The 1,153,433-nt window shown below is 42.5% G+C and overlaps 16 protein-coding genes and 6 long non-coding RNA genes across 80 annotated transcripts in view; 14 read left to right on the forward strand and 8 right to left on the reverse strand.

Moving 5' to 3' along the window:
- Window positions 1-44,734: 44,734 nt before the first annotated feature.
- DCP1B (decapping mRNA 1B) lies at window positions 44,735-80,646 on the forward strand. Of its 7 annotated transcripts, none has more exons than XM_080971597.1 (10): window positions 44,986-45,124; window positions 46,528-46,666; window positions 47,218-47,258; window positions 49,276-49,403; window positions 61,403-61,469; window positions 65,207-65,342; window positions 68,065-68,193; window positions 70,821-71,666; window positions 78,257-78,502; window positions 79,256-80,646. In XM_080971597.1, the coding sequence occupies exons 2-10, from the start codon at window positions 46,631-46,633 to the stop codon at window positions 79,334-79,336; spliced, it is 1,710 nt and encodes a 569-aa protein (XP_080827723.1). In that variant the 5' UTR covers window positions 44,986-45,124; window positions 46,528-46,630; the 3' UTR covers window positions 79,337-80,646. The 7 variants fall into 7 exon arrangements, with proteins under 7 accessions (XP_080827722.1, XP_080827723.1, XP_080827725.1 ...); XM_080971598.1 differs by having other exon boundaries at window positions 44,994-45,120; XM_080971596.1 differs by lacking the exon at window positions 46,528-46,666 and having other exon boundaries at window positions 44,735-45,124.
- A 23,953-nt stretch (window positions 80,647-104,599) lies between these two features.
- Window positions 104,600-271,130, forward strand: CACNA2D4 (calcium voltage-gated channel auxiliary subunit alpha2delta 4). The gene is made up of 36 exons (XM_080971592.1): window positions 104,600-104,821; window positions 115,743-115,859; window positions 117,310-117,369; window positions 120,279-120,441; window positions 121,234-121,365; window positions 123,577-123,637; window positions 126,389-126,539; window positions 131,263-131,337; window positions 132,140-132,229; window positions 134,855-134,968; window positions 136,561-136,639; window positions 137,427-137,560; window positions 141,412-141,489; window positions 143,047-143,127; window positions 145,867-145,941; window positions 147,659-147,745; window positions 149,391-149,462; window positions 154,919-154,980; window positions 156,333-156,400; window positions 157,052-157,097; window positions 158,357-158,454; window positions 160,939-161,032; window positions 163,240-163,335; window positions 172,802-172,929; window positions 181,860-181,937; window positions 231,672-231,733; window positions 233,369-233,383; window positions 237,633-237,677; window positions 239,962-240,024; window positions 240,988-241,058; window positions 249,649-249,724; window positions 253,110-253,162; window positions 256,760-256,815; window positions 258,050-258,070; window positions 266,634-266,751; window positions 270,654-271,130. The coding sequence occupies exons 1-36, from the start codon at window positions 104,699-104,701 to the stop codon at window positions 271,009-271,011; spliced, it is 3,300 nt and encodes a 1,099-aa protein (XP_080827718.1). The 5' UTR covers window positions 104,600-104,698; the 3' UTR covers window positions 271,012-271,130.
- On the reverse strand, window positions 152,427-187,574 carry LOC308457621. 4 transcript variants are annotated; one of them, XR_013977048.1, is made up of 5 exons: window positions 187,107-187,574; window positions 172,569-172,673; window positions 163,589-163,683; window positions 156,656-156,817; window positions 152,427-154,523 (listed from the first exon to the last, which is right to left on the reverse strand). It is a non-coding gene; the product is annotated as an uncharacterized lncRNA (long non-coding RNA). The 4 variants fall into 4 exon arrangements; XR_013977047.1 differs by lacking the exon at window positions 156,656-156,817; XR_013977049.1 differs by lacking the exons at window positions 152,427-154,523; window positions 156,656-156,817 and adding an exon at window positions 158,385-158,447.
- LRTM2 (leucine rich repeats and transmembrane domains 2) lies at window positions 193,819-222,545 on the reverse strand. 2 transcript variants are annotated; one of them, XM_080971650.1, is made up of 4 exons: window positions 222,257-222,545; window positions 200,769-200,922; window positions 196,749-197,339; window positions 193,819-194,502 (listed from the first exon to the last, which is right to left on the reverse strand). In XM_080971650.1, the coding sequence occupies exons 2-4, from the start codon at window positions 200,833-200,835 to the stop codon at window positions 194,045-194,047; spliced, it is 1,116 nt and encodes a 371-aa protein (XP_080827776.1). In that variant the 5' UTR covers window positions 200,836-200,922; window positions 222,257-222,545; the 3' UTR covers window positions 193,819-194,044. The 2 variants fall into 2 exon arrangements, with proteins under 2 accessions (XP_080827776.1, XP_080827777.1); XM_080971651.1 differs by lacking the exon at window positions 222,257-222,545 and adding an exon at window positions 203,864-203,982.
- A 1,559-nt stretch (window positions 271,131-272,689) lies between the features above and the next one.
- On the forward strand, window positions 272,690-275,221 carry LOC308457630. The gene is made up of 2 exons (XR_013977058.1): window positions 272,690-274,113; window positions 274,600-275,221. It is a non-coding gene; the product is annotated as an uncharacterized lncRNA (long non-coding RNA).
- Window positions 274,691-310,448, reverse strand: ADIPOR2 (adiponectin receptor 2). Of its 3 annotated transcripts, none has more exons than XM_080971647.1 (8): window positions 310,290-310,448; window positions 296,933-297,168; window positions 284,408-284,521; window positions 283,194-283,365; window positions 281,758-281,944; window positions 281,141-281,328; window positions 277,945-278,138; window positions 274,691-277,324 (listed from the first exon to the last, which is right to left on the reverse strand). In XM_080971647.1, the coding sequence occupies exons 2-8, from the start codon at window positions 297,098-297,100 to the stop codon at window positions 277,199-277,201; spliced, it is 1,149 nt and encodes a 382-aa protein (XP_080827773.1). In that variant the 5' UTR covers window positions 297,101-297,168; window positions 310,290-310,448; the 3' UTR covers window positions 274,691-277,198. The 3 variants fall into 3 exon arrangements, with proteins under 3 accessions (XP_080827773.1, XP_080827775.1, XP_080827774.1); XM_080971649.1 differs by lacking the exon at window positions 310,290-310,448 and adding an exon at window positions 307,026-307,045; XM_080971648.1 differs by lacking the exon at window positions 310,290-310,448 and adding an exon at window positions 304,965-305,110.
- On the forward strand, window positions 287,536-290,615 carry LOC308457627. The gene is made up of 2 exons (XR_013977055.1): window positions 287,536-289,428; window positions 290,267-290,615. It is a non-coding gene; the product is annotated as an uncharacterized lncRNA (long non-coding RNA).
- Window positions 310,449-310,753: 305 nt separating the features above from the next.
- Window positions 310,754-326,498, forward strand: LOC308457625. The gene is made up of 3 exons (XR_013977053.1): window positions 310,754-310,977; window positions 319,897-320,028; window positions 324,854-326,498. It is a non-coding gene; the product is annotated as an uncharacterized lncRNA (long non-coding RNA).
- WNT5B (Wnt family member 5B) lies at window positions 318,437-443,866 on the reverse strand. 8 transcript variants are annotated; one of them, XM_080971632.1, is made up of 6 exons: window positions 443,559-443,866; window positions 342,124-342,234; window positions 337,500-337,639; window positions 336,046-336,293; window positions 326,857-327,149; window positions 318,437-320,007 (listed from the first exon to the last, which is right to left on the reverse strand). In XM_080971632.1, the coding sequence occupies exons 2-6, from the start codon at window positions 342,211-342,213 to the stop codon at window positions 319,549-319,551; spliced, it is 1,230 nt and encodes a 409-aa protein (XP_080827758.1). In that variant the 5' UTR covers window positions 342,214-342,234; window positions 443,559-443,866; the 3' UTR covers window positions 318,437-319,548. The 8 variants fall into 8 exon arrangements, with proteins under 8 accessions (XP_080827758.1, XP_080827763.1, XP_080827762.1 ...); XM_080971637.1 differs by lacking the exons at window positions 342,124-342,234; window positions 443,559-443,866 and adding exons at window positions 363,242-363,384; window positions 364,997-365,135; XM_080971636.1 differs by lacking the exon at window positions 342,124-342,234 and having other exon boundaries at window positions 443,559-443,865.
- LOC308457628 lies at window positions 340,707-347,149 on the forward strand. The gene is made up of 4 exons (XR_013977056.1): window positions 340,707-341,809; window positions 345,256-345,355; window positions 346,184-346,329; window positions 347,049-347,149. It is a non-coding gene; the product is annotated as an uncharacterized lncRNA (long non-coding RNA).
- On the forward strand, window positions 365,286-369,421 carry FBXL14 (F-box and leucine rich repeat protein 14). Its single transcript, XM_081022437.1, has one exon. It carries the CDS (start codon window positions 365,992-365,994, stop codon window positions 367,192-367,194), a length of 1,203 nt encoding a protein of 400 aa, XP_080878563.1. The 5' UTR covers window positions 365,286-365,991; the 3' UTR covers window positions 367,195-369,421.
- An 8,416-nt stretch (window positions 443,867-452,282) lies between the features above and the next one.
- ERC1 (ELKS/RAB6-interacting/CAST family member 1) lies at window positions 452,283-613,543 on the reverse strand. 13 transcript variants are annotated; one of them, XM_080971582.1, is made up of 21 exons: window positions 613,470-613,543; window positions 604,575-605,394; window positions 589,745-590,161; window positions 582,862-582,936; window positions 582,235-582,390; window positions 581,060-581,143; window positions 578,590-578,757; window positions 567,360-567,527; window positions 564,185-564,322; window positions 562,475-562,615; window positions 560,410-560,550; window positions 557,770-557,805; window positions 554,683-554,876; window positions 537,075-537,210; window positions 531,630-531,761; window positions 525,576-525,629; window positions 520,004-520,164; window positions 492,672-492,816; window positions 477,615-477,716; window positions 465,786-465,974; window positions 452,283-459,001 (listed from the first exon to the last, which is right to left on the reverse strand). In XM_080971582.1, exons 2-21 carry the CDS (start codon window positions 605,241-605,243, stop codon window positions 458,864-458,866), a joined length of 3,444 nt encoding a protein of 1,147 aa, XP_080827708.1. In that variant the 5' UTR covers window positions 605,244-605,394; window positions 613,470-613,543; the 3' UTR covers window positions 452,283-458,863. The 13 variants fall into 13 exon arrangements, with proteins under 13 accessions (XP_080827708.1, XP_080827703.1, XP_080827709.1 ...); XM_080971577.1 differs by lacking the exon at window positions 613,470-613,543 and adding an exon at window positions 613,078-613,332; XM_080971583.1 differs by lacking the exon at window positions 613,470-613,543 and adding an exon at window positions 612,285-612,398.
- LOC308457624 lies at window positions 566,963-567,696 on the forward strand. Its single transcript, XR_013977052.1, has 2 exons — window positions 566,963-567,100; window positions 567,507-567,696. It is a non-coding gene; the product is annotated as an uncharacterized lncRNA (long non-coding RNA).
- Window positions 613,544-613,691: 148 nt separating the features above from the next.
- On the forward strand, window positions 613,692-629,918 carry RAD52 (RAD52 homolog, DNA repair protein). 7 transcript variants are annotated; one of them, XM_080971641.1, is made up of 13 exons: window positions 613,797-613,918; window positions 616,441-616,529; window positions 618,507-618,580; window positions 619,425-619,526; window positions 620,630-620,723; window positions 622,628-622,695; window positions 623,178-623,296; window positions 623,393-623,468; window positions 624,438-624,625; window positions 626,274-626,407; window positions 627,569-627,646; window positions 628,573-628,788; window positions 629,189-629,918. In XM_080971641.1, the coding sequence occupies exons 3-13, from the start codon at window positions 618,509-618,511 to the stop codon at window positions 629,248-629,250; spliced, it is 1,209 nt and encodes a 402-aa protein (XP_080827767.1). In that variant the 5' UTR covers window positions 613,797-613,918; window positions 616,441-616,529; window positions 618,507-618,508; the 3' UTR covers window positions 629,251-629,918. The 7 variants fall into 7 exon arrangements, with proteins under 7 accessions (XP_080827768.1, XP_080827771.1, XP_080827769.1 ...); XM_080971642.1 differs by lacking the exons at window positions 613,797-613,918; window positions 616,441-616,529 and adding an exon at window positions 613,692-613,785; XM_080971640.1 differs by lacking the exon at window positions 616,441-616,529 and having other exon boundaries at window positions 613,792-613,918.
- A 699-nt stretch (window positions 629,919-630,617) lies between these two features.
- Window positions 630,618-736,550, reverse strand: WNK1 (WNK lysine deficient protein kinase 1). 12 transcript variants are annotated; one of them, XM_080971544.1, is made up of 32 exons: window positions 735,753-736,550; window positions 705,233-705,405; window positions 699,001-699,221; window positions 697,027-697,184; window positions 682,883-682,971; window positions 681,589-681,808; window positions 679,954-680,290; window positions 676,338-676,525; window positions 674,078-674,332; window positions 671,481-672,689; window positions 667,771-667,848; window positions 665,775-665,918; window positions 664,310-664,783; window positions 661,881-662,156; window positions 661,119-661,219; window positions 659,479-659,641; window positions 658,125-658,241; window positions 657,085-657,231; window positions 656,709-656,766; window positions 656,410-656,547; window positions 653,938-655,340; window positions 651,589-651,672; window positions 649,283-649,369; window positions 647,745-647,814; window positions 645,914-645,987; window positions 644,697-645,340; window positions 642,837-643,039; window positions 640,618-640,797; window positions 639,678-639,749; window positions 636,559-636,600; window positions 633,581-633,762; window positions 630,618-633,418 (listed from the first exon to the last, which is right to left on the reverse strand). In XM_080971544.1, the coding sequence occupies exons 1-32, from the start codon at window positions 736,533-736,535 to the stop codon at window positions 633,104-633,106; spliced, it is 8,685 nt and encodes a 2,894-aa protein (XP_080827670.1). In that variant the 5' UTR covers window positions 736,536-736,550; the 3' UTR covers window positions 630,618-633,103. The 12 variants fall into 12 exon arrangements, with proteins under 12 accessions (XP_080827670.1, XP_080827666.1, XP_080827676.1 ...); XM_080971540.1 differs by having other exon boundaries at window positions 639,657-639,749; XM_080971550.1 differs by lacking the exon at window positions 661,881-662,156 and having other exon boundaries at window positions 639,657-639,749.
- A 3,899-nt stretch (window positions 736,551-740,449) lies between these two features.
- Window positions 740,450-825,528, forward strand: NINJ2 (ninjurin 2). Of its 2 annotated transcripts, XM_080971658.1 has the most exons (5): window positions 740,450-740,468; window positions 779,105-779,239; window positions 820,022-820,253; window positions 823,260-823,440; window positions 823,720-825,528. In XM_080971658.1, exons 2-4 carry the CDS (start codon window positions 779,207-779,209, stop codon window positions 823,427-823,429), a joined length of 435 nt encoding a protein of 144 aa, XP_080827784.1. In that variant the 5' UTR covers window positions 740,450-740,468; window positions 779,105-779,206; the 3' UTR covers window positions 823,430-823,440; window positions 823,720-825,528. The 2 variants fall into 2 exon arrangements, with proteins under 2 accessions (XP_080827784.1, XP_080827783.1); XM_080971657.1 differs by lacking the exon at window positions 740,450-740,468 and having other exon boundaries at window positions 778,909-779,239.
- Window positions 825,529-825,738: 210 nt separating this feature from the next.
- On the reverse strand, window positions 825,739-895,463 carry B4GALNT3 (beta-1,4-N-acetyl-galactosaminyltransferase 3). The gene is made up of 20 exons (XM_080971593.1): window positions 895,301-895,463; window positions 858,861-858,964; window positions 857,376-857,456; window positions 852,248-852,343; window positions 851,148-851,238; window positions 849,892-849,992; window positions 849,286-849,353; window positions 847,715-847,793; window positions 846,788-846,854; window positions 846,157-846,300; window positions 845,857-845,966; window positions 844,516-844,616; window positions 837,023-837,102; window positions 835,164-836,166; window positions 833,130-833,425; window positions 831,226-831,379; window positions 830,716-830,788; window positions 829,662-829,815; window positions 828,807-828,933; window positions 825,739-828,280 (listed from the first exon to the last, which is right to left on the reverse strand). Exons 1-20 carry the CDS (start codon window positions 895,446-895,448, stop codon window positions 828,175-828,177), a joined length of 3,183 nt encoding a protein of 1,060 aa, XP_080827719.1. The 5' UTR covers window positions 895,449-895,463; the 3' UTR covers window positions 825,739-828,174.
- Window positions 895,464-901,868: 6,405 nt separating this feature from the next.
- Window positions 901,869-919,158, reverse strand: CCDC77 (coiled-coil domain containing 77). 3 transcript variants are annotated; one of them, XM_081024165.1, is made up of 12 exons: window positions 918,907-919,158; window positions 917,806-917,861; window positions 916,677-916,893; window positions 915,597-915,739; window positions 914,556-914,652; window positions 911,579-911,651; window positions 911,347-911,441; window positions 908,588-908,736; window positions 906,866-907,388; window positions 904,988-905,113; window positions 904,711-904,863; window positions 901,869-903,558 (listed from the first exon to the last, which is right to left on the reverse strand). In XM_081024165.1, the coding sequence occupies exons 1-12, from the start codon at window positions 919,141-919,143 to the stop codon at window positions 903,412-903,414; spliced, it is 2,016 nt and encodes a 671-aa protein (XP_080880291.1). In that variant the 5' UTR covers window positions 919,144-919,158; the 3' UTR covers window positions 901,869-903,411. The 3 variants fall into 3 exon arrangements, with proteins under 3 accessions (XP_080880291.1, XP_080880293.1, XP_080880292.1); XM_081024167.1 differs by lacking the exon at window positions 918,907-919,158 and adding an exon at window positions 918,741-918,897; XM_081024166.1 differs by lacking the exon at window positions 918,907-919,158 and adding an exon at window positions 918,605-918,897.
- Window positions 919,159-928,848: 9,690 nt separating this feature from the next.
- On the forward strand, window positions 928,849-973,980 carry KDM5A (lysine demethylase 5A). 7 transcript variants are annotated; one of them, XR_013977023.1, is made up of 30 exons: window positions 928,851-929,758; window positions 932,587-932,664; window positions 934,117-934,239; window positions 936,043-936,213; window positions 936,659-936,793; window positions 941,484-941,589; window positions 942,897-942,985; window positions 944,105-944,263; window positions 945,125-945,244; window positions 946,820-946,978; window positions 948,191-948,372; window positions 950,397-950,559; window positions 951,116-951,235; window positions 953,026-953,220; window positions 953,348-953,529; window positions 953,758-953,882; window positions 955,180-955,330; window positions 956,607-956,724; window positions 957,764-958,119; window positions 958,926-959,064; window positions 960,491-960,670; window positions 961,213-961,374; window positions 962,760-963,311; window positions 964,690-964,833; window positions 965,212-965,371; window positions 965,679-965,899; window positions 966,791-967,201; window positions 967,533-967,750; window positions 970,217-970,279; window positions 972,187-972,233. XR_013977023.1 is itself a non-coding variant. In XM_080971560.1 (29 exons), the coding sequence occupies exons 1-29, from the start codon at window positions 929,582-929,584 to the stop codon at window positions 972,397-972,399; spliced, it is 5,151 nt and encodes a 1,716-aa protein (XP_080827686.1). In that variant the 5' UTR covers window positions 928,849-929,581; the 3' UTR covers window positions 972,400-973,980. The 7 variants fall into 7 exon arrangements, 5 of the variants coding, with proteins under 5 accessions (XP_080827686.1, XP_080827685.1, XP_080827688.1 ...); XM_080971560.1 differs by lacking the exon at window positions 967,533-967,750 and having other exon boundaries at window positions 928,849-929,758; window positions 956,610-956,724; window positions 972,187-973,980; XM_080971559.1 differs by lacking the exon at window positions 967,533-967,750 and having other exon boundaries at window positions 928,850-929,758; window positions 972,187-973,980.
- An 8,276-nt stretch (window positions 973,981-982,256) lies between these two features.
- On the forward strand, window positions 982,257-1,025,459 carry SLC6A13 (solute carrier family 6 member 13). Of its 2 annotated transcripts, none has more exons than XM_080971603.1 (15): window positions 982,257-982,291; window positions 987,358-987,644; window positions 995,742-995,876; window positions 998,654-998,794; window positions 999,954-1,000,038; window positions 1,001,578-1,001,710; window positions 1,011,968-1,012,102; window positions 1,014,964-1,015,067; window positions 1,016,236-1,016,360; window positions 1,016,954-1,017,066; window positions 1,017,621-1,017,758; window positions 1,020,930-1,021,032; window positions 1,022,004-1,022,104; window positions 1,023,291-1,023,461; window positions 1,024,983-1,025,459. In XM_080971603.1, exons 2-15 carry the CDS (start codon window positions 987,428-987,430, stop codon window positions 1,025,100-1,025,102), a joined length of 1,821 nt encoding a protein of 606 aa, XP_080827729.1. In that variant the 5' UTR covers window positions 982,257-982,291; window positions 987,358-987,427; the 3' UTR covers window positions 1,025,103-1,025,459. The 2 variants fall into 2 exon arrangements, with proteins under 2 accessions (XP_080827729.1, XP_080827730.1); XM_080971604.1 differs by lacking the exon at window positions 982,257-982,291 and adding an exon at window positions 982,659-982,812.
- Window positions 1,025,460-1,040,305: 14,846 nt separating this feature from the next.
- SLC6A12 (solute carrier family 6 member 12) lies at window positions 1,040,306-1,087,998 on the forward strand. Its single transcript, XM_080971595.1, has 15 exons — window positions 1,040,306-1,040,580; window positions 1,049,094-1,049,305; window positions 1,050,418-1,050,552; window positions 1,052,154-1,052,294; window positions 1,056,168-1,056,255; window positions 1,056,820-1,056,952; window positions 1,058,874-1,059,008; window positions 1,062,416-1,062,519; window positions 1,063,573-1,063,697; window positions 1,064,928-1,065,040; window positions 1,066,859-1,066,996; window positions 1,068,514-1,068,616; window positions 1,074,904-1,075,004; window positions 1,075,633-1,075,803; window positions 1,084,620-1,087,998. Exons 2-15 carry the CDS (start codon window positions 1,049,098-1,049,100, stop codon window positions 1,084,764-1,084,766), a joined length of 1,842 nt encoding a protein of 613 aa, XP_080827721.1. The 5' UTR covers window positions 1,040,306-1,040,580; window positions 1,049,094-1,049,097; the 3' UTR covers window positions 1,084,767-1,087,998.
- Window positions 1,087,999-1,101,617: 13,619 nt separating this feature from the next.
- Window positions 1,101,618-1,153,433, forward strand: part of LOC308457604 (sodium- and chloride-dependent GABA transporter 1-like) — a 56,763-nt gene continuing 4,947 nt past the window's right edge. The window contains exons 1-14 of the mRNA XM_080971622.1: window positions 1,101,618-1,101,658; window positions 1,121,620-1,121,956; window positions 1,127,755-1,127,886; window positions 1,128,998-1,129,098; window positions 1,131,325-1,131,434; window positions 1,132,677-1,132,809; window positions 1,133,294-1,133,428; window positions 1,134,788-1,134,891; window positions 1,136,927-1,137,051; window positions 1,138,332-1,138,444; window positions 1,143,051-1,143,182; window positions 1,144,799-1,144,901; window positions 1,145,111-1,145,211; window positions 1,145,788-1,145,955. Coding sequence (XP_080827748.1) covers window positions 1,121,713-1,121,956; window positions 1,127,755-1,127,886; window positions 1,128,998-1,129,098; window positions 1,131,325-1,131,434; window positions 1,132,677-1,132,809; window positions 1,133,294-1,133,428; window positions 1,134,788-1,134,891; window positions 1,136,927-1,137,051; window positions 1,138,332-1,138,444; window positions 1,143,051-1,143,182; window positions 1,144,799-1,144,901; window positions 1,145,111-1,145,211; window positions 1,145,788-1,145,955 — 1,701 coding nt within the window. The 5' untranslated portion in view covers window positions 1,101,618-1,101,658; window positions 1,121,620-1,121,712. The remainder of the gene's footprint in view (window positions 1,101,659-1,121,619; window positions 1,121,957-1,127,754; window positions 1,127,887-1,128,997; window positions 1,129,099-1,131,324; window positions 1,131,435-1,132,676; window positions 1,132,810-1,133,293; window positions 1,133,429-1,134,787; window positions 1,134,892-1,136,926; window positions 1,137,052-1,138,331; window positions 1,138,445-1,143,050; window positions 1,143,183-1,144,798; window positions 1,144,902-1,145,110; window positions 1,145,212-1,145,787; window positions 1,145,956-1,153,433) is intronic.

A 1,153,433-nucleotide genomic window follows, 5' to 3' on the forward strand; every position in this document is an offset into this window, starting at 1 on the left:
AGTTGTTGCCGAGAAGCTTGGTGTACACCTACACACACACACACACACAGAGAGAGAGAGAGAGAGAGAGAGAGCTAGCAGAGGCGAGAGAGGAGGCACAGATGTTGAAACGGATTAACTGAGCCGAGATTTTCCAAATCCACAGTAGACACACCGGAAAAAAAATAATAAAAACCTGAGGTTGGAAGGAGAGATGGAGGGGACGTTCCTCCCCTCCACCCAGCGTTCCACCTCCATCCTGCCTGTCGCTGGGGTGGGAGTCCGCTCTCTTTAGGCGTCCCCACCTTTCCCAAAGCAGCCGAGATGCTGATGGCTCCTGGCCAGCCCGCTGGGAAGCCAGGCAGGCAGGCAGCGCGTGTGTGGCGCGCCTTATCTGGGGCTCTCGCAGGGCTGCCATGTTAAACAAGCGGTGCAGAGTGGATCGTGCCGCGTGTGTGTGTCTCTACGTACACTGCACGTCCCCCTTTATCCAGGCATGCCGCCACCTCTCCATCGCAGCGATCTGAGAAGCTAATCGGGTCTGAGTTGCGCACTTGGGGGGTTGCTGGCTAGCGGAGCGCCGCGATTCTCCGAGAAGCCGGCGAGGCGCGTCGAGCTCCCGGCTTTGATATGTGTTTACTCGGAAGCAAGACGCGCGGAACGCCCTGTTCCCTATGTTCCCAATACACGCGCGTTGCGTCCGGGCTGCGCGCTTACGCATGAGTAAGCCCCGCAGAATTCAGTGGGACTTGCTCCCCAGCAGTGCGGAAGGGCAGGCCGCTAACCAACGGCTAAAATCCAGGCTTACAGAGCGCGATTCGTTGCTAGAGGCGCAGCAGAAGTAGCTCCTTGGTTCGCTCGCCTTTGCGAACAGATCCGCTCCTGACACGCTTATTCGCTGCACCGCGAGAGGGTCTGCAATGCGAATAAGGTTTAGGGTTGGAGGGTCTTCTCAGCCACTGGGCGGTGGGAGGCTGGGGGCGGGACAAGCGGGAGAACTGAGGGGCTCGTGGCGAAGGCGGCAACGCGCGAACTTTTCGCGGCGAAGTTTGCTAGAAAAAGTCCCTTTGCCTTGAATACTTCGCAGCAGACATCTTCGGGAACAGGGCGGCGACGGGAGAGCGAAGCAGTTTTAAAAGCGTAGCGGTACATTACTGTGAACGACACACAGCCAACAACAGGTTGGGGAAGAGGAGAAAACAAATCTCAAAAGGAAATTAACAGCACTTAGTTGTCCAAATGCCCCTCCTACCGCCGCCATTCGCGGTACAGCTGCTCAATTTTTAATCCCATCACAAGTGTGATCACAACACTTTCTCTGTCGTGTTGTCCTAGCAGGCTTTCCAAGTGTTAGCAATTGGCCAGAAGGTAGTGCTTTTGAAATAGGCAGGCTCTTCTTGATATGAGTGAGAGATGGAAGATTAAAGCATTAACTGATTTGTCACTACCAGAATCTGGTACCTGCTGCTAAAAATCCATCTGCTCTGTTCGAAATCTGGAGGGTTACAAGTTCCTGGATTTGACAAAAGACTGTGAGTAGTCCAGGATATTTAGGGGATGTGTTTGAATGAGAGCTAAATGGTTAAAGAAAGGAATTCCTTGAGTGGAACAGAGTTAGACTTCCCACCATCCCAGACAATGAACATTTAATCTAGGTATGAAGGGGACAACAGAGGACAAGATGGTTGGACAATGTTCTCAAAACTACCAACATGAATTTGATGAAACTGTGGGAGGTAGAGGAAGACAGGAGTGCCTGGCATGCTCTGGTCCATGGGGTCACGAAGAATCGGACATGACTAAACAACAAAATCCCTGCCTGGACAGAAAAAAATAACATGTTTGGCATCTGCCTGGCTACTGTAAGCACAGGATGCTGGACTGAATGGGCCTTTGGTATGATCCAGCAGAGCTCTTCTTAAAGCTAAAGGTAAAGGGACCCTTGACCATTAAGTCCAGTTGTGGACGACTCTGGGGTTGCGGCGCTCATCTTGCTTTACTAATCGAGGGAGCCGGTGTTTGTCTGCAGACAGCTTCCTGGTCATGTGGCCAGCATGACTAAGCCGCTAACCAGAAGGTCAGCAGTTTGAATCCCCACGATGGGGTGAGCTCTTCTTAAAGGTAAAGGTAAAGGGACCCCTGACCATTAGGTCCAGTTGTGACCGACTCTGGGGTTGCGGCACTCATCTCGCTTTATTGGCTGAGGGCGTACAGCTTCCGGGTCATGTGGCCAGAATGACTAAGCCACTTCTGGCGAACCAGAGCAGTTACTGCAATTCTTAAGTTATTCCACAATTGGCTTTAATCTTTGTTAAAACACCAGTTTCACTGCAGGTGCCATATTTAATATCATGTGTGGTTAATACTTTTAACTCTGTAAATTAACAGCATTAAAGGATACACTTTGTGGAGCTCTGATGTGGGATGGCATATTTGGATGTATGATGGAGTGTTTAAACTGTGGCTTCATCCAGGGCTGACCCTCCCATGGGGCAAGGTGAGGCTGTTGCCTCAGGTGGCAGGATCCACAGGGGCAGCAGATCCAGGTGTAGAACTTTCTTCCCCCCCTTGTTCCCAACGTAGATCTTCACTCATCCCTTTTTCCCTGGCGGGGAGGGAGGCACCATTTTGCATTTTCCCACAGGTGCAAAAATGTATTGGCCAGGCCTCTTTCTATGCTCAACCTTTACCCATCTGTCTATATTGAAAACCCTCAAACATTACCCTCAAACAGTAATATGCCTTTCTTCCAAAGAAAGCAAACCTGTACCCCTGGAACATCTCGCTGCTTGGAGTGGGGGCAGGCATAACAATATGAAATGTGGGAAACTCTCCCCAGTTTCTTAGAGCTAGCTACATTCCCTGGCTCCCTGTTTTCTGGCTTCCACATTTATTCATTATGCACATACTTCCTACCAAGAACCCACCATTTCTTCCTGACCTTAAACCTTCTGCAGTAATTTATTCCAGCTCTTCATTCTCCCTGGCTTCCCCTTTCCGCAGATCCCTACTTCTTCTAAATCTCTTCCCTCAATCCTCTGCCTTTCCTCTTCCACCATTTATGCCATTTGAATTCATATAGTTTTTATCTGGAATGGAAGCTGCTCTGAAAAGGTTATATGTGAATAAAAGAATATGAAATACTACCCCCAAAAAAGCACCCTCACTTGGGTCTCTGCTTCTTAAACTGCTATTTATTCTGTTACTCCTGCCTGCTCTTCCCCATTGCTTCTTTGCTCAGCACTTCCACTCTTCCTATCCTTTCCTACCTACCCATCAAGGTATTTTGCTGCCCTGAATAGTTGCAATGTACACTCAGAAACCTCCCCCCAGGATCATGAACTTAAGCAGGATGGTGGTTGTAATGATGATCTGATGACAATTCTCTAAGGGTATACACATGGCCTTAGAGTCAGAAAACTGTTACCATCCTGATCACTAAAAAGGCACAGCTTCCTATGAGGCAGTAACAGTCACATGGACAATATACATGCACATGCAGCATCCCACACGAGGAAAACTCAAGTGGAAATGGCCCTTAACACTGCCCAGGGTCGCTATGGATAGAAGAGACGTGCATTTTGCTTAGAGCCAAAACATCTTTCTGTTCAAGCAATGTGGGCTGTTTCCAAGAAGAGATTATTGTTCTCATTGCTCGGAGATGCTGATAAACAGGAAGGAACAGGTAATTATGAGGACACTGACAGTGCCATCCTATGCATGTTTACTCAGTGGTGCTTATTCCCAGACAGAGGGGGATAACTTCCACAACACAATTTGAGTTACGTCACCACAATGTGATTTCCTCTCTTTGATATTCACATGGTCAAGTGGCCTATGACAGTAGCACCTTAAGGCAGGGGTGGCTAATGTGTTCTCCAGATGTTGTGGAATGTTAATTCTCATCAGCTCCGACCAGCATAGCCAATGGTCAGCGATGACCGGAGTTGTAGTCAAGCAATAACTAGAAGGCAACAAGGCAGCCACACCTGCCTTAAGGCTTATTCAGGTGGCCAAGAAGATATGTAAGCACAACTTGAGTGTGACACTATTGTATATTATACATGACTTTCGTTCTCATTTTGTCATGGAGATATACTTTTCTGTTGTTTTTTAAGAAACCTCATCTCCCCCAGACCTTTAACATCATTTTTTTAAAAAATGGAAAAACAGGCTTTTGTGGTGTTTTTGTTTTTTTAAAAAATTCTCCCTATGTGGCTCAGGAAGCCACAAATTTATGGACTGCATTAGTCTGATGTCATCTTCCAGCCAAATCACATATGTACACAGGCACATGCGCAAGTTGTCCTTTCCATCTAGAAATCTCTCTCCTGTCCTCTTGCCTCTGCCTGCCAAAGTTCCCACCATGGGACACTATTCAGTCCAATTACTGCAAACAAGACTTGGTAGAAAAACAGCACAGAAAGCATATATATATATATATGAAGCTGGCACTAATTACTTTAGCCCAAGGAAATTTTTATCATAAAATTAAAGTTGCCTGATTCAGCATTTCTTCAGTCAGTAACTTACTACAATAAAAGAGTTACACAGTGGAGCCAAATGTGCATTCATGATGTGGTAAGAAAAAAAAGAAAAGAAACCTAGCCAGCAACCTTAAGAAATGAAACACATCAGCTTTCACTTCTATGACCTCATGCTAATTTTGATAATAGAAATAGGAACATGCTGCTGTGTGCTACCTCATATCGTGCTGTCTGGAGAGGGTATTATTGTGTGCACCTATTCATTTATGGGTACTTCCAGATGACCTGTTTATTGAGCATTCATCCTGATTTGTTTGCAGGGAGACATGGCAATATTTGCTGTTTAATGAGCATTCATTCTACTGTATTCTGTTTGCAGGGAGGTTAGATGACATGGTACCCCTGTCAGGGAAGAAGGTGGGGTATAAATAAATAAATAAATACAGTATATAATAATAATTCCCCCACACTTTCCAGTGCATTTTCCTGTCACTTTCCTTACTGCAAAAAAATGCAATTTGTGGGAGAAGCGGCTTTGTTGTGCAAGAACACTAACAGACTTTAATTGTGTAACCTGAATTGCCCGTACCTTACAGAATCCCACCCAAAAAGAACAGCAGTGTCCCTATGATCACTGACCTTTGACCTTCTACTTTGTCACGTTCATTATCTGAAGGCAGCCCTGTTTAGGGAAGCTTTTAATGTTTAATAGACTATTGTATTTTAATATTCTGTTGGAAGCCGCCCAGAGTGGCTGGGGAAACCCAGCCAGATGGGCGGGGTATAAATAATATATTATTATTGTTGTTGTTGTGGCTGACTGGTTGGGTCTATTAAAGTGTGGCAGAGATAGTTTGGTGTAGTTAACACAAGTGTTGGACATAGCTTAGGAGATAGGTAATCAAATTATTCCAGCTCTGAAGCAAACCGGGTGGCTTTGTGCAAGACACTCCCTCTCAGGCTAACCTGCCTCTCAGTTTTGTGGTGAAGGCAAGTGAGATAACATTCTGCTTGAAGGAAAGGTAGAATAAAAATGCTGTTAGTAATGCAATACTGTGTTGACTTGTTCACAATATATGCTTCTGAAAGATTTGTAACATTTCTTCTTATAAAATACAATGGAATTGTCTATTCCCATTAAAAAAAATGCCACTTTGAACATAAGTATAGGCTTGCAAGTGTCTTAACAAGCTCTGGAGCCAAGTGAGGATTCCCAGGTAAGATCCTCCCTCTATTGTGTGGGCAGGTAATCCCTCCCCTACCTGGCCTGGTCTCCTTGGCAACGCTTCCCCCAGGTGGGATTGGACAACTGACTGAGGTAGGCGGAGACCTCCAGGTATCCCACCTGAGGGAAGGCAAACCAAGCCTATGCTGTTGGAGCCGCTCCAGATCTAGGGGCTGCGCGCGTCCACGCAAAGGGCGCCCCCCCGTTTTAAGCGGGGAGCGGTCATTCCCATTAAAAAAAATGCCACTTTGAACATAAGTATAGGCTTGCAAGTATCTTAACAAGTAAGTGTGAATGAATCAGTAATCATTAAAATGACACTTCCTGAAGTGGATGAAATGGAGAGAACGGTCATTTCCCAACTATCACTATTTTATAGGGTGGATCAATAGCAAGGTTTAATATGGTTGCAGATTCGATGGGGGACTACATGCTGAGATTCCCGCATTGCAAGGGGTTGGACTAGATGATGCTTGGAGTCCCTTCCAACTCTACAATTCTATGCTAATTTTAGGTTTGCATAATTAAAATGAATTAAAGAGCTTTGATGCTATGGTGCAACATACCCACTTAAAAAAAAATCAGGAACATGATGGGAAAATGCACAACAGTGTGGAATAATAATCAATTGAATCTATTTTCCAATACCTTGAACTTCAATGCTGTATTCAAACTAGCTGATGAGCAATGTCAATCTGTCACAGGTGAATCTGTCATGGTAAGGAAACTAAGTTTTGGGCAGGAATAGCCTAGATTTACCAAGCCATTAATTTAACAAAGATACGGCCATAGACTTATTAATATGGGAATGAGCCCAAACTAGGCAGCAATCCTATACACAGGAATCCATCTTACTGTGCAATGTTTTACATGCCTGCTTAGAAGTACCAGTGGGGCTTACTTCTAAGCAGGCATGTAAAACCTCACTTTTATTCTATTGAAATCAATGGGAGTTAAGTTAGTTTGACTCAATTCTCCCATTGGTTTCAATAGTAACTAGTTTTGTTTGGATCCAACTCATCTTTATCTAAATAGAAATGCAGTTTCTAATGTTCTGTATCCCATGCACTCAATGTTCTGTCACACTTCATAATGACTAAGGAAGAGGTTTGATCTACCAGCAATTTCTTACTATTTTAAACTGTTATGTTAATTTTATTACCTTATAGTATATAAATGCAAAATAATAAATCAATAAAATAAATTATTGGAGTACAATCCATTAGGAAACACTGCTTTGCAAACTCTGCTAGAACTACCATGGTCAACTCTCATTCCTTTATTGTGGACTTGGTTGGAAGACCAATTTGAAACTTGTAACTGTAATATACGATAAATAAGCAGCAAGTTTATTCATGCTTTTAGTTAGGTTACATTACCTGTCAATGACTTATCTTTGGTTTTTTAAAATGTATTGTTTTTGAGTGCTGCTTAACATCTCTTTTTGATGTGTGATGGATGCTACTACTACTACTATTAGTAGTATTATGCTTTGCAACCACATGCTAGATAAGCAAGAAGTGGGGATGGAGGGAATGAATCAGAATTATTAGAAGAGGAAGACAATCTTCTTGGTGGATTAAGTTTTACATTGAGTTCAGGGATTACTTGTGCTCATTGGAACTAGTAATGCAGAAGGCAGAGATGCCAACAGTAACTAGTGTTCTAAATCACAATGCCAATCACCCTAAAAGGACATATTTCAGGGGTGTGTGTAATCATTTGTTATACCACATAGGCTCAGCATGGAAGTCAGAGCTACCATTATACAAAATCAACAGTTGCTCACCTTGTTGCCTATTTCCTATACTAACATCTATCCAGGTGATAGGAGGAACCACCCATGTGATAGTTGGAGAAACGAGAAATGCAGATGCAAGGGAAGGATCTTTATCACAAAGTGTTTTTAAAACCAAGCATCATTTCGCTTCCTTAAATAGTCTTCTCCATAACAATTTTTCATATGGCTACTGCATATTTTATCTTCCTAGGCCTATTTTTAGTAGATTATCTTCACACTTTTGGGAAGTTAATGCTTTATACTATAGCACCACAAGAGGATAAATGTTTCATATACACAAAAAGAGAAGACAAATTATGCATCCTGGGAAATAGATGGTAATGTCATTAAATTGGCCTTCTCTGTGTGTGTTTGTAGGAACAGAGAAGAACAGCCTGATCCTAACCATAGTTATTCAGAAGTAAATCCCACCGAACTCAGTGGGATTTAGGCTGCAGTCTTACACCCACTGACCTGGGAGCAGTAGTGGATTGATGGTCTATGCAGCCCTGTGTGTAGTCCTTTTAGGGGCCCTTTGCATTCAGCTACATAAACATGGCTATGCCTGAAAATATGATGGAGCTAAATGCATAAGCATAAGTGAGTTAATAACTTCAGTTTTTAAATGTACTATTATAAAGACGCCTGCTTCTTGGGAGAAAAGCAATGACAAACCTAGATAGTATCTTAAAAAGCAGAGACATCACCTTGCCAACAAAGGTCTGTATAGTTAAAGCTATGGTTTTCCCAGTAGTGATGTATGGAAGTGAGAGCTGGACCACAGAGAAGGCTGATCGCCGAAAAATTGATGCTTTTGAATTATGGTGCTGGAGGAGACTCTTGAGAGTCCCATGGACTGCAAGAAGATCAAACCTATCCATTCTTAAGGAAATCAGCCCCGAGTGCTCACTGGAAGGACAGATCCTGAAGCTGAGGCTCCAAGACTTTGGCCACCTCATGAGAAGAGAAGACTCCCTGAAAAAGACCCTGATGTTGGGAAAGATGGAGGGCACAAGGAGAAGGGGACGACAGAGGACGAGATGGCTGGACAGTGTTCTCGAAGCTACCAGCATGAGTTTGACCAAACTGCGGGAGGCAGTGGAAGACAGGAGTGCCTGGCGTGCTCTGGTCCATGGGGTCACAAAGAGTCGGACACGACTAAACAACAACAAATTATATTACTATACATTGGAATCTGCTGACCTGGTGGACCCTGCCACCTGAGGCAGTAGCCTCATGGCCCTGCTGCTGTAACATGAGGACCTTCAAGGAAACAATTCTGAGGATGTTCAGAAAAGATGCATTGGTTCTTGGGTCTACCAGAAAAGTAGACCTGCCAATGCGGCTGGATTGCCATCATGCCAACAGGAGGGAGGGAAAACTGCACAACCAGGACTGAGAGCTAACAGTTTCATTAACATACAGATTTACTGTCACATTGCTTTTCTGCCTGGAGAGAGAAGCAACCTGCTGGCCATAGCAATACTTTGGGACTGAGATTGGCTGAATGGTGCCCCTCCCTCAACTCATAGTCAGAAGGCAAATCTTTAGGCTTGGCTGTGATGTGACCTCAAGGGGGGAAAGGTTGCAGGTGGGTAAATGGGGCAAACTGGAGGGTAAGCTAGAACCTTTCTTTCAGGTGGACTAGGGTTATTTAGATTGCTTTACTTACTTGACTGAGCCTGGAAGTAAATCCACATCAAGGAACAGGGAGGGTGTATACATTTGTAATGCATTTGCTGAAAAGGTTGAAGACTATGGAGCTAAATATGTTTATTCCTGATCAGTGCTGTCCATTTGCGCTTTGAAGATGCCACTAAAATCTGATCTGGTTTCATAACTTTACAGTAGTGGCCTGTGTGGTGGCTACTACTGCAACTTTAACCTAGTCCTGTTTAACTAGGGATGAGTACAGAAAAAGAACTGGTGACTGCATGGTTCCTCTAATTCAGCTCACTGCAATGTTTGCCCTCTTTTCATGACAGCATAGAGCACTGTTAATTCAGACTCAGTATATAATTTACAATACCCCTTCTGTGATGCTATTCCTTAATCAGTATTCCTTCCCTCTACTACATTGATGCCTATGATTATTCTTCCCTGTGTGACCACGTTGTATCTACTTTAGATGAGTCATATTCTATTGATTCCAGTCAATTATTGTATGGCAACAATACATGCTGGTTTCAATTATATCCTTCAGTCTAAAGTGAATTTTTCCCAGGGTCATATAACCTACAAGACTGATTACCAAACTCCAAAGCAACTTCCTAAATGTTGATCATAGTAAGATGATGTTTCTATTCAACCCGCACTTAGTGAACGAGGCTGGGAGAAAGAGGCTGTGTACACACGCACGCACACAGCCTTTGAAACACACAGGGGTTATCTTATGTACGTAACAGTTTGCAACTGTTCTTGCATCTTTATAATCTAAAGCAGCAGCTACTATCTGTGTTGTCTGTACAGGTCAGCATGTTTTCAAACTAGTGCTCAACAATGTTCTCTATTACCCTCCTGTCAATTAGTGTTCCCACAGACCTTGTCTTTCTTTAAAATATAATAAATATAATAACAATAATAATTTTTTTTTTTGCATTCTCTCAAAAGAGAGGGGCTAGCAACTGGTGTTTTTATATACAGGGGTACCTCGAGTTACAAACGCCTCAGGTTACAAATGCTTCAGGTTACAAACTCCGCTAACCTGGAACCTCGAGTTGAAAACTTTGCCCCAGGATGAGAACGGAAATCATGTGCCGGTGGCACAGCGGCAGCAAGAGGCCCCATTAGCGAAAGCACGCCTTTAGTTAAGAACAGTTTCAGGTTAAGAACAGACCTCCGGAATGAATTAAGTTTGTAACTAGAGGTACCACGTACCTATAGACAGAGGATCTATATTGGTTTACAGAGGGGGCTAAGTTATTGTGCTGCTTCCTATTTTGTCCATTTCATTCACAGGCAAGTTAAATGTGATGTGGGGAAGTAGTACAGCCCTACAGGTCAGTAGGTTTGCCCCAATAGGAGATGACTTGAGAAAGTGCTCTCTGTGTATGCATGTATTCAGCAAGTGCTTGAGAAGTGCATTCTCGATGCAAAATGGATTACAACCTTTCCAGCAGAATGCACTTTAGAATGAGTACAGGGTGGGGACCAAAGTCAGACAAACTACCCCAGAAGCAGCAGAACATGTCCCCCATCATAGATACTACCCCTCACCTAATACCTCATACACCCCTCAACCTGTATATTTCTAAATAAATATATATATTACAAAACACAATAAGTTTCCTATGACCTCCTTCCAAAAGAAACCCATTACTGGCAAAAGCTTCACCCCTGTAACTTCTGACTGCTTGGGCAATTAATGTATATGTATCAGTGCACTGTTTTGGCATAAAGAACACAGGCCAGACTATTTATCCATCAAGCCCAGTACCAGCTGCTCTGGTTTCCCCATCTCCTGTTATCTAGATTGAGTCTGGGACCTTCTGCATGCAAAGCATGTGCTCTCCCACTAACCTATGGATTCTGCCCTGAATAATGTAGCTGCCATTCAAAAGGTGCTTAAAGAGGCCTCTGATTGAAATAAATGAAGGTTGTGCTGCAGCAGTACTTGGCTTCTAACCACTGTGTGTCACTTTAGGCATGAGAATATCAGCTACTTAATGCTCTGAACCCCTGCCAGCATAAGATCAATTCAATGCCAGGGTAGTGCATGCCAGGATTTATAATACTGGATTGGCACCTGTGCTTTCTTTCTAACCTGTGACGTGCCAGGTGTCACGTATTTTGCTGTGGAAGACTTTCCAAATTATTCTCACTTAATGTTGACTTCAGGTATGATGATGACATATGCTTCAAACATCACTTTTTTAAAATCAGGGATCATTTTTTTCTAGTACCAAACACTGCTATGGATGGACAAAACTGTCAATTTTTTCAGCCAGTTCACTGCATTTCCACATCAGCTTGGAATTTAAACTAAAAAATTCTCATTAAAATAATCAACATTTTAGTATACTTATAATACACATTTAGTACACATTACATTTATTTAATGTAATTTTTCCTAGTATATGCATTTTCACAAGCAAATTCCCTAATTTTTATGCACTTTCCCCTTAATATATTCAGTTGTGTGCACATTATTTGGTTGGAGAATAGCATCACAAAATTTGGAGATGTGCAAATGTCACAGGATAGCTGTGATTCATTTCATGTATTGTTTGGGGAAGTGCAAGTTAGGTATAAAGGTAAAGGTAAAGGGACCCCTGACCATTAGGGCCATTCGTGGCCGACTCTGGGGTTGCGGTGCTCATCTTGTTTTATTGGCGAAGGGAGCCAGCGTACAGCTTCTGGGTCATGTGGCCAGCATGACTAAGCCGTTTCTGGCGAACCAGAGCAGCGCACAGAAACGCTGTTTACCTTCCAGCCGTAGCGATACCTATTTATCTACTTGCACTTTGACGTGCTTTCGAACTGCATGCTCACCTTAAAATGTGAATTGAATTACATTTGTCCTCCAAACATCCCAATTCAATCACAATCCTCAATTTGCTTTTTGGATATACCTTTTACAGATTTGCATCAAAGTAATTTTGGATTAGGGTCATAATAAATTCACATTGTTTCCACTTCAATCAATATTTGCCTTTAAAAAAATTGTTACCATTAGAAGTCTTAACAACCCCCTATTCCTTTTGCCATATTATACACATCCTCTTTGCTTTAAAATTACCAATTGCACTAAGATGAACAATGATTTCTTTGAAAAAAATTATATGAGGGTGTTCTGGTAAATGTGGCACATATTTTTCATTTCAACCAGCAGGTTGCATTTTGCCATTGCAGCACTAAACATTTTTACCTAGAGTCATTCTTTTTAAATCGTTCACTGAAATAAAATTGCAATAAAGCTGCTCAGAATAACTCTTTTTGTTACCATTAAAAAATCATCATCAAAACACCACAAGCAGCTGCTACACAGTCCCTAATTGGACTGGTTAAATCACTGACTGTAAATCTGTACGTTTTATTACACTGCTACTTTGAATAATTGTTCTCTGAGGACATTCGAAGCCCCATTTACAGAGACTTTTGGAAAAAGTGTTATAGAAGTGTTGGAAGCATGCAATAAGAAAAAAGAGCTGTTTTGTTCAAGAGACATAATGAGGCAACCCAAAATGTTGCTATGTACTAAATAAATCAAAATCCTCTCCCAACATACCATGCAAAAATTTCTAAAAGACATTAATTTTAAAGCAATCACCTTGGCACGGGTGGTAGAAAAAGAACATGGTCACGACTGTTTGGTGCTGTCGATGTGAACTCCAAGACCACAGTATGATCCAAGCAGTTATCCTTAACTAGTCACCTGCACCACAAATGCATTTCTAAATAGCCATAGTTTTTCTTACAGAATTCAAGTAACCGTAGTTGTGCTAGAGTGGTGGAAATCTCTAGGCGCTTGCAGCTACTACTTCTATTGTTGAATAAGCTCCAAATTTGTTTAACAGTTGAGTAACAAGCAGAGCCACTCCATTCTATTCCCCTTCCTCCTAATTTTATGCCTCTTCCCCAACAGTAAATTACTCTATGCCCACTGTACTATGTACAATTTTGTTTCTTAGGAGTTGGACAAGAGACACTGGTACTTCATCCAGCTACATTCAGATCTTGGGTTTCTCCATTGATTTCTACGGGCAGCTCTCACGCCTGTCCATGGGGACATTTAAAAATAGTTTCTCCGTGTGAACAAGGAAATGATCTGTACAGACCACAAATGTATCTTCCTTTACAGTCACCCCATTCAATTCATCTGCCTACTCAGTTTTGTTGAGAAATAACTGGGGAACACCAGATAATCCTGAAGTCCCATGTGTGTGGGGAACTAACTATGAAAGAAAAATGGCTAACTACCTGAATTCAAAAAGCTTGCAGGGCTTGACTCTCTCTTTGGCCAAAAGAGCCCCCAGTAGAGTGGGAAATATAGGTTGTCCCAAGTATTAAGGATTTAAAATTGTGCTCCTCACCTCTACCCCCATCAGAGTGAATAGATCATCAACTTTTGTAAGTTTAAATGCTTTACTTACAATAATCACATGCCTCATTCATGCATCATTCAATACAACAGCAGAAACAACACAGACAATGTATTCTTGGTTGCAAACATGGACTCTGGGCATGGAGCACCAGTCTTACATGTCTGCTCAGTTTACATGATTCAACCAGAAGAAAAGGGGATGTGACACCATAGAGTCTACTCTAAGAATTTAGAACTCTGTGGTCCTTAACCCCTTCACATACTAACTAGTATAGATATGTATTGTTACTGTAGGCTTGACTTCAGAAACTTCTACATTTTTCAGTTTTCTCTTTCTCTCAACACCAGCCAGACAGCATTTCATGGGGACTTCACTGGACTGTTTTTTGGGGAGTGTCTTCCACAGCACACCCCCCCCCCCGGGTTTTCCGCTAAAAATTTTTGTACAGTCATACCTCAGGTTGCGACCATGATCCGTGTGGGAGGCACGTTTGCAACCCGCAGCGTTTACAGTCTGAAGTGTCGCGTCTGCGCATGCGCGTGACATGATTCAGCGCTTCTGCACATGATGTCATTTTGTGCTACTGCACATGTGCGAGCGCCAAAACCCGGAAGTAACCCGTTCCGGTACTTCCGGGTTTGGCGCGGTCTGCAACCCACAAACGCGCAACCCGCAGCGTTCGTAACCCAATTTATGACTGTATTTTGGTAAACTTCAGGGTTCCCCCAGAGTCTGATAATACCTCAACTCTTGTGAACGGCTTTTGCAGTTTACGGCTACATAAATGACAGCACTCAACTGAATTAGAGTACAGTATAAGCAGCCAAACACAAGGATGCAAAGGTGGCAATGCAGCTTCTACAGGGAGGAAACATGTTGGAGTCAACAGCACTGGAGAAGCCAGAACCCTTGGCTCAGACCACCGCTTCAGTCGCTATGCCTCTATACCAGGGGTCAAACTTTTTCAGCAGGGGGCCGGTCCACTGTCCCTCAGACCTTGTGGGGGGCCGGACTATATTTTGAAAAAAATTAAAATAAATGAATTCTTATGCCCCACAAATAACCCAGAGATGCATTTTAAATAAAAGCACACATTCAATTCATGTACAAACACGCTGATTCCCAGACGGTCTGCGGGCTGGCTTTAGAAGGCAATTGGGCTGGATCCAGCCCCCAGATCTTAGTTTGCCTACCCATGCTCTATACCCACCTTGTCAGTTGGAAGCTGCCTTATATTGAGACAGCCAATTGGTCCATCTAGCTCAATATAGTCTGCCCTGACTGTCAGTGGCTCTCCAAGGTTCCAGACAGGGAACATTCCTAGTCCTACCGGGAACTGAACCTGGGGCTTTCTATATGCAGGCGGATGCTCTGCCCCCAAAAGAAGCTTCTCTCATTACTGCATCTCCAGAATGAGAAGAAAAGACTTACTGGTAGATGCAAAAAACATTACCTTCCCAGAATGGTCTGCTTGTCAGCTTCTCATCCATTTGCCATGAGTTTTGTTGGGCCTGCAAAAACCCACTTTTCACAAGCCATCAATCCAGGCAAGCCTTTTTTCTGAGGTAAAATAAGCCGTGGGGAAAGAAAAGCCCCCCAAATACAAATAATAATAATATAAAAATTAAAACACAGGGACAGCCCACAGGTTTACAATCTAATAGATTTGATACAAAAATGGAGGGAGAAAGATGAAAATTAGCAAATTCATATAACCACATAACTGTCATGACCAAGTGGAAAGGCCTATGACGGGAACAGTTCTGGGAGGGGAAGAACCAAATGGCAGCTGATCCAGCAAGGCCAAGTAAGTGGGTCATGTTGTCTCGCGTGTTCCTGTAGTCACCTGTTCCTGTAATGCTGCTAGGTAGAATGCAAACTAACTTATTATCCTCTCAGCAAATTTTTGAGATAGCTCATTATTAATTCTCATTTTACAGATGAGGAATGGAAGGGGAGAGAGAAAGAGAGAATTTCCCAAAGCAACTCTATGGCAGAAGTTAGTTTTTAACTCAGCTCTCAACCACACAGGATTTAAGGCAGCACTGCCACTATGGGTTCTTTTATTAGGAAGGGCGGGATATAAGAGATAGATAGATAGATAGATAGATAGATAGATAGATAGATAGATAGATAGATTACTGTACTACATCCACTCTCTGCTAATGGCTTATTCAAAGGATACTGACTATTATCCTACCATGCCTTTTGCCTCTGTGAAGGCTGCTCGAAATTTCCCACTGCTAGAGAAAGCCAAGCAATGGTATTTACTGGGCCAAATACTGAAAGTATTTAAAACTCAGGCTTCAAAGGCTTAAAATAAAATGTATTCCTTAGGGGAAAGTGCCGAAAACAGAATAAAATGGATCACAAACTTCTGCCATCCAAATGAAAAACAGACATATGCAAAAATGTTAGCCAACAGTTGAACAAATGGTGAGAAAGAGAGATGGATGCAACAATTATCTTTTGGCACCAGAAAATACAGAAAAACGAGAGGGAAGGAGAGAGAAGACACACATCTTCATTGTAGAGCTTCTCTTGTTTGTTGTTTGCCCTGACCTCTGACAGATGTTTCTGTGGGACATACTTCTGTTTTGTTTGACCTATATGGCACTACTTTAGCTTGGAATGATTTTACTTGTTTTTATGATTGTATGATTTTTTTTATGGTTGTTGTAAATTGGGAAGGACTCTAGGTCCATGGAGGAGCATCTGCTTTGCATGCAGAAGGTCCCAGGTTCAATCCCCGGTATCTCTAGATAGGGCTGGATGAGACCCCTGTCTGAAATATTAGAGAGCTGCTGCCACTCATTGTGTAGACAAGCTTGATAGACCAATGATCTAACTCAGTAAAATGCAGCTTCCCATGGCCTGAGACCTTATGGGGAAGTAAGGGTATGAAATGTTATAAAAATCGCAGAGGCTGTTGAATTATGTATTTTCCAAATCAAACATTTTAAAGCTAGGTCTAAGAAAGAAACTCCACAGTCTAAAAGAGAATGGAGTCACATTAGGAGAATCCATATTGTAGTGTAGTAAGTGATTTGGTGGAGGTGTTGAAGTCCCTGACAGCGATTAGATGGGCTGTCCTGATGTAACAGAGAAAAGAGGAGCAGAAGGGTATCTGGTGATCATTGGCTGAGCTTCTTAGAGGGGGAACATTGGCAGAAGCAAGGTCCAGGATTTAACACACTGTGCCCACTAGACAATACACATAAGCTTGCAGCCGGTTTGACAAAAGGGAAGATTCATGAAGACAGATACTCTGAATTCATGCAGGATGAATAAATCAGCTGCATAGCATGCAGACTGAAACAGAAAGATTAAGTGTCTTGTCCTCCTTGATGCACAGTCTTCTTAGCACATATTTTAAGCACAATTAAGCATGATAATTTGTCAGGATAGAGTTGTTAATAATAACATGGTTTATCATGCTTCTACTTTTCTACCTTATTTGCCCTTGGAAAGCTTCCTGCTTTATCTCTTATTTCTTGCTAAGGCTCAAGGCTAACCTTGTCACGCAACAAGGCAAAGCAATGTGCTTCAGACAACACCACAACAGACATGGTAGCGGGGAACTGATGAAATCAGGAACTGGTACCTGAATGGTACTGTAAGACCTTTTTAAAAAACTGTTTGCCCTAGCGGGGGTGGAAAAACATACCACTTGGACTCCATTTCAGGCAGCAAATTGTTTGTGGCTGTCACCATTAAGGCCCTTGTACAGAACATGACCAGATGTAGCTTCCTGACTTGCCCATTACATCTAGGAGTGGCACAGTAGAATATGAACTCACTTAATAACTTTAGGATAATTTGGGTGGGAAATGAGTTTGCTTGCCTTACCCTCTCTGATATTTGAATTCTATATTTACATCTAAACATGTTAATTTATAAGATGCAGATTTGTATCTATGGAAACATGTGCAAAATATTTGGTGTGGCTTCTCAGCAACACAGGCCACAACTGGCTTAAACAGTACACCTGTAAGTTCACACATTTCTGTCTATACATATACAGTATTAAAAATGTAATAACGTCCTCATGCTACAGTTTGTTTGGCCACAGACAGGTGGTGCTGCAAACTACAGTATGAAGAGATTGCAGCAGCCCCCCAGGAGTTGCCCTTTTCTTCTTGCTCCTCTGCCTGCCACCCCTGCGGGCCCTGCCCCCTTGATCCAGATCCCCAGGACATCTACTGCCCACTTATCCTTGGAGGAAGAATCAGATAAACTGTATTAATAATTTTATAAATACAAGGCATCCTTTGATTTCCAAAAATCACATGGCTTTCCCCAAGAAACAAATATGATTTCTCACTTTGCATAAGAGAGACATTTATATTAGCCAAACTTCTAAATATAATATTGCATGTCTACTTTGTGATTCAAACAATATTTTCTTTCTTGGCTCAGGAATATATTTTCTTATTGATAGAGGAAAAGTATACCAGTGCTTGATTGTGTGTTAGAATTATTCTGAAACAAGGGATGAAACAATTAATCCCTACCACAGAAACAATACATGCTCTATTTTTATATTTCAAAAATGCTCTGTCTTATAATTTAACTAGACACTTCTTAATAGCGGTATGTGTGAGAATGTTTCTCTCATATCAGATTTGAAGTGCTTGCTGCAGGGGGGAAAATCCTAGGTTTTGTTTTTCAGACTGGAATACTGCATCCAATCTTCTTTAATACAGATTCTATTTTTGAAATGAAAGGGGGAAAGGAATCCTGCTTCCATAAATGCCTGAGCTTTCACCACCCATAATTCATTCTTTTTCTGCCCAAATTTATGACTGTAGTGGGGCCTAGGAAATGTTCACTACTATCCCACCTGCCAAAAACAAAAAGCCAAAGGACCAAATCACAAGTGTGACTAGCAGGTCCCTGTGATCAAAGGCGGCTGCCCATAATTCAGAGAGGACGACAAGGTCACTAATAAACAGCAGTGAACTGTGCCTGCTTTTGTAAGTTCTGTGTAAAATCAGGGACACCAAACAGTCATAATAGATGGGTTTAATTCTCACACTGAACATACCAGAGCAGCTGCAGGCAAACTCAAAAACAGAGGACCAGATTAAAGCCAGATCTGCCCCATTCACAGTATGAAGTGAGGGACCTGCAGCTAGCTGCAATTGCACCAGACCCTTAGAACAAAGAGTGCATAGATGAGAAAGCTCACTCCTCTCTATAGCTCTCCTCACACCCCACATGCTTTATTCTCTCTTGAGCCAGTATCAGAGCTCAGCTGAGGAGAATAGGGTTTGGGGGGGGGCAGGGCCTTCTCTACTGTTAGGCAGCCATCTCAGGTGGTGTATGAGGGACCGCATCATGCTCCAGGTGATTCCCTCAGGGACTAGTGTCCCAGCATCGGAAGATACAAGCATTCACCAAAGAGGACAAATCCAAATTAAACAAGGTCAAGCGCAGAGAATCAGCCTCTGTCCAAACATCATCCAGAGACAAAAGCCAGGTAACAGACCAAAGACAATCTCACAGGGCATTCAGGAAACAGAACATAAAGCCATCAGTACCTGTACTGTTTCCAGCAACTGGGAGACTCGGAAGGTAGGCCTTATATCCTCTGGCCTCCAAACCCACACATGCTAGCAGTGAAGGAGTATCAAGGATTGCTTACTCACAAATAGACTACTTACTCATACATAGGCCAACGACTCCTACAGTGACATCACCTTTCAGCCTGGATCTGAAGCCTGCGCTATCAAGGATTGCAGGGGTTGCTCCACTCCTTCCTCAGAAAGTCCCAGGGGTTCTTTATGAAGCCAAAGGCTCCCTGAAGGAGAGTATCAGCATTGGATTCAGTCTCCTCCCCCGCCCCCAATTTCTCAAAGTCATCAACTTGGGGGTGTCTGATTCATCTTCTGATGGCTCCATGTCTGATACCAGGTCAGGCCTAGATTCCAGGGCAGAAGAGGGTGGTAGCAGCAGTGAGGGGACGTGTAGGCCACGTCACCAACACCTCCTAAGCTAACTTGCTGCCCTCAGGTACAGCAGGGAACGCTGTTGAAGTAAAATACAACTGCCAGCTGGTCTCCGCCCACCTTTTTGTGTGACTGAGGTGGACTTCCTGTCTTGCATTTAAACAAATAGGTCTCTCTCTCTCTCTCTCTCTCTCTCTCTCTCTCACACACACACACACACACACACACACACACCCCAAGATGAAACTAACCACACTTTTAATTGGCAGAGGTTTTGACTCAGTGACAACGATACAATAAGAACAAAAATTAGAAACAATCTAGTCAAATAGTTAGCTGACTTAGCCAGTTGGAATTAAATTATTATCCCTTTCACTGCATGCTCTGATAGACATAAGGCCATACTGAGCCTTGGGTAACTGGGTATAAAGGTAAAGGTACCCCTGCCCGTACGGGCCAGTCGTGACCGACTCTGGGGTTGCGCGCCCATCTCGCTTAAGAGGCTGGGAGCCAGCGCTGTCCGAGGACACTTCCGGGTCACGTGGCCAGCGTGACGAAGCTGCTCTGGCGAGCCTGCACCAGCGCAGCACACGGAAACGCCGTTTACCTTTCTGCTATAAAGCGGTACCTATTTATCTACTTGCACTTAAGGGTGCTTTCGAACTGCTAGGTGGGCAGGAGCTGGGACCCAACGACGGGAGCTCACCCCGCCGCGGGGATTCGAACCGCCGACCATACGATCGGCAAGTCCTAGGCGCTGAGGTTTTACCCACAGCGCCACCTGCGTCCCATAACTGGGTATAATCCCACCTAAAATCAATGGAAATACATCTGATTAGCCCCAGTGCTACATTTAAGCCTATCATATCCCATTTCTCTTGTTAAACTATAATTGAACTGGATAGCTGGAGATATGAAATACATGTCAGAGGTAACTGGCAAGCCAAATTCTGGATGGGCTCTGCACCTAAAAGTCCACCAGAATACCAACAAAATAGAGCAATATATTGGAAAGAACAATATAGAGCAATTTCATTCTAATTTGGCATCAACAACCTTACTTAACCTTGCTCTTCCCATGACACTAGGGCGAAATAACATAAAAAAATACAGATGAATGTGTATTTTTTATCCAAGGCTGAAGGCAGTTTGAAAGAGAGAAAGCAGTCAGAAGCTGATTGTTGTGTGTACCCTCATCTCACCCCACTTTTGTCTCCCGTAAACTGGTTTCATATTATTTCAAAGACCTGTACAAGCTGCTTGGCTAAACAATGCAAATGGGAGAAATTAAATCTGAGTAAATCTGGATGCTTCCCTCAACCTACTTTCAGCTGTCTTAAAATCTGAGGTCTCATCCACATTATGCATTTAAAGCTTCCTACAAAATATATTGGGAACTATAGTTTTCCCTCCACAGAGCTACAATTCCAAGCAGCCTTAACAAACTACCATCCCCAGTATTTTTGAGGGAAGCCAAGTGCTTTAAATGAATGGTGTGGATATGTTCTAATAGAAAGAAAAAAACCAAACCTGCTTTTGTCTATAGGGGGCATGTGACCAAGCCAAAAAAACCCTCAGGCACCTCCTCATAGTTTGCTCTTACTCTGCGCTCAAATGAACTTTGGATGAATTGGCACCTTCTCCAAACTATATACAGTGTTACCTCGGTGTCAGGGAACTGCCATCAGTGCCGGAGGGAGAGAGCAAGATCCAGAGGGATTCCGGAGAGCGTCCCGGGAGTGCGAGAGGCAGCCCATCTTCTGGGGAAGAGAATCAGCGTAGCACCAGTGGAGAAGGGCAGATGGGGGAAGTGGCGAGGCGGTCCCATGACTCCTTGCCGGGGACCAGCAGGGAGAGTAGAGGTCCTCCGCTGCCTACGCCCTCCTTGCGCAGAAGGCTTTCGCGCAGAGAGGGTAGGAGGAGACTAGGCGTCAAAGAGCTTCTTTGCTGGAAGAAGTTTAAGAAACGCCCACTGACGGATTCTGACAGCGATTGAGACAGACACGGGTGAGTGGCTGTCCGGACTGAAAAGGTTCACTCAGGCAACCCAGCCAGGTGTTTGCACCGGCTTACGCACGAGCAACCCCTAGAACCATTACACTCGGGTTACATACGCTTCAGGATACAGACTCCGCTAACCCAGAAATAGTACCTCAGGTTAAGAACTTTGCTTCAGGATGAGAACAGAAATCGTGCTCCGTCGGCGCGTCAGCAGCAGGAGGCCCCATTAGCTAAAGTGGTGCTTCAAGTTAAGAACAGTTTCAGGTTAAGAACGGACCTCCGGAATGAATTAAGTACTTAACCCAAGGTCCCACTGTACAGGTAGCTGCTCCATCAAGTTAGAATTTGGAGATTATTTTCATAGAGATGATGGAAAAAGCAGCAAGAGTAACTGAATTATGTGCTTCAATGCTGAGTTAATTTATCTGGCTACAAAGTTTAATTACTTTAAACCTGTGCATTCATAAATGAAAGCTTAATTGATTAATTAGTAAGGGCAAATTTGGGGACTGTTGTCATTCCAGTGTGTTGCTATAACAGGAAATGCAAAGAGGAAAATCCTGGCCTTTTTTACATTGAGCAGTAGCTTTTATTAAGCTGTCAACTCAATTGTATGCTGTCCACATTTGAATGAACTTCTGCACACCCAGCTCTACTTAGGACTGGGTTGTTTACACTTACCTTTGCTCTGCATTTCTAGGCACAGGTCCATGCTTTAAAACTCCTTGTCTGAGCACTTTTTATTTTTTATTTTTTGCCCTGGCACTTTCCCCACACAAACCCACTCTTTACTGCTGAAGCAGAGCAAACGAAAATCCACAGAAAACCCGAATTGCCATTTGTTTCGACTTAGTATTCAAGAGCAAGTTTTGCAGGGCAAAAAAGTGCTTAGACACAGGACGTAGACCTGTGCCTATCAAGCATAGGGCAAAAGGATGAGCCCTGTTTTAAATTTCCTTCAATATCTCAAAAAAATACTGATATTGAAGATGTTGCACTAAAACACCTTTATTTAGATTTAATTGATTAACTAGTTACAAGCCAGGTGGCTAAGCAAATTATTTGGTCGACACTCAAACTTCAACAAGGGAGCAACTTGCACGTTTAAACCCTATTCATATCATCAGTAATAAAGTTTATTTGTATACTGCTTTTTTAGTTGGAAGGCTCCCCAAGTAGTGCAAAGATACAAAATGCAATACAATAAATCAACTTGATTTATTCATTCTGAAATCCTTTTCTGCAGTTTTGTATATTCCATGTGCACTCATCTTACAGGCTCATCCTATGCACAACTAGGGTTGACATATTTCAAAAAGTAACAACCAGGACACCCCGAAAGTTGTTGAGCTATTTTTAGGAAAACTCCAAAGCGATTTTTCAATTGACTACATTTACTCAAAGTAAATCACATGTGTTCAATTGATTTAATACCCAACACATAAAGTTTTTACAATGGTGGCACCCTGCTTATAGAATGCTTTCCCAGGGACACTTAGATGGTGCTGACCTTGTCTTCTCAAATGCATTTCTGCTGTTTCTAGTCATAGAAGATTGCAAACATACACTGCAATACTATGTTCATTCAGAAACAAGTCCTACTGCAGCTAAATGGGATTTAGGGTGCAATCCTAACCATGTCTACTCAAAAGTCTCACTGAATTCAATAGGACTAGCTCACAGAGAAGAAGAGCTTGGAATGCAGCCTAAAATCCCTATTCTATGCATATTTACTTGAGAGTAAGCCCACTAAGTTAAATGGGCCTTACTCCAAAGTAAGTGAGCATACAGTTACAGCCTTAGGCTGCATTAAGTGCCATTTAACTTAGCAAGCTTAGAATTCCACAGTATGTCACATAAATGCAGAAGTCACATGAAAAGCTAAAAGATCAATCTCTTCCTTTAAAAATAAACTATTTGTATGCTTGTTATATAAATTCTGTTTTTTATTCCACCTTCGACTTTGAAGCCAACAGGCAAAGTAAATAAGGACATTTGTGCTCACATCTCTCCATGTCTTTCCTCCTCCATCTGTGAGACACTGTGCAAGCTGATATGTTCACAGCTGGGTGGAAATGAGGTTCATGGAGTGCAGGGTGATTTATTATTGAAACATGCAGAAATTAGCACATGAAACAATGCCTGATGTCTAGTAGAGAACTGTATGTGCACACCATTAGTCTCTTTCTCTCTCTTTCTCTGATTATACTCTTTTAGCAGTCCCATCACCCATATATCTGGAGGTTTTCAAAAACAATGTTGCCTGCCTTTAAGAGTTATCAGCGTTTTTTCTGTCCTATCTTCTGATTTTTCAAAAGCAGCCGGACACTTAGAAATTAAACAAGTGAAACTCATTGCAATCATATTATTTATTTCCATGCTAGAAAAAGTTTCACCTGCTAAATTTCTGCATCAGCCTGCTCAGCAAAAGGCAATTCAATGCCTGCTGGAAAAAAAACTTCTAAAAAAGCTTTGCAAAAATCACCTATAAAATGGGAGAGAACCTGGCAAGCCTCAGCCACTCAAAGTAGACAATATTGGGCTAAATAGACAAATAGTCCAGCTGTAACTGGCAGTCTCCTATGTACCGTTAGGACTAATTTGGCTGCCTTGCTTCTTTGATCCCTACCTTCAACATACTCTGCAAAAGGAAGAGGCTACTAATTGTCTGGTTAACATCTTTTACTTGAAACAAGCTGACTGTGCCTTATGGGAAGTGTGATTTCCTTTGTTTTGTCTTGCCTGCTTGCTTTTGAAACTTCATTTCTGCTTAGTTCCGCCTGCATCTTACTCTGTGAACTTTAGTCCTAAGCCAGCACCATTCCCCGAATTTCAGATCTTGATCTTCCCATAGCCTGCCTGTCTGCTCTTGATGCTGTTTTCACCTATCCTCCATCCCAGACCTGATCCTGTGACAAATAAGAGGTGTTTTATGGTGGGGTCGGGGGTGATAGTGGTAAAGCAGCACAGGAAATTAAATAAATAAACCATCCTCCTTTGACACTGTTGTCCCGTCTAAATTGATGGTTCCTGTGACAGTTTTTGTTTTTATTTTGGTAAAGAAAAATATGAAGGGGGGGGGTCCCAAGCATTGGATTCAAACAAGCCATTCAACTTTAATGTAATATATTGATTTGGGACAATAGTTTCATTCACAGGCATATGGGATCTGCTTCCCAGAGTATTCCATACTATTCTGATGTGCAAACATTCCAGACCACATGGTCAGGGCTGTTGGTACAAGTCTTTCCTACCTGACTGTCACCCTGCCAAGGACAGGAGACCCTGGAGAAGACCCATGTGAGATAATGTCCTGCTCACATGCTGTAGTACAGTATTCTCACAGTGCAGTGGTACCTCAGATTACATACGCTTCAGGTTACATATGCTTCAGGTTACAGATTCCACTAACCCAGAAATAGTACCTCGGGTTAAGAACTTTGCTTCAGGATGAGAACAGAAATCGTGCTCTGGCAGTGCGGCGGCAGCAGGAGGCCCCATTAGCTAAAGTGGTGCTTCAGGTTAAGAACAGTTTCAGGTTAAGAATGGACCTCCAGAACGAATTAAGTACTTAACCTGAGGTACCACTGTATTCACATAATGTGATTGTGTGGGATATCACCACAGAAAAATGCTACCCATTCAACTCAGGGTGGCTTCTTGGGATGTTATATGTATTATACAGAGCAGGTGGACAGGAAGATTCAGCCTATGCCACTGAATACAAAGGAAGATGCAAAAGTTAAACTCTGAATAGAAAAAAGAAAAGAAAAGAAAAAAAGTGAGCAGGGTGGTCATTTATCCTTCCTGTTCTCCCCACATTATGTAATAGCGCCTGAAAATTACTCTTACCTAAGATGGGACTGGTGAACACTAAAAGTAGCATAAATATGAGATGATTGGACCCTACTGAACTCGAAGCATGGGAACCCCCAACAAAAAGTTATAATTTGGCAAAATATTTGGACTTTATGATATGTATTGGTATAATTTGGAATAATTAATGTGATATGAGTGGATTGTTAAATGGAAAACTTAATAAAAATTACTATTAAAAAAAGAAAAGAAAATTACTCTTACCTATGAAACTACCTTAAAGCAGATTAGTTCTCCTAGCTGAGTATTATCTTTTCAGACTGGAAGCAAGCACTCCGAGCCTTTCCTAGCCTTGCTAGTTGAGATAATAACATAAACCAGTCCTGTTGGATCATGCCAAAGGCATAACTTTTCCAGCATCCTGTTTCCCACATGGGCCAACCAGAAGAATCTTGGAAACCCACAATCAGGGCATAAAGGGAACAGCTGCCTCCAGCTATTACTCCCAAGCAAATGATATTTAGAGGCATTCTCCATGTGCCAGGGATTGAACTTGGAACTTTATGTATGAATAAGCATGAGCTTCATAACTTGACACTGTTCCTTGACATTATGATGAAGCTGAAAGCTGCTGACCAACTTGGCCCAGTAACAGTCATTAACAATGCCTGAACAGGCATTGCCCTCACTTGAGAATCAGATTGCCAGACTCTAGTTCTCTAGTTGTGTGCAAAGGCTCAGAAAGAGAAGGGAGAGGCATTACAAGCAGAACTTTGTATTCTCCATTGAAGGGTATTCTTAGAGTAGGGAAACCTTCATTAGGCCAGCTGTCCTCAACTTGTTGCCCTCCAGGCATTTTAAACCACAACTCCCATCTTCCATAGCCAGCACAACTGCTTTAGGCCATGCATTTTTCTATTATCTGCGTCTCCTACCCAGCATGAATGAAGCATGCACTCAAACACTGAAAAGAATGGCTTCTGTTTACATTGCTGAGAATCAGTGCAGGAAGCTTTAATTATTAATTAAATATTAATTTTGGTTGTAGATTTTGTTTCTTCAGCTTGTAAAGCACCCTTTGTGTAGCACTATCGAATGGTGGTATGCAAATAGAAGGGGAAGAAATGGAGGCAGTGAGAGATTTTGCTTTTTTGGGCTCCATGATCACTGCAGATGATGACAGCAGTAATGAAATTAAAAGACGCCTGCTTCTTGGGAGAAAAGCGATGACAAACCTAGACAGCATCTTAAAAAGCAGAGACATCATCTTGCCGACAAAGGTCCGTATAGTTAAAGCTATAGTTTTCCCAGCAGTGATGTATGGAAGTGAGAGCTGGACCATAAAGAAGGCTTATTGCCGAAGAATTGATGCGTTTGAATTATGGTGCTGGAGGAGACTCTTGAGAGTCCCATGGACTGTAAGTTGTACATAGCTGTCAACTTACAGATTTGAAATTAAGGGACCGCAGCCAAAATAAGGGACCTGCAGCCTCACCTGTTCCAGGCACTCCAGTCTTCCTGTCCTCCTGCAGTCTGGTCAAACTCATGCTGGTAGCTTCGAGAACACTGTCTAACCAACTTTGTAACCAGAGGTTCAACTGAATAGAATCTGAATCACATGTACCACAAGGCCAAAGCAGCCTCAACTTAAGATGGCTCCCCGGCCTGGCTTTGCACTGCAAAGTTTGCAGCAGCACGTGCAACAAAATGGCATCCAGCATTCAAAAAACCCCTCAGCTTGCATTAACTAGCCACACACAAGGCATGCAAGCTCCACCCCCCAGTCTTTCTTAGACTTCTTATTGGGTGAGCAACACAGCCAAGCAACACAGTTGGAGCCTCCCTCCTCCCTGGCTGGCAGGGAGGGAGGGAGAGGAGCTGCTTCCTTTGAAATTTAAGGGACATTATTTAAGGGACATTTAAGGGACATCCATCAACAAAGGACAGCAGCGGGACATGGCACTGGAATAAGGGACTGTCCCTTCAAATAAGGGACACTTGACAGCTATGAAGTTGTATAGTAATAGGTGATTTGGAGGTAAGGATGCGTAAATCTGTTAATTTTGGTTTCTCTTAGTTTTCTCTTATCTTAATTTCAGTTCTTCAGATTTCCACATCAGTTTATTTTATTTTAAAAGGCCTCGGGAAAATTCATTAGCATTTGCATGCAAATTTCTCCAAATATAAACATGGATATGTAATTTGGCCAAACACACACATTTTTGCAAGGCAATTCACCTAAAATAATGCATCTTTGTTATCTTCACTAATATGTGCATTTCAAGGAGTGCTTTATTGCAGTATAGGCATTTTTTGTTCACTTGGCTGGAACACAGCATTGTATAACTTTGAGAAGTGTGAATTCTGAAGAATGGTTGTGTTTCAGTTCTCATATTGTTTCAGAAGCTGCCAATTAGGAGAGTTCACCTCTAAATGCAAGTTGAATCTTAATTTCTCTGCTATCCCTGTTTCAAGGGCTTGGGCAACAACTTCACTTTCTCCCAAAGTTTGACTTTTTGCAATAAGGAAAGTGATGGAATAACACTTGATTGAGGCAAAATCCTTTAACTTCTCCACAAACAAATCAATGTGAATGTTCAATAAATAGATGATGTTGTCTAATCTCCCCTCAAACAAATCAGGATGAATGCTCAATAAACAGGTCAGAGTTCCTCATCAACTGTCCTGGACCTTGTCAGTTCACTTTCCTTGGTAACTTTCTTCAAGTCCTGCTTCCTTCTTGCTTCTGCACACCCCTTATATCCTGCAGCCATTGCCCTGCCCTGGCTGCCCCCACCTTTCTTGATTAACCCCTTCCCAGACCCCACCATTGGTTTACCTCAGTCTCACTCGACTCCTGTTGTACCCCATTCCAGAGCCTGCTTGCAGAGATCCCTTACCTCCAACCATCCCTGTCAGCCACAGGTGGCTATTTGGTTGAGGTTGTGTGAATGGAATATATGAAATGAGACAGGAAATTATAGAAATGGCCTTTCTTTCCAACAGAGAGTGATAATCTTTGCTTCTTAACTGTCAGGTTGTCACTCACAGTTTTTCCATAACATATAAAGGCACAAATGTTGATAACACACTTATTTGAATATACCGTAACTGATGACCAGTTCAATGATTGGAGAGCAGATATATGATCAATTAAAATTATTTTAATCAGACAAAATTAATCTTTCTGTTTTTATTCATTTGAACTTGAACAGTGGCAGTGGTTTTCTGTCCCACAACAGCTGTTACTATATTTAACTATGTTAAGATGTGTATTTTGCGTATTTAAGCTTGTATTGAATTATTACAGACCGTTCTTTTTGCAAACACACTTTGCACTTTGACCCCAGTGTTTACAATGGGCTGTATCCAACTGAGTTCTGCTCAGAGTAAACCCACTGAAATTACTGGAATGGTGTTAGGCTTGGCTATTCATTTTAATGGGTCTACTCTGTGTAGGATTAGCCTTGGATACAACCCACTGTTCTATACTCTGCAACAGATATTGCTGAACTACAACTCCCATCATCCTTGGTCCTTGGCCATGCTTGCTGGGGCTGAGAGGAATGGTAGTTCAGCAACAGCTGGAATAACAAACGTTCCCCATACCTATACATCATGTGTAAACTACTTCTAGCCCATGGGCTAAATGCAGCAATTCAGTCCCCCTGCCCAGCCCAGCCCTTGAGACACTTGCCAGACCTGCTCTACACCCTAATTGAGGACTCTTGCCTGGCTGGAATGTGTCCTTGAACAGTGATAATGCCTGCTACTTGCCTAGATGGAATATATAAATATTATGTGCAGGATCTCTGTGTGTAGAAACTTCTGGCTTTGATGTGGCTTGAATGTGTTGGTGCAAATTTTATATACAGTGGTACCTCGGGTTAAGTACTTAATTCGTTCCAGAGGTCCATTCTTAACCTGAAACTGTTCTTAACCTGAAGCACCACTTTAGCTAATGGGGCCTCCTGCTGCTGCTGCGCCGCCGGAGCACGATTTCTGTTCTTATCCTGAAGCAAAGTACTTAACCCGATGTACTATTTCTGGGTTAGCGGAGTCTGTAACCTGAAGCTTATGTAACCTGAAGTGTATGTAACCCGAGGTACCACTGTATAGGCTGTTATACCTATAAAATATGCCTTTTCATGTGAGTTCCAAAATGTTCCCTTAAAAAGCTTTTGGCCAAAGTTTCGCTCTTCCCCTAGCATAGGAAAAAGGCCACATGTTTGGTAAATTAAAAAAATCAGTTTACTTACAAACTCTTCAAAGTTCAGGTCCATGTGCTTCAGAAAAGTTGCACAAGCAGTAAAACTTAAGTTAGTTACAAAATGATGAAAGTTCCTAAAATTTTGGTATAGGAACTCAAGAATAGCTGACGAGAGCCATGCAGTTGAGCTGGAGCAACCAGCTCAAACCTCCTCACACATTAAGCTTCTTAGGTAGACTGGGGAAAGAATAGAGTTAACTACAGTGGTGCCCCGCAAGACGAATGCCTCGCAAGACAAAAAACTCGCTAGACGAAATGGTTTTCCATTTTTTGAGCTGCTTCGCAAGACGAATTTCCCTATGGGCTTGCTTCGCAAGACGAAAAACGAAAACGTCTTGCAAGTTTGTTTCCTTTTTCTTAACACCGTTAATACAGTTGCGACTTGACTTCGAGGAGCAACTCATAGAACGCGGTGTGGTAGCCTTTTTTGAGGTTTTTGAAGACTTTGGTGATTTTTGAAGCTTTTCCAAAACTTCTTTTAAACTTTTAAAACTTTTTTGGGGTTTTTGGATTTTGGGTTGGGGTGTTTGGAATTCAAGGACTTGGTGTTGGGGAGGGGTTTGCAAGAATCTGGAAGCTTGTGTGTTTTTTTTCTGCATTTTTATGATTTTCAGTGACCATTGGGCCACTCTGCTGTTTTTTAAAAAAAAATTCTGGATTTGAATTTCTGTGTGGTGGGTTGCTGGGGGAACAGTTGAGGAGGGGTTTGCAAGAATCTGGAAGCTTGTGTGGTGGTTTTTTTCTGCATTTTTATGATTTTCTGTGACCATTGGGCCACTCTGCTGTTTTTTTAAAAAAATTCTGGATTTGAATTTCTGTGTGGTGGGTGGCTGGGGGAACAGTTGAGGAGGGGTTTGCAAGAATCTGGAAGCTTGTGTGTTTTTTTCTGCATTTTTATGATTTTCTGTGACCATTGGGCTACTCTGCTGTTTTTTTAAAAAAATTCTGGATTTGAATTTCTGTGTGGTGGGTGGCTGGGGGAACAGTTGAGGAGGGGGTTCTTCAGCAAGAAGCAAAGAGTGGAAGAGGAAGCTTCTTCGAGTTGTCCCCCAGAGTCTTAGAAAATGTACTGTACACTTTGTTGATTTTTAAATGTTTTTCTGTCATGTTTAGAAACTTAATTTATTGTTCCTTCAATTTTTGAAATGCTCTTTACAGTATGTGTGCTTCGCAAGACGAAAAATTCGCTAGACGAAAAAACTCACGGAATGAATTAATTTCGTCTTGCGAGGCACCACTGTACCCTTTTCCTCCCAAGGTCAGGGGAAATGACCTAGGCTAAGTCTGGCAGGATATAAGTGCAATAAACCAACCAACCAACCAACACACCTTTTCATGAATTAATTAGACTTAAGCATTGTTGGTTATATGAGGCTGGTTATCCCACAGAATGGAGCCTATTGAACTAAGATAAGAGATACATCACTGCCTGCTTAAGGCTCTGCTCAGAACTGGCATGCTGCCCCTGCAGGCTGAAAAAAAGTTCCCCGTGTCTGATATATATGAGAGTCAGTGTGATGTAATGCTTTAATGGTTAGTATATTGGACTAAGACCCTGGGAAAATGAGGTTACATTCCCCACTCATTCAAGAAGCTTGTTGCATGGTCTTTGGCCAGTAATTCTGTCTCTACATAAACTATCTTACAAGGTAGTTGTGATGATAAAATTGAAGTAGGTACGGAATCATGAACACAACCTTGAGCATGATGAAGGAAAAGTGGAATATAAATGTAATAAACACACACACACACACACACACACACACACAACATCTCAATATGACACTCCATGCATCTGATGAGGTAGATTCTAGTCCTTGAAAGCTTATGCCATAATAAATCTGCTAGCTATTAAGAGGCTACAAGACTCTCTGGCTACAACAGATTAACACAGCTAGTACTCTGGAAGTTTTTTCTTTTGTTTAAGTCCTCATAGCCCCCTAATGTTGCTTATGAGTAACAAAATCTTATGCATAACCTTATAAGTAACAAAAACAAGAACTATTTATGGTATTTAAGGTTAACTTACAAAAACTCATCATTTATGAATGAGATATTAATATTTTACATCCATTGTTGGGTTTCATCTGGCACCAACAACATATCCAAACCATTGGGAACCAATGTATGAAACATCTCATATTTGACTTAAGTAGACAAGTCCGGGGAGAAACCATTGAGAAACAAAAGCTCAAAAGGCTTTTATTAAAAAATCAATCTGAAAATATAAACGATCAGCTGCAGAGGCTCAGAAGCTCAGCAGGCATGCCAGGTATCTGCAGGCATCTGACCCCCTCCCAGGGTGACCCAATTAGCCAAACTGTTATTTTTCAGGAAGCTGCTGTTTTCCTCCGGTTCTTTAGATGAACAAATGTCCTACTTTGTGACGGTGGCTTTCCTTTGGAAAGCAACATACTCTGTCCATTAAGAAAGCAGGAAATGTTCAGCAGCAGGCATCTGTGCAGTGGAGGAGGGTACACTGTTGAAAACATTTGGGCAATGTTGTTTTCATCCATTTACAGAACTGGTTACTGCTTTATATAATCCACACGATCAATTTGGTCTTATTTAGACAATGCTCTCCTAGTGCCCTCAGAGATGTACTCAGAGAGCATGTCTTATAAAATGGAATGTCCATCGATTACACCAGCAGCTCCTTAGCAACAATTTCCACCATCGCAGGCGCATATTTTTCTACTGCATGAAGCTGTAGCCATGGAATACATCCTTGCTGTATCTGACCAAAGGCCCAACTATCCTAGTATTCTATTACAAAAGTGGCCCATTGGATGTCCTTAGGGTAGACATAGGGAAGCTTTCCCCTGTCAAGAACCAAATTCCCTTGGTTCAGGGCCAAAACATACACACCATTCATTCACAACTACTTTTTTCTCATATATGTGGGATATCTCCAGCCTCATATAATCACATGCTTAACTCTAATTAATGCATGAAGCAGTTAAGACCATAGAGTGAGCTGTCCTGCCAGGCTTTGCCTCCACTCCACCAGGGGAGGAAGGCCATTTGGCTATTTTGGAAGTCCCATAACCAAGGCAAGTCGGACATAATTTAATGGACTGTCCAGTGCCATACTTATAACATTATGGAGACTGTCCATATGTTCTGAAAAGGAGGAATGGTTGGTCTGAACATATTGCAGTTGCTGATGTCTTCAGTTTCAAAATAATTGTGTATTGGTGGCGAGAGGAAAGGAGGGCTTCTGTACATGCAAATGACCTCTGGCAAGAGTGATCACTTCTTCCACTGGTAGCCTGATGAGCCGGCAGAAGGAAGAAGGCAGAAAAGAGAGAGAGAAAAGTAGAAATTGGTGGAAAGTTGGGGAGGGGAGAGGAGATAGCAAAAAGAGGGTTGCAGAGAGAAAGAGAGAGAAAATGATCCACCACCACAAACAAATTACCCCTGAGGAAATGCAGCTCATAATAGAAAAAAAAGGTTACTCACTCCATCTTTAAATAATAGTACATTACATTGCCCAGCTTCTCTCTCCAAAAACAAAAGTTACATACAGTGGTACCTCGGTTTACAAACTTAATCCGTTCTGGAAGTCCATTCTTAAACTGAAACCGTTCTTAAACCGAGGCGCGCTTTCCCTCCCGCCGCCAGTGCCCTTCCACTGTTCGGCTTCTGTTCTTAGACTGAGGTAAATTTTGCAAACCGGAACACTACTTCCGGTTTTGCGGAGTTAGTAAACCGAATAGTTTGTAAACAGGGCTGTTCCTAAACCGAGGTACCACTGTACTCATTTTGCCCCATGGTACACAGCTAGACTCTCCATAAATTGCCAGATGCCAAACCCACCTATAGTTTTATGCAGACACTTCCTCAAAGGGCTCATCCACACTCCCACTTGACCCAGGCTCTAGCAGAACTTGCCTGAGGCTCAGGGCAGGAGTCTTGTTATAATAAAGTTATAAACTCAAACTAAAAAGCAGCTGGTCTTTCACTACCTACCCCTCAAGCTGGCTTAGCCCTCTGAGGCCCAGAGCAAATGTACCTGGCTACCCCCCGCCCTGTGCATTGGCCTGCCCATGCCTAGAAAGCACAGGTCTGGGCAGTTTTCTGTTTGCCCTTCCGCTTCCCCCTTACTGCTGAATCAGAGCAAACGTCAATGTGCACAATTAAACTAGTTAGGTAAATATTATTCTTCTGCAAAACCTCAGTATTAATTTAAAAAACAAACAAACTGGAAATGAATAAACAAACTGGAAATGCTAAAAATAACAAGCCTCCACTTTACCAACTGGTAGTATCTGCTCTTGCACACTTTCTGGGATGTTATATTAAAGGTACGCCCACTAGGGTACAGAAATAGTTGTGCACATGCCCAGAACAGTAAAAGTGAGTAGAGAGCGGGGGAAGAATGACACAAAACCACAGTGCAGATACATTCTGCCAAGCTCCACCCGCTGATGTAGACAGTAATCAGTGAAATAGCAATGGATATCTATACGTGAAAAAATGGGAATGTGTGGAAGTCCTATACAGAAAAATTGGATCTTTATTAAATGTTTGCAGTATAAGGCCCCCATGTGAAAGCACCCAGGCTGCTGCAAAATTGTCTGTTTCTGGAAGCACCTTGATGAGGAATCCCTCCAATAAATTAGCAACATTGATCATAGTATCATTCAACAGAAAATAAATTTCTCAATCCAGATATAATGGCAAGTCTGTTTCCCTGAGAATCTTTATGCAATATTATCCTAGTAAAAGCTGGTTTTCCCAAAATAGCAAATTAGAGGAAGATAAATCAATATGGATGCGCTTTTGTGGATATTGATTTTCTCGCCCATAGTCAGCCAGGTGGCTATCATACCTAATAGTCATATAAAGAGTGGGGCAATCTCCAAATATTTGGCTTAGATAATTATTCATAAGAATGGGTGTTATCTAGAGGCCTTTTTGCCTGAAAGTTGAAGTGGGAATCTGGTGTAGCTGATACTGATCCTGTATACTATAAGCTATGTATCAGATATAAAGAATGAGCTGATTTTGCTCTATGGCTGAAAGTGTTTTTTATGCTATGAAATAGAAAAAGTTGGCATTTATCTAAGCAGTTTATGTTCCTCTCCATATTGCAGACAGGTCCTGGCTGTCTTAGACAGACATGAGATTGATAAAAGTATGAAGCTGGCAAACTCCAAATGCTTCTTCCTTCAAACAGCAAAATAGATGTGCTAAATGAAGGTCAGGCTCCAGAAGAAAAGTCATTTCATTTATTTTAAATGGCCATAATATGGGAATACATTTAACAAAATGCTGGAGTATATTAGGCTACAAGAAAGTATTATTTCTTGTCATTTTAGTTTCTAGGACAATGCAGTTTCTAGGACAATGCAGTTTATCTGTGTATCTGAAGAAGTGTGCATGCACATGAAAGCTTATACCAAGAACTAACTTAGTTGGTCTTTAAGGTGCTACAGGAAGGAATTTTTTTACTTCAATGCAGTTTTCTGTTATTATTTTTCTTTACACTAGAGCAGGTTGAAAGTAGGGTTGTCAATTTATGGTTGTTTTCCTTCTTCTTTATTGGATTAATCATCTGGCTTTAACACACCCTCCAATATTTCATAGATGAACATAAGGACACATATTCATAATACCTATTTTTACTGCATGAATCCCTGCATGAACCCCACTGCCTGCCTCCAACACTGCAAGTTTATTCATTTTAAAGCGAGCAGTATTCATGGTTTCTTGGGCTCCATGATCACTGCAGATGGTGACAGCAGCCACAAAATTAAAAGATGCCTGCTTCTTGGGAGAAAAGCAATGACAAACCTAGACAGCATCTTAAAAAGTATAGACATCACCTTGCCAACAAAGGTCCGTATAGTAAAAGCTATGGTTTTCCCAGTAGTGATGTATGGAAGTGAGAGCTGGACCATAAAGAAGGCTGATTGCCGAAGAATTGATGCTTTTGAATTATGGTGCTGGAGGAGACTCTTGAGAGTCCCATGGACTGCAAGAAGATCAAACCTCTCCGTTCTTAAGGAAATCAGCCCTGAGTGCTCACTGGAAGGACAGACCGTGAAGCTGAGGCTCCAATACTTTGGCCACCTCATGAGAAGAGAAGACTCCCTGGAAAAGACCCTGATGTTGGGAAAGATAGAGGGTACAAGGAGAAGGGGACGACAGAGGATGAGATGGCTGGGTTGCGTTCTCGAAGCTACCAGCATGAGTTTGACCAAACTGCAGGAGGCAGCGGAAGACAGGAGTGCCTGGCGTGCTCTGGTCCATGGGGTCACGAAGAGTCAGACACGACTAAACGACTAAACAACAACAACAATTCATGGTTTTCCTCTTCTTTTTACCCTCATAACAACACTGTGAGGAAGGCTGGGCTGACTCTAGCCCAAGGTCACCCAGAGTTCTTTGTGGCCTGAGTGGAAATTTGAACCTGGGTTTTCCCAGTCCCAGTCCAGTACTCTAACCACTACACCATATTGGTTCTTTCTCAGCCTAATCTACCACGCAGAACTGTTGGGAAGAAAAATGGAGGATCAGGAAGAAGAACCATTTATGCTTTCTCAAACGTATTGGAATAAAAATATACTCTTCACTACTGCATGATAATATGCCCCCAGTTTCTTTAAAGAAATGGAATAGTCACAGATAGGAGGGTGTTGTGCTAAGTGGTCATGATTAAAACAAGAAGAGTGAGGCTGTCACACTAAGGTGAACTGTACTGGTAAATTATTTCCTCCTCCATAACAATACTTATACTTACCATTTACTACTTAAGGAGCTGCCTTGAGGTGCTAAAATATTACTGAGCCTCATTATAAGATTGGTTGTGCAACACCATTATACAGGGTCAAATCAAGGGGTACGATTAAAGGGCAGCCATTGTTTAGTTGATTATTATGCTTTTACCATTATTTGCCCCAGACTGGACAGAAGGTCAATCTAGCAGCTTGGAAGTTCTTGGTGATGGGCTGTTCAGAGCAGGAAAATTTGCCTTATACCATGTGTGAGGATTGGCTTGTAAGTACTGCAATAACTTAAGGTGAACCAGAAACTCCAGTACATTTTACAAGCTGCACTCCAAACTCTATTTGAATATAGCTACCATTGAAATTGGATGCAATAACTGTGCACCATCTGTCAATATACCAAGTCAAATTTTAGCAGTCTGTCATCTTTTTCTACCAAGCAGGGTCTTACATCCAATAGCAGGGCTGCATTGAATAAATACAAAATACCAGTAATAAAGTTGTTCACTACCTGTTTATGTTTGTGCAATGATTCCATTTACTTTTGTTCCTTTCCTCTTCCTTTTTTCCTAGGGTCCAGCATTTACTCTCCAGATGTGTAAAGGCCAATGTATTGAACTAATTCCAGTTTGATTCCAAGACAAAAGCTCTTTCCAGAAGAAGGCCATGATCACTGCTTTTTTTCTGGGGGTATGCAGGGGTACGCATACCCCTAAACATTTTGTGAATCTAAGTTTGGCCTCATTGAGGGGCAGTATTTCAATATGAGTAGGAAAATGAGAGTACCCCTAAACATTTTTTTAGAAAAAAAAAGCACTGGTCGTGATAAAGACCTCCCCCCGCCCTGTGGGCATTTGACATATTAACATCTACACATTCATGCTTTTTCTGTCATGGATATTCATTGCCATTCTGCTGCTTACCATTCACATCAGTTGGTGGAGCTTGGTGGAAAGCAATTGTGCTGTGTTTTCATGTCTCCTTTCAGTCAGTTCCTCCACACACACACCTTTTCTGTTCTAGGCATGCATGCAAGTACTTTTGTACCTGTGTTTATGCACCTTTAAAAACAGCAACATTTTTTCTAGGAAATGTGCAAGAGCAAATGTTACCAGCCTCAGTTGTCATGCTCCACAAAAATGGGAGGCTTGTGGGGTTTTTTGTGGAGAGCAGTATCAATTCCTATTGGTTTTTCTTTTAAAATTTTAATATTGAGGTCTTATGGAAGAGTGATATTTAGCTGACATGTACAATAATGATAAAGAGGCCTTGGGCATGATCATCTTCGTGAGCATGTACTCAATGCATGTACTGCGGTTACAGTCTCGGAGGTAATCCCTTTCATGTGCTGAGACAATTCCTCCAAACTGAATTGTTGAAATTTGGATGTACCTTCAGCATGCAAACTGATGAAAAGATGCACACTCTTATGGTTTGGCCTGAAAACCGAATGGTATATAACCTTGATAGATAAATAAATAATACATACTACTTTATGTGTGCTACGTTTAGCGTTGTTTGAAGATAGCTTTGAATTCCTGTTTTACTTGAAACATTTCCATGGCAACCAAGTTCATCACAGTATTGTGGGAACTAGTGTTAACTTATCCATTTACAACTACAAAAATCCCAATAAAGCCAACTCTGCATTGACTTGAATAAGTTACCAGAGCATGGAATACCATGGCCAAGTCATCTCTGTCCCAAATGGTCCAGAGCTGGAAACAAGCATTCCTTGCCAGCAAGACTTTTCAGGATTCAGTTTCAATTTATTAGTCCACATCCAGCCCATTACTCTTTCAAACACCTGTGTAGCATCTCAGCTGCCTCTTCTGATTCAGGTGGACTAGAGAGACAGAGCAGGGTGTCATTTGCATATTGGTGATGCTACACTCTAAAAGTCCTGGTGACAGCTCCCAGTGAATTCATATAGAGGTTACGACAGTTAAAACTCTATGCTTTGCAGATAATTCACACATTTGGCTGATAGTCATCAGGTGATTTAGGAGCTAGCTATTTGAATTTATGAGTGAATGATCCCATAGTGACTACACAATGATTACATGGCGTATGAACCCAGATTCTAGTTCTCTGTGCACTGGACAGACCTGGCTCCCACTAAAGTGGTTTAGTTTTAAACAGCAGGAAACACCCCCCCCCCCCAGTTTTTGTGTGATATGATCATGTAGATAACAAAACCAGCTCTCACTCTGATCTATGGTGAGGACTGCAAAGGACAAAGCATTCATAACTGGGTGTTTATATGCTGCATGTTATGAGTGAGAGGTTGCTGCGAAGAGTTTTGCACCTGCAAAGAGTTTGGGCAAAGCTAAAAGGCTCTATTCAATGTTCAGTGGTGGACCAAATAGCAGCCAGATTAGGCCCATTGGGCCTCTAGTTACTACCAGTAATAAGGAAAAAGACTGCTGTAGTGATCCCAAATGTCAGCAATTCAATTTAAAATTAACTGAAATTTTAGCAAGAATTTGTAGGGGCCAATGAGACCTGCCAAGCTGTTGTCCCCACTTATGTTGTCTAAAAACTGCATAAGTTTTCTTGAAGTTCAGAGAGTAGTAGGTTCTCTACAATTTCAGTTTGTTCTTGTTTTTTTGAAAGATTAAATTGCAGCGATAATGAAACTAATAGAATTGGGAACTTGCCAGAGGGTAGCCAAAAGAAATATGAGAAGCTTTATGCCCTTTGGGTGGAAGTTTCTTCTTAGGAGATCCTTGTTCCTTGCTATAGCTGTCAGGCAGGATAATGTGGCTGTAAATTCCATTTGACAGCAAACATATCACAGCAACAGCCTCACTTGAAAATGACAAAAAATCAGACAGTGGAGAAGGAGAAGTGACTGCCAAACATTCAAAGCACACCAGGGAAAACAAATTCACACAAATAGGTTAAGCCTAGACTTTTCTGTCAGCTGCCCACTGATATTTGGGGGCTGTTAATATCCTCAACTCTTAATCCAAAAAATATTTTTGCAAGTACTCAATTCTCTCACTGACTGTTCACTGAATCTAATTCACTCACCCCCCTACCCAGGAATAGCTGGGTAGTGTAAACCTTACCCACATAGAAAATCATGTTTCTGAATATGGGTAGCTAGTCATTACAAAATTGAATACTCTGTGTGTGTGTGTGTGTACGCGCACATGTGTGCAATATAAACATATATAGCCATCCATTTGGAGAAAATGTCATGTATGGAGCAGCCTTCAAATCTAATTGAGATCGTGTTCAATTTTGAACCAGAACTTGCTGTGAAAATTCCTACACATAATTTTGTAGATTGAGATGTTATAATTCTGGAATGTATCAATCCAGACTTCAGGTTTGGATTATATTTATTGATGATCATATTTTATAATATAATAAGTTGATCCATATGTTATAAAGTTGAGCATCAGTTTAACCTTCCCTGATGTGCTGGTTTATTACGTAATGATTTTTTTTTAAAAAAATGTGGGGCAGCATTCAAAAATAAAAGGTCATAACCCACACAATACATTAGAAGCACTACACTTTCACATGGCTTCCCCAAAGAATTATGGAGACTGTAGTTGGCTGAGGGTGAAAAGAGTTGTTGGGAGACCCTGCACAGATACTATTCCCAATAGTATAAGAAATTCTATCCACCTACTGTCTAAAATAGGGACGCGGGTGGGGCTGTGGGTTAAACCACAGAGCCTAGGGCATGCCAATCAGAAGGTCAGCGGTTTGAATCTTCGTGATGGGGTGAGCTCCCGTTGCTTGATCCCTGCTCCTGCCAACCTAGCAGTTCAAAAACATGTCAAAGTGCAAGTAGATAAATAGGTACCACTCCAGAAGGAAGGTAAACAACGTTTCTGTGTGTTGCTCTGGTTCACCAGAAGCGGCTTAGTCATGCTGGCCACATGACCCGGAAGCTGTACACCGGCTCCCTCGGCCAATAAAGCGAGATGAGTGCCACAACCCCAGAGTCGGCCACAACTGGACCTAATGGTCAGGGGTCCCTTTACCTTTACTGTCTAAAATAGTTTTGAACTGTACCACCTCCATCTTTATAATGTAAATCTGTCTCTGAATAGTGCTCAGTACCACTTCACACACTATACAAAAGCAAACATGTATTTGCCATGGTGTTACAAGGCTGAGCCATAAAAAAGAAGCCAAAGGTGAGCCAGAGTCAGGGCTGAGGGGCACACAGAAACATACCAGAGCCAGGAATACCAATATTGGACAATCTAAACAAGAATACTTGTATAGCCCTTGCTGTTGCCCAGGATGGACCAGTAGCCAGGTTGGATGAATGAGGTCTGTCCAGAATATTATTTCTCAAATTTCCAACTGCAGTTCTCATAGTTCACCATGCCGGTTCCCATTTCCCAGTTCTGTAGCTCCTGTCATTTTTGTACAGGTAGTGAGGTTCTACAGTGTGTGCATGAATGTTGTAGGTGTACATGTAAAATATTTATGTCTACAGGTTAAAAGAAAACACAAGAAAGTAGTTTGTGAAGTAAATCTCAGGGTGTTCTACAACTCTTTCCTCTCTCCTTCAAAATTCAAGTGGCCCACAATTAAAATTCAAAAGGAGTTTACAGCAGATCACCCAGTTTTTATGGATTATTTTCATTAACTTATTGAGAGGATGCCTGCTGTTGCCTTATATTGTGGTTGTGTGTGGAGGTTTCAGTTGTTGGTTTGTGTGTGTTTGTGGTTATTGTTTTGTTAAGATAGATCAGGTGTGGTCCAATCTTTTTTGCCTGGTCCCTTAACAAGGTAGTAACTTAAAACTCTTTGTCTGTGAAAAAATCTCAGGATTTTCAACATGCCATATCAGTATTCACAGCAAATACACAATTATGAATCACAGTTCCAACACTCATCGAGATGTAACAAAGTGTCCATTGTCAACTTGAAAAGGAAGTCAGGCTAAAAAAAGATAGCCTACTGATATTTTTAGTAAGGCTGCCAATTGATTAAAGATTGTTTTAGTTGATTTACTGTCTGCTTTGACTGATTAATGAATCAGTTAAAGTATCTGTAGGATGGGAGTTCTCACATGCTGTCACAACACAAGCCTTCCTAAATCAAAAGAGCAGGGACAATGATGGTAGCTGGTGTCTCCTCAATGAAGACTTGCTGCACCAGCACATAGGTGCTTTGAATGGATAATTTATCAACTCCTGCAGCAGGACAACATTTGAAACCAAATGTTACATTGTGAGACAAGTCTGGGTTGCATTGCTGGGAAATACACAAGTGTTTGGAGCTGAGATGCAAGGCCAAACAAAAGGCAGTTTGTCTAGCTGCTGTTGTGTTCTGATGATGTGGACTTCCCAGAAGCATCTAGTATTATCCGCTAGTGGAAACAGGATGCTAGAATAGATGGATTCTTAGTCTTTTTATGTTATGGTTTAGTCTACACTGAGGGTCTCAGTCCAATAGATGGAAGGATTGGGGCTACATTGAAAGCATCTGAGTTTCCAAAAGAGAGGTCATACACAATCCAAGTTTCTGTTTTTAAAAATGGTTGCTTGCTTTACCTGTTTCTATAACTGTTAGTTCATCTAGCAATTGACTTGTGGCCATAGGACCATTCCAGTTCTGCTGACCAGGAAATAAAAAAGATGATACTCCATCTCACTTTTAAAAAACTGCTCAGACAGAAAGATGTGTAGAGGTAGCAAGCTATTTGCATCTTCCCTAGCAGATGCCTACTCCACTTTTGGAAAGCTTCCCCTACATTTTGAGAGCTGTAGCTCAAGAACCCTGGTGTTTTTACTGAAGGACCACTCTGCCCTGTCTCATCCCTGAAATAGCCGGCTGTCAAGTTCCATTGTCATAGATACTGCTCATCCACACCCCTATTTTGACAACTGGGAACAGGACAGATAGGGGACAAAATTTGGTTTGAAGGCTGCCAACTCTAAGATGACTCAAAGCAATTATTTTAATATATTTTTCTTACCACAGCTATATCAACCGTGTTGAGGAGAAATATACTTTTCAAGTGAAATGTCACAGTCATGTCCTTACTGCTTGGATATCATATTTAATTTGTCAAGAAACATAATGAATTCAGCATTGGGAGCAGATTGCAACAATTACCTTTTTGCCTGCATATATTCCCTTTGCCATCAGAAACAGCTCTGATGGTATTTCTTTTTCATTTCCTTTTCAGCACACTTGAGTAATGCAGCTTTATTTTTGAAATGGGCATAGTGGCCTTCATATTTATATATTATATCATTTTTACAAGGGAAGACTAGGAGGATTTTAGAGAAAATCTTACCACTCAGGAACCCGAGGTCATGCACAGTTGTGGCACAATTAGATTCTGTCTTCAAAATACAGTACATTTTTAAAATTTATTTTGTTACATTTATACCCTGCCTTTTTGCGACCATGGAACCCAAAGTGGCATATATGTGTGCTTCTCATGAGAACTCCAAACTAGGGACAGACGAGATGCAGACCTGTTTAGCAGCAGCAAAGTTGTAGCCTCATTTCCTTGAGACCAGACCTCAAGATTGAGAAAGGTAAGTTTGTGGGAATCCTCTGTAGAAAGAGATTTTACACTAATCAGTACTGCCTCTATTATGGTAACATACATGAACTGGAAAGAGGTTATGCAGACCCATCAAAAAGAATCTTACCCACCATATCAAGCCACATGTTGTGGCTTTTAAAGTGTTTATCAACCGTATTTTCTGGCAACAAAAATGAGCCACCATTCATTGCTTGGCATGCCACAAGCTGTTCAGGCTTGCAAGACATTACTGCAAAATTACTGCAATAGTGTATCATTCCTTTGTCCCAGTACGGCCAGAATTTTGTCAAATGGTTAAATTAACCTGTGGCAGGCAGTGTGTAGTTAACAACTGTATGAAAGTTTCATTCTGCTAGGGCCATAAGCATAAGACAGAATTCTTTTTATGTCAGAGTGGTTGAATGTATACGCCACTAGAGGGTACTGTTGCATATTTACATAAAAGATAAATCAATATATGCATTTTGTTTGAATTCTTTTTTTTTAAAAAAAAAACTGATTTAGCCAGAAACTTATTGATAAAATGTTTAATTCAAGTAATGAGAGAAGAGAGGAAAAGGAAGGGTCTTGAATTCAAAATGGAAACCCAGGACTGAATCATGGTGCCAATTTGTCACATGTCAGCATCAGAGTTGAGACAATACCCACTGAAATAAACTACATGATCGATAGAGCTGTCATCTGACTGTTCTGCCAGTTACTGTTTGCTGCTCAGCACACAATGAGCAGGATGAGTGGAAAAGCAGGCAAATGAGAAAAATAAGGGAAGATACCAATAACAGAGTAGAATGGGGTGTGTGTGACAAAATCTCAAAGGTATAAAGAATAAATATTTTATTGATCCAATACATTGTAAAATATATAACTTCGTAAGGGACACACTTTGTTTTGTTACAGAACACACTAGAGAATACAGTAGTCTTGCTAATAAGAGCCCCGAGGAAGAATATAAATTTTAAACACATTGGGCCCATAACACCTGAAAGATTTCATCTCTTTCGCCCCACTTTTTCCCCAAAGCAGGCAAATAAATCCTTTCAAATTCTTAAGCTAAAAAAATGATATTTCAAATCAATCTAGAGCCATCCCCTTCCCACAGCCTTGATGTAGTGGCTAGGCAATTAAAGAAAACTCACCTTTGTTATTAAAGCTGATGCTGCTTAATATTAAAAATAATTGTTTTGTGGAAGAGGTGTGGCCTACACAATACAGTGAGATGGCACTCCTGGAAGGGTGAGTCAATTAAGAGATTTGAATTTACATAATTCTCAAAACTTTTGACTCTTTCAGATCTAAAAATGCTATTAAAAATAAATATTCACTCTAGATTATGGATGTTCTGTATTATTACTGTTAAAGCCATGTCATAGCAAGAAAGTTTGAAAATATGGCACCAGTATATATCCTTCCCCCAAATCTCATTATCCAATACTGAAGGTATCTTAATCTGAAGGGTGTGTGTCAGGTTTCCTGTGGTTTTAGCCACTGTATGAGAGGTAGACTTATGACAAGGGTTTCCCCCCCATAGTAGTAAGCATGTTCCCCTTTGAACTTGTGCATGTTATGGACCTGCTAACATCATGGAAGTCCCTCTAGAAAAAAGGTGGCAACTGGATTCCTCAACATTTTATGAATTTGCCTTGTAATTTTTAAAACTATTTGAATAAAAATAGTAACAATAGTGACTATGTTTCTCCTTATTTTGCTAAATGCTTTAATTTGGCATTGACTGGCAGATAACGTGTGATACAATAACACAATCGTTGGTTTGTGGTTTCATTTCTTGTTTTACACAGAAGTATGAAAACAACTTCCTAGATTGTAAAAAAAAAAAGAAAAAAACCCGTTGTTGAGTTTGGGTTTTTATTTTAGCTTTTTGCAGGCAGCATCTTTGCTCTTCGTGTTTTTCCTTTATTTTTAACGTGGGTCTCGTAAGGGATAAACCACAGGCCGAGGGTCTTTGAGATGACCTGTTGCCAGTGGCAACAATCTAGCGCTCCCGACTCGGTGCTCGATCACCAGGACTGGGTTTTCCCCGGTCGTGGCGCTGAGGGAACAGGCCGGCGCGTTCCATCTCTCTCTTCTTCTCGGCTCTCGGCTAGTCGTGTCTGTCCCGCGCTCTAAGTGTTGTTTTCACGGAGGCAAGATGGCTGCGGCGGTGGCCGGGGCCGCCTTACTGGGCAAGGGGCTGGACATCAGCCTGGCGGCACTGCAGCGGCACGACCCCTACATCTGCAGCATCGTAGACGTGGCCAGCCAGGTGGCGCTCTACACTTTCGGGCACCGAGCCAATGAGTGGGTGAGGAACCGAGTGTCATCGCGGGGTGGTGGGTGGTGGTGAAATGGGGCAGAGATGGAATAAAGCACCTGCCACTTTAAATCAACCAACGTCATCCTTGCGCCGTAAATTCTGTAGTGCAGGGGCGGCTGGGCTGGCGAAATCGTTCTTAAAGCGTCTGCGCAGATGAAACTTGGTGGGAGACACTTTCCCTGGCTTTTTAACTTGTTCTTCCGCTCATGCGCTTTAAGCGGCTGATGCGTGACTGCAGCCCGGGCAAACAGGGCGGAAGGGGAGGATGGACGAGTAAACCATGACATCTAGACATAGCTGCCAACTTTTCCCCTTTTTTAAGGGAAACCCCCTTATTCCGAATAGGATTCCTCGCAAGAAAAGGGAAAAGTTGACAGCTATGCATCTAGAGCAGGTCGATACCGAGCTTGCTTGCATTTATAGGACTAACCTCATAATGAGTTTACCTGGAGAGGACAGTAAACTTGGAGATGCTTGGGGAGAAACTAAGGCTGCAGCCCTGGTGTCCTATACTCACTTGGGTTTAATTCCCGTTGAAGTTAATGTGGCCTACTTCTGAGTATAGGCTTGTGCTTAGCTGGGACTGTACCCTGATAAAGTGGGGCTTACTTATGGGTATACAGTACATTGACAAGATTGCATTGTTTATCTGCTTTTTAATTAGTGTTTGAGTTTGACCAGATCTAGGAGAAACAGCTACTTGGGCCAGCATGCTCAAAATGCAGTGTGCAATGCTGCTTTTCCCCTGGGCTGGCTGCTTGGTTTGGTGCTTGTAGGTACTGGACTGAGACAAGCAGCTCCTTGAAGCAACAGCTCCTTGGGCCAGTGTGCCCATCACAGGGTGTGCAAGACTGCAGTAGCTGCCTCCTTTGTCTCCTCAAACTGCCTGGCTATGGTCGCCCAGTTTAGCACAGCAAAGACTAGACCCAGGTGCAGCTCCCTGGCCAGCATGCCCAACAAAAGCAGCTTGCAGTGGTGCCAGACAGGCCCGTGCAGAGGGCAGGGGGTAGCTGGGTACATTTGTCCTGAGCTTTGGAGGGCTACGCTGGCTTTGGGGCTCCACCAGAGGCCTGCTGGACATACACTGTCTTGCCAAGAATGTGCCTCCCAGCCAACCGAGGACTTAATGGGTGAAACGGCCATGGGTGAAGCAACAATACCTGTGGACCTGCGTTACTGCATACTAGTGTATAGTGTCAGATCAGATTTGGTGCCCCTACTTCAGTGGCACATCTTATGAAAAAGGCTCCTTCCCTGGGCCTCAGACAAGCTTTGCATGGGCCTGGTGCCAGATGTCTCTTCATGCTCTGTGGACTGGCTGCTTAGTTTAGTGAAGGCACACAAGCACAGCTCTGGTTGTCCTGGAAGTTCAGAGTTTTCTTTTTTTAAAGGAGGTTGGCCAGAATGATGCCTGGGCAGTATACTGGACAGTAGCATATTACGTGTTGGCAGTGAGACCTTATGGAAGCGTGAGCCCTCAGCAATTTACTAGCCATGCAGACTCCTGATGCCAGCCCTGCTGTAGCCATGGTACAGTATATGTTTAGAGCCTAGATTGCATGAAAATGGAGTTTCACATTATCCAAAAATACAGAGATAATCTTGCTTTATTTTCTACTCAGTGTCTGCTCTTGCTTCAGCCACAGTAGGACAATTTGTATAAAGTGTCTAATATGACCCGGGCAAACAGGATTGTTAGTTTAGGAAAGGAGGCATTTTCTACCCCAAAATGGGAAAGCAGCTGTGTTATAACAAATGAGCTGGCATCTGGGCTTAATTCTTCATTGAAAAGGCTTGTTTCATAAGTTATGTTTCTAGTGCATATATACAGAGCACATGTTAAAAGAGGGGGGGGGGAGGAATACTGTAAATGTGTGCTTAGAAAAATGTATACAGTGATATAAAAGACATGTACATACCAGAAAGCCAGTGTTCAATTGATTCTTTAAAATCACATTTCATCACCTGTAACATTTGAAACAGCCCCCAATTTTGTCTGTTTGTCTGCTTATGCTTTGCACTAATTCACTTAGGTGGCTTTTATTCTGTCTTTAAAATGATGCATTTTTAATTGATTTTAGGAAAAGACTGATGTGGAAGGAACACTGTTTGTTTACACAAGGTGGGAAGTTTATTAATTTTAATATCAGTGTTTTAAATTCACACCATTCTCATACTACAAAAAAGAAGCACAGAAAAGTGATATCATTGACTGGATCAAGAGGTACAAGTTTTTGAATTGCATGGAACTCTTCATCACTTATGAAGGTTGAAAACATATATTGGAAATTAAAGATACTTGGTCTGATGTTAGCATGATAAGTGTAGAATTATTTTTTTTTTAAATACTGCAAATTGATGAACCTTGATGAAGAGAATGACTCCCCATACCTTTTCTCCTAAGATAATAAGGCAGTGAAAAACTTATAACAAGGTGTAAGGAGGAGGTTTCTGTGCAGACTAAACAAAGTATCAGGCAAATATTTCCGATGTCAAAGTTTTATGATACCGCACCCTCTTTTAAACTTACTAGATTTTCCCTACAAATAATATTTAGAACCTTCTTATATATTTCTTATATTTTGAAAAAAAATGAACTAAATAATAATAAAAATAAGAACAATGTGAAACACAAGCTTGCTACTAATAGGAATAATAAATTGTAAAGCGCTGAAAACCCTATAAGGAAGGTCAGTACAGTCGTACCTTGGTTTTTGAACAGCTTAGTTCTTGAAAGTTTTGGCTCCCGAATGCCGCAAACCCAGAAGTGACTGTTCTGATTTGCGAACTATTTTTGGAAGCCGAACGGCCAATGGGGCTTCCACAGCTTCCGATTGGCTGCAGGAGCTTCCTGCAGCCAATCAGAAGCCATGCTTTGGTTTCTGAACATTTTGGAAGTCGAACGGACTTTATTGTGTTGTTATTCTTGTATAGCCTAAAGGCAGCTGAGACCAAGAAAACAGTGGCTTGCCTACAGAGTAATACCTGGCAAGTTGATTCCAGAGATTTGAACCGAATATTTTCCAGTTCAAATTCATACATTCCACAATTCAGACTGTTAAAAACCACTTCAGACTGTCAAAAAGTAAAATGAGGAACAGAGATAAGAGAGTATTTTTCTGCATCTATTTCTGGAAACCATTTTATAAAGACAGTTTTATTTATAACCTGCTGGTGCTGCAAGTTAGGGGAGAAATAAGTGTGTTTTTTAAAATGTTGAAAGTAAGCCTTCTGTTAGGAATAAAAGTAAAATGAACTGAACAAATGAATCTTATAATTCTCTGATTATCATCATGTTTGCTGCTTTCTATCACTTCCACCCTTTGTTTCATTTTCTGTCACCTCCCTTCCTGTAATGCACATTCCTAGTGGCTTCAGGGTACAGGGACATCCTTGGAGGACTACCAAACTTGGAATGTCTCCCACCCATTAAGCCAGTGTCTTTTCACTGGTATCAAACATGGTTCAAAATTGGAACATTCTACATGTACCCATTTTAATAACCATGTGTTGAAAAGGTTAAAAAAGGCAAAGGTGAAAAATGGGAATGAAGGCCCTCTGTGTAGCGAATTTCCTTAGTGTGCCCATTCTTGCCTCATCATAAAAAGGAAGTTATAATGTAAAGAGTCCAACTAATACGACACTGTTAAAGTGGAGCAGGCCTCTGATGGTTAAAGTGTATGTTTGGGCACAGTGCTTTGTATGCACAAGAGATTCAGATATTTTTAAAAACGGTTCTTTCATATATTGGTTTTTAACTAGCTGAGCTCTTGTTAGGAGCACTGTTGCTTAGCCCTCACAAACTGTATCTTTTGTATTTAAATAATAATAAGGTAACTGCAGGTAAACTGCAGAAGCAGTGAATTAAAACAAGATATGTAAATTTCTAAAGTAGTAGAGGAGGATATTGATTATAACAGTGAGAGGGTGCCGTTCTAAGAGGAAGAGGTGTCTGACCTGTACTGAAGTTGGTAAAAAAATAAAAATGCTGCCCCCCCAAAAGCCAAGTCTTTTCTTAGGCTTTCAAATACTTTAGTAAAAAATATAGCCATACCTATAGTACAAAGTGTTTTAAAATATAATTTCATTCAGTTATTTTTCATTGACTGTGGAGGGCTTTATTTCTGATCGTTTTTCAGATCAGCTTCACCGAAGTATGGATTCACTATTATGAATAGGCTGAGTATGGAAAATCGGACAGAACCCATAACTAAAGATCTGGATTTCCAGTTGCAGGACCCTTTTCTGCTTTACAGAAATGCCAGATGTGAGTAACACTTTCATGCATTAACTAAACTCATTCTTGGGGTTGAAGTATGCTTCTTCCAAGCTGCTTCTTGAAAATCTCTGTGGAAATTTTCAAAACTTGAAAAAGTAGTTTTAAAATTTCTTACTTTTCAAGAAAGCAGTTGAAAATCCTGGATTGGCTGCACTAGCGAGTTCTCCAAGGGAAACTCCATATCCAGCTATTCCTTGAAGAGAGTTGCAAAGAGTCGATCAGTGGCACTTCAAAGCACTGCAGAGGGTTATTTGCAAGCACCCAGGATGGTGCTTTGATGTCCTGACTTTTGCTAGGACTTCAAAGCGCTCCATCATTTGATGTCATTGTGATGTCAGGTGACTGCTGTGAGAGATAGGGTATATAAGGATACGGCCCGCAGCCAGATCCAGTTCTTCACCCCTGTTGTATAGCAAGTTCCTGGGTTCTCTAGCACAAGCAAGAAATGGGTATGTTCATACAGGTGGGCTCAATAACTCCCATTGAGATATGTGATAAACTCATGTTTATAGCAGCAAGGGCTTAATCAGTGATGCTGATATCTTTCTAGTGGTCTCAGTTTATAGGTATTTCTTTGAAGGATTTTTACTCTGCTCTTCAGCTGATAAAGGTTCCCACTTGTCCTGAAGGATGACTGTGTTGCCTTGGCTGCCTTCTAACACTGAGGAGGCTGGATGCCTCAGGCTGCTGATTTTAGATGTCACAAAAGGGTATCAAATTGTTAGTTATTCTAATTACTACTATTATTATCAGTAGTATTAGCCACGTATTTTTACTGCCAGGAAAAGGTTCTAATGGGATTTTCTGCCTCGGGTGCCAAAATAACTTCGCTGGCCTTGGGTACTAGGCCCTGTGACTTGTTGGGGTGTATGGGGTGCAATTTATTCCTCCTCAGGGAGGAAAATGTCTTGAGCCAACCTTTATCGTGACAATGAAATTTTGTTAGTACACCAGCCATGTGTCTTATCCAGCAACCCAACCTACAGAATAGTCTGCATGAGTCATGAGCAGGCTTGCCAAAATAATGAGAGAAGCGCTAGTTTAGAACCCCATGGTGGGAAAAGCAGTGACAGGGGCATTTGGGCAGAGAAGAAGCAGGGAGTGGAAAGAGTATATACTCCCCCCCCCTTCAAATTTCCCTGTCCCATGCCTGCCTGCCTGCCTGCCTTTTAATGTGGCATTAGGGTTCGTTTAAACAACATTTGCATGTAATTTGTAGTTAGTAGTTCTTTATGTAACACTAGCATCTAGCAACCCTGAACAGCTTGTAGTTCTGTTGTGCTTTCACAAATGCATATTAATAAACAATCCATCTGCCTAAGAGATTACAGCATTCTCTAGGTTTTAAATACCAAATTAGACTCATAGGCATAACAAACACTTGAAGAGGATGAGAAAAGCTGGGTTGTTTTCTGTTGTGTTTGTACACATATGGGTTACCCACACCATATAGTGATATCAAGGACTGATTTTTCTCTTCCATTTTACATGTTGGCCTTGAGGAAATGTGGTGTCCCAAGAACTCTTTAGAAAGCAGGGATTCTGTACACTTGGGATTCAGAGCACTTTTGGACATGGGACCAATGCAGATGCAATCTTTATGCTCCCTCTTTCCCATAGTTGAATGCCTGTGGGAATGCATGATTTGCCCTCCACAAATCTCCTCTCCTCTCTTGGGCACAAATGCTACCCTTGCTCTTAATCATGGTTAAAGGAATTAAGCACTAATCATAAACAGGGATCAGCCTGGATTTGAAACCATACAGCGAAGGTAGTCATATAAATAAGCCCATAAGTTATTAACCTGTTGCAGCTGGCACAGGAAGGATGGAGAGCAGTAGCAGACAGCATGGTGGAACGGCACTTCTCATCCGACCTGTCAGTTGCATTGCTGCTGCTTACAGGAAGTAGAGGGGGAGGGACAAAGTCCAATCTGGCATTCCTGCTGGTGAATTTGCAACACACTGAACTGGTTTCCACCTCGTCTCTTCCCCCTCTACCTCCCTGTAAGCACTGGTGATGTGACCAACTGGAGGTCAAGTCAGTGACCATAACCATGCTGACCTCAACTGATGAAGCTCTGCCCCACTTACAATAGCTTGATGTGTGTGTCAAAGGGTAGTGTTTAAATATAAGGCTGTTTGGTTGTAGTAGTAGTAGTAGATGACAGCATATTTAAACAGCAAACTATTCAGCAAAATAAAGTGAGATGTCTTAGGTCAATTAGTGAGCAAAATAATATAAGACAGCAACATTGCATCACAGGAGGGCCAGAGAAAATCCTCCTCCAAGCTAGAGGATTAAAGGAATACTGTCACCAATTCTCTATCTTGCAGTCTTAGTGGGTAGAAACCTGACATACAATGAGAAATAAAAAATAAAGAAACAGAAAGCTAGTGTTCCCAAACTAGAATAATACAGAGTGCCCTTGACACCACCCCTTGCTAACTATTAGTATCACAACGCAAAGACTCTTAACTTTCTGCACTGCTTCCTGTCCCATCCATCCCATATTTAAATAGCAAAAGGAAAAAGAGAGAGGTTTGTGCCTCTCTTTGGGTTTAGGGATGCCTGCAATGCATTCTGAACCATTGCTTAACCTTCGTCTCCTCCTTACATCATGCCAGTGGCTATTGCAGCACTGTTCCTTCCTATGCTGCTGAACGAATGCGAGAATCCCTGGGCCACATCAGAAGAGCTTGTTTTGCACCTCCTCCTCATGCTAGTGTTATCCCAGATTCCAGAGAGTGCAGCTGCTAATGGTGTTTCCTCCCTCGCCCCTTTCTATGCAATGCTGGGCTTTGCCTGAAAACCAAAGGCCATAATGTCTCCATTACAAGTGAATTTATAAGGTATTAACACCAATAGTTGAGAGCGATTAGGAAGGAAAGAGGAGTAATGTTTGCCAGCTTTGTAAAACAAGCCCTCAAAAGTTACTAGCCTTCAAACATTTTTACAAGTGTGCTGGGGGCTAACAGAGGCGGAAGAGAGAGACACATTTCTGCTGCCCTCTTTCAGCTGCCTGTTTCGTTTCACACTAAACACAGAGGAAGGACACAGGGCTCCATCCCTCCTTTCCCAGGCTGCTCACTTCCTTGTATGGAATTCCTGGTTGCCGACGGCTACCGAACTGATTATTAAATGCAAGGCTGGGCTAAGGCATGTGAGACTTGGCTCACATTAAGCTCTTATCTGCATAGCTTGGCATTACTGTTGTTCTGACTAAGTGTGCACATGTGCTGTTGCCATGGATAATCTTGGTGTCTTTTTCTGGAGCGTGCAAGATCAAGGCTGAGAACAAAATAACTGCTACAGTTGTTGAAGAACAAGAAGTAGAAAATTCCTTCCCCTCCTTGTTCTGTAAAAAGCATTCATTTCTGTTCCTCTTGCTTGCCATCTGGTTAGGAACCCTGGATATTATGACACCCTTAACCAGCCAACATCAGCAGTGGTTTTTGTCTATCTTCAGTCTTCTCTAGATTTCGTTAGAGTGGACTATGAATAGTTGTTATAGCAAGTCTCGTTATAAAAAATTAGGAAACAAAATGTTTTGAAATAAAAATGTGATCCATCTGAGCTGAACTACTTTTTAAAGTCCCATTTGATTTCAGTAGGACAAAACTAGCCATGCATTGAACTTCCCCCCTGAGATCAACGGGACTTGAAAGTGCTTGATTTTAGCTCAAAGTGCCCTGGGTGCAAAATGTGGTTGATAATTGACCCTGATCACATCTCCATATCCATTGGATACTTGCTAAAATATGCTTACTATTCTAGTTCATCCTCACATAATGGCCCAGTTCAGAATATATTATCTCAGCTCCTTTGCTCCTCCCTTTGTGGCATGAACCAGGAAGTATCTAATTAACTACAGTGTTCATTTTTGTCTAAACCAGGGGTTGTCATCCTGGTTCCTACTGCCCACTAGTGGGCGTTTCAGGATTCTGGGTGGGCGGTAGGGGGTTCTACGGCCCAAGCTGAATCCTCCTTCCATCGAGCACTGGTGGGCGGTAAGGAAATTTTACCATCAAGAAAGATGCATTAGTGGGCGGTAGGTATAAAAAGGTTGACTACCCCTGGTCTAAACTATGGCTGCCAGCTGTGTCTGAACTCTAAATTTCCAGCTTTGGAACAAGCTGGGATCTATGATTGAGGATGCTGACTTATTCCAAAGCTGGCAACCATAGTTTCCCAGTATAGATGGAACAAAAAATTGTGGTTAATTGCAGACTTTCTGGGTAGATGGTTGGCACTGTGAAGGAGCGAAGGGGCTGTTTGCATGGGCAAAAGGCTTGTTCATATCTTGTCTTAATAAGCCACAATATGATGGTCCAAACACAACTTTGCTTTTAAATACTTAAAATAATTGTTTGCTATTTTTCTTAAACTGGATTCTTTTCCCTCTCTACCCCTCCAATTCAAAAGAAGTTCTATTCTAGGGGTAAATACACTTCATAACCTCAGCTGTAATCAGGCGTAGATTCAATAATAGTTATTTGCTTGGACTAGCTAACTATAGCCTAGAAGCAAAATTAGTGCTTACTGTAAGAAAATTACCTCTTTATGCCCTTCCATTAAATTGGCTAGTACTTATATTCTTCAAATAACATTTTTTTCTGTTGTATATTATTTTGAATAACGTATTTTTGTATACATTTCAGCCCTGGTTAAACTATTCTGTGTAATATAAAAATGAGCACTTGATATATTCAAGCATAATTCTAGCAATAACAGAACTTTGAACGTCAAGTAGGAGGACTAAACAACTAAATGAAACCCTAACCCTTCGCTTAGGCAGTATTTGAAGTCAGTTTGGTTTCATTATACATGTGTATCTGTAGGTATCAAATGTAACAGAGATCTGTTAGTAATGGCAAGGGACAGAAGTTTTGCTCCTCGGGAGTAAAATACTTCCATGCTGTAAAGAGAAGTATTATAGTGTGGGTTACTAGTATATAATTTCCCTGAACAGGAACTTTACTTCAACTGTGTTGTGCAAACAATTCTATATTGTTACAGTAGACTATCACAGAACTCTAAGTTGAAAAGTTCCAAAAGGTCTTCTAGATTAGTGGCTTGTATATTCAGTAAATATTACATTATGGGTCTTATGGGCAGAAATAAACTGAGATGACATTGCAGGGCAAATTGAATAATGGGACATCAAACTGTTACAACAGTGTGCTCAGCCTTTTCTGTTATGCAGGTCTAAAAACCACAGTTTTGCTACTTGTTGGTCTGACAGCAAACTTTCCCCCCTGGTATAGAAACATAGATTTAGAAATGTGTGCTTTTAGAGAAAGAAGACCTGTTTCAGTTTTAAGTCATGCACCAGCTGTACTGTGTATTTTTATGTATAGACCATCATATGACATATCATATTTCATAGGGTGGCTTGCCACTTGAAGAACCTCCTGAGGAGCCTGTTTTCCCCTAGAACACATATTTAAAGCTGCTGGTATAGAACCACTTTCCTGCTCTGAGGTAGACCTGTATACGAAGCAAACAATATCCACATTATACTCATTGCCTATAGATTTCTTGGTACTCTAGTACAAGTCTTCTCCATTGGATGTCTTATCTAAACTTTCAGCACATTTTGACCTAGGCTCCCAGCACTTGTTGGAGAACCATTGATAGATCATTCTGATACACCAAAAATACCAATTCATTACAGTATCCATCTTCATTAATATTCAGTATTGTATCAGAGCAAAACTATGCCATGTGAGAAGAGGTTGAATGAAGTGCTTAAGATAACAATGCTATGCAGATTGTCAACGGCTGGTGCTGATTTTGCAATGGTTCTCCACTCTTGGAGGTAAAATCTGAGGGGTGGTATGAGAGGCACTTTTTGAGTTTTCTGCTAGTATGGATGGTTCCGAATTCATAAAAAGACTAATGCAGTACACTGTACAGTGCCAGAGGTTCCCTTTCTCGATTTCAAAACATAGACAGTACAGTTTAGTCTGGACATATTTTGTTGAGAAAATATGGCCAACTGTGGCCATATTGGACATTTCTTTGAGATAAGATAGGCCTTTCCAAGTAGACTGGACAGTTTTATTTGAAAAAGGAGACACTATTCTTGTTCCATACTGTTATTATATACCCATTATGAGAGGTTCTGTATTCTGATTTTGTGCAAACATTTAAAAGTAATCAAAATTATTTGTGACCATGTACTGAGTAATTTTGAAAAATGAGAAATTAGAAAACAAAAATCTCTGACACAGTGAGCATTTGGAAACCAGTCTTGTTATCACAATTTTAAGAAGTTAGACGTCAGTTCTCTGCCAAATTATGTAGGCATATTTATTTCTGAAACTGCCTGTCTCTGTAAGTACTCTGGGAATTCTCAGTTCTAAAGACCTTTCTTATAAATTTAGAAATAGAATTTTAGAATATTTCACCTGCAGATACCAAAATATTCACTCTATTTTTTCAGATATCATAAAATACAGTTATCTTTTCATTGAGTTTTGTATATCATGTTGCTATGGGTCCTTACCTCCAGGTGTGATGTAGAAGCAACTGAGTTGGGTTTCATGGACCATCTTGCCAGTATACTTCACTCCAGGCTCCCCTGGGTGGTGCGTAGGAAGTGGACGATAAGCTGTAGTTGCTTGCCGAACAATGGTCTGAAACATCCTGTTCTTCAAAATGAATTTTCACAGTCCAAACGGATAGATGGCAACTCTTTGCGTGGCAGTGACAATTTCATTAGAAGTATTCAAACCTAGTAGCTGGAAAATTTGCAAAAATTGTACATTTTTGTTAAAACTCCCAAAGGCAGCCCGAAGGAAACCACTTTACAATCTGAGCGATATCTTGTGTGTCGCTCCTTGTTTTTTTCAGTTCTTCCCAGTCTTTTTCTTGCGATCTGTGCCTTGTGCTTGCTTAAAATCCTTCTCCTCTGTTAGTTTTACAGGGAAAACTTGGACTGAGAAGTGAGGATAATAGGCTCCATCTGCCTGTCAGTTCATCACCTCCCTGAGTCATAGAGGTCTCTGGTTTTCATACATCACCACCACTGTCTCTGATAATGTACCCTTGTATTTGGAGGAATATGTCTTTCTAAAGGGGTTCTTGGACTTTCTGGACTTCACCCAGAGAGAAATTTTCATCAAATGAATGAATTACATTTTTTTTTTAATGAGAACCAGGCCAATAGAGTTACAAAACGGTGATACACACGAGTCTTATGCAATGCATGTTTGATGCATATTTTGCAGTGCGTGTCTAGATCCTTTCATCTATATGCAATGTGATAAAGTGCCTGTTTCAGTGCCAGCCCTGAAAACTAGCCTTCTAACATTTTTCAGCGATTAAAAAATAACTCCCGGATAACATCTCCTTAAAAGGAAAGGAATGCAGTTTACCCTATAAGTATGCAACCTTTCCAGTGAAATTAATCTGAGATTGCAAATGGCTCCACAGACTGATGAGTGAATAAGCTTGTTTTTGTGTCTGGGATTGTAAATCATTCAGGGGCAGCATGCTTTAAATGATGGTGTTGCCTTAACTTTATATTCAGATACTATGCATGTGGTTAGTAGTCTGTCCCAGCCAGGAGACTGCCCTATTGTAAACATGCATTCCTTACTGGGTCACACAGTGCTCAAGATACCGTTGAAAACCCCACTCACTCCTATCTGTATTGCATTCATTTAAAGTGCTACTTTGCATTTCTGAGCCTGCAATCCTGTGGCATTTGAGCCATTTTTATTTTTTTTTATGAAAGCAGCCAGGGCACTGTTAAGGGAACTTAAACACCATTATAGGATTATAAATCCCTTTTCTTCCAAGCAGAAGTTAACCACAGATTTCTTGAGCTAAAGAGAGATTTGCACTCTTGGTAATAAATCTAATCCAATCCATAACTTGTCACAAGAGATGGATTTAATTTGTTTTGAGGCATCTGGTTTAGGTAATCATTTTTGGATTGTGATATTTAAGTATGTAACAACTCTTGCCCATATAACACGTGTGCAGGTACCACCAGATTCAATAAACATGCATAAGTGTGGTGTCATATGGGAGTCCTAATGTGAAATAGAAGTGACGTGTGCTGCACTGGTGAACTTAACACTCCGTGAAGGAAAATGAAGAGCAAGCAGTTCAAAATGTATTCTTTTCTGATCTATTTAAATAAGAGAGGAATTGAGAACTGGTGCCATAAGGAGATGGCAGGTATATTTGGCCTATGCAACACTACTGCACTCTAGTCAAAGGGAGAATTGCAGGGAGACTCTCTGCCTTAGACAATAGGTCAGGAGTCCAGCAAATAAGTTGATATTCTCTGGCCTCTTTTACAGCTTCCAAGATGGGTTTTCTTGCTGGTCTGGACAAACTGCTATTGCTTTCTCGGGATTTGAGTCTGACACTGTTAGGAATGCATTCTGCTCCAGTCCTTTGCCCTTTGCAGGTCATGTGGGGTACCAGTTCATCAAATGTGATATCCATCACATTTATATTTTCAAGTGAAGAGACTTCTCATGTTGATTTTTCTAGTTCTGTGTACCTTAAGGCATTTTGCATTTGACACTTTATGTTATGATAAAAATAAACAAATCAATTCATGCTTTTTATGGTTTTAAACTGTTGTTGAAAAAGTTCAGGCTTAACAGAGTGCATTTAAAAAAACACTATCCAGTTGTGTAGGAATATTAAAATATTTCCCTGGGGAGAGCTTTTGCTCAAAGTGCATTGGGATCCTTTCACAGAAGTCGTTCCCTTGCACTATTTTGGACCCCACAACCACATTTTTATTGTGTTCATCTGTTTGTGCTATCCTGTTGTGATTCTTCAGGACTCAGTATTGTTCCCATATTACGGATGTAGGGTGAGTAGCTGAGGCTGAGATATGGTGGCTTTCCAAAGACTGCATAGTAAATTCATTTCTGAGGTGAGATTTGAACCAGTGACTTCCTGAATTCCAGCTCAAGCTCTAGGCCTCTTTGTTATACTAGCATTCTTGCAGTTTTTAGTTAGAATTTATTGCTGAGCATAAAGAGGACTAATAAAGAATTGAGAATATTGTTGAACAGTTGTGTGAAGTGGATTCTTTGTAGGTCTGTTCATAGGAGCCAATTCCTAGGGACCAAGGTCCCTTCGGGGGGCCCTCCCCCATAAAATAAAATTTGAGGAGGCTGGCTCCCCCCCAAATTTGATGGGAATTGCCATTCAAATGGTATGGTGTGCCACATCATCTGATTGGTTATGCATAGCGGGGCTCCCCCCCCCCCGGTATCCCGGTATTTTATTCAAGTTTGCATCCCTGAGTCTGTTCATATAATAGTCAAAGTGTAGCACAAGAAAAGCTGCATTGGAATAGTTTGCAATTAAGTGATTTGTGCACAGATTACCATTTTGAAGCGATTAATCATCCAAGTAATTTTTCTGAAGAACAGGAATGCCGCAGAAATTTAGAATCGCATTGACAGACTGATACAGAAAATACTTCAGCCCCATGTACAATTTCTGCTTAAGCACTCAGGCAATGCTTTTAAAAAGCCATTTCGCAAATTCAAAACATTATGTTAGAAATGGCCCTAAAATGAAGCAATGTTAAGTAGTGAAGGTATACACTAAAAAAGAGAGAAGCAATACACTGTTGGTGTATTTCACAGGTTAAGATGAATTGTTCTTGTCTGTAGTCTTCAGACTGCTCACTTGCACATTAATCCCATTGACTTCAGGGGAGAACCTTGACATTAAACAGTGTATTTTGCCCTAATCCATTGAACAGCATGTGCAGCTAAGGCTCTTCATAAACCATGGAAGGCAAGACAGTAAGCACAAGCTGTTCTGCAGTTTGTAACAAGAAAGGACCAATTGCACGTGACAGTACTCAGTTACCGGGTCTTGGGTCACATGACACAAGCTGCAGCGCAGTCTTTCAAAATAGGAGATTGAACCCTAACCTTATTCACTGTCTTGTTCAAAGGCGAAATTGCATCCTTTCATTACTGAAAACTCATTTCTCAAGCTGCACTCTCATTTGTCAGCAAGTCTCTTTTTGGAAAAGCATGTTGGCTATACACAGCAAGAGAAAATAAAGAATGCTTAGCTGGGGGAAAGTAGGAAACATTCTCTTTGTTGCTTGTTGAATTAAAAAATGTCACAGGAAACATTTATGGTGATAAAATATGATGATGTAAATAGAATAAAAAATTGTGATGTAAATATGAAGTGCAAATTAAAACAATCTTTAGGTAATTAAAAATAATTCTAGCCCTAAAATAACATCTCTGACTTGGCAAACAAGCTTAAGTTTATTGGGATGTGTTTGAATGCATTTGCACAAATTCAGCATTTAATATAGGCAAGTAAAGAATATATGAAACCCAAATCTGCAATTCCCAGGAGGAGAAAGTTCAAATTGAGAACTCCCAAAGGAGCACCATGACAGCAAATGACCAATTGATCTTGTCTGGATGTACGCTTAATTTGAGGTGGTAGATTTCAGTTAGGGTCTCATATGTACAGCATATGATTTACTGCAAAGCTATAGTCTCCTTTGAGAATTAGAGCGAGTGTATTTAATAATATTTCCCTGTAATTCCTCCTGAGGTTACTTTGCTTTATAAATTAGCCCCTGGGTGCTGAAACTAAGATAGAAATTACACCTTTGGAGATTGAATAGTGCATTGATGTGGTTGTATCTGGTTTTGATCTCATGAGGGCAAATTACAAATAGTGGAGACCATGCAAGAATTGTAGGGAAATATATTATGGTAATCTATGTGCCTGCAGGTGTGTTTCCACCATCAGTGGGGGTGGAATTATTCCTTGTTTGGGCAGGAAGATGCTGCAGTAACTCAGTGCAACTGAACTCCATGCCAATTTACTTCATAGCAAACATATAGCATAGCCACCTAATTGGAATTGAGTTCCAGTGAAGTAACCTTCAAGTTAATGTGCTTAGGCACTTGATGTTCAAAAACCTAACTTTAACTATTGAGTGCACTTAAAATTGCATTGCAGAAGGTGTGACATCACGTTCTGTATTCAGATGGTCTGAGGACAAATGCTATTTTCACATTCAGCATGAAAATAAGTGCATATATCACTCCTTAATTTGGGACCTAAAATAGCTCTCATTATCACCTTCAATAGATTTTTCTGCTAAACACTTCTGGGGTGGGGCTTGTTGGCTTGTGCTTCAAGATTTAATTTCCTTTTTCTGTATAAAATGTGGACATATTGTCACAATGTAAAACCAACAACACCTCCTGAATTATGTATACAGGCGTCCTGGACCCACTACAATCTATTGTGTTAAATGCTTTATTTAGACAAGTAAAACAAAAATCTGGGACATTGATAGAAAATGTTCGGTAAAAATGGGTGCAGTCTTTTAAACATTGCTGCTATTTATAGTGATTATTTACCCCCAAATGTTCAGAACAAATCTCTTAGCAGACATCAATTTTCAGTTATTCCAGGATTTCCAGTTTACCAAAGCGATGATAGAAGGGGAGACTGTCTTTTACTCCAATAACAGAAGGTTTATAACATTGCATATACTTTGTTCTCTCTATCAACATTCCCCAACTAATCATGACCACATAACCTGATCACTCTGAAAGCACTCCAGAAAGTATCCCCAATTCCATTCCATGCAGATGGGTGAAAGTTGCCCGTTCATTCAAGGCATTGGGGCTAGTTTGCAGCAGCCAAAGGTCCAAATGTAACGTTTTCAAACGTTAATAAAAATAAATAAATGCAGACCTCATGGATGGGGCTGCGGACGGTGTTGCACAAGTAGAAATTGGAAGGACCTGGTGCGTTGGTACAGAGCCAGAACAGAAACTGGAAGGTATGGGGAGCAACCAAATATGTGCATCATATAGCAACAGGGGGAAGGTAAAATGCAACTGTTTAAGGCTTACAAAATATTTTTGAAACCTTTACAAAGCCAGAGGGTGCTGGAAAGCATTGTAATGTGTTGTTCATTGTTTGTGTTTGATGTGCATTTACAGTGTCCATTTATGGAATTTGGTTTTATGATAAGGAAGAATGCCAAAGAATTGCAGAGCTCATGAAAAAGTAAGTGCTGGTGGTCAAGGAAGCCCTTTGAGGATTTTATTTGTGATCATTTGCATGTTATAGCATTGTTCATTATATTGAAGCTGTTTAAGATTAACCCCCTTTATATTAACAGCATAAATGGGCTCATTAAAGCAGAAAAGTCAACTGACGCTGCAGTACTGTGCACACTTAAATAGCAGTAAGTCTTATTGAAATCAATGGGACTTACTTCTGAATAAAACTACATAAGATTGTACTGTGAGGCATATTTTAATTTGGACTAACGCATTTTGGAATTGTTCAGTGAAAGTTTACTTCATTGGGAGGAAAGCTCTTATTTGATAAAGACTGAGGAGGAAATAAATCACAGGCAAATGTCTATAAATTGTAATTTATTTTTATACTTTGCAGTTTATTTTGTATAGTCTATTCCTATTGATCTCACTTGCCCTGGTATATGGAAAAATATGCAACTTTATTCCCTACTTCTTTGAAGTAGGACTGTTTCTTTGAAGTAGGACTGAAGTAGGATTAACCTGCTGAAACAGGTTAGTGCCTTCAATAAAACCTGGATTATACAATTAAGCCAAGGACCATACACATTCAATAAATGTTATAAATGTGCTTACTATAGTATATAGAGATCAGGTCTTAGTATTTTTAATATATTAGTTTTATAATATCCAAACACTGATGGATAGCATCTCTTTCTAAGTGCCCTGAATGATGAAATTCCACCACGGGGTGGATTAGCTAGGTACCGGTTTGAGGGATCCTATCTGGATTGCTGAGGTCAGAGGTCCTCCAGGCCATAATCTGAGGCGGCAGTGGCTCTTTAGGGTGTCAGACAGGGTCTCTCCCATTCCTACCTGGAGATACCAGGGATCAAACCTGGGGTGTTCTACATACAAAACAAATACTGTACCACTGAGGTAAGGCCCTTCCCTCTCTCTCTTTCGTAATCCTGTAGCCATCTGTGTGGTAATGGTAGCTAGGCCACTTGCAGAGGCATTCCAGTTATTCTGGTTCCCATGTTACTTTTACACTCACTTTGTATCTAATGCCATGCTCTTGCAATTGGTCATACATATGATGTTTGGGCTGTAACTTTCTAAAGATACATGGGTGGAGTCTAGTGTAGAATCTGGTATAGGTATACTCAATTTATCATCTAAATTCTAACTCTAACCAGATGCCTGCAGCTTAGAGGATTTATCAGGGGAGTTAAATTTGCCTGGACATAACAATGGACCAGCCAATCTTTGTTTTTGCCCAGTTACATTACAGTGCAATCGCTGTGAAACGATCTACAGATTTACTTCTCCTGCTAGGCATTGATCAGGAAATTCTACAAGACCTGGAAATGGATGTACAAAAGAGTCCATCTGCTGTAGAGAAAGAGAGAAGATGTTTCACTCTAGGAAAGTCAGAGCTCCTCTTTCTCAGCATTATTATTTAGATTTTTACCCCAAAATTTCCTCCAGAGGAGCCAGAGGGCAGCAAAACATATCAATACTAATACAATTAAACTTCTAATAATATTTAAATACTTCTAATAACAATCACCTACCGTTTTATCCTATCCTGACTCACATTCACAGTGAAGTACAATAGAAAACTATAAGCTACACATTACTGCTTATTAGACATTACAGAAATATGCACAGATCACAAATTTAGTTAACATTTCCCTAACACAATTTAATTGCAGCTATAGTCTTTTTGAAAAAAGAAATAGGCATGTATCCCTCTTGTGTAGCAATTGAAAGGAGCAGAGTAATTATATTAAAAATCTCTAATATCTTCCCTTAGTTGTATTCCCCACCCCACCACATCAGAAGTGTGCAAATGCTTCCCTCATGGGGAAATTTCTGAACTTTTTCTAGTGCTGTGATACAATTTTTGAGATATACTGCACCTAATGTTCCAAATATAGTCACACAGTAGATCTATATAAAAGTCATTGTAATATTGGTAGTTTTATTTTCCATTCCCAATATTGACTTGTCTTTTTCACTTCCACTGCGCAGAAAGTTGACAGTTTCAGTGAACTGCCTACCACAACCTCAAGTTCTGTTTCTTGGGTTAGTTGCAGTCAATTCAGATCCCACCTCCATATGTACAAAGTAGTTCTGTTTTGCCCCAGTGTGCATCACTTAGCCCTTGCGTACATTAAATGCTGTGTGAAGCTTTCTTATCATTCACTCGGTTTGGAGCTAGATTCTTCTGGAACTCTTCAATTTGCTTTTGCATTTCACAGCCCAGATAACAAACTTGGCTATCTCACTGCTTACCCCTGACTTAAGAACGTTTATGAATAAAAGGTAGCATTCCCAGTACAGAACCTTTGGGTAGTTTATTGATAATTTGTCTCCTTATTTTAAACTGTTTAAAATGTCTGTTTCCTTTTCTTAAGCAGTTATTGATCCATAAGAGGTTGATATGGCAACAGTCATCTAAAACAAATATTAGCATAGCCAGCATAGTGTGTAGCCTGTGTGGGGAGTGGAAGCATATTGAGCCATGACCAATACATGATCCAGAGGAATAGGTCTGATTGATCGGCTATAGCAAAAAAAAGAAATAATCCTGTGTCACCTTAAAGGCCAATAAGACAATAAAACAGGTCTTGTTGCTCCTTGCTTTTGGTGGCGTTTGGGGCCCCATTATTTACAGATCTTTCCCCCTCCTTTCTGCTAACATAGAATACCCATCAAATATCCAATCAAAAGTAGAGTCCAAAGACTCTTGAGGATAAGAGTTGTGGGCTCCTGGATCACTGACCTCTATGAAGGTGGATTTTACATAAATCTCTTGCTGCAATGCTGGAAGAAGCAACACATTAAGCGCTCTGTCATCAGTGACTCGGATATCTGTTGTCACATGTTGTATTCAGCCCACAGTGAAATATCCGCAATCTTGACCGTTTGGTGCCTGTCCTTAACTGCTTCCATGCCTGATCAGAAAGCCTCTGGGAGCCTCAGCCTAGAACGGGAGACTGACAAAGTTGACTTGTAGCCCATGAAAGCATCTGAGGAAAGAGAGTGGAGTGCCTTATATTGACAATCCCTGTGTGGCAGTGGTGCCTTTGTCATGGTGAACAACACCACAATGGTTAATATCAGGAGCAAGAAAGAATTTATACAAGATTGCAGGAGAAGCAAGCTGTCATCTCAAACAACTGTACGTTATTGAAAGATAACTGTGGCTAATCAGCTCTCCCTGCAGTTTTTGGTGATTAAATGTCTCTCAGACTGCTAATTTTCTTCAGTAAAAGACTAGTTTGTGAGGATTTGTATGATTGTAAACCATGTTTAGTGGGTTATAATAGCAGCATTTCATCTAGTTAAAACTGCACTGCAGTTCAGCCAAGTGACTGTGTGTTAGAATTATCAGCAGTTTGCAGTAATTATAAAACAGCTGGGGCAGGAAATTGGTCATTTACTAGCAGTTAAAGACTTGTTTGTGTATATTCGCCACCCTACCATCACCAGCAATCATAAAATGAGCTGTGGTTTAATGTACTTCCCAGCCAGACGATCTGTGACTGTGTTAGGGATATTTAAGTCTTTTATGGCCCAGTGTGCACAAAATTTGAGAAATTACATTATCAACCCAGGCAAACCTTATGAGATAGCCCTTCTCCTCCAAAACAACAACCTTGGAACCATTCTTAATGTCTGCTAAATGATTTGAAGCAGCTGGAATTGAACTCCATTTTCTCCCTCATTTTTAACTTCACCCTTCATTTCCAGTTTAACTCAGCAAGAACAACTGAAAGCACAGCAGGGGGCTGGCACTGGAATTTCCCCAGTAAGCCTGAATTTGGGTGACAGCAAAGAAGTGGATATCCTACGGATGCTCAACAAAGCCAAAGATGAATATACCAAGGTGAGGCCTATCCTGTATAAAACAATACCTGCAAGTATTCTTGGATGAGACTAGATTTATCTAGATGCACTACTGTCTGGGTTCAGACTCGGTTTTGGAACTGAATCAGCTTTAGTTGCTCTGATGGATGACCTTCATTGTGAAAGAGATGGGGAGCACTACTGTGTTACTTCTGCTCAATCTCTTGGTGGCTTTTAACACTATTGCCCACAGTATCCTACTGGACTGACTCAGAGGAATTAGTATTGGAGGCACCATATTATGATGGTTCTGTCCTTACCTTCATGGCTGCGTTCTGAGTGTAGCACTGGATGAATACTCCCTGGCCCCCTGGCACTTGTGCTGTGGGGTCCTGCAGGGCCCAGTGCTATTAGCATTTATACGAAGCCATTGGGGGCAGTCAGTAGAGGTTTGTGGGCAAGATGTCATCGGTACACTGATGATACGTAGCTCCATTTCCCCATAACATCTGAATCAGGAGAGGCTGTGAAGGGTCTGAATCAGGTGTCTGAATGCAGTGGTGGGCTGATGAGGGCCAATGAACTGTGTTTGAATCTTGAGAAGGCAGAGTCTCTTTGGTTGGGTAGCTCCCATGTTCAGAAGATAGGCAAGTACTTGTTCCAGATAGGGTCACATTCCCTCCGAAGGAACAAAGAAAAACCCATTTTCATGCTTGGTATTTGTTCCCCCCCCCTTTTATTGTACAGTAGAAAAGATTGTGTAGAAGACTACACTCATACTGAAGTGGTTTCATTTTTTCTCTCTTTGTTAGAAAACATTTGTTTGAAGGATGAGTCAGTCAGTCCATGTCTGCTTCTTATTCCACCCCATCCCTCTATTTCTTTATCATAATTGGTTGCTAAGAAAATAATCTATCATAGATAATTTTATGTTCGGAAGCCCTTTGAGATACAAGAATAGCTGTCCTCTCAAAGCTGGAGATCATGTACATTAGGCTAAGCAAAGGTGACACATTTTACAGTTTTATTTGCATCAAAAGCCACTGCACATCAGGACCACCACGCTTCTCAAAATAGCTGTTTTACATTTTATCATTTTGTGACTGAATTCCATGTGATGGAATCAGCTTTTGTATCCTTCATAGACCCTCTTTGCACTGCAGTTTGGGATAATCACTAAGCAAAGAAACATGAAGTCCATTACTGGTTTTCTCAATTGCTGTTGTACTGATTATTGCTGCTGCTGCTGCTGCTTGTTTCAGTTGTGATAACTGCTTTTTATTTTTTTAACATTTGTATTATTATTTAGCTTGTGCTTTTTATCACTTCACATTCTCTAGTGATGTTTAGTAGAACAGCAAATGAAAGTATAAAGTATTTATAATTCAAATAAATAAATAGTATCCACCAGTCTAACCTGAAGCTAGATACACTCCCTTCCTTGCTGGTGTCAATGTCTTCCATCCAAAATCCTGTAAAGCTGCTGCTAGTCAATGCACCCAATTGTGAGCTAGATGGACCAATGGTCTAAAGCATCTTCCAAAGAAAAGATATTTATTCATACTGATAATGGTGCAGGCTCAGCAGCAGGCAATTAGTCCAGAAGTCATGATTCCAAGGTACATGTGGAAGGCAAGAGATGCAAAAGTGAACAGAAGCAACAGAGATGTCCTGCGGTTGTCACACCACTCGTGCCTAGCTTTTAAATACGAGGTGGGGTGAGATCACTCTCAATACACTCTCACCTCCTGATACTGCATTCAGATATGTGCTTAGCCTGGGCGGTTGTGTCTGATCCCACCTACAGAGGTGGTGCCTTCTGCTCTGCGACAAGACCCTTCTGACTCTATCTTCCCCACTGAGTCCTCCTGCTCAGACCCTCGCCCTGGCTGGTCAGGGTCCTTCTCACTCCCCAATGGGACTCTGCAGCAGGAGCAATGAAGAGAGCCAGCACATCTCTCCCCCGCCACAGTGCTACATCTGGAGTCACAAGGAGAGGACCTCCATCTTCCATTCCTGGGCACCAACCTACAAGCCCCCCCCCCCCCCGTTCTTTCTTCTGATCCTCTACCACCTGGGGTTGCCCAGCCATACCAGATCCTGATGGAACTGAGAAGTTTGCCACTGCCAGTTTAATTTCTTTTGTGGGCCAAGTGGTTGTTTTTAATTTGCCCAGTCTTCTGTAGTTGGTTTTTAACTATGTTTTATTCTGTTGAATTTTACTGGTGGGTATGATTCTGGGTCCCCCCCCCTTTGCTATTCTACTATTTTATTATGTTACATTTCTTTTATTACGATTTTGAATATGTTTGATGTCTCAAGAGCCTTGTCAGGGACGAAAATCTACTGTTATATCAAATGTCATGTACTATCTGGATAACCTGAAGCCACTGCTGTTTTTGTTTTGTTTTTCTAATGTTTTTTACCCTTTTAAATCTAAGTCTAGCCTTTAGTCTGCATGAAATATAGGTTAAGAGCAGAGTGAAGAGACGATTAGAATGGAAGATGATCTGTATAAAATCCCTCGTATGGATATTTCCTGCACTTATATTGCATGTGGCTCATGTTCCAAGAAAATCCAATTGTCTTTCCTTCAGGTACCCTTGATCCTCATGGACATTTGTCAATTTGTCAGTTCTGTTTTCTCTTCTCAAGTTTAACTGTACTGTATTCTTTTTCTCGCGGTGATGGAGAGATTGAAAATAAAAATTCCTTTCTATAAAAAGAATTAATGTAGCAATATTTTTGTTTGTGTGTTGCAGTGTAAAATGTGCTCAGAGCCAAAACAGATAACCAGTTCTTCTGCTATATATGACAACCCCAACTTGATCAAACCAATCCCAGTGAAGCCTAGCGAAACTCAGCACCAGTGTATTCCTCAACAAGTCCAGGTATGCTATTGTATTTACTTTCTTAACCCTAAGCTTCTTAGTTTAGAAGGCTTATGAGTCTGTGTTAGGAGCCTTTCTGTGCAATAAAAAAAGATTACCTTGCTGGGTGAAGCTCTGCCATCGCATCCAGTTTTGCTCTCAACCCAACCATGATCCACAATTTCATTACCCTGGTGTGGTGGTATGTATCTTTACCACAGGTAGTCACGCTGCTTTTTGGAACTCATTTTTAAATAAGTCTGGATGAGGGCTCCAGCATATTTGGCTGTATGCATCAGTAGAGCACACAGCTTTCAGAAAACAATTACTACAAAATAAACGTTTTTAAAGCAAAGGTGTATTATTGGAATGGCTGAACAGAGAGCCGTGGGCAGCCCTTGGCCATGCTAGGCCAAATATTACCTCACCCCCTTTACAGGACTATTCATCCCCTAAAGAAAGGGGGAACATAAACAACTTTTGGGGACAGGTGAAATCTATTAATTTTGGGGTGAGGAATGGGCTTACTGTTAAAGTTTTTTCTTTCTTTTATAAATAAGAACAAAACTTTACCACCACTTCAGTCAGTAGCCTAGTTACCCTCAGCAGTCTGGTAGTATTCCATTTGAAATTTAGGACAGAAAGCCCATTGAGAATGAGGCTATGTAACATAATGCATATAATTCAGGGGCACTGGTGATTATGTTATATAACAATTTGTATTATAGTTTGTTTTTGTATTTGGATGTTGTTGTTCTTTCAGTGCCCCTGAAAAACATATTCATCTTATAAGACAACAAAATGCCCAATGCAGTTTAGTGAAGAACATCAAGCATTTCACTGGTTTATAAGGGCATTTTACCATTTAATAAAATTTTATTTTCTCTCCCCCCACCTTTGTGTTTGATGCTGCCCTCTTTTTTCCCCCTTTCCTATTTTGAGAGGGACACCATTTCTGTTGCTGCTCTTAAAACTCCTTCAGTAGTGACCGTCTATGATTTACAGACTTTGAATCCTAAGCATTAATAAGAGTACCTGTAGGCTTCTAGTGATTGCTTTTTCCCTGTGTTGGCGTTAGGAGTTATGCCTGCCTTTCATAGTACCCCTTTGATTCTTAAAACCTTTCAATTCTTCTTACAGTGGATGCAATTTGAATGGAATTTTGTAATGCAATTCTGTTTACATTGGAATGAAATTTTATAGCCCATTGCAAAGTGTATGATATTCATGAACACTGGGCTGGGAGGACTAAGATACAGCTCATAATCACACATCATGTTCAAAGCTGACAGATCTGTGTATTCCAATTTTATGCCCTTAATCAGGAAACAACACACAGCGCTGTTTGTGTGCAATATTTCAGAGATAGGTAGAAGGAAGACTGTGCTCCATCAGCAGGCCACCTCTTGCCTCTTGATTTGTAGGATTCTTTTAACAAATATTGGAAAAGTTTGATCTTGGTCTGATCCCTACCAAAGCACCTTACATTCTTAAACAAGGGTGTGTGCTCTTGATTACTGAGCCAGATCAGTTAACTGTTAAGAAATCCAGAGTATGAACTCTTTTGTTTAAATTTAATTTCTTACATTTATGTCCCATCTTTCTTCTGCCGTGGAACTCCATGCATTGTGCATATGGCTGCCAAGAGTCACCCATCTGAGCACTGAACAGACCCAGACCTGCTTAGCTTCAGTAAGGTGGTGACCTCATATATCTTCAGGCTGTACTCTAGGTATATTGCTTTGTGAAGCGAAGATGCAAAATTGGACCGAAATCATTCTAGCCATAGAAATAAAAAGTAAATTAAACAAAACTAAATTCAACCTGTTTCCTCCACCCACATAAAGATTCAAGAAAACTGTTGAAATGAAGCTTCATATACCAGGTGTGAGTTGTTAATAATAATTTAGTACGTACAGTCAGCAAACAGGTAGATAAGCTCTGCTATACAGTGGTACCTCGGTTTTCAAACGTAATCTGTTCTGGAAGACCGTTTGAGTTTCGAAAACCGAGGCACAAAGGGCGGTCTGCAAATTTAATAGAGAAAAATAACATATACACTCAGCAGAAGCCGTTTGACTTCCAAGGCGTGTTCGAAACCCAAACATTCATCAATGGAGACGTTTGGAAACCGAGGTGCCACTGTATTGTGACCTTTTGTGCAGTGCTGTGTAATTTTACACCCTTTGCTACACTCAGATAAAGAATCATACAGTAAATAAAATAAATGGTAGTTTGCTAGCCAGTTCACTGGAGGTGAAGAGGTTCTGCTGCTGAGTGATGATGAAGGGAGGGAGAGACCCAAAACTTACTGGAGCAAGCTGTGAGGCAGTGTCAGGAAAGTGTGGTGTGTGCTGAAGAAGCAGCATATAAGAGGAGCTGTCCCCTGTCCACCACTTCTCTCCTTATAACTGTCCTCACCAACCATCTTCCCACCAACTGGTTCCAAACTCATGCTTCTGCCACAAACAGAACGTCTGTGATCTTACCAATTGTTTGTAGAAAAGCCATTTGTTCAGCTTTCGGAGAACGTACAGTGGCATCTGCTGTTCTCTCTCTTCCTTTGATGCTGCAAGCCAAACCTTTATTTCGCCTTTATTTTTCTGAATTAAACTGGCTTTCTTTTCTCCTCCCCGCTCCCCCACCAGAAAATAGACCCTGAACCACAACACTTATCTCTCACAACGCTCTTTGGAAAGCAGGAAAAGTCTAACATATACCAAGATACCTCAGAGCAGTCACAAAAACTTCACCAAGAAAACTTTCCTCTGAGGCAAGGGGTGGTGCGCTCTCTGTCCTATGAGGAACCTGGAAGACACTCGCCCACAGCAGAGAAGCAGCTTTGCCCGGCCATTCAGAAACTGATGGTGCGTGGAGCAGAGCTTCACCCAGTCTCCGAACTCCCTGAGAACCGGATGTGTGAGAACGGCAGCATCCCTTCGGTACGGGAGGTTTTCACGGGACTCTTCCAGCCTGTGGCTTCTCATGGCATTCGGACATCTCATCCAGTCCAAGATGCCACCAGCACACGTAGCCTGCTGCAACAGCTCCAAAGCCAGTCAGGACAAATGACAAAAATGGAGCCCAGCAATGTAGGACCAGTGAGTTCTGCTGCATCAGTCTTCACCAGAGCTCCTGCTGTCTCCTCAGGAGCCCAGGTAAAGAATGCGACACAGCCTCATCTCATGTATTTCAATGGCTCACTCCCAGGTCAGACTTTGGGGCCTCCAGCCCTTGGTAAAGAACAATCCAAGCTTCCCGGACAGTCCCTTCCTCTCTCTGGGAACCAATCTGGAAATTCTGGAGTAATTTCACCACAAGAGTTATTAAAGAAACTTCAGATAGTCCAACAGGAGCAGCAGTTGCATGTATCCAGTCGGCCAACCTTGGCAGCCAAGTTTCCCGTGGTTACTCAGAGCAGCACTACCCTAAAACCTCTGGATTCCTGGATGGACAAAGCTTCAAACACAGAAAAGCAGCCTCCTCTTTTTCAGGTAAACCAGCAATAGATTTGATAGATCCTAGAGTCCGAGAACCTTGGATCAACAGGCTGCTTGTTCTTCTACTTTCAACATTCAAAAACCAAAAGTACACCTCTCAGTTCTAGCATTGGGGAACTGTAGGCTAGTTCATGGTCCATACTAGCGGTGTCCAAACACTGCTCATTTTAACAACCCTTTGGTTGTTTTTTCAAGCATGTAGATTTGAGTTTTTTCAAGCATGTAGATTTGAAAAATCCCGAGTGTTTTTTTTTGTGTGCAGCTTCCATTCACCAGCAAATGTCCCAACAAATCAAAAACCTTTTACCTTTGTGGGTGAACCTCATGTCAAGTCATCCTCATCCCCAGATTCAAAAGTTCTTGAAGTGGGGCATGCCTTTTCAAGGGGGGCAAGTGGACATTTTGTACCTGAATGTCCTTTGCATTGTTAGCCCATAGCTAGTACAGTCGTACCTTGGTTTTTGAACAGCTTAGTTCTCAAACATTTTGGCTCCCAAACACCGCAAAGTGACTGTTCCAGTTTGCAAACTATTTTTGGATGCCGAACGTCCAAGAAGGCTTCCATGGCTTGATTGGCTGCAGGAGCTTCCTGCAGCCAATCAAAAGCCACAGTTTGGTTTTTGAACATTTTGGAAGCCGAACAGACTTCTGGAACGGATTCCATTCGACTTCCAAGGTATGACTGTAATGGCTTTTCAGAGCTGTAATGAAGGATTGCTGGTCCACTCAGTTCCTTGGATGGCTTATTTGAGACAGTTTGCTTTATATGCATGAAGGCAGAGGTATTGCTTGCTTTTGCCTCTGAGAACTTGTCTCTTATTGCAGGAACTGAAAGTTAACATCCAGCAAGTATTTGTGTGCACAGGAGCTCTGATAGGTATATGAAGATGCCATTCGCACAAGAGTTTCCCCATTCATTTCCAAAAGGAGTAGCTCTGCATGTGCATCCCATTGCAAGCATGGCACTGCTCCTGTGCATTTGTGAGAGCCCTGTGTGTTCACTGGAGATACTTCTGAATATTGTTAGAGTCATTTCAGACATTTGCGAATAGGGTAGAGTGTGAGCCTTATTCTTGGGATATGTGCTTACCACCATGTATAGGAAGTAAGACATGAACTAGGTGCAAACTTGCAGGAATGGATAAATAATTCACTCAGTTTCTGCAATCTTTTCGCTTCCAAACTATGATGGAAGAAAAGCAGAAATTGGACAAATTGCACATAGATATTGGGTCACAGGTAATTTCCATCATTATATCAATGCTACCTGGGACTCCACCCAACTGCATGTTAGCTATTTCTCCTTATGCCAACATTTGAGTGAAGCCTAATAGCAAAGGGTGGTAAGGAGGAATACAGCTGGGATGGGCAACTAGGCTAAAGATCCCTTGCCTGCACATCCACTGATACTACTGATCCCAAGTGAATCTAGGTTTCCATAGCTGTGTCCCTATGGAATATAGTTTTGCTTTCCCATTGACCTTCAGCACTTGATTTCTTGATTTGTTTAAAAAGGGTTTTTCAGATATACTAGCATATTTTGCTGTTGTCAAGCTGCATCCAAGAAAAGGCATTTCTAAATTATAATACAAATCACTCCCACCACTTCCAAAGTTAAATGATCCCTTTAATAATCCTTGGAAATCCCTCACTTGGGCAAATGGGATCTGTGCAGCTGTGGGGGCTTGGCCTTTGGCTGCTGCTTTTGTTGTGCAGTCTGCCATTTCCTCCAGCCTCTCCTCCATAGACTGCAGCCAAGCACACTATTAAATAAAACTGGAAATTGAGCTTATTGTTAGGCTCTATAATTTGAACTAATAGAAAGTGTGAAAGTGCAGGAGGTGTCAAAACAAGAAAAGTTGGAATTTTATGATTCATTGACCCTGTGTCTGAGGATGATGCTTATGACATTTGGACTAAAATGAAATGGAAAAACAAGCATTTGGGATAGAATTTGATAATGGCTTCATGATGTGATACTTTAATCAGCTTGCTGATGTTATTCAGAATGTGGACAGCAAAGTCTATCCATAGGAAGATAATGTTTTATTGCACAGTATTGTGATGGAACTGAGAGATTGTCTGTGCATTGCAGGGGAGGTACTTTCTGGGCTGGGTTGCCCAGGGTTGGAAAACAGGTTTTATTTCCACCAATACAGTATCCCATAGTGCAGCTCTTAATGTTTTCTTACAGATGTCGATAGGGGCCATTCACTTACACAGGAGAAAATAAAGCAATATCCTCAGGAAACTACTTGGTGGAGGCTAAACCTGCCCCCAGTGACACCGGTTTATTGGGGAAAGAAAGCACGTCTTGCCAACTGCAGCAAATTTAATTGGCTCTATAGTATAATGGGTATAACTAAGTTCTGAGCCTGTGGCTGTCTCCATAGGCCTTGCTCAGGTCTTTATTTTGTGGTTGTGTTAAGGGTTTGAGATTTAAAAACGGGTGTCAAACACAAATGGACCAGGAGTTCAGATTTCCCAGGGGCTCACATTTTCATTGAAAAGCCATCAGTTTTGATGGAGACAGCAGCAGGAACAGAGATTAATTTTTAAAATTACCCCGGACAGCCAATTTCATTATGCCATCCTTTCACAACATATGTCAGCAGATTTCTTCACCGGCATGAACACTACCCCCAGTTGCTAGTTCTCTTGTCCCAGGCCTAAGTGCTCCCTTGAAGCTTGAAACCCACTGGTTTTTAAAGCTTTTTTCCTGTGTGCCGCTGCTTGCCAGCCATAACTTTTTCACATGCAAAGACAGCTTTCCTCAGCCACTAACCTAACTGCCAGCTTGCATTGTGGTTGCCATGTTTCCTGGGTGCCATTTCTTAGGATGCCATTTTCCAGGTCTCCTTATATAGCTTATATGTTAGGTTTTGTCTCTTTGCCACATCCTACTATAGAACTATAAAAGTACAGAAGCTTTGTCAGGGTTCAAGTGCCCATAAAAAGCTGCTTAATGAAGGCTACAGCTACAGTGGTAGAAAGGGCTGCTGCTGGTATGCTGAGGCAATAGAGAGCAAGCTCAAACTTCAGAGACATTTGGCCTAAAAGTTCTAAGTGAGGAAGTTCTTGCTCCAGACTTTGGCAGTATTACCTGTGTCTATTCTACAGAAATATTTAAGTTTGTAAAGACTTCCAGATGAGCATTGCTGCTAATCTGTACTATAGTGTATTGCTGCCAGCGGAAGACTTATTTGTCACCATAACTAAGGACAGACATTTCAGTCAAATAGTATTGGCGCAGTCACACATGCAGATGCTCAGGCAAAGCGAATCAAAGCAGAACCTGACAATAAACGCACCCAAAAGTCTGTTCCCTAGAATTGCTTTTTGGCATTTCATCTGCTCCCACTGTCTTTCAAGTGGACCAAGTTTTATAGGGTCTGCTGGGTGCAGCTTGCCACCTAGACAACATCTTGAATATTGGTGGTGGGACTGAACAAATGTGCATTTAAAGGACTCGCCATAAGTTCCTTCAGTAACTGGAATCTGCAGTTTGTACTTCCTCAGCAGTGGACTCGACATATTATTGGTCTCATTTCGATTTGGCTTGTGATGCATCTCCATCTGGCTTCAAAGCTGTAATCTGCAGTATAAGGTTCAGTGGAGGGGAAATACTTGTTACGAAAGCAATTAGGAAAAGCAGAACACAGTGGTACTTGAATCAACTCAAAGAAAACGCAAGCTTGATCAAGTCTAAGCTGCTCAAAGAGCATACCTTAGGCAGTCCGTTTCAACTATGCACAGAGAAAATGATTTTTCACAAAAAAAAGTTGTGAAAAAAACCACTTTAGAGTCAGACAGCAGGACTATGGTTTGGACCCAAAGAACCATTGGAGTTTTGTCTGTGCAATGGGGCTTTCCTCCCTTTTCTTGTTGCAGCCACTTATGCCCAGTGACTCCTGTGGGTCAGGGAAGTCAAACAACACCTCCACTTGTGGGGGAAAAGAGTGCTTTCCATGCAGACAAGGGGTCCTTTTAATCAAAACCTATGGCTGTATTCAAATGTGACCTTCCCAATTATCAATAAATATGGTTTGTTGGAGTAGAAATAAGGATGGGCTGAAGCACACCGTCTTCCTATCATGCCCAGCTGCAGATATTTCCTTAGTTGTAAGAATATAAGAAAAGCCCTATTTGGTCCAGCATCCTGTTCCTCACAGTGGTCAATGTGGGAAGCACATCACAGATTTGAGCCTGGTCTACAAGGAGTACTTAAACCACATTTTCCTGTGTCAGACATCATAGGAAAGCCCATTTAACAAACAAGGAAGTCTCCTTTGCTGGGGAAGGCTGTCTAATTTTTTTTGGAACAGGAACATTACATCTGCATCTGGGTTATGCTTGTATGCTATTTCCAGTTTCTTTAAAATCATTACCTGCCTCCAGCCCAAGTTGTTATAATAAAGTGTTTCATTCCATGTCTGTTAGTCTCTTCAAGCATAATTAATGCCTAGGCCTTGAAGGAATTCCCTAAAAATAACATTCTGAAATATCTGCCTTGGGGCAGAGAAGAGAGGCTTATCCAGCTATTTAAGCTGCATACAAGTATTACCGTATTTTTCGTCCCATAGGACGCACCTAGTTTTTTGGGGGGGAAATAAAGGGGGGGATTTCCTTTATTTCCCCCCCAAAACCAGGTCGGGGAAACCAAACCAGGTCAGGGAACAGCGGTATGGCGGCGCTCCGCCTCCCCGCTGTCCCCTGAGCTTGTGGGGCGCACTTCTCCCCAGCGCCAGCCTCCAAACCAGGTTGGGGAACGGGGGTGGTGGCGCTGCGCCTCCCCGCTGTCCCCCGAGCTTGTGGGGCTGGCGCTGGGGAGAACTCCCGCAGGGCTCCCCACGCTGCGGATGTCTGCCCGGCGCGCGGGGCGCTCTGCTTCAGGGTGCCCCGCGCGCCGGGCAGCAGGCTGCTATCCGCAGCCTAGGGAGCCCTGCGGGAACTCCCACGGGCTCCCCAGGCTTGCTTATAGCTTCCTGAAGCCTGGAGAGCGAGAGGGGTCGGTGCGCACCGACCCCTCTCGCTCTCCAAGCTTCAGCGAAAGCCTGTATTTGCCCCATAGGACGCACACAGATTTCCCCTTCATTTTTGGAGGGGAAAAAGTGTGTCCTATAGGGTGAAAAATATGGTACTTTCCTTTAAAAGCATGGCCATTGTCAACAGAAGCCTGCAAATCTGCTATACACGTGTGTGGGATTAGACTCCGCCTTAGAGACGGAAGCCTTAGACCTTGCTGACCATGGTAATGTGGAGCAAAATGCAATCTGCTCTTCAAAACAGGCTGCTTGTTCATAATGTATGGGGCTGCCAAAATGTATAACTACAGGTGATATATAGCTCTCTCAACCATTAGATAAAATGAATTAATGGTTTCTAATTAATCACCCTGCTTAGCAAAGACGAGATTCAGCAACTGGATCATCAGTGTACCGTGTCTTCCTGTCTGCCAGCATCTATTTAATTTAGCTTTAACGTTGGAATTTTGAACTCAAGCAACTGAAGGCATTAGTGCAGCAGCCTTTCACTGATTTGTAGCGCAGGCCCTGCTTAAATCCTCACTTGGCTTTACATGAGCAGATAATGTCTTGTATAAACAAATAAAAACCTCATGGAATCATTAGAAGAGAAACATCAGGGTAGGCAGGGTGAATCTGGGTCCAAATTTTAATTAAAGGGCTGGTGCCATGCTGTTTTTATTGTAATTATTGGTATGCTTTAAACAGATTTTTTATATGTTTATAGTTTTAATTCTATCAATGTTTCATTGTGTTTTGATGATTGAATTTTCTGTTTTGTGCAGTTCTTGTTTTTAACTGTAAGCTGCCTTGAATACCATCGGGGGGGGGGGAGACAGAGTATGTGTATACAAATAAATAAGGGGTCTTTTTTTCAGGCAGAACCTGACAAGCCTCCTGACTTAAAGGGCTGCCCTCCACCCAAAGAATTAGTTGGCCAATTTCAGATCTGCATGGGAAATTTTGACACATACATACATACCCCAAGCATAGCTTTTTGGCCATTTAGGGCTGGCAGGTCATACCACTGCTGCGACAACAGAAGCCACAACTGGCATAATTTTTCTGTCAGGCTGCAGTAACAACCCAGTTCTGACACATGGGTCTGCAACACTGAATCTATTTTGGCCCTTCTGGTTGAGAAACTGTTTAGGCTTTTCTGAATTCTAGCTGCCCACCCTCTTACATCTAACCTATGTCTGAATGATTCGGTCTCCAAGAAGCAGCCTTTCTCCAGTTGGGTGGTTTCTTTGGCTCTGGGTCCATTCCCTTGGCGCCATCTCACTATCTTCACAATGGCTATCCAGGTTCTCTGGACTGCAAGAGCCACCTCAACTCTATGCTTGGTGGCACATCAAATTGGAAGTGACCCTATCACCCTCAACCCAGGAATATTTTTCTGCCTTGCTAGGATGACTGCCAGCTCCAGCAGGGTTGAGTTCACCTTCCAGAAAGGCAGTAAGCTGCTTGCCAGATAGTTTTTTAATGCCACCTCAGATTCCTTTGTATAGCTGTGGTTGACGTGTAATTTAATGTGATGTCCTTGTGTGTGATGAGCAGGTCATCTCACCGCAGCGAATTCCTGCTACTGTAGCTCCTTCACTACTGATGTCCCCGATGGTGTTCAGTCAGTCTGCCCCAGCACCGCCAAAGCCAAGTGAAGGTGGATGGCTGCCCGTCGTGAACCAAGAAGCTGTTTCTAGTTCCACTAACAACCTGTCTGTGCAGAACCCAGAAGCAGCTGTTACAAACAGCAGCTCACTGACAAAGCTACAACTACAGGAAACGTTACTACATCTGATCCAGGTAAAGCATCCATTACATTTCTCATCTGTCCTTGTCCTCTCTTAAAAACTATGTGCATCTGTCACACTAGAAGATGAGAGCGAGCGGAGAGTTGGAATGAATTGTCACCAGTAAGCATACAGCATTGTTGTGTAGATAATCCTCAACTGAGTGTTTTGTTTTGTTTTGTTTTGTTTTGTTACACAGGTACTTCTCCATTTTGCTAAGTTGGCTGATGGTCCAGTTTGGTTATTATGAAAGTAAGACTTACCATATTGTAAGTCTACAATTAGGCACCTGTGTGCCCTGGGGGAAAAAAATAGCCCCCGGTTTGCAGCTGTCTTATCAGTAGCTAGAGCCCAGACCATTGACAGCAGCTCTAGTTTCTCACAAGGTCTGAAACATGTTAGATGCAACAAATCTTCCTATGCACTGCAGTCAATTGGGAGTTGCTGATCTGTGCCCAAATGTTGTTCATTCTGACAGCCAGCAGTGGGGATCCTGCTTAGAGCTACCGCTGACTGTGGAAGTAGTTTTATCCTGCCTTTGCTCCAAGTTGCTTAGAACAACATTTTAGCCTCAGCAAAAACCCAGGAGAATAATTAGGATGACAGTGGGTGGCATGCTCAAGACCGCTCAGTGGGCTTCATAGGATCTAAATTTGCATTTCTCAGTGCATTAATGAACACAATGGTTCAAAAAATGTGGAGTTTTAATTTCTCTGTGGTTTTAAAATTCATATTATTAACAAAGTATATGCCTTTCCCCCTTCAGAATGACGACAACTTCCTAAACATCATCTATGACGCGTACCTTGTCAGCGTGAGAAAAGCAGCACTGAAAAAACCCATGTGAAACTTCGTTTTTTAAAAAAATAAAATGTATCTCATATCCTGAACTTGACTTTTTAAAATAACTGTCAAACAAAACAAGGGGTTTTGGGCTTTCTGCATAGCTTTAAATGATGCTCGCTGGCAAGTCTGTGCTCTGCTGAGGAAAGAGTGGGTGGGAACGGATAGTGCCTTCCAGAGGGTAGGGTGATGTCACAGTATGACAACAGACTTAAGATACCTTTATAGTGTTTTTCTTATGTAGGCTGGATACCAGCATGTATAAAGATTTATATTTTCTCTTCAATAATACATCTGTTTTTTGTGTTTTTTAAAAGAAGAATATTAGAGATTAGTTGCCTAGGTACTTTGCTGGAATCATTAGTTACCATAGGTGGAAGTTACTACTCTACATTGTTTACAAAGGATGGTACTTGCTGGCGGCCACCAGGTGGCAGGCTTGGACTATAGTAGAAAACTTTAAAGCTATTGTGAAAGCTGTGGCTAGGGAAAGCAGATAGCTTTTCAAAGAGCTAAAAATAACATTGTGGTCATCATTGCCAGTGATTTGGACATCCATCCCTCTACTATCTCTGTTCACACAATCTGTATGTTGGTTTTTTGTTTTGTTTTTAAACCTGTTTGATGGCAAAGAAGTGAATGCGTATGCCGTGGACATCCATACCACCTCCAGTTCTACTGACCACCCCCCCCCCAAAAAAAAGAAAAACAGAGGCTGTCATTATCCTTTGGAAGGAATGTTACTTGCCCACAGGAGACTGGTTTCTCATGTTACAATTTCCCCCTAAATGCCAGAGTTGTGTGAAAAAGATAACGTGGGAAGGGTCTGCATCCAAGAGTCAGCCGCTGCAAAACGACTTGTCTATGCCAAGAATTTGATTGGATTCTTCATACCATTTCCTTTCTTGTTCTCTGCAACACACCCCAAGTTCTCTGCATGCAGACTACTATGTAGGAAAGAGGCGGTTTTCCTCTTTTAAAAAAACAAAAAACAAAACCTCATTTTGTAAGCAAATATTTTTCTATTTTGTGACCAGAACATTCATAGCAAGGAGTAGATGATTACATTATAACTCTTTATAGAGTCTTTTCTTTCTAGCTGTTTTTCCCCTTTGATGTAGATATAGGCCTTCATTAGACTGTGATAACTTCTGTGTGCTTTTCTCCGGGATGACTGCATTACTTTTAAGCATTTTGTTAAAACTAGCAATGTGAATGAATGAATAGTTTCATTTCCACTGTGTTGTTCAATCAGAAGATGGACAGTAGTTTCAATTACCCATTTGTAAAGAAAATAAAATGTATTTACACAGATTATGTGTTGGATTCATCTTATTATCACAGAGGCTAAAAGATTCTGGAATTGAAAACCTTTCAGTTTTATGGTTTTTAAGTTTGAATCTAACTTTCCTCAAAAATGCGTTAGATTTTAAGTACAGCACAATGCACAAGATGTTCCGTAATTTAGTGCAAGGCACTAGAATTGCATGAAAAGGTGAGGTGAAGTGTGGCCTTTTTAGTTTAGATCTGTCAGATAGGATTATGCACCTGCTTTTGTCATGTAAGACCATTGGCATCACAACAGGCTTCAGGCATAAGGGGCAAGAAAGGGAGAAAAAGCAGAATAGTTTGAGGCAGCAGGAGACCTTTGGATGGCTGAGGGTGGAGGAGCTGGCAGAGTGCAAAGTCCTAGGCATTTTGGGGGGTTACAAAAGTGGAGAGGTAATGAAGCAAGACTCTGAAGGACATTGATACAGCATGAGATTTTTAATCTCAGGGTTATGGGTTCAAGCCCCACATTGGACCAAATATTTCTGCATTGCAGGGTGTTGGACTAAACCAACGCTATGATTCTATGAAGGCAAGGAGCTTGGCTGGGTCTTGGGTGATTTGGCCAGAGTAATTTTGAATATGATGGGGATACCTTACAAAGAGGTGTAATGCCAGTAATTTGTCAGCGGAAGGAACTAAGGGGTGTTTTGATCCAGCCAGAAGCTGCTGCTGAGGTTCTGGGACCTGCTACAGCAAAGCCAGAAAGTCGAGTGACCTGCAGGCTCCCATAATATCCCACTCCTCTATATATAGCTTGCTGAATCTCTTCCATTCTTCAGCTAACTTCTCAAGCCAGTGGAGTCACACCATGCACTATAAAACCTTTCCTTCCAAGCTAACACCTCCACCTGAGCAACTTGCTGCACTGAGTTGCAAAGCAGATTGCCTTGCTTACAGCCCGTCTTCTGCCCATTTAACCCTTGTCTGTTTCTCTTGGAATTGGACCCCATCTGCAGTCTTGGGCCCAACACATCTCTACGCTTGCCAAGGAAGTTGGTTGTAAGGTTTTCAAAACTGGGAAGTCTGGTGGCATGAAATTAATCTAATTTCAGATGACGGGATTTTGCTGCTTGGGTTGACAGGCATGATCTGGGAAAGTTTATTTGCTTAATGTCATGGTTCTCACATTTAGTATCCGTTGCATTTCCTGTGAGGCTGTGTATGCATTAAACTATGAGGATGGCACTGAAATGTCAGTGAAGTGCTAAAGCAGCATCTCTGATTTTAGTGCCATTTATGTCAGTATATTTACAATTCAAATATACATCATGAAAGCATCCTGGTTATTTTCCAGACTACCTTATTTATAAACTTCATTTTAAAAAACAGGCTTCATGGCTTTAAGTGTTTGCTTTATGGTGTTTTGACTAGTGCAATTTACTCACTATTTTTCTGCTTCCAATCATACGGATTCTGGATTTTGCACAAGGACATCTGAATTCAAATATAAGCACCTCTTGCTTTCTTGACGGCTGTCAACTTCAATTTTTAAATCCTCACATAGATGTAAAGAAAATAAACAAGGTAAGAATTTTAAAGTCCACTTTAAATTGTATATGTGATAATTTATGAAATCTATCTCACTGAATGAGTGTCTTAGAGGAAGGGTTAAGTATAAGTATACGAAAGAAATAAGTTGATTGTATGGTGTGCATAGATAGACACCCTATGCTCCACTAGGGGTTGTCCCAACCTTCCTTAACAAGATCTTAGCAAATTCTGAATGATTCAGAAGTAGTGATCTTCCTGTGGCCAGATCATGCAAATACATTTCTGAATACACATTATCTATTGTTATTCAGGTTGACCTGGTTTGACAAGTTAATTATTTTCATTTGGCATCAATCTATTATTTCCTTAAGACCCTATTCTTTTTAGTCTACTGAGTTTGATTTTATTTATCATCCATCATGCCGTGTCCTGGTTTTAACATTTTGCTGTTCGAATCCTAAATATGTATTTTTTTGTTGTTGTGCCCAATGGCTGAAACAAACAAGTAAATCTGAATTTATTTATAGTGAAAGCCTTGTTTTAGGGGGTTGCCTGTCTAAATTATGCAAGCAGGAGCTCTCTGCTGGATAAAGCTTGTCTGTTTTCAGCCATTATTGCATTCTCCTTGATTTATTCTTCATTCCCTTACTGAACACAGCCTTTGAGAGTGAACAAGGAAGATCAGAGTTTTAAACACCTTTTGTAATTCTGCAGATCAGCGTTCTATCAAGATTATTATTTGTGCATAAAATGGATCAGCGCTGGGTTGCTCTGGCATCTTGGCTCCTCTGCAGATGTAAAGTAGCTTAGAAGTTGTCAGGCTGTAATATCCATTTTGTGCAATACACCAGGGAAGACAGGTAACGCTTTTTATTCTTGTGGATTTTCAGATTTAGCAAGCAGAGTGGTTTTCAGTCAGTGGCAGGTGAAAAAGGGGGTTTGTTATGAAACATCCGGATACTTCTTGACATTGCCCAAGCAAGTTGAGCTTAAAGCTGTCACCCTATGCCATAGTCCAATGCATACATGTGGACAGGACAACTAGGCCTAATTTGACAGGTGGGTGGCACTGCACACCTGTCATTTGTCTGACATCACCATGATGTCAGGGGACCAACTTTTGCCTGCATGGTTTGTGAAATCAAACCACATGTGCAAAGGCACAACACACAAGACACCCGCGATCTGCTGATTGTCAGGTCTTGCAAAGCACTGTGAAGCCCTATACATAGCACACTTCAAGCCCTGTCAGTCAACTGCACAGCACATTGCAGGCTTCAACAATCAGAAGTGCAGAAGAAACCTCTGGCTCACATTCATGTTAACATCATCCTTGGGTGCTTCAGTGGGTTTCTAACCTTATGATTCCATGTTTTTCCAATGAACAGCAAAAAAGACTGCTACAATCCTTTAAGGGCATTTCAATGGGCCTCAAAAGAAGATGAGTAAATCTATGTGAACATTTTCCTTCAAAGTAGACATTGCCCCATGCAGAAAAAGATGGGTCGTGTATGAAAACTGGCAGCTGACTAAACTAATAAGGGATTTGAAGGAAAATAGAAAGTGTGACTAGAGATTGAGAAGAAGGAATGCTGATGTGCCTTTTCCTGAATATGTTCTTGCTTCTGAGCCAGGAGCTGCACGCCAAATAGTTAAAAAATTGCACTGCCTAATAATTTTTGAGAAATAACACCCTTTTACATTTGTTATAATTCACTATAGTTGGTCAGTGGAAGTTGCTCTGTTTCATAGAGGAAACAACAACTCCTGACACCATATACTATTAGCGTTTCAGTGTTTGCAGGCTTACAGCTGAGGGGTATAGATAGGGTTTTTTTAAAAAAACCAACAACCCAGAATAACCACCCACACCCACATATCTGACTAAAAATACAGTGTCTGACACAGACCTTGGCTTGTGTTTGTCCCAGCCAGCAAGGAACTGCAAGAAGTCCAGCAGCTACAGTTTTCCTCTGCCCTTTAGTGCCTTCTTGCTCAGCCCTTCAGACCTGATTCTGCTAAGTTCTTACAGTGATGATTCACTGTTCTCTCTCAGTTTAGAAAAATATCACAGGGCAGGCACAAAACTTTTTCTTTGGGGCCTGCAGGTTCCTTGCCCATCCTTCTCCATCTCTCCTCCGAATTAATAGCAGCTGCAACATAGGCTCACAGAGTCTCCCATACTAGGACCCAACAGACTAAACTAGGTAAACTGAGGCAGCACACAAAGCCTTCAGACAAACTAAAGGCCAGTGGGCTACAGATAAGAGATTTTAGGAGACTTGGCAATACTGATCAGGTCACAAACCTGCAGCTCTCTAGTACAGTGATCTCACTGGTATAATAGATACACTGAAATATATGCTGATCTAATGATTGTCTGAACAATACCGTCGAATGAGACAAATCTGTTGCTGTGTGGCTGGAATAAATCTGATTTATATTGGGGATGAATTCTACAGCACCCCAAGCAGAAAAATACTCTGCAGAAGTTACTTCTTCGGGCAGGTGACTTAGTGGAGTCAAAGGGAAGTCAGGCAGTTGCATTCAGTGTGTTCTGCAATGCGTAGGGTGCTCTGCTCGTTTCCTTTTGCCAGAGTATTTTGTATTGTCCTGCCAAATCAAGTTGCCAGCCAATTAAGCTTTCTTGGAGGGTTTCTAGATAGCCTATTTCAAACTCAGTCCAGACTTATGATTGATCTGGTCAATCTGAAAGCTCTTATTAGAAGTCAGAGGAGTCTAGTGAGTAAAGCCCAAAGGGATTAATAAAGTGTTAATAGTTACTTGGACTGGCTCACTTAACTGGATCTCCTCTGCCTCTGATACCTAGCTGAAGTTCTCTCTCGTTCCCTCATGTTGGGGGACGGGGGAGGAAAATGGTAAATATATTTTCATTGATGAAATATTGAACACTTATTGTGCTGAGAGTGTGCACTCCATAGCTTTGAGGGGCAAGATCAAATCCTTTGCAAGGTCGCCAAATTAAGGGAACACTGCTGTGAGCCTTGTCCCCATAGTGCTGACATCAATAGGCTCAATAAGTGCAAGTGTTGGGCTCAAAAGTAAAAGCAGGACCTGACCGTCTGTAAAACAGAAAACTTCTATCTTTACATCCATTATAAAATGCCACTATTCTCTGAGTTGGGACTCCAGACTAACTGTTTTGCATTGTCTGTAGAAGAAGGAACATAGGGTAAAAGATTGCTTTAAAAAAAAATCAAAACTTTATCATGAAGTTAAAATAGTTCAGTAAGAAATATGAAATAAAATTTTAAAAAAAGATAAAAGAAATGTAACACTCCCCCTGGGTTCACAGCTGTTAGCTCAAAATAAAGTACATTCTCAAGAGACTACACAGTGATCCAGAACCTGATACAGGAAAAAACTAAACCAATGTTATTAATACAAAATAAAGATGTATTTCATTGGGACTTGCCATCCCCATAATTGGCCTATCACACAAGTAGCAAATGGTCACCAAATAGAGGCAAAACCCACAGGTTTAGCTGTACCCCAAGATACCCTTCTTTTAGAATACAATTTATCATGATAATGATAATAAATATTACATTATTGAATGAAACATTTAAAGACAACCAAAGGGCTCCTTCCAGCCCTGTGAGATTGTCAGATGAGCAGCTACTAAGAGAAATTTTACAAGTGGTTTACATAAAAAGTCAGTATCTGACTCACCAGAAATTGATAAAAGACACAGTGATACTCCAACAGCATTTACAAGGATGAAATGAAACAGGAAGAGAAAGGTGAAAAAGAGTAGATTCTGGCCCTAAAGAAGGAGGGGTTTTAGTATTGTTTGGGCAGTTTGTGCTAGGTATGGAAACCCAGTGCATCACACACTTATGCACTGTCCCTGGCATTGCTTGTCATTTAAGTGCTTAATAAACACATACCCCCTAACATGTTTAGCTTCCTCATTTTTCAACTTCCACATCTTTAGCTGTCAGAGCTGCACACCAAGAAAAGCCGTGCACAGTCAATGCAAAAGTACCTTGGTAATTGAGGGGAGAGACTCCTGGAACTTGATCACAGATTAATGCTTCTTCAGCATGTGTGTTCAATGGGGCTTACTCCTGAGTAAGCGTACATAAGATTGCAGCTGAGGCAGATGGATGCTGAAGCAGAAAATCCCACAAGCATCTCTCCACGGGAGTAAACATAAATCATAATACATTGTTTATTTATTACTCATCTTATTTACAACATTTAGATGCTGCCCAATACGGCTGTTCCATGACAAAAAATGCTCCTCACTTGCCCTAATGCCAGGCCCAGAAACACTAAGTAAACACAATTTCATTCTCTCTCTCCCAGGATCTATTTTACTACCATATAGTGAATCTTAATCTCTTTCCCTTACGTTGTTTTTTTTTAATGCATTCTCCCTTAGCAATCAAATTCTTTTTTAGTTATGTTGACGTGAAGTGAAAAGATTAGGTTTAGCACTTTGCATGGCTGTTAGATAAGGGGAGCAAATGATTCAGCAGGGAGGGAGAGGAGGGAATCTGTCTAACAGCATGTGATGGGGGAAAGCAGGGAGGAAGCTGACATTTACCCTAGAAAAAGGGAGAGAAAAATGAAACATCTGCTCTATTTTAAAAAAAATATATTAAAAATTCTGTTAATGATGGAAAATGCTGCTTTACTCTCTCAGATCTGTGCTTGGTGTTTTCCCCTCCCCCTCCCACTTTTTGCTCTCTGGGCATCCTGCTGCTGCTGCTAAGAATAACAATGGATATCCTCAGCTGAAAATGCTTCGGGTGATAAAATGCTTGCCTTATCCTGGACTACTTAAGCAAATCTAAATTTAGATGATAGTGGGGGAAGCACCTACCAATGGGTATTAATTGGTATGAATTCACAGAAGCTTGTTTCATAAATTGGAGGAAAATCATACAGTTATTAGAAAACAACAATAAAAAAAATGAGCCAAGAGTTTTAAAATAGTAAGTTATATGTTACGGTAAATATATCTTGTTTTACTACTATTATTTCATTTCCTGTTTTCTTTCCCCCAAAACTTGCAAAAAAATAAATAAATGGTCATAATGGATGCAGTGGGTCAAAACCAGCCCTCACAGCCCACAAATTGCTATACTGTATGTCGTTTGCTCTTATGGATAAGGCTTTAATTCAGTTTGTTATAAGATTGTGACAATTCTAAGCATGCTCCCTTGAAGCAAACTTGTAAAGGTTCAAAAGGAGGCAGAATGTATCAGAGAGGTGGCATTTAAGACTATGAAGAGACTCCCAGCTAGAATTTGGTGACAAGACTTAGGCAGTCTTGAGAGGAAAAACTCAGGCCAGGAGAAAGCATTTTGGTCTGTCCATGGTCACAATACAGTTGGTTTTAAGAGTGTGCAAGACTCAGTAATTGGGCCCAGCAAAGCTGATTTTCACGTTTGTCAGAAACTTGTGAAGAACATTTTGTCAGAGAGAATGCTCTCATTTGTAATCTGATTTTTTAAAAAAATGGTAGGGAAGAAGAATCAATAAATGAGTTCTGGTAGTATTTTTTTAAAAATAAATAAATAAATAAATAAATGTTATTTGTATCCTGCTCTCCCCAGCCAAAGCCAGGCTCAGAGTGGCTAACATCATATAAATAAGACAATATGCATAATACAATATACAATATGCAAATAAAATAACATTCAACATTCATTAAAACAATATAGAATAATATTAAATATCAGCATTTCAAAATTAAACAGAAATCCACTCAACAGTTACAATAAGTAATTTCTAAACTCCAATCAATAAAACAACAGCAAACCACAGTGCACAACATAATACAATACAAAATGAGAAGCAGAGACTGGAGGGTGGAGCAAGGCAGGTGGAAGAAGGCCTTGCCTGATGGAGTCTCTCCCCTTTATATATAAAAGTGACTGGTGGGATGATTAAACCTCTCTCTATTTTTTGGTAATTATTAAAAAGCTGACTATATATGAGGGAAGAATGGATGGATACTGTGCGTTACATTACTTTTGCTCATACCGAGTTAGGTGAAGACTCTTGATTCAAGAGGGAAGAAGTGATGAATCATTGTAAGTATTAACTGAAAGGAAAGCAAGACAGGGGCACTGTGGGTTAGACTCTGTGGCTAGGAGTACCTTTTACTCACTGCAACTGGCTTCATAGCTATGGCATTCCTGGACCGGGAAACCTTGCCACAGTAGTTCATGTGTTGGTTACTTCAAGACTGGATTACTGCAATGCACTCTATGTGGGGCTTACCTCACACTAGATCTGAACGCTGCAGTTAGTGTAGAATGCAGCAGCATGATTGCTAACAGGAGTGAGTTCTTGTCAGCACAAAACACCAGTGCTCAGAGATCTGCATTGGTTGCTGATTTGCTACTGGGCCAAGTTCAAGGTGTTACTATTAGTATATCAAACGCTTAACAACTTGGGACCAGTCTACCTACGACATTGCTTTACCCCATATGTGCCCACTTGACCGCTTCAATAGGCAGAATTGGCACTACCAATTCTTTGCAAGAACTTGATTGTTTAGTGTGGCGGCATAGAATCATAGAATTGTAGAGTTGGAAAGGACCACTAGGATCATCCAGTCCAACCCCTTGCAATGCAGGAATCTTTCGCCCAATGTGGGGCTCAAACCCATGACCCTGAGGGAACTTCCGGGGTGGCGCCATCGGCAATGGCGGACTCCCTCTGATCTGGAGGGACTAGCTCCACGCGAAACGGGTCTTTTCCGCTACGGCGAAGCGGGGACCCTTTCAAAAATCACAGGCGGATGAAGCCTGTGACCATGGGACTCGGCGGGCACCTTTAGCACCCCCCCAACCCGCAAAAGAACCCACTCCGGGCTCCGGAGCGAAGAGGGGGAAGTGGCGCGGTGCTGAGAGTCAACTGCTTCTTCCATGGAGCGAAGCCACACAGCCGTTGCCGGAGAGCACTGCCTTTTTCCTGGGACAATTTGGCTTCTAAAATAATCACCCGTGAGTACTTAAATTTCGGACAATTGGACTTTAAATAAGGACTTGCGAGCAGAAAGGAAAATTGGACTTAAAAGTTTACCTCAATTTGGCACTGAAACGGGAAGGTCTAAACAGGAAGTCAGCCTTCCGTTTCTTTGTAGATAGATTAAAGCAAAGACATGGCAAACTAGAGCTCAGAAAATCGCTTGTAAAAGATTAACTTTCATCATTTAAAATTGTTGAACCCCCCTTTGGAAGCAGGAGAAGAGGGGGGATTTTTTCGGACTGTTTAAACCTGCAGAAGTGAGTGTAAAGTAACTTTCCACCGTCCTGATCCTGGAGCGGGGTGTCAGGACTGACGTTTTTTGAAGCTCATTGACCAGAGACAAACGTTTTTGACAGATAGCTATAAGAAGAGAAACATAGTGATTCCATTGTTCTCCTTCGCATTTTAAAGGAATAAATATTGACAAAATATCTGAAAAAGGAAACTTTGTTGTTAGACTTGTCTTTAAAAGAAAGAACAAATAGAAGTTTTCCCCCTAGAGGGAGACTGTGAAACTGTAACCAACTCCGGGGAGCTTGTAGCTGTTACAGATTACAGTCGTGGGAATAGACTTCTGACCTCGCAGGACAATGTATTCAGAAGCTCTGTTGCGTGCTTTCTGTAAAACAAATGCCCTACTGGAACAGCTACATGAGAAGACGGACTTGATGACTGATGCGATCAGAAATTTTGAACAGGCAGTGGGAAATTATATGGAGCCCACCCAGGAATTAAATCAGGAGTGTGCCCTGACAGAACAGATGAGGGAAGAGGATGTTGCTGAATCTTGGGCGCCAGAGATGAAGGGAGCTGTGGCCCAGCAGGAACATGAGTTGTTGGATTTGACAAATGAACTTGGAAAAAGCCAGGCTTGGAGAGATAGAGTTTTGTTTTGTTTGGAAATGGGGGGTTGGATAGACCCCCCTATGCAGGGATGTTTTGACTCTCCAAGTCTGGCAATGGGCCGGGAGATGTTTGGGGTTGTGGGGGCTCTTAATTTTGGAGGGATTTTGAAACATGTTCTTAAATACCACATGGAGTTTAGTGTGGACTATGGAAAAGGGGCTGATTTGTCGAGAAGGGTCAAAAACATTGTTAAGCTGGAGTTCCCACGAGTGAAAGGAGCAGGAGACAAAGGAAAATACAGTTATAAATATGAAGAAGAGCTGCGGAAGGGACATGGAAGAGACTTAAGGGCCTCGGATACAAGGTTACCAGGTTAATGCGCTAGATCGATGGGATAATAAGGACTGACAAAACCCGGGACCAGGAGGAAGGGACGCTGGATGAAGACTGGATTGTTTTTATTTCTTTTTTTTTACTACAAGGATTGTTTTATAAAATTGATGAATGTTAGAAAAATGTTGGAACGAAATTACTTGGCTTTAGCAAAAATGTTTAAAGAATTATGCAAGAATATTATGGTTATGAGAAGTTGGTAAAAATAAGATTTAAGTTTTAAGCTTTAAGGTTTTTATAGTAAGATAAGATTAAAATAGATTAAGGTAATGTAATGACAGAATATTATGAAATATGGAAAGGATTTGCTGCAACAATTAACAACTAGGATACAAAAAAAGGGAGGAGGAGGAGGTCAAAGAAAGAAGGTAATGACAGTTGAGGATTTGAGAATGATGGATTTGTTTTTGAGTGTTTGTGGTGTATTTTTGTTTTTTGAATTTGTATTGTTTGATGTGGTTTGTTTTTTCTTTCTTTTTTCTTTCTTTTTTCTGCTTTGTTCTCTTTTGTAATTCTAAAAATTTTCAATAAATATCATTTAAAAAACAAACAAACAAACAAACAAACAAACCCATGACCCTGAGATTGAGAGCTTCATTTCAAGTAGGCAAGTTTGTTACCTGCCAAACCCAGACAACATGGCCAGTGGTCAGGGATGATGGGAGCTGGACTACCGGGAGTTGGATCAGAGATGTGTGGAGCAGGGATGGAGAACCTGTGGCCCTCCAATAGTTTTTGGATTTTGAGGGCCATCAGTTTGCCATCCCTGCTCTACGTATCTTGCATTCTCTGTAGTCTGCCACTGGACGTGGCTTTAATCCTTGGAAATTTTGATCACTATTGTGTCCTGTTGGTTTTGCTTCATGACTGCTAAGAGCCCCTTTACACATTACATAGCATGTGGTGGTAAGTGTGAGTTTATTATTGTCAGTGTCCCTCTTGCAGATATGAACCTGTTTTACCTACCCTTCCTATAACATTGTCAGATTATGCATTTCCCAATCCTTATTCCTCATCACAGACTCCCGTCTTGCCCCATCTGCAAGCCTGCCATCAGCAAACAGCCAATGACGGGGAACAGAGACTAGGAAACATGACAATGCCACACATAGGCAGGGTAAGTAAAACTATGCAAGAATGGAGAAAACACATGACCCATGGTGACTATTTTAGGTAGCAACTTTGGGTCTGCCATGTGTTACTTCCCTCAGAAAGGCATAGCCAATCCTGCTTTTCTAATGAGTATATGTCTGTGAAGCCCAAGTCTATACCTCCTTGTGTTTACATAAAGGTAAAGGGTAAAGGGACCCCTGACCATTGGGTCCAGTCGTGACCGACTCTGGGGTTGCGGCACTCATCTCGCTTTATTGGCCGAGGGAGCCGGCGTACAGCTTCTAAGGGTGTACATGACTAAGCCGCTTCTGGCGAACCAGAGCAGCACATGGAAACGCCGTTTACCTTCCCGCTGGACCGGTGTTAGGATATTTCCATTCCACCTTAAAAGGGAGCAGGCTGTGAGTCACAGAGTCTGCATATTTCCTGTTCACAGGATGTTTATGTTTTCTGTTGCTTTCGTTTCTCTCTCTGTGTCGTAGACACCAAAGCAGGCAGTCATGTTTTTCTGTGTTCTGATCAACGCTGAATAAACTTGTAAATAATGCTCTCCTGAGTGCGACTTTGGCTGTGCATTATCTGCTGATAGAGTGTGCATGAGCTCTGGAATGTGGCAAGATATTTTCTAGAAACTCATGTCACTAATTGCTGATACTGCGTGCCTACGGGAGATCGATGGATCGTCCGGCAGACGGCTTGGGGCCATGATGGACTTTGTCTCCCTGGCAGTATCCCAACAGGACCGGTACCTATTTATCTACTTGCACTTTGATGTGCTTTCGAACTGCTAGGTTGGCAGGAGCTGGGACCGAGCAACAGGAGCTCACCCCGTCGCAGGGATTCGAACCACCGACCTTCTGATTGGCAAGTCCTAGGCTCTGTGGTTTAATCCACAGCGCCACCTGCGTCCCTCAAATAAAGTAATGTGTGAATCATTCCTAAGTGTGATTGACTTCCTGGGTCAGTGGTATTAGGCAACAGGAGGAGGTTCTCAGTTAGTGAAATAATTTCCCTCTTTAAGGAGAGGAGTTTAGAAGCTGTCACTACAGAGCCCCTGAATCTCCTCAAGCCACACTAACAAACTAATTAATACATATGCCACTGTACATAAATTATTTTCATTTTTACCTGCAGTCAGCTGGAGTTTCCTTTGTTTCATAGGTACTCAGACTGATACTTTCAGAGATACTTAGACATGCATACATTTAGATTAATCATATCCTAAATCCTTTTGTATTATATTTCCTGTTCTCTGTTGTTATGCATGATGTTTTCAGTTCTTCTCATGTTTGAATTTCATTAACAGGCATTTTCCTTTTCCCTTCCAAAAGACTGATAACGAACTTACGTAAATGAGAGGGATTTCATACTGATGACTATTGCAACTCCCTTGATGCTTCCCACTAACTCAGCCTCCTGCTGTGAACCATTACTCTTCCATTCAGCCTTTCAGACAGCCTTCAAAGTACAAAGCAGCAACAACCATTTTTCAAAATTAATTTTCTCTGGACTGTAAATGAGTGCATGAGCAAGGGACTAGTAAGCAACATGAATCCTGTCTTTTGTGCAACCACAGAGACAGCACAGAATAGCAATTCTCCTTCAAACCACAGAAGTGTAATCACATTAGTCTATTGCAGAAGCAGCAAAATGTGGAGTCATGTGTCACTTTAAAAGCTGACAGCATTTTAGGCTGACAGCCTTATGAAATCAGAAGACTGAAATGGTTTGGAAACTGGGCTAGTTGCATATGTTGAGGCCTGGTGAGGCTGAGCCCACAATTAAAAAACAGTTCTGATAGTGGTCTGCATCAGACAGCAAGATCAAAGGAAGTGACAGACAGGGAGTGTGCACATCTACTCAGTGGTTAAGAACTGAAATAATAAAACTGAGATAAATCAGCCTCATATAACCAACATGCTTAACTCTAATTAATGCATGAAGGGGTTTAGAGCATAGAGCAAGCTGTTCTATGAGGCTTAGCTAGGTCACACACCCTTACCTTGGGAGGAAGGACTACCAAATTCTTTGTTTTCCACCCTCTTCACTTTCCACCATCCTCCTTTCCACTATGTGAACCATACTGGCAAGGATGTCTAAGCTGGATGCTCCAAGTATAGATTGTATGGCTTTAGCAAGCCATCTTTGTCTTTCTATACAAATAATTTAGAAGCATTTACCATTTTGAAACCAAGTTATGCTGCCTGCCATTTCTTGCTGCTCTATGGAAAAGCACATGAATCTGACCTTTGAAGAGTAAGTAAATCATTTGTTAACTTACCAAACGTGTGGTCTCTTTCTATGCTAAGGGAAGTGGGAAACTATTATGTACTGAGTTGAATAGGATCCAAAATGCAGCAGTCTGATTGGTCCTAGAACAATAGGATCCAAAATGCAGCAGTATGATTGGTCCGCAGGAGCCACCCAATCCAGCTCCAGGTGGAAGTGAATCCACAACCTGATTGGCCTACAGGAGAATCCCGGAATTAGCCAATCACGTGGGGCCCATTATGTAAATAATGTATATAAAGCAGACATCCTGGGGGAACTTCCATTCCTGCTCAGCACTGTGAGCTGAATAAAGAGCATGAAATCCACTCTCGACTCCGAGTATATTTCAGAAACTTTGGAAGAAACTTAGAAGGGGATATTTAAAAGGTCAAACAGTCTATATTTCTATGCTTTACTTTGCTGCATGTTTGGTAATTTTAAATCTCTGCTGGGATTCTATCACCAAAGAGTACTTGCCTCAAACATCCAGGGAATTCTCCTTATATTTTACCATAATTTCCCTTTAACAAAAATATAAAATTAAAAGCTAACTGAAACAAGAATGATCAGAGAGTATCCTTCAGAACCTTTGATAGTAGAAAAGCCTGACCTAACCTTGATGGTTGTGGGTCTCGCTGAGGCCCTGGATGTTCCCATAGATGTGCTGTGCAATTAGGGTTATACAGGGCATGTGCATGCCATTGCCCAGAGTGACCTGAATACAATGAACTTTTGAAACATTTTAACCTGCATGGCATAGATCAGTTGCTGACTGACACCTGCCCCCCCCCCCAATAAAACCTTCAAGATGAAGTGATGATGGTTGTGATGAGGGCCCCAGGCCCTTTCTATAATATGCACCCTTTCCTGTGCTCTGAAGACACTGTCTTAAAGGCCTTTGCAAAGACCTAGTGAGCTTTGAGGTATCAGGAAGAGACCCAACAGTTTCAGGGAAGCCTTGTGTTGCACACTGGCACTAGAATCTAGCAATGTCCTTTGTATACACCTGGGACATATATTTTTCTTCTTCTACGGGCTGACCGAAAGGTCACCTGGCTTCAGAATGAGACAGGTTTAACAGTGGTTAAGAAAGTAAAATACCTGGGGATTAACATGACAGCTAAAAATGGGAATCTATTTAAAGACAATTATGAAAAATGCTGGACTGAAGTGAAAAAAGATTTAGAAATTTGGTCAAATTTGAAGCTTTCACTGCTAGGCCGTATTGCTGCGATAAAAATGAATGTATTGCCTAGAATGTTATTTCTGTTTCAAACATTGCAAATTTTGGACAAAATGGATTGCTTCAAGAAGTGGCAGAGAGATATCTCTAGATTTGTCTGGCAGGGCAAGAAGCCTAGAATAAAATTTAAAATATTAACGGATGCAAAGGAAAGAGGTGGATTTGCCCTGCCAGACCTTAAACTTTATTATGAATCAGCAGCTTTTTGCTGGCTGAAAGAATGGCTGCTTCTTGAAAACACAGACATTTTGGACTTAGAAGGTTTTAATAATGTATTTGGATGGCATGCATATTTGTGGTAGATTAGGTAAAAGCACATAAAGCATTTAAAAATCATATTGTCAGGAAAGCATTGTTAATAATAATAATAATAATAATAATAATAATAATAATTTATTATTTATACCCCGCCCATCTGGCTGGGCTTCCCCGGCCACTCTGGGCGGCTTCCAAAAGAATATTAAAATACTATAATACATCAAACATTAAAAGCTTCCCGAAACAGGGCTGCCTTCAGATGTCTTCTAAAAGCCTGGTAGTTGTTGTTCTCTTTGACATCTGGTGGGAGGGTGTTCCACAGGGAAGGCGCCACTACCGAGAAGGCCCTCTGCCTGGTTCCCTGTAACTTGGCTTCTCGCAGTGAGGGAACCGCCAGAAGGCCCTCAGTGCTGGACCTCAGTGTCCGGGTAGAACGATGGGGGTGGAGACGCTCCTTCAGATATACTGGACCAAGGCCGTTTAGGGCTTTAAAGGTCAGCACCAACACTTTGAATTGTGCTCGGAAACGTACTGGGAGCCAATGTAGGTCTTTCAAGACCGGTGTTATGTGGTCTCTGCGGCCGCTCCCAGTCACCAGTCTAGCTGCCGCGTTCTGGATTAGTTGTAGTTTCCGGGTCACCTTCAAAGGTAGCCCCACGTAGAGCGCATTGCAGTAATCCAAGCGGGAGATAACCAGAGCATGCACCACTCTGGCGAGGCAGTCCGCAGGCAGATAGGGTCTCAGCCTGCGTACCAGATGGAGCTGGTAAACAGCTGCCCTGGACACAGATTTGACCTGTGCCTCCATGGACAGCTGTGAGTCCAAAATGACTCCCAGGCTGCGCACCTGGTCCTTCAGGGGCACAGTTACCCCATTCAGGACCAGGGAATCCTCCACACCTGCCCGCCTCCTGTCCCCCAAAAACAGTACTTCTGTCTTGTCAGGATTCAACCTCAATCTGTTAGCCGCCATCCAACCTCCAACCGCCTCCAGGCACTGGATGTCTGGATAAGATACAAGGACTTACTTGAAAATAAAACCCCAAGGTGGTTGTCACCGATGGAAGCGAAGGCTCAGAAAAAGCTCAATATGGAGGCCAAATGGCCGAAATATTGGGAAATTCTGGAACAAGAGGGAGATAGATTGAAACTGCAGAGTTTTGAGAAACTAAAAAACAAAGTGCGAGATTGGCTTCATTATTATCAGATAATGGAGGCATACAATTTGGACAAGAAAATTGGCTTCCAGGTGGAAAAATCAAAATTAGAACCAGAATTGTTAGAACCCAAAACTAAGATTTTGTCAAAGATGTATAACTTGCTGTTGAAATGGAATACTCAGGATGAAACGGTGAAATCTGCTATGATTAAATGGGCACAAGATGTTGGACATAACATAATGATGGCTGACTGGGAACAGTTATGGACCGCAGGTATGAAGTTTACGGCATGTAATGCCTTAAGAGAGAATATTATGAAAATGATATACAGCTGGTACATGACACCAGTCAAGCTTGCAAAAATTTATCATCTGCCCGATAATAAATTTTGGAAATGTAAAGAAACCGAAGGTACATTCTTTCACCTTTGGTGGACATGCCCAAGGATTAAGGCTTTCTGGGAGATGATTTATAATGAAATGAAAAGGGTATTTAAATATACCTTTCTGAAGAAACCAGAGGCCTTTCTCCTGGGCATGGTCGGCCAATTGGTGCCAAAGAAGGACAGAACTTTCTTTATGTATGCCACAACAGCAGCAAGAATACTTATTGCAAAGTATTGGAAGACACAAGATCTACCCACTCTGGAAGAATGGCAGATGAAGGTGATGGACTACATGGAATTGGCGGAAATGACTGGCAGAATCCGAGACCAGGAAGAAGAGTCGGTGGAAGAAGATTGGAAGAAATTTAAAGACTATTTACAGAAATATTGTAAAATTAATGAATGTTAGAATGATGTCAGAATGAAGTTAAGTGGTTCTAGCAGCAATGATATAAAGATGTATGTAAAAATGGATTGTTAACAGGTGAGAATCTAAACCTACAATATATTAAGTTAAAGGATTAAGATAAAAACAAAAAGGGAAAGGAATTGCTGAATTAATTAACTGAACTGGAATACAAAAAAGGGAGGCATGAGGAGGTCAGGGAAACAAGTAAATGAAATGTAAGGCATGGAAAGAATGATTTGTTCTTTTAAGTCTTTTTTATTTTTTCTGGATTTTGTATTTTTTCCTTTTTCTATTTTTCTTTTTCTTATATATGTAACTTTTTTTGGGGGGGGGAACCTTAATAAATATCATTTAAAAAAAAACAAACGAAAGGTCACCTGGCATGGTTTCTAGCCTTCATCTACCAAGGGTGTTAATTTCTTTATATGGAAGCTAATACTCTAACATTTTGCTACCCCTTCATTTCATTGCCAGCTGGAAATGGGTGAGAACAGTACTCTACTTTTTTGGTGTCCATGGAATGTGATTACTGTAACCTGACCTTGCAAGGTATGAGAATTAAGCCAGTTAGCTCAGGAATCTGAACCCCGGGAGCAAAAAATAGTCCTTCACACCTTCCTTCCTGCCCCTTAGGATTCTGTCCTGCACCAGGCCATCACCCATACTCCACACTGACCTTGAATTCTTTGGCCTGACTAAAATATGTTATTGAACTTTGATGATGTCTTCTGTTTACCAGGTTGGAGAGATGTGTGTTGTAGAAACTACTGACTTTGTGTGGCTTGCGCTTTTCCTCAGCAATGCAAGTCACATGGTCACATGCATCGCTCTGCCCCCTTTTGCATCTGGACCCACCCAGCACTGCCATGCAGTCCCTGTACAGTTGCCCATGAATGTGCGTCACTAGACTGGAATCTAGATAACTATCATTCACAAAATAATATGCCACTGAAAATTCTGATATGACGGACGGCCAAGATCAGTTTCCGCCCCATGTTCTAAATTCTTTCCTTTGATCCCATTAGGACTGCATAGCAGGCTTGTTAGTTCAGAATATATGCAAGAACAGGCTTGTTAGTTCAGAATATATATAGCTTTTGTATATTTTAATTGCTGTAAGACACAATTGGATTTTTTTTTATTCAAAAAAGCATCTAAGAAATTTAATAAACTAAACTAAGCTACTAAGAAGGAGAAGGAGCCAGAAACAAAGAACTAAATTTGATTTGGAGGGCAGAGCAGGAAATATGGTAGACAAATATGCTGATGCCCTCTATGATATCATGAAAAATGCTCTGCGGGGATCAAAGGGCAGGAGGCTTTTTTATTTTTGAAGTCGTGATGCTGTGGGCTTGGAGTTGGCTGTTCCAAGCTCTGATTGGACAGACTGATGCCTGTCTTCGGAAATCAGAGTAATCCTAGCTGATTTTATCCCACTCCAGTTCCCTAAATCTGCTGCTGTTGCTGCTCTACGAGGGGATTAAAGGGCCGGCAGTGGATTACGTAGATACTGCTGCTTCTGCTGTTTCCAGAGTTCCCCTCAGTCTGCCATTCCTGCAGGGCAGAGAAGTTGGATGTCCACTATTGCCCTTCGCAGCCATGGGGTGGTGGATCTCTCTGAGTCGCCCCATCTGACTTGAACCCAGTAGATTCAGGTGCCAGTTCCTTCAGGGAGCTGTAGCCTGTTTGGAGAGGGGTGGGGAAGAGAAGCGATGTCACAACACAATTACGATAGGATGAAGGCTTAGGTGTTCCCCGTTTTTCGCTCTCCCACCCTTACCCCAGCAGAACACCATGCTGGGGACTGCCTACCTGATGCCAGGAGGACCATCCTAAGGGAAGGAAACAAGGTCAAGGATCCCCTCGGTCTATGCAATTGATCTTGCTGCTGATAGTTTTGGTGTGGAGGATGCTGCCAGGTGGCCTCCTGTGGCTTTTTCTCTCACTCGCCTGCCTCCTGCCCTTCACCAGGTCCCAGACAAAGATACCACTCGAAACGTAAGTGGCCTTCCCTTTTGCTTGTTTGTGTTACTTAGCCCTTTGCTGTCTCCCCAAGCTACCTCTGTTGCTGTTTAATGCACCATCTCATACGTAGGCCTTCTCTTTCCTTTCAAGAACAAAAATACTCCCATCCTGCCATTTACTTCTTATGCTGCTTGATATGACTGTAATGTACAAGTGTAGTGCAGGTTAAATATGGTCATCCTGAATCTGGTGTTCGGCGTGACTGGCCTACCGGCATGCATCTTACTTTCTGTACCCTTCTCAAAAAAGTACTTTTCTTTTAGGAGTTTTTCAGTTTACTCACTTGAAATCACCAATTTCTTATTAAAAATGGTAGTCTGGTGCAAGAATATTCTAGAAATGAAGGAGTGTAGGGAACGTGTGCCAGCTTTGGATGTGCACACGTCCTGCACAACCTCCCTTTTGGGTATTATCACCCTGACTTGTCAACCTTACCCAGCAGTAACCAGGCATGTGCCTGGCTGTATAGGGCGGTGGCATCTATAACTGCTCTTAGTGTGCCAAAATAAGGAAGGGAGAGAGTTATGGGTGCTCTGTGTAAAGTCATCCTGCGTCAGGATGCGGGACAAGCTGAGATGTTATTTTTAAAAAAATAAAAAAATCCCTGCTAAGAATCTCTGCTAAGAATCAGGTGTAGCTCAGAGAGTGCAGCATGGCAGATCAGGGGAAAGACTTTACAGGTCAGCTCGTGTGATGAACAGAAATAAATATAACCTCCCCTCCCCCCGCTGCCCCCAGTCACCATATTTGATTGAGGTAGAAATCCTAACCCCACATACCTGTGAGTAAGCACCCCTGAAGTCAATGGGACTTACTTCTGAGTAGACATGGTGAGGCTTGCAGCCATTATTCAAGCAAATACTGAAGGGGTGCAGTTAGGGTTCCCCCCCCCAAAAAAAACCTAAAAACTGTTTGTGAATTCCCCCCCAGCCAGGCCTCGCCTTAAGCATTTTAAAACTGCATTTTCCTCTAAGACAGAAAGCATTAGCTAAGCAGTCCTCTTCTGTAACGAAAACGCTGTAACTAAAAAAGATTGCAACAAGGTAGAGAACAGAGCCCATTGTCTTCTCAGGCCTTTCTCAGAGCCTTTGGCCTTGCTAAAGAACCACATTGCAACTTGCTTTCTGTCCGGGAACCATGCCAAAGCACAAGAATGAAACAACTGGAACACACTGAAACCCTCTCACCCCCTTTCTGGGAAGGGTCCAAAAAATGGTCCCAAGACAGGAGCTTTCTGTTCATGCTCAGAGGAACTCATGGACAGGACTCTTGAAGAAGGGGGAGGGAACTAGAAAGGGGTATATATGCTTGTGCACATGACTGTGAACTTCATGCTTGTTTTGTGACTTATCACACTTGCTCCTCTGCCCACCCGGGTTGGCAGAATAAAAACTCTTTCTCTGGATTTAACCCCTTGGTGTCGTTTGGCTCCTTTCGTCCCAGCTCGGGTGCAACATTTTTCCTACCCATGGTTAAAGGGCCTAGAAAGGCTACAATACCTGATACTGAACCTGAGGGTACAGTGGGCAGCTAAAATATCTAACAGCTCCCAACCCTACTTGGTTTACTAGAGTATGCCTTAAACCCTCGTTTTCCTAAAGGCTTCCACAGTGCATTGTCAATTGTTGCTGTGCCTTTCTTTTCTTTCCTGAAATCTATGAAGCTAGAAAGGTGGTTGTGAATGCTGGAGCATAATGTCACAATGAAGCCGGCACCCCAAGGCCTAAGGCAAATAAAAATGATGCAGCCCTGCCTTAATTAGCGGGTTTAAAATGAGCACCACCGATCAGAGCTTCTCCCTTCCCACCGCCACTCCGGCCTAGTTATAGCTGGATGGCTGAAGGTGAGGGGGTTGGTGAGTGAGGTTGTCTGAAAGGGTCTTGAAGCAATTTCAGCCGTTTTGGGAAGCCCATACTGGAAAGCTCTTCACTTCTGTCTTTTTCTGGGCCTAGCCACACAACCCGAGCTTTCCCTCCCTTGTAGCAATGAGGAGAAAAAATGAAAAGCAGGTGGCATTACAGGACTCTAGAGGCACAGGGTGGACATGTGTCTTGCTTTACAAACAGCACCCCTATATTTCAAGGGCTGTTGAAGGGCTGTCTTCTATTTCAGGGTCTGGGAAACATTTTCAAGAGCCACTGGATGTTGCTTGTAGGCAAGGCCAGGTGTACAAAGCGCGTAGAGTGATTAATGCAACTCTTCTCTTTGTACAATAGGCTATATTCTAACCTCACACAAGTCAGAAATTTCAACAAAATCTCTTCAGGCAAGAAACAGATTTTGTTGCTGTTGGAAGGCCACCTTCAGCCCCTTGGCCTGCGTTTCCCATCCCTTGCTTTATTTGAAGGAGTTTTCTGTTTGAAGGGCTGTCTGGTCAAAGGAGCACAAGTAGCTATCAAAGTTAGTGATTATGCAATCTTTAGAAGACATCTGAAGGCAGCCCTGTACAGTGGTACCTCGGGTTAAGTACTTAATTCGTTCTGGAGGTCCGTACTTAACCTGAAACTGTTCTTAACCTGAAGCACCACTTTAGCTAATGGGGCCTCCCACTGCTGCTGCGCCTCGGAGCACGATTTCTGTTTTTAACCCGAGGTACTATTTCTGGGTTCGTGGAGTCTGTAACCTGAAGCGTATATAACCTGAAGCATATGTAACCCAAGGTACCACTGTATAGGGAAGTTTTTAATGTTTGATGTTTTATGATGTTACTGTATATGCTGGAAGCCACCCAGTCAGGTGGGTGGGGTACAAATAATAAAATTATTATTATTATTATTATTCAGTTGTCCAGCAGCCGTTGACACCTGGATAGCAGAGTGAGCAGGCACCTAAGTTATGTTGTTGTAAGCCCACAACCACAATGTGACCACAGTCATCCACAGAAGATGACTGTATTTTTTACTCAGATCACAGTAATTAATTCTAAATTCGTATCTATACATATAAATTGGCATATGAAAATTTTATACCCTCTCTTTTTCCTGTTGACACACATTACCCAAAAAAGCGGAAATGCAAGTGGCACATAATGGGAAGGAGGTTGCATGATAGGAATACAGAGAAATAGATTGAGGTGGGGAAGGGAATGGGAAGAATAGGGATTATAAGCAGGTGCTTCTTATCCTCCTACTCTGCCCATGGAATTTTACAAACAACTACCTATTTATTTATTTATTTATTTATAAGGCAGAAGTATTGGTACCCTCAGGTTGCTTCACAAGTGACATTTTTCGTACATGGTGGCAAAGGCTTCAGCCAGGTCAGAACAAGAAAGTGACTTCATTCATAGGCCTAGCTTGGAGAGCTGGCTCCTTATATCCCTTTCCTGCTTTGTTTCTTTCATACTCTCAAATAGTGGTGGCTAGTGCCCAATGGGAATGGTAGGGCAGAAGGCAGGGACATCAACAGGAGGTAAAGTTAGAGCCAATAACAGGCAGAGCCGACTCATTAGTTTTTGGTTCCCACCCTCTAGTGCTATTTTTCTAGAAAAAGAGGTGCTGTAACTCACCGTGAACACCTTCCTTGTTCTCTTATAATCGCAATGGTGCCCACTTGAGAGTTCTGGCAAGTTCTGGCCGAAAAAAACCCTGCCCTACCATCCTCCTTGCTAAATTCTTCAAGGAGCAACACTTGAGACTACGGAGTAGGAAACTGATAAACACATACACTCCCAGGCTGATTATAAATAGGAAGGCTGGAAGGTGGGAGCTGACTGAGAGCAGACTAGGGTCAGTGGGCCAGTGCGCACCGGCCCATAGGGTGCACCTAGTTTTTTTGGGGGGGAAACAAAGAAAAAAATTTTTATTTCCCCCCCCCCCCAGGCGCAGGGCTGGGGGAAGCCTGAGCTTCCCCCGACCCCAGCCCCCAGAACAGGCAGCTCTCCACAAGCCGTGGGAGAGCTGCCCGACTTCGCGCAGCCCTCCCACGGCTTGCGGATAGCTTCCTGAAGCCTGGAGAGTGAGAGGGGTCGGTGCGCATTCGCCCCATAGGACGCACACACATTTCCCCTTCATTTTTGGAGGGGAAAAAGTGCGTCCTATAGGGCGAAAAATACGATATATGCGATCCTTGCAGAGTTGTGTTTTGAAATGTGATTGTGCCCCAATTATATCTAAAGCATATTTATGCGGTGTTAAAAGGCCTTTGGTTTTGGCCCTCTTTATCTTTGCCATGCACACTTTGAGGTGTAAATATGGAAGCCCCCTTGCTCTTTGATTTACATTACAAACACATCAGGAAGAAACCAAACCTTGCACTGTTCGCAGTAAGCTGTCCCAAGGACCTACAATAAATGTACAATTGATAACAATCTTGTAAGAAAATAAGCACTTTCCCCCCACATCTTATATGAGTGCTGGCATATGTTGCTGGAAGGAAATAAACAATTCACAGTACAGTGTCATGGGACTGTTTAAACAAAGAACAGCTTTATGCCTCCAAGGATAAATATCACACAGGAACACAACCTAGCCTCAGAAATGGAGGTTTCAAAATTTTTGGCTGCAATCCTACAGTAAGGCTGTTTAAAAACTACTGAAGTAAAGGGATTTAAGAAGCTTAACTGTGCACAGGATTGCAGCCATGGAACACAAGTCATACGCTGTGGGTTTCTCCTGTTTAAACTTCATTGATTTCATCCAGTTATTACTCAACAAAATGGAAATATGACAAAGCGATTAAGTTTCATTGCTATCTCCCTTAACCGTTACCATGCTGGCTGGTGTGCATAGAACCTCTGGTCACCAACTCTTCTGAACTGCAGCTTTTCTGCCCCTTGTAATCCAACAACATGTGGAGGTTCCTCAACCCTGCTTTACACATCAGTAATCCAACTCCCTGTAGTCCAGCTAGGGCTAGCAGGAGTTGGAGTCCAATAACATCAAGAAAGCAACAGGCTGCCCATTCCTGGTGTGGAGACAACTTGACTTAATTAATCCAAGCAAGCCAGCAAAACCACCCTGCTTACTAGACATGTGGAACGTTAGTCCTATAGTCAGTTGCCTGTTAAATTATTCAAAATTATATATAAGAGAATACAGTTTGTTCTGAGCTGCTGCTTTGTATTGGCAGAAAGGCAGGGCTGGTATCAGGAGGGGCTGCCCATATTGTCGGGTACCTATCAAGATCCACACTGCATCAAGGCCCCCAGTGCTGAACCCTAGAACCCCCTGGTCATATTCCTCCAACTTGCTCCTGCTGCTTGGTCCACATGCCCTTCTCCAAGTAGTGACTAGAGCAAGAAGGAGAAGCAGCCTCCACCTAGGACTCACAAGGAGAGGGTAGGCAAATGGGTAGAGACGGCAATGGCAATTCCCAATGAGGGAATCTAGCCCAAGGGTCCCTCAAAATCTGAAGTCAACATTGGCAGAGGGAAATTGCAGCATTTGAAGTGACCAGATGCATCATAACTGCTCATCTGGCTGCCAAACATGGAAATAACTGACTCTCTTTTTTTCTTCCCCATCTGTAGAGTGAAGTCCTGGGCTGATGCCTTTGGTGGGGACTTATATTACATAGTCACAAAGTATTCTGGCTCTCTTTTATTACAAAAGGTAAGTGGTATATCAGCCACATATACTTTTCACTGAAGTGCAAATATCCTTCATTATAATCTTTTGTGCAAATATGATCTCTTCCCCTCTCTCTCTCTCTCTCTCTCTCTCTCTCAACATATTTCAGAAAAAGCAAGTATTAGGATACTTATTTAGTCTTCATAAGCTTTGATTCTTTTCAAAATTTTGTACCTTCTAAACTTGAGAGGTTCACAACATATCGCCAGCACCAAAGAGAATGTTTGTTCTGATATTTATTTTAAACATGCATACCTTATGTTATGTATTGAAGTTCTCACCCTGGTCACCAGGAGTATTTTGTATATAGTTTTCACTCAGGTCCATGTAAATTAATTTAGGCGGGAAACCCAGGGTTGTTGTTGTTACAGTGTTGACAGCCGGCTGCCTATAAAAGCAGGCCGGCTGAGCTGTTCAGTTCAGTTCCAGCTTACTATAAAGAACCATTTGGAGAAATCTGTGTGTCGTCTCCTATGTCCACTCACAACTTAATACCTTACATTTCTATGGGATATTCAAGATGGTGTACTGCAGCATCTTATAATACAGTAATCTCAAAGTTTCAAAAGCTTGTGAATATAAAAATGCTTTTTCTCCCTCCATCATAACATCACAACATGTGGACATCTAATGAAGTTGAGTGCTGGAAGATTCAGGAAAGATAAATGAAGAAACTTCTTTATGCAGTGCATAGTTAAGCCATAGGAGGCAGTTATGGCCACCAATCTAGATGTCTTCTAAAAAGAATTAGACAAATTCATGGACGAGAGGGCTATCAATGGCTGTTAGCCATGATGGCTATGCTCTGCCTCCACAGTTGGAGACGACAATGTTTCTGAATACCAGTTGCTGGCAGGGGTGTAGGAAGGGAGGTGCGGGGGATGTGGTCCGCCCCGGGTGTCATCCCTGAGGGGGTGACAAAATGGCACACTTACCTGAGCCATGCGTCTCTCCTGGGAGTGATGAGGTGGCTCGGGGCCCTGTGCTGCCCAAAATGGCAGCGTGGGACTTGCATCTGCCAGGCGGACTCTGTGGGCAGCTCGCTGCGGCGCCTCCCTGGGTGGATTGCCCTCCGTGTGCTGGAGCAGCTAGCTATGCCCCTCGTTGCTGGAAACCATAGAAGGAGAGAGTGCTCTTGTACTTAGGTCCTGCTTGCAGGTTTTCCACAGTATCTGGTTAGAACAGGACGCTGGACTAGATAGGCACTGGCCTGATTCAGCAGGCTGTTCTTTTGTTCTAACTACACCTCCAAGAGAAGGGGGACACCTACGTTCCAGTGTTGACTAGTTCATCTCAGCAGTTTTGTACTATTTAGCCATGTAACATTTTCTTGGGGCCAGTTATTAAGATAGAGCAGTACCTGGGATAGGAAAAGTATGTGGAACAAGCACCTAGCAAAATTAAATAAACAAAAAGTTCCCAAAGCTGTAGTCTTTCCCCAATGAAGTATTGGTATTTGCCTTGTGCTCTCTCTTTGGCTTCTCTCAGTAACATTTGCTGTCATGCTGCTTGCATCAATATTACACATTTATCGCCTGCCCCCCAACCTCCGCTGTTGCCCCAATGCACATAGCTTTCAGCAGAGTATAACCTGACAAATTATCATCCTGGCCTTTAGGCAGGCATGCTTTTGACCACATGCTCAGGGAAAGAGGTTTTATGGGCAGAGAAGCAACTCATTTTGCAAAACCTCTGAGAGTTGGAATGGGCTCCTTTAGTTACTATGGTAACTATACAAGTTAGATAGCCTGAGTCATTTGGGATTGTGCAGATTCCTTTAGATACAGGCATGGGGAATCTATGGCTGTGTAAAACTTGTTAGCCTAGAACTCTCATTATTCTTGACGGTGCTGGCTGATGTTGAGGAGACAAGTTCAACAATTAACCACAGGTTCTGTTTCACTATTTTAGGTGGTTTTCACATGTGACACTAAAAAATGTGTTGTCTCATGTGAAGCATATTTTAGAAAATCCTACCATGTTTTTCAGCGGTAGTCAGCTGTCTGTGTCAGTACCATGCTTGACAGTGTTACACTGCTGGGAGATGAAAATATTGTCCAATCTGTCTGTCATTGTCACTGTTCTGGAGGCATTTTGGCAGCAGGGTGGGGCAGTGCTATGCTTCTCTGAGAGTGTGCTGAGAAGTTAATATCCTGCTCAGCACTAGAATGGGAGCATACACACCAGCAGTGTATAATGGCACTAATATCTGTTGTGTAGCATATGTGGTTTAAAAAAAGCAGTTGTGGTTTTTCTGAACAAACAAACAATGTTTTGGTTGGTCATATTTCATAGTACTTTGCAGTTTTGTAAAGGTTATCAAAGATCCTATGCCTAGACTAATAAATATTTTTGCTGGTGTGGCATGATTTGGTATTTTTCCATCTCATACTTTCCTACACCTTCTATGGACTGTTTATTCTCCCCAACCCCAAGACAGAGAGTAGATACCGGTAATTGCTATGGGGTGTGATGGTACAGGAAGAGAGGGCATAAGAACAAAAAATAAAGAGCAAAGAAGGATTGGGCAAGTGATTGGCACTTCCCTTCATGCAGGCCATATGCATTATTTTGCCTGTAAATGTAATTGCCTTCAATAATACAACATATGCCTGTTATATCTGCTTCAGTAGAAGTGTATCATTATTATAGTTTATTTTTCTGTAGACTGCATGTTTAATTGGTGAGCTGTTTTAATCCTTACTGGAATGTGTTCAGTTTTCATTTCCTGTAGTTAATCCTAATAATAATAATAATAATCATAATAATAATATCGTGTGGTGAGCTTGGTGTGTGTGTGTGTGTGTGTGTGTGTGTGTGTGTACACACACACACACACACACACACACACACACACACACACAGATATTGTTCCCAGTAGTAATACCATTTTTCATTTCAATGACATTGGTTAATTTCCTCATTAAGTAGAATAAAACACATCTATTGTACATTCCCTGTTATAGCTCAAGTTTTTAATTGCTTGGAAAAGGCTTTCTTAGCTACTACTAAGAGTTTAATAAGAGTAATCTATCTTTATGACGACCAATAAGCTTTACAGTAGGTAGTCTGAGGCTGCAATCCTAAACATGCTTACTAAGGAGAAAGTCCCATTGTGCTCTGTGGGACTTACTTCTGAGGAAACATGCATAAGATTGTAATGATAACTGAATCAAAATTTAATTTATGCCTAGTCAGGATGTTAATCTTAACCAGTACATCTGGGCAGCTCCACAGTGGCACCAGATACAAAAGTAATTAGCATCATGGCATTTCCAACATCAACACTAATTAATGTGGGCTGGAATGCAGAAGAGAAACCAAATACACAATCCAGGAAATGGATGGTTTGACAACCTTTGAAATCTGCTTTTTCTTTGCGCCCTTTTGCCATTTCTAATTTCTAATTTTATCGTGCTTCTTTTGGTAGATTTTATGATGGCTGAACTGACTTTTTATTGGCAAGTTTTCAGGAGTACTTCAGCCAACAAGGTCAGAGTCACAGGGCTTCTGAGGGTGGTAGACAGAGTTTGGTGGGGAGCTGAAAGCATTCTTGGATGACATGGATTATTTAGATCCTTTCCAATCTGGGTTCAGACCTGGCCATGTGACTGAGTCACCCTTGGTCACCCTGATGGATGACCATTACAGGAAAGTGGAACAAGGAGGGTGCAACCTTGCTCCTGCTTCTCTTTCCATACCGCTGCCCATAGTAATCTTCTTTGACTGGCTCTGTGGAATGGGAATTGGGAGCACTATTACAGTGGTTCTGATCCTCCCAACAGGACCAAGTCCAGAGACTAATGCTGGGAGAGTGTTTTTTGGCCTCCTGGCAGGTTTGGGGCAAGTACACTGATGACACTCAGTTCTGTTTATCCAGGTCTGTTTAGCATATAACACCTCTGCTAAGACATTTGCACTGGTTGCTCATTTGATATCGGGCCAAGTTCAAGGTGTTATCAGTGCCTTTCCCCCCAGGGGGTACTCAAGGGTATGCAGTAAAAGCACCTCTTTCTTTCTTTTTTGTTTTTGTTAAAAAGTGTAGTACGTGTAATAATTTCATGGTGAGTACTGGCACCCATTTTTCTAGAAAAAAAAGCACTGGGTGTTATTATTAGTATCTAAAACCCTTAAGATCTTGGACTAGTTTACTTGCAGGATGACCTTATCCCATATATGTGCACTTGACTGCTTTGATCTGCGAAATTGACCCTATTATGGATGCCACATAACACTCACTCTGCACTCATAGTGTGGCAGCACCTGTACTTTGGAACTCCCTGCCTATTGACATCAGACAGGTGCCTTCACTGTATTATTTTTGGCACTTCTTTAAAACATTTTAATTTTAATAGGCAACCCTTTATATGGAGAAGTAACATGTGTTTTTATCTCTTTTTAGTTATTGTTGATTTAAATCATCTTTGGAATATTTTTAAATAACTGAGAATTTTTATATTTTATTTTACATTTTTGTAAAATGCTTCAGAGGTTTTCTGACAATCAAGCAGTATGTAAATCTTTTCCCCTCTTGGCAGCTGCTCTAGTGCTTGTTTTTAAAATAGAATTATTATTCTTGCTTGCCCTCTGATCCAGCTAATAAGAAATCATAAGTAAAAACGTAAGAGCCTCCCGGATCAGGCCCATGGCCCATTCTGTTCTCACAATGGCCAACCAGAAGCCTGTGGGAAACCTGCAAGTAGGTTTTCCACTTGTCCCATCCTGTGGTTTCTAGTACTTGGTAGTCAGTTTGATGACATCACAGGCAAACAAGCTATACAGGCAACTCCTGGTTTGTGAAGGGGTCGCATTTTGGGTCATTGCACACTTGTGTGAAATTGCGTACAACCAGAACACCCAGTGAAAAAGCCTGCAAACACCCTGTTCTGCCCCCACCCTGCCCCTTTTTGTGTTTTTTAATGCCTTTTTAGGGTCACTTCTGGGTTTGCTGTGATGCAGTCGCTGCCTGTATGATGACACCACTAATCCAAATCAGAGTGAGGGTATTGTTTACTGGCTTCACCCTGAATGAGGGAACTTTTTCCCTCAATATTGCTGAAATGGGTAAGTGGGTTAATGGGTGTGATCAATTTAATGAAACACACCCACCCATTTCAGCTCAACCATAGATTTTATTGACTGGATGTTTGGAGCACTGTTGATGTTACAGTGCTAACCAGTGCCAAAGGTGCTAACTTATCTTCATTGGAAGTGTACCTTTTTCTATGAAGTGAGAAATGAATTCTTCTTGCTTTCCTGTAGGACTCATCTGACAAATGGTTATTGGTATTTCATTACTTACATAGATCATTAGTTTCCCCCATGAAATCCGCAGATGCCTGTTGGGATTTGTGTGGACTGGAAGTTCTATAGCTCTTATTCTATATCTGCTGTTCTCTCTCTCTCTCTTTTTTTCATAAGCAAAGAGCCATTCTAAGCATTTTTTAATTATGTGTTAAAAGTCAGTTTGTTTTGTTTTGTTTTGTTTGTTTGTTTGTTTACTGAATTTATATACTGCCCTATACCCAGAGGTCTCAGGGCAGTTCACAGAAAAAGATCACCATATATAAAATCAAAATAAAGACAGTAACCCAAATAACCCCCACCTACCCCCCACTATATCTGCTGTTCTCAATTAAACCTGGTGCACCCAAGGAGGCAGAACTTTATCCTTTTGCTGTGGCTTTTAAGGATGTTTCTTTTGCGTGTTTAGACCTTTTAACCTCCCCCTTAAATAAATTCAGACAAGACTCAAATTTTGGTTTGGTTTTTCGCAGAATTTAGGCCACAACTTTATTGATTACATCAAGTGAGTGGTTGCATAGGCTCTGGTTCGACTAGCTACCTGCACCGTGGCAGGTAGCGCTGACCCAGGGCACCAGCATAGGTCAGCCTAGGGTGAACACCTGGAACAACGGAAAGCCAGGGTCAGGCTAGTCCACCATCCAGATGTCCCCCTGGACTCAGGCACAGGCACAACCCCTCTCAGGGTTGACCAAACCATTGAGTCCCTGGATTCCTTTAACAGAATACCCTTCTCATAGGGATGACGAGAGCGTTCCCCCATCCCTATCACCTGAACCAGAGCCTATCCGCAACTTTACAAGTTGTGACGATTTGCTATGTGGCAGGCGAAACCCAAATGGCAACAGCCAATCAGCCAAGTGGGGAAAATTCCTGCCTTGCCCCTGTCCCAATGACAGACGACACACGACGGCATAGCAAGGTCAAGCGCAAGCCCTAAATATAGGGAGAAGTGGGCGGGTGTTCCGATGCACTGGCCCAAAGAGGAAGCCCAGGGTCACGTGCATGGGCATATATAGGTCCCTCGATCCGTTTGGCTAGCATCCCATTGGCCTGATTAAACCCAGCATCGAGGGACCTACCAACAGGGTGTTGCGGCTATCCAATTGTACCCACCCACAACACAGGGTTTGGTTGCCAGGTCGCACCGCAACACGTGCCCTCTTTGAGGGAGGAAACAATTTCTCTTTGCTGCCTCTTCTATGAGTCTATAACACTGTTTAAAAATGGTTCTATTTTGACTCAGTGTTGTAATGGCTTTAAATGTCCCACAAGGGTTGTTTGCCCTTTGATGCAATATACTCTGGAGAAGGGATATGAGTGTGCAGCTTTCTGGAGGATGGCATACCACTTGTGTATGAATCAATGCTGCAGAGAACATGAGTCGTGTCAAAATCTTCCAGTGCTGCAGTTGTGTCTGTTATTGCTTGGAGGGGAAAGCTTTAGGTGGAAATATTGCTCTGTCAAACCACCTTTCCTAAGCTAATCACTCACTTTCTCTGCCATTGTCTTGCTACTAAATTTCATCATGGGAATGAGGCATCCCACTTAGGTGGTTTGGGGAAAGTAGCATATATCATTCTTTGCACTTGTCCTCATTTCTCTGTGAACATCAGAGTTGGATGCTGCAAGCAACAAATCATTTTTCTGTTTTATAACAAATCCATTTACTGCTATAACTATCAGAGGAGCTGACAGAGAAACCAATAAGATGTTTCGTGCAGCATCAACTCGTCTCTTTTCCCACGGAGCCCAGTGTGATGTTTCCATCCTCAAGAAATTGAATTTGACCCAAGAATGTGCAACAGAGTACTGAACCAGGTTCTCTGTTGCTAACCTGTTTCTCAGGCCCAAACTAAATTTGATAGCAAACCAAGTTATTTAAATCTATGTCTGAATTATATAATCACATATAAAGTGAAGGACAGCTAGTATAATGATGCATGGAACTTAAGTTAAAGAGAGTAGGGTTCCTGTGGGGATCGGAGGGAACTATTTCAATTTATGACACAACTTTCACTTGTAGTGAAACATTTGACGTAGACCTAGCTTTTGCTTTAGCTTCCCTCCGCTTGCGTCCACACTTTATAACTTAAGCATGGAGATAGCAGATGAACTGTGACTTTTCCAAAATATAGTAGTAAGAAGCCAGAAGCTGTGAAATGTAGTCTGAGCCCACAGACAGCAATCTAGGTCGGCTATTAAAGGTATAATTGCTGTCACAAGCGCATGATGCCCACAGGCGGGGCAGGGACAACTGAAAGAATGGGCAGAGGAAACATACTGGGTTGAATTAGGCCACAACTTTATAGATTACAGGAAAGGGTAGGTTTGGCTAAGGCATTGGGCATGTATCCAGCATCAAGCACCCTGCATTCTGCTGATCGGAACTGAGAGGGGTTGACCCTGTGCTGGGGAGTCGACCCCGACATGGATTAGGTCCCACAACCCCACACAGATCACCATTGGGAGAGATATATTGGCCCAACAGTCCCTTTGAGGACTCCTGGACAGTGTCACCAATCCTGGACCCTTTAACAGGGTACCCCCACAACTAAGGATCTAGTCCAAAATTGTGACAGTTGCTATGAGGTAAGTGAAAACTTGCAAGCTGGCCAGTTTGCTTGCAGAAAATTCCTCCCTGGCCCCGAATATGGTGAACAAGTAAACAATAGGCCCATATATGTGTGGTATACATGGTTCTCCCACTTCCCATTGTATCTTCACAACAATCCTGTGAGGTGGGTTAGGCTGAGAAACAGTAGGTGCCCTAAGGTCATCCAGCAAGCCTCCAGTCTGAGTTTTTCTTTTTTCGTGTGTTTGCCTGAACAAAATGTGGTGGGCACTGTTCCATTGTGAGCCTACCACAGAATGTATTATATACATCTGGATGACACACCCTTATAGAAAAGAATGAAAGCTTGTAAGATGCAAAAGTCTTGCTGCTTATTTATCTTCATGCCTGTTCCACCCTGAAACACTCTGCTGTCATTGTTGTTAATGAATTCTGGGGTTGTTAATATTTGATCTAGAAAGACAGACAGAAAACATTTCTATGCAGAAGGCACACAAGAGATTCTCATCCGGCTGTGCGTTCCTAGGTGGGATTTCCTGATCTCACAGGGGAGGAGCACAATTAAAACTCTTAGAGTAGCAGAGCTGAGCATATTTGTCAGCAAAATTGTGTTGCTGAATCAAGTGGATTAGGCAGCAGATGATGTGTGATGATGAGTATCATGAACTTTCCCATTAACCCCTAGGCCTTCTGCCTCTGGTCCATGAACACCTCTCCTTTGCAGCATTACCAGGCTAACCTTTGTGATCACCCTCTCCTCTTCCCTGCTCCACTGGCATCAGCATGGATGCAGAGGTTGTATTTAATCCTGCAAAGCTTTTGCATTGCTAATCACACCAAGCAAAGCTGGCAGCTTCTATGCATGCCTACTAGGAGCTTGATATGATTCTATTTCTGTCTGGCTGCCTCCTCCCCTTTCCACCCTCAAGGCATTTCTTACCCCACATATGCTCTACAGTTTTCTCTAATGAATGAATGAGTCTTTATAATGGCAGGATCTTTGATTGCTCATCTTATTCCTCCAAATTATCATTACAGGTAATATAATTGTCCATATATAGAGAGCCTGCAAAATTCTTAAATATTCTTTAACATTAGAAGTGCTTCCAAATGAGAATTTATTTTGAAATTAGTGGTGCATGCAAGTTTTTCCTTACATCTGCCTGATGACATCACCAAAGTGGCAACACCGCTTTTTTTTTTTACATGTAATCTGGCTTTCCCCTTATCATGGAAAATCTGATAAGCAAAAATAACCTGGTGTACATCTGCAGTGCCCACTGGTGTGGAAGCCCATTAGAGCATTTTGTGTCTGGTTTTTCATGTGTGTGATGACATTGCAGTGGATAGATTCTCTCAGCTAACCATGAGGAACACTTGGATGAAGCTGATTATCTGGACCCACTCCCATCTAGGTTCAGACCTGGTTTGAGACCAAATCACCCTGACAGTTATCTGGAGAAATGCAACCCTGTTAATTCTCCTTCGTCTTCCAGTGGTTTTTTGATACCATTGCATTGACTACAGTATATGTAGATTTGGAGTTGGAGCCACAGTAATATGATGGTTCCACTTCTACCTTCATGGCCTTTTCCAGAGAGTAGGATTGAGAAGCTCTTCCTCAGCACAATAACAGTTTTGCTGGATCATTCCATCCTGTCCTCAGCGCTGTTCAACACATATATAAAACTGTTAGGAATAATCATTAGGAGATTTGGAGTGAAGTACAACCAGTACGCTGATGACACCCAGCATTGAGAGCCAGTGTGGTGTAGTGGTTAAGAGCAGTAGTCTCGTAATCTGGTGAACCGGGTTCACGTCTCCGCTCCTCCGCATGCAGCTGCTGGGTGACCTTGAGCGAGTCTCTCAGCCTCACTCACCTCACAGAGTGTTTGTTGTGGGGGAGGAAGGGAAAGGAGAATGTTAGCCGCTTTGAGACTCCTTCATGTAGTGATAAAGTGGGATATCAAATCCAAACTCTTCTTCTTCTCTTCATTCCATCTCTATTTCTCTGTGTCATCTGACTTGGGAATGGTTGTTCAGATTCTAGAGCAGTACCTGAGGCAGTGGTGAGATGATACAGTAAGCGGCTGCATCCTGACAGATACAGACAGAGGCATTGTGGGTAGGCCATTCCTAGGTCTGGGAATTAGATGAGCTGCCTGTTCTGAGATGGGGTTGCATTTTCTTTGAAGAAGCAGTCATATAGTCTAGGGATGCTCCCATAACCAACAGTGATCCAGCACATAGCCTCCATGGTGAGGAGCATCTCCTGCTAGCTTTTGTTGTTGTACTAGCTGTGGTCATTCTTAACAGGAATAGCCTGGCCATGGTGATCCATGTACTGGCAGTCTTGAGGAGCCGCTGCAGTGTAATCTATGTGAGGTGACCTTTGAAGTCATTCCAGTAGCTGGTGCAGAATGCAGCAGCTGGGCTGTTATGTAGGGAGGCTTGCTTGGCACCTTTGTTACATATCTTTAGGCTCCAGGCTAAAACATCCATTTTCTGTCAGGCTTTTGGCTAATTAAGCAATCTATGCCTTTTAAACTGTGGGGGTGGAGGGGTTATTGTTTTTATTTGTTATTATAGCATGTATTTTTGTGTTTTTATATTGTAATCTGCCCTGTGATATTCAGATGCACCCAAGATCTAATTTTTGAAAATCTAAATTTTGCTTTTGAGCACATAATTTATGTCAGCAAGTACCGTAATTGCAATAAACATAAATTATTTGTGGCTTTCAAGTTACTTAGGCCACGCATTTACTTCAATAGGTCTGTTGTGGAGTTTGTTCTTGGGCACTTGGGCAGGTCTTTATTTTTTAGGTCATGTTTGCACCTCAGGTGAATTATTTTATTTAGAGCATTTTTAATTCTCTTGAGTCACAAGCTATTTTACTCAATCCAGACTATACTTTTTGGAAATCTCAACCACACACTAGCTGTGGTAACCAAGCTCAATGATAATCGACCCATCACATTCCTTGAGAAATTGAGTCCTTTGTTTTCATTTTGCTTTTAATAGAAGTATAAAGATGTGGAACCAACTCTGAAGATCAAAGAGGTGGATGGCTTGGAGCTGGTGAAGAAGTTCTCTGAAGAGATGCAAAGCATGTTGGGGAGAAAAGTAGACGCTGTTGAGGTAAATATTCAAATTCCTCCCCAGGCAAGAGTGAAAAAGGAAAAGAAACCAAAGTAATAAAAACAGATCATCCTCCAATCCAGGGGTAGGCAGTATAGCATTTGCCAGATTTTGGTAGACTCCCATCGTGACTCATGGTCAGCGTGACTTATGGTCAGGGATGATGGGAAGTTGTAGTCCAACAACTTCTTGTCTAGCCTGACCTATTCATATCTTTCATTTTTATAGTTTTCTCAGTTAAACTTGTTGCACACCTCAAAGCTGCAGGGTGTGGCGAGGAGATAGTGTACATGGTACTTAATAAAAAAGCATGTAGGAACAGATTTCTTTAGTCGCCTTCCAGAAGAAAGACACAGTAGCAAGCAGAGCATGTGTTTTGCATGTAGAAGGTCCCTGTTTCAGTTGTTGTAACCTGCTCTGGAATTTATGGTGAAGGGTGGGTAAGAAAGTGAATAAATAATAATAATAATAATTTTTTTAAAAGAAAACATAGCTCTCTCATGATATTTGTAGTTTTGCCCCACAGTTGTCTATATTTATTTACTGAAGCACCCATTTTTGTGTGTCTATCTGTGTGTATAATTTCTTTTCAACTGAAATATGTGGATTACCTACGCAGTTACAAAATAAAAAACTGTGCTGGTTTAGTTGGTGCTGTTGGCAAATGGCTATTTGATCCTGCTTTAATAAACCCAGGCAGACTGTTCTTGGTTCATTGGTTTTGTGACCGTGGTAACAGCCCTCTTGTCTTCATCTTTGTAGACTTAGTAGATGAAGGACTGCATGGTTGTTTTTCCTCTGGGTTCTGTTCCAAAAAGAAATGTGCATCCCTCCCCCCCGCCCCGTTGCTTCTCTGCTACATTCCCCCCCCCCCATAAAGATTGCGCTTAATAGCCTGAAAGGCTGTCCTGGGAACTGTTGGAGCTGGCTAGGAAAGACTGTGAATATAACCAGCTAAATTTAACCTTGTAGCAGGAAAGATGTCCATTGATCTTTAAAACACTCCTGCAAAAAAAAAAAAAGTTACATGGGGGGAAAATACGAGAGGGAGACATTGCACATACTTTTGTAAATCAAGAAAATCTTTAATAAAAATACATTAAAAACCCACACTCCTTCAGCACTTTCTTTTGGGTTAGGCAAGATATGGAGACCAAGAGTAGGGTTACTATGGTTTCTCCCACTCCCGCCCTCTTCATCTGACAGGCGTGCTATGTTTTTAGACACCTTATGACAGGCAGAAATTCAACAGGTGATAATTTTCTCACTACCACATCTCCACTTTGGATAAAGCTGAATGTGACATCCAACTGTGAAAGACATAGAAACCTCCCTTGGGGGAAAATGCGGTTCTCCTAAACTTCATTATTTTAGATTTGTTTTCCTCGCTTTGAGTAATACTTTGGAAAAGTCTTGAGCGTCACTTCACATTTTATTATTTATTTTACAGCGTTTGGTTGAGGCAGCAGAAGATGCAGATCTGTATCACGAGTTCAATTCCTCATTGGATGTAAGTCATGCATTTATTGCAAGTGTTTGTTCCAAATTCCTCCACACACAAAAACGTAGATCTCGGAAGAAGGCTAGGCCTTGAACTGTCCCTGACATTTACTTCTGTATGCAGAGAAAATTTCTTCGTATGGAGAAACATTCATTCACATGAGCGCCTCAGACAGGGGGAGCTGGACCTAGCACATTCCTAGACATGCTGAGAATTGCCTTGCCTCAACATCTGGAGGGCACCACGTTGGCTATCCTAGGAGTGCAGTTTTCTCCACTGGATGCCTGCTCCACTTGTTGTGAGCCTGCTAAAACTCTCTGGACTGAAATTCTAAACATCCTATTAATTTGTGGAAATCACTGGTGAAAGTGTTATGGCATTCAAAATGAGGTCTTAATTATAGTGCAGGTGAAAAAGGCGTTACCAACCAGCCATATATTGGTGGTTTTCTAGTATTGCCCCTTGTGGGAGAAGGCACTGAGTGAGGCATTTGTAGCATTTCTTCAGAGCCCCAAGGAAGCATAGCTTGGGTGCCACTGGATGCCTTGCCACATTTGCCAGAAATCACTAGCTAGCATTTTCTGCAAAGGCACACAAAAGTGAATGTCATTGCCACACAGTGTGGATTGGTCTTAAATTGTCATGTGGAAGCCATGAATTTGATGGTCCTTCTACATAAAGATGCAATCCTGTGCAAATCTACTTGTCATAGGTCCCATTTACTTTGGTAGGTCTTACTTTGCTGGGCTGGGCAAGGGTGACTTGTAAACATCCATATGCATACTATATAACATTCAGTGCCTCCTGCTCCCTTATTTACCTTTTTTCTTTGCCTGCATACAACTTTCACCTGTAACATGCAGCTAGTATCGGGTCCTGAAATATTTTTGCCCTAAGCTCCTGCACCAGATGTATACAAGGCACTGCTTTGGTATTAATACTTTAATGAAAATTGACAGGAAATTAGCCCAACTTTCAGTAGTACAGAGAGAAAACAGTTTTGATATCTCCCAGTTTAGCAAGACTCCACATCCTCATTCCTTCACCCAGTCAGCATTTCCCAGTAGAATATGTTAGTTGGCTAATGGACAGATTTTTGATGAGGAAGTGATGAGGAAACATTAAAGGGAAGGGGAACCTTTTCCTCCAGCCAAATAATAATCAATTAGAGAATAATTCTCGTAATGATTGCCAAATTGCATTAAGTTTCTCCTGATTTATCTCTCCTGTAGAACATGATTCATTGTTTAATGGGCAGATCTAAAAGATATTCAACCCAGTCTTCCAATTATAGGCATAGAATATGATTTCCAGAACTGTAAAATAATGTGCTTTGCCACAAGCAATGCTGTAAACAATCCAGAGTTCAGCAGAAACCTACTACCTCACAGGGATGCATCTCAAAATAAGGTGATTAAATCAGCGTTGTAGCTTAATTAATTCCGCAAATCTTTTCCACAGGAGCTTAAGTAACAGAACATTTTCAAATCACATAGGCCAGACTTGCTTGTGAGCATTTCTGGCATTTATCATTATTCATATTTTTCCTGTATTAAACAGATTTATACGATATCAACCCAAGGTCTCTCTGTGCTCAGTTGTCAAGACAGCAGATTTATGTTTGTTTATTTTTTTAAAAAAAAGAGGGGCATTAAGCAGGCCTTTGAGTTTAGTTGCCGTGATGCAGACCTCACTCCCTAATTCAGCATTTAAGTCAATGCAATACAAATAGAGGATTCAGTTAGCTATCAAAGACTATCAAGGTGTATGTGGACTATATGGAGAGTCTAGGCAGGAAGCCAGAGCAGAGGTCACTTTTAAGAGGGCATACAAATGTATACAGTTCATCATTCATCCCAATTATCAATATCCTTGCTACTCAAACTTTGGCATCTAATGATCTCCCAGTATGCCACCTTGCATCTGCAGGCAGCCAGTTAGCAAAACTGCCAATTACTTAGACATTTTGTGTTGCCAAGGCAGTCTAGAGGATTGAAATTCAGCTGTATGTTTGACAAATTCATCAGCGTTAAACCCAGCAGAATATAAAGTGAGCCTGAGAATGTAGGTCAGTGGAAAATCCAGTGCCTGCATGGAATGTGCAGCACAGGCAGGAGATGTGCAGCTTATTCCTTTATCGTAAGTTCAAAGAAGGCGTAGGGTTTCTGTACCTTTAATGGTTTATATAGAAGGGGTTTATATTCAGCAGTCTAGCTTATCTCATCCTTGAATGACAACAAAGCATACCAGCCAAAAAATCCCAGAAGCGTACTTTTGAATCCATATGCAATATCCAGTTACTTCTGGGGAAAGACTGCTGAATGTTGTATATGGGTCTTTGTTTAATATCAATGAAACCTTAATTTTTTAACAGTAGAAAGTTATTCACATGGCCTTAGACGGGGGGGGGGGGGGAAGGGTAGGACTTTTTGTCAGCCTGAGGGCCACATTCCCTCTCTGGCCTAGTCTCTGGAGGCCACATGCCAATGTTGGGTGTGGCCACTCTAGATAAATGACACATATGCATATACAGCATACACTGCACTCACATTCTACGTTTACATACATACAACTTACTGAATACGACATGTACACTGACATAACCAGAAGTAAAATCCAGAAGCTTATTTGGAATTAGGAATCTAGAATCTTGGAATTTGGTTGGGTTGGAATCCTTGGATTGGCTCGGGACTGTTGCAAGTTTGCCTCAGGTGAACAGGTGTTTTGCGCATTTTTATTTTTTGGTTTTGCACCAGAAGATTGTGGATTAGTGTGATTTTGTGATGTAAAGCCTTGTTTGGGGGGGGGGTTATTAAGGTATAAATGAATGTGTGTCTGGGGTGACTGAGGTCATGCCATCATGATATTTAGGTACTGAAATCTAATATACTGTCTCTCTATTTTTTCTTCATCCCCAGATTAATTATTACAATGCCGTTCTCATTAACGAAAAGGATGATAAAGATAATTATGTGGAGCTTGGTGATGAATTCATTCTGGAACCAAATGAGCACTTCAATAACCTGCTGGTGAACACAACATTAAGTGACATACAGCTTCCAACTAATGTTTACAACAAAGGTAGAGAATTTCTGTGTTAATTCTACTGGTAAGGCAGCAATAGAGCCAGAGATGAAGTATCAAAATTTAGCTGGCAACTCTAGGAAGAGAGGAAAAGATTGACCATAGACTTGCGTGTTATGTATGTTTTATGGGAGGAAAATATGAATCCTTGTGACCCATGTATGTGGGTGAGTAATAAAATAACCAGCTGGGTGCCTGGATTCAAAAACAGAAGGAAGGAAGGTGGGCAGGAGGGCAGACTTTTAACAGGCTCTTCGCCTTCCCTGAGCAAAAACTGCTTGAAGGGGTGATTTGGATTATGTAAATAATACAGGAAGGGAATTGTTAAGCATCCCCAATCAATGTGTTGAACACACATACACCTGAACTTGGCAAAAAAACAAAAATAAAATTGAGTAAGAATGGGGAGATCAATTATAGTTCTCTCAGAGTAACCTGCAATTTGTCCCTAGTTAGCTGGGTTTCATCAGTACCATCTCTTTGGTTAGATTTTGTCCGGAAGCTGGGCAAGGAAAGACCTACAGCTAAGCCCGAGGAAAACAGGTGCCACTCATTGAAAATATTGGAGCAGTTAGTTTAATGTTAGATGTACTTAGAATAAGGCATCTTGATACATTGATATTTGTTAGGCTTCTAGTCCTCATGAAAGAAGAGGGGAGTTTGGCTAGATATTGTTGGTGGAGGACGCTGGTGCATCTGTATCCTCTATAGGTTTGTTTGTTTTTATTCCTTCTCATTCTTTCTTTCCCTTTCTTACTATTGTTCCCTTATTGCCTCTTTTTGTCACAGACCCTGATATTTTGAATGGGGTTTATATGTCTGAAGCATTGAATGCTGTTTTTGTGGACAATTTTGAAAGAGATCCAACTCTCACTTGGCAATATTTTGGCAGCTCTACAGGATTCTTCAGACTCTATCCAGGTAAAGGTCTTCATGCCTATCTGGCCTTTTCTTAGAAAGGTTTCAGGCTTAACTGCACATGGATTGAATGAAGCTTTACCCCCATGAAAATAAAAGGTGAGCTCACAGCCCCAGATTTGGATTGCAACCACAATAAGGAGCAAGGGCTAAAGCCTTCCTACCCTCCACACCAGGTTCTGATCTTGCTGAAAGGCTGTGTACTTGCAATAGGGATTTGGAGGGTGTTCAATTCAGTTTGCTTTTAAAGGTGAACCTACCTAGTTCACATTTTCCAAAACAATACATGAACCCTTCCATTACAGCCAAGTAATATGTACAAAAATGTATGCATTAGGGGAAAGTATGCATTAAAATGCATGTATTAGGGAAAATAACATTTTAAAATGTTATATTTTGGGAAATCACTCTGTAAAATTGTGTGTATTAGGCAAAATTGCAGAGAAATAGGTGTATATTAGGAGAAAATTACACTAAAATGCTAATGGATTCATAATGATTCATAAACATATGGAAATGTGAAATGCTAAGCGTAAGATTGGGAAATTAGAAACTGGAGAAACAAAAACTGAAACATTTGCCCATACATAGCATGCAATTTCTGAAAGAAAATGTGTGCCCTCAAGGGGCAGACCATAACATATAGTTTGGTCCTTAATTATTCAAAGAAAAGGAGTACACTAAACCAAAATCAGTTCAGAGATGCTACAATACACCAGCCTGTGGGAATGTTCAGGGAGGCAAGAGAGGATATATTGTTTAATAATATCCTTCCCAACTTGCATTAGCAAGTCCCTTTACTTAACAGAGTGCATCCCCCTTTTTAATACACAGTGGTTTGCTTGTTGCAAGCTCGTTTGAGTCCCTCTTAAAAAGAATAGACACGACAGGTCTTATTAAAGTCAATATAAAAGTAGTTTACTCACAATCATTCAGTTCATAGTTGGATCCCTGAAGGCAGACTTAGGTTACAAAACTATATACAGTGGTACCTTGGTTTACAACCATAATCCATTCTGGACATCCATTTGTAAACCAAAACAGGTTGTAACCCAAGGCGCGCTTTCGCCAATGGGGCTTAAAAAAAAAATTGTTCATAATTGGGGGGGAAAGGGGGGGGAAGGGTTGTAATCCAAAAAAAGGTTGCAAACCAGGACATACACTTCTGGGTTTGACGTGTTTGTAATCCAGAACGTATGCAAACTAAGATGTATGCAAACCAAGGTTCCACTGTACACATGTGGAACTATCCCATAAGGGAGTTAGTTCCTAAGTGACTGCAGACAGGCCATTACATGGAAGAGCAAAAATGGAGAAGAGCGAAAGGAAGGAGCTGTGCTCCCTTGCCCAGATTAGGCCTCACACACTCACATGGCCTCAAGTCACATGCAGAGGAAATTTGTCACAGCTCAGGAGAGCAAGTTAGACTCCTGGCTGGTACAAAGCATCCACTAGCATGTTCACTCTAGTGTACTTGAGTGAAATCCCACATAGCCAATGTTAAGCTTCCTTAGGGTGTGATCCCCTATGCATATTGACTTGGAAGTTGGTCCCACCAAACTTGGAAAACACTCATAAAATGTAGATATTACATCTAAATCAGGAGTTCCCGAACTTTGTTCTTTGGACCACTGGTGATGTGCACGTTTTGTTTAGGTGGTCTGAAAAATTCAATTACAGCATTTAGCACAGCCTATTACAACTGCTACAACAGGCACAAAAGTCATCAACTGGTCTACCAGCACCACCCACAATATTCCTGTTGTCCATGGGAGAAAACTATAAACTAGTCAAAATAAATGGGACAAAATAAATTGTCTTGTTTGTGCCTATTCCCTGCAGTTCAGGCAGGGTGAGTACACAGTAATAATGATGAATTTAATTAAATTAGGAGCCTGCCCATGACTGATGACCCTCTGTCTCATACATTTGTGTCAATGAGGCTTATTCCAAAGTAAATATGCACAGGATTGCAGCCTCAGAGTACAGTATTGGTTTGCTTTGCAGTTATGATCTCTGCACAACTGATAGAGAGTTCAAGGTTTTTGGATTGTGTTTTGCTTCACTGTGTAGAGAAATCCCAGAATAAGCAACTGTTATAATATTGTAATGCTGGGAAAGGGCCTAGTTAAGGTTCTGATGCTTACGTAATAGGGCTGCTTGTATTCCTGTGTGTGCCAGATCCACAGCAAAATTGTTTTGATGTCTCTACAGGAATAAAATGGACACCGGATGAAAATGGGGTCCTCTCCTTTGACTGCCGAAATCGAGGCTGGTGAGAGATTTTGAAAAGATTTCATACTCCTGTGTTTGATTTGGAGGGACCCAGAGTTTATTCTTCCTTCCAACTTTTGCTTCCCTCTGAGAATTGTTCTAGATACTATCAGTGGCACTTCCTCTATTCAGTTTTAGCTTCTCCTTCATGTCACTGTCTCCAAAGGGAATGCTAAAATTGCTCCCTAACAGTCAAGGCAAGTGTTTATGTGTACACATATGAAGATTTGCCTCTCCCTATATCATCTACCTGTGACTATTCCCTCTATTACGCCATTGAGTGGGGTACATTATGTGGTGATTACATAGAGCAAGGCTTTTCAGCAGTGGCACCCTCCCTGTGGAACACCCTCTCTTTAGAAGTGTGGTTGGCACGGTGAAAGAAACTGAGATACGAAAGCTAGGAGCTAAATGGCACCTTAAACCTAGGTTATGGGTGCAACAATGGAATGTCTAGGCATGCTTTTTTATAACAAGAATACAAAGCTGAATGAATGAACTGCAGCTAAAATAGTATGTTCATTTTTCACATGGTCTCGTCCTTCCCCTGCCCACCCCCTAATATTCTTAATATTCTTCCCTTTTTAGGGAAGTTTTTGATGACTGATGTTTTAATGTATTTTTAACCTTCTGTTGGAAGCTACCCAGAGTGGCTGGGGAAACCCAGCCAGATGGGCGGGGTAGAAATAATTTATTATTATTATTATTATTATTATTATTATTATTATTATTATTATTGTTAGGTCTCTTCTCCAGTCTTCAGAGAGTGGCTGGAAATGAGGAGGCAGAAAAAGGTCCTCCTTTCCTTCCACTTTGCAGTTTTATTCTGAAATCTTAGATGCAGTACTGCACCCAGAGTTTAGAAACTGCTTGCACTAACAAAATTCCCTGTCACAAAATGCACCTAGAACAATGGGAGTTTTGAACACCGGGTTGCATCATCACTTTCACCATTTTGGCACCAAGTTAAGATCTGCCTGTTTGCTCAGGCATTTTTGTGGTTTAGGTGTGAAGTTGATCCTGCCTGGGTTTTTCACTGCTCCTTTTTTATTGGAAGGGGTCTTATGGTTTTATTATAGTGCATTATGTAATTTTATGTGTTGTATTCCACACGGATATCATTACAGGTGAAGGGTGGTTTATAAATGTTTTTTAAAAAACAATACTTTAAAAATACGATCGATCAAAAGAACAAGAGCCCAAGCAGTCTAGCATCCTCTTTTCCACAATGGTTAAAGACAACCTTCCCAACCAAATGTCTTACAGATGTGTTGGAGTGTGATTGTCATCAGCACTAGCGAGCACAGCCATGCTGATGAGGGGTGATGGAAGTTAGTCCAAAATATCCAGAGAGTGCCAGGTTGGGGAATGTGAGGTTAAGCAGATGCTACTGGAAAGCTCACAAACAGAGCTTGAAAGCAATAGCTGTTGCTTCCTAGTAACTGGCATACTGTCTGTGTAATGAGTGGCTGCTGATAGACCTACCCTGCATAAATTTGCCTAATCCTCCTTTAAAAACAGCTAAACTGGTGGCTGTCACCCCTTCTTGTTGCAGCGATGTCCATAAATTAAAGATGTGGGTTGTGAAGAAATATGTTCTTTCATTTATTCTGAATTTAGCACAAGTTCTTATATTATGAGGGAGGAAAAGTTATGTCTGTCACTTCCTCCGCACCTTGCACAATCCTATCCTTCTTGGTCATTTCTGTAAATTAAGAAGCCCCAAATGCTTTAATCTGTTCTTTTAAAATTGTTGCTGGGTTTGTTAGAATCTATGCACCACCTTTCCTAAGGCAGGGTGTTATTACTGTTGTTGTTTGGTTGTTGTTACTTGCCCTTCAGCAGCTCCCAGGATGACTACAACAATCGAAAAGTTCTGTATTAAAAACAGTTAAAACAAATTACAGTGACAGAAATATGATGGGTCCTGAAGACACATGCTGCAGGTGTCAAAGGGCCATGTATTTGAAGGATGCATCCTTAGATCACCACGCTAAATGCTCTAGTTATCTCCCGCTTGGACTAATGCAATGCGCTCTACGTGGGGCTACCTTTGAAGGTGACCCGGAAACTACAACTAATTCAGAATGTGGCAGCTAGACTGGTGACTAGGGGCAGCCAACGAGACCACATAATACCGGTCTTGAAAGACCTACATTGGCTCCCAGTACGTTTCCAAGAACAATTCAAAGTGTTGGTGTTGACCTTTAAAGCCCCAAATGGCCTTGGCCCAGTATACCTAAAGGAGTATCTCCACCCCCATCGTTCTTCCCAGACGCTGAGGTCCAGTGCTGAGGGTTTTCTGGTGGTTCCCTCACTATGAGAAGCGAAGCTACAGGGAACCAGGCAGAGGGCCTTCTTGGTAGTGGCGCCCGCCCTGTGGAACTCCCTCCCATCAGATGTCAAAGAGATAAAACAACTACCTGACATTTAGAAGACATCTGAAGGCAGCGCTGCTCAGGGAAGTTTTTAATGTGTGACATTTTAATATATTTTTAATCTTTGTTGGAAGCCACCCAGAGTTGCTGGGGAAACCCAGCCAGATGGGCGGGGCACAAATAATAAATTATTATTATTAATAATAATAATAATAGGAAAGGAAGCAATACATTCTTCTGATTCTACCATACATTCAGATCACTTCTTCCGGCTTGGATCATGTGTTCCCTGATACGGTCCAGGAACCTCCCACTAGTGCCACTCTTGCACACTTACATGATATTTACTGCTTCCCTTTCTTGTTCCTGTCAAGGTACATCCAGGCTGCTACATCACCCAAAGATATTGTCATTGTGGTGGACATCAGTGGGAGCATGAAGGGTTTGCTCTTGTCTATTGCCAAACACACCATTGTCACAATTTTGGACACGCTGGGAGAGAATGACTTTGTTAATATTATTGCCGTGAGTACAAACTCCTTCCTCATTTGTAAACACCATCTCCCTCGGAGGCAATGGAACTAGATTTTAGTTTGAGAAAGAGCTCTGGGTTGGCACTGGATGAGCAGATCAATCTATTTCTGGCCCATGTCGTTTTTGCTGCTGTTTGCTGCTGTTTGCCTGCGTTTGCCTGTTCCATCCTGCTTCTGCACTACTCTCCAGACTTTTAAGATGCACAAAACTTCATGTTTAAATCCATTTTTCTACATGTATTTTCTCTCAAAATATATATTTATAAATCTCTTTTTTTATTGAAACTGGCATTTCTAAATGCATTTTTTTAAAAAAACCAGTATCTATTTCAGGCTGTTAAGAAAGGGTAAAAACCACTTGATAAGTAAGACCGCAATACTGCCCCCTACTAACCTGACAGTAAGTTTAATTGAATTCAGGAGGACTTGCTTTTGAGTAAACATGGTTAGGGTTGCACATTATCCCAGGAGGTGTGGATCAGGTTAGTTCCTATAGGAATTCACAAAGATCAAAACATCTAGCTCCCAGCCATTTCAATTTGTGTCCCAACCGTCATTCACTGATTGGTTAGAAGAGGCTAGAGAAATTGCCCCATGACCTTTCTCTCTGTTAGATATGAAGCATGACCTGCTCAGTCCAACCTGTGGACCACTCCTGTCTGTGGTATGCTCTAAGGAAGGCTATACCTGGATACTTTCACTTTCTTACAAAAATATAATCACATGAAATTTTAAGATTGCCCTCATGCTTCTTGAAAGGGACTTTCTTGATTGTTTTGCTTGCTCCCCCTCTTTTTTTTTGCAAAGAATGCTATGCCCAGATATGTCCCTAGTCTCAACAAATTTTTTTCAAGTCTTGCTTTTGTTGCAAGACAGAAATTGTTTAGAAGTATTTACTTAGAGTCATCTTTAGTCTCAGTTATCAGTACCAGAAACTGAAGACAGCTGTTAAAAATAGTCCTTGCTGCGATCAGATTAAGACTTTGAACTGGCTCGGGCCGAGTATTTATTCTCAAGAGCAGTTTTCATAGGATTAAAAGACAACAGAACAATCACATTCGCCACTGTCCAAAAATAACTGACTAAATGGCTAACTGGTCATTTGGGTGAGCTCAGGGGTGGAGAGAGAGAGACAGACCTGGAATGGGAGAGGAAAGGATACCCACAATTGTGTCTGAAGGCCAGCCACACTCACCAGATCATCTCTCTGCTCCTCCCTACCATGCCCTGAGTAGTTTCTGGCCTCTCACTGTAATTTAGCCTGTAACTAAACCACCCACTGACAGTGCATCAGTCTTATTTAGATTGAGCTTTCATTTCTTGGCTCTCATCCAGTGCATTAGCAGGGGAAGACAACATGTATACACCCCCCCCCATTTGTACCCTTTTGCAAGCGAATTTCTCTAATATAATGCATCTCCTGTGTTATTTTTCCACAAATGTATGCATACTTTCTCCTCACAGGAATGTTTTGTCCCCATTATATGGTTTGAAACCTGCATCACAAAATTTGGAGAAATGTGAATTTGGAAGGATAACTGTTTCAGTTCACATATTATTTCAGAAAGTACAAACCAGGCAGCTTTGTATTAAAATGTGAGCCAAAGTCAATTTCTCCCTATCCCCAACCAGGGCTGACTGTCTCTCCTTTTAGCTGCAGCAGTAAAAGGAGTCCCTTCTAAACACCACCACCTAGGGTTACTGCAGGACAGCTGAGGTATCTAGGGTGTCAAAGGCTGCAATCATAATCCCGATTTGCAGACTTTGTCAGGGAGTTAACACTGCCACTTGATCAGGTGCTCTGGCAAAATGCACCCACTCTGTGTACAGGAAAAAGCAAAGTGCCATGTCTTTAGAATGTAGCTGAAAGCCTGTGGGTTTTTATACCAGCTGGAGCATGTATTTAAACCCTTTGGGTAGTCAACCTCAGACTGATGGTCACGGCTGATGCAGTCCTTTGCCTACTTTTATTTTATTCTTTTTTGCTGAGGAAAAACACAAGAGAGGCTACAAATCTCTGTCCTTAAGTAAGCCACTTTGCAGAAATATCCTTATTTGTTACATAAGTAGCTTGCTTTGAGACAAAGCTATCTGCAGCAAATCGTCCCTGTGTCCACCCTGGGAAACTGACATGCCCTCTCTTCAGTTTAGACTTGTGTGTGGTTATTACAATATTGTGTTTGCCCTGTTCATAATATCTAATTTTCATTGTAAGCTGTTATTAATGAAGGGTGAGGTATTTAAATTTTAGTACAGTGGTACCTCGGGTTACATACGCTTCAGGTTACATACGCTTCAGGTTACACACTCCACTAACCCAGAAATAGTGCTTCAGGTTAAGAACTTTGCTTCAGGATGAGAACAGAAATCGGGCTCCGGCAGCACGGCAGCAGCAGGAGGCCCCATTAGCTAAAGTGGTGCTTCAGGTTAAGAACAGTTTCAGGTTAAGTACGGACCTCCAGAACAAATTAAGTACTTAACCCGAGGTACCACTGTACTAAATACTGCCTAGAACACATATGCTGTCTTTATCATCTACTGTATATCTATATATCTCTATAAAGTATCAGGCATAGCCAAACTCAGCCCTCCAGATGTTTTGGGACTACAACTCCCATCATCCCTAGCTAACAGGACCAGTTGTCAGGGATGATGGGAATTGTAGTCTCAAAACATCTGGAGAACCGAGTTTGCCTGTGCCTGCTCTATATCTATCTATGTTCTATGTTGCTTTTCATAGGAAACAAGATCCCAGTGGGCCATAGTAAATTGCACATGAAGTGGCAATTCGAGTCTCTCATTTGGCACTTTAAGGACTTAACACATTTTATTATGGCAGAAGCTTTTGTGATGAACTGAGTTCAAGTGCCATAATGGCTTGTGCCATAATTAAATGCCTTGGCCTTTAAAGCAGGTGTGGGAGTTGCTGTCTAATAAGCAGTGAACAAAGGGAAACACTGAAGAAAATCCAGAAAGAAGACAGGAAATGTTGCCTGAATAATTCTGGCACCATATGGGCAGCATCTTATTTTTACAGTCTCCAGAGGGATAGCCATAGTACTCTGTTGTTGCAGCAAAACCAGCAGAGTTTTGTGTCACTTTAAAGCCGTGGTGCAGAACCTTTGCCCCTTCAGATGTTGCTGTACTACAACTCCCATCAGGCCTAGCAAGCGTTGCCTGCCAAAGCTTTGCTGGACTTGGCTCAGTCTTGTGAGGGTAGGGGATGGAGTAAGAGCAAACCAAGAACTTAAAAAGTTCAGGTAAAGATCTTACTTGTGGAACACAACAGGATATTGGCAACCAAGGCTATCCACTTTTTAAATTACACATATTGCTGGCATTTTAGTGAGGGAATGTCTAGTGTGAATCTATGCCTTGATTTGTTTCCAAAGAGCATGGGGAGGTATTTTGTGGAATCTTGCATTTTATTATTATTTTTTTAAAAAGATATTTATTAAAGTTTCAGATAAAAAAAACCACATCAATAAAAACGAAAATTTAAAAGTAAAAAGAAAAATACCCAATACCCAATACTCAATACAAAAAGAAAAGAAAAAGGAAAACAACAGTTAAAAACAATTCCATCTTTTCATCACTACTTTGAATTTACTTATTTTCTGGACCTCCTCATACCTCCCTCTTTTGTATTCCAATCCAGTTTGTTTGTCCAGCAATTCCTTTCCCTCCTTTTTAATCCAATCCTTAATCTCAATATAATATAACATTAAATTTTTACCTATTAATAGCCAATTTTCCATTCTTTTAACCTTTTTAATCCTGATCCTTAATCTTGATCTGTATATAACTTTAAAGCCTGTACAGCTAGAAACCACTTAATTTCAGTCCATCATCACTCTAACTTTCTTTAATTTTGCAATATTTCTGTAGGTAATCTTTAAATTTCTTCCAATCTTCTTCCACCGACTCTTCTCCCTGGTCACGGATTCTGCCAGTCATTTCCGCCAATTCCATAAAGTCCATCAGTTTCATCTGCCATTCCTCCAGTGTGGGTAGCTCTTGTGTCTTCCAATACTTTGCAATGAGTATTCTTGCCGCTGTTGTTGCATACATAAAGAAAGTTCTATCCTTTTTTAACACCGTTTGGCCGACTATGCCCAGGAGAAAGGCCTCTGGTTTCTTCAAGAAGGTATATTTAAATACCTTTTTTAATTCATTATATATCATTTCCCAGAAAGCCTTAATCTTTGGGCATGTCCACCAAAGGTGAAAAAATGTACCTTCAGTTTCCTTACATTTCCAACATTTATTATCAGGCAAATGATAAATTTTTGCAAGCTTGACTGGGGTTATGTACCACCTGTATATCATTTTCATAATATTCTCTCTTAAGGCATTACATGCCGTAAATTTTATACCTGTGGTCCATAACTGTTCCCAGTCAGCAAACATAATGTTATGTCCGATGTCTTGAGCCCATTTAATCATATCAGATTTCACCGTTTCATCCTGAGTATTCCATTTCAGCAGCAAGTTATACATTCTTGACAAATTCTTAGTTTTGGGTTCTAACAGTTCAGTTTCTAACTTTGATTTTTCCACCTGGAAGGGAATCTTGCATTTTAAAATGTATGCTTTCAAAAGCCGTGATGGTTGTTCTTTATACATAACAATATCTCCTCAAACCTATGTAACTCTCTAAGGAAGATTCCTTTTCTTCTAGTCACTCTACCCCCCCCCCCTTTTTGCCTTTACAGTACAATGATTATGTTCATTATGTTGAATCCTGTTTCAAGGGGATCCTGGTTCAAGCAGACAGAGATAACAGAGAGGTAAGTACTGGACTTCTGGGGACATATTTAGGCGCATTATTGAGTGTGAACTGGTGTGTGTGTGTGTGTGTAATAATTTTAAATTTTCTACTTTATAAACCACTTAGAGATTGTTTTAAATATTAAGCAGTATATAAATTTAATAATAAAAAATAATGATTGTGCATTATTCTTTATCTCAACCTGGTGGCAAAATCCAGATGTTTTGAACTGCAATAGGCATGGAAAAGAAATTCAATTCAGTACACATTTAAAGCTGAATTTATCAAATTTGCAGTGTCTGAAACAATACAAGAATCGAAACATAGCTATCCTTCATAATTTGCACTGAATTTTGCTATGCAGTTCTCAAACCAAACAGTGTTTACAAAAATGCATATATGAGGGGAATATGTTGCTAAAAATGAACATATTGGTGAAAATAACACACACACATACACCATATACGTGTTAGGATTCTATATTTTGCAAAAATGTATGCATTAGTTGAAACTGCACACTAAAATGTGTCTATTAGGAGAAATTAACACTAAAATTTTCGTAAGAATTTTAAAGTATGGAATTCACAAATTGCTGCAAAAACACAGAGAACTGTATTTAAGATTGGAAAAATGAGAAACTGCAAGAACCAAATTAGGCAGATTTTCCATCCCAAGACTACAGTTCCCATCAGCCCCATCTAGTATGGCCTATGATCAAGGTGGTTGGGAGTTGTAGTCCAACAATATTTGGAGGGCACCAGGTTGAAGAAGACTAAACTGTCTAATGCTATGAAGAATACCTTTCTTGCTTCTTTGCTTAGCACTTCAAGCAGCTAGTGGATGAGTTGCAAGCAAAAGGAGTTGGGACAGTGAATAAAGCCTTGACAGAATCCTTCAGAATCCTGAGGGAGGTAAGAAATGTTGTGGGGATAAAGGTCTTTCCTCTCTCTCTCTCTCCATGCTGCCTTCATTCCATGATGTCCTGCAGCATTGTGGCAATTATGGCAATGCACTGGAGGAGAAGGAAGTTCTCCAGATAACAGTGACAAAAACCCTCTGTGACAGCACCAAAAGCTGCTGATGGGCATGTTGGCTAAAATTACAGCAAGAGAATATGATGTCAACATATTTGGACAGTGTTATTTTAGGAACGTAGGCGCACACACACACACATTTATTAAGTGTTTGACTCTAGACTGTAATGAAATTGTGATGTTGTTATGACAAAGAAGGATAGTAGAATTGTAGACCTGGAAGGGACCCTGAGGATCTTCTAGTCCAGGGGTCAGCAAATTTTTCAGCAGGGGGCTGGTCCACTGTCCCTCAGACCTTGTGGGAGGCTGGACTATATGTCGTCATGATTATGACCGACATTTTTGGCAAAAACCCTTATTTGGACCAACCCCAACATTGCACAAATGTGATTTTTTTTGGGGGGGGTGTTCCCTCATACACCCATGCTGCTTCCTTTGCGTTTTACGCGTTGACAGTTATTATTTCTCTAGTAAGGTGGGGTGGGGGCTGGGGGGCTGAGGTAAGCGCACCATTCCTGTCAGCCCTGGAGAGTGTGTGTGCATGCGTGGGTGAAGGGAAAAGCTGTTGCCCACGCTAAGTCAGGCCGGCACCGCTCAAGCAAAAACGTTCTTTTCCCTGTGTGAGGGAATATGAGGCAGAGGCGGCTATTTACCTTTCCATGGCTCATACCCTGTAGCTAACAAGCGGCCTCCCCAGCAGAGTGCAGAATTGTTTCAGAGTGCAGCCGCCCAGGCACTTCCCACTTCCTCTGGTGGGGAGCACCGCCGCCACAGACACTGGCAGGCGTCGCTCCCAAGGCACCTCCGAGCCTCTGCCGCCGCAACTGCCCTTCCTGAGGTACGTTGCCGGCAGCTCCATGGTGGAAATCTGAACTGTGGCTCCTTTTCCCTCTTCCCCACCCCCCACCCCAGAAGAAAAGATTGCTGCGTGTGCGTAACGGACAGAGAAGGGGCTTGTCTCGAGCAGCCGCCTGCCTCACTTTTGACCCCCAAGCCTGGCTGAGTCACAAAAACCATCATGCACACGCTATGCTGGCTGCCTGAATTCCTGGACTGTCTGCGGGCCAGATCTAGAAGGCAATTGGGCCTGATCCGGCCCACGGGCCGTAGTTTGCCGACCCATGTTCTAGTCCAACCCCCTGCAATGCAGGAATCTCAGCTAAATCATCCATGACAGATGACCATCCAACCTCTACATAAAAAACCTCCAGTGAAGGGGAGTCCACACCTTCTGAGGAAGTCTGTTCCACTGTTGGGTTATAGCTGTGGTCTGTAGTATCAGAAAGTAAATCATGAGATTGTTAGCTCCCACGAGAACAGGTGACCCCAATCTGTTTCCTCGGCGATGATGCCATTGAGTTAGGTGTTGCATTTAATCAGAACTTTGTCCTTCATATTTCAGCATCATGCCAATTATTCAATGGTTTGAGAGTACAGAATGACTGATTGAGTCTGCTTTTCAAATGACAGAAGAGGTGGAAAGGGTTAGACTGGAGACATTTGAAGGAACGAGAATGAGATGCAATTGCTCTGCTTTGCACCAGAATAATAGGATTCATCCAAACCATAATATGTGTAACCCTACCAAGTGGTGCTTCAGCTAGAAATAGATATGCCATAATGATTAAATCTCATTAGTGCCAAGCAGCATAGTTGTACTACTGAGAAACTGTATCAGGGAATGGACAAAAAACAGTCCAGTGTTGATAATGATGGTGGCACTCGTGAGCTGAAAATCCACTAAAAGCCACAAATTCTTCAAATTTAGGGTAGGTGAAATTTGGGGAGCTCCTGGATTTCCATAGGCACAAAATAATTGTGTTTCACTTTAAACTAAACCCTCCACCACCACCCAATAGAAGCACAACTTTGAGAAAAGGCATATGGATTATGCACAGCACAAAAATTTGTAACAATATGATGCTCTGGACCAGAGTTTCATTCAAGCGAGGGTTTACCAATGCTGAGTTCCAGGATTTATTGTCCATGCTGGAGCATTATTCATATGAAATAACCACAAAGTGTGCCTCAGGGCATGTGCAAAGTGTGTTCCTCTCACCACAAGAAGATGGGATAAAAGGTTTTTAATACAAAGGCCTGACTTCTCATAAAACTTAAATAACAGCATTTCTTATTTTAGAAATTAAGATCTAGATCCATTGGAAATGCATTCTGAATAATAAGGATTCTTACTAAGGTTCTGCTTCTGAGCAGACTCTCGCTGTAATTGATCAGAGTTTCCCCTAGGTCATAATTAAGGGCTTTTAAATAAGGCCATAATTTAAATGACGTGGGGGGACTATAACTCTTGCAAAAGGTCACATGCTCCATCCCTGGCATCTCCAGGTAGGGCTGGGGAGACGCTGTCATTTGCTGTCAGTAAACGATACTGAGTTAGATGGACCCGTATTCCTAACCCTGAACCTTTCAAGTAAACTCATTTAATCCACATTTGTACCAGTCAGATAATTATTATCACTATTGTTTCCATTCTGTTTCCAGTTCAGAAATGCTGGTCAAGGAGGTCTTTGTAACCAAGCCATCATGCTGATCACTGATGGAGCTATGGAAGATTACGAATATGTCTTTGAAAAGTTCAACTGGCCCGATCGTAAGGTTTGTTTCCTAAGTGCTGAATGTTAAAGAGTAAAGAGGACAGATTGGTGTGGAATGAATCAGGAGCTGCTAACCAGGTACTGAGTAGCACATGGTGTTAACCAGCAATGCAATTCTATACATGTAGGCCCCACTGAATTTGATGGGAGTTATTCCTGGGTAAGTGATAATAAATCAAGGGTGGGGAAGCTTTTTCATCCCGAGGGCTGCATTTTTCTGGGCAACCTTCCAAGAGCCACATGCCAATGATGGGTGGCGCTAGAGGCTAAAAGGGGTGGAGCACCAAATGTAAATTTTACCTTTGTGCAGGGAGCTAGTTTCTATACACATCCACACACTGTTCCGTATTCTCCATCCAAGCAGTCAAGAGTTCAAGGACACATTCCAGCCAGGTGAAAGTGTTCAGGGTGTAAAGTAGGACCAGTGAGGGGTATGGCATGAGAAGAGTTCTAAGAACATGGCAAAAGGCGCTTTCCCAGAGCCTGAGGTTTCAGACCCCTGTAGTAAACAATAGTAACAATATTATTACAACTACTGCTTATAAAAATTAGAGTAGTAAAGTAGGAAGTGCTCAGTGTCTATGAACAGTATCCAAGTAACATGTCCCATCAGCTCAAGGGTTTCTGCTGGTGCAGAGGAACTTCCTTGCCCTCTTCTCCACTGACTCTTCTTCCCTAAACCTGTTCCAGAGCGTCACAAGATTATTATATTTGGGGGGGGGTGTGCCGGAGTAGATTAGGGTGGAGTTCCATTGTGCAAGTGGAAATCCTTGCACTGGCAAGATGTGTTAATTGGATAACATCCTATAACGGGGGGGGGGGGGGATTCATTACTTTAACATTTCAAAATAGTCTGAGCATTGGGTTTGTCCAGGGGTCAGCAAACTTTTTCAGCAGGGGGCCGGTCCACTGTCCCTCAGACCTTGTAGGGGGCCAGACAAATTCCTATGCCCCACAAATAATCCAGAGATGCATTTTAAATAAAAGCACACATTCTACTCATGTAAAAACACCAGGCAGGCCTCACAAATAACTCAGAGATGCATTTTAAATAAAAGCACATATTCTACGCATGTAAAAACATGCTGATTCCCAAACCATCCACAGGCCAGATTTAGAAGGCAATTGGGCCGGATCCGGCCCCTGGCCCTTAGTGTGCCTACCCATGGGTTTGTCACTTGTGACATCACTTACAACTGTTTTCCAAATAGCAAACTCTAGTATGTGGGTATAATAGCATTTCACAGCAAGGCTGCATTATTGTTTGGTGGGAAAATATGATACTCCTTCAAACTGATGTATTTGTTGGTAGAAGGATGTTAAGATCTCCCATAAGTACTTCTTACCTTTGCTTTTTACCCTTGATCTTTCCAAAATAGGTCTAAAATAATATTTTTACTAGCAGGAACTCTTTTTCACATACTTTTACCAAGAGAACTCTATTGCATAATGTCAGTATACAAAACGTACAATACTGCATATCTTTCCCATTGCACCTTACAGCTGTGAGATCTAGAAAATGTATTTCTACTGAATGTCAGACAAATAGGCTATTTTCCATTTAATTCCAATGTCTGCATTTTTGCTTCACAGGTACGGGTTTTTACATATCTTATCGGGAGGGAAGTCAGCTTTGCACAGAATGTGAAATGGATAGCATGTAACAACAAAGGTAAATAACATCCTTTGCTGCAAGTCATTTATCATAAGCAAACTGCAGCCATCCATTCTTAGACCTTGGCCTTTGTATAACCTACAAGCCTAGTTTGAGTCTGAAAAGCTCCAAAGCTGCTGCAGTAGACAGAATGGATTCCGAGATATGTCTGCTACTTAGCCTGTGTTGCCAAGTGCCTTAGAATTGTGAGAAGGATTGAGTCGGATATAAAGGGGGGCTGGGATTTTTTGCTTCTTAAATTGTACTCAACTTAGATACTGTATAGAGTTTGGCTAGGATATATGGGATGAAGGACCTTAGGAGGCATGGGGTAAAGCAAGAATGGAGGACCTGTGACCCTCCAGATTATGTTGGATTTGAACTTTTACCAGCCTGAGCCAGCATGGTCCAAGATCAGGGGTGCTGAGAATTGTAAGTCCAACAACAGCTGAAGGATCACAAATTCCCCATTACTAGGATTAAGAATGATAGAGGTAAGAACACAAAGGGGCATCTTCAGATTGGTAACTTTTGATGCAATCAAACAAGAAGTTGTACCTATTTCCATTTATTCTAAAAATGCATGTCCTTCCCTTCATTGGATTTTCTGGAATGTCCTCCAGCTTGTGCTAGACTTCAGTGCACGCATGCAAATAGGATTTTGCCATGTTTTTACATAGTAAAACCTGTTTTGGAGTCTGAAGCAATGACTCCAAACTCCAATCAGTAGAATACAGATTCAGAAATGGAATTCAAGGAAGCTAACTCTCTTATTGGGGGCGGGAATACTTATTATTTGTGTTAGGGTACTACACACAGATATCAACTTTGGCTGACGTCCAGGAGAATGTAATGGAATACTTGCATGTACTCAGTCGACCAATGGTTATCAACCACGATCATGACATCATATGGACTGAAGCCTACATGGACAGTGCGGTAAGTGTTTTGAGAAAAGCTTTAAGGTGGGTGAGAGACAAAGGTCACTTAGAGTTGTTTTCTGAATTATTATTATTATTTATTAAATTTATATACCACCCTTCATCCAAAGATCACAGGGCAGTTTACAACATAAAATACATATATAAGTTGGAAGTAGTTAGCAGCAGCAGCTGATTATTATCAGTACTGCCTTTTGAAAAGGTTCTACAGATGTCATTTAGCTGCTTTTTGCTTCTATGTGATATCCTTGGAATTCCATGGTGATCCAGGCATAGCATGACTTACATCAGGAATGGAGAACTGAATCTGGTGAATGGGTCAGATCCCAATGTCCCTCACCCTGCATGGGCCAGGTTTGACAAGTGAGCAGAGCTGTACATCTGCCGATCAACTGATTTCACAATTTTTTGCCTTCTCAGTTCATTCTTTGCAAGCTTTGATTATCAGGTTGGGGCTTGCAAAGCACTGTGCATGGTGTTTTGTAGGCACTGCTGACCTGTGGTGGCTGCAAACCCCCTTTTGGCTCAGAAAGGATCCAGTAGTCTGCTATAATTAATCTTTTAACACATATTTACCTGCCCCACAACTGACATCATATGAGATCAGGTGGAGGGTAGCTAGGCATTACTTGTGTGAAGCTAGGCTTCACAGGCCATATGGGGCTAATTAAGTCTGTGGGCTGGAGGTCCCCCACCCCTGACTTAAGTGGTATCTCTGTCCTCTGTGAACTCTGCAGAGACACTTTATAAAAGATTATCAACAGGAAAAGAGATTAGCTTTTCAGCTCAGGAAATGGGTCACTCAGCCTCCAGCCCAGTGTCACACACACAGACTGTGTGACAGTCTGTTATCTGTCACACAGAGGAGCTGACATACATTAAGGTGTCAAGTATTGTCCTTAATGACTTAGTCCAAGATCCAAAGCAAGGCTAAGTTTGAGGAGTAGAGGAACAACACATAGAAACAGAGATTCGTTTTTTGCTTTGCTGCAAGTTTCTGCTACCAAAAAGACAATCTGGCCCTGTAATTGAATAGTACCTTGTCTCTTTGGCAGTGGGGACTTCTGTGACCAAAAAGTAGAGTTCCCACTCAAATTTTGCACAAAAAGAAATTCAGGATGCATTTAGAGGTTTCTCCTCAGGAGTGAGGCCCTTGAGCTGTAAAGGATTCCCCATCACTGATATATTTGTGCTGCTTGGCCATAAGGATATGCCTGCTGATGCAAAGTGTGTGCCATAACACTTTAGTGTGAACCCCACTAAGAGATCAGAGTTGATGTTCTTCTTGGTGGCCACTGGAAAACAAAAAAGATGATGTGGCCACGTTTATGTGCTTTGTACATGTTGCCTCAGTTCCTATATAAGGCATCTGCTTACAGTGTCCTTGAACAGTTGCCAGGTCCCCAGTGCCACACTAGGCCCCAATATAGATCCTCTACTTTTTCCTCCCCAGCCCACTGCTCAGAGCTGTACCACCTTGCTCATGTATTACAATCCCATGGAGTAGTGCTATAGTGGAAGCATTGTGGGGAATGAAGGGCTAAAGTAGATGTGATATTAAATGCATTTAGCATGCTAGCTTTCAGAAAAGAACATATCTTCTTGGAACAGGGTGATATCTATCAGGATCACAGCAGCTGGGAATGGAACACTTAACCCCTTCCTCCCCTGCTGCAGTCAGAATCACTCCTCTGAAGGCAATTCTCGCCCCCCCCCCGCCCAGTGCGAAAAGCAAGGGAGGAAAGGGTGAAACTCCTCCTTCCTGCCCACTGTGATCCTGATAATTATCTGACCCCTCAGTAGCTGATTCTTGAATTAAATACTTAAAATGCACATTAAATACAAAAATGCATATACTATCAGGTCTAGATTGGCCCAGAAATTATGACTAAAGACAGGTCTCTGACACTAGTTGGAGCACATCTTCATGTGCTGCTGCTGTCCACACATGCCCACAATTGCCAGATGGGCCCACCACTGGAGGAGGGGAGGAGGCCAACTAGAGGGCACAGGGTCCCTGTTAAACACAGAGCTGTCACGAAAAAGGTGCATACCTATTTATTCTCTAATGTGAGATTGGACATGAAGTTTTCGTAGTAGTTTGTTTTGCCAAGCCTACTGTATGCTGGAAGTTGTCAGCTGTGCAACTTGCATTGTGTTTTATCAGTCTTTGCTTTGGACTGTTTCAGAATGGTTTTGCTCCTGGGTTATTAGTTTGCTCCTCTTACATTTCTTGCTTGCATTTGTCTCTGCTGCTTACTGTATGTATCATTAGTTTGTGTGTTCATTTGTTTGTCCATTCATTAATGTGTACATTCATTTGTCACCCACATCTCTTGCTAGCTGCCACAATCTGAGGAGGTAACAATCTGCCTTGTGTTCTCTGAACACCAACTATTTCTCTGGGTGTCATTAGTACATGTTCTGTACTAGTTTATCTAGCTGTAACTAAACCATACATCCACGGTGGGGAAAAGTTGGCTGTACAGCAGCGATAGAGCTGTACAGCATGGGAAGGATAGCTCTGGATGTATTTGTGAGGTTGTGATGTGCTGTTGTAGAGTAGAACTTCAGAGCATGGCCCATGGGCTGGAAGTCTCTGGTACAAATCTCCACTCAACTACAAGCTCACTGGACAGCCTTGCACAAGTCATCTATATTAAGACTGTCCCACCTTAAAATAGCAGAGTCAGGATTACACGGATAATGTATGTGAGGTGATGTGAATACTTAAAAAAGGCTCTCCATAGTTCTGAGAAACATTGATTGTTTGAGATTATGTACAGGAAGTCTCTTTATTTCATTTCATTCATTTCATTTCATTTCTGATATATACTATACATGCACACACTATATCTATCATCTATCTATCTATAGTGTGTATGTATATATATAGATAGTTTGTGTGTATATATATATATATACACACACACCTACACACACACACACACACACACACACACACACATATATATATATATATATACATATACCATCCACTGCAGCATGTTTAAACTATGCTTATTTCTGCTGCATAATTTTTCAAAAATAGATGTCAGCCAACTGATTAAAAAATTCCAGCATTTGGTTTATCTGGCTGCTGTTTTGATTGGTTGGCTCTCAAGGACCCCCATGCTGTGAAATGGTGATAATAGACCACTTCTTGACTTTGCTAAAGGGGAACAGCTGTACCAGGCCAAATGGGTTGCTTCACCTGAGAATAGATACTACATGTGTGTCTGTGTTTTATTTGTGATGTCTGTGTTTAGTGTTTTATACTGTAATCATTTCATGCGCACACGCCCTACATTATCTGTTTCAACCTTCCAATTATCCAAATTCACTGTCTTCTCTATAGTGCCATGTCAGTTTATCCTTATGCGATCGCCATTCTGAGGTTCTGGTATTTCAAATGTAAATGGGTAGGCCCTCTGTGCTCTGCTTCTCTCCCCTGGTTTCCATGTATCCCCGTGGTATCCCCTGCATTCATTTATCTATGTCTTTTTAGAATACATTGTATATATTGTTCATGCACCTATGATTATGATTATCATGTGCTTTGGCTATGTTTTTGTGCCTCAGGCGATGCCATGTTAACCTGGACATGCATAAGCGTCGTCACTAGTAAATATTATATTCCACTGTTTTGGATACTCCCTGCCATCTTTGATAAGGCACCTTTTTCACCCTTCTCTAAATGGACCATTTTTCTAGCATCCTTTAGGCTTTTTTTTTTTAAGGGTGCTTTTCAGTACACTTTTTCTGCTGCATTTCCATTGGTGGCTGATTCCCCTTATGCTCTTACTGCTGTTCCACTTGCTAATATGCTGCTTGCTTTCTATCTGATAGCTCTTTGCATCTCAAGCTCAAAGCCTCTTGCTTATGACAACGGTGGCCATGCCAGTTTTCAGCAAGAAGAATGAAACGGTAAGCATGATGCTCTCAGGAAGATACTTCTCAGTGTGAAAGCAGAGAGAAGGCTAATGCAATGGCAGATCTTCATAATATGCAGTCCTGTGTGAGGCTTTTTGTCACCCTCCCTGCAGCCCTCGTGGCAATGGCTTAAGCTGAGCTTTGGGAAGGAGGCATGAGGCTCTGATGGGGTGCTGGAGCCCTCCTATCCCCTTCCAAAAGCTCAGTAAGTTCTTGCCTGGCTTTGGGAAGGAGGTAGGAGGACCCCCTTACTGAAGCCAGGCAAGCACTTACTAGGCTTCGAGAAGACACCCTCCTTGGGTGTGTGTGCACCTGGTGCGACTGAACAGCTCGCACTACCCTGAATCCACCTTTGGCTAATGTTGTGATTTGCAAAAGTGAAACTATATAAAGGATAAGTAAGTCTTCTGACTCCCTTGGACCAGTGGGCACATTCTGAATTTTGAGAAAGTACAAGGAGCACCAGTCACAATATGGCTGCCACAGGGTATGTGTTGGTAGGTAGATCTTGGACTTATTGTGTAAAAAAAAAAGTGGAACCAACAAACCTGAAGTTTGCTGTCCCGTGCTCTAGATGACTTTCGTTATCCAGGGCAGATGGTGCAATGCGGAGAGCAATGTCCTCCTCCTCACCTTAGCAGAATAGGATTTTCTTACAGTGTATGTGGGACTTACATATGGGTAAGTGGGCCCAAGATTATACTGCAATGCTGCAATTCTATGTACACTTACCTAGGACTATGCCACATTGAACAGTGGAACTTAAGTCTAACACAGGGCTTGTGCTGTCAGTAAAATAAATAAGTATCTGTTCTAATATGGGGACCAGAAAGATATTTGCTACGGGATGTTTCAATGGTTGCTACCATGACTTTTTAAATTGAAAGAATGAAATCTCATTGTTCAGAGGCAGTATAACTCTGACTAGTTGATCAACAATGAGATGGCTATTCCCTTTTTTGCTTGTTCTCAGGGGTATTGCACTGGTGCACTAAACTCTGTCCATTGACCAGCAGTCTTGTTGGTTAAGAGAACAGAAATCTAAAAATCAAAACAAATGAGAAGTTGGATGGAAACAAATTTTCTTTGGTGGAAATGGGCAAGGGAGGAAGCAGCAAAGCTATATAGGTAACTTAGGAGGTTGCCATATACCTTGTCAGACTATTTGCCCATCTAGTATTGTCTACTTTGACTGGTTGCAACTGTCCAGGGTCTTGGACAGAGAGGTATTTCCCATTACCTGATGCCTGATCTTTCTGAGTGAAGATGCCAAGTATTGAACCTGAGACCTTCTGCATGTGTGGTACCACTGAGCTGTTGTTCCTGCTGCATTTGTAACTCTCATCCACCTGGTCTTCTGCATTATACCATAGGGAGTTTACTGGTTAATCCAGTCTGCCCTTCCTTGTTTCATCACCACGGTCTGTATGCTTTGTCACACAAATGAACAGCAACTCTGCAAGACCAGATGGTGGGGATGGGGGAAATGATAATTAACCCAAGGAGAATGGAGTAGCATGTTGTCAATTTTAATTTCTTCTTATTTTACAGAGATCTCATGGCATTCTCCTGGGTGTGGTAGGCTCAGATGTTCCTTTGAGAGAACTCCTTAAGCTGGCTCCACGATACAAGGTAAGAATCAAGCTAATACAGTCCAGCTGTTGTCACACAGTTTTGGCAGTCTCAGAAGAATGTCCTGATATTGATAACAAAGCCACCCTACGGAGTACTGCATCTGTTCACAGGCAGCGCTGCCACAAGTTGTTGAGACGGTCACTAGTTTAGATAGATTAGGAAAATTCATGGAGATTAACTCTGTCAAAAGCTATTAGCTGTTACAAGTAGGACCTGCAACAAAATGTTTTAGTTGGAGTGTTTTTTTGCTGTTCCTGTCAGTTAGTGATGATTTGATAATTCACCATTCCATACTCTCTCCCACCCATTTCTCTCTTTCCCACCCCAACAATCAGTCAACATTCCAGGCCACTGAGTACATTCAGTCTTCACTAGATTGCATTTGTTGTTTTGCGGGAATAGAATCAATGTTATTTTCTAAAAAAATTTTTACTTCTGCAGATCTTGGAGTTATCCTAATCCTTTTGAAACCTCCCTCTTATGCATGGACTATTCCATTTTTGCTACATAAGGACCAACACTTGGAGAACTGAAAGTGCTGTTGGTATTGTTATGAAATTGGGGTGGTCAAGATGGCCTCTTGGATTCCCTTCCAACTTAGTGATTCTAAGTTGTAGATTCCCTGAGGCATATCTGGACGGAGATTTGGACTTATGAATAGTTATGGAAAAACTGCTGAGCACCCAGCAACTATTCTGGGTCCCTTCTCCCCTAAAGATGCAGTGATCCAGGTCTGTATTGGAAAAAAGAGCAGACAGTGTCAGGCTGAGAGCAAGTCACACTCTTTTCACTCCCCTGCTTCCCTGAAATCTAACTGCAGAGCAGTGAGCTTTTGGAACATCAGTTGGGGTGTTTAAGTTTTGAATCTCCATCATTGCTTGACATGTATATTTGTAAATAAATGCAGAAAGTACAGAATGCCATATGTCCCCTGTCACCTCCATCCAAAAGAAGCCCAAACCAGATACATGGTAGAACTTGTGGAAATTCTTAACTAAGAACTAAGAACTGGGGTGCACATAATTTGTTGTTGGCATCTGGCTGTCTCGAGAGGCAATAGAGTGCACCTCCAGGGGTTAAGTCAAATTGCTGCATTATCAGCACTGAAGTGACCTCCCTAGGAGGGCATAATAGTACATAAATGGAACCTCTGTGCACAGAGACAATATAACCCTGAACCCAAGGACCAAGAGCTAGCAATGGATAGTTCATGCCTTGCTTAAAGGTAAAGGGACCCCTGACCATTAGGTCCAGTCGTGGCCGACTCAGGTTGCGGTGCTCATCTCGCTTTATTGGCCGAGGGAGCCAGCGTACAACTTCCGGGTCATGTGGCCAGCATGACTAAGCCGCTTCTGGCGAACCAGAGCAGTGCACGGAAACGCCGTTTACCTTCCCACCGGAGCGGTACCTATTTATCTACTTGCACTTTGAAGTGCTTTTGAACTGCTAGGTTGGCAGGAGCAGGGACCAAGCAACGGGAGCTCACCCCGTCGCGGGGATTTGAACCGCCAACCTTCTGATTGGCAAGTCCTAGGCTCTGTGGTTTAACCCACAGCACCACCCGTGTCCCTGTATGCCTTGCTTAAGAGCTCCTTACTGATATCTGACTGGTCATTGTTGGAAACAGACTGCTGGGCTACATGGACTTTCACCTGATTCTTAAAGGCAGTTCTTCCATTCTTGGGTTACACTATTCTGGGAACACTAAATAACTGAATGAGGGACCTGGTAGGAAATGAAGGTAGTTACTAACTTAAATCCTTTTCAGTAAAATAAGGATAAGTAACGACCTTTTTTCCTGCTCCCTGCCACCATTTATAGCAGGGGTGTGAAACCTGTGGTCTTTGGTCTAATATCATGTAGCAAGGAAGGGGGGAAAGAGATGGCAGAGGCAAAGAGAGAAGAAAGGGAATGCCTGTCCCTGTCTGGCCCCACCCACTACTGGTATCTGGCCCCTAACAGATTACTTCTTAGGGAATGGGGCCCTCTACAGAGAAAATGTTCCCTGCTCCTACAGTATTTTATAGTACAGAAGGTCTTCAACTATCAGATGAAAATATCAGTTCTGTATCTAAAGACATTTTTTAAGGGCTTGGTTTGTGTGTCAGTCTAAATGTGTGCAACTCCTGTGTAATTGAAGTAGAAAATATGGTGCAACCCCAGAGATTCATTTGTGCATGAATATGTGAGTGAGTGCATACTTGCATGTACCTGATACTTCATCACACTCTTTTGACATATTGTAAGAACATTAAAGTATTTGGGGACTGAAACAGGATATGATTGAATTGCCAGGTGAAATTTAATGCATTCAGTTCTGTTTATGGTTCCCTGGAGGACCATAGCTTAGCAGCAGAGCACATGTTTTGCATGCAGATTCAGTTCCTGGCACCCTCCAGTTTCTTTGAAAAACAAAAACAAAAGCAGGTTGTGCGTGATGAGGAACACACCTGCCTGAGACTGCAGAGAGCCACTGCCAGTAAGCCTAGATAACACTGGGCTACATGAACAGATAACCTGACAGGGTGTAAGGCAGCTTCCCATGTTCCTAATCGATGCATTTCCAAATTTTGCCTGGTTCCATTACTTTCACTGTCAGTTCATCAATATTATCCATGCATTTCTTCAGTTAAAGGCCTTGGATGTTGTCATGCATAAGTACTTCACTCATGCCGACACTGCATCAGGGGCTTGGATGTTAATGAAGTTAATTGTTATCATACTTTTGGTTTAAAGCTGGGTGTCCATGGATATGCCTTTCTGAACACGAACAATGGCTACATTTTGTCTCACCCAGACCTCCGGCCATTGGTAAGTGACCCAGAAACACCAAGACCTGGTTCACGTGATCCAGTGCAATGTGATATCATCCCAAACGCACCATTCTTAGCTTTGGGACTACTGTGCTACAACTATAATTCCTTGCTATCTCGGAGTTCATGTTTGGAACGTGAGAGTGGTGGCTGTCTATTCAAATAAAAGTAACTGCACAAAATGGCATGTTTACAATGGGGAGGGGGAAAAGATCTTATCTCCCATCATTAGTGATGTCATGAGTACCAGCCAGTGGGTATCCATGAACATATAGCCACATTCCACACTGCATTCATAATTGATTTATTTTATTTTGAAGCTCTGTACCCTGCCTTTCATTCCAATGGTTCTCGAGGCATCTTGCAACAGGTTGTAATAATAATAATAATAATAATAATAATAATAATAATAATACTCTGGGCAGCTCCAACAAGAATATTAAACAGAATAAAACTTCAGACATTAAAAATGTCCCTAAACAGGGCTGCCTTGAGATGTCTTCTAAAAGTCAGATAGTTGTTTATTTCCTTGACATCTGGTGGGAGGGCATTCCACAGGGTGGGCGCCACCACCAAGAAGGCCCTCTGCCTGGTTCCCTGTAACCTCACTTCTCACAGTGAGAGGACTGCCAGAAGGTGGTTAATAATAATAATAATTTAATAGGACAACCTCAAACTCATACACACAAACACCAAAGCTCAGTCCTCTGACTGATCAATGAGACCAAATTATGCTTCCTTCCTGCTCTGAAACCTCAGGGCAACTAGCATTTTGAGTCAAGTGTTCTTTTTGTCAAGGAGGGGAGGAAGCAATCTTCCTGCAACTGCTCCTTCTCTGGGCAGTAAATGGGGCCAGATAGGGATGGACAGGTCAGTCTATTTCTGGCCCATGTCAGTTTTACATGTGTTCATTTGCAGTAAGCCCACAACTTAAACAGGGCTTACATTCCGGAGATTGTGCCTAAAGTCAAAATTGTGTATAGTCAAAATACATAGTGTTCAATCCCACATAGGGTGGGGTTGCCAAAGTCATTTTCCCCAGAACCTTGCCCTCCCCCCACAACCAGTGTAAAGCTGAATGTGCACAAGTTAAATGTGCATAAATTGTGGGCTTACTGTATAGGTCTGTTTGAACATCTTCTTCTCCTCCTTATTATTATTACTGCAGAAAGTTTCACATTTTTTGATATCTAATTTAGCTCAAAATATACATCTGTATATGCATTTCAACCTAAAACAGTCCATATTTTAATATGCATTTTGGAGAGGGGAGGGGAGACAAAAGTTATATTGCAAAATTTGTAGATGTGCAAAAACTGAAGTGCTGTTGTCTGTATTAGTCTGGGAACTGCAAAGCAGGCTAGTTCATTACAAATGTGAAACAAATGAAGTCCTTCAAGTCCTTGAACTTCTTACCTGGCAAGAAGGTGCTTCCTTTCTGCTTTTTAGCTTTAAGGGTAATGGCTGCATTCTATTGGATGAGAGTTGCAGCTTAGGGTTGTGGGGTTGTGTGTGTTGTGGTTTGAATGATGGGCAAACTTTCCCAAAAGATACGGGCTAGATGGAAGAAAAATGCCTGGGTCCTTCACACCACATAATTATCTAATCATCTCGCAAAAATACACCTTTTCTCTAAAACTGAAAAGAGTATATTTCAGGGTTGTTAAGCAGCAGAGCAATTCAGGAATGTTTTCTGTCTCACTTCTCAACTGCAGTATAAAGAAGGGAAGAAACTAAAGCCCAAACCAAACTACAACAGTGTTGATCTTTCTGAGGTGGAATGGGAAGATGTGGATGAAACTGTAAGTGTCTAAACTGGGATTTCAGAGCATGCTCCCCCAGTTCCCACCAAAGTGGGTTCTTAGCAGGTCACAGTAAAACTACTGGGAAAGGCTGTAGCTGAGTGGTAGGGCATTTGAATTGCATGCAGAAGGTTCAATACCTGACATCTCCAGGTAGGCCTGGGAATCGTCTCCGTAGGACCACTGAAGAGCTGCTTGCAGTCAATGTAGACAATACTGAGCTTGTTGCACCAATGGTCTAACTTGGTATAAGGTGGCTTCTTATGCTCCTATGTTCACAAATGCCTTTGGAAAGAGGAAACCCTTTACAGTGCATTAGAAGAAAACAAAAGATTGGGCCAGGTGAGCCCATTGCAGGGGCTGCAGGGTGGGGTGATTCCATCGCTGTGGTGCACAACAACTAAAAGGCCAGGTTTCTTTTCGTCACTAGACTAAGGGCTTCTCCACACTTACTTTCCTCTGCTGTTTCCAGACATGGTTTGCACTTTAAAGTTCCATGTCCAAGCACCCTTTATTTGCTCATGAGTTTTCCCAGCGAAAACCCGCTCTTTAAAGCTCAATCAGAGCAAATGGCAATCTGCAGAAAACCCAAACTGATGTTTGCTCCAATTGAGCCCTAAAGAGTAGGTTTTTGCAGGGAAAGCTCTGAAGCAAAAAACCCCAATGCTTGGGCATGGAGCTTTAAAGTGTGGACCTATGCCTGGAAAGAGCAGGAATGTTCTCTCTAGGGAAGTTTGCCGGGCGCCTTCATTATACACCTTTAGGCACCAGGAAAAAGTGTTCCTTTTTAAACAGGTCTTTGTTTGATTTGATTGACATCCTATGCCCTTTAAAAAAAAATGGGGGGGGGGAGTTATTGGGTTGTTGTTTTTGTTTTGATTATATATTTTGTGGTTTTATATTTTGATTTTGTTCTGTGAACTGCCCTGAGACCTCCAGGTATAGAGCGGTATATTAATTCTAATTCTAATAATAATGATGATGATGATGTGTAGATAACCTCCGAAAGTGGTAGCATGCAAAGGATACCTGAAAAGATCCGAAATTGAGATTTAGTTCATATATTAGTATATTTGAGTATATATTCTTGAGAATAAGCCAGGCCAAAGTCCTTTACATGGGTTAGAAGTTGGGCCCCTGGCCTCTCCAGTAAAATAATATATGTGCTTGGTGTTAGATTGCCACCCACATTCAGAATAGAGATTTCTGGGCTAGGTAGATCAACAGTCTTGATATATAATAAGGTACTCATGTTAAAATGTGTGATCAGAGGAGTTCTTTTGGCAAAAAAGTACATCAAGGCTTGTGTCCCCTTGCTGCCCTTCACCTGTTCACAGCAGACAACAGTGCACTTGGCAAACACAACTGCTGTTTAAAATATGAATCAGCCCTGATGGATACAGATCCCATGCTTAATTGAAGTAATCAGATGTTTTAAAGTGATAATTGCATCCCAGGATGACTGTGATCAATGAAATTATCTCATCCTAACCTGCTGTCCGCTATGCTTAGCTAAAGATGTGCTTCTAAAAGGGGGAGAAAAGAAAAGTTTATGTCAAAGACTCCTGCCTATTGCAGGCCACTTTAAAGTAGATGACCGCAGTCCTGACTGGAGGCACTAATTCAAATCTGTTCCCTTCTGCAGCTACGAACAGCAATGATCAATGGGGAAACAGGTGACCTCTCAATGGATGTGAAGGTGCCTGTAGATAAAGGGGTGAGTGTATAATTTCTTGTTTTGGTACCCTGCATTTGGAACAATTGCACAGAATTAAAGCAAATTCACATAAAATCATAAATCTGGCAATAAATGTACAGTTCAAAACAAGAATTTTAAAAAAATAAATAAATAAAAGTCACACATTTAAACTCTTTTTTTTAAAAATCCCTGAAGATTTACCTAAAATGAATCCTATAGCCACAGTCTTTACCAACTAACCAAAATATTACTGAGAAAGTTCTCCAGAAGTTAGGGGAATAAAGAAGACTGAATTGGGAGCAAATAAGATTGCATTATGCTCCCAGGGTTACTGGGACAAAGAAGCAACAATGGCTGTTTTTGAAAAGTCATGTGTCCCAGTCTACCCTGACATGTTGCTATGCACACCCAAAGGAGATCTTCCAGGGCCTATGTCTTCAAGCTTCTACGTAACATGCCCTTCAATCACTACACAATATTATGCAGTTTGATTTCTTTTGACTCTGTATCTGTGCATCACTTACATTAATTTCAAAATTTGCTAATGAAAAATTTACCATGGCCCTCCTTCTGTTTTCTGCCTCACAAAGGACCTGCATAACATTATCACCCCAGGGAAATGGAAGCCATAAGAGGAAACCATATTCTGCTCCAGTGCAGGGCGGTCAAACTAAGTGAACTTTTGAGGGTGCTTCCAGCTTTACATTACTTTACTAATTAACATAATTTTGTTCTTTGCAAGACTTCTTTCAAATCCTATTTAGGATTATTCAGGAGGCAGAACCGCAGTTTTTTGTGAAATTGTATCATTTCTTGCAAATTTGTATCGCTGTAGTTATTTGTCATGAAGCTCCCTGGGTGCAATACAATGTTTCATTTCTAATTGCCTTATGACATTTTGGCGGAATCTAATTAGTTATCCCTTACCTACCATCATGCCTTTTCCTGTTATTGCTCCTTAGAGTTTTCTGTCTTATTATGGATTTTGTTTTGAATATTTTTTTTCAGCGGCCTGCATGTTTCTTTTGCCCTTTTCTGCCCATTTTAACCTTGAGATAGACAATAGTTGTGGGACTTGCTTATTTCTTAATAAACTGTAATTTACATTACGTAGCATGATTATACTCAATTATTACAGGCGCATAAATACAGAATATTATAATTCACGAGAGCCGCTGCCCATCAGTGTCAAAAATACTGAGCTAATGTTATAGAATCCTAGAATTGTAGAGTTGGAAGAGACCCCATGGGTCATCTACTCCAACCCTCTGCAGATGACAGATGGCCATCCTACCTCTACTTAAAAATCTCCAATGAAGGAGAGTCCACAACCTCCCCAGGGAATCTGTTCCACTGTCAAATAGCTATTGCTGTCAGAAATACATTTAGTCGGAATCTCCTTTCTTTTAACTAGAAGCCATTGGTTTGAGTCCTTCCCTCTGGAACAGGAAAAATCAAGCTTGCTCCATCTTCTGTGTGACAGCCCTTTAAATATTTGAAGATGGCTGTCATATCTTCTCTCAGTCTCCTCCTATCCAGGCCAAACATACCCACATCCCTCAATTGTTCCTCATCAGGCTTGGTTTCCAGACCCTTTGTCATCTTGGATGCCATCCTCTGCACACATTCCAACTTGTCAATATCCTTCTTAAGTTGTGGCCCCCAGAATTGTACATAGTATTCCAGGTGTGGTCTGACCAAGGCAGAATAGAGTGGCGGTACTATTACTTCCCTTAATCTGGGTGCCACAACAATGATGAACAACGGAAGGCAAGAGGTGGGTGGGTGTGCCAAATTTCGGCATCACACAGGGTGCTGCTGGAATTTAAAGGCCCCATGTCCACTACTGCCACACACATGCTTTTTTGCCGGGTGTGTGTGCCCTACTGCCGCCTCTGGTTAAACCTCTTGACAGAACATTTCTCCCCGTATTAATATTCTTATGGCCTGAGATCTGCTGTAGAGGCAGTCCATACATTAACCATTGTTTAAGATACCTTCAATTCTCCTGAAAGCCAAGTGCAGTGGTTAAAGTGTCAGACCAGGACCTGGGAGACCAGGGTTCAAATCCTCACTCAGCCACAAAGCTCACTGGATAACCTTGGGCCAGTTAGTGCTTCTCAGCCTAACCTTCCTCACAGGGATGTTGTGGGGATTAAATGAGGAGGGGGGAGAGCAATGTATGCCACCTTGAGCTCATTGGGGGGAAATGGTGGGATATAAATGTAATAATAATAATAATAATAATAATAATAATAATAATAATAATAAACCAATTGTCTTTACTCAGTTTTACTAGCCTTTTTATATCTCCTATACAGTTTTCATAGTGAGACGCGGGTGGCACTGTGGGTAAAACCTCAGTGCCTAGGACTTGCCGATCGTATAGTCGGCGGTTCGAATCCCCGCGGCGGGGTGAGCTCCCGTCTTTCGGCCTCAGCTCCTGCCCACCTAGCAGTTCGAAAGCACCCCTAAGTGCAAGTAGATAAATAGGTACCGCTTTAAAGAGGGAAGGTAAAGAGGGAAGGTAAACGGCGTTTCAGTGTGCTGCGCTGGTGCTGGCTCGCCAGAGCAGCTTCGTCACGCTGGCCATGTGACCCGGAAGTGTCTTCGGACAGCGCTGGCTCCCGGCCTCTTAAGTGAGATGAGCGCACAACCCTAGAGTCGGACATGACTGGCCCGTACGGGCAGGGGTACCTTTACCTTTATACATTTTTCATATGTAGGTTGGCAATGCAATTCTTTCAGCTTTTGGATCGGCCATAAATTCAATTAGCTAACGGTATATTTTTCTCTTTCTCTCAGAGCACAGTGAAAAAGCATTTTAAAGGTTAGCAAAGAAAGGTCCCATGGGAGCTCCTTATTCCATGCCTTTTCTCACCTTCTTCCTTTTCCACACACACACACATTAACTTCAGCCTTTGCTTGCCCTTGTTCTGTGCTCACAGACTTTCAGTCGACTTTCAAGTTACACAAAATAGCTCACTTATCCCTTAGCGTTTATTAATTAAATATTGGAATTGAGATTGCAAGACTCCTTTGTGTAAATCTGTGTGCGTGATATAGAATTCATGTACTTTACCAGTTAACATCAGTACTCAGACAAAAACAACAGGGAAAAGGAAGCTGGCAGAGTGGGGAAAATCTGATGAAATCAGGTTTTATCTGTTTCTTTCATAGGCACCCCTGCACTGTATCATGTCCTGCTATAGTCGAGAGTGTCTTGTCACTTTTCGTGTCTGGCAGAAGAGTTACTCAGAAATGCTTTTTAAAAACAAATCTTTTATTACTTACTCCCCGCCCCTTAAAATAAAACTGCAGTATAATTTTCTCTCAGCAATTCAAATGGATATTTCTTAATACAAAATGTTTAATAATGCCTATTTTTATCAAAGTCATTTTTCATTTTCTCTCATTTCCCTACCTTTTTTTTTTTTACTGTTTTCTCTTACTTTTAATATAATGTCTTCTCTTCCTGTCCTATTTTATCTTTGCAATAACCTTGCGAGGTAGGAGACTATGCTAAGAAATACTGACCTGAACACACTGAACACACAAAGCAGCCCCTTGTGTGAAAGGAAGGCACTTCCACTTGCATAAAGGGTGCGTGTCTCATTTTGGGGTTCACCCTCACCTGGAACACATACACATCCCACATTATGCCAGAGGAATTACCAAGTGGCTTTTCAAGAGGCTGCAGGAATGAGGTGGGAAAGCCCTGTTACAATCCTGGCATCTACTACACTTCACAAGTGTATCCTAATGTGGAATGATTCTTGACTAGTTTTAGTGCACTAGAATTTGTCCTTTTTATGCTTCTGGGTGGCGGAACACTTTTATTATTCTTATGCTTTATTCTCTGTTAATGGATTTTAAGTGTTTGGTAAGTTCTGTATGTTAATATTTTGTAAGTCACTGTGAGGCGTTTTGTAAAAAGTGATGGACCAATATGTTTTTATGGCAGGGTAGGAATCCCAGAGGAAAATATTTAAAGTGACCCAAATGCAATAAAAGGAATAAGAATCGGACACACAGAGGGAAGCCTTGAATCTTTCACTGTTATAAGTTGAGGTGGGCGTTTTCCTTCCCCTGCCCTGCAGGCTGAACATAGGGAAGCCACCTGATTCTGGGCAGCCAACACACAAACCTTCAGGGCTGTTGGGCTGTCCATGCTTGGCCAGTTAATGAAGTCAGCCAAGATATTTTTGAAATGCTCAGCTGGCAGCCAGCAATCTATCTTTGTGATGCATGGACAGTTCTGCCTCGATCCCCCTCAGTGCCTGCTGTCATTGTGCCAGATGGATTTCCAGTACACTGAGGATTAGTGCTTAACGGGCAGGAGGAGGGGCAATGGTGGAGAGAGAGGAGAGAGAGACAGTCTCATGTGACCGCAGTGATAGTGGAAGTGAGCTACAAGGACAGAGACACTGATCCTGCTGCTCTGCTACCTTCTCTCCCATGTCTCCAGTCCCTTTGGTAACTCCATCTAGCCCATCTGTTGAGTTATGGCAGGTCTGGCACAGATAAGGCTCTTTGGAGGGTTTTGCAACACTTGAGGTGTACTGAAGCAGGGCTGGAGCAATCTGCCCACTGATTTTGCTGTCAGTGGTCTTTGCATTCTAATCCTGTCCGCCTCCAGCACATATTGTGTCACTAGTGTGCACCTGCAAGAGAAGTCTGAGCAAGCTGGCAACAGGTTTGAGACCTCACTGTCACAGATAATCCTACTTGGAAAGGGCCCCCCTGCAAGTTAGCAAAGGGGCAAGCATTTGATGCAGGGCTGCTTAACTGGAGGTCTGAGGACTTCCCATGGCAGTTGGTGTGGATGCCTCTAGTCCTGGAGCAAGGTTATATGGATTTAATAACTCATCAGAGTCACTGCTGCAATGAGATCTACTGGGAGGATTCTGCTTCTCTCCCAAAGTAGATCTTAAGTCTCATGAACTAAACTGTCACAATCCCTTCAATGTACTTTATTTTTTTCTGTCCTGAATCTTCCAACTTTCAGCAATTCTAATGTTGTGACAGTGGGAGGAGTGCTTCTCAGATGCTACCTGCTGCGACCTGTTGGTGCATCACCTAAAAAAAAGCGAAATATGTTTGTGTTTTTCTTCAAATACTACTCAGTTGTTGTTGTTTTTCAATTCAGGTATACCAAATTAATTAATCACTTCTAATCCATATGATTTAAGTTTTCTTTAACCAGGGGGTTGTCCTTGTCTTGAGATTTTTTAATGCATGTATGGAGTGACTCCTGTCTGGTGTTCCAAAAAAGCAACACCCAAGAAAATAATCCTGCTTCTGAATTCCTCCAATAAGAAGACAACACTCTTTAGGTGACGGAGCAGGACCTTTGGAGAGATCCTGCCTATCCTTGTTGAAATGCAGCCACTATTTGGACATGACCAGTGGTCACATTTAAGAGACAAAACTACACTTCTGATTGTGATTTCTCTCTCTCTCTTCTTTTCCAGAAACGGGTTCTCTTCCTCACTAACGACTATTTCTTTACTGATATCAGCGGCACACCCTTTAGGTGAGTGGGCTGGTCCCTTAGAGCAAGGGTTGGAAACATGTAGCTTTCCAGATGTTGCTGCACTGCAACTCCCACTGTCCCTGACCACTGGCTATGCCCATGGGGGTTGATACAACCACATTTGGAGGGTCCCCGGATTCCCACCTCTGATTTATACTAATTTAATAACTTTAAAAAGTGACTATAACTTACCTCTGCACCTCTGGAATAAAAGAAAAGGTCATCTAAAATGCAGCACTTGATATCTGGGTGGACTTCAGCTACAGCACATCTCTTTTTTTAAAAAAAAAAAAGCATTGTCCGTGTTTATATGGGCTAGCAGGTAGGAGACATCCGCACAGTCAGACCACTTGCCTTGGCTCACTTGTGGAGACATCTAGATTGCTTTTAATTAAGCACATGGTAGTCACAATAGTGAGGCTAATATGAGGAAGACCTGCTTTAGGACTAAATTACATGTTCAGATATATCATGTACTATAGCCCTTCCTGGACTATACCAAATAGAGGTGGAAGATAACATGCTGTCCCTGTATTAAAAATGAAAGCCTGGGCCTCAGAGAGAAGATGGGGTAGAACACTTCATATATTTCAATGAACAGCAGGACTTTGATAAAGGAGAACATAAATACATACATCCAACTCTGATTGCAGTCAAACTGGTATCATCCACACACCAGAGGGAGGCAGCTGCAGACTTGGGGAAACCATCAAAGTTTGGAAAGTACAAAACATATATTTTTTCAAGTGTTAAGGATTGGGAAATAGCCCAATGAAGAGTGGGTATGACCAGTGGCCACAAAATGCTAACTGACCTAAGGTGGGGAGTAGGGATGGAAAACTGGGTTATGAAACAGAGTATCCTGAAAATGGGGATGGGTGGCTGGCTTGAGCAGGATTACTCTATCCTGCAACACTTTGTTGCTGGCCTCACTTGGTCATATATTCTCCCAATGACATCCCAAAGTGCTACATTCCTAGAAGGGCTGCAACATATGCTGTTACTTTTAAGGACTTAGTTCATTCTCAGGTCCTTTCTAGCCTTAGAGTTCTTTTACTGGTTAGTTGCATTCCTGTAATTTGGAATTTCACAATGTATGTTTAAGTAATGAGAGTTCAATTTAAGTGATGATTCACTACTTAAAAATCAGTTTTTCATGGCAGCATTCAACTTACGCTATCAAAATCCAAGTTTGACATTTTAGAATGTTAATTCAGCAATGTGTAAATGAGGAGAAATTTTCAGTGCAAGTAAGTTGGTGTTTATTCCAGTAGTAGCTCCACCACACCAATATAGGCCTTTGCAAGTCTCCTTCCTGGAAAACATTTTCTCTTTCATCTCTTAATCCACAGTCTGGGAGTCGTTCTATCGCGAGGGCATGGTGAATACATCCTGCTTGGGGACACTTCAGTGGAAGAAGGTAGGATGAATGGCATAGTTTCATCAAGCAATCACAGGGAGAACTGATGGAACATTGCCTTGTTTTAACACAGCTGGGTTCATATCTCAAAACTGTTCTTTCCTTTGCCACACAACACTGCCACATCTCCTAAGTATTTGTTTCCCTGTTTGAATCAGGAGCTTGGCAATAGAAGCCTATTAATTAAATCCCCGAAATACATATTATGGGAACACGTTCCCCAATTTACCCAAATAAAAACTGGTTCATATGTACCTGTAGTGAGGAACTTCAGGCCTGGGAGTGGGATATGGTCTTCCTGGACTCTCTGTCTGACCCCCAGGACCTTTCCTGGGCCACACCCCTTTCTCAGAATGTGGAATTTTAGAACCCATGGTTTTATAACACATCTAAACCATGTGATTCAATCAGGGTGACCTATAAACAGGAAACACGTTGTGATCTAAAGAGGGAAAATAATTTAAACACCCCCACAGCCTGAGCTCACATTCACTGAGGTCTAGAGGTCTCATCTTCACCCCCTGAAAATTCACCCTCCCATTTCAATTCCTGGGGGAAACACGGGATACAACAACATGTTGAACATACAGAGGAATTCATAAGACTGTGAATAAATGAGTCTTTATTGCACCATTTGCTTTTTGGTTTCAGGTTTACATGATCTGCTGCAGCCAGACTTGACTTTAGCCAATGAATGGTAAGTGGCAGGAATTCTTCTAATTTGGGGGGGACCTGGGCAGGAGACGAACGAGCTGCTGCTTGGCTTTGGGGACTTTACATTGAAGGCCTTGAGAAAACATGGTCCTGGCATCTAAGGGGCCAAAGCTCAGTGGCAGATGACATTTTTGCATGCAGAAGGTCTTGTGTTCAGTCCCTGGAATCTCCAGTTAACGGATCTTAGCAGTGTTGGAGAAAAGGAATTATTTTTGCCTGCTGCCCTGTATGAACCAATGCCCTGTCTTCAGGCAGCAACATTTGTTTATGTAAGTCTGTATCCTGAGGAACAATGTGGATCCCATGAAATAACTGCACTGTGTTATTTTAAACTTTTTGTGAGGAGCCTAACTTTCCTAGATGCTAAATAAACAAACTGCACAACTCCACCCCCCCTTAAATTAGAACTACGTTTTCTCGGGAATCTTTTATTCTTATCAAAACATTCTCTACAGTAGCCCTAATCCAGCTCCATCACTGATATCCTCAAATGATTGATTGTTGAACTGCACCCACTTAGCATGGATATAATTTGTAGCTGAAGTGCGGAGCTATATTTTTGGACCAATTTGATTCAAGTTCTTGTCTTCGCTTCCAGATATCTATGCAGTGATGCATCTTGAGCAAGTGCATAGACCTAGAAACCAAGTAACATTCTTTGTTCCTGATGCACTGATATGGGTGCAAAGGATGGTTTTGATGTTACTTTCTGGACCAATTTTTCAGTCACGGAACATGCCCTAGGGCAGGGGTCAGCAAACTTTTTCAGCAGGGGGCTGGTCCACTGTCCCTCAGACCTTGTGGGGGACTGGACTAGATTTTGAAAAAAAAATGTGAACGAATTCCTGTGCCCCACAAATAACCCAGAGATGCATTTTAAATAGAAGGGCACATTCTACTCACGTAAAAACATTCTGATTCCTGGACTGTCTGCGGGCCGGATTTAGAAGGTGATTGGGCCGAATCCGGCCCCCGGGCCTTAGTTTGCCAACCCATACCCTAGGGCCTAGGGTCTCTATTACTGTGAGTAGTGGACATTTGGGTCCGGAGCTGACAGGTCTTAGCCATGGCAACTGTCTTCATTTCTTAAGTATATACTAGAGATCAGAGATCATGGGAGTTGTTCCAACTGAGGTTTGAGCTCCATCCCAAGCATGCAGATTTGCCAGGACACCTCTTATGAGTGCAGAAAAGTTGTCCAAAGGAACTTCTGAATCACATTTTTGGTCTCTTTCTTTCTAGGATTTATTGCATTACAGATATTGATCCAGATCACAGGAAGCTGAGTCAGTTAGAGGCCGTGATCCGTTTTCTCACAGGAGAAGAAGCTGACCTGGAATGTGAGTTCTGAAATATTACTCCTGGAATACATCCTAACGAGAAGCCTTATTATGATTAGGGATGGGAGAATCTGCCAATTTTGGTTTCTCTCAGTTTCTCGTTTTTCCGCTCTTAAGTTCAGGTCTCCAGATTTGCATTTTTAAAAAAAGTCCTCATGAAGATTCATCAACATTCTAAAGGAACACATTTTTGTATGCAATTTTGCCCCAGTATACACTTTTACAAAGCAATTTTCCATAATATGATGCATTTTTGTGTATTATTTTTACTAATAAGTGCATTTTTATGCACACTACAGTATATTCAGTATTCAGGGCTGGAGAAATGCACTGCAACATTTGCAAAAGTGTGAATTTCAAAGGATGGTTCATGTATTATTTCAGAATGCGTTGATTAGGTAGGTTTGCCTTTAAATGCAAAATGAAATTAATTTCTCCACCATTCCCACGTATGATAGCAAGTTACTTCATCTGTGTGTGACATTGTCGCTATTCAAGAGAGGTCAGATCCCATAATTGCAGAAGTGGAGTACAAAAGTATTAAGCATGATTGAAGCACTGGGGCAGTCAAGATGTTTAACCTGTGTGCCACATCCAAAATCCTTGTCTGATGGAGAGCCACAGTCCTGCCACGTCTTCTTCCACATTCCCTTTTCTGTCTCACCTGAGGATTCCTGCTGTCCAGGGTACAACATGCTGTGAGGTCTATGTGCCCCCACTATATGCTGACGATGTAATCAGCATGGCACCACTGCCTACTCATAATTAATTCTGACCCTGCCTTAGTTTTCAAAGTAACTGCAAATTGGAACTGGCAGGTTCAGCCCATGCCTAGGCAGATGGTGACATCCACCTCTTCTCATTAATCTCCCAGCTTTGTTCGCTTAGTCAGAGGCATGCTGCTCACTGAAAATGAAAGTTGAGCTTTCGGCTATCATGGCTTTGATTGCTAGCAACTATTAATGTATCTGTCTCTCTTTATGTATTAACTTAACCTTTGTCTCCCACTGTCACATCTGCCTCCTTCATAGGAACATAGGAAGCTGCCTCATACTGAGTCAGACCAATGGTCCATCTAACTCAGTACTGTATGTGCTCACTGGCAGTGGGTTTCCAGGGTCTCAGGTAGACCTACTTGGAGATGCGAGGGATTGAACCCAGAACCCTCTGCATGGAAGATAGAACCTGTACCACTAAGTTATGATTTCGTCATCTAGCTTCAACCTATCAGCCCAGTAGCCTGCCTTTTCTAGGCAAGGATGTTCTGGAGAGCAAACCTCTCTCCAGAGGCTTGAATGAAGTAGGATGGGAGGTAAATATGCCTCATTAACAAGAAGAAAGTTACTGTGAGTTAAGCCACCTATTTGTTTGAGCCAGACAGGGACATCCAATATGGTACTCTTTAGATGGTGTGGAATTCTAAATTAGAATTCTAAAGCCAAATCTATCAAATTTATACTTTCTTAATCAATATGCTAACCGAATCTTGCAGTTTTTAAACATGCATATATTGGGAGACAGTGTGCATTAAAAATGAATGTATTAGTGAAAATAAAATATAAAATGCATTATATTAGTGGAGATTGTTTGCAAAAATGTGTACATTAATCAAAACTGCATATAAAATGTGTTTTAAGGAGAATTTTTCATTAAAATGCTGGTGAATTTTCATGATGATTGTAAAAATTGCTGCAAAATGTGGAGAGCTAAATAAGTCTCTTTTAGCTGTACTGCACTCCTTTTTGTATTTGAATTATTTTTATTGTATTGTTTTGTGTGACTTACTTCAACTGAAAAAGATTTTAAAAAGAAAGAGGTAACTAAACTTAAGACTAGAAAATTGAGAAATGGAAAGAACTGAAACTGACAGATCCTTCTATCCCAAATATTGAATATCAGAAAAGAAAAATGGAAAAATGAGGAGTGGGCAGGGGTGGAATGCCCTTCTTGAGCTCCTTGGAAGGCATAGCTGACTGGTAGGAATCCTGAGCATTAGCACTCTTGCTGAGAGGTGAAGACACTCTGCAACTTGCTATTCTGCTCAGGAAAAAAACTTGCATTTTAGCAGTATCTAGAGACTGCAGGTTTAAAAAATATAGATTCTTAAATCAAAATTTTAATTAAGGCTGATGGTCAAAACATATTTATCTGATGCAGATCTTCTTAAAGAAATCAGTGCTCCTTCTTAGCAAATTTGTTTAGGGTACCAACATTGATATGAAATATAGAGATTTTTTCTATTTGGGAAATGTTAATATATGAGATAGTTTGCGGGCGCTTTGTACCAAATTCTACAAATGGTGAATAAATACAGATTCCTAGTTCCTAGCATAAAATTAGGAAAAGACCATGCATGCAAACCATGCATTAGGGTTGATAAATGTACACACATATAACAAAAGAAGGCATTCAAAGTGTCATAAAACCTTACTTAGTCTTTGCACTTCGTCTTTCTCCTTTCTCTCTCTTCGTTCTCATGCCCAGGTGATGAAGAATTAGTTCAAGAGGTGCTGTTTGATGCTGTAGTAACAGCACCCATGGAAGCCTACTGGACAACATTAGCACTCAACCTGTCTGAGTAAGTGCATGCTTCATAATTTAAGGCAGGTTTTGCCACCTCTAAACATGTTCTTGCTGAATCCAGACTAGACTACTTTAATGTGCTCTATGTGGGGCCCATTATTATTATTTTTTTAAATGATATTTATTAAAGTTTCACATGAAAAGAGACACATTAATGAAAAAAAAAGAATTTAAAGATAAAAAGAAAAATACACAATACAAAATACAAAAAGAAAAAAGAAAAAACAGTTAAAAACAATTCCATCTTTTCATCACTACTTTTACATTTACTTATTTCCCGGACCTCCTCATACCTCCCTCTTTTGTATTCCAATTCAGTTTGTTTGTCCAGCAATTCCTTTCCCTCCTTTTTAATCCCAATCCTTAATCTTAATATAATATAACATTAAATTATTTACCTATTAAAAACCAATTTTCCATTCTTTTAACCTTTTTAATCCTAATCCTTAATCTTGATCTATATATAACTTTAAAACCTGTACAGCTAGAAGCCACTTAATTTCAATCCATCATCACTCTAACATTCTTTAATTTTGCAATATTTCTGTAAGTAATCTTTGAATTTCTTCCAATCTTCTTCCACCAACTCCTCTCCCTGGTCACGGATTCTGCCAGTCATTTCCGCCAATTCCATATAGTCCATCAATTTCATCTGCCATTCCTCCAGTGTGGGTAGCTCTTGTGTCTTCCAATACTTTACGATGAGTATTCTTGCTGCTGTTGTTGCATACATAAAGAAAGTTCTATCCTTTTTTAACACCGATTGGCCGACTATGCCCAGGAGAAAGGCCTCTGGTTTCTTCAAGAAGGTATATTTAAATACCTTTTTTAATTCATTATATATCATCTCCCAGAAAGCCTTAATCTTTGGGCACGTCCACCAAAGGTGAAAAAACGTACCTTCAGTTTTTTTACATTTCCAACATTTATTATCAGGCAAATGGTAGATTTTTGCAAGCTTGACTGGGGTTATGTACCACCTGTATATCATTTTCATAATATTTTCTCTTAAGGCATTACATGCCATAAATTTCATACCTGTGGTCCACAACTGTTCCCAGTCAGCAAACATAATGTTATGTCCAATGTCTTGTGCCCATTTAATCATAGCAGATTTCACCGTTTCATCCTGAGTGTTCCATTTCAGCAGCAAGTTATACATTCTTGACAAATTCTTAGTTTTGGGTTCTAACAGTTCTGTTTCTAATTTTGATTTTTCCACCTAGAAGCCAATTTTCTTGTCCAAATTGTATGCCTCCATTATCTGATAATAATGAAGCCAGTCTCGCACTTTGTTTTTTAATTTTTCAAAACTCTGCAATTTCAGTCTATCTCCATCTTGTTCCAAAATTTCCCAATATTTCGGCCATTTGACCTCCATATTGAGCTTTTTCAAGGCTTTCGCTTCCATCGGTGACAGCCTATGTGGGGCCCATTATTATTATCATCATCATCATCATCATCATCATCATCATCTTATACCCCACCTATCTGACTGGGTTGCCCCAGCCACCCTGGGCAGTTTCCAGCATAATAAAAGCACAGCAAAACATCAAACATTAGAAATTTCCTGATACAGGGCTGCCTTCAGATGTCTTCAGAAAATTATGTAGTTATTTATCTGTTTGATATTTGATGGGAGGACATTCCACAGGGCGGGTGCCGCAACTGAGAAGGCCCTCTGCCTGGTTCTCTGTAACTTCACTTCTTACAGTGAGGAAACTGCCAGCAGGCCTTTGGAGCTGGACCTCAGTGAACAGGCTGAATGATGGGGGTGGAGAGTTAGCTTTTCCTCATAGGGAATGATTTCTTACAGAAAGAAAATATGAAGGTTGCAGTTCCGCAGGCTAAGAATAGAATCACATCACCCTCTGTAACACTGGAAAGTGGTGATGGTGGTGACATGTGTGCGGTTATCACATAGGAACATTGGAAACTGCCTTATGCTGAGTCAGACGAGTCCATCCAGCACAGTATTGTCTGCACTAACTGGCAGCTACTCTCCAGGCCTTCAGAGAACAGCCTTTCTCAGCTCTTCCTGGAGATGGTGGGAACTGAACCTAGGGTCTTTCGTATGCAAAGCCTGTATTCTATGCCTCACTAACCTCAGGTTGTTTGGTGCAAAGTATATTGAACTGGTTCTGCAGAAACCTAATGCTATATATCTTTGTCTCTCTCTTTCTGTGCAACTACATCCAACAGTGAGGCTGAAGGAGGGGTGGATATGGCCTTTATGGGAACTCGGGCTGGTCTTATGAGGAGTGCTCTCTATGTTGGAACTGAGAAACTTTCTAACAGGTGAGTCCTCCGGATGCATATCTCGGAGACATTCCTCCTCCATTGCCCCTCAGTGTAGCTTAGGACGACTGAAATCAGAATGAATGTACTTGGAGTGATCATTCAGCAATGCACAGGAAGTATAATAACCATTCCTTTCCTCTCAACAACTCCTCCTGTCATTGTCAAACCCTGCTACTTAATCTTTTGCAAATATTGAACTCTAAAGGATATCAGTTTACAAACTGATAAAAGTTTCCTTATATTGACTTACCACATAGCTTTTGGGGTTGATTTCAGGATGCATAAAACCAGCAAACATGATGTACATTGATCTACAGAGTCTAGCAGCAGATGGTTGCGGTCTCCCTGGAAAAATCAGGAGCCAACCTAAAACCCACACTACTTTGCTGCATGTTTGTTGATTTTACTTATTACAAAACCAGTCTCAGGAACCCTTGCCTTCCCCTTCAGACTAATCTGAGATCACTTTGGGAATGTGTAAATGTCCCCCAAAGGCTCAGGCTTCATTTTGATTCAGGGCTGACTATTGCTTGGCCCCAGAGCCTGTTTCAAACATTAGGACTCCTTCTCATCCCCCTCTGCAGTGCACAGTAAATTGTGTGGACTGACAAACACGCTTGTCTTGATCCAACCGATGGTTGAGCTTTCACATGGGTATCCCTACCTAGGGCTACTCTAGATGTTCTTTTTATTGCATATTCATGTTTATTTGTGCTCATGTTGCTATCAGTGCAGTCATACACAATTCCACTTTTAATACTGTTTGAAGTTTCACTTGTTTTGGAGCAGTCAATACTGCTTCATTCCCAGTCAGTGCATATCCTGTAACCTCCTGCTGAAACCTCATAACTTTTCAAACCGCAAATGTTCTGGGGAGTTTTTGTCCCACTTTTGTTGTGCTATAGCCCCTCAATTAAAAGAAAGCAGAATAAATCCAGCACTAATGCACTATTGTTGCAGAATACACCCACAATAAAACACCAGACGGGTGGGTTCCCCTAATGCGAGGAATGAGAACAAATGAGAGCCACACTTGTGGCTCCTCCCTCAATCCAAAGCCAAGGCTATGTTTGCATAGCCATTTCAGAGAGCCAGGATGAGTGTACCTCTGTTCAGAGCAGCACTTTATATGTTAATCTTTGCTCTACACAGCTGTATACCATCTGTCATCTTACAGACAAAAATAAAGACACTCTGTATATGTGTAACATCCTGCTTTGCTCTCCAAAAGTCAGTGCTTGAAGGCCTTTTCACATTGTTGAAGGTGGTCCTCCAACTTCTGTCTTTATTTAGTCTGCAGTAGCAGATATATGTGTGGGTGTAGGAGATATACTTGGCTGTTGTTGTTATATTTCTATCCTACTATCCCGGGCAGCATAAGAGGTTGCTCCCTTATTTACCCTAGAAATAACCCTGTAAAGTTAGCTGTGAAGTGTAAACCCTGTGAAGGGAGGTGCACTGATAGTCTGGTGTACTGTGTCCAGTTTAGTAGATGGTCAGGCCGATAGTTTGGTGTACTGTGTCCTGTTTAGCCCGGAGAGTGGAAGAATTAGGGGAGACAGGATAGATACTCTCTTCAAATATCTGAAGGACTGTCACGTGGAAGATGGAGCAGGCTTGTTCTCTGTTGCTTCAGAGGGCAGGACTAGAACTAATAGGTAGATGCTGGAAATTGCAGGGAAGCAAGATAAACCCCTATATGACTTTGGAACAAATTGTGTCATGTAGCAGTGGACTGTCCTTCACTGGGGGTGTTCAAGCAGAGGTTGACTGGCCATCTGTCAGTGTCTCTGTACTTGCATCAGGGCTGGCCTAAGACATTTTGGCACCTGAGAGGAACCTCAAAATGGCACACACACCTTGGCCAGGGAAAAAGGGGTGAGTGAAGATCTACACCAGGAACAAGGGGGGAAGTAAATCAACATTAGCAGGCTTTTGAAGTGGGAATCAAAGGCAGTCATGGGAGGAAAAGGGATCTGCTCTGAATTATACCGGGTGGGTGCAGAACCCAGAAGACCCAGAGGACATCCCCCAACGTTTCCTTCCTAGGGGTGGGAGGAGACCAGGAGAGCCTCCTATTCACTGAGAGGCCACTGTAGAGGTGGCGTGGGAGTGCTGCTGAGGAGGCATCAGATCTGGCCTCCAAGGATTGTGCTGCAGCTATTGTTGCTACTGCTGCTGCAGTGGCAGGTGATACGTTCCTTGGAGACCCCTGTGGGTCCTGCTGCCCGAGGTTGTTGCCTTATAGGTGGCTGGCTCTGACTTGCATCTTCCATTTCAGAACCTGCACAGAGCAGGGGTTTGGGCTACATGGCCTCCAAGATCCCAGCTAACACTATTATAATATGGTGAATGGTCCAGGGCTACTCATTTCATAGTTTCATAGCTGGAGAGGGATGTGAACCTGGATTTTCCTTCTCCTGCAACGTATCCTGCTTAACAGTTCAAAAATACAGTTGTCCTCGACTCCCTGTAGTTTACAAGACACATTGCTGTCTGTGCTCATTTACATGCAGGCGTGGTTAGAGTCAAGATGCCTCTGTCCCCACATCTAGATACACTGGGAAAGATGCTAACACTTGAAGAATTGCAATGCTGCCCGCTAACAATACTTTTAAAGGCCACTCTGAAAGGCAACACAGGGCAAACAAGGGCAGTGATTTGGCAGCAGAAAATAGGTATTATACCTGGTGAATAGGGACCACGGGAGCACTTGACTCTGAGAACAAGGGAAACTGAGTCTTTGTGTCCAAGAGCATGTCTTCCAGGCATGCTTTATTTTCAGCATCAGTCTTTTCCCCCCAAATAATGTTTTGCCAAAGGCCACAAGGAAATAATTGGCAACCTGTTGGTTCAAATCGCTAGCCTTGTTCCCTTAGTGAAAGGATGCACAGTGTAGCCTCTCAGTGTGTTCTTGCTACATCCATTGTCTGAAGTAACACTACCTTCCTGAGCTAACATGTGACACCTGCTGCTGCTATGATACTCTCATAACCAGATCCCTTCCACTTGCTTGTGGCAATATCTGTTAGTACATGCATGGTGCAGTTGTTAGTAACCGGATGCCTCGGGTAACAGATATTGCTACAGCTGCTCTCACATGAAATGACCAGACATCCTGGCTGGGACAGGAGATGTCCCTCTTTGCAGTGCCTTTACTCTTCTAAATTTATGCACATGGAATTTAGTGGCCTTGCTCAATATCCTGATACATTTTTTTAAAAAATCAGAAGAAAGGACCTGTTCAGGAGGCACATATGTGGCAGTAGCGCACATCTCTATGAGCAAAAATTACAACACTTGGGACTTTTCAGTTTAGAGAAAAGGCGAGTAAGAGGCAACATGATGGAAGCATATAGAATTATGCATGTTTCAGAGAAAGTGGACAGAGAACAGTTTTTCTCCCTCTCATAACACTAGAACTCAAAGCCATCCATTGAAGCTGAATGTGGGACGACACAGCACATAGTTAACCTATAGAATTCAATCCCCCTGGAGGTGGGCAGTGATGGCCAGCAAGGTGGATGGCTTGAAATGAGGGTTAGACTTTATTTAGACATATTCATGGAGGATAAGGCTATAAATGGTAATTAGCCAGGATGGCTAAGCTCTGCCTGCATGGTCCGTGGCAGTATGCTTCTGAAAACCAATTCCTGGAACCCACAGGAGGAAAGTGCTGTTACACTAAGGTCCTGCTTCTAGGCATCTGTTAGGCCACTATGAGAGCAGGAAGCTGGTCTAGATGGGCTATTGGTCTGATCTAGCAGGGTGATTAATTATGTTGTTATCTCTCTAGGGCATGTATATGTATAGATGAATGGAACCTGAATAAGCAGTGTGCTTGCCACTCAGAATGCAACTGCATGGAGAGTACTCCATTGTGGCAATCGGTTTGCATTTATGTATTTGCCAGGTGGATACAAGGAGTTTTCACTGCTCCCATTTCAATGGCTTGCTTTTGGGCAATGGTTACCAATGGTGTGGCGAAAAATCTACACATCTACACTGCAAGAATTTACAAACGTCTTGTACAGTGGAGCATGCTCTGCAAAGCAGCACTTGATGCAACCTCCATGCTTTGGTTTTGTCTCTGTGTGTCAGGCTTAACTCCAATTCAGCCCCGTTGAACTGAAAAACAACTAATCATCTTGTCTGCATTCTTACCCTTTACACATTGCACGTGAACAACCCGGCTGTTTTGGTGTGGACAACAGCTCCATCTGGTGGGGCAAAAGTATTACAATTTGGACTTTCAGCCCAAGGGGCTTAGATTCTGGTAGACTGAGGTCTAGTATCACATGAGATATATGCAGTGGTTGGTTTTATTTTATTTTATTTTTGATAGGTTTACCATTTTACAAAAAAGCTTTACTTTTAGTCTAATCTGCTTGCTTGGGCTGTTGCTGGATGGGCACAATCTAAATGCAGAAATATGAACTACTGCACCAGCAGTAGGCAGAGAACAACGGACCACATCTAATAATGTGGAAACTCATGTGCATCCCATGTGTCTCCTATATGCAGCAGACTCTAGCCAAATTTCAGCCTGCCCTGCACCACATTGCATCCCAGTGTGTACAACTGCCTACATGCTGGTTTGGTTTTTTGGATTAGGGAAATTTGCTGTGTTGATGGTCCTCAGACAGAAATAGCTATCATACTGCAAATTCTGGATAATCCCACTCAGTGGTTTCATGTAGAAGTGAACCTTGAACCTTGGTGAACTCTGCACTAAAGGCTGCATGGGACCAAACAATATTCCCCCAACACCACCCTCTGAAAATAATCATCCAAGTAGGACTGGAACCATCGCAAGTAGAGCTGCCCACTCTGAACTCAGTCAGCTGCTCCAGAAGTATACCATGGTCTGTGGTATCAAAAGCCTCTGAGAATTCAAAGAGAATTAACGGGGACACACTCTCCCTGTCTCTCCCAACAGAGGTCATGCAGGTCATCCAAGAGAGCCTGGTTCTGTCCTGCAGCCACTCAAGGACCTTGCCCAAGAAGAGGAAATTACTGTCTGGTAGTAATTACTTAGGTTTTCTGAATCCAGGAACGGTTTCCTAAGACCTACCACTGCTTCCTTTTAGCAGGCAGGGACCACTCTCTCTCAAGGAGGCATTAATCACCTCCCTAGCCCAGCCAGTTGTCCCTTCCTGTTACTTTTTATTCTCCATGAGGGGCAAGAATACTCGTGGTGTCCCACACCAAACCAAGCACTTTGTCCACAGCCTTATTAACTCATCCAACACAGGACTGGACAGTGTTTTGGACTCCTCTTGGGACTCATCTAATAGTCGAGTCAAGGGCCCAGCAGATATAAGCAATTTTCTCTTTAAAATACATTGCACATGAGTCACAGGGAGGCACTCTTGATACTACCACCTCCTTTGGGCCAAAGTTTAATGTGCCCCACACTACCTAGTAAGATATTTGCTAATGTGATGTTTAATAAGGTTCCATTGTATAATCTGATCCCGCATGGAAAAGCAGAGTGAGTATTACAGAATCATTAATGTCCGATTTCTGTTCGTTCTGGAAACAGGTTACACTCTAAGAAATATCAGGTGCTTGGTGCTGTGAATTGCAAGACTGAAACTGTATTAGTTTTGTCCTATTAAGCATGTTCTTCTAAGGCTCCCAAGTTGGTGCAATAATCAATGTACTTGTCAAGCCTGAGTTAATTGCACCATCTGAAACTGAGATGATGTTCCATGTAGGCCATCTAATGTTGGTGTGTGTGTGTGTGTGTGTGTGTGTGTGTACTCCTAAAAGGCCTGGGATCCGAGTATCAGATCAAAACTCAGTAATAGAACACACACTTTGCATTCAGAAGGTCCCAGGTTTATTCTTTGGCATCACCACTTCTTTTTAAAAAAAGGATCTGGTAACAGGCGATGAGAAAGACCTCTTCCATGAAATACTGTTTCCTGATTGCAGCTGAAGTCCTTCTCAGGGTTCCCTACTTTCAGAAGCTAGGTGGGTTGGCTGTCAGAGACAGGACCTTTTCCCTTGTGTTCTAAATATGGAATGCTGTCCTCAAATATACATGCTTAGCATTCAAGTCATTATCTTTTCAAGGGCTTACAAACATACAAATCACTGTCAATATTTTGTAAGAGAGATTTAAGTGCATACCAGAGATTTAGGTTTGTGCAATTAAAGTGCTCTGATGCAGTGGTGCAACAAATCTACTTTTTAATAAAATTACTTTTTTGCAATGAGGAAAATGCACTAAAGTGTGTGGGATAAATGAAATATTAATGGAAATATATAGAATGACAATGGAGACAAATCAGAATGAATTCAAAATGAATGCTAATTGTCATGTGACCTCCTCATAACAAATGCTCAATAAAGACTGGACATAGTTTAACCTTTGTGTAAGCTTTGTGCAAGCAAATCAGGATGAATGCTCAATAAACAGGTCATCTGGAGGAACCCTCAGACAGCTGGAGGTACAGATAATTGGAACTTCAATGCATATAATAAACATTAGTATCCTGGATACCCAACAGCTTTTGCAACTCAGTATTTGATAAAAGAGTTTCTGCTATATGTTCACATATCAGCATTTTACTGAAGCAAAATGTTTTGGACATTTTGTTCTGATCTCCTTTCTTGATTGCTTTGTGTGCTTTTAAAATAGCAAAGGGCTCTTTATGGGGAAAATGTGGAAATAAACCTTTTTACACAGCCAAAGACCTGCCTGAGAGCTTAACGCGTCCCTCTCTAAATCTCCCCAGGTAGGCACAATTTATATGTCCTAAAGTGTTTGCATAATGTAGCTGTGAGCTGTAAAAGAATAGCTCTGTCCCTCTCTGCAGTGGTTCTGTAATGGGTGATAAAGTCACACTTGTACCAGGGTACAGTATACAGTTCGTTTGGTGTGGTTTTTTAAAAATGCTTCAGGGTCCTTTAAAGCAAGACATGACATACATCGTCGATGTGGTTTGTTTCACCCTGTAGCTGCTGCTGTTATAGTTGCGGTGGCTCATTAGGCATGCTGTTTTGGGGGGTGGAAGGGGAGGCAGTGTGGTGAAAACAGTAACAGAAGATGAATAGGCACTAGTGTAGCATAAAAGGCTAACAGGGCAATCCTATGCATGTTTACCCAGAAATAACCACGTGTTTTTTAAGGGAGGCTTATTCCCAGGTAACTGTACATAGGGCAAATGCATTAGGAACATAGGAAGCTGCCTTATACCGAGTCAGATGATTGGTCCATCTAGCTCAGTACTGACTACATTGACTGGCAGGGTTTCCAGTCGGGACATTCCCACATCTACCTGGAGATGCCAGGGATTGAACCTGGGACCTTGTGCTTGCAGAGCCGATGCTCTACCACTGAGCTGGGTCCATTATCCTTAAGAGACTAAACCGTTAAAGTGGAAATCACTGTTTCAGTTCATCATCTGCAATATCACACCTCATGTTAGTCGAATGGACCCAAGGAACAGCTAAAGGGAGAGGACAGCAGTGTAAAGGTTTGTAGGGAAGTGGCTCCACTGAACAGAGTCGTCAGCTAACCCTATGAATTAGAGCCCATATGTAGGACATTTTAAAAACAAGTTGAGGATTAAAAGAGGTGGGGAAATCAGCCAACAGAATAAGAAAAATGGAAGCATGCAGGATGTTTGAGTGGACAGAACAGAGGAAAATATAATAAGGGTTCCCCTATATCCCTGTGATTATGGTCAGTAGGAGATACAGCACTGGGTAGAGGGCAAGTCATATGTGAAGAAGAGGATATGGATGTTTGCAGGCCATCTCCTCTTATGACCCTCTCTCTATCTGGTTGCTCTCTTGCCAAGCCATCTGACCAGGTGGTGCTGTTACTTAATGCCAGGTTGGTACGTAATAAGACTATGTTCATTCATGGTTTGATCAAGGATGAGGGAGCCAACCAGGCATGTATTGCTGAGACTTGGGTGAATAAACTGGGTGTAGTTCTTCTGACCCTGTTGTGCCCATTGCAGCACAGCCAAAATTATATTCCAGTTAGTGAGTTTGGAAGGCATATACTGTCTCATTGGGAATCTTCGTTTGAAAGGTGCTAGTAATTCACCCACTGCTATGTTCTCACATGGCACAAAGCATTGGGGAGAGTATTGGTAAACTTATTATACAGGCTGTGCACAAGGCAACCTTGTTTCTCACATTGGTAGTTCAGCATTGAAGCAGATAATAAAATCTGAGGACTACATTGATTATTTTGAAGGAGGCCAGTGACACTGTGTCCTGGAAGTGTTGAGAGCAACCTTTAACAACAAATTTTGCAAAGATATTGACTGAAAGTTGCCATTAAATCTGGCCACTTGCTGAAGTGGGGGTATAGGTTGCTTGTAAACACTGGCAGATGCAGTTGAGGTCTCAGTGACCCTAAAGGTTGGATTGGTGAGTTTTGCACAAAATAATAAGAATGGGGGGGGGGGGGAATAAATAGTTTTGCTTTATTTCAAAAACAACAACCCCTCCTCTCCTTCAGGTTTGTAAAGGGTTTTTAATTCTGTAGAATTCTATTGACCTCAATGCAATTTGTGGTAATATAAAGGGATGTGAGTGATTTGCTTATTATCAATTAAAATGAATGGGCCTAAATTAGACATGTTTTGTAGTTTCAATTGCTTGCACAAAATGAAGAGGACAGGTCCTAGGCTAAGCTCACCTGTAGGTAGAACAAGTAACTAATAACTTTTAACAGCATTTTGCAGGGTCATTTTGACTCCTGTGTATTGCCTAAAGTGCATGGTTTCTCTGTTTCCTTGGTGATTCCCGTTGTGGGTAGCATTGATTCCAAAAACTGTAAGAGTAAAAACCTTTTTTCCCCACTAAATTAAAGGAGGAAGGGCTCTGAAACAGCACATGACAATTCACATTCTGTCTTCCTTCAGTACTACCTGGAATGTGGAGTTGTTGAAGACTGATACAGAAGTTTGGTTCACTTTCTTCACTGTTGCCAACATTTGTTTGACCCCACTTGTCAAAGGAAGGACACACACACACACACACACACACACACACAAACACACGGCTGCTGCCCTTGTCTGCATTGCTCACTAACCCCACCTATCCCCTTGCCAACTCTCAACCCCACTCACTCACTTGGACCCTGGGCTTCCTTGGCCCTGTTGTACATGCATGCAAACAAACAAGGAAGCTGGCAGGTGGGTGGTGGTGGTGGCAGCAATGACAGGGAGGATATAGGAAGACCCACTTGCGTCACCTACCTGTCCTCTTGCTTGCTTGCTTGCTCTGCAGTCTTCTCGCTTGTGCTGCTGGCCTGCTGGTTTTTATTTGGTTAAAAACAGCTGCATTTGATGCAGTTTAATGGGCTGTGGAAGATGAGAACTGGATAAAATTTTAAAAATTATGTTCATAATGCTTTGAAGAACATTCTGAAGTACAATAGTAGGCCTTTCAGATGAGGAAAAAAAGAGATGCTTTGCTTTTCTTCTTCCAGGAGGTTCTTGACCCGTGAAGATAAGGAGAGCATCTTCACCATGGACCACTTCCCACTTTGGTACCGCCGAGCTGCTGAACACCCCCCAGGAAGCTTCATTTATAGCATTCCTTTTGAAGACCCTTCAGGTAACTCTGCGTAATTCATGTGTTGTAATACAATTGAAGCCAAATCAGTCAGTAGGCAGCTTCTTAGCTCAAGTGAATAAGTAGAAAATTAGGATATTTTCAACCCTCACTTTAGCCCACCAGCAGAAAAACAGCAAGCACACACTGGAGGCACAGTCTTTTTGTTTTTGTAGCCATTCAAACATCTTTTAATTGGCCATTGTTACCAATGGGATTTACTCCTAGAGCACACAAGGTTGGATCCAAAGTTAATAGTGTATATAAATATTCAGTTCTAGCTCTCTTTTTTGTGGTCACCTGGAAGACCTGGAACTTGAAATGTTGTTTTAAAATAACTGCTGAGATGGCCATAAAACACAGGAAAAGCCCACAAATCTTTTCTGAAATTTTTATTCCCTCTGTTAATGATGCTAAGGAATGAGTAAAAAAAGTCTCAATGGCTTTTTAAAACTTTTCAGCAATGTACACTGAACCTGTGATGGGTACCACAGTGGTAAGCCCCACACCCAACTCATATATGTTTATCTGAAAGCATACATAGGGCCTATATATATACAATTATATGTCTGTTTGGTCCAATTCATATAACCAGAAAGTTTGAAAAAAAAGTGCACTAACTCTATGCAGACCTTCAAAGGAATCTGCATAAATCAAATGCAGGGATACTTCTAGCTGTGAAATTCTGAGTAGTGTGGGAAGCAGCAAGAACAGATATTGACAGAGCAAGGAGTCTCCGGTTCTGAGGAAGGAGTGTGGAACAAGCCAGGGAGTGGTCCAGTTGGTTCTGAGCAGTAGGAGCAGGTTCTGAAGAAGAAGGCCTCAACTGGGTTCAGCAAGGGAAATGTCTTCACAGAGCTATTGCATCAGTGACTATCATGCCCCACCTCTGCCTGGAGCTCAGAAGGGCCCTTATCCAGAGCATATGTTAGTGCTTACCCCCTACTGAGTAGGACTAAGAGGGAGATGGCCTTGGGCTGCCAAACGATACCGTGCCTCTGGTGATGGCGTTTTGGCAGGTACAGTCATACCTTGGTTCTTGAACAGAATTTGTTCCGGAAGTCCGTTCGACTTCCGAAATGTTTGAAAACCAAGGTGTGGCTTCCAATTGGCTGCAGTAGCTTCCTGCACTCAAGCGGAAGCCCTGTCAGACGTCTGGCTTCTGAAAAATGTTCAAAAACCCGAACACTTACTTCCAGGTTTTTGGTGTTTGGGAGCCAAAACGTACGAGTACCAAGGTCTGTCTTTTAGAGCGTGTTGCCTCCTTGTGGTTGCCTCCTTGTCAGGCTCAGGGTGCAGGAGCACAGGTGGCTCCTGACAGGACTGCATAAAGCTGCCCCCCTTTGTTCATTATTTGAATGCCTTCAGGATGCTACTGTCTTGGGGCAACTGAAGGCATCTCAAAGAGAGGGGCAAGAGGGGATAACTTAAAGGCAAAGCTGGAGTTTAGGTATTTGTGAAGGATTGTGCAAACAAAGGATGTTGTGTGGACTTGAATAAGGGTGTTTACAAAAGTGAACACCTTTGTTGCTTCCTCATAAGTAGGCCAGGCAGGGCAAGGCCCCGCTTGATGTCGCCCACTAACAGATTATGAATAAGGACTGCATGACCCAACCCTCAAACACCCTTCTCCTCCTCCAGCACTGGCCATCTTTTACTGCCCAAGCCCAACACAAACCTTACCTGGGTGGAAGGACAGGCAACAGTGGCAGAGGTGGTAGCATGGACACTCCAAGCATCCATTTGTCACACAGACAATGGAGTAGAACAGGCATCCCCAAACTCAGCCCTCCAGATGTTTTGGGACTACAACTCCCATCATCCCTAGCTAACAGGGCTAGTGGTCAGGGATGATGGGAATTGTAGTCCCAAAACATCTGGAGGGCCGAGTTTGGGGGTGCCTGGACTAGAACTACGCTTCCAGACACCCCTTATGGGCAAATGAAAATGTTCACATCAGTTTCCACCCCACTTCTCTTGTAAAGTTTATGGGTCCAGGGGTGGGCAGGGAAGGTGGCGGCAGTGGAGTGCTTTGTGTACATTAATCTGGCATAAGGATTGAGTTCTTTTTGCAGCTCATGCATCTCTAGCACTGTCTTGATGGGAGACTGACATGTTGCTGCCCCTTAACCTCCATATATTCTAAAGTCCTGCCAGCACAGGGATCTACATTTGTAGGTTTCAACAGTGCAACCTGCAACAAAAACAAGGAAGAGCAGATTGCGCTTAGGATGTTGATGAATGTTCTGTTATATGTACAGAGGCCTCAGAGCAGAGAGACCCTTGGAACCCATGAAGGTTGGACACCAAAAAGGTGGGGGCAGTCAGCACTATCCTACCCCCATGAGAACACTTGTATGCATGGCAGACAGGTGGTCAGACCTATTAATCATTGCAATAATTTGAATAGCTGTCAGCATGTTGCAGAGATGAGATGAGGTTATTACTTTGTTTTGATGAGAATGGGGCTTTCATTATTTTGCTCACAAGCTGGGTGGTGTACATTTCATCTCACTTGCTAAATGAAGGCTGTGTTGGTCATCATCAAATCTCACCCTTTTGCCGCAGCGGTGTAGTGATGCAGGATTCGCTCACCATGAAAAATGACATACAGAAGGGTACTTTAAGGCAGCCAAAATTAGCCCAGTGCAGAAGAGCTCTGAGGGAAATTTGTGCCATATGCTTTCATTAATCACACAGCAGGTGAGTCAAAATTACACTAAGGTAATGGAAGGATACAAGGGGGGACTCTCAGCTTTGTGAAGAGGAACTACACATGCCAGTGTATCAATCAGTTACCAATTTGACATGTGTTTGCTCCAAGGTTATACATGGGAAGTTGCTAGCAGAAAGCCTCTTCTCTTCCCTTTCTCCTTCCGGGTCTGGTTATCACTGAATGAAAACACCTGTAGTTGGAGGGGCATATTCATCAGCCAATGCTTTTTCTGACTTCAGGGTTCACTGTTTCAGTGCAAAGTAAAGTTTCAGAAAGTGTTCTCATGGAATCACTTCTGTGGAGGGCGGGGAGGAATAGATGATGTCAATTAACAGCAATGACAACTACCACAAAAGAATGGGGGGAATCTATGTGGTCTGGAAACCACTATGTACTTTTGCTCAACCCTCTTCTGCATTCAGGCACTGTCATCACAATGCACAATGCTTTAGCTGCAAAGCTTTTTTTGGCATTGTAGTGGGAGGGTGGGTGGGTAGAGAAGACAGCAGTTGAGCAAAGAAAACAAGACTGGGAAAAAGAATGTGAACCAGGATGTGAATGTGGTGGAGAGTGGAATGGAGATAAAGAAGCTCAGCCCTTCCCTCCTTCCTTGTTTTCCCCTTTGCGCTTCCTATATCTGTCAGCTATCCTTTATAGAACTGCTGCAATTAGTAAAGCTCTGCTCTGGAAGCCTTGGGGCAGAAATACTAATAAACAATAGCAGGCTAGACAAAGGTTTGCTTGTTTCTTTGTTTTTTAAATATTATTTCCTGTTGACCCAGCCCAGTTCCTGTCAGGCTCCACCCTTGATCTGTCAGGCTCTTCTAGCCCCTGATCATAATCAGGTTCCACTGATTAGCTGCATTAATGTTGTGTAATGGGCATACTAATGATGTCAGCTTTCACTCTATGTGTTGCAAGTCCTAGCCTGGCTCTTACCAGCATTTCCAGACTGGTAATTTTTAAATCAAACATTTGCCAACTCTGTTTACCCCAGCTATGATTTAAGAGAAATAATATATAACCAGAATGGGAGGAGGCACTTTTATTCCCACCACACACTCCATATGATACAAACACCTCCAAAAATTAATGTTCCCTTGTTCTAATGTGTTATTTTGGGTAGCTCTTTTGCAAGGGACCAGGACCTAGAAATGAAGGTTTCCTCATGAACAATGTTTGCACTTGGGCCTCCTCTCTCTATTTTTCCTTCAACTTCTATGCCTTTTATCTCTGCAGTTTCATCTGTTCCCTTCCCCAAGGGCTTATCCACACCTACCTTTACTCCACTCTTTCCAGGAAGCCTTATTATCTGGCCACCATAAGCCTTGCTTTGGCTTTTGTGGCACTTGCACCTTTAAAGTGGCTAAACTGTGGGCCTCAAGATGTTGTTAGACCACAACTCCCATCATCCCTGACTATTGGTTATGTTGCCTGGGGCTTATGGGAGTTGAAGTCCAACATAGGTTCTTTACCCCCTGCTTTAGCAGTTGCTGACCTCATGTTTTCTTACTACCTGACATTCTCAAAGCCCTTATAAGATCTCAGGTGATGCCATAGTGTAGTTAAATCCCCACAGCACCTGGTATCTGTTTTCAGCATTGCTGCTACCTCAAACCTAATTAGTTTTTAGCTTAAACTTTGCCACAGAAAAAGTACTTCAGAGTAACAGCTTTGATTTCCTTGAAATGACAATAAACGACAGAGGCTCTGCTCACATTTTCTGTAGTGGAATTGAGGGACAAACCAGATATATTTATGTGCTTGCTGGTTTCACTATAAAGCAGAGTTGAAGAGCTCATCATTAATTGCTGAATATAATGGGGAAGGGGAACAAAATCTGCCCACTTCCCCATACTTTGCTACTTGAACACTTTTCATCAGCTGGCTCACTTCTGAGGTAAGTTAGGACAGGGGTGGGGAACCTCAGACCTGAGGCAGGGCCACATGCAATCCTTGTGACATCTCCGTCTGGCTCTTGTTTGAACCCCCTCTTCCTAGGCTGCACCTTTCATTGCCCCCTGTCTTTTTGCCTGTCTGGAATGTGCCCTTGAATCCTTATAATGTCTCTGGCCTGGCTGGATGGAGGATACAGAAAGGTGCGTGAGTGTGTATTGAAATTAACTTACATTGCAGACATAAAATTTACATTGGTTTCTCTTAGCTCTTTTGCCTCTTACCCTTGCCCACCACTGGCATGTGGCCCTCAGAATGTTGTCCACAAAGGCATGTGGCCCCCAGGCTGAAATAGGTTCCCCACCCTAAGTTACAGTTAGTACGTAAGGTGGGGTGGCAGATGGGGTTTCACTATGTGCTCCATTTAGTGATACTGACCCTACTTTATACACAAACCAGAAACTGCATGTTTAGTGAACTCATGCAGGTGTGTTTTGACCTTGGGTGACAGATATTTGGGGCTGTCCAAAGTCTCTCTCACACACACTCATTCTTTAGCAGAACTTAAAATCAGTGTAGGTATGACTAGTCTCTGGGCCCATTTCATAATACTGACCACAGGATCTCCCAGCCCTATACAAAGCACTGTTTTGGAACAATAATTTGTGATGGTGTATATAAAAAACAAACACAAACCAATTTATGCAAATGCCTCCCCAGATGATTTGGAAATAAGTGCATTGGACACCTTTTAATGTTAATAACAAGATGCAGAAATTAAACCCACGTGGGATTGGGTTGATGAAAAGCAAGAGGAAGTTGTGGGCAGAAGTGGGTGTGTAGCATATCCAAATTTCACCTCAGTAAACAAATTTTGCAGGGCTTTTTATGTTTTTTTAGTTCAACCTGCCGGACATGCTTGACTAGAATTTGCATTAGGATAAAAGAAACATGTATGAACACTAATAATACTAATGCTAATGCTACTAATAATTTATTTCTTATATCCCGCCCATCTGACTGGGTTACCCCAGCCGCTTTTGGTGGCTTCCAACAAAAATACAGGGGTACCCAAAACAGGGCTGCCTTCAGATGTCACATAGACATCTGTGGACTCCTTCAAACCACTTCAATCTGTTTCCAGACTGTGTGTCAGGGACAAGCTGGTTTTTGAGGTTGCAGGGGAGTACATTTGTCTCCTGCTCCATGTGGTAATGAACATGATATTAGAATGCATATGCCTGTGGGGAGGGAGAATGTCATGCTATTCTTATTAGATCATTTCCCCCTGGAGCTGTAACATGCAAAAGGTAAGGTCAGAAGTTGGAATTAGTGCTGTGTCCAGCAAGTGAACTAAAAGCTCTCATTTCCTTAGGGTTTGTGCTGTATCTATACGTATAACTCTGCAGGAAGTCACGTGGCATTCTGCTGGAGGGTTTTGGTGTCCTTTGTCTGTCCCCAAAACACACGGAAGTGTAGGAGTGTGAGAGAGAGGATTTTTTAATGCCACAAGGATAATGGTTGAGGCATATGAATGCTATCCAGAAGGAGAGTCCTTGAATTGAACAAGTGCTCCCTTAGGTCTGTGCAATGCCCTTCCACAAATCAACTTAATTTCAGGGTTGTTGTAGGTTTTTTGTTGTTTGTTTCAATCTGCACAAAGACTTGAGGCTAAAAATGAATGAAGCTGCAAAGTCATGTTCAGGACACATTGGGCACTGGTGATGGAGCCAAGAATAAAAAGCAAATGACAAGTTCTGGAACTGTGGGGGGAGAGAAAGGAAAACCCTTATGTTGGGGCAGAACATTCCGTAAGGCAATATACTGTGAAGGAATAAAAACATGTGTTTGTGTGTGATGTGACCAGAAATCCTGACCTTCAGAATGTCCCTGTTAACACAGAAAATGGAACAGTTGTAAAGCACAAAGAAATATAAACAAGTTTGCCTGCACTTGATTCACAAGCCTAGTTCTCTCAAATAGCAGATGAGGAAGTGAACCTGTTTCATGACTGTAGCACTTCAGACTGCAGGTGGGGCCTGGCATAATTGAATGCACTTCAAGCTAAATGTCAGAGAGAGGAGTTCCATCCTAACTTTTTACCTAATAACGTATTTTTCGCTCTATAACACGCACCCGACCATAACACGCATGTAGTTTTTAGAGGAGGAAAATCCGTAGGCATGCCACCCGTAGGCATTCCCTCCATAACACGCACAGACATTTCCCCTTACTTTCTAGGAGGAAAAAAGCGAGGGTTATGGTGCAAAAAATATGGTAGTTTTCTATGTGTAGGGAATGTTTATGTACTGAGGTGTGTTCAAGCATGTGAGACACCATGTGAAACAGTACTGTCTAGTATTAGGTTGTCCACTCTATCTGTTCTTTGAGAGAACAGGTTCTAATCTACTATTGTGATTTTGGGGCACAGGGGGTTAGACTTTATGCCTGTGTCCCCTTCTAATTCTTGGATCCAGCAAGGAATCAATTGCTGGAATAGCCAGGCCAGCTTTTTGGCAAGGTGATGGCCCCTTAAGTATGGGCCATTCAGGTAACAAATGAAGTGGCTCTGTGCCAGAGAACAAATGGATGAGCCCCTCTTCTTCACCTGGCAGTTGGTTGGAAGGACAATTGTCAGAGGGGTGTGTGGCTGTGCAACACCTGTCCCAAATGCGAGACCACAAATTTCTTTGAAATATTGGATTACTCCAAAATTAAATGACCTTTAGGGCTGTCAAAACAGTTCTTTCAGAATTCAACCATCACCCCTTATAGGGCCAGTTAATCCTATCTGCTCCTTTGGTAGGTCACACACATTTCAAATATCAAAAACACCTGACACGCTGTTGATAAACTGAATATTAACTAACATTTTTCTTCCAGGGTGAATTAATCTAACCACTGAATAAATGGACTGAAATCTTGACTAATTAACGTTTTGTCAGTGTGACAGGAGAAACTATGGAGCATTTTAAGTTGTCTTACTGGGTTAGCTCATGCATGTAGCCCTGCCAGGGAAATATGTCAATGTGAACAACCTCCAGCTTACTTGTATTTGCCTGTAGGAAGTAGTGTGAGTGAATCACATGTATGCCACATGCCACAATTGCAGCAGTCCTTTTTTGTAACTAGGCAAGACATTCACATGGAGGGGATTTGGTGGCAGGGCTGCTCATGGGTCATGCATATCATAGAAATGTACCTGCTACTACCAGAAGTCTACAGGCCTTAACTGCATTTGCTAGGAGCGGCAGCCACTTGAATGAACGTTCCATGGTTGTCCCTAGCAACCACTTGGGCCTATAGACATCCCTCTCGGCTAAAGCCTGTGGTATTTATGACTGTGAAATTTCATTAGGAACATAGTTCACACTGTCCATAGTTTCCTACTCAGGATATTTGGGGTCCCATAGCAGGAAATAGGATGAATATATCAAGCGATTCATGATGCCTTTTGCTTATAAACTTCCATAGGCAATTTGACAGTTCACTGTACATAAATGTGGAAACAGATGGTTTAGTTGCTATCACAGAGAATCTTCTCTCTGCTACTTTCTGAATGGGAGCACATTCCCAGTTCTTCACATCCTTCTTTAACATGCTGTTTGGAATCTTTATTGGTTTGAAAAATTCAGATATGATTGTAGCTCCCTATTTTTGAAAATTAAGCAATCCTGTTATGCTAATTAAGGGTGATGAGGTCTTGTTATTTCTTGATCAATAATGCACAGAGCAGCTTCTGAAGATTTTAAGAGACTCAGTTCAGACAAACAGCGGCTGGAGTATTAAAGCTGTATCTCGGCTGTACCATTTCAGATTACAAGGATGGGCAAACATGAATGAATTCTTCCTCATGAAAAACATTTCTACACCTGGATTAATTAATTTATTTTTATTGCTGTGGAAAGTGTTTTAATTTGCTGGTTCAGTATTTTTATTGGCTGTTTTCTTGGGAGGGATCTGATGGCTTTATGGTTGTACTGTCAATATTTTGCCATTTTTATTGTTGCAAGCCACCGTTGCCTGGAAAGTCCCCCTATAAGTATTTTGAGTTAATAAACACAAACACACATAATGGAGATGTCTCTGTGACATCTTAGACATGTGCAGGGACTTTTTAATCTTTGAAGGAGCAATCACTCAGGTGAACCACCACCTGCAGCCTGGAGTCTTGACACAGGTTTGTGCTGTTTGTATAGATTAAACCTCACCCTTCTCTGTACTGCAGTTTTGTGCTTGATTTGTGAGTGTCAATTCTGAGACCCTCTTCCTTAGGGATACAGGGTCAGGTACTAAATTTGCTTCATTTATGTCTTGACAGAAGGAGGTCTGCCTGAGGCGGTAACTGTGAGCACTTCTGTAGCTGTGACTGTAGGTGGGAAGACGGCAATCGCTGCAGGTAGGAACTTGTTTCAGTACACTTGAGGCATAGGGTTGAGGTTAAGGATAGGGAAACACTTCATTTAGTATGAAATTGTCTCTTTTGCAAAGTGGTAGGTGACCCATCACTTGTCACAGAATTTATTGTCTGAAATCCGTCTATTTAAAAATAGGCCTTAGACAAAGTCACGTGTATAGAGTTATTGTCATTTTTGTGTTTGGCAAAACATCATATCTCTTTCTTGCCACTTTTTCTGCACATGCCCACTCACCAAAAAAGTCTGCTAATTTTCAGGACTATAGAGTTCCTGCAAATGCCCTAAAGGGGCATACCTGGGGAAGCTGTACAGTTCTGTGGCAGAAGGACTGGGAAGCAGCCTCTAAAGCCTCACCTGTTTGCTTTTTCAGTTAAAGGTTCCGGGCTCACCCACACTTCCTTTCATGTCACACTTTCTAGGCACAGGTCTGAGATTTTTAGGTCTGTGTTCAAGCAGTGTGTAGATAGATAGATAGATAGAATCAATCAGGGTTTTTTTTCAGCTGGAACTCTCTGGAACTCAGGTCTGGCACCTCTCAGGTGGGCTCCATTGCCATTGTAAGAGAACAAGGGAGGTGTTCATGGTGAGTTCTGGCACCTGTTTTTCTAGAAAAATAGCACTAGGTAGGTAGGTAGATAGATAGATAGATAGGCTCTCTGCTTTCCCTCGGAAAACCCACTGTTTACCACTCAATCTGAACAAATGGCAATTGAGTTTTCCATGAATGATCTCTACACCTTATCAAATGGGCAATTTTCAGAACAAAAATTGAAACCTAAGACTGTTCAGCTTAGCCATGTTAAAAGCTCTCGGTGCTTGTGAATCTGTGATGGCTTAGTCTTTTAAGGATGTACAATGTGTAGTTTGGGGGCATTCATGTAACTTCTTCATGTCCTTGAAGTAGTTTAACTGATGTCTGAGGTTTTGTAATGGTAGCAGTGAGTGGTGAGTTCAGGAGAGAATTGAGTGGAGAGACAGGTGTTTTGGAGAGAATGGAGAGTGAGCGCTGCGAGGTGGCTGGAGGAAAAGGTATTGGCTGATAGTGACATTTCAGAAAATTGCTAAAAGTCAAATGAACAATTGGTCATATGTTTTGCTGGTTTGTTTTGTATTTGTAGCATTCAAAGAAGGGAGTTGCATTGTGAGCATATGTGATCTCATGATACTAACGCAGCCTTAGATGCATTTCTTTCTAAGAACTGAAGCACGGAGTTGAGGGAAGAAGGAAGCCAAAGGATGTGAACAGAGACCTCTGGAGAAATCTTACACCTTGCTTAGGACCATGTAAAAAGTGGGCTAGAACCAGATATAGAAGCTTCAGGATCTGGGTGGTCAAGAAGGGGCAGAGCATTAAATATCAATTTTTTATTAGCAATAAGCAGCCTAATATTTGCTTCTGGTTATGTTCTGGACAGAATATAAAAGACAAATATGTCATCTTTGCCTCTGTGTATGTCCCTGAATACTGAGTGTTTTTCTGTACTGCTAGCTCAATGTAGGCTGTGGCCTTTTTTAGGTGGAAACCACATGAAGGGAGCTTCTGCAGTCTAAACCATATCTTTCCCAGTGAATTAGGAAGCCTATTTGCTACTGTAATGTACCTAACAGCTTTTGATCACTGTGCAAACATTAACTAAGACATAATTATTAATTATGGTTTAATTGGGGCTATTTTGTCTCCAGAGGTATAAGCCTAGAGTCTCTCGCTGGCTAAATCAGCTCTCTACATATGACAAACATAAATCTGTATAATATGAGAAATTCCTAACCCCACTCTAGATAACGTTACTGACTGTTCTCTCATGTGAGTCAATAACCTGAGGCATTATGCTTCACTAGGGAGAAACTGCTGTAGTTACATCGCAGCTGTTGACAGATTTAAAGTCCCAGTGAAACTGCTGGAATCTGTGCGGGAGTTCTGCTGTCTCCCTGGTCTGTGTATATATGATGTCTCTCTTATTGTGTGACCTTCTCCTCAAGTGAGTTATTTGCTTGGAATCTAATCATAATTCCAAACATGAACAAACTCCAGTTTGTGTATGTGTCCGTGTGCTTTAAATAGTTGATTTTGGTTGCTGCTTTGTATAGGACCATGATCTGCATGCCATGGCTTAAAACTCCAAAGTACTTCATAGATGGATCTGCCCTTCCCAATACAAAGGAGTTCTAAGGCACTGTATTTTGCTGTTCCCCAAACCACCTCTCTGTTTGCATCAAAGGGTCTTTTTTAATCACTCAATAAGTTGAAGACAACCATCAATCTTGTGAGCTACGTACACACAGAGGAGTTTCTGACTTATTTTCCCCTGCACAGTACCTGACAACGTTTCAAAGTAGCTTGTGACACGGCACAAAGAGGTACAGAAGGGAAGAAAAGTCAGAAGGCCTGCTTCATATTCACAAGCCATTGTGCAGGTTCTGTGCATTTGGCACAAGTGCAGAAAATCCACTGGTCCCAATTTAAAGGGCTTGTTGCAACCCTTCTTCTCACTACATTCTCCATTGGGAGCCATTCGTGCAGACATAGCCTTGTGGGATAGTTAGGTTAACTAACTGCAAATACACGACAACAGGGCTGAATTCCAGCAAAGACCAGGTGCTGAGCAGCCTTTTGGCTTTACCGTTTCTGTTCTCTCCATTTAAGTTAACTGTTGGGAAAGTAGAGGTGGAGGCATTGTAGGTAGCTGTGGTAGTTCAAGCTTATGCACAGATATTTATACAGAAAACTGTATTAGAAGTTTCACAATAATTTCCTTTTAAAACAAAGTTAATTATTCATTATGTTGGTTTGTTTATCCCACCATATAGGGAAAAGCCTAAGTAGGAGTTCATTTTGATTTTAAAGGAGGAATATGCTGTTTTAGAGTTTCTATGCTGTGCCTCATTCCTGTGCTTTGAGCTCACCTGGGATGGGGTTGTGCCAGTGTGAGAGTTTTACTGGAAATGCCTTGCTGATACTTGTGGATTTCCCAAGGAAATATTCCACATCTCCAATCTGCTGGCTTGAATCCCATTCCAGATTTGAAATTGCAGCCGAGGAGTTGGTTTAATCTCTCATACAGCTGACGCTGTTGAGCTTAGAGTTATCCATCCAATGCTCTCCTTACTGGTTTGTCTCTGCATTACTTCTGCTGTTGTGCTTGAAGGGAAAAGAGCCCGTGGCTTTGTCCTAGAGGAGGCTCACAACACCGCAGGACATTTTGAGAGGGGTGCCCATAGATTTTGAGCTACCCCCCCTTTCTCCTAAATCATTTGATAACGTTTTAATTCTACGCAGAATTAGAGCAGCGAGGGGGGTTGCTATAGCAACTGTTTCCTTGTGCCTTTGGTCTGACTCATTTCAGACAATTACTCTCACGCTCCAGGATTCACAGATGTGATAGAGGAAGAGTCATGTGCTAGGCTTTCAACTTTTCACTTTTAATTTCCTCTCCTTCTTTTCACTGGTATTAACTCATGCATGGCTCCAACCCTATTGAAATGTGTGTACACATGTGTGTGCATAGTTCCTCTGTGAAGGGAGCCCACTTCAGTAGCATAAGTTGACACAACTATGAATTCTTGTTGGAATTGTGAACATATTGGGCTCCTGGTGTGTTTGGGCATAGATCTGGGTAACCACCACGCATACGCCCGCCCCCACCACCCTATGTTAGGCAGAACCTGGTGCAGCTATCCAGGAGAATATTGTGCTCAATAGTATCAAAATCATCTGAGAGATCAAGTAAAAGCAACAGGGTCACACTTCCCCTCTGTTCCTCTCCTGAATAAGGACCTCTATCAGGGTGACCAAGACAGATTCTGTCCAAAACTGAGCCTGAACCCAAAATGAAATGGGTCAAGATAATCAGTTTCTTCCAAGAGAGTCTGCAACTGGACTGCCATCACCCCCTCAAGCATCTTACCCCAAAAGCAGTATTAGTAGTATTTCTGGTATTCAGAAATAGAGTGACCATGTATCTTGCTTTACAGAAGGCAATCTTTTCCTTGAAGAGCTATCAGACAACAGTCCTCTGTTTGAAGGAGTTCTGTTTGAATGACTGTCTTGTCCTAATCTGGTTTAAAGATAAAAGTATGCCCTGTGCCAGGGGCAAGTGTCTACAACTACAAGAAAGAAGATTCCACCTAAACATTAGGAAGAACTTCCTGACAGTAAGAGCTGTTTGACAGTGGAATTTGCTGCCAAGGAGTGTGGTGGAGTCTCCTTCTTTGGAGGTCTTTAAGCAGAGGCTTGACAACCATATGTCAGGAGTGCTCTGATGGTGTTTCCTGCTTGGCAGGGGGTTGGACTCTTGTGGTCTCTTCCAACTCTATGATTCTATGATTCTATTCTATGATTCTACAACTTGTAAATCCCTGCACTGAATAAAGCCCAAGAGCAATGTATGATGGCACACCAGGGACTGCAAAGACCTGTTTTCGCTGCTTGCCTGGGAGTACAAAAACAGGAGGGTTGTCAAGCACTTGGAAGACCATATCCAGAGATTAGGTGTATTCAGATTTGTATTACGTCTCTGAAACAGGTTCAAAGTAACAAATTCATGTATTCTCTCTGATTAGTGTATCTGCATGATACCGCTGTTGGTCACATTCACGCTTAACATTTTCAAAAAGTCATGGATGTAGAGTTCTTACATAAGCATCTGGATACTAGGGGTTTTGTGCATTGCCTTGGAAATTGCATGATCTGTGGATCTAATTTGCAGTCAGTTTATAGCTTTTCCCTTTGCGCTTTTGTGATGGGCATATCTGGCTTTCTGGATTCTAATAACTGCACAAACTACTACAATAGTGGAATAATTTTGTAGTGCTTTGTATTGAAATGTGAATCATGGTTGTGCAAGTGAGCCCTGGGCATAGTTATTAGTTCTGTTCCCTCTTTGACACCCTCTCCTCATTTCCGCTCAAAAACCCAACCCATGCTATCTTACGATACCAGTGCATAATGTAAAAACTGCTGACTTCAGTGGCAGTGGGAGCTGGGAAGTGTAATCCTCACAATATGAATTTCCATCACCAGTTACCCAAGAGCCGTTTAACTAGAAATGCCAATGATTGAACATGGGACATAGGCCCTCCCCACAGAGTTATGGTCAGAAGATAGGGAAATGACAGCAGTAGCAAGTGGAAAGAGAGTGTGCAGCCCTTACTTTTCTCCTTTTGGAAATTCAGCTGAATTGCGCTTTCTGGCTTCTATATGTCTTCATTCCTGCTGGCAAAGGCTTCAGCAGTCTGTACAGTCTGACATGCAATGAAATGGAGAGCAAAGTAGAGCTGTCCTGTGCCAAGCGCCCTCCTGGTGGGGTTTCTGTACTACTTCCACAAAGTTCTGGAAACGATTCAAGTTCTTCACATTAGGGAGCGTGTGTCTGAAGGAACATATTTTCAATTCCTCATCAAATACACGTAGTTTTCTTCATTTACATCACACCCTTGGCTTACAATACCCTTAAAGGCTAAGTCATTTAGATCCAAACCGGCATCTAAATTTGGACCTGGCGCAAAGGCTCTGCTGTGCCTCTCCATCTCGGATGACCTGGATTTGTGTCAAGAGAAAGAATGGCCAGAGAAAAGCCTCTGCTTGTGGAGGAGAGTTACCTTTTTAGAAGGCAGATGGAATGTGGGGGCTTCGGATCGTCTATGACAGTTGAGAAGTGACAGTTGAGAAGATCAGAGAAAGGAATATCTGAAGAGCAGCTGCTCATGGAGAGGCAAGAGAGAGAGATTATGATGATGAAAGAGACCAAAAAAAAAAAAAAAAAGGAGGGGAAAGGAGCAATATCGCATGCTGGAAGGGAGAGGTGTGAAAGCATAATTTGCACAGTGCTCCCTAGCCAGTCAGGGGCAGTGGACACAGTCTGTATATGCGTTTTTTACCAATCTAAGGTTGTGAGTTGTAGGAAGAGAGCTTGTAAGGTATTAAACGTCCAGGAGCAAGGATAGGTTTTTATGGGCTAACCTGCAGAGGCCATGTGGCACCCTGTTTTGCTACTGTATGAGCAGTTCCTGGTGAGTTAGGAGTGTCAATCCCTTGCCCCCAGCACATGGTCAGTGCATAACAGGATCTTGCTTGGATGCAGCTTGAGTAGGTCTGAAGAATTCTGGAGCACAAGCCAGCCAGTGCATGCCCAGTTCACCAGTTGACGGGGATGCAGATCCAAGGAGCTGTAAAAGTTGCATAGCATAAGGGCACCGTGAACAAGCCCCTAAAAAAGAGGCTCACATGGATTAGGATGACAGGTTTAGTGCTGGTATGATGTAGTAAGTTCAGAATGACTAGATGTCTCTGGGCATGTAACTCTGAATGGAGCACTGTTATGTGAAGGGCCTTGCGCTTAAATTTATTTATTTCATAAAAATTATACACTGCTTGATTGTTTGAAAAACCTCTCAAACCTCAAAGTGGTTTACAAAAAGATAAAACAAGAAAATCAAGAAAATTTACAATACTTTAAAACATACAAAAAGTTAAACTATTAAAAGAGATTAAAATTCATACCAGTGCTCCTAAGCATCTGGCCTAAACAAGAATACAGTACAGTGGTACCTCAGGTTAAGAACTTAATTCATTCTGGACGTCCATTCTTAACCTGAAACTGTTCTTAACCTGAGGTACCACTTTAGCTAATGGGGCCTCCTGCTGCTGCCGCGCTGCCGCCATGCTATTTCTGTTCTCATCCTGAAGCAAAGTTCTTAACCCAATATACTATTTCTGGGTTAGCGAGTCTGTAACCTGAAGTGTCTGTAATCCGAGGTACTGCTATATATTTAGCAGGCGCCGAAAAGAATACAGCGAAGGAGCCTGCTGAATATCAATAGGCAGGGAGTTCCAAAGTGTACATGCTACCACACTAAATAATTTAGTTCTTACAAATGCAAAATGGGTATTATGTGACACCAGTAGTAGTTCCAGTTCCACCTATCAAAGCGGTCAAGAGGGCACATGTGAGGTAAGGCTAACTCATAGGTAAATTAAGGTAGTGATTTGTTGATGACTAGGAAGTCTGGGAGGCAGGGTAAACAACATAATGCCCTGAAGATGTTGCTACGCTACAGTTCCTATCTGCCCTTGGAATGATGGGAATTGCAGTCAAAGAACATCTGGAGCCCAATTCATTAGCTACCCCTGTTTTGAAGTATTAGAAAAATAATAATAAATAAAGAGTTTTGTGGCACTTTAAAGACTTTTATTGTGTGAGCTTTCATGGAGTAGAGTCTGCTTCATCATAGGCATGTTTATCATTAGTTAGGGTGTGTGTGTGTGTGTGTGTGTGTGTGTGTGCGTGTGTGCGCACATTCATGCTTGATGAGTTTGTCTGCCAACTGAGGATAATTATATATCTCATAAAGTGAACTTAGTGAAAACATATGCCACAATGCATTTGTTAGTCTTTTAAATGCCACAAGAATTTTGTTGTTGCTCCAACAAACTAACCTGGCAACCCCCCTTGGTGCAAGATTCGTAGAGGTGTGGTCCAACCCAAATTAAACAATTGCCTTAGCCCCACTTCTGGTCCCTTCTCTTTCTTTGTGTATTTGAGTATTTCCCCTTTATGTTAGAGAATCTCTTGCGCTCATTCATTCTTGCAGAAAATTTGCAGAGCAGTAGGTTATTTCCACAAACCAAACGTAAAACATGAGTTGCATAGGAAAATACATTCTTTATTATTCTTCTAAAACAACAAGCCAGAAATATAATATACCTTCAGCTGCTTTTTAAAAACTGGTTCTTCCTTAAATTCTAACAGAAAAAAAGGATTGTATGTGCCATCTGTCCTCCTTTCAAGACCCCCACCCCGAGGAACTGTGCCTACCTCTTGTTTTCTTGGGTTAGTCTGACTGTACCAGGAGCTAAACTTTCCTTGTTTGCTGTATTGACCTACCAGCACAGGAAAGCACATTCTTGTCTATATCCACCTTTACTAAAGGAATTAGGTTGTCCTTCATTATGGCTTTTTGCCAACATTTTTTTTTAAAGGGTAGTCTCTCCTCAGCTGTCAGCTGCTGGCTGCACCTAATAGCCTGGAGCATACTAAGGGAGTTTTCACAAGTGATGTAGAAATTTTTACTTAAACCTCTTGTATGCCAGATTTCTGCAGTGATGTTAATAGGTGCATGCATTATGAATGTTTGCACTGCATCCATTTCTCATTTCTAATTATCTTCCAATCTGTTTTGATCAGCACCAGTCAAGCCCACAGGAGAGCTATGCTGCTTCATTTTCAGTGATGGCACTTTGGCATGTGTTTTCAAAACCAGGCCTACTCATACCTACAGAGAAACAAACATCAGTCTGGTTATTAAAATTAATAGCTGGATAGTTTGAAAGTTATGGAGTATTAGGGCTATTCCCTATGTTACATCCCATAGTAAGAGAGTTTTCAAGTGGCACATTAATAGGCATTATTTGTGCCATTTGTGAAGTGCCCTGTGGTCTTGTATATACAAATTTTAACACTGATGGCATATCACTAAACTCCCGAATAATCTCAGCATAACAGTTACACATGCATATACTTCTGATAGTATTTTGGTCTTATACATAGGTAGTTTAGTACAGGTATGCATGCTGATCTCTAACCAGTAGAAAGAGTATACCAATTCTGCTGAAGGGCCCTATTGCTAAGGTATTCATCTTCTTAGTTCTTAGTTCACTTGAACTGAAATGTTATACAAGTGAACATCTTTTTCAAATGGAATAAGTATTATGAAATTGGTAGATCCAAACCCTTTCTTCTTTTGATTATCTATACTGCCCACAGCCAGAGTATATACTTGTAGCAGCCATATAAGAATCAGATGGTCTAAATCTCTGTGTTTTCAACAGGTATATTGTGGTTTTATATGAATGGAAGATGATGGGATGCAAGACATTTTGCATATTTTCTGAGACTTTATAGAGTTTCCTCAACCCTAGTTCAAGAATGCTAAATAATGTAACAAGATCATTCCAGACCTTCTGATTACATCTGAAGGCACAGTTTCCCAGTAGCTTGAAAGAGGACACTTCCTATATTGGCTTATTGCATTCTTAACAGCCCATTTTACTACCCAACTACTCCAGTGTCTTTGGGACCAACATTATCCATCCAACACCCCTACTTTTCTCAACAAACGCTTACTTTGTCCCTTCACTTACTTCCCCTTTTCAGATGTGGATTTCTAAATGTGGAAGTATCAGGGCCAACCCTATGCCATATCAAATGATAAATTGGAATAAAGTTTAAAGTTGTAATTAAACTCACAACATGGAAAACAGAAAATGTAATTGGCAACAAAGGGAAACCTGCCGAAGGTGAGACTAGGGAATGGAAGAGGAAGGGGATTCCCCCCCCCCCACCTAATTTGCGCTCCTCAATTCTTCTCATCCTCTAAACACACATGCACACATCATTTGTTCTGTGCAATCATGTCATAATTATTTCTTAGAAGTAAAATAGAGATCTATAAATATACAGCTCTGACAAAAATCCAATTTCAAGTATAATTGTGCTGTCCAGTATGTATGTTACAGAGGTACGTTCCTTTGGGAAGATTATAGAGACAGTAAGGTTGGAATTGTATAACCAGCAGGCAGAGTGCCAGTGCTAGTTTGCTGGGTATATATGCAGTAGGAGCAATACAGGCATACATACATACATTAGCTAGAGTCTTTAGTAGCCTAGTTTTGCCCATCAGTCTGGGATAAAGCGGAAGTGGAGTTGCACACTTTGAGGGACTACAATACATACATGGTACGTAATGAGAGAAAGAGTCTATCCTCCATTCTTGGAATTTGCCTCTTACCTTAATGCTGACCTTCTGCACAGATCTTAAAATTAGATGCCATAGCCATATCCACCGTTTGGATACCATTTTAAATTGTGTTGTTTTACCATTTTGATGTTTGCTGCCTTGGGCTCCTTTGAGAGGAAAGGTAGGAAATACAAATTTAATAAATGAATGAATCTCATTTCCCACTGTCTCCTCTCTAATGTTCCATGAGAATTTTCTTCCTGCCATGCCTGTCTGTCTGAAGGTTATTCCCTCTTTGGGGATGTGGTAGTTCTTTGCTAATAGGATGGTAGAGGGTTGAATTACTGCTCCCAAGATGTAATCTTGAGTCCTTCACAGTGTTCTTGTTTGCTGACAGGAGATTTAGGGATGAATTAAAGGAAAGTAAGCATTGCTTCTACTCAAACCAGCAGCAACAGTTAAAGAAAGAACTTGAGCTCATTGAAAGGCATAAGAATACGACAAAAGAAGGAAGAATTCTGAAGACCTGCTCCATGCCCAACTGAGGTGATTGTTGGGCTCTGCTCCTGAGTTGCTAGAGAGATACCTTGGAATCTGGGCCAGCTGCCAATTTTTTTTCATGACTGCAAGGATCACAGTATCCACAAAAACTGCGGCTGCACGACCTCTTGTGTCATCTTCCTATCCCAGGAATACCCGCTGTGACGGGCTAGAGCAGGTTACCATGGCAATATGTGCTCTCCCCTGGAGACAGCACTTTATCCCACTTTCAGTGATATAAAATGAGTCCTTATGTTGGTTCCCTCCTCCCTGCCATCAGTTTGAAAAGAAATGAGGCTAATGTGATATGCTTTGAGCTTGGGAAAGATACCCTGCATAAGAATTCATGTGTGTTCAGTGTGTATGTGCACATGCTTGTGCTCATGTATGCATCTGTGTGTTCCTTGAGTGTATGTGTGTATTATATGCATGGATGCTGCAGAGAATATTAATGCTACTCTCTCTGTTTTTGAGTAGGGCTCTTGCATGGCTGCTTACATGCACCAGTGTCATTCCTACATGCCTATATCAGTAGAGTGTTTGCATGAAGAGCTGACCAACATTGACCCTGAACAGCATCTCCTCTCTCTACATTTTACACTGATACTCCTTGATGTCTTATTCATGGCTCTAAATCATTTTGTCCAATTCTCCCCATCTGACCCACACCTACAGTGTGTATTGTTTCCATAAAACCACTTCAATACTCCTCCCCACCACTACCCAAGTCCTCAAAATACTCTTTCTAAGGAGATCAGAAAGGCTGTTCTCCTCTTAAATCCCTTCCAGAGACCCACTTCTGCCACAAAGACTATAAGAGCCTTTCAGATTAATTCTCTAATATCCCAGAAAAAATGTTTTCCCTTTTGGAGGATACACATTAGCCTTCCCAAAGTAACTCTCCTTTTAATAGTCACGACCCATCCTTCCTTTATTTCACCTTTGCTTCTTCTTCAAACACTTTTTAATGTCCTTCATTGCAGGGATCATAAATTATCATCCATATCAGGCAGTGGCTGGCACACTTTATAGCACTCTACAAATAGTAATCTACAGATGGTATGCAAAGGAAAGAGGTGTGTATATGAATAAGTCTGTGTATATATGTGGGTGATCAGCCTATGTTAATATTTTTATTTGTCTGCACCCTTTGTTGTGTAGACTAGACTACACAACAGAGTGAGTATGCGCAATGCGTATTTTTTATGTAAAAGGATATTAATTCCTTTGTAATGTTAAAAACAGGAAAGTCAAATTCCCTGTGGATATTGTGCACTCAGTTACAGGCCTTTCATCAGTTCTGGGCTGGCTGTGAACTGGGTTTTTCTGAATATACAGCTAATGGGAAGGAGTAGATTGTCATGCAGTAATATCAGTGACCCAACCTGTGAAGTTTAGACACTTTCACAGGAGTTGTCTTAGTGCCTTTGGCTGCTTGATTTGTTGGTAAAAGATTCTGTGGTGGTATGGGAGTTTCTGAAGGAGTCAGGAACTGAAGCAGAGGCAAGATAGTGCTGGGTTGGCTGAACTTCCCCATAAATGAGCATCTGTGGGGAGTCTTGTGCAAAGAGGAAAAATGATAAGCACTTGAGGTCTGACTACAGTTTATTCACTTGGAAGTACATGAGGACAGAGGCAAGTGAGAGGGACTTGAACCCAGAGCCAGGTGTTCTGAACCCAGAAGCATGTTTTACTAATTGGATGAATGGAACAGCAGCACAGTCCATCTGTATGTCTTGGAAGATGTGGAAAGGCCCAAGCCATAGGCCTCTCATATCCTGTTCTCCTCTGCCACTAATTTCCAATAAGGTATTCATGCCACAGAGGAAATCTGCTTTTGTTCCTCATGTTCGCCTTCTGTGTCACCCATTAATGGCTGCCTCTTCTTCAGCTCCCGATGGTACTTAGCCATGAGAGATGCATAGATACAGCCATATGCTGCTGCCACTACCATCATAATACACACGATGCCACAAACCACCCCAGCTATGATGACTGTGCCAATGGCTCGGCGCACACTGACAGGCCGGTATCTTTGTTTCTGGGGGCAACCCACACTGGGATCCTCTTCTGCTTCAGGAGTTGTTGTTTTAGGCTTGGGAGCAGTCGGGGCTCCCTTACTGCAAGGAGGACCAATATTGTCCAGTACGGTAGAGCTGTTCTCATCCTCCAGCTGGGAACAGTAGTTAAACATCTCCATGGGCACCATGCGCATATCTTTCCCCCGTAGCTCCTTAGGCAGGGTACATGCCAGTTGGTCTATCTTTCCTCCTGTCCCATAAGAAAAAAGAAGCACATTCAGTACCTTATTTTGGTATCAGATCACATCATGCTCAGAGCAATAATTCATCTCAATGCAGCTGCTGTGGCTGAGCACTTAAATATACAGGGATCGTTCCCTCTTCCTGGGGTGTAGCTTATGTCATATGCTGAGAGTTTCTAGGAGCTGCAGGTGAGAGCTGAGTGCAGGTTGGGGACCAAAGGTGGACAAACTACCCCAGAAGGAGCATGATGGTAGTACCCCTCCCCTAACACCCCAGGTGGGGGTAGCTGATGGATTTCAAACCCTTGGTGAGTTAGGGACTCCCCCTGTATGCAAAGACAGACTCCAAAGTGGATGAGACCAATAGTGGAACCAATGATCAAGAAGGCAGTTTCTGTATGTGCTGTAGAGGGAAGTGAGGGGCAGATGGGACTCATCAACCTAGGAAGATAGCCCATCTAGAAGTAAAACTGTGATCCTAAGCCTCTGCTGCCTTGTAGGATATCTTCGGAAGAAGAAAAAGCTAAGTAGTAAACCCTACAAATCCAGTGTGGAATCCCTAAAATGGTTGGATGGCACCTTGTACACCTCTGACATCACCTGCAGCCAAGTTGGTGCTCTGCTCTCCTTTGGACCACATCAGTGAGGCCCAGGACCTTGATATATACTGCCTAGGCTTGCACCCCAGGAAGGTCACTTAGGTGCTGCTAATGCAGCAGTTTGATTTCACCTCCCAGGGGCTCACTCCATTGTCTCTTTAGACAGATGGATGCCAACAACAAAGCCACCCACCCACCCCTTCTTTAACTGAGCATTTGGCCATTTTGAGTCAAGAAATGTGTTACACAGAGAACATTCTGTTTGGAAACGGAAGCATTTTTCTAGGTGACAAGTGTGAGACCCAAGACAGTCTCAAGTTATGGGGATAATTGTCTTTGTGGAATATGCTGAAAAACACCAGCTTAGCTATTCTTTTTCCACAGCCTTTTAACCACCAGCAGTGTTGATAGTGCATAACTGATGTCACTGAGATTTTGCCCATGAAACTCAGAAGTCTTCATAGGCTGAAACTTCTAGTAGATTAGAGTCCCCTAAATAACATGTGGCTAAGCAAGAGTCCTCTATATCCATCAGCAAAACAGATATTGATTGCTACCCTAAGAGATCCTGCTACCTTTAGCCCTTTATTGCTTTCTGTTTCAACACAATGTAAGAAGAATGTCCTATACATTGCTGCTGCTTTTTTCCTGTCTGCTAACACTTTATAACAATGTTTAACTTGCCCTTGGCCCAAAATCAGACTCACAAGGTGAATTGGAAAAAGAATTTGAACAACAATCAATGACATTACTAAGGGAGAGAGAGAGGAGAGAGAGAGAGAGAGAGAGAGAGAGAGGAACTTGCCTGTATCAAAAAGGGTAGCCAACAATTAAAGCTCTTGCTTTTAGCTCAGGTTATAGTGTTTCAGCAGTTAGAAATATTTAACATTTTCCATCAGTAATAACAACATACTACAGTTAATTGACTCAAAGGTTACTGTTAATTAACACCTCATCATTGACATATATGTTGCTGAGCCATTTTTCACCCAGATGGGAGAACTTAGATATAAAATTATGGTTGCCTGGGCACTGGCTCTATTGAAACAGTGAAATCCCCATTGAGAGAGCAGAGGTCAAAGTCCACTGTGGGAATCTTGCACATAATTGGTAGTACTAAGGTCAAAATCCAAACTGCGCAATACGACCACTGACCTTCCCTCTGCTTTGTTTGGTGTTTAGCACCAGTGAAATTGCCCTATCAAGGAAAATATCTGAATGCATTCTGTAATTCATTTTGCATTCTAGCAACTACACGTTCCCCTGATCTTTTTCCCACTGTAGTGATTTGCAGCCAGTGAATTCGGAAACTCCAAAATGATCAGATGGGCTTGACCCCTTCCTCATCTTGACCCCTTCAATTATATCCTCTTCTGAAAGTTTGGACAACTGTCAGCATTTGCAAAGAGAAATTTGGATGAGAAGATAACCTGCAACTCCAACTACAACATACGACTTTGTAACATAATACGGCAGGATTATAATGCATAGTGACCATTCTCCATATCTGAGAATTAGAATTTAGGTCAGCCTGATCAGTCCAACTTCTCTCTCTTTTCTGTCTAGCTGCTCCTTTTCAGCCCTTTATAGCCAGGAAAGACTAGGAGTGCATAACCTTCAATATTGAGATTTGGACCTCTCTCAGTGGTACCTACCTCTGTAAGAGAACCATTCCATCCAGTATTTGAAATCTCTCAGGTTGCAGTCACATTCCCAGGGGTTGTCTCCCACTTGCAACTGTCGCAGGCTAACTAAAGGCTCAAAGGTCACCCTGTCCAAATTCTGCAGGCGATTTGACCTGAGGGAAAGCCAACGGAGAGAGGGCAGGTCATCAAAGATGCCCGATGGGATTTGAGCAAGCCCATTGATGGAGAGGTCCAGCTGACGCAGAAGAACAGTGTTCTGCAGAAGATCTTTATCCAGGCTCCTGATGCTGTTGTTCCTCAGCTGTAGTTCAGTGAGGTTTACTAGATCTCTGAAAATGTTCTCAGGAAGTTGGTCTAAGAAGTTGTTGGAAAGATCCAGTCTCTGGAGGGCAGAGAAATTGGAAAAAGTTTGTTCTGGCAAAATGCTGAGTTGGTTGTTGAGGAAAAGGAAGGTCCTGGTATTTGTAGGAATGTCCAAGGGGATTGATGAAAGGCCCAAGCCACTGCAGTCCACCTCTAGAGTACCACTGTTGCATTTGCAAAGGGAGGGACAAGCAATGAGGGACTCTGCTGCACAGAATGAAAGCCAACAGGCAAGCACTGCAAAAGAAAAGAGGGAGAAAGAACGTGTATTAAAACATCATCATTGGTAGACTGTATGCACAGTTTCACTTAAGATTTTTGCCTTCCTTTGCAGCCAGATGCAGAATGTCTTCTCATGTCTAGTGAGAAGAATCTACCTTGTGCCTCATGCCCAGTTGGTATGACCCTATATAGGATAGCTTCTTAATAGTCTCAGTTCTCTTAATAGTCTGTGATTAGAATGATAACCAAATGAGCTTCCTCATGGATGAATCCTTGTACTGCCAGATGGGTTCCCACAGTGTGAACTTCCTTTTAGCCTTTTATGAGCTAGCAGGGCTAAGGAATAAACATTCTTACAGTATGGTGGGGGAGAAAGGTCAGCATATTCCCAGAGGGCTCTGCTGCCTGATTCCAGTGTGCTTCAATATAATAGATACAATAAAGCCAAGCATGATGGAAGAACAACTCAGAGCTAGAATAGAAAATTGCTAACTCTTTCTAAATTATCAGAATAGTTTTGATAATACTGTATTTAATTGGACACCTTTAAGTTGTTACTTAGAAAGCAAATTATCAATTCATTGTGTTTTCTTAAGAACAGGATTTGTGGTGGACAGAGATGATTTTGACCCCAGTACAAATTTTAAGGTATTTAGCATTTTGCAGCCAATGTCCAAAGACCCTGGTTACACATGAACTACTAAAATCCATGCTACATATCTAAGACCTAAATAATGAAGCCTGAAAGAGAAACCTTGCACAATTTTCTGAAGGTCAACAAAAAAGCACTCAAAGGATGAAGTAAAGCAGGCAATACGTTTGAAAGGGTGTTCCCCCAAAGAAAATGCCCTTCCATTTGCTTCCTTCCGTGGAATGAAAGAATCTTAAAACTAGATGGTTTTACCTGATTTAAATAACTTAAAGGTGAATAAATGTTCCCAAAGTCAGCAGCCCTTGATCTACAGTTGAAAAAACGCATTGCAAACTGCTTTCATTTTCTAAGCACATCATACATTTTGGATTTGGGTTAAATCCAAAACCAATGAATATGCATATGGACCTGAATACTGATACCTAATTCAAGGGCTAAATCCAAATCTTATACCTGTTTCCCACACAGTCTTTGGTATTAAGTAATGTGGTATTTGTTGAACCATTTCAGGTTCCAAACAAAGTCTGTAATCTGAAGGATTCTTAATAAGTTTCTTCCTCTCAGTTAAGTGAATTGACATCTATACAGGTCCAGCAGATGCTGATTCAAGTTTCTACCCCAACTCTCCTAACAAAAGTTAAGCAATAGGTGGTGAGGGTGGGGGTGTTCTGTGGCCTCACAGTAGCCTTTCTACTAAGAAGAGGCCAGGGTCAATAGCATAGATGTTATAATGGATGCCATGAACCCAGAAAACAGATCCTGTTGGCACCAGAGTTGGTATTCTCTGTCTAGAGGTATTTAATTCCACTCAGAGTATCTCATTCTATGGATGTAGGATGATGCTTGAAAGAACAAGAGGGAAGGGAAAGTGACATGAATTGTGCAAGTGATCTTGCTTTTCTTGGATGCTTGACTGAAGTACCATATTAATTATACAGTGATATCTGTGATGATGAGAGCACATTTAGCTGCTTTGTGTACAGGGAAAGGTGAGAATGTATCAGGTAAGGCTATATAGGTGACACTCTTCTATGTCTGTTTTAGCAAATGCCATCCTTTCTGCTCTAACCCCTAGTTGAGCACCTCTGGGAAACCATCATTAGTACTGCTACCCCTACCAGACATCTGGGTGCATAATTTCCTGAGAATTTTAATTTACACCACAACTCTACTACTATAATGATGGCTGAGAGAGGCAGGGGGACAATGTTACATGTTTTCCTGAAGGAAACTCCAACAATATCTACTGGGCAAAAATGTAAGGTCATGGTGTGGTTAGTTAGGGATACAGGTATGGTTACTCAGGTCTCAAAAGGCAGTGTGCCTGTGAATGCTCAGCAGAGCAGGTAGGAATTTTTTGTCTCATGAAAAGTAGCATTAACTACTAAACAATAGTCTAAGTGAAATATTCAGCATACTGTATGATCTTATGTCAAGAAAAGGTAATGTTACTTTGTGAGATGTTCAGGACTGTAGTAAGATGATCCAGGAATATAAGATTAGGTCTGGGCTCAGTGGCGTTTAGAGTAAATAATTTATAATGGCAATCTAGGAAGCAAGGGTGTATAACAAAGGCAAGGCTCTTAGGCAAAAGGAAATAATTTCCTCTGTAAATATCATCGGCATCTTGTGTTCTGACCCCTAGTCTTTCTTTTTGGTGTGAGTCTATACCCCCTGCCTAGCTTAGCTGCATGTATCCTCATTAACAAAAATAACTCTCTTCATAACTCACTGCAGATATGGCTTGGTGGTTCCACTGGAGTACACTTAGACTGAAGTCCTATACTTGCTTATCCAGGAATAGTTCCCACTGAACTCAATGGGATTTACTTCTAAGTAGGTCTGCATAGGTTTGTGCTGTTAGCCTACCTCAAACTTCTATTGTTCCTGCTTTATCATATCCACATTTTTTAAAGCTCTGGAGCTAATGCCCCAGCAGGGATTGTTCACTAAGAAGACGAACAATGTGAGCTCTTTTGGAAACTATTAGTGGGAAAGAAATGTTGGTGTGTGCATGCAAATATTACACGAAACACATCAACATACCACTGCTTCCACTCCCCCCCCCCCCCCAGTGCATGGCTTAATTCAACTTCTTGAACCTCATATTGTAAGAATCATCGCAATGAGTAGTTTAATGGAATTGGGCCAATATAGGCTGCTTCACAAATGACACTATCTGGACTTTGACATTTGTAAAGCTTGTGAATATAGTTAATGTGGTCTGTAACATAGGAAAGAGCAACTTAAACTTTAAGTATAGTCCTTTGCAACGTGACTATGACAATTGAATAGCCTGGTCAACGTATGACATTACTATCATGAACTGAAATGGTTTTGAGATGTGAATCACAGGTCCTCACATCATTAATTTTTCCCTGTGAGTGTTTGGCCTTCTCTGTACTGCAAAATAATGGGTGTTATATTTTTAAGAGGGCAAAAATATTAACTTTTGTGGGTTGTTGTGATACCAACATATACAGGACTGACTGTGGGAGGTGATAAAGGTTCCTTTGCATATTGGGCATCCTTCAGGCATTAAGAGCAAGTTGGTACCCACTCTTTTACCACTCTCAAGCCTGTTCAAATCACAACCTCTAACCACTAATTATTATTATCTGCAACATGTGAAAGCACCGTTGCTTCTTCCTTTGGCATTACACTTCTTGTCATTAGTAGGGGGGGAAATCTGAGCACTACACTCACTACTGAAATAAAAACACTCTCCCTTCCCCTCACTGGAGAAATAGGGGACAGCCTCCTGCTTAGCAAACAACCTGGGCAGTACTTACAGCTAGTTTTTCTCCATCTCAGGGAAAGCCTGTTGCTCCACCAGTAGCCTCCACTCAGAGACAGCATGATGGTTACTGTTTTCCCCGTGGTGTCTTGTGCCTGCCAGCCAGGCTGGCACACTTTCTTGCAGGAATGAACAGCAGTCTGATGAATCTAGAAGGTAAAAGCAGAACAAAAGAGCACATGGCTATCAGGGGTCTAACAGAATCATATATAGGTCTGGGAGAAACCTCACTGAAATTAACTGGCTTTACTATCAGGCAAGGTGAGACATCTTTAGTAAATTTTTTAAAATAAAAAATAAATAAAATAAAATGTGCTCACTGAGGATTGGCAGAGGGAAAAGCATCTCCAAAATTCTGCTAGGTATGTGTAGGGAAGTTGGAGCAATTTTTCTGGGAAATCTGAATGCTCAGAGTAGGCATGGTGCCATCTTGGAAGTGCTTCTCAACTGCTGGTGAAGGGGAAGGCCAAAAAGATGAGATGAGGTGGCTGGCAGGGGAGTGTAGAAAAAAGGCTGAAAGAACTCTGCCAACCCATAGATATAAGAAAACCACATTTTAATGGACCTTAATCAGAAAGCAATATTAGATAATGAACATGGATTGTTCATTGCTTTAAAATTGGCTATATCAGTGCAGGTGTACTGGAGTTTTTTAGCAGAGAAATGCATAAAGGTAGATGGGAGGGGTTTAAATTGCATCATTAATTACTAATCACATAACAAATGATATCCAATTTGTGTGTCCAACATTCCTTGTCGCCACACATAAAGTGCAATGAATTGCATTTACGAAATATTGCAGTTTTGATAGCAGAAAAAATGCAATGTTGCTACAACAAAAGAGTAAACTTGAGGGAAGATGTGCAGATTATGTGCAACAAACAAGAAACAATTATGGAGGAACTTGCACAAAAAGGCCTGAAGTAGCCTCTTTCCACTCCATGTCTGGCAGTATTGATTCGATGCAATCCCTCTTCTGCTCTGTGGGGAAAAACATTGCTCCCTCTAGGAAACTCTTGAATCCTCCCTGTGCCTGCTTTACATGTTTCCTGTGTGTGTTAAGTTCAGAGCAGAACTAATAAATCACACATGGAACTGCTTGTTGGAGGTTCCTTGCTAGCTAGGTTGAGGACATCCTCCTAATCATCACCCCACTTTCCCCACTGCAAATGCTGTCCGATGCCCACACACCCCTAAGACATATAAACATTCCCAATTAATAAATGGTACCATCATGGCTAAATATAGTAGAAATACATTGTATAGAGTCATGGTTGCCTCAGTTAGTTTGCAACAAGAGTGTCAGTTTTAAGCCTGTTCAGAAGCTAAATCTTCTGACCTGAACATCCCGCCTCTAATCCCAGATGTGTGTAACTTCTCACTGGCGAGAGGAAGCCATTCTTCATGTGCTTAGAGACACCCTAGAAGCTGGTTCACAGTGCAGTTCAGTGGTAGAGCATATGCTTTGCATGTAAAAGGTTCCAGGTTCAAACCCTGGCATTTCCAGGTGGGACTGTGAAAGACTCCTCTCTGGAACCTTGTGGCCAGTAAGTGTAGATGACAATGAGATAGATGGAGAGCGGTCTGGTGGTATACATTTCCTATGCTCACCATCTGATGACCACAGCATCAAGTGATGACATGCATGTGTGACTTGGGCTGTTGAAGGCCACTTCATATACAATCCTGTTAATTAGTTCAGATAGTCATCTGATTTTCAGGTGTATGAGCATAGCTGTCAACGTTTTCCTTTTTTTAAGGGGAATTCCCTTATTCCGAATAGGATTCCTCTCAAGAAAAGGGGAAAGTTGACAGCTATGATCAAGAGATGCACATGCACAGGCTTGTGTGAACCAGTGCTAGGATTACTTTATTCAATCCAAGGCTACTTCACATGTCCCCAGCATTAGGAAGAAGTTGGAAGACTAGACCTGGTGAACCGCAAATGTATCGCCTAGCCTACCAATTTCTGTGTAGTCAGCTGTGGTGCTGCACTGAAATCAGGGCTTCAGAACCCATTGGGAGAAAATAAGTACATAAAATACATACAGTCATGCCCCTAGGGACATGCTTGGAGCTCTTTTGTGCCGCTAAGCTTCCCTTCCCCCTCATCCCTTCTGGGTGACAAAGCGGGGGAGATGCCTGCAACAGGAGTTCCCATCTCCAATTTTGAGGGGAGAGTGCTGGTGGTTTATACAGATTTAATTCTGCAGCAGCTGAAGAGCAAACAAATGAAAGCAGAGGTATGGGGGGGTGCAGGAATTACATTTTAATCTAAAGGAAGTGTCTGTATGTCAGAGGAGGTGAGCATCCTAATTAGAAACCCCCAAGATAATCAGTTTTATCCCCTGGTGATTATAATGAGCCACCATGACAACAGGTTCTCCCCCTGCCCTTTAGCTACCAAAGGCAGGGGCAGGAGGGGTCACTGTTTCTGGGAAGCGTCATTTACCACTCCTCCTGCTGCTTTTTCAGATTTATTCAGGGGGAAGCTTTGCAGCCCACCCACTATTGGCTCAGAAAGGGCGAGAATGCCCACTAAAATCCGGCTTCTCCGCCCTCCTCCCTCTTTTCCCAGTTCCTCCCCGCCTGCTCTTGGAAAATGTTATGTCTCCCTTTTGGCTTTATTTTTAGATTTGTATAATATGCCCAAAGCTCAGTCCGTGTCCATCATTTTCCTTTCCTCCTCCCTCCCCTCATTCATTTATTTTGATGGGCAATCAAATCCTCCCAAAGGCTCTTAAAATCACACAGCACAGAGGGCGAGAGGATTTGGTGTGATTCGTGAAAGCTGTTGAGAGAGATAATCTGACACGAGGATGCCGAGGTGAAAGATATTAAGAGCGTTTACAAAATATCTGCCTGCCCCCCCCACCCCACAAAACACACACACAAACCACATTCCAAAAAAGAGAGAGAGACTTGGAATCTCTCCTTGCACTTCCTTGCAAAAGGGAAAGCCTCAAACCCCTTTGCGCCTGCCAGAGCTCAGGGCTCCCACCCCAGTGCTTTTAACCAGCCGCTGGAGCATCCTCTGGATATATTCCTTCCCTCTCCCCCTTTTTGCCAAGACACAGCAGGAGCACTTACCTGGAGATGCTCTGCTTATCAGCCTGGGCTCTGGCCAAATTCCACCTTCTTTCCTCTCTTTCTCTGCCTCCTTGACTCCCAGCAAAGAGGTTTGCTCCTCTCAGAGTCTGTGTCCTATTTAACTCCCCTACCCCACAGGAACCAGCAGCAGAGTTAAGCTGACAGCCACAGAGACTTAGCAGGCTGCGCTGGATGGCTGGGCTGGAGAGTTGATCAGTTTCAAATCCTGTTGTGGAATGATCCTGTCCTTCCCTCCCTGAGGTATTAGGAACTGCCTGCCACTCTCTTTGCCTCTCTCATTCCCACCCCCATCGCTCAGCCTGGTTTTGCTCTACAGCTGCTGCTCTGATGTTATCAACAATCCACCTGTACGGCTGGGCTCAAGTACAACCAAAGAGACGTACACCTTTCAAAAGGACAACTTAACAATGCTGCTACCTGATTGTGCTGAGGACGTGAGGGCAGAAAACATATTTCTTAAAAAAAGAAAGAAAAAAGAAGCACTTGAGCATGCCTGGGAGCCATGCCAGTCTTTAACCTCAAAACTCTTTCCCTGACTCCTATGTAAATTGCCTGTTGTTCTTACTTAGGGCTGGTTTGCACATATCCACATTTCTCGCAGCATCGTGATGGCTTGTCTGTGTGAATGGGCTGTCACAGATAACACATCTCGGTTGCATCCTTCTTATTACCCACACAACACCTTGAACACAATGTTTTTCTTTGGAATGTCAGTTCACACAGCTAATATTTATCAGTCAAGTGCAAAAACAAAAAACAAAAAAACAGGTGATGTGCAGGAATTGAAGAAAATGCATTTTGCATGTTTACTGAGGCACTGTTCTTACTTCATATGCCCCAAGGCTGTGTACTAGCATTAAATACGGGTTCCAGAGCTAAGGTCTGATGAATCTTGGCTCAAATTAAGCCACGTGGAGAGCTTTAGCTGCTCGCCCCAGCCACTGAACCCTGAAATCTGTGTTCAATGCCATGACCTAGATGGAAATCTATGAAGAAATAACAGCAAAGAAGTTGCTTCTGAGCATGTGCAAAGTGCATTTCCTATACCTTTGAATCATCACAAAAGTCATCACATTCTTTCTCTTTCCCTCTCCCTCCCTCCCTCCCTCCCTCCCTCCCTCTTTCCATATGTGTGGGCATCCCTGTGTGTGCTTCTAGATTAGAGGATTTGACCAATTTGAGTACCATCCCCTTTTAAGAAACTTTTTCCTGAAAGAGGCTGCCTTAAAAAAAATAAATGTTAAGATCTATTTCAACATCAAGATTAACTACAACAGAAACATTTTCTGGAACGCATTATACATAATTAGCAATCATTTGGGAATGATAATATTCCCTTATTTTAATTAATAGACTCTTACATCCATCATCAATTTCATCTATCACTCATGATTACTATTATTATACTACTTTGAAAAAGTCTGCATGTAGAGTTAATAGATCATATCCTCACCATATATTTAAAACACTTTTAAAGTACATGATTTTCACCAAAGAATCCTGGGAACTGTAGTTGCTAAGGTCCTTGGAATTGTAGCTCTCAGAAGGGTAAAATCAGGCAAAATATAATCAATATTATTATTTTTTATTAGTCTGAGAAGTAATTGTGCTTTGGTTTGGGAGTTAAAGATCTATTTAATATTCTTGTTTTACCAACATCATTCAGACGCCTCATCAAAATGTATCTATTGGAAGAAAAATACCTTTAATTATTTTAGTTGTTTCTTTCCAGAAACCTAGAGTCTTTGTGCTCTTAACAATAGCATGAGAGAGAGAAATTCAACAAGCACACCCTTTTTCTAGATCAGTGAGGGAAACTGTGTCTGTTGAATTCCTGCTCATCTCACAAACTGAAGGCAAGTTGGGATAGCTGACATGATACCCTCCAGATGATGTTGCATTTAAAGTCTCATTAGCCCCAGCCAGCATGGTCAATGGTCAGGGCTAATGGGAGGGCACCATGTTCACTCCCTATGAGTTAAAAGGAACAGATCCATTGTCAGAGAAAAAATGAGAGGTAGCAATTCTAGTCCTCACCCTAAAGCATCTTCTGTACCACTGCTCTTCGGTTTGTGGGTCAGGAGGGACCCACAAGTGTGTCATGAACAACTTGATCTCGGGTGGGTCACAGCAGAATCATAACCGCCATTTTCTTTTTTCTGTATGGGATTTTTGTAAGGAAAAGTGGGGGACAATGCATAAAAGAGGATTGTAGCAGGTACACCTAGGTTGTATTTACAATGCATATTGCATTTACCAAGGTTTCCTTTTCTATACTTTCCTGATACCTGGCAAATGAGAAGCAAGCACAGGAAGATGAATATATATGATTAGAGAACTAGGTCCCATGTTGTAAGTTTCAGTTAAAGATGGGTCTTGGGTTTGAAAAGGACTCCTCTCCCTTTGGGGAAGGACTGTGGTTCAGTGGTACAGCATGTCCTTTGCAAGCTGAAGGTCCCATGTTCAATCCTTGGTGTTTCCAAGTCTTAGTGTATATAGCAGGGGTGGCCAACTCCCAAGATGACCCCCATTTTGGGGGGTTCAGGTCAAAGTTGTTGAGCTTCTTTTTTTAGGAAGGAAAGCCCTGTTTTGGGTGGTTCAGGTCAACATTGTTGAGCTTTTTTTAGGGGAGCCAAGGTTGTTGAGCTTCTTTGGGGGGAGCCAGTGATCTACCACAGACGTCCGGTGATCTACCGGTAGATCACAATCTACCTGTTGGACGTGCCTGGTATATAGTATTGAGCTAGATGGACCAATGGTCTGAATCACTATAAGGAAGCTTCCCATGTTCCTGTGTTCGCTGGTGTGGGTTTTCAGATTAAACCACACAGAGCATGTGGTAAAGTACATCTGACCCTCATTGGGATTTGAATGTCTAGATTAGATATTAGGTTCTGATTAATCAAAGCTAACGCTGCTGCTGCTGCTATTTATTAATCACCTTCCACATATATGTCTCAAGGTGATGTATAAAATATAAGCAAAAAGGGAGAGCAAAATAATTACAAACATCACAGAAAATAACAGCAGTCTTTTTAAAAAAAATAAATCCCACAAATAAACATGCAAATAGACGCCCCTGGCAGCATGAATTACACACTCCAAAACGTGGGATTGTGGCTTTAAAGCCCTAACCTGTTTTGCTATCTCAAATGGTTGAGCATGTAGTTAAGTATTACTGTGCAGTGACATTTAAGTGTGTAGTCACATGTCCCTGAACAGACACAGGGTATCAATCTGGAAAAAGTTATGTACAGCGTAAGACTGAAATCATAAACATCTTATGTAGAAGTACCCTCCCTTAAAAGAAATGGGATTTATTTCTGAATAAATGAACTCGGCTTAGATTTATCTGTGTGGGCATAGGTGTGTGTGGAGCCCAGTAGTGGAGTGGGGTGGAGCCCTGGGTTTAAACGAATAGATCTGCTGTCATAATATGCATTTTAAACCCTCATGAAGATTCATGTTAGCAATTGAGATAGGTTTTTCATTATCTTAATTGTATTATCCTTTACAAAATGTGCTTTCAATGTGTGCATGTCAGCAGGCTCTCTATATAATCCATGCCTGTTTGCAAACATATGCGTTTATAACACATGCACGAACTTTCCTCCACATATTTCTATCAGTATAATGTAATGTCTATATTTGTCAACACTGATATCATAATCTTCACTTATTCTAGTTTCTGTGCTTCATCATATCTAGTCTCTGGACTCTCTCTGGATTCCTCTTTCCTGAATATAAAAATGGTCAGATCCCTTTGACCTGTGGTTTGTCTTAGCACAGCATATTTGAATTTTGGCTGCCAAGTGTATTAAAAAGTCAACTCCACTCCCTTCCTCTCAGTCTCAACAATTTAAGATATTAGAGATATTCAAAATGTTAGGTTGGCTGCTGTGGGCACCCTAGCTAATAACTGTTCACATTTGTGTCCTTGATGAATTCCTAGAGTCATCAATCATTCTCAGTTACATTATTGACCTCTACTGCCTCTGGTTTTGCAAGTAAACTTTGTTCTCTGTGTTAGTGTTCCATTTTCAATTATTAAAAATAAACATATTGAAAATATTTTACAGTTTTTAACCTTTTGTGCCCTTGCAATATCTCCATTGGGTAAATCTCTCCCATTGTCTGATCCAGTGAGCCTATAAACCTTCAGGGATTTACACACAAGCTGGAAGTGCAAATCAGTTTGATACACACACACACACACACACACACACACACACACGTGTGTATGTGTGTAACACAAAATGAATAATGCCTCATAGATAAAACAGGCATGAAACAAAGCCACTCTTGCACTCATCTCTCACCTGTAGTTCCTAGAAGCTGTCAGTGTGCAGCAGCAGCCACACCTCAGGAAATCGCTTCGACTGGCTGGCTAAACCAGGTGAGGGTAGCTGATGGGTCTCAAACCCTTGGTGAGTTAGGGACTCCCTCTGCATGCAAAGACAGCTTCCAGCAGTTTGAGTGGACAAGACCAATAGTGGGTCCAACTGTCAAAAAGGTGGCTTCTGTCTTGTGGGATATCTTTAGGAGAAGAAAAGGATGAGGAGTAAACCCTACACAAATCCAGAGTCCCTAAGACAGTTGGATGGCACCTTGTACAACTTCTGGTATCTCCTGCAGCCTAGCTGGTGCCAAACGTATTGCTCTGATTGCCTTTGGACCACATCAGCGAGGCCGAGAGGTGGGTCCAGGGCCATCACACACACTGCCCAGGCTTGCACTTCAGGGAGGTCACTTAGCTGCTGCTAACAGAGCAATTTGACTTCACTTCCAGTGACATACTCCATTGTCTCTTGAGACTGACGGGTGCCAACAGAAACAACAAAAGATAACCAGATAACCAGGAGCTCTGTGTTCAAAGTGGCATTATATTAGCCTCCAAAATTATAGCAGTAAACGGAATTTGTCAAGGGTGCCAAGTGTATGTCTGTTAGACTAGAGAAATGTAGCTCATAAGGACTGGAGCATATGCCAATATCACAGAGTGCTTGAGAGCTTATTCACACACATCAGTGAAGTCTTTCTCAGTTGCTGTAGCCTTTTAAGAATTCTGCTGAAGAGTTTGGCAAGTGATAGAGGATGCTTTAAGGAGATTATATCCCAGTCATACTCTTTCTCTCTTTTTCTCCTTCTCTTTCCCTTTCTTCCTCCCATGCATATACAGACATTTTCAAACTTCTCTGAATTTTGCAATAGAATTCTCGGTTCAAAAACATACCAATAAATGTATTAAAAATAAATCTTTTGATGTAAAAAGGAATATTTTAGGGTAAAATGCACACAAAAATGTATCTTGTGAAAAAATAGACATTAGAAACAATAGACATTTTAATGAGGTTTTAAATAATTACAGATTGAGGTGGAAACATGATGGAATAGAATGACAAATGGCAAAATGGACCCTGACAAAGAACCAGGCTTTATCCACCTCAACTCTGGAGCAATGTTATGTCAGGGCTTCAGAGACATTGTGGGGAAATTAAAATGAAGCCACTCAGAGGAGTGTTGAGTTCAAGTGGCTACAGACAGCATTTTTAGTCAGTGGCTAGGTAAACAGCCGTCCTGAGGGCTCAGGCCATTGGCAACTGCCCAACAGCATTAACTGTGTCTAAGCATTGGTATTCGATTATTGGATCATGATCTAGATTCTATGTGTGCTACCTGGTGCTAGTTTAGGACATCAGCTTGTCTAGAGCCCTCTCTTTCATTTTTTAAAATATAACATATCCTTCTCATTCCAAAGAGGAGGAAATGTGCTGATAGCATTCTGTCCAATATAAGAATAATGTTCTCTTCTGCCTTGCAGCCAGCAAGGGGAAACTACTGTTTAGGGAAGTTTTAAATGTTTGATGTTTTGTTGTTGTTGCTGTTGTGGTTGTTGTGGTTGTTATTTATTAATAATATTCTGTTGGGAGCCGCCCAGAGTGGCTGGGGAAACCCAGCCAGATGGGCGGGGTATAAATAATAAGTTGTTGTAGTAGTAGTTGTTGTTGTTACTGTTGTGATAGACGTCAATTGACCAGTGGGGAAGCAGAGCTGAATCATGGTGGAAAACAATGTGATTTGAAATAAAATTCTCCTAGAGTAGCAATATATTCCCATAATTAAAACTACTCAGTATCCCTTTCTCCATCTCTGATCATTGACTGTACTGATTGAGGCTGATGCGTGTTTTAGTCCAGAACACATGGAGGGCACCAAGTTGGGGAAGATAGAGATTTTGGTTCAGAAAGGTGGGACTGTTCAATAGGTAGTGACGTCCTTGTGGACCAAAATTTCCTACAAGGAATCAGTCCAATGTGTTAGGCTTCTTTATGCCCCTTCCAGATTTATGTGCTACACTTTCAATATTTCAAGTGTGTGGAAATAAGTAATATAGTCTGGTCCCCGTCCCCATTGACCCGTGCAGTATTTTAGATTGTGGTCCAGTCTAAAGAATATGGCCAAGGATACTTTAAAACCTTTGTGGTAGGGTTAAGATTCACACTTCTCTTGCTTGTATGATATATGTTTCTCTGGTGGAGCTTGTGGGATGCGTTGCATGCAGCACAATTGGTGGAATGATTGGGATATGGATGGACAACTAGAAAAGAGGTACATAGTTCATTTTAAAATCCAAGTCAAAGTATCTGGTTTGTAATTATTTTGAAGGCTGACTGAAATCTGTTACTCCATACTACATGTGTATGCAATTACAACCGACTTTTTACTCTACTAATTATGAAGCCATCGCATTTCCTCCTGACCAAGGCTATGCTTTACAAACACAGGGCTCATCCACACTTAGTTTTTGCCCCACACTTTCTAGGTACAGGTTTGTTCTTTAAAGCTTCATATCTGAGCACTCCCCCCCCCCCAACCTAATGCTTTCCCCAGGAAAACTTGCCATTTAACGCTGAGTCAGAACAAATGGCAATTCAGGTTATCTGTGGATTGCTGTTTGTTCCGATTTAGCAGTAAAGAGTGGGATTTTACAGGGAACGTGCTCCCCCCCCCGAAAAAAACACACGCTCTGACACAGAGCTTTAAAAAGTGGACCTATGCCTAGAAATGTGGCACAAAAGGAAGTCTTTGGACGGTTCCTAAAGAGAGATGGCTTTGTTTTGGGGGCATAACTGCAGAAGGGTCATGATTTAGGAGGGCAGTGAATAAGCTAAAATGGTCACATTTTCTCCTTTTGCGTGACTGAGGAGCAGGTGCATGTACGTTGAAGCAGCAGAAGCAGGGGACAGTAGGACACAGAAGCCTGCCATGTCTGTCCCCAGCAGAATTTGTTGGGCTCTCAGACTCAGAAAGGAAATGGAGGCAGAACAAATGAGAAAGACCACTCTTTCGTGGCATGAGCCAACTTCCCCAGTTTTTGCGGCATGTGCCAGGAGCAAATGCACAACTGTTAGAGGAAAATGCTAAGTGAATGTGCTAGATTTGCATAATTAGCTAGCAGTTTGCATAATGTGCAAGTTAGGCTTTCCAGATTTGGGGGGCTGGGGTGCAGCAACCCCAAGTATATCATCTCGCATTAAAGGGTACATGAATGGTGGGTTCCATTTGGCATGGTGGATCATAAGTTCTGCAGGCCTGGCTTAGTTGCATCAGTTGCTTGCTGGGGAAGCGTAGCAGTCACCGTGACAGTTCTAGTGCTAATGCAGAATTTGTTTTCCATAATACTGGGCTCTGTGAAGTTGCTGCTTGGCTTGTATTTTGAAAAGCATCACTGAAATACTTTGATTAACTTGTTTCTGGGCAAGGCCATTCCATTCATGTGGTCTTACCCTAACCTGTTCCAATGAGAGGTGTAATACCTCATGAATAGGCAAAGCAACATGATGTAGTACCCACTAGTATTGTTTAATATGAGCTATTTGGGGGGACTATTTAAGGTTTATTAATGTCCAGCCTCCTCACTTGTCCCTCAAGCTTTGGGCAGTTTACAATTTAAAGCTAATAAGTATTTAAATAAAAACTGATAAGCTTTAATGTCTAGCTTCCTTTCCTGTCCTTCAGGCTTGAGGCAATTTATAACTAATAAGCATTCTTATAAAACCAGGCTACTCTTTAAAAATTATCCTTAAACAAAGTGTATTAATGCTCATTAAATTGTTAAGTGTCCCAAGACTGAGGCATTGGAAAGGAGACTAGACTTAAAAAATAAATAAATGTTACCTTCCTATTTTTGGAAAGGGGCCACTTAATATGAGCTCCAAGCCAGGAAGTCCCTAGTTCAAAACTCACCTCAGCCTCAAACTCTCTAGGTGGCCTTAAGTGAGGCACCATTTTCTCAGCCCTTATTTGTAATATGTGGATAACAGTACTGGTTTACCTTACAGGGTTATTGTAAAGACTGCTGAGAAAATATAGCTGAAGCACTTTAATGCACTATATCAGTGCTGTTGGCAATACTCAAGCAACAAGCCAGTGATGAGATCAGGCCCAGTGTTAAGCACCCAGTATACTTGAGCAGCGGCAAGAGTCCACATGTCCTGGAAGAGTCCATCATTCCTCCCCTCCCCTTTCCCACCATCAATTGGGCCTCCCTAGGAGCATTGTGCTGGCACTGGCAGTGCCATGCAGGTGACAACACTGTTGGTGAGTGTGATGGCAAAACCTACCTATGAACTAGCCAGAATCCATGGGAAAATCTCTTGTGATGCTTTCAACAAAGCTATAAGTCATTCCCAGATGTTCCTCCAAATGAATGAAGATGCAGAATCTGCCAGAGAAACTGTTTGTTGTGAGTTGCATTCCCAGTTCTGCCCCCAGGGGAATGCCTGAAGGAAGGAAGTTTCTGATCCGTTCTACCTTTGAATTAACAGTCCATATGCTCATGTTAAGCATGAACATCATCATTAGCTCAGTAAACCATTGCGCTAAGGCATTTAATTAGAAATGACAATCCTCACCATATCAAGCATTTCTACAGTCTTCTAAAAATTACATCTAAGTTCATGCCATAATTTGAGCCAGAGCTCACTCTGAGACTTTTTTAGCGCCAGCTCTCAGTTGTGGAACATATGATTGCGTATTAACTCTTGGTTTATGCCACTCTATAACCCTTTGGCAGTAAGGGTCAGGTTTAAAGAAGTAGAAAGTAGAATACAAATTATTTAAGATTAGACATGGCAATTCATTTTTAGGGCCTCTGATTTGAGTGTTCAGCCTGACACCTCCAGTATTTAACTCCCCTAAGCAATTGCAATTCCATGGTCATCGTATGGATTATTGAATAACTGAGTAACTGACTGGGTGGATTATTGATCCTGTTTTAGTGAAGTCCTCAGAATGGCTCAAAATTTTAATGAATTGCAATTAATACATTAAAAGCAATACACTCAAACCCAAGCAAACTATAAACAGACCACCTGGGGCAAGAGAGGGCAGCTGGTGTTTTTTGTGTCTGCTTCCCTCTCTCTATTGTTTATTTTAAAATTTAATTTCTATCCTACCCTTCTTCCCAGAGGAGCCCATGGTGAGAAACACTAATGTGATAAAACAGTTCAAATGTCTAAAAATACCTAAAACAATTCCAATGTAGATGGAGACCAGGAAAGATTTCCACCTAAAAGGTTTGTTGAAAGAGGAAAGACTTCAGTTGGTGCCAAAAAGACAACAGAAATGGCACTAATCCTTCCCATAGTGCCTTACTACTGATTTACAAAATCTTGCCATTCAAGACTTGTCATTCCCTCCTTGAAACCCAACCAGAGCAGTGATGAGGAAATATTGGAGGTATCTAAGATCAGAAAAATAAGTCAGATCAGTTGCAATGTGGAGTCTTGAGAGTCTTCCAGACTTAAGTTGAAAATCAGTGTCCATTTGAAGTCTTCTTGTTTCACTCTGGGCTCCTCCAGGTTACTTGTTTATTGAGTTTTCATCTTGATTTGCTTGTACAAAGCTTGCATGGAAATTAGATTATAACCTGTCTTTATTGACCTTTTATTCTTATTTGTTCTTGAGAACACTGTGTGACAATGAGCCTTCATCCTGCATTCATCATCATTTCTTTACACAGTGTTTATACATCTTCCTATTATAATAATAATAATAATAATAATAATAATAATTTATTATTTATACCCCGCCCATCTGGCTGGGTTTCCCCAGCCACTCTGGGCGGCTTCCAAAAGAATATTAAAATACTATGATACATCAAACATTAAAAGCTTCCCTAAACAGGGCTGCCTTCAGAACCAATTAATAATTGGTTCATTCTACATTTCAGTGCATTCTTTTTAAAAGTGGATTTCTTACACTAGGGCAACAGAACGGCTTAATCACTTTAATAGCACAAGCCTAAACTTCCCGGTATGCATTTAAATCCCAGTCCACAATAGTGTCAGTCTGGAGGCATCCCCTGCTTCCACTGTTATCTAAACTCTCTCCAAGAAGTAGCCTGCTGAAATGTGCTCCCCATGGCATATAAAAGGCTGGTTACAACTGTTTGTCATCTGAAACTCTTTTTCAAGATATAGGGATTCCGATTCCAGAGATTCCCAGGCTTTTTCAAAATGGTGGCCATCACAGCTTCTGAAGAGTAATGGTGACAAAGAAGCATTTACCAGGGCGAAAAGGACTAATCCAGTGTGCTGTGATGGATGGTGGGTGAGTCAGATTGGGAATAACAGATTCTGTTGTGACTGAAACCCAGAGTAACAGGACAGCACTAATTCTAAGCGCTAGCATAGAGCACATGTATATATTGTTTAGTAGAACAGAGGCAGATGAGTTGGACAAGTTACTGCTTGCCTTCCTGTTCAGTGCAGAGAAATACGATTCTCTCCATCCCTAATATGGATAAAAAAATAATACCCAATGTGAATCAGGGTGAGGGATTCCATATGAGATTGGAGAAACCGTTTTCAGTTCTAGCCAGGAACAGTTGCATGTGGGTGGCAGCTTATCACCAGCCTTGCCAATTTTAATCCAAATCCCAATTTTTGTCTCTCTCAGCTGCAGAGGAAAAGGTCTTCTCCATAGGCACTTTAATTTTCTGCAGAGGTTAATCATATAGTCAGTAGTGGCTCAGGGATTTAATCCCCCCTTGTTTAGCCCCTTGACAGAAGGTTTGTGTCCATTCTGAGGTCAGCAGAAGTGATGGAGAGATCAGCTTTCTTTGCACAGCACACTCTCTATATTTGCCCATGAATTTATTTGGGAGACTTTGAGCACATGCAATTCCTTCCCCCATTTCTTCCTTTGAGGGATGAGGTGGCGTTGCATGTTGCAGTTAGGAGAAAGGGCTGTCGCTTGGGAACCCTAGCTCTGGTTATATCATCACCCCACATAATTGTACTAAATTCTCAGCTCTGCAAATGCTAAGAGGCTTTTCTTTAGTTTAGTGCTATGTGTAACAAAAACGGGGTGGGGGGGAATAGGAAGAATGTGGTGAAATGACTTTTAATTGTGCCTTTCAGATTATGACACCTATGAGAAGAAATAAGCCTCAGGAACTCTGAAAGTAACGGTCTACCATTTACTGGTGCTTTCTTCTGTTTTAGATAAAATTATTTGAGCAATGTAAAGCAAATGAGATGAAACATTTTTTGGACCAACAAGTGTTTAAAATGCGATGTTCTGTTTTTTGGCTGGATGTCTGAGGTGGAGTAGGGGAAGACAGGGAGATTTCTGTGCCATGACTTCAGCCCATCTTATTCCATGACTTTGCAGAATTTTTTTCAGCTCCCAAAATTGAGTGAGAATGTTAGAACTGACAAGTGCTGAAAAGTTGCAATGGATGAAAATTTCAGTCTCACTTGTATTGCTACAATTCAACATTTATTTATCACAGACTTTTGCTCTTGACTGCATAGAATATAAAAAGTAATATGACCCCAGCTTATAGGACTTGCACTAGCTGCAATTCAACAGTTTTCTTTAAGTATCTGTGTAAGTAACATAGCCAGTGTGTGGGAGTACAGAAATTGTAGGATTGGAAGGTACACCAAGGGTCATCTAGTCCAACCCCCTGGGGATTGGAATTTTGGGTTCCTTTGACAAGGCATGCTACACCTGCCCCACTGAGACTGCATCCAGATGGTGGTGGTAGGTCTGCCACGGGGCGCATTGCAGGAAATTGGTCTTCAAATGTACATCAGGAGTACACTTATTGTTCATGAAGACAAGGACAGATTTAAAGAAGGAGCAGTGTGAGAAAAGGGAGAGACGGTTCAAGCAGTGCCTAAATCTGGGCTTCAACTTTGATATAAGATTTTAGATTAAAATGCTTTAGCCCTTCATTTTTGTTGCCTGGTGTTCAGTCTACTAGACCACACCTTTGCCCTGTGGCACATTTGTTGTTTAGAAACCTCCTGCTGCGACTTCTGGCACTGTGTCTGAGCTTGGAGGCAAATAAGCAGATTTCCATGACAACACCTGCCTGTTCTTATTAAATCATACAGGGGGCCAAGCAATTTGAGAGTCAGAAAAGCTTCATATAACCTGTTCCCTTTATGCATGTGGCATTTCATGCTAGCATATCTCCAGTGTGCGGTGCAATACATAAAGAACACTGACTGCTGTGCAGAACAGAAAGGCATAGATGGCAGAATGAGATGGCATAGATAGGAGTAGAAATGGCATGTGGCTATGTGTGGACCCTTTCTGTAGTAGATATGAAAGTGTGGTTTTTAAATCAGAGAACAAATGAATATTTATTATGTACCATAAGTCATCACAGCAAGAAAGGGAATATGAATCAGAAAGTGGTGGTGACCCAATATGAGCCTTGGGAAAAACAAGACTTCCAACCCCCATTCCCAACAAATATTCTTACTGCATTGCTTCTGAATTCTGATTTGAAACTCGGGCAGCCATTCTGAAATATGACATAGTACTTATGAGGAATCCACTTATCCTTAAACAAAAAAGCATTAAATTTATCCATATTCTTTCAAATTTCTCACGTCTATTTACATGGATTCTTGAAATATTTTGACCACTTTCTTGCACCAAACAAACAATTATTGTGACATTTTAGTTTTTTCACACCAATCCGTTTTCATTCTCCCAAGCAAAGCACTTATCTGCCTTTAGACTACAGAACCCATGCTGTACAATCACAAGAAAACTGTTGATGTGTACAGCCTATTGTTTATGCTGGTTTAAAACAGCACAAAGCATGATGCAATAGGCCACTAAAACCTTTAGAGTTTTTCCATAGTGCTGTATTATCACTAGCCCCTACCCTGAAACAGTCATGTGAAAGGCCATTCTTTATTATCTGCAACCTCATATCTTATACCTTGGGAACTCCAAGAAAGCAAACAATCATAGCAGTTCTTAAACTGGTGGTTAAAATAATGCAGTTCTGAAAAATTCAGTCTGACATCTTGATCCAATTGTATCCAAACATAGAAGAAAACCTTCTCCTTGGTCAGGAACTACCATGCAAAATTTGGTTGTGATATCTTGACAGGTGTCCAGATACAAACAAACAACTTTCCGAAATGTGTATTAGATTTATTTATTTATTTTACAACTTCATGAACTGCTTCACAGCCTGAAGTCATCAAAGTGGCATACAACAAGATAAAAATGAAATGCAACACATACAAAACCTGCAAGTTCTATAAAAAAAAACAATAAAACCATTTCCATAAACTCTAAAGCAATACAACAATTCCTACAAAGTCTAAAAACAATACAACAATTTCTACAGATCTAAACTTAATGTTTGATAAGTGATTGGGTCACATAAAGCTTTCTTAAACAAAATTGTCCTCAGTATATGCATAAACATCATGATGCCAAAGTGCTAGTCACTAATCCTACATCATGCATGGTTGGAAGACTTGCTGCCAGGAAGATTTTGGGGGAGGGAAGGAAGGGAATCTCAGTCAACATAGAATCATAGCACTGGAGAAAGATAGCATCAACCTCCCACAAAAATAAATATAATCAATTTTTTAAAGCAAATGGCCACAAAATGATAGGGCTATGAGGAAGGAGCTGGTATTCACCTTTTTGAAAAAGAGATAAAAGCTCACACATTTGAGTGAGGCCATGTGGGAGCAATTAAATTATTGATAATTAAACACTCTAAAATGGTGCAGATACTGGTGCGGTGGCTGGGAAACAGTTGTGTTCCACAAAGCATTCATAAATCTGGTGAGTGTGCTAGCAGGGGTGTGTGTTAAACATAACATTTTCCAATGACAGAGTTGGAATTTAAATATCCCTGTAAGCAGAAATGCATCATTAAAAGGATACGTGGCTTCTGCATATTTGAGGGGCAGCTGTACAATTTTTTTCCTACCAAAAATTACAAGAGAAAAAAGCCCAAATGGTTCTTTCTTACATATGTCACTTTCATTCCTGGGAGCAGAACAATGAGAATCTTGACACTTTGAAAGCTTTCTAGTTTATCAATTCTTAATTCCAGTATGCTTCACCCTAGTCCAATTGGCCTCACTTTTCCTGTCCCCCATCTGATCAGAGTTATCATCATGTGAAAAGCTGTGAGCCATTTTGCCAGCCAAGGAGAAAGGCGGTTTGGGAAGAGTGAGCGAATAGTGAAGGGCCACACTTCAGACTTGAAGTCTGTTAGAAACTGGATAGCTGCCTCTGTTTTGTGGGGGCTTTTGCGCATAAAGTCATCACCACAGACATCAAGATACGGAATAGCAAAAGATGTCAACAATAATATGGCAGCCACTTTTCATTCCTAAGGGGTTTTTTAAATCTGCATTTACAGCTGCTAGCGAAGTTCCCAGAGGAAGGCTCACCCTCCTCCTTAAATTGCACTATATTTATACTGAACTCTGAAAAGGACTTTTGCTTATTCCTCTTTCTGCCTCAATTAGCTTCATGAATTTGCTTCACTTGATTAACCGCTGTGGTATAAGCACACTGCATGCCACAACTCGGAAGAAGCCTTAAGCATCTCCAGCAGGTTCCACAGGGGACATTCTAGCCCCCCAGAGTGTTCCTTGAGATGCCCGTGCAGAACCCATGTGATACACACTAAAGCCAACTGCTTCAGAAGGACAATTAAGAGACCATCAGGGAAGTGGGAAGTGCTTTGAAATGCTGCCATATGGCTCATCAGAATGGATCCTCTTTCCTCACAGCCCATGCCTTCAGGGGAAGTGCCATGACTCAGTGGTGCATGATTTGCATGGAAAATACCCCTGGGTTCAACTCCCAGCATCTCTACATATTGCTGCGGGAGCTTCCTGCCTGAAATGCTGGAGAACTACTGCCAGTCCGTGCAGACCGTACTTTGCTAGATGGACCAATGGTTAGACTCAATGTTAGGCAGTATCCTATATTCCTAATGCTTTGTGAACTGGCCAAGGTATCCAGGTCTCATATTTTGAGACTCCACAAGATTGAAGTCTATAAAGTGCTTGTGGATGCTCCCACTTTGCCAGTCCTGAAGGATTTGTCTACTTTTAAGAGACTTAGGCTGCAATCCTGTACACACTTACTTGGGAACTCAACTACTTCTGAGTAAACATGTGTAGGATTTTGCTATAAATGGCTGCAGGTGGAGTTATTTCTTCACCACTAAGTTTCTGGTGGGTGCTACTGAGGGCAATTTAGGACTCTGGCTCCAGTGGAGAGACTGTAGCAGGACAAATTGTACCCAGGAAAAGAATTTGCACCCTGGTACCAAAATAAGCAAAAGAGGGCCTCATTTATGTTATGCCTTCGGGGAACAGAGGGGCTGCTTGGTGCTGATGTGGTTATTACATCTTCACACATGTGATAACTGACTTCCTCTCTTCCCTCAGTACTGTCATCATATACCATATGCTTTCATCTAGACATCACCCACCATTCCATGTTTGAGTTTTGACATGTTCACACCTCCTACCACAGTATCGGAGTGCTGCAGAAGGCTTAGAAAATAACTTAATGGAGGTTTGAAATATTGAAAGGGAGACATCTTATTATTAAGGAATCATAAATCCTAATTCAGTGCACTAGCAGGCAGGCAGTTTTCAGAGTGAAAGCGAGTGTATGCTACTAGGAGACGACAAAATTGTTTGGGCTTTCCTCCATGCAGATCCTTTATCTGGATTTATTTTAACTGCCTTGGGTAGAATGGTGACTGCTTATAGTGTCTGCAATAATGTCAATCTGGGATACAATTCCCTCGGGCCCTTCACTCACTTGAAATAATCCACTAGCAAACATTGTTCATTCTCGGCAGTTGCAGAACAATCCAGTCTTACAAAATGGACCCTAGCAGCAAAGCTCCAGAGCAAAGTGGTCTCTGCTTCTGGAATGACCTCAGCTGACAAAAGAGGAGGAGCCCCTAGTTTTCTGACCTTTGTGACAAATCTGCCCATGTGTTCTAAAGTGCGCAAAGTATCCCCCTTTCTATTGTATAACAGCACCTTGGACAGCACCTGTCCCTGCTTCCCCAGCTTTGAACCAACTCCTAAGTTTTTTTTTCTGAAATTCACAAGTTGCAGAGAATTATTGGAGGGTGAGATGTACTGACCCTGTTTGCGACTAGATTTATGACTAAAACGGGGCAGAACCCATTACCAGAACTCTCTCAAAGTATGGGGAAAGTTCAGATCCAGATTTTTGAAAGGTGGCATGGTAAACAGTGGAGGGGCTTGTCCCTTGTGGCAAAAAGGGTAGTGCCCCACCAACCTTAGTCTGCCCTTAACCACTTGCCTGTTTACTTAAAACCAATCCAGTGGGTAGCATTTCCTATTGGCTGCCTCCTCCTCAGTGTTGCCCTCGATAAACTCAGCAGAGAGAAAGATGGAGACAAAACTAGTATTAATTGGCTCTGGCTCCACCCACTATTGACTTTCCAGCCTTTCACTGGTGGTGAAGAGGGTACTATGTAAGCTTGGAAACCCCCGTTTCGATCTGAAATATGAGCCCATTAAAAGAGGCCAATGTCTCTTAACCTTATCTTCCACCTCACATAACATGGCTATCATAATACTGGCCTACCTAACAGGGTTGTTCTGATTGATTGATTGATTGATTGATTGATAAATAAATAAATAAATAAATAAATAAATAAAATGAGGCTCTCAGTGGGTGAGGGTCTAAAACATTATTATTATTATTATTATTATTATTATTATTATTATTATGGCAAACTGCAATACCATAGAACAACATTTCCATACGCTGCATGGTAAGTAGGTCTAGAAATCAGCTGAGGTCCAAACAATTCCTACTTTAATTTTAAAATAAATAAAGACAGGCAATGAAATGGATGCATTGTGGCAGGCTGCTGTGAATAAGAGATGCATGTGTGCACTCTGTCTCATTCAGCACACACATTTCTCTGATCTTGTTTGCACACACACACACACACACACACAGGCGGACACACAAAGAGGAAATGATTAGAAAGCCCTCCCCTCCCCCCCTTTTCTCCCTGCTTTTCTTCTCAGTGCCGCCTGCTTTCTTCTGAGTAAATCCTTCCTATGTATCAAAAACTACAAAAAGGTAGCCTGTGCCCTTTTCCTCCCCCTGCTTCCACCAGCATGACACCTTCACAAAGGTTCACTGATCTCCGGGACCAGCCTCCAGGGCAGCAGTGGGAGGGGGGAAAGGATGAGACAACTATTTTTGGCTCCTCTTGCAGCACGGCATCTCTGGGTTCATGTTTTGTAGCATGATTCTCATGCGGTGCATCAGTGGAACAGGGGCACAAAAAAACAAATCCAAGAGAAAGTGCCTTATCACATTAAAATCTTCTTTGCTGGCATCTGAACTTTCTATGGACAAGCTCTTAGTCCACAAACATACTCGGTTTTTCTTCCTTCGTTTTCCTTGTCCGTATCTTCGTTTTGCCCAGCTTTCTTTCTTTCTTTTAAAGAAGCAACTCAGTCTAGAAATTGTGCCTTTAAAACTGTCACTAGTTAAAGTGGTACTTCTCTCCTCCCTCCACCCCTCTATTTCTGGGCAAGTTTCCATATGAAATTGTTCTTGATGGGGATGCAAGAAGATCCAGTATTCAGGGGGATGGGGTAGGCATAAGCAACAGCGATCCAAACTACTGACCCTCACAGTGCCTATTCTCTGAGGCTATAACTATCTTTGCCACTGAGGAAGCGTTATGCCTTATCACTGGCTGGCAGGCACTATTTCTTTCAGCCCTCTGCATCTGACTTTGATTACCCACAACTATCCGCACTGGACTCATCATCACCTGCCACTCTGTCAATCAAACGACTGGCCCGTGGCTTTGGTCATTTGTGTTCTCCCTCAGAATTGCCTTTTCATGCACACAGAAAGTGAGGGAGATTGATCCATCAGCCTCGTAAATCCCTCCCTAAATCAGTGAATACCCTCTGGACAGAATGGCAAAGGGCAGACAAGTGGAAGCAATTTTCCCAGCGGTCAGATGGTACCACAGAGACAAGATCCGCTACTTACAGTTCTCTGCTGGCTGGGATGGAGTCTCTTTAGAGTTGCCAAACCCTGTTGTGGGTATCCCAACGTTTCTGTGCAAGCGATGTGCAGGCAGGCAGGCAAGCGCTCGTAAAGCGCCGCTCGGCATCATCCCCCTTCGCCCTGCATGATGCCAAGACTCTGGAACCATCGGAAGTGCAGCAGTGGAGTAAAGGGGAGATAGCTGTGTGCAATAGGGACGGCAGTCAGCTGAATAATCGAGAAAGCGCCAAGTGGGGAGGAGAGAGAAGAGAGGAAGAGAGAGGAAGAGACGGAGCAGGGTGGAGTGACAGCTGGGGGTACATCTGTGATGGCAGCAGCAGTGCGCGCACACACACACATACACAGAGAGAGAGAGAGAGAGACAGAGGGGAGCATGCATGCACATTCAGACACACAGGCTCACCCAGTGAGAAGGAGCTGACCCAGACAAGCAAGCAGAATCTACTCTCAAAACATCTACAGTCTTAGAGTCTGTCAGGAGCTTGAAAGCTCAGAATTACCCTCATCTTCTCCTTGGGAAACAGCAGGTGCTTTTGTATTGCTTGAACTCCCTTCACCCCTTTTTGAGAAGCAGGAGCAGATAATCAGGAGGGATTTAAGCATCCTCCTTCCTTTCTTCCCCTTGTTATGAAGCAGCAGGAGGTATGGGGAAGAAAGGAGACTAATTGTGCACAATAAAAAACACAGTGAAAAGTGAAGGAGTTGGCTGCCTGCCTGCTAGTTTTTCAGTAGGATTTGGAATAGGCACAGAATAGGGGGTTAAGGGGCCAGAGTGGAAGGCAGCACCCAGGCTCCTTGGCAACCTGGAAAGCAGAAAGGAGAAAATACAGTTTATGTCTCCAAGATGGACTGAAACCTGACTCTGGATAAAGAGCTAGCAGCTACAACAGCTTGGCAGAAAGAGTAGCCTATGGTGGAAGGGTCATAGCTCAGTGGTAGAGCATCTGTTTGGATGCAAAAGGCTCTGGGTTCAATCCCCAGCATCCCTAGATAGGGATGAGACTGAGAGCTGAGCGACACAATATGAAGAATTGTGATTCCTGTACAAACACCCTGCTATAATTCCTCCATCCCTAGTCAGTCACCTCAGTCTGCATAATGTGTAGATTGGGTATCAGTCCAGGAGGACCTGCTCAGCTACCTCTATGAAATCTTTCATATTATGTCCTTTTTTTGTTTCCTGCAAATTTTCATTTCTGTCAAACATCTTTCTGCTGCCCTCAATTTCCCTCCCCAAAGCTTAGTCCAGCAGGAATTACCCTTCATCCTATCTGCTCTAACTGCATTCCCTCCAATGCCACCTCTCCTTTTTTTTAGATTGTATTTGCTTTACTTCCATTTTTAATTATTTTTAGACAGTTCTGAAGTTACTTTTTAAGTATAATGGCTCTTAGACATTCAGCAACAATAGGACAAGCACTTGATGGGCAGACATTTTTCACTTACTAAAAGGATAAAATATATCAAAAGAGGTCTCTTTCTGGTTACTCTCAGGTCCTCCTTTATGAAATGATGCCCTTTTTTAAAGGCAAACCAACTGCCATGGCAGAATAATGGAGACAGGAGTGTATTGAACCAGGTAGAAAGGAATAGAGTTTGCAGCATGGACAAAGTGAAAATTATTTTCAAAGAGTTGTCTCGGGTCTGCCACGCTTAGTAAAATTAGAAAAACATTCTGCAGCAAGCCTTCATTAAGTTCAGTTTTTATCCTGCTGCATTCCAAGGTTCAAGATGGGTAACAATACAATACAAAACACCCAATGAAATTTAAATTACCACTGCCATAAGAACATAAGAAAAGCTGTGCTGGATCAGACCAAAGGCCTATCTCTTCCAGTACTCTGTTCTCACAGTGCACAACCACTGTGTCCTGCCTGTGGTTCCACAGGCAGGACAATAGCACAACAGCACTCTCCTCCCCATGATCCCCAGCAACTAGAACACTGCTTCAGAGGTCTAATACCTTTAATATTTTTTTAAAATAATGTTTATTACTTTTATAGATTACAAAAAGAGAAAAAAGAAGAAGAAAAAAAACAGAAAAAAGGCAAAGAAGGAAAGAAAAAAGAAAAAAACAACAACAATACAATACAATACAATATATAAACAATGCAAAACACAACCTAAACTCAAAACTAAACACATTAAACTAAACTAAACAAACCCCACTCCCTAACCTTAACCCTAAATGAAACAAAACAATTTTTTTTTAAAAAAACATACATCCTCTCTTTTCCGTACTCTATCTTTCATTCCCTTGTTTCCTCGACCTCCTCTCACCTCCCTTTTTGTATTCCACTTCTTTTAATTGTTTCAGCAAATCCTTTCCATCTTTCTCCATTTTCTATCATATTGTAAATAACGTATTTTTTAACCTTATTTTCCATTAAAACTAAAATACTTATATATACTTAACTCCTTATAACATTTCTGCTAAGCCCATAAAAGATCATTCCACCAGTTTTCTATCATTCATTAGTTTTACCATAAGTCTATATATAAACTTTAAATTTTCCAATCTTCTTCCACCATCTCCTCTCCCTGGTTTCGGATTCTGCCAGTCCTTTCCGTCAACTCCATAAAGTCCATCAACCTGGTGATCTTATGTCCGAGGCTCTTAACTCTTTTCCAAGTCCCTTCTGCAGGTCTTCTTCATTTTCTTTAATGCTAAAGAGCAAATCTCGGGGAAACTCCAACCTGTCAATCCTTTTCTTCCTTCTGAACAGATCAGCCAAATTTCCATAGTTAAAGCTACAGTCCATGAAGTATTTCAGGGCATATTTCAAGATTCCTCCAAGTCCAAAGGCCCCCAAAACTTCAATCTCCTCCAGGCCCGAGTCCATGTCCCAAAAGTCAGTTAATCCCTGCACAGAGGGATCTTTCCGACCTTCCTTCTTTCGTCCAAGCCGGGGTCCATTCCTCAGAGTCTGACTTTTCCTAGCTTCAATCATTAAAGGCCTCAACTTATAGTCCTCAATTTGCTTCTGTAAAGCCACGGATCTCACTTGTACTACTTTATGTTCAACTTTATGTTTAACAACAGCAGCATTCTCCTTCTCCTCCTTCTCCTCCACCATTTGTCCTGCCAAAATGGATTCCTGTACCAAGTCCTGAATTATTTCTGTGTTGATGTTCGCTTTTTGACTCAAATTAGTCACTTTCTGTTCCAAATTGTCAACTTTAAAAGTCATGTCATCCATCTTCTTGTGAAGCTGTCCCAGCGAGCAGCTTATCTTACATAGAACAGTCACAATGGCCTCTCCTGTCAACATTTTTAAATGGTCCAAGGTCGCTCTCTGGTTCTCAGAATCCTTATCTGCAGCTGGAAATCCCCCAGTTACTGTAACAGTTTCAAAAGCTCCCTCTAAAGGGAAACAGTCTCCACTTGTATCAGTTCTTTCAAGCACAGCTCAAACATTAAAGATAAAATTTCAGTTACTTTTCCTCTTTTTTAAACGCAGAGAAGGACAATGGAAACAGTATCTTACTCTTATTTAGCTAGCTGTCAAATCCGTTCTGTCAAATGCACTCTCTCCAAACGTCATCTGGCAGCCCGTTCCCAGGTTCAGAGCAGTGGTAATTTGATTTTTCACTCTCTCCTGCAGGCTCACTAGATCCAAGATTTCCCCCTCTTCTCCTGCTTCCAAGGGGGGTTTTGTATTTTAAACAGGTGGAAATTTAATCCTTTGCCAAAAGCTTTCAAAGGCTTTAACTTGTAACGTCTTTGCTTCAGTCTGTTTACAAAAACGGAAGGCAGACTTCCTGTTTATGACCTCCCGCTTCAGTGCCAAATTAAAGTATTTAAAAATCCAATTTTCCGATTTACTCACGAGTAGTTGTTTAAAATCCAATTGTCCACAGGAAAAAGTCAGCGCTCTCCGGCAACAGCAATGCGGCTTCACTCCGTGAAAAAAGCAGTCGATTCAAAGCACCGCGCCATTCACCCCACGTCGCTCCGGATCCCTGAAACCGGGTTTTCCTGCGAGTAGGGGAGGCGCAAAAGGTGCCAGCCGAATCCCACGTCCACAGGCTTCTCCCGCCTGTGGTTTTTAATGGGTCTCTGCCTCGCCGCGGCGGTCCAGACCCTAATTCTCACGAAGCGGATTCCTCCTGGTCAGAGGAAATCCGCCATTGCTGGAGGAGCTAACCCGGAAGTCTCCTCTAATACCTTTAATACTGGAGGCCATGCATAGTCATCATGTCTAGTAGTAATTGATAGCCTTAGTCTTCAGGAATTTGTCTAATCCCTTTTCAAGGGATACCTCATACTGGAGGCCATTTCTATATCTTGTGGCAGCAAATTTTGAAGTTTAACTATGTGCAGTGTGAATAGGCTTAGCACTAGCTATTAAAAGCCAGGCTAAGTAACTACGGTAATTTTTGCAGTCCTTCGAAAAGGCATAATGGGTTCAGATTTTGAGGGATTTGTATGTGTTATAATTGTCAGTTAACTTACAGTAACTGGGATCAGTTTTCTCAGCCATTATGGTGCAAAGAAGCCATCTTTCTGTCTCTGTCTCTCTCTCAGAGATGGAACTGCACAACAGAACTTCCTTCCTTCCTTCCTTCCTTCCTTCCTTCCTTCCTGTAGTCTGAAACCAGTGAGACAATGGACAAAATCCTGATGGCATGAAAAAATGGGTTGCAGTAATAGGGTCCAAGATTACAAAACCATTGTTTGTGAAGGTGGTTCCAAGAACTGGCTCCCATTAGCCTACTATGTTCCAAAATGTCCCAACTGAAACCTACTCAGATTAGGGGACATGTAATGAAATCTTCCTTTCCAAAATTATTGGTTTACTCTGCCACCAAAGAAAGATCTAGGAGTGGTGACCCTCCTTCTTGGTCATAAGCATTGATGCTAGGCTAACAATATACAATAAATCAATATACCCTCAAAGGCCAACTGAAATGCACATCCTTTGGTGCCTGACAGATTCTGGGCAGTGATGGAGACAGTTGGCATCTCCCCTGAACAGGCGTTCTACAGTTGTCATGCCACAATGGAAAAGGCCATATCCTACCTGTCCACGTTTCTCATATGTTAATCTTGCTGTTCAAGAAGTACATATGGGCAGATGTTTTACTGAAGCATTTATTGAAATAAATTCAGAAAATGTGAGTCAGAGAACTTAAATGTCAATTTCTCAGACTCACACCTTTTGAAAACATTTTCCTTACAACCCTTGGCAAAGGTTACCCCGTGTCGTCATTTAAGTTACATGGAGCTGTCAAGTTCCAAACTGTTTTTGGGGATTGATCTGGCCCACAAGCTGCTAGCAGGATATCCCTGGTCTGAGGCCTTCTATATCTGGCTTCTCTCACAAACATTTCTACCTGGGTAGAGATACCCTTTTAAATTACGTAATGTGTCCCTTTTAAATTACGTAAAATTGTGACTAGGAAAGAAGATGCGTCCCTTCCATTTCTGTATGTTTTTGAAGGACAAGCTGCAAGTGATAGAGAACTAATACAGTATAATATAGGTTAGGATCCATGTAGCTACCGTATTTTTTGTCCTATAGGGCGCACCGGCCCATAGGACGCACCTCATTTGGGGGGGGGGGAAATGAATAAAAAAAAATTATTCCCCCCCCCCGCTGCGGCTGCCGCGCCAAGCCTTGCGCACACCTGCCCGAAGCACGGGGCACCCTCCGGAGGGCTCCACGTGCTTCGGGCTGCAGGCTGCCGCCCCAAGCCTCGCGCGCCAGGCGGGACCTCCTGCCAGGCGTGCAAGGCTTGCGGACACTCACCCGAAGCACGGGGAGCCCTCAGGAGGGCTCCGCGTGCTTCGGGCAGCAAGGTGCCGCCCCAAGCCTCACGCGCCCAGCGGGACCTCCCGTCGGGTGCTCAAGGCTTGCGGACACTCGCCGGGGCTGCAGGCTGCTGCCCGCAAGCCTTGTGAGCCCGCGGGAACTCCCGCCGGGCTTGCAAGGCTTGCGGATAGCTTCCTGAAGCCTGGAGAGCGAGAGGCGTCGGTGCGCACCGATGCCTCTTGCTCTCCAGGCTTCAGCGAAAGCCTGCATTCGCCCCATAGGACGCACACACATTTCCCCTTCATTTTTGGAGGGGAAAAAGTGCGTCCTATGGGGCGAAAAATACGGTAGTTTGGTGTACTGAAAGGGGCTTTTTGCTGTGTTCTTGAACACCTTCCTTTCTTCCTGCCTTCCTTTCCACATGGTAAGTTGCTTTTTAATCCAAGGGAAGTTTACTGTTAGAGGCCGTTGACTACCAATTGCTGGGAATCACAGGTGGAGAGAATGCTGTTGCACTCAGCTTTGGCTTGCAGGTTTCTCATTGACATTTGGTTTGTCACTGTGATTCAGCATGGTTTTTCCTATGCTCTTACACATGCACCCTATGCATAAATGCATGCAGCCCGAACAGTGACAAGTGCCATATCTGGTATCGGTAGCTTGAGTACAAATTGCTGTACAAGAATGTACTACATGGCTAGCCCTGAACTTTGGCTTGCTTCCTACTCCCACTCCACTCGCACACAAACTTCCCTGTCTCCCCCCCTCACACCATTTATCTACCTTCTCCATTTGTTGATATGAAGCATATTAACTACTTAGCAATCTTCACTTTTGACATAACTGTATTGTATTGACCCTCCTGCTAATTACTAAATGCAGTGGGATTTACTTGTGTATTCTGGATTTAGATTTCTTCTGGTGAAAACATGAAATGCTTAGTACTTTCATGTTCTTCCAAGGTTTGTTGTTCTGGCATTATCCACTAAAGAGTTGTAAGAAAGCTGCAGGCCAGTGATATGATCTAGTTGTGATAAAGGAAATGGTTCTCACTTGAATGGTTTCAAGGGATAACAGGGAATTTACCCTGTGTACAAAGGCAGAATGTCTTTTAAACCAAATCTGCAAACAGCCTCATTTACAGCCTATGATGTTTTCCCATCAAATAGCACAGAGGGATATTAGTTGCAGGTCCTTACCAAATAATATGGGTTTTTCATGCTCAGGAACTAGTAAAATTGGAGGAGGAGGGTAGTGGTGATTGCAGTATCCCAGCCCTCAAAATGTTTAGAACCAGGTCCTGGAGAAATGTAGGTAATTATTCCTTTTACAAGCAACTCCACAGCAATAAGCACTGCTGTTTTGAATATTGTTGCTGTGTTGCATGCACCTATTGTTTCTACGATTTCGCTGGTGAATAATATACTCCTTCTTGTACCAAAATACCTGTGCCATCTTGAAGCCTATTTTTAAAGTTAATGTTTTATTTTTATTTTACTTTTTTTAGACTTGATAGTTTCTTTACTGTACTACTGAAAGAGTTACGTGAGCCTACTCCATTAAAGATAAATAAATCCTACCCCTCCAGCATAGCAACTGCTGATCATTTTAGACTGGGTTGTCTTTTGTCTTACCTTTTTCACCTTTGTCTTACCTTTTGCAATCCACCTCACCAGTACTGGGTCAAAAAAGAGAAATGGCACAGGAGTGACATAGGCTGCAGTCCTGTGCATATTTACCTGGAAATAAGGCCCATTGGGGGCATGATAGATCCCTGAGGATGGATCTATAGTAGTAGAATTGTTGTTGGCATCCGTCTATTTCAGAAGACAATATAGGAGTGCACTTTTGGGGATGAAGTCAAACTATTGGAGGCTTACATCGCCTGCTGTGGCTGTAGAGATCAATATGGGAGAGACGTGTTTTGTTGCAGCTGGGGCAGATGAAGACATCTCATTGTGCTGCTGCAGATGCCCCATGGTATTTCTTCTATCTGTGCTCTTCTCAGTGGTCATTCCTCCTTTGGTCACTGCTATGGATGCCTTTCCAGTTTAAATGGTCAAAACACCTCAACCTACTACCCCCTTCCGTATTTTAAATCTCCCTTTTATTTTATTCTTTTATTTTAATGTCCTTTTATTTGTATTATTACAAGAATTGCCACACAAAAACTTCAATTAAAAAATAAGGATCAGGTACAATCTTGATCCATGAGAATATGGAGATTCACTACTAGTCAGAGTAGACAATTCTGAGTTAAGTGGACAATTTGATGAATTAGGTACAAAGGAGTTCTCCATCTTCCTGTGTTTTGAGGAAACACAGGATGTATAGATTTGCACTGTAAAAGTGGCTGTAAAAATGTATAGATTTGCACTGTAAAAGTGACAGGAGAGTATGTCTCATGGTTATACTCACCTCCAGCCAGGCTCCTCAATTCTTTCCCATGGGGCCAGGCTTGTGGTGTTTCTTTGCTGGCTCCTGCTTAGCACTCAGGCTGAAACCTGCCTTTTATTATTCTGTAAAGATCCTCACTGCTGCCTCTTCAGTGTAACTCAATGAATATTTAGCCAATAATGCCAGAGAAAAATTCAGTCTCTTCTTTTCTATTTCCATTACATCTTTACAACTTGGACCCAGATGAATCTTGTGTCTTGTCTGGTTGTGCATGTTCAGGAATTCAGGGAGAAGGCAGCTGTAGGAAATAATTCCCTTCCTTATTCCACAACAGTCAGATTCGTTTTATTATAAGAATGCTCTAAGATGTACCAGCAGTAGAAACATGACATGAAGGACACCGACACCATGGCTCCGAGAGCAAAAATGATGTACTCTGCCCCTGATGCTGGCTGCCAGGTTCAATGTACGCATAGCACAGAACTCTTTCCTCTATGGTTTTCACGCTTTCAAAGCTGCATTCCAACATCAGATTCCAAGGGTAAAGAGGCTAGTGTGGCATGAAGGCCAGGGGACTTATCTGTGAACCAAGATCTCAGTTTCAGATCTTACCTCTGCCATGAACACACGAGATGACTTTAGGCAGACAACAGATGAGAAAGATTCCCCTCTCCAAGAACTGAAGGTAATTTGAAAATGCAAGCACTGCTCCTACTGTGTACTTTTGCCTCTGGTAAAAAGATTTTGCAGAGTTTTTATACATTTTCCAAAAGCCTTTGGAGTAAAGGCTTCTTTGGAACAAACAAAACACATGTAGAGAACTTGGGAAGCAATACCTGTCTCCTGCCACTTTCAGCTCTCTTTAAGAATTACTGTATTTTCTGTTTGCAGCCTAAGAGTCTTCCTATACTGCACTTTTGAATCATGATTATATCAGATGGCTTTTATAATCTGCAGCAACCAAAGGGGAAAGTGTTTTGGCAGCCTGTTGTATCTTGGTAGTGTTTAGTGGGAGGCAGGTGTCTGTACTTCAGCACAGCAGTTGATGCTTCCGTTTGCATCACCTTGTTAAACCCCTGACTCTCACTTTATGTTCTGACTCAGCATTTACCTGTCATTTACACTTGGAAATGGTGCGATTTCTTCTGGTGACTGCATGGAAATATTTAGTTTCTTTCCCTAACATCTCTCTCTCTCTCTCTCTCTCTCTCTCCCCCCAACCTCCTTGTTTTGTTTTTCCATAGCTGTGGGTGTGCAAATTAAACTAGAATTTCTTCAGCGTAAGTTTTGGATGGCTACACAGCAGGTAAGAAAGCTGAAGGTGATATATGGTGATGTTTTACTTGCCACATTTCCACAAAATCCTTTCTAAAATGTGTATTAAACAGATTTGTGCAATAGATTAGTTTTTAAATGACACGTTTTGCTAATCCTTTGACAACTTCAATGCTGCATCAGCTGCCAGTCTGTTCTCAGAACGTCATGTTAACAGAACATCACAAGCCTGGCATGGCATTAAATCCACTGCAGCTGACACATTTAATTGTGGAATTATGTTTGTACCGATTCAGCCCTTCAAAATCTTGTTTGGTTTTAGGCAGAAAGTTTACCGACTCCCCTCTACCATCCTGATTGCACTGCACTCCATCATGCTGTCTCTGCTTAATCTAGATCAGGAGTCAGCAACCTTTTTCAGCCGTGGGCCGGTCCACCATGGGGGGGCCGGACTATATTTTGGAGGGGGAAATGAACAAATTCCTATGCCCCACAAATAACCTAGAGATGCATTTTAAATAAAAGCACACATTCTACTCATGTAAAAACACCAGGCAGGCCCCACAAATAACCCAGAGATGCATTTTAAATAAAAGGACACATTCTACTCATGTAAAAGCATGCTGATTCCCAGACCGTCCGCGGGCTGGATTTAGAAGGCGATTGGACTTCATCCAGCCCCCAGGCTTTAGGTTGCCTACCCCAATCTAAATGGCGATTCATTCTGCCTCAAACTATTTTCTTAAGGCTGAATTTAAAAGGGTGTTGTTGATACAATCTCATAGTACTGTGGTTGTAAGCACTTTCTGTACCACTGGTTGCATTTGCTGCCAGTTCACTTCAGGGCTTAATTTAACGTGCCCACACCAGTGTTTAAATCCCCAAATACCTGAAGACTGCTTCCTTTCCTATAGATCCTATTGGGTGTTAAGATAGGAAGAGGGGGCCCTCTTGATAGTTTCGTTGCCCCAGAAGCTTGGAATGGTGGTAACCTGGGAAAGGACATTCTTTGTGGCAGCCCCTGTTGTGGAACTCCCTTTTTTACACTGGCATTTGACACCTGAGATGTATATTTTTAGGACCCACCCCATTTTTGTGATTGTAAGTCATTTTAAACTGTTTTTAATGTTGTATTTTCCCAGGGTGGGTTGTAACCCACCCTGGGACCTTAAGGTGAATGCAGGAAAAATTAAATTAACCACAACAACAAGCACATTCATCCCATAATCACAGACATTTGAGGGAAAGGTGCACATTGAGAACTAACTCCACCCCACCCCCGGCCCAAAATATGACTATCTAGTTGAGAATAAATGGAGGCTAAAACTTCATTCCCAGAGGGGCAAGTGTCATAAATAAGTAGTTCAGTTTAAGAACTTGGCATTATCAGCCTCCTTACATGTGTGCAGTTATACATTATTATACACTATACAAAGTTTAGCTGGGAATGAGAAAGTGATGATTGAGGGTGCTGAAAAGATACTTGCTCACATTTCTGGCTCTGTTTCCAGCACCCATTCATGTGTAAGAAGCCTTCTCTTGGTTCACTGCCAGTCAATAATGGTTCAATAAGGAGATACTAATGGACATTTTGTCTCCTCTTTCCACTTCCCTTCCATGTTCTGCAATGATCTGCGTGTCAATGGTTCCATTTACCATCTGCCAGCCCAATGACACTGATGTAAGTAAGGAGCTTTGAAGGCCAAGAGATTTCCCAGAAGCCCCTTCCTGTGTGTGCTTCATAAAACGTTGATAGTCATGTGTCATTTGTGTGTCAGGAGTTGGGTTGAATACATTTATATGTAGAGTACCTAAATATTGCAGACAAACCAAAGCAAGTTGCCAAGAAGCACTAAAGAGTCTGAGTCATATAATGGGAAAAGTTTGAAGGTTCAGAAATGGCTTGATACCTATGAAGTCATCAGAGGCTGATGAGCTTTAACATATTTCATGAATAAGTACATTTTAAGCTTTTCCACCCCAGCAGCCCTAGAGCAGCAGCTAGAGTTACAAAGCCTTGATTCTGATGCGGTTGAGCTCACGGTCCGATTCAGTCCTGTGCAACTTCTAAACAACTTTGCAAATAAGTTCACAATAGTTACTAGCCTTGTTGCTGCATCATCAGGTGAAGTTTGATCTTTCCAGAGCTAGGGATTTAGCCTGCTTTCTAAGACATGGCTTCTAAGAACAGAATACCAATCTGTTTCTCCAGAATATATTCCATCTGATTGCTGCTTTGTGCCAGTGGAGGCTGGGGCATAACTAATCAGCTTAGTTGCCTGTGGAGAGTAGACATTGCTTCCAGAAGACCAGGTGGAGAAGTTTTTTTTTTAACTGCAAAAACATTTGCCCACCTAACCCCTGCCTCCCTTTAAGGATGTCAGTCTACACCTAGGAGAACTATTTTCTTAATACGGAAAAAAAAAAGTTTTTTTGTCTTTGTGATAGATATGACCCTCCATATGATGCAAAGCCAATCATAAGCATTTAATGGAATTTCTACATCCTACCAGCTTAATTAATATGCAGGTGGGCCCTGGAAGGGTAAACAGACTAGTGGGAATCTGATTATCACAATCAGTTCTTGTCTCCAGGAAATATTTGCATTCCTGTCTGACAGGATTGTGCAGCTTAATCAAAGAATGGGATTCAGTTGGTGCTGAGTTGAATCTACATCTCAAATTAGCTGTCAGGGTGCCATAACCTCTTGCTCTAATGCACAATGACAAGGCAATAAAGAAAGTTACAGTTAGGATGACAGCTTATTTTATCCAGTACAAATCAAGAAAATGTCTATATTTAATAGAAACATATGGCAGAATCTTTGCCACAGGCACAATGAACCAGAGCTGTCAGGGCTCTTTTCCCCACCTTTAAATAGCCCGCTATTTTTTTTTAAGGGGTTGCTACTTCTACCCTCTCCCAGGCTTCTACAATAGAGCTGCACAACACCTCAATCTCCAAGCGGTGCGAGGTTCCAGGTGCTTACCCATGTTTCATTTTGGAAATGAGGCACCATGGTTTCCACATGGGGGCCAGCCAAGGTTTGGGGGACTCCACCTGACCACGCAAACTCATAACAATAAATACTTCTGTGGATATTTCAGTGTTCCTGGTTTATATAGCAATTCATATAAGAAAATTTCAATCTATTTCTTTTTTGGTGTCCCTTCTGTAAAATTGGGGGACACTGCTCATTTACTAATAAAATATATTTTAACTGGGATTTGGCCTCCTGATGGAGGAGTAAGCAGCTTTGGGGAGATAGACACTCCCTTTCCTCGATGTCTTAATTGGGTCAAAAGAAAGAAAATTGAGCTCTCCCATTAAATCCCAGTGATTATCACTCAATCATCTATGTGTCTTCATACTTGCTGGTTTGATTGACAGCAATAGGGTGCCTTTGGCAGTACTTTTATTGACAGATTTTCCCAATCTGTTCCATTAACCACAGAGCAGGCATGTGATTCCTGGGCTAATGTGCATGTTTTAAAAAATGACTGATCCACATTAAGAAGCTCCATGATTTCTTCAATTATTGTTGTTCTTTAATAAAAAGACAACATTTTCATCAGCTTCTCCCTTGTGCATCTTAGATAATAACAGTCCTCTGTTAAAAAAAAAGAATAGAAAAGTGAAAAAGACAGATCTATTTATTTAGTGCAGGAATATGGAACCTTTTGTAGCTGACAGGCAGTTATTATTCCCCCCCCCCCCCTTGCTGGCCAGATTTGACAATTTGGCAGAACCATCCTCATGTCATGCCTGATGTCACTGTGATAGCCCCAGTTGTTGGGACTTCAAAGGGCAGCATAAGCTGATTGAAAGCCCTTTTTTAAGCAGCCCTGAGCTGCTCTTTAAATGTTCAAAAACTGGGGGTTCAAAGATCAGAGTGGGGCTGCTTGCAAAGGGGCTGTCAAACAGCTCCATGTGTATCTGAAGAAGTGTGCTTGCACACGAAAGCTCATACCAAGAACTAACTTAGTTGGTCTTAAAGGTGCTACTGGAAGGATTTTTTTTAAACAGCTCCATGTTGCACTTTGGTCATGTGCATCTATTCCCAGCAGGGGATTTTGGTGTATGCAGCCAAGCTGAGCAGGATTTAACCCCCTTGAGATGAGCGCCACAACCTCAGAGTCATCCGTGACTGGACCTAATGGTCCCTTTACCTTTTTATCCCTGATGAACAGGAGTTAAAACCTGCTGCTTTGTATACAGTATGTGTGCAAAGGAGGTTCAAAGAACAGTGCAGAGCTGCTTGCAAAGGGACTTTCAAACAGCCCCATGCTGTGCATTGGTTGCATGTGGCTCTTCCCAGAAGGGAAATTGATTCATGCAGCCAAACTGAGCAGGATTTAATCCCTGCTTATCAGTTGATGAGAAAGAGCTAAAACCTGCTGCTTCTGCTGTGCATACTATTTGATAGCAGGGGAACAGCTAACATAGAATCAACCCCCCACCCCTGCCCATCAACTGGAGTAACATCAGTTGATTGGCAGATGGGCATGGTTTTGGGTGTTTGTTTGTTTTTTGAAAAAAATATTCATGTTCCAAATTTCCTTCACTGGGAGGCCTCGCAGTTTGAAGGTTCCCCACCCCTGATTTAGGTCCTCTATAAACAGCGTTTCCGTGCACTGCTCTGGTTTCGCCAGAAGCGGCTTAGTCATGCTGGCCACATGATCCAGAAAATCTGTCTGCAGACAAACGCCAGCTCCCTTGGCCAGTAAAGCGAGATGAACGCTGCAACCCAAGAGTCATTCGCGACTGGACTTAGCTGTTAGGGGTCCTTTACCTTTACCTTTTTGTAGACTGCTTAGTATCCACAGATCTTGAAGCAGTTTGCAATACCAAAAATCCAAATACATCTAAATACATACATGGACAAGAAGCCGACTTTCAGAAGATTCACATTAAGAAATACATAAACATGCAATATCCATACCCATAATAACCATAAGATAAGGTAATAAAAAACTAATGTGTAGCATGCTAAAATCTTCCAACCAACATAAAACTCACAGTTTACGCAACCCCTCACAACATATTCCTCCAGTAATTTCCAACAACAGATTGATCATCCAACGCATGGCAGGAAACACACATGGAAGAATTGTACTGGACAAATCAGTAAGCACAGAATGAATGATAATTATGAAACCCACAGGCACCAACAATATTTTCTTACTCACCATTTAACCCTCCATGTATTGTTAGGTTCAGTGCTGTGACACATGTCAACTTTGGTTCACTTCAGACCTTCAACTGAAGCAAATGGACAGTGCCCGAGGACACTATACAATGTTCATATATCATTTGTCAAACTGTTACCAGAAAACCAGAGGCAGCCAACATTGTCACTGCTTTCTCCATTGTGTAACAATCTTTACTATTACTATCAAGGGCATCTGGTTCTGTCATGTTTACCTACACTGAAATTTGCTTTGATGCACCAAATAGTCATCATTCCACACTGAACACAGCATATGAAGCAACAAACATGTATCTAACACATAAGAAGCAAACACCAGGGAGTGGTATTTGTTCCAAACTCCTAGGCTCATATTTCTTGTACATCTGCATATGTATGTCTCAGTTGGAAACATTTCAGAAAAGTCATGGTGAACAAGGCATGGTGAAGTAGCTTAATCCAATTTAAGATAAAATACAGCATAACAACATTCACATAAAGAACAACTGCCACTCTAGGAAGCTGAGCTGAAAAGACCACTGGGACACTTATTTCATAGGCTTACTTAAAATGATCCTTCTTGTGGAGAAAGTTGAAGGGGATGTAACACACCAGCATATGATGTGCAAATATTGCCTGAATTAGACATGCCTACTCCTTACTCCTGTAAAAATACCTAATGATGCCCAGGTAAATGCAGTCTAAAGTGAGACATTATTTAACTCCTCCTCTTGTATTCCAGTGCAGTGATGTGGATGGTCTGTGTCCCTTGAACTGTCAGAATGATGTAAGTTGCTAGTTTTATTTTTATTTTTTTTTAAAATTGTTCAGACCTATAATTGAGGAAATGTAACTTGAGGGTTCTGTGACTCAGGATCATTATTATTCCCCTGTTGCTTTTTATTTGCTTGGCTAGTTTTTGTTTTTTACAGATGGGGGAAAGAGATGGTTCATTGCCGAGGGCCATTCTCTTTGCCTGAGATCCAAACCAGATATGGTAGGGCAACCGTCAGAAATAAAGTGGGTGGGTCTATTCCTTGCAAGGGGGAAGAGAGAAAAACTTCCCGTGTTCTATGCTTTAAGCAGTTTTCTCCTAGTTCATTTTTGACACCAGACGTGAGCTGGACAAATTGAGTAAAGCGGAAGAGCACAGAGAGATAAGATGGGCAGGGAGATCAGATTTCCACTTTCCTCTACACATGTTTTACCCATGTAAATGATGGACCTGACCCCCATGAAGTAGGGATGTGGATAAAGTACAGCCTCATCATGTCCCGTTTGGTCCCTAGCCAGAATTTGAACCCAGGTGGCTCTATATATGTAAATTATTTACTGACCACTAATCAGCCTAACCTCTCAGAGCTGTTTAAAATGTGAGAAAAAGAAAATGCATTAGTTTTTATTGCATTCTTAGCCCATCCTTTCCTCAAGAAATGCAAAGGTGCATATGGTTCATTCTCTTTTAGTCTCCAAGGTATGTTAGAATGGGGGTGACGGGACTGGCCCACGATTACCTAGCAAACTTCCTAGCTAAACAAGGATCTGAACCTCTTGTTTCCTCAGTTACAGACCAGCACTCAAGGCAAGAAGCCTTAAAAATACATCTTTAAAGGTTCTGATAAGACAGTGTGGCTCTGAAAAATGGCATATGAAAACCTCTTGAGGGTTTTATGTGGACTGGAAGGACTTGGACTTTCATAATAATTCTGGAATCCATTTAGAAAGCTTACAGAATTGCAGTACCCCATATTATTCCCAAATATCAATTGTGCATTGAGAGTGTCATTAAGTTTAATTAATTGTTATGAAAACATTGTGAGAACCACAGCTATGACTAATTATGAAGATAAGCATGTGAATATAGTGTTCATTCAGGCTTAAGCAGTATGTGGACTGAGAACTCCCAGAAGTGCAAGCTGGATCTCAAAGGGGCAGAGGAACCTGAGACCAAATTGCAAACATGTGCTGGAGTATGGAGAAAGCTAGAGAGCTCCAGAAAAACATCTATTTCATTTCTCTAGCCTGCAGTTGCTTTTTTAATGAGTTACCGAACTTGTACCTTGCAGTACACCGCTGTGTTTACTTTGCCCCAAAGATGCTACAAAGAATGCTACAGAGTCTAGACAGAACTGCATGAGCTCTATTAAGCCAAATGGAACAGGATTCTGGGATAGCCTCGCAAGAGCCCCCAAATATGCTTTACTTTTGGGGGGAAACAGTATGGAGTGTAAGCCTACAATAGTAGTGCAAAAGTACAACCAGTACTCTGATATCAAATTCAGGAAACTTGTAAGCAAGCACAGAAATATCAAAACATCAGAGAGTCTTAGGTGATGTACACATTAGCAGCTTAAAACACAGCAAGGACATTCCCCAGGCACACACCCACACACACTGCATGTCAAGTCACATTTGCTGATTGTTGTACACACCACAGAGGGGACAGGGATGTCTTCACCCAATGTGAAGACCTGCCCCTATAGCCCTTCCCCAAGCTCCTATTCATGAAACTCATCTGTGCATGCGCAATAGGGGGAGATTATTGGGCTGCTTTTAGTTTTTGTTATGTATTTTGTGCTTTTTATATTGTAATTGCCCTGAGATCTATGGGTATATGGCGATATGCAAATTTAATAAATAATAATAATAGATGTCTCAAGTGTACACAGCTCAACTTAATTGCAAAACGAATGTGGCATAAGTTTCCTTTCAGATTAATGGCAGTCTATGGGGAAACACATCAAACAGTTGTATTTCTCAGGAAACTACAGGATTTATCTGATTTATTTAACAAAATTTATATACTGCTTGATTGTAAAACAATAAAATTAAGTTTAGAAATCTCTAAGTGGTTAGCTTTCTGTTGTGGGTAACATTGTGTGTACATGGATTCAAAAGCCAGTGGTGGGAGCAAACCGGAGCCAGAGTTAACAGTAATGGCTTACATAAGACCACTAGAACTGTGGAAGCAGAATCATAGCAGCTCACAGGGTAAGGTAGAAGCTTTCATACTAGGCAATATTGTCTTCTCTATAGTTGAAATTCCTTCCTCATTCTTTTTTTCTCTTCAGAATCTGAACTGCTTTCTCATTGATAATAATGGATTTATACTCGTTTCCAAATCCTCCAAACAGGTAAGAAGTTTTCTGTGCTTACTTATAAAGCCTGTTTATAGAGCTGGGGGGCAGGGAGGAGCAAATTGGACAAATCTGCAGATTTCTTTTGTTAAGGCTTAAGCAAGGGGACTTCAGGCTTTCCCCCAAAAGAACAGTGAATACGTGCACTAATCACTTTTTAGACTTTGTGCAAATTTGTGAATCTCCCAAGATAATTATATTTATTAACCATAATTGCACCCTACCTTTCCAATAAGGAACTCAGGGTTGAGTTTTATCTTCTTTTAAACCAGGCCACATTACCTCATGGTCAACTTTCTAGAGGCTGCATGCCAACATTGGACAGGCCTAGAGGTAATAGTGGGTGGAGCAATGAAAGTAACTCTTGCACAATAGGCTACATTCCAGCCAGGGCGGGCTTGTCCATCAGGTGGACAAGCAGCAGAAGGCAGAAGTCCAAGAGGTGGCACCCATTGCAGGCACCCTGCTCACCCCGCCACCCCTTCCAGTGGCAGAGAAGCAGCAGTGGCAGCTTCCAGCGAGATCTCACCAAAACTTTGTGAGATCTCATCAAGATCTCGTCGGAACCCACTATCTTCATGGATAGTGGGCACTGCTTCATCCTTACAACATCATACCATATAGTACGCCTGTACTGTATTACTATCCCCATAGTTTAGATGATAAGCTGAGAAATGGTGACTTGTCTAAGGCCACGTGGTGAGTGCATGGCTGAGCTAAGATTTGCATTTCATTTTTATTGACCATGGCGCCACACACTTCTCTAAACCCCTCTTTGCTAAACAGCCTGAGGACATAGCAGAGCACCGCCTGCTTAAAGGGCTTGTTTTATGATAATGGCAATATTAAGTATAGGATTTCAAACTCGTAGTGGGGATGGATTAGCTGGACTGATAAAAAGCTGAGGAAGTTTATCTATAGTTTCTGCTTTTTTCTCTCTTTATCTCCCTGTGCTTGCAGACCAGCAAATTTTTGGGAGAAGTGGATGGCTCTGTTATGACCCAGCTTATAAGCATGGGAATGTTCAAACAGTAAGTATTACTATCTCCTCTGTATTGATTTCCTTTCAGATAAGAGCCTGGTTGAAGCAAAATGCCTTATCCCCATTGAGAATTATCACAGCTAAACATTAAAAAAGAGAATGAAGACAGTGGGGTGTGGAACTGAAATATACTCAGAGTCGCAAAGTGATTTCATGCTCTTTATTCAGCTCATAGTGGTGAGGAGGAATGAATGAATGTCCCCTCGCAGTATCTGCTTTATATACATTATTTACACAATGGGCTGCACATGATTGGCTAATGCTGGAATTCTACTGTAAGCCAATCAGGTTGTGGATTCACTTCTATCTGGAGCAGGATTGGGTGGTTCCTGCCAACCAATCATACTGCTGCATTGTTCTAGGACCAATCAGACTGCTGCATTCTGAATCCTATTGTTCTAGGACCAATCAGACTGCTGCCTTTTGGATCCTATTGTTCTAGGACCAATCAGACTGCTACAGTTTGGATCCTATTCAACTCAGTACATAACACCCCTCCCCTCTAAGTTCCAGTCCTGCCCGGGAGGTCGCATTCATAGTCCTCAAGGTATGCTGGCGGCCTACGTGTGCGTTGTGGCCTGGGGTGTTCCCTGGTCCGGGCTCCGGGTTCTGGCTCGTGTTCCAAGGATGCTGGCTGTGATGCGGCTGTTTGGTCTGGTGCAACCGGCTCGCTCAGTCGTGGTTCTGGTTCCGGTGTCCTTTCGGCCTCACGGGTCCTCTCTGTATTTACTGATTCTGCCTCTCCTGCTGGCCCCTCCTGCTCTATGGGCCTCACTGCCCCGCTGTTCCCTTGGGACTCCTCTGACCTGTCCTCCTCCTGGTTTTCTCCCGGGAATCGTCGCCGTATCTGGTCGCCGTGGCGGCGCCAGCATTGCCCCCCATCCGTTAGCACCTCGTACGACACGGGGCCAGTGACCCTGGTGATTGTGGCGGGTACCCATGCTGGGCCTGCCCCAAAATTCTTTGCGTACACTGGGTCCTGGGCCTCGAAGGTCCGGGGGTTCCTGCCTTCCCCCACCACTACCTCATCCTGAGCTCTATCGGGGTGAAGGCGGTCCAATCTGATTGCAAGGCGCCGACCCATTAGTAGTTCAGCGGGGCTCCGGCCAGTCGTTGAGCTGGGGGTGCTGTGCTGTGCTAGAAGGAATGTGGCAAGGCGGTACTCCCAGTCCCCTTGCGTCATGCGGCGAAGGGTGTCCTTGGTGGTCCGCACCATGCGTTCTGCTTGGCCATTGGTGGCAGGGTGGAACGGCGCCGAACGGATGTGGCGGATGGCGTTCTGCGCTGTGAAGGTTTGGAATTCTCCTGACGTAAATGCAGTCCCGTTGTCTGAGACGAGAGTGTCAGGGAGCCCGTGGGTTGCAAACAGCCTGCGTAGTACCCGGATGGCTGCGGACGTGGAAGTGGACGGTACCAGTGCGACTTCCAGCCATTTGGTGTAGGAGTCCACCACTATGAAGAATGTTTTCCCCTGAAAGGGGCCAGCGAAATCCACATGCAGGCGTGACCATGGTGCTCGGGCGGACTCCCAGGACTGGACTGGGGCCCTTGGGGGATCTGGGCGGGATTCTTGGCAGGCCTGGCAGTGTTTGACCCAGGCCTCTATCTCTCCATCGATCCCCGGCCACCACACATAACTCCTGGCAAGGGCCTTCATTCTTACTACCCCTGGATGTGTCTCGTGTAGGGCTGTGAGGACCCTTTTGCAGAGGGGCTGGGGAACAACGACTCTGCTTCCCCATAACAGGCACCCCTTGTGGGCCGACAGTTCATGTTTGCGGGTTGTGTAGCCGGCGAATTCTGGCCCGGGGCTGCTGCTGGGCCATCCCCTCCACACCCAGTCCAGGACCCGGGAGATGACCCTATCTTTCTTGGAATGGTGTGCAACTTCTTGTGCCTGAATGGGGCGGTCGGGAAGCAGCTCCAGGCTCATAACCTCTTGTGCAGGTGCTGGGTCAGGGCCTGTTTCCGGTAGTGGTAGCCTGCTGAGGGCGTCCGCATGGCCCATCGCCTTCCCAGGTCGGTGAATCAGTGCATACTGGTAGCTGGCAAGGAAAATTGACCACCTGAGGACGCGAGGAGACAGCACTTGGGGGGTCTGCTTTTCGGGGGCAAACAAGCCAAGCAACGGCTTGTGGTCAGTCACCACGGTGAAGGGCCGCCCGTACAAGAAATCATGGAATTTTTTTACTCCCTTTACGATTGCCAGACCCTCCTTGTCGATTTGCGAGTAGTTCCGCTCGGTTGTGTTGAGTGTCTGGGAAAAGTACGCCACCGGTACCTCTCTTCCATCCGGGAGTTGGTGCCCCAGGACAGCTCCAATGCCATAGGGTGAGGCGTCGCATGCTAGCACCACCGGCAGCCTCTCGTCGAAGTGTGCCAAGACCGAGTTTGAGACAAGCAAGTCCTTGACTGCCTGGAATGCGGCCTCCTGGCGCTGGCCCCACACCCAAGGGGCCCGCTTGTCCAGGAGTCTGTGTAGGGGCTCCGCTACCGCCGCCTTGTGGGGAAGGAAGGAATGGTAAAAGTTCAATAGTCCCAAGAAGGCCTGAAGTTCAGTCTTGCTCTTGGGCGCTGGGGCATCACAAATGGCCCGTACCTTGTCCCCAGTCGGGTGGACCCCTTCTGCGTCCACCATAAATCCCAGAAAGTCCACCTGAGGCACTCCTAGTAGACATTTTTCCCGCTTCACCTTGAGACCCGCCGTCTGGAACGGTGCAGAACGGTGCGGAGGCGGTCCTCAAACTCCTCTGGTGTGGGGCCGGCAATCAACACATCATCGAAGAAGGGGGTGACGCCAGGAATCCCTTTAAGGAGAGAGTCCATTATATTCTGGAATATGCCTGGTGCCACGCTGACACCGAATTGCAGCCGCTTTACCCTGAACGCTCCTCTGTGCGTCACAATCGTCTGTGCCTCTGCTGTGGCCTCATCTACTGGCAGCTGTTGATATGCTTGGGCCAAGTCCAGCTTGCCAAAAATTTTCGACCCAGCCAGGGTGGCAAGGACATGGCTGACCACTGGCACTGGGTATGCGTGGGCCGTGAGGGCCTTGTTTATGGTACATTTGTAGTCTGCGCAGATGCGGACCGAACCATTAGGCTTGACGGGTGTGACGATTGGGGTTTCCCAGGGAGCATTAGGCACCGGCTCCAGCACTCCTTGCTCTACGAGTCGGTCCAATTCCTCGTCTATACGGGGTTTCAAGGCGAACGGGACCCGGCGGGCCTTGAGCCTGACCGGTCGTACTGCGGGGTCAAGCTGTAGCGCAATGGGGGGGCCCGTATACTGTCCCAATTTCCCATCGAAAACCCCTGGAAATTCCTTGCATATGGCGTCCACGTCCACTTGTAAGCTAGTGTGGTTCACCCCGGTGACAGCTAGCCCCAGTGGTCCAAACCATGCCAATCCCAGTAAGCTAATGTAGGGGCCCTTGACCACAAGCAAGTCCAGTTGCCGCGTCCGCCCTCGGTATTGCACCCTGAAGGTCCCCACCCCCATTGTGGGGACCTTACGTTTCTGGAAGTCCCGGAGGGTGAATGGGGCCGGCCTGAGTTTGGGACCCCCAGTGGGACACAGTTTCCTTAAGGTCCTTGCCGAGATTATGGATAGAGTTGAACCCGTGTCAAGCTCCATGCGGCATGGGGCCCCCTCTATCTGTACCTCTACATAAATTTTCTCTACGTTGGGGTGGGGCAACTGGTATACCTGGAAGTCCGTGAGCTCCGTCGAGTTGCCTTGGTGCGTTGGGCCCCGGGACCTGGGGCTCTTGGATTGGTCATCTGATGCCTGGTGTCGGGTGGGCCGAGCCCGACACACCCGGGCGATGTGTCCCGATTTTCTGCACTGCCTGCACTCTGCGTTGCGGAAACGGCAGGTCCTCCTCTCGTGACTCTCCCCGCAGCTTGCGCAGTTCCCTCCTTCTCGTCGAGGCAGCTGTGGTCTGTGCGCTGCTTGAGTGCGCTGCTGTACTCGGTGCACCTCCTCCCTGTCGGATCCTGAGTCGTCGGTGAGGTCTTCATGGTGGACCCTCGGTTGGGATGGCAGGCTCGGCCGTGCCTCTTGGGTCGACCTCTCGGCAGCTTCTGTTGCCAGGGCCTCCTCCAGAGCGACCTGGAACGTTAGGTCCTTCTTAGCGTAGAGGCGTCGTTGCAGCTTCTCATCCTTCAGGCCACCGACGAGGCGGTCACGAAGCATGTTCTCCAGCTCTGAGAAGTTGCAGAACCGGGCGGCTTGGCGGAGAGAGGTCACAAACCCAGTTATGGTTTCCCCAGGGGCTTGCCGCTTTGCGTAGAAGGCATTTCGACGAGCCACCACTGAGGGCTGCGGCGAAAAGTGCCCCTTCAGCTGTTCCATTATTGTTTTGTATGGAACAGTAGCGACGTCTTCAGGCGCAAGGAGAGCCCGGGCGATTTCAAACGTCTCCTCTCCGCAGACGCTGAAGAATATCGCCCTCTTCTTGGCGTCTTCTTCGTCGGTGACCCCTTTGGCTTCTAGGAGGAAGGTGAAACGGGAGGCGTACGCTTCCCAGTCTCCAGATGCTGGGTTGAATGGCGAGAAGCTGCTGTTGGCTGCCATTCTGAGTTCCTTGTGCCCCGGAGCTGAAGCCTGGATACACGGTGCGAGGCAGCGGTGCGGCAGTTGGCGGTGCTGTGGTGCTGTGTGTGGCAGTCAGCTCAGCGGGATCCCATCCTCGTCGCCAGTGAAATATACTCAGAGTCGCAAAGTGATTTCATGCTCTTTATTCAGCTCATAGTGGTGAGGAGGAATGAATGAATGTCCCCTCGCAGTATCTGCTTTATATACATTATTTACACAATGGGCTGCACATGATTGGCTAATTCTGGAATTCTACTGTAAGCCAATCAGGTTGTGGATTCACTTCTATCTGGAGCAGGATTGGGTGGTTCCTGCCAACCAATCATACTGCTGCATTGTTCTAGGACCAATCAGACTGCTGCATTCTGAATCCTATTGTTCTAGGACCAATCAGACTGCTGCCTTTTGGATCCTATTGTTCTAGGACCAATCAGACTGCTACAGTTTGGATCCTATTCAACTCAGTACATAACAGGAACATTGCCTCAGTTGTTAGGACTTGTTCACATCTGTTATCCATAGAAAGATTCAAGCATCTCCAGGTACATACCGTACTCACATAGGCAAATGTAATGTGTGAACTGCATAATAATGGGTGCAGCCAGTACCGATTCTATGATTGCAGCAGCCAAAAAAAGCATTGCTGCAGTAACAGGAATCACTCCTGATTATATCCACTGTCACACAGTTTGTGCACAATGTGAACAAATGCAAAATGTTACCTATTTTCATTTCCCTGCTTGTGTTCTAAGAATGCATGTTGAAACAAACAAATACACAAAAATACAGGCACATATCCTTTTTTAAATGTCAGAAGTAACATTACATTACTGTGTAGCAATACAATTTCTTTTTTTTTAAATGATATTTATTACTTTCCAACAATTTGAACATACATAGAAAAAGAAAATAGACAATACAATACAATACAAAAACAATACCTAACACTAAACTAACAAAAACAATTTAAACTAAAAAACAAAACAAAAACAATTTAAACTAAGAAAACAAAACAAAAACAATTTAAAACACATCAAATAATTTCAATCTTTCATTCACTTATTTCCATGACCTCCTCACACCTCCCTTTTTGTATTCCACTTCTATTTAGTTGTTTCAGCAATTCCTTTCCATCTTCCTCTGCTTTCCATCCTATAATTATCTTAACACATTTTAACCTTATTTTTCCCTTTAATTCTCTATTAATCTATTTATACTTAATTCCTTATAACATTTCTACTGAAGCCATATAACTTCATTCCAACATTTTTCTAACATTCATTAATTTTACAATATTTCTGTAAATAGTCTTTAAACTTTTTCCAATCTTCTTCCACCGACTCTTCTCCCTGGTCTCGGATTCTGCCAGTCATTTCCGCCAATTCCATGTAGTCCATCAACTTCATCTGCCATTCTTCCCGGGTGGGTAAATCTTGTGTCTTCCAATACTTCGCGATGAGTATTCTTGCTGCTGTTGTAGCATACATAAAAAAAGTTCTATCCTTCTTTGGTACCAATTGGTCGACCATGCCCAGGAGGAAGGCCTCTGGTTTCTTCAGAAAGGTATATTTTTCATTTCATTATAAATCATCTCCCAGAATGTCTTAATCCTTGGGCATGTCCACCAAAGGTGAAAGAATGTGCCTTCAGTCTTGTTACATTTCCAACATTTATTTTCGGGCAAATGGTAAATTTTTGCAAGCTTGACTGGTGTCATGTACCACCTATAAATCATTTTCATTAAGTTTTCTCTTAGGGCATTACATGCCGTAAATTTCATACCTGTGGTCCATAACTGTTCACAGTCAGCCATCATTATATTATGTCCGACATCTTGTGCCCATTTAATCATAGCTGATTTCACCGTTTCATCCTGGGTGTTCCATTTCAACAGCAAGTTATACATTTTTGACAAATTCTTGATTTTGGAATCTAACAGTTCTGTTTCCAATTTTGATTTTTCCACCTGGAAGCCAACTTTTTTGTCCAAATTATATGCCTCCATTATTTGATAACAATGGAGCCAATCTCGCACTTTATTTTTCAATTTTTCAAAGCTCTGCAATTTTAGTCTGTCTCCCTCTTGTTCCAGAATTTCCCAATATTTCGGCCATTTGGCCTCCATATTGAGTTTTTTCTGTGCCTTCGCTTCCATTGGTGACAACCATCTTGGGGTTTTGTTTTCTAACAAATCTTTATATCTTATCCATACATTAAACAATGCTTTTCTAACAATATGATTTTTAAACGCTTTATGTGCTTTTACCTTATCATACCACAGATATGCATGCCAACCAAATATGTTGTTAAAACCTTCTAGGTCCAACACATCAGTGTCTTCAAGTAGCAGCCATTCTCTCAGCCAACAAAAAGCAGCTGATTAATAATAGAGTTTTAGGTCTGGCAGGGCAAATCCACCTCTTTCTTTAGCATCAGTTAATATCTTAAATTTTATTTGAGGCTTCTTGCCCTGCCAGACAAATCTGGAAATATCTTTCTGCCACTTCTTAAAACAATCCATCTTATCCAAAATTTGTAATGTTTGAAACAAGAACAACATCCTTGGCAGCACATTCATTTTTATCACTGCAATTCGGCCTAATAATGATAACTTCTAATTTGACCATATTTCTAAGTCTTTTTTCACTTCAATCCAACATTTTTCATAATTATCCTTAAATAAATTTACATTTTTAGCAGTCATATTAACCCCTAGATGTAGCAATACAATTTCATGTGGCTTCATCTAGGCCGTTTATGTTCCTGACTTGGAGGCCCTTATATGTTACCAGAACAGCATGGGAGCCCAGAACCATGTGAGCAAAGCTAACTGTGTTTGCTATTCCCATCCGATGTTTCCCTGTACAGCATAGTACAGGTCACAGGCTTTCAAACATTATCTGCAGCTCATTGGTAGAGCACATGTTTCGTATGCAAAGGTTCTAGGTTAAACCCCTGGCTTCTCTGGTGAAAACTTATGTGTAAAACTCTGGAGAGCTGTTGCCAGTCAGTGCAGACAATGATGAGCAAAATGATCTGACATGGTGTAAAGGAGTTTCCTATGTCCATGTGTTCCGAAGCAGTTCCCATGTTGCTGATGTAGCATACAGAGGGATGCAGAGTCAGACACAAATGGCATAAAGAAATCTGAGAGCCCAGCCAGATGTGTCTGGAAGAGCACAAACCTGTCCAGTTTGGACCTGGCCATGGGGAAGAAATGCAGCTGTTGGGCTTTGCAGCTGGCTGGGAATAGTTGCTATGATGTTTCTAGTTGTCAGAAGCAGCTTTCAGGACCTTGGCATGAGTAAAAATAGCAGCTGAGGTAACTCGAGTAAATCACATACAAAGTTTTCATAGGGTAGGGGCATATTGTGACATCAGTAAGAAGTTTCTTCATCAGATACCACATAGTCAATCAAACACTGTATGTAGATCTTGTTGTGCTAATCCAATGCTAAGCACAAACTAAACTAAATTATTAGGATGAGGATATATGGCTGTTCCCTGTGTGAAGACAGATCCAGGCTAGAATTCATGCAGGACAAATGAATGTGTTTGCAGCTATGTTGAGCAAAGGGCATGTGACAGAGCACATGTTTTGCATGCAGAAAATCTCAGGTGCAGTTCCTGGCATGTCCACTAAAAATCTCGCATAGTAGACCTGGGCAAAACAACTGCTAGACCTTTGAAAGTCACCTTCAATCAGAATTAAAAAAGGTAAAGGACCCCTGGACAGTTAAGTCCAGTCAAAGGCGACTATGGACTGTGGCGCTCATCTCGCATCAGGCCGAAGGAGCCGGCGTTTCCAAGTCATGTGGCCAGCATGACTAAACTGCTTCTGGCGCCACAGTGTTCCGTTGCACCACTATACAATCAGAGTGCACAGTAGTGGGCTAGGCAGACTGGTGGACTCTTGGGCTAAGCTGGTGTGTTGAACACATTGGCCCACTTGTCAGTTTTTTATGTGTTTTTTTTTGCAGGGTGAAAATGTACGATTACCAAGCCATGTGTAAAATGCCCCACCACCACCATAGTGGTGCACGCCCTCTTCTCAGTGTAAGTATCTGTAAGCGTTTCTACATAATACATAAAACACGGAATAAAATATATTAGAGCAGCATTGGTCCAGTTCTTTAAGTCATTCTGCTCCAGGGTGAGACCATCCCATGCCTCAGCATCGTTGCCAGGCATGGGGTGCAGCAGAGAGCGGTGTGAGGGCAGAAGTGCCTTTGCTTCCCCTGCTGATTACACTGAGGGCAGAATCGTGCTTATCATCCTTGTCTTTGCTACAAGCCTGATTGCTTTTCCTGTGCTCTTATTTGAGGACTATGCAAGGACAGAAGAAGAAGCCAAGGCACGTCTTCCCTCATGTCCTCTTCTCCATGTACTCTGATTGTGGGGGCTGGACACAATTATGTCACTTATCTGATGACGCCAGTGAAGGCTGACTGGGAAGGGGATTTTAATTGTTTATTACAGGACAGGAGATTTCCTGGTTTTTCACTAATATCTTTTTGCTGATGTCACAACAAAGATGATGATTAAAACCCTTTTGGTGGTCTTTTTTTAAACATCCAAGTCCAGAGTGCTGCTATTCTGTGAGAAGGCACACTCAAGGTTTCACAAAAGAGCTGGACACTACAGGGAAACAGTAGATTCCCAGTGCCACTTTTTGTCCTTCACCTACAGCCTATGTGCTCAGAAAAATGTGGCACTTGCATAGTGAGAATATATTCCTGATCCAGCAACCAATTAGCCGTCTCCAATTTTCCTTTCCCAAAGTAAGTAATTTCCACTCTGTTTCACACATGCATTTAGCCGGAGTCAGCAGACCAAGCAAAACAATTCCAAAATTCAATGGGGAAAGGCACAGGTAAAAATTGACCCATCATTCTGCAATTGATCCTGGGATCTGTTTCATGCTACATGTATTGACCAAATAGCAGTACATGTGTATTAATTTGGAAAAGATGGAAGATACCAGAGACAATGCATTCTAGGGATGGAAAGTTGCTGAACTTTTCCTTCCTTTTCTTCCCCCCGCCCCATCTCAATTTATGCCTGCTGCATCTTTCACCAGTAATCAAAATGAACTCTGAATTAATCCCGCATTGGAGCACTCTGGGGCCAATTTTGGCTATATGAAATTGTTGCTGTCTACTAGTTCTGTGCCAGGAAAGTTTCAGGTTGTGGCACCCTTAATTGATCAGAATAGGATTTGTTTGTTAGAGTTGGATTAACTAAGTAGTTGTATCTGGCATTACATAATTAAATTTGTATTAACTAAATAGGGAAACACTCACTAATTACAGTTGGACTATTACTGCAAATCAAAAGGCTTTTTATCACCCATGTTAGCTCTAGTCCTTTAGGAGATTTAGCCTTGTCCTTTGAAGGAGAGATGGGTGGATATGTGAAAATGTAGTGCTTTTCCAGCTCTGAGTAAAAACAATATAAGCTCACCACAGGTCCTGAACCTGGCGCCTTGAATATGGTAGGCAGTGGTTTAGCTTGTCACCAGCAAGTAAAACTAAGAAACCCAGTAAAGGCAAGCCTTTCTTAAACATCAAAATGTCAGAATTGATCATATGGCAAAGCCTAAAGGCTTCTTCAGACATCTTTTTTATTGTGCATCCAGAATTATTTCTGCTTCTCATTGAATGGGGTGGTGATATGCACAATACCATTTACAATACTGTTTGTGGTAAAAGTTTTGGGATGGACATACTGCTTCATTCCCTGTTGGTGCATGTCCCATAGTTTCTTATTGAAATTATGTAACTTTTTAATAATACAGTACAAGTTTCCCGGGGTGTCTTGCTTTTGCTGCACTATAGTGCAAGAGTGTTCATCCAGATAGCAGTAATGTTTGGTAACACTGGGGAAGCATTAGAGAACAAGTAATAAAGCAGAATGATGTGTAGATGGTCCAGTATAAACCCACCACTAATGCAGTATTACTGTGTCAATGGCATATTTGAGAATATAGCCCCCCCCCCAAAAAAAACCCACCCATCTGGAGGGGTCCTACTACTTATTAAAATTTCCTGGAGAGGCTTGTGTCTGGTTAGAGCAGCAAAATGCTTGACCTTCGTTCCTTCTAAAGTTCATCTAGCCCATCCTTGCTCTTCTGATCTTGCCACTCCACCTGACAAGCACTGACAAGCACTTGGCCAAAGGGATCTTAAAATGCTGCAGAAAACCCTCCAAATTCTAAAACCAAAACATTCAAATTGAGCTTTTACAATAAAACTATGCAAATGAGGCATACCGGTACCTAATTTGGTTGAGTAACTCATCGTTTCTTTTAAAATTATGTTTTGGTACCTTTTTGTCAAAAGACAAGGATATCAGTCCAATAGCTTTCATCATTAATTCATTCATCGTTTTATGAATCTCACTCTATCATGTCTGTTTGTTTATATAACTTTAATGAGGTGCTTTAAGAAATGTTTTGAATGTTGCTTTGAGCATGTACAAAAGCATGGAAATTAACTCATAAATCATATAAATAAACAAATTGTGAGGAGAGCTGGAGATGAGCAGACATTTAAAAGGGGGGGGGGGGAGTTGGTCATGAGAAGAAACTGGAAATATAACAGCTAAAATCCCATGTCTTCTCCAGTCCAATATCTGGAGGGCCACAGGTTCCCTCTCCCTGCTGTTTGGAAACTAGCTCGCCTGACAGAATGAAACAAAAAAGTAATCCCTGGAAATGTCACCATTGTTGTTTATAAGAAGAAAGCACTAATGGAGAGAACAAAAAATACAGACTGAACCTTTGACCTTATTAGGTTTCTACTCAGATATAGCTTTGAGTTCATACAACACTGTAGTTGAGAATGATATTAGAATTAAGATATACAAATATACCTCACATGTCATATTCCCACAAAAGAAAAATAATACCTTTGCTCCAAAGCAGAGTTGCCAAAATCCTTCAGATGAGACTATCCACATTTCAGCATGATCATGAGGATTAGAAATCCCCTGATATTAAAATTGTTCTGCATTGTGTAGCACCTACCAGTTTATATGCTAAAGGCCTTATTGCATTAGGCACTCCTACTAACAAGGTTTGTGTGGTGTTTTGCTTTTGTGTACAGTTTGAAGTGGAAACACTATTTTCCACCATTAGAACAAAAATGTTTTCTAAAGTTTTAGTCGCACAAATAGCTTTAGCTCTTTCTTTCTATGAGCTATTTAGGCTATTACGGTTGAAGAGAGCCAGTTAAGTAATTATGTCTTCAAAGACTCATGCGAATTCCCGATAAGCTTTCCGACCTTTCCAAAGATGAGGTTCAGAATTATTATTGGTAGTAGGCTGACTTGTATGCATATTGCTGCTTCTTAGAATCTGCCTCCTAATTTGTAGGTTGGCTTCTGGAATTGTGGGCTCTGTAAAATACTCCTCTTCTTTGGCTTTCTTCTTTTTCAACAGCCAGTTTATGCCTTACTGGGAGCACTAAAGTGGCTGATAACTGACTTCCTCATGTGAGTACAAACATTTTGGAGTTCTGGAGGGAAATATCATTAGAAGTAGAAACTATAACTGCAAGCTTTAGTACATTTACATCAGTGTATTAATCAACTAATGCTTTTGTTTGTTAATAGGTATGAGGAAATTTAAATTGGTGGGGCTTGATGTTACTGGCACAAACATGTTTTAAAATTCCAATATGTGACTATAATAGCGAATAAACAAGAAAATATTCAAAACAGTCCTGAAGCAATTGACAGTCCTAACTTTTAGAAGCAGAAGCTGGGAAAGTTGCAGTCACTATATAGATAGTCCTGTTATTCCAAAATGTAGAATTGAGAGACATCAATGGATTTCCAGTTCCATGAAACTTAGGAGACACCCGTTTCTACAGGCAGGTCACTTACATACTACATTTTATTCTAAAATCAATGGAGAATGAGTACTTGTTTTTTCTATATAGTCCGCACACAATATGGACCATGTATTGCATACTTCTGGCCCCTGAAAAGCACTTATTGAGAAACCAGTTTCATTCAGAAAATAAAAGTTCCTTGCATATTGATTCTGCATTACCCCACAGTGTGCCCATTTGAAAACAGATGGTGGTGTGTGCATGTATGTGTATGCACATATTTCCAATGATGTTGTGAGTGGAGGTATACCAAAATCGCAATCACTGCTTCTTCATTCATCTGGGACATATGCAGGGAGGAAAGGGCATGGAGGGTTTTCAGATGTGTACCAAGTAACCACATCTACCCTTGTGGGCAGCAGGAAATTAAATCAATCTAGAATCATAGAAATGTAGGGTTGAAAGGAACCACGAGGATCATCTAGTCCAACCCCCTACAGTGCTGGAATCTTTTGCCTAACATGGAGCCTGATCCCACAACCCTGAGATTAAGAGTCTCATGCTCTACTGACTGAGCTATCCCAGGTGTTGAAAGCAGCATGTTGAGCATAAGCATGAACCATTCCAGACTGAGAAAAACTGCATTTTTGTGCAGCAAATGGGTTAGTGTGTCTGCAGCCACAAACTTGTTTTAATAGTCATTCCCTCTCCCTAGGGAACTATAATTCTTTGAAAGGTTAGGAGTCATTTACAGAGTTCCCAGCAAGATAACTTCCAGAATTATTTTGGGGAGACAATACCAGTAAATCCAATACAGATTTGTGTTGTAAAAATGTCTTTTGTAGCAATGAGTACCAAAGCCAGTGCATCACAATGGAATAATCAGGTAAAAGGGAGATTTCGGTTCATAGGATGGAAGTGTCAGATGAGTCACATTAACAGAGACAAAATTGTGCCACTGGGCCTGTTTAATAAAACATCTGGGCCCTATTTTAGTAAGAGAATATCTGCATGTGAGCCTCCTTCACTTCTGGTTCAATGCTTTGTAGCACAAATACAAGAAGCACAGGAAACACACACACACCACAGAAGATGCTACCATGTTTCTGCATCTTTTTCTTGGGTGGAGTCTGCTGCTTGTGCTGACCTTGGAAATTCTCCAGTTCAAGATAAAGACTACATGAAGAAGGAGAATGGCTTGTGCATACAAGCCATGTGATTTGCAGGCATCACACACATGGGATTAGTGCATTAGAGCTCTAAGAGGAAAAATCCTGCCATCGTATGAAGCAGAGGCATTTGTGTCATGCCTTCATTCCTGTGGTACCCAAGAGGCTTCCAGGAGCATTATCAAGTAGGCAGTTTAATTATTTCCACCTTCCAGTTGCAAAAACATGGGGAACCGATTTGTACAAAATTGTAGCAGTACAACATATATAACAGGGCCAGTAAAGGGGTCCAGAGTTCCTGATTTCAAGTGGAAGTCCATAATATGCAAACCTGCTTATTAAGGCTGTTAAGCGTGGGAAAGAAGCTGCACTGGGGAGCAGGAACTCTGATGTCATAAACAGAAGAAGGCAGGCATAGGCACTTGCTTGCCCAGCAATGATATATTTTTCCCTGGGGAAGAGTTTTGTGTGTTAGTGAGCCAATGTCACTAACATTAACACTTTTATGTTCTACTACGTGGATGTAAATCAACAAAGTATCTGTGAGTATCTACATGGATGTAAATCAGTAAGTATCAGACTTACCCTTCCCTTCTCAAATTCTAATGAACTTGAATAATTTGCTCTGTTGAAAACATAAAGGGGGGACAATCCTGTTCCTATTAGGAAAATATGTTAATGGAGTAGACCTAATTTGCCATCTCTGCCAAGGTGACACATTGTGGGAGGTGGGGTTTCAGGAAGAAAGGCAGATTCATGAGTATGTTTGATATTTTAGTATTAATATATTTGTTACTAACAACCTCATACCCAGCATTGCTCGGAAGTTCTCAGAAACCCAAAAAATCGGCGTCATGTTGTGATCAGTGGCTAACACAGTGAACCTTTGAAAGGTTTGGTTTTCCATCTTGATTCAAAATGAGGCCCAATTGCATACAAACATAGGTTAAAACCTGGCCTTTGATCATGCTTAATTTGGTTATGATATATTAAGGCGTCCAAATATATAGAGAACAGGCAGCTTTCCAATATACATTGTAGCTCCCCCTCATGTAGAACTTGGAATGGCTGTCAGCACATTAAAAAATAAATAAACACACCCAGCAAATGGCTATTAAAAATAAACTGAACAAAAATATAGCCATGAAATACTATTAAACAACATTTAAAGGTCAGCAGCGCAGTAGAGCTTAACAAACAAGGCTTCCACTGCTATGTTTTGTAAGCCTGTAACAATAGATAATGTTTTAAGCTGCCATATGAATAAACAGAAAGTGGAAGACAACCAAACATGCAATGGGAAGGATTTGCATAAATGGGAAGCCACCACCAAGAAGGCTTTACTATGTGTTGTGCCCCCCACCTTAGAAAGTACCGTATTTTTTGCACCATAACACTCACTTTTTTCCTCCTAGAAAGTAAGGGGAAATGTCTGTGCGTGTTATGGAGGAAATGCCTACGGATGGCATGCCTACGGATTTTCCTCCTCTAAAAACTACGTGCATGTTATGGTCGGGGGCGTGTTATAGAGCGAAAAATACGGTACTCAATGAAGGGACTACCAGCAGCGCCTCCTTGGTAGTGCAGTGGAGATCAATGATTATACTAGGCAGAGACTGAAGTGTTAGATTGAAACACCTTTGAACTTGAGACAAGGGCCATATTCCAAGATTCTTCATAGAGATTAACTTGCTAGGCACACTCCACAGCTGTCGCTGGGCACTGAATACCAGCGTCCACCGTCGCGGAGCAGATGGCTTTCAAGGTGACCGAGTATATTTCCCTCCCAGCCACAAGGAGCACAGTGTTAATGACAGCCTTGCCACAGGAATTGCTAGTAATTTATTTTAGGATTAAGGCACAATTAACCATTCTGAAAAGTAAGAAAGGAAGATTTAAAGTAACTGGCTCAGGTGTGAACTAAAAAGAAACAGCAAGGCAAGCTCTAGGCTGCTCCTACAGACTAAAAGCTCAGAGTAGAGCAAATCACAGGGACTGTCTGCCTGCGTAACACCTTTGCCCTTCCAGGCTAGCGTAAAATACATCTTTCTCTCTCTCTCCCCCCCCCCCCCCCCGTCTTTTGACAGATTCTTTCTGGAGTTCAACATATCTGGCTTCTGGCACACAGACAATTTGGCAGATGGTGAGTATGTGGGAATGCAGCCAGCTCACAGCACACAAATTTTGCAGCCACTGGGCTTGGATGAAGGAATCACACATACGAATGCAATTTAGCACAATCCAGAGACATTGTCACCCTGTTGGCACTGAGAATCTATTCGCCAGCTTCCATTTCACCTTTATTGAGACACCCTGGAATATACTGGCAAGGTTTAATAACACTGTCAACTGTGTCAGCTCATATATGTGGTCTATGTTGGGGTATCCCATGAGGTGGATGGAAGACTACTAACAACTATTTGCTGAAGCAGTGGGCCAGTTCTTTCATCTACATGCACTTTGCTTGGAACGTGCAGGGAAGGGTGTCAGTGTTAAGACCCCTAAAAGCCTGTGGTACAGTGTCTAAAACAGCAATGTGGGTAACTTGTGGTCTGTGGATCACATGCGCTCTGAGCAAGTGTCGCTTTGTCTATGAGCTCTTAAAATTACGAAACTTTATTCCTTCCATTCCTGTCCTCCGTTTCTTGGAGATAATTTTTGAAACATAACAGCAATGTAAGCTAAAAGTAGAAAAACACAGGCAGTCTTTTGTGAAAGAAAGAAAGAAAGAAAGAAAGAAAGAAAGAAAGAAAGAACTTTCTAAATATAATTAATTCTTAATACGTTTCATTTAAAAATAATAATAAATGGCAGAAATCATTTCAAAAGCACAATCTCATACAGCAAATGTTACTTATGGTACTGCCTGCTAGGGTTTGGCAACAGTAATATGCTGGTTACATACATTATGTTGCTTACACATATTTTAACCAGATAGAATAGCTGTCTCTCTCTAGTCCAGGGTGTACTTCCAATATTGTACTTGTTTCTGAAAGCATTGCCTGCTCCTAAACATTTAGGAGTGTGCAGGCCAAAGCTTTCAGTGTCAAATATTCTCATATTTTTAAGTAAATCACATTCACTTCACATAGGCTTATGTGAAGGAAAGAAGGATATAAGACAATAAAACATATTTCTCATGAAACAGCAGTTTAGTTAACTGTAAACGCAGGTGAATTTTAAGGAGTAGTCTCACACTCATTGTTGCTATTGTGAACAATTATTTCTTCATTTCACCACCATGTCATTCTTCCTCTTTCTTTCTTCATTTCCCATTCTTCCTATTCATGTGTCTTCACCATGGAATTCTACCACCATCTTGTAATCATCATCATGGATTCATCTGCATCACATGTTATGCCATGCAACCTATATAGCCAAGGCTGTTTTCCATCATGGTAAGTAGAATCATTATAGTGCAGCAAAAAGATCTCCATTTTCTGGAAACAGGAGAACACCCAAGCAGATTTGCCCAGAAAACTGGGGGCAATTCCTTTCCCACTTCACAGCTGTTCAGGGATTAGCTGCGACTGCCTAGTTGAAAACAGAGATAGCACTACTTGTTTAATTATTGGGCTACCACTCACTTTGTGATTGGCATACTTCACTGCATGTTTCTGCGCTTGCTGGTCCAGCTGTAACCTTGAATATAAAGATGTACAGCAGCTCTAGGGATGTGCCAATATGTGCAAACAACAGCAGCTTGTGCAAAGCATGTGGGTTCACCCATATAAGCCTTGCTGAAATGAACTAAGGTTGCATGGCAGCAGTTCTTACTGGGAAATAGGCAATGGGTGGAGAATTCTGTTGTACACTGCTAAAGTGAATCTTATATTGATATTTGCAAATCTTGCCCTTCAATATTAATGATATTTTACAACAAGCTTGGTCCATTATAAAGGAACAAATTAGTATTTGAAAAGTTGCAAGGTTTATCAGCATTCCATCTTCTATTCTACCCCCCTCCCTCCCCCCCCATTTCATTCTCAATACATTTACACATTATACAAATGCATAGGCCTTCCTATGGTGCTTTTAATCTACAATCTGATCCTGCTATCTGTCATACTAGGCCAGACCAATAGGTGCTGCTTCTGGAGTTGGTGCCTGATGTCTCAAATAATGCTTGGTATCCCAAGGTCTAGAGGTAGAGTAAGAACTTCAAGGAGTTATTTCCTCTGTTCAGTTGTTCATGAGTGGTAATTGAATCAGGCCAGGCCTAAGTGTTTGCATGATAATTAGCATGCTACCAGTAAACCCAACAATAGCAGGAAGATGAAGAAAGGAGGAAGGGTGGACTAGGGAGGTGCCACTCGTGCAAGAGAAAAGACATGGTGGTGGTTGCATCATGCAGGAAGGGAGATAACCTTAGTTGAGCCCCAACCAGAGCTCCCATGTACTATGGTTGCTCTAAAAGGATCCATAATAATCAGAGGATCCAGGTCAAATATGGAGCTCAGAAAGAAACATGAGTGGACATTCTTGCATTCTCAGTAGGTATAAAATGCAAGTAGAGATAATTAGCTAGAGGTGGGCAAGAATCTATCAGAAAGAAACTTCAGCCTGTTTGCAGAATTGCATGAGGACAGGTGGTAATCACTCAACTGGAAATCCAGCAAAACTGTATTATTCAGACAACTGCAGATAGTCAGGTTCTGATGGCTAGAGCAACTTCAATAAATAAGTTCATTCAACTTTCTCATAATTTATTTATGTTAGAGAAGCAGATATGATTACAGGTTGGCTGAATAAGCAGCTCTAGCCCTTTATTCCCCCTCCACCATTCAGACAAAGGCTGATAAATGGCTTGTCTATAGAAATAAGAAATATGGGAGCTGCCCTTATGTCAATAAGATATAGCTAAACAAGATAAATATTAAAACTCTTTGCATCGTTTACATCATTTGTCATCATGATTAGCTACCAGTAAACCCAACAACAGGGGATGGGCCATAGCTCCATGCTATAGCACCTGCTTTGCATGAAGAAGACACCAAGTTCAATCCTTATTTCCCAGGTAGGGCTGAAAATAGCTTCGAGCTGAAACCCTGAGGAGCTGCTGCCAATTGGTGTAGACAATACTGAGCTAGATAGTCCAGTAACTTCCCATGTTCCAATATGTCACTAAAGCTTCAACATGTAAGAGCTGGGGCATGTGAGGGTACTTCCCAGGTCAGCTGAGCACCAGCCTGCCTGTAGTCAAGGAGAGAAAAAACCTTCTCTATGATATCCTGGCAAGAGGTAGTATTTCCTTCCCAAATTCCAAACATCAGCAGTTGCTAAAGCTCCTGTGGAGAAGAAGTTGTTAAACTGGTTGCTTGCTCATGAGTAGCCCAGCCAGTAATCAGCCAGGATGGGCTACAGGTAGGTAAGGGTGAACTGCCCTGAGACGGCGGTATATAAATTCAAATAAATAAATAGATTAGATAGATAGATAGATAGATAGATAGATAGATAGGGGGCTAAGAGGCTCCAATCCTCCAGACTCTTGCTGGTGGATTATAAGCCTTGGAGGAATTGGGGAAGTAGGACAGTGGCATAGGAGTAACTGGTGGAGAGTAATATTTGGGGGTTTAGTTATTTCCCCATGAGGGCTGAAAGACAGAGAAGGGAGCACAGATTGCTTCCGAAGGCAGTGGGCGCTGATCTATTAGGCCAATAGGGCACTGCCCTACCAACCGCAACCAGCTCCCAACTGCCTTATTTCTTACAACCAGTCCAGGGGCTGGCCCTGCCTGCTGGTTTCTTCCTTCTAAGTGCCACTGTTGCCCTTCTATGGAGGAGGATTGGGGTTAAACTAGAATTAGTTCTGCCTATCATCACCTCTGGCTCCTCCTACTGTTGGCATCCATGCCTTACGGCCTGCCTATCCCAGTAGACACCAGCCCCCCACTGGGGAGCAGCTGTCCTGTGCACGTGCCGTAACATCTAGCAATCTGTGAGAGAGATTTCATACAATTTTACTGTGTTTTATGTAAACCACTCAGTGGTCTTGTATATTTAATAATATATGACTTAGGAAAGCAGAGATACAGAAACTCAAGGCCCTTTGCTATATCATAAAATGGTGCAGAGGTGCCGATCTCTGGTCACATGGACGGCTGCTTGGGCTAGAAAAAAAATATCTTTGGGCTGCCCTGCTGACAGTGAAATGCCAGCAATTTAAAACCTATCTCTGTTGTTATTTTTCCGGATCAATGTGACTGCAAATATCAGGATGGCAGTGACATTTTGCTCCCTTTTGCCGATGCTGCTCAGGTGTTAATTCATGCTCATCTGTGGAATGAAACTGGGGGATGAGGGGGGAAGGGAATGCCCTGCCCCAAATGTAGCAGTGGCTTCACTGTGTTCTGCGCTGTTGAAGCTGACTGGATTTGTTCCCTCTCCCCAGGCTCAATTTATTGCTGTTATTGCTCTGTGTCCAAGCAACTGTTTGGGGTATGAGGAAATTCACTTCCGATCCAGTTAAAGTGTGGTTTAACAGAGAGACAAAAGGGAGTTTGAACAGAATGAATCTCTGTGGCTCCAAGAGCAAATGTTATTTGTGAATGAAACGCAATAAGAAGATGGAAAGCATGCTGTGGATCTTCCCTTCCATACATGACACTGATGCAGTTCTACCTTGAGGAGAGGGAGAGTCAAAGTTTGGATATGTAAAGTGAGCTGGTTGTGGACATGTAACTGCACGGCTGTAACTCACAGTTTTGCATCCTGGATAGGCCACATATTTTCCATGTTGGGTAATTTCTAGGTTTTAGTAAGGTGCACTAGAAGAGAAACCTAGAAAATATATTGAGTGCTGAATATGGGGTCTATCTATACAGATGCTAAATCTGGCTCCCCCAGTCAGGATTGCACTGTGGTTAAGACTCCTGTCCACCTACATTTTGTCACATTGTAGACAAGCTGTCTAATCAGCTGCCTTTATTAGTTTTTAGGGAGTTGGTGAGTTGAGGGGTTCCAGGTTGGAATCTTATCTAGAAGACCTTAGACAAGACAACCAATTTAGGGCAGAGGGGTAATACAAAACATCAGGGTGACATATGCAGGACTGGACAAATCCTTGCTATACAGCATGGAAACTTAATAAGACCTAGGAAAACAAATAGGTGTTGTTTACAATACTCATTGCACCATCTGGCATAAATTTATTTCGGTTTTAATCCCAGTTGAGGGAGGTTGTGTTAAAATAGCCTGCTGCTTCCTTCATAGTTGAAAGATTAGAACAGGGAATCTGCTGCATAGCTACGTTGAGGGAAACTTGGTGAACAACATTACAGGCAAAGAAAAGCAACGGGAGGAATCAGATTGTCAGTGATGGTTTCACTGAAGCAGAGATTCAGTCACTTGCAAACCCCTCACGAAGGACAGGTGCCATTGTGACAAAGCAATGGGAGCTCTGATACTCACTTCCCAGCAGTAAGCAACAAGGAAAGGCGAGTCCCATTCTCTCTCCCTGCTTCACTGGTGCTTGACAGATGGGCTACACAAGTCTTCATTTTGTGTGCAATGGTGTTGCAAGCTTTGTGTCCAGATTAGAGCACTGCAATTTTCACAAAAGCTACAGTCACAGATTTGTGAAAGAGCCAGGATTGTTAGAGTGTTGGACAAGCTCAACCACCTGCTTGATTCCAATTCCAAGAGTTCACGGGTTTTACCTACCTGAGAAGGGAGTTGTGATGATAAGAGGATCCTGAGCTCCTTGAAGGGCAGGGAGATAAAAATGGATAGATAAACTAGAAAAAGGTGTGTTTTTTGGATATTTGTCACTGTCTCGACTCCCAATGAGTGACACAGACTCTATACGTGTTTGTGTGACATTTGCAGTATCTTTGCGTCTCTGAGTTGTCGTCATCGCACAAGAGAATAAATGCCAGCACAGCTTTTCTCCCTCAGGCCAGTGTGATGCAAATGTCCAAAAGCATTTTGAGCATTTCTCTGTTTGAAGAACAGCAGCCCCACTGTTAGTTTTATCAAATGCAAACTTCTGCTGTTACTGATGACCAACCAGTTCACCCACTCCCTGACTATCTGGCAGGTGATTATTTTTTTCTCTGTGCAAACATATCCATGCATTATCTCAGCTATCCTCAAATCTAAACATCATACATTGTCCTTCAAAATGTCACAAGGACACCTGGTGTTTCTTTAAAATAAATAAATAAATAAATAATGCACCTAAATGTTAAAAATGTTGACATGCAACACAATTAAAATAGTTTTGTATACTCAGTTAATAACATAAATATTTTAAACAATATTTATGCTTTCTTAAATGTTTTGGATTTCAGCTTTCCAAAAACTTCAAAAGTGATTATTATTTTTTTGTATATATTTCAACAATTCCAAAGTCTGAAAATCAGTAGCCCAGGTGTTGTAAAGGTTTGGTGATCTGTCATGGAACAACCCCATTGAAGAAGATAACAGTGGCGACTTCCGGGGTGGCGCCATCGGTAATGGCGGACTCCCTCTGATCTGGAGGGACCAGCTCCACGGAAAACGGGTATTTCCCGCTACGGCGAAGCGGGGACCCTTTCAAAAATCACAGGCGGATGAAGCCTGTGACCATGGGACTCGGCGGGCACCTTTAGCGCCCTCCCCAACCCGTAAAGGAACCCATTCACGGGCTCCGGAGCGAAGAGGGGGAAGTGGCACGGTGCTGAGAGTCAACTGCTTCTTCCTTTTTTTTTTTTAAATGATATTTATTAAAAGGTTTTAGAATTACAAAAGAGAACAAAGCAGAAAAAGAGAAAGAAAAAACAAAGAAAAAACAAACCACATCAAACAATACAAATTCAAAAAACAAAAATACACCACAAACACTCAAAAACAAATCCATCATTCTCAAATCCTCAACTGTCATTACCTTCTTTATTTGACCTCCTCCTCCTCCCTTTTTTTGTATCCTAGTTGTTAATTGTCGCAGCAAATCCTTTCCATATTTCATAATATTCTGTCATTACATTACCTTAATCTATTTTAATCTTATCTTACTATAAAGAACCTTAAAGCTTAAAACTTAAATCTTATTTTTACCAACTTCTCATAACCATAATATTCTTACATAATTCTTTAAACATTTTTGCTAAAGCCAAGTAATTGCGTTCCAACATTTTTCTAACATTCATCAATTTTATAGAACAATCCTAGTAGTAAAAAAAAAGAAATAAAAACAATCCAATCTTCATCCAGCGTCCCTTCCTCCTGGTCCCGGGTTTTGTCAGTCCTTATTATCCCATCAATCTAGCGCATTAACCTGGTAACCTTGTATCCGAGGCCCTTCGCCGTAGCGGAAAAGACCCGTTTCGCGTGGAGCTAGTCCCTCCAGATCAGAGGGAGTCCGCCATTGCCGATGGCGCCACCCTGGAAGTCTCGAGTCAACTGCTTCTTCCGCCGAGCGAAGCCGCACAGCCGTTGCCGGAGAGCGCTGCCTTTTTCCTGGGACAATTTGGCTTTTAAAACAACTACCCGTGAGTACTTTAATTTCGGACAATTGGACTTTGAATAATGACCTGCGAGTAGAAAGGAAAATTGAACTAAGAAATTCATCTCAATTTGGCACTGAAACGGGAATGTCTAAACAGGAAGTCAGCCTTCCGTTTCTTGTAGATAGATTAAAGCAAAGACATGGCAAACTAGAGTTCAGAAAATCGCTTGTAAAGGATTAATTTTCATCATTTAAAATTGTTGAACCCCCTTCGGAAGCAGGAGAAGAGGGGGGATTTTTTTTTTTTTTTGGACTGTTTAAACCTGCAGAAAGAGTGTAAAGCAAAGTAATTTTCCACCGTCTTGATCCTGGGAGCGGGCGTCAGGACTGACGTTCTTTGGGAAGCTCATTGACCAGAGACAAACATTTTTGACAGATAGTTAAAAGAAGAGAAACATAGTGATTCCATTGTTCTCCTTCGCATTTTAAAGGAACAAATATTGACAAAATATCTGAAAAAGGAAACTTTGTTGTTAGATCTGCTTTTAAAAGAAAAGAACAAATAGAAGTTTTTCCCCTAGAGGGAGCCTGTGAAACTGTTACTAAATCTGAATCGGGGAGCTCTGCAGCTGCAGCAGATTACGATCGTGGGAATAGACTTCTGACCTTGCAGAACAATGTATTCAGAAGCTCTGATGCGTGCTTTCTGCAAAACAAGTGCCCTACTGGAACAGCTACATGAGAAGACGGACTTGATGATTGCAGCGATTGGAAATTTCGGACAGGTAGTGGGTAACTATATAGAGCCCACCCAGGAATTAAATCAGGAGTGTGCTCTGACAGATCAGATGAGGGAAGAGGATGTTGTTGAACCTCGGGCGCCAGAGATGGAGGAAGCTGTGGCCCAGCAGGAACATGAGTTGTTGGATTTGACAAATGAACTTGGAAAAAGCCAGGCTTGGAGAGATAGAGTTTTGTTTGGTTTGGAAATGGGGGGTTGGATAGACCCCCCTATGCAGGGATGTTTTGACTCTCCAAGTCTGGCAATGGGCCGTGAGATGTTTGGGGTTGTGGAGGCTCTTAATTCTGGAGGGATCTTGAAACATGTTTTTAAATACCACATGGAGTCTAGTGTGGACTATGGAAAAGGGGCTGATTTGTCGAGAAGGGTCAAAAACACTGTCAAGTTGGAGTTTCCACGAGTGAAAGGAGCAGGAGATAAAGTAAAGTACAGGTATAAATATGAAGAAGAGCTGCGGAAGGGACATGGAAGAGATTTAAGGGCCTTGGACATAAGATTACCAGGTTAATGAACTAGATTGATGGGATAGAAAGGACTGACAAAACCCAGGACCAGGAGGAAGAGACGCTGGATGAAGATTGGAAGAATTTTTTTTTATTATTAGGATTGTTTTATAAAATTGATGAATGTTAGAAAAATGTTGGAACGAAATTATTTGGCTTTAGCAAAAATGTTAAAAGAATTATGTAAGAATATGTTATGGTTATGAGAAATTGGTATAAATAAGATCTAAGTTTTAAGTCTTAAGGTCTTTTATAGTAAGATAAGACTAAGACCTTAAAATAGACTAAGGTAATGTAATGACAGAATATTATGAAAAATGGAAAGGATTTGCTGTGACTATTAATAACTAGGATACAAAAAAAGGGAGGAGTGAGGAGGTCAAAGAAAGAAGGTAATGACAGTCAAGGATATGAGAATATTGGATTTGTTTTTAAATTTTTGTGGCTTATTTTTGTTTTTTGATTGTGTTCTGTTACGTGCTTTGTTCTTATTTTTTGATTTTGATTTTTATCAATTTGTATTGCTGGATTGTGGTTTGTTTTTCTTTTGTTTTTTCTCTTTCTTTTTCTTCCCAGTTTTTTCTTTAACTTTAAAACTCTTAATAAATATCATTTTAAAAAAAGAAGAAGAAGAAGATAACAGTGGTTACTCAGGCTTTGTTGCTGATGCCGAAGGGCCCCCGTAACAGTTCAAGCTTCAGGGTCCACAAAATGTAGATCTTTCCACTGCAAGTAGTCAGTTCCTATGTTGGCTAGTGGGAGCTGGGTAGTGGACTTTCTTTCTAGTAAAGCTTCCTTCTTAGGTATTTAGCTGCAGTTACTAAAGATTGGTGCTGTACTAGCCCAGCTCAGCCCGCTATATTTCACGCAGTCACTGTCGTTAGTAAAAAGTCTTCCTGTTTCCCCCATATGAGCCACCTAGTAATGTCTTGGCCAGCTGGTTTGCTTCTAACCATGAACTAACTGCAAGTGGTTTCCCACTTGTTTGTGTGTTTTGACTTTCTAGCAGTAAACAGCCTGTCAGACTGATAGCTACATAATCCGACCATTGGCTGAAGGGTGGCCATATTCATGCTTCTAGGGCATCCTCATACACTGAGTCTCCCACACCACCTAGTGGCTGCCAGTAATCTTCGTTTTTGGGTCAACATCTTTCCGCTTCTTTTTTCCACACCTCATTTGTTTCCTTCACCTGATTTTCTCACTCAGCCTCTTTTTCCCCATCTCAGCTCACAAGCACAAGAAGCACGACATGCTACAGCCATGTGACACAGAATACCCAGTGTTTGTATATGAACCTGCCATCAAAGAGACCAATGGGATTATTGAATGCGGAGACTGTCAGAAGTAAGAAATGTGCTCTCTTTCTTCCTTTTCTCCTACCTGTGCCTCTCAATTGTCTCTGGTTAGTCTGATCTCCAAGCAAACTAACTGTCCCTTGTTATCCTTGCAATGCCTCTTATTTTCCACAATTTCTTCTGAATTGCCTGCAACTATGAACTATTCCAACCTCAATTCAAGTGTCCGTTAGTAACAATAGTAGTGACAATTGCTTAGGACCCAGGTCCCTCACAGACCACTTCCTTCTGCATGAACCTGCCAGGTACCAAGGTCTGCCTTGAACACATTCTTTGCCTAGTGCACGGGTGGGGGACCTCAGACCCAGCTGGGTATGTTTAGCCTGGGAAAAAGGAGACTGAGAGAAGAGATGATAGCCATCTTCAAATATCTAAAGGAATATTGGAAGTTGGAGCAAACTTGTTTGCTCTGGAGGGTAGAACCCAAACCAATGGATTCAAATTACAAGAGATTCCATCTAAATATCAGGAAGAACTTTCTGGCAGTAAGAGCTGCTTGACAGTAGAATGGACTCCTTTGGAAGGTGGTGAACTCTCCTTCCTCAGAGGTTTTTAAACAGAGGACACGGGTGACGCTGTGGTGTAAACCACTGAGCCTTGGGCTTGCCGATCAGAAGGTTGGTGGTTAGAATTCCCACGATGGAGTGAGCTCCCGTTGTTCGGTCCCAGCTACTGCCAACCTAGCAGTTCGAAAGCATGTCAGAGTGCAAGTAGATAAATAGGTACCGCTCTGGTGGGAAGGTAAACGGTGTTTCCGTGCGCTGCTCTGGTTTCGCCAGAAGCGGCTTAGTCATGCTGGCCACATGACCCGGAAAAACTATCTGCAAACAAACGTCGGCTCCCTCGGCCAGTAAAGCGAGATGAGCGCCACAACCAGCACCTAACTGGACTTAACTGTCAGGGGTCCTTTACCTTTATCTAGATGATCATCTGCTATGGATGCTTTAGCTGAGATTCCTGCATTGCAGGGGGTTGGACTAGATGACCCTTGAGGTACCTTCCAACTCTACAATTCTGTGGTTCTGTGAATTCCCTTTAGAAAGATAGGCAAAACTGAACATGATCATGTTTTTTCTGTTTTTTTCTTTATAGGTTAGGGCATTTGCTTCAGTGTAGAACATTCCTGTTCCAAATAATTCATATCCATAAGGGTCCACAGATAAGTTAATTCTGTTCAACATCCATTTCTTTTCAAGGCAATCTTCTTTTCACACAAAGCTCTCCATAGAGTGTTTTCCCATGTGAGATTGTCCCTCATTTAGAGAACTTACATCACTCATTCTAAACTGCATGCAAGGGCTGAGAGGCATGTTTACCTGTAAGAACTCTACTTTGCCAACATTAAACAACTCAGTGTGCCTAAACACTGAATACTGGCACCAGAATATCTGAGCATTTGATGCTGTTTCCAAAAAACAGACAGACTCAAGTCTGGCTATAATGAGTTTGAGAACTGTCAGCCCTGCCTTAGGCATTATCTTTTCTCCTCTCTCATTTATACTGTCAAGTAGTGGTATTTTTCTAGAAAAAGAGGTGCCAGAACTCACCATGAATTCCTCCCTTGTTCTCTTATAATGGCAAGGGTACCCACCTGAGCAGTGCTGAAACTGAGTTCTGGTGAGTTCCAGCTGGAAAAAGCCCTTCTGTCAGGGCATTGGTTGCAGGTACACCATACTAGGAGCAAATTAGATTTGAATACTTTGTCTTGTGCAAATAAGCTCAGCCTTGCTCTTAGCAACACATGTCTCTCCTGTGTAGCTACTAATACCAGATAGTTTCTGAAGCAATTCCTATGATGGTTGGTATAAGCATAATGGTTAAATCACATGGGACAATTTCTTAGCTCAGCATGAACTCAGCAAGTGATCTCCAGAAAATTGTTCTCTCTCTCCCCCTCCCCTCTTGCCCCCTAACTGATCTAACTTACATGATTATTGTAAGGAAGCTAAGGACTAATTCAGACATTAGTATTTTCATGTAATGTTCACAGCTCTAATATCTAAAAGCTTCTTATTGCAGTATCCCACACTTACACCATTGGGAACCATGGTGCTGGGAGTAGGATGCTTCATTCACTTGGGTGGTTGAAGCAGGTAGGAAGCTTCCAGATCAGGGGTTCCTGAAGTGTGGTCTGTGGACCACAAGTGTTCTCAAGGTGTCTGTGAATTTGTGGCTGAAGATGGGAAATCATACATCCTTTGCATTTAGTTTTGTGTCAGTTTTTAATTGCATTGTTATCACTTACTTTCTTTTCTTAATATTGTATTTTATTGTATTACAAATTGAATTCTGTGGAATTGCAACTGCTACAGCAGGTAGAAATATAATTAAGTGGTTCCCCAAGACCCTCAGCAAATTTCAAGTGGACTGGGGGGGGTGGAGTTTGAGAACTACTGTTCTAGATGTTGCCACTTCTGTAGGGAGTGTTGCTGAAGGAAAAGCTTATCACTCAAATGTAACATTTGGACCAGCCCTAGGATTATGCCCATGAAGCATGTATTCCTGTTCTTATTCTTATGCGGCTTTTAAATGATTCCATTAACTCAGACATGGTACCCAGCTGGGTACAGCTGGCAGGATTCTGTTTGCAGAGATGGCCATTTAAATAAAGCCTCCACAAGCCCACAGGAGGTGATCTAAGAACTAAAACTCAGGTGCTAAAATATTAAGATGGAACTTTTCAGTTTTAGCTAAGTACACACCACTCATAGTCCCCCAGCAGAGGGCAGTAGAGGACTATTGGTTTTTCTGGCTGTAGGCATGCTTAGGGTGCATTTTCCATATTACTTGAACATGAACACTTTATGTTGTCAGAAAATAATTAATAGTAACTATGAAAATGACACATATACAATAAATGAGTATTCAAGCCCGCAGTCCAAATACTGCACCGTATTCATAGCTAGAGAAGGGAGCAGACACAGAATGTTGTAGCCCCAGTGTCATGTGAGCAGAGTCTGTCCACGTCACCAGCTGATCCCTCAGTATTGGGCCACACATGGGACTTTATAGTCATTCTTTGAATGTGGCTCCCATGCATAGCTGTATAGGGTTTAATACGTACACTTTAATACACAGGTCAGTCCTGTACATACATTTACACTGGCTTGAACACACACTCTGAATCTGCAATCCTGCTTTGGCACACATAACTGTGGTGTACTTAAGTCAATGTGCTTCAATACATACATAATTAGTTCTTCGGCAGGCCTTCCATGCATAAGCACTATGCTCATAATGCAGAGTACATTGAAGATGAACACTCAGAAACTTACAACCTCTGAATTGTGCATGGATACACACACACACACACACACACACACACACACACACACAATGTATGTAGATGCTGCATTCCCATCCAGAGTCAAGTATCATATCAATCCATTTACACAAGAGCTGCACTACAGTATTAACAGATTAGTCCGCAGTACACAAGGATTTATCCCTGCTTTATAACCCACAGCTCAAGTTTCTCAACCATTCTGCCTCCAATGCAATAAAATTGTATTTGTGTAATTGAAAGTGGCAGTCTTCAACTCAGTTCTGAATATTCCCTAACAGTATTCCCATTTATTAACTAAATACATTTTCCTCTGCCCCCTTCCCATTTGCTTTAATTCTTGCTGTTTCCTATTGCTTGAACCATGTGCTTGTTTGTGGTGGTGGGAAGGGAAGGGAAGGGAAGGGCAGTGCTATTTTTTTTAGAAAAAGAAGTGTTGGAACTCACCTCCCTTGTTATCTTAGAATGGCAATGGCACCTACCTGAGAAGTGCCGGAACTGAGTTCCTGCTGGAAAAAGACACCTCTGGAAGGGGCAAGGGGAGTATTCTGTAACCTTCTGTTCTGACCATAGTCTCTTGGGGTGGGGGGATCTTCTCGCCCTTACAGGATGTTTGTGGTGCAGCAAATTACCAACAGCAATCTCCTGCTCCTGGTTGTGGATGCTGTATGTGACTGCAGCAACTTTCCACCTGTCCTACTGCAACCTAAAGAAGTCAAATATATCTTTCTTCTGGTAGAGGTTGTACTGGGTTGTACTTCTTCCCATGTGGGCACGTGTTTGCTTTTTATAGTTGCAGGGACTCATGTTCTGGACCAGAACCATGACATAGATGCACAGGACACCAACAGGCTTCAGGGAGATTTACATTGGGGCAGTGGAGTGTATGTTTGTGGGGGAAAGAGTGGTTATTTAAAAAACTTGCAAGGAAGAACTTCATTTAAAGACATACACATGAAATTATGAAGACACATTTAATGTAACAGTAAGTTTCTCCTTCAGTAGACAAATTTTAGCTCTGCAGCAACAGTGCTGGAAAAAATATGTAGATTGTAGCCCTAATTTTGCTCAAGGTGGTTGTGACTAACTTATGTCCCATTGCTTCCAGTAGGTCTTACCCCTGGCTAACTGCTCCTGGAGTGGAGCTTGCTCATTAAGTGTGATCACTAGCCTTGAAAGCTGCTGCTTGGTTCTGCAGCCACCCATGATGGCTCCATTCCAACTAAAATCATGTTGAAATCAATGGGAAAATTAACTCCCACTAGTTTCAATAGAATTTAAGCAGTGTTCAGATTAAACTATGTTCAAAAATCCTAGCTGATCTTAACTGAGCCCACCTACTTACCAGGTGTAGGGACGCGGGTGGCGCTGTGGGTTAAACTACAGAGCCTAGGACTTGCCGATCAGAAGGTTGGTGGTTCAAATCCACAACAGGGTGAGCTCCCGCTGCTCAGTCCCTACTCCTGCCAACCTAGCAGTTCGAAAGCACGTCAACATGCAAGTAGATAAATAGGTACCACTCCGGCGGGAAGGTAAACGGCGTTTCCGTGCGCTGCTCTGGTTCGCCAGAAGCGGCTTAGTCATGCTGGCCACATGAAGTTGTACGCCAGCTCCCTCAGCCGATAAAGCTAGACGAGCGCCGCAACCCCAGAATCAGCCACGACTGGACCTAATGGTCAGGGGTCCCTTTACCGTTACCTTTACTTGCCAGGTGTAGCATAAGTATTTTGAGACATGTCCTGCCTGTGACAGCACCCTTTATGCTAGAATGAGTGCATGGCATTCCATGTGAGTAGAGGCCTTGCAGTAGCTTCATAATCAAGGGCACCTCTATGGGAATACATCTTATGACTTGTACAGCCTAGTTGTAAACTGGAATTCTGGGACAACACAGCTCCTCCATAAATGGGATTGTTTCTGATTTTCACCATTTCCCCAAACTGCTATTAACCTTAACAGCACTGCACATAATGCGTCAGTGAAATGTGACAGGATGCGCTCCCAGAAGCTGAGGCGGCGACCAGATACCTGCCATGCATTCCATCCTGAGGTAAAGCGGGTTGAGGAATTGTTGCATTTGACAAAGTAGGCTCTGCCCCACAGCAGCCATGATAATGTGCTGGCCTAAATAAAATAAGCTGGGTTTTGAAATGTCAGTCCATAGATTCATTTTTAACCACCACAAGGCTGCCTCACTTGTTTGCCTATGTGGAGGCCCTAAAAATAGGGCACAGTGCCCCCACCTGTCCATCAGTGTGTGTTTGATGTGATGTATGCAGCAAGCCTGTGCACACGTTATACGTATAGCCAAGTGCACTGGGTTCCTTGCCATGTGGTAGGCACTCATGAGCACGCATATTCTGCACGGACACAGTTTATCCTGCCAGCCCTATGAATGGATCCATTGTTATCGGGAGGTGGATTTGGCCATCCCCATTGCAAAAAAAGTTTCAATCATTTGGCCCAAGTTAAAATGAAGCTAGGCTTTAATTTTTGCTGCCCTCTAAATTCTACTTGCTGACCACATACTTGCTTTGTTTTTCAGGAAAACGCCCAGGACTGTGGAGGAGCGGCAGAGATTTCTGCCTCATTGGCCCTGCTCTTCCTTCCTCTGGGAACCACAGCTCTTCTCTTGCGGTGACAAGGCCCATCAAAGTCCTTATTTTGGACCAGAAAGGCAAATGCTCTATTTTGAGGACCATGCTACTTGGGCACTTAAGACAACTTCTGCATGCCAGAGCATGTGGACAATGCCACAGAGGCTCAGGAACTCCTTCGGCTGCATCCTCCCAAGGAACTTGCTAGCTGTGTTGTGTTTGGAAGTGGGCTTTCCTTTCTTCAAGAAGCTTGCAACTGAGGGTGGGGCACCTATGGCTATGGACCAACAGGCTCACCAAGCTGTGTGATCTCACAGCTTACCCTCCCTGCCTTAGCAGCATGGAAAAGTTTACACTGGTGGGGGAAAGGCCTGGAACAGAAGATGGCATTTGCCAAATGGATGGACTTAACCTATAACTTACCCTAGCTGCAAAATGGGAACAGTCAGTACTATCTGCTAAAGAGAAGCATCTCATAATCCCCTTTCTTTTAACTTAACAGACACCTGGGCAGTTCTGCAAGAATATCACCTTCTTAGAGAACATAATGGTCATCAACAGAGATTCATTTCTACTGTCGAGGAACTGGAGAACAATACTGCCAAGCCAGGCTTTGGTAGGGATTCCTGTATCCGGCAAGGAGTTCCTGCAACTCTGCCTACTGCAGACATTTAAGCTCTTCTAAGGCTACACAGAGAGCTTTCCTCTAAAATAGCGGATTCAGACAATGATTAGATTTATCAGCTTGATGTGAAAATAGCTCCATGTGTTCTATTTCAAGAGGCATAATGCATTATGGGGAGTGGTTGCAGGTTGAGAATTTCATCTGAAACCTTGGATGGCTACTACCAGCCAGTGTAGACAGTACTGAGCTAAAAGGAATAACGTTTCCACCTATGTTTCTGTGTTATTAAGGCAAACTTAAACTCTAGCCTTAGAAATATTCCTTCTGTCCACACCTCTCAAGTTCCCTCAGCTTCACAACGCTGGACAAGGAGTTTAGCCATAACTCCCTTTGCATAGGTTACAAAATTAAACATGGTGAGGCTAAGTGTGCACATTAGCTTTGTTAGACACAAATGTTTAAAAGCAGACACTTTTGGGAAGTCTACAGATGCACAGGAAATATGACTGTCACCTTCCAGTTCCTACTGTATCCTGCAATATTATTTTGCCAGACATGCTGACGGCTTCATGGATGCACCAGCTGTATAATACAATCTTTATCAGTTTTCAGGGAAGAGAGTAACCCCTCAGAGGTGTGCTAATACAATGTGAAATTTCTCTCAACTTTTGAAAGCCATTTTGCCTTATGAACGAAACTATGGGCAAAATTTTCACCACAACAAGTTTTTGTTTCTAGATCCCAGTAGTTTACGTGCCAGGCGTGGGCTGATGGTTGGATAGCCAAGACCTTAAGACCTCAGAAATGGAGAAATCAAGCAAAGGAAGCCATATTACAGGACTGCTGGTATGTATTTCCTTGACATGACTAGCATTTCAATAAGAAAGTCCTCCTCTCAAATCCCCAAGGGAGATTTGTGACAGTACAGAAGTTGTTGAACTTTTGCTTTTGTTTTTGTAATGTGTGTTTGACATTTGGCCTCTTTTTAAAATATGACATTTTCATTATATTTTTGTTTCATGTCTTTCTTGGTTGTCATACACAATATGCCACAAAATCCCATCACAGGTCATACTGGAATTATGCTGAGAATGGACCCACACTTACATTCACAAGTAAATGTGCTTAGATGTATTTACAATATTCCAGTATAGTGTAAGAGCTTCACATTGTCAAACTGACCTTACTATATGAGCACATGGTGTGTTGAGAAAAAAGTGTAAAAAAACCCCAAACATCGGGAAGGGTTATGGTTCTCTACTCTTGGTTCAAAAACATGGAAGAACAGCTTTCACCATTAAATGTAACACAAACCAATTTCTATATTTCCAGGCCACATTCCCATCCATACTTTTCTATACATCCATCCAGTTCTTATATGATCACGAATGAGACCAAAAAGACAACACCCATCAAGCCTCCATTGCATTTGCTCTTTTTATTAGAAGTTAAGAATACAACAAGTAATGAGATCCCATTGCCCGGAGACCCCAATCTTCAAAGTCCAAGATGTGCTTTGTCGCCTCCAACAGTAAGCAATTTTAAAAAAAAGAAAATACTGAACAAGGCCACTAGTTAATGGGAAAAGAAAGCTGTAACTCTGAACTATACTACACTGAAAACCTGCACACACAAAGGAAGCAAGCGAACCTCCGATTGCTGAGAGTAAGGCATTCAGGTGCCAACCTGGGAAGAAGTCTCAGCAAGCACCACGGAAAAGTGCACAGCTAAGCAGTTTTTCTTATTGGGACACAAAAAAATGTCCTAAACAGAGACCAAAGGGGTAGAATAAGTGGAGGGTGCGTTTTTGTACAGGTTGTGTGCTGTAGGACCAGGTTGTGAGAAACCCTTTCTGGGAGTGAGCATAGGATGATCTAGAATGGGGAGGTGCTATTTCTGCTGCTAATATAGAAGCAGCCTACCACCCCTCTCTCTCTCTCTCTCTTTCTCTCTCTCTCTCAAAAAAAAAATGCTTTTCAGATAAGTAGATCTGAGTCTGATATGTATTAGCACTTACCCCATCAGGCAAGCCATCCTTCTTCCAGATGGCTACATTTACCACTGGGAAGGTTAAATCATTACTGGCCTTCCTGTTCCATTAAAGGGGTTCAATTAATACTGTTCTGTTTTTTTAGTATGGGATTGAACAATCAGAAGTGTTAGGGTGCCATTCTGGCCTATCTGCATTCAGCACATCAGGATCCTACCCAGGATATACACATCTGAAGTTGCCTACAAGCACCCGTTAAGCACCTCTTGTAGGTCTAAACACTAAGGTTCTGTTTTGAGGGTGGGAGAGAGAAAAGACAGAAAGACCAACCTCCTTCTAATAATCAAAAAAGCAGTTTAACATGTGACAAATTCTATCATCTCCCAACACTTGTAGTTAATTATACTATGGGCCAAAGGAACTGCCCCCACTGTGAGTATTCAACAACACAAATTCTACACTGTGTCAAAACATTTCTCTCCATCTCTGACATGCCTCACCAGCCTAGCAGGAGAAAACAGCAACTACACTTCTTGCCTGACTGAGTGTTCTGCTTAGTGATAATTTGCCCTTCTCAGAATGTACGGCTACCCCACAAGCAGTTAAGCTATCCGGGGAAGTTTTTAAAGAGACAAGAAGCTTCTCTTAGGTACCAAGCACTCTTTTGGGGAGAGGCAAAAATGTAATATCCAAGCAGATTCTGCAAGCTGCTCTTCTTTTTAAAGAAAGAAAAAATCCCAGTGAGCAGCGTTGCCTTATAGACCAGAAGGAAGCAAGAAGGATCGGCAGTGTTACATTGCAGCCAAGTGGAGCTTGGTGGAATTTAATACCGGGCAACCTTAGTGCTACTGTAGTTCAGCAGCACACAACATACTCTAGAATGAATTAACAGCTAGTCTAGGCTGCTTTTTCATATGTTCCTCCTCACTCCCTGCAGACCATCTTATCCTACTGTCTCTCAACTAGAAGGCAGATGCCTGACACTAACAATTGCACTTGGATAAAAAAGGATAGCAGGCCCAACTGAATGGTGAAACACTGACAAGAGACCCCACTGCCAAAGAGGTCAAGATACATACCATATTGTGCCTTAAGCCATCAAATCCCAACACAGCAAAAGGCTGGTGGAAAGAAAGACCACCTAAAGACTATCCACAAAATGGCAGAGATCTTAGAAGGCACGCCCTGCCAAGGGAGCAGAGCTCAGCTGCACAATGTCTCCTGCCTTTGCCTTCTGAACGTACAGGGGCCCAAGCGTCAGCCTGATTTAAGGTTGTCCACACTTGCTTACCCTGAACCCTTGTGTGCAGACTGAGCCTGCTGGGTCTAGCTGTCCAGTATATCCCCAAACATTAGGAAGAATCTGTAGAACCCAGATGCTGCAGGGGTTTCACCTGGCCCTCTTGCACTTAAAAGGGTCCGTGCAAACTTGAAACAGTGTGTGGTACTTGCATGTTGCAATCTATACAAAAAACCCTCCCCTCCCACACAATTTTAAAACATTTATATAAACTTTTCAATTAAACAGAATGTTAGAAATCTTATTTACATTTTTCCTCCCAAAAGAGCATCTAAAAATCAACTTACCTGAACAAGATACAAATCTTAATCAAGCTAGATTTTAAAAAAGAAAAAAAAATGCTAAGCCATCTCCCCATGACAACCCCTCTTGTTTTTCTACAAATAAATATGGCATTGAACAGAAGCTGATTAAGAAAGGGCTTTCTGTAGCTTAGTCTGTAGACCCCAGGAATAAATTAGGGTTTAAGAACTTCCAGGTCTTCAGAATCAATTCACTCCAATGCTTGAGGTATGAATTTCTCTTCCAAGTTTTTGTTAGAATCCCTGCGAAGCTTCTACACCATCCTGGGTCAGGTGTAGACTGACTGCTCCAACGGTTCTGCTTTTTTGGTTACAATCTTGGACAAGCGGTCAGTTTTACTACATCTCATCCTCTGAGCAGCCTCCGCCAACTGTGAAGCGGAACTCCTGAAGGTTTGAAACTCCATGGAAGTGTGCAAATGCACCAGCCACTACGAACACATGAAACAGCTGGTGGGAGTGGAACTATGGGAGAGAGAAAAACAGAACACCGTTTCACCTTCGGTAATGGAGACTCCCATTTTCCAGAACAGTCACCAGAGGAGGGCATCACAGGTGGTATTGGCTAGTAAGTAGAGATTGTGAAGTATCAACCAGCCAAAGAATAAGCCATCTTGCTTCCTAGGAATCCACTGTTTATTTCTCTGTGTGAACAGGCTATGCAAGCACCAAGAGGTGCCAATTTAAACCCACCCAGCCCCAGTCAACTTGGCATAACTGGCTAGAGGACAAGATACATGCTCATATACACATAAACAAACAAAGACAGAGCATTAATAGCGCTGTATCAGAATGGTTGTATTTTTGCAGCTGTGCACCATTCCCTCTCTTGGGAGCCAGGTATGCCAAGGCAGATACAGTGCAAATATTTTTCATTCTTGTAATGCCTACCAAGAGAAGGTTGCAGAGTTTCACAGGGTTTTAAAGTTAGCAGTTGCACAGCAGGGCTCCATTTTAGCCCAGAACTGAGCAGTAAGAGGCATTTATAGAGCCCGGCCACAGACCACAGTGATCCATCACTGCAGATATGCAGTAGGGATGGCATCAATGCCTCTCACCCTCCCTATTCTATTAGCCATACTTACCCAGATGTCACACTTGCCCGGGAAGAACCTCTCCGGGATGCGAGCAGCATACAGTGCAGCGCCAGTGATATACAGGCAGGCCATGAGAGCCAGCCAGCCTATCTGCCCCATTGTGGCAGCCTTGAGGAGCCCTTCCGTGATGACAAAGTGCAGGGTGGGGATGACCCCACTAAGGCCCAGAGCCAGAAACACTCCTAGGAGATAAGGGAAGTGGGACAGATTCAGCCTTGGACACAAGAGAAGCAGTGGCAGAGATGAGGGCAAACTGCCAAAGCTCAGGATCCCAAAGCAGAGCAGGAAGACTACTTGGGTGGTTGGTTTTTAGGGCCACAACCCATTTGGTCAACTAGAGAGGAGCCCCCTGATCAATCTGGGAACACATTTTTTAAAAAATAATAATTTCCATAGTGCTAAATGTCATTTTAGAAGAGGCATTCTCTCTTCTGTTGCAACCAGGAGGCATATCCTCCTTCAAGACTATACCTGCTGCAGCACATACGTGTGTGTGTGTGTGCGCGCGCGCGCGCACGTGCACATACACATACACCACTTAAATACTAGATAAAGAAAGTATGCTTTTCCATTCCAAAGTCACCATTTTATTCAAGTGACTTTTATTATGCAGATCATTTAAAATTGCAATCAATCAACTATAATTTCTTTAATCAGACCAAATTCTTTTTGTTGTAGAAAATGAAGTAAACCTGATTTCATTCTCAAGTGCCCTAAAATGTATACTACACACCCACTGTGCACAATTGTTCAAAATATGTTAATATACCTCTAGCTTTCTAAGTACACTAGAGACTGTAGCACAAGCCTTGAAATAAAGACTCCCTGCCAGTGGGCTGTGAGTGGCAGAAAGAAACTTTGGCCTTCGTGTACCACTGACTGACCAAAAAAGTGCACACTTACATCAGTCATGGAAGAATAAACTTCAAAGGTGTTTTGTCTGCTCCAGCCCACAGATTGAACTGACAGTTCACGATAATTAAAACCTTCAATATTTGCATAATAGTATTCCCAGTACAGTGGTACCTCAGGTTACAAACTTTGGGTTACAGACTCCGCTAACCCGGAAATAGTACCTCGGGTTAAGAACTTTACCTCAGGATGAGAACAGCAGCAGCAGGAGGCCCCATTAGCTAAAGTGGTACCTCAGGTTAAGAACGGTTTCAGGTTAAGAACGCACCTTCAGAACGAATTAAGTTCGTAACCAGAGGTACCACTGTACTAAGTTGCAATTGCTATATATTTCATCTCCTGATCCTCTGTACAAATTTACAACTTCCTGGAAGGTACAGAAATATTCTAGAACAAATTCTTCAAACTTCCAGCAAGCAAATGAGACTTTCCCCCCTGAATTCATGACTACATTCACATTCTGTGTGTGCGCGCATTCAGACATGCAAGAATTTCACCTTCCCTTGGAGGAGTTCTTCCCATGCACTGCTACAGGAGTTACTGTTCCAAGTGTGCCTCCCAAATGGAAGGAGACAAAGCCCAGAGCAGCAATTTCTGTAGAGATTCAGCAAGTAGCATCCTCTGCACTGGAGTATCAGAAAAACCTAATCATTTCCAAAAGCAGAGATGAACAGAACAAAGTCTCTATCCTCCTGTAAAGATGGAGTGGAAAGGAAGGCAGGCAGGCCGGAGCGGTGGAATAAGCATCTTGGCTAGGAGTCCTTGTCTTACTGGCCTTTTTTCCACCTGGCTGGGGAAGGCAGGGCCCTGACTCCAGCTACAAAAACTGAGGCTACTGAACAGACTGTTGGGCTGGGGCGTTGTTTAGGGTGTTTTGTTTGGAGGGGTGTGTGTTGCTGTTATTGATATAATTTTTTGTATCTTATTTTAGATCTTATGATCTATATGGAAATGTTCAATTTAGATGTGTACTTTTTGAAATTTTATTTATGGTTGAAAATTACTTTTGCTATGTAATTATGTATTATTTTTTTCATGTTGTAAGCTGCCTTAAGCATGGTTTAAACTACGGAAAGGTGGCATACAAATAAAATGCTGAATGTGTGTATGTCTGTAACAGCAAACAGCTTCCCTGCAGGCAGATGTTTTTCGTCCTTAGGAGATTCTTTTTCTTTCCGTTCCCTCATGGCAAAATTTGGAAACTACTGCACTAGAAGATGCATTTAGGGTTTTGATTTTTAACAATACCTTATCCTAAATAATCCTCCTGCCTGACTCAGACTTAGCCAGAATTTAGAGCCATTATGAAAGATGGCATCCAGCTAAGCTGATGAGTCATTTTCACAAATTGTGTTCATTGGACAGACTTGGCATTTACAGCCAGAATCCTTAACTTATTGTCATCCAAACAAGATGTCACATAATGAGTACTACAAGTTAATAATAGGAAAAAAGGGGGGGAACAGTGCAAATTAAAACACACATGATGCAGGCACAAGGAATCTTGTAGCATCTAAATACCAACCAATTTATTATGTATCCATGAAAGGATGCCCATTTATAAGGTGCATGAAGTACTAACTATCCACAACTAGTGAATTCTCTGTACACATAAAGAATGCAGAGTATAAACTTTTCAAGGCCCGTTTGGAGACTACATTTTGCTGTATGTACAGTCATTCCTCATGTTACATTTGCTTCATGTTACTTTTTTTCAGGTTGCGCCCCGCAGCAACCCGGAAGTACTGGAAAGGGTTACTTCTGGGTTTCACCGTTCACGCATGTGCAGTAGCGCTAAATCGCACTTCGTGCATGCGCACAAGCACCAAATTGTGCCGCGCACCTGCACAGATACAGCGCTTCAGGTTGCGAACGGGCCTCCGGAACGGAGGTACCACTGTATATCTGTCTGTACACAAATATACACAAATACACCATAAGCATGACTAATGGAAGGCAACACATCATGGAAGGTGACTTTAACTCACAAAAACTTGTGTCACTATAAATCTGAATATGGAACATTAAAGAAGTTTTGTTGCAGACAGATATGGCTACCTCTCTAGAACCTGACATTATGCAAATATGACTGGCAGATTAGGAGTGTCAAACTTTTAATCTATGAGCGCACACACTCAGTTCAAAGTTACATTTTAAAAAATAGCACCATGCATAAGTAAGTTCAGCACTTTGTTCCAATTTGGAATAAAATTTCAGACCAAATCCCTTCATGTGGAGGAAAGCATTTTAAAAGTGATCCTTTGAGTCTTACCTGCTCGTACTGCTCGATACTGGGGGGTTGCAAACCTGTCCCATTGGGAAACTATAATGGCTGTGATGCCCAGGACACAGATGACAATCAAGTAGATGAAGCAGGGCTGAGGGTTGCAATAGAAGGAGTAGTAGAGCCATGGGACAAAACTGCCCATAATGAGGAGGGCGATGCCAGAGTAGTCCAGTCTAAGGCAAGGGAAGAGAGGGGGAAAGTTGTTTCAGGAAGGTCACATGAAATAGCCTGCTCAATGATTGCACAGCCTCCACAGCACCCAACAAGCCTAGCCTAGTTGCATCATTGTCCAGCTTCTGGTGCAAGACTTCTGTGGCTAATAAGGTTCCTACTGTGACCACCCCTAGACAGCAACTTCCAAATATTAGCAAAGGCAGACAAGTCTTAGGAGAAGAGCTCTGATCTAAATTCTTTAATCTTGGCCTGCTAACCACAATGTCAGGAATATGGGCAGCCCATCAATGGCTGAAGTAGAGCTCTTAGGCAAATTCCAGTTTCTCAGCCTGGACCCAACACCTAAGCATTTATACACTGACAATTTTCATAGTGCTTCACATACATTTTCCGGCTCTGAAGTCACACTGAACCACTACAATACTTACTTGGAGAATAGTCTTGAGACACCTTCTGAATGGCAGTAAACTGTGTGGAAGAGCCATGAGAAGGAGAGGCAGAGAATGGCTCCCAAGAAGAACACTCCAACCACTACCTTCTCTTGTACAGGTGCTACAAAGGACATGTTTGGCCGGAACATGTAAAAGATGCCCAGACACAGAAAGAACACACAACCTAAACAAAGAAAAATAAATGTTACAAGACCTGCCAAAGTTTGTGCATGTGTAGCGGGAGAACCCCAAAAAAGCATCACAGCAAATTCAGTACACTTGAGAAATGTCATCTGTCACATTTCTGTAGATCATTTGACTTAACATTTGCAAATCATTGAGTGAGGTACTACATATGCTTTGAACAGCTTTGGGAAACCCCTGGCCACATTATGCACATCATGTTAAAATATGGTTTAGTGTGTTTTGCATGGAGTGGAACATGGTGGAATGGGTGGCCTGATATAAAGCTGGAAACAGATTCAATTTCCTGTTTGTCTGCATTATTTCTCCCAAGTATTATGAGGCATGGTGGTGTAGCATACAGAAGCTGGGCTGGCACAAATATGACCAATCGATGAACCAAAGGGCTTTAGGTTTATTCCAACCTAAATGTTCTGCCAAGCAAAACAGTTGCTGACAATAATGTTTAAAGTATGCAAGCTTAGCTCTAGTTCTGTCCTCCCCAATGAGCCAAACAGAATATGGTCACTGCAATGCCAACTGAAGCTAATTTGAGGCCTGTTCCATCATTAGTCCCAAGAGCCGGGAAAGGTCCAGTAAGCACAGGCAATTAAGCTTATTTCAAGGGCAATGCTGCAGTGAGAAAGCCTCACAGAAGTACAAAGCACACAATTTTTCTGCAGCATTGCAATTCAGATGTCCCAGGTTGAAGCCTTGGACCAAGGTCTTGACTCAGAGCAGCACATGCATACCAAAGTGTTTACATTTTCTTCCTAAAAGCTATTAGTGAACAGCAGTGTTGGAGCAGAAATCTGAATTATCTTTCTGGACAACAGGAAGAGGATTCATGTAGATCTGCCAAGTCAATCTGAGCATCCTCAAAACATTATCAGTGATGGGGTGAGGGGAGTACAACACAAACAGAAAAGGGGGAATTTGCACATCTGAGTAATTCAAACCAAGTCAGTTGGTGCTGAACAAAGAGAAGCTATTCTACTGAACAGGCATTTAGTAAGATTACTGAAGGGGAAAGTCACTGCAACCCTTTGTCCAGGATCCATCTATGCAAGTATAATTCACCCCAAACTCTTGCCCAACATATCCTGTAGAGTCCTGTCAGATGTGCTCCAGGCAATCTTGCTCTTGCTATTGGATCAGCAGTAAGTTCCAAAGTCTATTTTCTTTGCTTCTTAACTCAGTTATTAGTTATAAAAGAGAAATTCATATGACATTTACATCCAAGTCAATACCTAGTAGGTGTGTCCAGATATTGCCGGTCTCTGTGTGTATTCTGAAAATGCTTTTGAAGCAAGCCCGGAAAGAGGGCATGGGTGGGCGGTGCCCATGCAACAGGTAATCGTTGTCTTTCAGCCAGTCGGGCAAGACGTCAAAGGGGATGACGCGCCATCTGCCCTCCCACACCTAAAGGGAGTAAGGAGGGGTTGTGTTAGTCCTCCTGTGGCAGTTTCCCAAGGAAATACACATTGAATTTCAAATGGAAAAAGCAGTATAGAGAATAGTTCAGCCACTCTTCCACAAAATCCACCTTTACCACCACAAATAATTTTGAAATTAGTATGAAGTTTCAGGAAACTGAAAAAACTGCTCCCTGTAGTGTAACACATGAAGGCAAAGAAAAGCCAATCCAAAGCACCCCTCCATGAAAGTTTGGGAGCATGTTTGCCATTCTAAAATCAAAGTCAAATATTCTGAGACTTCAGTGATAGGTGGAAAAAAGAAAGATGGTAACAATGGAGCTTCATTAAAGTTTGTAGAAATTTTGTTAATAAATCCTGCATTTCCAAGATCATCCTTCCAATTATGAAAAGATAGCAGCAAAACAAGGTAAAAATAATATTCTCTGTTCTGATTCTGACATTAGAGACAGACACCAGCATAAACTATTTCCCTTTAAAATTAGCCAAGGAAAGTCAAGACCAGTAATATTTACACAGCTCACAATGAATTTGTCCAGGGTGGCATTTCAATAGAACTGGCTTTTTTCACTTGGGACAGTGGACACAATGAGGCTGCTACACAAGGGAGACAAATGGTAATCTCAAAACAAAGATTTGCAAAGGCCTGAAAGAGTATGTATGGAAAAAGGTGACCTTGTAAATTAAAGTTCTCTGACCCAGAAACACTAGAAGCAGAGGGCATTATTCTGCTTGGACTTCCACAGATGTTTCAAAAAAGAGGCTCAACAGTTGTACCATCATGTTTAATCCTACATTTCAACGTGTAATCCCTATCGTGCTAAACTTTCTAATTCATCCAATTACTGGAAGCGCAAGATCCCAACACGCACAGTGGCAGCATCAGCCAAGACAACAGAACTCCTTGATGGCCACCCACTGTGACTTGGCTCTTTGTTGCCAGAAGTGCATGCACTGCTAGCCAAAGGACCCAACAGCTGTGTGAAGCACACCAGAGCATGATGGGCACTTGCTTTGCAGCCTCTTACCTTACATACAAACTCTTCCATCCTCTCCATGGCATGGTGAGCTTGGAGAGGCAGCATCCCCATAAATCCTTCATCCTCATGAGCTGCATCATCGCTGCCAACATGATCAGAACTCTGAAACATAAAAGAATTGTTGAATAACAAGCAAAAACAAGTTTTGCTTTCAGTGACTTAACACAGAATTCTACTATCAAATATGAAGCCAGATAAGCACACAAGTGTAGAATGTTCAAAAGAAACATGTTCTCTAGCTGCATACTCCAGAATTACGTTCTCTAGCCAATGCTGTTGAGCAAAATGCAATGGAGTTGGTGGTCCCCAATTTGTGCTATGGAAGGGAAGAGACTATTAGGTATAGCTGCCACTTTGTGATGCAGTAGCAAAAAAGGCTCATGCTATTCTAGGCTGCATCAACAGAAATATAATGTCCCAATCAAGGGAAATAATAGTTTCACTCTATTTTGCCTTGGTTAGACCACACCTGGAGTACTGTGTCCAGTTCTCAACCCCACAGTTTAAGAAGGATATTGAAATGTGTGCAAAGGAGGGTAACCAAGATGACAAAGGATCTGGAAACTGAGCCTGATGAGGAACAGTTGAGGGAAGTGGGTATGTTTAGCCTGGATAAGAGGAGACTGAGAGGAGATGTAACAGCCATCTTCCAAGCTTGTTGTCTCCTCTGGAGACTAGGACCCAAACCAATAGCTTCAAGTTACAAGAAAGGAGATTCTGAATAAACATCAGGAAGAACTTTCTGATGGTAAGAGCTGTGTGACAGTGGAAGAGACTCCCTCAGAAGGTGGTGGACTCTCCTTCATTGGCGGTTTTTAAGCAGAGCTTGGAATGTCATCTGTCATAGATGCATTAGTTGAGAGTCCTGCATTGCTGGGGGTTGGAATAGATGACCCTCTGGATCCCTTCTAACTCTATAATTCTGATTCTATTACTCCCTTTTAGAAAGATAGACAAAACTCTGAATTTGATCATGCTTTTTCCTTTCTTTCAATGTGAAATAAGATGCGGTTAACACAGCATGAATGCATTTTGCAGTTTGTTGCCCTTGCACAGATTATGTCAATCACCAACCTATTTACTAGAAAAGAACTGTTAAGCAAACACAATTTGCATGCCTTTGCTTATGAGAATCCAGTTATTAGCTACAACAATGTTTTAGGAAGAATCAGTGTCAGGCAAACTTACTGTTAAACTGATTCGCTTTTTTATTGTTCTTAGCTTTTCCCCAAACATCTTACAATTGCCTAACTGTAAGATTGCACACGAAGCTGCAGTAGACTTAACTGGGCCACTGGGCCCAGTGTTGTCTACTCCAACTATCAGGGGTTCCCTAGAGTCTCAGGCAGATGCCTTTCCCAGTCTAATAATGTGACAGTCTTTAAATGGAAATGCTGGTCACTAAAAATGGAACTTTCTATAGGCAAAGCATATGAGCACTGGATAGTCCCTTTCCAACATTTAAGAGCCTCTTCAATGACCCAAGAAACTTAGTCACTTCTCATCTGTACCAGCCAACATTAGTAACTTTTAATTGAGGGGGCTCACATTGAGGCTGGCACAGAAAGAGTTCCTTTTCCAGTCATTTATGCATCTTCTGCCAGTTAATGTAGTTTTACAATACTGTAGTGCAAGATCAAAATCCTACCTATACTGTACAGAAGCACCATGCACTTTAAAGGACAGTCAAAGGTAAAGCCCTATATATACTAAAGTTTTTAAGGAAGCAAATAATTTATTTCAGATTGACTATCATAAATGAAAACAAATCCTTAGTTATTTTCCCAATGTTATTTAATATGGATTAGACACTTAAGCACTGTTTTGCTCCCACACAGTGCTAAGAATCTTTCTTATTAAATGTTCAGAGAAAACTTTGCTAACTACGCTTTCACTATAAAAAAAATCAAGTTAATCAACATAGGAAAAGCACTACTGGATCAAACCAAAGGCTTACGTAGCCCAGCATTCCATTCTTACACTGGACTATCAGATGCTTATGAATCCTGCCAGAAGGACCTGAGTCCATTGAGAATTCAGAATCACCAATACAAAATCCTATAATTCAAAATAATTTAATCCGAGATCATTGAAAGTACATACAAATGTGCACTAAAGGTGATCTTAGCAGGATCTGTTCTTCCACAATAAACACCTACCTGCAATACAGCCAAGCTGCTAGGTTAAAAATCAAGAGATGGGGTGGTGGAGGTAAGAGGAAGAATAGAGAAAAGAGGCAGATCAATTCTTAGTGAGTTTACTTTCTCTCCTTCTCACCAGTTTGGCAATCTTCCCATCTGTCAATATATTGCTTTTGGTTTTAAAAGAGATCTGGGAGAAAGCAACAGTTCAAACATAAATGAAAAGGGTACAGTTCCTTCCCTTTGTTTCCTGCAAGAATGAACAGAGAAGCTACGTAAGTGACTCAAGCAGGTCTTAAGATGGTCACTGGAGTAGGTCACTAACCCAGCTTACAGATTCTGTACTATTCAAAGCTGCTCACACTAAAGCAGCAACCAGCATCCATACATCATCACTTACGCATGCTAGAACTCACCTCCACATAAGGCTTTATATTGGTTAAGAGACCCACTCGAAAGTCACTAATGACCCATCAGAATGTATATGCAACTCTAGAATACTTGGCACACACTTATTCAAGCACACTGCTTACTGAGAAAATTCAGAATTTAACAGCAAATAAAAATATACGAACTTGAGTCCATTGTGCTGCCTAAAACTGCAACCAGTTATTCTACAAAAGTTGTATGTGATAAACTGAATGGATTGCTGCCATCAGACAAAGAGGCATCTTCCTGGTTAAAATATGCAAGGCAGTGTGGCAGAGATGAAAGGACGGGGTGTGTGAGGAGATTTCACCCCTCCCATATCCAAGAATCTCCTGAGGAGTCTGCTGATTCTCCAGAAAGGAGCAGGCGTGTTCTGCTCTCTACTTATTCTGCTCCAGCACCGAGTCAGTCAGTCAGTCAGTCAGTGTGGGGGGAGAGAGAGAGAGACTGAGTGTTAGAGATCGTGTGTAGAGATAAGGTTGCTGCTAAGAGCAGCTGCAGACACTCAGTGCAGTGCAGCATTCATTTATGCTTAGACCTATTTAGCTCTGTATATAGTTGTATTATATTTGTAGTTATAGAATAAAGAAGATATTCTACAGAGCTGCTCTCCGAGTTGTTTATATACTCTGCTAGACTCTGCTGTATTCTGCTGTGCGACGACTGTCTTCTTGTGGAAGTGAATCCGGTGCTCACAACTCTAAGCTGTGAGTCCACAGCACTTTGCCCTGTTCCTGTGCAGAAGGTGGTCTCTGGAAGTGCTACCCAGCTCGCCTAGCCCAGTCGGGGCTGAAGTGGATGAGTCCAGTTGGTGGCACTGGCTCAAGGGCGATGCTTACAGTGTGTTTGTTTGCCCTGCCTACAATTCCTGAGCCTTTTCCACTTCTCCTCATTCACAGCTAAGGAAGCTGGCTTGCAATTTTACTTAAACATATATCTACTTCAAAACCGTTAAAACCCAGAAAGAGCTTTCAAAGAAAGGAGATTCCTTGTGCACTTTCAATAATGCACAAACTCTGAGTCCCACTATACTAGATCCGACAACAAAAAGAGGACCTAAGCAAGCAAGCAAAGCAAGCAGTTTTCTATACTATATGGAAGCATGGTTCCACATACTCTACATGAAAACCTGCCTGAATAGCAGCTACAGCAATTCACATCATTAAAGATTCAGATGGTTCTTTTGCTCTACGCACTTGGATCTAGCTGTCAACATTTGTTAAAACAGTAACTCCCCACAAGTGTATTAAAGCCCTTTAACACGGTTTGTAGACTGCAATGAGCTTGTCTACCAAGGATGCACCCTTTTAAAACCAAGTTTAATATGCTATCCCTAGGTTTCAAATTCGGCCAGCAGAGTATCCCTTCCCCCACAGTTTTTCTAGTTTCTGAACACCTAGCCCATAACCTCAATTTTGGAGGATTTCACCTTTTCTCTGCTGGCTTCAGTTAGTTTTTGAAATTGGACCATACTGGTCATATTCACACATGATGCTAAGCCAAGTGGAGTTTGTCTGTCTTAATCATAACATGCTCATACTTTGTGCTGGTGTACCTAGCTCAAGCTCTTCCACCTCATTCCTCCCTTATGAGTGGAGAAACAGACCGCTGGAAGGCTGGCTTAGTGTTGGATCTGAACCAGCACTTGTGATTTGTTTCTCTTCAAAAAAACATAGTCAGGAAGCCTAGAACAAACATTGGCCTTAGGCTGGTTTGTTTGAAAAGTATAAAGCCACAAGCACTACTTTGAGCATAATGTTAAGCCAGCTACTCCATAGTTTGTCTGGGGACATATTATCTGGGGACCTATTAATCTGGGGATATTTATAGTACAGAAACTCACATTGGTCTTTATGGCAATACCTAACAGATACATGTTCCTTTCAGCCACAGAAAGCAATTAGGCAAAAACGAGAGAGGTAGGTTGTTTAAGTGTACAAATAGTAAAGTCAGGAACAGACAGGTCACCCATGTTCTGTTCTCTTCCCCAAATACTGCATTTGCAGATAAATTATTGCAATGCAGTTCATCGGGAAGGGGGGAAGAGAAGCAAAGCAAACGTTTCAAGCCTACAACAGAGATTGCAGTATCTTGCAGCAATGTGACTCTGAAAGGAAGCTGTTCATCTAATTGATCACAAGGATATTTTGATTGGTTGCCAAATGGCTACATGGGCATGTTTGTTTCCAGGGACTCTGCAGCCTCATCACAATAGAGGTGAAGTGGGCAACATGTCACTCTGCAAGCAGACCATCTGGATGCAGTTAATTGCTATTCTGAAGTCAAATGCAGAGTATAGCCATTTTGTCTTCAGAACTGGTGTTCAAGGTCACAGTGATCTATACTGACCTTCAACTATTAAGTCTTTTAAATGCTGCAAGTTGCAGAAGATCAACTAAGTCTCACTGCTTTTTTGGAGAAAGAAACTCATGGGGAAAGGTCGTTACAAGTCAGGCAAAGTGCAACAGTTAAAAGAACGCTTAGGATTTGTAGAAAAGGGTGTGGGTGTGGGTGTAAATGGTACTCTAGTAGTTAGTGGGCATTACCATACCAATCAAGATAGCTTCCCCACACATGGCATGACTGAGGACACAACTCTACTGCCATTAGGATAAAAAAACTGCCCATGACAACAGCCATCATGGGACTAAGCACTAACATCACTCAAAAGAACACCCTGCCTTCAGGACAAAGGCATTCAGAATTCAAACAAGATGAAAAATAATGGAAAAGATAAGGCATAACAAAAAGAATAGAGAGGGATGAAGTGAGGATAAGAGTTGTTATGAGAGTCCAGAAACCGTTTGTAAGAAATGGGGAAGAGGAGAGAACTGGCATGACTGGAGTGTGCACATACTCCTTATAAAATAAGCTAGACAGGTTCCCTGCTTGTTGTCCTTCCGCCAACAGGTGAAGACTTTCTTTTTCCAAAGGGCTTTTGGGAACTGACTGATTTTAATGAAAGGGCTGGTACAGTGCTGTTTTTATTGTAATTATTGGTATGGTTTTAATATATTTTATATACGTATATAGTTTAAATTCTATCAAGGTTTTGTTGTTTTATCATTATTGTTTTTTCAATGTTTTTAGCGGTTCTTATTTTTATCTGTGAGCCGCCTTGAGTCCTGTCAGGAAAAAGGCAGGTTATGTATAAATAAATAAAAGAATAAATAGCAGCTTAGTACAGGCAAAGGCAGGAGCTAGACATTGAGGGGGGTAATTGTGAGACAGAATGAAGTTAGAGCCCTTGTATCACACATTAACTGGTCTCCTTCAGTTATAAATGGAACTTAACAGAAGTCATGAGGGATCTGTGCCATGAAGAAAAAGGACAATGGATCTACTGATGAAAATATGATGTCTGCAAGATACAACAAACTCGTGAGGCAACCTAAAGGCTAACAGATTGATTGTGGCATTAGCTTTTCGTTGGCAGCCATGAAACTCCGCTACCCCTCTGGAATGTGTTAACAGGAATCAGAACTGTTCTCTGATCATGGGAGAGCTTATTACATATTTCAGGTTTTCTTTCCTTTTTCTTCTTAAAGCCGACAAATCACAAGCTTTATGATAATTTGTGTCTGGGCTTAAGCAGGCATATTAAAGAGCTCCTTTGCTGCAAAGAATTCTTTCTTCCTGCGTGTTCACACATATTTCAGGTCACAGCAAATCTGTTTGCTGGTGTTCAACAGCAATGCAAGAGATGGCTGTGTATGCATCTTATCTGGGGAATGACTAGGGCATTCTGACACTGGGCAGACTGAAGAACAGCACCTGCCCAAGAAGGCTCTTCCCCACCTCTTTTGTCCATATGCTAATTCCAAAAGCAGCTGTGCATGAGAGTGACAGGCTGCCTGGCATTTGACTTGCTAAGTAAAGCAACACTTCATATGCAAAGGGGGGGGGGGGAATATGGGGGAAGGGAGAGAAAACAGGCTTATGAAGCATGCTAAATGGAAACAAGATACATAAGAAATTATACTGCTCCAGAAAACCCTGCTTTCACCACCAGTAATTGCCAAAATACCTTTGCTAGCTCCCCCTTCTACCTGCTGCCAGAAAATGGAAATGTGATCTATTTGCTTGATGGATGTAACCTCTCTTACATTGCAGGAATAAATGAACCCAATGCCTTCTTGTCTTTCTCCTACAATTGAACTAGGATCTCAACAAGTTATGGTTTATAAAAGCAACTGATGAGCAGCAGTTGGAAACTGGGATAGGAATGCTAGGAGCCATGTGGCTCCTGGGACCTAGGTTGTGGGCACCAAAACAAAATGTCTAGCTGCCTTTTTTCCCCCCGCTCCGGGGGGGGGGGGGGGAGTTGCCAAGAGAATCAGGGGGTCTGCAGGGTAGTGCAGCAGCAAAAGACGTGTCTTTTGCTACTGCACTATCCTTCCAAACACCTGATTCACCCGGCAGCACAAAAAAGGTGCATTTTTTGCTGCGCTGTGCCCGGCAGACAAGCTGACTGCAGCCAGGCAGCTGGAGATGCTAAGCACCAAGTGTGGCTCCTGGACATCTCCATCCAGTAGCAAAAGATCAGTTGCCAGTCTAGACTAAGCTACACAAGCAACACCACACTACACAACTTTCTATGTTAAGTGAAAAAGTCCAGGACAGTGCATAGCAAACCTCGTAAAAATAATGACAAAAAGGGTACCCACCAATTCTCCACCTGCCTGTTTTTTTAAGATGTATTATGTGAAAACTTTTTAAGATGTATTATGTGAAAACTTAATTAAAATATTTATTAAAAAACAAAACAAAACGCCACCGACCTCTATAGAGTAAGTTCCTGTTTACTTCTAAAATGGCTGCCTCTTCCCTCAAGAGGCCAATAAATTGGCAGAACCATGCATTGTGTCCGCACATGATTACCTTTCAGATACTGGCCTTTAAAAATTATTTTTAAAGTTCAGAGAGAATGAATCCTAGAAAGTAATATTTGTTGCTATGAAAGTAGCAATAGCTCATCACTCATTGGGTAAAAGAAAACACAGAGGAGAAGCAGCAACAAGAGAAAAAAAGACCAAGGGCATATATGGAACTTGCCTTTGCTGTATGCAAGACACTGAGACAATTCTAAGCGTTTACTTTCCAAAACCAGTTCACTATATTAAAACAATGCAAAAGCAGGATCTAAAAGTGGAGAAGTTGTCCTATCATAACCAAAAAAGGTAGAAAACATGGCAATTGAGAGATTGTGGGATGTAGCGTAGAGGCAGGGAAAGAAGGATTGTCTGAGCATGTTATTTACAGAAATACTAAACCTTAATAAGGTGCAAAGATGAGCAGCTGCCGTGCCTTGTCTCTTAAATTTTATTATTTATGCTTTAATAAAATGTTTATATGCCACTGTACCATAAAAATGTATCACAGCGGTTTATAGCAATATAAAAACACAAAACTAGATAGTAAAAGCACAAAGAGCTAAAAACAAGTTAAAAGCAATAGTTGTAATAAACAAACAAACAAAGAACATAATGGCATACAGCAGGTTGACCTGCCTCTTCCACACCAGGATGCAAAAGAAAGCAACAGGTTTCCAATGCCTTTCCTTAAGGATGAACTCTAAATTCCTTGTTCTTAAGTATTCATGTCAGTATTTTTTATTTGGTTTCTATTCTTTTCCTTCCCATTTTTACTATGCTTGAGCACAGTTTTTTCACTTTCAAAGTAGGCTGACTAATGGATTCTTTCCAAAAGGTCAAACAGCTGAATTCAAGAATCATGGAGGCCCTGGCTGCTTGACAAATGTTCCAGCTGGGTATCTGCCATGAAGAAGCCTTCCACTGACTGAAGAGTCAAGTGCTGCGCTTCATTATCCTCTGCACAGTACCAAATGCTTCAGAGCAAAGGACCCAAAATTTCACAGACACGCTTCTAGGCCACACACTGCAAGTGCACAGAGCACCCCAGATGCAGGAACTTTTAGACAAAAACCACCATCAATCAAGAGCAGAGGGCTGTGGGAGCTGGGGGGGAAATGTGAAGAAAACAGCCTTTTGTTCCCTCTCTGTCATTGGAGGATTATAGAAAAAAGGGAGAGAGTCAAGTGCAGGTTTTCAGGGCTGTACATAAAAAGCCCATTCATCAGGTGATAAAAGTCACATGCATTTGATTGTGTCAGTTTAACAAAGTCACAGTGAGAACCATTTCTTTAGGAGATATCAGTGACTGAAGAACAGCAGGGAGAACAAAGACACTCCAACCATTCAAATAGCAAAGGGCAAAGGAAGATAAATGCCATGAAGGAGGCCAGACAGTCCGGCACAGGGCAGAAAAAAGCACCAACAGCTTAAGAAAACGTGAATATTCACTAGAGCAACTTTTGCCAACCTGGTGCCCTCCATACATTTAGGACTAAATTTCCCATTGGCCCCAGCCAGCATGCTGACTGGGCAAAATGTCAAGTGGGCACTAGGTTAGCAAAGGTTCCTCTAGAAGATTTGCATCCACCACAGTGAAAATAAAAATGTGTACAATAAATAATCCAACTATCATTTGCATGCCTGAAGACAGTCTGAATTATCACCTGGCACCCCACAGGCTTTCTTTCTTGGAGAAGTACTCCAATACCACTGTGGAAAAGATGTGCTTTCCTCCGTCAGAGGGAAACAGACACAAGGTAGGGTAAATGTGATCCAATAAGCGTCACTCAGCTTTAAAACAGGAAGCCTTGCTGATTTCAAAACGTATTTTAAGTAAACATGCTGAGCATGACAGACTTCAGAATAAAAACTTGCCAAACTATTTCTCCATAGAAAAGGAGAAAACTGAAACTGAACACACAAGGAGTACCAAATACAAATGCATTTCACAGTGCTTAGACACGCAATGTGAATAACTGACATTTCCAGAAAAAATGCCAATTGTCGGAATTAACAAAAAGGTGCTGATAAAAAATTCTGATACAAGAGCTTTTCATCACCATGATGTGCCCCCCCCCCCAAACAGACACTTCAAAGGAAACAGGTCTAGCATTGTCACAACACTGTTAATACTCATAATGCTTTACGGTTAATATTTCTGTCTTGAAGATGGATAGGCAAGATCAATTGGGAGAATTATAGGGCCACTTTAGACCCAGCTCCCACAAGCTTGCCTTACTATCACAGGCTAGCCCATTCACCTCAAGTCTATGGGAAGGATCAGCAGCAGCTAGCATCACTGTGCATGTGCCATTTATTCTGGGTCGGGCCTGTGAAGGAGCAGCACAAAGTGATTATGCAGTGGCAAAGTGAAGAAAGGAAGCAGTGCAGACAAATTTTCAAGGAGGAAGGAGGAAGACAACATAATAGCATGGGCCAGGTATAAGGCAGCTTTTGATCTGACGTTCCTTCCTAAAGTTGAAAACCTTCTGTAACACCTCAACCTCTCACTTCGGCCGAGGCTGCCTACTAAAGTCGTAGATCCAGAATCTCTTACTTAATGGTGTATTTTTCATTTGATAATGAAGGGGGAGGGAGGAAAGAGAAAGAGGATTAAGAGTGCACAATCCTATATATTTCACTCAGTAATAAGTTATGCTGAATTCAAGGCAGCTTACTCTCATTTGTGTGCAAGATGGGAGGCGAGGGAGGGGGAAGGAGGGTTCTGAGCATTATTTTCACTTGAAAATCCTGTGACACTTCCACGTATAGCAGATCTACAAGACCGAGGTTCTGAAAAGGCCTGAACAGTATTTAATAGTAATGGTTCTGTTCTGAGAGTGCCTGTTGGAATCATGCATAGGATTAGGTTGCAAGAATATCAAAATGAAGCATGCCTGCTTTCATTCTTTCCTTTTCTACTAGTAAGTATCAGATACTTTCACTTGGGCTAATCAGGGTGGGGAGGATGTATCCAAGAATGGAGGGTTGGCGAGAACTTCTAAAAGGTATCCTTTCTGCACTTAGAACAATATAAACAATAATAATCACTGTAACCAGGTTTTATGTAGTCATTTTAGAGCTTGGTGTTAATAAAACCAAGGGCCTTCTTGGTGGCTGCTCACAGACTTTGGAACCCCCTGCCTAGAGCAGTTAGACTGGTTCTCTCCTGGTTGTCCTCCCGCCAGCAAGTGAAGACTTTCTTGTTCCAACAGGCTTTTGGGAAATGACTAGTTTTAATGAAAGAGCTAGCACCGTGCTATTTTTTTCGTAATTATTTGTATAATGTTAATAGATTTATATATGTATATAGTCTTAATTCCATCAGTGTTGAATTGTTTATTATAGATTGTTTTTTCTATGTTTTAAACAGTTCCTATTTTTATCTGTAAGCTGCCTTGAGAGTCCTGTCAGGGAAAAGGGCAAAGTATAAATAAAGTAACACAGGTGTAAATTGTGTTACCGTACAAGCAGACCACTTCAGTGTATGGTTTCATCAGAAGATGCAGCTAGTAATCAAAACTAGCTCTGTCGCCAAGGAGCCACTCCCAATAGTGACTGGATGTGGCAAAAGAAAAAGAAAGAGTAGATCCCAGAAACCAAAAGCTTGCCCCCTCCATTTGAAGCATCCGTTCCTTTGTTTAAGTTTGCTTTCTCTAACTACTAATTCAGTGCTTATTTCCTGTGCTCTTAGCCACTTCTTTTCTGCACCTGCACAAAATTTATTAGTAAGGATGGGTACATCCAGTCCATTTTCACCACCAGGTGTGACATTTATCTACTTGCACTTTGACATGCTTTCGAACTGCTAGGTGGGCAGTTCGAACTGCTAGGTGGCCTTAAAGACTGTACACAGGCTTCAAAGCTCAGCAGTCTAAAGTCACCCAGATAACAGTTACCCACAGAACAGACTCTTAAAAATTGTTCATCTGCCAGTGAACTATTTTCATTCTTAGAAGTTGCACAACAGGCTTTAAATGAACCCTACATCAAAGCATTGGCATTAGACATTTCGTTAGAAACAGAACCTGAAGCCAGTTACCTTTTTTCTTTTACAAAGTTTTTAGGCAATTCCACATACATGTAATATTTGTTTGTGCCAATGTATTATGCCACCCAAACCTTAGCAGTGGTCCCAAACAGAACTTAAAGTCAGAGTGAACTTACAAAAGCTCTTATACTTAATTACATATCATACAAAAATATATGTTCTCTTCCCATTTGGGGGAAGGAGGAAAAGGGGGGTTTCCTGTAATGATTAGAAAGCCAATTAAATTTATTAAGCACCTTATAATCATTATGATACTGACTGCTAAACCATCACCCTAGCAATGGATTTAAATGATACCATTAACACTCCTGCCTGGAAGTAAACAGACCTTCTAAATCACTTGGCTGAGTGTTGGAAAAACTAGGACAGGATCATTGGACTGCTTTGTGTGTGTGTTTATATACTGGTACGTCAACTAGAACTGATACAAGGAAGCTGAATTGAAGGGTTATTGTTTCTTGGGTTTTCTCCCAATCACACAACTGAAGGAGGTGCTGTTCTACTTGCACCCTGTGTTCATATGTGGAGGCCAAACCAAACACTCTTGGATCCAACAATCCTCTTGGATTCCTAGGTAGCAGCCTGTGACAGAATACTTTACAGCAACTTTGGAGGTAAACTGATTGTGGCCCTCTCTCAAAACCCTTACAACTTATTATAAGCCCTGGTAATCAGTTCACCTTCTTTTGAGATTCTTGTGCAGGGTCGCCCCTGGAGACAGTTCAAGAACTTCAGTTGCTCCAGTACACAATGGTAAGACTTGTCAAGATTCTCCAACATGAAGCATATTTGACACACAGTAACAGAACCACTGGTTATGTGTTCATTTCTGGGATAAATTCAAGATGCTGGGGTGTTGTTGTTTTTAAAATCCCGTAATGGCCTGGGTCTTGGACACTGTGGAATTGCCTTCTCTGAAAAAAACCATACCCCTATAATTGTTAACTTATCCCTAAGTTGTTCAAGGACATTTGATGCAACTCCCTGGCTAGATTTCTGAGTACCAATTATTATTTACCTTTTCCAGTTCAGAAGATTCAGGTGGCTCCACTAGGAGGGTCCCCTGCTCACTGGATTGGTCACTATCAAGGCTTTCCTGCCCAGCAGGATTGGGCATGTGTCCCTTCCTGAGCCGTAGTGCTGGCTCCAGAATGCTGCCATTCCCGAGATCCGTTGATTCGTTCATGAGACCAGGGTCTTCTCAAGAAAGGTTCTTATTTTCTCCAGCAAGAAGCGATGACAGATTGGCTAGTCCTGAAAAAGGAAACAAAACTGTCATTGATAAACATGCCAGCCTATAATTGTGTTAACATCCAACTTATAGTCACTTTTGAAGATGCTGAAAGCCAATCATGGAGAATTTGCATTTCCCCAGGACTGAAGTAATGGGACGCGGGTGGCGCTGTGGGTAAAACCTCAGCGCCTAGGGCTTGCCGATCGCATGGTCGGCGGTTCGAATCCCCGCGGCAGGGTGAGCTCCCGTCTTTCGGTCCCAGCTCCTGCCCACCTAGCAGTTTGAAAGCACCCCTAAGTGCAAGTAGATAAATAGGTACCGCTTTATAGCGGGAAGGTAAACGGCGTTTCCGTGTGCTGTGCTGGTGCCGGTTCGCCATATGCAGCTTGTCACGCTGGCCACGTGACCCGGAAGTGTCTCCAGACAGCGCTGGCCCTTGGCCTCTTAAGTGAGATGGGCGCACAACCCTAGAGTCGGACACGACTGGCCCGTACAGGCAGGGGTACCTTTACCTTTACCTTAGGACTGAAGTAAATAACCTTTAGAGGAGCATCTGTGGTGTTATGAAAGGTAAAAATTACCAATTCCATGATTCAATTTAAATACAGAGCTTTTTAATATGTAGCACCAAACCACTGCAAAACAATGTGGATACTGTTCACTGCAAACCCTTTCTTGACATTTGGTTCTCAGTTAAGCATAATCACAAGACTAGAGGTTATAGCACAAGGTTCTGTCAACACACCAAAGCATGTGTCTTATACACCTCCTAAAGGGAGTGAAGACTACCAAAGACTAGTCAGAAATACTTGTAAATGTCATCATTTTGATAGGAAAATCTTGTACTCAGCTGACATAAGCTTAAACAATTATCTTGAATGGTCTCCACTTCTGTATTCTATGTGCATGTCACAAATGGAAGACAAAGGTTTTGCAGAGACTTTATAGCTTGTAACTAATCTTCAAGCTTTAATTAGTAAGAAGCTTTAACTGATTAATCAGGCAGGGCAATTTTAATGATGAGTCAGGGAAGACACCTAACCATTGTTCAAGGTTGTTCTGGTGTACAGTAAGCCTGCAATTTATATGGGGGCTATGATCTGGGGATCACACCTAAAGCCAAAATTGTCTATAGTCAAAATCCATTGGGTTCAGTAGCAAGTGGGATTGCCAAAGCCATTATTCCTGAAACCCTGCCCCCTTTCTGCCAGGTCATACATAAAGCTGAATGTGTGTACATTGCAGGCTTGCTGTATTAACATACTGGAATAAAAAACTAAATACAGAAAAAGGCCTTTTACACTGATGGACAGCTTTTGTATTTTAAGTTTTCTCTCAAGTCTTATGGCTCTTGAGGTTTCGCTTATATGCAAATTTAATCAATTAGCTTTTTAAATGGCAGATTAACAGACACCCCACTATATCATCCCTCAATTATACAGGGTGAGTCTTTTAAAAGAGACCTCGTGGAACATGTGTACTCTGTATCCATGGGCCCTCTTTTAAAGGACTCACCCTGTATATTGACTGAATGTTATCTGTGCATCATCCAGCTGCAGGTAAGAGTGTGCTGTTTGTAGTGGAGATTAGTGTTTAATTGCTGGCTGGATGAATGCAGCTCTGGGATTGGGGAGTGGTCCAGGGCCTGTCATACTATGACAGCAGCTCCTGCCATGGGCAGTGGGCTCGACTCCAAATGGGTTTGCCATTTTGGGTCATAATTTCAAGGAGACAACAGGGTCAGGGATGCTCCACACTGTCAGTTAGGCTATAGAACTGTAGGCCAGGCACTGCACAAGACAGGCCTATGACCCTCAACGAGGGTGAGAGCCATTTTTAAAAACTGGCTATAGTAGGCAGGTGTATGGAAAGGTTTGCCAGTCCATTTTAGAAGGGAACGGAGAGTGTTGGGGTTACACACAACTAATTCCCAGTGTTAGAAACTGAGTTATGAAATCTAGAAGCTAAAATGGCACCTTAAACCTAGGTTATGTGCACAGCAACGGAATGTCTAGGCGCCCTTTTTTATAACAAGAATACAAAGCTGAAAATTAATTATCTTCAGCTAAAATCTTATATTCATTTTTCACATGGTCTAGTCCTCATCTGAAGACTACAGTAACAAAGCCATGCTTCCCCTGCCCGTCCCCCTAATATTCTTAAAAGAGTCTCTTTTCCATTCTTCAGAGGAAGTAGGGAGGCAGAAAAAGGTCCTCCTTTCCTTCCACTCTACAAATTTAATCTGAAATCTTAGGTGCAGTACTGTGCCCAAAGCTCAGAAACTGCACACGCTAATGAAATTCCTTGTCGGAAAATGCGCCTAGAACAGTGGGAGTTTCGAACACTGCTAATTCCAAAGAGAGACTCCCATAAAGTTAGTTGCTAACACAGTAGAAGTGGGCAATTATCTCTAAATTACACAACCAGATTTTTCACACTTTATTTCCCCACTATGCCATAAAAGCATTGTACAATTTCTATTTACAATGCCTACTCTTACTCTTAGAAGAGCATGGAGACCACCATGATTTAGGCAGCTCACACATCCTTAAAACCAAATCAAGAATCCCAGGTACATGTCCCAACAGCAATGGGATTTATGAAAAGTGAACTACAGCTACCTACATCGTGAAGCTTTCTGTGAAAAGCTAAAAACCGAAAGAAAAACTAAAAAGCCCAAAGAAGAATACACTAACCATGTATTTCAAGATTTTAATACTGTGGTTGCCTGATTATATACACAAACGTACGTACACATACTCTATGAGGGCAAGAGTGTTCTGGGTGGGTGGAGGTTTTTCTGTTTATGGCAACCTAATAACCTAAGTCTAAAGTCTAAAGAGCTTTTTCCAAAGCATTTCTAATTTTATTCCTACATGAAATGTTCAAATGCTCTAACAATAGGACATTACTGTAACTAGAGCACTAATAAAAGCGGCATCATGCACTACATTCAAAAAGCAGAGAGCCCTTAGAGAATCATGCAATTCACCAAGATGCTTAACTATTTTATATAAAAACAACAACAATCAACCTTTCTTCTGCAAATAAAGTCCAGTCTCCTGGGGGAAACTTTAATGCCTGACATACTAATACCAAGCATTCCTAGGTCTTTCTGCTTTATGGAGAGGAGCCCATCTGAGGTCACTTTCAATGTAACAATGAGAATGTGTACAGTTCCTTTTTGTCAATGGGGAAAGTAACACTTTGCTAACAAAGAGATATCAGCAATACCAAGACTCCAGCAGACAGAATATGTGTCCCCAACAGCTGCTTTTTGTTACCTGTAAACTGCTGATAAACACAATAGCTGAGTTTTTCAAACAGCAAATTGCCTAGGCAGACAACAAAGTATTAACAGACAAAAATAAAGGTGTCCAGGGACTAGTAAAATTCCACAGTTGTCTCCAACACAGAACTTGCATACAACATGGCCTCTGATAAAATGCAATGGCAATATGGACAGTCAGTGTGCCTGGCTGTTAACCAGAAGGTTAGTGGCTCAAGCCCACCCAGGGATGGCTATGAGCAGGATTTCTGCATTGTAGGGGGTTGAACTAGATTATTTTTGGGGTTCCTTCCAACTCTATAATTTGTGTTTGAGGTTTCTTTTGAGAGCCAGGAGATTATTTACAGAACAGTTCTTAGTAGTGTGTGTGTGTGTGTGTCTTTCTGTCTGTCTCTCTCTTTCACACACACACACACACACACACACACACACACACACACTATCTCAAGCCCTGTCAACTCACACTGGCCAGGGCGGAAGGTGGGTTGAGTTTCACTATGACAGCACCAGGGCTGGTGTAGCTGAGGATCTCTTGGAGATCTGCAGAACTTTGGATCCAAAGCCTTCAGTGTTCCATTTCAGGGCTTTCTTGTTAGCTATTACCTTTCTGCCAGATAATGTCAGCAGCAAACAGAGGTGCATACAATATTTAACCTTTAGCACTAGAAGCACATATGCACCTTTGGTCATGGAAATGCTCTTCCGTGTGCTACAGTCATTTTAAGTTATACAACCAAGGATTGTAGCAGCAGATAAGTGAGATTACATCACCCATGTTAACTGAAACACAAGGCTAGAAAAACACCAGCTCACCTTTCCACAAGTTTGTATGATTGGTAGAAGGAATGTGCATTGAAAAGTGTTCCAAAAATGCTTTCCTGTTCCCTACTTACTGGTAACAGTTACTGCCATTATTGACCATTAGGGGAAGAGAGTATAAGCATCTTAAAACTCACTAACTAGCTATCTTAATACCACAGTGATGCAACCAGAGCAACTTCAGAGTATGCAACAACAGACCTTGAACAACTAGTTCAGAAATATACAGCAATTAAGGGGTGTGACTGTCCAGCAATGTAGCCATTATAGACTAGTAACTTTTTCATGTGGAATCGGATATAGACCTGTGTTTGCTCTGCTTACCAGTGTGAGGTCATGTGCTAATTTTAGTTATAACTTGGGTTTGCAAATTCAGAGTTGCAAAAGGTCTGCCCTTTGTACTTTTTATGCAGTAGAGTTACACAAGAGATAAGATATGTGGTTTATATAATAGATTTCTCAGACAATTAGAATCTTGTATGGAAGAGGGCTGAATCACAAAGATAAATACACAAGTTAATATTAGTACAAGTCATGTCCATTGGTACAGCGTGAACCATATAATGTCATTCTAATATAATGTTACAGTTGAAGAAGGGCATTCTTGAAAATATATTAAGTGATGCTATCTGAACATTAATCCCATATACACATTCCAGATCAAGATAAGAATCAATTGGTGCACTTAAAAAACAACAACACTTTAGGCAGCACAAATATGGCATGGCTGTGAGCAATGACACCAATGGAAGATTCACAGGCATGGCCTGACAATATCCCTCAGAGCAGTGGTTTTCAACCAGTGTGCCGTGGCACCCTGGGGTGCCTTGAATGATGGTCAGGGTGCCGCAGCAACACTGGTCTCTGCCCCCCTTTCCTTCCCTCCCTCCTGATGCCCCCTCACATCTCTGCCTCCCAAAGGCTTGCACAACTGTTTATTGCAGTAGCCCTGGCTATAAGCTCTTTGGGGCGGGGGGGAGGCAGCTCACAGACTAGGGACTGTGGCAGCAGTTGCTCAGAGGTCTCCCAAAGAGAGGGGAGGTGGCGGAGGGAACACTCCACAAGGGAGGGTATTCAAAAAAGGGTGAGAGGCTGCCAGCTCTGCAAGCAAGGGGTGACATAACTGGGCTCCTGAGCCCCACAGGGGTGCCACAGAAAGCATGTAGTTGGTTAAGGGAGCAGTGGACTCAAAAAGGTTGAAAACCTCCGCCTCAGAAGTTTCAGGCTCTCTTGTTTTGTGTATATAAATGTTTGCGGTCACAGTGAAAGATAGTTCATTGTGTATCTATCAAAATATATCCCTCCTAGCCTTCTAGTACAAATATTTGCAGCAAAAGTCAATATAGGATGTCAAAGTTATAATCATAAAAACACAAAAGAACTATAATTTTGAATCACTCCTCTAGCCTTCAGCACTTCTCTGGCTGTCTGGTATCAAATCCCAAATCCTGTCGATTTTTCTTTGCTTCCCAACCCAAAGTCCTGTTTCAGTATGCCAATAGTTCTGTGCTGACGCAAATATGGGGGCGGGGGGGGGGATGTTGTTGTACTTGAACTCATGCTATCCAATGGATGACATTTAACTACATGATTGATAAATGTTGAGATTTACAATTAAGAGTGGTTGCAGTTCTGTATTACTACTCTCTGTAGCTAAACACAAAACCTATTTCATTTAAGTACCAGAGCAGACATAACACGGTCATGGCACAACATTTACCTTTCGATCAAAACCTGTGGGATAAACATTTTCCATGACAAATGCACAGCAGTCTATAATTAACATTGTAATAACTCTAATTTAAGCATGAAACAAATATAAAGATTTACTCCATTCAGATATGATTATGTGAGCAGAAGTTTGAAGGAAAAGTACCGTATTTTTCGCTCTATAAGACGCACCAGACCACAAGACGCACCTAGTTTTTGGAGGAGGAAAACAAGAAAAAAAATATTCTGTATCTCAGAAGCCAGAACAGCAAGAGGGGTCGCTGTGCAGTGAAAGCAGCAATCCCTCTTGCTGTTCTGGCTTCTGTGATAGCTGCACAGCCTGCATTTGCTCGATAAGACGCACACACATTTCCCCTTACTTTTTAGGAGGGAAAAAGTGAGTCTTATAGAGCAAAAAATACGGTATTTGTCAAGAGACAGTCAAGGTTAAGAATAGCACTCTGGTCACAGCCATGTTTGAACTGTTGACAAACGTGACTATTTTCAGAATAATAGAGCCTGAAGTACCACATAAGCCAGAGTAAAGTCAACCCTTAAGAATGCAACATTGTCTCATTTCCTTTTTTAGAGCAGCATTTTGCTACAGAGGACACACACACAAAAAGACAAGGTGGCTTTTTACATGGGTACACATTGGCCTTAATGCAAAGATTACAACTTGGCTCAATGAGTTCCAAGAAATAATATTATCATAAAAAATAGAACTATGATATTGACAATTATCATTTGTACTCTAAGAAAGCTTGAGCATTTTGTGGGTAGTAAGTCCTTGGCAGTTGTCTATGCTCTTCAAGTAGCATAGGGCTCTTAAAATCCATTTGCTAGTCCATCAGACCAACTCAAAGATGCATACATCCAATCATGTACATTTACATGTAAAGCAGATGAGAGATTGTGACCACTAAGGGAGACAAGCAAAATGCCAGAATTTAGAAGTTTAGAATTTAGAAGAATTTAGATTGCATGCCAGTGGCATGCAATTTATAAAACTAGGCATTTAAAGTATGGGACGTATCGCAGATATAGCCGCCAAGAGTTGGCTGGGGTAGAAATAATGAAGTTGTTGTTGTTGTTGTTATAGCTCAGAAGAAACAACTGAGTAAGCCATTCCCTATTAATTTCCCTACCAGTTTTTCAAGAAATGCAACTGAGAGCACAGCCCAATTACCATATAAATACTATTTACAAATCCCGTATTACAAACTATACATAAAATCTACAGAGACACTCCTGGAATAAGCTTCAAAAGTCTGTGTAACCACAGAATGTTCGTAGTTCTGTCCTACTATGACTCTGCATAGAATTAATATATGTCAGAATCCAATGCATATTTAACTATGCAAGGTGAAGCATTTCAGATTGTTGAATAAAGAAAACTAAGGATAGTTGATCCAGGTCAGAGCACTACAGAATCATGTTTACTCCCTACTGAACATTTAATGGCCTTGAAGGATATACAAATAAGTCAAAGGCTGTCTACATACTACATAAATGGATGTCCATTACAAGTGTTGAGGCTTAGATATTCAGTAGTAGTGTAGCTTTTGGTGTAATGAATAAGAAAAATCATGCTGGAGAAGGACAAAATGCCACTATCCTACACCACATCACCCAAAAGGCCAAAATACCAAAATTCTCTCTGGCAATTCAAAACTTTTAAATATTTGAAGTATACAAATAAGATTTCATAAATGAATAAGATCCACAATGCTACCAAACCCACCCTGCAGTTTGCACTAAGTGTTAGGTAAAACATTTAACAATCATACCCTATCCACATTTACTGAGAAGTAAATTATACCAATTTCAACAAAAATTATTTCATGGTAAATACAAAGGACTACAGTTTAAGAAATTAAACCACAGACTGAATATTAAACTCCAATAAAACAAGACATAAGGGTAACATGAAACACAAGTGTTTCATCTATTATATGCTACACAATCCTGGCAAGTAGAACTTTCAGAGTTTCTTACCCCTGCTATCTTGACAAACAGATACAGGCAAGATGTTGCACTTTAACCCAGTTCAGGGAAAACTGAGCTTGGCATTCACCGTGGAAGAGATTACCAACCCATGCCCAGATCCTTCAGGAGATAAAAGCCAAAACTCCACCTACAGCAAAACTGCATTGGCTGCCAAGCTGTTTTTCCCCTACAATATACTGGACAAGTTTAATCTCAATTTGCATACGGCATGCCCATTAAATATCACAGCTCCTTTAATAGGCCTACACTTCAAACTGAACGTGCTGTATGCATGTACCCAACAATTCTTTATTATATTTGTTTACTTTAATTACACCACCACAGTGCTATACAGTAATTAAAAGTGACATTGTTGTAAAACTGGATACTTAGTTGTACAATGTGGGCTTACTTAATCCAAAATATGCTTCCTTGTAAGCCTTAGCCAACCAAATATATAATATACATATCTGAAAATTACTCAGTTGAATATCTATGGACATCTTATTTTGCTCACCCAGCTCTAAGGACACAGGTAGAACCTGACCAACAGGATTGATTGAGGAAGAGAAGGTATCTATATCTGTTGCATGACTTTGTAAATATAGTCAAGTGATGTTCCAGTATTCAAGTATATTTTAATACTTTAGAGTAGTCAAAGCAAAACAGCAAAGAGTAGTGTGGTGGGAATATGTCCTTACCTAAATACAGAGGGTATTTTTGCAGAGAAGCGAGTCTCCTTTCAGAGCTGTATTTAGAAACATAGACCGTAGTCTTTGTGAATTTTAAGATGGGCTGTTCTAAGGACAATACTTCTACATCCATTTTAGAGGGATGACCCATGCATGCCCATACTACCCACATGAGGTAGAATGAGTGAGATGAGGCAGTGATGGATGTAGGACTGCCCTCTAACAACTACACCACATTGCCTAAATTTCAGGGAATGCCCAGCAGCATGATCCACTTCCTTTACTTACCTAGGGTAGAAAAATATAGTGGTTTCATCTGACTTTTCATATTAGTACAATATAATTCCTTGCCAGTGGTTCAGCAAGGGGGAGGGGGCAGAGGAGGAGAGACCAATATTTCTTTGAGGCCTACTAGTTCTGGCAGAGTTCTCTGCTGTTAGCAGCACCCCTTAACTATCACTCTGACAACAATCCCATGACAGTGAAACAGGAGTAAGTTTTCCAATGCAAAAATGCTCAAAGACCAGGTGTTTACAGATAAACATGCATACAACTGAACTATGTGTTTCCACCTATTGTTTATGTAGGACTGTAGGCTGGCAAAAGCAAAATGATTTTATTTTAACTTAAACATTTATTAGATCTTTAATTTCAACTCTGAAACATCCAAGTTAACTAAGAGGTGGACATGGCAGGCTGGGCACCTTCAGAAACAAAGTACTCAAGACATCTCAGAATGCAGAGAAGGGGCTAGAACTCAGACCAAACAGCCTTGGATCCATAAACATGCAACAAGTAATAGCTGAGTTGCAATTTCTTAGTGGAATACTTTATGCCAACTGGCCAATATGGACTACTACTTTTTAAAGCGGGTGAGGATTTATTTCCAAAGAGAAATGTAAACACCTCTTTAAAAATGGAGGCAACATGCAGGCAGAAGTCCAGTGCACTGTACACATTGGTAAGCAAGCTTTTTAAATAGTGCTTGGCAAGCTCATTTCAAGTGCTTTATGCAACTAAAGTCAACAACCCTTTCACCTAAAATTTGTCCCAGAGTGTCTTCAATACTGGTGGCAAAGTGTTCCAGACACTCTTGTGTAATAGCACTCCCTTCCCCTGGCTATGCATACACAAGTTACTGCTTAACAATGAATGAGCAGAGCAAAGGGAGTGCAGGAGAGGCAGAAGGGGAAGACGTGAAGGTGAAAAAGCTGCCCAATCAAAAGCTGTGCCCGGCTCATACCAGCATGGCACAATGTGTGTGTGTATACAGGGGAGAGAGGGTTCCTTCTTAACTTTGAAGCCACTTTTTATGGATTTTCTCTCCCACTGCTCCCAATGGGACTGAAATAATATATTAGAGTCAGGCCTCACTTACTTTTCCTGCATTCGGGGAGCTCGCTGGGAGACCTGGAGGGCTTTGTATCTAGCAGGCCCAAAGCCTCCCCTGCTCCACTCCCTGCAGTGTGGTGACTTGCCAGGGAAGATCACCTTCATCCCTCTGCATAGGTGACTGGGAGATCTACTGCTGGTGAAGGGCGAGTAATAATAAAAATAATAATTATACAGCCGTTGGGATGCCTGCCCTCTATGTGAACAGGGATACAGTTATTAATAAGAATCATCATATAATAATCCTTAGCAATATTTCATTTCTCACTAAAAATACTTAACAATATTTATTCTCTTTTCACTTCCACACCTTTTCAGGTCAGCAGAATGTAGGTCATCTGACTGACTCAACATCTCTGTCATTTGAGTCAAACTGTTGACCAAGGAACACATGATGAAATCTCTCAGCTGTAAGTCTTAACAGTCTGAGCAGTGAATAAACATATGTAACACATATGGTGCAATCTTATAGTCTCTGAAAGATGCCAAAGGATGTTTTTGGATCTCCCTCTCAGTGGTAAGAGAAGTCTGCCATTGGAAAAAGAGATCAGGCCATGCAAGCATCCTAGTTGAAAGGGTCTGCGGCAGTGCTACTCTGATATTAAAAGTGTTAGCTAAACTGGATAAAGAAAAGGTCCCGTGCTTGTTTTCCTTCTAAGACAAATGAAAACCTGCCAGGAAGCAGGTGACTTCTAGTTCTCTTCGCCCCTAGGAGAAACTGGGAACATAAGATTAAGATCAAAGGTGATTTGTTACCTATCAGCCGCATTAGACTCTTGAGTATTACATGGCAGGTAAGTGAAAACATGACACAAAAATAATTCACATGACTTGTGAATACAGGAAGCTACCTTATACAGAGTCAGACCATTGATCCACCTAGCTCAGTACTGTTCACACTGACTGGCAGTGGCTCTTCTGAGCTCCAGTCTTTATGGTAAAGAAAGTTCACAATATTGCTCAGTATATATATTTTGATCCTGATTTAACTACTCATCATAAACCATTTTTTTGCTGTTCCATTAATCCTGTTAAAATTTAGGCTCTCATTGATATGCTGATATGATTTCCACTAAGAACAGAATACAGTCACTTAGCCTTATTAACAGAGTGGTTTGTAAACAACTTAGGATAGCTTTTTATGTTTTTACACAAGTGACAACTTCCTATGCAATCAAACTTGTGTACTGCTACTGTGGAGCTGTGCATCGCGTAATAGGAGAAATAATACGTCTACTTACTCAAAAAGTGTGAGAAGAGGGGAGACATGAGTCACTCATACTTCCTGCCACTACTTTTGTGTTAAGATGTGAAGTTACCCTTTATGCAGTTTCTTTATAAACAAGGAATATGTTTCTTGGTAACAAAGCTATAAATAATTAGATGCCCACTTTGGGAGAATCCTAAACCTATACGTGAATGCAAGGACTGTTGAAGTCAGGGCCACATTTGGGCCTTTCTATGAGCCACTAAGATTTAATTCAACAAACAGCAGTGATGGATACAAGCCACCAAAAAGGTTAACTGTTTGTGACAAAAGCCACGAAAACAATGTTGCAAGCCACTGCAAGGACAATATTTAACTTCTGTTTTGTCAATCCTTTGAGTGACACTGTACTTTTCAGATACACTATGTTTCATATATGAGAATATAGAGGTTTAAAACATTGTTTTATTTTGTTTTGGTGAAGTTGGTTGTACACTTCTTTTTAGTTTCTGAAAAAGATTGTAGCCTTGGTCTCTGGTGTGCCAAACGGTCATTGATTTTTTTTGCCACTGCAGCCAAAAAGTTACTATTCTAGAATCTGCTCAAGAGTCCATAACTAGGTAGATTAACTTCTCATTTATGATACACATACTTATTCATGTTAAGTTCAATTACACTTACTTCAAGGAGTGCATAGGCTTTGAACATTAGTTTTGCACATTCTCAAGAAAATATTGCAGTACCAATTTTACAAAAGGCCAGGTGTGTTAAGATTTCTGAGTAAAGCAGTATTTCCAAATATAAAATACATGCAAACAGTTGTCATTTACAAATATTTCAAATATGTGTAAGCTGTACCTTCTGCCAACAGACACAAGTACACAATTGTTGATACCAAGCCTTGTCCATAATAGTTACTTTTTAAGCCTAGCACACTCCCCACCAGAGTAAAATAGTTCTCTGGTTGTACTTGTATTTTCTCACATCAGTATTTTATCAGTTTCATTTTCTTGTCCAAGTTTACTCCTAGTGTACAGTACAAAATACGCAGGCAACTGACATTCTCAATAGAAATGTTGAGATTCACAAGTAGCCCTCTGCATGTTTATTGAAATGGAAGTCCTCAAAACTACTTAACACTTCATTTCCTCAAATTCTGCTAACAGCTGTGAAGCAGTTTACAAAAACATGACCAGTGCTTTTCACCTCAAGTGTTGTCACCATTTGGGAAGCAGGAGCCATCTCCTAAAGTGATGATTAACAATTAAAACTACCCAAATGTGTGAGGAAAACCAAGGGCAGGTCCATGTTTACTCAGAAGTAAGCCAGGCTGCCCAAAGGGCAGTGTGTTAAGTGTGTTTAGGATGATAACCTTGGTTACTTTGAGGGGGGGGTAGGAGTGGGAAGGGAGTTGCTTGGTTTTTAAGTTCTTTCTTTTCGTCTTAAACTTCCAGAGATATCAACTAAGAGGCCACAAAACCACACACCGTAATAAAATTCGCGAGCCCTTTAAAAAGGTGCCACAAAATTTCGCTGGTTTTGCGTCTCTAGTTAGGCAGAAAAGCCTTTTAAAAAACCACCACCGTTTGCTTGTTAATTAATAATTCCATTACTTCAGTATACCCAAAGACTCAAACTATACAGGTGTATTAGGTACCGGATACAACACTCAAGGGAGTTGGTCATTTATTTATTTAAAAAGTAAAACTCTTGGGCGTTTCGCGAGAGTCCGAAAGGCGTTCGCAGCCACTTATCACTACAGCTCCCGGGGTGAGAGAAGAGGCGATAAGTGACTTGCCCAAGGTCAGCAGCAGCGCCCAATAGGAGGGGCTCAAGTGCAGGAAATCGAGGTCAACCGGCAGAGAGCGCCCCGCGAGCACCACGACCCCCGCGGCCTGAGGAGGCCCTGAGCGAGGAGGTCGGAGGTCGCACCCCCCACCCCGCGGCCTATGTCAGCCGGCAGCGAAACCGGCCGAGGCCCCGCCGCCCGCTCCTCAGGGGGCGCCCCAGTCCGGAGCCCCCCAGCCCCTCAGCCCGGCTTACCGGACGGCCTTCACTCCGCTGCCCAGCTGTGTCCGGCGCTGAGGGGGGTCGGAGGGAGGGAGTCCCCACGGTGCCGCCGGCGCCTCCGGGAATCCCGCCCCCTCCGCCTTCACTCACCACCTCTTTCAGCTCTCCCGTCGCCTCCCCTTTGCCCCGGAGCGCGTCATCATCGCAAGAGGCTCGGCGAGCCAATGGGCGGCGGAGCGTCGTAATCGGAGGACGCGCAGGCGTCAGCCACGCCGGGAGGACGTGCTCGGGGGAGGAGGGGCGGGGAGGCTCAGCCCAAGGGCACCCTGGGACATGTAGTTTTCCCGGAGGCGGGCGGGCGGCTTGAGCGCGTGACCCTGCCGAAACCGAAGGCGCCGCCTCCGCATTGGTAGGAAAGTAGGTCGTGGGCTCTTAAAGCGTCCTTTCGCGCCAGGCGTTAGTTCTGGCTCGGCGGCCGCCGCGCAAAGTGCGTAATGGGTGAGCGCTGCTTACGGAAGGAGCGGAGTCGCGCGGGGCCGTTGCTCAGGCGGCGGTTGTTTTTCAACGGCGCGCTCGCGCGGTTTGTTGATTTCAAAGTACGAGGAAGGCGGCGAGGTTCCAAAAGGAGGAGTGGGAAGGACCTCAGGGCAGCAACAGATGAAGGGGAAAGTGGCAATACTGGTCCCTATTACTGTATAATATATCCTCCTTGATAAGAAAAGTGTGTATATCACTGTACAGTATGTATATAGCTTGAGGCCAGCAATGTACATGGTTGCCAAAGCTTGTGTTTAATTTTATTACTTTCTTTCCCAAGTAAATGTTGTTTAGAGCAGCAGCAGGAGACTCCTACTTTTTCCTTGCAGTGACAATGCTGGGGTTTAAATAATATAAAAAGCAAAGGTAGCCCTATTGGTGGCACCCTCCCAAATCAGCTGAGCGATGCTTTTGGGGAGACCAGCCAAAATGTCACAAAAGTATCGCAACCTTCTGAGTCCTCCAGAACTTGTCATCAGGCACACACACTCCTCTGCTTTATGTAATAACTTTGCCCAGTGAAGAGTTCTGGAGGACTCAAAAGTTTGCCACACCGTCGTCAGTATTTTTTGTTTTGTCCCAGTAAATAGTATTGCCCAACTGTGGATGTTGCAATGATGTAAGTGAGCTTAAGGTGCAAAACTGCACATGCTGTGAGAGACCTTGAGCCATGTCAAGAGTAGATATGTGTAATGTTGCACCGGAAGGTTGTAATCCTTACCAGGCAGTAATTATGCTTTCAGACAGGCAGTCCGAATACCAAATGAGACCAGTTTCCACTGATTGCCACATCCAAATTTCAGCAACCTTGCTCTTCATCCACACACTACATATGGGGAATTACTTCACAAAATTTTAAAATATCTATATTTAGAATACATATAGCTTGCATAAGAACTCTTGTTTCAGTATTTCAAAGCTGCTGTGGTTTTTTTGGGTGACGGAATGTGTGCTTCTGCTGTTAAATGTTATGGGAGCCTATTGCACATTTTAAATACAGTATTTTCACATGCCTCTGTGAAATTACTGGAGGAATATAGCTATATCACTCTTGCCCAAAACCTCAGTATGTTAAGAAAAGGGGGGGGGGGGCACGAAGTGATGGAAATTGATATCCCTCCCTCCCAAAAGCATAAAACTCCATTTTGCCTATTGTAAGACTTAATAATGAAGGACTGGTTATTCTGATCCTGTGCACTAGTTTTGTTTGTTTGTTTTTAAAGGTGTGCAGATGGGTACAAAATACATTCCCAGACTGGAAGAAGGCAGTGAAAGATGGAGAAGGAGTAGCTATGGGGGTGGGATCGGGAAACCAACCCCATCAAGTTCAGTCCACTAATGTGGATGGCAAAGAAACAGAATTCCAACAAATACCATGACTGAAAAAAGGAAATGCATTGAAGCTAACATGCAAATTATGCACACAAAACAATCAGATGTGAATGACCTGTTTGCAATATAAAGACCCCATCTGGAAGTATCCTAAATCTCCCTACATTGAATGGTACTTCCTTATGAGACAACATGCTTAGAATTCTACAGCCGTTGTCCTCATTCCTGCCAAGCCATGCAAAACCACAAAGATTTAGTAAACATGATTCATCATACCTCATATAGTAACATAAAATTGGATTTAAATACTGTGTTCTTTAAAACAAAAATGGTTTATTGGCATTTCAGAAATGAATATGTCCTGTTTTTATAGAAAAACAACAACAGTGGGAGGGCAGTCTCGCCTTTGTGGCCTGATTGTGAGGTTCCAATGGCAAACTGGGACTTTGAGAGGCAGCTGATACATCTGACCTCCAGCAAAGGGACTCTCTTAGGTACTTATTCAGAAACTGAAGACGTGTGTGTGTGTGTGTGTGTGATATTTATAGGATTTAAATCTTGAATTTATATTGTAATGTATTGGATTAAATAATGTAATAGGCCACAGCTCAGCAGTGAAGCATCTGCTTTGCATACGGAATCCAAGTTGGTCTGGAAAAGACCGCACTCTGAAACTCTGGAGAGCTGCTGCCATTCGCTGTAGACACTACTGAGCTATGTATGCAAATGGTCTGACTCAGGATAGGGCAGCTCCCTGTGTTAAAATGCATCACCCCAAAAGCCTTTCTGCTCTGTTCTGACAGTTCCAAAGCAGATGACTCTTGGTAAGCCTGCAAGCAAGAAATTAATGCACTAACCATCTCCCATGATCCCCAGCAGCTAGCATTGAGAGGCATACTGCATCAGATATTGGGGGTATTACAGCATTATGGCTAGTAGCTATTGGTTGCCCTTTCGTCCATTAATTTGTCTAATCCTCTTTTAAAGTCATCCAAATTAGTGGCTATCACTACATCTTGCAGTAGTGGATTCTATAGTCCAACCATACATTGTGCATTATCTTAAATATATAGGATATGTGTTATATTAAGTTTGAACAAATACTGTGTACACAGTTTACAGCACATTCAAAGTGCATTCTTTCCCTCAAAGAATTCTGGGCAATTTAGTTTACCCCTCAGAGCTACAATTCCCTGCAACCATTAGCAAAGTACAATGCCCATAATTTTTTGAAGGACAGAATGTGCTTTGAATGTGCTTTAAAGGTATAAGGTGTATACTTAAATTATAGTGTTAGTATTATTGTATTACAATAAAGCTGGAGCTTCTACATCAGCAGTTTGGCAAACCAATCTTCCACATGCTCAAGATCTTTCAGCGCAAGCAGAAAAAGGCCAAACAAAACAAACAAACCAAAATTGAATAAAAATGAGCCAGAATTGACTGGGTTGCTCAAGCAAGCCAAGCAGTCACTGGGACAGCAATGCAGCTGAGTGTCACAAAAGAACGTACCACATCATCTGGAACAGTCCAAGGGTTTGGAAGAGCAAACTTCACAGGTAGTGCAATCCAGAGCAGATGTTTGTGGTACCAAATTGATTTGAGACAGCCCTGAACATAGTTCACTCCAGTATATATTCTCACAGCCAGGGGATGATAATAATGGCAAATGGAAGATGATTTACAAGCAAATAATTCCCTCAGCACTTTTCCAGTTTGAGCCTAGGTTATTTACTCAGAGGTACCTACCCCTGAAGCCCTATTTGTGTATTTACCACACTTGCCTGTAAAGAAACATGCAAGGGAGAGCAGTGGGAGAGTGAGCATGCTGCCAAGGCCCACCCCCTATGGTGGATCACCTTTACAGTGGTGCCTCGCAAGACGAAATTAATCCGTTCCGCGAGTCTCTTCGTCTTGCGGTTTTTTCGTCTTGCGAAGCACGGCTATTAGCGGCTTAGCGGCTATTAATGGCTTAGCGGCTTTAAGAAAAAGGAAACAAACTCGCAAGAACTCGCAAGATGTTTCGTCTTGCGAAGCAAGCCCATAGGGAAATTCGTCTTGTGGAACAACTCAAAAATCGGAAAACTCTTTCGTCTAGCGAGTTTTTCATCTTGCGAGGCATTCGTCTTGCGGGGCACCACTGTATTCCATGTAGAGCCCTCTATGAGTTTGAGGGTGAAGATTTGCGGTGGGAACTCATGGAGACCCCCTGTGTGATCTAGAACCTTGCATAATATGGGTTCTAAACATCGTGGAAGCCTCAACAAGTGCAGGAGACTTCCCCACTGCAGACCTTCACTCTCAAACCCATGGTGGGTTCCACATGGAATTACTTGCCAGAGGGCTCCAACCTTGGCAGCATGCCCCTAGCAATCCCAAATAAGTCTGCATATAGTGTTGTGACATTTCACAACAGTGGAATAAACAGTTTAGAAATGCCTTCCCCCCAATTCAGTATATAGAATGTGAGGTACAAATAAGCAAAGATGGTCAGCCATTGTTGTATGAGCAGCAGAGATTGGTTTGGTCCAAAACCTCAAAACTTCTTATTTAGTCATATGCAGTTCTGCCTTACTGGGTATACTTCAGAGGACTATTTAAAATCTACAACTATCTATCCAACCATTTGAGAAATTACCTGTTCCTCTTACCTATATGGCCTCCTCTGGTTTCAAGCACCTTTCCCCCTTTGCAGTGCAGTAACAAATACCAGTCCCACCTCTCTTTTAAACCCTTCAAAACCTTTTCATTTACAAAGTCTTTTCTGATCAACCCACCTTGTACTACCTGTTAAAACTTTCAACACCCACCCCCAACATTGGTAGTCCTTCATCAAAGCCTTCCCCCTCACATTTCACCTTTGTCCCATCCATGTGTACTTTTCGAGTGTAGGCCCTATGGATACAGATTGTGTCAACACTATGTTCTTTACAGTGCCTCCTGGTCTTTTCTATCTTACTGCAATTTAGATAACATGTAACGTGTAATACAGTGTCTAGACTTTCAGGCTGGATATGGAAAATCTCTGTTCAGATCTTGCCTGCTATCAAGCTTACAGACTGTTGTTGGGCAAGTCACTGTGTTTTAGCCTAGTTATTGTCAAGGAAAATGCCAGTCCTTTTTGGAGGAAAGATGGGTAGCCATAACATTTTAAAGAATAATACCATTTTTAGCAGAATATTGGAAACTCCTTTCATTTTCTCTGAGCATTTCTCACGCTTTCCATTAAGAAATACAAAAAACTGGGTTTATCAGGAGACACCTTGCTGTTTTCTTAGCGGTTGAAATGGGAATACAGTATGCCATCTCCCAAGGATAACAATTCTCCAGGTCATTCTCCTCTCCTGTGCTCCAAAATTTCCAGGGATTTTCTTTATATCCCAGAATGAGAGACTGGGGCATAATCGCCCAGCATATCTAAATATCACTTTGTACCAAAAAATCTAGAAAGAGCCTAAACCTCAGAACAAATATCATACAGTGCCCTAGTTCACATGTAACACTGACAGATGACATGACTGGGTTCAGAAGTAATGCTAAGCCAAGCATGTTTAGCTTCAGGTAGAGCAGCAGGCAGGGATAAGAGAGGAGTAAAGCAGCAGAATTTTCACTGAAAGTATCTGCACACCTGCATATTCATTCTTACCCATGGTTTGGCTTAGTGTTGTGTGTGAAACAAGCCAGTGTGCAGTCATTGCACAATAAAAGGTTAGAGATATGAAGGAAGGAAACACCTTTCAGGCAGCCAAAACACTGTTTTTCTTTTTTAGAAAAAAAGGATACTGTATTCCAAGCATCTGTAGCGCACAGATTTCATGGGATTTGGGGATCGTTCCAATTACTGGTTTGTTATTAAGGGAGCTAGATCAGGCCATTATCCTCTCAGTTTTTCCATGGGTGGAAAACAGCTTTCATCACTTTGAATTATTGTACCTTTGGCTTTGGATTTTATATAAAGAACATAAATCTGGGTCATTTGGTGTATTCCAAGAAATTGCTCTCTGGGATGCCAACAAATGTATGGATTAATGATTTGTTTAAAACCCTAAAATATTTTTTAAAAAACTGAACAGTATTTTTAAAGCAAGTTAATTTGCAAGCAGAATGCTCTTCCTCTTATATATTTTGGACGCTTCAAATCTGTTGCCTATGAAATATATGCATTGCTGACAACTTTAGTAGCAGAAATGGTAAAAAAAAATGACTAAAAATCCTGAGTTGAATTTTACAGAGCTCTAGTTTACAGGGCTCTTGCTTATTTCTATTGGCAATTTGTTTTTTAAAAATATAAAAGTTGTTGTTTTAAAAAGCAAGTATTGCAAATAATATTTTCAGTAATTGTTTCCAGTTTTTGGCTGGGCCTTCTGACTATTGCTCAAGTACAAATGATCCCTGTAGGTACTGAAAAAACAAACCTTTTTCATCCATCACTCACTGTAAAGGAAGTTAAGAAAACAACAATTGCTCATGACCCTGTATTCCACGGGGTGGCTATCAGGAGTAGGATGACTACATATACTTGATAATTAGTGCTTAATTGGGGGGGAAAGAACTCTAGTAGAGCCTAAAGTCAGGCTCAGGAAGATTTCATGCATGGCAAACATTCCAATATAGAACATAGGAACCAGGCCTTCATTGAGCCCAGTTCTGTCTACTCTGGCTAGCAGCAGCTTTCAATGGTCAAAGGTAAAAAAAATCAAATCACCTGCAACCTGACCCCCTCTAACTGGAGATACCAAAGACTGAACCTGAGACCGTCTGCATGCAGAGCAGATAAGAGTGATCCCTTTCCAAGGGAGCATAAGGAAATTGTATGGATCCAACATATATGTTATTGCCTGTGACAAATGCAAATATGTATTTCATTGGATGTAAAATTTCTCTTTGCCCCTGTCTGCCTCAAACTACCTGCTATGTGTACCCATGGCAAAACAGACTTGCATGTGTGTTTGTCATACTGACAAACTATATGCAGGATTCATGGCCTTTAGAAAACAGAACTTTCCTGCAGCTGTGTCAAGCTTAATACAGTACAGTGGTACCTCCGGTTAAGAACTTAATTCATTCCAGAGGTCCGTTCTTAACCTGAAACTGTTCTTAATCTGAGGTACCACTTTAGCTAATGGGGCCTCCCGCTGCCCGCTGCACCACCATTGTGCGATTTCTGTTCTCATCCTAAAGCAAAGTTTTTAACCCGAGGTACTATTTCTGGGTTAGCGGCGTCTGTAACCTGAAGCGTCTGTAACCCAAGGTACCACTGTACTCACAAAGCCCAGCAGTGAGTCATGGGGTGGAAGCAACAACTTCCTCATGGCAGCCATGTAATGCTCCTTTGGACAAGGATAGGGCAGGATGAGGTGGTGGTGGCAAGGTTGGGGTTGGAACCGTCATGCCTGCAGGTCTGCCACTGCCTTGGAGCTCTCTTCAACCTAGTCCCCTCACCCTGCTCTACTGCCATCTTGACAAACACAGCATCGCTGACACCAAGAGGATACCACCCAAGCTGCCTGCAAGCAGCACATGTGGAGTGCATTTGTGATAGCTTCAATCTATACATGTGGGTTTTTAAGGTCTGTACTCCTCTATACCAACAACAACAACCCTTGCATATGGAAAACTAGATTTCATGGAGAAAGGTTCTCACCGAGTTCTGCCGGTTTACTAATTGCAGCAGATTATGTTTTTGTGTTTGCAGCATGGGGTGGGGTGGGGGAGGCTATTGCAATAATCACTTGTTATCATTCTCTTTACTCTGATGCAAAAATACCGCTGCTCACCTCCCCAATTAGGTTTTTCTAAGGCATCCTCCCTACACACTTCTGCCTTAACAAAAAATGGCTCTGGCCCATTTTCATCCAGTCTAGCCAATCTGTGGATATGAGAAAATAATGGAGTAATGTTCCAGAATTCCCCCTGAATTTCCCAATGCTGTATTTCACAACCAATGACAATAGTTTTAAGGAAATATTTGATTCTTCTTTTGGCTTATGACTTGCACTTGCTACATTGTTGCCAGTCAATAGTAACAAGATAACTTGCAGAATGCAATAGGACCCTCGTCATTGGGATGGTGAAAACCAGCTCTCAGCACACAAGGAAGTGTACAAATCAAACGGTCTTCCAGCAACAGACATAATTCTTTCGAAATGTCACCTCTTGGTGACTTGACCATATCAAAAAAATAACACAAGAATTGGGTCTGACTGCAATAAAAGTTTTAAACCAGGAAAGAGTCCAACTTGGCAGAAAGTCCCTGTGCTGTGAAATGCATTAGCAGCAACACAAAACAAATGTGCTCACAAAAACAAGGGGAGAGGGCAAGAACAAGGGATATTTAATGTTAAAAGAGAAACTGTACATCTAGGTCAGAGGCAAGGGGGATGAAAAGGCCCTTGTGACACCCATGACCATCTGAGTCCGCGTAGAGACTGAGGTGCTGTGTTTGTCGAATCCTGTGTGTCGAATCATGTCTGTTTTTCTCTCAAGTCCAGAGACACACCAAATAAGCCCCTTTCCCAAAACAATCCAAGTAGTCCCAAGAGATCAGTCACCAGCTGTCACATATCCTGAGGTTAGATCAATACACCACACAATTCTTTTTCCACAGAAGAGAAAATCCACCAACCAGCAAAACCACTTCTGACAGTTTTGCCTTTCCAAAGCTTCAGCAGAGCCCTCTCCACTTCCGCTGCCGCCCTTCTTCATTCCACAAAATGCAGGAGAATCAGTTGCCGGGGTTTCTGTCAGGATATACAGGGGTAAAGCAGCACTTCTAGGTCAAAGGTAATGTTTTCTTTCCCCCACTTGATGCAGGGGGATCATCTGCCATTGTGCAACAGTCTCTCTTCAATCCACACATCAACCACAGCAGGCACGGACACTGCCTTTTGAATCATTCTTCCCATATCTAAAACAGGTAATTCGCCTTTTAGTTTGGAATCCCACAGTGTGTTTTGACAAGAAGCAGAAAATGACACAAAGTCCTTTTGGAAATCGACCTGAGCGTGGAGGGCACTCCTTTGGCTGTGTCGAAAAAGGCACAGAACACACCCAAGGTGAAATCCAGCCACAAGATAGCAAAGGGAACATATCCCATCCTCCTGCTTTTGTGATAAAGGAGCTGTAGGTAGATCCTTTTCGAGGACCCTCAAGAATCCCTTTTATCCTGGATGCATTGTGACACGGTTGGGAGGGAACCAGCGAACAAATACCTCCCCCCCCCCCCCGCTTTGCTCCCCTATTAAATAACAAAGGAGCAGCCCAACCATCTAGCTGTTCTAATGGAAACATTTTAGATTTTAAAAAGTCTCTTAAATAAATGTCTTTAATTATTATCGTCATCGCCATCTATTTATTTATACAAATATATAAAATAGATTTATATAGATTTATATAATATAGATTTGTAGCTCTTGTGGGCCCTTCATTTACAGACGTACTGATCGACAATCTCTGTGCACTTTTTACACTTGACGTAACAGCACCAGTGAAACTTGCAGTGGCAACGCTCAACCTGCACACTCTTGAACTGGTCGTAGCCTCGGCCACAGCACATCAGCTCACAGCCGTCCATACCCTCCGAGGTCTTATTACAGAGCCGGCCCTTGGTGCCCAGGGAGCCCGTGGTTTCGTTGCGCAGGCAGTAATCGGGGCTGGGGTCGACGTACACCAAGTCCTCTGGAGTAGGCGAATTGAAGCGGTTGTTCACTAGCTCCAGTTTGCCCTTACGGCTGATCCTCATGGCGGCGGCACTGTCGTACTTCTCCTTCAGGAGGTCTCCCACTTTGCGGAAGTCAGCCAGCTGCAACCAACAGGTCTTGAGGCTGCAGGAACCTGAGACGCCGTGGCACTTACAGGAGACATCAGCCAACTTGTACACTGCCTACGGAAGGAAGAAGGTAAGGTGGGGTCAGACAAAGTGTTCAAGCAGCACTAAAATCTGGCACAACATAAGCAGTAACTGGTGCAACCTTATACACAGAAGCAAGCCTCACTGGGCTTACATCATCATCATCATCATCATTAAGTATTATTTTCTTATACTGCGCCCATTCTCACAGCAGTCCAGTAAGGTAGGTTGATATAATGAACATCACAGCTATGTCCTAAACCTAATCTAACACTTTAAAGCATGGTGGCTCCCTGTCCATTTTCTGTTACCTGGAAGACTGTATCCAGGTCTTATCAGAGCAACTTACAAGAAATGCTCAGACCCCAAGATCACCTATGGAAACTGTGCTCATAGATCCACCTGTAAGATCAATTGGGTTGGCAGGTACCTGAGACAGGGCCTTTTCATTGCTGGCCCTCCCAAGGACTGTTGTGTGCACACAGCTCCACCAATACAGACCTTCAAACAGGCTCTGAAGGTCCATTTATTTCAAGTTACTTTCTCTTAAAGGTTTTTTGGTGCACCCACCCAACCGAACCCCAAATTGCTTTAAAGTGTTTTAGCTAATTTTAATCGCATGGTGCTGGTCTTGCTAATAGATTATGTTGCCGTGTAAAAAGGTTATTCAATGTAATGGTGAGATTGTATTATATGATTATGTGCATTATATTCCTTGTAAGCAGCATTGTAAGGGCTTTAAACTGCCCACATGTTGTGTTTTTTTTTCTCGGATGGATGTTTGTCAGATAATGGATGCAACTCCCACTTGGAGTAAAACAGCAGAGAAGAAATAATGGGATGGTGTGTGGGTGAGGCTTTTACAGGAAGTTGGCATAACCCAAGTTGCATCATGCGACCTTTATGTCTAGTTTAGCCAGGGTGGTGGTTGGAGAGATAGAATATACACCACAAGCCAACAAGCGCATGAATACAGCAACTATGTATTTGCATCTTGTTCGCCACCTGGTGGTCAGTCACTTGTCTACTCCCATTTTCCCATTACTGAATTCCTTTTTTCTAGCTTTGAAAAGCTGGTAATGTGTATAACAGTCCATGAATTTTGTAACAGTGGCTACAGAATGTCATGTGAGTTGCTTTTAAGACAAGGTTCAGAATTGAGTGCAAGCACGTTGACTGAAACTTGTTTTCCAATATCTGAAAATGCCTCTCACAAGTTGGATGCCTCTGAAACTGAAGTCTGCTGTGGAAAATGTGGACTTCAGAGCCAATTATCTAAACGAGGAGAGATTTCCCCCACTGTATATTCTTCATCATTATATTTTTAGTGTAATGGTTTTTTAACATAATAAAAAACACCATGCATCTAAAAATGTAATGTGTGAGGGAGACAAATAATACATTTGGAAAAATGTACAGATACATTAATCTGAGTCAATTCTATCAAGCATACACTGTGCAAACCCAGGTTTGCTGCTATGTAATCTGTACAGTGGCCTTGAGATAATTCTGTACATACAAAGCCAACCTGAGAATAGAGTTAAATCAACTCCTATGAAAAAGCAAACTGACCAAGATAGGAAGTTTCAGTAGATTAAAAATATCCCCATATAGAAGAGTGATAATGATGCACATGAAGCTTGAAAAGAGCCACTGGCTTGATCACCTGTGGTGAGTTAAAAATGCCTCCAAGTAATCAGACAAAGTTGCCTTGGTCCTTTCCCTCCCAGGTATGAATGTGCCACAAATGGTTAAATAATACAGAGGATGCATTAGTAGGGATTTTAGTACTCTGAAGGTACATGGTACAACAACCCTGCTGAAACTAAGGCCATACACACCATAGATTTAAAACCCATTTAAAGCACATGCCTTTCCCCAAAGATTTATGGTCAGTGACTAGATGAGAAAACCCCTGGAAATCCTGCATACGCTACCTTGAGGCACCACCATCATGAAAGTAAGGTCTGCTATAAATATATTATACAGTTTTGTTTGTACCAGTAATTTATGTACACCTAATTGGAAGGCTGATGTGTGAAGCAGCACCTTCAAAGAAATAAAGTACCTGAACCACAGAATTCTTGTCTGTTTTAATACAACACTCCCCCCCCCAACCCTACAAGGCATGTTACAAAATTCAATGTGTCTGCCTGGTGTTAGATCAGAGATGAGAGATTCATGGTGAGCTGCTGGATGCTTACTGCTTAATAAAATCTATTACCCTCATGGTAGCCATGCATCTTTTAAAAATCTGTATTTCAACTTTGAGTCTTTATGACAGCTTTTTAAAACAAAAAAAAAATTGACGTCAATCCAAATGTGAGTGAATACCATGGAGTCTTAAAAAAAAAAAAAAAAATCTCCCTCAGGAAAGACGAGAACTCAGCCAGTATCAGAGACATCCTGAAACAATCTCTCTCTGGCAAAGTTATGATCTGCTCCACTTAACTATGGTGGGATAAGTCCATCATGGAGAGAACTATGATGATGGAAACAGTCTTCAAACCAATTTCTAATTATAGGTGAGTGATGCAGATAAAGCACTTGGGGCCCAAGCCAAGTGGGTTTAGAACTAATATCTGTGCACAGAAAAAGAACATCCAAAAGGCTGCACAGCAGCAGAGCACTCTGGCTTTGCAAGCATGGAAAGAGTTCTTTTGCTATATAAAGAAATATTGATAGGCCTTGGAGATGAGCCTCCTGGCTTAAGAAAGCATTAGAACAACTTTCTTTCCTTTCTAAATATTCTGCTATACTTCAGGATTTTTTTTATTTTATGTTGAGTTCAGTCCAACAACTGTATCAGAGCCAGGAAACCTAAGCATATTCTCCTCCTGCCTTTTTACATTTAGGGTGTCATTTGAGGAAGGTCTCACCATTGCTTTGTCATGAAACCAATTCCCAATGCTGTTTTAGTTGCAAAATTAAAACATTCATTTGTAGGCCTAATTTGAGGTGCTGGTTCTCACTTTAAAAGCCTTCAACAGTCTAGAACCAGCATACAAATCTCCTCGTCCTCCCGCAAAGGACAAATTTCTTGAATGCTCAAGTCAACACTTGAGGTTCTGTTACGTAACCCTTCGCTTTCTGAAGTTTGGTAGGTTTGAGCACTAGAAACAGGGCCTTTTTGGTTCTAGCACCTTTTTTCGGAATGCTATCCCCAAAGAAGCTTGCCTGCCTCCATCACTATTCTGTTTTTACTGCACTGTTAAAATTCATCTTTTCCAGAGGGCCTGGGGGGAATGCAGGAGTTTGGTGGCAATTATGGATTCTGTTTTTCTGTTCATACTGCAGTGGTGTCCTTTGTTGTTTGTTATTTCAATGTCCTTTTGTTTATCTTGCTATTAATTAAGCATTGCAAAGAGCCTTCGTTAGATAGATAGATGATAGATGATAGATAGATAGATAGATAGATAGATAGACAGACAGATACTACTAAGAAAAGTAATTTGATTAATTCATTAACTCAGTGCCTTTAAGCATGTGCAGAATGACACTCCCTTGAACTGTACAACCACAAACAGCCCCTGCACATGTGAGATGATTATGAGGAGCTTCTGTAGCAAAAGTCAAGGATGTCACTTCCAGGAAGGCTTAAGCCCCGGTACCTTTGAGGGGAGGACTTTAATTAATCGTCATTATCAGGAAAAGAGAAGAAGTCACGCTTCCTTTTTCCCATATAGGAAAATTAAAGTGTAATCCCACACACCGCCACCACACCCTAACCAACAATAGCATCCTTCAGTACTTAACTGAAAAATGTGTAAGATTTCAGCATTTTTTATTATTATAAAAAAGGAAGATAATAATAACTAATGTGCAAATGAAAGAGACTGGGGGGGATAGAAGAGGGGGAATTGGCAGCTGAGGAGATCCACCATGCAGGATTAAAGGTTAATTTGGGCCTTGCTGCTTCAACAAATGTGAAAGCCTTGCCATATGGCTGCAAATGTTTCTGAAGGGCCTCATCTATTAAAGGATCCCCCCCCCCCCACTTTTATGTTGAGGTCTAGCATATATTTTACTATTGTTCTGTTTCAGAATGAGCTCTCTATATACTCTGAGCATATGGAGTTTTAGGGGCAGGTGAGTCTGCTAGAACCATAGTATAAAATGAAAGCCACAGCAAAGAGGCAAGTGTGAGGTTTAACTTCCACATCATGCCCAAATATGTGCATTTTTGCAGATGGCTGCAGGAAAGCACACATAAGAATAGCACACAGTTCGCTTACAGTGGAAGGTGGGAAGGTGAGGCTCCCTAGCAGTGCCAGTAACCATGCTGTATGACCAGGCTGAGATTGTGAAAACCATCTCAATGCCAATGTACACTGAATAAGACTTGGCTGGTTGAGCCTCAGTCTCAGGTCCAAAGTGAGTGATATTATGGAATTTAAAGTTGCTTTCCATGAAGTTTGTGAGATAGAAACCCTAATTCTGCATTCTACTTCCATTATCTAGAGGCCAAACCAGATGTAATGGTGGCAGACTGTCACTTTAAATGACAGCCTTCCTCAGTCATGTACAAAAAGCCCATGGGAGCCAATTTTAAGAATAAGCGGATTCTGATCTCTGTCCTAGCTAATTGGACCTAACGATAATTTTAAACAAGAGCTCCCCCCAAGAGCTGCATGGCAGTCTAATCAATCAAAACATGGCTTGAGAGCCAGATGTGGCATGGAAGCTCTCTTCTAAAGACAAACAATTGCTATTTATATCAGGCAATCCTAAATTGATTACCTGGATACCAATCTAACTGTGATGAATAGCACTTGCTTCAAAGTGATGCCGGTACAATTCTGTATGCCTACATTAAAGGGGGATATTTGGCGCTAAGAAAGAAATGATTTCCTCATGTATCTTCTTTGCTGAAATGCAGGTAGCTATGAGCTGGACCATTTGAAGAAAGATTTTGACTGAGCTATGTAAACAATGTGAAGAGTACAAGTTTCCAGAGGAAGCTAAGATGTCTGGACCTGAAACATAGACCAACTGGACTCAATCTGCAAGTGGAATTTGTTTAAAATCTGTCCCTCTTCAGCCTCCACCTCAAATTCCTTTCTGATTCTTCCTTTGTAAAGAAGTGGGATGTAAAGGGAATCAATGGGCTAATTCCTATGTGGTTAATTAGCCAAGCCTCCTCTCAGCCTTGCTTGGCACTGGATGGAGTGGCTGATGATTGAGGTCTACTACATGTTGAACGGGTAAACAACGTGGCAGGGCTGCCGAAGGGAGACAGATAAGGAGAGACCAAGTGGAGAAAGAGACAGATGGAAGGAAAGGACAGGCTAAGATAACCGTCAAAGACAAACAAACAACAGGCAATAAAGCTAAAAGTTTGGGGCCCTAAAAAATTCAAGAGTGCAGTGGAGCAGCGATGGGGTCAGGACTGTGTCGAAAACTGAAGCAAATTCAGTTCCATTCCCACCCCCTTATGGCTCTTCCTGAGAACTGAAGTGGGACAGAATTCGTCCTCCATCACTTGAGCTGCAGACACCAAGGAAGGGGGAAAGGAAGTGCTCAGATGCTCCCTAGTGATCAAGGGTGCCCCATGCAGTAAGACCTGGTCTCCAATCCAGGAAGAACTGAGGGAGGCAAATTCACTTGTGTAGAGACAATTAAACAGAACACAGCTAGAATCTTTTAAAAAAGAAGAAGCAACATTAATAGCAAAAATGGCACAGGCAGTTAGTCACTCATCACTAGTGATGTTAATGGGCTAGGTGGAGCGACAGCCTGACAAGTCCATATCTTCATGTGTCATTTGTGCAACTGCATTCCACATATCATTCATTATTGCAATTAACACACTAGCTAGGGTGGGGGTGAAAGAATGCTATCAGCCTGAGAAGTTTGCTCCAAGAAGGTTTTAAACTGAGAAGCAGATTTTATATGTTTTCTTTAAAATGTATTTTTAAAAATAAAATATTACACATGTTCTCAGCCAAATAACTGCACTCGGAAAATGTTGTTTCCTTGCATCAGGAAAACATGAATCAGAAGATGAAATTGGACACATGAGCCCTGACGATACACATACACAGCCTTCATTCAACAGAACTGGCCCCTCTATTTTCTGAGTTAATTCGTGTCACATTTCCAACTCATAAGAGTTTGGGCCCTGTGTTTAGGTCTCCTGATCCAACTGCAGTTATTCACATGTTGACAACTGCATCTCACAACAGAAATTCCCCTTACCCCAGGAGAAGGAATATAGTTTAGTGGGAGAGCATCTCCTTTACATGCAAAATGTCCCAGGTTCCAACCCCAGCAACTCCAGGTACAGGTATGAGACACCCTTGCCTGAATCCCTGGAGACCACTGCCAGTCGGTGAAGACAATACTGGGCTAGATGGAGCCATAGTGTGACTCAATGTATAGCAGCTTCCTATGTTCCTAACAGGTGGCACCTTACCATCTCCATGCCAGGAGAAAAGTTTCATCTGTTGAACTTCTGTTGCCTGCCATGCAGCTGTTAAAGCAGAGGAGGTCTCTCTCTCACAAAAAGGGGACAACCCTAGCAGTAGAATTGTCAGTGTCCAAGGAACACATTTTTTATTTTATTTTTTGCACATTTTTCTAGGTCCTTTTAGAAGAGTGGGACATAAATATTTGCCACTCCTAATCTTACAAATTATTATTATTGATATGCATGCATGACAGGTAGGAATGGTTCCATGATCACTGGAAAAGGCAGTGTAATAATTAGCATTCAGGTGCTTGAACCGTGTGCTTTTGGTTTGTTTACTGACATTTATTATTAGTTTCAGATAAACTGTTGGGTCTTATAAACTGGTCTCATTCTTAAGAATGCAACACACTGGTTACTTGCCTCTAAACTTGCCTCTTCCCGAAAGAGAAAGTGCTAAAAAAGGATCTTACTCTGCGGCCGGCCTCGTTGTTCTGTAGGTTCATGAGTGTGCGGGCCTGCTCCTCAGATCCCTTGGCATAGTTCCTCTCCCTCTCCCGGGCATCCACAAATTCCTTGGCGAAACGGTAGCCATATTCCACATTGTCCCCGCATCCGCCCCAAAGCCAGTCTCGGGGCAGGTCCTTCGGCCGGGCTGTCCGGCTGCAACCGCAGGTGGAAAGCTCCCCTTCACGGCAGGCACGGCTGATGGCATTCACCACCCCTGCAGCGCTAACAGCGTAAGTGAATGCAGTCTCTCGGCTACCTGGCGTAGAGAATGGGAAGGTTACAAAAATACATAAATCTCATTTAATAGAGACACTGAGGGTCTAGGGATTTATACTGCAACGCAAGCTTCTGCAGTTCTGTACTGCTCACACATTTAATTGTCCAGGCCATCATCCCTCCATGCAAGTAAGTTCAGTGTGGGAATCACCTACAACAGTTCTTAGTTCCAACCCCTTCAGTGCATCTGCAATCATACACAATTACCTGGGAGTAAGTCCCACTGTATGCAGTGTATGCACCGTATGTAGTAGGGCTTACTTTTTATTATTATTTCTATACTGCCCTATACCCGTAGGTCTTCTAAGAAAACATATGTAAGTTCAGAATTTTGTACCAACTGAAGATGAGACTCTGTTCTGTGAAGGAAAATCCCCCCAACTGCTAGGTAAAATAGCTCAATTTGGGTTCTTTTGACTATTTGCATAGCACACCACCCAAAATTAATTTCTACCATAGCTAATATAAGGACTGTCAAGCTCCAATCTGGTGGAACGCTCTGTCACAAGAGACTAGGGCCCTGCGGGACCTGACATCTTTCCGCAAGGCCTGCAAGACAGAGTTGTTCCACCAGGCCTTTAGTCAGGGTCCAGCCTGACTCCCTCCTCTGGCAACCTGCACAGAACTTTGCTTAACGGTTGCCATTAATTTGATTTTAATTAATTTTTATAATGAAATGTTTTAGAATGTTGGATTATTTGATTGTTTGATTATTTGTTTGTTGTTAGCTGCCCTGAGCCTGGCTTTGGCTGGGGAGGGCGGGATATAAATAAATTTTATTATTATTATTATTATTATTATTCTTTTGGGGCATCTCTGGACTGGTGCCTTTTTCTGTTTTGTATGTATTCCATAACATGCCATTGATAAAATAACAGTAAATTGGTGGTGGATTTATACTGGACTATCTACAAATTATTCCACTTTATTAGCTGTTCCGCGATGCTTCCCCAACGTTACCACATGATTGCCATCTGAAGGGGCACTCTCTTGTACTAAAGCACAACCACAACAAAACCCTGGAACATTTGTGGTATGAAAAGCTACAGGATTTCAGCAAGAAGCTATGCACCAACTGGAAATGAAGCCGTATGTCTGCCACAAAGCTTTTGCAGTATTGAAAATAGGATTGTGTAGAACTGCCCTGATACCATCCTGAGCATAAATAATCATGAATAAGCAATAAAAAGGATGTCTGGAGGGCCCTTTGATTCGTTTTCCACTGTGAGAATAGTGTTGGGATTAGATGCCTTTGGCCCGATTCAGCAGCCTCTTCTTACGCTCTTCTACCAGTTGCTGGGGATCACAAATTAGAAGAGGGTTGCTGCACTCAAGTCCTGCTTGTGGGCTTCCCACACGCACTTGTCTAGCCACAGTAAGTAAGAACGGGATGCTTGACTAGATGGGCTTTTGCTCTGATCTGGCAGGGCTCTTGTTATGTTCTCACTGAGTCCTCTCCCCTCTTTCCAGACAATTCCACAGACAACCTTTATAGATAATGATAAGTCCCACCCTCCATCTTACTCTAAGACCAGAAGGTTGGCCAGGCTCCTTTGGGGCTAAACCACAGGAACTTACAACAACAGATCCATTTGCTTACGTGCATCTGTGAAAATCACACAGAAAGTAAGCGGGAAGGGATTTGGTCCAGCTTAGTATATATTTTGTCCAAATCCTTCCTCCAGTACGATCTTACAGTACTCTCCTCCCTCTCCCTGTGAATTAGGTTAGACTGAAAGATAGGTCAAACTTCATAGCTGAAGGGGTGGGGGATTGAGCCTGGGTCTATCTCTGAACCCACCACTCTAGCCACACTGAAGCCTCCCCCACACCAACCCATATATCTACATCCCCCTAGTCCCTCTCCCCAGGCTTTTTTTCTGCCCCCGGGGCTTCTGAAACCAAGGTTGTATGCCACAGGAGAGGGTAACAACCAGCTCCCACCCTCAGGCAACACTTTCTCCTTCAGTCTGCTCTCTCTCTCTCTCTCTCTCTCTCTCTCACACACACACACACACACACCCCATTGTCTATGTGATTTGTGGCAGATCTGGGTTTAAACACACATCTAACACCCAGATCTGACACCGCCAAGCCCATTTTCGCCCCAAATCCTAACTTCCCCGTCTCCTGCCAGTTCCAACAGGAAACCAGTTGGCAAATATCCCACAATAATAGTATTACTCAATATTGACACTAGCATTCAGATCCAAAGTTATGTGTTTGTGCACAGAGCTCCATATGAGCAGGAGCTGCCCTGGATGAATGTTAGGGAAAGTTTTGTGTGTGAATCACTATCTGTATACGGGAGCAATCTCAGCTTGTGCATAATTCTGTATGTGCACTGGAGCCCAAGAATGCACCCTAGAATGCACCATATTGGGATTTTGCTGTTGCTATGGACAGGGCAACCACTTTAGCTGTGTGTTGTTGTTTGAATTTGCTGATCTTAAAAGGATTGAGAATGTGTCACTCCTCCCCTCAGATATGCCTTATGATTACTCAAGGTTTTGGTATCTTTCGGTAGAAATGACAGCAGGGAGACAGATGGTTTATGATTCCTTTACTTCATCAGACATCCTCTCATCCTTGTTCCTTTGAGTTGACTTCCCTTGGGACCTCTTATTGACTCCATGCTTTGGATACAACAAAGGACAGGCTGGGCGCCATATAAGCCAGGATGTGTGTGGATCTGCTCAGTTATTGGCACTACACAGCCCTGGTTGAAAGAGACCTCCTGCAGTGGCTGAATCACGCTAAATTGTAAGTATTCACGTCACATTTTTATTGTGGCTCCTACCATTCTGCTTCATTCTCAGCCGCCTCAAGAAGGCAAAGGAAAGAAATATGTCCTGCGGGATATTTGGAAGTAAAATAAACACTGAAATTGTTCAGGGATTTGAAAGAGTTCCTATCACGGCTATTAGCCACAAAGAGGCAGTGTGTTCATAACTACCAGATTCTCAGGAATAACCAAGAGGGAAGTGCTGTTGCCTTCATATCCTACTTTGTCAGCTCCACAGAATGCTACTGCTGGAAAGAAGAATGCTGAACAGAAAAAGTCAGGCTTTGGGTCGGGTACAGCAGGGCTCACCTTACTGTTTTAAGTTCTTTGAGCAGCTAAGCAAGGTGCAACATTCAAGCGGAGTATATGTCACAGGTGGGCAACCTGCAATCCTTGGGTTAATTGTATGTGGCCCTTGACTTAATTTCAAAACTCCGCTGCAGGAGATCAGTTCAAACCTTTGGGTCTGGCAAGAATTCCCCAGTAGCCTGCTGGGTGAGGAAGAAAAGAGTGGGGAAAGTGGTTAGCAGAGTGTGAGAAAAGAGAGGGCAGAAAGTGTTTCCCAACTCATTTTTTACTCAGTACCCAAACACTGCTGGTTCAGTCCAGTTCACAAATGGCAATGCGGCCCAGGCCCCTGACAAATTAACTCCTAAGGCAGAGCTTTTCAAACTGTGTGTTGTGACATGTTAATGTATCAGCTGCAGCATGTAGGTGTGTCACACAAATGCTCCCCACACTCCTCCCAGGGCTGGAAAGGGATTAATCTAACCTCCGGTTTGCTAGTAAAACTGAATTACTGTGTCGCGAAATGATGCATGTCTAAAAAGTGTGTCAACAACATGAAGAGCTTAGAAAGTTCTGACCTAAGCAATGTGGCCCTCAACAACAACTAAAAATGGTTCCCCACCCCTGGTGCATGTAATCACGTGGAAGCTCTTAAAGAAGAATTCTCACCACAGAGAATTATGCCCCTTATTTCACGCACCATCTCTAGAGGAGGCATGCAAAAGAATGTGCTCCTCTGGAAGTGTCTTCTTCAGATGTGCTTTTCCCAAGAACTCCCTTCTGAGTGAGACATTGAAGGTGGCAATGGGCCTTTTCCCTGATGCCACTCCAGCTAAGTACAGTGGTACCTCGGGTTACATATGCTTCAGGTTACATACGCTTCAGGTTACAGACTCCGCTAACCCAGAAATATTACCTCGGGTTAAGAACTTTGCTTCAGGATGAGAACAGAAATCATGCTCCGGCGGTGCAACAGCAGCAGGATGCTCCATTAGCTAAAGTGGTGATTCAGGTTAAGAACAGTTTCAAGTCAAGAACGGACCTCCAGAACGAATTAAGTACTTAACCCGAGGTACCACTGTAATGCCCTCCTCAAGGAAGCTCACCAGGCACTGGCTCTGGTGATATTTTGGCACCAGCCAAATACCTTTTCATTTTCATCAGGTCTTTTAATCAGTTCTAACTTTAAGCTGGTCTTATCCTCCATGACTGTTTTTTATGCTGTATTTATACTTCTTTGCTTTCAACCGTTATTGAATTGTTAATTATTTTACTTCTTGGCCTGAGCCACCCTGAGAACTTGTTGTAGCACATACTATAAGTACTGTATGTAAATACATATATACTTACACACACAGGGTTTTTGCAAGATTCTATTGTGATACAAGAATGGCTTGCAAAACCCATGTGCATGCATTTATTTACATAAGGCTTACATGGACAGTACCAGCCCTGCATACATACACATACACTTCTTCATTTTCCTGGAAAAATTCCTAGTCTATGCGGATTCCTAGGTAATCAGCATTGGCTGCTATGCACATATATCCCATGTAGCTTACAGGAATTATATGAATTGTTTCAGCCAGTCAGAGTTTCTGCTGATCAATTTGCATTATTTTTATGATTAAATAATGAGGAACTTTTTATTGTAAACCAGCTGGGACATTTTAAGAGAAAATCAGTATATAAATATTTTTAATTAATAAAACAACTAATAAATAATCTTATGTATAATTTATTGTAAACGCGTTTCATTGTTGTTTGTTTATTATTACATTTCTGTATCCCACCTTTCCCTCAAACAGCTCCAGGTAACCATACTTGCCTCTCCCTTCCCATATCTCCATTTCATCCACAACACTGAGAGGTAAGGTTAGGCTAAGAGGCAGTGAATGGCCTAAGCTCACCTAGCGAGCTTCACAGCTGAACATCTGAACCCTGGTCTCCCAAGTTCTAGTTGAACATGCTAACTACTGCACAAGATTGTCTCTCAACACTATTGACCCTCTAGTTCAGTATTGTCTTCACTGACTGAGAGCTGCTCTCCAGGGCCACAGACAGGGGATATTTCAGGTGCCAGGGATTGAACCTGGAACCTTCTGCATATGAAGCAGATGCTGTACCAATGAGCTATGGAAACTTAAAGGAAAACATTGTGTAACCTAATGTTATTTGAATAATTGACAATATAGATGACCTCTGATGTTCATTTGGTCCCTGTTGCCTCACTCTTAAGTTATCCCCAAGCAAATGCACTTAGGATCATATGCTTAGATCTACTTATCTCCAATGGGATTAGAGACAAGAGACTCTGAAAACATCTTAGGTATGCTGTAATCACAGAACTCAGTGGGGACTTGCTTCAGAGTAAACATTTATAACATTCACTTGTAAATGTCCCTGTGGGGAATAGAAAGTACAGCAAGAAGTTTCACTGTAATCTGTAGCCTAGCCATTGTAGATTTTGAATTTAAATTACAGATGCTAAGAGGACTGAAAAACAGATACATACACACACACTCATTAAATATCATTTTAATCAAAAAGTGTGTGTGTATAGGTTATAATATTGTTGCATTGTTTTATGGGGTTGGCTACATTTTTGTTGTGAATTTAATCCACTTTCAGCTCATTGTCTGGAAGGGAATCTGGATGTAAGTGATTAACTGCTCACATCTACACAGAGCAGAAGTGATTCCCTTTGAGCTTAATAGGACTTATTCCCTGCTATAGGATTTCAGTCTAATTATTAATTATTGGGGAACAATGCAAGATATTTTAAGATAACTGGCATTTTCCTAAAATATCCTCAAAATTAAAACATGGCCCATTATTGCTGATGTTTAATTAACCAATGAGAGCCGTCCAATCAAATGTAGGTATCCTATACCAGGAAACTGATTACAAAGAGGAGGTTTATTGGTGAGAAATAAATACTCTAAAAGCTACAGCCACCTTTTCTCAAAACATACTTCAATTCCTCTGAATGTTAAGGAGAATTTCTGAAGGAATATATTGCTGCCTTGCAAGGGGCCTTTTCCAGCTCTGGGAAAACCCTGAGAAAAGGAGGCTGTAGTTTTTAACACCTTTCCTTTATTATCCTCACAGTGGACACATCAAACCTGAGCCCGGATTTCCCCATTTCTTGCCAGCGGAGGGTTGCATTTCAAAAGGGTTTGGAACAATGTCTCCACCTCACACCTCAGTTCAAGTATTGAAATGGCCTGTCAATGAACCTCTTTACTGCAGGGCAGATGGCACCCTGGAGATGCCCCATATTCTCATGGTGGGCAGGTTCCAGGATTCCACTGATGGAGAAAGAAAGCAAAACAAATGCTCAGCCTCCCCTCCTTCCTTGCCCAATGAAGCAAAGGGACTGCATGTCATATTTTGGAGATGAGAGAAGGCAAGTAGGGCACAAATTGTCTGTGGGTTTTGTAAGACAATGAAGTGGAATTTCCAAATAAGGCTTCCCTATCTGAGTAATACGACAACACAGAGAGAAAACTAAAGGAAGAGAGATCAGTGGGTTGCAGACTTCACTTGCATTATTTGTTTATAAAAGCTTTTTCTATACTGCCATATCATAAAATATCAGGTTGGTGTACACCATAAAAACTTAAAAGACCATTTTAAAAAATGCAGATAATCATTAAGGTGACTGGCTGATCAAAAATAAAACGTAAACAGCTGCAAATACCTCTATGCTTAAACAGCGTCTTTGAGAGACGCCTGAAAGTCAAAAACAAGGAAGATGCCAGCCAAATCTCTGCTGTAAGAGTATTCCACAGCATGGGACCCATACACTGCTGTTCTGCAGGAACCTCCAACCTGCTTCTCCGCCCCAAGTTCCAGATGTGTGTTGACCCTCCAAACAGGTGGATAACTGAATAATATACCCAGGGAAGTTCTAGAACCCTTCCCAATAGTGTAGATACAGCCAGAGCTTAATCATGGAACCAGTTTCAATGATAATGATAAGCACACTCAGTAACGGTGACTCTGAGCAATGTACAGAGTGCATTTTCCCAACACATTTAAGAATGAGAGGTCAGCTGTATGACTGCAGAGCTTACGTCTTCTGGACACTTTTGAGTGCATCTGATTTTAAATACGAAGTTTGACCAATAAGCGCCTAAAGAGAAACAAAACAGGTAAGACAGCAAGCAACGCAACGATCCCTTAGGTCCGCTTTCCACAAGGCCATTTCCAAAACAGTGCCTATACTGCACACCTGTGCAGTACATAAAGGACATGTATCACACAATTGGAAGCCCTGACTGGCAGTGGGTTCCTTTCTTGTGGGACTGATTTCTAGCATGTCACTCTTTAAGCTTCACATAACTTTTCATCAGGCAGAATGCAAAGGTAGCTGCTCTGTGTAGTTAGAGGAAACAAGGGAGGTTTTCCAATGCAAATGTTTTAGTCATTTCAGACAATACCATCTCTAATCAGAAAACGTTTTAACACTTCTAGTACATGAGACATTGACCAGCAGGGTGTTACAGACAAGTTTCAATGACTCACAGTTTCGGTTCAGTCCATTTGTCCTTTGTATTCAAAAAGGTAGTGAGCTGTAACTCAAGGTATATCTTTGATCAATGCTTTAGGGCAGGCTTCCTCAGCCTCAGCCCTCCAGATGTTTTTGGCTTACAACTCGCATGATCCCTAGCTCGCAGGACCAGTGGTCAGGGATGATGGAAATTGTAGTCTCAAAACATCTGGAAGGCCGAGGTTGAAGAAGCCCGTTTTAGGGATTTCTTTAATAGTGAAGCCTGATGCAAGAGTGAGATCTGTTATGCTTAGATACTTTGAAAGAGGGAGGGGAAGACTTTAAATCGGGCACAGCAGAATTAAGGATTGATTGGTCTTTGCAGTACTGTATCTATCACTATATCTTTGCTACTCCTCAAGCACTTGATCAAGCACTATATGAAATCACACCCTTTTCTTCCATGCAGGTTTCCCTGGCTCTACAAACCACCCACAACCATTTCCCCTTGGCATTAATCTTATCTCCTTTCCTTTCTCCAACCAGTGCTACCTGGAGCTAGCTGGTTCCCCTTTACTTTCCACCTGCTCCCCTGCCTCTCTCACACAAACTGGCTTTCCCATGACTTTTTAACACCATTTGCGCCATTCTGCATGTGATACTCATGCCACCTACAACCCCTCTCTCTTCTCCTTGGTGCACCATGCTTGCACCCATGTGCAAATCGCCTTCCTACTTCCATATTCTCAAGTGATGATATCCTCAAAGTAGCTCTAGCCTTAATGGTGGACCCCACTCACTTCTACGGCTTTACCCAGCCTCTTAATGCAATGATGGGGAGTCTGTGACCCTGCAGATGTTGCCGGACTACAACTCCCCATCATCCTTTTTTTAAAAAAAGTTTTTATTTATTTTCATGGTACAGAAGATAAATTTTCAGAAAACAATTACTGCAACAGTAAACAACAAATAACGTGTCCTGATGAAATGACAGACTTTTATCATGCCGTGTGTTACAAGTTTCATTTGGTTACTCTAAAAGATCACGCCACATTTTCCCATGAGTACTAGGTGGATTCTTTGACCACTGGACTGTGCTGGCTGATGGGAACTGGAGTCCAGCAACCTATGAAGGATTGCAGGTTTCCCATCTATCACTCTTGTTCTAGATAACTCTGCTCTTGGGAGCCCCATTTTCCCCAGGTGTTGCTCTTGACGCCTCCCAGTCCACACCTTCTCATCTCCATCACACCTTCCATGATACTTAGAACCACCACCCCACCCTCTCCATCCTGGACCCTCACTTACCTATGCTCATGACCCTGCCAAACACAGACGTGTTGTCCACTGTGCTGCAATTCCACCGTCTCTGCCGGAACTGGTACTGGCACTCCTTGATGGCGTTCTTGGCCCCCTCACCAATGTACACCATGTGCTCTTGGTAAAGTTGGCACAGCTTCCTCTGCCCCGGGGAAAGCCCTGGCAGCTGGCTGCACACGGGCTGGGCACCAATGATGTACATCTCAGGTCTCTGGATTGGGTTCATAGCCAATGACCTGGAATGAGAAACCAACACCATGATGAATCAATCAATCAATCCAATCTCAGACCAGCTCTCTGTCTCTCTCTGTCTTGTCTGTCTCTTCCAGCCACAGTTTGGCTTTTGAGGCTTTGTCTTTCCAACAGAATGTGAACAGGGCAGCTGGAAGGGAGAGACTCTGCTTGGGGAACTCACAAAGAGACCTCTTAAGAGCCAAGTGGCAGAGACTTCCCTAATTGGGGAAGAGGATTTAAAGTAGCTAACTACCCCCCCCCCTTAAAAAGGCACCAGCCTCCTACATCGGATGCATAAACTAACACAGACACACTTCTGGAATTAATTAAATGGGAGAACCAACAGTTTCCTACAACTGATCAGGAACCGACAGCACACACCCACCCCACCAAACACCAATTTAGGGTCTCTCATCAGGAAATGCCTGCCTTGCTCTGAGCTTTGGAAAAAAAACAGTCTCCATGTGGACTTTTGGTTTAATAACAGAAGAGTGCCAGGCGCTGCCCAGAAAGTGACAGAAAGTCACAACATAGACCCTGCCGCCCTTTCAAGCGAGTTCTCCATAAATGCTGGCAATTTTTAAGTCCTTGGAAGTAAAAACTCCTACTGGTTACAACGGAACTAACTTCCAGGAGATGCGCTCGGAACTGAGGGTGTCACTTAGTCCGGGCAGGACAACGATGGGAGCAAAGGAGAAAACGAAAAAGCCAAGAGAGGGAAGCGTAGCTAGTTAGTCGCATCTATTGAGAGGGGAAAATGTGCTTTTTCAGTCCGTTCCCCTTACTTATCAGAAGTACTTTCAAAGGGGCTTTTTCTAAAAATAGATTTTTGCTGCAGAAAAGACAAGGCGCCAACAACACACACTACTTCCAACGCGCGCACTGGGTGTCTTCCGAGTGGCGAACTGCAGAGAGTTCTTGCAAAAGATGCTGTTAAAAGCAGGAACGGGAGGGGCAGTTAAACGACTTCCCCAAAATCCCAAGTCCCCAACACAGCCTCTAACTAAGGCCAGGAGGAAACTCCACGTGCGTTATCCGTCCCCGGGGAGTGAGTGCGGAGGTGCTGGTGATGTTGGAGAGAGAAAGCGTCCCTTTTCGTGCCTGGCTTCTTCCCTCACCATTCCTCGGGCCCCCCTCCAAAAAATACGCAAACACAGGACAAAGGGGAGAAAAAGTAAGTCGGGCATCGCCCGCTGGGTCTCACTCACCACCAGGAGCTGGCCTCGACCAGAAGCTGCGTGCAGCCGCAGAGGAGAGTCAGGCTGAGGATCAGCCGCGTCCCGGGCATGGTGCACTTCCCGCGGCTCCCGCGTCTTTGCCCGGCCAGGCTGAGACACATCAGGGCTCCCTGCAAGACAAGGAAGGGAAGGGAATGAAAAGGAGGGGAGTCAACCCGAGAGAGGGGGAGGAGGAGGAGGGAGGGGGGCGCAGCAGCTCCGGCGAGGTGGGAGGGAAGGAGGGATCTCAGCAGCAGCAGGGAGGCTGGCCGCTCGCTTGCTCTCCGCCGCCCCCTCTCCCCAGCCACCGCGCAGGGCGTCTCTGGAGACCTGCTGGGCTTGGAGACGCGCCGGAGATCTTCTCCCAGGGCGCCCACCCTTCTGCATCTCCACCCACCCACGGAGATGGGAGAGGTCGGTGGGTGGCACGAACCGTGGCAGTAGATTCCACTTACAGACTGCACATGCTCAGAGGCATTCACTTCTTGGCTAGGAGGACTAAAGAGAGACACAAAGCAAGTGAGGGAATTCCTCTGGAGGGCTGGCGGGATGATTCATAAAGCAGGGCATGCATCAAAGGGTAGGGCGGGGAGGGGAAGTAGCGACAAAAACGAGAGGTCTGGTACTAGTTAAAAATGAGCAAAGTGTGAAAAGGTGGGGAGGTTAAAGGGGGCCCTTAAAATCAAGGCATGCTTTCCGGCTGGTCTTGCAGCAAGCTTTCAAGTCACACAGCACCCCTTTTTGGACGCAGGTGCTGAAATGTTAGCTGTGCCAGCTTTTGACTTACACAGAATTCTTCCTCCTTAACTCTGTATTTTCTTGTTCCTTGAGGCTAAAATAGTTAAGAGCACTTCGGGGCTGCTCTTCCCTCAGGTGGTTAACCGCCCAGAGGTGAGCAGATTTGAGCTAAGTTCCTTCTAGTGAACAGCGCAATGGTTAAGACAGTCCCAGAATATGGAGAAATGGATAGGAGGCAGATCTGGTACCACCCGGCATTCTCAAAGCCTTCTATCTTCCTGGAAAGGTCTTCGTCTCCAGCTTACTATTACTAGGCATATCACAGTGGTGAAAGGAGACTCTGGGGTGAGCCCTGGCTCAGTTTAAATCCTACAAGGGCTGCTGACCCGATTACACAAAAGCAACTCATGCAGTTGCTTGGCATGACAACACACTTAGGTAGTGGCACACCTGGCTTGACAATATGCAGTCTAGAAATTGCACCCCAGGCTTCTTTTTGCAGTGGTTCCAAGGGATGCTGAGGTGCAGCCTTGCATTTGTGTGCCAAAATGCTTTGAGGCATCACATCTCTTGGATTGTGTGATGCGGATCATTTGGAGCAGGCCTGACCTCCTGCAGAGAAAAAGGGAGGTAAAGGAGGAGGAGGAGAAACAAGAAGAGCAGTACACTAAAATGGGGGGGGGGGGAGAGAGAGAGAGAGCAGAGAAACTTCCCCTGCTCCTCTCATGGCTAATCATCAACTCCATCCCAAAACACACACATGGAGAAGGAGGCTGGAAGGATATCATCTTTCCAGACCAGATCGCTAGAAAACTTGCTCACTTCCTTTCAAAGAGATCCCATTGGCAAGGCTTAATTTGGGGGCAAAGGATCATCCCTGAAATATATTTTAATGTCAGCACAATTAATTAGTTCATAATAAAGAGGAGAGTGTCTGAACACCTGCAGAGTGTTCTTCCCCTTGCTACCATGCACAACCAGATTAGCCAAGGGGGGATGGGTAGGTTCTTCAAGTCAATAGGCAAAACTTCCAGGAAAGTATGAGCCAACTCTTGTTTAAAAATTAACTGGAGGGTGGAGGTGGAGAGGAGATGTCTTTCATGGTCCCCACCCCACCCCCCTTTCCTTCATACTGGAAGGAACATCCTTTTGTCAAGAAGGCTGCATAAGATTGTGTTACTGCTCCTGTTATCTCTTACCCTTTGTGTCAAGAGTAACACAATTTCTGCATATATTTAAAAACAACAGCACATGCCTTCTGACTATCTTGGCAAATCATCCACTTTGAGAGTAGTGTTTGAAAGTTTTGTAAATCATTTCTGCCCTTTCAGGAGTATCTGAAGATTTGTAAAAACAAAACAAAGGGGCTTAGGGCACCTTAAATATTAACAGATTTATTGTGTCAAGAGTAACACAAATTCTGCAGATAGATAGATAGATAGATAGATAGATAGATAGATTATATTTAAAAATGGGCATTCTGACTATTGTGGAAAATGACTAATTTAGAAAACTGTGTTCAAAGGTTTTGTAAATCATCATATCTCTTCAGAAGTACCTGAAGATTTGTGGCACCTTAAAAATTAACAAATTTATTATAGTGCAAACTTCTGTAGCCTAGAGTTCACTTTAGCATGCATTTGGTGAAGTGGACTCTAGCCCACAAAAGCTTCAGCCACAATAAATGCTAGTTTTTAAGATGCCACAATACTTCACTATTTTAGCTATTTTAGCATGACTACTCTTATGGAAGCTGAATGGGGGGTGGGGGGAAGCAGGTTTCACAGGATCATTTGTGACATTTTAAGTCAGCTCAAACCCAAATTAGGGCAATCCACTAATTTGGCTGTAACTCATCAAAAGAGCTCAGCTCCACCAGCAGAGACATGGATATGGGGCACTAAATGGCCATGTCACTTTCAACACTGGAATTCATACTTAGTTTAGGGAGGGTGCATGACTGTGTCCATACTGAGCTTTGAATGGGAACTCTTTACTGGAGCCTACAGCCTTTTAGGGCTGCTGCCATAGCAGGAAATTTACATAGACCTTTAAAGTGCACCAGACCCATTACTTGCCCTGAAATCAGGCATTTAAAACCTCTGGACCGCCTAATGTTGTTGGACAACAATTCTCATCATCCCTGACAGCCATACTGGCTGAGGCTGATGGGATTTGCAGTCCAAAACGTCTGAAGGGCACCAGGTTGGGCAAGGCTGATCTGAAGGGTCACAGGCTTCCCATCCCTGCCTTGTAAGACAACAGATATGCTCACTGGTGCACTTTCTGATTGTGGGAGATAATGCAAGCACACCAATTGCTCAGAGTAGTACACTGAACGAGTAGGGAAGAGGGGGCAAACCCTTCTTTTCCTACCTCAGATGTGGCTGCAATCCTATGCTTACCTACCACAGAGTAAATCCCATTAAACTCAATGGGACTTAACTTCTGAATGCACTGTGTGAATATTGGAGGAGGAGGGGTTGCAGCCAAATGCATGCAGGGTCAATCCCAGGTATCTCTAGTTATTGGCAGGGTTTGGGAAATGCACTGTCAGAGAGAGAGAGAGAACTGATAAAACCCGGTTAGATAGTCTGATTAGGAATGAGAGGGCTTCACACATTATAAAGAGGCAGCCGATGAAGACAATGATGGAGTATCGTTGCGGGGTGGGGCTTAACTCAGCCCCAAGGGATGGCTCCAAGCCATTTGGTATTAGCCCATCAGGGGGCGCCCCAGAGGCACTTCTGCTCCCCTTCCAGAGAGCATGGTGGCGGCTCGCTAGCAGGTGTGCAGCGCATGGTCCGGCGAAGGCAGATCAAAGGGAGTGAAACCTCCTTCCTTTGTCATGCAGAGCCTTCCCGGAAATGACCTGGCCTCTATGGCAGGGGACTAACAGCTCCCCCGCAATTCCTCCCGAAAATAAACCTCCTCTTCAAAAGGACTCCCTGTAATAACCCCGCTCACTCACGGTCCTGCCCCTCCTTCCAACCCCTAGGGCAGGAGGTTTGTGTATGTAAGTGAGGGTGGGGGAAAGCAGCCAAGATGGAGCAAGAGATAGGGCTGGCACCACCAGAGCCTAATGGCTTTATGGAGGGAGAGAGAGCCGGCTCAGGGAACTTCAGGCAAAACTTCAAAGGCTCTCCTCTTGTCCAAACATCAGATCCTCAAACCCACAGGCAAGCCGTGGCCAGAGATTCTGTTGCATCACTTCCTAATACTCCCTTCCAGTCTCTAAAATTGGTACAGATCCTGTGCTTCATTTCCACAATGAGAGGTTTTGGGGCTCAAGTTCGCCTGAGAATCCAGAAGCTGCCCCATCTTACACACATGGGCACAAGTTGTGGTTCTTGGGTGGCACTGCACTTTGCATATGCTCAAAGGCACCCTCATCTTCACAGCTCATCTGCAGCACAGAAAACGGGTGCTGCTGCTGAGTCTTATTGTTGGCTCATAGTTATGAATGATGACTGTGGAATCAAGTGATGACTTACTTTGGGAATGAGCCATCAGATGAAACACCAGTTTGAAAAGGACTATTTGCTGAAACTGATATTTTACAGGTGAGCCACAGTATTTTTTTTATTGTTGTTGTTTATGTTCTTGCTTTGGGAATGAGTCTATAGATCAAACATCCATGTGGATTTCAGGGTTCTAGTAAAAAATCAAAGCAGACCCCGAAAGCCTGAACCTCCCCAAGCCACATGCACAAATTCCAGGGGAAACACAGGCATAGAAAAATTTCCCAAAATCTGACACAAGTAAACCTCATTTCAAATTAAACCCCCAAAGGCAACTCTTTCCTTGTTTAAACTGTGAAAATGCTGTGCTGCAAGGACATTGCAGAAGGATATATGACATCTGTCTCGGCTACAACTACCTTGAAGTATAGGTAGATCCAATCCCACACTGCTTGAATAGAGGACACCTTGAAATGAAAGACTGTCTTCTGTAAAGTAGGACCCATGGCCACCCTAGTCCTTCATTTCTGAAAAGAGAGGCTGAAGATGATGCCTACAAGTCATACAAATCACATTGTCTGACCAAGGGCAAATAAGGGTCACAGCTCTCCAGTATTACTAGCAATCACAGGAGATGAATTTTATTTGTTTATTTCAGTTATATCCCACCTTTCTTCCAAGGAGCTCAAGGTAGTGGGCATGGTCCTCCCCTTCTCCTTTAGTCCTCACAACAACCCTGTTGAGGTAGGTTAAGGTGAGAGGCAGCGACTGGCCAAGGTCACCCAATGCACTTCAGTTTGCAGAGGATTCTAACCACTAATTCTAACACCACACTGCTCTTAATTTTAATCAGGACCACAGTGCTTAAGGAATTTTTGCAACCTTTTCACTGTGTCCTTTTCCTCTTTAAAGCTCATGAAGCCGCTATTTTCCCCGCAGGGCAACACACACACATATCGTATTGAGACCTGTATATTTCGCTCCACAGAGCAAGTCATAGCTGTGGGAAAGGGATTCCAATCGGGAAAGAACACTAAGTGGAAAGGGTTAATTTCCCCTTTCCCCAGCACAGCAGTGCAGATCTAAACTGCATGCAAACACACTGGCACATATACACATGTGAGGCTGCTATTAAGTTTTTAAGTGTAGTTTGACCTTGGTGTTTAGGAGCAGTCTTTTGGTTCCCAGGAATGAGATCAGTGGTTCCTCCTGTTCATCTTAAATAGCATCCCTGCTCCATCATGCTGATTATAGGCTGGGTCATCATCACACACACACACACACACACACACACACATACATACATATATATGGTCTCTACACACCAGGTTCCTCCAGAAAGATGTCACAGATGTAGCTCAGCCCTGGGGCCAAAGTTCTGTTGCAATAATTTGGGTCCCAAAAGGTTCCCTTCTTTCTCCCCCACCCAGCTTCCCTCTCCAGGATTCTTGGTCTGCAACCGATCGGTTTACGATCCAAGGTATGCAAGCAACTACGTTTCATAGATATCCTCGTAAACACCAGCAGCGATCATCAATCACCAAAGCTCAAGAGTTCAGGGGCCGCTGAAGCATTTTTATTTTCAGATTCCTATAAGCTGCTACAGCAAAGCTGCTGTGTTTGTTTGCACCAAAGATGTGCTTGCTGCACTGCCTTATATGTGATGTACCTGCTGTTCCTGATGGCCTGTTACACCTGGCAGGCAGATGTGAGACCTGCCAGCCCCAGAATGAGCCTTGGGACAAAAAATACCTTGTATGATTGGCTCTCTGAAGGAAAGGAAAGCACACTATCTAGGCACAGCAGGATCTGCATCTGACAAAAACCGGGCTACATTATCCCCATCTTATATACCGTACCTCTTCCAGCTCTCCAACCTTGTTTGTTACATATGTGTGCTGGAGGAGGGGAATGGTATATTTCTGTTAAGATTTCTTCTTTTCTTAAAAAGAAGTGATGGGTAGAATGGAAAATTCTGCCTGCCTGTCTAGAGAGGAAGGAAGTTGCATGCAGATGGATGGTTTTTCCATAATAAATGCCGAATCGGCACAGAGATGGCGCAACGTCACTGAAAAGCATTGCCAGCCGGTCCCAGGTATAGGCATCTGCATGCATGTGTACATTCAGAGGCACACTGGGTTAGAATCTGGTGTCTGGATGCTGGACACAAGTGAGCCTTCTTGGACCACAAGAAAGAGTTTGGGAGAGCTGCAAAACTGTAAACATCTTGTTCAGGAGCAGGGACCCTTCAACACTGAGGACTTTGAGCCTAAATGATGTACCTTGAGCTCCAGTTCATAGTTTGAACAATAAAGTTTTGAAAGGGGAAACTGTGTTGGGAAAATATGAGGTGCTGAGCACAACAAGTTCCTTATGAGACAGTTAAGGAGCCCTTGATATGGTGCTACAATCCTTGCAGCAATCCTATGCACATTTTCTTTTGTGCCTGCCTCAATGGAGTCAGCAAGACATAGATGAATAAATATGTAAATAGTCAGGTTACAGTTCTGTCAATAGTAAGTGACATTATTTAGCTGTTCTTTCCCTGCATGTGATGACTAAACCTTGCCTTGCTTCACCTTATAACAATGCTGGCAAATCTTGATGGCACCTATACAAGGGTTCCAGTCTAAATAAAGGCCTTGGTTCTACACATGGAACAACCTCTTGGAGGTCATCATGTCACCCAGAACTCCTGTCCCAGCTTTGAGCCTGCCACAAACAAAGAAGCCTCCATTCATCCTCTCGTAACCTTAAAGCAGGCTTCCTCAACCTCAGCCCTCCAGATGTTTTTGGATTACAACTCCCATGATCCGCAGCTAGCAGGACCAGTGGTCAGGAATGATAGGAACTGTAGTCTCAAAACATATGGAGGGCCGAGGTTGAGGAAGCCTGCTTTAAAGAGACCTATCAATAAATTAGTTAATGTTCAGACGTAGAACATGCTGCCTTCAGATGTTGTGGACTATAACTTCCATCACACCCAGCCAGCATGGCCAATGACCAAGGTATATGGGAGTTGTAGACAGGGAGTCCACATTGACTACCCCTGTCTTAGAATGCCCTCTCTTGTGTAGGTTTCCTCAGAAGAAAGTCTTGTGTCCAATGGTGCTTACTTCCAAAGTAGCCTTACAGCCTGAACCTTTGGATCTTCACTGACTTCATTAACTGGAGTTTGCTTCAGGACAAGCATGCATAGGATTGAATCTCTCCAAAGACTCCAGTATAACTAACTTCTTTGGAATGAACTAGATGTCATGTTAGTCACATTTTGTTTAATTTTGTGACTCAGAGTATTCTTTTAACTTGCAATACTCACAGAGGACCCCAATCAGGATTGGGTTCGTGGCATGAGGGGATGGTTTTAATTCCTCCCTTTGCCATTTTCACCACTGACAATCACATGTACATATGCAAATGTACACACACCAAAGTTGCTATTTGCCTTGAGGCTGCTGTTTGAATTTTTGAATCATGCTACAAGTGTTTCTTCATTAGTTCCCTTTGTCCAAAGTCTGATTGTATTCCCTCTATCTTCTTCGCCCAAGGGAGTCAGATGATGTGCCCTGCCCATCTTTGACAACAGTGAAGAATTCAGGGACTGAAACCAATGACAACATGGAGGGAGCAATAAACCATAGGATGATGGTACAACAGAGTGCAAACAGGAATTCCTCTCATGGTGCACCAATTCTCTTGTGGTTATTTCTGGCTGAGAACCTAAGACTAAAGTACAGTACAGTGGTACCTTGGGTTACAGACACTTCAGGTTACAGGTGCTTCAGGTTACAGACTCAGCTAACTCAGAAATAGTACCTCAGGTTAAGAACTTTGCTTCAGAATGAGAACAGAAATCGTGTGCCAGCGGCAGTGGGAGGCCCCATTAGCTAAAGTGGTACCTTAGTTTAAGAACAGTTTCAGGTTAAGAACGGACTTCCAGAATGAATTGAGTTCTTAACCCGAGGTACTACTGTATTTCATTAAGCCTCTTAACGTGGTATTTATGTGACTGAACCTTTGGGAGTTAATAATAATTAAAAAAAGAGAGCTCAGAGCAGAGCCATAGAAATTGAAGAGTGCAGATGTCTCAGTCCAGTCTGAAATATTTTAATGATTTGTCTTTAAACACCACCACCACTGGACTCACTTAAACCTCTGTTTTTTCAGAGGAGGAACTGGAGGTTGAAGTGAGTGACACCACCACCAATCACTGCCAACATATAGGGCTCCCAAACATTCTTTCATCTGGGAAGATGTAAAAAAGGCTATGGGTTGGATCCAGACTTAGGCTGTGTTCACTCTGTAGCACAAGAATGTGGTATTTTTCAGTCTAAAATCGTTCACATTCATCCTCAACATGTTGGTTTCAATCTAGAATGATTCTAGATCCTGCAGTCCACAAGGGTGGGTGTGGTTACTTGATACAGGTTTGAAAACCCTCCCCTTGATTAGGTTTCCCATGCCATTTTTTCTCAGCCCCCATCCTAGTTAAGAAGGAAGTGGTGATTGCAATCTTGGTACAGGTCTCGCCGTTGGAAAGATGTGGATACCACCTGCCCCCCCCCCCATTGCTGAGACCACCTGCATCTGTTTTTATCAGTTTTCAAGTGGACATATTCCAGGTAATGTAGAATCAATCTGCAATGAGATTTTATTTTCCACATAGAACACGTTTTTCAAAGAAGGACTCTTCAGAGGCAAAAAAATGCACTACTGTAGATCTAGATTGTGTGTGGACTACAGGGGAAAAAAACCCTAGTACTCAGTCTTCATTGTTTTGAGAATAAAATGTCTTGTGTACACAGCCCTGATTATTATTATTATTATTATTATTATTATTATTATTATTTATACCCCGCCCTCCCCAGCCAAGACCGGGCTCAGGGCAGCTAACAACCAATAATAAAAACAAGTTGATTAAAATACAATTTTTTAAAAAAGATTAAAATACAACATTAAAACATTAGGATGCAGCTTCTTCATAGGAGGAGAAAGGAAAAAGAAAGAGGGGGAGGGAATCAAACTGATTCTAAGCCAAAGGCCAGGCGGAACAACTCTGTCTTACAGGCCCTACGGAAAGAAATCAGATCCCGCAGGGCCCCTTGTCATGCACCCAGTGAAATCAATGCCACTTTAGTCATCTCATTTATTTCAGTGGGTCTACTCTAAACATAAGCCTAAATCACAACACTCATGCACATATGCAAATGCAAACACAAACCCAAGCAGCTATTTGCCCTGAAGCTACTATTTTATTCTATTCTATTTTCACAAGCCTTTCATTACAAGTTCCTTTTATCCAAAGTCTGATTGTGTTCCCTCTTATCTTCTCCCTCCAAAGGAGACAGATTATGTGCCCTGCCCTTCTGCGACATCATTGAAGAATTCAGCACTGATACCAAGGATAACATGGATGGAGCAATAAACTGAAAAGCGCTTGCACGACAGGTTGCAAACAAGAGTTCCTTGCATGCTGCACCTAGCAAGGAAACCTCTCCTCTTAATCTTTTCTTCCATGAGTGGAAGGTTTCTGTGTCTACACCAGGGGTAGGAAACCTAAGGTCTGTGGGCTGGATGTCGCCCAATCGCCTTCTAAATCTGGCCCGCAGACGGTCTGGGAATCAGCATGTTTTTACATGAGTAGAATGTGTGCTTTTAAAATGCATCTCCTAGTTATTTGTGGGGCCTGCCTGGTGTTTTTACATGAGCAGAATGTGTGTTTTTATTTAAAATGCATCTCTGGGTTATTTGTGGGGCATAGGAATTCGTTCATTCCCCCCCCCCCCCAAAAAAAATATAGTCCGGCCCACCACATGTCTGAGGGACGGTGGACCAGCCCACGGCTGAAAAAGGTTGCTGACCCCTGGTCTACACATTGGCTCATTCTGGGGACTCCTCTTTGCTTCCTGCTGCACTCAAATAGCCACCATATGAAAGTGGTGTCTCCTGCTCCATCCATCTTTCTTGTCTGAACTGGAAAATGGCCAGAAGAAATGTAAAGGGTTTCTTAAAAGCTGGGGTTGCTATCTGGAGCAATGGAGCAACATTTCAGGTCTGGGTTGGAAACAGGCTATTGTCTGGTTCATCAGACTCTTGAGTGTTATTCTCCAGCTGAAGGAAATGTGTCTTACATGAGGTGTGGGGAACCCTTTATAGCTCAAGGCAGGGCCAGATGTAGACAAGGGTGGCTCTGTGATTTAAACCACAGAGCCTAGGGCTTGCCGATCAGAAGGTCGGCGGTTCGAATCCCCGCGACGGGGTGAGCTCCCGTTGCTCGGTCCCTGCTCCTGCCAACCTAGCAGTTTGAAAGCACGTCAAAGTGCAAGTAGATAAATAGGTACCGCTCCGGCGGGAAGGTAAACAGCGTTTCCGTGTGCTGCTCTGGTTCATCAGAAGCGGCTTAGTCTTGCTGGCCACATGAGCCGGAAGCTGTCTGCAAACAAACGTTGGCTCCCTCGGCCAGTAAAACGAGATGAGCACCACAACCCCAGAGTCGTTTACGACTGGACTTAACGGTCAGGGGTCCCTTTATCTTTACCTTTAGGGTCACATTTGCTCATGAGAAACCTGGGGAACGCATGGCAGTGGTGGGTGGGATCAGAAGCAAAAATGTTCAGAGCAATGGATGTGATTCTCTTACCTTTGTAGTGTGTGCCATGTTCCAACCATGCAAAAGCTAGAGGATTCCATACTCCTCTCTATTTTCCATCCAGGCAAGCAAGAGCCAATATCACAGTTCAAGAACACATTCCAACCAAGCAAAATCACTCCGGAGGCACAGAGTAGGGCCATTAAGAAGTATATGGTCTGGACTCTAGAGAGAGTCTAAAGGACCAGATAAGGAGGCATGGAAGACTGCATTTGCCCCACCCATTGCCTCTGGGCATGAGATTCCCTACCCTAATTCACAGCCATGTAAAGAAAAGCTGTATACAGTGGTACCTTGGGTTACATACGCTTCAGGTTACAGACTCCGCTAACCCAGAAATAGTACCTTGGGTTAAGAACTTTGCTTCAGGATAAGAACAGAAATCGTGCTCTGGCGGCGCGGCAGCCGGAGGCCCCATTAGCTAAAGTGGTGCTTCAGGTTAAGAACAGTTTCAGGTTAAGAACGGACCTCCGGAATGAATTAAGTAGTTAACCCGAGGTACCACTGTACCTGTTTCCTGAGATAAAGATGAATACTTTTTTTTGCCTTGGCTTAATGTAAATGCTTTATATGTTTTCATTATATTGCAAATCACTTCCAGATGCCTCATGGGCAGCAATTCAAAAATTAAATAATATAATTGAAAAATTTAATAATAATAATAACACATCCAGCTTTTCAAAATATGTTAACACAGAACAACGGTACCTCCTGGCAGTGTGGTACTGTAACTTTTAACAAATTAAAAAGACTGAAGTCTTGGACAGAAAATGTTGATGCAAAGTTTCTTATTCAATACTGAATGTTTTATTATCGTTTAATATGGAAAAAAGCTACTGATGTTTAAATGCAAGGCACAGAGAGGTATTGCTGCTCTAATCCTAGATGACGAAGGATGTGTACCATTGTAGTGCCACTGATATACACAACAGTTGAGTGGTTTTCACATGGTAGCACAAAGAGAAAAAGGTCTAAGCCCACTAGAAGCTTACAATTTAACATTTGACAGTAGGGAGAGACAGCAGGAAGAGATGAGGGCAGAAATGGAAACAGAATTAATAGCAAATCCTCTTGCAAGTACTTGGTCTCCACAGAAGTTGGGCTGAAGGATATGAGATTAAACAAGGGGTTCACGGATCAGCAAAAATAATAATAGCCTTGTGTTTCACTAGAAACATCTGATTGACTAATAACATTTTTTCAAAATCACTTTTTTGGCACTGGATATTACAAGACAAGTGCAGGAAGACATGCCAGCGCAAGTGTTTAGAATTGGCTGCCAGAAGCTTAGGAACATAGGAATGACCATAGCGAGTCAGAGCAGTTGTGCCCCTATTCCATTCCAAACTCTCATTTCTTTTGGAAGCCAGCAGCAAAGGACTCAGAGAATACAAGAGATTCATCAGTATGATCCCAGCACCAGGGTTTTGTTTGTTACAGACAGCTGTAACCCAATTAAAATCTGAAAGTGATCCTCCTCCAAGATAAGTTCTTTTACTGATTGCATTTATGACCTTAGATAAAGGATTTGCTGCAGGTAAGGTTTTATTAGGCAACTAAAGAAATGAATAGAACCATAAAGGGGAGGGGGACACCCCAAAAGATGAGAACACTTGAGTGGTGGTATTCCAACAGCTGCCATTTTTCCTCCTTATTGTCATCTGTTTTTAAACTTGTCTCCCACAATATGCATGATTGTAATTTTAATTCAAGTAAAAGGACAAATCATGAAACCATTAAATTGAGAATGCTTTAAAGCTTGTACCAAGAATCATGCTCCATGTAGTGGCTTCTCTAGCCATGTTTGGATTGAAGATTAGCACAGTCCATATCCCACCTAGACTAGAGAATTATTAACTTTCAAAAATCAAGTAAGAATATATTCTACTACCTCCATATCTGGGTATAATTTTAATAACCCATTTACTACTCTAGGGAGCTATGGTGAAGTACTATAATTTTCCTGCCAGCTTCTCTTGCTTTGCTCTTTCCTACATGAACAGTCTACTATCTTTGGGAAATGGTAGCTGTTATTTCCTCCCCTGTGGAACAAAAGGGTAGTTTCCTCTACCAAGGAAGATTTAAATTTCCGAAACAGCATTGGTGGCAGGGGAGAGGCTACCCCACCACCCGTTCTGTGGCCCAAATTTGATCATATTTGTAAACTGCTTTGAGGTTTTCTTACAATCGAACAATATATCAATTTTGCAAAATCAAGAAATAAAATTATTTGTTATGGGTGCATTTCCTATTAATGTGTTTTAAACCATGGGGAGAACCGAGTCCCAGTTGCTCCCTAATATTATGCATGTTTCCAAAGTTCAATAGCGCTTACTTAGGCTATATGCACACCATACATTAAATGGATATGGATTCCCCGCAAAGAATCCTGGGAACTGTAGCTTGCCCCTCAGAGCTATAATTCCCAGCACTCTTCGCAATCTAGTTACAGTGGTACCTCTGGATGCGAACGGGATCCGTTCCGGAGCCCCATTCGCACCATGAAGCGAACGCAACCCGTGTCAGCGGGTCGCGATACGCTGCTTCCGCACATGCGCATGACGTCATTTTGACTGTCTGCACATGCACGAGTGGCGAAACCCGGAAGTAACACACTCCGTTACTTCCGGGTCACCGCGGAGCGCAACCCGAAAATACTCATCCCAAAGCTACTTCAACCCGAGGTATGACTGTACAGTGGTGCCTCGCAAGACGAAATTAATTGGTTCCGCAAGTTTTTTCTTCTTGCGAGTTTTTCGTCTTGCGAAGCACGGTTTCCCATAGGAATGCATTGAAAATCAATTAATGCGTTCCTAGGGAAACCGCTTCCAGGCTGGCGGTGCGGAGAAGGGCTTTTCTCCCCACCGCAAGCCTTCAGGACAGGTACGGGAACAGAGGGGAAGGCGCGCAGCGCTTTCCCTCTGTTCCCGGGGCTTGCGTGGGAGGAGGGTTTTTCCTCCCCACCGCCAACATTCAGAACAGCATTCTGAATGTTGGCGGTGGGAAGGAAAACCCTCCTCCCACCCCAAGTCTTCAGGAAAGCCATCCGAAGCTGGGCGGCGGGAGGAGGCGTTCCCCCCCCGCCCGGCATCGGAGCTTCGTTCCGATGCCGGGCGGCGGGAGGAGGCGTTCCTGCCCCGCCGCCCGGCATCGGAGCTTCGTTCCGATGCCGGGCGGCGGGAGGAGGCGTTCCCCCCCCGCCCGGCATCGGGAGGAGGCGTTCCTGCCCCGCCGCCCGGCATCGGAGCTTCGTTCCGATGCCGGGCGGCGGGAGGAGGCGTTCCCCCCCCGCCCGGCATCGGAGATGTTCCGAAGCCGGGCGGCGGGAGGAGGTCCGAGGACAGTGGGGAAGACGCGCTGCGCTTCCCCGCTGTCCCGGAGATTTCCCTATGGGCTGTCATCTTGCGAAGCAAGCCCATAGGGAAATTCGTTTTGCGAAGCGCCTCCAAAACGGAAAACCCTTTCGTCTAGCGGGTTTTCCGTCTTGCGAGGCGTTCGTCTTGCGGGGTACCACTGTACCAGGATTCTTTGAGACAAGTCATGTACACTTGTTCTGCAGGCCTCCTCCCTTGTGAACAGGGATTGCAACCTGAAGCATACAGCAGCTGCTCTCCTGAAAGACTCTGAGGCCCAGGGGTATTTGAAGGGGGGGCAGGGGGGCGGTCCGCCCAGGGTGCCATCTGGGGGGGTGACAAGATGGCCTGCTGCCTCCCTCCCCCAGCTGTAGAGCAGCCGAGGGCACACGTGTGGGGTCCATACGGGCTGCTGCTCAAGCACTGTCCATATGGGTGCCACACATGTGCAGTACGTGCGAGCATCGTGTGCGCACTGCAGGGCAGTTCACCCCGCCCCTCAGTGCCAGAGAGGCTTTCTCCACCACTGCTGAGGCCCCAACCTTTCCACCAGGCAGTACCACTTTCATACTGCCTTTCCCAGTGATCTAAGCACTGCCTTGTTCTATTGCTTTCTCGGGCTTTCTGTAGCCTAGCACTGTTGCAGGGATCGCTGTCACTAAGGTCAGAGGCTGTGTAGCAGGAAATGCCAAGATATACCTAATGGTCTTCAGCAGCTTTCTGACAGCTGTCTTTGGGGTGCAGAGCCAGAAAAGCAGAAAGCAAAGGCAACAGAGTGAAAAGCAAGATGGCTAAGATCAGTTGAAGAGGAGAAGGAGGAGAAAAAGAAAGCAAAAACAACTAAAAAAATGCTGGCAATGTTACCTGGCTCAGACATGTCGGGGCCAGAGAAGATGGACTGTAATAAACCCGTCATAAAAATACTTAACACTTATATAATGCCTTCCATACGCTGACTTAAAAGTGTTTTATGAACAGTGGGCAAATATTATCTGTGTTTTCTTTTACTCACAAGGCATGTAAAAGACAGGGGAGCTAAGTGAGGTGGACAAGGTCAAAAGGCCTGAAAGTGACAAAACTCAGCATGAGCCATTTAAAAACATTTGAGAGGCTGACACGTACAATGGGAGAGAGAACAACTTTGTACTAAAAAAGGAAGAGCCGTGGGCCGTGGGCTGAAGCTACCATGATAAGTATCCAAAGTATAGGAAAAGATAGGTGATGGTGAAATTAAACCAGGGGAAATGTGGAACCTCGTTCATATGTAGATTTTCCTTTGCAAGCCAAATAACAGCTGAAATCACAGGACAAACTTAAGTGTGGATGGGCCCATAGTGAGCTCAAGAACACAAAAGCTCATGCCACGATAAACCAGTTAAAACTTCAAAAAGCCACAAGACACCTAAGCTGGCATTGTTGTTCAGGATTGGCTTCATAGAGATTCTATGCCTTCAACAGCTGCATGACAGGTAGAAGTTTAACAGCTGCCTATTTCTTATATTTGACTGGCATCCTTCTGTCGTGCAATACAACGGAATGGTGCGCCTTTGGGAGTGATGTCAAACTGTTGGGAGGTTACAGCGCCTGCTGTGGCCGTAGAGACCAATAAGGGAGAGACATGTTTTGTTACAGCTGGGGCTGCTTGGGGGCTTGGCAGGCATGGTACATGATGCTGCAGAGGCAGAAGAAGAAAGAATGATCACAATGAGGGGATGTGTGTGTGTGTTGGGGTGTGTTGGGTGTGGGCCCCCACTGATGACACAGTGCTAAGGGCCCCAAGATGTCTGGTGACAGCCCTGATGACTAGGGAGCAGGAGAAGAACATACAATGACAACATGTCTTGCTGGAAATGCATCCGGTGCATCATATTGTTTCCAAGTAAGACTTTTGGAGAAGGGGCAAAGGGGCTAACACTGCACCAAATCCATACTGAGACATCAGGAATGTTCCTGCCTGCAGAGTAAGGTTGAATGGGTTAGGTGCCCCCTCCTTTCCATAACAGTCAGTTATTCTACCCATGTCTACCACACTCCCTAAAATAAATGCTTACAGACAGCGATGGCATTTTTTTGGACACCATGCTGGCATCCATCTGCTAAACTCTTTCCACACCTAAAGGTCAAAGAGCCAGGTTTCCATGAAATATTTTCCCCTCCAAAATATTTTCATACACAGTAGAAACAGCAGAAAATATAGCTTGCGCATTTTGTAAAGGTATGGTCGACCGTATCTCGAGAGTCTCTGGACTATTACTTAAAGGAGCTGCTCTTGGCCAAGGACTCTGGCTTGTTGACAATTCTATTTGGCATCTTTTCTCTCTGGAGTTTCTATTTGTTCTTCTTTCACCCTGGGCTCTAACCAGGACATCAATTTGCACAGCAAGCTTCCATAGCATCATCATCATCATCATCATCATCAAGTGGTTTCTCTCTCTCTCTCTCTCTCACTCTCTCTCTCTCTAGCTTTCCTAAGAGATATGACTTTGGAGTGGATATTTATAGGGCAGGAGACAGGATTCTGTCAAATTTTAGTGCATTGCCAATTTTAGAACGTGATCTAATCGCTGAAAATATACTGGTGGCACAGTTCCAGAAAGGCAGAGTTAATAGTTAAAAAAGAACTGCATGTATTGCAGGAGCTTCTGATTTATTTATTTTATAGTATCACAAAAATCCTACCTTAGAATCGCTTTGCCTGCTCTTTCCTTTGGGTGAGATCCCATTGTGACAGGGGAACAGGGACAGTGCATCTCTCTTTGCCACCATGTCTCTTTATAACCAAAGATACAATTGAGACAAGTCTGGATGGAAAGTTGCACTTCCCTAGGATGAAGATACAGTAGTTTAATCCATTTGTCACCTCCACCTTTCCTGCTGTGGTAGAGATGCCATTCACCCTCCTGCTAAGTCACTGTACTGTATAGAACTCAGTATTGTAGACAGACCCACCAAGTACAAGCTAGGCTCTTAGGCAAAGCCAGAATCTCATCTGCCTGATCAATAACAACCTATTCTGAGTTTTTATTGTCATTTCCCGAGTTTTATGTGGTGCAATATTTGTGTGTGTCCACAGAGCACCTGAGCATATGTAAAATGTTTCATGCAAGACATTTTACATGTGCTCAGGTGCACTTTGTCCTTTCTAATCCAGCAGACTTTTATTTTATGAGGCAGAATCCCTCCCCCAGTTTTTTCGATCACTAATCCTCTCTCTCTCTAATTGTTTAAGATTTTTTTTATGACATTCTTCTTGTATATGTTGTAGGTTGCGCTGACCAGTGTATTTTAACTAGAAGTGTGGGATATAACTCCTCCATCATTTATTTATTATTTTAATTTGTATGCCACCTTCCCACATAAATGAGCCAAAAGCAGCAATGGGAAGAATACATATTAATGCATCATTATAACAGTTTAATGCTACTAACATAACATAGCAGCAGCAGCAACAACAACAACAACAACATTTTTCAAGGTACCTGGTTTCAGAGGTGTAATCATTTTGCACATACTCAGGGTCACACACATTCCCTTTAAAAAAAAAATACAAGGGAATACAGGTCCTGAGTTCACAAATTTTGTAAGCCAATTCTATTTGTGCAACACGTTCCACTCACAAAAACCTAGAATTTCTTGTGTAGTTTGCCGCTTTTATTTATTTTGTTTGTGGTACAGAATTCATGCTGCACAAAGCAATATCAAAACATTAAAATCCTGTTTAATGGATCCTATAAAAAGTTGTTGGAGGTGTAGGGTGTGTGTGTGTGTGTGAGAGAGAGAGAGAGAGAGAGAGACAGAGAGAGAGAGAGAGAGACAGAGAGAGAGAGAGAGAGAGAGAGAGAGAACTTATTAGCGTAAGTAAACTCTTCTCAATTATAAGCCGACATTTTGGCAGATTAATTTATCCACTGTAGAGCAGAGACTCAGATGAATTGTCCCAAACAGAGATTCATCATCCTCATAAATATTGCAGCAGTAGTGGCAGGAGAGGTCACAGACAGAAGCACTGACCTTCTGAGAGGCATGGACAGCAGTTAGAGAGGCATGGCTGGTGTTTGATAGGTTATGAGTCTGGTTGTTAGGAGCAGAGATACAGCAGGGCTCACTACATATGTAGTCCTTCTCAATGGTTAGTTTGCAAGGGCTTGGATCCTAAGATAAACCAACTTAAAAATGTTGATAGAAGGACTGTAGAGCATCTGTTTTGCATGCAAACGGTCCCAAGCTCAATCACTGGCATATCCAAATTGGTTTGAGAATGTCCCTTGGCTGAAACCCTAGAGAGCCACTGCCAGCCAGCAGGGACAATATTGACTCAGTATAAGGCTCTTCCAATGTGAAGGAACGTTTCCTTTCCCTCCCCATGCCAGCTGCAATGTGTCTCTGGGAAGCACTCTTCTGACCAATGGCACACTTGGGAGCTGCTGGCAAAGGAAAAATCACCCCCAATATACCGTATTTTTCGCTCTATAAGACACACCAGACCATAAGACGCACCTAGTTTTTGGAGGAAAACAAGAAAAGAAATATTCTGAATCTCAGAAGCCAGAACAGCAAGAGGGATCGCTGCGCAGTGAAAGCAGCAATCCCTCTTGCTGTTCTGGCTTCTGGGATAGCTGCACAGCCTGCATTCGCTCCATAAGACGCACACACATTTCCCCTTACTTTTTAGGAGGGAAAAAGTGAGTCTTATAGAACAAAAAATACGGTAAATTACCTTAAGCAAGTTCATGGGAGGAAAGTTTCTTGTCTCTTTCCACTAACACCCCCAGCAGTCTGCCTCCCTGGTAGCCCATCCAATAACCCCCACTAGGGCATTTTGTGGGAAGCAAGAGGTGGGAGATTTAGATTTTTTAGCTTGGGTATGGCTCCATGTTTGTGGAATCCCCTCCCAAGGGATGCGAATACAGTTCTAACAGAGCAGACTTCGAAACCCGCTTATTTCAGATTGCATTTCTTAAAAGAGTTACGGCAATGATGACTTGAAATTGTCTGAAACTGTTTTAGCTAATCCATAATGGTGTACTGCTGGTCTGCATATTGTTTTAGATTGGTGTTTTAAATGGGTGTTTTTACTGAAATGTGGTATTTTATGGTGATTTTATCTAAGATGCCTGGGGACGGGGGTGCCTTAAAAGGTAGCCTAGAAGTGATTAAATAAATAAATGTTTTAGATGGGGGGGGGGGACAGGATTGTGGGAGGGGAAAAACAATTAAAATGATTTTTTTTTTACTAAGGATCATCTGAAGCTGTTGTTAAGTAGGAGTTAACAGGGGACATGGGGGGGGCGCGGGAGATTAGAAACTGTAAAGTTTACTTTTGTACAGTTCAGTAGGCACGATACCATCATTTCCGTGGAAATCAAGCAGCTAATAGCCCTATTGGCAGACATTAACTGCAGCTAGGAAGTTAATTTCAATGCCATTAAGTAGGATACCTTCCTTCTCCCAGATTTCTTTAGGAATAAAAATGGTTTGAGAGACAAACAGCGATAGGAAGAATTCAGCTTACTCACTACAGGCACAAGACAGCCAAAATTAAGTGTTCCTGTGTCCCATTTCTTTCAATGTAGGCTGCAATCCTATGCATATTTACTAGGGAGTAAGCTCCACTGAACTCAGTAAGACTTACTTCTGAGAAAACATGCATAGGATCACTGCATATCACGTGCGTAACTCTCCCACATATATTGTTTACAAAAGTATTTCACTTCAGTTGGGTTGCACCACCAGTTAGGTTTTCAATTGATATGAAAACAGCTATATGTGAAAAATGAACACAACTGTGTAGTGATCATGGTGCATGGCCACATGAAGCCATACACATCACTAGTAGCTGATAACCATTTAAACTACTTTGACAAATACAAGTCAACAATTTTAAGACAGGAAAGGAGTCCAACACAAGTGTCTCTGAATGTTGAGTTTACATATTAATACATGAATGCTGGCTCTGGATATTTCCATGTCCTTTCTAAGGCCCAATGGGACAATGAAGTGATAAATAAAATAAAATATGGTTCTGAAAATACATTGTAAGGCACTTAACAGTGAGACTAATGTGTGTCTACTCAAAGGTAAGCCTCACACGATTTAATGGGACTTGTTTCCAGGTAAGTAGGGGCAGTATTGCAACTCTAAGTCTGTCCATACGCTAAAACCACTTGCTTAGGACTAATTCCATTGATACTAATAATGTGTTTCTATCTTGGAACCTAAATGAAGTGACTATCTGATTACCTCATTATGGCCACACAAGTAGTATAACAGAGTATGTGTGAAGGCATTATACACTCAGCCTGAATTACTCAAATCTAAACTAAGTTGATTCCCTCAAATAGCTGCCAATAAATAATGTCCCATTCCCTTTGAACATCAATGTAATTTGGATGGGGGAAAGAACAAACAACTTTATCATCTGGAAACTACCCAGGGGGTTGGAATATCAGTGGTTATTCCAGGAAACTGGATTAACAGCTCCCAAGCAGGTGAAAAACATTACAATATTTGTGTGAAATGCAATTTACCACTTAGACCTTCAATTCTGTGTATAGCTATTACTAGCAAAAACATTTATGGTACCTAATATGAAATAAACTCTCGGTAAAGAGTTCTGAGGGTAGAATATATGTATTCAAGACACAACTTTTCAAAGAATTAAAGAAGCCTCTTGCCATGGAGGTGACAATGCAGAGTTTTGGATATACCGTATTTTTTCGTCTATAAGACGCCCCCATGTATAAGATGGCCCCAATTTTTTGCGCCCAAACTTAAGAAATAAATATTTTAAATATTCCGTGTATAAGACAACCCCCAATTTTAAACTTAAAAAAACTGAGGGGAAACATAGTCTTATACACAGAAAAATACGGTAATTTTAGTGAACGTATTTCTACCATTGCATCTGTTCACTGTCCAGACGTAATTAAATCTTATAAGATTTACAGAAACCAGTTACAACCAATTTTAGAACAGAACCATCCTTTCCATGCACTCATCTGATTCCTCAGGTTACCTAGGAGGCAGGGGCCCACAAATACAAGTGTTGGTGACCAGAAATTTTAATTCTGGCAACCAGAAGGAAAAGCCTACTGCATATTCCCACCATGGGAATAACAAAATTCTTTCAAAATCCCTACTAGGGCAATGTCTTTATTAGGTCAACCAAAATATCACAACATAGTGTGCAAGATTTTGAGTTCTCCAGAACTCTTCAATGGGCTAGATAGTGAACAGAGCAATTGGGGGGTGGGTCATCAGCAATAGAGGAAGGGAGAGCATGCCTCTTTCAAAACGGTGCCATGCTGTGACAGCATCAATGTCATGACTTGGAGGGAAGGAGATCCTACCATAACATGCAACAAGAAAATAGAGCCTATGGACCTCCAGATGCTGGACTTCAACTCCCATCATGCCTGACCGTTATCCATGCATTGAGCTGATGGGAGAGAAAGACCTCTGGAGGGCCACAGGTTCTCCATCCCAGACATACAGGCTTGGCCCTGGCATAATCTGGTTTACAAACCCTAAACCGTAGTTTATGTTCAGATGTAATGAGCAGCTATGGTTTGTCACAAACCATGACAGGAGGGAACTGAAGAACTCATGGGGGAAAATGAGCACTTACGTCTAAGACATATTCCAGGTTCATTCACACAGGGCCCAAAAGTCAGTAAGCACCAGGGATTTGTCTGAACAAAGCCAAAGACTTTGCCAGCTGCTTCTCCTATAAAACTATTTCCCAGGACATCAGGTAAAAATGAAAGGCACACAAAGTGCGAGTGGGAAAGGTGAGCTCTGCTAGCTACAACTGGCTAAGCCCAGCTAACGTTTGTAGACCCCTCTTAGGAGGCTTGAGACTCAAATTCTCAAAGACTGCAGAATACGCTTCTTACTGCAGATTTACAACCTAGGAGGCCAGGCACAGTCATAAAGCCATAGTGACTATCTGATCCCCTCAAATCTAACAATTTCAGAACTAATATGATTTTTATTACATTGTTTAGTGTGTCTCTAATGGGATGAGGGCTAATACAACTGGTTTGCCTGGAGCCTAGAAAATGCTGCTCAGGTCATGATGAGCATGGCATTCAAAATGTTTGTCTCCGTGATAAACTGCACTGATAATGTACATTTTGACTGCCCCATCTGTCTTCTTTTTGGAAGCTCAGAAAAATTGCAAACAGCTGCTATTTGGATAAAACAAAATCCTATTACAGATCATTTTTCCTTATTCCTATTAAACATATGGTAAACACAAGACCAAAATATATATGAATCCATACACTGGGGTTAGTCTTCCAAGTTGCAAATGCATGTTACTTTCAACCAACCTTTCTTTTTTAAAAAATAGCAGATTTGGGAGGCTCCAAATTTTATTCAAGCAGCAGTGTGGAGAGCGATTAGATTATTTTCCCACCAGCCAGCTTTCCTATGAAAATTGCTCTCTTCTTCATGGAGAGAGCATAGAATTAAAGGGCAAAGGCTGAAACCCAGAAACGAGAGTGCATTCTACTCCTTGCTTGAGATAAGCATTGGTAAAGAGAGAGACAATTATTGTCTGCTATCTTGTAAGCAGCTAGCATTGTGTCCCATAAAAGACTGGCACCTGAACCTTAGTCATCATCCCAAATTCTGTCCTGTATTTCTAGATCAGTGTTCCTCAACCTTAGGTTCCCAGACATTAGTTGGACTACAACTCCCATCATCCCCAGCCAGTTTAGTCAATGGTCAGGGATGATGGAAATGGTAGTCCAACAACATCTTTGTACCCAAGGTTGCAGAACACTGGCCAGGCCATTGTGACACCACAGAAATAGAATCCCAGTGCTCAAGTCAGGCTGGAATGCCATCCTAGTTCTTATCATGTGGACTTAAAACTACCCTACTTCTTTTCAGTAGACATAATTGAGTCTGGCATAATATTGAGTGAAACCATCACCACCCTTGATACATTACAGAATCCATTTATTCAAATTTCTGGTCCCCTGAATGATTTAAATTCAATGCAGGCATTTGGTCAAATGGGGTCATACAGCACTGTATTATATTTGTTGTTCACCAGCAGCACTGAACAGAAAGACAAGCTGCTGAAGGGAACGGATGAAGCCAGGGCTGGTTCCAGAAGGTGGTAACAGCCAAGGCTAAGAGACCTGTAAAGAGCCCCAACTTATTGGTGCATTGCATGGAGAACCAGAGGAGTTGAGATTATGAGATTGTTTTTAGTTGGCATGCCCTGCCTTGAGGATCAGTGTCAGCAATTTAATTTTTCCATAATGCCCTGAGCAACACTATGTTGGGACATTGTGGAAATTTAAAAAGTCCAGCAGCTCACAAAGTTGACCACTATACAAAAGCTGTTGCTTCTTGATGGAAGTTGTGGAAACTTGCAATAAAAATAAGAGTAATAGCAAAACATAAGAAATTTGGAAGATGGGTTAAGTTTTCTTCAGCACGCAGCAGGACTATTCAGTGTATATCAGGATAGATTACTGTTAAGAGCTGCCTGTATCCACTCTCAGTTTTTGAAAATTACTCCTATTCAGGAGGCACCAACAGACCTCTTTGCTTGGGTTTTCACTGACCATTATTATTCATGCTGGTGGTAGCTCCAAAGCAGACTGTACCTTTGGCAGCAAAGACCCACTGCCCCCAGCAGAATAAGGTGAGGAGACACCTCTGCCAAATCCTAACACGCAAAGTAGCAGAAGAGATCATGGGTTAGGACTGCTCCCTTATCTCCCATGAGATATATACAAGGGAGTGCAGTTTTTCAACGTTCCATTTAGCATATAGAATGACTCACTTGCTTGTTATACTGGGGATTTTTATATCTACTCCCTGTCCCAAGGGTTTCTTTGACACGGCGCACTTCAGTTTCACCCATTATTTTGCTTCTTTGATATCAATAAATCTACCGAGAATATGTAGATATGCAGAGCTGAGGCTGAGGTTACAGCCCCAAGGTTCTAATATAATACATTTTTCTAGCCCTAACTGATGTGGTACATACCAATAGAAATGTTTTTTCCCCATTAAAAAGCCATTTAAAATAATTTAATGCCTTTAGAAGTTATCCATGGCTTCTTCTTAATACAACTACTGCCAGCAATCAAGCTTACCAACAGATGAAAATATAGGGTATGGTAGGTAAAGCACACACACCATTTGTAAAGAAGCAACACGCACTAGTCCAACATAAAGATTTTGTTGGCCCTCGTTCAGCCTGACTTGCTCAAGTCCCTTGATCTTGTGCCAGTAATGAGTAACATTAATGCAATGCCAATCCTGAGCAATGAGTGAAGTTATCCCATCACTACCTTTTTTGTACTGAACAGTGGCATTAGGGTGCACCCAAGTTGATCTAAATTCAGAGCTCTCATAAAGCATGCATTCCATAAATCAGCTCTACCCAAACTGTCCCTCCGCCTAACCTCCATGGCTCGATTCCAAACCCAAGTGGTAAAATCACAGCCTGAGGGTAAAATCCCAACTTTACACAGTACAGAAGCATTTAAATTGGTTTATTCCTACAGCCTTGACTTTAAAGCATGCTTAAATTCAAGTGTGCCAGTTTACATTCTTCTATTTATACTGATCCAACTCCAGTGAAAATCAATGTCACCAAAGATACGGAGAGCTACATACAATTCCAAAACAACACACAAAGCCAACTATTGCTCAGAAATAATGGTGTTACAAGCAGGCAGATATGCTAGAGTGAATGTAACAAACAGGATTCCTAGTACATTTAGGATCCAGCCAAACAAAGGATTTTGAGGTGGGACTTCTACCTCAGGCTCATACAGAAATGGAAATATCCATTTCAGCAAATTGGTACTATGCAGATGCCATACATTTTCTGAGGACTGCTGTCTCAAAGTCCTGAGAAAAACTTCAGCAACCAACTTACAAAGTCTCTTTCATTAATACAGTGGTACCTCGGGTTAAGAACTTAATTCGTTCTGGAGGTCCGTACTTAACCTGAAACTGTTCTTAACCTGAAGCACCACTTTAGCTAATGGGGCCTCCCGCTGCCACTGTGCTGCTGCTGCACGATTTCTGTTCTCATCCTGAAGCAAAGTTCTTAACCCGAGGTACTATTTCTGGGTTAGGGGAGTCTGTAACCTGAAGCGTCTGTAACCTGAAGCATCTGTAACCCAAGGTACCACTGTAAGCTAATACTTAAGGCACTGCCATCAAATGTGATCCTAAGCAGATATAATTCAGAATTTAAGTTCATTCCTCATAAGTAAGTGCTCTGAAACACAACTGTAATCATACCACAATTATATCTGTATTAAGCCTTCCTTTTGGAATAACCTTGGAAGGATTAGGGAATAATTTTATTTAGTCAAGACTCATGAGTATTTCTTAAAATAGAAAGTTTAAAATGTGCTGTAGCAGGTTCATAGCCTTACAAAAGTATATGTTTTATAACAACCATAGATACACAGGTAATGCTATGAAACCCGAAGGGATAAGTGATTACATAATTTTAAAGAGATGTTGCTGACTACAGTTAATACCTACTCTACTCAGCACTCGCAATCTATCAGGAAGATATCTTGTGTGCACCCCATTAAAACTAATGGGAGCTGTGCAAGAGATGTAGAGCTTCTGCAGAAGAACTTCTCAGTCAGTTGGACCCAGGCAGTGAACTAATGTGGTGTGTTCTAAAAGAAACAAAGCAAAAATGGCATCTCTGAGACATAACAGCATCAGTGGTGCCTCAGAAGGTTGCAGCAGTACAATCCACCCACCCTCACCCACAAACAGTCCAATGGGAATTAAGCATTCTCAATAGGCACAGAACTGAGTGTCAGCTGGAAAAAGGTGGGGAGAGAGATAGGAGCATCCTGGAGGACATGGCTAGGTAACTGGCTGGAACTCTGCAAAGGAACACTCCCTTTAAACAATACAGTACAACAGCATTTTCTAATGTTGAACCATTGAGAAAAGTGGTAAGTACTTTTTCTTGAAATGTTATTTGGGTAGCTTTGTGCAAACCAACATTTTTGCTTTCAGTATCATTTCATAGGGACATAATTCATGGAGTTTCTTAGCACTCCTGCTTTCTGAAGAGATGCAGTTTCTGTGGTGAGGTTTTCCTCCCTATTTGTCAGGCCAGTGCAGATGAGCAGATATCCAAGTCATTATTTGGAACCCAAGGTAAGTTACCACTTGGCAAATGGTTGCTGATATGAACCCACCAATGAACGGGATATTCCCCACTGCAGTTTAGTATCAGCAGCAGTCACACATGGAAATATCTTTAATGAGAGGCTATATCCGCAATGTGTTTTAAAGAAAGAAAACATTTGCATTTTGTCCTTGTTGAAAAGTATTACCAACATACACAAAAGTGCCTGACCTGACATTGAGGAAGCCTAGAATGGGGAGGAACTTCTTGCTAGAGCTATTGTACTACTGTGTGGAATGTTATTATGTGAAATGTGATGTTTAGAGGATATAAGGGCACAAACAGGTTGTCAAAGTTTAGTAAAATGCACACCTCAAAAATTTTACCTAAGCTATCTGGGTTTGGGCCATTTGTCTGCTCATACAAATCTAGAGCCAGATAATATTGGAGTTTGGGTCTAGAGATATCTGGCAAGTCAAACACTAAAGCAAGTCCCTTACTTTCATCAAGTCCATGTAAGGCTGAAAGCAGCAGTTATTTAAACGGCATTATTTCCCCTCATATTTATATTAACCGTCTAACCGTGAATTTTTATCCACAAATATTTAGTGTCACTCACGTCTTCAAAGTAACAGCTTAGATACATGCTTTCTCATTTATTTTGGTTGCAACTCCATACCTACTTACAATGGGAGTAATGCCCCCTTGAACCCAAGGAGGCTTACTTCCAAGTAGACATATAGAAAAGACTGCATTGTTCATAAACAATATATGAGTTGTGTGTTATTTTTATTCAAAGACCACTGCAAAGGTTTGTGTGATGCAGATTAACAGCTTAATTAATTAAATACCTTCAACTTTATTTTTTAATAGGGATTGTACCCAATATTTTCTTTTAAATTTAAAGCTAACCAGGCATAAACAATGCTGCCTTGAGTCGAGGGTGAGGCGTAAAGAGCAGTTTGGGGTACCCCCCCCAAAAAGTTTTAGCCTTACTAAAATAACTCCTTCTCGCCCATCTCCAGGCAGCCCCAAGTGAGGGAGGGAAGGGAGCTTAGACTCCCCTTCTCTCCACTCTTGATTTAACACCTGCCCTTTCAGCGAAGTCTCTCTGGCGGGCAACGGCGACGCTCCTATATCCTAACCTTAGCGCTCCCACGGCGCTGCGGCGAGAGCAGCAGGTAGGATTCCCCCTCCCAGCCGCTAAACTATTCTTGGGGTCAACCCCTGGCCGGCCCCACGCCGCACTCCACGCTCTGCAAAAGGCCCGCGGAGCCTGGCTCGATGGAGAGCGGCGCCGCGAGGGTTAACCCTGCCGGCTTGCCGGGAGGAGGGGGGAAGAGAAGGGGGTGTTGCCAAGGCGACGGCTCCGAGTGTTCCGGATCGTACCACTGCGCAGGCGGCGCGGGGAGGTGTGGCGCAGCAGAGCCCGGCCCGGCCCAGCAGCAGCAGCCTCCTCCTCCTCCTGCCCAGTCCCCTCCCCCGCCCGGCCTGAGCGCGGTGCCGGGGCCTGGCAGCCAGCGAGCAAGTGAGCGAGGGAGCGCGCGAGTCGGAGCCTGCCGAGCCGAACGAGGCGAGGCGGGTCTCCCGAGAGCGGCGGCGAGGGCGGCAGGAGGAAGAGCTCGGCAGCGGGCTGCCCTTCCCTCGCTCGCGCCGGCGGGGTCTGCCTGAGCGGCGGCTGGGAGACAAAGGAGGAAGAGGAGGAGGCGGCGGCGCTCGGGGAAGAGAAAGCGCCCGCGGGACTGAGCGCGATGCGGCGCGGGGCCGCCCCAGGAAAGACGCGAGGCGGCAACGCGGCCTGCCTGGTGTGGCGCGGATAGAGGCGGGGACGGACGAGGGCAGTTGCGCGCCAGAGGCCGGGCTCGCAGCCCAGCTTCCTTCGGCGGAGCAGCAGAGGCCGAGCCGCCCGCCTCGCCTGCCCTGGCGGTGGCGATGTGAGGCCCGAGCCGGAAGCGGGCGCCGAGAAAGAGAGCGCGCAGCCAGCGGCGGCGAGGAGAGCCCCCCGAAGACCTGCCAAGCAGCGGCAGCGGCCCGGAGGCTGGGTCGAGCAGCCTTAGCCGCGTCAGGGCCCCGGCGGGAGCGGCGGGCTCCGCCGCCGGGCCCGGGTGGCTGCGTGTCGGAGGCGAGCCGGGCCCGGGCGATGGAGACGCACATCTCGTGCCTGTTCCCGGAGCTGCTGGCCATGATCTTCGGGTACCTGGAGGTGCGGGACAAGGGCCGGGTGGCGCAGGTGTGCACGGCCTGGAGGGACGCCGCCTACCACCGCTCGGTGTGGCGGGGCGTAGAGGCCAAGCTGCACCTGCGCCGTGCCAACCCATCGCTCTTCCCCAGCCTGGCGGCCAGGGGGATCCGGAGGGTGCAGATCCTATCACTGCGGCGCAGCCTCAGCTACGTGATTCAGGGCATGGCGGAGATTGAGAGCCTCAACCTGAGCGGCTGCTACAACCTCACCGACAACGGGCTGGGCCACGCCTTCGTGGCAGAAATCAGCTCGCTGAGGGCCCTGAACCTAAGCCTGTGCAAGCAGATCACCGACAGCAGCCTGGGCCGCATTGCCCAGTACCTAAAGGGTCTTGAGGTGCTGGAGCTGGGCGGCTGCAGCAACATCACCAACACTGGCCTCCTGCTTATCGCCTGGGGCCTGCAGCGCCTCAAGAGCCTCAACCTGCGTTCCTGCCGCCACCTTTCTGATGTGGGCATTGGGCACCTGGCAGGCATGACCCGGAGTGCGGCAGAGGGCTGCCTGGGCCTGGAGCAGCTCACGTTGCAGGACTGCCAGAAGCTCAGCGACCTCTCGCTCAAGCATCTGGCGCGGGGTCTCACTCGGCTGCGCCAGCTCAACCTCAGCTTTTGTGGGGGGATCTCAGACGCAGGGCTACTGCACCTGTCGCACATGAGCAGCCTGCGCACCCTGAACCTGCGTTCCTGTGACAATATCAGTGACACGGGCATCATGCATCTGGCAATGGGCAGCTTGCGTCTTTCAGGCTTGGACGTCTCCTTCTGTGACAAAGTGGGAGACCAAAGCCTGGCCTATATTGCACAGGGTTTGGATGGGTTGCGCTCACTCTCCCTTTGCTCTTGCCACATCAGCGACGAGGGCATCAACCGTATGGTGCGCCAGATGCACGGGCTGCGCACTCTCAACATTGGCCAGTGCGTCCGCATCACCGACAAGGGCCTGGAGCTCATTGCAGAGCACCTCAGTCAGCTCACAGGCATTGACCTCTATGGTTGCACCCGCATAACTAAAAGGGGCCTGGAGCGTATCACTCAACTGCCCTGCCTCAAGGTGCTCAACCTGGGACTTTGGCAAATGACTGAGAGCGAGAAAGTCAGGTGAGAGGAGGGGACACCTGGAAATCCCCACCCCTCTGGAGGGACTCAACAACTGACTGCTGCAGTGGAAGAGGTGGGGGAAATATGACTCCAAACCTGGAGGGTGGGGGAAAGTATCTTCAGTACTTGCCTGTCTACCCCCTCAATTACCTGCCATAGCAGTGGAGGTGGGAAAGAGGGAAAACCCACCATTCTTTCATAATTCCCTCCCCTGCACCAGTGGGAGACAACTGCACTCTTATATCAGCCTTCACTGTGGATGGATACAGTATCACTGTCCTTACCTTTTTCTATTGGGAATGCAGCTTCTCAATCTTTTATGCACTGGGGATGAATACAGCCCCTTTCTCCAAATCTGATTCCACCCCCCACCCCCCTTCTGCACTAGGGATGGAAGAAGAAAACCTAGCCCGCCATTGTTGTTATTTACTGCAGACCGGCTCTTTATTGAGCATGCATAAGTCTCTTTCTTTCCTACTTCTTTTCCATTACTGCTTGTTCACCCGTTCCTAGTTTGCTTTTTGTAGTCATCCACCCCTTTCTTTATATGGTATGTAGACAAGCTGTAGATAACACAGGAACATAGAAAGCTGCCTTATACCAAGTCAGGCCATTGATCCATCTCATTCAGTATTATCCACACTGACTAGTAGCAGCTCTCCAGAAACTCAGGCAGGAGTCTTTCCCAGCCCTATCATACTACCTCTTCTGGGCCATAATACTTCTATTTTTCTCTTCCTGCCCCCCACCTTGTGCTTGAGGCTAGAAACAGCCATGCTTTTTAGACTTCCCTCCTGAGCAGGTGATGTTTCTTTGACACAGCACTATAAATGGAGTGTCAACTGAAGTGCACTCATACTTCTCACTGTTGCTTGCAGAAAACGGGGAGGAGACATCAAACACAGTATTTCTCCCTTGGACTCATTTTATGCTGTATCCAACCAACCCCATCACCATCTTTCCTTTGCTGCCAGTTAACAGTACAATCCTATGCATATTTACTTTGAAGTAAATCCCACTGTTTTCAGGGGGCTGTACTCCCAGGTAAATGTGCATAAGATTGCAGTCTCAGTCTAGAGGTTGAAGTCACCTTTGTTCAACATTTTATAATTCTCTCCCCCCCCCCACCTCTCTCTTCCTCCTTACTCCATCTTTCTCCTCCTTTTTGTGTGTGTGTGTATATACTTTTAACAACATAGCCAACCACACATCTTTTCCATTTGGAGAATTGAGGGTGTATGAACGATGGAATTAATCTTCACTTGTACTTTTCACTAGAAATACTGTGACTGTCTTTTATTTAGAAACACATAACAAACAAAACTACTCTACAAAGCTTCCCTTCCCTGAAAAGTCTTGTGGGTGAGCTCAGCTTTTTTTATTCATTCTCTTCTCTTCAGTATTCATCTTCATACATAGTCTAATTTTGAAAGACATTTGAAGTGGCTGTTCTTGTGGATTTTTAAGTACACTTTTACTGCTTAATATATTCTCTATATAAATGTTTGGCTACCTCGGGTTTTGGGGTTTTGTTTTGTTTTTGTTCTCAACCCCCCTCCCCCAGGAGTTTTTATAAGAAAGATAAGAGACTGAAATATTTTGTGCCTAGACTGGAAAGATAATCTCTTGGGTTTATGATTGCAAGGGGGGAGGCTGGTTGGGGTTTCTTTCCCCCTGTGTCCCACATACACATCATCTTTGTGCCTCTCCCTCTCTGACTAAGGTTCTGGGGACCCAACGATGCTCTTGTATTTCTACTCTTCTAGCACAAAAAGATGTAACATGTAAACATCCAAACTTATGATTGGGCTATGGTTAAAAGAAATGTGAAATAGAAACACCGTTTCTTTAAATATATATATTATGCAAATCCCCACCTCCCCTTCTCTCAAATTACCTAGGTCAAGTAAGAAGCTTCCTATATGGAAGTAGAAAGAAGAGCAGAGTGGACTGACTTGTAGTTGTAACATGAATGGGAAAAGTTGGTTTCATTTATTGTTTCTCTTCTCTCATTAAATTAAAGCCACTTCTTGACTACTTGTCTTTAAAAGGAGAAATAAGTCAGCTTTGAAGAAAGCAAAAATGATGGGGGAAGAAGGGGCAGTTGAGCAGATTTTCAAGTCCTCCACAGTTGCAGGTAATGGAACTCAGACAAGCCCAGACACATAACCCCACCATGGAATAAATGTACTGTTTGTGAATTTGTATAAAATAAAGATCCTCTTAAAACATTTTATATTCTTACAGTAAAAGGTTAAACTGATATTTATATAATAAAAGAGGAAATATGAAGTATGTTTTTGAAAAAAAAAGTTGTATCTGTGTTGTCTTTGTCTTTTTAAAAGTCAGGTATATTTGATCAAAACTTGTAAGAAGAGACACATTGCAGAGCTCTTGCCCTGTCTCCTCTGTCAGTAAGCAGTCAGTAAGCAATTTGGTCCAGTGAATCAAAGGAGTTGGAATGCTTTGTCCTTCTAGTACAGGAGGCTAAACAACTTCAGAATTAGAAGTTCACAACTGAGCAATTGGTTCCATTTGGAAGGATCTGTTAGTCCTAGCTTATCCTAGTCTGTCTACATGTAATATGTAATTGAACCTGTCCAGTAATAGCTTTCAGTTCAGTGTTGGGCAAATCACTATTGCTACTAGAGTTTTAATAAGTTTTTTTTTACAGATGCTGAGAACAGTACAGCAATGTTTGGTTTTTCATTTTCAACAGAGGCAATATCCTCAGTTGCTGCATTAAATATCAAGTGAATCTGGATAACTAGAAACTTGGATGGCAAAAGGATGAAACCATGCGAATCATCCAAGTCTTGAAAATAAAGTGAAAGCCAAACTTGGATGTTAAAAATAGCCTGGGGGGGGGAAGGTTCCCCCCCCCCCCACCTTTTGTACTCATCTGTGACTTTTGGCCTGACAGTTTTAAAAAAACTTCTACTGAGGATTTTTCAAAACTGTAGTGGGGGGTTAAGCAGTGCTTATCGAGCATAAAACAAAGCTTTTTCTTTCTAAGTCATGCAGCATGGCTTTCTCCCCTTCTTTTCTTATTAAAGGGGGGGGTAGAGAGAATGTGAAATGGTGGAAGGAGCAGCAGCCATTGTTCAGGAAAGTTAAAAGAGGAGCTGTCCTTGCTTGCTTGTTCAGTCATGCATACTGAATCTTGCTGTGTGAGGGTCCCTATGGAAGGGAGGAGGGGTGGTTTCTTTCCCTCTTTTTAACATTCCTCTCCAGGCCTGGCTGTATTTAAGCTGCTTTTCCTCCATGTGGAGGGCGTGGGTGGGGGATGGTCTGGAGTTCCTGTACATTTGCATTTCAAGCACTTCCAGGGCTGCTGCAAGCTACTCTCTTCCATTCAAACTGCCCTCTCTACTAGTTGGCTTCTCTGCTAACAGTACCCCAGGTAAACTGTCCATAAAACAACTACAGCAGAAAGACAGGCACTTCCTCAGCTACAGTGGAACCGGCAACATCAGTTTCTCCTTCAACACTGAAATACATTCATGTTCTAACACATGGAAAGGAACAAGATTAAATTTCTGCCTGGGGTTGGGAGGAGGCCATCCTTGCATTTCCTGTTCAGAGTAAGGTTTTACTGGACCTCCACTGTGCCCTCAAGAGGAAGCTAGCACCTAGATGGCTATTGCTGCTTTTATTTAAAATATTTCATGCTTTCTGCTGGGAGTTCGTCACACAAGCGGCATTGTTCTCGTTGGCAAAAGCCAGCACAATTGGATCTAATTGAGCCTGACACTACATCCATCTTCTTTTACTTGGAGGGAGGTGTAAGGTCTGTTTCTATGTTTGTTCCTACTTTTGCCTTTTCTTTTTATAATTTATAATATGTTTATGACTGAAGTGGCAATGAACACTATTAAAATAAGAATGCTTGACTGGTAAGCAGTGATAGTGGAATCTGTGTTATGTAATGGACACAAGTTCCCTAATACCTTGCTTTGGTGCAAGAGACTGGTAGCAAGTTTTGAAAAACCAGAGCTGAAACTAAAATTTTCCTGGGATTCAGAACATTAGCTATTGTGGATTTGTTTTTGTTTTCTTAACCATCTATACTTCACTCTTCTACAGAGCAATTTAAACCCTCCATTCTGTGCCACAGGCCTCCATTTGCACCAGTAGTTCCAACATGAACATGGTCTGTTTCCAGTGAGGAATAGGAAGGATTTATACAAGGGCAACAAGTCAGTTATGGCTGAGTGAATTTATGTCTGCCAAAATAAAGGACAACTTTTGGTAAGAGAATGGTTGGTACCTTCTAGCTTTGGCTGGAATAATATGTGCAAATATCTGAAGCCAAACAAACTGCATTCTGTTCTGAAAACCTGGATATGTACAGACATCTCTCATTTGCACAGCATGTGCTCCCTTCATTCGCCTTTTTTTTTTATTAGACGAAACTCCCACATATTGGAGCCACAAGTTTCCCCCGTTTCCAATAAAAGGTGGCTGTGCACAAAGCTGACTGGTTGACTCTTGTGCTGGTTGTGAAGCCATTATCCAACTCACCCAGAGTAATGGATCATTTTAAAAATACCAGTTGACCAGGGGAGAACAAAAAGTTGGAGTCATGTTCTGGTCAGCAGGGAGCAGAGGATTAACGCCTGTTCAAGAAGAAGGCAGTGCCAATCAGAAAAAACCTGTCCTTCCTGATGAGGAGGAACCTTCTAGTTTCGGGACTTAACCATAGAAATTTCCTACAAACAAAAAGCCATTGGCAGATTACATTTGTTGCCAGCAGAATAGTAGTAAAGAATAATATGGAGAGACGGGAAACCTCAACAGTGTCCTTTATTGAAAATTTGTGGTAAATAACACAGAAGATGATGTGAACCACCCTCCATGATTGCTTGTACTAATACGGGGGGGGGGGGGTGTCTGCTGACCAGAAGAACACTTGGTAACAAAGCTTCCATTCTCAAGTCAAGGGAGTTGAGCAGACAACAAAGGGCTATCCAATAGCAATATTCCCAAAACAGAGAGAAAAAACACTTTGAAATACTTGTTGCAGGACCCTTCGATGGAAGGATAATTTGGCAAATGTCACATGAAGATGGAGGGTTCACGCACTGAGCATGTCATGGAGGCTTTTAGTGGTGTGTTGGATCTATGGCAGCCAAGATAGATGCTCTATGCATGGAGAGGGCTGTCATACCCCTTTGGAGGAGATGCCAAGGCTAGGCATTATATGCTAGGCAATGTGCTCTCAAGCCCCACTTCTGGAAAGTTTTCCCCTGCACCCCAATAGTGAAAGATTTTTCCAGGCAGACTAGGAGTTTGGGGCAAGGGAACATTTTGTATAGGCCAAGGGGTCCCCATTGGGTATTGAGCTTGTGTCATTCCTTATTCCTGGGTGACGGTGGACTTGATCTAGTTCTATAGGATTCATCTGTATGTACTAGTGAAACCAGGTGTGATTGCAAGCTTCAACAGTGACTTTGAGCTACCCATTTCTTTGAATTATTTTCATGGCCCAAACCAAGCTCACTTAACAATGGATAATTCCTATTAGACTGTGAAATGGCCATATGCTGCAATTGATACATTTGGCCTGACCCCATCTGCTGCCAAACTACAGGTAGAAAAAAACATAGTATCCAAGAGCATATCTAAGCCAATGGGCAGAAACCACAGTCTTACAAGGAAAAACAAATCACATAAATTTTGAGGTGTACATTCCAATAGGTCTTTAAGCCAAATAATAGTAAGACCTGGAAGACAGAGAACCAACTAATGCCGCCGTAATGGCATTAAACCTCACACTATCAGTTGCAAAGGTGGAAGCAGACAAGGGTAGACTATCTAAGCTTATATCCACTGCCACAGGCAGAAACTTTAGCCAATTTATATCATTCTTATGGACAACTAACCAGTGCAACTACATGACCTTCTAGGAGGCCATCCAAACTACTGAAGGGCAATTCTTTCTTACTTAAAGATAAAGGGACCCCTGACTGTTAGGTCCAGTTGCGGATGACTCTGGGGTTGCGGCGCTCCTCTTGTTTTACTGGCCGAGGGAGCCAGCGTTTGTCCGTAGACAGCTTCCGGGTCATGTGGCCAGCATGACTGAGCTGCTTCTGGCGAACCAGAGCAGTGCATGGAAACGCCGTTTACCTTCCCGCTGGAACGGTACCTATTTATCTACTTGCTAGGTTGGCAGGAGCAGGGACCGAGCAACGGGAGCTCACCCCGTCGCGGGGATTCAAACTGCCGACCTTCTGATCGGCAAGCCCTAGGCTCAGTGGTTTAGACCACAGCGCCACCTGCGTCCCGTTTCTTACTTATTTAAACTGCACCCACCTGGAGAACCTAACTGGCTTTCTGCAACTGCCTTTGAAAATGCCTCAATGACCTCAGAAGTCTTGGGAGAGGAATCAACTCTCTAAACAGAAGCAAGCTCCTCATCCTATTGCAATCAGCCTAAATTTACATAGGGGTTATGTTCCGGGGATTGCACCTAAAGCCGAAATTGTGTATAGTCAAAACATTGAGTTCCCAGAACCCCACCCTTTTCTATTTTTTTGCCATGTTCATAAAGCTGAATGTGCACAACCCAAAGGCATATAAATTGTGGGCTTACTGTATAATGACTTCAGATAAAAGGTGGGGAAATCCTCACTCAGAATTGAATGTGTCTGTCCTGGTCTATCCCGTCTATGCTTGGGGTGAGGAAGCGTCTACTCCACAGGAGGAAGTTTTAAAACTCTGATTTTATTCACCAGACAGTCCACTGCTCTCTGTTTCTGAGGGAGGAGGGTAGGAAATTTGACAAAGAGAACCCCTTGATGAAATAAGGTACTGCTACCTCAAGTTGTGCCCATGTGTGATATCTCTTCTCAGGGACAACTTTTTGATTCTCTGAAACTTCTGGTGATAAATGCAAGGGAATTCTCTTCTTGTCAGGCCTGTATTTGATCTAACTTTCAGAAGATCTATAGACTCCTGGGTTGTACTCTACCATTCAGTAAACTGATGATCAGACGTGCTAGTATTCAGGGAAGTATGAGGGCATTGCCCAAACTTGTTTTTGTGCCAGATTGTGTGCGCACATGCATGAACACACACAAAAATGCCCAGCTGTCTTTTTAGGAAGAGCTGTAGCTGTGGCAGAACAGCTGCCCTAGATATAGAAGGTCCCAGGATCTCTCCCCAGCATCTCCAGGCAGGTCTGGAAGAGACCCCTGGCAGATAGCATAGACAACACTGAGTCAGATGGAGCAATGATCTGACTCAGCACAAGGCAGCCTCCCACATTCAACTTTCGAAACACCTGGCAAGGAGTGGTAACCTTTCCACCAGCTGGAAAGCTTGCATATGGAGAGAAACCCTTATGGGACTGTTTCCAATGTCTCAAGCCCCAGAGTAACAGTGCCACTTCCTACTTACAGAAGAAAAGACAGGCAGCTGCTTAAGAGGGGAGGGAGTTCAGTTGCCACCCCTCTCCATTTTATTCTTACCTCAAGGCCATGCCTCGGTGATGCTGCCTGGCTCTTGCAACACACCAGCCCTGTGCCTCATGAGTTGAAATGAGAGAGTTGCTTCCTCTGGAGAGCTGCTCTTCTCTACCGTTTTGCTTTCCCTGAAAAACTGGGACTTTTCTGTCCCATTCCAATGCTGCACTTCACAAAAGAGGGAACTGGTTTTCCTGCAAAAAACAAAACAAAACCAGGGCTGCCCTTCCTCTCCATCTAGTATTGCAATGAGATTTCAGCTGTGTTCTCCAGCATCCCTCAAGTGAGACACACGAGCGTCTTAGAAATAAAAGCAGCTTTTCATAACAGTGTCTCTGGCTACACTTAATTTAAAGCACTACCACAAGGGACTGCTGATTCCACAAGGGGTTTATGCTACTTTTTCACACTCCACAAGGTGGCAGAGGGACTTTCCAGGAACTTCCTTTAACTTGCCAACAGTACTGTTAGCATCTTGTTTGCCAAACTTGCTAGGCCTCAGTGCTGCTATTAGGCCTTTGTATATACTCTTAAGGGAAAGGATGGCTGCTCCCTCAGGAAAGGAGGGACAGATGACAGCCACCCTTCCGTATGCCTGCTCTGCCTCACTGAGGATATCAGAAGGAAAGGCAGGCTAGGGCAACAACCACTCTTGTCACCAGTAACATTCCTGAAGTAAAAAAGGCGGGAAAATGGGAGACACACCAGGGAACCCTTTTAGTTTGCTTTTTACAGTTCTTGCACTATTATCTTGGTGTCTGTGGGTTCCAGAAACTACTGGATGCCATTTTGTGAAGAGCTTCAGAATGACATTGTGTACTGCAAAGCAATGCCAAGGTCAGATTACAGCAGATAAGCCTTGTCTTGCTTCTAGGCCTGACATCCAGGCAGGTTTGGGACAGAAAAGAGCAGCTCAACAGCAGTGTGTTTTGCTGCAGTACCAGCTGCGGGGGGAGAAGCCAAGCACAGAGAAGCTGTGTCAGGAAAGGAAGGCCATTTCTCCTGAGCAACTCCTCAGACTTCAAAGAACCATTGAATTGTAGAGTTGGAATGGACCACAAGGGTCATCAAGTCCAACCTCCTGCAATGCAAGACTCGTTTTACCCACTAGAGGCGTCAGAGCATAGTAAAACAAAACAAGCAAGCAAACAAAATAACCTCTCTCTGCAACCTGACTTGTAATGTTGGCTCCTTACGAAACTTAAACACCATTTCAAGCACCAAGAAGTAAACATGGGCAGTGGACTGTTGCTTATGAACCAGGCCAGCGTCAGGTAGTTTCTCAATAGAAGCAATTCCCCTTCCAAAATTACATAGGTTGTTGGAGTGGCAGTAGATCTGTTAATGGAAGTTTGAAAGGAAAAAGCTTTCTGCTTCTTGTGATATGAGGGTCATTACCCAATTAAAAAGGGTATCACTCCTGGGCTGATTAATCCACTTTTCCAGATGCTTTAGCACCTGTTTTCTCAGCTGAAAAAACTCTGGGTGAAGAGACTTAACCTCAATCATCAAGCAGAAAAAGAAAGCAGGTCTGTTTGAGAAAGAGAGTTCTGTGCTTCTCTGCTTGGCTCCACCTGTCATTTTGCATGTTAATATTGGAACTGAATTAGTGTTGCCCAAAATTGTTGCTCTGGGCTTTGACATGCTACAGAGCTACCTCCATAAAATAGATCTGGTGACAGCCAAAAATGGGAACTCCCATGCTTGATATTGTTCCCTTTCCAGGATTAGTTCAGGAGTTACATCCTTCCTGGCATCCAAACTGGATCCTCCTTCAATTTGGCAGTAGAGAGGAGCATGCTTCTTGCGTGGGATGGCAGATTATGCCCCTGTCAGAAAGCTGGCCTGGGAGCAAAACATCTCTTCAAGTAAGGACTGGTTCGTTATTTACCCAGAAGGGTAGGCCCTGCTGAAAGCCAAAAGGAGCACAATTTCTGCTTGAGTTTCCTTGCCAGAAGTCAGTCAGAGAGCTTTGTGGCCAGTCCTAGTGTTCTCTCCTTCATATGACATATTCAGTGGACCTAGACACTGGCGAAGGAATAGGAGTGCAGGGGGAGTGCACTGCCCCCGGCAGCATGATCCCGGTGGGGTCATCACGGCTGCCCCCCGACCACGCTACATGCCATGCCCCCAGGACGCACGCCATGCCCCTGTGGGCAGCGCACCATGTCCCCAGGACGTGCGCCAGCCCCACCCCTGCCTGCTCTCTGCCCCCCCCCCGGTGCCGGAGCATGAAGTTCTGCCACTGGACCTAGAGCAGAAGTCTTCCTCAAGAGGGACAGATAAACTGCTAAACTGTAGGCTAAAACCAAAGGATCTCTCTCCTTTGTGCATAACAAGAGTATCTCTTTATGAAAGTGGTGGTTGCTTATTGGGCCACCAGGCTGCCAATTCAGTAAGAGATTCTGAATGAGTGGAAAGATGAGCACTTAACCAGCAGGTTCCCACTTGCCAAGCTTGTTGGCTGGCGGGGAAGAAAGTCCTTCCAATGGAGGCTGTGGCTGTGTTGTCCAGAGTTGTTGAACACCCACGCACAAGCTCTCCACATCCCATTAAGGAGAAACATTATTGTATAATGTGGCCTACAAGTCTCTTTACCAAGCATAGCTACCTTCTGCATGCAAAGCAGATGCTCCACCACTGATGCTCTTTCCTGAAAAGCAGCAGGGAGGAAGGTTTTTTTTTTATTTGCAGAAGCACTACAGTGACCAAAAGAACCAAGTGCTGCACCAGGATTTTGGAGAGATGTCTTGCTACTTCAGGTATCAGTCCCTTTCTGGAGCATGACACCACAGGGGAGGTCCCCTCACTACCTCCAAAAGTGTGTCATGTACTTCTATTAGCACTGGGTTCTCTTTGAGTCTATGGAAGTAATCCTATGAGTTTTTCTAAAGTGCAGTGTTGCAGGATAAGGTTACAAATCTAAATGTCAAAAGGGAAATGCAAAATTTAGCAGCTCCCAACATGATTTTGAACAAACGTGGTAGCCTTTACAATGTGCTATGACACAAGGTAGTATAAGGAACAGATATGTCTATATATTCAAGGAAACACCTACCAAAGAACTGGAAGATTTGGCATTGCAAACTGAGCTAAAAATCTGAAATGTTTTGTGGTGAAAAAGCTTCTACCTTTACATCACTATCCTATACATGTTTATTCAGAAGTGAGTCCCACTGTTATTAATGGAGCTTACTCCCAGGAAAGCATATAGATTGTAGCCATAGTTCATAATTTTATTTAATTTTTGAACCAATTATGCATCCAGTTAACAAATAGTATTCCACAACAAGGAACTGCATTTGTTTTTCTTTCTTGGAAAAATACTTTTAAAAAGAACAGTTATTATGACTGCAATAATGCTACTTTCGCACATGCTCTTAGAGGGTGTCAGAGAGTATGATCTCAGGCCCCACCATATTTGATTTTACTGCAAAGTATTGTATTTTTCCTTGACCTTCCCCCAACCATGATGAGAACAATCTCTCACTATATTATTTCCTAATTGAATAAGGGAGAAAATTTGCCCTCCAGCTGCTGCAACTAAACGGACATGTGAGGCAACGCAGAATTCCAAAGTTAACTTGGTTTGGCTGTACGGGGTGGAGTATAGGAACAAAAATTAGAAACCTTTTATATTGACCTGTTCCAAGCTGAAATACTTTTGCATTGTCTGATGCCCAGAAAAAGCGGAAACTGCTGCAGTTTGGGGCTGGGAAGTATGTCTGAGCACTGATGCTGTGTGAAACTCCCATTTGGTTGGTTGGGACTCCAAGGTAAATAGCCTTGTAAAGCATGTAGCCACAAGGTTAGATGGAGTGAGCCCCAAAATGTGTTCACTTACCTAAACCTGCTGAGAGAGGGTGCAGTGTAAAGGTTAAGAGTGTGCATTGGGAAACCCTCAGTTCAACTATTGCTGCAGCCATGAAGTAGCCTTAAGCAAACCACAACTGCTCAGCCCTGATCCACTCTGCATCTGCAATATGGGAATAATATAGCTACTTTATAGAGCAGTTGTAAGGATTATTTGGAAGAAGTATTCAGAACATTTAACCTACACTAAAGTGTTAATATAAATGCTATGTATTATTATTACCTCCATGCAGGTGGTAGATAGCAAAACTCCAAGCAATTGGAGAATGCTGGTTCACACTATATTTTTCTATATGTCTAAAATGGGGTGGGGGTGGATTGTTTCATGCAGACGTTGCTTTCTTTTGGACACCCCTCCTGTGATTATACAGGCAAAGAGACTGCAGTGTGCACAGTGTTTCTTCATTTTCATGATGAACTAGATAGGCAGTGAGGCGTTAAGGAGGCACGTGCTTGACTCAAGTTGGAGGCATTTGGGAAAGGGGGGTGAAGATTTGAAAATAGAAGTCAATGCACCTCAATGCTAGCATTTCAAAGGAATGTGTTCTGCAAAATCTGCTGCTCTGAGGAACAGGCACAGTTTGGTTCCAGCAAAGTGGGGCCTTTGTGTTTTTCCTGCCTCCCTCCCTTCAGCAAAGCCCACTTCTATAGGCAGCTGCTCTTTCATACTGCTGTCTGTTAAGAAAAGATAATCGATAACTCTACTGGAATAGCTAAGGCTATGTTTGAAGACCCCTAAGGATGTCTTCTAGGCGCTGTGCCAAAGCTGCTGGCATGATTGCATAATGCTTCCCTGCAGTGTCCAGCCAGAGTCCTCCCTGTCAAATTCTCTAGCCTTAAAAGCTGCATGGAGGGGGTGGGGTGGGAGACAGAGGTGAGGTTTCAGGTTTTTTTACAAGGAGTTAGATTTCTCCCACATTTGTTCTGCAATGTAGCTAATGCATTTCCCTCCTCCTCCTTTCCCCTCCCCAATTAAATTAAATCAAATCTAGTTGGTAAAAACAAGACCCAATGCAAAAGCCTAAAATAGCTTTGTTAAGATTTCACACTGATTTGATCAACAGTTCTATATATATTTCCTGGGGAAAGTGCTAAAAGGGGAAAACATTCTAATAAATTGGTACCTGAAAAAGAGTGTACTTTGCATTTAAGAACAGCCACTGTTGGTGGCTGGAACAAAAGGGAGGGCTGTAGAACATGTTTTGGATGCAAAAGAACCTAGGTTCATTCCCTGGAATATCCAATAGGGGTGGGGAAAAATCCTGTCCTGAAATTCTGGAGAACGGCTGACAGTGAATGTAGTATATTCTACTGAGCTAGGTAGCTTCTTATGCTCCTAAATGGAATAATCTCAAAATGTGTTTTTATCTTTTCCCCAATAGTCTCTCTCTCTCTCTCTCTCTCTCTCTCTCTCTCTCTCTCTCCCTCTCTCTCTCCAAGGTCTAGGATACACAGTTAAAACAACTGAGCCAAAAGCCTTTACTACAACTAAGTCTCATGAAGGCTGCACACTGTAGACCAACTGTACCCCAACAGTCCAACTGATCTGAAGATTTTAAAAGTTAGTGGAATAAAAGGTTTCACCTTTCTCATGTAAACTACATTCCCCCAAGCTACATACTTTGGTGCAGTTCTAATCCAAGGCTTCATCTCTGCTCCGGAGTTGTGCCACTGATTCATGATACATTGTGATTCCTGAGGCAGATAAGTGATACCCCCAAGGTGGTAACAATATACCGTAATTCTAAACTAAATAATGGGTCATTTCTAACCTTTAAAGATATTCCAGTATTGCCACCTGAGGCAGGTCACACTTTGCCTTATGGCAGAACTGGCCCAGTTCTCTAGCCAATGTTTGTGAAATTGTAATCTCAATTTAACTTTTTCTCTAATAGGGCAGAACCACAACAAATTCTAGCTCCAAGTAGAGAAGACAATTTCTATTGTTCTCTTCAGTTTTTAAATTCCAAAAAATATAAACAGGAGAGAAAGAGAATATGCATATGATACAGGAGCCTAGGAAGGACTTATAATGTACTGAATCCAAAACTTCTTAAAACAAATCCTAATAGGACTTGTTTACAGAAGGAAGATGGCATAGAAGGGCAACAGCAGAAGGCAAGCTCAAGAAGGATAGCAGGTGGTAACAGTCACTGGTAACAGATATTGACAGGAAGGGCGCAGCTGAGAAATGGGCTGAGTGATTTATGGACTACAGCCCCCGAGCCGCTCATTCAAAAGCCGGAGCCTAATTGTTGTGGAGTTCTTATAATTGCACATGCGCACAGGGCACCAGCTGGCTTCACTCGATAAATGGAAATAAAGTATTTCCAGGCACCCCAGCCCAGACTCTGGGATGTCATCCCTTCACTCTCTATTATTTCCATAATTAGCTGTGCATGGGCAGAGTTCAGAATCCATTTCCAGTCACAAATATCCAAAGCCAGACTCTCCCGACAAAGCAGATAGCAACATCCATCCAGACCAACATATTTTGCTAGGAATGCACAAGCATTGCTCCCTTAGGAATTGCGCTATTGTGAAAGTTCTAATCAAGCATTTAAAAGAGACTCAAAGAAACTCACAATGAACATACCTCCCCCACCACCAGCTTCCCCTTCCCAGGTTGCCCCCAGCCCAATAAATTACCTTTGGAGAATGCAAAGACAATGGAGAATTCTTTCAGCTGAGAGTTCTTTCCTGGTGAGGACTGAGGCTACCTGTTCTAGAATCTCCAGCAGAAATAGTATGTAATGCATCTATTTCTTACTGGAGATTCTAGGACTGGTAGCCCTTGTCTCTGGTGGGGAAAAAATGCTCTGCTGAAGAACTCCCTAGCTCCACTTTCCCGTTCCCTAAAAGTATATTCTTGTGGAGGGAAGGAACAAGTCAGCTTGCAGGATCAAGGCAAGCACAGACCTACTTGTGACATATCTAAAAAAATGTAGTATAAACACTGACAACTGGGAGACACTGGCCTGCGAGCGCTCCAGTTGGAGAACAGCCTTCACCAAAGGTGTCATGGGCTTTGAATACACTCGAACTCAGGACGCAAGGGAGAAACGTGCTAAGAGGAAGGCACACTTGGCAAATCCACCCTGTGATCAACTCCTGCCCAGGAACCAATGTCCCCACTGTGGAAGGACGTGTGGGTCCAGAATTGGCCTCCACAGTCACTTACGGACTCATTGATAAAACTGTGTTAATGGAAGACAATCTTACTCGGCTATGAGTGATCACCAAAGAAGAAGAAGAAGAATTGTTGCTATCCTTGGTCCAATCTAGGGATGGGAAAACTTTTTTAACCTGAGGGCCATATTCTCTTCTGAGAGCCATCTGCCAGTGATTGGTGGGACCAGAGACAAACGTGTGTGGCGCAACATGTGAACATTTTGTCTTTATACAATAGGTTAGTTTCTATACACTTTCACACATCCCTCTCTGTCCTCCATTGAGAAAAAGCACAGGGCATTAACAGGGTGAAATGACCCATTTATATGTTTCCCATCAAGCAAAACATTTGGAATGCAAAGTGTGGCCTTGAGAGAGTTCTGAGGGACAGGTTTGGAGGGCTGCATTTGGCCCCCAAGCCTGAGGTTCCTTGCTCTAACAAGAAATACAAAATAAAAGTCCTGTCCTATCTCCAGAAAACATTGCTGTCAATGTGTTTCAGCTGGGAAAGGCAGTACAAGTCCTGCTGACTGCAACACCATTTGCTTTAGCCCACACATAATATAATGGAAGCCATTCTAAAATGAAGCCTCCTCCTAGCTGCCAATCTCCGCCATGGATTCTATCTCTTGCTAATGATAGGCACGACAGAACACAGGAACTGGCCTTTATATGTTTGATTACCTAAAGACTCATCTAGTCAGATGGGTGGTAGGACAGCCCTTAGGTATGGTGCACAGAAAATGCCCACCCCCATCCACAAATCATTAGACCATTTGCTCTTCCTGAGCCATTCCTGTCTGTACTGGCCCAGCCTCTCCTATGTTGAACAAGCCCTCTTAAACATGGCCACATTTCACTGGGTGCCAGAATTGGACACCCTCCGTCCCATCTGTTCTGAACAGAGGTGCAAATAACTTGCCTCTGTGTGAGACAGAGCGACACAGGCTGATGTAGTTGGCTTTCTCGTTGATGGGGTGGCTGCTTGTAGTCCTGCCTCTTTTCTGCTCTTTTAGATGTGGCATCCATTTTTTATTCGTCACACACACATCCCAGCAACCATTTAGTGACTAGCACCCACAGTACTTTCTCAGAATTCCAAATATGCCCGCTGGCCTATAAAGATTGGCAACCCCCTGCCTTATCCTCTCGCAATAGGTGCTGTGGAACTCTTGGTTCGTGCACAGCTGCTTGCATTTCAAAGAGCTGGGTGCTCCAGTCTCCCCTTTACCATCTCTCAGACTCTGTGGTTCTCTGAAAGCATTGGTGCCCCAGATATCCTCTTGGCTTCTCCGTGCAGTAGCAGCAGCTTAACCCCTAACACAGGATGTGAAGTAAGAGTAGTGTAGCACTGAGCATAAAGGGTTGTGTTTCCCCTACTGGCTGTGAAAAAAGGCCTCTCACCCCCTTGATTTATCCCATGAGGTTGTTTTTGAGGCTAGAGATTAAAACAGTAGGTCATTTTTGCATGCTGGAAGTCTTATAGAAATAACTGGGGCGCTGCTAATTACCGGTAATCAGTCAGGGCCAATTTCTGTCAGTGATGATCAATTTTTACTTGATGGGTCTCCACGACGTTTCATTACAGCATAACAAATTGAAGCTTTTGTTTTTAAATTCTAAGTCATCTTTCAGGGTATCAAAAAGGCACATGTATTCAGTTTTGGGTAATGTGCTAATCTGATTTATTTAAAAGGCAGATTATTAACTGAAAACTATTTTAATTCATGAGGCTGCATGTTAAACCAAAGCAAGGGTGGGTGGAGAAGCGGGGGAAATGATGGCTTGGTGTTAAAGCCATAAAGTCTGCGTTGGTCTCTGGTCTCACACAGCCTGCGTCAATGAGGCCGCGGGAGACACACCTACCCACTTGGGAAACGCGAGTCTTCCCTCTGAATTTCCCGATCACTGCCCGGAGTTCAGGGCCAGCGCAGAACTCCCCAGGCACCGCTTTAACCGCGCTACGTACAATGATCTTCCAAAACACAGGGGGAGAGAGAGAATGCCATTGTCCGCTAGCCTGTAAAGCAGAAGGCTCTGCATGGAAGGCGCGCGCAGCCCGGGCATGGAGCGCAATATGCACAGGAACTAAACTGAAAGAGGATCAAAAGCAGGGCGAAGCGGAGAAAGTATTAGCCCAGCCTCCCCGGCAGGCCAGCCGAGCATCCCGTTTCCCGCTCTGGCCGACTCGCTCTGCTTTCGCCCCCCTGCCTCGCGGTTTGCAGCCAGAGGCAACTTCGGGAATTTTGCGTTCAGCAGCCCCTCTCGCGGCTGGCGAAGACCGAGCTCCCCGCTACAGGGATCCTTCCTTGCCAGTAGGCGGCAGCATTGCCCGCCGTTTGGGGGCCGGCGACACAAGCCGTGCTTGGGGGCCCGGTTTCACAAGTGACGCTTGAAATAGGTTTCTCTCGAAGGCGGTAAAAGCCCGCGTTGGCGAGAATGTACCGTTTTCTGTTTGTTTGTTTGTTTGTTTGTTTGTTTGTTTGTTTGTTGTGGTTTGTTTTTAACGGCACTCTCGACTTTTTTGGGGGGGCGGCGCAACCATCCTCACAAGCGATTCATTCCAGACTAAAACGCGCTTTTGGCGTCACGTGTAAAAACAGCCTGGCTAACCACGCCCACTCAGAATTAAGCCCGTTGAGTTCATAGTGATTTATTATATCCTGACCAGCTATATCTATGATTGCAGCATTAGGTTTTTAAAGCATGACAGCCAAAAAGAGGGTTCTGGCTTGGAGTGAATCTATGCCACCATCACAGCACACTTTCTAGTTCTTGGAAGGAAGCAACAGCATCATTTTAGGGTACTAGGTAGGGGAGGTCAGTACCCCCCACCCATTTGCAGACTACTTGTTCTTATTCCTCAGGAGCATCATTTGTAGGGTTTTAAAAAGCAATATATTTATAAAATCTCATAAATATACTTCAGTGGTTACAGATTTTGATTGTTGTGAAGGATTGCCAGTTCCTCATCCCTGACCTGTTGAGTAAAAAATTTAAAGAGCTTTCACTGTATAAACCAAGGCTAGGGAACCTGTGGCCCTTCTGACACTGTCAGACTACAGCCTCCCAATATTCCCTGACTTGTTCTTGCTGCCTGGGACTGATGGGAGCTGGAGTCCAACAGCATCTAGAAGGCCACACATCCTCTATCCCTGGTATAAACATTTGTCTCTGAGAATGCCTTCAGTTGTAGACTGAATCTGATGTGTGCACATCTGGGCACAGCATGCAGCAGGTCTGGGAAACCAGTGGCCCATCAGATGTTGTAGGACTCAAACTCCCATTGGCTCAGCCAGTAGGTAACAACAGTCAGGAATGATGGGAGCTGGAGTCCAGCAACTTCAGGAGGCCACGGGGTTCCCATCGCTGGTTGCATGTACACATTGCTGGCTTCAAAAAACACAGCAGATCCTGACATAAAATCCCGATTAGTTAATCAACATGAAACCAAAGCTTCAAATTTTCAGATGTAATGGAAAACCAGCTTAAAACAAGACAGGATTCCCACACTAAGGCTGGTATGTGAGGGGCAGAGTATGCAGACCTGGGCGATCATGTCTGGCTTCACAAACTCTGGTTTACAAGGGAGACAACAATGCTGCCTCCACACTGGACCAGTGAGTTACTTCTCATCACACAAACACACAAACTGCCTCCGCTCTGGGAAAAATCACATTTGGAATCCACCCACATCAAGCTCCTTCCTTTAAATGAGAATTAAAGTGCCTTTAGGAGCAACTGTAGGAAATTATACACAACATTCCATGGAAACTGAGCCATACCAATCATGTCCCAAGTAGTTCCTATGATGTCAGAGACAGAAGAGGGAGCAAACCACTTAACTTGGCTGAATACCAATGCTCAGTCACAGACCATGTGACATGATACTAAAGAAGACAGTACAGTGTTTAGAATATCATAACAGCTACACTAAAACATTAACATGACGATCAAATAACACCACTGCGGTTGCAGTTTGGTATACAGGACATTTGACTAAATGTCACTAAAGCAGCTTTCCCCAACTGGGTGCCCTTCAGATGTTGGACTTCCATCATTCTTGACCATGGGCCATGCTGGCTAATGGAGCTGCTGAAGTTGCATGCAGTTAGTTCAATAAATCTGGAGGGCACCAAGTTGGGGAAGGCAGCATTGAAGTGCCTTTAACCTAGCTTCTCCAACAAAGCAGAACTACAAGGAGGATAGCCTTTAGCAATGCATTAGTATTATCCATCTAATCCTTTCCCTTTCTGGCTTTTAAAAGCACATTACAAAGCAGGGTAGCACCATCCTAAGCACAAGGCCAGAGAAGCAGAGAGACTAGCCTAAAGTCATACTGTTTGAAGCAGTGCCTGGAACAGAGTGCAGGACCCTAAAATTTTGCTGCTCTAATACAGCCTTCCTAATACCAAAGATGGCATATTTCCCTTTCATACATATGTCTGTAAACCACACCTGCAAGAGATTAGCTGCCAAAAAGGAAAACCTCAGGCTCCTCCCGGTTCAACCTCTGCCAGCGGGAGTGGGGGACAAATGCATGTAAACGCTGGCTTTCCTTACAGCAAGGTTTTAATCCCCTGGGCTTTCAGACAGCATACCTTTTATTTTATGCCACACATGCATAAAAGTCACACTGCCTACATTACCAGTTCAGCTCAGCTATGTGCATACCTGAGAAGCTAGGTTAATTTAAAACAGGGCTGGGGAACCAGATGCTGTTGGGACTCACATCCAGCATGGGTAACAGCCTGGAATGATGGGAGCTGTAGTGTAGAGAGCCACAGGTTCCCCACCCCTGACTTAAAGGAAAATGCCATAAGGCTATAAAAGGATTTCTGGCATTATAACTGCTTCTATAATTTGGTAGCCACAATATATTACAGCAAACATAGTACAACGCATTGTGGCAAAGACTAATTGTTATTGAGAAATGATAATTCATAGGTGAGAGCACGGGGAGGGAATCTGTGGTCCTCCAGATGTTGTTGGGCACCCACAACCATAAGCCCCAGCCAGGACAGACAGTGGTCAGTGGTCTGCCCCCCCAGAGTTCAGTTATTTAGTGATAGCAAATGTGTGTATTAGTATTAGGTAGAAGGAATAACAATGCTGCCCCTTTTTAGACCCCAAGGCAGGTTGGGAAATGTAGGCACAGCAATATTCTACTTTTTATTGGCTTTGCCAGAGAGCAGGAAAATATCTCCCTTACTTCTTTGTAATCTTGTGGCAGTCTAGTTATGGCAAACCCAAGAAGAAGGGTGAACTCACTTCGTGAGCTCCACAGAGAACTTCATAAAAAGCTTCTAACCATCTTCATTCAGAGCCACAGAACAGCCTATTGGAATGTGAATAATATTTCTACATGTGCCTTGATTATCGTCAATAAATCTACGTATGAGAGCTTTGTGAAGTTTTGTTAATACTATCCAGAAAGAGAGATAAATCTCCAGACGCAACAGTCAGGGATGATGGGAGCTGTAGTCCAACAACATCATGGAGGGCCACACTTTCCCTAACCTTGGGCAAACCTACATTATCCAAAACATGAAATGGCCTAAAAGCCTAGCAAGTTACTATAGAGCTCCAAATATATAAAACACTTTAATAGCATATTTCCAAAATGACAGAATACATTCTCATGAGCACTGTTGGAACAGGAACTCAGGAAGTGTCTTACTGTGTGGTTGTGCTTTCCTTGTAGCAATTGGGTGTTAAATCTGATTTAGTTTCTTCTTCCAGAAGATCCAGCTATAGCTCTATATCTCGGGGGAATCAGCATTAAAGGGAGACTAGTCTAGAGTACTGCTGGACATTCATGGCTGTTTACAGCATCCAGTGCAGCCTTCGCTCTAGTTTCCATATATAAATTGACATCAGAGTTATGGTTCTTTTTTTAAGAAACTAACCATAAAACACCAGACCTAGAATCCCACACATTTTTTTTATTTATTGAATTTATATACCGCCCTATACCCACACGTTTCAGGGCAGTTCACAGAATAAAATCAGAATATAAAACCACGAAATATATAAACAAAATAAAAACAATAACAAGCCAATAACCCCCAAACACATTTTAGAAGGCCATGCATTAAAACAACAGGAAAAAAAGCATACTGCAAATTTGCGTGTTATGCAATTTTTTTATTGATCTGCATAGGTAACATTAGAAGGGGACTTGGTGTTCCCATTGAAGACCTAACTTTATTTTGGATGGTTTAAATTCAACAGTTAATTAACATTCCTACCCATGATTTGAATAGGCACTCAAATTCCCAGCAATATATACATATCAGTGTGGTGCAAGTGTCCTGTTATTTTTACTCAGGGCGTTAAAACAGGGTCCAGAAGGGAATGGCTTCTGTCCCATGACCAGGAAACCTGTCTGAACCATCACACACTCTTAGTTCCCTTCCATTGCAGGATATGCATGTCAGTACACCCCAGTCACTCACCTGGCAAGAAGGCAACCCACTACAGTATAGGGAATTCACATGTGCAGCTTCCCTTGTCTGCAGTGCCAAAAAACAAGCCCATTGATGCTAATCTACCCCTGTCTCACAGCTCAGATGCTTTTCTGTGGCTAAGCCCCTTATAATGGTTTTACTAAAATCCCCTTTTGATGGAAAAAAATCCCAGCTGGAAGTTTCAGGCAACACCACAATATGCAAGTCTGCGGGTTTCTTTCCCCAGTTTCACAAAAGCCTCTAATGGAGTGGAAAATTTGCTGGAGGCCAGAAGTTTGGGGCTGCAATTATTTTTAAAGGATTATCAGGAGAGAATGGGAGGCGCTTAGTGCTCTTCTCCTCCCTTTCTATCCCCTCTTTGTGTTTTGATCTGTGCTGCTTTTAAACAGATTCAGCAAGAACCCTCCTTCACTGCAGCTGAGAAATGGAGCATCCTAGCTTCAACTGCCTCACTTCTCTATCTCCAGTGAACAGAAGTCAGAACTCCAGTTTAAAGAGGCCACTGGCTGAAGTGAGGGTTGCCAGATTTTTAACTGGCCTGTTCCTGGAGTTTTAACAGCATCTTGACATGCAAATACTTAGCAGGTACAGCTGTTCTTGGCATGGAGATAAAGTCATGGGGAAAGGAAATGGGCAGAGAGCCAAGGTAGAGCCTGGCTAGTCCAAGGTTGCGGTCACTAGCAAAAAACAAACCAACCCCAAAATGTTATCAGGCTGGCTCTGAAGTTTACTTGCTTTTCAAACCCTGATGGTGCTCACTCTGCAGAATCCAGCTTGCTAGTAAGTCAAGTGGAATAATGACTGGATATAACAAAAAAGCCAACATTGGAAGAGACAACAAAATATAGTCAGGAAGACAGGAATGATGATGATGATGATAGGAGCACTTTCAAATGTTCAAAACACTACACATGTATTATCTAATTGTAATCCTTACCACAACCCTGTAAGATTTGTTAGATTTGTATACCGCCCTGTACCTGCAGGTCTCAGGGTGGTTACAACATAAAATCATAATATAAAAACAAAAAATACATAATAATAAAAAACAGCCAATAAACCCACCCTCCCCAACACATTTTAAAATATTTTTAAACTTATTTATTTCTTAGGTTTGTTTGATTATTTATTAGATATTACAGATGGGGACTGATGCTGAGGCAGAGTTCAGATCTCCCCCATAAATAATGTAAAAATTAGTAAATAAATACTGTATTTATGTGAGCCATTGCTCACAGCAGGCTTGCTCCTTACTGAGGAAAACAGAAGTTCCCATATTCAGAGCTCTGTCAACCACAAAAACATACATAGATGTCTGCGGGCCCCACAAAGAGGGAGAAGAAGGCCTCATTATCCAAAACCTGGGTGGATTTCCCCTGTCCTGACTTGATGCCAGTATTTATAACCCATGGCCATAGCATTCCTGAGGGAAGCACCATAATAGCACAGAGAGGAGAGACATCCAAGTACCACCTACGTCTGTGGGAAAACTCACAACTCAAGCATAAACCCAGGTGTTGCTCCTTAAGGCACACAACCTGGGCTTGAATTCAGATCACCACTCCCACAGTATGGGAACTGCCGATGGGCCAAGATGCTATTCTCAGTGCTTAACACAGTATGTTATGCATCTCGCTCATTCAGACATGCACACACAAAGTGCTGCTTGCAAAACCACAAGCTTTGGAAAAGGTTACGTGTCCATTTGTGCAAAAGGCATAGTGCAAGAGGTACGATACAGGCACGCAAGCTGCTCATGTGCAGCACAGCTCTTGCGAGGTGAATGGAGGTTTGAGCTTGTTTGCAGCTAAGGGACTCACCGCTCAGGTTAACTCCAGTCTCTGACAGTTATCCAGAGATCTAATCATATGCCATCTCCACCCTTGGCCAAGATCCAGCCGAATTACGTTATGCACTTAGGGATGTGTGTCTCACCACAAACAAACCTCAAAGGACCCATCTGTACTTTCGCAGAACTAAACATGCAGGAAAGTAGCAGAGGCCTAAAGGAGCTCAGTTTTCATTACAAAATATAACCTGCCAGGTCTGGAATTCAGCATTTTTAAAAAGTTGTTTAAAAAGTTGTTGCAGTCAGACCATTCAGATTCTGCAACTGGAGTAAATTAAGGGGGGTGGGGAGGCATGTTTTCACAGAGATGCTTAATTTTAAATATATTGGGTTGAATCTAGACTTAGGCTGAAATTCTAACCCTACTTAGCTGAGAGTAAGCACCACTGAATTCAGTGGGACATATTTCTGAGTAGGCATGGCAAGGATTGCAGCCCAAGTAAGTTGCGCTAAGATCTCAACATAATCAACGGGACTTACATCAGGACTGAAACTTGTTCCATTAATTTTAATGGAACATAAATTCAACTTTAGTCTGGATGAGTCTGGATGCAACCCACTGAATTTAAAGTCTGAAAAAAAGTTACAACAGGATTCTTCTATTTTGACATTTAGTTGCAAACATTTCAAATGGAGACGAGAGGGGCTAGTAACATGTTCTTATTTAAAATTGAAAGAACAGGTCTTTAGAATCCAGGTCTTCGGTATTTTTCAGTTGACCAAAACCAAGATTCCCCCATTTCTTTTTCCTTGGTCTTCTTTTTCCAGGCTCAACATACCCAATTCCTTCAGCTTTTCCTTACAAAACGTCTTTCCCACATCCCTGATCACCTTTATTACCATCCTTAATGCAGTCCAGAATAGCATTAGCTCATTTTGCAGCTACGTCACACTGCTGACTTGCATTCAGCCTGCAATCAACTGCAACACTGAGATACATTTGTTTCTGATGAATTCTATTTTGATTCTCTGAAATCTTGATGTGTGAATCCTATTATTTGTATTTTCAGACTATGGTGTTTTGAAGCTACTATATATTATCTTTAAATGAGCCCCTGTTAAAAGTTACTGAACCAGGGAGGAGGAAAGCGCTTGTTTTTACACCTTAGATGGGGTTGGCAGAAGCCACCCACTGCTTATATTGGGTTTCAGACAGAGATGATGTGGGGTTCAGGACAGGCATGCAATGGTAGAGGCTTTATTTTTGTAGATAAGCAGGACTGCAGGGGCAAAACCTATGTCAATATGAATCCTATGGAAAATATTGCTCTTGTAGGCAGAAGAGAGGCTGGTTGTGTTTGTGTATTCAGGCACTGTATATATGAAGATATTTTAGAAACCTCTATACTTAGCCATTGTGGTTTAGATCTTTTTCCAGGCCAGGGATAATTGTGTAAGCGTGTAGTCAGCACTGGCCAAACAGCGACTTTTAAACTATGCAGTCATTGCCAATTCTGTGAAGGTTTTACATTTGAGAGATGTTCAACCCAAGACCCAATTATTAAAGAAAATAACAACAGAACCCAACCAACTCTGCCATCACTGTGCGTTGCTCTTTCGTTATCTTGCTTTAATTGGCTGCCTCAAGTCAAGATCTTGCTAAGTGGCCAAGTTAAACTTACGGGGGCCGTAGGGGAAGTGATGATGTAGTTGACTTAACTGGTGCCTAAGCTTCCTCTCTGAGTCAGACCTGAATCAGGGCTACAGAATGAAGCTAGGAAGTGGTCTCTCTCATTCAGAAGAGAAATAAGGACACTTGACCGCCTGCGGTCATGAGAACTAGAGTCAGTTTTCATGGCTGGGATGAGTGGAGAGGAGTGATCATTAGGAAGGCCAAATGCCTGCAGTGGTAATTATATTTTGCCTTGCGAAGTTTTTCCTAAACTGCATTGTGGAGAGCTTTCTACTTCACTTTCTTTCCAAGGACACTGGTGTTTATTATGGTTTAGCAACCCTGAAGCAGATTCAACTTGCATCTGTCCAGAACATTCCAGACCACAGTGACCTATTATCACCTACATAGAAATTATATTCAGATCTGTGCTGACAAATTTACTGCAGTTTGAACACACTGAAATATTTTGGTGGCTCCGTCCCATCGGGAGGCGGGAGGTGTGGAAATGATTCAAAACAAGACCTCTGCTAAAAACCAGCTGCCATTTGGAAGTTGTCGTATGCCTGTGGTCAGCAGTGTATCTACAAACATGCTAGAAATGACTGACACAGTTTGAGACAGTGTCTTGCCAGTAAAGTGATAGGAATAAGATTACTGTCATTATTAGGGCTTCAGACATCTGAGCAGCTTAATGGCCTCTTTTGAATATATGTTGGCAAACCATACTGGAATCCTTTAGGCAAAATGCTATTAAATCAAAGTGACAGTGCTCCTCATGATGACTACTTTTCTAAAAAATAATAATGTGATTTGGTCTTTCTGTTGCTGCCCGCAGGAACATTTGATACATCAAGGCCAGGGAACCCTGTATATAGTTTGGTGCTGTAGTTGTTTTAAAGTGAGTGTTAAATAGGTTAGAGATGGCAAGGACAGTTGAGAAGTGCTTACAAACAATTTCCCCTTCACTATCCCAGAAATGTAACTGTGAATTAACTTTTCCCCCAAAACCACCTTGAGATAAAACAAACAAACAAGGTACATATTTTTATATAAATGTATAAAGATGGTGGGGGAGAGGGAGGTTTATCGGTTTGTGGTTTTTATTTTTGTTATGTATTTATATTGCATTTTACATTATATTGCATTTTACATTGTGAACTGCCCTGAGATCTATGGATGAAGGGTGGTATACAAATTTAATAAATAAAACTAGATAGATGATAGATAGATAGATAGATAGATAGATAGATAGATTAAAGTGGGGGCTCTACAACAATGCTTTGGGATATCTTTAGTGTGCATGTGTTACCTGAGCCTGTGGCTGAGGAGCCTGGAGAGGGAAAGTCAGCACTGAAAACAGGAATCCCTGCTGTATCTTGAGTTTTACTTCATGTGCAAAATTTAGCTGATTTTTTAACATTTGAAAGTGCAGCCCATCTACATGGAAGTCAATGGAGCATGTGGCTTCTTCATGCAATTTATTTATTTATTCTCCCGCCCTTCTACCATGCAGGTGGCCTTGAGGCTCTTGGAGGAAAGGTGGGATATAAATGAAATAAATTAAAACATAGCATGTAATATTATGTTGATAATAACCAAAGGGAGAGTTTAATAATAATAACAACACAATAGACATGTACAACTCAACAGAACAAATTATGAGGGAGGAGGGAGAGGTTAAAAATGCACTTCTGATAAAATAGATCTGTTGTGTGGCATAAAACTGGCAGCAAGGTTGAAATCAATCAATTTAAAAACATGATTTAAAAGAAGCTTTAGTTTAAGATTTTTTGCAAAATATACAAGTTCATTTTAATTTGCATTGCTGACTTACATATATACACCCTAAGAGCAGAAGGAAGACTCAAAAACAGTACATATGAAAATAGTCAGGGTTTCAGTTAGCTGATGAGGTTCAGTTGCAGCCTCTAGCAATTGATGGTTTAAGCCCCAGAGATATCCTTCCCATTGAACACAGATGCATTACAAAGTGTTTATTAGAAAAAAACCTATGTGACATTCCACTTAGCAGTATACACTCCTGAATTATAAGTGTGGCAATCCCATGTTCTCTGCATAAGCAGTATAGAATATGTTCTCTCTTTACTCACTACAGCAGACTTCACAAACTCTCCAGGGCACCAATGCTTCTTGAGGCTGATGGGAGTTGTAGTCCTAAATACCGGTAACTGGAGATCACCTGCTGGCCAAGGCTGCGATACAGAATATCTCCCCCCCCCCCCCCGCCCCCAGTCCTTTGACAATGGGGATCTATTTTATTTATTAGATCAGTACTGCTCTTAATTTAGAAAACCACAGAGTGGTTGACACACAAGAATATAAAATACACAGCCAGAACAACAAAACTGAACCAGAAAAATCATATTTCTCCTATATCAGTTCCAGGCACCAAGGATTTTGACTGCTGAACATTGAATTCTAAGACTATTAACCACACGCAAGCACCTTGACGTCTTGATCGTACTGTTCATATAGATATCACAAAGCCTGCAAATAACCAATTTCAAAACTGCTCTCATATTACAGAGGACACTTTTATTTGTTGCTGCTTGTTGGGATGTCAAATGGTAGCAGTCACACAGTGCAGCACAATGCAGTATAAAAAGATTCCCCTCCCCAAACTATTATCTTGTTAAAAGCTTTAGAAAGCATTTAGAGCTATAATTCATCTCGGAATCTGGCCAGGTCACAAAACACCCTTGGAATTTTAATTGCCCTGATCTCTAGTTTTATTTACTATTTGAAAGGGAGGGCTCCAGCAGCACAGGGTCTATATAATTCCACAAAGGGATGCTGAGTCAGTATTAACACAGGGGGGTAAAAGCCACCGCCAGCTGAGTCACCCACCCAAGCAGCACAAAGCCACTTCCTGCAGGCTCATGGGCATTCCTTGGAAACTTTTACGTAGACTGGGTAGCCCCTTCCACCCTGACTTAGATGATGAGTGGCGAAAGAAACACAATGAGTCAAGAGAACAAAACCCAAAAGAAAAGGGAGGGTCTTTGAGAAAGAGCGGTTCTTAGCAGTGATTCCCAAGCTGTACAATGAGCACTTGGATATACACTTGGATATACATTCTCTCAAATTATTCCATACATGGTACTGCATTACCCATATACGGTATAACTCAGGGCTGAAAGGCACCCTGTTGATAATGGGTTGACCATGGAGTATGAACGCTGAAGTCACTAAGAAACCAAAAACTGTGCTGTGTAAAGACAAACATGAATCATACTCCATACAGCTTATTAATTAGCAAGCAACTCATTGGTTACACATAGCACAAGTTCTAATGTAATAGATAGGCTGCAGTTTGTCCATTTCTATTGTGGTCCTAATGTTTTAGCTACCCTTGGACTAAAGATATAAGGAATTCTCTCACTGGATAGGGTCAGCATCAAAGATAGGCACTGTACAGTACAGCACATGTTAAAGTGAACATCCCTGCTGGGGGCACACTGACACCCTCTGGTGCCTCTTGGCCCTGCAACTCCTGCCCCTTGCTGTTGCTGCCTGTTCACCTGCCCTCTTCTGTAATCAAGCCAATGGAGATGGAGAAACCTCCACCCACTTTTCCCAGGACAATTATTCAGATTGGGTCCAGAGGGAGAAGGCAAATGAACGGGCAGTGATGCCTTGGAGAAGAGAGGAGCTTGTTGAGGGCACCTTGCCCAGCGGTCTCCCAAACCCTGGAGCCAGCACTGCTGATGAATCAGAACAAGAGTCCCTAAGTCATGGGTTGGGAACCTGTGGCCCTCCAGATGTTGTTGGATTACAACTCCCATCATCACTGAGCAGCATCCATGCTGGCTGGGACTGATGGGAGTCCATCAACATCTGGAGGACCACAGGTTCCCCATCCTGAATGCTCATGCCTCAGTAATAATTAAGTCTTCTTCAGCACAATTTAGAATGTAAGAAATCAAAGCTAAAGCAGATGACAGGAGTCTGCCTCTTGTGGAACCAGCAAGCCACACATCCATAGAACTTGCCTGGGCAGCATCACATCCCTTTATAAGCCAGAGGCTGCTGCATAAGAGAACAAAGCAGATTCCTTCATACTTACTGATGCATTCAAACTATTTGTAATTAAGCTGAGTTTTTCTAACCTTCATTCAGCTGATGTTTTGTGCAGGCATCTTTCTTCACTGGAGGTTGCCATAGTATGGTTTTGAGATCTGAGCAACTGTTCTGAGTCCATCTGTCAAGGTGTGGTTTAGCAATCATATTTAAGGCATTTGGGGATTTTAAACTTGTCCATGATCCAGATAGGGTTATTCTACCAACATAGCCTTTCTAGTCCTGAATTCAGAGATTATCAATCAGTGGGTTGTGACCCAAAGCAGGTTGCAGGCTAGGGTGCTGTTTTTTTGGAGAAATCACAAGAAACACACCCAGCTGTGTACCAGGTCAAAAAGTTTATTTTCACACAGAATTAAACTTCAAATATAATATGTATAGTAAACCAAATTACAGTATTATTCTTAAGTTACCTATTGACTTTCTAGGTATGCAGTAATTTTTAACAGGCAATCACTATATTTTCAAGTCTCAGGATATGTGGCTGAAAAAAAATCCAGGGGAGGGAGGGTCACCAGTAACACTTCTGCAAACTGTTTCTTTTGTAAACCACTTCAAGATTTCTTTTAATGTAAGCCATATAAAAATATTATTAAATAAAATAAAACAAATAACAACTTTGAAAAGTCTGAGAAACTCTGCCTTAGTTTGAAAACTGAATTAAAATTTGACGAAATCTCTAGCACAAGTACCAGCTAATATTATTTAAGAACAAACCTATCAACAATATTAAGAGATGGCACAATTTGCATGGCTTTACAGTTACCGTAAGTAGATTGTTTGGATGGGAGTGTAAGGTCCAGTTTCATGTCCCCCATATCTTTAGTGTCTCAAGTTTCATCTAAATTAGGTAACTCCAAGTATGTCAGTCCAAACAACATTCCTTCTTCTCTAAAGGAGATTTCTTATTCCCACAGCTTTACCAAGAGATCAAGAGTCTCCCCACCCAGCACACATATTAATTCTCCCTTGATCCTTTCCAGTTCAGTCTGATACTTCTGAAATTCATCACTTTCAAGGGTGTCAGTAGATCTCAAACTGCTAGATCACCATGAACCACCCAGGAAGCACCAGACTGAGGTTCTCATGACAGCTTCCCATCAGTGCGATAAAGGGTACATAAGCTCTGCTGGAACAAGGCCCAGATAGTACAGAATCCTGTTCTCATAGTGACCAAGCAGAGGCCTATGGGAAGCTCACAAGCAGGACTTGAGCACAACAGCACTCTCCCTACTTGTGATTCACAGCAACAGGTATTCAGAAGCATTCTACCTCTGATATTGGAGGTATAGTACATCATAACTAGCAATCATTGATAATCTTATCCTCCATGAACTTGCTGAACCCCCTTTTAATGCCATCCAACTTGGTGGGCAATTCAAAATGGCCATTGAACCCGATTTAAACTTTGGACAGCAAAAATGAAAGAACTGCTCCACTAGATCTGATCATAGGTCCATCTAGATAGCATTCTGTTTCCAGCTAATTGCCAACCAGATGCCCTGGAAGACAAAGCATGAAGACAATGGGCAACCTTTGTTGTTGGTCTCCAGCAACTGGCATTTGGAGATATACGGTCTCTGAACAGAGAGGTTTCATTTAGCAGACATGGGTAACAAATTTATTCTTAATGAATTGGTCTATGCAATTGAGAATTTTGAAAAGAATATATTCACTGGAAAGTAGAAATGGCAGAAGTTCCCCCATTTGCTTGCTTGCTTACAAACCTTGTAAAAAACTAGGAGAAGTGGGATAGTGTGACCTGGATCGCATGTCACACTAAGTGAAACCATGGCTTAGTTGGAACATGCCAGTATAGGGACTCCCGAAGAGGATATCATGGCTGCTTTGCTCCTGGTCAGACATTTTGCTCTACTCTGGGGCTAAGCCATGTTTGGTTTAGTGTGTCACCAGAATGTGGATTTGTGCTTTAGGTCTCCAGAACAAACCATGAGCCTTTTGGACAAACCCATGTGCTCATGTGCTCACACTAATGTTTATATCAGATGTGGTGCAGGTGCATGTGGTTTGGGGGAAATCAGCTCATGAGGTGAGATGAGAAGACTATCTCAGGCAACAGGGTCCACCCTGGGCAACAGATCCCATTGTTGATCCTATTTTTCTCCCCCTCTCCCTTTGTTCATGATGTAGATCTACCCTGACCCCTTCTTCCCTGGCAGGAGGAAATAGTGCCAAAATTTCTTGGGCTGGCCTTTTCTAGAGGGTATCATGTTGGGGAAACATGGTTTAAAGCAACCAAGCGACACAAAGTACCATGAGAGAAGGGGAGGATGAGTTTTACATAAAGAGCAGACCTCCCCATACTATCTATTTATGAACGGGGCAGACATGCATTTTAACTATCTGTCCCACCACTTTTAATTTGGCTTCCGGATATGAGTGTTAAAGTAGTGGTGGAAAGGAAATCCAACAGTTTATATATTTCATAGTTAGCGACAGTAAATATTGTGTGTGTTTAGACATACACGGCTTGGAAGTCTCCCTTGAAAAAATAAGCTGCTGGTCTAAATATGAAATCTGGGGAGAGCTGACTTACCAGCACACACAATCCTAAGGCTGAAAATAAGAGCTGGCTGCCCACCTTACTTTCCATGTAAATTTTACTGAGTGACATGTTGACCCACACTGCAGTCCAGAGAAAGCTCCGCTATATTTAGCTCTGGACAGCCTTCCCAAAGTGCAGTGAGAGGCACAGCAGGTTGAGCAACTCTTAGCAAGGAATTTAAATAAATTGGCTAATCATCTGGTTTTGTTTTTAAAGTTGATAAGATTATAAAGCTGATGAAAACTGAGACCAGAGCTCACTTACAGAGTTTTCAGTCTTTTGGGGTTGTATGAAGAGAACCTGCAGCAGGCTTTTTAAGAATAAAACTGGCCCTGGCCCGAGGCTTAATTTTGAAATGTAGGGCTTGTCCACACTTCTGCTTCTCCTGTTATTTCTAGGAACAGGTCCAATAGGTTTTTCCTTTTCTCTCGCTGCTTTCCCCGGGAAAACCTGCTGTTTACTGCATCAATCCACAGAATCCCAAATGACATTTGTTCTGATTCAGCAGTAACCAGCAAGTTTTCCAGGGAGAAGTGACAGGAGAAAATAAAAACCTATCAGACCCATGCCTAGAAATGACAGGACAAACAAAAGTGTGGATGAGCCCTAAAGGAGAAGGCTTATGTTCCAAAAGTGATGCTCAGGGTTTCTACCTGGAAATACCACTGTAACCCTGGACGCGTTGAGGCTCTCTACAGTTGCTCAATGGTAAAGGAAATGAACTCTGAACCTGCTCAGCAATACATATTCACTCATGGTGACTTCACATGTTCCAGGGTGAAGCCCTGGCACTGAAAATAGATGAGACATGATACAAATGAAAATCTGTATTTACTTACTTCAACATGTGGTAAGCTGCACTTGGTGGCCTGCCTACCCATTCTGCAAAGTGGGGCCCTGGACCTCTGCCCTGAAGTCCTGCCCTGACAGCAGCAGTAGCTATGCACAGTTTATCACCAGGTGTGGGAAACATTTTGCCCTCTGGATGTTGCTGGGCAACAATTTCCATCATCCCTGGTCATTGACCATGCTTGCCAGGGCTGATGGGAGTTGGAGCTCAGCAACATTTGGGGGGGCTCAAGGTTCCTCATGCTCAAGGTTCCACAAGCTCAATAACTGTACAAACTTCATGGGAAGGGGTGAGAGTGAGGGGAACAGAGTGAAGGCACTTAATTTTATTAAAGCTCAACAACTTTGTCCAGATTTTCAGTTTTGGGAATATGACAACCCTACTCATTCACATTGCACCATGGTGCTTTGTAAAAGGACAGACTTGGCAGGTCCCTGTCCTCAAGAGGCTCATAATGTGAAAACAGGGAAACAACAGAGGGAAATGGAGGTAGGGATAAATAGGGGAAGAATATATGTTTACTTAAATTGTGACTTCAGGGTATTGGAACTAGGGGCTTGTTCCAAAGGCTTTCCAGCGCAGGTGAGTTCTTAAGACGGATTTGGAGGAAGTTCCTGGCATACAGAGTGGCAAGGCAGAAACATTTTTCAGGGAGCAGGAAACCTCTGGATAAGTGAGAGTCATGAAACTGGAAAAGTAAAGGTCACAGGCAGGGATGTGTCAGCAGCACACAATAGCTAAGAGATAAGGATCGGGTTGCATGTCTGTGGAGGGTTTTGAAGGTAAATATGAAAAGCTTGTGCCTGATCTGGGAGTGGACAGAAGAAGCCAATGTTGGGTCTGAGGGGGGTGGGCAAGGTGAAACAATGGTGGATTACAGAGCAGAAGACTGCAGTAGTCTAGTGACAAATGACCAGGACATGGATCTTATAAAAAATGGCTAATTCCAAGTAGCATCTCTGCCATGCAATTCTAACACCTTAATTTTGTGCAGCATTGCACATGTCACCCTAAGTTCTTATTTGCAGGCAGGCATAGCAACTTGTAAGACAAAAAGTGAGGCTTTTGAACTACAGTGGTACCTTGGGTTACATACGCTTCAGGTTACAGACTCCACTAACCCAGAAATAGTACCTCAGGTTAAGAACTTTGCTTCAGGCTGAGAACAGAAATTGTGTTCCGGTGGCGCGGCAGCAGCAGGAAGCCCCATTAGCTAAAGTGATGCTTCAGGTTAAGAACAGTTTCAGGTTAAGAACGGACCTCTGGAATGAATTAAGTACTTAACCCAAGGTACCACTGTAACAGCATTCAGGGCTGTAAGTCAAGTGCCCAAATCACACATGAGACCAACAGCGAGGCAAGCAAACGTTCAGCAGTTTTGGAATAATACAACCCTGACGCAGAATCACTCAACTGCAGTGTATGGCACATTTTTCTCGCTTCCTATCTGCTTAATTGTACCTTTTTAAGTCCCACCATCTTCCCCATAGGAACCTTGCTTAGGACCCAACATTACTATTCTAGTCAAGTAATACTTGATCCAAATCTCTTGTTGTAAGTATATGGTACCTGAAATTTCACCTGGTGTGGTTAGTTTTGATTGAACACATAAAGATCAGAAGTTTCTGTTCCCTAAATGAGTTTAGAGTAACTGACTGATGGAGTCAGGTTACAGATGCAGTTATTTGCTTATATGCCTTGCAGATTTGCTCTGCAACAAAATGAAGGATTCTTCTCATTGCTGACATTACTTCATTCATTCATTCATTCACTCACTCATATAACAATTAATTGCCAAGGTGGTTTCTAAGCGGTTCACAAGTATACAACCGATTACAAAAAAACCCACATAATTAAATACACAATAAAACAATTTCATCAAAACATTAAAATAAACATGCAGAACCCCATCTTCATGTTGCCACAAGATGACAATCATCAGGCTGTGGTACAATTGACTAGATATCCACTTCAGCTGCAATACTGCAGCAGTACACAAACAGCATTATGACACTCAGAGAACTCCAGATGTGCTGCCAGCTAGATGTCTAGTGTCTTCTGAATTGGCTGGCAGCACTTTTTGAAACATTTGAAGAGGAACTTACGTTGTACAAGCACGGCCTGCACAAGTGCTCTTGTACAACTTCCCCTTCAAAATGTGATCGTTAAGTGCTGCCAGTTGAATACAGACAGGATTTCACATATAGCAGGTGGCATTTCTTAACATCCAAAGCCACTCTTAAATTGAACATTTGCTTAGGTCCAACTAAACCTGGACATGACATTGCTTTGGGGGATTTCTGGCATCTGGAGGTCAAGATGCTAGCTTTTTGGCTCTTGAGACAGTAGTTTTCATGGTGAACTTTGGGGGAAACTATATGAAAATCTGGCTCTGGGAAAGGAAACGCCTGCCTGGCCTCAGTTATCAGCAAGAGAAAAAGCAGTTTGAAGGGTTCTTGACTTTCCCATCCCTGCCAACAAAAACCCCAACCCACTCAGTTCCAATTATTCTGGGACTTCCAAGGCAAAAAGAAAGACATTTTACCACTGGCCAGGCCAAAAGAATAAGGGCCACAAGATAGTTGCATCACCTTTACCCAATCAAAAACATTAGCAAGGAAATAGAAGTCCAGTCCAGATTGGATAAAAATGCCTGCTTGCAGTTTACTATGTTGTTCTGGCTTTGTCAAACTGATCTCCATTTCTGTGTTGTGATATTTTATATGGAAGTGTGGTTTCTAAATATTTAAATTAAATTAAATACCTATTACCCTCACTCTCCTTCCCTTTTGTGTCTTGTCTTCTTAGCTTGTAAACCTATCTGAGAGCAGGGCCTGACATTCTTTTATTTTAATTGACGTGAGCTACTGTGGGATATAGCATGGGTGTAACCAGGATTTTTGTTAGGGGGGCAGGCTTTATGTTACAGGTGGGCAGAACCTCATTTAGTTAAGTACTTTATTGATTTTTATTTATTTGGGGGGCTGCCCCTTCCTGCCCCCTTTGGCTATGCCCATGGGAGATAGTATTTGTCAAATAGAAACTCACTGAAAAACTGGGAAGAGGAAGCTGGTACATCTCAGCATACAGGGCACAATTAGACAGGTCTATATCTAAAACAATGATAACAGGTATTCCCCCCCCCTAAATATTTAGGCCTTCTTCACATGTGTCAGGGGTTCAGGGACAGAGGCACAGGGTAGGCAGGAGATGGAGAGCGATGGGGATGAATCCCAAGACAGCGAGGAAGAGGATGACAATGACTCAAGAGATTCCATGAGTCTTTCCAGCGAATCAGAGGATTCCCAGAAGGGGGCGCTGGTGGTCAAGGCCAGGGGAGCCCCAGGGGGGACGTGTCGGGAGCAGGGGGCCAGCGGGGGATCCCAAAGTGGCAGCTGGGCGTCAGGACCAGCCTCCCCGCCAGAGTGCAGCGAAGGGGGTGGAGGTTTCAGTGTATCGGGGAAGCGGCTCCGGCAGCAGAGAAAGGAGGGAGGTCGGAGCAAGCCACCCTCCCGGAAGGGGAGGGGAGTAGTGAAGGGAGTAGTGTAGCTGTTAAAAGGAAGGTTAGAGGTTGGGCGCGCGCGCCAAGTTCAAATGTAGAGGCGCGCGGAAGTACAGGGAGCCCGGAGGAGGGGCCAGGTCCCAAAGCCCGAAGGAGGGGGCAAGAGCAGTCTGATTCCACGTCAGAGGAATCCAGGAGGGGCGAAACCCCAGCGGGCAGAAAGACCCTGCGGAAAAGGAAAGAGAGAAAGAGGTGGAGTAGCGCAAGCCTCTTAAACTGGTGCAGAGGAGGGACGGATTCAGAGGGGACTTCAGTGGTCTAAGCCTAGCAGACGTAGGGCTGCGCGCCTCGGATGTGAAGCAAACAATGAACTGCAATAAACACTTTTGTATATAAGAAGAGATAGGCGTTGGTCTTTTGTGAGCTGAGACTTGAGGCAGCCTTGACAACATGTTATACAGCAACAAATCCAAGTCAGTCAGTTCCTGTGTACTCAAAGTTCCCAGGCAATTTTGTGTGGGTGGGTGTGTAATGCTCACATCTTGCATGTGTGCAACTGCAGGAAACACCAACATAGCACCAATGTTTTACAGAGCAATTGTAACATCTAAAGCTGCCCCCATTTGAGGTTCCGAGACACATACACAGTGATTTTGAGATAGGTGTGCAAATGCATATGATGGCCACATTTTGCATGTTTTCTGCAGCAAACACTGTACAGTACAGGTGCTTCCCACAGCAACTATAGCATGTGGAACTGCTCTGATTACTTTAGATATTGCAGGTATACTGCCTGCCTTACAGCCATACGACTAGACAAGAAACAGGTTTCGGTGTCATAACATAAATGACAATGAGAAGGAAGGAAGCAAATTAAGCTGCTTTACACTGTGTTACACAATTGGTCAGTTGAGTTCAGTATTATCTAATCTGATCAATAGTGATTCTCCAAGGTGTCAGCTGGAAATAGATCTTTCCCAGACCTGTTAACTGGGACATGCCAGGGATTGAATCTGGGACCTTCTATATACAAAGTGCATATGTACCATTGAGCTATGGTCCCTCCCCCAGAACAAAAAAAACCCAAACATATAAAGCAAAACTAACACCATTATGTGCACCATGGACACCCTACAACTTATCATCTCAAGAAACTAAATTTGTCACTAGAACTTTTGGTAGTAGTGTCTGCATCTGGAGGTACAACGTGCTCCATGGGTGTTAATCCTTTCTTCGAAGTGGTTGTTATGCTATCCTGAAACGCACACCATGCAATACATACCGTATATACAGCATGACTTCAGTAGGATTCCATCCTAATGCCACAACATGGCATAGGAACCTGGTTGAGTGTGACACTTTCACACTAACACCCTAATAATCCTTACACTAGTGCTCTGCTATTAGCTTTGGCTCCAGTGCAGAAAACTTTCCAAAGAGTTTCAGAGGATTTCTCTATTTTAAAAAACTGTTCCTGGGTCCCCAACCCAGGGATTTTTCTAAAACAAGAGGAGTGAGGAACTTCAGGCTCAAGGGCCAGGCCTCTCAATCCAGTTCTTGGGATTCTGCCCAGGCCACATCGCTTCCTGGCTGTTCCCTGTGCCTTCCTTAAGAGCTTTTGCCCAACTGGAATATGTGCTTGAACAGCAATAATGACTCCTGCTTGCCTGGATGAAGAGATGTGTGTGACGATACAGAAACCAATGGCATTTGCATGGCTAAAAAGAGGTCTACTATACAAAGTAAGAGTCACAGCCATTGTTTCACCCACTCTTGCCTCTGACACCACCCACCACTGGCCCCTGGCATGTTGCCAACAAAGGAATGTGGTCCTCGAGTTGAAAAAGTTTCTCCACCCCTGCTCTAAAGAGGATCCAAAATTCTTTTATGGACTTTTCCCCCACAAGATATTGCGACAGCCACAAGCACAGAAGACTTGATAAGGGGATCAGACAAATACATGGAGGAGTAGACGCCTATTAATAGTTGTGAGCTGGTGTAGCATGATGGTTAAGAGACTGAGTTGTGAATCAGAAAGTCCCAGTTTGTCCCAGTTAGAAGCTTGCCTCTGCAATTAATTCACTAGTGGCCTTAGGCAAGTAACTCTCTCAGCCTTAGTCTACCCATTTGCAATATAGTGACATGAATACTCTCTTACCTTACAGAATTATTGTAAGGCAGGGTGGCCCTCCACGGATGTCACTAGAGTCCAACTCCCAGCAGCTTTAGCCTTCACTGCCAATTCATAGCATTAACCACAACACCAGACTAGGCATCAAACAGCTTATCCCACATGGCAGACTGCAGTAATAGAAACACATAGTTGCTGTGTTCTCCAGGAAACAGAAGATCTAAGCAGAGAAACATTTACATTTTCCTTGAAGTAGCAGTAAAGGTTTGCCCACTAAACTCAAAAGCTACAATCAGCACAAGGAAACAAAATCTCAAGTTACAAAATGATAGGCACAGAGTCAAACAGCTGCCAAGCCTCAGCTCTTAAGTGCTGGTGGTGGATCATGAAAAAAAGGAACATTACTCCCTTTGAGAATTTTCTCAAGGTCTCTTTTGGAATCATCAGACTTGGTTCACAAGTTGCCATAGATCTCAAATGGTATGTGGGATGATTCCAGGTCCCACTGTGCTGTATTTGTTTAGGCACACATACAGAGAGAGAGAGAAAAAAAGAAAGAGCACAAATTGGAGGCAGATAACTGTTTAGTATTTATTTTGCACTGTCAAGGGTTTATTTTCTCCTTTTGTAAAAGGTAAACGGAGCCTAAATAAGAGTGGGAGAACAGGCTTGCCGAAATCCTCAGGGGAAGCAATCTAAGTTATATCTGTTGGAGGAAAGCTGTGAGCAACCAACCATGGTCAGCCCACAACAGGCCAGGAAATGCTTCAGCAGCAGCAGCAGCAGCTGCAGCAGCAGCCAGAACCACAACTTGAGCCTGACCACATGTCAACCAGGGACACAGAATACCGACTGAAGAGCTTAAATTTAGACAGGTAAACAGGCAAGAAGGAAGAGTGTTGGCACCTATTCGGGCTTAGCCAGACAGCCAAGATGTGTGAATCAAGTAGCAAAGACTTCAAGAGCAGTGGCAGCTGGTGGCCCCTGGGGCTGACAGGGGGGCCTACAGTAGGTGGCGCCAGAACCAATGACAGGTTCTGAAAGGCAGAGCCAACTGCTTGTTCCCATCCTCAACCCTGCCGAGTTCTACAAAGGCAACACTGAGGCTGCAAAGGAAGAAGCCAACAGGTAGTGCTATCTTCTGTGCCGGTTCTAAGTCAGAAGGCAGGGAAGGTTATGAATGTGGGATTTCCTGCATGCAAGGCATATGCTCTACCACAGAGGTTCCCAATCCCAAAGTGTGGTCCATGGTCCACCAGTTTCATGCAGGTGGTTCACAGAAGCAACTCTGAGGAGTGGCAGAGCTATGTGCATGTGAGAAATGTGTGTGAATGGGGGGCACAGGGGCTTCTTCTTCAGTCTTAGAACCTGGCCAGGACTGACCAGAAGTGATGTGGGGAGAAGGCTCTGTCTTTCTCAGAGGAATACAGCTGTGGCTGGCAGCAAGATGTGGAAGGTCAAAAGAGGGGGAAAGAGTCTGACAGGGCACTTGAAAGGAGTGGGGAGTCAATATATGGAAATGAAGGAAGCAGTGAGAAGGGGAAGAAGCTGAGAGAGTGAACGCAAGACGGAGTGACTCAAAAGTGGGAGCTGTTAGCTAATAATAGTCAACGTCTAAAAATGGATTTGTGGTTGAAGAAGGGAGATTGAAAAAAAACACAAATTAATAAATGATCAAGAAAATAGTAACGAAGATGAAGCAAGAGTAAAGGAAGAACATATCAAGGGGAAATGCACCTCTAGAAGGATTTTTAAATTGTATTAAATTTAAATCCTTTTGTTTCTTATTGCATTTTATTGTGTTAGAGTTTGAATTCCATATAATTAAAAAACAGTACAACTGCTAAGCAATAGGCAGAAAACTCATTAAGTAGTATAGCAAGAACTTTACCAATTTGCAAGTGGTCTGGGGAGCAGAGTGAGTGTGGAAACCTCTGCTCTCTCACTGAGCTATGATCCTTCTCCAACATATTGAGGGGACACAGGACTGTGGCAGCCAATGCCCTTCAGTGTCTAGTTAAGCCTAATTCACTGCTATTGGACATAACAACAACAACAAACAAACAAACAAACAAATTTATTATTTGTACCCCGCCCATCTGACTGGGTTGCCCCAACCACTCTGGGCAGCTTCCACAATATGGCTTTCATATCAGTTGCTGGTTTTTTTTTCTTGTCCCCCTTCTCATCTTAACTGGAATAATAGTGGCATTATTTAGCATAGAAGAAAACAGTAAGTGGCATTATAAAACAACTAAAAAGTCCGTCCGTCCCCATTGCCAATGTTAAGTCAGCTGTGGAAGTCCAAGCAAACAATGAGTGTTGGCATCACAGACTCTCTGAAAGATTATATGCACTTAAGGCTGATGCCTTATCGTAGTTCACAGATTCTTCCCCTTTCCTAACCCTGCTATCAGAGGAGATGATGAAGACAATGTAGCAGGTCATGCTTAGTAAAGTGTGTTATTGCACTGCAACCAATATTGTGTTGATATTTATGACACCCCAATCATACATCATATCATCATCATCATCATCATCATCATCATTATTTCATTTATTTATATTCCACTAAAACCAAAATAGGCTTCTAAGCATTTAACAAATATAAAACCCCATTACATACATACAATAAAATGTAACCATTCACAATGAAAATATACAATATAACAATTCCATTCAAACAGCACAGTATAGTAATTAAAACAGGAGATTCAAGTCAAGAGATCAAGGGAATACCTATATAAAACAGATACATCTTCAATAGGTCACAGAATGCCAGTATAGATGGGGGGGGGGTGTCTCTCAAGTTTCAGCATGCAATGCATTCCATAATATTGGGGCCATCACTGAAAAAGCCCATTTCTGTGTCACAAGTCAATGAGTCATGGCAAGATTAAGATCAACCAATGGAACCTGAAAAATGTCCTTGCCAGACAATGGAGGGGAAGTCACTGCCTCCCGTAACCTGGTTGAGAGTTGTTTATGGCTTTATATGTAAATAGCAAGACCTTAAAACCAGTCACTAATAAGCAGCTAGTGGGGACCTGTTAGCATGGGTGTTCAGAAAGGGTGTTCAATATTTGATGAATGTATTATTGGATTGAAAAATATAACATTGTTCCAGTTTTAAAAGTTGGGTGCAGTTTAGTCAATTAAATAAATCTCAACCATTTGAAGTATATACTTTAATTTCCGTGTTGATATTAATGGGAATTACAAAAGTTTAACATTGGTGGGATAGTGGCCATTGTTCCTTGTATAGTTGGAAAATACAATGTCCTGGCAACAAAAGCAATGCATTAAGGGGAAACACACAGATAGTGCACACAGCATGTGAAAAGCAAAGTGCAGATTTTATTTTTCATTTTAATAAATCAGTGTTTTTCACCAGAAACATTATCATGACTTGGCCTAATATAAGACAGTACAACTGTCTGATTTTGAAAACCCCACACCTTGCAAAATCAGGAACTGGAATTACTGTGCATAGTAGGTGGCTTAGACCATCTCAAACCAATGCGGGTGGAGGGGGTGTCAAAAGTGCAGAGAATATCAAAAGAAAGAAGAGGAGGAAGAGTACACAAAACCTTTAAAACTAAATCACTGTTAAGGGTTAATATCACAAAATGGAAACACAGAGCAAGTCTGAAGGCAGCCAAAGGAGATGTGCTGTATAGTATTACATCTACTACCAGATGAACTAAGAAGGCAGGCACTCCTTCCTAATAGAGAGGAATCTCTTTCTGATACCCTTGGGCACAGAAGCATAAGAGATGAAGCCTGGGAACGCAGGAAATCTGGGGCTGGAGTAAGGCCAGGCTGCCTGTCCAATTCTGCCTCCTACTCTGAATTGGCACTTGGATCTCACAAAGTTTCCCTCTTCATATACTATTCCAATTTCTTCGACAGAAGAAATGAAAACCTGCTTTCATTAATTGTTGGCACATTTACTTCCATGTTCCACATACTTTCCCCCCCTTTTAAAATCACATTAATTTTCTCAGTACCAAATTCTTAAATTTCTCTACGTACAGCTTTGCTTTCTCTCTCTTTTTGCAGCTTAGCCCCTTGGTTACTGAAAAAGAAACTCACCTTAGTTTGACATGAACTACATAAGCTGACATATATGCACAGAGCATATGTATGCACTGATGAGATATGCATATGATATTCAAAAAGGATGGCAACTGGCAACCTGGGAGTGTGATCAGTCCCACAAAGCAACTTAGTCTAGTTCTTGGAAGTGTTTATCAGAATGATTAGCCCTATCTCTGCTGGAATGATAGACAAGTTCCTACACATATTTTCCTGGTTGAATGGAGAATTAATATGCAACTGAATGTATTCCCAAACCCAACAAAGGAGCCAGAAATGTGTGTGTAGCCCAGTAAACAATGCTGGAATTCTGCAAATCACCTGTTGAGGAGAGGGTGCAGGGGGCTGGATTCAACTCCTACTTTCCCACTCAAAAGTTGGTTGGCAGGAATTCAGCTTTTCTTTACTTTCCAGTCAGGTTATAGATACACAGGCTCAGCAATTCCACATATAGGTTACTGGATTAGGACCCTTGACAGTATATTTAAAGTGTTGAAAAGAAGCAAGGTTATATCTTCCTTTTTCCTTCATAGTTTGACATTTGAGGAGCTGTCACTTAAGCTGCAATCCTATGCATACTTACCTGAGAGAAGTAGGCCCCACTAAGATTTTCCTGCCGAATATGCATTATGCAACTTGTGCTAATCACCTATTCAACCCTATTTCAACCCCCCCCCCAAAAAAAATAAGGCTGCTCATTGCATGGGAATCTGAACAAATGTAAAAGTTAAACAGAAAAGGTATCTATGAACATACACACAATTCAATAAGTTGGAGTTGGACAATGCAGAGGTGCACTTTGAATGCTAAAATGGCATACCTGAAATAGAAAGTGAAAAGGGAAGGGCAAATCCCAGGGCCAGAGAAATGCAAGATGCACACATTGCCACATTTTTATGCCAGGAGTTATCTTAAGTATTATACAACCTTAATCAAACAGAAGAATATGTGGACAGGTCACAGGCTACTTGGTCTCATTTTATCCTCTCTTAAGGTACAAGTTGCCCTGGGTCAGATTTGGCATGTGTGAGTATTTATTGGAATCGAAAAAAATACAAAAGAGCTGGGATTTCATTCATAAACAAGAATAAAATCTACAGACAGAACCTGTAAAAATCATGCCTGGAATCTGGATTATGTTAAACAAATGGTTGAGTACTGCACAACTATTGTGCCAAACATCTGTACTTGTAGAAAATGTTCATTTTATCATGATATTGAAAGCACTACTGTATGATTCCACAGAACACATTATCAGCACACCAGACCATGTCACTGCCACACACCCACTGCTTAGAGGTAAAAGTAATTTTACAAGTATTTAACCTGCAGTGTGGATATTTTAAAAGCCCAAATTTGGAATAGTCAATTCATTCCAGTAGTTTGCACTGTGTTTTTGGTTGAAACTAGTGGATTTCCAGAACGCATCCCACAACCAAAGCAGCTCCATACCTTTTTTACGTAACTGGCTTTGCAACACTCCAATACACAGAGGCCAGGATAGGTGTCTGGAAGGGTGCTGGAGAACACAACTAGACAAAGGTACCCTCAGGCAGAACAGGATCTCAGAAGCTTTCCAATGAAGTTTTCCCCTTGCTGTAGAAGTTCACCACCTGACTTTGTCTTCTACCATTCACAGTGCACCTCGCTAAAACTAGAAGACTCCACCTCCCATCTTCTATAATTGCTGGTCATCTAGACTTTACATAACCACCAAGGAAACACCCTCAACAGATGTACAAAGTTCCCCTCACCACACACACTGGCCTGCCATCAACTATAGGAGAACAAAACAGACTGCAGGCCAGGAGCACTGAAGATGCAAAAGACTAGGACTAGACACAAATGCAAGATAAACAATAGTGTGGCAATTTAAAGGGGTTTAGGCCAAGTTGTCTGTAAAATGGTAAAGCAGCGTGTTTTCTGGACTTGCACCATTATAGGCTGCAGTTCTAGCCTCATAGGATTAAACCCTCCTCCATATAAAAAATCCACACAGCAAAAAAAAAAAGGTCTGGTGGAAGGGTTCTACCTCAACTGGTCTCCTATCTGCCGAGCTATTTTTGTATAGAGGAGCATTCAGAGACTCGCAGTCCAAACTGGAACAGCATAAGCATAGGTTTGTCACCTCACTGAGTACTAAGTTCAACTGGTTTATTGTTGTGTGAGCTTTTTGTAGGCAAGAGTATACACAGGAGCATAAGTGGGAGAGGTATGAAGACCCTAATATCATGTACCACCCCAATAACTTCAATAACAAATCAAGGCTACTTGTTATTCCTGTTTAGGAAAGATGGTTCCACCTGCAGCACATAGATGCATCAAGAATAGTTACATTCCCACACGGAGTGTTAACCACATGGTTTATAATTAGGTCAATTAGTCAAGAATACAAATACACCTGTCTAGGCAGATTATAGATATAAAATACACACACGTGTGTACATGTATGTATGCATGTGCTATATCTATCTATCCTCTATGAGACTAGGTGTTAATATGTCTGCATTATGTATTTGTGTGAAATAAGAAGCTGCATAAATACAAGTGCGGCAAAAAAGAACAGCAGTATGTTGGGAATATGAGAACTTGCATTGTTAAGCCACATGTCCCATAGTCTGACCTTCTATAAGCCACCTAGAGAATGTAAATTTAATAAACAATAATAATATCACTTGAACTTAATAATGGTAAATACAGGCCAATAATAGAGGTATATATTGAACCCCAGTCTGATTTACAGTCAACATCCACTTAGCCTTGTGTGGTTGAGTTACTGTGGTACACTTTACATGTGGCCAGCACTACAAACAGATGCATTTCCTTTTTGCAACACAATGGATTAGGACCAAACTACGCATGATGCAGGATAACTGTGACTGGAACTCCCAGCATATTTCTTCAAGTTCAAAAACAGCTGTGACTACAATGGAAAGGCTAGATTGTGGTAGTGGAACTGGGGAAAAGAGTGTGCTTAACCTTTCCCTTTGCGCCATTTTCCTGATCAAAAGATCCCAATCATGAATCAATTCCCTCACTTCTGGCTGCTCCTTTTAGGCTCTAAAAAGAGGCAGGACTCCAGATCCTGTTAAAACTTGATGAGCTAAAGTTGGCTTCAAGAACAGTGTCATCGGCCCTGGCTTCATGTGGCCACTACCTGTTAACAAATGGAACTGTCTTCAACAGAGGCAACTGAGACATTGAATTGTAGAGTTGAAAGAGATCTTGAGGGTCATCTAGCCCCACCCCTGCAATCCAGGAATCTCAACTAAAGCATCCATGACAGATGGCCATCCAACATCTGCTTAAAAACCTCCTTGGAAGGTGAGTCCATTACCTTCCAAGGGAGTCTGTTCCACTGTCGAACAGCTCTTACCATCAAAGCTCCTCCTGATGTTCAGTCACAATCTCCTTTCTTGTAATTTGAAGCTACTGGTTTGGGTCCTAGCCTCTGAACAAGCTTGCTCCATCTTCCAGCCCTTCTGATATTAGAAGATAGCCATATCTCCTCTTCCCCAGGCTAAACATCCCCAGGTCCCTCAACAGTTCCTCATAAGGCTTGGTTCCCAGTCCCTGTATCACCTTGGTCAGCCTCACCCTCCTCTGCACACATTCCAGCTTGTTAATATTCTTAAATTGTGGTGCTCATACCTGGACACAATATTCCAGGTGGAGTCTGACCAAGGCAGGATACAACCCCCCAGCTGGCAGGAGTTCTCCAAGGCCTCACACAGAGAACTCTCTCTGTCATGTCACCCAAGAGCCTTTTAACCCAGACATGCCAGGGGGTCACTGTCTCCTCTGGCTCAGTTTGACTTCCAGTGTGTGAACACAATACATTTAAAGAAAACAGTAAATTGCTTGGCAAGATCCGAGCAAAGGCTCATCTAGTCCACACAGATGCCTCTTATACACCCACAGAAAGGGCACAAAGACAAGCATAATCTCTCATCAAATGCATCCAGCAGCTGATTCAGCAGCTGTTTTGGACCATGACTCTCATCTGCCCCTTTGCAGTCCAAAACATCTAGAAGACACCAGGTTGCCAAAGACTTTAAGAGCTGAACTCCGCCTCTGAGATTTCATTACAAACAAATTGAGAGCCTCACTTTCCAAGGTTATCTTGCCAATGACAGGCCATAAAGTACAGGTGATGAGAGAAGAGTAATTTAAAGAGAGACTTAAAAGCACCTTCCCTCCACAGTGTCTTGAGAGGATCAGTGCCACAAGCATCCCTTACAGGTTCTGAAGAAAACAGCAGCTGCCCTCCCGAGGTTGTGAGCAGCTCCTACCTACCCATGAGGCACTCAGTCTCCACCTCGTTAAAAGTACTGTAAAGTGCTCAGCGACCACCCAAAGTGCCCTGCATTGGGATGCGGCTGTGCAGGGCAAATTGTTCACCCTGGAGTCTGGGGCTCCACCAGGCAGGCTGAAGGGAAGCCCCAGCAGCAGCAGAGTAGTCCGAGAGCTCACTCAGCTATCCTCTACCTGACAGGATGGCAAAGCACCCAAGACCAGTAAATGTACCAGGGAAAAAGACAGCTGGAGGTTGTAAAACAAGTTACGAGAAAGTTGGTTTTCCTTTGGTGGATGAATACTCCAAAGGCTGTGAGTGAAGAGAAGGGATATTTTCTTCACTCTCAACATTGCAATCCGGTTTGTTTTCTTGCTTGGAAGCTTCCCCAGTCCTCCCCATCCACCAGCAATCCCTGAAACCCGTCAACAAAAGCAGGATTTGGAGACTGCTCCTGTGTAAGTTTCCTACAGACTTGAGACTGCGATCCTAGTCACCCCAGAGTAGACAGGGTTAAGATAGCACTGTACACCCCCCCCCCCCCAGTACAGTGGAGCTACTCTCAAGGGAAAGTGCTGCCTTAAAAGAATAGATGTTGCTGGAGCTCAAACCTGCCAGACTGTCAGGCAGATGCACCCTCCCTCTTGCAAAAACTTCCCCCTAGTTTAGTCACCCTCCATAAGGATGCCGGACTGCAGCTGCCAATAATCATTCCTGATCATTGGCTACGCTGGCTGGGGCCGATGGGCGTTGGAGCCCAACAACATCTGGAGGGGCACAGGTTACCCACCCTGGTTCGAGCAGTGTGGCGACCAGCCCTCGGCAACAAAAGCGCGCTGCGCCCGCTCGCCAAGACGCTCTTTCCTTGCTACTCAAAAAAGGTAGAACTCTCCTCCTCCGCTTGAAGCAGGGCTAAATTCCGGCCCGGGCCGAGACACCAACCAGGACCAGCTTTTTAAGGCGTCTCCGCAGGAGTTAAGTCCCGCCGAGTCCAGTGGGACCCCCGGCCAGCGCGCCAAGAGCCACAGCCAGCGCAAAGCCCGCCCTCCGCCACAAGCCCGCTCCTTGTCCGGCCGCGGCGGCGAGGCGCTTCACCCCGGTCCTGCCCAGGGGAGCCGGGACACGTGTTTGCGTCTCCTTAGGGCAAGAACGCGTGAAGGCGGGTTCTGAGGGAGAGGGAACTTTGTTTCAGCGAAAAATAGCAATGCGCGCACACTTCCCTCCCCACAACTCCCAGTCAGGGAGGCCAGGCGCCGGGGCTCTTCGGACTGGGCTCCTTCCTTCTTCCCCTCTCCGGCGCCCCGGCGGTGACAAGAGCGCCTGCCCGGGCCCTCCGGCGCTCGCCCTGCGAGGGGCGCCCCCTACCTGCATCTCCGCGCTTTCCAACCCCGCGACGTCGACGGCTGCGGCAAGTTTGCCTCTCGGTGTGTGTATGCGAGTGGGTGTTCTCCTCGCCCCGCTCGAGTTAGTCCCGGCGCTGCGCAGGCAGCAGGTGAGTCGCCCTTTGGCAGCGCGGAAGGCGCCGGGCCAGGCAAGGTCAGCTCGGGAGCCACCGGGGACGCGCCCCCGCGCTTCTCTCCAAAGGGCTGGATGCGCCCCTCTCCGCTCGCGCGCTTCTGGCTGGCTGGCCGGCTGCAGCAGCAACAGGGGCAATAGGCATCCACCGTCGCCGACGCTCCCTCCCTCCCTCCTGCCCGCGGCGGGCGGCTGGCTGGCTGGCGCTCTCGCTTTCTTTCGGGCTGCTGCTGCAGAAGGGATTTTGCACCAGACAACTTTTAGGCCGGTAGGAGTTTTGACTACAGCGGCGACACTAGCAGCAGCAAGACGGCGCCGACTGTAGTGCAAAGGGTCGGAGCAAGGCGAGCCGAACCGATCCCGGGGGCTCAGGCAGCAACCTCCGCCCCGCCTCCCCCCACGCCCCGCGCCCGCCTCTCCCTCCCTCCCAAGCACCCCCCCCGCCTACCCGCCCCGCGCGGCAGCAGCGCCGGCGATGGGCACCACCCCGGGGCAATCCCCTTCAACCCGCCCCCTCGCGACACACACCGTGTATATAGCCCTCGCTGTCATCCTGTCTCATCCAAACGCAGCCCGAGTCACCCCTCCTCGCCACTTTAGATTGCCACCCTTCTTGCTGGCGTGGCGACACTGCTGTCCCGTGAGGAACTTCATTGACCTTCCTTTTCATTAAAGCCCTGACCCCTTCGCTCTCCCCAGTCTTCCCTACTAATCTCCTCTCCTTCCGTGGAGCACCCCCTCTTCCTGCTGCCTCATTCCCAACTCTCCAAGATTCCCCCTAGCCTGGAGCTTGCTCCTGTTCTCACATATACTTGACATTCTTTCCTCCCCAACAGATTAAACTAGCACACTCTCAACACCACTGAGTTCCCCACTACCACCTGACCCCACCACTTGTCCCTTCCACTAACATACCATCCAATCCATCACCAGGACACATCTCACCACCACCACCACCGCCCCCCACATGAGTCCCTTGATGCAGACACATGCTAAAAGTTGACACTCAGTGCCTTTCACCCCTAGTTCCTCCCTGTTGTAGACTCAGCTGCTTCAGAGGAGCAAAAGGCAGATGAACTGCTCTTTCACTTCCCATGCGCGCGCACACACTGCTGTAGAGCTTTGCAGTGCCTTCAACTCCTTTGGAAAAGCAGGCGTCTGCAGTCCAACAATATTCACTTCATAGGATCAGATATGCAGGCTCTTAAAAACTGACTTGGGAGGCTTCAACAGTTTCAGGAACTGGGAATCCATGATCTGGGATGGGATGAGATGGGAATGAAAGAATGGAGCTCTAGCAGATGGTGACAATGCTTTTGTGGCACCATAAATGAGCGCAGAAAGAAGGAACGCCATGGTACAGCTGCATCAACACAACTGGACGCCTTCATGTGCCTCAGCTGCAACAAACTATGTCTTTCTCATATCTCTTTCTACAGCCACAGCAGGTGCTGTAACTCTCCAATGGTTTGACTTTACCCCTGAAGGCGCACTCTTTCATTGTCTCCAGAGACAAACAGATGCTAACCAAAGACGTACGAATTTATTGTGGCATAAGCTTTTGTGGATATTACCTATAAGTTGACATGGAGATGTGTGGGCGGTAGATAGGATTGTATGAAATGGCGTCAAATGGCAATGAAATGTCTGTGGCAATTCAATCAAAGCTTAAACATACACAGAATAAATACGTTAGCTACTCATTACAGCAGTAATTGAGGATAAACACAAGCACTCCAGTATCCCTAGTGTTTAACGCTGTCAAGCAGTGTCCCTAGCAAAGGAATTGCCCATTTTGAAGCTGGGATTGTAATACAAATATTTTAGGTGGAAGAATATCTTTGCCTACCTGCCTACAAATGAGAAACTACAATGATAAAGGAGCAGGAATTTCAATGCCTGTCAACCTAATATTAAGAACATAAACATAAGAAGAGCCTGTGGGATCAGGCCAATGGCCCATTCAGTCCCGTGTCCTGTTCTCACAGTGGCCAACCACTGGGAAACCCATTGCCTCTGGGAAACCCGCAAGCAGAATCTGAGTACAAGAGTACTCTCCCTTTGTGTGGTCTCTATTAAGCAAAGTTAAATGACTAAGTTGTGCTATGCCAGCTAACTCTTGCAACCTCAATCAGAAGTACCGTAAGTACCCCTGAGTTTAATGAGCCTTACCTCACTTATGGATAAGATTGTCAGTGGCATCAGTTTGTATGCTGTGCATTTCTGTTCAGATCTCACTTGCCACTGATTTTTTGTCTGGTATCAATGACTATCTTTAAGTAAGCTTGTAAAATATAAGCAGAGCACATCTATTACCATGTGTGGGCCCCACTGTAGTAGAAGCAGATGTTTCCTTGCACTCCTGCCCATGTGTTCCCCACTGTATTGTGAGTGTGAATTTTGACACTAGCATTCTTTTCTATGGACATTCATGTGTTTTGCAGCTTGAATTCCTGGCAGTGACTCCTGTGGCACTGTATCAGTTTTCATCCAAGTACTTCAACTTACCTAGATGGTGGATAGGAATTGTATTTGTTTTCTCATTGCTCCAACAAGCATTATTGATCTCACATGATGCTGGTGCCACAAACACTCATCAAAAGTGTCCCAAGAGGATTTTGCCCACCATTGATACCCTAGGACTTAACATTCCCCTTTGCTGGGGAAAGAAACATGACACTGCCTGAAGCAGGGATTGCCAAATTTAAAGGAGAAGCACCAGCCAAATTGCATGGAACCGCAGTTGCACCAATACTTGCAAATTGCTCCAGCCAAATTGCACTGGTTCCAGTTCTGTAGTTCAGATATATTGCCTGAAGATGGAACTGGAATGCCAATACAATACACAAACAAATACACGTATCTTTGATTAGGGGACACTGATCAGTCTATCCTCTTGGGCTGACTGGGAAGTATCTGTTCCCTTCCTCATGTGTGTGACAAGAAGAATGCTGTCCTAAGAACACCTGCAGGAAAGTATACTATTGAATTAGTAGCACTTGCTTTCTGGTAAATTATCAGAGACATACTGTGGCTATATCTAGAAATCCACCAGTATAAGGCATACAGTGCTGGACTCTAGACAAATAACTTCAATCTATGCCTCAAGAACGTACACATAAGAGCCAACATGAATACCAAAAGAGTAGCACATGGAAGCAATGAGGCAATACACTGGGCAGTTGACGAGCCGATCCGTTCATTTTATTGTCTCTCTGACAATAGTAATCTGCTTTTCAAGACCTAGCTTGGGCGTCTGCATTCTGGCACATGTACTGTGAAACATTTCCATAAAGCAAGAAGAGTTTGGAGAGGGAACTCCCCTGATTAATATATATATATATATATAGAGAGAGAGAGAGAGAGAGAGCGAGAGAGAGAGAGAGAGAGAGAGAGAGAGAGAGAGAGAAATTATAGTAAAATGCATGAAAGGGAAGAACACCAAGCACTGGGCAGGATGCCGAACTCTAGTGGTGCCAGGATTTACACAGTGAAAACAACAATCTATGCTCAAGTGCAGTGATTAACAATACAGCTAGCCAACCCTGTCCTTGCCTCCATATCTGCTCCTCTGTGTAGATAGTTCCTGAGGAGGTTACACATAAAAAGCACCCTGATCCATGGGTTCCATAATTTGATACCAGCCTCTCAGGTCTTAAAAGAGGCAACCAGGTGTCAAATTCAACAGAAAAATATATTTATTGTGCATATATCAAAACCTCAGGCCATCATGATAATCAAATCATCCCTATAGGCTACTGGTCTTCAGTTGGCGGGTTGGGTCACAGCCTGATCCAAGGTGGGTCACAACAGGAGCACTACCAGCATGCGAACATATGGGAAGAGGTTATATTTATGTTTGTTCCCTAGCTATACCTGAATTTCCAATTCATCTTTCTTTATTATTATGAAAAGTGTGTAAATGATTCACTCAGGTCCTACTTGAAGGTTCCCATGGGCATCTGGCTGACCACTGTAAGAACAAGAGGATGGGCTAGATGGCCTGATCCAGCAAGGCTATTCTTATATTATAGTGTCCAAGACTTAAAAAGAGAATTATACTTATAGATATTTACAGATGTGAAAACAGCCCCCATACCCCCATATATCACCTTGAAAATTAGCATCCCAGTAAGGGATGAATAAAATAAACTTGGATTTGTTTGTTCCTTCTTTCAGTCTTCCGACATGTTTTGTCAACAAGGATATTGTCCAGATCCAAGCCTATCCAACATAGACCTAACAGCAGAAAATGTCTAGAAAGTTGCAATTCAGATTCTAGCTGGAATTAACAGACATGTGTTATCAGTTTGCAGTCTTCTTCCAACATTTTAAAAGAAGTTTTTAGATTATGAATGTAGGCAAGTAGTATCCCTGATCTTCTCCAGAATGTCTTTCCAAAATCCAAGAATCACTAACTTATTCAAAACAAATATGCCATCCTTGTGGCTAGAGTTTGACAACAGTATATTTCTCTTTCTGCCCATTTTACTGTTCCCCTTTCTTTTCTCCAAAACTCTTCAAGAGTGTTCTAGCTAAATTGGACCAGTTCTGTACTGCCTAATACCAGCCTAATACCAGTGCATAGCAGAAGGGTGGGGAATCTGTGGCCCTTCAAGACGTTGTTGGACTACAACTGTCTTCAGTCCCAGGCAACTTGGCTAATGCTCAGGGATTATGGGAGTTGTAGTCCAACATCTGAAAGGCCACAGGTTCCCCACCTGTCATGCAGCACCTCTGTCATGCATTCAAGTTCAGATTTTTGTTGTTCTTTAGCAATGTTATAAGCTAGAAACAGACCTCAAGACTTGATGCCAAGCGTTTCCAGGGTAAAAACTGTTCTTGGTGATCTCAGCCTCCTGAGGCAGAAGGGTGTTCTAATTGTTGCTGGCAAGTTTACATACCATTGTTATTGTTACAATTGGCTGTGCAGATTTTAAACGCCTTCTTTATTTTATAATTTGTAATTAAGGAGAGATGTAATTAGTTTCAATTTTTAATGCAATTAGGGGGCACTGCAAATAAAATTACTTTCTGTTCTAATTGTGCTGGAACTGGAAGCTACATGCTTGCATGTGTTGCAATAACATTTATTGATATGGATTTCCATCATGGCCGGCTCTACTGTTAGGCAGAATGAAGTGAACACCTCAGGCAGCAGATGATGGGGGAAGCAGCAGTGGCAGCTCCAAGGCCAATTCCTCTTTGGAGGACAGAGCTGTGTGTGCCACATGGCCTGTCCAGGACCCTCTAAACTACCCTGCTGCCCTCAGGTGTGGCAAAGGTTGCAGCTGCCAATGGTTTAAGTAAGATGCAGCTGCCAGTAGTTGGTTTCTGTACATAAAATGGGGATGCCATCCTGTCCTTCACCTCAGGTAGCAAAATGTCTTGGGCCAGTGCTGATTTCTATCCTCCAAGTCATTCAGGATAACAAACTTGGGGTTGTCCCATTTTATCCTCACATCAAACTTGTGAGGTAGGTTGGGCTCAGATATAGTGGCTTGCCCAAGGCAACCCTTTGAGCCTTATGGCTGAACTGGAATTTAATCCCAGCCTTTCCAGCTGAAGTCCAATAATATCCACTGTATCAAGAATGGGAACCTTTGGCTTTCCAGACGTTGCTGGACTTCAAGCCAGTGGCCACTATTTAAGAGTGAAGGGAATGGCAGTCCAATTATCATTGGAGAGCCACAGGTTCTCCAGCCCTGGTTTAAACACATTTGTCCATTTCCTTCCCTCTCTGCCCTTAACTTCCTGTTCTTCTATCACTTTCCCCATTGCCTATTTTAGTTTGCAAGCTCCCTGAAGGCAGGGAGACCTGTCCATTTTTGCTTTCCCTGGTATAAGACACTACATATACGGAAGACAGTTTATTAATTATTTTCTATAACCAGGTTGCATATAATGCTACTCATACTTACGAGCAGATACATTGAAATGAATGGACCCAACTTTGGCTCATTCATTTCAATTGGTCTATTCTGAGTGAACGTTAGTTGGATCAAGGAGACTAGATATTAGATAGATGATAGATATTTTCTCCCATCAGTCTCTCAACTCAAACGCTGTCTGGGTTCCAAGCCTCACTTCTTGCTCAAGGTAGAACTGCTGATTGTGTGATATTTTTTGAGACATGGGTCACACTCAATACTAGTGATTCAATAAAAAATGAAGAGAATTGAAGGCTTTGTCTAGTTTCCTTCATAGCCTAACATGTTTTCCATCCTTGTCCCCTCTTCGGCAGAACCTCCTATCTTTTGTGATACAGCAAAAGGGAGGGGGGAATCAGTGGGGGGGGAATAGTAACCCAGATTTTCCTTCATCCCCCCCCCCCAACCCTTGGGTAAAGAAAGAAGGAGCCATTGTCCTCAGGACTTTATAACCAGAAACATAATAGCTATTATAGCAAATACCAGCTAATTAGAGGGAAACATTGCCTCAGCTTTGCACTGGCTGGAGCGAGTGTTTGGTGCCAGGTTTTCTCACCCCAAGGTAAATGTGTTTTATGAGATGGGATGTTGGTCTCCATGCATGTCTGCAGAAACTTAACACTTTGGCTCCCAGGCATCTGCGAGGGGAACTTTGTTCACGGGCCTGTTGCAGCTTGGCTAAATATTGCCAAGCTCCATGTAGGGCAAAATATCATGTAGTTTTAAGAACTGTGTGCAGTTGCCAAGCTTTCTGGACCCACAGGCACATCTGGAATTTTGAGAAAGTGCTGTAGGCACTTGCTCCTCTGGTGCATCTGCCCCTACCTCCTCCAAGTCATTCAACCCCACAGATAACAGAATGAAACAAAGTTGTTAGCGCGCGCACACACTTTGCTTTTCAGCTGCAGTGAATTAAAATGGATCCTCTTGAATTTGCATGATTTTACATGACGTCCCCCAACAAAAACACCATCGGATTACAGTTTACAGTCATCCAAGGTGCAGATCCTCTTCATAATTTATACATAAGACAAATCACATCTATACTGATTGTACTTTTCAGCATAAGGAAGAGTCTGCTGGATGATGATAAAGATTTACATTTATATCTTCCAAGGAGCTCAAGGTGGCATACATACGTCTCCTCCCCATTTTATCTTCACAACAACCTTGTGAGGTAGGTTAGGCTGAGAGGCAGTGACTAGCCCATGGTCACCAAGTGAGATTCATGGCTGAGTGGGGATTGAACCCTGGTTCCCAAGTCAGCACTCTCTCCAGCATCCTGTTCTCACGGTGGCCAGCCAGACGCCTTTGGGAGCACACAAGTGGGACCTATGCGCAACAGCACTCTTCCCTCCTGTTGTTTCTGGCAACTAGTATTCAGAAGTATTACTGCCTCCATAGCCATCAGGGTTAGTAGCCATTAATAGTCTTCTCCTTCATGAATGTTTCTTATCCTCTTTTAAAACCATCCAAGTTGGTGGCCATCACTGCTTCTTCTGGTAGTGAATTCCATAGTTTTAACTGTGTGTTGGGCGAAGAAGTACCGTACTTTATTTTGTGTACCCTGAAACTGTCCTGAATTGTGGTGATGCCTTGTACAAAAATATGAGGATCCATGAGGACCTGTACCTTGGATCCATGATTTTAAGCTGTGAAAAATGTTGCAAAGCAGCAGGTCTGTGATTTTTATGGATCAGTCAATGGAGACAGATGTGATTTGTGATTTGACAGTGGTTGGAGACTATTTTCATTAGGGATGGGGACCTCAACAAACTATGTCTCACTCACCCCCAAAATGGCCTACACTGCTGAGTCACAGCTGTCAGGGTAACAGCAAAGGGGCTATCCATGAGATAAGACAGTTGTTCGCATTATCACCAAATGTTTGAATTTGTTTGTGCTTCCACTAAGTATATATATTTTAAATTTTGTTTTTAAGTCTGTGTTACAACTGAAGGAACCTGCGTATGCTTAGCCCAAATGGACAAAAAGATTAAGGAGGATGGAGCACAATACCTCAAGGGTCTACAAATACTTTCAAAAGATTGAGGAAAGAAGAGGATTGCCAAAGATTTGTCATGCTTTCTGAGGACTGGCCGAGAAACAATTTAGGTAGACGTGGCATGCTGAAGTTAAACATTAGGTAGAATGACCTAATACATGTATTGAGTATTGAATGTATTGAGATTAGCCATGCTGCAAGCTGGGGAACAGAAGATGAGCACTGCCAGAGCAGTCTAATACAGGGATGTAACACAGGAACGCAGAGAGATTGGCCATACCTACTGGGGTGGATGGGACTTGTAGATCAACAACAAAAGTTCCATATTCCAGTCCAGCATCCTGTTTCCCACAGTAGCCAACCAGCACTAGAGGCTCGTCCATGAGGACAAACGGGATGCTTTCTACCAACCTCAACCTGCCTTTTGCTATCCCTCACCCACTTGCTGAAAAGCAGGTCTTGCCAGACACCCAATCTTGGCCATTCATAGACTTATCCTCTATCAATTTGCTTTTCTTTTCCACCACTTTTTTCACTGCCAAAGCACACTGAGCTCACATTATGAAGCAAGATCTTTTGCCAGGGTTTCCACAGCCAATTTAAACAGCCTAGTGTAGCACAGGGCACTGCACAGGCACATAATCAAGAGCTATGAAACTGCAATGGCATTGCAAGCGGTGATGTCCTATTAACACAGAACTCTGCAGCTGTGTTGGCAATAGCCTTCATCATCATTACACTCCTGTAGACTAACAGTTGCACTGTGCCAAGTTAGGTGGAGGGGCTGTGTGTAATATGGGATAATTTACACTGCAGTCAAAAGGCACTGCAAAAAAGCATGCACTCCAGTCAAAAGGCATTGCAGCCACCGTAAAGCATTCCATGTCAACGCAAGCTTTCACATCTTTTGTGATTTGCAATGGACTTACACAGCCTAAGATGACAGTGTAACAGCATCTGGGCAAGCTACTAAGGTTGCTTCCAAACTGTTACTGTTTTTGCTATGGGGCTCTAATTGCACAGCTAAAATTTACTGGCATTGAAGGAGGTTCAGCAGTTTTTTAAAAAATGAACTTTTGCCATACAGAAAGTGATGGGGAAATGCACTGGAAAGTGTAAATGCGGGTATATGATGGTATATAATAATAATAATAACAATAATAACAACATCAATATCAACAACATCCCCACAAACAAATCAGAATGAATGCTTAATAAATAGGAGACATATATCACCTTCCCCCAAACTTTGCAAGCGGATCAGGATGAGCATTCATCGAGAACAGGCCATCTGGAAGCAACCTGAGAGTATTTGAAGCTTATGCACACGTCTAGGAGTGAGATGCTTGTCCAAATCTAACTTAACAAAACATTTTCTGTAGACACAGAGAAGCCGCTGTTTAAAACTTTTGATTCAACTGAGGAATAGTAGGCAGAGTAGACAGCTGATGCCCTTAGACTACCCAGTCAGCTATCAGTTCTTTGAATAGGATTCTTCCCAAAATGATAGTCCAAGCACATCAGGAACATAGAGCTAATCCCATATGGGTTGTAAAAGCGAAACCAGGAAACAACAAAAGTGGGGAAAGAGTGTGAACTTTGCCTTGTGACCTGGGTGGGCCTGGAATGTGGTTGACCAATAATTATAGCAAAGGATTCCCAGTCTCTACATGGACTAGATGATCCCCAAGGATCCCTTCCAACTCTACAGTTCTAAGGTCCATGTGCTAGTGGCACATGGCTTAAAGAGTACATAGCATCAGATTGTTTTCAGAGGACGATGTTAACTCCTGATGAACACCTTGGATAGAGATGTCAAGAAGACTAAACAATTCTGGAGGCTGGCTGGGTGGGTTGGGGCCAGAAGGGATCCCGTTCTTGCAATATCAGTTTTCTTTAAACCTTGCACTGGAGGTGATTCTCAGGAAATAAGGTCTGTGTAATATTGCAGCATGTCCCTGGTTTCTCTCTCTGGCTTATGGTAAAGCACACACTTTGCATGCACAAGGTTCCAGGCTCAATCCCAGCAGATCTAGTTAAAAGAATCTCTGATTAATAGGCTGATAAAAAAGGTCTCTGCTAGAGACCTTGCAGAGTGGCTGCCAGTAGCAATGGAACAGGGGTGGACAGAAGAGAGATTGGGATCTACCAGTCAATTTCTGCGTGCTTCTCAGCAGATTGGCAAGGTTTTCCAACTCCAACCCCTTCTTCCATTCAAAGTAGGCTCCTGAAATTAAGATAGATTTTTTGGGGGGGGAGGGGCCAGGAGTAGATTCATGTATGACAGAACTTTGAACTTCATTAGAGTACTGAAAATTCTATCTTCTAGTCATGTAGCACATAGAGCAGGTGTTTGGGAACTACAACTCCCATTCTCGCTAGCCACTGGCCATGCTTGCTGCAACTGATGTGAGTTCTAGTTCAGCAACATTTGGAGGGCCAAACACCTGATATACAGCTACCTTCTACTGCAGCGGAAGGGAAACTTTTTCGACCCAAGGCTACATTGCACTTGTTGCAGAACACTACAGCTGACCTACAATAGTGGGGAGAAAACAGGAGCCCCAGTTAGGGATGAGGGGGAAAAGTCAATTAAGTTTGCATTTAAAAGCAAACCTACCTGATTCGCTCTTTCCAGAACAATATGTGAACCAAAACACAGCTGTCCTTTGAAATTCCCCCTTCACCAAATTTTGCAGTACGATACAGTTATTTAGCTAAATAATTTGCACAAAAATGGATATATTTGTGAAAGTCACATATAAATAAATTACCTTAGGCAAAACTGTATACACTAACATATAGCTTAGGAGAAATTTACACTAAAATGCTGTTGAATTTTCATGATGGCTTTTTTAAAAAAATTATAATCATTCTATATTTATTTATACCCTGCCTTTTTCCCTTACAAGACTCAAGACAGTTTACAGATAAAAACAAGAATCACTAAAAACATAGAAAAAACAATAATTAAATAAACAATTAAACATTAATAAAATTAAAGCTATCTACGTACATAAAATCTGTTCAAAACTTATGAATAATGACAATAAAAATAACAATAAATTACAAACGGATCTGAAAATGTGGAGAACTGAATTTAAGAATGGAAAAATCAGAAACTGAGAGAAACAGAAATTGACAGGTTTACTCATTCAGCTGTAAAATAACACATTCACTCTCCTACATAACCCATTTCCTACTTTGGGAAATGGCAACATCAAGGTGTGGAAAGGTTGAGAATAATTTAGATAGGGACTGGGGAATAGGTAGACTCCAAGCATTGTTGGACTATGACTTCCTTCAGCCCTGACCATTGACCCTGTGGCCGAGGGATGATGGGATTTGAGTCCAGCAACAACAGGAGAGACACAAGTCCCCCTCCTTAGTTTAGTTCTTTCCAAGAATGGAAAAGTTTTCCAAAATTGAAGTATTTGGGGGATGGGGGAGTGGAAGAGAAAGCCCTTCACTCCATCACAGCAAATGTACACAAAGTGAAGGCCTCTTTTAAATCACACCATGTTGCTGATTTTTTAAAAAAAAAAACAACCATCAACAATTAGAACTGGTCCTTATCTGAATTGGCAAACAACCCATTTCCAGTTTCTTCCTCCCCCCACCCCATGGGAACCAGTCAGTCTCCCCAGAGCAGAAAAGCTCATGTGGCCTGAATATGTAGGATAGACTACAAAAGGGTGGGATTCTGACTGACAGTTCCTAACACTAATGCTTTTTTAAGTGCCAGAGGTATCTTGTTTGCTGATGTAGTAGAACGGGTGGTCCTTCGCTCTTGGAACTGGAGCTGAAGTGGTGTACTCTCCAGAATGAGATTTCCTCGCTGACCCTTGGGGGATGGAGTAAAGGAGAAAGATGTAACCTACAGATCTTACTAGCTATATAAAATTTGCACTGCTTTGGTTAATGGGAATTTCCATGCCCTAGGCACAACACTCAGAACCATCGCAGTTTCCCATCCGATATCAGTTAAACAATGTTTCTTAGACAATACTGCATAATGAAAGACAAACTGTCTGGCCTCAGTTCTGGGAAACATCAGTGATGAGACACTGAGGTTATTTGGGACAGGCCAGCATTATTTTAATCAGTGCACACACACACAAAAAACATACGCTTTCCCCCATTGATACGACTTAAATTAATCTTGATGTACAAGTTATAAACCCAGCATTTGATGGTTGCAAGACCATAGCTATGAGGAGCAAAAAGGACCCTCTCTAGATGTGTAAAGAAAATTTAAAAGCACACATCTCATTACCCAAAGACTTGAGAGCACAGTGGGCATGATCAAGCTAAGGTTAAAAACTTTTGTCATCCTACTGGATTATAATGGGCAGAATTCAAGCAGGCATGTTTGTGTGTGTGTGGTTTTACAATTCCTTCATTTGAAATGATTCTGGAACATTTGAGGTGGCAATTCTGAAGTCTGATGGGATGGGGTGGGACGGAGAATGAGGATCATTCCACTAGGAAAGTAAAAATGCTTACATTGACTCATTAGCACTGCTTTGAATTCAACCCATAGCGTGAGTTACTCAAACTAAACTAGTACAATTCTTCAGAATATTTAACCACATTTCTAGTGATGGAGACTTTTCTCTGCCTTTTATCAGGCATTCATCAGCTCTGCAGTGGGATCTTTCTGCACCTGGAGGAAACAGTCCATCAAGCTGACACGCAGCATCCCAAAGGCTTAGTTCATTTAGTTCACATTGATTGCATGCCAGGACCCAGGGCACTGCAATAATCTTACATACAAAATATAAAGGTATGTATAATATAATATGGCTGCTGCCCTCCATATGACTCCCTCTCTTGTTCCCAAGTAGGGGTCTTCTGCATGTGTGTACCTGTGGGGTGCGGTGGGGAAGTTTAATTTCCAAGCAGTTCTTGGAAATAACTGGTGTTGTGGAGTGGAATCAAGGAAAGAATAGAACCTAATCTGATATAAGGCAGCTTCCTATTTGTTCACCTAGCCCAGTATTCTTTATGTTGCCTGGCAGTGGCTGTCCAGGATTTCAGAGAAGATTCTCTCCCAACCCTACCTGGAAATGCTGGGAATTTAAATTAGGACCTTCTGCATGCAAAGCTCAGCCGTTACTGAGCTACAGCCCTTCCCCAAATGATGGTTGTATACATGCTGATGGTGTTATGTGCATTTGTGTGCTGGCTGATGAGAATTGTCATTCAAAAACATCGGGAAGGCATCATATTTGCTATTCTTGCCTTAGAATAGTGCATCTATTTTTACTTTATTTTATTTAATTGGATTTAGTTACCACTTAATCATTTATAACCTCTAAATTGTTTACTATAAAACGTTAATTAAAATAGTCATAAACTTGAATGTTAAAAACCAGTTAACCTAAAAAATTATCAAAATATAAGTAAAACCAACAGCTGTGAAAAATAAAATTACATGTCTGTTGTATATGCTGAATATCAATGGCTCTCCAAAGTCTTAGATAGAGATATTTCCTGACCCTTATACTTGATATTATTTGAACTGGAGACTGAATCTGGGTTCCTATATGTGCAAAGGTTGTGGTTTACCAAGGAGCTGAGGTCCCTTTCTTTGGCTACATGACTTCACAAACCATTCAGATAACAGGATGTGCTCTGTCTAGTGCAGGGGCTTTGTCCTGCCCTTCCATCCATGTTTATCTAAAGAAAGGGAAGACTAGGCAGAATTGCCAAACAGCCTCCTTGTGACGTTGCCAAGAATGTATGGCTCTTGTAGAATCCAGAGAACTGGGTTTCTATTTTCTTTGGGCTTAGCCTTAATCAAGCAATTACAAATACAGAATCGTTTATCCAAATGGCCCTTGAGAATATTCCAAACATTTGGATAAGCAAACATTTGTGTAAAGTGGAGCTCTCTAGATTTAGAGATACATTACCATGATACTAAGCAGGGAACACACAATTAATTTTGATAGCAAGCAATTTTGATAACTGACATAACTGAGACAGGAATTCTCCAGTATTTCATTAAGGACTACAGGAAAGGAAGAAGGAATGTTACCATACACCTCTGTTTCACCTGTTAAATATGTCTCTACCCTACTTCACTAAATAATGATTTAATAAACTATGGTTTTATTAAACTATGGTTCAGTGTTATGTGTAAACCCTGCTTAGCAGCTTCATTGTGGTTAGTTTACTGCCAACAAACCATGAGCTGAAGACATAATTTATTGATTTATGAACATTTGTTTGTTTTAACTATGGCACTGCATTATATATGAATCTTGAACCCTTCCTTAACCATGGTTTGTTTGACCACCTCATCTCAGACAGTCAACAAATGACAAAGGCACTAGGCAAAAGCAGTTGCAAAACAAACAAAACTTTGGAAAAATTGTCTTTGGGACAACTTGCTGTTAACTTATGGTTTGTTAAACAAACTACGGGTTAGTGTTATACCAAGCCTGTGTGTGTATTTGTTACAGTTTTACCTTGTCTTTTCTCCAAGGGCTCAATGTTTAAGTAAATCACTGTGTCAGGTAGTTTTGGATAAATAGGGTAACTTGACCCAAATCAGCTAGTCAGCATCATGACTGAACAGAGCTTCAAACTCACCCTTCTTCACAAGTCAAAGCCAAGCACTCTTAACACAGAGAAAAGCAAATTTGTGGCCCCCTAGACATTGCATGGCCATTGATCAAGGATGATGGCAGTTACAGTCCAGCAGCATCTAGAGGGCACCAGGTTCCCCATCTCTGTTATAACTGTGAAGCCACACATCCTCTGCTTACTAGAAAGTCTGTAGAGTCTGCCAGTTAATATGTGGCATTTCCCAAGTTCCTCAGCAAAACAGAAAGGAAATATTTTGGTCCCTTGACAACTGAAATGAAAAGAATGAGCTAATGAAGGAAATTCAACAAGTGATGCAGCAACTGTAATATAAAAAGCAAGGTATAAGAGTGTGGAGAGATGGTTTTATCCACGCAGTGGCAGAATTTATCTTGACAACACACAACATTTGACCAAAAATCCAAGACAGAAGTCCTTACACTGCTGGATTTCTGAGGTTATTTTAAGGCTCCCACCAGGAGTGCTTCTATAACCAAGCTGTACATAAGGAAGGCTGAATGGCAGCTTCCCACACCGTCAGTTTGGTGTATTTTTGCAGCAAAATGGAAGTGAACAAAAATGCTAAACATAAGAAGAGCCCAGCTGGATCAGCCCAAAGCCCTCTCTAGTCCAGTATCCTGCTTCCCACAGTGGCCAATCAGGAAGTCCACAGGTAAAGCATAAGGGTAACAGCATCTACCCTTTGTTGTCCCCCAACAATTGATAATTTGGAAGCAAGCTGCCTCCTGGAGGTAGCAAGGTGGTAGAGCATGAGACTCTTAATCTCAAAGTCATGGGTTCGAGTCTTACTTTCAGTGAAAGATTGCTGCATTGCAGGGGGTTGAGCTAGATGATCCTTGTGGTCCCTTCCCACACTACAATTCTATGACAAGTAGTCATTAATGGGGAATTTGCCTACTGCCCTTTTAAATCCGTCTAAGCTAGTGGCTGTCACTACCGCTTGTGACAATGAATTCCATCTAAAACACTCTTTCACACTGCTCAAAGTACACATTACATCATATAACCTGTTTTTCCTGATGAGACCGTTTGCACACCATACTTTTAAAGCACATGTAAAACACATCCAGCCCCCCAAGAATCCTGGGAGCTGTAGATTGTTAAGGGTGCTAGGAATTGCAGCTTTGTGGAGGGTAAACTACAGTTCTCAACCTTTGCGGGGAGCTTTAAGTGTATGCTGTATAGGCAGATGTACTATATGTCTCATGGTTGGGCAAAGACTGATAAGTGACGAGAGTGCTCTGAAGTTACCAATGCTTAGGACTGTAGGGATCAGTTAAACACTGTACGTAAAACAGAATGGGAGACCAAAGGCTCCCTATCCCTTTCTGGACCCAATCCAAGATGTTAGGGATGACATTCAAAGCCCTAAATGGCCTGGGTCCAGCATACCCAAGAGGCTGCCCTTATCTTTCTGACACTCCACTATGACCTTTAAGAGTGACTGGGGATGCCCTCTTCAGCTTACCAAATCAAGACCACAAGGATGAGCAGAGAGCCTTCTTTGGCAGGTAGCCACCAACCGAGGAATTCCATTCCCCTGAAGACCTGCCAAAGCCTAGGCATTTTTGGAAGCAGTACAGGGGACACACACACACATTGCAGTAAGCCCGCAGCTTACGCAGGGGTTACACTCCGGGGATTGTGCCTAAAGCGAAAATCACTTCTAGTCAAAACACACTGGGTGTAATGGCAGGTGGGATTGCCAAAGTCTTTCTCCCCAGATGCCCCCCCCTTTCTGCTCACTTCTTTTAAAAAAGTAATAAATTGCCGAGCACATAAAGCTGAATGTTAAATGTGCATAAATTGCAGGCTTACAATACCTATACCTATACCTATACCAATACTAATACTGATACCAATGCATAGTGGCTAGGGCTAAGAAGATATGGGGCAAAAGAGAGTGTAACCCAGAGATGGGGAAGTCGCAGCCCTCCAAATTGTTGCTGGACTACAATTCCCATCATCCTTGACCATTTAACATCTTGAGTGGGGCTGAGTCCAACAACATTCAGAAGGCCCCCGCTGTATGCAACCAATCTAAACGCGGCCTTGGTGGTTAATGCATTGCCACCCACCTTCAGTAGATGAGATGGATAGTTCAGTAACAGGGCAGATACCCTGCATGTGGAAGGCACTAGGTTGAACTGTTAAGTTGCAGGGGAGAGACCTCCACCCAAGGCTTTGAAGAACCACTGCTATACAGAGTAGACAGAGCTTGGCTACCTGGACCAAAAGTCTGACTTGACAGAAGGCAGCTTGATAGGCTTTTGTGAGGCCTTGTGTATAGAAAGGGAGTATTGTTTCTGCTTTTGTTTGGCCAAGGGGGCTGGGCACACAAATGGCTAAGACCCCTTGATCTAGGCTTTTATCAGATTCCTTAACCAACTTAAGATGGCTGGCATGCCATAATACAGTCTTAGTGGGTGCCATAGGCTGGCCCCAGTTTTTATTGCTGTCATTAAGTGTGTGTGTTGTGGGGGGTAAGTCCTGTAAAGTTAAACAGCACACAGAAGTGATCTGTGTCCTCATTTCTTCCTCTGATTCATATCCTTCTCCCTCTCTGCCCTATGCCTTTTACTCAGTTCTCAGAAACCATGAGTGAATGGCTGGCGATAAATCACTTTCCAAACTGACCTTTGACTTTTCCTGAGCTTGAGGGTCTGTTGGCCAGACTGTGTGTGCTCTTGTGCTTATAAACTGGGCTCCCAGCTCCCCCTCCAAACAAAGGTAATCCTTGTGCTGTCCCACCCCTTCCCACTGCAATTCTGTGTCCCCAAAAGACAAGCTGGATGCAGGAAGAAGAATCACATTAAAAAAAATTAAAAAGACAAGGTCTATCTGTTTAAGCACACAAGACTGCTCACACAGTGTACATTTATCTCATCAACAGCAAAAGTAGATCCTAATCATACTTGAATCCATGTTCTTTTTTTTTTATATATATATAGATATAGATATAGCTATAGATGATATAGATATAGATATATAAAGATACTCTACTACGTATTCATTGCATTTATATCTCACCTTTTCTCCAATATGCTCAAGATGGTGTATATGGCCATCTTCTTCCCCATTTTATCTGCACAAGAACCCTTTGAGGTTGGTTAGACTGAGAGACTGACTAGCCCAAGGCCACGCAAATGAGTTTCATGGCTGGGCAGGGCAGGTCCTTGGTCCAGCACTAACTACTAACACCATGCTGGCTCTATCCACAATTTTGTTTCTTAATATACTGGGTGTTGTTGCATTTTCTCCCCACATGTGTAATAAACAGGGTTGCATCTAACACTAGGCTTACTCAAAGAAAACCCACTGAAGTTAATGGGCATTGCTAACTTAGTTACAGGTAGCCGTGTTGGTCTGCTGTAGTCAAAACAAAATAAAAAAATTCCTTCCAGTAGCACCTTAGAGACAAACTAAGTTTGTTATTGGTATGAGCTTTCATGTGCATGCACACTTCTTCAGATACTTCTTCTTCAGTGTATCTGAAGAAGTGTGCATGCACACGAAAACTCATACCAATAACAAACTTAGTTGGTCTCTAAAGTGCTACTGGAAGGAATATTTTTTATTTTATTGCTAACTTAGGTTCAATTATTTCAGTGGATCCACCCTGAGAAGAACTTAGTTGATTAGAACCTATAATAATAATACTTAACATCTGTACAGCACTTGCGAGGGTTCAAAGTAATTAACATGCATTATCTCATTGAAATCCTTATAAACAACCCTGTAAGGCAATTCAGTATTATCCCTCATACTGCAAATAGGGAGGAAGAAGCGGCGCTGGTTGCTGGTGCTCTTTGGGACTGGCAGGGCAGAAGGCAGGGAGGCCAACAGTAGATGGTGCCAGAGCCAAATGACAGGCAAAGTCAATTAATTCCAGGTTTGCCCCAATGACCCTGATGAGTTCTACAAGGAATATGGAGGAGCAGGAAGCTGACAGGCAGTGCCACTCCATGGGCAGGGAGTAGGAAGGTAGCCACATGGTGACTAGCTGAGAGCAGACTGAGGTTGGTGGGGCAGTGCCTCTTTCTCCCAAACTGACCAGCTTCTACTGGGGTGAGGGGATTGATGTAAAAAATGGCTTGCCTTAAGGCCAGCTAATTATTTCCTAGCAGAGGCAAGATTTGAACCGAGGACTTCCTGATTCACAGCCTAGTCTTTAACCACTATGCTACAGCAGTTATCTAGGGTGCTTTCCTTCTGAAATGAAAATTCAGTTCTATTAACATCAACACTATTTTAAATTTTCAATGCTCAGGGTATTCTTGAGATGGAGAATGAGATCAGAGAAGCCTCAAAAAGAGATAGTGTGGAATAATTGGCAACTCACACATACTCACGCATAGACTAGGAATTAGATAAATCTATGTTCTGATAATGTGGAAAACAACAGTGCCTATGATTATAGTAGAGTTAGCCCAAAATTTTTTTACTTCAATATTTTTTACTTCAAAATATAGTATTTCTTTAAAAAAAACAAAAACAAAATCCTATGACAGATCAGTATAAAGGAAGTTGAAAGGGATATTCAAGAAGGTCAGCTGTCTCCAGAACCACTGAATGTTATTCAAAATCACAATAATAAAAGCTCAGCTAGAATGGATACCCAGATCAGAAAATGTACCACTATGTCCAAGAGAATGCCAGCATGGTTAATGAGCAGAGTCAATGAAGCTAATAGATTAGAGACAAGAAGGCTTCTTTCAGAAAATGGAAGTTTGGTTACAATGAAGAGAACAAAAAGGAACATAAACTTTGATAAAAGTAATACAAGCTGACAAAAAATGCAAAAGGGATGCAAATAAGAATACCAAATTATTAATGTATTGTCATTGCTAAATGCATATTGCTAAAATAATTAAGAATAACAAAAAGATACAGTGGTACCTCAGGTTACATACGCTTCAGGTTACTTACGCTTCAGGTTACAGACTCCGCTAACCCAGAAATAGTGCTTCAGGTTAAGAACTTTGCTTCAGGATGAGAACAGAAATCGTGCTCCGGCAGCGCGGCGGCAGCAGGAGGCCCCATTAGCTAAAGTGGTGCTTCAGGTTAAGAACAGTTTCAGGTTAAGTACGGACCTCCGGAACGAATTAAGTACTTAACCTGAGGTACCACTGTATATTTAAAGGCTTCAGAAGGATAGGAGATGGTTGACCACTGGATGGCAAGGGAATTAAAAGTGTGCTAAAGGAGGAAAAGAAGACTGCAGAGCAACTAAATGAATAATTTTGCTAGTCTTCACTGCAAAAAATGTAGGGCAAATACTGTCCTTGGGTTGACTTCTAAAGAAAGGGAGTCTGAAGAACTGATACAAATAGTTGTGACAAGAGATAACATTCTTATGAACAAATCACTGCTTCCAGATGCTATCCATCTGAGAGTTTTTAAATGTGAAATTGCTGATCTGCTAACAAAAATATGTAACTGGTCCCTAAGATTGGTCTCTGCCAAGAGAACTGGGAAGTGAGCAAACATACTGCTGTTCTTCTTTGCCGCACTTGCAATTATGCAGCTTCTTATTTCACACAAATACATAATACAGACCTGTTCGCATGTTCTCACATATATAGATAGATGGATGGATAGATAGATAGATAGATAGATATCCAGGAAATTATAGGCTACTTAGTTTAATGTTTGTTCTAGATAAATTGTTGGAAAGCCTTATTTAAAAAATGATCAAGAATATGGAAGGACAAGTTTTGCTGAAACTCAACAAGGCTTCTGAAAAGGTCGTTCCTGTCTCACTAGGCTATGGATGAGCATGTGGATAGGGGGGATTCAGTAAGCACTGTTTACTTGGGCTTTCAAAAAAGCTTTTGATGAAGTCTTTCTCCAAAGACACCTAAGCAAACAATCATGGGATAACAGGAGAGGTCCTCTTATGGATCAATAACTGGTTAAAGAACAGGAAGTAGAGAGTAGGAACAAATGGACAGTTCTCATAATGGAGGGTTATAAACAGCAAGGTCCCCCAAGGATCCGTTTTGAGACCAGTGCTCTCCAACTTGTTTGTAAATGATCTGGAGTTAAGAATGCGGGAAAGTCAAGAGGGTCAGCTCTTTCCAGAACATTGGGGATTACTCAAAACCACAATAACAGAAGCTTAGCTAGAACGAATACCATAAATCAAGCAAGGTATCACCAAATTCAAGAGTTGGCATGTTTAATGAGAAGAACAGGATGAGTTTAAAAAACAAACAAACTGACAAACTCCATGGATCCCCTGTTGTGATTCTGTGATGCAAAAATGTTTCTGAGATGCCTTCAAGGGCCCCCATAATTTAGGACTCAGTCTGAAAAAGGTTATCCTCTTCAGTTTAGAAGAAGAGGGGTAAGGGGGGCATGCTATTGAATAAAACTACCATTTTAAAATCTGCCTTCTCATCTGCTCCCCTTCCCAACCCTGAGTTCATGCAAATTCAGGATTGAAAGAAGTCATTACAAATCTTCCAATGGGAGTTGTGAGATGGCAGCGTTACATTTTTATGTATATAAAGAAGAAGGAAGATATCATGGAGGATAAGGCTATCAGTAGCAACTATCCATGGTTATTTCTTTATTCATGTAGTGGCATCATTGAGCTTTATAAACAGTATATTATGGTTGTATACTACCTCCATATCAGAGGCAGTATGTCCCGAACACCAGCTTGTGGGGAACCGCAGCAGGAAATGGCTGTTGTCCTCATGTTCTGCCAATGCTGAACTAGAGGGGCCTTTGATCTGATCCAGTAGGGATTATCCTGTGTTCATAGGTAGGATACTCTTAATAGAGTCTGAACCTGAACAGAACATTTAGTATTTAGCTACAGCTTGTTCTTGCTATTGCTGGTACAAATGCATGTTGCAATAAAGGAAAGGAATTAAGTGGGTGAATTAAGGAGACTTGGTTGCTGGTCTAGATCTGTAGAGTAAGGGAAGGAGATAGCTACAGAACCACTGGGGAGGTCACTGAATAACTCATTTGGGACAGGAGTTCCAATGCTGAACCCTAATTTGAAGGTCTGTGTGTGATCTATAAACCACACCTTCTCAGCCTACAGTGGTGCCAGATGTATGCTTCTAGATTATGTATCAACATTAAACAATGCAGATGGTATTATATAAGCATAGATATTATGTTCCTGGGAGCAGCTACAAATCCCACCTCAGTCAATCCATGGGTGGTTACAGGCTAGAAAAGGGTGAAGTTTTTTGCATATTAAGACTTGTCCACTTTTTGGATTAAGTTTCTTAGTTGCTAGCATGGATAGTCAGGTTGCTACTACATGCAGGGGCAACAGTGATGGACGGTGAGGAGGAAGAGGAGGGAGACAGAATACAGTCAGCCCATTGTGTACAGGAAGAGAACAAATAAACTGAAATGGGCTATTTTAGATACTAAAAGAGTGAACATGTCACATCCATCTCCAATAAAGATATTTTCATTACTTCTAGAATAGCCTACATTTAAGGAGCTAAGGTACCTACAGTTTGGAGTGGTGTATGAGCAAGTGCTTTTATTAGCACTTGCTTGGGAGAGTTAGTACAACTCTTAGCTTACCTCCTCATGAGTAACTTAGCAAAGTAACGCACATGCCCATAAAAGCAATGCATGTCATTATACATCCTCTACTCAGAAGAAAATAAATGTTCCCACATTTAGAACTCGAACCAAATGCAAAGCACAGTAATTATATCCCACAGACATGCTGGTTTCTAAGAAACATGCCTGTAATGTATAGACGTGCAAACAAATTAATAGCTGCACACAGTTTACAGGAAAACCCTGAGTTTGCAAAAAAATGTTCAGAATAAGCTAAAGCAGGGCAGATGGCTGGCTCACAGTCATGAAGAGGCATGGAGGAAGGCAGCTGTTGAGTAACAGAGGGCTTAGCTTACTAGTAAGGGCACATTCACTTATCTGGAGATGTGGCATTTCAGCCAATTCAGACCCTGCACCACACACACTTTAACCTTGTGGTGAAGAGCAAGGAAGGGGAACCTGTGGCCCTCCAGATGTTGCTGCACTCCAGCTCCCATCTGCCCCAGCCAGCACAGCCAATGGTCTGGTCCACAATGGTGGAATGTGTAGTCCAACAACATCTGAAGGGATACAGGTTTCCCATCCTTGGGGCAGAGGGTTCACTGCAAGAGCAGTCTCTGCATTGCACTAGTGTCCCAGGAGAAAAACTAGACTTACTCCAACTAGACACAGAATTTCCAAAAACATTGTTAAGAAGTGGACAGAAATGCACACAATTACTTTAAATATATATTGTTAGCTGGACTATAGCTGGTGCAGTATACTGGATAGAGTGTCAAGAGTTAGGCCAGAGATACCCATGTTCCAATTATTGCTCAGGGAATAAAGCTCATTGGGTGACCTTGAACACCACAAAGGTGTTGTGAAGATAAATTGGTGGAAGGAGGGAAGAACATCAGGTGTTCACTTGTGTTCTACCTCCACAGTTGGAGGTAGTATGTACCTGAATACCAGTTTTTTGGAATCACAAGTGGGTAGAATGCTGTTGTGGTTAGGTCTTGCTTTTGGGCTTCCCACATGCATCTGGTTGGTCCCTGTGAGAACAGAATGCTGGACTAGATGTGCCATTGGCCTGATCCAGCAAGCTCTTTTTATCTACTGCATTTTGGAAAATTATTTGTCTGTCTGCCTATCCAACTCTTCTCTATGGGTTCAGCTGCCTCTTGAGATATTGTGACCAAACTTGGCATGAGGTTTCAAGAGGTGGTCTTCATTGACATTTGTATGTCAAACACCATTCTGAATCAAGATGGTGCACCATAAAATGTTGCTTTGGCATTACTTTGCCCATTTGGGCATACTTTCAACTGCCTCTCAAGATATGATTGTGAAACTCAGCATGTGTTTCCAAGGTGGATTCTTCATCAACATTTGAATGTGAGGCACAATTTTGATCATTTTCCCAAGGAGCTTAGGCTAGGATACATGGTTCTCTTTTGTACATGTTTCATGTACAAATCAGATTATTGAGCATTCAAAGCTGAATTAATGTCTTTAGCACATTGGCTGTATCACTGGAAAGGTGGACAACATTACTTTAAGGGTGAGCCTGTGACCTGGATTCAGGAATTAAAGTATTTACCATTACAAAAGAATGGCCAGGCTGCCCAAGTAAGCAATCACTGGCTATTGCCACGTATCCTGACAAACAGAATTTCTGTTGCAGACCGTCTCCTTCTGTGATGTATGTATGATGTTTCGGGGGGTGGTCTTGGGCTACAGGGTGGACAATTTCAAAAGTCTTTATAAGGGCTTGCACACTATTGTTCTGGGTTCCTTCTCCCTTCTGCATGTGGCGAGGACCCTGCTGCAACAGTTTAATAAAGATCAGGCTTACTAGCTGCTTTGCTTCTCAGTATTCTTTGGTTGGCCTCTGTTATTTTCTCCTACCAATAGGGAACCCACTTAAGGACTCTATATGGGCTCTTGGATACCCCATAAGGGAAATGGAGCAGATTTTGTTTACATCAGTTGCAATCCTAAACACACTTACTAGGTAGTAAGTCCAATTGAGTATAGTGGAATTTACATCTTAGAAAATATGCATAACCTGGCACTGGACATACACTATCCAGAAATGGCTGTGTTCCTTTCGTTGGAAAGTTTAAGTGGTGTGTGTTCACACCCATGGGAGACAGCAGTGCATTGTCTCAAAGGCCAAACTCAGCTGAGTAAAACTGAGACAATCGCTTGCATTTTTTAAAATGGCATAACAAAATTGTACTCATGGTGGTGATTCATTTAGACTTCTATAATTAAAAATTCAAAAGATGCTTTGGACGCTGTGATGGATACATGAAGCAAATGAAAATGCTAAAAAAACTCTCTCCCCCTTTCTCTGATTCAGAATCTTGTCCCATTTCCCAGACAGGTGTGTCACTGTCACATGTTTATTGCCAATTGTCTTATCAAACATTGTGGTCTCCTGTAAATCCTTATAAATGACAACAAACTTGTAAGAAATCAAAGCCAAAAGAAAAGAAAAAGACAAACACTCTCCCCCAGTTCATGGTCTGAATCAGGTAGAATGTTGGCTTTAGGATTAAATGCAAATTCAGGCTTTTAGTTGTCTTTGTTGCAAATCTCAAACTTATCTGAAAGCCTCCAAAGGTAAACAAAAACAACTGGAGCTGCTTACACCTTCCGGCATTAAGTGGGAAAGGCATCCCATCTCCAGCAGACATGCAAACACAGCCCTGTCTCTCCACATTTTCTCCTGAAGTGCTCACCTGTGCTTCTTCATTTACAAACTAGCTATGCTTTGGGTGTTTTAGGTCTTTGTAAGAACAAAGCCCGCTTCACCAGGCATAGAAACAGCTCTGTGGCAATCAGCATCAACATTCTCATCTTAAAAATAAAATAAAAATGCTTACATGCATTGGCAGATTGCTCCAGGACTTCACGATGGTGAAACTCAGCCCCAAGTCAGATATACAGTAGCTGTGTGTTTCACTGCACTTGATTCCCATAGACCAGGCATGGCCAAACTTGGCCCTCCAGCTGTTTTGGGACTACAACTCCCATCATCCCTAGCTAACAGGACCAGTGGTCAGGGATGATGGGAACTGTAGTCCTACAACAGCTGGAGGACCAAGTTTGGCCATGCCTGCCATAGACTACGAGATGAAGATGGCAGTGAACCCTGGGAATACAGACTGACTGTGGCTTCTTGTTAACAGTATAATCTTCACTGCCTGATAGGCAGAGGTGGCATCAGTAACTGGCACCTTCAACCCAGTACCTACTTGGCCCAAGGTATCACTGAGTTGACTGTCCTGTCATGCCCTGGAGCACCCATTACTCTGGGACACTGTAGAAAAGTTAAACAGCAAGCAGATTGTCAGTGCCAGCTGCTGCCCCCAGGTTAGGCTATGGAGGTGTCCTCAGGCTCCAGGAGGTGTCCTTGAGTCTCTGTCTCAGGAGGTAAAAGCCTGTCAGCAAACATCCAAGAGAGTGAGGATCAAGGCGCAACTCTCCTTTGAAATGGTCAGGTGTTGCTGTCAGGGACGGGCAGGGCTCTGAGAATCGTTTGGTGGAGGCAGCAGAAGGAGGAAGTGATTTATGGGGTTTTGTGCCAAGGCTGAATGATGAGGAAGAGTTTGGGGGAGTAGGAGCAGGAGCTGGGGCTGAAGGAAGGACGGGATGCCTCCCCTGCTGTCCCCCAGGACTAGGAGGGGTTTAAAGCGGCAGGCACAGTGACAACTTCTGTGTAGGAGAAGTCACGTGTTGCTTGTACATGACCCATCAGACGAGAGTACTTAAGTCTGGGTGGAGGCGTGGTTATGCTGTTGCCTCAACAGTCCAGTTCGGAGCAAAAGCTAGGGCAGGGTCACCAGAAAATAGTCACCAGAAGCCTGTGTGTGCATTATGTGCACCTTTGGAGCTACTGCAAGTACATGGTTTGTCAACAAAGAATTAAACCACCAGCCATTTGTCTTCCCTGAGCTGGGTTTGCTGAGGACAATTGGCCTGCGATAGTCATGTTTGGGTCCGTTTTGTCTCACACCATTCTATTGAAACGTATTCACCGACCTTTCCCTATGAAAAGCACAGTATTTATATAAGCACTGTCAGAAGTACTATGAGCAGCTGACAAACATTGAAATTAGATCTGGTTGGCTGGCTTCAGTGGGGATATTTCTTTGGAAAGTGCACGCTAATTTAAATACATACCCAAACAATTCAGCCAGACGCTTAACTGCACAGCTGCAGACTGTAACACATTCTGCCGTGACATAATTCTCAAATACCGTACACTAGTGTCACGCCTAAACATGCTCGGAAAAGCAAGCAGTGTCATACCGAAATACAGTGAACAAGGTGTCTTGACAACAACGAAAACTTAAAAAGGAAAAGAGGTGGGAAGTGGTGTCATTGAGTTCTCTCCTTTGCTCTGCTGCATCCAGTACAAATAAATAGATGACAAAGCCGTCTCTGACCTCAGTTCACTTTAGTCTGCTTGAGGTACCCAAAATAAGTTTTCCTCTTGTTCTGCTCCATTTTGCAATGTTGTACAGTGTCATGGTGTGGCTGGAATGCAGGAGTGGTGGGAGGCACCAGCCAGGGAACCACCAGGGGAAGAAGGCTCAGAACCCAGGCATTGGTGGTGGGACAACAGTGAGTGGATAGAGGGAGAAAAAGCAGACTGGGAGGACGAGGCATCCGCAGCAGAAGAGGTGAACAGGAAGAGGCTGTGATAGTTTAGACTTCGAGGACAAAGCGGGGACTAGGGAGGAGTGGGGCCAGGAGAGGCAGGCTGATGAAGAAGCCAGGGAGCCTCCCCCTCCTGCGGTGACCAGCTCCTTTCCACCCTGGTCTGCTAGAACCCACAGAGAAATGAAATGGGCAGAGTAGAAGGTGCTTGTTCACAGACACAGCCTGAGACCATGTAGGAAATACCCTGGAGGGGAGAAGTCCTAGTGGGCACTGAGAAAGTGAGGACCTTCAGTCCTCACAACTGCTTTATTGGGGCAAGACCACCTGGAAAGGGTTACTGAGACCAGTAGGCACGGGCTGCAGTTTGCTTCCTTGAATAAGGAGTTAACGTCACTGCCCTCGGGTGGTTTACTGTTTTGTTGCTGACCTACACCTGACTCCAACCCTGACACACAGATAGAGATACAGGTCTGCTCAGCATTTGAGGAGGGAAACAGCACTCGGTAACAGAAATAAAGTTCAAGTCAGACTCTTGGGTCTCTGTAGCTCAACATTATCTATGTTGACCAGCAGCCGCCCTCCAGGTTTTCTGACTGGAGACATTCCCAGTCTTACCAGGAGAACTGAGGACCTTTTGCATGCAAAGCAGATGCTCCGAGTGGCAAGCCTTCCAATATCATCGGTAATACATCAGTTCAGTTTCCCACTATTCAATACCAAACCCATTACAGTATCTGCTTCCATTGCAAGATGATGTCAAACGATCTGAGAGCTCTGCCTAGCATGTTTATCTGTCATAATTTTTATACAAGTGAAACCAATGACCAATCTAGTCAGTCCAGCATCCTGCTCTCATAGGGGTCAACTAGATGCCTCTGGGAAGCCTACAAGCAGGACCCAAGTGCAACACCACTCTTGCCATTTGTGAATCCCAACATGTGGTATCCAGTCCCTTGAGTTATCACAGGTTTGAACTCCCTTCAATAATGATGGGGTAAAACAACAACGGTGGCAGTGTGTTTCAGGAATGGTGGGGGAAAGCAGCCTCCCACTCTAAGCACCTAAGAGAACTGGTGGATCAGACCAAAACCCTATCCAATCCAGCACTTTGTTCCCACAGTGGGCAAACAAATTTGTATGGGAAGCCCTGACTGCACATGAGAATTCCTCAGGCTATAACAGTAGCCCTCTTGCATCAGACTAAGAACTCATCTCGTCTAGCATCTAGACCCAGAAGCTCAGAAGCAGGGCAAGAAGGCAATAACCTACCCAGAAACTGGATTTCCCTTAGCAACTGGAATTCAGTAGTATACTGCCTCTAAACATGGAAGCTTCATATAATCATTGTAGCTGATATAGAGCCATTTTCCATTATGTTCTGCCTCCATAGTCAGAGACATCAATTGATGGAAGCCTCAAGAAGAAGAGCATGCTCTTGTGCTGGGGTCCTGCTTTCTGGTTTTCCCCAGGCATCTGGCTCATCACTGGGTGAACAGGGTGCTGGACTAGATGGGGCATTGGCCTGATCCAACAGGCTCTTAGGTTATTTTTTTCTAACCACCTTGCCTGCCGCCACCTCTTACAGTAATAATCTTCATGTGCTTTACTTTGTCTATCAGTGTAACTGGGATGACCCCCCAAGTTCTAATATTGTGGGACAGGGTGCAGGTCTGGTCACTGTGTCTAAAGACAGCTCTCTGGCTTTACACAATCAGCTAACTGGCTCCGCACAACGAACACCTATTGTCAATATAAACAATTAAATGGCCCTGTGTACTACTATGCAAGCTAAAGCCGCAAATCCCTCTCATTCAAAAGAAAAAAGGACAACTGCCCTGTGTTGGTAACAGTGCTCCAGCAACTGGGATTTAGAAAGAAATAAACACACAAACCAAGTGCTTTTACAAGTGTACTTGAGATGTATAAAACCGGAACATATTCAAGAGTAGAAATGTAGGCCTTGCTAACGCACCTCCCCACCCACTTAGCAAAACTTCCTTGAGCACCTCATGCCCACCACAGAAGTGAGAAATTGGGCCCAGAGAATTTCTCTTAGCGCACCCCCACCGCACCACAGAATATACCATTAACACAACGAAAGGAAGAAAAAATGACGTACCTTTGTGCTCTGCTCTTCACTTCCTTCTTAAGCTCAAAGAGAGGTGATAGTCTGAGGCCTTGCCTAAACCTTCAGCTCATGGTGTCTCCTTTGGGAAGCTTGACCTCTGTTATACCACATGTCATGGCTTCCCCCAAAGAATCCTGGGAACCAAAGTTTCTTAAGGGTGCTGGGAGCTGTTAGGAGGCCCCAATATTCCCCTCACAGAGCTATGTTTTCCAGGGCGATTTGACAGTCAGTCCCTGTTCTCAGGGAACTCTCAGAATAGAGCTCTGTGAGGGAAATAAACCCTTAATGAACTACAGCTCCCATGATGCATTGGGCGAAGCCTTGTTTGTTTAAAGTGGCCAGTCTTTAAATGTATGGTATGGCAAAACATGAGGCCTAACTCTCGGCCTTACCTTGATACAAATGGGAATGAACTGTGTAGTCTGCTTGCAGTAACAAATAACAGAAAGCTGGGAGAGCTATTTAGATATTAAATAGCACTCAGTGTTTGGTAGCCCCTCTAGGTTTTGTTTACAATTCCTAACAGAGCCAGAGAGAGACTTTTTGTGTGTGTTTACAGTGGTACCTCGGGTTACATACACTTCAGGTTACATACGCTTCAGGTTACAGACTGCTAACCCAGAAATAGTACCTCGGGTTAAGAACTTTGCTTCAGGATGAGAACAGAAATCGTGCTCCGGCGGTGCGGCAGCAGCAGGAGGCCCCATTAGCTAAAGTGGTGCGTCAGGTTAAGAACTGTTTCAGGTTAAGAACAGACCTCAGGAATGAATTAAGTACTTAACCCGAGGTACCACTGTATTGTTGTTTTCAACATGCTAATATATAGATATGTGTCATGGGTGCCAGCACAAAATGGCTGCCATGCACAGAAAGAAAGGTGGGATGGGAGGAGAGAAGAAGAAGAGGGGGAGGTTCACCCCTATATCTTGACTATAAAAGTTGGGTCTTAGCCTGCTATACATATTGAAAATTAATGCCCATCCAAGCTGTTTCCCCTTAATAACTTCCCAAGAATGAAAGCTACCGTAATTCTGCCAATATTCAAATGAGCTCAAGAGAAGCAGATCCTGAGCGTATTTCTGCATGTGAGTTTCCTGCTGTCGAAGTATGGCATTTTAGTACAAAGCAATTGTGTGGGACAATATACTAACACACACAAAGATCTGAAGGTACCATGATACAAAGAACTTGCTGTATCCTTCCTCTGAATGAGCCGCATATAAACTAGGTGAACATCCTTTTTTTGTCTTAGATTATTCACTTAAGAACACGGCAATAGTTTTTGAACCCCATCTCTCCAAATTATCTGCTGCCAAGATGGTTTCTAATTTCTGCACATCTTTGGGCCTCAGTTGGCAGTTCAGGGGTCTGACTCCCAACTTGTCTGCAGTCTCCCTCAGTCCCGCTCTCCTTGTTGCACGGGAGAGGAGCCTAGGAAGCTCCTTATACAAAGTCTACACTGACTGGCAGCAGCTTCCCAATGCTTCAGGCAGGAGATATTCTTAGTCCTATCTGGAAATTTTGAGGACTAAATCTGGGACCATGTGCCTGCAAAGCAGATGCTTTACCATTGAGCTAAGGCCATTCCCCGCAATATCTTGCTTATGTTCCAAGGCCCACTAGCAGTTGCCAAAACAGACATTTCCATTATTATTATTATTATTATTATTATTAAAAAAGAGAACCACAGCACAAAGGTTTCCCTTTCTCTTGAGTTTTGAACACAGAGAAAATACCACTTTGGCAATTCTGCTAGCAGCGAGATCCTTCTGAGACTCAATCCAGCAGTCTTCTGGTGAACCCTGGGTTGCTGTGTAAACAGTCTGTCTTGATTATCTCCACAGTTACAATAAGGCAAATAAAGTCAAAGCCAAAACACACCATTGAACAGCAATAAGTGTATCAGCATGCAGAGAGTGTCCCTAATTCCCAAAGTGGGCAGACATTCAAGACTTGCTTGGTGCAATTTTTAGCTTTAAGAATAATTATTACACTTCAATGGCAGACTACACAGCCAGTCCCGAAATAAGCAGGCTGTAAACAAGCCGCAAAGGGAATAGGGGCTGGCGATAAGGTTCATTCAGTGTTAAAAATGTAAGCTTGTCTGAACAACCTTTCCTTTGTCCTTTTCTGCACACGTAAGGGGAAAACCTGAGTCAACAGGTGTCCCTTTGAGGGAGTCACTCAGTCTTCACACTGGTTCGTTATAAAGGCAAGAGTAGTTCCATTTGAAGAAGGTCTCTGGCATTAGAAAGGGAGTTTTAGCCTCCCTCCAGGCAGAAAAGAGAAAGGGGCAGTCTAGCCCTCCCCACTCTGCAGCCTGAAGAGAACAAACTTGGCAACTATTGAGTTGAGATCACTCACCAGTCTTACTGCAGCCTGTGCCAAATTGGTGCCCTTCAGATGTTTTAGACTGCTGTGACTGATGGGAGTTGCAGTCCAAACCGTCACTTGGTTGGCAAAGATTAGTCACATCCATGCCATGCATTTAGGGCACATTTAAACCACTTTAACAGTCATGGCTTCCCCCAAGGAATCCTGGGAACTGTAGGCCAACCCTCACAGGGATACAGTTCCTAGCACCCTTAACAAACTACAGTTCCTAGGATTCTTTGGGGGAAGCCATGTGTTTTAAACACGTGGTGTGGATGCTCAGTTTACCTTGCTATATCACGTGCTCAAACCATTTAAGCATGGAGTTCTATGACCGTTATCCAGGGCTAACACCAGACTAGAGTGTTTATTGGAGGAACAGTAAAAACAATTTCGCTGTAAACTGAATTTTGGAATGAATTCAAATAGAGCTAGTAATCCCCTGAAACCCATTTCCACTCAATTAATTCCCTTCTCTTTACCCTATCTAATATTGCTGAACTGTTGTTCCATGAGCCCTTCAACCCTACCTTTCGTACTTACCATAACATCTATCATTTATTTATTTATTCATTTATTTAAAATGATTAGTAACTTGTCACCTAACAGGTCTCCAAGAAACTTACACCAAAGAACATATTTAAAAATTGCTAAGTTTAACGTAAACATCTTTATTCGTAGTTTTGTTCTGTTTCATTTTTACATACACCCCCTCCCACATTCTGTTATGTCCTTTCCTTCAACCTGCACACAAGGATTTAGGCCACAGGCCTGGTCTTTCAGCATTAATCTAAGCTTAGGTCATCTCATCATCTCCAGAAGGATGGCTACAGCTGATACACAAACGCTGTAAGACTTGGGCTGTAGAAATAGCCTCCAGGGCTTGCTAAAAAATTCCAAACTGTTAGCAAGCACATAAGAAGAGAAAATTGCAGCCCGAAGAGTTGAAGTGAAGTCCACCAGTTTTGTGAAGTTATGACTGAAAGCATTAAGCAACCTTATCTTTTAAGCATAAGCTACTAGTTCAGACATAGACCAAACTAGCTGGCATTAACATTTACTGTACACATTCCATTGGTAACCAAGAGCTACTACAGATGTAATGTTTTTCCAACATGAAGATAATCTTGGTGAAGGGGAAAAACATGGTCACACACTACACTGTTAAGTATACCCTTAGGAGATTTTAAATCTACAGCTACAAATGTAAAGTGTAAACGCAACAAACAGATGTTTGCAAACGTCCATTCAAGCATACTTATCATTTACATGTTACATTTACAAGTGCAGAGTTAAAATCTGGAATTTGCTCCCACAAGATGTAGTGGCCATCAGCTTGGACGGCTTTAAAATGAGCTTATACAAATTCATATAGGATGAGGCGGTCAGTGGCTACTAACCATGATGTCTGTGTATTACCTACACTGTTGGAGGCAGTGTGTCTCTGAATACTAGTTGTTGGGAATCACAAGTTGAGAGAGTGCTGTTGCACTCAAGTCCTGTTTGTGGGCTTCTCATAGGCATCTGGTTGTCCAATGTTTCAACAGGAAGATGGCCTGCATGATGGACCTCTGTTTGATTCAGTGTGGCTTTTCTGAGGTGCTTATGTAAACTGCATGTTTTTGGGAAGCACTCCAAGTCATCATCTTTTTTTCTCTTTTCTTTTTTTATTAAGATTAGGCAACTTTGGCTCAATTTACACACACATGTTTGCCACTGGAGGACCACAGCATCAAGAGTTAACTTGCTTGCATGAAGACTGAAACACAAGATAACTTTTCATATCAGTCACAATGTTTTCCCCCAATGAAACTGAGCCACACATTCAGTTGTACAAATGTGAAGAACCCAAGTGATGGACAGTGGTGGACCTTGGCAATATTGTGCCATGTGTGAGGCTAAAATCGTGGTGCCTTCCTAAAGGCAGGTTAAGCGAAGCAGGGGCTTTAGGAAGGAGGGATGAGGCTCTGCCAAGATCCTAGAGCTCTCACATCACCTTCCCAAAGCTCGTCTCTCTAGTCTTGGTGCAGCAATCAGACCATGACACCACACCAGCTCTCATATATTGTTATATTGTGACTATAGGCTGATCTGGTCTTGAAGTAAACATTGCTGATTCTTTTGTGCCCTTTAAGTGCTCTGTTTCTACAGTTTGCATATTTATTATGTTTTAATACTGCTTAACTATATATATGGTGCCATTTACAGAGTGACCAGTATAGACAGTGAGCAAAATATACTGTTATGGGCTAGTGGGGGAACAGGAAAGAAGAGTCCAGTGATAGTATGTTGTCTGAAGGCTCCCCAAAATGTGTAACTGGCATGTACACTCAGAGCTGAATGGTGTCTGCAGAAACTAACCTACACATGGACACGGACTTCACAAATCATTGCTACTTTGCTTCCCCAGGCTCTTGGACACAATAATGAATTAATGGCATAAGTGGAGCTCTAAATTCACCCATTGCTATTATTATGCTCCTGGCAACTAGAGCAGGGTAAGCAAGCAACCCCTATCATGGTACCATTCATTTACTATGAGATGGCAGCAGAGACTGGCAGTTCCTTGCTGTTTTTCCAGTATATGCCACCTAGATGTGTGTTTATTATACCATTTAAAAAAAACAAAGCCCACACACATCGTTTTATAACACTTGCTTTTTTCCAATGCCAAACTCATAGGCAAAGGCCCACAGATGTTATTGCCGGATGAAGCAAGCACAAATAAATGGGTGATGTGACAGAAACATAAAAAGGTGTGGTTTCTCTCCGTCCTACATAGTACAAGAATTGTGCCTGAAAGCAGTTGCAGTGTCAGCGATAATGGCTTGTCTCAAAGACACTTGCTATTGCTTTGCTAGAATGTACTTTTAAGTCATTGGGTTATATTTCCAAGCTTAATGAATAACTGTGAGATATGCAGGTTGCTATCCATCATGATGTCAATGGAGATAATGCTGCAGTGCCTCTTAGCATAGAAATACTAGATAAGGACTCCTGTGAATGAAAAGAAACCAAAACAGCACTGTTGTGTCATCCGTGGTTAAGGAGGATGGGGATAAATTGTATCTATTGCCTCTTTAAATGTCCCCCACCCCCCCAGTGACTGCTCACTGTGGCCTCTGATCAAGGTTTCCAGTTCAAGGTGCTGGTGGCTTTTCTATAAAGGCCTACATGAATTGGGGCTGCTGGTTCCTGAAGAAATGCCTGCTCCTGCACCAGCCTGCCTGTCATCTGATGATACCATCCCCAGAGTGCTCCTGCTGTCTGAAGTGAGGTGATGGATGACTGGGAAGGGGGCAAATATGGTTCAGATAGTAAGCAATCTATACATGGAACAATGAAATAACAATAATAATAAGGCTGTGGTGTCCTGACACTGGATTTCTCTCGTCAGGCACTTGGAATGCTCATCTTTCAATGCTAGGCAAACACCTTCTTATTCTTCCAGGGAGGCTTTTGAATTGCTTTGAGATTGTGATTTTTATTGCTGCTTTTAACTGCCCTTTGAGGTTTCAATTGCATGTTTTTTTTTGTTACTGTATTTTTTTTGGTAAACTGTGCTGAAACTGGATGTCGAAAGGTGGTGCAGAAACCCCTTAACACATGATGGGGGCTATGCTCTGCCTCTACAGTAGGAGACGGTAGTGCTTCTGAATAGTGGTTGCTGGGAACTATAGCTTGGGGTCCTGCTTGCAAGTTTTCCAAAGGCATCAGGGGTGGCCACAGTGAGAACAGGATCCTGAACTAAATGGTCCATTGGCCTGATCCAGCGGACTCTTAACCCGCTCTCCCATTTTCCCCCATGGTGAGAACATATTAGATCAGGCATAGGCAAACTCAGCCCTCCAGATGTTTTGGGTCCTGTTAGCTAGGGATGATGGTCCTGTTAGCTAGGGATGATGGGAGTTGTAGTCCCAAAACATCTGGAGAGCAAGTTTGCCTATGCCTGGATTCGATGATATAACGGAAAACATTGGTGATGGTAGGGAACCTTTTGTTTTTCCTCATGAGCAACCTTCAAAGGGCTGCATGTTGGCTGTGGGCCTGACCTGAAGCAAATGTGGGCGGAGTGATGGATGTGACTCTTACCTTTGTACAGTAAGCTACAGCTCCATAAATACAAAAGCCAGAGGTTCTCTCCCCTACCTCACAATTTTTCCATCCTCTATGCAAAAAGGACATCACCACAGTTCAAAGGCACATTCCAGCAAGACAAAAAGGCCTTGTGAAGGGGTGTGGCCTGAGGACTCGTGAGGGTTTGACACAGAGAGGCAGGCAGGGGGAGAACATAATATTAGAAATTCAACTAGAGTATATACCAGAGACTCAGTCACTGTTATTCTCATGCCTGTTTCCTTTCCCCCTGTTTTAGGCACAGATGCCTCAACACACGACATCTTGCGCTCTTTTTACTGCCCAGCACATAAATGGTAACCTGATAATACATGAAAGAGATTTGGCACCTTTGCTGTTTAGCATAAGCAATGTTATTGTTACAGGCCCTCTAAGTAGTGACTCAGGCATCTGTTCTAGGGAGAGAATCCTTGGCATTTATGAAGTTACGCTTTGACCACTTCCTGAATTTGTGACTCTTGAACCTCAGCAGCTCAGGAGTTCAGAAAGGGCATACCACTGAAAACTGCAACCCCCCATGCTTTCTGAATGACACATTCAGTTGTAACATTATATTTAACTTACAGTTTTGTCCAGCTAACTGAGGTATTAATTATGAGGCAACATAGCAAGTCCTGGTCTGATGTGAGCCCAGAGATCTCTATCTGCAGAATAAATCTAAAAGATATTGAATTAAGGCAATAGATCTGTTTCCAGCAGGATTCTCTGAGCCCCTAAGGCTATTTCCCATGCTTCATTGGCAAAAATTGGTATTAAAATCCTATCAAGCTGTGCCCCCCCCCCCAGATGCTGTTGAATTACAAATCCCAGCATCTCTGATGACTGGCAATACTATCTGGGGCTGAAATTCAGCATGACCTGGAGGGCCTCAGGTTCTTCATCCTTGGCATAAACATACATGAACTTCTAAGGCTAAGGTCATTATCTCCTGATGCAAACTACAACAGAGATTTAAAGTCTGCACTGCTACTCACATTGATCAATTGCCCTGGATGCTAAAACTGCAGGGAGTGCTGGAGAATCAGACGCAGAGCAATTTTGTTGGAATCCCAGTTCTAAAGAAGCCCCATAATGTGTCTTGTTGCAGGTAGAGATGGGCTGGCACTGGAATTTCCAGGCTAGCAGATGAACCTGATGGGCATTCAGCAGTGGTGCATTATAGGACTTGTCATGAGAAAGGAAGCAGCTCTAAGCAAGGAAAGCAAAAAAGCTGTCTTGTATGGTGAAAAGCCAGTTTTGCTAGTTTTCTTTTCTTAAAATCAGCTACTTTTTCTTACAATTTAAATGAATGGAGAAATTATTTAGACCAGGACATAATAATTTTCTGGTTTACTGAATCTGAAAAAAACAAAACAAAGCCCTTATGCAATTTCCTTGAATGCAAAGATGTGAAATGCACAATAATCAAAGTAGAATGAATTTAAAAATAAGAAGAAATGAACCTGAAATGGCAGAACATTGCTGGAGATATTTTTTTTGTGTTTTTTTGAGGGCGAGGTGGGAGAAGAGCAGGACGCTTTGCACCACATGGCAGGGCATCGTAGCATGGGTGGTTGCGAGTACAGTGAAAGAAAACAAAACCTTTATATACTTCTGTAGATATGCATGTATACTGGATATGCCATCCTGAGCATCTCTTTCATTGTACTAAAAGGGGAAAAAGTACCTTGGGACCTTTCTAGATATGGGGACAGGGAAGTAGAGGTCCAACCAGCATCAAAAAAGGAAGAAAAATAATTATGGAGCTCTATGGTGAACCAGAAGAACTTTACATATGTGTCATGTGACAACTGTGACAGTACCAAGAGAGATGTTCATGTCCTCAAATGCTGCAATTCCCTCCTTTGACAGTTCCATAGAAACACAACACATCCTTGGATTAGACAAGACAAATTAACCAATAAGGTTATCAACAGCTACTACCTGTGCCAACTATGCTCTATCTCCCTGCTGGAGGCAATATGCCTCTACACACCAGTTGCTGGGCATCAGAAGGAGAGTGCTGTTGTGTTCATGTCCTGAATGCGGGCTTCGATTGGTATCTGGCTGACCGCTGTGAGAACAGGATGCTGGGCTACATATCCAGCAGGCTCTTCTTATGATCTTATCCTTTGGAGTCAGTGTAGCCACTACACACGAGGGTACAGAAGGAAGTGTGGCAAGAGGAAGATTAAAAGGCAATTAAAAACAACAAGCAGACAGCACCATTTTTAAATAATTTTATAATTTCCTCATGAACTTAGTTTGTGAATAAAAAAAAAGGAAAGAAAAAAACTGAACAAAAGTGTTTATATTATCAAGGCAAAGTTGAATATATAACACAATTTCTTTGCAATTCATTATCCTGTCAGTAACATGACTCCATCAATAAAACACATACAAGTTGAAGGCAGCGTGCGCACTTGCATCACAGACATCTATTATCTCCCGCTGCTGCTCCTTCCAGAAGGAACTCAAAGTATGCCAGACTATATATGCAAAGCTCATCTCCTCCTCTGTTAAAGTGCAACACATCACTTTCCAAGTAGTAAAAGATCACTTTCTGTAGTGTATGTGTGAGAGGGTTGTATGTGTGTGTGTGTGTTGGGGACATCCTACAATTTTTCACTCCCTTTGACAGCCCGCTGTGCTGCCTTCACAAAAAATTTGTTAAAACGGATCCTGGTGATCTAAATTCAGCACGAGGTAAATGAGAGGGAAGTAGCAATACTGTCCTGGCAGGGATGAATGAACATGATGTTACATCAGCTTTAACTCATGCCAGTTGATAATAGCGTCTTCTGGATACAACTCCATTTACTTACATGGAACCTAAAGAAGAACACGAACTTTTGATATGCATAAATATGCTTAGATCTAGCATACCAAATATCACTGAAGGACAGAAGACTAGCTGAGCAAAGCAACACCTGTGAACTATTTGTATTTAGGAGGTGCCCACTGAAACCAGTATTAAGCCAAATCCTGGGTTCACTCAGCAGGGTTTCCCAAACTTTGGCTTCCAGCTGTTTTGGACTACATTTTCCATCATCTCTGACCACTGGTCCTGCTAGCTAGGGATTATAAGAGTTGTAGTCCAAAAACAGCTGGAGACCCAAGTTTGGGAAACCCAGGTTTACCAGGTTAAAATGATTGAGAGAAATGATTTAGCCATGAAAGAAGGCTAAAAAACAAATTAAAGGAAGAATATCAATTAAGCTTGGCTTAATATTTATATCCCATATTAACAAAAATGTATCCCAGCATTCTCAACTTTGACTTCTGCTGCAGCAATGGACAATGAATTAAATAGACAGCAGCACAGGAACATTGCTAACCTGAAACTGAAAGGGTTACTGATATCCCCCAAATTTACCAGGATTTTTAAAAAAGGTACATTCATGTAAAATAAATTAAGATATGGCTAGTAGCAACAGTATTTATGATATGCAGATTTATGTTGGCCATACCCTTTAAAAGTAGATTCAAAAGTTTCCATCCCACTGGTGCAGAAAAGAATGGCAAGCCCTTTGTTGTAAGATTCTGAATGCACATTTTCAAAAGTGGGTACATACAAAATAACCACACACAAATAAACTGGGACTGACATAAATGAAGGTGCATTAAGAAATACTAAGTAGTTTGTGTGTAAAAAATAGAGACTAAAAGAGTGTGCAAAAATGCTGCAATGCATCCCTTCTATTTAAATTTGCAGTATTAAAGCCCCAGAGATATCAATGGAAAAAGTAGTTTCTAATGCTGCCCCTTCCTGTTTTTGAAAGGTCATCCATACATTACAGTATTGGGAGAGGGATAAAATCAGGAGTTAATAACATTGCTAAGAAGGCCACACTGGTTTGGTCTTCCTTGGTCTGTCAAAGGCAATTGAAAGGTACCTTGATCCTAAAAAATCCATTTCCTTATAAAACTGGGAGGAGTTGTCCAGAACTTTGCCTTTTCATATTTTGAATTCCTTTGGATGACACATTTAATTTTTTATATTTTTAATACACAACTTTTTTCATTTCTACTTCTATCTTTTTTTTTATTTAAAACTGGACAACAGACACACATTGTCGGTAATTGTCCCAGCCAGAGGACCACACAGACAATAATTGACAAGCAGAGAACAAAACAGGAAAATAAAAAATAAAAAATATACCCCTGAAAAAGGAAAGGGGAAATACCAATGATGACAGGGTTACAGCACTCGCCACACACACTGAAAAAAGTCAGTATTCTTATGTTTACGCTTTTGACACTAAAAAGTTTGGAAATGCTTTTATTTTCTTTTTTAAAAAAGGTCAACAGACACAGCCATTTTGTTCAGAAGGATAACGGCTTTCCTCTACAAATGGAAAAAAGTTAAAAAATATTGTATTATAAAAACAGCACCTGCTGCACTGACAAGACTGAGTGATTGGCATGAGAAGAGTTTTGTCTTGTCAATTCTGGCAGCTCTCAGCCACCAATTGCCTGACTTCCCAATTCCACTCCCACCACTAGGGGCAGTGTTATTAAATCAAGAACTTCCTGTTTTCCATGACTATTACTGCTTAGTTCTCTGAAGTAGCACCTTCTAGCTCCAACTGTTTTGACATTTTCACCCAGGTCACTGCACAAACCCATGCTAGGTTGCTAGCACAGAGGTGTGAGATAGGAGGAAATCAGTGTTCCATTAACTTAGTGTTTCAGATATAAGAATTTTCCAAAACAGAATGCTCCCTGAATGTTAGAATAGAGAAAAACAGATGCCTAAAACTCCCATACTACATATTTCACAGTGATCTTCTAAAATACACTGAGAAGACCCATATACACTGGTATATGATAGCAGACACTCTAACCATTTCGTTCGGTTTTGGATTTTTAGAGTTTGGCATATTTTTAAAGTGAAAGCAATATCAAAAGGCAATCATCATAGCAGACCCCAAACATGAAAAAGACATTTCACTAAGATGTGTCTCTTATTAGTTCTTTGAACATTAGTAGCTAGTGTCACTGTACAATTCAGAGTCTGAAGTGCCATTTATTTTATTATTTTTAAACACCTGGATTTGATAGGATTGGAAGCAGAATCTGGATTCCTTGGGAGCATTAAGCAGTCCAATTAGGATGTCAAGAAATTACCTGGATTGTCCAGGGAGTTTTAATAACTGCACCAAATTTAAGACAAACTGCTCCACTACTCCCTCTATAGGGGGTTCCTGAAGTTTATAACCACCTTTTACATATTAGCATCTTTATAGCTCGAAAAAGCAACACCACATTTCTTAAATACAACCAAGCCTTGTTATAACCCGGCAACAAAAGTATATGGCCATTGCTAGTGTAAAACAAGAGATTTTAGAATCCCCTGATAAGAGGCTATTTCTGAAAGCTGGACTGAATAACAAGGAAGGTGAGGATACGTTTCTAGCACAGCTGTCCAGAGCTGTATTTTCTGAACACAAGTGGTAGATCTCACTCATTTCAGATATGGTAGATACAAAAATCTTTCAGAGCTGTGATAGCGTAGTGGCAGTCAGATTGCCGCATATAACCCTTTTGGATCTGTGCATTTTATATCTCATAAAACGTTAACAATGTTAACCAGATCCACAAGGCAGTCAACTATCTTGCACTCTTCTGTTAAAGGAAGCAAGTTGAAGCAGGCCAGGTTCAACAACAATTCATGGCCAACACCTTGCATTTAAGGCTCCACAGTTCCTAGAGAAATGCAGAGAGACAGGACCTCTATCCCAATGGCATCAAGGAGATTATCTGCAATGGCACACTGCTGATAAAGTCAGGTCATTGTTCCAAGATAAGATCTTGTTTGTTCTCTCTCTTTCTCTCTCTCAGTACTTTACTGAGGGATTAGATCATTTTTTTTACTGGGAGCTTAGATCAGGCATTAGGGTGACAGGACTCTGAGCTCATGGAATGGGGTGGGAAAGTTGTGTGCTTGGTGGTGGGATAAGAGAGGAGTTGAAAGAGATGCATACTCCAGACTTGGGCTTGGAGAGGGAGGGGTTCAAACAGCAGGTGTGCTGCTGGGTGACAGAAACCAAATGGCCAGTGTGGGAACTGGCTCTGTTTCACAAATCCCCTCCTCCCCTGGAGCACATGCTGTGAGTAGAGTGGAGTGTAAACAATGGGCTTTATCCCAATTTCATTTTGGTGGGCCCTGTACACACTGCCTTGGGAATGGCATCTCTCTGCTTAAGCAGCTCCTGTGTCTGTAGTAGCACAGCCACATGGTGGCAGCTGAGTTAAAGGCTCCAAAAATACTAGCATGGAGAACTGCGATTTATGCACAGTGCCAGAAGCACATGGGGATGAAGTATCAACCACAAGCAACTATCTCCATCTCCACTCCCGAAATTTCAGCAACACCCCTGCCCCCAAAGCCACTATCAAAGAGCATCTGAGTAAGAGGTTTACAAGCAGAAGTCATTTCAACCGCTGATAAGGAAAATTCCATAGCTTCCCCCACAGAGAGAGTGGATTGTTTTACAGCAGGGAACAAGGGCAGCTGGAGACGCGGCCATATAACTTAATAGGATAGCCTGGGAGTGGTGGTGGTGGGAAGATGTTAGGCCTGAAGGCTGAGATGGTTTTACAGGCAGCATTAAATCCCTACAGTGAGTAATTAGGGATGAAGAAGAAAAGGCTATAAGGGAGATTTCAAAACAACAGCTCCTATCAAAATGTGCTGACTCAAAACAATGGGGGCAAAGGCGCGGTTCTGGTATGAGGCATGGCTCAATGGTATGTACAGTCACTGTCTACATGCCTTCCGGTAAAGGCAATTTCAACCTTGAGAACATTCAAGTCTCTCCCCCGCCCGCCTTTCTGAGAAAAAGCATCAGCCTCAGGCTATTAATGCCATCAGCTCTAAAACTACCATTCCAGATCTCCAAAGTCCTGAAGGTGCTAACTAAGATAGCAATGTGAATTCCTCATCAGAAAATCCACATGAGAAACACTGTTTGCCATTCCAAACCAATCTTATTCATACTATATCTCCTTTCTGAGGTATCCCCAGGTTCCTTCTCCTGTATGAGAATGAAAGGAAGAAATAGAGCATCTTGAAGAAGTGACTGAATCCTTTCGTTTTCAAAGGCAGAAACTATGTGTATAAAAAGTAGTAATAAAGGATTCATAGAGTGCCTAGAGGACTCTTGATTCAGTCAGAGAGGCTCCTGATTGGGGATACTGGGGCTGGTTCAGTGTCCATGGGTTGAAGATGGTAATGACTGAACAGTAACTTTATAGAAAATTATTCCTTGCTATATAGAAAATAATGTCTTATGGTCTGGGTTGCCAAATTGGAAAGTTGCACTGGTGGAGTGGGGATACTGTTGAAGGGGAAAAGAAAAAGGCTTTGAGAGAGTGTCTGCTTTCTAAACTTTGAATGCATGGGCCTATCCATGTGTAAATTGCTTAAGCTGGAAAAGCCAAGCATGGTGACTCGGGCAATCATTATAGAGGTAAACGAGTTAGGAAAGCTTTGTAAGGAACAGTGATCTTTTCTCTTATTTCTTTAAGTTCAGAATCCTAACTCTTTCTTCTATGTTTGCTCCAAAAGGTTCTATTAATCCTGAAATCTGCAAGAATAAACATCAAAAACAGTTCCTCTCAGGAAGAAATAACCTGATACCAGAATTCTATTCTTGTGAATGCCTGAAGAATGACACTATGCATAAAATGTTGCCCGGATTAAAACTGTATTTTCACAATTAGTGCAAAACACGTGAATAGCCAGATTCCTATTTATGAGCCTGTGAATTTGGAGACGTTAAGAGGATGCCATTTAGAGAAACTATTTTGGGTTTACTCAATCTTTGGTGAGTATTATAGAAGATACAGCAGTAGGGGCGACCATATCTAGTACTCTTGGAGCTGGGCATAGCTTATAAAGTAAACCCCTAAGAAATCAGAAATAGATAAAATGAGAAGTAATGCATAAAGAGAGCACCCTTCACATGAGAATGCAAAGCTATGTAGAAAAGGTACTAAAATTTGCCAGAAGAGCAAGAAACTTGGCTAAAGGAAACACAGGAAGCTGCCATCTAGCTTAGTAGTGTTGACTGGCAGTGGCTCTCCAGGTTTTCAGGTAAGAGGACCCTTCCCCAACAGCCACATGCATTTCATAGCTATTTTGGTAAACAAAAACAAGGCTTGCAATAGGCAGAAAACCAGAGAAAACATGTTTCCCATTCTTACTCAATTGAAGTTACCAAAGAGAACAAGGGATTCTCCTCACCACCCACAATCTCCTTGTAACAGCTTCTGCTTTTAGGATTAAACTCCTGTGCAGACATAGGCAGCATACCTTGAGCTAGCTAAATCAATGCTGGCCAACTGTGGGCCGCTATCAGAACACACTCAACTTCCCCCATAAAGGAAGGTAGGCCAAAGATTTCTACTAACTGAAAAAAAATAAAATCAAGGCAAGTGTTCTCCTGCCACCACTTCAAGGATCACCAGAACTACCTGTGTCCAATATATTGCCACTTCCATGCTTACTGAACTCAGTAAATTTCTCAGCAGACGTATCCCAAAGCCAACAGGAAAAGTAACTGGGAGGCATATTCCAAAGAAGAAAGGCAGTGAGAGGATGAATGCAGACATGAATCAGTATCTATAAACTGGAAGAGCGGAGATAGGTTCATTTGTTTCTTTTTATAAAAAGGTGCACCAAAAGTTTTTGTTTTCTCCCCCTCCCCACTTTCACACACTTCTGCATCCTCATGACTCCTTGGACTGACCGGGCTTGGCCCCCAGGCATGCTGCTGCTAGGGGGCTAGCACTGGCTTCGGTCATGATGACTCTTCAAGTGCATTGACAACTTGCTCCAGGATGTCAGGGCAGTGATCGGCTATCTGCTGTAGAATGGCATTGGCAAACTCTTGTAGCTCTGCACTGTCCCTCTCACCTTTTTCCAGCTCATTGTGAAGCTGCAAAAAAGAAAAGAAAAAGGACAGAATTAAGTAAACACATGTTTGTGTATTAAAATGTCACACCAGCAATTAGTCCTTAGTCTGTCCTCCAAATGTACACCAAACAGGGGATCCCTATAGACACAACCACACGCAAAATATAATGCCTGGCCTGGGGCAACCATATTGACAGGTGTTGCTTTCCAGTGAAGATACATGTAAGCACACAGGAGATAAAAAAATGGATGGCATAGTTGCTGAATAACATTTTTTTTGCTCGGAGCAATTGCACCTGTAGGGGCACCTTGGATGGAATGTTTTAGAACATTTGAAAAGACATTTATTAATGCATAAACAAGCATCCCCTCCTTTTTACCGTACCTTTCCACAATAAGGTCCACAAGCTGATTTACAGCACTACGAAAAAACCACCTAGTTTTCATCATCCCTTTGCATGTCTGAGTAGACCTTGATGATAAATTATGAAGCAAAAGAAAATTGGAGAGGTGTAGAGGGATGGAGAGGAGGATTAAAAGGGGAAAAAAACCCCAATGTATAAAGGGAAAAGTTCTTAACGTATTGCCCACAAAAAGTTATCTTCTCAAAACATCCTTGGGTTCCTAGTTCCTACCACATTACTGTATGGCCACTACCATCTCCTAGGCAATTTATTTTTAAAAGGTAGTAGTTAACCTCACTCTGCAATTTTAATTCAATACAAACAATCCTGCCAGAAAGAAAATTGCCATGTGCAGATTCCAAATGTGTGCTAGATAAGATGCAAGTAAAGAGAACAAAAAGGTAGCTTTCAACATTTGAGGGAAGAATGATGAGATGTTTGCATGTGTAAATCTACAGAGGACTCAGCTATATAGCTGCAAATGTTTTAAGTGTATTATACAAATGTGAACTAAATGGCGATGGTGAGCTCATGGCAAATTCGATATAGTTTTCAAAATGTTTTTTGAAAAAAAGCATTTTCACAGCATTTTTTATATGTGTCTAGATTCCACCTGAGTCTACCAATAGTCTGGGGGGACATGACTGAGAGCCCTGGTTTCCTTCCCCACTCCAAGCTATGATGAGAATTCCACGTATGCTGGTTTGTGTAAATGACTAAGGACAAGAGATAGTTAAGAGGTAATTTGAAAGTATAGGTGCTGACAGGTTCTTAGCATATATCACAGGAAAAAAGAAACCACATTGTTTCAAGCAAGCAGCATAGCTGTGATCTATGTGACATCTTCATACTGCATAGGACGGTGGCACTCTGTGCACTTTTGGTGGGTAGTTAACCCAAGGTATCTTCAACAGATTAAGCGGCATTCTTCTCTAAACCCATATTTCAAAAGAAGTCAAAAAATGGTCAGCATAATGCTTAATTGTAATGCATCTTAACTAAAAGTAGCCAAAGGGGCTCCCCCTGCACCAATACTGCTGTTTCCTAAGGCTCAGTGCATATTTTAAAAATAATATATTATATATTTATTTATACTCCACTATTTCCCCTCCCTTATTTGTAAGGCAGCTTACAAATAAAATAAAAACAACTAAAAACACGGGGGGGAACAGTAATTAAAAACAATTAAACATTAATAGAATTAAAACAATTATCATATATTTACATCTATTATATACATAAACAGGCTATCCTGTGGCTGGCCATTTAAAATCCTGCAAACAATTTCTGATCTCAACCCCCAATATCTCTGTTATCTTCCACAAGCATGGTATGCATTTTATTATAAATTGGTATGCAAGTACTGTGTACTTTAAAGCAGAGTGGACTGACTTCAGGATTGTGGGATCTACTTTTTAATGCTAGAATGCAGAGATCCTCCAACCAAAGACAAGCACAAAATAGCATCTAAGAGACGGAAGCCAGATGAATTAATGGTGACAAGCTAATTATCCACTGCACCTCTCCCATGATTGTGCAATTTATTAATGTATCTTAATAATTACAGCAACGTTATCACACAGGTCAGACAGCTCCCCCATCCCCCTTTTTGAGTAAAAAGCATTGGAGACTTTTACATGAATATAAGCCATGTAAGCATTTAAGACCAGCAGCAACGATCCACCATCAATACCTCCCCCATTTCCCCCTCCTAGGAAGAAAAGCAACCAATCCTGAACTCACTGCTTACTGCTGCTACAACAGGAACAAGACATTTGTGCAACTTGGTAATATATATTTAAAGAGAAAAATGATCTCCTGTAAGTGTACAAATGTAATATAGTATTCAAAGGCAAACTGAATGGGGTGGAGGACTAATCTGAACCAATAGAAATCTGCACTAAGGGGAAACCTGTGCATGTGCTATTTCAGAAATTAATTATATAAATTCTCCATGAGAAATCTCAAGACAGGAAGAATGGGATATGGGGCAAAAGTCACACACAGAAGCATTAGTGAACAGGGAAAGATCTGTCCCTCCCTAGAAATGTAACCATGAAGTGAGGGGAATATTCTTATGAGCCACATCTGTGTCTGAGGAGGCATGAAAATATAATGTCAAGCTCTATAACATATTACTGTTACCTTTGAGGAGAGACTCAAAACCCAGAGATGGATTGGGAGTCTTGCTATACAGAGGTATTTCCTTAGAGACAGATGTGAATATTGTAATTACTTTTTGAAGAAACCGTTGTGTCTATGAATCATACCCATGTCTGAACATTTGTCAACATTTAATGAGAAGCAGTTCTCCTTTCCTAAACAAAATCATGCAAAATCATAATTCTCCCTACGATGATTTCCCCTCAGTGACGAAATTCAACTATTTGAGAACGTAACTATTATTGAAGCCCAACTCATGAGGAAACCATGGTAGGATGGTGGTAGATTGTGTTTTTGTTTAATGATATATTGCTTGGTTTCTAGATAGTGCAACACTTGCAATTTTTAAAAATATTAAGTGGTTTATAAGTGGTAACAAACAAACAAACAAACAAACAAAACTTCTGAGAGATCCAGGGGAATTTACAGGATAATACTCCCTCTCAGCCCAATGTTTTGTCACATGGGTGCTGACAGCTGATTACAGTTGGTTATTTAAATAAAAAAAAGTAAGAAGGAATCAGCTGTGGGTGCAATTTGATGGGGGGATCTTTTTGCCTCAGGGATTCAATAGAGGACAGCATGGACTATTTCAAATCAATAAGTGAAGACAGAAACAAATCTGATATCCACTTCATGCATGGGATTGTATTTCAGACACATTTATCTTCAGAGACCTTTTCTTCCTTCAGATTACTGGACTTGCTTCTATTGGCCTTTTGGAATTTGGCTGCTGAAGTGCTTTCCCCCTCTTTTTTTTTTTTTTTTAATTGTTTTAAAGTTAAAAGTGCAAGGAGAAAAGTTCAAACATCAGAAAAGATGAAAACCAGGAAAGATATGTGTGTGTGTGTAAGAGAGAGAGAGAGGTAGAGGGAGGGAGAGAGAAACAAAAACACACCAGGCTATAGAAACCAGATTATTACTGTTGGTACAGAATTAATGTGGGACGCGGGTGGCGCTGTGGGTAAAACCTCAGCGCCTAGGACTTGCCGATCGCATGGTCGGCGGTTCGAATCCCTGTGGCGGGGTGCGCTCCCGTCGTTCGGTCCCAGTGCCTGCCAACCTAGCAGTTTGAAAGCACCTCCGGGTGCAAGTAGATAAATAGGGACCGCTTACTAGCGGGAAGGTAAACGGTGTTCTGTGTGCTGTGCTGGCTCGCCAGATGCAGCTTCGTCACGCTGGCCACGTGACCCGGAAGTGTCTGCGGACAGCGCTGGCTCCCGGCCTATAGAGTGAGATGAGCGCACAACCGTAGAGTCTGGCAAGACTGGCCCGTACGGGCAGGGGTACCTTTACCGAATTAATGTCCAGTAGTTTATGCCTTTTTGGTGGTACACGAATACTGGATATATTCCAGGTTTGCATATAATAGTGTGAATCATGAAAGAAAAAGTCTCAAGCTCACGGATGAAATAAACTTAGTTAAATTTCCTTTGGTACAATAATTTAATTTCAGTAAAATGTACAACAGGTTAATTTGGATACAATGATTTAAGCATTTCATCTCGTTGCAAACAAAGCCAGTGAGGCAGAGTGGAAGAAAATTAGATAAGGAATTCAATTTTGATGAAGATAGCAGCAAGAACTGATGAAAGGTACTACTGCACAGGCTGACAAGGGAAAGGATGATAAATTGAATGACTACACAAAGAAGAGGGGTAAATGTTTGGGATAGAAATGAGTATTAGTAGAAAGGCTGAAGATACTATGGGACAGAGATTTTGCTGTACGATATAAGTAATGGAAGAATTAACAGAATTAAACCAGTGCTTTGCCTGAGAAGAGTGAAAACTGGGCAATGATTATGATGTGAAAGAGGGCACATAAAATGTTATTTCCAAGTATACAAGTAAAACATCTATTTACATATGTCTGTTCCAATGTGAGCAATACAGAAACACACACGACAAATACTTCAGTGCATTTGCACTCTTGGCTAGGCACTTAATCTACTCCAGCTGTTTTAGTAAGCAAAATGAGGGGCTAGAATAATGAGAGCTTTGTGTAAACAGTAACTCTGAAGAGGTACCAAACCAGGTCAGGAGCTTCAAGGTAATGAGTTAAAGTAAAAAGAATGTGGGGGAGAAATTGACTTTCATGTTTGTAACTTGCTAAAGGAAATTTAAAAATCAGATCTATGCTCCCTGGTGAGCTAAATACTTAGTTGCCTAGCAATTATCAGGAGGAGGAAGAAAGAAAAATCAAAGTATGACATTTCTAGCAGCAAAGTACATTATGTGTGTGGCTAAGTTTAGGACTTATGTCCATACTTCAAGTCCCAAACAAATGGCCACCTTTTCCAAATCATTCATCCATAAAAACATCAGGAAATTGTGCCATTTTGGCCACAATCCAAACAACACAGAACTAGGTGTGCTTAAATCCACCAATCTCAGTGAGTTTAAGAATGTCTAGATTTCTGTTGGATTGTAGCCTATGCACCAATATAGGAGCATAACTATGCTTCATTTAAACAACACAAGCACAACTCCAGGTCAACCAGCTATAAAAAATTAGTAGATATTAGAGTAAATTTCAAGCAGTGTAGTCAAGCACAACATTATAACATTATGTCAAGCAAAATATATTCAAAGCAGCCCCGATCTTTGTAGCACCATTCCCTCCAATATACTTAGTGTGTAACCAAGGCAAAGAAATACAAAATCTCATTCCAGATAATTCAAGGGGATATTTTCTCATAACACTTTAATAGTCAAGATTCTAGAGATCTCCAGTATCTAGCTTGGAAGACAGCAGGGTGTGTGTTTTTATTTTCATTTGATTGTCTCATTCAGACATAATGCTAAATTATGTTTATCAGATGCCCCTCCCCTCCTCTGGTGCAGCAGGTGGCGATTGGAAGCTTTCATTTATTTTCATTTTTTAAAAACTCTAACAAAAATTTAGTGTTATGTCCAAATCCAAACTGTGGCTAAATAAATAAGCTAATATTTACCAGTTTAGGATTTGGACTTTAAACTGTGGTTAACTGAAAACAGAAGGGAAAGTTTCCCCTCTTCTCCTTAGAGCTGCACTGGAGGAGGGAAAGGAGGAGTCTACAAAGGTCATGCATACAACATTAAATCATAGCTTAGCGTTACATCTGAATCAAACCATTACATTTTCTTTGGTTCAGAGATGCAGAAACTTCTACCTTGAAAATTCAGTGGGTAAATCAGCCTTGATGATTTTCCACGTGTCAAGTTTTTACTGCTATTGTTGCTGTTCCGTTGTTGCTGTGCTATTCTTTAAATATAAACACCAACTAGAAGTCTGCATTCTAAAATGAAAAATTTAAAGATTCCAAATGTTTCAACAAGAGGGAAATAATAAGTTATTATTGTCTTGTTAAAAGACAAAACGTGTTAGGAAAAATCAGAGACAGGCTTTCATCTGCTTCATACTGAACTTGGTGTCCCCATACCGGCAGTATTGGAGCCAAAAGAGCGCAGCTAAGAACCAAGAAGAAGCATTAACATACTTTCAGGAACCTCAGGTTCTGCAGAAGTGCAAAGCAAATAATAATTCCAACCCCAACAAACCTCTCAAAGGTGACAGTCCCCCAACATCCCAATGAGGACTGAGTGTGATCAGTAGTTATCAGGAGCCACAAAATATTAAATATCATTTGGAAAAGAAAAACTAGAATCAGAAGGAGAGAATGAGACGACCAACTTGAATTTCATAGTTTATACTATGCTAGAAGAAGGCATGACAGGGTTGCTGGAAGCCTGAACTTAAGAGGAGTCCTGCTACATCAGACTACAGAATCCCATTTTCCACAGTGACCAACAATATACCTATGGGAAGCCCAGAAACAAGACAAGGGGGACAGTAGGCCCCTCCTCCTGCTGCTGTTACCCAGTGACTGGCATTCAGACACATTATGTCTTGGTATGGCTATATATGGCTAGTAGCCACAGGTAGTCTTATCCTCCATGAATCTGTTTAAGCCCCCTTTTAAAGCTGTCCAGTTTGGTGGCTTCTTGTGAAAGCTAATTTTCTAACTGGACACTGTATGAGCAAGTGTCCATCCCAAACCTCCCGACATTCAGCTTCACTGTATGAGCCCAGGTTCTGGTGCTATGGAAGAAGAAGAAAATGTACTTCTATCCACTTTCTCTGCATCATGTACAATTTAATACACCCTTTATCATCTGAACTAAATAGCCCCATATTGTATAATATATATATATATATATATATATATATATATATATATATATGAAGTTGCTTTACCTGCTCCAGAGTCATCTTCTGCAGCTCCTTCTCCCAAGCTGCACGGTTGTCATCCTGGTGGTAGGAAGCAGGCGGAGTGAGTCCACGGAGAATCAGGGGGTCCCGGTCATGGCACAGGGCTGTCAAATGTCCAATATACAACTTCAACTTGCTGCGATTCTGATCAAGGTCTAAAAGGGGCTGGATTACCTAAAATAAAAGAATGCAAGTCAATCATAATCTGACAAATACGTAAGCAAATGGGACATTTACTTAATTATAACATAGAAAACTGGAGGAAAGCTAAGAGGAGTAACCAAATTCTCTCTACGTAAAAATTGCATGGTGGGGTAGGGGAGATGAGAAGAGAACGTGTGAATCCAGTCATGAGAAGAGTTGCATATAATTCTGTTTGTTTCACTTGAAAGGGCCCCCCTAAGCAAATTAACAGATTTCAAGAAAAAAGTTTCTCTGCTATACATTTAAATACTAATTTAAAATGTTTTGCAGATTTATTTAATTATATCATGTGCTTCCTTCTAAAAGAGCACAGGGATTTGAAAGTAATAATTGGAGAATGGAAAATTGAGAGTGTGAACATTCTGTTGATTACAACCAATTAAACACTGAGGAATAAGAAAGAGAATCTCTAACAACAAAAACAAGGTACAAGGCCTGCATCAGCAATGGTTCCCTGTGGTGAAGTTTTAGCTGTCAAAATGTTCACATCCAGGCAAAATCTGTGGTTGCACCTTCTGCTTGTCAGCAGGCATAAGGTATCTTTCCAACCATACCCTCTAACTCTGCTAATGAACATAGAAGTGTGATAATCTCCCAGTCAACAGAAACAGGTGCTGGGACTACTTTCAACATTGTCCTGCATACACAACTGTTCTGGCTCCTTTGCTATGTTTCCAACACTCTTTGAATGGATTAATGGTCCTGCAATAGGAGGAGCTGAAAGCTACAGATTAGTGGTGTCAAAATCCCTTCCCCAGTAAGACTGTAGAACCCTGTTTATAGCACATTAGGATTAACATTTTAGCACTGTAAAAAGAAACAGCATGGAATATTACTTCTGTTACAGGGAATTTAAAATTAAAAAGGCAATGCTGTAAGACTGTAAGGGCTACAGGACTGGAAAGATGTTGAGGATGACTTGATAGGCAAAAATATGGAAAGGAAATAAATTTTCATTGACACAATGCTTGTGGTTGGCTGCAGACAATAGTAGTAATATTGGCTATCCTACAAGATTTCTCAAAAACCTCTCAAGTTAGCAGGCCTGCAGTATAACTGATAAGTAAAACTATGTCCCACCCAGCAAGATAAGAACACTACAAAGGAGAAACAATTCATTAGCAACACCATTCTTCTTTAAAGTTCGCTGCAAAATGCAAGTGTGTTTTGTTGTACACCCATTGTTAAAGCTCCTGTAATTTAACACCCCCCCCCCCCATGGAAGCCCTATATCAGCAGTTCTCAATTTACTTGAGTGCTGGAACTGGTAACTTGAAAGCAATATACGGTGTGGTCTGGTAATGTTTATTTTCTTGTGTTTACAACAGAATGCATTCAAAAAGTCATTCTTATCCCAAGAATCTTTATCATCCCTTCACTATGCACATCAGTTTTTGCCTATCATCCAGGCCCATCTTTTCCCAGTTACAAATGTGTAATTTTTGCATGACACAGGATTTTAAGGAGCCTGACCTCTGAAAGGGAAGGAAGTGAAAAATCTTCACCCTTCACTCCAGAAATGTATTACATGCCTTTCCCTTTGTTTGAAGCAGCTGATTTACCTCAAACATGATTTAGCACACCTAAAATTCATACAAATGGGTGGCTGACTGGAAAAGTTCTACAGTCATGGGTTTGATAGTTGTATAATTCTTTTTACCAGTTCTAAATTCTAAAAAGCATACATCAGATTAGGGCTGGGACCAGTGTTGGCCCCTCTTGGGTTGATATAAAATTTAGAATTCACTTTTAAAATAGGGAAACAAAGGTCAAGAATGTAGAACTAGGATGAAGCATTGTTTGGTTGAGAACACAGTATTCTTTCCACAGAGATACCTATAAAAGATTATGTATGTTAAGGCTGCATGTTCCAGTACAGTAGACATGTCTTCTGGTCATCTTTAGGTAGAAAGGAAACTGCAACAGTATCCTTTGAAATAGTAGCATTATCATTATCCAACTGAATATGAATACTTGCTGAACTAATTCCTTTCTGATGCCACTCTGTACTGTATAATGTTAGTCCTGTATGATGATACTGACCCCTTTTCCTTTAGTATAAACTATCTAAATTATGGGAACAGGACCCATTAAGTTGGAAACAAGATCATTTTATCCATGGATAAGCCACTTGCTGAAAGCATCCTAATTTGATTACTGCTGCTTATTTTGTAAAGGGCTGATCCTGCCCTCTTGGAGAATAGTAAAGCTCACAGAGGAGTTCATTTCTTTCCCTTGGGATGCATTAACTCCACCAGTAAGTACCGTGCTTATCTCTATGTTTCTCCCACATCTAATTTGAGCTGGCCACTTAGCAAGAGTCACAGTGCTTCCCGGAATTGCAGAGCTTATCTTAAGAGGATGCAAAAAAGCACCTGCCAAGCAGAAAGGCAGAGCTGGACAGGACGGATGAGCTGGGTTGCAAGACTCTGTGCAACCTGAATGCTTTCTAGAGCTTATCCAAGGTATGGGAATATTTTCTAAAACAGCCTTTCTTTATTAACAAGAGATGTTCTGGCCATCCCTGTCTTTGCCCAAGCTAATGGTATTCATTCAATGTCCAGTTTAACACATTTAAAGCACAATAAAACCTGTCAAACATGACATAGTAAGTGCATTTGAAAATATCGGCACGATGTACCGAGTGAATTTATTTAAAAACCATAAACAGAAGTTGGCTCAATACAAAATGGTTATTTTCATTTCAACGCTGAACACTGGGCCAACTAGTAGTATTTATTAACCCTATTAAAATGCAGGTTGGATTGAGGAACAAAAATTTCACTTTGACTAACTTCCATAAGAAAAAAGATCACTCAAATACACTACAAGAATAAAAACAATACAGTTAAAGACTAAGACTAATTAAAAGCACGTGACCAGATATTTCTTTGTACCCCAAAGAGTGAGCAAAACTTCTACAGGCGTGTCAGTCATGGCAACAATAAACTTCCCATGGCAATCTGGAATCCTTCAGGCATCATAAGCTTCTGACAGCAGACTATCTTAATAGGTCTAACCACCCCCAAAGAGGAAAATGGGTGCTGAAAGTCATAACCTCAATATGAAGTGGTCTGACCACCACTTGATGAAAAATCCCCTACAATCAAACCCACATTTCTGCCTAGTCAACACATAGTTTTGGTTGTGCCAACGGCATTTTGTTATAGCCTGATGGCTTTTGTGGCAGTCAAAATCCTACACTGTCTCAAACCAGGAAACCTTGATGTGAATATTGAGGTTCCCAAGACAGCAAGCCAGGGGCCCCTCAACTCCAAATCTGAGACAGTCTCCATCAGCCCAGGCAGATAAACTGTCAAAACAGGATATCAACAGAATCCCAATCTGTCCCTTGTGTGCCAGCACCTGGTACAAACAGTCAAAATGTGGGCTGGACTGGGTATGGATCCTGGGAAAGGAATCTCTAATAGCTATATTGATTCTCCCTATTCACAGGGGGAAAGGAAAACACAAGAACATCCTTAAAAACTACGATCAATTTCCATTGCAAGTTCTGAATCTTTTGGAAGAATCCACTGCAGAACCTCAACAAGAGGTTCAAAACCAACAACAGTCACTTCCCCAGATGACTTTTCCTCCCTGCCCATAACGTTTCAACAGAAACCACTGTAAGGAATTTTGGCTGCATTGACAGTCCCATCTCTTCTGGTTTCATTTCTGCCAGAGTCAATCAGGAAATCATATTTATAAAGCAAATTCTTTCTGAAATTTTAATACACCATGAACAAATCCCATGGATTAATGATTTCCAGAGCTCACCGCCTTCACCTTGGGAACTAGCCAAACTTTGGGGGAGAAAAAAACAAAAAACCTGGGGAAAGATACAAAAGAATGAACACTGCTTTCTCTATCGACACTCCCAGAAACAGCTTCCAAAGAGACTATGAAAAAGCTTGCATTATATCGTCACATTATTTTTTTTAAAAAAAGAATGTGAATTAACGTACTCTTCTATAGATATCTGTCCACATCACAGAACTGCCACAACTGGCAGTCTACTTACAAAATGTTTCTGATCTTCACAACCAAATTCAGAACAGTGGAACAATGTTTTATGACTGAGATGCTTTGATGAAGATGGAAAACTGAATGTGCACTTGGCTGAATTCAGACACCATAATTTTAAAGAATTTCCAAGATGACTGAAATTTAAACTGGGACTAGAACAAGACTACTGTTACCGTGCCCCCTGCCTTTTGCTCCACTTCTCTGAAAGTGGCCTGATCTCAAAAGTGGTTTGGCACCTGCCTAAGTGAAGCAAAAGAGAACTGCCCTATACAGACTGAAGGGCAGATCATGGGAACATATAATGTTTTTTATGTGTCAGCATTTTCTCCACTGTCAAAATGTTTTGGAAACTGGCAGTAAACTAATATGGCTTTTAAACAAAGTCATTTTTGGATATGAGTGCAGGAGAGGAATCTCTTGATGACAGTAATGAGGTGGCGGACTTCCGGGGTGGCGCCATCGGTAATGGCTGACTCCCTCTGATCCGGAGGGACTAGCTCCGCGGAAAACGGGTCTTCCCGCTACGGCGAAGTGGGGACCCTTTGAAAAATCACAGGCGGATGAAGCCTGTGACCAAGGGACTCGGCGGGCACCTTTCGCGCCCCCCCAACTCGTAAAGGAACCCCGTTACGGGCTCCGGAGCGAAGAGGGGCAAGTGGCACGGTGCTGAGAGTCAACTGCTTCTTCCGTGGAGTGAAGCCGCACAGCCGTTGCCGGAGAGCACTGCCTTTTTCCTGGGACAATTTGGCTTTTAAAACAATTACCCGTGGGTAACTTAATTTCGGACAATTGGAGTTTAAATAACGACCTGCGAGTAGAAAGGAAAATTGGACTAAGAAATTCTTCTCAATTTGGCACTGAAACGGGAAGGTCTAAACAGGAAGTCAGCCTTCCGTTTCTTGTAGATAGATTAAAGCAAAGACATGGTAAACTAGAGTTCAGAAAATCGTTTGTAAAGGATTAACTTTCATCATTTAAAATTGTTGAACCCTCTTCGAAAGCAGGAGAAGAGGGGGGATTTTTTCCGGACTGTTTAAACCTGCAGAAAAGAGTGTAAAGAAAAGTAATTTTCCACCGTCTTGAACCTGGGAGCTGGGTGTCAGGACTGACGTTCTTTGGGAAGCTCATTGACCATAGACAAACGTCTTTGACAGATAGTTAAAAGAAGAGAAACATAGTGATTCCATTGTTCTCCTCCGCATTTTAAAGGAACAAATATTGACAAAATATCTGAAAAAGGAAACTTTGTTGCTAGATCTGCCTTTAAAAGAAAAGAACAAATAGAAGTTCTTCCCCTAGAGGGAGCCTGTGAAACTGTTACTAAATTTGAATCGGGGAGCTCTGCAGCTGTAACAGATTACGATCGTGGGAACAGACTTCTGACCTTGCAGAACAATGTATTCAGAAGCTCTGGTGCGTGCTTTCTGTAAAACAAGTGCCCTATTGGAACAGCTACATGAGAAGACGGACTCGATGACTGTTGCGATCGGAAATTTTGGACAAGTAGTGGGTAACTATATAGAGCCCACCCAGGAATCAAATCAGGAGTGTGCTCTGACAGATCAGATGAGGAAAGAAGATGTTGCTGAACCTCGGGTGCCAGAGATGGAGGGAGTTGTGGCCCAGCAGGAACATGAGTTGTTGGACTTGATAAATGAACTTGGAAAAAGCCAGATTTGGAGAGATAGAGTTTTGTTTGGTTTGGAAATGGGGGGTTGGATAGACCCCCCTATGCAGGGATGTTTTGACTTTCCAAGTCTGGCAATGGGCCGTGAGATGTTTGGGGTTGTGGGGGCTCTTAATTCTGGAGGGACTTTGAAACATGTTTTCAAATACCACATGGAGTCTAGTGTGGACTATGGAAAAGGGGCTGATTTGTCGAGAAGGGTCAAAGACACTGTCAAGCTGGAGTTCCCACGAGTGAAAGGAGCAGGAGACAAAGTAAAGTACAGGTATAAATATGAAGAAGAGCCGCGGAAGGGACATGGAAGAGACTTAAAGGCCTCGGACATAAGATTACCAGGTTAATGCGCCAGATTGATGGGATAGAAAGGACTGACAAAACCCGGGACCAGGAGGAAGAGACGCTGGATGAAGATTGGAAGAAAATTTGAAATTTTTTTTTATTAGGATTGCTTTATAAAATTGATGAATGTTAGAAAAACGTTGGAACGAAATTATTTGACTTTAGCAAAAATGTTAAAAGAATTATGTAAGAATATGTTATGGTTATGAGAAATTGGTATAAATAAGATGTAAGTTTTAAGTTTTAGGGTTTTTTATAGTAAGATAAGGTTAAAACAGACTAAGGTAATGTAATGACAGAGTATTATGAAAAATGGAAAGGATTTGCTGTGATAATTAACAACTAGGATACAAAAAAAGGGAGGAGTGAGGAGGTCAATGAAAGAAGGTAATGAAAGTTAAGGATTTGAGAATATTGGATTTGTTTTTAAATTTCTGAGGCTTACTTTTGCTTTTTGATTGTGCTCTGTTACGTGTTTTGTTGTTATTTTTCGATTTCGATTTTTATCAATTTGTATTGTTTGTATTTGTTTTTCTTTTGTTTTTTCTCTTTCTTTTTCTATTTTGTTTTTCCTGTAATTTTAAAATTCTTAATAAATATCATTAAAAAAAAAAAAAGACAGTAATGAGGTGGCTTCATATTGTTCAATGTGTTATGAACCACAAAGTCTGGGACTCAGTTCTTCTAAGATGTGTCAGATACTGTGTTAAAGCCTTTTTTCTGTGTTAGCGATAGTTTTAACATTTTTTTAAACAAAACCACAGAGTGAGGATGGACATATTAAGGTATGTGAAGGTATACAACCACCACCACTTCTTCCTAGTGAATTTAGGGAGTGAAATGGAATTAATTTCAAAGTCTTTGGCAAGATCCTCATTTTGATGTCAGAAGGCTGAAGCCTTGAGCATGGCACGTCTCCAGGAAAATTTTCATGATGATGCCTTTTAGTAATCCAATAGACTGCATTTTCAGTTTATTTAAGGCTCACTACCATAGAGATAATTATTATTCAGTTTTTTCTTCACACAAAGATCATGGTGGCTTTCAGTGCCTATTCTTCCACAAGATGACCCTTATGATGAGTAAGATAGTAAAGGTGAGAGCTGCATTTTACAACTGTATTGGTATGGACCAAATACAAGTAATAAAAGCTTTGTTAAATTTCCTGAGTTTGCAAAGATTAGTCAAGATTAGTGTGTTGGGATTAAGACTCAAAACCTCTGAACATACTGCTAGTTATTATTATTTTGGGGGGACGATGACGACACTATTTGTTCTTGTCCTTGAGTTGAAACAAAATTTAAAAAAATCCTTCCAGTAGCAAATTGGAGACCAACTAAGTTTGTTATTGGTATGAGCTTTCGTGTGCATGCACATGAAAGCTCATACCAATAACAAACTTAGTTGGTCTCCAAGGTGCTACTGGAAGGAATTGTTTTCTTTTGTTTCGACTATGGCAGACCAACACGGTTACCTACCTGTAACTTGTCCTTGAGTGATAGACATAATTCAATTAAAAAAACCAAAACCCTTTTTACTTAACACATTGTGTTAAGGGCTTTTCATGTTCATTCAGACTTCAAAGTGCCAGGAAATTTTAGTTGACTATAACTAAATGAGCATTATTACATAAAAGGTAAATTCTGATTTTTTTGAATGGTGGTACCAAGCCTAAGTGGTTGGTATGGAGAATGAGGTTGGGGGGACTTGTTGAAGGGAGCAAGAGGCTTCTGTGTGGTTGAGGGCGAAAAAGTTGGAAGAATGAAGGCCCTAAGTAGGAATATAACTAGGCATAAGAGCAAGGAGGGCAAGGCCCTAGGCAGGGAACATCTGGGACATGAGTTACCCACATGGAGTATAACAAAAATGGTAACCACAAAGAGAGATGACAGGATTGAACTGCAACCCCCAGATGGGCCTCTGCAGGACCTAAGAGCTAAGGGGTTTCTTACTAGTACAGGCTCAGCCGTTCAACATCAGCTGGTACTTCCTCCTGAGATAGGAAGTACATCAGGAACTATTATGGTAAGGTTTGACTTGACTCCTATGGTGTACATATTTATCTCTGGACTGAAGATACAGCATCATGGTTTATTAACTACTTGCAGCCACAGGTAAGGAAGCTCACCTTGGGTGTCCCAGGCAGACGGAGCAAGTCCTTTCTACTATAGAGCATTTGACCTGATCTGTCCTAGTGACTGACTATATACTGACTACAGCAAGGCACTGGAAAGCTGACCAAATACAAGGGCCCATTGACAAAACTCTTTGTACAAACAATACACATAGCAAAGGCACAACACACTTTGTATAGTATAATAAAGATCTAAAGATTTCAACTTTCACACTTCAGTAATGGATCTGATGGTCCATCTTCTCTCTTGTCCATTCCAATATTCATATTCTCCTCCTTTTTCTTGCATCCACATGTCCTACCCTTTGCCTCTTTTATTAAGATTTCAAATGTAAGAGTTATACCACAGCAAATAAGTTGCAAACAACCATTAAAGCCCCAGTGATGTCATTACCCTTTTATCTGTTGTGTCAGTTCTTGTCTTCCAAAGTAACAGGAGCGAACACTTTGTTGACAGAGAAGCACACATGTTTCCTCAATTTTATCCTCTTTGTACATGCAGTGTTTAAATGGAAGTTCCTTTAATCAACATCTGCCACAGTATTTTCATTTTACCATGTAAATGAGTCTGAACTGCTCCTGCCTTCTAAGCTAATTCCTCTTCCCCCTCATTAACTTACCTCTCAGCTCACCCAGCTCCCTGGCATTCTTCAGCATGATACTTACTCTTCACCATCATGTTGAATAGTTTTAACACCATACACAAACACAAAGACATGGCAAAGAAAGACTCCAAAGGGGCATGAGATCACTAATGAGCATGAATTAAATCATTCCCCCCCTCCCAAATAAAGGGAGTGCCAATTCAACTCTCAGGTTGTAAAATTAAAACTTTGGCCCTATCACAATTGCTGTGGGTTTCCTACATAATTGACTTAGAATGAAGGATCTGATCAATGCAACAATATATTTAACAAGACAATAAATCAGGCAGAATGCAGAAAAGTTGGAAAGCTATTTCTTCCCTTAAGTTACTATTAATCTTCTCCAAATCCTCATTTGCTTTATCAAACATTGTAGGTAACTGGGGGCACCCAACAATCTTGCAGCAATATCAGCAGCATGGTTCATCGTGCTCAAATCCTGCAGAAAAGTGATTTGAGTGATTTGTTACTTTTAAAAAGAGAACCTCTGGATTGTTCAGCTTTACAGCAAAAGTTTTTTCTAATTGCAAATATTAGCTACCATGGTTAAACTGTACTGCTAAAGTATAATGGTGACATTCCCTCTTACAACATGAATCATGCTGCTGCTTGCATATAAATCCAACCACATGCTCTGGGAGTGTATTCTCACAACGACACAAAACAGTAACAAGTTAACAGATTAAAAAAAATAAAAAATACAAATAAGTAGGAAAACATTTACATGCAGAGGCCACATTAGAAAGGGAAAGGAAAGACACCCAAACCTCATGAATCACACAGAAGCAAGATGCAAGAGTGACCATGGGAAACTTTTCTACTGGTAAAGAAAGCTGATTCTCACCGTTCTGAACAAAATGGCTGAACTAAGAGCATCTGATTGGCTATGCCCAAATACCCTCCTCCTCATCCTATTGGTTGAGAGAAGACAAGGGGGAAAAGCCCCAGAGCAGCATGGGAATGAAATAAAGACTCGATTAGTATTTAAACCACACAAAAGAAAAACGTTCTAGTGGGAGAAAAAATAGCCACTAATTCCTTATATCTTCTACTCTGCTATCTTCAAATACCCTGAATCACTATAAGTATTCTTAGGTGATTTAGTTAATTTCTGAACATTAAAATATGCTGAAGGCACATCTGATTGGTAATTGTGGCTGAACTTCTCTACATCTGACAGTTTGCCTTCATCTCATATGATCACTACTTTCTGCTGCAATCATATTTCACATGAAGGAAATGCCCCTTCGCCTCCTTTCAGTGTGCAAAACAAATATCCTTTTATTCCCCAGGAAAGTCAGAACTGCAGAGCATTGTTTTAATCTGCAACATCAATGCTGGTCCATCATGAGAAATGTTATGTCTGACATCTCCAAATAGTAGCTTGAAAGTTTCCAACTACTGATAGCCTCAAATGGCTTTCAGGCAAGACTCTCAGTTCCCTACTGCAGGTTTTAGAAATGCGTCCCCTTGGCAAATAAATAAATAAAGCAGGATACAATGACTCCTTTGGTGGCTGTACTTTGAAATAAATACCTTCTTAAATATCTTAAGGGCTGTCACATGGAAGATGGAGCAAGCTTGTTTTCCTCTGCTGCAGAGGTTAGGACCTGAACCAATGGATTCAAGTTATAAGAAAGGCGATTCTGACTAAATGTTAGGAAGAAATTTCTGACAGTAAGAGCTGTTCAATAATGGAATTGACTCCCTCAGAAGGTGGTGGACTCTCCTTCCCTGGTGGTTTTTAAACAGAGGTTGGATGGCCACCTGTCAGGGATGCTTTAGTTGTGATTCCTGCATTGAAGGGGGTTGGACTAGATGACCCTTGGATTCTAATTTTAAAGCTTAGAATGATAGAAAGTGGTGGGGAGAGAAAAATTATGAATGACCTTTCCTTTGTTTTTGTTCTTTGTGTCCTTCAAAGGAAAGCACACACAACATACCAAGCTTCCCTAAGCTCCCCTCCCCTTTAATATCACCTTTGGAAGTGGCTGAAGTATAATTTTTGCATCAGTGGGCAATTTCAAGCATTTTTCAACACACTTACATTTTTCATTTCTCCCCATAATCATTGCACAACATAGTCATAAATGGGATACCTCTATGCTGGTTTTAGAATTACAAGAGGGTGCAGATGTGTGAGGTATCCACCTTATCAAGCTAGATGGTAACCAGATAAGGGTTATTATTATTTCTAACTAAGTTGGTGAATGCTGCAGTACTGGCGAGAGCTTTCTAGTTAGGAGGTCCTCTTGCACTGAATATGGGTTTTGCTAAGCATCTTGTTAGTTTCCAAGCACGTCTCAGTTCAGCCAGCGACATCTGAAGTTAAATTGTGCATAGGAAATGGTAAATTGATTCTCTTTTAGGACAAGCTTCATTGAGCATGTACAGGAACAGCCTATGATCATTTAGCGCACAGGCTGGGATTTCCTCGCATGGATGCAGCCACCCTTACAAACAAGCAATAAGGCCACAGATTTGAGCACACAGGTCTCCATAGAAAGAAGCAATCTGAAATAACTGTTCACTTGAGTTACACTAGGAATGATATGCCAACAAACCTCTGCTAGACCAGTCCTTCTGAAATAATGAAATCTAATGATTTGCTAACAGGAATTCCAATTTTATACCAGAGCGAGGAAATCCATGTCATAAATCAGAACAAGCTAATTCTTTTAATTCCCTTTTGGAAAAGCTGCTTCTGGTCTTAGATATACAAATCAGTACACACCAGTAGAGGATCACTGTAAAAAGAAAAAGAGCAGGGTTCTTACCTGATCTGGGGAGGGTTTATGGTTAGTTTGGTTGGAATGAGATGACGATTTGAGGTGATCATCCTCATAGTTATCTGCCATCAATTTCATGCGATTTTGAGTCTGCAAAAGAGACATAAGAATACTGAGTTTTCAGGGTTTTATTTATAAAAGAGATTTACACAATGTATTAAATATAACAAGAGTATAAATTTCCTATTATATACAGATAATCATATAAAATAATATCTAATTCCAATTTCAAGTGATTTAAGGGAAAAACCATTTTCATATGGACAAGCCATTCGACATATCTGCTAAAAGCAAGTAACTGATAAAATATTAAACTATAAGAATATGGTAGTATTATAATACTACTACTAAAATTACCTTTCCTATCACTTTATTGATGAAACCTGCTTGGTGGGATTAGGTAGGTTTAGACTTGTTGGTACAGAGAACGTGTAATAAATGTATGATCAGGAAAAAATTTAAGATGACAGTAATATTGTTTTTTATTTAATTTTTTAAAAAAGATGACAGTAATATTGAATCAGGAACACAAATACAACCCAAGGCCTAGTATTCTATTAAGTCAATTCCCCACAACTTCCAAACTTTTAAGACTCTTTCCAGTTCGACACAAAAGATGCTCAAAGATAAAATAAGCAAAACAGAATATAAGCATATGGAGATGGATCCCTTTTTTGTGGGCCTTGTGACAAGTCACCAAGATGTTAAGACTTTTAAAAGGTATTTGAAATGTATGTAAGGCTAGAAGCAGCCCTGGAGGGTGAATGACTTCACAAAGAGGAAGCAGAATGGAAAGGGCAGCTAATAAGGACAAGAGGCTGCTAACAGGCCAGAACCCCCCAAGTGGGAGGAATAAAGTCCAGGGTTTTCTGACAGGAAGTGTTTGTTTGTTTGTTTGTTGGGTGGAGGGACAGTGGCTGAACGTGGGGGCGGGATGAAGAGGCAGGACACCAAATCCTAGGACTAAGATCTGATGTCAGAGAGTAAAGATCTCTGCCACATCTAAATGGCAGTTGCTAGGGAGTGGTGTTGAACTCAGGAGCGCACGTGGGGGTGGGGAAGGAGGTGGCTAACTGGATGTGGGAAGGGGCTGCATGTTTTCCGGCATCTGCCCACATTCCCCATTCACCCTGGCGAGTCCCAGGGCTTCTACCTCCACTTTGGGCAGCATGACAACGCAGCAGCCGTGAGCCGGTTGGGGCAGCGCTGCCTGCGCGTCCCTGGCATGGCGGCACCGGGATGCAGCAGCAACAGCAGCGGAGTGTGGAAAGGAGGAGGAAGTGGCTGCTCTCGGCTGTGCTCCTAGCCACTGGACGCTGAGCTGGGCAGGCTGGAGCCTGTGTGCAGTGCGAGTGCCCCAAAACCTCACTTGGGAATGCAGCCCCCACACTGCCTCACCTGGACCTCGCTTGGGGTCGGGCTTGGGATGGGGGGAGGAAGGGAGGAAAGGCGAGGGGGTGGGAAGGTCAACCTGCCCAGCATAGTTCTCCCCCCCACACTCCCCACAAACACCGCCTCTCTGCGCGCTGGGGGAGAGTCGCCAACTTCCTAGTCTTCCTACTCCGGAGTCACTTACATTCTGAGGAGCCGCCCAACTCCCAGCAGAGTAAAGGGAAGGGAAGGAAGCAGCGGTAGTCGCTACTGGGGCCAAGCTGCTTGCTCAAAACGTAACTGTGCACTCAAATCAGAGCATGTTCGGCTTCTGAAAAAAGTTTGAAAACCGGAACACTCATTTCCGGGTTTGAAGTGTTTGGGTTCCAAGTAGTTTGAGAACTAAGCTGTTTGAAAACCAAGGTACCACTGTATGCGTCTATTGTGAAGGCTCCTGGAGTCTAACATAGTAATCATCAGAAGTGATGTGTTCTTTTGATCTTGAATTACAGCTTGTTGCATCACCAGCCACTTAACCATTGTGAAATAAAAACAGCACTGTGATAAACATTCTCAGACTTCAGTCCTTGTTTACAGAGCTGGAAAAAACACCTGCCCTACCTTTTGCCTTAAACTCTTAGATGTGGTGGTATAATGTCCAAAATCACACACCACACATCTCCAAAGGGGTTAGCTATGAGCAAGTCTTTTAAAACAGATGCAGCTGGGGAAAAGCCCAAGCGACTTTACATTAAATGTAGGAATGTGATATTTCACGCTCTTGCAAAATATGTGACTGGAATGGTGATGTGGGAAATAATTCTGGCTATCATTGTTTATAAAACTGTTCAAGAGGGCTCCAGAACACTATAAGGAAACATGAGAACTATTTTACTGGAAGTCCCAACTTGTGGCATGACACAAACATCACGTAATTTCAGTCTCGAAACCTAGAATCCAAAGGCTGACACACAAATATATTTATAAACAAAGGAAAGAAGCAATATATAACTTTGAATGGAGTATTTGCTGTTTTATTAATTTATGCTAACCGGTCAATAATAATGTTACAATGGAAAATAAAAGTTACAAGGATACCTAAAACTCGTGATTGTTTTGAGAAACCAGATGTTACTTATTTTTATAAACTGTACTGTGCCATCTCAGACAGCAACCCCCTAGATCTCCAGGAGGAGAGACGCCACCCAATGCATTTTTCCAAGCAATTTCTCATTGGAAAAAAAAAGTTCAGAAAGGGTGACAAAACTCACCCATTCTCTAAATTGCATTATTTCCTTGAAATTGGAAACACCCAGTCAATCAGGCCAGTATTATTTGCCACAATGTGCACAAACTGTCTTATTCCAGACCAACACCCAGTAATAATCCACAGCACACACACTTTAAAACACTTTCCTCAAGTTTACTCTGACTGGTGACCCTGGAATATTCAGAATTCATTCAGGATGCTTTCATCGTCTCACATTGCTCCTGCCGTTCTGTTCCGAGAGACAGGAGCTTAGGCAACACGCCACTTTAGAGACTGGATGGGAAGCAGCAGAAGGAGCAGGGGCAGAGAACCATGATAGGATGATTTGGTTTCTACACTGTGGAAAAAATGACTTCATTTTTTTTGCAGGGCAGCGCAGAAAGCCTCTTTGCATGCCTTACTCCCTTTTTGCCTCCACTCAGCCTCTAACATTGCTTGCTCCCCCTAACCCTTCTTAACCTGTTTATTATCCCTCCCAGTCCCTGCCCTCACTATTTCTATCCCCTTCACCCCTTGTCAACTTCTTCCTATGTATCAAGCCTGTCTATGTGCCACCTATGTTTTGCCTACTGTGACCCTAGCTCCACCTGCTGTTAGATGCCTTGCCCTGCCCTTCACCCTGGCAGCAGCAGTGGGCAGCTGCTACCACTGCCTATGTTTTATAGCAGGATAAGTCTTTGTTGGTTTTATGCACATAATATCACATTTTAAACCTTGTAAAATTGCTAGGATGCTTTCTTGTCTTCTTTTTTTAAATAAACTGCTGAAGTAAGGGTCTCTAAAAGACACATGGCAAGAAGATCTAAACAGAACTAAAATTAATGATGTGTCAGTAAAGTTGTCTATAATTTCAATTTCCTCATCTGGATTTTCTAGCACTAAGTAAATTACTTTAATGAAAATAGGCAATTTGGATCGAAAACATGAGTTATTCTGCCAACTGTACTGAAAAGTACAAGCTCAACTCTCAGGTAGAAGTTATAAGATACAGTTCAGCTGTCAAACATACTTCAGTGATAGGCAGCATATACAAAAATATGGGCCATTGCTGCAGCTACACTGCCGGGTATCTAAATTTACATCTAATATGAGGTAAAGCAATAATGTAAGAAGAGAACAAAAATTTATAGTAATTGCTTAATAGGCACCTAAGGAATATCATCTGTGCTAAGGTACTGAAGGGAGCTGGGGAATTCATGATTAAAATATATAAATCTCAGTTCAATTACACCTCCACTGGATAGTTTATTTATTTATTTCTATTTATTTATTTGAAGTACTTACAGGCTGCCTTACAAGGCAAATCCTCTGTAACGCAGCTTATGAAATATAATTAGCTTCATATACATACTAGGAACATTGTGCTTCCAAATTATGTACAATACAATTTATGTACAATGCTTTTGGTTTTCACCCATCCAGGTGCGGACTTTGGTAATATAGTGCCCTAAGCAAGAACAAACGTTTGGTGCCCCCCTCCAAATATTTCTTAGTTTTGGTACAGGTGCTTTTTAAATGGATCTTCTCAGTAGGTACCCATAGAAACATAGGGTATTAAAAAAAATATTAGTAGTAGTATTTTGCACTCCCTTGGCTCGGTGCCCGGGGGGGGGGGATCACCTGCACCACCCTAAATCAGATGCTGCACCTATCACCCTGTGATCCATTCAGCTGTGCCTATCCACCAAAGCTGTTTCCAGCCTATATACCAATTTCCCTAACCCTGGTTTTGTCTCATCAACAACAGATGTTAACTAGCCGAAAGGGACTATCAGCTGGAACTGCCTCTAGGCCTGATGGAAGAGTGCTGGATGTTCCTTCCTCTGCACACTTTGGAACAAGCCACTTCAAACACAGTTTATCATCCACGCAGCTGATGAGCTATGTGTGGACTGGACTGTCCCAAGAACCTAGGGCTCATCCAGACTTTGTTTGGTGCTGAGCTTTCCAGGCAACTTTAAAACCCGGAGATGTCTAGAAAAATGGCACAAAAGGAAGCTTGGATGAACCCTTAAGTTTTGCTTCTTGTGACTACAAAAACAGTGGGTTTATTAAATACCTTACAGGCAAAATACATGTACATTTGGTTCAGAGCACCACAAGTTTGGTTTAGGTCAAGATTTACCATCCATTTGTAAAATAAAGGTAAAGGGACCCCTGACCATTAGGTCCAGTCATGACCGACTCTGGGGTTGTGGCGCTCATCTCGCTTTATTGGCCGAGGGAGCCGGCGTACAGCTTCCGGGTCATGTGGCCAGCATGACTAAGCCGCTTCTGGAGAACCAGAGCAGCGCACGGAAACACAGTTTACCTTCCCGCCGGAGCGGTACCTATTTATCTACTTGCACTTTGACGTGCTTTCGAACTGCTAGGTTGGCAGGAGCTGGGACCGAGCAACGGGAGCTCACCCCGTCACGGGGATTCAAACCGCCGACCTTCTGATCGGCAAGTCCTAGGCTCTGTGGTTTAACCCACAGCGCCACCCGCGTCCCTAATATTTGTAAAATAGAATCACATTAACCAACATTCCAGTTCATGGAAGTTATGAAGGGTTTCATTCCAGTTTTGCAAACTTGAAAAGTGCAGTTTAAACATCCAATAGTTGAAGCTTCAAGGGCAGTCTAGTTTCTCTAATGGCAATGTCATTAGCAACACTGGACAAAGTAATAGTTTCTCAAAGGCAATGTGAAAAGAAATTTATCATAAAAGCTCAATGAAGTGGTTTCAAACAATTACAATTTTATATCACCACTTCTATTGCACCAAAAAAGATGGTGCCTGGCTCTCCTTTCATCTATTTGTGGGTGAATTATTCAGATTCCAGTAAGAGGGCACACACACACTGCCATCTCATTGTTTTGACAATAATTGCAGCTATACAACCTTCTTTTAGGCAGCTAGGAATTCTTTCAGTAGCTATTGAACTGCCTGAAATGGCAACAAATCTAAGGTGATCAACACTCACAGATTCACCAGAGCTTTTGTTTGTGTGTGTTACCATATGACCCAGAAATCTGCTTGCACCTTCAAAGGGTTATATGTAGGCTGAAAATATTATCATCCCCCTCCCAGCCCGCCATCCCAATTCTAGGAACTGTTCCTAGGAAGGGAAAAAAATGCTTACCAATAGATGTAAATTCCTGGATTCTAAAGTGATGGGGACTGCTCAGTGTCAGCTTAACACAGGCTGTCTGCAAGAGCCTAGGAACAGTTCTGGGTGCACACATGAATGCGCCTGTGTCTGCATCATATAAACACTGCTGATAGCAACATTATTTAAAGAAACAAAACTATTTGAGCCTGCTATTACTTTTGGCAGAGTAATAATCAAAGTTGGCAGAAGAAGAAGAAGAAGAAGAAGAAGAAGAAGAAGAAGAAGAAGAGGAGGAGTACAGTCCTCCCTCACTTCTTCCCTTAGCACTGCCAAGTGCCTTCACAATATTTTCTGGAGTAACACAGTAAACCTAATTTCTGGAGTAGCAAGCAAGGCGGCGGCAGCCATATTAAACTGGGTGCTTACAGATCTACCTTAGAAAGACAACTAGTGATGGTCTCGTGTGCAGAGTGAGCACAGCTTTTCACTGTCTTCACTGTGCTTTTGACTCATGTGTATTTATCAGTGATTCAGAATCATGATATCATTCACACCAGTCTCCCAAATACTTCAGGTGGGCTGTCCACTTTTTTCAAAAAAGGACTGCTTGCAATTTTATTGTGTTTCACATTTGTTTGGTACGTAAAACACACACACACACACACAAACACACATGAGCTTTTTACACCACAACTTTTAGAAATATACACCATGCACAGCCAGCTTCTGCCTCAAACACATAGGAACAGGTTTCCCTAAGCTGGATCCGAGTAGACACAGTTGCACATGACAAGTACCCTTCAACAGTGGCTTTACAAATTGGAAGTACATATGCTTGCACATGTCCTTAAATTTTAAAGGTATTTTCTTAATGTTGCTAGTTCTTGCTGCTTAACACAAGGCTGAACAACATACACACACAAGACACAAACTGGCAGAAAATTCCTCTTTTCATACAATTACTGAGGGAAGGCTACAAACAAAATAGCTTAGCTAAATTACACCAGGGATGAGGAACCTGTGGCCCTCCAGATGTTGTTCAACTACAACTCCCATCATCTTGGACCACTGGCTGTGCTGGCTGGGCTTGATGGGAGTTGGGGTCCAACAGGTTCTCCACTCCTCATCTATACTATTAACATATCTTGTTCATTGGCTCAGTGTCCATTTACATGGTGACCGTATATATAGTCACACAAAGAGGCACAGATAATTCCCGGCCACCTTCTCTGTCACTTGTATATAATAAAAGGGTTACCATACAATTTGAACAGTAGATGACTAGTAAATGTCTTGTAGACATTTGTACTGGTAAATGACTTTCATTTAGTGCCAATCTCTTATTTATTCTAGGGGACGCGGGTGGCGCTGTGGGTAAAACCTCAGCGCCTAGGACTTGCCGATCGCATGGTCGGTGGTTCGAATCCCCGTGGCAGGGTGAGCTCCCGTCGTTCGGTCCCAGCTCCTGCCCACCTAGCAGTTCGAAAGCACCCTTAAGGGCAAGTAGATAAATAGGTACCGCTTTCTAGCGGGAAAGTAAACGGCGTTTCCGTGTGCTGCGCTGGTGCAGGCTCGCCAGAGCAGCTTCGTCACACTGGCCACGTGACCCGGAAGTGTCCTCGGACAGCGCTGGCCCCCGGCCTCTTAAGCGAGATGGGCGCGCAACCCCAGAGTCGGTCACGACTGGCCCGTACGGGCAGGGGTACCTTTACCTTATTTATTCTATACCAGTTAATTGTCCGTAACATTTTGTGGAGAGGATATGTGGTCTTTTGAAAGTGACTTGTTCTCAGGCATTCCCTTCACCCTTGCCCACCTCTTTCCTGAATACATATCTTAGTTTGAGTCTGAGAGGGAAGCAAGGGGAAAGCTATTACAGTACTGTATACCTAAGATATACTGTATACTGTATACTCTATACCCCTTCCTAATGCCCATCATTACCATAGGTAGGGCAAGAAGAAAATCCCTATATAGAAGGACCCTTAGTGCTAGTACCTGAGGCAAGCTACAATTTTTATCTCCCAGACCAAATTGTGTCCCAGATTTCCCTTATTTTACTCTGTCGCACAGATATGATTGAGAGCCATCCCAATTTGGATTAAATTTCTTAGTGTGACACTCAGGTGTGATGGAACCCTTGGGACTGGCTTTTATACAACACTGACAGCATATACAAGCAAAGGACATGGAAAATAGTGTTGAAGCATTCTCTGATTAGAACTGCCCACTGTATCTGGTGCGTGTGTGTGGTGAACAACCTCCCCTGAACAAGAAAAACCTAAATCATTTACCGTACTCAGCCTTATGTCTTATGTCCTTGATGATAGTGTCATTCTAAGGCCAGCAAGCCAGCTGAAGGAGTATCACAAATCATAGACAGAAGCACAAGAAGAGGTAGGAATGAAGGAGCTAACAGAAAAAGGCCAGAAGTCTTGGCTGATTTACTAGTAACTGGGGGTCCTGAGAAGGATCAGGAAAGCCAAAAGTTTATAAAATCCCCACAGTATCATAAAAGGCAGAAGACCTATACTGGGAAGGACGTCAGGTTTGATTATAGAGAGTGGAAGAGGAAACAAAAGTTATATCAGAATTTTGTAGTAGTTTAAACATCTGGAAATAATGGAGGAGAAAGATGGAACAGATGGTTAAAAGGGAGCTGATCTGAATCCAGATTTCCCTAGGACTCCCAGACAATGGATTCTTCAATCTCCAGTCAAGCACAACTTGTTGAAACCCAATCTGCTTCCTTTTGGGATGCAGAAATGGGCAACATGGATTTTTAAAAACCTCATGCTACTTATTGCTTCCACACAGAGCACAGCCTTCCCATTTTAACTATGCATTCATATAAGGATTTTTATTTACAGTGGTGCCCCGCAAGACGAATGCCTCGCAAGACGGAAAACCCGCTGGACGAAAGGGTTTTCCGTTTTGGAGGTGCTTCGCAAAACGAATTTCCTATGTGCTTGCTTCGCAAGACGAAAATGTCTTGCGAGTTCCTGCAGGGTTTTTTTCCTTTTTCCCTTTTTCCCAAGCCGCTAAACTGCTTATCAGCTGATGGCTAAGCCGCTTAACAGCTGATGGTAAGCCGCTTATCAGCTGATCGTTAAGCCGCTTATCAGCTTATCGTTAAGCCGCTTATCAGCTGATCCTTAAGCCGCTTATCAGCTTATCGTTAAGCCGCTTATCAGCTGATCCACTAAGCCTGCTAAGCCGCTAATACTGTAGCACTAATCCGCTAAACTGCTAATGGGCTTGCTTCGCAAGACGAAAAAACCCGCAAGACGAAGAGACTCGCGGAACGGATTCTTTTCGTCTTGCGAGGCACCACTGTATTTATTTTTTTAAAAAACAGTTTTAACTTCAGAAGTTGGCAGAAATGTAAGATTCTGATTTCAGCACGAAATATAAAGAGGATAGATTCTGTATGAGACTGGGCAGGCAGAGGGTAGGGAAGACAGCAATCTGATATATACTTATTTATTTAGATTTATAGCCCACTCTACATCAGTACCAATACCAGAGCTGGATAGTACATAAAATAAACTATTTTTAAAAATCTACAAAACACCCCAGACACATTCCTTCAAGACACTACAAACAAACAAACAAAGCATAAAACAAACAAACAAGCATAAAAAGTTTAAGTAAATAGGTAACTCTAAACTTTGTACAGAAACAATGAAAGCACCCAGTTTTCATGTGAATTCTGCTATATCCTCTGTACTAACTTAATTAATCTCTCTTAGTCTTTTGGAGATTCAGAATTGTGCTGATTCTATGATCTCATTTTGCTAGCCACAAGAATGAATTCAGGGTAGAAGCAACCACAGCTCCAACATGTGGGGGAGATTAACATACTTTGGAAAGGCAACCCTCACATTTAAAGTTCTGTCTGCATCATCTAAGAAAAGAATTTCATTGTGATGGTGACAATGCAAGGCAACAGACTGAAAAATTGGACTAAATGTTAATGTTACACTTTTTTGCCTACTAATTGACTGTCTATTGTTTATATGGCAATGTAAGCATAATAGCAAAATAAATTAATTGTGAATCTGGAAGTCTGTGATTCAAATCTCACCGCTACCATGAACTAACTAATTGACCTTAAGACAAACCAGTATATTTTCTGTCTCAGCACACCTGCAAATGAGGGAATAATACTAACCTCATTTACATGATTGTTGTAAGAACTATTGAGAATTGGTCACTCAAATGCTATGCATAATTTTCATTACTTATTATATATTTATCAGATTTGGGGGGTGGGAATTAAAAGCCAGTCAAACAAAAACAAAGCACAGCAGCTAAAATAATCTGAAATCACAGAGATGAATGGGTTAAAAAAAGAAACCTCTAGAGAGCATAGGTTTTCAACCTTTTTGAGTCCACTACATTCTTTCTGTGGCACCCCTGTGGGGCTCAGGAGCCCAGTTATGTCACCCCTTTCCTGCAGAGCTGGCAGCCTCTCACCCTTGTTCAAACACCCTCCATTGTGGAGTGTTCCCTCAGCCCTCTCTCCTTGGGAGTCCTCTGGGCAGCTACTGCTGCAGTCCCTGGTCGGTGATCTACCCCCCCCCCCCGCCCCAAAGAGATACCTCTTCACACGGTCCCATAGGGGCCTGGGACTTGTCTGTCCATTCCCAACATCAAGGGCTGGAGGACTGGCTGGCTGGGCTTCCTCACCTCCTTGCTTGCTTACTCTGAGGTTACCTTGGTTCCTGGCAACCAGCAACCCCTGGCCAGCCCCAGAGGCAACATTCACCTGTGGAGCTTGCAGTCAGGGCTGCTGCAACGAACAGCTGTGCAAGCATTTGGGAGGCAGATACGTGAGAGGGCATCAAAGGAGGGAGGGAAGGAAAGAGGGCAAAAGCCAGTATTGCCTGCAGCACCCCAACCATCATTCAAAGCACCCCAGGGTGCCACAGCACACTGCTCTATAGGAAAATAACCACTAGTTTAGACAGTGGCTATATGTAATGATTGGTTCAACTGTTGAAAAATAGGTCATCCCTGGTCATTGATACAGTTACTTCCAGCTGTCCTGTCTGTAACTTTGTTGACTTTTTTAAAAAAAAACTTTAAAAAAAAGACTTAAAGTTAATGGTGTGAAAACATAGACTAAGAGAGCACAGGTGGTGCTCGCAAGTCAAATATGAGACAGGAAAACCTTATTGGCAGCAGAGAGTTGACGTTCTTTTTGGTGAAGCTCTTTTGAGTTGGAGACTGTTCTCTGAAGCCAGACCATCTCCCCCTATAAGGTCAATTGCCATCTGCCTAAAAACAGTGCAGTTATTTTCTTATTTTCCATTGCCATTGTTCATATTTGGGATTATGTTTGGAACCTATGCTAATATTGCTTATGAGAAGTTCCATCATTTGAAACCTGGAGTAAGCAATATACTCTTTGGGGAGGTCCAGATGTCCTCAAGCTATGGATGCTCAAACCTTGTGTTGGAAGCCGCCCAGAGTGGCTGGGGAAACCCAGCCAGATGGGCAGGGTATAAATAATAAATTATTATTATTATATATTATTATTGCCCCAAACACATCCATTGGGGTTGATTCATCAGTGTGCTTGTGTTCCACATCCCTTCCTAAGAAAGGTTTGCCTCACTGTACGAGAATTCTTTAAATATCAACTAGCAGGCAGATAGGGGCAAGTGACAGCTTTTGTCTTGAAGAGCTTCTGCTGGGAAACCTCAGAAATCTAAAGCACTAAAGACATCACAGGAAAATCTATCTCCCCATGGCTTCTACTGACAAAGCTAAGCTGCAGACCAGCACTTTACATGGTGATAAACTATAATCAGCATCTAATGATTTGAGAACTATGTTGTGACACATATCTGGTAGATAAACTGTACATAAGCAGGCCAAGTTATTCAGATTTACATTAATTCCACAATGAGTGCCTCACCACACATATAGCAGGGCTCAACTATAAGTTCTAATCCAAGTGTACCAGCTTGCACTCATCAGCACATCTGGACTTTGTTAAACAGTACTGCTTTCCAGAAGCTATGCTACTCACCCTCCCAACTCCAAATAGAGCCCCCACAACCAGTATGGCACCAGGAACCAGTTAAGAAAAATTACTGGGAGGGGGTAGTTAAACTGTGGCCAGAATATATGGTGACAGTTGCACTTCATCCTTTCAATGATACAGGAAATACAGCATGAACACTGAAAGTCAATCTGGAACAGGCAGCTCAGTTTACTGGAATGGCCTGGTCAATGCTAAGCATTTTGCTATGAATTTGTCTCTATATTAAAACCCATTCCTGCTACTGAAACACTAGGAACTTTAAATTAAAACAACACTAATACCATATCCTCTTTCTGAAATACTTCTCCTCATCCAAAGTTAAACACAAGCACACAGAGAAATTAAAGAACCAGAATATCTTTGCCAAAACTCTTCCCTTCTCTTTAACAGTAACCAATTTGCTAGTTGAGTGGGTGGGAATCTGATACTGTGTGAGGAATGCAAATAGGGAAACTGAAGGAATCATCACAGAATGCTACAAAATAGGTAGTCATTATTTGGTTGCTGAATCTAAGTTGTTCAATCAAACTTTTTGTACGCATTCTGATGACTGAAACACTCTTGCAGAGGCTAGTCACTGCTACCAAACTGAGTTTTCTAGTTTTGTTGTGATTTTTTGCAAAAATTAACAGTTTGTTGATGATCCACACTTTACATTGTTCATAGTTTGAGAAATACATTGTTTTACTCATTAATTTTTATTATTTATTTAATTAATGAATACTCTTGGCTCTTAATATTTTAACCAGTTTCTGAGATGATATGCTCTCATCCATGGTTGCCTTTTTTCCTTAGGGGTTGCTGGGGAGAGATTAACAGATTCATGAGGTATGAACTCCCCTTTACACAGCAAAACTGAATCTCCAACATGGAACCTACCTACTTATTGGGTAACAGAAGTTATAACAAGAATTCTACATTTCACAGAACTAATTCTGAAAATGTTGACGTTACACTGGCTACTTACCATTCATCCGGGATAGAAGTTGTGAAGCATTTTCAAAGAGTAATTTTGCTTCTGTACTCTAACCCAAAGGTTAGTGTGGCTACAGAGTTTCTGGAAAACTCCAGTTGACTTCTTTGTGAACTTTATTCTACGCTAAGTTGTAAGATAAATTAGATGTCAAAGAGCTGGATTTGAGAGAGCAATCTAGATGCTGTTCTAGCCCACGCTGCCAGATGAAAAACTTGAACTCGGGTTTTTATTTCTGCCAAACTATTTAATAACTCTGTTGCCAAGTGGCCTGTCTCTTGGGCCTTCTAATCTGGTCTGCTGCTTCTGGTCTGGTGGAGGATGTTATTCTGTCACCAGTGTTGATGTAAGAGCCAATTGCAAGCCCACTTGGTTTTTGTACATGGAATTGAAGGAGGTGCCATCTTGTACTTTGCCTTGTGCAACAAAATATATTGTGTTGGTCCTCCATAGACAGATGTCTTCAGTTGTTGCTTTCATGGTGGTTAGAAAATGAGACAGAGCTTGTCCTGTCCCCATTGCTGTTAGCCACATCTCAAGTGGAATGTATTAAGCAGAATGATACTGATGGTTACAAAATGCTTTAAGGGGTTTAGAAAGTTACCTACTACGTATATGATTTGGATTTTAACTGTTCTTCAGTCTATAAAAATGGAACTACGATGCTATGCTGAACAGGTTAGTCAACTGATAGAAGGGCAGCCAAAAAGACCACATAAAAGCAGGTTTTCAGGAGACACCTGTTTATTAAAAAGTATTTTCTGTGAGAGTTACAAATCTCACATTCTTCAGGATAAAAACCTAAGAAGCTCATGATAGGAAAATACTCTCAAGGTTTTTACTTGGGTTTTTGCATCAAGCCTGCAGGATCATAGATTCTCATAATACTAGAATTCTTTCCTCTCCTCATATTGTTGGGGATGGATGTCAAATGTCAAATGCCAAGAAGCATTTTATCAGCATGGTGAAATGAAAATATGTATTTTACATTAAAGTCTGTGTATCAAAGCCTTTTGTTGGTGAATGGCCATCTTGCTGCAAAGTGACAGTATTTATTACTCTTCCAGTAAAGCTGAATATTACAAAAACTGTAAAGTTGATTTCTGACCTGTTTTAATGTTGGTTTTAACTATCGGAAAAAGAACTTAATTGAGCAAACATTAAACATTTTATTTCAATATTAAATGTTAAGTGAAAAACCACTGCTACCAGAGTACCGGTGCTTCAGAAGAAACCTTTGGTGGAAAGGCTTTTTGGCTCCAATTTGCTGCCTTTGGCAACAGAGTAATTTAGTTGTAATAGGAGTGAAAGTGAAGTAAATGGTGGTGGTGGTGATGGCTGGGGGCCCAAAAGTGGCTGTCCAAAGATGGGAGTTGCTGCTAACTATCTGGCAAATGAATTATTTAGCTAAAAATCACCAAGAATAGTTTAAGTGACTTCTATAGCTTTTCAGAAGTATCAATTTTCCTTCAAACAGCTCTCCCATGTTTGTGTTAGCTAGAAAAAGGAGGAGGAGAGCATATGTCTCATAAGTTGTACATGAATTTTTCTGACAATAAGCTTTGTTATCTACTAATCTAGGATAGCATCTTAATAATAGGCCTGCATGCCTATAACTCTCTCAAAATAACTTGTGGGACTTCTTACAGAAAATAAGGCTGGGTTTCTGATGTGCCTAGAGTTACTACAGGTAATAAGCACTTTCTTATTCCTCCATGGAAGCTAAGCTGACACTTACAGACACGATGCTCCTATTCAGTCCCAGGCACACATGGAATAAACTGCTTATCTAGACCCATTTTAATCCAGCCCAAGCTGTAACATGGACTGAGATTCCATCCAAAACAAGATCAATGCTACTTGTCTGGATTGACAGGCCATCCACACAGAGCAGTTCTGTCTTATTTGGATTTAGCTTTCAGTTTATTAGTCCTCATACAGCCAGTGTGGACTCCAGGCACTTGTTTCATATCGTAGTAAAATAAAATGATCAACGATTTTTAATGTGTAGGACTTACTTCAGTCTTGCACGTAACTATTTATAGGACAGATTCCTAACCCCACCAGAAACTGGTTGCCTTTAACCTTTGGCGTTTTCTCTATTTGAGAAAGTCAGAGAGTCAGCCTTCATAGCTGGAAAAAATATTAAAGTGCTGTAGTAACTTTCAGTTTGGGGAAGGCATGACATGTGAGGAAGTAGGTAGCAGCCGAGGGGATTTGCCTAAGGCAAGCTGCAAATTGCATGGCAGACTCACATATTGAATCAAACAATATTCTCATACCTGTTGCTTCAGCTGTTGCACCAAGCGGTCTTTCTCTCGTTTAAGTGCAGCTACTTCATCTTGGGTTTTTTTCTTGGAGGACGACAGCTCCAGCAGAGCAATATTGGCATCTTTTTCACTAATGGCAGCTAGAAGGGCTTCTTGCCTGAAAAAGAACAGGCGAATGGCTTAATTGCATGTACATTCAACAACATCTAATTGTACCTGGTCAAGTTTTTAAGTTTATTACTGCCACCTGCCCAAGTCCCCCTTTAAAATCATGCTTTTAAAAATGATTGTCATGAATGCCAAGCTGCTAGATCAATGCAATGACCAAGAGTGGTGTTATGTGAGAAATTTAAATGAAGGTGGCTCCCAGACACAGCCACCTAGCACTTATTGGGGTGTGGCTGGTGCTGTTTGCTGTTACTTCCAGTCTGTGTCTGCCTGTGTCCCCATGACACAGAAGAGGGGCCACTGGAGGATGCTTTGCTGAAGGGGCTGTCAAAACAGGAGCCAGGCCTGGGAGACCTCTCCAAATTGCAAATTATCCACCTCCACCTTCATTCTAAATGGATAATATAAACCCAAATAGTCTGTGTAGAAGTTTGCAATCAGTCCTTAGTTCAAGGTGTGAACTCAGTACACTTCAAACCACTCCCCCTCTCCCTGTACAATATGCAGCTAGGCCTTAAGTAGAAAAATTCCCCACAATAAAGGTAATGATGTGGTCACATGATACAGCTTTTATTCTCAACATCTCCATAGAAATTCTGTATGATATAAAAAAAATCAATATTTGCTTTCCCATAGTTACAATGTTTTGATCCTCATTCTTCTTTCAGGATTCTCAGACTATAGAATCACTGCTCAGTTGGCTAAGACAAGTGATAATGAATGCCTTAATCGCCACCCCAGCACCTTAGTCACTATATCCCCAACACAGTGTCTAATGATTCAGGCCAACTTTTGTCATTTTATTTTTTTAAAGATTGCTCCTATTTCCACGATTTAAACATGCAAGCTATCAGCTGGTACAGTGGTACCTCGGGTTACAGACGCTTCAGGTTACAGACTCTACTAACCCAGAAATAGTACCTCGGGTTAAGAACTTTGCTTCAGGATGAGAACAGAAATTGTGTGGCGGCGGTGCCACCGCGGCAGCAGCAGGAGGCCCCATTAGCTAAAGTGGTGCTTCAGGTTAAGAACAGTTTCAGGTTCAGAACGGACCTCTGGAACGAATTAAGTTCTTAACCCGAGGTACCACTATACTGTAGTTCTCTTCCTAAGTACTACCTTTCACATTATTTAATTAAAGGATGCTGGTCCAAATGTGATATTCCTTTACTGGTTTTACACTTGAAATTATTTATAGCAAGATTAGCTAACCTGTGGCCCTCATGATGGTGTTAGCCAATGTGGCCAAGAATCATAGGAGTTGTAGCCCAACAACATTTGGAGAGCCACACAGTTTGGCCATCCCTGATTTAAAGCTAAAACCCACTCTAGATCTTAAGACAGGTATATGGCAAAAAAGCATTACCTTGTCCTCTCAGACCAATATGTAACCCAATATGAAAGTCATTATCGTAGGCTTGTTGTATGTATGAATGTAAGTGTAAATTGGTTTGCATAATTAAAAGAATGCCAATCTTGGGGTGTATGATACCAACTATGAACTAGGAATTTGACAAGCACAAAAGAAAGGGAGGGAAAACATGCTAGAATTGGCAGGAAAAGATAACACATAGTCCAGCCACACACAGAAAGCTATCATGTCATGCATATTGCACTTGAAAAGTTACTGTCTATTCTTATATTAATCTGGGCAGATCCACACATGGATACATGCCATTTTATGATATTTTGCCTCTTGATGATTAGCAGTTGAAAGTATCAACTGCTGTCACTGAAAGCAATGTGTTTCAGCTGGTGCTAGTTAAGCAATATGAAAGCTCTGTCTATAATATTTGATCTGTGACAGCAGTTTCACAGGTGTAAGTAATCACTCAAAGTTGCTGTCATCAACTGATGACTAATGAATAAACACTAGGTATGCAGTTTTGGACAGATTTTTCAATGAGTAAATTATTTTAATAATTTAAGTCAGGGGTCAGCAATGTTTTTCAACCGTGGGCCGGTCCACCGTCCCTCAGACCATGTGGTGGGCTGGACTATATTTTGAAAAAATATATGAATGAATTCCTATGCCCCACAAATAGCCCAGAGATGCATTTTAAATAAAAGCACACATTCTACTCATGCAAAAACATGCTGATTCCTGGACCGTCTGTAGGCTGGATTGAGAAGGTGATTGGGCCGCATCCAGCCCACGGGCCTTAGGTTGCCAACCCCTGATTTACCGGCACCGTATTTTTTGCTCTATAAGACGCACCAGACCACAAGACGCACCTAGTTTTTGGAGGACGAAAACAAGAAAAAAATATATTCTGAATCTCAGAAGCCAGAACAGCAAGAGGGATCGCTGCGCAGGGAAAGCAGCAATCCCTCTTGCTGTTCTGGCTTCTGGGATAGCTGCGCAGCCTGCATTCGCTCCATAAGGCGCACACACATTTTCCCTTACTTTTCAGGAGGGAAAAAGTGAGTCTTATAGAGCAAAACATATGGTAAGTCCTTATCCTATCGCTGACAACTGTAAGTTCTATGAATTGCAGATTTATTCTACTATTAGAACTCTACCATCACATTATTCGACTTGTACAAAACAGTAGCAGCACAAGCACTGTGCAAAATAATTCCTGGGCAGAAATATAAGTTGAGAGTGAATTACTGGGAGCCCTGCACTTGAAATGTACTGCTTTTTCTCTAACAATACAACCCTGTGTAAGTTAACTAAGAGTCCTAAGGCTTAACTCCCTAGTTAAGTGTGTTTACAGCAGTCTGTAGCCTTTACTTTTTTTAAGCAAGCCATTCAGATCTCGACAGATCACAAAGCACATTCAGGAAATCTGAGGAATTCCCCTGTTAACAGATTCCCAAGGCATACTGCAAAGGCATCTTGGATCTGGCATCAAGGATATATATTGGTGTCCTAGTTAAAGGCTCATCCATGGAGCAAGACCATTTGCTGGTCACATTTCTCCCATTCCTGCTGCAGAATGATATGAATAAATCACTGGGCCGAGGTCAGAGCAGCCTGCCCATAAAGTGATTCATGGACCCAGCAGCGCCATCCCTCAGGACTATGTACTTTATTACAGTAAACCTCAGAACAAGATACAATTTCCTGTCTCAAGGAGCAGCTTTTAAATCAGGACACCTGGACAGCCCTGCAACCACTTAGAAACAATAGATCTCAGCCCTGCCCGTGCTTCTTGTTGCTGGCCTCTGCTCACCAGTGAGCTGCTGAATTTCAGTTTCAGAGGTAACTACGGTGGCCCCACAGTGATGGAGTAAAATTCTTAACATGCTCGATGTTCTCCCTGTTCTAGATCTGTTATTTTCCCCATTAAAGAGACTGGTATGTTTTTTATACTAATTTAAGAATAAGGAATGCTCTGGCTGCACAGATCACAAAGCTGCTATGAATTTGACTTTTTAAGACTAATCTCCATCACCTATAAATCAATACAGGAACATATTTTGACAGTAACCCAGGTTTTTGATCATTACACAAACCATTATATTTTCCACAAAGGCTGTATTTCACAATTCTTTGCTAAGTGATTGCTATCAATGCTGACCAACGCTGCATATCATTCAAAGCCATAGAAGGACAATAATATTTACTGAACGGGGTCCTTTACCTTTACCTTTTAGCTAAGTCTAGGCTTGCTAGTTCAACTTCCTTATGCTTGCAAAAAAGATAGACTCAAAACACCTTACTTATAAGCTGATTCAAATGCAATGCATTTGATAATGATTCCAGTTTAATGTTAAAAAAAAAACTGTATTAAGAGATTACTGTTTATAGTACAGAGCTTATTTATGAAGTTGATAATGGTGCCCAATGGGGTCTTAGAGCCCCGATGATTCCTTCCCCCAAACTGAAAATCAACTTCATATATGAATAAAACCCCTACAATACTATTTGGGGTTACATCTCATCTTAATTGCTGCATATAGTACATATATGCACATATAGTACATAGCACATATAGTAGTTATTTACACTGAGAGTATATTGGGGGCCTTTAAATCCCCTCAGTATGTTGGATGTGGAATGTTTCTCCCCTACTTTGTTTAAAGTGGGGGTTAACCTTAATGCAATTTTAATTGAAACCCTAAACAAATTTCATGAATGTACCACCCCTTTATTGTAGGTGGCAGTTTGAGGCAAATATTTCACATATTTTATAGCCTTTGTAGGTTAGTTGTAACCAGCAACTGACAGGGATGTTAAAAGCAGCAGCACGTGGTCTCTGCTCCTCTTCTCAACTATCAAAGATTAGAAGCATGCTACAAAAATGTTGCCTTTGTTGTAATACAGAAGTCATTACAGCAGTCAAAGTTCACCACAAACCCTACCTAGGGGATTGATGCTAATAGCTTTCATGTGGTTCCAGAACTGCCAAGTTCCTTAGAGAGAACAGTGTTCTCAAATATAGGCCAAAGCCCTTCTCCTTCCTGAAGACACAGACAGCGGCCAATGCATGCTCAAAGCAGGGGTTGAGCTGAGGGGAGAAAAGCAGTAACTGCTTGACAGAAACAGGCACCTTTTCACAGAGATCTGCCGTTGACATTTTCTGTCCTGGGCATCACTGTGGAAAAACTCTGAGGCTAACTTAAAAATAGAGTTAACAAATTCTTGAAACCAAGAATGAAGTTCAGAGGGGCAATAAAGATAACCTGAATGATCTTATTACAAAAAACTGTGAACATTATGACAAACACTGAAATGCAGCTGGGAGAGGGAAGATTTTGAAACCCAAGCTTTCCAAAGCTGGAAACATTTTAAGAAATGAAGCAAATGCAGCGAGGGGGGAAAGGACTGAGAAGGTTTTTAATGACAGGAGCCAAGTTTTCAGATAACCTGTGTGGGACAGAAGACTGAGAAAGTGCAGCCCTTCTATAAATAGCCTTAAACAAAATCAAATAAAAAAAAAACTCCTTCAGAGGAATATAAAAAGGCCTGCTGGTTCAGACCAATAATCCATCTCTTCCAACATGCAGTTTCCATCAGCAGTCAGCCAGATGCATAAATAAGCCCTCAAACTGGGCACTAAGGCAACAGCCCTCTTCTGCTGCTTGCCTCAAGTATTCAGAGTTACACTGTCTTGGCATATGGAGGTTCATTTAATTGTTAGGACTAATAGATTCCCTCTGTAACAACTGTGTAGAACAAAAACAGGGCAAATCTTAGAATTGACAGGGAGCCTGGGCAAGCAACTGCTTACAATAAAAAACAGTTTTTATAAAAGCTTCTGCATACCTCAATCTACCTTTCAGATTCAACATGTAAAACTGATTAGACAACAAGATTATTACAGAATTTCCATTTTAGGAGTTATGTCAGAGTCAAAATAGGTTTTAGTCCAACAAGTCACAAGTACTGAAACTAAGTAATACAGGCTCTAAAAAAGTGGTTAAAAACAAAACAAAACCACCCAGATGCAGGGTAGCCTAAGGTTGTTTCCTATTACAGGTTCTCTTTACATGAAGAGTATGGAGTAGCTTTAAGATGGTTCCAGTTATTCTGAGAAAATGAGGATTCTCCCAGAAGGGATGTGTGTGAGATAAAGCGTTGTGTGTAGCTAAGAGAATGGGGCTCCATTTCTGCCTCAAAGCTTGTTTGCACAAATCTGCACCGACCTCACGGTGACTATTCATAAAGCATCCCCAAAAGAGCTGTAAAATCTGCTTTAAGCCCAGGTGCTGTAATTGCTGTCTGTCAAAACAGAACTGTTTTCTCAGTAAACATTTCAAAGCGCCCAGTGCCAGGTTGATTAGTTTGAGGGTGGGTGGGTGATGGGAGTGGTGAATGAGGGACAGAATAAGACTGATGGCCTGTAGACACTGAGCTTTTATTTAGTTAAAGCACCCCAGAGAGACTCCAACTCCACAGTTTAGAGAGAATTCTTGCCTTTCTAGCAGAACCATGCAAGCAACAGGAAGGAATTGTTACCAAAAACGTCTGGGTTCCCGACATGGGAAATGTAAAGCGGTTCAGGAATCAAGAGGAGATCAACACAATGCCCCAACTGGAGTTATTGATCCTGCTGCTCCCAAGGTATCCAAATCTCAAAATGAGGTAATTCCTTTTAGCACAGGGCGGAAGACTTTTCCCACCACATCCCCCTTCAGCAGAAAGTGCTTGCAGTTAAATCTTTCCCTGGTTTTATTCACGTCCTGACCTTTAAGCTGTGTCCTTCTTATGTCCCTCTAAGAAGGTGAAGAAGTCTCCATTGGTGCTAGCAAATGAAGACTGGCCGATGTACTTATGCACCTCAGACTGTGTTTAACCTCAGTTCCAATGCTACTGGGCTCCTAAAACAAACACCCAATGCAGATATTATATTGTAATATTATTTCTTTATCTAGTCATTAATTTATATTATATTAATGAAAATATTATATTAAGCTGAGTGTATGAGAGAAGGGAGTACTCCAGCCATATTTTGAAGGATATGGAATATGATGTCTGAATGCAACCACTGTTGTTTGTTACTGGTACATTAATTGTTATTTGTTCATAAACATGCTGTATCATACAGTATTTATTGGTTTGCCTCCTGTAATCAGTATAAAAGTGTTACTTAAATATCCATTTCTTTTGTCATTGCAACAGAGATTGAGTGCATTCTCATGACACCACGGCTGCCATTTTTCTGAGTTGATGGGTTAAACTATAGAGCACAAGGAGTCAGATGTCAGCATTATTAATTATAGTTTCTCATAACTTCTCACCAAAGTTTTGTTCCCCAATGATTTCTTTGGAAATTGGTTTCTCAGGCAATGGGATGTATCCAATGCCAGGGACTTCTGTGAGTGCAACAGAACTTCTTTCTTTCCTGTTCCCTTTGTGGACCCTCAAACTCAGCTCTTGGGGGTTAGGGGCTCCTCCAGGGCAGATTTTAGGGGGTGCAGGGGGGAAAGAAACACACGTCTTGCTGCACTAGTAGATCTCTACTAGCTCAGCACTGTATACAATTCGTTGTTCTTTATTTGGCTTACCTTACCTTGTTCTGCAAGTTCAAGATTAGAACTGCACTTTCTTGGCTCATGTATTCCCATCCACATTTTAAAGTATTCATTACATTGTATATTTTTATTTATAAACCAACTTGAATGTTTACTATGGAACTTCTGTGGTTTTAATATGGAACAGTGTTTCAGAAGGACACAAAATATACAAAATGAAAAGCTAGTTACTTTTGGTAGAAAAGAGATAAATAGTATCCTGCCCAACCCACACCCTCATGGCTACTGAGTTTTGAAAAACAACACTTTATTTCCATTTAAGATGGTGCTCTTTCCCATGAACTCAGACACATACGATATCTTTAACAGAAGAAAAACCTTCTTTTTCACTTAAGTGAAAAACCATAAAACAGAATTTCACCTACGCATACTATTTCATAATCGCTGTAGCTGGAGATACATCCTATACATTACAATATCAGGGGAGTAGCTCACTAATTAAAACTTTAATTAGGTCTACATTAGATTTTATCCATTTTCCCCACCTCACAACCATGTTTAATACGAATCTAACAGAACATTTTAAATATAGCAGCTGTGAATTACAGAGATTGTGGGACTCAGCATGTGGCTTTGCAACTCTTGTTCCTTGGAAAGCTTATCAGATCAAGACAGTCTTAATACACTTGTATCTCTAACCTTGATGGGCGACTCCTCCGTATCAAGGAAGTTGGAAACTATTTTATGGGCCACTTGCAAAACACTTAAGAGTCTAATTCTTAGCAGTTTTTTAAAACTGTTCTGCATGAATTAAAATTGTCTAAGTATAAATTATTGTGGATTAATCCTCTTAAAAAAAAAGCAGCTATAAAAAAAAATGTCCTAATATGACGAAGAAAAGGTTCTTCAACCGGAAAATGACCCATTCATAAATATTTGCCAATGGTTTCAAAAAGAGTTTCCAGGTTTGCACTAATGAAAAGCACAAGGCTGGTTGACAAGGAACAGGACAAGCAGAAGGGTGACATGGTTGTCTTTTCAGTCTCAAATAATATCTGAGAACTATTAATTCCTTGTTGGGAGTCCAACTGCAGCAAGCACTGGATGAAGGAATGCATGAGCTGTACAAATATTTAACATTAAAAAATGAGACAATACAAAACACTAATGCAGCTATTTATTTGTTTAACATTACCCCATTATCTGTTGTACAGTGGTACCTCAGGGTACATACGCTTCAGGTTACAGACGCTTCAGGTTACAGACTCCGCTAACCAGAAATAGTACCTTGGGTTAAGAACTTTGCTTCAGGATGAGAACAGAAATCGTGTAGCGGTGGCGTGGCAGCAGGCCCCATTAGCTAAAGTGGTGCTTCAGGTTAAGAACAGTTTCAGGTTAAGAACAGACCTCCAGAACGAATTAAGTACTTAACCCGAGGTACCACTGTATAAGGGAATTTGGAGGATCCTCAATCTTGCCTCGGATTTAGGCTGATCGCCAAAGAATTGATGCTTTTGAATTATGGTGCTGGAGGAGACTCTTGAGAGTCCCATGGACTGCAAGAAGATCAAACCTATCCATTCTTAAGGAAATTATCCCTGAGTGCTCACTGGAAGGACAGATCCTGAAGCTGAGGCTCCAATACTTTGGCCACCTCATGAAAAGAGAAGACTCCCTGGAAAAGACCCTGATGTTGGGAAAGATGGAGGGCACAAGGAGAAGGGGACGACAGAGGACGAGATGGTTGGATAGTGTTCTTGAAGTTACCAACATGAGTTTGACCAAACTGCGGGAGGCAGTGGAACACAGGAGTGCCTGGCGTGCTCTGGTCCATGGGATCATGAAGAGTCGGACACGACTAAATGACTAAACAACAAACAACAACAAGTAGTTCCATGAACAGTAGCAGTTAACAGAGCAGTTGTGGCCAGGGAATAAACTTGCATTAGCAATTTAATATTGTTTCAACTACAATATCATAAAAGAGATTGGTTGGGATTTTTGTAAGTTCTGACAGATATTTCACTGATGCTGGCTACTTGGATCATAGGATTAAGATACCTGCATCTCAAGTTTTACTCTTATCTCCCCTTGGAATTCCTAAGACATTTCCACAGAGTTTTTTGGGTTTTGTTTTTTTTAATGAAGGCCATTTCTACAAGAAAATTAGTCATTTGGAAACTTTGGCATGTTTTCTCTACTGTCTATCAAATAAGGGAGTTGCTTTTCAAGTATTAGCATTCCAGAGCTCCAGTTCTACCAACAATAATCAATAGTTGACTTAACAATCATTATATTTTTTCAACCGGAGTGGAAAGGCTTTCAAAATAAGATGGTATGTTGGAAAAAGTATGTTGTGGGGTAGGTGATTCCAACCACAGTACAGAACAGTTAGATTCCCATAACTGAAAAACATGAAATAGCTGAATTCATTATCATTTGATTGTCTTGCCAGAACTCTACTTTATGATATGATTATGCAGGCTCCAGTCCTATGTTTTCCAAATCTCTTTAAGCCTGCAACTGTACTGATATCCCCCCCCCCCCAAGAGAACATAAGATGTGTTGTGGTAAGTACTTTTCGATGACAGAAACAATAAACTGAAATAGCCTTTGGAGCTGTAGAGCTAATTTTGAAATTTTAATATTTGTGGCAAGGAAAATACTGAGCAGTTATGCAGAAACAGAATGGTTGGTGTATGATGTAGAAAGAATGCCAATTAATCAAAATAGCAATTTTTAATCAATATTCATTCCAATACCAATGCCTTTCTCATACAGATAACTGCATTTCTGTAAGAAACTTTGGCAGCTACTGATGATCCCAAATCAGCTTGCTTGAATCTCTGCACCTGAATGTAATGCACATTCCTAATGAAATACAAGTTATTTTCCAGGGGCCTATATATCCGTTTTCCTTCAGTGTTGTACCTTGTTTTCGTGAAACATTCTAGTATCCACTGCCAGAAGTCTACTATATGATATGATTATGCAGGATCCAGTCCAAATCTGTTTTCCAAATCTGTTCAGCATCTTTTGCTACCACAATCCATATTCTATATCTAAAAACTCAGAGATACTGGTACATGTTCACAGCTTTTCTTATATTTATTACATCTATGTCTTGCCTGACTTCTAATGAGTTTAGGGCAGCATATGTTGTTCTCCCTCTCTCCACTGTATCATCGCAACAACATAACAAAAGAGTAGCCCAGCTGTATCTGACCAAAGGCTCATCAGTTCCAGCATTCTGCTCTCACAGAATGGTATTATAGTGGTTCCAGTTTTACCTTCAAAACCGAGTCCAGAAAGTTGCAATGGGGACTATCTTATCTCCAGGCCTATTTAATATCTACATGAGGCAATTTGAAGTAGTCACTGGAAGTTTCGGAGCTAGGTGCCATCAGTATGCTGATGACACTCAGCTCTATTTCTCCGTAACATCTGAATCAGAAGAGGCTGTGTAGTCTCTGGGCCACTGCCTGGATGTTGTGGTGAAATGGATGGGGAAAAACAAGCTGAGCTTGAATCGTGGCAGGATGGAGGCAGTGTGGGTGAGTAGCTCCTGTTTCTGAAAAACTGGCAAACTGCCTACACTGGATGGGGCTGCACACCCCCTGAAGGAGCAGGTTTACAGTTGAGGGTGTTTCTTGATTCAGCTCTTTCAATGGTGGCTCAGGTAGCCTCAGTGGCTACAAGTGCCTTTTATCAACTGCAACTGGTTCCACAGCTACGACCATTCCTGGACTGGGGGAGCCTGACCACAGTAGTTCATGCACTGGTTACTTCAAGATTGGACTACTACAGTGCAATCTACATGTGGCTCCTCTTGTGCTTGATCAGGAAGTTGCAGTTAGTACATGATAGCTGACAGGAATGAGACCTTGTCAGCACAGAACACCTGTGTTCAGAGGTCTGCACTGGTTGCAGATTTGCTACTAGGATGAGTTTAAGGTGTTACTATTGGTATATAAAGCCTTTAGCCAGAGGCTTTATCGTAGGCTTTTACCCACAATATCACCTTACCGCATATGTGCCTACCCAGATGTTTAGAACATTTGTATGAGTTTTATTGTTTATTTTTAGTTTATTCTGTTGTGGTTTTAACTTTCTGTATTTTTAAAATTATGGTTGTACATTTTTAAAGGAATGATTTTATTGTTTTATCTTTTTTTGTAAACCGCTTTGAGGTCTTTTCTACAACCAAGCAGTATATAAAGTTTTTATATATATATAAAAATGTGTGTGTGAGAGAGAGAGAGAGATTGAGAGATTGTTAAAGGATTAACTGGTCCTTCCTTCCTCATGTCATAGCCTGCAGATTCACAAATCATCCTGCACAGTTAAGAAGTTGACAGACAAATATGAAAGTGTAACATCCACACAGTTTTCTCACTTCAGTGTCTTAATGGCTGCATTTTAAATGCTTGAATAATTTCCCCCCTCTGTGACAGGCTACTAGCTGTGCATAATCAGAGAATACTTACTCCAACAGGTTTCAATCTCTGCTGGAGGTCTTTGGCAGTACCTCCAACCAACTTAACAGCATTTTTATTTCCCACTGCCTCAACTAGTTGTTGGGTATCGGTCACCGATTAACAGGATTGGCTGAGTACTGAAAAGCAATGCTCTTTTGCAAGGCTGATGCTCTTTTGCAAATGTGCACAGAAACAGTGCCAGTGTGGTGTAGTGGTTAAGAGCGGTAATCTCGTAATCTGGGGAACCGGGTTCGTGTCTCCGCTCCTCCACATGCAGCTGCTGGGTGACCTTGGGCCAGTCACACTTCTTTGAAGTCTCTCAGCCCCACTCACCTCACAGAGTGTTTGTTGTGGGGGAGGAAGGGAAAGGAGAATGTTAGCCGCTTTGAGACTCCTTAAAGGGAGTGAAAGGCAGGATATCAAATCCAAACAAATACATAAGAAAGAGGGTCAATAAGATCAAATCTCTAGGAACATACAACTCCCATCATCCCTAGCTAACAGGACCAGTGGTCAGGAATGATGGGAATTGTAGTCCCAAAACATCTGGAGGGCCAAGTTTGGCCATGCCTGTTCTAACATCTTGATAAACATTGGGGGAGCTGCATAATAATCTACATAGGCGTGGGGTGGGGCATGTTCAGCTACTGGATATTTTAGCTTGTTTTTCACTAAACCTAATGGCCTAGAGCAGGTTACATGTCCCAATACATGAATAAATATGATATATTATATGAATACATGAATAAATAAAAATTTAAATACAAATGATCAGGGTTCTGGGCCAACTCACAATGAAGTGCGATACTAAGAAACTTGTCATAACAGCATCTGTTTCAGTGAACTCCAAGAAGCCACCCTGAGAGCCCAGAACTACACACACACACACATGCAAAGCAAAGCATGCCCTCACATGCAATCCTGTACCCTCTGCGGGCAATCAACTGAAGATGAAATCTAATGTTTTGTGAATAGAAACTTGGCCAGACTGAAATGGTTAATTATACCGGCAACTCTGACCAAACTTTCCTCTCACGCATAGTTATAAAAAAAAAATAGAAAAGAAAGAAAAGCGATTTCTGGGCAGATAATTACTTGGCATTCTCTAACCTATAATCAAGTTTAAAAACACACTTTGGTTTCCTTGAAATATGTCACGGGAAGCAAAATATGAAGGGGCTCTGAAAGCTTGGCAATATTATTCGAAATAAACTCTTGGAGTGCTGACAAATACTTTTAATTAAGAGTCATCTGTTTTTCCTTAATTCTTCTTCTTAAATATGTAGTTTTCCTTACTTTCCCAAGTCAGGCCTCACTGGCTTACTGCATATCTACCTTACACTGGAAAGGAGAGAGAAATGTGTGCCGGATACGGACAACTCCTTTGGGTCAAACACTAGTTAAGACATAATCTGAAGATGAAAGCTGCCTTCTTCAGATGACAGCTCCATGGTCTTACACTGTATATTGCTATTTGGGAAGCCCGCTTTTGCCATCTGGGGAATAAATGCATATACTGTAATGTGCAAGTCTCCCATGTGGCTTCATTGTCAACAACAGGGGGACATCAATAGCTTCCATTTTGGGTGGTCAGTCAGACAGTCATAAAGCTATTATGATGAAAACTGTACCAACAATCATACAAATGAAAGTGTGCAAGCATTAATCCCACATTTTGGGATTAATGTGAAGCAAAGCAGCATATTAACATAGTAAAGATCAAGTGACAGGGGATAGGGAAAATGAAGCTAATATGTCCAAAACCAAGTGCAGGCATTAATGATTTCATGGCTGAAGTAGACTGCCAGGAGAAGTAGACAGATGATCAAAATACTATGCTGCATATCTTAGCAACCAGAGCTATTAAAAAAAAAAAAGTATTTATACACCACCAGTTCACACAGTATAACACGGTAGTATACAACAATATATAAAATATAAAACAGCATAAGAACAGTAAAAGAAAACCATTAAAATGACTGTCTAATCAAAAAAATTAAAGAGTTATATAAGACTGTTTACCATAGGCCAGTAGGTGTTTTATTTTCATGCGCTTTAAAATTTTATATTCTGATTTTCACACATCTAGATCACAAAGCTGCTTATAACAAAACAAACAAACAAACAAACAAACAAACAAACACATAATGCACAAAATTTAAAACATAAATTAAACCTCAAAAAACAGGCACCTGAAACTCAACAGATGGCGCCTGTCTGCATTCCAGTGGGAGGGAGTTCTACAGAGTTGGGCCCACAATACCGCACAACTTCTAATTGATATAAGTTGTGCTTCTATGGAAGACCGCTAATAACGCTACTTCACTATAACTGGGATGTACAGGGTATGGTGGCGCTTAAGGTACCCTGGACCTAAGTTACTATGGGTCCATCTAGGCTATCTCACTGCTTCCAACTATGGTGTCTCCAAAAAGCTTACAAGCAGGGCATGAAGACAAGAGTCCTCTCTGGCATCTGGTATCCAGAGTCATACTGCATGATGCAATGACTAGTGCTGCGACTTGGAAAACCCGGGGTCAAAGCTCTGTTGAGCCACTGAACTCACTGGGTGGCCTTTGGCAAACCACTATCTCTGTCAAGCCTATCATGGTTGTTATGAAGATAAAATTCAATAACCTCTTATAAGCGACCCTCAGCTCCTTGAAGGCTGTGTAGGATACAAATCTAAGTGTACACACATAGAGTACCTCTTAGGAGTTATCTAAAGTGCTAGGATTTGAGGCTGCAGAAAATTACACAACAGGAAAAGAGCCAAATGGTTTTGAGGGAACGACATCGCCAATGTTAACCACAATTTTTTCACACATCACCTAGTATGCTGTGGCCTAAGTAAACATGAAAAAGTTAGTAGCAGTAGAAATGCAGCAAATTAAATTGGAAATGTGGGGCAATTGGATGTAAAGATTAAGGACTGCTTGCAACTACTTCCAGAAAATCCAGATAACGTAAACTGTATGCTCTGCAAAATATATTCAGTAGTTAAAGTAACATTATGCATCTGCCTTTCATAAACACACATGCTGACCTCACTTCCCTCACTGCCTCCGCTTGATCAAGCTGTCTGGTAACTCCAGCTGATGGATGCAGAACACAGTGGATATATATTTTCATGCATTTCCTCAAGTACCTGTTGGTGGCAAGTTACATTTCTGACTGTATCCAGCAAAGTATACCTGTTAATTTTTGCCTTAGATAGATTCTATTAAAAAGGGGGAAATCTTGGCAAGGCCAAGAGTGAGACTTGCCCACTGTCTGGGTTCCCTTCCCACCCAGCCAAAGGGGCAGACTTTTTAGTTCATTATCACCTCATCAGCATTTCTGTCAGCTGCCAATGGTGAGAAAAAAGACTAAGCCACTCACTAATTCCTGGCTTTTCTGCCTCCTCCAGCAACAGCAAATCCAGAACAGATGGGCACTGTTTAACCCTCTACACCCAATTGCCTGCTTTGATCAGGCCAATCAAGCCAGTTAGGGTAGAGGGTGACTAACACATAGCATTTATGCAGCCACCACAATGAGAGGGGCACAGTGGGAAAGGGCATTTTTAAAAAATGGCATTAGGGAGATTTAAGTTTTAGAACTAGAACATGAAAATGAAATCATTGGTGGCTTGAGACCTGGAGATTGCCACCCTATATACTCCATTATAATCATAGACATTGCTGGTAGGAGGAGAGCCTACCCAAAGAATTCAGGTGCCAGGGTAAATCCTGACTCTTCTGAGCAGCCTATAGGCTTGTTCGTTTTTGCTGTGCATTGTATAACTCTTGTTGTTTTCTACATCTGCTCCTTTTTTCCTGCTGGTTTTTGACTTGAGTATTTTTGTGTAGAGATCATATACTGCACAGTGCCTAGTGCTTTTTAAAATATTTATTCAAAATTAAGTGAGAGGAATAATCCAAGATCTGCCTGTGGGCGCTTATAGTCAAAAGGTGGGATATAAATCTTCCAAACAAACAAGTAAATCATTGTTATAAGATGGCTAAAATTGTGAAAATCAGAAAAGAACTGTTACTTAAAACAAGCTTTTTTTAAAGAAAGAAAGAAAAAAAAACTAGCAAGCACGCACATTCCTGTACATTTACAAAAGGAACCAGTTAGTTTATCACTCACAGGATGAAGAGTGGATTGAAGTAGAATAGCTGGACATTACTGAAAATCTAGAAACGAAATTAAGTAAAATGGGAAATGCAGAACAGGCATAAGTTTCTTGCCAACTGTACTAGGTTTTGATGGGAGTTTTTTCAAAACACTATTGCTACTAACAGAGTCATCAACCTGACTCCAGCCTGCCAGCTCCACCAAGATGTAACTGAAAACGGGTAATCAGATTCCAAAGAAGTATTATTTGCTTTTTCTGGGGGGAAATTTGGTCCTGCTCCTTTTCGATATTTCTGGTGCCCAAATCCAGGAACTTCAGTCACAAGAGAATGAGAGAGGAAAACAAAGTATTCCTAAACTTCTGAAATGTTTAGCTGCCAAGTTTTTTGTTGTTGGTTTTTTTGGTCTATTCTTCCTGCACATATATGCTACTGGTCCCCATTCCAAGGGCCAATGTATAATAGGCCACTCACAACATGAAACAGCTTCAATGGACAGTACGGTGCAGACACAATAATAGTGGACAAGTAAGACTTTTTGTGACATTATCATTGCCACATACATAATAGGTTTAATATGAGGTCTTAGTTGCGTCCAGAAAGACTTGTGAGTCTTTCTCCACCATAATTTTAGCTGTCTTCCCTTTCATTTCATTGCTTCCAGCTCCCCAGTGAACCAAGGAGTTTTCTGAGCTCTGCAAGAAGGAAGAGGATGCTTAAAAGAGGTTGGCTCCATTACCTGGGCCCTCTGTATTCTACAGATTGGCCAGGATGTTGGCAGAACCACAGCCTTATCCCTTGGAAGCTCCTGTCACCTCAGTCAGGAGAAATCCACCAGGATCCATTAATCTTTGAGGGGCTGACCATTCTACTAGGCTTCCTGCTCCTGCAGAGTTATTATTTTCTCTCCTTCCTGCCTGCAGACCAGTACTGCTGCTGATACAATATATCTGCAATTATTCATTTCTAGTAGACTGTTGAACAGGCCATCTGGCAAGGGCTCATGACAGACAATGGCAACCCCTCTTCCCTGACCACTTGGTCTATGCTGCTACACCACTGAGAAACCTGGTAGACATAACTGTACAAAACAGACACCAGCTCCTTCTTCCACCCGTGTCTCAGTGATGCAAACCAGATCAGTGTGATTAACTGGGATCAAGTCCTGAATGAGAACTTGACCTGTAATTCAAAAGCAAGATGTGTGGACCCAATTGGGAACTGATATGGCTAACTCGGGCACCTTGGTGGGGCAGAAGACTGGATGAAGGGAAAGCTCCTGGATGTCTGTTCCTCTGCCCCTCATCTGACTAGTCAAATGGCCATCATAACTTCTTACTTAATTGCTCTGAATATGTGTTTCAACCTCCTTCCTTTCTTCATCAATAATTATACTCTGCTCTAAAGTTAACTTTGCATATTAGTATATCTTTCCCACATTTTTATTTGTGAACTACCAGAATATCACCCTATTTTTTCACGCTCCCCTACTCCATTTCTTCAAAAGAGGGCTATAATTTAAAGACTGGCTATAATAAAAGCAGAGGAGCAATGCACCCCTCTCAGCTTCAAAGCAAAACAACGAGCTGCATGCTACAGTGAAACACTCTGCCCTAAAGCATTTTGTTTTCTTGGGAAGGCGGAAGCCTTCATTTTCAAGCTACAACAGAATAAAAGGTCAGAATATGATCCATGGGAATTTATAGTTGTTAACTACAATAATGATAGTATGTATATATATTAAAACAGAAATAATCACAAATCCAACAAATGGTTGCTGCCAGAATCAAAACCAATAGTGTATACAAATGCATTCTAGCCAGTCAACTTCCATTGTTCCAAATTTGGCAGCTTTACCCAAATCTACAACACTTTGCTGAAGCCACTAATCTAGGAGAACTTGAGTGTTTCACATTACAACAAATGTAATTTTGCTCCCACAATATCAGTATTCTTGTGATATTTTGAACACTATTATACTAAACCATCTCATATCAAATCCTGTGATACAAGGTATTGTACAAAATACAATGGATCTCACTTCAACAGCAGAAAAAGAAGCAGGGCAATCAGAATGGTGTGGGCATGCCCCACCCATCAACACAAAAGAGGCATACATTAGCCACATCCATGCTTGCTCACAAAGGTAAGATATTTGCATCTCTCTGTTCAGAGCAGAAGGAAAGGTGGGTATCCAATTCTGGTATCTAATGAAATGTGGCCCTAATTAAGGGGGGAGGGGTTCAATGTAAAAGTGGCCAAGCCAGTGTAAAGATGAACTGAGCAGGAAGAATAAACAGACTCTCATGCATTGTGGATTTTTGAGGGGTATTTACTGATACCTTTTCTAGACACTGCAGGTGGTACTAGCTGGCACCCTGGCACTGTGGGTGATCTCTGCATATAGATTTTGACCTATTCTTCTTAAAATACAACTTTTAACCAAGACTTGGAGACACACACACACGCACAAAAAAATGAATAAATCAAAAATCATGTACTATAAAAGGTTTTTTGATACACACTATATGAAATGAATACTCTTAGATGAAAAAGAATGCACAGAACTCTCTGAATTAGTTTTCCCCCCTCTGCAGTTGCAGGGTATCAGTATACCTGGGTTGGAAACAAAGCAGGAGTTGATCTTAGTTTAGTCCACATCTCAGGTGAATTAGCACACTTATATGAACAAGAATATTAACTCAAATTCAAACAATGGAGCTACATCTATTTACATGAGGGATTCTTTGACCTATGATTTCTTCCAAGGGTAAAAAGCAAGCAAAACAACATCTGAAGAGGGTGTAACAGACGAAACAGCTTTCGAAACATCACTATACATTCCGTTTCTCCCATTGCAGAAATATTAGTCATACATTCCATGTTGTAAAGAAGCTATAAGCTACAGTGGTCAAGACCACTAAAGTGAAGCCTTGGAGTGAAGTTTCTTGAAGTGATTTGCGTTGTAAATAGAGAGTTAACCAATTATTAGTATCTGCAGGCTACTTCATTTTTGGACAAATGCAAACCAAATAAATTTGGTAGCTCTATACCAAACAACCTTTAATCTTCTAGAAGATGACCTCCAGCTCTACATTAAATACTGCTGATTTTGAGCTTTACCTGCAGGATGGAATTTATGCTTCCATTCTTTTTTACCCCATGCTGTTAATTTCCCCATGTGCTATAGAGAAGCCTTGCTTGGTGTCCCTCTTAGACTATGCCATTCTCTGTCTGCTGTTTGGAGTAGCAGGTATCAACTTGGGAATTGTTACTGCAAGTGTCTAGAAGGCTACATTTCAAGGCTAAATTTGCACACGACATTCCAAAATAGGAAGCAGCCATATATGTATAAAACTGAAGCTGAAAACTTGCAAAGCATTCTACAAAGAAGTAAATATGACAAAAATCTTTGTATAAACCAATTCAATCACAATCCAAGGAAAAAGATAGTTGAGAAACTATATACAGTGGTACCTCGGGTTACATACGCTTCAGGTTACAGACTCCATTAACTCAGAAATAGTACCTCGGGTTAAGAACTTTGCTTCAGGGTGAGAACAGAAATCGCACGGTGGCAGCAGTGGGAGGCCCCATTAGCTAAAGTGGGGCTTCAGGTTAAGAACAGTTTCAGGTTAAAAACGGACCTCCGGAACGAATTAAGTACGTAACCAGAGGTACCACTGTAGTTTAAAAAAAACAAACAGAAACAGAATGAATTCCTCCCAGTCATTCATAAAATAGAAATCCAAAAACTTCAAAGCTTTTAAGAGTTAGTAAAGCATATAATTCCTGGAATAAGGCAAATGGCTTGTTGGTTTTCTGCCTAACTAGTATTCACTTCAAGGTACTTCTCAGAACAAATTGATTCATAAACAAAAGATTCTATAAAACCCAAACACAGTGTAGATATTTTGGAAAAAGTAGTATCAACAGTTTTCAGCCATAAATATTTACAAATCGTTCCAGCAAACAACTGCCCAAGTATCTCTCTGTGCAGTCTAGACTCAAACAATAGCTTCCAATTCTAGCAGCCAAAGGCTGCAAGGTCAGCATAGTACTTCCTCCTCCTGCTCTGGTTGCTTAGCTTCAAGGTATCTGCTGGCAGAGTCAGAGGTCAAGTCTGAGGGACACTGAAAGGGCAGATACAACAAGCAACAGGATAGAAACCTGTAATAGGATACTTCCTTCTTGATACTTCACAAGGTCCATGCATCTTTCTGCAGTTGAACAAATGTGGAGCAATATGAGATGATTGTGGTGGGGAGAAAGCCATAAAACATTGGATCCCTAATAAAGTACCAACTCCTCAGCAAGATGCTATCTTGCATAAAAAACTAAGTTTCAAAATTTACAATTTTAAAGAATGCAAACTGTAAATTATAAATCTGTATTTTTACTAAAATGGAAACTGGACTGGTAGATACATTGAAAAGTACAGTTTCTAATTTCCCCCCTCATGCATGATATTTTAATGTTTGCCTTGTCATGCTGCTGCTGCTGCTGCTGCTCATAAAACTGTATTTTCCTGCAAAATGTATCCTTTGGAGTTTGTAGCAAGCCAGCCTAATCTTTCCAGGTGTGTTATGCCACCTACCATAAATTATTATAGTACACAACACACCCTTAATAATCCAAACAAAAGCTAATGAACTTCTACATTAACACCAGAAAGAATGTCTAACTCACAAAATAATTTGGAATGAACTCTGAAAGTGCACATGGTATATAAGCTCCTCGTTCTCGTCTCCAAGTCACATTACCCCTTTAAAAATAATGATGGCTTACATATCACAGGGCACTATATGAGCAGAACAACCGCTGGGATTTCCCTCTTTACATTTTTAACTAAGTTAATGTCTTCTGGGTAGGATTTAGAACTGCTCAAAGATACTATTGTTCACAGTACATTAAATCCACAATATAGAGCAGTAAGATAGAATACTATTCTAACTTGGAACTTCTATTAAACAACAGAGTGACTATACTTAATGAAATATGCAGTAAACTAACATGATTTATATGCATCAATGTTTTGCTATGAACATTTATGAACGGGGAAATGGCACCCTGAGGAACTGGTGATGCTTTTTATTTCAAAAGAAAGCAAAACATGCATAGTTTGGTGAAACCAAACAAGGTCCATGTAGATCCCAAAAGTTGCAAATTAAAGGGATGAATTATTTATTTTGCCAGTAATGATTACAGGCATCTGTACATGAAATCTGTGGAAATAAAGTGTTGATCTTAGATTGAATAAAGGAACACAGCTTTGAAATGGAGGTGAATTTATTTGATTCATCTTAACAACATATGCAGATAGAAATCAAAAGTGACTTATAGTCGTCCCCCTTTAATAAACTGGACTGACTTGTATGTAACAGTCAGGAAATTTCACAGAAGGAGAGAGAAGGATGAAGAAACTATAAATGTAACTGACCTTGCTTACAATTAGCGCAAGTGTGGGGACCCCTATTCAGCCTGAGGGCCACCTTACCTTGTGGACCATCTTACAGGGGCCGCATACAGTGGTGCATGAAACTAGAGGCAAAATGTGGGTGAAGCCAGTGCCAAAAGTTGGCAGAGCAACGGGTATGTCTCTTACCTTTGTACAGTTGCCTGTATGATTGGGGCTGAGGATGGAGAGAAGCAGTTTTTCCCCCTGGGAGTATGCAGGATACCCCTAAACATTTTGTGAATCTTTGTACTTTTGTCCATTTACTGTATTTATTTTTCCTGATTTGAACTATAAAATCGTGATTTTCTTGAGTCAAAATGAGAGTACCCCTAAACATTTTTTTTGAAAAAAATCACTGGAGAGAAGAATAAGTAGATGTTCCTTCCTTCCCTCCATAAACAAAAGAGCAATGTAAGAAAGCTAACAGCACTCCGCAAGCTCTCAGTGAACAAGGTGGTATGTAAGGGTATTCTGGAACCCAGTTGTTCAGGGGTATATACACAACAGTTTTGAACTGGGCCCAGTAGCATATGGGCAGCCAGTGCAGATGATTTAACAGAAGCATCATATGTTGCAAGCTATCTGCCCACATCAACAGTCTAACTTGTGGACTAGGCTAAGGGCAGTCCTGCAGAGCGAAATTGCAGTAATCCAGTCTTGAGGTTACCAATGAATGGACAACTGTGGCCAAGATAAACTGATTCAGATACAGCCATAGCCAATATACCAGACAAAGATGGTAAAAAGCACCCCTAACTGGAGCACAGGCATCTGGACAATTTTCCAGAAATGGGACCTGCCTTTTCCCAATCCTCATCCTCCCTCTGTCAGCTAAAAGGCAAAATTTACCGGTATGTTCCACATCGGGGGTGGGGGTGGGAGAAAGGGAATAAGAGGTATGACCCAGCTGCTAGAGAAGTTAACTATTCAGGATTGAGCTGAAATAGGTAAAGCAAAAGGAAGAACCTGGTTGATTGCTGAGGTTTAAAAATGTATATGCAAATACAGTTTCAGCCTCCCAAACGAATCACTTTTTCCCAAAAGCTCCTTTCTATACGAAGGTTGGCATAAAGAGGAGAACATGTGCCCACCCAGAGTGAACTCTTCAGACCTCCAGCAACAGTACCAAACGTAGTATCCCAGCACTCTAATGCAAAAATAAATGCTTCCAAGCAGATGGGATTTTTCAAGTAGATTTCTGTAAGCATTTTATAATCTAATAATATGAGAGGAAAAATGACCCTGAAGTTGTGTAAACCTGACTGGAATGCAGACATCTGTTCTGGTTAAAATGTTTCCTGACTAGGGTCCTCCATCCCACTTTAAATATTTATAGTTTTTAACTAGATTAAAACATTATAAGAGGGGTTTTATTCTCAACAACCTGCGACTGGAATTGATGTGCCAGCTTTTTCCAGCATCACTCTAAAGTGAGAACCCAGTTTTAACAGCACCGCCCCACTGTTCATGTACACCCTTGTAGAAAATAGTTCCAGAAAGGAGACTGGGAGGGAAAGGAGAGAGAGAGAGAGAGAGACTCCCCTGAAATGGTATGGAAACAAGAATATAGTGTAGTTAAATCCTCAGGAAGTGATTGGCAGAAAGAACCTCCTTTCCCCACTCCTCCCTACAACATTAACAGCCTGAGCAATTACTGAGTGGAACAAACCCCTTTAACACCACCTGGTGTACTTTTTCAGCCGTTGGTCTTGCTCCCAAGCCTGTCATGGCTCATTTAGATAGTATAGTGCATTCTCTCTATAGGACTATTCTCAGGGACCATGGAGTTCAAAACATAATGAGATACAGAGATTTTTATCATGAAGTGTAGTATAACGTAACTGTGAGCCACAGTACTCGAGAGTTTAGTATCTGAGAGCTGCTTGGAACAGAAATCCTTTTTTTGGGGGGGGGACTAGGTGGAGTACAAAAACAAATGATCTGGATTAAATATGTACACATTACTAACAGCTAAAGAAAAATGTGTTGGAGAGCAATCTGTCCAGGTTGATGAAAGGAGGTCTTATTTACAGGCACTTTATTTACAAACCACATCTCCATATTTACCATTAACACTATATCGTTTCATATTCACAGGGCAGCTGCCCTAAACTATAATAATAGCTGGTTAAATTGTCACTGGCCTGATTTGTACAACAAGGCAAGCCAAAATATGTTTTTACCAGGACCTCACAATCATGCTGCCCCCTGTAGAAGAGCTTGCAGCTGCCCTGCTCTTCTTGGTTAACTCAGCATGGCAAGGCAGCTGAGCCAAGGTTTGGCTTGGCATGTCACCCAACCTGAACTTGTGACAAAGCTCTCTGCTCCCTAACCACGAGCCATACCCAAGAACAAACCTGGGATACAGCTCACAGTTAAGGAGCAGAGAGTGTAACCACAAGCCCACATTCAGACAACATACCAAGTCAACCCATGGCTTAGCTGCCATGTCGCACAAAACTAAAAGAACCAGGGACGAACAAAGAAGTCTCAGTCTCCTTCTCAGAAGCCCACACAGTCACACTAAGCCATAGTTTGGCATAGTGTTATGAGTAAACAGGGCCACTGTTGCGTACAATTGTATATATATTTTTTAATTACAAAACACCTACCATTTCATAATGTCCCAATCTCAACAGCATGGAACTCTAATGATTAATTTTTTGTTGGAGAAATGCAACAGCAAGTAGCTTCAAAAGGCAAGTGTTAAACTGGGAAAACCACATATCAGTATTCACTTCTCAAATTAAGCAATGTGTGAACAAAGTTGGGGTTTTCAATACAGTATTTCATAGTTATTGAAAACTGAGATATAATGTATCAGAAGTGCAAGTTTCTATGTTTTAAAATGGTAACTCTCTTAGTATCTGAATATGCAAAGTATAAAGATACAGAGACTGGCAACTGTGCAAGCCATCCATTTGCTAAGACTTATACCTTATTGATCAAGCCTTCATTTGTGAAGTATTAAAATTATTTCTAGACAGCAAAAAATAATAATAAAATGCTTAGAATCATAGAGTTGGAAATGACCACCATGGTCATCTAGCTCAACCCCTGCAATGCAGGAATCATTTTTCCAACATGGGGTTCAAATACACAACCATGAGAGTCAGAGCCTCATGTTCTACTGACTGAGCTATCCAGCAGCTGGAGGCTTGAAATGTAAAAACAAAGAGAACAGAAGTAACTCCAAGAAAAGAAGTGGTTTGAAATGCAGGCAAAAGTACAGAGAGCAAGTGGACAATATATTTTCTGACTTTTACAGGTTAACTTGCATGAACAAGAAAAGCTTTGATGTAATCAAATGTGGTTGTGGTTACTGGAGTACTGTGGGCACTTGTGGCTACTCGGATCTATTTCAAAAGGTATGCAGTACTTCCCATTCCTACAGTGTAATTCAGAATCTCTTCAAATCAACATACAAAAAATGACCTACACAAGTTGATGTGAATTTAAGGGGCAGTACCTTTCCAACCAATGAAAAATCATACTTGTGGTACAGTGGGGAAGGCTTAATGAGTAGCCACCCATTCACCATGCTTACTTTCTTTACTCTCTGATTGCTGGTCAGCAATCCCACTGGATGGTGCTTCCCACTGGAGCAATTAGGTAGGGACAAGAATCTGTAGCCTTGCCAGGAGAAGGGACCGCTTGTCTCCCCCACCAAGCAAGAAAAACATGCAATCTCTTGATCCCAGTCTGAAAGAAAATGCAGGAACTGCACCTTTTGCACAGAGGAGAACAATAATTTACAAGGAACATATGAAGAAACCAGCCATAACAATGAAGAGACAGGTAGAAACTAACCCAGGAGGTCCTATGTACAGGGTTGGCGGAAGCGGTAAACTAAAAGTTAATTACAAGTTAAGCACTGGCCCCAGAATGAAGGGTCGGTGTAAGTAACTGCATCGAGAACAATTACAGCCTCACCTGTTATTCTAGACCCGCTACCAATTTTAGTTTGAAACAAAATTGATTCATTTATTCCCTACCCATACAGCATTTTTATCTCCTTGCTCAAGGTTGATTAAAAGAAGCCAAACATATATTCTTCCCACCCACTGTTAAGGGGGCTTCCCAGCCAAAGGAATGCACATGACTATTTATTGTCAAAGATAACACTTAGAATCGCTTCTCCAGCTCTGGTTATCTACACACACCAATCTAACGGCTAGGCAGTTATTCCCAGGTCTAGGCTCTATGGAGCAGTTGCAGCAACAGGAGACCACTCCCCCTTCACCAATTTATATACCTTTCCCTCACGGGCTACGTGCATGCAGCCAGAGACTGCACCTGCGTGGAAACTTCCTCTGCTCATCACCTTTCAATTACCTTCTGGTTCTGGGATACAGTGGTGCAGGAAAGGATGGGAGAGCACCTGACCCTTCATTTGCCTGACTTGTCTCTTCCTCCTCTTCTCTCTACCCATCCTGTGTTCCACCCTCCAGCTTTGAGGCTGACCCTTCCTCTGACTATTGCCTCCTGGCTGGTACGGGTCCCTACACACCACTGCCCCTCTCTCCCAAGTTGGACTCCAGCTCCCCTTCCCCTGATGCACACTAATCAGCATCCTGCCAGTTCTTGACACTCACGCCAACCCTTCTACCCCAAAGTCAGAGAAGTGATTTGTTATGGACTGCAACACCCCAGCAAACTGCACCTCTGATTACTCTAAACTTCCATACTACACAAGAACCAAGTTGAAACCCAGTAAGTGCATTTAATGTGTCATTCTCACTGGTATAGGTTAGGAAACTCATTCATAGATATTGCTCATTCCAATACATAACATTTTTAATACATTCTAGTGCAAAGGGCCAAGAAACAGAAAAACACACATTTATAATTTCTCAGCAACACAACCACGTTCAGTTGCACCCACAATGAGTACCAGCCCAGACTGAAATATTTAAACGTTTCTGAGATGTTTTTGGCTTAGGCTTTGGGAAGCGTTGAGACTTAGTTTTTAGTTTCAGCTATTTCCCAACAGTAACTAACTAGTTAACAACAGGTTTTCAATGAAGAGACATGGTTTCAGTGAATGCTCCAAAGCTCCAAGTTCAAAAACATTCCAGGATATACAACACAGCATGCATATATGTATACATTTTAATGAGGTTTGGCAGAGCAGTTTGGCAGACAAATACATTGCTAGAGGACTGATTATAAGACATATCTCGTGTTGCTTTGGATTCCTGCATTAGGGTCTCCCCTTCCCCCTCACAAACCAGCTCTCAAAGCAGGCAAATTTATAGTGCAACAGTATTTTTTTATTAAAAAAACTTTTAAAGAAAAGCAGACTCTTAGTGTCCTAGTGCCAGGTATCAGGTTGCTGAATATAATATTCATAATATAAAGTAATTCATGCTCCATCTCTAAGACCCCCAAAACCATTTTTCCATTGTGCACAAACTGTTCTTTTCTATCTTAATTTCTCTCCCTCTCCTACCACCCCTAAAATAAAATAAAAGGCAATGATGTTAACAGGAAAGCTGAATATAAATAATGGCTCACAAAACCAAAATCACTGTTAACTCTGCCAATAAAAATGTTCCTTCTCTTCAGGGATGGCTAAACAACTAAAAGTGCCTCTAATGATCTGCTGGCAGCGCTTGCCAACGCAGCTCTAAATAGATAACTGCCTCTCTGAAGACTGCTAAGTACTCACTTCCAAGTAAATCAGTGGAACTTGCTTATAAGTATTTAGGAATTAACGAGCAAATTTAAAATGGAAAATCCAATAGAATCTTACATTCTCTCCTTCCTTAGCTCCAATATGGTGTTTGTCCCCATTCACAAAAACCCATCACTCCTCCTAATTAGAGTTTGTGCCTTAAATGCATTTACCTTGTCTCCACATCAATGTGATAATTTAATTCAAGTATCTTCCACTGTAATCGGGGGGGGGGGGGGTTGCAAACGTGCCTGAGTGCCAATACAAATAGTAGGATCCATTTATAGGAATGCACTTGAATGCATGAGGTGTTATGTGATGGTGGCTGGGGTGGGAGGAGGAAGCCAGGTTTCTGTAAGATTCTCCTGTATTCCTAAACACATTTAGACTACACCATCCATTCTTTTAAAGTGGAGAAAAGAAGCAATGACTCCTGTGATAAAGGAACACTTTCAAACAGAAATTAATATAAGACCTGGAAGACAGAGTAAAGGCCTGAAAGAAATATTACAACATACTTCATCTCCAGGACCTCCTCCAAATGTTTCCTCCTCTCAGCCCGCAAGTTGGTCAAGTGGGTTTCCTTCTCAGCCAGAGATTGTTGGGTAGAGGACAGCTTTGCTTTCATAGATTCCAGCTCTTGTTTTACTTTCTCCATAGCCATCATCAACTCTTCCACCTAAGGAGTTTGTGAATGATAAAAGAGGAAGCAGAATGTATGCAATTAAAAAAAAATCTTTGCAATGCACCAGAGCTACTGAATAATTGGGGGGGGGGATATCTCAAGTGATCTGTTCAGCCTTGCATTTACTATTTCCCTGAATTTTACATTAATGTAAAATTAATGTTGTTATTACAAAGTAGAGACAAGCAAATCTTATAACTTAAGTTGCACTGGTAGTGAGTATTTGTGTTCTGTCTTTATGCTTATATGAGAATTTACACGTTACATCACAAAAAATGTTAACTATAGACCAATAATTCTTAATTTCAACATTATCACAATACTTCAATAAACATCACAAGACAACATACATCAAGTAACTTTTCAGTATGTATTACAAGAACTTGAACAGAACCCTTTTCCTCATGATTTGTCTAAGTCACATGAATAGCTGAAGTAGAAGTTATTAGGTACCATTTGATCAACCAGTTTCTGCCTTCAAAGCTAGAGCTCTGTTACTAACACCCTACTTGCCTGTACTAAAAAGCAGCATTAGTTTGGGGCAGCACCAAAACAAACTTCCTCCCAAAGCCCAATATTAATATTACAACAACTATCTTTATTACGGTCCAGAGACCCAACAAAACATTACAAATCAATACAGAGTTCATACAGCCTACCTCCAGGTTAATCAAGCACTTTGTTTGGAATATAGGGCTCATTTGTTCTTGCAACCACCGATAAAAACTTTGCCACTGCCAACGTTCTAGCTTTTGTCCGGTCTTCCAGTAGGAACCTGACATAGTGAGCCTCTGACTTTCCCGTGAAAGGCACCAGCAAGGGTAGTATCAGTTCAGCCCTGGCCTGCTCATACTTCGCACAATGTAACAAAATATGATCTATGATCTTTATATAATATTATATAATTATAGGTACAGAAGATATTGATATATTCCTTTACATGATGTGTTGCCTTAATCTCCTTGTCCCCCAAAACAAATGACATTCCACAAGTTGAGAAAAAAATTCTTAAAAGAAAAACAGAACAGCTTTTTGGGGGGGGATGGAGGGAGGTGTCCATAAATTACTGAGAATTCTTTCCAACACAAAGCTGAATCTCGTTTGGAGACAGAAAGTACAAACTGGAGCTGGGGATTAAATATGTACTTTAATTGCCCAAGTTGCATAGCACAACGAAGAAGTACATTATGTGAAGTGCCCAGGACATCCAGATGGTTTCCTTAAAATCACAAGCTAATAAACCTTTACAGAGATACAAAAAATGAAAAAGGAAAAAGAATTATAGATTCACTGAAGGTCCAGTATTTCTAAGGAAGTGTTAGGATGCTTTAGATGCTGTCAAATATTACAGCCAATACATTTTTTTTAACTGCTTCTGTCCTAAGATACAGAACACCCAGTTTCCACATCACTATTGAAGAACAAGTAAGCCAAGAACAAACCTTGGTAACAGCTCACAGTTGGTTTGAAGAGAAACAAACCATAAGACTAGGTTTGGAGATTACTACTTGCCAGATTCTGGTTTATTTCCTGGCAGTGTTGCAGCAGCAAGGGCAGAGGAAGAGAGGAGCAAGAATTTTCGGTAGTGTGAACTAGTACATTTCGTATTCACATTTAACTATAGTTTTTAACTAATGTGTGAACCAAGACAAAGAAACCAATGCCTGTGTTACCCCAGGGCTCTCCAGCTCCTTCCAGTCAACACTTGTAGGATCATATAGTAACTCGGTACCTTGGGGCAATAGCAGGGACAGGCTAGAGCAGGACGGTCCAACACCCTTTAGGCCTTTTTGGCAGGCCTTGGCAACATTTGATGCCCCACCTCCTTGCAGCCATTGTGCTGCCTTGAGTAAGCAAGGTGTTGGGCTTTGAGAAGGAGGCATGAGGGCTCTGACAGGGTCCTAGAGTCTTCCTGTCTCCTCTCCGAAGCCTAATTAGAGCTTTCCCAGCTTTGGGAAGGAGACGAGAGCGCTCTAGTGCCTCCTTCAAAAAGCTCAGTGCCTCGCTTACTGGCTTTGGGAAAGCAGCAAGAGGGTTGTGTATGTTTCTGTATCAAAGTATGGCCTCGCACGCCCCACCTTGCATGTGGCAAGGCAGTGTGCGGCCTGTGGGTTCTGTGTTGAAGGACTCTTGCGGCCCACTTGTTATGAAAAGGTGGGCCACCTTGGGCTAGAGTATTAGGAGTAATTCAGAGCAGAACTTCAGTCAATTTTAAAAGGCATATTTAAGTTTCTTATTAGACATTTTGAACAATACAATTAAAGTGACATTCAAATGAAAGAAGGGGGAGGGAAATTGGTTAAGGTGTTTTGACCATATAAGTTCAAAATGCAAATATACTGGACTGTCAACTACAATGTGTGTGTGTGTGTGTGTGTGTGTGTGTACACACACACACCAGACAAGCAGTTTTAATCAGAAAAGAGAATCTGCAGGGGTTGGTTTTTAAAAAAAGAAAGAAAAGAAAAACACCTTCCATAAGCACATATATTTCTAGCTAATTGATGCTCTATTACCAATATTAAAGTATAAGCAAGTGAGTGGCCTAATCCCACTACAATATCTCCCACTTCCTTGACTGGATTGTGTAAGAGAAATAACAGCAGCTCAAGCATCAGCAATGGTTGAAAAGACACCAGAAGGCAAATATTTGTAACACTAGACCAAAGAATTTTGATTTTATGGATCACTGCACAGCAGTTTAGAGCCAATCAGAAGCTGAAATACTTTTTGTATTTTCCCCAGAGTACAGGGCGTTGGGAGTATTAACATAGAGAAAAATAGGAAACAATATAGAGAGAGGAGGACTGGCATTCAGCAGCAAAATAGTAACATGCAGAAAGCAATAAAGTAAAATGCACAAAAGGTATAAAAAGGAAATGTTAAAACAAGCATACTTCCTCGTCATGGGCCTTAGAAAAGAAGTGCCTTACTTCAGTAACACAGAATGTATCACCAAGACATACATGATATGAGAGCTTTTACCTCAGGTTTCACCCTTTCTAACGTACATGAAGTACAGTATGACCAGTTTGGTCTTTTACCATCAAAATATATGTGGTCCAGGGTCCAGAACCCATCACAGAACATTCACTCTGCTGGAAGTAATGTACAAGGAACCAACAAGTGATTTAGGCAGACCTAAGGTTTAACGGGCCATCACTTGGCAAAGAGAAGGTCCTTCATAAGGAAGGAAATATTCACTGAGAAATTTACATTTCATTAACACAGGATGGAAAGATCAAAGTGATTATTTGGTTGATACAGAAATTATGTCTGCCTACACATGGAATAAAATACAGAATATCTAATAAAGAATATCTAAATAGGGCAAATAAGGCAATTTCCTTTATAATTAGATCTTTTATTATTTATGGAGAAATAGGTCATTTTTTAAAACAGACTCTCTCATGCAAAGAGAAGTATGTTATCAATGCAAACTTCAGAGTGGGATAATATGACAATATGAATGCCCTTGCTCCTATGTGAACCATAAAGGAGCTAAATTCCTTTTCTGAATAAAAAGAGGAAACCATTCTTCAACTCTGCCTAAGTTGCCAGACCTGAAGAGGAGAACTAGCAGCTGTAGCTTGTTAAGAGTGCTAGAAAAATGAAGGAAGCCATGCAAGTAACAAACAGAGCCTCGCTGGCATGGGAGAAGTGTTCCTGAGAAGGAAAAGGAGTTGTTCTGTGGTCTTCTAATCCACGAGATATTTGAACCAGGCCATGGGAAAACGAGGAACTAAACAACTGAATGTCTGGCTTTTGCAAGGGCCTACATATTGGCACCAAACATTGTAACCAGTAGGAGAACTGTTTTCAATCCCTTCCGGCATCTGGACCACTAGTTTGATGAAGCTGCCCTGTGGCTAAAGCAGCAGCTTATTTTACTCTTTAACAGTGAAATGTTTACTTAAGTTATAATCACTTCTCTGTGTGAAGATGGCAGCTCAACATGAAGTAGATTGCCTGACTTGTGGGCGAGTTTAACTGGCGAACTGAAAGCCCACTGGAAAGCTTCAAAATATTTCCCACTATTAACTTGCATTAGCTCCTGGGTACAAACTTCAGAAATGCTTGGTAAAAATGCACTGGAAAAATAGAAATGTGTCAAGCCACAGTACTGTATTCCAAAAGTGAATCCCTGCTTTAAAAAAGCAAGCTGATTCCAGGTATTGAACCCCGTTTTCTAGTATGTTTTGGCTCATTTTGCCAATTTCCAATAAGGAAGTAACTCAGCTTCCAAAGAAGAGAAGGTAAGCCCCTTCTGTTTATTCAGAATTCTTGAAAGGGAGGGGTCTCCCCATTTTCCCCACTAGCATTCAGAACAGTCACTGGATGCAGGAGAGGCTTTAGGAACTGCCTTGCTCCATGCTTTTAGGGAAGGGGACATTGCTCTTTGGTAGAGCACATATTTCACCAGCAGAACATCCCAGGTTCATTCCTTGGCATTCCCAATTAAAAGGGGCAGGTAGCAGGTGATGTCACAGTAGCCAATATTGGTTTAGATGGATGTATATTAAGACCTGGTTGGTAGAAGGCACTGACCTATGTTCCTGTGAAAGGACACAGGAGCAAGAGCTGCCACCATTATCCCACACTCACTTTTCTAAATTGCTTGGCTTTTTGTTTATTCATTTTATTTATCACATTTATATTCCGACTTTCCTCCAAGGAGCTAAAGATGGCATACAGTACATGTTTCTTTTCCTCCCCATTTTATCCTCACAAAAGGTAAAAAGGTAAATGACCCTGTGAGGTAGGTTAGTCTGAGAGACAACTGGCCCAAGGTTACCCAATGAGTTTCATGGCTGATTTGAACCCTGGTCTCCCAAGCCCTATTCCAACACCTACATCACACAAAATCTTCATTTGCCTTGGAAACTGATCTGCCCCAACTTGGCAAAATCTTAGTTGATAATGGATAAAACCAAGAGTTAATATCAGAGCTGTAAACTTTTAAAGGCTATACAAGCTCTGGTGTTCAGCCCTGGAAAACTGTACCTGGCCTTATTTTCTCATCATAACCTTTGAAACTAACCCTACATATCGTCTTCCATTTACTACCTATGTGACAAGTTTGGGCTGCAAAGTAATATAAAGAGCCATTCTTAGCGATGGCTCCTCAACAATGGAAAGCTCTTGCCCTAGAGCTCAAGTTACAGCATTTGCTGTAACTGATGCAAGAGCAATTTCAGTTACAATTTGATGGCTTGGGATAGGTAGAATTTTAATATTGGAGCCACTCCAAGCTGCTGCATCAGAGCACAACATATCCTCCCAACAGTCACAATAACAGGGATGTCAAATAGCAAGGCCATAGGGTTACACAGGGCTAGCTTGTAGAAAGATTATTTTTGGACAGAACAGTGGGGAATGTAAACAGAAATGAGACTTCTTCGTACCTTTAGCAATTTACAGTCTAAATGATTGGTCTCGTGCATTCTTTCATCTGATAGCTTCAACAGGCAACAAGAAGCAGAATGGTGGAAAACAGTAAATTGAAGAAAGAGGGGAAAGCATGCAATTAAAATCAGAAAGAGCAATTAAAGAGTTTAAGTAGTACCAACATGCAGAGAGCAATTCAAATCTAGGACTGGTAACACTTTTAATACATTAAAGGATTCGTCAGACTCTAAACAAAAACAGAGGTGCACATCATCGCAATTTTCACTTTTTGCTTCTCACACAACTTTTAAACACATGGAAAAATTAGAACCCTTACAGTGAAAATATGGGAATAGTGCATTCTTAAAAGCAAGCAAGCAAGCAAGCAAGCAAGCAAGCAAACAAACAAACAAAGAAACAAACAAACCCCTCTCTTGCAAACTTTTGATGCAATTACAAAACAAAGAACATGATACAGCTATTACTGAGCAGTGCTGTTGTTGTTGTTGTTGTTGTTTAGTCGTTTAGTTGTGTCCGACTCTTCGTGACCCCATGGACCAGAGCACGCCAGGCACTTCTGTCTTCCACTGCCTCCCGCAGTTTAGTCAAACTCATGCTGGTAGCTTCGAGAACAGTGCTAGTGGCTGCATTAAGTCACAAGGCTAAACACAGGGAACCTATGATCCTCCAGATGTTGCCAGACTCCCAACTCTCCTCACCTCCCAGGCTTAAGCAGCATGGCCAATGGTTAGCAATAATGGGAGTTGTAGTACATCGTCATCCAGGAGTACCACAGGTTCCACATTTCTACACTAAATATTGATTTAGCTTAACTGTGATTTGTTTGCAGTCCAGACCCATGCCACCCAAACTACTAACTGAAACCATTACTTGAAGAAGGGGGTTTGAGAATCCTGGCTTGCATTAGTCACTGCTTGCTGCTATATCTAATCTGAGTTCATTTTGGTATTCTGCTCCATATGATCTTTTGGCTACAGAGGTACGAGACAAGAGCACTTAGAATCCGAAATTGGTCACAAGGATAGGAGATTCTTGCTGGTGCTTACCAGACCTGCCCCTTCCCCTTCCTGGCAACAAGACCCCATTCCCCACCTATCTAATGCTCCACAACAAACTTTCAAGAAGAAAAAAAATGTAAAGGGGAAAAATAGGTGATCATACGAATATTTATCCAGGAGAGCTGAACCACAACTTTGTTCTTACAACCCACCCCTATTTTTTTAAGGAAATTTCCCCAAAACAGCTTGAAAAGATGTACACATAGGAGGCATGGCCACGAAGGAAAGAAGATGGCTGCTTAAGCTCTAAGCTCTGCTCCAAGGCCCAGAAAAACAGCTTAAAGCAAAAGCCCCTGCCATCTAAAAAAACCAAACAAACCCTCAAAGCTTTAAGAAAGGAGAGGGTAACACAAAAAGATCCAGAAAAGGTGAAAACAAAAGACTTCACTCAATTCTTCCTGTCCTGAGACAGAAGGTTCACTTCAACAATGCACTAATGCAGGCTACAGCCATTTTAGCACCACCCTCTTCCTTGCTGGAGAAAGAAAATGGTAACAATATCTTAAGAGAATAATTTCCAGCACAAGTAAATTAATAATAATAAAAATAGTAGTAGTAGTAGTAATAATAATAATAATAATAATAATAATAATAATAATAATATTTATATCCTGCCCATCATAAAGGAGCTTATTAAAAATACTTTAAAACTTAACCTGAGGTTTATCTCCATAACTTTTAAAAACAGCCCAGTTATGGTGATGTGGGATCTGGCTTCCAAAACAGTGAAGAAAAAAAAAATATCTATGTGCTTGCACAATTAAACTGCAAGAAGGTAAAAGTACCCCTGACTGTTAGGTACAGTCGCGGACGACTCTGGGGTTGCACGCTCATCTTGCTCTATAGGCAGAGGGAGCCGGCATATAGCTTCTGGGTCATGTCACCAGCATGACCAAGCTGCTTCTAGTGAACCAGAGCAGTGCCGTTTACCTTCCCGCCGGAGCAGTACTTATTTATCTGCTTGCACCTGATGTGGTTTTGAACTGCTAGGTGGGCAGGAGCTGGGACAGAGCAATGGGAGCTCACCCCGTTGCGGGGATTTGAACTGTCGACCTTCCGATCGGCAAGCCCTAGGCTCTGTGGTTTAACCCACAGCGCCACCCGCGTCATTTTCTTTACCCTTCCCCATTTCCTTGACTCCCATCCACCCAGCCCACTCTTCCCAAGCCCCCTTCCTAACATCCCAACCTTTATCTCCCACTTCTGTACCCTATTCAGCTCTCCCCTATCCCCCCGCCCCCGTCTTGCAAAGAAAGGAATTACATTTTTTCTATCTTTCAGGCCATACTATGCACCATATTAAACTACACCAACACCTTTAATTCTGAAATAAGGACATCTCCCAAAGCGGAAATGTTCGTTCTGCAGCCAAAACCAAATGAAGTTGTAATGTGAAGTGGGTGACAGCAGAGCCCAGATATCTTTAATGCTTACATTATGCTTTATACCCCCCCCCCCGTTTTATATTATATGCAGAATGTTTAGAATATTTGTAAGCCTTTTGCCAATTTCCTCCTACCACAGTTGGCAGGATCAGAAGTCTTCCCAAGCACCAGACCAAATATATCAGTTGGAAAAATGTGTTACTCTGACTAGAGGTCAGAGATTTGTTCATTATATATTATAATTTACTTACTGTTAGGAGCCCCAAAGGGAAAACTTTAACATGCCTCAAATAAAAAGGTAAAGGGACCCCTGACACATGACCGACTCTGGGGTTGGGGCGCTCATCTCGCTTTATTGGCTGAGGGAGCCGGCATACAGCTTCGGGGTCATGTGGCCAGCATGACTAAGCTGCTTTCTGGCAAACCAAAGCAGTACAGAGAAACGCCGTTTACCTTCCCGCTGGAGCGGTACCTATTTATCTACTTGCACTTTGACGTGCTTTCGAACTGCTAGGTTGGCAGGAGCAGGGACCGAGCAACGGGAGCTCACCCCGTTGCGGGGATTCAAACCGCCGACCTTCTGATCGGCAAGCCCTAAACTCTGTGGTTTAACCCACAGCGCCACCCGCATTGTTGCATATATGCATTATAATAATAATTTGTGGGCATGGCTTCATTAAAACCCACCTTTCATGAGCTTGGACCGAGAAAGGCAAAAATGAGAGTACCCACCATCTGTAGTTTTATCTACAGGCAATGAACCTTGACTTGACCATGTAAACATGAACCCTGCTGTACAGTACACGAATAAATGTATAGTTAAGATAAAAAAATTCCTTCCTGTAGCACCTTAAAGACCAACTAAGTTAGTTCTTGGTATAAGCTTTCGTGTGCATGCACACTTCTTCATTATAGTTAAGAACAGTCTTGCCTATGTTCTATGTGAGAATTTCATTGCAGGTGATGGTGGTGGTGCAAGTGTGCTTGAAGAGCAACCATGAGATGATGTTACACCTACTGTGCTAAAATAATAATAATAATAATAATAATAATAATAATAATAATATATTATTTATACCCCGCCCATCTGGCTGGGCCTCCCCAGCCACTCTGGGCGGCTTCCATAGAAACCAAAAATACACTAAAATATCACACGTTAAAAACTTCCCTGAACAGGGCTGCCTTAAGATGTCTTCTGAATGTCAGGTAGTTGTTTATCGCTTTGACATCTCGTGGGAGGGCGTTCCACAGGGCGGGCGCCACTACCGATAAGGCCCTCTGCCTGGTTCCCTGTAGCTTTGCTTCTCGCAATGAGGGAACCACCAGAAGGCCCTCGGCGCTGGACCTCAGCGTCTGGGCAGAACGATGGGGGTGGAGACGCTCCTTCAGGTATACTGGACCAAGGCCCTTTAGGGCTTTAAAGGTCAGCACCAACACTACGAATTGTGCTCGTAAACGTACTGGGAGCCAATGTAGGTCTTTCAAGACCGGTGTTATATGGTCTCGGCGGCCGCCCCCAGTCACCAGTCTAGCTGCCGCATTCTGGATTAGTTGTAGTTTCTGAAACAATTCTGAAACATTTACTAAGCCTGTCTAGTGGATGAAATGCAATCTAGTACATATGGTGCAATAGAGACAAGGGACTAGAGAATCAATAGTGAGAGAAACACTCTAGTAAGTGCATAAAGAAAACTATTTACTGTCTGCTCTTGCTGTTACATTAAAGTATTTGCTCTACTGGTATGTCAATACCATGCATTATTTTTTAAAACAGAGTGTACTTGAGTACTTACCAGTAAAAAAGAAGCAGTTGCCTTAGCACCCTGGCCATCACACCTTGGAAATCTGTCCTCTGATATAATTTGTCATCACAGAGGTGAGTATAGCCCCCCCCCCCCCCGGCCTCCCAGTAATAAATTATGTATTTATTGCTGTCAAAACAATCAGTTTTCCCTGAAGAACTGCTCTAGTACTCTTTCAGAAGGAAGCAAACACTGTTTTGAAAGTCCTACATTATATTTTTGCTTGGGTACCTTCCCACAAACTGTCCGAGTCACTATTTCAAAGCACAAGCGCTTGAGATGCTAGTGGTAGTCCTTCTGTGCTACAGTGTTCCTGTGCTGTTTGTGCCATCCCCCAAAAGAGCAATGGCCAACGCAGAACTCCAAGCTGTCAACACTTGAGAGATCAAAATGGCTTGTGGAAACAGCAGAGAGGAGGAGGGTGCTGCATCATGTGAGATCCTGAAGGACAGCCAAGGAAGCCGGGGCAGAATGCTGCGTATGTCTGCTGAAGTAACATGGAAGCACATGGACGTTGTTGCTCATTGCTCTAATGTACAGAAACTCGTTATATGCTGTACAGTGGCTGTTGAAAGGGCACCACCACCACGACAGAAGACCATGAAATTATATCAACTATGAATAGATGAGTCATCCTGAGAAGAGTCAGATTGGCTGCCGATACCTGATGTGGAGAAATGGGCAACCTTAAGTATGTCTTGTGCAATATTTAACAAGGTGGCAGAGATCAGTCCAATATTACAGACACAGGATGTTGTCTTATGCTGTGCTGTGGTTGGTGGAAATGCAGGACAGAGTCTTCTTGGTTGCACACTCACTGTGGAATGCCCTTCCCTCAGAAGGCTTATCAGATTCCTTCTTTATTATCCTTTTGCCAAGTGGTAAGGACCACCCTTTTCCTTCATGCCTTTGATACTGTTTGATCTTCTCCCATTGTTTGGTTTTTAAGCTGCTTGGTTTTGTTGTCAATTCTGTTCATGCTTTCTCTGCTACATGGTTATTTTACTTAATCACTGTTTTTGCTGTTTCCTTTTATTGTTCTTTTTCTTTGTTGTATGCTGCTTTGAGCACCCTATTTTGAGTAAGAAACTAGCTCATAGATTGTTAATAAAATAATATCCTTTTAAAATAAGTGTAAGTAGCACTGCCATTTCTAATGATGAAATGTTTTCCCCAAAGAGATTAAGGAATAATTTTCCACTACCAATTGTGGTTATATAGAAACAGTCCACATGAGGTTTCTTCAATACTTACTTTTCAATGAAAGATAATCTCATATTAGATTTTAGCTAGTTCACCCACTGCTTTGTATGCATCTTTGATAATTTTGAATCCAAAATCCTTTTATTTACTTTCAAAAAGTGTCTATGGCTAATGTGCAAAAAGCACTAAAATGTTAAAGAAGTTTAGCTGAGAAAATCTTTAGAATGAAAAAAGTGACTTCCATCTTTTTTCTGATGTCAGCATTGTTTCAATGGAAAGGGGAGGTTATGGGTGAGGGAAGCAGCAGTTATCAGAATATGTTTCTAAAAGGGCTTAAATGCAAGATACAAAAACCTGTTTAATGATAGCTGTTCTCATACTGGTATATTTTACTGAGTGGAACTTGAAGGCACTATGTAGAGGATTCATTTTCAGATTTCAAAGAGGATTAAAATATCTGGTGGGAAATTACTTGAAAATGAACTAAATAAAAAAGTCTACCAAGGGCTTTAGGATTCTCTGATACAATGCTAAACAAATCAAGTTACAATACCTAACAATGTTGCCTAGATAGCAACAGCAGTGACTATAATTACGCAGACCTGTTTTTCAGACTGTATCCTGGCTGATTCTTCTTGAGCTAACACCATTTCACGCTCTGCCGTTATTTGCACACTCTCCCTGAGTGCCTCTTCTAGCTCCTCAATTCGATCATCCTTCTTATGCAGACTGTCCTGGAAAATGATAGGAGACCAGATAAAGTAGCTTGGATTTAAAAAGCCGGCAAGCCAAGTGCTACGTCAACCATAAGTTACTCTCCCGTGATGTAATTCCACAAGCACAAATCTTCGCATAGAGGAAGGGAGAAGTTGTAAGTGAAGGCAGAGCTGGAGAAGGTAAGCATCACAGTAAAGGAGAAAGAGAGCAAACCAAGAGATCAGTGCTAGAAGTGCCGTTTGTGTAAAGAGCAGCTAGAGCAGTTGACAGATTATGTGCAAAAGATGCAGATTCACATGCAGCTCCATAGCAGGTTAGTACGCAGATGTTGTGGTATAGCAGCAAGCATTCAGAATCTCTTCTCAGGCACGCGCAACCTGACAGGCAAGGCATAGAAAACTGGAAGGAGTGCAACTTGCAGTTAGTGATTTGCTTGGAGACAAGAGCTCCTTTTTCTCTATATGGAGAGTGATACAAAGCACCATCCGATTAAATCAACATGGCAAAGGATCTATGTGAGGTGGAAAGACGAAGGCCAGAGTGTCAAATAAGCAGTATTTGAAACATTAGGAACCAATTCTCTTCAGAATGAAATCCCTTACATATGTAAACCATGTTGTCATAGACCAAAATGCGACATCAGATGCTTATTTAATGTTTGAAACATCTAGTACAAAAACAAGAGATCTTTAGGCTATAGACTAGGAAATGTTTTTACACAAATATATGAATGTTGTAAGCTTCTGAAACTGTAACTCAGACACAAACATGAGTTGCCACTGCTTGCTTGTTATCCAAGGAGTGTTTTAGGTTCAACTAAATGACAGAACATTGTCTTTTTTCCAGTTTCACACTACTTCAAGTATTGATCTCATCCACCATGAATGTATGATTATCAGGAAGGGTCTGCCAGGCTTCTCTGAAGTTCACAACTAGCATATCATATAGCAACTAATAAGCACTAAGAAATAAAGCAGCAGCAAGTTAGCATCCTCTAAGAATCCTCCCACGGTTTCTGATTTGTCACTTCAACTCTGAGGAATGGTGGTGCTGTCTGTCTGGAAAGAGGACTGGTTTGGCACCATTCACTTTGTTAATTGCTAAAAAGATTTAAATGGTCATGATATTTGCAAGATCTTGTATTTGTGAGGATGGTACACCTCAGCAAACTATTGCCAAATGTACACAGTTCTCTCAGACTCTTTCTGTACAGAGAGGTTCTTGACTTATGAGAGAAGAACACAAGCCTTGTGTTGTGATGAGAGGACAGGAAAATCTTCATGTTTGTACTAATACACACATATTGGAATAGAGAAAAAGGAGAAAGCAACATCATCTAACACAGGAAAAATTGTCCAGATGCTACTCAAGTGAACGTCTCAACAAAGAAGATGATCTTCATACTCTGGCTACTCCAGCATCAAGAACATCAAGCTTACTTTCTATATCTTCTGAAGCTGTGTTGATTAAACCCTTCTAATGTTGTTACAGGTGCCTAGAGTTAGAATTACCCTACCCAGTCTGCAACAGACAGTCCTCGAAAATTATAGTGTGCAGTTCTAATTGCAGCAGACATGGAAAATACTCATTAGGTTGTCTATGTTATGTCAGAATCCAGACTGTCATATTCAGAATCTTCAGTGGTGTCTCCACTTCTACTCTATAGAAGAATGTGTGTCTGGTTAAAGCCGATCTGAGCAACTGCATAGAAGGAAGCATAGTATAATGGAGGTACAGCTGTGTTTTTCATCTGAGATAAGCAGCAAGCATTTGCAATTCAAGTACATGTAGTAAGTTTCCCTATTCAAAAGTATTAACTCTGTGGGACATTCTAATTCTACTGAAAATCCAGAAAATGATCAAGTAGTGCAACAATCAATTCCATCTTAAAATTGTAATGTAATCAATATGGAAATGTAGCAATATATTTTGAATATTAATGTTACTCATATATTATCACTTAAATAAACATTCAATTAATCTGAAAAAGCTAAGCAAATGCAGATATTAAACAAAACAGATGTGTATAGCAAAACAAGCAACTATTAATAAATCATCACCAAACAAAAGCCATTCCTGCACCTAAGTTATAACTTGGTGATACATTATTTTTCCAGGATACGCCTTTTTGGAGGTGGGTGGGTGGGTAGAACATGAAATTTTCCCTAACTTCCAATTCCAAGACTGTTCCACACTGGCCTCTAACAAAGAGAAAGTTGTACAATGCATACTCATAATGCTGGAAGATGCTTTCTTAGTAACAAAGAGCACCTTGCTTAACAGAGCCTGAGAACGTGTCCCACTTTTTTTGCATCCTATTATTAAAAATGAAACCTATGATTATTCAATGGTAGTGGCAATGTCAGTGGAGGAAGCTCCCACATATTTTTTCATAGAATTCAGATGCAACTCTGGATGAAAGACTAGTGATTTTTAAAGTGCCAGATTCTATTCCTTGCAGCCAATAGACTATGTGGGAACAGAAGGAGTCAGTATGATCATTTTGTGAACCCTAATTGGTATCTGGATTTGGATTAAATATAAATGAAAATTAAAAGGCACATTATTAAGCACATTCAGAAGCTTGTTTTGTACTCAGAACCAGAGGGGGGCTATTGGAGTTTGCCTCATATTTCTGGTAAGCATTATGAGCTACTGATTCATATTAGTGACATCTCATTCTAAATGCTACTGTCTACGTACCTACTAGAAGCCATGAGAAGGAAAATAGAGAGGGGATCAGTTTTTTATCTTCCTGTTAGAGAAGCAAACTCTCATGTATAAAGCTCTTATAAGAGAACTAAAGATGGACAATATTATAAATCCATTTTAATTGGTTCATTTTTAGTCCAGGTAAATTGAGTTAATTGTCATTATTGCTGGTTTTATTCCTCCAATCCTCTTATTGTACTTTCCAAATGTCAAGCTTCCATCATCAGAAACTCCCGTATAAATGAACACTTTGATATTTGACTCGGAAGAGACAAACCACATGCCTATTACAGACAGTGCAGTAAGAGCTTGGAAGCTTGTTTATTTGGCTGGATTGCAGATGGCTAGTTTAAGAAAATAGGGATCATATTTTTAAGCACTACATAATGAATTATTAATTCCAGCCAAAACCACAAAAGCCAAAATTATTTAAAATTGGTGCTTCTGTGTACTAACCCCAAAACCGGCAATGGTTGCTTACAGTGTATCTATTTCTCCCTGTGCTTACTTTTTTATTTAACTAATTAGCTCCCAGGAGAATAAAGGAAAACTAGTTGTGTTGGATAAGCTGACTGGATTCTTGCTGGAGAAGAGTGGGGACAGAATTTTAATGAAAATATTCTGAGTGAGCAACTTTATTAGCTCACCATTGGAAGTGAACTTAGGCCTTACAAATCTCTTCCTCTGGGCCACCTTTCCCAAGGTCTAAGCTTTTGGACTAAAGACTGTGTGTCTTAAAGAGCCAACCCTGCAGACAAAAAATGGTTCACCTTTCTCTAGTGGCCTGCTCCCTGCATCTTTGGGGAGGTGTGGTAGCATATGGAGCACTTGATTCTCTTACAAGTCAGGCTTAGGGGAGGGTCCTAACTCAGGTTCTAGGCAACCAGCCTCAGGTTCCATGGATTCTGAGCCACTAGCCTTAGATTCTGTTGGCTCTGAAATACCAGCATCAGGAGGCTGCTCCAATTCCCCAGGTGGTGGTACAGAGCCAGAGACTAAGCTGGCTCCTTCACTGAGCTTGAGGGCATGACAAATATCCCCCTAGTCACTGTAATAAATATGATTTTATGATTAACTGCATCCTTATGGGATTCAGAGCAAGCTGATTTGATGTTTTAAAATTACATATCTATATATATACATGCCCATACTCACACACTCACACTAAACTACTGATATAATTAAACTGGACCTGCTACTAAATGGAGAAGAGACATGTCCAAAATAAGACCACCAAAGAGGACTTATTTCACCTTCAAGTGAATTGTTATATATTTGAGAAAACTGACATTTGAATGCCATTACATACCTATATGTAAAGCATATGGCCATTATTAGATTAATGCTGAAATGGAGCAGGACATTTAAAGCCACATCTCCACTTACTTTGCAAAGGCTTACAAGTAGCAACACTTAAAACTGACCTATAAATTATGTCCCTTGAATTCTTCACTGTACCTACATTGGCAAGAGGCTCAATGAACACTGGGAATTTGTATAAGCTATGGATGATGGATGCACAAGTCCTGGTATAATGAGTAGTTCATCAGCCTTTCTTATATCTTCTACCTGTTCCACGTTAGCTTGCAACAGCTTCCCTAATGCTTGAGGAGTTATTTACACATGTACACACCAGAACCATGCCTCTTTCCCTTCCTGCCTCCCACAATCAGGCTCCAGATAGTATAGTGAATGTAATCTGTACAGGGCCTTGAGAAAGTGCACGGTCTCCCTTTCCCTGCACCCGCTCTCCCTGTATCTCTGTTAACCAGAAGGTTGCTGGTTTGAGCCCACCCAGAAATGACTGTGGGCAGGATTCCTGCACTGAAGGAGGTTTGACTACATGACCCTCGGTCCCTTCCACCTCTACAATTCTGTGATTCCATGTGGATAGTCCACTTTGAAATGAGAATCACTCTGTTACTACAAAACATGTTTCAAATTAATAAAACAGTAAATACATTTCACCTGCTAACCCCTCAGAGAACTTTGTTCAACTAAAGTATGTTCATCAGAACACAGCTTCCATTGCAAATTAACTTGGTATTGCAGATGACTGTCACAATATGCCTACTTTATGCTGTGAAATATTCCGTGAGGAGTCACTTATGACAACATGGCACTGTGTCAGTGGCTTTACAGATGGAGGGAAATATGCAGTGAATAGGTGTGAAATTGAAGAAAATGATCCGTGCCCAAATAAACAGAAACGTAATTTTGTAACGCCAAGGATACTTACTGATACATGTGTGCTTCTCAGGTTTTCTTTACTGAACAAAAGCTAAGTCCAAGTATCTCAAAACAATTAAGCAAGATCTTTAGAAGCACCGGAAGCCAGACTCTGTAACCAACTTGAAATCGATGGCGAGTTTATAATGTTGTTCCAGTAACTTACGGCTGAAGCAAAGTCCTATTTGCTCACTTACCATAAAAGGGATCAAACTGTTGAAGCTTAATAGGCCACACACTTCCAGAATCTCAGAATGCTGTGAGGGTAAAGCTCCTCCTTTAATCACAAAGCAACTCCTTTATTAGGAATAAGTCTGAAAGCGAGGAAGCAACTGAGGCAGAAATCTCAAGGAAGATGGCCCTGTGTCAGACATACAGATTCACTTTACCTGCAATTGCTGGGAACTGTCATTAAGATTGTCTTCCCGCCGTCTAGCTTCTTCTAGCATCTGTGCACTCTTCTTTTTCTCCACTTGTTCTTTATGCTTCAGATTTGCTACCTTTTTATTCTGATCTTTAATTTGCCTGTAAAGGGGAAAGAAAGTATTCAAATGCTTGTGCAAATCTACATTTGAAAGCAGAAGTTATGAAATGCAGGGTAGAACAATTCTTCTGTATTTTCAGCAATAGCGTAGATTTGGCCAAGTTATTCACTGCAGCAACCCATTTTCAGTTAAGTGACCAAAGTCGACAAAATCTTATGAAATGAAATACTTCTGCACACAATAAATTAAACAATGGAGTTCTAGAACTGGCCCCAAGGCTGTGCTTGAGTTCAAAAACTGAATATGCACTATGGTGACTTTTTTTAAAGACAAGATGAGAACATATTAAGATGAAGCCTACGGTGTTAATTCCAGGGCCGTCTTAAGCATATCCAGCACCGTGGTGCAAGATCCCTCCGGCGGCGTCCCCCCCCCCCCGTTTCCCAGAGTTGTTGACCCAGTGGCATAGCAAAGTTAGGTGGTACCCAGTGCAGATTTTTTTTGTCAACACCCCCCCACACACATTAAAATTATTAAAGTAGGAAAAATAAGATACAGTTGCAAGTGTTATTTTCTGGTTTATTTACTTAACATTGTGAGAATAAGCACTTAAAACCCATTTTTCCTAACTTTGTTCTCTGCAAATTTTGAAATCACATCAACTCCCAGAGTCGGTGGAGCTAGAATAAAACCCAGCCACCCCCCCCCCCCAGCTGGACTCTGTCCATGGAACCAGTGAATGTGTGTGCTGCCTTCTTCCATTTCAGGGGGGTATGTGGGCTAGATGACCCTTGGGGTCCCTTCAGTCCTGCAATTCTAGGATTCTCTGTTGCCACAGGCAGAAAAAATGTCTCAGGCCAAACAAAATGTGTGGGCACCAATCCGCATGGCTTCATAAGAAGACAAGACACATTCATGGAGGGGATTGTTACCAATGGCTACCAGCCAGGATGGCTCTGCTCTGTGATGCTTCTGAATGACAGTTGCTGGGAACCGCAGGAAGGAAAAGGGCTGCTCCTGTGCTCAGATCCTGCTTGCAGGTTTCCCAAAAGGGGCATCTGGTTGGTCACTGTGAGAACAGGATGCTGGGCTAGATGGGCCACTGGCTTGATCCAGCAGCAGGCTTTTCTTGTGTGTGTATGTATGGTATTTGGGTTGCTATTTTACCCTAAAAAGGCTGTCATAAACGTAGGGGTTGCTCGTGCGCAAGTTGGTGCCACTCCTGGCTAAGTTGCCTTGTTAAACCTTTTCTGTCTGGACAGCCCTACACTTCGTGGCTGTTCAGTCGCTAGCAGAATCCGTCAGTGGGTGTTTCTTAAATCTTTTCCAGCATAAAAGTTGCTTGACTCCAAGTCTCCTCCTACTCTCCCTGCGCGGAAGTCTTCTGCGCAGGGAGGGCGTGGGTAGCGGAGGACCCGTGCTCTCCTCGCTGATCTCCGGCGAGGAGTCCTGGAGCCCCCTCGCCGATTCCCCCATCTGCCCCCCTTTATCCCTGGTGTTACGCTGATTTCCTTCCCCAGCTAGTGAGCCGCCTCTCCCTCTGCTGGGCCCTTCTCCAGCATCGCTTGAGAGCCTAGCCTCCGCCTCTGGCTCCGATGTCAGTTCCCTGACAAAGGCCTTAGCAGGGAAGGCGATGATGGCCACAGAATACAAAACCCTGAACTGACCAGGCGTATGCTGGCGTGGAGGGGTAGCCAGACAAGAGAACTGTTTGCCCACTCTGTGCACAGCAGTGACCCAGTCGTTTATGGAACAACTGTATATCTGAAGAAATTGTTTACATTTTTTTTGAAGGATATTGTTATTGTTTTGATTCTGTAAACCGCTTTGATTACCTTTATATTATGAAGTGGCCTGCAAATCTTTTGTTGTTGATGATAATAATAATAATAATACCAGCACTAAATAAGCATAGTCAGATGTACATTTCAAGCTCAGTCCCTGCTGTAATTTTTAAGGTGCGTGGAAATAAATGTTTTAGTGCTGTTTTACACTTAGAAGTTGTCTCCAGAGCCTCAAGCTATTCTTCAACCCACAGAATTCATAGTGTTAAGGCAAAGGAGAATTCCTTGGTAGTGGGTAGTGTTGCGGGGTTTGCACATGCTCAGTGTCTCAAAGATGTTTCACCTTGGCATTGTTATTCAGAATCTATTTTTATATTATTGTTCCCACATGGGAGGCCCCAGGAATTGTGTTTAGTGGCCTTGACATCCTGTCTCTTGTGTAGGAATGTAAGAGGCTCCTCTTATGTGCTACACTCGGGCACTATGTGGCTTTCTGAATGGCTCCCACCCCCAAGATGAAGAATGAGCAAAACAGAACAGTAGCCTGCAATTTAACAAACTGCTGTTTTAAGATAAGAGAGGCTTTAAAACTGTTAGCCAAAGAATGACTATTTAGTTATGTTGAATATTAGACGTTTGGATACTCTTTGATTAGATAGTCTTTTGACCTTGTTTGCTCCAGTAGATGACCCAAAGAAGATTAGGCCATGCCTGCATCCCATCTGTTCTGCTAACAGTTAACCTAAGAGGCCTTTTTGACATTTAAGAGGCTGAAGAGCGTTCTCTTTGCAAGTATGCCATCTATGGAAGAAAAGTGGAGGTGTAATGTCAGATTTATATCACACTCTTTTTCCACCTAAAAAAGACTCCTATGTGGCCAGAGAATCAATGTATCCCAATGTTTATATTTCAGTATATATGATCTAGATTAAGTAGTTTGCAACACACACTCTCAGGGAGAATGGCCACCTTTAGAGGTTAGAGAGCAGGTTACGACTCAAATTCTGACTCATTGTTATAAGAGCTATTGTTTCGTACAGTCATACCCCATGTTATGGACGCTTCAGGTTATGTGTTTTCGGATTGCGGACTGTGGGAAACCTGGAAGTACTGGAACGGTTTATTTCCGGGTTTCACTGCTCGCGCATGCGCAGAAACACCAAATCACGCCGGCGCAGACGCGGTGCTTCAGGATGTGAACGCTGCAGGTTGCGGACGTGCCTCTGTCACGGATTACGTCTGCAACCCGAGATTCCACTGTACTATTATTTCAATAGTTCAGTGTTCTATGGTTTTACTTCTTTACAAAATGTGTATATATGTTAACTTGCAATACATTTTTATTTGCATTATTTTCCAGTTTAGACTTTTTAATGCACCACACCACTAATTTATTGTAATAGTAAATTAACTGCTACAAATAAAATGTGCTTAAATATTCCTTTCCACATATTAGACTTACTCTTGAATAGTTGTAAAGATCACAGGTAACACATGTGAGGTGCACATCACCTCACATTTCAGGGCATATGCGGCTACGCACTAACTGCTACAGTGCCCATTTCTATGGTAACATGCGAAGCAGGGAAATAGTGGGGGGCAAACTCAGCTGAGTGGCCTGCAAAAGTTCTGTCCCTCTGAACAAGAAGCTTCTTTTCAGCTGATAAAAACTACCTGTGCAGTCCCTTTCAACATTAGTGCCAGGGCTAAATGGCATTTTGGAATCATTCCTGTATCTTTTGGGAAGAACAGGCAACAGTGTCTAAAGCATTAATTGGATGCTTTTTATAAATACAATATTTATGTTAAAATAAATTAAAACAGGCATTTTTAAAGGCAACCCCCCTATAAAGTAAATAAGAAGCAGACCCATCCTGCGATGTCATTTAAAGTGAAGATGAATTCCTCTCATCATTTATGCCTCAGACACAATTCAACAGCTAAAAAAAATCATTATGCTTTTGAAAGGAGTTAATGTAGCACTGTTAAAACGAACGCTAGTAAGTTCAAACAGTCCATTAGGAGTTCTGTTTGCGAGCTTCTTGCCACAAGTCCTCGTCATTTTCTTACACTGCTCTTCACTTTTCCATGGGATTTATAAGACAAGGCAACCAATGCCAATGAAAACAGTGCTTGTTGCTAGAAGTCATGAAAATATAACTAGCCTGTTGTATGTATGCCAGCAAGAAGCCCCAAATGGGTTTTCAGAGAGGGGTGGGTGGATTTTATATCCTGAAACCAGGAAACCCAGGTTTTAAAAACAAATTCCATGTACAGATAAGTATAGAGGAAGGGGAAGGGAAGTAGAATTGAAAATTGAGATGGGTGGATAGGAGAAGTCAACTTTGTACCTAACCATTAAAATAGGTCTCAAGAGAGTTCAAAGGTGTAGGTAAGATCAAGAAGCAGATTAATTCTTGCCACTCTACCCAGTACTTATTTTCTCATTACTTCAATCTCAGTATTTTGCAAACTTCACAAAATTATATCATCTTCTAAACTTACTAGAGTTTCTGTGTCTATACATCTTCATCTGAAAAGTTTCCTGGGGGCTACCTAATCAGATCCTATACCTTCCCCCCAGCTCTACAGTAATCAGGGATTTGCAACTCCCCACTTCCCCTTTTAATGATTCTAGAAGGGTTACAATCTATCCTTTGGAAAATCCTGATTCTTAACTATTTTTCCAAAATTAGACAAATTGTTTCTGTCCCTTCCTCCATATTCTTTCCAAAAAAACTCCTTCCTTTGGGAGGCCAGCCATTTGAGAAACACAGACTGCATCTACACGTGGTTCATTTTTAAAGGATTATTTAGAATTTTTTTTTTAGAAGCCTTAGTAGTAGACTCTTTGAAATTAATGGACATTAAAAAGCTATACTAGTAAAACATATCAAGCACTGAAGGACCACTGGGGAATATATAAGGAAATCATTCCCTTGGTAATTTTTATTGTAATTATGAGCAGGTCACTCAGTATTGGGTCAGTTCCTACTTCAAGAGGCAGGAAGGAAAGGCTAAAATCCTCTTCCTGGAAGGCAAAGGTTCCAACCCATCTCCAGGCTCGATAAGCAATTAAACATTCAGGTAGGTAGCCATGTTGGTCTGACACAATCAAAATAAATAAATTTAAAAATTGCCCAGTAGCACCTTAGAGACCAACTAAGTTGTTCTGGGTATAAGCTTTCGTGTGCATGCACACTTCTTCAGATACACTTCTGTATCTTAGTTGGTCTCTAAGGTGCTACTGGACAATTTTTTAAGCAATTAAACAGTGAGAAATCACAACCAAAAACCTGTGGAAGAGTTGGCCTAAATCCAGCAAAAGCAATTAAGAAAGCTAGGTTGAATTTCTACCAAAGCAACACAACAGAGTAGAGCCCAGTTTTTCCAGTGTTAAACAGTGTGGAAAAGACTGCATTTCCACTCTTAACAAATATGTGAATCAGTATGCAGGGTGAGCAGAACAGTCTCTCCCTATAAGAAGAGAAATTCATCAAGCAAAAAATTATTTAGCCATTTCCCTGAACATGCAAAGCCTCCAAATATGGATGGGGACAGGGAGGTGCACACAAACTGCACCTCAAACATATTTACACAATATGCTCTCCCTCTCCCGCCCCTCCCCATGTTGTGTGGGTCTGCAGTGGGGTTTGTTCACACTTCTCTGTGTGACTATGCTCAAGAAAATGCAAGCAGAAGTCTCCCACAGACCTTCACTATGCAGTCAAGGGCTGAGAGGGGCATGATGTGTTGGGAGAGGGATTTGTATATGTGCCCCTGCCCACAGTTTGAATCCTTGTTCACTAGAGCACACCTCTTCACTGTTCAAATGGCAGTAGGCCAGTCATTGCTGGAGTCTCTAACATAGAACATCTGAGGGGGACAATGAATCCCTTACAGTCACATACTTTGCTGACCCCATGTAAGCCTGGAAGACTTTTATAATGCCCTGTAAAAGGTATGAACTTGTGGCTGCATTACACATTTCTTGAGTGGAGAGAAAACTACAGAGGCACTTGTGCCCCTGAGTGAGATAGACTACAAAGTGGTGCTACAAAGAGCAATACAATTTCTCTGCTGACGGGTTAGAGTACTTGTGCAACCTCTTCTTTTAATAATGCCTAAAGATAGCAAATGGGCCCAAAAGCTGGCAAATGCTCCTCTTGCATTAGTGGCACAGAGATCGATAACAGGAACCCAAGTTCCTGAAGGTCTGAAGGTAGACGAGGTCACCACCTTGTGGAAGCCAAGCAGGTCTGGGTCGAGTTACTGCTTGGGTGGTGACCTCTTGGGAACCACACATACATCAACTTGGATTCCATGATGGAAGGAAAGTGAGATTGAAATGCGAGAAAATAAATAAAATGAAATAAATAAGTAAGTGCTATTCACTGGAACTCATTTTGGTTTAGTTTTGGTAAACCATAAAACATACATGGTTTATAGTGGGGTAGGGGGACTCTATAAGCTATATAATGACTGTCTACTTTGTCACTAATAGGTGCACATAAATCATTTGTTATTAGTCTTTTTTTAAAAAACACCCTCTGGAGGCTGTATTTGCTGGAATAATCTGATGCACATAAATTAAGTTTGAATAATAACCTCAATTATCTTTCTAATGATGTCACACTGGATAATTTGTTTACTTTGGGATATGTTAACATGGCGATATATTGTAATTTAAACATTTTACATAATGGTAAATGAAAACACTGTGCTCCATCAATTTCCCTAAAATACAACCTCTCCTGTCCCTAAATAATTTCCCATGTGGTGCTTTCAAAAGCATTGTGAGCAGTCAACAACACAGGGAGAGAATGAATGTGCATACATGTGCTGAACCCTACAATATCTGAAAATGATTTTAAAATAATAGTACAAATATTATACTCATTTGGGCACATAAAGAATGTGAAATCTACTCTGTATACTGTACTCATGCACTGTAGATTGAACTATTGTATTGCATTGTATGTGGCTACCCTTGAAGACAGTCTAGAAGCTGCAGCTAGTGCAGGATGCCACTGCTAGACTAGAATTGCAATGGTTGCTCATTTGCTGTTTGGACTAATTTAAGGTGTTAACTTTAGCGTGTAAAACAATAAATGACTTTGAGCTGAATACTTTTATAGCTGCTTGGTTGAACCCTATGTTCTGTGTGGAAGGTCCTTTTTGTGGGTGTGTTGATGTGCATAACCTGATATATAGTGACACAGGATAGGGCCTTCTCTGTACAGAACATCCTTCCTCTGGAGATACGACAATGTTCCTCACTGATGCTGCTGATTATTATTATTACAATTTAGTACCTACCCTTCACTCTAAGGTCCCGGGGTGAGTTACAACATTTAAAACACAACATTATCTTAAAATACAATATTGCATAATGTTAAAAACAGTCTAAAACAACTTATTAAAGTAAGGTGGGTCCTACAAATATACATCTCGAGTGTCAAAAGCCAGGTTAATGATGACTTGAAGAAGACTTAAACATCTCTTTGTAATGGTGTTTGGGTGAGCTTTGTAAGTTGACTGTTTCATTTTAAACTACTGCTGAACTGCTTGGAAAGTTTAGAAAGATAGAAATAAAATTCATATTGTCCCAAGATGAGTGTTCTAAAATGTTTGGGATATAGGGGTGGAATTTGAGGTTGTCCTATGCTACTAACCTTTTGGCTGGAATTTGAAGACTGCATAAGCATGCATCTAAGTATGTCCTATATCTGGCTGATTCATGCAATATTTGGAAGGCCACCCAATACAGACATATAAGGCAATTAATATCATGCTATAAGCTGATTGAAGAGAAAAGCAGTTACGGTACTCTATATATCCACAACCCCTGCTTTTGGTCTTGCTTGTATGTTTAATTTGTTATTATTTCCAGAGGGGGCTCTGTCAACCCCTACCATTATATATTTTAAAAATAGTTTGAGGCAGAGTGAGGAAATAGAGGATATATAAGAGAAGGTATGGGGTATATACAATAATCTTATCATTGATTTGCACTTGAAGACTTTAATAAACTGTTGGCAACATGGGCATGTACTGAAACAAATTGACATATCTATGTTCTTAGAGTTGCCATATTTAAATGTAGTTGTGGAAATGCCTCCAAGTGTGAATCTGGGGCCTGTTTCAGACATTTAGGGGGAAGTCTTTGGATGGGAGGAGGAATGAGGGCTCATTTCCCTTCTCCTAAAGAAACATGGGACAGTATTCACTCAGGGTGAGCCCACTGAAATTAATGAACATGACTAAGGTCAGTCCATTAATTTCAATAGGCTTACTACCACCCATGGGATGCAGGCATCACAAAGAAGTTCATAAACATGGCCATCTGATTTGTGCAAGTCTTCTCCCTAAATAATAGGATGGTGGGGTATGATGATAAATTGATGTAATGGCAGAATGACAAAGAGGTCATACTACACTCACTGGTCTTGTTACCAATATGGTGGAGGGGAGAACTGTGAAGGCTTTTTTGCCCCTGAGCTTTTGAGCAGTTACATACCTACATACGTACGTACGTACGTACGTACATACATACATACATCAAAGAGACTTTGCTCTTTGCTGAAATATTTTGAATTATTACTTTCCAAGTGTTTAGTATGCTAGGTGACATGTGCCTGACTAGCTTGAGTTAAGGAATCAGTCATGGCAAGACCCATACCTCCTGGAAAATGTGCAGAAAATTTGGGGCCAATTTCCAATTTAATGACCCACTTCTTACAACTCAGTTTTAAGAGCTGGTAGAAGACTTATGAAGCAGTTGAATTTGAGGATAGCACAGAACCAGAATATTCAAACCTTGTGAAAAATTTGTGCATATGTGCATTTGCACATGTGTGCAAGACTGCTTACTTGGCCAGTTAGCTGCAAGACAATTATTTCATTATAAACTCAGCATGGTGCATTTATTAGTGTTACACTGAGACCATTTCTGCAATATGAACTAAAAATCAAAATATTTAAGAGGACTTTGGCTTTCAAATGCTGATTATCAGTAGGCCAGTACAGTAGCTGTCCTTAAGATATAAGAAGTTACTCTAATTCTGCTATATGCATTTCAGAGTTAGAAACTGCAACTATTTGTACTTAGAAAAACCAGCTGAACATTTTTTCTCTGGAGAATAGAGATGACTTTTAAAATTAGAGCCTTTACACCATTTCCTTTTTTATAAAACTCCTTGACAATTATGCCATTTCATTGCAAACTTCTGGCACATGCCTTTAGGGCGAACATATGTTCAGTATTGCTCATGTCTAGCTGGTGAAATGCGATAAGATCTCTTTCCTGCTGGCTTCTTACCCAACTAGAAATTAAAGCACTGTTTTGCTTGGATTTTTTTTTTTTAATTATCCTTTATGGTCTTTTGCTCCAAACTATTTCAGACCTGACTGGAAACATACCTGGCTAGAAGAACACTGGGATTTGCCAGCCCTGTCTTCCATGTTTCACCATCTTCCCCCATATGGCATTAATAAAGCCACATGCTAAATTTTCTGGGGTTCTATGGCACACTCAGGATATGAATTACTGTAACAATGTGTTTTTAATTTTTCTCCCACTAGAGGCGATGAAATCAGGTAGTGTTACTGTTATTCTTGCTTCCCAAGTTTATCCTCCTCTATATATGGGTAAGTGGAGTTATTACCAGTGGGGATGCTGATCAATAGCTCAACACAGGCTTTTGTTGTAAGTTTGGTTATACAAATATTTTTGGAACTTTAATAACTTCCTTTTGATTATTCTTGCAACTTCCAAAAAAGAAACATGTGTAACTTTGGCATAACAACCAGAGTGCTCTTTCTGACAACAGCACAGCACACCATAATATCCTAAATTAGAAATACATCCCGCATACTCAAAATTTTGCAAGTGTTCAAACATACATAAAACAAGTATGCACAAGTTCAAAACTAGCCTCTAAATGGTATACTTCCCCCTCAAAGCAGCCCTCTATATTTGCATAAGCATTGAAAACAATGTCCCATACAATCCTTATTTAAAAAATATGTGTACTGATCAGCTAATTTATTACTCTCATACAATGGGATTATTTTGCAAACAGCCACAACCCGTAAGTATAGGGCAGATTTAAAACTTCGCATTGAAGACATAACACACACACACACACACACACACACACACACACAAACAATGATTAAGACGCACGACCAAAACTCTTGGGCCTTCCAATAGTAGGCCATTCAACTGATTTTCCAATTACAAAGAGAAGTACCACTCAGGACTCTCTTATTTTCAGGTACTGGTTCAAAATGATCAAATTGACTAAAGTTTTAATGTCAGGTCAAAATGTCTGCTCGTGCACACAGATAAATCAATAAGGTGTAGAACAAGTGAATTCTTGAAAGATGTGGCAACACGCAGACAGTACGGATCCAAGATGGCCCATAGCCACTGTTGATACAATGTACTCACGCCTCATTGGCCTCTCCCTCACCAGGCAGAAGATGGAGAATCTGAACTTGGATGAGGTGACACAGAAGCTACAATGCAGATACTCAGCGCAGTACTGGAGGAAGCCAGCCAATGTGCTGACTGTCCCACTCTCCCCTGCTCATCGTTTTGATAAGAATTTGCTAATGTCTGAACAAACAACAGTAACTACTGCCAGCACATCCAACTTTTGTGCTATAAACTACTCTGTAGTCCAGCTCTCCTATATAGAGTAAGATATTTCTTAGCCCGTCTTCTAGAGAAGAAAATTGTGTTTCAGTGTTTCACTACCTCAGCTGTAGATGTACCTCTCTAATAAACCTTAAATTAATATATACTGACCTTGAAGTGAGGCTGAACCAAGCAGCAAATCCAGGGTAGGAAATGTGAAAGAGAAAGTTAGAGAAAAGGTTAATGAGGATACACTCCAAAGTTAAGACATCAAGAAAAGTGACAAAGGAGCAGCACAGCATCAGAAAGCAAGACAAGAAAGAAAGGCAAGGCTTTTTCAACCAAAATCCTCCATTCTGGTAAACTTCCCAGCAACAAAAAGAATTATTTACAATTTTTTATTTATTTAATTTCTATGCTGCCCTATACCCGAAGGTCTCAGGGCGGTTCAAACCACCCAATTAGATTACACCATTCAACACATAAGGAGTGCTTCAGAAAATGCCTTCTTTTTGATTATTTTGTTTCCTTTCTTGGAGCAATAGTGTAAAGACAACTCCAAAGTTTGCAGGGATCAAACTGGAAAGCAACTGTCTACTGCTTGAGAGAATATTTTCTGGAACATAGATGTTAGCAAGATGACAGTTCTGGGAAATCAGACAACTTTCTTCAGGCTGCCTCCCTCTCAGATTTAAAATTTATTCCAAGAAAATATCTTAATTTATCTTAACAAGAAGGCCAAAATTAAGCAAATCAATACACCACAAGCCTTCATGTGTTGCTCATAAAACTTTAAGAAAATCCAGGAACTACTTATCATTTTGTATGAACTCTTTAAACACCTAAGAACATTTTCAAGCTTGCTGTCAAGTCAGCTATATCTTAAGTCTATATAATGAGGTGCAATCTAAAAAACAATAATGAACATGCTACTTCTAGTCAGTTCCCTCCAACACTATGGACTGGGAGGCATGCTAAAGACTACCTGTTGGAGGTTACTGCACATCCATGGGCCTCAGGAGTTCATTATTGCCTTTTTTGCTTTAATTCTAACACCCTGTTTTCAGAGTTATCTATGGTCAATTTCACTGATAAATATGAGATTGACAGACAAAATCAAAGAAGCATTATTCTTCATCTTCTTGATTTACCAAGTTGCAAAGAAAGTTTTGTGTTGTTTTTACAAGCTAAAATTATGGCTATTTAGGACAATCATTCAACCCAGATCATGCTCTTCCTCATCAGGAACAATATTCTGTTCCTCCTGTCCAAGACAATCATGCATGTGAGAAACAGATCACTAAATAACATATAAATGTTCAAGAAACAGTCGTGGTAACCTATGAACTGGCTCTATCTTAAACGTACTCTAGGAATGCAGTACAAATATTCGGATCCAGAAGTGACCACCAGAATTTTTACTTACTAGCAAAAATATGTCTTGAGTAAAAGTTTAATTATTATTTGCTCTCTTACTCAGTTTTACTCAAGAGCTTCCTACTATATATAACTGTAAGCCAGTTTAAGGCTACTTAAAAAAAGGTTATATCCAAAACTATCAGGTTGATTTGGGTGTAATGCACATATTTTTCAGATCGATGCACTGCCTCATTTCAAAGTCATTTCAATGGATTAAATATACCAACTATACAAACTGCTAAAAACTGAAGACTGCCACTTCAAAAGAAACATGATTAGAAACATAGTGGATCTGATACTTGACAGACCACCACTAATGATACCAGTCAATTCAGCTAAAAAGTTACCTGCTGCTCTGAAAGTTAACTTTCAACTGCAAGTTGTCATCTTTAGATACATTTACAACAAGAAAACAGATTTTAAAACAGCTGTGTTTCAAAAAAAGTTAGCAGCTTAGAACCTAATGATTTTGGGTCTGTATTACACTGCAGCTACTTACTGTTTACTCTAATATCTCAGAGGGATTGGGGTAAGGAAAGTATAGAAGTCAGGAAAGGACAATGAAACGTCTACTTCAGATTATTTATGACCAAATTAATTTTTCCGCTGTAGAAATGTCCTTTTTTCATTTGCCAACATCAAGGACAGGGCCAGAAATGACTGATGAGATGTGCTTTATTCAGTTAAATGTCAAAGACCTCAGAGAGAAAAAATAAACATTACCTAGTTTGTTTTCTACAAGACTTTGTATTGATACCAATTTCATACCGGGCAACAAAAATATAGCAGGCACTGGAAGCTTGTGACCTGGCAGTTCATCAACTAGCCAAAAGCCCTGCTGGTTGCTTTATACATTTAGAACATGCCTAGAATTGCAGAGCAGCTTGGAAACACTCTGTTTAAATGTGCAACATCCTTTAAAAAACCTACATCAGTGAAATTGACTTAAATACAAAACAGCAAGCAACTTCGCCAAACAAAGCAGGCCTGAGCAAGCAAGATCAGTTAGAATGAGGCAACTCAAATTACAAAATAATGCAACCATTATTGCAAGCAACATTTTTCTCCAAGCACACATGCTACCCGCATTCCTTACAACGTTGAGAAGCAGCCTCCAAACTTTAAGTGTATACCTTTGATACAATGTGTTACAAAATTGAAGGAAAATGGTACATAGAGGGAAGTGATGCATTTCTAAATAAACTTTGAGCAAAGTTCAATAATTTCAGGTCATTTCACTACTTCAATATGAGCTAAGCATATGGCTTTAGGATGACACAATCCTCAAACTAGCATTTTTAAAATTCTGTTTATTTTGGGGAAGTCTTCCCTCCAGTCCTCTCCCTGGCTATTTAAGTCAGTGTGCTTAAGATAAGCAGTCTTCACTGGATTCCCTGAACAGAACATCACTGGAGCTGCAGTTGCAGTTTGTCACAGCTACATGGGCAGTCAGTATTGGGTCCATCTCAAGTGGCGGATGAGGGTTGGATTCTTACACCAGTTGGGCAGGGGTTTGGGTATCACCCAAGGGAGCCTGGGGGGTGCTTCCTGTTCAAATACCCAAAAGGGGCAGAAAGGACTTAGTATCCTTACTAGTGATCAGGGGACGGAGGGTCTCTGGATATGAAGCATGTCAATAGGTGACCCACGACAGTGGCCAAACCCTACTTCTTATCCATAAACCAGCAGGTAGGCTGGTTGATTACACAATGCCTATGCCCAAACCTGCATAAATCTGTAATCAATAAAGTTGTGGCCTTATCTGATCCCAGCACTGGTGCCTTGTGTCTTATTTTACATCTTAACTGCCTGTTCACCCTCCACCCCTCATGGCTTCACTTGCACCCGGGCCCGCAACTAGTTATAAACAGCTTATTAAGGAAAGGTGAATGATGGGCACCCTGAAGAGAATGAAGAGTACACTCATACAGGTTTATGTGCCTGCATTTGTGTAGGGATCAGTATCAAAGGCCCTGTTCTCTGACCTGCCAGCAAGAGCTGTTGGGTTAACAGGGCTCGCTCAGTGGTGACCCCATACCCCATGAAGAGACACAGGGTATTATCACAACTATGTGCTTTTCTTTTAATTAGAATAAAACCCTACAAAATATATTTTTTATTTTAGTTCCTGTTCAGTCAGATTGTGCTGTACTAGAAAAAATATATATAAATGTAGCTGTAAACCATATTATGGGGGCAGTGTGCCTTCAAAGACAAATTAAATAAATATTTAAATAAATAAATAAGCAAGATGTTTCAGAGTTGTGTGTTATCTTTCATTTTTCTCATTCTAATTTAAAAACACACAAAACAGGTTTTATATAGGTTTGAAAGCACAATTGAGCCACACAGCTTGAAACTGAAATGGTCTGAAAGTAATGGAGCTCTAGTGTGGGAATTCACAGAAATACAACCACCAAAAGAAGAGGAGGTCAAAACACAAGTCATTCAAAAATGCTGATAATATGATACCAGCAGAACTAGTGCTCTAAGTTGTATTCCAGGGTCTAAAAATGTTGCATAAATCCAATTAATGTGGCACATTGGCAGACATACACACACTGACTACAGCAAACCCCAGCAGAAATTGCAGCCAGTTAGCAGAAAGCAGCATTCCGCCAGCAAGAAACAATAGCCTTGTAAGAAACTCACTTTCCTAAAAAGTCCCATACAAAACCCCCTACAGGCTGGGGTGGAGAGACAGACACCTGGTAGGGGGAGCATATTCTGTGCGAAGCGTGCCTTCTGAGAAAAGGCATGGCCAAAAAACCACAGGCACAAAACAACCCAAGGGAACCAGGAAAGACAGAGAGGGAGAACACAAAAGAAACATCAATGAAACATTAGATGACTGTGGGATGAAAATACATAAATAGAGCAAGTAATTAGTAAAAGGAACTAGAAAGCCAGACATTTGATACGTGAACAGAACTGCGTAAAAACAAAGCCATTCACAAATTGGGTGTGTTCTTCATTTGATTTTCAACTTAATCTATTGAAGTGTTTTCACCTGTTCAAAAAGAGCTAAGAACCAGCCTCTGATGATGCAATCCTAAACACATTGAACAGGGAGTAGCCCCATTGAACATAGTGGAACACTTGCAGGATTGCAGGCACTTTGGGGGCCCTGAAGTTCTTAAGGAGGGGGCCAGGCTCCCTCAATATTGAGTGGTGATGTGATCAGTGCATTGCACGATGTGGTGTATAAGAATAAATGATAAATGATAAATAATAAATAATAAAATTTTATTATTTATACTCCGCCCATATGGCTGGGCTTCCCCAGCCACTCTGGGTGGCTTCCAACAGAATATTAAAATACTATGATTCATCAAAAATTAAAAGCTTCCTTAAACAGGGCTGCCTTCAGATGTCTTCTAAAAGTCTGATAGTTGTTTATTTCTTTGACATCTGATGAGAGGGTGTTCCACAGGGCAGGCGCCACTACCGAGAAGGCCCTCTGCCTGGTTCCCTGTAACTTCGCTTTTCGCAGGGAGGGAACCACCAGAAGGCCCTCGGTGCTGGACCTCAGTGTCCAGGCAGAATGATGGGGGTGGAGACGCTCCTTCAGGTATACTGGGCCGAGGCCATTTAGGGTTTGAAAGGTCAGCACCAACACTATGAATTGTGCTCGGAAACGTACTGGGAGCCAGTGGTCTTTCAAGACCGGTGTTATGTGGTCTCGTACATGTTTCCTCCAATTTGAAATGGAACTATATTATCTTCAGTTTCAACTGGAGAGTAATAAACTCTATTGAGAATTCATCCTTCAAGACTGTATGTTACACTCAGAAAAATGAACAATCCATTTACAGTTATAGTACAGCAGAAATTCTGAGAGAAGACTAACAAAGCTCTCCATAATGACTGACCTTGGAAGAAGTTGAAAAGAAAGATGGTGGGATTTAGAAACATTTTAAATGTAAAAAGATGACAGGAAAAACTCAAAAGATTATTCCAAGGTTTTAAACCTCTATGATAAGGAAGGTAACAATATTTTCAACAGTGATAGAGAATTCTGCACAGATTTTGAGGTTGAAGGAACATCCAAACATGCATATTGGTAGGATACAGAGAAATGCAAAACTGGACCAAAATCAAATACTGGTGGATAAAGTTAAATTTGGGAGATATCTATATAAGAATGACAAATTAAATTTCAAGAATATTATGTAAAACTTCTGCAATTCTATTTCAACTGTCCTAACAGACATTTTGGAATTAAAAAATAAAGGAAATGACATAATTTTCCCTTGTGGCCAACAGAACACCATTCATGGAAATGTTCAAAGGTTCATTGAAAAATAATGAATATTGATTTTCAAAGCTCTCTACTGTTTCAATGAAACAGGAATAGATACCATCCAAGGTAACAAACTTGAACTGGTAATCCAACTGAGAGGCTTCATGCAAGTTAATTATCTGTGTGTTCCTAATGAATTGAGAATATTGTTTTGGCACCTTTGAGTAGATTCTGCATATCAAAGAAGATAAAAATGTGGAGCAGTAACACCAAGTATTTACAGATGCGCAAATTCTCCCTACAATAAATTCCCTTAATTATATTTTCTGGAGTTCTGAGTAGATTTCTTTATACAAATGCCGCCCATAACTATTAAACACATTAAACATCTAACTCAACATTGAAATATTAAGTCAGATGAACAAATTTTGGGCAATGAGGGAACGCCAAGCAGCTACTGCGTTTCAAGAATTAATATATTCACCAAGGAAAATTCTACTCAGGTGGTGGTTTTAATCTATGTGATTTTCCTGGCACTTGACAAAATGCAGTTGAATCCATATGAAATAATGTTAAGGAAACCCATTCCGGCAAAAGAGGAAAAGTTAGTGCACCGCCAAGAAATGAACCTCCATATTGTACCTTTCAAGGCAACTGTTGGTCAAACTGTAATACTTATATGTCACTGTTTTAGAACGGACTAAGAGTTTACTACTGCAGTTCAGGATAAATTTTAAAAGCCTAATAAATGGCTAACAGTTTTGTTCCATTTTCCATCTAAGGTGTTGTTCCCATGACTTCTCCAGTGACCCAACTGCTAGCTGTTCAAATCTAGTGGGGATATTAAGTCCTACCTAATTTCTATCCACAGAAAAAGATGGGCTTGGGGAAACCACATTACTAATAAAGTATTACCAAGAAGAACATTTTTAGCTGTAAGATGCCTTGAGTCTTTGTCAGGGAAAAAGGAGAGGTGAAAATAAATATGTAATAATAATATAAGAAGTGGAAATCCTGTTTCAAAGCTACTAAGTGGCATTCTCCTGTTTAATTTCATATGGCTGCAGAACATGTTCTCATATAGGCAGAATTAGTCCTCACATCAAGTTGCATGTTAAAAATGCTTAGTATTATCTGTGGTACTTGTACTATAGTAAATCATATAAATTTGTCAGGTTCAAGTATGCATGTACAGTACATGAAATGAAAGCCAGCTTCACTGAGCTACCATCGTTTCCTACAATTGCACTTTTGCTCCTACTATTTAAAAGAGATCCCAGAAACATCAGCATACCTTTTGAAATAGGCAGGGGGGAAAAGCAAAAACCCTTAACTAACTTTTAGAAACTCCCCCAATGCCCTATTTTGAATGGCAACAAGTTGAAAACCTGATAACGGGCTTCTCGCCCATACCCTTCTCACCTTTCTAGTTCTGCTATCTTCTTGTCTTTATCATTCTTCTCATTCTCCATCTCTTTCAGGATTTCTAGCAGACGGTCCAGTTCAGCTTGAGCCTTACTGGATTCTTCCCGGTAGCGAGCCACATCTCTTTCCAATTGCTGAAATCGGTCACTCATCTCTGGACTGGCCCTAGCTTCCAATGTTGCTTCATGAGCCTGCACAAAAAAGTATCCCAAGAGTTATTCTTTGTATCCATATTCACATTTGTAACAGAAATCCTGTTATATCAAACCAAGAGTCCTGTTATATCAAACCAAAGCTCCATCTAGTCCACCATCTTGTATCCAACTCTGACCAGTCAGCTTGTGAAGAACATGCTAACCCTGGAATCTCTTACCTTATTGCTTCTCTATCTAGTGCCAATGACTGAGATGTTCTTGCCAGGAACTTTACCAGGGCACATTCCAAGAATCATCTCAAATGCACAGGCTTAATGGGGAGGGACAGGCATCCTTTCCCACTTCTTGCCTTCTTATTGTTAATCAACATTTCTCTCTATGTGCAATCTACACCTCAGTCAGGCAACTCACTCCACTGAGCCCCAAACCCTTTGCTGTTACTCATGACCTACCTGATAAAATAAAATAAAAAATCCAGGAAGGCCTCCTGTCCCAATCTGTCACTTCCCAATGATCCTAAGAAATGATGCAGTGGAGCAGGATAGTGGGAGGAGAGCAGAGTTTTGATACTTTTTCACAGCAGGAAAAAGTTGGAAGTGGCACTTGCCAGTGTTGCAAGCTTCAGGCATTAGAGGACAGGTCTATCTTTGGACATGATCGCTGTCTTGGGGAGGCTAGGCCCTGGCAGTGACTGGCCCAATGTCACCAAGTTATGTTCATCACTGATCACAGATGCGAACCCATATCTTTTGCTACTAGCTCATGCATTTATTGACTTCTCTTGGGGTGGGGGACAGTGGCTTTGGAATTTCTCTGGAGGGCTGTGAAGCTGTACATTTAAAAAACCCCAAAGTAGATTTCACTAGCCTGAAGTCTGTTCACATCTGTTGCAAATTACTTATTACTATTAAAAGGGAAATATAAACTAAATGTGGGTGATTTCCATAATCTAAAGTTCAAGGAGGAAAACAGCAGTTGTTCTATGTATTGATTTTATCTACACCAGAGTTTCTCTTCTCTTATTCTTTTCTTCTTTAATGCATAAATGTTGCTCTCAATGGGAATGAATATCAACTTGCCCACTTGCGTCTTCCCCTACTTCCCCTTTGCCTTTCTCACAGCTGTCACACACTGAGTCAACATCTACTTAGAGTTATCCACGACAATCCAAAGGTCACATTCCTGGTCAGTTACTGTCAGTTTAGACCCCATGAGCGTATATATAAAATTAAGATTTTCTTTCACCCTGGCATACACCACTCTACCACTGTTTACAGTGAACTGCATTTGCCATTTTACTGCCCACTCAATTTGGAGAGGTCCTTCAGGAGCTCTTCACAATCTCTTTTTGTTTTAACAACTGAACAATTCAGTATTGTCAACAAGCTTGGCCACCTCACTGTTCATCCCTAAAGTGTCAGTACTGATTCTTCTGGGCTCCACTTTCTACATCACTCCATTCAGAGAACTGTCCATTTATTCCTACTCTCTTTTATTCTGTTACTTAACCAGTTCCTGATCCACAACAGGACCTCTCATTGTATTCCATGACTGTTACATTTACATAGAAGCCTTGGTTGAGTTACCTTGTTGAATGCTTTTTGAAAGTACAAGTACATTATGTCAACTGGATCACCTCTATCTATATGCTTACTGACACTCTTAAAGGTAGGTTTATGAAACCAGACTTGCCCTTGCAGAAACCATGCTGCCTACACTTCAGCAAGGCTTGTTCTTCTATATGCTTAGTTATTTTATCTTTAACAATATTTTCAACATGTTTTCCTATCAAAAAAGTTAAGCCTATTGGTCTGTAATTTCCAGGATCCTCCTTGAATTCCTTTTTAAAAACTAGTGTCGCATTGGCAACTTTCCAGTCCTCAGGTATGGAGAAGGCTGGTCTGAGGCACAACATATTTTTGTTATAGAATTACCATTTTCACATTTGAGTTGAATTCTCAGGTGGATGCCCTCCAGACCCAGCAGTGTGTCAGTTTTCTTTTTGTATATTAAGTCTAGAACTTAATCTCTTATCACCACTATCTGCCTCAGTTCCTCAGACTCCCTTCCTGCAAAAGTTAGTTCAGGCACTGGGATCTGCCCTATATCTTACCCTGTGAGGACAGGTAAAAATAATTAATTCAGCTTCTCAGCAATCTCCTTACCCTCCTTTAGCACACATCCAAGAGTCCAACTTCCTCCCTAGATGGTTTCCTGCTACCAATATATTGAAAGAACTTGTTGTTGATGATCTTAGTCTTTTTAGCATTGTGCTGTGCAAATTATTTTTTAGCATCCCTTACTGTCTGCCCACATTTATTTTGCCAAAGTTTGTGTTCCTTTGTTCTCTTCATTAGGGCAAGGTTTCTAATTCTTGAAGGAACTCTTCTTGCCTCTGATAGCTTCTTTAACTCTGCTCATTAAGCATGCCAGCATCCTCATGTTACGTTTCCTGATCTGCAATATACACTCCCAAGGATTTTGGATTTCATAGACACATAGAATTGTAGGGTTGGAAAGGACCCCAAAGGTCATCTATTCCAATACCCTGCAATGCAGGAATCACAGCTGAAGAATCCCTGACAGATCCTTTGTTTAAAAACCTTCAATGAAGTAGAGTCTACCACCTTCAAATTTGTTACAGCACTCCTATACTTGACATATAAAAAATAGGATCTGAGAAATACAGATTAGAAAAGCAACTAAGCAGAGAAGCAGAAAGGTAGCAGAACTATAAGCTGATTAAATAAAAAAACTAAAACAAAGCAACAAGGAAAGTCCACATCCATTGTCTGACCTAGGCATGACAGCCTTGATATTTTTCACTGTCCCCTGGGAACGGAATACAAAGACACAAGAGACTACACATGCAGAAACGGCACAATCAAATGGGGTTGGCTATGGCCTTCCAGTTTGTCATAACACTTACTGGCTTGGATGGGTGACTCAATAAGACTTCAGGATGCTAAGGAGAAAGACAGGAAAAGAGGGGAAGAATTGGGGAAAGGAACAGTGCAAGAGAGAGAGAAAAATGTAACACAAACAATCTACAGAAAGATGTAGAGACATTCATTGTAGGAGAAAAGGAGCTGATTGTAGATTTACGATTTAATCTGAAGTAGAGATTTTAACCAAATCCAGTCTTTATTTTCCCTTTAATGGATTTTTCTGCTTCAGTCTTTGGATATGTCTCTTTCGGGTAGTGAGCAGAAGTCTGGATAACCATTGGCTGTACAATACATTACATACTTAAACCAATTAACAGCTGGAAAGCTCCTTAGAGAAAAAAAGCCTTAAGCTGACTAAGGCAGCACCGAACTATGATTTTATTGAACATTTAAATAAATATAGGATGAAAGGTTTCACCTCCTGATGGGCTTGTCCCCCCCCACTCAATTTAAAAATGCCAGCTCTGCTGAATAAGTTCAGCAACCTAAATATGCGAGTGTACCATACCTCAAAAATGCTGTAAAAGATAACGTGATGGATCTACTCAGTATCTGAATGTATGAATATTTCAATGTTGCAACAGCTGTATTTAGAACATATATACATATTAATGTTTAACGTACAGAGCAACAGGGTTCACTGACCAGGCAAACCTAGTGAAGCTATACACTGGGAGCAACACTCTCATGACATACTTCAAATGTGATAGTGGAACATGAATCTTCCTACAATGACATTGAACGCAGAAAGTTGTAACATGTTGAGCGAGGTTATTGGTCCATGTATCTCAGTCTACAATGACTGAAAGTAGCTTTCCAGGATTGCAGCCAAACCTGGGAATACTAAGGATTGAATCTAGGAACTCTTGCATGTGCTCTATCTAGCACTGAGTACATATTCTCTGCACTATAAATATAAAATGTAACAGCTAATCTGTCAATGAAAGGTAACACACATGATCAGTAGCTCTGAATGCTGACTGCACAAAGTTAGTGAGTGAGAAGACCAGGCTAGAAATTTATCCCCAACATGCAAGCTTTGTAAATCTGTCCTCCCCCCCCCCCCATGTGAAAGCTTACAATGTAATGCAAAAAACAACTACAACCACCCACAATTCTACTGTAAGATGATATGTTGAAACTCTTCATAGTTTATCTGCTGGTGCTTCTCCTTTTTAGAGAGTTTCTTCTTTCCATAACTGCTGCCAGCTTCATTTGCTTTTGTTTGAGTATCTCCAGAAGTTTAGATTCTTGTCTTGACAATTTCATCTGAATGCTTTGTGGCTTACTTTGTGGGAATCACAGCAGGCCAAGAGAAACTCAATCACTATTGCTAATGGCTCCAAGACAATTCCAGCAAATGAAATCTATCTTACCTCAAACGCTCTCCAAATGGCTAGTGCATAAAGATTTGAGATTTACTGGCTGGGCACAGTCAAAGTTTTTGATCCATCGGCAGAGCCAAATCAGTCTCTTTCCTTCTCACAATCACTGTGCCCTGGCATTTAAAATGGCATTCTACTGGTTGGTGGGAAGTGAGGCAGACTTAGTTGCTGGAAGACTCTGGCAGGTGGAAAGAATCAGGCTGATCTCCGTTCCTCTCTGATGGTAATTAATTATTTCATGTAGCCAAAAGCGGGGGAAAGGTTTGCATTTCAGACCAGGAGTATTTACATGAAGAGCTCCAGCAGGTTATTTGCATCTCTTTTTGTTAAAGCAACTGGAATAGGCCCAGGCATGGGAAATGCTTCAAAAACTAAAAAACTAAAACAGGATTTACAACAGGACTAAGAACTGAAGACAAATCTCAGATGAAACTTATTCCAAGACTTGTGGAACGGAAAACAAATATTTAAAAGCATCTCCACAGTGAGTAGCTGCAAAAACGAATATTAAATATTTTCTATTAATTAAGATTACTCTTCCACTATGCTTCTTCTCCAATTAATGGTTATTTCAACTGCTTTTTTCCTAACTTAATTACAATGTGAATGCATTCCCTTATTCCACAACTCTCATCTCCTTAGTTTAGGAAGTTTAACTGTTTTATTACTTTGATGCCTGTTAAGATGCTCTTTTGCAGTAGAATTTTAGCCCCTCCCCATCTCAACACTTTATGAACTAGCTCTGTTATAAATGCCTTTGCATCCATTCAAATAACTAATGTTTTCCTAGTTTGTTATTAGAATTTTGCTGACAGAATTTATCAATCTATTTACTTTCTGTATTGCTTTGCATGATACAAGGAAACAGGGAGAGGAAGATACAAACTTCTGGATATGATGTGTGAGAGAACTGGCATCTCTCTTCATCTCATCAAGGGAAAATGTGTGAGCTATGTCATACTATGCCCAAAAACATGGAAAAAGGACATGAGTCACACATGTATTCTCTATTGTCACTTTCTTGCTGTGTGCAAAAGTGGCTTGAAATGAACCTCAATCACTAATGCAATCATCCTACACACTCTTTTTGAACGACAATGCTTTGTTGATCCCAAAGTAATAATTTATTATCTAAAATTTGCAGGAGGATATTTGCAGGGAATGATAAAAAAGAAGGGTAAGTCTGAGAAAGACCAGCAATTTCCATTTGAAAGGATAAAGGTTTCTAGTGTTTACCTTTTTCAGCTGAGAGTCTAGTTTCAGGCATTCTTCCTTTTTCTGTTCCAAGGCAATTTCTAATGTCTTTAACCTAGAGTCTTTCTTCAGTCCTGATGATGCTAAAGATGATGCATGCTCCTTCAAATCCAGTAATGAAGTCTACAACAAAGGTAACACATGCAGCAGCATGAAGAACAAAACTATACTTTTCAGCTCTAGCACCAATATTTTGTTCCCAGTCTATATATCAATTACATTTTGTTTTCTGCTCTGGATCAATACATTTCTTTAGAGGCTTATAAGCATCATATATGAAAACCTCTTTTTTTCAATGGAAGGGAGTACTTCTAAATGTGTTAGATGAAATTATGTCTTATTTGAAGAAAAACAATCAGCTACTAACTTCACACTGTCACTGAGCTCAGTCCCAAAAGGGATAGCTATGCTGAATCAAAAACAACAAGGAGTCTTGGGCCCTTAGAAACCAATGAAGTATATATATATTGATTTTTTTTAACACAATTGCCAGAGTTTATTTTTTCCATTTCCATTTTACATAACAAGATTTCATTTCCAGCTGACTGCATTATTTTTTTATTGAATCCATATGCCAAGTGTAAAAGCACATTATGATCTGTTGAACTGGACTCTTATTCCACCCTTTAAGGCACCACAAGACTCTTCAGCCCTTCCACCCTTTCCCCTTTTCAGTGCTTCTGTTCAGGAGTCCGGCTATTACTGTTCCATTCCTCCTCCCCTACAGTCAGTTAGCATTCTGTGCCCACTGAGCATGTGCAGAAATCACTGGCTTGCTTTCATCCCCCCCCCACCTCCATTTGGGTTATTATTTTTGGGGATGGGGAAAGGGACAATGCCCAATCCCAGTTACATTTCATTATTAAATTTTGCCATTAATGTCTATGGGCATAAAACAGAAAGACTACTTTCACACCATCCATTTACTATGGAATAGCTGTGCTTTGTTCACTCACTTATCACAACATTCCCCTCTCATCCCCCACCCAAATTCAGCTTCACTGTTCCCCCACTCATAAAATCTGACTTTTTCTCTCTCTCAATTGAATAAAAGTGCAATTGTAGCCTACAGTCACTTCCTAGACTGCTGTAGTCCAGGGATAGGAAACCTGTGGCCCTCCAGAACTCCCATCACTCCCAATCATTGGTTTGTAGCTCTGTTCTCCTGTTTCAACTGCTCCATTCTATTTCCCCTCCTATTCAGCTGTCAGTTTCCCCCAATTATTCACCACCACCCCAAATTCTCAGTGTTCCATGCCACTAGATGGGTCTCTTTTGGATGTGTATATTTATATATTTATATTTATATATTTATATTTATATATTTATCTGCATGCATACCTATCTATCTATTTATCTGCATATCTATATACACACATACACACACACTTGTACATATCTCTGAGTTAACCCAAGTTGGCAGTGTATCTCCCTCATGCTTGGTTTTCGATTTTGGATTTATAAGTATCAGCATGGGAAGACCAGAAGCAGCATTCAAGTGTCAATGATAAGTAGGGTCCTGCAACAAAATGTTATAGTGCGAAGTGTTTCTCTTCAAAATTCCAGCATGTACACACACACATACCCCAGCAGCAGTCAGTCAGCATGGCAATGATTGCAAATGTGCCCCCACTGAGCATTTGCACTCATCAATCACCTGTTTCAGGTTTCCCCCCTCTGTTCGGTTTCCCAGTACCCCCAATTTCCCTTTTCTGCTGACGGGCACACTTATGCTCAATCCCAGTTACATTAAATTTTTCAATGTTTTAGTATCCATTGATGTCTATGTCTAGTGACCAATCCAGGCAATAAGATAATGTCAAATGTTGAAAATAAGCCGTAAATTACAGTTTTCACCAATATCAACAAACACATTCTAGGTATCAGCAATATTAAACTTCATCTGATTTTCCATGCATATTCATTTGAATGTCTGTGTTGTACATTTCAGTTTTTAGTGGATAAAATTGCTGAGAGAATCAAGAAAACTACCCTTCTTAACACGAAGATTCTTTACGTTATATGCCTATAATATATATTGGTTAACCTCTTTCTCAGAAAGATCTCCTTGCAAGGTGCTGACTTTCTCTTTCAGGTCTTTAACATCTTTTTTATAGTTGTCAATCTCCTCCTGTTTTTCTCGCTCATCTCTGTCGCGCTGCTCCTTCAGGCGCTCAATTGTACGTTCCTGACAAAAACAGAGTGCTCTGTCAAAAGAAATCCATTTGGCTGGACAAATGCTTAATTCTGAGAAGGTCTGTACATGTTTACTCATCGACACAAGCCCCACTGAGTTCAAATGAGTCTTGTTCCCAAGGGTACATAGTGTTGCAGACTTAAATAAATTTCTGTAACCTTTCACTCACATAGTTGTTATACAAATTAAACACATGATAGGTCTTCGCTAAACCGTTTCCCTGGTAGAACAAAATCCACACCAATCATGTCACAAAGACAAGACATTCATAGAAACTGAAGAAGTGAGAGAGCAGAAATGCTGCTTCTGATGTAGTTTTCACAAGCATGCAGTATAAAGCTAAACAGATCCCTTGTCATCACTGTCCCCCTCCCAATAGAACTTATGCAGAGCACCAAATAAAGAAGTTTGTGCAATTGCTGCACCAGGATGACACTAGTGCCAGGGTAGCCAACACAGTATCCTCCAGATATTGTTGGACTCCAGCCCTCATCAGCCCCAGACAGGGTAGCTAATTGTCAGGGATAATGAGAGCTACAGACCAGCAACATCTGAAGGGACCCCATCGGCTGCACTAATCTATATGGGCGGTTAATCAGAAATAAAATAGACCAGAATCAAAAATGCAACCTACAAATATGGAAAGACATTAGAGGCAAGACATTTTGAAACACAGAATCTCTGATTAAATTCAGAAGCAAACTTATAAATTCATTTTGGGGTGACTACCAATGCTGAAATCCTGTGATCTGCGGTGTCCTCCTAGGTGGCAAGGATAATTTTACTATGCCCAGGAGATGCTCGCAAACACAAGTTACTCAACACACAGCAAAATTCACTTCACCACCCAGCACTCTAAGTGACTATAAGGTAACCGTTGCCATACAGTGATTAAAAATATAAAGCTGTCATGCTGTATTATTTACAATAAACAAATGCAGCACTGGACCAAGCTTACAATTTAATTCTAAACTATAGCCAGAAACTAACCACTCTCAATTCCAACCTGATAATTGCCACCTGCCCAGATTTTAACTTGTCTGAATTAATTTTAAGATGTATTTTAATTAACTGATGTCTGTTTTTATGCATATTGTGTTGTTTTTATGATGTTAGCTGCTCTGAGCCCAGCCTCAGCTGGGGAGGGCGGGATACAAATAAAAAAATTATTATTATTATTATTATTATTATTATTATGAATCTCAAAAATGACACGGAAACAGCATCTCTCAGATGAGCTGCACAACTATCATAGCGTCACAAGTTAGAAGTCATTTCCAGCTTCCTTATCTAATTCATATATTTCTCAAGCCGTATCTCCAAGCTCAGAGTTGAACAGTTTTCAGAAGATTTTAAGTCAGCATGTGCTTGATTAATACACATACCAAATGCAATCGGAAGTGTTTTAAACTGCAGCACCTGATTAAGCTAAACTGATAGCATCCAATGAAAATGGGATCTTCCTGCCTGAGATAGGGCAAACTCTTCACAAGGAGAATACATTATTGTGGCTTGGGGGGGGGCAGGGTTTAGGCAAGGTCGTCTTTCTTTCATATTCACCTTCTCCGCAAGTGCTTCCTCCAGTGTGGTCAAGGCAGTATCGGTGTTGGTGGTATCAGCCTGCAGGGATTTTACCCTTTCTTTCAAACTGCTCATCTGTTTCTCCTTGTCTCTTAACTGTTCCTGAAGATTCTCAATCTTAAATAAAGCAAGATCAATTAAAGAATCAGATTAACATGAAACAGATGGGCAAGATGTTTTTAGAAAGATTGCACAGCATTCTATTCCTTACTAGAGGTGCCCAGTCAATATGCCAAATTGGAAAATTGACTGGGAAAATTCAGAACCAGCAGGACCAGAATTTCTTGAAAGACTGGAATAAATTTATGTTGTACTTGAAAGACAACTGTAAACAACTGACATTGCTAATAGGGCTACAAGAAGTTTTGTAAATTGTTTATTCAAGATCATGATTTAATAGTAATATTAATAAGAATAAAATGCATATTAGAGATTAAGTTGGAAAATCATTAGCTGAGGATGAGGGAAGTTCCAGGCTTACATAGCCAAATATATATATATAAAATTGATGTTAAGATGGAAGCCCAGTCAGCTGTGCCTTCCCACCTAATTCACTGAGACTACCTCTTTCTTCCATGGATGCTTCTAAATCTCTGTGCTGCTCCCAGTTCTCCAGTTCCCCATCATTTTTTATGCTACCCTGCATTATTGAATGATTCTCTTGAGATATGTGTGGAAGGCAATGTACCATTCAGAAGAACACAGAAAATGACATCCAGTAAATTTTAAAACAATTCAAAGTAGGCACCCCTAGCAGAAACCTGTACATACAGTATCGTAAGGAAATATGCTAATAAAATTGCATTTACCCTTCTAATCTATACTACGAATCATTTCCATTCTTCCACATCTCTGCATCAAGTGTTCAAAAGTTTATATGAATATCTGCTCTGGTTGCAGCACACACATCAATTGCAAACTCATCAAGTATCATCCTTGCAGCTTCAAGAGCACCATGAACAGTATTTCAGTAAACACAGTGTGTTATGTAAGTGTGGCAGTTAAGCCTGATAAAATACTGCAGTATTTTATTTATTAATTAAAATAGGTTAATAGTTAACCATCTTGTAGCTAATTTGTAGCTACATGCACATGTTACTAAGTTACAGTGAATTCAACAAGATTTACTTTAGGCTGTACATCTTTAATCAGATGGCCTACGTTACAGATATTGCCAAGGGAGAATAAAAATTAATTTGAAGTGTCTTTGGAGCCAGATAGAAAGGGAATGATCCTGGCATCTGCAGCAGCAAGTCAGTCAAGCAGGAAGCTGTACAACTTTAACACAGGTTCTCAAAGAGGCTTTAATTCAAACATTCAATTACATTTTCCAAGTCAGTAACTTGTTACAAAGTCAAGAAATACACTGTAACATGAAACCTCAGGGGAACCCTTGAGATGATGGCTTTTATGCTAATTTCATGCAAGGAATGTCCAGCCAGCTACTATTGTCCCATTTAATTTATCTTATACAGGAAATTAAGCTGAAAAACACATAAGTGTTTATGTGTGCTGGGAGAGAGGGTGGGTGAGGGGGGAGACATCAATCCTAGTATAACAAGCACTGAACCTTTAAAAGCACATATATTACACTGTCCACTGAATTACAAATATTAAAGACCATTCCGAGCTCTTTTCTGCGAAGAGAATGATCATTTTAACTTTGACTAGTGCAAACTGCATGGAATCGCGCGCGCGCGCTCTCTCTCTCTCTCTCTCTCTATAAAGTAATCTTCCAGGTCTTATAGACAGATTAAAAACTGACATGTCACCAGGCGTAGATGCCATTCACCTATTACTTTAATTTTATTGTTCAAAAATTGTAATAAAAACTTCTTTAAAATTGCTTTTACTGCAACAATGTTGTGTGTGGATTCATATGGAAAATTGATGGGTTTAAGCATTTTTAATGTTGCCATTTTGTAACTGTCTTGTAATTAAATTGAATAAAGATCGATGGGTGACTTCTCCAAAGTTCTGCCTGATTTGAGATAAAGATGGTCACTCCACAAAAAACCTTGGGACACTCCAAATCATACATTCCCACAGAGCATCTTCTATGAGGCAGCATGCAATTTGATCTGGCCCAATGCTTCCATTGATGTTCCTTACAAGCATGGCACCCTATGTCAATAGCAGCCTATGGACATAGAAATTCACGAGCAACTGTGGGAATGCATCCTACAAGCAGCTCTGCACCACTCTAAATATTAGAGGTGCTTCTCTACAGGGGCTCAGAAAAGTCCACTGCCACCCCTTCAAGGTGCACACCAAAAGTTCTGAGTCACAAAAGGCTGCCATACTGAGCTGCTGGGAGTTCCAGTCTAAAACAGAAGGAAGGCATCAAGTTGGGAAGGGTCATATTACTGTTATGCAAACTTCTGGCCACACATGAATGAGTCTACTTGTGCTCCTCACCCAGAGGGCACTGATTGTCATCATTTGTAGCATGTGAAACTTAAGTTATCAAAAAAGAAAAATGTTAGGTAAAGCCAATCTATTTTGAAATGAGAGTAAACTAAAGGCATTCTTAATAATGAGGACTCGTTTTTCCAGGAGGAAAAAGAAACCAACCTTCTCAAATCTGCTCCAGTCATGATAGTTATGACAGATCTGAGCAGGAAAGTATTCACCCTGCCCCTTCAGGCACATCCAGATTGAGGGGGAGGCTCAAGAATAGGAGTTATGGGCCAACACTTCCATAGCTAAAGATCTAGAATGTAGCCAGATATTCTTCTGCATAGCTACAGAACCCAGGTGTGTGATTGCACAAGCGTATGACGTACAGGCTTAATCACCAACGGTCACTTCCCTGACTATCATATTATTTGTTCGTATCAATCACACAGCCATTCCAGGAACTTATGCAGACTCCACCACTCGCTATACAAGACAGTACGTATGAGATTTAACATTCCAGTCATTGCAAAGACTAATGTAGCATTAGAAACATGGTAAAAGATCTTTTGAGCAACACAGTCTAGCTTTTCTGCTAATTATAAAACTCTGTTCAGGTTTATCATTACCAATCCTCCCACTGCAACAGAACGCTGAACCACAATCCTCACTAAATGCGACTTTTGTAGCTATCGGTATTACCACTTTCGGACAAAAAGAGTTGGAGAGCAGAACTTTGTATACCTGGCTGGCCTACCTTTTTCTGAAGAACATTAACCTTGCGTTCTTTCACATCCAGCATATCTTTGAGATCATGAATCTCTCCAGCTTGAGTTCCTTTCTCTTCAGCCATCTCCTGAATTTGCTTAGTCTTTTTATTCAACATGGTCTCTTTCTCTTCTAGACGTAACCGGAGAGCATCCACCTGAAATCAGTCAAAAGAAACAAGACTTCCAATTACCTTCAAGCAAGACAGCCTTTAAACAAGGGAAAACTCTGCTGACAAAGAATTGAACTGTATTACCAGTTTCAGCTCACAAGTTTATTTCTCTCTGCTTCCCATCAAACATAAATCTTGCATCAAAAATGCTAAATTTATAGTAGAAAGTAGATGCTGAACTGTAAAAGTAAATAGTAAGAGCACTGAACCAATTTTTTAAATTAAAAACAGCAGTACACAAGAAAGCAGTTGAAAAGGCAGATTTGCACTTTCCAATAAAATAGCTGACCTGTTATCTGGTTGATTAAGCAGTTGGTAGCTGAAGACACAGCTCTTTACCCTGGTCTTTATAAATTGAAAAACTGATTTAGGTGGCTTCTCTGTAACGTGTTGTATGAATTACTGATTTGTGGTTTATAGGTGGGGTGTGTTTTTTACTGTTTTAATTGTGTTTTTATCATCTGTAACCTGCCCTGGAACCTTCTGGTGAAGGGCAGGCATGAAATACAATAAATAATAATAATAATAAATAATAAATAGCTTTAGGGATATGTTTCATCTAACTTTTGTATTTCATCATGGACTACCAAATACAACATATATGCAAGCTTTGAATACATTGGGCCTGGTAAATGTATGCTTAATCTGCCACTTTTCAAAGGCTAATCTGAAAAGGACAAGTCCTATGCTTCCCTGTATTTTGCTGACAACTGCTGGCAATTTAAATCTAAATATGCTATTAAAAAGGTTAAAAAAAAGAGGTAAAAAATGTTAATATGCCATTAACATAATCCAAAAACAGATATCTTGCACTGTGGTATATATCCTGGTGTAAAAAAAGTAATGCGAGAAGCAGCTCCAAAGACCGTTACTTCTGTGTCTTTTGAACCACCTGGTGTTCTGTGTTTCACAATTTCAACTCCTGTGATTCCCCAACCGCTTTTGATCAGTGTACATTTTCCTAGGAGATTAAAGATAAATAAGTAAATAATATATGTTCCCTCCCTTTTGTCTCCCCAAACATCACCTATGTGGCAAGTTGCAGTACAAGTTCAGAAAAATGTGTATCTATATAGATACACAGATATCTCTGTAGGCTGCTACACTACACGAGTTCTAACCCCACAGCTGAGTGAGCATCTGGGTCAGACTCATACTGAAAGGGATCTTTGAAGTACAGTGGTGCCTCGCAAGACGAAAAACTCACAAGACGAAAGAGTTTTTCGTTTTTTGAGTTGCTTCGCAAGACGAATTTCCCTATGGGCTTGCTTCGCAAGACGAAAACGTCTTGCAAGTTTGTTTCCTTTTTCTTAAAACCGTTAATACCCAGGGTGCATTGCTTGAAGAGGTGCAGTTGCGACTTGACTTCGAGGAGCAACTCATAACACGCGGTGTGGTAGCCTTTTTCGAGGTTTTTGAAGACTCTGGTGATTTTTGAAGCTTTTCCAAAACTTCTTTTGCAGCCATTTGGTAAGTTAAACTTTTAAAACTTTTTGGGGGGTTTTTGGATTTTGGGTTGGGGTGTTTGGAATTCAAGGACTTGGTGTTGGGGAGGGGTTTGCAAGAATCTGGAAGCTTGTGTGTTTTTTTCCTGCATTTTTATGATTTTTTGTGACCATTGGGGCACTCTGCTGTTGTTAAAAAAAAAGATTTCTGGGTTTGGATTTCTGTGTGGTGGGTGGCCACACAGTACAGTACACTTTGGTGATTTTTAAATGCTTTTCTGTCATGTTTAGAAACTTAAATTATTGTTCCTTCAATTTTTGAAATGCTCTTTACAGTATGTGTGACTTTAAAGAGCACTTAATAAACTCTTTTTGTACCAAATTTGGCTTTGTTTGGACTTTTTTTGAGCATAGGAACGCATTAATTGATTTTCAATGCATTCCTATGGGAAACCGTGCTTCGCAAGACGAAAGATTCGCAAGACGAAAAAACTCGCAGAACGAATTAATTTCGTCTTGCGAGGCACCACTGTATTAGGATTCAGGGGGAAAAAGTATGGCCATCAATGATTCTAATAAATGAACATGCCATTATTAATAATGGACCTAAATACCTAAAGACCTAATTTAGATTAAATTACCGTATTTTTCGCTCTATAGGACGCACTTTTCCCCCTTCAAAAATGAAGGGGAAATGTGTGTGCGTCCTATGGAGCGAAGATGCCATAGCCCCGCGACCCTCTCCAGGCTGGAGAGGTGACGCGCGGCTATTGAGGCTCCTGCCACAGCCGCGCGTCACCTCTCCAGCCGGGAGAGCGCGCGCAGGGCTAAAGCAGCCCCCCGCGACCCTCTCCCGGCTGGAGAGGTGACGCGCGGCTATTGAGGCTCCTGCCATAGCCGCGCGTCACCTCTCCAGCTGGGAGAGCACGCGCGGGGCTAAAGCAGCCTCCCGCGACCCTCTCCCGGCTGGGGAGGTGACGCGCGGCTATAGAGGCTCCTGCCATAGCCGCGCGTCACCTCTCCAGCCGGGAGAGGGTCTCGGGGCTATGGCTTCTTTAGCCCCGCGCGCGCTCTCCCGGCTGGAGAGGTGACGCACGGCTATGGCAGGAGCCTCTCTGCTGCACCTTTCCGCTGCTCCCTGACCTGCTCTTTGGGGCTGGTGGTGGGCTTCCCCCCGCCAGCCCCAAAGAGCAGGTCGAAAGGAACCTGAAGCCTGGAGAGCGAGAGGGGTCAGTGCACACCGACCCCTCTCGCTCTCCAGGCTTCCAAGGTAGCCGCCTGAACGCACCTTAAATGGCACCTTGTTTTAGAGCGGGAAAACAAGAGGGGGAAAGTTCTCCCCCTCTCTGTGCAGCGCCTCCTGCTGCTTCACTGAAGGGGCGCTGGGCAGAGAGGGGGAAATTTTTTTCTTTCTTGTTCTCCCCCCTCTAAAACAAAGTGCGTCCTATTGTCCGGTGCGTCCTATGGTGCGAAAAATACGGTAATTCTAAACACTCAAAGCAGCTGGCAAGTACACTTTTTATTTTTCAAAAAGATATCATTGAAAAAAGCATGAGAGCACATAATCCCACATAAATTCACATAGGTGTGACCACCACTGTACATAGTACTTTACAACCTAAGCAAAATCTAAGTCCCTGATCCAAGAAGCTTGCAGGTTGCATTTTGACAGTGGGGAAAAATGAATGGGAGAGACAAGGCTAACATGGAATGAGTGTGGGTAAACGATATTACTGTATCAAGTCCAAGATGGAAATGCAACACCCCACCACAAAAAAGGAAAAAAAGACGACACTACTGTGCATCCCTATCTAGCAGTCAGTATGCCCTCCCACTGAGTTTGTGTTGACATTTTAGAGAACAAGGATTAAAGCAAACAGCAGAATTGAAGTGACATAATGTAGAGTTCACAAAGACTCTAGCAGCTCTGATAATTTGCAGAATATTTTGTTCTGTGTTCTCAGCCTATGTATGTTCCAAAGTCAAGCAGGAATGAGAACAGTTTGAACACTAATTCCGACTAGGCAAGATGGCCACCAGAAAGAAAAGAACAACCTGGAAGACCACTGCAGAGTAAGAGTGACAACACCAGGCCATTCACGATCCCAAAAGAAACCCACTGACCCTTATCGGTTTGGCTTTCAGAAACAGTTCAAGCTAGCTAATGTGGCTGTTAATCCTATTTGACAGTATCAGATTTGGTGCTTATTAGCTGAATTCATTACAAGGCCATCAGTCACGGTGAGTAAGCTGGCTGCATTCTGAATCTTTGGCTCCCTCTGTGCAAGCTCAAGATGTTAAAGGAAACTTGGTCAATTCAAAATACAGAAAAGCTGTTTAATCAGACAATGAGTTAACTGCAGCTGATGCTCTAGGTTTTTCCTTTAATGGGCTGTTCCTCCTTTTTTTTTTTAAGGATCCTAATTGGCCAAATCAAGCATAAATTTGCCTTAAGAAATGAGACCAGGTCCGGAAATAAAACTTCCTTTGTTATAAATATTAGGAGGCATCAGCCATAAGTACAAATAATCAGTTAGCCCAAATGGAGAGCAGGTTCTTTCCTGGCTATGAAAAACATGTATTTCTCCACCACCATATTCTTCAGCCTGTTCCCAGCTGGTCTGAGGGCCAAACCTAAGTAATATCTGATTTTAAAAAACCTACTTCAAAGGCACTCAAGGTTGGTTGATGCCTTGAGAAATTAAGATGCTGATCCAGCTTACTGAAAAACTCACCTATCAAGATGGACCATCTGTCCAGGAGAATGGAACACCATTAACAGCTACCATTTATCTTCTCAAAAGATAAAAATAAAAATTTAAGGTGTGTCAGCTGTCCTACACATCCATGCTGGCTTCTAGACAGTCTGTAGCAGTCAAACCAGCACTGAGCAACGAGTTGCTCAAAGTAAGGAGCCATGTTAAATAAAGCAGGCATATGAAGAAAGCTGGGCAACTTGCAACACTGTCACTTACATAAGGAAAGCCTCCTGGATCAAGCCAAGGGCCCATGTAATCCAGCATCTTGTTCCCATAGTGGCCACCCAGATGCCTATAAGCAGGATGGAACACTCTGCCCTCCTGTGGTTTCCTGGAACTGTTGGCCCTGAAAGTTGTAGCACACCCTCTAACCACCTGCAACAGCTGTGCTGCAGAACAACAGTTAATCTCCAAATTGCCCTTAGTGTCTAGGGAGTTAGATGCCAGAGCCCTGCTACCAGAGCCTCGGGTTTGAGATACTTGGTGCCTTACAGAAGGAGTGTCCAGAACTTTATATCAAGCATACTTTGGATCCTAGGACAAAAATCATTTTCATTGTCAGGAATTATTTCCCCTCTCCCGCTAAAACCAGCATTTTAATTTATACCTAATTCCAATCAAAGAAGTCAATTTAAGTATATGAATAAACACCCATATCTGCAATGGCAATATACTTTGAACTCAATATTGATTTAATATTTGGGATGGCTAAAACTCCTGGTTTTATTTTTGTATGAGGTCTCATCTTAGAAACTACAGAATGTGCTTTCAGCAAAGTTTGTTAAGAGCTGGCAAGGCACAGAGACATCATGTTAACCCTGTTCTTGCGGGCAGAAATTATGCACTTGCTTATACACAGCAACACATTTTATGGATGCCTCACACAGAATGCCAACACTCAAGTTCTGTGGCAAGCAGGTTAGTGCCAACTTCAACAAAGTCATTGTGTAACTTTCTCAGTACTCAAAAAGCTATTCCAAAGAAACAGCCTTCCTAGTTTTGACTAGGAAAGTTATTTTAACCAAAAGCTGGCCTTCTTTCTTTTATGATATTGATTTATGTTTAATTACAGAGCAGCAGCATGGCCTAAAAATATTTATGGCTGATGGAACTCCTCCAGGATCCTCCACTGACCAAGGAAGAACAGAGCTGTTTGTTTATATCTGTCAGGGATGGGCAGGAACCTGAGGAATGGGCAGAGGAGGCAAGTGGGGAGGAAGAGGATCCAGGGAAATGGGCCAGTGATTTGTGGGGTTCGGAGCCACCTGTAAGGCAGTCGCCAGCAGAGGAGGAGACTGGGTGGCAAGACACAAGGGGAAAGGATGTGGAGGAGCAGTTGCAGGTGGTCTCAGAGTCTGGAAAGCCAGCAACAGCCCCAGGGAGAGTAAGGCCTTTGCAAACTCCTCCATTTGCCCCTCTGCTGTCTCCATGCTCAAAGAGGGGTATGAAGGATGAGAGCAGTTGGAGTTGCCATTAAGGAGGAGCCATCAGGTGTTTGCATGCACCACATCAGACAAGGGGGCTTAAGAAAGCAGAGAGGGGTGAGGCCCTGCTGCTGCTCCCACTGTCCGAGACAGGGCACAGGGCTGTGGAGGGAGCTTGCCTAGACAGCAAGTTAGTGGCGAGTGGTGTGTATATCCCATGCACCTTAGGAGCTGATGTACCCGAGTGCTTTGCCAATAAAGAACTAAAAATCCAGTCACTCATCCTCATGGGTCTGGGTGTGACCAGGACAATATCCATCTTTCTCCTCCTTTCCCTGGTGCTGTGGGGCTGGATGCCAGAAAAAGGGCCACGAAGAGTACTCTGGTCACAACAGCTGCTGTGAGATTATCTCTCTTCGCTGATTTAGTTTGTCTCTCCCACAATTAATCAGTTTCCTCATCAGACAGCATTCCAACTCCCTCTCCTCAATGCTATCCTGGTGTGCTTCAAGTGAGAATACTGAGAAATCAGATAAGCTAATATTAATAAACTAAACCCAGAGTTCTGTCTCTTCTGACCTCTAAGCTTACGTGCCATTGTTGCAGTTCAGCCAACTAGAGAGCTCCGTTCAGGAGAAAAGTCAGATTGTTGTTTGTCTCACTTTGTCCTTTTTGTGTGCTCTAACGACTATTTCAGGCAAAAAACATTTGTTGATAAATCTGTGTTCTGAGTTTTCAATAAGACAAGCAATGCATGTCAAAATGTCCCTAGTAGGTGTCTGAAAACTGTTCCCATACTAGGTGTACAGAGGATCAGAACTGGAAAATATGAAAATCATGTGGAATACATATAAATTCTTACATGGCAAGAGCCTCAAATAGCTTAGTAAAGTCAAGGTAAATAACAAACCTCTTGGGTGTTGGATTCAGTTCTCTATTGCATACAAATTTCCTCATTTGGCACTGGGTTGGTACAGGGAAGGTCAAAGGACCAAGTAACTTAGACATTACAGTGGTGGTGGAGACCCATATTTCAAGAGACTGAATTAGCCATACGCTTGCCAACGCTGAGCCAAGCAAAAGGACTCAGTGGGATAGTAATAAAATTGTATATGGATGAAGCATTTTATTCCAAAATAAATGTTGCTTTTTATTTTGCTTTATTTACAAAAATATTTTAAGTTTCTACAACTATTTATAAAGATTCCTTTACATATTGAAACTAACCTCAACATCCTCTCCACCTACCTGCCCTTAGGATAAACAAGGTCATTTTGCATTTCAGACCCAGTATTACAGATGTCAACTGCCAAGCCTTGGATTCAGATGCTTTAAAGAGAGAAGATAGATGTACCAGGTTTCCATGGTACATCTTTAAAATAACTGAACAGTTTTAAAGCAAATTTCTTATATCAACATGTATGTGGACAATTAAAAAGAGAGAGTGGTATCTCCCTAGCTTCATGCTTTTACTAAAAACAAAAAACCCACAGTTATTTGTTACACGCATCAAAGTGGAACAGTTGCCTCAAATATGTTACACTTTTCAACGAAGGAAACAAATATTTCATGCCTGCCTAACTGTAGAGAAAAGGCTGAAAAATACAGGCACACCATTTTTAAAAGAGCTTGGAATTTGGAGAGTTATTCTGGTAAAAGTGAGGCTTCTCCCTCCTAACTCCCAACACTCATGTTCCTACAACAGCTTTATAAATAAAGATCAAGGTGGCAGTACCCAGGGACACCATTTAGCAATGGTGTATAGCTGCCCCCTCTTTATATTTTCAGACCCCATGAAATTATTGATTGAGATACCACCATGTAGGACTTGTGGTCAGTTCTATGCACTGAATGACTATTGTTATAACAATTTAAATAGGCTTATAGACTAAGTATGTGTGCTCAATAGGCATTCAACTCTTTCATTTTGAAAAAAATGTGACTGTCCTCTGTGATGACTTTTCTGTTATGGAGCATAAGAAGTAAGAAAGCTGCTGCATGGCAGGTTATTACTGAACATATAAAACCATATAAAAAATAAATAACTTCTCAAAAGCAGCTCTTTTGGCCTTTTTGTGTCTGAAGACTGTCAACCCTGGGTTTTGGCTACTAGAAAACAATTCCTATTTGATACCAACTACCAGTCTACTGATCCTGATTGCTCACTGGAAGGACAGATCCTGAAGCTGAGGCTCCAATACTTTGGCCACCTCATGAGAAGAGAAGACTCCCTGGAAAAGACCCTGATGTTGGGAAAGATTGAGGGCACAAGAAGAGGACGAGATGGTTGGACAGTGTTCTCGAAGCTACCAGCATGAGTTTGACGAAACTGCAGGAGGCAGTGGAAGACAGGAGTGCCTTGCGTGCTCTGGTCCATGGGGTCATGAAGAGTCGGACATGACTAAACAACTAAACAACAACAACAACCAGTCTACTGGTAATGTGTTATAAATTGGCAACCTTCCACTTTCTACTTCATGATTTTCATTCACTCCAGTCCTTACAGTAATTGGAACTTTTGGCAAAATCTAGAGTTTCTTGTGGATTGATTAAACTATACACATTCAGCAGCACGTGAATACCCCCCCACATACATTTGGTTTCCTTGGCAAAGCATATTCATCACTTATTAATACTATCTGTTGGTCATGTGGTCTAGTAAAAAAAAGAAAAGTGTCCTGCTACAATGTTATTGCATTTCAAACTAAAAAAATGTTCAGTGAATGTATACATGGATTATTCTTTTAAATGATTTAACATGAGCATTTGTTAATACTGTCAGATGGTGTTTTGGGTTAGATTCCTTTCTTCCGCTCTAACTTCCTTCTAACTTTTAGGGTACAAATATCCATATGACAGAAAAACAGGAAACCTTAATTCTCAGAGCACCAATTTTTAAGATAATTTCATGCTTATTACAGGTGCCAGTTTTACTGACACTGAAGCAATACATTCAGGTCATTAACAAAACTAGGCTAATAGAAGCAAAAACATTTGCAGTCTTACCATCGTATTCTGTAATGTTTTCACTGTGCATACAACTAAAGTTAGAGAAATGAAATTCAGTACACAGGATGCACATTGAACAAGCACATTTACAGAAGTTTCACTGTACTGCATTTTGCTGATGTCCTATACAGCTACCTTACTACCTTTATTGTAACATTTTGGTCTCACTGGGGAAATGGGAAAGGCAAGAGGAGAGAAGCCTTTGAACCAAGATTTTAAGCAGTACTTGAAAGTTGAGGTGGATGGAACACTGCAAGCACTGGAAATTGGGAAGGTTCAGACAGGTGCTTCTAACCTGCTTTATCTACTACTGGTCCAAGCAGCTGTTTTAGAAGAGGACATCTTTGCTGGCCTGCCATTGGCTGAGAAGAGTGGCGGAGAGCTCAGAGGTTGGCAATTGGGTCTGAAAGGTTTTTGTGCACAGGACTGGTCTGTGGATTGCCAGTTCCTCACTCCTGCAGTAAAGCATTGCCTAAAGATTGCCCTGCCTTCTCTCCAAAGCAATCCAGAAAAGGATGCTAAATTGTAATCCAGTAGAACAGTCTATTGTAATATTACCGAGTGTTATGTCAGTCAAATATTTATAAGGGCAATGCACTGAGTACTGAGAGTCAAATTAATCCCACATGAAGCAAGCATTATGGTATTTTGAGACAGGGTATAAAGCAAAATTTATAGAAGCACTCTAATGTTTATACTTTTAACAACTCTTCTGTAACAAATGCAAAATAGAAGAGTTATTGAGGAAGCCATATCACTCAACAATTTTGTTAATACAGTGCACAAGGTTAACACCAATTTTATTGTGCATGGTTAAGAAAATACTCACTAATAAAAGGCTTTCTGATGAAGCTTGAAATATTCATGTAAATTATGCCATACTTTTTCATCTTCCTCTTAATATAAACATCTGCCACTAACTAGTTCATTCTGATGAACATTAGGAACTAATGTGAAGTACTGTGTTATAATAACCAATGCACTGGCGCCCTCTTATGGCTAACATATTTATTTATCCAAATAGAAGCAATAAAACTACGTGTTCATACAAAACAGCTCCATATGCTTACACTCGAAAACCTTCCAGACTATGTTAATTGTGATTGAACAAAAGGAGTTGCATAGTTTAACATTTTAAGAAGTTATCACACCTTTAAATATATGCATTTCAGAAGGTGTGGTCTATAGAACAGGACTGCTATTTTCAGAAAGTATGGTCTGCAGAACATACATTTAGGCTGTAAGCATAACAAATATATACAAATGCACCAATACGAGCAGATAACAATAATGTAACCAAACGAAAAGCCACTGGAATGCTAGCTTTTCCCTTCTGTTTGTAACTATAACTTTCTACCAGGATTTGAAAATAGACTCTGAAGCTGCTTAGCAAACCCTTGTCAACTGGGGACTCAGTTAATCAAGTCTGATAACAGGACATATTTTATGGATTTGTATTTAGTTAAAGAACGGGAAATGGGCACATTGGAGAGTGGCAGCTGAGTTTTTCCAAGGAGCTGTAAGAGAACCAGGATTTGGGGTTGTTTTTTTTACGGTAAGCTTATAACTTATGCTGGGGTTATGTTCTGGGGATCATGCCTAAAGCCAAAACTGTGTATAGTCAAAACACATTGGGTGCAAATGTGGGTGGGATTGCCAAAGTCTCCCCCCCCCCCGATTCCTGCCCGCTTTCCATTAAAAAAAATTCTAAGCATGTAAAGCTGAATGTGCACAAGTTAAATGTGCATAAGTTGCGGGCTTATGTATTCACAAATGACCTAGTCAGGACTTCACAAGTTTGTGGATGACACAACAGTATTCAAAATGGTGAAATCTTTGATAATTGCGAAAGGTTAGAAAGGAAAAATTGGGAGTAAATATCCCTTCCTTTGAGCCCCTTTCATTTTGGGAGGTCCAGCTAACCTTTTATTTGCTGCCCAATTTTAGCCTTGCCGATTCAGACAATTATGAACTAATTGGGGTTTCTCAGTTCAGCATCAATAATCAATATTTGAGAATTGTAATAGCAGCAATTTATAAAGTTTATTATGCTATTAACCTCATTTATGTCCTTTTCTGCAATGCTTAAGTTCTGTTAAGTAAAAGAAATATATTTGCTAAGTGCCTGAAGATATCCTTGAACATTAAGTTTTCTATGCGCTTATAAGAAGGGGAATTAACTTACCTCTTTAATGCAGCAGTTGTTACAGTGGAAATTAAGGTGAAAAACTTAACTGTCACACTCTGATTTCTGATACATAGAAATCAGGCTTAGACTTCTCTAAACAGAGGAAAGTTGTCATACCATGTTCAAGAGCTCCATAGCATTACATTTCTGTATTTTATCCCTGAATTCAAAAGGCCCCCTTATAGTTAACAAACAGCAATAATTCAAGATTGTGCCCTTCACCTCTGTTTGCAGAATGGCAGCTCTCTGCTCTTTAGCTGTGAGGGACTCCTTGAGAACATCAATGTGTTGCTTGCTATCGGAAAATTGGTTTGTGAGGGTTTCCAATTTTGTCTGTAAGGCCAACAGCTCTGTGTCTTTGCGTGACAGTTCCTGTTTCACCTGACCAATCTAAAGAAGGAACCAAAGAGAAAAATATAGGTAATCAAACTGTACATTAATCTGTCAAAGTAAATAGAACTATTTACGGAAATATTTCCAGCTATCACAAAGGCATAGCACCAAGCTGGCTCAGGAAATCGGAAAGGACAGTAAACTTCACTGAGCGCATGCGCCTGTGCAAGTACAGTCTTAAAATAATGTTGTAAAATGAAAATAGAACTGGACTGTAGCCAATATGCATATTATTCCACTACTACATTCAACTTCAGGCAGAGGCCCAACAATTGCTGATGAACCAAGAACTGAAAGAACAAATAATAGGCCAAATAGTAAGCCAATCAGTTATTGCCTAAGCTTTTTAAAGCACTTGGTAGTGAATTGCAGAAGCAAAAAACATTGATTTTAAAAAGGAGCTGTTCTGCTTTGTTGAAGAGTGCCAATATCATTTTGTTTCTGGCCTACATTCCTACTACTTAATACCTGTGTTTCTCTGTGTTGCAATTATGTATGACTGAGGAAAATATTTTAGCAAAGATGTGAAAAAAATATGCATTTGAAAATTGAGGGAACTTCAATGTATTTCCCAGGTAGTACTTTAAACATTAACTAGTAACTATATTGACATCACTCTTGAGTACTCTCAAGGCTTTCAGCAAATTATAAATCCTTTGTTCCAATAGTAATGCCAAGGCTCCCTTCCTCCCCCATTTTGTCTTATAAACATTATTTATATTAATTATAGGTTTGGTTTGCACATAACTTTAAACCATGAAGAATCTATGATTTAGTTATGATTTGTTTGATCATCCACACTCTGCCCAGCAGCTTAACTATTAATTAATTAATCAATCATGTTTACATATGTCTCAAGGCAATTGACAGACACATCATAAAAACCTAACGATAATTTTTCAAACAGTACAAAAACAACTGAAGATTTGTACCGTTTTTAAAACAACACTTCAAACAGAGATTGTTTCAACAGACTTTTCTAGAGGGATGAACCAAACATGTATTTGTTTCCAGAAAGCACAGATAGTGAGTGCCTGCCATGTCTCAACGGAAACAGAGATGGTCATTTAGTTCTGTGGAACTATGGTTTGCTTACCACCAACTAACCATGTTCTGAAGCCATGGTTTGTTGTCAGCTCATGAAGCTTGGTTTGTTTTAACCATTGGTATGGCATGTGAACCCAGTACCCTTCTTAACCATGGTTTGTTTGGCCACCTCAGACACTCACCAAGCTCCAAAGGCATGAGACAAACAAACCAAACTTTGCAAACCAAGCTATGATTTGTTGAACAAACTATGACTTAGTGTTAAGTAAAATCCAGGTCATTGTCTGTATTAGATTATGAACCTGCAGGCAAAGCTTGTATTCTTTTAACTTTAGTACAAGGGCCTAAGATTGTAGTAAACAGTGTCACTCAGATGACTGTTAGACTTCCATGAATAAAACATGAAGGGAAGCAATTTCCAACTGTTTCCTCGCCCCCTGTGGGACCCTACAGCATAGATTTAGAGGGACATTGGGAGCTGTGTACTTTTGCCAAAAATGGGTTGGGTCCCCTCCCTGTTCTCTTACATTATTTTTTCATTAACTGCAAAATATTTTCATACACTGGTTGCACCATGGTAGCCCATTAAAAAAAAGATGTATGCATTTATACAATCTTCAAATCAGATTTATTTAAATAGAGCAACAATCTCCTGTAATCAGGGTAAGATCACAGCTCAGTTTTGATGTAGAAAAATATTTTCTCTGTTGAATCTATCATAGAGATATTATTTCATTTCATCCTAGAAACTGAAGCCAAATACATCAAGTCAAAAAACTTGCAATCCAGACATGTTTTAAGATTAAATGTGCAGCACATACTTCAAGGCAGGACAGGAAATGAAGACATAACAAGGTCTGCATTTCTGCTCCTAATCTCACACAATGTTTATGAAAATACACAGCCTGACAAAATATAGTGTGGAATACAATCAAAGTCATAACATTTTACTGTGCGTTTTCAAGAGCTCAGTACATGCATCTCAGAAACATCTGAAGCACTTTGAAAGAATCTAAGAATATAGCATGGCACCTTAGCTCAAGTCATGAAAATTGGGTGTTTGAAGTAGATTATAATTGTGATGTTACTTATATCAACCATAAGTAAGCTAAAGACAGATGCAGATTTACAGTTAGTTATAGTGCTTTTCACAGCCGCAGAGTGCAAGGTAAGCAAAGTAAGCTACCCGGAAAGCCAGCAGAGCCCAAGTAAGCGGCACTGCACACAGAGAAGTCAATCTTACGGCAGAGACCTCAGTCTGGAGAGAAGTCACTCTCTTTTTCAGCTCCTCTCCTTGGGCCTCTTTGGCATTTAGCTCTTCCTTCAGTTGCTCTACCTGCCACGACATTATTATTCTCTTACTTTTATATTAGAATGTTTTCCTGTCAAATGTCCTCAGTCTGCACGGAGGCAAATCGTAGCAAAAAAACAGCCAGCAGATTCAACACTTGCCAAACCCTCCACCCTGGCAAAAAGGCAGGGTCTCTAAAATAAAACACTTCTTCCTAAGCTGCATATAGGAAATATTGCACATATAACAACAAAGATGGCATGTCATTATCTAGAACACACCACCGATTTTTGGTAATGAGACAAACTGTTGTAATTGAGAACAATTTGAGAAAAAAATACCGGCTTAAAGAGCCAAGTATCAAACACTGCTGAAAATAAAATACATAAATTTGAAAGAAGACTATGCAGAATGTTTTTAATTTGATTATTATGCAGTAGATCAATAACTGGATCTCCTTTAAAAATAATAATCAGGCCTTTTGAGGTCTACTGCCCTTTTGTGTTGCATTTAATTGTGATTAATTTCCCCAAGAACAGACTGGGTGGTGCTTCTGCATCAGTTTATGAAATAAAAATTACTACTGTTTGAATAACAATACTCAAATTATGAAAAAAAGTTAACTCCATTTCAACAATTTGAGTGTGTGTATATACACTAGTAGGACACGGGTGGTGCTGTGGTCTAAACCACAGAGCCTAGGACTTGCCGATCAGAAGGTCGGCGGTTTGAATCCCCGCGACGGGGTGAGCTCCCGTTGCTTGGTCCCTGCTCCTCCTAACCTAGCTGTTCGAAAGCACATCAAAGTGCAAGTAGATAAATAGGTACCGTTCTGGTGGGAAGGTAAACAGCGTTTCCATGCGCTGGCTGCTCTGGTTTGCCAGAAGCGGCTTAGTCATGCTGGCCACAAGACCTGGAAACTGTACGCCGGCTCCCTCCGCCATAAAGCGAGATGAGCCCCACAACCCCAGAGTCGTCCGCGACTGGACCTAACGGTCAGGGGTCCCTTTACCTTTACCTACATATACTAGTAGAGAGGGTGGAATGCAAATGCCTCATCTGCTTTGTGATTAGTTGGTTTAATTAGTTTCTTAGAGGAGTATATCATTGCCTAACAGATAGTGTTCACTCATTACCTTGTTTTTCATGAATTTGGAATGGCTACGATACACCTCCATTTGTTTCATTTCCTCCTCTCGTTCCTCTGTACTGAGGGCTCCATTTGACTTCAGCATCTGGATCTCTTCTTCCAAATCTCGGAGTCCACGCTCCATGGAAGAGATCTTAGAATCCTTCAGACACAGTGAACAATGGGCAAATTAGTCTTTTTCATAAATTGTAAAAGCACCCTAATATGGCAAAACAAAAAACAGGCCCTCCTACAGGAACACTGTCAGTCAGTGAAGAAAGACAAGAAGGGAGAATCTTCCATCTGTTGAAACTTGAAGCCCCAACACCCTGAAAATATTCCAGCAGTAGTAGGAAGAGCAAAGAGCATTTTCCGTAATCTGGCTGGATGAAAAGGTGTTGCAGCTTTGCTCTCAAGTGAGATGGAAAGGACAGGGGTCCTCAACACATTCTGCTCATCAACTTCTTTGTAAAAATCCTATCTCCTGTGTAGTCAATGAATGTCTGTGGTTTAATATACCACAGTGTGCTGCTTATGGTTAAATTTAAAAACCCGAATAGCAAAAGAACAAGAAATATTATGCCCTTTGCTCTGAATAGGCATCTCCTCTTTCATGTAACTGTAGAATTCTTACCTTCATCTCTATAACAGTCTGCAAAGCTTTAGTCTTGGCAGAATCGGGTGCATTTTCAAAACGACGATGCATTTCCTGTACAGAAAGAAATACAAGAAGGCTAAGCACAACAGACTTTACTCAAAAGAGCATGAGCAACATTATCCAACTATTTTGGATGACCTTTCACATCAAACAACAGACATCTACAGTCCACTGAAATAAATCTACACACAAGTAAAATGGTTATAATCATCTGCCTTTCCAACAACTAACACTCAACAGCAGGCAGCTGAAGCAATTTAAAAACCCCAATACCTTTCAGCTAGATGATTCCTTATATGGTCTTTTCAAACTTTATCTTCTGGTGGGAGGATAAAAATACTTTTTAAAAAGAGGATTAATAAATAACAGCAACAATCTGGTATGTACTTAACAAGCTGATAAAGCATCTGTGCCAATAATACTCCTACACGCCCAGAGTAGCAACCACCTAGTTACTGATGACGACAGCTTTCTCCAGAGAGACAGCAAGGGATGAGAGAACGTTCACTAGGTTGTTCATCAAAACAGTCAACATGCAATGGGTGTAAAAGTGAACACCTATATTTCTGTAAGTATCGCAGAATAAGCACTTCTAGCATAAAAAAGCTGAATGCAGGGCTGCATGGTGCCAGAGAACCAATTCTTCTTTGTATTTTACAGAGTACAAGCCAACTATACTGTATTTCCTTCAGTTTTTTGTAATTAGCTTTCATACATAATACACAGGAGTTAAGGAAACAAGGGATTAAGACAGTGCAAGGTGTCAGAAATTCTGGCAACTAGGCCCACACACCTTATTGTTGGCACCATTGCCAGAGATGGCTACGGAGCAGCACACCAGCTACTAGCACTATAGGGGCCGTGTGACATTTATTAGCAAGGGCAGGAATGTGGCCTGCTAGCCTGAAATCCTGCAGCAGTTGGGTCAAACTGAGCAGCATGGCAAAGCCGCCCCCATTTGCTACCTGCAATGACTAAAAGGAGTCTCCAAACAGAAGCAGAACACAAAGGTATCATCAGCGGCAAAAGACATCACCTATGATCGCTCATGACACCAACCTGGCAACAGCAGGAATCAGGAAGCACTCTTCCATGTAATCTGTCTGTTCTGCTACTTTCCTTTATTTTGGCTTTCATTTTTATCGTTAGATTTTGTAACTGTGAAATAACACTAGTGTTTCCAGTATGAAAACATTTTATTGGAAAATCTAGAGTGCAGTTGATCCTAGCATGTCTTGAAGTTATCACCAGCTGATTTGTGTTGACTTTTAAGCCCTATCAGCAGTCTGACATATCCTTAAAGAAATGAATGAGATGCTGAAACTACTGAAAGCCTAGACTAGATGGGGTCAATTCTCTCCCCAGCAACTTCTCAAAATAGGATGTGGAAAATAACTCAGCATTTTGTCAGTACCATAAATTTCACTTTGTGTATGTATGGCTACAACATTCCAAGAGCACTGGAGTAAGTTTTTATATTGTTTCTGTTCATTCCTGCGTGTTAAAAAAAAACCCCAAACTTTACATAACACTACAGGGGTTCATTGTACTCCAGAAGTAAATTTTACCTTAGTGGCTTTATCTTGATATAGGAAGAAACACTTTCATAGTGCAATCTTGCAACATTGATTTCTTATTTACAGTGTTCTTTTTGGGGGAAATGCTTACTAGACTACTGAGGTACATTGGACCCCTTCCATTATTTACCACAAGCATTTCATGTCGACATTTTTTCATTTGTTTGCTTTCCCTTCTGTTTTCTCCTCCAGGGCTTGCTGATAGCCAAATAAGGTTTGCCTAATTGGTGGGATGTATATTTTCCCCAATGGCAGTTCTGTTTGCCCCTAACAAAACAACCGGATACCCAGTTGTACACAGCTAGAGACTCAAGAGTTGCTCAGCACACACTGGTTATTCAGCTAGACACAAAGAGATGGACAGATGTCCTCTCTGCTGTAGAAATGATGATAACAAATCATGGCAGCAATGCCATCATTGAAAGCTTTTAGTAGTTACCCTGTTTCCCCGAAAATAAGACAGTGTCTTATATTAATTTTTGCTCCCAAAGATGCGCTAGGTCTTATTTTCAGGGGATGCCTTATTTTTCCATGAAGAAGAATACGGTACACATTTATTGTCTAATTGTGAGTCAGCCAGACTCCGTCAGGGCAGAGCGAGCAGCAGGCGGCAGCTTATCCTGGCGGCGGCGCGGGCTCTCTGATTTAAAGAGACCTCGCATTGCCTGAACAGCTCCAGCTGTGCTGCGGCCAATCAGTGAGCTGCACAGTGGCGCCCGCTGCTACGGTCCAGAGGAGTCAGACGCCTTACAGTAGTTTCGGGGGCCTTATATTCCGGGGAGACCCTATGTTCCGGGGAGGCCTTATTATTGGGGAGGTCTTATTTTCGGGGGGGGATGCCTTATATTAAAGCGAGAGGCAAAACTGGAAGTAGGTCTTATTTTGGGGGGATGTCTTACTTTTGGGGAAAGACAGTAGCTGTAGAATATATGTGTCCTCAGCATTATATTGTAGAATGATGGAATTCTGAAAGTGCTTTTCTTTTACTGTTCAAGTGGTCAACTGTCATTTGAAAAATGTCTATCTATATATAAATGTAATTTATGTTTTTAAATGTGGAGTCTGATTTAATCCAAATGTTTTCATTTAAAAGATTAAGGTAAAATTAAGTTTTTGATTCAGTGTTAAAATATATTTTTGGAATGCAATAGTAATAAAATTTGCTTTATGTTAAACTGGAGTTATTCTGAAATCAGTTATATCTTTACTTCCAGCTCAGAGATCAATTAGATTGTCAAAACAAATGGTGTAAGAGGTGTAAAGCAACTATACCAATGATCCTAAACTTTGCCAAACCCTTTTTTGGTCCAGTCTTGCTGTAAGATGATGAACAAAGCCATTACATTCAGAAGAGAACAATTATAATATTGATTATTTAATTTCTATACCACTTAATATATTAAAAATATCTCTGTGGTGTACACAAAACTGGAGCAACAACAGAGAAGTTAAACAAAATATTACAAAAATGCACAGTTACATATAAAAATGTTATAATAATACAAAGTTACTAATGCAGATATAAATCAATATCTGTTCATTTTCCTTCTGGCACACCCTCCCTCTCAGCCTCAGGGAGGGTCCAACAAACTCAGGGGGTTTCCCAGAGTGTCCAAAGGATGGGAAAAAGACCCCCCCCTCCACTCACAGCTCTTTCTTCACCCTCTGTCCTCTCCTCCTCCAGCTGCAGCATTTCAATTCCAAGTATTACAGTATTTCAGTTTAGCAATTTGCAGGTAGCTTGAAGAGACTAAATAACAGCTTATTTTAAGGGAGAGAGGGGCAGCAATTTAATGATGCCCCTTATTTCAGAAAGCCCTGTCTCCTTTTTAAATTCTTGGAACAAGCATTGAAGTTCCATGATGTCCCTTCTTTCTTATGTGGCAATCTAACAATGGTTATCAATACAAAATTTCTACAGATTTCAAATACATATAAACAAATACTGAGATGTCCTTGTTGGGATTTGCAGGATGATGAGTAAGTCTGCAGGCTTCAACAGGCTGATGCAATACTCTGTGAAGTGCTGGGTCAGAGTGCCTCAGCAGGAATGTGATTGGCTATCACCTGTTTTAAAAGGAAAGCCTGTTCAACAGTGGTTGTGGTGTGGTTGTGCTGTGGTGTGGTGATGCTGTGGTGGAGAGTATTTGTTTGCCTTAAGGAGCAGGTACGCTGTATGGACTGTTTTTGTAAATACTTGTATATAGCTCACATTAAAAAGACTGCACTGAAAAGAAACCTGGGACTCTGAGCGTTTCGCTAAAAAGCGCCGCGAGGAATTCGCGACAGTCCTCATCCCATTTCAGTAAGCTTGGTTGAATGTGAGCAAATAGGAGTTCATGATGTGTACTGTATTTATTAATCAGAGTAAAGGAAGCAGCAATAATGTCGAACTTGAAGAAGAATAAAAAATGGAAGGCTTTGGTATCTACCATATAATTAATAGGCTCTGTTTTCAGGCTGCAAAATTCCATGTGTAAGGAACTTCTAGCTAACCCAAAGGTTTCTATGTGCACTGCAGAACAAAGAAAATCTAGATTAAAATCCTGTAATTTGATAAAAGACTTCACACTGAAGGAGCTAAGCCATAATTAAAGCTCTAATTAAAAGTATAATTAATTGTCCTGAGAAGAACAGCTTCTAAAATAATTTCAAGCAACAAAGAAGAGCCAGTAAAATTAAATAGATCCTTATTATAAAAGTAATCATTAAAATATTTGGAGGGCATTTCTAATCATATTCTACAGGATAGTTTCCCACTAAACCTGCATTTGCCTTAAGCAAGGTCAAACATTATTCCTCTATAACAACAGCAACAAGGTGGGAGGCTGTAGGAAATACACCACCATCTTCAGGACACTGAATACGTGTGCAGGAAAGACAAACCTGATGCTCTTTGGACTTAACGATGATTGTACCAAAGTATCTTCCCCTCACCCCCCCCCCAAAAAAGAAGAGTTAACTGGAAGAGAAAACTTACTACAATAAGTTCAATATTTATTTGGAGCTTCCAAAATTGTTACTAATGTGGTGTCATTAATATACTGATAATTGTTTTCCGCAGATTCAATTAATGCCTGTGCTGCCCTTGAAAAGTGTTCAGAACTTCTGTCATGGAAGCTCAGCTGTTCAGACACACAAGGCAACAAGGAAACATCCGCTTGGTTTTGTGACAGTTGTACTGACCACCTGTTTACTGGATCTAATTCAAGGTGCTTGCATTCTGCTAATATGACGTGCCCTTCTTCATATATTGTCCCTACCACCCACCCTTCAATAGCTGCTCAAAAGACCCTACTTGAAATTTCCTCACCAAGCTACCTAAAATTTGCACGCATGTAGCGGAGCTCTGAGCATCATAGGACACAACAACAGTTATGTTTAACAAATATTAGGATGAAAAAAACTTTCTATTGTGCTCAATTTTCAGTTGAATCTGAACGTGTGAACACTAGTGTATCAACCTAGTCCTTTATTCCTTCACCAGACCACACACATCACTTTCTACCTTACTTTCTGGCAGTGACTGTCTAGTCGATATTACGCTTCTTTGTTTAGCAGGAGTGCTTATCACCCAAAGTTATTCAGCTACATTTAGCTATTACTTTATGAATTATTTACATCAAAAATTATAAAGAATACAATACTATAAAGTGCAATACTTCTTCACTTTAAATAGTGTGTTTTGGACTATGCAACCAAGGCAGCAAATGATTTCTTCAAATAACCTTCATAGCAAAGTGGCTGTTTCCATGGAAATGGCAGAGCAACCATCCATTACTGCTGCCAAGATTTCTCCTTATTCTTCTATACACAGGTAGATGCTCATTTACAGCTTTCTAATGAAACTACACACAAACACACAGGACTAATATATAGCAGCATCCTCAGATGGTTGCACAAGTAGTATTTACACACAGAGAGAGAATAAATACAGCTTGCAAGCACAAGTTCCTGGCTGCCACTGGTGATTCTCCTTCCCCCATCAGAGGATTGTAAGGTACATGAAGGCCAGGTTCCAACCATGTATCTCTGATCTCAATTTAAGACTTATTGCTCTTGGGTGCTATTACAAATCTATTCTCCAGAAGTCCAGTTCTAAAAGTGTGTGGATCTCCAAAGCCCAACATTTCAAATGTTAGCTTTCTAGCTGTTGTGGAAGGAGCTTTACTATTTTTATATTACTGCCAGAAATAATTATGGAATTATGTGTAGCTAGACTACAACTCCTATCATTCCCAACCACTGGCCATATTGACTGGGGCTGATGGGAAATGGGAATCCAAAAACTTCTGGAGGGTCACAGCTCAGCCACCCCTAACATACACAGAAAGCAAATGTGCAATTAAGTAATTGCCAGTTTCTATACATTTTATACAGCACCATCAATTGTACTATATGCTTTAACAGAGGGGCATAAGGAACATCCAAAACCATTATACTTTTTAATGACACAGCTTATGCCAAGGATGGAAAGTGAACTAGCAAGCCCTGCCATGGAGAAGTAAAGCACCTGGAGAGGTAGGATAGAAAATAGGGTGAAGAAAGGGTTGTGAGTGGAGGGGGGCTCTTTTCCCACCCACTGGAACCCCAGGGACACTCAATAAATCTGCTGCACCTGGAATTGGGTGTAGAGTGTGCACATGAATGGGACACAACTGTGAGCAGCCTGAGGAATTAGCATCCACCTTGGGACTGCCCAGAAAAAGCAAGTCTAGAGTAAGAGACTAGGTGATGCCCACTGTTTCCAGTAACTCTTCTAGTTGTGAGACTTTTGTGGGTGAGCTGAGAGTTTGGACCCTCAGGTGAGAACCAGGAGGCTGAGAGGGAGGGTGTGTCAGAAGGAAAATGAACTGAAATTGATATATATATTAGTAACCTTGCATTAATGCAATATTTTTTATGTTACCGTGTATTTTCATAATATTTTAAATTGTCTGTTGTTCTTCCTTTTTTATCCTTTTTAATTAAATAGGCCCTTCCCATCTCTCCTTCGCTGCAACCTTATACTGTATACATCAACATTTCACATCAAATAGAACTAATCTGCAGAAAGGACTTTATGATCTGGAAACAGAGACTATATTTGTACTTTTGTAATCAAATAAAATCTTTAATAAAAATATTTTTCTAAAAAATAAAAATTAATGTAATAGAAATTAATTAAAATCAAAACTATTAAGAGCTAATTATTGCAAGTAAACAAGGATTGACAAGAGAGAAGTCTGAACTGCAAGTAATAAGGTTAGGAACAGATTCTCTATGGGTGAATCCCAACTCACCTCCCTTAGCAAATTGTTCTCCTTTTCCTTCTGCTCCAACAAGGTTTCCAAGTGGTGCACATGCATTTCTGCCTCGGCCAACCGTCTAGTCCGCTCATGATCCTCCTCTGTTGCTTTTGCTGACAGCCCCTTGCTCTGCAACATTTCCAACAACTTTTTGATGGACTCATCACGAGCATTTAAGGTCTGCTTTTGCGTCTCAATGCGCAGCTCCATTTCTTCCAAGGTTTTGCGGAGCAAGAAAAGTTCCTTGGCCTGGCGCTCATGTTCTGCATGAAGCCGGTGGAAGTTCTCCTCTGTAAGCTCTGTCACAAAGTGCTCACTGGATCGACTGCTGCTGTCTTGCTGGAAAAGCTGGTTCAGGTCCCTCTGGATCCTAAGCTCATCCTGAAGAGCTTGGATTGTCATCTGCATATGCTGGAAATAAGAAACCCAAATCCATGAATTCACTATGTTAAAAATGGAACTGTAAAGAAATTAACAACATGAGGGGCCCAACTCTTTTGCATAGCAAACATATTGATTCCCCAAACACTGAAATATGATGAAAAGACAGGCTAATAAAACAAAGAAAAAAACAACATTTAATCCCATGTTTTTTGTATGAAAGCACCTTTCTAAATCTTCAGCAACCTGAGCAATGCATTGGGGGAAATTACACTAATCTACTCTGAGCTTGTAGAATAGAGAAGTCTAACAAAGACATAACAAAAGAAAAGAAAAGGGGGATTGGGAAGAAGAAGGTAAGACCACAGGGCCAACACACCCAAAAAATAATTCTGCTTGTAGACCTTTTTTGCTCCAGAGCAGGAGAAATGGGCAAGCAAGAGTTGGACACTGCTGTTCAATCTGCCTATGATGCCTTCAGGCAGCTGTACCCAACCATCCACTCTCCCTACTGGATTACTTTGGAGCCTCATCACAGTACACAAATTGTCAGGGTCTGGCTGAATGAAGAAGAGTGGTGGTAGGTACCACCTGGGGAACCCCGAAGGGAAACCCCAGAAGAGGACAGCTCAGAGCCAGAAGATAGGTGGTGGAACACAGAGAAGTCAGAGGGAGAAGATTGTGGAGAGGTGTCAGATGCTGAAGGGGCAGCAGGGTTTAGTGAGCAAAGAGATCCGGCAGAGCTTGCTGAAGAATCCTGGGAGTCTCCCTCTCCTACTGTGACTAGCTCCCCTCCCCTCCGATCTCCAAGAATGCACAGGATAATGAGAACAGAACAGTGACCAGAGATGCGTAGGTATAGTTTGAGACGGCTTGTGCAACATCTAGGGGTGGAGACTTAGAACAGTGCAGAGGGAGGGAAAACCCTCAGTCCTGGCAACTGCTCTATGGTGGCAAGAGCTGCTTGGGAAGTATTCTGAGTTGCATACTATTTCGTTGAATAAACAGCTAACTTCACTGACAACTGCCTCCGCCTCTGCCTCTTCATTCTGACCTGAATCTGACTCCAGCCTTCACACATATTGGGCTTTTAATTAAAAAAAAAAAAGTAAGCAGGAGCCCTTGTGCAAGCCTTACACTGCAATCCTAAAAATATCTACTCAGAAGAAAGTCCTATTGAATTTAATAAGGCTTAGGATTGCAGCCTTTCAAGTAAATCTCACCCTTGTGCAAGACATCCATATTATTTTCTCAGAAAACAAAATGCATGAAAATGGACACATTCCACCAAATTTAACCCATTGGTATAGATAGAAAACAAGCAGCAGAACAGCAATGAATACTCATGACTGAAAAAATGGGCTTGTATGGAAGCCAACATGTCAAAAGTGTACCTGTAAAGCTGGTTAAGCAGGAACAGCCATTTTTTTCTTTTTAAATAGCATTTGGGGTAGAAGAGGAAGGGTGATGCCTAAAGCATACTACAATGAAGTAGAAACACTAAAAAGTCTTCAGTTTCTTTTAAAAATATCTAGCTAATCTGCTCTTAAAAACAGTTTGCATTCTCAAAAAATAGAATCTGCTTAATGCACATTGGAAGCAAAGACCTGTCTGTCCAAAGGGATTCCCTGCTGACAATCTGTTTCCACCCACTCAGAAAAGCTAGCAAATGAGCTAATGTCAGGTGTCCAACAGGACCTTGCTGATGTAGAACGTGCCAACTCCAACACATATTGCCATTCTAACTTTATAATTGCTCTGGGACATCAGACCTGTTATTTGTATGGAAATACAAGAGCTATTTCTGTAGTGTTTGAAAGCTTCATTTAGAAGCAAAGCTATGATTTTAATAGGATTTAATCTATCTGGCAATCCCACAAATCAACTTACATTTAAAGAAGTTCTTGTGCTGAATTATCTCAAAGGCAGCAGAAAAGGAAAGGGATTAAAAATTCTGCATATAAGTAGCCTGCTACTAGTACATTTGTCAATTCTGTAAGGCTCAGGAAAATGACTCAATTTGGTTTAAGGGCATACACGTCAGTGCATGAATAGAAAATACAATCACTATACATCCCACAGAGTGTAACTACAGGATGCAGGAAAGAGGAAGCAAAGGCAACTTGTTCTATTTATTTTTATTTTATTTACTAAATTTGTATACTGCCCTTCATGTGAAGATTACAGGGTGGTTCGCAACATAAAACTACAAATGCCCCAGTGAGAAGCCCAGCCAACAAATTTGCACCAGCTGAAGTTTCCAAACTGTCTTCAGAGGCACAACCCTACCTTGAACCACTGTGATTGGGCAAATCCCACACCTTTCAGTTTAAAAACAACAAAGTCCCTGTATTGAAAAACACATAAGTTAAAGCAGGTTCTCACAGCCAAGATAGTCACTGGCCGCCTCAGCTTTTGCAGCTGCAGTCAGTCAGGGCCCTGTCCTCCTAGGTCAGGTGGAAAAGGCCTGCAAGGCAGGAAGCAGGTCCCCCATATTTGCATAACCCTATTCCTGTGAATAATTTGTTTTAATTGTTTTTAATTCTGAATTTTAAATTGATGTAACCTGCTTGGGGACCTGCTGGTGAAGGGTGGGTAATAAATTTAATAAATATTAATACCATTTATGAACATGTTTAACTCTATAATATGTGGATTTTAAAAAGACATTTTTGTATTTTTAGCTGAGAACTATATTGCAAAAATCAGGTAAGTACAAAAATTTCCCCAATAACTATTAGAAAAATGGTTGGAATTGTCTTCCCAAAGAGATAAATAAAAATGTACAAACTTATATCCTTTCATAGGGCATTCATACGAAATGAAACGAACAGAAATTGTTTTAAATGTATCTACTAGGCAATGGTCCAACATGTGTGTTGGTGCTGTGGATAACTGATGTTAAAGCAGCAGAAATTGCTTACAAAATAATGTATTTCTGGTATTATATTCCTTACAATTTGAGAAGGATGTATAGTTCATGAGGTTCATGAAGTGATAATCTGATTTATCAACTTTATTTGGGGCCAATTCCACCAAATGTGCTTAAAATAATTGCTGCTTAAATGATTGCATCAAGTGGACTGGCTCTAGAAGTTATGATTATTTGAGTCCAATGTATTTGTGAAACTTTTATAATAAATAATAATAAATAATAATAATAATAATAATAATAATAATAATAATAATAATAATTTATTTATACCTCGCCCATCTGGCTGGGCTTCCCCAGCCACTCTGGGCGGCTTCCAAAAATATATATTAAAATACTCTAATACATCAAACATTAAAAGCTTCCCTAAACAGGGCTGCCTTCATTTTCTAAGAATGCAGGACCCTGCTGGATCAAGCCAAAGGTGCAACTGGTCCAGCATCCTAGTCTCACCAGAGGCCTGTAGGAAGCCTGCAAGCTGGAGATGAGCACAACAGCACTCTGCCCATCTGCAATTCCCAGCAACTGGTATTCAGAAGCATTACTGCCTCCAGCTGTCAAGGCAGAGCATAGCCACCATGGCTGTTCTTCATGAATTTGTCTAATCCTCTTTTAAAGCCATCCAGGTTGGTGGCTATTGCTTCCTTCTATAGGAGCCAATTCCATAGTCTAACTATGCACTGTATGAAGAAGTACTTTCTTTTATCTATCCTGAATCTCCCCCAACATTCAGCTCCAGTAAATGTCCACAAGTTCTGACCATGCCTTTGTACAACTTATGATCTCTTGTCATATTAAGAATGCCTGATGTCAAAAGTCACCAAATATTTACTTCTGGTTCATTTACTTGCCTGGAAAACATGCTTTAACTTTGTTTGATAAGATGTCATCAATTCAGTTTTAAGGGACTGAGAGAAGACTTTAAAACATTTATATTGTAGTACATTTATATTTCATTTTAAAATGAAGGCTAGTTTGAAAGATAATATAATTGATGTTTTAAAAATCCAAAACAAAAGGTTAAAAATCATATTTTTAAATCTATTTTTATCCAGGCTAGTCTCTATAAAGGAAAGTGATGGCAAACAACAGTTCAATGACAAACATGGAACTTTGACAAAATGCTAATCAGCAGTATCTGAGGAGGGAAATCTATGACTGAGTACACCTGAGGAGATTACCAATATGCTAACATATGGACACTTTGTAGCATTATGTTGACAAGACCGTCTGCTGGTACAGATGCCAGATGAAGACACAGCATGGAACTTGTCAAATCACCACTGATAAGCCGGGGGGGGGGGGGTGCCTTACATATTAAATTAAGTGTAATCAGATGTTCATGATCTGAAAACTAATCAGAGTCATAAAAGATTGAAAGACTTCGTATCTAACAAATCCCTTTTACTTGCATTATTACTTAAAAAAATTGTAGGCTATTCCTTTCAAGAGATTGAAGGAGGACAGCACCATTGGGGTGGGGTGGGGGGAGAGATAACAACTTGGTCCTTGCATCAAAAAGAACACAAATAAATCGATAAATTGGTAGTATTTCTAGTCCAGTATTGACCACCTGGGTCCACAATTACACAGAAAAATAAGAATGGTGCTTAGAAATAGTAAGAATAACAAACAAATATTAAATGAATTAAGGAAACAGAAGTAATTTGCTAAATGACAACCATGTTAGCCTGCTGTTGTAGTAGGTTTTTACACTTTAGAAACAAGAAAATGTAGCCCACAAGAGCTACCAAGGATGCCACAGATTCTGTCCTTCCTTGTTCTGGTCAGCATCCCGTTTGTCTTCTCTGGCTCAAGTGAATGAGCCTCATGGCAGGTGATGAGATCAAGTTCTAAAGATACTGATGGGGGAACTCTGAAGGAGTGTTTGGGGGTGGAACAAATTATCTTATCTTTTCTAAATATAAGGTAGCTGGGATTCCAGACTAAAACCAAAAGGGACAGAGAGGGCATGCAAGGCTGAGGTGGATTTGTATTTCCCCCCCTCCTTTAATCTCCAAGCTTTCCAGCCACTGCTGAAGTCTGAACACTTCAACTTCTAATGTTTCAACTGCTAGCTTGAAGTGTGAAAGACTAAATACTGATAAAAGAATAAATGAGAACTGTGAGGAAAACAAATGTAGTGGTCTATTGAACTATTCTGTTACAAAGATGGGAAAAATTCACTTGAAAAATGTATGCTTGTATCAAGAGATATTTTCTTATTTTAACACCTTTTATAATTTTATAATGTTATAAAATTCCTGAATCTAACTTCTATGGCTAAATGCCCTACTTTTCACCCTCTACTATAATACTGTTACAGATCTGTGGTAACAGAGGGCACCTGTAACTGCTAGAGTTGGTGAATGTTATAAATTAATGAAAGGGTAGGATGTAGACAATTTTTGGACTACTGAAGGGAAGATGCCAGGCCACTGGAATAATACAGGCTAAGCTTCCTTTCTAGGCCAGAGCCTCACCTGGGATAGAAGCCGTTAAGCATGATGAAAGGTGTTGGTGGCTCATCACATGGAAATCCTTGAGTCTGTGCCAATGGAGGTTGCCAAGGTTATGCTGAGCAATGCCGTAGGTTACAGGAAAATTATCACCTCTTAAAACTAGGCTTGGAATAGCAAGGAGAAGACGGGTGAGTAGTCAGAAGGGGAAGAGATGCTTGGCAAAGGGTTTTCTAGGAAGGAGAAGCAGGAAGTGGGAAAGGCTCCATGTGCAGGGCTGAAGGGCAGATGCCATGCAATGCTGGCTGAGGAGGCTGCATTGAGAGGCTGGGGGCCATGACTGACTGCTGCTTTGGATCCAAGCTCAATGAAGTTATGAGCGGACCAAAGAGGGACATTATTTGGGTGTAATGTTTTGGAATCTTGCTACTGCTCAGCAGAGATTGTGTGTAGCGCACAACCCTTGTAACAATATACACTGGATGCTCGGGTTGCGAACATGATCCATGCGGGAGGCACGTTTGCAACCCGCAGCGCTGCGTCTGCACATGCGCGGGTTGCAATTTAGTGCTTCTGCACATGCATGACCGCTGAAACCCGGAAGTATCCCGTTCCGGTACTTCCAGGTTTCGGCACGTCCGTAACCTGAAAAAACGCAACCTGAAGTGTCTGTAACCCGAGGTATGACTGTACTTCTGAGAGAGACATTAACACAGGGCAGGATTGGCCATTATCTATTTCTTTGTTAGGTCTCCTAACTGGAACAGCAATTTACCATATGTTTTCTTGGCTAGAGTCCACTTCAGCTGTATAAGGTTACCTAAGAAGTTTATTACTGTACTTCTTTACAGTTCTACAGTACCCCACAGCACAGATCTGAGCAATACTCGTGTGCGCAGTATTTTAGACAACAGAGAAATAAAATCTGCAAAAGATTTGCAGGTGATGCCTCTCAATATTATTCAGGGCACAAATAATCCAAGATTCAAGAACAACTGAGTTGCCCTACTCCTAATGGAACCAGAGGGTGTCAATTGCATTCTGCTAGAAGGTACTAGTGGCAGACTGCATAACTAAAGTATGTAACAAACACCTTGTTGGTATTCTGCAGGAAACAATTTTCCATTCTTGTTTTCAGTTGCTTTCAACTGGCCAATATAAACCAGAGGAAGACTGTTACTTTCAGGCTAGCTGACATTCAGGGGAACTTGTATGGTATTACTGATCTTTTTCATGAGCTCTCTATAAGTTGCCAAGAACTCACAATGCCTCCAATGAACACTGGGGCACGGAGAAGAAACAAAAAGGAATTATGTCATTTCTGGCTTACGGCAAAGGCTCCTAAGAGTGAAACAAGTACAGTACCTATTTATCCCTCTGTGTCAGAGAACTCAAAGAAAGGGACCTTCTCTTGTTTCATTTCACATTGGGAATTTACAGAAGGTAGAAGCAGAACAAGGCCTGTCACATGCAAATGACTTAGGAAAAGGCTGGTAATAGCTACCTCTTAAGAAAAGTAAATGGCATTTCCATGCGCTGCTCTGGTTCGCCAGAAGCGGCTTAGTCATGCTGGCCACATGACCCGGAAGCTGTACGCTGGCTCCCTCGGCCAGTAAAGCGAGATGAGCGCCGCAACCCCAGAGTCGTCCGCGACTGGACCTAACGGTCAGGGGTCCCTTTACCTTTTAAGAAAACTAAAACTTGTGGACCCCTGGTAATTGAATCTTCTAATATAGCCAGACCATTTAGTATATCAGTGCACTGTTCATTAATGAAATCAAACTGACATTCTGAGTGCAAAGACTGAATCTATGTGCCTGGATAATTGATCATTTGCCAATTTAATCAGTAAAGACAAGTCAGTCAACAACAAGAGGAAAAGCTACCTTGCTGCATGAGCAGCAGACAGTTCAGTTTGCAGGGGTGGGTGGCAGAGTCCACACACCAAGGACATGGGCGTGGAAATATTTTTGGGCAGAGGGCTAATAGTAGGTGGGGCCAGACCCACATACAGACCCTTAACAGATGCACAAAGCTATATCCAATGGAAACAGAAGCAAATATTTAATTCAAAGTAATTCCACTCGAATTTCAACTAGTTTCTCCACAGACTTTTAAAAGCTTTCCAACACACTTTTATCTGTTGTGACAGAAAAAACAAGAACTACTCAGTAATCCCAGGAGAATGTAAACAACTTCAATGTACAGTTGAAATGCAAAGTCCTGCTTTCAAAGCCTCAAGCTTTAAAATTTAACTGCATCCCATAAACTGCATGTTTGCAGTTGCAAAAACCACACATGATGTATTGTGTATTTGCAAATAAACGTCTACCTCTCTGCTTACATTTCCCCTCTCTTCTTGTAGAGGAAGGAGGTGCAACAGTTTGCACAACATTAAAGTCTGTTCCCGTCTCAGATGTTCTCTGCTAAATAATGGAGGGATGGAAAGCAGGACTGCCCCTACCACTTGGCAGAGGTGGCTGCCTCAGGCAGCAGATACTGAGGAAAAGGAGGCAGCTGTGAGGTGCTGGAGAACATAGCTCTCTATGCCATACAGCCTGCTCTGTGGCCTGAAGGAAGCCAACTGTCCTCAGGTTCACTTTTCATAATGCCAGTGCTGAAGTAAGATTCAACCATCAGTAGGGTTGGCTTTTTTCCATGGAATAGTGGAGGTGCCGTCTTGTTCTTCATGTTAAGCAGCAAAATGTTTTGGGCCAGCCCAAAGAAGGAGATCCAGAAGGTTAGATGAAATCCAGCTGCAGCCTGCATCCAGCAAGTGCTTTCCAATCCCTGGAACTGACCCTTGAGAGCTAATTTTGAATGTTACTAGCGGGATCCCAGTGCTATCAGAAAGCAGTGTTTCTATTAATGATGAGTAATTGCATTATTTTGACTATAAATGCTGATGAAGTGGAGAATAGGGAACACTTGGGGCTCTCATGCTGCTGTCCACAAAGGGGTGTTCTTAGCTCCCCAAAACAGTCAATGTAAACTGCATGCAAATCAAATTGTGGCTCCATGGAGTCTTTACCCTACACCAGCCAACCTAATTAAAGCCTTGGGCTGCAGCTGTTCAGAAAGGGGTATTCTGAAGTTCAGAAAGGGGTATTCAGAAAGGGGTATTCCATGGAGGCCACTCATGAGCCAGGTGGTGGTTCTGTAGAGTTACGGCTTTACGAAACGACCTTCCCCATCAGAAACTATTTCCTCCCTCCTCAATGTACTCACTTTACATGCTTCATCCATAGAATTACATAGCTGTGGAGTTGAAAGTAACCCCAAAGTTTGTTTAGTCCAATCACAGTTATTCCATTTTCCTAAATAAACAGGGTGTGAAAGGAACCCCATAACTTTGAAACTATGGATTAAGATACCTTTCACAATAAAAAATGAGCTATTATGCAAGCAGGGTCTAGGAACTCAGGGTACAGACCTGTCTGCACACTGCAAATTCTACAAAGCAATCGCAACAGAGTTGTGTTGTGTGCTTGTGCATGAAGTCCTAAGGCAAGGTTCCTGCTAAGGTTCTAGGATAGGGATATTCCTGGAGCTATGGCTCCCATCATCCCAGATCCCACAGCCCATCAGCTGGTTGAACTCATATTTAAAATGACCCTGAATATTCACTTTTGTTTATATTGTTGGTACACTCATGTTTGGAACTGAGAAAGTCACAAACCTTGCACATCTAAGAGGAAAAAAGTATAGTAACCAGTTAAGATCTGGAATGTGTCCTTCAGTTAGTCCTTGAATTTCTGCCAAGATATTATCCAAAAGCCTTGAAGATATATTTTTTAAATTATCAGATTAACTGATAGGCTGAAATGTGTTCGCAACTTAGTTCAAAGAAATCCCTAGTCCAAAGCCCTAGGTGGAAAAATCTGTTTATAATAAAATTTAGGTTGATCAGATTTACTCTAAAGGATACAAACGGACAACTGATATAGATGGCATAAAACAAGTTAATTAGAGGTGGACTAATTAGCGTGCCTGGTTTGTGTATCTCATTACATATTCCACATTGCTTTTAAATAGTGCCATTTATTTTTTGGACTACAGTTCTACCGTCCTACCATTATAGTAGTAATTATAGTGGGCTCAGAAAATAAAGCTCTAGCAGTTTACTTAAATGAATAATTAGAATGGGTGTAAGGAATGACAGAAATAGGATATAGGAAAGCCAGCATACCCCCACCTCTCATTAAGTAAGAAACATTTTCAGTGATCCAACAAACAAACAAAAAACAAACAAACCCACAAACCAATCACATGTTTACATGCAAAGACAATTCTATTTTTTATTTTTTATTTTTTTAAAGCAATTTATTAAATTTTACAATAAAAATAGACATAATAAACAATGTAACATTGATCTTAACATATTTTCACATTTTCTTTGGACTTCCTCACACCTCCCGCTCCCATTTTCATCGTTGAAACATTTTGTCAGCAATTTATCATCTTATTTAAATTCTTATATCCCTTCTATATTTCACAATCATATAATTCTCAAAAGGAGCTAAATTTTCACAGTCTTACTTATTTTCTTAAAAAGCTTCTAAATTTAGTGGTGCTCAGTTGTTTTAGTCTAGCATCTTATTTAGCATTCACTCAAATTACAATACTTTTGTAAATAGTTCTTAAATTTCTTCCAGTCCTCCTCAATCCTCTCTTCTCCCAGGTCACGGATTCTGCCGGTCATTTCAGCCAGTTCCATGTAGTCTATCAGTTGTATCTGCCATTCTTCCAGTGTGGGTAGATCTTGGGTTTTCCAATGTTTTGCGAGGAGTATCCTTGCTGCTGTTGTTGCATACATAAAAAATGTCTGGTCCTTCTTTGCCACCCCTTGGCCGACAATACCCAAAAGGAAAGCCTCTGGTTTCTTAGTGAAGGTATATTTAAATACCTTTTTCAGTTCATTATAGATCATTTCCCAGAACGCCTTCACTTTAGGGCAAGTCCACCAGAGGTGGAAGAACGTTCCCTCGCACTCTTTGCATTTCCAACACTTATTATCAGACAGGTGGTAAATTTTAGCAAGTTTGACTGGGGTCATATACCATCTATAAATCATTTTCATTACATTTTCTTTCAGGGCGTTACATGCAGTAAATTTCAGTCCATTATTCCACAACCTCTCCCAGTCCTCAAACATGATATTATGCCCAATGTCCTGTGCCCACCTTATCATAGCCGATTTAACCGTTTCGTCTTGTGTATTCCATTTCAACAGCAAGTTATACATCCTTGAAAGTACCTTAATCTTTGGTTCTAACAATTCTGTTTCTAGTTTCGATTTCTCCACCTGGAACCCTAATTTCTTATCATTTTTAAAAACTTCTTTGATCTGAGCGTAATGTAACCAATCTCGCACTTTGTCTTTCATTTTCTCTAGACTCTGCAATTTCCATTTGTCTCCATCCTTTTCTAGTATTTCCCAATATTTTGGCCATTTAGCCTCCATATTGGGTCTTTTTCGGGCCTTGGCTTCCAAAGGTGAAAGCCACCTTGGTGTTTTATTTTCCAGCAAGTCTTTATATTTTGACCAGACATTGAACAATGATTTTCTGACAATATGGTTCTTAAAGGCCTTGTTTGCTTTAACCTTATCATACCATAGATATGCATGCCATCCAAAGGTATTGTTAAACCCTTCCAAATCCAACACATCAGTGTCTTCAAGAAGTAGCCAGTCTTTTAGCCAGCAAAACGCTGCGGCTTCGTAATACAACTTTAAGTCTGGCAGGGCAAAGCCCCCTCTTTGTTTTGCATCGGTTAATATCTTAAACTTAATTCTGGGCTTTTTGCCCTGCCAGACAAACTTGGAAATGTCTCTCTGCCACTTCTGAAAGCACTCCGTTTTGTCCAAAACCTGAAGTGTTTGAAATAGGAACAACATCCTTGGCAATACATTCATCTTGATAGCAGCAATTCGGCCTAACAAAGAAAGTTTCAATTTTGTCCAACTATCTAGGTCTCTCTTAATTTCTGTCCAACATTTTTCATAATTGTCCTTAAATAGACCTAGATTTTTTGCTGTTATGTTTACCCCTAGGTATTTCACTTTTTTCACCACATTAAGTTCCATCTCATTCTGAAACCGTTCTGACTCTGTATTAGTCAAGTTTTTCCCCAAAACCTTAGTTTTCTGTTTATTTAATTTAAATCCAGCCACCCGACCAAAGTCATTAATCAGTTGTAATACTCTTTTCGTGCTGGGCTCTGGCTTCTGCAAGGTCAAAACCAGGTCATCTGCAAAAGCTTTTAATTTATATTGTTTCTGGCCGACCTGGATTCCTTCCACCAACTGATCCCTTCTAATCATGTTCAATAGCACTTCCAGAACCGAAATAAATAACAAAGGGGAAATAGGGCAACCTTGTCGTGTCCCTTTTTCAATTTTAAACTCTTCCGTAACCACATTATTAACTATCAGTTTAGCTTTCTGTTCTGAATATATCGCCTCAATCCCATTTTCAAAACCCCGTCCCACTCCCATCTCTTTTAAATTTCCCATCATAAATTTCCAGGAGATATTGTCAAAGGCCTTCTCCGCGACAATTCTATTTTTTAAAGTAATATTCACTTTCAAAGTTCCAAAGCATCCTATTTATTCCAATTACTACAGTATTTAGATTTCAAGAGGTGACATTTCAGACAGATTCCAAAGTAGTATTTGAAAAAAATGTTGGCCTTTCACAGCCAAAATTCTAATCAACCACAAAATGTTCACTAATTCTAGGGACAGTCCTTTTACAATGTAAAATAATTCTTTTAGATTTTGCCCTTTATCCATGTATTATGAGTTATATCAAACTAAGTCATACTTAGAGCAGACCCACTGAAATCAATGCACTTAAGTCCATTGGCTTTAATGGATCTAATCCAAGTATGACTAACATTATATATTAATTTATTGCATTTTCTCCAAGGAGCTCAAGTGGTTTACATGGTTTGCCGCCTCCTCATATAACCCCCACAACAACCTTGTGAGGTAGGTTAAGCTGAGAGGGTATAACCGGCCAACGGTCACCCAGTGAGCTACATGGATGAGAGAGGATTTGAAAACTAGATTTTCCGGTCCTAGTCTGACACTCTAACCACTATACCGTACTGGTTCTCAACAATGCATATCACCCTGTACTTTCCTTATCTGAACTGTGAACTAGAGAATTCTGATGCATACAAAATAAATTAATAAGTTAAAAAATTGTTCAGTAGCACCTTAGAGACCAACTAAGTTTGTTCTGGGTATAAGCTTTCATGTGCATGTACTCTTCTTCAGATATACTGAATGCATAGTTTGGAAATACATGAAGAAACTAGACACAATCCTGCAGTTTATATTCACTCTCTCCTTCCTTAATACACCACTTACTCCTAGGTTCTTGACAAACAATTGTGGAGACTGACTAACTGGTCTGCCACAATCCTCTCGATTAACACTAGCTCCTGTCAGACAAGAACTCCAACACTTGCAGATTAATTTTTAGCCAGGCAGGGGGCAGCTACCACAACTTGTCTGTTTTGAATAATGTAGTATGAAAAATTATTTGGTTGTCAAATAATTGGTTGTCAAAAGTATACAATAATCCTAGATTCAAAATCAAAAGATTAATTCAAATAAAGGATGGGCATGAGGGAAAAGATAGCATAAAAAAGAAACAAAAAACCTCACACTAAGTTAGAAAATCTTAAATAACAATTTCAAAGGCACTTGTGAGGAAGCAAGGATCACCCATTATGTTTAGCAGATTTCAAATTTTCATATAAAGTAGTTTTTATTTTAACCACGTGGAATTAGGGGAGGTGGATCTTCCATTCATTGTAGGGACATGTGAGGTTGGGTACACTTCTAGTAACAAGCTTTTGAATGCAGAGGAGCAGCCAGGGAAATGGGCCACTGGTACCTTTCAACAAACCCCAGAAGGCTGACATAAAAGGTGAGAGTAGGGAGAAATTTCCAATCTACACCTGGTAGAAAACCACCAAGAGTATTTCTAGCCTGTGTGCATGAAGGATACTTGAAAGGTAATTGCTTTGGTTACATAAACAAATATATTTAACTGAATATGAATTTAGGCTTTATTCTGAAAATATTTTAAGACCTTGACCTTGTCAAAAGAAACTCCGACTATCTTTCAAAGGAAGTCTTTCATCAACTGTCCCCTACACATCTTAACAACATGCAAGGAGTATTTGCAAGATGTAGATCTTAGTATTAAAAAATATACCCTGCGGCAACAAATTTTATAACCAAATTGTGTATTATGAAGAAATACTTCATTAGATATGTGTTGGATCTACTGCCACTGGATTCAAGTGGATTTAACCAAATTGAAATGCAGCGAGAAAGGGAATAGTTTCTCTTCAGTTTTTCCATACTGTTTATAATTTTATAAGTCTTAAAATCTAGAGTCTAAATATTCAACCATATGTCACACAACAGTTTGACAAACTTCCAGGAATATTTGCTGAGTAAGTGTCTAACTATTCCTGGTACCCAATACATCCAACAATTTCCACGTTACAAAGATATAAATCTTCTGCTCACTTCCTTACAGAGAACACTCGCAAAGAATCCTAGAATTATACTGGATTGAGCTGGAATAGTGAACTGATGGGAAAGGACTGGATGCTCTCCCCCCACTTCACTGTTCTCTTATGCCAGCGGTGTCCAAGCTTTTTTCAAAGAGGGCCAGATGAGGGCCGACCAAAGAGCCAACCACAGTTGTTGAGCTTTTTTAAGGACTGAAGTTGCTGGGCTTTTTTTTTATGAGGTTGAAGTTGTTGAGACCGTCGGCCCAGATTAGGCCCCCAAGACGGACTCTGGACATGCCTGTTAACATAGCTGCAATGTGGATACAAAATCTGAAACAGGAAAATCACTTTTCCATGTTCCATGGTGCTACTTGGAACTGAATATACTGACTCTAGATCAATAGAATAATTTGTCTCAAGTTCAAGACTGCCAAGGGAAATTCTCTGAAAAACATTCATTAAAACAATTGTATCTACCCTCCCCTTGCAGAATTCTCTTTAGATTACTAACCTGGTTTTCTTCCTGTACAACTCGATACTGTTCTTTCCAAATAGTTATTTTGGATGCCTCATCTTTCCTCAGGGCTCTTTCCTTCTTGAGTTCAGGACTCCAGAACGTCTTGATACTGTTCATGGAGGAGCTAAGTTTACTTTCTTTCACCTCTACATCCTTGCGTAGTAAATCATTTTCCCGCAACACTTCCTTGAGCTGCGTCTGCAGGTCCATTATAGTGTTGTCCCTCGCCTGGCGCAGTGAATGAGGCACTGTGGATGCCATGCTGACAGGAGGAAGATGATGCTCTCCAAATGCTATAGTATCACTGGCAACCCCACTACTGGCAATGTTGGGGCTGCTGCCCATAGCAGTCATCCTAACACCGTAAGGCAGACGCCCCCCAGATCGTCCAAGAGTCATGGTGCTTTTAGGCGTGTCTGCACCCACGTTCTCATGGTCACTTAGGTACATAGGGCCCGAAGTGGCATAGGCAGCATTTAAGGATTGGATATTTTCCATAGAAAGAGTTTTGCCACTGCCACCCCCAGTACTACTTCCAGAACTGCCACCTGTGCTGTTGGTTCGACGATGGCCCAGCCGTGGCGATCGTGGCAGCCTTGGTGAACGCCCAGGACTCTGGCTACTTGGCTCAATTTTACCAACTGACCGAGCACTTCCATACATGATTGAATTTATGATACAAGGTAACCAGGTAAGGACGAGTTCCTCTGAAGTTTCTTGACTATAGTTTCTAGTCTACTTAAGGCCGATCACTGTTTATAGTAGGTACAAGTTTTCATTTCTGAATACATAGTTTCTTGGAGCTGATCATCATCTGTAAGAGAAAGAAAGATATTCAGTTTCCATTCTATAACAAGTGTTGGTTCCTTATTTTCTGTGAAGATTTAAACATGCAAATGGAAAAATGTCTCTCTGGTACTTCTGATTGCCCTTTCTGTTCATGCTCAACAATATGTTCAGGCTTCAAATTATGTGTTTGCCCCTTTGCAGTTGTGTGGTGGAATGTTACAGGGCACCATCTTATTCCAAGTGCTCTTTAATATCTATATGAAACTTCCGGGAGTGGTCATTAGGAGAATTGGGGCACCATGTCATGCCTCAGGAGAGATTGTGACCTGAATGCAATGGTGAGCTGGATGAGGACCAACAAACAGACTGAATCCTGGTGAAGGAGAGAATCGATGGGTGAGCAGCTCCCAGGTCTGCTGGTTCACCAGTTCTGGACAGAACTGCACATGTTTCTTCAAAGAAACAGGTGCATAGTTTGGGGGTACTCCTAGATCCTTCTGGTGGCAAGGAATGCTTATTGGTATACCAACTATGCCCTTTCCTTACTACAGTTTTTATTTATTTTAAATTTATAACCTGCCCTCCTGCCTAAAGGAGCCCATGAACAGTCATAGGCAAAAAGGTTAACATTATCCCTGCTAGTTGAAGGGAAATCTAGTATAACAAGTGGGATGGACTTACTCTTCAGCAGGTCTATAAAACATAATGCCCAGAATCTTAATAGATTCCCTGGGGTTCCCAATGCAGTCACACCTACCACACTGGTCATTACAACATAATCAAGGCAAGGAAGCAATGCTCTTAAAAGGGAAAAGGGCTGAGCTACCAATAGTTGCAAGTGCATTCTTTGACATTAGCCTCTCCCTTAAATTAGCAGCCAGGGTAAAAAGGTGTGGGGTGTGCAGTCTGTCTGACAGGCAGAGAAGGGTGTGGAATGGGTGGTAGTTGCTTAAGAAGCAGACATGGGTGACAGACATTTAGGCAAATAGGATGTAGGGGAAATAAGTTTGGGATGCAAGGGGGTTTGGGAGTGCAGGTAGGGCACCCCCCAGTGAATTAAGTTTGATAACTATGGGTCACACTGAGCTATGCAATCCCTGATTGTTTGGGCTTCCAATGTGTTGTGCTGGTGCCCTTGATGAGTTAACCAGTAGTGACTGCAAATCCACTTCGGCCCAGCCATGTCTTTACCTGCCCGACACCTGATGGGGTGGCCTCACTTAAAACACCTCACAAACCAAATAGAGAGGGCTGGTAGGCCTGATTCAGCTCATGGGTTGGAGATCTTCCTATCCCAAGAACAGGACATGGGAAAGTGGTTTAGCTTAGAAAGAGCTAGGAGTCACAGGGTATGCTCTGACTGCAAAGGGACAATTATGTTGGTAAATGGATTTTGGCAGACAAGATATGGATGAGTGGTATGCTAGAATTGGATGACAAGGGTCTCTATACTGACCCTTTCCACCATCAAAATCAGTTATTTTTCTGTGAAGAATTATGTCTGACATTTGTTGAAAGATGGCTGAAAAAGTGTGGAAGAGTTCATCACAAGGTCAGAACATCTGTTGACTGGGAAGAAAGGAATGACACTGATTGCATTGTCTCCAGGTACAGACAGACTGACGACTGACTGTTAAACCAATTAATAAGAAAACTACCAGGTATTCAGAATAGTAGTAAAAATTTATCAGTATCACAGTGTTCCACTAAAATTGAGAACATCACCAACTTCCTCTGGAAGTTCACCATACTTCCCCAGATTTTGTGTGGTAAAACTCGAGTTGTGCATGCTTTATACCAAGGATGTGGGGAGGGGGAAAGCATGTGGGGAAAGAGCAGGAGACCCCAAAAAGCCATATAGGCTCCTACTGCTTCAAGGAATTTAAAAAGGAAATTCAGTATTTCCATAATCTATCCTATTTTTAAAATCAGTGGCAAAAAATTAATAATGAATCACATCCTGACAGCAGCAACAAAACGAGTGGTGGGTGCCATACCATCTGCCATGATGAAATGGGGGTTGGGTGGGATCCCTAAATATATAATTACGTAAGAGAATGAAAAATTATTCCATAGCAAAAAAAGGGAGAAAAAAAATCTGGGACAACCATTTAGGTCCTCCCATCAGATCTGTAATATAATAGGGATGAAATTTTGATCGCTGCTTAAATGAATTGGCCCAATTCAGTAAAACTGACCATTACAATAGGCAATACAATTCCAAATCTTTTCTTTTAAAAAACCCAAAAAAACCCCACCAAAAACTACACAGCAAGGATATAGACCAGGGAGAGGTGGGGAAGCCTTTTGGCTCAACAGGCCAGATCTTAATCAGTCCCCATTGCTGCCAAACATCTGTGACAGGTAGGCTGGAATGCGCTCAGTTCAAGCTCCAATAATCTACAGTGGCTGGCTACACGTCTGAGTTCCTCATGGGGAACTCAGTGCAACTGACCTAGCTGGCTTGCTCTCACTGCAAATCAGCAATGTCGCAATTCGAAGCACACTTTAAGGTTTACAGTCACACACTGGCAGCCACACCTCCACAAATTCCTCGCTGGACATCATAGATGAAAGGAGGTAGATGTGGTTTGGGGGAAACAGCCTCACAAGCCAAACTGGGAACTCTGTTGGGTCAGATTTAGACTGCCATTACAATTCTTTATCTGCCTGATCAGAATGAAGTCTCAATATCCCATTGAGTTCAATGGGGCTTACATCCAGATAAGTGTGTAGAAGAATGGGGTCTAAGTTAGTGTTACTGAAATCAATGGGGCAAGCTAGTCATGACTTAAGCCCCACTGAGCCACATCACTTTTACTTTTGTCACCACAGCTATATATTTCAACTGCCATAAAACAAAATAAGAGAGGTCATACCAACTTCTTAAGATCCACAAAACTAAATTAAAGTAGGGTTTTTTGGTTGTTGTTTTTTAATTCTTCCCTTGGATATATGTTGCAACAACATTTATAGAGTTGCTACATTTTGGTTCACATCATTCCAGGTCTCCCTACTTTACCAAGTATACACAGTGTTTGGAAGTTACAAGACTGCTACGTAAACTAGCTGAAACATAAGAATCTCTGCCCTCCTAACAATATATTTAAAGATGGAGAAGAAAAACATGGAACTACAGTCAGACATGGAACTGCCAACCCTGATAGAGGTGTTAGGAAGTGAGAGGATACAGTTCCTGCACAGAAATGCAAGTGTGACCTTTGCAATGCACACCACTTATTTAAATTCCAGGGCATGGTAACAGGTCCTTTAAACTGTCCTTCCAAATCCCAGTATCCACAGACCATAGAAAACAACTCTGAATGTCAGAACTATAGACAGAGTCACAACATTTTTTTAAAAAAATAAACCACCCTTGTAGTTTCCGAGAGAAAGCAGATTCACATGATATACAGTACTCTTCAACGGTTGATATGAGGAAGCAGACGGATTGGCAACTGCCCGTGTGCTGATAGATGTTCTACACATAAACTTACCACTGTAAGACAATGATAGGGACCAAATATATACCTCCAGGCCTCTCTGGTCCTCAGAACTCACAAGGCCATGTCCACTTATGGCTTGTTCTTTGCCCTCCTTTAGAGTAGCAGAAATGTGACCTGAAACTAGCATAATACCTCTTGCTTGTTACCCCTGACACAAGGCCCTTTGGCTGAAAGAAATCAGCACCCTGCTGTAAGACCTACAGAGCCATTTTTCCTCAAAGCTTAGCTCATTTTTCCCTGCAAAATAGCTTGACCTTCAATAAATTATCAGATTAAAACATCCCACAAAGCTTTCTATTTTCCCTCATGAGAAGAAATCAGAAGCTATCTCACTTGTCTTCCTTCTAAACCTTTACCAAATACTTACTGTATTTACTACTTATAGGAAGCAAAGCTATTCAGGGACTGTTATGGCTGGGAACTTTTAATGTTTAGAAAGAGACTTGTGGGCAAATGGGCAAGAACAACAACAACAACAACAACAACAACAACAACAACAACAACAAAATGCTAGTGACCCTATCAGCATTTTCCGAAATATACAGGAGTAGCCAACATGGTGCCCTCCAGATATTGTCAGACTACAACCCCGATCAGCCCCAAGCAACATGGTCAATGATCAGGAATGAATGGGTATTGTAGTCCAATAACTAGAGGACACCACACTGGTTACCCCATTATATGCTTTTAAACCTGGAGCAGTTGCTGTGGGCATCATGCAGTAGCTTCTTTCAATGCTCCATTCAAATGCATGCATAATTCCCACTTTTAAAAGCCACACTACTTGCAAGCAGTTCAAAAGCACGTCAAAGTGCAAGTAGATAAATAGGTACCGCTCTGGTGGGAAGGTAAACAGCGTTTCCGTGCATTTGCCAGAAGCAGCTTAGTTATGCTGGCCACATGACCTGGAAGCTGTACACCGGCTCCCTCGGCCAATAAAGCGAGATGAGCACCGCAACCCCAGAGTCGGCCACGACTGGACCTAATGGTCAGGGGTCCCTTTACCTTACTTGCAAGCAGTATGATTTTCTTCAACTCTCCCCAGATTTCCCACTCCTTCACACACACTTCACTGATTTATGCTATGCAACTGGGATAAGTTTTTTAAGGAAACAAAATCAAATCATTAGAATCAGAGCTGGTAGAGGAGCAGTCTCCAGTCAAAAGATCATATCAGATGCAAACTACAGGAAACAGACAAAGCTGCCTTATATAGCTGATCTATCTAGATCAGTATTGTCTACATGGACTAGCAGTGGCCCCCTAGGATTTCAGATGGTGATATTGATGGGTGCTGCTGTGGACTGAACCTGGAGCACCACTCTACATGAAAACCAGGTGCTCTACCACTAAGCTACCATCCTATTTAGAGAGGCCTAGCCCCATTGCACACCCAACAGTTTTGGATTATACATGAGGATCAATTGTGGATAGCACTGGCCTAAGTTACAGAGTTTGTGCAAGGATTAAATCCTCATTCCCTCAAAGCGCATCACAAAATACTATCAGTCTTGTGCTCATTATTCAAACGTTCTGTGCACCTCCTGGAGTGGAGCTAGGAACACATTTGCATCAGCTCTAGATAACATGCCTGCCTTAAATCAGCCTTTGCCAATGTGATGCCCTCCAGATGTTTTTGACAACTCTGGTTGACCCCAGCCAGCCCAGCTGGTGAAGGTTGACTTATACTATCCATCAGATGTTAGGTACATGAACTTAGGGCTTGATGCTTGGAAAAAGGATTCTGACTTTCCTAACTCCTGAAACTGGTATTTGCTTGCTCTCAGGATGTGCACAAAAATACCATCTTAATTATGCCACTGTCAGCTTGTTCTTAAACACAATCAGGCAAGGCGTATTCAAACTAGACCTGTCACTTGATTCTTCTTTCCAGAGGCATTCTTGCTTCTTACTCACTATTTAAAAAATGGATTGCTGTGGGTGGAGAAGTCAAGTCTGTGTTGTGTAATGGATGAACATGCCTAAAAGCAAAGCACATCCCTGCAAAGCAATAACCAGACAAAAATAACAAAATACCAAAACCAGCACCGGAGAGGCTATCAGTGCATGTACCTTTATCAATTCCTAGCAGATACAAACTGAATGAACAGTATAATACTAATATACCAAAAATCACATTTAGGATGAGGAACACCAATGACATTATGACATAGGAGGGGAAAAATAAGCCACCCCTCCCTGTACTGACAGAACTCTGTACATGGGTTTCTCTGGCTCCCAAAGTCCAGAATATAACAGTTTTGCCCATTTATTATCTTTTTAAAAAATTTTAAATGTGTTTGTTGCTGTAGATGACTTTTTAACACCATGCTATTATTTTATTGGATGTTTAATTTTAAAAAATTAACACCTCTAATATTTTTTGCACTCTAGACTTCAGCCTCTAGAAATGTTTAGGCACCACAGTGTCTTCTATCATGAATAATCAAAACTAGTAATGTCCTTATGTTCTCTGCAAGATACAATCAATACAACTTTACAGAAAAATGGATTTGTGGTAAAAATATTTATGGCTTCATCACTCAAAAGCAGGGGCAGGAAATCATATCAAACCAACAGCTAAAACATTTTGGAATTTAAATTTAAAAATGTTATGTGCTATACAAAAGCAAATTTTTTTTTGTTCAGCAAACCATTAATAAATCAATAAAATATCAAAATGTTGTTTGCCAAAGGAAACACACTATATTTTTTTCCTAAAAACTATTCTAAATAGTTAAGTTATACCAGAGAAACATGCTATATTGACAACATCTAACTCAGTCTGTGCAAAATCAAAGTGTTGAAGTCTCTTTTGAGATTGCACTGACTGTAATTCTGCTTCATTTTAAAATGGCCCATTTAAAATACTCAGAAGCAGTTCATGTACAGCACAAAAATGATCTCAAGTGACAAGTTATGCCAAATTCTAGGCAATACTTCTTAAACTGTATTATATGATGATTAGGACAAACCTTGCAGACTATACACTTTCCTAACCAAGGGTGAATATTTCTAAATATGTAAAACTGCCACATACTGAGGTAGGTTAATAATTCATCTAGCCAATCTATTTTCAATGGCAACAACTCATATACTTCAAAACAGATCTTTCCCAACCCATCTGAGAATTTTCAAAACAAAACTGAAGATACTAGGGATCACCAATCCCAACCCCTGCAAGGAAATGCCATCTATTTCTGCTACCTCCACAGCATGAGCCCCATCCCATTATATTTGATGGAATTACCAGAACAAGGCAGAGTTTCACAATCCAATCAGAGTTAAAGACAAAATGGAATTATGAAAGATAAGCTACTGTTTAAAACTCTTGCTCATCTTATGCACAGGCTCCAGAAAATATTTTATTAGTACACCATTCCAGTAAAGGATAAATTTGCCACCATACCAGAGATTTTTGATTTTCAGGTCCTGTACCTTGATGCATTGCATGCCAAATTCCTCAAGAAGGCTGCTTGCTTGCCATTCTTGCAATGCTTTGAACCATCAGCCCCCTCAAGGAAACAAAAAGCGAGCACCTTGTTACACTAATGGGCTGCCAGCCACAGAAAAAGATGATGCTCGCATCCACCCCAAGGTTAACAGTTGCTAACATGAGGCAGTGAATAAGAGAGACGGCTGTACATTTATCAAGCCACCTATCGAAGAGTAGCATCAGCTGTCAGGATGTGCAAAAGGGCTGCAGCGCCGGGCGAGAAGCCGCAACAATAGGTGCGCCCATGTCCGCAAATCCGTTTTGCTATCCTCCCCCTAACAAAAGAAAAAATTATTTCACTGGCTGTTGCCGACGAGGCTGACAGGTGGGGCTCGTCCACCTCCCCGCCGCCGCCTCATACTAACGGGGTGGGGTCGAGGGAGAGGCCACGGTTCTGAGCAAGGCAGGGAGCCTCGGCGGAGCCAGTTTAGGGTGGGGGGCGGGGAAGAGGAGGCATCCTGGATGGAGCACCTTTTCCCGGAACGTGGATGCCCGGCTCGTGTGGAGGGGACGGGCCTCTCCCTCCCGCTTCCGTGGAGCAGCTGATAGGCCCCGGGTCAAGGGGTGCCAACTATGACCACACGCCCGGCAGAGGCAGGCAGGCAGGCCCCACCCGACCTTCCCCCCTTCCCTCAGCGACACAGACCCTCATCTCGACCACTGTCGGCTTCACCTCACACGCCGCACACAGGCCCAGTTCTCTGACCTGCCTCCGGGTCGGCTGAGCTTCCCTGCCACAGTCTGTCAGCTGCTGTGGCGGCGGCGGCGGCACCAAGCAGGCTGGTCTTCCTCCGCCCGCTGCTCCCCTCACGGCTGGCGCTCCGGCTCCTCCTCACCCGAGCGAGCAGCTCCCCGCCCGCGCCCCCGGCGCGAGGCGAACACCAAGCCCCGCCTCTCCCCTGGCGCGAGCCCTGCCTCCCCTCGGTCTTCGCCGGCGCGCGCGACACGCTTAAGACCTCTTCTTCCCTCACACGCCCGCCTCACGCGACCATCGATGGGATCGATCGATTCACTCGTACTACACCCAGCATGCTCCGCTTACAAGCCTTCCTACTCGCCCCCTCCCCTCCCTCCGCCCGCCAACCACCACAAGCTCACCCGCTCACGACCCTCTTCTTGGCCCCTCCGCTCTCCGTAGCGCTTCGTGTCCCCGCCCACCTTCCCTGCCAGCCTTTCGGAAGCCAATCGCGTTAGTCGCGCGGCGGTCCCTCCCCCTGACCAATAGGCGCTCGCCTGCCCAATATCGTCCCCGCCTCCCCTCGCCAATCCACGCCGCCTCTTCCCAGACACGTCCCAGATTCCTGGTCGGCCCCCTGTCCCCCCCGCCTTCGCCACACACCACTGGCGGGGCAGCTCCAATTCTGACTCGCGCGGGCGCGCTACGTAGAGGCTCCTCCCACGGGCTCAGGGCGAGGTATTGCGCAAGCGCGGCCACCGCGGGCGGGAAGTTTGCCTTCGTTCGCTTGCCGTAGCGGCGCCCCTGACTGAAGGTTTGGCGCTGGGAGGAGGTTCTGCGGTGGCTGCCGTTGCCCGCCGTTCACGTGCAGGTAACTGGAGGGCGGAAGTCACCAAGTTGACACAATAGGGGGGGGTGTTGGGTCTCCCCGACTCCTTCACTGCGCGCCTTTGCCCTTCCCGGCCCCCCGTAAGAGGCTCTCTCTCCTGCCTTCTTTCTGTCTTAGACGCCCGAAATTGTAAAGCCGCGTTGATCAGGGCGAACCTTCGTTGGTGTTTCCGAGAGGAAAATCGTCTCATGGGGCCCCGGGAAATGTGGCCTCTTTGAGGGTGGGGTCGATTAATATTCGGCCCCGCCGCGAGTTTGTGGGGTAGGGGGCTTAAGAGATAACCCTGCTCTGCAAGTCAATGCAAATACGTTTTTTTAAAAATTATATATTTATTTACAACCCGCCTTTTCCCCCCTGACAAGGACTCAAAGCGGCTTGCAGATAAAATAGGAACAGTTAAAAACATTGGGGGAGGGAAATCATTAAAAAAACAATTAAGCATTATTATAATTCCTCCCCTCTAGCGAAGTTTACAACAATTATTAACAAACATATGCAACTCAACCGTATAAATCAATGTTAAAAACACAGATCTATAAGGAATATAACTCTCTCTCTCTAATTTAAAAGTAGGTTTGTGGTAAGGAGAATGTCCAGAGTTATATATGGTTACAACCATTATGAAATTATCTCAGCTATGTGTTTATGCATAATGCAGTGGTTTGACTTCATCCCTGGAGGCACACTCCATTGTCTCTCCAGACAGACAGATGCCAACAACTATGCATTTAGCTGAAGCCTCCCAAGAGGGAATTATGTAATCTTAATTATTCTCATAGCTAGTCTGTAGTATTCCTACTACTTCAGTTTATGGTGGTATATTATTACTTGGTTTGTTTAACTCCGGCGTTTCCGTGTGCTGCTCTGGTTCGCCAGAAGCGGCTTAGTCATGCTGGCCACATGACCCGGAAGCTGTACGCCGGCTCCCTCGGCCAATAAAGCGAGATGAGTGCCGCAACCCCAGAGTCAGTCACGACTGGGCCTAATGGTCAGGGGTCCCTTTACATTGTTTAACTCCAATTAGCAGTGGTTAGACAGAATACCGGATATGTTATCTGAGCATGCTTGGCAATGAGTGTGAGATGAGTTGATGTATGAGTGGTTTTTGTCACTCCCAGACTGATGCAGCAAAGAGGTCTGCATCTGGCCCGTTGCCCTCACATTTCATGGGTTTCTTCTGGCTACCTCTGCTGGAGATGTTGTGGGCATAGGAGCCAACTCCTAGGGACTGATGTCCCTTTGACACTCCCACCAACAAAATATTTGAGGGGGCTAGCCCCCCAAGTTGATAGCCATTGCCATTCAAATGGTGTGTGTTCGCAATGTCAGTTATGTGGGGTGGGGCTTACCTGGCCCCCACCCCCATAATTTATTCAAGTTGGCACGCTTGGTTGTGGGTGATAGCTTATGCATATTGTTTTTTTGGGGGGGGGGGCAGGGACATTGGAACACTTTTCAACAGGGTGACTTCCCTGTCAGCAGTGGGATGGAAGATGGTGAACCACAGTGGATTGAGAGTTTCAATTGTTCTATTAGTCTCTTACCTTATCATGCAAAAGATTCACCCACATTAGCCAAACCTACAGCCAAAGATTAGAAAAGCAGTGCAAGTGGCAGAAGTGAACTAAGTCGTGAGCTATGGGGAAAAGAGATCACAGCTTTTCAGTTAATGGCTTCAACACTGTCTTTGTTTAAAATAAAGCTATGGTTATCCCATAAGTAATATAACTGATGGCTTCTGCTTTAAAGAGTACCATGTTTCCCGTTAGACTGGTGACTTCTGAAATAATGACTACTGGAAATGCAAGTGTAAAGATACTGCGCTCCATCATAAATTTTCAGCCAGCAGCTTTTATTAGTCAGTTCTGGGAAATGACCCAAGTGATTATTCAAGGAGCTTTTAAATTCCCATCAGTAGGAAATCCTCAGCTAAATTTTTCTTATTGAAGAATATATTTATTTAACACAATTGTATACCTACTTTCCTTATGTCAAAGCATTTTGCGTAAGAATAAAAACATCTAAAGCAACATAATATAGAAGTATAACAACAATTCAGATTTGGTAAGCTTCATGGAAAATTTCCACGCCTACCAATAAAATCTTCAACCCCCCAGGTCATCATATTAATCTTAGCTGCCAACCCATAGATAAGCATTGTGTTTGAATTTACTTTGATTGCAAGGCACCTTGGGAAAAGGTGCACTACATATTTTAAATAAAATAATAAAACACGTTCAGTATGCCAACACATAGTTTTGATCTATCTTTGGGATTTCTTCCAATCTTGTGGGTGGTTGCAGAGAAACTCCTCCTTGTTGCAGATTGTTTCACTTGCTGTAATGGGAATATGAGTAAGGCTTAATCTAATGATTACAGCCAACATAGGGATTCATGGGGATAGTTACTCCACAAAGCAAGCTGTGATTGTGTCAGCGTATTGAATTGAATCTGGAAGCTCACTGGTTACCTCTGCAGTTTGTTTAATATTTTGTACCCCACAGATCCTCATCAGCAGTTTTCCCATAGGGCTGCTTTGAGACAGAAGTGAAGCATGACAGGCCAGGATCTCAGCCATTTACAATTTAAAGTGGTGGGTCATCAGCCTCTTTTGCCACTAATTGAATGAATGGGTCAAATTACAGGTGACTCTTGATTTACACTGGGGTTACATTCCAAGCCAAATTGCATACACTCAAAACATTTTGGGTTCAGTTGTGGATGGGATTGCCAAAGCTTTTTTTCCTGGATGGCTGCCCCCTTTTTAATTAAAAAAAAATCTTTTTACCAAGCATGGAAAGCTGAATGCACACAAGTTAAATGCATACAAGTTACTTATAATGATAATTCTGAATGGGAAAAGATTAACATCTTACCTGTATTTCTGTCATTTAATATGGTAAAAAGTTTTGACAAAAAACATAGGGGGTCTGTGAAAAGTTGTTGCATTTGGAATAATAAAGCTTGCAGAATGCTAAAAAAGCACATTTCGTAGTAAAAACCCAAAAACTAAGGAAGCGGGGTTGACATTTCCAAAATTAAAAATGCTAGCACATTCTAATGATAGCTGTGATGTGTCATTAATGAGAGGAAAATGCTGGTGTTTAAGAGAATAGCACTTGGCAGAAAAAGGAGAACACAAGAAGAGCATGCTGGATCAAGCCTGTCACCCATATGGTCCAAGCATTCTGTACTCAAAGTGGCCAACCAGATGTCTATGGGAAGCCCACTTATAGTCCTGTACCCCGAGTCTTTTCATGTTTAAAGCAGATAACATTTGCTGATTCTCTCTCTCTCTCTCTCTCTCTCTCTCTCACACACACACACATACACACTAGCTGAGAGGTTTTGACTGTTTTCAATCAAAAGACTGCATTCCTTCATGGGTAACCTTCCATTGGAGTGCAGAGCCAAAGCCACACAGATCCACACAAATGAACGCATTTACACACTTCACCTCCAGTTCACACAAATTCAGGATAATTCTGCCTTGATAGCCACTGAGAAAGGGAGTTCTCTCCGTGCACAGTGTGAAAACACAGCAAGCTGCTAATGGAGGAAGAGAGTTTTCTAACTCTGTCGTGAGCTGAACTCTAACCATGCCACTCTTCCCTCACTGCACAATTATTTCCTGCTGAGTAGTGCAGGCATATGAGGTTACAGACTTTCCAAGATCCCCCACAGCTAAACATCAGAAATTGCTGAGCAGCAGAGGATGCAGAGCTGCATAGGGGTTGGAGCTGAGAAGAGGGACAGGATCTAAGATGGGATGGCAACAAGACGGAAAGACAGGTTTCCAGGGTATCCCTGAGTGTATTTATCCCTTTTTATATGCTCTTATATATACATTCTTATTTTCACATCTCATGTAGAAGCGAATAGCTGTCATTTACTCCTTACTCCCATTTAGACACATAAAGAACATTTGGGGGGTGTAAGAGCAAAACTTGTTTGATACTCCTGCTACTGAGTATCCTGTCCTGCCTACTCACAATGGGGTTGTTGTTGTTTAGTCATTTAGTCGTGTCCGACTCTTCGTGACCCCATGGACCAGAGCACACCAGGCACTCCTGTCTTCCACTGCCTCCTGCAGTTTCGTCAAACTCATGCTGGTAGCTTCGAGAACACTATCCAACCATCTCGTCCTCTGTCGTTCCCTTCTCCTTGTGCCCTCCATCTTTCCCAACATCAGGGTCTTTTCCAGGGAGTCTTCTCTTCTCATGAGGTGGCCAAAGTATTGGAGCCTCAGCTTCAGGATCTGTCCTTCCAGTGAGCACTCAGGGCTAATTTCCTGAAGAATGGATAGGTTTGATGATCTTGCAGTCCATGGGACTCTCAAGAGTCTCCTCCAACACCATAATTCAAAAGCATCAATTCTTTGGCGATCAGCCTTCTTTATGGTCCAGCTCTCACTTCCATACATCACTACTGGGAAAACCATAGGTTTAACTATACAGACCTTAATATGATTATTACGAACTATACGGTCTTTAATATCATTATTAAAAATTGGTAAATAACTGTTTCTATTTTGATCATATATATTGACATTCGTATAACTTTCTTTTAGGAATGTCTGGAACAGAACTGACAAGAAATGGAATCAGCAGCAGCAATGCTAACTCCAGTATGTGGTTTGGACAGGTCAGTTTACCATCACCTTCAGATTTGTGTGAGATTTTCTGGTGGGGCTTCAATGCAAAATCTACTATGGATAACAGCCCAGTTGAGACATAATGGGAAACCATAGCTTCAAAGTATGTGAGTGAATCTGCACAAACCTTGGTTTCTTATGCTTCCTACCCTGGGCATGGAGAAGGGGTTAGATGCTTCTTTTAAATAAACCACAGTTCCCTGTTACGTCCAAAGTTGGGGAACTGTAGTTGGTTTAAGCTCTACATAGGCAGAAGAAACATGGATCAGATCCAAAATATGATACAAAGCCATCTTTATGAAAAGATCCCAATGTGTTTTGAATATAAAAAGTACTCCTTTTTAGAGCAGAAAGCAGATTTGTTTTTGTATAAAAACCATTTCCCTAGAGAGTAGCTGGAAATCCAAAATCTGTTGAGATACTCTTAATATTTCTTTGCACTCTTTTTGCTGGTATTTATCTCACACTACAACGCAAGAGTTATTACTATTTAATTCAGTTGGTGTTTGGTGACAAGTACTGGGAAAATATATACCAGCTCAGATTTCTTTCTGATTTGGCTGAATTATACTTAAGAGCACTCAGAGGGGAACTTGGGGGAACTAATGCAATGGAGTAGTTACCATTTTAAACAATTCATGGTATTATCATAATGAAGGAGCTACCCTGTGAGGTACAATATTTACTTTTGGATATAGCTTTCAGAGTATAACTAGATTAAAAGTTCTTGTGGGGGAATGGGACTGATTGAACTAAACCAGTTGCAAGAAAGGGGAAGAAATTAGTTATAAATATGCTAGATCTTTCCATGATTGTGTGTGTGGTTTGCTTAAGTGTCAGTATACAGCAGATGAGTACCAGGCCGTCCAGGCTGCCCTGCGACAGAGATTGGGCCCAGAATACATCAGTAGCCGGCAAGCTGGAGGAGGACAGAAGGTACAAAAGTGTGTACACAGTTTTTATTTACTTGATATTGAAAATTACTCATTGCCTGTTGGTAGTGCATATTTCCCTGAATCCTTTTGGGCAGCAGTTTCCTATGCCCTTGCTTTCTCAGGAGGAGCACCATAGTGTAGGGCAGGGGTGGCCAGCTCCCAAGAGACTGCGATCTACTCACAGAATTAAATACTGGCAATGATCTACCCCTGTTTTTGGGGGGATTCAGGTCAAAGTTCTTGAGCTTTTTTTAGGGAGGAGGAAAGCCACGGTTTTTGAGAATTCAAGCCTAAGCTTGAAGGGAGGGGCGGGGCCGGATTCTGTTTTACCAATGCTAAGGAAAGAGACCCAGTGTTCGACTGCAATGTGCCAAAGCCTCTCAGGAATCTACGAATCTACCAGTAAATCGCGATCAACCTGTTGGGCATGCCTGGTGTAGGGTTATCCGCAAGTGGTGCTTGCTGAAAGCTGCAATCTTCCAAGTCAGAGGCAAATCTGGTGTCCACAGAGGGATCAGCATTTGTTAATGATAGTACTTTCTGGCACTCCAGTTTGGAGAGGTGGACAGTCCTGGCCCACTACCTTTCCTCAAAGCGACTCTCCCATTGCTGGCCAGGGATTTAGAGAAATAAGTGCAGTATGGGGCAGACCTGGGGTGTAGGATTCTTTTCACATGTAATAGCCTTCATAATTTCAAAACAAATGTGCTGAAAATCTGGTGTGCTATGCTACTGAATCATAAACTCTAGAATTTTGAACATGATGCTCAATGCTTCCTTGCCCATCTCCCTTGCAAGTGCTCCATACCACTGCCTTGTGCAAGCATTCTCCAGCTGAAAATTTAATAAATTATTATCAATTTAAAACTCAGAACAATTAATTTTGGTTAGCTGTTTGGTACTGTAATGTGGAACACACTTATAAATACTAGGTGCTGGTATATTGTGTGTTCCAATTTTCTTTTGATATGATTCTTGGTCTGACACAGTGCCTGGAAGCCATGTTGCAAGTAGATGTAGCTTCTGCAATAATTTAATGAGATTAAGACTGACCAAGAAGGATTTTTGTCACTTTTGTCCTTTCTTTCTACTTTCTACTTTCAGGTTTGCTACATTGAAGGACACAGAGTCATCAGTCTGGCCAATGAGATGTTTGGCTACAATGGCTGGGCTCATTCTGTCACTCAGCAGAATGTCGGTGAGAACCAATTTTAAGCTTCTTCCAGCTGCTTCATGCTGCAGGTTCTATAAGTTATCAAAATGTTCTTGTGCAAAAGACTATCCTAGCAGAGTGAAACAATAAGCAGTCGGGTACAAATTACGGCATTGTTCCACTTAAGGAAGTTTTTGATCCAGCAGCAGCTTTCATGAATAGAAAGTGGAGAAAGCATTTTTTCTGATTCCTCCTTCAACTCCTGCTTTCCTCAAAAACCTGCTCTAGAGGAGAGGGGTCCCCCCCGCCAAGAGTTATGTAGGAAGTGGCATGGAAAGCATAAATGAGAACTGGTGAGAACCTTGTGCCCTGCCCCATTCATTCATGGAATCCTCAGCTAGTATTCAGAGTTTTCTATGAACAGAGCACCTCTGCTAGATGCAACACAATATGCTCACGAGTTTCTAGATCTTGAGAAAGGGTCTTCTCACATGCTACCTGGAAGCAGAATTTTCCATGGCAGTGGGGGGGGGCACAGCATGAGTTGGCATGGGGTAACCTTGACAACATATTAAAGTGGTTTCCCCCTAAATTTCAGAATTCAGTGTATTGTCAGTTGTACAGTGAATACATATAGAAAAAAGAATCCTTGCCCTAGCAGTAAACAGTTTTCATTAAATAAATAAATAAAATTAGCTGAAAACTGCAATCCTGTACAGGCGGGGGAAACGTCTCCCAAAATTATGGCTGCAGCTGTCTCATCCTCAAAAGATCTGTTGTGTTGAGGGAGGACTTTTGTGGCCTAGCAACAGGAGGTTGAATGGAAAAGGCAGAGGGGAGACACTTAAGTCTTTCAGCTTAGTAACAACAATTGGAAGAACAGAACCCTCATCTCAAAAACTTCACCTAGATCACCTTAAGGATCTGAAATGATATTAGGTAACAAAAACTACAGAGCTGTCAGAAAGGCAAAAGGGAGCGAAAGCCCAATACTATAAGCTATAAGTTATACTTCATTATAACCTTGTTTTCTGTATGGATAGATTTTCCTGTAAAAAGTGTTTCGGAAAAAGATCCAGTCTGCACACTCATATTTTGAAACCTGTTGTGATCCCTGACATTACTCTTACCTGCTTTGCTAATGAATATTTCACTTTTTTATTCCATCGCATACAAAACCTTAATCCCCTCCTAGAAATTGGTAGCATTCTCTGCATTAAAAAAATAAAATATCCTTTCATATTGTAACAATGGGGAGCTGGGCCAAAGCTACCAAGTTCATTCTGATTTTTACTCCTGTTTGCTAAGGCATTAGTGATCTATTGCAGCTTTGTGTCTTCTGCAAATAGGTTAGCATTCCCTCCACACCTTCATTTAAATCATTGATCAGATGTTGAAGAGTCCCAGAGCCCTACATCACCTCACTCAAATCATTCATCCAGTTTGATGAGAAGCCATTGATGAACACCCTTCTGAGTATGGCTTCTAACCAGCTCTGAATCCAGCGTTATTTATCAGTACACATTCAACGAGTCTGCTAATAAAAGATCATGATGAGCTTTGTCAAATGCTCTGCTGAAATAAAAATAAATGGGGTCCACAGCATTCCATTCCATTGACCATTCACTAAGGTCAATAATGCAGTAATGTCTTAAGGGTAATTTTCGGGTCCATGTACTCTTTTATCTGAACATTATCCTCAGAAGCCTCTAGTTCAGAAACCAACATTCTGCTTGGGAAATATCTCTGTATCCTTTCTGGTTAATTTCTTTGACAAACATTTGCATCCATGCCAATAGTGTTGTGACCATATTCTAAATTTCCTATATTTTCTCCTACATCTCTTTACAACTGCCTAGCTACCAGTGCACAGTAATGATAGGCAGACCAATCATCCGGCTCCCTATGTTAGAGTAAATGTTTTTGTTTTTTGTTTCTGCTCTTCACAGATTTTGTGGATCTTAATAATGGCAAGTTCTATGTGGGGGTCTGTGCCTTTGTGAAAGTCCAACTTAAGGTAAATGGGGTGGGGAGATATGTTGGTGGTGCTGGTTTTTCAGAGCCCTGAAAGTAAAGTGAACAGTATGCAAAAGGTACATAACAATATGACTGTTGGTGTTACTTCCTGTCGAACAAAAATGCATATTTATTAGACCCGTTACTGGTCAAAATACACACCTGTTTTTTAAGATGAAATAAAATACTGTAGGAAAAAATCCTGACTTACGCATTTGCTTTTAAACAATGACAAGTCTTAAACTGCAATGCATGTATCCAAATGCTGTTGGTTTCCATTTTTTAGGCTGTATCTGGCGGAAGATTGGAATACTTTGACCTAGCATAATATTTCAGGTTTGATTGTCACTTGAGTCCCTGTAGACTCCAGAAAAACTGAATGTACTGCAGTGCCTGCTTATGCCACAAACCAAGGTTCATTAGGATGACTATAGTCAAACCCAAATGGCCATTTTGTTTTTCTTGTGTATTCTTAAATTGCAGGATGGCTCATACCATGAAGATGTTGGCTATGGAGTAAGTGAAGGCTTGAAGTCTAAGGCATTGTCCCTAGAAAAAGCAAGGAAGGAAGCTGTTACAGATGGACTGAAGAGGGCACTGAAGTAAGTGGCAATCAACAGAAGACATTTTGCTAGCCTGAAAGCAATGAAAAAGGGGAACTGTGTTCTAAAAGAGGACTAACTCTCGTCCTTTCTCAGGTGCTTTGGTAATGCTCTTGGGAATTGCATCCTGGACAAAGACTACTTGCGATCAGTGAATAAGCTTCCTCGCCAGGTGTGTTACTTGGGACTTCCAAAAACTAGAATTCTGCAGTAAAAATGCCAAATTCTGCTTTGAGTATAGATGATACAGACAAGACAGGCTCCATTCTTTATTCTGCCATGCAACAGTACATTCTTTTTGAACAGGTAATTTCATTGCCTGGATATTCCAGTTGAAAATTATTCTGATTATTTTCTGACGCACCATATCTCTACTGTGTGTGTCTTTGCTTACACTTTTTCTGCTTCAAAACACTCAATAATTTTTCATGTGTGTGTTTTCACTTTCCAGTCAGAGCTGTTCAGGAGCAAGCAGAAAATTATAGTACCGTCCAATGAACACTGAAAATCAGAGCTTACTATGTTGTTCTTTTTTTACTAACTGGGCTCTTCTACAACCACCCCACCCCAGTGAATCATCATTTAAGCTGCTGCATTCTGGTCAACCCACCCTTCATACATCTACAGTATTCCTTGCTGACTGCAGCCCATAGTCTGTGTCACCTAAATTGGCATTCCATCAAAGAAGGCAGAGTATGCTCTTGGCTGTGCTGGATTGAAAGCTGCAGATAGGCTGAAATTGTCGTGTTTACTGATTTCTACAGCACTCCCAGGCTGTTAACCTGCAGTTTTCTTCATTTGTTCTTTCTACGTCTGTTTTAAAATAACACCTAGGTTGCTTTAAGAGGGGAGGGAAATCAACATCACAGAGAATTGCAAGGAAACAAAGCTGATCCACAAAGTATATGTTGACAGAGTTGGTGTTGGTTACTAAACATGACAAATCTCCACTAAATTAGAGAAATAACCACATTGGTTGAGTTCACAGCACCATGTCGAAACTTGGTTGTGAACAGGCAAAGTGTTCCAGGAAAGCAATTTGTCTCCTGGGCAACATGACAGATGAGTCTGTGAAATGTTTCCATTACATTCTGAAGTTTTGTAGCTACTGAAAGGCTGTTTGTTTTATTCCTATTACTAGATGCCCCCAGATTTTGATTTGAGCAATGCTAAAAGACAGGATTTTGAGCCTGCTATAGAAAAGGCAAGATACAATAGCTGCTTGAAGAAGACAAGAGAAGACCACCAGCAGTTTTCTACAGCGACTCCTGTCAAAACTGAGCAGTTAGAGTCTTCTTTGAGTACTTCTGAACAAGATCAGCAAAGCAGGTTGGAGATCTAATACACTAGATACGTAAGCTTATACAGTAAGCCCACAACTTATGCACATTTAACTTGTGCCTGTTCAGCTTTACTCGCTTGGCAAAAATAAATAAAAGCAATGAAAAAAAGAGTGGCTGGCTGGTTGGGGCAAAAAAGACTTTGGTAATCCCACCCACCATTTAACCCAGTATGTTTTGACTCCTTGGAACATAACCTCTGCTTAAATTGTGAACATACTGTAGTCTTAATTGCTAATGCTTTGTATATTCTAGAGCAAAAAATGGAGAATTTTGCTTACCTTCATGAATTCTAGTTTTTTGCCAGACAGTAGTCCATAATACTGAGATTCTTTCCTCCCTGTCCACCGGGAGGCAGGCTCTTTTCCCTAGAAGAACACATTTGGCTAGGAAATGTGGCTAGGGCTAGGAAATGCTTCCCACTTTCTTCCTCAAACCAGACCCTGACAACACAGTGAGAATAAGAGAAGCACATTGGCACCTAACCCATGGCCTAATTTCCATGCCAGAATCCAGACCTGAAGAAACCTGGCAAGTAAGGAAAATAATCTTCAATGGAGGTGTGCAATTTTTTTCTGTTCTTCCAACTTGTCACCATCTAGTGGTCTCTAACCCAGGAGCTTAACAAAGCAGTGCTCCAAATGCCCAGGGAGGGAGAGAGATCAGAATTCTGGCTAGCAGCGTACATTGAAGCAACCTTTGACTAAAGGCTGCATCTACAGATGCAAAAAAACTTAAATTCTGTGCAGGGATGAACAGGTGACTTCTCTGTGCAGCACACTGGAGACTTAAATAGCCCATGAAGTAGCATATTCTTTGAAGAAATGCATCAGGGTACCAGGTCTGTGCAACTATCTTGTGCTCGGGAGCCAAGGCAGCTTCTGTATCCTTGCTCAGGAATAAAGACCTTGGGCTTGTACTGAGTTGAAGATTCCTTCCAGATGTTGCAATCTGCAGTCTAAATGAAGGTGGTCCTTGACACATCAAGGACCTTGGAAGGGAGACAGCCACCAGTTCTTTCTACTTTGACCTGCAATGAAACTCTTTAGTAGGATTTTGCCATGGTGGGCTAGGAGGACTCCCCAATGAATGAGGCCTGCTATGCGTACAAGAACTTTGCTTAGTACATGCCGGTATGTGTTCCTGAGAGCAATGGAAGTAATAAACTTTCCTTCAGATACACAACTGTAGGATTGGCTCAGGGTTCCTTTGAGTACAACCTGCAGACCACAGGTTTAATCTCAATTCTTCCCTGAACAATTTTTTAAAAGTCAGGGCAGACTATAAACTAGTGTTCATTCACTGAGATGGAAAGAGAAAGATTGGTTTGTGAGAAGTACCTCCTAGTATAATCTTAGGCCAAGTCTTGTAGGATAAAGTCTTCCTTTATGGATTGCTTTATGGACCACTGAATGCTTGCAAGTAGACAGAATAGGAAATCTGAGGCAAGAGAAGGTCTGTAGTTGAATAAATTATGCAAATTACATGTGAATATAGTTACACGGCCCTGGGCTATTGCCATATATACTAAAGTGTCACCCCCCCACCCTGCTTATATTGTCTACTCTGAGCAAGTATGGTTATGAAATGGGGAATTTAGTGGTAACTTTCCCTCTTCTTCCTGTATTCTCTTGTAGTGAGGTCTCGCTGTGTGATGCAACATACCACCGGAAGTTGCGGCAGAAACAACTTCAGCAGCAGTTCAGACAGCAGATGCAGAAGAAACAGCAAATCCAGTCAACTACTCCAGCTTGTGAACCTAGAGGTCAAGGTAAAATGCTAGTTAGAACCTGTATCCGCTGCACTGCAAAGAAGCTCAGAATGGGCAGATGAAGTGCCTAAGAAACAGGGCTAATTCTTTCCTGCCGTGTTAATGTAAGAGTTGAAAGTGAGATGTTGAACAAGTGTGTTTGTCCTTGATATGACTCTCTTTAAAGAGGTCAAAATGAGGGCTTAACCCAAACTTTAATCTGCTGTTGCTGCTTTGACTAGCATCTGAGGAGAGGTGGGTTACATTTTTCAAACTATCTCATTTGACTTGTAATTTTATCCATTCATTAATTTTTATGCAGTGCTGCATTTTTAGAGATTGAATTTTCCTGGCAAAATAAATGGCAGCAGAAACTTTTCTGTCCCATGTCGCTGAATGTGTTAAAGAAGATATTTCCTTCCAATGCTGGTGTCAACTTTTGTTTGTTAAGTAGTTACGTCTCACTTCATTTAGCATTGTGAAAATGGCACCTATTATTGAAGGTTTCCTAAAATGTAGATATAATTATTTAATCCATCAGTTAACTCAAATCAGCAAAAAATTATATAATCAGCAGGCAGGCCTAATATATTTTTGAAAAATAGTGCCTTGACCCAACCTATAAAAGTAAGTAGCAATATTAATAAAACCCATTAATAAGGTGATTGTCAGATTAGGGACTTGTTTTAAATGTTGGTGTCCATAAGCCCAATTCATCTGTAAGTCCCAACTAAGATGGCAGAAGAGTGCAGCAGTCAGATTTGTGATGGAGATGGGGAGAGCAGCTGGTATATCAGTCTGGGTCCAGGCTAGGTTAGAGCATATTAATAATAACACCTATCTGTTGTTATTAATAGCTGGAATAACCATCTTTCTTCATACTGAGCCAAATTCAGATATGTTGGCATTCCTTGGACAAAATGGAAATTAATAGCTTATTCATGCTGGGTCATTTAGGCAAGTCCTTTTTTGTCCCCGTGACGTGGGACAGCTCTTGTGAAGAATATTATTTGTTCCATTATCAATAAAGCCCAAACCACCACTATCCTGTCTCTTCCCCACCCCCTATCAGCCTAGGAAGACAGCTTATGCATCATTTCTATGCAAATAGTCTAAATCCAGAGAAAGATGTACTCTTCCACTAATCTCAGTAACATTAAGCTTCTCTTTTATCTTGTCCAGAAGCATGTGCTCTTCCTGCTATTAAGCACAGCACTTCAGCACAGCTGGAACCAGCTGTGGAAGAGGAGTTCCTTGCAGGTGGGTGAGGGTTGTTGGTACTTTTAGGTATTTTATACCATCTTTTCAGGGAAACAAGCTATTAATATGGGTCACAAATAAGAATCTCAGGGTCGTGGGTTCGAGTCCCAAGTGGGGCAAAAGATTCCTGCAGTCAGGGGTTGGACTAGATGACCCTTGTGGTCCCTTCCAACTCTGTGATTCTATGATTGTTCAATTACAACAGCCAAGTCTTTAAAACCTGTTCAAAAGCAGAAAACAAAATGCACCACCTCTGGGGAGGAGATCCATGGTGATTGGTCTGCCACTGGAAAAACCCCATCTCTTGTGCCCACCAGACTTGAAGTCCTTACCAGCAGATCTGCAGGAAGAGCCTCTGCAGTTTATCTTACTATCTGGTCCCAAGTCGTTTACAGCTTTAAACATAATAACCACTTTAGCTCCCCAAATGCAGTAGGAACCAGGCCAGCTGATATAGTCAGTGTTATATGCTCTGATCCGTTGGCTCCCATGAGCAACTGGTAGCCACATTCTATAAGAACTACAGCTTCCAAAAACAGCCCCACACAATGTGTGTTTTAGTAAGTCTTGCTGTAACTTAATGCCTGTGGCTGGTTCACATTCTTGTAGCATTTCAGGCAACAGTTAGTGCAGGACACACGAAGAAATGTGCATCCTTTTTCTAGATTCTCCTTCCTCCATCTGAGAGGAGAAACGGATGGAGGCCCTTTGTAAGGCAAAATCACTGGGCACAGGAGAAACAAGCACACACACACACACACCCCGGTGTGTTCCTGTGTCATTGCAAAACCCAAGCTTGGGATTTTGTGGTTTGCTGACACAATGTCTAGTTCCACCCCGTTACAGTTTTAATCCAGTGGCAGTCAAGACGTGGAACGGAATGGTCAGCAGCTGACCCTTCACTGTTAATATTCCATTTCTTCCAGATGACCCTGAGCTTTGGGACTTACCTTTGGAGGCCACGGACCTTAGTGTTACCAATCACAGCACGGCAGCTGGGCCAGCCCAACACCCAGGCACACCTTGTGGGCAGTATGACATGATGACACGCAGCAGAACGCCACAAAAAATAAATAACCAGAGGCCCTGTGCAAAACCTGCACCACAGCATCCCTCTACTAGCCCTCGACCTCACATATCAGGTAAGTTTAAGAGGTGGAGAAGCAAATGTAGACAGCAGTAGAGACTGGGTAATATAGGGTGGTGGTTTGTAGACAATGGGGCAAGCATGTATATCTATTTTAGCTTAGCACACTCAAATTGCAAATCATCTATGCTACCTCTGAATCTTGCGGTGCCCAGCAACGAGCGGTGAAAGATTTCTTGCTACTTTTTTGGTGCTTTCGGTCTCAAAGCTTCCTCCAAGGTTCCTGCAACTTGCGTTGAAGTAAAGGTGTTTTAAGATGCGGTTCTAAGTTCAGGCTTTGCAAACTGTTCGGAGAAATGGTCTCTTGAAGAGAGAGAACAAAAGTAGGTAATATCTCAGTTGTGTAAGAGACTTGTAAAGAAAGTTCTCCTACATACAATTGTTTCCTGTTTCAGCTGAGTGCAGCCCATACAGAAGGAGCCAGGGGATGAAGAAGAGAAGGCTGGAGCCTGCATAGCAGAAGATGAATGACTTGACTGTGGTGCTTTATCTGTTCAGGTTTCAGAATGCAATTTGCACTCGGAAGTTTCAGAATGGAGAATATTCTTCAGACCTCACTATATCAGGCACTAAACAGGAAAAAGGTTGTTCTCATGATTTTTCAGAATTTGAAAGTTTTAAACATTGCTTTCCATCAACTGTATCTCCAGAAAAGAATACCAGTATTTTATCCCGTTAACAGATGTAATTCCATATCCAAAAACAAAACATTGCTTTATTCTTAACTCCCTTTATTGTAATAGGAAGAAATCCATTTTAACAAGGGTGCATCTTGTAAAGCAAGGCAAACTATTTTTTGTACTATTTGCCCTGCCCTCAGGAAAAAAATAGAACCAAAGCTAAAGGAATGTAACAGCTTTTTAAAAATGTACTCTTGATACAAGTTTCGTGTAACAGTAATAATAATTTACTTTTGTGGAATGAAAAGTTTTTTAAGGCTAGGATGCCAGTGTGTTAATTATGCAATGTGAATCCTGCTTATTAAAGTGGTTAAATTAAAGCTTTTCATTCAGAAAAGCTGTGAGATTTGATGTCCCACTGTATGAACACTGAAGCCAGCCACACATACACTTTTATCATTTTTCCCTTGTTCTCTTTCAAATAAAGAAAAATGTTGGAGGCTAATAGTTGGACACGAAGCTTACTAAAGAGGTTCGGAATTGATACACAAGCGACGGCCATTTTGCATGCATCCAATTGATGTGTGACTGCTAACGCCCGGGTCCTTTTGGACCCGGAATGGGGCGGCCTATGAATGTTCTGCTGGCGCTAGTGTGGGCCACAACTGGAATCACTGTGCAAAATGGTTGCTGCCTGGGTTGAATCTTCCTCCTTAGAACCAGTCAATAGTAGAGGAAAGATGCTGTATTTTGGCATATACAGTTTATAAGTTATATATGTGGCTGGAGGACTTCTCTGGGTAATTAGGACTATCATTTTTTCTGCAGTGTGTTTTGGTAAAAGGAAATTATTTAAATTTAATGAGGCAAGGCCAACAAAACACTTAATGTGTCAACATCAACAATCTTAGGTGGTTTACTGGCACGACCTCACAGTGTAAATTGATTACTACCAAATTGCCCATTTTAGATTTCTATTATGGAAGTGTTATCTGTGGAAAGATCTTTTCAAAAAGTAGAAGTCTCAGAAACCAAATAATAAATTTTCAGGTATTATTTAAATATTCGTTTGAAGGCACCTGCACTCCTTCAAACTCAAATGATTGTTAACAATAATGCTAGTGGGAGTAACAAGGGCTCACTAACAATTGTTAAGCTTCGGGCACTGGAGGAACCAAGGCCATTCGAAATGAAAAACCACAGCTCAACAAAAGCAGGTTTGGTTTATTTGAATGATTTCATTAAATATCTACAAAGAAGGTAACAAACTGCAGCACAAAGCGCAATCATACAGGAAGCGCAATGCCTGGATTTAGTGCAAAACATACCATTAACTACGGCCAGGGAAGCCCAAGGTTTGAATTCATTTTATTTTATTTTTTTACAGTGTACATTGTTAAATAATGTAAAGAAAACATCTGTAATTCAGAAACAGATCTTGTGGAAAAAGGTATTCAAAGTGTAATAACACAAAATAATTTAACAGTTCAGTAGCATTAGTTAATTCCTCTAGACCTCAGTTATTTCATCCACAGGAGGGAAATCAATGGTAAATAAAACCAGTACTTGCATAACTAAGTGAAAACTCGACCTCAAACATATTAAACCAAAATACTATCCTTGTGCAACACTCAGCTGACTAGATCTTCTAACATTTGGTGGCATCTTTTCATCCATTGCTCCTTCCTGCTTTCTGCACATCAACCTCACCTTGAATTTCCCATCACACCTGTGAGGACTTTTTTTTTTTAAGTCTGAAAAGTTGTTGAATCCCAGCCACCTAGACTTGCGTCTTTTGTTTTCAGCCACCGGGTCCAAATCCTACCTCTGCCTGACAAAACCACTGTAAACTTCAACTTGAGGCGAAGGGAAGAAAAGAAAGAAAGACTTGTGCATATGTTTGAGGGAAGAGTGAAAGAAATACAGAAAGAACAAATGTCCTTGCTAACTTTAGAGGACTTCCAGGGGTGGGGAAAGAGAAAACAGACTTCCAGACCAAGCAGTAAAGCTGCTTCCAAGTCCAAAGCAGAAGTACTTTGACTTCACAGCCTGCTGCTGCAATGCAAAGTAATACTAGTTGGTTGCAGTTATTTCATTTGATCGGGGAACCAGTATTTTAAGTTAGAAAGAGGAAGGCGAGTAGGAGATATAGCACACCTACTAAAAGGCAACACAGTTAGTTACAGTCCTGGTACCAGTTTTAAGTCCTTTAGACATAGAAAGAAAAAGTTGTTTTTGATGCTGGCTGTTTCAAGTGTATCCATCCTTAGCAATGGATGCTGCACCAGGAAGATGTGTTCCTGGACTTTCAGGATTGGATTGACAGGCAGGGCAGGGGGGGAGCAAATCCCAGCAAACACCCTCCCTCTCCAGAGTGATCGCTCCAATCCCTTGACATACATTACCCTTACTAAAAAACCTTTATAGCTTAAAAGTCAACCCACCCGTAGGTGCTTACCTCTTCAAAGATGTCCCTCTTTCCCCCCACTTCCCTTATTCTCAACAACCCAGCTTCTACTCTGGACACTGTGTTCATTCTCTTCAGCACCTCCGCATAAATCCCTCACTGCTGCTGCATCAGCCACATCAGTTTCCCCCACCACTCCATAGCTTTACTCTTCCGACACAAAAGCTGCAATAGCTCCCCCTCCAACACCTACTCTCGACACTATTACAGTATAAGCATCCAATGTGTTATGCCTTTGGTATTCCAGTGACTATATCCAAATAACCTCCCTCTGCCTGGCGAAAGTCTGCTGGGAAGGTGATGCTAACTGTAGAAGCAATAAAAGTCCAAGGCACTAAAATATCCAGCAAGCATACTGGGAGAACAGACAAGTATTCAAGTACATTAATTTATACAATTATACATTCACATTTATCTAATACAATGAAAATACAAAGGAAAAAAAGTTAAAGTGTCTCCAATAAGTATCAGGATATAGCTAGCTTTTCCCCCATTTTTTTTCCTTTTTAACTGTTTAACCCTCTATATGCCACTCATTTTTTTTAAACTACTGTTGTCCAACAACATTTATATATCACAGTGTTTCCACATCAAAACTGATGGTAAGTACATGTCCGCAGGGAACTTTTTTAAAAATTTGTCTTCTAAACAATTTAAATTGCTCTAATGCTGCAGTCAAAGCTGTTAATATCTTTTACTTAAAGCAGTAATGACCTATGTCAAAGCACGGGCTGTTCTGCAAGTCCACTTGTGTGCCCCATCAGCTCAGGAACTTCGGTGTGATGGTCTGACGGAAGGAAGAGACATGGAAATAATGGACAGCTCCCCCCACCCCCGGCTTAATTCCTCAGAGCAAGACAAATGGCATACTAAAGATTCATGCTAAAACTAACAACAATTCTCCCGTCTCAACCCATGTAGATTCAGCATCTTAAGCCAAATGAATTTTACAGCACGAAGCCCTTGGCTTGTGTGGTAGCTTTCATCTTTACACACTTGCCACAGACGAGAGGAAGCATGTCCCATCGTGGAAGATCCTGATCACTCTTCTCCCCATATTCAAAATGGAGGGCTTTTCTTACGGAGAGCAGAGAGCAATGGTTAGAGGAGGAAATTCACCCCCCTCCCCTTTGGGCGCTAATAGCCAGTTCACTGCAGCCTAGTGGTTGATTCAGGGCCCGATCTCCCCCCTCAAGTCTACCCAGCAGCATGCCTGGGTCTCATTAAGTGGTCCGCAGATTAGAGCCAGGGGGGTTGCTGATGGATTTCTGCAAGTTGCTGATGTTGAAGCTTTGCAATGAGGTGGCACCTACAGGCTGGAACTGGCCTAAAGGCTGCGGTGCTGGACCACCTGTCCCGCTCCAGGGAGCTACAAAGGGCACTGCTGGGAAACCGTATGGCTGAGGGGGGCACATGGCCTTTGTGAAGTGACCTAGGGAGGTAGCTGACGCAGCAGAGATGGGTGTAGCACCGAGGGAGGACGTCATCGAGATGCAGAGCTGACCTGGTGCAGAGAACTTCCTTGCCATTCCTGGGCCCTAAAAACAAAACCCAACCCGAGGTTATTTCAGAATTGCCAAACAATGTTAACACAGTCCTTAGAGGCTTCTCCCTCAGAAATGTGTCAGATTCTTCCATGAATGACTTGTAAGTCGGCTGAGTGCCTACGACCAGACACAAAGCCACAAGCAAGTACTTACCTCATAATTGCCATGCCCCTTGCCTCCTTTCTTGCCAGAGAGGCTCATGGCATCGCGAGCCCAGTTGTCTACTAGCTTGTGCAGGTCATCCGTAAAGGTCCCTTTTCGACTAGAGGCAGGAGGCTGAGACTGAGGTGCCTGGCTGTTCACTGTACCCGCAACAGTGTTTGTACTGCTGGTCCCTAGAAGAGCAAAGCAATGGCTGTCATTTAAACCTGACTGTATGATAGCTCCTGAAGGCCATCAAAACTATAGCTACAATGGAAAAATAGGAGAAAGCAAGAGTTTAAAAAGCCATGCACATGAATTCTACAATTCAGTACCAGGACATAATGAAGAGGAAGGGATTTAGGGCTCAGCTAGCAGTTTCACTCCTATTAGGTTAATCATGTAATTGTGTGTTATTTTCCAGATCAGTGGGTGGTCTGCAACGTTGCCATTTTCCACTGGGGAATGAACTAGCTTTTGGTATCAATGACAGGTCCATGATTAATGGGTTCCTCTACATTGTCAACAAGCACCTATTATATCAAGTTAATGCTACTGCCAACTCTGCCCACTCACTCAGCACAGACAGCTGCTCTGCTCTGCAGATGGAAACTAAGAAGCCCCAGGGACTCGTTACTGGAACGAGACATTGTATTACTGGCAGGTACTTCCATCTGCGTGAATGTACCTGAACCTGCTGGCTTACTGTCCAAGCACAACAGTGCCAAAAGGAAGCGGAAAACAATCACCTGGTGCTTCCAACTCAGATGGCAGCTTCCAGAGAATCTGCACATTTGGGTTTCACGCCATACAGAACTTTATACAGCTCTGCAAAGAGAAATGCAAGGAACTGTTTCTATTTAGAATATGGCACCTGGTAGGATCAAATTCTAAGAATGAAGGGAAATCCAAAGCATCCAAGTTTCTGCTGTGATGGCCATTCTATAGCAAATCTGTAGTGGAATGGTGTGAAAAAGTTGTTTTTGGTTGTCCAAAATGGTTATTCAGGAAGCAGCAACCTAAATGCAAGAGTGTTGAGAACCCCACGTGTGCTATGAAACAAGCACCATGACCACTGAGATAGGACACTGTCTCCAATGTATAGAAGCCAATGAGCCCATTGCATTGCTCAAGACTGTACAAGAAGTGCATCTGGGAAAGCCTGAAGTACAATTCAAGTCCACTGAAAAGGCCTTCCTATTTCAACACAAGGAAGGAGTTAAGGTACAACTTGATGAAAAACAGCTTAGGAAACACCAATTAGACCAGTAGAAGGTAGCTCATTAATTCCACCCGACTTGCTCCTGGGACTGTCAAAATAATGGAATCGAAGCTTTAAAAGAAGTCAAAGAGGGAACCAAGAGTTCCCACTGCACAAGACTCAATCTAAAAACTCTGATAATCCATTCCCACTGCTCAAGAACTTGCTGTCAGAAGCAAAGTCATAGGTACTGGCAACTTAACTGGACCCTTGATTCTTTGGGATAAAACTGGCCTCCCTGAATCCAAGCCAGATTAGACAAGAATTCAAAACATTATAATTGGTTAGAGCAACTGAGCAAGGTGCCACTGCATTGTGAAATACAAACAAGCGGATAAAACTAGCCAAGGTGGTGAAAGACACAGCAGTCCCCCCAAAAAAACTACTAAATAAGTTGGGAGTAGTGCTCATCCACATGCAGGGAAGAGGAAGGCGGAAGAATCCTCTGCCCAGGTGAGAGGAAGGAATGTGGAGTTAATAGTAATAAGATCGTAACTGTGTTACATGCAAAGGAAACTATACTTGTGATGCAACAAGATTCAGCCATGTAGTGTGAGAGAAACTGGAACACAAACACACATCTAAGTAAAAAAAATGAGCAACCTGAAGAATAGTAGAGGGAACAGGCAACACAGATTTTTAGAAAGTGGTGGTGGTGGTAAGAATCTTGATACATGGTACCAATAAAATATCAGTGCATTCTCCTGACTACAATTTCATGCAGGGACCAGCACATATCCATCAGCCCCTTCCTGATGGCCAGAAAACACAGCTCTTGTTGGTAAGTGTAGTGCCCAGACTCTGCCCTGCTTGCATCTCTAAGTAATTGGGGGTGGGGAGAGAGTTTCAACCCAGAATTGATAGATGGGGTCTGTTAATGTTTGGCTTTTTACTTTACAAGCTGTTGAAAATGCACCAGATTGTCTCAGGAACCCTCTAAAACTAAAATGTAAGAGGGAATGTCATATTAAATGTGAGCTGTATTGAAAATACTCTTATGTCTGGTTTATTATGAAGCCAGTTCTCGAGACACTTCATCTACTGAACCAGCCATCAAGAAGAGTCTGACGAGCACTTAGGTCAGTGACCATGGGGGAAAAACCTCCCTCCAATCTTGCTCAGTCACAGCAAACGTTACAGAAACTTATTTCGGCTCTTCATACAACGGAACAAATGCAGAGGCTTAACTGGCCCTGTGAGTCACATCACTGCACACGCCGCTGCCCCTTCCCCACCTTAACGCTGCCAATTTGCTTCACTCCCATTTACTGACTCTTCATCGATGATGACACTTTCTCCTGGACATCTGGGTCCTTGCCCTTCCTCTTAGTAAGATATGGAAACTCCTTTTGAAATTGGATCAGTGCTTAGGGCAAACCCCTTCCGCTATGATCACTGTACACAAAGCCCATGAACGAGGGAGATTTTGCCTTCTGACCCAAAATGCTGCAAATTACTTGTGCTAATGTACACTTTGGCATCATTCCTCGTCAGCAAGGAGGACACAGGTGACTGATAGTCAAAACATGCCATTCCAGCAAGGAACTGCCATTGTGAGGTGGCCAGGCCTTTTGCAGTGTTAGTGCAGAAACAAGTTAGAAAGGGACACAGAGACAGATGCTGTGCTCAAGACAGATTCAGGGAGGTTAAGCTTCAGAGATCAGAGGAAAACTTAAACACAGCAGCTTGGCAATCAAGAGTTCAGAAGTAACCAAAATGCAATAATTACTACAGAGCTGGTTGCAAGGGCAGACTTTTTTCACCATCTTCCCTGAAGCACAAAGAGAAAGCATTTTGTTAGGGAGAAACAGTGAGAAACATTTAGTGTCAAGCAAACAGCACAAATAGCCTGGTTATAAAGAGGGGAGAATACAACAGGACCCTGTCCTTTGGTGACACTGCTTTTGATTCTTTCAGGACTTTTCTAGCAAGACACGCAGTAGCAACTGGAGGAGCTGCAACAAAATTCACATTTAGTTTATGCACCTGTATCTCTCACAGGTATTAAGATTGTGGCCTAATCATTTCATCCAATATTAAGTAGGTTTGGGTGAGTTAGACTGAGTGAGTCTCAGACAACAGTTCAGGTACTCTTACTGATTGGAGAAAACAAAGTTTCAGTCCAGTTCAACTGAAAGTCAACCAAATCCTGAACTGAACACTGGACTAAATCTTTAATTTATGCCCAGCTGATCAGATTTCTCCTTCTGACTGAAAAAGGAATGGCATAAAAACTTCCTGCAGTTTTGAGAGTACATTATAATGGTTCGATTCTGACATTCTCTGATTCCCTATTTCCTAGAACATCAGTGCCACCAGAGGTAGGGACATACCTGTTGAATCTCTTCCACTTCTTCTCCAGCTATCAAGAACCCACCCGTTATTTGTGCCCAGTCTTCTAACTTCTAACAGAAACCTTTTCCCACCATCCCAGAATCTGTGATAGGATGTCGGGTCAAAATCCAGTAAAACAAGAAACCTGTAAACAAACTGAGCATCAAGCCAAGCCGTGCTTCCACAAGTGCTGCCTTGTTTTACAGGACAGCTGCAATAAACTGAGGGATGCAGCAGAGGGTACTGCACATATGCCATTACTTCCAGAGACCAAAGTAGCATTTTCTGTCTCCCCATCATGGATCTTAGTTCACAAAGGTACCTCCTGTTCAAGAGCCACATTAAAACTAGAGCAAGTGTGCAGCAAGATTAGCCGTATCTTTGCTATTTATTAATTATCCACCACAATAATAAAGGGTGGCTACTCCTTGATCTCTTATTAATCTTTTATTGCAATTCAATGTTTTCTGGGAGAAGCTAGTTCTTAGTCCTGGCTTTATCACTATTTTTTGCAGATCCTTTCAGATCTGCCTCACACTGTCCACATTAAGATTTCCAGTTAAGAAGCCTGAGATGGGGAGAAGAGCTGCATGTTGTTCTGCCAGAGTTTTTATGATGGGTGCTGGCCAGCCACCCTATAGATCCATATGGATTAAAAGGCAGGATATAAATACTTTAAATAAGAATAAATATGCATGATTTAAAGAGTACTCCAGTTGCCCCAAGCAACTAAAAACCAAGTACAATGAGGCTAAAGCAGTGCTGCAAGTTCAAATCCTAAAAAGGTAGTTTCTTTTAACTTCTCTGAAGTCAAATATCATCATCTTATGATTTTCATTGTAGCTGTCCTTGTGCAAGGCTGTCTTGGAATCTGCTGCTCGGCTCATTAGGTACAGGCACAGAAAAATCCCTGGCGTGGCTGAGCTGCTGCTCAGTGTACATGGACAGATGCTCTTCAAAAATAGGATCCAAAGATCCTGCTTGTTTTTTTAAGTCTGGGAAGAATAATACAATTTGCACACCCAGGAAAATAGTATTCTATCTGCAGCATAAGCACACAATTCAATAGACACATGTTGTTGGCATCTGTCCGTCTTGAGAGAAAATGGAGTGTGCCTCCGGGGGTGAAGTCAAACTGCTGGAGAATCACAGCACAACCAACCCATCCATTTCCACCTATTTCCATGGCCCTGTCTAGCTCAGTAGAAGTTGGAGACAGACCCAATCAAATGTATGTAGAACAGCTATTTTTAGAGCTCAATTCCTTTGGCTATAATTTTAATCCTTTTATTAGGTCTATATTATTTAAGTGCCTTATAGTCCTTTAAACGCCATTAATTTCAGAAGTTTAATACATAGCTCCAGCAAAGCAGGCTGAACATGTTTTTATACTCTGCAAGGACAGTGTGCCAAGCAACACATGAGATGCAGCACAAGAAATATTTATGCTGGAAGCATCTTAATCCCAATTATTAAGGGATTACATTTCCCTTCCAAAGCACAGGAAGAGGGAATACCCTTTCTCAAACATTGGCACTTCCCATTCAAGAATACATTCCCACAAGTCACTCTTCTAACTAAAACTGATGAAGCATGAAGTAGGTTTTGCATGTCTAAACCTGAATAAGGCACCCATATGCTAAACTGATCATATCGCTATGCAACTCATGAGCTAATACAAATAATCCCTTCCCAAGTTCCTATTTTAGTCAAGAGACAGGGACCTTAAACATTTGCCTCTGCTAAGAATTGAGCTGGTGGGGTGAAGTGGCAAAAAAAGCTAGCAATTCCCTCCAACAGGAGTAACAACGAGGTACAATGCCCATAGCTCCAAAAGTAGATACTAATCACACTGCTTCCTGGACTATTGTCTTGATTTCAAGTCCTTTGGTGGAAAAGCAGGAGACATCTGTCATGGATGCTTTAGCTGAGATTCCTGAACTGCAAAGGGTTGAGCTAGATGACCCTTGGGAACCTTTCCAACTCTACAATTCTATGAAATGTTCCATCATGAGCACCAATTCAACAATAGACACAGCCCTCAACCCTGAATTGCTGCTATGCATGTTGAAGCAGTGTGACAGTCACTGCCACATACACACTCAGCCCAAACAAATAAACAGCTGGCTGTGCCTCTTCAGAGTTATGCAAACTGGTCCAGGTCTGCACAGAATCCCAGCTGAACCACTAGGAAAGGTTCTATCATGGCCTTCCCTGCAGTTACTACAGGGAAGACTATAAACTGAGGAAAGGAGTTTGCTACCCAAAGCATCATTAAAACTTGAAAAACATAAGCCACTACCATTGTAGCCTTTTGGCTGAGCAGCACAATAATTTTTTAAGACAGCTTTCTGGAGGATATACTTAAGAGCAACTCAGCCAAGCCCTGGGGTTGGAGAGACACAAGAAGGCAGATGTGAATGGACAGCATGTGACAACAGATCCAAGTAGCAGAAAACAAAAAGACGAGGAAGGAGTAAAGGTGTTACACACAAAGAGCCAAGCAGGGCGTACTCAGAAATCGGGTCCTCCTGCCACCAGGCTTGAATGTCACCCGCTCAGATGCACAGTTAAACTTCACACACCCTGTGATAAAACAAAAATAAAAGAGGGGAAGAACAAGGAGAAGAGAAGAGAGACAGAACACAACTACAAGATGTTAGAAAACTCTTTAAGCTGGTGGTGAAATGCACTAGCAAGACACAAGAGAAAAGAACCTCACTGGTAGAGGAGCATTTGCAAGACACAAGGAGCCAGGACTCTTCTGTCCCCCACCCCCACTCCCAAAATCATGTTTGTTTCCTCAACTGGAACAGAGCTATCCTCCAATAGTTCATCCAGCAGGAAGAGGGTTGCATGCCACAAGTGATATAAAACAGCCAATGCACACATTGACATAATACATTGCACAACTTGAAAGACACATGAGGTACAGGTTAGTATGGCTCATATGGTTAAAAAGGAATGAGCAGAAGCTCCCTTCTCATTAGGAAGGTGACTTGGAAGAAGCAGTAGCATATTCTATTCTTGTATTGATATACCCACCTCCTTGTCCTGAAGCAACATACTGCCACTCCACCCACACCATTAATGTGTGTGTCAGAAATGAGTATGTTATGCATGCAAACTGCAAATTCAAATATGGTCTCACAGGGACCATGATAAACTTCTAACTTGTGCAAGGAAAGTTGACACGCTCCCAATTTATCCAGGGAGAACATATTACACTATCTCCCTCAAGCTTTTCCCCTCCATCATCTCTCCTTGATGTGGAAGGTGCAAAAACATACAGGGCAACCTTCACTGTCATATCCTTAATATTACTTGCCGGAGTGTCCCAGGCCTCACAGCTTCATCCTATGAAGGAGATAATCTGAAATGTAGCAGGGTATTTAATCCCCCACCTCAGCCCCCAGTCACGTTTCTCTCCATGCTGCTAATCTACAATATTTACCTTGGCCTGGCGCAGAAATGGCACCATCACTAGTAAAGGCAGAGTAGAGGTTCTCACTAGAAGGAGATGGTTTCAGAGGCTGTAACAGATGGTTCTGTCCTGTCTCTTGGACAGTGCCAGGAGGGTGGAGGGTCTGCTGTTGGGGCAAGACCGAAGGTGCACTCTGAGCAGACAGATTGCCTAGGGAGAGAGGGAAGCAAATCAGGACACTGGCAACATGATGGGTACTTAAGTTTCCCCATCCCAAATGCACAGTGTTCATATTTCACTTCTTAAGGATGACCTCTGCTGGCACATAAAAGGAAACTCTAGATCAGGGGTAGGGAGTTGGATCCAGTTGGGGGGCCTAGTTGTGGGTTACCCCAACTCCAGTGGCCCACTTTAACTGGTGGGTGCCTGCTTTCTGCAGAGACCAGCTGTGCTACCAGGAAACATGGTAGCAAATACAATCCAGTGGGCTTGAAGTTGCGACTCATCAGTTGACTTGAAGTTGCCACTCATCAGTTGACAGGCAGCAACTTCAAACCTGCTTTTTGCAGGGATAAGCTGCACTTCACTACAACAGAGACAATTCCTGCAGAAAAAAGGGCTTTAAACTACCATATATCAGCCAATAGAACTTCCCATGCATGACAGCAAATCTCCCTTGCCAATGCACAACTGGGAATGCACTTTAAGGCTCTACCTGCCCCTCACCTGACATCACATCTGATTATGTTGTGTGTGCGGTAGGTCGGTATGGCATGGAGGAAAATGGCCTTGTAGGCCAAACTGGGAGCTATGCAAGGCCTGATTAGGCCTGTGGGCCAGAGGTTTCCCACCCCTGCTTTAGATATTAAACTAGGCTGAAACCAGCAACAGCTAATGGGAGAAATGAACACAGGCCAAAAAATGAAAAGCTTTCACAGGACTGCTACACTGCTGCTTGTGGCTAACAATGGAAAGAATACTCCGTCAACAAGGGCAGTACACACAAATTAAGACTCAGCATCCACCTGTTTCTACTGGGTACGGTAACAGAGGACTAATTAGTTATATTTACATTCCACATCTTAAAATTCAAATCTACAAGGCAGTAAACAATAAACACCTTACTGCATGTCTTCACTGCACATACCCCACAGAAATATGCTGCAGGAAGCCTTGCTTTGCCCAATACAATCCCTCAGCACTTCTTGAGTTTTCATCTAAAGTCTAAAACGCACAGTGAAAAGGCTATGGAATACAACTTTGGTGCCTACGTTTTGCGTAACACTTGAGTGGTGTTGTGGATAAAGACAGCTGAACGTGAGCTGAGGAGACCTGGGTTTCTGGGGGTGGGGAACCTAACCTGCAGGCATATCTTCGTCAAACAGGGCCCCCAATTTGTCCAGCCAGGCTATTTCTTCAAAATCACACCCTCCTGCCAATCAACTGTTGCCACAGTGATGGGCAGGGAGGCACCAGATGATTGTTGGGGGCATGGGGTTGCCTTCTGTGTTAGCTGCACAAACCAGTTCTCCACAGGGAACTGCAGAAGAATTTAACTTTCTGCTCATCCGCTGATGGAGAGGGGAGTTAAATCCTGCTGAGAACCCTGCTGAGAGCAGAATTGGAAGTCTCCACTCATCCGCTGAGGAGTGGAGACTTCAATCCTGCTGCATGCTGCTTCAAAGCACAGTGCAGGGCTGTTGGAAAGCCCTGTTACAAAGAGCCTCAAGCTGCTACTTAAACCTCCAGTTTTCCCAGGTTTGAAGAGCAGCACTGGGCTGTTTGCAAAACACTTTCCAACAGCCCTGCAGTATCCTTTGAAGGGCTTCAGAGTGCAATGTCACATGGCATCATAGTGATGTCAGGTGATTGAGACGTAGGCACCCCGCACACCTGTCAAATTTGGCTCACCAGGTGTGGGGAAATAAGGATAAGAACAAAAATATCCCCATCCCTGGTTCAAGTTGCCAGTGAGACATAAAGCTCACTAAGAAACAGAAAGCCAGCCACCTGCTTTCAGCTTAATCTACATTACAAAAGGAAGAGAGAGGCAGCGATCATGTGCACTACTCTGAGCTCCTTGAAGGAAGTGGGATAAAGATCAGTGGCAGTTGGAAGGAGAATTTGCAGTAGGAGAGTTCATGGTAGCCAGTCGAGCCCATATTAAGCAGCCCATATTAAACAAAAAGTCACAAGACACTACACAAAGCCAACTTACCCAACCCATGGCCATTTCTAAAGTGTCTTACCCAAAATTTGAGGGCTCTTGTTACCCTGGGAACTGCTGCGGCTGGATCTGCTGCCTTTTCCTTTAGTGGGTCTTCTTCGCCTGCCTGACAGAGGAGCGGCAGGAGGGATGATTACTGCTGGAGGTACCTTGCCTAGTTTCGTGTAAAGCAGTTCAATCTCCATCTTTTGGCGACTTTGAAGCTCTTGGATCTCTTTAAGGTGCCTAAATGAATAGGAAAGCAAATATGTGTCACTTTTCATACCACTAAATTATCCTAATAATGGATGGACAAGAAGTGAACCCAGATTAGAAGCTATTTATCTAGGCATTATCCTATACAACTACGGCTGCATACAGTATGACAGTGGATTACCACCCTCTCAGAGGAGTGCTCCAAACAGCATGCAACAGTGCAGGGCAGTTCAGGGCAGGCTAGTGAAGGGGGAGAAGCAAGTAGTTTCAGGAGGAGAAGGGGAGAGAAAAAATCCACCCCAGCATTCTCCTGTTGTACTAAGGATTTTATAGCTATATAAAGGGGGTGGGGAGGAGAGGAAAGTGGGAAAAGTGGACATTTACTGTAAAACACATGGACTATCGGTAGTTAAATTCTCTTCCCCTGCCCTTCATTTTCTCCCACTGCCAACTGCCTACTCCTGGAGTTAACTGATACTAGATGAGCCTGGTTCCTTTGGATCAGAAATGGGGGACCTTGGACCACCATGTGTTTCAAGAACGTTAAGGTTTGGCCTATATATTAATATATGGACAGATGGTTGATACTTTACTTAATTGTGTTGATTTATTTTCTTGTGCTTCATTATGTTTTAATCACTGCAACCTCCCCTGAGTCTGGTTTTTTTTAAAGAAATAAATAGATAATACACTAAGCTCATCAGCCCAGGTCAGCATGGCCAGTTGACAGGGATGGTAGGAACTGGAGTACAAGAACATCTGGAAGGTCACAAGATCCCCACCCCTGGCTTCAGATCCATTTTTCTCTCTTGGCTCAACTGCCCCAAGTATCCTGGAAGCCCAGAGGTTCTTTCCAGGCAGTTTTGGAACTGTTTTTCTAATTCTTTTATGAACGCCGAGGCCTGGTGCCTCCCCCCAACGGTCTCCCGTCACACTGATGTGGTCCATATCCAGGGACATGAGCACACAACAAGCAGAGTTCAAAACAGAAGCTCAGCCTTGAGGAGTAACATCTAAGCCTAATATATTGCAAATTAAATCAAACGTAACAGAACAAAGAAAACATGGCTCCTCTCTGTCTTTCTTCCTCGGAGAGAGAGTTGCAAAAGCAAGAGCTATACAGAGCGGAAACAGTGTATCTCAATTTCCTCTCACAAGACTCCAACAATCAGTGCTGGAATGTAAACAGACATGTGACATGTAACAATCCCACACACACATCTGCAGCACAGGAGGAATGAAATTCTCAACACTGAATCACCTGAATCTCCAATTAGCTAAAGCGAGAAAGCCAGAAGCATGGGAGCTCTGTACTTTAGTCCACTCATAAAATACTAAAGAGCTAGACATCTAGTCCGCTCATGCATTTTTAGCACCTAAGACTGAACAGTGTCCCAGACATCTCCAGTTCAAATCTTGCCTCTGCTGTGAACTCTAAGAGAAGCCCCTATTTTCTCAACCTCTGCTGCCTATCCATTAATAAGGAGATGTTAATTGCAAGGAAGCACTCATTCCACTAGAAAAACAGGGGACAAATATTGTAGACCTCACTATACAAATTCCCTGCAAGTGTTGACTGCAGATAACTGTTTTTAGTCCCACTACACGGGATAAAACTTTCAATCAAGTAATGATTCTACTCATTATGTCCTCTTAAAAAAGTCGGGGGGGGGGCGAGAAGACTTACTTCTCTCGCAATTGGCGCAGCTCACACTTCAAGTCTTCATCTTCTATGTCCGACTCATTATCACTGCTCATGTAGGAAGAGTTGAATGAGTTGCTAAGGCTCTGAACTGGAAGACTGATCTTTGACCCAGGTGGATGGAGAGAGTCTGGACTCCTTGAGCCATCATCTTGCTCCTTAGCTGCACCACTCAGGAAGGCAGCTTCCAGCTCAGACGATGGCCCATTCAGATGCAGAGAATGCCTTCTCGCTATAAGCCCTGGTTTAGGAGTTTTGATGGGAGAAGAAACGTGCTCAGAGTTTACAGTCAGAGGGACTATTGAAGGGACCTCTCTCTCCACACAGGTCACCTCATCTTGAGTTTTAGACACAGAAAACCGGCCCACTTGGTCTGTTGCTGTCGTCGTCACCTGGAAACGCCCAACCTTGGTTGGCTGCAAATGGGCGGTGGAAGTTTGTGAAAAAACTCCATCCACCACATCTGCAGAGGTAACAGCAATGGCCTCGGCTATCCCACTGGAGGTTGGCTTCACCAGAGTACTCTCAGGGCTGCTGCTGCTAGACAAAGATGAGGAATCTGAGCTGCTTGTGTCGAAGTGCCTGGGCTTACTTCCACTCTCTTTCTGCTCATCCACAGCTACTGACACCTAGAGACAATAGAGACATACAGTAATATAGCCAGAGCACCTTTACAGAGTGGCACTTTACAAAGTGTAAGATGATAGGTTCCTGCCTTGAGCAGCTTAGTCTGAAATTTGACACAGGGGACGCAGAACAAAAAGGAAAAGAAAGTGGAAGCAGGGTTAAACAGAAAAATATGTGGATCTGCTTCACATGTATAGGCTTAGTTACAGTAAGGCACAGGAACTAAGGGTTGTTTGTGCCAAGGCTTCACATAAAAAGCCAGAACAATTTTAAACAGTTCTCCCTCCAAAAGGAGCCAACCACTGCATTAGATCATTTTCTGATAAAAACTTGTGCTGACACCAAATACCATAGTCACAAGATGAAAGCAGAAAATGGATAATGAGACAAGATGGGCATCTTTTGAAGAATGCTAGTAATGCTTAAAGGGCAAGAGTGTTGTTGAGATGCTGATGGGCCAGAGCAGCCATAACAGTTGTACAATCTTGTCCCAGTCTCAGCTCCCTGTCTATAAAGTAAGAACCATAAAAGTCACACAGTAGCTGGGGTAGACACAACAAAACGTTGTAAAATACCTGAAAACGACCCATCTTAAGAACTGCAACTCCTGAGGTGGTAGTTGAGGAACAGCTTCCTGCATCCTGAGAATCTGAAATGGGGAAAAGTGGGAAGAGGATTTGCAATTCAATTTTTTGCCCACTGTGTTTGTGAACAAAATTCTCTGAGAAAAGTCAATCAGAAATGTGTTCCTCTAATTAGCTCAAAAGAAGCTGTTACAAAACTGCTTTAACAGTTTCAGTTAAGTCAACTTACTTTTTTCTAGTTTTTCTAGTAACCAGGGTTAAGTAGGCGGGGGCTTTGTTTTGGGAACATGCAGTATTCACCTTCTACAAAAAGGTATGTAGTACCTCATTCGAACATTTCCTTAACAAAAACTGATTATTTTCATATTGGCTTTGACAACACATGACAGGATTCTACTGGCAGAAATGTTGCTTGTCTACCCAAGAGAAACCTAAAGGAATTACTAACATATTAACTCATTAGGCCCTGTTGGAAGAGAAGTGCAAGCAATTCTTACAAGAGAAAAGAACTTTACACTAAAGTTGCAATGGGAAAACAATGACCTATTTCCTAAGGCTGTGCATCCCCCCCCCCCCAAAAAAAAACCTAGGCTAATGAGGGAAACACCAGGCCCAGATCTAGCCCCAAATCAACTGGGGGAGTCGAGAGGAAAGGAGCAAACTCTGCATCTCCTCCTACCTCACCCCAGAGCAGGAGGATTTAATTCTGCTGGGAGCTGCTTCACCAGACCTTTTCCCACAGGAGCACACTGGCAGAGCAGAGCCTGAAAGTCAGTGGGACTGAAACCTCCTGTTCATGGGTGGGGAAAGAGACACAGCACTCACTACCCTCACCATCTGAGAGGTGCCGCAAAAGCAGAGGCTGGCAAGGAAGATGCAGTATGTTCCACTTGAAAGGCCTCAAGGGGCAGCTGGGTGGCAGCAAGGAATGGCACAGGTGGGAGAAGCCTGGACTCCCAAGACCCGGCAGCATCCACGGGATGTGCTTGGTGCTTGCTTAAAGGGTAAGATAGGCAGGAAGGGAACTTGTTGAGGCTGATGATGGGAGCAATGAGTAGTGTGGATGGAGGCGGCAGAAGCCAGACCCGCTGTAGGCACTTTCTTTATAGGGCCTTGTATGGCAACGCAAATCCCTGTTCGGTTTCAGCAGAAGGAGCTGCTGCTGTGCTGGAGGAAACCAGGTAAGATTACAACAGCAAGAGAGACTTGCAAAATGAATACTATTTTAGATGCTTACCAGAGAATTCAATCCTTCAGGGGTCAGCTTCCCCAGCACATTCCCTGTGGGGAGTTTGCTGGAGAAACAGACTGCCTGCCTCTCCTGAATCCCAACCAATGCCCCACTCCCTAACAGCCCCAGATTGTTCCAGGCAGCCCAACCTGGCTCAGTCTGGCGCTGCCTCTACCCAACTTGGGATTCCCCTCCTCCCTAACTGGCCCAATTCAGTCCAGGCTTCAGCCAAATCTGGTGCACAGCCTGAATATTTACAATGCCTGAGTGACCACAGTACAATCAAATCATTGTTAAAGAGCAAAAGGGAATGTGCTACCCATAAAAGCTACTGGGAAAAGAATGAACCCTAGAGATCATTTTAGTCACTGCTTAAGAGCAATCGTACTTTCACCCCGTGTCAAACTATCCACATAATCACTTGGTTTTTAAAAAAAATATTATTCATTTGTTTTGAGGTAGAATTCCAAAAGCCAAAACGTTTGAGATTATAATCCTTTTGCATAGGATTCATGAACAAACATCTAGTATAACAAACAGCAGGCAGCAAGTGTTCTTGTTCAGACATTGTTCATTCCAAAAGGTTCTTACCAGTATTTGTAGGCTGTTCTGGTGCAGATGCCATTCCAGTAACCGTTGTAGAAGCCACCGATGGCAGAGGCTATGAAAAATACAAACAAACAAAATAAAGTTCACCAGAATATTCTAATTTCCTTTTCTTTTCAAAAAAATTCAGGGCACTAATTTGCCCGTAGTTATTCACGGGATCACATCAATTCTCTTAAGCTTCAGATACCAAAGCAAAGCACTGACGAGTATCCACTGTAGCAAGTCAAGGCCTCTCCTTAAGCAGCCTTCCCAAATCCAGTATTAGCATATGAAAGGCCATCCTGTTTCAAATGATTCTGTACACACTACAGCATCTTAAAGTTGGGGAGGGGAAACCCTGAAAAAACAGCTTTGCTGTTGCTAATAGCAGTCATACCTTGGTTCTCGAACGCCTTGGTATTTGCACGTTTTGGCTCCCAAACACCAAAAACCCAGAAGTGTTCTGGTTTTTGAATGCTTTTCGGAAGCTGAACATCCGACGCAGCTTCCACTTGAGTGCAGGAAGCTCCTGCAGTCAATCAGAAGCCGTGCCTTGTTTTTCGAAAGGTTTCGGGAGTCAAACGGACTCCCGGAACAGATTAAGTTTGAGAACCAAGGTTCCACTGTACAGGCCTTATATTTTATATAACACAATTTGTTTTCCATACAACTCCATTGCCTATTTTCACAGTTGGAGAAAATGCTAGTTCTCACTGAGATGGTAAAGTTGTGTCTGGGCTGCAGGTGGAGGTTCACATGATTGAATACTATTCCACATGCAAAAAACTTCAACACAGAAAACTAGATGTCAGGGAGAAAAGTTGTGGCACCAGATCCAAAAAGAAAACCCACCAATAACCTTCCTGTTTAACTTATTGAGCTCCTATAACCTCTCTCAGAAAACATTCATTACTTTTGAAGCTCAGAAATATATTTATATATCTAAAGAGTAGAGAATGGTGCATGTAATTATGAGGAGCATAGCATGATGTGGGGCTTGCACATACACGGAGGAATACATAGACCTCTACATGTATAAATGGAGTCTAAAATAAGGTATGTGGTGCCTATTTTATACTGAAGGGGTAGTAAACACTGGAGGGTAGCGCATTGACCACTCCTGCTTTTCCATTTAAAAAAAGAACACAAGAATCAGGTTCAACCACAATTAAAATACTACAAAACAAACAGCATGGAAACAGGCAATAAACCAATGACACCTTTGTTCTAAGCCAATAATCTATTTTGTCCCTGGAGCCTCCACTCATCGTAGCTGCAAGAGACGACTGCCTCTCCCAATCTCTAAGCAAAAAATCCTGCTTCCCTCGTTAGCCACATATACACTTGTACTCCAGAGCTTGTGGTCGGCCACATGAAACCAATTGCTTCCTGCTCACCCCTTGAGCCCCTGGAAATGAATCCTGCAAGTTGTAACCCCTTGGTAAACATGTCCCTTCTGTCCTGGGCTTCCATCTCACAGAAGCAGTGCAGACGCAGATGGGCATGTTGAACTTTTTGGTAACTAGTTCAGTAAAACTTACACCGGCAGGAGCTGATGTTGTTGGAACATTTTCTGGACTCAAGGCTCTTCTCAACTGGGCATCCAAGTCCTCCAGAGGTTGCTGAGACTGCAGGAAGTAGGAACAGTTAACTGTTGCCCCTTTAAACCTTGCTATACATGTAACATCTAAACTATTTTGAATTCTACAACAGAATTCTGAAGTGACATCAGAAATTCAATGATTAAGCAGAAGACCACAATATTATCATCTTTTAATCATAGAACATTCATGAATGTGACTTTACTTCACTATAATGTCATTTACGACAACAATGCAGCAGTCAAGCTTCTCGGAAGCTAATCAATTTCATGTTTTTAAAGAAACCTAGTGAAGAGTCCAGAACTCATGTGTTTGTGTATTCCACAGCCCACAGCCACTTAAGACACAGACACAAAGCCTCCTTCAGAATAATCCTGTGTGGGCACCTTGGAAACTATTTTATTGGGATAAATGTTTGTAGCCAACAGCCTACTTTAGGTGTATAAAGTGAACTGAGAATGGACTGCTGCTTACATGATATATACCCAGAGTTGAGGTGCACTAAACTTTCAGAGAACAGTTATTTCCAGTTTTCAACAGCTATATGGCAGGAAATAAGAGGAGAGATAAATGGGCACATTGTATGGTATTCAATTATGCTTTACTCAGAGTAGAACACTGAAATTAATGGGACCTAAATTAGTCATGTTCATTAATTTCAATTGGTCTACTCTGAGTATAGCTTAGTTGAATTCCACCTGTAATACAAGTATCCTTGAGCCAGTCAGGTGACTGTTGAGATGTCAGATTCCCATAATACTCTGGGCTACATTTTTCTACCCATCCAACATTTAACGCACTGTCATTTACAAAGTTTCCAAAAGAATCACTCCTTACTGCTCTGTATATGTCTGTTGAAAGCAAACAAGCTACATGATGTTATTATATGACCAATGCAAAAGTCAACTACAGTCAAATCCGTTCAATCCATGTCTTGGCACGTCAATATAAACCTCCATACAAACCAGTCCTTAGCCTTCATAGGCAAACACAGTTGTTTTATCTACCCCATAATCTAGGAATCAAAGGAACCAGCTTATGTGCATTCATTAAATTTCATCCTTTGCACTTCATCCATCTGTTTCAGACCTTGGAGAACATCTCCATGGATTCATTTTGTTTCCCCAAAGTACAAAAATGTAAGAATCTGGCTCTAATCATACATGACTCTGTATTGATGACTCCATACCTCAATCAACTTATGACGGAAGTGGAATATCTGCTATTAGGCATGCAATGCCACATAATATCAGACTAATATTTTTGAGATGTTTCTTTCCATCATGTTTGTAGGACAAAGCCTAGAAATTGCTCTCCAGATAGGTATGAAACCCATTATAGGCCATTGTGGAAACGAGACATTACACTTACCCAAAGTGTGCCTCATCTTACGTTTCCTACAACATCTTAAGCATGGTTAAAGGTAAAGAGACCCCTGACCATTAGGTCCAGTCGTGACCGACTCTGGGGTTGTGGCGCTCATATCACTTTAATTGGCCAAGGAAGCTGGTGCACAGCTTCCGGGTCATGTGGCCAGCATGACTAAGCTGCTTCTGGCGAACCAGAGCAGCGCACGGAAACGCCGTTTACCTTCCCGCTGGAGCGGTACCTATTTATCTACTTGCACTTTGACGTGCTTTCAAACTGCTAGGTTGGCAGGAGCAGGGACCAAGCAACGGGAGCTCACCCCATCACGGGGATTCGAACCGCCGACCTTCTGATCAGCAAGTCCTAAGCTCTGTGGTTTAACCCACAGCGCCACCCGTAATCATGGTTAGCATTGTGTTATAATGGAATAGTATGAAAACAGAAAGAGAGGCCTAAGTAAAAGTATAAAAATATACCTTTAATTGCTATAATTTATTCAGGAGTTTGTTTACATATCCAGCCATGAAAATATCATAGCAGCATTGACTGATGAGGTGACTAAGGTTAGTTTAGAACAGGCATCCTCAAACTCGGCCCTCCAGCTGTTTTGGGTCTACAATGCTGACCCCAAGAAAGTACAAGTAGCTTTAAACTAGTGCTCATGAAGTTCAGCAGCTTTTATTTCTTTGTGGGGCTTGCACATTGGGACACAGCAATCTTCAAAGGAAAAAAGGAGTATCAAATGAAGAAACCATTTCAATTTTTCTAAAAGAAAAGGTTACTCGGTGTAAAAAAAGTGTAGAAAGAAATAACATGCAATAGAGTTTAATTTAAACATGCTCTTTGAAAAGGGGAAAAAAGAGAAGCAGATGTAGCACCTGAGTTAGTGTAGGTCCTGGAAAGGGTGGCAGCTGCTCACTGGCTGGAGTGCCAGCTGGAAGTTCAGAACCTACCAGTGGCCCCTATGAATAGATGGTAAAATTCAAGTTCAGTCACAGAAGAAAAAGATCGTAACATCATATAGATAAAAGAAAATTCGCTGTAGAAGCTTTAATACTGAAGGAGTACTATTAACAAAATAGAAACAAATTTTTTGACTCAACCACCACAAATAGCATATTATCCCTGAAGATGGGGATATGCTAAAACATGGTCCAGCACTTGGACGCTTTGCCACCTTTTTCTGACTTCCCATTTCTATAGCGTTGCCCCTTCTTTGCTCACTCCCTGGCAACTGCTTGTCTCTCACTAACACTTGGTACAGATTTCCTACCCTCCTACCTGCTACTGGATTGATAGTGGGATCTGGGTTATTTGACTGTAAACATAAAGTGCAGCGAAAGCTATTAGAGGGAATACAACCAACCCCCATATTTAAGGGCAGTTTAAACAAGGCAATACACAGCCAAGTTTTCACAGAATCATAGAGCCATTAAAATGAATGAATGTGACTAAGGGAGCAACTAATTTCTGCAGGTCTACTCTGAGTAAAACTTAGCTGAATACCACCCAGACCAGGTAAAGGCTCTCAAAGGTCAATGCCAGATTTGCCATTATACTCATTTCATACATGGACCTTTTTTCTACTCATGTTACCTTCCTATATGAAAACTACTCTACACAGAAGCTTGTAAACTCATGTGGCAGTTTTGTTTTGTTTTGTAACACGTAATACTGTACCTAGTTTTCCAGCAGACTAATTGCAGTCCCTGCATAAAATAGTGTCATATGTGATATAGTCCCAAGTGGAGGAAAATACTTTTAGCAGTCTTCTCCAAACAATTCTTAAGATAACGCTGTTATCTCAGATACTCATTCATGAGACATAGTTAGGCACAGCAAACATTACAGAAATCCACAGTGCCTAGTATTACAATCTTATGGCATTCATGCTTAGAAACCTATTACCATTCTACAACAAAGCATCTGTTGTAGCCATTTTGATAGAAACTACTGAATGTGTATTATTGTTTACACACCATGCTATACTGAGAGAAAAAACCTCTCTTCCCATGCAAGTAGTTTGCAATAAGGCATGTCTCAAGCCATCCTTTGATGCACAAGTACATTCAGAAGGTCTGGCTTGCTAAAGTAAGTATTTGTGGATTACGGTTACTGTAATTATTTGCAAGGCTGATCAACCAAAAGTGTAAAAAGGAGCTAACAAATGGGCGGATGGTGCATGTTTGGGTTTAGTTGAATTCATAAAAACTAGCCGTCTACTGGGTGTTTTATTAAAAGACGGTTGAACATGCAAAATGCAAGGAAAAACTCAGCTAAGTTACCAAAAAATTGTTAGATAAGAGGCAGTAGAATGAAGCACATCAGTCTCATAGCAAGGTTAGAAAGAACATTCCAGCGACTTCCGTATATAATAATAGAAATGAAAGTTTAAAAGGTAAGGTGTGGGATCTCTGAACACTCTCTCAACTCCCTCTTAAAAATACATAGCTGTACAAATTTCAGTCTGGCATAATCACTGTGTACAGTACTTTCTGGCAACATGAATGAACTGAAAGTCAGTGCTATCTACTTCGACACTGGACAGTTTTAGGAAACAATTGACTACACAATCTGATACAAATTTCTGTGAACACCACAAATCTTTTAGCCATCTCTTTTCCAACTGTAGTTTCCCCTGCAGAATTTATATTGATGGCACAACCCATGTTTATCATAGGACTACAGTTAACATGGCAAGTGTGCCATCAGACTACAAAACCTACTACATACTTTGGCACTTAACATATTCTCTATTTACTGAATGTACATGTCAAAAAACAGGCCTCATATGCCCACACAAAAACAGCTAACAATGTGTGTACATGCACGCTCCACATGCATGTTTCTTGTTACATCTTAATAAATTGATGCTCAGCAGCAAACTGCAACAATTGTCTCAATGTTGGTCAGACGTTTGCCTTGCATTTGAAGAAGCTGCCATGGCCATTGGCCACCCAGAATGTGAACTGAAATGAAAACAGCCCATGGTGCTAGCGATACATTACTTCTTCCTTGTTTTGTACACAATGAGGTCATACAGAAGTCATGGCAAGCACCAATACTTAAGAGGTATGCAAACAAAGGGGGTGGGGGACAGCTGAATTAAAGCACTAAATGCACAGAACTGACCAAGGAAGGAATAGATAAATGTTCCAGGTCAGTCTTAGAAGGCTCCTAGATTAGGATATTTTTAAAAGCATTCATAAGGACACAGAATTCCTTACCGGTGCCCTGCTAAGAGGTGGCTTTGAAGGAGGTGTCCCTGATTTGGCTGTTGCTGATGCCGTACTGCATGTTGTAGTAGTAACACAAGTGACTGGAGTGCCTGCTTGCCCAGGTGTGGCTACTGGAGTCGCAATAGGTAAGCCTGTTGGACCAAGAATCAAACTGGCTGGTGGTATACTGGTACTTGCAACAGGTGCCGCAGGTTTTGTGGGCGCAACAGCAGTGGTTGGCAAGCCAGGCATAACTGTAGTCTCCACCACCAGTGATGTCTCCAGGGATACCGATGGGTGAGCTGCTCCAACACCACCATGCTCACTGAAAAGGGACCGGAGCTTTTCTTCCAAGGTCTTTATGTCATCTATGCCGGGTGCTTTGGGTTGACTGTCAACATCCCCTTCCAGGCAGTGAGTATGAGGTTGATTGGCTAATGGAGCTGGTTGAGGCTGACTATGTATTAAAGTCTGCTGGACTGCAGGGACATTCGTTACTGGTTGTGCCAATGGCAGAATGCCAGGTAATACTGGGGTAGAGACAGCACCTGCTGCTGCACCTAAGCTAGATGAGGTAACTGTGGGTGGGATGGGTAGTGGCTGTGAGATAGAGCTAGATATGCTTGATGCTACTGCAGAAGATATAGGTACAGAAACAGGCGCGGGCAGTCCACTTCCGCTGACTTGTTGTGTTTTTTCCGGTGACTGTTCAGTTTTTGACCTTGGCTGCAGCACACTAACTACCACCATTTCAGCTAGGCTGGGTACAGAACCGCTGGTGTTCAACTGAGAAGACTGCGAAACCACGCTCTGTGCCGAAGACACAGGGACCGAAGTTTGAGAAACGGCCAGGGCAGCACTACCAGCACCAACCTGTTGAGATGTTGCAGTTGGTGCCACAACTCCCGATATTGTAATGCTAGGCCTTGTCATTCCGGCTTGTGGCAATGTTAAAGAAGCAGGGGTGCTAACACTAGGAACAATTTCCCCAACAGCAGAAGCCACCTGGGATGCAGTTGTGGACAAAGAAGAAGGTGCACTGACGCTGGAAGGCACTCCGCTAACTGACTGTGACTGCAACCCTGGTGGTGGAGAGCTGGAGCCAGGCAATTCTTCACCCGACGGAAGCCCTGCTGTCACTTTTTCTGTTGACTGAGTTGATGGTAAAGAAACACCGGTGGTGGAAGGAACTGAGGAAGAAGGAGCGGGCACCGATGTTGGTGGCAGCCCCCCATTCATGCTTGAACTTAGGCATGGAAAAGGTGGCACAGCCTGGTTAAAAACTGGGGGGGCTGTGCTTGGTCCTTCTGTCGTTTGAGCATGCTTGAGCTCGGAGAAAGCTTGTTGCAGACTGAGTGAAGATGCAGAGTGAGAGAGATTCATTCCAGGGCCATGAGATGGAGAAGCAGCAACTGCAAGGAAGAGAGGTAAAGTCAGCTTCTCTGCAGAAACTTACTGGGTGGTAGTTAATGAAGTTTTACTCGGAGTAGGCCCACTCAATGGGCCTAACTTCGATTTCTGAAAGATATCAAAGGCCATAAGTACTTTCTATAGCAAGAGATTTTTGCACTGACTGCGTCTTCATTTTCTACCTAAAGGAAACTTGGGGGAAGGAGGAACACTGTGGCACAATTAGTTATTTTTCTGATTCCCCTGCTCCCACAGGTTTCAGAAATGGTGAACTACCCACAAATTCAAGTCACTGAGGCTTATAAAGTACTGGAAACAAGCATATATATGCAAGATAGCTTATGGATGCAAGAGGCAGCTAGATACCCATTTATGACTAGGAATCCTAATTTTCTATTTCTAACGGTATAACTTTCACAGTACTGCACACTCAAATAGATGGCAACAGTTTATGCCATGCTAATAAAGAAAGAAGGTAGGTTTACTTTCATTTTACCTATATATTTTTACCACAAAGATGGGGAAACTGCAGCCCTTCAGGTGCAGCTGATCTACAACTCCCATCATCCTTGGCTCTGTTAGCTGGGGCTGATGGAAGTTGGTATCTAACAACAGGTGGAAGGCCAATGGTTCCCCATCTTTGATTTACAATATTTACAAGCACCCTACAATAAAGTCCTCAATGCAGCTCACAATAAACAATAAAACCATTCAAAATTCCAACATAAAAAATACAAGAGTCAGATGAAATAAAAACATATTAAAGCTACAGCAAATGAAACCACCTGGATTTTTTGAAAAATGTATTTGCCTGGTGCTGACACCAAAGTGGTCACCAGGTAAGGACATTCTCTCCCCCATAGCCACTAGTTGCAGCTCATTTGGCTGGAGAAACTGAGAAGGGCCACTGAAGAAGAACCCAACATGCAGGTAGGCACACATGGAGACAGACATGCCTTTAGAAACAAATAAGTTCATTATTGATACAAGCCCTGTAAAACTGTTTCCTTGAAATCCACACATTCTGTTAGTGGTAAGAGCAGGCTGTGTTGGGAATGGTGATTAACTCACTTATATCAAGCAGCTCACTTTCTGATGGGATAGAAGTGAAAAATCTCTGTTCTCGTAACCTACTTTCGGGTACAGGGCTGACAATAAACCGTCTTCCAGCAGAATGGACAACCTGCGTCAATGAGTTAGGAGGAACACCTAAAGTAACAGAGAAAAATGTAGGATTACAGTTGTGCAATTTCCTACTGAGCTATGTACAATCTACCACACGGTACTAAATCATGCCATGACTGTCTTATACTATACCTGGGATACAAACTAGCAATAGAAGATTGTTAAGAGAATTCAATAGCCCTTACCTATTCTTTGTGGCATAGAAGACACAGGATCTGGCTGTTTGAAGTCTCCATCCAATTTCTGCAACAAATGAAATGATTATTTTTCTGCATAATCCCAGCATTCGACCACTAAATACACTGATGGCCATGTCTGGGTGAAATGGTAAATTCTGGTTTAGTTCTAGGTAAACCTCCTATGGGGCTTGTGTACTCCCTTCCACTTACACGGCCAAGGAGGAGTCGTTTCATGGCTTTCATAATTTCTTTATCATTAAGACTTTAGCTCAAGTTGATAGATAGCTTTTGCCAAAACTGCTTGTTGGAAGAAAGAGCAGTAGAAAGACGCATAGACCTTGTGGCAGAAGGCATGAGTGCATACAGTAAGACAAACCCTTACCTGGTTATGCATACTGTCCATGCTCTGGTCACCTTCTGGTTCCCCACTTGCATCCTCACTGAGCATTTCATCTGCCTTTTCTATGATGTCACGCACCTGCTCTACAAATGAATCCCTCTCCATTGCCAAGATGAATTCATTTTGCACCTGCATAAAATTTGGAATTGTGGTAAGTACAGACATGTCACCTTCCACTCATCTGAGCAAGTAACAGCAGCAGTTCAGGCGGAAGCACCAAAAGGAAAACTATACAGCACTATGGCAGTTACAGATGCTGCCCTTTCTCTCCTATCCTAAAAAGGAAAACTGGCCTTCCAATCTACAAGTATTAGTTTGAACACTTTTTGTAAATCACTTGGAGGCGTCTCTCTCTCTCTCTTTACAATCAAGCAGTGTATAAATTTTATGAAATAAAAAAATAAACTGGTGAGATAGCGAACTCAACCATGCCCAGCTTTTGTCACAGAGACACTTGCCACATATGATGCTTTCTGTCTTCTGAAATAGTGACCGCATCTCTTGCAGTGATAACAAGAGGGAGGGATGACCAATCTAAACAGAGGATGAGCAGCTATATTCTCAGTAATCATGGAGTTTACTGGGGGCCTTCCATGATGTTACTTGGCAGACTAAATACTTTGTATATCATTTCCCAAACACTACAGTAGTTATGGAAACAAATATTAGAGGTATGATTTCCCCCCAAAATAAAAATATGCATTCTGCTTTTGGGCTAGCCAGTTGCTGCTTCTGGATCATGGCCCTTGAGTGCAGAACAGTTAGACAATTGTTTCCTTGAAGAAATGATAGTTCTGAGAAAGAAGTTGATTCATGTTGATTCAACTGTTTGATTTAAGCAAGTACTGGCCCACACGCAGCAACTTCAGACATTTGTTAACCAGCAAACTGTGGAAAGACAAATTACAAGAAAACTGTGCTAAAAACAAGCACTTGGAGAAAGCAAATTCAGTAGCAATTAAATATTTGGTACTGAAGCTAATATTTGAACACAGAATTAAGCTTCCATCTGAACTGCTTACCATGATAGAGGCTATTTCCTCTGGATTGTCACCATCCAAGTCGAATTTGAAAGTAACCATTTTTCTATTGTGCGTTTCTAACTGGCATTCCACAACACGGTCTCCTTTATTTGAAACCTGGAACACACAATTCTGTTATTCAAGATGAGAAGTAAACAGAATGGAAGAGACTGATAGCTGTAGATGGGCTGGGAGCAATATAGAGAGGCAGGAAAATACACAGATGAAATTATCAAGAACCACCAGGGGTTTGCCCACAGCCATAAAGGGACTGAACAAGGCATTCAGGGACATGGGGGGTTGAATTCAGTCTTCTCCCATAAAAGTGAAATTCCATATATTACAAGGGAACAGAGTTGTCTGGTTCACACATAACATGAAGCCATGGTTTATTAAACACAGGCCAGTAGTATACGTACCGCGCATTTAGTGCCAGCAAACCATGATTTGTTACTGACTTGCAAACCTTGGTTTCTTTTAAATATGGCTTTGTGTTATGTGTGAACTAACCACCTTCCTTGACCATGATTTGTCTGGCCCCTCCACCCCAGAAGCTCGCCAAGCTAGAAAGGTATGAGAGCAGCTGGAAGGAGGTGAACTTGGGGGAAATAAGCAATGGTTTGATTGTCTATGTGACAGCTCGTAGTTTGTTAAATGAACCAAGGCTTAGCGCTGTGTGAATAAGGCCATTCTCTCCCCCCACCCCAACATACATACACAATCTTAAAATATGGTGGAAGCTTGATGGGGACATGGTAGTTACACAACTCAATATATGCCATCTTAAGCAAAACAAGCAAACAAACACAGAAACACACAGTAGTATAACCCAATGTTAGAATTTAGGACAGAAAAAGCAGCACAGGAGAACAATTTGTCAAGAGGTTAGAACCGTGACTGAATTCAGATATAATGAGAAACCTTGGTTTGTTGTTATGAAGAGAGGCAGAGACAAACCCTTGGCTCATACACTCCCTCCTCCCCTGCCTCTGCATGCAAAGTGAGATATGAAGCTTTAGATTCTACTCAATAGCAAACCAAAGCTTACCTACAAACCTGGATCAAACTATACTTTATAATGTTGGTTTGAGCAAATCATAGTTTGCTGTTAACTAAAAAGCAACATTTCTAATCTCCTCCCCTTGCATGCAGGACAATGGGAGGGGAGAGCACATAAGGCCACGATTTTTGCCTACTCTAATAAACAGTTAGTTGAAACTATGATTTAGTGTTATGTCTGAACCACCCTACTATGCACTAAAACAGATGTGTTAAAACACAGTGGACTGATTCAGATGTAACACTAAACCATAGTTTAGCACGATACAGTGCAGTATCACCAAAAGAAACTCACATTAAGAATTCTCAGTTTGGGACGTGTAGTCTTCTCATGCCGAGAGCGGCTGCGCACTGACTTCCGATAATGCCGTTTCGTAGTCCTCCCTTCATGTCTACCACTAGATGCTGGAACACTTTCATTGCAGTCACTTAAGCCTGAAGCAACATCTGAATGTGCACTACAGAAAAACAAGTAGGGAAAAAATCAGCCATTTTTTACCTGTAATTCCCCCCCACACTTCCTTTACATTCCTTGATTTGCTGAGAGTATCACTCTCAGCAAATCAAGGAATGTAAGTAAACTGCTCTTTAGAAAATCCTACCGCTACATGCTGATAAAGATGATTAAATCTGCACTAGTGAAATGAGGCTCAAATGTGTTTTTTAATTAGTCATTAAATGCCTCTCTTGTATATTTCATCAGGAGTTTCCAAACTGTGGCTTGTGGACCACTAGTAGTCTGTGGTCTTCATTCAGGTGATCCACAGCATGTTTGTGGATTTGTGGTTGAACAGGGGAAACAGTACTTTTCATTGCCTTAAATATTCATAATGTATTGATTATTATTTGTATGTTCATTGCTTCTTTTATTTCTTATAATATATTTCATATTACAGTTTTAATTCCGTAGACTTCAAATTGTAATACACGCAACCCCCCCTTTACACACATTCAATATGTGTGCAACTGCGCACATGTGCATCGAGCCAAACCCGCAAGGGATGTGTGCAGTAACTCAGAACATAACCCTGCAAAAATGGACATAACCCTGCAGAAATGAACATAAATGAACAAAAAATGAACATAACCCTGCAAAAATACAGTAACATACAGTGGATGCTCGGGTTGCGAACATGATCTGTGCGGGAGGCACATCTGCAACCCACAGCACCGCGTCTGCGCACACACAGGTTGTGATATGGAGCTTTTGTGCATGTGCAAAGCGCGATTTAGCGCTTCTGCGCATGCACGAGCGCCGAAACCCGGAAGTAACTCGTTTCGGTACTACCGGGTTTTGGCATGTCCGTAACCCAAAAATGCACAACCTGAAGCGTCTGTAATGCGAGATATGACTGTACAATATATAAGAAATACCAGAAGCAATTAAATGCAATTTAAAAAAAAATACAGCATCTACCGCAGCACATTACATTTGCTATAACAAGCATAAAAATAATTAAGTAGTTCACCAAGACCCTCACCAATTTTCAAGTGGTCTGTAGGGAGGAAAGTTTTGGAATCACTATGCTACATGCTTTAAGAAAGAGTCGTCTTTTGAGTCACTCACAGGAAAGATGCAGCCCATTTTTAATAGTGTGCTGCAACGGGTAAGGTATAGTTAAGTGAGGACATTATGAGCCTGGTACAACTAGCGTCTGAGCAGCCTTGCTGTAATTCAGAAAAGGAGTAATCAGTGACAATTAGAGATGGGTAACTTGTGACCCTCCAGAGGTCTCATCAGCCTCAGCCAGCATGGTTGATTGTCAGGGATGATGGAACTGGAGTCAAACAAGTTCCATGCCCCAGCTTAGATGCCAAGGGCAGATGTTAAGAGTTCACATGCGAAGAGTCCGCCCAAATCAGAAACAGATTAACAGAAGCACCATGTCTGTAATAATAAATATCCAAGTTGAAATGCAATAATTTACTATTTACCTATCTATTGAGGAAACCAATGGGGTTGATTGCGAAGGCGGCTGCTGCTGCACTGGTGGTTGAGTCTCTGCAGGTGCTGTTTGAGTAACTCCAGAAGTACTCTGCAAAAGATAAAGCATTCCTTTCATGCATCTTGTTAAAGAGCTCTTTTTCCAGCCCCATCACAGTCCATCCATCTAGGTAACTAGAAGCTGAAAAGCACACTCTTCTCTCTAGAATATCTTAAAGCATCTAAACATTTCAAATTTTTAACCCCAAATGAGGTTTTCGTGCAAATTTGAAACAAGTTGCCTGGTGAAAGTCAACCATTTTATTCACTACATGATGGTGGCACTACAGCTTGCCATGCAACCAGAAATCTTACTAGCAGAATGTGCAACAGAGAAGCCAATGCAGAGTGCAAAGTCCATTCAAATCTCCCCCAGCTACAGCAAGGCTGCAGGGAACACGTTTGAGGAGAGATTTTTTTCCAGTGACTATTGAGTATAGCATGTCTTCAATACAACGATTGGCATTACTAGCCAGAAAAGAAGTGCTAGCAAGTGTTTTGCATCTTGGGAGGCCCACTCACTTCCCAACAGCATAGCCAGGGGCAACAAGGTCTCCACATTGGCATCACATTCTGCTGTAAGAGAAATTCATTTTGACGATTAGCATATGATTTTTCAGCTTGCTACTCCAAATGGAAGTGAATTCAAAATTCATGCCCTGAAACTCAGTTTTTAGAATGCACACACACAGCAACATGCATAGTCCATTTACCTCTAATGCTGTCTGCTGGGAGGCTGAAGATGAGACCTGCTGTGCTAAACAGGAAGCAGGCTGTGGCACTTGAACCTGTCCGCCTAGACTGCCCAAAGAAACTAAAACATTCTGCTCCACATAAGGCTGTACCATTGCAGCAAGATAGCCTGGCTGAGACAGTACATCTGTGGGTAAGGGAGGGGATAGTACTGCAGAAGGGAGGCAAGCAGAGGCCACAGAAGAAGCAATGTTTGAGTCTCCAGTATATTGTGCTGGTAGCCGAGGTGGGAAGCCCTGCGATAAATGAGGAAGCCAAGTTATTGTAATTTAGGGTAATTCAGGGGAAAACAGTATGAAACAGATAGGAAGGGGGGAAAGCAAGGCAAGCTGAACAGGATTTTTAACTCCCTCCTGCCATGAACTCCTTAGATTTGTTGCACAACTTCCAGGGTACCTTATTTTAAAAAGGAACAAAGCCTACTGCCTTGGGGTCAATGTTAAATCCCAAGCCATCATGCACTCTGGAACAGCAGTGCACCACACAACTAAAGGGACCTTAAAGCAACCTGTGTACTAAAAAGGTCCTCCCCGTCCTGTTAACTATAAATGCTCCATCAAGTTACCAGGTCTGCAAAGAAGCTGTCAGATGACTGGGCCCCAGTCAAGTCAGAACAACAGGGCTCCATCTCTTCTAATGCCTGCTTGCCAGTCTCTTTCCAGAGACAAAAAGACAGGTTTCAATTGTTATTTATTTTTGTTGTGCTATCTACTGAAGACGAATTCAACATGTTGGAGCATGGGAAATCTGTTTGCTTGCCATGTGTATATCATGGTGCTTCCGTATCTTTCACAATTTAAGTCTTGTTAAGCTTTTTATGCTGTGCTCCAGCTGACAGTCAAAACTGCCTGGCCAGCACTCCAGCAAATTATCACTGCAGCCTGCAATCTCATAGCTTTAATTGGAGGATGGATGGCAGCTAATGGATTGAGGTTGAATCCTGACAAGACAGAAGTACTGTTCTTGGGGGACAGGGGGCGGGCTGGTGTGGAGGACTCCCTGGTCCTGAATGGGGTAACTGTGCCCTTGAAGGACCAGGTGCGCAGCCTGGGAGTCATTTTGGACTCCCAGCTGTCCAAGGAGGCAAAGGTCAATTCTGTATCCAGGGCAGCTGTCTACCAGCTCCACCTGGTATGCAGGCTAAGACCCTACCTGCCCACAGACTGTCTCGCCAGAGTGGTGCATGCTCTAGTTATCTCCCGCTTGGACTACTGCAATGCACTCTATGTGGGGCTACCTTTGAAGGTGACCCGGAAACTACAACTAATCCAGAATGCGGCAGCTAGACTGGTGACTGGGGGCGGCCGCCGAGACCACATAACACCGGTCTTGAAAGACCTACGTTGGCTCCCAGCACGTTTCCAAGCACAATTCAAAGTGCTGGTGTTGACCTTTAAAGCCCTAAATGGCCTCGGCCCAGTATACCTGAAGGAGTGTCTCCCCCACCAGCGTTCTGCCTGGACACTGAAGTCCATTGCCGAGGGCCTTCTGGCGGTTCCCTCACTGCAAGAAGCAAAGCTACAGGGAACCAGGCAGAGGGCCTTCTCGGTAGTGGCGCCCGCCCTGTGGAATGCCCTCCCATCAGATGTCAAAGAGATAAACAACTACCTGGCATTCAGAAGACATCTGAAGGCAGCCATGTTCAGGGAATTTTTTAATATGTGACATTTTAATGTATTTTTAATCTTTGCTGGAAGCCACCCAGAGTGGCTGGGGAAACCCAGCCAGATGGGCGGGGTACAAATAATAAATTATTATTATTATATTATTATTATTATTATTAACTGAGGTGAAACACCTGATTTGCTAGATGCCCTCATCACACCCAAGCATAAGGTAGTAGTGGAATGGAGAACCTGTAGCTTCCAAATGTTGCTTGACTGCAACTCCCATACCTCATTGACACTGCTGGCTGGGGCTGATGCAGTCCAACAACTTCAGGAGAGCTACAGGCTCCCCACCCTGCACTGGTATTTGAGTGGGGAAACTGTGGCCCTTCAGTGATCTGACAGTCATTTACATGTCAGTCAACATTACTCTTCCAGCTCAGTTGGTTAGAGTGTGGTATTGATAATACCAAGGTTGCAGGTTCAAGCCCCATATGGGACATCTGCATATTCCTGCATTGCAGGGGGTTGGACTAGATGAGCCTCAGGGTGCCTTCCAATTCTATAATTCTACGATTCATTCCTCAGTAAAAACTACCAATGCAAAAACAAAATACCATTACTAATCAAATTTGGTTTGAAATCAGGACTTTCCCTTGTATATGGAAAAACCATTTGGCCTCTCCTTCCAAAGACTGCAAGTAACTTTTCAGGACATCTTAGCGGAGTCTAAAGCACCAGAGGAGCAGAAGAGAGGGACTCTTTCTTGACTGCCACAATACCTGGTACACAGCATCTGTAGGTGGAAGTGGTACTTCAGCAGTTTGTCCAAGTGTGGCTGGCAATCCCATGGGCTGAACAGATGGCTGTAGAAGCTGTGGGAGAACCTGGCCGGACAGCTGCGTCACGGGCTGCAGAAGAGTTGGAAGCTGGCTAGGGACAACAGTTGAACCCACAGGAATAGCAGCTGCTGCAGCAGATGTGGCCAAAGTGAGCAATGGCTGGCTAACACCAGATGCCATGGAGATGGGTAGAGTTGGGAAACCAGGTTGAGCCACTGACACATGAGGTGTTGCTATGGGCATCTGAGAAACTGAGAACTGTGGATGAAGGGGAGTCTGTAAGGGCGGGCCCATAGGGAGAAAATGAGAGCCAATGGGCATGACAGGGGCAACTGAAGGCTGAGGAAGGGAAGGCACTGCCATAGGTAACTGTGTTTCACCTTGGATGATCGGCACTGGCTGGGAAACAGGAAGCTGGGGAGGTAAAGAAAAAGATAGACCTTTAAGGAGAAAGGTTGCAGGAAGCAGGCTTTTAATTGCATTAGTCCAAGAAAAGGGGGGAAATGTTTACACCACACTTAACAGGAGCAGGGAAGGAATATATTTGACAGAGTGGCTGGGAAGGTTACTTCCAATTAGCAATTTTTGGTGCCCTTTTTTGATGCATATCTTTAACATTTTGGAGAAATTATCCTTGTTATCAAAGGAGAATTTCAGGATGGAGAAACAAGGTCAAGACACCCAGCCAGATGGGTGGGGTAATAATAATAATAATAGTAGTAGTAGTAGTAGTAGTATATTATTATTATAGCATGGCATCAGTTTATATAGAACACACCTCTAATAACCCCTCATATGGGTGTAGGAGCCTGAGGTCAGGGGGGAATAAAAGCCACTCAGCCAACATATAGAGATACTCTTGTTAGTGCCAAAAAGCAGAGCAAGAAATGCAACAGGAATTTTTTTCAGGAAACCTAAGCAAAATTGCCACAAAAATTTAGTATTTTGGGATTCAAAAGTATATACATCTACAGGACCAATCTGGAGTCAGCAAAAAGCCTCTAGGGCAAGGAGTGAAGGAGGGAGATGTGGAGAAAAAAGGAGACTCATCTTGAAGAGCACTCAGTGTTGGGATACTGAGCCACTGACGCCCTACACTGATTTAAAAAAAACAAAAACTATGCACACACACATGCACTCTCAAACAACACACAGGTTTTTCTAACTTTTTCAAAATCAGGCATTGCATTTTAGACCATGACAAAAGTTGATGGGTCTTCCCATTTAATACACGGATTTTCTTTATCCTAATACTTTCATTGTACTCTTCCAGACAACACATTTCCAACTAGATAGATAGATAGATATACACCCTGTTTTGTCACATAATTGAAGGGGGCTTAGCTGCTAACAATTCAGGTAGTCCAGACAGAAGCCCTCCAGAAGCTAGCAAGTTGCAGTTTACCTGTGTCCCAGCTGCTACCTGAGGCACAGACATTATTTGTGCTTGCTGTGTGACTGGCTGCGATGGAGCAGCTCCACTGGAAACTGAAGGCTGCTGAACTTGGTATTGCCCAGTCTGTTGTGAAGGGGCTGAAGGCTGGGTGCTCTGTCATAGAAGAAAAAACAACAGCAGATTATTTACACTGGACAAAAACACCTTTCATCTGGAAATATTTTGCAGCAGTTGATCTTGTTTTGGGTATATCTGAATTCCTGCTGTGTATGTGTGTATTCTAATGATAATATTTTGTTTTAAGATGTTCAACAGTACTGAAGTAGAGTTAGCAAAAACTTCCTGAGAAACAACTGAAAATAAGCACAGCCTACTTAAAGGTCAAGGGACGTGGGTGGTGCTGTGGGTTAAACCACAAAGCCTAGGACTTGCCGATCAGAAGGTCGGAGGTTTGAATCCCCGTGACGGGGTGAGCTCCCGTTGCTCGGTCCCTGCTCCTGCCAACCTAGCAGTTTGAAAGCACATCAAGTGCAAGTAGATAAATAGGTACCGCTCCAGCGGGAAGGTAAACGGCGTTTCTGATTGCTGCTCTGGTTCACCAGAAGCGGCATAGTCATGCTAGCCACATGAGCTGTACGCCGGCTGCCTCGGCCAATAAAACAAGATGAGCGCCGCAACCCCAGAGTTGGCCACGACTGGACCTAATGCTCAGGGGTCCCTTTACCTTTACCTTTACTTAAAGGTTGGGGGCGGGGAGGTGACATGTGCATGGTGGGAGGGGAATCAACAACTGGCACTCAGACAAAGGTGAAGTTCAGCCTTTCATTGGAACTTGGCTTAAAAAAATAGGAAGCTCAAACCAGAAAATTGTGATTTAAGGCCTTGTGGAAACCCAAACCAAACATGTCTTGCAATCTAAGTTCATAGGGAGATCTTGAAACACCATTTCCCAGTTCAAATAACACAGTAAACAGTGTGTTCTGAAGCCAGACATAGGAAGAATTAATAATAATAATAATAATAATAATAATAATAATAATAATAATGTACCCTGCCCATCTAACTGGGTTGCCCCAGCTACTCTGGACTCTTGGTGGCTTCCAACAGAATATACAGAAACACAATGGAACACCACACAATAAAAGTTTCCTGATACAGGGCTGCCTTCAGGTGTCTACGGAAGGTCGTATAATTATTTATCCCTTTGACATCTGACGGGAGGAAGTTCCACAGGTTGGGTGCCGCTACCAAGACCACCTCACTTCTCACAATGAGGGAGCAGCTAGAAGGCCCTCAGAGCTTAGGGGAGAGACAGCTCATGTTCATTGCTTGTTTTTACTCTTTGAAATCATAGTTCACAGGAACCAGGAACATTCTATCTATACTTTGCCAAATACTAATACTAGAAAAGTTAGCATGCAGAGCAAAGCTTTTTGAGAAAAGTTACATAGGAACACCACATGAAATTGTCTCATGCAAGATGAAAGCTAACTGTTAAATGGGACTGATTTCTACAGTTAATTATTTTCAACACATTAACAAACTTTCACCAAATATTAATTTGGGCACATTTCTGTGGAAAACGTACAGAATAAATCAAGCTAAGTCAAAGGAATGGTAATCACCTATAACTTGGAAGCAGAAAGGTAAAATTTTAAAAATACAAATCTTAAACAAATTCCACAGCAAATCCCCAAAGAAATCAGAAAAAAATGTACAAAATTCACTTTAGTATATGTTAACTTAACCATGTCCCACCTTTCCTACCTAGAAACAAGGTAGCTGACTTCTTGTCCTCTAGATGTTGTTGAACTACAACTCCCATCTTCTCTGACCATTGCCTGTATTTGCTCATGGTGATGGGAGCTGGAGTCCAGCATCAACTGGAGAGCCATAGAGTAGTCCAACCTGCTACCAAGTCAAACACTGAAAGCACTATAAAAAAGAACTGCACTGAATATCCTCAACCTACAGAAATATATGAAAAACAGTTGCTCATCATTACCTGTTGACTTGGCTGCATTAGCTGGGATGATGTGCCAACTGATGAAGCGTTTGAAGTTGGCTGCCCTTTCATCTGCGCCTAAAGGAAAAAGACAGAGAATCAGATTCTTTGCCAACTTCTATACTGAAAATAAGCACCTGAACAACACTGGCCTGTAGTTAAACATCCCCAATGAATTAGAACAGCATTCAATATGGACGCTTCAAACAAAGTACTGTCATTGCAATGCATTGTTTTACAATGCATTATTTTTGTAGCATCTAATACAAGTTGCAAGTCTAAGTTCTGCATGATGCATTTCTACAATGAAAATCTCATCCTCCTGCAGTTTGTCAAAGATCTGCATCAGGTTATGCTGGCACAAGAGGAAACAATGAGCTGTAGTTTGGTTTAGCTCTATTAAATATCTGCATTTACAAGCAATATGTAATCTAGGCCAATATTAATTCATCTTAATAAGCATCATAACTTAAGATTTGTCCTGGAATTTTGATTTCCAGCTAGTAACTTCCAATTTTAATAAGTAAGCAAGGCACAATAATCATGAATGGATGTGAAAGAAAGAAAAGAAAAGAAAAGCCAACTACCCAAACTTGAATGGAAATGATCGTTTTTGAAAAAGACATTTGCAGCATACTGAAATGTATACCACATTCTGGGCTTTATCTCAGTATATAATGGAAAAATGGTATGTACAAAGTGGAAAAATCAGAGCTAAAGCTTGTAATGTTGCAGTGACAAGGTTGAATAAGGTATACAATATTTGAACAATTACACAAAGAATTTTAAAGAAAAAAGGTAGCCGAGGAGTTCATTTACCCAAGTCAAACCTATAGGAACGTATGGTGTCAGATTGTTATCAAACAAGCATATTCTATATACGCTTGCAGTATGGTGGAAACATGGGACAGAGCTGTGGGGTCATTTTGAGAGGTGGGAGAAAATACTATTCAATTAGCTTGTGAGGTTCATCTTGTAAGGTTTGGATCTGAATTAAGTGCTTCTGTGGAATCTATTTAGCCTGTTTCTGTTCAAGTTTCACCACAGAAACATTTCTCAACTTCTGCTGATTTCTCCAAGGAAATCCACAAACGAACTTGTAAATACAGCATTCCCATGTCTCAGTAATAAAAACTGTTCGCCCCCCACCAAAAATGTGACTACTGTTCCAAAAAAGACTACTAGGACCCAGAAAAAGCAACAAGTTACAAGTCACTAATATAAAGTGAGTAAAGGAATAAAACTTTCACATTACTAGTTTCACTACTGCTACTGAAATGCTGCTATCAGTAAAAAGTGAGGTTTTGTTTTCAGGAAAAAAACATTTACTTCCAAGACTTCACACTAAATACTTGCATAGTGCTTTTCTAAAACACTGGAAATACATTATCTCATGAAACCTGTAAAGAAGGTCAGCTTATTGTCCTCATATTGACAATTGAGGGCTGAAGGCAACAGTTTACAAGTGAGACAAGATTTGAACCAGAGACTTCCACAACACTTAAGACATGCCACCTTACCAAGCTGTGAAGATCTGCATCTCAAGACTAATGTGAAATTGCTCTAATAAAATTGATTTCTCTTATAAATGTTACCCAAACACTACTGATTGATGCTCGTGAAACCCATAGCATTCAACTGAGCTACTACCATGGGTGCTGCAAACTATAGTCTCTCAATGGTGGTAACTAGTTTATGCCAGTGAAAGCAATTAGACTGTCAACAAAATCAAATCAAATCAAAGTTGAAAGACAGAGACTCTCAATGTAATTTTTAAGAGTTAAAATGCTTCAAAGCACATTTGTACAGTTAAAAACTCTTATCAATATTCACTATCCTTTGTTAGTGGGAAGTTACAGGGAACCAGGCAGAGGGCCTTCTCGGTAGTGGCGCCCTCTCTGTGGAACGCCCTCCCACCAGATGTCAAAGAGAATAACAACTACCAGACTTTTAGAAGACATCTGAAGGCAGCCCTGTTTAGGGAAGCTTTTAATGTTTGATGTATTACAGTATTTTAATATTTTTTTGGAAGCCACCCAGAGTGGCAGGGGAAGCCCAGCCAGATGGGCGGGGTATAAATAATTATTATTATTTGTGGGTTGCCTTACAAAAAGTATGTATACCCTACATCAGGCCTCCTCAACCTCGGCCCTCCAGATGTTTTTGGCCTACAACTCCCATGATCCCTAGCTAGCAGGATCAGTGGTCAGGGATGATGGGAACTGTAGTCTCAAAACATCTGGAGGGCAGAGGTTGAGGAAGCCTGCCCTACATATTTTGTTTTCTGGGCGTTTCTCTGATGAATAATTTTGTAAAAATTTTTCATGCTGTTTGCTTTCTAAATATAGCTTAGCATCTTGTTTATATGAAAGCATGTCACAATGGTTGTGCTCACAAACATAGTGGTAAGCTATGGTCTGTTCTAATAATAGTTTGCTCAAGAAACCACAAGTCACCTTGAAAACTAAGGGGGGGGGGCGGGAGTCACAACTTGTTTCTCCATGCTTGGTTTGTTTTCCAACTGCTTTTCCCTCAATGCAATTGAAGCTTGGCAAGTGCTTGTGGTGGTGGAATACAAATCATGGTTAAGCAAGACTGATGGATTTAGGTATGTCAGACTCTAGAAGAAAACAAGCCACCGTTTGTAAGTCAACCACCACTATAGCTTCACCTTGTGGTCTGCTCTGGAGAGTTTGGATATTCAAGCAAACCATGCTTTGGCTAAACAAGCCATGGCTTAGCATAATGTATGAACCAGGCTATTGCAGTTTTATGACTGTAGAATAGTCCTTCTTCAATGTTACACAAAGTTTTCCCAGGGAGTTGTAAATAGAGTAATAAAGTCTTCCTTGGAGCACACTATCATTGTCTCTGTCTTACAAATCAAACAGGTTTGTGCATTTTTGCAATGCTTTGAAGACTAACAAAATCTATTTCATAGACCACACAAACTGGTCAGCCAATAATTTTGCTGGACAGTCCCCTTACCTATTTATGGTGAGGAAAGAATAAGCCAAACTCTCATACCTTCCTACTATTACTGCTTATGAATACCCCTCTATGGTTGGCAGTTAGAAAACACACATCACGCAGAAGGGTGGTTTGACCTAGAGATTGCCACTTTTGACCTCTGCAACAATAAGACAGAAAAACCTCCAACTCTAATCAGTTCTGTACAACACAGTGTATCTAACCTACAATAAGACCAAGAAAGTGCATGTGTTAAGAAAGGAGGGCACTACTCGGCACAGTATGACTATAGAGTGGTACTGTTTTGGTTTGTGTTTAAAGAACAGTTATTACTTCATCCAGTCTAGTACATCTTCAGGCTGTGAAACAGTCTCTGTATTTCTCTTACCTGAGCATCCAAGTGAGCATCAGATAAGTAAAAAAGAATTTTTTTCAACATTGTTAAATGACCAGCACTTGTTACCATATTAAACAGGCTCACATGACAAGGTTTTGACAACCATCAATACATACAACATAAACTAATCACGATGAGGGCTGCTCCTAGTAAGCTAGGATCACAGAAGCTTCAACAACCACACAATACTGTTCTAATCTCAAATACTGCAGTAATTTGCAGGGATGTGAGGAGATTAAGGAAAGGTCGAAACAGGATAAGGAATACAAGGAGTTTTGCACTATGAAGTTGGGGGGAGGGTTTACGAAAAATGAAGTAATTTGGAAACATTTGTTCCTGTAACCTGAGGATAGTGTGTAGATGGTCCTGAAGAAGCCAGTGCCGAGAAAGCCTGTTGAGATGAAGTTCCCTGTGGGAAGTGGAAGATGATCTGTGAATCCTGAAATGCCTTCTGAGTCATCTGGGCAGCAGGCAGAGGCAAGCCTGAACCATACGACGCAGATACCCCAGTGGGAGGAGGAGAAAGAAAGTCACCAGTGTCTGAGGAAGTCAACTGTGATGAATCACTGGAGTATCCTGGGCTACCTTCTGGCCAGCTCTGTAAGACAGAACTGCCTCTAGGCACCATGAACTCGGAGCCTAAGTAGCTGCACTGCTCTTCCGTTACAGGCTGAAGACGACCAGGCTGTATGGTTGTCTGAGGGGACTCCTCCTGGTTAAAATCTGTGGAGCCTCGACGATTTCTATAAACGCGCTGTGAGAGGACAGCACCGTCTCCTGCAGTTGCACTGGGTGCTTGAACATGGAACTCAAAGACACAACTTGCTCGACCGTCCCCACTGTGAGTGAGTATGGCAGGTGCAGAATGTGGAACAAATACTGGGTGAAAATTCATTTGTGTGGCATCTGCACTCAGTGGTGCTGACATACTAGACAATGGTGATGGTGGATTCATTCCAGAATCCAGTCTCAAGTTCTGAATCTGTCTTGCCAGAAATGGCTGCCCAGTTTGATATTCAAAAGTAGAACTCTGCGGGGGGCCGCCTTGCAAATTTCTCTGTTCAGGAGCCTGCTGTAAGTGTTGCTCAGTCCCCTGGGGATTCTGGGGCACTGTATCATAGTGTTCTGGCAACTGGGACTGGTAGTGCATGCCCACTAAATACATTGCTTCTTGAGTCAACATGCTTGTAGCATCCTTTGAAGGCGCTTGTCCAGATCTGTAATCACTCAACCCTTGAGCCGAGTCAAAACCAGGGTTAGCCTGCATATGCTCCCCAGCTGTGCTGCTCATTGTCACCAGTCCCTCTGGTGTCCAAGTTGCTGGACTACCAACAGGGAGAACAAAACTCTGACCAGTCTTGAGCAAGGGCTGGAAGTGGCAGGTTTGGGCTTCAAGGATGGAAGTGCTCTTGCGTCGCTGAGAAATGGCCACCCGTGAAGGGCAGATGGGTGGTGGCGAGAAAGACACTGGCCGTTCATGAACGGTTGGAAAAAATACTTGGGAATCTGGGAACGTTGGGGTTCCCCCACACGGATGCACCATGGATTGAGGCTGTATTGACATGAACAAGACAAGTAATTCACACGTTATAGAAGCATATTAGCATGTTCAGCTCAATAGGCAGCTCTCTTTAGTAACCTTATAGAATGGCTACGCCTAGTTCATGGTCAACACGTAAAATGCTTTGAAGGGTTATACATATCCATTAAATACATCCTTGGCAGATATCAGTGTCTATATGAGTATTTGCTTTTGTTAGAAGCTGCTTTTCCACCCATCTCCTTCTGTCAATATAAAAAACTTTGGACAACTTTCCTTAATGAAAATGGTTATTTCTCAACACATCCTTTATTTCCTATCAAAATTAGTTGCCTTTCAAGGAAAAGATTCTGTTGTGAATCTGGGGGGGAAAACAAGAAATGTAACTTCTTCAGAAACTTACTGTCCTTTCAAATGTGTACCATCAATTAAGTGTTGAACATTTTAGTGCATCACCAAGGAGATTTGTAATCTCCCAATTCATGCACAAAAGATTGTAGAAAATATCAATGGGATAAATTATAGCACCCCTGTATAAAGCTTATATGCCACTTCACCTTTATATGCCACTAACAATTTCTCTCTCTCTCTCCCACTGCACCAAAGTTTTGATTTATATTCTGGAAAAGCAGGAGCAAACTCTTATATGACACAAGTAACAGTACAGAGTGAGGATTAGTCCTACACCCTCTGTGAATAGAAGGCAATGTGTTTTTCTGTTCTGTAGAAAGTGATTCTCTCTTCCTCTCCTGCTCTAATGACTTATCACTTCAATCAAAGCAAGAATAAATTAATAGGAAATCAATTATCCCCAAGTGGAAGCAGTGACCGTCACATTAGTTTTGGCATCAGTTCTGGAAGTAAGAACAAGGAAAGGAGAAATGTAGTATACAAGGAAGCAGCACAGGACAAAAATTAAGAACCGAACAGAAGAACTAGACTTCTAGCAATTTGAGTCTTTGATTTATACTGCCTGCTCACCAGAACCTTTTCTCCATAATGGTCAGAGCTGGAAACTTTCCCCCCTGTTAAATGGCAGAAAGCATTCACAGATGCCCCATGGTGGTTTTCAATGGCACTGGCATGGTTCTAGCCAGCTACATATACATATAATTTGAAGAAATATTAACTGTAGCCCCAAAATCAAAGTGTATAAATCAGATCAGAACTAATCCATATAATTTGCAGATTTCATTTAAACTGCATGCTGCACTTCAGCTTTTCCCTGAAACTTCAGGCACATTAACTCTTAGGTTTTGGAGGAGGAAGAAGAATCAACTTTCCAGAAGCACAGGATAACACAGTCCCCATTTTGTCTCTTATCTAATTTGAAGAATGACGCCAGGATGTATTTAGTGGTGACTTATCTGCAATGTGCCAGGAGGCATACAGTGACATACAGGGTGGAGAAAGAGGGAAGGCAGGCTGGAACGCCGCTTGCTGCGTGGAGAGGCGGTGTGCATGGGCAGGACATTCTCCAAGGCTTTGGAAAGCTTTTCACCAAAAGTTTCCTCAGGGGCAGTCCGAAGGTAAGAAGGAGAAAGAGGTGCACATAACACTGATGGTGGAGTAGAAGGAGCACTGGGAGGGATTTGGGACAGCGGAGGGAAAGAAAGAGGGGAAGGACAAACCGACATGCTACAGCCACGTTGAGGCTAAGGAAGGAAACAAAAAGAAGTGAACATAAACCACATGGCTAATGAGCTAGAACTGAGGGAGACACATTCATGACAAAGGGCCAATGCTGATCAGAACAAACAGGGTATGAAGGAACTTGACAGTGACATCATGTACAATAAAGAGGGTTATAAGCACCTCAGAGGACTGCAGGTTCTATTTTGACTGTCAAATTCCATTACTTCTGTCAAATAGTTTATATATATATGCAGGAAGTAGACATATGTTCTCATCACCCTGGTTCCATAAAAAATGTGTTTAAGCTGTTCCCAGCACCGATACGTTTCCTAACTGAAAGCCTCTAGAAGTCTAAAGGGAATGAACATTGGTTTGAAATTGGCAACATGGTGTGTGCAAAGATGTTTTCCTTCTTTCCAAATTTAGTGTTACTGTCTTCAAGTATTTTTGCTGACACCAGATTTCATTCTAAAGTGAACTGGCTTCCTAAATACAGGATTTGACTGGACACCTCAAGTTATTTATTCAGTCAAGGACTGCAAGACAACAGGAATCAACCATAGCATAAACTGTGGAACAAGGCAAGACTTTAATTGTGACAGCTGTCTTAAAATTAGAATTAGGCCATCTTCCAGGAGAGGAGTTTATTAGAGAAGATAGTTGCTGCAATCTGCCTATACCCCAGAGGTCATTGGTTTATTTTTCTCATTGTAAACAAATTATCACCTAAATTACTGCTTTAAAATGTAATAGTTCCTCCGGCAGCCAGGTCGTTGTCCCCCCAAACATGCTTCTGTATTTTTCCCCAGAGCTTCTTGGGGAAAACCAAAATGATCTGTCTTTTTTGAAGTCTTCTCTCCCAATGAAACTGCACTCACAGCTGAAACTTCCAGAAGAGTCTGCATGGAAGTTTTTCTGGAAGTCTTCGATTCATCATCCAAACCTGGTCTGCTCAGAAGAACTGTTAGTGTATTCCCCTGGTGTTAGCCATGATTATTCAACCTTGAAGCAAGGCATGTGAAGATTGCTTAATGGGTTATTGATTCAAGGCATGTCCTTGAACTGCAGCAATGGAACTCAACTCAAATAAACTTTCAAAAAAGTATTAAAAGTTGTGATTGATCATGTGTTTAAAAGGGCACAAAACTTCATATGTGCATTTGAACAGAATGGAAAGATGCTCTGTAAAAACTGGCAAGAATTTTCCTCCAATGAGGAATTCTCTTCTACGATAGCTCTTTCCAATGTAACTTACAGAAATATATCATCATAATAACAGAGATAACCAAACCAGAAAGGCTGCATCCTCTAGATATAGGTAAATTATTTGAGGAACAGATACTTTTTTTTTGCCTTTACACAAGCAGCAAGGTTTGTAAAAAGATCTGAGTAAGAGTTTTTCTAGAAGACCCCCAAGGTCAGCTCTGAAAACATACCAGAAAAGGGTACCAAATAAAGGGTAACACAAATGAACGCATGAAGTGGGAAAGGTAATTGTGCCCATGAGCAATTCAATGCAAGCTATAAATCAATGGCAAAACAGAAGTGGGATCATTTAAAACTGCAGTGTCCGCATGCAGCATTCTATAATGGTTAGGAATCCTTACCTTCTGTAGCTGTAATTAAAATCTTGCACAATATGTTCTCTTAACACACTCAGCTGTTTCATAAAGCTCATCATAACTTTTCAATTATAAACTTCCTCACACACTATGCATTGGAAGCTAAATAGAATTTTATATACCTCTATAGGTAAAATCAGCAAGTGAAAGGGAATTTTATTGCTGCTTCCACCCCAAGTTCTGCTGCCTTTATACCTTTCTATGAGATACCCTCTCTCTTGCCTGAAGAACTATCAGAGAAAGGAATTTTACATTGTTGTGTATGTTGTTTTACCCACACAAAATATATCTGAACTTCCATTAAAACCTCAGACTACAGGTTTTTTAAAAGCCTACACAAATAAAGGAATTCCGAGCAAGTCTCATTAGAGTATTCCCTCTACTACTTTGGCTTTGGCCTTACCACTCCAGACGTCTGATATCCTCCAGGTTGTTGTGATTGTGGCTGGCCAATAGGAGCTGCATATCCTGGGGGTTGAACTGTTGGGATAGACTGTTCATGCTGGGAACCATAAGAAGCTGTCTGTTGGCTGCTCACACATGATTCGGTAAAGACAGATGATCCTTGTCCACTATCAACGGTGCCATCAGCTGTAAAGACCATAAAAGGGTGGGTTTTAAATTGCTCATGAACTCATGCTGAGTCAAAGTTCCAGAACTGCTTGTGAATTCATTTAAATTTATACAAAATTAAGGTAGAGACAGCAGCACTAGTACATGCCCCCTACTTCCCCCAAATCCTACAACACAAAATCACAGAAACTGTGCTCAGATTGAGTATGTTAGCAAGGACAATGGCAGTAATGAAGTTGTGCATCAGGAAGGCAGCAGGGACAGGTACAAGAAACCCGAAGCCCTAACTCCTGTCCATAACACCTTTTATTTCCACAGTATATACCGTATTTTTCGCTCTATAACACGCACCCAACCATAACACGCACATAGTTTTTAGAGGAGGAAAACAAAAAAAATATTCTAAATGAAACAGTGGATGTATGATTTTTGTGGTTCATGCTGTGGCCACAGACGTGATCTGACGGTGAGTTTGGGGTAGCCCAAAGCAAAAATCCTGAGGATCCATGTGGATCCATGCTTTGTAACCACGTTTTTGCACCACTGCGGCCCCAGGCAACAGTGGGTGCATGATTTTTTTGGTGCAAGCTGTAGCCATAGACATGCTATGTGATCTGATGGTGAATTTGGGGTGACCCAGTGCAAAAATCCTGAGGATCCATGTGGATCTGTGCTTTGTAACCACATTTTAAGTGGGGAGGGAAGGAAAAGCACTCAAGGGACAAGGAGCACGCGTGGGGTGTGTGGAGAAGGATGCTGCTAATAATGTAGGTGAGGGGTATAACAGGAGAAGGCTCCTCTCCTCTCCCGCTTTGCTCCTTTAAAGCAAGCAGGCTCTCTGTCCCTCTCTCCTCCCCACTCAGCGGCTCTTCTCCCGCTTTGCTGTTTCAAAGCAAGCCACGGAGGAGGGAAGGAAGGGGAACTATGGATCCTCTGCTCACGACTGCAGCAGATGCCCCCACCATCTGTAGGCATTCGCTCCATAACATGCACAGACATTTCCCCTTACTTTCTAGGAGGAAAAAGTGAGTGTTAGGGAGCAAAAAATACGGTAGATAATGCTGATTGCATTTTGCTCCCGAAATGGCAACAAATCTGTTCTTGTTAAAAGTGAAGAGATTATCAAGAAGTCCAGATTCAATGCTTCACAACATAGAATGTTATGGCCATACTGTGACATTGGCTGAACATGCCAATGTTCATCTCTATGAACATGCCCTTGGCATCCATCCATAGACTGGAATACAATACAGTTGAAACATTTGGCTTTTAGGGACCAAAATACGGATAGGAGAGGAATCAAAATAGCATATTGCGTATCTGAAGATTTTACAGCCCATAGATGTTATGATCTGCTGCCATGCAATGAGCTCCCATTAAGGACCAATTTGTACAGGGTCAACATGAGTTTTTTCTGGACACCACATTTCCTCCTATACCATCTCTTAATCTCATGAGACATCCCAAAGGATCGTCCCATTCTTCCACATCATGTGCCAAATGCCAGACTGCCTCTGTTTTCAGAAAGGCCCAAATCTTCATAGCCATTATCATTTCAAAATTCAGCTGGTCTCACAAGGCAGTGGTGCTCCTGACCTCAAGTATCCTTTCGACAGCAAATGTGCAATGTACAATGAGCAATGGACAGCTAGCTGGTCCATATACATCTACAGTAGCTCTTGGCTCTTCCTTGACTGATCTATTGACTCAGAGAAGATTTGTGTTCAATAAGCGTTGTGTGTGATTCTGCTAACGTACAGTAGGATGTATTCTGGCAGTGAGAATATTGGATAGGTGGCTGCAGAGCTGCCAGTTGTTCATTTAGTGTGTCTGTTATGCATTTCTACCAAGTCACTTGCCTCTCTAGGACAGTGGCATGGCTCTCCATGTACCTCTTGAATTCAGCCTCAGAACAGCACATTGATGCGACCACTGTTTGGTAGAGTCCCTTAAACTCCCCCTTCCCCATATGCCTCTGCAATCAACTTTTATTTGTGATTCTTGTAGGGATCTTCAGTGTTTCCCTGGTGGCCTTAACAAAATCCTTTTTCAAGCTGTACCATGTTTGTTTATTGATCCCAAGTCCCTTTTGTCTTATGTTCAATGGTACTTCTTCCCCTAGGTTTCCAACAGACATCACATAGTCTCAAGCTTGGCTCTTCAAAAATTGCCTGAACATAGTAATGGCACATGATGGAAGGGTGGTGTGGCAGTGGTGTTTTTCTGATGGCAGCAATGTGAAATTGCTACAATAGTCCAGCAAGGTTAGAGGATCTCTAAGTTGGTTGCAGCTGTCCCACAGGTGTGCATGCATGCTAGTATGAACTTTGCTGCCTGTCCGGCAGCCAGCATCACCAACCCAGAGCTCTTTTGACTTCACTGCCACCTTACCCTATCCCACCCCACCAAGCACAATGCCACCATGAGGGCACCACTATGGCCTGAAATACCATCACTACCCATGTTGGTTCCACAACACTTGGATTTCCTGTACTTTCCCCTCCTCCTGTATGAGTTTCTGTTCTGAAGGAGAAGAAAGAGGGAAGACAGGACATGGAACATAAACCTGATAGGCAGGTTAGGGTGTAGTAGGGCTAGCGCTTGCATGGCTAAGTCAAGGTTCTCTGCTTGTAGATAAAGCTCCAGATAGCAGCCACTCTCATTCTGGCTTTTTTTTTAGTCAGGAGAGCTGTCTTCAAAGCCATCGAAAGTGGAAATCAGACTGCAGCAAAACCATGGCCAAGTCATCAGCACCCTCATCTCCATTATACAATTCTTCCAAGAACAGTACCTTCAGGTCAAGATCAACATCAGCCACCTATGGGAGCTGGAATGAAAGTCTGCTCAAAATCTGGAGCTACATCAGGATCCTCATTCTGTACCCGGGTTTAAACTCTTTGTATACTGCTTATGTGATAGCTGCATCCTGCCGATTCACAAGACACAGATCTACAAGGACTCTCAAGCTTCAGTGTTTGGCGTAAACACTGTTAGTGGACCAGTCACACATCTACATGAAGACAGTCCAAGGTGCATTTAGTCTGCTGGCAAAGCAATGAATGCCGTGTGTGTGTGTGTGTGTGTGTGTGTGACTTCACTTCCCATTCTGAGCAAAAGAAAATTTCTCCCAGGGAAGGGGGGTTGCATCTGTTGCAAGGGCAGCTTGGGTTGGGGAGCTGTCTGCATCAGCCTCAGTGCAAGTATGCTTCTTAGAGGTGGTCTTGCTTGTTCAGATGTTCAAGGAGCAGCTGATATGATGAGGTCTACCAAGATAGCAGTGGAGCCATCTATCTTGACCATTTATGTTTGTCTAAATCATAAATGCCTGTGGATGACCCAGGAGGATGGTGAATAGTTTATTGTATAGTGACATGTTTCAGTCACACCGGGCTTTAAGTATTGACTTAACTGTCCAAAAATACAGGTTAGAAGATGCATGTACTTACACAATACGGAAATGCTAGGTTGATGATACTGCAGCTGTTGATGTTGATCGGCTTCTGGCTCCTCAGGCTCTACTTGTGTAGAAACTGAAGCTGAAGCAGCAGGGATGGCAGTGACACCAGTGGCAGGTGCAGCATGTTTAGTTCCTTGCTGGGTAGTGCCCGCTTGTAACTGCTGCTCTGTCTGCTGTTTCTGACTGACTTCTTCTTGCTTTCTTTTTTCCTGTTCTTCTCTCACCAACTGACGCTGCTCCCTCTTTCGCTTGATCAAGGACACTCTATCCTTTATAGCTTTGGCCATTGTCTTGTGATCCCCTTCACAGACATACCCAGACTCAACCTGAAAAGTGTATAGTTCATGCCATCAGATAAACAATGATAAAGCAAAATAAAAATTTCTATAATTATACATCAAACGCGCCAAGGCGGTTAGCTTTCCAACGCTGCAGCATTTCCAGCTAATACATGTTGCAGTAGTTAAACTATTGCAAGCTCATGCATGTCTTCTGAAAGAGCACTATTGGGGGAAAATCAAGGCAAAGAGATTATAAGATCCTATCATAAACCAAATAATATCTTCACATGAAGCAATGGATAGCACATATACTACGAAGTGCATTTGCCTTCTCATTTATATGGCAGTCAGTGCAATCACCTTGAAGGGAAAAGATGGATACAGTGTCTTCTACCCCAGCTGCAAGGTTAAAGCAGCTGCATCAACCTTCTGTTCAGAAGTACTCAACCATTAGTTTGGAATTGGCTAAGGAATGAGACCTAGCAACATTTGCACCCTTCTAATTTATTGGAGAGAAGCTTGTTGCAAAAACTGATTCTGGTGGTGTTTTATGCCTTGGAGGGTAAAAATGTAAGTACTGTATCCAGCTTAAAATTATAATGGCAAGTGAGCAGATAGACAGATGTGTTTCTCTATGTGGTAAAAGTGCCCTAAAGTATATAATTTTTTGAAAGAAGTGTTAAAATATCATTGAACTGACAGATGGATGGTAGTAGTTAATCCCCCAAATTAACCCTTCTGGGAAATCATAAAGGCAAGTTTCAACAAATGCCCACTGCATCTACATAATCTAGAGCAGGGGTAGCCAATGATGTGCCCCCAGGTGCTGCTGGACTACAACTACCATCATCCCTGATGCAAGGATTTTTGGAAGTTTTATGTTCAGCAACATCTGAAGAGTATCACATGGGCTACCCATGAAGCAGAGCAACTCTTAAGTGCACTGATTATTCTTTACTTAAGAAAAATATGGGATTCATCCATTATTGAAAATATGTGCATGCAAGGGAACTATTGGGGGAGCAAGGGGAAATGAAAGTCAAAGCTACCTCTGTAAGTATGCTCAAATTAGAAGGGTGGCAGAGTTCAGCCCCTTACATTGTGTGACTGCTTTCCCCAGCTACTGTTTTTCAAACAGCTATGGAAGTCTGGCTTGTCTGAGAAATACATCACAACAACAAGAAGACACCATTTATTCCCAGTGTATTAAGTTTAATTGGGCTGCACTGAGGTGAGCAAAATAATGAAAGGAAAAAATCAGCTACATGGTTCAATTCCATGTCTCTGGCATCTGCCAAAATAGGTGCAGAAGTGGGAATATCTGTCATATCTATATGACATACCATTTCTTGTGCTACATCTTCTGGGACATCTCTTTCCAAGTCGAAAGAAAATTCTATTGCTTCATTATCCTTATATTTGCCCTTAAGTTTTTTAATGTCTTCAATTCGTAACCAGAGCTTGATGGCAATTTTCTCTCCATCATCTTCTTCTGCTAGCTCTACCCGCACACCAGTTTCTTCCTGGAAGAATGCATGATTCAGAAGGTCCTTGATAGCATACCTGATCATAACGGAAAGGAAATAATAAAAGGGGAATGGAAAAGACAGGAGAATGTTATCACATAGTACAATACACAAACAATTCCTCCATTTTCCAATTGGGCTACCCATATTCCACTGAATATTTAAATCTTGTTTTAAGACAAACTCTATATATCCATGCCATTTCTAAAGGGACTTACTTTTTTAAAACAAGAAGGATGACTGATACTGAATGCTAAATACAATCCATGCACAATTTTTAGCAATCAGTCCTTAGTTGCTGACGGAGATTTATGTGGTCCTTTTGTCCATAAATTGTTCCATTTATCCTCTTCAATGTTTATATGCCAAATTAATTCCCATCAGTTTTTTAAATGTTTTTGAGGGCAAAATCTTAATAAGGGTTTTGTATAAAAGGGAAATCAATCCCTTAGTCATTATACTATCTCTTATTACTCTCTTTTCATATTCTGTTAGTTTCCTCGTAGCTTCATTTTTAATTTGTATATTGGTGAGAAATGGAAAGAACGTACAAAATAAAATTAGGAAGGAAAATCACGGCCAATAGAAAATAGGATCGGAAGATTACGGAACTGAGTGTGAATTAACAAACATACAATAAATAAATATCAAATATTATTTTAACATATGACCATAGTGTAGAGACTTTTGTGTGAACAAAGATGAAACAATTTATTATTTTTCAATATGGAAGAAAGGTTGTTGAAGTTACTGGAGGAAAAGTTGTTACATTGGGCTAGAAAAAAATTATTGTCGACATTTATCAATAATAATAATAATTGGGGAAACCCTTTTAGATGTTTCGTGTGGAAAGGAAAATTAATGAATTTGAGACATTTGGGTCTGAAGACTGAGAAAGTATCACTTAGCAGAAGGAAGAAAAGCTGGATGTTATTGTAGAATGAATACTTTGAATAATCTTTTTATATGGAACTGACAGACAGGGAATCGAAAGTCCTTTTCATTTCTCTTTCTTTATTATTTTTATCTGACTGTTCAAGGAGTACACACCACTGTTATTGTGCACTATGGAATATCTGAAGTGCCTCATCCAAATGGAATGAATACCTACCTTTCATCTTTGTTTTGACGAATGCATCCCTCAATGATTTCCTTTACTTCAGGAATTGCTACTTTATCAAAGCTTGCTGGTTTGACTCCCTGAAATACAGAAGAATATGTGAGAAAATGTGGTAACAAAAATGTCTATTTAAATCTCTAATGAAGTTTAGCATGGCTGGTGACATTCAATCTTATAGAGGCACAATGCTCGTGTCACATGGACAGTTTTATTCTTCACAAGATATGCCACGGTGATTTGATTCATGATTTCTCTCCAATTCAATGATCAAAACATTAGTTATATTTGAGTGTGGAAAACATCAGCTTTTAATCAAATGAACTTCCAAACTTAATTATGAAAAAACAACTTTTCTTATTTTACTTGTATTTTTGCAACTATATATTTTAAATGCTATTGCATTCATAAAAATCCATTTTTAAAGAGGAATGCTGGAAAGAATCCAACAAGCATATATATACAAATATATTGCCCTCCTCTCTCCTAGAAGTCTGCAACAATTAAGTAAGGCATGCTAAGATAATTTCTTTCTCTAAAGTAACCACTGGTTTCCAACTTACCCAGAATCTATCTTAGTCCTAATTGGCAAAATGAGATTCACTTTGTTTTCTCTCAAATACATTGCCACATTTATTATATCCATCGCTATCCTTTCTTTTCTCATTCCCAAAATGATGCAACACTAAATCATGGTTTAGTACGTACAAGCCTGCTCTTCCTCCTCTCTCCTCCTCTGACACATCCATTTCCATTTTATACCAGCTGCAGTTTGTCTTTTCCTCCAAATAGGGAACTGTGGTTAGTTTTAGTATGGTTTATCCAAACAGGCCAAGATCTGATTTCTGATCATACTACTCTTATGTCAAACCCAGTGGTCAGTCTCGCCTTCACCATGGCCTATCTTTCTGTACATAAACTAGCACAAAATTAATATTAACAGATTTTCCTCTCACCAGGCATAACCTATATTTACCATTAAGCCACAGTGCAAAGATTTTGAGGTAGTGGTGGGGGACAGAGAGACAGATAAACAGATGTAACAGAACAGGATAGGACTGTGTGAGTTTTACAAGATTAATATTTATTAAACCCAGAACTCAACACACATAAAAAGGTCCTAATTTATATGGCATGCTCCCTTTGACCTGTGCTTCATGTTCCTTTGTACATAACCTAACAGTCTCAGAACTCTTCCTAAATAAACATTTATTCACAGGTGATTGAAACCTCAATCCACGTTGGCACTTTGAGCAGTAAAATTATCTGAGTAGTAGTAACCAATTTGGAATCTTGGGGCCATGTAAAAAGTTAAAAAACTGTTGATATCATGGACCGTGATACAATACAAGCTACTGTCTAACTGGCATTCCAAGGGGCTTTTAGTCACAATTTTGCCCTATTAAATTTACTCCTACCAGCTCACTTTTAGTGCCTTATCAACAAAGGCTGTTGGCTCAGATGAATTGTTCCTGTTCTTTTAGAAGTATGAATTTCGGTGAAAAGTCCCTGCTCTTATTGCATTGCAAAAACAGAACAAAACCCTGTTCTCCAGTTGCTCACCTACTAAAGGAAAACTATCAAATACAACGAAATGATTTTGAATAAAAATGATACTTCCCTTATTTTTAGACATATGTGTTAACTGACTAATGAGGCATCCCTAATTAAAGGCCGCAGTTCTAAGTTATAACAGACTTTTATAAAACATTTTAATCTACAACTCAAAAAAGGGGGGAAACTGTTAGTAATCTGACAGGCAGCCCTTATCAGTTAGAACACTTAATTGCATAGAGTTATGATCTGTGTATTTTCATGCAGAACTATTCAAGGGAAAAGTCTTGAATTCAAATTACCTTCTTGTGATCTGATCACATGAAGTGATTACAATACAAATTCAAAAGTCCACCGAAACAATTTAAAAAACAAACTAGAGGGAGGGAGGGAGGGCAAGTAAAGGACATGTTGTACTGTTCAGGGCTTCCAGCCATGTACACAAAGCCATTTGAGGGTCAAGCTAACATTGAGAAGCAGTGTTAGTTATGTATAAGCTAGTGCACATCACATTCGGTCAACACACATATGTACAACACATTGTACCTGCATATAATACGAAGTATGCCTTCCAGTTACTAGCAGGGCATGATTTAGATAATGTTGACTTAGTAGTGCAAACTTTGATGACTTATTATAGGCAAGAGGCACACTGATATCTATTAGCACATTCTTCCTAATTACTTGGTCTTATTTATTCTGTGAAAAGAGCTGCTTACAGAGTTGTATCTAGTTGACTAGACAGGTAAGGTTTAAATCAGCCTTCCCCAACTAGCTGCCTTCCAGGTGTTTTCCACTACAAATCCCGTTAGCCCCAGTCAACAAGGGCAACGGTGAGGGATGATAAGAGCTCAATAACAATAGCACTTGTTTGGGATTGACAGATATAAAGTTGCTTGTTTATTATGTTACACCTTAAATGACCACCATAGGATTAGTAACAACTTGTGGGCTGATTTTGTGAACCTATGCTCAGTATTGTAATAGCATACACAGAATTATACTCACTAACCACAATAAAGGCCAGTTTGGAACAGTTAATATTTCCATTGAAAGAGGACTATGAACATGCAAGTTTCAAGTTGATGTTTTAAGTTAATATCTCTTTTGAACTTAATGTTTCAGTTTAAGAAGTTTACTATTTGGCACTATACACTTTCACTGATATACAATTGTTTTGTATCAAATAATGTAAATACTTTATTCCATTCTCGAAGTCATACCAGCTTTGCATATATAAAAGATAATCAATCATAACAAAAGATAATCAGAAAAACTCTGTGTTATCTTTGAGCTAATATAGTGTAGTAGCTAAGAAGCAAGACAATGAAACCAAAGTCACCAGACTGAGCATTCATGGAACAGGATGAAGGAAGTCTGAAGTGAATCAGACCTTCCTCTTTCATCAATTAGTTGCCAAGTACATTAAATGGTACACTGGATAATTACGACATTTCCTCCTCTCAAGGCAATCCCCTGGATTAAGTATTTGCTGCTTTTGCACTGTTTTTGCAGAAGTTCCTGCTTGCTATTACATGCCAATTTAAACTATAGCCTACTCTGTCACTTATATAATTTTTTCTGTGTTAACTATTTTTAAAGCATTTTAGAATCAAGTGAGTATAGCTCTCTTTCACGCTACTTGTGTTGAAAACTGGGTTAATATATTTGCACTAAGCTTTCTTTCACAGCAGTTCAAAATGGCAAGTGAACGATATGCTGAAAGGCAACTTTAGAGCCAAAAATAAATTCTTAACTGCTCAACCAAGCACCAGAATATTGTATCTGCGTTAAAGTGGCATAGATTAACACAGCACTTATCAAAATAAGAGTGCTTAATACTCCATATCTTTGTCAAGTGTAATTAACTTACATTAGCCCATTTAAACATTCCTATTCCTTCCAACCAACCGCACAAGACAGGCACCACCATTAAATTACATTAACTGAAACTTTTGATTACCTTTCATTCTTACAGAGACAAACCTGCATTTTGTGCACAGTGATGGTTGGGCCCCATGCCTCCTTCACTTGTGTATGCGAAGAGTTATTCAAGAACCCATATCTAGTATATCATCTAGTATATCAAAGATACTAGATGTATTCCTTTGCCCCCTCTTCTGCACAGTTTGCTGGTGTGTTTGTTCATCTTAGTCAGAAAGCCCTAGAAAGTCCTAGTACTGTATCTAGATTTCCAGGCATTATCGAAGTAATTGTGCCAACATTATTTTCCATGCACATGGAGACCATAATTCCTAAACAGATCTACACTAAACCTGAGTCTCAGCTGTCCTTTCTCCAATTAATTTGCACCAAAACCATTACATCCATACTTAAGTCCAGATACTTAATATTTTGAAGTCAGGACTGCCGCTGCATAGCACCCAACACATGAAAGTAGTTATAGAACAGATCTATACAGAATTCTCTACAGAAGCATCATGACCCCCTATTTCCCATCATATGACTTAAATGAATGCAAGCTAGTATAACTGAAATTCTTACCTCTTTACCACAGTCTGTGTGAGAACAACAACAGTGTGAATTTATGATGACAAACACTGGGCAAAAATCTCTCTTGGAAAGATCCATTAGGAGACTCAGAGGCAAATATGCTGAGAGACTTGTGCACGCAAAAGGAGAATGGACTGTTAAAGTCCACACTTAACGCACAGCAGAAGGAAAGCAGGGATAAAGCTTTGAAGGAAGCATAGTCTTCTCTACAGTTTTGCCTTCCCTCATCCTGTGTCAGCCTGTAGAAATCAGAACTCTGTTTTCCACTGGCCAAGCCCCTTGACACACAGCAATAATAAATGCCATGGAACAGGTAAGCCTTCTTAGGGCTCCTCCCATTTCGTCCTTCCCTGCTATTTCAGGCAAATTGGCATCTTCTTCTGCAAAACCCAGAATAGACTCTGTCCAAGCTTCCCTGTTATATCATGCAGAGTATTAAAAAGAATGTAGCTGAAACTGAAGTGTCTTGATGATTCTATTTATAATTTCAGGCACAACCACTTGACTGGCATTATAGCAATTATATGAATTAATCTGATAGCACCACTAGGATGTTACTTAGTCAAATGCAGCTACAGAACTCCTCTTTCTACCTAGGTTACTGTATTCTTTTTATAAGTAGTCACACAACCCATTTTCTAATTTTACTCCGCACTGGTAACAAATAATGGAACTATGTCCCTGCATTTACCTATGCCTCTACATTTTGCTCTTTTGCCAGTTATCTTATGGACTGTTGAAAAGTTTTACAAGGAAACCACATGCAGCACTAAAATACCATTGTTAGAACCTGGGATATGAATGCTAGGAGCCATGTGGCTCCCGGGACCTAGGTTGTGGGCACCAAAACAAAATGTCTAGACACCATTGGGGTGGGGGGCTGCCCTACTACCAGACCAGGCAGCCCTGCAGCAAAAATTAAAAAATGCTGCCAGGCAGATCAGGGGTCTGCAGGGTAGATATGTCTTTTGTTACCGCTCTGCCCCGCCAAACACCTGATTCACCTGGCAGCAATTTATTTTATTTTTATTTGCTGCGTGGCAAATCAGGGGGGTCTGCAGGGTAGCACAGTACCCCACCAAACACCTGATTTGCCCAGCAACTCAGCAGCAAAAAAAGGCACATCTTTTGCTGCTGTGCTGCTGGGAGAATCAGGTATTTGCCAGGGGTAGTGCTGCAGCAAAAGACAAGTGTCTTTTGCTGCTGCTGTCCCCCCTGCAGACCAGCTGATTGCACCCAGACAGGTGGAGATGCTAGGTGCCAAGGGTGGGCCCAGTTGCAAAAGGCCCAGCTAATTTTGAATGCTGAATATAACTGAGAACATCAGCTACCTCTGCCAAAGCTGGAGAGCACCTTTGATACACTCTTAGCCCCTTGTTCTTCCCAAGCTACTGGGCAAGACAAAACATGACATTACTTTTCAACACTGACTCATCACATGCCCATTTTAACTGGTATTCAGATGAGAACATCCACAAAACAATCCAAGTCTTTCTACTGAAAAGACACCAGTCTGCTAGATACCATGTTGGTGCATAGCAGTGGAAAAGATAGAAGAGTGGCCGTGCCAGCAGGACTGCTAAGGGAGGGGAGGGATTGTAAGAAGATTGGAAACTTTTTCCAATTTTAGATATACAAGGAACTCATGCAAGATCACATTCAGATCACATGTAGTTAATTGAATATGCATCTGTGTCACTGTGTATCCACATCAGGAAGCCACAACCCGTGGCTACTGCCCTCCCGTGAGATCACACACAACTATTTGTGCCCAATTTACATGCAGTTTCCTACATGGAAGTGCTAAGAAAGTTATGATAGCTGATAATGGTATTTAGGATTTCCCCCAAACAAGGGGATTAACAATAGAGTCTGAAAGGAATTTTACTCTAATTGCTTTAATCTTCTTTTAGACTTTGCCATTAATTATGTTGGCCCATGAACTCTAGAGTCAAGCTGCAAGGTACTTTGAAAAATCTCCATTACTTTTTTACTAAGCTATTTCAGTACTGGTTTGAGCTAGATGTAGGCTGCTACAAACCGTTAAAGGAAATGTTAAAAGAACTCATGATCCTAATGGAAAACAAAGTTAACCCCTTCCTCCCAACCCTGAGGCAATACTATGCAAGGTAATTTAATTTACTCCATGCATCTTATGAAATGCAAATTTCTGTTATGTTACCCAATCCATGCTTAACCACTTCATTCCTGACTCTAAAGCTTGCCCAGCTAAACTTCAATTTTAAATACCAATATCCAATCCAAATTATGATTTTTTTTCTTACCAGTATTACAGCTTGCTATGCCCTAGTAATGCACACAATACTCACCCCTACTGAGTGGTATCAACACATTTTACCGTATTTTTCGCTCCATAAGGCGCACCTGACCATAAGGCGCACCTAGTTTTTAGAGGGGGAAATCAAGAAAAAAATATCCCCCCCCCGGCCCCAAAGAGCAAAGAAAGCGAGCGGGATCCATCCCGCTGGCTGTCTTGGCTTCTGCCATAGCCGCGCGCAGCCTCTCTCGGCCAGAGAAGTTGCACGCGGCTAAAGAGGAAGCCAGGACAGCCAGCGGGATGGATCCCGCTGGCTGTCTTGGCTTCTTTAGCCGCGCCGGGAGAGGCTGCGCGCGGCTATGGCAATTCCCCCACCTCCCACAAAAGCACCCTTTAAGGAGCGCACGGCTCCTGTGGGCTTTTCTATGAGGAGGGAGAAGGGACTGACTGGGGAAAAGCCCACAAGAGCCGCGCTGAGCTCTTGGGGGCTTTTCCTGCCTGCCTCCCCCCTGCATTTGCTCCATAAGACGCACACACATTTCCCCTTACTTTTTAGGAGGGAAAAAGTGCATCTTATGGAGCGAAAAATACGGTATTTCAGGATTTCTCAGAATACTTTCCATGCCTTAGAGATACTGAATTTTACCACCATAGTCCACATTTTGTGAACCAGCACTGCAGTACTGTCTTCATCATAACAGCTTTTATCCTGCACAACCAGTTTGACTCTCCTTTCCCCACCTTCATCCCCATCTTTGACTTTCCAGTGTGTGTCTGGGAAGCTTTGTTCTCCAGTTTATTCCTATCAAATGAATGGTCATATTATGATGGGGGAGTGTGTGGAGTTACTTCACAATGTGCATCTTCATAAATCCAATGTAGTTCTCACTAATTAACACTGCTGGTCATTGCGCTTCCTTAAACATATCCAGAGGGTGGGCTGATCTTGTTGCTCTGCTGGAGGCAGTATGTGAAAGGGGGAATTAGACATAAACATGAGAGGAGACAAACAGTGAAGGATGAAGTAGTGAGTGGGGTCAACTGGCAGTGTAATACACGGTGGAAGGTGGAAGGAAGATCAGTGATGACATGGAACAGTGCTTATGAAGGAGGCACTGAATTCCTCCGATTGCTGGCTGCCTCTGCCTCTACACCCCCCCATCTCCCCCCCCCCTCTCTCCATTTCAGTTCCATTCTGGGAATTGGGGTTCCCTTCAGGGACCACTGGGGCTGGAGCAGGATGCAGATCCTGTATTGCTCATGACGAGACAAATGGTGCACTGTCTGTGCATGGCCATCTACCCAAATGCACACAGGCACTTGCATGGCCCCAGGGTGGGTGGGGGTGACAACCTTTCAAATGCCATTTAGATCCTCCCACTTTCTAATGCTCTAATCCTGGCACACTGCTGCCTCAGAAAGGCAAAGGGCTGCAATGTGGATCTGGCCCTGGAGTGAATCTGAAATTACTTTCCTGATGTGTTTGGGTTATTATATCCTAGCCTAGTAAATCCAAGTAATCAAACAAGTAATCATCAGCAGATCCCTGAGGATTCACAAATCAGTTTATGAATTGGTTATAGTAATTTTGTTCAGAGGGAGGTTACCTTCATTGCAGTGTAGAGACAGGCAAGTCTCAAATATAGTTCAATTTTAGGATCTCCTACACATCTTTGACTCCACAGTCCATACCTATTTCAACACTTTACAGCAGATACTTTCATTAATGTGTTGCTTGGATGCATGAAATGCACTATGTTACCTTATAAATCCCCACTAAAGAGACAGATTCACAGCTTATTTTGATTGCTAGAACTGAATGTAGGGGGTAGAAACTTTAAAAATGCAAATGAACTAGTCCTGTGATGACTTGTCAGTTGACTTGCAGTTAAATGTGTGAACTTCCTCCGTAGAAAGTACAGTCATACGGAAGCTCCATCTATAATGTTTCATCTGTGATAGCTGTTTGCATTAAGTGGGGAAAATGCATGTGGGAACTGATCATTCTAAAAAACCAGATTAAATATATTCAGACCAGTTTCATTCCTAGACAATTAGTGGCATTATATGGGCAAACATGTACAAAAAAATGGCCAACAGTCAAGCTAGACAAAACATTAAATTCATGATGACAGTCAAACTTTTTAAAAAGGTTTTTAAAGGCACAGGGAGATCACAACTGCAGAGTATGGGGAGGAGAGATTTAATTATTTCCCACAAACATTGCAGTACTGATGAAGCAGGTATTGGCATTAATGGCATCTTATGGGAGGGGGTGAGCTGGACCATAAAGAAGGCTGATCGCCGAAGAATTGATGCTTTTGAATTATGGTGCTGGAGGAGACTCTTGAGAGTCCCATGGACTGCAAGAAGATCAAACCTATCCATTCTTAAGGAAATCAGCCCTGAGTGCTCACTGGAAGGACAGATCGTGAAGCTGAGGCTCAAATACTTTGGCCACCTCATGAGAAGAGAAGACTCCCTGGAAAAGACCCTGATGTTGGGAAAGATGGAGGGCACAAGGAGAAGGGAACGACAGAGGACGAGATGGTTGGATAGTGTTCTCGAAGCTACCAGCATGAGTTTGACTAAACTGCGGGAGGCAGTGGAAGACAGAAGTGCCTGGCGTACTCTCGTCCATGGGGTCACGAAGAATCGGACACGACTAAACAACTAAACAACAGCAAATGGGAGGGGGAGAGAAGTCAGCAAGTTAAATGCATTCACACATTTAAATATCACTATCTAGGCTCTAAGTTCAATGAGAACATGGGTCAGTAGCAAAATTCAGTGCTATAATAACAAAGTGGAATAGCATAATAGATAAGACGGTCTCTTTATATAGTACAGATTCAAGAACCATGAGGAGCAAAACACACTCAACATGTTTAGGCTACCTTTAAATAGTTTTAAACTGCCATAGACCTGTGCAGTTTCATTTTTTAAAAAATGCACTGAACAGGAGCCCTTTGGCTCTTCAAAGTCAACTGCGAGGGTGGGCATGACTCTTGCAATGATGGAACAAGCTCTCTTGAACGCTACCCATTCTGGCTGATGAAAGCCAGATGGGGTGGGGGTGGGGGGCTGATCAGGTCAGCCCAGGGTGTGGAGAACATGCCTGCTGGCCTTAAAAAAAGCAGTGTCACATTCACTCTTGAAGAGGTTTACAATAAGTACCACCTGGTCATCAATACTTGCTTCTTGGGAAGGTGGTGGCAAAGGAGCTGCAGGATATTTTGTTTGTTCATTTGGTTTTGGTTCATTTGGGTTTTTTTGTTCGTTCATTTGGTTTGTTCATTCATATGGTTTGTTCATTTGGTTCATTTTGTTTGTTCATTTGGTTTTAATTTGTATACCACCCTTCATAGATCATAGGGCAGTTTACAGCAAAAAACACAAAATGATAACACAAAATATATAGTGAGAAAAAGAAAACAAACCCATAACGCCCCCTTCCACAAAAACATTTAAAAGGCCATAGATTGTTTAATCAGCCAATGGTCTGGTTACAGAGAAACGTTTTTATCAGGCACCTAAAAGTATGTAAAGAAGGCACCAGATGAGCCTCCTGGGAACAGCATTCCACAAACAGGGAGCCACCGCAGAAAAGGCCTGTCCTTGTGTTGCCACCCTCCAGACCTCTCATGGAAGAAGCACACGAAGAAGGGCTTCAGATGATGTTAGCATGGTTTGAGTCGGTTCATATGGGGAGAAGCAGTCCTTGAATACAAACTATCAGGATCCAGTTCTATCTGGAATCAGGCTTGGTTTGGTGACTAAATCAGCCTGTGTTGCCCTGATGACCTGTACCAAGAACAGGGCAAGGAGAATACATCTCTGGCTCTTGCTTTTCAATCTGCTGAAAATTTTTGATACCACCGACAGCAGTATCCTCCTGCCTCCTGGACTAGTTCTGTGAAGTGGTTACTGGAGTCTTCCTGAACTTAATGGGATTTCCTCCTGAGCAAACATCCATAATATTGGGATGAAAATCTCAAATAACGAGGTTCTTAATGAATGAATTCTAGAACTTAAACATAAAGCCTAACATTTTAAGAGAGATGTGTTATTTTAAGATATGATTCTATGATTCTGTGTATATATTAGGTTGTCCATAAATAAAACCTATTGTCTACATGAACAATTGAAGATAACTTCATACAATTATCTAAACCTTGGAATCACTGAAATCACTCCAATTATCTGAATCTACCTTATTTTCCACACATTGTGGAAAGCAGCACTCTTATATGGAAATTCTGGGCAATATCGAAGTCACTGAACCAATTAATGCTGAATTGTACCAAACAACCCTATAGGAAATACAGAAAAACCTGTATCACCATAAGAGCTATGAAACAAAAATGCTAGTCCCATATAATGTACTCAGGCCAAGTTTGGACATTGTGCTGAACCAGGCATGGGGAACCTGTGGCACTCCAGATATTGCTAGACTACAACACTCATCATCCTTTACCATTAACCACGATAGCTTGGACTGATGCGAGTTGACAGTCCAGCTACTTTGGAGAGGCATAAATTCCACACTCCTACACTATACTGTAGCTTAAGTGACACGAACAAGCTTAGGTGAGCCTTAGTCTCACACATACATGATCTCTCGCCTCCTGAGAGCAGTCAGATGCTTCCACTTCTTCATTATTTGTCACTTCATCCAGATCAACAAACTGCTTAATGAGAACTATGAGCCAACTTGTTTCAAGGAACATTAATGTTTACCAGATTGGATGGAACAAACTAGTACAGCCAAAGCTTTCAAACCTCTGCCCAGCTGAGTGAGAGAAGAGGAGAATGCAAGCCTGAGGCTCACCTAGGCTCATTCACTTCATGCTAAACTATGGTTTAGCATGACGTTCAAAAACAGCTTCCATGCAGAGGTTTGAAAGGTTAAAAAAGATGCAGGAAACTCAAGGACAGTTTGTCCTTTAACAAGTACCAAACTCCAAAACAACTTGTATCCATTCATGGTTAAGTATTTAGTGTAGCCCTGGGAGATTAGCAATAAACCTGGATCTTTTACACACATTTGTATGGAAATACAGGAGGCCAGCATACCTAACGTTTTAGCCCCAGGAGCTCTGCATACTTCTGAAGTAGCTTGGAAGTTGTATTACTCACTGTATTCACAAAGGATTAAAATAAATTACTTTTGCCTGTACAGTTACAAGTCTGATTTCTGATCTTCAGATCTTTGCTGTTTGACATACAAACTCATGCAGAGAGGCAAGACAAAGTAAAGGGGAAACAATAACTATCCTGATTTCTGCAGCTGCATTACTGGTAGTTTTGTCTTGCTTTTGGTTCTCTTTATTTAGCTCATGCGAATAATGAAGTTGGTTTCCCTTAAACTGTTTCTGCTGAACTTTAATAGCTTTTTGCCCTGCTCAGTTGCAAACCCAATAGAATCATTCCCTATTTCAGGAACGTTACAGAAACACTATTTCCTATGAATGAATTTAAAAGGCAAAAGTGAAATGAAATGGATTATAGTCTCTGATTCTCTTTTCTAACTTGACCCTTCATGTTGTGGGTTACCGGTATGCCTAAATCTGCAATGTGTATGCCACCCTGAACCGAATTTGGCCTGCATACAAGGCTTGATCTTCCTCTTTCTAACTTGGCCCAGTATACCAAAGCTTTCCCTCTGCTCTGCACAATCACACTCACTTATTATTATTAATCACCCACCCTTCCCCCTAAGGTCCCACAGTATGTCCAAATTTATACCACTTTAGTGCACATTTCATAGCCCTCTGATGAGGGTGACAAGGGAAATTCCATTCTAGGATGAAGGTGGGGAGGGGGTGGGGAGTCAAACCCCTAGGCAACCCCACCATCAAAACAAGATGCTGCTCACGGCTGCCTGGAGTCACCAACATAAGAGACACCAAATTTCAGAGTTAAAATTTCAGTACTACAAAACATCAGCTAAAAGAAAAAATACAAACAGAAACTTTAATAATAAAGTTCACTGCATTCTATTCAGTTTATTATTTTAAAAGGTAGGCTTGCACACAGTGTCATCAGCGTGAATGGTGCTTTACAGAGAAAAAAGACAGCTGGTCCCTGCCCAAAAAGTTTAAAATCCTACACAAGCAAAACAATAGAGGAAGGAAGTAGAAAAATGTATTCAATTCATTTGCACTTAGGCTTAGCTTCCACAGATAATGTGATTGTGCCAAAGGCTTCATAGAAAAGGTGGACTTTTGAGAACGAGTTTGGGGGGTGGGGGATGCAACATCCTATAGGTGGCTCAGGGAGGCAGCTGCAGTGAAGTCACCAACAAGGAAGAAAAGGCCAGAATAATTCAAAGGCTCTGTTTGCAAAGGAGCGCATGTCCCATCCAGGCCTAGGTGAGACCAGCTGACTAGCCTTAACTCCCACCTCCTTTGTGACTGAACTGGAAAAAAATCTGTTTTTTTCATAGTATTTTTTAATACTATGAGTTACTATCAAAAGGCACTGTTTATTGAACTGAACTGAACTGAACACAGGCTGAAACCCGCATCCATTTTCATTAAGTTCTCCCCAAAGTTTCTTAATTGTGGAGACACACTATTTCCCCCTGAATATGAGAGGCACACTTTGCTACTGAACTCGGAAAGCTTTCCTATTCATGTGCAAGGCTATGAATTTGCCACACTTGAAGAAGGCCATCTCCTGGGTATTTCTGCTCGAGTCACTGTTCTAAGGAGTGCAAGTTTAGAAAAATGAGTCATGCAGATGCACATCAGCGAGGCTTCTATGTGGTGGGTAGTTTTCTCCATTTTGGTTCCCAACAATTTGCGGGGGAACATGGGGTGGAAACCAGCCCCATGCAGAGCTTATCTGAGGTCTGGGGTGGGAGTCTTGTTATAGTTATAAACTCAAAAAAAAAAAAAAAAAAAAAAAAAAAAAAAAAAAAAGCAGCTGGTCCTGGGTTGCCCCCCTGGTCAGCTTAGCCCTCCAGGGCCCAGAGAAAGTGTACCCAGCTGCCTTCCCCCATCTTCATGGACCTGGTGGAAACACTTGGGCTCAATCTCAGCTACATTACAATCTTGGATTTTACTAATGCTTTTTATAGCCACTGAATTCTCCCTGGGTGTTGTTTTTGGGAGGGGAGCTTCTTCCCACCACTTATTTTTTGCACCCCCACAAACCTCAAGCTTACCCCAGTCTGTTTATCCCTCATATGAAGGTGGTAGCTTCAGCTATATTTGTGCAAGCATGCTAAGACTTGAAACAGAAATAAGGATATTTCCACTGGAAACCAACGGAAAATAATATTTCCTTGAATGGTAGGGCAAAAGTATTTTAAACTTTTACTTACAGCTTGTATAAACAAGTATTTAGAATCCTAGTTAAGCAACACATGCCTATAATTCTTTCATTCTGTAACATATTTGTTCAGATCAAGAGCTAATGTTCAAGTTAATGTTTTGTAATGAAGAAAAAACTGACAGGGTCAAAAGATTTCCACCAATATCCAATTTTAGTTTGGTACAGTACCTGGTTACGCAACTTTTCCTGAATGAATGCCAATGAACAGTAGGATTAAAGAACTGATTTCTACCTGAGCTTTAAGTGTGGGCTGTGGCTCTTCCTTTTTGTAGCATTCAACCTCTTGCATTTCATGTAGAGCTAGGAAAGAGAGCATCTACATTTTCCCAAGTGTGTGCTTTCTTTTCTTTTTCTCTCCTGCAAAGCTACCCATCCTCTATCACTGAAGGAAGACATCTTTTGTTAGCTGTGGTAGGAGCTCTACAATTGTAGATGGTTATAGGAGACTTACGCTGGTCACTCGACGGTAGATCTGTGCAGCATTTTGACACTCAGAATAAGGATATTCAGACGTAGCCATCTCAAGCATACACATCCCAAAAGCATATACATCAACGGATTCATCGTATTTCTCCTCATACATCTCGGGTGCCATGAACTCTGGGGTACCTTAAATTAAAAGAACGATTCAGACTCTAAATGTCTCAAAGCGAGCAGAGGCTGCTGGCGTTACTCACCGCAGAAGGGAGTAGATGGGTAGACCTGTGAGAAAAGAAGAAGTGGAAGCAAAAAGAAGAGGGAGGAGACCCTCAGTCACTCTGTTTCATCAACGTATCCCATGGGTCTTCCATTGCAAGGCCTTTGCAAGAAGTGAGAAACCAACAGTTAAAGGTTTTTATGTTCACCATTTATATATATATTATAATGGAACAGAATCAGGGGGAACATGTGAAGATTTTAGTCATAATGGTATATGATTGAATCCCAGGTTGAAGATAAACGGAGAAAAATAAAGTAAGAGACTAGCTAGACTACAAACCAAATACTTGTTAGACACACTTACCTTTCCTCCTTGTGAGAAAGGAGGTATGAGGCTTGTTTCAGCATCCCTGCCTGCCCTCTGCTGTAAAAAATTAGTACTGGAAAGAGTCCACAGCTAGTCTCTGACCCGTAACACTCCATTTACTTCTGTTTAGTGTCACTTTAAACAAAGCCTTGCAATGAAAAACCCTGTGTTTATGAATAAAGGTTTCTTAAAAATTAATTTTTCAAAAATGTTCTGCAAAGGCCACTCACCAGAGCCCTTTTTACATACTTACCATTTCACCTGCAGTACATTTTATAGGCCTACTGCAGATACAGGAAATAGTGAGGGACATCCTACAGGCAAAAATACTCAGAAATATAGAGAGATTGAGTTATAGGCACAGAGGGCGAGATTCAATAAATCCTAATTTTAAAATCAATTTGTAGGAGGTGTATTATCCCTGATGTATCAAACCAATGCACCCTTCCATTTCACAGAAATCTGCACTATATGAATCAGAGATATGTAAGAGCCAGAAATTACCAATAAGCAGAGAATTATTTCCTGCAAACAAACCAGATTGTATGCAAATTTACCAATCAATCACTTTTTACTTCCCTATCCATCTACCCATAATTCAGTGGTGTTCTAGCCTTAACTGAAAGGGAGCATATTAATTCAGTTGTTCAAAAAAGTCAGAATATGGCAGTTTTCCAATTGAAAGTTGATCATAACATATGGAAAAGAGACTGCTATGTTAAGGAAGTTGGTCATTTCCCACTGAATATTCTCCCCTTTCCACTAACATTAATTGTTTCTAGACTGGCTGGAAAGCAGGAAATGTTTCATTGTCACAAAGGCCAAGATATTTGCAAATGTAAATTTGTATTGTTAAAATCAGGTATTACAACTTCTGAAAACAGAACTTCAGAAATAGCTGTAGATTGCATTCTAAAAACACACACTAGCAGATGCAGACTAAAAAGGACTATCTTTTCCCTTGTTAGCTTGCATCCTTCACAAAACAAATAGCAGAACAGAGCTGTTAAAACCAATTATCTGGTCATAGTTTCAGACCAGCTGACAAAGCTATTGTAGGGTACTTAAATGCAGCAGCCCAGAAATTTTAGGTATAAGGCAGAGGTTTGTATTTTTTTAAAAAAGAATTTTCATTAAAAACTCTGTGCTTCCCCTTAATCCCAGTTCAGAACAGTTATTTCAAAGGATGGAAATACTTTGGTTTTATCAAGTGTTCTGCTAAGTGAAAGAGCCTACACACCTTGAGAAGATTCTTTAGGAGAATACTAATATCAGGGACCCATATTTTATGAGACCTAAAACTCTAGAATTTTCAGGGATGAAGCTTTTTTCATTTCCTTTTTTTGCTTTGTGAGAATTGGAAAATTCTATTAGGCAAATTTTCAAGTAAGAACTGCTAAAACAAAACCAGAAGCTTACCTATCACACTCTTGGCAAAGGAAGCCCGCTTCAAGGTTGCCAGACCCAAGTCTCCTATCTTGACTGATCCTGTAGGGCCAGTAATAAAGATGTTGTCACACTTCAAGTCACGGTGGATAATGGGAGGAGTACGCGTGTGCAAGAACTGCAAACCCTTCAGTATTTGCCGGCACCAGCTTCGCAGTACTTTGATTTTCATCACTTTAAACCTTTTTAAGTACCTAGGGAAAGAGCCACAGGAATAAAAATAAGCTTCAAGCTTCATCTTGAAGTCCATGCTGTTGGGATGCCACAAGTGAACTACAAACATCAAACAAACAGATCGTAACAAAAGCAGGCTTCGTATGAGCCAAACTCCACACCTCCAGAAAAAGAACATAGGGCAAAGAGAAGTACTGGGAGTACTGAAAACCAGTCTTCCTTTTCAGAGGTAATAGAAACTGCACAGCAGTGCTCCTTCACAAAAAGAATAACTACACCTGCAGCATTTATATAAATCAATAAAGTGAACTGATTGGCTCATGAGTTAGAATCCAGGGGCCACCAATCTTTCTGAATCTGTGGGCACATTTTAAATTTTGAGTGTGTGGTATAGGAGCAACCCACCTCTGGTGCTTTTCCTTAACTCCCTTCTCCAGAAAATACATGCATGTGCACATGCTCACATAAGCACAAACTCCCTCTCTTTCATATTCTTTGGGTTCTGGGTAAAAGTTGAGATTCAGTAGAATTAAAACAAATATTTTTTAGTGTGCATGATTTTATATGAGGTTCCCTTGCACCAGTAATGCATTTTTAGTAGTAGGTTGCACAGTAAAAATCACAGTGACAGTGCTTGCCAGCACCACAAAAACATGCCCAAAGCACAGATTCCCATGTATCTTCATGATTTTTACATAACATGACAACAAAGTCACCATCAAATCACAGAACACATCTGTGACACAGGTGGACTATGATTTGACAATACTCTTGAGGTGAACCATGCACAAATTATGAGGTTCCATAAGGATTGACACCTCAGATTTACGTTGCTGCTCAATAGTAGCTCTGAAAGTCAATGAAGGCAGATATGATCTGTTATTTGATTTTGAGGGGCGCAAGGAGTAAATAATCTCTGAAACAATAAATGCGATTTCAAGAAGATCTGTTTTACTGGATCCATGTGTGCACACATGCTTTTTCTCTACTGACCTTGGCAACTCTTCTTTCTCTGCTGGCCATTCTTCATTCATCCCCTCAGTATCCTAGAACAGGCATGCCCAACTCCCAAGTGACTGCGATCTACTCCCAGTATAAAAAAACTGGCAGCGATCTATCCATTGTCAGCTTTCTTTGGGAGGGAGTGGCAAGAGTTGTTGAGCTCTTTTTGAGGAGGCTTCATCAGAGTTGTTGGGCTTGCGGGGGGGGGGCGGGTTGTGATTCCACAATCGACCAGGGACAGCCCACAGTCAACCAGTAGGTAGCAATTGTCTGGTTGGACATGCCTGTCCTAGAAGATCATTATTCCCCTTTCTTTCCTTTCCTCCTAATTACTCCACTTTCTAATCAGTTGCCTGAAGTCTTGAAAAGCACATAGGAAAACTCTTCCTTCGTCCTGTTTCATCTTTATATGTTTTTCAAAAAGAGGGCAAAATAAGCACATTCACTACCTCAAAGCAGTTTCTCTTTTTCATAGGAAACTAAAATAATTTTAAGTATCCATTCAGTTTTCTGCACATGCTGTAATAATTTTTTTGTCTTTTTAAGCAATTAGCTTTACATCAATTCATTTTGCTTAAAACCTAGCTGTTACACTTCCTGCAAATGCTCCATTTTCAAGAGACTTCAGAAGTGATACCAGCTTAGGATAATATTTGAAAAGTCAGCATCCCTGGCAGGAAATGTTGGGGCCCAAAGCCTTTAAGAGAAGAGAATTGGCAACGGACAAGTACGTTTTAAGAGCCAAGAATGTAAGCAAAGACACTATAGCTGAGCCAAATTGCCTCTCTTAAGATGTATCTTGTGCAATGGGCACAAAAACCTGACTGATATTATGTGAGCAGCAAAATACTCAAAGGGTATCTCAGCCAAGAAATCAAATCAGAACATGTACCCCAGCAGTTTCCTCTCCCAGTCTCCCATGAGCCCTTCATACTCATACTTTCCTTCTAATATCCTCCTCTTCTCAACTCTTATTCCAAGCTGAACTCCAATTTCCCTCTGAAACCATCTCTCAAATGCTTTTTACAGGGCAGTTTTCACACCAGGATTAATGTTTGAAATGTGATTTCAAAGTCCCTCCTTTTGAACTACAGAAATTGTAGCAATGGGGATTAGTATCAATCATCCAGAACTGGCAGCTGTCCAAATTATTCTATCAAGACATGCTCTTACAATGAAGTGGATAAGCAGAGATCAGAACATGCACTGAATTGTTGTGGAATAATCACGATAAGCATCTATTGTAAGATCATATAATAATGGCATCCAAGCTAGTCACAGAATCCCAAACACCTGTCATGGGGGGTGACATGGGAAGCAACCTTTGAACGTTGAACGTTACATGGAAAGGAGGAAGCCTGTCAATATAGAGGAAAGGTTTATGGGGGGAAGGGGTATTGCTAAAGGCTGAACTAAGAAATTAAATTATTTTCCTGGAAGCTAACTGGGGTATAATGAGGTTTGTTCACAGGACAATGGGCTTGTCAAGGCACACAAAAATAACTTTTCCCACCAGATTTTCGAGGAGGAGCAAAATGCTTCTGGAAGCACTGGCACCTCACTCACATTTAGATAAAGGGTAGTGGGGAGAGAATCGCAATACAGAATATGCCAACTAAAAATACGTTTCTAAAATTCTTAAAATTAGTGCAGATATTGTCATTGGACAGGATCAAGGTCTCAAGGAGAACATAAAAATCTTTTCATTTGTTAGCTTAATTACCATCAGTCAAGTAAAGGCAAGTTTACACTGTAACCAAGGCTTCCTGGCTGAGCTCCTTCATTTAATGTTTCAATAGCTAAGTGGTTGCTACAGTGACATCATAGCTGTCATTCACTTTCCAACAAAAACTTCTTTTCATTCTGAGTTGACATTCTGCAGTTATGCTCCTTCCCCCATTTCACCCAGGGAAAGCAACAATGAACCAAAGCACTGTTCTGAATTTGAAAGCAGTGCATACCAGTACTGGCTAATTCTGTTAAAACAGATTGGCAGGTAAGGTAGTATCATATGTTGCAGCAAACGAAAATGAGCTTACAGGTCACTGAAATCTATCAGAGGAAGTGAAATAGCATCTGTAATTCAATTTATGTGGGTGACATGTGGCTTTTAATTCAAATGTTTTAGTCACTTCCAAGTGTCCTTGTAAATCTTTTAAATACTTGCTGTAACTAAATGCATTTCCATTTCTAGCCACCTCTGAAATGCTGAGTATCATCTACTTTCCCATTTGTCCTGAACTTCTGTAACATAAATACTACCTTATCAAAACTTGCAAAAACAATAAACCATTTCCTAGGACTAACACAGCAACAACCTTCTAGGCTCATGAAGATCTAACATGCAGCCCACTCCCAGAATGAAAGCTCCGCAGCTGTCAGAGAGGTTGAGGGTCTCAGGGAAGGAGGTTTGCTCTGAGGTAGAGGGAAATAATACAATAGAAGGAACCCATTCCTTGGATGAGCTGGTATCCTCTTGTGCCAAGGATATTTTTCTAGGAGGTGGATGGATCCTGGTTGTGGGTTATTCAATAATTAGAGGCATAGATGGTTGCCATTATGATAGGCATACAGATTGCATGGTGAACCGCCTACCTGGTGCAAAGGGTGCAGGTGTTGCCCACTGCCCACAGTTAGACAGGTGGTTAGTATTAGGGAGAAGTCAGTGGTCATGGTGCATGTTTGCACCAGTGACATGGGGGAAATGTATTCACGAAGTCCTGGAAGCAAAATTTAGGTTGCTAGATAGGATGCTGAAAGCCAGGACATTCACAGGACCAGCTAGTGTGGTGCAGGCTAGCAATCCCAATGTGTGGATGAGACACTGGTTGTGGGAAGAGGGGTTTGGATTTGATAAGCACCGGGAACATTTTGCAGCAAGCCAAGCCTGTACAAAAGGTATGGACTCCACTTGAACCAGAGTGGAAGCAGACTACTGACAATGAAAGAGAAAAGATGGCATAGCAGCTTTTGAACTGATTACGGGGGAAGTGCCAACAGGAGCTGATTGGAACAAATCTGCCCCCTGAGATGAAGCTGGGGGGAGGGGGGAAAATGATGAAAATTTAAACTGTGGAGCTGTAGAAGGGGCAGAGGTCAGCAATTCAGAGAGGCCAAAGCACCCCAGGCCAAAGACACTTGAAGATGGACACTGTATGTAAATCTTTATAAGCTAATGTTAGAAGCTTCTGAGCCAAGGTGGACAAACTGGAGTGCATGGTCTTAAAAGACAGCATTGATATAGTGGGCACAATGGGAATCTCGTAGAATGGAGGGAGGTAATGGGAAATTGTTATCTCCAGATATAGACTCTATAGTAAGGACAGGGAAAGTTGCACTGGAGATGGTTTCACTCTGTACATCAAAGATGACATTGAATCAAGCCAACTACAAATCCCAAAAGAGGCAGGCCTGTCCACAAAATTATTGTGGGTGGTGATACTGGGCCCCATGACTAATTTAGTATGGGGTATACACTATTACCCTCCCTTATCTAAATGCTCGGGGAGATCCTAAGATGAGTAAGGAAATCAAGAAAGCATGCAAAAGAGGACATGTAGTAATAGCTGACAGGAGAATAGAATGCTATTGCATTCGGGTCCTGCTTGCAGGCTTCCCATGGGCATCTGGTTGGGCCACTGTGAGAACAGGATGCTAGACTAGATCAGCCAGTGGTCTGAGCCAGCAGAGCTTTTCTTATATTCTTAATCTCTGGTCAATTTAAGGCTTATGAAGCAGGCTTGTTTAACTAAAGTTTATTTTAAGCCATAACTTCTAAGATTGACGGTTTGCTTGCTTGGGAAAAGGGGGAAGCGGGTTTTAGAAGATGCTAGCAGATACAGCTGTTGCTCAAATAAGATATTTTGTAATGGTGGTTACATGTGCTCAGTCACTGCACATGCAAGCCGATAATAAAGCCTACAAAAGTTGCCAACAGAGACTAATTACAGCCTTCTGTACCTGGACAGAAGTAAACCACTCACAATTTAAACTTAATTCCATTATGGACAGCCAAATTTCGACTACAACTCAGGTAAATTCAATTAATCCTGTTGTCTTTGATTTGGGAAATAAAAGATTCATCAAAGTGCTGAGATACAAGAATCTGGCATGAAAATGGCAATTGGTCTCCAAACCCACAGTTTCTGAAAAGGAATCTGGCAGACCTGGTAACTGATCCTTTTACCGCTTTTTAACTAATCCTGTTTTGGGGCATCAGTAGACCTCAGAAAGAACTCAAGTTGAGATACTTTGACTAGCTTATCTACAGTCCTTTTCCGTAACTCACTGATTCCATTCATTTAAGAGGATTTCAAACTTGACAGCTACTCTTCCTCACAATGTACCTCCACACAAAAACTAGTTGCCATTAAGGAATTCTAATTTTAAAAACAGTTTAATTAAGTAAGAATTTCTTAATGATATTACATGAACTTATGAAAATAGGAAGCTGCCTTATACCAAGACAGAGCATAGGTCCATCTAGGTCAGTATTATCTACACTGAATGGCAGCAGCACTCTAGGGATTCAGGCAGGGTTCTCTCCCAGCCCTACCTGGAGATGCCAGGAATTGAATTTGGGACCTTCGACATACAAGGCAGATGCTATATTTACGGTCCTTCCCCATAGTTTATTTGATATATAATTCTATTCTGAATCAAAATATAGAGAAGAGCAAAGAGTGCTTCACTGACCACTAGAGGACTCCCTTGCTGCTTATTTTGCCTGGAATTTCAAGCATTTGCTGTACAGGAGACATGATATGGCTTGCCAAAGTAGGACCTCAAAACCTATTAACATTTCTTCCTTCACAGTACAGCACTGACAATGGGTTGAGAGGTTTCATAATTTAAAGCCCAAAGAGTACACAGTAGCTATCATTCTGAACCTCCTTCTCAGAAATGGTCAATATATCCAAATATATATCCAATGGCTTTTAAAAGGCTTTTGCCCAAAAACTTTTCATTTATTTTTTGGTATTTTGATATCCATGTTCATCATTAGTGTATGGCTCTGGCCTATACTCACGTTTTCAATGTGCCAGATGTCATAAGCTCTGTAACCAGAACAATACACTTCTTTCCCTTGACAGTAGACTCCCAGGAATCATAGAACCTAACAATGTTAGGATGTTGAAGCCCTTTCAACATTTCAGCCTCCTCCTTAAATCGTTGCCTCTCCGATTTGGACAGCTTCCGATCCTAAAAGATGGGGGCAAGAAAACATATATGAAAAACTGGAACAAAAACAAATCAAGCTTAATTATATAGGCAAGGCCACAAACATGCTGACTCTTGGGGCAGGATTAGATGCTACAAGACACACAGGACTGAAGGAGCCCAGCCGCACACACACCCCTCCTCAGCCAACACGAGATGTAACATCACTGCGGTTTGCCATTCTTTATCTCCACAGCAGAAAGTCAGTGGTGTCTACTTGTGCTATACTAAATTTTACCAGTACTGTAAGGAGAAAGACACCTCAGGTGACCAGATAAACTTGTAGCAGTAACTTCTTCCCTAGAAAAGTGTGGTTTTTACAGAACTTCGTGCAGTCCTTAAAAACCCATCTGGAGAATTTACTTTTGAATTTATGGCAAACTTATCAGACTTTGCCTACAAACGTATGAACACTTAACCACTGCAGACAAACCTTGTTTAAAAATACAATTTGCTCATTTAATACTTTAATTTCTAGTTTCTGCAAGGTTTAAAATATGCTGCATGACTACTCATAACCCTATAAAGGAATCCTTACTTTGAAATTACTCACTATCAAAGGATGATAAAAGAAATAACAGAGAACTGTGGTGACCCTCCAGATTTTGCAGCATTCCAACTCCTATCAGGCCCAGTCAGGGTAAGATATGACCAGGGTTTGAAATCAGCTGGGCGCTAGTCACATTTTGCAACTTGCAACTGGCCTCTTGCGACCAGATGGAGATGTCAAAGTACCACCTTTGACACCTAACATCTCCACCTGCCTGGCCTGGTGATTCATGGGGTCTTGCAGGGTAGCGCGACTGTAAAATACGTGTCTTTTGCTGCTGCGCTACCCAGCAGACCCCCTGAATCACTCAGCAGCAAAAATAATTTGTTTCTCTCTCCCTCTCTCTGCTGTGCTATTGTGTGAATCAGGTGTTGACGTAGTTTGCTTTTAGCAGGCACTGAAAATAGCGCAGTGAAGGTGCTTGATCTCAATAGGTAGGGAGTTCCAAAGTGTAAGCAGTGCCACACTAAATGACCACCTTCTTACAAATGTGGAACGAGTTCTACATGGCACCTGTAGTAATGCCAATTCTGCAGATTGAAGAGGACAAGTGGGCACATGTAGGGTAAGGCAATCTCGTGGGTAAACTGGTCCTAAATTGTTAAGGGCTTTATATACTAATTTATGCAATTCATATTTTTTTTGTATTTCTACTGAATGCTGCTTTTCTTTTCCCTTTTGACAGTTTTGATTGCTAGGTCCTTTTTTTAGCATGAAATACTGAATGTTATCTTAGAATTCAGAGTCTTGCCGTTCAAGAATTTAAGCAAATGTGCTCGCACACAAAGCATAAAGAGAATGCCTCAGTAATCCAGAACAATGTAACAATGCTACTTGAAAAACATACAAAGAACCTACTGGATCAGGCCATTGGCCCATCTAGTCCAGCATCCTGTTCTCACAGTGGCCAACCAGGTGTCTGTAGGAAACCTGCAAGCAGGACGCAAGCACAAGAGCACCCCCCCCCGCACCCTGCACCTGCGGTTTCCAGCCACTGGTATTCAAAATGGCTGGAGATCTCAACAATGCTGAATTCCAAAAGAGTAAAGAAAACCCTGGATTGAAAAGCGAAACACATGCAATTGTGTTCTACAAATTTAGAAACATTGAGTAACCTAATCTGAGAAATTTAAATACAGAACTTTCCAAAGCCTGAATTTCACCACCACCACAATTCTCTTCTTAAAAGTACTTTTGCAACAGATTTGTAATGGCAAACAGAATACAATATAACCACATCTTACACAGGGTTTTGGTTCCAAGGGTTCCGCATATACACAAAAATTGTGTATACCCAAACCCTTGGAACATCCTTGTGGCTAGTGGGGGAAGGGAAGAGAGAGAACATGCCCAGAACTTCCAGAACCTGTACACAGAGCAGCCCTTGCCCTTTAAAAGCTTTTTCCACACAGTGGACCTGGCCCCAAAATAGCTTTTAAGCTCTCCACCTTGATTACATTCCAGTTGTGCAATTTTAACTGGCAGGTGTTCAATCATGTAAGTTAAATGTGTGGAATATGTGATTGTACTGTAAACTCATCTACTACCATCCTTTCCCAAAATTCACAAACATATGCATGACAAAAGAATTTATCTCACTTTTGTTGCACTAAAATCAGAAGAAAACATGCTATTAGAAGTGCTGGTGCCGCAAATTACACTTTTGGAACAGGGCAACTGGTAAGCCACATATTTTGGGTCTTCTGCAAATTCTCTCAGATTGCAAGGATTCAACAAGCAGTATATGTAAGCCCAGTAACATTTTCAAGTATTCCTCAAAGACGCACTTAAATGAGAAAGCAAACACATTTGCACACATTTTAAAAAATGAACTACTGATGACTAGACAGCAAAACCAGGCCAGTTAAGTATGTTTCTTACTGGAAACCTTTAACCTTTGGATGTAAACATGGAATTTTTGACTTAAGATGCTTTCCCTGTTCTCTGCAGGGTGTGTCAAATGCTAACTACTCCAAAGTCATTTGGGAAAGGAGTGAATTGCACTGCAGCTGACAATGTATTATAACATACTGTTTAAGGAAACACAACTCTGGGTAGCTGCCTGGAAGCCCTGTAATCTTGCTACTGCTCAGCAGGGATTGGGGATGGTACACAACCTTTTTAACAATACATAGTTCCTTACCGATCAGGGCAAAACCCCTACAGCACACAGGCTGGTCATTTAAATGAGGTGCATGACCGTGTGGAAGTCTTCAAACATGTTCTACCACTTATCAATTTCAATTTAATTGCCCCACAATATTAAGATGACATGTGCTTTGCTGTGTAATGATTAAGAGTGGTCCATGGCTTATATAGAATTTATTTTTTCACTGTTATAAACAGATAATTAGAACAAATCATAAATGAAATCCCAAAGGATAATAAAGAAAATGGATAAACACTGCATTTCCTTGATAGCAAACCTCCAGGGCTCGCCACATCCCCTTCAACAATATTGCCTCCCTAGCAAGTTGAAACAGATGCATGAAGCCTTGTCTGCTAGCTTTGTTCATTCCTTTCCACCCACATTAAATTGTTTTGACATTGTTTCAACAGAAATGCAACACTACCCAGCATGTGACTTGCATTTCTGTAATATAAGGGCACTAAATGTGGACAGAAAATAAAAGAATCATTCAAACCACAACTACCTTTCTTGGCAATTTATACTTGACAGGTATTCAACACTGGAGTCAGCATTCAGTATTAGAGATGCCCCAATGTGTAGCACTAAAGCCATTATATCATGGTCCAAATTATATTGATAGTTCATCCAAATAAAAATGCTTAGTTGTCTGTTCCAAAGCTTAACTTTCCTTTCCTTTCTGCATGTAACTTTTTTAAGTATCAAGGAGACACATTAAACAACATTCATACAACTGCCAGGCCAGCAGCTAGACTTCCTTCAAACATTTCTCCCATCTAGCTGCAAGATTAGAAGAACCTTCACTTATAACTTGGTCAACTTCATTTAGCTCCAGATCCAAATAAACAGGCCCCTGAAACTTCATAGAACATTCAGGTAATAGCAACCCATTTCCCCAGTCGACATTTCATTTTTTTTTATTCACAAGCAGAGAACCACAAAGCAATTGTTCAAGTTGCACACTTGGCTACCATGTGTTTCTTTTAGTGTCCCATCCACCCTCACTATATAAAGGAGTGGGTAGAATGAAACTGCCCCCCAACTCCAGGAGGTCCATATCCCTGTGCACCACTCTCTGTCACCAACATGTCTGGGCAGCATGAAGGAATCATGCTTACATAGCCCTTGCCTCCAATGGTTTTTATAGGAGCTGTTTCTAAAAAATATTTTTCCTACCACTCTTGTGTGTCCACTAGTAAATTAGAATACTACAACTCTCTCTCTAGGTCCATGTTGGCACTTTGCATCCTCCTATCACTAACAAGGTTATTCAGGCATGGCACTGAGTCAGCTATTCCTTGCACCTTCCAAAGCCCGTAACCCAGAAGTAAGCCTTCCATTTCAGGGTCTTTAACCCTGCTCCTCCTCTCCTCATCACTGCTGACTGCTAATCCACCATTTCCTTCTGAACAGGAAAGAACAAGAGGCAATGGAAACAAGGAAGGTGGGTCAGCAGCCACTATTCTGCTCACACACGTCTGCCCTCCCCCCTCTGGGCAGTGATGTCAATTGAATGACTTTGCCATCATGGGCAGATGAAGGTGAATAGGAAATAGAGGTGAGGATGAGCAAAGCCAACTATGGGTCACCAATATAACTTTTCAAACACATTTAAGTGTTGCTGTTTTTAAGGAAATATAGTTGCTCCAAAAGTAAGACAATTTTTTGTCCCAGAAATAAATACTGATCATATTTTCTGAATTCCAGCTGTGTTTTTTAACCAATCCCCTAAAGGTTTTAAGTGGAGCAAGCCTGGTGAATCTCCCTTTGGGGTGTCACAATATGTATGCCACTCCAAGAAAAAAACACACATTTCTAACAGACGATATCTTCATTGCAGACGATGGTGACAACCCAGAGCAAAGTCTCTCTAGCTGATCTTAATTCACATGGGTGAATTAAACTGTCTTTGAGAGCTTATAAATTTTAAATGAGCAAGATAATTTTAAAAGCACACACACATGCATAATGCAGTACACAGTCTCCGATTACCGTTTTCTAAGATGAAAACACTGATATTTTATAAAGGACAGATATTACAAAGTCTATGAGAAATACAAGTGCATAGCAACTGGTATCTTCAAAATTCTGTTTTTGTTTACATGAAACGATAAAGAGTAGATAAAATAATTAACATGCCGGCTATTCTGCAAATGCTTAAATTTACAAACTATGGCTTTGCCAGCAACTAGACAAAGACACACTTTTTAAAAAAAGTATAATTAGAACAATGGGATCCCAAACTATAGTAACTGTAGCTAGGCAACAAACAATCAGATGTTTAACACCTGTGCACACTGCTCATAAGCACAGGGGACTGGAAGGAATAGAGCAGTTGCTTAGGAGAAAATTCTAGCATTCATGAACCCAAGAACAGCAGAACAAGATGGTATTTTTCAAAAAGATAATAGTGAACTGTACGGAGTCCAAAAGGAGGTCAGTGTCAGATATTATTCCTTGCAGAAGCATGGAAACCCAGGCCAGGGAGCGCATGCCAACTCCTGAAACAAATATCAGTCTGAGAGAACTGTTGGGGTTTCCGCTCTCGCACCTTCCCTGGGGCTACATAAGACTAATGTGTTCCAAGGGAAGGCAAACAAAAAGAAACCTTGGCCAAGAAGCTAGTGCCAACAGCTCCTATATTTTACACTTTGGGGTATAAAATCTACCGAGTTGAGGAAATAAACTACAAACTCTTGTATGCATAAAGCCAAAGTGTGAGTGAAGCATGTGCAGGGCAAATGCAGTTCTTATCATAGTTTTGGATAAGGTCACCGTTCAATGTTCAGTTTTGTGTTTGTATTCATTTCCTCTTTACAAGGAAGCTGCCCTAGGAAAATACCATCTTCAAATATAGCCTTTAGTAATACTTATAACTATCACCAGTTTGCCTGCTCAGTTCTCCTATCCTATGACTAACTCAAATATAAGCAATATGCCAGCTAACATACTAGAACTCTAAATCAATGTTTTTCTTCTAGATTTAAGTTTATAATTTCTGGCTAATTCAACAACGTCCCAATTAGTCTCATAGGTACAGTTTGCCTTGCATGTGAAGATCTAACTACTGTTTATATTTGAATAATTCATACTAAGCAATTAATATATACTACTCATAACTGGCATTGTTGGGAATTGTAAGAGATCAAAAAAATCAGTGCAGCTTTTAAAGTTTCAGCCCACCATCTTGATTCAAATAGTGTCCAGCTGTATCCAAACACAGACGGAAACCTGTTCCTTGACCTCAGGAACCATCTAGCAATATTTGGGCACAATGTATTTTATGAAATATTCAAATGTATAGCAAGCACCTTTCCAGAATACATAATAGACATCTCTCTCACACATAGAGCACATTTTTTTAAGAATATGTATTAGCTTCAATACCTAAGGTGTCATTAGATTTAAAATTAAGACTAATACAACAGAAAATAATATTTAGAGTTTATTGGACCCCTTTACGGTTGTATAAAAAAGGGTTAGCTAAGACAGTTCAGTATTGGAGATGTGGCAAGGACAATGCTTCTCTGAAACACATGTTTGTACAGTGTTCTTTACTTAACAAGTTTTGGGAGAAATTGCTGGACTGTGTAACTATGACTGTGCAGAAAGTTAAATCTTTCAGCAGCGAATATTTTATTGAACTATATACCTGCAGTATGGAAATTATCAATGAGACAATGGAAATGGATTTTCCGTGCCCTAGTGGTGGCCAAGAGATTGATATTGAGGAATTGGAAAAATAAAGATATGATAGCTTTCAATCAATGGACAGATGATATGACATCACTCGCAATTTATGAACAGACTGCTTACAGGCACAGACTCTGTATGGATAAATACGATAAAATTTGGAATGAGTTTATACATAATGTCGTAGGCTATTAACATTTACATAAGCACTAGGACAATAACACTATACCAATTTATACAAGAATGTATGGGAATATTGTATATTGCTTCTTCTTTTTTTGTATATTTGTGTTTTTTAATGTATCATTGTTATTGTTTTTCTCCCGCTCACTTTCCTCTTTTTTCTGTTTCACTTTATTTCTTTTAACTGAAATCACCATAATTAAATATAAATATTTAAAAAAGAACTGGAAACACCTCTTCCCCCACAGCCTGCTACCATCAATTGGCAGCTAGGCAAAAACTAACTGGATAGCTCTGAGCCTCAGCACAAGCTTACCCCTTTGCATGTAGGGAACAAAGAGAGTCCCATTTAGAATTTTCCTGTGCTAGTGGAATTCAGTTTTCAGCTGTAAAACAGCTCCAGAACCCACTCTCTAGGGAGACTGGTCTAGACCAATTTCTCTCATGCTTCAAGAAGCAGCTGAAAGCCTTATTCTTGCCAGGCCTTCTTTCTACGTCACAGTATGATATCCTATGCCTGAAAGCTGCAATTTGGTATGCTTTAGATTTTGAGTGTGGGTTTTACTGTTTTATTTCAGTCAAAGTCAGATGTCATATTGTTTTTAATGCTTGAAATTATTTTTATGTGCTTTTATTGTTGTTTTTATTGTGAAAGTTCTCAAAGTTATTTAACAGGAAGCAATCCATAAATAAAATAAACAAACACTTGTTTACGTGGCTGCAGTGTTTGTATTCCTGCTTCTAAATCTCTTAAATTGTCCTGACTACTTTCAAATAAAAACAGATTATACATTTTCACCTGTCCTTCCAAACTGAGTTTTTAAAAATACTGATATGCCCTACAGGGTGGTTGTAAGGATTAGTGGATTAATGTGTCCAAAGGTATTATTTTTTTAGCTTGCATAACCAAAAGAGACATTTGGTGTTATGAATAACTCAGAGGTTTGCTGTGGTAATTGTGTATAAGGCCTAATGATAAGGAAGCCAAAAGGATATGGTTTTGAATCTGTGAAGTATTTAATTATTGTGCCATGTAGCATTTTTATATATTTCTGAATGGGGTGTAAACAAGAAAACATGAAGTGCAGTAAGGATGAAAGAGAATTCAAAGTAAAAGACTAGTTATTCTGCAAGAATGCTGGACAGAACAAGAGAATGACCAGGAAATGTCAGTACTGTTAAGGATGAACAATATGACCTAAATGCATCATACAGCAAGATACCTATGATGTTATTCATACACAGTCTTACCAACAGAGAAGTCTGTTTCTCATTACTTTGTATTTTAAGGCACATGTTGTCCTTGGTTTTGCGCCATTCTATTTTTCAAAAGCCTGAATGAGAACAGTTTGGAGGCTATTTCTCAGGATTCAAAACCAGAACTCTGTAGGTTGTCATGGTTCAAGGAGCCTATATAATCAAGTCCCTACATCTTATTACCAGTGTTAGGAACTCAAATATATAAGCTAATCACCAAACAGAACCTTAAACCTAGGTTACGGTTGCCACAGTGGATGTCTAGGTGCCTTTTTTAAAGTGGTGTGATGATGATGATTTTCATTTCTATACCACTTAATATTTTAAAGGGAAAAAATCTCAAAGCTGTTTACAACACATTAAAACATCAAATAAAATAATCCAGAATAAAACAAACTCAAGCTTCAAAGAAAATATTTCAGATCCTTCTCTAAGTGAAATTTCCCCCATATTTATTTACCTACTTAATTTATATAGCTGCCCCATAGCAGAAGTACTCTAGGTAGCCAGTGTGGTGAAGTGGTCAGAGTACTGGACTAAAACCTGGGAAATCAGGATTCGAAACCCCACTGTCATGAAGCTCACTGAGTTACCTTGGGCCTCTAAACCTACCTCACAGGGTCTTTGTAGAGATTAAATGGGGGGGGGGGTAAACCGTGTACTCCTTGGAGAAAAAAGCGGGCTATAAAAACATAAATAAGCTCTTCTGCTTACCTGGTTAAGAAAGCTGGAGATATCAGTCACCAACCTGGCATCTAGAGATTAGGGCTGGGCGATATCTGGTTTTCAACATTGTGATATATGGCTATGTCACAATGTCTGAAATAAGGATGGAGCTAAGTAGAGGCATTGGCTAGCTTCACAGTTTTTAACACACTGGGATTTTTGCATACTGCATGCATGATCAAAAATTATGGAACCAGTATCACAATATGGATTTCATGTGGCTGCAACTAGACCCACGCCAGTAGCAAAATGCACCTGGCTAATTTCTAACACTGCTTATTACCTTCCTTCTGCCCCACTTAAGTCTTTTGTGAATCTCTGAAGATGGTATAATTCAACATAGACAAGTTGCAAATCTCAATGTGAGAAGAAATGGAGAAGATGAAAACAAACACTATTAGCATTTCTCTTTTAAAATATAAATGACCAGCCCTACCACAACCACAATGCCCGCCTTTCAAATTGCAGTTTAGTTGTCACAGCCAAGCTGTGTATATTACATGCTAAGAAATAGAGAAATAATTAAAGTTTATGCTGAATATTGTGTATGAAATAAAAAGAATTCTGAAATTCCAAAGAATTAAGAAGTTTCTAGACACAGTGTTTACTATTCTGAACTGCGCATTGATATATTCTTAAAGACAAACTGAAATTGCCAGATATAAAGCAGCAAAGTATTAAATGCTAATGAGTTTTCATTCTGTTCACTGCTCCCCAATAAGTATTCAAAAGGATGACTGAATCTGTATTTTCCTCTTCCAGGAACGATGGAAAGTATCAGCCATCCTGCAAAAGAATGTGTTAGTAGAGTGAAGAATCCTTTACAACTTCAAAATAATATAAATATATCACTTCAAGAAGGAATAAGAGATATATTATTTTAGAGGTCAGCTTTTGCATTTATTATGAAGCAGGCTAACAAATCCCATACCTTTTAAAAGAAACGTTATATGTGAAGGTCAAACGGCTACCATGCCAATCTCTACAACACTGGTTACACAACCGAGTCCTCTAAGTTCCTTCAAAAAGCAATAAAGTGTTACATAACACTGGAATGCAAAAGTTGGCATGCAGTTCACAACAAATGTCCTATGCGATGTTAGGGAAGCTAATCTGATCTCCATGGCTAATATCCTAGAAATAAAACTTTTGGAAAAATTTGGAGCATAGGTGGCTTTGTAATCACATCTTAGGCAGTTAGATGTGCATTTTTTTATCACTATGCACAAAGGCATCTTGCCAGAAACATAAAAAGACATCAATAGGCTTCAAACTACTTGACTTCATCTACGTAGTCATATTTTAACAGCACAACTTGTGATGCACAATTTCTACCACAAATGTTTACTGAATAAACACTAGTGGTAGCAGAAGCAGCAGCTATAACCATTGTTAAAACACCACAAGGCCATTTGTGAATATGTGATCACATCCCACTAATGCCAGCTAAAGCACACCATAAATACACAATGAATCATTGCCACTCTTAACACCACCTCTGGTACTAACTCCCGCAAAGGGTAGTCTACAGCCAATCCCAGTGTCAGCAGCTATAAGACAGCGCTGCTTGTCTACCTATCAAGAAACTGAAAATACATGACCCGCAGCAACAATCTCAGAGTTTTGTGTATAATCACAATTTCTATACAGCTCCTACCCAGGACACACCCTATCATGAAGTAATGTGAAGCAACCCACTTAAAGTAGCACCAGCAGGGAGAAGGGAGAAAATACAAGATTTGGGTTGCTTGGCGTGGTCATCTACACTTCCAGTATAGTGCCTTCTGTGAGTTGGCATCACATCCACACCACGATGGGCTTTTGGCCACAAGACCTGCCAAACCAATGCATGTAGGTTAGGTTTACGATTATTAAATTTGTATATCACATCTCATGAAAAAGTGAGCCCTATGGGATCTCTGCCAAGTGATTTTTCAGCAACATGCAATTTGCAAAAACTTTGTTTGCTTATTCCAACTTTATTCCAATAATTTGCTACATTTACTATATTTTCAGAAGTCTCATTAAAATCCTTTCTGCAACAGGATTAAATCTGTAAAGTGGATTTAGTCAAAAGAAACACGCTACTGTCAAGCAGCTTTCAGTGCCCGAGTTACAATTCTGACTTATTTCAAGTTCAACTGGAAAGTTTTGTATTTTCACAACAGACATTTTCAAATTCAGATAGTACTTATGGTTTATTTAACTTAAAATTATTCCAAAAGGGTATACTGCCAGTTTGCTCACCATGAGAAAATCAAGAGCTTCAGCTGGGAACATTGAGCTCAGTATATATTAAGTACCTAACTATAATCCAGCCTTATATTTCAGCACATTTAAGACTTGCCTAGTAGCCATAAGCTGACAAGGAACTGCACAGCTGAGTGAATAGGCTGGCAAATCTATCACTTCTCTACACACAGAATAGAAATCAAGCAGGTTGCCATGCATAAAAGTGTAAGGGGCAGAGCTCTTCATCCCACTTCAACCAGCTCCCCACCCTGGCTAGAAATTATCCTCCCCACCTGCCACATGTAAGTAACTTTCATGGGCTTATTTACAAGACTGCTACAATCGGCTACAAAGCAGCTTCAACAAAATATAACAGCTTTTCCTCCCTATATGCCCCCCTTACAATCCAAACTTTTACAGGCTTAACCTTAACCCACTAGCTCTAACCAATGCAGACTATCACTGTCAGTCACGACCACAAGACTACTTCTTTTTATATTTTAACTTTTTTTCTAGCACTATCGCTTGGGCTCATTGAGTAACAAACATTTAAAGATACACACAAAAATGCAGACTAAAAGAACTGCATTAATGATATAATTTTAGTGCTGGCACAACACAATTGGGAAAACACACTATCACAAGTGAAGCACTTTCACTGTATGCTACTACATCATTCAGAGCAATGCCCATGCCAAAATATTACTGATAAAAAAATTCTTCCAATAACCTTCACCCTTTGTCTACTCACTGCTATTTTTATTTGGGTCAAATTCAGTGCAACTAGGAAGCGAGCCAAAGCTGTTGATATTCCACAAAATTTCAGCATCCAACATATTAAAGCCACATAAGCCATCTATTTTTGTTTCTTGCAGGTAAAAATAAAAATGCTCGCCATGCACAGAATTCATACTAACATAGAACTCCATAGTTAATCACAGAGCACACAAAAAGAAATTACCATGTTTTTATTCAGAATAATAAAATACAGCAGTAACTTTAGGAAACAAAAATCTAACTCACACCCTAATATGTATATAAAATCATTTGAAAGGAACAGTTTTAAGCCTTCCAATATATGACACTAAATGTCAGGAGTAGTGCAAGCAACTACAGTAGTACCTCAGTTTAAGAACAGTCCAGTTTAAGAACGATTTGGTTTACAAACTCTGCAAAACCGGAAATAGTGTCTTGGTTTGAGAACTTTACCTCGGTCTAAGAACGGAATCCGAACGGTGGAAGGGCACCGGCAGCAGGGGGCCTCATTAGGGAAAGCGCATCTCGGTTTAAGAACGGTTTTGGTTTAAGAACGGACTTCCAGAACGTATTAAGTTTGTAAACCGAGGTACCTCTGTACTTTTAAATGTTTCAGATTTCACTAGCAAAAATCCTTTTTTTCTGCTTGCATAAAATTGCCTCTAAGAACCATTCAAGTAGATTTAGGACCATGCTTGTTCTCCCATTAAAGGCCGTTTTCAGTGGAGTTACCTGGCACTTAACTTTTTATGGTACTTTTAATTTCACATTATGTTCAACAGTGCATGTAACGCAAAATGAATTAACATAGCCAACAGGAATTTCTAAGCTTCCAACCTTTTCTCCAAGTAAGTTTGACTTAACACAGGTTTATTTGAATGGGGAAGTTGAAAGACACCTTCCAGGAACTGGGCACTAATTAAAACTATCCTTCATAGCAGTGGATTGTGTTGCTTCCTTCCCAGTATTCTGAAATGGTAGAAACAGGAGCTCAAACTTAACTGCAGGTTGTATCCTTTGGCCTGGGAATGATGTCTGGATAATGCCAGATATGTGGGAAATGCTTGTGGTAACAAGTGGTAAGCAAAGTGTTAGGAATATACAGAGACACACCTACTGTTTCACCTGTCTGAGCACTGAAAATAGGTTCCAAAGGCCAAGTCTTGATGTGCCCAAATTGAAGTTCAAGCCTTGTCCCTCCCCTGGTTCAGTTTTTAGAAGAAACTAAAACTATTTTAATGACTATTAAAAATGTGACGTTTCCTTCCTGTTCTGCTTTTCCATGTTGTTATGTAGTTTTACAACTACATAAATGCTTCATGAGATTGGGGAAAGATTCCTAGATCTGTTAACACTAAGCCTTCTAAATGGTTTGGGAGCTACATAATCAGAACCCCATGATCATGATTAAGGGGGGGGGGGCGGAATCAAAGTAGTTTTCTCCCCCCCAGCAAGGATTCTTCCAAGGATTCTTACATCATTCCAGCACTAAGCCTCCCTCATAGTTTGCCAATAAAACTGTATCAGAACCATTGTGACTAACAGATGTCTCTAATTTTTATCAAAGTAACAGCCACAGCCTTTGAGCAGTGAAACTGCACACCAATCCTTAGACCTTGATTGTGTTTAGTAAAATCATATGCCATTTAAATTTCCACAAGAAACAAAATTAACAGTCACAGCTGATGAAATTATGTCTATTTAGAGTGGCAAAGCAGAAATGTGTTTTTTGCTTTGTTTTAGAGAACAAGGTAGAAAGCAGAACTCTCAACAAGACAGGGGAAAAGATTTTACACACAAAATGCCACAGAGCAGTTAAATTAAGTCCATTAATTTACAAAAACAAAACCCATAATCTCTTAACAAGCTAACACAGAGCAAGAAGCTAACAAGCTAACATAGGGAATAGTTTTTTAACAAGCTAATATAGAGCACTGAACACATTCATGTTCAATGGCTTTACAGCTGTATAATCTAGTACAGTGGAACCTTGGTTCTCAAACGCCTTGGTACTTGAACATTTCAGCTCCCGAATGCTGAAAACCCAGAAGTAAGTGTTCCAGTTTTCAAATGTTTTTTGGAAGCCGAACGTCCGATGCAGCTGTCGGCTATTGTTTCCAGGGCACCTGCGCCAGTCAGAAGCTAGGCATTGGTTTTCAAACATTTTGGAAGTCGAACGGACTTCCGGAATGGATAATGCTTGAAAACCAAGGTACCATTGTCCTTGCATGTGACTGAGCAATCATAAATCAACCACCACCTTATATCACCTCAAACAAAAGGCTTTTCAGTGGTCAGTGTATATTCTGCTTCATTAAATTATTTTGTATTTTTGAATCCCACTCTTCCTCCATGCTGAAGCATAGGTTGACTAAGAAAAAAGTCAATAAAACTAGGAGATTAGTTAAAATCACAAGTTTTCAATAAAATATAAATAGGCAGTGATGATTATCTAAAGGATCATGCCATCAAGTGTTGAGTAATCAAGTGATGAGATTAAAAATGACAGGCATGCATGTGTCAACTGGCTTTAAGAATGTTCTGTATTAAGTCTATACAGAGCAGTCTCAGATTTTGTTAGCTGGCCTTTGCTTGGTTCACAAGCAAACACCTACAAACTCATTACGACGAGACTAAATTAGCCTGTCTAATTGCTTTAGCTTTTTAAAATCAAAACTACTATTCCATTTCCTTTCATGTTTAATATCTTGTTCGGTTAAGACAAACATCAAAAACCTATTATGTATAGGTAAAGAGATGAGAAAAACAGTTTATGGAGGAGAATCCTATGTAATAAATGCATGCTTAGGAATCTAGGATCAATAAACCATCTTTTTCACCTAAAACCTCTTCATTGGCATCTTTATTATTGATACAAAATACCTTTTACTTATGGTCAGCAATCTAAGCAATACACATTACTATATATCATTTCATATATGTACCAATTGTAATAATTTTGAGAGATACACTTCAACATAACTTTGTTAATATATTTATTAACGTTTATCTGAGTGTTTATAGTTGTTTAATTTTAATTTTATGTAATTGTTGCATGTCATATGTTCTTATGTAAACAAAGATGTATCTTAATGCAACCACATTAAACAGCTTAAAGATGAAAATGAATAAAAGAGAATTTTAAAGAAAACTTTTTTTAAAAGTTTCCATTTCTGAGGGCAACTGAGAAATTTTAAGATGAAAGTATGGAAAGAAAGCAGACTGGAAATATACCAAGACTGGAAAAACATACAGGCCACTGAGCAAGCCATGGCCAAATTGAAGCTAGATCCAGCCATATATCAAAATCTATATATCATGACCTTTATGAATCTACTGAATAGAAGCCCAGAGATAAGATTGTTTTTCTGCAGTCCAGTGATATGCAAATTTTATTAAATAAATGAGTAGAAAGTATTTCATAATAGCAACTTTAAAATGAATTAATTATCTAAATTGCATAGAAGTTTTGATGATTACGCGGTACATAAATCCTGTTAAATTAATTAAAAATATTATGGTTGTTCCCTGCTTTGTAGAAACCTGAAAACGAACATTTACATGGCAAATACTTAATCTATTTCTACAGGTGCAATGAAGGTTGAACAAAGGGCTGGCCTCTCTAGTGATTCATTTAAATGCTGTAATTTGAGTTGTTCAAAAGTTTGTCAGAAGTTTTCCTGAAGTACCATCTAGAAATATTGCTATAGTTTTTTCTGTTTATTTTCAATCATTTGAGAAACCCTGAAACTTCTGGGTTAGAATTTAATATGTCAAAACTGTAATTATAACACACACAACTGATAATGGAAGTTTCATTTTCATATTTCTGAAAGAACAATCACCTACAGGATAGAGAGTTGCATACATTTTACTTTCATTTCAGACACTCACCACAGCAATTTTAGCCACTTCCCCCAGGGCAATTTTGTAACTGCAATAAGGGGAGGTGAGCAAGCTGAGCAAGTTTACTGCATGCTCTGCATTTTTTGTACTTATCTTCAAGTCTTGTATTGAGTACTGTACAGTGGTACCTCGGGTTACAGATGCTTCAGGTTACAGACTCCGCTAACCCTTTGCTTCAGGATGAGAACAGAAATCGTGCGGCAGCAGGAGGCCTCATTAGCTAAAGTGGTACCTCAGGTTAAGAATGGACCTTCAGAACTAATTAAGTTCTTAATCCGAGGTACCACTGTATAAAGCAAATATACTTATTCAGAGAAGCTCATGCACATACTTGTTTACAGCTCTGCAGTCAAACAGACAGCACTTCACTTTGCTTGGCTTCTACAGTTACTTCAACATAACATCAAGATAATTGCCAAGCCAGTTCTATGATTTCTTCTCATCTTAAGATTTAGAAGTGTTTTTAAAACTTGAAAGACAATGTCTGTTTTACTCAGGTAGGATAGGTAACATGGGAACATGCAGAAACCAATGTATCTATTAGGCCAGAGGTGAGCAGAACCCTTAAGGTTCAAGTAAAATAGATCCCACCAGACTTTAAGTCTGCCCACCCCTGTATTAGATCCTGTTAGAACTCTGAACTACAGTTTCTGCTACAACCAAATGGGGAAACAGTGGTTCCATCTCTATTTATTAACCATAACATGAAACCAGACTTTAAAAAAAACAGGTTAGTAAGCTAATCAGATCCTGCTTTCATATCCTCATTAGTAAGCGAGGACTGAATAAATTCTGTGAAAGAAAGAAAAATACCAACACTTCAAGATCTAGTGCTTCACAAAGAAGAATGGCTGTAAACTGAGGCAACATGCAAATGAAAAGCACCAAAGTTAGAAACTATGCTTAATGCATCCTCAGCAATTTCCACAGTGCAAACCACTGCAGCATGCTATTGGTTAGTGTGTTAACTGTAAGCAAACAAATGTGAGCAAGATGAAGGTTTTACCCCGCAAAGATAGTTCTAAATACCACAACGCGCTGCTCACCTAAAACCACAAAGGGCAATGTCAAGAACTAAATATGGCACAGGAAGTTTTATGATACATACAAAATCTGATTGCATTTCTTCTTCCAAAATTAACTTTTTTCCCATCAGGGTATAAAGAATGAGCAGCTGGTAAGCACCTAATATATTTAATACCTTTACATTTTCACACCAGCTTGCATGCCTCTTTACCAGGGTGCATTTCAGCCCAAGTCAAACAGATTATTTCAATATAATTTTAAACCAGCCTTAAAAAAAAGCCACATGCATCTATAGGCCTACAGAAATGGCAGTATGTGTTAGTACAATGCTTCTTTGCAAACTCACAAGCAGAGGTATCCCAAACTGAATTTAAGTAAAGTCGAAGGTAGTCAGCCTTTGACAGACATGTCCATATTAAAATGTAAGTAAGAACAATCAACAGAGGATACTTAATATTTACAAAATGTAAAGATTTACTACAAAATTGTTCAGAAAACCTAAAAATATGATCAGACCTGAAAACAAACCAAAAAGCTGCTATTAACAGATGAAGGTTACATAAGTGTAAATGTTCAAATCCTTAAGATAATCAGACTGGACTGCAGATTTTAATAGAAATATTTATGGTTTATCATTTATGAGCTATCAGTCCTAACAAGGATCAAGAATCAAAGTTTTATTATGGTCAAAAGAGCAGGGCCAAAAGCAGCTTGCTGACAAAGCAGGGCAAGATGATCAGAAGTGAAACGTAGGTAGAATGCAACACAGGTCAATTGGTCAGGCAAGAACACAAGCTCATACTACAAGGTTACCATTAACTGGCAACACTGTTAAATGCATTTAATTTAAAATGGCCAGGAATCAAGGCTGTCCTGTTAAACCTGCTACATTAACAGTGCCTGAAAGTTTAATGATGTCTCACAGAATATAGTTTTCATCCAAATGAACATGCCCCAGCTTGATTTTAAGGCAATGTAAAATCCTGGAGACTTTACTGTAAAGTGGCAGGTAACTAGCTGATCCACAAAAAATTATTTAAAGCAAAACTAAACCTAAACCTGAATCCAATTCCAAATTCCAAATAAAATAAAATATTGTTAAGAGGATTGTTTTCTGGAATGAATCAAACCCAAACCTTAACATTCTGGCCCTAAAATACAAAACTGATTATTTACACACAAATACCAGGAACTGGTTCAAAATAAGTGATTCAATAATTCGAAGTCTGAGAGTAGTAAGAAAAGGCTTACAGGGTGGGTATGTGATATATATTGTTTATCTTAATCCCATGTAAACCAATAGCCAAACTCTAGTTAGCTAAATAAATGAGCTTTCATAACCTATGTTTTGAAATTGGCTTGCTTTGAAGCTGGCCAAAGTTTGTTTAAACTACAATTCAAGTTCATCTGCAGTCACAAATCATGATTTGTGGAAAGTGAAACTAAAGCTTTCAGAAGTCTTTCTCCTAACCAGACATGAGTACAGTGGTACCTCTGGTTGCAAACAGGATCCGTTCCAGAGGCCCATTCGCAACATGAAAAGAGCGCAATCTGAAGCACCGTATCTGCGCAGGTGTGTGGCGCGATTTGGCACTTCTGTGCGTGCGAAAGCAGCGAAACCCGGAAGTAACCCTTTCCGGTACTTCCGGGTCACCGCGGGACATAACCTGAAAGAACGTAACATGAGGTATGACTGTATCGGATGGGAGGTTGGCTTAATGCAGGCTTATTCCAACATGTGTAGGTAGAACTCAACAATTGCTTAGCATTACGTGCAAGCTGGATCAAATAAAAGAAGAAAAAGTTCTGCTTTTCACAACCATTTGGACTTTTATAAACACGCCAATCTCTAAGCTGTTCTCTATGCTAAAAAGCCAACCCAAAAGCTCTTCCTCACAAGGTCCTCCAAGCTCTTAACCATTTTAATGATTTACCTATATTTTTTAAAGCTCTAATATATCCTTGGGAAAGGGACAGCTAGAACAATAAGCAAAATGTGATATAGAATGGCACTGTACTTATATTCTGCATTGAAGAAACAGAGATAAAAAATAAATGTCATCTTATATTTCAGAGCAAGCCAATTTCATGAGAGATTATCTTAAGCATAGCTCACTGTGGTTTGATCTTAATTTGATACAAATTGGCAGGTGCGAGTTGTTCCCTAAATTTCAATTCTGCGTTTAAAACAGTTTATTCCATCAGCAAAGCAGATCCCAAGAGTTCCCAAGTCCTAAAAAAAAACAGAAATCCGCCATTTAAAAAGGATAAGAAACAAAGCTATGTGTTGCAGATCAGATAGAAAGCATTTTTTTAAATGAAAATATGAACAACACAACAACCAAGAAGAACACTGCAAGGAACAAGTAGTGGTGGGGCTCCCCTTCAGAAGGCATCAATGACTATGAACCCTATATCTAATCATTGACAAAATTAGAGCTACTCTGTTGACGGATGTATTTTACCACAGTCAGAGTAATGGAGCTAATACAGTTTATTGATATTCTAGCCTTCCCACAACTTTTAGATTTGAATATGGTAAACAAACCAAATATTACAGGCACTTTGCTCCTCCACCACTATAGCCACATTGGCAGGAGCCAAGCAATGGTTTGGCTTCAAGTTATGTAAAACCCAGGCTCATAGTTAATCTGCTCCCAACAAATCATAGGCACTATGCCAAGAACAAACCGTGGTTACAAGCTTTTGGTTTGCTTGAAAAGAGACAACATGAGCCCTGCAACACTAAGCCCAAACATGGCATATCTCCGGGAAGGAAAGCAGGAGCAGGGGAAAGAGTGGAGCTCCTATAATGTTCACACCATGAACCATGTTCAACTTTAAACCGCAATTAAGCTTAAGTAACATGTTAAAGCGACATGTGAACCAGACCCTCACAATATTAAATTTGCAAAATTAAAATAAAAGCTTGTAAAATTTCTGAACTGCAAGGAGCCAAAGTTTAGTTTTACTACTTCTGCACATCATTGCAGCATCCACTATTGCTACAATTACTGTATGTACATTCTAAATGTGAGCTGAATGACAACTATAGGCATCACTGAAAACCAGCTGCCTTGCATCACTTTCTCTATATAAACTGTTTACATAGAGATTTACCCACATTGCTACTCTGATTGAGACAGCTTTGCCTTAAATTTGCCAACTATGATTCTAGATACTATTAAAATATCAGTTATTTTCACTTATCCAGGAGGAAGGGCTTATCCAGCATTACAACTCAATGAATCCTCAATTTACACTGGAGACAAACTCATTTCAACCACATGCAAAGCAATATAAACACAAATGTATTCCATGAAATATAGCAACCAACTTTCAAGTTTGGAAATATCTCCCCCCAATAGATGACAAGACTGTGTAACATAAATTTGCTTTATTTCAGTATGACTCAGAACTACTCTTAATTTCGGGAAAACTATGAAAACAAAACAACAGGCATTATATTCAGGGGTACAAAAGTGAGCACAGATATAATTACTGCAAATTCACTTTATGTTGCACATGTATAACTACAGGCTTCATTTGTATACAGTAAATAGATTGCGTTAACCATTTTAGACCTGCATCTGACACCTGCTAAGGTTGATAGTTACATCTCCAAAATGGCTGTGATCTTAACTTTTTTAATGACTACTCAAACACAAGACCTTGTGTAGAGCACATTCCCTAACACTTTTTGTCACCGTATAGCTGTTCAACCATGCACTAAAGATGTGTTAAGAGTGGATAATTTTGGTGTGTGTGTTTTTTTTAAAGTCAAAATTGCTTATATTCAGTTTCATTTCAACCACAATTAAGGGTTGATTCTAAAAAAATTAGATGAAATCTGAGCTGATACACAAATATGTTGAAACTGTATGCATCTCTTAAGACTGAATCCATGATCTTCTAACAGACACATGAGAGGGAAAAAACAGGATAAGGGAGAATATTTGACTGCTGAGGTCAAGCCTTATAAATGTGGAACAATATATCATTTATTGTACTTATTACTGGAGCAAGTCCTCTGGTATTTATAGAATATCAGCTGAACAACATGGCCATTTTATATCTAATCCAAAAATACAGCTTTTACCCAGAAATTATCAGCCTTGCTTTTATAACATTCTTGGACTGTTTTACTGTATTGGATGGTGGCCCTTATTTTCAAATGAATGATCTTCCTGAAGTGTCCTCACAAGGATACGAAAGCTACATTTACACACACAGTAATGCTAAACCATAGTTTAGAATTTCAAGCAGCCCCCGGTTTACACCCCCGGGTAACATTCCGAGCCACCATGCACATTGGTGAAATCATGTACAGTGGTACCTCGGGTTAAGAACTTAATTGGTTCTGGAGGTCCGTTCTTAACCTGAAACTGTTCTTAGCCTGAGGTACCACTTTAGCTAATGGGGCCTCCTGCTGCCGCCGTCACGCGATTTCTGTTCTCATCCTGAAGCAAAGTTCTTAACCCAAGGTACTATTTCTGGTTTAGCGGAGTCTGTAACCTGAAGCGTCTGTAACCTGAAGCATTTGTATCCCGAGGTACCACTGTATAATTGAAACCCATTGAAAAAACCTACAAGTACCTCATTATGCGCCCGCCCGCACGTTTAGTGGCATTTCAGTGACATTTTTGGGCCACTTCTAGATTCAGCATGATGCACACATATTGAACACACGTAAACCGGGGGGGGGGGGGGGGAGGCTGCCTGTATATGGAAAAGTCTCACTAGGCCTGAAGAAAGGAATAGGGTCACACACTGCTCCAGCTACCTTCACCCCTATAGCCAGGAGAGCTGCAAAGACTACTTTCAGTTTCCATGAATCTTGGCTGTGTTACTAACAAACAAGGTATCCTGGTTTAAAGTAAAAGCTGGTCAGTTTAATAAGTCAGCTTCATAACCCATAGCTTGAAGTTGGCTTATTTTGTTCGTTTGTTTTACACTACGTGTTTGGTTCCTACTCAAGGTGAGAGTCACGTTAACAAAGTAATTGGCAACTCTCTTCCAGTCAGCTGCATGGGAAGAGGGGAGGATGCAAGCCAGGGGCTTTGTTCAGCTCAATGAGATCCATCCACATAGCATTAAACCATGGTTTAACATTATGTGACAATATAGTTAGTGGTGCATATTCTCTAAAAAGATTGTTATGGAAACCAGTTAGTACTGGACACTTGTTTAGGTAATGCACAATTTACAACACAGTAAATAATTTAAATCAATTAAGATCAGCTGTGTCTTGGAAATTCAAATCATTACTTAAACTTCTGCAGTCTATTTTCAGATTCTGTGTAAACAAAGTAGTCATGTTTCAGCAAAAGTCGGTTTACATAACAGCAATACTTTAAAATAAGATCATGCTTGCTGCTGACCGCTAGCCTGGTCACCTGTGGCGAGTTAAGATTTTAACTACCCAGCCTCCTTTCTAGATAAGAGACAAAGACAACCCATTGTGCATTTTGAATGCTAAGGACAAGCAAGAGTGTGTTGGCTATAGTCTTCAAAAAACATTCCGAACACTGGATACAAGGCAATCTCCTTTCTAACCTTCTATCAATGAATTATATGACTAGAACAAGAAAGCCTTATCTGCAGCCTCCATAATTCAAGAGACTCCATCATGCAAGCTGCGGGCAAGGTGAAGAATAGGCAACATTAGCATTCCATAAATGGCAGTTGCCGCCACCCCCTTCGGCAATCTGCAGAAGTGAAAGGATGCTGTGGGAGGAAGAGAGAGCAGTACAGTAGAAAGAAGTGGTCAAAAAGTACCAACAGAACATGGTGTAGAGAAGGCAAATGAGGAGGGTTCGGGCAGACAACTACCACAAGAGTTGATTTCCAAGCCTGAAGGAGACTGATCAGAATGTCAATAAAAACACAGGGGTAGATGAACATTCTTTCTATAGTCAGGATTTTTTTCCACATTAAGATATGTGGTACATTCTTCCTTAAATAAAAATTTCCATAGAAGGAAGCTAACTTGGCTATTTCTTCCCCAGGCTGATTGGTAATTCCATTGCTCCTAACAAAGCATGTTTTACAAACAATTTTAACACTTCTTAATATTAAAAATAAACATTGCAACTTGAATGTTCATGTTTTTCCACATAGAGATCTCCCAGTTTAGAGATCTTTGAGATTTTGAGTTTCAGGTAAATCTTTTTTTAACTCCATGGTCTAGTTAGGCATACTGCAACCTTTCCAAAGCAACAACACTGTACAAAGAAAATTGAAACAAATGACATATGCAATTTACTACGGACACATAGTAATTTAGAACAGCATTGTAATCTTGTGTGATAATATACTAATGCATATTCTCACACAATGTAGAACAAACATCTATTTTTGAACTATTTATCTCTTAAATTCACATCTGTCTTACATCATAAACAAAGGGAGCTTGGGGATAAGTAGCATAGTGGCTGAGATTGACCTACAGATCAAGAAGTTCCTGAGTCAGATCTTGCTTCTGCCATGAATTCCGAAGGTGACCTTAAACCACTCTCTCAACCTAGGTATAAAACCAAACCGCCCTGAAAGGGTTGCTGTAGAGATTACAAAAATCCAATATATGTGTAGCAAGCACTTAAATGCTAAGCAGCAGCGTTTAACATACTGCACAATTAGGTACAGCAGCATGATAAGTTAAATAAGAACTGGTCCCTGAAGGCACGGTCCATTCCGATCACTACAAAAAAGCAGAAAGGGGGAAATGACATAACATTCTTTTGTCAGGTCTGGATGACACAGCAAGTTGCCATGCATCAAAAACAGAAGGAAAATCTTCCAAAGTCCTTTACCGCACTGGAAGAGGTGTGAGGCTAGACTCACTCCTGTCATGATAAACCATAGTCCATCAGAATGTCCAAATACAGCCAGTGGCTTAGCTATTCTGTCATCACAGAGGCAGCACAGTTTTGGAGTAAGTAGTTGAGTACTGAGGGTACCTGGTAAGATAAATCTTTGAAGAGTTCTAGAATAACAGTGCTAAACAAAGTGAAGTATTGCTTATGTGCCACTAGCTTTCAGATGTCACCTTCCAAGTGAGTTGACATTACCAGAACATTTCACTAGACAGTGACTAAGGTTTGTTCTAATGTGCAGCTAGACATATTTTGTGCAATGTAAAAAATATGTGTGAAATAAGTTTTTGTGAATTGGGCATATGGGATTTAATAAGGAATTAGGTTTCTATTTCTTAAAAAAAAATAGATGAGAAAATATGAAACAAAATAGAAAATGAAGCTTATATTAATAGTATTCTGGAACTTACTACTTGACTAGTCAAATGCATTTACTGACTCATAATGAAATTGACTTAAATATATATATATGAAATTGTTATATACCAGTACAAAACAAACAGAGCAGAAGATTACACAGTTGTGCCATGCTGCCTGCTCTCACATTATGCTGAGCATGTTAAAATTTATTTTGTTTCAAGATGGTCAGATTATCTGGTACTGGGTGTTTTGAGCAATTTCATTTGCAAACCTCTGGGGGGAAATCCCTTAAACATATCTGCAAATATTGCGTTGGGAGCTGGTGCACGAGGTACCACCGTAGGAGGTGATGATGGTGAACTGTTGGATGCTACAAGCCAGTGCTGAATGGGAGTTGGTTTTTCACCAGCAGTCCTGAATTAATGCTTTTTCATTCTGGTACAAAGTGCTACTAGTCTTGGGCAAAAATTCAGGTTTAACTTTAGTTTTAAAATGTGTATTAAAGATTAGTAACTGAAGTGACTGAATGGGATATATGGGTTAAACGAAGGCAGTATAACCTATTTTTCCTCCTGGTCCCCAGCTGAATATCCCTACAAACACAAACTTTGTGCTTGTCCTTGCCAGCAAGAAACTCTTTCCAAAGACATAGTGGTATGATTTATTGTTCAGCAGTCTGTGGTCCAAGAACTGTCTCCAGCAGCTACAGTTCCCCTCAGTCCTTCAGTAGAACTTAGACCTGATAGCAGAGTTTGTTCTCTTTCAACAGGCAACTTAGTAAATCACAGTATAAGTCCCCAACTCTTCTTTCAGCTCTTTGTGCAGGCACCTTGTCCTCCCTTCTCCAACACTTCTGTTTTCTTTTCTCAATTATAACAGTAGCTGAAGCATAGGACAGGTCTCTGTTGTATCGTACTACAATTCCCAGGATTCCTATTAATTTTGAGCTTCACCTGTCCTATAGAACTAATCCTTGAAGAAGATTTATATCACATGGCCAGACTTCTGGAAATTTCAATTTAATCAAAGGCAGCATCTCAGAGAAACTCCCAGACTGAGACAAGGCCTCCCTCCACTAATGCCAACAGACTGGAAGCCTTCACAGAGTGAACTATATAGGCTAAGAAGCACAAGGTTCCAGACAATCAGAAGGTCAGGGAAATATATTGTTATTAATAAATTTGTGTCTTGGACCTTATTCCAGACAATGTTGTAAATAATACATGGGTTACAGGCAGCAACTTTGCAGTTTTTGAGCAGCCATTTTGTGAAGATCCTCCATTAACCTTTGATATACTATGACTGTAAATGCAAATAGAATCTTAAACATATTTTACAGGGACAATAGCCATTTTGTAAAAGAGGGCAAATCCTATTCACCAAAACTATAATTTACTGTGTGGGTTCAGTGTCTTCATTATGATTTATGGGGGAAGGGAATCAATGCTCAGCTATTGGTTTCAGAAGGGAGACCTCCTTAATCCCCCATTATTTTTAAGGCATCTCTATTATTCTTGCTCCCTCACTGTGCTTTCATTTCCCCAAATTTCCTGTCTTTCTTCCATTCTCTGTTGGTTGTTTCTTTCTTCTTTCCCATCCTTCTCTGTTAATTCTTATTTCCTCTTCCCTCTTTCATGTTCTTTCTTTCAGTTACGAAAAGTTCAGGGGCAGGCAGTATACTGGCTACTTGTGGAGGAAGAAAAAATGCTTAGAATAAACCTGCCACTGATCAGACAGATGACACTTCCTCTTATGGTGCAAGATTATACTACACAAAGGGTTGGCTCCTTGGTGAGTAACAGAAATCTCAACAGCAATCCAATGCCAGAACATTTCTTAGCACAATGAGCTAATTACTTCACAGGTGTGCTTTCAGCACATATGAATTAAGAATCTGCTCCGCATTCCCACCCAGAACTGACTCAATGAAAAGGAAGGAGGGACTTAACTGGAGGTCACAGGCCACATCCAACACTTTAATTACATGAATGAATAATCAATTGCATACTTAAGTTCCTCTGACCTACAGAAATATAGTGAAAACAAAAATGATTTCTGCCTATTAACCATACTATCTCAGCTAGGAAGGCTATTACAAACTCAAGAACACATTCTGAAAAATCAACTGTCAAATCAGTGAAAATTTAAACCACTATATCCACAAACATTTTTTAAATCTAGTTTCTGTATCAGAAACCAATAGGATAATTGGTAGGTTGGTTTTACCTCCCAATGATAATTTTATATTTTATTTGCATGATTATATTTGCATGAACTTTCAGAAGTGAACAAGAGTCCATGAAGCAGTTTTGGCATCCATCAAAGCTAAGGGAACAAGCTGCTGACTCAAAACAGAGGAAGATGATTCAGACTGGAAACAAAGCATTTTGAAGTATAGCAACACACTTAACCTACTTCCCCCCTCCCACACACATACATACCCCAGCAAATAAGGATTTCACTGCCTTTCCATTGCAGACTACTCAAATCCTACATTCTCCAAAATATTTATACCTTGCCATAAACACAGACAATACTGAAACTGGGAATTTAGTAAAAGTTTCATAAATAATCATGATTACTATTAAGCCTCAAAGCTCTCCACTTGCCTGTACAGTCAAGAACACTTATCTAAACACGAAGAACTCACCAAAAAGCCTGTTGCATCTCACTGCATCAGGCCAACACAGTACCTATGTAGAACTGCAAACACCTTGTATAAAAAAACCCCCAAAACATTGCCTACATTCTCTACACCCCTTTTCAGTTAATTTATGAGCATGGAAGTATGCATGGACAAACCTGGACCCCATGATCATCTTCTAAGGTCCTTCTTCATGCGCCTCCTCCATGAAAGGTCCGGAGGTTGGCAACACAAGAACAGGCCTTTTCTGTGGTTGCTCCCTGTTTATATAATGCACTCCCTTCATTACATATCTTTAGGTGCCAGGTGAAAATGTTTCTCTATAAGCATGCTTTAGCCGATTAACATTCTATGGCCGTTTAACTGGGTTGTGGGAGGGGGATTATTGGTTTGTTTTTGTTTTATTATGTATTTTGTGTTCTCATTTTGTACTTTTATGTTGTGAACCACTCTGTGATCTTCAGATGAAGAGTGGTATACAAATATGATGATGGGGATGATACTGTTCTAATTTCATATTGATACTTATCAGATAAATTTACTATTACATTATTAAGGACTCAAGATGAGAAAAAAACCATGGAAGAGAGCGCATAATGCATTCAAACGAAAGGTACTTGAGGATGGCAAACAAAAATCAACCACTTCAAAGTTCATTTCACCCAGAATACAAACTTCTGGCAACACTTTAAAATTCTCACTTACACTTGGTTCACCATTAGTTTTTCAAAGTCTTCAAGGGCAAGTGCATCCTGGCATAAATTCAAGGACTGGATGCACATCCAACCCCCACAAGTTGTTCTGCACCCCAAACCGGCCTACACAAAACTACACTGTGATCAACAGGCATAACTGCTATTCCAGTGCAGTTGTCAAGCTGCACACTTGAATCCTGCTTCAAAGGAAAGTTTTCCTCAATCTATAAAAAGCTCCAATTTTGATTAAGGCCAAAGCAGAGCACAGTAAGTACCAGGCAACTTACTAGTGCAGACAAACCCTAATATCAGACTGACTTTAAACCAATTTGTTCCCAAAGCACACAATCTTACTACAGAGCTTCTACTTCTAAGCTGATAGTCTCAATTTAAGCAAGCACTTAAATAAAATGTAAAAAAGAAATCATTACAAGTAGAGTTCAAGTTTTAAATTTAAGTATAGGAAGGGAAACCTCAGGGGAGTCTGTATTTGGCCATCCTCACTGATATAGGGGAGTCAAATTAATTAGTTCATGGGTTAATTTATCTTCCTCACTGCTGCATTTGGTCTATTCTGCCTGCAACAAACTTCCAAGTTCTTTGAATTCTCATGTGAGCATGAGTTTGTTTCAAATGCTGACCCTGAAACAAACCAATATAAACTGAAGAATCTTTACCCAGTTTGCCAGACTTAACAAGATGTTCTCTGAAAGGCAACTTGTATTGTTTACATCAGTGGTTCCCAAATGGTGGTCTACATACCCCAGGAGGTCCGCGTAACACACCCAAGAGGTCCATGGCACCATTCACATAAAAAAAAAAAAAACCTACCACAGAGATATCAAAATTTTCAAAAGTAAGGAGCTCATGGCTTTGGGTTTTGAAAGTCCACAGTACTTTGCTATTTGGAGATCACTGGTTTACATTTCTGAAGTTTAGTGCATCTAATATTTATTTAAAATATTTTAATATCACTGTTCATACAAACTTTTTCAACATATACTGGAGCTAGCAACTTCACTGGTGAGCAGGGCAAATTATATGACTGCCCCCTATGCCTCTGGAAAATATCAGCATTGATTTTTCAACCCAGATTTTTTTCCCAAGCAGAATGAGCACCTTTCATGTATTTACTGTTCAACTCGCAATGCAACAACTTCTTTCTTAGACTCAATTCATATGAACTATTATTGGTGTCTTTACTGTGAAATGATTGTGGAGTACAAGAAATGACAAACCAAAATTGCCAGCCTACCCACTTACCACTCATGTCTGTTAACTGGGTGTGGAATACTGCTACTGACCTATCAAGAAGGAATTACTACTTGCCTAACTACAAAGATGGTGCGAGTAGCTCACTCAAAGAACACCTGCAATCCTTTCAATTCATGCACCCGTATACACAAACACGGGGTAGCCAGAAAGCTGACAATGTACAGACAGCTACATACAATATGACCCTCATCTGGTTCACAAAGGGGGCAATGCTATGGTCATAGCTCCTCAAAGCCCTGGCCTAACTGATGTCAGCATCAGTATTGTCAAAAAGCAGCATGCTAGAAAATGATTTGGACCTGAATGATCCAGATTCCTTCCAGTCCCATGACATGCCCGCAAACTGGAGGGAAATTCAGTCCACTTCTGAGTGCATTTAGATCTCTATCTCCTCTTCATTTCATTGTTTCCAATGCTGCAGCTACAATGGCGCAACTGACTTCTGTGTGCACAATGGAGTTTCCTCTTCTTCTCCTGTCACCTCCAGACCCTACCCCACCCCCACATCCTCTAAATCAGCTGTGGAGGACTGGGGCATCCTCCAGAGCAGAGTTTGGGAGTATGGACAGTAGAGAGGAAATAGAAATCCCATTGCACCTATGGAACTACATGCACAAAGAATTGGATAAACCCATTGGAACTCAAGAGTGTCCCTCCACCCTCACTTCCACAGTGCCAGCTTGAGTCTGTCAGTTTGTAGTAGAATAACGTGGTAGAACCACCATCATTCTTCCCCTCTCCTCCCATCCACACAAATGTACCCCTTAGGATTGAAGCCTTAATCACTTACCATTCCATAAAACATATCTGAAGCAATACCAATTTACATTTCTACCTCACTTTAAACATGACCTAACATGTGTCAGGCAGACAGACTTTAAGAGTCACTTCACAACAGACAGGGCAAACCACTAGTGTGACAGGCAGTATTGCTCCTACAAGCATGCAATGTACACTGGTGAACTGTAATAGTCACAGTTCTCTAGTGCATGACCACAGTTTGTTTGATATTACACATTTGCCCTACACACATTACCACAGCCAAACATACTGTAACTAGGATTTTTTATTAAATGTGGAGAGGGAACAAGAAGAAAATCTCTGGATAGTTATTCCAGGGAAAATATCGTATCAGAAAGATTTTTTACTTCGGCTTACATACACAAACATATAATAAACAATGTATGATGCAGTATCATTACCAAGCTGAGGTATACAGTTAGTAGAAATATGAAGGCTTTGCACAAATTTAACAGGGTTGGTGCTAAACTTAGTGCCTTTGCAGCTCCACAGTATTCTCATTTTCCAAATATTTTATCACCACACTGTACAATGGACTCAGCCCTAGTCAATATAAAACCATTCCCTACTGACTTCTTTTTAATTTAAAAAGGGGTTGCTATCATTTGACAGGTTGCAGATGTGAACCAAAACTCAACAGCCTGAGTAGTGAAGCTACCAAAGCATATACCAAAATCTTAAGTTGAGACTATCATCTAATGTTAGCAGATACAGGCTTGATTCACATGATATTGGCCTGATTTGCACAACCCAGTACACTAAACTATGGTTTACCAGGCCCACACACTCCCAGAGAGTAATTCACAGCCACTGTGCTCCTCTCCCCAGTCCTCCTTACTGTCACACCACATAGAGTTAAGTCAAAGTTTCATTTAGTGTGTTATCCAAACTCTGGCCCATGGTTGAGTTGTAGCCAAGAATAAACTTTGGCTACAGCTCATGGCTAGTAAGGAGAGAACTTAACCACAAGCCCAGTATCATGAGCCTGGTTCCAGGCCATTAAGAGTAACCAATGTTTCCCAGATCACCTTTACAGCACACACAAAAATGAGACTATTTAATATATAGCCGTGATCAATTGTAATCTTCCATGGATCACGCACAGGAATACAGCCATTCTTTTGGGACTATCAATTTGGCAGTCGGGGAGTGACTGCCTGTCTACCCTAACCCTGAAAGCAAGCTGACACCTTTCTATTACCTGAAGCTCACACCAAGCAACCTCCACTGTGGTCTCCGTGTCCAGCCCCTTGTAGACAGTCTTGAAGGAGCCTCTACCAATCTCGATGTCAAACTTAAGAAAACGGCCATCTGGGGAGACGGCCACAGCTTTGGTCTCCAGCTCCTCAATATCTTCCTGCTGTTTAGTCCGCTCTTCTTGCAGATCCCGGGCAGAAACGGCAGTGGTTCCCGCTGTACTGGTAGGGGGCAGTGGGGTGACCTCTATTCCATCCTCCTTGGACAGCAGCAGTGGGGCAACGTCCTTTGTTACCAGCGCCTCCTGCCCAGGCTGCCCCTCTGCGGGTGGAGGCAGAGGGGGTGCCTGCTGCAGGAGCAGCGTGGGAGCCTGGCTAGCAGTGACAGAAGCACATGCTGCCTGGATGACAGACTCCGGCGGCGAGCCCAGCACTGGCGGGATGCTCCCTCGGGCGGCTGCAGGAGGGGGAGGCGCTGCGGGCTGCAGCCGCGGAAGCTCCAGAGCGGTCGCATTCGAGTCGCAAATGACACTCCGGCGGAAAAAGCGGTGCTCGGTGGCGGCCGCGCCACGGCTGTCCTTGTCCATGGTGTGGCGGCGTCGGCGATACTCCTCGATGCGGGCCCCGCTGCCTTCCGAGCCTTCGGGGTCCCCGGTGCCGGCGGTAGCGGTGGCTGCGGCGGCGACCCCCAGCTTCTCACCAACGGAGCTGTCCGAGCTGGAGCCGTTCTTGGGCGGGGGCGGCGGAGGAGCCAGGAAGCGGGGAGTCTCCGAAGCGCCCCCCGACATGGTGCCGGAGGAGGAGGGAAACGCGGCGAAGGCGCGGGAGCCGCGGCGGCAGGAGCAGCACCAGCAGCTGCCGCTGCTGCAGCAGCAACAGCAGCTGACTCGAGGAGGGTCAATGCAAGGCGGGGAGCGCGCCGAGGAGCTGCTCTCGCGGCGAAAGCGGCGGCGGCGGCAGTGGAGGCTCCCGGAGGCTCCTCACCGCGAGGAGGAAAGGCAGCAGCGGCGACGGCTGTTGCTGCTGCTGCTGTGGAAGCAGAGCGGGCTGGGCCGGCGGCGGCAGGCGGTCAGTGTCCGCATCCATCCTGCTGCAGCGGGGGGCCGAGCAGCGGGGCCGACATGGAGCAGCAAACAGCGGCGAAGATGAGGAGGGATCCGATGAGGAGCGGGGGGGGGGGGGTCGCAGGAGAAAGGCGGAGAAGGAGCCGGGCGGGAGCCCACGGCAGGCCCCGAGCCGACGGGGTGGGGTGCGGGGCTGGCCGAGGCCCTTCCCTGTCGGGGCCGCGCGCGCTCTGCCTCGCCCCGCCGCCCGCTCCTTGCTTCGAGTCCGGTCCAGTCAGAGAGCCAGCCGCCGCCGCCGGAGAGTCGCCTTCCGTCCCCTCACACGATGCCGGGACTCCCGCCGCCGTCGCCGCCCCTCCTTCCCTCGTTCGCTCCTCTCACCCGGAGGAGGAGGAGGCCACCGCGCGCCTCACGCTGCGAGAGTGGCTGGCCTGAGAGGCGGGGTGTGGGAAGGAGGCAGAAATTCGTAATATTATAATCTAAGAAGGGAAGACGAGCTCGTCCCGCCCGCCCGCCTCAGCTCCTTCCCGTCCTTCTTTCGCTCGCGGCTCCTGAGGGGAGTGAGGGATGGGCCTCCCCGCTGCCACCTCTCCCAGCCCCGGGGAACTCGCCGCGCTAAATGGCGACTGTACCCGAAACCGACACACACGCACACTCTCACTCACAGGGAGCCACAGAGACAGCAAGCCTCGGAGGCCACGCCCCCCTTTTTCCGTCCGCACTCCACCGCGCCTGCGTCAACGCCGCTTCTCCTTCGCGGCTGCCTGGGGGATGTAGTTCGCGGGTGCCTCAGAAGCGGCCCGCCGCGGCGCGGCCTACAGGTCCCGTGATGCACCGCAGGCAGAGAGGGTTGAGGAGGAATTGGAGGGAACTGTGGGAGTTGTAGTTTTCCTTTCACAGAGGACTTGGAAGCTTTCTCCCTTCGCACGCGCGCCCCGTTCGCTGCCTCAGAGGAGAGTGCGTTGTAAAGGGAGGTGGGGAGAGAGAGGAAAGGAGCCATTATCAGTAGGTTGATTCTGAAGCGAAGGAGTTTCCCATCATGCTTAACTCACCTACTTTGGACTTCCAGCAGAAGCTGTGAACTTTAAATGAGAACAAGTACCTTCCTTAATTTTATACAGCCCAGCTTCTCAGGAGAATTGTTTCGTACTTCTTATTTTGCCACCGGCGCTGGTTTTAGAGAGCTATGTGAGAAAGCCTAAAAGTAACCTAAATCTGTCCGTGGTTTTTTAGTTTAGGAAGCAATTCTATTCACATTTACCTGTAATTAAGCTCCATGTAACACAATAAACAGTTAGACTCACCCACTTTCTGATTTAAATTAAGTGAGAGGTTTATTGTTAGGGATTGAACTTGATGGAACTCAAACTATGGTCAGGATGAAACCAGTTCACTTCTGATTATTCACATGGTTTAGTATTACATCTTAAGTAGGCCAATGGTTTGCTTTGGTTGGTTGTTGGTTTAGTTAACAACATAGGAGGAGTTTGCTGTTGCAGCCCATTGACCCCTTCAGTCCATTGCCCGGTTGAAACAATTTCCAATTCCAACCATTATTGTTGTTATTATTGTTATTATTAGTAAATTAAATTTCTATGAGCCTATGGGAAACATGAAAGCAGAACCTGAGGGCAACAGCTCACACTCTATTTGTGATTCCCAGCAACTGGCATTCGGGGATATTCCTTCCAACAGAGACACCCTGGCTAAAAGCCTTATTATCATCCATGAATTTGTCTACTACTCCAACTCATAGGTTACGTAGTGAGTGAAGAAACAGCCCTTGCAGAACATGTAAACCCCGCCCCAAGGCAGCTGCTTATATCCTGCACTTCACAAAAGAGAAATTTCCTAAGTCAGGATGAATCCATGTATGTGTATGTCTTTAATGGTGTACGTGGCTGGAAAACATGACTAGTAACAGCTTCTTGCTGCATTTCTACACAGTGAAACGGGCAATTGAGCCATCAGCACATGTGGCAAACTACAAATGAAACTGATGTGATATCCTAGTGTAATCAGGAACAATCCTCCTAATTAATATTTGAGTTTCAGAATTGGCATTCCACAGGAGATATCCCACTGGTGTTCCTCCCATAATACCTTCTGAATAAAATTATAATATTTTTATGAGGGGGCTGCTTGGTTGATTTGAGCAGGGGTCGGCAACTCAGCAACTATGGGCCTTCATTGCCTTCATTGTTGCGGCAGGCAGGGCCCCCAGAATCTGAGCTTTAGTAATAATAATAATAATTTTAAAAGTTAGGGAACTGTAGTTTATTAAAGGTAGTGAGAATTAGGAGACCCCTATACTGTACTCAGAGCTACCATTCCCAGAATTTCCTGGAAAGAGAATTTCTCAGAGCTACCATTCCCAGAATTTCCTGGAAATTTCCTGGCTGTTATACCATTCTGATAATTCTATCTCTTGGAGGAGAACAGAGGTTTCTGAACCAATGACAGTCCCCCTGATTCTTTGGGGAAATCCATTATTGTTTCTGCTTTAAATATATAGTCCAGATAGGTAGGACCTTATTCTATAGCCCTCCTAGAAAGTAAGTTATGAAACAAAATGTACTTATAGCCTTCTAAACAATTTCAGTGAAATTAGCCAGCCTAGCTGCTCATGCCTGGTTTACTGTATTAGTGAAGTTAGATTGATAAGTGAACTATTTCAACACCAGGCCACAGAAAACCCTAAACCTAGGGTCTCCCCACCCACATCCACTTTTGTAAACTTTTTCTGCTTACTCTTATTTTCTTGTGGTCCTTGGAATCTCTGTACTTTGCTCCTTTTTCCCAGCAACAACAATGCATTATTCCTATGGTGGATTCATCTGAGTTCAGGAACTTCCTAGCAGTTATTTTCTGCAAATATTACTACACAATAAGTGCAGGTGAATGTTAAAGAATCTTCACTCCAAATGGCAAATGCAAAATATGGAAACTTTTCAAAGAAGCTTAATGTCTCCTGTGATGCAAAAGGTGATGACTAAGGATTCATTAATAATTAACTTCACTGTAGAGTTAATGTACAGTAAGGGTATTCATGACTACTTCAGAAGTAAGTTTTTGTGTTTAATAGGGCTTACTCCGAGGTAAGTGGGTACAGGATAACAGAACAGACTTCAGTTTAAGACTGCCATTGAAGAAAACAGAGGTATTGTTTAACAGCTGTATCTTCAAAATCAGGACTAGCAAGACTTGGCTAACTTCCTGTGGTAAACGTTACAGTTTTCTGGGTGAAGGGAGAGCAGCAATGACTGATCTCTCTTGTTCTGTTTTATGCTATGCCCCCCCCCCACAGTAGCCATTTGTGTTGTGCCAGTCCCAACCCCCACGCCACTCATAGCACGCTCTCAAAATCTGAAGTGTGTCCACTTTTCCACAAGGACTGATGACCTCTGAATTAGATGCTGCTTATTATATATTTGGCCCAATTCTGGTTTTGGTTTTGTTTTTGCTTTTTAGGGATGGGGGAGAGATTCCATTCCATGCATATTTAAAGGTATACCTACCCAATTCACACTTTTGAAAACAACATATATCACTTTGTGTAATGTTTTAACTATACCAAGTTTTTTCTTCTTTTTTTCAGAAATATTTTTTGTCTTCACAAGAGCAGCCCGATGAACTCAAGGAAGCCCTTAGACTTTTGTGAGTAAATAAGCCTTTTGTTTTGTGAACTGACTCAAAACCAGCTTTTAATTATGTGTAACATTTTAACATTATATTAAATAGCTTTGCAGTGTTGATTAAATACTTCATAACACTAGCATGTTTCAAAAATCAGCAAAATTTTTCCTGCATCCAAAATATTGAGTTCTGAACTCAATCTGTGTGATTCAGCCAAATACAAATGACTTAAGGAGCACTGCAAAACAAAAAACAAAAACACTTGGCTGTGAATGCAAGGAAGCACAATTGATTTTTCTTTATACGTCTATTGACTGGAACTTTCTTTCGATGACTGGTGCACCGACTAGAAGAATAGACAATTAATAAGAAAGCGAGTGCTTAAAAGTCACCTAGACTTACCAGCTCTGTGTAATATGAGGCAAACATATGAAGACCCTGCTGGATTAAGCCAATGGCCCATCTATTCCAGCATCCTGTTCTCATACTGACCACCCAGATGCCTGTGGAAGACCTGCAAGCAGGAACCAAACACAAGAGCTCTCACCTGTGGTTTCCAGCAACTGGTATTCAGGATACGGCTTCCCCATGTGGAAGCAGAGTATAACCATCATGGCTACTAGCCATTGATCGTCTCCTTAGGATGGGGTGGGAGAGCCTCAGGCCCAGGGGACAAATGTGGCCTTCCAGGATTCTTCCTAAGCCAAACCCATTCCTAGTCCTACTGCATGCTTTTGCTCAGCTGGAAAGTGTCTTTAAACTGTGACAATGCCTCTTGAGGATGCTGAGGTGTCTATGTGTGCACAATTTTGTATGACTGGAATGTGGTCTTGCTTCACAAATGTTTTTTGGCCTTTGGCTCCACTCAGAACTGGCATGTGTCCTCCAGCAGACTCCATATGTTGGATGTAGGAAGGTTCCATCCATGGGCTGGAAAAGGTTCCCTACCCCTGCATTAGAGACACTCATAAGGGCAAAGAATTCCATTAGTTTATAAATTGAAGATGGTCAGTTTTTATATTGGTTTTTTCGTGTTTTAAACTTAAATTGCATTGGTTTAGAAGGAGATTAATAAATGAATGGTAATAAAACAGGATTCACTAGTATAGCAACTTTTTTCAGAATATAATATTTTGTTGCACGTGTGTCACCTCTACTGCATTATTCCTGTTGAAGGAGCCTCCGCAGCTCATCGTTTTTTGTGCTTTTAACTGTTTTTTCTTATGTGTAAATTACATTGAGACAATGGTTTTCGAGAAGAAATTATGAAAATGATAATTTAAAAACAGGATTTATCTGTCAGCTTTTTCAGGATATAATATTTTGTTGCATGTGTGTCACCTCTGCTACATAGTCAAGGACCAGCCTTTGTATTCAAGCCTGTACCTTTTCAAGAGGTGAGAACATTCCTAAACCCATTGAAAGCAGTGGTTTTAGGAGCACCTAACTCTGCTTGGGATTGTGGCAGTGGCAGTGGCAGTGGCAGTGCCAGGCAATCCTAGAGATATACAGTTGAAAGTTAGCCTCATTGAGTTTAATCAGGCTTACTCTGTAGCAAGGGTGTTTAGGATTCTAGTTTTAACAGGTTAGCTCTGTGTACACATTTTGTAAAACACATACTAAAAACCTTCAGGCTATCACAATGCTGATCTGTAACCCTTAAATCCATAGACAAATTATTTTGGCATTGTCACACCTTGGGGTTCTTCCTTCCCCAAGCTTACTATTGATTTGTAAGCATTTTCTGTAGCGTGATCAGAAATGAAATATAGTTGCTGTAACTGGTTAATGGTTCAGTCACGCCTCTTCTGAACCCAAACTCATATCTGCCAACACATTAAAATCTGAAATACATATTTTCTGTTTCTACATGCTCACCACCTCCCAACTCATGTAGAAATTATTTCCATGTTGTTTTTAGAGATATGAGCAACATGCATGAGCAAGCTTATGACCTGAAAATGTGTGGCCTGATTCTTTGCATACTTGCTCAGAACTCAGAAGGAAGTTCCATTAATCCGAAATAATTGCTTCCCTAATGTTGGCCAATAGTGCTAATCACCAGGAATTTTATTTATTATTACATTTATATCCTGCCAAAGAACTCGAGGTGGTATACATCGTTCTCCCTCCCCATTTTTATCCTCTCAACAACCCTGTGAGGTAGGTTAGGCTGAGAGACTGTGAACGGCCCAAGGTCACCCAGGATTTGAACCCTAGTCTTCCAGGTCTTAGTCTAACACTCTAGCCACTACACCTCATTGGCTTTGTGCATGTGCTAACTGGATGGTAATTGCAGAAGAATGTATGAATGGAAGTGGAAATGTCTTTCTCCCTGCCCCCATTTCCATAAAGGAGGAAGTAACTTTTCCACTGCTTTCCCTTGCAGCTTTCTAAACTCTGATGGGCTATAAGAATAATTTGGAACAGCTCTAATGGCCCTAGCCTGCAGTAACAGTTTAGATCTTGTGATACCTGACAAGTCTACAAATAGATCATTAAATCTTTGTATTGCTGGCAGGAGAACAGGGACGAATAAAATACTAGCAGCAATACCTCTTTCTAGGAAGCATTGAGGCTGAAAGTTACACATAAAACAGAATTTAATTTGAACGAACCACATAGAAGGAGGCTTGTAGTCTGTGGTTTTGGGGCACAGCATTTTTTAGATTTTAGCAAAAAGGTTCTAGTTACTAAGGCTTGTGTAGCCATTGGAAGGTAGGACTTTAGCTAGAATAAAGATGCAAGATCAATATGTAAAATATATGAGACACTGTTGTTTTATATACCACTAAGCTTTTGACCATAAATCATGTAATTTAGGAAATGATGCTGTGTGGAAGGACAATTTAAATAAGTAAGGGCATTATAGTTCATAGGGATTTTGTCTCTCCAGGGAAACATAGCAGAACAGTACAGTCGTACCTCAGTTCTCGAACGCCCCAGAACTCGTATGTTTTGGCTCCCAAATGATCGAAAACCGGAAGTGAGTGTTCCAGTTTTCAAACATTCTTTTGGAAGCAGGGCATCCGGTGTGACTTCCTGCAGCCAATCATAAGCTGCACGTTGGAAGTTGAACATTTCAGAAGTTGAACGGACTTCCAGAACAGATTCTGTTCGACTTCCAAGGTACGACTGTAGTTATGTGGCAGTGGGCATGGAGTAAGGACTTACAAGAAATAATTCCCAGCACCCTTGAGAAATTGCACATTTATTTAAAGTATATGCAGCTGCTGATGGTGGCCAAATCACTTTAAAAACAAAACTTTACCAGAGATAAATTAAAACTATTTGTTTCATTACATCTTACGTTGTATTTTAAAATGGCAACAGCAGCAGCTTTACTGGCATTCTTCCTTGTTTCCTTTGTACAGCAGTTAATAATTGCAATTTGGATAGTTTACAGAATCCTCATGCCCATTCATGCCTGTGGTGTATTTGTCTGTAGAGTGAATATTTCTTGTGGAATCATGGGTGTGGGCTGTAAACAGCTTTTTGCTCTAGATTTTCATTTGCCTCAGGTATCTGAGTGGGATGCTTGTTCTGTCAAATTTGTTGAGACCTCTTTTCCCATTTAAGTTGAAGAGAGCTTTTTACTTTCCAGCTGCACTATACTCAAGATTCACAGGGAAAGGAAAACCCTATTAGGGAAAGAATAGATGAAGGAATGGGGAATATAACTGTTTAATTCTGCACTTTTAAAGGGACCAATATGAACCCAATATCTATTGGGAATAAATGGATCAGCTGGGGCTGCCTTGACTGAATTACTTCAACCTGGCTCAGCCAGAAATAACAGTGGTATAATGCCTCCATTCCAGCTCAGTCAAAGCACTCTCAGCTGAGACTAGTGTAAAGCCTGAAAAAAGGATGCTTTGGGCAGGGGAGACTTACTCCTATTCCAAACTCCTTTCAGCTTAGTAATATGCCAAACCCATTGGAAGTTACACTAGCAAAAAGGGTAAGTCAAATGATTTGTTAGAGGCTTGTTTTCCCTCTGCCGGGCTCACATACCCTTCAATATTTCTCAGATGAAAATAGGGACATCCCATTCCATCACAATAATTTTACTATTTATATCCCACATATCTTACTGGGTTGCCCCAGCCACACTGGGCAGCTTCCAATATATATAAAAAATAATAAAACATTTTTTAAAAACTTCCCTATGTAGGATTGCCTTCAGATGGCTCGGAAATTGGGTAACTCCCTACCATCCAACATTTCTCCAATGAAAATAGGGACATCCTAAGAAAAAGTGGGACATTCTGGGATTAAATCAGAAAGCAGGATGGCTTCTCTAAAGTACCTCTAAAAACATTGCAACTTTAAAGCTCTCCAGCTATCCTAGGAAGCTCTGAGCACCTCGTCTCATAACTTAAATAAATACTGCCCACAAATAAGATATTATTATGGGAAAGGGAAAATAGCAAAATCAGGCGATAAATTGATTAAAGATGCTGTAATACATTCAATTCCTTCACTCTTTTTTTTGCTCTAACAACATGTTTTAATAATTTGCAAGTTTTATTGCTCAGAAATCAATGAATACATGATTTATTTGTTTTCCCTTTCAGATCAAGTCAATCTGTTTCCCCTTTTAGGATTACTCCCCACCCCCGCTGCCTAAAGAAACAGGTGAAACAACAGCACTTTTGAAAAATAGGAAAATGTGACTGTAAAAACTGGCAGGAATCACTGCAGGTGTTAACTACCTTATAACATATCAATGTTTTTCTAACCATTCAGTAGCTATTAATGCTAACAAAATTCTAATCTGACTCAAAGTGTCCATAAATTTAGGGTAGCCAGAGGCAAAAGGGAGTATGGCTCCTGCACCTTATTCCATTTATTCCAGTTATTTATTTGTTACTTTTCAAGGCCAGGCTCTCCCAAAACAATGCATAGAGAGAAATAAAAACAGTAGACTATCAGGCAGAATAAGGAGCATTGAGTGAATACTGACAAATAACACAGTGAGAGAAACTGAACTAGATCACCTAAACTCACAAGACAATAATAAATTAATAAGGGTTTATAGAATGTCAGAATGGAAGGAGCCAATCAAATGTAATCTGGAAGAGAGTTAGCTGCCACCATCAAGATCTTGTCTTCTGACCTTGGCATGACCTCAAACAGATCTTAGATCACAGATAGGGTCAATTTATATGCAGGCAGTCCTTTGGGACCCAAATGGCTTGGGGTCTTAAAGGTGAATACCAACACTTTGAATTGGGCTCAGAAACACCATTGGCATTAGTGCAGTTGGCCCAGAAATGGTGTTACATCTTCAGACCTTCTGGACTCATTATATATAACAATATTTATATCTCGCCTTTCAGGATGTAAAACCTACCAAGATGGTTACAAGTAACATTCAGTTACCATTATTATTATTATTAAAAATTAGCATGTCTGTAACACATCAAGATCATTCCCACAGGGCAGCTGGTAGAAGATTCTGGTGAGGAGAGGTGAAAGTCCAGCCTGGAGATTTCCTTCCCTCTCTTCTGAATTCCCCCCCCCCCCTCACAGATCAGTTGATGCTAAATTGCCTGGGGGTGGGTTGGAATAGTCATCCTGAGCACAGGCCCATAGTTAAGATTAACTCAATTTAGAGTTAGGATGTAATGTTAAAACTGACTTTAGTTAATCAAAAATAGGCACAAAACTTTCCAATCTCCTCCTCACATACCCACTAGAGGTAAGAGACCATATGAGTCCAAGACTTTCCTAGGCTTGTTTTCACCACACTAACCTATGGTTTAAAGTGATGTCCAAGCATGGCCAGTGAGAGTCACTAATTACTTTACCAGGACACCTGTTATTTGCAATAGTAGATCTGAGGATGCTGACAATTGCTCCTGCCTAGAACCACACTCACAGAGTTCTCTGGAAGAGACATGGCTGATAAAAATTCAATACTTGTAGCATAGACCTCTCTGTTATATATACTGTTAACTCTTGCATCTATACAAACTGCTAGTGCAGATTTTAAAATAAATTTAATCTAAAATGTCACTTGCCAGAACATGCATCCTATCCAGCTTTTAACTTATGGGAAAGAAGCAACAGAGTAAATAACTAGTTTATAAATGCAAGCATTAGCTGATGTGGTCAGGATGTGAGAGAAAAAAATAGGGAAAATGTCACTTTTGAAGCAAGGGTCTAGATCTAGTCCCTCTTGAGGGCTTTTATTATTGTAAAAGCCCAGTTTACCATGCACATGCATGATAAAATCTTTGGATCCCTTGACCACATTGAGATGTCCAATGGAAGGAGGCTGAATTTGAAGTGATATGAAAGTTCTGTCTGGGGTGTGTTTGATTTGTCATAGGTCCTGCACAAAGGCAAGTCATCACTTGATGCTGCAGACATCCGAATAATAAACATGCCTGTATGTGTGAATCAGCCCAAAATGTTACATAGAATGCCTAATCTTCTTATAGTTGCAGTATTGTATTAATGTTTTGATCCTAGCTGCTTCTTTTGTAAACTGCTTTGTGAGGGCTTGGCCCTAAACAGTGAGATAATAGTCTTAACAAAGTAACATAAAAATAAATCTGGTGATGTTTTCCTGTCACTATGCTGCAGAAAAAGGGAGAACCACAGCTGCTGAATTTTCTTTTCTCTACAGTCTTAAAGGCACAGAACTTCTCTAGAGCTTATTTAACGTGTGTGCCTGTCTAAGCAGAAGAAAATCAATTAAATGTACCGTAATTAGCACCCCGATGAGTGCCAGAATATTTGTATGTGTTTTGCATACCAGACAAATCTATACAAAACAAAATGGGAACACACGTCTATCCGAGAGTCTGGTATGATTGGCACTCCTGTCGAAACCCTGGCTAACCTCTGGAACATCCAAACAGTTCTGGCTATTGACACATTCTACCCTGAGCACCCTGTCCTGCTTAGTGAAGCCCGTTTGGCTCCCTGATATAGTCCAGAGCTTATGGTGAGGAAACAAGCTGGGAGACAAATTGAACATGAGTGGAGGAAAACTCCAGTTGAATGCGATCAAATACTGATGAGGGCTCATCATTGAGCCTAGTGGCAGTGAAGGCAGCAGAGAAGATTCCCTGCTTGCAGAGCACGCTCCCCAAGGAGGTTTGCCTGGTACCTTTTTACATATATTTAGGTGCCAGGCATAAACATTCCCCTTTTCCCAGGCCTTTGGCTAATTAAACAATCTTTGGCCTTTTAATCCAGGGGGTTATTATTGTTATGTTTGTTACTATGCTGTGTATTTGTTTGTTTTTATATTGTAAACCACTCTTGTGATTCTTAGATGAAGGGCGGTCTAGAAATTTTGTCAATAATAATAATAATAATACTTTACAGTCTAACAAGTACCTACAACCTTACACTTCGTACAAACACATGGACAACCTTTTTTCTACTTATTTATTTTTGATGAGTCCTCTTGAGTGGTTCACAAAACTTTTAGAAGACATCTGAAGGCAGCCCTGTTTAGGGAAGCTTTTAATGTTTGATGTATCATAGTATTTTAATATTCTTTTGGAAGCCGCCCAGAGTGGCTGGGGAAACCCAGGCAGATGGGCGGGGTATAAATAATAAATTATTATTATTATTATTATTTGTAAAAGTATACTAAATCATATTAAATGTTTATTTCAAAATAAGTTGCACTTAGGCTGTGCAGACACCATGTATTTAAAGCACATTTCATCCCTCCCCCCAAAAGAATCCTGTGAACTGTAGCTTATTCTTCACAGACCTACCATTTCCAGCACCCTTAGCAAACTACAGTTCTTATTGTTCTTTAGAGTGCTTTTTAAAGGTTCGTACAGCCTCAGTTCAGTGGGGCTTTCCAATGGAGTCTTCCAAGGTATGCATGTAACAGAGCTCCAGGCCTCTAGGGACACGTATCCAAGTTCAGCTGTTCCTGGATTTTCTGGTTCTGTTACTGAGTATGAACAGACATTGGCAAATTTGTTAGTAACCAGGTTCTTATCTTCTGCTGCTATTATAATCAGGGAAGTACATCTCCTAATGAAGGCTTTGTGTGAAAAATAGGACAGAACTCTTGCACCTATAATAATTAAGTAGAAATGGAAATGTAATTGTGTGTATCTTACTCACGTAAGCCACTGCTTCTAAAATTCCTTTTGTTCAGTACAACTATTAAAGGTGCAGGAACTCGGTCTGATTTTTATCTGGTCACTTTAACTTACATTGACAAATTTAACAGGACATCCCTCCAACAAAAATAAAATAGGGACAGTAATTTTCCAGGGACAGGTTACATAAAACAGGAACTGCCACTGGTTAATAGGGGTCACTGGAACAAACAGGGATGGTTGGCTCAAACTACATGAGATGGCAGAACATCTATTAGTGTGAACTGAAATATTCCTTAGCCACAGAGTGGAGAGTAGAAGACCTGTGTGTTGGTTAGTTGGTTGGTTTTTAACAGGTGTGTAAAGAATTTCAGCAGATGTAGTTTTCATAACAACAGCTTTACCTGCTTAAATCCCTGCTTCTACAGAACTATTAAAGGTGCAGGACCCCACCCTCTTTTGCACCTGGCTATCCCACCACACCTGTTTGCCTGATGTCAAACCCCCCCCCCCAATATATATGCTGGGCTGCTATGTAGGAAGCTTGCCTAGCTGGAAGGAAAACGCTGGGGGTGGAATCAACAACAAGGACATGAAGGAGTGTCCATAGGCCCCTCCCAGCATACATATTTTGCTGTAAAATCAGACTCCACAATGTCTTCCTCGTATGTGATTGTGGTAGACCCACAATTAAACAGACAGGCCATTGTCCTGTATAATTTGAGCTGAAGCCTGTTACTTAGACTTGTGAGCCACCTGAGACTCAGATAGCTAACCTGGATGGCTTTGAAAGAGGATACAGCAAATTCATAAACGATAAGGCTACTAGCCGCCATTATCTCCACGGTCAGAGGTGGCATGCTTATTCTGAGTACCAGTGTCTGGAAACAGCTGGAAGGGAGAGTGCTCAGCTTCTGCTTGCAGGCTTTCCATAGGCATCTGACTGGCCATTGTGAGAACAGGATGCTGGACTAGATGGATCATTGGCCTGATTCAGGCCTTTTCCATTCCTCTGGCTGTTTATCCTTAGGCCTTAGAGCCCTTTTCAGAGCCTTAATGAGCTTTAACTGCATTGTGACAGAAAACATTTTCTAGAAGACATGAGCACATACAAACACCCACAAGCTAAACTAGCAACTTTTCCAGAATTTCTAGTTTGTTCCTCTGACAGAACTACTGAGTGCCCAGAAGACTGTGCTGCTATGAGCTGAGTTAGCTCCAGCTTCACCTTTGGGCACCCTATTGCTACCCTACAACTGAGATGTTTTGTCATGATACACCACAAGCCAAATTAACTCTGCCATGGTGTACATATAGGCACAACCAGCTCAGAATGGGCCAAAACAGCTCCAAGTCAACATTGCACAAGCTAAGCTTTTCTTGCATATGGTATACACTGCAGTGTTTGTGAGTACAGGAAAGGCCATAGCTCAGTGGTGGAGCATCTGATTTTATGCAGAAAGCTCCAGGTTCAATCCCCAGCATCTCCAGGTAGGGCTGGAAAAGATTCCTGACCAGAAACCTGGAGATCAGCTGCCAGTCAATGTAGACAGTTCTGCACTAGATGAAACAATGGCCCCACACACTATAAGAAAGCTTCTTAGGTTCCTGTGTACTGAGAACTGCAATAATTTGTGGCTAAAATTATTTAATGGCTAGCAAACTTTTCAACACCAGAGTCACAGGCCTCTCCAATGTAGTTCCTGTTCTTGTCAAGCAGTTGAGTCAACCCATTGTGAAGTTTCTAGGCCAAAGTGTGTATATGTGTGTGTGTGTTTTAAAACACAGGTGACAAGAAACTGTGCAAGTATTTTAAATAATGTACTAACACCTATTTTTGAGACATTTATTTCGGAAGCAGCTCTGATTAAACTCAAGTGTTTCCATAGAAATAATCCTGTAACCATAGGCAATTTTACAACTGCTACTGGTAGATCAGCAGCATCACGCTCAACTGAATTGCCTTTCACTTCTCAGCATAAATCAGAGTCAATCTTATCAGCTGGTTCCAGCATAAATCCAGCGTAACTGAGAGGAGAAGCAGACTGTTCAGGGTGAAAAAGCATTGATGGGTTTTCCTTATGTTCAGATATCATCTTCCAAGCTGTATTTAAATATGTAAAATACAAATATACATGATGCATAAGCTCCAGATATATATAATTTATATTGTAATAGTGCTTCACTGTAGATTAGGATAGGAAGCCTATGTGTCCGTTCTTGGGAGTAGGCTATATCGACTATAATAGGACTGAGTTTTGAGTAAACACATGAAGGATGAGACTGCACATGTCGTGGACTTGGCTTGTTAATGTCCATGGGTGGCTACCTTTTTTGGGTGTGAGGGCTTCATCATACAGGAGTCACATGCCGATGGTCAGTATGGTCATCACAGACAGGCATGTTCTCTCTCAGTCTCACACACAAATACAAAGTGCACATAGGCAGACACAAACACAGCACCCTTCCTCAATAGCTCCATGAAGAACAGATGTGGGGTGTTATTGCCCCCTCACTGCTGATCAAATGACTGATCTAATGACCAGGGAGAGGGCAATTTACACCGCCACCCACCCACCTCCATGCTGTATTTACCTACCCCTTCCCCTCTATATTTGCTGCTGCTCCAAAATCCATGGGGTCTTCAGGAACCTGAACAATATATGGCAGTGAACAAAGCTGTATTGTAACTTTTGAATAAATGGGCAGGAGTCTTGATAGAATAAAGTTATAAACTCAAACAAAAAAGCAGCCAGGCCCTGGCAGGGCCCACTGGCCAGCTTAGCCTTCTGAGGTCCGGGGTAAGTGTACCCGGCTTTCCCCCACCCTCTGCATGGGCCTGATAACAGTGGTCGCCAGTGGATATACAGTGGTACCTTGGGTTAAGAACTTAATTTGTTCTGGAGGTCCGTACTTAACCTGAAACTGTTCTTAACCTGAAGCACCACTTTAGCTAATGGGGCCTCCTGCTGCCGCCACGCTGCCGGAGCACGATTTCTGTTCTCATCCTGAAGCAAAGTTCTGTAACCTGAAGCGTATGTAACCCGAGGTACCACTGTATTTGGAATTTTTAGGAAGTACCTTGGACACCAGTCAAAAAATGGCTGCTGTATATGTATATGTATGTGTGTATGTGAAAATTTATCTTCATTTTAGTGCAGATTTCTCTTAGTATACACATGCTTGTATGCAGTTTTGCCCAATATCCACATTTTAGCAAAGCCACCTAATGCAACACAAATTTTATATTATTTTCACTAATATATACATTTTTATGCACACTATACCCTCATACACATTACTTTTTGATGCCCGCTAAAAACACTTTTGTTTAGAAAAGTCTACCCAGATACTTAGGAAGCTGAAGTAATTTTAATTTGTTTTAGTATTTTAACCTTTGTATTTTTAAAGTATAGCTATAATCTTTTCTTGATTTTATTGTTTTATCTTTTTGTAAACTACTTTGAGGTCACACCCAAATCTAGTGGTATATAAATTGAACGAAATAAAATAAATGACTATATTACTGAGCTGGAAACCTGCATTGCAAAATTTGAAGTTGAGCAAATTCAAAAGATGACTGTGTTGGTCCATGTATTCTTTCAGAAGGTGCAAATTAGGTAGCTTTGCCTTTAAATGTGAACTGTGTCGACTTTTTCCTCCATCCCTAGCCTGAGTCCTTGGGAAATTTCTGCCACTCACAAGTCAAATCTTGAATTGCAGAATTTAATTCTCTTGTATCTCTTTCAGAACTTATACTGAATTAGCTCAAAAGTTTATTTCGAGGATGTCTCACACTGGCATACATGGACTGGTGACTCACCAATATAAGAGTGAGGCAGCTCTTTGTTTTAACCCACATTTACGGACTTATCCATGATGCCAAACACAGGGATATGTAGAAGCCTCTAAATTACACCAGGAAGGAACACTAAGTAAGGAACATGTGAAGCTATAGAAATGAATTTCAGACTTTCTGCCTGTAAAATTTTCAGACTGCCTACCTAGGCCCTAGGGCAATACTTGCAGAAGAGACAACTCCCTAAGTCTGCTTTATCCTGATTTGACCCCACAGTAGAGCAGAGCTTAATTTTGCATTGATTATTTCCATTTAGTTTGCTGTAATAATTTTGCCACATCATGATGATATAACTGCTCTTTCTTGATAAAAGCAAACTAATTGGCAACATGTCAGGATTTTCCTTTCTGAATATGTTAAAAGTACCCCTCCATGTGATTCCCTCTCCCTAACTTCAAATGAAATGGAGCAGAGATGCAAAAACTAATGCCCGAGATTTGTGAAAAGTAAAATGAGCGTAGTTTTAAAAGTGTTCCTGGCATTTTCATGGAGCAGATCTGCAGCACAGATCTCCTCAAACTGCATGGAAGATGGAAAGGATCCTGGCTCTTCGGCTAGGTTATGAAAGATTCACCACAAGGCAATTCAACCCTGCAATTCAAGACTTGTTTGTATGTCCTCTCCCCTTCTTTTCCACATTGCAGACAGTGGTGGCAGTGGGGTAAATGGGGCACTGCCCCACAGTCAATCTGCCTTCAGCCAGCCTTCACCTGCCGGTCTTTGTACTAACAACCAGTGGCACTGGTTGTGGCACTGGCTGTCAGCCTTCTCCATATTAAGCTCATCGTTGCCCTTGTAGAAATCAGCAGGGAGGAGGATGGGGACAACTTTAATTGGCCATTTCCTTTTTTTGAAGGCTTATCTAGACCAGATGGCAGCAGTTGTGAGTGTTTATCCACTCAAAACTGACCCAGTCATGCAAAATTAAGGAAGCAGTGGGTGAGTTCAGTTTTAAAAGCAAAAGGAGTACACTGGCCAGAAGAGCAGACCTTCTACCCCAACTGCCGCCCTCATCCCCATACTATGGCTTAGCTCCCTGCAGTCAATGCCACTTCCATTCTTAGAGCTCATATGAAAAGATTCCGGGGGGGGAGGGGGAGAGAGCTCTCATATAACATAGTGCTCCCATCACAGAGCTTCCCTCTTGTAGGCAAAGATGAAAATAACATTTGTACACTCCCCCCGCCCCGCCCCCAAGTGCTTACATTTGTGCATGGGGACGTTTGCAATGCTCACTTTTTACTGTTACCCCTTGTGCTTTGTCAGGTGGGCTTTGGGGCAGAGGGTGACCCAAGGGATTAATGTGACAAGAAGGGCATTGGGAGGTCCTGCTACATGCATACTCATAAAATCATAGAATTGTACAGTTGGAAGGTACCCCAAGGATCATCTAGTCCAACTGCAATGTAGGGATCTCAACTAATGCATGCATGACAGATGGCTTAGAAACCTCCAATGAAGGAGAGTCCACCACTTTCCGAGGGAGGCCGTTCCACGGTTGAACAGCTCTAAATGTCATAAAGTTCTTCCTGAAATTTGGTCAGACTCTCTTTTCTTGTAACTTGAATCCATTAGTTCAGGTCCTACCCTCTGAAGCAGGAGAAAACAAGCTTGCTCCACCTTCCGTGTAACAGCCCTTTAGATATTTGAAGAGGACTATCATATCTCCTCTCAGTCTCCTTTTTTCAAGCGTTCCTCGTAAGGCTTGGTTTCCAGACCCATGATAATCTTGGTCGCCCTCCTCTTCACATGTTCCAGCTTGTCAATATCGTTCGTAAATTGTGGTGCCCAGAATTGGAGAATACTGCAGATGGCAAGGCAGAACAGAGTGGTACTATTACTTCCCTTGAACTGGACATTAGACTTCTGTTCATGCAGCCTAGAATGGCATTAGCTTTTTTTTTTTTTTTCTTTTTTGCTGCTGCTGCATCGCACTTTTGATTCATGTTCAGCTTGTGGTCCACCAAGACCCCTAGATCATTTTCACACATACTATTAGAAAGCCAGATGTTCCTCATCTTATATTTGTGCAGCTGGTTCTTCCTGCCTCAGTGTAGAACCTTACATTTGTCCCTACTGAAATTCATTTTATTAGCTTGAGCCCAGTTCTCCAATCTGTTCAGGTCATTTTGAATTCCAATTCTGTCTCTGCAGCATTAGCTACCCCTCCCAGTTTGGTGTCATCTGAAATTGGATGAGCATCCCCTAAATTTCTTCATCCAAGTGGTTTATAAAGATGCCCCACTTGCCATTTTTTTCTAGGATGAAGAGGAATCATTAGTGACCAACTCTTTTGGTTCAAGCAGCTACAAATCCATCTAACAGTTACCTCTTCCAGGCACATTTTACCAGCTTCTTCACAAGAATATCATGCGGGACTTTGTCAAAAGCCTTACTGAAATTAATATACAGTGGTACCTCAGGTTAAGAACTTAATTCGTTCTGGAGGTCTGTTCTTAACCTGAAGCACCACTTTAGCTAATGCGGCCTTCTGCCGCTGTGCCGCTGCTGCACGATTTCTGTTCTCATCCTGAAGCAAAGTTCTTAACCCGAGGTAATATTTCTGGGTTAGCGGAGTCTGTAACCTGAAGCGTATGTAACCTGAAGCGTATGTAACCCAAGGTACCACTGTACATCTACAGCATTCCCCTGATCCACCAAGCTTGCAATCTCTCTAGTACAGGCATGTCCAACCTGCTGATTGCGATCTACTGGTTGATCGCGGGGCATCCCTGGCCAATCCTAGCCAATTGCGTGAGCCTGATTGATCAACCCAAAAATGAAACAAAAAACAAAAAAAGCTCAACAACTTTGGTGAAGCCTTCCCACAAGAAACTCAACAACTTTGGATCTTCCTTCCTCCAATGGGTAGATCACTGACAGTTTATATATAGTGGGAGTAGATCGCAGTCTCATGGGAGTTGGACATGCCTGCTTTAGTACCCGTGAGTGCAGCTCATCAGGCCCTGAAGATTTGGATTAATTTAAAGTAGTTAGGTGTTCCCCTATCTCCTCTTTTCCTATCTTGGGCTGAAGTTACCCCTTGTTATCACCAGGTTGGGCACCACTTTACTTTGGGGTGAAGCCATAGAATTGTAAATGGAGCCCCGATCTCTGAACAACTTCCCCAAAACTAGTGATTTTGTATTTCAGTGTTCAGCTTTCAGCAACTGCACTTGTCAAATAGCAATACTGAGATTACTCATTAAAGGATTTGACAGCAAATATGATTTTTTAAAAAATATTATGTCAAATACAATAAGGCTGTTTCATTCTTGTCTGCAGGGCAAACATCTTGTCAAATACTGTACATGTAAAAATGTCAGCATGAATGAAATACGCAAACAAATACACTACTGCTATCTGTCTGCATGGTACTTCATAACCAAATATGACATTTCTATCCTACTTTTTCCTCCAAGGAGACCAGAGTATGGGGTTCCTAGGTAGTCTCTCCTTAAGCAACTGGCTACGCTCAAACCTGCTTCTCTGAATTATTATATCAGGTGGCTTCAAATACAGTGGTATCTCGGGTTACAGATGCTTCAGGTTACAGACACTTCAGGTTACAAACTCCGCTAACCCAGAAATAGTACCTTGGGTTAAGAACTTTGCTTCAGGATGGGAACAGAAATTGTGCTGCGACGGCGCGGCAGCAGTGGGAGGCCCCATTCGCTAAAGTGGTGTCTCAGGTTAAGAACAGTTTCAGGTAAAGAACAGATCTCGAGCACGAATTAAGTTCTTAACCCAAGGTACTACTGTATACTTATGGGCCCAGAAAATCATTTGAATATCGTATGTGAAAATCCTGATTCCTTTCCTCTCTAACAGCAAAGAAAAAAAGTTGAACGAATCCCAGCCTTTAATTTTCTGCACCACTCCTTTCCATAACCACTTTGATCTTTTTTCAATTTATGCTTTGCTGCAGGATAATCTGGAAAAAGATCTTCTGTGCTAATATCTCATCTCTTTTTATCTCTCTTCTCAGCCCCTAGAGCTAATCTCATTCATTTTCTATAGCCTTGTGCGTGAGAGAACCCAGGGCTGACTGAGATTTACAGCAGTAGGCTTGCAGTGACAACAATTGAGCAGGTAACACCAGAGGTGCAACCCTCTGATCCCTGATCACAGTGTCACAGGATGGTTGGCAAAGTTATGCCATTACAGAACTGTCAGCCTAGCTTCCATTCCAGATAATTTGGTAAAATTCACTGTTAAAGCTCAAACTGTTAAAACACACAGAAGAACAAGTCTTCCTGAGGGTAAATCAGTGTGGCTTCTGCCAACATTTTAAAATTCTTTACAAGTGTCAAGCCTCAAATACGTAGATAGGAGCAATCTGGTAGGTGTTACCTGCTTGGACTTCCAAAAAGTTTTTACAAAGCCGTTCACTAGATTCCTGAACAAATTTAGTCACTAGATAAGTGGACAGTCCTGCTCATGGTTGGTAGGAATAGGAAGCAGAAGATAGTTGTGCTGTAGTCGTCTGAAGTAACAACAAGGCTTAGACAGGGTTTTAGACAGTTTAACTACTATCGTTGGATGGAGTTTGCCGAAATGCAGGAGGAGTGCAGATGTAGAAAACTGGGCAAGTCACCCTGGAGGAGTGTTTAGGGGTGGGGCACGGTCAATTATATTTGCTAATCAATCATTCCTAGCAGGAATTCTAGGCTAAGAAGAGTAAACAGGGCAATGGCATGCAGGGCTGAGTTAAACTAGATTTTTGTCTCTGTCTCTTTTGGGTATGCAAATAAACAAAGACACAACTAGAGATCAATAGCTATGGTCAGCTGAATGAAGGCTATATACACACTATACATTTAAGTACCCCCCCCCCCAAGAATCCTGGGGACTTTACCTTATTAAGAGTGCTAGGAATTGCAGCTCTGTGAGGGGTAAAGTACAGTTCCCAGAATTCTTAGGTGGAAGCCAAGTATTTTATTTAAACGTATGGTGTGTACACAATGGAACACCCATATATGCACCAAGACATTGTCCCAATTTCTCTCCTTTGTATTCAACAATTAACACAACACATCTCTCCAAAGCTATCCATGTATATCTGGAGGACATTTGTAATACTGACAAAAGTAATAGAATCATAGCCAAAGGGCATAGCAGTCATTTCCCTCCATTTTGTGTGTTTGTTTGGCTGAAGCTTGAAGGCTTTTGTTCATTTTTTTACCCAGCTACTTTTGCACACTTGCTGGCATCACAATGCATAAATAACATACAAAATTCACTAAATAAATGGGAGACAAGGGAGAGGCACTTGCCCCTGTCACACTTTGGCCTTCTCTGTGTGAATGTAGACATCAGTCAGAGACTATGATAGGCTTCACCCAGCCCCACCTCAACTCCTTTCCATCACTGGGTGAAAAAAATATTACTGAATCAATTAGATTTTTTTTTAAATTGTTTATCTTACTCTTTTCCCTACATACAGACTAGAGCATAGTGGTCAAAGTGTCATGAGCCGAACAACAATGTAACTGCAGAAACAGGAAACGCAGTACATGGAACATAAGATCCTTATCTGTTAGATGGTGACAGACGTTGGGTTTAGGAAAGTTACCTAATCTGAGCACTGACAGCTTTTATGATGCCATGAGAAAGGAACATCAAAAGCTCTTATTCAACAAATAGAGCCCTGCATTCCACAAGCATTTGTCAGCCATTTTCCAAATTGCCCCAGTGATTTCTCCTTTATGTATGTCATACTCTCATGGCAGATTCCTTCCTAATAGCAATAGTCTCTAATGCAATAATCCCAAACAGTCCCCAGTGCCCTTTCCTTTAACTGCTCAAGTGCATCTTCCCGTACACTAGAAAACAGAACTCCCGATATCTTAAAGCCTAAATACAAATCTAGCCCACACTCTGCAGGCCACTTTCAATATCAGATAAAGTAATATGACATCAGGTGATTAAATTTAAAAGGAAGACTCTTCTGACAATGATGATTCAGGCATGCAGGTACCAGATCAGTATTGCCCACTTTTGGAATCCATGAACTCCTCCTTGGGGTGATTGTGGATAGATTTGCTGATTGCAGCACAGTAAAACAAAATGTTTGTCCCTGGCAGTACAGTGTACTACAAAAACCTTTCCTCCATTGTTTATTATCCCAGATATCCACCCCTAACCCATTTGCTCTCACAGTGGCCAACCAGATGCCTGTGGTAAACCCAGAAACAGGAATTGAGTGTAACTGTTCTCTCCCCACTTGTGAATTTCAGCAACTGATATTCAGAGACATACTGCTGTGGAGGTAGTAGATGGCTAATAGCCACTGATAACTTTTTCCTCCTTTAGTTTATCTGAAGTCCTCTTAAAGCCATCTAATTTGGTGTCCATCACTAGAGATATTATGACCAGGCCAGCATCATCCCCTAGTGAACTGCATGGCTGCATGGGGATTTCATTCTTGGTCTTCTTCCCTATCCTTGTCCGTCCCACACATTTCCATTGATTTTTAATTTCATTTTACCCACTACTACACTGCAGGTGGGCAGAAGTTAGATAAGGATCTACTGGCAGATATCTGGGTAAATTAAAGAAGACTGGCAAGTATTTCTGATGAAGAAAGCAGGTGGTGGTGGCTATAACCAGGAGTGGGTTTTGTGGGGGAGGACTATGAGCTCAGTTTGGTTCTGGCACTTAACATAAATTCCTGGGCTCATAGTATTTTTGATTCTAAGTGCATGCCTTTTACATCTGGCTCTGGTTGGTGAATATCAGGATTCTAGTAAAATATAAAGTAGGTTCTGCAAGCCTGAAGTTGCCCACTCCTGCACTATACCATCCCAGGTGGATTTGCAGCTGCATGCCAAAATTCAGAGGCGTCCTTTTGCTGTGCCCAAGAACTTGTTCATGTCTAGCAAAACTTTAGAACAGCAGCACCTCCTCTCCCCACCAATGCCTAAAAAACACAGTGCAGCAAATTGCATTTTTAATTATTCCATTTAAAAGTAATCTGTTCAATTTCAGGGAAATTGGAAAAAGAAAAAAGTCATAAGGCATTTGGAGCTGTCTTTGCAGTTCCTTGAATTGTGTCCATCACTAGAAAGTTTCATCTAAATTTACCTCCCTGCAACATTTAATACGAACTGTTGTGATAAAATTTGTAATTTAATATTTATTGGTCAACAAAAGCAAACATCTTATCTTATTTATTTTTTTAAACGAGTTGCAACAACGAAGCTATGTGAGATGAACAGATAATTATCCTGACAAGAAAAACTTCCCATGCCCCCACCCTGTCCCACATCTGAGCATGATGAAATAAATCAAGCATTATGTTGTTCATAACTGGAAAAGAGATCATGACTAGCATTATCTCATTTACTATTCAGTTTGTTACCCACAGTTGGACTGACTCAGAGCTATTTGGCACAGAAGGGTTCAATTTGCAAATTCCTGAGCTTTAAGGTGAATTAACTCCCAGGAATGCTCTTGAGAGACACAGCTTTAAATGGTGGCCAGAAATCATGACACTGTTCCAGCAGAGGTTGTCCATGGATTCATCTGAATTGACATAACTCTCCCCTTTAAATGATAAAGCTTGTATGTGATATTCTACCCTTGTCTTGCTTTAACTTGTGAGCTTTATTCCGCTCTTCTAGGTCATAATCCTAATTCTCATCCAGTTTAAGAATCTTGGTTCTGAGCTATATTTTAATGGGAATACTGAAATTCATGTCTACGTATGTGCCCCAGGAGTCCCTGTTTACTGGGAACAGTTCCCATTTTCCCTGTCCCTGTTCCTCTTGTTGTTTTTTGGTTTTGCCCTGTTGACATTTTTGTCTGGGTTCTGACACCTAAACAACCTGCAAGCAAATCAGAATGAATGCAGGACAAATGCTCATTGGCATATAACCGCCCTGCAAACAAATCAGAACAAATTCTCAATAAAGCCTGAAGCTATGCAAGGAAATCAGCATGAATGCTCAACAAACAGGTTGTCTTTACTCCACTTGAATTGTGCAAACAGCTCCAGCATCCCACCCACAGGATAGTAGTAGTCTGAAGGCACCACCTGGAGTGTATGTATCTTTAGCCATGCTTCTTGAAGTTAGCTCAGAGAGTGGATCTGACTTTCTTTCACCAGGTAGTTCTTACCAGCACCCTGGCATGCTTTGGGCCCCACCATGGAGTACTCTCTCTCTCTTTGTATCTCTGTATCGGTCTCCAGATTGTCTGCTGTCACCACCTCCTCTGCTATACACAAACCAAGTCCAAGCTTTTTGGATCTGAGTTGATGTTTACCTCGCCATCTGCAACAGTAGTAGTAGTAAACCCTTGGCAGAGGGCCCCCAGTGTCACATTCAGCCTTTCGACACTTGCAGCCATGCTGGGTTCCAGCCCAGAGTCCTTGAAAGTTTCCAGCATTTGAAATGTAGTAGCCCTTCTACTCCATTTCCACACCACTCGAAGCCAAAGGAAACAAAATAAACAAACAAACAAGAGGGAGCCGGCTTGGGTCACCTTAGGTGGTCTATAAACAACCTCTCCAGCCTCAGCAGTCCTGCTTTCCAGCAGCTCTTTCGACCTCAATCTGACACTTACTTCAGGAACCGATGAAGCAATGCTTGTTTAATTCAGACAAGCAAACAGAGCAAAGGGGAGGCAAGATCGCTGAGGATTACCATATGAATGGACGCCTTTTCTTTCCTTTGGGCCCTGCTTGAAAAAAGTGTTCTTTCTCATGTAAGACGCAGCTCTTGAAAAGCCATGCATCACATACACATATTTAGGAAATGGTGCCTGGGCGCCCCTAACCCACAGAAAAGCAGTTTAATATGCTGCTGGGGCAGCAGCCCCTTTCACATAGTGGGCAGAGAGGATGGGAGAAGCAAGGGCATTTCAGAATAACAACAGAGGGGAATACAGTCTTGAGTCAGCTGACAGCCTAATTTAAAACACCCTTTCTGGAAGACATACATTTTTAGCAGACTTGTCCACTGGCTCAACAGATCTGGAAGGGAATGTTGTTTGGCAGAGTTTCAAGGGATGACCTCATCTGAACACTTGATACTATGGTGCTTCTCTCCCTGCTCCTTTTATTTACAGAGGCCATGATGTGGCCATTCCTGTGGAGCCTGTTCTGGTTCCTAACCTCACTTTAGTTTGTTGTCCTGAAGACTCAAGAGTAAGCATTGTCATCTGAGAAGGGATTCACAGAGGGATCTTTTGCAGGCTCTCAGATGGGAAGAGTCACAGGGCAAGGCAGGTCTTTAGAGTATAATTGCCGTGGTAGACCTAGAGAACTCACCAGTCACGAAGCTAGACAATAACTTTTTTGTCTCTCTTAAAGAAAATCAGAATAGATGCAGGAAACACCTGACTCCGCCCAGATGGAATTAACTCCAGTGCCACCTAGTGACTCACTTATATAATGACACTATCCACACTATCACGGAATAGGAAAGAGTGGAATTGCTCTGGCTAAAGAGCCTGGCCGGACCTGGAAGTCTTACAAAGGTTATGTTTTTTCATATGGTTCATATGATGTTTAGATGGCTCTTGCAGGTTTGGTTTGCCTTCCTGCATCCCTTCCCGCACCCCCACTTTGCTGAGTGGCAACACAATTTTCAGGAATGTTAATGCTTGAACTTTGACACTTGCCTGACTTCCTCACTGCATTATTTTTTGAATAAAGGAGACCCTCCAGTGTGTTAGTGAAGCCACTGATATCATGCAGATGGAGTCCAGAGAGAAATAAAATCCTAGTAACACTTTATTGAGCAAAACTGAACAAAAACAGTGCATAATTTGAGGAGAAAGAAACAGAGGAGTTTTGTCTTACTTACTCTATGTACAGAGCAGGAAGACATTAAACTGCTCTGGCTATGTACAGAGCAGGAAGACATTAAACTAAAACATACAGAGGAAAACTGCCTTAGAACTGCACAGCCAATCAGAGCATGTGCCACCTCACTAAAGATCATGGCACTCTATCTGGTTTCTAAGCAACATCTATATATACACACACACAGTTGACTAACATTGAGAACAGAATTAATCCGTAAGCAGAATGATCTCTGTGCATTGTGTTGCATTTCAACACAATTATCATATTTTTCCTATTGACTCTGATGTGTCTGGATCTAATAGATTTCCTGTCTGCCACCAATGTATATTTCATCTCTCCATTAAATTCTGCCTCTTAAAAGTTTGAAGAATTACAACTGTGAATGCTGCCATCCCTCACATTTTCAATCTAAGCTGCTGTCAATCTTCACATACAGTGCCACCAAGAATGACATACTAGCCATGACTACAGATTCTTCCAAGAGTAATGGCTACAATTTATATGGCACTTGAGTATCCTGTGCACATTACATACCTGATCACCCCAATCATTACAACAAGCAGGCAATGTAAGGCCAGTATGGGTTTTTTCCTGGGGGCTATGCAGTACCGGCACCTATTTTTTCTAGAAGAAAAGCACTAGTAGGGCAATATCATTATTATCCCAATATCATAGGTAAGAGGGCTAAGAGCAAATGTCTTGCCTAAGGTTATCCAGAGAGCTACATCACATAGGGAAGCTCTGAACCAGGAATTTCCTGGTTCACATCTCAGCCTCCCAACCAATTTGCTGTACTAGTCAACAGCACTCTTTGAAGTACCTTATAGTTATATCAATGAAGATAAGCCATTCTTAACAGCTAATTCCACAGTTTTGAGGCCAATAACAAAGTTTGTAAAGTTCACTTTTAAAAGGAATTTGTTCTACTTCAAGTATAACATGTCTTAAAAGGAACTAGTTCAACCCTTTACAAAATGAACTGGTTCACGGTTAGTTCACAGTTTAATTCAAGTTCATCCAAAGATCCTCAGCAAAAATATTTTCATTCTGAATGTTACAAGCTGCTGTGCTGAAGTATGAAATATACCTGGGTGTTGGGAGCCTTTGGCTCTCCAGGTGTTGCTGAACTACAACTCCCATCAGCCATAGCAAGCATGGCCAGTGACCAGGGATTATCAGAGTTGTAGTTCAGCAACATCTGGAGGGCTACAGGTTCCCCACACCTGTGATATACTTAAGAAGGCTCTTCTATGGGTTGGACTATATCACCTTTGTAGTCCCTTCTATACAATATGATTCTATGATAAAGCTAAGAAGACATCCAAACATACATACAACAGAATGTGAATTGTTTGATTTATTTTCCCCAACAATTGTTATATTTAAGCTTAAAGGCCCCAATAATCTATAGAGTAAGGACAACATGTAAGAGAATAAAGTTGAAGGTTAACTAGAAATCATTCAAATATCTATCCTAAAATCAATTCATTTTCAGTTCACTCAACAACTATGAGAACCACTTTCAGGAGCAGCTCAGAGATTTTTGGGCGAATGTTATGAACTTTGTTAAACTAGCTTATTCCAAGCACTGACAGCTACGGGTAATTAATTTCCTGTAGCAGTAAGGTGCTTTTGAGAGCCTTTTGGATCTAGAAAGTAAGATACAACTATTATGAAAAAAAATAAAAAGGAACATTTCTGCATAAAATGCATGTACCACTTTTAAGGGCACACAAAGGTGACTTTACAGTTTACCATCAGCACTGTGATTAATGTAGCTATTGTCATATGGTTCTGCCCCCTCAAAAAGTTGCTTAATTAAAAATATTATGGACCACTTCTCAAACAAAAAGTTTCACAAAGTGGTTCTCAACAATATTTATTGTGCCCACTTGCCAATTACTCTCCCCCACAATGACAGAAATATCCAAAGCCTGGAAGCATATTTGGAAACAGTGGGTGGTTGAAATGTTAGAATAAAGAGAAAAGGCTAGGAATGGTCCCTGTGGGAAGTACTGTAGCTGTCCCGTAGAGTGACCAGGTGTCCTCATTGTTACCAGTTAGACTGCTGTTTCCAAGAAATTCCTGGGCTTTCTGCATGTCCAGTACTGGACATACAGGGTGAGACAAGGTCTGCAGTGGGTGATCTTCCTTGTATTTTTACTAAAGGCAAGCCGGAAGCTCAGCTTGCTGTAGGATGCTGGTGCCGCACAAATTAAAACCTCAGTGCCATCCTCCTGGGAAGGGAAATTTTGTCATGTTCATTTCCTTTCCAGAGACAGCATTTTAAAAAATGGCTGCCTGGGGAATGACAACTCTTGTCCCTGGGATGAAATTATAGTCAAAGGAAAGAATAGGATTAAAATCTCAGCTGCTGACTTGCCTTTAGGAACGAAAACCTGAACCTTCACATCAGGTTCTGATACCTGGTAAGTCCAGACTACAACTCCCATCACCCTTGACTGTTAGCAATGGTATCTGGGACTGATGGGAGTTCAAAAACTTCCAGAGGGCTACAGAACCCCCACCCCTAACATAAAGGAAGCCACTGAGGAGAACATTTTAAAGCAGTATCTGTATGGCTACCATTTTGTATGCGGCGGCCTTGAGGCGGTAAGCCTGGAATCCTAAACCCACTTACCTGAGACTAAGCCACACTAAATTCAATAGGACTTACTACTGTACTAAGAAGACATGGTTAAGTTTGCACTGCAAGTTGTGAAGTGGGACACAGATTTCATGAGAGGATGTTTTCAAAAGCATTTGCCCTGCCTAAACCCACCATCTCAGATAGTTGAAACTGACTCTTATTTATTTGGGGATTAGAAGATTATTATTTTTCCTTGTTGAAAACATCGCTGCAGGCCACTGCTCTTGAACAATTCCCAGTGCTACAAAAAATGATCCAAAACATTTCTCTTCCCTGAAGACTAATTAAAAGAAGCGTATTGTTTTGACAACTGCTTTGCCAGTCAGAAACTTAAATCCTGAGTTTAGATTCAATATATTATACATGCAGATGCTCTTTGGCTTGCTAATATTCCTCAAATGTATGTCCCAAATGCTGTAATTTGATCCCAAGAAGGGAAGAAAATGGAGAAGAGCTAAATGTCTGGGGGGCTGCTTTGATGGGAAATACGGTGTAGTCATAAATAAAATAAACAGCTGTGGAATGTTTATTATTTTATTTATTACTGTATCTGCATCCCACCTCCCTTTTACTTATTATTACATCTGTATCCCACCTCAAAACAGTAGGTTGAAAAAAAGTGTGTCCCACCCAGCCCCATTATTAACCAACCCACCCTGAGTTCCAAAAATCTGAGGTCCATTGTGAGAATGTAAAACTTTTTTAAGTACAAGTTTTCTAGTATATCCAACTTTCAGAAAATAGTGGATTTTTAAAAGAAGCTGTTTAACACCCAGCCCTGCTGATAAAGCAGAAGCTAAGGTTACATTGGAGATGGTGGTGAGTGAACAATTAAATTACGTGACAGTCCTGGGATGTTCTGTTGTGATACACACCCACTGTGACATCACCATGGTGGGGCACCACCACAACAAGAACGGTACTGTTTGCATGCACTTTCATTTGTACACACACAGCATACCCTGCAAGTATCCTGGAAAAAACAGGACCTCCCCCCATTTTTTCCCATGTGAGAGCAGGCCCCCCCAAAAGTGCATCTTTTGGGCTCTGTGTCCTTGTGTGAGTCATGTGATTCACACAGGAGCAAGGCCTGGAAGACATGTATCCTGGTTTGGGGACTCAACATATTGAAGGGTATGCAGACTGGCATAAGTGGATTTATTTACTTTTAAAAACTTGTTTTGCATCAATGTTTCAGGAGCTCGTCCTACTCTTGAGTAGGACCCTGGCAGAGACACATGCCCGACTGGCATGTTCTCTCCCTCCTGGTCGATCGTTCGGGAGCTTCAAAAGCTTTCTTTTGCCCGAACATCACAGCGACTGATGCCAACGGACATCAGCACACTCGGGGATCCGCAGAGTTCGCAGTTGCATGACAGACCTCAGCAACTCAGCATTTTGGCTAATCTACCTTATTTACATATAAACACACACGGAGCATTGCAACATGGCTCCCTCTCTAGCATCAGACAGCAAAGAGAAAGGACAAAGGACAATAGTCCCACTTCACGGAACACAGTAACACAAACATCCTGTCCCCGGCACTTCCCACTCTGTGGAGTCAAAACATACACCGTCATGTGATAGACAACAATCCCATGACTGCAGTCACGGAGCAGGAATCTTAACACAATGCTGGTTTGTGGGAGGAAACTCACTAACTTCTGGAAACAGGATATGTCTGGATTTGGGTTGATGCTGCATGCACAATATTTTAACAAGCAAACCTGGCATACAGAGCACACTGGATGCACACTAAACTGTAGTGTGTGCACAGACTCTCTGCCTGGGGAATTGGAAGGAGTTGATCATGACAGCCAGGTTAGGTATTCAAGACTACCGCCACATTTGCAAATTTTAACAAAGGCATTGAAGCTGTAATCCCGAATCAATGGTGCTCTAAAAGGCATATTGCATAACCCTATCACATTGTGAAACTGATATTGCTGGATGAATGGAAGTCATTTTCATGAAAACAACCATAATATGTGCCTGGCCCCTCCCTTTTTAGTGGCTTTCTGTCTGCCCTTAGAATAAATGAAATGCAGTGTACTTGTGCATAAGGGATAACTCCACCTGAGCTTCTCAACACAATGAAGCAAATTCCAATCCGGTTGCTCTTCTGTCTTATTGAAAAAAGACAGTAACTTTCTTGTAAATCTCCCAAATTCTCCTCTAAGCCAAGGGTGGGGAACTTCCAGTTTGCAGACCGACCAGGTGTCACACCTAATGTGGGAAACTAAGTCACATAGCCAATCCTGACATAAAGCAGGGATGACTTCAGCTGATGAGTGGGAAGTTCAATCCTGCTGGACTGGCTATATTGCTTAGTTCCCTGTGGGGAACTCAGTCGCTCATCCTTGCCTTGCAGAAAGCTCTGAAAAAGACCCTTGCACTGTGGTTCCTAAGTGCTTGGCATCTGACATCATAATGACACCAGGTGATTGACTGATGAGTTGTCCTACCCACCTATCAAAATTGGTCTGCAGGGGTAGGACAGAAAAGCCCCAAAGGTTCCTACCTCTGCTTTAAGCCTTCCATGACAAGTATGTTGATCCCAATTATTGGGGGGGGGGGGCCTCAATTTCAGAGTCTGCACTAGCGCTCCTCATTATTCATAGCATCAGTTTGCTCCTCTGTTTTCTATTACTAATCTCCATGCAGTTCCTACACATCAACCATCACCCACCTGGCACCTTCTGTGCTGGCGAGGCTTGATGGCAGTTGCTGTCCAAAATATCTGGAAGGTGCCATGTTCATGAAAGCAGCTGTCCACACACTCTTCCCCCTCTTGGGAGGACTGTCAGGAGCACTGTTGGGTTTTGTATTAAGAGGGGGAAAAGATGGACTTGGTACCATTGCATTCATGCACATTTATGCACTTCTTACTGAACAAGAGATGATGTCCTTGAGATGAAAGCTCTAGGATTGTACAGAGACAGAAAGCATCTGCTTCTCCTTCCCTCCTCCCCTTCTTGAAGTAATTAGAAAGGCAAAGGCAAAAGCAGAGACACTGGGAGAGTTCTGTCTAATGGTGGAAAGCTTTGTACCTCTTTAATGATGTATTAACTCCCACGTGCAAATACACGGGGTGAAACAAATGAGGAAGTGCGGATCAGAGACTGGACTGCATTTTTGCGTTATTGCAAGTACCAGATTGTGTGGGGAAACCGAAGGTTTCAACCAACCCTAAAGCAAACCTGATGTTCATGGGTGCCGTGTTCAATAATGGGAAATGAAGAAGCCAGGACATAAGAAACAAAACTGCATTTCTGGTTCACCCTGTATTTATTTCTAATTATGGCAACGAAATGACAGTATGGTAAAAGCCATATGTGACCTTAGATCTATAGGAAACCTAGATCCAAGATCCAAATTCACACATCCAGCACTACAAAGCTTCAACTGAAGGCATCTTCAAAAATAAAATATCTGGTACTAATATTACAAATTATGTGAAAGCGGAACACATTGCGCAAGCTTTCTTGTATCAATGGCAGGATGTGAGGAACAAACAGGAAGCAGTCAAAACCAATTAAGGGAAACCTCTGATCTGGAAATGTCTGCAGGTGAAATGCACATTTTGCATCCAGTTATTTGACTGATCCAAAGCCCACTTATTAAGTCAATGACAATAAGCTTTTTGCTAATGCAGGGAGGTAGCCTGCATCAGAGAATGGGAAAGATATATATCAAAGCAGCTTTTGGTCATGGGTTCAGAGAAGTTTGAAACAGAAATTTATGTAGTTTTTATTTAATAAATTTATTGGCTGCTGCACAAAATACAATATTTTCCAATAGTGGATTACAGTTTTAAAACAATTTAAAATATAAAATAGCATAATAGCATTACAAGCCACCCCAATCTCTGCCCTGGTGTGCACGAGATTAGAATCATAGAATCATAGAGTTGGAAGAGACCACAAGGGCCATCGAGTCCAACCCCCTGCCAAGCAGGAAACACCATCAGAGCACTCCTGACATATGGTTGTCAAGCCTCTGCTTAAAGACCTCCAAAGAAGGAGACTCCACCACACTCCTTGGCAGCAAATTCCACTGTCGAACAGCTCTTACTGTCAGGAAGTTCTTCCTAATGTTTAGGTGGAATCTTCTTTCTTGTAGTTTGGATCCATTGCTCCGTGTCCGCTTCTCTGGAGCAGCAGAAAACAACCTTTCTCCCTCCTCTATGTGACATCCTTTTATATATTTGAACATGGCTATCATATCACCCCTTAACCTCCTCTTCTCCAGGCTAAACATGCCCAGCTCCCTTAGCCGTTCCTCATAAGGCATCGTTTCCAGGCCTTTGACCATTTTGGTTGCCCTCCTCTGGACACGTTCCAGTTTGTCAATGTCCTTCTTGAACTGTGGTGCCCAGAACTGGACACAGTACTCCAGGTGAGGTCTGACCAGAGCAGAATACAGTGGCACTATTACTTCCCTTGATCTAGATGCTATACTCCTATTGATACAGCCCAGAATTGCATTGGCTTTTTTAGCTGCCGCGTCACACTTGCAAGATTGCAAGGTTCTTGACCACAAACCTAGGAACAATGGAGGCTGGTGCGCAGCAGCAGCACCCCATACTGTGCCACCTTATCCTTACAGTAGCAGCTGCATAGTTTTTGCTCTGCAGCCTATCTTGGTCTCCAGCGTATATAAAAATGTGGTTCCTTCGCCACTTCCTGGTACCCTGGTGGGAAGTGGATATTGCTTGGTTGTTTTCATTTTAACTATTTATTTGTGTATTTACCTTGTATTTTTATCTTGTGAGCTGCCCTGAGATCTTATGATGAAGGGTGGTATATAAATCTAATACCATCTCTCCTAATCCTGCTCTTCCTCAAAAAAATTAGTCCCCTTTATTCCTTTGCATTCTAATACCCATTTCTTTTGATGCTTTGAAGTACTAATGATTAATCCCTCCAGGCTCACCTAACAACCACTTGTTGATTGACTAAGATTAAAGGCTGGTACACACTTAGGACATTTACCTAGGTTAATTACTTCTTCGTATGCTAATTGCTGATGCTCAGAAGTAGGTCCACACACATATTCCCGTACACATGGATCTTGAGTACATTCTTCAGACTCTGAATCACAGTCTGTACATACAAATGCTAATTAAACACCTCAAACTCATTACATTACTCCCTTCTAATGCACTTTGAGACTGTCTTATAACATATCCCAGTTGTAACATACATTTCTAATTAAATCCGAAAATTTGCTAAACCTAAACATTTAGCACCATAGATCTATTGCAATACATTCATAATCATATCAATGAAATATTAAAAACTCTTCTATATGATTTTCCTTCCAGTATATCACACAGCCATACTAGCACACTGCTAAAAGCAGAGGCTATTGAACCCCCTGACAAAAAAGCAATGCTAAAACAGCAGGGCCATAGATGAGTGGGAGAGCATCTGCTTTTCATGCAAAAGGTCCAATATTCAATCTGTAGCATCTCTAGGTAGGGCTGGGGGAAGAGCCATGCCAGAAACTATGGAGAGCCTCAGCCAGTCACTGTAGACAATACTGATTTGCAGGAGTAGCTCATTCTGTTTTGATGCCTGAGGGGAAACAGGAAGATGCCGCCCTGCAAGTCTCACTGGAGTCACATGGCTGCAGCTTCTGGGTTTTGGCGAGATCTCGCAAGAGGTCCACAAGATCTCGCCAGAACCCGGAAGCCACCGCCACTTGTCTTTGCTTTTCTGGTGGCAGTGGTAGCAGTAGGGGAGCAGGTGGGGCGCCCTGCTGGTATGAGAGAAGTGAGGAGAAGCTGTAGCAACAGCAAAATATTGCATGAACTATGCAAGATCTTGCGATAGTTCCACAAGATCTTGCTGGAATCTGCCACTGCCACTGCCACTTCTCCTCGCTTCTCTTGGGGGCAGGTCAGGAGCAGGTGGGGTGCAGCCCCTTAGGATTCCACTGTGTGAGGCAGCTGTCTCAGTCGGCCTCATGGGTGGGCCGGCCATGCTGAACTAGATCAATAGTCTGAAATTGATATAAAAGCAATGCTATCTAGAAAAAGAAGAGTTAAAGTTACAGAGTTGATTTCTAGGGAGGAGAGAGACATACCACAAGAAACAAATGTCTTGTGCTATCTATACAGGCCATAACTAACCCAGCTGCCTTTGGAAGAGCTCCACAATAGGCCATTTATAATGGGGAAAATTGTGCAGTTGTTCCACTATCTTAAAAAAACAACAAAAGTTGGAATGTCTGTGGTCTGGGGTGGGTGGGGAGGAAGCTAAACATGTGGGGATGTTTTGCTCACATCACACAGATGTCCCCCGAAAGTAAGTGAACAAAGTGTGAGTATTCCACTGTAGACACCCAGCAGAAACAGCCTTCATACCCTATGTTAGGTTGAAAAGCAATTTCAGAATGAAGCTCTCCCCTCTTGGGTTTCAGTTGTTATTTTAAGGCATTCAGCAGTACTTTCTAGGATGTTAGAATTTTTGGGCTGGATTGGTGCAAAGGGTTCCAATTAAAGATGATTTAGAAGCTATATGTAATCATTAGAAATATTATTGTTTTTGTCCATAGGATGACTTCTTAACTCATACTGCCGTATTATATCACAAGGATTTGTTCTTTGTAAATAATTAGCTATCTCGACATTTTAGGTACTTTTCTATGGATGCTATTGGGCATCAGATAAGAAACTGCTAGATAAACCCTGACTCTAACTCTAGGATCTGAACAAAATAGGTCTTGGCTGCCCCACTATGAGTGTAGTTTTTTTAAAAGCCACAACAGGGGATTTTAAACATTTAAATGATTTGGGGAACTTGACCATTCTAACTTGTGACAGCTTGCATTTCCAAAAATAAATGGGCATTTCTGGAAATGCAAGCCATCAAAACATAAAAAGTTCCCCAAATCATTTACATTAAACAAAAATCCAGTTTTACACATGGGGTGTCTTGTGTGCCTTTGCAATGGCCATTGGCTAAAACCAATACAACTTTGACTTTGGTGCTGTTTGCCCCCCGCCGCGGGCTGTGAGCCTCCAGACTCCCTAAAGTACACACTCGAACTCTGCCACCACTTGTCCTATATCAGGTTGGATTTAGCTGGGCTTGCACAAAGAGCACATGAGAAGTTGTCGCATTAAACTTTGGTCTGTGAAGAGCTTCACCTGTGGATCAAAGGCACAGTTCAAAAGTTACCTCTAATTTCTCCAGGCTTCGCTTACTCTGTTTTATGATAGAAACAAAATCTAAAGAAAGCTGCAGATTTCAGCTAGGAATTGAGGGGGCCACTTAACCATATGATCTTTAGCTGTTAATTTAAAGCTGGACTCTGCGTCTATTACCCTCTCCTTATTTCAGCTTGACCCATTCCTCACTTCCTCCTGATTCCCTAGTGGAATTTATGGTTTAACCACAAAACTTTAAATGACCTAGTGTTTCAGATAGTACTGCTTCCTTTCTTACTCTTAGCCAGAAAAGATAATAGTGATTTTCTTTGAAGGCCAGCAATTCACTCAGCCAGACTTTTCCTTAATTATGGTATATGATGCGCATTCCCACTCTCAAATACAATGTTTCTTCACAGCCTTGCACCTTATGCAGTCACCTCCTCATGCGAAAACAGTGGCTGTAAACAAACTAGCCATGCATGTTGGCAGCAGTGTTTTGGTACAGTCAGAAGGGGGACAGTCCTACAACAACAACCTCCTCCCTCCTCAAATACTACAGTGTGACTTCCTATTTCTAGTCAGCTGTCAGCTGTGTAAACACAGATAGTGCTCTTGGGTTTCCTCCCCTGAAGCAGCAATAAAAAATTAAAAACCTGACCTGTACTATTGTGCCCCTAGTGGAGAGGAGGATTCAATGCATAAGGGGGGAACCTAGTAGACAAACCATCATTCTGAATGACTGTTTACAGCCTACAACTCCCATGATCCTTAGCTAGCAGGACCAGTGGTCAGGGATGATGGGAATTGTGGTCTTAAAACATCTGGAGGGCCGAGTTTGAGGAAGCCTGGTCTACAGGATTTTAGTATAGGAGATAGTATATGATAGTATATGCTGAAGGTCCCAGATCCTATCTGCAGCTTCTCCAGGAAGGTCAGGGAGAGACCCCAGTCTGAAATCATGGAAATCTGCCCCCAGTCAGTGTAGCCAATACTGAGCTATGTGGACCAGCCGTCTGACTCAGTATAAGGCAGCTTTCTGTGTTCCTTCCTAAATGTTTGAAAACTGGATGAGAAAATATGTAGAAAGATTATGGGGGAAGACTTAAGTCATTAACTTTATGGTGTCTTTAAATTCTTATGGATTTTTGAATGTTCAAATATTTAGAATTTTCAAGGCACTGATATTTCCCAGCTACACTTGTAGAATAAGCATTTAATCTTTACCAGCTGCAGTTTGGCATCTACTGTGTCCATAAAAACCAGTGTAAACTACGTTAATCATAGACAATAAAGGGAAATTGCCATAGATTATGAAATATTTCTGAAGTTGACCTCAGTGTTGAACTAGCGTGACTCTTACAGTGACACAATATTACCATCAAAATCCTTTATTATCTTTCTCTTTCCCTTTCCTGTTAGATAAGTGTCATTATAACTTCATTTTTATGTTGGGTACTGTAAAGCGGTGGTTCCCAACTGTTTTTTATATGGTGATTGACGGCGCTTTTTTTCACTCGGAGTGCGCTGGAGCGTAGTTCCAAACAACAACTTCTGGCCCTGAGTCTTGGTACGAACCAATTCCCAAAACAACAACACTTCTCCTCTTCCTTCACCCTCTCTCACACACCCAACCCTGACATGGCCATGCCATTGTTCCTCCCCATGGGCTATGCTGAGGCTGCTCTAGCAGGAGGCAACAGGGAAGCCATGGTGCTGGAGGGAGCAAGCAGGGGGAGGGAGGGAGGGGGAGGGGAAGCCAGGCCACGGTGTAAGGTGTTCACAGCAAGGAGCAGGGCTTTTTGTCAGCTGGAACTCTCTGGAACTCGGTTCCGGAACCCCCCCCCCTTCTCTTTCTTTTTAACATTTTTTAAAAATTCATTTTTACTTCTAACATTTATCGTCATAGATTCCGGTACCTCTCAGGTGGGTGCCATTGCCATTATAAGTGAACAAAGGAGACATTCATGGTGAATTCCAGCACCTCTCTTTCTATCAAAATAGCACTGGTGAGGAGGAAGAGGTGGTGACTGAGCAAGGTTGGGGGGCCTCCCTGTCACCCTGGCCCAGGCACCTTGGGACTGCGGGAGCAGCATGGCCGCCAGTCTGTGGATGGGAGGTGAGAGAGATGGAAGGGCGAGCAGGCTGCAGAGGGAAATTCCATGGCTGGGTTGGAAGTTTGGTGGCTAGCAGTAGAGGGAGGGAGGGACCGATGGCGCACACTCTCATCTTTGCAGCACGGCATGCTTTCCTCTCTTTCCCCCACCCTCCGTTAAGTTTCCTCAGTCTACCTTCAACTGGATGTTCTTTGTGGGCAGAAGCTTGTTTGCAGTGGCCATTTCTCCCGTGGTTCACAGCCTCTGTCACCAAATGTGTGACCAAGTTTGGTTTTGCAACTCGTTTTTCTGCATCTGCTGCAGCAGGTGAACCAAGTGGCTATTCTGGAAATCATTACAGTGGTACCTCGGCTTAAGTACTTAATTCATTCCGGAGGTCCGTTCTTAACCTGAAACTGTTCTTAACCTGAAGCACCACTTTAGCTAATGGGGCCGCCTGCTGCTGCCGCGCCGCCGGAGCACGATTTCTGTTCTCATCCTGAAGCAAAGTCCTTAACCTGAAGCACTGTTTCTGGGTTAGCGGAGACTGTAACCTGAAGTGTATGTAACCTGAAGCGTATGTAACCTGAGGTACCACTGTATTTTATCATCATTGCCACCTGCTTGGAGAAAATAAAAACAGCAAGCACAGCAACAGCCTGCCAGGGTGTACAGGAGGATGAGGAGCAAGGGGAGATTGTAGTAGAGGTGAGGGGGAAAGTTCCAGCCCCGTTTTTTTCTAGAAAAAAGTGACGGTGATTGACAAGTCCAAATTTCCTTGGTATGGTGATGCATCATTCTATTGTCCTATGAATTTTGGATCTTAGGACTTCAGCAGCTATTGGTTTTTGCATTTTAACTGCAAGTTTGCCTATCTATAACCATTTATAAGGACCGCGGGTGGCGCTGTGGGTTAAACCACAGTGCCTAGGACTTGCTGATCGAAAGGTCGGCGGTTCGAATCCCCGCGCGACGGGGTGAGCTCCCGTTGTTCGGTCCCAGCTCCTGCCCACCTAGCAGTTCGAAAGCACCCCAAAGTGCAAGTAGATAAATAGGGACCGCTCTCCAGCGGGAAGGTAAACGGCGTTTCCGTGTGCTGCGCTGGTGCTGGCTCACCAGCTGCAGCTTAGTCACGCTGGCCACGTGACCCGGAAGCTGTCTTCGGACAAGCGCCGGCTCCCGGCCTCTTGAGCGAGATGAGCGCGTAACCCCAGAGTCGGTAACGACTGGACCTGTTGGTCAGGGGTACCTTTACCTTTAACCATTTATAACCATTACTTGAAGTTTGTGACACTGGAAGTATATCTGTTCTAGGACACACATTATTTTTGTGATTGTGAGTTGTCTTTTAAAAAAATTAAATACAATATTGTGTTTTAATGTTGGAAATGTTGGGACCTTAGAGCAAAGAGTGGGATGATGATGATGATGATAATGGGGTGTAATTTCCAGGGCATCAAGCCAGTTATATGCCTGGGATGAGGCAGCAACCACTAACACCACTCTATCTCTACAAGAGCAGCATAGCTCATTTCCTAGTGAATTCTGTTAGGCACCCTGGGTAGTCTGATGCCAATGGGTCTAAGCCAAGGGTGAGGAACCCTTTTCAGTCTGAGGGCCAAATTCCCTTCTAGACAATGTTCTGGGGGCCACGTGCCAGTGGTGAGCAGGGCTAGAAGCAAATTGGGCAAAGCAATGGATGCACATGTTACCTTTGTGCAAAAGATTCATTGTACATCTTTCTTTTTTCCATCTAGGCATGAGAAAGGAATTTTTAGAGTTCAAGGCTACATTCCAGCCAGGCAAAGGCACTGGGGATATGGCCTGGGGAGTACAGGAGTAGTAGTGGCCTCTTGAGAGTCCAAAGAGGCCGACAGAGATGCTTCGAGGGCCACATTTTGTCTCCAGGCCTGCGATTCCTCACCCCTGATCTAAGCACATGGAAGGAATAAGCAGAATGCTCCATCTGTGCAAAATTAACCACCAATACCTGCAATTATCTCATCCCCTTCTGCAACAACTGCCCATTCAAGAGCAAAGGAGCAGCCCTCTATTGCTGCTGAAAGGATCATTGAGGACAGAGGCATTAACAGCCATTAAATGTTCATGGCTTGTAGATGATCATAATGATCTACATGTGATTTGCATGCTTTCTCTTACACAGAAGTACTATTGATGTAGGGAAAACATCATATTAGAAATGGTTGAAGTTCCACAGTTCTTGTGGTGTGATGTGAGTTTTCAATGCCCCAGTTTTTCTCTCCCACTTGCATAGCCTCCCTTCCTGCAGTTGGCAACCATGCTGTGTTTTGTTATTCCATCAGAGCTTGTGATGGTGAACGTTTGTTATATTTATATCCCACCTTTTCCTCCAAGGACCTTGAGATAAAGCTCATCCACGCTTCCCTTTGTCTCATGATTTCTTGTGCCTCTCCAATAATTTCTAGGCATGGGTTGAAGAGGTTTTTCTTTTGTCCCACTGCTTTCCCCTGGAAAACCCACTGTTTACTGCTGAATCAGAACAAACATCAATCTGCAGATGGGTGGGCATGAGGAACGGGGGCTTTTTTGTGGTGGTGCCAAGGCAATAAAACACTCTGCATAACAAAGGAAACTTGGTTGACTGTACTGTTGCTCACCAAAGATCCACATTTTCCAGCAGCCATTGTCCTGTGTGGGTTTTTACTAGAGATTTCTCATTGTTATTGTTTTCCCCAATAGCATTTGACTTGTTGATTTTAATACATTGGTTTCTTTTGATGTATGATAGTAATATCTTGTTTCTCTATGGCTGTATTTTCATGTCATGGTAAACTACGATTAATGGCTTATGAAACGGCAGATAATTACCTGCTTGTGGACAACTCCTTGCAGATTATTCCCGCTCTCAAGTGGGAGCAACAAACCATGATCCTTGCTTAATGTTCTGTTTGCACTGGGGCTCATGATTTGTTTCACCCCCAACAAACCACAATCTGAAGCCAATCTTTGTTCTTGGCTTATCAAACATGTTCTGTTTTGGCAAAACAAACTATGATCCCCAGTTTGGATGCAATGCTAAATCAAGGATTGTTGCTCCAGCTCACTGGTGGGAAACCATGAAGCAGGAATTATCCATGTGTTCACAGTAAACCAACACTTACCGCAAGAAGTCTATATATGTTTGCCACCTGGGATATAAAATATTGTGAGTAAAGTATCAGAAAAGATGCAGCTCAGTTGAAGGATCACAGGCTCTGCATGCAAAGTTCCCAGGTTCAACTCCTGGTACCTTCAGATAGGGCCCTTGTCTGGAATTATGGAAAACCAATGCGGGTCACTGTAGCTAATACAAAGTAGTGCAAACATGTTGGTATGAGGCAGCTTCCTATGATGCTAAATAAGCAATATGCTACTCATGTAGAAGTATTGCCTTTTCACAAAAATGTCCCCATCAAGTAAAAGACAAGTACGGATGGAGGTGTCAACCTGAGAAAATGCCTCCACTTTTAAAAAGTGGATGCAATCCCCAGAGATGTTCACCTGGTGCCTACCTTGGTGTCATTTCAGCACCTGACCACAACCATTTCCCCAGGCTTTGGACTATACTATTTTTAGTGGAGGAAGCTAGTGAATTAGTTTTGCTGTGCTTTCAGATAAGGCCTGCTGTTTTATCTGCTGTTGCTGCACTTGACATTTTGCTGGTGTGTTTTATGTTCCTTTCACCCTGGAAACACTGTGTGTTGGAAGGTGTGGGGTTGTAAATTCAGGAAATGCAATGACTGAAAAGGACTGAAGTGGCAAAGGACGCTGCATCTCTCCTTGAGAGAACCCATGCTTTCCTTGCAAGTAGTCTTGGCATTTCCAATTAAAATAAGCTCAGGAAGCAAGGCTGGGGGAAAGACATCTGCTTTTGACTCTGAAAAGATCAATATTAGGCTAGGTGGACCAATGGTTTGACTCTGTCAGCTTGTTCAAATGTTGCACTGAACACAACTGCAAGTTGTCTATACACACGGATGAGTGTTTGTGTGAAAGGAGGTACACATGTTGATTTGTACAGCTCAACTAATTTGTACACAGGTACACATATTGTACACAACTTGAATTATAATATGTAAGCATCCCTAGGAACACAGGAAGCTGCCTTATATTGAGTCAGACCATAGGTTCAGTTTAGCTCTGTATTGCCTACGCTGCCCTTCCAGGGTTTCAGACAGATCTTTCCGAGACTTACCTGGAGCTGCTGGAGAGTGAGCCCAGGACCCTCTGCATGCACCGCAGGTGCTTTTCCAATGAGCAGCAGCTCCAAGCTTCAAACACACTGCTGTTGAGCATCTTGGCCTGCTACTATTTTCACCACCTGCTCTGGGGCAAAACTAAATCCCTGCTTCCTACTGCAGGTGGTGGAAGAGTATTTTTTAAAGAGATAGTTTAGCAGAGCTGCATTATTGGCTATGACTTTCAGCTTGGCACCTGGGGACTCTAATTGCAAATTCCCAAACCAAATTTGGGTGTGTTGGAAATAGCCCCAAAGTATAATCATATGGACTGGAAAGGGCTTCATAAGCTACATGCGACTTTTTTTTTCTTAGTCAACAAGGAGCGTGACAGAGTCTCAGTAACTGTGTCAACAGCCATACGTGATAGAAGCCATCTGCACACAAGGGGTCTGTAACAGCCGGTGGCATTTAGGATGTGTGCCGAAAACTGGCATGGTCTGTGCCTTGAGCCTCTTGGTACATTGTGTGCACAACGGCATCGCAGCGCAAGTGACCTCACAGGGCTCAGCTGAGCCCAGAAGCTAAGGAGACATGTAGTCATGGCTATGATGACAGGAGGGCCATTCAGCATCTTAAGAGACAATAAAGGATCCGTGTGCCCACTTTTTCCACCACCACCACCCCTTCTCCTCTCCTCCTCCCCCTGCCCTCAAAAGCTGAAGCCCAGGCCAGAGTCCCACATCATGCAGATGAATAGCAGGTCTGTTCCAACAGCTGTGCTTTCCCTCCCACCCAGCAAAGGCACTGGGAGACTCCAGAAAGCTGCAGAGACTTGGTCTCTTGTCCGGGCTGAGAGGATTGAAAAGAAAACCTGGGAAGAAAAAAAGAAAAAAAAGAGATGGGATCGGAAGGAGAAATGATCAACCTTCATGTGAGTCCATTTTGGGCATATCAAGGAGGGGTTGGGGGCTGGTGAGTGAGGCCTAATGCTTGTCAGTCACTTCTTTGTCTCTTTTTTATTTCACCCTCTGCCTTTCTTTGAAGTCTCTTTCTGGATATATCTCCTCTCACCTCCTTCTTGCTCTCTGTCACTTTCTGGGCTGTTCACAGGAGCCAGATCCCAACAGGGCCCATCAAAGGACTGATAAGCTTTTCCGATAAGGAGGAGAGTCCCAGACAAGGAGAGCTGCCTAGAAAGAGCTTTTCTTGAGAGGCAAGCGTGCCTGTTTGACAAGCTGGGAAAAGTTATTCCATCTCTCTCTGTCCTTCCTCACAGAGCCCTTCTGTGCTTCATTAGAAAACGTTCCCAACCCGAGGCATGAGGGGAAAAAGAAATAAACACTGCAACACCGAAGCGAGACAGCCCTGGACCCAAATTCCTACCTGGGGTTCCTAGAGAAACAAAACCTCTTGATCCAGCCCTCTCAGGCTCCTCTTTTTCTGCTCCTCAGAGTTTGTTTGCTTGAGGAGAGGCGCTTCCTAGAACTCGGGTGTCTCTTGAAAGGGCTGCTTATTGCAGATGGATTGCATTTTATTTAAAAAAAAACTGCCAAAGCAAAGGAGAGAGTTGAGTTTTAAGAGTTTTTAAAGTTTAAAGTTGACCACACAGCAAGACTTAACAGATGTTGAGGTATTTTATATCTTGTTTATTTATTTGCCATAGTTATAACCCACTCTTCCTTGTTAATGCAATCCCAGAACGAGAAAGGACACTAAGGCAGCACAAGGAAATAATATTTTGTTTTAATGCAACTTAATGTAAAAAGAGACAGGGATAAATAATCTGACCAAACCCAAAGAGTACTCATTAATAGTTCCTCATCATCCTGGAAAAACGTGGGCAGTTTTTCACGGCCCGTTGTTCCAAATCTTTGTAAACAACTTGGATGAAGGGATTGAGGGGGTGCACATCAAATTTGAAGATGATTCCAAACTGGGAGGGGTAGCTAAGGCTGCAGAAGACAGAATCAGATTTCAACATGACATTAACGAGCTGGGCCCAAGTTAACAAAGATAGAAATCTAAAGTTCTGCACTTAAGCAGGAAGAACAAGATGCACAAATATAGGATGGGGGACACCTGGCTTACTAGCAGTACATGTGAAAAGGATCTAGTGGTCTTGGTGGACTGCAAGTTGAACATGAGTCAACTATGTGACGCAGCAGCAAAAATAGCTAATGCTCTTCTAGGTTGTATCAACAGAAGTCTAGTGTCCAGTTCAAGGGAAGTAATAGTACCACTCTATTCTGCCTTGGTTCGACCACACCTGGAATACTGTGTCCAATTCTGGGCACCACAATTTAAGAAGGATGTTGACAAGCTAGAACGTGTTCAGAGGAGGGTAACTAAGATGACAAAGGGTCTGGAAACCAAGCCTTATGAGGAATCGTTGAAGGAGCTAGAGCCAGCAAATCATTGAAGTCCCTATCAGAACATCTAAATCAGAGATTGCCAACATGGTGCCCTCTGGATGTTTTGGACTACAACTCCCATTATCGCTCAGCGTTACCAATTATGAGGGACTATTGTAGTTGTAGTCTACATCTGGAGGGAACTGTGTTGGTTACCCCTGATCTACTAAGGCATTTTGTTGGTCACTGTGGGAAATAGGATGCTAGACTAGATAAGCCTTTAATTTAATCCAGCATGGTTTTTATGTTCACCCCTCTTGCCTCCTTCGAAGCCCACCTTTTCTTGTGAAGTCCTTTATTAATTTCCCTGTCCTAGTCTTTCTAGCCATGCATACTGATAACATTGTTTCAGCAACCTCCTATAATTGGCAGTGCATGAAAATATCTGACTTGCTAGCATGCCAAAAGATGGGAACTTTCAAAATATTTGTTGTGGATTCCTAAAACTGTTTGTATTATAGCATTCTAGTACCAGAAATGAGGGGAGATGTTGCACCAGGGATGGTGACTCTTGGTTTCAGTTTCTCTCACGTCTGCATTTTCCCAATTCAGTTATCCATATTTTAACATAGTCTGCAATTTTTAAAAAAGTAATTATGTAAATTCATCAATATTTCAGTGCAACTATATTCTAATATCCTTTTTTTAATGATGTTTTCATTAATATGCACATTTTATTCTTGTGTGTGCATTTTTGTCCACGTTACATGGTTGGGGAATTGCATTGCCAAATTTGGAGAAGTGTGACTTTAAAAGATGGCTGTGTTCACGTATTGTTTCGAAAAGCATGAACTGAATCAAAGGTGGTCGGGAAAACACCTGCACTGTGTGATTTACTATGGCAACTACAAATACTTTTTAAATAAGCCTTTAAAATAAACTTGGGCAGCAGCCTAGGCATTCTCCTGGTCGGCTCCCACAGAATACCTGTCTCTGAAGAAGGACCCCTCTTTGATTCCTTCTCAGAGACCAGATGTGGAAGAGGTGGCAGAGAAGCAGCTGCCGCTGCCACTTTTGCAATGACAATAAAGCTGTTTGTTTTTCAAAGTAACGGTGGCAGGGACAGAGAAGAGGGAATAAGGGGCACTGCCACTGCAAAGAGGACAATTGTGGGGACACCTCATCAACTGGATTAATCTGGGAAACCCCTGTAATCTGGTGCTGGACCTGAATAGATCTGAGTTAATTCACTTTGGCTTTAAGCAGATCTGACTGTCTTCTGTTGGACAATACCCCCTGGGTATCATATCCATAAGTCACAAAGGATGGTTCCAAAAATTGGTGCTCAGTACTTCTTGGGGCATGAAAGAGAACTCAGACCCAGAAACCTGCTGAATACCCTCATGTGAAGGAATATAAGAAGAGCCTGCTGGATCAGACCAATGGCCCCTCTAGTCCAGCATCCTGTTCTCACAGTGGCTAATCAGACGCCTGCAGGAAACCCAACAGCAGGATTTGAGCACAAGAGCACTCTCCCCTCCTGTGGTTTACAGCAACTGGTATTTTGAAGCATTGCTGCTTCCAAGGAAGCCTGAATTGGAATTGAGAGAAGCTGTGAGTCAGAAAATGTTGTGAGGAAACAGAGCTGAGAAGTAGAAACTGGAGGAAGGCCCAGGCCAACCCCCAATGTCTCAACCACCTCCTTCAACAACTTAAAAGCCAGCATTTAGAGGCTTGCCACCTCTCCCTAAGGGAGAGAACGAAGAAAAGAGCCATTGCTTATTTCCCTGCAAATAAACACAGAAAAGTGACTCTTTCAGGCAAAGTGTAGCTAGCAATCTTGCCCACGCATGTTTGTCTGTGTAATGCAGAGGTAGAGGCTCTTTTGGGGTGGCCAAGGGCTGCATTACTGGGGTGGAAAGCTATGGGGGGGGGCTGCATTCCAAGAGTGGGTTGGTCTGGACTAAAAGTGGGTGGGGCTCAGCATATGCACACACTTAACAAAGGCACACACACACTTAGCACACAGACACACTTGACACACACACTTAATAAAGACTGTTTCCTGTCCTCTATTTCTCCTCCGCCTTCTCACTCTTATTCTCTCACTGAATTGCATCTCTGTGCACTGAGAAGCTCCTGCCTCTCAGTGTACAGAGAGGAAACGCTGCAAACTGTTCTTACTGGATCACCAACTCCCTGCTTTCTATCACCGGGTTCTGAGAAAGGACTCCGCTTTTCCCAGTATTTGGAAAGAAATAAACAGTGAGCTGGCCAGACAGAGAACTTGCATGGGTGTGGCTTAACAGGAGAGGCCTGGCAAGCTGGATGGAGAAGTCTGGTAGTCCGGATCTGGCCCACAGGCCAGTCAAGCCAGTCATTCCCTCAGCCCTGATGTAATGTGGGGAAAATATAAAGACAGCTTTGTAAAAACAAAAACAAATGAATGAATGAATGAATGAAATGATCTGCCTTTCCATTTGTTCTGTTTAACCCAGGAGTGGGGAACACTTGACCCACAGTTGTAATTAGGGCCAGCATGGGCTCCAGTTTGGCCTGCAAGGCCATTTACTCAAACCACACCCACCTTCCCTATACCTAACATCAAACATGATGGAACTCATGTTTGATGTCATATGGAACTCAGTAGTGCAGCCAACCCCTGCTGAAAGCAGAGCTTGAAGTAAGCACCTTTCAGCTCTCCCTTTAACCCAACTAAGGACAGAGAAACACCTTTGCTTTTTGCACTTAGAAGGGCCAGCATCAGGAGCTGGTGTTATCGGGCACCTGCCAAGGCCCACACCCCTTCAAGGGGTCCACTGCCAACCCCTAGAGTTTCTTAGCCCTGCTGCCACTTCTCCTTATTGTATGTTCACCAATCCATAGCATAATTTTTATGTGATTTCATTTTTAAGCTATTTGCATGCTGTAAGTCACCTGCAGAAGAGTGAAAGTGCAGAAAGGCTGAATATAAATTGTACTACTAGGTAAAGGTAAAAAGGTAAAGGACCCCTGGATGGTTAAGTCCAGTCAAAGGCAACTATGGGGTTGCGGCACTCATCTCGCTTCAGGCCAAAGGAGCCAGCATTTGTCCACTGACAGCTTTCCGGGTCATTTGGCCAGCAGGACTAAACTGCTTCTGGCGCAACGGAACATTGTGACGGAAACGAGAGCGCATGGAAATGCTGTTTACCTTCCCACCGCAGCGGTACCTATTTATCTACCTGCACTAGTGTGCTTTTGAACTGCTAGGTTGACAGAAGCTGGGACAGAGCAATGGGTGCTCACCCCATCGCGGGGATTCAAACCGCCAACCTTCTGATCCGCAAGCCGAAGAGGCTCAGTGGTGCAGAAAGGCTGAATATAAATTGTACTACTACTACTACTTCTACTGCTACTACAAATGACATTTATTGATCAAGTTTACAATGGATGCCAGTTACCTGACATAAATGCAATCACACCAAAACCTCTAGCGTCTGTCTGAAATTTGAAATGACATTAATTAGAAGCATTTGTTCCTCTCCATGGCCAAAGCAGAAATGAAACCAACCATGGATGTTTCTTCCTTTTATTGTTCCGTTTTGGTTGTTGTTGTTTTAGCTTGTGTGAAACAAATAGAGTGCTTTTGTTTGTGCATTTATTTATTTATTTATTTAAGTAAGTAAGTAAGTAAGTAAGTAAGTAAGTAAGTAATGTGTTTGTAGTCCACTTTCCCTTTTTAAGCCATGATGCCTTTGGCAGCATTCTCAGTGCTGCCCTGCTGTTCATCATTTTGCTTTTATCTTACTGTGTCCCTGATGTGAAAATTGAACTAATCAGTTTCAGGAACTAGGAAGTGTACATTTATGATTTAAGTACCCTATTTTGACATACTGGAAGTACCTTCTAGGAAATAACAACTTGTGTAGTAACTGGTGATTGTAGAGTTAAATATTGCTTGGAGCTAAGACTCCACCTGTTAGTTTGATCTTGTGGTTGCTTTCATTTTCCTATGTAGTTGTGTGTGAGCCTGTTCGTCAATAAGCAGCGTCTTTTTCTGGTCACAAAGTGAGTAACGTTGCCTTCTATTGAATAAAAGCTTAGCAACTAGTTTGTAGGAGCACAACAGCTGAAAGCTGTTTTCACAAACTGTTTAGAAACTATTGTATTATTTGCAAGAATCCAGATGGGTATGATTGTAATTTCTGGCTGGAAATTTGTGCATTCGTTTTTAGTTATTTATCAAAGGACACCCTTTGACTCATCCTACAATGCGATGATAGATGTTCTGCCTTTGTGCATCGGTCCAACAGAACAAGTGCCATCAAACTTGCTCATCTTTCCTTGGACCCCACTGCCCCACATGGTGGTGACTCTTTGCCAGTGTTGTACACATATGAGCCAAGACACTGCATAGAATCAAGCCACGATAATAGCTTCCTTTGCGTGTCAAGAGATAGCAGGATATGCCGATGATGGGCAGGGCTGGCTCTACTATTAGGCAGAGGGAGGTTTCCGCTTCAGACAGATGATTATGAAAAGGCAAAAATTTTTTAGTTGGCCTTGGGTACTGTGTGCACCTTGATTAGTGGAGGGGGTGGTTGTCATTTGCTGCTCTGCCTTCAGCAGTATGTTGTCTAGAGCTGACCCTGAGCATGGAAGAAGAGTTTCTGTAGCAAGACACTTTGTTAACTTCCACTTAACTCTCTGAAGTACGGTTTCAGCTGAAACTGAGACACCACCACATGTTCTCTGTGAATGCACACACTTGTGCACTATTTTGTAATGCACAAGAGCCGAATCTTAACTTGTAATTCGCCTTGTAATTAGCTTGTAATTGGCATTATGATTTAAAGTGGGAATGGGGAACATGGGGCCTACCAAATGCTATTGGTTTGGAGCTGTCATCATCCCTGGCTGCTGGCCAAGCTGGCTGGTACTGATGGGAGTTGGAGTGACATCAGGTGGGGATTCAGGTTCATCACTCTTGTTTCAAAGAAAAGGCAGGCTTGGAACTAGGTTCAGAATTGGTACTAGGCTCAGAATTCAGCATCCTGCAAATTTCTGCATGTTTCTAGTCCCTAAAGGCTGTGAAAGTCAGCTTAAAAGTGAGTACAGGTGGTAACTATTTTGCGCATGTCCAGTTAATGCATGACCGCTGCTGCACAGATCATTTTAGACCCGGAAGAGGGCAGAGTGGAGTTGTAACAGGGTGGGCTTGTGTGTGCTGTGTTGACACACACAGGGGCCAAGAACAGAATCCCCGCACAAAATAGTTGCCGCCTGTATTTGGTTAAGGCTGCTTACTAAGAAGTAAATCCCACAAAATTCAATGGGGCTTACTTCTGAGTAGGCTTTATATAGGATTGCAGTGTCAACCTCAGAGGTCAGGATGGCTTGTGGGATTTTCCAATAGCTGTGGCCCAGTCTTGATTGTCTTGCATAGTTTTTGCCATGCCTCATGGCTAACCAATAGACTATGTAAAATAATCAAATTGCAGGCAGATTAGCATAATTAGCATAATTTATAGAAGTCATAGAATCCAGTTCTTCTTGCTGCTAAATTTAGATGCAGAATATGCACATGGCCTGTTGTCACATGGCTTTATTCAGAATGTAAAGGGCTGCAGATACATAGAGAGAGTAAAAGATGAAAGCACTGAACAGATACACACACACACACACACACACACACACACACACATATTGTTTCCTTCATGGCACTGACAAGAAAGTGGGTTTGGTTTGGTAACCAAAGAAAGAGACTTCCATTTTTCTGCTTCTGTGACTTTAAAAGTGGTTTCTGAGTGGTTACAAAATCTTTACCTTGAAAGCACATTTGTTGGCATGTGCGGAAATGGTCAACTAATGCATGCTTTCTAGTGCAACAGAGCCCTTTGCTCTCTTTTAGTGGTTTTCCTAGAAATGTGACCATCTGAGGTTGCTGACTGATGAAGCCCTGCCCCACTGCTGTTAGACTTAAGCAAGGCCTTTTAGGGTCAAAGAGCACGTGGCCTGGGAGGCCCATGATCAGATCTCCTGTTACCTTTTTAAAAGCAATCTCGGGTGGAAGGATTTGAACTGGGCCTCTAGCACTGGACAAGTAGGGAAGGGGACTTTGGGACTGCTTATCTAGCAGGAGATTCCAATCAGCTTGAAATTTAAGTGTGTAGTTAGAATGAATAAAAGCACCCTGTTGTGCTAGTGCAAAAAAAATGGACTTTCTGTTTTTAGGAAAGTGTGACAGTGGGAAAGCACTGAAAAGTGTGATTAACGGAAGACACATAAACACTCAGTTATCAAATTAGGGTGAATGGTCATTGCTGTTCTAAAGAATCCAGACATCTTCATAATATTCCACTTCTTCCCATAGGTACCACCCGTGCTTTCCCCCCACCCTCTCTTCAGGGGATACTCAAGGGTACGCAGTACTGGCACCTCTTTTTGTTGTTAAAAAGTATGACACTTATTGTAAGAACTTCATGGTGAGTAAAAAGGTAAAGGTAAAGGTACCCCTGCCCGTACGGGCCAGTTGTGTCCAACTCTAGGGTTGTGCACCCATCTCACTTAAGAGGCCGGGGGCCAGCGCTGTCCGGAGACACTTCCGGGTCACGTGGCCAGCGTGACAAAGCTGCTCTGGCGAGCTAGCACTAGCGCAGCACACGGAAACGCCGTTTACCTTCCCGCTAGAAAGTGGTATCTGCACTTAGGGGTGCTTTCGAACTGCTAGGTGGGCAGGAGCTGGGACCGAACGACGGGAGCTCACCCCGCCGCAGGGATTCGAACCACCGACAATGAGATCGGCAAGCCCTAGGCGCTGAGGTTTTACCCACAGCGCCACCTGCGTCCCTTACATCACCTATTTTTCTAGAAGAAAAAGCACTGCGTACCACTTCCAGAGGCGGTTTTAGGGTAGTGTGACTGGTGTGGTTGCACTGGGTGCCAAGCTGCTGGGGTTGCCACAACAATGGTGTAGAAGGCAGCGTGTGAAGTGTGTGTGTGTGTGTGTGTGTGTGTGCGCGCGCTGAATTTTAACATCACTCTGAGTGCTACTGAAATTTGAGAGCCCAAGATCCGCCACTGCTACCTCCACTGCCAATGCAAGTGCTCTACAGAATGTATTTTTGTAGTGGGTGTAGGTGCCTATTGGGTCATGGCTGTGTTATCACTAACCACCACCAGAATGTTTCCACCTCCTGTGCCTTGCCTACGATTTTAGAGGTTCAGTGTGTCCTAGGGCAACATTCCAGTGCACGATCCTTGTCTAGCCCTTAAAAAGACTTCCATTTTTATTTTTTAAATTAAATACTATATCTGTCCTAATTATTTTGTAAAAGAAGTATACTTAACATATAAGCACATATAACTCGGCAGCAAGGGTTGTTCTCCTATCACCTCTGCACTGGAGGATTGAAGGATATTCTGCAAAAGGTTCCGTGCAGTTGAGGGCACTTCAACAGCTAAAGGTCATCTGTATAACCTGTAAGTACAGAAGGAAAGGGGAGAAAGAAGTGGAAGGGAACATATCCAGGTGGTATCTGAAACTTGTCCAAACTCTGTAGCCAGGGCCAGATAATATTGCCAATATAATGGTGATTTAAGATGTGGAGCAAAAGTTATGTCTGTTCTGCAACTCGCACAGTGCTGTGACTATACTCTGAGCTAGAAAGTGTTCCACAAATAGCCTAACATTGTGATGCTAGAGAGCTTGAGGCATGAAAATATGCACAGAAGGGATTTTTTTGTAAGTTGCCACTAACTTGATCTTTGTTCTATAATTGAACTGTGATATTTCTCCCCTATCCTCTAAATTGTCCTTTGCTCGTTCATCATAACTACCCTGGGGTGCATTTTTCTGCATATTGGAGAAAGGGAACCTATAGATAGTCACTCTGCATGGAGCAACTGGAGCATATAGAGAGAGAGAAATAGAGAGGTATCGTGTATGAGCCAAGAGTATGAGTTGAGAGATACTTAATCCAGAGCTTACCTGCAGGTAGAATTAGACACGAAAGCAGATGCGGAACTGCCATGGTACCATGTTGTTTCCTGCCCCTCTATCTGCTCCATAACATCTAGTTTGCCACCATCCAGAATGTGCCACCACTGTGCTCTGCACTAGCCCTAGGATGGCCACTTAGCCATTGCCAGATATGAGGAAATGCATCATTAGAAATAGGACACAGATTTGCAGAAAAGTTGCTTGTGCTAATTTATATAGATGGAAATTTGTAAATAGTCACTGTAATTTACATGGAACAGTGGTTCTCAAACTTTTTTCTCTGGGTCACACTTTCAGGATAAAATTTTGCTCTCGAGTCACTCCACACTAAACCTTTTCTTGATAAGAAATACTCTGGAAAACAAAAAGAAACAACTCCTAGCAGTGTTTGATTTATAACATAGAACACAACTGCTTTATTATATGATCATGGGACATCCAGAAAATATAAAACAATGCAGCTACATAAGAACATGACTCATTCCCAACTTATGATTATAAATGAGCCTCTTACATAGGTACCTTAAGTATGTATACAAACTCACTGAGAGGTGTCAGCTTGCTTTTGCCAGGTCTTTATATTGGGTCTAATTCGAGACAAACTCTTATCTCCTCATCAACACAATGAAACGTTTACATGATTCTGAGACTGTCCTTGAATCTTCCGTCACAACTCCTGCCACACCAGTGTGGCTCCCCACACCCACTGAGAACCACTGAAATAGAAACACAATACTGTACATCTCACTATGGTGGAGACAGTGACCAGATGAGCTGTGTGCCTGCCCAGTCTGCTGTGCAAGTGGACTACTTCCATGCTCCTGATTCCTTGCTGCCCTCCCTTCTTATGGGTCTATATCTTTAAACCAGACTTGGAGCAGACAGCCTTTCAGATACAGGACTACTTCAGATAAAAGACTGTAAAGTAGCCACTCTACTGCCCTGCCCAGCCTCACCCTCTGTTCGCCAAGGGAGTGAGCCAGTGCCCAGTGCAATGAGAGGCAAATCTGTCAGTTACATTTTCTCTCAGCTTATTTTTCCAATCTTAAATTCAGTTCTCCAGATTTGTGCATCCCTTTGCACGTAAAAGCAAATAAGTCCTCGCGTTAATTCATCAGCAATTTAGTGTGCATTTCTCCTGACAGGGAAATTTGCATGCAAAAATGTGCCTAATATAATGCTTTTAATATTTTTTTAAATTAATATGTACATTCTCATGCAGTTTTCCTTTTTACACACATTTTGGTAGACATTATCTGGTTGGAGAACTGCATTGCAAAATTTGGAGAAGTGTGACTTTCAAAGGATAACTGTGTTTCAGTTTCTGTATTGTTTCAGGGTATTGTTTCTCTCTTCAGCCCCTAACTCTAACATTCTGGTATTTGCCTCTGGTTTAGTTATCTGCTGCTGCTGCTTTTTTAAGCAGCCAGTGCTACTCTTGTTTGTTTGATATCTCCACTCTAAAGATGATGGTGTCACCATCAACACCTGATTATTACTTACGTTAATCAGGCTGAACTTTCCATCAGTTGAGGCCAATGATGGGAGGGTGTGGGAAACTCTCTTAACTATGCTTCAGAATTGTAAAAGGCTTCAGCTTCGACATTGTTAAGTTAGAGCCAATTGCTTATTAAGCTGTTCCAAGTGCTTGATTAGATAGAATAATGAACTTGGGCAATTTAGTATATTAAGTCTTTGTTTGGATGCTCTTGGTGGGCTACCAGCAGTGAATACAGACATTTTGATTGAGCTATATTTTGCTAATGGTACTGCTGCTGAGCAATTATCTGTCACTGCTTAACTGCATCATGCAGTCATTGTCAACATACTTCCACATCAGCCAGTCATTGGCTAGGGAAATAAATTGTGAAACACATTGTTGGGAACTTGAATGGCTAGTCTTCTGGTTGTAAATCAACTGTAGCATGCTTTGTGCAAGAAATTGGACATGCTGAAATGTTTTTTTCTTTTAAAAAAGATAGGTGTGTGCACAGACATAGAGTAGGAATGCAAGAAACTGCCTTTTACTGCAGCAGACCATCTACAGTGGTACCTCTGGTTACATACTTAATTCATTCCGGAGGTCCATTCTTAACCTGAAACTGTTCTTAACCTGAAGCACCACTTTAGCTAATGGGGCCTGCTGCTGCTGCGCCGCTGCTGCGTGATTTCTGTTCTCATCCTGAAGCAAAGTTCTTAACCCAAGGTACTATTTCTGGTTAGCGGAGTCTGTAACCTGAAGCGTATGTAACCCGAGGTACCACTGTATCTCAGTATTGTCTACACTGATTGGCAGGAGCTTCCTTAGCCCTATCTATAGATGCTGGGGATTGAATTTAGGACCTTTTGCCGACAAAGTGGTTGCTCTGTTACTGAGGAAAGTAATGGAGTTGCAACATGGAATGCTGTTGACAACCTTTGTAGAAGGCTGTGGTGCCTAGAGCCATAACCAAAAGATAAAACCATTTAAAACTAAACTTCTGATACCATGTTGAAAGTTTCATAGAAAGACCCCCTAAGTAAGATTTTGAAGTGCAAAGCCAGGATGGTTTTTCAAAAGCCCAACAAAGATTAGAAATTATGCTATAAATTTATTTACCACCACCTGCAGGCATGATGGAAAGTAATGATTTGCTAACATATGCAGCATTTTCCCTTATAGCTGTGAATAATAAATATAAATAGGTCTGCCCCTCTCATGCATACCAAACTGTATTGTAGAAGCTATAATTTAATGTGAAGTTTGGAATAAGAAATAAGGCCGTCAATGTAATTATTACTCATTGCTGCTCAGCTCTGATGCATTCTTTGGCTTCTCTTTGGTATAGAGTTAATACAGCCATGGACATGATCCACCAAGAGTGTTACAATATGCTATCAGGACCGTATAGGTCGGGCCTCAAAATATTGTTCAACTACAGCTCCCATTGCTCCTCACTGTTGACAATGTTGGCTGCAACTGATGGGAGATGGATTCCAACAACATCTGGAGAGCCAGATTTCTCACTTCTATTCTAGGCAGTGGTACAGCTAAGTAACTTCAGATCATGAATTTATGGCCCTCCTTTTTTGATGGTCCTGTTTAATACTTCAGTTGTGAAGCACACAGTTCACATTTATCTTCTCTTCCCCACTGGAGCCTCCAAATCTGTGCTTTGCTGCCCCCAGTGGTGAGGTATTTGAGGCCTGGAAAACTGAAAGCTTTCCAGGGTGATTACCGGTATGTCCTCTCAGGTTTCAGAAGGACTCTACCTATCCAGGCAGCCCATCGGTTTCCCCTGACCAGGGCAATGAAGACAGTAATTCTGCTTATTGCATAGATAATGCAGTCTCTTTTCTGTATGGTCCTTTGCACAGCTTGAGTTTGAGGCTGCTGCTCTTTAATCTGAAATACTTTTTGTATGTCAGAGTCTAAACAGAGTAATGTTATATTTGCAGGAGAAGATAAAGTTCTGTATTGTTTGATGAGGGGGGGGGGACTGGGACCGGGACCACAGAAGTCCCTAGTGGCATTCTGGTTTTCTTTGGGACTTTTCTTATTCGTGAAAACGAAATAATTTTTTTTTTAAAAGTAAAGAGGTCTCTTGTTTGGCCTTCCAGTACAGTTTCCAAAATCCTGAGGCCAGATTTCAGTTCTAACCCATGCATAAGCAACCGTCTCTGTACAATGTGCAGGACAGATCTCAAAATGTCTGTTTCTTGGTGTCTTTGAAATTTGAATCAAGCACCTTTTGTACTGCCAGGGGCTGGTTGGTTTGAAATTTGAGTAAATTTGTTTGTTGAGTTGTCTTGAAATTTGAATAAAGCAGGTTGCTTACCATCAGGAGTTAAAGCCACCCATTATGTAACTCCCACCGAAGCTAATAGATTTATTCTAGGGATTAATTTAGCCTCCAGGGTGACAATCAGGCTGAGGAATCTTGTGACAACAGGCTCCATCATGACTGCATTCTTGTGGGGCGGGAGGAACAACTTCTTCATTACCTATGTCTCCATAAGCAGCAGAAGAGCAAACCAATTCTCAGCACAAGCTTGTGTGTTTTTCCTCAGAAGTAAGTCCCATGGAGTTCAGTGGGACTTCCTAAAGGAAACATTTGTGGCAGGCATGGAGACTCCTGAGGACAGCCTTCCAGGGACCACATTCTGTCGGTGGGTGGGGCTAGAGGGGGAAATGGGCGGGGCAACAGATGCAACACTTACTTTTTGTACAGCTATATTTCAACAACAGCAACAGCAACAATTTATTATTTCTACCCTGCCCATCTGGCTGGGTTTCCCCAGCCACTCTAGGCGGCTTCCAACAAAATACTACAATACAATAGTCCTTCAGATATTAAAAGCTTCCCTAAACAGAGCTGCCTTCACAAAACACAACACAAAAGCCAGAGGGTTCTCTGCACACACCCTTCTCTCTATTCTGGCAAGCAAGAGGATTTAATCACAGTTCAGCAACACATTCCTGCCAGGCAACACAATAAGAGTGTGAAATAAGGAAGGTGTGGGGAGAGAGGGTGAGGTGTGAGGAGGGATTTGGCCTGGGAAGAACCCTCATAGAGAGACGTGGAGGGCCACATTTGAACCCTGAGCTTCCCTGCCACTGGTGTATAGCAGAAACTAATCTAGTATTGGGCCAGCCTTGTGTTTCTTGGCCCAAGCAGGATTTGAATTCTGGTCTCCCAGGCCAACAGTTGAACCACTGCTCCACCACTCAGCTGGCATTGAGAAGGAGAGCATGATACTGTGCAGCTGAAGAAGAGACATCACTATGTAACGGCTGTAATGGGAGCTGGTGATGCCTGGGTCCTTTGCATTGAGTGGCACCATTTTTCTGTTGAAAGCCTATGAGTCAGCACAGCTGCAGAGAGACCATGAATGAAGGGGCAGCTCAGAAAAACAAGGTCAGCTGACACAGACAAAATAAACACACACATCGGGGGCAGCACACAAACACCCCCCTCTCCAGCCCGCCCTGGTTTGTTTATCTTTTTAATCTTTATCTTTAAAAAAAAACACCACACCACCACTATACATCATTATCCTGTGCTGGTTCTTTTCTCATTGGCTTTGGGGCCTCTCTGAGAGAAGGTACGAGCCACGAGGATCCCTGGCCTATTTAGCAATATTTTAAAAGGTTAGTCCAAATAGCAAACAAGACAGCTTGATCCACACGCAGCAAAAGTCGCAGAAGGGATAAGAGAGGGAGCTGTGCCCTTCAGCTCCACGAATATGAATAGGCACTAAAGCATGCTTAACTTTCTGCTGATTGCATTATGGGGATGTTATCCTCAGCACGTAACTAAAGTGGTGAAAATAACGTCCACATAGGTAGCTGCAATCTGTAGAAGGTTAAGTGCACTTTGAGGCCCATTTAAATCAATGAGATTGAAGGCCACAATTAATTGTCAACATACCATCAGTTTCCTGCATTACTCTCTGCCTCTGTTTTTAATAATAATTTTATTATTTGTACCCCACCCTAATTGCTGCGAATCACAAGTGGAGAGAACAGCCCATTCTATCAAAGTTAAAGTGAGGAAGCATTTGCCCATGGCAGGATTTCTCCACCAGCATGAAATTGCTGGCCGTGGGGTGGTACTGTTTGAGACTAGAAGGCCAGGCTTCAGGGGGATTAAGCATGCTCATCCAAACAGAAACTACTTGGGATTCCAAGTGAAATGTTTTGAGGATTTAGGCCTTTAAGAAAAAAATTAAATTTCTGATTCCCTGCTCACTTAAAGAACTAATGGGGTTTATACAGGTCTTCTCAAATTAATCTGTTTTGAGTGCTGGCAAAAGAACAGATCCTCCACAGCCTGTTTTGTATGGAATATGGTGGTTCAAGAGGATAAAAAAAAAGGTTAATGTTTGTAAGAACCTGGAGAAAAATGGTTCTGTTGGAAATATTTCCCCAGCATGATAATAGATTTCTTTTTTAATGGCTTGGTTTGCACATAGTGCTAAGCCATGCTTTATATAAACCAAGGTTTATAAACAAGCAGCAAACAATGGTTTAGGAGTGTGGCTTTTTCATGGTTAAGAAACCATAGTCAAGACACTAGGCCAAGTTTGGATGATCAAATTAAACCTTGCTTTACTAAATTAAATCATGGTTTATAAACCATGGCTTTGTCTTATGTGTGAACCTGATCAGTGAGTTGAAAGGAACTCTGGTCATGCCAAAAAGAAGCATTTGTCCCTTGCGCCTTTCTTTTTCTTATATGCCAGAACCAAGCCCTTTCAGATCTTGTCTTAGTACAAATTAATTCCATCCAACATATCCCTCCAATGGCTAGTCAGATCTCCAAGACTTAGTGGTCTTTTGGGCACTGCTTTCTCCTTGCCAGTAGCGATTTTACTTGACAGAGTGGATTTTTTGAAACTCTAGGAACTGGGCCAGCTTCGTGGTGAGCTCAGGTATTTACGCTTTGGGTGGGGAGAGCTTTCATTTGAATGGGTCACTTTAAAGCTCTTCCTCCAGGCTCATTTTCACAATGTATAAACAAGGAGTGTTCTGGCTCCGGTAGAAGCAGCTGACTTCACTGTTCTGGCCAGCTGCAGGGAAAGGTGTTGCTCCAGCAGCCATCAATGTAGAAAGGATATAGAGGGAGGGAAAGACACATGATGGTGTTGCTGTTGAGCCAGAGAGAAGCGGCGTGCTCAGTTTTGACCTGAGAGCATTTTATACAAGCAAAAGGCTTGTCATTGTGACAGGCAGGGATGTGAAATGAAAGGGAGACTGGGGAGGATCCAAGGCACTGTGCACTTTGCAGAAATTCTGTAACCTGGGCTATCTTCACTACTACATTGAGTGCAATTTCATGTTTGTCTTTGCTTTTAAAATTATTATTTTTAAAAAGCCATGTGAGAGTGAGTGGGAAACAGGTTCAAGGCCATGGCATGCAAGGAGTGGGAGATAATCCCCTCCATGCTTCCTTCCTGGAAAATAAATCCCTTTTCCCTGAAGCTGCTTATTTTCTCCAGGTGGGAAGCTACTCTTGGCAGCAAGGTAGGCTCTGAACAGTAGACATTTCAGATCCGCAGTGAAATACACTGGAAAGTATTGCAAGATCTTGTAAAGCTGGCATTCAGGGCATTAGGCGTGCGTGTTGTAGGGATGGAGATTATTTTGTTAATTTTGGAACAGTCACGAGCAGGCAAGTGGACACAATGGTGTAGGAAATGCCAATTGTTATGACAGCTCATAGTTTGAAAGCAGCTGGAGTGATCTGAGGCAAGGCCCTTGCAGAATACATTTTAATAGTTTTAACCTTCCTGAGGAGTTCCTATAAAAACAAGGCTGCATGTTGCCAAGTTCAAGGGCAGAGGAAAAGATCAGGAAAGATCCTGCTAAATAAACAGATATCCTCCTGACTGGCAGGGTACCTTATCTCTGTAGGAATCTAGAATGGTGGAGGTTTATTGTTATTATTAATAAAAGTCATCTTGTTAATAATAATAGTTTAATGTATTAAGGTAAACAAAGTTTCCCCCTTGCTTCTTGATTATATATATATCTATATATAGATATTGTACTGGACAGTAATGATATAAGGACACTCCCTAGACTGTGTGATGGAAAGTTGAATGTGTTCATAAGCTTATGCATTTGGCGATGATGCAGATTGCTGCCCACAAAATCTCATAAGCCTTGATGGATCAGACCAAAAGCTCACCTGGTCCAGCATGCTGTTCTCCTAGTGATTTAAGGCTGATTTAAAGAAACATGGGGCAAGGCTGAGAAAAGTGGGCCAAAAGCTAACTGTGACCAGGTCAGAGAGAGTGGGATTGGCACTCACCTACCCAGCTATATGGTCATGTCTCCATATATATTATTCTCATGTAGCATGATCATGGTCCCTACTTTACAGAATATGACCCTCTATTTTGAAAGACTATCAGAGGACAGTGCAGTTTTGAAAATGTCTTCTGTTTTAAGGAATGTCAAATTGAAATATAAAGAACCCTAAGAAGGGAGAGTACAGTGACACCTCGGGTTACAGACGCTTCAGGTTACAGACTCCGCTAACCCAGAAATAGTACCTCGGGTTAAGAACTTTGCTTCAGGATGAGAACAGAAATTGCGTGGCGGCAGGAGGCACCATTAGCTAAAGTGGTATCTCAGGTTAAGAACAGTTTCAGGTTAAGAATAGACCTCCAGAACAAATTAAGTTCTTATCCCGAGGTACCACTGTAATTGGGCCTTCAAGTTATCAATTAACAGTGAGAAACCTGGACAGCCGACAGAGAAAGCACTCAGGTTACTTGCTCACACTGTTAGAGTGAGATGTACTTTTTTATTTATTTAAATTATACTAATTCTTTCTAAATTTGCATAAACTACCTTCATGCAAATCAGTGTCCTCATTTTTTTGGTGAGACATCTCTTTTGACAATGTTCATCCCTTTTCTCATCATATGGCTGGTATCTCATTAATAATCATATATTACCCATGATCACAGAATTATAGTGTTGGAAGGGACCCCAAGGGTCATCTAGTCCAACTCCCTGAAAGACTCCTTGACAGATGACCATTCATCCTCTATTTAAAGATCTCCAGTGAAGGAGAGTCCACCACCTTCTGAGGCAGACCATTCCACTGTCAAGCAGCTTTTACCATCAGAAAGTTCTTCTTAATGTTTAGTCAGTTCTTTTTTGTAATTTCCATCCATTGGTTCAGTTCCTACTTTCTGGAGCAGCAGAAAACCAGCTTGCGTCATCTTCCCTGGGATAGCCTTTCGGGTATTTGAAAATGGCTATCATATCCACTGCTATTTTTCTAGAAAAAGAGGTGCCGGAACTCACCATGAACACCTCACTTGTTCTCTTAGAATGACAATGGCGTCCACCTGAGAGCTGCCGGAACTGAGTTCCAGCTGGGGAAAAAAGCCCTGATCATATCACCTCTCAGTCTTTTCTCTTCTCTAGGCTAAACAGTTCCTCATAAAGCTTCATTTCCAGAGTCTTTTTCATCTTGGTTGCCCTCCTCTGCACATGTTCCAGCTTTTCAATATCCTACGTAAACTGTGGCGTCCAGTACTGGGTGCAGACCCCTGGTGTGTTCTGACCAAGGCAGAATAGGGTGGTACTATTACTTCCCTTGATCTGGACACTATACTTCCGTTGATGCTTCTGAGTAGAAACCAGCCACATGTTTTAGCAGGTCAAGGAAATAACAGTGTGGCAACAATACTGTTGAAATGAACACACGACTACCAGTTGCAAAGATTGCGACAGTTATGACTGAGAGATAAGCAAACGCCAGGGATGAAGAAATAGTCATGCATGGTGCCTGCGGTACTAGGGATGAGGGAACCTGTCAATCTTAGTTTCTTTCAGTTTCTCATTTTTCCAGTCTTATGCTCAATTCTTCATAAACGTTTTGTCATTTTTTTAAATCTTTATGAAAATTCACCAGTATTTTAATGCAAATTTCTCTGGGCATTTTTGCCTAATAGACACATTTTTGCAAACCAATTCCCCATAATATATTGCAGTAGGAAGCATGCAGTTTTCACTAATATATACCCTAGCATATATTTTTTTGGTAAATATTACTTGCCTGGAAATTGCATTTCAAAATTTGGAGAAGTGTGAATTTCAAAGGATGATTGTGTTTCATCTTCTGTATTTATTTTGGAAAGCGCAAATTAGGTCAGTTCACCTTTAAATGCAAACTGAATTAAACCTCTCTTCCATTTTTTTTGCTAAAACAAAGTTACTTTATTGTCTGAAAAGAAATGACATATACCCCAGGCTTAACAGGCCAGGAGTTTCTGTATGTTGTTTCTTTGCCAATTCTGTTTAATTGCATCTTTTTTCCTCTCCTTGCTACCCTTCAGCTGTTGCTACTCCTTTCCTAGGATAATCCCTTCACAATTCAGGAATAGTCACCATTTCACCAGATATGTACTCTGCCCCTTCTTTCTGTCCCTCTGTTTGGTTTAGATAGTTTCTGGAATTGGTCCAAAAAACTTGTGTTTTTATGGCATGCATATTATCATTATGATGGTGGTGCATATTGCAGTAGGAAGCATTAAAATCTAAAATCGAAATGTTGTATTCTCACTATTCAACTGATCTCATATAAGAGGGGCTGCCTGGGGATGGGGAAATCTGGGTCAAAAGGAAAGCTGTGTGGGCATTGGTGTTGTTTGAATTTCAGTTCCATGGAACACAGAGTTGGCCTTATTTTTCTAAGCATTTCTGAGTACAAAATGCATCTTTGAAATAAAGTGTTGCTTGAATGATGAGAGGCGAAGTAAACAAAGTCTCATGCTTCATTGTATTCATACTTTTGCAGTATTCGTCCATATCTCTGACTTGACCAGTTCATGCTTCCAGTGACCTGTCTGTCTGTTGATTAAAGTTATATAAGAGAGAATTAAGGTTATGAGCTTTAGAACATCCTGTTCAGGGCAGCATGCAACATTAGACTATGTGTGTATTAAAATGAGACAGCAATAATGTTGGCATTTCTCTTTCTTTGCTGTTAAAACATTCAAATCATGTTAAATCGGTCCTTGGTGAAGACTGTTAAGGATGTTGTGGGAAAAACAAGGAGAAGCTGAATGCATTGTACATGGCAGGAGGAAGCACTTTAGCGGGATGGTCAACGAATCTGTTATGTACTAAGCTTGGATCCTAGAACAATAGACAAGTAGGATCCTAGAATGCAACAACTGATTGGCCTGCAGGAAAAGACCAATCAGGCTCCAGGAGGGAAGCAGAATCAGCCAATCAGACGGGACTCATTGTGTAAATAATGTATATAAAAGCCTGAGCTTTGGGGGGCAATTCAATCACTGTTTTACAACCTGCAATAAAGAGCATGAAATATACTCTGAGTATATTTCAGAATCCATGTTTTTAGACAGCATGATCATAACAGTTAATTGATTCACTCTGTTGCTTGCTTGCTTTCCCACTTCCTCGAGTGGTGACAAATTCCTCGGGCAGCGCTTCCCAGGCTTGGCCTCCTTTAGATGAGAGAGCACTGAAGACTTGCACTGTTTTTGCAATGCTTGCTTCATTTACAAATATAGAAACAGAGTGTAAGTGGATGCAAACAGTCAGCAGGCACTCTTAGAAGGCAGCAGATCTGCCCTATAATCACATCAGGTCCTCAGAGAGGCCTTCAGCCTTTAGCCAACTCACATAGCCTTACCTCTTCCAAATTACAAACACACACACACACACACACACACACACAGAGAGAGAGAGAGAGAGAGAGAGAGCGCTGCCCCACAGTGCTGAAATCAATGGGAAGCTGAGGCAGAGTTCTGTTGGTCAGACTCGGAATAGATATGGAGCTTTGGTTCAAAGCCACTGCCTGGGTAGTAAGGCCCTGTGAGTGCAATGGAACTTAATTGTCTCACAGTAAGAGTGCATGGGAGTACCCATGCTCTGTGATGCACATAGAGTTCTTGTGTCTGTACGGATCTCCATTCACTTCCATGAAAGGAGGTGATCCAAATTTGCATGCATAGATCAGCTCCCTACATGGAAATGATAGACTTAGCAACAGAATTCTGTATATACACCAGACCTGATATATTAAATTTTAAGCATATATGCTGTTTTGCTAAAGATAGGTCTCAGCATGCAGCCTACTTCCCCCCCCCCAAAAAAAACCCCTCATAACACTATGTATGTATATTTGTATAAGATGCAGGACAAGGATGTGGAACCTCTCAGCCTCCAGATGTTGCTGGACATCCATCAGTCTCAGCCAGCATGGCCAATCAATAGACACTATGGGTGTCAGTCCAACAACATGTGGAGAACCCCAAGTTTTTCACTTACATCTATAATCCATTTAAGTTGAAGGTGAAAGAGCTACTGCTACTGAAACTAGACTTCACTTTGAGGGTTGTTTGCTCCAGTTTCACATGTGTAAAAATCATTGTCTTTCCGGATAGAGATATTCCAAATTACAACCTTAAGTAAATTAGATCTTCTTCTTAAACAGCTACAACTCAAATCATTTTAGTCTTTTTTTAAAAAAAAAGGGGGGGGGGGAAAGAAATGCAACCATTTTCCATTGCCAAGGTGATCACATGCAAAAACTAACTTTTCCCCTCATGATTTTTTTCAGTGTTCGGAGAAAAAAATGTTGCTGGAATGTGAATCAAAGATCTGGGTACTTTCCAGCAGTCCACACTATGAAGGATTTTGGCAATGGGAATGGGCTGTTGGTTTCAGTGAAAAGTAACAGATGCAAACTGCAGCTCCATATGGATAATGCCCTTAAGAGTTTCCAGTAACTCCTCCAGCACCACTGGCAAAGGGCAGTTATTGGTCTGCATCCTAGGAGCATGACAAAGTTTGGCTTTCACTGTAGTAGGAATAAGTGCATCATGCAGTAGATTCCCCCCCCCCCCCCCGCTGAATTGTTCAATTAACTACCGGGGAAACTTGCAATGGGGAATTGAAAGTGGAGATCGCTTGCAGATGTCATCTTGGAGGCAATATTTGACTGTGCACATTGTTTTTCAAAACTTCCTTCCAAGAAGCAGCAGTCTTCGGTTTCCACTCCGCAATGATGGAGAGTACACTGCTTTGCTCATGTAAAATAATAATGATACGAATATGAAGTGAGAAACGATTTCCTCTTGACCTACTTCCTAAGCAGCGCTCAGTCAGTGCTCTTTGGTTTTGGGAAGGTAAAACAAAACCAGAAAAGAAAAAGCACCACCCACCCACATTTCCCAGGCTCCATGTGTTGCTTGGTGCCAACCACACAACCAGTTACTTACTCCTGATAGGCAGTTTCCTTAACAATTTCCTTTCATCTTCTGGCAACACCCAGAGTGACTCGCCAGACTGGTTGTTTGACTTTCAGGTCCAAACTAGATGTAGTGACAGCGGGTCCATTTGCTTAAACCCAACTCTGCTTTGTTCATGCTTTAAATCAGTGGTGGCCAAACTTGGCCGTGAACTTTAAATGTGCTTTAAGTGTATGATGCAGATGTGATAAGAGAGAAACTGATACTGCAGAGAGGTAAGCCACAGGTGGGAGAAGGTTCAGCACCCCTCCCCTATTGTTCCTTTCACTGTCCAAATTGGACTCTCCTCCCCTTTGCTAAGTGATTCAGGCAGATCCAGAATTGATACTCAGACATAAGCACATCCCTCCTGTAGAAGTAAACCATGCCTTAATTTCATACATTTGCACATCAGAACACTGGACTTCCATTGTGAAGGAAGTGGAGAGGATCAGCATTGCAATGCAGCATTGCTTTCCTGTAACGGCTCTGAATCACGCTCAGAGATTGCATTCCTGTGGGGTGAATTGTGCTGAGTGCTTTTCAGAAGTCAGTGTCTTTCCACTGCACTGTTCACATATGCCAGGCATAGGCAAACTTGGCCCTCCAGATGTTTTGGGACTACAACTCCCATCATCCCTAGCTAACAGGACCAGTGGTCTGGGATGATGGGAGTTGTAGTCCCAAAACATCTGGAGGGCCGAGTTTGCTTATGCCTGACACGTGCATTTTATGCTCAGGGCCTACATTCTCTACTAGAAGAGTCATGTTATACAAAGTCATCCTAGGAGAGCCCCAATTTCTCTCTGCCCTACTTTCTAGAGAGGAAGTAGTTCTTCCCTTTCCTTGTGGTGAACAGAGGCACTCTGGGAATAGAGCCCAACCCTTGTTCAATGGTAGTCATGTCATTTGTATGTAGAAGGTCTCAGGTTCAATTCATGACATCTCCAGATGAGGCTCGAAATGTCTCCAGTGTGAAACCCTAGAGACAGCTGCTGTGCTGGATCAATGAATGAAGTGACTTACTGCCCCGGTTTGGTGTGGGGAAGTAGGGTTTTTTCTGAACCCCCTGGCTGTGTCCTTCTGTTGGAGGACAGAGTGGTGTATAGGGATGGAGAAATCTATCTACTTTCTCTCAGTTTCTCATTGTCCCAGTTTTAAGTACAGTTCTCCACATTTCCACATCAGCTCACAATTTTATTTTGAAGTCCTCATGAAAATTCACCAGCATTTTAATGCACATTTCTCCAAATATGCATGTTTGTTTGCAGTTTCGCCTAATATATACATTTTTTTGCAAATCTATTTCCCCTAATGTAATTCACCTTTGTGTGTTACTTTCCGTAATGCAGGCACGTAAGTCCATTTTGGCTCAACTGAAGAAGATGAAAAAAGATGTTTCAACTGCCTGATCAGTTAGATATAGAAATAACTTTTTAAAAGTCCCATGCATTTCAGTGGAAATGAAATTTAAGCAGACTGCTATCCCAACGCCAAAGTGCTTAACTTTGGCTAGATTTCCAAATAATAGTTGGGCAGATGACAAGCCCTCACACTTTCTAGATTCGCTTAGAATTTATATGCCACTTCCCCACAAACAATGCTCCTCAAAAGCAGCTCACAATACATATAATCAACCAAAATTGATACTCCTCACTTCCTTGAGCATCAATAAGACCCAAGGGCCGGTTTCATTTGGAGGAGAGAATGCTGGAGATTCATGGCATTTTTGCAATACTTTGTGCTGTACAGTGGTACCTCGGGTTACATACGCTTCAGGTTACATACGCTTCCAGTTACAGATTCCGCTAACCCAGAAATAGTACCTCGGGTTAAGAACTTTGCTTCAGGATGAGAACAGAAATCGTGCTCCGGCGGCACGGCAGCAGTAGGAGGCCCCATTAGCTAAAGTGGTGCTTCAGGTTAAGAACAGTTTCAGGTTAAGAACGGACCTCCAGAACGAATTAAGTAATTAACCCGAGGTACCACTGTATATAACTACAGCCCTCCAGACTTCTTTATCTAGCTCTTGGGACACTCCCCAGGCCAAAAATCCTCTCTGGACTGCACCTCTGATTTCCACGCTGCCACCCTCACTGCACCATCCTTTCAAGTCCTACTAATAATACAGGTTGCCTCTGAATTACACAAATGCTTTATGCCTTCCTGTATCAGAACTCGGGTGAAGGAAAAAGATTTATTTATTTATTTCATGAAATTCATATACTGTCTGATTATTTTAAAAAACAACCTAAAAGTGATTTACAAAAGCAACAAAACAATCAGGTTATCAGTAAAGACCGTTCAAAAGACTCAAACAGTCAAATGATAACAATTAAAATCAGTGCTAAACTAAAAACAGATTAAAACACGTGTCAATGTTTTATATATCTTAGTAGGCTTGCTTAAACAAAAAATGTGGGGAGGTTTTGAAGGTAGCAAAAAGAGTACAGTATAATGAAGGCACCTGTCTGGTGGCAATAGACAGGTGGGTGCTGTCGCACAAAAGTGGGGGAGCCGCCACACGAAAAAAGGCTGGTTTTTTGTATCAGTGCTGCATCTGCCCTCAGTTGCTCCAAGGGACGTGGAGTGGTGGAGACATCCAAGATGGTGGCTTAATTTTTCAAAGCACATGCCAGCTCCTCTCCCAGCACATTAATGTGCCCCAATCCAGCATGTAATTTGATAATTGTTGCCTCAAGATGTATCCTCAAGCTCCTGGTATGTTCTTCATGGCTTGGTTTTCCTGTGTTTCTTCTTTTCTAGCGCTGCTAGGATCCTAATATAGGTTTTAATGCAGTACAGAATGATCACATCCAAGAGCCCTCGTTAGTGTATGTATTTATATGGGCAGGGTAGCTCTCAGTCCTTGATAAAGCTGCGGTCCTTTGCTCTAAATAAGTTGCATTAAGTGTCTGGAAATATAAATGAACATTTTTTGTTGGTTTCTGAACTCTTAACCTCCATCCTTTCAAGTCCTAATAATAATACAGGTTGCCTCTGAATTACACAAATGCACTTTTGTGGTTTCTTGAAGGAGTGGGATATATTATCCTGATAACATATGACCCCTTTTAGGCGTTATCACATCTAATCCATAATGCACTGGAAATCTGCCGGTGCATTAGGCCGACAAGGATGGAGAGCAGATGATTAATGCACTAGGAAAGATTACTCAGGGCGGGGGGGGGGGGGGCAGGCAGAGAGCAAGCTCAGTGTAGATTTACCACCCAGCACCACCTGCTGGTTAGCCCATATGTTTGCTTTTAGAAATAAGAATACAATAGAATAATGGAAAGGGGAAGAGAACAATACAGAGAAGGCAAAGATAGAAGAGTGAGAAGTGAGAAAAAGTGAGACAGGCTTACGGAAAAGGGCATATTGAAGACAGAAAAGGCAGGTTAGTGACATGGTGGAAGAATATAAAATTACGCATGGTGCATAAAAAGTGGACGGAGAAAAGTTTTTCTCTTGGCATAACACTAGAATCCAGGACATCCAACGAAGCTGAATATTGGAAGATTAAGGACAGACAAAAGAAAGTACTTCTTCACACAGTGCATAGGTAAACTGTGGAACTCACTGCCACAAGAGGCAGTGGTGGCCACAAACTTGGATGGCTTTAAAAGAGGGTTAGGTAAATTTTGGAGGAGGAGGCTATCAATGGCTGCTAGCCATGTTCTGCTTCTGCTGTTGGAAGCTGCATGCTGCTGAATGTCGGTTGCTGGGAGTCACAAGTGGGGAGAGCCCAATTGCACTCAGGTCCTGCTTTGGGGCTTCCCACCGGCATCTGATTGGCCCCTATGAGAACAGGAACTTACTAGATGGACCTTTGGCCTGATCCAACAGGATTCTTCCTATGTTCTTAAGGTCTCATGTTTCAGGTGGTGTTAGAGGCTGACCCTACTATGATTAAAGCCCACCAGTTTAAAGCAAACTTGGACTCCATTGCACACTCCTTGCTGTGCTCCCAATGGTAGAAGTATGTTCTGGATCTGCTCTTCCTGAGTTATTCTGGAGGACGTGCAGGAATGCTTTTGCTGCTGCGCTACCCCATGCATCAGCTGTTAGGCAGGGAGGCTGAGCAGCCCAAACAAAGCCCCGCTGAGTCTCCAATCTCTTTGGGGCTTCCTCCGCCCTCAGGGACGCCCTCTTTGGGCTCTGGGTGGGGGTGTCTTCTTGCAAGCCCCACAGACTCTCTCGCTCTCTCCCGCCATTTCCTGGTATGGTTCTGTTTATTTATTTATTTCATGGTGCCATACGTATACGTGATCACATGCGAGTCGACCACGCATAAGTGGGGGCCCGCATTTGTACTGCATGATGCGTCACATGTACACACATTCCACATACAGAAGGATGACAAGCAAACTTAGCAGGTCAGGCTATGTAGTACACTCAGTTTTCTTCCCCCAGCAACTTGCTGCGACCTCCAGCAACCGCTGCCTGAGGGGGCCACTGCACTCTGTCTAATTGTAGGGCTGGTCTGAATGCGGACTTAAAAAAAATATATCAGCTGCTTGCAGAAAAAGACTGCCCATAGATTGTTCCATTCTCCTGCCTCACATAATTCCTCTTGCTGATCTCCCTGTCAGGCAGATCACGTGGACAGGCAGCAACTTGAGAAACGGTTCAGGGAGCATTGCATTAAGGTTTCTATGGTGCAAGTGCCATGAAAAGCATCACTCATTTCAGAATGGGTCAAGAGTTTATACACTGGGTATATCTTGATTTTCCAGTTGTGTAAGAAACATATATCTCTCTGCTTGACAACAGGTACATTCCAGGGCAAGCCCATGCCTTTTGCTGGAGATATTCTCACTTTCACATTTGCCCACCAAAGAGGTAAAAGGGATATATTTCATTCGACCAACTGGTGTGTGTGTGTGTGTGCTCTTAAAAAACAACCTTAGAAATAGTTGAAGTTTATGAGGATTTTCAGGAGTAGATATTCACAGTACAAAATAAAGGCAAAACAGGTTCATACAGGTCCCTAGCTATTATTGTTTGGCAACTTTGTGAGGGGGCTGCAGTGTTGATTACATTTTCTGTAGTCCAAACCAAAGATATAATTAAAAGTGTGACATATCTTGCCTCAGTGGCCAAAAATGCAGCAATTAAGGGCCCACCAGAATGACAGATCTTTAGGCAAACTGCCCATAATTTCTATGTCACATCTTTGCAAGCAAGGAAATGTTCCACTTTTGCAAAAGGCATTAAAAAATTGTCTATTTTTCTGTAACTATAGGGATTGAATGTAAAACATCCCCCCCAAAAAAATCTGAATAAAACAAAGAGGCATATCAGATGTCTGTATGGGAATCCCACAAACAGGCCATAAAGGCAACATCCTTCTCCAAAAGCTACGTGTATCTTCATTTCCCCCTGATAAAGATACCATCATAATGCATAAGAAAGGCCATGTTTCAACAGGCCAAAATCCCATCTAGTCCAGTACCCTGTTCTCACAGTGGCCAACCATAAAATCATAGAGATGGAAGAGACCCCAAGAGGTCATCTGATCCAAACCCCCGTAATGCAGGAATCATGGCTGAAGAATCCATGACAGGTTGCCATCCAACCTCTGTTGAAAAACCTCCCACGAATGAAAGCCTGCCACCTTCTGAGGCCATTGAATTGTAGGGTTGGAAGGGAACCCCAAGTCCAACCCCCTGCAGCTAAGGCAAGTCCCAGTGTGGTGTAGTGGTTAAGAGTGGTGGACTTGTAATCTGGTGAACTGGGCTCGCGTCTCCGCTCCTCCACATGCAGCTGCTGGGTGACCTTGGACTAGTCACACTTCTCTGAAGTCTCTCAGCCCCACTCACCTCACAGAGTGTTTGTTGTGGGGGAGGAAGGGAAAGGAGATAGTTAGCCGCTTTGAGACTCCTTAGGGTAGTGATAAAGCGGGATATCAAATCCAAACTCTTCTTCTCCTGGGATGCTTGCAAGCGGAGCCTGAATGCAATAGCATTCTCCCCGCTTGTGGGCCCCAGCAACTTACATTTAGAGGCAGACAACATTCAGAGGCAATGGAAACAGCAGCAGCCCTTTTTGGTAATTTTGGTAAAAGTTGTGGTCAAAACATGCCAAGCAACTTCCATAGATAAATTGTAGCTTTCAAGCTACTTCCTTCTTTTGAAAGAACTGGTTTTAAAAATAAATATTCTTAAGTAGTTCTCAAGATGACATGCTAGGACGTCATAATAGTCACAGGTAGTCACTAGATCATCACAGGGTCCTCTCAGCATGAGAAAAGGACCTACCCCAAAATTTCTGCTCTCTTCTGCACAAATCCATTACTCTTTTGTTCTGGATGAAACATTGATCTTGGACCTAAATTTCACAGAAAAGCTCTTCAAATTGGGACCATAACTGTGGGTAAGACGGGAACTACTTGAACCTCAGATGTAAAGGCCATTTATGTTTCTTAGACTTGGCTCTTAGTATTTTGGGGCATAAGGCATGCAATCCTGGGAAACTAGTTACCTTTACACTTTTATATTTGTAAGAATAATTATGCACTTATTCCTGTGCTTCCCTACTTCTCTTCAATTTTTAATACATGCCTCCCCCTCCGCTTCCTGCTAACCTACTTTTAATTTCAGGGTCTTTCTAATTTGATTTCTTTTCCTACCTTAAGCACTGTTGGCGAGGAATCCGCTGTGGTTGCTAAATAGGAGTGAGTCAAATATATAGAGCTTCTGTGTCCTGGTTTTTAAAATAATTATTCTAAGTAATCCTCCTTGTACACATGACACTTCTCATCTTGGAAAGGGTTTCCCCTGGGAGCTACTGTATAGGAAACTGCATTAGCAAGTCGCAAGAGCTTCTGCAAAGCAGTTTTTAGGCTCATGTTCATTTGAAGTTACTTTAACATCAAGAAAATGGGGCTTCATCAAGCAAAGAAAAAAAATATTTCTTAATGCCACCTCTCAGCATTGCTAAGCATCAATCAATATCAATCAGTGTTCAAGCTGATATCAGTTTCACACATTTTCATTTATAAGTGAATGCCAGTTTCACACATATTCATTCATTTCATCCTATTTCTGTATCAATCTGAGAATCTTTGTAAAATCATTCACATTAAAATTCTTATTTTTACTGTGTTTTCCCACAAAATGTGCACCTATTTTACTCATTTTTACTATAAAATACACTTGATATGCATTTTAGCCTAAATTATGTACTTTCATACCATCCTAAAACAAAAACGCACATTTTATATGCATTTTGTTTTTTGTTATTTTTTGAGCTGGGAATTGAATTGCAAAATTCAGAGATGGATGAAAACCAAAAGGCAATGGTGCTCCAATCCACACATTAGTCCAGGAACTGCAAATCAGGCTGCTTCACTTAAAAGTGAAATCTGAATGAAATCCTCAAGCAGCCCCACTGGCAATGACATCATTTGGGGCTTGTCCACAAATCATCATCATCATCATCATCATCATCACCTACCCATTTCTACTTGTTATTCCCAATCAACAATATGGGGGTGATAATGATTCATCTGACCATTATGTGCCGTATTAGCCTGAATATAAGCCGCTCCCGAATATAAGCCGCATCTTTAAAATTCAAGGGGGAAAAAGAAAAAAAGACAATAAAAAGACAATGTACCATATTGGCCTGAATATAAGCCGCTCCCTTAAAATTCCACAGACATTGACACCCATTCCATTTTACCGTATGTCTCTTTCAGCAGTGATATTGTAAAAGCCAGTTTTGGTAAGGTCCCTAATTTAAGCCATACTTTAACTTTTCACAGTCAGAATTTGGGGGGAAAGGGCAGCTTATATTCAGGCCAATACGGTACATTGTGTGTCTACCAAACCAATCAACTGCCCATTGACATCTATGTCTGATGTTCCTCTACACAAGGGCTTGGTTAACTGTCCTGTTCTCCTAACACCCTTAACAAACTGCAGTTCCCAGGACTCTTTGGAGAGGCCATGACTATTAAGAAGTTGTGTAGGAGTGATTTCAACTTACGGTGTGGCTATGACCCCAATTCCTCAAAATAGTGAGCAAGCTTTCAAGATATCCAGAGCTCTTTATCAGGCTGGAAGTTAAGCAAAGGTGTGGGGGTGGGGGGGGTGGCCAGCTTGGTGTTAAAACCACAACGTCTGCTTTGATCTGCATTAAGAGGAGCATCCTTAATAGGGTAGGCTTTCCTAGGTGCTACATGGTAGGTTTAAAAAAAATATGGAGGTAGCAGAGTTCGAGGAGGCTTTGCGGAGTGTGTACTTGATCTGACAGGCAAAGTTTCTGAAGGTTCCAAGCAACCAGACAGCTGAGAAGCAGAATTGTGTTTCAATGTCAGCCAAAGGACAAGGGGGAGAGAGAGTGTGTGCACATCCACAAGAAATCTCCCCCCTCTGAGACTTTTGCAGGCCTGCTCCTCTCGTTCAAGAACAGTTGGCGTTGTCTCTTGTGGGCCACAGCAGGGAGACAGGTTGGTCTCAAATAACTGTGCCGCGAAAGGCATGTGTCGTCCTCATTCTTTGCTCATGCTGAGGTTTCCGCTTAATCTGCCTTTATTCACAGTGCGAGCTATCCAGTGTGTGCAACCTGTCCTAGCCGTTCCTGGAGGTGAACCCCCACGTACACCAGCTGAGGAGATTAATTCATATTTTGGGCGGGTGAGACTTAGTTACTAAGACACCATCTCTGTAGACACAGCACACGGGAAATGGCTTTACCCTATAGGACTGTAAGTGCTACTAGAAAAGTGCCCACATCCAAACCAGTGAAGCATGTGGGATTTTGGAGATATATAGCCTATGCACTTAAAGTAGTAAAAAATAATAATAAAAGCAGCTTTTTCAGACTACCTTTAAAGTAAAATGGAAGCATTGTTTTTGTGATATGTGCAAGGGCATGTCCCAAGATGAGACACCGGCCTGTGGAATGGGTTCAAGTAGGCCACAACGTTATTGGCGACAAGTGTGTGGGGTTGGCATGGCAACCTGCCCGCTGTTTGAAACCACAACCAGCTCTCCTAGCGGACACACTCCTTGAGAGTTGCCTACACAGCAGCCCCCATTGTGGTGCAGACCAAGCATTTGGGAACCAGCTAGCAGCCTGAGGTGAGCGACGTTTGGCCGGGCTGCCCTAAGTGAGGACTGTGGCCTGTTGTTGTGGCACTTCTTCAGTCGATGATCCTTCCCAAAGGCGTTTTCCACCACCGTTGTGATAGGAAATGTAACCCCTCACAATAACATGTTTCCGTTTACTAAAGGAAAGTCGAAAACCTCCTGATTTTACTCCCAGCCAGTTGTAGCTGGACATAAAAATCCGTTCTGGCCTTGACAATCCATGATGAATGACATCCAAGGTAAAGGTCTGAAACTGAGGGTGGGTGAAGAAATCCCCACAGAGAAAGGCTATGGTTGATGGGTGCCAGCTCTTTTAAAAACAATGCCAGCTTGCCACTTGTGGGCGATTGAATCTGGGACCTTCTGCATGCGAAGCAGATGTTCTGGCACCAAGCTGCTGTCCTACCCCATAATTTTCCAGGCCACTTTACTTGCTTGCTTATTGTGTTTACAGCCCACCTTCTTTCCCAAGAAGCTCAAGGGGGCACACGCGGTTCTTCCCATCCTCACAACAACCCTCTGAGGTAGGTTAGGCTGAGAGGCCCAAGGCCTCCCAACGAGCTTCATGGCCAAGTGTGGATTTGAACTTCTGTCTCTCAGGTCCTAGTCTGACACTCTAACCACCACGCAGAACTGGTTCTCATAGTTAAGCATAGGAACCACCTTATACTGAGCCAGGCCACTGACCTACCTAGCCTTGCAGTGCACTGTCCACTCCAGCTGGCCGTGGCTGCCTGGTCTCAGGCATAAATCCTTCCCAACTTCGCTTCCTGAGATCAGTTTAACTAGAAATGCCAGGATTGGCACCTCCTGCATGCGAAGCATTCGCTTTACCGCTGAGCTTCTCATTGATGACACTCCGAGGGGTTAAGCACATGCTTAACTCTCTGACTGAGCTCGGTTGAATGTAGAAGTGCTTAATTTTGGCTCAGTTGCACCTGTTGTCTTTGTAAGAGCATGCTTGGTTATCGCAGGCTATAGCATATCCAGAAATGTATAAATATAAATTAAAAAGGAATCTGAATCTGCATTAATGCTGAAGCGCCCCGATGATCCCCTCTGCTCACCACCCAGCAAGGTTATTTGCAACAGTATCTGGGACATGAATCTTTGCGTGCTTTTGCACACACCCATCCCATCCCAGGTCATGCTGAAACCTAACACACTGAATACTGGGCTCGCACAGAGTGTCAATGTCCTGTTTTTAATGGTCGTGGCTGACCCAGGTCAGGTTTAGGTCAGCCAGGAGGAGGCAATGCACAGCAGCCTCCTGGAGCTTGCATCTTGGCAATCTACTGTTCTTTTTAGCAGGGAACTTAAGAAGTGAACTTTGGGTGCTTCCAGATGATCTGTTGATTGATCTTCCACCCTGATTTGTTTGCAGGGAAATTAGGTGGCTGTTGGCTATTTAATGAGCATTTATTCTGATTTGTTTGTGTGGAGGTTAGATGATGTTGCATCAAAGCATGAGAGTTTTGCGCAAGCAGCCCCACAAGCACCCTTCAGAACTGCTCCAGCAGGTTGGAGAACCCCTTTGATCAGATTTGGGGGTCATGTTAGAGACTTGGGGGGTGGAATGGGCAGACCCTGGTCTTATTTCATAAGTAGGGAGGCATCATTGGATACCACCTACTCTTGACACTACAGACTTGCCTAATGAAGATACAGTGGTACCTTGGTTCACAAACTTAATCCGTTCCGGAAGTCCATTCTTAAACCAAGGCGTGCTTTCCCATAGCAGTGGGGGACTCAATTTACAAATGGAACACACTCAACAGGAAGCGAAACATGTTCTTATTCCAAGGCAAAGTTCACAAACCAAAACACCTACTTCCGGATTTGCAGTGTTCTTAATCCAAGTTGTTCATAAACGAAGCTCTTCTTAAACCAAGGTACCACTGTACAGACAAACAACCTATTTTTGTGTTTTTATTTATTTTGAGTATTTATATGCTCTTCATCAAAAATAAATTCCCAGGGTACTTTATAGTAAGGATAAAAACGTAAGGAAAATACTATAATGTATATACCGTATTTTTCGTTCTATAGGACGCACCGGCCCATAGGACGCACCTCGTTTTTTGGGGGGGGGAATGAATAAAAAAAATTATCCCCCCCCCCGCGGCTGCCGCCCGAAGCCTCGCGCGCTCGGCGGGACCTCCCACCGGGCGCGCAAGGCTTGCAGACACTCGCCCGAAGCACGGGGAGCCCTCCGGAGGGCTCCCCGTGCTTCGGGCGACAAGCTGCAGCCCCAAGCCTTGCGCGCTCGGCGGGACCTCCTGCCGGGCGCGCAAGGCTTACAGACACTCGCCCGAAGCACGGGGAGCCCTCCGGAGGGCTCCCCGTGCTTCGGGCGACAGGCTGCCGCCCCAAGCCTTGCACGCTCGGCGGGACCTCCTGCCGGGCGCGCAAGGCTTGCAGACACTCGCCGGAAGCACGGGGAGCCCTCCGGAGGGCTCCCCGTGCTTCGGGCGACAAGCTGCAGCCCCAAGCCTTGCGCGCTCGGCGGGACCTCCTGCCGGGCGCGCAAGGCTTGCAGACACTCGCCCGAAGCACGGGGAGCCCTCCGGAGGGCTCCCCGTGCTTCGGGCGACAGGCTGCTGCCCCAAGCCTTGCGCGCTCGGCGGGACCTCCTGCCGGGCGCGCAAGGCTTGCAGACACTCGCCCGAAGCACGGGGAGCCCTCCGGAGGGCTCCCCGTGCTTCGGGCGACAAGCTGCAGCCCCAAGCCTTGCGCGCTCGGCGGGACCTCCTGCCGGGCGCGCAAGGCTTGCAGACACTCGCCCGAAGCACGGGGAGCCCTCCGGAGGGCTCCCCGTGCTTCGGGCGACAAGCTGCTGTCCCAAGCCTCGCGCGCTCGGCGGGACCTCCTGCCGGGCGCGCAAGGCTTGCGGACACTCGCCGGGGCTGCAGGCTGCTGCCTGCAAGCCTTGTGAGCCCGCAGGAACTCCCACCGGGCTTGCAAGGCTTGCGGATAGCTTCCTGAAGCCTGGAGAGCGAGAGGGGTCGGTGCGCACCGATGCCTCTCGCTCTCCAGGCTTCAGCGAAAGCCTGCATTCGCTCCATAGGACGCACACACATTTCCCCTTCATTTTTGGAGGGGAAAAAGTGCGTCCTATGGAGCGAAAAATACGGTAATAATGAAAACCTAAAATATCAGCTGGTAGAGCAGCATAAAATTAACTAGGGGGAAATGTTACATTATAGAAAACCCTTAAATATTTTTTTAAAAAACTTGTAGGCCAAATATACATCTTTCCCATGAAAGATTAAGGTAGCATTAAAGGCATTTCATCAAGTCAGCCGTGTTTTAAATTTGTCCCAATGAGTGATCTGCATAATTGAGAAAAGGATACCAGGTGGTATAGAATATTTCTTGCAAACTCTGCCCTTCTGCTTTCTTCATTTGCTTGAGCAAACTTTTCCATTACAATGTGATCCCAGAGGCATTTAAACCAGATGGCAATACTGGGATTTGATGAGCTTTCCCAGTTGCTTGCTGCTGCTGTAGCTCTAAGGAAAGTCAGATGAAGCCTTTGTGCAGGATATGCAGCCGATTTTGTTGTAGTTTGGCAAGTGACAGGGAAAATGTGGGATGAACAAATGACTAGCAGGAAGACGTGTAAACACCCCACAAGCAAGTCAGGATGAATGCAGGGTGGATGCTCATTGTTGTTAAACTACCCCAGTAACATCAGAATGGTTGATCAGTAATGGCTAACCACCATGTAAGCTTTGTGCAGCAAATCAGGAAGTCACCTGGAGTGGTCACCTGGTGCAGCCTCTTATTAGACCAAACCAAGTGTCACAAAATAGTGTGCAAGCTCTGAGTTCAAGGAACTCCTCATCAGGTTAGATGGTAGACAGAGCTGATGGGTCGGTGGAGAAAAATTGACCAAGGTGAAGCTATGGAGTTTGCATCTGGTAAGCAAGATAGAATACAGGGGGAAGAGGTTGAAGGCACTGAAACGAGGCTCTGCTGGGTGCTGTGTAGATTTCAGGCTGCCCTCCCAGGGCTGCAGGGATGGAGCATGCAATGCTTGTTTTCTCCAGATCATAAATTATAAAACCCAGCTGTCTTCATCCTTTGGTGAAACACGGGTTCCTTGTAGGGGAAATACATCTTTGGGACTTCCTTAAAGATGGGGCCTGGATACGGTACACCCCCAATACTCCCTAGAAGGCTAAAAAAAATTAGACTTGCTGTTTTTACATTTGTCTGCAATCCCAATTACAATATCAGGGGAGTGTGATGGAAGGATGAGAAACAATTAATTGGCATTTGATTCTGATGGAATGACTGTGTGCCTTTTGAAGTGTTCCAAGGAAGCCATAAAGCTGTCCACTGGCATCCTTTTGCCGTGATTTACCTGCACTTTAAACGTTGTGCGCTGCAGGGCCGAAGCCAAGACCTCATTCTTGTCCTTTATTCCATGTTGTTTCTTGGGAAGGGAATATGTCAGCAGGGGCATCTATTAACAGTTTGAATGTTGTCTGTTAAGCTCAGATTTGGAAACAAATCTTTGTCTCCAGTTTGATCACTATTAGCAGCCTCTTCTATCCCGTTGCCTCCCTGCCCAGTTTCCTGGGGACAACATTGAAAAAGCACATCTGGGAAGTGTGTAGCTTTGTGAAATCTCAAACAAAAGACTCCCTAGTAAAATGAGAAGTTTTAACATTTGAGCTTCAGTTTTGCACATTTAGAACATGGGAAGGAAAACCACTTAGTGAATAATATTGCCATTTTGGGGAGGGTTGTTTTTTTCATAGTCAGGATCTAGCCTGAGCGAGTATTAGTTGGTATGTTTTAAATTAGAGAGGTGTTACTGATTTTTGCCTTGGATTTTATTTTTGTTTTAAACTAGTTTATATGATAAATGTTTGAAATCATTTGAGACATTTATTTTATTATGAACCATTCTGAGGACTTCATCTGGGAAGTGATCTACAAATTTAATAAACAGTTAAATAAAGAAAAAGTGTGGTATTTTCCTAACTTGCAATAACTCTTTGTGGGAGGTTACTGGCACACATATTTCAGGAAACGGGTACGGGTGGAAATGTTAACAGAATTCAGTCAGTGCAGTTGGATTGTACCACCTGTTCTTGGTGCAGAGCTTCAAATTTGCTCCACTTCGCAGACTCAGCCCTTATTTAAGCAGTCTGGGGCACAACTGATCTCTGTGTGCATCTGTTACAAGACTGGAGGTTAAATAAGAGAGGGTTTATGTGTTAGACTTGCTGGTCAGGTGTGGCTAGACACATCCTTCTGCTATGTAAACAACAGGTGATATGTTGCCATGGGAATGAAAAATGTGTCAAGAATTACTTCTTGATACACGGCCATTTACAGGATGAAAGATTGAAAGTTGGAATTTAACACTAGCTTACTAGCAGTGCACTTTCATTGGAGTGTTAAATTCTGTTTAAACTACCATATTTTTTAAAAATCTTACCTTTCAGTTAAAGAACTAAGTATCAGAAAATGGAAAGCATTGCAAGAGAATATCAGAAGATGTATTATGTTTAAAAATGTCATGACTGTTAATACAGTACAGTATTTTGGCTTTGAGGCTTTTGAACATTGAGATTGGCAAACCCAGAGCTTTTGAACAGCTCAGTTGTGAATACCTTGCTGATGTAAATGGCCTTCTTGATGCCAATGAGTATATCAATTTATATGTATTTATATGCTTTCCGTAATACGCTTAATGTGGTTTACATCAATACTTGTTGCAAATCCTAAAACATGTCAGATTTCTGAAATATGTGTGTATTCATATACAGTATTTTAAATACAGGTTAGTGGCAGATAAAGCTGTGGGGGGGAATCAAGATTTGGTGACATTCAGTGGCAGATGTGTTTTCGAAATATGGATTCCCCATTTTTCAATTAAGCTAAGAAATAGGAACAAGCTTTTGCAAAAAAGGGGGCTGTTTTGCATTCTTTCTTCTCTTGCCTTTTGGCTCAAGTTGTAGTGGTGACCTCAGTCAGTGCTGAACAAATTCTGTATCTCTAGCTTTCAGAAAACAGTGTGATTGTACAATCATAAAGTGCCTGGACTCCTGCACCCAGTGGATGGGATGCCTTTTTTGTTCCCTGTGTGTGAATTGCCTGGGTGTCTTTCTGTGTTTTTTTTGGAATCCCACAGCAACTTGCTTGGAATTAATGGCTTTTTAATAAAGTGCCTCCACAGCTAGTCTCTGCCAGCAGACACACTCAAAGAGGGTTATTTATCATTCACATGATCCCTGTCTTTCTGTCTCGTGCTCTCCTGTTGCCCTTTTGTTTCTTCCCTCGCTGCCTAAAGACCTCAAAGCGGGCAATGACACTGGTAACTAGGGATGTAAGAAGGCATTGATTCCCTTCCTGCCCCATATTTGTCATATGCTGCCCTGTTTCTGTTCCTCTGCAGTTTGGCTTCCAACAAAAAAAACCCTTTATTCGTCTCACTGTCTGCTATGGTGGAATTTTGCACAATTAATTACGTTATCATTACATTGTTCCACATCATTGGTTTCATTGCAAAGGAAACACAATACAAATGGGGTGGGGAGGTGAGTAATCAATTACGTATTGTCACGTATCATTTGCAGATTGTAAACAACAGCAGTGATGTATTAACTGGATTTTTTTCTGTTCTGAACATGGGATGAGCAAGTGAGCATCAGCAGTTTCCACTCCCAGTAACCTAGGGGATATGAGCAACCTATGATATATATTTGTTTATGATAGCTGCTTCCAGAAGGGTAGTCATGTTAGTCAGTTGCTACAAAAGCAGCAGTCTTGTGGGGCTTAAAGGCTAACAGACAGAGGGTCAAACGAAACCAGTGACCCCACACACAATGTCCATTGGTGCCCACCAGTATCTCCTGTGCCATAGGGCCTTTGCTGCCCATGAAAGGTCTCTGCAAATATTCCTTCAAAAACCCACAATGGATGCAACCCAACATTTTCATTAGTTTATTTTTTAAAATCTTAAAAAAATATTTTTCTTTATTGAGCCCCTGAGTTCCCTCCCTCTTTTTTTGTTCTGTTCTTTTGAGGTCTCCTTGTCCTCCACCCCATTCCATACCCTATTTCTCCAATGAAAATAGGGATGTCCAGAACGAATTAAGTACTTAACCTGAGGTACCACTGTAATACTTTCCTTCTTTATACCCTGCCCATCTGACTGGGTTGTACCAGCCAGTCTTGGTGGCTTCCAACATATATAAAAACATAATAAAACATAAAACATTTTAAAACTTCCCTATACAGGGTTGCCTTCAGATGTCTTCTAAAAGTCAGATAGTTGTTTATTTCCGTGACATCTAAAGGTTGTCTAGTTACTTATCTTTTTGGCTCGGGGACCACATGATTCTATACCCTTCAAAATTTATCTGATGAAAATAGGGATGTCCTAAGGAAAAGCGGGATATCCCAGGATCAAATCAGGAACCAGGATGGCTTCTGTAAATCCAGGATTGTCCCTGGAAAATAGGGACACTTAGAGGGTCTGCTTCTTAGCTACAGCAACAGGTTCTGGGGTCCAGGGAGTAAAGCAGCTGTGCTTTTCTTGGTTTGGCTTCACATTCCTTGCAAGCTGAGCTGGTATGTCTGAACAAATTTCAGTCTTGCCTTTTAGCACAGCATTTTCCAATCTGGTGCCCTCCAGATGTTTTGGACTGCAACTCCCATCATCCCTGACCATGGACTGTACTGCCTTTGGTTTTCAAGAAGTTTGTGTTGGGGATAAAATGGCTGTTGGAGAGAGAAACGATGGAGCAACAACAACTAATAAGGAGACCTGCTGTAGGGATGTAAGGAAGCAGGGTTGTTTGCTGTTTATTCAATCAGTATCAAACTTTATTTCGGTCACAGACCAGCATAAGATAAAATGTACAGATAAACTGAACACATAAGACTTAAAGCAGGTAAGAGATAAAGCTAGTAATTAAAAGGGGATTATACATACTTAAAAAGATAGAAACAAGGACAAATGGTTAAAAGCGACTATAAGGGAGGGAGGGTGAAGGAGCACAGGTCTTGCATTTTGCGCCTAGTTTCTGGCACAGGCCATCCTTTAACGAATATCCGGCAAGGCAGTTTGTTGTTTATTGTATTTGCTCTGAGCACCCAAACAGTCCATAAGATAGTAAGAAGCTGCAAAGACAATTAGCCATCATGCGGGTGACCTCTTTTCCAGCTAGGTAATAATTAACCAGCAGTGACTATTTGAATGTGGTTGCAGTAAACCCAGTGAGGTTCTCTGGGTTGTACCCAAAATATTTATTTATCTTTAGTGGTAGTATGATCTTGCTCTGGCTCCCTTTCAACAACATTTACTATCCTGTTGGGCAGTTGGCCCATTCATTCCTGGCAGATGCTGCCAGACTAGAGGTTACTCAGAGCTCCCCCCTATGGCCACCATGAGAACAGGAGGTAATAACTATTTTTATAAAAAAAAAAAAAAAAAGAAGCACCAGCTTTGGAACTCTTCCTCTGGTTCAGCACAGAAAGAAAGAAAAAGAAAGGTGAGAGTAGAGGAGTAATTTGTTAGTGGAGGGTGTAGAAGAAATTCAGTTTGAAATAGGTTAGTCTTAAGGTCACTGCTAACTTTATCTTTTGGGGGGGGGGAATGTCCTCAGTGAGCCCCCCTTCCTGAATGGCATTGGAGGCTGCAAACTCCAAGATATAGTGGCTCAGCAATTCAGTGGCCACTGAACATTTGAAAATATAAATGCCAGCAGCTGTTAAAATGTGTCTTGAACGCTTATGAGAATTCACAGGTCCTTTCTGAAGCAGGGAGCAACAGGAGGATGTTTTCTTAATTGCATTTTCATCCTACTCTTCCCTCTTAATTATCCAGAGTTCTCCTCACCTGACCTTATTGTCGCAGCAGCCTTTTGAGGTAGGTTAGGCTGAGATATCACGAGTGGCCCGTGGTCAACCAATAAGCTTCAGGACCAAGTGGAGATTTGAACTCAGGCCTCCTTGGTCTTCCTAGCCCAACTCTCTACCCACTACACCACACTGACTTTGTGATCTTTTGGACTGGGTATTTATTATGTTCTCTGACAGCCACATTGCCCACCCCACCTTTCCTCCATTTTAAACGTTTAAATCAGAGAAGGTAGAATCTGAAGATCTGAATCTTTAATGATGGGCACCAACTTGCTGCTTTTTTTAAAGGATTACTGTAGACAAATTGATGGAGGATATGGTTACCAATGTCTACAGGATGTGATGGCTATGCTGTACCTCCCCTGTTGGAGGCAGTATGCCTCTGAACACCAGCTGCTGGGGATCACAAGTGGGAGAGAGTCTGATTGTGCCCTGCTGGTGGAGTTCCGGGTGCTCTTCTACTTGAATCCTGCTTCCTTGCTTCCCACAGGTATCTGGTTGGCCGCATTTAGAACAGGCTGCTGGACTAGAGGGGCCTCTGGTCTGATCCAGTAGGGGTCTTTTTACGTTCTTAAGATAATCTTCTTCTCTGAAGTGTCATGACCATTTTCTTTCTCCTCCTCTAGCCATCCATTCCTGGCTCCAGGTTGGAAAACATCATCAACATCAATCATTACGCCACCAAGAAAAGCGTGGCTGAGAGCATGCTGGATGTGGCGCTCTTCATGGCCAACGCTGCGCAACTGAAGGCAGTGCTGGAGCAGGGGACGTCCTTCCAATATTATGCTGTCCTGACTGCTCTCATCACGATTTCTCTCTTCTTCCAAACTGCCATTGGGATTCTCCTGATCATTATAGGTAAGCATCTTTCTGTAGACCTCTTTGCTTCTTTCAAAAGTTCATTCCAGGGATCATCATATGAGGAAAGAGTGATACACAGCACAGTGCTCCAGTGCTTTTCACAGAACAGTTCAGGTGTTACTTTGAGTCATTTACCAGATTTCAAACACTGCCATGTGATTTGGAAGCTGGGGTGGGACTGCTCAGTGGTAGAGAATCTGCCTGGCTGAACAAACTTGCTCTCCCAAAATATGGACACCGCCCCCCGTAAGGAGAGTGGTGGGGAAATGCCTTGGAAAGTGAAGGTAACATTTACTTTGATGCAACGTCATCTAACCTCCCCACAAATAAATCAGAAAATTGCTCATAAGATAGCGAGCGTAATCTAGTCTTGCAAGTAATTTTAAAGTTAGAATTAAAAGTAAGGACCAGGAACCCATGTAGTTTTCTCAAGGCTGTGTTGAGGGATGCTCTGTTTGACAGGCCTCAGTTAGGAATCTCATTTCCATAATGCCCAATGTTGCTCTTAATCAAAAGACTTTAAAAAAATAGCTCTTAGGAAGAAATGTTGGATGCTCATTTAATGTTTGAGCATACACAGAGACATTCCAGATTAGGGCAACGACTTAACATGATGGCAAAAAGAGAAATAAATGTGTCACCAACAAAGGAGCACTGATTTACAATGAAAGTAATTTATAAAATGTATAGATGAAAACTTAGAAATAATTACTGTATTTTAAATAGGGAAACAATAGGGACCTGCTGGCCTGTGTGCCTTCTCAGCTTGCTGTCCGGGTGTTCACTGTTAATGGACAATTTCCAGGCCCTTCTTGCTCTCCCTTCTTAGGTTTCTGCATCTTTCAACTGGTCCTTCAGAGGATGCTTTCGAACAGAGAGCCACCTTTTTGAAGCAGGAAACAAGGCTGCTCTACCCAAGCTGCCCTACACAGCCTCTACCACCCCCGCCTGCCTAAACCCCATCATTTGCAGCTATAACCCCCATCCCAGTGTAGCCGGCCTGTCTCCCTTTCACCTCCCTTCTCCCCCGCATTCCATTGCTGCCCCTACAGTTAACATACAGAGGGCTACAGTCTCCAGAGCTGTCTGGCCCGACCCCGGGTCAGCCCCACTGTCCCCTTACATGATAAGACTTACATGATAAACACAGGCCTGTCTTTCTCCGCTTGTGAGTTTGGCATTGAAAGGAATGGCGGAGGTCATGAACTTGGGCTACAGCTAATGCTGCATCAATGGAATCTCTTCTCTCGTTATGGGGCCTGACCGCAAACATTCCTCAGCATCCGCAGCTGCTGTTGGCCTCCAGCCTCTGGCTTGCCCTAGAGAACCAAAGCCATCTAAAAATGGAAATATCTGGTGTGTGTCTCATAGTCATCTGCTTCAAGCTTTTGCCAGCTTGGCTAGGCCTGATGGGAGTTATAGTCCAGAACTGCTGGAGGGCACCAGATTCGCAAAGGCTGGATGTAGTCTGCTTTATTTAAAAAAAATTAAAATGATCCTAGCCATTTTGGATGGTTGCCTTTGGTTTTAGAGTTAGCCCACACTGAAGAGGTGGCTGCATCTAAGGCATTGCACAAAGCAACAGACCACAGCAGGTTTTCCTCAATTTGGTGCCCTCTAGATGGCTTGGACTACAATTCCTAGCCGCCCCAGCATCATACAGCTGAGCTCACTAGAACTAATGGGAGATGTAGTCCAAAACACCAGGGTGTGGACACCAGGCTAGAGAAGGCTGTAAGAAAACACTTTTTGCCACTGAGCACAGCAAGTCCTGGCTCTGTGAAGAGTGTAACCTGGACAATAAACATGCTTTCCAGAACATTTTTGGCACACTCATGCTTGACTTTTCAGGTGTATATTTGTGCATCAATAAAGAAGGGCAGGATTTAGCTTCCTTTCTGTGGGAGAGATCCCTGGAAACCTGAGGGTTATAGCCAATTTTAAGGCTTATCCACACCTACCTTTTGCCTTGCTCTTTCCAGGCATAGAGCCATGCTTAAAAGCTCCTTGTCCAAGCCTTTTTAGACTTTGGCTAGCTCTCCGCTTCCATGTCTCTCGCCATCCTTCCCAAACTACAGCTTCCCACTTGGAGCTAGGGTGGGAAAAAATGGTTTTAGCTCTCCGTATCTTCCAGAGAAATCTCCAGGTTTTCCCCCTAGCCATTGGCTTCTGTTGAGAGGCATCTCCCAGGCCATTCTTTGCCTTTAACATGCTTTTTCCAAATGAAAGATGTGGCTGGCACAGCTGGACACCGACCATTGAAGGACATTAGCCACCCTTTTCTCTAAACCACAGCAATCAGGCAGAAAACTCACGGAAATATGAAAAGGACTTAAAGCTGTACTCATGGGCAAAATTAGGTCACAGATTATTTTTTTATAAGTAAATTTTCAACTCAAGGAGGCAGGCAACATCCTAACATTGCACCAGGCTGCAGAGCAGAGAAGGGAAGCATAGCTATTTCATCTGTGGTTTAAATGACACTTAGATAAGAATCTCGCTGGAAGAGTTTGACCCAGGCATTGTTTCATCATCACCACCACCATCATTTTATTTGTATGCTGCCTTCCATAGTTAAAACCATGCTCATGGCAGCTGGCATGGACACATTCATATAAACACAAACATAACAAAAGTAGTCATAAATAAAACATCAAAAACTACACAAAGATAACACACACACACACACACACACACACACACACACACACACACATCAATATATCAATAAGAGCAACAAGACCCCAGCCCAAGTGTCTGTTTGGCAGCCTCAGCTTTTGTAGCTGGAGTCAATCAAGGCTCCGCCCTCCCAGGTGGAAGGAAAGGAATAGTGTGTAAAACTGTGTTTCCTGACCTTACCTTATTGGAGGAAAGAAAATATAAGCCTATTGAACATTTAAGAGAATAATAATAATGGTGGTGGTGGCACACCTTCTGCAGAATGTAGTGAGCAGAAGAGTTTTCTCTGAATTCTGTCTTGGTTTTGTCTTTTGTTTTTCATAGCTCGGATGAACCTGAACGACGTGACGAAGCAGCAGCGCCTGAATTTGCTCAACAACATCGCCACAATCCTAGTCTTCATCATAGTCATCGTCAACATCTTCATTACTGCTTTTGGTGTGCAGAAGACGGGTCTCTATCCTAGCATTTATGGTGGTCGGAGAATCTACTAAGCCTTGGAAGGGTAAGAAAAGAGTGAGTCTTATGCTTCCAGATTGGACAGATAAACACTTACCATCCATTTTTGCCTATTTGGACATAGGATACTCCATCAATCATTATTCTTAGGCAGTTCATAAGTAATGAAGTGGGATGATGGCAGTTCTTCTCTCTTTCTCTCCCCCCCAAATATGAAAAGGGTGTTTATCTCTAGGGAGACAGTTCCACAGCAGAGGAGTCTTGTCCTTGTCACCATCAACAGTAAGATGCACAACCTGCCTGAGCCTCTTGTTTTTCCTTGCAGGCTGGAGCACATGGTAGAAGATAGCTGGAATGCCTTTCCGTATAGCCTTATTGATCTCAGACTTGATGATCCATTTAAGATACACAACTGCCTGGGTGAACCCTATTGCAAGTACATCAGTTGCTCCTTGTGGGCTACTTCTGCAACATGTTTACAGCTCTGAAGAGGTGAATAATTTTTCAGCTGATCTTGACAGCAGCCTCTCCTCATCTCAACCCATAATGATGTTTATCTCCTGTAATGGAGTAGTGGGGAATTTCAGGTCAGAGAGCCAAATGCAGCCCTCCAGGCCTTTCTCGGACTCTCCCCAGGTTAGACTTCTTCCTCAGCCAAACACTCCTCTCTTCCCCAGCTTACATCACCTACTGGCCCTACTCTGCACCCTTTTTCAGTGAGTGTGAGTGTAAGTAAAAACTAGCCTACCATACACATGAAAAAAAGTTCTTCTTTGTCTCTGACCCAGAAGGGACTGTATGAAAAATGTTCCCAACCCCTGGTTGTAATGAGATTCCTCTGCAATTCAGAAGATTGCATTCAGCTAGAGCTTCCCAGCTCCCACCAGGAAAGGAGCAGCCCACAGTGATTCAACTTGATGTACTCCATCAATGGCAGCAGCAGTCAATGTAAGCGACAGGGACAACAGTATCAAAATAAAACATTGGAAGAGAATTACAAACGAGCACAATTGATAAGGGGCAGGTGCTAGGTCACTAGTTCAAATTTTGTCCAAGAGGACACTAAGTTTTCAGATGAAGACAGATTTGCAAAGCAGGAGAAAAAAATGATTTAAGGCTGCAGTCCTAACCACAACTGCTAAGAAGTCAGTCCTGCTGAATTCAGTGGGGCTTGCTGCCAGGGGAGTGGAGTTAGCATTGCAGACCAAGCCATCTTGTATAAGCACACAGCATCCACCCAGAGAAGAGGCTGCCCACTGTGTTTTTGATTCACTGCTCTTGCTTTGCGTCCACCTGAGCATGAATTAGTGTGGGATGCATGTCTCCGGATGAGACTTTGTTTCTGTGTTGTGTAATGGGATCAACCGCTCTCAGTGATGGGATGCAACAGAATGACCGGCCCCAAATAGTGACTCACACAGGACCACAAGTTGTTGGCTCCTCTGAGGGTGGACAGTTATTACCATAAAAGTAAGAATGAGAAGTGTACCTCCAGTTTTAGCTCAGAGAAGAGTCTGCCCCAGCTACTAAAACATTGAGAAATGCAATTATTAAATGAAGAGCATTATGTTACCCTGATCCAGTAATCAGTGGTGGTGCAGAGGCTCTGATGCAACTAGCTGAAACTCCTGTTATTTTGCTGGAGCTCCTGAATAGCCAAGATTCCCATAGTTTCTATGTACTTAGTCCTGCTCCTCTATGGGTGTAAATTGTTATGTAAAACTGCTTAGTTTTTTGCAATTTAGCTGTATACAAATTCTGTTATTTAAGTAAAATAAAAAGTGTATTTTGTGTGTGTGTGTGTGTACATACACAAAAGGTATAAAACTAGGATTATAGTGGAAATACAGACCATCAGCTTGCATGTGGCAAAAAATAAATTGCATTATAAACCTCTGCTGGTGGCAATAATACTATGCATAGTAATGCAAAGCATTTTAAAGCTGTACAAGTTAACCTTGATTTTTGTAAAAAGTGCATTGCTCCTGAAAGTTACCCCCATGCTGTCCTTAGCCACTCTTACAATATTTTATAAAGGACTTGCAATTTTCTCATCCCACTTAGAACTGGTGCATCTTTTGCATATTCCAACTATTTGCTTTCTCTTTATTTATTAAAGTATATTTTATCCAAAGGTGTGACTTGGTCTATATATCAAATTACGCAATGCAGACAGTGAATGAAAATCTTAAGCATTAACATCTTTCTTTTATATCCTTTTATAGAATAGTACATAGCTACCCAGATACAGAAGAGGAGACAGATCCCATATGCAAAAATTTCACATTAGATTGGTCCACTTTGCAGGCAGGCATTTGAGAGTCAGAAAAAGACACCACACACATTTTCTGTAAGGAATCTGTATTTGTAAACGGAGGCACTTATGCTTCCTCTTGCAAGTAAGAAAAGGTTTGGGACTCGTCAATAAGGCACACATTTCAATTTAAATATACCAAAGAACATTTCAGATATTCACACAAGCTATAAAAGGTGTAGAGGTACTTCAGTGAAGGTGACATTGATGACACTGGAACAAACAAACAATAGATTCATACAGGTAAGTCCTTTCAGCATAGGCCCTTAGAATTTCCTTCTTTGACTTCATAGCAAAACCCAATCCTGATACACACATCCAGCGTTTGATGTTTATGCATCTGTGTGTCACTAAGTCAAAGAGATATTGTTGAATCAATGAAATCTGCACACATTTAAACAGGATTAAATAATAGTTCTGAAGAAAGAGGTTTACTTTGTTTTTAAATTGGGTTGGGGGAACCACTGACCCACAGGCCAACCCACATCCTCCTTTCCTTGCCTCATCCCCTCCTTCTCCACACTGAGGCTTGAAAAACTACAATAATTTTATGCTGCATGGGGGTGGGGTTACAGTGGGTGAAGACAGAGTTAAAAAAAGAAAGGAGTCTGGAAACTCATATGTTTCCAGAGACAGAAAATGCCATTCCCATTATCATTTGGCACACACACTTTAACCCACCTTCATCAATGAACCAACTCAGCCCCTCATTTTACACACAGCTGTTACCCATTTTGTGTGACCTGCTTTAAGGACTGGTTTGTTTCCTGAAGGTGTCAGGCCCAAATCTGACTTTGAGTTTGCACAACTTCTTGCCACTCCTTCCAAAACTGCAGCGTAGATAGCTCATTTTCTTACATATTTTCTGATGCAAGGACACCTGGTCTTCATACATAATCAGTACCAAAACATAGTAACAAAACCATAACCTTAATTTATCAATTAATTTTACAAAATATATTTTGTCCTTCAAAAAAGATTATTTCCCCCGCCTCTGGGTGGCTTGGAACACATGAAAATCAGAGTACAAACCAACCAACATTAAAACTACAAAATAAATAGAAGGGGTGGGAGGACAGTGTATAAAAGCTATCTAACTCAATGGGACTTCTAAAATATATGCCCAGGATTGCACTGTAAATGAGGGATGGGGAACCTTTGGCCCTTCAAATGTTGTTAGAACCCCAACTGATCAGCATGGCCAGTTGTCAGGGATCAGCGTTTCCCAAACTTGGGTGTCCAGCTGGTTTTGGACTACAGTTCCCATCATCCCTAACCACTGGTCCTGCTAGGTAGGGATGAAGGCAGTTGTAGCCCAACAACATCTGGGAGGCCACAGTTTCCTTATTCCTGCTGTAAATTAATCTCTTGAGTTCTAGGCTATTCAAGGGTTGTTGTCTCAAGTTCATATTTCCAGTTCCCTGTTTTCCCCATTTCATATGACTGTCAGGATAAACACAATTCTGTGCCAAAAACCTATCTCAAGTCCTAACAGGGTTTTGACCCAGCTTAATGGTAAGAGAGGGAGAGAGAGGCCACTTATTGAGAAATACAGATGCAGGCAAGCCACAAGGTGAAGGCTTCAACATAATTCTTTTTGCTGTACCTGAGCAGAGCACAATATGCATTAAGTGAGGAGAAGAATCCGCTAGGCCCCTTTAGTATGTCCTGGCTGGGCTTATGCACAGGTAATCGGACACAGCCCACATATCAGAGTGACTTTGGTCCAAAGGCATGGATTTCAGGACACAGTTTTTGTTCAAGTATCTCAAAAAAAGAAGCATCATTAAAAACAACTCACACTACACATAACGAGGCTATATTCCTCTTTCTAACATACTGTGGAAGGCACTCCTTTTCATTTGTACCCGTTGACCAGAGAACTGCGGCATTACTGATGCTTCTAAGAAGTGAAAGCATTTCAGTAAAACCTCGGAAGAAGTAGGAAGGCACCACAAAAAGAGGCTTTTGAGGCAGAGGGATGATGCAGGGGAAGAGGAAAGGGGAAGGGTTATAGCTTGGTGGTAGAGCACTTGCTTTTTATGCAGAAGGTCCCGTATTCAATCTGCGGCATTTCCAGGTAGGGCAGACAATGTTTCCTGCTTGAAGCCCTGGAGAGCCACTTCCAGTCAGTGCAGACAATACTGGGCTAAGATGGACCAATTGGTCTGACGTAGAGGAAGGCAGCTTCCTATGTGTGCTTTTTGCTTCCCAGAATGCATCTGTGACATGCTGGTGAGAAAGTTTGGTTTTGTGCTCTTAAAAAGATCACTGTCGTGGATGTAAGACATTAGAGGTAGGATCGTTTTCTTCCCATTTTCATTTTTCTCACAAGATAAAAACTCTCAGTTCTGCACCTGAACTTATTTTCTCATAACGCCTAAATTCATGTTCTGACTTCTGTGGTACTGGAGGCTTCTCCTCGACATGCCTGGATAAAGTCTGCACTGCGAGTGCAAATGTTCATCACATCTTCAGCTGCCGTCGGTTCCACATGCCCCGCTTGGAGTGGAAATGGTGGAAGAAGTTTCTGAGAGAGAGTCGTTCCACCTCCAAGCCAGCCTGAAAGATCCTGTGGGAGGAGAGGGAAGGAGAGAGATTGGAATGAGAGGCTAACTAGAACTGCCTGCTTCTGTGGAGCTTGGATTGGGAGGGTGGGGGAATCTTTAAAGCACCATGGGCCAGGTCTTTATCAGGATCGGGACTCTAAATTCTGATTAAGCAAGTGATCCGGAGGGTGGGAAGTTGGGACAGGAATGGCAGCCACAGGAAACTACCCCTCCAACTAAGAGTAAGGGGGACACTTCAGTGGCAGTGGGTTTTTATTGGACCAAGGGGACTTACTTGTGAGTGAATATATAAGATTGCTCTGTTTGCGTGTAGGAGGAAGTTTTTTACAAGGATGAAACTTAGTGCTTAATAGCGGTTTGGTTAATTGCTTTTAATGGCTAGTTGTTCCACATTGTGCTTTTCCTCTTAGACTTCATCCATCATTACTGAGCTAGATGAACCAATGGTCTGATTCAGTATAAGGCAGCTTCCTATGTTCCTATGAGAAGAGAACCCAAAGCCAGTTGCTGCTGCACATCTTCACTCACCGGTCCAGGAGTTCCCAGTCCTCTCCTCCCCACTTTTCCCCAAAGTCTCTGGTGTTCATGCCTCCAACGCGAACTAGATCTGACTTGTATATACCCAGGAGGCCAAAGCCGTTCACTTCCCAGTAGCCTATGAAAGCAAAACACAAAAGAATCAGCCACATCTACATGGTTTATTAGTAAAAATTAAAGTTCTCAGACTAACCTGTGGCACCCACTGGTCCAGACATGTAACAGATTAATAGGGAAAGATCCAACTAAAATCCTCTACACACACACACAGCCTAATGAGTTGCAACCACTCTTCATTGGGAAGTAATAGGATACCGGAATGAAGAACTTCAGGACTTGGGGGTGGAAGGGCTAACTGCAGTCCTCATGAATCTCCCCAGGCCACATCCCTCACTGATCCCTGCTTTGCACCCTCCCTGAATGGTTTTGCCTGGCAGGAATGTGTCCTGGAATTCTGATACTGCCTCCTACTTGCCTGGAAGGAGGGTAGAGAGGAATGTATGATTATGCATAAAAAGTAGCCAACCAAGGAAAGTACTGTACATTCCTTTCCCCACCCACTTTTGCCTCTCTCCACCCCAAGCCACCACTAGCACCACTGGGCCCTGGGAAGTTGCCCAGAAAGGACTGCTGACTTTGGGCTGACAAAGATTCTACCAAACCTTCCATACAGAATATTTTCCTTGTCTGTCCTAGACCTTCCCCCCTCTGTTATGAAACCGCTGTTTTAACCATCTCTACAAGGCTAAACTATGAACTGTAGAAAAATCTGTTTGTGATAATGAGGAGGAAAGATGCCAGGAAGAATATGGGTTTTATGCAAAAAACCTCCCTGCAGCACCTCACCATCAGGCCATTTTGGGGATGCACCACAGTGGAGCCTCATAACCATAGGTGCAAAGGCCATTTTCCCTTCCACACAGTGCTTCCGGATGGAGTCAATGATCCCTGACGGGAAATGGATGTGAAGATCACACAGGAAAATGATGCTGTGCGAATCCTGTAATTAAGCAGAGAAACGGAGCAGTCAGGTCGTTATCCACAGTACACTCGTGCGCGTGGGGAAAGGCTCACAGAAACGCCCATTCAAGGAAGATGTGAACATCACACAACATCATGCAACACCCTCCAGCTCCAAGACAACTTCTTATATGCAGAACAAACCTGTCAGATACCTGACTTTGTGTGTGTGTAAAGAGTTTCCACTACTATAGGCAGACTTTTTTTATGGATGAACCACTCTTTCAGTTAGAAAGATGAACCCAAATGTTCAACCTACATCTACTTCCATGTGGTTTATGTTCATTCAGCCATAGAGCATCTTGTCTTACCTGCAGAAGGCCCCAATCCCTATCATCTCCAGATAAGGCTTGGATTATCCCACCTGAAACCCAAGAGCAGGGTTTCTCAACGTTGGGTCCCCAGATGTTGTTGGACTACAGCTCCCATCATCCCTGAGCTCTGGCCTTGCTAGCTAGGGTTGATGAGAGTTGTAGTCCCAAAACATCTGGGGACCCAAGGTTGAGAAAGGCTGCTGTAGAGAGTCAGAGCAGGCAAGGCTGATTATTTTTGCCCCCCGCCAACCCACTCTTTAGCACTCCATCAGAACAAATGTCAATTCAGGTTTTCTGCAGATTGACATTTGCTCCAATTGAGTGCTGCAGAGCTGGGTTTCATAGAGAAAGCTCCAGAGCAAAGAAAACCTTATATTAAACCCCTTTAAATCATTCCGAAACTACCTAACATTTGGCAGCTGAGGCGTTTTAGCTCAGCCTTCCCCAGCTTGTTGCCTTCCATACACTTTGGACCACAACTCCCATTACCTTCAGCCAGCATGGCCAATGGTCGGGGGGATGGGAGTTGTAGTTCACAGCATCTGCCCTAGCCAGCTATCACTCACCTTCACTAGGTTTATCCCAGCTTGCAGGCCTGCGGAGCGCTGAAAGTTCCCCGTTAACCGCAAATATTGGTACCTGAAGACGAGAAATGGGTTATAATTTTACAGACAAAGTAAGGCTTTGTAAGGTTCTACACTTAGGCAGGAAGAATCAGCTGCACAAATACAAGATGGGGGACACCTGGCTTTCCAATAGTATGTGTGAAAAGGATCTAGGGGTTGTAGTAGACCGCAAGGTGATGCAGCAGTAAAACCAGTTAATGCTATTCTAGGCTGCAACAACAGAAGTATATGGTAAGAGTTGTTTGACAGTAGAACAGAGGTTGGGTGGCCATCTGGCATAGATGCTTTAGTGGAGATTTCTGCATTGTAGGGGGTTGAACTAGTTGACCCTCAAGGTCCCTTCCAGCTCTAAGATTCTATGAATAAGTATTATTATTGCATCTGTCCCTTATATACTTCAAATATGCTGGCCCATGTTCCTGTTTGCAAATGCAATAAATCTGCTCTCACCTGCGCAATGAGGACTTTTTCAGAGCCTTTTCTACATCCATATCGTCACTGCTGTAGTCTGTGATGATGACGTTGAAATAGGGGTCCTTAGTAACCCTGAACAGCTCTTCCATGTCAGAAATGAACTGCAGCACCCAACGTGCCTGGTTTTTCACTGTTTGGCACCGGGAACAAAGAGAAGAACAGAATGAGGCCAGAGTTGGTTTTAAAGGATGGAGTTGTGTCCCAAGGGGGCAAGACACACACATACACAATTTCAATTTCCTTCCTGTTCTAGTAAACATGGGCATGGCCCTATATGCAATTGCTGACACCTCTAACACGAGACTATATGGAATAGAGTCTGACTCAATATAAGGCTGCTCATCATATCCCTATTCAGCTACAGATGCAAATGCAGCTGCTTCCAGAGGAGCAGCCATGTCAGCCTGCTGCAGCAAAATATATGAAGTCTTGTGGCAGCTTAAGAGCTTACTAATTTATCAAATACAGATATACAGCATTATTGCTATACAGCAAACAAAGAGGCGCAGTGAAGATAATGAAGCAGTTTGCTCAGAGGAAAGCAGATCAGTCTTTCACTGACCAGTTTGTATTGTCCAACTATAGGCAGAGTCTTTAGTGGGCTATCTAGGCCAATATCAGGGAAAAAAATTGCTAGGCTTCATCATTTAATTCTCTAAATAGTATAGCTCTATGATACTGTGGCATCAACCCAGGGCTGTGAGTGCAAAATAATTATCCAAACTGATTCTGCGCTAAGGGAACTCAAGTTCTGTGACAAAAGCTAAGAACAAATTGTCCAAATTAAGCATGTTTTCACTACTTCCTTCCTTTTGCAATATTCTGCTCTTTATTTTGGTTAAAAAAAAATGCACACACAAATATATATATTCTATGGTTTTGATAGTTATGAGGATTGTGAGGGGTTCAATACCTAGACACTCCATCCCTTGACCAGTAGAATTTTTCTGGAGGAAAACCTCTGCTTAGCTCCTTTCATGCATAACTTAAAACCAAAACAAAGCAAAACAGAACACCAACACAGCTGTTGAGTTCTTAGGATGCTGGATTCTTAGAGCCAAAGCCCACATCTATGGCTTTTCTGTGCTCCTGTGAAACACACCTATCACATTTCCTTTAGTTCGACGGATGTTACCTGAAACTGGAGCAAAATCATATAGCTAAATATGACGACCGATTCTGTTTTAGTACCTTAAGATGGATATTTTGTCCTAGGAGAATTTTAGGATATGTGACAATTTGAGCTACATGATAAAAATATGCTGTGTCTTTCTTCTGGAAATATAAGAAAGAGCATGGGGCATTAACCAGTCACTGAGAGTTAGAAGAAGAAAAATTAAGGTTGCCAGATGGGAACTAACGAAAGAAAAGGTAAACACCTGGGTGCTTAAGTCCAGTCAAAGGCAACTATGGGGTTGTGGTGCTCATCTTGCTTTCAGGCCGAGGGAGCCAGCATTTTTCCACAGATAGCTTTCCAGGTCATGTGGCCAGCTTGACTAAACTGCTTTTGGTGCAATGGGACACCGTGACAGAACCAAGAGTGCACGGAAACACCATTTACCTTCTCGCCGCAGCAGTACCTATTTATCTACTTGCACTGGTATGCTTTTGAACTGCTAGGTTGGCAGGAGCTAGGACAGAGCAGTGGGAGCCCAGTGGTTTAGACCACAGCGCCACCTGCATCCCAGATGGGAACTAAAAATACTGTTCTATAATGTAGGATACAGCATATAAAATCTAAGGAAAAATATGGTTGAGACTTTTCATCTCCCTGATATAGCATCTCTACCAGGTGAAGTACAGGTGGCAGAAGTCAAAATCCCATCATTCTCCATTGCAGCTATTTTGACAAGATCATAAAGCTATCACATCCCGCTTACCTGGCACTATGAAGTGGACAACGGCACGATGGTTCCAGGAAAAGCCTGCTGGCCAGCATAGGGCTGGCTCAGTTTTTCTGGCCAACAAGTGGCGCTGGCGGCCCCATGCCAGATCCTTCATAATACCCTCCTCCTCACCGCTGCTGCTACCATGCCAGTCCCGTGCAAATACGTATTCTGAGAAACGGACAATGCGCTTATCCCGTGTCACCAGCTCCAGCTCCAGAAGGTAGCGGCTGCCTCGCAGGTGGTCCTGCCGCTTCTCTACATTGATGACGTGCAGCAGTTGGAATCGCCTGAAATTGGCATGAAGGGCCACAGCTCAGTGGCAGAGTAGATGTGTTGCATGCAGAAGGTGCCAGGTTCAAGCCCTGGCGTCTCCAGGGATGGCCTGGGAATGTTCCCAGTTTGAACACTTGGGAAGTCCCTACCTATGCAGACAAGACTAAGCTGGATGGAGCAATGGTCTGACTTGGTATAAGGTGTCCTCCTATTATACGAAGGAATTGTGTCGTCCTGTGTATGCCTACTCACCGTGATGGCTATGCTCAATGTCAGAGATAGTATGCCTCTGAACACCAATTGCTAGGAATTGCAGGTTTGGCTTAGAGATATTGAGTTGTGTATTCTTTTGGTATTGTAAATATCATTTAAGAAGGTGTTGAATTTCTTGTACAATGAATTTTTGGAAACCACATTCAGAGTTATTTAGTTTGTGATATACTTCTCCGTAAGTGGTATTGAGCTTTGTGGAAGAATTGCAGGTCGGCAGAGTGCTGTTGTGCTCAGGTCCTGCTTGCAGGCTTCCCACAGACAACTGGTTGGCCAGTGTGAAAACAGGATGCTGCGTTAGATGGGCCATTGGCCTGATCTAGCAGGCTTTTCTAATGCAGCACCACGTTTGCACACCAGGTTCTTAGGCCGTGTCTGACCAAGCACCAGGTCCACAGGCCTGATGCACAAAACATTTGCACTGTACCCTTTGCCTAATTTTTGTTTTCACTGCAAGAGATCAGCCAGATACTAAAGCCTTCACCATGCTAATGTTTTCCCCCCAACTATGTTCAGCTACCAACCCTTTCAAAACTAAAATAAAAATGGCAAGTTCCGTAACAAGACAAGACAACTCCTACCTCCCAAACAAACTTGTCTCATATCCTGCAGTGGTCTTCAACCAGTCCAGACCCAAGGCCCACCGTAGATTCCCAACCTGTAGTGTTGACAGCCCCCTTTCAGCCCTTCCCTGCTTTGCAACCATCCCATACTGACCATAGACCACTGGGCTTGTCAAGAGACTAGGACCAAGCATTGGCTAGGTCTACCCAGCTGTCCCTAAACTGACTCCCTCTAGAAGTTGTCTGACTCCATCAGCGCCAGACAATGTGGCCGGTGGTCAGGGATGATGAGAGCTGGGGCCCTGCAGAATCTGGAGGGCACCTGCTGAGGGGAGACTGGTCCAGCCCTACGCAGCTGAAGGTCAGCACCCTGGACTGAACTCCTTGTAACTCCACCCTCCAGCTATTGACTCTGTTGATGCAGAGAGTAAGGTATCACAGGTCAGTAGTGTAGTGGTTAGTGTCGGATTAGGATCTGAGAGACCAGGGTTCAAATCCCCACTTGGACATGGGTGACCTTGGGTCAGTCACTACCTCTCAGCCTCACAGGGTTGTTGTGGGGATTAAATGAGGAGGTAGAGAATCATGTACACCACTTTGAGCTCCTTGGATGAAAAGGTGTGATATAAATGCAGTGAATTAAAAAAAGGTTCCAAGTTTAAGTCTGTAGCACTCAATGTGACAGTGAAAATGCCAAAAGATAAAGACCAGATGAAATCAGAGCTCATTCCTAGCTCCCCAAGACTACAGAAGAACATATCCAAACATCCCTTTTAAGGATGAAGAGTGACTCAGTCCTCATTTCACAATGAGATCTGACAGCATTTTTAGCTACCTATCCAGACCCAAAGAGTCTGTTCCATGCTGCAGTTGCCAGCCTTAATAAGGACCAGAGTCTGCAAGGTGACTTTTGGCTTACCCTTTGTTCTTCTGGTTGAGCTTCTTTAGGAATGCATGAGTGACCTCAAGGGCTTCCTTCTCTTTTAACAGCAGGTTCCCTGAAGTGTTGCACTTCAGGTCAATCCAGTCTGTCCGCAGCACCTGGAAGTCCAAGTTACTTGCCCTGAAAGTCTGCTGCCAGTTCACTAGTTGGTCAAATGCAGGCATGTAACGAAACTCCTCTTCTTCATTTACCTCCCCTTCCACCTCCTCCTCTTCTTCTTCCTCCTGTTCCTCAACCACCACCACCTTTTCTTCATCCTCCACCTTGTGCACTGTTGGCTGGGCAGAATCAGTCCTGACAGGTGGCTGGGGATCCAGATCCACTCTTCCTAAAATGACATTCGCAGCATCTGCTGCCTTGTGCTGGGCTATATACGAATCTACTTGGTTAAGCCATTGGTCCTCATGAGCAGGCTGTTCCCGGAGGGCTGCCTTCCCTGCTCCTTTGTCAAGCACCTGGGATTGCCTCGTTTCTGTGGTTTCTAGTGATGACAGGTCCATGTTTCCGTTTGCATTAAAAACCAAGGTCTCTCTTGGGATACTTCCAGCTGAATCCTTGCGACTGATGGGATTTTGTTCCCCAATCCCTTTGGTCCTTTTGTTAGTCTGCATGCCCTCATCTCCTCCTTTCCTCTTGGTAGCTGGCAACTCATGGGCACTTCTGTCACGGAGAGGAGAGTTCTCTTGGTTTCTGCTGTTCAGATACAGCCTTCCTACTGGTGAATTTATTTCTGGGATGGTTTTATTGTTGGTCTGGTTGACCAATGTCATTACCCGCTTTTTAGCAGCTTTGCTCTGTGTACCTTTCCCAGCCACTGACAGGAGAGTCCGAGGCTTTAGTGGGGAATAATCATAAACATTGGCATACTCCGCTGCCAGGATGGGAGCTCTTTTCACTTTGGGTCTGGAGGAGCTTAATGGAGGATGCATGTCATCTGGGTCTTCATACTGAGCATCATCAAAATTTTCTCCTTCATAGCCTGAAAAGATCAAACACAATTACATATCTTGTGCCTTGGTTGTTGTTGTTTTTCTCTCGCTCTCTCTTCTTAATTTTGAAGTAATTCTTAACTCAACATCCTGGAGCTGGCAGCTTGTGGGAGCTAAAATCCCAACACTTACATGGTGACCAGGGCTTCATACAGACCATACATTTAAAGCACATGGCTTCCCCCAAAGAATCCTGGGAACTGGTGTTTCCCCCTCACAGAGCTATCGTTCCCAGCACCTTTAACAAACTACAGTTCCCATGACTGTTTGGGGGAATTCATGTGCTTTAAAGGTACAGTGTTTATGCAGCCTGAATAGTGCAATACTGGTGAGCAATGACCATCCAGTCATCCATCATCTTAATTTCCAGATGCATCCATATATAAAAATTTAGCATATGCAAATTTGTGTCATGAACCTGTGCCCCAAGTCCTTTAACTACTTAGCAATACCCTGGCCTATAGGTGAAAAATACAGGCATCCCAAGTTTCTCTTTTGATGCATTTAGCCCAGTGGGTAGGGCATGAGACGCTTTATCTCAAGGTTGTGGGTTTGAGCCCCACATTGGGCAAAAGATTCCTGCATTGCAGGGGGTTGGACTAGATGACCATCATGGTCCCTTCCAGCTCTGCAATTCTATGATTCTATAACTGTTGCATTTTGAACAGGGGGGTGGACATGCTTCCATATGAACTAAGCATCTTAGTCAGCCATGTTTCCCATTCTGGTTGTTCCTCGTTTGATGTAGATATGAAACCACCTCCTACGATTCTGCCCATTGCAGTCTCTCTCTTCTTTATCATTCATTAGTCAACCATAAAACAACTTTTCCAGGTTTTTCCATACCTGGCAACTTAGTTGTTTCCTCAGAATCTGAATTCCTCCCCTCTGGCTTGTCCATTTTCACATACCTGGAGAATCCAAATCTGCAGGAGTTAAAAAGCAAACCCAGGCATTACAATTGCCACACTCTTTAAGCTTAGCCAGTATGCAACATTTCTGCTCTGCTAAACATCTCTTCTGCTTAAGGGGAGTCATTTTATGCAACCAGTAGAATCAAGTGGTGTCAGAGCTGCTTCCAGATCCTAGCTCACAGAGGATCACGCTAGCCAGCGATCATTAAATAAAAGTCTTTATTGAGTTACAGTTTCCATTCTCAAGCTGCTGCGTGCAACTCTATGTCTCATGGTTAGATCGGCGAAGCTCCATCTGAGTCTCCGCCCCTTGTACACCAACTTAATATCCTAGCCTTGCTCCACCTTTTCCGCCTGACTGTTCTTCTCTGGGTCCCTCTGCCCCCCGGGGTCTCTTCCTTCCGGGATTCCTCTGACGCTGACGCTGACCCCCCTGACTCTTCTCCCTCCTTTCGGCGGGCTTTAGGACCTGGCTCCCTTTCCGGGCTGCCTACTGCGCCACCTTCCTGTGCATTTGAACTTGGCTCGCGCGCCCAACCTTCCACCTTCCGTCTGACCGTTTCTTCGCTCCCCGATGGAGGTGTGGCCACTCCTGACTTGTGCCCTCCCCCCTGTTGTGAGCTGCCAGCGCTTGATCCCTGGCGCCCTTCCTTTTCCCTGCTCTCTGGCGGTGACGCTGGTCCCGATTTCCAACTGCTCCCCTCTGAGTCCCCTCTGGCTCTATCTTCCTGGGGTGTCCCCCTAGGCTCCCCCCTTGCCCTGGCCACTGGTGCTCCTTTCTGTGAATCTTCTGATTCACTGGAAAGACTCGGAGATCTCGGGTCATCGTCATCACTCATCTTTTCTTCTGCCTCCTCCCCCTCGCTCTCTGTTTCCTCCCTTGCCCTTGCCTCTGCTCCTGAACCCCTGACATCCATCCCCCCCTCGAAGCCCCCTCTTCCCCCCTCCCCTCCTTCCGGTGCGGGATCTGGGTGCTGCTGTGTCAGGGGAACGAATGTCGGATACAGTTCGCTTCCCGTGGCGGGCCGCCATCCGAAGTCTTCCGGTTCTTCCTCCCTGCTCTCGTTGACGACGGTCACCTCCGCTTCCATCTCTGTGCCGCCGTGCTCGAAACCCGGGTCGTCCCCGAAAACGTCCATGTCCGTCTCTCCCTCGTTGCCTTCTGGAGACGTTGCTCGTCCTGGACCCTCCAGCCACCTTCTGCGGAACTGCTCCTCTGGTCGATCATCCCACCAATACGAGGGTTCTGAAGCAGATCCCGAGGGTGACCCCTCTGGGGAACGGGCGTCTCGTGTCGGTTCCTCGTCCGAGTCGAACCCCCGGAACGTGCTGGCTGAAAGCGTGGGCGTGAAAAGCCAGTCGTCGAAAAAGTCTGCTGGCATTGGCCTATGTGGGAAGAGGGCATGAAACTCTTCTTTGAGCAGAGGTTCGTCTAAAGCGTAGCCCGGCACCCAGCTGTTGGCACTGGCCGGGGTGCCCTCCTTGGCGAGAAGGTATTCTACCCCCTCTTCCCCCCATCTGGAGTCCAAAATCTCCGTGACTTCGTTGATGCGCTCCTCCTGTGCCACTCCCCCTTGCCCGGTTCTCTCTCGGAGCGGACCCGGTGCCGTTCCTGGTTCCTGAAACCTGTGAGGTGCCTTGTAGGGAGTGAGCACCGATCTGTGGAACACCGGATGCATTCTGGAACCCTCCGGAAGAGCCAGCCTGAAAGCCACCGGGTTGACCTGTTCTTCGACTTGGTAGGGCCCCAGTTGTTTATGCCCTAGTTTCTTCTTCGCCAACGACCTGGCCGGCACTGCGTGGGCTGCTAACCAGACCCAGTCTCCCACATGGATCTCTTCGCCAACCCTTCTGTGTTTGTCCGCTTGTACCTTGTATGCGTGTTTAGCCAGCTCCAGGTGCCGCCGCAGCTGATCGTGGACCTCCTGCAACTCCGACGCGAACGCATCTGCTGTCTGCGGCTCCCCCTCCCCCATTCTTTCCAGTCCCGGGAAGGTTCTAGGGTGCCTCCCGTTGTTGGCGAAGAACGGCGTGACCCCCGTGGACACGTGCTTCGTGTTGTTGTAGGCGAACTCGGCGAGAGGCAGGTAATCCACCCACGTCGCCGGCTGTTGATTCGCATAACATCTCAGGTACTGCTGCATGATGGCATTGACCCGCTCCGCTTGCCCGTTGGTCTGCGGGTGTCTAGCCGACGCCAGGTTGATCTTGACGTTCAGGAAGCCCATCAGCCTCTGCCAGAAGTTTGAGATGAACTGTCGCCCTCGGTCGGACAGAATAGACCGCGGCAGACCGTGAACCTTGAACACGTGGTCTATGAACAGTTTGGCGGTTTGTTCCGCCGTGGCCACCTTCGCACACGGAATGAAATGTGCCATCTTGGAGAACAAATCCACCACCACCAGCACAGCCGTCTTGCCCCTCGAGCTGGGCAGATCCGTGACAAAGTCCAGGGCCACTCTCTCCCATGGCTCGAACGGAGTTTGCAGCGGTTCCAGCAGTCCGGCCGGCGGTCTGTGCACTGGTTTGGACCTCTGGCAGGTGTCACACCTCGCCACGTAGTCCGCGACTTCCCCTCTCATTCCGGGCCACCAGAAGTCTCTGGCTACTAATTCCACCGTCTTCTCCTTGCCAAAGTGCCCGGCAGTGGGTGCGTCGTGCAGCTGCTGCAGTACCTTGGCGCGAAGTTCGTCTCCCGGCACGTAGATGGCCCCTTTACGGATGAGCAAACCATCTCGCATCTGGAACTCGTCGGTCGCTGCCGTGCCCCTGTGCACCTCTGCCATCTTTGCTTGCGCGAAGGAGTCATCCTGCAACGCTCGTCGCACCGCATCCAGGTCAACTGTTGCCGCCGCGCACGCCCACACTGTCGGTGCGAAGATGTGCATGGCGGCCGCTGGCGTTGCCTCCTCCAGATACTGTGGCTTACGGGAGAGAGCATCCGCCATGATGTTGGTGTCCCCCGGGACATACTCTATTCGGAAGTCGAAATTCGCAAAGAACTCAGCCCAACGTATCTGCCTCTGGTTCAGGAACTGTGCCGTGCGCCAGTGCTCTAGATTCTTGTGGTCCGTGCAGACCTGCACCGTGTGCTTGGCGCCGATCAGGAAGTGCCTCCACGCTTTGAACGCTGCATGAATGGCCAGCAACTCCCTGTCCCAGATGGTGTAGTTCTGTTCGGACTTGCTGAGCTTCCTTGAGTAAAACGCTCCCGGCCTCCAAACCCCCTGCGGGTCTTTCTGCAGCAGGACTGCTCCCACGGCTCTGTCCGAAGCGTCTGTCTCCACCCTCATCGGCCTGCTGGGGTTGACATGAAGCAGCTGCTCTTCCGACGCGAAGAGACGCTTGAGTGCCTGAAAGGACTGCTCCGCCTGCTCTGTCCAGATGAACTTCTTTTTCTTGGAGCTGAGCGTGTCCGTGATGGCCGCTGTCTGCATCGCAAAGCCTTTGATAAACTTGCGATAGAAGTTCGCGAAGCCGACAAACCGTTGGACCTCCTTCCGGTTGCGTGGGCTTTTCCAATCCAACACTGCTCGGACCTTGGCGCTGTCCATGGCGAGCCCTTTATCAGACAACTTGTAGCCCAGGAAATCCACCTCGGTCACGTCGAATTGGCACTTCTCCAGCTTGGCGTAAAGCCTATGTTGCTGTAGCCTGCTCAGCACTTCCTTGACGTGTCTGTCATGCTCCTGCTGCGATTCCGAAAAGATCAGGATGTCATCCAAGAAACAGACGCACGTCTTGTAGAGGAGCCCCGCCAACACGTGATGCATGAAAGCTTGAAAAACGTGGGAGCCATTTTGCAATCCAAAAGGCATAACTCTATATTCGTAGGTGCCCAGGGGCGTGAACATGGCTGTCTTCCACTCATCTCCCTCCCGCATGCGAATGAGGTTGTATGCCCCTCGCAGGTCCAACTTGGTGAACACTCTGCCCTTCCGTACCTTTGCGAGGAGGTCGTCGATTCGGGGCATGGGGAAGTCCGATGGCTTGGTCACACTGTTCAAGATGCGAAAGTCCACTACAAGTCTTTTTTGGGGCGTGTCCCGCTTCTTAACAAAGAATACCGGACTGCCCCCCGCTGCCTTGGACTCTCGGATGAAACCGCGCTCCAAATTATGATCTATGAACTCTTTGAGTTCCTGCAGTTCGTCCTCAGACATGGAATACAGCTTCCCTTTGGGCAGCGCCGCCCCCGGCAGCAGGTCAATTTTGCAGTCATATGGTCTGTGGGGGGGTAGCCTGTCTGCCTCTTTCTCGCAGAAAACCTCCAAAAATTCTGCGTACTTGTGGGGAACCGCTTGCAGCGTGCCTAGCTGCAGCTGTGACTCCTCTTCCCCTCCTTCCTGCCTGGGCACGATGCAGTGTTCAGCGCAAAAGGAAGAGCCGAAGGTCAGCTGCCTCTGGTACCAAGCCAGCGTCGGGCTGTGCTTGTCCAGCCAACTCATGCCCAATACAATGGGCGTGTCCGATAGTTGAGTGACATTGAAGCTGATGATTTCCCTGTGATTCCCAAGTCGCATCACCATTGGTGGCGTCTGCTTCACCACTTGCCCCCCTAGCAGCTCCCTGCCATCCACCGTGACAACCTGCAGGGGCAGCGTGGCAGGCAGCAACTGTATAGCGTGCCGGTCGACAAAGTCCTGCCCTATAAAGTCCGCATTGCTTCCGGAGTCAATGGTGATTGGCACGTCCATGGTGATTCCATTGGGCAGCTGGAGCGACGCGGTGAGCTTCACTACCGGTTTGGGCGGGAGGGGGTCCATGGGCTGTAAAATCTCTGGGGACTGCTTCACTGACACGTCTGGCTGGGCCCCAGTGCCTCTTCTTCCAACCAGACTCCTTCGTTTCCCTGCTGTGGTTGTCCTTGCTGCGTTGCTGCAGTTACCATTGCTGAGGCTGCAGTGTGCTTGTGGAGCCTCTGGGGACACTCTTTCGCCATATGCTGTGGATCATCGCAGATGTAACACTTCCTGTTCCCTCTAGGAGGCTTCGCTTTCACTGCTGCCGGTGCTAGGGCTCTGGCTGCTGACTGAGCCCTTGCACCTCCAACCTCCATAGGTTCCGCTCCTCCTCCTGGCGGAGGCGTGGATTGCGCACGCGCTGCTTCTCTGGGAAGGAAGGAGGAGCCCCTGGCTGGTTCGCGCCCTCCACGCCCTTCGTCCCTGCTCCACGGACGTCCTTCCAGCCGCACCCCCACCGCCAGTGCCCTCTGAACGATCTCCTGCGTGGTCCGGGGTCTCTCCCCCCTCGCAATTTCATCTTTAACCGAGCCGTGCAATCCCTCCCAAAACAGGTCTCTTACAGGAGCCGAATCTCTGTCCCATTCCAGGGCACTGACCAAAGCGAAAAAGCGGGCATGGTACTGCCTTACGCTGGCCCTCCCTTGCTTCAGTCCATGTATCTCCTGCCGAGCAAGATCCACGTCAATGCTTGATAAAAAGCACCCATCCATCGCTTTAATAAAGGCATCCGCATTTTGGAGCGCCGGATCCTTATCTCTCCACAAATTGCGCAGCCATGCTTTAGCATCTCCATGCAAATGGGACATGATGAATCCCACCTTCTCTTGCTCATCTCTAAAGTCTTTGTTCAGCAGTTGCAGTGCACACATTACATCTGCTCTAAAGTTGGGGTACTGTTGCAAATTCCCATCGAAGTGAGAGACCAGACCGCCTGTTCGTCTCCCCAACCCAATCCCCTCCGGTTTGGGTGTCAGTTGCCCTTGCTTCGTAAGCACTTCCAACCTGACCTGGAGATCCCTGTAGGCGGCAGCTGCGTCCTCCTCTCTCTTCCTGGATGCAAGAGCCTCGGCATTCAGTCGTGTCACTGCTTCTCTGAGTTCCACTATCTGCTGTTCGGCCGTCATGTTGTCTGCCGTTCGTGAGCTCGCTAGTAGGCACCCGCTTTCTCTCCTCTCCGCGAGGACGTAGATGCCCACAATCTAGGGATGGAGCTTACTGTCAGAGCTGCTTCCAGATCCTAGCTCACAGAGGATCACGCTAGCCAGCGATCATTAAATAAAAGTCTTTATTGAGTTACAGTTTCCATTCTCAAGCTGCTGCGTGCAACTCTACGTCTCATGGTTAGATCGGCGAAGCTCCATCTGAGTCTCCGCCCCTTGTACACCAACTTAATATCCTAGCCTTGCTCCACCTTTTCCGCCTGACTGTTCTTCTCTGGGTCCCTCTGCCCCCCGGGGTCTCTTCCTTCCGGGATTCCTCTGACGCTGACGCTGACCCCCCTGACTCTTCTCCCTCCTTTCGGCGGGCTTTAGGACCTGGCTCCCTTTCCGGGCTGCCTACTGCGCCACCTTCCTGTGCATTTGAACTTGGCTCGCGCGCCCAACCTTCCACCTTCCGTCTGACCGTTTCTTCGCTCCCCGATGGAGGTGTGGCCACTCCTGACTCGTGCCCTCCCCCCTGTTGTGAGCTGCCAGCGCTTGATCCCTGGCGCCCTTCCTTTTCCCTGCTCTCTGGCGGTGACGCTGGTCCCGATTTCCAACTGCTCCCCTCTGAGTCCCCTCTGGCTCTATCTTCCTGGGGTGTCCCCCTAGGCTCCCCCCTTGCCCTGGCCACTGGTGCTCCTTTCTGTGAATCTTCTGATTCACTGGAAAGACTCGGAGATCTCGGGTCGTCGTCATCACTCATCTTTTCTTCTGCCTCCTCCCCCTCGCTCTCTGTTTCCTCCCTTGCCCTTGCCTCTGCTCCTGAACCCCTGACAAGTGGTAAAAGTCCGCTTGGACTGTACTACTTACAGGCTGCAGGTAGCAGGTTGCATGTTTATGCTATTCCCTTGCACTTGTAATCTACCTTGTGGCAATGCAACCTACTTATTTTTCAGTTCCAAAAGTATCTTGCAGCTTCTTTAAAAATATTTCTTGCAATACTGGTACTGCGAACTCTCTTTTGCACAAATATTATGGGTAGGGAGTATCTTGTGCATTTGGATAGCCAGATATTTAGATAAAAAGAAGAGGGATTTATATAGTTACATGGACTGAGTGACAGAAACAAAAAATATACTGTAAGCTGACATGGACTCCATGCTAGATACAGAAACAAATAATAAATGCTAACTGAATAAGTGAAGGCAGTGAACAGGACCTTGGTTGTAACAAACAACAATAGCAGCTTTAGATTCTGCTTGCATAAGGCAATACAGATCTCTTTTCCATGTAGAAAAACACGTAGGAAATAATCCGGTGTGAAGCAGTCTTTATTCCTTTTTTCCTTTTGATTTTCTGAAGGCACCCGGCACCCTCAGATCCCATCATGTTTAGCAGGAACCAAGTTACTGAAAAGACTTTCTATAGCAAAAAAAAAGTTTACATATTTTATTTAGAAATGCCTTTCTCCTAAAATTCAGCCCCTGCTTACCAGTGACAAAGCAACAGAGTTCAGTTACCAAGAAGGAAGGCTTTACCTGTTCAGGAAATATTCATTTTCCTGGTAAAAGCACTTGTTATGTGTCTCCATGTGCGTCAAACGAGTGTAGTCATTGGGATATACAAATGATAAATGGACCTAGAAAGGGAGGGGAGGAATCCACACACAAAAAATATCAGTACTAAAACTAAACTTCAGGACTATTTTGTGTGATCAGGGACAGCCAAACTTTTCAGAGCACAGCTCAGGTCTATTAGCCCAAAAATCAATAAACTTGCCTCAGATTTATTTATACTGGCTGTTGTGTACGTGTGTAGAATTTTGAGAGAGATGCTTAGTTTTCCATACCAAGAACAACGGTCATGCTATTGATTTTGTAGTCACTTATTCCAAAACGAAAGAGGAGAGATAACCATCTGTAAACATTTAGAAGCTCTTTTCCTTATTTTTGAGCTTGAAAAAGGTAGCTGATATATGCTAACAAGAACAACATTTAAAGCCCTGGGTTTAACTCTTCTGTAGCAGAAACAAACAGTGAAGCACATGACAGCAGCTGCAATTTCAGGGTAACTGAGAATCTATGCTACTCAAATGACCATCAAGTACTGCTCAAAATAATCAACTGCATTTCCCATAAGGCATTTAAGGTCTGAGATGTTGTCTGATCCACTACAGCAGAGCTTTCCAAACTATGTGTCGCGACACGTTCATGTGTTGGCTGCAGTGTGTAGGTGTGTGATGTGAACACACCCCACGCTCCTTCTGGGGGGGCGGGGAGCTGGAAAGTGGATAGTTTAACCTCCGGTTTCCTAGTAAAACTGAATTACTGTGATGCAAAATGATGCATGTCTAAAATGTGTGTCACCAACATGAAAAGTTTGTAAAGCTCTGCACTACAGAGATTCATTATTTCATGTTACAGGAATGTTCTCGTCTGGGTGAACTGGTTAAAAGAAAGTGTAAACTCAATGTGGCAAGTTATCCCAGTTAGCGCCTAAATTGGAGAAAGAATGAATGCCATTGGTGTTCAGCCAATCAAATGTGTGGCAACCAGAATTGAGCTGCCCCCTACTAAGGCCCCAAGATAAGTGGAGAAGATATGTTTGAACTTAGAGGAGCAGAGCAAGCAAAACAGAGGCAATCTTAGCTACTGAGCTTGGGCATCGCCACGTGAGCTCACATCCAGCTACCACTTTGAAAGAAAGTTCATGCAAGCACACACAAAAATGACAGTGGAGCAATAGATCCACTAACTTCACATGCCACTGTGGACAACTACACACAGCTTCCTAAAAGGAAAGCCAGCCTTTAACCTAAGCTTCAATGTTAGCAGCAGCTGCAAGCTGGGCAAAGACTTGAGTTGAGAATTAAGACTTACAAACTGAAGCCCTTGATAGCGCTCCAGAGGGAATCCATTGACCAGGTAGCTTGGTTTGTAAGGGCAGTCTGGAAGGATCTTGCGCAACTGTGACTTCCTTACGAGAGGCACTGAGAAACAGAAAATAAATGAGAGGCTATGACAGAAGCAGATCGGCGTAAGGCAGTCGGGAGAGAGCTCCTACTAACCATTAAATACATAGGAGCTTGTTCTCTTTTGTATCTAGATGCTCTAGATCAGCCCCAAGCAAAGCCATCTAAGGCTGCAATCCTATGCTCTGGCAGCAAGCTAGATGCTTACATTTATAAATGGTGTCCCGGGGGTCAGGCTTGAGCATGTCAGCTGAGTGCTCCATTGCACCCTGATTGTACACAATCTGTTTTGGATTCGTAGCCAGTGTCTGCGGGATGTGACCAACTTCGTCCATTTTCAAAAGTGTTTCATCTAAAGCACATTGGGATGGGTGGGGAGAGAAATAGTGGGAAAGGGTAGGAAGGAAGGAAGAAAGAATAATTCACCTTCTTAAGACAGCTGGATATATTCTTCCTCTTGCAACTCTAACTCTTGTCAATTCTGTCACATACTGCTAACAAGCTTCAAGGGATTTCACAGCTCCAAGTGCTCCATATTTTTAAATGCTAATCTGGCAACCCAACCTGAATTCCAAATTTCAGTAAATTACATGCAAGTCCCATTTCACAAGCCTCCCAGGCTATTTTCTGCCCTCCCTCAAAGCTCAGTGCCTCTCAAAAGCCTATGAAATAAACCTGGTATGAAGTGAAGGGTATAGTGCAATATTTCTGCATCTGCCTAGGATGTGCTGCGGTTAGAGTCAAAGCTTTTCTGTTGATAGGAAGGAAGGAAGACTAACAGCAACAAAAAGCCCATTTAGCCTTATTAGTCCTGGGGGGCAGGAGGGGAAGATACTTACTAGCATAAAGGGAGAGGGATTCAGAGTCAATAACAGCAAACTTGGTTTCTGGGTCATTCAGCTTCCACTGAAAGAGAAAGACAGATGCATTCAAAGTTTATAAATTTGACAATTAGGAAAGGAAAGAGAGATCTGTCTGCAACAGACCCACACGACTAGGAGTTTGCCAAGCTATATAAAGTCCACTGCTTACATATTGTGGTTCAACAGATCTCTAGCAAGCAGAAAAGCCAGGAGATTTGTTGCCCTGGTGGACTGCTATACAGGTCTGGTGGCCGAAATGAGACAGCATGGGGGCTCCTGTACCTTTAATAGTTGTGTAGAAAAGGCTGCCCTTGCTAAAATTTCCTCTTCTGCACAACTATTAAGAGCCCTAACCTCTTCTGTACTTATACATGACTGGTCCAAGGTAATTCGGTACACAATATACAGTTGTGATCTACAAAGTCAAGGAATCCTTTCCCAATTTCAGATCCTGTTAATATATTACACTGTGCGTGAAGATAGTGAGGCTTTTCACAAAGGAGGAATATCCAGGCAAAAACGGATAAGCAAAACTATAAAAAATAACACTCATTGCTCATTGTTTAATTTAATCCTTGCTCCTGAGATAGCTTAGTGTGTTCCTTTGGCATTATTAGATGTATAGTACTGGAAGAATACATTGCAGTTACTGTTTTGGTTGCTCAATCGAATTTAGTATTTGTCATCTGCCTGATGTACGTGATTTTCTAGTCTTCTTAAATTAAAAACAGCAACAACAATGCAACACTCAGGAGTATGTCAGACATTTCAAGCGATCAATTAATTGGTCTTCTCTGAGCATGTGGGATAGATCACATAAAAATGCAAAAATAAGTTGGGAAGGAAATGTTGGGATGATGAAATAAAGTGCCATCTGAATGCAGCCCTAGCCTGAGTACTCACTGCCACTACCACATGGTCTGTTCCTTTGTCATCTTGCTTGTGTAGCACCTCAAAGTAGTACTTGCTTGTGGCAGACAACCTGCGAGAGAGAAGTGGACAAAGAAACACTATTAAGGCAGAACACCTTTCCCCACTTAAGCAATCATGGAAACTGAAGTAGCCACATCACTTTGGACTACTACTCTTTGGTCAAAAGGGGGTGGATTCCATTGGTTCTGTACAGTGATGTCTTCCAAGAACTCAAACTAGGTTGGAGTTCTATTTAAGCCTTTGATGAATTATTCCTTCCAGCTAAGGGATATAGCCACTGGATTCTATAATTTCCTTCATCTTTGCTCAAATTAGGCAATGAACAAGTCAATTCATCTAACGGCAAAGTCTCCATGGAAGATGGGGAATACTTTCTGCCATTGCTGACAGCATCAATCTGTGCAATTTGAAAGACTGTCAGAGTGTCAGAGTTCAGTCCTGCCCAGACCTAGAACCTGAAGTGTCCTTGGAGGAGCAGCAGGATTAGAAACCATAAACCATGGAGTCACTGGATCCAACCATCCCTGCCTCAGGAGTTGAGATTGCCACACCAGCTGCCTGGGTTGGGTTCCTGGGCTGTTCTATACCCTCCTGTCTCTCTCAGGAACTAAGGAAATGGTGATCCAGGCAGGAACTTCAAAACCACAGCTGAAGTCCCTGGCTAGGAGTATACAAGAGCACCTGCCTGGGTAAGAGTCACAGTGGAGCCTTCAGCCCTTTGGACTGTGTACACACCATGCATTTAAAGCACATGACTTCCCCCAAAGAATCCTGGGAATTGTAGTTTGTTAAGGGTATTGGAAATTGCAGCTCTGTGAAGGGTGAACTACAGTTCCCAATATTTTCGTGGGGGAAGCCATGTATGGTGCGGGTGTGATTATCTAGAAGCAGAAGAAACACCCAGAGCACAGGAAAAGAGACTGCGCTTCAAACATGTGCTGTGCATGCACCTCAAGAGTTACAGAGTTCCAGTTCCTCAAAGCAGGGAAACAGAGCAACACAAGACAGGGTGGGTGGCTAATTTTCAGATGGCACGTTTGTCTTAGGGAATCTTAGGGGAAATTTATCTCATCAGGGAAAAGAGAGAAATTAGTTTGTCTCTAGGAAATACCGATAATAGCCACCAGGAGGCACTCTCAGGTTATTTTAAGGTTTAAGCAGGACAATGATGATAAAGCTTAATTTACTTACACTAAGGTTACCAGATTTTTTTCAATGAATCCAGGGACACTTTTCAACTTCAGTTGGAATGGATGGATTTTGTCAGGGGAGTGGTTTGTAAATCCGGGGACTGTCCCCGGGTAATGGGGATGTCTGGTAACCTTAACTTACACACACACACACACACACACACACACACACTTGAAGTTGCAATGTTCTAAAACAGTATTAAAAAACCTGGAGATCAGTATGGGAGAATGCATGCCGATCGTGTTTAATGCAGGGCAAGAGGCTGCGTTGGTCCTTGGTGGTCGGTGACAACTGAGTAGGCTTGCAGCCTGCTGGGCAAAACAGAAGCAGCAGCTAAGAAGTTCACTCACTTCACTGGCCTCGACTTCTGGCTCTTGAATTTCCCAAACTCCCCAGGTGCCGTCCATTCCTTCCCAGTCTGTACAAAGACAGAAAAAGTCCCCTTTACGTTATTCCTCAAGCAGATGGAGTTGCAACACACTCCTTGTTTGCTTACTGAGCAGCTGTGAGCCCTTCCCAAGTTAAATAATGCAAGTGTTCAATAATTTACTAAAGGGTATGCTGGCTATGTTCTACCTCCATTGTCAAAAGGCATTATATGCCTCTGAGCTGGGAATCACAGGTGGGCAGAGTGCTCATGCCTAGTTTGCAGGCTTCGCATAAACATCTGGCCGGCTACCTTGAGAACATGATGCTGGAATAGCTGGTCCATTAGCCTTATGGGCCAGCAGACTCGCCTTATGTTCCTGTGGATCCAGTGCTGTTGATTGGTATTTTTAGTCATTCTTGAACCTTGATGCAGAGCAGCATCCAGCTGTTTCAAAGCAAAGCTGAAAGAACAGTAGATGTCCAATATCCTGCGAGGGAGTTCACTGCCGATTGCGACACCATTGCTAGGCTTGCACATTGGCCACAGTGCCAATCGCCGCTGCCCCACCAGGCCCCAGGTACTGTACCTTGCCGACACTTGCCAGCAGCTGGAGGTCCAAGATGCTCTCGCCTGGACTCAGCCAGAACTCTGCATTGTCGTCGGCAGAAATAGCAAACTGAAACTCACCTAGAGAGAGAGATTCCTGGGATTAACTGGTACATTAGGAAATTCTGTTTGGGAGACAAAGAGAATAGCTTTCTTCTCCAATGGAAGGCAAGCCTTAATCCCTCTTTTGAAGGTGGAAGGGGGGAGAACCAGAATGTAGACACCTAAACCTCTAGTTTTGTGCTATGAGAGCAGAAAGGAATGTTCCAAGTGCTCTTCTTTGCCTGACCTACTCATTTCTCGTTGTACTCTCCTCTCCTGTCATGAGCACTGCAACGAACTGGAATGCATACTGCTGATGAAATATCTGGTTTTATATATATATTTATCCAACAGGATTTATATGTGGTGCCCGCCACAGGTTGTTGGATTACAACTCCAATCAGCCCTAGCCAGCTGCAAGCTCTGGCCCAACATCTGGAGGGCACTTGGTTGGCAAAGGCTGCTCCCCAAGGATGGGAGTTTTACAAGGTTGCCAAGAAGTCTGCTAAATACCTCTATATCCGGAGTGACAAAGCTCTTCTAGTCTGCAGGCCACTTCATTATCTCCCCACCCCTGGCAGGCCGCTTGGAATGCCCACCTGTCAGTCACCTGACATCCTAGTGACATCAGGGGTTGCTACACATTGAAGCCCTTATTGTTGAGACTTCTAAGTACAGCATGGGGCTATGTGAAAGCAAACTGCAAGCAGTCCCCCTTGTTCTTATCAAATGGGTTATTATAAAGGGTCAAGCTATCACTAATAATTCTGGAAAACTTGTTGAGATGCTATACACGTTTTGAAACAGCAGTATGGGAAAAGATTTTGTAAAGGCGTGTCACACATCTTTTCTCTGTTACAGGGGTGGAGGCAGCTATGGTCTGCCAGATGTTGTTGGACTACAACTCCCATCATCCTGGACCATTGGTTCTATGCTGACTCCAGCTTAAGAGAGTTTGGAGTCTAGCAACATCTGGAGGGTCTCAGGCTCCCTACTGCTCATCTGTGAGAAACCTCAATAAGTTTCTTTTCAAATGAGCATCGAATAAGAATGAACCTCCTTCTAAAATCTGGAAACAGTACATAAATAAATGAAAGAAGTAAAAAAACGTAAAATGTTGTTTTCTTCAGGTTTAAAGCCTTCTGTTTTCATCAGATTCCCTCCAACCTGGGCCCATATCAGTCTCTCCCTCACCATCACTGAAGGGATGCAGATAGCCAAAGATGCGTAGCCCATAGTTTGTCCACTTTGGAGATGCTGCCAGTTTCTTCAGAGTAGTCCGTGTCTGAAAGTGTAATGGGGAAAAAAGCAAGTATGCAATTATGAAATTGGATTGGAGGCAGGGGAAGGGGAAGCATCTATTGGGAGAAGGTAGAGAAGGGAGCACAGAAGCAGAAAATGAAGAGCAAAGGCTGAGTAACCTGAAATAAGTAATGGCCCTGGGTTGGTCCTTGCTCTCCATTTCCTGGAGGCTTGGGTTTTCCTTGTCAGTATGAAAAACATGCAGCCCTACCCCTATATCTGCCCAACCCCTCATCTGCCAAATCTGACAGGTGAGTAGGACCGCCCACAATGATGTCAGGTGAAAACCTCTTTGAAGGCACATTCCCAGCACACCTTCAAAGAACCTTGCTCCAGGATCACAAAGGGGGTTGCATCGAAGGCCTTGCTAAACTGAAGGCTTTTTGCTCCATGTTAGGAGAGGGTTCAGTGAAACCCCATTTGTGACTCTGGAGCAAAGTGTGCTCCTACCCTTTGCAGTTGGGTGGTAGGAGTTCAGCTTTCTCCAGGATCATGAAGGAATTTGCAATGAAGCCCTTGCTAAAACAGATATTCTCCCTCTCTCTCCCCCTCTTTCTCTTTCTCTTTCTGGCTACTCTCTGGAGGTAAATTTCAGTGGCCAGGTATCTTCCACAATGCTTAAAAACAAGCAAACCATGAAGCTGGTGGTTCTTCAAGTCAAAACCCTACTCAGAATGAATCCCAATGAATTCAATGGGAATAACTCCTAGCTAAGTGTGTATAGCATTTGCAGCAAATGTCTGCTGACTCTAGCAGTGGTGGCTGGTGCCCATTGGGACAGGTAGGGAGGAAGGCAGGGAGACCAACAGTAGGTGGAGGCACACCCTGAGAAGTTGTAGGTAAGAAGGCAGGCAGGTGGAAGGAGGTTGGAGGGACAGTGTCCCATTCGCCAATACAGGACCAACCTCCATTGACTCACAGTTGGTTAGGAAGCTGGGCAGAACCTAAGAAAAGAGGACCCTCCATTTGGCACAAGGATACAAAAGACTCACGTGGGGATGCAGCGGAAAGTGGAGGTTCCTCCTCAGCTGTTCCACGGAGCCACCGCACCAGTCCTCAAAGACATGAAGGTTGACTTGGCCCTGGAACTTCAAGCATAAGGAGATACTCCTATTAATCACAGTCCAGATGATCTGGTGCCCATATGGCACACCCACTCATTTGCAACCTGGTATAGCAAGAGGGCATGTTGACTTGCCAAAGGTTTTTAAGAGGAATGTATTCCCCATCTGAGACTGGTGCTTTTTATGGTTTAGTAGGGAAATAACCAGAACTGTTCCAAATGGAAGCCTTTCACTTGCCAATTTTGCACAGTACTATCCTGTCCAAGGTTTAGAGAGCTCCAGCTGGGCCTGGGATCTATTCTAAATGAGTGCTGGACAACAGTCCTAATTTAAAGCTTACTCAACAGGTGTATTAACAGTCAGGTGTGTGCACAGGTCTTTTCACGTACTTTATCAGAAGTGCTGGCTGACTTGCACTTTGGAGGCCTAGAGATTTCTACTTACTTTAAACTGGAATTCTAGGTTATCAGACCCCGCAGCCCAACCCTTTCTGGGTAAACAGCTTTATAGGGAGAAGCAGATTTGCACAACAAAGAGAGGCTATAAATCTCTAGTATCACGTGGGCTGCAAAATGGTCGTCTCTTTCTACACAGCAAATATTTATTCCTGCCAGACGTGTTCCTCGAAAAAGAGAACTAAGGGCAAGGAAAAGATAATAGGCCCAAACGTTGCTGAAACAGAAAGCAATGGGGGCGAGGGGAGGACAGAGAGCTTGGGACACCTTCCTTACGCCATATTTTGAAAAGGCATATTTTATTTATTTATAAAAGTATTTTTATACCACTATATCATAAAAAACATCAAAGCAGTTTACAGCAATAAAGAAACAGGGAAGGGGATATTGTTTTTTGTGTTTATATATTGTAAACTGCCCTGTGATCTTTAGATGACGGGCAATATATAAATTTAATAAATAAATAAAAATAATATAAAACCATTAAAAAGTTTAAAACAAGAGAAGTAGCCAGAAAATGAATTTCAAAATCCCTATACAAAAAATCCAAACACTCTCATTTGTGCATCTGATGCAACCATTCCCAAACTAGAAAAATAGTTTATGTGTTACTTTTATACAGTGGTACCTCGCGTTAAGTACTTAATTTGTTCCGGAGGTCTGTACTTAACCTGAAACTGTTCTTAACCTGAAGCACCACTTTAGCTAATCGGGCCTCCTGCTGCTGCTGCAGCCCGATTTCTGTTCTTATCCTGAAGCAAAGTTCTTAATCTGAACCACTATTTCTGGGTTAGCAGAGTATGTAACCTGAAGCGTATGTAACCTGAAGCGTATGTAACCCGAGGTACCACTGTACCTTGTCCTTTTCCTCTAGGAAACCTCACGGAAGGAAGGATTCCAGGTGGTCACCGTTAAAGGCACTGACCACACCCAGAACTGCTTAGCATCAGGCAAGATGACTTTGCTGTAAAATGCTCTATGTCATGGTATAGACAGCAAAGTGTCCTCTAGATATTGTTGGACGTCCGACTCCCATCATCCCTCACCACTGGTCATGCTGACTGGGATGATGGGAATCGGTGTCCAACAACAACATCTGGAGGACACCACTTTGGCTGCCTTCTTCCCTATGCCCAAGTTCCACGGGACCAGCCATTTTCTGGTCGCCATCTTGCAAAACTCTAAATATAGAAATGCAGCCTTGAAAGCAACACCTTGGGAAAGGGTCTGTAATTGCTAGAAATAAAGGAAACAAAAAGCTTTGCTCTGTTTTTTATTGTTTGGCAATTCCGTATCTCCGGGGCAAATCAGCTACACACAATCTGAAGAATGTGTAAATGCAGGTGAAGATAAACTACACAAAAAGGAGGTTTGAGCCAGAGAAGAATGGAGGCATTGTGGTGCTGCGTATGACATCCCCCCCCCCCCCAGTTTTGCTTATAGGACTCTTGTGTTTCTCCACTGAACATCCAGGCTTCTCCTCCCTGGATAAACTTCCAATGCTAATAGTCATTCTATAGTCATGACTTGGATGCAAAACTATGCACTTGTGAAAAATCTGTTAAGAAATGTCAGCAACAAGGACCTCTTCTATTCTCAGGTACAGTGAGGAGGTGAAAAAGAAGGCAGCAATGTCATCAATTCTTGCAAGCACCGCCTGTTCCAATAAGAAATGGTTCACTTTCAAGTACTGTCTAGGGTCAGTAGCACTCCCGTTACAACTCCCAGTTCAGGACTGCCAGTTCCAGAATACCTTTAAGACTTGTAGTTTAACAACATGTGTCTGTAGTGTCCTGTAGTCACATGCTTTCATGAACACTGAACAATCATGAAAACTCAATTCCCTTAGGACAGGGCTGGGGAGCTCTCTAACAATTGCCGCTGCTGGTCAAATACGGTGGTACCTCGGGTTAAGAACTTAATTCGTTCTGGAGGTCCGTTCTTAACCTGAAACTGTTCTTAACCTGAGACACCACTTTAGCTAATGGGGCCTCCCGCTGCTGCCGCCGTGTGATTTCTGTTCTCATCCTGAAGCAAAGTTCTTAACCCGAGGTAATATTTCTGGGTTAGTGGAGTCTGTAACCTGAAGCGCCTGTAACCTGAGGTACCACTGTACTAATGAGCACTTTTGCTTGGCAGAACCACAGCCTGGATCAGGGGTAGGCAACCTAAGGTCTGGGAATCAGCGTGTTTTTACATGAGTAGAATGTGTCCTTTTATTTAAAATGCTTCTCTGGGTTATTTGTGGGGCATAGGAATTCGTTCATTCCCCCCAATAAATATAGTCCAGCTCACCACATGGTGGTCAGCCCACGGCTGAAAAAGGTTGCTGACCCCTGGCCTGGATGCACGAAGAAGAGCAAACAGTCATCACATGGGATTCTGCTGCAACCCTCATGAGTGAAGTAGTACCAGGTTTTCAAGGCCAATCCCTGTTCTGGTTTTCCATTCTTAAAAACTGCTATGTGGGGGAAAGATGCCAAACCTCTTCTTCTGTCAAAGATGCTTTGTTGTTGCAAACCTCCTTTTATTGCCAGGAACACATACCTTCTGTTCAAACGAAGACTAGCTCTATTACATGCAGAAATAAAAGCATCCCCAATCCTCTTTCTGGGCCCTTTTATCAGCCGCAGGAACCACAGTGCAATAGCATGCTTAGACAGATGCTGACAATACAACAGAAGTATTGAATACCCCCTGTAATTAATTTGTGAAGTAGTATGGATTTCTCATGCTTAATCCACAAACTGCTATGTAAATTAATCTGAGGAAGGAAAAAAATAAAAAAATCAATTCAGGAACAGAACAGGGTTCAGTTCATAATCCTTTGATTTGCCTCAGCTGACCATGCAGCGGCAGAGTACATGCCTGCGCTGCCCAGGGCAGGCGTGTTCCCGAGGGGTGCGGGGTGCGGAAGGTGCCCTCTCAGGCATGGGATAGCCACTCAGGTACACGGAGCGGAGCGTGCGCCCTGCGCCCTGCGATTCCCAAGCCTCCCCCAGTTGTCAAAACGAGGGGGGAAGTGGGGAACGCCGCTGGCAAAGCAGCGCAGCTCCCCCACTTCCCCCGAAAGCTTGGGGTAGGCTTGGGAGTTGCGGGCGGGTGGCATGCCAATGTCACCCCCCTCAGCAAAGACACCCGGGGCAGACCACCCCCAACGCACCCTCTTCCTCCGCCCCTGTGACCCTGCCTCCCAAATTTGACAGAAATCAGTGACTATATGGGTTAGCTGATATCACTGGTAAAAAGAATCTGGCTTACAAAGGGTCTCTGTCAGAATTAGTAAAACTGTAGGTCGATGTGTGTGGAAATAAACCCACTTGCCATTTTGAACTGCATTTGCCATGGCTCTGCAAACTTTTATCAACACAACTTCACCAAATCCAGAAAAATGAGATGGAAAGTCTTTAAGCCCAAATAACTAAACAAAGACAATAAGGCACAATTCCAAACCAATCAAAGAAAGGAGGGATGGGGAACCGTTATGAGCCAAGAGTCGCATGCCAGCGGTGAATGGGGTTAGATACAAAAGTGGCCAAAGTAATGGATGAGAATTTAACCTTTGTACATTAGGCTTTTCTCTAGACACGCTCCTTTTTATCCTCCATCCAGGCAAGTATTATTATTATTATTATTATTATTATTATTATTATTCTGCCTTTTACCCAGAACCAGGACTCAAGATGGCTCACAAAAATTAAAATAAAGACAGATAAAATATACACAGATAAAACATGTAAAAAGTTATTGCTAAAAAGTAATAAATATATCTATGGAATTAAAGAAATGTAAAAAAACCCACATATCTACTAAAACACAGATAGTAAAACAAAAACAGCACAAGAGCCCTTTCCGTCAAAGCTGTCAGTTCCCCAGAGCTTGCTGGAATAAAAAAAAATGTTTGCAGGAGTACAACAAGGAGGGAGCCAGTCCAGCTTCTCTAGAAAGGAAGGGAGCAGCCACCAAGAAGGTTCACACTCACATCCTCACCATATGGACACAGACAGCTCAAGGGTTGCATATCAGAGTTCAAGGAGCCATAATTGTACACTTTCAGTTGTACACAAGTTTAACAGTTTTTATTATGATGTATTTAATCTCTCATATCCTACAAACACTGTAAACAAACAGCTTAATGGCTGCTTGCATATTAGATCTTTTGTTGGGAACACAATCCAGAGGATATTTATAAATAAAACTTCACTAAGTTTTAATTCCAACTGATTTGGGCATTTTCTGAATAAACATGGACTAAATGTATGAAATGCAACTTACCGTATTTTTCGCCCTATAGGACTCACTTTTTCCCCTCCAAAAATGAAGGGGAAATCTGTGTGCGTCCTATGGGGCGAATGCAGGCCTTCGCTGAAGCTTGGAGAGCGAGAGGGGTCGGTGCGGCAAGGCTCCCTAGGCGGCGGATAGCAGCCTGCTGCCCGGAGCGCGGGGCGCGCTGAAGCTGGGGGGGGATAAATTTTTTTTCTTTATTCCCCCCCCCAAAAAACTAGGTGCGTCCTATGGGCCGGTGCGTCCTATAGGGCGAAAAATACGGTACCTAGATGGGTTTATTAATTCAGTTGCAAGACATTATATTGAACACTAACCTCAGGCCTCCAGGTGGCAGAGTTAATCAAAGTTGCAGGGTCTGTCTTATTGTTGCTTCTTCTGTTAACTCTGCTATGAACCTATACAGAATGAAAAACAAGAAAATAAGTCTGTGTGGCTGGCTAGAATATGTCTCAGAGGTGGACAACTGGTGGCTTGTGGAGCAAATCAAAACTTGTTCAAAACAAAAGATAAAAGAGATGCTGAGGGCACTGGGGACTGCACAGACTGAAGAGTCTCCTGGTCTAACTGCTGAAGAAAATAGCTTGAATTTCCACTGGATAACAGTGAGGCAGACAGGATGGATGGATGGTGTGTGGGTGTGTCTATGAGAAAGAAAATGAAGGAGGAGAAAATTTATCTTAGCTGAAACCTGCTTCCCTGCCACTACAGCAACAGAGAACAAATCTGCTCCATCTTCTATGGGACAATGCTGCAGATATTTGAAGACAACTATCATGCCTCCCCTTAATCTCATATTCTAGCTTAAACATGACATGCTCTTTCAGTCATTTATTTTATGACTTGGTTTCCAAAAAGCCCTCACCATCTAGGTTGTCTCCTCTATAAGCACCCCAGTTTGTCAACGTCTTCCTGGAAATGTGTCACTCAGAAGTGGACAGAGCAGCCAAGATCAATGTTCTTCAATCCTGGGTTCCCAGATGTTGTTGGGACTGCAGCTCCCATTATCCCTGACAACTGGGTAAGCCGCTGAGGGTGATAGGAGTTGGGTCCCTAGGCTTTATTGAACTACAAGGCTGGACTACATTAGTCTAGACTACAAAATGAATGCTCCATATGTCTTCCAGGAAAATCTGAGAGGTAAATCAAGCTGCTGAATCCTGTTTATTCTCTTCTGGCATGTACTCCTTGTATTTGGGCCAAATACAATGAGGGATGTGGGTGGTGCTGTGGGTTAAACCACAGAGCCTAGGACTTGCCGATCAGAAGGTCGGCGGTTCGAATCCCCGCGACGGGGTGAGCTCCCGTTGCTCGATCCCTGCTCCTGCCCACCTAGTTCGAAAGCACTTCAAAGTGCAAGTAGATCAATGCTCTTGAAAAGCAGTCAGGTGAGTCAGCAATGGCAGGGAGTTCCTACTGTAACTGGGGTGGAGTGGATAGACAGCCATAAATGATGCCTCCCTTTTTGTTCCTGCTGCAAATACCTGATAATTATCTGTAATTATTAAAAGAGTGCCCTCTGCAACTGCAATTGTATCCAAGAGAGTAATTAGCATAGCTGGTGTCTAAGGTGTGCGGGGCATAAACTGTTTGGAATAAAAGCAATGCATAATTTTAGCCACACCTTTGTGTAACAATTCAGGATCCAGTTCTTATCTATTAACACAGACTGTAAACACTTGCAGAGACTGTACACTGATGAAACTTGATTTTGCAACCCCATTTCTTTTCACTAACCTGAGACTTGAATTCATTTGCTTTTAAATCTGGAGCACTTACTACGATTTATGAGTTCAACTTACCAGATTTTCTGGTTTCTGAGGCAGATAAAACTGCAGGCTTGGATCCACTATAGGGCTGTCCTGGTTCCTCAGAGCTTTAGCTAGTTCACTCCAACTTCCATATCCTGTAAGGTAAAAGGAAAATGTGGAAATAAACTTTCAGGTTAAAAAAACAATGGCAACTCAATCATTATGGAAGCACCAACAATTCCTATAGGCTAGGAATGGGGAACCTCTTTGCCTCAGGGTTAAATGCAGCTGCACTATCCTCAGATTGCCTTTGCCTGACTGGACTGTGTCCTTGAACAGTCATAACATCTCAGTGAGAGGGGTGTGTGTCGTTTGTTTGTTTTAGAAAACTCAGGCTTTTGTGTGGCTGGAACATGACCTACTCTGCAAAGACAAGAGTCACATCCTTTGCTCCATCCACTTTTCGAGCTAGGACCCTAGCCATGCATTGCATGGCAGGTTGCCCACAAGTAAACATGTATATCCTCCAACATTTCTCTAATGAAAATAGGGACATCCTAAATAATAATAATAATAATATCATACCCCACCCATCTGACTGAGTTGCCCCAGCCAATCTGAGCAGCTTCCAAAATATATAAGAAAGGAATAAAACATTAAACATTAAAAACCTATACAGGACTGCCTTCAGATGTTTTCTAAAGTTGCATAGTTACTTATCTCCTTGGCTCAGGGATTGGATAACTCCATACCCGCCAACATTTCTCCAATGAAAATAGGGATGTCCTAAGGAAAAGTGGGACATTCCAGTGTCAAATCAGAAACTGGGATGGATTCTCTAAGTCCAGGACTGTCCCTGGAAAACAGGGGTGCTTAGAGGGTCTGAACATGACTGTCGTGCTGGCAGTGTTTTCTCACCCCCTTATATAAGGCGTAAGAAAATGCTGTCCATATGTTAAAGATAATCAAGTGCCATATAAACAAATCCACTGTGTATTTACTTACAAACGCACCTCATCGTTTTCATAGGACTTAAAAGCAGAAAGATTATTGAGAGTCTAAAGCTCAGAATCTGTGATACCCACATTATAGGTTAAAACAACTTGAAACTACAGTACAGGCATTTTATGGCAAGCCAAGACCACTCTCTTCCAGCAACACAGTACAGTTGGACATGGGACTAGGGGCATGACACAATTCAGAGCACTTATTTAACTTGCGTCCAACCAGTCCCTGACCATCACTTTAGGACTCCTGGCCATGTGAAGCAATGAATAGATAGAGGGTAAAGCTATCAAGGAGCTGCTAGCCATGATGGCAATGCTCTAGCCTGCCCCCTGTTGGAGGCAGTATGTCAGTTGCTGGGCTGCTGTACTCTGGTCCTGCCTGCAAGCTTCCCATAGGCATCTAGTTGGCCACTGGGGGAAAGAAAACCTGGATGCTGGAAGAGATGAGCCTTTGGTCTGATCCAACAGGCCTCTCCTTATGCTAACCAACTGAATGAACTAAATTGCAATCATGTTGAAGGCGTGGAATACCAATTATGTATTATGAAATAAATTATTGGCATCAGATTTCATTATATCAGAAGGTGAACAGCCAGTTCAAGGAAAGCAACTCCTTCCAAGCTTCTTAGGCTTGCTTTGATCTCAAAATGCTACCACCTTTGCTATATGACCAGAATTATGCCAGCCAGATGTGCTCCTGGGAATGGCAGGAAAAGAATATGCAACCTTCTGGTCCAGTGTGTAAAAATCAATGGGTGGGGATGAATGCCTTCCAAAACCTTCCAAAAGAATTTGCAGACTGTGAGCCCCAGAGGAGCCTTCAGTCTCTGAGCATTTCTTATGCGTCTGATTCTGAGGCTGCATACACACCCTACCTTTAAAGCACCTCCCCAAAGAATCCTGGGAACTATAGTTTGTTAAGGGTGCTGGGAACTATAGTTCTGCGAAGTATAGATTTCAGTTCCCAGGATTCTGAGGTGGGGTGCTTTCAAACTACTTTATATGTATGGTGTGTATGCAATGCATACAGTGGTAAAGTGGGTCAAATATTATCAACTTATAATCTAGTATTTTACCCTTGAAGGCCCCTGAAATGTACCAGAAAAGCAGAGCTGAGCAAATATAATTAACAGATATCTCATTCACTTTTTTCCTTTTTTTATTTTATTTTTTTTACTTCTAGAGCAATGTTACGAGAGTACCACAAAATGACAGAACATATTTCCATTGCAAAATAAATGCTTGGTGTTTAAGCAATCATTGTATATTAGTTGTTTAATAACATTCTGTTAATTTGATTTATCTTCCAATGTAATTTAGAGTATGTACATCTATTACCTTGTTAGCATATTTGACATATGTAATAAAGGAGGTTGCTCCCTATGAAAATTCAAGTCAGGGTAAATTAGTAAAAGCTTATCCAGACAATTTCAAGAAGTCTGGTTTTCCCCCTGTAGCACTGCATGCAGATCACCTCTGACTCTGTAGGAATCACGCCATAGCTGGCTTTGCATGGAATAGGACACTATTTTGAGTCAGAAACCCCTACCCACCACTCCACATACATTCCAGATCAGAAAGAATACAGCCTTTATTTATAATAGTTAAAATAAAAAGGTCCACAAAATATTGCTGCAGAGAGATGGTTCAGCGCTGCTAGTTTTACCGCATTCCCCTTTTCTTTTTCAGGAGATATATAAATATCCTTACAAAAAGTAACAGTAAGAAGTGTTTCCCCATAAGAATGGTAGGCATCAAATTTTACTTTCATTAACAACAATGATGCATCTATGTTCTATGGAGGGCCATATTTTCTGCCCCCCACCCTGCCAAAAAGTTCCAAGCAATATTAATCTGGTCTGATTACTGCAACCCTGAGACCCCATTTAATTTAACTGGGAATAAGCTCCATTAAACATAAAAAAACTTACTGCTGAGTAGACATATATACCTAAGTCCTTAAAGTTAACTATATAGTGGATTCTTAATGCAAAATAAATCGACTTTATTTTTGCTGCATACATGAAATTTGCCGTGGGGGGCGTGTCTTTAAAATCCACATACACATGAAATACTAATATTTGCACACACACACACAAATAAATATTGGAAGCACCTGCCTCAACAAAAATAATTTTTGGTTTCTATGATGAAAGGAATCACAGGGAAGGAAGGTAGGCAAGCAGCATAGAATCCTATCACCCGCTGACCAAAACAACTCACTTGTCCTCAGTCCCCACCCATTGGCTGAAAACAGCTCTGCTCGCTGTCATTGGCTGAGAACACAGCAGCGCCATGTTTTGCTTTTTGTGTGTGTGTGCCAATGGCTTACTCTTCTTCTTTTATATAAAAAATGGAAAGAGGCTGGGAAGGGAGAGGTGTCCAGTTCCAGGCGCTGTGTGCTGCCCTGAGGTCCTGGGCCCTCTGCCAGTGGTCCAGCTGGCCCACCCTTGCCTCTGACCATACACACAGCAGCAGTGCTATATACAATTTCAGCCAAACAACTGCAGAGAACCGCACCAGATGAAGCAATTAATCCATTGATGTGTTTGTCAGACACCTGGTGCCATGATTATCCGAATATTTATTTTTCCACCTGATCCTGTAATTAAAACTGGCTCCCTTCCCAGTATGTCCCTGTAGTCACCAGCCTGGCACATTAAGAGAAGACAGAGCAGGGTTTGTGGAGCCTGATTAGATTTTATGGTGCAGCAATATCTAGGCCATGTTGCACCATACACAAGATTATGTTGCCAACATCCATCTCTTGCTCAATCTTTTATTTCATGTATGCAAAAAAGAAAAGAAAAAAATTATGTCCCATCAGCAACCGGGTCCCAGAATATATAATAATAAAGGGGGAGTGGGGTAGCCAGCTAGTTATTTTTAAATACATAAATAAAGCTAGATATAAAACCAGACCCACATGTTGCAGATTAGGTGGCTTGACTTGCATTTAAAAAAAAGTTTAGTGAACTTTTATTGGTGTTTTGGCTTTATAAAAAGCCAACTGCACCATCAGTTTAAATTTGAGGATGAGAATAAAACCACTAAGTAGAGTCCCTGCATGCCTATGGGAAGTTTGCCTTTAATTCCAGCACAACCAGAAAACCTAACAAAAGTCTTCAGAAATAAAGAACTTTTCTGTTTTAAGAGTAAAAGTAAATTATTCTCTTTGATCATGGCTTGATCCATGTTTTTGCATTTCCAGGATCCAGTATTTGATGTTCTTAAGCCTCAGGGTGTCCCCTCTATGGGAAGTGTGGAGGGTGGCAATGAGAAAGCCTTTATGGTGGTGGCCCCCCTGAAGCATTTCAGTAAATTTTAGTAGTTTTAATAGTTTTAACAGTAGCACAGTTTTTAGGGTTTTATAATTAGCTTCTTTACCCTGCTGATCATTTTCTGTGCTGTTAATTGGGGTTGTTATTTTAGATGTGGGTTACTTATGCTCTTATGTGATCATCTTTATTTATTTTTCACGGTGTTTCCCATTTTGTATGTTGTAAGTTGCCTAGGGACTTTGGTGCAGGCGACGCACAGTTATCAATAATCAAAAATAATGGGTGATATCCAATGACAGTCATAGTAGATACACTGAAAATAAAAATCAGTTTCATATGTGAAAACACATCAGACCAATATTTGAGCTTGTTCGACTCAACCACTGAAGACGATAGGTACAAAGCAGAAACAACTAATCTAATATGTAAATTGAACTGTAATCTTACTTTATCCACAATTACTTTGTTAGGTAGGCTACTCACAGTGCTTTATGGTTGGGAAAGGGTTTAACCCTGGTCTACCATGTTCAAAAGCAGCTGCAAGAGGAGACCAAGTGCTAAATTAATGCCTCTTTGCAAGGGCTATGCTCTACAAAGTGCTGGGGGATCTGCCAACTTCAGGTGACAAAGCAGATCTGTACCAGGGGGGAAAAAATAATTGCACAAAGCTTGGATAACCCAACAACTTAACTGTTGCGTGAAAACTAATCAGAATCACTAGATAAGAAAAAACAAGTTTAGCCAGAGGATGCCCTTTCTTATCTGGATCTGATTAGAATCTAAGATTATTCTTCACTATCCATGGCTGCGTGGCTGACATAATAAAGCAACTGATTGTTAGCGCCCAACAAATTGAAATTAAGCTCTTGGAAAGAACAGTCAGTTCAAGTGCCATTGCTAATAGCACATAACTACCAATCAGGTTAGCAGTAGAGTAGATGCAATCATGTTTAGTGCAGAATGCACAATTGTCTAACTCCCATAAGTCTACTGCTTTTAGAAAGTGATGCAGGCTGCTTCTTGATTCCTAGAGGAATTCATCTTTCTTCACCTCAAAGGATGTGATTGGATTATTTTTTACACATCCAAGCACTCGGTCCCATAGTTTAGTACGCATAAAAAGTTAATGATGTCTGTAAACCAGCCTCACAGATAAATCCACAACAGTTTGTATTCCAATCACCTGACTACACATACCTATATTAATAATTTGCAGCTTAAAATGAAGACTAATTTGGCTCCCCACTTGGTTGCTTAAAGGCAATTCTTCTGTGTTAGCTACAGGTGACTGGGCAAGTGGCTGATCAGTTGTCCATCCCAAAGCATCTCAAACTATGGCTTAGCACAAGTGCGGAGACTCCCAGAGAGGAGATCACAGTGGCTTTATTCCTCCTCTAGTCCTGCTGCTGCACTGAGCTAAGCCATGATTTGGTGTAGCACGTTGTCCAAAACCCAGGCTCATGGTTTGTGTTGCTATAGACAAACTATGAGCTGCAGCCAAGGCTTGTTCTCGGGTTTACAGCTCATGGCTTGTCTAATAGAGAAAAGTCATGAATGCTGGGTTTGGACCACTATGGACTGTGATTTCCATTCTTGCACATTTGTGTTGGTTTAGCATTACATGTGAACCAGCTCAGTGAATCCTTTTTATTCATACTTTTCATCCCTGACATCTCTATCTCTTTGTGCACCCACAACATGACCCAGAATACCACTGGTATTCGATGCAACTCTTTTCGAATTGGTGTTATATGCATGTGACCAGGAACATCCATTAGTGCCCTGGCTGTCAAATTCTGCACCGGTTTTAACCTCTGGACCATTTTCAACTGTATCCCCATGTAGAGCTCATTCACTGAATATGGGTAACTAGTTAGACTATTACAGACTAGGAATGGCTATAGTTGGGCATAAGTATTCCGGGCCCCTGAAGCAACCTGGGTTTCCAGGGACAAAGATGACTCGAACAGTACTCCCAAGCTATGTTGCCTGCTTCTTTGAGAGGAGTGCAATCCCATCTATAACAGGACATTCTTCGAAATCCTGAATTGAAGAACCATCCAACCATAGAACTTGTCCGGATTCGGTTGCAATTCATTGGCCCACATCCAGCCCAGTACCACCTCCGGACAATGGCTCAGCACCTATGCTGCATCTCTCGATTCAGATGGGGGTCATCAGCATACTGATGGCACTTTGTTCCCAATCCTACAATGACTGTTCCTGATAGCTCCACATCTAGAACAGCATGAGAGAGAAGATTGAAACCTGCAGAAATGCCACAGGGCTGAGGAAAAGTCTCCCACTGCTACTCTTTGGAACCATCCCTACAGATAGGAATGGAACCACTGCAAAATACTGCTTCTCTGACAATCCCCTAAAGAACTGTCAAAGGCTCATGTGTAATAGCAGCCATGGGGAAGGCGGATCTGTATCAGGGCTGCAGAGCTGTCAGGGAGGGGTTTGACCATTGCCCCTGTGTTGTGACACACAAGCACACACATCATCCTGTCCCCTCAAAGCTCCCATTTGCCTGGGAACAGAACACAGTACATTTTAGGGAGTCCTGGTTTTAAGTTTGCAGGGTGACTGAAGGTGTCAAACAAGGCTATGCTTGCTGCAACCAGATATATTTTATATTGTGGAAAGTTTCCCACTGGGTATCTAAAATAATCACCAGGGATTTTTTTTATTTTTTTGACCAGGGGAGAGGTATTACTCCTACTGCAGCATTTTAAAGTGCTTTTTTAACAATCCTGATTGTTATACGGAATAGTGAGCATATTCATGGTTTTTATAATGAATTCTTTGAGTCACAAATATTTTCGCTGACAAAAACCATAATCAGAAAAGTACATCTAAATTATTTGCAATATGCTGCCTGAAAGAGTACTTTAGAGATGCACAAATACAGTGTTTGATGAAATCAGTATTGTTCATTAACCAGTAGTTAACTGCTTGACCTGTTCTTTCAAATCTTTGCAAAAAATTCACTTGAAGCATTTGTACTCTGATGTTGATCTATGATTACACATTTCCTCAACAAAGTGTCAAGAAAGTGACAATTCATACAGCCTTTTCTAAAGAGTCAATTTTGTTCTCAATCTCATTTGCCTGCCACTTATGTCACAGTTATGGGCGGTGGTTGTGATCCCCTTGCCCAGTGTGTCATGTGGGGATAACACCACTTGGACTACACTGCAGGGCTCTCATAAAAACCACTCTCTCAGCAGAAATTTCATCCCCCCCCCCATGAAACGTAAGACCTAGGTTAGAAAGAAGCTGAACTTCTTGTTTATCTTTCTATGATGGCTGAGGGGTGTGTGTGTCATTCTTCTGCTACCCAGTTATAGCTTTTCTAAAGGCTTCAATTTCTCCATTGTTTCCTATAGGCAGCTGTAATTTATTCTCCTGCCAAGAAATGCTTTCTAGAGCAGCTAGGAAGTCCCACTTGCCAGACAATGGAATTGTCATTCTAGAAATGTACATCAGTGGCTGCCACAGATAAGCAGAGAGCATGTCTGGGTCCCATAGTCAGCATTCCTGATTCAAAACCTGTGCAGTGCCAAAGCAGCCAGAAATAAATTGTTGCTTATTTTTAAATCACTGTGTCTTTTTCATCAGTGATAATGGAAAGGCTCTTATTTCAGGGATAGCCAAGGAACAACTACGCATCAGAGGAAACGTATAAAGCAGCTTGAGAATTCCCACGCAGGGCCAAGTGATACTTAGGAAACTATCTTCAACTGAGTCAGAGCACTTGTCCATTTATAAGGCTGATCGCCGAAGAATTGATGCTTTTGAAGTATGGTGCTGGAGGAGACTCTTGAGAGTCCCGTGGACTGCAAGAAGATCAAACCTATCCATTCTTAAGGAAATCAGCCCTGAGTGCTCACTGGAAGGACAGATCCTGAAGCTGAGACTCCAATACTTTGGCCACCTCATGAGAAGAGAAGACTCCCTGGAAAAGACCCTGATGTTGGGAAAGATAGAGGGTACAAGGAGAAGGGGACGACAGAGGATGAGATGGCTGGGTTGCGTTCTCGAAGCTACCAGCACGAGTTTGACCAAACTGCAGGAGGCAGCGGAAGACAGGAGTGCCTGGCGTGCTCTGGTCCATGGGGTCACGAAGAGTCGGACACAACTAAACGACTAAACAACAACAACAACAAAATGCACTGATTGGCAGTGGCTATCCAGGTTCTCAGACAGGGAAGATTCCCAGCTCTACCTGGACTTTCCATGGACTGAACCTGGCACACCTTCTGCACGCAGAACAGATGGTCTGCCACTGAGCCACAGCCCTTCCCACAATGATACTTACTGCAGAGCTTTTTAAGGGGGTTGAATGTGGAGCAGAAAAGCATTCCAAGGAGGAAATGAAATATCGAGCACCAACTGGGATGAAAACAAAGGAGTACATGACATGGGGTATAACTATATATAACCAAAATTCTTCTGTTTCCTCCTTTGAATGTCCGTCATGCTTTGGGGGAGCCAGTGGCATAACATTCCTGACATACGTCTTGTCAGATATAGCTGAAGTGGAACTCTGACCAAGACTATCGCTGGGTACATGGACAGAGGCCAAGGATCTGCAAATGATGGAGAAAAGGGGAGGCATTCCTAATAGCAGGCAAAGACTCACTGTGCAAGCCTGGATAATTGAAGGAGATGGCTGTGAAATCTGTAAAGCACAGCATTACCATAAAAAGTTACCAACCCAACTGGAAGTAGTTCATAACAACAACAAAAAACACACACAAAAGCATGTTTTCCTTCCTAGCCACAGTGTAGAAAACTACCTAGCTACCCTCTCCCATTCTCAGCAGTGTCCCCCTTGCTTTTATTCCTGTTTCTGGACTTCTTTACCAAACCAAATCTTCCTTGACATGTTCATATAGTCTAATTTTTTTCATGTGAGCTGCTTAGAGTGTCTTTGGAAGGAAATGCAGGCAAAGAATTTGAGCATAAATACCTACAAATACATATTAATGTAATATTGCCTGTGTCTCCAGGCTGCGACACTTCCACAGCAATATACGACCCATGCCTTACTGACCCGTTTTTGGAGCCCTTTTCCTGCCACCCCTCTCAAGTTTCTCAGCTATTTTTATTTAAACATCATCACTTCTCTCTTTTTCTCTACAGACTTTAAAAGTCTAGAAGAGTCAAAAGGAAATGCAACACTGTGGCATAAATAAATGATCGCCAGGTCCTTCATTTCCCCCGTCATCTCCTCTTCTCAAGCGAGTAAGCGATCTGCCTTTGTTATAAGGGCACAGACAATGACCCAAGCACAGCCGTAAGATTTTCATGCCACACAGAGAGATGGTTAATAGAGAAGGCTGCAAAATAACCTCCCACCAATGTTAGCACCTGAAAAGTAATAGCTGAGTATGCAAGCCAGGACTTCTCTTTCATCGCAGAAATAGGCCCCAGGGGGTTGCTTACGCAGAATCTGCATATGGTGTCATCTCTCCTTGCCTGCTGTTCACAAGGCTATTACAACTACATATATCAATTCCTAATTTCAAGGCAGTGAATCTACAAGGGAGCTGGTTGGCCCAGTGGGTAGAAGAAGAATTCAGCCAAGCCTCCTATGGCACTGATTCAAAAGAGGTGGTCTTGGGCAAACCAGTGTTGCTCTGCCTCAGTTTCCTGCCAGTAAAACAAGATGACCCAACTCTGGAAGAGACGTGTGAATTAATTAAACACAGACAGGCAGGCCCTGCTTTGTAGATTTATAAGTGTCCTATAAACATGAAGTTCTAAGATCTAAATGCCAAAGTCCACTATGCATCGTTTTGCAACAAAGCTACAATCTCAATAAATACAGAAGAAGTCATGTTTGGGCTCCATGGTGGCAATTATTATCATAACGCTTCACTTCTGAAACCAGCGACTGCAGTTGGTTCATTCATGCACCAAACAGGGGCCTGGGGGGAAGGGAAAGTCCTCTCACCAGCCTGACTCAGGATGTCACCAGTCTCTGCCTTCCCCGTCAAGCCCCCAGATGCTTTTCAGTGGTGGGGTCACTTCTAAACAGCAGCCAAGTTCAGTTGCACCCTGTCCTGGGGGCCCCCCAAGGCCCCATGCCAAGCACCCTCCCCAACATCTGGCGCCATTCCTGTGCCATGAACACTTTTCTGAAAATAAAGTGCTTACTGTGCATTGAGAGATTTGCATTTACTACTTTATTCTACATAGAATTGTAGAGTTGGAAGGGACCACAGAAATCTTTTGCCCAACATGGGGCTCGAACCCACAACCCTGAGATTAAGAGTCTCATGCTCTGATACGTATCACACTTGCATCTTTTGGCTGGGTGGTTTCCAGGTCCAGGAATTAAAGGGAAAGGCCAGTTGTTCATGGGGTTGCACTCCCTCTGAAAAAGCAGGTGCATAGCTTGGGGGTGCTTTTTGAAACCACCTTATCACTGGAAGGGACACAGGTATTTGCCAGAGCCAACCAGGAGGGCTGCCTTTGTCTAACAAAGCTGCTCAGTGTCCTTTCTAATGTCTTGGATGCCAAAATAACCCCAAGAGTTCCTATGGAAATAATGGAACAGATTTCCATAAAAAGGCAGTGCAGAGGCCTCAGCTCAACAGCTGCTCCATTGTTCCCTTCTCCTTTGTGCAACACAGGGCTTTTGCCTATTAAGGCAACTAGATGTCATGATGTGTATGGCAAAATGAAAATACAGAGACACCACCTAACGAAGGGACAGAGTAGAAGGTTTGCTTGAGGCAAGAAATGTTCACAGGATTCCATTATTCACAATTCCAAGTACTGTAATCTTGATTTCTTTATCTGTTTTTACAAAGTAGAATGTAGCTGCACAAAGTCCTCTGTGCCCATCAGTATTGATTAGCAAGGAATGGAGGCTTTGACTGTGATGCAACAGTGACATCACAACAGTACTGGCACATGTTCTTCGCATACCCCACCAAACCTCCCACCTATTATACTCCACACTCAACCCTTCATATCCTCATGGGTCCTTTAATCCCCCCCATATCCTCACAGCTCCTTCGATCATACCCATATCCTTAAAACTTCTCAGTGTCCCTCTACCTCTGCTTTGTTCCAACCTCTGATGCTTAAAATTATCATTTAAAATAACTCCCTTCTCTTTTGCTCCCCTCTCCCCACTCTGACTTCATGCAAATCCAGGATTGTGATACAGCACTACAAATCTTCCAAAGGGGACTGTGCGACGACAGCCTTACATTGGTATGTATATAGGAAGATATTTAATTTACAGAACACATCTTGCAAAAATGACTTCCACAAACATCAAAAGGCTGCTTCAGGTACAATAATGCAGCTTTCTGTGTTCACCATCAACTTGTTCTTATGCAAATACCTGAGGAGGGCAAATGATAATGTCATATGTTAACCTGGGGAACTTCATATACTTGGCTACCTAGAGAAAACAAATTGACCCCCTGATAAGATGAATTTTTAAAAAACAATATTTTGCATCTTATGAAATTAGGCAGGGTGAGGTTGTAATTCATGAAAATCCATTTTAAGATTACAATGGCCTAAATAGAGCTTAACATAAAAAGCAGAGAAGTGAACTGCATTAGTCAAGTTATTTAGTGTGAAGTAGTCATTCATTTCCATTAGTTACATAGTCAAGTTCCTGCTATAACTGTAATCTCCAGAACAACATAGCCACAGGTTGATTGATATTGTGGATGCTGAGCTTGCAGATGGTAGCCAAGATTACAAAGCTAAATTTATTTCCACTAGGCAGCAGAACTGGAGCTGTCATGCCATGTTACAAACCATGCAACATAGACACCACAAACCAGATAAAATGTGTCCTCAAAAGATAGACATAGCATGCAGATTATATGTTAAACACAGAGTCAAATTTGGGTACAGAAGAATTTGTGGGAGTTCTCTTGTCTTCCTATACACTGATCAGCAACAACAACCAAGCATTCCAGGACATTTCAGGAAAGGATAACTGCAGGAAAGGATAACAAGGTAAAGGTAAAGGTACCCCTGCCCGTACGGGCCAGTCGTGTCCAACTCTAGGGTTGCATGCTCATCTCGCTCTAGAGGCCGTGAGCCGGCGCCGTCCGAAGACACTTCCGGGTCATGTGGCCAGCGTGACGAAGCTGCAGCTGGTGAGCCAGCACCAGCGCAGCAACATGGAAACACCGTTTCCCTTCCCGCTATAAAGCGGTACCTATTTATCTACTTGCACTTAAGAGTGCTTTCAAACTGCTAGGTGGGCAGGAGCTGGGACCGAACGACAGGAGCTCACCCCGCCGCGGGGATTCGAACAGCCGACCATACGATCGGCAAGTCCTAGGCACTGAGGTTTTACCCACAGCGCCACCCGCGTCCCTTGTCCTGCTGACAAACACTATAGCAAATACCTAGAAACATAATATGGCAGCCTCTCCATCAGCTCTTCTGGGAGACCAGCAGCTTTTGATCCCTCTTTTCTTTGAATTCTTTCCATTCTAATTTGATACTGCAATGCAGGCACTGTTGCACCAAATTTAAAGCATGACATATTGGCATATTCTAGATTTATAGTCAGTCACTTCACATGAACTGACCAGCCACCCAGACATTCCTTCCTGGTTTGTTGTTGCCCCTAGAAGGTCATCTTGGTTGAGCAAGTGAAGCTATTAAGGAGATCTTGTTCAACTGGTTGGTTCAGATTTGCAAGGTGGGGGAAGGAGGCAGGGCTGAGTGAAGGGTACGATGAACTGGCAGACACCTGGAGAACACAGAATATTTGAGCAGCTAAGGATATTCAGAGAGAGAGTCGAAAACATCCTGGAATTACAGGCAGTGTCCCATTCCAATATGTTTGCAGGTGAAATGATAAAAGGCCTTATTGAGGAAAACCATGCTTTATATAATGGATAAGTCATATCCTTTAATGTTGCAACTCTCAGCATGGAAGGCATACCTTTGATGGCTGAGCTGTCTACCTTCTTTAGCAGTTTCCTCTAGGTTGCAGTTCCACTGGGTGTGGGAACTGTCCTCATACACCTTTCTAGGCTACTCCCTTTCCTACAGCACTGGCTGACAGAAGACAGCCCCAATATGCATTGTTCACAGAGCTATTGCTTCTTTTAGGTTTTTCCTTCTGCGGCTTAGGCCTCCATATTAACAGCACACATGACAGTAGACCTGATGTACTGACTTTCCAAAAAGAAGGGGGAACAAATGCACACATAGCAGCAAGACTTTGCTAATTTCATCTACTAATTTTCAATAGAAACAAAGGTATCTATGTTGAACATGTCTACAACCTACTGCATAATTAAAAGAATGTGTTCAAATCTCAGTTCAAATTTTCTTAATCAGGTTTGGATAGAGCATTCAACTGCATAAGGCCAAAACAGCAATGAGATTCATTAAGCAGCAATCCATTTCTAGAAACGGCATTCTATTATGCAGTGTGCGCTGATTTGGAAGTCAGAGAATCAAACCTCAATTACGACTTTTCTTTCTTTTTTAGTTTGGTTCTCAGACAGTAACAGCTCAAGTTTTTCCACTTTGATTACAGTTAAGTCTACAGAAGTACAGGACCCAGTTCTGCACACTTGAGCTAGTTCAGTGCTGGCTCATCATATGGAAAAACGCAAATGTACTTCACTGACTTGCCCTCACTTCCAGCTTTCACTGGGAGATGTGTCATATCAGCCTGATTTATGCAGCTTCCCAGAAACTTTAAATGAAGGACCAGAAAGAGAATGCTTCTAAGGCTGGCAGGCAATACTTTCAGCTCTGTGCTGTACTGTGTTCCTTATCTGTTTATACCTTAGATTGCTTCTCCTAGATTCTGACTCACTGCTTCACCCTAAATTTGAATGACCAATTCACACTTTCTGCAGAAATGTTTGGGACCGTTCACCCTTAGGCATTCTGCAGCAGGGGAACAGAGGCAGATAACAGGACCAGAGGGGGAAATCGGTAGGAATGGCTGCAGCTACTGAGTCTCCTGATTCAGCAGCAGATTTAAATGGACAGTGTTAATTAAGGATGTGGGAGAATTCCTCTGGAAATGGAAATTGCTGCAATTTGCACGTTCATCCGAGGTCAGGAACAGAAATCCTGCAAGCGAACACAAGCAGTATTCACTAGAGTTGCTTCTTTAGTTGGCAACTATTACATAAATAATAGTGTTGTTTTCCACATTTCCCTTCCACTGAAATGCACTGAAATTATGCAGTTAATTACACTGGTTTTGGCTGTAGTGGACAGTGGGACAGGTAACATAGGTTTTAGTGGAAGCCAAATCGTAGCAGGATGGAAACAGTGCTGTTTGAGAAGAGGATAGGTCGGAAATCACAGCCTCCTTAAAATCTCTACTGTTAATCTCTACATTGCAATAAATCCATTGTGAACACAAGAGGCAGCTACTTTTTTCACTTAGCCATTAAAGTGTTGTCAGTCTCTCTCTTCACCTCCCCACCCCTCCCGAAGTCACACAAGTCACATTCAAGGTTTGACATATCGGCATCTGTCCCGTGGTCTGAGCCAGGAAGTAACTAGCCTAAACAGCCTAGGGCTCCTGCTGTACTATAAGAGTGGCATCTGGAAAACAGATTAACAATATATCAAGAACAACCAACCATACAATACATTCCCTTACACATACCTTCAATATCTAACCATCTGGACCAAGACTGTCCTAGAGTGAAACTCTTTTTTCTTATTAAAAAACAAACAAGAGGTACACATTCAGCAGCAAAAGGTCACACCTCCCTTCAGAGAAAGAAGACTGCAGTACTTTTCAGATATTATACAGAACACTAGATTTATTGTTTGTGGCCCCCAATCTTCCCTATACATGCATTCCAGTCTCCTTTTTTGTTTTTAAAGCCACATGGATGCACACAGTGGTCAGGTTTGCATGCAATGCTAAACTGTGGTTTGTCGAGAACAAATCATGAGTTGCCGCACAGATGACCAAGCAAACCATGGCTTGTTTCATTAAAGCTTAGTTTGTTGTCCTTCTGCCTGCTTCCCACTGACAGCCCAATATCCTGAATGCCTTTACAACATCTTAATACTGGTATCGTCCCCCTCACCATTGACTGACTGCACTGGTAATGAGAGTTCTTGGCCATAGCCAAGTCATACAAGATTTGAACACAGCTCCCATTCCAGCAACACTTCTTAGAATTTAAGGGCATTTGCAATACCTCAGAAGAGGCCCTGTTACTGCTACCTACTGTCTATATTTAATTTCATTACTAATTTATATCCCACCTTTCCTAGAAGAAGATCAAGGTGGCATGCAAACTTCTCTCCTTCACCATGTTAATCTTCCCAACAACCCTGGGAGGTAAGATAGGTTGAGAGATACTGACTGGTCCAACGTCAGCCAATGGGCATCATCATGGCTGAGTGGGAATTTGAACTCTGGTTTCCCAGGTCCTAGTACAGCCCAATTATAATCAGATAAAGCAACGTTAAGAGTCAACGAGATCCACAAAACTTTTGTTTCAGTACACTGGAGCAAAATGTTTTGTTTTGTTTTTTACTCCCTGCAAGATTCAAGTCTGCACTTTTTAACTCCCCCGCCCCCTGCTTTGGAGTGCGCATGAAGGGAATTGCCGAACAAGTGTCTGAGCCTGCAGACAAAGAAGAACAGGACTGGAGCCTATTTTCACAGCTCACACTTACATAAGTATAAAATTATGAAAGGTGTGGAGAAAGTTGATATAGAAAAGTTTTACTCCCTCTTTCCTAACACTAGAACTCATGGACATACATGGAAGCCAAATGCTGAAAGTGTCAGGATAGATTACTTTTTAAAGTACTTCTTTCACACCCACCAAATCCTCCATAGTACTTTAGCAACAAGTGATTTCTGCATCGCTCTGTCTCAACATCTGGCTAGCACTTTGAACTTGCCTCCTCATTTGTGCCTTGGTTCTGCCTCCTGTCTTGCTCTTTGATTTTGACTATTCACTTAGCCCTATCGCCCCTGGTTCCTAAGTTGCCAGCTCACTTGCCCACAGTCCAAGCCTATGTTCACTGTACCACAGCCAGAAGTACGCTATGCACACACCTAGCAACCAACCAACCTACTTTGCCTACAGACAAAAATGTGAAAGAAAGAACCTCAGGAGCTGAGATTTCTCATTAACCCTTTATAGCCCACGGTCCACAGTCACCCCAGTTGAAAGAAACCACAGTTGGAGCATTTAAAAACTCGTTTACACAGCCGGTTCCCCCCCCCCTTCTTATAATGTGGTGATTATGATGAAGGTACTATTCCAGACTGAACTTCTCGTGAGGATTTTGGCAGCAACTCTTCTTACTAATGGTCTGGCATGCATAAATGGTCAAACCTAGAGAACAGTTGGTCTCTCCACCCTCATTTGGTTTTATTGCAATTTTATAGGTTCCAAATTCTGGTCTGAAAAGGCTGTGGGCCATGCCCAAACACATGATGCTGTGAGCAAGTTTGCTACATATTCACAGGACCCAGAAATGGTTTTTTTTCCTTGGCACATTTGTGACCACTTCAAATAAAATATTTCTAGTACATTTAATGGGTGGAATGTCCCTTACATGCAAAAGCATTCTGCATTCCTATGGTAATAAAGGAAAATAAATAGCCTTCACTATACTCTTTTCAGTGCCTGCTTAAAACATTTTGTTTAGGCAAGGCTATCCAGAAACATTGATGTTGATGTGTCTTATTCTTTTTTCTGTTAATTTTAATTATATTTTTAATTGTTTTTAACTCTTCTATTTATAATGTTATCACACCTTATTTTTATGGTTGTAAGTTGTTTTTAATTGTTTTCAATATTGTTTTTAAGGCTGTATCCTGCCCTGGGACCTTATGGTGAACAATGAGCAATAAACAAACAAATAAATTTTACTAATTCTTACAAACTCCTTAGAGGTTTTATTTTAATCAAGCAGTGCATAGATTCTGCTAAGTAACAATGCAATAAATACTTGTTCTTGCAATATTTCTCTCACGCCAAGCCATCTTCATTCTTGAAAACAAAACATACTTGAGGCTACAAAACCTGTATGTAGTGTGGATTTGTAAAACACTCCAGCTGTTTCCTTTTCTTAAAACAATTGATAGTGCTTAATTATCTGAGCTGAAACTGAAAATTCAGCTCTACTGCTGGATTTTTTTGGTTTTAATTCACTGCTCAGGGCTAGTGATGCGTAGAACTAATACATTCATGTGTCTCAAATAGCGTCAGAGTTGCTGGTCAACATGCCAACAACAATAAGTCAACTCAGAGTCAAAGTCTCAATGTCAAACGAGACGAAGTTGGACACGCTGCTTTTGGCATAAGAAGTCATTATGCTCAGTGCTCTTCTTATAAAAGGTGATTTTGTGAAGTAAGTATCAAGTAAGTTGGCAAGTCAAGATGATCATGGGTCATTTGCTACTTGCTGTTTCAGACCTATCAATGCCTGTACATGAAAGTCGTCTTTCCTGCAACTCTGGACTACACAGAGCAAAAAGAGAATAGGTGTTTGCTGGAGACTTTTCACAAGAAAATCTGCTAATCTTGCAAGTTTACCTTCAAGGCAGACTTTTGTTACAATTGCTCAGCATATTCAATGCAAAAGGTAGCTTGCGTGTGGACCTTCTGCCTCTGCCAGGCTGTTGTGGTATTTGAACTGGAAAACTGCACCCACTAGGTCAGTTTGCTGGGCTGGTTGTGCAAACCATAAGCACAATAAGGTTCCCGGAGGTTATTTCACTTTGGTATACACAGCTGCAAAATTACTACTTCTGTTTTCTTATTCATTGCTTGCCTTGTTATGCAAACAGATCACAGCAGACATAATCCAAACAAGCACTGAAGAATGGGGAAATGTAGAAGAAAAACACCATAAGTTGATAACATAGGCAAGTGTTTAATATGAATTATGTACAGATACTAAAGGGCAGATTTCTTTATAAAGAAATCGGAAATGAACATTGCAAATGTCATAATGGTACCATCATCCTTGTCCTGTCTCCAATGTCCAAAGAGAAAGATTTTCACTTTTTATTATTACTAAGAGCAGAAATAAATTGCAAATAATGACAATTATAAAGGATTTTAAAATACAAAGCCAAACAGATACATTTGCAATTCCGGCTGTGCTCCCCCCCCCCCCCTCGACTGTGCCCAACTGCAAATATTAAAGCTCCCTTTAAATACTAGAGGTGTTCATTGGCTCAGTGTGTAGCCCAAAGAGCAAGGTGAGCCAGGGTGATTTGAGTCATGATCTCACATTGCTGAGTTGGATTGTGCTGTTGACAAAGTGTCTCAAGGCATCTTAAAGTGGATCAGAGACCTCCTAAGCTTCTGAGTTGTTCTCTGGTCTCAGCTTTTCCAAAAAATTAAATGCATTACCCACTTTCTTTTTCTGAGAAATTAAACCAGACTGACTGGAGAAGCAACCAAAGCTTGAGAGATTAGGGGTTGGAATCCTTCCTTCAGAATTCATTTATTTTTTTAAGCTGAAAGACTTTTCTTTAAACAAACGAACAATTGAAAGGTTCTCTACACAAAAACCCCCAAATGCATCTGCCTGATTACCGGTAATTAATTTACTTTGGGGCAGGGGTGCTCCTTTACCTGCAAATTTCATCCACTTATGTGAAAAGGAAAAAAGTTGTCACCGTTTTTAGATTCCCCATTATAGTGTGTGTAAAACAGAGCTTTAGATTTAACAGATCAGAATGAATCTGAATGAAATGACACAAGCAGATCCAAAACAGATTAGGCTTCTTCCAAATGCTGCAGGTACAAGGCAAATCTTGTGGTCACCTCAGACTTCCATTACAAACATACACAGCAGTGTGGGGGGCACTTCTCCACAGTACAATCCCAGCCACTGGAGCACAGATTTGAGTATTCCAAAGGAGTGCAACAAACAGAACTTCGGTAGTTTTTTGTTTTTTAAAAAATCATTATGGTATAAAACTACTGTAGGGTTCTGGTTTTAGATTAGAATGTCTGGGACGAAAACTGGAAAAATTATATTTTTATGTCTTTTCATGTTATAAATACCCTAACGGTTCCTCCCTTGGTCTCCATCAAAGAAAATGAAAGGATTTTCCTTAGTTAATTAGAATGAAAATTGCATGGTGCTGCAACTGGGAAGGAGAAACTATTATCTGGCCAGACAGATGCATGTCTAGCAAAGCAACAAGTAGCACACTTCTTTAAGGACTAGCTCATATGTAATGTTTGCCTCCAATGAAATGTTTTAGGAACCATTTCTGTGGAAGTATGCATATGAACAACGTCATGTCTACACTGGGCTTTTCAGATTTTCTGCCTCTTTCTGCTTATAGTTCCTACTCTTTGTTCACTGGCATCTTTAAAAGGATGTTGTGTGTATTTTTCCTTGTGGTTCACTTGTATTGTCTCTTACAAGCACAAATCTTAAATGCCACAAGCTATCAAAAAATGAAGTGACATAGAGTCTGAACAACAAAATGTATCCACATACTCAAAGAGCTCCATTGTTTGGGCCTTGGTAGCACATCCCTAGGGATGTTGGAGAATTCCAATGGAAGTGGAAACAATGCTTATTCGTGCCATGTCCGGAATGGAACTGAATCCAGCAAGTACAGTACCAATTATGAGTCACTCTTGCTGTTCTTTCCAGTCCACAAACAAAATGTAACTCCCCACATTTCAATTGCATCTAGCACTTGGACTACTGTAATGTGCTCTACTTTGAAGGTGACTCAGAAATCAACTACTCCAGAATACGGCTGCCAGACTGATGACTGGGAATGGCTGCCAGGGCCATATAACACCAGTCCTAAAAATCAACATTGGCTCCCAGTATGTTTCCTAGCACAATTCAAAGTGTTAGTGTTGACCTTTAAAGCCCTAAATGCTTTCAGCCCTGTATACCTGAAGGAGCGTCTCCACCCCCATCGTTCAGCCTGGACACTGAGGTCCAGCTCTGAGGCTTTGTAGCGGTTCCCTCAATGTGAACCAGGCAGAGGAGCAATGGTTCCCTCATTACAGGGAACCAGGAAGAAGATCTTCTCAGTAGCCGCACCCACCCTGTGGAATGCGCTCCTGACAGATGTCGAGGAAATAAACAACTGACTTTTACAAGACATCTGAAGGCTGCTCTGTGTAGGGAAATTTTTAATGTTTGATGTTATTATTAAAATGAATGTTCTTTGCACTAAAACAAATATTGAAATGAATGGTCTTTGCGCTAAAAGAAATGATGTGAGAAAAAATTACATCATTAATTGCATTAAATTCATAACATAAATTAGGATAAATAGCAGTCAATGAAATGAGCAATGCAGTATTTGCTGGAAACAGAACTGCAGCAGAACAGAAGCAGTTCTAACTGTGATGATGGCAGGTTGTAACGGAAATCCCTGTCTTCTTACATCCTTACACATATTGCAGTCACCCTTTAAAGGTTTCCATGGTAAACATGTGTACCTTTGAAAAATGAGCTTTTCATTGTTTTCATTTCATGTTGTATGACTGAAGGCTCATAAAGGCCAAGAAGCTGGTGAATTCTGTAGCTTTTTAAAAGATATTTTCCAGACATCACAGCTAATATTTGAGTAATTTCTCAACCACTGAAGTTGAGGAACCAGAAACTATCAACAGAGTTGAGGGTCTTAGAACATCTGCTCCCTACTGTCTAACGTGGAATCTCTTAAGTCCATCATCGACCGATTCTGTCCCCTTGTGCTTAAGAAACTTTTACATTTTTTAAGCATAGATTAAAACACAGCATCTTCCAAGAATGAACAAGTACATATTTATTTTTTAAAAAACACATCCCCCCCCCAAAAAAAAACTTGCTCAGCCAGAATGAGGTAAACTGGCTTCCTTTAAAATCCCACAACGCATTGCTGGCCAAGCCAAATATAGACTGCTGGGAGTGTTGGCATCCATCCCTTTGCTCTGACTAGTAGACCACACCCTTGCACTTGCACCCATCAGCGAGTTTGGCTCTGGCATAAAGGACTGCACAGCTGGCTTTCAAACAAAAAAGGGATTATTTAAAGCAGCAAAAAATATCAGGGACAGTAAAAACCATCTGTAAACTCTGTTATTGGAGGGCAGAGATGAGTCCACATGCATATGTTCAAGGGCGAATGTTAATGGACTCAAGTTTTAAATATGTACAACAGACCTCCACAAAGTTGAACACAGCCCATTAGTTACATCTGACACCCATCAAGAGCTTGATAAGTGCTCCTTGCCTGAGACTGAGAAAGAGGTGGGGGGAGGAGTGAGCCTGTGTCAGTCAAGCACTTGACAGGCAATAATATGACATGGCTGGTAGGAGGGTTTTCGTATGGTATGCCCAAGACTAAGCAGGTCCCATATGCCATATGGAAACGAATACTGAGTGACAAGATGGAGGAAGAGACAGAACAGAAACTAGTGTTCCCAAACAGCTGCAACTGAAAACTATAAGAACAAGGTTTATGCCATAGGTCAAACTACATATTTCATGGGAGATCCATGAAACATCCCTTCTTACAGACTGAAAATCAGCTGTGCAGGGGTGCATATGCATTTATGAATACAAATTCATTGAATACAAGCTTATGAAATGGGGCTACTGTGCTGATATGGAGAAATACATCTTTCCTCCAAGAACGTATCCCTATTTGAAATTCCCTGAAAGCTAACGCCCATATTAGTGGTGAAGTTAGCACATCACTTTAAACCATAGTTATGCTTAAATATGGTTTAAAGGTGAACATGCACTGTGCAGGGAGGAAATCATGGCCAACTTGCTCCTCCCTACCTCCCATGCTACTGGGAGATAAACCATGGTTTGCCTTAGCATTTCCCAGGCTCGTGTCTTGTTTTGCTCCAAACTATGAGCTATGCTCACTGGAAGGACAGATCCTGAAGCTGAGGCTCCAATACTTTGGCCACTTCATGAGAAGAGAAGACTCCCTGGAAAAGACCCTGATGTTGGGAAAGACTGAGGGCACAAGGAGAAGGGGACGACAGAGGACGAGATGGTTGGACAGTGTTGTCAAAGCTACCAGCATGAGTCTGACCAAACTGCAGGAGGCAGTGGAAGACAGGAGTGCCTGGCATGCTCTGGTCCATGGTGTCATGAAGAGTCGGAGACGACTAAATGACTAAACAATAACAACAACATGAACTATAGCCAAGGTTTGTTCCAGGCTTTCAATTATGGTTTAAAGTGATGTGCAAACAAGGCTACTGTGTGCGAGAAAGGAGGGAATCCAGGTACTTTGCTCTCTGGGATTCCTTACATTTTATTTTCCCTCTCCCAAATATTTGGAAGTTCAGGACAGCCACTGCAGGCCTTTATATCTGTGTCAGGTTTCTTTTAGGAAAGCCCTATAGCATTCCACACATAAGCATATCAGCTGCCTGCTGGCATACTTAGGGAGCTCAATGGAGAAGGTATTTACTCCATGCTATGCAAGACAGATATAGCTTGGCCATTCCACTATAAACACAAGGCTACCACTGCAGTAATCTGTTCCCAAGGGCTTTCCTATGGGACTCTTAATGTCCTTGAGAAAGGCACTCTCTTTTTCCATTTGGAAACATGGAAGGCTTGGAGAACTTTGAGCTCCTTTCTGAGAGGAGATCTTATGTCGTTCTCCCTTTCTGTCTTACCAGGCCGGGCCGGGTCAGATACATGGCTCTTGGCAAGAAATATCTCATCTAAATTTATCACCCAGTTTTCCACCCAGGCAGCTTAAATGCTCTGGGAAGCTAGGCAATGTGAGGTAATGATTGGGAGAGATTATTTCTTTCTTCGAGCCGCCCGCAAGGCCCACAGACTGCCCGGCTAAATATAAACCTACTTCCACAACCACAAAGTAAGGAAACAAGCTTGCATTCTCTGTGCCTGAAGCAGGTCTCGGGGCCATTTTAAGCATTGCACAGCAACAAACCTGGGTTTGCACTGAGTATACTGTACTTTCAACAAGAAGTTTTAACTCCTTGACCTGTTTATTATCTATATATGTTTGATTTGTCACACTTTTTGCACTGCACAAATATTCTGATTCAAGTTTCACAGTCAGTATACTCAAATATTAACTTTATAAACTTTATTCATTTAATTTGTCTGCTGCTGTTCATCTGAAGAGTACCAAATAATGGTTCACAACATAAAAATACCAAATGAAAATACCAAATACATAATAAAGCAAAAGCAAAACAAACCAATAACCCCCTCCCCCTAAATACAGTCGTATCTTGGAAGTTGAACAGAATCCGTTTCGGAAGTCTGTTTGACTTGCAAAATGTTTGAAAACCAAAGTGAGGCTTCTGATTGGCTACAGGAAGCTCCTGCAGCCCATCGGAAGCTGCAAAAGCCCTGTCAGATGTTCGGGTTAAAAAAAACCATTCCCAAACCGGAACGATCACTTTCGGGTTTGCGGCATTTGGGAGCCAAAACGTCCAAGTTCCAGGGCGTTCGACAACCAAGGTATGACTGTACTTTGAAAAGTGACATGGGCTTCATTCAACCCTGCAGAAAGATGACTTAGCAGTCCCAGGGGGTACAGATAAGCCCCAGGCAATCCAACTCCATCAAGAAGTTGTCATATCTGATTGGCCTGCACTACATGTAATTATGGGATTTCCTTGCTCTGCCTTTCGTGCAACAAGGTGAAGTGTCAAGAGATAGGGGGCTGGTTGAACATGACAGCATTTTTTTCATTTTTTCATATATTTAGAACAATTATCTATATATTGCCTCCACAAAACTCAAGGCAGCTTCTAACAACAATATCCAAAACATCCAAAACAAATGTTAAAACAAAGATCTATATGGGCCAGTTGGCAGGATTACCAAGGAAAGGGAGAAGGAGAGGACTGGAATATCTTTACTGTCGCATCTTCTTTCTCTGAACTAGCCTATCCAATTCCTATTTCCATCCCCTGTAATAAACGTGCCCCACTCTCAAAAAAAAACCAGACACATACTCAGTTCAAAAGCTATCAGCAGTCATACTAATCCAGTACTGCTGTAGCTCCTTATTTGTCCTAAAAAGAAACAGAAACAGAAGATACAGCTGTCTGCCTAATCACCGGTGTGGTAAAGAAGCAGGTCAATGGGCTGCTTCATCGCAGGAGCCCAACCAGCCAGGATAGCTGCACCTGAGGAAATGTGGAACTGGAAAGGGGCTGCTAAGATCCAGACTGTGGATGATTGCTTGTAAGCCTCCTAGGAAGGCAGGAAATGAGGTTATTGTAACTCCTGGGTGCTCCCAAGAAAAGACTCCCTGGAAAAGACCCTGATGTTGGGAAAGATTGAGGGCACAAGGAGAAGGGGACAACAGAGGACGAGATGGTTGGACAGTGTTCTCGAAGCTACCAGCATGAGTTTGACCAAACTGCGGGAGGCAGTGGAAGACAGGAGTGCCTGGCATGCTCTGGTTCATGGGGTCACAAAGAGTCAGACATGACTAAATGACTAAACAACAACAAAGGGTGCTAGGTGGGTTCATTTCTTTCACCCCCTCCCTCCCTTTGAAGAGCAGGTCTTCTCTCTTCTGGTAAGATCGAGAAGGAAGGCCAGTCTGTGCCTGAAAAAAGCAAAAGATGGCTGGATGACCACCGAGGGGTCTGGGCCCCTGGGACTGTGACAATCAATAATAATAAATAAAAACTTGAAAAGCAGATCATGTGAAGATCCTTTCGCAAGTTTGCAAGATGAAGATGGGGGTGCCATTTTCCTGCCTCCAACTTACATTTCTGTAAGTAATCTTACAAACGTATGTAAGGTCTCAATGTTTTTCAAGAAAATTACTCGTACTGTTTTTAATGCTCTGTCACACACAGCCTGATGCTTCACCCAATGGACATTAATAAATTTTAACCTCTGTCTCTTCATGTTTCATTCATATTCACACCTGCTTTGACTATTATTTATTTAAGGACTGATCCATCTGAGCACCACATTGGAGCTCTGCTGTGGTAGAAAATCTGGAACAAGGCCACTTCGTGGAATTTTGCAGAGTTTCTAAGATGTTGTCGTACATGGGATCTGGCTGTCCAGAACTACTCTGTTCCATTTCCCCAGGCACAGTGTTGCATCTGGGCAGCAAACAGAGTCCCAAGGGAGTGCCAAAGCAGACAGTATTCTAATGGGCTGGCAGGATCCGAGCCTTCAAGCTGGCCTGTGTGAAATCTGGAATGAAGCCCACTAGACAAAGACTTTGAGGCACTTCCTGTCAGTGATTTCAACCATGGCTCTTCTAGTCTACAGTTAAAAAGCACAGGACTGGGTATGGAAGTCCAAAGGCGATCCTATTATAGTATATTTATAATAAAAACAAACAAACATTCATTTACTCTTTATCTTAATACATGCCATGCAACCTAAGAAAGTGTAGATGAGCAGTCACCTCTGCAGGCACTGATCAGCCCTGGCCCTGCTTAGTTTCAGCAATGTGGTGGCCTCATGTCATGGCAGTTCCCTGCTTACTACTTACCATAAGAGGTCATTCCTTTGTGTAGACTAAGACCCCAGTACAGTGGTAGCTCGGCTTACAGACGCTTCAGGTTACAGACGCTTCATGTTACAGACTCCATTAACCCAGAAACAGTACCTCAAGTTAAGAACTTTGCTTCAGGATGAGAACAGAAATCGTGCTCCAGCGGCGCAGCGGCAGCAGGAGGCCCCATTAGCTAAAGTGGTGCTTCATGTTAAGAACAGTTTCCGGTTAAGAACGGATCTCCAGAGCGAATTAAGTACTTAACCCGAGGTACCACTGTATAAGGCAGAAAGACAAGAGGGGTCCAGATGATCTACCCACAATTTGAAATAATGTGTGAGGAGGGTTTCAGGCATCAGACCCTCTAAGTGTCCCTATTTGCCAGGGACAGTCCTGGATTTTCAGAAATACTACTACTACTACTACTACTACTACTACTACTACTACTAATTTATTTATACCCCGCCCATCTGACTGGGTGAAGCTGCCCCAGTTTCTGAATTGATGCCGCTTTTCCTTAAGATGTCCCTATTTTCATCAGAGAAATGTTGGAGGGTATGAGGAGGTTTATGGGCTAGTCTTACCTGTGCACACAGTGGGCACAACATCCTGTGTTCAAGGTGTATTACAGGAATCTCCAAACTCGGCCCTCCAGCTGTTTTGGGACTACAATTCCCGTCATCCCTGACCACTGGTCCTCTTAGCTAGGGATGATGGGAGTTGTAGTCCCAAAACAGCTGGAGGGCCAAGTTTGGGGGTGCCTGGTGTATTGGAAGGGGCTTCACTTCAAACCAAGTTACATGAACATGGCTATGTTTAGCCACCACTCTACAATGCTGAGTTAAATGCCTGGATAAAGGGCCAGTCACTCACTCCTCAGCCTAACTTATTTCACAGGGTTGGCGTGAGGATAAAATGGGGAAGAGGAGAACTATAGAAGCCTCCTCAAACTCACTGGAGGAAAGGTGGGATATAAATGGAAAAAAATAAAAATATATAATAAGTAAGTCTTGATAAAAAAACCTTTGGGTTGTTCTCACTTTCCAGAGAGAACAAAGCAAGGACAAGTTTTGCCTGGAGCCACTGATTCATAATGCTTGCCAAATAAAATTTTAAAAGCCTCATCTTATTAATTCTGATTCTGCCCCACCCCCTCGAGTCTTGGTAGACCTTGTGTAAATCATCAAAATAAAAACTCCGCAAGTACTTTTGCTGTTTATTTAAGAGTGTGGGGAAACAAAGCCATGATAAATACCAGGAAGTAAGAAGGGGGGGAGGAGGACACCAACCACTGTTTTTTTTTTTAATCCCCACCCATTCACATGCCCAGACAACCCTTGCCCTGCACATGCCTTCAGTCTTAGAGTGAAAGCAGCAGTGTAAGTAAAAACCAACCCAATCTATGCCATCCTCCTGCCTGAACTTGCTTGTGGAAATAAATGTGAACCTGACACACATCATCGCTCTCCAGAGATGTTCCCAGTCACCTGTGCAGCATGCAAGAACTAATTCATCAAATTCCCCTGAGTCATGGGGTTTACTCTTTGTTAAAGGGCCACAAGTGGAGCAGTGACAGGCTTTGGGTTCTCAAATTCCAGTAGCACCCTGTGTAACACAAAAAATTGGGGAGGAGGATTTCGTGGTCCATTCTACAGCATTTTGGGGCACCCCTTGCAGGACAGTGCCCAGTGCAACAGTACCGGTTGTACTACCCTAAAACTGTCTTTGAGTGGATGGAAATAATATGACCTGAAAAGTATTACACAAGTGGGGTTTTGTTTTTTTTGTTTTTGCACTCTCAGCTACCACAGCAGGCTGTGCGAATGAACTACTGTACTTCCACTTTGTTCCCTTTAATAGCTACTGGGAGGCTTCTATCGTAATTCAACCTGTACTACAAGGCTGCTGGGTGCAGCTCCGTGCACATTTGCTGGGTGCAACTCAATGAAGCACATTTAAGGCGACCCGCCCCCTGATGTGAAAGGCCAAAAGTTTTAGTCCGTGTTGGATTTTCTTGAAATTGAAAAAACAACAACCCACGATTTTGTGTGTTTGGAAGGGGACCCTTGCAAAACAGGCACACTAAAATAAAAGAGAGATTGCACAGGGCCACTGCATGTAAGCAATGAAAATGTAAAGTAGCTGTCACAGGCCCACCAAGCAGAAAAGTGTGTGTGTGTGTGTGTAGGGAACAGGGCTTAACTCATTTATAACTATATTTTGGGAATCATAGAAATAATAGAATTGTAAAGCTGGAAGAGACCCTGCGGATCATCTAGTTCAACATGCAGCTGTCCCATGAGGGGATCAAACCTACAACCTTGGCCTTATCAGCACCATACTCTAACCAACTGAGCTTATTCACGTTCTTATGTAGCTGCATTGTATTATACTTTCTGGGTGTCCCACGATCATATTGTAAAGTAATTGTGTTCTACATTATAAATCAAGCACTGCTAGTTGTTGTTTCTTTCTCTGTTTTCCAATGTGTTTCTTACCAATAAAGAATTCGGTATGGCACAAGTAAAATTTTATTCTGAAAGTGTGGTCCAGGAGAAAAAAAGTTTGAGAACCACTGCCTTAAACTGTATTTACCTTTAGACTGCAAAGAGCGAAATGTCTCTTTGCAACTGAAAGGATTGTGGGAAGTAGATGAAGAACTGGCCAGAATTTATGAGTTTGCTCACATTCTAACCACTGACTGTAGAGATTATGGGGGGGTCTGCCTCCCCCCAAACTCATAACAATATACTCTGGGGATATGAGATGATACAAATGAGGACAAAGACCTAGAAAGGAAAGGAAAAGGCTATCTCTGCCTTTGTGAAACCTGTAAACTATTTTACCTTAGGGTATTGGAAGCGCTAGCAAGTAAGTTCATAAAAACATTTAGTGTTAGCAGTGATTAAGCTCTGCTTCGAGGGTGAGAAAGCCCCCGGGGTCCTTTAGAAGAGTCATTAGCACTCTTTCTGATGCGCTCTTGTTTTCTTCATAACAGAGTCCACAGACTGGCTTGCATACTGGGTGTGACTGCATTGTAGGTGAGCTGCCACTATGCTAAAGTTTGGCAATACTCATAGAGTGTCACAGGCCAGAGAGAAATATAGCACATACCTTATAAAAAATGCAGGGAAACAAGATGTGGAAAGATGGAAAAGAGCAGGTTTGGACAGAGGCCCTTTTCTTTTCTGTCATTTTGCTGACAACACATTTACCCCTGAGGCTCTTTGGATGGGCGCACAACCCTCCGATTGTTTCCTAGGATGTTAATTTGCACAGAAGGAACCTAAAGCACACAAAGGCATGTATTTTGCATGTGGCTTTCCATATCCCTTTCACATCGAAATGTTTCCTTTCCCCTCTATTACAGTCATGGTAAAAGCTAATCAGGGCTTGCCCCTAACCATGGTTTGTAAACCCACATTGTTCCTTGGTTTTGATGGCTACAAAGACAATCCTCGATTGCTTTCGCCATGTTCACACTGATGCTGATGTAAATAATGATTAAAATAAATCTTAGACAGTATGGGGGACTTTATGTTCAAGCAGGGAGAGAAAGCTAAAACCTTTGCAACCATGGTGTGTCCCATTATGTCCCTACGCAGTGGCTACATGGAAAGCACTTCTGCATAGGCAACAACAGGCTATATCTATTGGTTGTCATGTGTGACAAAAGCATATGCACCAATTTTATTATGGGGGGGCTTTGCAGAAAAACTGTGATGGGCTGTATTTTTCCTGCTAATCAACATGTAGTGAGGTACCCAAACTCATAAGCATCACATGTGACAATCTAATTGCAGATTACACAACAGTTCTTCAGTTTCCATGAAGAAATTTGGAGTGGCCCCAAGTCTCCAATCATTAAGACAAAAGTTGTACAGAGATGTTTGGCATTTTTCAATTAGGCCCAAATTAGGCACTATTTGGATGAGTCAGGGGATATAGTGACTACTGCCTTAGGAAAGACAGCCTGGGTTCAAATGCCAGGTTGCTCGCTCCATCCCCATTCCTGAAATATGCAAATAATATTACCTGTTTGACAGGATTGAGTACAAGCCAAGTGATTATTGCAAATCATTCTGAGCACTGACAGTCGTGCAGATGAAATTCCTCAGATTTGTCAGGGAGACATACATTTTTGCTCAATGCAGGTTGCAGGTGTGCTTTTTAAATGCAAATATAACTGTAATATAACATATGAGAAGAGCTTCTTGTTTTTGACCAAATTCATTTCAGGCTCCTCAAAATACTCCTCAGACGGCAGTATCTGATGTGTTTAATGGGTGGAGGTAGCAATTCTTTCAGGCTTCTTACACTTGCATTAAGAGTTTGAACTTTTCCATATGTATACAAACAGTCCAACCTTCTCCAGCAGAAGTGCTGACTCATCCAGGACCAAGCATAGGAGGAAGGTGTAGCTACGCAAGACTCATTAAGACAAGTTCTCACAAGCAAATAGATCTGAAGAAAGATATTTGAAATAGCAATCTTAAACTGAAAAATCAAATAGGGAATTTGGCAGATAAACACAGCTCTTTTTAAAAAAAATCCCAGCCTTTCGAGCGCAATTGATTCAGCAGGCTTTACATGCCCTCTTGCACCCGGGCTGTAGGCAGTTCTCATGCTCCCCAAACCTGGCATAGAGACCCATCTTTTCCCACTGGGGAACAGATGCCTGTTCCCTCGCCAGTATTTCCTAGTGGCAAACCCAATTTTAAAATATGGATTATTTATTTTTATTATTACAATAAGAAGATACTGGCTGGATACTGGTCTTGTGCATATGAGTCACAACTTCGCCTCTCCCTTGGGCCTTCTGTGTTTGCTAGAGGTCTGGCACATTTGGTAGCCAGGTGGAAGAATGGAATTTTGGTTCTGATATTCATGGACCAATGAAACAGTTTATCAATTCATAATGGGATCCTTCCCCTTATTCCATAATGTTAAATGTGAAGCAGTAATGAGTTGACCCCATTGCAGATGCTGCAGAACACTTACAAAAGCCATTAGAAGCAAATATTTCAGTCTTCTGGTGTTTGTGTGAGTGGAAGTAGGAATGCCATAGTAGAATATAATCCAGAGTGTCGCAGGAAACCCCCCCAATCATTCATTTTGTACAAACTTCACACACACACACACACACACACACACACACACACACACACTCTACGCTTCTGTTATAAATTCATAGAAAATCAACCATACATCGGATCTGCACCGTTCCACTTTTATTTTACTCCATGTAGGAAGGACTGCAAAATGGGGAAGGTTTGATACAGGGCAGCCATAATCCCTTGAGCATATCAACACATACACAGGAGCCCTGCCCAGTTGCTATGCCAACCCTGATGGTCCTAGACAGAAGACCATCAAGGTCACAAAGAACTTGCATATGGGAGTGGATTCAGCACAGACTGGAACAAAGGACAATGATCAGCTCTTCCCTCTGGGGGCAGGAAACTGCAAACTCCCCTTTGTCACCTGGAAAGTACTCATGGGGAGGGGGAAAAGGAGGAACCAGCCAGGTGACAAGATACTCAGGTTACCTCCACAACTCCTCCCTCAACCCCTCCTTTTTGTGATGTAGTTGTGATGTAGTCTTAGGGGTGTAGTTTGGGGGATTAGTAACTAATAAAAGTTGGGGTCTTCTTTTGTTCTGGGCTTCCATTTTGCTTCATCTTGTTGTGGATGGGAGTCCTGTCACCACAGTTTCCAATAAAGGCCAAGCCTACAGGCTGCTCTTTTGCTCCAAATTGTCCTGGTTGGTGTCTTTGTTTTTTGCCCAAGGGAGCCCTCGGATTCCTCCGTTAACAGGAGTAAAAAATCCAGAGTAATGCTGTGAACGCTAGCACCAAGCTTTTTTGGGGGGGGGGGGAGCCTGCTGGGATCCCACGCATCCCATGTGCCATAAGTACGTTCCAGAGAAAGTTAAACAGTGAGTGTTCTGTTGCAAACAGAGATGGAAATAATGATCTATAGACTGACTTCCAGCTCTGGAAAATTACTGGAGAAAAATCTACCTTTGGGATGCAGAACAACAAACGCAGAAGGAGGCTATTGCATCAGCAAAGGCAATGTTATAAATGCTGGCTGTTACCCAATTATGTGTTGTCACTAGGTTTTCCACCTTGGAGACTATAAAGAAAGATTTAACAAAAATAAAGGAGAATGAATAAAACGCTGGAAGAACTCCACTCCTAACATCCTCTGTCTCCTTCAGCCTGAGACCAGCTCTTTTTAGCAGAAAACAAACATAGAGCATGCCTGTACCTGTAGAAGGTGGAAATTTTACTGAGTTATAAAATAAAAAGTATTTATAAAATAAAAAGTATTTATTTTTCATTACTACAACTCAAAATAGATTTTTTTATTGGTAGTAGGGTAGCACTGGCAGTCTCAAAGTTTACCTCCACAAGCCACTAAAAAAAACCCCTCTCAATCATAAACTAAACACACAAGTTAATTTTCCTCTAGTTTTTGTCAAGTACCTAGAGGATAACATATTGCAATTTAAAAGTGTACATTTCCCAAAATATATTTTGGTTGTAATTTTCTTTAAGCCATCATGGTTTGCCCTGATATAACCCTAATAGAGCTTGAAATACTAATCCTCGAACCCATTCTCACCAAGGCACAATCAGTGCAGTATTCAAATGTTTGGAGAACCTCAATCTCCTTCACCTTCTTTTTTGGATTAGATAATTGGTAATACGTTTCTCACTTGCTACTGAGCTACAGTTCGCTGCTAACCTTTGATGTAAATGCAACAAGGTTATCTGCTGCCACACAATGTGAATATGTAAATAAATACAGCACACACTCTTCTTATGCCACAACCAATAGTATAATCTCATGGATTTTGATTTTGGATTTGATATCCTGCTTGATCACAACCCTAAGGAGTCTCAAAGCGACTCACAATCTCCTTTCCCTTCCTCAGGATGCGTCAGGATGAGAACTTGGTTCACCAGATTACGAGTCCACCGTTCTTAACCACTACACCACACTGGCTCTCGTTTTAACTGGTAGACAAGCTGACAGCTGTGCAAAAAACGTAAAATTGCCAAAAGGGTAGCTGGGAGCACCTTTTTGCAAATTTATTACCAGTTTAGGCTTTTGTGGACTACAGTCTACTTTATCAGATGCAAAAGGGTTAATTGTGTCCACCAGTTTCCCCCCACTGTAAGAGAACTTTATCAAGCAACACTGAATGAAAGGTACATGGTTCATGATTTGAATTACTGGTTTATGAAACATATTGTGATCAATCCACATATTAATCCACATTCAGTCAACCCACTTTTGCAATGTGGAGTTGGCCTACGATATAAATATACTGTGAACCATTCATTAGAGCAATTCAGTATCTGACGTTTCAACTCAGGATCACTGAGCTCTCATCCATATTGTTGTTTAATGTGGACAAAAAGCTTCCTGTACCTCCATTAATTCTCCACTGTCCATACAATGTTCTTTTCCAAATCTCTGCCTTCCCACATTTCCCCCTCCCTCAATCCAGATGGTCCTACCCTCTCCTTTTCAGAGTATCCCTGGTATGAGAAAATCCAGACTGAAGGAAGGGAAAGTGTAAGAATGCAATGGTTTGGAGGAGAACATCTAACAGAGAATTACCATACTTTTCCATGTATAAGACTATGTTTTTTTTACTCTAAAATAATGTTCAAAATCCGGGCTCATCTTATACACGGATAGTATCTCCCCCCATTTTCTTAAATTGGAGTCCCCAAAAATAGGGGGCGTCTTATACATGGGGGCATCTTATAGACAGAAAAACGTGGTAATAGAAGGAAGGCCCACATTAAATAACAGTATGGACAAGCTCCGATTAAGCCACCACCATTTTTTCTTCCTCTTCATGATGAAGATTGAAAAAACCCAGGAAAACTGTCATTAGGATCCACCTTAGGCCATGTGACTAAGTCTAAAGGATGATGAATTTACATTATAACCAGATTTCTAGCAAGCTGGTTTTGGCAGATAGTCTGAAGTGCACCGGAGGCAGCAGAATCTATCAAATTTATGGTGCCCTCTTTATGGCCTTCAGACAACCTTGTTTCAATGGAGAAAATAAATTTGTCCAGGTTCAGCTGCGCAGAACAATCCTACACATAATTAGTTGCCCAGAAATAAGTCCCACTGTGTCCAATGGGCTTACTCCCTAGTGTTTTACGATAGTAGCTTTGCTATTTTTAAAAGGGTTGCAATGCATGAAAAGGGGCGGCTGTGTGAAAGGATGAAGCAATTTTTAAAATACACACACACACACACACACACATATATATATATATATATATATATATACACATATATATTAGTTACTTTGTATTAATGTAATGTTTTTATATGTAACTGTATTTTTGCAATACTTTCTCTCTAAGCTCTCTGTTGCTGCTTCGGTTTTCTGTGCAACTCTCATACTGTTAATATATTCAGCGGCATAGAAATGAAATAACCAAACATGAATCAATCAACTATATTCTGTCAGATTTGAGTACACCCACATTTCTAGATGCACATGTGAGAAAAAGAGAGAGGTGCAAATTACCATCTATTTCCCCCTACTTTGGAGATAGGATGCTCCCATTTCAATTCCAGCTGTAAGTAAATCCTTCTAGTTGTCCTGAGTGGTGTGGGACGATTTTGAAATCGTAATCACCATCCCTGCATGCTCTGCTATATCCTATGGCTAAACTGTCAACACGTGCCTCTTCCGGACCTACTAATTTCACACTGCCTGATGAGAAAGGATTCATCTCTTGTCTTCAGTTGGCAGGTTTTAATTACAGCCCCTTTCTGGAGGAAGGCTTAGCCTTAGCCAAAGGAACATTTGGCTCCCAAGAAGAGAACTCCAACCTTGGGCAGAGTCAAAACGTTTTTGGCTACAGTTCTCCATGTCTTCGATGCGTCTTTAATTGCATGCTCTCTAGCCATGATTTCTAGGCAGCTTCTTTGGAGAAAGATTCACCAAAGGTGCATTTTAACCCCAAGGATATCTTTAAATTTACAGCGCAATCCTACACATGTTCTACTCAGGAGTCCTGCTGAATTCAAAGGGGTTTACTCCCAGATAAGTGGGCATAGGGTTTTCAGCCTTAATTTTGCAAGTCCTGTCCAAATGGGTTAGTCCGGGGACTAAAGGCAATGTTGCAGCACATATAATAAAGCTAGTATTTACGTACTTACTGAGCTCAATATTTTACATACATTGGCTGTGTACACACTCCTATTTACTCTGCATCCAACGCTTGTTTGGGAAGCGGTGTGCACACGGCATTAGCCACAATCCATATCTATCCTGCTACCAATGCTGTCATTTCTTAGAAAAATAACAAGCTGGGTCAAAACTGAGGAAATGAACAACTTAGCTGCATTTTTAGCCAGTAATGTGAACACAGCCTTTGCCTCAACCCTTACAAGAACTCTATAGGACTGGTCTGTACTATTAACACACTATTACAGATACTGAGGGCAGAGGTCGAGAGATAGTGGCTTGGTTAAGACGTCCAGAGCTTAACCCTAACCCTTAGACTGAGTAAGACCAGTGGTCCATCGAGTTCAGTACTGTCCACACTGCCTGGCAGCGGCTCTCCAGGGTTGCAGGCAGAGGACAGTCCCAGCCCTGTTGGAGGAATGAACCTGGAACCTTCTGCATCCAAAGCCTGAGCATGGATAGCTCAGTTGGTTAGAGTGTGGCACTGATAATGCCAAGGTTGCAGGTTCGATCCCAGTATGGGACAGCTGCATATTCCTGCATTGGAGGGTTGGACTAGATGATCCTCAGGATCCCTTCCAACTCTATGATTCTATGAAAGTACCGTAGATACTCTAACACTGACCATGGACCTTCCCCTACGGTTATTCCTTATGGTCAGAGGCATGTCTTGGCTCCCTTGGCAAGGACCTGGATGGTGCCCTCCCATCCCTTGCGCCTTTGGCATGGAGATGTATTGGCACCCCCTGCCCCCAGACCATGGACCAGAAACTCAAAAAGTTTGCTTTTTGTTGCCTTTCACACCCCACCAGTGGCTTCCTCCAAAGCCCAAAGAGTGAAGGAGTAGCCCAGGGAGCACATGGGGGAAGAGGCGCCATGCGGCCAACCCTTAAGAACGCCCCTGCTTATGGTTTTTCTCTCCGGCTAGAAGAGCAGTAGGATGGGCTTCCTTTCTATTGAGTCAGGAAGCGTGAAGGACTCCCTCTCTGGAATGAGCACTCCAGGTAGCCAGCCATTTCTACCTGGGATAACAACTGAGGTGTGCTTCCCTCCTGACCCTCTCATCCTATGAGTCTAGGCCTTTAGGTTCTAGATCAGGAAACTTCTCAGCCCTTAACCAACTCACTAACAGCAGCTCTGGCGCGTGCAGGATATCTGCCTCAGAGTGAGCAGCATTGTGAGGTCGGCAGAAGCTGCGCGGTCTGCCTTGCTCCCCGACGCTCACCTGTCTCCCTCTGCGCCCCATCAGACCAGACACTGTGGCTCTGTTCTAAAAGAAATGGATGGAAGCACTTGAGTCCGAATCTGCTTGGGAAGCCGCGTTCCCTTCTCCCTAATCCCCAGTGGAACCCCCGAGCCCCAGGAGCGGGATAAGGCTCTCTGCACACGCTCAGAGACACTCTCGCCTCGGTTACGCCCGCCTGTTTTCTAAGATCTTTAAACTCGGCTGAAGTCTTCGCGTGGGAATCCTAAGCCCCAACGACCCCCTTTCCACTTACTGCGGTTCAAGGGGTGTCCCCCGCCGTCGGCCAAGACCACCAGCTCCAGGTAGGCTGCGCACAGCGCCACGGCCAGCACCCCGAAGACCAGCACGAGGCGGAACCTCCTCCTCAGCACCTTGCCCAGCTGCGACGGGCGGCTCCTCATCCCGCCTCAGGCGAAGCCGCCGGGGAAGACCATGCTGCTGCTCCCGCCGCCGCCGCCGCTTCTCGTTCCGCCGCCTCCCCGCGGCCGGGCGGGAACAGCGTCGCCGGGGTGGCCTCGCCTCACACCGCCGCGGGGCCGCCCAAATTCAACTTCTGCTGCGGTCGTCGCCCCTCCCTCGCTAGTTCCGGGGAACTACTACGGGGCTGGTCTGCTCCCTCAGCTGCCCGGACGGTAAGGTCCCCGGCGGCGCAGAGAGCCTCTTCGCCCTGTGACGCGCCGCCTTCCCTGAGCCCAGGAGCCACCTTCTTCTGCCTCAGCGCCCTCCTTCGCGCTTCTCCTTCGGGTGGCCGGTCCAGGCCCTTCCCGCGCGCTCTGTCTCCCCACAGTCACCTCCTCAGTCTCCTCGTCCCACCTTTCTTCGCCCTCCTCTCCCGCCTTCCTTTCCAGGCACTGAGCCCGCTTGTCTTCTCCCTCTTCATTCACACTCTCTCTCTTTCCCCGCAAACGCAACACCCACACCCGCTGTCTCTCCAGGGAGGAGGGATCTCCGAGGGCAGCCCGCGCGTCTCCTCCTCTGGTTACAGAGGCTCTTCTTTCCCTTCCTGCACCTGTCCGCCCCAGCCGACCCAACCCACCGGCTGAGGGGAACGAGATTCCTTCGTGCCAATCTCTGGCTGAGAACGCGCCATACCTTGAAAGCAGTAAATCGAACCAAACCCAAACACGGATCTGGTTGTACCCAACCAACTACGTCCTACTTGGAGTTGACTCATGGACACCATTGGACCTAAAAGTTGGCCACAACCACTGATTTCAGTAAGTCTTCTCTAAGGAGGATTTAGTCGTCTACAAGTCAACTTCTTGAATGCACGTGATCAAAACAAAACAAAACAAAACAGGGGATACTACCCCCACAACCAAATCACAGGTGACAACAGTCTCCACAGGCTGATCTGTAAAAATCAAGGATCTTACGGCTTTTGGTAGGAACCCGGGTGGTGCTGTGGGTTAAACCATAGAGCCTAGGACTTGCCAATCAGAAGCTTGTCGGTTCCCTATGAAAGGGTGAGCTCCTGTTGCTCGGTCCCAGGTCCTGCCAACCTAGCAGTTCGAAAGCACATCCAAGTGCAAGTAGATAAATAGGTACCGCTCTGGTGGGAAGGTAAACGGCGTTTCTGTGCGCTGCTCTGGTTGGCCAGAAGTGGCTTAGTCATGCTGGCCACATGACCCGGAAGCTGTACGCCGGCTCCCTTGGCCAATAAAGCGAGATGAGCGTCGCAACCCCAGAGTCAGTCACAACTGGACCTAATGGTCAGGGGTCCCTTTACCTTTACCTTTTATGGCTTCAACAAAAATAAGTTGACTCATGGATCCTCATGGTTTTTTAATATGTGGTCATCCAAGAACAGCAGCCATCCCATCCCATTTGTGCCCATGACCTGAGTCATAGAAAGCACAGATTCTATCCTTCGGATCCAGGAAACAATTCCTTGAGGATCCACTGAATTTTCATAGGGGATCCCCATGAAGCCTTAGTCAAATCCTTGGTTTTATGGGTTTCATTTGGAGGGAGGAAGATACATAAAACATAAACAGGTTCACAGGGATCTGTGCTCTGGATTCATGTCTATGTGCCCTGTGGTGCTGTGTATCACCGGATCTGCGGTTTTTGTGGAGCAGTCTGTGGCTACTGATGTGATTAGAGATTTTGTGGATCTCCCTAGTAAAAATCCAGAGGATCCGTACCTCAGGTCCACAGACCTGCTCCTGGTAGCACTGGCTTCATGATGTTCGTGGCTCAGTCCATGGATTCAGTGTGATTTGCTGGTGGATTTGGTGACGTCTCCTATGTAAATCATGTGGGTTCTGTCAATGAGGTGACATGGTGCAGCCAGGTCAACCTCACATCCCTGAATTATAAGAAATACACTAAAATGCAATCATTTGATTGTCTTCAATAAGCTTGGCTTGTTGACATGGATGCTGCCCACCTGCATGGTTTCAAGGCACTTGCTCTCCCAAGTTTTAAAGCACACAAGTCTTTTTGCGGGAATAGAGGTTTGGCTGTTCTCATTACAGCAGACACAGAGTTGCATGTTTAAAAATCCACGAACAATGGGCACATCCACAGTGTAGTAGTAATTAGCCCAGTTATATACTTAATAGTGTATATAGACTCCCCCCCCCCAATGTATAAATTAGCAAGGCAAACAAATTGGGGCAAATTAAAACAAATGCTGCAGCGTATTGGTGAAGTATTTCTAAGACCAGAGATTATGGCTGCAATCTTGAGCTCAGAACCATTAGGCTGAAAGACTTAGGCTGTGGTGAAACTTTGGCTCAGGTGGCAAAATCCTGGCTTAGCTGGGATATACCAGTGTAACTACCAGGGCTCAGCTTGCTCATTGGGACTGGCGGATCTTATGCCAGTGTAAGTTTCCCCAAGTGGGCATTCTAGTGGAGTGGTGGGGTTGGAACGGGCAGGAGAGGACATGCTGGCTCCTAAACCCATTCATCCTGGACATGTTACTTGGCAACAAGCTGTAAGTTAAGCCTTGTCCACACAGCTCTGGAAAAACCCACTAGCGACCTGACGTCCCAGATCACACAGCAGTAGCAGGATATAAACTGAGCATGGGCCAGTCTCAGGCTCACTTCTTCCCTCCCAAGACATGGCACACTGTCTCACGAGCTCCTTATGTGGTGACTTTGAATGTAGGGACTTTGTACTCAGGCAGGGGTGAGGCAACTGCCTTGGGTGGTAGGATCCACAGGGGCAGCAGATGGAATGCACAGCCCTCTACAACAGCCTCTTGGTGAACAGGAGGTCTGCTGGTCTCCCCTCACCCTTGTTCCCAGCGCTTCTTCCCTGGCTTTGTGAGTATCATGAACTAAAACTTGATTGTGGGACAGAAAACCAAAGGCTGCAAAGCCTTGCTTTAGGAACAGGCATAGTGAAACATTAATAAAAGCTGGTCTCAAAGAACAGGGGAGTGGCAGCTATCAAAATGAGGAGCTGCATTTGCCATGTGCTTCAAGTATTCTAAAAGCATTGTGTTTCGAACTGAGATGCTAAACTCACAGGAGCAAAGTGGTGCCCACACCTAAGGAAGTGAATAGGGTGGCGCTATATTTATTTATTTATTTCATTTAGATATATAGTCTGTTTTATTCCTTGAACGGCTGATTATCCCACTTTACATCTGTTCCAGGTTTATTTATTATTCCCATTTGCTCAAGATGGTATACACGGCCATATCCTCACAAAAACTGTCTGAGGTTGCTTAGGCTGAGAGACAGTGACTCGCCCATTATCACCCAGTAAGCTTTATGGCCAAGTGGGGATTTGAACCCTGGTCTCCCAGGTCTTAGCCTGACATTCTAACCGCTACTCCATACTGGCTCTCTGTTGTGGTTGTGCTGGTGAGGAAACTAGAGGGCAGCCTGCCGTGAGTGATGAGGTCTCAGTGCAGCCATTGGAGGAAGGTCCTCTAGTCCCACGTTGCTCCTTCTCCAGAGGGATAAACTTCCTTGCCCATTGTTTCCCCTTCTTCTGTGTCAAAACATCTATGGTTGCATCAGAGGCAAGTTGCCTCTGAATACAAATTGCTGGGAACTGCAAGTGGAGGAAATTGCTCTTGCACTCAGGTCCTGGTTGAAGGCTTCTCATAGTCATCTGGTTGCCCACAGTAAGAACAGGATGCTGGAATAGATGGAACTTTGGTCTGATCCAGCAGGGCTTTTTTTAATGTACTGCACAACCCCTTCAGCCTCAGCTTTATGGAAGTTGTAGCAGGACGCGGGTGGCGTTGTCGTCTAAACCACTGAGCCTCCTGGGTGTGCCGATCAGAAGGTCAGCAGTTTGAATCCGCACGACGGGGTGAGCTCCCGTTGTTCTGTCCACAGCTCCTGTCAACTTAGCAGTTTGAAAGCACACTAGTGCAAGTAGATAAATAGGTAATCTTGCGGCAGGAAGGTAAACGGTGTTTCCGTGTGTTCTGGTTTCTGTCATGGTGTTCCGTTGTGCCAGAAGTGGTTTAGTCATGCTGGCCACATGACCCAGAAAGCTGTCTGCGGACAAACGCCAGCTCCCTCGGCCTGAAAGCGAGATGAGCGCCGTAACCCCATAGTTGCCTTTGACTGGACTTAATCGTTCAGGGGTCCTTTACCTTTAACCTTATGGAAGCTGTTTAATTTAATTTTCTTAATAAAATATTTTTTTAAAAAAAGTTGTACTGGGCTCCTTCCGGAAGAAGTTCACTCACCCTTTCCCCATAGGGAGCACAGAGTAGGGAAAAGTACTATTTGAAGATACTCCAACTTCATAGCATGAAGATAACTCCAGAAGCTGAATGTGGATGTAGAGAAGTTACTGCAGCAGTGGTTTTGTACCAAATTCCTGGCATAAAGTAACAGAGAATGCATTGCAATTCTTCCCTACCTACTGTCCTAGCTAGCAGAAGCTTTGATGTGTTAAAACAGGCAGTGGGATTGGTTTGTGTATCCAAGTGTGCTCTTGCAACATCTGGAGATGCATCTGGGTTTTCTAAAGTGGCGAATGTTGTGCTGATTTGGGGGCTGATAGGAAGTTCCTTTCATTGTGGCCCAATAAGAAAACCATCCAGGAGTTTAAACAAATGGGACATTGGCCAGCAGGGCATTATGGGCTGCTGGATTGTTCTCTCTCGCAGATAGCGAGCAACAAGAGATGCTGTCAAGATGAACAGTCTTCCCAGACCAGGAAGCGCAGCGTGACTTCCTCCCCAACCCGCGTTCTGCGGGAGTAGCAAGGCAAAAGGAATTAAATCTGTTTCTCAAAAGCTCAAGGAAGACTTGGAGAAAGCCTTGCAAGGAATCTAAAGAGACACACACGTTTAAAAATAGTTACAAATGAAATCACACTGTGCATACACGTTATGTTCGATAATAGGATAAATAAGCAGAAAAAGAGCAGTTCCTTTGCTCCGCTTAATACAACAGAGGAACTGCGCCCCCTAGTGCTTTTTTATGTTACAACAAAACACGAATCCTTATTTGCAGTCAACAGACCATTATAACATTTTATATCAATAACTTTCATAAAAATACACATTAGCGCAACTAAAAAACACAGAAATATAGTAATACTAAACATTGTGTGTGTGTGTGTGAATCTATAAACTTCAGAAGTGATCTAGTGAGAATGGTGATATGTACTCAAAAACTTTGCCCCTTGTTCTGGGGCTGACTTTTTTTAACCCTGAAGCAGAGTATCATAAAAGACTCAGAAGAGTGGCCTGAATAATAATAAAAACAATAATACCCCACCCATCTGCCCAGGTTGCCCCAGCCCCTATGGGCAGATGTATAACAGGATGTGTGTGTGTGTATAATATTAAATAAAGGATTGGCTGGAATTACGTTCAGATTAACTTTATGGATAGAGATCTTAGGCAAGGGTTCATAGAAAAAAGGGAGACTGGAGAAGCTCCAGGTTTAGTCTTGGCATCTCCAGTGAACAAGCCTTGAGACACTGGAGCTTCTGCTCCCAGGCAGAGCAGCCAATGCTGCAGCTTCCTGTGGCGCTAGTTATATTACTTTTCCCAACTTGCATCTTTTAAATGTATGTTGGAAAGTGGGAAGGAAACAACTGAAGACATAAAAACTGTGTAATGCTATGCCAGCATGATCCGATATGGTGATCTTCCCATGCATATGGTGAAGCTCCAGTGTCAAACTCACATATTACCATATTCCAGCATTATAGAAATTAATATCTTTGGCCTTCAGTTCTCCACACATGTCTTTATGGCTAAGAGTTAGATGCACATGCCCATATCCCAATCACCTAGGGGCAGCTGTCTACGGACATCCACTTGCGCTAATGGCTCAACATATGTTCAGAGCGTGAGCCAATTTATGTTTGAAGTCTTGGCCTTTTCTTTTCATGGTAGCTGCCCTGTTCCCCCCATTTCCTCATCTCCATTTCCACCATAAGTACAAATGCATTTCAGGACTTCATCTCATCATATACAAGCATTCTTGCTATCATCTTTCAAGCAAGCGGATTTGGAAGATCCGCAATCGGGGGGAAAAGGAAAGCTGGGAATAGGCTCTACCTTTTGGAGGAAATTGGGCAACACTGGCTAGTGCAATCTTTTATTGACTTTGCCATGCAACCTACAGGTTTGATTGCCAGGCACTTGCGAAGGATCACAGAACTTAATTTAGACATGAGAACCTGTAGCCCTCCAGATGTTGCTGGACTGCAACTTCCATAATCTCTTACCATTGGCCATGCTGGCCGAGACTGATAGGACCTGGAGTCCAACATCTGGAGGGCCACAGGTTCTCTACCTCACCCATCTGACTAGATTGCCCCCCCCCCCAATATTCCTGTAAGGGACAACACAACTGTGTTTTTAATTAATCTATTTAGAAGTGTTTCAACTCCAATTTTATTATAAAATTTGAAGAAATCGACAAGTATAGCATAGAAGGTACAAAATACAAAGAGACACGGCTTAGGCATGTTCAATTACTGTACAGCATTTTGCTCTTCAGAGATCCTCAAGGTGTTGTGTGTAAGCATGTCCAAATCATTACAATCCAGTTCAAGCCAGATGAGAATATAGTTTTGATGTTATTATGTTACCGGTGCAGGCAAAGAGCACCTAACACATCACATTTAATATTTGCAGTGCAAACAGTCTCATCTACATTACTCTTGCTTACCGTGTCAGATTTCTAAGGGGAAAAAACCAAAATCCATCTGCCTGCCTGCTGTTTTGCATTCTCAGCTTCTTGCTTACTGTAACTGCTGGCTTTCTTTAAAGAAAGCAATGAGGCGCAAACAGACTTTCCAGCTGTAGTGATTCTTGTTGTGAATTCTGTCTGGAGGTGCACGTTAGCGTTTACACATTAGCAGCACTGTGATATGGCTGTTTTAAGTACCCACACAAAGCCACAAGAGAATGGAGACCAGAAACCTCAAAAGGGATAAGACTTCAGATAGGATCACTTGGAAGGTTATATATTTCCTGCATGGAAAGCACTTCCCTCTAGGAAAAAATATGGAAACCAAGTGTGACATATTGGTCAAAGGCAAGCAATTGCTTGCATTAAGACTTGCATTTCAGCTTGCAGAGGTGGTAGGAAATGGAAGCCTTGGTGACAAATACCAAGAGAAATGTTAAATTAATGTCAAGTTTAATGCTATAGCAGGGGACAAATGATGCTGCCTCACAACACTTCAAGTGTTTATCTTGCGGCAGAAGATATTCTGTAAGAAAACCTAAGCGAGACCCACAACTGAAGCAGCACTTGTACAACCCGACTCGAGTCGCATTTCTTTGGAAGCAAATTCTTTGGGGTTCTTAATTTTCTTCCTGCCCTGCAACACAACAGAGCAGATTTGGAAGTGTGTGGAGTTCCGCTGTGTGAGTAAAAGGTGTTCTGCTTGCGCAACTATTTAGCTGAATACTGCCCACAAGTGTGGATGTAACCAAGGGCTTCTCTTCAAACAAACTGTCACCCACCCATTACAGAGTAATTCCTGAGGGACATAGGGAAGTCGCTTCCCTCTTTTTAATAACCACCGACACACATAGTATGAGATCTACTTGAGCTGGTTTCTGGAGATGCCTGAATATTGCATCATTCTTAGAACAGATGAAAACATTCCTGCAAGCTGCAAGAGCAACGTAAAAGTTAGCCAATGACTCCAGCTCAATCTGTGCATAAACTGACATTGAGAAAAGCAGGAAGCCAATTCTAAACCCATGTAAAAAAATAAAAATAAAGTAAGAGAGTTTCCTTCCAAACCTCACATTAGGTTTAATGGGTTCCTTAAGCCCTGGAGTATAAAGTTACATCCTAGAGCCACAGTAAGCTCCACGTGGTGTCACAAAATAAAGATACGAGAAAGCTGTTGCAACAATGGCCTTTATCTATATGCCACTGGTGTTGGCCGGCATGTCTCTTATTAGCAGGCTCTGAGCTCATTTTCTAGCCCATAGATCTTTGACTTTAAATTTTTCAATTCCCCTTGAATTTTTTTAGTTCTCCTATTCCCCTGGCGAACTTCCTGCAGAATTGCAAGGTCTTGCTCTGGCCCCGCAGTTGCCGTCACCTAGAGAGGGAAACAAAAACAGATGGATATATAAAGGTTCAGTCAACTTGACCATTATTTTTCAAAAGGTGCATTGGCACCCTAAATGAAGAAAATAATGGACAGGATCAAATGCCTGTATAGTCCCACACAAGCATCTTCCACCTTAGTCTAGCACTCTTTGTGTCCTCAAAGGAAGAAGAGTCCTTTAAAAAATAGTAGCAACACTGAGTCGGAGAACCATTTTTCCAGCTTCAGCTAGTATGGCAACTACAACGCTTCCCGAAAAAAGCTGGATCTCACCGTGGTAATTTCTGTTCTTGTTATCTCCAGGTTAGACTATTGCAGGGTTAAGTCAACCTGGTATCCTCTAGATCAGGCTTCCTCAAACTCCAGATGTTTTGAGACTACAATTCCCATCATCCCGGACCACTGGTCCAGCTAGCTAGGGCTCATGGGAGCTGTAGGGCTGAGTTTGAGGAAGCCTGCTCTAGATTGTGGTTTGGCTATCCTGGGGTCTGTTGGCTACTGCTGTCCCTTCCTGCAATTCGTCATTTTCAAAAAACTTATAGGGTTAAAAAAATGCTTTCTTGACTGCTTTTGTGGGTCTCCCTGTTGGGTTGCCAAAAGGTTTGTGGCCATCCAAGCCTTCTCCTCACCCCATTTTTCTATCTGTTTTTAAAAACTGGATGGTTCACAACATAAAAATAAAAAATGAGAACACAAAATGCATAATAGAACAAAAGCAAACCAATAATCCCTGTCCCACAAACTCATTAAAAGGCCAGTCAAAACTATAGCGAAAGGGATACCAGATCAATTTTGAACATCTCCATTCACAGCTAGCAGGATTTCTAGTTGTAGGCCAGTGTTTGTTTATTTTTCTTCCTTGTAACAGAATTGAATATTGCACCAGAGGAATTCTCTGTCTGAACATTCAAAATCAATTCTACCTAGGACTCAACTACACAACTGCAAACAAAACGTTTTAAGAGTGTTGTAAAGTGCATTATACAAATGTGACTCTAGATGGCGATAGCGAGCTATGGCAAATTCAATATATTTTTCAAAATGTTTTTTAAAAAAGGATTTTCACAGCGTTTTTTATACATGTCTAGGTTCCACCCTAGTGGATCTCAGTCCTGTCCTTCTCCTGGTCATAACAACACTTACCTTGAAAAGCAGTCGCTCCACCTCCTTCAGACTTTGCCGAAGTTGTTTGATGTCTGTCTTAAAGCCTTCCACCTCCATGCAACGCCGTTTCTCCAAGGCCTCATAGCGCTGGGTCATCAGCTGCAGGCGCTTCCCCATCTTTTCTGAGCGTTCCTTTTGAAAGCAAACAGAAGATTACAGATCCCGTGAATAACTCTTGCAATAAAGAGGATGGAGGAGACTATCACAGCATGCCAAAGTGGTTGCTAAGCTTGACAGCAGCAGGGCAAGGCATTACCTTGAAGATCTCTCGTCCTACATCTCCTTCCTCTCGAATCTTAGCCAGCTGCTCTTCCAGGGAAACGCACTGCTCTCGGAACATGTTTGATAGCCGCTGTTCCTGTGTTAATCGCTCCTGTAGCCTCTGTGATTGAGACATACACACACACACACACACACACACACACACACCTTGGCTTATAAAATGCTATAAAGCAGAGAGAGACCTTATGCAGAACTGCTTCCTTCCTAAACAGCACTATGAAGGCAACTAGATCACCCTGAATAGTTAGTGGCTTCTATTATGACAAAGAAGGGCATTAGCAGGACCACCCTGTGCTTGTTTTAAAGCTAAGTTGGTTTGAGACACTAATAGTACTTTAGCTCACATGCTCTAGTTGCAACACTTTAGAATTCAACAAGTCAACTTTGCACGGACAGCAAATGAACAATGGGCACCAAACTGAACTATGTTCGGAGTTGTGTGTATGTTGCCTGGACAATGAACACAGATAACTATTTGTGTGTCTGAGGACTATTTTTAACCCCCTTTTCCCCTCCACTGCACACTAAAACAGACCCATTTTTTTCAGTCTTTCAACAACAGCGACAAGTGATATGCTATAAAGGAATGAATGAATTACAGAACTACTAATGATAATAAAGGAAAGAGGCACTCTCAACCTGTCAGGAATTAATTTTTTATTATTATTATTATTATTATTATTATTATGTATTTAATTATTTATTTATACTCTGCCTTTTTCCCTGATGGGAAGGCAGCTTACAGATAAAAATAAGAAGCGCTAACAACATAGTATTTTTAAAAAATTGATAGAATTAAAACTAGATACATATATAAAAATTATAAAAACATACCAATAATTACAATGAAAACAACAGAGGACCAGCCCTTTCATTAAAAGCAATCAGTTCCCAAAAGCCTTTTGGAACAAGAAAGTCTTCACCTGCTGGTGGAAAGACAGCAAGGAGAGAGCCAGTCTAGCTTCTTTAGGGAGGGAGTTCCAAAATATGGGAGCAGCCACCAAGAAGGCCCTTTCCTGCATCCTTACCAAGCATATCTGTGAGGGTGGCATGATCAAGAGAAGGGCCTCCCCTGAAGATCTCAAAACCTGGGCAAGTTTGTATGAGGAAATACGTTGTTTCAGACAGCCTGGACCTAAGTTAGGCAGAGCTTTACAGGTCATAACCAGCACTTTGAACTGTGCCTGGAAACTGACCCAGTCGCCAGTGGAGCTGCTTTAACAAGGGAGACGTATGTCCCCTATAACCGGCCTCAATCAACAACCTGGATGCAGATCTTATACAAACTTTTACATCACCAAGTGAACAGCCCCACTAGATCAGAACAAAGGCTAATCTAATCCACTTTTCTGTTCTCTTAGTGGCCAACCAGATGCCTCTGGGAAGTTCACAATCAGGCCTTGAGCACAATATCCTCCTGTGGTGAGGAAAAAGCTACTCTTGATACCGGGGGATTAAAAAAGAAGACATGACTGGCACGGCAGGACTGGCTTTTTTCGGGCCCACGCAGGACCAGTCTGGATAGCTGGCCTTGGTGAAGATTTGACGTTTTCATCCCCAAAAAGTTTTTGATTTGAGTTTCTACTGAAATGAGGCTGCATTTTAATGCTGTATTTTAATCTTGTTTTTAAGTTGTATTTTAATCAATTGTTTTTATACCTGGTGTTAGCCACCCTGAGCCCAGTCTTAGCTGGGGAGGGTGTGGTATAAATAAAATAATAATAATAATAATAATAATAATAATAATAAGCTACATCTCAATGTGCCACAGCACCAGGGGATGTTGACATTTCATGGTAATATATGTTTGAACCTTCAGAAAGCACAGTTAGTTTATAGCAGTCCCTGTTACCTTAATCTCTGCACAGTATCGTTTACGGCATTCATGCTCTGCTCGTGAAACGTGCTTGGCACCTCTGTCTTGCATTTTCCTCCTGCCAGGAGAAACTCTGCCAATAGAATACCGGTACGGGCTGCTGTCCCACCGCTCTGGGCTGCTTTCCCACTGTTCCGGGCTGCCGTCCCACTGCTCCGGGCTGCTGTCCCACCGCCCAGGGCTGATGCCTTGCTGGCCACTGTCCTGCCTTCTCCTGATGTCTCCTGAACCTTGGCCACTGCCTCGCCGGCCGCTGTCTTGGCTTCTATTGATGTCCTCCGACACTCGGCCGCCGTCCTGCCTTCTCTTGATGTCCTCCCGACCTCGGCCGCTGTCCCACCGGATCCTGCTCCACTTGGGTGCTACTTTTCTTTTGTCCAGCTTCCTCAGCAGCATGTCCTTCTCTGCCATCCAGGATTTCTCATTTGCCCGTGCGTCAAACTTCATCTGGAGAAAATCTCTGGTGCTCTCGTGCAGCAAGTTCTGAACTTTGTGGTAACTGGAGAGAGGAATGGCAATGAACCGGTCACCAGTTTCTTCCCCTGCTCTTCCATTATCCCACTTACAAATTGGGGTGGGGATCAATGGCTTGACAGTGCAATTCACTTTGTCAACGGGCAGCTGTCCCTGGCTTTGGACCCACATGAAACCACTGTGAGGGACCTCAACATAAAGAGGCTGTCTTATATTAGAATCTTTGATCCATGCCTTATATTGGAGTCATTTGTTCATCTAGTTCAATACAGTCATACCTTGGGTTGAATGCGCTTCGGGTTGAGTGCGTTCGAGTTGCGCTCTGTGGCAACCCGGAAGTAACGGAGTGTGTTACTTCTGGGTTTCGCCACTTGCGCATGCGCAGACGCTCAAAATGATGTCATGCGCATGTGCAGAAGCGGCGAAAAGCGACGCGTGCGTGCGCAGACGTGCCGTCGCTAGTTACTTTTGCTTCTAGATGCGAACGGGGCTCCAGAACGGATCCCGTTCGTATCCAGAGGTACCACTGTATTGTCTATTCTGACTGTCAGCAGCTCACCAGACTTACCAAGCAATACACAAGATCCTTTGGTTGGAGATCCGGTTATCTAACTTGGGACCTCATATGTATGCAAAGGATGTGCCTTACAACTGAGCTGTGAACCCTCCCTCAAATTAAAGCCAGCACCCAGAGCCATGCTTCTCCCCATACCTGAGTAGGGACCCAAACCCTGGACCATCATATTAAAAATATGATGTTCTACTGACAAGAGCTACATGTATGCATGCTTATAATGAGTCCAAGTTCATATCGAAGGAGTAGGAAAGTGCAAATGTATGACTGGTTTCTATGTTATGTTTGCCACTTTATACCTGCTACGAGAGACACAAAGTACCCTGTGACTTCACACAGTATCAAATCAATGCCAATAGGAGGTCCATGCACTGTCTTAATACAGTTGACTAGCACTTCTCCCCATCACAGTAGGGTTTGTTTTTATTGGTCCCACGATATGCTATGAAGGCACAAGAGGTGACCACCTTGCTGAAGCTAAGTAGGTCTGGGTCTGGTCAGTACCTAGGTGGGTGACTGCCTAAGAACCACACGTACATCACCACTGGTTCCATGATGAAAAAAGGTGGGATAGAAGTGTAAGTAAAATAACATAAATAAAATGATTTGTGTTCAGACTGAAAGCAAAGACACATTCTTCTTGCACTTACTTCTGAGTAAGCTCCTTGATCTTCTCCTGGTCCCTCTGATGCTGGACCAGAGACTCTTCTATTCGGATCCGTCTGTCCTCCAGCAATGCTTCAGTTTGTTCCTTGGACAGCTTGGCCTGTTCCTCTAGCTGAGCTTGAAGAGCTTCAACCTAAACAAGTACAGAAAAGGGGGTAGAATTTTCTGTTATGTTTTCCTCTGGCAGAACAGCTAACATTGTTCTATACACAAAGAATAACTGGGAGCCGTAATGTTCAGAAGTGTGATTTCCAGCTTCTTAGAAACCTGTCCAGAGCAGCTAGATGCTGGAGAATAGCAGAAAAATGGCGCCATACCCTCCATATGAACCTTCTCGTCATTTCTTTCTTTGTCACAATGGAAGACTTGATGCTGAACTAGAAGGACCTTAGAAAGAGCTAGCGTGGATATTATTTTTTTGTTCCTGTTGTGAGACCATTATGGAAGTCATTTGGTAAAAAAAATGCATTTGCAAAGTAATCCCGGTCAGGTTCTTGCAATTGCATTTTTAAAAGACCAAAAAAAGAAAAAAAGAGTAGCATTTGATGTTGGATTTGGTTTTTGTTCTTGCTTTTTAACAGGCAACTTTAAGCAGCCTTATTCAGCTATAAAAATAACACTGAAACTCTAGGTTTTGCACAATAAAAAGCTTCATACCTTCATACCTAAACTGTCAATCTTGGAATATAAAAGCAATGCTGAAAACCAATTGGAAAGCTAAGAGATTGTAAGATAGATTGGGGCAGTCAAGCACTACAATGAAAGAGAAATAAGGCAGCTGAATACCCAAATCAATGAACTCTGTTTTTAAGTTCCTTTACTAATTCAATGATCATGCTATTCACTGACCATGATTACTGCAATTGTCATATGACAAGCCAATGATCTGGAGCCATTTACCCCATTTCCCTCCCTTTTTCTCAAATGCACTTGATTCATCACCATATGAATGAGTTGCTAATAGATCAGCTACACTGGTTTACAAATGGGGTGGTGGGGGGGTGCTGTCACAATCAGCCACCCTAAATAAAGATTTAAATTTTTTGAAGTCCAATGCAAAACAGACAACTCTTCTCTGAATATTGTAGCCTCTCTCTTTTTACTGTTGGCTCTGAGCATTTAAAGCAAAAAAACAAAGTTTTATTGAGTGTGATGAGATCATAAGCAAAGAGAAAGAACAGGGTCTCAAATAAATTTACAGCATTGTTTTAAGATGCCTGAGAGTACATACCTGAAAACAAATACCACAGGAATGCCTTACTGACTGACAACAGGAACAAAAACACAAACACGAATGTACTTTTGCTTTAACTCACTGGAAGGTGATGGGGTTAATGTTCTAGAATGGCTTTAAGTATGTTTTAATAATTTGTTTTAAATTGTGCTGTTTTAACAGTCTGATGTTTGCTGCCCTAGGCTCCTACGGGAGGAAGGTTGGGATACAAATTTAATGAATAAAATTAAGCAATGATATACTTCTTGTTGGCTAGCGTTTAAGATAAGTTAACGGAAGAAAGTTAATGGAAGGAATGTTTCCTCTCCTATCTTCCCGGTGGTGCTGTTGGGACAGGACTTTGGAGCAAAGCTCTGGGAGGACCACTTCGCAAAAGGAACAGGAAGAACTTCAAGCCCACCTGAGTTGGCTTACCACTTTTTTTTTGCAGTAAGTACACTAGAGTTGAAGGGACGTGGGTGGCGCTGTGGGTTAAACCACAGAGCCTAGGACTTGCCGATCAGAAGGTCGGCGGTTCGAATCCCTGTGACGGGGTGAGCTCCCGTTGCTCAGTCCCTGCTCCTGCCAACCTAGCAGTTCGAAAGCACGTCAAAGTGCAAGAAGATAAATAGGTACCGCTCTGGTGGGAAGGTAAACGGCGTCTCCTTGAGCTGCTCTGGTTCGCCAGAAGTGGCTTAGTCATGCTGGCCACATGACCTGGAAGCTGTACGCCGGCTCCCTCGGCCAATAAAGCGAGATGAGCGCTGCAACCCCAGAGTCGGTCACGACTGGATCTAATGGTCAGGGGTCCCCTTTACCTTTTACACTAGAGTTGGGGGAGGGTCACAGGGTCAAAGAAAATGTTCAGAGCTGTTCTTCCACTCACCTCCCAAAGGTGTCTCTGTCTCCCTGAGGATGGCCCATCGTACAGGGCAGGGGTAGGCAACCTAAGGCCCGGGGGCCGGATTCGGCCCAACTGCCTTCTCAATCCGGCTCATGGACGGTCCGGGAATCAGCATGTTTTTTACATGAGTAGAATGTATCCTTTTATTTAAAATGCATCTCTGGGTTATTTGTGGGACCTGCCTGGTGTTTTTACATGAGTAGAATGTGTCCTTTTATTTAAAATGCATCTCTGGGTTATTTGTGGGGCATAGGAATTCGCTCATATTTTTTTTCCAAAATATAGTCCAGCCCAACACATGGTCTGAGGGATGGTGGACAACCTTTTAAGCCCATGGCTGAAAAAGGTTGCTGGAAGAGACCACAAGGGCCATCTAGTCCAACCCCACACATGGTCTGAGGGATGGTGGACAAACCTTTTAAGCCCATGGCTGAAAAAGGTTGCTGACCCCTAGTACAGGGGATTATCACTGACCTAAATACTTGCTCCCCTGATTTCAATGGATGGCAACGTGCATAAAATCATGCCCATCACTGGCAAAGCTGACTTTTCACGGAGAAAGAACTATTTGGTTTTAGAGATCTAAAAGCAACAGAAGTCCACCCGGGCTGCACAAAGCCACTTACCTGTAATAAGAGTGTTTGCTCATCTTTATTGTATCTATCCTCATTTTCTGGTTTTTCTCCCTTTTCTGCTGGTTTTGTGGCACTGTGTTTTATACCTAGAGCAGAAATAAAAGTTGAATTGGTAAAGCAAAGCTATGTCACTCCTTTATTTAGATGTCCCCCCCCACGCCCACAATAGCCTCTCTCTTCAGATGTCTTCTTTGATGGAAATAATTTTTAGCTTCTCAGTTACCTGCTTTTGAAGTATGCTTGCCACTTCGATCATGTGAATCCCTGCCCTTGATTAGCTTTTGAGGTATAGTGGCCTGCAAGGACAAAGAGAGTTTATTTTCTGCTCTGCTTTTGAGACAGGCTTCAGTAGCAATACGATGCAAAAAGCCTTAGAGGGAAAGGAATTCTAAAGTAAAATAGGCACATGACTGAATCCCAGAATGCAACATGAACTTGTGGCTCGGTTCTCCCTGCAGCTTCATTACTCTAGCAGCCCAGTTCCTAGAAGGGCACTTCTACCCATGTTGTGTGTACAGGTCTCATCTAGTTCTGCCACCCAACAGCACCAAATGGGTGGTGTTTCACTGCTGGAGTTGGGCTTCAGAATTAGGAGTCAGCTTGCCCCTGATTACCAAGATTCTGTTCTGGGACCTAAGCGTTGCTCCCTTAGCACTGCAATGTACAGGACTGGGTCTGTATGCACCCATCTGTAGTGCTCCATGAAGTCACAAGCGAAGCACAGAACGGCAGCTGAAACAATTACAATCTTGTCTTGTGCTTGCCAGCTTCAAAGTGAACACTGTCAGAGCTTCCTGAATGCATTCAGATGTACAGAATTCAGGGAGGCAGAGAATTAGGTAGAGGGGGATGATATCCATCTGGCCGCAGAAAAGGCTTCTGCTTACAGAAGTTTTCCCTTTCTCTCCCTTCTGCTCCACAGATGTGCTCTGGAGTGTTGGGGGACAGAAAGGAGAAGGGGTTTTTTTTTGGTGTGGGGCGTGTTGCTCAGACAAACACAGAACATTGACTAGGGTTGAGGAGGCCTAAGCCACACCTACATCCTACAATGTTGTGTGCATTTCCTGCTTTTGGAAGACAGGTGGAGCTACAACCCATTGTGCTGTCTTTTCATCCTGGGAGGAATGTGCAAACCATTACTGCCCTGCAGAGTCAGTTTCTTTTTCTGTTTAATGCAAAAAATCAGGGTTGTAGCTCTTGCTCTGACATTATAACCCCCACACTAGTAGCATGTCCTTGTTAGGCCTGAGCATTCCTAAAACCTTTTGTGGAAGTAACCAAGTAAATGTGCTCAAAATCAGGAAACTGGACACCAAGCCCCTTGTTACAAGTGTCTTTCTCATCTTTGTATACAGTGGTGCCTCGCAAGACAAAATTAATTCGTTCCGCGAGTTTTTTCGTCTAGCGAATTTTTCGTCTTGCGAAGCACGGTGTCGGAAAAGTTTTGGGAAAGCTTCAAAAATCACCAAAAAACTCAAAAAAGGCTACCACACCGCGTTCTATGAGTTGCTCCTTGAAGTCAAGTCGCAACTGTATTAACGGTGTTAAGAAAAAGGAAACAAACTTGCAAAAAACGCGAGACGTTTTCGTCTTGCGAAGCAAGCCCATAGGGAAATTTGTCTTGCGAAGCAGCTCAAAAACCGCAAAACCCTTTCGTCTAGCGAGTTTTTCGTCTTGCGAGGCATTCGTCTTGCGGGGCACCACTGTACTTGCTGGCAAAATCAAAAACGAGCAAACCTCCGGAACAAATAATGGTAGACAGCTGGTTGAAATCATTTGCGTAGACTGTTTTAAGTAGCTGTTTTTGCAGAGATAACAGTTGCTTTTTAAAGACAACCCACTGGAATTTGTAACTATGTAAGGCACTGGATTTAGTGGTATGGGATAAAGTCCACACACTTTTAATAAATAATAATAATAATAATAATAATAATAGTACCCCACCCAACTGACTGGATTTCCCCAGCCAGCCACTCTGGGCGGCTTCGAGCAGATATAACAACACAATAAAATATTAAACATTAAAACTTCCCTATACACACACACACACACCAATTACTTCTTAAGACAGTGGTACCTTGGAACTGGAACGTAATCCGTTCCGGAAGACCATTCAAGTTCCCAGGCGCGGCTTCCGACTGGCCAACAGCTAGGTTTTTGCACAGCGGAAGCCATGTAAGACATTAGTGTTCTAGGGAACATTAGAAAATCGGAGCACTTACCGCCAGCTTATTGTTGTTCGGGAGCCAAAACGTTTGAGAACGGAGCCTTTCGAGTTTTGAGGTACCATTGTAATAGCAACAATATTAACTACAGTCATAACCTGGCTTGGATCCTGAGTTGCCCTTTTTAGGAAGAACTTTAGTGCAGTGGGGGTTCCTACTGACAGGCTTTCAGCCCCTAGTACCAATTTCTAAACCTTCTGCAGCAGATTTTCACAGTGCACCCGGGGATGTGGGGGAAACTGTCAGAAATGACCTCCCCATGGGAGTATCCCATGAGCAAAATGCATCTAAAGGGAATTAAGGATCCTAATCCCTATTAATCAATTTCAATTTTTAAGATACCTGAAGTGGGTATAGGCAGAATAACTACAGCTATCATTGTTTTATCTTAAGTTTTTGCAAAGCAGAAGATTAAGAAATGAATAACAGCATATAAGCAATTTCAAAAAAGGAAAGACCGCAGATCTGTTGAGCTAGATATCTGACAAAGTGGGCTCTGACCAATGGAAACTTTTACAGTATCACAATATATTTATTAGGCTTTGCTTAATGGGTTACTTTGTGAAGGCTATTCCACAGTTACAGATTTTAGAAGGATAGTTCTGTTAGCCTACTTTTGCTTAGGGATTTAGAGTGCAATCCTTTGCACACTTACCCAGAAGCAGGCTGAACTCAGCAGGGTTTACTTCTGAGAAGACATTCACAGGATTGTGTAGCATGGCATATAGTTATTTCCACTCCAGAAATTTACTCTGGCTATTTCACCATATATTGCTGCAATTCTTTACCGTTTGTCACAGTTTACTATTGTTACTTTACATGTCACATCCTGCTGTACTTTATTGTCTTAATATGCTTTGTGAACCACCAAAGGCAATGCCTTTAATGTAATTTATATCTCACAGAGGCAACATAGAACAGTTTAGAAAGAACCTGAAATAAAAATGTCTTGTAGGTTAACAGAGGTGCTCTTACCTTGTGAGGTGGTTCTTTGCAGAAATAGGTAACTTCGCCACTGTCTGTTCCCAGTAAAGCCAAAAGATGCTGGATCTTCTTTCTATCCTCCAGCTCTCTGAAATCAGTTTAAAGGACAGTGACTTATTTCTGTTCCCAAAGGCACTAGTGGGTGCACCTCTAAGGCCAACTAGTGGAAGCCCAGGAAACATCCAAGAAGTGGGAATAGATAGCTTGCCTGTCTGTCTGCATACACTGGAGAAATTCTCTTTCCTGTAGAATCTGGCTGCTGAACAAGATCTTACGTTAAGACAGTGTGTAGTGAAAGGCCCCCAGTTTTCCCTATCCTATTTCTTTCTCTCTTCTCACTAATGTTGCATCTGTTCCACAAAGAATTGACAGGGCATATAGTAGCTCCTCCCTACTCAAAATGAGGACTCAGATTGCCAACTGCTCTGCATATTCTAACATAGCAGTTCAGCAAAAAGGAAAGAAATAGTCTCTGAAGCCCTTCCAGCCTGGTGTAACAGGCCATTGGGCCATCTAGTCAAGCACTCTGTTCTCACCATGGTCAAACAGCTGCCTGTGAGAAGCCTGTAAACAGAACCTGAGCACTGTCGCCACCTAGTGTCACATTTGTATATTGCACTTTACATCACACTTAAAACCTTTTATTTGCAGCTGTGAAAACTCTTTTTTATCCCCTTTCTCCATGCTATGCATAACTTTATAAACATCTAACATGTCACCTCTTATTTGCCTTTTCTCTAAACTAAAAAGTGCCAAATGCTGCAACATTTCCTTGGGTGGGAGTTGCTCCACCTCTTTATCATTTTGCTTGCCCTTTTCCGAGACTCTAGGACAACAGCAGAGGGGATGGGACAGCAGCACATCTACTTTAGAATAGGTAGCATGCACCACATTCTTCCCTGTAGATCTCTTCATGTGGGAGAGAACAGCAGGTATCTCAATCCCTGTAACTTTAAAAAGAAATGGCACAAACATGCCGCTCCCCTCTGTTCTGCAGGCTGTTTTTTCACTCTTCCCACCTAGGCAACAAACCTGATTTTCAGCCTATCGTTCTCAGCATAAAGGCGCAAGACGTGCTCCCTCTCCTGAAAGAGGAAAACCTGCATGTCACTCAGAGCCTTCTGCAGCTCTGCGATTTCTTCTTCTCGCTGACGCATTTCCCATTGTAATTTGTGCTGCAGGGGGGAAAGGGAAACATATTGTTATTGATCACCTAGCCGTTACAGCAAAGGTAGGGCAGAGACAGGGTTCCTCATTGCTCACTGGGAAACAAATACTGTACTGATGAAATAACATTTGCTCCAAATCCCCGGATTACTACTCACAACTGTTTCATATACCTATTAAATAGTACGAAAGACCAGAACAGAACACTGTGGAACCCAGCAGCACAATTGCTATGAGGCCACATAAGTTTCCCAGTGCTAGTCCTGGTAGTGACCCTGGAAGTGGGAGTGGGATCACTGCGACAAGGCACCATTGTGCCCCAACCCAAGTTACGCCAGGATGATATGATGGTCCACTATTGAAAACTAACATTCTGAGATTCTCCAACACCAACTCAGCCAGTTCAGTCACAGAAGCTGCTGGGCAGCGGCACTGGCAAGACACCAGCAAAATCCCCCTTTTGCCTTTCTGACCCTACATTAGGTACAACCCCTTACATCCCATCTGTATTTGATTGATATTAGTTTTCAATAAAATAAGCTACTGGTTTAATAGTTGCCATATTAGAAATCATTTTATTTAGGATGAGGCTAAGGGTTTGACACTCAAACCCAGGTTTATAGTTTTAAAACTGAGCAGCAAAAAGACTTCACTGCTCAATACTTGAACTTAAATATTAAGTATTAAGGGTCCTTCCCAGAGCTATAGATAACTCTGGCAGCTGCTGCCAGGCCCCACTCCATTCCCATTTACTTCTCTTTGTATTTTCAAAATGGACCAACACTCGTCACTTGGAATTTCCCAGAAAATCCAAGATGGCAAATACTCTCTTTGCAAACCAAGTAACAAAGCACATCAGCAAACACTAAATCCTAATTCAAAATACTAAACCTGGCTTTGCCAACCACCAGATAAACTGATCCATTCACCCATCTTTTCCCATACCTGCTCATCATGTGATGCTTTATATTTCTCCAGTCTTTGGACCAGTTCCTCATGCTCTTCATCAAAGTCTGCAATCTTCTTTCGGTAGTATTCCAGCAGTTGCCGGGAAGGGCGGAGAAAGGCCAGACGTTCGTTGATTGAAGGAAGAGGAGTACAATCATTCTGGTGAGGTGATGGGAAACTAGGAGATTTGGGGGAGCCATGGCCGGCAGCTGACCTGAACACCATGATTGAATATAACAATAACAATTCTATTACAAAGTCATAAAGACTACCAAATCTCAATTCTTGCAGTTAGCAATAACATAAAAACACAGAACGGTTTCACACAGGTCACAAAATCTAGACCTGAATTTAATCTATCCCACCTCCAGTTTCTCAAAAGCTGTGGCAGGCTCCCTTTGGGGAAAATGGAACACCTGGAAAGGATTCTGAAACTTTCTTTCCCACTAGACAAAAACTGAGTGGTATTATTGCTCCTTGGGAGAGGACCCTCAGTGATCCATCTTTGAGAAACTCAATTTCCCCTAAAGAAGGTACCTTTCCCCTACCTTTTGTGAAACCTTTTTGGACAAAGGCATGACTAAGCACACCCAAACATCCAAAGGTGTCAAAATTGGCATTGTTCCACATCCAAAATTGGCTCTTCCACTTCACCACACTCATGCATCAGCATATACATGCAGGAAACACCTGAAAGATGCATGGGGATTTCAGGGTATTTGAATTCCCACCTGCTCTTGGGAATTTCCTCACCTTGTCCTCTGTACAGATACTTTCCTTTGTGTTGCTCATTTAAGGAAAAAGGGGGAAATTAGCACAAAGACAAGAATTGGTTGTGTGTGGTCTGCACGTGTGTACACAAGAGTGGAATGGGCAGCCACACCCACATTAGCCTTGGTTATGCCACAGCTTTTGGCCCATGCAGTCCTTAAGGGGCTGGCCAGCAAGGAACGTGGCCTTTGGACCGACAAAGGTTGGACAACTTTGTCTTAGGGGTAGGTAGGTACCAAGCTACAATACAATGTTCTATTTCTAAGTGTGGAATGGCAGATGGTCTTCAAGAAAAGATATTAATAATATTTAATACAAATGAAGAGGAAATCAAGCAGTCAGTTCCTTGACATACCTTTTGGAGGCAGAGGGTGTTCTTGGAGAGGAAGTCATGTCGCTCACTCCTACCACCTGTAGTAGTGTCAAATATACCTTTTTTTACTCTTTGGTAACATAAGCATAAAGCCAAAGGTTCAGAGAAAGTGTATTAATGGTTCTCTAGTGGCCCATTTTTATTTCCTCACAAACAGATGCATGCGCTCAAAGAAAGTGGTTTAAGAACCAAATTCACATGAAATCAAGCCGTGCTGCAGCCAACAATTTTTCAATCTGATATGGCAAACTATGCACTTTTAACAGGCTTCATACACGATAGTGCACATATAAATGATTTATTACATTTATCCTATCACACAGAGCTAGGAATTTCAACCAAAAGGCCCCTACCTTTCTTCATGGGCTAATGTATGCTACGCAATGGGAAAGGTAGCAGGGATAGTCAAAACAGGAAGGATGTCATGGGAAGGGGTAGAGAGAAATAAAGTAATATGACTGTCGGACAGGTGGCTTAAATTGTGGCAAGTTGTTATGAGCAGATGCTAGCAAGGCAGGTACCTAGGGCTGGTGAAACCGTTTTACCACCCCACCCCGCTTTTTATCCCTGAAACAGCTGTGAGGTTGAGTGGTCTCAGAGACCGTGACTGGTCCAGGATTACTTTTAGCTAAAAAGGAACTTAAACCCAACTCCCCCCAAGCCCAAATTGCTAGGCAACACAACACGTTGGTTGCCTCCAACCCCCCACCCCAAAATAATCTAGGAGGGCTGGCTGTAAACCTATATATTTGCCTGCTTGGGCATATTTTTGGGGACCCACCTGATTTCTGTGGCTGTAAGATCTTTTACATTGCTTCTGAGTATTGCGTTTTAATGGTTGTAACCCGCTGTAATAGTAATAATAAGTGGGGAGCTTTACTCTCCTAGTCATCTGAATTAGACGTTCCCCAACTTAACTTTTAAAGATGAAAATCAAACAGGAGCCCCTTCCTTTCTGTCCTAGCAAAGCACCGTGAACCCGCCCCACGGAGCAAGCAGTTTGCATCGTGTCTCTCTCCGCTCCTGCCCCACTTCAGCCATCCCGCGCCTCCCCGCCGCTCACCCCAAACATACAGTACTAACCGCTCTAACACTCCCGTTCGCGCCGCAGCTAGTGCTCCTCTCAACCGACAAACCAAAAAGCCAAGCCGAGGGCCCCTCCGCGCCTACAAGTATTCTCCAATCGCAAGAGCTGTGAGAAACGGAGCCGGAGCTTTTCGCCCAATCCCAGCTCTCTTGCCATCCAGCAATACTTTTAAACTCTCGTTTACAAGGGGAAACGAAGCCCAAACGTGGGAAGAAAGGAAAGCGGCGGCGCATGCGAGGAGTCGGCGATAGGCTTATAGAGGCATGTTAAAAGTTAATCCAAACCCTTCGCCAAAACGAAAGCAAAGAAGGAATTAACATAAATCAAAGCAAATCGTTTTCTGGTATCTTAAATCCCCATTTAAGTGAGTAATAAATTACTACGTCGTTTATTTCCAGAGAAGCCGCCCTGTTAATCAGTTTGCAGCAGCACTAAGAGCAGGCACCCCCAATTTTCGGCCTGCCAGATGTTTTGGACTACAATTCCCATCATCCCTGACCACTGGTCCTGTTAGCTAGGGATCATGGGAGTTGTAGGCCAAAACATCTGGAGGGCCGCAAGTTGGGGATGTCTGACTAAGAGCCTTGGGATACTTTCAAAAGTACAGCAAATTCCTATGTTTACTAAGAGGCAAAAAAATTAATTAACTCTTGGGCGTTATGCAGTGAGATCTACTTCTGAATAACTAGGGTTGGTGCCCCGGAAGACAATGACACTGCAAATTTTAATAAGCTTACTCGGCAGAAAGTGGCACCGCGTTTAATGGTATTTATTCCTAGGGAGGTGTGCATAGGATTGCAGCTATCATTGCACTTCTGTGCATATTCACTTGGAAATAAATCTGACTGTGTTCCTTGCTCCAGTCCTGTACATGCTTACTTTGGAGTAGACTCCGTTTAGTATTGATTTACTTCTGAGTAAACATATACAGAATTGTGACTGTTATAGAATCGTAGAATTGTAGAGTTGGAAGGGACCCTGAGGATCATCTAGGCCAACCCCCTGCAATGCAGGAATAAATCAGCTAGTCTATAGCTGTGAAGTCCTTTTAAATATATATTCAGAAATAAGCCCCATTGTATTTGCTGTAAGCGGGGATGGGATCACACCCCACAACTCTTTGTTGGTTATATTGCTTACTTACTACATTGCTTACCAAACCACTCTGAACAACAACAAAAATAGTAAAATCACTATAAATCAAATAACCTTCAATAATACTTAAAACAATAATCCTCTAAATTCCCTCATGTGTATTGATGCTTGTCAATTCAGGATCTTTGTGCATCTGGTAAATAGTTCATGAAAGTTTATTGCATTTACATTTATAAGTATTTAAGGTGCCACAAGACTCTAATTTTTGCTACAATAGACTAAAATGGCTATCCTGTAAATTTAAAAGTGGACAGCAGTCCATTTATCAAAACACTGTTCCAACATGCATTGTGGTACTTTAAAAAAATCCTAATTGGTACCAGTGCAGTCAGGCCGGGATTGGCCTATCTTGCCCTGGTGAGCAACAAAGTAAGTACAGTTAACTCTTTATTAGGTGGGGAAAAGGATCTGCACAGAAGTATTAGGCCAAATAAGCACAGCAGCTCTTCTTTGGTAGGTTCCCTAATGAAGCAGCTGCGGAGATTGAAGGGTCTCCAGGGTTTCCCCCAAGCAATCTGAGACTGCGCCTGTATGACGCTAATTTCTCCGTCATCCTCTTCATGCCTCTCTTGGCTCTGGGAAACCAGGCTGGAGCTAGGGGAGCTTGTTGCAGCAGGATGGGGAGACACCTGTACACCTTCACCAGCCTGACTCATCTCTGCCTATTGGCCTCCCTCATTCTACTCACCTGCTTTAGCGTCTGCTTCTGGACTTCTCTCTGCCATAAACACTGTCTGCTCACTAAGCCCTGCTGCCTCTTCAGCTTCTGACACTTCCTTCTCCCTCTGACCACTCATCGTTGTCCCATCACCACTTCCTGGGCTCTGAGCCTTCTTCCCTTGGTGGTTCCCCAGCTGCTTCCTCCCACCATTACTCTGTATCCAAATAGTCCATGACAACATTGCCAGGTACCAAACCGATTGCATTCTGAAAATATTCTTAGGTGAACAATTCATTTTTTATTTCAGACATTTATATACAGTACCACTTTTAGTAGTTATGATGAGCTATGCATCTGAGCCATGGGGGACCACCCACAGAGACTCCCTCAACTATCTTAGTAATTGGGCTGGATATAAAGGTGGTGTTTGAGATATCCTGGATGCAAGGGGGTAAGGGCTTTGTAAATTAAGACAAGAACCTTGAACTAGTTTAGATGTACAGTCACAAAGCTGTGTGGCAAGCAGGAAGTTAGCAGGTGTTCAGCAGATAAAGGTAAAAGGACCCCTGACCATTAGGTCCAGTCGTGACCGACTCTGGGGTTGTGGCGCTCATCTCGCTTAGCTGGCGTACAGCTTCCAGGTCATGTGGCCAGCATGACTAAGCCGCTTCTGGCGAACCAGAGCAGTGCACGGAAACGCCGTTTACCTTCCCACCTATTTATCTACTTGCACTTTGATGTGCTTTTGAACTGCTAGGTTAGCAGGAGCAGGGACCGAGCAACGGAAGCTCACCCCGTCGTGGGGATTTGAACTGCCGACCTTCTGATCAGCAAGTCCTAGGCTCTGTGGTTTAACCCACAGCACCACCCGCGTCCCTATGTTCAGCAGATAGCACTAGACAAATTCATGATGTGTTGAACCCTAAGCAGAAATGGATACTGGTCAGTGTCCAGATAGGAGACTGCCTGGAAGCTTTATAAATATTGCCTTGGGGTCCATGGAAGAAAGATGTGATATACATTTAACAGATAATCAAACCTCCATGTTCAGAAGCAATATATCTCTTTAATACCAGATGCTGCACACAATCAAGGGAAAGGCTGTAATATTCACGTTCTGTTTGTAAGTGCCCAGAATAATCCTGAATAGTGTTGGAAATCAATTACTGATCCAATAAGTCAGTGGCATTAATTTATGGGACGCAGGGCAGAATCTAAGCTTTTCCTAGCACTGAATCTACATGTTGGGGAAACCCTCGGCTGCAGGATTTATGGGTGTTAAATGGCTCTTGAAAGGGAATTGCTGAAGGATGGGCATGAATCAAGTTAAGTTAGTATATTTTAAAAAACAATGAACACATTAGTTTGCTCCGGCCTAAACATGAACCAAATCAAGCTCAGCTTAATAGCTATGTATAACAACGCATGAAGGGCTTGATTTCCTGGTTTTCTTGCCCTTCTGGGACTGTAAAAAGTAAACAGGGGCCTCATCAAGCACCTGCCACCTGGCAAATAGTCAGTGAGACGGATCGTGGACAAGAGTTTGCCATAGCACATCAAACCAACTTCCTGTAAACACTGGGGTTACAGAATGGTATAAATTGTGAATTTATTGCAGTACATAATCTTTTTTTTTTTTTAAACAATTTATTGGGTTTTACAATAGAAATGAACATAATAAACAGTGTAACATTTATCTTAACATAATTTCACATTTTCTTTGGACTTCCTCACATCTCCCTCTCCCACTTTCATCGTTATAACATTTTGTCAGCAATTTATTATCTTATTTGCATTCTTATATCCCTTCTATGTTTCATAATCTTCTGGTTCTCAAAAAAGGTTATATTTTCACAATCTTACTTATTTTCTTAAAATCCTCTAAATTTAGTGGTGCTCAGTTATTTTGATCTAGCATCCTGTTTAGCATTCACTCAAATTACAATATTTTTGTAAATAATTCTTGAATTTCTTCCAATCCTCCTCAGTCCTCTCTTCTCCCAGGTCACGAATTCTGCCGGTCATCTCAGCCAGTTCCATGTAGTCTATCAGTTGCATCTGCCATTCTTCCAGTGTGGGTAGATCTTGAGTTTTCCAATGTTTTGCGAGAAGTATCCTTGCTGCTGTTGTTGCATACATAAAAAATGTCTGGTCCTTCTTTACCACCCCTTGGCCGACAATACCCAAAAGGAAAGCCTCTGGTTTCTTAGTGAAGGTATATTTAAATACCTTTTTCAATTCATTATAAATCATTTCCCAGAACGCCTTCACTTTAGGGCAAGTCCACCAGAGGTGGAAGAACGTTCCCTCACACTCTTTACATTTCCAACACTTATTGTCAGTCAGGTGGTAAATTTTTGCAAGTTTGACTGGGGTCATATACCATCTATAAATCATTTTCATTACATTTTCTTTCAAAGCGTTACATGCAGTAAATTTCAATCCAATACTCCACAACCTTTCCCAGTCCTCAAACATGATATTATACCCAATGTCCTGTGCCCACCTTATCATAGCCGATTTAACCATTTCATCTTGTGTATTCCATTTTAACAGCAAGTTATACATCCTTGAAAGTACCTTAGTCTTTGGTTCTAACAATTCTGTTTCTAGTTTCGATTTCTCCACCTGGAACCCTAGTTTCTTGTCATTTTTAAAAACTTCTTTAATCTGAGCGTAATGTAACCAGTCTCGCACTTTGTCTTTCATTTTCTCCAAACTCTGCAATTTCCAGTTATCTCCATCCTTTTCTAGTATTTCCCAATATTTTGGCCATTTAGCCTCCATATTGGGTCTTTTTCGGGCCTTAGCTTCCAAAGGTGAAAGCCACCTTGGTGTTTTATTTTCCAGCAAGTCTTTATATTTTGTCCAGACATTAAACAGTGATTTTCTGACAATATGGTTCTTAAAGGCCTTATTTGCTTTAACCTTGTCATACCATAAATATGCATGCCATCCAAAAGCATTGTTAAACCCTTCCAAATCTAACACACCAGTGTCTTCAAGAAGTAGCCAGTCTTTTAGCCAGCAGAACGCTGCGGCTTCATAATACAACTTTAAGTCTGGCAGGGCAAAGCCCCCTCTTTGTTTTGCATCAGTTAATATCTTAAACTTAATTCTGGGCTTTTTGCCCTGCCAGACAAACTTAGAAATATCTCTCTGCCACTTCTGAAAGCACTCCGTTTTGTCCAAAACCTGAAGTGTTTGAAATAAAAACAACATCCTTGGCAATACATTCATCTTGATAGCAGCAATTCGGCCTAACAAAGAAAGTTTCAATTTTGACCAACTATCTAAGTCTCTCTTAATTTCTGTCCAGCATTTTTCATGATTTTTTGCTGTTATGTTTACCCCTAGGTATTTTACTTTTTTAACCACATTGAGTTCCGTCTCATTCTGAAACCGTTCTGACTCTGTATCAGTCAAATTTTTCCCCAAAACCTTAGTTTTCTGTTTATTTAATTTAAATCCAGCCACCCGACCAAAGTCATTAATCAGTTGTAATACTCTTTTCGTACTAGGCTCTGGCTTCTGCAAGGTCAAAACCAGGTCATCTGCAAAAGCTTTTAATTTGTATTGTTTCTGTCCGACCTGAATTCCTTCCACCAACCGATCCCCTCTAATCATATTCAATAGCACTTCCAGAACCGAAATAAATAACAAAGGGGAGATAGGGCAACCTTGTCGAGTTCCTTTTTCAATTTTAAACTCTTCTGTAACCACATTATTGACTATCAGTTTAGCTTTCTGCTCTGAATATATCGCCTCAATCCCATTCTCAAAACCCCGTCCCACTCCCATCTCTTTTAAATTTCCCATCATAAATTTCCAGGAGATGTTGTCAAAGGCCTTCTCCGCATCTATAAAGATTAAAACTGCTTTTGTGTTTATATCTGTTTGCAACAGTTCCAAGATATCAATAATGTTCCTTGTATTAGCAAACAAATGTCTACCTGGGAGAAAGCCTGTCTGGTCCTTATGGATTACTTCATTTAAAACTTTTTTAAATCTACTTGCCAAAATGTCTGCAAATATTTTGTAATCCACATTTAAAAGGGAGATGGGACGGTAGTTCTTAAGTTGTGTCTTTTCAGCTTCCGTCTTTGGTATTAATGTGATAAACGCTTCCTTCCACGACTCGGGTGCCCTCTTCCCCTCCATAATTTCATTGCTGACCTCCATCAAAGGTTGTATCAAATAGTCTTTTAATGTCTTATAGTACTTGGAGGTCAGCCCATCTGGCCCTGGAGATTTGCCAAGTTGCATGTTCTGAATGGCTTGTTCAATCTCCTGTCGTGTTATTTTAGAATTCAGGATTGTCCTATTTTCTTGTGACAATTTGGATAGTCCATTTTTTGCCAAAAATTGTTTAATCTCAGCTTCGTCTTGCGGCCCTTGGGTGTATAGTTTTTTGAAGTATCTCTGGAAACACTTTCTGATGTCCACTGGATTCTGAATGTTTTTTCCTTCAATCTCTAAGTTTGTAACCGTATTTAATCTTTGTCTTCTCTTCAACTGCCAAGCTAGCAGTTTTCCACATTTATTCGCCGACTCAAACGTTTTTTGTTTCATTAGTTTAACCTTCCATTCAATTTCCTGATTTATCAGTTTAGAATATTGTGTTTGATAAAGTTTAATTTCTCTCAGAGTTGGCTGTGACTTCGGGTTCACTCTTAATTTCTTCTCTAATTCTTTTATTTTATCCAAGATCTTATCTTTTTTCTCATTTTGTGTTCTTTTCTTTACTGCATTCTGTTGTATCAAGAATCCCCTCATTACAGCTTTACTTGCGTCCCAGACGATTCTTTTTTCCACCGTAGTATTAATATTTATCTCAAAATAATCCTTCAAAACTTTTTGGGCCTTCTTAGTAATTTCCTGATCTCTGAACAAATTGTCATTCATCTTCCATCTAAAGGATCCAGTTGGTAGTAGTGTCATATCCATCTTTACTGCATTATGGTCGGAACAGGTCTTTGGGCAGATTTCCACTTTTCTAACCTTAGGTGCCAGGCCTCTAGAAATCCATATTTGGTCGATTCTTGTCCAGGTCAGTTGGGCTTCAGAAAAGAATGTTCCCTCTCTTCCTAGTGGGTTCTTTGTCCTCCAAATATCAATCAAATCCATATTGTCTGTCATTTCAAAAAAGGTTTTAGGTAGTCTGCCGTCTTTTGTAACATTTTGACTTTGTGACTTGTCCATGTTAGTTGATACGACCCCATTCATATCTCCCATCATTATGATGTTGTTGTAGTCCAGATAATCCAGCATTGTCTCCTGCAACTTCTTGTAAAATTCCGATTTCCCTGTAACACTGGGGTTACAGAATGGTATAAATTGTGAATTTATTGCAGTACATAATCAAGGTAGAATGCAATCCTAAACATTATTAGCACCTGTCAGCATAGAATCAGGGGGTGGTATTCATTTGTTATTAATTTAGATTAAAGGAAAATGAATAAATGTGAGACAGGGCAACCTTTCCATATTATATTACACAACAGCCTTTTTATTTTCTCAGGATTTTCCCAATTGGTTTATGCTGTGTTTGTTTAGTTGTCCTAATTGTTGCTTTATGAATTGCTGTTATTTCTATTGTGATGCTGTTATGTTTTTTGAAAGTCCCCCAGAAACATATTTGAAGGACGTTTTATAAATCCTTAAAATAATGAAATTGAATGGAAAATATGCTTCCCAATTCTTGCTCAGGACCTTGACAAAAGCAGAATCACAGCAGTCCCCGCCCCCTTCTGCTCCACTTTTGTTGTGGAGCTGCCTGGAAAAAGCAGATTAGTAACCCTTTTGTCCACACAATAGAAGAGCCTGAACAATCATACGCATATAGGTGGTTTGTTTTCTCTTCTTTCGATACATGTTTACAACAGTTTGTTGATGTTGGTGATTAATGAAAAAACTAGGGGTACATAGTTTTTTCCATATGAAATAACCTGAAATGAGGTTATCTACCTATTATTCAACACTTCTAGCTTCCAGGTTTCGGAAGGCAGTGAGGGACCAGAAGCAAGGATGTACCACTTGATTGTAAATAGAAGCTCTTAGAGGTAAACAAAAAACAAAACTGTAGGAGGTGAAGACAGGTGACCCCACCTAGGCCCGAAGTCACCCCCCCAAAGCAGGCTCAAAGCTTCTCAAAGCTTTTCAAAATCATTTTCTCAGCAGCTAAGCATCTGCTCATTTGGTCTGCTGTTGCAAGGCAAAACCGTTACTTTTATCAGCACAAGAAGGCTTCAAAAGGCTAATGAATAGGCTCTGTCATTGCCATGAATACTCAGGCCTGAGAACAAATCTTATCTCATTCGGTTGCAACACATCTGAACACGCTGAACGCAAGGCTCTCACCCCCCCTTTCCTGCCAAGAGTCCGATAGTCCCAAGGCAGCTTTCTGTTCATGCTCAGAGGAACTCAGGAAGAAGGAGGAGAAAGGGGGAGGGAACTGGAATGGGTATATATGCTTGTGCACATGACTGTGAACTCGTGCATGCCTTTTGTGAGTTATCACACTTGCTCCTTCTACCAGTTCATGGATGGTAGAAATAAAAGCTTTTTCTCTGAAACTATTCCTTGAGTGTCTGTTGACTCCCACTTCCCTTTCCCGGGCGCAATATTTTTCCCACCCGAGGGCAAAGCCTCATAAGGCTACAAAACAACCCCACACAAAACCAAACCAAAACATTATCATTGTAACAAAGTAAAAAACAGATATTAAAAAATTATAATTATATTATAAGATTAAAAGATTATAATTATAATTAATTAAGCTAAAAGCTGTGGGATGATGCTGTGGGATGGTATTGTATTATGGAGTCTAAATTTCAAACAACCCATTTTTTCCCTTTGTTTGTGAGGGGTGAGCCCCAATTCTCTACAGATTACAAAGTACCTCCATTTTTTCCCTATTGGTTTGTTGTTATTTTTTAAAAACCAGTCTCTGATATTGTTCCATTTATAGAAGACCTTAAGAAGATAATGCAGTTATGTATGTTATGAAAAAGTCACTGGCTGAAGTTCTGCACACCAACATGACATAAAAAGAGTTGGAGCAGTATGGCGGTCAAAACACATACCCCTATAAGAATCCTGGGAACTGTAGTTTACCACTCAATGAGCTACAATTCTCAGCACCTTCCCAGCAATCTTTTTTTGGGAGAAAGGCATGATGTGTAGAGAGCCAGTGGATGTACAGCATCCAGATTAAAATCTCTATACAGTACTCAGAATCTCTCTGAGCAAACATGGGTGCTGCAACCTCACGCCCTGCAAAGTAGGCTGCTGTCTCTCCGCCTAGCCTATCCTGCCCTCACAAAGATTGCTGAGAGGATTAAAATGTTTGCAGGCAGGGAAACCTGTTTTAATTTATATCTATCCTGCTCTTCTAGTGATTACACATCCTTCAAGATGGCTTGCAAGAATTTAAAATTGGAGTAATGCTCCTAAAAAACACACGTTAAAAATACATTTAAAAGCAACAATGATTTTTAAAATGACCTTTGCAGGTAAAAAATTTTTTTTTAAAAAAATTGTTGCCTACTGGAATAAAAAAATATATTTTATCAGCTGGTGCAAGGCAGTGAGAGGCGGGGCTAGGTTTTTAAAAAATATTTGAAACTGCAGCCAGCAGGAGGAAAAGTGGCAGGTAAACGATTTTAAAACACTGAACTCGTGGTTTTTGTTTTTTTTTCTGGTTAGCTGGCAAGTTTATTTACTGGGAAAGTCGTTTTAATTAATCACTATGGCTAAAACCGCCTCAGACAGCCAGCCAGGCCCCCCAAGGGATTCTTCTCTGAGGGACTCGGAGGGGGTCAGGGAACTGCGGCGCTTGGGGGGGAGGGACGGTTGCTCTGGCGACAGAGAGCGGACGGCAGCGTCCGTTAGGGCGGGGCAGGAAAGGTAGATGTTGCGAGTGACAGCTGCTGTGGGAACTGTAAGTGGGTGGAGTCCAGGTGGGCCGTTTCGTACGCGGGGTGGGGGAGCGAAACGTCAAGAGAGACGCTGCAGCTGAGGCGGCTTCCGCCAGTGGACGCGGGGTGGGGGGGGGGGAAGGTGAGAGAAAGGAGCGCATTAAGGCTCGTAGAGGCGGGCGGGGCTCTGCGAAGATTCCACGGAGGGGGGCGGGGCAGAGTCTGTTCGCACACGGAGAGAATGGGGTACATGGACAGTCGGCACCGGAAGTTCTCTTGCAGCAGCGGCCCCCATCACGCAAAACGCACTGCACATTCCTCCGCGAACCGAAAAAAAAGGACCGCGGCCTAACTTGCTCCTACTGCTTAGACCCGTTGCAGGAGCAAAAGGAGGCGACTCGCGAACTTGGCGCGTACACGAGCCGGTGCTTCGCGCGAAGAGAGGAGCGGCTCAAGCCCCGAGGTAGAGAAGGCCGGGACTAATTATTTTGAACATAAACTACTTCGCGGAGGGATACTCTCACACGGCTCGCTTCCGCAAGAAAGGGCTTTTAACAGACGCGTCACTTCCGGCGAGCCTCAAGAAGGGGAGGAAAAGGAAAGAAGAAGAAAAAACAACAAACCCCCGAAGGGGGAAACAAAAACAAACGGGAGGCCTCGTCAGCCGCGGGCTCCGCGAGACTCCGGCGCCTGTTTCTGAGGGCCTCAGGGCTCGCGGGCAGCAGCGCCCCCCCTCCTCGATGGGCACCGGGATGTCCCTCCGCCCCCCGGCCCCTCTTTGAGCTTCTTTGCCTCCCCTTCGCCTTTCCCCCCTTCGCCCTCCCTCTCTCACTCCTTCCCCGCCTGCCGCCTCCTCCTCTGCCGCCGCAGCTAAGCCCCTTCCCTCCCCGGGCCTGAGGCGGCGGCATCATCACCGTCGACGGCTCCGCCGCCGCCATGTCGGGGGACGACGACGGCCCTGGCGGGTCTCACTACGTGGCAGAGTTCGTGCCTCCGCCCGAATGCCCCGTCTTCGAGCCCAGCTGGGAGGAGTTCAGCGACCCCCTCGGCTTCATCGGCCGCATCCGGCCCTTGGCCGAGAAAACGGGCATCTGCAAGATCAGGCCTCCCAAGGTACCCGGGGAAGGAGGAGGAGGAAGAGGGATGGGGAAGTGGGGTCCACCCTTCAGGGCCTGGAAAGGGGTCCGTGGTGGGAAGGGCAGGTGGGGGCACGTTGGGTCTTCGGAACAGGATCTCGGCTTTCCCGTGAAGTCGCTCCCCGATCCCTTTCCCCCCTTCAGTCGCTCCCCTGGCTTTTCATCTCCTCGCTGGCCCAGCCTCCCGTGCCCGGTCGCATCACCAGCTGCCACGGTCTGTGATGCTTCTTCGCCCGTGAAAGGTGCCCAAGGGATGGCTCTTCCTTAACGATGGGGCAACTTCTCCTTTGGATTCCTTGATTTTTCTTTGTTATACTTGCCTGTTTTTAATTTTGACTCTGTAATTCCGTAACGATGTTTCAAAAAAGCAAAAGCTGAGTGGGTGCATACAAGGAAAAAAGGAGGAAAACAGGAAGAAGATTAAGGGTCCATTCAGTGTTGTAGCAATATAAGATACAGTAGCTATGATCAATACAATAAGAATACTTACTTTCACTTTGGGAGAGGGTTACCGTGTTTACATTTTGCATAGAACAAGTGACCTAGGCCACAAAGACTAACTTTTGTTAGTTTTAGGGTAAAGGGCCCCTAAGCCTTTTGAGGTGTATAAAATTCCCTATCAAAAAATTGTGTGCAGTTCCTGCGTAACTTGATCTAGTAAAATTGCCTTTTTGCTTGTCTGTCTGGAGGCAACTTGGTAGTAGCAGAAAACACTATACCAATTTAACAAAGTCATCCATCCTACACTCCTTTTTTCTCTAGTACATTGCTTCACTAATCTAAAATATCAATTTAACATATGAAGGGTGATTATTATTTTTTTACATTAAAAAGTTCCTAGTTCTCCCCTTGAACAATCCTTTTCTGGCTTTGGGAAATGGGATCCAGTTGCTGCATCCTGCTTTGAATGTTGCTAATTCCCCTTCACCATCCAAGGTCAATCTAGATCCTGTCTTCCATCTTTGTTACTGCATTTTCAATGTACAATATTTCAGTTATATTCCACGGCATTGTATGAAAGACGGTTTTACTCATCACATTCCCTTTAATCTCAAGAGGTGTTTAAAGTACTGGAGTTTTCATTCTCAGTTTTTCAGCTCCCTGCCCCAAATAACTTGTAGAAAGGGAAAAGCAACAGCAATGATTAGAATTGCTTTTTTTTCTGGCATTGCTTTTGCACCTTGAGTTTGGTAGGTGCTGAAAAAGGAGTGTTGCCAGAATAAGATGTCGACACCCTGTCTGTCACTAAAAGAGTTGGGTATTCGGGTTTCTCTTTTTAATTTCACAATAGTGAGGGGTTTCTAAAGTGAATTGAGCGATGGTTTTGGAGTACCAGTGATCTGGCAGTAAGCTTTTAAGTAATTTTAAAATATATTTTGGGTACCTGTTACTGAGTGAAATGAATTCTGAAGTAATGTTGCGCCCCATTTAGTCCTTATTGGGGATGAGTGATAATAAAAGCTACAGTTCTATTACTATATTGTGTTTAAAAAGCATGGTTTTATTCAGGACAAACCTCAGTTGCAATTATGGATGACTACTACTGCATACTGTTAAAAAGAGACATTGCTTCAAAGTTGTTCAGCTAAAAAGATATCATTTTGCATCTCAGCATTGTGCATTCATTTGCAATGCACTTTACTTGCAAATTAGAGTATAATCTCAAGTGCAAAGTAGCATAATATTTAATTTTGAAACAGTGTAGTAGCAATACATAAGGATTAAAAAGCACTTCAGGAACAAGTCTTATCATTCACTAAAATACTGAAAAATAGGTGCCATTAAGTTTTGTAGCCTTTGTTTTTTTATTGCCTCTGTTTTATTCTTGAATCCACCTACTTGGCCTTGTGGCATGTTGCTCTATAAGTAGATGCCTATTTTAGGACCACATCAAATACATTGGATTGTTTGTAGTATCTGCTGCGGTCCTAAGATGAAAACTCAAAATTCTGTTGAGCTTAAATGTCTTCTGATTCTTACTAGCAGCCTCAGCACCTGCATAGTGAACTGGTTACGTTGGCAGATAATTTAAATCTTCATTCAGCGATGAATAACTTGCTTGCTTGATATTATTAGAAGCTTTAAGCAGTATGCTGTTCTAAATGTTTTCGAAATACTGCATTGCAAGTGATTTTATCTCTTTCCTTATAGATATTTCCATGTTCAGCCTTAAAAGGTTTTTGAAACAAAAAAGCTTGTAGTAATTTGATTGTTTATGGCAAGTGGTTTTTCTGTTGTTGACTCATGCCATACTGGCAGAGAGAGATGTAGGCAGACAGGCAAATAAAGTGTTCTATGGACTTGTTACTTGTGAGGCCATGCTGCTGTACTGACAAGAAATTGAAGTGCATTTGCTGAAGTCAGAGTCTAAGCATGTTTACAACATGATGAATCCTTGGGTTTACCTTGCATATTGTCCTCAGTTGTGTGTTCCTCTCATGCCAACATCTCCTTGCAGGAGTGAAGGTTTTATTGGATTGCAGATTCTGCTTCTGCTTGTATACATTAGTGACCCACATGGGTATAGACATTGAAAGAATTAGGGCCTTTTAAAGCCAGATACATTCTCAAGTATGCCAGCATTCTGACTGTTTTCTGTCAGCTCTAAAATAAATTAACCTTGTTCTTAAAAGCCTTTTTACTTTCTAATTCATCTGAAGATATTCTCAGGTGTGCATTGATTTAACTTGCATGTAAGAATAAAAATCCAGTATTTATAAAATATCAGAGAAATAGCTATGGGGATGTGTCGGATATTCGTTGAAGGCTTATATCTTGAAACTAAATTCCCTCCTTTCTTTTTAGGACTGGCAGCCTCCTTTTGCATGTGATGTACAAAGTTTTCGTTTCACGCCACGAGTTCAGCGTTTGAATGAACTAGAGGTGAGCTTCCCAACCATTGGCATAAATCTGTACCCCTACATAAAGCATTAGACCTGTTTTTTTTTTAATGAGGTTCAAAGTTATTGTCTTAAGAAATGTTTAGAACATCTCACCCTTCCATCATTTGTATTTACATGATTTGATTAATTTAACTTCAAGTGTCTATGAGCAATATTTCATTTTATTACCGTGCATCATTGCAGGAGCTCTTTATACCCTACTGGAAATGTCTTACAACACCAGTTTAAAACACATCCCCTGAAACTATAACCGTATTCAGGTGCTCAGAAGAATGCATGAGGGCACAAACTGTGTAGGGAGTACATTCACTGCTTAACATCTACACACACGCTGTCCCTCCCTACTCCCCCTGCTCCCTCCAACCAATCTTTTGATATTTCCAGTAGGTTTGAAGGGGGATTGTAAGCATGTTTGGCTGAATACATTTAGAACCTTTTTCATGATAGGGAAGTTTGATTGTCAGGAGGAATCTAGACACATTTAGACAACTATAGGAAGATTGGGGTGAAGCAGACAGTCATTGTATACAGTGGTACCTTGGGTTAAGTACTTAATTCATTCCGGAGGTCCGTTCTTAACCTGAAACTGTTCTTAACCTGAAGCACCTAATGGGGCCTCCTGCTGCCGCCGGGCCGCTGGAGCACGATTTCTGTTCTCGTCCTGAAGCAAAGTTCTTAACCTGAAGCACTATTTCTGGGTTAGCGGAGTCTGTAACCTGAAGTGTATGTAACTTGAGGTACCACTGTATAGGGGACATTGCACAGCTCCATGCCCCTTGCAAAGTTTGCACTTTTGCTTGAATGCCTGAATAGGATTTGTTTCAATGATTCCAGTAGAACTTGTTTTCAAGTAAATAGGTTAGAGCTGGTATTAGGCTTAATACCAGCATAATAATCTAGTGAGACATAGACTCTCTTCAGCTTTTAGGTAGTGAATGAAACTCTTCCATGAGGATATTACTCTGATATTTTAAACTTCAATTTACATCCATACCTTTATTTCTTACTGCATAGCATTTTGATTTGAAAATGCTTAAATGATATACATGCAACTTGCAAGAGACTTTTAAAAATTCTGAAAAGAGAAGACCCAAGGCATCTGCATTAAAGTAGTATTTTTCATTGTACTTGGATTCATCTGTTTCTTCTCCTCATTCCTAATATTTTTTCTTGACTTCTGCTGTGCAAGAAACATCTGCCAGTGCTAAAGGAGAAGTCTCCACCAGAGTTGTAGGAATGTAGGAGGCTTATATTCGGATTTGTCATTTGTTGAAATGGCCTTGGTTCTGATAGGACATATTCTGGTCTAAGTTTTGAAGACTTTCAAAATAGAGGAGCTGACTGTGAGCATGCTGCCATTATTTTCCTTGGGTATTGTGCTTCTCTCATACCTAACGTATGACGTCCATCTGTTGCCTTGGTTTGTTAATAGGCAATGACTAGAGTGAAGCTGGACTTCTTAGATCAGCTGGCAAAATTTTGGGAACTTCAAGGATCTACATTAAAAATCCCAGTCGTGGAGAGAAAAATACTGGATCTTTATTCACTGAGCAAGGTGAGTGTGAATCTACAATCATTTGGTAGGGTGTTAGTGGTTTCTCATAAAATCACGTTTTCCCTGCTGTAATAGAGAATCATAAAATATACTAGCTTAAGGCTTGAATAATAGGGTGTGTTCATTGATAACTCCCCCTCCCTCCATATTAAGTCCATGGATTTTTATCTGAGTATATAAGCAATAAGGAGTTTTGGGTGTAGTAGCTTTCTGTATCAGCAAGGCAAATTACTCTTACTATTTGAAAGTGTCTTAAGACTCTTCATTGGGACTTGCTGCAGGAGACTAATATGGTTACTCTACTAGAACGTAACTTCCAGGCACGTAGGGTTCATACTGCACAGCTTCTTAGTGTTTCCATACCAGTTCATAGCATATGCATTGCATCATGGCAGAAACCTGTGAATTGTGATTTAATTGGCGAGTAGCAAGTAGTACATTTTAAAACTACTGCATCAATACTACAATACTGCTAAATAATATTGTTGCTGGTTTTAAAAGTGCCTGTAAAGCATGCTAAACTCTTGTAGTACTAAATGTTTATTTTTATAAAATGTTTTAAACCTGCCTTTCCAAAGCTGCACGTAGCATACAACTTATTTAAAGCCTGCAACCTTGGTATAATGCAAACCAATGGAAACAGCCTGGTTTCTGCCATAGCTGGGGATGAAGGGCCACTGGGAGGCTGCATCCCTCCCTCTTAGGACATCATGGTAAGGGGCAGACCAACCTGAATCCTTTCATCAATTAGTGAAGGACTTGTTGGAACTGTTTTCCTTTCCCCTCTGCTACTTTTTTTCCTTCTGTATTCTAACTATTGGATTGTGAGTCTGAGAACAGAGACTGGTTTGACTTTCATTAATTGTGAAACGCTTAGAAAATGTTTAGTAATAATAGTAGTAGTGCAGAGAGTTCCAACTGTGCAATAGCACTTTTGGTCTCATGGCAGTTCATTTGTCAGCTGAATGCCTTCTCAAAAGTGCCTTGTCACCTCCCTGAATGCCAAGAAGGAAGAACACAGATTTACGGTATGCACAGCTATGGGCCCTTTTGAGTGAGATGAGTAGTATTTCACAACTCAGTGGCTTATCAGATGTGAACTTGGACAAGTAGAAAGCTGTACATATCCAGGGAAGGGAATTTTACAATTGGCTTGTAATTCTGTTCAAATTTACTTGACAATTTAAGGGGAGGAGGAAAAGTGGGTGTTGGAGGAAGGCTCTCTGGGCCTGATGCTGACCATATTACTCTCATGACATCTTCTTCAAGGCAAATAAACACTGGTTTAATTGAGCCATTGAGAGTCTAAATTGATAAGAATCAGTTAAGAATTGAATATAGCTGTGGCGGCCGCCTTCAACTTGAAAGAAGCAGACTGTTTTACCTCATACATACCTCATGTTGCCTTAAGACTCTTTCCTGGGAGTGTCTGCATAACCACTATTCTTGATCTCCAGCTCTTCTGACTTGTGAACTGGACTGAGCAGCAGGTTAAATTAATGCTTTTCATAAGATGGAAAGTCAAGTTTAGCAAACTGTTTGTTTCTGGCTGCTGTAAGTGAGAACCTGCTATTTCAAACACCTTTGGAAACTGCTTCTTGTCTGGTTTCAGGCATCCAAATTGTCTTTATGCATTAAGCTTTTGGAGCGAGAAATGAATTTGATTCTGCAGAACAACTATCCCCTTGTTATTAAGTAGAGGATCTGGTGGAGTTTTACATTTTGACTGTGACCAGTATGCTTTAAGAAACTTGTATGTAGCTTTCTAAAAAAATAAATAAATCTGTTTTACTTTTATTTCAGATTGTTGCCAGCAAAGGAGGCTTTGAAGTGGTCACTAAAGAAAAGAAATGGTCTAAAGTTGCAAGTCGTCTTGGTTACTTACCAGGAAAGGCAACTGGCTCACTGCTGAAGTCACACTATGAACGGATCTTATATCCATATGAGCTTTTCCAGTCTGGTGTCAGCCTTATGGTGAGAGATGGCTTTGTTTGCAGGAGAGTAATATGAGATACAGTATGTTGCTTGTCTACTGTATACTAACACAAAGTTTTGTGCTCTTGTGAATTTGCCTCATGGAAACAAGTTGCTTATATCACGATCAAGAGAGATGTATTATACTGTGATCTGGTTTTGCGATGGTATCTACTTTGTTTATGCTTGAGGTCAACCTTGATAGGATGAGGACTTTGTTGGAAAAGAATCAAACATGGGAAGGAATCTTTCCTTGGCTAGGCAGCAGCACTTGAGAAATCGGTTTTATTCAGTTTTCGTGGGTGACTCTGTCCAGATGACATTTGTAATGCAGTGTGTCATTGTTGGTAGCCCTTTCTCCCAGTAGTGCTGCTCATCTTGAAAACCAGAGTCTACCATCCCAGATCCAACCAACCTGGTGTCCTTCTGTGCTCTGATTCTTTAGGGCATCCAAAAGCAAAACTTGGACCTTAAGGAAAAAGTGGAGGTTGAGGACCTCGGCATTGGTGCCCAGTCTCCCCCTAAGCAGGGTACAAGAGTGAACGTTGTGCTGAAGAGAACCAGACGTGTCAAGTCCCAGGTACCCAGATCACTTGGCCACAGTAGACAGAGTGCTTTAGTCTTTGCACCAGTGCAGATGCATTGGAAATGCAACAGCCTTTGTCCGGCCGTGGGGGCTCACTCAAAACTTCTCATAAGGAAGCCATCCTTTTAAAGATCAAAAGTGAGCGTGCTAGATAAAAACACTCACGTTGCGCTGGCCTCACTTAACGTTTCTCTCACTGAATAAGCCAACTATGTTAAGAGGAAAAAGACTTCTGTTCATGCCAGCTTCTGAATTTTATCAGTTTGAGCTGGTGGCTAAGCTGAGGAGTTCCTTGGGTTTCATTTGGACTGTGGCCTCGCCGTGTGGCCGTAAGCAAACCATTATCTCTTAACCTCAGCTCCCTACTTGCTGTCATACAAAGGTGATAAACTGGTCTACCTTACAGGATTGTTTATAAGAATGAATGAAATGCTTGTTTTGAGTATTTTTGAAAACTTAAAGTCCTGTATAAATGCTTAGTATTGGTATGTATGAGGAGATTGGCTGATGCACACTAACACCAGCAGAACTAGTAGTTATGTAGGAACTTGGTTCACTTAATTTGTAGACAACCTTCTTTTTGTGTGTTGTGGTGGCCGGAAGTCTTCAGCATAGTCCTAACACTGAAGGGAAGAAATTGCTTGTAGCAGTAAAGGCTTTCTAAGCAATGTCTACTTCTTCCGTTCAAATTTCTCAGTATTTCAGTTAATATAACCACTTTATTTCATGAAGGTTAAGAGTATTTTTCCTCTTTTAAAGCCCAATTCTTTTTTAACAGAGTGAAATAAATATATGAAAAATTGTAACTAGCATTGACAGCCTTTTTCTTTAATTGTTAAACTCTGTGTATGTTTAAAGTAAGTATTCTTCATGTTTTGATTAATTAATTAAAATATTTATTACCTGTTCTTCACTGAAGCAGCAATCCTAAAGTGGGGAATGTAATAAGTTAAAATACAGCATATAAAACAAAGCACAATTAAAGTTTTCATTACATCATTTAACACCTAAAAAACAACTGCTACAATTATAAGTCACCAGCCATATGCATCAGCATTCAGCTGGTACCAAAAACTCTCATAAGAGTGATTGCTCACAGGGGAGGTGGCCATAGCTCAGTTTAAAACATAAAAACACTAAGTTGCAGATACATTTGAGGATGATATAAATGATTATGCAAAAGGAGAATGAACAGGAAGGAGAGACACGTTCTGTACTTCATTAAACAAAACATTCTAGTAGCTTTTTGCTGGTTGGTCAGTTGGCTTTAAAGGAAAGTTAGCTTTTTGGTTAATCCTCTAACATTTGCAAGTAAGTATGAAGTGACAATTATAGTTTAATTTTTTAGGCTAAATGATGCTGAAATAATAATTGAGGAGATGGTTTCTTGACTGAACTTGGAATAATTTGATGGGTTTTCTCTCTATGCCTGCACTTGGTACATTGTAGCTTGGCTATGCAGGGTTCCCAGGTATATTTGGTATGTCTGGTTTTTGCTTGCACTTTTCTACTTGCTCTGGTGCAGGTATGGGAATAGGGAGGGTTGTGCTAGCGCAGCAGAAATATTCCACAAATATCAAGTGTCCTAAGAGTATCAAGTTAATACAGGGGTGGAAGAACTGGATGAAACCAGTAGGCCAGCCTTATCTTCTTTGCTCCATTCCCACAGGCCAAATTTGACTGGTTAGTGGGACTGCTGACCTGCCAGTTACCTGGCATCATAAGGACATTAGGTGACACATTTTTGCCTGTGCTTTGCAAGTCTTGACAATCAACTACATATTTATCTGTGGATGTTGAGGCCAGAATGGCCTCAGAGGCCAAATAGGGGAGGCCTTGTGGAGCTTGTTAGGGTTACCGAAACAGTAATTTTAAAAAATATATACTGTATGTAGAAGGCACATACATTCAAAGTACGTTTTCTATCTAGTCCTTAGTAGTTTTGTAATCATGGTTTTTGCATAGATATATAGTATACAAATCTCTTAAAGTTCAAATGAAATAACATTAGTTATGTGTTGAAGACTTCAAGTGTAGTCTAGTGTGAAATTCTGAAAAATAAAAATAAAGATGGGAAGGAGTCTGGACAGTCAAAACATAAATATCTTATTAAGACATCCCTTTAAAATTGATTTTGGTTTATAAGCCACAGTTATCAGAATTAAGTGTTTTGATAGAATAACTGAATTGCATTCCTGTATGTCTAATTTCAACTGTGAGCGTGAAAAACCCTCAGTATTAAGTGAAAAATAAAGGGCCACAGTATATCTAGCATTTGTCATACTCCACGTAGACTCATTGAAATTAATGGCATGACTAACTTGGCTCTAACTTGGATACAATACAAGTCAGAGTAGACCCACTGAAATCGCTGAACTTGGTTCATATTGGTTGATTTTTTTCAGTGTGTCTGCTCAGAGTATGATTTGGTCATTGGATGGTATCTGACTATGCAACAAATCCTAGGTTGAATCCAGACTTAGTTGTGCTTAGAATAGACCCATTGAGCTCACTTGGGACTTGAGAGTTATTACTAATCTAAGTTCCATTGACTTTGGTGAGTTTCCTCTAAGCACAACAAAGTCTGGATCCCCTATGTGTTTTCTGCAATCAAAACATGGAGTAAAGTACTTCAAATGCTTGAGTAATACTACTACTGCTACTGTTGGTCTTGTTAACTGAGTGTGGATAATCACATTTGGTTTCTTTTTCCCTTGAACTCTTTAAGAAGGTTTAAACATATTTATTTTTGAGTCTTCCAAAGCAATTCTCATGGTTCATCTTGTTTTGCTGCTGTTTTTTTGGAATTGGATATGTAAATTAGCTAGACCATTCCCAGTAGTGTACTTTTGTGGAATAGAGTGGCTTTCCCCAGACTCTGCTTAAATGCTTCCCTCCGGACCAACATTAAAAGTATTCTTGATCTTCTTTTTCAACTTCCCTGCTCTTAATACAGTGTGGTTTGTAGCAAAGCATATTTCTCCTGAAACATGGATAAAATATATCTGGATGCGGATGGAATAGGCCTGTTTTGGTTCTTTAGATTGGCAGGACCATTCTTACCAATTTTGGAAACTCTATGAAATACTCAAAGCAGTTTATTCTGTACTTATATTGGAATCTTGGTACAGCTTTTTCAGTCCACAGCTTAGCATACAACTGTTCAGAAAACAAAAACCCCATTTTCAGAAACCTTACAGGGTTTCTACAAAATCTCTCCACATTGGGGCAGGTGCTACAATTGTGCGTGTTCCAAATGAGATGCTTGCCTCCCAATAAGGTAATTTGTGATTCACCTAGCTAAAACGCAATTTTAGTGCCAGCATAGCATAACAAAGGATTCTTAAATGTGACCAAGAACAAACTTTCATGGTCATGCACACTCCATCATCTCTTCTGCTTAACTATGGTTAAGAGATAGGAAGGTGTGGCCTTAAAGACAATCCCCTATTAACCAGGGTTCATTTCCAAAATTTTGGTTAAGTGTTCCACTTCTTAAGCAAGCCAGAAATCCCGATTTAAGAAACCTTAAAGTATGGAATCTGCTTAGCCTTAATTGCAATAAATGTTGGTGCCAGCATATCCCTGAACTGTGGTTGAGTAAGAAGGGAGGGTCTAGGGAGCGTGAGTTAATGCTCTCCATTGCCTGATCACAGTTAAAATGAATGTACAGTGCTTTGTTAATTTTGAGGTAAACAGTCAATATTGTTGAAGACATTGCAATTGCAATTAGCAATTGCTCATCTACAAATTAAGCAAGATATCATGTAAAATGAAGAATCCTAATGAAATTTCTCTCACTTTCTCTCTTTTAAAAACTGCATCTCACTTTCTACATATTGCCTTACGTTGTTTAGGCACTGCTGTGATCTCCATTCACTAAGAATCATTTCCCTTTTGAATTTTAAACAACTTGACAGGAACATGAAAGATACTATTTAGTGTTACAAAATTTAATTTGGAAATGTGAAAAAAATGATGATTTAGCCTGTTGAAAGATAAAGCCTTTTCTGGATATCTGAGGAACAGCAGATTGGACTGTTTTAATAAACACTAGAAATGTAGCAGAAGATGCATGATGGTTATAGATAAATGTTGCATGTGTCAAAAATCGAGACACGTACTGGAGAGCATCTAAGCCTGCAAGACTCCATCTCATTAACAAAGACATATACTTAGTTGTATATTCTAATAGTATTTATTTCCTATAATTTATATACCACTTGATTTTTTAAAAACTCAAAGCGGATTGAATATGTATAATGAACTCTTATTCTTGTTCCTTATTGTCGGAACTGTCCTTTAATAACTAATGTGATAGATTTTTATTCTTCATTACAAAACAATTTAAAAAGTGCATTAGCAGATGGTGTCAGTTAGTAGAAATGGGATAGTAAATATGATCTAATTTTAATTTTCTTCCTGCTTTTGACATTTTGCAGCTGGGTGCCATTCCAAGCAAGGTAAATTGTATTGTTTCTCTGAAATTTGTTACACATGATGATGGTAGAGAGAAAAGCCACACTATCTTCCAAAGTATCTGCTCTTGGCAGTGACTGTGCAAAGACCAATGTCTGTGGAGTAGGAGTTTGCTCCAGCCCCATAACTCCTCTGGTCATCTATTGTGAGAGCTATTACATTCTGTGTAAATACTAATGGTAAGTTGATGTGATCTTGTTTTCAGGCAGAGGCAGGCGAGATGAGTAGAAACACTGAACTGAAGAAGCTCCAGATCTTTGGAGCAGGACCAAAGATGATGGGATTAGCTTTGGGAGCAAAGGAAAAAGAAGGTAAGCAGCAGCTTTGAGCCACTGCAATTAAAGCGGAGTGAGGCTATTATTTTATTTTATTTTATATATTTCTATGACCATCCTTCATCTGAGGATCACAGGTATGTTAACTTCTTCAACATAAAGTTTTGAGCCTGGTGGTTCATCATTTAGCTGCTGGTGCAAGATGGTGACATGAGCATTTCCAAAAATTGTATAGCAGCTGCATGCCCACTCCATTGAGAACCTTTGGTAAGTTCCAGATGCAACAGAGTTTTATATATTTGTTAAAACTGGCACTACTAGAAGCCAGCACGAAATAAACTACTGTGGTACTTAGCTGAAACCTTGAGGGAACTTGGTGCCTTGCAAATAATCGAACATGATATAGTTTAAAGATCTCACGTGTCACTGTGATTCCTAGTTAAGTTTATGGGGGAAAGGACTTCAATGAAGGTGAGCCTTCTAACCTGCTAATGTGCGTATTGTGGATATGCTGCTTATGAGCTAGTGAGATGCAGGCCAGATGGATCTTCCATATTTGCATGCCTGAGCAGTGTTCCCCCCTTTTAAAAAAAGGGGTGTTAGGAATATATTTACCGTATTTTTTGCTCTATAAGACTCACTTTTCCCCTCCTAAAAAGTAAGGGGAAATGTGTGTGCGTCTTATGGAGCGAATGCAGGCTGCGCAGCTATCACAGAAGCCAGAACAGCAAGAGGGATTGCTGCTTTCACTGCACAGCGATCCCTCTTGCTGTTCTGGCTTCTGAGATTCAGAATATTTTTTTTCTTGTTTTCCTTCTCCAAAAACTAGGTGCGTCTTGTGGTCTGGTGCGTCTTATAGAGCGAAAAATACGGTATATGCTTTCATCTGGTAAAATTTGTGATGTGAACATTCCAGTTTTTAATAGGTTGTAACTGGGAATTTTGGAATGAAGGTTGTGAAGGTAAGAGTAGAATGTGTGGTGGAGTTGATAGGACTAGCGGCCTTGAAGAGGTGACCCAAGTCTCAGGAATCATATCAACGTCCTTCTGGTTTCCATTCCTTTGGTACAGATTGCTCACAGGCTTTAAAGTTCTGCTTTACAGCTATCGTGATAAATTTTGTTCACCTTAAACGCAAAAGGTTTGGGCTCTTAAGATGCTACCAAGTTGCCCGATTCCATAGAGGAAACATTCTGTGGCTAGTTGTGCCATTGCAACCCAGTTAAGTGATGACTCCTTTGTTTACTGCTAAGCATGCTTCGCTTGCTGCTCCATTCAGGACACCAGACTGACCCTGTGAAATCTTTGCAGAAAATATAACTAGTACAACATTCTCTCTCTAGATGAAGTACCTCGAAGGCGGAAAGGTACTAGGTCGGAGGCTTTCGGTATGCAGATGAGGCAGCGGAAAGGGGCCCTTTCTGTCAACTTCGTAAGTTTGCTCTTGAGCATCTGATATGTTGCTTCTTACCTGGCTTGGGGAAATGATGAATGAGGGGATAAGGAAGCAAAACACCTTCATTTTATTAAAATTGCTGGTAGTGCTGTAGTTTGGTTGAGAACAACTTCTAATCCAGTGTGTAGTTGCAGAGGTCTAATTCTTCTTCAGGCTACAGTTTGGAACTGTTTGCATTAACCTCATGAGAGAGGTCTACAAGATGAGAAATTTGAAATTTCAAGGCGTTCTCTGTTTGATCACAGCTAACATCTTGGATACTTGTTACCAAATAGTACTTCTACTAGTTTTTGAGACTATGCAATGTTATTCAGTCTCTTCCTGGCTTTATGCATTGTCTTTAAGCAAGACTGCTTGCAGTTGCCTATGCAGAGAAAATCTGTGCTAACTGGAGAGCTGCCAGATCATCATTATTGTGTCTATGCATCTCATGGAAGAAGCATGTGTACAATGAGTGTTTAAAAACAAGCTCCCTCCAGATTTTGTTTTGGTTTCAGAGTAACCTTGATGCATTCCAAGTGTTCCAATAGCAGAATGTGAGAAATTTGGGTCAATTAATGAGTCTTAATTATGTGACATCTCTAACATGTGTTAATTAGTATTAGGGAGATGATATCGCTGAATTTTACATAACTTTACATACTACACAACTGAGGATTATATTTAATGAGAGAATAGATGGTTTTTATGGGGAAAATGCAAAAAAGGTGCCTGGCTATAATCAGTGAGCCCAGGAATAATATTGGGTTGTGTATAGTAGTATTAACCACTGAATTTTGTTATTGGTAAGTCATACGTTAATTTGCTTTTGTTAACTGTAGTTTGAAAATGCAGCAAAAAATAAGCATAAAGATGAATTCCTCAACTAGGGATTCCCCATGCTGGCCAGTGCCTGGCAAATGCTATTCCAACCCTGTAAAGAGCCCGTGGCTTCCTTGGATGATGATTGACATCTTTCCTCTTTCCAGTGGAGGCTTATTTAGAATCTCCTTGCGGAGGCCACTGTATGCAGCTACATTAGATGTAATGAAGGATTGGGGTAGGTTTGTCTTATGCATAGAAGACATGAAACTCAAGATGCTGTTTCCTGTATAGGTTGACCTATATGTCTGTCTGTTCTGTGGCCGGGGCAACAACGAGGACAAATTGTTGCTGTGTGATGGATGTGACGACAGCTACCACACTTTTTGCCTGATACCCCCTTTGCCTGATGTGCCCAAAGGTGACTGGAGATGCCCTAAATGCGTTGCTGAGGTACTTTGTTTTTGTTTTTGGCGTATTTGAAACATTGAGGCCACAAAACACTAGTGGTTCGACTCAGGTGGCCAGGTAAGAAAAGAGGATAGGATTTCTGTGTCATTTTAGTTGCATAGAAGAGGAAATTTTGGAAATTGTAGCTTGGCATGTGAGGTACACTTGCTGAAATACCTTCCCTCTTCAATTCAACTAGTTGAGATTCAGGAATCCTGTCTTCTTTTTCATCTAGCTACCCAAGGTTTACCCCTTCTGAGGAATTTTGTCCAGGAGACAAGGCTTCTTCGTTAACAGTAGGAAAATGCGTCTGTTTTGAAGTTTGTAGTAGCTACAGTCAATTGTGGCTTGCTGAGACATGGGCAGCTGTCATATGTGATCTTTCATGATTCTTCCTATCTGAAAGGCGTTTCTGTGTAGGGACTTGATGATATTTGGAGAGGTCCTAAGTCCAGAAAACAGCTGAACAAGCAGAGTTCTTGCCTGTACAGCTGAGTTAGACCCAGATTACTATGGAAAAGTGGAACCTGCTTTCAAATGGTCCTGCTCTAGATGTTTGTCACATTCCAGGTTCTCTGATGAGCTGTGTACAGCTTGCTGTGCTCTCTTCCTTGTCTTTCTCTCCCCAACAGCAGTGTACTGCAAAAGGCGCAGATACTCAGTATTTTGGGAAGCAAGTCCACTTGTCCACCAACACTGCTGCGTGCGCTCATTGGCCTAAGTCAACTTACCTGGAGAGATAAAAAAATGAAAGCTTAATATTTTTTTAATTTAGTTAAATGAAGGAACTTCATTCCATTTTTGCAGGATGCTCTGATTAAACTGCTTTCTGTGATGCCGAATAACACTTTTCCTCTTTTCTAGGAATGTAACAAACCACGTGAGGCCTTTGGATTTGAACAGGCTGTTCGAGAGTACACCCTTCAGAGCTTTGGTGAGATGGCAGATAACTTCAAGTCTGATTACTTCAACATGCCAGTCCACGTAAGTATGTAATATATGTTGCAGTCAAAGTGTTCTCACTAGTAGTCGGAAAACCTATAGGCAGTTCAGATTTGCCCACACAGCGTTGCTATTTAACTATTTTATAGGGGTTTTTTAAATTTCTTTTTATTTTGTTGTTGTTGCAGAATTTAGAATTTAGAATTCTGTCCTCTTCTGTAGAGATCTCAGGGATTGGGTTCATGGGACAAAAATGAGGAAATGTGTCTTTAGAGGCCAGAGAGCCCCAATGGAGTCCTTTTTCCTTCTCTACATCCATGGTAAAAACCTTGCATTTCAAAATGAAAGGAAAATGGATGCAGTTCAGGTGCCAAGCTCTTTAATATCCAGTTGGGCTTTTATTCTGGCAGCATTAGGAGTTGGATTTTGTCTTCAGTTTTGGAAAAATGTTTTCAGGTATTTTTATAAACATTCCATAGCAAGGTTGTTGTTTACTGACAAGGCCACTGACCCATCTAGGCCAGAGATGACCTTCTATAACTGTCAGTGGTTCTCCTCAGGTCCCCAGACAGAATTCTTTCCCAGTCCTGTTGCTTCTCTAGGTATGTGGGGCTTCCAACACGCAAAGCATGTTTAGTAGTACTAAACTACCATATTTACTCGAACGTAATGCACACTTTTTTGGCCAAATTACGTTGCGAAAATTATGGTGTGCATTGTTTGATGGCACATTAGATTTGATTGCAAGCTTGAAAAACACCTTTGACAAAGCAAATACTTTTTTTGGTTTCATGTTTTTGCTAATTGAGGTGTGTGTTAGATTCAGTGGTGCATTAGATTTGCGTAAATAGAGTATGTCCTTTCTTCTATCCTCCGCCACTCTTTGCTATTTTCATGAATTGGCTTTAGTTGCTAGAAAAATGTTAGATCGTAAAAGGGATTATGAATCCTAATCATGATTGATCTTTCCTTATGTTGATGTCATCAATTATTTAAATTCAGATCCAACAAGAATGTTACAGAAATTTGGAGTTGGACACCCATACAAAAATTATCTGTAATGCCCACCTATCTTTCTGTTTGCTATGAACCCTTGATCTATGGTGAAAAAAGTAGCAGTAGCACTCTGTTGCTGCAAGAAAACAAGCACAGTGACTGATTCTCTCTGGTTGGTTTCTTCTAGATGTAGAATTTTAGCAGAGTAGCAGCATTTGTTATAATTCACAACCTAGCCCTGAGTGCTTGTGTGGGTACTTTCTTTCTCTCTCTCTCTAACATGCATACCCTTGCTTCCCTAGTGGGAAGAAGGGGAGCATTCAAGTGTGATTCCTCCCACTTTCACTGCACCCGCATAAGGCAGGTGTGGGGACACCCTGGCACTCCAGATGTTGTTGGAGTACAATTTCCATTTTCCCTGTGCTTTGGCCGTGCTGGTTAGGGAAAATTGAAGTCCAGTATTTCCCGGAACACTGCAAGTTCCTCAGCTCTGGTCTAGAGAGAAAAACAGCTTTAAATGTGGGTTTGGGAAAGATTGAACACCAGTGAGGCAGTAAGTGCTGCTCCATGCCATTTACATGTAACTTGCTAGTTTTAAAGCTCTTCCCTCTGTGCTTTCAGATGGTTCCCACTGAGTTGGTGGAGAAAGAGTTCTGGCGACTTGTGAGCAGCATTGAGGAGGATGTAATTGTGGAGTATGGAGCCGACATTTCATCCAAGGACTTTGGAAGTGGTTTCCCTATAAAGGATGGCAGGCGAAAGCTGATGCCGGAAGAGGAGGTGTGGCTAGGATACACAATCTGCATGCACTTTAGAAAGCTGACTCTACATGTTATTAGGATTAATGTATTTGGGGGTATTTCAGTTTTGAGAGGCAACAGTTTTAACATACAGTTAACATTCTTTCTGATATCTCTTGGCCCCAACTAGCATTGTGGACGGAAAGCTTGGGGCCAGGCCACTGCCCTGATTTAGCTCAGCAGGCTGACAGTGGTGCCGAACAGATCTTTGCACCCTCTCATTCTTGCCATGCGAGCAATGCTGCCCCTGCTCCTTATGGGGCCCTATAGGTGGCCCTATGGTGTCACTGAGTGCTGTGGAGTTCTTAGTCCAAATGTGTGTGTGTGTTGCCGTATGAATGACTTAATCCCTTATGTATGCATGTTGGATGCAGTATCGCTAGCATGGAGGCACCAGCCAGTACGTGTGTGCCAGGAGTGCTTCCACCATCTGATGAATGGTGAGGATGGGTGGGATGTTAGGCAACTTACTTAGAGCCCTCCAACACTTTTATTGTTACTGGTTTAGCAACAAGTTGTAGAGGGATAAATGACACCTTTCACTGACTCCTTTTGTAGCAATGCCACTAGAAGTGGTAATTGGTGTTGTAAAGAAGCAGAAGGGGAGTGTTTAAACTTTTCCTGCTAGATGAAACTCCCTTAGCTGTTTTTTTAAACTTTCCTCTTCAGAGGGGGAGCATCTTACTGCATACAGTCGCAGTGGGTCTTGCTGTCAGTGCCAATTGAACCCTGCTTGCAAAGGAGCAATTGGAAGTTCCCAACTGTTGTTACGTAGCTAAGGCCTTGTCTTCCCCACACCTGGTGTCACATATGCCCCCAAATGTGGGGCAGGTGGATGTGGTTTGGGGAAATGGTGTCATGGGCCAAATTGTGGCCTGTGCCCATTCGAATTAGGTCCATGGGCTAGAGTTTCTTCACCCCTGCTGTAAGTGAAGGTTGGGCTGACCTGTGTAAGGGATGGAGGTCAGGTTTGCCATCAGTACAGCCTCCCCACCCCATCCAGCCTCCCTGCCAAACCCCAGGGTTCAAGCGATGGGTGAAGCACCTGCAGAACCTTATTTACTGCCTGAATGTGGCAGAGGATTATAACCAGTCTAGGAGAGTGTAAAGAACTGGCTCTTGTCCTGTGTTAGGGTATATTAATGGTGTTCTGGCCGGTTCCTTTACAAACTCGTCTTTGTTCTTTTGGCAGGAATATGCCCTTTCTGGTTGGAACCTCAACAACATGCCAGTCCTGGAACAATCTGTTCTTGCTCACATCAATGCTGATATTTCTGGCATGAAGGTGCCCTGGCTTTATGTGGGAATGTGCTTCTCTTCTTTCTGCTGGCACATTGAGGATCACTGGAGTTATTCCATCAACTACCTTCACTGGTATGGACCCCTGCCACATTGGGTGGGTGGGTGTGCATGCCCAGGTAGTGTCACCCTTATTTGCCCAGGGTTAATCTTTTTTAGAATGTTACACAAGTTCTCTGCTCAAGGGAGAAGAGCATTGAATACAATAATGAGTGTCCAGTAAGGGGCAAAGTAAGGGACGCGGGTGGCGCTGTGGTCTAAACCACAGAGCTTAGGGCTTGCCGATTGGAATGTTGGCAGTTTGTATCCCCAAGATGGGGTGAGCTCCCATTGTTCAGTCCCAGCTCCTGCCCACCTAGCAGTTCGAAAGCACATCAAATGCAAGTAGATAAATAGGTACTTCTCCAGCGGGAAGGTAAACGGCGTTTCTGTGCTCTGCTCTGGTGTGCCAGAAGCGGTTTAGTCATGCTGGCCACATGACCCGGAAGCTGTCTGCAGACAAACACCGGCTCCCTCGGCCTATAGAGCGAGATGATTGCGCAACCCCAGAGTCGTTTGCGACTGGACCTTATGGTCAGGGGTACCTTTACCTTTTTTTTTTAAGAATAATTTTTTATTAACCGACCAATCACATCAAATCAAACCAAATTACATAAATTCCAAATTACACAGCCGAATTTTAAATTTTTGTTGGGGGTACCCATATTTCAAGTTCCGAAGGGGATCCAATCAACTTCTTGCTTCTTACTGCTGTTTTAATGTCCACAAATCTAACCTTATGATGTTCACGGTACTATCCAGTCCTTTCTTATTGTTTTTCCACATCTCTTGTTGTTATTTTCATATATTTTTCCTTTCTCTTTGTGACCTCTGATAGTCTCCGCAAGCTGGTTAGAACAGTTTGTAATCCTGCGTGGATATTATTTTTTTTATCCAGTAGCCATATCCAGACGTTTTCCATATAACATCACTTCCATACATCAAAACAGTCTTAGCGTCATTAATCTTCACCAATCTGCCTCCTTTCTCAAAACCTCTGAGGAGATTCACTAGGAATGCAGTCTGAAAACAAGTCCGTTTTTCCTCCTGGCTATAAATCCTTTGGCAAGATGGCGACTCCGAATTAATTGCTGCGCCATTCCCAAAAGCTCTTATTGCTTCTCGATCTCCATAAAGCATACTTTTGGTTAAAGTTTATCTCCACACAGACCTTAATCATCCTGCTTGGGTCAGTTCAACCGACGATTCTAATGAGGAGGGGTTCTTGTAAATCACATAGAAGGAAAGTAAAAAAGGTTCCCCCCCCCCATTCAGTCCCGTTGTCAACATACCCAGCCTTTGGTGTATCTTCATCGTAAAATATTCCTGTTTCTCCAACCCGTCGTCTTCTTTCGCAGAGGTCACTTAAATTAGCAGACTTCACTTGAAATATGTGCATTTGCTTCTTTTGTAATTAATTATTCCAAATTGCTGCAACTAGTGCGCGATCAGAGACAGCGTCCAGGAGAGCCGAGGTCCACACGGGGGCATTCTGCCTAGGGCCCTCACCCCCTTCTTTCGAATTAGGGGGTGATTTATGGGCACAGCAGGCAAGGGCAGTGTTCCCCATTTCCTTGGGGCAACAAGGGAGGCTGCCTACTCCCATAACAGCCTCTTAATTACCCCGTGTGGGTCGGAGAGATGGTATTGTTGGCCATCTTCCAATGCGCCCCCTAGTGGCCCCCCGGGGTACCTTTACCTTTAAGGGGCAAAGACAGTTATTAATGAGAGAAGTTGGTATATGTCTAAGTTGCAAAACACTCCAAATATGTGGGGTGGGCCAGAGTAATGTCTGTGAACCTCTTCAGTCAATTTCTGAACAATCTTATGTTTCCCTGCAATTGCTCAGCATCCTCCTTGTTTTGTGTATTACCTGAAGACCAGGCTTATAAATAAGTAGCTCATCCTTGACTTGAATCATCTTGTTTTCCAGTTCAGTTTATTCTTGGCAAACTTCTACTGCTTCTAGAAGACTGGGCCTATTTGTAGATTAGGGTTGGAAAATACGCCTCATGCTAGAATGTGCTTTCTTTGTGGTAATGGATGATATGTTTTGCTAGGGGAGAGCCAAAGACGTGGTATGGAGTGCCCTCCCATGCAGCAGAACAGCTGGAGGAAGTAATGCGAGAGCTTGCTCCGGAACTATTTGAGAATCAACCTGACCTTCTGCACCAGCTAGTAACCATCATGAACCCCAATGTGCTAATGGAGCATGGTGTGCCTGTAAGTTCGGCAGAACCTTTACCTGCCTATAGGTTACTTGTCTTGTGTCACACAGAATGACTTGGAATGGCATTTTAAACACTCTGTAGATTCATTTCAATCCAGCTTCAGGCCTGATTATGGAACTGAGAATGCTTTGGTAGGTCTGAAAAACCTGTGCCAGGAACTGGACTGTGAAGGTTTCCCAGTGGAATCTTAAGTAGCTTTCAACACCATCAACCCCGACATCCTTCTAGCTACTGTGTATAGATTGTGTTCTAAACGCTTTTAACCCTTATCTAGGCAACTAGTGATTTCACTTGTAGATAGTGGAAAGATGCTCCTTTGGCGATATGCCCTAAGAGCCTTATGTAAAAAGATTGAGGTTTAAAAACCAGTTTCTTTGCAGCCTGCATCAGTTGGTAGATTCTATGAAGTGGTTGAGAAGGGAAAAGGTGATAGCATAGTTTATGCATGAATTAATAGTTACTACCAGCCATGTTAATCTCCGTTTCTGAAAGATGAATATGATAATGATGCTTTCTTTCCAAAATCTCTCACTTCTCACTGTCTCTAGGTGTACCGGACCAATCAGTGTGCTGGCGAATTTGTTGTGACTTTTCCACGTGCCTATCACTCTGGATTTAATCAAGGATACAATTTTGCTGAAGCTGTGAACTTCTGCACTGCTGACTGGGTCTGTATACATCTGGCATAACCTAGCTTTTCTCTTATCTGGGCACTGTCTGGTGCTATATATTAAAAGGCATCAACGTAGTACCCATCTGAAAAGGATTATTGTTTTGGTTACAGCTCAAGGTGCAGTTTTCTCTACATTGGGCAAAATACAGTTGTGGCTATTTAGCTTTTTGCTGGTAAGGTTTGGCAGCTCTCCAATTTGCTTCTTGCCATTAGTATGGAACAAGCAACTTACTATAATAACTCTATGGTGGTTTGGTATCCAAATACTAATATGCTGTTTACATTAGACAGGCATGTATTAAGACACCTCGTTAAAACTTTATTAAACCAGCATATCCAGATACATTGCTTAAGGTTTGCTTTTAAATTTTCTCATATTGTCTGTGTATTTTTTTTTGATTGAGCAAAAGACACAACACTATTGTTATCTCTGTGTCCACTCGTATAAGCCCCTTGAATAATTTATGCATATGATACTGTATTACACCATGCTATGATGATAAGTTACATAAGGCTGAATGGTCAAAATACCTTGCATCAAACCAATTTTAAGCACAACACTTGTTGCAGTCCAAAGCCTGGGTATTTTATCTAGCTTAGATGCAAGCTGAAACCTTGCAGAATTTCCAGAGGCTGTGACATGCTCTGTGTAGTAATCGTCTTTTTCGAAATTAAATCTCACATATTGGGGAAATTTAAACTTGTTCAGTACAGTCATACCTTGGGTTATAGCCACTTCAGGTTGCGTTTTTCAGGTTGTGGACCGCCGAAACCTGGAAGTACTGGAACGGGTTACTTCCGGGTTTCGGCGGTTGCGCATGAGCAGAAGTGCTAAATCTCGCTTTGCACATGCACAGAAGCGCTGAATCGCAACCCACGCATCACGTTCGCAACCTGAGCATCCACTGTACTGACTTACAAAGTCAAACCTTTATTCACCACTCTGAAGAACATGAAATGGATATACTATATATTTTGGAAAGTCCTTTTGTCTGTTTGCTCTGCATTTGGACACCTTCTTTTTTAATAGAACCAGAGCTTGAAAATTAAAATTGGTATAATGCAATGTTGCAATATAATGCAAAGTTGATCATTCTGAAAGAACCTTTGTATTTTCTACTTTTTTTCATATTCAAGTGAGGCAAAATTTCCTTTTTTTGGATATCTGATCTTTAAGGTTGCCTCACTTGTTTTTTGGCTGAAATAATTACTGTTGGCAGGAGACTAGGTGATATACTTCAAGTCTTGCAATGTAAGTCTAACTCTTACTCTGTTACTATGTTGATATCATTTCCCTCTGTTAAAATGTGTTGGCTCTTGCAGCTTCTTTGGTTTCTCAGATATTATGAGGAGATGGTATCCCCTTGAGAGACTTTCAAGTCTCACTCCTCTTGTTTTTTGCTTCTCATCCCCATTGCTGTTTATCTTTTTTTGTCCCCAGCTAATTATGTGGTTGGCTTGGAGTTTCTGGGGGAGAGGCTGATTTCAGACAGGCTATTTGAGACTCCTTTGGCTTCATGTGAAATGAAGCCCTTGGGTTCCAGACCTCACACAAGCAATTCCCTCATATCCCCTCCCCCCCAAGTTGACTCCAAAGAGCTTGGCTTACCCAAGGCCCCTGGAGACCCTACTCCTGGATAGTGTGACACACTTAATGCTCATAATAATTGCCTATATCATTTAATGATACCATTTTAACGTGTTTTTCTCATGAACTCCAGTATGGAAGCCCAAGATGAGCTGGGGATAGTTCTAAACCAGATATCTCACTTCTTGCATTTCTAGCTTCCAATAGGTCGGCAGTGTGTCAGCCATTATCGGCGACTGAGGCGTCACTGTGTGTTTTCTCACGAGGAACTAATTTTCAAGATGGCTGCCGACCCAGAGTGCTTGGATGTGGGGCTGGCTGCCATGGTCTGCAAAGAAATGACTCTCATGACAGAAGATGAGGCACGTTTAAGGGAGGCTGTCATACAGATGGTGAGTTCAGGGAAGCTCTGCTTTCATGCCCTTTTGGACTGAACAAAGAGATTGTGTGAGGCCTTGGAAACAAAAGGTCTTCCCCTGACCAGTATCTTTGTTAGATGTCACTTTTTCTTTGCATTAGGGAGTTCTGATGTCAGAGGAGGAAGTGTTTGAGCTGGTTCCAGATGATGAGCGTCAGTGTGCAGCTTGTAGGACCACCTGTTTCCTGTCTGCTCTTACGTGTTCCTGTAACCCTGAACGACTTGTATGCCTATATCATCCAAATGATTTGTGTTCATGCTCTATGCAGAAGAAATGTTTAAGGTACCATCTTCCCAGTCCACCCTGCTTCCTTTTGTATACTGCCTTATTTCCTGCCTCTAAACTAGGATCAATGTTTACAGTAATAATGTTCCCTCTTATTCAAAGATCCAGTGCATAGTAGTCTGACAAATACATAATGTTATTATCATCTTCCCCATTTTTTTTTTGCTTCTGCTCACTTGAAAGTTGCAGTACATTTGAAAGTTCTTCCTCCTTGTTTATCTCCAGATATCGGTATCCACTAGAGGACTTCCCTTCCTTGTTGTACGGAGTGAAAGTCAGAGCACAGTCCTATGATACATGGGTCAGCAGGGTCACAGATGCACTGTCGGCCAACCTCAACCACAAGAAAGGTTAGATGGAGTTTTGTTTCCTATTGGAATCTGTTAAGGAAGATTTTCAATTGGTTGGAAACACAAATGGGAGATGGACTTGAGCAAAACCAAATCCTAAAACAATATATAAAGTTCAGGGAAAGCTATACAAAATACTTCACTAAGACATGGAAACCTGTTTTTAAAACCAAAAATACTAAAATGTTCAACATAGAACTGAATTAAGTCAGCAAATGATTTAACACAGTGAGCTCCAGAGAGCCAACGTGGCATAGCAATTAAGCATGTTGGACTAGGATCAGTTTGAAATCCCCACTCAGCCATGAAGCTCACTGGACCAGCCACACACTTTCAGCCAAATCTGCCTGATTTCTGGGGAAGATACAAAATGGGGGCAAGTGAAGAACCATGTACACTAAAACATACTTTGGAAGTGTCCCTGAGCTCAGAGGAACAGCTTGTAATGTGACACAAAGAAGGGCTACAGGGTTTCTACACTGTGGCTCTATGTCCTGCAGAGAGGGAATAGTTTTCTTGCCTTCAAAATAAGATTGAGACAGTATGCATTTGACCCGAGCAAGCTTACATGACCCAAACAAGCTTATATGACATTCCAGCTGGGAATGTCACTTCTTGTGTCGTCTGAAATACTTGTTCCCTTTAGTACTGCATGCTTGACTTCCTGTTTCATTAAATATATATTTGGACCAGTTGCCCAGAAGCAGCCAATCAGCTGCTGCTCATTTATCAAGCAGCAAATGCTTTCAACATTAGATCATGTGGGACATACATTTGCAGCAAGGGATGGCTAATTCAGAATTAAATTTGTAGTTTGACTCTTAAAAACAACAGATGGCTATCACCCTGGAAACTTCTTCTGTTCTTGAGAAGGTTTAATGCTTAACATTGATTCCATGTAGCAAGGTGATGGGTGTGTTACACAATGTGTGCAGGATATCTGATACCAAGCTAGTGTGCTCATCCTTGTGAGACATTCTTCTGTTTAAAGTGCCAATATGGCAAGATAGTCAAGTTTAATTAGTTAGTGGAAGTATTGGATTGCCAGCCTGCCTTTCAGACAATTTTTTTGCAGAAATGAGGCTAAAATACTGCCATGAATTGAGGCATCTTGACTAAAGTGAGGAGCAAATACTTTCTTGATGTAGGAAATAGCTCATAACGAATGGATAGCTATGCATATGATAACTTGAATGTGTTCAGTCTACTGTTCTTGGGGACTTTGTGGTTGGGTGTGGGGAGTAGTTTGCTATGCTTGTGTATATGTGCAAATGGCCTCTTGGCTAATTTCTTGCAGATGTGATTGAGCTGAGAGTGATGTTGGAGGATGCTGAAGACAGGAAATACCCAGAGAATGACCTCTTCCGCAAGCTAAGAGATGCTGTAAAAGAGGCAGAGACTTGTGCTTCAGTGGCCCAACTGCTTCTGAGCAAAAAACAAAAGCACAGGTATGACCAGGGAAGGTGGAGGTAGATTTTTGGCGTAACTGTATAAATCAGCAACCCAAAAACGCTTATTCTACTGTCAAAATAAATTGTGCATGCTTTGCCAGAATTGACACTTTTCAAATGGAATATATTACGTTTGGTGGTTGGTTGGGGGGATGTGCCAAAGACAGTTTGGTCGTGAAGGGGGAGAAATTGGAAAGTGTTTAGAGAAGTCAAATCAGAAGGATTCTACCCCCTAGAGAATGCATGTAGAAAACTTTTGCAATGACGAGAGAATTAGGGAACTGGTGAAACATTTCAGATTGGAAATAATGTGTTCAAAAATGACCAAACTGGTGTTGATCATATTTTGCTCACGCTGAAGGAATTTTGCTGCTTCTGGGTGCAACTAGAAAGACCTAATTAATATTTACATGGGTATCCTGAAGGACTCCTTTCTCCTCCATGTGAACTTGCATGTTAATAAAAATCACTGATGGAGGCCCTCCTCTGGTTACTTCACCTTCAAAAGTTAGGTTGATGGTGACAGCATTGAGCAATGTTGTCCCTAAATATTTGTGCTTGTTGTGAGGTGAAAATTGGTGGAGATTTTTGCAAGCTTTAACTCTGTATTTTTACATGAAAATCTACACTACTATAAATTTTGATAAAATATTGGGCTGTACAGCTTTTAAATTATTACATAATTAACATCTGAACTCTATTTTTCAGAGTATGTGATGGTAAGGCCTCAAACTCCCCTACAGCCTCTATTTTATGTAACAGATTTGTTTACGTGACCAGAGGAAATTTACTATGTGTTGCTGTTGTTAATTTATTAATCACATTTGCCTTTGTCTCAATGGTTTCAAGACAATGTGCAATAAAAGAGTAAAATACAGTTAAACACAAAACACCCAATACATTTAAAACAAAACTAAAATGATACAAAATAGACACTCATGGCAATGACTTATTTATCCAGCTGGGAAAGCCTGTTGGAACAACAGCAACAAAAAAAGTTGCTAAAAAGTGCAGATAGTGACACCTGTTGCATCTTGACAGGAATGCTGTTCCACAGAATGGGCAGCCACTAAAGCCCTGCTCCAAATTACTGCGGAGCGAGCTTCTGAGATCTTTGGAATTTGCAGAGAAACGTCCCCAGAGAACAACTGGTCCTAGTCTGTATAGGGCATTACATGCTAGTACCAACACCTTGAACTTGGCCCATTTGTTGACTCTGTTGCCCTCCAGGAACTGTGTATGTGATTTACAAGGTTCTTTTCTTTCCCCATAGTAGACTGACCCCAGAGAGCGGAAGGACACGGACCAAGCTGACTGTGGAAGAACTGAAAGCTTTTGTGCAGCAGCTGTTTAGCCTTCCCTGTGTCATCAGTCAGGCCCGGCAAGTAAAGGTGGGTTTTTGGAGAAGGCTGTACTTGGATTGAGTTTTGGTTCTCTTTAGAATGGAGGTGGCTACCTGATTTTGACTGAAGGGTATTCATCCCGCACATGCAGATATGCACAGGCCTGCAGCCCCTGCTCCTCAGCTGATCTTTGCAGTTCAGCTGTGTCTGTGTGTGGCAGGGAGTATGGGGGTGTTACCAACCCCTCTCTGCTCAACAGATGTTTGATCTTACGAGTGGTGGTTTCAGTTGCCATCAAGGCACTGAACTGTAATAATCTTAGCACTTTCTACTTTTTTTTTTTTACCTCCTGCCACTAAAATCAGTGGGGTTTGGGGGAAGGGAGCTGGATCAGCGGCCTCTGATTTAGAGCTTCCATTTCCTATTTGAAATGAACGTTCTGCAAGATAATCAATTAATGAACATATCTAAGTTTGAAAATTGTGCAACCCGGGGGCTGTGTTTAATACACTATTCCATTTAGTTCTGTGATCTTTAAATCTTCCTAATGTTAAACAAAAAATAACTTGCATTTTGTGTCCTCTAAATATAGCCAAAGTGATACAAAGGCAGATTGTTTTCCTGGCAGTGCTTTCTCTTCTCATGGTTTGAGAAGCAAATTGTTCAAAGGGGGGGAAGCAGTGAGCTGGACACTGTAGCACCCCAGGAAAACAAAACACGGACAGTAATGAGACTGAATTTGATTGTTTCCAGTAGTCATAGTCAAGAAAAGTGTTTTACGGGGAGGGGTTTCAGGTTTAACACAACAGATGGAAGCAAGTGTCTTAGCACTCCTTGCCATTCCAGTCAAAGCACTTAGAATCGCGCTTTTTCCTACCTTGTCAGTTATTCTGGGCAGCATTTCTTGCAATAAACTGTTCATTGTAGCCTTTTTTTCTGCCTGACATCAGATGTCATTGCTTGGAACCTCAATAGTTCTAAACGTTCAGCTCATCCCAAACATACCAGTACCTAGTTACGCAGTCTGCAACCCCTCTGGCAGCTGCCATCACTGTAGTGAATGAGCACTTTGTTGTCACTCCCTTAGAACCTGCTGGATGATGTTGAAGAGTTTCATGAACGTGCTCAAGAGGCCATGATGGATGAGGTCCCTGACTCATCTAAGCTTCAGATGCTGATAGACATGGGCACTGGCCTCTATGTGGAACTTCCTGAATTGCCTCGCTTGAAGCAAGAGCTGCAGCAGGCACGCTGGCTGGATGAGGTGCGGGTGACCCTTTCAGATCCTCAGAGAGTCACCTTGGATGTGATGAAGAAACTGATTGACTCAGGGGTGGGGCTGGCCCCACACCATGCGGTAGAGAAGGCCATGGCTGAATTGCAGGAGCTGCTCACAGTTTCCGAGAGGTGGGAAGAAAAAGCTAAAGTCTGCCTGCAAGCAAGGCGAGTATTACTCTTGGTCATTCTGCTTTCTGTTTACAGGGCCTCCGAACTGCGGTGTAATTTAAGCCACAATGAGTTGTAGTTGAGTCTTGGCCTCCCAACACCTGAAACTGACTCCTTTAATAAGGAGCGGTGCCTGCCTTATGGCCAAAAAATGAAACCAAAGCATTCACATTCTAATTCCGTCCTTCAGAGATAAGTTTGGGAGCGTCTCGCTAAAACTGCACTTTGAATCCTGTTGATGATATTTAGTTTTCATCATCAGCCATAAAAATGGAATAAATAACGCTGAAAAATGCACTGCCACAGAGAAGGGGTTAGTTTTGGGTGATGGCTGTTCAGGCAATGACTACGTGGTATCTAGGACTTACTTTATAATGATAATAATAATAATAATAATAATAATAATAATAATAATAATTTGTTATTTATACCCTGCCCATCTGGCTGGGTTTCCCCAGCCACTCTGGGCGGCTTCCAACTGAATATTAAAATACAATAGTCGACTAAACATTTAAAGCTTCCCTAAACAGGACTGCCTTCAGATGTCTTCTAAAAGTCTGATAGTTGTTTTTCTCTTTGACATCTGGTGGGAGGGCATTCCACAGGGTGGGTGCAACTACCGAGAAGGCCCTCTGCCTGGTTCCCTGTAACTTGGCTTCTCGCAATGAGGGAACCGCCAGAAGGCCCTCAGCACTGGACCTCAGTGTCTGGGCAGAATGATGGGGGTGGAGACGCTCCTTCAGGTATACAGATAAGAAAGCAAGACCATATGCTAATCAGGTTGTGCCCCCCTGCACCCCCAGGCCTCGGCAAAGCATAGCAGCTCTGGAGAGCATTGTCAATGAAGCAAAGAACATCCCTGCTTACTTGCCCAATGTGCTGGCACTAAGAGAAGCCCTGCAGCGAGCGCGAGACTGGACATCCAAAGTGGAGGCTATTCAGGTATGGTTCACGGCAAGCAATGCAGCGGGTATTTATATCCTTAAATCCTTTCCAACAGGCATTTGCTTCCTTCCTTGAAAAGACAGCATCATTTTTTAATTTTGAAATCTGATCTTCATTGATTGTCCCATTCATTTCCATGCTTTTTAATCCTGATGCATCCTGGCAATGCGTTGCAGTGTCTTCTTAATATTTACTTACCGTATTTATGTCCTGCCTTTCCATTTCAATAGAGATGCTGAAGGCGGCAAGCAATACACAGCAAAAATAGAATAAAACTGTAAAATTTCTTCAAGCGAAGAATGGTAGGGATTCTGTTCCCTGGCTGTGATTGTGTTTAGTTGTGAATAAAAGCTGACATTTTTAGTTCTCTGAACTGGCTTCAGAATGTAAGGGTGGATAGTCACTGCTGGTGACAACTGCTCAGTTGGAGCAACTTGAATACTGAAGCCTTCTCCAATTAAATGAGCTATATTTGTATTGATAAATATGTGGCATCATCCACCCTGCCCCTTATGTCTCAGCCTTAATCTTATAGCTGCGTTTTCTTGAACAAAAATTGAACAGGTCCTTTTATAGAGGTTTTCAATTTTATATTTATGCACACATACAAGCTCACTTGTTCCTCACAAGCAGAGTGAAGTCATTTGTTATTTACAGATAGGTGTTCTGGAATTACGTACGTACAAATTATAAAATTTGCTTTTGGAGTAAATTATGGAAACTATTGAAAAGTGTAGGAAATTATTAAATGTGTGTGTTTTATGGGTGAGAGCTGATAGAGTAATAGGCTGCTTGGGATCACTTCCTTCCATATGAACCTGCCAGTACACTAAGGTCATCCTTAGAAGCCCTTTTCCAAATGCTTCTGCCGTCTGGGGTCTGGCAGGAAAGAGCCTCTTCAATTTTGGCACCCCAGCCTTGGAGCACTCATCCCAAGAAAGATTGCCTAGGGCCTTCTCATTACTTTATGGGTAGGGCCCATAGCGTAGCAACACAGCACCTGTGTTGGATGGAGAAAGTTCCAGGTTCAGTCCCTGGCCTCTCCAAAAATCAGGTGGCAAGTAATGGGACAGACCACTGCAAGAAACTCTGAAACCACTGCCATGGTGGTCAGTATTGCCAGGTTAGGTGGGTAAATATTTCTCCTAAAAGGCATCGTCCAATGTATTTTTGGCAGCAGACATGGACCCTTTTATTTTCTCAGGGCTATTAGTGTGAATTGCTTTTATTTTACTGTTGTAATTTTATTCTCTTATTGTGTCACACTGTGTTAATGCTCATATGTGATTTTATTGCACTTACCCATTTTATCCTAATATAATTGAACAGTGTTGAAATCTACCTGTGGCTGCATAGGTGGGCATAAGTTCAGTTTACTGTGGCGGTGGGAATGTTTAGCTGAGAATTATTCTTTACCCCTTAGAATGGGAGCAACTATGCATATTTAGAACAGCTAGAGAATCTGTCTGCAAAAGGCCGCCTGATACCCGTCCGCCTTGAGGCATTGCCGCAAGTCGACTCACAGGTAGCAGCAGCCCGTGCCTGGAGGGAGCGAACAGGCAGAACGTTCCTTAAGAAGAACTCGAGCTACACACTCTTGCAGGTAAGTTGTGGGTAATCTTGTATTGGAGCCTGTAGAAATGGCCTTAGCATTGCCTTCAAATGGTTAACTGAGGCTAGTGTAAGGTTACCAGATTTTTTTCAATGAATCCGGGGACACTTTTCAACTTCAATGGATTTTGTATGGGGACTGTCCCTGGGAAATGGGGACGGCTGGTAACCTTAGGTTAGTGACTATCTCTGTCTGTGGCTTGGCACTGGTATAGCCATAACACTTTCCTGTGTCTTAATGCATAACCGATTGAGAAGCATTAAATCTGCACATGTGAGATGTGAGATGAAAATACATCAACTTCAGTACCATGTAAAGGTATTCTCTTTAGGAAAATGGGTCTGCTTTGCCTGAAATTGACCCCCCCCCCAAAGTTTTAGCTTGCTAATTAAGTACTGTTTACCAAAATCATTTTAATTTGTCCCACTGGTGAATTCTGATTTAAATCTGGTTTCGAATGAAATTTGTCTGAAATTTTTCTGTGCAGCATTCAATCTGAGTGATCTTATAACTGGTCTGCTTTTTGGTTGCAGGTTCTGAGCCCTCGAACTGACATTGGTGTTTATGGAAGCAGTAAGAACAGGCGAAAAAGAGTCAAGGAGCTGATAGAGAAGGAGAAAGAGAAGGAGCTTGACCTGGAGTCCTTGAGTGAGCTGGAAGATGGACTAGAAGAGACCAGAGACACTGCAACGGTGGTAAGGAACTGTAACAGCACTCCACTGGGTTTGATTTCTTCCATGGGGGGCCCTTACATACTAACTTCATGGAACAATAAATGCTTGTGAGTGTTGTTACCTGTGGCAGGTATTTTGGCCAATTTTTGATCACTCCTTTTGTTTCCAGGCTCAGGACAAAGTGTTGATGCTAAAGTTTAAAGCCATGAATGGCTTGGGACTCTGGGTATCTTAATGTCTACCTTCATCTGTAGGCTCCTCTCCACATGCTGTGATCATGACCTGAGGCCCAGCTTTTCCAGGGCCAGGGCATTCCCTGGTCACCGCATGGAATGCCTTACCAACCAGGGTGCAACATGCCTCATTGCTATATAGTTTTAGGTGGCGGGTAAAGAGGTAGTTGTTTGTAATTTTTTGAAATTAAATAAAACAGAATAGCTATGCTGCATAGTTCTTGTTTGCTCAGTGGAAGTCTCTTCAGTGTTGAGATGGAAAGTGTCAGGGAACTGACATCGGAGCCAGAGGCGGAGGCAAGGCTCCCAAGTGATGCTGGAGAAGGGCCCAGCAGGGAGAGAGGCAGCTCATCAGCTGGGGAAGGAAATCAGCGTAACACCAGGGATAAAGGGGGGAAGATGGGGGAATCGGCGAGGGGGCTCCAGGACTCCTCGCCGGAGACCAGCGGGGAGAGCACGGGTCCTCCGCTACCCACACCCTCCCTGCGCAGAAGACTTCTGCGCAGGGAGAGTAGGAGGAGACTTGGCGTCAAACAGCTTTTATGCTGGAAAAGGTTTAAGAAACGCCCACTGACGGATTCTGCTAGCGACTGAAACAGCCACGAAGTGAAGGGCTGTCCAGACAGAAAAGGTTTAACCAGGCAACCTAGCCAGGAGTGGTGGCAACTTACGCACGAGCAACCCCTATATTTATTACAGAAAGCTTTCAATCATAATTTTAAAAGTTATGTTAAAAATGGAAAGCATTTCGGAAGAATGATAAAATGTACTTGCATATAAAGATAATGGTATAATTATGCTGTAAATCCTCATTACGTGGAGAGATGTGAACTGCTTTTGAATACTGGACTAATCTGTAAACGTAAGTTCATAGGAAATTCTGTGGAAATTAAGATGAAGGTTCTTCTGCACATTTAAAAATGATGTATTTCTATAGTGCTTCACATGAGTTTTTGAGTTCAGTAATAATGTGCCAGAGATGGAGAGAAATGTTTGCCTAAGGCCAGCTAGTTAGTTCATGGCAGAGGTGAGATTCAAACAAGGGATCTTCTGATTCATAGTTTGGTGCTGTGGCCTCTTTGCCTCCTCAGCTCCCCACTTAAAGGAAGAAAATGGGGTATAGCAGCTGAGCTGAGTGAAGGGTTTTCACCTGTACTTCTCCCTGTCCAATAGGTGGCAGTCTTCAAGGACCGTGAGCAGAAGGAGATTGAAGCCATGCACGCCCTCAGGGAAGCCAACCTGGCAAAGATGATGATGGTGGACCGCATTGAGGAGATCAAGTTCTGCATTTGTCGCAAAACAGCCAGTGGGTTCATGCTCCAGTGCGAACTCTGCAAAGACTGGTTTCACAGCACCTGCGTGCCCCTCCCCAAAACCAGCTCCCAAAAGAAAGGCTCCAGCTGGCCTGCCAAAGAAGTCAAGTTCCTATGCCCACTCTGCATGCGTTCGCGAAGACCCCGCCTTGAGACCATCTTATCTCTGCTTGTGTCCTTGCAAAAGCTGCCGGTCAGACTGCCGGAGGGGGAGGCACTCCAGTGCTTGACAGAGCGGGCTATGAGCTGGCAGGACCGAGCGCGGCAAGCTCTGGCTACAGATGAACTGTCCTCTGCATTGGCCAAGCTCTCTGTGTTGAGCCAACGTATGGTGGAACAGGCTGCCCGGGAGAAAACAGAGAAAATTATCAGCGCAGAGCTACAGAAAGCCGCAGCCAACCCTGACCTACAGGTAGGGGTGAGGCGGGGCCTAAACAATAGATAGGATGTACAGTGGTACCTTGGGTTACATACGCTTCAGGTTATATACACTTCAGGTTACAGAATCCGCTAACCCAGAAATATTACCTCAGGTTAAGAACTTTGCTTCAGGATGAGAACAGAAATCGTGCTCTGGCAGCACGGCAACAGAGGGAGGCCCCATTAGCTAAAGTGGTGCTTCAGGTTAAGAGCAGTTTCAGGTTAAGAACGGACCTCCAGAACAAATTAAGTACTTAACCCGAGGTACCACTGTAGTTTGTTTCTCTGGTGTATGTAGTGCTTCTTTCTGGGAACACTTGAAAAGTTGTTGCATATTAAGAACTGTCGCTTAGTTTGATCTGAATGCAGTCGATCTCCTGTGACAAAAAGCTTCTGGTGATTTTTTAAAAAAAATCTTAGGTGTCTTGTAAGGCTTACAGGCTTACAAGTGAAGGTTATAATGATATACACAATAAGGACCTCCACAAAAATAACACAAAAACAATAAGGCACAGAACTTTATAAAAATGTATATTCAGTTTTCATAGCTGCAGTGCACCATTCAGACAATGGCCAGTTACTCTGGAATTCCAGCTGATCACATTTTCTTTTGCGTTACAAAAATAAAGTCACAAGGCTTACAACAGGGGTCAGCAACCTTTTTCAGCTGTGGGCCGGCCCACCGTCCTTCAGACCATGTGCTGGGCCGGACTATATTTTGAAAAATAAATAAAAAATGAACGAATTCTTACGCCCCACAAATAAGATGCATTTTAAATAAAAGGACACATTCTACTCATGTAAAAACACGCTGATTCCTGGACTGTCCGCGGGCTGGATTGAGAAGGCGATTGGGCCGCATCCGGCCCCTGGGCCTTAGGTTGCCTCCCCCTGGCTTACAAAATAAGGTGATAAGGTTCAGTTTGAATAGGAGTGGGTTCACAGTTTAATAAACTCAAGTTTGTTACAAATGTAGGTAAGTGGCCAAATCACATCCGTTTTCTTTAAGCACATAAAGTATATTCATTGACCAGCAGGGGGTTTATAGGCTGCAAAGCCAGAGATTGTAAAATGTGACAATCAGGACAGGTGAATGTAGGTGTGCTTCCCGTATTGTTTTACTGATGGGATTATAGCTTTACTTTGAAGAGTTACTAATTCACATTTTGGTATCCTGCCTCCTGTTTGCTTCACTCCTTTTTCTGCTTTCGCTTTCTCTACCAAAATACAGTATACTGTATTTTATTTAGATGTGGAGATTACACTTCTGGATCTGAATTGTGTCCATAGAGCAAATCAAAGGAGACCTCCTGTTGAAGTCTTCTAAATTAACTTAGTTTTAACCTCCTAATACTTTTTTCACCCCTTAGGGTCACTTGACTAGTTTTCAGCAATCTGGCTTTAACCGGGCAATGAGTAGTGTGTCGTCATCTCCACGACAGACTATAGACTATGATGATGAGGAGACGGATTCAGATGAAGGCATCAGGGAAGCGCTTGGCTATGACATAAAGGTCAGCACTGCAGTAAAAATCTTTGAGCCATTAATGTCAGTTTTATTTCTTCAATGAAACTTCAGCCAATTTACCGTAGCTTACATTCACAGCTGTAAAAGTTGCTTGACGCATCAAGGTGATCCAAGATGTGTCATGAAGCTTGTAATGGATTTTAATCTTACTGCAGAGTTTGCATTTGAATTAACTGACTGGAAATGAGCAAAAATGCACTGTCCGTCCCCATAAATCTAGAGAGAGGTATTGGCCCTCTTGTCTATCTGTTGCAGTGGTTAAAAAGTAAACCATAACCCATGTTCCTATAACACACTAGCTTAACATATGTTGGCACAAAAATAGATAACTCTGTGCTTATGCCCACTTACATTCTGCTCGTAGGACAATGCCAGTGTAAAATCCTCTAGCAGTGTGGAGCCCAACTTGTTTTGTGATGAAGAAATTCCCATTAAATCTGAAGAAGTTGTAACACACATGTGGACAGCCCCCTCCTTCTGTGCTGAACATGCATATTCATCAGCTTCCAAAAGCTGCTCCCAAGGTAACATTTCCTATATATATGGGGCATCTAAGGGACTGTCTGACCTCACAGTAACATGTAACACTTGAGTGCCTTGTGGCTCTTGAGTAATTAACTATAATTCTAGCTTCCACTGCTGTGTTTGATCATTCAAGAGACTTTGCAGTCTGCCATAATTAAGGGAAATAATTGCCATTCACTACTAAGAAATACAGCATTTGAAATGTTTATTTGAAGTCTTGTCTGTTCTAATCCTTTTTATGTGAATGGAAAATTAAACCATTCTCTATTGACTTGTCTGGTGTGATTTTCGGCTTCTCTCTAAAAGGCTCCAACACCCCAAGGAAGCAGCCTCGCAAAAGCCCCCTGGTACCTCGCAGTTTAGAACCTCCTGTGCTTGAGCTGTCTCCTGGAGCCAAATCACAGCTAGAAGATCTAATGATGATCGGAGATCTCCTAGAGGTTTCTCTGGATGAGACCCAGCACATCTGGCGGATCTTGCAAGCAACACATCCTCCATCAGAGGATAGGTTTCTACATATTATGGAGGTGAGGATGGATGTTCCATACGGAGAATCATTTAGTTCCCTTAACTTACCTTCAAAAGGAAGAGTTTCCATCTCTTTCCTTCCCCCAAGTCCTTTTTCAAGACATGCTTGCTTAACGCGGTAGGGTTTCCCTCTGTTTCTTCCACATCCATTGAGGAAGGCAGGACTGCCTGTGGCTTTGGGTCTAGGAGATGAAACAAAATTGGCTAGAACAACAACTACCTTCTCTTCCCTCCTAGTTAAGCTAGAGGAGGGGTGGGGAATCTTTACTATGTTGAGGGTTGCATTCCTGCAGGGAAAGCCTCATTCCTCCCCCCCCATCACTTTTTCATCTCTTTCCCTATCCCATCAAAAATCTCCTCCTTACTAGGCAGTTTGGCTCAGGGGAAAACAAACTCAGTCATGTGTGTGAGAGAGCTTTTTGTTTAAGCCTATCTGTTGTAGAGGGAAGGCAGGCAGGCGGGCTGCAGGCTGGATCCAAAGGCTGCTGGTTCCTGAGCTCTGGTGTAGACAGTATGAGCTAGATAGACCAACTGGTCATTTTCTGTATAAGATTGAGAAAACTTAAAACTGCAGCACCTGCCTTTCTGGGTCATGTAGCCTGTCTCTTTCTGCGTATATGTGTACACATTCTGCTTATTGATATGCATTACATACACTCCTTTGTGCTCTCCCAGTGGTGACTGAAATGGCCAATGTTGTGGGGCGGATGAAGGGTTTTCACTTTGCCTCCACTCCAGCAATGAACAGTGTCACCCAAGTAGCATCACAGCAGTATGTGTTGCGCTCTCTGGAATCGCTACAGGATTTAAACAATCTTAGTTCCTTGACTTTGCTTTGTGATATGTCCGTCTTCCTAACCTTTCTTTTGTCAAACTACCTTTTCTTTAAGGATGACAGCATGGACGAGAAGCCATTAAAAATGCGGGGAAGAGACTCTTCTGAGCGGAAGCGCAAGCGCAAGCTAGAGAAAGCAGAGCAGTTCTTTGGCGAAATGAAGCAGAAGTCTAAAGAGCTGAAGAAGTTGGAGAAACCCAAGAAGAAGAAGCTAAAACTGACCATGGATAAGACGAAGGAGCTGAACAAACTGGCCAAAAAACTGGCCAAGGAGGAGGAGCGGAAGAAGAAGCGTGAGAAGGCAGCTGCGGCCAAGGTGGAGCTGGTGAAAGAGTGCACAGAGAAAAAGAGGGAGAAGAAAATCTTGGATATCCCCTCCAAGTATGACTGGTCAGGAGCTGAGGAGTCTGATGATGAAAATGCAGTGTGCGCTGCACAGAACTGCCAGAGGCCCTGCAAGGACAAGGTGGGTCACCTTGGCTGAACCTTTTCAGAGCTCAGTACTAGCCTGCTTCAGATTTCAGGCTGTCTTAGCGTTCTGTCATTTTACTTTTATTTAAAGGGTAGAAACCATGTATGCTTGATAATAATGAACAAGGAAATTTATGCGTGTGTACCATTTGTGCATGTATGACTTAGGCTGTTCTGAAGCAGAATTCAGTCTTGCTAACTGGATTCTGACTGTTGACAGATGCAGTTTAAGAGATGCAGTAGAGAAATGGGTAAATCTGAAAATAGTTCGTCCATCTGATAAGTTTTCCCATCTCCTCATCTTTCCTTCCCTGCTGGCACTCTAGAAAACCTGCTGACTGACACCCAGGAGTTAATTCCAGACTTGAGAGAGAACTGTATTCCCAGGCCTTGGTGTGTATCGAAGTGAAAGTCTCTAAGCTGGCCGTGCGGTCCTCGTCTAGGAAAGTTAATCTTCCAAAAGCTCTTGCATAAAGCCTGTGAGCCATGAGTCTGCAGGTTGAGGGAAGCCACATGCTGCACTGCCCCACTTTTCTTGCTGGAGGTAAATCTGCAGAGCTTTTAGAACTGATCGGATTATAGCAAATTAAATCTCTTCCGCCCTGGAGACCTTTTTTCAGGTCCACTTGCAGCAACTTTGGACTGTACTTTCAGCTCTACAAGAGCAATCTCCTGGAAGCAACACTCAAACTCCATCACAGTTTTGTGCTGCTTCTGTTCAGAGAACATTCCACAAAGCTGCTATGCATGTGTGTGCACGCATAACTAGGATTGACTTGTGTGTTGGCAATGCCAGCTGTTGCCTATGTGCAGTAATGCACCTAATCACCCAGGGGTGGGGAAACTGGGTATGCACTAACAGAGGGTTCTTGTGCAGGTGAACAATGCAGATTGCTGTTGGCTGTGTGGTTCTTTGTTGAAAAATAAAGCTTTCCTTTTGCAAAAAAGCCACACGCCTCAAAATGTAAATCCTGCACAAGTGCATAAGCTGCTGCAGAAATTTCCATATGCTGCAAAAGCCAGGGGTTTGCTGCAGAATTTAGCTGCAGAGACCTAGGGAACACACCATGAAGATGCTTTAATTTGCCTATTTTTTAGACTGATCGCTCACACTATCCACGTCAGTTCAGGTCAGAGAATATTGTATAATATCCTTGCTAATTTGTTCCTTTATAAACTTAATATATTTTTTGGAAACCAGTTTAAAACATATTGCCACTCATATTTGCCCTGCCCACTGTGCACTTGTCCAAAAAAATACAAATAAAAAAACATTTCATTGCCAAGAGGCTGTTAAACACTGGCAAACTGTAGGAGAAAGAGTTTCATGGCATACAGTAGCCATCAATAATGTTTCTGTACATTTCTCTTATTCTGATGTTTTGCACTGTTTTGCTTAAGATGGCACACTTGTTCAAAGACCCAATGGTTGGTCCTGTGGAAAGTGGTGGTCAAAGAATAATAAAATAGAAGAGTTGGATGGGACCGTGAGGTTCATCTAGTCCAACTCCCTGCAATGCAGGAATCTTAAGCATCCATGACAGATGGCCATCCAACCTCTGCTTTACAAACTTCCAGTGAAGGAGAGTCCATGGTCTTGAAGAGGGAGAAGGACCCAGCTAATAAGAAAGTTGATGCAGATGCTGGAGCACAGTAATGTGTGGACTCCATTCTGCCACTTTATGACATTCCAGCCTCAAAGCTATGCAGACATGAATGGTTCCTTAAGTCTGAATCTGAGGTTGCTGGAACAGATGGAGTTTTTTGCTGCTCCCAGCAAAGCTACAAGCTTGAGGACCAAGCTCAAGCCCCCATCTTCCCACCTGCTAACCATGGTCATTTAGTCTTATCTAGATAGGGCTTTAATTAACTTTGATCCTCAGTGGTCAGACATCAGGCATAGACTCTGCAGAACCTGGATTGGACAAAAAGTATAGTGATTGGTACATGAGTAATGCCTAATACGATCCCTACACCTGATATCTCCCAGTGGTTTCATACATAGTGGGTATGCATTATGGGGTTCTGTAAGAAGGGCTGGTGGGGGTGAGACAGGGAGGTGAGCAATCTCATCTTACTGGCCTTTGGGGTTTCTCTCAAGAACGCTGAACACAATAGCCAAGCAATTCTATGAATATTAGTTTTGTAACTGGGGCGCCAAGACTCATGGCCAGTACTTTGAAAGGCTGCAAGGAAGTCTTAACAAGGCCTGTAGGAGATTGTTTCTCCCACAGTAGATGGGAATCAACCAAAAAGCCACGATCACAGTCTCTGTGCCATTTAGACCAAAAGTCAAGTTAGCAGGAATTTTAGAAAACATTTTTGGGGTTCAATTTGCCACTTGGAACAGGTCCACTGGATCATGCTTTGCAGATACAGTGGCAGCAAAGAGGGAAGGCTGATGTGTCCATTGGTCAGTTTTGTCATTAATAAGAGTTAACACGGGTCTCTCCTTCACGTGCATCAACTTCCTAAACCAGGGAGACAGTGCCAATGAAAAGGCTATTGGGAGTAACACTGGCTAAAGTCAACCTTCTGTTGTACACATCAGCCAGACCATTGACAGGTACCCATTCCCTGTTGCTTATCCTCCAGAGTTGTGGAATCCAGCTTGTTTCATGAATCCAGTGGCACACCAGCCTAAAAGGCCTACTACCCCAGTGAGGGCACCTGAGGGAGGGATCTCTGCCTTCCAAGTTGGCAGTGGTGTCACCCACCTTGCCTAATAGGCTTTCAGACTAGGGCAGATCATATATCCCAGAACTTACCCTGTTGCATGAACAGAGCCAGGTATTGGTGTAGACCATGGTTGTCAGAGACCAAGAAGTTCAAGTCAGCTCCAGCCTTGGTTTGTATGCTGAATTATCCAGTATAATGGGTCTTCCCAACCTCCATCACTGCAGAAATAGATTTTGCATTCGATGAACTAAGAACCGCATACCTTAATGCATAGCTAAGGTACCAATAACTGTCTTTACCAATAACTGACACTTCTCTCTCCCCACTGCAGTTTGGATACTTGCACGAGACCAAAACCAGGCCTTACTCAGCCAGGTCTCATAACGCATACAAGGTCAGTGGCCTTATCCAGAATTAAATAATGGATAATAAATGTTTAATTGCCCACTGACGGTTCCAAAAACCATGACAGGTTGGAGGCAACAGCCCTGCACCCCTAAGACGCCCCAGCAATTGCAGGAAGTGACACAGAGTTAGCACCTCCTCAAGTACTCTTGGAAGTGCTCTGCTTGGAGACAAGAGGAGGGAGAATTGGGTCCAAATGTTGGAGTATCTTAATTTACTGTACTTCATTCACCTTTTTGGGTAGGATTAAGGTCAGACGCTCAGTTAAAATCCTTTTGACTGCTGAAATAAATGCTTCTCAGTGTGGGGAACCAAAGCTTGTGTTTCTCTTTTTGATGACAGCATGCTTGCCTTTGGTTTAACTGATAATTTTAGCACTTCCATCCCACTTGTGCTTCCTCTTTTATTTGCTCCTGCCACTGCATGGTGGCCATTAACCCTCTGCCACATATGGGCAAAAAACACAAGCAGGAATTCTTTGATCAGTGACTAAAGCATTGCTAGAAACAAAAAAGTAGGCTTGGCTCAGAACAGCAAAAAGGGGAAGCAAACTGTGTTTAGAATAGACTTGAACTAAGGAGGTTTACAATAATATGATTGAATTGGGTTTATGGCTACTTTGAGATAGTCAATAAATTTTAAATTCTTTTAAAGTAGAGTGCACTTAATTTAGGGGACAAAATCCGATACTACTTGAAAATCAAGCCAACTAGTAATTTAGGGGCTGATGGTCTGTTTCAACTTGATACCTATGGTAGAGTTGAATATATGAAGCTGCCTGATTACCTTTGGCCCAGCTACTTAGACCGGCAGCAGTTATCGAGGTCTGGATTTGCTGCAGACTTGAACATGAATGTCTTCATATATGCATATATTATGCCATAAAGCTGTGGACTCTCCCTTTACTTTTTTACTTCCAATTTTGCCTGTACATGACATTGAAACCACAGATTTCAAGAAGGGCCAGTTTCTGGTCAGGAACACCTTAATACTGGAAATATTGTGTGTGTGTGTGTTCGTGCGTATGTTCTTGAGGAGGAAATTGAGTATGTTGAACAAATGGACATTGTAATTATCTAGAAAGTGAGCCTTAAATGTATAGCAGCAGCAGCTAATTCCCACTGTGTTATGTCCCTGGCCTTTGTGATCTTAACTGCAAGAACTGGGATTGTGCTCGCATCATTTCACATGATTATTTTTTATGCAAAGTGCCATGTATCTTGGTGGTGAAATGCAAGAGCCTAATTGCCCACTTACTGGAATCATAGTCTCCTCTGTGTTATGGAAGTTTATGCAGGTAATGTATGCTCATACTGTATGCAAGCTAGGATGTTGGATGAATCTCTGAGTCTTCTGGGTGCAGGCTGTGAAAACCCTGCTTTGTTACTTGAATGTGAATTGAAACATCTGGACCATGGGAGGCGCCTGCGATATGTTGGTTTCAAAAATGAAGTCTCCAGGTAAATCCTACAGAATGGGGCTTTTCCTTCTCACAGGCTTTCCCTGCCCATTTCTGTTGCATTAACCAGGGAGTCGTCCTCCCTGGTAAATTCCCAGCCAAGTATTCTGCACCCCTCAGTCTGTCCCCTTGAGCAGAAGTTACCTGGGAACAACTGATGAGGTGCTGCAGCATCTGCTGCTAGTTTCTGGCATCCTTAACGCTGCTCCTGATGGACAGGCTGAAGGTCTGGGGCCAGATGCAGTTCTCTCCTCCAAAGATGCCCGGTTTGGTGGTAAAGAATGAATGTATTAACCCTTGCTTCTCTAATGACACCTGAATAGGTTTGTACTCCAGCTTTCTCAGCTTCTGTAATGCTAAGCTGGAGAATTCTGTCGCCTTTTGTGAGTTTCTCTTCCGTTGCGATGTCACTAACACGTGTCTATTGTATCTTACAGGTAGACTGGGTGCAGTGCGATGGCGGCTGTGATGAGTGGTTTCATCAAGTTTGTGTTGGTGTCTCGCCAGAAATGGCCGAGAGTGAAGATTATATCTGTATAAACTGTGCAAAGAAACAGATGCAGGGGGCAGGCAGTCCGACACACGCACCACCTCCTCATTTCCTGCTGAGCTACAAACTACCTTTGGAGGACCTCAAGGAGACGAGTTAGCAGCCGCTTGGTCTTACTGGGACGTAAGGGAAATGGAACACTAAGATGGCGGCGTGAAGCTAATGTAGCCACTTGGAAATGCTCCACTTCTGCGGACGTACGGCCCTATAGCGGAGCTGGCCCCATATAGCTGGCTTCCTTTACGCAAAAGGGATGTCATGGGCACAGGGGTACTGACCCAGCTATGCAGATACCACCCTGTTGGAAGTCCCAGCCAGTGTATTTACTCCCATGTTTCCTTTAAGAAAAAAGAGGCTAAGCATAGGTACCACCTTCAGGCTGAGCAGATATGAGGCCCATGGATTAAGCTGCTTTGCCTCAGCAGTTCAAATGGGGGTCCTTGTTGAGAATCCTGCAACCCACAAGTTTGCCTCTTGAGTGGTGGGCTGATTGGGCAGAGGTGCCTAGGCCATGCTATGTGGACAAGGAACTTGCATTGAGCACCACACAGGGGGAGATGGGTGGGTGGAATACAAACAAACAAATTAGCTCCTGGTTTTGTTGTTAGAAGGCAAAGGAACTATAGGTCTTGGAAACAGACGTTGATTTTGTGTTTGCCCTCCTTCCTTTGGTGGTGCCTCCCCTCGTTGGGGAAAGCTCACCGTATAAATTAACATGTAGCTGAAGGGTATGTTTCCTTGGCAAAGCACTCCTCTCTGCACTGGTGGCCATTTCCCCTTGTCTCAGGCTTTGCTTGACACCCTGTCACTAAGTTGTCTGAAGCAAGGTGCAGCTGGTATGGTAGGTATCACGAGTGCATGGGGTTGGAGATGGGGGCCGAGAGTAGCTCAGCTTCCTCACGATTCCACACTGACATGCTTCTGTGAAAAACGCCAGCTCACAAGTATTCCCAGCATCACCAAACGGTAGTTTCTCAGTTCCAAAAATGCAGTCTGCAGATTGCAGCCCTTTTTCCTCGCCTTTAGGTTTCTATGGATTAAAGGCCTACACTTGGCTACAAATCTGGCTCAATCTCTCTCTCCCCCCCCCCCCCGCTTTCCTGGAAGAGGGGCGACTTGGGGAGCAGGTGGCAATTGTTTTAGTAAACCAATTTTTAAAAAAGGACTGGTTTTTACTTTTTTCTATGTCTCGGACTACTGACTTGTTCTACAAAAAAAAAAGAGAAAGATTATTTTTCTTTGGTTTTTATACTTACCACGGTTACCAGCAGCACAGAAAAAAAGAGAGAGGCTCACACACACACACAAAAAAACCTGCCTGCAGGCTTGGGTTTTTAACTTCATTCCTTCCTTGTAGTACAAGGAAATTAGCAGTTACTCCCCACATCCTTGCTCCACCTGCTGCCTGTGTTTTAAATAGGTAAAAACAAAACATTTCATGTGCTACCTTCATGTTGGAGTTTGTTCTGTTAGCAGGGCATCTTGATCCTTGCTGGCTTTTCTGTGAGTGGCTGAAACTGGCCATGGTGGTGTCTCTCCCCCCCCCCCCCCGTTCCCATTATCTATTGTGTTTCCATTCTTCTACAGTTCTAGGAGTGTTGTAACTATAGTGTCCAGTCTTACTAGATGCAGGGGTTGGGATTTTCTAAAAGATAAAAATCTTGTAGTGTTCTGCCTTGACTGTTTTGTGTCCCTTCTGTTGTATCCGGTACTTGGAGATGTCGTTGATCAATAATCTTTGTCCTGAAGCACATCGCTGGCTTCCGTCTGCAAATAATGCACCTCCTATAATATCAGGGTGGGGGACTCTCATTAAGTCAAGGGGTGGGTCTAGTGTTTTTATAAAACTGTTTACAGGACCCACAAGTGTTCTCCTGAGCTGCATTTCAACTTGACCCTCTAACTCCTTTGTGAAGAAGTGGAAAATGCTGACAAGTTTCTCAAGTTTTCACTACATGTTGAAGAGGCAGGCAACCCACTTCTGCTTCCGTTGTAAAATTGAATTGAAAAACATCTTTCCTCTTCAAAAGCTCATGCAATCATAGTTGACATTTCAAAGAAATCTCTGGCTGGGTTTCCTTGGTCTCCCCCATTCATTTATATAGCTTTCTGGATTGCAGTTTCAGATTTCGGAAGCAAAGTGTCCTCTCAATTGTGTGGCCGCAAGGTAAGAAAGTGTAGTGATTTGCAAAGAACAACTAAAGCAGATTATTGATCCCTGGAACAACAAAGTTTCTCACTTGGTCAGCCTCAAATACCAGCCAGAGCTACAATATGAAGGTCAGACCTAGTCAACTCGATTACCACAGACTTCTGAACAGAAAGTGGTAGCAGAAAAGTTGTGATATTAAACTGTCAAAGAAAATTTAAAGCAACGTGACTTTATAGGGTTAGTTGAGGAGGTGTTTGTCCTCGCACTTTCCGGAGTCTTCCCAGGCCAAGAAATCATTAAGGTGAAACAAGCATTTTAGTCCCCTCTTTTGTTACTGAATGTGCATAATGTGTATAGATTTGCAGTATTTCTGCATTCATTAGGCATCGGCCTGGTTTTATAGCCTATTTTAAGTCTGCTTTCCAATCTGGACTGTTTGTACCCTTTTTTGGCATTGGTTTCAATTTTTCAAGTTCCTATAATAGGCCTGTTGAGTCAGACCAAAGTTTTATCCAGCCTACCATCCTTGTTTCATTCAGCAGCCAACTGGACACCTCTGGAAAATCCATGAGCAAGAGTGTGAAGGCAATAACCTTCTGTTACTTCGCAGCATTTAGTAACATACAGCCTCTCAGTGTAGAGGCTCCATATAGCCATCCTGACTAGTAGCCTAGGAACCTTCCTACCTTGAATTCACCACCCTAGTTGACCCACCCTGCCAGACCAAATGCATCAGTTTATTCAGTTAACATTGCCTTTGTGTTCTCACTTTAATTCCAAAGCCCATTGCATTTATGAGTATGACGTATGATCTGTCCATCTTCAAAGATCTTCACTAAGCCAGGACTTCTCTGTTCAGACCTTAGGCCGCCAAGTTTGTTGTTGGCGTGTGCTTCTGTCTCCCCTCAAAGTAATAGGGTAATACTAGCCTCCTTTACAAGAGGGTAAGAGTGTACAACAATTCTCCATGATGTTCAGGGAAAGTCGTGTGAATGCTTTATTATATTTAATGAGTCCCACTTAAGGTACTCTTAAGGGTAGGAAGTCTTGACTATTGCTCACCCTCATCTGAAAATGGGAAAGAAACATGTTAATATATATTGTCTTTTGGCAAACGAGGCAGGGTAATCTCTTACCTGAAAATGATCTTTCTGCTTTCATGTGCCTCTGAAGTTCAAAGCAAATTCAATGAAAGTTCCTACAGTTATGCTGATTCTGAAAGTGGTGAAGTCTTAGAGAGCAGGTTCAGAGACCATCCCCTCCCTCTGCTTGTTCTGGCCTGGGGCAGGTTGTTTCAGAATGCCCCAAAGCTCAGTCCTGCATCAGAAAACCCATCTCTTGAGCTCTAGGAAGGGCAGTGCTTGCTACAAATGTTGATGACTTACCCATTGGTTGGCATCTGTCTCAGGAGACAATGGAGGATCCCCTTTGGGGACGAAGTCAAACTGTTGGAAGGTTACAGCGCCTGCTGTGGTTGTAGAAACAGGTATGGGAAAGACATGTTTTGTTGCAGCTGGGGCAGATGAAGGCATCCTGTTGTGCCACTGCAGATGCACCATGGCGCTTCTTCTCTGCACCTCCTCCCAGTGGTCATTCCTCCTCTGGTCACTGCTACGGATGATCTACCAAGACATACCTGCTGGGCAATATGATACCAACAATAGAAAGGGTGTGGGGCAGACTCCTTCAGCAGTTTGAGAAAAGTGATCTCTCATTTAAAAAGTCTGACCACGGAGATATTTCTCAGCTTGTGAGCAGGACATGTATGTATTTTAGAAATAGCTTACAAATCATGCAGTCAGGGTTTCTGCCTCCCTTCAGTAGTGTGTATGATTTCCTGCATTGGACTTAAGAGTTCTCAGAATTTCCTCTTGGTGAAAAGAACAATAGGACTTTTCCTTTTAGATGCGAAGAAGGGGATGAAAATCTACATGTTCAACTTGTAGGTAGTCTAATGTCAAAAGGTTAGGAGATGTTCAATAAGCACAGCCCATTTTTCATCATGGCCTGTACGCTACACCTATTCAAACACTTGAATATTGCACCTTTTGTAGTATGGTTCATGCTGCAAATGTTTTCTGTGAGGCAGGGGTTGTGGAAGACAAAGAAACACCTAAGCTAACTGGGATTTGTGGGCTTCAGAATACAGTGGTACCTCAGGTTACAGACGCTTCAGGTTACAGAGTCCACAAACCCAGAAATAGTACCTCGGGTTAAGAACTTCGCTTCAGGTTGAGAACAGAAATTGGGCAGCAGCGGGAGGCCCCATTAGCTAAAGTGGTGCTTCAGGTTAAGAACAGTTTCAGGTTAAGAACGGACCTCCAGAATGAATTAAGTTCTTAACCCGAGGTACCACTGTATTATTTGTGAAGCTTTATGTTTGATCCATATACTTGGGTAAGAAATCTTATGTGCCATAGTTAAATTTGCATTGAGCCTCATTCTGCTCGGTTTTTTGCCACATGTACAACTGGCTCATTCTCATGCAAAAATCAAAATTCTTATTTTCTAGAGACGTTTAACACTCATCAGGTGCAAGGAGATCTGTAGCATGCTTAACTGCCAAGGGGGGAGGTAATGCTATATAGAGACTGAAAATGGTGAAGTCAGGAAAGATCGAAGTGAGGATAAGGGGTGACGAGAACCAGCCATTGGATTAGAAATGTAAAACAATGAGCCATTTCCAACTTTGGAGATGAAGCTGAGGAGGACAGCTTTTAAAGCCACTAATATTGCACCTGGACTCCAAGGAATAAAGCAATTCCCAGGAAAGGTACAGAATTCCCCATGCTGCATAGTTTAATAACAAAAGAGAGTAGTTTAAAGGTAGCAAAGAAAGCAGCAAATAGGGGCCAAGTCTGTTTGCTAAAAGTAAGGCTTTACTTAAATACTTTTTAAGAGGGCAACTGGTATGCTGAACAAAATGTAGATGGATTATTTAAAATGTTTGGATTTTAATACATTTGATGTTTTTCCTGGGAAGTTTACAGCCCAACCAATTCACGCAGAGTCTGACCAAACTCAAAAGTGTTTTTCAGGAGTGAAATTAAAACTGAAGGTGGTTCGGCTTCTCAATATGGATGCACAAAGGGTGCAGAAAGGTCATAGCCATGATGCCCTGTTTCTGAGCTCCTAGGATAATCTATCTGGCTCCTGCTGGCACCTTAATTTGTAGTAAGGCATAGCACTAATGGAGTTGGGGGCAAGAGGAAAGGTGGTGTAGGCTTTCAATTTGACAAGCAGTGGAGTGACTTTGCACAGGGCTCGTCCACACTTCTGCTTGTCCCATGCCTAGAAAGCAGGGGTCTGAAAAGTTCCCGGCTTGTTCTTTGTTTGCTAGACATGGGTCAATTTTCTCTAAGAAAGTCCACTCTTTAGTGCTGAATCGGTGCAAACGTCAATTCACTCTAAAACCCCATCAATGTTGGTTTCGATTTGGCTGTAAAAATCAGATTTCCTCATGGGAAAGCGGTGGGACAAGTGGAAGTCTGATGATGAGCCCACAGTCTTGGGCAACCAAATTGTTCCATATTTTCAGTCGTTAGCTTGTTGGAAGGACAGCTGGGAGTATTTTTGTTTGAAATTTGCAGGTGACATCAAGCTGGGAAACATGGTAAAAATGTAGAGCAAAGTGATTCAGGAGCAAAAGAGAAATTAACTTCTTGATTCGTAAGGGGCAAGTTAGGTTTGGTAAGTATTGGCATTCCTTGTTCAAAAGCACTGGTGTGGGCCTTGCTTTGCCTCCTGGCCTTCACAAATAATTGATTAACAATGAAGCTGCTATCATAGCCACTTTCTCTGCAAGCTCTGAACTAAGTGGCCTCATTTAGCCATTGCACAAGATGATGGAAGGTCCTTGGAAGATGAGCAATCAAGGATTTCCTACAGCATGGTTGGCTAACCTTTTTGGCCTGTGGCCTGTATTCACCCTGTCCTAACCTTCAGGGAAGGAGGATCACATATCAGCAGTAGGTGTGGTCATCCCATAAACTTGTATGCATGTGCACACACACTAAGGCACTCGGAATCCCTACTGAAATGACTCATACTGATTGTTTCTCCATCAATGAATCCAATGACTGGAAGGGAGATCTACAGCCTTGTTAGGGTTCTGGTCTTCATCTACCCAATTGCCATCTACTCTTGCCATCAAAATTGGTGGGGTTTGAGGGGGCAGAAACATTGCCTGGAGAGGCCAGATTCGGCTCTGGGGTTTAGTCAACCCTTGTCCTACATACTCACTATTTCCAGATGATGAACCAAATCTCAGCAAATGTAGTTTCACAAGCATTACATCTTCAGTATAAAAACCCCCACTCCTGCTTGCCATGTGTGTATTTGTGAGGTTATGCAACTGGAATGGCAGGGTTGTGTCCTAAGTCATACCCAAGAATAACCCATTGAAATAAATTGTCTTGACTTAAGTCGATTGATTTCAGTGGGTATACTCTTGTTAACATAAGAAGCTACTAAAGAACAGTAGCAGTGGGGGATGGTAAGACACCATGGTCCCTTTTCAGTGACTTAACCCACAAAGCCTGCCATTGTAATGACATATTGTTCACTATTTTGTAATTACGAGACGCTTAACATTGTCTTACACTGCTACTGCTTTTGCATTCCTACCTGTCATACAGGGTGGGGGTGGGGGGTGAGATGGCCAGAATTTTAAAGCAAAACTAGACTCCTCTTTAGCTTTTATTTATTTTTATTGCAAATATAGCATGCTGCTAATTAATTAAAACATACCAACTCTACACCTGAGCCAATAGATTCTATGATTTCTCTTATGCCTAACGCCACTGGCAATTGTTGCATACTTACGGTAGTTGCAGGCAAAATAAGAGCACTGGTTGAAATTTTCTCTAGCAAACTAGTGCTCTAAACTAGTGCTGTTAGTTTTTTGAAAAATTATTCAGATGGACAGGGAATTCTGGTAAAGAATTGTGATTGCTGTGGATTCACATATATTTCTCCAGAGAGAGGAATTTCTAGTTCTTTGACTGTATGTTGTCAAATGTATCTCTATGACAATGTTGACACAGTTCTAAGGCGTCCTCTTTCAACTTTGTGCTCTCCAAATATTTTGGACTATAACTCCCATCATTCCAAGCTAGCATAGCCATTGGTTTTTGTTTTTGGAGTGGGGGGGGAGTAGTGAGAAAATACAGCAGGTTTCTGGGGAAAACTTTGGCAACTGAGATTAATCAAGTGCAATTGAATACATTTAACTGACCATAATTTATGATGAGCTCAGAATTTGGAAGCTTTTGAGATGCAGGTGTGAACCGTTTAGGTCATGAATTTCTTTAATGTGCTGTGGTTCAAGGGTAGCTGCTTAGCTGTCTAAACAATAAAGAATATCTTGAAGTGTGTGAGAACTTAATTTAGGGTGGTTATCCAGCAGTTCTCTAATGTCCCCTGTGTGAGTGCAATACACACTGCAATGTTTTCAAACAGCTTAGGAATTTCCGTTCTTGATCTCTTGGTTCTGCTGGGGTTAGCTGGCAATAACAATTCATAAATCTGCAAAATTGGAAGGGACCAGTTTATAACCTTATCTTATTGCTTTCTAAAAACAAACAAACCACATTTGTGTCTTGATTCAAATAACCTAAAAGCTGAAAAATGTTCAGCAACAGTCTAACAACATGTGAAGCTTTCTTGTGTAGAGATGAATCATTAGTCCATATCCCTCAGTGTCGCAGGGATATCTCCTAAAATTGCTACCTGGGCTCTTTTCCCCTGAAGATGCCTTTGGAGATTCTGAATGCCACCGAACTATGGGCCCCTTAATATTTCTTATTCCAACAGGCTTTGGGGAACTAACAGCTTTTAATGAAAGGGCTGGCGCCATGCTGTTTTTAGCTGTAATTATACGTTTGTTTTTAATCTCTCTCTCTCTCTCTCTCTCTCTCTCTCTCTCTCTCTCACACACACACACACACACACGGAGAGAAAGAGTATTCCCAGTATCCATGTAGGTTAACATATTTTATAATAATCTTAATAACCCAAGTATTAACTTTAAAATTAGTCTACACATTTGCAGAGAAACACTTAACTGGGACTCCTGGGATTGTCAGGTGTAGATCTCATATATATTTCATACACATCTCCTCAAGCATAGCGGAAAATATGTGCTCAGCATGCTGTGTAAATGTGGTGTCCTGTCTTTAAGCAACATAAGAAGCCACCCTAATGTCACCCCCTGGGCTGAAAAGGAAGGTGAAAAAAAATATTTAAAGGGGAGAGGGCAGAAGTTGGCATTGAGAGTGTGGGGGCACAGGATAGAAATTAAGAGGTTGAGGAGTAGGCTAAAACGCAAGTGCAAGAGACATGGTTGGAAAGAGACACTGTATGGATGCTTATAAGCTAATGGTAGAAGCCTAGCAAAGATTAGTGAGCTGGAATGCTTGGTCTTGCAAAGAATATTTAAATGCATTAATAACAGGAGACCTGCTAGGGAGGTAGTTGGGCCTTCGGATGACAAGGGAGTCAAAAGTAAGTTAAAGGAAAATAAGAATGCAGGGATGCAGAATGAATTTTTTGCTTCTGTCCTCGCAGAATAACTTTTAGGGCAGATCCCTGTCTCTGAACTAACTTCCACAGGAAGCCTTGTCAATAAAATAAAAACAAATTGCTGGATCTGAACGCCATCCCCGTGAGAGTTCTTAAAGAACGCAAATGTGAAATAAGTAACTTGTCCCTCTGACCAGCCTCAATACCATTTATAAATAAGGGTTCTAGAGGGGATTCTGGAAATCACAGACTGGTTAGCTTAGCTTGGTCCCATGTCACTAGCCTATTCAGCGGAGCTGTTGTTTAGAGTGTCAACAAGCATATAGATAGAGGTGTTCCAGTTGACACTGTGTACTCAGACTTTCAAAAATCTTTTCCCAAAGTACCTCACCAAGGACTCAAAAGCGAGCTTAGCAGGCATGGAATAAGAGGAGAGGTCCTCATATGGATTATGAACTGGTTTAGAAACAGGAAGAAGAGCAGAAATGAATGGGCAGTTTCACAATCGAGGTATATAGAAAGTGGAGCCCCCCACCCTCCGATCAATACTGGGACCTGTGTGTTTAAACCTGTTCCTAAACAATCAAGCGTTTGGATTGAACAATGAGGTAGCTGACAATACAGAATAGTTCTGTGTGGTTAAAATGGGGTTTATGAAGAGCTCCAGTGCTGAAGACACACTTCCCTGACCTGCCTTTTGACACTTGAAATGTCTATTTTAGGACCCATCTTATTTCTGTAATTTTAACTTTTAAACTGTTTTTAATATTGCGTAGTAGTGTGTTTTAATATTAGTGTTGTGTTTTAATTGTTGTAACCCATCCTCGGAACTTGGTGTGAAGGCCAAGTGGTAACAACAACCACCACCACCACCTCTTTGTTTGCTCCCTCAATATCCGTAATCCCCATTAAAAGATTGTTCAACAATGCTGTGGTATGTTTCAGTGGCTGGGCCTTGGAAGGTGAGACCAAACAGAAATTGACCAGTGACACAGACATGGTCACAGTGAAAGGAGAGGCAGAACTTACACATTTGTGTGCATTTCTTCCACACGGACGGCGAAAAGCAGAGGAGGAGGAAAGTTGCCTGGGCAGTGGGCAAGGGCTCCTTTAGTAAGGCATATCAGAAGTCGTGTGTAGTTTATTGTACAGCCCTGGGGGGTGGGGGTGGAGGAAGGAATGTGGGCTGGGCAAAGTCTAGAATTACACCATTGCAGAATAGGTTTTTTTCTTGCATGCTTTAAATAGCCAGCACCTTTTTCTTATTGCTTTCACGGTTCCCCAGTCAGCCAGACCCCTGACAGCTCATTCCTTCAAGGTAACAACTTAGTTTTGTACCTTCTCCTCTGCTGCGTCGGGCTGTGTTGCAGTCATCAGGCGGACTGTGTGCGTTTGTGTGTGGTGTGCATGTGTGTGGACTGCCTCACAATTTTTAGTGGCAAAGATATCTTTATGCACCCACCTCTTTCTCCTTCTCTCCTCCCCCTGCCCCTCTGATTTAACATGATTTCTTGTTCCTTCTGGCTATGCATTCATGTGTAGCTTTCAAAGCACTTTGGGCTGTAGTATTCCTCCCTGTGCATTGGAATCTCTTGTTTTCTTCACAAAAGGAACTGGCTGAGAGAATGAATGAATCAAAGAATTTGGTTTTGACGGGCAGGCAGGGTGGTGGAGGAAAACGGTAACCTACAAATGGCTGATGCTCTTCACATGAATGATGCCATCACTATTTTCCTGGAGCGGTTCTCCATAGGGAGCGGGATCCAAAGATCCTTTGAGGTGCATCTGGAAGTGGCATGAAGGAAGTTAGCATATGATTGGGCCACTGTGAGTTTGTGTGTGTGTATGTGTGTGTGTGAGAGAGAACTGGACCACTGTGAACTATTAAAGATTCTGAATTGGGAAGGTGGGGGAGAGGCAAAGTATACGCTGTACATGATGATTATGGGAACATTCTCTCACTGGGCAAAGCACCGAATGAGACATTTTCAAAAGAAAACACCTTGGTTGTCTTGTGCCTGAGGCAGGTGTGGAGAACCTTTGGGGCTCCAGATTTTGTTGAACTACAAATGCAATCAGCCCAGCAGACCAGGGATGGTGGGAGTATTAGTTTAGTAACATCCAGAGGGCCAAAGGGACCCTGGAGTATGATCTCAAAACTGACTCCCCTCCCCCCAAAAAACACAAAATTAAGAGATGATGTGCAATAGTTGGCACATCGCTAAGGTGAACTAATGGGAAAGTGATCAAGACTCTCTACTTTTACAAGTTACAAAGAAGTAGGGATCCCAGCAGGTGGAATATCCTTTCCTACAGACCCATTAAAGCTGTGTCCTTCTGGCTTGGCTCCCTGGATGTTGTTGGACTACAACTCCCATCATCCCTGATGATTGGCTAAAGTGGTTGAGAATGGTGGGCACTGTATTCCAGCAACATTGGGGGACCTCAGATTGAAGAACGCACTGCATTATTAAAACTTTAGCAGATGTGACCTTTGTAGTTGTTCATCTTATTCTTAACTGGCTCATTACTCCACCACATGTATGCAGTTTCTATTGAAATAATGCCCAAAGTGGCCTTAAAAAGGTGGATTTGCACCAGATCCCTCATGTGCCAGATCTTCCTTGCATTTGGCCTCCCACTGGTATCCATTGTATGTTTTAATAAAAGGGCAATATATGTCCAGATATGTGAGCAGAATGCAGCATCCTGAGCGTCTCATAGTCAATATTTTTTCCAGGGAAAGAGGCATTTCTGGTTCAGAGGAGGCAGAACCTAATCACAACAGAGAATCTGCTTAATTTTCAGAAACTAATATGTTTGGAGAGATTTACTGGGCTCGGCTACTTTTGCTAGCCTCTAAAGATCCACATCCAGTCTCCATCCCCTGTGCTGCTTCAGCCTTCCACAAAATAAAGGCTTTATGCCTAATAGCGATGTACAAATGTGCATGGTTTGTATAATAAAGTCTGATTATGGAACCAGCTTTCCCTATTTCAGAATCCTCCCTATTTAGAACAATCCCCAGAGCCAGACACCGAAAGCTTTCATCTGCCTTGCAGCCCTCATCCCACTTTTACCACCACATCCAATCACCTAAAGCAGCCCTCTCTCAGCCTGAAGCCCCCCCACCTGCCGTGTTACCACCTTGATAGTTACTTGGTCTTGGACTCTAATGGCCCCAAAGCGCCATTGGTTTAAGAAGAATGGCAGACACACTTGGCTGCCAGATCTTTGCCTTGATCAATGAACAATGTTAAAGATTCGTGCGATGTGAGTTACGATGCTACAGAGCACATGCGATGCCCTCTGTCACTGCCTAATTTCTTAGGACTCACCCTGTTCCTTTCAGTGATGCACTCGGGATCAGTCAATGCATCGAAGGTAGAGTAGCCAAGAAAGTGTCCTACAGATGTTGTGCACTCTAAATCCCACTGTCCCCAACCAGCACAGCCAATGGCCAGGGGTGATGAAAGCTGTAGCTCAAAATGTCTGGAGAACGCCATTCTGACCACCCCTGGTCTAAAGCAATGGAGAAGTTTACAAGCTTTCTTCCTTCTGGCCCTGTCTTACAAGCAGGGCCAGGTTTAGGTTTGATGAGGCCCTGAGCTACTGAAGGTAATGGGGCCCTTTATATGTCCAGCTGTCCTTTGTCAACAACAAATTGTTGCTGTTTTTTGTGTTGAATATATACTATGGACCTAATAGGTATCTAAAGCCATTTGCACATAACAAAATATGTATTTTATCAAATAATTGTTATATTTTGGAAATGTACATCCATTTTTTTTTCCTTTAATTTTTTTTGGGGGCGCCTAGAGAGTGGGGCCCTAAACTATAGCCTGTTTAGCTTATAAGTAAATCCGGCACTGCTTTCAAGGGAACACGGCCTACCTGCTACAGAACCACAATCTGTTGCAAGGGGTTTCTGGTACATATTCAGGGTTGTCCACTTCATTTGTTTGGGGCAGCGGTCAGACCTGCTGGGTCTCACTGTTGCCCAGCTTAACTGAAAATGTCCTCCAGGACAAGGGTTGGAAACTTGTGCTCATCTCTCCCCCCCCAGATGTTGCTAGAGTACAGTTCTCATAACCCCTGGCTGCTGGCCATGCTAGCTGAGCCCAATGGGAATTGGAGTCCAGCAACCTCTGCAGGGCCACATGCTTCCCCACCCCTGATCTAGAGCAGGGTTTCCCAAACTTGGACCTCCAGCTATTGTTGGACTACAACTCCCATCATCTCTAGCCAGCAGGACCAGTGGTCAGGGACGATGGGAACTGTAGTCCAGAAACAGCTGGAGACCCAAGTTTGGGACATCCTGATCTAGAGCAATGTTCTTCAACCTCAGGTCCCCAGATGTTGTTGGACTACAGCTCCCATCATCTCTGACCATTAGCCTAAGCTGGCTGGGAATGATGGGAGTTGTACTCCAAGTGCTATTAAGTATAGAAAGATAATATGGGAATGAAAATGTATTTCAACACAAGTCACCTTCAACTGTATTGCTTAAATACTGGTAATTTAGCCAGGCCAGAATTTAGGGAGGCAGTTGAGGCTAGTATTCATCTAAAGTCATGTTCATGTTTCTGATGGTAAGAGCTGTTGGACAGTGGAACGGACTCCCTTGGAAGGTGGTGGACTCTCCTTCATTGGAGGGTTTTTAAGCAGGGTTTGGATGGCCACCTATCAGGGATGCTGTAGTTGAGCTTCCTGCATTGCAGGGGGTTGGACTAGATGACCCTCAGGGACCCTGCCGACTCTACAATTTTATGATTCCATGGTTTGGCTTATTTTGATGAGTGCAGAAAGCCAATATGACAAAAACCGGAAAGTGCAATTTTAAAAGTAAACAAGCAAACACTACCACCTCTACTTGTCAGGCTCTACCTGGAATACTCTGTTTAAAAGAATTTAGAAGTTAAATAGTGTCACCACCATTTTTTGCAGGTGGGGGGGGGAGTTGTTTTTTTAAAATAAAAATAAGGGGACAGAATATTTGCCCATGAGAACAAAGCATAGAGGTCTGGGATTTAAAGGTGGATAAATCTCAGAAGACTCCCCCCCTTCAAAAACATCAGTAAGGTTCACCTCTGGTCTGAAGACTGGTGCTGTCCCCTTAGTTACAGGATGGGTCTGAGCTCTGGAAAAATTGGAGTCTACTGATATACAGAAATAATGGGGAACCTTGGCCTGCCTAATGAATGATTCTCTTCAACCCCCGTCAGCCACAGCCAGCATTGGCAATGGTCAGCGATTATGGGAGTTGTAGTCTCATCTGGAGTACATCTGGAATAATAATAATAATAATAATAATAATAATAATAATAATAATATATCCCACCCATTGGCTGGGTTTCCCGAACCACTCTGGGCGGCTCCCAACAGAATATTAAAAACACGATAAAACATCAAACATTAAAAATTTCCCTAAACAGGGCTGCCTTCAGATGTCTTCTAAAAGTCAGGAAGTTGTTTATTTCCTTGACATCTGATAGGAGGGCGTTCCACAGGGCGGGCGCCACTACCGAGAAGGCCTTCTGCCTGGTTCCCTGTAACTTCACTTCTCTCTGTGAGGGAACCACCAGAAGGCCATCGGAGCTGGACCTCAGTGTCCAGGCTGAACGATGGGGGTGGAGACGCTCCTTCAGGTATACTGGGCCGAGGCTGTTTAAGGCTTTAAAGGTCAGCACCAACACTTTGAATTGTGCTTGGAAATGTACTGGGAGTCAATGTAGGTCTTTCAGGGCTGGTGATATGTGGTCTCAGCAGCCACTCCCAGTCACCAATCTAGCTGCAGGTTCTCCATCCCTGACACAGATCACAGGAACATCCAGCTGGTGGTCAGCAATTGTTCAGGTATCCCGGCCCCAGGTTGTGAAGGATATTGCACTGATGCTCCATGGCAAATGTGAATACCATTTTCTTGAAGGGGGACCATAGGGCTATTTCTATGGGTTTGGGAGGATGTGATGGGCCAGTGACAGGAGCAAACATGGCCCAAAACATGTCTGAGCCCAGTGCTTCTAGGCACACTTTCGTAAAAGTAAACAGGATTGCAATATCTCCACGGAATTGTTTTCACAAGTGAAATAAATTAAAATGAAAGGGGATGTAAATAAACAAAATACCTGGTGGTGTACAAAACATCGGCGAATGCTTACTGAAAGGATACTCTGTGAGGAACCAGAACATTTTGAGATGAATCATTTAAAAATTAAGCTGACACTGTTCTTCTAATCCAAAGTAAATACCTCCTGCCTCAGTAAAGTCTATGGGTACATCTTGTGCACTTGGAATGTCAACATATCCAGCTGTTGTAAGCAAGGAAGCTGTGGTGTGAACTTTTGAGCGTGTCCCTGAGTTTGTCTCTCACTTTTCCTCCAGCTTGAGAATTTGATTGTTGTAAGCATAACAGTGGAGGGGCGAAAGGCGACACTGACCTTTTGAAGGTGGGATGGATTACAGAGTCCCCGGGGCAGTGATCAATGGAGAAATACCTGCACAAGCCTCTGGGGAGAAGAAGAAGAAGAAGAAGCAAGAAGCAAGAGATCAAACACTAGAACGCGACCACTGGAACAACAAAATGGAATATGTGCTCTCTGTAGCAGGAGAAATCATCGGCTTGGGGAACGTCTGGCGGTTCCCTTATCTCTGCTACAAGAATGGTGGTGGTAAGTGCAGCTCTTGCCTAGCAAATTTACATTGCATCTGCTAGATGTCTCAACTGTGTCACTTTCCCATTGATCACAAGAGAACCTGAACACTTACATTGCATCTGCTAGATGTCTCAACTGTGAACATTTACATTGCATCTGCTAGATGTCTCAACTGTGTCACTTTCCCATTGATCACAAGAGAACCTGAACACTCAGGTATGTGCCCTGCAGTTGCATACCATGGGGGATGGGTGGGAGGGAATCAATAATGCCAGCCGAAGCAAGCCAAGTGCCAGGCTTTTTCAGCGTACGAAATGTTTTGCAAAGTTTATGCCATTTATCTTCACAGCACCCTTTTGTGGTAGGTTAGTTTGAGAGAGAAAGAGGAACTTGCACAAAACCACCTAAGAGCTTCCTCTTCAAACCCCAGTACAAGGTGTGTGTGGGGGACTTAGGATGCAGCCAGCGACTTCTCCCGAAAACTGTTTGTGTCCTTGCGAGCTAAGTGTAAAAGCACACACAACATGAGATCTCCTGACATTACTAAAAAGAACAAATAAATAAATATTCATGCAACTATAAAGGCCTTTTTTTTTTTAACTGAAGCAATGGTGCTGAGGTTCTTGGTGAACTTTCCTTACCGTGTCATTTTCCACTCCCACCTCATCAAAAAAACCATGCTTAAAGCGTGGAAAGCAGAAATAAGCAAACTAACCCCAACCCCATCCCCGCTAATTCCCCTGGCACACCACCCATTATTCCGTCACGCAGCACAAAACCTCCAGATAAAAACCTGGCAAACCAAAGGCCTAGATCGCTTAACAGACCTCTATAAAAATAACAAACCCTTGTCAACACAAGAAACACAAGACAAACTAGAAGACACCCATCACCAATTACATGCCCTCTTAAACAATCCAGTAGTAAAATCAGCAGCAACTAAGTCCCTGACAACCTTCGAAAACCTCCTCCTAACAACAAAGGGACACGGCAAAGGGGTGGTATCCGCAATATACAAAATGCTACTCCAAAATCTCATGAACCCCCTAGACGTAATCAAAAAACAATGGGAGGACAACATAGGCTCTGAGATTAACCCCACTTAGTGGACCAGAATGTGGTCTAACTCCCCCTTGAAATCCATATCAATGAAAAGAAAATAACTTACTCTGAAACTTACCTATAGGTGGTACCTAACACCAAGGAAATTAGCGCTAATTCACCCAGGAACCTCACCAAAATGCTGGAGAGGGTGCACCTCCACAGGCACATACTTCCACATGTGGTGGAAATGCCCCCAAATCCAACTATTCTGGACAACAGCCATACGAAAAATATGTAAAATAACTAAGCAAGTACAGTGGTACCTCGGGTTACAGATGCTTCAGGTTACAGACTCTTCAGGTTACAGACTCCGCTAACCTAGAAATAGTACCTCGGGTTAAGAACTTTACTTCAGGATGAGAACAGAAATCGCACGGTGGTGGCGCAGCGGCAGCAGGAGGCCCCATTAGCTAAAGTGGTACCTCAGGTTAAGAACAGTTTCAGGTTAAGAACGGATCTCCGGAACGAATTAAGTTTTTAACCCGAGGTACCACTGTATTAGAAATCACCCCAGAACTGGCCCTGCTGAACATCTTCCAAGACAATAATGCCCACTCACATCACAAAGAACTCATAACCCACCTACTCCCAGCAACCAGAAACATCATAACCAGACACTGGAGAGACCTGTCAGGAGTAAGCATGGATCAATGGTATCAAACAGTATGGGAAACAGCCCTACTAGAAAAATTAACCAATAAACTGAAACTGACACAATAATAAAAATAGAAGAAGATGCCTTCACCCCGGTATGGCTCCCCTTTATCACATACACAGCCCAACAAGACAACGACAAGAATCCACCAACAGCATACGAATCAATATGGCTAACCTGATCCAAAACACCCACCCACCTCACTCACACATGAAAACAAAGTTCACCACAGCCAGTCACAAACAAGCAATCACACCCTAGGCCAACCCCAATTTCTCTCACCACCAAAGGAACACAAGTGAATAGCAAAAAGAACCTGTACAAATGACACTGACAAAAAACCCCACACATACATTAAGTAAAATAGAAACATCGCCTCCCAACCCCACTCCCACCCACCATGGCCCCCTCCACCTCTTCCCCCTTTTTCTTCCTAATGTAACCCTAATGTCTCAACAAATGAAACTGACCTATGGAAAATGTAACTTGAAAAAAGAGACATTGTGCATACCTTTGTAAACCAAAAAATCTTTAATAAAAAAAAGGGGGAAAGGAAAAAAAGAGAGCAGCTATTAACCCTACAAGCAGAAACAAAATGGACAAAGTTGAATTCAACCAAGTCCTACTCAGAGTAGACCCATTGAAATGGATGAACCTAAGTTAGTCATGTTTATTTATTTCAGTGGGCCTACTTTGAATAAGGACTAGCATTGAATATCATCCATACGTTCCTTTCCAACCAAAGCTTATGCTGATTAACATGTGTGGTGTAGTGGTTAAGAGCAGTGGACTTGTAATCTGGGGAACCGGGTTCGCGTCTCCGCTCCTCCACATGCAGCTGCTGGGTGACCTTGGGCCAGTCACACTTCTCTGAAGTCTCTCAGCCCCACTCACCTCACAGAGTGTTTGTTGTGGGGGAGGAAGGGAAAGGAGAATGTTAGCCACTTTGTGACTCCTTAAGGGGAGTGAAAGGCGGGATATCAAATCCAAACTCTTCTTACTCTTCTTCTGTGGCCTTTTAAATGTGTTTGTGGGAGAGGAGTTATTGGTTTGCTTTTGCTCATGTCATGTGTGCACGCCACGCGGCTTGCGCCGTGATGCAAGCACGGTGCACGGCATGCGCACATCATGGCGGGATATTGAGGGCTTCCCCTAGCTGGCGCCCCTGTGTCCCAGTCTGCATGTAACAGACTTAACTGTGGCTTCATGGCTTCTTTCTTCACTCATGCAAAAGAAGCGAAAGGGCTGCACCTGTGTGCCCAGAACTCATTAGTATTTATGGAGCCTGGTTTTGATTGTCCAAACATGGCTACTGGCTTCCTGTCCCTCTATGGATGCTTAATTTACAAAGCGAGTCTAGGGTGACTGCTTTGTAATGCTGAAATGGTTGCCGTACTTATTTTCCAGGCTTGAATTGATCTGTTTCAGAAGGCACATTCTGCATTCCATGGCCATTTTCTCCTACTGCTTTTTGCTCTACGCTGTGTCCATATGTCCGTCTCTCTCACTCACAAATGTCCATAGAGAACAATCCCTCATGCATCTGAAGTGAATGTGTGTCTACGAAAGCTCATGCCATAACAAATTAGCTAGTCTTTAAGCTGCTACAGGACTTTTATTGTAAAAAAAACCAATCTCACTAATCTTAACAAGAGCCTGGAAAGCCAGGCGGAGTGTTTGCTATATTGAGGGAAGAGGGACTAAAAACCTGGCTATAACATTATGGCTCTGTAATAAGGTTACCAGACGTCCCCGTTTCCTGGGGACAGTCCCCGGATTTACAAATCAGTCCCCATACAAAATCCATTGAAGTTGAAAAGCGTCTCTAGATTCATCGAAAAAAATCTGGTAGCCTTACAGTCTGTAATGGGTTAGCATCCCAAAAATGACCCCCAAAAGTAAGGAAGACAGGCATGGCTTTGAAGCACTGGTTCCTCTCTCCTCCTCCCTTCCTCTGCTGGGAGCCCCAACTAGTCAAATTAGTAGAAATAGTTCCTTGCATGAAGGAAGAAATTATTCTGTGTTCCCACTAAAGGCAGGGCTTTCCTCCTTCCCTTACCCACCTTTTGGAATGAGAGGACAGCATGACTCCTTTCCATAACATTACAATTTTGCCTCACATGGTGCATAGTCCTAAGATGTAATGAAGAGAGTTGCCAAGGAGATGGCTTCTTTTACTCTGTCCTTACAAAGCTCTCTCTCTCTCAGACACACACTTGTTTACTTGTGGGTAAGGATGAGGGAGAAATTTGATTCAGGACACATTTAAAGGAGAACCTACCTAACCCAGACTTTCTGAAAGAACGTGCAAGCCCAAACACAGCAAGATCCACGCTTATCCAAATTTTGCCAGGCACATACTAGGATAAAATGTGCATAAAATGTATATATTTGTGAAAACAACCTATAAGCATGTGCAGGATTAGGGGGGAAATTATTTGTAAAAATGTGTATTTTAGGGGAAGTTTCATACAAATTTCTATACTGGAAGAAATTCACACTACAATGCTGACAAATTTTTCGTGAGATCTTTTTTAAAAAAAATCACGAAGGTGGAGAAATGAATTTAAGATGGGAAAATGAGGTACTGAGAGAAACTGAAATTGACAGATTCTCCCATCTGTCCTTGTGGGGCATTCAAAATGATGTAGGCAAGGGGTGGAGAGACTTGTTATGAGTCTCACAGTGATGTCACAACAAGACACACATGAAACTACCATCCACAAAACGAAATATGTTGGGGCGAGAGAATTAGTTTTCCAGAAACTTGTGTTAAGATGCTTGTGCTAGTAAATTAAATTTCCCCTCACAATGGAAGCATGTACCAGAGAACACTATATAGGTGGGTTAGTGAGGGCCACCATTCGCTGCCATACCTGCTAAAAAGGGGGCCCATGGTTTTCTTTTTTTTGTTAACAAAAAATAAAGTCAAGAAAATGTTTTCATCTCTCTTTATATTAGTACCACTGGTGTGATAAGTTGCAGTTTGGAGATAATAGGTGTTCATCTCAACCAGCTCCACTGAAGTAAAAAGTGCAGTAACTGTCTTAGTAAGATTTTAAATCTGAGGAGTTGTATAATATGAATACAGAAGTTCTTCTCTTCAGTTAAGATAATTTATAGGCTTTTGCAGTATAAGAACCTATTATAATAACGTTTCCTTTAAAAGACTCAACAGGAGTCATCTGCCACAGAGACGCTCTGTGCTGTCGTGTGGGTTATGTATGTGTTCTGGAAAAAAATACCTAGAGACCTATTTAGGAATTGTTCTCCTTGTTTTGTTTGATAACTATTTACTTAATCTGACTTTCTGGAAGCTTGTAGAAAAACAGGTTAGAAGGACTTGGTACTTGTAAGAGTTATCGGTGAGTAGATTTATGAACTCTGGTCTGAAATCTTTTGGATTTGCCTTAGAGGCCTACCTAAACCGCTTTCCCACCCTGACAGCATGAAGGGGATTAGCTACTTCCATGCCGGCTTTCCTTTTTGTTTCTCTTTCTGCTTGAGAATTTTGTTTTTGAGGAGGGATTAGAGGGGAGGCTTGTTTTTATTTTTGTGAGGCTGGAATGTTCCTAAACTTGGGTTCGCCAACAACCCTATGCATGTTTATTAAGAAGCCCCATTGTTACTTCAGGAACAGGCAACATGGTGCACTTCAGATGTTGCTTGACTATCAACTGCGCTAACTCCCATCAACCCCACTACGATGGCCAATGGTCCAGGATGATTTCAATATTTATTTTAAACCATTTTTATACTGCTTAATATATAACATTTCTCTTGGTGATGCATACCCTCTAACACCTTGGTGGCAAAATCCAAGACACAATATTCCTAGACGCCATCTTCCTTTTTTTTCTCTAGAGAATGTTGGCCGTTTTGGATGTCTTGATCTCGTGTGGTTTTGCACCACAATCCCGCCCCCTGAAAAAGAGCTTTTTTCAGGCATGGTGCTCTAAAATGTATATTTTGGGGTCACAGCACAAGATCACAGCCTCAGGAAATAATTGTGGTGTGCAATTGCGTGAGATCATGGCATCCAAAATGGCCAACATTCTCTCGCGACAAAAGAAAAACCACGGGGTGTCTTGATTTTTCCAGGACACTTTTGGGGTATGGTGATGTACAACAAATTAAACCAAACCAAAGCAATTATTACAAAAATATACAATGCAACCATCAATACAAATTGGAAATCAATACAATAGAAATAAATATATACTGGTAGCAATACTGTAATTGAATACTGATGATGGATGTTCCTATCCACTCAACCACTCTGAGGAGTTTTCTTTCTTTTTTTTACAGTCAAGTGGTATATAAATTTTATTAAATAAATAAGTAAGTAAGTAGCAAACCTCCCTTTCATATAATGCTGCTTTAAATGTATGGTGTTGAATGTGGCCCTAGTCTCCCTGCCTTCTACCTCCCAGCTCCATTGATACCAGCCACCACGGACACTCAGTTCAAACTCGACATACATGTGGATCTCGCTATTGGTTCCATTCCTTGTTCCTTTAAAATATGACCTGGCATCATGTTTTAATTGGACCCTGGATTTCTCTTTCAGCAAGAAAAAGGAATAATCTTTCAGCTGGTATTCTTGACTAAACTGAAAGGTACATGCCCTTTTAGCACACAAAAAAAGCAATGAAAAGCATGAAGGACACCAGCCCAGTTTCTGCTGTCAGGCTTAGTAAAGCATCCTCCTTTACTATTGGCTAGGAACAGAGGAAGGCAACCAGAGGAGTGATCTCACCTCCCTCTACCCCCAGGGTCTGAAAGCTCATTGCTTCCATAGCAGGCACAGCCTCCTGCCATACCAGCTTGGTGTGGACTTCAGTCAAAGGGCAGGGAGCCCAGTCCAGCCTGCTAAGAGCTGGAACCGTTAAAGGGATTTCGGAGCAAATTAAAGTTAATTGTGATTTTCCAGTCAGTTAAATATTGGCTTGATCCTGGAACCCATGGAGGTGTTGGAAGTGGCTAGCAATTAACTCCAAGGAGCAGAGTCTGCATCTGTCCAAACCTGGACACAAAAGGCATTAGAATTGCTTTAATTCCTTCCCTTTTCAGTCAAAATGTTAGTCATGGGTTGTATCTACAGTAGCGTTGAGTAGTGCATCCCATCAGTGCAAAAAATTCTGCTTGCTCAATGGGACTTGGCCCGCCTCCCCGTTCATGCCTCCAACCCTCCAGACTAGATTTGGGGAGGACATGGAGTGGGAAGGAGAGGAGGGGGGAGTCCTGTTGCAGAAATCCTTGCGTTGATGGGATGTGTTTGTTGGATACTGCCCCATATGTCACAAGGGGCCACCAGTTTGAATGTTGCTGAATAGATTGGTGCTACTGCGATAAGCATCTTTTGACTGCTTTAATGCTGGGCCAGCATCAAATATTAACACCATTTGATATTACATGACAACTACTGAATGCTATCTAATATTAACTATGGTTGCATGTCAGCTGTAAAAAATAACTTACAAGATATCCTTGCGTGGCAGCAGTCGAGCACTGTTTAGTACGGAATACCATGTTGTATCAAGTATCAAACATTATCCTGGTATCAAATAGTGAAGCGAATATTGTATGTAAAATATAGATTTCCAATCCTGAGTAAGTATCTGGCAAACGATAAGAGTATTCCAAGAATATCTTCAATATGTTCAAAGTTCGCGGAGCAAAATATTGTGGAGAATAGTTGGGAGCATATTCATTTGGGCTCTTAAGACTAATGAACTGATAGGCTTGCTTTGTGCAGAGGGTTAAGTTAGACAGTGTTTTTGTTCCACAGCTGACTCTGTGATGTTAGTAAACTCATTTTTTAAAATGCAATTTGTCTGTGATCAAATATAATCAAAGTTGCATTTGTCTCATCCTGATCAAAGGCTTGAACCTTCTTGTTCTGGCATGAAGTATTCAAAACCATATTTGTTGTAGTCTGAGCTTTCTTTCTAAAAACCATGCTAAACCTGCTCACTGGGCCATTGGGTCAATGTGCCCACAAGCTCAACATTTTGCTGGCAGAATCCCGGAGAAGTGTATTGCTATTGGCTGGCCCAAACCCAAGGGATGATCTTCAAACACCTCTGAGGGTCAAACTACTTCTGTTGTGTGGTTAGCAAACATATCTTTTAAAATAATAATAATAATAATAATAATAATAATAATAATTCAGTTTGGTTTTCTCAATATAACAAATGAACAAGAAAAACATGAACATTTGCAGAAATAAATAAATAAACACATAAATAAATAAATAAATGTCCCTCCCCACTTGGCTCTTTGTCATCACCATAGCTTCCTGTTTTGAAAGCCTGAGCATCTAACACCTCCATGTGTTTCTGAACCTGTAGGTGCCTTCTTCATCCCCTACCTCATCTTCCTTTTCACCTGCGGGATCCCAGTATTCTTCCTGGAGACAGCACTTGGGCAGTACACCAGCCAGGGAGGTGTCACTTCCTGGCGGAGGCTTTGCCCTCTCTTTGAAGGTGAGTTGGGTATGATGGGGCCAGCTTGTTTGCTAGAAAGTCTGTACCACCTTTTGCACTAAAGGAGCTATCTTACACAGGGCATCAACGGGATTTTCTGGGCCCGGTACACTTACACGTGGATTGGACCCTCTGCCTGGCTTCCAAAAGGGGGCACATATTTGCATAACATTTCCATACAGTTTGTATCACGTGAAAATCTTTATGCTCTGTGGCAGGTGGGGTGGAGGGCGCTAGCATGAATCAGAGGCCACGCTCAAGTAAATAATATGTCTGATGGACAGACAGAATGTGAACAGGTAAATCCTTTGCCTCCCTGCACACCCACAAGATTCAGCTGGGGGTGTCAGCATTCACATGCAGGTGTCAACATTTGCCCAGTTTTGGATGTTGGCTGTAGCATTAGCATCAGATCATCGTGCATCGGCACTATTTTGGGTTTTAAACGACTGTGTCTCTTGCAACAGCAGCACTGCTGCTTCTTGAAGCTTGAGAGTGATACCTGTCAGTGGAAAATGCAAATGCCCCTCAGTTGTGACAAAGATCACTGTTGTGGAGGCAACACAGTATGGCTGAGGTGACCGCAGGAATCTCAATTTTTATAAAAGAGGAAAATTAACATGATGAAAAGGGAAAACAGAAGCTCAGGTTGCACATTAGCTGAAAGAAAATGTTAAATGAGGATGTTTACTGATTACAAGAAAGGATCTACCAGGTTGGGGGAAATTGTATAAATGCCGTGCCAATCAGCATGGGGTGGGTGCTAATCAAAGATCTTCCTTCTTCTTTTTTTGTTTTGCTCTGTAAAATGCATGCTTATGTCTACTTTTGATGTTTTTATGTTTGTTTTAAATCAAAGATTCCCTCACTCTCTTCCGGCTGGGGTAAGGTCTGTTGGGAATCTGAGATGAAATACCCACACAGCGGAAGTTGCCTCCAGGTCCAGTCACCACACAGAAGCAGCTTAGAGCCCCAAATAGTCTACTGCTGCAGAAGATAAAGCTTCAGTAATACAGTTCTAGATGCTGAGAAATATATATACAGGATGTAGCATATACAGCTACAGACACATACAAGTACAAAGCATATCTGTTGCTCCAGCAATTCAAGACGTAACACCGACTCCCTTCACAAGACTGACCCGGACACACAACACACCCTGGCACAGATGAGCTGGCATGCATCAATCCCTTGCATAGACGACCCTGGGCCATTGCCATAGCAACTGGCTTGGCTGGCCTTGCACCTCTGGCCTTTTCTAATATATAGGGTGATTTGTGCTCATGTAGGAAATTAACACCTTCCTCATGCCCAGTTCCTCCAACAAGGGCTGCCGTGCCAAAACTAAGACATAAGGCACACTTTGGAACTAGTGTAAAGTAACAGAGAAAAGGGGGAGCCTCTACTTGTTTTCCTGTAGAATTATAAGATTCTAAAATATATGACACCTAGGAAATGTACAGTGCATAAACAGGTGCAGGGAAAATTAAAAAAGTTAAGTGGAAATTAAACCAAGGGGAAGACATGGTGAATGAAAGGAACACCCAGAATGTTGAATGGAGCACTTGAGAAAATGGGAAAGAAAAGTTGATGTATCCTGCAATGAGAATTCATGCCCTATGGGGATTATATGAAAATTATGGATTAGGGCAGGCGTCTCCAATCAGCCTCAGCCAGCATGGCAAATAGCCTGTTCTGAATTCCATATCCTTCAGATTCAGTGGATGACACCCCCTTCCCCAAGTTCTAGTATAATGGAACACTTCACTTTCTGATCAGATGTTTGCATGATTTTAAGGTTACTCAGAATCTGGATCAAATGGAAAGTTGAGGCTAAAAGGTTCCTGGGTCATTAGGGACTCTTGATTTATTTCTGCTTCATTCCAGGACAAATTACTGTGTTAATCACAGCCTGGCAGTTAGCTCAGGTAGGTAGAAGTGGATGGAGTTCATTGTTCGCTGTAACATCGTAAGCAAAGGGCTGCTGGAATTTCTTGCCCATGTCAACAAAAGCAGTTGTTTCATTGCAGTCAACAACTGATAGCCAGCTGACTTTAGCAAAGGGAACTTCAAGTCCTGGGGGCCAAGTGCAGTCCTCCAGAGGATTTAATTTCTCCCTCAGGCCTCTCCTCAGGCCACACACCACCCCAAGGGGCCAGACACTCCTTTGCCTGGCTGGAATGAACGCTTGAACCCTTTGTTTGCATGGAAGGAGAATAGAGACGGGTGTTATATGGTGCGTAAGTGTGCGCGCTTGTGTTTGTGTATAGAAACCACTGGTGGCTTGCCCACCACTGGGATGCAACCCAGGGCAAATCTACTATGAAATTTAAGAATCTTAAGTTTCAGAGCCTATAACCCCAGAGGGGCCCCAGAGGCAACTTAATTCATGCATGTATATAACATTTCCCTAATTCTCACCCCCTCCCAAGAACTTGAAAACGACAAGGCATGGGAAATATTTATTTACTGCAGTGAATTTGACATGTGAGATAATCCAGTATAGCAATTTTAATCAAGATCTGAGATGTCGTAGTCATTATTATTACTATTATTAAAATAATTGTGGCGATCTGTCGTGGAACAACCCCACTGAAGAAGATAACCGAATGGTTAACGAGACCTCCTTGCTGGTTGCAAAGGGGGGCCCATAACAGTTCAAGCTTCGGGGCACCCCAAATGTAGGTTCAACCCTGAAAAAACAAAACCACCCTGGCTTTATTACTCCAATTAATTTTCTTAAAATCCCCTCCCTGTTTCTTTTGTTCACTCTGCAGGAATTGGTTATGCTTCCCAGGTGATTGTTGTACTACTTAATTTCTATTACATTATTGTTCTGGCCTGGGCCTTGTTTTACCTCTTCAGCTCATTCACCATAGACCTTCCATGGGGCAGCTGTGATCATGAGTGGAACACAGGTAATCTGGAGTCCCTCCCTTGCTGTTCTGCAAGATGCTTAGTATTACTTTGTACTGACCCCCCGCCCCGCTAGCAATAACCATCTACAGTATTTCATTTTCCGTCGCAGCTTCAACCCTTTGGAACTCCCTGTCCAGGGAGATCCACATGGCCACGTTCTTACTCTTCTGCCCCTCCTTCCCTGTAGGAGGCCAACCCAGCATATGCCCTCTGTGTGCACTAAACACAAACAAACTTCTGCCCACCTTTGGCAAGGCAGTACAGGCTGCCTTGTCTTGCCTTCTCTCCATTACATATGGACATGGATACAGGATTGGTATCATATGGACATGGATACAGGATTGGTATCATGGGGGGGGGGGGAGGGAGAGGGGAAACCACCTCTGAACTAGCTGTAGTCTTGAGCTGTTCAGTCCTGAACTTCATGGGCTCTGGAAGAAGAAGAAGAAGAAGAAGAAGAAGAAGAAGAAGAAGAAGAAGAAGAATTTGATATCCTGCTTGATTACTACCTGAAGAAGTCTCAAAGCAGCTAACATTCTCCTTTCCCTTCCTCCCCCACAACAAACACTCTGTGAGGTGAGTGGGGCTGGGAGACTTCACATAAGTGTGACTAGCCCAAGGTCACCCAGCAGCTGCATGTGGAGAAGCGGAGACGCGAACCCGGTTCACCAGATTATGAGTCTACCGCTCTTAACCACTACATCACACTGGTGTAGTGGCCAGTCAATCAAGAGTAGCCAGTCTTGTCTAGGAAAGAACTTGCCTCATCCTTTTCATACACATATAGGCTTGGATGCCCAGTCACACTCATGAACAGCTATCTCAATCAGGTTTGGCGCCAAACTTTGAGGTCAGTGGGTTCGGCATGATGCTGGTGTTGAGCACCTCACCACGTGCTCACCATCCTCATCGCTTCCCAGAAGTGCTTCAGTGGTAGATGGGCCCCACTTTGCTGGATACTGATCCCAGGCCTGCTCTCTGTAGGATCCTAGCCTCATGTGACACAGACTCTTTCTTTCCTGAGCATCCTATTGAGTTCTGAAGTTTTATTCCTGGTCTCCCCCCCCCTTTTTTTTAGGAAAGTGGATTAGTTGCATTTTGTGGGGATGTCTTCCAATTGTATGTTTTCAGTTTCTGTCACTTGGGCCTGTCTTACAGAGAACTGTGTGGAATTCCAGAAGACTAACACTTCGCTAAATGTGTCGGCCGAAAATGCCACCTCTCCTGTTATAGAGTTTTGGGAGTAAGTGAAGATTCCTCCATTTTCAGGTTCGGTTTCCGCAGCTATGACCAACCACCAGCCGCAGGAGTGTTCTTCTGTTGGACGTGCAAAGTCTAAAGATCTCAATAGCTCGCATTGCTACCTGAGAAAAGCATGAACTGTGGGAATGGAATCTTGGTCTCTGAGCACCTTAACTCTTAATTTGTGATTTAAATCAGTTAAGTTCTGCACAAAGCAGAGCGTAAATCTGGCCTTAGGTTTCTTGTCTATTCCTCATCTTTTGCATATTTTAAAAATGAACTATGCAAATTTCAATGCATACCTTACCTGTAGGATGTATGTCTGCACCTTTGTACCTACCCAACAATGAACCCCCTCCTCCTGATTCCAGGCACAAAAGCAATAATGGTTGTTCGCTGCCTTCTCATAGATCGATTGTACAAATACATAAATATAGATTTGTATATAAAATGGAAGAAGCAGTAAAGGAGGTGTCAGGAGAGGGCTGGCACTGGAAATGACTCAGGAGCGCATAATGTACACTCCAGCACAGTGAGCACATGGCACCTGTCTGGTTTCAGAAGCAGTGCAGGAGTGGCGCTTTTTCGTAATCTAATCCTGTTTTTCCTCCACACATGCATTTACACCTCTGCACTCCTTTACCAGAGAGGACAATTAGGTCATTTCCATAGAAACCGCCCTTGCGTCTTCCTTTCTGAAATCAACTCTCTGCGTCAAATACTTGGAGGTTATTCAAACACCCAACACAAAAACCCACAAAGGAGCACTGTAAGAGTGTGGCTTCTTTGGGGAGAAAATGTGTTTCAACTCATCATGACATCAGATGTTTGTCAGGTTCGTGGCCCTGCCCACCTGTCAAAATTGACCTGTGGGGTGGCAGGAGATAACGTTCTGGGCCACCGGGCCAGAACCACCCCCCCACTCCTGCCCTTCATCAACAAACAAAGAGCTATCACGTATATATGCCCTTGTTTTGAAGCATATGACAATGAATTCCTTAATGGATGCATGAAGAGGGAACTGCTCCATTTACTTGCTTGCTGTCACCTGCAGCTGTGCAAAGTCAGAATTGACCAGGGCTCCAAACCAGTCAAAAAGGACAGTGTGTGTGGGCAGAGCATGTACTGGGCATGCAGGTGTGCTCTAGGTTCACCCCCTCCTCAGAAACCCTGATGATCAGTATGGGGACTTGCTAGAATAGGTTAAATTTCTGTAAGTTTGCAGGCTACCAAAACATCGGGTTGGGGTTCCATAATCTAGTGGGATTATGACTTTTGACTTGGGCGACAAAATAACTTGACTGGCCTTGAGTATTGCTCTTCATTTTGACCTGGCAGGTGTGGGGCTGAGGCTATTTGCCTCAGGCCGCAACATGGCTTGGAGTGGTCCAGCTCCTCCTGAGGTTCCCATGGAAACCCTCCACGACATTGCGAGGGGGCACCATGTGCAAAACAGTATATTCTGGGGAAAGTGGCCAGGCTGGGAGATGTTACAAAGTGTACCCAGAAGAAATCAAGCCAGGGTCTGTTTCTTCCGCAGGAGGAGAGTACTCAACATTTCTGACGGCATAGAGCACTTGGGAGGTGTGCGGTGGGAACTGGCTCTCTGTCTCCTGCTGGCCTGGATCATCTGCTACTTCTGCATCTGGAAAGGAGTCAAGTCCACAGGCAAGGTGGGCATATTTTATTTCTCTCTCTCGCTTCCTGCCATCACAATACAAACTACTTGTAGCCCTCTGCAGCTGATGGGCTTAACAGCATGTTACAGTACATTAGTTGCGTGGCTATTAACCACATCAAGGAATTTAAATACACCACCTAGGAGAGGGTGGCATCAATTATACATGTGCAGGATGCCAAGTTATGGAAAGATTGCCACTTGTACAGTGGTACCTCGGGTTACAGATGCTTCAGGTTACAGACGCTTCAGGTTACAGACTCTGCTAACCCAGAAATAGTACCTTGGGTTAAGAACTTTACTTCAGGATGAGAACAGAAATTGTGCGGCGGCAGTGGGAAGCCCCATTAGCTAAAGTGGTGCTTCAGGTTAAGAACAGTTTCAGGTTAAGAACAGGTTAAGAACGGACCTCCAGAATGAATTAAGTTCTTGACCCGAGGTACCACTGTAACTATTTTTCCTGTGTGAGTGACAGGCAGAAATTCAACTTCAGCAGCTTTTCCTAGAATGCAAACATAAGAACAGAAGACGAGCCTGTTGGGTCAAGCCAATGGCCTATATAGTCCAGCCTCCTCTTCTCACAGTGGCCAACTAGATCCTGCAAGCAGAACCTGAGCACAACAGCACTCTTCTTGCCTGTGATTCCCAGCAACTGCTATTCAGGGGCATACTGTGTCAGGCAGTGGAGGTGGAACACAGCCATTGAAGCTGGTAGCCTTGTCCTCCATGAATTTGTCCAGTCCTCTTTTGAAGATATAAAGATAGTGGGAGGCAGGAGGCAACGCCTGAACTGACTTGGCTGCTGAACAAAGCCAGCAATTAAAAGGCATGGAGCTTATCTCAGCAAAAAGTGGTGCTAACTGGGTCCTTGGAAGGAGGGGGGGGGGCTCTTTAGGATGTTTCCCATCCCCTGTGGAAGTCTATCATGCAACATTCACATGCAAGGGAAGCTATGCCAGCTCTTTCATTAGACAGAAGTCATTGGGGTGGGAGCCCATGCACAACCCTGCTACTTATCATTTAGTATCATACTTATTTTGCCCCAAGAAAGTGCTTTATGCTCTGCAGGGGAAAACATGCAGGCACCTCACAATGACCTCAGTGTTTTGCAGCCTTAGGAAAAGCCTAGTCTCTGCTGGTTTCCTGTGTCTCCATGTATGCAGTAACAGTTGGTTGTGTGCAGTACTGTACTGGACTCATGGCAGGCCATCACAGGTGCTCAAAATAGGAGGATGTTGCCGAAAACCAACATGGAAAAGGCTGCCCCCTCCCTGGTGTGTACTATGCATTAACGTGATTACGAGTTGGCCTCTCAACTGTTCCATCTCGTCTGCCTCCATCTCGGTTTTCACAATATGTCGCTGTCATTTGGCTGTGCTCATTAGTGTGTTTTTAATACACTCCCCTGAGCCATTCCCAGCCAGCTTTCTGTTTTCACTTCCATCTGTTCTTAAGCTTCAAAATCATGAGGAGACCGTCTTTTCCTGATAAGGTGCAAACCACAGCGTGGTTATTGGGCCAGATGGAATCAACACATGCGTGGCAAAGGTTTCCGTATTATTTTCCTCTGCTGCAAAATGAAATGAGAGTCTGCCTTGAGCCTTGACACTGTGATGAGAGACAGAGCCTTATCAGCAGGCTTCTGCCAAGCTCCCCGCTGCCACAACACCCCCAATAATGAAATGGAGATTTGTTTGTTTGTTTATTTGTTTGTTAAATGTATATCCCACCCTTCCTCCCAGGGTGACAAACAACAGCTGATGAAACACTAAAGACATCTTAAAAACAATTCCAATGCAGACACAGACTGTGAACGTTCTCTGCTTGAAAGTCTTGTTAGCAGATGAGAGTCTTCATGAGGCACCTTCAGGAGAGGGTATTCCAAAGGGTAGGGGGGTCAAAACACTAAAGGCCTGATTCTCATATTGTGTGGAAACAGTGCTTTTTTTCTGGTGCTATTGAATGGTACGCAGTACCGGCACCTTTCCCCCTCCCCCTTTCAAATCTTGAAATAAGGTAAATAGAGGGTGGGGAGAGCAAGCAGGCAACCGTGACTAAAAGGGGGATTGTGAAAAGCAGAAGGCTGAGGCGGCGAGGAAAAGGAGGCCCTTGTTCAGAGCTGTAGTTGCTGCTCTCAGTTGACAGCTTGCACCATTTCCCCTCAGCTGGCCCACAATGGCGCTCTCTCCCCCTAGACGTGCCGCTAAGCCGCTGCCTTGCTGCGCGGCAAGCGGACGGGCTAGTGTGAGCACCTCTTCCCTTCTGTGTTTGCTCGCTCTTTTCAGAAGGAGAAGGGGGAAGGTGGGATGCTGGGTGGGTGTGAAGAGCAGATGGGGCAAGGGGGGTAGGTTGAAGAACGGGGAGGGGACATGCAAAATGGGGCTTTAATTGGTAATTGGGAGGGAACAGGAGACAGTGTGTGTGTTAGAGAAAATGGGGCTGGGGAAGAGGAAAGCACTGTGTTTGAACAGATCTCAGATGGAGTGGGAAGAGAGATCCAGAAGGGCGTTGGAGGGCTGCCATGTGTGTGCTCTACCTTGTTGCTCTTTGGGCATGGTAGAAGATGCTGCTCCGTCTCCAGACAGAGTCAGCTGCCAGGCTGGATGCCTTCCGTACATGGAACCAGGGAGGAGATGCCATCTTGTGTTTTGTCTCAGGCAGCAAACTGTATTGGGCTGGCCCTGCTTGGAATGTAGAAAAATAAGACCAAATATGCTGATGGATAACTGATGTAGTGGGGGAAAAAAACCATGTCTTGTGAAGCATGTGCTATGTGAAAGCAAAGCTGGCATGCGACACAGAAACTCCGAAGAGAAGATCTAAGAACGGTAACTGTGAAAATATGAAGTCTTCTGCACACATTCTCTGAATGGAGAGAGGCTGTTTACATTTTGCCTAGACGCACTCCCCAGATAACTTTGCTATGGAGAGGTGTGCAGATATTGAATAAGTAAAATAAGCAACTGTTAGTAACGAAAATCTGTTGGTAACTAACTAGAACAGATATGGATTATCTATGGCCCTCCTAGATGTTGTCAGATTATAACTCCCTTTAAATCAGCCCAGATTAGCCCAATGGTCAGGGATGATGGAAGTTGTAGTCCCACAACTTTTAATGGGCCACCAGTCCCACAGCCTTCTATATGCAATGCCACAACATGCTCTGGACTGAGCTATGGCCCTTCCCTATTCAGGAAAACCAAAACAGCAATAATAAATTTACCATTCAATGCTTAAATTGTCTACAATTCCATTTTGTTCCACATTCCCTCCCACTGCTAATGTTTGTTGTTCAATTTCTCCTTAACATTTCAGCTGTCTTGTTTCATTCTTGGGAGGTATCTCTGCGTTCATATTTTATGTCAATATAATAGAGTGCAAATGGATCTCCTTGTCTGGAATAATCTGGAAATGATCTAGGAATATCTCTTAAACTTCGGCTCATTAAGATAAACACAAAATTTGCATTGAGCTCCAAATGACCAAAAAACAACCCTGGCTTGGCTTCTCTCCCAACACATGCTGGGCTCCTGTTGTGTGAGGAAATGAACATGATGAAAGTGTTCTCTTACAGCTTTGGAAGGCCCAAGAGGTCAAGGAAGGATTAAGGTAGGACAGGAAAAACACCCTTTCTAAAGGCATGTACACAGGTGCTTATTCTGTGATCCCTGTAGCCCACTTTCTTTGGGAAACATTGGTCTGTGTTATGACTACCTCTCTGTAGCTGATTCACAACCAGTGGCTATGGTCTTGAGGCCAGTGCTACTCAAAAGTGGTGGTCCATGAACCAGCGCTGGTTCGCAAGCCATCTGCTGCCCATCTGCATTGAACTCCACCACAGCCAAGGTTGAGTGGGATGCTTGAGGGACCAAATACAGTACCGGTCCTTGGCATATTGGGGCAGGGTAAATTGCTGGTTCACTGCATTGTTTGAGAAACCCGGAAGTAAGCACCTGGTTGTGATAGGAATATTCTGGGAGCAGAATTTGTGAGAGGACCTCAGCAGCTACGGGGGAGTTGTGGTTAAGGAGATGTTGGTAGTGTTCTTTCCAGCACAGTGCAATAGCTTCTTTATCTTTTAGAAGTGTGGTACCAACTGCTGAGCGTAGGGGGCATATGCCATAATTTATTGGCCCATAGATGGTCTTTGTGGCTTTAAAGAAACTCCGTGCATCATGAGTGTCGAAGACAGGTGAACTAATATCAGTGTACTGGATGAAGCAAAGATCACCAGTGTTGAAGCAATGATTATTCAACATCAACTTCGTTGGACTGGTCATGTTGTGCGGATGCCTAATTATCGTCTTCCAAAGCAGCTACTCTATTCCGAACTTAAAAATGGAAAGTGTAGTGCTGGTGGTCAACAAAAGAGGTTTAAAGACTGTCTCAAGGCAAATCTTAAAAAAGTAGTATAAACACTGACAACTGGGAAACACTGGCCTGCGAGTGCTCCAATTGGAGAACAGCCTTGACCAAAGGTGTCATGGACTTTGAAGACACTCAAACTCAGGACACAAGGGAGAAATGTGCTAAGAGGAAGGCACGCTTGGCAAATCTACACCGTAATCAACTCCAGCCCATGAACCAATGTCCCCACTGTGGAAGGACGTGTGGGTCCAGAATTGGCCTCCACAGTCACTTAGGGACTCACTGTTAAAACCATGTTTATGGAAGACAATCTTACTTGGCTACGAGTGATCACCAAAGAAAAGAAGATTATGGAAGCAAAAGTGCTGGCCTTTTCCATGAATGCTTCCTGTATTTTTAGTTTGGATTTGTAAGAGCCAAACTAGATGTGATGCAGCAGCTGCATGATTCATGGAGGATAAGTCTGTCAATGTCTGTTGGTCATGACAAGTGGGACTGGACCTGCAACATTAATGTTGCAGTACAGAGTGCTCCTGCTGTTCAGGGTTCAAGCCAATAAGTTATGCCATCTTCTAAGGGATGCTTTTATTTCCCGCGGCTGATGGCTGTCTGGTTCTCTCCCCTACAACTAGCATTCCATGCATACACATCTCAGTCCTCATTGGGTGGTCTCTGCAGTTTCCTCAGACCTCCTGACACCTCCCTCTTGTCCATGGAGGGTGCCATTTTGGCTACATAAGGACCAGCACTCAGAGGATCGAGTTCAGTATTAGTGTACATGACAGCTATAGGCAGCCTGCAGGATTCAGAGGCCCCTCTGAAATTACCAGTTGCTGAGGAAAGACAGGAGCAGGCTTTTGCCCTTAGCTTTGCAAGCCCAGTCTATTTGAAACCCCTTGTTGCTTTTAAGTCTTTTAAAAGAGTTGGGAGTTCTGATAATGGAGCTCCCACATAAGGATAAGTGTATCTGTCAGTTTTGGTTTCTCTCATTTCAAATTTTCCAGTCTTGAGTTCAGTTCTCCATATTTCCACATCACTTTGCATTTTCGTTTAAAAGTCATTGTGAGAATTCAACACTGTATTCGTCCTAATATAGACATGGTTTTTATGCAATTTTGCCTAGTAACAGACATTTTTGCAAAACATTTGCGGCTATTTCATGAACATGCACAACCCACCCTAATATTTGCATTTTTGTACACGTAACTTGGCTGGCGAACTGCAAATAGAGGCCGAAGGCCCAGCAAGCAGGGAATTTACCTTTGCCCTTAACATGGGGCCAAGCGCCGCTATTGGTCAGCTGGTCCCACGCCCAGGGTAACACACTCTAATTCCTGTCACCATTGGCCAATTTGGTGGCAGGAGGGTGATCTGGCCTGCAATAGGCCGGTTCACAGAGGAGGCTTGGGGCCTGCCCACAAAACTGCCTGCCTGAGAAGGGGCGAATGGACTTCTCCCACATCCCATGCCAATTTAAAAAAAATATGCTCTAAGTGGCTGTCTTAGGCCAGAGACAGATATTAGTGTTTTAGAGAGGTGCCATCATTGTCTGCGATGTGACTGCTGGCTTTTTCCATTCCACCGGAGCAGGAGCTTCATGCGCTGAGCAGATGCATAAACTTGTCAGTGCTACAGGAAACACAAAAGTTGATATTTTGTCCCCTTCAATGGCATGGTGGAATAATTTGGCACTGATGATGCATGGACCAGATCCAAACAAAATCCTATCTGTTATAAAACAACGTGAGTCAAAGCACAATGTCTTTGATCGCAGTTGGTTTTTCATAGTCAAGTCAGTGTGAACAGTGCTCTAAAAATGCCAGGGCGGGGGGAGGAGGTCACAACTAAGCCGAACATCTGCTATCGTTTCATTGAACCAACAATGGTTGGATTTGGGCCAGTCATTTACACCGGAGCAAATATTTTGCTGTTTTCAGGCACACAATCCCATCACAAATTCTTGTAGGAGTTGGGAAAAGGCTTTGTCATTGCAGGTGTGTGCCTGCCTGCTGCTCAGATAGGATTTGAAAGGTGCAGAGTCTGAGAATTGATGGAAATCTCCACTCCCTGCAGGAGTTCGCATACACAGACCCTCCAAGTGTCCCTATTTTCCAGGGATGCTCCTGACTTAGAGAAGCCACCCTGGTTTCTGATTTGATCCCAGAATGTCCCACTTTCCCTTAGGACGTCTCTATTTTCATTGGAGAAATGTTGGAGGGTATGGAGTTATCTGACCCTTGAGCCATCTGAAGGCAATCCTGTATACAGAAGTTTTTAAAAATGTTTTATTATGTTTCTATATATGTTAGAAGCTGCCCAGAGTGGCTGAGGCAACCCAGTAAGATGTGTGGGATATAAATAGTAAAATTATTATTATGGAATATTTCCATCAGAGAAATGTTAGAGGGTATGCGTAACATGGAGGAAGAAGGTGTTTGTCCATGGTTTGGGTGGAACCAGTTCCATAGGAGCAGTGAGCAAGTCCTTTTTGCCATGAGGAAAATTCATAATGAATAATTGGACTGGGAATGAATGGTTCTGAGCATATGTATGCAACATCTATTAACAGTTTTATTCATGCTTTCAATCCCCCTGGCTCCCCCTCAAAGAATCTAGTGAACTGTAGTTTGATGAGAGTGCTGACTCTCTCTGTTAGGTAGCCCAAGAGTGGAAGCATACACACACACACACACACACACACACACGCACACACACCAGAATTTGGGGAAGAAAAAATGACTAGGACACTGGTGTGGGTATACCTTCCATGTAGGCACTAGGTTTCAAAGGATGGGGGTGTTTTGGCTCACATATTGATTTGGAAAGTGACTTTAAAATGCCAAACTGAAACAAATTTCTTTTCCCAACCCTAAATCTCAGTGAATTTGACTTCCACATGCCTTCATTATTATTTTTTAATAAGGAGACCAGGAGGAGAATACTTGTGTGAAAGGAATTTTTGTTGTTGTTTCTGTCTGTATTCTACTGGGTGAGAGCATTAATGTGTCCTGCCCTGGTCTTTGGGGAGAAAGGTTCAGCTTAGGAGGGATTTATGCTGTTTCTAGGTTACAAACTGCAAATCCAAATAAATATAAAAGCTGGTTGTTTTGCTGTTGACGTTGTATGTGCGTTTTTCTAAAGGAGAAATGCAGATGCAGAGGAAGACCATGGCTAGGATTCTTCCTTACTTATTTTGCTTATTTATTACATTTCCTCCAAGGAGCTTACAGAAGTGTAAATAAAAAGTTCCTCCCTCCCATTTTTCTATCCTCACAACCACCCTGTGAGGTAGGTTCAGCTGAGAGGGTGTGACTGGGCAAAAATCCCCTCATGGCTAAGGAGGCACTTGAACCTGGATCTCCCCAGTCCAGCTCTCTGACCACTGCATCACACTAGTTCTCTCTCTCTCCAAACCCAGTTTTTATGTTCTAAGAAAGACATTAATTTGTGTTCTGTGATCAGTCACCACTGGAAGTTGTTAGATTCTTATGTCTACTATTTGAGTGACAAACCTATAAGTAGGTTAAGTGACTGTGTGCTTTTTAAATTGTGCATCTGTTTGCCAGCCTGGGTTCCTTGGAGGAAGGGCGAGTTATTTAAATCAATCAATCAATCAATCAATCAATCAATCAATCAGTCAATCCTTGATCACTACAGCCTGTCGCTTCTTCAGCATCCAACCATTCCTTCTGCCATCCTCCCTCTGAGTACTCCTCAGTGTCCCACCACTTGGGACCACCTGGGCTCTGAGCCTTCCTCCTCTGGGGCTTCCCCATCTGGTAGCACTCCTGTTATCTAGGGACTCAGCTAGATTGGTAAAGAAAAAGTGATTGATACGAGTTGTATATGCAATATAACATTGTGCCACCAGATGGCGCTGTAGTGTCCTGTTTTTCTCTCCCTGTTTCCCCTGTTTAAATTTACAACGCGTTTAACTGAAATGCTTCTTTGACGTGTCTAGATCCAGCCACGGATTCAGCTATACAGCTGCAAATAAAACGCTTTAAGTGTGTTTTAAGTACAATATACAATGTGACGCTAGATGGCGATGATGAGCCCTATGGAAAATTCCATGTATTTTTTAAAAACACTTTTTTTTGGGGGGGGGGGAACATTTCAGAACGGTTTTTATATGTGTGTGTAGATTCCACCTTAGCCAGTTCCTGACGTGCTGTAAGATCTGGACTCCCTCTGTCTAAATTCAAGTGCAAATATTTGAATAAACCATATTTCTTAAAGGTACTGCATCTTCAAATATCCAATACAGCACAGACCCTGCTTGAGGACCAAAACCCCTGGAATTCCATGCATGGCTTGGCAGGGATTGGGGTGGCCTGTAACAATATTCAATAACTGCCTCCCTCTCCCTTGATTCAATGTGATGGCAGGTCTATCTAAGGGAGGCTGCTGTGGCAGGCACTTCAGCTCAGGTGACCCACAAACTCTGTTCCAGCCCTGTTGTTTCAATTCAGAAATAAGTAAGAGGAAAATTTCCACTTGGATTGTTTCCAGAACCAAATAAAGCAAGGCGGGGGGAACAGACTATGCTTTTGTTTTAGAGTCCCCATTGATATATTCAGTTTTCACCTGAACCGTTGTTTTGTTTTAGCTTGGATCTTAGCGATCTTGAGATGGAAAAAATATTGAACAAAAAGATTCCCCCAGAAACCGCCGATTCCTTCATTCAGCAATTAAGTTGGTCTTCTCAATTAAGTTAGTGGCAGTTACAATTGTCAGGGTTGAGTATTGGAGATTGGATTCAGTGCCCTTTGTTTTTATAAGCAGTTAAACACTTGCTGTAGTAGGAATGGAGAAATGGGCTAAAAATCCAACTGCATTTATTTATTTATTAATTGCTTGGATACATATTGCAGACAAGTGCTGCTGCAGTCATATATTCTATTTAATAATGTGTTCTGTATCTGTGTATATTATATTCTCATGATCTTCATAGGGAATATGAATGTACCAGGAAATGACATGTGAGCTGCTACATGGAGATGTGGGGCAGCTGGAATAAGGAAAAATCCTCTAATATCTGGGTCATCCAGGATGTATTTGAGCCCTCCCAAGTCACCTTACCTTTCTGCATTCTCGATTTATATTCTTAGCTGTCACTTCTATGTATTCTATTACACTTGAACAGCAGCAAAATTTGTAGAGTGACCTATTTGTTGTTATTTATTGCCTTTACATCCTACGTTTTCCTTCAAGTCGCTCAAGGAGAGCTTTGCCCCTCTCCAGATTATCCTCACAGCAACCCTGTGATTAAGGTTGGAGACTGTGAGAGACAGTGACTGGCCCTGGGTCACCCAGTGAGCTTTGTGTCTGAGGAGGGATTTGAACCCTGCTCTCCCAGGTTCTAGTCCAGCATTCTAATCACTGTACCACATTTGCAGCTTTGACTGGAGGCCTGGATAAACAGAAATGTCCAGCTGCGGTGGCAAAGTCTCCATTGCAGTGAGCTTTCAGATGGAACACGTTCCTTCCTTGCTTCCACCATTCCATCCCTTATACAGTGGTACCTCGGGTTAAGAACTTAATTTGTTCTGGAGGTCCGTTCTTAACCTGAAACTGTTCTTAACCTGAAGCACCACTTTAGTTAATGGGGCCTCCCGCTGCCGCCACGCCACCACCACACGATTTCTGTTCTCATCCTGAAGCAAAGTTCTTAACCCGAGGTACTATTTCTGGGTTAGCAGAGTCTGTAACCTGAAGCGTCTGTAACCTGAAGCGTCTGTAACCCGAGGTACCACTGTAATGTTTGAAGGCTAAGCAGGCTTTGCTGTAAGTCTACTCGAAGCTCCGGTCACCTGCCTGCCTAACCCAGCTGTTCTTCGCAGGAAATTGCTGATGCTGTGCCTGCGTTTTGTCCTCTTGCCAGGTGGTGTACTTCACTGCGACGTTCCCATACCTCATGCTGGTAGTTCTGCTGATCAGGGGTGTCTCGCTTCCTGGGGCATCTAAAGGGATCCTCTTCTACCTTTACCCAGACCTCACTCGGCTCAGTGATCCCCAGGTAAGCTGAGAGAAGCAAAGAGAGGCTTCCTTATCCTCGTGTATCCCTTTTGCAAATCTCTCTTATCCCCCACCTACCCACAACCTGCTTCCTTTATGTTTCTTTTTTCTCTGTCGCCTTTTAAGGATGCTTCCAGACAGGTGTGAGTTGTGGGATTGATGCTGCTCATGTATGCAGGTTGTTTGCAGAACCTGCAGCATCACTGGCATCAAAATGGCAGCCTTTAACCCTCCCCCCCCCCCGTTTAACCTGGATTTATCCTTTCTGCAGAAAACCTCATCAGATTTATTATTTTTTTTAATAACCTTGCTGCCAATGACCCTTTTAGGAACATACTGATCTGCCTTATACGGAACCAGACAAAAAGCAGAGGGTGTGTGTGACCCCAATAGAGGTAACAAAGAAAGGCAAACCTGATTGCGGGAACCTGATTAAGAACGATGTTGCTATAAATACGTGAAGCCAAGGCCACCAAGTGCTAACAAACAAAGGCTGCTGTGTGAACGAAAACACTGCAATTTCCCAAACAATACAGAATATGTGGACAATGAAACAATTCTGCAAAGAAACAGGAGGAGATCTCCAGGGCTGAACCTCCGTATTATTTTTTATTTCTTCAACAAATGGAGGATATGCATGGATGGCAGCAATTAACCCATTTTTGCCTCAGTTTTTCTTTCTGCATTTTTCTCCTGCCCAAGGAAATCTCCTTGCTGCAAACCCTGTTGCAATTCTGTTATATGCTCCTGGGCAACAGAGGTGGTTGTGACTCCAAACACTGTGGCCCCCCAAACGAAGACTCTTCATTCATCAAGCAGAGCTGAAAATCCAGCTTTTATGTATACAGCTCTACAAGCCCCCACCTCTACCATGGGACTCTCCCCACACTGCACCTCCTCTCCAGCCACTGAACCTCCTCTTCCCAGGCTATGCCACAACCCTCAGTATGGTGCCCATAGATGACTTTGGTGGCAGTCACTTTTGTTTCTTAAAGGAAATGTTGTGCCACCTTTATGGGCCTTAGTGAGTGATAGCTTTTTTCGATGCTCAGGGGCTTAGAGTTTGCTGAGGGGCAACAGCAAACAGTAAACAGATCTGGTGCATCTGTTCAGAAGCAGCTGCTGTAGCCTCTTTGGCCCCGCAAATGTTTTCCCCTCCTCGCCTCTCCTTTTCCCCTCAGTCACCAAAGCTCGTTCCAGTTTGCCTGGCTGAAAAGTTCCACTTTGCCCAACTGCTCTCTTTTAATCTCTTCAAGACAAGTTCCTCCATGTCAAATCCCGGTTCCAGCTGAGCTGCTGTACCAGCCTTTTTGTGTGGAGAAGGTGTCTACAAAGGAGATTAAGGGGGTGCCTGTTGGGGGGGGAAAGGTCAGCAAAACCCTTTGTAACCCCTTTAAACCCCTCCCAGGCCAGCCTGGAAGCTTTATTTTGACAGCATCAGTAGAGAAGTGCTATTCCTGGAGGGATAAGGCAATCAATGGCTACCAGCAATGATGGCTGTATTCTGCTTTCACGGCTGAAGGCACACTCCTCAAAATTATTCTCTGAATTTCAACGGAGAGATGGTTACCCAGACATTCTTTTCAGGTTTCAATATTTTTCCAAAAATTCTCTGAAAACTTGGCCGCTGTATTGGATTCCAATAGTTGAAAATTTTGCAATATTTGATAGTTCACGCAAAGGGATATTGAGTATTTGGCAGTACTGATGGCAGGTGGTGTAACACAGTTGTTTTCAAGCCTGTTACCTTCAGTGAGCACAGCGGTGGAGGATTTTGTCACCCCCCTCTGGGATGACACCTGGGATGATCCCTCTGGGATGACCCCACCGCCCCCCTTCCTACACACTTTCCAAGTCAACATGTGCCAAATGCATGTCTGCTGCAACATTGCACACCGCAGAGGATTTTAAGATATGTTCCAGGCTGCGTGTTGCCTGCATTTGCACGTTGATATTTCAGCTTAATCGGCTGAGATGTGAATGTGCATCATGTGCCCACATGCATCCCTTTGCTGTCACTGTCATCTTTCCTTTGCATGAACCAGGAAAGGTTCCTTCAGCCACAGTTTCCTGTAACATGCAGATGGAGAAACTAGGGCAAATGGCTTCTAAGCAAAGCAGAATATGAAGCCATGCTTTAAAGTGGGCTTGCAGATATTGGTTTATTTGGCAGCCATTCACTATAATTCTGGGTTCAAATGTAATGAAAAGCTGTAGTTAATTACGGCTTCCTGGCTTATATAATACTTTCCAACTTTTTCCGATGCAAAACCGGAATGCACGTCTTTGGGTTATGCTTCCGGGTGAGTCACGTGAACGGCACCTTGCTCCTGCCCTGAAAAATGTGCTTTTTGGAAGGGGTGGGGTGAGATTGTGGCCCTGGGAAAAGTGTAATGCTTTTTCATGAAACCACTGTAAACACCTGGGATTCACCACACAAACAGTTTTGTAATCAGAGCGAAAGTGGCTTTGTGGAAACCGCATCAAATCGCAGTATTTCAGAAGAAGCCAGAGGATTGAGAGTAATTGTGGATAACATCATGTGTACATGGATTCAAAGGTGGGTGTGAAAATGGACTAAAGCCAGACAAAAGGGTAATGTGTGACAGGCAGACCTCACTTGACACAGCAGCAAGCAGATCAACTTCCCTTTTTCTTACCTACTTAATTTTACTGTTAGGGAAGGGGGACAGAAAAGGATTTTCTTTTGGGGAGATAAATTGCCTCTTGAAACTGTAGGCTGAGGTACTTTCTCTAGTGGAGTTATTCACAAACAAATCCCACCCACTGTCTTTCAAGTGGCAAAGCTTCCTTGAGGTGATGCTCATTCTACTTTGCTATGTTTTTTTCTGTTGCTTACAGGTATGGATGGATGCAGGTACTCAGATCTTCTTCTCTTATGCCATTTGCCTGGGATGCCTGACAGCTCTGGGCAGCTACAACAAGTATCATAACAACTGCTTCAGGTAACTGAATGTGAGTCCACCATGCAAAGTCCTGCCCTTTTCACTTGTTGTTGTTTTCTTTCTGAACCTTCAGTATGCTTTCTGCAAAGCAACATAACTTTACTGGATTAAAATAATCTCTGCTCTGATCCTGTGTGTTGTGTTTCTCAAATTGCCTGTCTTTTCCAAATGAGTTTTTAAATTTGTGCATTTTCCGGAAACTAAAAGGTGAGCCATCTGTTACAAGAAACACAAGGCTTCCACCAAAAATGGACCTTCCATATCAAGTTGTCCCCTTCCAGCCCTCTGTAAAATGTAGCAAAATTTAACCCACTTTTTCACATGGGTTGGTTCCACACTACTAACATAATCCAGAATTGCCATCCTTCACTCACTCACTCACTCACTCACTCACTCACTCACTTTTTACAGAAAATCCAGACAATGTCATTGCCAGCATTTAATTCCCCCCTTCTCATCCTGTGTTTTTTCCCCAGACCTAATTTGTGACAATTCTTTAATTTACATTTTAAATGTAAAAGAAAATTGTCACTGGCAAAAAGTGAATTGAGGTTTTTTTGGAGTTACTGTGCGTTTAGTAATAAGCTTACTCCTTGCATCTTCTCCCTCCTCTGTTCCTCCCTATTTCTTGTGGCAGCAACTACATAGTTAAAACATCTAACAGTAATTATGAAGGAATAAATGAGGCAGAAACTGCAAAGAGTAAGCTACTAATTAAAAGCACAGTAACCCTGAAAAACTTCAATACACTTTGCCAGCTATAGCTGTCTTTTAAATTTAAAATGTAAATTATTGTTTTTTAAAACTGTATTGCACTCATCCTGTTCCCTGCTTGGGGTAGACATGGGGCCTTAATTACAAAAAATAAAAGAAATAAAAAATGATAGAAAACCAGTAATTAAATCTGCTTTCCCTTCTACCAGGTAGAACAGCAAATGAGAAACTAAGCTGCAATTAAGAGGCTATTCATCAGTAACTGATTGATTAATAATTCATGCAATTCATTTAGTGATTTCCCTAAGATGCACACATCTTCATTTGATTACTTCAGTCTTGTTGGCTACTGATGCTGCTTATCATTTGATTGGCTGCCCGTCTTTACAAATGTTTCATTCTTACTAGATGTATGGTTTGTTTTGTTGCTCTGACATTCACCTGTTCTTCCTAGGGACTGCATTGCTCTGTGTTTTTTGAACAGTGGGACAAGTTTTGTGGCTGGTGTTGCAATCTTTTCCATCTTGGGCTTTATGGCACAGGAGCAGGGAGTGCCTATTTCTGAGGTAGCTGAGTCGGGTGAGTGGTTTATGCAGAAAAGTAGCGTTATGATCATCAGCAACCTAGAATGCTGTATGTGACTATGCTTTTGGGGGGCGGGGGCAATGTGCCTTGATTCTATAATGGGAGAGCCAAATCAGGCTGGGAGGCCTTTTCTCTTCCCCCTTCCCCCTTCTCTTGTAGCAGTGCCCACAGCTTTACTTGCTGCTGAAGATGGTACCCAACACTTCAGCAGCCTTGTTTCTTTATTACCGTATTTTTCGCTCTATAAGACACACTTTTTCCCTCCTGAAAAGTAAGGGGACATTTGTGTGCGTCTTATGGAGCAAATGCAGGCTGCGCAGCTATCCCAGAAGCCAGAACAGCAAGCGGGATCGCTGTGCTCCCTCTCGCTGTTCTAGCTTCTGGCTTAGCCACGCTCTGTCCCTTTCCCCACCTCCCGGAAAAGCCTCCAAGAGCCTTTGTGCATGGTGGTGCATAAAGGCCAGGAAAGAGGCTGGACTTCCTTGCCCTATAAATATACTTTGTCATTGTCCTCGCTGCCTGCCTGGTGTTCATAACACCTCTTCACAAAACTCTCTGATTCCAGCTTAGCAACTTTCTCTTGATAGGGCCTGGCTTGGCGTTCATAGCATACCCGCGAGCTGTCGTCATGCTGCCTTTCTCACCATTATGGGCCTGCTTCTTCTTCATCATGGTGGTTCTGCTGGGACTGGACAGCCAGGTAACAATGCCTTGAGAGGGTAGGTTCAGCCAAGAACTTAACCTCTCGCCTGGGAGGCAGAAGACACCTTGCTTCTTTTGCTGTGGGTGATAAACCACAACTTCACATTGAGGAAAAGGGCCTTGGACAGACCTAACAGGGCATGAAATACATTTTCCCCTACCTGATTAGACTTGTCTTGGTGTGCTTACCCAACTCATCATCTGCTGGGGAAGGTGCAGGAGGCTGGAATCTTGTTGTCTGAAGGAGAACTTGTAATGTTACCTTCAGTTAATTCATTGCTTGGGTGCGCAGCCAATGTTGAGGGTAAAAATGCTGTTCATATTGGTTGGGTTCAGGACTGGAATCAAGCTTTGGGGACCCGGTCTGCTCACGTCTTAAGGTGTGGCAAGCATTAGAAGCCCTCAAATTCTTCTCCAGCTCAGAACTGCTAGGGCCGCGTTATGTTCAATACTTTGTGGATAACTTGTTGAGTTGAATGATAAGGGAGGGTCTAAATTGGGTGATCTTCGGTGATAGGAAATTGCTGATGGGTGCCTAAATTATCTCCCTAGTTTGTCTGTGTGGAGAGCCTGGTGACGGCCCTAGTTGACATGTATCCTGGAATCTTCCGGAAAAAGAACCGCAGAGAAATGTTAATCCTTATTGTGTCCATCCTCTCATTCCTCGTGGGACTGGTCATGATCACAGAGGTATCGGAACTTGCATTTCCTTTGCTTATATAACTTCTGCATAAAAAGGGAGGGAAAGAGGGTTTGCTGTTGTTGCAAATACAACATACGCTTTTTAGCCCCATGGGTGCCAGCGGCACTAAAATGAACAAATTGCTCTACTTCCCCCTCAAGACATCCCTCTTGTAAGGAAATGGAAGTCACCTCAGAGGACCCTGTGGTCTCCCACTTCATGATGGGAGGAGTGCCCTGTTAAGGCAAGGAGCTGCCAGGGAGACTCAAACAGGATTTGAGCAGGGGTGGGAAACCTTTGACGCTTGAGATGTTGCTGGACTACAGTTCCCATCATCCTTCACCACTGGCAATGCTTGCTGAGGCTGAGAGGAGTTTAAGCATCTGGAGAGCCAAAGGTTCACCACCCCGAATGAAGAGGCAACAAATTGGGGCTCTGTCTTTAACTGATCACCAGCACTTTATCAGTTGGTTTGAGTAATCAATCAATACTGCAGCCTGGGTTTTCATAGGCAGCCAACTATCTAATCATGAAATGTAGCATAGGAGCCAATTCCAAGGGGCCAAAGGGTGTTTGCCCCCACCAATAAAATATTTGAAGGGGCTGCCCCCCAGCTGATGGGCATTGCCATTCAAATGGTTGCATGCACCATGTCATGTGATCAATTATGCTTGGTGGGTCTTACCTGCCCCCCCATATTTTATTTAAGTTGGCACCCCTGAAAGGTAGCCACATTAAGAAAGTCTCCTACTATCTGCTAGAAAATGTATCATCACAGTTGAGTTCCTTGTTATGACAGATATTCCCCTCCTAATGCTGGTTAATTTTGAAGATTTAAGAAAAACATACAATAATCAGCACCTTTCATGAAATATATAAACTGCAATTTTGCTGCCTTCGTTATGCATAAATTGTTCTCTGCTGATTTATGCACATTGCCTGGAAACATCAACAATTAATAACCACAAATTTAATAGCAAACAATCCAGAACAGAAAGCATAATGGAAGGACTAAAAAATTATTTGCTGAGATACAGGTCTAATAATACAGGTCTTCTGGAAAACAGGACTTGCATCTTCCTGCTCAAGCCTACTTTTTCTTAGACTTCTGATATTAATGTCTAGAGATTATGTGAAAGTGTATGAACCGCAGGTCCACTGTTGTGTTGTGAATTATCAGGAATTGCCTTCCTGGTCATGCCCTATGGCAGGAGTGGGAAACCTCAGGCCTGGGGGCTAAATATAACCCTCCAAGCCTCCCTAGCTGACCTTCAGGACCAGGCCATGCAAACCTCCCTGGCTTCACCTCTCACTGTTCCTGCCTTGCGCTCCCTTTGAGAGGTTTTGCCTGACTGGGTGTTGTCCTCTGACAATGCCTCTTGCTTGCCTGAATGGAGGAGAGAGAGGGGTGTCTGAGAAACTATCTCACTGCACAAGACTAACGTTTACATTAATTGCTCTGCCCACTTTTGCCCTGCTTGCCACTGGCATGTGGCCCTTGGAAGTTGGCCCCAAAGAGAATGTGGCCCTTAGACCGAAATAAGTTACCCCACACCCACCTACCCTATGGGCTTCTGAAGGCTGATAAGGTGCCTTTTGGATGGAGATGAACAGCTGCCACACAGTGCATGGACATCTGTGCAGTGGAGCTCCCTCTTTTCCAGCTTTCTACAGAGGCATGAAATGACACAAGAGTTTTTGTAGCTCGTCCTCCTGGATACCTTAGATTCCTAGTTTCTCGCCATGTGGAGGCTTAAATATAGGCCTGCTGCATACTTCTGCATTCCCAGACTATAACTTATCGTCTCTTTTCTGTCTCATGGTAACAAGAGGCTGAAAGGAGAACATTGCTAAGATTGCATTCCAGAGACATTGGCTTTCCATCATGATGTGGCGTATTTAAGGAATAGTCCCTGGGGCTGGACTTTTACAATAAATTACTTATTATCCATCTTGGACCCTGCTCCCCACAACATGCACACCAGTTGCTGCGCACAGTACTTAACATTAAATAGTGCAATATATATAAACAGCCACTAGGGCCTTTGTTATGCTACTACTTATTATTATTATATGACCTTTGCAGAGAGGGGAATTCAGAGTTGATATTGGATCAACAGTGGTTTCGCCTAAATTCAGATATTTTTTGGCAGCAGCAAAGAAGGAAAAAGCAACAACAGGAATCTGGAGGGGGCAGATGGAGCCCACTGCCAATATAAGATACATTGACAGGATCTCCAAATACCAAATAATGGCCCGGTGGATGATAAATATCTCTGCTTAATAAGCCATGGTGTGGACCATTGTAGAATCATGGAATTGTAGTGTTGGAAGGGACCCTGAGGGTCATCTGGTCCAACTCCCTGAAATGCAGGAATCCTGCCCACAGCTGTTCCTGGATGGGCTTGAACCACCAATCTTCTGGTTAACAGAAGGTTGCACTGACCCATTGCACCACAGGCTCTTTTTGCAGTCACTTTGCTTTTCCCTTTGCATGAGTAAGCCAGGATGCAGTTAACCATAGTTTCCCATTGTGTCTGAAGTGGAAACTATGGTCAATGGCTTCCAAACAAGCCAGAATCTGCTAGTCAATTTTAAATCATGGCTTCATGTTCTGATTTTGTTTGGATGCCATTACCCATTGTTTGATGTAATTTTTGTCTATCCACATGTGTAAAGGGAGACTGTATTGAAATGCCAAGTTGAGATAAGATAATTTCCCAAACTGATATTTGGATAGGAGGTTTCTAGATAAAAGAAAGTTATCCTATACAGTGGTACCTTGGTTCTTGAACTTAATCTGTTCTGGGAGTCCGTTCAACCCCTGAAACCATTCAAAAACCAAGGTGCGGCTTCCGATTGGCTGCAGGAGCTTCCTGCACTCAAGCGGAAGCTGCGCCGGACGTTTGGATTCCGAAAAACGTTCACAAACCGGAACACTTACTTCTGGGGTTGTGGTGTTGCGATTTGTTCAGGAGCCAACTGTTCAAGTACCAAGGTACCACTGTATTGAAGATCAGATCAGTAGAAAGCTATACTAGATCAATATTAGAATATTAGATCAATATTATAAGAATTCATGCTGTCACTGGTTGCTTGGGAAGAGAAGCTCTGTGCACTAACTACAACCCTTCTCTCCTCTCTCTCCTTCTTTCTGCATCCTTAACTCCCCTTCTTAGGGTGGGATGTATGTCTTCCAACTGTTTGACTACTATGCTGCTAGTGGGATGTGCCTGCTCTTTGTCGCCATTTTTGAAACCCTGTGCATTGGATGGGTATATGGTAAGTGCAAATGCGATGGAAAAACATGCCACTGTTTTAAGAGCACATCTCTATTGTTTCTGAAGCAGGCATTAAAACCACCAGACGAGGGGCTTCCCCAGATGTCATTTTTAACACACATTAATGATTTGTGCTCACGATACTAATGGGATGGTTGGAAGTGATGCCTCTTTCAATATCGTTTCTACCCGCAAATGTTTTGAGGTGGTCGCATTGCTTCATTTGCAATCAGTACACATCTCATAACTTCCTGCTGAAATCTCATAACTTTTTATATCACAAGTGCCCTGGTTTACAGTGGTACCTTGGGTTAAGTACTTAATTCGTTCCGGAGGTCCGAAGCACCACTTTAGCTAATGGGGCCTCCTGCTGCTGCTGCGCCGCCAGAGCACAATTTCTGTTCTCATCCTGAAGCAAAGTTCTTAACCCGAGGCACTATTTCTGGGTTAGCGGAGTCTGTAACCTGAACCATATGTAACCTGAAGCGTATGTAACCCGAGGTACCACTGTATTTTCATCCCGCTTTTATTGCACTGTAGCCCCTCCAGATAGCAACAACGTGGTAGGATCGGTCAAACATTGCAGAACAACGCTAAAACACTAGTACACTATTATTTTTAATGTTTGACGTCTTATTATGTTTTCATATTTTGCTGGAAACTGCCCAGAGTGGCTGGAGAAACCCAGACAGATGGGCGTGGTATAATAATAATAATAATAATAATAATAATAATAATGTCAAGAGCATGTTGCAGAATATACCTGCAATAATACTGAAGGGGCCCTAGAAAAACTCCTAGTGAATGAGGCAACTTGATCTCACTTCTCTGGCCTATCCTATATTGCCTTACTGGCCAGAGAAGTTGCCAATCATTGCTTTGATACCTTAAACAGGTGCTGCTAGCCTTTCCTTCTCCCCACCATATGTTTCTAGCAGACTGCTTTCCCTCTCCTCTTTTTCCTTTTCACAGGCGCTGACCGTTTCTATGATAACATCGAAGACATGATTGGCTACCGGCCATGGGCTGTCATCAAATACTGTTGGCTATTCATCACTCCAGCTGTCTGCCTGGTGAGTTAGACATCCCAGTCATTTGATCAGGAGGCACAACAGGAAAGAGTGCACTTGGGCAAATGGGCAGTGATTTTCCAAAATGGGGGTACAGATAGTCTTTATTCTTGCTGTTACTGTACTGCAGTGTGTGGTTCCTCAAGGAACTGGGGGATAATGATAGGATTCTGCATAAGTGGAAACAGACAGAATCCAGAAGAAGTTCAGGATGCCTAAACCCAAAACTGGATGCAGGTTGGTTCATGTCCTGTAGTTCAACATCCTGACAGTTATGGGATTGGCCCTTTCCCCCGTCTCCTGTTGCATGTTTGTGCTGGAGTTATACTAGTTTAATTCTGATGGAGGTGGGTAATAAATGGGGCAGAAGTTGATAGCCAGGTTCTGTTACCCAAAATGCAATATGTGGTCAAATAGTGCATTGTGGGTAATTGGCCATGGCAGGTGACTGTAGTGGATCGGAATCAAAAGTGCTCCCACTCACCAGAAGAAAATGGGCCCTTCTGAGCCCCAGGGGCCTCATCCAGTGCCTGACCACACCAACCCCTAACAATGGGCCTGGGAAGATACTTGATTGTGGATCACCAAGGCCAGCCTATATTATTGGGCAGAGTTCCAGCTAATTTTTGGGTGCCAGGCAGCTAATTTCTGGGTGTCAAGAAAAGGCAACAAATGCTTGGTTATTTAATGGATGGTGATAATGATACTTCTGCTGCAATGGGAGAGGTGCCTGTGAGATTATTATTTTTTGCCTCAGGTGCCAAAATAGCTTGGCCAGCCATGAGTATTATGAGTGGGGAAATGGGGAGTGGCACTTTCTGCTTTGCCTCAGGGAGCAAAACATATTGGGCTGCCCCTGCACATCTCACCTAATTCGGCCCTGATGGTATCTATATGCTGCTGGTAGCCAACAAGATATGGTTGGGCTCTGAGACTCTTCTTCCCCGGCCAGCGGTAGTTCAACAACATCTGGAAACTAACCACACTGCCTACCTCTCCTACTGTGTGTGTATGCATTTTGTGTGTGTGTGTTGGGTCATCGGGAGAAGTATTTCCTTGGCCAGAACTCAGAAATCTTGGTCAGGGAGGTTCTCATTGTGTCACAGGCCATTTTGCTCTGGCCATAAAGTGAGCAACATGACTTAGTGACGGATGGTGTGCTTAACCCTTCCTCCTCTCCTCTCCCCAGGCTACATTTCTCTTTTCTCTCATTAAATACACCCCACTGACATACAACAAGAAATACGTGTACCCATGGTGGGGAGACACGGTGGGCTGGCTGCTGGGACTCTCATCCATGATCTGCATCCCGCTCTGGATTGTCTATAAACTTTCCACCATCAAGGGCTCCCTGAGAGAGGTGAGGTTCTTGTTGTTGTGTTTAAGAACTGGACTTTGAGAGGCTGCTTGGGCGAGGGAGGCTATTGACGTGATGCACTTTGGAGGCAGGCTTGTTGTGTTGCAAAAGTAATTAACGGGGACATTGCACTAATTTTTGCCAAGGATCATTCAGTTACTGGCAAGAGGAGTTCGTGGCTTTATCGAGCTCAGCTTGGCTCGAGGGCTAGGCAGATGAAAACTGCCTTCCTGTGAGCTTGTTATTGACTGCACAGCATTTTTAAAATGTCACCATTCGAGAGCTTTGCTTTGCAGTGCTCTCTGGCTCCCTTCCTTCCCCTCCTCCTCTGCTTATTGACTTCCAGACAAAACACTTCATGTATTTCCTGTGTGATATTTTAAATTTGTTTTCCACTATTCAGAGCTATTGAAGAAGTTGCAGTCTCATGAATGCCGTGTGGGGTGATTGCCACCCCCCCCCCCGTAGTTGGATCTGTGCCTTCTTAGAGCCATTTCAAGTTTCTTTCTCTACCCCCCAAATAATTCATAGCAAGTTTCAAAAGCCTTATTCCATATTAAATTACACAATACAGCAGTATTCTCAGCCCATGCTGCTTTGTTCTATTTCTTCTTTTCTACATGTTATGATTCCTAGTCATGGTGATTGATTGATTAATAAATGTTGATTATATGTTGATATTTCTTGACTTTATTTCAGTACCATTCCTAATAATTTGGAATGGCGTTCTTAATTATGGGACCTGATATAGACAAACTAACAGCGTATGTGCAGGAAAGGAGATCGGGCAAAAATTCCAAAGGATTTCCCCCCACCATTTGGCATGACTGTATCACCTATGCAACACTGAATGAGCATGGGCACAGAACTCTGCCACCACACAGAGTCCTTTGGAACAATACTTTTATTTGATAAAAATGTCAAGTTTCACTTGTTTCATTTTTTAATTGCTTTACTTTTAATTTCTGCAGGGCAGGGGAGGATGGAGGAGGGGGGCTTTTTTGTTTCTTCTGAATTAAAAAATAATAACAATAACAAGTTGGAGAAGAAGTTGGAGTCGGTGGCAACTTTATAAGCTTATCAGGGGGTTAATGAACTCAGGAAACCCTGATCTTGATTGACCAATAGCCTGACTTAGGATAGAGCAGCTTCTAGTGTGTGTGTGTGTGTGTGTGTGTGTGTGTGTGTCTACAGAGTGGCACTTTGATTGCTTAGATCATGGGTAGGCAAACTAAGGCCTGGGGGCCAGATCCGGACCAATCACCTTCTAAATCTGGCCCGTGGACGGTCCGGGAATCAGTGTGTTTTTACATGAATAGAATGTGTCCTTTTATTTAAAATGCATCTCTGGGTTATTTGTGGGGCATAGGAATTTGTTCATTATTTTTTTTTCAAAATATAGTCCTGCCCCCAGCAAGGTCTGAGGGACAGTAGACCAGCCCCCTGCTGAGAAAGTTTGCTGACACCTGGCTTAGAGGAATAATCTTCCTTCCACTTTCTCTTCCTACCCACTTTGTTTTTCAGAGATTCCATCAACTTGTCTGTCCAGATGAAGACTTGCCCCAAGGCATGTGCCCAAGACAATCTTTTCCAGCCTCCAAAACTAGGCTCCTGATGCTGACTGAGTTGGATTCTCACTGTTAGAGGGAAGCAAGCCCCTTCTGCATTGGACAATCCTGGACTTTGCCTGTAGCCAAGGAGAGAGGGACCCAGGAGCTGATTTCCCCTTCCCCCCTTCTGAAGGATCCTTGGCGGCTGCTAGGGAAAGAGAGTTCTCCCAAGACGTTGTGGTGGAAGCTGATTCAGCTTCATCTTTTCTCTGGGGGCACAACCACAGGAGATGGTTCAAACCAAAATGTCCCTCCTGTGAGATCTTCCAGGAGCGGGACTGGAAGGACAGAAGCCTGGGATGGAAATACTTAACACCGTCACAGAAGCATTTTATCTTGCATGGGTTTTAGGGAGCTTCCCATTCCATCTATAAAATCATTGTTCTTTCCACATATTTGTGATGTGCGTTATTGTCTATTAAAGTGAGTGGTGATCTGCTGCTCAAGGCTTAGCTCCTGCTCCATTTCCAACTTGTAGGGACATATGGCTTGGGACAGAAGTAAAGTATTCCAGTATTGGCCTTTTACCTTGTTGCAGTAGGATTTTGTCCCCATTCCCTTTTTTCTTTAAGGCCCAAACTGTGTACAGCATCAACAGGAGCTCCTTTCCTCATGGGCTGAAAGCAGCTCTTTTGGGAGGTGGAAGCAGTCATCATAACTATGGCAGGGAGGTGTGATTTTAAAAAATCCAATGGTCCCATTTCTTCTGACCCCCCAACAGCTGCTGCAATTATTACTATTACAGTTGTACCTTAGTTTTTGAACAGAATGGTTCTGGAAGTCTGGAAGTCCGTTTGACTTCTGAAACGTTTGGAAACCAAGGCACGGCTTCCAATTGGCTGCAGGAGTGTACGACTGGACCTAATGGTCAGGGGTCCCTTTACCTTTACCTTTATATCTATTGTAAACGTGGAGAACCAAACATGAGACTGGAAAAAAGAGAAGGCGAAATCAACATATACGCCCATCCCTAATTGCAATGAGCACAAGCAAGGGCACAGAACATCTTCCTCGTTAATGGCAGTCTGAGTGTCTTCCTACGTGCAGGATTCCTTTTTGTGCTGTGGCTTCTGAGCAGAATAGTGGCTGTCTAGTGGCCCATGGAAGGGGAAAGATTAATTATATAGCAATGCTGTTCAAATATTCAAAGCAAATGTTTTTGCTGAAAATGATGGCCACCTTTTTTTTAAAAAAACAGAAATCCTGCAAGCATTTGTTGCCACAAATTTTTTTTTGAAAGAAATCATTTTTCTTTTGTAGTCCAGGCATGGAGGCATTTGTTATTCAGCAGTTCATTATTCACTGACTTCATTATTTGTCCATTATTCAGTATAGGTCGGCAAGCTGCAGACTGATGAAACTGCATCACATGATGAAGAAGGAGGTGCTGAGGTGCTGTAGTGTGGAATACTAACAATTATTTGGGCAACAGTCCAGCATATTGATGGAACATTGTAAAAAGTCCTAGATTCTTTGAGGGAGATGGATTGAGGATTAAATCTGTAGATTAAAATTTAAACCTCCTATACACATGTGTGGGAGAAATGGAAAAGTAAGCAGGCTGTGAAGCCGATGTAGCTGAGCAAAAACACTTACATGTTTTACAGTTTGCTGAAGCTTAAGAATTACGAAGTTATACTGTTTTATCCCCTTTTATTCGTGAACTGCTGACCTTCCTCTCTTCACCCCCGTTGCAGAGAATGAACCAGACATTTTTAGTAAGATAAGCAAAAAGTTTTACTTACATTTCAATGAAGGCAGCAAATGCATCAAAGTAGTGTGCAGAAAAATACTTCTAAGTTACTGCAATATAAAAGTTGGTAGTCTCAAAATAGGGTGTGTGCGTGTGTGCGCATTTGTGTGTGCGCGTGTGCGTACTTGAAGCCCCAGACCCATGTCTGCTTAGCTTGGGAGCATGGTGTAAAGAGAGAGTCACCTCAGAGGCCGAAGGAAGTGTAAGGGATTATCACATTTGTTACAGAATTGTGCTGAGAAGGCAAAGGAAGTGATCTCACACAGAGGGTCCTAGCAAAACATGCACTTGTGATTTGGCTGCAAACCCCACAGATTCCATGTTTGATTTCATACATCTTATCTCACTGGTTTTCCAGCTCTAGCAAATTATTCTATTCTATTCTATTCTATTCTATTCTATTCTATTCTATTCTATTCTATTCTATTCTATTCTTTTCTATTCTATTCTACTCTGCTCTATTTTATTCTATTCCTGCATAACACACCACTTGATTGTAAAGAAATATATCACAAAATGGTTTAGAAAAGATAAAACAGAAGCAAGAAACATACAAAAGTTAAAATGCTAAAACAGATTAAAATTACCTCAACTTTCTAAGCATCTGCAGCAAAGAAGACTGCACAGTGCAAGCCACTGGTGAAATGACTTGTAGAATGAAAGAACACTTGCAGGCAGGGCCGTCTTAAGCATATCCGGTGCTGTGGTGCAAAGATCCCTCCAGCGCCCCCCCCCCCGGTTTCCCAGAGTTGACCTTTTTTAAGCGGGGGCGGGGACCCCAAAGTTGTTGACCTTTTAAAGGAAAGGTCCCCCTGAGTTGTTGACCTTTTTTTAGGGAGCTGACACCACACTTAACATAAACAAGGAACCAGTAAACAGTTAGGCTGCAGCTTAACTATATCAGAAAAGCACCCAGCCAATTTGGTTGCCAATAAATACTCCTGCTGACATTTCTGAGATCATGGTCTTTCCAACTAGTGGCTCTGTTAATTGTCTTACTTTAAATGTTGTGATGATCCTCTGCCCTTTTAAAATGTGGTTTTGGGAGTGGGAGGTTATTAGGATTGTTATTTTTATTTTGATTATGTATTTTGTGGTTTTATATTTTGATTTTATTCAGTGAAGCGCCCTGAGACTTTGGGGTATAGGGCAGTATATAAATAATAATAATAATAATAATAATAATAATAATAATAATAGTAATAATCCCACTTCCCACCATCCACATGCCCCTTTTTGTCCCTTTACACTGTCATGTTTTGCACCAGCTTTCTTTCGACTAGCATAAATGGATAAAACTGGGTGGAGGGGGAGAGAGGTAGCAGTGAGAGAAGAGAGACAGACATCCCCTCCCATATCCTATGCCTTCCTGCAGCACTAGGTAAAGGTAAAGGTATCCCTTTACGGGCCATTCTTGACAGACTCTAGGGTTGTGCGCTCATCTCACTCTAGAGGCCGGGAGCCAGCGCTGTCCGCAGACACTTCCGGGTCACGTGGCCAGCGTGACGAAGCTGCTCTGGAGAACCGGCACCAGAGCAGCACACGGAACGCCATTTACCTTCCCGCTATAAAGCAGTACCTATTTATCTACTTGCACTTAAGGGTGCTTTCGAACTGCTAGGTGGGCAGGAGCTGGGACCGAACGACGGGAGCTCACCCCGCCGCGGGGATTTGAACCGCCGACCATGCGATCGGCAAGTCCTAGGCGCTGAGGTTTTACCCACAGCACCACCCGCGTCCTCCTGCAGCACTACTCAGAGGATGCGGGTGGCGCTGTGGGTATAAAGGTATCATTTCTGCAGCAATGATACTCCTACGTAAATGCACCTGAGAGTAAGCCCCATTGTATACAGTGTCAGATTTACTTCCTGCAGCACTACTCAGAAGTAAATCTGACACTGTATACAATGGGGCTTACTCTCAGGTGCATTTGCGTAGGATTATCATTGCTGCAGAAATGATACCTTTATATTGCTTTTAATTATCACCTGCCCCAGGAAGGTGACCTTTGCAAAATGAAATTGCAAGGCTGCGTTGCAAGATCAGAAATACCCAATATAAAAGTGGTTGGCAAGGGGTGAAGGGTGGCGATGGATGGTGACACACAAACTACAATGCTTCATCCAGCCCACATCATAGAAACGGCTCCCCCTCCCCTTTTAATTTCATGGGGAGGGGAGAGCAGGGGACACTTATCAGCCGCACTCAATAGAAATCATACCCCACCACATAAAGGTAAAGGTAAAGGGACCCCTGACCATTAGGTCCAGTCGTGGACGACTCTGGGGTTGTGCGCTCATCTTGCTTTATTGGCTGAGGGAGCAGGCATACATGCTGTGGCCAGCATGACTAAGCCGCTTCTGGCGAACCAGAGCAGCTCACGGAAATGCCGTTTAGCTTCCCGTCAGAGTGGTACCTATTTATCTTATTGCACTTTGACGTGCTTTCAAACTGCTAGGTTGGCAGGATCAGGGATCGAGCAACGGGAGCTCACCCCGTCATGGGGAGTCAAACTGCTGACCTTCTGATCGGCAAGCCCTAGGCTCTGTGGTTTAACCCACAGCACCACCCGCGTCCCTCTACCCACCACATTCCCAACTATTAAAACTCCCTCTTGCCAAGCAGCAGGTGGGGGCAAGCACAGCAACAGAGGAAATCTCTCAGCACCGCCCATAGGGATGGCATGGGAGCTGCCCAGGAGGCAGAAAAGGGGACATGGGGCTGGGAGGGATGCAGTCCTTGGCTCACCCCCCACCCGCAGCCACCTTTGTCTCCTCTTCCTCCTTTCAGGGTAGGGCGGGGGACTCAGAGCCTCGTTGGAAGCTGGAGAAAGCCTTTCTCAGCACAGCCCCTTGACTAATCCCAGGCACACAGGGAGGAGCCAGGCGGCCGCCTCAGTGCCTCGCTTGGCCCTTAACTCACGCAGAGCCGCAGCAAAAGAGCCCGCTCGGCGCCCCTGGGAGCCCAGCGCTGTGGCGCCACGCACCACTAGAGACAATGGTTAAGACGTCCCTGCTTTCAGGCAAGCTTCAAACATCTCAAAATGTGTGACGAAAGACTGCATTTTCCCCGCCCTGTGGAAATTTCACCGAAATTATGTTAACTTTTGAATGCAGTTGGTTTAGAATTAATTGATTGAAAAATAGGAAAATAGCGAGAGAAAGTTTTGGCACTTACAATTCAGCATTACTTCAGCTCAGCACTTGAACACAGTAAAGGTGAGCTACATCTGGGATTTTATAGATACGGAAAGCTCGCATGAACTTGCCTAGGTCTAGAGCAGTGATTTACAGAGGCCTTTGCTTTTGGCCATTTGATTATTATTATTTAAACAACGAGGGACAAAGAACTAGAATATATTGTAAATCAGAGGACTTCTGCAAAAAACAACAACAACCCCAAAAAACAAACAAACCATATCCCCACACCCCTATAGTACCAGTGGAGAGTTTTATTTACCAGGAAAGTCCATCGCTCAGTGGTAGAGCATCTGTTTTGCATGCAGATTCAACCTCTTGGCATCTCCAGGTATGGCTAGGAATGCCCCCCACCTGAAACCTCGGAGCTCCACTGCCTGTCAGTGTAGACAGTTCTGAACGACACCCTACCAAGGGTCTGACTTGGTATATAAGGCAGCTTGCTATGTTCCTACCAGGCCAAAATAAATAAATGACCATTTGAGTACATATAGCTCCCATGATGTCTTACTGATTAGCTTTGTGGGTGATATCCCTCAGCAATCTCTCACAGCAGCAGCAACTGGGATTGCATTTTAAATAAAATTATAAACTTCATTCTAGCAGCCACAAGGTGTCCCCAGTACTTTAGCTCCTTTTGGTGATCTAGGTGTCCTGCACAGCAATCGGATTGGAATTTGGGAAAAGCAATTTAAATTAACTTTAAACCCTTGAATTCAAGGGTGATGCTGAGTCTTCTGCAGCAACAGGATTCCTGTACACTGCAGAGAGTCCAAAATACCCCCATGGCATGTACTGTATTTCCTGATCCCAAAGCATCATCCTAAGGGTTCTCTTAAAAAAATGACTCTATGATGGCTGAGTACCCTTGGGGAACTCGTTCACGAGAAAGGCTTTGGGAGTAAACCCTGAGGAAAAATCTATACCCACTGCCTTGCAGGACATATTCAGGAGAAGAAAAGGCCAATGAGTAATTCCTACCCACATCTGGAGTGGAGTCCCTAACATGGTTGAATGATGCCTTGTACGCCTCCTTCTAGCAACTCCTGCAGCCATGCTGGTGCCAAGCATATTGCTCTGCTTTCCTTTTGGACCACATCAGTGAGGCTGAAAGTTGTCTTCTTGTCTGGGTAGTCCAGGACCTTCATACACACTGCCCAGGCTTGTTCCTCTGAGAGGCAACTGCAGCAAAATCAATGCAGGAAGCAGCAGTTACAAGCTATGAGTCTCTGCAGCCACAGAGAATCAGCGCTGTGATTCTCCAGCGGTTTGACTTAATCCCCGGAGGCACACTCCATTGTCTCTTTAGACAGACAGTTGCCACAACAACAACAACCCTTGGGGAAGCCAGCTTTCCTGGGTACCCAGTCACTGTAGCTCCCATGGCGTCTGATTGGGTAGGATTAATCAGATGGGATGAATCCAGTCAATGAATGGATGGTACATATAGGAATATAACTTACAACTGGCAAGTGGTGTTTGATACTTTATTATAGGAGTGGGGAGCCTTTGCACCCCCCAGGTATTGCTAAACTACAGCTTCCATCATCCCTAGCAAGCACGGCCAATAGCAAGGGGTGATGGGAATTGTAGTTTAGCAACACTTGGTGCTTTTTTAGCTGCTCTGTAATGTGTTTTTGAGTATGGTTTTGCCCAAGGTAAGGTGCAACACCCACCTTACCTTCAAGGAATTGTGTGTTTGCATATGTAGGACCTGCACCATGTAGGACAGTGCACCTCAATGTCAGGGTGTTCTCCTGTTCAGGCTTCCTGCCAACTTGCAAAAAGTGTGAGGAGCTCAACAGAATATTCTCTGCTCCCTCCCATTTTCTATTTTACTTCTCCAACAAACACCCAGTTCTCCCTGTGTGTGTTGAGGTTCCTTTGGTTTTTGGCCCCAATAGTGTTGTTGTTTTTTTAAAAAAGTTTTTGTTTCTACATCTGCAAACGCCTGCTCCCCTGTGTAAATGAATGCCTCCCTCTTTCTCAGAGGTCTCATTCTAGCTCTATTTTTTGTCAGCACTCATCATCCGAGTTTGCTATTAGAGGGAGTGATTAATGATCTAGCAGGAATCTTCTCATCTGTCAGACGGTGCTGCTGTTTTGGTTCCCTGCCTAAGACAATCTTGGCGACACAGAAGAGCTGCCACAGTGTGTATGATGCCGGGAGGAGCTGCCTCAGCAGAAGGATTTTCAACGCTGCATCTCCCCTGTGTTTTGGGGAGACTTCTCCCATGCCTCCTGAGATGCACCGCAGCACACAAGGGGTTCCTTGGCAGGAAGGCAATTCAGAAATACTCCAAGTAAATAAATGATGGAGCCTTCTGCATTATCTATAAGGACTGCAGACTTCCTGCTGTTCAGAGGGCTTTACCCTAAATGTTCGATTGCCAGGCAGAATTCTAAACCTCCAAAAAAAGAGAGAAGAAATATTTTCATTTTGCAGTTGGATATGGAGGGTGATTTTAGGTGTCCAAATGGAATACCTGCTGGCCTGGTTCATGACTTGGGCATAGGAGTGTTATGTTACAAATGGCTCAAAGTTTAGAAAAGGATGGGCTGCTCCATGTTACAGACCTGGCTTGGACAGCTGTTTATTGTCCAGGACAGCTGTTTATCAGCTCCATCTGGTACGCAGGCTGAGACCCTACCTGCCCGCAGACTGTCTCACCAGAGTGGTGCATGCTCTGGTTATCTCCCGCTTGGACTACTGCAATGTGCTCTATGTGGGGCTACCTTTGAAGGTGACCCGGAAACTACAATTAATCCAGAATGCAGCAGCTAGACTGGTGACTGGGAGCGGCCGCTGAGACCATATAACACCGGTCTTGAAAGACCTACACTGGCTCCCAGTACGTTTCCGAGCACAATTCAAAGTGTTGGTGCTGACCTTTAAAGCCCCAAACGGCCTCAGCCCAGTATACCTGAAGGAGCTTTTCCACCTCCATCATTCTGCCTGGACACTGAGATCCAGCGCCAAGGGCCTTCTGGAGGTTCCCTCGCTGAGAAAAGCGAAGTTACAGGGAACCAGGCAGAGGGCCTTCTCGGTAGTGGCACCTGCCCTGTGGAACACCCTCCCACCAGATGTCAAAGAGAAAAATAACTACCAAAGTTTTAGAAGACAGGCAGCCCTGTTTAGGGAAGCTTTTAATGTTTAATAGGTTATTGTATTTTAGCGTTTTGTTGGAAGCCACCCAGAGTGTCTGGGGGGACCCAGCCAGATGGGCGGGGTACAAATAATAAATTATTATTATTATTATTATTATTATTATTATTATTGAAACCAGAGCTACAGAAGCTGCAGATGAAAAGTCCCTCATTTAAGAAGCCTCTGTGCACACTTTGGAAACTGATCGTGGGCATTGCAGAGCTGATTCCAGCCATCTGCCTGGTCCTTTCTGTGGTGTAAGCTGTGCCAGGCATAGAGAGGTAACCAGCAGCACCATTGGTGTTGCCATCTCTGTGTACATATTGTACTGCAGGGGCTTTCAAAGGCCATCAAGCGCACTGCTGTGCCTTTGGAAAATCTCGGAGCAGTTGAGTCCTAAAATCACTGGTGGTATCTTTCCCCCAGATTTTAGGCAACAGCATGGAAAGCTTAAAGCATCTGCTTGCTTGTTTCCCCAGCCTTTGAGTAACAAATCCCTTCTCTGACTTTCAGCTTACATAGCATAATCTTGACAAGTGGATTCTTTGGCAGTCTCCTCTTCATGGAGATGCAGCTTTCCCCACCTATATTTCTTCTCTACTCTTGAGGGGGGGAAATGTAGTTTCCATATAAACTAAAATAAATTGGAAAAAGAGCTCCACGAAAGCCTAGGCTTAGGGCGCCATTCACGTTTAAAGCGCTACGATATGATTTTAAACAGTCATGGCTTACCCCATGGAATTCTGGGAGCTGTTGAGGGTGCTGAGAGTTTCCTGTGGAAAGGGATTTACTGTTAAATGACTCTGAGAATTGTAGCTCTGGGAGGGGAATAGAGACCTAGCAATTGTTAACACCTTTAACCACAGCTCCCAGAATACTTTGGGGGAATGTCATGACTGTTTGAAGTGTCATGACAGTGTTTTAAATGTGTGGGGTGTGTGTGACCTAGGTCTAGAGTCAGGCCACAGAAAGATACATGGCTTTCCTGATCCTTAAATATAATGGACTGCAGCTCTTGTTCATTCAACCTTCCCCAAGCAGGCATTAGCTGTGTCACAGATGAACACCTAGAACCTCTATAACAGGACATGTATCCAGATGCCTTCACACAATACATTTTTAGCTGTTTACAGTTTTCTTACTGAAAGAGTAATGTGTGAAATGTCTAAAAAGCAACAAATGTGCTTTACAAATGCACATATACAGGTAGGCACATCAGGGGACTGTGATTGGCTAATGACCCACAAGCCCACATTTACTTGGTATGGTGACTCATTGATTTATTATCACATGAATTTTGGACCTTAGGTCTTCAGCAGCTGCCTGCTTCATGCATTTTAACTTCAAGCTTGCCAATTTTATAACCATGACTTGAGGCACCCAAGCAAAAAATTACTTAACTCCTATGAGCACCTTATGGCAAATGCTCACTGCATCTTCTGTCAGCTGCCAGAGAGCGGTTCCCAAGTGTTAAAATGTAAGACTTGAGCCTTTCCAAAGTTCAGCTGCAAATGTCAACACAACATTATAATATGCCAACAAAACAAAAGTTGTAGGTGATATTCATCGTACCAGTTAAGGATTGTAACCAATAATTATTTTGGGTTTACTTATGGAGCCTGCAACCCACTTGCACAGGTGAGCCACAGATTGGGAAGTGCTGAGGTAGAGACCTGGATTCCAAGTGCTTAGCAACTGAGGCAGCACATCAAATCCAAACCATGTGTATATTATCTGGAGGACTTTGGGACAGAATGCAGTCAAGCACATAGAGAACAAATAAGAACTCAAAGACTGCATCTAGATTGAGGTTGGTTTTTTTGTCCGGCGTCTTTCCAAAACCCACAACTTGCCGGCCAGGATCATGATGATTGACAAGAGCAAACCTAAGCCAAAGAAGCAAGGAAGTGGAAAAGGGTATACCAAGCACAGAAGTACCACAGGTGGAAGTCCAATCCCGGGCAATGCAGGAATCTCAGCTATAGCATCCATGACAGATGGCCATCCACAGTTGAACAGCTCTTGTGTGGGATAACAATTGCTTGGTGCATGGTCACATAACTTCCCCAGAAACAAATCAGAATGAATGATCACTGAACAGCCAGCATTATATAACATACATCCCCATAAGCTTTTGCAAACAAATCAAGATTAATTCTCAATTAACAGGTGGCCTGGAGCTGACCTCTGTGTGGACTTCTGCTTTCTCTGTCTCCAGCACAAGGCTTGTGCGACAGGAAGGGAGTTCCCTGGAACATCTCCTAATGGATCTTTCAGAAAGACATCCGCAGTGTTAACAGACCAGGTGGGAGGGCCGTGAGTCAGCCCAAGCAGTTCTATTAAAATCTCTGCACCTGTTTCAGGAAGAAAAGGGCCAAGCAGAATAGGAGACAGAGGAGGCTCTGCCAGCTGGCAAGAGATGAATAGAGGAAGAAGAGGGCTTGTCGGAAGAAGAAAACTGCTGAGATGTAGCTTGTTCCCATTGTTAGGTTTAGTATTTGGTAAGACAGGAAGGAGACTGCAGCACAACACAGGTTGTGGAAGAATAACTGAATCCCGACTCAAACATTGGGATTAATCCAGCAGTGGGTGGTGGTGTCAGTCAGGGATGGTAGGGAGGAAGACAGCCGGTCTACTGGTAGGTGGAGAGACAAAAGCAGGCAGGTGGGAGCTGGCTGAGGGCAGACTTGAGGCTGGTGGGGCAGTGGTCCATTCATCCTCATGGACCAGCCCCCAGCAGATTAGTCTTCTGCCATGTCTGGTGTGAAGTTAGCAAGCCAAATGGAGATATTTTGCATAGGGACAGTAAAGAATGCTGGGAATGCATGTAGTTTTTGATACTATAAAAGGTAAAGGTAAAGGGACCCCTGACCAATAGGTCCAGTCGTGGCCGACTCTGGGGTTGCGGCGCTCATCTCACTTTATTGGCCGAGGGAGCCGACGTACAGCTTCAGGGTCATGTGGCCAGCATGACTAAGCCGCTTCTGGTGAACCAGAGCAGTGCATGGAAACGCCGTTTACCTTCCCGCCGGAGCGGTACCTATTTATCTACTTGCACTTTGACGTGCTTTCGAACTGCTAGGTTGGCAGGAGCAGGGACCAAGTAACGAGAGCTCACCCTGTTGCGGGGATTCGAACCGCCGACCTTCTGATCGGCAAGCCCTAACCTCTGTGGTTTAACCCACAGTGCCACCCGCGTCCCTTTTGATACTATAGTGGTTTTTAAATAAAGCAAAAATTGGGGTGTATGTGGTGTTGGGGGACATAGTGTGCTCCTTGTGGGGTAGTTTGACCACTTTTGGTCCCCACCCTGTACTCAGCTCTCACCTGTGGCTCCTAGAAGCTGCCATCACGCAACAGCAGTCACATCCTGGGAATGGCTTCAACTGGCTGGCTAAACCAGGTGAAGGTAGCCAATGGGTCTCAAACTCTTGGTGAGTTAGGAACTTCCCTTGCATTTGAAGACAGGCTCTGAGAGATTGAGTGGATGAGTTCAATAGTGGGTCCAACAGTCAAGAAAGCAGTTTCTGCACATGCTGTAGAGGAAAGTGAGGGGCAGATGGGGCCTGTCAACTTGGGAAGGTAGCACACCTAGGAGAAGGAAAACTCTGATCCTTCAAGATGGCGGCATACATTTAAAAGCAACATTATAAAATGCAATGTAATAAAAGCAAATTAGTTTAAAACAATAATTAAAATACACCCAAACACATTTAAAACCAGCAATTAAAAACAGCCTGCCCTGATAGCAGTCCAGTGATCAGCATTGTATATACCTTTATTTTTGGAATAAGGTCTTAGCCTGTTGGTGGAAGGATAACAAAGAGGGAGCCTAGTGAGCCATTATTGGGAGAGAATTCCATAATGTGGGAGCAACCATGGAAAAGGCTCTCTCTTCTGAGGATGATGGAACAGAGGGAAGGATCTTACCGCCTCGTCAGGTTCATACAACCATATAGGGCTTTATAAGTCACGACCAGCACTTTGAATCATGCCTAGAAATTAGTAGTTAGTGAAATTGTTTTAACCAAGGGTCAGGGCTGGGGCTTTGTCTTCTGTAGCTAAAGGTGACTGGGGCTTCTCCCTTCAGAGGATACTTTATAAATTTCCTAATTTGGCTAGAACAATATAGGTGGCAGCACTACCTGACTTTTAAACTTTCCGAATACAGATCGACAAACTTCTGTCCGTTGAACCCTATTATTGCACTTTGGAACTTTTTTGTCAGCAAAGTTTTTAAATAGATTGTGTAGCGATGTGGCAAGGATAGCAAATTCCCAAATGAACTCCATATAGTATTCCCTACAAATACAAAGGTTTTCTAATCCTTGTCATAGGATCTCCTCATTCATGCAAATCTTCAGTTTTTGACTCTCTGCTGCTATTCCTTCAGCAGCAGAAGATTGCCTCTTTAAAGAGTCTTGTTTAAACAATTAGCTTCTTTAAAACGTTGGCATTTTACTCTAGACCCCTGCCATAAGCAATGATGCCTATTCAACATTGCTTTTTTTTAAACAAGCAAACCATCTGGCTGCCTAATCACATTTCAGTGAAAATGTTATTGTATGAGGTAAAATGGTTTGGTGGAATTTTTATATAGATATAAAAAGAGTATCAGGTACCTAGTGTGGTTTTAAAAGGGTTTAGGATATGGCACATGGGTCTACTGTTCATTGAGAAAGTACCCCTAGTTTCAAAAGTGGTTTGCCATTTAGTATTCAAGGTCTGCTGCCTTGAATCTTCAAGCCCAGAAGAAGAAGAAGAGGAGTTCGGATTTGATATCCCACTTTATCACTACCCGAAGGAGTCTCAAAGCGGCTAACATTCTCCTTTCTCTTCCTCCCCCACAACAAACACTCTGTGAGGTGAATGGGGCTGAGAGACTTCAAAGAAGTGTGACTGGCCCAAGGTCACCCAGCAGCTGCATGTGGAGGAGCGGGGAAGTGAACCCGGTTCCCCAGATTACAAGTCTACCGCTCTTAACCACTACACCACACTGGCTCTCATTTCTTCTTTGATGTATCATATGAAAATACAGCTGAGGGAAGAGTGGAATATAAGATATCATAGTCAAGATCAGGAATGTATAGTAGTCAAAGGAGAAATTGTATTTGTTAGGTAAACTAATTGAAAACAAGTCGGACCCAGAGCCTGTTTGCCATGTTGTTCTCAGCATCCCGGCCACTGGGAGTAAAGGCTGTGGCATTCAACATTCAGCTACTGTGTTCCCTCACCCCACTTTTCTGATCATGCAAACTGACCCAGTCTCCTCCTTGTTTATGTCTTTTAATAACATCTATGGGCATTTCAAGGCAGTGGTTCAGGGAAAGTGCTCTAATGTTAGAAGGGTCAAGTGGCTGCAGCCGGGCGTGGTGCAAAACATACAAGAGCAAATAATGTGAATATTGTATGAAGGGTTTATCAATTCGGAAAGGCATGGGAGCGCCCTTATTGCCAGATGTTTTAAAAAGAGCATAGCTTCTGTTTGCTTAACTTAACTGTGCCATTCTTGAATGTTGCTGATTAGCAATATGCACTGGGAACTAGAGAATAATCGCTTTTTAAAGAACCTGGCCCTGATTTGGATGTGGTATAGTGGCTAGGCTGTGGGATTTGGAACAGGGAAAATCTGGGTTCAGCTCTCTGATCAACCTTCAATTCTCTGGGTTACCTTAGGCAACCCATGACTCTTGGCCAAGATACTATAACAGGATTGTTTTGGAGGATGAACCCATGAATAATGCCCTGATTTCCTTGGAGGAAGCAAGGCATACAATTAAGAAACTTGCAGCACAGAGGTCCACTACAGTTGTCTGTCCCCTTGCCAGCCCTTACATTAAATGCTAGTTTTATGGCCCTGGCTGCATGCCCTAGTCTCTGCAGCCAGTTGTCCAACATTAGTTTCCCAGCTTTTAGCAATCTTCATTCTGGCTGCATAAAGCCAATTAGATATTTATGTGACATTCCTTCATTCTCCCTTTCCCATACATTTAGCAAGCTCTTGCTTTGTAAATTTCATTCCTTGAAAATTAACTCCCAGTGCTTATATACCTCCTCGCAATGCCAGCACATGTGAAGATACAAGCCTCTTTGATTGCATCCCCTACCGCTGTATCCATTTACAAATTTTCATAAATAAGTATCCTGTATGAAGTTTCCCAAATTGTTGCCAGCATGGACTTGATGGGCTGTTTCTTCCACAATCTAACCAAAGCTAATAACTTTTAAATCCCGTTTATTCAACAAACAAACAAACAAACAAACATTTATTTTATTTATTTCCCAACTCAGCTTAGGTCGAGGCGTGATTCGCTTGTCAGCCTCTGCCTCTCAGTTTAAGCTGCCTCCCAGGGTTGTTGTGAGGGTAAAACACTGCCATCCTGAGCATTTTTGAGGCAGGAGAGTGGAGAATAGAAATGAAATGGATAAATCCAATGCTATAGTTGCAGAAGACGGGCCCACTTTGCGGCTCACTTTCGTTGTCCGTTCAAACAGCAGTAATGTGGTAGCATTCAGGAAGAATTGCACAGCAAATTAAAGCAGCATGAACCCACTGCTGATGCATTATTATGGTGACAAGAACACCCCCCACAAGGTCATGCCCACACCATACATTTATTTTTGCAAAACACTTAGAGTTGTGTGTTTTACAATCAAGTGGTACAGAAATCTCGCTTAAAGAAATACATTCACAGCACCTGGCTTCCCCCAGAGAATCCCAGGGACTGGAGATTACACCCCACAGAGATACAAAGATACAATTTCCAGTACCCTTAAAAAAAAAAAGTCTATGGTTCCCAGGATTATTATTATTTTTTTGAGGGGGAGAGCTATGTGCTTTATACATGCTAGAAATGTATGGTTCCAGTTGTTACCTTCCTCCTTCCCTCCCTCTTTGACAGCCAATTGCAATGCCTTTTTACTTGGGCACAAGTCCTACGGAGTTAACTTCCTAGCAAGCACATTTATGACGGCACTGGTCGCATGTGTGAAAAACGCCCCCTCAGTGTTGTGAAATGATCACGGTCTCCACATTTTTGGCCTGCCTGCTGGCCTCCCTCCCGCCTTCTCCTCTCACTGCTTCATAAAGAGAAGTATTATAAGGCAATCTGAGAGAGAGAGGGGGGGGGCCCTTTCTCCCCCCTCTTCAGAAATGCATATACACACCCTGACCCTCCACCCACAAGAGAACTCTGGTGATAATTCGCTTGGAATATCTCATGTAAGGGGAGGGAAAAGAGGAGGAGAGAAAGAGGAGAGAGAAGGGTTTGTTTGCTCAGCCAACTCTCTCTCCCTCTCTCTTTAGTGGCTCCGGATTTGCTTTTTCCTTAATATTTTGTTGATGTTGTGGCATTCTCCAGCTGGTTTGCGGTGACCTAACAGGAACAAGACGGAGGCGTTTGTGGGACCTCGGGTGAGTGGCTTTTCCTTTTGCCTGTCACTGATTTTGGTGCCCTGATTCAGTCGGAGGAGCCTTGAGAGCCAGCACAATGCAACATGGGGAATTGTACTGGAGACAGCAATGCTTTGGCCCAGGGAGAGTAGACTAACAGCGCAATCCTAAGCCCCTCTGTGTTCAGGGGCCCCTCTGGCCCCATCGGCAATATACATTCAAAACAGCACCATGCCACTTTAAACAGTCACGACTTCCCTGCAAAGAATCCTGGGAGGTCTAGTTGTTGTGAGTGTTGTTAGGAGACCCCTATTCCCCAACATGCATAGTTACAATTTACAGAGTGATTTAACAGTCAACGCCTGTTCCCAGGGAATTCTGGGAAGTGCAGCTCCACGTGTGTCTAGGATTGCAAGCTGATAAAATGAATTGGCCTTGAGGGAACTCTAAGCAGGATTCCCCCCCCTTTTTTACACTCCTTTCCACTGGGGAGCCCTAAGGAAAATTGTGTTGGAGTAGGGATGGATGAGAAATCTGATTCAGTTCCCATTTGAAGATGAACCCACCAAAATTTCACTTTCTGAAACAATGTGCAAACTGAGACCCAGCCATCTTCTGAAATTCACACTTCTCTGAATTTTCAGTGCAGTTCTGCAGCCAAGTAATGCGTAACAAAAAAATGCATATACTTGGGTAAAAATGCACGTCAGTGGAAAACACCCGCAAAAATGTGCTATATTAAGGAAAATTGCTTTGCAAAATTGTGTATATTGGGAGAAATCCTCATTTAAAATGCTGGTGAATATTCACAAGGGCGATTTTAAAAAATCACACACTTATGTGGAAATGTGGAGAACTGAATTTAAGGTTGGAAAAATGGGGAGAAACTGAAATGAACAGGCTCCCTCATACCTAGTGATGGAAATGGAGAGGAACAGGGCAATGAAGAAGTTGTATGTGGGTGTGGAAGGACAGGCCATGACAGGGTCAAGCAATATGAATCACAGGCTGGAAATGAATTGTGAAACACTGTGGACTGAAGGCCCAGTGGTGTGTGTGTACATGTATGGAAAACAGGAGACCAGACTCCAATAATTTGTTTTCATTTCACTGAGGTTGAGAAATCACTGTGCTTCCCTGAAAACAAGCACCTTGGGGAAAACATGGTTTGGTGCTTGGTGTTTGTGTGAGAGCCAGGCTAATACCTCTGTGAAACAAATCTAGGCTCCTTGATACATTCTTTTTATTGCGCATCCATAATGATTTAGTCTCATGATGTTATTGGAGCAGTCATAAGCAATACCATTGGCACTTGCCAACGTTTTGGGGCAGGGATACTGCTCCTTTCACACCTCTTGCCCCCATGATAGAGGGGACCCAGGGCCATGGGAAATCAGTGCAATATTTGTGCATGCCTCGTGGTGTGCAAGCACGACATCAGCATACACGTTTGTGCCCATGCTTTTGCCCTCAAATGAGCACACATCAGCCCTGTGCTGGCCCACACATGAGGCAAGGTGAGGCGACTGCCTTGGGCAGCAGAATTCATGGGGCAGCAGATTCCAATGTATATCTTTATTTCCCACCCCCTCTTGTTCCTGATGTAGCTTTTCATGCACCAATTTTTTCCCTGGTGGAGAGGAGGATGCCGTTCTGTGGCTTGCCTCAGGCACCCAAATGTCTTGAGCAAGCCGTGCATCATCCCATGCGGGGTTTATTGCTGCATATATCAATTTGTCTGTATGTGAGCCTGCAGCAGATAATTTAAGAGAGTTCCTAAAGGAAGTCCCTTATCTATTGACCTTAATATTGCTGCTGTGAGCACAGTTGTGCCACTCCTTCAACTAGCAATTGCTGATACACGGTGTCAAACCTTGGACTTTACCTCTGGGGCTGTTCCTCAACCTGGCTTGGCAGGCCTATTCTGAACACTGGCAAAGAGAGTTGCTTCCATAGAGATGTAGGCAGAGATTAACTTGGCCAAAAGTCACTTGGGATGAACTGCAAACGTCTCGATTGTTTAGCAAATTGACTCTCTCACCTGCATAGGTGTGCAGCAGGACAGCCCACCCACCACAGGGAATTATGGGCAGTCCAGAGTGCACTGTTGATGATCCCTCATCTCAACCAGTGCCATCATCTGAGCCAATCAGTTTCTTAAGCTTAAGCCAAGAAAGAGTATTCTCTATAAGACTGAATATCAATATACATATCAAGACTTTGAGATTAGACTACTGAAGAAGCCTGGAAAACTATCTTGGGAGTGTGGTACCTGAAGGCCCCAGTAAAAGGGCCCCATCGGGGGCGAACAGCGGCCTCTTGATTACTTGGACTGCCAAGGCAAAACAGGTGCAAAACGCCGGCACCCTGTCATCTACAACTTTATTGTCTACAACTTCATTAACATCTATCTACAACTCCACTAGCATCTCTCGGTATTGTGAATAACACCGAACTTACCTTTTGTTGGTATCTTTATGAACTTATCTAAAAGACTGAGTTAAGCATTTGAAAAATCTATTGAAACCAGACATTGTAAGTTCATCTTAGGTTGGTAGTTTGCAACTCTCTGTGGCTTTGTTTATGTTTTGCATTTTTCTCAGAAGGTTGATAAAGTATGTATAATTATTGTTCTGTGTATATTAATTGCCAGCGTGTTGCATGAGTTGCACTACATCATCTGAGACAGGGCTGTGCCAAACCAAACATTTAGGAATCCCAAGCAGCCTCCCCTTTTAATGAAGCAATTGGTGGCGGTGCTGGTGGTGGGGAACCCTGGTGTTATAGCCATATCTCTGTTTAGAAGTAATCCTCACCGAGTTAGATGGGACCTACTCTCATGTAAGTATGTATAGGACCACAGCAGCCAAAAATGTATTTGCTCTGGGCTTTGATGAGCTAGGATAAGAATGGTTGCTAACTTGTTAATAGAATCATAGAACCGTAGACTTGGAAGGGAACCCCAGGTGTGATCTAGTCCAACCCCCTGCAATGCAGGAATTTCAAATAAAGCATTCAAGACAGATTTCCATCCAACCTCTGCTTTAAAATCTCCAAGGAAGGAGAATCCTTTATAGTCATCTCCATTGCGTTGGTATATCTTTTATTCGATTTTGTTGATTTTATTGCTGCATGTATGAACAGGAATTGAAGGCATGAGTGTGCTACTGTGCAATCCTCTGCATATTTACTTAGGAGTAAATCCTATCGAGTTTGCTTACTCCCAGGTAAGTGTGCATGGGATTGAAGTTTTAATTAAGGATCCCAAAGTGCAATCTGCAAACTCAAAATGGAAGGTCCCCTGCCTTCCATTTCAGAAATGGTCATTCTTTCTAGACTAGCTCTTATAGTATCCATACATAGTATCCTTGGGGGGGGGGGAGGTGTTTTGCAAAATTTCTGGAAATGGGAATGCAGAGTCCTCCCCTTAGGAGTCTAGTCTAAAGGCAGCAATATATACTGCATACAAACTCTTATAATGTAAACCTGATACCCTTGTCTTATACGGACAAACTTTGTGAATGGACTGCTGTCTCTCTTTAAAAAAAATTTATACAGCCGAGGGAGACCCAATTTGGATTGGAATGGTGGTGCTATGGCTGCTGGAGGTGAGGAAATGCAACACATTTTTAAAAAAGGATGAAAGAGGGTGCAGATTTGAATACATTTTGCATATGCTAATTTATACCTATAAATGTGGATTTAGGAACACATACACACACACACTTATAAAATAATCAAAAACAAATGCATCACACCATACTGGGAAAGACTGTGACTAGAGGCACTTGCAGGCTTGCAATTTTCAGGTGGGATGCATAAAAGGTAAAGGGACCCCTGACCATTAGGTCCAGTGGCCAGTGGCGTAGCGTGAGTTGTCAGCACCCGGGACAAGGCAAGTAATTTGCGCCCCCTAACCCGTGGATTTGCGCCCCCTAACCCTAACCCCCAGAAGTTGCTCCCGGTGCGGCCGGCCCCCCCTGCACCCCCCACGCTACGCCACTGCCAGTGGCATATGATTCTGGGGTTGCGGTGCTCATCTCGCTTTACTGGCCGAGGGAGCGGCGTACAGCTTCCAGGTCATGTGACCAGCATGACTAAACCGCTTCTGGCGAACCAGAGCAGCGCACGGAAACCCGTTTACCTTCCCACCGGAGCGGTACCTATTTATCTATTTGCACTTTGATGTGCTTTTGAACTGCTAGGTTGGCAGGAGCAGGGACCGAGCATTGGGAGCTCACCCCATCCTGGAGATTCGCACCACTGACCTTCTGATCGGCAAGCCCTAGGCTGTGTGGTTTAACCCACAGCGCCACCCGCGTCCCTTGTGGGATGCATACAAACCAGCAAACTCAGGTTGCACAATTATAGTTGAATGGGAGGTCCTGCGTTACCAGCCAACTTTCCTGAAATTGCAGACTTTTTGCAGTAAATAAAATGAAGGGGGAATGGAAAACGAGCAAGGTCCCAACCAAAGAAGAATGGTAACTGATGGAATACGCACAGCTTGCAGATTTAGCATGTAGAATAGGATAACGTGAAGAATGTAAGTTTAAAGAAGTCTGGAAAATGTTTACTGAATATATGGGTGAAAATTGTGTTCATTTAAAAATGCTGGTAGCATTGAGATAAATTCAACAGTGTATATAAGTTTTGATGGATGTAACAATAGATTACTGAATGGTTTGGTTCATGTAAAATATGCAGGGATGTATGATATGCAAAATGAACCATGGAAAGAGAAGAAGGGAAGTCATTGATTTAAGGTTGTTTAAATGGTTATTTTGAGATGTATATTAGAAAATTTAATGATTATATATATATATATATATATATATATGGAACTGCACATGCACACATGCGCCTGCAGGCGCATGGATCCCTACCTTTCCATCTAGGCATGCAAGAGGCAAGATCCTATTCCTGCACCAGCAAAAGGTGAACCAAAGCACAGACCAGAGGTGGGGAAAGGTGTAGTCTGGGGAGTGGGTATGGGCTGGAGAGAGTCCTGAGGGCCAGTTAGAGAAGCCTTGAGGGCCACATTTGACCTCCAGTTGGCTTGAGGTTCCCCATGTTGTAGATTGTGCAGGGATTTCCATCAGTTTGTCCATTCCAATTCCGATTCTTGTCTACAGAGCTCAGCAAGCCCAGGTCCATCCCTGTAGAGGCGCCAGTAAGGAATGGCGCTGATGAATCCTACAAACAGAGAGACACAATTCAGGCTTTAATCATACTGGACATATGACTTGGGAGTGCTTTGCAAGCGTCATGCCACATTATACGAAGCGCTTAAAATAGTCTTCTTAACAATTTCATAGTGGTCTGTGAATTTTGCAATGATAAATCGATCTACAGAACTCCCCTTTCTCCTCTTGCCTTTAAAAAAATAAGATATAGGAAGCTGACTTATAACACATTCTGGCCAATAGGCTCATCTAGCCCAGGGCTGTTTATCCTGACTGGCTGCTGTTCTCCAGGATTTCTCTGGCAGAAGTGATTAAACCTTGGATTTTGTACATACTAAGTATGTACTTTTGGGGAAAGTTGCAGGAACTTTGAATTCTGATTCCTGCAGTGGTATGGATTTTCTGAAAAATTCTGAATGGGGAAATTTTCCAGTAGTTTTTGCTGATGTAAACAACCCTGTACAAATCTACATAAGGTAGTTTGCACCAAAAATGTTCCTGATGCCCCAGAGAGGGATCCAATTTAGCACGTTTGCTTTACTTGCATTTATATGCAGTAAACAAAGTCAAAAACTTTTGAAACTGCCAAGCTGGCTTAATATTATATTTGCACTTGGCACCCATTCATTTCTACTAACAAACTTATTAAATGGACAAAAAAGAATTCTGCAGAAAAGAATCTGCTCCGCATCGCTGTAAGACCGTCAAGGTTTGTGCTTCATCAGAACAAGTGTCTGATCGAGTGTTCTCATAATGCAAGTAAATAGTTATAAAAACAGGTTGGCTATGGAGATAGGCTTTGTTTTCATCCCTAATAAGCAAATAAATTGAAGTTAGATCTTCTGCTGTCTGCCCATAATGACATTACTAATAAGCGTTGTCCGAAGCACTGCTCTGCTTGATGATTTGCATTTGGCAGACGCAAATTGGAATGCGGTGAAGACTGTGACAGTTCAGAACAGGTTCCATTACAAAGCATTGGCTTGCGTTCACTTGACAAGCCATGGAGCTCTGACGAGATGGAGGAGGCATCTGCGCTGAACAGGCATTTTCCTTAGCTGATCAGCCAGATGGCATGTTTGCAACAGATCTGGATACAGCAGATGACTCTCTTAGCAATTTGAGGATCTTGGAGAAGCAGGGTGGTGTGTGTGTGTGTTTGCAAACAGTGAAGCTGATCCTCAGTGCAGCAGGTGGCAGGCCACCAGTGAAAAAGGACAAGGTGAAAATAGGGTTCATTGGGTCAGGGTCATTATACAGCAAGCATATCAGGTTTGCTGACACATGCGAGGCACAGACATGGGAAGGCAATATGGGATAGGACAAGGAGGAGAAGAAGAGAAGAAGAGTTTGGATTTGATATCCCGCTTTATCACTACCCGAAGGAGTCTCAAAGCGGCTAACATTCTCCTTTCCCTTCCTCCCCCACAACAAACACTCTGTGAGGTGAGTGGGGCTGAGAGACTTCAGAGAAGTGTGACTGGCCCAAGGTTACCCAGCAGCTGCGTGTGGAGGAGCCGAGACGCAAACCCGGTTCACCAGATTACAAGTCTACCCTCTTAACCACTACACCACACTGGCTCTCCACACTGGAGAGGAGGGTGCAGGGCCTGGGATGGAGGAGAGGAAACAGGAGTGAGGGAAAAAGGGGAAAAACACAAATAGTTTTGTGTGTTGCCACCATCCAGCTTCCTGTGGCGGCCCCTCCCTACAATTGCTGCCGCAGGGATTTCTGAGGGAGCATCTTGCCCTGAGGAGAGAAGCAGAAACAACTTCAGGAGTCAGGCTTCCTGCTGCCTTATATAAAGTTTAAAAAGAAAAGATGCTCATTGTAAGGAACTTACACAAAGTGTCTTGTGAGTTCTGCCTAAAAAGTGGTATATAAATATCTGGAATGAATGAAAAACGGTGCCTTGTAGGAAGGGTTATTGTATGCCTTGTGGTGGTGCTGTTGGGGTCGTCAAGAGAAACTGAAGTTTTTAAATCTTGTCTCACTGCAATTTATCTTATGGTTAGGTATTTGGGATTTTTTAAAATACAAGTTCAGAATTTGAATCACTGCAATTCAAAAATTCTGAGTTCAAATTGCACATATAAACCACACTATTTGAGTTTAGTCTTCGGATTGAATTAAATATTGGTGTGTTATAATTGTGCAGGTAGTAGGATGCGCACTGGGTTTTTTTATTTGCAGTGATGAATTTTCTTCAGGTTTTTAATCGTATACAAAAATGGCTTCACAGATATAAATTAGCTTGCTTTTCACTAATATTGCTTTTACTGATAGATGAAAGTTCTCAAGGTTACTACCAGGGCAAGCCTATATTTGCCTAAGCTGTTGCGAATTAGACTGAAGTGATGCAAAGCTTCTGAGGAATGGTTCAGCTAGATAAGGATTATAGAATCCGCTACTTCTGGTTAAACAGTTACATTCAAAGTTTTAAATTTTAGTTTCATTTCATTTTCTTTTCTTTCTTTCTTTCTTTCTTTCTTTCTTTCTTTCTTTCTTTCTTTCTCAAACTCTGGCCATTGCTGATTCACATAGATGTGAAGAAGTGGTTTTAGACCAGTGAGGGCTGTGGACTGAATCCAATGTAAGCCATAATTGGGGTAGACCCATTGGAATAACGGGCATGACTTAGGTGTACAATGAATAGAGTAGATACAACCCTGTATCATTTTCCCCACAAAGGTCCGCCTCAAGTAGCAATTTCAGTAGTCTATATTTCTCATTTTTCCAACCTTAAATTCAGTTCTCTACATTGCTGCATATAATAATAATAATAATAATAATAATAATAATAATAAAATGTGTGTACCTGCTATACCTGCAGGCCTCAGGTTGTTGTTATTTTTTTAAAAGATCCTCATGAAAATTCACCAGCATTTTAGTGCAAATTTCACTGAATAAATACATTTTTGCATGTGGTTTTGACTAATGTACACATTCTTTGCTGATAATTTCACCTAAAATAATGCACTTTTGGATGTTATTTTCATGAATATATTTATTTTTATGCCCATCATCTCTAATATATGCATTTTTTTAAATTTTGAAGGATGGCTGTGTTTTAGTTCTCATGTTATTTTGGAAAGTGCAGATTCAATAGATTCACCCTTAGATGCAAACTGGATCCAATTTCACCCCCCAGCCCCCCTTATTTTCACTGGCTCACTCCTTGGTTCATGCTCACCTTGAACATAAGAAACTGTTTGGACAAAGCAAAGCAAAGCAAAGCAAAGCAAAGCAAAGCAAAGCAAAGCAAAGCAAAAAGCTTGAAAGGAATCCTATGAGAATTCCCCAAGTCATGTGACCTGCCTTCCCCTCTGCCATCCCTTGCCCTTCAGAGCCATGGAAAGCAAAGGACCTTGGGATGCGGAATCCAGTGGGATTATGGTTGTGCCAGCGGTAGAAGAAAAGCCAGAAGAGAGGAAGGATGAGCTTGAGGACAGAGGACAGTGGACCAACAAAGTGGAGTTTCTACTGTCTGTGGCTGGAGAGATCATTGGTCTGGGCAATGTATGGAGATTCCCTTATCTCTGCTACAAGAACGGAGGTGGTAAGTGCACAGCATCCATAATTTTTCTAGTGCCCTTTATTTCATTGTAGCCATTGGTCATCAGGAAACAATAAAAAAAACAATCGTAGCAGCGCATTTTAAGCTTGCAATGCAGCAAGCCATATGCAATATGCAGACTAAACATAAAACTCACTATAAAATTTATGACGTGCAATGAAGAAACTAATTAAAAATATATCAGATTAAAAAAATGTCATTAGATAATATGGTCCCCTTAGCAGCTGCTAATCATATTTTGTGCAGCAGATTTATTGCAAAGAGGACTATTTTATGAGCTAGATATTTGTCACATGGTAGATAACAGATTTCCACAGCCTTGCACAAGATAGTTTTTTTTCAGAAACTGTGCAATCATTTTTGTATGTCAAAGAACTGTGAGCTCAGTTCACCCCCTCCCCAGTGGTGGCACCAGAATTTTTTGGGGGGAGGAGGACACACATAAGGGGCATAATATATCTCTAGGTGGATTAGTTGTGTCCCACATGATCACTGAAAAAAATAGTAGCATATGTTATTGACAGGAGTCCAGCCAGTGGGAGAGGTGAGCACCTTGCTTGGGTGGGTGCTTGCCTCCCTTGCCCCCTGTTGAGAGAGGGGGGAAGTAGCTGGGGGTGTTTTAGAACAGAGAAGAGGTAGTCAGCATAAGGATTCCACTTCCTCGCTGCTTCTCTGCTCTCGATTGTCACTGCTCTCTATTTTGTAAAAACAAAAAATGGTGATGGAACTCTAATACAGTCGTACCTTGGAAGTTGAATGGAATCCATTCCGGAAGTCCTTTTGACTTCCAAAATATTCAGAAACCAAAGTGCGGCTTCTGATTGGCTGCAGGAAGCCCTGTCGGATGTTCAGGTTCCCAAAAATGTTCCCAAACCGGAACACTCACTTCCGGATTTGCGGGGTTCGGGAGCCAAAACGTTTGAGAACTAAGCTGTTTGAAAACCAAGGTACAACTCTTAATGTGCATTTGTGGAGGCAGCTATTTTGCAAGATCATTAATCCACCCCTGTGAAAATATCACTTTCCCCTCTTTTTAACAAAGGTGTTAATAATGAATTTGCTTCAGCATCTCTCTCTGCTCTCTTTCCCCACAGGTGCCTTCTTCATCCCATACCTCATATTCCTCTTTGCTTGTGGGATCCCAGTATTCTTGCTGGAGACAGCCCTTGGGCAGTATACCGGTCAGGGTGGGATCACTGCCTGGAGACGGATCTGCCCTATCTTTGAAGGCAAGTTGGTAGTACAAGGGAAATCCTGGTAGCTTTCTGCCAAACACGCACTGTACTTTTTGATCTAATTCCATCTGAGCTCCCCTGCTACAGGGCATGGCTCAGAGCCAACTGCCGTTGTACCTGTTCAGAACTGCAGTCTAAGTCAAAAGGGCGAGTCATTCTGAAGTGTAGATATTGGAGGCAGAGCTGGTTCTCAATACAGAGTCAAAAGGTGGTGGCAAAGGAGCAGCCAGAAGCAGAACAAGTTTAAAACTGCGGAGCCCCTGCCAAGGCAGGTGTGAAAGGGCAGATATTCAGAGGAGGAAGAAGCAGTGACGGCAACAAGGAACCACAAGTCTGCAAGTCTTTCTGCGTTTAAGATAAAAACGTGAGCTCCCTGTTTGCAGCAGCAGTGAGGCGTTGAAGGGAGAGGTGATTTCATGCAAGGCGTTTATGCTAGGAGTGGCAGGTTATGCTGCAGAGATACAAACTGATCCTGTACAACAGGGAACCTCATGCAAAGGGCCAAAAGTGGCCCTCCAGGTCTCTCTGCCCGGCCCTAGGAACTCTCCACAGGCCACACCCCTCATGGCCATTGCTTCACCCCCAAGTGGTTTTGCCTGCCTGGAATGTGTCCCTGAATTCTAGTAATGTTTCTTGCTTGCCTGGATGGAGGATAGAGGGGTACTGGATAGACTTACTGTCTCTGAAAATTTTTACACATCACTTGGGAAGACAGGCAAACTAATACCAGTGTACTAGAAGCAGCAAAGATCACAGTGTTGAAACAATGATTCTTCAACATCAACTTTGTTGGGACTGGTCATGTTGTGCGGTTGCCTGATTATCGTCTTCTAAAGCAACTACTCTATTCCAGACTTAAAAATGGAAAGCGTAATGCTGGTGGGTCAACAAAAGAGGTTTAAAGACTGTCTCAAGGCAAATTTTTAAAAATGTAGTATAAACACCAACAATTGGAAACACTTGCCTGCGAGCGCTCCAATTGGAGAAAAGCCTTTACCCAAGGTGTAATGGGCTTTGAAGACACTCAAACTCAGGACGCAAGGGAGAAACATGCTAAGAGGAAGGCACACTTGGCTAATCCACACCGTGATCAACTCCCACTTGGGAACTAATGTCCCCACTGTGGAAGGATGTGTGGATCCAGAATTGGCCTCCACAGTCACTTACGGACTCACTGTTAAAACCATGTTTATGAAAGACAATCTTACTCGGCTACGTGTGATCGCCAAAGAAGAAGACTCTACAAATATGAAATTTGCATCCATTGATGTGCCCACTGTGAAGCAATGGTTATGCCCTCCACAGGCATGTGGATCTCACCTGCCTTCAGACCAGAGTTGGGGAACTAGTGACCTTCTGGACGTTGCTGGACTCCAGTTCCCATCAGCCCCTGTGAGCACGGCCTGGGATGATGGCAGTGACATCTGGAGATCCACAGCTTCCCCATCTCTGCTTCTGGCCAGTCTCTGAACTATGTTTGGTCCTATCAGTAACTGAAAACCTAGGTCTTTTTCAATCACAGCTTGACAGGAAATTTTGGCCCCTTTTTGTCTGTTTTTAACCATCACCTTTATCTCTCTCTCTCTCCCACTCAGGAATTGGCTATGCTTCCCAAGTCATCGAATCATTCCTGAATGTCTACTACATCATCATATTGGCTTGGGCCCTGTTCTACCTATTTAACTCCTTCGCTGCTGTTCTACCCTGGGCCAGCTGCAGTAATACCTGGAACACAGGTATGACTCTGGCAAGATGCCACCTCCTGCATGGCTTTCTGAAGAAATGGAATTGTAGTTCTTACTTTGCTACATAGGTTCAGGTGCAAGATACGTTGGCACACGAAATTAAAAATGCAAATCCTTTTTCTCACCCTGTTGCTGGTGAAAATATAATAAGCAATTGACAATTTAAAGTAGCAAAAAATATTGGCATTTGAATATTGTCATTTCTGATGTGACATTTGTGTCCATTTATTCTTTTGCGTAGACTGACTGGTTAGTCCTATGTAGGACATTATTGGCAGATGATAACATAAACTGGGTTGTATCCAATGCTACTCAGAATAGACTTATGGAAATTAATGTACATGGCTAACTTAGGCCCATTAATTTCAACGGGTCTGTTCTGAGTTAGGACCTAGATGGGCAGGTGAATGAACCTCAGATGTTGTGGTTGATACTATTGGAAGAATTCAAAGGCTATCCCAAATCTGTTGGCTGAGGTTTCTCCATCATTCTCTGCCTAAGGTTAGGGATGGCTCTGGACCAAGGCAACCTAGCGCTTGTGATACGTCTTTGTCTTGTCTTTGAGAAGTTTTGATACTGCCTATTTTCTCTCTGAGCCCAATCAAGATGATAGAGATGTGGGGTGTACCTTTATTTTTATTTTTTTAAAAAAGACCTCATGATGTCTTGGAAAGAAAAAACCTTGTGTGAAGAGGTTCCTTACAAGGTTGTGGCTGTTTTAATCTCATGAGTGCAACTCCCAGAGAGTGGTTTTTGTTTTTGTTTTGCTTTTGGGGGTGTGGGGGAAAAAAGAGAGAGGAAATACTCACTGCCCATTCTTCTCTTTGCTTTCCTCCTTAGATATGTTGTAGTCAATTTTGTTCTGAGTAAAAAAAAAAAAGTCTAGTTCTTTTCCCTTAAAGCCTTTGTGTGCCTGGCTGGTTCCTGGCTTTGTGGACAGCCTTTCTGTGAGCTGAACATGACCTTCTGAACTCATGACTGAAAGGATAAGAATGTTGTACCACTGACCTCCTCACATGGCAATAAACACTGCAAACCCCCCAGCCTGCCTCTCTCTTTCAAGTCGCTGAAGAGACCAGAGTCTCATGCAGTGGGGCTGTGAACTGTACCTTTGTACACTCAGCCTTTGCTTTATTTCATTTTATTCAGAATCCACAGGGCCCTGGAGAAGCAAGGCCAGAGGTTCCACCTGGCCTCTGAATGCCTCTTGCCTTCTGTTACAGTCTTTTGCCTCTTTCTCTGCAGGCGGGAACAAGTGTATCCATGTTACAAATCGCCATTTTCCTTTTACTCATACCAGGCATTTAATTTTTAATGACATCTTAAGGCTCTGATCCCTGTTCCCAGTCTGGAGGTGGCCTTCCCTTCACAAATTTCCAAGTAGGGCACCCACACCACAAGTTAACAGCATATCCAGCGCATATCTGAATAGCATGTTGTTGTTGTTTAGTCATTTAGTCATGTCCGACTCTTCGTGACCCCATGGACCAGAGCACGCCAGGCACTCCTGTCTTCCACTGTCTCCCGCAGTTTGGTCAAACTCATGCTGGTAGCTTCGAGAACACTATCCAACCATCTCGTCCTCTGTCATCCCCTTCTCCTTGTGCCCTCAATCTTTCCCAACAGCAGGGTCTTTTCCAGGGAGTCTTCTTTTCTCGTGAGGTGGCCAAAGTATTGGAGCCTCAGCTTCACAATCTGTCCTTCCAGTGAGCACTCAGAGATGATTTCCAAATAATAACGGGAACTGTGGTTTGTTAATGGTGCTGGGGAATGGCATCTCTGTGAAGGGGAAACTATAGTTCCCAGAATTCTTTGAGGGAGGGTAGTCATGTGCTTTAAACTTGCTTTAAATGTGTGATGTGGATCTGCCCATAGTTTGTTAATTTTAGACTCTTCATGGTCCTCCCTTGGGGGGGGGGGGAAGCAGGTGAAGATTATCTCTTTATAAATGGCCATGGGTAAAATGTCACTTACTTTAAAATGGAGTAAGCCAGCCCTGCGGCATTTGGGGTCCTTCATGCTCACGGTGCTGTGGTCTAAACCACTGAGCCTCTTGGGCTTGCCGATCAGAAGGTCAGCGGTTTGAATCCCCATGACGGAGTGAGCTCCCGTTGCTCTGTCCCTGCTCCTGCCAACCTAGCAGTTCGAAAGCACGCCAGTGCAAGTAGATAAATAGGTACCACTGCAGCGGGAAGGTAAACAGCGTTTCCGTGTGCTCTGGTTTCCGTCATGGTGTTCCGTTGCACCAGAAGTGGTTTAGTCAAGCTGGCCACATGACCCGGAAAGCTGTCTGTGGACAAACACCGGCTCCCTTGGCCTGAAAGTGAGATGAGTGTGCAACCCCATAGTCGCCTTTGACAGGACTTAACCATCCAGGGGTGCTTTACCTTTTACTGTTGGAGGCAGTATGCCTCTGAATATCTGAATGGTTGCTGGGATTGGAGGTGGGCAGAGTGTGATGTGAAACTCAGGACCTTCTTTGCAGATTTTCTGTGGGCTTCTGGTTTGCCACTGAGAGAAGAGGGTGATGGACTAGGCTGGACTTTGGCTTGGCTCAGCAGGGCTATTATTATTATTATTATTATTATTATTATTATTATTATTCCACCCATTTGACAGGGTTGCCCCAGCCACTCTGGGCAGCTCCCAACAAAATATTAAAAACACGACAAAACATCAAACATTAAAAACTTTCCTGTACACTTTAGTTCTTATCCCACCCTAGAGGCATTACCAAAAGAGAGGACCCATATTTGATTTTTAGATTTATATAAATCTGAAGATTTATATACATAGAGGCAATTTTGAAATTATCACTTAAAAATGAATGCAACACACCCAATGCTTTTGGGGGTATTTTTTTTAAAAAAGAGAGGTGCTGTATTGGTGTGTGTGCCAGAACACAATGGCTGTCAAGGGCAACAAAGAAAGAGGTGATGGTCCTCTGTGCTGATTTGTACCACCACCCAAAAAAAAACCACAAAAAACAAAAAAACCAACCACTGCATGAATTTCCCACAATATTGGGAAAGAAAGTGACCAAGTGTCTTGGGCGGCTGCTCAGTCTGCTGTCCAGGCACTAAGTGTTGATGGGCAATGTCAAAGTCCTGACTGCTCTCTCTTCTTGTGGTTCTTCTGCACTTTTAGCATGGACATCTCTTCAGATAGAGAGAGGGCACCTTCAAACAGAGATCTGCCCTTTCTAAAAGTAAGACACAGAGCCACCCTATGAGAGAGAGAGTGAGAGAGTGTGTGTGTGTGTGTGAGTGTAGGGGGCGGTATTGACACCTGCCCCATGGTCTTGCCTTGATGGCACCACTGCAAGAAAGGTTCAGTCCTGCTTCTCCAAATGATCGAGAAGCGAGGATGTTTTCTTGTGAATGTCTTTCCTTCCAAAAATAGGATGATGATGATGATTGCTTTATGTTCAACATTTGCTAATTCCTGCTCCTTTTCTTGCATTTCCTCTTGGGGCTTTCATTACTCATTTAAAATACGTTGTTAGCTTCTATCACCACCACTGCTAGATGCTCTGCGACTTACTTCCCTCTCCAGGAATTTCACCAATAAACTTCTCTCTCTCTCGCAGCTCCTCCCCACCATGTGTAAGTGAGGGTGGACTTGAATGAATCCAAAGCGATGACAGAAGGCGAGTGTGTGGGGGAAAGGAGGAGGGGAAACGGGAGTTTGTATCTGTGTTGCTCAGTAATAACTTGCATACCACAAACATCTGGATTCTGTATAAATAAGGAGCTGCCATTTCCTTCTGAAACTCTGGGCAGGGGAGGGTTCTGGTCAAAGTCAGGCCAGAATGTTGTTGGAGCGCTGCAGACTCTCACCCAATTGCTTTCCCCTTTTCCACAGCTCTTTGTGTGGACTTTCTGAACAGCTCAAGTTTGGAGGACAATATCATGCCAGCTAACGCCACCTCTCCAGCCATTGAGTTCTGGGAGTATGTATTCAGATTTTTCTGATTCCTTTCCCCCCACAGTATAATTTAAAGGCAGGAGACTTTTGAATGTGGCCTCTGTAATGTTCCAGCAAAAGGAAGTTACAAGGAGTATGCACAGAACCTCATGAGTTTATTGACAGGGGCACGAAAAAAAAGTCAGGGATTGGACAAGGATGTGAACATTTGTACGCCTCAAGTTCTGTGCAAGATAAAAAGGCTAAATGTCCACTGTCCAAAGGAGGGGAAACCATGCAATGTGATGAGCGGGGAGGGGAAGTCTGTGGAAAGAGGGCGATGGCCATTGCTCAAGATAATAAGATAAATTGAAACCAAGTACAAAGATCAAATGGAGGAAGATGAAGGAAAGTCGTTTAGCAGTCGTTTAGTTTAGTCGTTTAGTCGTTTAGTCGTTTAGTCGTTTAGTCGTAAGTGATGGGTTCTAAAGGAAACCGACTATATGGGGGTATAAGCAAAAATAATCAGGAAGGGGCTGAAGTTGGCTAATAGTGAAATGTCAGGCTTGGGACATCACCCTGTAGCTCGTCTTTTAATCTGCACTGGCAGGAGGAGAGTCTTGGGAATAACGGATGGGATACATAATCTGGGCACCGTGAGGTGGGAACTGGCTCTCTGTCTCCTGCTGGCCTGGATCATCTGCTACTTCTGCATCTGGAAAGGAGTCAAGTCCACTGGCAAAGTAGGAGCAGCTGTGTGCTTTTCACTTCCTAAAATGTATTGATCTGACCTGTCAGGTTCCCTGTGTCAAAGGAGGAGCAGAAAGGAAGAGGGAGGAGACCCAAGGGTCAATTTCTTTCTTTCTTTCTTTCTTTCTTTCTTTCTTTCTTTCTTTCTTTCTTTCTTCCTTCCTTCCTTCCTTCCTTCCTTCCTTCCTTCCTTCCTTCCTTCCTTCCTTCCTTCCTTCCTCTCTCTCCCTCTCTCTCTCCGATAATATTTTTTTATTAGTTTTCAATTGCAATAATCCAATAATAGCCTCATTATACATAGCTGTCAACTTTCCTCTTTCCTTGCAAGGAATCCTATTTGGAATAAGGGAATTTCCCTTAAAAAATGGGAAACGTTGCCAGCTATGTCATTATAACAATGCCAAATTATAATACAATTACTAATACCAAAGGTTCAGATGCCAAATTATGTAATTTAGGTGCCCCCCCATGCTAGAATTGATGGTTTGATGATTTACTTTATTTTAGTGTTCCAAAATCTTATTAATTTCAATTGCACTCCAGTCAAAATAGCAATCCCTTATACAACAACTGCAATATTAACAACTTCTATTCGTATAGACACATTAAACGATTTATAAATCAACAGGTGAAGCATTCAAACTATATCCTTGTTCTTCCTGTGTGTGGCAATTATTCTGTCCATGTTGTTTCTTTCTGTCCTGGTTGCTGTTGTTCTCCTTCATGCCTTGGGTGGAGCTAATATCCCATTGTTGTTTCAGACGTTCTCCATTGCTCTGTCCCGTGCTTGATTGTTCTGCAACTTCAACAGCAGCTGCAAAAATCACAGTGTCCCAATAAATAACCTGTTTTTGGCATTTCCCCCGTCTCAGCCTGGGAAGGAGAGTGATCTGCAAATAACTCAGTAATGACCTGATCAACTCCTTGGCAAGCTCGCAGATTCCTTTCATCTCTCCGTTCAGCCGAAGATAAACCCGAGGGTCAATTTCAGGTAGCATCACCTACCATGTGTGGTGATGTTATGGCAAGGTGCATTCCAGCATCCTTGGCTCACAGCATGCTCATGTTGGAGGCAGGGAAATGTGCAGTGCTCTGTCACCCAAGGATGCTGGGTAATTTCACACATAATATTAGTTCACATGTTATGCTAAGCCATGGTTTAGTGTAAATGTGTGGGCTCTGGAAGAGGAGATGGCAGGTGCTTTGCTTCTGCCTGGTGGTTCTACTACAGAGCTGAGCTAAGCCATGGGTTGGTTTAGAGAGTTGTCTGAACCCAGGCTTGTGATTTAGCTCTCTCTAGACTAACCAAGGTTTGTCTGATGGATTATGTCTTGTAATCTGAAACCATGAGCGTGGTTTAGTGCAGTGCAGTGCAGTGAAGCAAAGCAGCTGAATGACTGAGGAAAAGCAAAGCAGCCACCTTCTCCTGATCCAGAAGCCTATGCACATTCACACTAAACCATGGCTTGGCTTAGAGTGATATGTGAACATAGTTATTTTGCTTGAGTTGATTGGCAGTTCTGACTGCCAATGAGACGTCCCTAAATGTCACCTGCTTTTAACAGCAGCAACAATAGTTCTTTTTTGTTAAAAAAAAAGTTTTTGCTCAGCCCAAGATAAAATAATCTGTTTTAGCACCTTTAAAACGCCCAGTGAATTTAGTTGTTTCATTGTTATAATATTCCCATAATATTGCTGTAACTGTCATACCTTTCTTCAGGGTTATGTATGTTTAAGTACCTAGTACTAACCTTATTATTTCTATATTCCCCCTGCATGGGTTGATTGTGTCTTGGATCTTAGTATGTTGTAAATAAGCTCCACTTTCTCAGATTACCTTCCTTCTCTAACCCTGATCACAGTCCTAAGTCCAGGAGGATTTTGTCTCTACATCTCCATTCTGCTTACCTGCAGGTGGTCTACTTCACTGCCACATTTCCTTACCTGATGTTGATTGTTCTGCTGGTTCGAGGAGTCACTCTTCCTGGTGCAACCGAAGGGATTCTGTTCTATTTGAAGCCAGACATTTCAAGACTAGCAGATCCCCAGGTGAGTTTATGGCTGATTCTGATCTGATGGGCTTGAATTTGGTGGCTAGAAATCACAAGATCTGATTTTTCTTCTCCATACCTACCTGAAGAACCAAAGATCTAAGAACATGATTAAACCAGTAGAATAAAATGTCCACGCAAACATAAAATATTACATATTAAAGAGGATGGGGAAAATCTGTCAGTTTCTCTCAGTTTCTCATTTTTTCCGAGCTTAAGTTCATATTTCTGCATCAGTTTGGATATATTTTTATTTTTAAAAAAGAATCCTCATGGACAAAAATATCTAGGTCACACAGGGCAACCTTGCTCCCTCTAAAGCAGTTTTTAGCATTCCACCTTAAAGGCAACAGCCCTTTCTAAAGGGCAGCAGAGGTTTACTCTAGCACGAGGACTGCTGTTTGCCAGAATATTTTAAAATATGGATATGTTAGGCCATTGGCACTTAAGGCACAGCAAATGCGGCTGCTTCTATTAAATATTCAATACCTGACAGATGGCTTCACCGAGCCCTAAGTGAAAATGATTAAGAAAGAGAAAGATAATGTCTCTTCTAATTTACTGGGATCTGGCTTGAGTTTCTCATGGATAACGTCAGAATTTCCCCAGAGAGGCCAGAGCTTCTAGCCAAAGAAAACCCCCTGAAAAAATCACATAGTTATCATCTCAACTGCAAGTAGTCAGGAATATTGGAAATATGGGAACTATTTCTGCATAGTTTGTGGTTCAACAATTATGAACAGGATAGCTGGGTGCTTTAAATTATTTTTTTACAGAGGACAGTCCTCTATTTGAAAGGCTGTTGGGTCCAAGACTGGTTTAAAGATAAAAAAATAAGAAGGAGGAGGCAGGGGCCTTGAAGTTGCCCATCAGCAGTTAACATTCAGACTGAGCAGGCATGGAGGCCGCCATCTTCTCACTGTAGTGAGATGTGTTGCATTGCTATTGAAATTATAGTAATTGAGTTGTGATCAACTAAGTCCTACTAGGAGTAGACCCACTGAAATAAATGCAGCTAAGTGAGTCAGGGCAATTGATTTCAATGGTTCTACTCTGAGTAGGACCAGCATCACATTCTTATGCAAATATTATAAAATTCTTCTGCACTACTATTTTTTGGGAGGGATGGATTTCCTCTATTTTGGTGGTGCACAGATGCAATGCTTCTTTGTGATTATACCTGCTGGTACAGAGTACCATCCACTTTTGTAGCCTTTTACTGTGCAGGTACCCACAGCACTTTGATCAAGATATGGGCACTGGCATCTCCTTATTTTTTACCAAAAAATAAATAGATCACTGTACAGTACAAGTGGCTACTCTAAATATGAAACTTGTGATGGGCTATCCATTCCTGCTACAGGTTTACGTCCCATTGCCTTTTTTTTTTTTAAAAAAAAGAGGGTGTTTTGTGTCCTTTGTTTCTAAAGACATTTCTACCATGCTTTTTGGACACACGGGCTACCCATACATTGCTTACATTTTGGGTGGTGGTGGTGGGAGAATTGTCATTAGCTCTCCTGTTGGCGCCGTGATCACATCACTGCTTGTTTTCATGCAGATAATCAGCCACATTGCCAACGTTGGGCAGGCAGCTCCACCAGACCCCACATGCCACTGCGGATAACTTATATCTTTAGCAATAGAAAATAAACAATAATAAAACTAAGGCAAGCTGAAAATGCAACCCAGAAAGCAGATTAAACAAATAGTTTCATCAGCCAAGAAATGAATGGAGAGCACAAGCAACCAAATAATGTTCGAAGCCAAGCAGTCAACAAATCAGTAAATGGGCACAACTAAAACATAAATATATCAGACATGCTTCATAAATATGGTAGTATTAGCAATTGTAGCAATTATTAGACAGCAACGCAAAATATTTCGTAGAAACAGACTGCAGCTGGCATCATTTAGGGCCCTGCCCTCCTAGGCCACGTGGAAATGAATGAGACAGAAAATGGGAGACCAACCCATTCGTATTTTAGTACCAACCTATATAACTCACAGGACGCGGGTGGTGCTGTGGGTTAAACCACAGAGCCTAGGACTTGCCGATCAGAAGGTTGGCAGTTCGAATCCCCGCGACGGGGTGAGCTCCCATTGTTTGGTCCCTGCTCCTGCCAACCTAGCAGTTTGAAAGCATGTCAAAGTGCAAGTAGATAAATAGGTACCGCTCCAGCAGGAAGGTAAACGGCATTTCCATGCGCTGCTCTGGTTCTCCAGAAGTGGCTTAGTCATGCTGGCCACATGACCCAGAAGCTGTACGCCAGCTCCCTTGGCCAATAAAGCGAGATGAGCACTGCAACCCCAGAGTCGGTCATGACTGGACCTAATGGTCAGGGGTCCCTTTATCTTTACCTTTATATAACGCACATTTCTCGAACGGCTTAGTTGTTGAACAAATCGGCTCCCGAATGCTGCAAATCCAGAAGTAAGTGTCCCAGTTTGCGAACGATTTTCAGAAGCTGGACGTCCGACGCAGCTTCCGCTTGAGTGCAGGAAGCTCCTGCAGCCAATTGGATACTGTGCCTTGGTTTTTGAACGGTTTTGGGAGTCGAACGGACTCCCAGAACGGATTAACTCCGAGAACCAAGATACCACTGTATATGAAAAACAGTTATCCTCTGAATTTTTCACTTCCCTGAAGTTTGCAGTACTGTTCTCAACCTCAAAGTGTGCCCTAAAGTACATAATGAAAATAAAGCACACATACACACTACATTGCATTAGAGGAGGACGTTTCCAGAAATGCATATACTGTGCAAAATTGTATACAAAAAAAATAAATCACATATTAGGAGGAGAATTCTGCACACAAATGTGCATGAATTTTCTTGTGAATGTTTCGTAGGAAAATGTGCAAATGCAGAAATGGAGTAAACCAAGCATAAAGTAGGGAAGAGAACAAAGTGAGAGAAACTGAAGTTGAGAGATTCCTTTGTCCCTATGCTCAGCTAAATGTATAGCATGATGGAAACGACAGGTGCAGCATCTTCATCTTTAGTCATCTCATTTATACACCGCTTTATATGGTTGCTTTTTTTAAAAAAAACCTTAAACCATCAAATAAAACATCCCAGAATAAAAAATCACCAAAGAGAGTCGGATATAAAGTGTATATTCAAAGCAGCATAATAAACCGGAAACTAAAATATTATCTTAATTTCAAAATAAAACATTACAAAGGTCAAGAATGCAATTTAACACAAGAAAGCTAACAGGGCTTCTCCTACTCTGTTGCCAAAGCAGCAATTGTCACATGGGCATAAAAGACGTCACCTAAACACGGCAGTTGACTCAGATGCAGGATTTGTGCCTTGCACCTCAAACGATGCCGTGTCTGCCAGACTGTGATTGTTTGCTTTCTGAATCTAGACATGATTCCCCTTTGCTTTGCTCTAGGTATGGATGGACGCAGGCACTCAGATCTTCTTCTCTTATGCCATCTGCCAGGGGTGCCTCATAGCTTTGGGCAGCTACAACAAGTACAACAACAATTGCTACAGGTAAGGAGATGTTCCCCAAAAAATCTCAGCTACTTTGACAAAAAGTAAACAAACAAAAAACTCAAAAACTTTGTTCAGATTTTCACTTTGGGGAATATTGCAACTCTACTCAGCCATGCTTCACTGTGATCAGACTCCCTTGGGATTCTGCAGCAAGCAGTTCCAAATTCCATGACTGGAGTAGAATTTTTCGCCCCACCAAGGTTTTGGACATGGGTTTTCCTCTACTCATGATGCTTCCTTTTGAGTTGTCCAAATTATTTCAGCGCACCCCACCCCCAATATGCTCATCATGATTCAACCAATCTCATTCGCAGAGAGACTTGTGAGCCACTTGGAGAGTACCCTCCCCATAAAAGTCCATGTATAATTTTGGTGCCAATTAAAGGCTTGACTCTTTGCCTCTGCATTTGCAGTGGTTATCATTTAGTTGATAGTAGGTTAGCCTGTTCTGTTATTTTAGCTGCTCTTATTGTTTATTGATGATTTATTATTGTTCCTTATATTGTTCTCTGTTTTGTACTGAGCTCTGGGATCCACTGAGGTGAAGAGTAGACTACAAAGGCTCTTCATAAGTAATGTAAATAAAGTAATGACCTGGATTAATTTTGTGAGGACATTAAGCTAACAATTGCGTTTGGGGTGTGAGTTTTTTTGGACTGATGGCCTGTGTGGTGTGTGTGTGTGTGTGTGTGTGTGAGAGAGAGAGAGAGAGAGAGAGAGAGAGAGAGAGAGAGTACACACACACACACACACACACTTGCCATATATTAAGTCATAACACTGTTGACTATGACGAGACTAGGAACCATACTCCACGCTCCTCAGCAAAGGTGTCTTGGAGACCTATCAGGAGATGTGAGGGCTTGAATGTAAGATCTTCTGCCTTTCAGACTGTTTGCTCTGCTAATGAGTACTGGTAGGTCCGGTGCTCAAATTCTGGGATAAAAGGTGGAGCTTTAATTTAATTTAATGCACAAGCCCCACCTGGTGGTGCAAAGGACAGGAGCATCCTCCAGTTGTAACCCACTCACCTTCGTTTTGCCCCGGCAGGGATTGCTTTATGCTCTGCTTCCTGAATAGTGCCACCAGTTTTGTGGCTGGCTTTGCCATCTTCTCCGTGTTGGGCTTCATGGCGCACGAACAGGGTGTGCCCGTCTCATATGTCGCTGAATCAGGTGAGCATGCAGGGACTGCAACAAAGAGACTGGTGAAATATAAAGCATGGCTTGGGGTCTTAAGAATGGAACTATGAACAGGAAGCTGCCATATACTGAGCCCACTGGTCCATCTAGCTCAGTATTGTCCACAATGACCAGCAGTGGCTCTCCAGGACTTCAAGCAGGGGGCATTCCCAACCCTACCTTGAAATACTGGGGTTTGAACCCAGGACCTTTTGCATGCAAAGCAGATGTTCTACCACTGCGCTATGGCCCTTCCCAAGCCTGAAGAGATGCATAAAAGTTATCAGGACTACGGGTGGAACACATTTTTTATTGCTTCTAAAACTGTTGATGCTCTGAGTTTGTTCTTTGGCCAGAACCAGCTGACATTACATATCAGGACATAAACAGAGTGGAATAATGCATATCTTCATGCCACTTCTCAGAGCCAAGATTGCATTCATGCCCAGGAAGCTCTAAACCTAACCTACTTCGTGGGGTTGTTATGAAGGTAAAATAGATGTGGGGAGAAATAATAGACCCCCAACCTGATGGGATGGACTGAGCATGTTTAGAGGGTGTGGAATCCAGACTGACTGTTGGGAACGAGAGGGCCAGAATTGAGTGGATGGGATCCCAGAACCTGGAAGCTTTTCTTGTAGGTCCCACTACGACACTAAAGGAGGTTAAAAAAAATTGCTAGAAAGGCCAGCATAAAATATTAGATTGAGCATCTGGTTAGAAAGATAAAGGGCACTGCGTTGTATCCAATAAATTATATCCTGAGTAGACCCATTGAGTTCAATGGACTTGACTAACTTGAGTCCATTGGTGTGAATAGGTCTACTATGAGTATGACTTGGTTTGATGCAACTGTTTGGGTGGAATTCTGTGTAGCGCAAAGGAAATTGTTCTATCAACACAACCATTATATGCTTGTCTGATGGAAGAATCTCTCCTTTCCTCCCACCTGTTCACTGTTCTGGGATTTTGCCAAATCCTCCAGAGCAGATTTGGGGGATGCACAGGGTGAATGAGGGGAGGGAGCGGAAAGTCCTGTTCTGCTAGTGGAAGTCCTTGCACCAACTTCTGACAGCTGAATGGGGTAGTTGAATCTGGCCCTTTCCCTCCACCTTGTTGTACATGGAAAGACACCTCATGATAGATGTAGATGTGTCTCTATCAACCCAGTTTATCTGTTGGGTTAGTGAAACATCAGTTCACCTGTTTCTGCTCAATTGGTAGGTCCTGGATTAGCATTTATCGCCTACCCAAAAGCTGTCACCATGATGCCTGTGTCTCAGATTTGGGCCTGCTTGTTCTTCCTTATGCTGATCTTCTTGGGACTGGACAGTCAAGTATGGAAAAATATTTATCATTTTCCTGAGTTTGGGGGTGGTATGTCTGTAATAGTATCTTGCAGGGGGGGGACCTACTAAATGGTATCTGGAAAAAAGGAGTGAGAAGAATAAATGATAAGCATTAATTTGTTGTATAGATTAGTGAAAAGATGTGGGAAGCTTTCACTTCGACCTGCATCAGATGTGCATTATTAATTAATTAACTGATTAATTAATTAATTAAATTTTTATACTTCCCTTCATCCAAAGATCACAGGGAAGTTCACAACATAAAAATACACAATACATAATAAAACAAACCACCACCAATAACCCCCTCTCACAAACACATTTAAAAGGCCATAGAATGTTAATCAGCCAAAGGCCTGGTTAGAGAGAAATGTTTTTGCCTGGAGTCTAAAGACAGGTAATGAAGGTGCCAGGTGAGCCATCACGATCCACAGATTTTGCTAACACAAATGCAAACTTCCTTCTTGTTGCATCCATTCCCCCCCCACACACCTTTTTGGTTTCCCAAATGAAACGTCATTTCTCAAGCTGTTTACATGGTTAAATATTATGAGGTGGGGAGAGATAATAATAATAATAATAATAATAATAATAATAATAATAATAAATTATTTCTACCCCGCCCATCTGGCTGGGTTTCCCCAGCCACTCTGGGCGGCTTCCAACAAAAGATTAAAAATGCATTAAAAACTGCCCTAAACAGGGCTGCCTTCAGATGTCTTCTAAATGTCAGATAGTTATTTATTTCTTTGACATCTGGTGGGAGGGCATTCCACAGGGCAGGTGCCACTACCAAGAAGGCCCTCTGCCTGGTTCCCTGTAACTTCGCTTTTCTCAGTGAGGGAACCACCAGAAGGCCCTCAGCGCTGGACCTCAGTATCCAGGCCGAACAATGGGGGTGGAGACGCTCCTTCAGGTATACTGGGCAAAGGCCATTTAGGGCTTTAAAGGTCAGCACCAACACTTTGAATTGTGCTCCGAAATGTACTGGGAGCCAATGTAGGTCTTTCAAGACTGGTGTTATGTGGTCTCGGCGGCTGCTCCCAGTCACCAGTCTAGAGAAGAAAAAGCAGCTGAATTGGCTAACAAAGGATATACTAACACGCATCCATTACAATGCATGGTGGCCACTATTTATAGATCTATAGATTTATAGATCTACACACACAGAGAGAAATGACAGCCTATCTAATGCAGTACTGTCTATGGTGACTGACACAGTCTTTCTAGGGTCTTGCATGGAGGTATCTTCTGAGCCTTTTAACTGGAGCTGCCAAGAATTAACCGCGGGTCTTCTGCATGCAGAAAAAATGTTCTCCCATCGCTGAGTTACAAACCCTCCCCAGGGACAAGGGGAAGTTTTGGCTTCCAGCCACTTTGACTTGTGCCAAGGCAGTCATGCACACACCCACATGGAAGGATTCAGGCCACTTGAGGCATGCCATTGCAAACAATGTGTGTGGCAGGGTGGGGTTGGTTTCCAGCAATGTATCTCAAGTCCAGTCCTGCATGTGCTGGGAGATGTGCATGACTGACTGGGTTATGGCTACAAGAAGTTATGACTAAGAGCAGGCATAGGCAAACTCTGGCCCTCCAGATGTTTGGGACTACAATTCCCATCATCCCTGACCACTGGTCCTGTTAAGCTAGGGATGATGGGAATTGTAGTCCCAAACATCTGGAGGGTCGGAGTTTGCCTATGCCTGGCTAAGAGTGAACACTGACAAGGAAATTGGAGGAGAGGGAGGACCAAGGAAGGGGAGCTCTGGAACGTGGTATTTCCTGATATGACTATTTCTTCCATAGTTTGTCTGTGTCGAGAGCTTGGTGACAGCCATTGTTGACTTGTTCCCAGACATCTTCCGTAAGAAAGGACGTCGGGAGGTGCTGATCCTGGGCATTGCAGTGATCTGCTACTTGATTGGCTTGCTACTAGTCACTGAGGTGAGAAGCAGAGCTCAGTGGGAGGGCAGAAGAAGCATTTGGAAATAACACCTGCCCCAACAACCACACAATGGCATACAATCATTATTATCCAGCACTCTAAGCTCACATAAATGGTTAGAAGAAGCTGCAATGCGATTTGCATTTCCATATGCTATACAGTTGTATCTTGAACGGAATGTGTTCCGGGAGTCTGGTCGACTTCCAAAACGTTCGAAAACCGAAGCACAACTTCTGATTGGCTGCGGTAAGCTCCTGCATCCAGTTGGAAGCCGCACTGGATGTTCAGCTTCCAGAAATCATTCAAAAACTGGAACACTCACTGGTTTCCATTGTTCAAGAGCTGATTTGTTCGGGAGCCAAGGCATTTGAGATCCAAGGTATGACTGTATATGTCCTTTCCCCCAGGGACAGTCCATGTCTTTTGGTGCCTGACCCAAATAAATCACTACCCCTCTTTTCTTCCTGGTTTTGTCTCTGGAGTGCCTTTTGAACCAGGGGTGGAGAACTATTTTCAGCCTGAGAGCTGTGTTCCTTCAAAGGTCATCTTCTGGAGGCAAAAGTGGGTGGAACAACAAATACGATTTTTATCTTTGTACATTAGGCTACATATCCAGCCACACAGAAGTTATTGGTTTCTACATGCAAACCCATCCTCCACCCAGGCAAGCAATCAAAAAAGCCCCCAAAGGCTCCATTCATTGTGAGAGGAGAGGCTGGGGACCTTGATGAAGGTTTGAGAGTGCTTTGATGCCAATGGGTGTCACACTAGGGACTCCAGAGGTGTCCCCATTTCCATCTGTGAAATGATGGAGAATATGAGGCACATCTGTACTATGTGAGGATTAAAAGTCTGTGCACCAAACCCCCAAATGGCTCACCTTAGAGAACATACATGTACCATCTGTGCAAGGAACCCAGAGCTGGCACCAAAGGTCAGCATGGTCAGGCATGTTCTCAGCAGCAGAAGAGCGTAGGAGTCCGGTTCCATTTCCTCTTTCAGGCTCCTATTCCATGGAGTATTGGGAACTTGCCCCAGAGGCACTTGGGTCATTGCATTTTCCAGGTGGATGTGCACAGCATCAAGTCCTTCCACCTTCTGGAATTGCAAAAATGTGTAGGCATGCTGTGGAATGTAGGAAATGAGAAGGGCTGTGATCCTCTTTCACTAAGACCTGTAATCCAGGAAGGGGGAACCTGGTGCTCTCCAACTGTTGCTGGACTACAATTCCCAGAATCCTTAAGCACTGGCCATGTGGGCTGGGGCTGATGGGAGCTGGAGTCCACCAACATCTGAAGGCTACAATTCCCTGCTGCAAGGCATTTTGACAACACCCTGCCACAGTGAGGAGGCATTTAGGTGGGTTTGCTTGACAGATTTTTTAAAATAGCAAGGTGAGTTCTTCTGTGCTTCTTAACACCATACTAATATAGCTCACCGGTTTGTTGGCTTCTTCAGACATTTTGCTCTGGTTGTTTGCAAATGGTCTTCCTTTCCCCCTTTGTGCCTCTTGCAGGGTGGAATGTACATCTTCCAGCTGTTTGATTATTACGCAGCCAGTGGGACCTGCCTGCTCTTCCTCGCTATCTTCGAAGTCGTCTGCATTGGATGGGTTTATGGTATGTAGAAGTTCTGGGATTGGGGAGAAATTTGGTTCGGGTTCACATTTTAAGGCATATATCCACAGTTTGCACTTCCTGAAATGATGTGTGAATTGAGATGCATATTTCCTTTGAAACTCACGCTTTGGTGAATTTTGCAATACACTTTTCCATCCCCGAAATGTGCACAAAAATGCATGTCTTAGTGAAAACAGCATCTGAAAAGGGCCCTCCTTCTCTACTACAAGGATCTTTCCCTCCAATCAGCAGGAAGAGGGGAGGGGGGAAGTTTAAACTTTCTCTTCTTCTGATCTCTCCTCTCCAATTAGCAGGAAACAGCTCAGCAGCAGAGAACAGGGTGCAAGGCTGAGTCTGTCTCCTGAGCTGTCCATGCCAGGAAGAGAGCAAACCTGCATTTCCTTTTTAAAAATAATAATAATAATTTTTATTAGTTTTCAATTACAATTCAATAATAGCCTCATTATAACAATGCTAATGTATAATGCAATTATTAATACCAATTGTTTGAGTACTGAATGATATAATTTAGATAAAGTGGCCCCCTGCATGCTAGAATTGATGGCTTGATTATTTGCTTTATTTCTGCATTCCAAAATCTTATTAATTTCCATAACCTTCCAGTCATAATAATAATCCTTTATACAACAACTGCAATATTAATAACTTCGGTTTGGGTTGAAACATTAAATGATTTCTAAAACTACAAGTGAGAAACTCAAACTATATCCTTGTTCTTTCAGTTGTGTGGAAATTATTCTGTCCATGGTGTTTCTTCCAGTCCTTGTAAGATGTTACGTCTTTCTTTCCCCCGGTTGTTGCTTCCACACCCCACTCCCAAGGTGTGCCCCTCGGGGCAGGTAGTTATCACATTCTTGACCTGCATGACAACTGTATTTCTCAGCACATGCTTATCTCATTCATGTGACATATTTAGGTGTACATCTAAAATAGGTTTATTTGCTTTTCCTTCTGGTTAATTTCAATATTTGACTGGTGTGCTCTCTTATGCCAGTTGCCCATCCTGAACTATCCCAGTGTTAACATCCCAGCAACTCCTTCTGCAAATGAGGGACTTGTTGGAAGACCAATAATAATAATAATAATAATAATAATAATAATAATAATAATTTATTATTTATACCCCGCCCATCTGGTTGGGCCTCCCCAGCCACTCTGGGTGGCTTCCAACAGAATATTAAAATACAATAACCTATTAAACATTAAAAGCTTCCCTAAACAGGGCTGCCTTCAGATGTTTTCTAAAAGTCTGGTAGTTGTTTTTCTCTTTGACATCTGGTAGGAGGGCGTTCCACAGGGCGGGTGCCACTACTGAGAAGGCCCTCTGCCTTGGCTTCTCGCAGTGGGGAATTGCCAGAAGGCCCTCAGTGCTGGACCTCAGTGTCTGGGCAGAATGATGGGGTGGAGGCGCTCCTTCAGGTATTGTTGTTGTTTAGTCGTTTAGTCGTGTCCGACTCTTCGTGACCCCATGGACCAGAGCACGCCAGGCACTACTATCTTCCACTACCTCCCACAGTTTGGTCAGACTCAGTCCTTCAGGTATACTGGATTCATAGTTCTTTTGGTGACAGAACACTATTTCTGGAAAGGCTTAGGAAGGATCCCCTGACCTCCTATGTGCAAGCTCACATCCCTAATTATATGCACTCCATTCTAAATCTCTTTCCTCCCCCATCCCAAAACCTCACTCTATGTTGGCATGAAATACCATGTAGGTAAACGGGCAACTTGTGCCCAGGGATTGTTGCTCCTCTTGCCCTCTCTGAACCCGAGGATATGTAGTTTGGCAGCCCAGATCTGCTTTGCTTATGCTGCAAAGGTTTACAGCAAACATCGTAAATAAAGACACATGTTTCAGACTTGCCTGTTGGCAGCCATGATGGTGCCACCCACACAGCCTGGCAGCTTTCCCCCTGCCTGTCAAGCAGACATCGTGACAAAGATTTGAGGATTTCCTGCATATGGCTTTATTTCTGTGAAAGGGGTATGCCATTTCCAGCCAATTTTTGGTTGCTGTTGCAGTTGCCAAAAGTAAGAGTCTAGATGGGAGTCTCCCTCCCTCCCTCCCTCCCTCCCTCCCTCCCTCCCTCCCTCCCACACACCATGCATGTTTTAAAAAGATTGGAATAATAACACACCCCCAGGAGCATTTTCTGAACATCCCCAGTGTATATGACCCCAATATTACTTGTTCAGAAAGAGATCTTCTCCTGCTGGAGAAGAATTCAGGTTTAAGCTGTTGGAATCTTAGATAACCAGGTTTGGCACTGGGTGAAAGAATCCTCAGGACAATTTTCTATGTGGCCTTGAAATGAATCCGTGGCCTGTCTCTAATAATTTCCAATAAGTGTATCTTTCTGGCACAAGCAAACAGACAAATTTGGATAGGCAGAGTTGGTGTGGCAAAGTGTGCAAGCTGTGAAATGGGATATTCCCACCCCCTTCAGATCCTACCCAGTTGCAAACTTGCAAGATCGCATTAAGATTAGGGTAATATGCAGTTCCCTCAGCTTTTCTCTGCAATATTCAGAGTGAGTGGGTAATAATATTGCTGGCCTTTGATTCAGAACTGTTATAAAGGATTCTGCAATAATAGGTGGGGAGGGTGTGTGTGCAGAATGCTTGAGATGTGCTATTAAAATGCTAAGTATGGTTATGCTAGTATTTGGGCACAGGCGTTGCAAGTTGGACACCTATGCCGGGTGAGAAACCAGGAGCAGGCTGAAGATATGCTATGGTACAGAGGTGGAGCACTGACCATTTATTGGGGCATGGGGGGCACCTTGTTGCAAGGTAGTTGCTGGGATGACCAGGGACCAAGAAGCTATTTGACACACGGCGCATACTGCTTTCATGGCCTGCTGCTTTGTGACCGTATTTCAGCTTGTGTGCTTTAGGTTGTCCAGGATAACAGCGAACACCTCCATTTACTCAAACAAAGCTCTCCCTAAGGAGTTATTCAAGGCCCTTCTCTACGGCAGTGTACATAATCTTTTTGAATAGATGACCGGGGGTGGGGAGACTGAGCCACATCCTTCTTCCAGCTTCCACTTTTGCCGGAGAGCAGCACTGGCTGACTGAACTGATGACTCCTTAAGCCTGATTAATTTTTTTCCATCATCATTTTGAAATATAGAGCATGCCAACCTCCCCGTTCAAGGACTCAGTAAATCCATTCGTGTCAGGTTCCATTGCTTTCTACTATGTCACCCCTTGCCTTTGATGGGTTGGGCTGAAATCTTTGCAGTGCAGCATTTCTGCAAGGAGGCAGATGAGTAAATAAAGCTTTAACAATGCTATCATAGTCATAGAATCATAGAATTGCAGAGTTGGAAGGGACCACGTGGGTCATCTAGTCCAACCCCTTGCAATGCAGGAACCTTTTGCCTAACATGGGACTCGAAACCACAATCCTGAGATTAAGAGTCTCATGCTCTACCAGCTGAGCAGTGTTGGTGAATATGCCCCAAATTGCTGCTGTTACTCACTTTTTACTTATCTAAAATGTTTCCTTTTCTCTTCCCACCCACTAGATTACCATTCCCCTGAACTAGCAAAATGTCTGCTTTTTTATAAAAAATTGTATCTCAGTATCTCATAATAAGTCTCCTTGACTTCTGATGTTGCTTGCATCCCAATTTGCTAATCTTCCCTGATGTCACAGCAGGCATATGTGCATTGGGGTGTGGGGAAGGTTTCATAGTGACTTGCCAGTGGTTTACTTGCTGTGATTCACAGCAAGGCTGAGCCACTTGGGATCAGGCACTTGGACCTTTGACTGAATCCTAGCTCCAGAAGTAACTTTTTAATTAAATGCAACTCTTTCATTTCTGTCTAAATGCTATGGGCTTTGGAATAAGATTCCTTGTTTGCTCAGTCAGAGCCTGAAGATGAAAACAGAGAGATGGCACTTGCTGCTTGTTTGACTCTGAAATTTAAAAACCAGCATTAACTTCAATGGCACTACAAGCAGGACAAGTTATGGCTAATGTTTTGTGATACTCCATTTCAAATGTTCACAGAGCAGGGAGCAGGCCTGAGCCTACAGTTCCAATTCCTGACCTCCACACATTCATCCATAGATCTGAATAAAGTACCGCTGGGTCAAAGTATCACCCACAAATTTGGTGTAAAATGTGGAGGATTGGGTTTTTGTTGGGAGTGAAATGCACCAGTGTACCATGGGCAGGGTTGGGTTGTGGTGGCTCAGTGACTGCCCCAGGATTGTAGAGATGAACGGAGCCATACTCTGGTCTCTGTCACTAGCCAGGCCATCAAGATTGACTGGGACCCAGCACCCCTGCTTCCCAGGAAAATCAAGCATAGCTGCCTCAATGGATACTTTCCTCTTTTAACTACATTTCCCCCTCTTTTGTGTAGTATCTATTAGATTGTGATATTTAAGGGAAACATGCCTTATCTTTTCATATATGTACAGCCCATAGAAAACATTGGGTGCCCTATAAGTGAAGAATAATAATAATAATAATGATGATGATGATGATGATGATGATGTCCGCAGCACAGGAAGACTTCTAGTGCTATGCTCCAGCCTAGCACCAGAAATTTAGGCAAGTATCCCTGCACTGCCCAGATGGTTGGGCAATGCTTGCTGTCACTGGTAGAGAGTGAGCATTGTACAATCGCCTAGGCAACAGAGGGCCATTTTGTCTCCTCATGTCACTGCCCCAGAAGCTAGGCAAGCATCCCTGGGTTGCCAGGCAACTGTGCAAAGCTCACTCTCTTCTGGCAAGAAGGACCATTGCACAGCTTTTTATGCAATGCAGGGATGCCTAATGTCCAGAGCCATGGGAGGTGGAGATTCACAGTGGAAGCAGGCAGTGACTGGAGCTAGTGAAATGTGGGCAGGTAAGAACAGGACCTTGGACAGCTCTGAAAGCCAGTAGCAACTGTAGATGTTGCCTCTGCAGGGAGTTGGTGCCACGCGAAGCCTTATGTAAGCAGACAAAACCTGGAGTGCGGTAGGCCTTACCTTGCAGGAGTTGTGAAAGGGGAATCACCTCAAGGCAGCAGAGACAGAGGTACTGCAAAGGACTCATCCCCTGAGTCAGAGAATGCTGGCAGGGCTGTGGCTTCTGGTTGGGAATGTCCTGAACAAGATACTGGCAGATCTTCCCCACACCCATGAAAGAAGCAGTTTGTCATACCCTGCAAGAACCTTGTCCAAGAAATATGGCCCTCTTGCTGAGAGTGGCCAAACTCTGGTTTGAAGGCTTTCTTTTGGGTTAAAAAGGATGAGGGGAATCCTTGGCCATCTCATAACACCCCACCTCGACAGTTCTTAGAATTTCATCCTACCTCTAAAGATTAATCCAATCTTCAGAGGTGTCCCCCCCCCAGCCCAGCTTATAAAAATCACCAGACCCAGCACTCCTTATGACTAAACAGATAAGACACCACTAAAACCGACCAACCGTATAAGAACAACAACTGCTATTTTTATGGAACATAAAACAGCATTATGCCTAAAGATGAAAAAGAACAATAAAACATTTTAACTCTGAAGATAAGATACGAGAAGACAATAAATAAAATGCCTTGTAAATCACCAAAAAGGGTTACTTCTAACAGAACTTTGTTTGCATTCCAAAGCACTATCGAAGTTTTCAGGTTTCCCTCCAATTCATTAAAAAATGGTCTAACAACAATAACAACAATAACAATAATTTTATTATCTATAACCCGCCCGTCTGGCTGGGTTGTCCCGCCCACTCTGGGAGGCTTCCAACACATATAAAAACATAATGATATGAATACACCATTTAATCTTATTCATAACAGCAAGATCTTCTTAGTTTACTTCATCACTGGTAATGAAGTGAAGTTGCTAGAACAGGGATGAGGAGTTTGTGGCCCTCTGAACATGGTGGGGACTCCCAGCTTCTCCCAGCAAGCAAGACCCATTCTCAGGGATGATGGGAGTTAGTGTTCAACAGCATCTGGAGGTGGTCCCCATCCCTGGGCTAGTGATGGTTGAGATATAGGAAACCCAGCTTCAAAAACCCCAGTCGGCCATGAAGTTGACAAAATGGTCTCTTGATACGGTTGTTGTTCGGTTGCCCAGATCTATTTGGAGAAAAGAGCGAATGGAAACATACAAATAAACTACAGAGCTGATGATTGTCTGGGTGTGTGTGTGTGTGTGTGTGTATAAAATCAAGTTAATCTGTTCATCTGGTTCATAATATTATGGATTTATGTTGATTTTTTATAAACCACCCTTCTCTTTCTTTGTGGGCATCAAGGAGCAGACCGTTTCTATGACAACATTGAGGATATGATTGGCTACCGGCCATGGCCCTTGGTTAAAGTGTGCTGGCTCTTTCTCACACCTGGAGTTTGTCTGGTAGGTAGATTGTATCTTTTGTGCCGTGTTTTAGGTCATTAATGCATCTCTGAATGAGGATGAAACATTGAATTTTCCATGAGGATTTCAGTAAAGAACTTCTTGTTCTTCTGTTGCAGTGTTGCTGAAGTAACAATGTAATTCAGAATACTAATAACAGAATAAAACTTCAAACATTAAAAACTACCCTAAACATGGCTGCCTTCAGATGTCTTCTAAAAGTCAGATAGTTGTTTATTTCCTTGACATCTGATGGGAGGGTGTTACACAGGATGGGCACCACTACCGAGAAGGCCCTCTGCCTGGTTCCCCGTAACCTCTTCTCCCAGTGAGGGAACCGCCAGAAGGCCCCCATTACCCCTGCTTATTGGCCATACTAGCTGGGAATTGTAGTCCACACCATCTGGAGGGCGCCAGGTCAGGAAGGGCAGCCCAAGAGGATCTTCACAACCACCTCTCCATGGGCTACCATGACTCAAGTGCAGTGTGGGTTGTCTTCCTCTCCACAGCTTAAATCATTCTGCTATGAAGTATCAAGTTATAAATATCAGTATACAGCTCTTTTCCAGAGTTATCGTCTCATTGCACTTAGCATAGCAGTCATGCTTTCTGCTTTTGTCTTCTTCAGGCCACCTTCCTGTTTTCACTCATTAGGTACACACCACTCACGTATAACAAAGTATACGAATATCTGCCATGGGGTATTGCTGTGGGCTGGTTGATGGCGCTGTCCTCTATTATCTGCATCCCGTTGTACGCTGTGTTCATCCTCCTGAAAACCAAAGGATCATTAAAAGAGGTAAAAGAAAATGAGGCATTTCTAAGGTCACAGAACTTTGGTTTGCTATTGGGTAGGGCTGTTCACTGGCTTGCAAGATGTGGAATTGGCAGCTTCGGTGATTTTTATTGTAGTACAGAAAGTCAGAATGGCCTTGGTTTGCTGTGTCCCAAAATAATTGGGTGTTAGTGACATCCTAAGCCATGAAGCAATGCTCTGGTTATTTCAGAGGACCTAACCCTGAATTCTGCTTAATTGCAAGCATTCCTTTTTTATAAACTTATTAGCATATTTAAAAGCATACCTGGCTTGATATACATGCAGTTCCCCATGAACAGCAGATTGCCACCATACATTGGATTGAGTATGGCAGACCAAGAGCCATATGCAAAGCCCTTGTTGGACTGTTACACCAAGGTAATGGCCAATCTGTTTGGGGAAAGGAAGACCCCTATACAACAGGAATCATGCCAAACTATGGTTTAGGAATGTTTACTCTGCTTTTGGGTAATGTGTGAATGGACAGATCATTGTTTGTGATTTGTGATGTTGATGTTATTTATTTATTTATTTATTTAATAAATGTTTAACCCACCTTCAACACCCCAAGTTGTTAAAAACCCAATCTGAAAGTCAAGTTATTAAAATCTGATTGGCAAACTTAAATCAGAGACCGTGGTTTGAAGTCAGTTGGCAAACCAAGGTTTGTCGCAGCTATGGCTTGATGCGGTGTCTGAATTGACAAATTACAGCTCAAAAGGCTGGAGTGCCGTGTAGATGAGAGCAACCAAGAAGTTCTAAACTATGATTTGCTTGCAAATTTGGAACAGGGGTGGGCAACCTGCAGACCTTGACCTAATTTTATGCAGCCCTGAACCTTGGGGGAGGAAAAATGGAGAAAGGAGTCAAAATTAGCGGAGTGATGGAAAGATGAGAGGGGAAAGCTCTCTGCAGGCGATCAGTTCATAACTCTGGCAAGAATGATCTGTCTAGTCCCCCAGCTACCTGTTGGCAGGAAGTGGGAGGGAAGGGAAATGGGGTGGGGGAGAGGTGGCAGAAAGATAGAGTGAGAAGGGGCAGCCCTGCCTGCCTCTGGTGTTATCTCCTCCCACCACTGGCATGAAATCCCTGGCAGACCACTGCAGAGAGAATGAGGCCTTCAATAGAAGAAAGTTCCCTCACCCCGATTTGAACCCTTGCAGCTTGTTCTGGGGTTCTTAAACAATGCTTCATGTCTAAATCGAGCCGTTGACTTTTAATCTTGTGCATTTTTGGTGCAAGATCATTGTTGTTGGCTTGCTGGAAACTGCAGCTTTTGGAATGACAGATAATTTGAAAAGGATGAAATGCAATCTTCTAGGCGCACACCTCGTTGGGTGGTGCGTCTGCGTGTTTTCTGGTGAGGCAATTTAAGTCGCAGTGACAAGTGGCTGGGAAATCTCACACACTAACACTGAAGAGAATGAACTTTGCAGAGGGTGCCCTTCCTAGTGCTCTGACCTCCGGGAAGGTGATGTTGTGCCCTCAGGCCCTTGTTTACTGACTAGGGATTCTAACATAATGAGGAATGACAGGCTGTAGGCCGGCGCTGATTTAATGTCCACCTCAGGTGGACAAGTTGTGAGGCAAAGCCCTGGACTGGGAAGAAAAGGAAGGGGAGCCTTGAGGAAAACACACAGATGAGGCAAAGGGCACAAACAAATGAAAAATATGCAGTGGGAAGGAAAGATCAGAAATATTGCATTATAAAAAGACCTCACTGTTTCCAGTTGGGTGTATCCACAGCTACATGTAGTACAATGACCCTTTTTCTTGTGTGTGATGAGGAGGGCACCTACCTGAAGGGGAACAAGGGATGTGGCTCACTTGTTGACAGGGAGTGAATTGCTAGTGGAGTTTTTGACAGGTGGACAACTTTTTGTTCGGAGAGGGAAAGCAAAGGTGTGTTTTCAGGAGGCAATTTGGTTCCACCTTGATGTTGCCTTTAACACCTTTGAAGACAGCTGCACCATTTCCAGTCAACTGTGTTGACACAGCATGCCTCATACGGTCAAAGTGGAATGAAAAGGAATATTCTTTGTTCTCTGGAGGTTTCAATTCACTGCTACTGAGGTATTAACTGTAAGATCTTTAAATTATCTTTAAATGTATTGTCTTCAATATGCAGTACTTTCCTGTCTTCAAGTCATAACATGATGAGCTTAGCGATGTGAATATCTCCATTGTTGAGGATCGCACTCAAAATGAATAATAATAATTGCCGTAATTTAATAGGTTTCTGAGCCTCTTTTCTCCTTGCAACACTCTAGCAGCGCAGAAGTAAGTCCTTTTGAATTCAGTGAGGACTACTCCCTGGCAAATGGGGTTAGGACTGTAGCCTTAGTGATTTCCAGAAAGTAAATACCATGTGAAATTGACAATTCTTAATTTACACACTTATTATGGAGACATTGATTTACTGGCTAGCTACAAAAGAGGAGTGCAAGTGTAGCTACCTGGCAAGTTACAGCTGCTGAAATTCTATCTTCTACACAACAAGGACCAGAAAGTGGCCAATATAACTCCATTTAAAGGTGGGGGGAGGATCCAGAGTCGAATTTGGGAAGTTACAGGTCAGTTACCTTAACATCTGTTCTGGGAAAGCTGGTAGAAAGCATAAATATAGAATTACCAAGCACACAGAAAAACAAGTCTTGCTGTAGCAAAACCAGCAAGGCTTCTGTAATGGTAAGGTCTGTCTTACTAACCCAGGCATAGGAGACCTGTGGGCCATGGGTCTTACTAGGGCCACCAGGCCTCTGAATTGGCCTGCCAAGCCATTTTGGGCAAACCACACCTACCAGTCATTCACCTGACATCAGGGATGGAGATAAGACATTTATTATCTTCGCTCTTAGCACTGAGCACCATAGCTCTAAGATCAGAGATAATCTTCTGACTTCTTTTTGACAATGAATTGTCAAAGTTCAGGCAGCACCTGCAATCTTAGTGCTGTGAGACCACACCGCTAAGATAAGAAATAGGTCTCTGCTGTCCTTTTACCATCAAAGAGCAACCAGAGGCACCACATAACTTTAAGTCTAGGGTTGCCTTTCCTCAGGTTAGTTCTAGAGAAGAAGAAGAGTTTGGATTTGATATCCCGCTTTATCACTACCCGAAGGAGTCTCAAAGCAGCTAACATTCTCCTTTCCCTTCCTCCCCCACAACAAACACTCTGTGAGGTCAGTGAGGCTGAGAGACTAGCCCAAGGTCACCCAGCAGCTGCATGTGGAGGAGCGGAGACGTGAACCTGGTTCCCCAGATTACTAGTCCACCGCCCTTAACCACTACACCACACTGGCTCTCGGGCACAGTCATTTAGGCTATCTAGCAAAGTTACCTCTTTGTTTATGTGAACAAATATTTACCAGTCTATGTGAAGGTATTGGTGCATTATTACATTTCCTCTTATGGATGCTTCCTTAGTTTCATTCAGCATCTCAGGATAACTCCGGACATTTAGTGCAGTCGTACCTTGAAAGTTGAGAAGCTTAGTTCCCGAACGTTTTGGCTCCCAAATGCCGCAAACCCGGAAGTGACTGTTCCGGTTTGCAAACTATTTTTGGAAACCGAACGTCCAACGGGGCTTTGGCGGCTTCTGATTGGCTGCAGGAGCTTCCTGCAGCCAATCAGAAACCACACTTTGGTTTTTGAACGTTCTAGAAGTTGAACAGACTTCCAGAATGGATTTTGTTGGACTTCCAAGATATGACTGTATGTTCCCAGTACTAACTTACTCTTTGCTCCAGGTATTACCATCCACAGTGAGTATGTGGATGAGTCTGCCCTTTTTGGGGCTTTCTAGCTTGTATGTCTTTGACATACATATTGGTGTCTCCTTCATACATATTGGTGTCTCCTTCATTATGCCCTCCCTTGTTCTTCCTATAGACTTTTATCTTGAGATAAGTGCCCTCCACTGTTTCTGTCACTATTCCCCCAGGTTTCTGCTGTGCTCACTATATCATCTATCCTTTCCTTTAAAATCAAGCACTTCAGCTCACCCATCTCAGCTTAGAGTCTTCAAGCATTAGTACATAAACACCTGCACACGATGTGTCTTTATGTCTCTGCCATAGGCATCTTGCCCTACGATGCTCTGGCTTCTTTGAATCAGCCTCTGTTCCAGCTGGCTGTGGAACTGCAATGCCTGAGCAGCATTAAAGGGCCCTGGTGTGGAATCAGCTTAAGACAATAAAAAGAAACCACAGCACCAATAACCCAAGAAATAGGCAGCATTAAACCATTTGTACTGGATTGCCTTGTTGATTTCAGTTTATTGTCATAGCCAAAGGCCATAACAAATACCACTGAATATAGTTAGCATGCACAGATGGGGGAAACATTACCAAACAGAACAATTAAATATATACAAATGGAACAAATATCAACTCTCCCCACTTTCTGTTCTAATAAAATTAAAATAATAAAGATTTATCTTTTAAAAGAAATCATTTGGTTCAGAGCAATTCTTGCACAACTTTTAATTAGGTAAAACAAAACAAATATTATTATTTTTTTAAACACCCCAGTGCAACACATCCTAGCAGCAAGATGATCTGGTTTGCCAAGTTACTTAATTCCACCAGAAATGAAATCCAGGCCTTTAGGAAACTCAGAAAAGCAAGAGGAGCACCAGTTTTGCCCTTCAAGCTTAATTTCTGATATTATCTGGATCTCATAACAGGAAAGCTAATATTTTCTTCTATCATTCAAGTAGCTTAGAAAAATAGTAAAAACGAAACAAAACAAAAAATGCAATTCTTAAAGTACAACCGGATGAGAACAGAGTTGTCATAACGATTCTTTTAACAATAAATGACATTGAGAAGGTCATTGTGAAGAACAGCCACCAATTCAAATAGATACACATATCCAGTGTTTATAGCACTATTCACCTGGTCATGGGGGGCATCAGAACCTCTCTTTGTGCTTTGTCACATGATAGATTCAGATTTGAAGAAAATCTCCTAGGGAAGTATTTGAATGGACCAGCTGTGAAAATACAGGCAGTGAAGAACTAGTGAGAAACCCAAGTGCCATTTATATTTAGCAGGGGCAGAGGATCTCTCCCCCCCTGCAGGCATCATTCCAGTTGTGGTTGGGGCTAGAGGCAAAAGTGGGCGGTGCAATGGATGGGATTCTTACAGGAGGCTACATTCCACCCATGCAGAAGTCGGATGTTTCTACCTTCCTATATAGACACATATTACTCTCCATCCAGACAAGCAAATGGCATTATAATAGTACAAGGACATATTCCAGCTAGGCAAAAGCACTTGAGGAGAGTGCAGAGCAGGGGGCAATGAAGGGCATGGCCAGGGAAGTGGCTGTGGCTTAGGGGGAATCCTGAGGACCAGGAAAAGAGGCCTGCAGAGCTGCATTTGACCAAGTGGAGAAGTGGAACCCTCTTGGAGCAGCCTAGGCTGGCTGATTAGCTCCTGCTATTGCTTTATTCATTTATTTACAGCATTTTCGAACCGACACTTTCTCTAGAGGGTTTACAGCTAGGAGTGGACTAAATAGGCTGATTCCATCTGCATGCAGTTTTGCTGGCATTTAATGTTCCGTTCCTCTTTTTGTGGAGTATTTTTTTAAAGAGCACATGAAAAGCCCACATTGAAATTGGGCACGTTTTCTATGTGCTTTGTACATAAAACACACATTTGCAATGTTTTTCAATGCAAAATAGGCATATTTATGTGAAATACATATTCCCCCCCCACATGTGTTTTGCACACTGAAGCTGTGTTGCAAAATCTGTGAGCAGATGGGGCTTCGGGGCTCAATTTTGATAGGTGGGCAGGTCCAGTAACATACCAATCACCTTACACCACAGGGCATCACTGTCAGAGGCAGTAATGCTTCTGAATACCAGTTGCTGGAAGCCACAGCTGTTGTACTGAGGTCCTGCTTGCAGGTTTCCCATAAGCATCTGGCTGGACATTGTGAGAACAGGTTGTTGGGCACTGCCTTTTACTGAATCGAACCATTGCTCAATCTAATTTAGTCTTCCCTATACTGACTGGCTGACCTGCCAACCTAGCAGTTCGAAAGCACACCAGTGCAAGTAGATAAATAGGTACCGCTCCGGCGGGAAGGTAAATGGCGTTTCTGTGCGCTGCTCTGGTTCGCCAGAAGTGGCTTAGTCATGCTGGCCACATGACCCGGAAGCTGTACGCCAGCTCCCTCGGCCAATAAAGCGAGATGAGCGTCGCAACCCCAGAGTTGGCCACGACTGGACCTAAGGGTCAGGGGCCCCTTTACCTTTACCTTTATACTGACTGGCGATGTCTCTCCAGGGTTTCAGGCAGGAATCTTTCCCATCCATACCTGGAAGCACCAGTGATTGGACTTGGGACCTTCTGCATGCCAAGCAGTTGCCCTACAGTTGAGCTACATCTCTTCTGCTACTTTCCTCTTACTTTATGCTATAAAGTGTGCACCACGTTGGCGTTACTGAAAGTCACTTTTTTTACATGGGTTTGGGAGGAGGAAGGGGCCTCATACTTTGAGTCAATCCCAGAAATGATTTAAAACAACAACAACCTACACACTTTGCAGCAAACTGCATTTCTGTGAATTTCTTCTCGTCTTTGAAAAGTTTTGAAAAATTAAATGATAAAAAAAACCTTTCAGTTAACAGCCCACTCCCTTGCTGACATATCATTCTGATTTGGTGCCTTCTGCTCACATGAAGAATTCTTGATTTATTATGTTTAGAAGGCTTTTGTAGAAACATCAGAGTAACTAATTAACTCCAGGAAACACTTTCAAAAATGAAAGCATTTCTTTTTGCTTCTGGGATTCCAGTAACGATAGGAACAGGCAGGCATATGTACTTTCCTGCCATCATATTTTTCAAACTCCTCTCAGCGATCCTGAGGGCTAGAGACTTCATTAAACAAAAACAAAAAAAATGAGAACTGAGATTCTTAAGGCTTCATCACAAGCTTCCAGGCCTCACGTTGCTCACCGCAGCTGGGTTAACCAGTGCTTCATGAATCAGAGCAATGTACCCAGTTCTGAAATTGTGAAGTGCCAAGGTTAATTAACTTTGCAAAACTCCCAGATGCAAATTCTGACATTTAACTGACCTATGCTAGCACTTGCTTTTAGTTTAAGGAAGTGAAGAGTGCTGTTTTCCTCTATTGTTTTAGACAGGTACTTCCTATATGTCTGTGTGGCATCTTGAGTCTCGGTCTGAGCTAAAGGCGGGATATTAATATTACTAGTATTAATAATAAGTGGATGCTCTTGCCATGGCACCAGATTGGGCCAGATCTTGAGCATTCTATCAAAAAGAGAAAGCAACTCCACGGGACTGAAAAAAATTACACTGTATTAAGTGATTCAGCATTTCTGTATTCCATAGTGGGGCAGCTAATCTGCATTGGCATTGCAGTGAGCATAGGAGTCCCCTGCTCCTTAAGTTGATGGCTGGAGTGGATTGCTACTGCTTGAAATGATGGTTACAAATAAGCTGTTCGAGAGCTTGCTCTGGAGGAAAGGCAGGCAGTGCAGCAGCCTGAAAAACGTGAAGCTTAAGAAGGTTCAGCACAGCCAGCAGTGGCTTGTGAGGCTGGTGGGTGGAGGCGGCAGCATCCTTCCATTGGCAGCTTTGCACTTGTCTTGGGGCAAGGCAAGAGAGTGAGATCGGGGTACTCCAGGTGAGAATGTATCTGTGGGGCTGCTGCCATTCCAACCCTCTCCCAACCTTGTCCCAGCACACTCACCAAGAGGTCACCATTACCACCATCGCCAACCGCAAGTAGCACAGGGGAGGAATTTGATTCAGGTTGCATTTAAAGTCCATCTATCGCTATGCACTTTCTGAAATCAAAAGCAGCTGAAACACAGCCAACCTGTATTTCAAGCCAAACATATATCTACTTGGTTAACATAAGGGTAGTTGAAGCTGTCCATTATCACAAGCAGAGATACTGCTCTGGCCTACTGAATCTAATGCTGGAAAAAGGCGGATTAGCATCCTGTTCTGCTGCGGGTTGGGGAGCATGGAGGAAGTGGCAATGCATTTTAGAATTTCATCCAGTGAGTCATGTCTGAAACGAGGCAAGTCAGGACCCTGGTCAGCTCCCATGGGGCCCTGCTACTTGAGTTGGCGAGATGTCTCAGCTAACAAAGCTATAAAAAGGCTAGCAGGGCCTGTCTTTCAAATGTCTCTGTCCCCTTGGCAGAGCTGTTTGCATTGTTTTAAAGGGCCTGTGACCTAGTCTGCAGCTGCATGCTCCTGTGGAGCAGTTCCAGGGGAATCACCTACTACTTGACACCGTTCTTCTGTCATTCATCCATACGAACAAGAAGCATTATCAGAGTTTGAGGACACATTCCAGCCAGGCAAAAACACTCCACTGTGGGGTGTGGCTGGGGGAGAGGGGTGTGGCTGAGGAGGTGTGACCTAGGGAGTGTCCCAAGGACCAGATATAGAGGTTGGAGGATCACACTTTGAGGTGTCCCAGGATGCTTTGCTGTTCTCCCCAAACCTGTGCCAACCACACTACCTATCCACTCATCTGTAAGCACTGCTGAATGTTTATTGGGCTCTACCACATGGCGACAAAAAGTGAGCCTAAAGGCAAAATGGATCAGAATGTTACGTTGTTTCCCTTCTGCTCTTTTAGATGTGTCTTCCAATAATCATGCATTAGAAAGTACAATGGATTTGCTCATGGAATGTCTTTGCCCAAAGCAATGGATACAGATGGCTATTGAGTGGTTGTCTGTCTAACAGCTATATTGACAGCTACATTGTCTGCTCCCTGCTTGTCTTTCTACAGCGGTTACGCCAGCTCACTTCTGCAGCAGAGGACTTGCCCCAGCCCAAGAAGCACCTGATTGCCTTATCTGGACAGTACTTCAAGCCCGGAGGTCAACATCCATGCAAGGATGTGCTCATCACCACAGAGAAGGAAACCAACTTCTAGACCTCCCAGGGAAGAACTTCTTTACCTTCTGGAGACATCTCTCCTTATTTCTTTTGTCTTCTGCTTACATCTGGGATGAGTTGCTGCTCAGGGTCTCTTAAGATGCCAGCACCTTCTTCCCTTTGCATTTACTTAGCATACAGACTGGAATAGGGCCAATGGAACAGTCACTGTACAGGTGAAAAATTGTCTGTGAAGGGTCCAGAGCTCAGAGGAATCCTGAATTCCTGTTTACTGGCAGTGCTAGGGGATTGAACCTGGCATATTGTGCTTGCAACACGGGTGCTTTAACCACTGTGCTATACACTCCTTCCCATTTATAAGAAATAAATTAGCAGCAAGATGTTGGAAAAGACAGTGAATAAAGCTAGCCAGTTCAAGTTCCCGGTGACTTCCTGAAAGTTTCTTCCACTGCTGGCTTAACTCCTTGGCAAAAACATTTCACGTTCCTTAAACACCTGAATCTTCATCCATATCTGCATGACCTAACTGCAGGAATTGTAGCAAATTTGGTGGATTACTGTTGTGTTGTTTTTAAATTTAAAATTCACAAAGATCTCTGCTGTAGGTGAGATTCCTTTTTTGTTTTTATCTTAAGAAGAGTGGCAACAATCCTCATTTGGATGTAGAAACCAGAGCTTGATCACTCAGCCTCTCCCATTACGCAGGAGGCCCTGGAGGGGGGAAAGGCGATAAATTGGAAGCAAGATGAGTTTGTCAGAAAAAGAGCATGTCAAAGCCACTTAAGATCTTTCTCTTTTTTCCCCTTTGAGAAGAGACTAGTGCAGAAAGGAAATGGAGCAGGCAGACAGTATTTCAGCTTGAATATCCATTGTTTGATTCAGCTCTGTGTGACATCCTTGAGTTGCTGGAAAAACCTGAGAAATGCAAGTTGAATGCAACTGCCGTATAAGTAAATGCCAAAACTGCATTAGAAGTGCAGGACAGTCTGGATCATATAGGAGATAACAAAGCTGAAGTCTCTGACCGCATGATGCTAGCTTAGCATTTGTGATACAGAGGTTGGCATATGGTCTGTGGCACAAAATAAGAGGTAGTGGGGGTGGGAGGGAAATGGAAGATGCAACAAGCTAGAAAATCAATTTCTGTGCACAGAGTCCCGGTTTGCTTTCATTTATTTCTTGTGTAAATGTTCACTGCTAACCAAGGTCAATTCAATATCCTAAACACCAAGAGGGAACTCTTTTTGCATTGTGAATGTTGTGGCTGCAGCTAGGGATGTTGGAGAATTCTGACGAAAATGGAAACAGGAGTGGAAATTGCCTGTGTTTGTTTATTTGTCCCATGTCTGGAAATCCATTGAGTATGATCAGTAATTGCTGCTGTTGTTGCTTTCAGCCCTCAAATGATAAGCAATTAATTCCAACCCTTCTCTCCCATATTTGCATTGTGTTTCCTTTGTATTCCTTGCAGAATTTTGGAGAAGAGCAAAAGAGTTAAAGGTTTACTGCATCTCAGTTTGCCTATTGCTTCAAGGAGTGTGAATTACATAAACTTGGCTTAAAATGCAAGTGGAGCCAAATTTCACCTCCACCTCTAGATTGGGCAAGGTGTGCTGTCTCAGTAATGGAAAGGCCGGTCCTGAAATGGTCAAATCATACACCACGAATGTCAGCAGGAGACAGATGTGGAGCCAGGGTCCATTTCAGCACTTGGAACTCCTTGACCAGTTGTTGAGAGCCCAGTGCCGGGTAGGGCACACCAGCACTAACACCTACCTCTGGCCCTCATGTCAGGTATATGGGTCTGTGAGTCACCATTCACGTTTCCCACAATGGCCCAGAACAGCTGCCTGTTTCTTGTTCTGCTATGGCAAAACTTATGCATACTTACCTAGGACAATCTCTTCAAATGTTCATAGGATCTGTTTGTAGACAATAGTTTGATCCAATGCAGCGCTAAGTTGAAGTCTCTTAGTGGTATACTTGTTTCACTGGAAAAATGTGTTGCACCAATGGAGCACTGATGCATGAGAGAATGCATAAGCAGCTTGCTGGTAACTTTGTTGTACAATAGACTGTGCAGTCTCGTATGGAACAAGTTTCTGCTAGCACAATTGTTGCAGTAGATTCCTCTGTTGCATAACATTAAAACTCAGCCACCCACTTGCACAAGTACCCTTGCGCTAGTGGACAGAAAACACTGAATACAGCCCATAGAAATGATGTGCTCATCAGTGTTTTGATCTGTCAGGTTTTTTTCCACCAGCAGAAGTTATTCCTAATTTAAAGTGTTCATCAGCAACTTGAATGTTCATAAAAAGCCATCTAACTCTTGTTTACAGCATTTGTGTGTACAGAAGACATCCCATAAAGGATTGACAAGTGGTTTATCTTACTCTGCTCCCTAGCAGCCTGGAATGCAGAAATGAAGCAACTGAAGTGTTTCCTATCACTTTGGGCCAATTCCCAGTCTTCAGTAGTTCCTGGTAGAGTGCTACAGAAGCACAGGAGGCAATAGGTTTGCAGCCAGGTGGTGTCCATGCCATTTGCCAGAATCCTAAGCTACCACTATTTTGCAAATCGCAACAGCCACACAAGTCTTCACATTATCTATCCAAATAGTGCTTCCATCTGACAATCTCTCAGCTCCCAGCAATGGCCCTGCATGTTCCTTTGGCACCCTGTTTGCAAAATTTAACAGTTCCAAAATACAGATGCACTTTCACTTTCACAAGATTAATATACTGTCTTCGGCTGTATTTGAGGGTTGATTTCAAAAAATTCCACTGGAAAAACGGTTATGTCCATGTGGTAATGACAGTATAGAGTCAGTGGCTCATGTGCTTCTGGCTTGCACTCTTTATAAAGATTTGAGGAGTGAGGTTATTACCCCTCTATTATTGTCCATGCCGGGTCACTCAACCATTGCTACTGTGTCCTTTCTTTTAGCAGATCAAGATGATCATGGTTGTAAACCTTCAAAATGTATTTTGTATAGTTACGTTTTTACCTCTATCTTTAGTACATTTTGTTTTGTTTTATTGCTATGGCTAGTGGCCGATGCAAATACAGATCCTTCTGATTCTGATTGTTCCAAACCAGGGAATGCATCATTGGCTAAATGTCAGGCTGCACAGGAAGAAAGAGCTGGCAACACCAGCTCACTGAGTTTTATTTGTCATAGATGTACATTTATATCTTTATATTTTTCATAAACTTTTGTACTTAAGATATACACAATAAACAGCATTTCTTTAATTATGAACCAACAGTGGTTGTGGTTTTGCTTTCTTTCCTATGGAGAAGAGGAGGTCCAGAAGATGTAACCTCTGGTCAAGAGAAAAACCCAGAGAATTTCAATCTATTAGCAGCTGACAGAATTTAATGGAAGGAGTGGCGCTTTTGAGTCGTGAACTTGGACCCAACCTATGCTTCATTTTAATAGCTAGAGAAAATATTTGACTGATACTTTACAGAAGGTCAGGAGGCAGCATGCAGTGGATTTCTTGCCTCAACAGAATCTGCCCCTTCTGCCTTGAGATCAGCTAAAATGCTTGCTGGAGGAGGCCTGTGATTTGTCTTTCAACCTTTCAAACACACACCATTGGTAGAGAATGAAGTCAATCTTGCAAAGTGGCATTCTTCTTCAAGGTAGGGGGGAGAAAAAGGAAAAGAACAGATACCCCTACCCCCGGCTTCTGAGAAACTATGGTACAGTTTCTCCAAAAGCCTGGATAGCACAGTTGGTTAAGAGTGTGGTGCTGATAATGCCAAGGTTGCAAGTTTGATCTCTGTGTGGGGCAAGTGCATATTCCTGCATTGCAGGGTGTTGGATTAGATGATCATCAGGGTCCCTTCCAACTCTACAAGTCTATGGTTCTATGGACTAGATATACAAATGGTTCTAATCTCAAGCCTCAATCACTTACCCATGCTCACTTACCTCTCCTCCTGTATCTGCCTGGTTCCAATTGTTACCCTCAGTCCCTTGTAAAAAGTTAAGCACTCCTAAGCTCTTGCAGGCATCTCTGAGCTCATGGAAATATATTCTGGCACGATGCCCTCCAGATGCTGACTCCAGCTCCCATCATCTCTGTCTACAGGCCATGCTGGCTTGGGTTGATGGGAGCTGTCATCCAAAACACATGAATGGCACCAGGTTGGGAAAAGCTGGAGTAGAGGCTCCTTACAGCGATCTTGTTGTTGTTGGCTGGCATGACTGGAGTTCAGCGTTCTGTGACTACTGAACAAATTCTTTGTGTGTGTATGGTCCTCTCAACTCAGATTTTTCCAGATTGCTTTTTGTATTTTTGCAAGTGTTGTGGTTTCACCCCCAGTCCAGTGGGTGCTGTTTGCATGGTGCCATTTTGGCTCATAAGCAATGGCACTTAAAACCTGGGCATTGGAAATTGAGGGACATTCCATTCCCCTCTCCTGGAAAGGAGGTCAGGGTTGCGTGCAGAGGATTAAAATTCAGCGAACAGCTCTGCTCATGGCAGCACCTTTGCTTGCAAAAATAATGTGGACACTTAAGCATTGCAATTTTACAAATACTTAGCACCTAAGTAAACTGAAAAGTATTTTACTTTGGTTGAGAAATTGTCAAGTTGCTCCTCTCCCAGGAGAAATGTTGTGTATTTCCCAGCTATTCTGGTTCTCTCCCTAGTCACCTTTGCAAAGAAACAGTGGGTTTTTAAACATCACAGTTTTATTATTACTTAACACCTAAGTGTCTTACCATGGTTCAGAATGTCTAATGTGGGTTCATGCCAAAGAAACTGTCCATTGCTCAGAAGCAGCCCCACTGAATTCCATGGGGATTGCTCTCTGATAAATATGTGTAGGATTGCAGTCTTAATTGGTTAAAGGTGCCACATAGGACTGCCAACATGGACGAGGTATAGCCTTTAAGGAAACAACTCTGAGCACGCTCAAAACAAATGTATTGACTCGGGTCAACCCAGACTGCAGACCTGATAAAATGAAATTTATTATAAGGCTGCCATCATGACAACAGGAGTGAGAGAGAAACTGCACAGCCAGGACTAACAGCCAGTAGTTCTGGTAAGATCAAAATTACTACAACATATCCCCGCCCCGGTCTGGGGACAGAAGGGTGGGACCTCCTGGCCATAGCAATCCTTTTGGATAGAGATTGACTGAGTGGTGCAGAGATTTGATTGGCCAGGGATTGGAGATGGACAGAAAAAGCCTCTCTCTGTTAAAATGGATTGTAGAAGGATCTGTGTAACAGGAAAGAGCATGGTATTGAGATTTTGGGGAAAACGTTTTGGGGGGAAATTGGCATTTTGCTTGATAGGGCTGAGCCCCAATGGATCAGACTATAGTGCATGGGTACCAGAAAAGGGACTTGGTCACGAACTTGCCCCCCTGCTTTTTTCCTTCCACCGTGAATGTTGCTGTCATTTTATGCTTCATTTGCCAGCGCACCAGTTGTCAAGAAAGCAGGAATTTGCCTTTGGGAAGCAGGGAGAGCAGCACAACTGAATCTTAAAAACAGTATAAAAGAAAATAACAAAAGCATTCTTTTTTTAAAAAAAAACCCCACACAGTTCTGTGCCTCCTACCTACAACCCTTTTCTCTCAAGTAGGGTGTTTATTTTTAGATCCGTCTGTCTGTTCCAGTTCATCAAGCTTCGGCATGGAAAGTCATGTAGAAAGGAAAGGAATTCCCAGGAAGAAATGCAGGCAGCGTTCCCGGCAACTCTGCTGGGATGTCCAGCATCTTCATTCATGCTGCAATATGTTAAGGAACTGGGAAGTCCATGAAAAATGTGATTAGTATAAATTTGATGTTTGTTTGTTTTTAAAAAGGTTATATACACACTCCTCTTAAATGTTGCCATCAACATCTGATGTGTATGCTACTGTGTATGAAAGGCAGTATAAACATATTTCTAATTGAATAATATAAATAAATTCCCCACAAAGTTCTTCTCTGGCTCAGAATGTGAACGCAGATCCTGCACACAAGCTATCGGGGCTCAACAAACCAGTTGCCAAAAATGAGACCCAGGCATAGAAGTTATTTAATATTACCCCTTTCCTCTTGATGAAACTCTTGTTTGTTGCTGTGAAACCACAAAACCAGCAGCTTCGTAGTCAATCTGCAGAGAAGTTCTTTCGGTTAACTTTTAATAAAATTCACCTTGTTTGCTTTCTGAACTACACAGACGGAGTACATTTGACCAAGCAAGCTTTTGATGGGTGAGTGGCCAATCAATTCTCTTAATTGTTTCCTGTAAACATTTCATAGGGTTGTTGGTCTCCATCCCAGATGTAAAACCCTCTGCTTGACACGGAAAGTTATTTTGAAATACAGGTAAAAATAAGGCAAAAACAGCAACAAACAACAGAGACCATCACCTTAACAATACAATACCATAAGATGGGGAGAGGAAGAGAAAAGTCAGTTTTGAAGTGTATCATGGGTGATCTTGAATAAAGCAAGAAACACACTAACTACTGAGAGACACTGGATGTGCAGGTCAGAAAATCCAAATAATGGACAGAAAATAGATAAATCATCACTTCCGGGGGAGGCGCCTCCGGTAATGGCAGAATTCCTCTGACCGGGAGGAATCTGCTCCGTGGAAATCTGGGTCTGGCCGCCACGGCGAAGGCGGAGACCTGTTAAAATCACAGGCGGGAGAAGCCTGTGAACGTGGGATTCGGCGGGCACCTTTTGCGCCTCCTCCACTCGCGGGGAACCCCGGTTTTGGGGGCTCCGGAGCGACGTGGGGTGAGCGGCGCAGTGCATTGAATCGTCTGCTTCTTCCACGGAGCGAAGCCGCATAGCTGTTGCCGGAGAGCGCTGACCTTTTCCTGTGGACAATTTGACTTTAAAGTAATTACCCGTGAGTAGAGCTGAAATGGAGGAATTGGATTTCTAAAAGTTTAATTTTGTATTGTAATGGGGAGGTTCAAAACAGGAAGTCCACCTTCCCTTTTTGTAAATAGACTGAGGCAATGAAGTTGCAAGCTGGAGTCTTGAAAGGTCTTTTGTAAAAGATCAAATTTCCAACGGTAAAGAACATTAAACCCCTTTTGGAGGCAGGAGAAGAGAGGGGGAAGTTGCGGACTGAGTATGCCTGCGGGAGAGAGCGAAGAGGCTTAAAACACCACCGCTCTGACCCTGGAAACGGGCTGCTAGTAAAACTGAAGTCTTTTGGAATGTTCATTGACAGCGCTTAGAACGTTCATTGACAGCTAGCTAAATAAGAGAAATACATTGTTTCTACTGTTTCCGGCTGCTTTAAAAAGGAGTAAAAGTAACTGAAAATTGAAACTAATTTGAAACTAACTTCGGATTGTCTAAAAGAGGATACTATTGACTTTTACAAATAGAAACTGTTTCCCCCTAGTGGAAGCCTTTGAAACTGGTTGATTTATAAGAGTTGGACTAGGGGAATTTCCAGCTGCAAGTTAAAAACCGTGAGACTCTGGGACTGACCTTGAATCTTTCAAATGTTATGGTAAATGGAAGAGGAAAAACAGACCAGTCAACTGTTGATAAAACATTAAGGTCTGGGAGGACTTGGTAACAATCTAGGAGAGGTTTATTATTAAGCCCTCCTGTTCTTTTTGTTGTTGTTTCTGTACTAGTATATTTGAAACTAAGAGGAATGTCGACAGAAGAGGCTTTGGTGGCGGCATTATATAAGATAAATGACTCATTGGATCAGCTTCACAGAAAAATGGACATGATAAATGCGAAGGTGGATGTTTCAATTGTTGAGGTTGACTTGAATGCAGGGAGTATGGACAATACCAATACAGAAACCACCCAGAAATTGATACAAGAACCTATTTTGATATGGCAAGCTGTGGAGGAAGTCAAGGAAAAAGCTGTTGCCGTTGAAGGTACAGAAACACAACTGAAGAGAAAGAGAAAGAGAGCCCCAACCCTACAGAGGCAATTTGATGAACATAAGTTGACGCTCGCTATGACTGAATTTAAGGAAAAACAGGCGAATTTAAGGATTAGAGTTCACCTTTGGTGGACATGCCCAAGGATTAAGACACTCTGGGAGATGATTCATAACGAAATGAAAAAGGTATTTAAATATACCCTTTTGAAGAAACCAGAGGCCTTTCTCCTGGGCATGGTCGGTCAATTGGTGTTAAAGAAGGATAGAATTTGTCTCATGTATGCAACAATAGCAGCAAGAATACTCATTGTGAAGTACTGGAAGACACAAGATTTATCTATCCGGGAAGAATGGCAAATGAAGTTGATGGACTATATGGAATTGGCGGAAACGACTGGCAGAAATCCGAGACCAGGGAGAAGAGTTGGTGGAAGAAAACTGGAAAATGTTTAAGACTATGTATAGAAATATTGTAAAAATAATGAATGTTAGAAAAATGTTGGAATGAAGTTATATGGCTTTAGTAGAAATGCTATAAGGAATTAAGTATAAATAGAAATAGAGTATTAAAGGGAAAAATAAGATTAGAATATGTTAAGATAATTAGATAGATAGTTTATTACGGCCATAGGCCCATATTCAATACATCATACAGCAACACAGGTATAACAAGATAAAATTGATAAATTAAATTACGATGTTAAGATAATTATAGGATAGAAAACAGAGGAAGATGGAAAGGAATTGCTGAAACAATTAATAGAAGTGGAATACAGAAAGGGAGGCGTGAGGAGGTCGTGGAAATAAGGGAATGAAAGCTAAGATATTGAAATTGTTTTGTGTTTTAAATGGTTTGCGTCTTGTTTTGTTAATCTTATGTTTTTTCTCTTTTTTTTCTTTGCTTTTTCTTTTCCTTTTTGTTTTTTCTGTTTTATTGTGTTCAAATGGTTGGAAAATCAATAAATATTTTTTTTTAAAAAAAAGAAAATAGATAAATCATTGTCAGGAAAAAAATATGCACCAGCATTTGATTGGAATGCTATGAGATGTTTGAAGGGTTCCATACATATCAATTAAAATGAAACAGTGTTGCCATAATATTCTTTTAAAAATTGGAATTCATTGAGCAAGTTTGTATGTAATCATGGTCACCCTAATTGAATAAGGAAGTTTGCTTGGAACACAGGAAGCTGCGTTATACTGAGTCAAACCACCAGACCATTCATCTGGCTGTTGCCTATACTGACTGGTGGTAGCTCTCCAAGACTTCAGCAAAGAGTCTTTCCCAGAGACTGATCCTGTGATCTGTTGAATGCAAAGCCCGTGCTCTACCACTGAGTTATGACCCTTTCCCTATGGCAGTGAAAAGTGACTTTCCAAGCAGCCCTCTGCCAAAGGTTGTGAGGCAAAGGAACCCATGTTAGACTTTCTAGGAGGAAATGCCATAACATACATGATAGTGGTACATCAGTGTGTATGCACCAACACTAGGACTTTTTTTCCTCACTAAGAAAGCTGGTAAATACTAAACCAATTCCAAATCAAACTGAGAAGAGTTCACCCATTTCTGAGGATGATGGGACATGTTGCTCCATTCCATTTAAAATGGTTTAAGTTCACCATGGTTTTGTGGGTTTTTTGTTCCTAAATGTCAAGCCTTTCACTTCACAACGGATGTTCATATAGTCAGCAGCTCAAATTTTCCCCTCAAGGTGTTCAATTTTCTTTTCCTTTCTCCACAGATAAATATATTTCTGTTGAAGCTTTGCATCATGGACCATAGTTGTGACAATACATGCCTTTTGGCTATGGTGTCTATATACAATGGTCTGAGCAGCCCTTTCATTTCGGAAGTGTCTGTGACTGAAGTGAGGCAGCACTTGTGAGCAATCACTGAGTGGCCAACAGGTGCTATCTTTGGAGCTAATAACTGTATTTACCCATGTGGGGAATCTTTCCTGTTTGAGTGCCACTCAGCAAGAAGAATTTGGAGCCGTCAACAGGTATCTACATTTTTTGAACTGTTATTTTGTAGAGATTGTTTCACCATATGTACATTAAACTAAATCATTTTTTTATATATTTAGTGCACAATTTCCAGTTTCAGGATTATAGAATCATAGTATCATAGACTTAGAAGGGACATCGCCTGTCTCATAGGTAGGAATGAGCAAATCTGTCAATTTCAGTTTCCCTCTGTTTCTTATTTTCACAATCTTAAATTAAGTTCCCCACATTCCTACTTCAGTTTGTGATTTCTTTTAAAAAGTCCTCATGAAAATTCACCAGCAGGTTTGAGCAAATTTCTCCCACTAAACAACTTTTTATAGGCAATACACATTATTGCAAAGCAAGTTTGCCTGATGTAATCCATTTTGTACATTATTTTCACCAATATATGCATTTTTGTGCACATACATTTTACCATAATGTGTGCCTTTTTGTACTCCTGATTTGGTTGGAGAACTACAAAATTCAGGAAAGTGCACATTTTGTGGAATCACTGTTTCAGTTCACATCTTGTTTCAGAAAACGAGAATTTGGTAAGTTCGCCTTTAAACGTGAAATGAATTGAAATTCAGAGTGTGAGCTGCTGAGCTCCACAATGGCTCCTCTCAGAGCAGGGTGTGGAGTCTGCAAACACCTGGCTTCCCCACCCCCCCAAAATTAAACTTCTCAGAACTGATTACCAACAAAAGTGAGCCTCTTTTTCAAAGCCAAGAATGGGAAATTTAGGTCCAGTGGTCTAACATGACCCTAAATCTGACTCTGAGGACTCTCCCTATGACATCCCCTCACCCCAGGCCACACATCTCACTGGTCCTCCTCCTTGCCTGTCTGGAATGTGTCCTTGAGCTGTGATCATGCCTCTTGCTTGAATGGATGGGGGATGGTGCTGTGTGTGTGTGTGTGTGTGTGTGTGTGTGTGTGAGAGAGAGAGAGAGAGAGAGAGAGAGAGAACGTCTGGTTTTTGATGGCTGGAAGGTAGCTTCTTGTAGAAAGAGAAATGTCATGTGCAATGCACTGCCCACTTTTGCCTCTGGCCACTCCCCTCCTGGCATGCGGGCTCCCATAACTTTGCCTATGATGAAATGCGGCTCTTGAACCATGAAAGGCCCCTCACCCCTCTTCTAAGTGATCTTCAGTGCAAGATGATTGATCTCTTTGTCATGTGCTTTTCATAATGCATCCATTGATGGCTCCTCTGAGTGCCAAACAGGAAATAATGCCTCTCGAGCAATTAGCAACTGGCATGAATGGCATTTGAAAGGGTAAATAGCAAGCATGGGTACCTCAATCCAGATCAACCCTGGCAGAGGGCCCGGGGAGCATTAAGCCTTTGCCCTCCACTTCAGTCACAATCTGAATCAGCTGCTATTTGTTTTGGAAGAAAAGCTTCCACTGGCACAAATGGGAGGTGAGGAGGAGACGCAGGGGATTGATCCTTGCTCCCCTGATGGAGCCATCCAACCAAAGAGGCAGTCTGCTAACAAAACATCCAGCCATTGAGGCACAAAGCATGGCAACCCACTTCCGGATGGCCATCCGACCAGCTTTCCAGACAGCCTGCCACCATCCAAGCAAGCAAGGCAGACAGACAGTCAATGGACTAAACCAGCCTTGAATATATACAAATACAAGGCAAATCTTGGGGCCCATGCACCCCCCTAATGTATTCCTATTGTACTGTTCCTAACCTTCGGCAGAACGTTAAGCAGTTTTCTTTACAAGCACCTTTGGTTCATGAAAGATATCAAAGTTTTCTGCATTGTGACAAATACCCAGGGGTCCCTCTGCTAACTGTAGAAACAAGTTGTGGCCTGCCTATCAGATCAACAGAGAATGAATTCCTCATCTTAAAAGAGGTACAGATAATTTCTGCCAACAAAAAGGAGTCAAGGTGTCAGGCACTGAGGGAGTTCAGATTGGGGACCCTGTGAGTCAAGCATTAGCCCCCTGTTTCCCCTACCACCAGGGCTTCTCGCTGGAGAATGGAGCTACAGAAAGCTTAAGCCAAGATGCTCTAATCAGAGTCCAGTATCCTCCTGGTCCTGAAAAATCAGGTGACACTGTATAGCCAATCCTGTCCTGTTTCGTATGTGACCACAATGCTTATGGGATGCGGGGTTTGAAGTTGTTGTGAAAACATCGGCTTCGCTCATGGGATGAGATGTTTATCTGACTGTGTATATGAAGTTCTCATGCTCTCTGCACCCTAGAATAATGCATATGCATGAATGCCTTGGAAAGAGAATGAATGTCCTTGTATTTCCCATTTCTTAATTGCCCCGGTCTGATGTACATGTTGTGACAGGATCCTGCAGAATAAATATATCACTGTTGGCATTGCAAGTATGTGAGACTTTGGTTCGCCGCTATAAATAGAGATGCTTTGCAACCTTGATAGAGCATTTGGAAGTCTCCCTCTCTTGTTGGAAGAAACTGGCCAGGGGTGAGGAGGGAGGGAGGGAAGCTCCTCTGCAGTGACTGACCCCAGGCAGAGGTGTCATCAGCACCTACAGGTAATTCAGGCAGTAATACTGCCAAGGGGCTGACATATGGCCTATGAAGTGACTGCAAAGCAATTTCTAGCTGTCCAATTCTATTGACAGCAATAACTCCCCCATGGGGGATGAAATCATATCACCAGAGACAAATGCTCATTTCCTGCCAACAGGTCACATGAGCAAGCAAGCGGCAGAATTTACACACACACACACACACACACACACACACCCCATTCCTCGAGCCACACAGTTTTCTGCCCTGCTTTGCTCTGCTCTGGCGTTTCAACACTCTTCACATCCATTTCACGTTCCAGGCTCTTCCCACAATTATCTTTTTTTCTTTTCTTTCACCGCATTCCAACTATTTATTTATTTAGTTCATTTGGATCCCAGCCTTCAGCCAAAAAAGGCTCCCAGAGCGGCTTATGTACAATCAATTAAAGCAAGACAGTCCCTGCCCGCAGGCTTACAATCTAAAACAAAAAAATGACACACGAGGGGAAACGGACAGGGAGGAAAGGGGGGAGATCAATCTCAGGCACCAACTTTCAAACTGTTGTTCTTATAATGACTAGCTGGCCCAGTTCAGGGGTAAAGGTAAAAGGTAAAGGGACCCCTGACCATTAGGTCCAGTCGTGACTGACTCTGGGGTTGGGGCGCTCATCTCGCTTTATTGACCGAGGGAGCCGGCGCACAGCTTCCTGGTCATGTGGCCAGCATGACTAAGCTGCTTCTGGGGAACCAGAGCAACGCACGGAAACACAGTTTACCTTCCTGCTGGAGCGGTACCTATTTATCTACTTGCACTTTGACGTGCTTTCGAACTGCTAGGTTGGCAGGAGCAGGGACCGAGCAATGGGAGCTCACCCTGTCATGGGGATTCGAACCACCAACCTTTTGATCGGCAAGGCCTAGGCTCAGTCATTTAACCCACAGCGCCACCCGCGTCCCTAGTTCAGGGGTAGGAGGTGCCTAATACAGCTGGTCTTTTGGCAAAGCTGGTGGAATGCAGCCCTGCTTCCCTTTCTTTCCCAGTGGGGCAGCATGATGGAATGGCCTCTTATCGCTTTTTACAACTTTTATGTGGGCTTATCCACACTGACCCCTTTGCCTCACTCTTTCCAGGCACAAGTCTGCACTTTAAAGCTCCATTTCTAAGTGTCCCTTTTTTCGCTCTGGCTCTTTCCCCGCAAAAATCCACTCCTTAAAGCTGAATTGGAGCAAATGGCAATTTGGGTTTCCCACAGATTACTGTTTGTTCTGATTCAGCTTTAAAGAGCAGGTTTTCATAGGCAAAACTCCAGAGCAAAAAAAGGGGGGGGGGCCTCAGACATGGAGGGTTAAAGTTTGAACCATACCTGGAAAGTGTGGAGAAAAGGTAAGTGTGGATAAGCCCTTTCTCTCTCCATTATCAACTGGAGCATTTGTTAAAGCCCCCACGTGTTATATCTTTAGGTGTGTTTTAACTGCACACCAGAATATGTAAAGCAAGAGTGTGGAACCTGACAAGATTCATCTTGAAAGGTTACACTTGATTGCGTATTATAGATCAGTATCCTCTTTAATTGTAGGGTGTGGAAACACACTTTAAACAAAAAGAAGTCAGTACTGGCCTAGTAAATGCAGCGTACAGCTGGTGAAGAAGAGCCTTCAGCAATATGAGGGCAACTCAGAAGCACTGACCCTTGCTGGAAGAACAAGGATGTTAAATTACAAGTACAAAAGAGCATCCCTATTTTTGACTGACATTATTGGATTCGGCTCTCTGGTGGAGGTGTTGTTGAAGTGGGTATTATGAGTATTACCATATTCTGAATCAAAAACAGACACTGCTCAACAATGTAGACTTGAGTGGGCATCTATAAGCAGTGGCCCATTGGCTTCATGCATGGCTAATTTAAATCTGTCAGCGACTGCCTCTTGAGGTCAAACTAGACAGGAATGTGTCATTGGACTAGCTGGACTAAATGCGTCATTAGAAACATCATCAGGGTTTAAAAATAATAACTGTAGAGGGTGGTTTTTATTGGGACTGCAGCATATGTAGGTAAGAGGTTTAAGCCTTCCCTCCCCAGCTGTGATTTGGACAAAAAATGTCCCTATGCTGCTATGAAGTGCCACCAACAGGAACTTTTTTCTAGAGCTAATAGCAGCACAGGGGAATTTTAGTCAGGATTGCAGCTGTGAGGAGATGGGTTAAACTTCCCATTCCTATGCACCGGAGTTCAGATGAAAATCCACCCATATATATTAAACTCTGATGTTCTTTCTTAAATATTAATTTCGCTCAACTCTGGTACGCACCACAAAAGATAAGAGTTCTGTACCACCTTAAAGACTAATAAACTTATTGTGGCATAGGCTTTCTACTAAATATGTGACATATTCTATGGGGGACAGGTTGTTTTGCTTAGAGACAAAACTGATCCTCAATATTTTGGTGCCTTTATCTATAAGAACATCAGAAGAGCCCTGGTGGATCAAGCTGAAGAGACACCCAGTCCAGCATCATGTTCTCACAGGGGCCAAGCAGATGCCCACAGGAAACCCACCAGCAGAACATGAGTGCAACTGTACTCTACGATATATATTTTTGGCTTATGGGCACCGCACTCTCACAAGCCTTCCAGACCAGGATCCAGAACTTGCCCTTCTCCCATTCTCTGAGACCCAGAGCCCTCTAAGACTCATCTTCCCATGTATAATAATATACGTTGTTGTTGTTGTTGTTGTTGTTGTTGTTGTTGTTGTTGTTGTTGTTAATAATACCCTGCCCATCTGGCTGGCTTCCCCAGCCACTCTGGGCAGCTCCCAACAGAATATTAAAAAAACCATAAAACATCAAACATTAAAAACTTCCCTAAACCGGGTTGCCTTCAGATGTCTTCTAAAAGTCAGATAGTTGTTAATTTCCTTGACATCTGATGGGAGGGCATTCCACAGGGTGGGTGCCACTACTGAGAAGGCCCTCTGCCTGGTTCCCTGTAGCCTCACTTCTCACAGTGAGGGAACCGCCAGAAGTCCCTCGGCGCTGGACCTCAGCTTCAGGGCAGAACAATGGAGGTGGAGACGCTCCTTCAGGTATACTGGGCCAAGGCCATTTAGGGCTTTAAAGGTCAGTACCAATAGTCTCTTCAAGCTCTCTTCAATTTCCTTATAGAGGATCCTATTTGTTTTCATAGAATTGTGGAATTGTAGAGTTGGGAAGGACCTTGAGGCTTATCCAGTCCAACAGCCTGCAATGCAGGAATCTCAACTAAAGCATCCATGGCAGATTGCCATCCAACCACTGCTTAAAAACTTTGAATGAAGGATGGTCCACCGCTTTCCGAGGGAGTCTGTTCCACTGTCAAGCAGCTCAGCCCAAATGAATTAGAGAGGTTGTGCAAATGTACATCAGTCCAATCCAGATCCGATTCACACAGCTTTACTCCTAATGGTTTTATAAATCACAGCTGACAGCCAAGCTACGTAATTAGCAGCTGCACCTGATGTATCAATTGCCAGACTATTCCACTTCTGAATGCATGGAGATGGCAGTTGTTTGAATGCTTTCCCACATTAAAAAACACAAACTTTTCTGCACATTCTAATGGAGTCATCCCCTTTGACATACGAGAGTGTATTAGAAGGGGGAGTTCTTCACATGAGGGGATATCCCAACACACTCTGAAGTGGTGCAATTGATTACTTAAGATTGTGTGTGTTGTCTCTGAACTTGCAAATCCACACTACTGAAAAGCCTTAGCATACCGTTGAGGTGATATGGGTGTTGCCTCTGTGGTGTTTGATCCATGATGTCTAATTCACACAGTCATCAAATGAGGACTATTCATGTGTGAGCCTGCCCTCAGTGAAGGTTGGACTACTCAACTGATTAAGACATCCAATGCCATGCAATGACCCAGCCCACACGACTTCATGGGAGCAAAATGGGGGGTGGCCACACACAGTTGGCTTGAAGTGTATCCATAATGGTGCTTGAAAGAAAAATTACATCCATCTGCTACTCCAGCAAAAATGTTGGCTCTTAAGCAGGTTTCCCCTGGGCTGTCATCAAGGGTCATCAAGTAGCAAAATCAGCCATAGTGCATAGTGCCCACTCTAATTCCAGTGCATGATCTTGACACATTTCCTCTTACACGGTTCTTCAAAGTTCCTATAGCTTCTTGAGTCCCATGCCAGCCCTCTCTCTTTTTGGCAATGCCTCTCTTTGGTTTCCCCATGTACTCTTGTGCCCTTGAATAGTCGTCTCTCCAGGCCATGGCTGCAAGAACACGTGGGGTTGTGTTTTTCCCCAATAGAGTACAGCCAAGTGTCGAATTGATCAGACATGAGTTCAGAGCTTATTAGCAGCTTGTCAATATCAGTAAGGACATACTGTGTGGGGAGGAGGATCACAAGCGCACGGTGCAGTGGGGGCTCAAACTCTCCAACTGGGGCTGTTTGGTATGCATTTCCTCTGCCAGATGCTCCCTCCAGCTGCCCTGGATACCACAAAAAGATCTCATGCAAGACCTTGATAGGAGGTAGGTGCCTCTTTGGGTTTCTAAGCATGAATTCCTAAGGAAATTCTCAGCATGGCGATATGATGCAACAGGAGCAAATCCATCAACAGAGCTCAGAGTATGTGCTCAGTCAATACCTTCTTCAGCACTTTGCAAGGGTCTGTTAAATTAAATTCCATACCCACAATGCACTATAGCTGTAGGGATATTATGTGCTTGCCTTTTATTTTCCTATTTTTAAAATGTATAGTCTCTTGATGGGGTGATAGCTGTAGACTGCAGTTGTCCATGTATATTTTTTCTCCTTCCAGTGCTCCTGTGCTTTAAACAGCTGAACAGCAGGCAAGGAGTCAACGGCGAAAGCTTCTCTGATTTGAAGTTGTAGCAGCGTAGCAAGCTTCAGCTGTTGGTTTTTTTTCAGGAGACCTTCCAGGGGGAAAACTGCTGACAGTTCCTACAGCATTTAATTCATGGGATTATGGAATTGCTCTTCATGCAGTCTGTTTAATTTATCACATTCATTTGCTTCTCATCCTTCCTCTAAGAAGCTCAGGATGGCTTACTTGGGGAGTGGAATTGATACCTTTTTACCTCAAAACAACCCTGTGATGTAAGCAAGGCTGAAAATGTGATTGGCCCAAGATTACCCAATCAGGTTCTAAGAGAGGTGGGCGATTTGAACCTGGATCTCTGCGGTTTATGTATGACTAACCACTCCAGCACAACACCTGTGTGCTCTATTTCTTTCATGGGTTCAAAACAGGATATGGAGCCCATTGCTTAATTTTTTTTTAATAAAAAAAGAGACATCAGGACATAAAGCTACACAATCAGCTACCCACACCATGATCCTAGATGTAAGGTGGTGGTGGTGGGGGCAACAAGATATTGGATTCAGTAGGGATGTAAATGTGTCCAGAACAAGCTCAGAAGTACTCCTCTTCAGTCAGTCTTGCTGGGACTGAGAGGGGTCTGGAAGCAGACTCTGTAAGTGGATACTAATTGCACTGGCTTCCAAATGACAGAGACCTTTTAAATAAGGTTTCTGTCCATTGGCAGCCAATACAAGCAGTTGCTGGCATCCATCTGTCTCAAGAGACAGTGGAATGCACCTCCGGAGGTGAAGTCAAACTGCTGCATCAGCAGCACCCAAGTGACCTCTCCAGAGCGCAAGCTTGGGCAGTGTTTATGAAGGTCCTGGGCTGTCCAGACGACAAGACCCCTCTCTCAGCTTCACTGATGTGGTCCAAAGGAAAACAGAGCAACACATTCGGCACCAGTTTGGCTGCAGAAGTTGCCGGAAGGAGGCATACAAGGCACCATCCAACCGACTTCACTCTGGATTTGTGTATGGATTACTCCTTAGCCTTTTCTTCTCCCAAAGATATCCCACAAGGCAGTGGAGGTTAAGGATAGAGTTTTTCTTCTCCTAGATGGGCTACCTTCTCAGGTTGATGAACCCCATCTGCTCCTCAGAGGTGGAGCTAGCTGCTCTGGCACCTGAAGCAGCGTGCACCCAGGGGGAGGGGCTGTTGGGACCATGGCATGGAAAGCCAGCTGGCTTGGCCCCAGCCAGAGTGTCTCCCCTCTCAGCCTTGCCGCTGCAGAGATCCATCAGTCATCCTCCTCTGAGGTACGTTCATGATTCCAACTATTTAGCAGGAGCACACATTACACAGCAGAGTAAACACACAACAGATCAGGCTCGAGGCATGGATACTATACTAAACTTTTGTTGTTGTTGTTTAGTCGTTTAGTCGTGTCCGACTCTTCGTGACCCCATGGACCAGAGCATGCCAGGCACTCCTATCTTCCACTACCTCCCGCAGTTTGGTCAGACTCATGTTTATAGCTTTGAGAACACTGTCCAACCATCTTGTCCTCTGTCGTTCCCTTCTCCTTGTGCCCTCCATCTTTCCCAGCATCAGGGTCTTTTCCAGAGTCTTCTCTTCTCATGAGGTGGCCAAAGTAATGGAGGCTCAGCTTCATGATCTGTCCTTCCAGTGAGCACTCAGGGCTGATTTCCTTCAGAATGGAAATCGTTTGATCTTCTTGCAGTCCATGGGACTCTTAAGAGTCTCCTCCAGCACCATATTTCAAAAGCATCAATTCTTCGGCGATCAGCCTTCTTGATGGTCCAGCTCTCACTTCCATACATCACTACTGGGAAAACCATGGCTTTAACTATATGGACCTTTGTTGGCAAGGTGATGACTCTGCTTTTTAAGATGCTGTCTAGGTTTGCCATCACCTTTCTCCCAAGGAGCAGGCGTCTTTTAATTTCGTGACTGCTGTCACCATCTGCAGTGATCATGGAGCCCAAAAAAGTAAAATCTCTCACTGCCTCCATTTCTTCCCCTTCTATTTGCCAGGAGGTGATGGGACCAGTGGCCATGATCTTAGTTTTTTTGATGTTGAGCTTCAGACCATATTTTGCGCTCTCCTCTTTCACTCTCATTAAAAGGTTCTTTAATTCCTCCTCACTTTCTGCCATCAAGGTTGTGTCATCTGCATATCTGAGGTTGTTGATATTTCTTCCGGCAATCTTAATTCTGGCTTGGGATTCATCCAGCCCAGCCTTTCACATGATGAATTCTGCATATAAGTTAAATAAGCAGGGGAACAATATACAGCCTTGCAGTACTCCTTTCCCAGTTTTGAACCAATCAATTGTTCCATATCCAGTTCTAACTGTAGCTTCTTGTCCCACATAGAGATTTCTCAGGAGACAGATGAGGTGATCAGGCACTCCCATTTCTTTAAGAACTTGCCATAGTTTGCTGTGGTCGACACAGTCAAAGGCTTCTGCATAGTCAATGAAGCAGAAGTAGATGTCTTTCTGGAACTCTCTAGCTTTCTCCATAATCCAGCGCATGTTTGCAATTTGGTCTCTGGTTCCTCTGCCTCTTCTAAATCCAGCTTGCACTTCTGAGAGTTCTCGGTCCACGTACTGCTTGAGCCTTCCTTGTAGAATTTTAAGCATAACCTTGCTAGCATGTGAAATGAGTGCAATTGTGCGGTAGTTGGAGCATTCTTTGGCACTGCCCTTCTTTGGGATTGGGATGTAGACTGATCTTCTCCAACCCTCTGGCCACTGCTGAGTTTTCCAAATTTGCTGGCATATTGAGTGTAGCCCCTTAACAGCATCATCTTTTAAAATTTAAAATTAGTTCAGCTGGAATATCATCACTTCCACTGGCCTTGTTATTAGCAATGCTTTCTAAGGCCCATTTGACTTCACTCTCCAGGATGTCTGGCTCAAGGTCAGCAACCACACTATCTGGGGTATACGAGACATCCATTTCTTTCTGGTATAGTTCCTCTGTGTAAACTACGCATTTATTATATGTAAATCAGGACAAAGAAAAACATGGCCTCTCTCCTTGTCGTTCTTCTCGGAGAGAGAGAAAACAAAAGCAATACAGAGTGGATGTTCCACTCACGTGCTGGAATGTAAACAGACATGTGACATGTGACAATTCCACGTATCTGCAGCAGAGGGCGGGGTGCATGTCCCAGGGGTGCACCCCCCTGCAGCAAGCATCGGGGGTGGGGGGTGATGTCCCCCCGGGATGGCACCCAGGGCAGACTGCACCCACCGCACCCACCTTTCTCCACCTCTGCTGCTCCTCCCTTCCCTTTGCAGCACATGAAAAACCTTAACCATTGGACCCACTATTGGTCTTGTCCGGTCAATCCGCTGGAGCCTGTCTTCACATGCAGGGAAAGTCCCTAACTCAGCAAGAGTTTGAGACCCATTGGCTCCCCTTACCTGGTTTAGCTGGCATATCAAAGCCGTTTCTGGGATGTGGCTGCTGTCACATGCCGACAGCTTCTAGGACTCACAGGTGAAAGCTGAGTGCAGGGTGGGAACCAAAGGTGGAAAAACTACCCCAGAAGGAGATGCCACCCCATACACCCTATGCAAACAGTAGCATTTGATGAATACAGGAAAGAAGGTGAAAGACCTTAACATGCTGCCCTACAGATGTTGCTGGACTTCAACTGCCATAATCTCTAACCATTGGGCCATGACGTCTGGGACTAGGGATAGAGGAGAAATCTGATTCAGTTCTCATTTAAAGGTGAGAACTCACTTAAAGGTGAGAAAGGTGCAAATTTGCGCTTCCTGAAACAACAGGTAAACCGAAACTCAGCTATCCTTTGAAATTCACACTTCTCTGAACTTTGCAATGCAGTACTCCAACCAAACAGTGTTTACAAACCTGCATGTATTAAGGAGACGTGTGTTGAAAAAGGAACATATTCATGAATATAGCATATGAAAATGCATTATATTAGGGGAAATTGCTTGCAAAAACCACCAGAAATACAAAAATGTGTTTCCTTGGAGAAATTCGCATTAAAATGCTGGTGAACTCTCAAGAGAATTTCTTTAAATGAATAAATAAAAAGAATTCTCCAATTGCTGCAGAAATGTGGAGAACTGAATTTAAGACTGGAAAAATGAGAGAACCAAAACTGGCAGATCCTTCTACCCCCAGCTAAGAATTATGGGAATTGTAGATCAGCATCACATTGGCTACCTTTGGTCTTGATACTAACCCAGGTATGAAGGGCATTGATTACATGCAGTCCTACCCTCTCTAAAAGGATAATGTGTTAATTGACCTTCACTGTCAGCCTTCTATCATGATTGTGGTGAGGCTAAAAAGAGCTGCTCTGAGCTCCATATCAGCAAAACATATTGCATGTTTGTGTTCTCTTTTATCCTGGACACTCTTCTTGAGGGAGGGGAGATTCTATTTAGAGCTCTAGGTGAGGCATATTTTGAATGCACTTGACAATAGGCCATGGCATTCTTGCCAGAACAGACCATTTATTGATGCTAAAATTGCCCCATGCTTTAATTAACTTCTGTTACCAAATATTCAGCCTGTTGGGCATGATTTGATAGCTGAATTCAAATTGCCGCTGGAAGCCTGGCTTTTAAAAAACTAATTCCTTTCTTCGAGTAGTGAAGCGGCAGGAAAGGAAAGAGTGGTTTGTTAAGAAAACAATAGCATAGAAAGTAAAATACTGAAAATCTCTTTTGGGGACTGAATGAATACAGGGCTGGCAGGATAATTAGCTATGCCTGAAGACAAAACAAATGAGACAAACGAAAGGACCAGTAGAAGCCATTTTATGGTATTGCATTGTGTTTTTGTACTCTCAAACAAAAAGTCTGCAGTTAGAAGTTCTGTGCTATTGTAGGTAGCCCAGATTGCCTGTCACCTACATTTGCCAAAGCTGCAAAGGCAAATAATTTGAGAAAACCATCACATTATTTCTCTGTTTGATGTTAAGAACATCAGTGCTCTTCCAACAACAGTTGAATGTGGCTGTTGCAGAAGAGTATGTCCTATTAGAGAATAAACTGTGATAGAAGAAAGCCATTTTTTTATTTAAAAAAATGGAGTTTGATTACTGGTTTTCCCTCACAAATACCGTATTTTTCGCTCTATAACACGCACCAGACCATAACACGCACGTAGTTTTTAGAGGAGGAAAACAAGAAAAAAAATATTCTAAATGAAACAGTGGGTGTATGATTTTTGTGGTTCATGCTGTGGCCACAGACATGTGATCTGACAGTGAGTTTGGAGTAGCCCAATGCAAAAATCCTGAGGATCCATGTGGATCCATGCTTTGTAACCACGTTTTTGCACCATTGCAGCCCCAGGCAACAGTGGGTGCGTGATTTTTTTGGTACAGACTGTAGCCATGGACATGTAATGTGATCTGATGGTGAATTTGGGGTGACCCAGTGCAAAAATCCTGAGGATCCATGTGGATCCGTGCTTTGTCACCACGTTTTAAATGGGGAGGGAAGGAAAGCAAAAGCCCCCCCCCCCCAAGCCAGACAGGATATACGAAGTATGATTTCTTTTTTATTTACGGTATTTCTTTTTTGGCCACCTCTGTCACTGCAACCTTTGCTCTGTGCTTGCACACTTTTGGGCAATAGGGCATGTAACACACTTTTTTTCATCTGCCAAGATATAGAAAATCAATTTTAATGTCCCTATATAAAATGCCTAGTGAAGCAGAAGGGTATTACATCAGCCACTGTATTAAGGCTAAACGTTTGAAGAACAGCTCTCTATGGGGGGGGGGGGAGACTAAATTCCATTTTCAATCAATTGTTATTGTGGCAGCAATTATCAGTGTATAGCGCACAATGAGGAAAAGAACTTTAAAAAATATATATAAAAAAACATTCTCACGTTATACTTCAAAGAAGAGTATTAGGCTTTTAATGAAGGGGAGAGGAGAGATGCTGTAATCCTCCTGGCTCAGGAGATTCTGATTTACCAGCCGCGTGTAGAAAGTATAGATTAAGATATTTGATATACAGCATATAAATCCAGAGATTTCCATGTCTCACTCTGCAATCCAGCCTGCTGTTACTTACGAGCAGGGAAGCAGGGTTTCTCTTCCAAACAAGCATACTGTCTCCCTCCAGCAGTACATTGCTTGGAGAAGCTGTAATTTGGAGGGGGCCTGGGGGCAGGGCTCTCTGCTTTTGGAAAAGAAATGAGAAACCTACCATTGTAAAGCAAAAGTCCCCCCCCCCCCACCCAAGCCAGCCCTCTCTCTCTCTCTCTCTCTCTCTCTCTCCCACCTGCATGCTTTTGCTTTTCGGCTGCCTGCGAGTCCCTAGAGCACGGAGAGGAGGAAGTGGTGGGCTGGAGCCTGCACGCAGTGTGACTAGGAAAGAATTAGAAGGAAGGACTCGATCCTTTCCTTAACCCTCTGCTTGCCAGGAGGGCAGGGGATTCCCTGCTCTTTGTTGAGTTTGAGCAAACGCAGCAACAGAAGCGGGTGGGCAGTAAGACCCTGAGGCAGAATGCAGGAAAGCTTCCGCCTTCCCCCTTCCCTCCGCCCGCCCGCCCGCCCGATCTTTTTTTTGCTTGATTTTTGCCTATTTTGCCCCTGCGCTCCGGCGAGTCAGCGCCAGGGTCCACACATTCGCTCAATAACACGCACAGACATTTCCCCTTACTCTTTAGGAGAAAAAATCTGCGTGTTATAGAGCGAAATTTACGGTAGCTTTCATTTCAAAATGTTGCATTTCCCTACCACATAGAAAGCCATTTTTTGTACAGGGTGTCTCAGGGACCATAGGATTCTTCAGAACAGTCGTACCTTGGATATTGAATGCCTTGGCTCCCAAACAAATTGGCTCCTGAACAATCGAAACCCAAAAATGAGTGTTCCGGTTTTTGAACGCTTTTCGGAAGCTGAACATCCGGCGCGGCTTTTGCAGCTTCCGATTGGCTGCAGGAGTTTCCTGCAGCCAAGCAGAAGCTGCACTTTGGTTTCCAAATGTTTTGGAAGTTGAATAGACTTCTAGAATGGATTCCATTCGACTTCTGAGGTATGACTGTATTTCCTGTCTGAGGGCAGAAAGAGAGTTTCACTCTCAAAGAGGGATATCCTCTGGGAGGCTGAGGAGGGCCTGCAACTGATACCCCTTCAACATGACAGAGGGCACAAAGGAGGCATTCTGGGAGCAGGTTGAGGGCATGTCAGGAGGTCCACAGGAAATAATAATAATAATGATGATGATAATGATGATGATAATAATGTCTTCCTGTTCTCCCAATATGGGCCCCAAACGGGACAGACGAAGACAGGCTTTGTTTTTCTCCCTCAGGAACCAAAATTTCTTCTTGGGCCTGTCCTGTCTCAGACTTACTTCCCAGAAAAAGCCTTCACAGGCCAAACAGTTCAACCGAACAAAACCCAAAGTATAACGCTCCTCTTCCATCAACCTTCTGAATCATGTACTGCCTCGGTTGAGGGGGAGTAGTTGAGGCTGCCAACCTTGCTTAGAGAAAGTGCCTAGGAATCTGCCACTGTAGCAAGAAGTGATGTAGAATGGGACTTATCCGACGTGTCACCCTATCTGAAAATAGAGGGAAAGGATGTTCTGGAGTGGCAGTGATAAGGAGAGAATGCAAGTCACCTGTGACAGGGAAAGCAGAGGAGATGACAGCGGTAATGGCAACAGCACCAACCACTGCACAAGCTCAGGGCTTTGTTGCTGTGACTCATTGCCTGCTATGGCACCATCTCATGCTCAGCCCTGCTACTATGGGGTATTTATTTCTTCTTCTCCTACAGTAGTGTCCCAAAGGCTCCTATTGTGTGGTGCTGGGAGCTACATGTAGTATATATGGGTGCTAGCTTTCCATGTAGCACAAACTCTCTAATAGCTTTCGGATTGAGGCCCTCCCTCAGGGGGCACATCCTGCTTGGCAGAATATAAAGTCCCTTGGGCACAGGCCTGCTTCAACCCAGCTGGAGCTGCTTTAGGTGGATGTGACCCAGTTACAGGATGAAAGCCTTAGGCACAGCTCGAATGGAGCTGGCTGAGGGGAACTGATTTGGAGGGAAAGCTTTCAAGTTTGGAAACTCAGAGGACGGGAGCTGAGGGAGAGGCAAGTCTTTGTAGAGAGGAGCGGGTGGGAAGGTAACATGAGGTACTCGATTTCTAAAAAGAGCTTTGTACACAAACAAGAACAGCTGTTCGTGAACTAGGAACAATCACAGGAGCATACTCCCCCCCCCCCCATCCTGGATTAATTGATCTGAAATGGATGTATCTGCATATTATTTGGGCACATCATTAAATAATATATCCTCTCCTGCCTCCCTAATCATCCCCACAAAATGTTAGAGTACCTTTGACCTAAGAGAAAACCTAGTACAGACCTCTATTAAGAAGCCTGCCAATAACCTTATATAACCCTGTTAATAAACCTGTTTGGTTCATAGCTGTCAACTTTTCCCTTTTCTTGAGAGGAATCCTATTCGGAATAAGGGAATTTCCCTTAAAAAAAGGGAAATGTTGACAGCTATGGTTTGGTTACGAATATCTGTGAAGAGCCTGACAAAACATTGCCTTGCTCCAACAAGCTGCTGAAACGTATCACATGCTCTACAACATGAAACTAGATGATGCTGAACTACAAGTTAAACTACAAGATGATGTTGAACTACAAGATGATGTTGAACTACTATTGAACATGCTGGCTACAGCAAATGGGGCTTGGCCCCATGACACCTGAAGATCCGCAGGTTCCCCATCCCTGCCTTAAGTGAACACAGTATGGCTGACATCCATCTGACTCAGGAGGAGTGCACCTTTGAATATGAAGTCATACCATTGGAGAGTTACAGCCCCTAGGACTTCCGGGTTAGCGCCATCGGCGAATGGCGGAGTTCCTCCGACTGGAGGAACTAGCTCCGTGGAAACTGGGTCTTCCCACCGCAAGGAAGGTGGGGACCCGCTAGAAATCCCAGGCAGAGGAAGCCTGGGAACGTGGGGTTCGGCAGGGCACCAGGAGCGCCCCCTACTCACGGGGAACCCCTTTTGGGGATTCCGGAGTGAAGTGGGGTGAGCGGCGCGGTGCTGCGAACTGACTGCTACTTTCACGGAGTGAAGCCACACAGCCATCGCTGGAGAGCGCTGACTTTTTCCTGTGTACAATTGGATCTAAAACAAGTACCCGTGAGTAGAAACAGAAAATTGGATCAAGAAAGATCTTAATTTGACATCGAAGCGGGAAGGTTCAAAACAGGAAGTCCGCCTTCCGCTTTTTGTATATAAACTGAAGCAAAAACCTTGTAAGCTAAAGCCTGGAAAGTCGTTAAAAAAGCCTAAATTTCCTTCATTTACAACTACTGAAACCCCATTGGAAGCAGGAGAAAAGGGGGGGGGGACTTTGTGTAACGCCTGCAGGAGAGGGAGTGAAGAAAGATAAGTTTCCACCGTCTCTAACCTGGGAACGGGGTGTCAGAGACAGAAATTGTTGGAGAGGTTCATTGACTGTGAATGGAATACTTTGACAGATAGCTAAAGAAGAGAAATAAACTGATTCCAATGTTGCCTTTTGCATTCTAAAGAAACAAAATATCTGAAAAAATGAAAGTAATTTTCCTTTGTTGGACTTGCCTTAAAAAGATGGATACAAATAGAAATTGTCTCCTCTAGAGGGAGCTTGCTAAATTGTTGCTGCAGCCACAGCTGTGAGATTAAGATCGTGGGATTAGTCCTTTTGACCTTGACTAAATATGAGCTGGAAGGAAGTTTTGGTGTTTGCTCTATGCAAGACAAGTGCTTTGTTGGAACAGATGCACGAGAAGATGGATTTGATGAATGAGAAAATGGATTTGATGACTGTTGTGGCCAATAACTGTGGACAATTAGTGAATAGTGATACAGAAACCATCCAGGGTCCAACTCAGGAACCTGTATTGATTGGGCAAGTGCAGAAGATAATGGAAGAGGCTGCGGTTGCACCTTAAATAATACAAATGGAGAGACCCAAGGCACAACAGGAGCACAAGCCGTTGTTTTTGAAGATTGAAGTTGAAGTGGGCCATGGGGAGTCTGGAGCTGAGGAGGCTTTTAACTTTGGAGAGACTTCAAAATATGCTCGCAAATATTTTTTGGATTATATTGATGACTGTGGGGAGTGGGACTGTGGGGAATGGGCTGATTTGATGAAGGGAGACGGAGATAACTTTGGGTTGGAACCCCCCAGAGACCTACTCCTCAACGAGAAAGGAAAGAAATTAAGAAAGAGACCAACAAAAGACAATGAAAAGTGCAAGTATAAACAAGAAGAAGATTTGCAGAAGGGACATGGAAGAGACTTAAAGGCCTTGGACATAAGGCTTCCAGGTTGATGGACTAGATGGAATGGACAGTAAGGACTGACACGACCCGAGACCAGGAAGAAGAGACGTTGGATGAAGATTGGAAGAAAATTTATAAAAAAAACTTTTTATTTAGGGAATTAGCCCAAAATTAATGAATATTAGGGAAAATGTTGGAATGAAACTATATGACTCTAGCAGAAATGATATCAGGGGTTATGTATAAATGAGTATTAAGTTTCAAGCTTTAAGGTATTTTATGGTAAGATAAGGTTAAATAATTTTTTTTTAATAAAATATTTATTGAAATTTTCAAAGTGTTACAACATAAAATAAAAGCAGAAGAAAATACAAAATAAAAATAGTTAACAAAGTAGAAAAAGAAAAAAAAAACCTCTTCCAACCATACAAATACAAATTCAAAAATAAGAAAAAAAGACAGAAAAAGAAAACAAAAATACAATTTAAGAGCATTTAAAAACAAATTCATTATTCTCGAATCCTCAACTGTCATTACCTTTTCTTTGACCTCCTCCTCCTCCCTTTCTTTGTATCCTAGTTATTAATTATCCCAGCAAATCCTTTCCATATTTCATAATATTCTGTCATTACATTACCCTAAACAGTTTTAATCTTATCTTTCTATAAGAAAATAAACTTTAAAGCTTAAAACTTAAATCTTATCCTTACCAACTTCTCATAACCATAATATTCTTTCATAATTCTTTAAACATCTTTACTAAAGCCGAGTAATTTCATTCCAACATTTTTCTGACATTCATCAATTTTATAAAACAGTTCTAATGGTAGAAAAAAGAAATACAAACAGATCCAATCTTCATCCAACGTCCCTTCCTCCTGGTTCCGGGTTTTGTCAGTCCTTATTATCCCATCGATCTGGCCCATTAACCTGGCAGCCTTATATCCGAGGCCCTCAAGTCTCTTCCATGTCCCTTTCGCAGCTCTTCTTCATATTTGTAACTGTATTTTCCCTTGTCTCCTGCTCGTGGTAACTCCAGCTTGGCAATATTTTTAACCCTTCTCGACAGATCAGCCCCTTTTCCGTATTCAGCACTGAATTCCATATGGTATTTAAAAGCATGTTTCAAAGACCCTCCAAAATTAAGAGCCCCCACAATCCCAAACATCTCACGGCCCATTGCCAGATTTGAAAAGTCCAAGCATCCCAGCATAAGGGGGTCAATCCAGCCCCCCATTTCCAAGCCAAACCAAACTTTTTCTTTCCAAATCTGGCTTTTTCCAAGTTCATTTGTCAAATCCGAAAACTCATATTCCTGTTGGGCCTGTTCTGTCAGGACACACTCCTGATTTAATTCCTGGGTGGGCTCCACATATTTTCCCACTGTCTGTTCAAAATTTCCCACTGCCTGTTCAAAATTTCTAGTCGAAGTCGTCATCAAATTCACCTTCTCATGTAACTGTTCCAGTAGGGCATTTGTTTTGTAGAAAGCACACAACAAAGCTTCTGAATATATTGTCCTGCAAGGTCAAATGCCTATTCCCACGATTATAATCTGTAAACAGCTGCCGGCTCCTTGGAGTTGGTTACAGTTTCACAGTCTCCCTCTAGGGGGAAAACTTCTATTTGATCATGCAACAAAGTTTCCCTTTTTGAGATACTTTGTCAATATTTGTTCCTTTGAAATGCGAAGGGAAACCGTGGAATCACTATGTTTCTCTTCTTTTAGCTATCTGTCAAAAACGTTTGTCTCTGGTCAATGAACTTCAAACGTCAGTCCTGACACCCCGCTCCAGGATCAGGACGGAGGAAAGTTGCTTTACTTTAAACTCACTTTAAACAGTCCAAAAAAGATCCCCCTTCTTCTCCTGCTGTCGAAGGGGGGTTCCACAATTTTAAATGATGAAATCCAATCCTTTAAAAGCGATTTTCTGAGCTCTAGTTTACGTTGTCTTTGCTTTATTCTGTCTACAGAAGAACGGAAGGCTGACTTCCTGTTTAGACCTTCCTGTTCCGTACCAAATTGAAATAGATTTTTAAGATCCAATTCCTTTCTGCTCGCAAGTCCTCATCTAATGTCCAGTTGTTCAAAGTCTAAGTACTCACGGGTGCTTATTTTAAAGTCCAAATTGTCCCATGAAAAAGGCAGCGCTCTCCGGCAACGGCTATGCGGCTTCGCTCCACGGAAATAGCAGTTGACTCACAGCACTGCGCCAGTTCCCCCTCTTCACTTCGGAGCCCGTTAGTGGGTTCCTTAGCGAGTTGGGGGGGCGCTAAAGGTGCCCGCTGAGTCTCATGGTCACAGGCTTCATCCGCCTGTGATTTTTGAAAGGGTCCCCGCTTCGCCGTAGCGGAGAAGACCCGTTTCCCGCGGAGCTAGTCCCTCCAGTTCAGAGGGAGTCCGCCATTGCCGATGGCGCCACCCTGGAAGTCCAAGGTTAAATAAATTAAGGTAATTTGAATAACAGAATATGGGGAAAGATGGAAAGGATCTGTCGAGTTAATTAATAGGTTAAATTATTAAGATAAATTATTTAATAAAAATTGAGAAAGATGGAAAGAATTTGCTGAAATAACTAACTAAACTAGAATACAAAAAGGGAGGTGCGAGGAGGTCAACGAAACAAGCAAATGGAAGTTATATGGGATTTGTGTCTTTTTTTTCCTTCCTTTTTAATATTTTTTTATTGTATTGTTGTATTGGTTTCTATGTTTTGCGTTTTTCCTTCTTTTTATGTATTGTAGTGTTGTTTTTTATTTTTTATTTTTTTCTGTAATTCTGAAATTATTAATAAATATTATTTATTTTTTTAAAAAGGAGAGTTACAGCCCCTACTGTGAACGTGCCAGCCCCCTCGGCCACGGCTCGGTCCGGGAGTGCACTCAGGTGTCCAGCGACCCACCTCCGGTGGAGCTGTGGGCACACTAATGCATCAGCAGAGTAACAGCTAGAAGTGGAGGCGTTGGCATCTCAAAAGTTTCCTTTATTTACAAATCAAAACAACAAACATGGCTAGTGTGAGGAGCAGCTTCACACGTCTGCTCTGTCCGAAAGCAACAGACAGGAAAAAAAGAAATACAAAAGCACATAGGACGGAAGTACAGTGTCTAGTTCCGTTCCCACACTCCTATCACAAAAGAATGTAAACAGTGGATCACGAGATCCAACAGCAATGGAGAATGAAAATACTAACATCCTCCCCCTTTTCATGACATCATTGCTGCAGATTTTAGCACATTAGAAGCCTATTTACAGACTGATATAGGAGATACATGTTTTGTTGCTTATTTGCTTACTTAATTTAAATTATTTATATTGGTTGATCGATGGATTGGCAACTCAGATAGCTATGTGACCTACTTTGCAGAGGGCAGCCTTCTATTTTGAAGGGCTGTCAGAAGACTGTCCTCTGTTTGAAGGTCTCCTCTGTTTGAGTGCTGTCCTATCCAGATCTGGCTTAAAAACAAGGAACCATAAAAATTGGAAGGAAGGAGCAGGAACCTTGGAACTGCCCAGCAACTGTTAACAGATCCTGGTGAGCAGACTGAGAAGGCATGCAAGTCACCTGGTATCTTTCCCACTACCGAATTATAACAAATTTTTCTAAATTTGCATCTATACATATGAATTAACAGATGGAATTTGGGCACCCTGAAAAAATGAAAGCAAAAGTATTTAAAACCAGCATAACAACACTGTTACAGTGCAGTAGTAATACCAATGAAACATTTAAAACCAGTACTGTACAAGGAAACAGGAAGATTAGCTAACTCTTTGCAACTCATGGAGGAACAAAGTTTTAACCTGCTGTCTAAACTCTATCTGTGAGGAAAGCTGGTGAATATGGCACTGAGCAAGGCTTTTCTCTATAGTGATGTCCCCTGTCGTCGTCCCTCTCCAATAATCACTTCTATAGATACATTCCCAATAGCCCGGAACACTTTTGCCCTTGCTTAGATGTCATAAATGGATACTTCATGTTCTCATTTCTGGTTCCTTTTGGTATTGCTGTTGATCCTAATTGTTTTATCATTGTGGTTTTAAATTGCATTTTAGGATTAGGTATTTTTATTGCTTTGGCTGCTATATATAAACCTCTTGGAGGTTGCTTTGTGATGGAAAGCAATTTGGAAAAGCAGTCAGCACACATGTACAAGACAAACAGAGCTACCCAAGTCCTCCCCTTACCCTGGGCTGGTTGGGGGGCTTGGATGGAGTGGAGCTACCCCTCCACTCAGCTCTGCTGGCTTAGCCAGCTTCTCACAGGTGGTGTAGCCCCACCAGTGGAGACCAGGAGAAAGCCCTAAAACAGGGCGACCCCAAGGCAGGGGTGGGGCTGAGCTGGACTAGGATCTGCTGCATCCTGAGCCAGTCCCATTGCTATCTGGATCCGATTTGGCTTGGAGCTGAGACAGGGTTCGGGTCTGAATACCTGCAACTTTCCACCGCAGCCACCATGAGAAATGACTATTGAAAAGGTGCTTTCAGTTTGCGGAGGTGTTCAGCGTAAAACAACCATTCAAATTACACAGGAAGGCGAAATTGTCACAAATGTGAAATGGTTTTACATAGAACAAAGAGAAAAAATGCCACAAAGGATTGCTAGGGGAAAATGTTTCCGTCCCTTTTGGCAAATATCTAATCGCTACCAAGATGATTTCTCTTTCTTTTTTTTACCCAGACAGGTAGCTCTATAATTAATTTAATTTGAGAGTTGGGGCTGTTGTTCACTCAATTAGACATCTGCTTCTGTCCCCACCATTTTAATGACAGCCAACTTGCCTGAGGCCATTATGACTTGCGTAGAATTGCGACCAGCTAATAAAGCCCCCATAGACATGGTGATTATGTTTTCTCTTTGGAGAGAGGGGGGGGGGGGGACAAAACATGTTTTGATCTCTTCTGTTTCAGGAGCCTTTGATATTATTAGCATTTTTTTATTCAAAGGACATTAAAAAAAAATCTTCTGAATGGCTCTTGAATGCATTTTAGGCCCCACCTGCACTAAAAATTTAAAGCAGTATCATACCACTTTAAGCAGCTGTGGGTTTTGGCAAAGAACCCTGGGAGCTGTAGTTTGTTAAGGGTTCAGAGAGCTGTTAGGACACACTATTCCCCTCACAAACCTCCAGTTCCCAGATTTTCCTGGGAAGGGGCAATCAATAGTGAAATCACTCTGAGAACTGTAGCTCTGTAAGGGGAATAGGGTTCTCCTATCAACTCTCAGCACCCTGAACGAACTCCAGTTCCCAGGAATCTTCAGGGGAAAGCCCTGCTCTATCCTGCACCAAAGCAAACATCCATTCCAGCCTAGCAAAAACACTCAAGGAGGTTCAGAGCTAGGCCAGTGAGGGAGCTTGAAATATACTCGGAGTCAAGAGTGGATTTCATTTCTTTATTCAGCTCATAGTGGTGAGGAGGAATGGAAGTTCCCCCACAGTATCTGCCTTATACAGTGGTGCCTCGCAAGACGAAATTAATTCGTTCCGCGAGTTTTGTCGTCTTGCGATTTTTTTCGTCTTGCGAAGCATGGTGTCGGGAAAGTTTTGGAAAAGCTTCAAAAATCACCAAAGTCTTTATAAACCTCAAAAAAGGCTACCACACTCGAAGTCAAGTCGCAACTCTATTAACGGTGTTAAGAAAAAGGAAACAAACTTGTAAGACGTTTCCGTCTTGCAAAGCAAGCCCATAGGGAAAATCGTCTTGCGAAGCAGCTCAAAAAACAAAAACCTCTTTCGTCTAGCGAGTTTTTTATCTTGCGAGGCATTCGTCTTGCAAGGTACCACTGTATACATTATTTACACAATGGGCTGCACGTGATTGGCTAATTCCATAATTCTCCTGTAGGCCAATCAGGTTGTGGATTCACTCCCATCTGGAGCTGGATTGGGTGGCTCCTGTGGACCAATCATACTGCTGCATTGTTCTAGGACCAATCAGACTGCTGAATTCTGAATCCTATTGTTCTAGGACCAATCAGACTGCTGCATTTTGGATCCTATTGTTCTAGGACCAATCAGACTGCTGCATTTTGGATCCTATTCAACTCAGTACATAACAGAGCGTGACCTGGTGTGGGTTCCCAGGGTCAAATATTTGGCTCCTTCGTTCCCCATCCCTGGTGTATATGTTTCTGTTGTACACAATAGCTTCTCAGTCGTACATCCAGCCTGACCTCTCATGTTCGCAGTGCTGTTTGCCTGCCATCAGCAGATAGAATGCTTGAGGATACCTTCCAACAATCCTCAGAAGCAAACAGGGACATTTCTCATGCCTCCTCCCACTGACCCTCCTTGACCTCCCATTTTTGTCGTCCCCCCCTTCACAGAGCATTTCCTATCAGAAGAAGAGCAAGTGCTGCCGCCACAACACCAATGGGACACACTCTCCACTGTCCTGAGAAAACCCCTTGATCCCATTTTATATATATATATATATATATATATATATATATATATATATATAGTTTGGTAGATTTGCAAAAAGACACACCAATAGGTAAATTTTAGAAAGGGGCAACATTAGACAGAGACACACAAAGCATTCTTTTTTAAAAATATAAAAATCAAGACTCCTTGCTCTCCACTTTGCTCCCCCTTTCTCCCCACCCATGGTGGCCCTGCCCTCTGCCTGCCCCTCAGAGCCAGCACAGGGGGTCGGGTCTTGGCAATGGCAGCCTCTCACCCTCACCTGCTCTTCAACAGCCCCACGAGCTATCCTAGGGAGGAGGCCAGCAGTGGCAGCCATGGAGAGGCAATGGGATGCTCTCTCATAGCCGCGGCCACCACTCAGGGCAAGTGTCAGTTCCCTCTCCTCCCCAAGCTTGGCACTGGCACTGGCAGAGGTAATAGGAACATTCCAGGATCAAATCAGCAGCTGTGGTGGCTTTCATAATTCCAGGACTGTCCCTGGGAAATCAGGACACTTGGAGGGTAAGTTTGAGAAACCGATGGCGAAGGCCCTCCCCTGCAAGGCTTAGCTTACTGTAAGGTTTATTAGCTTTTGATTTCAAAGACCAAATTGGAGTCCCTCCTTATATCCAGCAAATTAAACACATCATGCTGCTGAGATGAAAAGCATTGGCAGTCATATTTGCTGAGATAATGTTCGCCCAATGCAAACAAGCAGAGAAGAAATAATAATAATAAAAATACTATTAAGACTTTCATGCAATGAACAGCAGCTTTTCTGAAACAGATAAGCCATTAAAGATCATTGTTGGAAGAGGCAAAACGTGCATCCCCATTATGTTGCATAAAAGCTAAAACGCAAGTTAAATTATTCAGCTCATAGTAAAGAAGAGGAATTCTCATGAATGCTTCAATTTAATAAGCACTCATTAATTCCTCTGCTGTTCACACTGAGATAGGAAAGTGAGCACACTCTTCTGAGTAACAGTGAGGAGCAAAATCTGGACCAGCACCATATTTTTAAGCAAACCTGGGCAAGCTGCCCTAAGTGACCCCCCAAGAACCAACTGGACACTCCCTTAGCATCTACCACAACTTGGAGGGAGCCTAGCAGTGATACTGATGCAGTCACCAACCATGTCCCCGACCCCCACATATAAGTAGGCTTACCTGGTAACAGTAGGACTGTAATGGGATGGTTACAGTACCATTTCAGCCAGATGAGCCCATGAGTTCTCATGTAGGGGAGGGTGGTGGCTGTAGCAGCACCACTAGATGCCCCCTATGAGAGCAGAAACTGTGTCAGCTCCAGTGGGATGTTTGCTTACTTGTCTCACATCTGGAACAGGAATCAATCCAAGAAACACAATTGCTATTTGCCATTGTTGCTGCTTTCAGTCCACAAATGGGAAATAATGGATTACATAGCAAACAACAACTGATAAAACAATACCAACCTATTGAAAAATGAGATTAAGGGGGTGGGATAACATAATGTCAATGTAACTTGCCCAGTTATTTGCATACGTTATGGAATTTCACCATAAGGAAGGCAGTGTGGTGGATAGCGTCGTTTTGGGTGGAAGACCAACTGCAGCAGAATGGAAACAGAGCTGCATGGAATGACTAGAGGGCAGAACAGACAATGATGCCTTCTATCATCCCTACCCTTGACCCAGTTTGGATAGGTGAGCTGTTCTCAGTTAATAAGAGAAAGGTTTTGAGAAAGTATTTGTCACTAGATGTAGAGAGGAAGGTATTTCTGAGACATGATGGGCTATTACTAGCTCTTCTTGCTCAGCAGGGCTGGCAGCACAGCGTTTGACCATTCATCAGGTTGTCTTCATCTAACCCCAATAAATGACAATCTTATTCCAACCCAGTCAGGCAGCCAGGGGAGAAACATATTGGAAGATTTACTGAGTCATTACCTTGGGCGTAGATTTAAATGAAATTTACTGGCTTGGTAAATGGTTTCAGGGCTGTAGGCCTAGAGCTCCTGCTATAAATCATATGTGACGCAGGGTATTTTTTGGGAGGAGATTCTTTGACCGTGATTTCCTTTGGTGTTCTTAAGCAAGTTGGGTTCTTTCAACTAATATGGTGCTTCTCTAGTCTGCCATAGCAAAATTCTGTAAGTGAAAATAATAATAGTAAAAAACAAGAGTTTCCTCAAATGTAGCAATGTGTTCACCCAATGGCCCTAGGCTACCTTTGGTGGAAGGTATGTGTATGTTATAAATAATCTTACCTCTTTGACAGTCACTTTATTCCCTAAACCACAGCAACAGGGTCACCTTGGGGGGAGCCTTCCTTATTTGCAATCTATTGCAGAATTGCTTTGACATTCTGCAAGTCACCCCCCAATATTGGCTTAAGTGGGAAACCAGCAAGCAGGACCCAAGCACAAGAGCAGGGGCATAGGAAGGGGGTGCAGGGGGTGCGGTCTGCCCCAGGTGTTCACCCCTGAGGGGGTGACAAAATGGCATACCACAGGGGGGTGGCACTTATTGCAGGGCCTGGCCTGCAGCATGCCTGAGCCACACGTCTCTCCTAGGAGTAATGCGGTGGCTTGGGGCCCTGCGCTGCCCGAAACAGCAGTGTGGGGCTTGCATCCTTCCTGGGTGGATCACCACAGTGCCCCCCGCCCTGGGCAGAGCACAGATCACCACGGCACCCCGTGCACAGCTTGCCCCGCCCCCACCACTCTGGGTGCTGGAGCAGCTAACTACGCCCGTGCACAAAAGCACTCTCCCCCTTCTGCAATTCCCAGTAGCTGGTATTCACACACACACATTTGCATCCAGTTCAAAGCCCGGCAATTGTTTAAAACACTTTGTCTTTTACGTACAACATGCCTCAAGAAGTCTAACCCTCTTGTTGACTGGCCAAAGATAACTTCTCTTATACTTTTCAGGTACCACTGAGGAATTTGCCCACTGTGATCCAACCGTCTTGATCTTCTGAGGGTCTCCCCTCCCCTTCCTCCATGACGTAAATGTAAGCAGAAATGGGAAAGATCGACACCACATCCGTGGAGCTGAACTCGCCTTCTGAGATGAAGGAAGCTGCCCTAGAGGAGTCGGAGGAGCCCATTGGCTCAGAAAGCAAATACGCCAGCAAGAAGAAAAAGGAGGTCCCGGACAGAGGGTCTTGGAAAGGCAAATTCGACTTCCTGCTCTCCTGCATAGGATATGCCATTGGCTTAGGGAATGTTTGGCGTTTCCCATATCTCTGTGGCAAGAATGGAGGAGGTGAGATTGACCTGATCAAGACTTTGTTTACTCATTGCAATCATTTCTACCCCACATCTCAGGATATAAATCCTACTCAAATTTATTATTCAATTATATATTTTCACTTGACAGTTGATAGAAGATGGAGGTGATGAGCCGCTTCCTATGTTCCTATGCCTCACGCTCTCTCACGGTTTCAGAATGTTTACAGACCAGTCCTAGATGCAGGGCTGGCCCAAGACATGTCGGCGCCTGAGGCAAACCACAAAATCCTTCAGATACCTATACTGGGCCGAGGTCGTTTAGGGCTTTAAAGGTCAACACCAACACTTTGAAAGGTGGAGAATCAAATCAAGCTTACCCAACAGCTGAAGTGGCAATCAAAGGCCACTGTGGCAGTGTGGGCACTCTGAATCATGCCAGGTGAGTGCAGAGTAGACCCCAAAGGGCAACCCCTCTCATTTCTTCCTTAGGAGGGGACCAGCAACACCTCCTATTCACTGAGAGGCTGCTGTAGGGACAGCTCTTGCTGCTGAGGAGATGGAAGATGGAAGTAGTGGCAGCAACAAGTAATGCATTCCTTAGAGGATGGATCTGCTGCCCCTGTGCATCCTGCTGCCTGAGGCAGTCACCTCTCCTTGCCTCATGAGTGAGCCGGCCTTGCCTAGATATGTTTACTCACAAGTGAGTCTCTCTCACTGACGAGATCTTCCTCCAAAGAGGTGTGCAGGGGCTTAAAGGGGCACAAAAGACTTCCAAAGTGCAATCAAGCCAACACCCAACTGAAAATCTCAAGCAAGGCTCTGTGGCTGCTCTTGAAGAAAAAGAACCCGTCTCCTCAGTTCCAGGCTCTATTGCTCCTAATTTTTCTTAATGTAATTTGCCTACTTACTTTAATTATATCATTGCCTCTCCATCTGTTACTAAATCAGTTCCAATTAGGGTTGCCATCATTCAGTGGCCATGTGTCCTACTTTACAGAGGACAGCCCTCTGCTTGAAGGTGTCCTCTATATGATGGTCCATTTTAAAGAACCACCAGAAGGGAGAGGAGACAGGGGCCTTGAAGTTGCCCATCAACAGTTAGCAGCTAGACAGCAGACTGAGCAAGCACACAGGTCACCTGCTCACCTTCTTCACTACTATGGCAAATGTTTTGTGCTTCGATTCAAGCTATAGTCAGTATTTATGAATTTGCATCTACACATGCAAAGTTAACATATTCAATTCAGCACCTTGCTTTGTCTTCTTCTGGCGATGAATTTCTTCTTTCTGGTTGATGGCATAACTAGCCAGCCTAGAGCCATTCCCGACCTAGAGGGCATCCTTTTCCCTTCCCTTTTGTGATTGTGCAGAAGAAAACACTGCAGCAGTCATGAGTTTTCTTGTCATGTCTGAAGCAGTTGATCAAATTGGCTTTAAAATGTTTTATCTACCACAAGCTAATGCGCAAGTATGGAGAGGGATTTGCCGTAAATCTGAGCAATGTGCTGTGAGTGTGATTTAGAGTTTCTATAAGGAAGCTACACAGCTTCTCTTGCTGGAATTATGATTTCTGAGAAGTGTTTATCTTGCTTACTTGACAAAATTCATAAGGTACTTACAAAAATATTTTAAAAAAACTTTAAAATGCATAAAATTATCAAGTCCAAGAGCAGCATTCCAACAGAAGAACTATGTTGAATCTATGTAGACGGCTGCCATTGAAAGATGGCTGTTTTGCTTCCCTGGTAAGTTTAATGGCTGTGTGAAAGCAAAAAATCAGCAGGGAAACTGGTGCATCTTGTATAAACTGAACTACCCTGTGATAGGAACATAGGAAGCTTCCTTAAGTCAGGTGAGGCTAATTTGTTCAGCTAGTCTAATACTGCATACTCTGACTGGCAGAGACTCTCCAGGGTCTCAGGCAGAGGCTTCTATCTCCTGCTATCTGATCTTTTCAATTGGACATGTCTGGGATTAATCCTGGGTCCTACTTCTGTTTTCAAATACTATGGTGCCTCCCTTAGACTTTCCAGAGAGAGGGGCAGCAATTTCAATCCAGTTCTTTCTGGTCCAGCTCCAACGCTCTTATCTACTACATCCTCTGTTTTACTATAATTTTTTCCTCTAGATTTCTTTTTACCAAAGCAATCTGGGTAGAAAATGCAGGTACAAGGCTGAAAGAAGGATCTTTAAGTGGGAATAAAGGCCGTTGTGCAAAAACAGGCCAGTTGAACTTCCAGTTAACAGAAAAGATGGAGATTTCAAAAGGTGGACATGGCCACATTTTTGCAAACAATGTGAAGTTCCTGAGAGTCTGGATAGCTTTGTTCAGAACTTGCAAATAGTGCTATGGAAATGGAAAGACAATGTTGCACCCCCCCCACCTGCCTTTTTTATATTCTTCTCAATAAGTAGAACCAGACTGGCAGTCATCGCTGTATTAATTAGGAATCATTTGTGTTACCATTTGCATTAACGGCTGCAGATCTAATTTCTTACCTCGGCGCTTCCAAAGGCCAGTTTCATACTGGAATCTTTGTTATGCTAGGCACACAGAGCCCTCCATTTCTAGCCAAACAGGGTAAGATAATAAAAAAAGAATCAAATCAGAAGGAATTTCCAGGCACACAAAGCCTTCCATCAAGATGTAAATTATAAACGAAGGGCAATTCAAGACTGTCACATTTTCAGGAGGGCAACCAATCATATACTGGCAAATTCAAGTGGCATAATGGGAGCTGATTTGGAGCTTTTGTGCAAGGAACGTGCTTCCCTCGGAAATCTCCCTGCTGGAAAGTGAAAGAGAACACTTGCTTGGTGCAACATCATCTAACCTGACCACAAATAAAACAGGTTGAATACTCCATAAAGAGGTCATTTGGAAGTGACCTAAATTAATAATACATGTTAGACATTTATTAAAAAAATGAAAAAAAAATGTTCAGTAGCACCTTAGAGACCAACTAAGTTTGTTATTGGTATGAGCTTTTGTGTGCATGGAAAGAAGTGGACAATTTTTATATTTTTTTAATATATATTTCTACTGCATCAGACCAACATGGCCTGAATGTTAGACATTTATCCACTTTTCTTCTTCGAAGGAGAAGAAGCAAAAACCAGAGAAGTTTCCATAAGCTTCCTGGGATGTCTCTGTCCCACCCACTGCAGTAAAACTAATAAGAAAAATGTAAAAAGGGGTGGAAAGTAGCAGGAGTGAATTTTGGAGGAAGCACTCAGGGACTGCAGTTAATAACAGAGTATTTGTCTTGCAGGAGGATTTTATTACATTTACAGCCCTGTTAAACACTTTACAGCTATGAACTGACTCTGTCAACTAACAGATAGTGAAGATTTTATAGCATTCTTATTAATCTCAAAGTCAGGGGAGGGAGTCAATTTTAATGATGATGATGATGATCTCTCGTGTATACTTATAGATTTAGGGAAGGTTATATATACATTACAATAATCCTTTGGTCATCACTGGACAACAAATATTTTCTTAAACCAAAGATAAAATTATTTTATACTGTTTAAATGCCTGAAATATTAAGTTAAGACAGCACCATATAGCTGAAATCAACAGAGAGAGGCGGATATAGAAGGGAGAAATCAGAAAATGTGAATAATACTTATGGATTTTCACCTTTTACTGTCCCTTAATGTCAATTTATGTCTCCTCTCATTCTCCTCCTTCTCCCCTTTTTAATATAGCAAAATAGAGCTATTTCACTAAAAGAAAAGAAAAAAGAGAGGAATTAAGCAACCAAACCACCTTCCAGGGAACAGGAAGTGACATAAAGAGGAAATTCAGAAAAGCTATTGAAGGGGCAATTAATGGGTTATTTGCAAATAATCCCACTGCCACACTCAACAGGAAGCAGAAAACTTTTAATTACTATTGGAAGGTATCTTTGTTTAATGAGACTTCATTTTGGATCAAAATCGCAGCAAGAGCTTGTCCATGTTTGTGGCTGGTGCCAGAACAGAGCTAGACCTTTCATTCTGCTTCCAGCTGATAGATGAGGGAAAGGCAAGTTTCAGCTGTGGGGTAAAAGGCTCTAGCGAGGAAGCAAATTGTTAGAGAACTTGTAAGCAATTAAGCAAAATAAGATGTTATCATACTGGCCAATGATCCTGCCAATATATATAAGAACACCTAACAGTCAGTGGAAAAGGGACGCGGGTGGCGCTGTGGGTTAAACCACAGAGCCTAGGGCTTGCTGATCAGAAGGTTGGCGGTTCGAATCCCCGTGACGGGGTGAGCTCCTGTTGCTCGGTCCCAGCTCCTGCCAACCTAGCAGTTCGAAAGCACGTCAAAGTGCAAGTAGATAAATAGGTACCACTCTGGCGGGAAGGTAAACGGCGTTTCCGTGCGCTGCTATGGTTTGCCACAAGCGGCTTAGTCATGCTGGCCACATGACCCAGAAGCTGTACGCCGGCTCCCTCGGCCAATAAAGCGAGATAAGCGCCACAACCCCAGAGTCGTCTGCGACTGGACCTAATGGTCAGGGGTCCCTTTACCTTTACCTTTAACAGTCAATGGAGGTTAGTTCATTGGGGGGCAAATGGGGCACTGTCCTACCCGCCCCCAACCTGCCTGCCTTCTTACTTACAACTAGTCAGGAGGGTTGTACTGTGTGCTAGTTTCTTCCTCTACTTTCCATGTTGCCCTTGTAGAACTCAGAAGGGAGGATGGTGGGGACAAAATTAGTTGGCTTAGTCTTTCATGGGCTCTGGCTCCACCTACTGTTGTTGTCCTCCCTGCCTTCCACCCTCCTAGCCCTTATGGGCACCAGCTTCTACTGCTAATAGTCCACCCTGAGAGTATAAACTAATGATGGGGAAACCTCTGGCCCTACTCATTTTTAGCTCTGGCTGTGACCACCACTGACAGATTACCCCAAAGGGAATGAAGCACTTATTATCTGTCAGGGGTTCAGGGACAGAGGCACAGGGTAGGCAGGAGATGGAGAGCGATGGGGATGAGTCCCAGGACAGCGAGGAAGAGGATGACAATGACTCAAGAGATTCCATGAGTCTTTTCAGCGAATCAGAGGATTCCCAGAAGGGGGCGCCGGTGGTCAAGGCCAGGGGAGCCCCAGGGGGGACGTGTCAGGAGCAGGGGGCCAGCGGGGGATCCCAAAGTGGCAGCTGGGTGTCAGGACCAGCCTCCCTGCCAGAGTGCAGCGGAGGGGGTGGAGGTTTCAGTGTATCAGGGGAAGCAGCGCCGGCAGCAGAGAAGGGAGGGAGGTCGGAGCAAGCCACCCTCCCGGAAGGGGAGGGGAGTAGTGAAGGGAGTAGTGTAGCTGTTAAAAGGAAGGTTAGAGGTTGGGCGCGCGCGCCAAGTTCAAATGTAGAGGCACGCGGAAGTACAGGGAGCCCGGAGGAGGGGCCAGGTCCCAAAGCCCGCAGGAGGGGGCAAGAGCAGTCTGGGGATTCCGCGTCAGAGGAATCCAGGAGGGGCGAAACCCCAGCGGGCAGGAAGACCCTGCGGAAAAGGAAAGAGAGAAAGAGGTGGAGCAGCGCAAGCCTCTTAAACTGGTGCAGGGGAGGGACTGATTCAGAGGGGACTTCAGCGGTCTAAGCGTAACAGACGTAGGGCTGCGCGCCTCGGATGTGAAGCAAACAATGAACTGCAATAAACACCTTTGTATATAAGAAGAGATAGGCGTTGGTCTTTTGTGAGCTGAGACTTGAGGCAGCCTTGACATTATCAATGGGAAATATATATATTTCTAACAAGCTTTTTTTGCAGGTCTTGATGCACACACGGTTTACCAGCCATAACAAAGCAGATGCAGTGAGATGTTTTCCACTTTTTCCTCCAAGGTGCCTTCCTGATTCCCTATTTTCTGACATTGGTGTTTGCTGGGATCCCGCTTTTCCTGCTGGAGACAGCTCTTGGGCAATACACCTCCGTCGGTGGACTTGGAGTATGGAAACTTGCGCCCATGTTTAAAGGTACGTTGAGCTCATGACATTGATGCAAAATAAATAGGCCACAGGAATATCGGAAGCTGCTTTGTCAGGCAATCGGCCCATCTAGCTAAGGTGAGACTACCCACCTGAAAATGATGGCGATTGAAGCAAGGACCTTCTGCATGTAAAGCAGTTGCCATACACTGAGCCACAGCCCTTCCCCATAGAGTTGCAGTGGATGTGAGCATTGGGCAAGGGGCACTGCAAACAGCTTGTTGCATACCTATGAGGCTGGAGACTTTAAGACCCTGAAAGCCACTGCATATATTGGCTCTGGCAGAAAGAATGGAATTTGGTCAGTAGAGACTTGTGCATTAGGACAAATAGGGCACTGATCCACCAACCTCAGTCTGTAACTCAGCCAGCCCCTGCCTGCCTGCCTGCCTTCTTACCTATGCCCAGTCCAAAGACGACCAGTCCAGGCAACAGTGGCTGTCAGCTTACTCTTCCCTAGACTTGATGTTGCTCTCATAGAACTCAACAGGGAGGAAGATGGGGACCTAATTATTTGGCTTTGCTTCTTGTTGGCTCTGGCTTTTGTTTGTACCTTTAATCATTTGCTGCCACCTATGCTTTGACAAAAAATCCTGAACTGACACCGTTCAACAATGCAGTGTCAAGTCTTCCAGGTCACTGCCATCCATCCCTACGGGGGGGTGGGGAGGAGAGAGAAAGTTAACTCAGTTCACATTTAAAGGCAAACCTACATAATTTACACTTTCCAGCACAATATGTGAATCAAAACGCAGCCATCCTTTGAAATTTGCACTGCTCTGAATTTTGCAATGCAGTTCTCTAGCCGAATAATGTGTAAAAATGCATACATTAGTGAAAATAATGTCAAAATGCATTGTATTAGGAGAAACTGCTTTGTCAAAAAATGGATGTGTTGGGGGGGTTCGCAGACAAATTTTTATGAAAACTTTTTTTAAAAAAATATCACAACTTGATGTAGAAATGTAGAACTGAACTTGAGCCTAGGAAAAATTGAAACTGAAATAAATCAGAATTGACAGATTTTCCCACCCCTACACCTACCCATGTCAGCTTTGACACGACAGCTTCTCAATATACTATATTTCTTGTCTCTTAGGAGTGGGGCTGGCTGCAGTGGTTCTCTCGTTCTGGCTGAATATCTATTACATTGTCATTATTTCCTGGGCACTGTATTATCTCTTCAACTCTTTCACCGTGGTGAGTTTCTGCCATCCTCTCTGGTGAAGCACATGGATGGAGCAATGTATGCAAATTCCACCTTTGCACAGTACACTAGTTATTCCACAGTCATGCATCACTCTCTGTCCTCCTCCCAGGCATTATAAGGGACATTATCAGAGTTGAAGGATGCATTCCAGATGGGCAAAAACACTCAAGGGGTGTGTGGGAAGATGGGGCTGTGAAGGGCATTGCCTGGAGAAAATGGGTGTGGTGTGGAATGGGGCAGACAGAGAGGTTTGATCTGGAACCCTGGTATTGTGGGGTTCTTGGTCACAGAGAGGCTTCTTGGCTCAGTGCAAGAAGATAGGAGTGAAGTGGATGGGAATACTGGGAGTATGACCACCACCCTGCTAGCCATGCTATCATTCTCTGGTTTGGAACAAGGAATTGCTAGAGCAAATGTTATACAGTGGTAAAGGTAAAGGGACCCCTGACCATTAGGTCCAGTCGTGGCCGACTCTGGGCTTGCGTCGCTCATCTCGCTTTATTGGCTGAGGGAGCTGGCGTACAGCTTCTGGGTCACGTGGCCAGCATGACTAAGCCGCTTCTGGTGAACCAGAGCAGCACACGGAAATGCCATTTAGCTTCCCGCTGGAGCGGCACCTATTTATCTACTTGCACTTTGACGTGCTTTCGAACTGCTAGGTTGGCAGGAGCAGGGACCGAGCAACGGGAGCTCACCCCGTCGCGGGGATTCAAACCGCCAACCTTCTGATCGGCAAGTCCTAGGCTCTGTGGTTTAACCCACAGCACCACCCACGTCCCTATACAGTGGTACCTCGGGTTAAATACGCTTCAGGTTACATACGCTTCAGGTTACAGACTCCGCTAACCCAGAAATAGTACCTCGGGTTAAGAACTTTGCTTCAGGATGAGAAGAGAAATCGTGCTCCAGTGGTACGGCGGCAGCTGGAGGCCCCATTAGCTAAAGTGGTGCTTCAGGTTAAGAACAGTTTCAGGTTAAGAACGGATCTCCAGAACGGGGAAATGTGTGTGCATCCTATGGGGCGAATGCAGGCTTCAGGAAGCTATCCGCAAGCCTTGGGAGTCCCGCGGGAGTTCCCACGGGGCTCCCAAGGCTTGCACACAGCAGCCTGCAGCCCGAAACCCAGGGAGCGCAGCGCAGCACTGCACACCCCAGGCTTCGGGCAGATATCCGCAAGCCTGGGGAGACCAGCGTGACTTCCTGCCAGACTCTCTAGGCTTGCAGATAGCAGCCTGTTCTGGGGGCTGAAGTCGGGGGAAGCTCGGGCTTCCCCTGCCCCAGCCCCGTGCCTGGGGGGGGGGGGAATAATTTTTTTTCTTTATTCCCCCCCCAAAAAAACCTAGGTGCGCCCTATGGGGCGAAAAATACAGTATGTAACCAGAGGTACCACTGTAATTCAGTCACAGACCTGTTAAAAACAAAAGACTTAGTTGTAGTGTACATTGTGTTAAATATATGGCACATATAGAAAACAGGAAAGAGCAAAACAGTAACCATATTGATTTCTAGCACCTTATTTCTGAAGTATTTCAGGGGGGTGATGACCAGGGTTTGTTGGGTTCTTTCTCCACAATGCATTTCATGGCAGTGAAGCCATTCTGATCAACGTAAAAGGCTCCTTTGAAAGATGACTCTCCATGCAATCAATAGACATACAAAGCATCTGTGCTTATTGCGCCCTGGGATTCCACTTTATTTAGACACACAGCTGCTAAGAGGCTGTGTGTGTATCTTGGGCTTCTGTCCACTTTAGGGCTTTTGTTTGACTGTGTTCCACAAACACCGGTGAAACATCTTGCCAAAATATTTGTATTGTTGAGCCACTTTGGAGCCATATGTCGATAGTCCCCAGAGCAAACCAGACACCTGCAACTTCTGCTCTTGTCACTTAAATGCCGCCTAGTCATTTGTACAGATTACATTGTCAGGGCTTTGGAGGATTTCCAAAACAGAACTTTAGATCGGGACTTTGCCCTCTCCTGAGCCCAGAATGGGTAGTGACAGTTTTACAATGGTACAATAGCTTATATTACGGGAGAATCTCTTGCACCTCTGTTTGCCCACCTGAACCATTTTGCTGGCACAAGCGGCAGGAAATTGGGTTGCCCACCCATTGACAACCTCAAGCCTCCTGTGCACCTGACAGCTGCACCACAGGCAGAAATTCAACAGATGAAGCTGACCTTCACCCTCTCTGCTGACCTTTCCCCACTCAGGACCTGCCATGGCAGAGCTGTGGAAATGCCTGGAACACAGACCAATGCTTTTCCAACTACTCCCTCAATGACACCACCAACCTGACCAGCGCTGTGACGGAGTTCTGGGAGTACGTCCCCAGCCTAAGTCAGGTTTTGCCATCATTGGGGTCATCTCATCAGTGCAGGGGCTGGGGTGAGAAGGAAGGAGGGAGGGAGGGATGAAAAGGGTGGTGGGACTTTCTCATCCACCTTCTGTAGAAGTACCCTTATGTTGTTGTTGTTGTTGTTGTTGTTGTTGTTGGCATCTGTCTGTCTTGGGAGACAATGTGGGAGAGTCCGCCTTCAGGGGTGAAGTCAAAGTGTAGGAAGGTTACAGCACCTGCCCTTACATCGCTCATATATAAACACAGTATTTGTGTTGCAAAAAAGGAGGAGAGCATCAGAACGCTGAATATAGACATTCTTGTTGTTGTTCTTAATATTTGGTTGGTGTTCTCCTTCCCCTCCCCAACCTCTGCTTTGGAGAAGGTTTGGTGTTGTCCTGAGCTAACCTCTGCCTGAGCAGGATAGAACCCCCACCAGGAGCAAGGCATGGTCTTGCTCCTCATCCCTGGCCAGCAAGTGCAGGTGGGACAGATCTCACAGTTTTACCCCTCCCTCAATTTGGGTTGATGGGGACCAGCAAGCTTCCTGCCAACATACCTCCACAATGGACAAGCTCAGGGCAGAGTCCTCTTGGGCATCTGCTCCATTGCACTGCCTGTATAGCATGAAGTTCCATCTTTGATTTTTTCTTTTACTTGACTGGCTAAGTGAAGGGCAAAAGAGAACCAGCACCCCTTCCCTAGACTGGCTTCTCCAAACCAAGTCTCCAAACCAGACCTGAAACTGGATTGAAATGGAACTAAGTTAAGCAGCAGCATCCAACATTGTCTGGGACTGAGAGGCTGTCTTTCTGTGCTCCCCTTGTTCTCTTCTGGACCGGGGGGGGGGGGAGATCTTTCACTGGACCCCTAAATGAATCCTAAAGGCTGCTGTCACTTTTGCCCAGACAGCGTCCAAGTGTTCATGTTCTCCCCTTCATACCTCTTGGCATCCCATCTGACAGTCGGGTACATGTGAAACTAGACCCACTGAATTGTTTTCCCTCTCCCCTTAAAAAGAAAGCATGCCAGTTTGTCTTGGGTTAGCTCAGCCTGCTGTTGCCCCTGACTCTACCCACAGTCGGCTTCATTTACCATTAGCTGCCCTACCCACCAGCCCCAATGGACATCAGTCACCATTGCAAATGACTCTCAGCCTCTGGAGAATCTAGTCATTCAGTCTCTATGGATCTCAGTTGTTCTTATTTTCTCCCTGTTTTCTTGCAGGAGAAATATGCACCAGATGTCCGGAGGCCTGGGGGAACCGGGTAATATCCGCTGGCCTTTGGCTGGCACTCTGGCGTTGGCCTGGGTTCTGGTCTATTTCTCCATATGGAAAGGTGTTGAGTGGACCGGAAAGGTACTTCATGCTCATTGTGTTATCCAATACTACCTTTGATTGCTGCTTTCATTTGTTTATCTTGAAACTGAAATGTCCTCCAGGGTTTTTTCATTTTTTTTATTTTGCCTGAGTGCCTATAATGAAGGTTTCTACCTTAAATAGGTGTTAGTAAATCTGCTCTCTCACAAAATTCAAATATTGCTATATATCAGATGTTGTCAAATACTTATTGTTACTGCAGGTCAGCTGTTAGGTATTATCACATGCTGAACACTGCATATTGAATACTGTCAAATATTCAACTGCCACTGTATGTTAGCAGGCAGTTTGCATCCCATAATTACTAACAACTGAATCTGCTTTAGAATCTGACATCTGCATATTTCTTCCCCCATCCTAATTTTGAGATACCTTTTTGGAGTGTGGTGCGGGTAAACTAGATTCAATTTTAACATTTAACAGCAGCTTCCAAAACCTTTCTGTCTGTTCTTCTTGCCTGTAGGTTGTCTACTTCTCCGCCACGTACCCTTACTTCATGCTCTTTATCCTGTTCTTCCGTGGAGTCACCTTGCCAGGAGCCAAGGAGGGAATCCTCTTTTACATCACGCCCGATTTCAGCAAACTCTCCAAGTCTGAGGTTTGTATTTTCATCTGATCCGTGCGACAGGGGAACTAATTACCACTGCAGACAATAAACAGCCTGTTCTCCCGGCAAGTTCCTAGAATCTAAAATGGAAATAGGAATTGAATCATTTAGATCAACGCTTCCCAAAGAATGTCTTATAAATGCCCTGGTGCATCATGACACAGGACCACTTCTTGCTTGATATCTGTCATGTGGAGAATGCTGAAGATGTTGCCGCAGGCCAGCTGCTCCACCCCAACATCACAAAACAGACAATCCATTAACAAGGGACGGTGGTTGCCTTCATACCCTGCTTGAGAGCTCACCAGAGGCTTCCGTTTAGCTCCTGTCGGAAACAAAATGTAGATCTTTGGGCCAGTCCCACAGAGCTCTTCTTATGTGGGAAGGAACGCAGTGCAGTGGTAGAACATGTGCTTCTCATGAAGAAGGTCTAAGGGCCAATCCCTGCCCTGCTGGCATCTCCTATTAAAAATATCAGGTACATAACACTATGGGAATCTCCCACCCAAGTGTTAAACCGTTTCTCTGCCTAAGAACATGAGATGAGCTTGCTGGATTCAGCATCCTGTTTTCACAGTGGCCCAACCAGGTGCCTATGGGTAACCCACAAGCAGGAACGAAACACAAGATCATTGTCGCTTTCCGCAGTTTCCAGAAACTGGTATTTAGAAGCATTTTGCCTTCAACTGTGGAGGCGGAATATAGTCATCCAGGCTAGTAGCTTCTCCTCCATGAAATTGTTCCAGTGCTCCAAGTTGGTGGCCATCCCATGGGAGCCAGTTGCATAGTCTAACTCCATGCTTTGTGAATGAGTAATTTATTTTGTCTGTTTCCCAATGTACAGCTTCATTAGATGTTCCCTACCATTGGGACGCGGGTGGCGCTGTGGGTTAAACCACAGAGCCTAGGACTTGCCAATCAGAAGGTCGGCGGTTCGAATCCCTGCGACGGGGTGAGCTCCTGTTGCTTAGTCCCAGCTCCTGCCAACCTAGCAGTTCGAAAGCACGTCAAAGTGCAAGTAGATAAATAGGTACCGCTGCGGCGGGAAGGTAAAACGGCATTTCCGTGCGCTGCTCTGGTTCGCCAGAAGCGGCTTAATCATGCTGTCCACATGACCCGGAAGCCATACGCCGGCTCCCTCAGTCAATAAAGCGAGATGAGTGCCGCAACCCCAGAGTCGGCCACAACTGGACCTAATGGTCAGGGGTCCCTTTACCTTTACCTTTACCGTGGTACTATCTACACACTGACAGGCAGGGACTCTCCAAGGTTCTAGGCAATGGTACATCTAATCCCTTTCTAGACGATGTTCCTCTTATAGGATTTTAAACCATCTTCTTCCTTTTGTAGGTCTGGATGGATGCAGCCACGCAGATCTTTTTTTCCTATGGTCTGGGGTTGGGGTCTCTGATTGCCTTGGGAAGCTATAACACATTTCACAACAACGTTTACAGGTTTGTCATGTATACATTTATGTTCAATAATAATTCCAATAATGCTTTTTCAGAAGCGTTTAATATCACATTTGCAGATGTGGAAAGCACTTCACGTGAATTCATTCATTGCAATCCCAGCTGTTGTTTTTAATCCCATATTGCAGATGAGGCAGGGTGAGGGTAAAAGAAAGTAGTTTAGTCAAGGCCACCCTAGCCATCTCATGGTTGAGGTGAGATTTGAACCAAGGTTTATTTCCCCCTGACTGTATTTCCTGACTGATGATCGTTCAGCAGCACACAATCTTCCCAACACGGGCAGCAGACTGCTATATGAGAACATTCACATATCTGTGAGTGTTTTAAAATCCATCACTATCACCATTCTTGGTTCATTAGCAAAAGTTGTATAACAATTTCTATCTGGTCCTGTTTTCTCTGTGCCAGTCACTCCCAAACACTTAAGTTTTTCCCTGACACAATCTTTCCATTATGAGGAACCTTTCTCAGGGCTACTGAGCATCAGATGTTCCTTCAGATATGGGTTTGGCCTGCCCTCTGCTTATTCATAGGTAATATGTTTCCCAGGAGAGGCTGAAGAGGTCTCAAACATTCACACGGAAAACCTCTTCAACCCAGTTTTCTCTTCTTAACCCATTAACAAGAAACCCAGGCCTTGCTTAGAAACCTCAAGCTGAATTTCAGGCAGTCCATCCATGAAGAAACAATTTGTGGTGGCAATCAAGCTGCTGCATAAACACCAAACTGGGCCTTCCTCTTTGCTCTCATTTGTTCTGCCATCTCACTCTGTCTTCTTTGTGTAATGCTCTTTTGTTATAATTTCTGCTTTTGAACTCATTTATTCATTCATCCCTTTGTTCTATATTTCATCATGTTCCAAAGTACTGGGGCAGATAACTTTCAGGGTATTCAAATGGTGAGTCCCATGACAGGGTCTTTGCAGTAGTGGCTGCTATTATTATTATTATTATTATTATTATTATTATTATTATTAGTTGTTGTTGTTGTTGTTGTTGTTGTTGTTGTTATTCCAGCAAGTTTTAAAATGTATGACAGTATTGCTGTAATAATTGTTCAGTTTATGACTTTATTGATTCATGATTTTTATATCTGAGAGTCACTTGGCTTGTAAACTCAGAAAAGTGGGATAAAAATTACTGGAACTAAAATAGATAGATAGATAGATAGATAGATAGATAGATAGATAGATAGATAGATAGCATTTATGGAAACAGAATGCCCTAGAACAATGAAAACCATCCTCTCTGTCCCAGACCAGTAAAAGGCAACATATTTTTTTCATTAGAAAAAATGCCTTGATGTATTGAAGGACACTCCAAAGTTGATGTTCCATGGCTGAGATCACCTCTCTGTCTGCACCTTTGCTGCCTTATTGTGCTACATAGGCAGGAAACGTAATACTTCTAGCTCCTCGTCTACTTCAGAGGTTGTGATGGAACAGAGCAGTTTGAGCTGGGCTCTCTGATTGGTTGGCCTCAGACTGTTTATTGGGCTTTGTAGGTCCTTCTTCACCAGTCCTCTCACAACCTGCTCTGCATTCTGATATGCTACTGGGCCAAATTCAAGTTTCTGCTTTTGACCTACATAGTTTGGGATCTAACAGACCACCACCTCCTGTGCATGGCTGCCTGCATGCTAACATTATCTACAGTTCCACCATTTGGTGAAGACATGAGAGTGGATATTCCTACTAGAGGTACCTAGATTGTAGAACCTCCTCCTGAAAGTGGTTGGCTCCCTCTCTTTTATGTTTTAGGAGCACCTCAGATTTTTCTATTCCATCATGCCTTTAATCTATTTTAACCAGCTGAAGTGGCAGTGTAAACTGGCCCATTTCCCTCACGCCCTCATGCCCTCAGGCTGCTGTTTTAACGATTTGACTTATATTGTGCTTGGTTTCATCTCATTATTTTTATTGCATTTTTGTGTTTTAATCTGGAAGCCACCCTAAGGCTGAAAAGCAATGCAGAAAATACATACATATATTTTTTCTCTCTCTCTTCTCCCCCTCCAGAGACTCCATAATTGTTTGTGGCATAAATTCTTCAACAAGCATATTTGCAGGATTTGTTATTTTCTCCATCGTCGGCTTCATGGCCCACATCACCAAGAAGTCAATAGCTGAATTAGCATCCTCAGGTACAATCTCTTCAATAGGGAATGTGAGCCGGTACAGTCAAGGAACATAAGTTTGGCAGCACTGTGGAAACTAAACTTCAGGCATTTCTATAAAAAAATGGACTATTTTGTGGGGGAATGGCTGCAGTTGTTCTTTGCTGAAGGAAAGGCACATGAGGCATCAGTGGTGGCTGTTGGTTCCTATTGGGACTGATGGGATGGAAGGCACTGAGATGGAGGCAGCTAGTCCGTTGAGAGCAGACTGAGGTTGGTGAAGCAGTGCTCCATTTGCCATCATGGACCATCTTGCACCTTAATACACATGTTCAGAGGTACTTCATTGTATAATATTTATATCTGTTAATCAGGCACAATCTTGGTGGTGCTCCAAGATTCACATCCCTGCAAGAGTTTTTTTTATCATCATTTGCTTGCAAAAACAAACTTCTTCAATGAAATGCAGCTGCATTTGCATTTATTTATTATCTGTACTTACAGTTTGCCCTTCACCAAATGATCCCATAGCAAATTACAAAGATGTTATTAAAAAAAGGGCTCCTCCATTTGCCTGCCACTGAGACGGATGCAATAAGGGCCATCTTTTCTTCATATACTGTCAGATAGCAGATCTACTTTGACAAGAACCCTACTTAGCCATTGAATCACAATTGGTATTGTCAGCTTTCTTGACACCTGGTTAATATAATATTGACAGCGATCAAAGAGTTTACAACAGGGGTAGGCAACCTAAGCCCCTTGGGCTGGATGCGGTCCAATTGCCTTCTCAATCCGGCCCGTGGACGGTCCTGGAATCAGCGTGGTTTTTACATGAGTAGATTGTGTCCTTTTATTTAAAATGCATCTCTGGGTTATTTGTGGGGAATAGGAATTCGTTCATTTCCCCCCTCAAAATATAGTCCGGCCCGCCACATGGTCTGAGGGACGGTGGACCGGCCCACGGCTGAAAAAGGTTGCTGACCCTTGGTTTACAACATGAAATGTTTATCGAAGATTGAATCACATCAGTCCAAATCTTAAAGAGAGCCCAAATTAAGATTAAGCCCAAGTATCTGATCTGTTACTTCCAGATGTTGTTGCCAGTATCCCTGCTCCAAGCGACAATTCCATCTCACACCACTGAACATTTTGACAGAAGGGAAAATGCTTGTGGAAAGTACAACTGACCATAACTCAGTAAACACTTAAGAGATGCATTAATGTGCTCACCCTGCTGTGACTTGTGTCTGACTCATATCACAAAATAAAACCATAACCATTCATTGCGTCCTTGGTGGCTACAGGTCCAGGACTGGCTTTCCTTGCCTACCCGCAGGTCGTCACGCAGCTGCCCATGTCTCCACTCTGGTCGATCCTCTTCTTTTCAATGCTAATGATGCTTGGCCTTGACAGCCAGGTAAGGATAACCCATTAAAAATAACATCATGTTTGGCTGTGCAGTAAGAAGAGCCCTGCTGGATCAGATTAAAGCCCACAAGCAGGTCATGAGTGCAATAGAACCCTCCTGCAACTATTTGAACAGAGGCATGGTGCCTCTGATCCTGGAGTTAGGATAGCCTTATATTCCATGGACTTGTCTTATGCCATCTAAGTTGGTGGCCATCACCACTGTTTTTCCAGGTGGAAGTTCTGTAGCAACAGGCTGTACTAATTCCCTTCCCTTCTCTATAATCATCCCCTTCTTAGCAGGGTCAACATAAACTGGTGTAGCAAGAGATAATTAAAAGAAAATACAATGGGAAGTTAATAATTAGTTATAAACGGGATATGCAATAGTAAAAAAAGATATAAAATAAGTAATTGCAGAAAGGAAGGGAAGGAAGTTGAAGAAAACACAATGTATGGAGTGGCAGACAAAAATGGTTGAATATGTAGAATTAGCAAAACTAACACATAGGATTCGGAACCAAGAGGAAACAAAGTTCAAAAAGGAGTGGAGTAAATTTGTTGAATATATAAGTAATAACTGTAGAAGTTTAAAGACTGTAGTAGGATTAAAATAAATTTTGTGATGTGTATAGAATGTAATTAAGAATCTTCGGGAAAAGAGAATAACACAAAAACCTGTTGAAGGGAGGGAGGGAAGTCCGCACGCGAAAGAGCGTTTAGAAAATAAGTAGACTATGATTGTGGAATATTGGAGTCTTTATTTTGTTTGTTTGTGCTTATGAAAACTCAATAAAAAGCATTTAAAAAGAAGAAGAAGAAGAAAACACAATGTAAAGATTGTTTTTCTGTTTAAATTTATGTAAAATGAGAAAATAGAAGAATAAAATATGGGGGGGGGGGAATCATCCCCTTTGCATGGGTCAAGCTCCTTTGGCCCACAGGGGCTTCCTGTCAGAAGCCACAAGCTTCTGATCCCAAGGACCTGCCTCCCTTATCATGAATCTTTGATCGGCAACAGTCCACCTCTGTACTTCTGCTGCTAATTCCCAGGCCATCTCATCACGTTGCTGAACCCTTATATTTAGGATCTTTCCCCTAAATTTGCTTGCCTGAAATTCGAGCTCCAGTGCTTTGATGACAAATAAAATAAATAAGCAATGCAAAATCAGTGAGGCCTTCATAGTTGCTTATGTACCTGAAATGTAAGTGTATGATAACTCTCCATTCTTGCTCTGGACAGGAACTCATTTTTTTTCAATGACAGGCTAAGATTGAGTTCTCTAGAGATGAGGGCTGGAGGCATGAAATTGGTGCTTCCTTTGGAATCTACCACCTCAAGCTACTGCTTCACATAGCTTTGTGGTGAGATTATTCGCCCTGTATAAACTGTGAATCAATCAACCCTAGACACCAACTAGAAATATAAAATATAATAATGTAGCTGCATCTCAGAACCTATCTACACATGCAGCAGAACCATGTGATGCAACTTCTCCTGGGCTGTACAATTCACACTGCAGATGAGGCAGGGGGATAAACTCCTTCTGTCAAATGTTCTGCTGTGAGGAGTGGGGGAGTCCTTGTACATAGAAAATTACCTGTTTTAGCTAACTTGCAACTCTTCTCCTCCACATTCTAATTTTACAGGCACAGTTTGAACGATTAAATGGGGTAGGCTTTTGCGGTGTGTATAGTAGCAGCTATTATGGAATCCATGACAAATTGATTGGCTTTCAATTTTATATTGTATCCCAGCCTTTTAAGAGGAGTGTGTGTGTGTGTGTGTGTGTGTGTGTGTGTGTCCTTGCTTTCCCACAAACTCCATTTCTTTTCCATATATTGTGTTGGCTATTTATAATTTAATACTCCTAGGAGCTGCAGTTGTAGCTGAATTTGACCCAGTTCATAATTTAGAGACCTTTTAAAAATGACGCAAATGCTAACTGAACAGCTACTTTAATTCATTATATATATTTTTTATTCCACTAAATACCATTTTTCTTAAAGCATTTAATTTTACATGATTTTATCGAGTGCTGCTTGTTTCCCCAAGGTGCCTCTTGGATTCTTTTAAAGTGACAGCTCTCGCTAAGCTCTCAAACACTTCTAAAATTAATGACTTTTCGTGTTGCTTCTTAATCAGTTTGCACACAGAAGTGGCCCACAGGGTTGCGGCGTTCAAGAGTCCTTTTGAAGAGTGACATCTGAGAGCCGTCTGGAGTTGCCCCCTCTCAACCAGGCCCATTAGTATTACATATGTCATGACAAAGGCTTACCCCTGAAGCCTTTCGGGTTAAGAATTTGGGGGGGGGGGTTCCTCCGACAAACAGCTTGCCAATCAAACAACGGGTGGGGGCAAATGAAGCATTGTTGCAAAAATTATTTGTTCCTATAACAAGCATGGTAGCGAAATGAAATTAATGCCATCCTCTCTGTGGATTGCACATCTGTTGTTGGTAAAACAGATACACCATATGAGCAAATCCTCAGTTTAAATGGAGAGACCCTTCTCTGTGTCCTATGGAAGTTGAAGGCACAGTTGGTTGCAACAACCAACAGGGCCTTCTCAGTGTCTGCCCCAATACAGTGCCCTGTGAAGTATGGATGGTCTCTCCTCTGGTTGTCTTTCACCAGTTGAGAAATACATTTTTATTCTGTCATATTTTACCTGTGTGCTTTGCCTTTATTGGTTGATATCCAACTAAGGGTTCATTCAGACTTCTGTTTATTCCATGACTGAAAATCTGAGAGATTTTAGTTTTGTTCCATTGCATTCCCTGGGAAAATCTGCTATGTACTGCTGAATCAGAAGGAACTTTTTCTGCAGATTGATGTTGGTGTGTTTGATAAAAGGGGAAATGTAGGTAAAATAAAAGGAGAATTTCCTGGATGTCTAGGCTCAGTTTTGGGACAAGTACTCTTTGGTGTCAGAGCCCCAGCAGAGATTTAAAATTACAAAACATGCAACAAAGTAAGCATGGAAATATAGGTGGTTAGACCTTTAAAATATCCTAGTTTAAATTACTTCTTTTAACACAGAAAACCCCACACACATTTTGTAGGTTAAAAATGGTTTACTTACAAACTGTTCAAATGTCAGATTCATGTGCTTTTCCATACAGCAGCAAGAAAAGACAGGCAGTATAACTTAGATTCCAAAATGGTAAATTTTTTTACATTATTTGTATAGAAACACAAAAATGACTTGCTTAAGCCATACGGTCTAAGCTTGGAGCATCCATCTTAGATTTCCTTACTGGTAATGGTGGAACCGGAGAGAACAAAGTGTTTGGTAAGCCTTCCTCCCACGGTGAGGGGAAGTGACCTAGCTAAGCATGGCAGGACAGTTTACTCTGTGGTCTTAACCCCTCCATGCTTCAATTAGACTTAAGCATGTTGGCTATATGAGGCTAATTTATCTCACAGACATTTTGTTCCAATTCGGCAGTAAAAGTAGATTTTCCCAGAGAAAGTGGTGGGACAAAACTAAAACTTCTTGGGCCTGTGACTAGAAATCATGTGACAGTGTGGATGAACCCCAAGTTAGAGCAGACCTGCTGAACTCAATTAAGTTACTTAAGCCCATTGAGTTCAATGGGTCTGCTCTGTGCACGACTAACATTGGATATCACCACTGTCTTTTTTTAGTGTTGTGTATTTAAAAATTGAGGGACGCGAGTGGCGCTGTGGGTTAAACCACAGAGCCTAGGATTTGCCGATCAGGAGGTCGGCGGTTCGAATCCCCGCGACGGAGTGAGCGCCCGTTGCTTGGTCCCTGCTCCTGCCAACCTAGCAGTTTGAAAGCATGTCAAAGTGCAAGTAGATAAATAGGTACCGCTCCGGCAGGAAGGTAAACGACATTTCCGTGCGCTGCTCTGGTTTGCCAGAAGCGGCTTAGTCATGCTGGCCACATGACCCGGAAGCTGTACACCAGCTCCCTCGGCCAATAAAGTGAGATGAGCGCCGCAACCCCAGTCGACCACGACTGGACCTAATGGTCAGGGGCCCCTTTACCTTTACCTATTTAAAAATTATTGTAATTATAATATATTTTTTATATATTTTAAGACAATGTGATTTTAAAAATCTTATAGGCTTGCCCTGAGTGGCGCAAAGATGCTAGAAGTGTAGGGTAGAAATCTCCATATAAGTAAATAAAAATAAAATGCAGGTTTCCTAAGTTCTCCTCATTCAAATTATAGTTTGCTATTTTTTAAATTAAATTTGTATACCACCCTTCATTTGTAGATCTCACGGTGGTTCACAACATAAAAATACAAGATATAAACACAAAATAGGCAATAAAAACAAGAATAAAAATACCCCACCAAACAATAACCCCCTCCCTCTCTGCCCTGGGTGTGTAACAATGGTTTGCCTTAAACCAGGAAGCAAGGAAGGGAATTGCCATGAACATGTAATGGAAGGAGAAAGGAAGGGGAGCATACAAATTTGTGGCCCTTTGAACATTCTTTCTAATAGCATCAAACCATGGTTTGATGTTATGTCTGAACCAAGCTACTGTGTGGATTCAAAGGCCAATGTGAAAAGCTAAGGAGATACAGATTCAACAAGGAGGTTCCTGATGTATTCCTATTAATTTCTTCCTGCAGTTTTGCACAGTGGAAGGCTTCATCACAGCCCTGATGGATGAGTTTCCACATGTGCTGAGAGCTAGGAAGAAAATCTTTATTGCAGTGGTGTGTTTCATCTCTTACCTCATTGGATTCTCCAACATCACCCAGGTATTAAAAATGGTGCATACCCTTTTACTATTAGATGCTGATGATCTCTTAGTTTCAGTGCTTATTCAGGTGTGGATCCAGTATTCTAAGTCTTTTTTTTTTTATGACAGATCTGTTATTCAAGGCCCAAACAAAGTAGGGAGCTCTAAGTAGGCAGCTGTTATCCATTTCAAGTCAGGGTGATCCTTCTGTTCTGGAGCTTTTGCTTGAATAGCATCTGGTGGCTCCTGTTCTTTGACTCTTGGATGGGGACAGAGTGTGCTTTCATCATTGCTTCTACATAGGGTCCCACAGCACCAGGCAGACAGAGCACAGTGCTCTTTCTGGCAGGGAGAAGGAGATGAAGCTCCCTGCTGGTATCCTTTCTTTGGTAAATGGCAGGGTTAGGTTGGTCTCCCGCTTGCTTCAAAGTTACTCATGGGAGGCCTCCCAGTACAGTGCAGTGGAGAAAACAGAGAGGAAGAGAAAGTCAAAGGTCAGAAGGAGAAGAAGAAGAAGAAGAAGAAGAAGAAGAAGAAGAAGAAGAAGAAGAAGAAGAAGAGGAGGAGGAGGAGGAGGAGTTTGGATTTGATATCCCGCTTTATCACTATCCAAAGGAGTCTCAAAGCAGCTAACATTCTCCTTTCCCTTCCTCCCCCACAACAAACACTCTGTGAGGTGAGTGGGGCTGAGAGACTTCAGAGAAGTGTGACTAGCCCAAGGTCACTCAGCAGCTGCATGTGGAGGAGCGGAGACACAAACCCGGTTCACCAGATTACGAGTCTACCACTCTTAACCACACTGATTCTTGATTGGGACAACTGCAGTTACAGCAACATATAAAGCTACAATTGGAAAGGAGGGTTAAGGGGTTGAGCCAAAGACCCTGCAAAAAGAGTGGGTATCTAGCTCTCCATCCCAGTAAATACTGTAATCATGTAGAAAAAGCTGGAAAAGAGAAGTCCATAGCCGATGTCTGTAAAAGAGTAGACATGGGCCTTTTCTTCGGGCTAGTGGGCAGCCCTATAATCTCACTACCCTGGTCAAGCTACCATCCCAGAGGTCTTTGTGGAAATCCATGATGACTGGAATAAAACTGGAAGATACCAGAAATGTGTGGTTGCATTGCATGGGTTTCATTTTTTCCAGACAAAATGGCATGTCTAGGGAGAGCCCACATCAAGGATCAAGACCATGCCATAGAAGGAGTGAGGGATTCCACCCTTTCTTCCCCATAGCATGCTTCTGCGGGTGTAGGGCAGTATGCAAATTTTAGTAATAATAATAATAATAATAATAATAATAATAATAATAATAAATTAGAAGCTTGGGGATGGGTTTTCATTAAGATCATGGCAAGGGAGTCAATGTTGGGGGCATCCTTCTCACATGGTGACGTCCAAGCCCTAATTGCTCTCCTATTTTGCAATACAAGCCTAGTATTTCCATTTTTAAAGAAATGAAAGAAAAACATGCACAACTTCTGTCCTGCAATGTTGTTCTTAACTGTCAAACCTGCACATGAGACAGTATTGCGAAGCTCCAGGCAAAAACCTCCCTTCAAATGAAATTCTTATAATTTCATTTGCTTTGCTTGCTCTCTAAGTGCATTAAGGGCTCATATTGTGTCCCCACAGGGTGGCATCTATGTTTTCAAGCTGTTTGATTATTACTCAGCCAGTGGCATGTGCCTGCTCTTCCTTGTCTTCTTCGAGACCATCTCCATCTCTTGGTGTTATGGTAAGTAAGTTGGCCCCTCTTTGCAAACTCCATCAGGGTCAGAATTGGGTTTCCATGGCACTTTGTGCTGGGCCAGCTTGTTTGCCTGACTGTCTGTCTGCTCACGCAATTTCTGTACCACCAAAAGTGGCAACAATCACCTTAGGGATTCATCTGAATCCAAAGTACACCTCTCCTTCCATCCGCTTAACAGATATTTCTGATTTCAGGTGTGAATAGATTTTACGGTAACATTGAAGAGATGATTGGTTATAAGCCCTGTGCATGGTGGAAGATCTGCTGGGCCTTCTTCACTCCACTTGTCTGCTTGGTAAGATGGTCAAACCTAAGAATCTCATTTCCAGGTCTGTGGTCTCTTTTTAAAGGGCCAAACTAGACAAGATGGTAAGTGCCAGTGTCATTAGTCCTTCGTTTGTGTTTCCTTTTAAAACAACAACAGCTGCAGCAGTGATTGAACCGGCTAGGAACTATGGGGTGTGGGAAGGGGGCCTTAGCCTTTAGATAGAGCTAGTTGTTCCTTTGTCTACATCTGAAATGTGACTACTAATTTTCCTATCCTCTGTGAACTTGTTTAATGAACTGCACAAGTTACACTGAAAGGAGATTGGATGGGTGCTACTACACAACCACCCCTAGGGCGTGTTAAGAGAAGCTCCCTGGGCTGAGAGCAGTGGAGAAGTCATCTATGGAGAGTCTAGACCAGTTTTGCTACGTAGGTGCCCTTTAGACATTTTGGACTACCTCTGATGACAGTTGTAGTTCAAAACATCAGGAGGACAGCAGGTTGGCATGGTCTGGTCTAGAAGAAAGGTCAGCATCCTCAAACAAATCTGTTGCTTTCCGTGCCGTTGCTGAGCTGCAACATTTTCTTCTTCTCTTTGTTCAGGGCGTTTTCTTCTTCAGTGTGTTTGAAATGACTCCCCTAAGTCTAGGGAAATACGTTTATCCTGCTTGGGGCCAAGGGATTGGCTGGACCATGGCTTTGTCATCTATGGTCTTGATCCCAGGATATATGCTGTACTTCTTCTTCACTACAAAGGGAACAATCCAACAGGTAAGGGCAAATTGTATTGCCACTTTCCTTGGTGTTGAGTGGAGACTTCATTGGAGCAAAACAAACAAATAACGAGCCATTTCACCACAGCAGTGACTCAGGTGCAGAGACACGCCACCAGCAAACTCAGCATGATGTATTTGTTGTTGGACAGTATGGAAATGCTATCTGTCTATTTATGGGCTTTATGTGCTCCCTTTCTGTCAAACACATGCCTTTCAAGGAGGTTCAGCAAAAGAGCATAAACACATTTTCATAAAAAACCAAACAACCATTGCAAAATAAAAGCAAAAAGCAGGATAAAAGCATTTATTTATTCTTAAAAGCAGCAATTAAGAAATCCAGCAGAAACACTAAGCCCAAACCACAGAGCAAACCAGGGAAACAAGGACATCAAATCTGGAAGCGTAGTGTAATAAATAACAATGAAAGCAGCAGCCATGAACTTCCAGAAGCTCTGCTGAACAGGACAGACTTTGCCTGGCATCTAGAGCAAGAATGGGGGACCTGTGGCCATCAAGATGTTTTTAGAATCTGACTCCCATCATCCCTGACTTCTGCCCATGCTACCTGGGGCTCATGAAAGCCCAATGTCGTCTGGAGGGCCTCAGGTCCTCATTCCCAGCCTAAAGGATCATAATGAAAGTGTCAGGCAGATCTCTTTGGGGAGGGAGTTCCATAGTTGGAATACAACCCCAGAAAATGCCCTCTCACTGGTAGCTAGACACCTGACCTTTGCAGACAACTGCAACTGAACTCAACTTCAACGAGTTCAGTTGTGCAGCAGATTCATATTGGAACAAATTGACTTTTAGGTTTCTAGGGTTCTTTCTCAGCTTTCAAAGAGCTTCCCATTGATTGTGATATTACAGTGATAATAATGTCTCTGAAATATTTACAACCCTTTAGGCAGATCAATATTATTGTACACTTATTGCAGATACACGAAAGCTTATACCAAGAACTAACTTAGTTGGTCTTTAAGGTGCTACAGGAAGGAATTTTTTTATTTCGACTATGGCAGACCAACACGGCTACCCATCTGTTATTGCAGATACAGTGGTTGGTACGAAATAATAAGGTTATTGTGTGAGTTCACAGTGAGAGTGAGAATTGATCTTAAGATTTGTTGTTAGAACAACAACTTTCAGCCATTACCTTACACTAGCTTTTGCAGCCTAGAAAGTTCAGATAAACATGTGCTGATAATGTAGCATGGCTCTTTAGACTCAGACCTTCTCAGACACATTTTATCCTCATCATCTATCATCCCTCTTCATATCCTCAAAGCTATTCTTTAAGCTTCTTTCTGATTTTGGCAAAGACCTTCCGTTATCCAATAGAAAGCCCTTCCTTCTTGGAGGATTAAGTGGCTCAGGGGATTGTATGTGTTATGAATGTCTGACCTTTAGGCTACTGATTGCACTCTGTTGCAGGCTGATAGACATCATTTCTTAACCTTCATCAGGCTTGGCTCATATACTCTGAATGGCCCAGAACTCAACGAAAATTCATTTGTTGTTGGAGGAAATGATGCTCAGCCTATATATTTTGTACTTCCATGTTTGTACTGTGCACACATCGAATTTAGTAAATCAAAGACAGAATTCCTTATCCAGAGGATCTCAGATTTTGGAAGCTTTTTTCCTTTTCCTTTAAAAATCCTTGCCTCGGTGTTTAAAAGTGGCAGGACCAGGAAAGATGTCTGTTTGAGACCTTGGAAAACCACAACCTGCTAGCTACAGGAATGGAGGCAGATGGGCCAATAAATTAACTCAGTATGGCCAGGTATACACACATTTGGTTAAAGCATCCACATGAAACTGCTGAGCAGCAGCATCTGGAGTTTTGGAGTATGCTGTCAGCAATATGCTGATGACACACAGCTCTAATTCTTCTTCACATCTGCAGGTGAGGCAGTGGATGTGCTAGATCAATGTCTTCTCTCAGCAATGGACTAGAGGAGAGCCAGTAAACTGAAGCTCGACCCACATAAGAATGAGGCACTGTTAGTGAGTGGTTTCTTTGATTGCATAGGTGGGGTCAACCTCTTCTAGATGGGGTTGACCTCCACCTGAAGGGGAAGGTACATGGCTTGTGGGTAGTTCTCAATCCATTATTGTTGCTTGAGGCCCAAGTGGCCTCTGCAACACAGAGTGCAATCCATCAGCTTCAGTACCCCTATCTGGATAGGACAGCTTCTGTTGCCCACACTCAGATAACCTCTGTGTTGGGCTGTATCTGAAGACAGTTCAGATACTGCAACTGGACAAATTGTTGACCAAGACAAGGTAGTCTGAACATAGAACACCAATTCTGGCATGACTGTACTGGCTTCGCAATAGTTTCTGTTCGACAGTAGATCAGACTTTCATGAAAGGTGGTGGACTCCCCTTCCTTGGGGGTTTTTAAGCAGAGGTTGGGTGGCCATCTGTCATGGATGCTTTAGTTGAGATTTCTGCATTGCAGGAGGTTGGACTAGATGACCCTCGGGGCACCTTATAACTCTACAAGTCTATGATTCTGTGACTCAAGGTGCTGGTTTTAACCTATAAAGCCTTATGGGGCTCATGATTTCAATACCTCAAGGACAGCCTCTCCACACATGAACCAATGCAGACCCTGCATTCATCTCATATATATATATATATATATATATATATATATATATAGCTTGTAGGCTTCTGCAGATGCAGATTTATACAGATATATACAAATATTACTCTAAATATGTTCAGCAATTCAAGACGCAATATCGGATAAGTAACACGGACTAACAGATAGACAACTGCAGACTCCTGGAAACTGGCATACATTAATCACAGATATAGTCGGGGCACTGGGCCATTACCATAACAACCAGATTGACTGACCCTGCACCTGTGATTAGCTCATCCATGGGGTGATTTGTGCTTAAGAAGGAAATCAACCCCTTCTTACATCCAGTTACTCCAAGAGGGGTGGGGAACCTCAGGCCTTGGGGCCAAATGCAGCCCTTCAAGCCTGTCTATCTGGTCCTCAGGACTCTTCCCAGGCCACACCCACTCGGTGGGCCACACGCCTCATGAACCCTGCTATGTGCTGCCCTTGAGCATTTTTGCGTGGCTGGAATTTGTTCTTGAACTCTGATCATGCTTCTTGCTCATCTAGATGGAGTGGGGATGTAAAGAAAGGATGTAAGCATCTCTGACTTCTGTGTGGCTGCAATGTAGGCTGAATCTGCTGTTCTACCCACTTTTGCCTCTATCCCACCACCACCACTGCTTTGTGGCCCCCAGAATGTTGCCCTCAAGCTGAAAAAAATCCCCCAACCCTAGTTAAAAGTAATCTTCCCTCTCTTTTTTTTACATCACCATTTGTATTACGTTCCATTTCCATTACAAATCTGACTTTGAGAATATTTCAGGGAAATTCTAGGTTTAGGTCACCTTTACACATTTTAGGGTACAACGTCAGGCAATCCAAGGAAAAGAATGAAGACTTTATAACTGTTACATAGGCACGGTCCCGAAATTTAGACACCTTCATCTTGACTCCATCATCTACATCCTGCTGAGAGAATAATTTAATACAATTCTGCTTAACTTTGATTTACCTTTCACCAGCCAAGGGGAGAGACGAATTCCAAACACAATAGTGTCAAGATCCATATATTTCCTCAAATGCTGCATCTTGCATTCATATGTGAGGTGGTGGTTGTAGAGAGAGAGAGACTGTTGATACAAAACCAGATTCCAATCAGTGCTTTGTTTATGCCAAATTTAGCCAGGGGGTTATGTTACTTCTGGTTAATTTGGCTTAACTTGACGAACTGAACCATATTTCTCCTTCATACCTGCAGCAGGGGCTATTTTGATTGGGGTGCCAGAAAATGAACTAGGGACATTCAGCAGGCTAACTAGATATTCAGCTCCTGAGTTTTGCCCTCCCCACCCCAACACCTCCAAAACTCATAAAGAGATTAGTGATAGTAAAGCAGATGCAAGGTGGCCATTGTCTGACAGTGTCTCCAAACTGAAACCAAAATGTTCCACAAGTACATTTTGGTTAGGAAAGCAGTCAGGGTGTCATGAGCGAGCCAGCAGTAAATCACACAAAGTAGATGAAGTTAACTCTTCATTAGAAAAACATGGTCTGCACAGGAGGCCTGAGGAGGACAGCAACTCTTTTTCGGCTGGTCTTGCCCCTATGAGGCCATTTGTGAAGACTGAAGGTCTTCCCACAGCTGTCTATGGCCTCTCCTCTCCTGGGTCCTTCCCAAGCAATCTGAGATTGCGCCTGCATGTAGATTGTGTCGATTGGGCACAGAGGGCGAGGGCAAGGAAGTGGACGGTGGTTTCCAAGAGAGGAGGAGGGGGTTGGCTGAGGGCATATTGTTTTCCCCCAGAAAATCTCCCTAAAATCAGCCCTGGAAGTAGCTCTGGGGAATCCCAACTAGGGAACAGAAACGAGGTATGAGCCAAGCTGAAGAATACAGAGGAAAATGGAGGAAAGCAGTCAACTGTGAGAAAAATCCTTCCTAGCTGTAAATCTAATCGGAGACCCATTCAACCGAAAGGCAGCTGCTGCCCTCCAAAGAGAAAGCTTCCTTGGACTCTTTGCACCTGTCCTGTGGAGCTGAATAGTTACAGCAATGCAATACCTCCATTTATTGTGCCCAGACATTAGAAGAAATAGGGAGAAGATCGCTCTGTGCAGTTGAAAGAGGCTTTGATAGGAATTGCTCTTCTCTCTTTGTACAGTTCTCCCTATTCATTTTGCATAATTTGGTCCATATCAGAGCAAAAACACTATTACTGCAGGGCTGAGGCTAGTTGGTGAGGTCAGACTGATCTTATGTGAGGACAATAAATAAGTGTGTCTAGAAGAAAGATAGGCAAAGGGTTGGGGTTAATCAGGCTTGTGGCCTTTCCAGCAGACTGCCTGGATAATGAAATAAATCTGCTTGATCCTAACAAAGATAGGCTTGAATACAAATCCCCTGGAGAACAGATAGAGCATTATTTTTCAAACTAGCACCTCAAGTCAAAATTTCATGCTTTCACAAAGAGGGGAACTAGTTAGCTTCAAGGTTATTGGTACTTTAAAAATAGCTTTTTTAGGCTCAGGAGAAACAAAGCAAAAAAAAAGGCAGCTCCTTTCTCTTACAGTTTTCAGACAAGCAACTGCTTCTGGATCCATGTTCGCATAGTCTCCAACTGCTCTGAAAATGGTGGGACCATCATGAAAACCCTTAAGCCATCACAGCTTCTCCTTATGTCACGCAGAATCCTGAATTCTGCAAGCAGGGAAAGGGAGCGAGGAAGGGTGGGGCCAGGGGGGAGGGGGAGGAGGCAGCCTGGCCCTTCATGGTAGCACAGTGGGACCTGCAGCAAGGGGAGGAGGAGGAGGAAGAGGAGGAGCACCAGTTGCTGCTGCTGCTGCACTCCTCAGCTCTGCCAGCCAGTACCGCTCACACATCAGAGTATGGTGATGGTGGCGGCAGGAGGGGCCTAAGAGAGCCCAGCTTACGCAGGTGTAAAAGGGAGCTTATAGCTGCTGACCATGGAGACTACGTTGCTGGTGCCAAAGTGCCACCTTGTAAACATCTGGCACGGGTGCCTCCTCTGATGCCTTGCAGTTTTACCATATATCACCTAAGGCTCCTGCATATAACCAAGACAGTTGCTGGTACGGTATTGTTACATACTCCTCTTGGCAACAGCTGTTGGGGCATCTCAGCCAGACCCAGTCTTTGCCCATATTCTATTAGCAGTCCAAGTACAGTGGTACCTCGGGTTAAGAACTTAATTCGTTCCGGAGGTCTGTTCTTAATCTGAAACTGTTCTTAACCTGAGGTACCACTTTAGCTAATGGGGCCTCCCGCTGCCGCGGCGCGATTTCTGTTCTCATCCTGAAGCAAAGTTCTTCACCCGAGGTACTATTTCTGGGTTAGCGGAGTCTGTAACTTGAAGCGTCTGTAACTTGAAGTGTCTGTAACCCAAGGTACCACTGTATATAGAGGGGTTTGGCGGGGAGGGACAGACACTGATGTAGAATAGAGTGTCCCTATTTTAATCAGAGGAAAGTTGGAGAGGATGTGCTCATTTATTGCATGACTCTCACAGTTGTGTTCAGGATGAAATATAGAGCTGAGCCTGATCATAAACAATCCTTCCCTATCAAAGTCAATTTCACAAGGTAGGGACGGGCTAAGCTGTCAAGTTCAGTTTCTCCTGCATTTTTCATTTTTCTGACCTTAAATTCAGTTTGCCCCAATTGGTGGTTCGTTTGTTTTTAAATCTGCATTTTTGTGTGCATTTCTCTCAATATGTACATTTTTGTATGCAGTTTTGTCCAATTTTTGCAAGTGGCTTTCCCCTAATGCTATGCAATTTTGGTATGCTACTTTTCACTAATTTGTGCATTTCTGTGCACACTTTTTGGCTGAAGGGCTGCATCACAAGTTGGAGAGGACGGCACATTTTGAAGGCTTGCTGTGTTTCCATTATAGCCTCAGGAGGTGCAAATTAGTTAAAATGCAAACCAAACAAATTTCCCCCCTATCCCTGCTGCAAGTTCATGTGTTGCTGCTTGCTGTCCTGCTGCAAGCGGTAGTAGAGGTGAGTCACTCTCACTCTAACTCAGTGTTTCCCAAACTTGGGTCTCCAGCTGCTTTTGGACTACAATCCCCATCATCCCTTACCACTGCTCTTGCTAGCTAGGGGTGATGGGAGTTGTAGTCCAAAAACATCTGGAGATCCAAGTTTGGGAAACACTGCTCTAACTCATGTCAGGTTGGTTTGCGGTGGGGAGTCCATCTACTTTTCCAAGTTAATGGAAATAGGTTGGCTTATTTTCCAAGTGTTAGGGCCCCTCCATCTTGGTGTGCTTTTACTAGTGTCTTCTGCAATATGTTCTTGACACAATAATAGTGCGTTAATGGTGGGTTTATTCTGCTTGAGTTTTGTTCTGCGATGTTTCCCCAATGCTACCACAGGATTGCTGTGCAGAGGTGCTATAGTGATGCAAAAGTGGGGCCAAAATTATTGGATTTCAGCTGAAGATTACAGGATATGCAGTGGCTGTAAATGAAGCAGTGTGACAGCCACACACCCCCCCCCCCAATATCTGCATGTGCAAACAGTGTAGAAAGCAGGGGTCCCATATGACACCCCCTCCCAGATTGCATCATCAGCACAAATCCCAATGAATGTATAGTACAAAGGACAGCTGGAGGATCCTCTAGTCCAGGCACAGGCAAACTCGGCCCTCCAGCTGTTTTGGGACTACAGTTACCATCATCCCTGACCACTGGTCCTGTTAGCTAGGGATGATGGGAGTTGTAGTCCCAAAACAGCTGGAGGGCCGAGTTTGCCTATGCCTGCTCTAGTCCTTGGGAAAACTACATCTCCAAAGGACAAGCAGTATTTTTCTTTGGCCACAAGATGAAGGAGAGAGAAATTTCCCTCTTCTCTTCCTGTGGCCAGAGTGCCAGT

The sequence above is a fragment of the Podarcis pityusensis genome (genome assembly GCF_964106645.2).
Source record: "Podarcis pityusensis genome assembly, chromosome: 10".
NCBI lineage: Eukaryota > Metazoa > Chordata > Lepidosauria > Squamata > Lacertidae > Podarcis > Podarcis pityusensis.

Coding starts and splice junctions, on each gene's coding strand:
- DCP1B (XM_080971596.1), top strand. CDS start 44,972: ATGGCTGCGGCGGTGGCCGGGGCCGCCTTACTGGGCAAGGGGCTGGAC. Junction 45,125..47,217: donor GGCACCGAGCCAATGAGTGG/GTGAGGAACCGA, acceptor AATTGATTTTAG/GAAAAGACTGATGTGGAAGG. Junction 61,470..65,206: donor ATTGCAGAGCTCATGAAAAA/GTAAGTGCTGGT, acceptor CTTCATTTCCAG/TTTAACTCAGCAAGAACAAC.
- CACNA2D4 (XM_080971592.1), top strand. CDS start 104,699: ATGGAAATAACTGACTCTCTTTTTTTCTTCCCCATCTGTAGAGTGAAG. Junction 121,366..123,576: donor ATTCTTCAGACTCTATCCAG/GTAAAGGTCTTC, acceptor ATGTCTCTACAG/GAATAAAATGGACACCGGAT. Junction 137,561..141,411: donor AAGCCTACATGGACAGTGCG/GTAAGTGTTTTG, acceptor TCTATCTGATAG/CTCTTTGCATCTCAAGCTCA.
- LRTM2 (XM_080971650.1), bottom strand. CDS start 200,835: ATGCTGTCTCTGAGTGGAGGCTACTGGTGGAGCAACAGGCTTTCCCTG. Junction 197,340..200,768: donor GAGATGGAGAAAAACTAGCT/GTAAGTACTGCC, acceptor TTTCTTTTGCAG/TGCTTGCCTGTTGGCTTTCA. Junction 194,503..196,748: donor GGAATGGTTCTCTTACAGAG/GTAGGTACCACT, acceptor CTTATGGGACAG/GAGGAAAGATAGACCAACTG.
- ADIPOR2 (XM_080971647.1), bottom strand. CDS start 297,100: ATGAACGAATCAACGGATCTCGGGAATGGCAGCATTCTGGAGCCAGCA. Junction 283,366..284,407: donor TGGAAGAGTTTGTATGTAAG/GTAAGAGGCTGC, acceptor TACTCCCTTTAG/GTGTGGGAGGGCAGATGGCG. Junction 277,325..277,944: donor CGGGCAAGTGTGACATCTGG/GTAAGTATGGCT, acceptor TCTCTCCCATAG/TTCCACTCCCACCAGCTGTT.
- WNT5B (XM_080971632.1), bottom strand. CDS start 342,213: ATGGGTCCTACTTTACAGAAGACAGTCTTTCATTTCAAGGTGTCCTCT. Junction 337,640..342,123: donor TCTACCTATACTTCAAGGTA/GTTGTAGCCGAG, acceptor CTTGTCTTGCAG/GGAGCCCTGATGTGTCTCAG. Junction 320,008..326,856: donor ACAACGAGGCCGGCCGCAGA/GTAAGATCCTTT, acceptor TTCCTTCCGTAG/GCAGTGTACAAGTTGGCTGA.
- FBXL14 (XM_081022437.1), top strand. CDS start 365,992: ATGGAGACGCACATCTCGTGCCTGTTCCCGGAGCTGCTGGCCATGATC.
- ERC1 (XM_080971582.1), bottom strand. CDS start 605,243: ATGTATGGAAGTGCTCGGTCAGTTGGTAAAATTGAGCCAAGTAGCCAG. Junction 578,758..581,059: donor TGACTTCTCTCCAGACTGAG/GTCTCTGCCGTA, acceptor TTCCTTCTTTAG/ATTGGTCAGGTGAAACAGGA. Junction 567,528..578,589: donor CTGCCATTCTGCAAACAGAG/GTGAAGGGCACA, acceptor GACTGATTTCAG/GTGGATGCTCTCCGGTTACG.
- RAD52 (XM_080971642.1), top strand. CDS start 618,509: ATGTCTGGAACAGAACTGACAAGAAATGGAATCAGCAGCAGCAATGCT. Junction 623,469..624,437: donor TGAATAAGCTTCCTCGCCAG/GTGTGTTACTTG, acceptor TCCTATTACTAG/ATGCCCCCAGATTTTGATTT. Junction 626,408..627,568: donor TTGTGAACCTAGAGGTCAAG/GTAAAATGCTAG, acceptor TATCTTGTCCAG/AAGCATGTGCTCTTCCTGCT.
- WNK1 (XM_080971540.1), bottom strand. CDS start 736,535: ATGTCGGGGGGCGCTTCGGAGACTCCCCGCTTCCTGGCTCCTCCGCCG. Junction 672,690..674,077: donor CTTCCCTCTTTCTCCACCCT/GTATGTCACTGT, acceptor ATGTCAATACAG/CCTCAATCCATGGTGCATCC. Junction 633,419..633,580: donor AGGGGCATGGCAATTATGAG/GTAAGTACTTGC, acceptor TTTTGTTTTTAG/GGCCCAGGAATGGCAAGGAA.
- NINJ2 (XM_080971658.1), top strand. CDS start 779,207: ATGGGATCGGAAGGAGAAATGATCAACCTTCAT. Junction 779,240..820,021: donor GAGAAATGATCAACCTTCAT/GTGAGTCCATTT, acceptor CTCCTCCTCTAG/CCATCCATTCCTGGCTCCAG. Junction 820,254..823,259: donor GATTCTCCTGATCATTATAG/GTAAGCATCTTT, acceptor TGTTTTTCATAG/CTCGGATGAACCTGAACGAC.
- B4GALNT3 (XM_080971593.1), bottom strand. CDS start 895,448: ATGAGGAGCCGCCCGTCGCAGCTGGGCAAGGTGCTGAGGAGGAGGTTC. Junction 849,354..849,891: donor TGCTGGCAAGTGTCGGCAAG/GTACAGTACCTG, acceptor GTCTTTGTACAG/ACTGGGAAGGAATGGACGGC. Junction 846,855..847,714: donor CAGACCATGTGGTAGTGGCA/GTGAGTACTCAG, acceptor TTTCTCTTTCAG/TGGAAGCTGAATGACCCAGA.
- CCDC77 (XM_081024165.1), bottom strand. CDS start 919,143: ATGCGCCGCCGCTTTCCTTTCTTCCCACGTTTGGGCTTCGTTTCCCCT. Junction 916,894..917,805: donor ACACCCTCTGCCTCCAAAAG/GTATGTCAAGGA, acceptor CATGGTGTTCAG/GTCAGCTGCCGGCCATGGCT. Junction 905,114..906,865: donor GATACTGTGCAGAGATTAAG/GTAACAGGGACT, acceptor TCTCAATCACAG/AGGCTACAGGAGCGATTAAC.
- KDM5A (XM_080971559.1), top strand. CDS start 929,582: ATGTCGGGGGACGACGACGGCCCTGGCGGGTCTCACTACGTGGCAGAG. Junction 934,240..936,042: donor ATCTTTATTCACTGAGCAAG/GTGAGTGTGAAT, acceptor CTTTTATTTCAG/ATTGTTGCCAGCAAAGGAGG. Junction 964,834..965,211: donor CGCTTGGCTATGACATAAAG/GTCAGCACTGCA, acceptor TTCTGCTCGTAG/GACAATGCCAGTGTAAAATC.
- SLC6A13 (XM_080971603.1), top strand. CDS start 987,428: ATGGATTACAGAGTCCCCGGGGCAGTGATCAATGGAGAAATACCTGCA. Junction 998,795..999,953: donor TGATCATGAGTGGAACACAG/GTAATCTGGAGT, acceptor CCTGTCTTACAG/AGAACTGTGTGGAATTCCAG. Junction 1,012,103..1,014,963: donor CTCGGCTCAGTGATCCCCAG/GTAAGCTGAGAG, acceptor TGTTGCTTACAG/GTATGGATGGATGCAGGTAC.
- SLC6A12 (XM_080971595.1), top strand. CDS start 1,049,098: ATGGAAAGCAAAGGACCTTGGGATGCGGAATCCAGTGGGATTATGGTT. Junction 1,050,553..1,052,153: donor GATCTGCCCTATCTTTGAAG/GCAAGTTGGTAG, acceptor TCTCCCACTCAG/GAATTGGCTATGCTTCCCAA. Junction 1,075,804..1,084,619: donor CCAAAGGATCATTAAAAGAG/GTAAAAGAAAAT, acceptor GTCTTTCTACAG/CGGTTACGCCAGCTCACTTC.